At 41.7% G+C, this 1,153,433-nt stretch overlaps 5 protein-coding genes, 1 long non-coding RNA gene and 3 other non-coding genes across 23 annotated transcripts; 4 read left to right on the top strand and 5 right to left on the bottom strand.

The window, feature by feature from the left end:
- Positions 1–28,691: 28,691 nt before the first annotated feature.
- Positions 28,692–58,492, bottom strand: LOC126366009 (uncharacterized). The gene is made up of 2 exons (XR_007566293.1): positions 57,850–58,492; positions 28,692–29,060 (listed from the first exon to the last, which is right to left on the bottom strand). It is a non-coding gene; the product is annotated as an uncharacterized LOC126366009 (long non-coding RNA).
- A 50,315-nt stretch (positions 58,493–108,807) lies between these two features.
- LOC126267756 (uncharacterized) lies at positions 108,808–216,184 on the top strand. Its single transcript, XM_049973060.1, has 8 exons — positions 108,808–108,895; positions 120,069–120,857; positions 162,315–162,451; positions 164,036–164,257; positions 173,352–173,531; positions 180,475–180,603; positions 194,664–194,832; positions 215,399–216,184. The coding sequence occupies exons 1-8, from the start codon at positions 108,808–108,810 to the stop codon at positions 215,431–215,433; spliced, it is 1,749 nt and encodes a 582-aa protein (XP_049829017.1). The 3' UTR covers positions 215,434–216,184.
- Trnas-cga (transfer RNA serine (anticodon CGA)) lies at positions 154,542–154,616 on the bottom strand. The gene has a single exon. It is a non-coding gene; the product is annotated as a tRNA-Ser (tRNA).
- Positions 216,185–257,110: 40,926 nt separating the features above from the next.
- LOC126366003 (ubiquitin carboxyl-terminal hydrolase 47) lies at positions 257,111–407,289 on the top strand. Of its 14 annotated transcripts, none has more exons than XM_050008847.1 (23): positions 257,111–257,230; positions 267,721–267,772; positions 268,545–268,748; positions 269,664–269,940; positions 270,729–270,907; positions 283,255–283,429; positions 284,084–284,205; positions 303,368–303,561; positions 306,975–307,170; positions 326,833–327,045; positions 327,126–327,293; positions 351,477–351,656; positions 352,214–352,418; positions 356,022–356,266; positions 356,363–356,501; positions 369,036–369,381; positions 379,796–379,925; positions 391,522–391,633; positions 391,724–391,968; positions 392,156–392,271; positions 405,152–405,410; positions 406,333–406,508; positions 406,671–407,289. In XM_050008847.1, the coding sequence occupies exons 3-23, from the start codon at positions 268,548–268,550 to the stop codon at positions 406,852–406,854; spliced, it is 4,062 nt and encodes a 1,353-aa protein (XP_049864804.1). In that variant the 5' UTR covers positions 257,111–257,230; positions 267,721–267,772; positions 268,545–268,547; the 3' UTR covers positions 406,855–407,289. The 14 variants fall into 14 exon arrangements, with proteins under 14 accessions (XP_049864804.1, XP_049864803.1, XP_049864797.1 ...); XM_050008846.1 differs by having other exon boundaries at positions 257,136–257,273; XM_050008840.1 differs by having other exon boundaries at positions 257,136–257,273; positions 391,703–391,968.
- Positions 407,290–458,731: 51,442 nt separating this feature from the next.
- LOC126267755 (uncharacterized) lies at positions 458,732–471,633 on the top strand. The gene is made up of 3 exons (XM_049973059.1): positions 458,732–458,884; positions 458,999–459,154; positions 471,445–471,633. The coding sequence occupies exons 1-3, from the start codon at positions 458,732–458,734 to the stop codon at positions 471,631–471,633; spliced, it is 498 nt and encodes a 165-aa protein (XP_049829016.1).
- A 14,832-nt stretch (positions 471,634–486,465) lies between these two features.
- Positions 486,466–705,776, bottom strand: LOC126267078 (uncharacterized). Its single transcript, XM_049971940.1, has 6 exons — positions 705,631–705,776; positions 526,224–526,473; positions 506,118–506,220; positions 505,902–505,927; positions 495,397–495,795; positions 486,466–489,098 (listed from the first exon to the last, which is right to left on the bottom strand). Exons 1-5 carry the CDS (start codon positions 705,643–705,645, stop codon positions 495,428–495,430), a joined length of 762 nt encoding a protein of 253 aa, XP_049827897.1. The 5' UTR covers positions 705,646–705,776; the 3' UTR covers positions 486,466–489,098; positions 495,397–495,427.
- Positions 504,958–994,587, top strand: LOC126267077 (L-lactate dehydrogenase-like). 2 transcript variants are annotated; one of them, XM_049971939.1, is made up of 9 exons: positions 505,118–505,248; positions 700,719–700,776; positions 767,472–767,606; positions 818,668–818,785; positions 924,356–924,529; positions 929,847–930,020; positions 953,576–953,693; positions 979,413–979,536; positions 994,358–994,587. In XM_049971939.1, exons 3-9 carry the CDS (start codon positions 767,481–767,483, stop codon positions 994,526–994,528), a joined length of 1,005 nt encoding a protein of 334 aa, XP_049827896.1. In that variant the 5' UTR covers positions 505,118–505,248; positions 700,719–700,776; positions 767,472–767,480; the 3' UTR covers positions 994,529–994,587. The 2 variants fall into 2 exon arrangements, with proteins under 2 accessions (XP_049827895.1, XP_049827896.1); XM_049971938.1 differs by lacking the exon at positions 700,719–700,776 and having other exon boundaries at positions 504,958–505,248.
- On the bottom strand, positions 585,488–585,562 carry Trnas-uga (transfer RNA serine (anticodon UGA)). The gene has a single exon. It is a non-coding gene; the product is annotated as a tRNA-Ser (tRNA).
- On the bottom strand, positions 770,541–770,615 carry Trnat-ugu (transfer RNA threonine (anticodon UGU)). Its single transcript has one exon. It is a non-coding gene; the product is annotated as a tRNA-Thr (tRNA).
- Positions 994,588–1,153,433: the final 158,846 nt, after the last annotated feature.

Genomic DNA, 1,153,433 nt, shown 5'->3' with positions numbered 1-1,153,433 from the left:
CCCCTGTCTGTGAGGATTTCGAAGTGCATCAGGTCTATGTCTTTTAGCCGTTCTCCTTGTTTGCTGTCCGTCTTTGTCCCTTCACTGCATGTGTTCCTGTTTCTATGCTGGACGCTGATGACCATCTGTTTAGCGCCCGAAAACCTCAAACCATACACACACAAACACACACACACACAGAATACATCATAAGGGAATGGTACAATATTAACCCGTTGAACATCCAAATTGGAAGACCCAAAGGCAAAAGAAGTTTAAGTTGTCTAGAATTTGCTGATGACCTTTCTCACTTGTCCAACAGTATTCAGGAAACCAAACAACAAGTTATCTCACTTCAGGAAATTGCACAGAAAATTGGTGTTGGAATATCACTTGAAAAACAGTTATCATGTTAACTGACCCACCACTCATAATCAAAATTGCTATTCGAAACCAAGAAATCAAAACCGTAGATAAATTTAAATATTTCTCCTAAGAAATCATAACATATAACCTCAATGAAAAGCCAACATGGCATAACAGAATAAACAAATTGACTAGAGCAGAATATATCACCAAGAATATCTAAAACAAAAAGAGCCTGTCAATAGGAGAAAAAATTAAAACACTACAAAACAGTCACGCAACCAGAAATAACATACACAATTGAAACCATCTTCAATCAACTAACACTGCACAAATAGACAAAATACTCAAAATAGGGAGAAGAATCATCAAAACGTGCATAAACAAATAGTACCAGGAATATGGACACTGGAGAGTTGCTACAAATGAAACAGTCTACAAGGAAATAGAACCGATAATGAGTACAACCAGGAAGAAACGCATTTCATTTTTCGGGCATCTAATCAGAACACCAGAGAACAGGGTCATCAGGAGAATAATAGAAAAATTGTGGAATAGTATGTAAAACATTTAGAGGATTACAGAAATCAGAGATGATATGGATGAGCTACAGATTACATTGGAAGACCTAAAAAACAATACTGACAAAACCAGGAAACTCACAGACAAACAAACCAGACTGCAAACGATAATCAACAAACAGCCAATAGGAAGGGTGAAGAAAGAAGGATAAGATCCGAGAGAATGAAGAAATACTGGGCTGACAGAAAACTGGAAAATTCTTTGTATAATGTTGGCTAGGGTGGTCCAATGAAGGCCATACAATGTAAACAAATAAATATATAACATCGGTACAAATCGGGATATTAAAAATGTTGTAATTAACATTCTGAAAGAAACAAAGCCAGAAGATCGACACAATTTTGTAGTATATCTAGTATCTCCCATTTTATTTATCCCCATCTCCCAGTGTGGCAGTCCTGTGACAGATAAATTGTTATATATCTTTCCATTCATGTTTTTGGTCCAACTTTGTGTTATATCTTTCTATATTCATTGAGTCAGCTGATAATAAACCTATCTTTGAAAAGTGTTGTAATGTCAACATTGGGAGAATCCCGTATGGAATAAGATAATGTAACTAGTATGAGAGAGAAGATGGGCGTGTATCATCCTCATTATGTGTACAGTGTTGTAAATACTACAAAATATTCGTGATAACAATTTTTTGTAAATAGTGATTTGAAATGGTGCTGTGATGTTGGAATGGTCATATATAACGAAGTTTCGCTCAACATGGAAAACAACAACAAGGAATCTTTCAAGTTATTGGACGTGACATCCTCCGGGAGTGCTTCAGAGTCCGTAGTACCAGAAGTAGTATTAAATCCAAGGAAGAAGAAACTGAGAAGGTGCGATAGTCTCACAACAGTTGAGTAACTTGAAAGTTAGGATGTTATCCGTTGTCTGGATATTTTTACAATTGAAGCAGTATCTTTATACTGTTATTTTCTTGTGGTTATTAAAGTTCATGCCCAGAACATTAATTTATGCTGCACGCATGAAAATTACATTGACCCAATCAAGTACAGATAAATGAAGAAATAATGCTGTAGCTATGTTTTCTGCTTCCAAGTAGCATCTCAGTAGAGTCCTTATACCTCCAGTATTTCAATTTTCCAAATAGTATTAAAAAGAACATCAACTGTTTGGCGATACTGTAGTGTTTACTGCACTTAAGCGCCGATACTATGATTATTACGGTAATAGATTGTGCAGTTTTGTTTCCCTTATAACTGTGCAATGTGAGAGCCTGTTTTACTCTCTACCTTTCGTAGTTTTAACTTTCTGTGTTTGTTTTGTGTTTCCATAGAGCTGTTCAGGTTTTATAATATACGTCGTGGTTGTCTAGATCCATTTTGAGAAGTAAACAATTTACTGATCAGCTCTTTATCATATATGTGGTCCGTATGTGATTTGTTTACTCCGTATTTAGGCGAGCAAGTTTTGGTCGTATTTAAATTTACCATCTCTTGTCATGAATGATAATACTGTTGACTGAAGAATTACTATAGAACGGACATTAATTACACAAGTCTGTCAGAGTGTAGAGCAGCTGTTTCGCAACTAAAGCACTATGCAGCAGATATGATATCCTTGCAGCTTTTTTTTTTTTTCTTTCCTCTTGTTATTTCTGCTGCTTTGCTATCTTCAGTTCCTTTCTTATATTCTGAAAGTCCTAATTACGAATTAAAATTTGGGCTAAAGATTCTATTTTCTTTATTTATCGCATGCTGACTCTTTTTTGTGCATATTTTAAATAACCAATGTTAGAGGGCATGGGAGAAAATAGGGCGACTTCTTGCAGAAATGCAGTTAGGTAACAAAGAGAGAAACTTCTGGTAGTATGCGTTTAATTCATGAAAATTTACTTTCAGTTTGGAAATGCTCTTATACTGATTTACCATGTTCTGTATATTTAAATGAAACACAGCCTATTAAACACTTATTTCTCAACCTTTTTGGTCCCCTTTCAGAAAACAGGCAAGTAACAACATAATTCATGCAGTTTATAAGAAAACTATTGATGTCTTACCTTACACCCGTACTTCTCCCCTCCTCTGTGCTATTTGTATGGAAATACGGAAGCGTCCGATCCCGTCCGTCTGTTTTGACCCATGACGTCACAAATATGGCGGAAACGACCATAAACTACGATTCCAATATGGCCCATATATAGTCGTTACGTACACATTGTGTGTGTTTGTTTTTCGATGTATTTTCGGCCTCATACTTTCCACAAAGCGCCTAATGACACTAACTGGGCAAGCGCTGGAAATGGGGTGTTTTTGGGTGGGCGCAAACTAAATATAAACAAGTTTAGACACCCACCCCCATACAAAACCACACAAAATGACGTAACAACGACATCACAAAACTCCCCAAATACCACTAAACACAATATCATCTGGAATTGGACACTTCCCTTGACCTATATAGCCAAAAACATCTCCCGATACCAATAGCAACATACACAGCCACACATTGGGATCGAACACTTCCCTTGACCTGCGCACTGTTAATTTTATCCATTCCTGAACAAAAACAACCAATTAGTTTTACTAAAATTACCACACGATGTACAGCGAACAACACTAAATTAACCTTCACACAAAATTGTTAAAACTCACTGAGAAGAATTCCACTATAAACACAGCCGACACTAGCAATTCTGGATAATGAGCAAAAGCAAACTGAGCCCATTACACCACACAAACAAAAACCCTGAACATACCACCGGAGAGCACAACAAACCACAACACGATGAAATCCACAAACACGTCACACTCACAAACCAAACTCCATGACGTCACACACGCATGGGATCGGTCGCTTCTGTCGACCCATTTGCATAATATATTCTTTATGACTGACGGCCAGTTGTCGTGTTTCCCGCACATTACATCTGCTAATACTATGATTGTGATTCTGGCTCAACAAATATGTAGAGGCCATGCAAATTTTCTGTCTGAAGTGTGGAGGATTTTAAAAACAGCACTGGATGTAATGCTGCTGTACTGTTTTTAAACTTCTCACTTAGATGAATTTTAATAGTAGCTCTGACAGCATTATAGAAGCATGCGATTCCACCCATCTATTTTGACCGATGGTGTATCAATATGGTGGAAACGGCTGTACAAATTTGACGACAGTGACATCACTACACGCAGTCACCAACAAATATGAACAAAAATAAAAATGACACAATAATGTCTCACTCCAAAAGTAAAATGAAACTAACAGGACAACCGCAGAAAATTGAGGTTTTACGATGAGGACAAGCTAAATCTATAACAATAAAAAACACTGCACCATCCCAAAACAAATAATATCAAAACCAATTTAAATTACAACGTTCCGCTACACCATATCAGACATTTCCCTTGAGCTATATAGCTCAATCGCAGCTATTGATTCCAACACCCATAACCCCAAAAAGTGGGATTGAACATTCACTTGACCCATATAGTTCAACTGCAGATATTGATACCAAGAAACCAACACCTACAACTCTGAAAAGTGGAGCCAAAATCCGAACGATTCAAAAAGCCAAATACCCAATATCCACTATGTCAATTAAAACACAACTCACCTACCATAAATATACAACCCACAAATTACCACTATTACTATAGAATAAAAACAAAATTACTTACCAACAAAAACCTCCAGCAATGCCACCTATGTTTTCCATCTACTCACTGGTTGACATCGCTATATAGACATGTCCCTGGTCCGAGCCTCCAGAACTCTTGTCAACCTCATGTTGTTGCCACAAATGTGACACCTACCATATTCAGAAAAAGGACTAAACATCTTCAGAAACTTTATGTCTGACATCATATAATCACCCATCTCAGGGCATAATGATACACTTGTGAACTTCACTGGCGTATTCATACATAACAAAAAAGCAATAAAAAATTAGACTACTTTCCACACAAGAAACACCAAACTAATCTGACCTAACAAAAACGCCAAACACAGAAAAAAAATGTTAATAACTCACTGAGGACACTTCCGCAACCCACTTTACCGCACAAACTACAAACCATATTCGACCAATGACAACCAAAACTCAAATGAACCCAATACCACATGTTAAACTCGGCACCTCCACCACCAGAGGGCACTATCCAATACAACATGACATTTAGACACACAACCAGCCCAGAAATTCAACACCGTAGTGACATCACACACCCCAACACCGTTACATCATGGGTCAAAGCAGACAGGTGAAATCGGATGCTTCCATCTCAGAATGCTCATGAACTTCACTGTTGCACACATAACTAACAAAAAAGCAATAAAAAAATTAGGCTTCTTTCTGTACAATGAACACTAAAATGCAGAATGCTGTTCAGATCCTCACTGAGTTTCTTTATACATTGTATAATAGGCACCAACTGGATAAGACCATGCTGTTGTTGAAACACTGGTCTCACGTTTTGAAGTACAGCATTTGTTATGTCCTGCATATCGATAATAACAAGATTCCCCCTCCCCCCACCAACACACACACACTAAACTATATTTTTGAGCTGGTTTGGAAAATGAGAGGTACTGAAATACTGGACTTACCAGTACCTTGTGTCTGATTTGACCCACACACATCAAAACTGTTGCCGTAAATCACTTACTGAAGTCCATAATGTGTGAAATAACCCTACATGCTGTAACAATTATTGTAATTACTTTCATAAATGTGACATTGTTGGCTTTGCCAACTAATAACCAAACTGTTATCCACCAGCCAAAAGTAGGTTTTGGACCATGCTACAGATCAGTTTCTGTTTTCGGTCCAGTGTGGCTCTAGGTGTTCCCTCCACTGTCCACTCGCACTAGAAAAAAGTAAGATTGGGTTTAATGCCCTGTCGACATTGACGTCATTAGAGACAGCACAAGCTCGGATTGCGTCTAGGATGGGGAAGGAAATCGGCCATGCCCTTTCAAAGGAACCATCCCGGCATTTGCCTGGAGTGATTTAACAAATTTACAGAAAACCTTAATCTGGATGGCTGGACACAGGTTTGAACTGATCCTCCCAAATGTGAGTCATGTGTGCTCCCACTAGAAGCATCCTGTGACATTCCATTTTCAGTCCGGTGCACCTGGCATTCTGTCTGGGTTCGTTCTTTGCAACTTATGTCCTCTGCCTCAGGATAAAGGAGTTATGATAGCTCTCTTAACACAGTTTTATTGCTAATCTACATGAACTATGTTTTTATCCAGCTGGTGTACACCTTGTATGTGCTAACTGCATAATTTACAGTACCTGTTGGACATTGGCCAAACAGCTGGGGCATCACTGTACCTGTGACCCTGGCCCAAATAATTACAGGCTTAACCAAACAATCACTGTTTTTTGCCTTGTCTCACAAATTTTGTTATTGTTACTGCAAATCCTAGGGTTTTGGGTCATAAGCCCATTTTCAAGTACATTACTGATTCCAAAATGATAATACAAAGATAAATACAATAAGAAGGCAAAGATAGTCATCTCAACTTCTTAATGTATCGATCCTTGGCTTTATATAAAATTACTTCAGTGACCATGGAATTACAACAATTACATTAACATGGTCGTTGAAGTAATTTTACATTAAACCGAGGACCGATATATTAAGAAGTTGAGATCTTTGCTTTATTATCATGTTTATCTTTGAATTATCATTTTGGATTCAGTGATGTATTTGAAAAGGGACTTGTAACCCGAAACCTAGGTTGTACAGTTACAATAATAAAATTTGTGAAGCAAGGCAAAGTAACAGTGATTGTTTAGTTAATTTACAATGTTTCACCAAGGACCCACAGTTGATTCAATTAAAAACTTACAGGTTTATGGAGACTTACCAGTGCAAGTTACGAAAGACGAACTTCTGATTTTCTACTAGTTAAACAGCTTTACAACTGACAGTTTACAAAGTGCAGATGGCCAATTACCAAACTGTTGAGGCATTTTGTTGTGGGCATTCACATGTTCTGAGGCTAGAAATGGCCAGCATTTCTGAGATTGTAGCAGCTACACACACAAGTAGTTAGGTACCCAGCCTTCAGTCCTTTTTCTGTATATGATTCCCTTCTTTCTGAAGAACTAGTTCTTTATTGACACATTCAACAAAGCTCGTTATGGTGCAGGGCTTGAGAATGTTCTGGATAGAGAGAGAGTTTCATAGCACTTTTTTCTTCTAACCATAATGCTTTAGTGCTTTTCTGTGCTTCATCATCATCTTCATTTCCCATCTATCCAACATCTGGTCAGGTTATCATATGTTATTCTTTGTTTGAAGCTTTTTATCTATAAATATGCCATGAATTTTGGAGATCTAAGAAAGTTTGTGCAGTTTTTGAGGGAAATAAGATGGGATGTCAGATGAGAGGTGGGGGAACAAACACATCCAACAAGCTCTTGTCTGAGTTTAACAAAGCTCAAAGGCAGTAGACACAGCTAAAACATTTCTGCTAGTTAGGGAGATAATGTTTGTGCACAATACATGGCAAGAAAACTACACGATCACTTCGAAAAGGACTAATTTGACATGAGAAAACCAGGCTTTGATGAAGCCCTGAACATTTTTTATCTGTGATGATGACCTACATAAATTCAGCCCTAGAACGAGGGGAAATGATTTAAGCTATGTGCCAAGCTTGTGTTCTTTGGGAAAAGGGAAAAGAGAGAGAACTATTTCCACTATGTAGGTAACACACATTTTTAACTGAATCTATACAAGCAGCAATTGATGATTGATTTGTGCACACTACTTCCTTGTCATCAATTAGTTCTTGCACAATGTTTCACATTTGCAGCACAGTGTCATTACTGGTAGAAAAAAAGGGTGATTTTTAATATAACATAAAAAGGGAGGTTAGTGGCTAAGTGTGATTAAAAGGAAATTTTCTATTTATCCACAGGTGATCATGTGAGTTAAAGAAGATATTGTGTGAAGCAAATTGCTGCCCATAACTGTAACTATAAATGTTGACGTCTCTTGACAAACCAGATTTCTTCCAGCAAAAATCTGACTGAAAAGTCAGCATCAAATGCTACTGAAATACCACTTCATTAACATCACATAAGAAGCTGTCCAGAAATTTGTTTTGTAGGTGACATTACATTCCAATTTTATCCTGATTTCTTTCCCTCAGATTCTTTCTTTTCCAGCCAGTTTTCCATTGATCACAAGAGAGAACTCATTCTGTGATGAAAGTGTTTTTCAATGTTAACTTGATATATTCTCCACCTTGTAACTAGCAAGTTTCTTCGGACATTAACTCTGGAAATTGGGAGAAAGTCGTACTTAATGTAGGAAGCTATTTGATTTTATCACAATGAAAAAAGACTGCTTTGAACTTTTACAGACATATTGTGTGTAGCTAAGTATGAGTACAATCCTATTTTACCAACAATTGTAGGCTTAATGGTTAGTAGCGTGTTATATATACTGCTGAAATATAAAGTAGCACAGTACTGCAAAATATAGATGAATTCATGTCATGTAATAAAATAAGAATGAAAAGATTTTGTGATGAATATCGCAGAATGGTTTCTCAGACTACATGTATGAGAGCAGGATGCAGTTTGTGGGAGGTTTATTTTCGGGTTTTGCTTTTTCATGTTACTTTCAGTTGTAGATCTTAGTACAGAAGCAACTTCATTGTATGAAGAAAGTAAGATGTAGAATCATTCCTGCTTCTCTGAGGGCATCCTCATTGGGGTAAAGAGTGACCAACAAAAGATTTCTTTTTTTTCTGTTAATTGTGCTGTCCATTTCTGTTTTCTCTTCATCACCTCTGTTCTTCTGTTGAGAGTACCAGAAACCGCTGCATATTGTCAGGTGTTAGTGAGTGACATATATATCTTTCACCAGTTTCCATTTCCATACAGTATCTTATTGTGTAGCAAGAGCTTTGATTTAAAACTGCTGCTGTTGAATTTGATATAACTGTACCAATCTAATTTGTAATTTGAATTAATTTTGATTTGTCAAGAATCCAGCACACATTATCATCCATAAAATAGATATTAACATACAAGTTGAGAAATGCTGTACTGTGGGTGAACTTATCAACATCCACGTCTTTTTATGTGACACTTACAGCACAGGACAATGGTGATGCTCCTGGATTCTTATATACAACATTGTCGCTCATGTTGTGATTTCATCATAAAATATGAAATTGCTAAATGTTCAAAATATGAGCAGTTCTGTTACTTACATGCTTTGTGGAACAATGTTGGCAGCAATCACCATTGTATGTGACAGGAATGCAAAGGAACGTGTCAACAACTGGTTGTGTATACCAAATGAAAGGACATGGGAGAAAAAAAAAGTTACATGAGTTGAGGTAGTTGTGTCAGATTCTGGGATCACTAAAACTAGATAACATGTAATTTATTTTGAAAACAGTATTCGTAGCCTTAAAAATTTGCAAGAAGTTTATTGTATCAATTATCTTTAACTGGAATGGAGGTTATCTTATCATATGTGTTTGCTTTGCTACCTTGCAACCAAATTATCACCTTTTAAGCTAACCAAGCCTTCTGACTACACTACAGATCATTTTTCCCCTCAGCTTTCATTCCAAAGAAGAGTGGGAAAGAACAGGAAATTTGAAACAGTTGCATTGTCAATTTAAAGCAATCTTCATTATGAATTGTCTGAGAAGAATATAAAATGGTTTCATTTTTAGTGCCAAACCTAGTCACTTATATTTTTGTTAGTTTGAATACCTGGATGGCTGGCACATTATAGTTTTCATTTACTAGGTAAACAACCTTTTATACACTCCCCTTCATCAGGAATCTTGTAATAGCGCAACTTAAAAGTGTTATATTTTTAATTTTTCTAATTACAAAAAAGGTTTGTCACCTATGACTACTACCTTTCTGGATATGTTAAACTCACATATTGCCAGCCTACATATCACAGGTGAAATGTCTCTTTAGGGGCTCAGCATTCGTTTGCTGAGTACGGGCTTGTCAACCCGGGTTCCTGAGCTGTGGCTGGTAAGCACCACCAGTCTCCTGTCACTGTAAGTTCTGGGCGTGCTTCAATGACCAAGGAACTGTAAAAAAAAATCCCACAATCTCAAGATGTGTTGCTTGCTTATGAGATGTGTGGCTGTTGAGGTGGGACAGTCGTTAGCCGGTAGCGGGCAGCCTCTGGGGAATTTGCCGCACCTTAGTTGTATAAGGCTTACCTAGGCACATGGAGCTCTGTCTAGGTGAACTTCTAGTTACCTAGCTGCTCATGGGACAAAGGCGGTGGGCTGCAGGAAGGTACCAACACCCATTCAAACAAGAGCACTCATTTAGCCAGTCCTCCAGACTTGTGATTTACTTAGCTTGTGTCAATATTGAGTAAAAGAACATATGCTGGTGGCCAGATGTGTTTCTTATAATTAAATGGAAGGAGGGGAGTTTTGAGAAAGTTTCACTAATTTACATACAAAAAGGTTTAGAAGGAATTGCTGGATCATTAAAATCTGTTAAGCACTTGCGAAATGGACCCTGTTGGTAGAAACATCCAGTTCCCAACAAGTCAAGAACATCCAGAAAACTCTGTGCCTTGGCCAGTATGTAGTAGAAAGTGAACTGCACTACACCTTCAACTATAGCAAATGTGTTGCCACTGGCAGGAATCTGGTTGACATCCCCCAAGTTGAGTGGTCCCAGGAAGGCATTGATGATGTACAGAACATAATGAAACAGACGGATGGTGATCTCATGAAATCTGACTCATTTATACTGACTTTCGGCAGCACAGAACTTCCTGAGCGGCTGGTTTCCTCCACCTCAACATGCAGCCTTATTTCCCTAATCCGATGCACTCTTTTACCTGTCAATGCTTTGGGCCCACCTCAGGTTGTAAGGGGGCAGCCACTTCTGGTAAATGTGGTAAGGCCACCCATGAAGGTGTTGGTTGTGCATCTCCTCCAAAGTGTGTAAATGCTGTGGCGATGATCCTGTCTGGAGTAGGGACTGGAGTGTCTTCACTACATGAAGAGAAGCCACCGACATGGATGATCAACAGAGCTAACTGGGCTTTGGTCAGCCAGCTAGCTGTGTTTGAACATTGCAACAGCATCTAGGAATAGGTGGACTACATCACACTGACTTATACATCCCAAAGTCCTCAGGTGATCTTCACAGGCGAACTGTACGCTGGTAGACAGATGTGCTGTTCAACCATTTGGAGCAGACTTGTGGCTCTTCAGCAATTTAAAAACTACCCTCCAGCAGACAACATTATAGCCTTTAGAGTCGTGAGAGCAAATGCTCAATTTCTGATTAAGGAGCGCAAGAAAACGTCATGGCAAATGCAAACCATTCTGCTTGTTCTATGAAAGTATGGGAAGCCATCATGAGGATTTCCGGTAAACGCATTCATCCACCAACAGCCGCAGTGCTGACACGAAGCGGTCTCCAAATGGTGCCTGGAGACATTGCTCAGATGCTGTTGAAGAACTTTGCACAAACTACTGCAAATTCCAGCCAGCCAGGATCCGGCATTTTGTCAGCTCCATGTGACTGCAGATAGGAGAAAGTTGGACTTTGGTTCCAAGAATTCAGAAACTTGCAACTACCCTTTCTCTATGTGGGAACTGGAATCGGTCCTGTCCTAGACTCGTGACACTACACCAGGTCACAACCAGATCCGGTACTGCGTGCTTAAACATTTGCCAGCCGCATCGAAAGATTGAATGTTTTAATCTTGTGTGGCAGACAGGTAACTTCCCAAACTTGTGGAGATAGGCAATTTTGGTACCTCTCCTCAAACCAGGAAAGGAGCACACATGTCCCAGTAACTTTCAGAGTACTGCCATAACGAGCTGTGTGGGAAAGACCATGGAGCGAATGCTTAATCATCATCTGGTCTGCAACTCCTTAGCCACTCTCAGTGTGGATTCCGAAGATTTCGGTCCAGTTTTGACAACCTGACCCTGCTAGAGGCGGCTATTCAGCAGGCTTTCCTACGTAGACATCACTGCATTTGAATACTCTACGATATCAGTAAGGCATACAATACTACTTGGTGACACTGTATTCTTGCTCAACTGCATCAGCAGAGCTTTTGTGGCCACCTTCCCATCTTCAAGTGGTCTTTCCTGTCTCGGCGCTATCTTAGCACCCGAGTTGGTGATTCGCTGTCAGATTGTTTTGAGCAGGAGAATGATGTCCATGTGGGCAGTGTTTTAAGTGTTACCCTCTTTGGCATAGCCATCAACCGTATCAAGTCTGTGGTAAGACGGCCGGTGCAGTGCTCCTAATTCGTGGACGATTTTGCTGTTTTCTGTTCCTCCTCCACTGTTGCATCAGCAAGCTATTAGTTGCAACTTATAGTATGGAGGTTGGAGGAGTGGGCATCAAAGACAGGTTTTCAGTTTTCTGCAGATAAGTGTGTGTGTGTGTGTGTGTTCATTCTCTGAGGGCACTGAAAATCTGATCCTGGAGAGCAGACAGGATGCATCTCTTCCAGTTTTCTAGGGCTCTCTTGTGTTCACGACTAGGCTAGGAGTGTGCGGTGCATGGATCGGTGAGGCATTGCTATTTGAAGATCATTGATGCTGTCCACCATGAGGAGCTCTGGCTGGTCACAGGTGCTTATAGGACCAGTCCCATACCCAGCCTCTGTGCTGAGGCTGGAGAACCACCACTTACCATCTGGCAGCAGCTCCTCCTGGTGCATCAGGTGTGTAAATTTCTCGGAGCTCCGACTTCACCCGTGCACACCACACTGTTGCTCATCCACCTCTGGAACTTTTTTTTTTTTCCAAATGTCTGTGAGCACAAGGCTGTTTTGGATCTGTGCGCAACTTGTGCTAGAGTTCAGCGGTGTTGAGCCAGTATGGCCCCAAATTCAGGGCCACCTGCCACCCTAGCTACTGGAGAGGCTCAGAGTGATTTTAGATTTGGTGTGGTAAAAGAGAGATTGCACTCCTGCTTCCATTTTTAATGCGACATTTTCTGACATCTTATCTGAGCACCCCAACTATGTAGTTGAAACGGGGGTTCTGTTGGTTATCCTGTTGTTTTCCTGCATTGTGTCCTCGAGGTTTGACTACCTCAAGTGTTTACAGTCTTTGATGCAGAATTGTCTGATCTTGTGGGCACTGGAGCAGACAAGATGTTCTTACAGTGCTAAATTTCTTGTCTGTTCCCATTCTCTGAGTGCCCTTCACTCATTGAAATGTTTGTCCCCAGCAGATAATGTAGTCCAGACCATCCAGGATATCCTCCTCCAACTACGACGACTGTGGAAGAAGGTGGCTTTCTGCTGGGTACCAGGGCACATCAGCATTGCTGGGAACAAAAGGACAGATCTAATAGCCAAGGAAGCATGTCTCGATCTACAGGTATTTCATTGTGCCACCCTCCTGCATGCTATCACCTTGCTGTTGAGCCCAAGAGTCCAGAGTCATTGGGAGGATGAGTGGCTGGAAGTGGCCAGCAGTAAGCTCCGTTTAGTAAAGCCCAAAATGCGGGTGTGGTGTACTTCCTTCCAGCCACGTAGATAGGACAAGTTTCTACTCACTCATATTCACACAGACCACAGCTCTAGGACACGTGGTTTCTTGCTCCATAGAGAGGACCCTCCAATCTGTAGTGTTTGTGGCATACAGATCACTGTGCACCATGTTTTATTGGACTGCAATTTATTTTCTGAGCAGTGGGCCACTGCTGATTTGCTGACGGATCTGCCATCTCTTTTAGGTAATAATCAAATGAATGTGGTTAGAGTTTTAAAGTTTTGTGAATTGTCTGATGTTTTTAACCAAGATTTAGGGAAGAGGGTTTTAATTCATTCACAGAATGACTGGCTTGTAAGGGGCCAGCCAGTGACAACATCCTGTGGTGTCTGTTTAGGTCCTTTCTCATTTCACTAATGTTTTAGTCTCTTGTATAACATCTTTAGTCTTTTCCCACTGTCTGTGTGTATGGCACCATTTTGCTAATTTTGTCCACATTTGTTTCTTTTGATGTGTGATAGGACATTGATAACCTCAATGTTGAGCACCTGTAAGCATGCTCTCTCTCTCTCTCTCTCTCTCTCTCTCTCTCTCTCTCACACACACACACACACACACACACACACACACACACACACACAGAGTGCATACTGCCTGTCACTGTTCCTGTTCTAAACTTTAGTCATAAACAATGTTAGGCTCATCTTTGTTAAAAGAATATTGGAATTTATATCCTCTTTGGATTGTAGAAGTGATACTTAAATGCTCGTAATAATCTCTCTTCATACTGACATTACTAGGCTATATCAGACAGACATGACTTTTGTTAGAGTTTAGTTTTGTAGAAGTTGTCTTCCAAGGCTTTAACAGCTTTTGTTGTGCAAATTGGATCTTCTTTGTTTTTTCCCAGATCAAAATCAATATTCTTCTTCCAAACATTTGCATGAGGGTCTTCCTGGTTATTCTTAACTAGGCCGTGTTTACAAACTGTCCTTAAAAAAAGTCTCTTAGGACCATGGCAAATTTATGACGCAACTTGACTAAAAGAATTGACCAGTTGATAGGACAGATTCTGAGGCCTCAAGGAATCATCAATTTGGTGTGGAGGGAAGTGTGTAAGCAGCACCAAATGGTGTAGACTATAGTAGTTATTCAGAGATGGAGGAGCTTGCACAGGTAGACTAGTGCCGCATCAAACCAGTCTTTGGGCTGAATACTCAACAGCAGATATAAAAACATTAATTCTGCTTTCCAGAGAACAGCATAAATCTCAAAAATAGAATGGTGCTGTAGAATAAAAAATAAATAACTAAAACTAATTTCAAAACAAATATCGAAGACTGTGAAAAATAGTTCAAAACCATTTCTTACCGTATCAATGAATACATAAATACAATGTAGTTTGCATTATTTTCTCCATTATGTTTTAAGGACACTGTGAGTGATGGTTGTTATGGGGAAGAAATTTGAAGCAGCCAGTCACTGTTGTCACAGTTACTTTTTTTTTCAAATTTCTGTTAGTTTCACACCCACCTACAGAAAGTATGCCTTTAGGTTAACACTATACACTGACCAGTGGAAACATTAGCTGGCCGCTGTGGTCAAGCAGTTATAGGTGCTTCAGTCCAGGACAGCACTGCTGCTACAGTCGCAGGTTCAAATCCTTCCTTGGGCATGGATATGTGTGTGATGTCCTTAGGTTAGTTAGGTTTAAGTAGTTCTAAGTTCTAGGGGACTGATGACCTCAGATGTTGAGTCCCATAGTGCTTAGAGCCTTGTTTTTTTAAAGTTATGACCACTGCCCACTGTGAGACTGAATGCCACCAGTTGATGTTGTGATCATGCGTTGTGCTAAGGAAACTGTGTAACCGTAGTGAAGATGAATGGGGAATCATTCTGTTCATGTTATGGGTCCCAAATGGGTAGAAATGCACTGATGTAAGCAACTTGGACAAAGGGCAGATTGTCATCATCTATCTCCTGGGAACAAATACCTCAGAAATGGTGAAGCATTTTGCATGCTAAAAACATCCATGAAAAGGGGTTCAAGGACGGTGGAACTGTAAGTAGGCAATAAGGTGTTGGACATCCAGACCTTAACACAGAACATTGAGGTTGGAGGCTTTCCCTCTCTGTAAAGCAGGATAGGTGGTGATCTGTGGCAGATCTGATGAGAGAGTACAGTGCTGCTGCATGCATAAGTGGTTTCGGAGCAATCCACTCCATGCACATTGTTGAACAGGAGCCCCCATGGCAGACGACCCATGTGTGTTCCCATATTGACCCAATGTCATTCTCAACTGCAGTTGGCACAGGACCATCAAAAGTGGAGTGTGGATCAATGGAAACGTGTTACCTGGTTGGATGAATCATGTTTCGTGTACACCAGATCAATAGTCGTCACTAGATACTTATACTTTGTCATCCAGGCAAATGGCTGCTCAAAACATGTACCATACCAAAGATGCAGTCTGGTAAATATGTTTTTATGCTGTCAGGAACATTTACATGGACTTCCATTAGACCTTTGGTTGTAATCAAAGGCACTGTGATAGCTGAGGATTAGGTGAAATTTAGGGTTAAGGAACATCTGCAGGCCCCCATGCTTGTTGTCTTCCCCATGCAGTGACATCTTCCAGCAGGATAACTCTTGAACTTCACAATTGAGCAGCATGTAATGAACTCGCATCTTTGTCTTGATCACTAAATTCAACAGATGTGACCACAGTGGAACATATCTGGGACACTATCAGACACCAGCTCCCCACACACATACCACCAGCCCATTACTTTTAGGTATTGTGTCATCTGTACACAGACATCTGGTGCTACATATCTCCGGAAAACTACCAAGGACTTGTCAGAGATGATAAACACACGAAAACACTGTGATATTGCATTCCTAAAGTTGGAACAACACACTGTTAAGTAGGCAGTCATGGTGTCTTGACTCATCAGTGCATAACCGAAGTATAAGTCCTTGTATTCACTCTCATTATTCACATTTTTTTCTTCTAATCACAAGTACAGAAATCTTAGCAGCTGTTGTGCTGTAACATCATGTGTATGAAATCAGCCACAGCAATAAGTAGATTGCTGACTTTGTTAACTAGTATATTTGGTGCTCCTATTTTCTACAGTCTCATCTACATACATACTCCACAAGCTCCTGTATTACAAATAGTGAGAGAAAAGTGACTGTGTATATGTTTCCGTACAAGCCCCAATTTCTCTTACAAAAAAGAGAGAGAGAGAGAGAGAGAGAGAGAGAGAGAGAGAGAGAGAGCTTCCGCCCTCCAGGAATTGCCATTTCAGCTCCCAAAGCATTTCCAACATACTTGCGTATTGATCAGATTTACTGGTAGCAAATCTAGCAGACTGCCTTTGAATTGCTGTTATGTCTTCCTTTAATCAGACATGGTGGGGATTCCAGACATTTGAGCAGTTCTCAAGACTGGGTTGCACTCTTCTATATGTGTTCTGCTTTCCTCAAATTCTTCCAATAAACTAAGTCAACAATTTGTCTTCCCTACTATAGTTCTTACATGCCTGTCCCATTTCATATCACTTTGCAACATTATGCCTAAATATTTAATTGACATGTCTGTTTCAAGCAGCACACCAATTCTGTATTTGACCGTTACAGGATTGTTTCTCCTACTCACCTGCATTAAATTAAATTTTTCTATATTTAGAGTTAGCTATGATTCATCATACCAACTAGAAATTTTGTCTAAGTCATATTGTTTCATCTAACAATCACTCAATGATGACACCTTTCCATACGCCACAGCACCATTGACAAACAGCCACAGGTTGCTGCTAACCCTGTCCATCAGATTATTTATTTACATAGATTCTTATGAAAACTCACTGTCAGTATATTTGATGCTTCCATTCTCCACAGTCTCGTCTACATATATATTCCACAAGCTCCTGTATTACAAATAGTGAGAGAAAGCTTGTATCTTCCTCAACATTCCAGTGCGACATTGTTTCAAATGCTTTTTGGAAATCTACGAAGACGGAACCTGCTTGTTGCCTTTCATCCTTGGTTTGCAGATATCATGTGAGAAAAGGGCAAATTGTTTCCCAAAAGCGATGCTTTCCAAAGTCATGCTGATTAGTAGACAGAAGCTTTCCATCTCAAGGAAATCTATTATACTCAGACTGAGAATATGTTCAAAAATCTACAGCAAACTGATGTTAAGAATATAGGTCTGTAATTTCTGACATACAAGTTTCAAGTGTGGTTTTCTGCAGTCACTTGGGACTTGGCACTGGTCAAGAGTTTCCCAATAAATCCAAACCAAGTAATGGACCAATGCTGTACTCTATGTAAACCTGAATTGGGATTCCAACCAGACCAGGCAGTTTACTTGTCTTCAACCTGTTTTAGTTGTTTCTCTACACACCAGAGATGTCTATTACTATGTCCTCCATGTGGCAGTCTGTGCGATGATGAAACAACAGTACATTCAAACGAGCCTCCTGTGTGATGATTTCTTAAATGGGAAATTTAAAACTTCAGCTTTCCATTTGCTGTCTTCTATTGCCACACCAGACTGATCAGAAAGTGACTCAATAAAAGCCATTCAACAGCTTAGCAATTTTACGAAGGACCAGAATTTTGTTAGGTTCTTGGCAAAATCTTTTGCTAAGTTATGACAGTGGTTAGCGGTTGTATGTTTCATGTATTGATCTCTTTACAGACCCAGAAATGTTTACTACCTTTTGCCTGTCATCACGCTTTGCTTTCTCAGAAATTTTCCATCCTCGGCACAGACGTCTCCAGAGCACAAATTACAATTTGTGTAAATTTTACCCATAATTCCTTTACCTCGGTCATATTGGCACTAAATGATGTTCATTTTCTTAAGTAGGATGTTAACAACTGCACATTTGCTCTATCTAGCAAAAATACTCTCCTAGTCTTTTTGATCGATTCATTTATTTTAGTAATCATCATCACTATGATATCATTATCACTAGTCCTGGTCTCTATGCTGACACCATTGATAAGGTCAGGCCTATTTGTAACTATGAGTTCTAAAACATTTCCATTGTGTGTCAGTCTCAAACTAGTTGTTCAAGACACTTTTTGGAACAGATTTTCAAGAAAATGAGGGTGGTTTGAAAAGTTCTTGGAATGGAACAGAAATAATCACTGAAACTTTTTGTATTTTTGAGTGTAGTCTCCTTGTAAATTAATGCATTTGGTCCAATGATGTTCCAGTGCCTTGATCCCATCTCAGAAATGAGTTTCTTCCAGGCTTGCAAAATATTTGTCAACTCCAGCTATCAATTCTTCATCCTTCCAAGAAAAATGATCAGTTTTGGGAAGAGATGGAGGTCTGACAGAGCCATATCGAGTGAATAATGTGGTTGTGGCAACAATTCATACCTTAGTTCATGTAATTTTTCCATGGCGATGGCACGCGATTTTGATCCAGTGTCAAGAGTCGCTGCACCTGTCTTGCAGATAATTTTTTCATTTCTAATTCTACAGTTAAAATGTGATATACCCTTTCAGATGACATCTGGAAAGCATGGGCAATTTCATGCACTTTCAATTGGTGATCCTTCATGACCATTTTGTGCACTTTTGCAATGACTTCTAGAATAATGACACATCTTGGCTGACCACTGCGCAGATCATCATCTAAGCTCACATGACCAAATTTAAATTATTTTTTTTCACTTGGCAACAGTTGAATATGAAGAAACAGAGTCCCCCAGTGTATTTTGGATATCAGCATGAATATCCTTCCTTTACGAAGTACTTAATCACTGCTCGAACCTCGATTATTTTTTTTTTTTTTTTTTTTTTTTTTTTTTTTTTTTTTTTCCATCTTCACAAATCACTATGCAGGAACAACAACAGGGTCATGTCACCGCCACAACTCTCTTCCAAGAGCACTGATGTGCCACATGTTTACAGGCAACAGTCCAATGAATATCACATGAACAACTTGTTGCACTAGTGTTGACCTCTCATGGTGATTCCAAGAACTTTTCAAACTACCGTTGTACTTCACAAGACTGCCTGACCATACCCTCTGCAATAAATCATAGATGTCCCAGTCTACACTCAGTAGGTTGAAGTTGGATCAAACTAATATTTCACAATCTGTGTATTTGCACACCGCCAAGCATAGACTTTCTTTGAATTATTCTAAAACTGCCATGGTGGAATCAGGTGGCCGGTAAAAACATCCAGCAATTAATTTGATTTCACCTAAACCTCTTAAACACACATTGACAATTTTACAGTTTCACTTAAATTTGACATCAGTACACAGAATATTTTTATGACTGCCACGAACACTCCCTCTCCTGTGGCACCTAATGTCTTTTCAATACATTTTCTAGGATGCACTAAATATTTTAGAGCTTCCTACTTCAGATTTCAGCCAGCTCTTGTTCCCAAGAATAATTTGGGCACGAGAAATTTCCTGTATGGCAGTAAGTTTGGGAAAATCGCTACAAACACTTCAGTAATTTACAGATAAAATATTGACTGTTGAATTGTCTTTACACTGACATGGTCTAATCTTGTTACCTGTGTGACAACTGACAAGTGTACATGAGAATACGGTACCTTAAAATGTGGCATTCCCTAAAAGAACCCATGTGCACTCTACATGCACTCTGCTACTCGAGTAGCTGCATCCTTTGTGCAGTGCACCACTGATCTATTAGTAGGAGTCCTGCAACTCTCCACCTGATAGCATAGGTCCATAAATTTGCAGCCAAGACCACCACGAAGTTGATGAAGCCTTTGGCCAAGACCCTCCACTAAGCTTCTAACCAAGAGACCCAAATCAAATCTGGGAACAGTTATGCAAATTGTGAGCTCTGATTGCACACTGCACGTGAGACCATCAGTATTTATCACTTATGCCAGTTGTCCGTATGAACTGACAATGCCCTTACAACCCAAGCAACAGATATCACTGGTGCTGACTCTAAGCCGCAACTTGCAGATGATTGTACCCTGCACGTCCAGTAACTGTAGGCAAGACCTCCTCGACATCTTGGATGAAGATACCCAACAGACATACAAATGCATGTTGGATTTCTTTCCGGCCCTGTACACTGTTTCCTTAATGGACTCTATAGGGAGCTCCCAATAATGAACAAAGCCCTCTCCACGTGTACCTTCTTGGCCTCTGCTGAAGGAGTGGCCACCTGTCCATTCACAGGGTGAATGGGTTAGGCTAGACGGCAAGCCTTTCAATGACCCTTCAAGTTGGGTGACGTGAATGCGTTACCATCTGTCAGTCACCTTGCATTGAGGGTGGATCCACTGCACTGATTTGACTGGAAGGTGCCCCAACAGTGGAGCAGGTGAAGCAAGCAACATCTGAGCTGTACCATGTGATGGCCAGATTCTCCATCACACCGTGAGGCAGCCACATGAAGACAGCTGACCGTAGCCAAAAGTGCCATTAGCTGTTTGCAAACTCCTTCTGCATCTGCACAGAACATGGACACGCCCTACCGATTCCAGCAAAGCTAGCTTAAGAAATAAACTTTAACAGCACACAGAGAAAATTCAGATATGCAAGTTGCTCCTCTCCTGATGTATCACTGACAGTGGCTGATGCCTTACAGAGCCCTCCTGGCCATTCAAAACAAATAACAACTTTGCTCCAGACTATGCGAGTCTGCACAGTTACTAAAGTGTGAGATTACACCTCGTAAACACAAAATCACACACAGAATTTAAGAACTAAAGTATGAAAAAAAGCTAAATATGTAACTTGCTGCAGTGCTGGTGCGAAACTGCTGACACTTGGAAGTCAACTGACCGACTAGACTGAAACCAACAGTTGCTTGCTCTTCAAAACAAACAAACAAATAACAACTGTGCTCCCTACAGGCTGCCAGAAACTACACTTTACGGTTACGAAAACATGATATTACGCCTCTTAAATATAAAAAAAACACATGGAATTTAAGAATTAAAGTAAAACAGGAATAGCTAACTACCTAACTTGCTGCTCTGCTGCTGCATAGTAGGTACAGCTGGAAGCCAGCTTTTAAGCCTTGCAAACACAACAACAACAACAACAAAAGTCACAATTTTGATATTTTATTATTTACATTGTGTCTGAATTAAGAATTTGTTAGATCTAATCTTTGAAGATGAAGAGCAAGACCAAAGAATACTAACAAAATGTCAGAATTATGGGATTACAAGGAACAATATTTCATACATATTGACTAACCCTCAGCTATGATGTAAATGTATGGCAGTGACATTCTGTCCAAATATATTTTCCCAGCTATTCTACTAGAAACAGATTGGACATGGAACCAGAGGGGATCACATTTTGCTACGAGTACATGATTAGTGCTTTTCTTTTATAGATTCTATACCAGGTGTATTTTTGAGCTTAAGATAAATATGGTGCTTTCAAGAGTGAGATGACCATGTCTTATTCCCAAGAAATTCTGATACAAAATGTTATTTGTAAGTAAGTTTTGTGTGTGTGTGTGTGTGTGTGTGTGTGTGTAGTTCAAGGAGTTTCCTTGTTTCTCACTCTCCCAATCTGATTCTCTATAAGTAATTTGCTGTGTAAGCTAGGATGTAGTCCCAGCAGTAAAATTGTAATTTCAAAGGTCACAAGAACTGTTTTAATATTTTGCATTGTTATCTCCTCATGAGTTCTGTGTTCACAAATAATGGGAACTATTTTGCAAATACACAATCACATGCCATAGCCCTGCGAAAGTCTCATAGAGAAATACAAAAATATAATTACACTACTTCAACTTAAGTCTACTTAATGATATGAGACAAAAGAATTGCAGGTCACTTATCACTCCTCAGATTGCAGGAAAATCAATAGTTGGACAGTGCACATTTTAGATTTTTCAAGAGAAAAGCAATATACGGCAGTGTATGTGTGGCTTGAAGGAAGGAGTAAGGAAGCGTTCTCAGAATACTGTCTTGTCACATGTAGGTTAGTTTGTTTTTCCTTCTTCTCTAAATGACACATGTTTTATAATACAAATCCTGATGAATGCCACATGTTGTAGTGCCACAACATTTTACAACATGACCCAGTGTGCAATGTAGAAGAATTTTATAGGGTCTGACTTTGGCTGTGAATGTGTAAGGACATACATATTGCATTTTTGTTAGTAAAAAGATGAACAGAAAATTATCAGATGTTCCATTTTGAAACCAGAGTAGAGGTGCCAGATATAATTAGGGTCTTGCTAACTGATCCAGCTAACAGGGCATTGATGGCCCATGTTATTTTCCCTCTGTAGACCTACCTTCTTGTTGTATGTCATCTCAGTTTGTACTCCATCACTAATGATCTTATTATCTTATGATCTAACCTTTCTTCATTCATGTTTGAACGGGCTTGTATGTGACTGTCACTTGTGTGATCACAACAGTGATGATTCCAAAATATATTTATTATGCTGGTCAGGGGGTCAAAATCATTCACAATATCATAAGGATTCATCCTAGTTTGTTCAAATTTTCTGAATTTCTACCTTTCTGAATTTCTACCTGAATTCTGCCGCCTCCTAAATTTTTGGTCATAAGTGGCTGTCTATTTCACCTATGTGGCAAGACCAGTCCTGTATTAGGTGTACAAACACTGTTTACATTGCATTCTGTTGAGATTTCTGTAGCCACCTTGGTAAGAAGAAAAAAAGATGTTGGTATTGGGAGCAAATATATGGGATCTTATTTTCTGTACGTAGTGGAAATACACCCCTCCCCCTCTGTAGCTAAAGTCACTAACACACAGCCATACAGGGGCACTCGACTTAACAGTAAGCGGTTTAAATCATGGTGCTGGATAATTTTTTCTACCAGTATTTGGCTGGCATGTAGAGGAGAGGTGGTTGCATTAAGTTTCTGATCTGCAGTCTTTACACCAGTGTCCTGAATTGCAGTGTCTCATGAAGGCATGTGATACTGTTGATGGTGATCAACCCTTCAGATGGGATCATTTAGCTCAGCTGACCCCTTCGCACTATTTACAAGAAGTTGGTTATGTACCGGTATCAGGCTTTGCTCTTTCCCTTCCTTTCATCCGTAACAACACAAAACTAACAGTACGCTTGTGTACACTGCTCTACTCAGGCACTCCACTTCAGGAAAAATATTGCTTTGTTACATGTCAGCACTTCATAACAAAGTAGTTCATTCATTGAAGAAAGCCTTCGGTCGGCGTCATTCATATACAGTTCAATTCTTTCCCAATTTTCACTTTTAACGTGTTAGTTGCATTCCTATCCGTCATTTTCGTTTTTACTTTCTTTCGTTTTTGACTAGAATTTATAGTCAGCAAATCGAAGTCTACTTTACATTTGGTCAGGATGCCAATGACATCTGCAAACCATAGCACTGGTATCGTTGTCTAGGTAAAGTAACACATCGTAACCAATGAGAACGCGTTTCAAAAAAAAAAAAAAAAAAAAAAAAAAACGGATGTATTGCCTTTTTGTAAGCTCAGGATTGAACTCGTGTTGATCATTCAGTCGTACGTTGCTTAATATAATCAGAGTTGTCTTTATTATTATTTTCTTCTTTTTCGAATTTTAAATCCCTTTATATTCTGACAGTATCGCTGAAGCGTGCAAACTGGCGTCAGTATTCTAGTTGGTAACTGCTGACAAGACGTCTCTGACAATGGAGCGCGCTCGGACAAGCGAACGTCCGAAGTATGTGGCGTAACTTCAATATTTATTATGACTCCAAATCGTGAGCTGGGAATGTTTTGGCAACCAATTGCATATTGCTGTCTTCATCATCAGCAAAACAGCATTGCGGGTTGTGGCTCATTCGCATTCATGGTTCACGTAAGAGACTGGCAGCTGTTTTCTAAGGCCGCCGTCGACAGCGGGATTGGCGCTCCATACAGGCAATTCAGCGATATGTAAGTAGCACCAGCAGGTCCTAACGTCAAATTACTGTACTACGACCGAAATGGTCCCAAATTATCAATCATTTAGAAATATCCAATACACAGGTTGTTCTAAAAATCACCTTGTTCGTCATTTCGAAAATACAGACCACATCCTATCCTGAAACAGCGTAGTGTTTTAACCAAGAATTTCCAGGAGTTTAACACGAGAAGTGATATTTTATTTCAGCCGTCTGTGCAGTAACCAAGTACTATTGAATTGTACGAAGTTTAAGTAATCAAAATAATAACACCGCCTCACACCACCAACATGGAAAAATATTCGTATGATCCGGACCTCATAATTATATACCTTTACCTGTTACCTACATCATATACACCGTTCGTTCGGGACTGATGACCTTAGCTGTTTAGTCCCCCTTAAACATCCCAACAACCGTTCGATCAGCGTGGCAGCACTTAGTTCACAAAACGTAATGAAAGAAAAAAAGATGAAAGGAACAAGTAGTTAGGAGCTCAATTCTTATTTTGTACGAAGCTAACGTAACATTTGTTCTGTAGCTATGGGACTAGACAAAATTAATGAAATGTAAAGTTTTGTATTGTTGTGCGAAATAGAATATCGCGACAACATTTAAACAGTCGGCATTTTGTTTCTTTAAACTTCGTGTTGTCAGGTAGTATTTCTGTTGCGGGTAGCGAAGTGACATTAGCTTTAGCACCGAGTATTGAAAGTGATGTCCAACAGAAGTGAGTCTCTACTACAAGAATATGTGCAGTTCTTATTCGATCGCGTTTTGCATCAAGTTCAACACTTTGAGTGCTAGGATGTATAAAACAGAATGCACACTTAGTTAGACGGAGAGACGACGTTTCATACCTCTCGATTCCTATTCGAGAAGGAACGTTATACAAAGCCCATTCCAGCATTCCGATTACGGCTGTCGGTCTTTTCCACAAATTACTTCCGGCAAATGTCAGGATTTTTCGTTCAGTGAGGCACGGTCTTATCTTTCCAAGTCTTTCTCCAAATTGGGAAATTCAAGAACTAAATTTCACTTACCGTTGTTACCTTCCATTCAAATACTCTGGTATTGCTTGAAACGCAAAGTCTGATTAGCCGCAGTGTCGAATATTTCAAACGAAAATCCGCAGGCCGAAAGGGTGGCGGAGAGAGAGAGAGAGAGAGAGAGAGAGAGAGAGCGCGCCTTATGGGGTTGTAGCCCCTAACAGCTGCAAGGGACCATCAGACAAATTATAAAATGGTGTGAACGCAAGAAAGGCAAGTTTAATTTATGGAAGTATCATACTATGGTGAGGGGGAACCATTTCCTCCGTTTCCAAAACATTCACCCTCCCATATTATGGAATGTAAAGTCAAGTCCGACATCCTACATATTTTTTTAATGTGCGAGTTGTTAGCTCTTCATGTTTTGACATATTCATGTCACAAAATATCTAATAAAACAGTTTCTTTGGTCGAAATAATTGTTTCATAACATACTTACAAATTTTCAACAGGAAAAGAAGAGTATCCTGCTTTTGGTAGTCAAGTCAGAGGTTACAATGAGACCAACCTCAGTGCTTGGAAATTTTTGGGACTGATGCCTTAGGAACAGTCTAAATACATTTAGATACCTTAGATACCAAATAGATTCGTTCTTGATACAATGGCAGGTGCCCATGACAAAAATATAGTACAATATACGCATTTCATTGGAGTGTTGGAGAAAGTACAACTTTACCATAAAGTCCCGTGAGACTACTGCGTCTGTGGAATAAGTGTACACACATTGAAACCCATGAGAAATTCATATATTATAAAGAACATGTGTATGGTAATGGGACAAGGGAAATCTGCCTCCACCTTCCGATGGACAGCAAATGTGAATGTTCTTCGAGTGATACCAGTAAACAGTTGTCTCCGGTTTAGTTGCTACTAAAGAGAGAACACTATCCAGTTTTGTGCTTCCGAAGAAAACATTACTCTCTCTCTCTCTCTCTCTCTCTCTCTCTCTCTCTCTCTCTCTCTCTCTCTCTCTCTCTCTCTCTCTCTCTTTCCCTCCCCCCCTCCTCCAACCCCCTCAACCAACAACCAACACCTCTGCCTTCCCCCCTCCTTTCTCTCCTCCCTATCCTCTCTTCACCCTCCTCTTACATCCTGCCCTCTGGCTTCCTTTCTTCCCCCTTCTCCCTCTGCATTCTTCCCTTCCTCTTACTCTCCCTCCTCCATTCCTTGCTCTCCCTCCCTGTCTCCCCTCCCTTCCTCTGCCTCCTCACGTCCTTTCCCTCCCCCATCCTTGCCTTCCCTTTTCCTCCTTCCCTCCCTCCCTCTCTCCCTTTCTTTCTTTCTTTCTTTCTTTCTTTCTTTCTTCCTGTCTGTCTGTCTCCTCTCACCTTTCCTCTACTCCCTCCTTTCCTTCCCCTCCCTCCATCCCTTTTCTCCTCTCCCTCTTTTCCCTTCCTCTTTCCTCTCTTCTCCCTCCCTTCCTCCAAATCCCACCCACCCTTCCTCTTCCTCTCTCCCTTCCTTCCCCTCCTCCCTTCCCACATTCATCCCCTCACTCTCACCCTCCTCTCACCCACTTTCACCCCCTCCCCCTCATACCATTTCACCCTAACCTCTGTATTTTTCCTCCATTCCCCTACCACCTTCCCCTCCCCATGTGCTGTTTGGATCCCCAGTGCCGTTGCTTCTGAGCTTGTTAATTGCAGTAGGGCAAAAGATGTGTAGGTTCAACATTAATTTTTAAGATTACACTAGAAAACACCGAGAAAATGGCTTAAAGAATAACAGGTCAGACTCTGTAAAGCAAAATTCACAATCTGGTTAAGCCCAGGCATCGTGTGTGCATAACAGCAGCACAATAAGAAAGGTGACTAGATTGGTTGTCTAAATATTGTGCATAAAGTTGAATCAACAATTCGATTGAACACCGGAATTGGCATACTCAAAATTGTTGGGCCAATTTATCTCTCTGTAATTCTCTGACCTAAACTTATTCTCCGCCTCTAATATCATTGGCGGAGAGTTAAAACTTGCTCTTCCTTTCAGTTTTAAATATTAATTTTCCATGCAGCTTATCTTTCTCATTTTCCTTTAAACAGATTATAATCACTTGTAGTTGTTAGAGGTGTTTAATAAGAGTTTTGTAATAAATATGTCTGGCAATCTGTAAGTTCATTTTGTGTCCAAGACATGCAGTAAAATACTTGATTAAGAAATCGAGCCTCCACTCTCAGGGAAAGGAAGAAATGTAGCATAGCCAGGGGTGTCTTCCTTTTAAGAAAGTGATTTAAAAGTCAGTATTACTCTAAAAAGTCAGTATTATTCAGGTTTTTAACAGGGGCAGAACTGGAACTTTCTTATGGCTAGTTACAAGTCACCATTCATGTTCCAAAATGTTAAAAATATTCCATACCCCCAGGTCTAGACTCCCTATCCTATGGGTGCCCTTCGTAGATGCGTTACTTGATGTAACCCCACAAAAAGAAGTCTAATGACATGACATCAGGAGTTCGCAAGGGTCGTGGGATTGGATTTTCTGACCCACCAACCTCCAAGGAAGTAATGATAATTAAATTGAAACCCTTAGCTGCCGACAGGTGTTGTTGATATACATAAATGGGCACAGCTGAAAATGTGTGTCCCGACCAGGACTCGAACCCGGGATCTCCTGCTTACATGGTAGACGCTCTATCCATCTGAGCCACAGAGGGCACAGAGGATAGTGCGAGTGCAGGGACTTATCCCTTGCATGCTTCCCGTGAGACCCACATTCCCAACTGTCCACAACCTACATTCGTAGTGTTCCTAATAGGTGGCTCAGATGGATAGAGTGTCTGCCATGTAAGCGGGAGATTCCGGGTTCGAGTCCTGGTCAGGGTACATATTTTCAGCTGTCCCCATTGATGTATATCAACAACACCTGTCGGCAGCTAAGGGTTTTGATTTAATTATCATTTCATTCTAGAGAAGCTTCATGGTCATCAATGGTATTTGTTCTTTCGGGAACAGATACCATCTTCATACTACAAGGAAGTGTGTCATCTAGCACATTCTGCATGTTCGAACTCCAACACGGGTATGCCATCATGCTGGAAGATGAAACTCTCAGTCTGCAGTAGCAGGAATTGTTCAAGCATGTACAGATAGACAATTCTGATTGCGGTTTTCTCTGCAAAGAAAAATGAGCCTGTCACCCTACTGAGCACTAAAACAAAACAAACATTACAGTTTGAACTGCCACAGACGTGTTCACATATGTTGTGTGAGTTTTAGGAGCCCCAAATTTTAACGTTGTGGTGAATCACATGCCCAGAAATTTGGAATGTTGCTTCAACTGAAACCCGGCCATTTTTCAGGCTGTCATTGTCAGCATCTATGGTCAACGGCATAGAATACATAAATGAATGCCACAGAAAATGATTATTTGGCTGTAATGCTTGGACAATTTTCACTTTGCATGTAAAAGGCACAATCACTTATGTAACACTATGTACAGTTGATCTCAATCCCTGCAATTCATGTTATCTTCGACGAATTGACTGCTGGGGGCTATGTTAAAATGCTGTCTGCACTTGGTCAACATTTGATTTAGGCCCAAGCAGACATCACTTTGGAGGAGGTTTGTGGCACTGCCTTTCATTTTTAAGTTTTTGAATCATCTCATTATGCTTGTTTATTATGGTGGTGCCATCCCATACCGTCGTTGATACCAGATAAATCATTGTGCCTTCTCCTAGTCTGTTGCCATTTTGGTGCACACCAACTCAAATCTGCAACAAAGGACAAAGGAAGAAGCTTTGAGAGCTAAATCTCTTACAAGAACATGAAGTTTTTTATGTCTTATAGTTTCCAAGTTATGATATTTTGAAATAATAGCAGGACTTTACAGAGACACTACATTTTTTGCTGTCCATATAGTCGTACTAATGATCTCATGCCACCAACAGTAAATACTAATTGCAACTATTTTTCTGATTTGGAAAACTGCCAAGTAAATTTCAGGGTTCTAAGGCCTGTTTCTGTGAATGAAGAAATATCTTCAGACAGTGAAATTTGTACAAAAGTATAATTTCTTGGACCTTGAAAAGACAACACACTATAAACTGGTATCATGAAACAAAAGTGGCGTTATTATAGTGAAAGGTCAGTGGTTAATATTTATTGTTATCAGAAGAACTCCTAAGAATACCAGTTTCGTTTGTTGTAACTTACAGTTGTGGAAGTAGACCATTGACTAATCTAGCAGGGAAAATGAAAGTTAAGAACTGAATGTACTTGGTGCATGAATTACAATTAGTTAGTTTCATATTTCGGGGATCCTTTTCATGATAAATTGCAGTGATGTGGAATGAGTGATTTTGCTTTCACATCTCAAGTTAATTTGTAGAATGGCTGCATACTAAATCTTTATAACTTAAAAATAATATCTTCACTGATTTGAATTAGTAACTTCTATCCACCAGCTTTTATAGGTTACAATAATAGATATTCTTGGATGGAAAGGAAGGAATTGTTAGTTTGTTTTCAAACTCTACTTTACTGTCCGACATTTTATAACAACGGGTAAGTGATCAAAAATTGTAGTCGCAGCATTGTGCACACCTTTTCTGTGCTAAAGACAATCTTACTGTGGGCAAGTGAATGTCTTTTTTTCTGGTATTATATTTGTGTACATCATTGTTCCTTTGAACTCCACAGAATCATTTACAATAAACTTCAAGATGGGTGTTTTGACTGCTGCTTTACAGTACCCTTATTCCAACTCCTGTCATTGTTCCTTTGAACTCCACAGAATCATTTACAATAAACTTCAAGATGGGTGTTTTGACTGCTGCTTTACAGTACCCTTATTCCAACTCCTTAAACAAATGGATGAGCACCACATATTATTCATAAGGCACATTTTTTAACAATAAACACTTTCTTTTGTAAAGATTAGTTACCCAGAAAAATATTCCACATATTAATGATTGGAAATTGAAAAACATGTCTACTTAATGATTTGCAATGATTCTAAGTGCAAATGTGATTGAACCAAGTTGTTTTAAGAGTTCTAAAATGTTCTTTTTCCAGTTTAAATTCTTATAAATATGGACACCTGAAATTTCTTCCCTATTTATTATTTGGTCCCAATGTGTCACTCTTACCATTGGGGTAGTGCCTCTGGATGTGCAGAACTGAATATGTCGTGTCTTTTTAAAATTGAGAGACAGAGACCAGTTGCAGGAAACCAGTCAATGACACTTTTAAGAACATTGCTTACCATTTCTTCTGTTGTTGTATGTACACTTGGATTGATTACAATACTAGTGTCATCTTCAAAAAGAATTAGTTCTGCTTGTCATATATCAGACATAATATCATTTCTGATATGAGGAACAATGGCAGATCGAAGATTAAGCCTTGAGGAATCCCATACAGGATTTCTCCTCGGACAGAAGGATCTCCCTAAGTACAACTTTTTGTATTCTTTTGGTTAGATATGACATATGTTGGTTGACTATACCATCAAGTCCATAAATCCACCATTTATCTGGGAGAATATTGTGATATGAATTTATCATGGAATGGATTAAATTTTATGTTAGCACCTGGTTTATTATAAATTTCATTCCAGGTCATTTCTTGTAAACTATTCTTAAAACATTTGTTCTGGAGTCATTAATTATTCTAACTGTTTTCCACTGAGGAGCATCGGTACTTCCTCATTTATACTAGCTAAATGTATATCACAAGCAGAGAGAGTATTTGTTATTGGCTACACTGTTATTTTTTACTTTCAGTTTCAGAAAATAATACATTGTCAATTAGAGTTCTTCTGTCATTATCCACCCATGTTGGGTGGATATCCCCAGTGGGAATCCATGTACAGTTACAGTTAAAGGTTAACTATTTTTCAGCACACACTTATATCCACATCACTATAAAACCTACTTACCTCAATGTTTTTGTATGTGTGATCTGTCTTAATATACATAACAATCCTTTTTCCCCATATTAATTGTACATGAGTTACTACCAGGTAATTATTTGGATTGTGTAACCTGTAAACTGAGCGTATGTTTGCATCAGCATTCGCTGTTTGGCAGTTGAACTGTACAATGGTACCCACAATGCCATCGTTGAACTGAATCTTTTTAAGTTCAAAGTGGAGCACCCAAAAATAGAACTGGACACAAGAGTGGAATCATGGCATACTTCCAGACGAAACCTAGTTGAACATACACCATGAAAGTCCCCATGCATGGGAGCTGTGAGGAGAATGAATGTTGCCAGAAATGCATTCATTGTCATCATAAAGTGCTAGCATTCGACATCATGATACGGGATATGCAGCGCAATCACCTCTGGTTCACATATCCAGTAATTTAAACAGCAGTCATAACATTTCTGATGTTTTAAGGCTGGTGACTGGGCCATGTCATTGAGGTTGACATTATCTTTCTGGGAGATACCACAAGACCGCATGTTGCCAGTGTTATCCTCATTTGCATGGACAGATAGGGGGTTTGACTGTTCCCATGGCCAGCCATTGTGTTTGGGTAAAGAGTTCAAGCAGTATGAAATGACAGATGCCCAGTTGGGTTAGATCCGTTGTTACTGCCAGAGGTGGCAGCTCTTCGTACTAAATTATGCAAAGTGTATACCCCAAAATCACCTAAAATATAACTGTGAATTTTTCATACCATACTGAATATGCACAATAAGTAAAATGCCTTTATTACTGGATTTCCTGGTTCTGCAGTTTTAGTAGCCAGAGGTTTATTTGTCATGAATGTTAAAACACATCTTTTCTTCCTAAAATATCAGTGTTCTTTCATTTTTTGAATACTGTACTGTACTACTGCAGTGCCCCGACAAACTACAAGCAATCGTGCACTTATTATGTGAACGGTATAGTGACTTTTGACTGGCAGATAGAACCAAATAATCTCACTGTATTGTACCATTTTTCAAATGTCTCCTTTCAGAGAAATTCTTTGAAATATGTTATATTAGTATAGTTTTCTGTGTTTATTAAACTCACACATTGCTCTTGTTTATATTAGTCTGTAAATATTTTATTATTAATATTCATTATTCTTATGAAATAGTGACTCTTCAGTCACTTCAAAATTTGTCCAAAAACTTTTAGCTGAGCCTGTTTCCCCAGCTTTCTTTCATAAATATGTTGTGTGTGTTACATTGTGCTGTCTTCTTGACTGAGTCACAACATTGAAACAACTTACTCTTTAAGAGTTCATGTGGTGAAAATTGTTCACTTTCTCCCATTTTGTTTCCTGAAAACTTAACCATGATTGCTATGTATCACAAAAGATATCTCTTGTTTTCTTCTTTTCCAATCCATTAGTTACCCTTAATATGTGCTTCTTAATTGCTTCCAAGTGTCTGAATTGACATTTAATAGCAATTATAGCTGTAAAGACTGCAAAATTGGAGATGGCTGGTAAGTGATCAGTGCATCAAAACCACAGAAATCATAATTATGGTAGCTTCAATAGCTTACAGCGAAGCAGCTTTAAGAAGACTCAAGTAGGCTATGACCCAATGGGCCAGAGAAGAACTTTGAGAGAAATGTTCCTAATCACTATTGCAACCAGTTACACATGCACTGACATTAAGAAATATAATATTATGCTATGGGAAAACAATGTCCTGTCAAAAATACTACGCATAACATCAGCATGGCGTCGTATCACATCGTGCAACACAGAAGAGTTGCTGTGTCTACCACTTTCAATACTTATGTTCACTATAACTTCTGTATCTTTCATTATCTTGCTTATATCAGTTTGCCACTGTAGACCATGCTCCATGTATTCTATGACTAAATATTAGTTTTGGTGCTCTGGAGAAAGTGGAAAATTTGGGTCTCTTGTTATGATCCCAAGAAAGGTAGCATAATGTGTAAAACACTAGATTCATATTTGCAAATAATGCATTTCCAAGACCCTGTAGTCTTCCCGGTTTAAGTTTCTGTAGTTTCTGGAAGCCATTATCTTGACCATCTGAACAAGTGCTTTCCATGTGAACAAGTGCTTTCCATCTCTAATGACCTTACTGTAAATCAGATGTTCGGTGCTAAATTTCTTTTCTTCTTGCAGGCAACATTACTTGAGTGAGGAGGAGCTTTTCCCTTCACTGAATTTATCTCTGCTAAAGGTCAGTGTTACGAAGTGGAGCTCAACTTTCCACTCCATTCTTCTTCACACAACACTCGTCATGTAGGGTGGAGAATACCATCTCCACTTCCAGAGTCATTTATCAGAAGAGTGAAAGAAAATTTGCAGGGATAAAAGATAACTTCCACCCAACTATAAACACAGCTGTTTACATCTACATCGATACTCCTCAAACTACCATATGGTGCTTGGTGGAGGGTACCCTGTACAATACATGTCATTTTATTTCCTGTTCCACTCACGAATAGAGCGAGGGAAAAATAACGGCCTATATGGCTCCATATGAGCCCTAGTTTCTCATATCTTCGTGGTCCTTAATCGCAGTCAGTGTTGGCGACAGTAGAAACATTCGGCAGTCAGGTTCAAATGCCTGTTCTTGAAGCTTTCTCAACAGCATTTCTCAAAAAGAACATCATCTTCTCTCCAGAGATTCCTATTTGAGTTCCCGAAGCATCTCTATAACATGTGTAGTTTACACCTACAGGTATCAAATCTAGCAGTCCACCTCTGAATTTCTTTGACTGTTTTCCTTCAGTCCAACCTCATACGAATCCCAGAACACTCTAGCAGTATTCCAGAATAGGTCACATCAGCATCGTATATGCAGTCTCCTTAACAAGTAAAGCACTCTTTCCTAAAATTCTCCCAATAAACCAAAGTCAACCATTTGCCTTCAATACCACAATTCACACATGCTCGTTCCATTTCATATCGCTTTGCAATGTAATGCCCTGAAACTTAAATGACATGACTGTGTCAAGCAGGACACTGCAAAACTGTACCTTAACATTACAAGATTGATCTACCTGCTCATGTGCATTAACTTAAATTTTTCCACATTTAGGGCTAGCTGCCATTCATCACACCAACTGGAAATTTTGTCTAAGTTGTCTTATATCTTTCTACAATCACTCAACTTCAATACCCAGTCCTGGAGATATTAGAAGGTATCAGATAGACTATATAATGGTAAGACAGAGATTTAGGAATCAGGTTTTGAATTGTAAGACGTTTCCAGGGGCAGATGTGGACTCTGACCACAATCTGTTGGTTATGAACTGTAGATTAAAACTGAAGAAACTGCAAAAACATGGGAATTTAAGGGGATGGGACCTGGATAAACTGACTAAACCAGAGGTTGTACAGAGTTTCAAGGAGAGCATAAGGGAACAATTGACAGGAATGGGGGAAAGAAATACGGTAGGAGAAGAATGGGTAGCTCTGAGGGATGAAGTTGTGAAGGCAGCAGAGGATGAAGTAGGTAAAAAGACAAGGGCTAGTAGAAATCCTTGGGTAACAGAAGAAATACTGAATTTAATTGATGAAAGGAGAAAATATAAAAATGCAGTAAATGAAGCAGGCAAAAAGGAATACAAACGTCTCAAAAATGAGATCGACAGGAAGTGCAAAATGGCTAAGCAGGGATGGCTAGAGGACAAATGTAAGGATGTAGAGGCTTATCTCACTAGGGGTAAGATTCATATTGCCTACAGGAAAATTAAAGAGACCTTTGCAGAAAGGAGAACCACTTGCATGAATATCAAGAGCTCAGATGGAAACCCAGTTCTAAGCAAAGAAGGGAAAGCAGAAAGGTGGAAGGAGTATATAGAGGGTCTATACAAGGGCGACGTACTTGAGGACAATATTCTGGAAATGGAACAGAATGTAGATGAAGACGAAATGGGAGATACAATACTGCATGAAGAGTTTGACAGAGCACTGAAAGACCTGAATCGAAACAAGGCCCCAGGAGTAGACAACATTCCATTAGAACTACTGACGGCCTTGGGCAAGACAGTCCTGACAAAACTCTACCATCTGGTGAGCAAGATGTATGAGACAGGCGAAATACCCTCAGACTTCAAGAAGAATATACTAATTCCAGTCCCAAAGAAAGCAGGTGTTGACAGATGTGAAAATTACCGAACTATCAGTTTAGTAAGTCACAGCTGCAAAATACTAACCCGAATTCTTTACAGATGAAAGGAAAACCTGGCAGAAGCTGACCTCGGGGAAGATCAGTTTGGATTCCGTAGAAATGTTGGAACACGTGAAGTAATACTGACCTTACGACTTATCTTGGAAGAAAGATTAAGGAAAGGCAAACCTACGTTTCTAGCAGTTGTAGACTTAGAGAAAGCTTTTGATAATGTTGACTGGAATATTCTCTTTCAAATTCTGAAGGTGACAGGCGTAAAATACAGGGAGCGAAAGGCTATTTACAATTTGTACAGAAACCAGATGGCAGTTGAGGGACATGAAAGGGAAGGCAGTGGTTGGGAAGGGAGTGAGACAGGGTTGTAGCGTCTCCCCAATGTTATTCAATTCTGTATATAGAGCAAGAAGTAAAGGAATGAAAAGAAAAATTCGGAGTAGGTATTAAAATCTGTGGAGAAGAAATAAAAACAAAGGAGGATGTAAGATGAACATCAACAAAAGCAAAATGAGGATAATGGAATGTAGTCAAATTAAATCGGGTGATGCTGAGGGAATTAGATTAGGAAATGAGAGACTTAAAGTAGTAAAGGAGTTTTGCTATTTGGGGAGCAAAATAACTGATGTTGGTTGAAGTAGAGAGGATATAAAATGCAGACTGGCAATGGCAAGGAAAGCGTTTCTGAAGAAGAGAAATTTGTTAACATTGAGTATAGATTTAAGTGTCAGAAAGTCGTTTCTGAAGGTATTTGTGTGGAGTGTAGCCATGTATGGAAATGAAACATGGACGATAAATAGTTTGGACAAGAAGAGAATAGAAGCTTTTGAAATGTGGCGCTACAGAAGTATGCTGAAGATTAGATGGGTAGATCACATAATTAATGAGGAGGTATTGAATAGAATTTGGGAAGAAGAGGAGTTTGTGGCACAACTTGACAAGAAGAAGGTACCGGTTGGTAGGACATGTTCTGAGGCATCAAGGTATCACTAATTTAGCATTGGAGGGTAAAAATCTCAGAGGGAGACCAAGAGATGAAGGATGTAGGTTGCAGTAGGTACTGGGAGATGAAGAAGCTTGCACAGGATAGAGAAGAAGCTTGCACAGGATAGAGTAGCATGGATAGCTGCATCAAACCAGTCTCAGGACTGAAGACCACAACAACAACAACAACACCATGCACCATGGCATCATCAGCAAACAACTGCAGATTGCTGCCCATCCTGTCCATCAAATCATTTATGCAAATAGAGGACAACAGCAGTCCTGTCATACTTACCTGGGCACTTCTGACGATACCCTCATCTCTGAGGAACACTTGCTCTGGGCTCTGTTACTTCAGAAGTCTTTGAGCAACTCATATATCTATGAACTTATTCCTTATGCTCATACCTTTGTTAACACTGTGCATTGGGACACTGTGTGAAATGCTTTCCGCAAATCTAGAAATATGGAATCTGCCTCTTGCCCTTCATCCTTAGGTCTCAGCATTTTATGTCAGAAAAAGCAAGCTGAGTTTTGAATGAGTGATGCCTACTAAAATCAGACTGATTTGTAGAAATAAGCTTCTCAGTCTCAAGAAAGTTTATTATATTCGAACTGAGAATATGTTCAAGGAGTCTGCAGCAAACCGAAGTTAGGGATATTGGTCTGTAATTTTGTGGGTCCATTCTTTTACCCTTCTTATAAACTAGAATCAACTTCCCTTTTTTTCCAGTCATTTGGGACTCTGCTGAATGCAAGCTAGGCTAGGGGCCAATGCCATAGAGTACTGTTTGTAAAATTGAACTGGGATTCCACACAGACTTGGTTGATTTATTCGCTTTGAAATCTTTCAGTTCTTTCTCTATTCGAGGTATGCTAATTACTATGTCATCCATATGGGAGTCTGTCCGGTGGTCAAATGACAGATTGATTGTATGATTCTCCTTTATGAGCGATTTCTTAAATATGAAATTTAAAACTTCAGCTTTCGTTTTGATATCTTCAACTGCCTTACCAGACTGGTCAATAAGGGACTAAGTGGAAGCCTTAGACCAGCTTAGCAATTTTACCTAAGTCCAAAATTTTGTCGGGTTCTCTGCCAGATCTTTTGATAAGGTGTGACAGTAATAGTTGTTGTATGCTTCACACAAATCTGTACTACTCTTTGCTTGACGTCATTTCTGTGTTTCCTTTTGAACCAAGAATGCAGCAACCTCTGCTTCCTCAGCATCCTCCAAATGTTGTCATCAAACGATGATGGGTCTTTTCCGTCCTTTATCTGTTTACTAGGCACATCTAACTCTCCAGACCATGATTTACAATCTGCTTAAACTTTGCCCATAATTCCAATGCATCCATCTTACTGGAAGTAAGTGATGCCAATTTACTGTCCAAGTGAGGTGCTAATAACTAATTATCTACCCTATCTATCTGCAACACTCTGCTACCCTTCTTACTGATTTATTACCTTTCATAATCACAGTTGCTGTAATGACATCATAGTCGCTAGTCCCTGTTTCTACACTGACATTGTCTTGTTCAAAGTTCTCTCTCTATGCAGCAAAACAGTGACACACTGAAAAGTAAAGTTTTTTAACTAATTTCTCATAAACTAATTACTGATAAAGTCAGTACATTCAGGAAATCATATTACTGTATTTGTGTTGTAGAACTGCACAGAATGCAGAGATGAAAGTAAATGGGTCCCCAATATTTTGAAAACAGTAGATTGAATACATCAACGAAAACAATCACCTATTTGAAAATACAGTGTAACTGCATAAATAAAATAAAAATGTCTGTTCAGCAAGTGATGGCATGAGAACACAGACATATAAGGATTAATTAAATTTGCAGGCTTTCAGAGCCATTGGTTTCTTCTTATGGGAGAAGGGTTGAAGGGGAAAGACAAGGTATGAAGAAAAAGGGACTGATGAGGTTTCGGAATGAGGAGAGTTTGAAGAGTCACCCAGAACTGTGGGTCAGGGCAGATTCACCAGAAGGAATGAGAAGGATGTACAAATGATGATAGAACAATAGTTGACATTTAAATGCCAATTTAAAAACTGTTATATCTAAATTGATCATCCCAAAAAAAATAAACAAGTGTAAAAAATGTACTTGGTTTGAAGTTCTGAAATTTTATGACATTTGCACATTTATCATAATGTGTGTGATTGAATTTGTGAATAAAGGAGATCCAGTCTGGATTGGATCTTTGAAACAACTACTCTTAGATTGCCTTCCAGCTGCCATCGTGACATATGTTTTGTCTTGATGAATGTTGTTGCAGAAAATGTTGACTCAACAAGTAAGTTTATGCTGCACATAATAACGTGTCCACTGCCCTTCTTGTTAAACTGGGATATTCATTTCAAACTTACACCCAAAAATTTTCAAAAGAATGCAATTTAAATTCATTTCAAAGCCTTCTGTCACTTGAGAGTTTTATTAGCTCCACTTGCTTTATTACTGACAAGTGGTCTGTTACAGTCTTATCGAACAGATTATGGATCCAGTAATACTCCAAAGAAGGTTTTGGAAATGTATCGTCGAATTGTTGATGAAAGTTTTTGCGATGTACTATGCCAGTTCTTCTAATTTTATCTACATCCAATTCATTTTCCTTCATGGAATCATTCATATGAGAAGACAACTCACAGTTACATTTCTTCATGTGGGTTTTCCTAAGTCCAGGTTTTCTCTTAAATGCAAGTACTTTCTTACTTAAAAAGATGATATTGCTATTTCAGCCTTTAAGTAATACATTAAGACCATTCAGTTTGTTAAACATCTCATCCAAGTAGCACAGTATTGGAAGCCAGTTCTCATCCAGAAACAGAGCCGCAAATGTAGAACTTCAACTCAATAGAAAAAGACGAAGTTTATCCTTCACCTCCACAATACGATGAATCACTTTGCTACAACATAATCAAAGTGCCTCTGTGTGCAATAGAATCGAATCCATCTCCTTGCAAAGAACAGAAAAGAAGCTAATCTGTATCTGTGTATCATGCAGTGTGTGAATTTTACAGAAGGAGAAACAGCACTCACTCTTGCCATGAATCCCTTTTAGTCTTAGTAAATGATGCCACCTCATTGGTACATATACCAACACGACTTGTTATTAACACATTATTATCAACAAAAAAGAAATTCAGGAAGAAGAAAATGTCTTCTGTGTAGTTCTTCCTTTCAGAGATTTACAAAATAGACAGCCCTCATGCATTTTATTTTCATAACATTAGCATAAAAAACTTGGAGCTGGAAAAATTTCCAACATCAGTTCAGTCATCAGCTTGCATTTTAGGCTCTCGTGGAAGTGTAGTGAAAATTGATTTTTAATTGTCTTAGAGTGATATCAACTTCAGACTCTCACCAAACCTTTCTCCCCACATGATTTGCACATTTTGATGTGTGGTCATTTGGATTTTACTCTTGAGTAGGATGCTTCTTGGATGTTCTTAGGATCTGATATCTGTTTTTTGAGGAATCTGTCTCTTCCTATTAGAAAATTTGATGGGTTTACTTACATGGTCTGGATGTTTTGTTAGCAGGTGTCTCTCTATACACTTCAAGCTATCACTAACATCTCCAGATGAAGAACACTTTGCTGTACTTCCTAATTTTTCAAAAGAATGCTAATAAAGCCTGATGTCGAACAATCAGCCTGACATATACACACTTTGGTTTTCTGTTTAGAGCTGACATTGCTGTTTGGAACAGAGGAAGATGGGAAAGAAGAATGTATTTTGATTAAATCTGAGACTTCTTCCTTATTAGAACTGCATACTTTCAAAGGAGAAGAGACATCAGGTGAATGAATTCCATGGGATCTCTTGTATCACTGTGAATCGCCACTTATCCATGGCAATGACAAAACTTTTATCAATTTCTTTTAAATTCAGTTAACTACTTCCAGTGAATATGTACTAGAACTTCTAGCTAACTCACAGCCCTTAAACTGCCTCTGAAAGCCTGGCAGGAATTGAGTGCATAGTCACAATGTCTGTGATTAACATTCTATTCTTGTAGTCAGTCTTGTAAGGAACTAGCTGTCGTATTGTCAAGTAACTTAGTGTCATTAGTGGTTGTTAAATGTTAGATAAGGGGCTAACCTTGCGGATGATCGGTGATAGGGGACTTTTCGTATCACCCCTGCTGATAGGATCTGCTGGTCAGTTCTTGTGAAATAAGACAGCAAATTAACAATGGAGGAGCTTACTTAGTTCATAGAAACGAAAATCTAATGCTAGCAATATATGTTCACCATAAATCCTTTTCTTACTTAATATGAAACAAATATTTTAATAAAAGCTGGTGCTCCCCTCTATCATTTTGTGTGCCTCACTTGGAGGAAGTGCACCCCCCCCCCCTCCCCCTTTGGGGATGGCTGAAATAGACCATCATGTACCAATGATCACCAGTCTTTTGCATAATATGGTTCTACTTCTCATATTTGTTTCATGCCATTCGTTCCAGACGAACACGCGGTGTGAGACCAGGCCAGGCTCGTCAGAGCCAGAGCTGCCGATGCAAAGGCCAGATGGTGGGCATGGTATTTGCCACAGTTCTGCTTCTGTGTTGGTTGCTGGTTCTCACATGGCTTGCTATTGTCTTAAATGCAGAGCTTTCGAAGTTGGATGGGACAGTGATGCAAGGTGAGTAATTATAATAGAAAAGCAAATAGATTGATTAGTGAATATGCACATATGTTGACCTGGTTTGCAACAGTCATATTATTCTGACAGAAATTGTGCCTGTTATACTGTATTTCTTTTGTGGAGTACGAGGGCTGTTCAAAAAGTAAGGTGACTTTTCAAATTGCGCAGGCAACGTACATTTGATTATCGATATTTTTTTGGTATGTTGGTACATATGTCCCAAACATATGTTCACAGTTTCAAATGTACAGCATTGTTTGTTTCTTTTTGACTGATAGAAAGGTTAGATGTGTTTTAGTGTGCTCGGCAGTTTTCGATTATTATACAAAAACTGGAGCGAAGAATTTGCATCAAATTTTGTGTGAAAAATGGAATCAAGTGCTCTAAAACACTTGGAATGTTAACAGTGGCATACGGTGAGTCTGCTCTAGGTAAAAAAAATAGTTTACAAGTTGAACAAGCTCTTATAAGATGGCCGAGAAGATGCCATTGACAAACCTCGCTCTGGACACCCCAGCGCATTAACAACAGATGATAACGTTGAAGCTGTGAAGAAAATTGTTTTGGAAAATTGTCATATTACTGTAAGAGAAGTTGCTAAGGGATGTTCGCCTATCGATCAGCTCGTATCATGCAATTTTTTCGGATGTTTTGGGCATGGGAGACGTGTTAACGAAGTTTTTTCCAAAACTTCTCAATTTTGATCAGAAGGTTCGTCGCATGAGCATCACTTTGGAGCTCTTGAATGATGTCAGTGATGATCCTCATTTGCTCAAAAGGATCATAACTGGCGACGAAACATGGATTTGCAGTTACAACGTCGAAACCAAAGCCCAATCATCCCAATGGAAGCATCCCGGAGAGCTAAGACTGAAAAAAGCACCCCAAGTTTGTTCAAATGTCAAAGTTTTGTTCACTGTTATTTTCAGTTACTGTGGTGTAGTGCATCACGTATTTTTGCCTCAAGGTCGTGTGGCCAATAAGGAGTATTACATTGATGTTATGCACCATTTGCGAGAAGCAGTACACAAAAACCATTCGGAGTTGTGAAGAAACAATTCATGGTTTTTGCATCACAACAATGCACCTGCTCATTCACCATTACTTTCTGGGAGATTCTTTGGCCAAAAACAACATGACAATCATTCCTCAGCCAACATATTCACTGGATTTGGCCCCCTCCGACTTTTTCCTGCTCCCAAAACTGAAGAGACCTATGAAAGGATGAAGATTTCAGGGATTGAGGAAATAAAAACTGCATCGCCGAATTACTCGAGGCTGTACCAAAAAACTATTATGAGAAGTGCTTCGAGGATTGGAAGAAGCTTTGAAACAAGTGTATTGCATCTGAAGGGGATTACTTTGAAGGGGACAATATGTATATTGATGAATAAATAAATATTTTCTCATAAAAAATATAAAATCACCTTACTTTTGAACACAACTCGTTTATCTATATTTCAGAATTTAGATTTGAATTCAGTGTGGTGGAGTAGGATAAAAATAGTGGCTTCATAAGACATTACCTTCATATGTTGAATACTTAAGAAGAAAAGTAAAATCCTTGGAGGAAAGTTTAAATATTTAGGAAAAATATTCAGTTGTTATTAGTAGATAATTTCTGTTTTCTACTAGTTTTGCTGATTTAAGCAATTTCATGCCAAGTGCAACAGTTTTCAGGAAACTAGTGTTATTAACACAGAATACTGACCTTTGGTTTTCCTTTTTTTAAAAAAAAGTGTACTTGAAACATTTCTGTCGTGACCTGCAACTGATAGTCTGCTTTACATATTTGAGGGTTGGGCTAATAACCAGGAAGTCATATCCAATGAGAGAGTTACTTCACTGCTTCATCATCTACAGAGCTGTTCACATTTTGATATGTCAATGGTGTGACCTGGGAGTCAGCAAAACGTTGGTATTACAATTTTATAGGGCTCTGCCATCTTCTAGCTAGCTATTGTCTGTATGAAATGAATGTAATCTTTCTTCTCATGTCTGAAGGGTTAAATGGAAGCACACAACACCCTACAGAACGTTACAAGATAAATCTCACATTCATCTAATTAGTGGCAGCATTTCATAGTACAAAGGACCACACAATTGTGTAAATATACATTTAATTGTGTATCACACCTTTGCGCATCTGAGGATGTAGATGCTCATATACACTCCCCCGTAAGCAGCAGTGCTGTCTAGAAAATGTCATTATTATTAAAACATTAAGTTCAAAACAGAAATGCATAGTTTAAATTTATTTTTTAAAATAAAAGCTAGTTGTCTGAGTAGTCTGCCGCCATAAGAGATAGTTGCACAGCATTATGTCAAAATATAAAAATGGTGGGAAAAGGATAGCAAATTAAATCATGGTGGATGAACTGTCATGTTGTTTTTAGTTTCAAATTATATAATTTTATGCTGGTAAGCGATTTCATCACGTCATTTCTGTAACACTTCAGTACTTGAGGGTTTTATGCTCATTTATGATTATTAAATAATCAAAAATGTCATGACTTTAAGTTCCATGCTATTTAATAAATATCTTGAGACTAACTCCCTGTGATTAACTGTAACTCATCTGTAACTTAGGAAGGTTGTGGAGAAAACTTAGCTATGTTTTACACTCATGTGAAAAAAATTGCTTCTGCGTGGAAATAGTGTCATATACTACTTTGGGAATGTAATTACAATGAGATATATAATAAAGACGTATTACATTTGTTTGTATTTAGGAAAATGCCCTCCACGCATTTTGGAAAGAATTCGGAGAATACAAATGTATATTGGTGTATCATATCTTACGTTACAATTTTAGTTAAGTGGATGCAGGTGTGAGAATTCAGAATCACGTATAATACTGCAGTCATTAATATTTCATATTACAAATAATAATTACATGAACCTCTAATAATATTCAGTGACAGACTATATTTTAGATTTCTTATAGTGGGATAAATTATCTTATTCCATGAGAAACTGTAGTAACCAAGTAAAACACAGAACTGATCCAAGTAACACAAATACAGCTTTACTCATGAATCTCTGAACAATAATGGAAATGAACCTCTCATGACTTCACTCATAACAAGACAAAAGAATCATACAGAACGTCCAACTTAAGCAATACACAGAACATAGTGAAGAGTGAGTCAGTACTGTTCCAAGCATATATAGGCACAAGTCGCCAGTAGAAAGTCTGGTGGAGACCGTGCCATGTGCGCACTTCCTACAGGCAGCCTCCAATGTCCGACCTGTGCTGATACAGATGGTGATGTAAGCACACACGCATGGCGACACTATACTTGGCGCACTTAAACACAAGCGCTAGTAGCAGGATACAGCACACCTCCCCTTGGTGCGAAGAACCCACCCAGGTGACAAAGGAGACGATGGTGGCCCGATGAGACACACATCTGTCAGATCCGGGGCAGCAGCAGCAGCTGGTGCTGACAGCAGGGGCAAGACGATGTGCCGGGTGGGCATGGGAGCATAGGGCCGCAATGTTCAGAGCGCGGGCATACCCAAGTGTGGTGGGCCTTTGCAGTGCTTGATGACAGCACCGGGGAGGAGGGTGCTGTTGCCATCTCTGCAATGTCATCAGCAGGCAGGTCCGAGTGTGGAGGAGATTGGTCTGGACCCACCGGTGACTATGGCCGACTCAATGATGGCGAAGGAGCCTGTGGAGACAGCCCAACTGCAGACTGTGACAACGGACACAAGGCTGGAGACAGACCAGTGCCCGGTTCCGGAAAGCTGGAACCTTAGAGTGCTGCACGTGGAAGAGGCAACTAATGGGACAGGACACCTCCACAGCAGGTGACGATGAGCTCGAGGCGGGAGAGCGGCGGGGTGGGGTGCAGCAACAGTAGCTCCTGGCAGTGAGCGGGGCACAACTGACCAAAGTGGCATGCAATCTGCCCATCAGCCTTACAGATTATGTAAAGATGGTGTCTCTGAGAGTCTACAACAGTGGCCCCTATCCACTTGAGTTGATGACCAAACCCTTGCTCCTAAACTGGCGATCCCAGCACGAAGCTGCTCGATGAACCTGACTGTGGCTGTTGTGGTGCAGGCCACAGAAGGTGGAAGAGTATGCATGGCTACTGTCTGTGGATAAACTCAATTGGGCTCTGCTCCCCAATAAGCATGAAGCGATTGGTGCTCAGAAAATGGAGAAGGGTATTGTCCAGTGAAGAATCCACACCAAACTTTTTCATTTGGGGCTTGAACATACGCACTAGTTGTTCTGCCTTGCCATTTAATTGAGAGTGGAATGGAGGAGCCGTAACATGACAAATGCTGTGATGGGAACAAGACAGTTGAAAGGTGTGAGATATGAACTGGGGCCCGTATTAGAAACTAAGGTAAAAGGCAACCCCTCAGTAGAAAAAAAAACCCTCAAAAGTGTACGAATCATGACCTTAACCAATGTCAACACCTGAGAGTGTAAGGAAACTGTGAAAAACTGCATCCACAAACAAGAGCCAATAGGAATTCAAGGAGAGACCTGCAAAGAAACCTGGGAGCTTCTTGTTGTCAGGCACACTGCTCACTAGTCACAACAAAATGGACAATCTCACCATCAATCCATGCCAAAAAATATGTCTCCTAGCTAACAGTTTAGTGTGTGAAACTTCCCAAAGACCCAGGTGGTGATGATGTAGAACCTCACACTGTAATACAGCAGGAATGACTACTCTGGGAAAGGGGTCTTCAGTGGACAACAACAGAACATTGTCAAAAACAGAGAGGCAAAACCCTAAGGAAAAATAGCTGTGCAGTTGGTCTGAAGCCCGACCTGGCAGTTTATCTGGCCAACCCTGTCGAACCAACTAAACTACCTGGCACATAACAGCAGCAACAGTAGCTGCTATGCACAAGCTTGTAATTGGGAAACCCTCGACCAAGGCCTTATTTCAATATCGAGAGAAGCAAAGCAAAGTTGGGATCAGAACCCACAGAAGGTGATACGAAGCATCCACATTGGCATGTTAAGATGTAAGATGAAAATGGATTTCATAATTGTAGGAAGACAAGAGCAGTTCCCAGCACTGTAGGCAATGTGCGGCTTTGTTGGGCTAGGAAGTGTGAGGGTTAAACAAGGAAACCAATCATTTATGGTCAGTAATAAGGTGAAACCTTGAAGCCATACAAAAAACATGAAATTTCTGGAGAGCATGGCAAGATCCTCTTTTTCCACCTGATAGTAATGCTGCTGGCTCAGAGTCAAAGATTAGTGCCGAAAGCAAAAGGTCATTCAGAGCAGTTGGCATATCAGTGTGCTAGGAGTGCACCAAGGCTGCACTGTAAGGCATCAGTCACCAAAACTATGTGATTTAGAGAATGTAGCCATACAAGGAGGTGAGAGCAGTTTGAATTTTAACATCTGAAAAGCACACTTGCAATCCGAACTCCATCAGAAAGGTACATTTTTGCATAACAATGCATGCAACAGCTAGGCCAGAGTGGTCGCCCCTGGCAGTAATTTATTTTATTTTCCCTAGGAAGGCCTGAATCTCTTTCATGGATGAGGGACTAGGCAAAGACATAACAGCAGAGTTGTGGTCTGGTTGAGGGCGAAACCTATCCTGCACATCCTCGAACCCCAAATAAACAATAGAAGATTAAAAAAAAAAAAGAAACAGGTTTCATGAGGTTGCACTGTAAACCTATGGCCTGTAAGACAGAAAAGTGCACAAATTTTTCAAGTTATCAGCTGTGGAAGACCCCTTGAAAACAATATTATCTAGATAGTTAACACAACCCGGGACAGGCATAGTCAATTGCTCTAAAAATCGGTGGAAAATAGCTGGGGCAGTAACCACACCAAAACGAATGCACAAACATGTACACTCCTGGAAATGGAAAAAAGAACACATTGACACCGGTGTGTCAGACCCACCATACTTGCTCCGGACACTGCGAGAGGGCTGTACAAGCAATGATCACACGCACGGCACAGCGGACACACCAGGAACCGCGGTGTTGGCCGTCGAATGGCGCTATCTGCGCAGCATTTGTGCACCGCCGCCGTCAGTGTCAGCCAGTTTGCCGTGGCATACGGAGCTCCATCGCAGTCTTCAACACTGGTAGCATGCCACGACAGCGTGGACGTGAACCGTATGTGCAGTTGACGGACTTTGAGCGAGGGCATAAAGTGGGCATGCGGGAGGCCGGGTGGACATACCGCCGAATTGCTCAACACGTGGGGTGTGAGGTCTCCACAGTACATCGATGTTGTCGCCATTGGTCGGTGGAAGGTGCACGTACCCGTCGACCTGGGACAGGACCGCAGCGACGCACGGATGCACGCCAAGACCGTAGGATCCTACGCAGTGCCGTAGGGGACCGCACCGCCACTTCCCAGCAAATTAGGGACACTGTTGCCACTGGGGTAGCAGCGAGGACCATTCGCAACCGTCTCCATGAAGCTGGGCTACGGTCCCGCACACCGTTAGGCCGTCTTCCGCTCACGCCCCAACAACATGCAGCCTGCCTCCAGTGGTGTCGCGACTGGCGTGAATGGAGGGACGAATGGAGACGTGTCGTCTTCAGCGATGAGAGTCGCTTCTGCCTTGGTGTCAATGATGGTTGTATGCGTGTTTGGCGCCGTGCAGGTGAGCGCCACAATCAGGACTGCATACGACCGAGGCACACAGGGCCAACACCCGGCATCATGGTGTGGGGAGCGATCTCCTACACTGGCGGTACACCTCTAGTGATCGTCGAGGGGACACTGAATAGTGCACGGTACATCCAAACCGTCATCGAACCCATTGATCTACCATTCCTAGACCGTCAAGGGAACTTGCTGTTCCAACAGGACAATGCACGTCCACATGTATCCCATGCCACCCAACGTGCTCTAGAAGGTGTAAGTCAACTACCCTGGCCAGCAAGATCTCCGGATCTGTCCCCCATTGAGCATGTTTGGGACTGGATGAAGCGTCGTCTCACGCGGTCTGCACGTCCAGCACGAACGCTGGTCCAACTGAGGCGCCAGGTGGACATGGCATGGCAAGCCATTCCACAGGACTACATCCAGCATCTCTACGATCGTCTCCATGTGAGAATAGCAGCCTGCATTGCTGCGAAAGGTGGATATACACTGTACTAGTGCCGACATTGTGCATGCTCTGTTGCCTGTGTCTATGTGCCTGTGGTTCTGTCAGTGTGATCATGTGATGTATCTGACCCCAGGAATGTGTCAATAAAGTTTCCCCTTCCTGGGACAATGAATTCACGGTGTTCTTATTTCAATTTCCAGGAGTGTATATAGACCGAAAGGAGTATTCAAAACCAGAACTCGCTGAGATTCTTCGTCCATAGGAATCTGCAGATAGGCTTCAGACAAATGAATTTTAGAAAAGTACTGGTCAACCAATATTTTTACCAACAGTTCATCTTGGCATGGGAGAGTGTACATATCCGATATTGGCTGCATGTTGACAACAGTACTGAAGTTGCCACAGAGACAAAGCTTCCCAACAGTTTCCAAACTACGACCAGCAGAGATGACCATTTATTAGCCATAATGGGTTGCACCACTCCTAGTGATTGAAGTCTGTTCAGTTCTGCTTTCACTTGATCGTTCAGGGCGACAGGAATGGGACACGCATGAGAAAATTGAGGCTGAGCCGTGGAAACCAAAGAAATGTGAACAGAAAAATTCATAGCACACCCAATACATTCCAAAAACAAGTCCAAAGATTTCTCACACAGTGTTTCCACTTGAGATTATGATACCTGACCAGACACAATGTGAACTGAGTTGGTGATAAAAAAATCCAAATGCCACAAATGTGTCCTTCCTGAACAAGTTATCAATATCAGCAGCAGCAACCACCAACAAAGTAATGGAGTGAACCACTGATTTGTAAGAGACATATGGCATAAATTGTCCCAACGGCAATGTCCTATTTGTTATACTGATCAGCTTCCAAGTGGCCAGTGTCAGTGGTGGTGAACCTAGACTCACATAGGTTTCAGAATTCAGTCATGTCACTGTAGCATCTGTGTCACCCTATAGCCAGAGCACTTGACAAAAATCACTTAAGTCAATAAACAACTTGGGAGAAGTCACAGGCATTCGAATCATACACTTTACAACTATGCCCATATCCTGAACAACCTTCAGCAAATGACATACGGAGGCGATGTGGCCTTTCTTCTGGCAAGCATTGTAAATAGCTCAGCACTCAGGGCACGCCAAATTTCCCTGCTGTGCAAAACGGAAAGACAGAAACACAGAATGTTGACACTGCCACTGCCTCGGTCTGCTCGGTGTTGGGTTCCACATGTTTACTGCTGCTTCTTTGTGGAATTATGCAAGCTATCTGTCATTGCAGGGGGCACATTTTGTGACACCACTACCACATCACCCTATGCTTGAGTTTGGTCACCCGCTGCCCAAGAAACTTCAAAAGATTGTGCTATTTGCAAAACTTCTGCCAGTGAGGTGTTTTCACAGAGTAATGCCCTCTGGCTCACTGCCTTGTCTGGAGCTAATCAGATAATTGCGTCACCCACCATAGAGTCTTTCATGAGAGTAATCGTGGGCATCAGTAACGAAATGACACTTACATCTAAGGCCTTGAAGTTTGGCTGCCCAGGCCCTGTGTGACTGGTTTGGTTTCTAGTGGCATTCGTGGAATTCAACTTGCATCACTAATACGTGCATTCTTTTCTCATGGAAGTTGGACAGTATACTGCTCATGTGATCAAAAATGAGAGCTGGCAGTTCTTGTAAAGGGGAAAGTTGACACAGTACTTGATACATCTTAGAAGGAATATGACTTTCCACAAATTCGAGTCTGCCACACCAAAAGCCAAAAACTGCTGCCTGAGTCTTTCTTCACAAGCTTCCAACCGTCAGCCTATTACTATGTCCTCCATGCAGGAGTCTGTACAACAGTCAAATGATGTATGTTTGTATAATCCTCCAGCATGAATGATCTCTTAAATGCAAATTCTAAAACTTTTGGTTTCCTTTTTGCTGTCTTCTATTGACACACTAGACTGGTTGACAAGCGACTGGATAGAAACCTTCGACCTGCATAGCGATTTTACATAGGACCAGAATTTTCTTGGTAAGATCTTTCGCTAAGTTGTGACAGTGGTAGTATTTGTATGCTTCATGAAATATTTTTCTTTATCTCTCTCTTTTTTCCAGCCACATGAATTGTTACTGACTTTTGCTTGTGATCATTGGCTCATTCTTGTTTGAAATGAGAGTATAGCAGTCACAGCTCCCTCAACAATTTCCAAATGTTGTTATTAAACAACTTACTCAGCACATACTTCTCCACGGGATGACCTAAAATGCATTTGAAATTTGACCATAATTTCTCTAGCTCCATCATACTTGAACTAAATGATGTTCACTCATTCTCCAAGTGGAATGCTAACAACTACTTACCTGCACTTTCTAGCAAAAATACTCTCGTAGCTTTCTTGATGGATTTATTAAGTTTAGTACCTGTCATCACTATGATATTGTAATCATTAATCCACGTCTATTCAGACAACATCAGTAAGGTCAGGTTTGTGCCAAAAAGTGAATCACAAGACTCACTGTCCATACCACCTGCAATAAATTGATAGATGTCCCAGTCTGTAGCTGGTAGGTTGAAGTCGCCTCCAACTATGGGTATGATTGGGTATTTCCCCACTACTGAGGATAGAATGATTCCATAGCTGTCACTGCAGAATTGGGCAGCTGGGAAAACATCTGATAAGTAACTTGAGTTCATTTAGAATTTTTACGTATGTCCAGATAACTTCACAGACAGACTCAATTTTGATCTCGATAGACAAAATAATTTTGTTGACTGCGATGAGTGCTCTCTCTCTCTGTCTCTTATGGCATCTACTCTGTGTTTTTTATATATGTTTCATACCTCACTAAGTATTTCAGAGCTTTTTACTTCAGATTTCAGCCAGCTCCTGCTTCTAAGAATAATTTCGGTGTGACGACTTTCCTGGAGGCTGATAAATACACCAGTAATTTACTGTTAAACTTTTGACAGTTGAGGCATCTTTACTTTCTGCATGTTTGATTTTGTTCCCTTCTTACTGGCTAGCAATCATTCTTCAGATGACCTCAAACTACCACCTGTAGTCTAGATGATCTAAGAAGAACTCTGTCAGCTTGCGGCACTGTTCCAGCTTTCACCTGCAAAGCACTAACAGTCTCAGGCGAAAACATTAGCTGTCTACAGAGCTCTGAGATTGACGCATTGCCATGGAGACATTTATAAAATTATGTTATGTTATTGGATGGGGTAGCCCCATGAAGCTGCCACTGCAACTATCAGGAATCAATGGACCGACTAAACTGCAGCAAAAAGAGAGAGAGAGAGAGAGAGAGAGAGAGAGAGAGAGAGAAATAGGCACTTCACAAGTATTCTGCTATGTGACTGCTTCCTTTCTGTAGCACACCCCTGACTATCAAGGGGAATTCTACAATTCTCCATTCCATAATGCAGGTCCAGAAGTCTCTCACAGAATCAACAGAGCCTTTGACTGAGACCCTCCACTTGACTACAAATCAAAGGACCCCCATCGGTTGTGGGAACATAGCTAAAAATTATGAGTCTACTTGCACCCCACTCGTGAAACCTGAAGTGTCCACCACTACTGCTAGCAGCCTGTATGAACTGTGGATTAGCAACCCATATGAACTGAGGATGGCCTCAGAATGCAAGCAATGGACATCATTGGTGCTGACATGAGCCACAGCTTGCAGAATGACTGCACTTGCATGCTCAACAGCTGTAGGCAAGGGTGCCTCCACATCTTGGATGAGGCACCTTGGCAGACATACTAAGTGCACATTGGATTTCTTTCTGGCTCTGGCCACTGTTTCTATAATGGAGCTCTTGATAACTAGCAAACCCATTCCCATGTGTGCCTGCTTGTATGCTGATGAAGGAGCAGCCACCTGTCCACTCACAGGTTGAAGGGGTGAGGTGGTGAGACTGCCAGCCTCAACATTGGCTCTCCATCTCAAGTGAGATGAAAACTCTGTCACTCACCACTCAACCTGTGGTGAAAGTGGATCACTACATTCGTTACTCTGCAAGGTGTCTCGCAGCAGAGCCTGTAGGTGAAACAGGCGAGACCTGTGGTGCTCCATGTGATGTGCCAGTTTCTCCACCACCATTACACCTTGAGGCCACAGCTTGAGGATGGCTGACCCCTGCCAAAAGCATCTTCAGCTGTTCACAAACTGCAGCCCTCTGCTCCTATGCTTGCACACAGCATGCACACATTCTGCTCGCCCTAGTACTGCTAATTTAAGAATTAACTATAAAACCATGTACAGAAAGCTAAATAGATAACTTGCTACCTTATTGAGATGGCAACAACAGGAGCTGAAAGCTTACTGAGCATAGTACAGCGAACTGTTCAAAAGAAATGACAACTGCACTACAGACTATGCAAATCTGCACTTTACAGTTAGTCAAACACATGTTTACACCTCTTAAACACAAATAGTGCACAGAATTTAAGGATTAAACTGTAAGAAAACACATAAAAACTAAATATACAACTTGCTGCTCTGGAGGCACATCACATGCGACGCCTGGTAAGTAACTACAAATCAACAATCTGGTGTGTGTCTGTTGCTGCATCTTGTTTTTGTGTAACCTCAGAGGAAGTGTCATTAGTGAGCAGGGGCTATGACAACAACCTGTACAAATGACCCAAGAACTTTTCTGCTCCTTACATTTCGTCCAGGACTGCACTGGACTTCCTCAGAGGCCCTGCTCTGCTGAGTCGGCAAGACAGATTAAGAACAGCAAAGGACTTCTAACACTTCCTTGGTGAAACAGAGGTAAACCTACAGTTTCACTAGTCACTTCCGTGTATCACCTGGTGATGCAGCCACCAGCCAAACAGTTTTGTACAGGTTGTAGAATGAAGGCTTTCATGACCGGGTGACATGGCTGTTGATATACTTTCCGGGATGTGAGGTCGTGGCCCAAGAACTTTTCTGCTCCTTATGTTTCGTCCAGGACTGCGCTGGACTTCCTCAGAGGCGCTGCTCCGCTGAGTCGGCAAGTCTGTTATTTTCAATTACACGATTAATGGCTGCTGATTCAATTAAACACCTAGCGATTACAGTTATGAACATCTTTAATTTGAAATTTCATATAAAAAATGTAGTCAGGAAGGTGAATTAAAGAGTGTGGTTTACTGGCAGAACACTTCAAAGGTGCAACTAATCTACTAGTAAGTCAGCCAACACTACACTTGTCCATCTTCTATTGAAATATTGCTGCACAATGAGAGATTGTCACGGATTTGGGAGATCTTCTTACAAAATTACAATCACCAACTTTCTCCTCTGAATTTCAAAACATTGTGATAAAATCAGGGTGTGCACAGAAAGATTTTGATGTTCATTTGTCCCACCTGCTATTCGAGAATGGCATGGCCGAGAAATAGTAAAAAAGCTATATGGATTCTCTACGAAACACATTAGTGTGAATTGCAGAGTAATCTTGTAGATTTATGGTTAAATTCCATAATGCTGGAGTTCCAAAAGGACAAATTTATGTTTAATTGCAGTTTGTTTACCCCAATGCCCTCCTGAACCACACACATGGTTTACCCAGTGTAAGATTTGTCACATTCACACAATATCTCATTAACCCCTGCCTTGCAACAGCTCTGTCACCTTTCACTGACCTCAGATACAGCAAGATTTTTGCTTTTTTTCTGGAGGACAAAAAATTCTGTAAACTTTTGTTTTCTTAGTATTTTGCCGCTTTTCAAAGAAGTAGGCAGTTAAGCTGTTGTCTTTAAGGTGTCATTCTCTTCCTTGTTTTGTGATTTACATGTTGTAGCTTTTCCTGTTTTATCTTGCTGAAATATGGGTTATGGAGTTGCCTTTTCTAGGCATTTAAAGTTAAATTTGATGAAAATTTTCCTGTAAAACCTAAGAGACATACAATTGTCAAATCAAAATGCATACAGAAAACTGTAAAAGTAAACAGGTTGTATACCCCACAACTAGCTAAAATAAAATGCTTTTTCCAAATACCAAATGATTAGATCAAAAGAGCTAAGGATAGCCTGTATACAGTTATATACGTGCCAAGGCATCATTGGAAGGAAAGCAGAAAAAGCAAAGAAGGAAAGCAGTGCTAAATTTATTGAAGCAGCTCACAATCCTTCCAAGGCAGCATGGGAACCTACTTAGTGAACATCTCTTGCTCTAGTTCTTGCAGTCCAGATGACTTTAATCAATATTTTGTAAGTGATGAAATATCTAAATTTGCAATAGATCCTGAGGTGCTGTGAAATTTACAAATAAATGCAGTTTAGTAATGTGGAACATTGTGTATTCAAAATTTACAGTAAAAATAATTTGTATAAACTACAAACCCTCAGGGAGCCCCTGTATTTACAACATGCCCTGCATTATATCAAAAACTATAATCTTTGAAATTGGTCAGCCACTGGCAGAAGTAGTAAATAAAGCCTCCATGTGGGGGAATTTCCAGACTTCCTATAAGTAACACACACAATATCAGTTTACAATGGAGTATCAAGATACGCATCTAAAACTATATCAGTGTTAGCTAGTGTGATGGAGCCCACATTGGAAGATCAAATAATAACTCATTTTGAAGTAAATAACCATTCCAGAATGAGATTTTCACTCTGCAGCGGAGTGTGCGCTGATATGAAACTTCCTGGCAGATTAAAACTGTGTGCCCGACCGAGACTCGAACTCGGGACCTTTGCCTTTCGCAGGCAAGTGCTCTACCAACTGAGCTACCGAAGCACGACTCACGCCCGGTACTCACAGCTTTACTTCTGCCAGTATCCGTCTCCTACCTTCCAAACTTTACAGAAGCTCTTCTGCGAGACATGCAGAACTAGCACTCCTGAAAGAAAGGATACTGTGGAGACATGGCTTAGCCACAGCCTGGGGGATGTTTCCAGAATGAGATTTTCACTCTGCAGCGGAGTGTGCGCTGATATGAAACTTCCTGGCAGATTAAAACTGTGTGCCTGACCGAGACTCGAACTCGGGACCTTTGCCTTTCGCGGGCAAGTGCTCTACCAACTGAGCTACCGAAGCACGACTCACGCCCGGTACTCACAGCTTTACTTCTGCCAGTATCCGTCTCCTACCTTCCAAACTTTACAGAAGCTCTTCTGCGAGACATGCAGAACTAGCACTCCATTGTTATTATGTACAGCACATTTTCCAGAAAGACAGCTCAATGACAACAGCAGTACTTGCCTTAGTTACAAATATTTCAGGGTTTTGAAAACAAAGTGTCTATAGCACTGATACTTTGGGATCTTAGTAAGGCATTCAATTGTATCCCACAGAAGACTATTCTCAGAAAGCTAAAATCATTTGGTATTGGTGGTGCTCTTCTGCAAACTCTCAAATCATACATGAATAACAGATGACATATTGTATCATTGCAAGGTGCAGATTTAGATGAAACACAGTTACAACATGGTATGCCACAGGGAAATGTAACAGGGTATCTGTTGTTCCTGAATTTCAGTAATGACATACGTACCACTAAGCACTCATTGCAGTTTGCAGAAGACACAAGCTTGTTCTCAAAAGGGAAGGGTGTCATTAAGGCTGTTCAATAAGAAGGCCGGGGAATAGTTTATCATGAATAAAATGAAAATTAATGAGTGTAAAACACAGAGGATGACATGTACACTTAGTATTACAGGAGCACAAGGGACAACAGCCATTAAACTTCTGGGCATTTTCATTGATATTAAGCTAACCTAGCAACTGTACCCTAAACACATGTCCCAGACTGTCAAACCTGTATCTCTTATGAAGACTAAAATATTAAAAGAGACCCTGTTAACAGTTTAGAAGGCAGTGTTCCACAGCCATATCAGCTATGGGTTGCTGCTGTGGGCCACTTTGCAGGCTCCACCAATGTGCTTTCATTGCAAAATAAACCAGTGAGGATTGTTACCTCAAAGACAAAATGGGGTATTGTTGATCAATTTTTTACTGATTAGGAGTTCTACCTGTTTTTGGCCAATATGTATTCAACCGTCTCATTCACACAAAGATACATCATGAGACCTGCAGAAAGAAAAATGAAGTTCATCAACAAAGCACTTGCAAGAAAGACATAGACAGGCCAGGATGTCAGTTAAAGACCAATACAACTTCCCAATTGTGGCCCTAAAACTAATTAATGCATTAAGGTTATTCACTCATTACCAATGAAGTAACTTACATCCAACATTTTGTGTAAATTGAAAGAGCCATTACAACAACATCAGCAACTCTGCTATTTAATTACAACTATGTTCTGGTATTGATTATATTGTTATTGTGTAGTAGTTCTTAGCCTCAATGTATTTTATAGTATCCATTTTATCATCATATTGCAATATTGTATTCCTTTTGTTATGGTAATATTATTGCAATCTTCATGCAATCTGTCCAGCCGTGGCTTGTGCAAAACATAGAATTGGTAATATTTCTCTAGTGTTTTGTAAGTTTTTTCCTCACTGTAGCCATTTGATGAACTTCTTTAAAAGACATCAAGAAACGGGGCATTGTTGCACAGCTAAACAAGTGGTTGTGTCAGAAGTTAGTATGCAGAACGTCACTTCTAGATCAGATCTAGTGGATGAAAGCAGGTTCAGTGAGAAGTTTGCTAACATTCTTGAACATATGCAACTTTCATTTGCAATTAACACTGTGTTGTTGAAAAGTGAGAGTATTTAAATATCATATATTTTAATGTTCATAAAATGAGAATTATTGTAGAAATGAATCATGAAAGCAAGCTTCAAAAGTACAGGAAAGCTGCTTCTTATTTTGAGTAATATATGTTTGTTACACAAGAAGACATAACACCAGTCTGAATCTATCAATGATTGTGGCACTCTGCAAAATATACAAGTAGGAAAAGCAATAAGTAGATTGTTTTAAACGTGCAGTTGGAAGAAAATACTAATTAAGATTAAGAAATACCTCTTGTTACTATTACTGCTACCAAAAGAAAAATCATAGTAAATATTAGAGAGTTGTCTAACAATAAAAAGAAAATTTGAATTTGTTTTTAAATTCATGTTGAAGCAGATATTCAGATTGCACAGATTTTTTATCAGTGCATTCGGATATTATGTTTTAGAGAAAAACTACCAATAGATTTTGAGAAATTATTTTTACTAGCTGTTCACTTGGGATAGTGGAAAGAAAGAAAAATAAGAAAGAAGAAGAATGAGCAAGGGCGGATTCGAAAGGTGGCACCGCCCCTCCCCCAAAAATGTTCTGTATCCGCTCCTGAGAATGACCGTGCTCTCCTTGCTGTTCTTGGTTTGCCTGTGGCGAGGACATGTGCTGTGCCGAAAGACAGTGATGTCACTGTAAACATCGCATAAAAGCTTCCATTCTTTATAAGAAGCTGTCGTTTTAGTTCTAATGACAATAATTTTTTCCTGGTTGATTAGCAGACGATTTTCTCCGTTGTTCTTGAGGCTTCCCACATGAGAAATTATATATATATATATATATATATATATATATATATATATATATATGTCTTCCGTAAGCAGTCAAAAATGCAGTAGGTCGTTTCTTCTCAACTGTCACTGAAAATCACGGGACGTACCTTAGTAGTTGGTGCGGTAGCTCATCGTACAGCGCAACATGTCAGAACGCAGCGATTAGGGGAGAGAGAGAGAGAGAGAGAGAGAGAGAGAGAGAGAGAGTGCGTGTGTGTGTAGTCAAGTAAATACTAACCTAGATAGAATATTAAGATTAACAACTTACCACATATCCATTAGTTCTTTGATAATCTGTTTCACGTATCTTCTAGTGGCTCTTGTTCTCCATACGAGTAAACCATTTTCAGACACAATGAAGCCACCTGGAGACGTAAGGACAGAAGACGTAAAATCGTTTATTTACTTCACATGACGATGGTGTAGCATTTAGTAAGTCGTGCACTTGAAAGATGACTGTGGAAGTTTTGTGAGCAGTGAACCAAATCGTAATCAGTGAGTAGCAAGGAGAGAACAGGGATAATTATATCAGTGCAGCTATACTGGAAAATTGCCAAATCGCAGTTTTGGTAAGACTTCACGAACTGTGTTTCAAAGATTATTTACATATGATGCCAAATGGCCTCCGGTTCATTGTGTGACGTAGGCGATATTTTATCAGAACATGTCCTTGCCGTTGCAATCTTATTTTTGCAGTTTCAGTTTGCGTAATTAGCCACTCTTCATGGCATAAAATCACACGTTATGATAAAGCTGCTCTAGTAATAAAATACTCCTGACTTATTTGCCCTTCATTGACCGATTGGCGTGTCGTGAATATTCAGACACAACGATGCTAAACTAGACATAAGCGTTTTCTTGTGATACATATGAAGTGCTGCAGCTAACCGATCCACCTTCTTGGCTGTATAGAGTATGGCCTTTCTTGTTTCTCATACAGCACCAGAAAAGACACCATAAGAAGAGAACTATTCACAAACGTGAAATAAGGCCTACAGAGGCATTCCAGCACTTGGAAACAAAATACCCTCTTGATCGTTATTTCAGAAAGCAGTTGACTTGAAAATCTGTCGCAATTCTATCAAGAACGTGCAGGATATGAATATATATATATATGATAGAAAACTTAAGTGAAATTATATGCACCATCTGCTGAATGAATGAGAATGGCAATATTTATTTTATACGTGTAATTATTGTGTTTGGCAAGATTAAGACTAATAGGCAGGCATCGAAAAGAACTACAAGGGAAACAGGTGAACAGTCTCAGACAGGTTAATGTTGATTTGCGAGCGTCAGAAAACTAGTTGACGCTCACAGGTTGCTTGCAGAAACAGAAGTACCTCTGACAACGATGTAAGATCAGGTCACTGCGGTGAGGAACTACCGGGAGTGTGTCCTGAAAGAGCAAGGAATAGATGATAACTGCAGGCAGTGTAGGTACCTTAGCACCCAAGGGATATTTGAAAAGGCATGATGAGGCCATCAAAATAATCTACTAGAAGTTGGAACAGCATTACCAATTAATGAAAGACTCTGCTCCTTATACCACAGGTGCTATCCCTTCACCGTTTTAAAAGACGAGAATTTAATGAAACTACAGCATAATAACCGATAAAACGATCCATTGCAACAGAAAGTGATAAGAGAGAATTGTGCAAGTCACCTTCCTCATTGACATCGCCATGCACAACACTCATAATTTGCAGACCACTTGCGATGGTAATATGGCCAATTACAGGGACCTAGCAGACAAGGTGAAAACCATTTGATAACAGAAGTCGGTGTACATCGTCGCTGTGGTAACATCGGACACCAGTATTGTCCCAAAACGGAAGAGGCTACAGAACCTAAAACTGCGTCCTTGGTTCCGCTGGAAACTGCTGGAGACATTTCTAGTGGACATGTTCGATATACACTATGTGATCAAATGTATCCGGATACCCCCAAAAACATGCGTTTTTCATATTAGGTGCATTGTGCTGCCTCCTACTGCCAGGTACTCCATACCAGTGACCAGTGACAGAGAGCAGACTGGGGCCCTCCGCGGAACTCACAAACTTCGAAGGTGGTCAGGCGATTGGATGTCATACTTCTGTACGTGAGATTTCCACACTCCTAAACATCCCTAAAGCCACTGGTTCCGATGTGATAGTGAATTCCACTCTCCTAAACGTCCCTAGGTCCACTGTTTTCGATGTGATCGTGAAATGGAAACGTGAAGGGGCACGCACAACACGAAAGCGTACAGACCGACCTCTTCTGTTGGCTGACAGAAACCGCCGGCAGTTGAAGAGGGTCGTAATGTGTAATAGGCAGACCATCACACAGGAATTCTTAACTGCATCAGGATCCACTCCAAGTACTATGACAGTTAGGCGTGAGGTGATATAACTTGGATTTCAGGGTCGAGTGGCTGCTCATAAGCCACACATCACGCCGATAAATGCCAAATGACGCCTCGCTTGGTGTAAGGAGCATAAACGTTGAACGATTGAACAGTGAAAAAACGTTTTGTGGAGTGACGAATCACGGTACACAATGCGGCGATCTGATGGCAGGATGTGGGTATGGCGAATACCCGTGAACGTCATGTGCCAGCGTTTGTAGTGCCAACAGTAAAATTAGGAGGCAGTGGCGTCATGGTGCAGTCGTTTTTTCAGTGAGGGGGCTTGTAATCCTTGTTTTGTGTGGCACTATCACAGCACAGGCCTAGACTGATGTTTTAAGCACCTTCTTGCTTCCCACTGTTGAAGAGCTATTCTGGGATGTCGATTGCATCTTTCAACATGATGTACGGCCTGTGGCGGAGTGGTTACACAGAGTCCTGACCTGAATCCTGTAGAACATCTTTGGGATGTTTTGGAACGCCGTCTTCGTGCCACGCCTCACCGACCGACATCGATACCTCTCCTCAGTGCAGCACTCAGTGAAGAATGGGCTGCCTTTCCCCAAGAAACCTTCCAACACCTGATTGAACGTGTGGCTGCAAGAGTGGAAGCTGTCATCAAGGCTAAGACCGGGCCAACACCATATTGAATTCCGGCATTACCGAAGGAGGGCGCCACGAACTTGTAACTCATTTTCAGCCAGGTGTCCGGATACTTTTGATCACATAGTGTAGTTCTTCAGAGTCTTCAAGAACGCGAATTAAGATGTAGCTTGGAATGTAAATCTCTATCAGTAACATGTAAAATGAGTGAGCCAAAAATAATAATAGTAATAAATGTAAATACCACTGTACTGTCAGTCTTATTAACATTGTGCTAAGTACACGTCCCTGCAGAATTGAAGTAACGAGATTTTTAAAGAAATACACAGCAGGGACAGATCCTCTTACAGGCATCACGGTTTTGAGTCTACGGAGGTTACTGGGTAGTTTCTTCCACAGACGTATGGCTGAAAAGGGAGGAGAAGACGTAGAAAGGCAAATGATGGTAGAGGTGAAGAGAAGATGGTGATGCGCGTATTCTACTCCTCTGAAACGGAAACAAGAGAGCTAGAGAGTCTAAACATGTGGGTCACCATCAACAGTGTTTCATCCATCGCTCTCCATAAGAGGGAATTGGAATTTAAACCTCCACAACAGCACACGAACTCCAATCAGAAACCGTTCGCTGTCATGTGTCTCTCGTACTCAAATAAGATACTGGCAAGGAAAAATTCTTGCAGCATCGGAAAGAGCATCAGCTACGTTGAGCAGATAGCTTCAGCAGCTCAGGCGATCTTGGCCGCAGAGGTTGGTTGAACGTAAAATGCGCCTTTTATTTGTGTTGTAAACATGTAGGTACAAGTGTACTCGCAGAATCTCTACATCTTCCGACGGGTGAATCTCTCCTAAGCCCTCGTATATCACCGGCTTCTGGTCGTATCAGTACGTGACGTCATATCTTTGTACCTCAAACAGTGCTCGAGCTATTCAGGGAAAACAATGGGTCTGGGACTGAGAAATGGTGGGGTATGATCTGGTGTGTCCACCACAGAAGTGAAGTAACAGAATAGTCACCAAGATGCTGTTGCCAGCCAGTAGGTCATTTTTCCTTCATGTATATGTCCAAGACATGCTGAAACTTTTCATCGATCGTCATCTGCAAAAAGTTCCCATTTTCTTGGAGAAAAGTGGAGCAAGGTAATAAAGGGAAAGCTACCTCTCAGAATTTCCAGGTTTTCTGAATTATATTAATTCGTAAATAATTTTCTAGCAAAACTGAGGAAACAGTAGGACACGAAGTCTACAAAAAGCTCACTCACATGGGTAGATACCTTCACAGAAGGGAGCGATTAAAACATTGGTGGACCATGCTAGAAGAATCTGTTGATCACAGTACTTTGAGGAAGAGCTGAATTAATTTCAGAATAAACAGTTATTCGGAGAAAAAGATAAATGAGGCAGCACATACTAAAATACAAAGTAGCATGTAGTGACAAAGAGCTAATTAAATATAAAATTTTCCACCCCTTCGTAAAAACACACAGCTTGCATCAGCAGAATGCGAAGAAAATGTGGTATTGACAGATAAACTTACAGCAGCAGTTCAAGCACTGGATCCAGGGGACCAGCAAATTAGTTTCTCTGATACTACGGTTCTATCAAGATCCAATCATTACTGTGCTATGATGCCCAGAGAGGCCATAGAAATTCAAAAGCACAAAACCGACTGTACGAGGGGCGTTTGAAAAGTCCGTGCGAAGTCCCAGAGATGGCACCAATGGCGCGTATCGAGGCCATGTTTAGTTAGTAGCATCTTTGGAAAGAACGCACACCAAGTTCCTGCCACATTGTTCTATTTCTTTGTGTTTGGCATTCGTGTGAATCAAGGAAGTCGAATGATGGTCAAAAAATGTACGAAAAAGAATTTCATGTGGTGATTAAACATTACTCTTGCAGGCATGCTTTCAAAAAATTAAAAATCATGACACTACCATCCTTATACATATATGAAAGCATATGTTTCTTATAAGAACATGAGGAATTTTCTACATTAAACAGAGAATTTCACAACTACGAAACGAGGAACAGGAATAATTTCCACAGAGAATTTCATAAAACAGCTATGTATCACAAAAGTGTACTATACCAACCCAAAATCTTTTACAGTGCTCTCCCCAAAGAACTAAAAATAATACCAAAACTGCACATGTTTAAAAGAGAATTTAAAAAAAACATGTTATTGAGCAATAAATAGTTTTCACAGTATTGAAGAGTTTATGAATCATTGACAATAAAAGCGCAGTTAATATTTCCTTGACATAATAAATATGTGTAATTGCTCACATTTAAATACTTGCTGTTTCTATGAAAGTGTGAAAAAGTGTTAATGTAAGAATGGAAATAATCTTTGATGTGAGAATCACTTTTTTTTGTATGTTGTTATCCTACTTGTATATTTTTATGTCAATGTTCTTATAGTTCTATTAAAGTTGTAATGTCTAAGTGACAAGTAAATTCAATTATAAATTTTGATGTACATGTATTTTAAATTGTAATGTTTACTGACAAGTCCTGTGTCATTTTGATGATGTACTACAAGGACGCTAATAAACTGAATTGAATTACTTTATGAAAGGCAAAAAGCCTCAGGAGACTAAAGAGAAGTTTGATAAAAATTTCAGTGACTCTGCACCTTCGATTAGAACAGTTTATAAGTGGTTTCAAAATTTTCTGAGTGGCCATATGGGCACAAATGATGTCGAACGTTCTGGACGCCCTGTGAAGGTTACGACTCCAGAAATCATTGATAACATCCATGATATCGTGATGGATGACAGAACAGTTAATGTGCATGAGATTGATAGTGCTGTGGCAACTCGAATGAATGTGTACGAAATATTTTGCATAAACATTTGGATATGAGAAAGCTATCGCCAAGATTGGTTCTGCGATTGCTCACGCTTGACCAAAAACGGAATATTGTGAAGTGTTGCAAGGATGGTTTGCAGCTGTTCAGGAAGAATCCACAGGACTTTAAGCGTCATTTCGTCACTGTGAATGAAACATGGATACATTACTATACTCCTGAAACCAAACAACAGTCTAAACAATGGGTTACCAAAGAAGAATATGCACCAAAAAGGGCGAAGACCATTCCTTCGGCCGGAAAGGTTATGGTGGCTGTCTTCTGGGATTCGCAAGGGATAATCCTCATCGAATATCTGGAAAAGGGTAAAACTATTACAGGTGCATATTATTCGTCGTTCTTGGACAGTTTGAAAACCGAGCTGCAAGAAAAACGCCGGCGATCGGGCCGCAAAAAAGTCATTTTCATCACGACAGTGTACCAGCACATACCTCAGCAGTTGTGGTAGCAAAATTAATGGAATTACGATTCCAACTCGTTTCAAATCCCCCGTTTTCCAGACTTGGCTCCCTCGGACTACTATTTGTTTCCCAATTTGAAGAAATGGCTGGTGGGTCAAAGATTTTATTCAAATAAGGAGGTGATTGCAGCAACTAATAACTATTTTGCAGACTTGGACAGTTCATATTATTCGGAATGGATCAACAAATTAGAACAGCGTTGGACGAAGTGTACAAGTCTAAAAGGAGACTTATGTCGACAAATAAAAAAGGTTTATCCCAAACACGTAACTAGTTTTTATTTTTGCATGGACTTTTCAAACGCCCTCGTAACACAGTAAAATATGCACTGAAATTGTGCAAGTTGTGGACCTTAGTGCTAAATAAAGCAAACAGCGCCAACTATTCCACATCACAAGCTCCGTTACATGCAGTGGTGCGACTCTGCAATCTTGGGCAGAGGTGTGATCCGTCACCACCCGACTCCTTGCGTTTGAACAGTTAAGGCTTCTCAGCTTGTTTAAGTTTTTAATAGCCTCTGATGATGTCTGCAGCATTAGAAATGGTTCTGAGCACTATGGGACTCAAGGTCATCAGTCGCCTACACTTAGAACTACTGAAACCTAACTAACCTAAGGACATCACACACATCCATGCCCGAGGCAGGATTCGAACCTGCGACCGTAGCGGTAGCACGGTTCCAGACTGTAGCGCCTAGAACCACTAGAGCCACCCCGGCCGGCTGCAGTATAGAAGACCAAACTTTATGCTCTGAAACAAGCCTTGAACCAAGGCCTAGTGCCCATAAAACAATATTCAAACCGAAAATCTCATTCTGGAATATTCAAACTTTACGCTGAAATATAGTTAACATTATACAAAACGTCCCAGACACATGGAGTCAAAATTATGCAGATAGTACAAGATTCTGAAGTTAGTACCTAGAGGTAAGAAACCATGGGTCGCAAATATTATAGATAAACGATTTACAGATAAGAGGAAATTGCAGAAGTAGCTGTTATCTACGACTAGTGACGGAATTAACATTTGACTAACGTCGTGAACAACATGGCGATTATCATCTTATCGTCGGCAATATTTTGAAATATAAAAAACAAAGTTATGATGACGAGAATTTACCAAATTGACAAAAATAGAATTATAAATATTACGATCAGTTGTATAAGAGCAGTCAAATGAAAACGAAACAGATGGAAAAAGTGAGTAAACTTTTAAATTTTTTATTGTTTTAAAAATAATCGCCATTGCTTAATACATATGTCCCACAATGAGACAAGACGGTCAATGCCTCCATGGAAAAATGTTTGCGGTTGCCTACAGAACCACGACTGTTCACATTGTGCAGCTCTTCGTCCGAAGGAAATCGAAGGTCACGAATTAATTTCAAGGTACCAAAAATATGGAAATCGCATGGCGAGAGATCGGGACTGTAACGGAGAATGCGCAAGGACTTAGCACTGACGCCTTTGCAGCATGTGGGCGGGCCTTATCCTGCAGCAGAATGATTCCACTTGTCAACATTCCTGCGCTTTTCGACTTGTTAGCCCCCTTTAATTTTTTTTGCAAAGTTTCCACCTACCGCTGTGTGTTAATAATTGTTTTGTGTTTTAGAAAATCAGTAGGCAGTCTTCCCTTGCAGCCAAAGGTGAAAACGAATTTCCCGGAGCTGGCGTGCCTGTTGTTTCGACTGCGCTGATAAGCCCCTTCACATCCTCCATCCCGTCCCGATCTCTTCCGATGCGATTACCGTAGTTTTGAAGCCCCGAAGAGAGACATTCGTGGCCGTCGATTTGCTCAGGACGAAGGGATGCACGCCTGTGTACAATCGTTGCTCCGTTGGCAATCGCATGAAGGCATTGACCGTCTTGGCTCTCAGTGGGATAAATCTACCAACAACATGGCGATTACTTTTGAAATAATGAAGTGTACTTTCTTTTTCCATCCGTCTCATTTTCATTTGACAGCCCCTTATATAAAAATAAGAGAAACGAATCGAGTATCGTAAAAATAAGTTCTACATCTCTAATGGACGTCTTGACACGTAGTGCGAACTAAAAATTATTTATCGTAAATAAATCGTAGCTACTCCTGGGAAAATACAATTCAGCTACATAGCTCAGTGGAGTTTGCGATACGCACTTGGAATATATTTATGTATTAGTAATAAATCTAAAGATTATCACACAAAAATAACTTTAAATGTTTATCGAAAAGAAAACGGATCAAGTACCGGAAAAAGCGCTATAGCTGTAGTGGGAATCACGCTACGAAGCACGAACCAAAACGAAATTAATCCTAAAGAAATCGAAGCTTGTATCGAAAAACGCTCTTTGATTTTATTTCTCAAGTGCAGACTGCTATGCGTTGTTAGTAACATACGTATGTATCGTGAGTAAATCAGTTCCGAGAAAACACTTTTCAGCTGTAGTGGAAACCACGATAAACAGTATAAGAATATTAAGACACAATCTGTTTTTCCTCATATACAGCCGAGATTAAAAATTTAACTTCTCTCGAAACCAACGAAAACAAGACAAGAAGCAGCGCTAGAAATAAGTACAATTCGAAAAGTGACGTCACAGCAGCCGTTACCATTAAGCCACTGTTCAAAGCTGACGGTGAGTGTAGCAAATTTCTTTTGACCCCAATTTGAAACGAGGTCGATAACTAGTTTGGACAAGAAGAGAATAGAAGCTTTCGAAATATGGTGCTACAGAAGAATGTTGAAGATTAGATGGGTAGATCATATAACTAATGAGGAGGTGTTGAATAGGATTGGGGAGAAGAGAAGTTTGTGGCACAACTGGACTAGACGAAGGGCTGTTGGTAGGACATGTTCTGAGGCATCAAGGGATCACCAGTTTAGTATTGGAGGGCAGCGTAGAGGGATACCAAGAGATGAATACACTAAACAGATTCAGAATGATGTAGGTTGCAGTAGGTACTGGGAGATGAAGAAGCTTGCACAGGATAGAGTAGCATGGAGAGCTGCATTAAACCAGTCTAAGGACTGAAGACCACAACAACAACAATAATTATTACACCTTATAACAGCTTTAGCTCATATTAACTGTTCAAATTGACGAACGACACCCTTGGTACTTGCATTACTGCGTAACTTACTGTGAGAACTTAAGTATGGGTTCAAAATCATTTGGCACCATGATTTGCTCACGTTTTTTGTGATAGCGCCGTCGTTCCTGCCCCACCAGTAGGCCCTACTCTCCACGCAGTATGATTCTTCCTAGCGTGCATTTCGCGGCCAAGCTTGACCGGGGCTCATTGATGAAACTCCTCGAAGTCTGTTATGCCATCATTCATTCTTCGAGGTCCTTGACCAGCTCACTATGGCTTGAACATCCCAATTTCTCTTAAGGATCTACGTATGCCGATAATTTGTTCCAGTTGGGAGGATCCCTGTTGCGAAACTTTCCTCTGTGCATTAGCTCCGACTTCCGGATCAATACGCCGTGCTGCACCGCATATTAAAAGTAATTCTACAGATTCCAGTAACGAGTAGTGCTGCACTTCGACAACCAGTCAAACCAGTGTTGAACTCTACTGATGATTGTGTATTGGTTCTTGACGTAGCTGCAGGCGAACATACGCAATGTACAGATGCGTTCCTAGAAGCGTTGCTCATTGATGTCCTCGCACAGCTTGACACATTCATTCGTACCATTGATCCCTTACCTCAAAAACTTGTTAACGATTCCAGGAGTCAGTATACGTCTGTGAAACCCTGCGTGTAAAGTCTACTATCATTAGACAGCAAAATTTCGAAACGTGGTTCACCTGAATAAGGGAGAAAGAATAACCTGCTGAGACTGGGCTCTAGACAATATTTTGCCTCACTTTTTTCCCCCTTTATCACATAGAACTGCTAGTATGGCTTTAAAGACTAAGGGATATGAACTCATTAGAGGCGCTATCATGAGTAAGCACCATAAACATTCTTGCCAGATGCTTTACGGATTTTCCTATTTCTAAGCATACGAACTTCAATTATTAAATAATTGACTATTCAAGTTATATTGCATGTCAATTGAAACCAAAAGTATGAGAGGCATTTGTTTTCCTTCCTTTTGAGGTGAAAACTTTTTTATAAATTTTAATAAAAACAAATCAAAAATTTTAAAATATTTTTTTAATCATCCACAACTGGTTTCGATCTCCAGAAACACCATCTCTTTGTGGTAACAGATCTAAATAGCAAGAAAAGAACAGTAGTGTATTATCAGTTGATGTACGGCTAAGATTTTTACTATAGGACACATATTTTTCGATAAGACTGATATTTTCTTTAAATACATATAATTGCTTGTTATGAAAAAACCAAAGTAATTAATTTGTTGTGTTTGTCCATTTCCCTCTGACAGCATGTTTTAGTGAGTAAACGGTTAAATTTGTTGTATTTCCACTTTCTCAAGAAGTAAATAACTTTTCTCTTGCGATGTCTTTTTTCCATTTTACTTTTCTCAGAACTGTGCACCTAATTTTGTTTTCTGAAAATGGTAAATATCCGTCTTCCTTCCTTATTTCGTGTGAATTCACGGTGTAGACTTCACCTATATGCAGCAATGAGTTTATGTAGCGCATTGTTAATCTTGAACAAGTACTCGCTTAAGCCATTCTTGATGCTCAACTGCAGACAAAGGTCTCATTGTGTTATTGAGTCTTGTTGAAGGCGGAAGTGCGTGCAGTACAGTTCAGAAAAAAATGTCTAAGCGTCGCTAAGTGTTCAAGTTAAATTTCAACAGTTAGTGCCTGAATATGATGAGAGAGTATTTTCAACTGATTGTAAAATACAGTACTGTTAACTGTGCGACTTAAGAGTAACTGCGAAGTCATTTAACACTCAGCAACATGTGGTTGCTGAAGAACATAAACGGATTGCAAATGCTTCTAGGGGAATCCTGACAATCTTATTCACTATGCTGCGAAGAAGCTTGTGCAGCTTTCCTTTGTGATGACATTCCCTTAAATTAAACAATCCAAAATTTTTCGAATTCTTAGAAAAATACCGAAGCCAATTTTCCCCGACTTTTCGACATTAAGAAAGGACTACATCAGCCGAAAGTACGAAAAAACGCAGCAACAAACAAGACAAAAAAGTCACAAATAAAAATATAAGTAGCAATTTATGAAACCACATATTCGATGGGAAGATATATTGCAAATTCCATTGTGGGAAATTTGGAAGAAGAAAGCGCAGGCGAAAAGTTTGCTACAAATTGTGAACGTTTATAAAAAGTAAATTTTTCCATTATTTGCCTGTGAGTGCCACATGCCCCGAAGGCATTAGGACGGGTGGGAAGGGGGCACTTGTCCCTTCTGGTATCTGAGATCTAAACTTCTCATTCATTTCAGATTTCGCACGCATTTCTGGCAATGAATGTTGACATCCCTTTACATTTAGATGTGACGCTGCCTAGCGAGATCGAAAATACGTACTACGACCATAGCAACCAACATATTTCGTGTTGTTCTTATCTTCTCCACAATATTCACGGAAGATTATACTGATTAACGAGGCAGCGTTCTCGGCGCCGTTCTGCGGACAAAACGGAGCGAACTTTTACAGTACACTGTTGAAATAGTGTCGTCAGTTTTTCTCGTACAGAAAGGCATCGCTCCAATACCTTGGCTCGCAGATGCCCAGTACAACATAAATACGTGGCAACAGCTGAGTTTATTAATACGTGCCCCGTCCGTCAGGCCCACCCGTCCTTGCTGTATAACAGTCACACCAGTAGTTCTCCATTTGTCTAAGGACAAAGAAGACCCGAGAGTGCTTACAGATTCTACATTTAGTTTTACGCGGCAGGCTATTTCATTGCCCTCTGACATGTTATTACATTGTAGGTGGGAATATCTATTTTAATCTGTGGACTCAGATGCATCAGGTGAAAAAAAAATTAAAAGTACTAAAATGTTAAGGTTGAGATGATGACCTCACCTGGAATTGCGAGTTGTTTTAAGTATATGGGTTGCAACACCACACCGACCTCACGCTGTCGTAAAGCTACGAACTCTTCAGTTCAGTTGGCATGGCTGCAAAGTAATGTGACGAATTGGAGAGACGTAGACTGGCTTGGCTTAGTCCAGTTTTTTGGCAGTTTTAGAATGGCTCTGCACGTTTCCCAAGTTCAGTTTTAGTAGTACTAGTCAACATAAAAAATAGCATAATAAATTCATTAAAATGAGACTTTTGCCAGCAAATGAAATGTTATAGGTGTCATAAAATTTGAACAAGGTGACACTTTTTTTGGCCATTTATGTTGATATCCAACAGGATTAAACGAAAGGTTTTGAACGCTAGGCGTATTTTTTGATTTAACTGAGGCGTTTGATGTTGAGAATGGCTATGATGTGGGTTCTGAATGGGGCACAGTCAAATGGGGGTGGGGGGCTGCCCCAGGCTCAGTGTTGGGGCCACTCCTGTTCCTTATTTATATAAATGTTGTGTCCTCTAGTATTACAGGTGATTCTAAAACATTTCTGTTTACTGATGACACTAGCTTGTTGGTAAAGGATGTTGTGTGCAACATTGCCACTGTTTCAAATAGTGCAGTTCATGACATAAGTTCATGGTTTTTAGAAAATAGACTAACGCTAAATCACAGTAAGACTCACTTTTTACAGTTTCTGTCGTACAATGCAACAAAACCTGAAGTTTTAATTTCACAGAGTGGGCATATGATTAGTGAAACTGTACAGTTCAAATTTCTAGGTGTTCAGATAGATAGTAAATTGTCGTGGAAAGCCCATGTTCAGGATCTTATTCAAAGACTAAATGCTGATTCTCAAAGGATATTTTTGGCTCAGAAACGGGCGGTTCGGGCAATAAGTGGTGTTAAGTTCGCGAACATTTTGTCGACCTCTTTTCATTAGTCTGATTATTGTGACATTATATATATTTAACTGTCATTTCTTGTTAACAATATCAGCTTATTCCCAAGACTTATTAGCTTTCACTCTGCAGAAATCCAGTTTGTGCAGATAGAAGTGCAGTATACTGCTACATCCATTTTCAGTTAGCTACCACAAGAATTCGAAAATCCTAGCAGTAATCCACGCGCTTCGAAATCGAAGCTGAAGTGTTTCCTCATGGACATAGGTCACTCGTATTCTGTCGAGGAGCTCCTTGAAAAATTAAACTGAGTCCTGTATTGTATTGTTGACTGGGTTTACATAAACTTATGACTTGTCTTTTGAGTTCGTAAACATTTTATTTTATCTATTGTTACTTTTATATTGTAGTTTCGTGTACTGAAACGTTCCATTACTTTTGAGATTTGCTCCTCAGTTTGGTCCTACGGAACTAGCCGTGTAAAATAAAATAAATAAAAGATATTCTCTACCGTTTTGACCTATTTCTGTTTCAGGTATATCAATGTCAGTTGCAACCAGACATTGTGGAAACATGAATGCATATGTTGGGAATGCTTTATAGCTTTATTTATCCACTTTTTTTTCATATGAAGATGTGATGTGAGATCGTTGAAAGTCATCCATGTTCATAATAGTAGCTTTACATATAGTGCTGAAATATGCTTATGCTTATCGTTTAGGTATCGAAGTTATCTACTTATTTTAAGTGGGTTACCATCAGTCATTTAAGATATCGATATTAAAAGTTTTGTGTACTGGTTTAATTTACCTTTTGTGGAACAATACAATTTCAGACTCATCAAATCAGTCATAGCAAATCTAGCAATTTTAGATCCTTGTCTCCTCTTGGAAAAAATCTGCGGACTACAGTCTTTTACGGAGAAAACTGCCGATTCACTAAAAGCATTATACAGTAAAATGGTACATGTAATTTGTTTAGCTCAAGCCGTTCACAGAGTTGCAGAAGACACTTGTGTTAAGTTCTGTGATGTTGACAAATTTATTGGGTGTATGGAAAAGATATTTTTGAAAGCCCCTTTACGTGTTGCAGCATTTTTGAAAGCCCCTTTACGTGTTGCAGCATTTAAGTTGTTAGTTCGAGACATTTCCGTAGCAACGTCTACAATTTTGACAGGATTGGTATCCTCCATTGATGGCTGCAACTATTACTACCAGAAGTATCACTGATTCGTTCGATAGGAGTGAAACCACTCCAATTAGACCAGCCCATGAATTAATGTCTAATGCTGAAATTTCAGGTAAACGTTCGTACATAAAATTAAATTCGGGATTTATTCCTGCTGCCATAACTGCTTTGGAGCAGTCAGAAGTGGCACTAGTGAAGCAGATACAACATGTAAATAAATTGTAAATAAATTAGGAGCTGTTTGTGGTAAGTGGGAAAAGAAGTCCCAAAGAAAATAGAGGGTGTCATGCACTGTGTTCCACTGCAGTTATTTTGCTGGGTGGAAAATTCTCTCTTGCGCATTTAGATTTAAAAGATATTGTCCTTTTTAAATATCTTCGTCTTGTGTCAGTCGAAGCAGAAAAATCTTTTTCGAGCTACAAGGCTTTGTTGGCTGACAATAGGAGGTCTTATTTGAAAATTTTTCACGCGGTATTCATTGTATATCGCAACTCGGACCTTATAGATCGGATTAAAAAGAGCATCTAAAAGAAGTCATGGGTTACCTGTCATGTAATTTTAATAAAAAGCTTGCTATAACATCAGATTCCATATTTTAGGTTTGGTCTTAGGTGCATTTTATTGTTGGATAAATACATTACAAAATGACTTACTAATTCGCAAAAGAAATTTGGTCACATTTTTTTAATATTATTGTGCATATTTTTCTAAATTTTTGGTCCCAGCAACGTGCATATTGTGGCAATAATTAGGTCGTAAAAATCCTAGCCATAGTTAGAAGCATAAATAAAATTTAAGTGTATGAGCAGATCAAAACAGAGTGAGGACATGTTATTAAGTAATAAGACTTTTTAACGGCCAGTAGCGAAACTTGATGGAAATTACAAATTAAGATATAGCCAATTGTTGTATTATTACACAAATAAAAAACGAGAACAGAGGAAGGAAACGCCATCATATACAATTATAACATTGTAACTGACGTAGTGAATTGTAACTGTAATGATAAGGAATATTTTTTTCCTATTTTTCTTTATTTTGTCGACCTACATTTTCTAACGTTGCTGTTTCAAAGATATTACTTAAACATCCAAAGACGTGAATAACAGTAATAGTGTAAACTGGACTTGTAGCACTACGCATTGGTCATGTAAAATAATAAAAGGATCTGAGCGAGAGGTTGATAATGTGTTTTCTTATGTAATGATAACTTCATTTTGAAAAAGTAATTTAAAACAGAAATAAAACTAATTGCGTATTGTACTAGGGTAGCAGATGGTAACAACAATGTTTCTCTGCCAGCAGTCAACGCATAAGTACCATGAAGTGAATCGCCCTCCAGCGAGATGTGCAGAGAATAAGCAAAAGCGAACGGTGTCGCAGCTAAGACGCGACGTCTGACACGGATAGTGCGCTGAGCAAGATGAGCGCGCCCCACGAACGGCTGAAGCAATTCCTGTTCTGCCGAAGAAGGCCAGCCGGCCAGGTCATTATGATACACAGCAGCCAGATGCGTTTCTGGTAGCATAGTCTTTTGCAGCCACTGCATCGTGTAGGAGTGGTATGCAAGACTTTTAATGCAATTCACCAGCGTAAAGTTTCCTGTAACATCAACTCATGCCATTGCAGTTTCTCGAGAAAGTTTTTGATGGCGTTGGCTGCCATACATTCTGTGAAATACGGAAGATAGCAGTGGTAAAATACAGGAAGCGAATGGTTATCTTCGGGTTGTACTGAAACCAGAGGGCACTGGAGCCGAAGGGTAAGAAAAGGAAGCAGTACAGGGTTGTAGGACATCCCTCATGTTGTTCAAACTCTGTATAGCGCAAACTGTAAAGAAAACCATGTAGAATGTTGGAAAGGAAAAGCTTGGAGGTTTGTTGATGAAATTGCAGTTCTGTCAGAGACGGCAAAGGGCTTGCATGGGCAATTGAACGGTGTGGATAATGCCTTAAAAAGAGATTATAAGATGAGGAGTAACAAAAGTAAACATTGAAATAAGGATTACTGTAGGAATTAAGTTAGGAAACGAGACACTAAGTCTAGAAGACAAGTTTTGCTATTTGGGGAGTAAAATAAATGACGATGTCAGAAGTAGAGAAGATATAAGAAGCACACTGGCCAAAAGCAAGAAAATTCTGTCCAAAAATGAGAAATAGTTTAGCACGTAATATAATTTTAAGTTAAAAGAATTCCTTTCTGAAAGTATTGGTATGGAGTGTAACCTTGTACGGAAGCGTAAAGCAGACGGCAAGCAGGTGAAACAAGAAGAGGACTGAAGCTTTTGAAATGCGGCTACAGAGGAACGCTGAAGGTCACATGGATAAATAGTGTAAATAATGAAGAGCTTCTGAATCTTTTGTATCCCGCCTGGAAGGCGACGCGTCGGTCTGCTCCTGAAAACTGAAGGGCAGGCCCAATGAAACTAGGATGAGCAGTTGAGGTAGAACTCTCGGTACTGCTTTTAAAGGAGAAGTGGTTTTACTGTATCACAACACAGTATTAACTTGAATACACAACTTTGTATTGAGGAGTACGTAGGTACGAAGCCAGATGTATCAAAGCTAACACAGGCAGAATCTGTAGTAGCTCGCCCACTATGAAAATGAAACAATGTTAGATGGTCATCTGCTCGTGAACAAATGGTCTGAATATGGAGCGGCACTCGTAGAGCTGAAGATTAGATGGGTAGATCACATAACTAATGAGGAAGTATTGAATAGGATTGGGGAGAAGAGAAGTTTGTGGCACAACTTGACCAGAAGAAGGGATCGGTTGGTAGGACATGTTCTGAGGCATCAAGGGATCACCAATTTAGTATTGGAGGGCAGCGCGGAGGGTAAAAATCGTAGATGGAGACCAAGAGATGAATACACTAAGCAGATTCAGAAGGATGTAGGTTGCAGTAGGTACTGGGAGATGAAGCAGCTTGCACAGGATAGGGTAGCGTGGAGAGCTGCATCAAACCAGTCTCAGGACTGAAGACAACAACTCGTAGAGCTGCACAGCGTCGGCTAGAGGACGCTGTGGTCGGCGTTGTTCGTCCGCGTTCGTAGTGACAACCTACGAGAGCGCACCTACTACGTTGTGGCATCGTAGCTGTCGATACCACAGAATCTAATCTGGGACAAAATAAATTTGTAGCATAACTTGGCTAAAAGAATGGATCTGTTGACGACACATCCCGAGGCATTAAGTAATAGTTTAATAATAAAGGGTGAGAGGTTTAAAAACTTTAAAGAGAGATGAAGGATTTACTCTAGTAAGCAAGTTCTAATGGAAGTAGGTTGCAGCAGCTATTCTGAGAGGAAGAGGTTTGCGCACGCTGACGTGGAAAGTTGTTTCACACCAGTAGTCGGAAAAAAGACCACAACAGTAGCATCATGATTCGTAGAAGCTGAAATACCAAGAGTTACATATTGTGGCGAAGCTTTCTTGTTGTTGGCCACAAAGTAGAAACCAAAAGAGAGAACGTTGCCAATGAAATTATCAAGCTCCACAAGGATATAAAGCGGAGTAACACGTGATTGAATCCTTGTGTAGGTGTCTCGTGATCGAAACGAGACACTTGACAAAAAAAATTGCATCATCAAGTTTGGAGAGAGCACGACATGAAAACGGTTTTCTCGTTTTGGGGAGGAGCACTTTAACTTTAATGATTCTGAACGTTCAGGAAGACCTTCGGGGTTTGATGGAGATCGTTTAAACGCATTAGTACACAATGATCCATGTCATTGTACTCCAGAACTGACAAACGTGATGAACTGTGATCATTCCACCATCGTGCGATATTTGCATGCAATGGGGATGGTTCAAAAATTGGGTTTACGGGTACCTAATGCTCTAAGCCAAAATCACAAAAATTAGCAGGTAGCTGTGGCAAGCTGAAAGAGAGAGAGAGAGAGAGAGAGAGAGAGAGGAGGTATATGTACGTGTGTATGATAAATTCCTTTCTTCAAATATATTTCTCTTCGTCATACCTCCTCTGTGTTACCACTGATGACATGTCACGCATCTTATTTGTACTAAGATTGCAGTGCATGCGAGGTGCCTATTTGCTTCCATCGTCCTGAGTGGAATGCATACGTTGTAATAAATGTTCACCAACATACAGTCCTGTATAGTTGTTGTCCCCTGCGCAGGAAACAGCACATAGGCTGTGAATCCGTTATCTTGAGACTGTAAGAAACTGTTAGCGAAGAACTGTTGTTTTAGAAATGATTAAATTTCCAATCACTTTGTTTATACGGGATGCCACTTACTTTTTATTGGTAGAACACAGGAGACTGCATACTTATATTCATTTATTAGAGTCACAAATGATTTCTATTCTTCAAGAAATTAATTAACTGCATATTTCCGTAATTAGTATCGCACTACATGCTGCAGGCAAATGCCGGGATGGTTCCTTTCAAAGGGCACGGCCGTCTTCCTTCCCCGTCCTTTCCTAATCCGATGAGACCGATGACCTTGATGTCTGGTCTCCTTCCCCAAAACAACCAACCAACCAACTACATGCCCAAGTAACTATACATTGCTAAGAAAGTCTTACCTAACACCTACCGCAGCAGACAACATGTCTGTCCTCCGACACTGCCAAACCAGCTCTATTCACAAACTAGACATTATAATTTAAGTTTTAACTGATATCGCGGCGAACAGAATGTCCCTCCTTCGACACTACCAAACTAGCTCTCACATTTACAAAATACACATTGCACATTAAGTCTCAACTGACATCGCGGTGGACAACATGTCCATCCTCTGAGATTGCCAAATAGACTTGGCCACTGCGTCTATGTTTCGATGCAGTGTATCGATACAACTGTTTTAGTGTTTCGAAACGGCTATGTTTCACTGTTTCGAAACAGTGATGTTTCATTCCGCTCTGTATCGGATAGCAGGGCTACCTTCGATCTCTAACCAGACACAGAAGCTGTTTCGTTGTTTTAAAATAACGCTGTTTCAGTACACTTGTGCTTGGAACGGACTAATTGTATCGAAGCAGTGACGTTTCATTCAGCTCTGCCTCGGATGAGATTCGGGCACGGCACAGATACTGAACACGTTTAACATATCGCCTCATAAAACACTTCCAAGTGTCGAAGTCTTTTTGACACACAACAGCACGAAGCTTAAGATTTCGAAAATAAAGCTTCGTTTCTTATTGATTGCCCCTATCCGAAATGGCGTAATATCTGCTTTATAAACACTATCAAACAATAAAATAACGCACGCTATTCTCATTCAAAATAATAAAAGTGTGAAAATCATTCAGTTAAATTACACATCTCTTATAACATACGCTTCTCTTTTTATGTACAGTAATCATATTAAAGAACGCAAGTAAACCTACAGCATATTGAAGTACAAAAAGGGGGTGTGGTGTGGCAGTTTTTAGACATACACATAAATTGGATGTAGGTATAATTGCAAGCAACGTGATAGATGGATCATTGATGGTGTAATGGTGAACGGAGAGGGCTGGGATCGGGGTGAATTTATAGTAATGGTTCGAAACACCTTGGGGACAATTTTTTTTCTTATTTGTGTGTCTCTAGTCATTGTGCCTATTCTCCAAAATGATTCCTTCTGTGTGCATGGAAATTATCAGGACGGATATATTAACATATCTGTTGTTTCTATAGTTTGCTCCTCCAGTTCTTTTCGTTCAAAATGGTTCAAATGGCTCTGAGCACTATGGGAATTAACATATGAGGTCATCAGTCCCCTAGAACGTAGAACTACTTAAGCCTAACTAACCTAAGGATATCACACACATCCATGCCCAAGGCAGGATTCGAACCTGCGACCGTAGCAGTCGCGCGGTTCCGGACTGAAGCGCCTAGAACCGCTCGGCCACAGCGGCCGGCGTTCTTTTCGTGTTGGTTCTTCTGTCTTCAGCCATGGCGTTACGAAGCCCGGTGTGGGATTATTTTATGAAGATGAATCCTGAGAAAATTATATGTAGATTGTGCTCGGCAGTGTTGTTTAAAAGTAGTTCAATGTCTTGCTTAAACAGACATTTGCAACGTAAGCATCCTATAGTTAATTTAAGTGAACCAGTTTTTATGAGTCTGAGCAGTGACGAAGCCAGTTCAGTTTCCAACGGCTACTGTTCAGGAGTTTACCATTTCAGTGCCTCTGCGTCAAGATGAACAATGTGCAAGAAATACTCAGCACTTCCATGGATTCAATTCTGGGTAGGTGCGGTAGGCAGACAAAGATTACTGGATTTGCATCAAGACCAGTGCCTTCATCCAACGAGCAAAATAGACGAACAGATTTTAAACCTTGTTGTCAAAGAAGGTCTTCCATTTAATGTAGTTGAAATAGTTTAGAAAAATGACTTATTTATTAAATGAAAACTATGTACCACCCAGTGCAGAAAAACACTCTCCAACAGTTTACCCTCTCAAGTGGTCGACAACACACTAGTGCTAGTAAGATCTGCAGTGCAAGCTGCATCCTACATCTGCATTACGATTGATGGATGGACATCTGTGAAAAATGAGTATTGCAGTAAATGCTCACTTCATAGATGAAAACTGCAATCTGAAGTCATATTCGTAATCTAGTTTTAAATTTCATGACAAACATATAGCTGAAAACATTTCCAGAGAATTACAAAATGTGACTTCAACGTGGGGTATTACCAATAAAATTGTAGCTTGCACTACACATAATGCACATATGTGATTAAGGCAGTGATGATGTGCAAATGGTAGCATGTACCTTGTTTTGCACATAAACCGAATTTAATTGTGCAAGCAAGCCTTGAACCAATTACAGACGCAAGGGCAAAAGTGAAATTAATAGTGGAATTTTTCAAAAGAAGTCCTCGAGGACTTAAGAAATTAGGCAGTATTCAGAAACAAATGGGCTTCCCTATTTTAACACCGAAACAAGATTGCCCTGCGAGATGGAATTCCATGTATGAAATGTATGATAGGCTTTTGAAAATCAAAGAGCCTTTGCAGAGCACCCTCGCCATTCTCAGTGCGGATTCATAAACAAAACTGTCCAATGACGACGGGTCAGTTACTGAAAAATCTTGTGAAATACTTTCTGCTTTTGAGCAAATCGCAGCAGAAATCAGCAGCGAAAGAAATGTAACTTTGTCAAAAGTTGTCTCATTAAGCAAAGGTTTACAAAGTCATTGTCTATGTCTCAAAACCTCAGATTCCAGCAATGAAGCCATTAATATAGTAATTGCTATATTTGAGGATGGGATCTGTACCTGCCACGTTCAGAAGTTTGCAGATTAAAGCAATTATTTGTGAAGCAACATTATTGGATGCTCGCTTCAGGAAGCATGGATTTCCAAAAACTGGACATCGATTAAAAGAAACAAAAGATCCAATAATTAACAAGTGCTGTGCAATACGACAGAAACCCTCTTGGTGTTTCTACAGACAATCCATCACCATCCAAACCAGTTGTGGTGAGCACATTCAACTTTAGCAGTGGCAACATTTGGCATGATTTTGACCAAGCTGTAGGAGGCTTGCTCCAAAGTGTAGACAATCCAGTTGCTGAAAATATAGTCGAGCTTGATAAATATATGAAGATGTCGCTGACACACAGATCACAAGAGCTATTGCTGTGGTGGAAAGAAAATCATGTGTTGTTTCCTACGTTGTTTGAATTAATGAAACGACGTCTTTGTATTATGGCCACCTCGGTTCGATGTGATCGCATATTTTCAAAGCAGGGGCAAACAATAACAGACAGACAATCTCGTCTTTCAATTGAAAAAGTATCAAAAATGATGCTTCTAAACTACAGCTTAGAATAGGCACAGCAGTTCTACTCAGAAATGAAACAGTAAAATTTCCGTTGATTTTGTTCTTCTCTGGACAATGTGCTCTGAATTTGTATTTGACTGTATTTTGTTTAGTCCACTAAATCTTACAAGTAACTACTTTACAATAACATTTTTCTCAGATTTGTTGTACACAGTAGACACCTACCTATTCGGTCACGATTCAGAGAGTTTAATTTTTTTGAGTGTGTTATTGATTTGTTTGAAAATAATTATCTGATTTATGTATGGATATGTTTGTGTCTTTATTTTTGTAAATGTGCTATGTTTGGTTATTACACTATAGGCATCTTAATGCACGCATATCACAAATAATTCTCAGACAGATCAACAATGGTACTGTGATACTTTTGTTTTTGGCGTTCAGATACAGTGACAAAAATTGCATTGCAAATGGTTCGAATGGCTCTGAGCACTATGGGACTTAACATCTGAGCTCACCAGTCCCCTATAACTTAGAACTACTTAAACCTAACTAACCTAAGGACATCAAACACGTCCATGCCCGAGGCAGGATTCGAACCTGCGACCGTAGCAGTCGCGCGGTTCCGGACCGAAGAAGCGCCTAGAACCACTCGGCCAGAAAGGCCGGCTAATTGCATTTCAATAGCAACTTAACTTCATGTCTGATTTCCTGGTGAAGTTTACAATAAAATGATAATATATCTGCTTGCTGTGAGTACTTGAGGGAACTCCACATACCTGTACATCAAACGAACTTCTTTAGCAAGAACTGTAAGTGGTATAGGGGCAGATAACGTCTGTCATTCATTTAGTGTGGCGCTTCGAAGTACATTTGGTAATACACAGAAGCGCCAAAGAAAGTGGTATAGGCACGCGCATTCAAATAGAAAGATGTATACAGGCCTATACGCCTATATAGTATAAGACAAGTGTCAGGCACAGTTCTTATATCGGTTACTGCTGCTACACTGTCAGGTTATCAAGATTTGAGTGAGTTTGAACGTGGTGTTATAGTCGGCGGACGAGCGACGGGACACAGCATCTCCGAGGTAGCGATGAAATTGCAATTTTCCCGTACGACCATTTCACGAGTCTACCGTGAATGGCACGAATTCGGTAAAACTTCAAATCTCCGACACCGCGCGGCCAGAAAAAGATTCTGCAAGAACTGGACCAACGACGACTGAAGAGAATCGGACGGCCGTTGTAACCGAGCAGTTCTAGGCGCTTCAGTCCGGAACCACGCTGCTGCTACGGTCGCAGGTTCGATTCCTGCCTCGGGTATGCTGTGTGTGATGTCCTTAGGTTAGTTAGGTTTAAGTAGTTCTAAGTTCAGGGGACTGATGACCTCAGATGTTAAGCCCCATAGAGCTTAGTGCCATTAGAACCATTTTCTGAAGATAATTGTTCAACGTGACAGAAGTGCAATCCTTTCGCGAATTGGTGCAGTTTCAATGCTGGGCCATCAACCAGTGTCAGCGTGCGAGCCATTCAACGAAACTTCATCGATATGGGGTTTCGGAGCCGCATGATACAATGCTTTACGCCTCGCATGGGCCCGTCAACACCGACAATGGACTTGATCACTGAAAACATATTGCCTGGTCGGACGAGTCTCGTTTCAAATTATATATCGTGGCTGGAGGTGTATGGGTATGGAGACAGCCTCGTGAATCCACGGACGCTGCATGTCAGCAGAGGACTATTCAAGCTGGTAGAGGGTCTGTAATGGTGTGGGGTGTGTGCAGTTGGAGTGATATGGGACAACTGTGACAGATGACACGGACCTAACCATCCTGTCTGATCAGCTGCATCCATTCGCGTCCGTTGTGCATTCCTATGGACTTGGACAACTCCAGCAGGACAATGCGACACCCCACACGCCCAGAATTGCTATAGAGTGGTTCCAGGAACGCTGTTCTAAGTGTATAAACACCTCCGTTAGCCACCAAAATCCCCAGACATGAACATTATTGAGCACATCTTGGAAGTCTTGCAACATGCTGCTCAGAAGAGATCTCAGCCCCTTCTTACTCTTACGGATTCTAGGACAGCACAGCAGGACTCATGGTTCAGTTACCTCCACCACTACTTCAGATGTTAGACGAGTCCATGCCACGTCGTGTTGCGGCACTGCTGCGTGCTCACGGGGGTCCTACATGATATTCGGCAGGTGTATCAGTTTTTTTTGGCTCTTCAGTGTATATCGGTCACCTACTGGGGGCGTCGTTTGGACTCAAGGCAAGCGAGTGTTTTCCTGTGACTCGCTGTGCTGCCAACTCATACGCCAGCAATTCAGGGTCGTGACCCAGTTGCGTTTCGAAGTGTGCTACGAAAGGCGTTCAGCCTCGCAGTAGCGGCTGATTCCAAGTTTCGGGAGACCGCTTCCCAGTATGAATCACGAAACACATTACCTCTTCCAACGTACGTCTTGCGCAGTGGTTAAGAGGGCAAATTTAGAGAAATTCAGCGGACGGAGAGTCCAATTGCGTACAGTTTGCAAATGGAATAGAAATCGAGGAAAAAAAGCTTCTGGTACACTACGCACTCTCAGAGTAGATATATACGGAAATAAGGTTCTTTTCGTTCAAAATGGTTCAAATGGCTCTGAGCACTATGGGACTTAACTGCTGAGGTCATCAGCCCCCTAGAGCTTAGAACTACTTAAACCTAACTAAGGACATCACACACATCCATGCCCAAGGCAGGATTCGAACCTGCGACCGTAGTGGTCACGGGGTTCCAGATCGTAGCGCCCAGAACCGCTCGGCTACCCCGGCTGGCAGCAATTTACCAGTGCGACGACGTTATCCTTCCTTAAGTACACTACTAGCCAGTAATTTTAAAACGACAATGTCCAAGCAGATGTTACTCGAAATTTATATTTCCTCGTCGTAGCGTAGCAAGCATCGCTTCTTCTTTGACCTGCCTTTGCCGCCAGACATAATGTCGTTGGCTGGACATAAGGCAAGTACGGTTTGAGAGTTCGTCTCTGGTGGTCTTTCGGATAATATTGTTTGAATTGTTCAAATGGCTCTGAGCATTATGGGACTTAACATCTGAGGTCATCAGTCCCCTAGAACTTAGAACTACTTAAACCTAACTAACCTAAGGACATCACACACATCCATGCCCGTGACTGGATTCGAACCTGCGACCATAGCGGTCGCGCGGTTCCAGACAGAAGCGCCTAGAACCGGTCGGCCACAATGGCCGGCGTTTGAATTTTAAATTAGTGTCCCCAGTGATGGTCCGACATCAAATTAGTCTCAGTTCAAGATTATTTATCGACAGAAATAACGTCCTATCTTGTGCACAAGCGAGTAGTATGTGTTCAGTTCAGTCTCTCTTCAAAATCCCATCACAACAACCGTCGTGCACAAAACCTTGCGGAAATACAGCTTAGCCTTCAGGCTATACTGTCAAGATCAACAAATGTTCTTGAATCGAACATTACAGAATACCATTCTAAGAACACACTATCAATTACTCAAGTAAAATCAGACTTTAATCCAACGGTGTACACAGCGAGAGGGAAATAGCATGTGTATGATCTTTACAAACGGAACTGTCATTCTGCCCTGATTCAGACGTAGTCGAAAGTATCAGTTTAGCGTCAGTCTGAAGAAAGCCTGGGCATGAAAACGATATTAACTCGTAGCAGGTGATCTCAGCGCCATTTATGGCAGAATCTTAAAACTGTGTCGCAGTTCACCGCTATTTTCCTTATAACTGAAAATGACCTATGCTGTGCGTTCTAAAAGCCTTCAGTACCATTGCACCTTCAATTCGTGATTTTTTTCCTCTCCTGTTACCAACCAATATCAACCAGTACGAAAAATGTGGTATAACGAATGTATTTGCATGCCTCTGAACATTACCTGTCTGATGGAAAAAAAACTTTTATAAATTTCATATTACCTCATGTCTCAGTGAATATTGTCATCGTTAGTAGGTAGCTTTAGTATCTTGTGCGAGTAATAATCAGTTTTCAATAGTTTTGCTTTTTATTGTGTAAAAAATAGTACTTTGTTTCCTCCACCTTTCCCACCTTCTACGAAACTAATACGAATTCTCGCATCCCCTTCCGAAGCTGAGACGCGGGACACGCTCTCAGTTTGTAATGATAACGGGAAAGATATTTCCATTCACATCAATGCATCGTACAAAACTCTTTAAGGCTTCATATACATGTCGACACACATCTTTCGAAACCCCAGAAGAATTGCATCTATCGTCTGTTGGTCTGTTGGGATAGGAACTTATTAAGACGTTGCCCTTAGTAGTCGCTACAGTGTAGCCAACTATCCAAAACGAAATAAGCTAAATATGCGTTTAAAAAGAGCCAGAAAACTATTTTTGCAATAATTATACTGTGTAACAGACTATCATGAATTTATATTTATTTTCTTAATTTGGAATCTGCTGAGCATTGGATTAATGTAAAGAGTTAACTGTGAATGTGTAACATTATTTGAATTAGACATCCTTGATAGTAAGGAAACAATAGTCCTCCATTTTTCTTCCATTTTTAAAAGTTCTAGACGGATGATTAGCATCAGTATTGTTGTTAATTTAAACATTCCGATGAAACCTATATTTAGTATTGCTTTACCTAAATCATCTGTGCATTGTTGTGAGGCCGACACCTTAGCAAACTACCGCCCTGAATAGAAGTGCGCTGTTCCTCTCCTCAGTTCGGCCTCTGTCACATTATTTATTTCAACTGTGAACTAGATGCCTTATGGATCATTCTGCATTAATCAAAGTCTGCTTTGCTTAGAACAGCTTCGTTCATTTTGTAAAGTTCCGATAGTTTGCTGATGTCAGCTATGCTACAATACCATTTCCAGCAACGCTCTCAGCCGTTATATTTCGTACTTACGTTTTTGTTCTTGTGTACGTGTTTTCTGACGAGCACGGAATGCACACCAACACTGCTTTACTTTGTTTTATTGTGCTTTTTTATTCAATCTAGTAATACATTTTCGTGGTAATTTGAAATCTTAGTTAAATGCAAATAATTTTCCTTTAATTAACATGGATTTTAATGCTTTGCTATAGACAGTGACGAGAAAGCCATGAAACAGCTAAAATGATTGTAAAAAAAAAGACAGACTTCCGGACCCCAGCTAAATATTTGCCAGCTAAAATGTGTTAAAAGGAACCCATAATTAACTCTAAAACAGCTGATTTGGCAACACTGATAGAGTACGAAACTACTAGGAACTGTGACCGAAGCACCTTGACAAACATCGGAGACTAAACCAACGCTGCCCTAATTCATCATTGTCACGAGTTTGGAGGAATTTATGGATAGGGCATGAAATGAAGCTGAGAGAAAGGAATTTCGAAGAGCTGGTTGGAGCGATGAGCTAAATAATAAAGAAGCGTTCCTTAAGATGCGATTACTAATCGGTGGCGCGCTTTTTGTTTCAAGAGAAGCAGTTTCTGTGCTTTACTTAATTTCAGGACAATGAGCAGAAGGGTTTCCCAGAGTTTGGATTCTCCTCAGTACAAATTAACGCGCCAGGAACTGACGTCTAAGATGAAGTGACATTTCTGCTGCGTAAACGAGTAGTGTGTCAGTGTAAAAGGCGATACACATTTTAACGCAGCGTTATTGTGTTTCGTCCACTTTACCCAGTGCTAACTTGATGCCACTGTGATAAAACACCGCATCTTAATATAATTGAAGTGGAAGAGCGATCGATACAGGGTGAGCTGTGTGGCGGGCGTGCGTTCCACCAAGTAGCCGATGGGCCATCGCAGGGATAACGTCTATGCTTGCTCGTATCACGGAAGCAGATGACTGAGGCGACTATACCTTCGTGAGTCGTAGATTAGGGCAAATAGGGATATTGATTTCGCAAGATCTTCCAGCTTCATTTGCAGAGCACGTTCGTCAGTAAACTGCTTGCAATATTATTAGCTCACGCTGTATACGCTGACCGTCAAGTAATATAGCAACAAGACCTTCATCATACCAGGTATACTGGAGAGACATGTGCGTGTAGTAGTAGTACTAGTAGTAGGAGGAGTAATGGGCGTTTCAAAATGATTAATTTGATTCTACAAGACGATATTGTCTGCAAGACCCACCGGGACAGAGGAGAGGCGTGCGCATTAAAGCGCTGCTTCCGTGAGGGAAGACCCGGATCGAATCTTTCCGGTAGTTTAACGACGAGGGTCGGTGTGCCGGCCAGCCTGGATGTGGATTTTAGGCGGTTTCTCACATCCCACTAGGTCACTCGTAGGCAAACCGAAGAGCGTGAGTCGCATGAGGCTCTTTGGTTCCCTGACTATGGCTCTTCCAGACAATACAATACTACATGCGGTCGGACACATACATTTCCAGAAAGATAAACAAGGCGTATCGCCAAAACGTATCTCTGCAGCGTGCTCTATAATGTGTTACTACCAAGCGCCTCATCCACATCATCCACCCTACAGTACAGACAGGGCTGCCTCGAGCTTCATCTGTTTGGATCACTTAAGGGTTCTCCACGTGGGACGCACACTAAAGATGATAACAGTGTAATTTATACAGTGAAACCATGGCTACGAACACAGAGCAAGAGCTTTTACGAATAGGGAAAACATGTTCTTACACAACGCCGGTGTAAGACCACAGAACTTTGTAGAGGCTATGTGGAAAAATAGCACATGTTAAAGAAATGATTGATGTTGTTGTTGTTGTCTTCAGTCCTGAGACTGGTTTGATGCAGCTCTCCATGCTACTCTATCCTGTGCAAGCTGCTTCATCTCCCAGTACCTACTGCAACCTACATCCTTCTGAATCTGCTTAGTGTACTCATCTCTCGGTCTCCCTCTACGATTTTTACCCTCCACGCTGCCCTCCAATGCTAAATTTGTGATCCCTTGATGCCTCAAAACATGCCCTACCAACCGATCCCTTCTTCTAGTCAAGTTGTGCCACAAACTTCTCTTCTCCCCAATCCTATTCAATACCTCCTCATTAGTTACGTGATCTATCCACCTTATCTTCAGTATTCTTCTGTAGCACCACATTTCAAAAGCTTCTATTTTCTTCTTGTCCAAACTAGTTATCGTCCATGTTTCACTTCCATACATGGCTACACTCCAAACAAATACTTTCAGAAACGACTTCCTGATACATAAATCTATATTCGCTGTTAACAAATTTCTCTTCTTCAGAAACGCTTTCCTTGCCATTGCCAGTCTACATTTTATATCCTCTCTACTTCGACCATCATCAGTTATTTTACTTCCTAAATAGCAAAACTCCTTTACTACTTTAAGTGACTCATTTCCTAATCTAATTCCCTCAGCATCACCCGGTTTAATTTGACTACATTCCATTATCCTCGTTTTGCTTTTGTTAATGTTCATCTTATATCCTCCTTTCAAGACACTGTCCATTCCGTTCAACTGCTCTTCCAAGTCCTTTGCCGTCTCTGACAGAATTACAATGTCATCGGCGAACCTCAAAGTTTTTACTTCGTCTCCATCAATTTTAATACCTACTCCAAATTTTTCTTTTGTTTCCTTTACTGCTTGCTCAATATACAGATTGAATAACATCGGGGAGAGGCTACAACCCTGTCTCACTCCTTTCCCAACCACTGCTTCCCTTTCATGCCCCTCGACTCTTATGACTGCCATCTGGTTTCTGTACAAATTATAAATAGCCTTTCGCTCCCTGTATTTTACCCCTGCCACCTTTAGAATTTGAAAAAGAGTATTCCAATCAACATTGTCAAAAGCTTTCTCTAAGTCTACAAATGCTAGAAACGTAGGTTTGCCTTTTCTTAATCTTTCTTCTAAGATAAGTCGTAAGGTCAGTATTGCCTCACGTGTTCCAACATTTCGACGGAATCCAAACTGATCCTCCCCGAGGTCTGCATCTACCAGTTTTTCCATTCGTCTGTAAAGAATTCGCGTTAGTATTTTGCAGCCGTGGCTTATTAAACTGATAGTTCGGTAATTTTCACATCTGTCAGCACCTGCTTTCTTTGGGATTGGAATTATTATATTCTTCTTGAAGTCTGAGGGTATTTCACCTGTCTCATACATCTTGCTCACCAGCTGGTAGAGTTTTCTCAGGACTGGTTGTCCCAAGGCCGTCAGTAGTTCTAATGGAATGTTGTCTACTCCGGGGGCCTTGTTTCGACTCAGGTCTTTCAGTGCTCTGTCAAACTCTTCACGCAGTATCATATCTCCCATTTCGTCTTCATCTACATCCTCTTCCATTTCCATAATATTGTCCTCAAGTACATCACCCTTGTATAAACCTTCTATATACTCCTTCCACCTTTCTGCCTTCCCTTCTTTGCTTAGAACTGGGCTGCCATCTGAGCTCTTGATATTCATACACTTGGTTCTCTTCTCTCCAAAGGTCTCTTTAATCTTCCTGTAGGCAGTATCTATCTTACCCCTAGTGAGATAAGCTTCTACATCCTTACATTTGTCCTCTAGCCATCCCTGTTTAGCCATTTTGCACTTCCTGTCGATCTCATTTTTGAGACGTTTGTATTCCTTTTTGCCTGCTTCATTTACTGCATTTTTATATTTTCTCCTTTCATCAATTAAATTCAATATTTCTTCTGTTACCCAAGGATTTCTAGCAGCCCTCGTCTTTGTACCTACTTTATCCTCTGCTGCCTTCACTACTACATCCCTCAGAGCTACCCATTCTTCTTCTACTGTATTTCTTTCCCCTATTCCTGTCAATTGTTCCCTTATGCTCTCCCTGAAACTCTGTACAACCTCTGGTTCTTTCAGTTTATCCAGGTCCCATCTCCTTAATTTCCCACATTTTTGCAGTTTCTTCAGTTTTAATCTACAGGTCATAACCAATAGATTGTGGTCAGAGTCCACATCTGCCCCTGGAAATGTCTTACAATTTAAAACCTGGTTCCTAAATCTCTGTCTTACCATTATATAATCTATCTGATACCTTTTAGTATCTCCAGGGTTCTTCCACGTATACAACCTTCTTTCATGATTCTTAAACCAAGTGTTAGCTATGATTAAGTTGTGCTCTGTGCAAAATTCTACTAGGCGGCTTCCTCTTTCATTTCTTAGCCCCAATCCATATTCGCCTACTATGTTGCCTTCTCTTCCTTTTCCTACTGCCTAATTCCAGTCACCCATTACTATTAAATTTTCGTCTCCCTTCACTATCTGAATAATTTCTTTTATTTCATCGTACATTTCTTCAATTTCTTCATCATCTGCAGAGCTAGTTGGCATATAAACTTGTACTACTGTAGTAGGTGTGGGCTTCGTATCTATCTTGGCCACAATAATGCGTTCACTATGCTGTTTGTAGTAGCTTACCCGCATTCCTATTTTCCTATTCATTATTAAACCTACTCCTGCATTACCCCTACTTGATTGTGTGTAAAGCTTAAGAATAAATATATTCGTAGGGAATATATCAACACACAAAAAGCGTGTACATTTGGGATATGCAAATAGTTCTGTGTCGACCTCTAGAATACCAGAAAGGCCAATGCTCTGTCATACAACTTATGGAAGGGTCCACGTGGAGGATAGGTTAGCTTGGTAGTCTTTTCTCACGTATCTGTATGCAGAAATACTGGATACATTCTCATGTACGATGAAGTCTTTATTAGCTGATGGTATCTGCCATATTAATAGCGCGTTGTTGTCTTGTGGTAGTGCTACACGACTTAACAGAACATTTGGACCAGAACAAAGAGTGTCGACTGCAAATTAAGTAGATACCTATACGAATACGAAACTGCAACATCAGTATGATTTGATAAGTACTAAGATAATGCAACACTATCGGCTGGAGCCTGATACGACTTCAAGATAAGTTCGAAGTATCACAAGCAAAACAGAATGATAGCAAAGTGTAATGGAATTCGCCTGAAAGAAAATTCAGAACTAATTTATTAATAAACGTGCTGCTTGTAGTGGTTTGCTGTCGACTACAGAAATTTCAGGCAGTTGTATTAAGTAACCAGTATAGTAAATTTGTTTCTTGCCCCAGAAGTGTGAATGGTTCTGGAATAAAAGGTAAAAGATGGGATAAGAGAAGCAAAAATATATACATGGACGCTGACACACCCTATCCTTAAAAAAAAAAAAAAAAAAATTGCGAATTTTGTGATCACTAGCAGTAATAGCTGGGCGATTCTGTCGTCGACTTGAACCTGCTGTTAAGAGGAAGAGAACAGTGGAGTGTGATAGGTGGTTATACATTCATCTGGTGCTGGACTTGGAAATGCTTGCCCGTTTGCAGCAACGTGTTTTGTGTACCATCTCGGTTGTGGGACGCCAGACTTAACGGCGTGTCTTCCGATAAGAAGCCCGCAGCACCGTTCCGAGCTGCTGATTTCTGCCCTGCCTACGGGTGGTCTTCACACCTGCACACTTATAGTAAACTCCGTGTATGTGCCGGTGGAACACTAGGAGAGTGCTCTCTGTTAAATCTAACAAGCTGTACAAAATCTGTTAAACGCCATAACTACTGGTAAGCGTGATTCTTGTTTTAATTCCTAGACATGCAACGTGTGGTTTATTAGCATTGGTAAGTTACCGTGTATGAGTCAGTGCACAGGTTCAGGGCTGTAGGGTTCGATCACCGATTTAATAACTGCCATCCGAAACTTTAGCTCTGACACTCCTTTGTTTATTCGGATCTACAGAGATTGGCCAAAAGTATGGGTTCACGGTGAGAAAAGCCTGCTTGAACAAATGCAGGTGCTAGCCCTTCCCGCAGCTTCTGCTGTTTTATTGAACCCGGCATCTGTGCTTTGTCCTCGATTCGTTGCACTTGTCAGTCATGGTCAGAACTGTCTTCTGTGTGGTTGTGAATGCATTATGTCTGAGCTAAGTACCAGTACTTCGGACTTGGACAAATTGTTTCTCGGCTAGTGGATACTTCCGTAACGAAGGAAGCTGAAGTGCTTCGTGTTTCAAGACGCGCACTATTGAAGATTTATCATCCGCTAAGTGAAAACGTTAATGATCCCCGCCAGCATCAAAACAACAGAAAGGGAGCTCCATAAAAAGGAAATTGCAGGATGAGCTGGAATCCCAAACTCACTCGTCAGTGATGCTAATGTCCGCAACAGTAAAACGTGGAGCCGAAGCCACAAAACCTGGATCGTGGAGCAATGGAAGAAAGTCATTTGGTCCGATGAGTCTTGCTGCATACTGTTCCTAATTTCTGGCCAAGTGTAAGTCCTAAGAGTAAAACATGGTAGGGGGTCTGTCGGTGTATATAGAGAGTAACATGCCGGTTGATGATTTGGGCAACCATATCGTGGTGTTCCATGGGCCCCATTGTAACTCTGTAAGGTCACATTTCTGCCAAGGACTCTGTGACATTTTGGCTGATCAGGTCCATCCCGTGGCACAATGCTTTTTCCCCAATGGTGACGTCTTCCAAGACGGTAGAGTCCCTGATCACACAGCTCTCATCGTCCTGGACTGGTTTTGAGAGCACCAAGATGAATAGTCGCTTCTCTCCTGGTCGCCACAGGAACCAAATCTCAATCAATCTTTTGTATTCTACTTTGGAGGGAAGGGTGCGTAATCGCTGTCCATGTACATCATCGTCAGCTGCACTTAAGACTGTTTTGCAGGATCAGTGGTATAAGAATCCCTTGAAAACCATTCGGAATCTGTATTCATCTATTCCGAGACGAGTGGAAACTGGTTTCGATGCAAACTCTTTTTCCTGCACCTTATTAGGCATGGCAATGTATTGTGTTTGTGGTGTTTCGACATTTTTTGTCTATCCCCTGTACATCCATCTAGATGTTACGCAATCCACTTTACGTTGCACAAAGGGGAGTGCTTCGTACCAGTACTAGCTACTATCTGTCCTATTCCATTCACGTTCCGAGTAGAGGCAGCAGACGGTGAAATTGTGAGTGAACACCAAGAAATAGTAAGAAGATGGGAAGAATATATAGAATGGCTATACGCTGCGGACAGCCGACCAAGTGAAGAAGACCTTGAGGTAGAAGAAGAAGGTAAAGTTGCAGATGATGACAAAGTAAATGCAGTACTAACTAGTGAGATAGAAGAATGTATGAAGGAGATGAAAAATGGAAAGGCAATGGGAATTGATAAGATTCCAGTGGAACTGTTAAAGTCATTGGAGAAAGAAAGGAAAAGGGAGTTGATTGAATTGTGTAATCAAATATACATGACAGGAAAATGGAAAAGGACATTATAGAAAGTATCTTAATACCTATAGAAAAGAAAAGGAACAGCAAAAAGTATGAGGAACATAGAACAGTGAGCCTGATATCGCATGCAGCCAAAGTCTTGCTGAGGACGCTCAATAGAAGGCTGTAGCGAAAACTGAATTGCGCCATGAATATGTTAAAGGTAGTAATTGAACATTTAAGTAAATTTTCTAAAATGAGCAAGATATTTGACTGCGCTTGATAGTTTGCTCATGGGGAGCGAAGAATTGATGCTGTCATCGCAGTTCTACAAAATGAGGGAAATGAAAGATTATTTTACAGTAAACAGCGAGTGATAATTTCTGCGCGACATCCACAGCGTGAAGTGGGACTCTGTCCATCAGCTCGTCACGTGAAAGAATCGCAACTCTGTACTGAATGGCGTCGAGAATATTCTCCGATGCCTGATAAAGTTTTGACTCATGCATGCTGAGAACACATACTTTTCGGCTATATTCAGAGTATGAAGTATTGGGTTGTTGTAGACGATTTTATCGCAGTGTATGTCCGGATTCTGTGGTTAAGGACAAAATTAATGTCTTTCTTTACCATTTTCGGCTTGTATTCCCACTTATATGGCTTTTTCCCGAGACATTCCAATATTTTAAATTGAGAGGAAGTTGTTGCCTTGATAGATGATTCATTTTTCGCACCTACTCGCATTGCTTTCAGTATTTACATTTACGTTCACATTATTAAACCATGCGAGCTTGAAGGTATATATCGGTAAAATAACTCCTGATGTTTTTTCTGTAACGTTCTCGCCATATATTGCCCCCCCCCCCCCCCCCCCGGCTGTCTCCTACAAGCTGATAAGAATTAAACATTATATAGCACGCGCAATTGTTCTAGGTGAAACGTTTCACAAAATAGACTAGAAATGCGCTAAAAGTGAGGCCAAAGTGTACAGCGAAGGTTGGACCTACAAGGCTGTTTTTATAAAGGAATATGGCGCTAAACTGCTGTAGCTTCACAATTAGTGCATTTCTCGGCTGTATTTGCCAAAAATTGATCTTTACTATATTTCTGTGCTTTTCTTTTGCCGTGCTGTTGCAAGCCGTTGAAATAACTACATAGTTAAAAATTTAAAACGCTCTCTTTGTCTAATTTATTCCAGCATTTAGAATTACGAGTCTCGAACGGTAGATACACGAAATGCAAGTAAAATATTCTGGGGTTTTGGGTCTTGTGATTTTCTTCTATCTACCTACTCCTCGAGGGAGGATCATCACGTGCTTTCGCAACGTATAAATATGTGAATATGGATAAATGTATGGATAGACAGCGGACTAGGAGGATAAATATATAGATAGACAGCGGACAACGGAGACTGGAGACCCGTAAAAACTTCTTAAAAGGAAGTCATTTTCCTTCCTAGGCTGTTCTTTTACTGTAAAATAAACATTGTTTCATTATTTAGTAAGCAGCTACTTTCGCCCCTTTTTGCGTTATCAAGTTCCAACACATTTTAAAAAAATGAGTGTACAGCATAGTATGATCCATGCGACGCTGAAGGGGAAAAAACAACGTCTGATGATGTTTTTAATCAAAAAAGACATGCAGACCAATACAAGCAATTTATGAAATATTCGCGTCGGCCACGGTATGTGGGACAACCTGTAACGGCCCACACTTCCTCATTATTATAGACACAGTGACTGTCAATATATTGCGTAGCTAATATGTCGGCGCTCCACAATGTGTATGTGTATTCCGACTGAGTTGCTTGCCTAACAGAAAACAAACAGAAGTCCAAAAAAACTTTCTGTGAACATTTCTATGATCCAGGGACTATCAGCGTAGTTTCGTAAACCATATTTCATTACAAATTAAACAAGTGAATTATATAATTTATCGTGTGCAAGTGCTTTATTCTATTTATTTCTCTACTGTAAACTGTAGCAAACGGAATCACACTATTATTTTGAGTGTTAGCTTTCATGATCTTATGTCTATGCTGTGACAACTACTGCAAGAAAAATAAACATGTGTGCTCACTAGGTAGCTGACCTGATATTTTTCAGTCCCCAGAACTGCTACAGGTAAAATAAACATTTCTGCTTTCTGTCATGACGCTATGACTTAAGTTTCCTATGCTGTTGTGAACAGCGATGTACGTGACATTTCTTCGAACTGCCACATGGTGCTTTATATACACCTTCCAGCCCAGTCCACTTTCTAACCCCGTGTCATTTACGTTTTGCAGTTCTTTGCGGAAATTCGTTCCGAGCGAACTGATTAATTATTGTCGGTCTCGGCAGGAACTGACGTGTATTGTGCAATACCACCCTCACATGGTACAACATATTGTCCAGTCTACTGAATTCGTATCAATATTTTTTAAGCTCTGCAGTCTTCTTTTATATATTGCAAAAAGCGTCAACACCGATCTCAGACAGTTAATAATGTCGTGCCACGCTCAATGCTCTGCAGTAAATATTGAACCTGTGACGGTCCCTTAAAGGCGACTTTGGTGCCGGTGTAGTTATACCAGCTTGTGTACGGAACTAGACCGTGAATTTACTACGTGGATATGCACTGAACTATACTTTACGACTTCGTGGCCGCGTCTTTCAGTTAGTGAGTAACTAATTGACGGCCTGGCGTCGCGCGCTTACTTATCTATCCCAGTCATTATGTTAGGTAGGAAAACCATGCAGAAAACTTTGGATTCGACGTGAGTGTCAGCAAATTTCGGCAGTGTTTACATGTCCTCCACTTCCCCTTCCTCTACCGTGTCCCACGCGGCTCCACTCGTCGGAGGCTCGAGTCCTCCCTTTCGCCTGGGTGTGTGTGTCATTCTTAGCGTAAGTTAGTTTAAGTTAGATTAAGTTAGGGACCGATGACCTCAGCAGTTTGGTCCCATAAGACCTTACCACAAATTTCCAATGTTTCTACCTGCCAAAAGAAATGAAATGTCACCGCGGCTGACACCAATTAGACAACGATCTAGAGACTAAAGTATTACACTGTAATATCAGTCAGATAACCTCGCAAAGGAACTAAAATATCGCAACTACAGATTTAAGTTTTATAATACCAGCAGCAGCAGCAAAATTTTTATTCAATAGTAAAGGCAAATAGCAATCTTTGCTACGTAGTGGTGTGTGTAAAAGCAAAGGCAAGCATTGAGGTCTGGCAGAGCTGTGTTCACGCTATCTGGATGCGAGAGAAGCTGGAGATTAAGGAAGAGAGATTCAACTTCTGCCGAGCAGCTTTGAGCGGAAAGCCACTCGTATGCTGAAGAAAGTGTAGTTTTATATTCTGTTAAGAAAAGCAGGCGATCAGTAATTGTATGTCATGTTAAGTATAAAACAGTCAAGCGTTTGCAACAAAATTTTACTTTTGCTAGGTTTCGACACCGACTGAGAATGTCTTCATCAGAGAATCCACAATTACCTAAAAACATTATAAATAAACATTAACATAGAGAAATACTGAGGAATAAACAGTTTTTATTCCGATCAGATTTGTAAGGAGACCGTACTTGCATGCAGCAACTGGCGAACAAATTTAAGAGCAATAACGCTCTTGTCCCATAAAAGAATACGGCCTTAAGAAGTTAATATTAAAACCAGATAAAATTAGAGTAATTGAAACTGACATAAAGCCGGTAACAGTAAAATCATAGCTACATGTTTTACCACGATACACGCCGCTAAGGAGTGCCGTAGATAAGTCACTTCAGTATCAATATCCAGTATTATGCAACATGAAAAACTGTGACAGTTCACCAGGAAATATTAGGTACATGTTTGTACGAAACAAGTACAATGTAATAAATTAAAAGGAGAGTGGAAAACAACATTTCAGAGTGTACTCTGAAGAAAAGGAGGAGTCAACCTTAGACATTTCTAACAGCTTTTACCGTTATTTTTTTATTAGTAACTGCAACTATTCATTAGGAATGAAACCGTCATTCAAAGAAAGCTGTTTGAAATTTTCAGAGTCTTCAAGAATATTAAGTCTGACAGCTTTCCTCTCTGTGTACAATATACTGACGTCCTGAACCTCTTTAGGCTTACGGCCTGTAATTAACAAATGATCGGCAAAGGATGAATTATATATGTTTGTACCATTTTTTTCCTATGAGATGTTCTTTGCATATAACAGAAATTGCTCGTCCTGTACAACAGGCTGGACAAGTGTCACAGATAATTTTATAGGAGGAAAAGATGCAGTCATATATAACTCGTTCTTTGTCGATTAATTATCAATTGTAGGCCGTAAGCCTAAAGAAGTTCATGACGTCTGTACATTGCACACAGAGTGTAAAGGCACCAGACTTAATATTCTTGAGGGAGTTTGAAAATTTCAAACCGCTTTCTTTGAATTAAGGTTTCATTCTTAATGAATAGTGGCTGTTACGTAATAAAAAACATTTGATGATGTAAAGCCATTACTTAGAAACGCCTAAAGCTGACTCCTCTTTTTCCTTAGAGTAGACTGAAATGTCGTTTCCCTCTCTCTTTTTCATTTTTTACATTGTACTTGTTTCGTACAAAATGTACCTAATATTTGTTGTAGCGTTGTCTTACATAATTTTTCATTTTGCGTAATACTGTATCTTAATATGATACTTAAAATATTTTTTTGTAAATGAAACAGGTGGTATCTTCGACTGTTACCAGATGGCGTGACTTGTTTCGTGTTCACGTTGTGGCAACTTCGACATGTGAGCCTCTTAGCCTGATGTCACCCCTAGGGACTGTTTTCTCTTGCAGATCTTAGAGGCGTGTTCTTGGCCATGTAGCTATCATTTTACTGGCACTTTACGGCTTTAATTATATGAGGTGTTAACAGTAACTGGAGGAAGTATGTTTATGTGACGGGAGCATTATTACTCTTAAATTTGTTCGTCAGTTGCTACATGCGTGTAGTCTTTTTATAAATCTGTTATTCCTTAGTTCTACTCTGTGTTAATGTTTGTTTGTAATCCTTTTTGTAATTGTGGAATTGCCGGTGACCAAACCCAAGTTGGCGCCGAAACCTGGTGAAAGTAAAATTTTGTTGCAACCAGCTGACTGTGTTATACTTGTCATATTCTTGTACGATTGCTGTCCCACCGCCATGTTTAAAACTGAAACCTATGTCACAGAATGCCAACTTAGTTTATAAACGATCAAACTGAATTTCCTAGTTTTAATCTGTCAGGATGTTTCATAGCAGCGCACACTCCGCTGCAGAGTGAAAATTTCATTCTGAAAATATAATGCTATCCATATAATAAAACTTTTATTCATTTGTAGTTAAATATATCTGTTACTGTGTGACATAAAAATGTAACACTATCCTTTGTAAACACTCTACATGTCACCATTTTTTATCTTCTTTGTACGCAATATCTTTGTACGGCGCACCTCGTTTTATTTGTTTTTCCGACAGTCAGTTGTTACCAGCCGACTGCCTAAGATGTCGAAAGACGGTTGTTGAACGAATGAAAATAATTTTTGAAGAAGTGTTTTCTATTTAATATTGTGATTTTCGCGTTTTCTTCTTGTCGCCGCGTTCCTAACTCTTCCCCATGCTTAGATGTACTAGACAGGTCTTACCCCCAAGAGATTTTCCATACAGTAAATGATGTGTATCAAGAAATTTAATTAATCCATGCATTCCACAGCAAGCTTTAGATGTCGTCCTCCCCTGCCATACCCAACCCCACACATCCAACATTATGAATCAGTCATCATTAGAACCCTGTCTTACGTTTTAATCATTTACATGTACCTCTCGCACTGAAACTGTTCCACGTTCCGAAGGGTGTCAACACTGCCTCACCCCTACAATATTTTTTTCCACGTAGTAAGTCATATACTGTGTGTCCCATTAGTATTGACCACCCTAAGTAACTTTTTGTCTAGAAGCAAAATAAAAAGCAAATTATGTTTACGTAACTGGATGGCATTAATCAGCATGACTACCTTTTTTTAACATTTTTCGTCACGAAGATATAAACAACAGTACAAAAAAATAGTTCAAATGGCTCTGAGCACTATGGGACTCAACATCTGAGGTCATCAGTCCCCTAGAACTTAGAACTACTTAAACATAACTAACCTAAGGACATCACACACATCCATGCCCGAGGCAGGATTCGAACCTGCGACCGTAGTGTTCGCGCGGTTCCAGACTGAAGCGCCTAGAACCGCTCGGCCACACAGGCCGGTTAACAACAGTACATGCTTTCTTAAATGTCACCTTGTTTTTTTATTTTTTATTTGGTATCCACTTCCTTTCCTCAAGACCTGTCCAAAAACTTACCTCAATACACCATTCAGGTGAGCATAACGTTAGTAAAAAAAAAAGTAGCAGAATGACTTTCCTATACTGGCACATGTTGCATGACCCAGGGCAGTGTAACTCGTCCACTTGTTAAGAGTTGACAGTACACAAATGGAAACGCAAGGAAAATGCAGATCCGTCATTCATTCAACCGTCTTCAGTTGAAGGATTGTGAGAGTACATCGACGAAAAGAAGGTGGAGATGGTAGTCATCTATGGAGAATTTTAAGTCATCAGCACAGTAATTGCTGTAATGTTTTATTATTTACAAGACGAGTAAATGTAGCGCAGTAGTGTAGTACCTTTAAACTATTTTATTTTTAACAGTAAAGGCAGTCCTTGGCAAAAAACTGCATCGCCGTTATTCATTACTTTGCTGGTTGAAGGTCGGCGTAAGAGCATTCGATTAGCTACATTGCTCTGGGTATCTTCACTGTGTCAAATTTGTGTTAGGGTTTTAATAACGTCATGTTTACCTGAACGGGGCACTATGGTAAGTTTTGGAACAGATGTTTAATAGAGGAAGTGGATTATCGAATAAAAAAATATAGGGTACCGTTTAATGAACACGTACTGTTTTTTATATCTTGATTTTCTAGATTTTTTTTCCCTCTGGACAAAAAAGTATCGAGTTTGCTTGAAATTGCTTCGGGCGTTCCCTTTTTGCGCGACACGTATGATCTTACTGCGCATCGGACATCGCGCACAAAAGCGAGAATATATACGGGATTTCACAGTGCGTAGTTCATGCAGATTGACTGATTTCCGATTGTTCGCACGTGTAACGTGTCCCGGCTGTTCAGTATTATGTACGTCGCTTCTGACGGTTGCGTACGTTTAGTAGTTTTAAATGGCAGTAGGCATTGATTTCACCATGCCTCAAATAGGAATAAAACTGTCGTCAAGATTGAACAAATATGTGACGGATTTCCCGGATATATTCAGTGGTTATTAGACAGTCTCATTCGGTAAGATGTGTGGTAAATCAGTGGACTTCAGTCAGTGTTCACAAGTGATACAACAATGTTGAGTGAGACAGTCGAGGGTAAAAGCTTCAGGCAGACAAGCGTTCGTGAGATCACCCGTAGCAGCATGTTGCAAAAGCATTCGCTGACATATTAGATAGTAATCCACAAGGGCTGTATTCTAGTGACATTTCACTAAGTTACAGAACCTCAGCGGAATTCATTTCTGTCCCATCACACAGGACTGTGCACGTCCATTTGTATGACTGCGAAAATTATATCTGCCATAATGTTTCAAAGAAATTTTGAGAAAGAATTCGCGAAAGACGCAGTAATGCTGACATTTGAGTGGGAGTATTGACGTGTTATTCAACTGGCCGGAAAACTGGAATGTCCTTATTGTTGAAGTGACAGAGGCTGGGGGAATTCATTAGTCCTTCTAAGTTAAGATGTGAAAATTGTCCACCATTCCTCCATTGCACCCCTTGTGAATGAATCAGTAGAATTTCTGTTGTCCAGTGTTATTCACTACGATGATGTCGTTTTGCTCTTAGCTATTGGGCTCACATAAATGGAAAAAAGGCAAGGTGCGAGTAAGACTGCAGCACTGAGGATTCCGTTCAAACTTAGTTATGTATACAGACAGTTTATCAGTTCCAGGAATCGAAAATATTGACGAAATTTACCAGTTATCGACATCGATACTGGCAAGATATAGGTCCCAGGGAATCTAAGACTTTCGAGAATGTTTCAATTTTAAGTCCGACGTCGGATAGCAAATAACAAAAGAAATATTTTTTTCGTGTGATATAATTACAAATAAACAGTTTCGAATTTTCCCCCTCACTTGTACTGCGTAACCTTGTTCTTGCCAAATTTCATACTTGTAGGTCAAAGGGAAGTACCGTGTAGATTTTGATGACGATAGAGTTTTCGAGTATTAAAATATGTGACATAAATGGCCCTATCTTTTCATTACATTGACTTATAAGGTTAAAATATTTATTCAGCCATAATCGTTTCTGAGAAAAAGGGTTTTTAGAAGTCGGACAGACACACACACACACACACACACACACACACACACACACACACACACACACACACAACGCGCGCGGACGAACGGGTGGACAACAAGAAGGTACTATAAGGATCCTGCTTTTACCGACTGCGGAACGAAGCCATGAAAAACAGCTGAGGGATTACGAATAAGTAATCCTGAAACGATTCATGTCGCCTGCGTATTTGATATGTTACATCGTATGTGCGACAAAATAGGGACATTTTCCCCAGTATTGATTCTCTGATCGTCGGCAAGAAAAATATTTTTGTTAAAGAACTCTCCAGAATTTAACTTATTTTCAGAACATAGATCAGGACGTGAACCTGCCCCCATGTCCCATCGTGACGAGGTTAGTGTATTAAGCAGCTAAACATAGTGGACGCTTCTACAATCGCTGTTGGTTTATATCCTCGTTCAGCCATCCAGTTTGGGGTTTTCTGTGTTTTCCTACATCACCTAAGGCAAAAGCTAGGATGGGCGCTTCCAGGAGGACATGACCGATTTCCATCCCCACCCTTTTTCCCCCTTGCGCGCTTAAACTCTCGTGCCCTATTTGTCGACGGGACTTTAAACCCTAATCTTTCTTCCTTTCTTTTCGACGGGATATTAAACCCTCATCTTCCATTTTCAATCACTAGTTAGTAGGATCTGCTTTTTTATACAAGTTAGAACCAAGATTAGCTTTAGATAAAGTAAAATTTTACGTGTCTAGTGGGTGTAATTAAAACTTTGCCTCTGACTGGTGCGGTACGCGAGGCTGATAGCACTTTCACAGCGCTCGGAAAGGAAGACGAAACTAATGTCAACACAACTTTCTATGCGTACTGGTGACACTCTGGCAAAGGTTGCTGTTAACAAACAACTGGCTTCATGTAAATATATAATATTTGCGACCCGACCCGGTTTCGTATTCGTAGCAGTAGGTATCTGAACGAAGTTGCAGCGCCTGTGTTGTTCCGAAAGAACTTCTGACACACACCAGCACTGCAATGGCGTATTTCTTCGCGGACACTGGGCAAGTGACTTTCAGTTAGTAAGTCTCCCTCGTACGGGAATATGCATAAAGAATGTACCAGTACAGGTTGGAGACAGATGCTTGATGACATATGGAAGTTTGGGCCTGGCCATGAATCGTGCTCAGCTAGCCTTATGGTGAGGCCACCGCTCGCGATAAGCGGGAAATTCGGGTTCGGGTCCCGGTCAGGCACAAATTTTCATCGTGGCCATTCTATTCCACAGCTGATGGTTGTCCATATTCGCAACTGCGGATACATTTCGTGTACTAAGTACCTGATGTCGGTCAAGTTGTTTACAATATATAGTTATATACAGAAACCTTCCTTGTGAATTAGTCTGTCTATTAGTGAAAACCGTATCCAAATGCTTGCAATAATCCCTGAGATTAGCCTTCACAAACTGGCAGAAAAACACGGCGGGTGACTTTATAATGTGTGGAGATTCTCGTCAAGCCTCGCTGCTCTTTGGATTTGCGAAGGCTGTTATTTTACTGTTTTTCCCGCTAGTTACCTAAGAATACATATACTACACACTCTTCATTACTTAGCGGTAATAAATAGTATTCACTCAGCTTGGAAGTGCATCAGTCAATCTGTTAGTGAAAAACGTGTAAAAATTTCTACAGTATTTCCTGAGATTATTAGCCCGAACATACAGAAAGAAACTGCCACTGGGGCCTTTATATTATGTATAGATACAGACAGCTATAGATGTAATATGGAGGACATTGTTTTGCTCTTCAGAGTCTTGTTCCGGAACAATTGTCACTCTTCTACTACTGACAACCTATCTTACGGCGGTAAGGTCGACTTTTTGGCTTTGTATTCCTATATTTGTTTTGTAAGGGAGCGTTTTCAATTTTTTGGCGCGTAAATAGTTAAATATCGTTTTCTCCAAATAAAATTACGCGCTCTAATTGTTTCTGAATATTCCAGCGTGTACTTCGCGTGCACGTGTAGGCTGCAGCAGCCGCTGCCTGTGGTATGCGCCGAGCGTCAGCAAACGTGTGTCCCATTTGGGTCCCCGTTCACTAGAAGCTTGGTCGACTCTCGGTACACAGTGTCAGCGCTGACTGGCGGGAGGCAGTTGCGACGCCTGTCACGCGTGTTGTCGCAGGAGAACGTGCGTCACGGCAGTTACGACACGGGGCGTGGCGTAACCAGCCAAGGCGGCCGCCAAACTACACTGCGTCTCACCACACCTTTCCCCTCTGCGCCGCCGCCAGCTCTTTTCGTTATTCATATTTCAGTGAGCGTCTCGTTTCCAAACAATTACTCTCATAAACCGTATCCTTCTCATAATCGTTCAGTGTTTCAAAAGAAAAGATTACGCTGCGCTTCAGCTCCGATACGAATAAAATCTGGAGACTGAATCGCGTTGTCAATAGGCGTGATGTGGTACATCAAGAAAGTTGTAAGTAACCCAACAGAATACATTTTTGGATGAGGGTCGGCCGGCAGAGGTGACGTTACTAAAGTAAATGGTGACATAGTGAGATGTGAGTGAACAGTGTGGCATTACAATATCTAATGAGCTATTTGTAAGAAAAGTATTGTATACCAGGAGTAAATCTAATGATTGTCTCTAACTAGAATTCTGTAAATATATGTGTACATGAATTAGCTTATTTTAAATTGATCTAAACTTGTAAATACTTTGGCATGTTCTATATCCTTAAAAAAGAGATCTACAGATGAATAAAGCTGCTACTACTATTGTGTCATCGAGACACGACAACTCAGGTGAAGACAACTGAGAAAGGAATACGAATAGGTATAGACACAGTTGAGGGAGCAGCCCAGACTTCGCACGGAGCAGTCCAGACTTGAAACAAAATCTGATCCTGACTTGCTAAAGTTCATGACTTCTGAGACTCTTCGCTCTTTAGACACATAAAACTATCTGTGCCGCTTTATCGAACATACTTTTTGATAACACAATGAATTTCGCCAACTTGACACCATTCAAGTAAGTCACAAATGTCGCGTAAGAAAGTTTGAAGTTTTGTTAAAAATACAAGACGTAATGTAATCCGGCATTTTCTATGACATCAGGACGCAAAATTTCATTAGCTTTTCAGGGCAAGAAACAACAAGTCTTTATTTGCAGTAGTTTTTTTAGATAGAGGCGTTTTAAAAGTGGGCTGCATTTTGAAAGTTCGGCCGGTATCGGTGTCTTCTGTAGTCCACTCAAATGTCCACATACCCGAAACTATTAGACGTAGACACTTGCGGTTTTCAATATTGCAATCTACAACATTTTGTTGTCAATTTGGCTATAGTATTAATGAATTTCGCGTAATTTGCACCATTCAGGTAATTCACAAATATTGCGTAAGTTTAAGTTTTGTTAAAAATACAAGACGTAATGTAATCCGGCATTTTCTATGACATCTGGACGCAAAATTTCGTTAGCTTTTCAGGGCAAAAGAAAATACAAGAAAACGGAATTCTTCCAAAAATTATAGACTGAAAGAAGACAGGAAAATCGATGCACCACGAAGGAATTATCCAAATGGGACGGGATTCGGTGTATGTGACGTAAATCTACAGGCAAACAGAGCATTACAATTTCAGAAATACTGGATGATTTATTCAAGAGAAAGAGCTTCACAAATTGAGCAAGTCAATAATGCGTTCGTCTACCTCTGGCTCTTACGCAAGCACTTATTCGACTGTCTTCCTGAAGGATATCGTGCCAAAGTATGTCCATTTGGCGCGTTAGATCGCCAAAATCTCGAGATGGTTGCAGAGCCATGCCCATAACACTCCAAACTTTCTCAATTGGGGAGAGATCCGACGACTTTGATGGCCAAGGTAGGGTTTGGAAAGTACAAAAACAAGACTCTCGCCGTGTGCGAGCAGGCATTATGTTGCTGAAATAGAAGCCCAGGATGGCATGTCATGTAGGCAACAAAACGAGGCATTGAATATAATCAACGTACTGCTGTGCTACAAGGGTGCCGCGGATAACAACTGAAGGAAAAGAAATGGCAGAGCACGACAGTCAGTTCAGTATCCCACCGCAGTCCAGGGCGTCTCCAGACACTTCTTCGGGCTGGAATCTCATTGACTGGAGTAGTTGTCTTGTCTTACAACACAGCCGTACGTCGACGATATTCTACGCTCCGTTTTCACGCTCTTCGTGGCAAGCCATCCTGGGCTTGCATTTCAACATTAAGATGCCCGCTCGCGCACACGGCGAGAATTTCCGTTGCGGTCTTCGCGCATGGCAAATCCTACATTCGCGAGCAAGGTCGCGGAAATTCTCCTCAATTGAGAACGTTTGGAGAATAATGGGCAGAGCCCCTCCCCTACCTCGGGATTTTGACGGTATGGCGCGCCATTTGGACAGAATTTGGTAAGATACCCCTCACGAGGATATGCAACAACTCAGCCGATCAACGCTGAGCCGAATAACTGCTTGCATAAGGTCCAGAGGTGGACGTGCTCAGTGTGTAAAGTTATTTCTCTTGAATAAATCATCTTACTTTTATGAAACTGTAATCATATGTTTGTGAGTACATGTGCTTCACATCAATCGATTTCCGTCCGATTCGGATAATTTCTTCGTAGTGCGTCGATTTTGTGTCTTAGAATGTATTTTCGTTTTTTAATATATTAAAACCGCCGAAGTTCCAATCTGCAGTGATTCGTCTTGTACTAATCGCTGTTTGAAGTAGTAGTCCACAAGAAGCTTCTTGATGAAAAGAGAGTGAGTGCTAAATATAGAACTTTAATGACAAATGTCTGTACGTAAAACAACTGGAGGATGGATCGGCGTACACTGAAACGATAATCGACTCTTTCCTTCACCATGTCAAAATTAACAGAAGTTACTTTGGATACTAGGTTGTCTCAAGTCGCTTATTGTATAATATCTGTTCCCTGGCCACGATACCTTCTTCCTCACGTAATGCGCAAAATCCGTCGTAGAAATGAGAGGTGGTTACATTGTAATCACCAGTTACCGCGTACTTGTTGAACTTCCTTGTTGATCATCTTCACATCTACTCTTCTATCATGCAATCTGAGGGTGGTTTTGGTTTGACGCCTATCTGACGGGAATTGGTACACGGTTGGTCGCATGACCCGTGTTGCTAAATTTCTGTTGAGTCTAATTATTTGACTATCATCCGACTCTTTAGCTGAGTAGTCAGCGTGGCTGACCGCCCTGCGAGAGACACGGGTTTTATTTCCGGTACTGCCAGGTGAGGATTGGAAAGGGGCGCACTCAGCCCTCGGAATGCTAGCTGAGGGGCTCCTACACCGAGCAGTAGCTGGACTAGCGTTGCTAATCTGTTAATGACCGGAAGAGTGGCATGCTGAGCCCCACGCCCCTCCATATCCCACCACGATGATGCCATTGGCTTAGGATGACAAGGCGGTCGGTCGGGGCCGACTAGTCTGTCTGTCTGTCCAGAACAGCGGCTCCTCCCTTTCATTTCTTGATTTGATTATCAGCTCCTTGAAAACCGATCGTCGCTTATCAAACCGTACCTGGAATTGTGTATGCTTCTGTTGTTGCGCCATGTCCACGTATAGTAGCTGGCTGTATCCAAACTCGGGTAGATCACATGGAGTAAATTATGTGTCCTTTATTTTACCAGATTCTCTTATTTCCAATTTTAGTTGACAAGTATCTGTTATTTAGATCAGCTCTCAATTTTGCGGTTTTTTTTTTCCTTTTCTTTTTAGCCTCGGGGATAATTACTGTATGGTCGAGACGCAGTGACCTTTCGTATAACTAAGTATTGTACATTGTACTTACAATAATACCACTTACCCTCCAATGTCCTCTGTTATTTTTGGTGTTTCTGTCAAAATTATGCGTGGCATCTAGCTACAAAACTCCAATACCCCTACCCGTGGTATGTATAAACGAAATACACTCCTGGAAATTGAAATAAGAACACCGTGAATTCATTGTCCCAGGAAGGGGAAACTTTATTGACACATTCCTGGGGTAAGATACATCACATGATCACACTGACAGAACCACAGGCACATAGACGCAGACAACAGAGCATGCACAATGTCGGCACTAGTACAGTGTATATCCACCTTTCGCAGCAATGCAGGCTGCTATTCTCCCATGGAGACGATCGTAGAGATGCTGGATGTAGTCCTGTGGAACGGCTTGCCATGCCATTTCCACCTGGCGCCTCAGTTGGACCAGCGTTCGTGCTGGACGTGCAGACCGCGTGAGACGACGCTTCATCCAGTCCCAAACATGCTCAATGGGGGACAGATCCGGAGATCTTGCTGGCCAGGGTAGTTGACTTACACCTTCTAGAGCACGTTGGGTGGCACGGGATACATGCGGACGTGCATTGTCCTGTTGGAACAGCAAGTTCCCTTGCCGGTCTAGGAATGGTAGAACGATGGGTTCGATGACGGTTTGGATGTACCGTGCACTATTCAGTGTCCCCTCGACGATCACCAGAGGTGTGCGGCCAGTGTAGGAGATCGCTCCCCACACCATGATGCCGGGTGTTGGCCCTGTGTGCCTCGGTCGTATGCAGTCCTGATTGTGGCGCTCACCTGCACGGCGCCAAACACGCATACGACCATCATTGGCACCAAGGCAGAAGCGACTCTCATCGCTGAAGACGACACGTCTCCATTCGTCCCTCCATTCACGCCTGTCGCGACACCACTGGAGGCGGGCTGCACGATGTTGGGGCGTGAGCGGAAGACGGCCTAACGGTGTGCGGGACCGTAGCCCAGCTTCATGGAGACGGTTGCGAATGGTCCTCGCCGATACCCCAGGAGCAACAATGTCCCTAATTTGCTGGGAAGTGGCGGTGCGGTCCCCTACGGCACTGCGTAGGATCCTACGGTCTTGGCGTGCATCCGTGCGTCGCTGCGGTCCGGTCCCAGGTCGACGGGCACGTGTACCTTCCGCCGACCACTGGCGACAACATCGATGTACTGTGGAGACCTCACGCCCCACGTGTTGAGCAATTCGGCGGTACGTCCACCCGGCCTCCCGCATGCCCACTATACGCCCTCGCTCAAAGTCCGTCAACTGCACATACGGTTCACGTCCACGCTGTCGCGACATGCTACCAGTGTTAAAGACTGCGATGGAGCTCCGTGTGCCACGGCAAACTGGCTGACACTGACGGCGGCGGTGCACAAATGCTGCGCAGCTAGCGCCATTCGACGGCCAACACCGCGGTTCCTGGTGTGTCCTCTGTGCCGTGCGTGTGATCATTGCTTGTACAGCCCTCTCGCAGTTTCCGGAGCAAGTATGGTGGGTGTGACACAGCGGTGTCAATGTGTTCTTTTTTCCATTTCCAGGAGTGTAGTTGATAGTCGACTTAGGACGATCTTAATTTACATGTCCATGAGTGTTAACAAAGTTCTTACATTGTTTTAACCCTGAAACTTCCAGCCTCCTGGAAAACAATTAAGTTTGACAAACAATAGCACCACAGAGAGCTATGTCCTCTGGCAGGCCGGCCGCGGTGGTCTAGCGGTTCAGGCGCTCAGTCCGGAACCGCGCGACTGCTACGGTCGCAGGTTCGAATCCTGCCTCGGGCATGGATGTGTGTGATGTCCTTAGGTTAGTTAGGTTTAAGTAGTTCTAAGTTCTAGGGGACTGATGACCACAGATGTTAAGTCCCATGGTGCTCAGAGCCATTTGAACCATTTTTCCTCTGGCTGGGGAACGTGATAGACGCTCGTCTGTTGTCGAAATATTTATCATAATACGCTGATCTGGCAGTAATACGTTTAACTCCTCTAGTATTCTTAACCACACATTGATCTTTTATTTAACAAAACCTATCAGTGCCTGTTGAAGTATTACTACTGAACAAATCCCTGTCTTCTCCATCGTATGTAACTGTAAGAAATTCCCCACACTTCTCAGATTTCAGGTACGTGTCCTGCCTACATTTACGCTGATGTTGATGCTACTTCTAGTGCTCATTACTGCTGCAGTTTTGAACTTTTCACTACCAGGCCCTTCGGTATTTAAAGTAATAATTTCCAAATTGCGTTGGCGCTCTGCCATTTAGACATCATCAGTGCTTGCACTATTATTCTGTTTTTCTTGTCAAGGCAGATGACTGAAGAAACGGATGTATTCTAGGCGTCATGTAACTACTGCAGTGTGACATTTTTCCAGGTGCTTTAATTGTGCTGTGTCCTGCGTTACGTGCCAAACATAACTCTTTCAGAAATTTCTTGCGTTACGTGTTAGAAATTGCTTCCAGTTCCTGTGCACCGCAACATAAATCTAGTCATAATTTATTGATTACAAAGTTTATTGATTACAAAATTTATTGATTACAAAATAAAACTGCGACTATAGCTTAGCAGTAAAACTGCGACAGTTGCATAGCCCATTTAAAAGTTTTTTTCTTCATTATATTTGCAAGTCATATTCTTTTATGTATTGGGCGGAAATGGCTTGTCGTCTTCCTTCTTTCAAATTCTTTTGTGATGTCAACCTCACTACACTGCTAACAGACGTCATTTTCATCTCAACAAATATTTTCCCATGTCCAAGTCGTACTCATTATGGCATCTCCATTCAACGAGGCGGTCTTCGTCATCCAGGATAGTGATGCCGACGTCCATCCTCTCATTGATATTTACTTTAGTGTTGGTTTGTCTTTTAGGGCAGTCCAGATGTATCGCAGCTACATACACAAACTGCATGAGATATAGCGGAGAGTTTTGGAATATAACGCAGTGTATTGGCGCCTATCAGACGATTAGGAACTGCGTGTCACTACATCTCCTCCTCTACCTCGTCTACCGCCACCAGGACTCAATTTCACGCCTGGAGCACGCATCACGGTAGTAGGGTGCATTAGGCATCTCGGATACGGTTGCGCCTTCTTTGTCTGTTAGATAAAGTAACTGTCACTTTGGGCAACGTTTTGTACAAGTGAACAATGGCAAGTTGCCTTTGATCTAATTCCACGATAAACAGTAGATTCGCCGTCAGTTCGCAGGTCACAGAGGAGTAACTCCGTACTACCTCGAACCAGATCGTACGTAGTAAAACCCTTGCGTGTTTAAGCCAAGCTTCACACTGGTTGGTTCAAATGGGACTCAACTGCTGAGGTCATCAGTCACCTATAACTTAGAACTGCTTAAACCTAACTAACCTAAGGACATCACACACATCCATGCCCGAGGCAGGATTCGAACCTGCGACCGTAGCGCTCGTGCGGTTCCAGACTGTAGTGCCTAGAACCGCTCGGCCACTCCGGCCGGCTTTCACACTGGTGATCGTTGTACTTTGATCATATGAAAAGTTATAATTTAATCTTCAAATTGAGATAACGGATACTATTGTAATTATTTCCGTGGCTTTAATATTATTTTCTATAAGTGTAATGTATCAGTCACATGTGCAGAAGAATTTCACTTAAACACACCGCAGATTCAGTTCCATTCACCAGTGCCGAGGTAGTGTGTTTGATGTGTTGAAGCTCGAGCAGAAGGAATTGACTGTTAAATGTAGACTGCTCAGTGGACATACTATTCCTTGCCCACAAATGGTACGAATTTCTAATAACCGTTTGAAACCAACAAAGCCTTTTGAGATTCATACTAATAACTGCTGTTTAGAAACTGTGTCACTGATCTCAGTATCTTAGGTCAAGGGTGGTACAGCTGTATAGTTGGGCTTCCAGAGGAGAAACAGATTTATTTTGGAGTCGACAAAGTTCAGCAAAGAAACTATTCCCAACAGAGTGTTTTCGTTGGCCTGTTAAAATTTTAATGTTTTCTACACTGATGAAACAACGTAGCACGATTCTACATCTACATCCATACTCCGCAAGCCATAGCATTTCTGTTTTCGCGATCGCCTTTTTCAGAAATCGCCTTCCCACTAAGCTGTAGTGTTCAGTGCAAAGCTGTTCATGATATTGAAGAAACTGAAGCTGGTAAATGTGATCTCGGATTGCCGTCGGGCGGCAATTTGTCCTCTGTTTCTAACTCCTCATTATTTTCTCAGCACTTTCGCGTACAAATCTATCAGACAGTACATCCAGGTTTCCGTTCACCTATTATAAAAGTAAAGTGAAAAGAGGCAACATTTATACGGTGTGAGACTACCCATTCGAGTCACTGAGGCTGGATAAAATATCAACTTCACCCTTCTCAAGATAGGTTATTCCAGCACTTGAATCCGAAAGTTTGCTATGCCTTAAAGTAGAAGTTACAAAATTTCTTATTTGATTGAGTGTCTTCTTTTGTTGTGATAAGATGTCATGTATAATATTTCAAGCATTTCAATCTCCTTGCGTCTCCTTGCACGCATGGTTTTAGATCGTGACGAATTTACTGCATGAAACGTGCGCACACGGGCCTGTGTGTGTGTGTGTGTGTGTGTGTGTGTTGGCGTGTCGGCGGGTTAGGGGGGGGGGGTGTGTTTGTCGAGAAGATTACGGTTTAACGTCTCTTCGGCTGCGAGGTCATTAAGGATGGAGCACGAGCTCGGTCTGGGAAGAAAATAGGTTGTATCCTGTTCAAAAGAACCGTTAAGTCATTTGTCTTAAGAGCTGTAGGGAAACCACGGAAAAACTAAAAACTCTGTATGAATGGTCGGCGATTTCAACAACCGTCCTCGCAAATTCGACCCCAGTGCCTTACAACTGCACCACCTTGCTCAATTGTGTGTTGAGGAATCTGTTGTTCAGCGTATTGCCAACATGTTCTAAGTGTCCCACTTAAATGATGAGAGACGTCTTTTCTGGGGTGTGTCTGAATATATTTTCAGTGAGTGTGTGTGTGTGTGTGTGTGTGTGTGTGTGTGTGCGTGCGTGTGTGTAGGCGCGCGCGCGTGTATGGGCGTGCGTAGTTGAGTGGGCGTGCATTTGTGTCAGAGGGCATCAACCGTTGCATGGAACGCCCAGTGTCAAGCCAGATCGTCAGTTTGAGCCTCATTACAAAGAGAATGCTGTTTAATGTATAATTTTATGCGTCCAGTCGATACAGCGGCCTGAAATTAGACTGGTGCGATATTCAGTTCAAGGATATTTACCGATGGTGACAACAAAACACGAAGTGTAATGAGTATTTCCGACAGAGAATGAGTGTGGTTCCCACGCACACTGCGTTGTCTTCACATTATCATGCTGCAGTCTTTCTTTACCATTATTTGAAATACTGATTAATCTTTGTTCGTTATTGCCAACAAACAGCATGCAAAAGAATTTATTATTCAGGATAGTTATGTCGATATAATGAAATTCCATTTTCTCGCAGCTTTTTGTATGTAACGTGATCTAAAAGTACGTTTACGTCAACATGAAACAACCAAGACAAATTTGATTTAGAATAGCTCCACCTGCTGCTACACCACAAAATATCCTCAAAGGCACCGAAGAAGCAGCAAGTGAAATCGCAGTGAGGGAGACATACTGTTTGTCACATAATTCGCTTGCCGTTCTGCATGGTGGGAGGTACTCAGCTCCAATATCATTCACTCCGTATCCTATTCCATTCGCTGCAGAGTGAGAGACATATTACTGTCGGTTTTCCTTTATACTTGGTGTAATTTTGGCATGTTATTTTCATCATTTCTACGTGAGATACTAGATAACAAAAGTAGAAATGTCGTAAATTCTACTCATGTACAGGTCCTCTAAATTTTCCCAACGGCGTTTCGCGAGAATGATGCCACACTTCTTTCAGAGATTTCCATGTTAAGTTTCCTAAGCATGGATTTCTGAAATCTTTAGGTTTCTTCTGTTAGTAGACTAAAAGTTTGATTATGATTCTAAACACCTCTTAGTGGTGCGCCACTAAAGAAATACACTGATCTGCCAGAACGTATGACCATCCACCCACTGTTGATATAAACCCGTCCAGGCGATTCCAGCGTTACGTGGCGAGGAATGACTGCTAGCCAGACACACACACGGTGCATGTAGTGTCAGTCAACGTGCTGTCCGTGAGTAGAATGGGGAAGGCGCGCGATCTGAGGCTGACTGAGAACAAGTTGCAATGAGCCAGAGGTTGGGCACGAGCATTTGGGAAACTGCACGACTTTTCGGGTGTTAGAGGACTGCTGTGGTGAGGGTCTTCAACACATGGCGAAACCAAGGTGAAACCACCTCCAGACGTCGTGGGGTTGGGCGGCCACCTCATTACAGATGTCGGACGTCCTAGGCTGGGCAGACTGGTAAAACATAACAGGCGGCGAACTGTGGCGGAACTAACATCGGACTCTAATGCTAGACAGAGTACATGTGTGTCTGAACACACAGTGCACCTAATACTGCTAACGATGGACCTCCGCAGCCGATGACCCATGCATGTGCCAATGTTAACACTACGATATCGGCAACTGTGACTGAAATGGGCACGTGATCATCGGCACTGCACGTTGGCGCTGTGGCTGAGGGTCCCGATACCTTCTTCATCGTGCTGATGGCAGGGCGCGAATCCGTCGTTTCAGGGGAACATCTCCTACGGGCGGAGACAAGCTGGCGGCGACTGCATTACACTCTGGTGAACATTCACGTAGGTATCCATGGGTGCAGTAGAGCTGGTGCAAGGCACCATGATAGCCAAGGAGTATCGCAAACTGGTTGTAGACCACGTGCACCTCGTTCATGTTTCCCGACGGCAGTGGCATTCTTCAGCAAGATAACGCGCCATATCACAAGGCTAGGAGTATGGTGGAGGAGTGGTTCGAGGAGCACAGTGGTGAGTTCCAGTTGATGTGCTGGCAGCAGCCCAGCCCGCCAGATCTGAGCCCGATCGAACACATAATGAATGTGATTGAACGTGGCATCAGAGCTTATCACCCTCTTCGCCGGATTTTATGGGTATTAGATAACTGGTGTGTGCAAATGTGGTGCCAACCACATCTCTACCAAGGCCTCTCTGCTTCCATGCCAACGACGGACATACCGGCTATTAGGTAGGTAGTCAAAATGTTCTGGCTGATCAGTGTACCATCATTGTATGAAACAAGCGAAACGTAGACATTTATGTACTATGCTTTTTCCTATCACGTGCTGATAAGATATGAAGAGAATTTCGTTAGCAGAACTCCAAGGAGTGCTGTGGTGAGGATTTAAGATGATGATTTGTAGCGGTGAAGAAGAATATGAACTTCCGGAGGTCTTCTCTATGTAGAATACCATCTTCTGCGAATAGCGTCATAAAGCTTCAGACGTTGCGTAAAGATGTAACGCTCTTTTCATTTCGTAAAGTAAACAGTCAAAAGGCTTGACACGACGACCGAGCCTGGCAGGAAGGATCCAGTTGGCGATCCTTACACCGTATAGCTGATCCAGAGCATTTTACCTTTCAATTTCAGCGCATTTTTCGAGTATTTTTGCGCAGTTTGAACGCTAACATTAACAAGCTTTGTCTTTCTGAATCTTTGTTTCTAACTAGTTATGTTCGCCATGTACATAAGCAAAACTATTGTATTGGACCTTCGGAAACCAATTACAAACGCGCCAAGAAATTTTACGAGTAAACTACTAAAAAATAAAACTTGTGTGTAACTGCTAATACAAAATACAAAAAACAAGCGTTGTGTCACTGTATTTGTATTTTCAAGAGCTTTCAAATCCCGTTAACAAAAACAGTTTTCTGTGTACTTGGTTCATTGTCTCGGATGATAAAAGAGTTAAGAACGTTAAGCATCCAACTACCCCTCCGCGCTCCATCGCTTGTCAAAAATCTCGTTTCTGACTCTTGTATTGTGTACGAAATAAAAGGAGTGTTACTTTTATGCGATTCGCCATGTATGTATTGCAGAGAGCATGGTCCTGTAATGGTCTCTTGGGGTACCCTGAAGCCACTTCGATGGCTGAAGATATCTCCCCCTTAAGAATGACATGTTTTTTTTGCACGGAATTCTTGTATCCCATCGCAAAACTGGTCTGATTCTCTGTACGCTCATGTCTTATTCATCAGGTGACAGTGCGCAGCCGTATCAAACGCGTTCAAAAAGTCAAGCAATACAGCTTCAACGTGGTCTTCTTTCTCTACTGCCTTCTGGTTTCCGTACCAGAATAAGCTATTCATGTGATACCTTTCGTCTAAGAAGCGAAGTACCTACTTCCGCGTATAGTATTTTACAAGCGCATGGTGGAGGTTACATTGTGTCAATATTATCATTTTCTTTCCTGTTCCATCCGCATATTGAACTAAGGAAAAATAACGGCTCACATACTTCTTTTCGCGTCCTAACAGCTCCTATCTTATTCATAATACCCCTACACGACATATACGTTGGTGTAGCATAATGGACACGCAGTCTTCTTCGAAAACAGGTCCTCCAGATTTACTCAACATAATTCCGTGAAACTACGTCATTTTCCTCCCTAGATTCCCATTCAAGTTCGTCGAGAATTTCTGTTCCACTTTCTTATCGCCTAGTGGGTCTGTTACGACCCCAGAACTGAGTCTGTGAATTCGATCGATATCTGTTCTCACCCCTATTTGATAAGGGCTCCCATCATTGGAAAAGTGCTCTAGAATCCTTGGGCATATTGTCTGTTAGAATATAATAAATTTTATTGAGACCGAGAAGCTTTTGTCCACGAATCGGTATGGTTTTAGAAAGCACCACTCGTGCGAAATTAAGCTTCTCATTTTCTCACATGACATACTGCGAACTATGGACGAAGGGCAGCAGGCAGATTCCTTATTTCTAGATTTCCGGAAAGCATTTGACATTGTGCGCCATTACAGGCTCTTAACGAAGGTGCGAGCATATGGAATAGGCACACAGATATGTGATTGTCTCTAAGACTTCTTAATTTATAAGAAACTAGAATGTTGTCGTTGACGGGGATTTTTCGTCAGAGACAAGGGTATCGTCAGGCGTGCCCGAGGAACATTTGCTCTCAATACAAAATAAATGATTTGGAAGACAGTGTGGGCAGCAATCTGCGGTTGCTCGCAAACGATGCCCCTGGTGTACGGTAAGGTGTCTAAGTTGAGTGACTGTAGGAAGATACAAGACGACTTAGACAAAATTTCTAGTTGGTGTGACGAATGACATGTACCTTCCACCATGCGCTGTGCGGTGGATTGCGGATTGTCTGTGTGTACATGTAAATGCAGAATAAGACGCACCAGCGTCTTGTAAGCAATTTCTTATATAGATATATTGCATTTTCCTAGAACCTTTCCAAGAGACGTAAGTCTTCCATTCGTCATTTCTATATTAACTTAACGTGATCTTCCCGTTTTATATAACTTCTGAATAGTCTTATACGATGCGAGATGCCCGACATGTTCACCTCTTAGGTTGTTTTCGTATAATGTAGGTTGTTTATCTTTTTTATACGCATTACCGTACATTTGTCGACTTTGAATGAGAGCGGCCATTCACTAAGCCACAGAAACGAAAGTAACTTTGGATGTGTTATAAGGAAGAGCAACAGAGCCTGTAATGATTTCAACAATCGTAAAAGATTTATCAGGCAGGATCAGCAGCACTATCAGATTGTTTGCTGATGATGCTGTTGCTACTGGAAAGTATCGTCGTTGGACGATCGCAAGGAACTGCAGAAAGAATTGGACAAAACTCCCACTTGAGTTTTTCTACATATATGTCATTATGCTTTGAGCTGTAGGATCCTGCAACAGTCGGACGTCAACGATTCCGGTGCATGCGATCTATGACTAGGCGTACCACACGACCAGGACTAGCTTAGGCAGTCCTGGATTTTTAGTGCTGTCTGGGGTAATGCCCGGAATTTGAGAAGTTTACGACTGCCGACGATTTTTTTTTTACAAAGTTTAGAGCTGTATGTTCGACATCCCGTTTTTAAGCATTCTCGTGCATCGGTGCTTCTCTGTTATAAACTCAATAACCGGCACTGTTGTAAAGAACCAATCTTGATAAAGCTAGCAAGTTTCAGTGGGTAAATTTACCAGCCTAAATTGCGTGATCTGATAGAGAAGAGTGTGTACAAGCTGTTAATGAAATTTTTAAGGTTTCTATAAATATTGATTGTGTGCGTGTATTGTGTATTAAACTGTGGACCTAGAAACGACAGAGAGGCTTCGTCCCGCCGTAGCCCTCAATGGTTCTCAAACCCACAGTCCACAGCAGTCCACCCATCCCACCGCCGCGGCCACACCGAACCCCCGGTTATTGTGTGGTTCGGCCCCCAGTGGAAATACACACACACACACACATATATATATATATATATATATATTATATTTATTATATTTATTTTTTTTTATTTATTATATTTATTATATTTATTATTTATATATATATATATATATATATATATATATATATATATATATATTTTTGGTCCCCAGTGGAAATATATATATATATATACACACACACACATCGGACGGATTCGTGCCGGGGACCGGCATCCCTTCCCGCTCGGGAAGCAGCGCGTTAGACCGCCGGGCAGGCATAAACATTAATGGTCAATTTGGTAAATGTTTATCGTCGAAACGGGAAATGGAAACCAATTGGTTTTTTTGTTTGTTTTTCAGCTTTTGAAACAGTACCAGATACTTTTGAAGCAAAGAGGAAAGCAAATTTAATATGTCCCAAAAGACTGATTTCTGATATTGCAATATTTCTAAAATGGTTGAGTTTGCGATATCTGCCTGGGACCTTTGCTCCTCGTGAGAGAGGGTTCTTTTTCCATTACGGGGAACATTTGGTCTGCAGAAAGCGGCAGACTTTCAATAGATACTGTTAAACATATTCTAAATGGTAAAATTAATTCATAACTTTCTTCTTGTGCATTATATAATGTAATTAATACAAAAGATCACTTCTGAAAAGTCATTTCAAGAGCAAAATACAGCTGGATAAATCAAGTTTAATGTTTCCGTAAACACTTAAGACTCAAATAGTTTGGAAAATATATCCTGGGTACCCAACGAAATACAGTAATATGCCCTACTTTAGACCGAAAAAAAAATATGGATAACCTTTCTGTTACTCTTTTGTATAGAGGAGTGACCTGATCTCTTTTCCAGTCACACGAGACTATTCGCTGCGCGAGTTTCAACGTGGTTTTCCTTCAGTCCCTTCATAACAAGATACAGTTATTTAATACTTTCATACCTCCTGCAGCAGAGAAACTATCTGTGGACGTGTCACATTTACGGTGACAAGTCATGCGTTTACTTGTTAAACGGAATAAAATGTTTCACAGACGTAATGTACCTTCATACCTTCCTCTTTGCCACGTACTGTGACTTTTTTTTTTTTAAATTTGAAAGCGTTGCAAAGAATAAATCGAACGGAATCTAATTAATACAGTATCCGAAAACATGATGCGCAGTTCGCGTCCGCGCCGTAGATTTTTGTGAAAACGTCGAGATAAAACCCCAACAAGTGTTTCAGTAGTGACACAGAGTATTATAACGATTACAGAATAGATAAATTATAGGTTAGGATTGTCTCTGGCCACTATATGCCCTGTGGGACAGGCAGGCTACGTAATTGCTTTGCGCCGTTTTCACATTTCGTTTTCCACCTGCTGCATTCGATCGGCAGTTTACTTTTTAGGTTTCTTGGGTTGTTTTCCACGCGAACCGTCCTTCCGAGTTGCTTTTTCTACTATTCATAGCATGTTTACAAGTCATCTGAGAAGATATCTTTCATTATTTTGTAATTTTCAATTTAATACCGATTCTCATATTGAGCCGTAGTACAGCTTTGGAAGCTCTTCCCCAAATCGATGTCCTCGCTAAACGTGTTTCCATCGTACACTAGCTTATAACTTTACACAAAGCTAATTCGTAACTATCATGGACCTACATTGGCACGATGACTCCAGAGGCAAAACAAATACTTAGCAAACAACACGTTCAGTCATGGCCTATCGTTTCGGACTGAACCACAGTTTACGCATTATTAGTCTCGTAGTTATTAGTGATTCAAATGTGACGGCATTTTGTCACACAAAACTGTTCGATCGACTACCGAATAGACGTTCTCAGGTTAAGAAATTGTACGACCTATAAGCCTCGCGAGATTCACTGTAGTGAAAAGCTTTGGCAGATTAAAACTGGAGTTGAACCCGAAACCTTTGCATATCTCAGAACGCCGTCTGAGCTACTCACACAGGACTCACGACCAGCCCTCGTGGGCTGTTAACGGTAGTGGGAGTTTGACGAGAAGCGTAGTCCAGCAAGGAGATATCCCGCCGTCCATAGGTGGGGACAGTGACTTGTGCCTCTCATGACAACAAACGGGCGGCGATGTAGGGCACGCGCCCACGCCCACGCGCATCCGGCGTGCGTCGCTCGATGTGCCGTGGCCGCCGCCGCCCCGCGCCGGTCGATCGTCAGCTGTCCCGTGCTACTGTGCCGCTGCCGCTGCTGCAGTCGCGTCCCGGCCGGCCGACGCAGCGCACGCCAACACAGCCCGGCAGTCCGTCCCGCCAGCACTCTGCTACGCAGCTGCGCGTCCGCCCGCCAGCGGGGCGTGGCCGGGGGGTGTGTCCGCCCCGACTCCCCAGGGGCTTCCCTGCCGTCCAACACGAGTTGCTCCACCCGCGGCTCACAAAGAGCCGACTCCTCTGCCCGTCTCATCACGTTGCCGCATTTGTCCTCCCCAGTGACAGCTTCGAAACTCTCGTTGCATCAACAAAGTGCGACTGTGCAAGTGTTCTGCTCTGATGCACTGCGCTCTGACGTTCGTGTTGGACTGATCCGAGATGGTTTCATAAGCATTATCTTCAGAGCATTCCTTTACTACTGTTGAGTAGAGTGACGTTCCGATCCTTTTTGCCGTCTATTGTCTTCGTAACAACTCCGCCAACAATTAGTAAACGCCAAGCTTGAAGTGATTTCCCCACTCAGGAGTGATAAAAGATAGTCCTCCGACGGGTTCGTATACTGTCCCGAAAGGTTTGAAATGCTCGTCCGTGTCTTAGAGTTACTGTAACGTCCGTGACCGCCAGAGTCACTGCTGCTTACTGTATGGTGTTCTTAGCGGACAGGTTCATCTCTCTACGTATGTAAACTGCTTTGTTACGCGCATTCCTGTCCGCACCCTGTTAGTGATACACAGTTCAGCCCACTCAAAGCCAGAGAACAAGGCTACTGGAGAATAGAGTGCTGTGGTTGTGGATGTTTATAATACTTTTTGAGAACTAATTCGTGTGTGCTGGTGTCTAAATACGTGCTTCTCAGCAGCTTCTAGCAAAGAAATCGTGTGTACTGGTGTCTAGATACGTTCTTCTCACCAGCTTCTAGCAAAGAAATCTGACTGTGCTATATAAAGCGCTCTTTTTCGAGTAACTGAGGAAATTACGTCGTATTGCTGATCGAGAGAGTGAGTGGAATGATGCCCGTCGCCGTGCTACATAAAGCGCCATACAACTGTGCCAGAGTGTAAAGCGCAGGCTTTTCAGCTTCTTTATGTGGTAGTGATCTTCAGGGCGCTTCAGCTTATCACGCAAATCTACGATTTGTCTAATTCAGTGTTTGTTGAGATTTTAGCATTTCATCGATAGTCTTTGGAACTGGATAGCCAGTGGACAAGTCTTTGTTACTAACTTGTACTGACGCCTCAGAGAAGTGAAATCAGCGGAGTGCAGACAGATACGGAAATTTGTACTGTCGGTGACAGTACTGCGAGAAGTTTCGTAGACTGTCAGTCATTTATGACTGTGTGGAGAGAGGGGACGTTGCTACTTGTTACTTAGAAACGAATTTGAGGACGCGACAGGGCTTAGGGGCAAATCTACGGTGTATTGACTTTTTTTTAAACATGCCATAAATAAACTTCGGAATTGGACAGAGTCACTGCGCCGATTTGTACAGAGCCCTTCGTTTGTGACTGTGAGAAGTGACACTGAAATTAGTGCGGCTTAGAGAGGACCGTAAGCCAGCGAGGCTAGGGCGAGTGGGCTGTATCGGCCGCGGGGAGCGCCAGAAAGCAGAGCTGCCGCCCAGCTGGCAGGGCAGTAGGCGGGGCAGCGACGCGAGCGGCGACGGCGGCGGCAGCAGCAGCACCAGCGCGATCTACGCGTATGTAGAGTTGCCGTGGTGCGCCGACTGCGACAGCGCGGCGACGGCCGGCGCCGCCCGGCGACACCTGCTGCTGCTGCCGACGTCGACGCCGACGCCGACGCTGGGCTCGGAGAGCGGGGGCGGCGGCGGGGGCGGCTCGGTGGCGCTGCAGCTGCCGCTGCGGGGCCGCGCCGCGGGCGGAGCCAGCGCCGCCGCCGCCGCCACGGCCGCCAAGCGCATGCGAAAGCGGCGGGAGCTGGACGCGCTCGCCGGCTGCGCCAAGTCGGCCGCGCTGCTGCACTCCGCCTCAAGCGGCGACGAGCGCGAGTGGGGGCCCGCGCCGGGGGCAGCGGTCGGCCGGCGGCGCGCCGTGCGTTCCCGCGCCAAGGCGGCCGGCGGGGGCGGCAGCGGCGGGGGCGGCGGCGCCTCGGGCACCGGCTCCGGCCCGGCGCACCTGTTGCTGCTGCGGCGCGGCCGCGGCCGGGCCAAGGGGGCGTGTGCCGCGCTCTGCCGCGCGTGCGCCGCGTTCGTCGTCTTCGCGTGCGTCGTCGCCACGCTCGCCGTCATGTGGCTCTTCGTCGACCTGCGCGACCAGGTCGCTGCGCTGCGCACCCAGATCGACCAAGGTAGCCACACGCGCACTCCCCGCACGCAAGCGGGACTCTGCGTATCAAAAACTTTCTGCATACTCGTATTGTTTTGGCCTTTTCACCGTGCCAGTCTCCCATTTCTTAGCCGCCCTTTGACAAACCTGCGCTAATTTAAGTACCGTATACCACGATAAGTGTCGATAATTGAGCATTGAACTTTTTCATTTGGCTTGGATTTATTCAACCATACTGCCAACTTTGATACAAATATACAAGGCGATCACACACTGGAGCGATAAAAGTCATGGGGTACCTCCTGACATCGTGCCCTGGCATGGACGCAAGTCATTGGAAGCCCATACAGGAACATTGAACCCTGCTGCCGCTATAGCCGTCCATAATTGCGAAAGTGTTGCCGGTGCAGGATGTGGTGCACTAACTCACCTCTCCATTACGTTCGATAAAAGTTCGATGGGAGTCATGTTGGGCGATTTCGGTGGCCAAATGGTTCTGTTGAATTGTCCAGAATGTTGTAAAATGGCGCATTTCCACCCATAACATTTCCATCGTTGTTACAGTCAATGATAAGTTCACTTTGACCGTAGGACCCAGTCCATGGAATTAACGACTTAGGTCCATGGCGTCGTGGCTCCTGCGCCACACTCGAACACTACCATCAGCTCTTACCAGCTGAAATCCAACTCACCTAACCAGGCCACCTTTTCCCAGTCGTCTAGGGTCCAAATGATATGGTCACGAGCCCAAGAGAGGCGCTGTGGGCGATGCCGTGCTGTTACAAAAAGCACTCTTGTCAGTAGTCTGCTGCCATAGCGTATTAACGCCAGATTTTGCCGCACTCTCCTAACGAATACATTCGTCGTTCGTCCCACATTGATTTCTGCCGTTATTTCACGCAGCTTGCTTTTCTGTTAGCACTGACAACTGTCTGCAAATATCGCTGCTCTCGGTCGTTAAGTTAAACGACTCCATTTTGAAAATTAATATCCTCAGCACGCTCCTGACACTGGAGATCTGGGAGTATTCCGTTCCCGAACGATTTCCGGAACGAAATGTCATGCATCTCGCCCCAACACATATTCCCATCGTGCGGCCATAATCAAGTTGGTAACCTTTCACATTATACAAGCGCCATTTGTATATGTACATATCGCTATCCCATGACTTTTGTCACCTCAGTACATATATTTCGAGAGTCAACATTCCTCTTTCTCAACTCATACTAATCGTACAGGAACGCTTGGGATAACGTTTTAATCTGCTTCCGACACTGCATATCGATTTTGCTTTAAAACTCACTATTTCTGGAAAATATTAAAATAAAAGAGACTTTAATCTGTCATAGACAAAATGGCACTTCATACCTATATTTTTTATGAAGGTAACTTATTAATCACGAATAAGGTACTCCCTTTTCATATTATCTAATTACAGGTACCATTTTATTTGTTTTATAGTACTTGTTAACTGAATGATTTGTATACAGCATTGTCATAGATAATAACCGTGACCATTGAGGTAGTCAGTTATCTCTGCCCGCCACACAGCTTGAATTTTCTAAACGCATACATTTTCGAAATGACCAACATATTTGTCATTGTCACCCTGAACTGTGATTTGCCTATTGCTACTACGGCCTAACGTGCTTACATAAAGTACGGAATGCACTTAAAATCTCGAAATACCGTTAGAGGTTACCGTGGCATTAGTGATATACGAGGTAAGAAGCGAACACTGTTTCTAACCTATGCATTTTGCACCTATTTACTTCTTTGTATTATACATTCGTATTTCTCATTAAATTTCTCTTCGACAGCCGCTAAATGTAAATATTACGGTCGGAAGTAGGGAATTACAAGCATTAATGCTTGGAAATGTTTCCAGAATGAGATTTTCACTCTGCAGTGAAGTGTGCGCTGATATGAAACTTCCTGGCAAATTAAAACTGTGTGCCCGACCGAGACTCGAACTCGGGACCTTTGCCTTTCGCGGGCAAGTGCTCTACCATCTGAGCTACCGAAGCACGACTCACGCCCGGTTCTCACAGCTTTACTTCTGCCAGTATCTCGTCTCCTACCTTCCAAACTTTGCAGAATACAAGGTTGTATCAGAAATTCATGATTATTTTTCCACGTCGTTCAGTTCATTTTCAAAGATGTTTTCTCTTCGTTTTCACAGCTACCCTGATCCCAACGACTACGTTTATTCCAAATACTGTCATTATTTCAAACTATTAAACCATGAAAGTTTCACACGGGTCTCCAAGTTTTGCTAAATGGACACATACTGAGCTAATGATCTCTGAGAGAATAAGGAACAGAAATTTGTTATATGGACATTGACCAGAAAACAAAATTACAATGAAATGAATACCCCTAGCTGCATACAGGCGTTGATATACGTCGACGGGGACAGTTGAAAATGTTGATGTATATCAACGCCTGTATGCAGGTAGGGGTATTCATTTCATAGTAATTTCGTTCTAACGAGCTGCATGGTCACCGATGGTATCCGTTCTTTCGGATATGTCTGAAAGAACAGATACCATCTTCATATATATGACTAGAAAACATTCCAAAGGGAAGTGCAGCCAAGAAGAACATACCAGGAGAGTGGGAGTGTTCTGCCTGTACTTCTGCTTTACCTCCACATTCAGGAGGGCATTAGTGTTGTCCACAACAACTGCAACTGTCCTCATCGATTACATCACGTGCAGGCTTTATACCAAAGTAGTTGGCTCAACAGTGACCCTACAGGACACCGTAAAAGCCATCTTCACTGTGGATCTAGAGGACTAGTACATACAGAACGTACCTACTTCCCTGATGCGTTCTCGTATGTGCATTCAGTCATTGAAACCTACACTGTCAAATCAGAGATCTTTTATCTCCAGCTTCAAGTGGGTGTACCTTCCTTGGAATGCATTTCCGCCCGTATGTCCACATCACTTTTTTTTGCTCCTTATCCTGCCGGGGATCCTTTCTGCCCTTTGTCTCAATTTAGTAAAATCACTCGTAAAAACACATATACACAGAAATCACAATTTAAAGATTTTGAACAAATATTTAAGTTTTTTTACAGCACTCGTGTAGGTTCAATACTTATAACTAAAGAACCTTTACATATTACCACCCGTAGAGAAAACAAAATACAAAAAAGAACTCAGCAGGGCTTGGTGAGCATACAATTGGTGGTGAGAGTGTTTATTTGACCACATGTAGATTCCAAATTTCATAAACACGTGTTACTATCTCGTATAAAATAAAAAAATGTTCAAATGTGTGTGAAATCCTATGGGACTTAACTGCTAAGGTTATCAGTCCCTAAGCTTAGGCACTACTTAACCGAAATTATCCTAAGGACAAACACACACACCCATGCCCGAGGGAGGACTCGAACCTCCGCCGGGACCAGCCGATAAAATCAAAAAGGGCTTTGTATATCTGAATATCAACATGACAATAAAATAGGAGCTTTTTTTCGAAGAGATATCTTTAATTCCATGAGGTTTTGCAGTAAGCAGATTTACTGTGTTTCAAAGAAACTGCAGGATAACAGCAAGTGGTTTGCATTTTATTCGTCCTTCTTCTGACCGTCGTAAAAAACGTTATCCTTTATGCCTGTCCGATGGTAAGAAGGAAGCAGTTAAACCATGATTGGCACGATTATTTTCCTACTACACTTAAATTTGTGAAACCACGGCGGATCGGTGGCTTCTGTTAATGGTTGGATCGCTGAGTAGTATTGACCCTTATCGCATAATACTGAAAGACGCCAATCCTCTATCCATTCATTCTAAGACAGTTTCCCCATACATTACTTGGATTCGGAGGATGTGGACTGACGTTCATCAAAGGGGCGGAAACACCGGCCTCATTTCGTCAACTAAGTCGACCTTGTCGTTGTAAACCAGTCCTATGGCCACAGAAGGGATATTCATGTACCTCTTCGTTTATTCCGCAGTGGTTCTATTAGGGTCCCTGACAGGATGGCTTTGTTGTCTGGCTGTCCGTCCATCCATAGTACTATTAAGAACCGTTTTTCTGTGCAACGGGTAGACCTATCAAGCTCACCTTATTGAGGTCTATGGTCCCTTAGAATTGCAAAAATTATAAGCTTCTAAGTCAGTGCAATCAAAAGATTCGATCATTTATGTCTCATATTTCGATATTTGCAAACTAATCAAAACATATGAGAGTACCTCTCATTGGCCCAGAATCATGAAATTCAGCAAAAAATAACATTTCACAGTACAAGTAAAGTAAGAAATTTGTAACTTGTTAAACTGTAATTATATCACATGACAAGTATCTATATGAAATTTGAACATACATTGCATTCATCATCCGTCAAAAGCATAATATCCAAACATTACTCTATGCAAACACAAATTGTAAGTTGTAGTCATGTTTTAGTAAGTAAAAAAAAGTGTCAATAAATCTTGTCTCCCTACATACACTATGTGATCAGAAGTATCCGGACACCTGGCTGAAAATGACTTTCAAGCTCGTGGCGCCCTTCATCGATAATGATGCAATTCAGTATGGTGCTGGCCCACCCTTAGCCTTGATAACAGCTTCCACTCTCGCAGGCATACGTTCAATCAGGTGCTGGAAGCTTTCTTGGGGAAAGGTAGCCCATTCTTCACTGAGTACTGCACTGAGGAGAGGTCTTAAAACGTCAATGTAGGCCTCTGCTATGTCGCCGTACCCACACCCTGCCATCAGATCGCCGCATTGTGTACCGTGATTCGTCACTCCACACAACGTTTTTCCACTGTTCAATCGTCCAATGTTTACGCTCCTTACACCAAGCGAGGCGTCATTTGGCTTTTACCAGCGTGATGTGTGGCTTATGAGCAGCCTCTCGACCCTGAAATCAAAGGTTTTCTCACCTCCCGCCTAACTGTCATAGTAGTTGCAGTGAATCCCGATGCAGTTTGGTGAATCCCGATGCAGTTTGGAATTCTTGTGAGATGGTCTGGATAGCTGTCTGCCTACTACACATTACGACCCTCTTCAACTGTCGGCGGTCTCTGTCAGTTAACAGACGAGGTCGCTCTGTACTCTTTTGTTCTGTACGTGTCCCTTCACGTTTCCACTTCACTATCACATCGGAAACAGTGGACCTAGGGATGTTTAGGAGTGTGGAAATCTCGCGTACAGACGTGTGACACAAGTGACACCCAATCAGCTGACCACGTTCAAAGTCCGTGGGTTCCACGGATCGCCCCATTCTGCTCTCCCACGATGTCTAATGACTACTGAGGCCGCTGATATGGAGTACCTGGCGGTAGCTGGCAGCACAATACACCTAATATGAAAAACGTATGTTTTTAGGAGTGTCCGGATACATTTGGTCACATAGTGTATACAAACTGCGTTCCCCTTCTCGCTTCTTTTCGTATGTCCGTGGTAGTCTGAAGAACTACGGTCATATATATATAATTCTATGACTGACTCCCAGTATATATAATTTCGTTCGGAACCCTCAGTCCGCGAGCTCTACTCGCACTGACCCAATTTTTTGGATATTTATTTTACTCTCCCACTTTTCGGTTTGCTATAGGTTGCAATACTCTCACACAAATTTGAGAGCCTTTCGAATCACTGTCTGTACCGCAATAAAAATTTAGCGAAATGAGACAGACGAAATTGCTCGGAACACTTCTGCTTGAGGATATTTGGCTATGGAACGACGTTGCCGTGATTGGTGGGAGCGTTCACTGTTGCGCTAGGATGGGGGAGTGAGCGGCTTCTTGTTTGTGTTTGCGTTGAGTGGTGTCTTGTTTGTGTTTACGTTTGTGTACGACACCAGCGTCTTCGACCAAAGGCAGATAGCTACGTTAAAAAATGGTTCAAATGGCTCTGAGCACTATGGGACTCATCATCTGAGGTCATCAGTCCCCTAGAACTTATAACTACTTAAACCTAACTAACCTAAGGACATCACACACATCCATGCCCGAGGCAGGATTCGGACCTGCGATCGTAGCGGTCTCGCGGTTCCAGATTGAAGCGCCTAGAACAGCTGGGCCACACCGGCTGGCTCCACCTCAACATTGAGTTGGCTCCACCTCAAAATTGAGTTGAAAAATTTATCATCGTGAATTAGTTGTATTCTAGACTGTGTAAATGTATTTTCTGTGATTTGTTAATATCCTCAACCTCCTCCAGGAATTTCTCTTGCATTCCTCCCACAAACTGTGCTAAATGAAACTTAACGCACAACAGTCAGTTATAGGACAACGAAATAACGCAGAGGAAAAACATGTTTTCAATCGCTTAATTCCTATATCTAGATGACCTGACATCACGGCTAACAGATCCACTTTTTTTTACGAATTTATAGTTTATTCTACTAACCCTCGCTAACATTATGATCTTGTAGCCATCTTTCACAGTGACAATACTGTGACGTCTGCTGCAATATTCATTAATCCGCATGTTTTACGTAGAAGAACAGAGGCGTTCGTTTCAGTACAGTCGCACTGAAACTCGCCAGGAAAGTGTTTAAGGTATTTCATAACGACGTAATCGAAACCATAGATGGACGAATGTATTGATAATCTCATTGGACTAAATATTAATACCCCCTTTAAAAGGTCACACTGCTCGCTTTGGAGCACTGTAGATGGCGCTGAACTGTGACCAGCAGGTCATGAGACCCTTCGTTAACAAGATAGTGGATGCCACTTACATGGAATCAGTGAAGTAAGATGGGTCGACGTGGAGATGTGACACAGTGGCAGAAATGAGTTACCGTGTTTGGATGTGCTCATGACAACACGATGAAAGAAGTTGCCCGATTTATTGGCTTATCAACGCGGAATGTCCGACGTCCCACCCGCTACCAGGTAACTCGGCGTAAGAACAGTGGTCATAAACGGATCCTAGCCGACAGGGACCGGAGGCAAGTGTCACTTCTTGTCAATGACAGCTGATTTCAATTCCGACAGGAATTGTCACTTTCAGTGGATGCTGGTCAGTCTCAACATTGCGAAGAGAACAGCATGTGAAGCCCACTTGGAATAGGGTACCTCGCAGACGGTCATTGTTTACCGCGGCGCAAATAGCTGCACGTTTTCAGTGTATTCTACAACGCAAAAAATTGGACAATAGGTTACTGGAGGCGTGGAGTGGGGTCTTAAAACTCACTATGTTGCTTATTGTCAAATGATGTTACGAGTGCACCCGAGGCTGCAGTTCCAGCCGGAGATGGTTGTGCGATATGTTGGGGATGATTTTCGTGTAAATATTTGGGCCCATTCATCCGGTTTACCGTGAACATCACTCAATATTTTTATTTCAGTATTATAGGCGACTAACTTTTGCCCTGTCTACCACGTCTTCGTGATGAGTGTGCTGTGGACGCCCATTCTCCAAGACGACAACAACCATGTTCACAGAGCTACATACTTACGTTCCTCGTTTTCACCCTGGTAGTAGTCATCATTCCCGCAAGATGTGCCATGAAGTGCACGCTTGGATACTCAGAATGTTGATAGAAACTTCCTGGTTCGTCTCCGCTGTAACCCAAATGAGTGGGTCCAAAACACGGTACGTAAAACACCCTCAAAACACCACAGAATCGTCTGCGGCCTGAAAGGCAATCTCTACACCCACTGCAGGTCAAATGCCTCATCTGACCTAGCTGCTCTCGACGCCTTTCTTCATTTGATAAGAGGCAAACTTGAGACTCGTCGGACTACACTATACGCCTCCAGTCAGCTACTGCCTAGTTCCTGTATTGTTTGGTGAACTGAATAACGTGTAGCTATATGTGCCGTTATAAACAATGACCTTTTATGAATTGCCCGATTCCAGGTGGACCTTGCATGATCTTCTTTACGGAATGTTCGCTCGGGAACAATCTGAGACGGACTAGCACCGACTGACAGTAACAGTTCCTGTCGGGTTGGAAACCGATTGACACTGATAAGAAACCGACGATCTCTGTCGGTTAGGTTATTTTTATAACACTGTTTTTATGCCGCGTTACATGGCTCCGAGTGGTACACTATTTCTTGTAGACTCGTTGGTCAATCCTCGTCAATAGATCAACAAACTGGGCAACTTCATTCATGGTGTGGCTTTGGGCACCTCCAAACACAATAGCACCTTTCTTCCATCGTCATGTTTCCGAACTGACCCAACTATCTGGACTGATGCCTTATTGGTCAAATGTTTGAGCGGAAAAAAAATCAAGACTCTCTAGACATTACATAATGGATTTTTGACCGAATTCTCGTAACCAAACGAAGAATGGGAAGTGAACAAACGGGGCATAAAGATTCACCAGTGTGATGCCTAGTTTTGCAAAGAAAGATTTATTTGCTTGAAAGAAAAACGAAATTAGTGATTTGATCGTAAATTGAAACATTTTACGAACATGAGTTCGTGATAATAGTAATAATAATAATAATAATAATAATTATTATTATTATTATTATTATACGCTGAGGTGACGAAAGTCATGGGATACCTCCTAACATATAAGCTGCTAGCTACGTAAATTGAAGTATCAAAAACTTCGTGTCCTCGAGGCCTAGCTATTTCCCGCATGAAAAGTTACATCAGTGTAAAAACTGTGGAATTCTTACTGTCATGTTGAAAAATAAAATATCAAATTAGACAACACATCAAAAGGTAAATGCTTTGTCTGTCAACACAATAATAATACACTTTGGTGACAAAATCGTGGGATACTTCCTAATATCGTATTGAATATCCTGTGCTCGGTGTAGTGCAGCAACTCGACGTAGGATGAACTCACCAAGTCGTCGGAAGACCCTGCAGAAATATGGTGCCATGCTGCCTTTATAACCGTCGATAATTGTGAAAGTGTTGCTAGTGTAGCATGTTGTGGACGAACTGACCCTCTATTACGTCTCATAAATATTCGATGGGATTCATGTCGGGCGATCTGGTTGGCGAAATCACCACTTGAATTGTCCAGTGTTCTGACATGGCGCATTGTCAACCATAAACATTCCATCGTTGGGTCTCTAAGTAGCCCAACATAACCATTACCAGTCAATTATCGGTTCAGTTGGACAATAGGACCCAGTCCATGGCATATAAACGCAGACCACACCACTATGGAGCCACCACCAGCTTGCACAGTGCCTTGTTGACGATTTGAGTCCATAGCTCCGTGGTGTCTGCGCCAAACTCAAACTCTACCATCAGCTCTCACCAACTGAAATCTGGACTCATCTGACCATTCCGCGGTTTTCCAGTCGTCTAGGATCCAACCGACATGGTCACGAATCCAGGAGCGTGCTGCAGTTGGTGTCGGGTTGTTAGCAAAGGCACTCGCATCGGTCGTCTGCATCCATAGCCCAGTGACGCCAAATTTTACCGCATTATCCTAACGGTTGCGTTCGGCATAGGTCCCACATTGATTCCTGCGGTTTGCGGTGTTGCTTGTTTGTTAGGAGTGATAACTTCGCGCAAACGTCGGACACTGTGGATCTCGTAATGTAGAATTCCAAAACGATTTCAGAAATGGAATGTCCGACACGTTCAGAGTCTGTTTATTCCCGTCGTGCGGCCATAATCACGTCGGAAACGTTTCACACGGATCACTTGAGTAGAAAATACAACTCCGCCAATGCACTGCCCTTTTGTACCTTGTTTACGCGATACTTTTGCCATATATATATATATATATATATATATATATATATATATATATATATATATATATATATATATCGCTATGCCATGGCTTTTGTCACCTCGGTGTATAGAGTATCAGTGCCAGTCAGTGATTGTATAACCATAAGACATGAATATGGTATCACTGATCAGGTTTATTAACAAATATTTGAGAAAATTTATGGTAGACGAATACTTTTGAACAGTAAAGTGCATAGGAAATCTTGTCAAAAATTAAGTTTGTATTTAGATAGATTTTTCACATTGTGACGATGGCGAAAAGTGTTCTGTATCTTATGACATACACAGTTTGTTGTAGAATTCGTTTGCCTTTCGTGGTACCTTCGGGAGACGTTAACAACATTACGTGATTCCCGCCAACAGTTACATTCTAGCGACGCAGGCGACCGCAATCTGTTTACGACTGCACGTCACGAAGTGTTGGCGTCATCCCACTTTATTACTTCCTTTGTTTATTGTACAGACAAACGAGAAGCTTGAGTATGTCGCTTGCTGGCCATTCCTTGCAGCCATTCCTAGCTGTCTTTATTACATCTACATGATTACTCTGCAATTCACACTTAAGTGTTTGGAGAAGATACATAGAACCTCTTTCAGGCTCCTCCTCTACCGTTACACTCTCGAACACCACATGGAAAAATGAAGAGCTAAGTCTAATTTCTTTTATTATATCATAATGATTATGTCTTCCTGCGTAAGCGGGAGGCAACAAAATATTTGCCATTTGGAGGAACAGGTCGGTTATTGAAATTTCGTGAAAAGCTCCCGAGGTAACGGTAAACGCCTTTGTTTTAATGATATCCATCTCAACACGCTAATCATAACAGTGACACTAGCTGCCCAACTTCGGTTTAATACTAATGTAGGAGCCAATTTTTGAACTTCCCTCCGCAATCATATCTGGTAAGGATATACTGTGCAGCAATACTCCAGAAGAGAACAGACAGGTGTTATCTAGGCAGTCTCTTTAGTACATCTCCGGCACCCTCTCAAAGTTTGCTGCCAATAAAACTCTATATATGGTTCGCATTCCCCAATCGTTTAATGCAACTGTGCCAGTCTAAGTAGTATAGAAGGCTGCTCATTAGGTATTTAAATCAATCGGCAACATTTAATTTTGTATGATTTGTCGTATAACTAAAATTTAACCATATTTTTTTAGTAGTCGACTCATGTGGAGGACCTCACACATTTTGTTGTTCAGCGTCAATTCCCACTTTTCATCCAAGTGCAGATATCTTGTCTAAATCAAGATTTGAAATTATGTTTGGAATTGCCTTCCAAGTCGCTAAGTGCTCTCATTATCAAACACTGTCCGCTCCCGGTAGCTGAGTGGTCAGATACAGAACATTTTTCGCGATCGTCACAATGTGAAATAGCCGGCACGGTAGCTCAGCGTGTTCGGTCAGAGAGCCGGTTGGCCTCTCTAATAAAAAAACTGAGTGGAAGGATCAACCACCGAACTTGAAAAGGATGTCTTGCGACGTCCGCAACGACCCAACACAACGATCAATAATGAACAAAATGAAAAAAAAGTGGTCAGCACAACAGAATGTCAATCCTAAGGGCCCGGGTTCGATTCCCGGCTGGGCCGGACATTTTCTCCGCTCAGGGACTGGGTGTTGTGTTGTCCTTATCATCATCATTTCATCCCCATCGACGCCCAAGTCGCCGAAGTGGCGTCAAATCGAAAGACTTGCACCAGGCGAACCGTCTACCCAACGGGAGGCCCTTGTCACACGACCTTTTTTTTTTATCAAACACTGGATTAGTGAAGCGTGGGTAATTTGCGCTCCATTGTAAGCAAAAGCTAGTTTTTCACGCATTTCAATGTTTATGACGTCTTTTCTCCTAAAATGTCGTACAGTGACATCATTTTGGATAAATTAAAACGTCATGTCTGGTGCTGAAGTTTAATGGCATGGACAGCGAAAGCGTAGTAATCGATAAACTTTTTTCCTTTCATCATTGTGTATAGCTTGCCAACAACAGTAAGTTTCGTAAAGGTTTTAAATTATGTGTAAAGTTTGTTGCAAGTCACTAAGTGCACCCTTTCTCAAATACTGGACGCATATGGTCTGGGTATTTGCGCACGGTGAGTTACGCTCACTCAAGACTATGCAGTTTCTACAGTAATAAAATTTTGTTCCCTCAGGAAGCCGTTAGATATGCAACCTGTAACAGGTGCCGAGTGCAATAAACCGTATTAATCGTTTAGTAATATGTATTTTAGCCCGCCTGGCTGGCCGCGCTGTCTAACGCGCTGGTTCCCGAGCGGGAAGGCGTGCCCGATCCCCGCCACAAATCCGCCCGGCGAATTAGTGTCGAGGTCCGTGTGCCAGCCAGCCTCTGGGTGGTTTTTAAGGCGGTTTTCCATCTGCCTCGGTGGGCTGGCTCCCCTTATTCCGCGTCGGTTACACTATGTCGGCGATTGCCGCGCCAGCACTTTCTCCACGTAGGCATACACAATAATTTCTCTATCACGCAAACAATGGGGTTACACTCGGCTGGTGTGAGACGTCCCCCTGGGGCGTCCACTGAGGGTGAACAGCACAATAACCCTGGCTTCGGTGTGGGGCGGCGGTGGGGTGAATAGACTGCTGTAGCCTATTGTGTCTGAACCACTGAGGGGGACGAAGCCTCTCTGAACCTGTTCTATTAAGTTCAAGCATTCGGTGTTGAAGTTTGTGTGCACTAGACGCAACCGCACAATGTTGTTGTTGTTGTTGTTGCTGTCTTCAGTCCTGAGACTTATTTGATGCAGCTCTCCATGCTACTCTATCCTGTGCAAGCTTCTTCATCTCCCAGTATCTACTGCAGCCTACATCCTTCTGAATCTGCGTAGTTTATTCATCTCTTGGTCTCCCTCTACGATTTTTCCCCTCCACGCTGCCCTCCAATGCTAAATTTGTGATCCCTTTATGCCTCAGAACATGTCCTACCAACCGATCCCTTCTTCTAGTCACGTTGTGCCACAGACTCCTCTTCTCTCCAATTCTATTCAATACCTCCTCATGAGTTATGTGATCTACCCATCTAATCTTTAGCATTCTTCTGTAGCACCACATTTCGAAAGCTTCTATTCTATTTTGTGGCGCTATCTTCCTTCGCAGACGTTCTCTGAATAGTTATGCATATCCCCTATGTATTATTTTTCCTTCAGCTTGAATCATTGCTACTGAAGGACCATTACTACCTGACGCATTTCTTTTCTTCGTAAGTCGAATGGCTGCGTACACCTCATACTGCAATTCTCACAGAATGATATTTTTCCACTAATACCCATCTCTCTTTTTGATTCGTCTGTTAAGTTATACGTACACTACGTGATCAAAAGCATACAGACACCCCCAAAACATACGTTTTTCATATTAGGTGCATTTTGCTGCCACCTACTGCCAGGTACTCCATATCAGCGACCTCAGTAGTCAGTAGATATCGTGAGAGAACAGAATGGGGCGCTCCGCGAAACTCGCGTTCTTCGAACGTGGTCAGGTGATTGGGTGTCACTTACGTCATGCGTCTGTACGTGAGATTTCCACATTCCTAAACATCCCTAGGTCCACTGTTTCCGATGTGATAGTGAAGTGGAAACGTGAAGGGACACATACAGCACAAAAGTGTACAGGCGGACCTCGTCTGTTGACTGAAAGAGACCGCCAACAGTTGAAAAAGGTCGTAATGGCAGACATCTATCCAGACCGTCACACAGGAATTCCAAACTGCCTCAGAATCCGCTGCAATTACTATGACAGTTAGGCGGGAAGTGAGAAAACTTGGATTTTATAGTCGGGTGGCTGCTCATAAGCCACAAATCACGCCGCTAAATGCTAAACGACGCCTTGCTTGGTGTAAGGAGCGTAAACATTGGACGATTGAACAGATGAAAAACGTTGCTGTCGAATCACGGTACACAATGTGGAGATCCGATGGCAGGGTGTGGGTATGGCGAATGCCCGGTGAACGTCATCTGCCAGCGTGTGTAGTGCCAACAGTAAAATTCGGTCTAGGCGCGCAGTCCGGAACCGTGCGACTGCTACGGTCGCAGGTTCGAATCCTGCCTCGGGCATGGATGTGTGTGATGCCCTTAGGTTAGTTAGGTTTAAGTAGTTCTAAGTTCTAGGGGACTAATGACCACAGCAGTTGAGTCCCATAGTGCTCAGAGCCATTTTTGTAAAATTCGGAGGCGGTGGTGTTATGGTGTGGTCGTGTTTTTCATGGAGGGGGCTTGCACCTCATGTTGCTTTGCGTGGCACTATCACAGCGCAGGACAACATTGATGTTTAAAGCACCTTCTTGCTTCTCACTGTTGAAGAGTAATTCGGGGATGCCGATTGCACATGTGGTTACACGACAGTAACATCGCTGTAATGGACTAGCCTGCACTGAGTCCTGACCTGAATCCTCGTATGTCTGCGGGAGTGGAAGCTGTCATCAAGGCTAAGGGTGGCCCAACACCATATTAAATTCCAGCATTACTGATGGAAGGCGCCACGAACTTTTAACGCATTTTCAGTCAGGTGCCTGGGTACTTTTGATCACATAGTGTCTGTTTAAAGAAATCTTAGAATACTTGAGAGATTGTCTCTCTGTCATGCATCTCTGTGCCATCTACAGTCGTAACTGAGGAAATGTGATACGTACCCAGCAGAAGTTTCCGTTTTGTTTTCATCATATTATTGTTTTTTTTCTCAGGTTATTCTTTTATCTGATTTTCCTCTTACTTACTGACATCCCATCTTGAGACATTTCAGAATAATATTAGCATGGCGTTTGGCTCATTATTTACTTCAGTTGGACGGCGATTGTTGTAGTCGCAGGCTACAATTGCAGTACAGTTGTGTCTTTTCTCATTTGTTCGTGACTCGTGTACTTGTTGACATTGCTTTCGTTCTCAGTTGTAATCAGTGCGTATATTAGCTATTATTCGTCTTTTAACAGTAATCTCTACCATATGATATTTTCAAAGTCCATGAAGAGGAAACCACCTTTGGTTTTACATTCTGTGGCTGTGCAAATGACATCTCTGAATGTACACGCTGCAGTTATAAGATTTCACGCGGATATTTCGCGATGCTGAGGCATTCCAAAGCTTTTCCCCAAAACAGCTCCCATCCTCAGTTTGACTGCTCACTTTGTCATTTTCAAATCAACATTAACGAGTCTGATAGGCTTCATTTACTCTATCCTCTTGACTTTTCTGTATTGGGTATTAGATCTATCATTACCTCTTTGAGTTTCTTGAGTATTCGATCAGTATGTCATATGTCATTTGCTAAATTCAACAGTGATGCCCCAAGAATGCGTCAAAACTGTTGCTAAAATTCAGTGAAAAGCGCATCAGACCCCGAAGATTTTTCTCTCTGCGCCTTCAAAGCTTCTAGTTTGATTTCGTCATCCGCAAAACGTTCTTCATGAATGATTCTGCCTTCCGGTGTGACGTTATACTCAACATTCCAAAGTATTTTGTTACATAGGTGCGATTTTTTAATTGGCTGCTAGTAAAAATCACGGAAGTAGAAGTGCGCGTGGGATGTTATTTCGTGCTGTATATGTAACTGGTGTCCGAGTCCGTCACAAACTTTGTCGATCATTACGGCTTTTGCTAGAAGGACGTAGTTTTATCTTCCTTCGTTTCTTTCGGTTTTCATCTGAGAATAAAGCCTTATATATAGATGGTGTCGCCTGATATTCATTATCTTGCCTTCGTATCATTTAATTTTGCAGCGTTAAGAATGTTTACACTTTGATACAGTTCTCGGAGACACTGATAGTAAAATTACTTACTGTTTTTGCCTGAAATATTTTCGTCTTAAGTGAGTGATAAAGTGATGAGTAGCGTAAATAATTGATAACACAATGATTGTCGTGAAGAACCTAAGTGGTGTACAGAATGGTGAAGGAACTATTAAACGAAAGAATGAAGATGCCGTTCAAGCCTAAACATTTGGCTGATATTATTCTAAGCGTGCAAATACAGATCTGAACCGCTCGATCTGTAGTAAAAGTAACATTAACAGTCAAGGTTTATTTTAACACCATTCAGTGAAGGTGTTGATGGTGATGAAATGTATGGCAACTGTGGTGATGGAGTTTGGAGGGGAAGCGACATTGTTGTTGCTGTTGTTTCTGATGAGGCCTCGAAGATGGCAACTTGGAGTTTCCAACTTTTGGAAATGAAGGAATAAAATGTATTTACTGGTTTTTTTCTCTACCTATTAATAATCACCATCGGTCAGATTTCTTTCGTCGTTATTCTAAGCCGAAAGTGGCTATTGCGTTTCTCTCCTACACACCCAGTTCCCATCCAAAACGTGATACGATGTAGGTCGACGTTGGTCCTTTCTTCTCTCCAATATAGTTACCTCTCACAGCAGAATCGTAATTGTAAACACGAGGATATCTTTTAAAGGAGGAGCACGTGCTATACTTGCTTTAAATTATAATTTTTATATGGCAACAGAAAATACTAGAAACGTAGAAATTCGAAAGAAATAAGAGATGGCGTGGCGGGGCACCAAATCCTCTTGCCTAGAGCACCGCCTTTTATCTATGTCCGTCGGGCCAATAATTTTCATTTTCTAAGATCCTCAGCATGGGAACTAATGGGATCACCCTGACGTCTTTATTCTCGGATAAATTCTTATAATTTACATTTCCGAATTCCCGCCTGACGAATTTTTTTCTGTCTTTGAATCTCATTTTACTTTGCATCATAGAAGGCTACAGTCGCTTACGTTTTTGAAATGGGCTTTTGACGTAACATGCTACACAGTCTACTTATGGTTTGATAAAATGTATTTAAATTTAGTTCTATTACGTTTTGGTCGTTGCTATGTTCATTCTCTCTTTCTCTCTCTCCCACACACGCACACATACAAACACGCACCCACTCACTCTCACGTACACGAAGAAAGAAGAAACGTGCTTTAGTTTTCTTAGTTTTCGTTTTACTCTCCAGTTAAAATCCTTAAGTGGGATTTGCTGTCATTTAGAAGTCTCTGTAACTCTTCGTAGAGTCTTTCTAGGTCCGCTCAGTATATTAGCATGTAGGTGAAAAGACCAACATGATTTCCCTGAAGTGTCTTTTGTGTACTGTTAAAACAAATATTGGTATTCTGCCTGAGAGTCTTTAAACATCTTCATTTTGTGGCTGTTCTCTTATTTAATGGGTTTGAAATGCTTGCATTTAACTAATAACTGCTCCAACCTCCCGTTCCAAAGCATAAATAATATACTTCTGGCTCGAATTAACGGTCCATCAAAACGGGTCCTGATACACAAAATTCCCGATATGCCCAATGCATAATCATTTAAAAGTCTTCTCGGGGTTTTAAGTAAGCCTCTGACTGCCTATATGTACGCAATTCCTACAATAAACAAGTTCCGTTTCAAAGAGTGGAGAGCTTAGTCTTAAAATAATTATCACTCCCTGTAACGCATCTGTCGGTTTTAAGTAAAACGTTGCTCGTAGTAAATTCGAACTAAGTTCATCTCGCATCTGTAAGTTCATCCTTCCACATGTGAACAGTGAACTGCTGAACACCCACTCTTGACTACATTCTGAAAACTATTCCACTCAATGTGCCTCGTAATCTTTAACTGTGCCGTCATTATCTGAGGGCAGTTAATAACAAATTCAAATATTCTGTCCTGGCACATCCAGTAGCATTACGTTAGTCAGGCACGAATATAAACCTGTGCTGACGAATTATACTATGATTAATGTCTTCTTTTTTAATCAGTGCCAGCCACTGTGCGCTCTGTGGTGGCCGCTTTATTGTCAAATCGCCGTCGGCGCTCAAGCTTCTACTCCTTTCCCATGCGAGTTGAAATACTGAAAGGCTGCCCGTTATTTACATGGAACGGTTTTTCTGACCTATTAATGCACCTTTAGCTTCATTTATCAGGAAACTTCTGTTGGCATGGACCTAACCTGTTACTTTTTAGGGGGAAGTAATAGAACGCATATGCAGCAGATTAGTCGACCTGAAGGCTGTCCTTTTTCCTACTTGAGCTTGTTCTTCATCTCTAATGACATCGGCGTAGATAGGACTTTAAACCCTTACCTTCCTTCCGTCCCCCTCCCCCCTTCCGCCCCACTGTCCATCATTTGCGGATGGAATGCAGCAGAAATGAATTCCCGTAGGTACATGTGCGCGCCATAATCTCTTTTCTCGTTGTTACTGGCGTTACGCAAGACTTACGATAGAGACAGTAGATCCGTTTTGTTGTCTGTTTTTAATAGTTGTTCACTAAAACTTGCAAACAGCGCTTCGTGTAAAGAAGTAATCATCCAAGGTGAGAAAGACGTATTAACTTCTCAGAGAGTCTTTATAACACTCCCGTATTGACTGTACTGCGCAGTTACTAAACGAGCGTAAACCTCAGATTTTCTTCGATCTTCTCCTCTAACACGCTTCGGTCTTCTCCGCTAATACAAAGATGTGATAAATCGAAGCAAAAGAACACTACAAAAGACTGGGTCGCACAAGAACCTTCGCAGGTGTATAATCGGTTTAAATAAAACTCCCTTAAACTTTGCATGTGACTTGATTATTTTCTGTTGTGGTGAAAGTAAAGGCAGCTCAAGATATCTTTAGCGCCCCCTCCTTGAGAGGTTTTTATGTATCCGCTAATGCATCCAGTGCATTATCAAAATGTGTGAAGGTACTAAGCAAGAACATAAATATCATTGCTGCTCGTTTCACTCGCAGCGGTTTAATCTTTCGTATTTTAATCAGACTGAAGCCACAAAAGCAACGAACTAATTCAGACCATCGAATATTGCAGAGCGTACTTCTGTTACATAATAAGAAATTTCTGAAATCTTTAACAAACGCGAAGAGATATAAAAGAGTATTTGAATGTAGCAGTACCAGAACCTACTTCCTTCGACTATGTAACTCCAGTCTCTAAGCATTACACCACAGTGAACACAGGCAACTTTCAGCAACAGTGGCTTTCCTCTTAGGATCACCTGAAGGCTTTTACTGACGATGTGTCTTTAACTGGCGTTTAATTATGACATATCTTCAATGCACTGTTGCCTTTAAACGGCGGGATCTATAGACCACTGAATGCTATCGAATTTTTTGCTCGTATCGATTTTTCTGGAACACACATCCTTTTGACGTCACTCCCCAGTAAGAACCGTGTAAGAGTAGCTTACCCTCTCATTTCAGTCCATTGCTCAGTTCGTAGCCCATATCTTTATCAACGTTTGACATACGAGTACATTCTAATTTTTACTATTTCTCTATGACCTGAAGCAGTGCCACGCTAAGAACCGGAATTGTCAGTTTTGATTTGTTTAACGAATTAAACTGAACGTCAGGTCCAGAGGCCTGGTCTCTCTCCGTCGGCATTTGAATTTAAAATCCCGATACAGCCCCATTTGATACCAAGAAACACACACGTCACTAAACCGTAATTAAAATGTTTTTCGTATTGCTGAACATATGAGAAAAATACGTGCACAATAAAGATTTTTACCCTGTAGGGGAGCAAACGCATTCCCACATCGTAACAGATCATTAATAAGCAGTTTCATCTGTGTGTACGGGCGTTCATTAAATGCACACATCAAAAAAAGTTTTGCGTCACCTCAGTCCCGAGAGTTCCGAAACCTGTACGGAAAATTGGAACATAGATCTACATAAACATAATTTCCGCTCTTTTTAATGCTCACGAAAACCACACATAGCATGTTGGTACCACAGTACAGCGAGATCTTCAGAGGTGGTGGTCCAGATTGGTGTACACACCTGTACCTCTAATACCCACTAGCACGTCCTATTGCATTGATGCCTGTATTCGTCGGGGCATACTATCCACAAGTTCATCAAGGCACTGTTGCTCCAAATTGTCCCACTCCTCAACGGCGATTTGGCGCAGATACCTGCGAGTGGTTGGTGGGTCACGTCGTCCGTAAACAGTCCTTTTCAGTCTATCCCAGACATCTTCGATAGGGTTCGTGTCTGAAGAACATGCTGGCCACTTTAGTCGAGCGATGTCGTTATCCTGAAGGAGGTAATACACAAGATGTGCACGATTGTCCATGAAGACGAATGCCTCGCCAATATGCTGCCGATATGTTTGCACTGTCGGTCGGAGAATGGCATTCACGTATCGTACAGCCGTTACGGCGCCTTCCGTGACCACCAGCGGCGTACGTCGGCCCCCCATAATGCCACCTCAAAACATCAGATAACCTCCACCTTGCTGCACACGCTGTACAATGTGTCGGAGGCGTTCAGCCTGAACGGGTTTCCTCCAAATAAGTCTCCGACGATTGTCTGATTGAAAGCATATGCGACACTCATCGGTGAAGAGAATATGATGCCAATCTTGAGCGCTCCATTCGGCATGTTGTTGGGCCCGTCTGTACCGCGCTGCATGGTGTCGCGGTTGCAAAGATGGAACTCGCCACGGACGTCAGGAGTGAAGTTGCGCATCATACAGCCTATTGCGCACAGTTTGAGTCGTAACACGACGACCTGTGGCTGCACGAAAAGCATTATTCAACATAGTGGCGTTGCTGTCAGCGTTCCTCCGAGTCATAATCCGTACGTAGCGGTCATCCACTGCAGTAGTAGCCCTTGGGAGGCCTGAGCGAGGCATGTCATCTACAGTTTCTGTCTCTCTGTATCTTCTCCATGTCCGAACAACATCGGTTTGGTTCACTCCGAGACGCCTGGACACTTCCCTTGTTCAGAGCCCTTCCTGGCACAGAGTAACAATGCGGACGTGATCGAACAGCGGTATTCACCGTCTAGGCATGGTTGAACTACGGATATTACGAGCCGTGTACGTCCTTTCTGGTGGAATGACTGGAACTGATCGGCTGTCGGACCCCTCCGTTTCATAGGCGCTGCTCATGCATGGTTGCTTACATCTTTGGGCAGGTTGAGTGACATCTCTGAACAGTTAAAGGGACTGTGATACAATGTCCACAGTCAACGTCTATCTTCGCGAGTTCTCAATTGGTTACTTCAAACCCACCAGTATTCTGGAGGACTGGCATTCAAATCCTGCAGCGCCATTCAGGTGTATGATTTCCATGGTTTCCTTTCATTTTCAGCGTATGTCAGGATGCTTCCTCCAGGAAGCTACAGCCGACTGCCGTCTCTATCCTCGCTCAAATTTGCCAGTTCTCCATTTCTAACGAATTTGTAATCAACTCCTCTTCTTTGTCTTTATGTACCGTCCATTCAAAAAGTCCCGAGATGATTTTATTACTGGCGTATAAACGATATTAGCGCAGTAACGACGGATGTGGATTCGACCACTAATTTGTGACCAGGCGATGTTAAGTAGTGGACTTGCGACCGTGGTGTGTCAACGTTGTAGTGTCACAAATCGCAGTTTAGCAAAATTTATAAATCAGGGCCATGGAAGGCCTTTCAAATTCTGTACAAAATTTGCAGCTGAGTAGCTCCCATGTTAACCATAAAATACCATCGATCCATCGAATAAAAAGCGCGCCTAGTGATTGGAAGAAAGCACAGATCGCACTTGTCTACAAGAAGGGTAGCAGAAGTGATCCACAAAACTAATGTCCTATCTGATGGACGTCCACCTGTTGTAGAATCCTATAACATGTAACGAGGCATCTCGAACAGAAAGAGCTCCATCCCAACCAGCATGGGTTCCAGAAAAACCGATCATGTAAAACCGTCCTGAAAGCCATAAATTGAAGCAGACAGGCGGGCAGCTTCCTTGTATATTCCTTTAACGAAGCACATCCAACACGACTATTTGTAAAAAGTCTTATAAACACACTGTGTAGATCAAGTTGAAACTTCATTTATGTCATTGCACAGTATGCACCAGTTTAGTTTTAGGTAGTTAGTTAGTTGGTTTCATGTTCCATGGATCAAATATTTATTTGTTTTAATCGGCCAAGTATCGGGCTAAATGCCCATTTTCCACGGTCGTGTAGTCTACAGAGTAGGCCAGACTCAAACAGTTTTTGATTATTATATGTTATTTTTATTGTTAAATGCTAGTAAGGGTTACAAAAATGAGATAGCGCACAAATGATGGTAATTGTTATGACACAGACATCGATTTTCAATGTGGTTTTCGACCAGGCCATCCCCTACGTAAACAGAGGCTTGCAAATCCACAAAAATATTTTCCACACGCCTTCCCTGGACATTTCCACTGGAGCGTTGTCGAACTCCTGAACAATCTCCTCATGCACATGTTGCTCACTGGTAATGGGCTAGCGTAGACCTTAAGGTAACCCCAGAGTGGGAAAAAAACCGGTGGGAGGAAGTATGGAGATCGGGATGGCCACTCCACAGATCCTCGTCGATCAATCCACTGCTCAGGAAACACATCATGCAAGAACACCCGAACAATGTTGGTGAAGTGTGGTGGAATACCATCTTGCTACTACCACAGTTCATTAATGTTCGGTCATTCTGAAATTCGTGGATGACAGTATCCCTCAGTAACTCATGTTAGTTTTCCCCTGAGATGCGACCTTCTAGAAAGAATGAGCCAATCAATCGCTCGTACGCCACGCCGCTCCTCACCACCACCTCCGTGGACTGGAAATCATAGTCTCTCGCTGTCAAAACGCAGATGTGTCTGGTTCATCGATTCTGATGTGTAGACTTTGGTATCATCAGTTCTTTCAGTGGTGCTACCTATCGGCAACTCAAGGTGCTGCCGTCTAACGACAACTCAAGATAGTTTTCCGTTTTCTCTGTGAATGGTTATATTGAGTCTCACCCACTGTGTATTATCGTCATAGAATTTCTGTTGTTGTTATGAAGATTTTACTTTAGCCTCTTAACTGCCTTTCAGTATGTCCATATTGTACAGGGTGTCTCACTTGAAATAGGCTCCACAAACATGTGTATAAATTCCGCTGAAATGGCACAGTGTTATGTGTGACGTTTGACGTGGCAACCCTTCACTCTGCAACATCGTTTGACGCAATATTGTGTTTCCGCGCGTCTCTGCAGTTGGAGCACATTGTTCAGTATTTAGTGGCAATGTTCGCTATTATGTTGAAGAGCGCGTGTTTCTTGAAAAACAGTAATGGTACACTCGTTCCATTAAGAGATATCAGCGAATGTTTGTGAACGATTTGGTGACCAGCATATACCATCTAAATGGTGCGTACAAAAGTTAGTGAACAAGGTGGAGAGCAGTGGAGCGGTGTTGGATCTTCACGGCGGGGAACGGCCATCATTATTCAAAGAAAAAATGACCGACGTGAAACAACGATTGTTGGCCTCTCCTACGAAGTCTGACTCATGTTTATCTCAGAAATGTGAAATGTCTCGGAGCACATGTCACAGAGCTGCATAGAAAGCCAGCATTGAATCCATACAGGTTTACAGTTGTTCAGGAACTGAATGTCAATGACAAAGACAAAGGCAATACATTTTGCCTTTGGTTTCAAAAAGTTATTGCCCAGAGGCCAGGAATATTGCTGTACACATGGTTCAGTGATGAAGCATGCTTCCAGTTCTCTGGATACCTAAACGCACAGAATACACATTTGTCGTGTAATGAAACCCGACATGCACTGGTCGAGCAACCCCTGCACTCACAAAAGATTGGCATGTTCTGTGCAATATCACAGCATCGCATCATTGGACCAATATTTTTCGAGTCCACTGTGACAAGTGCAGTTTACATCTGAATGTTTTTGGAATTTGTGAACCAGTTCGAAGATGAAGAACTTACCTGTGGCTGGTACCAACAGGATGGTGCCACGTCTCTAGTGACCATGGCTGAGGTCGAATCATGCCTCCCTTGCAGAATGATTTCGAAAGGACACTGTGGCCCCTAGGGTCACCTGACCTGACATCATCTGCCTTTTTCCTCTGCAGTGACCTGAAAGGCAAGGTATACAGGAACAAACCACACAACTTGGAAGAGTTACTAGAGAAATCATCTGCGAAATCAAGGCAGTTATATCAAAGATTCTGTCCGCAGCTCGTAGTCGTGCAGTAGCGTTCTCGCTTCCCACGCCCGGGGTCCCGGGTTCGATTCCCGGCGGGGTCAGGGATTTTCTCTGCCTCGTGATTACTGGGTGTTGTGTGATGTCCTTAGGTTAGTTAGGTTTAAGTAGTTCTAAGTTCTAGGGGACTGATGACCATAGATGTTAAGTCCCATAGTGCTTAGAGCCATTTGAACCATTTTTTTTTCAAATATTCTGGCAGCAACACTCGAGAATATGGTTCATTGTGTTCAGCCATGTTTACAAGTTAAGGGCAGTCACTTTCAGCTCCTTTTGTGATTCATCTTCTTTTCCCCACGAACAACGTATGACATGTTCATTTCATTTCCTGATTTTCATGCAAAGCCTTTAAGTGTAATTTAAGCAAATAGTTGGTAGTGGGGCCTCTTCCGAGTAGGACACTCTGTATTATATATACACTCATATAGAATTCAATGAGGATGTCTCAAAAACCAAGCAAAAAATTAAAGAAAAATCTTCAAAAACGTCTACAGAAATTGTATGAAGGCAAAACAAAAATTATATGACCATTAGAGATGGCAAGTAGCCTGATATCGGTCTATCTTATACATAAAATTCAGTGTCTGCACGTATATCCAGGATCTCGTCCCAAATGTGTGGATTGATTTAAACCAAATCTGGCACAGAAACTACAGGCCTCGCAAGTATCAGCACTGTAGGGTTTATTACCTCCTACCTCCAATAAGAGCAGAAGTACTAGTGAAAATGTGTTTGATCCAACCCCTGGTGTATAGGCTGCCCTGCATTACAGACACGTTGCGTGAGAACAGTATTGGTCTGCCAAATCAAAACAGCTTTGCATCACAACCTACATGCCACAGGCAAGAAACTGTTTTCTGGGCCCCAACATACAGAGTCACATGCATGATATATGTGTTGTGTTTCAACAGTATCAGCCTGCTTTAGCAACCTGCCTTCCATGGTAGCCCGCACATCAGGGGAAAATAAATGATTTTCAAGCTCCTGGTATGTAGCCTGCACTGCATAACAGGTGTGTTGTTGTAGTAATATTGCCTGCTTTATGGAACTATATAGCAGGGGCTGCACATGTCGATGGGCATGGCTGGTGCTGGTTGAGATGGAGAGAGGATGGGTGGACAGTGTAAGGTGGATGAAGAAATGGACAGAGTCATGGGCTGAGGGGGAGATGCTTGAGGCAGGTGGAAGTTGTAGAGGGTAGTGGGCAGGTGGAAAAGGAAGAAAGAGAGGGAGGGAGAGGGAGGAATATATGGTCAGAGAGAGAGGGGGTGGAGAAAATGGACAAAGAGAGAGGGAGGAGGAGATGAAGGGGTAGAAATAGGGGACAAGGAGATAGACAGGTGGGGAATGAGGCAGACACAGAGTGGGAGGTATGTTCATTATACGTGTCGAATGGATACATGGGACAAGCCACAGGGAAGAGGCTAGTACATATGTATGTCATTTATAAATTTCATAAAGGCTGCAGAGCACCAAGAATACAAAACGTTTTCATGGATGATTTATATGATTAATTGTAATTGTGTCGAATGGATCATAAAACCAAAATTAATTCTATCTTGGGTTATTTGCAATATAATCTTTGACGTACAAACGTGAATATACTTTTTCTTCGATGTTCTGTAGCGAATTGGTAGTAGAAAGGGACACAATATTTTTTGTGATACTATCTATTATTTCTCTTGCCACTTACATGTTATTTGTCTTGAACATGGATTAGATACTCTCTCCCAAAAAGAGATAGCTCTTTTGTCGCAATATAAAAGGGAGGCGCTAAATCGAACCTTGTGGAAATCCATTCTGACTTTTGCCAACCTCTCACCCATGTTAGTCAGCAGACTTCCCACTACCTCTGTTGATTGCAGTATCCCTGCCGTAAGCCGGGATTTGTGGCTTACTCGGATCTGCAAGGACAATAGGCCCGTGGAGGACGCGGCAGACGCTCCGCCTGCCGCAGTTGCGTATCGATCCTCGCGCCGGCGCATCTCGCGGACCACGCAGTCGCCGCCGACCTTTTGTCTTTGACCCGGATGACGTCGTGTGCGCCGGAGCGCACATTACGCTCGCTACCCTAATCGGACACAGTGCCTCCCCAGTCCATTATTAGCGCCCACCGCGTGAGCAGCAGGATGAGAAGCTGTGCAGACAATTCACACGAAATATGACAATGCTGATCACGGAATCTGAGTTGTTTGCACGAAAATTGTGGGGATTTCAAGATGGAGGTTGAATCTGCGACGTAGACAACCCCTCATAAATAAGCTCACTTACTGTAGACTTTCTCTGGTGAAATGCGGCATGTTGGATTCCATTTTCGTACTGGAAATTTTTAGGGTTTTTTTTTAGTTTATTTGGGAAGATAGTCTAGATAAAACAGAAACTCTGAAACTGAGATATGGTGATTTGGACAGCATGTGATATGCCCATGTCCTTTATAAGAGTATCTGTGCGTGACTTGATTTATCATACATAAGATGTATTCGCAGTTGCGAATATGTTGAACCTTCAGCTGTACAAGTGAGGACACTGAAAATATGTACCGGACAGGGGCTCGAGCCCGGATTTCCGCTTGTCGCGAACGGTCACCTTAACCATACGGCTACCCGAGCACACTTCACAACCAGATCCAGACTTCCATTTGTCGTCACCTGTGTGTCTACAACCTGCATTTGTACAGCCATTATGTGTATTCCCGTACAGGATAGAGGTCTTAATCAAAAGTCGCTTGGCCGGTACTTAGACGATGAGACGACGACATATTGAAGAATGGGTGTGGCCATGAAGCTTGCTCGGGCCGCTGGAGTGGTTAAAACGACCGCTTACGACAGACAGGAAGTCCGGTTCGAGTCCCGGTGGAGCACAAATTATCAATTTCCTCACACCATTGTACAGCTGAAGGTTGTCCGTATTTGCAACTGCAAATACATGTATATGGTGCGAAATTTAATACATTGAACTGCCACTTTTGACAGCAACAGCAGTTCTAACCCAGCTGAGCATTGACTCGAACTGGGCTTCGGTGACAGGTACACGAACGTCATTCCATACTGCGTCAATTATATACCAGAGTTGAATTGTAGTGGCTGATGAGTGATGGCATGCAAGTACCTTGCCAACCAATGACCAACTGTTTTCAGTGGATGAGAGATCTAAAGAGCGTGCTGAGTAGTGGGTAGGGCAGAAGTCGACCACCCGCTTAACTAGTGAGAAATGTAACGTCTGCTCTCCAAATTACCAGCGATGTCCACCAGAAGTGACCGGAGCTCCCACACACTGTTACGCTCATTGTGATGCTGCACTCAGAACCGGTACTCTTCAGAAAAGACAACATGATGGCATTCTTGAGCCGAGTGTTGTCATTGAGCGCGTTACCGTTTGCTAGCGAATCAAGGGAAGCCTCAACAATGGTCCATTGTGCTCCGGGCTTTGCCGCACTCACCGTTTCAAAATGGTTCAAATGGCTCTGAGCACTATGCGACTTAACTTCTGAGGTCATCAGTCGCCAAAGATCTAATTAAACCTAACTAACCTAAGGACATCACACACATCCATGTCCGAGGCAGGATTCGAACCTGCGACCGTAGCGGTCGCTCGGTTCCAGACTGTAGCGCCTAGAACCGCACGGCCACTCCGGCCGGCACTCACCGTTTAGATAGTTTCTCACTGGAAACTAATCCATTTCCTAACTCAGCGCATGTGACGTAGCTGTACGGACGTGCAAAGTCAAGCAAACGGTATGTCTGTCCTCTTAGGCACTAATTGCGTCGGGCAACCTAGACAACTTTGAGTGTAGCCCTCCTGAACCCATCAGTTCCATATTCGCAAGGCAGTCGTTGAACCATGACCAATGCAAGCACCAGTATCACCGAATGATAAACGGCGGTTTCGACAGGCTATTATTCAGCCACTGTCAAATTCCCACATGTGCCAGTAGACCTTTCTCTTTCTTACACGAGGCATAACGCGATTTTCTCACAAACAAACAACATTCAAATTCGATTTCTGAATCAGAAACTCGCTTCATATTTTTTTCTATGCACAGAGTGTAGTTGGCGTTATTTCCTCCTCCTACTGGGTGGTTATAATTAAAGTTCAGCTACCCACAGATGCCCAGTATGGACTGTAATTATCGTATGGCAGCGAAACTTGGTAGATTTTCTTGTGTTATGCGGAACCCATTTACGCCGGGAAAAATTATTTCCAATTTTGGCCACCAGGTGCAGATCTGGCGCTGTGAATGAAAGAAAGACTTGTTTAAGTATTTCTGTATGTTGTGAATTACGAATGGGGCGTGGGCAGCAAAGGTCAGACAAGTGAGAAAGGCATAATGTTATCATTAACCACCATATCCACATTTCGTTGACTATGAGCTCCGGGGACGTCGACGAGATGCTGTACAGCGCCAGGTTTACACGTGGTGGCCAAGATTAGAACTAATTTTTTTCCGTCGTAAATCGGTCCCGCATTAACGCATTAACATATCTACCAAGTTTCCGTGCCATACAATAATTACAGCCCGCATTGGACCTCTGTGAGTAGCTGCATTTAATTACAACCAGCCGGTGTGTGCGGTTGCGTTGAAATGCTAATATTTGCATAAACATGCGCACTGTGTTTCGGAGACTGATCTCCAAGTATCACGAGTTACCAGTCTCACGGGCGCCTGTCGCCTGGACTCAATTTATTTTGTTTTCTTGTGTTCCCTGTGCAAGTGAGCAAATAGTATATTGCACAATGGCCTACGAATATACGTAATAGGCCTATCGCACCAGCTTTCTGACTGGATTGAGAAATCAGCTGCTTTCTGACTGGATTGAGAAATCAGTTGGAAATACGACTTTGGTTAGACAGTATGCTGAACACTTACTGATGATAATGTGCAGGGTAAGAGATGCAACAACACCGTCCCTCCAAGAAGTTCTAAGACTGATTTTATTCCTCTGGTACAATCGACGTCAGCGCAGTAACTACAGTGTCAACAAATGTAAACAACAGATGTGCATTCGGCCAATCAGTTGAGCATCTCTCCGTCAACAAAATATATTGTCTTTAAAAAAGTAACTATGAAATTTTTAGGTAAATGTAATCGTACCATGTAAAACTGCAAAACAGAGTTGACTGTCACAATAAATAAATAAAAAATAATTTTATTATGTACAGAATGTAGCTGCCGTTATTTCATTGAAATGCAAAACGGACAATTCTTTTCTGGAAATCATCACGGACTGGCAAGAATCAATACATACGTACACAAAACGACAGAGTGCAGAAATTCACATGAACCTATGCGCGACTTGAATAACATCCCAAAAAGGATTTTCCTGCTTTGTACTCAAGTGGGGAGAGAGTATGTAAAACACCAGGAGCATTAAAATGACCATCTAAATAGTTCTTAGTTTCTTATTAATCCAGTGTCGAACCTTTTTGAACTGATTGCGTATATGTGTCAGAAGGTGCAAATTAAAAAATTATGTATTTACACCATTTAACCTTCCATTAACTTTATTTAGTGTTAATCCCTGAGTTGAAGATGCCCACTTGACCAAAACCGTTTGTGTATGAATTAATATGCGTTACAACAGCTGTTGGTCAGTACATGCTTCTGTTCTTTAAGTAGTGAGGCAGACAACTTTTAAGATGCGGACGGATCATACATCATCGTAAATAATATTTAGAATTTGTTGGGAACTTGTGAAGAAGATGGGGAGAGTCTGTACAATCCACAGAAATTCCTACACTGATGCAGACAGGAAACGGAGTGAAACAATGACAAATGATCCACGACGGAGGATCGTACAGACACTCCCTCGTTTTACAACCGCAGAAATTCACATGGGGAACATACAGGGTGTTTCACGTAAAACCGATACGCTTCACGCCCTTGGTTCAAGTAACAATGAACTAACTAGAAGACAATAGGCAATAATAACGTTGAAAAACATGTAGTTACCTATTTATATGAGATACTGGAATTGATGGCCGTGGGCATCGCTGAATTCGTGTGATGATGTTACCAACAACATGCTGTAATTCCGCAGAGGTGATGTTGCTGATTTCTCTAGTAATGTTCCGTTTGAGATCGTCTATTGCGCGAGAATTGTCAGCATACACTTTGCTTTTTAGTGTGCCACATAAATAAAAGTCACACTATGTTAAGGCCGGGGACATTTGGGGCAGAGGCCTCTACTGACTAATTTGTCATCAGGGAACGTTGGTGATGTGGTTCATACTTTGAATGTGTGAGCAGTTGCTCCAATCTTGTTGTAGTACTAAATAGAGCTTCCTTGCATCTGTTAATAGTGCTTAGAAAGAGTCAAAGATCTTTAGATGTCTGGCACTGTTTAAGGTGTAATTGAAAAATGTGGTGCCAAAAATGGGCATTCTGGAGAACACACGCCATGGAGAATTTATTCAAGGGCTACTTCAAAAAGTATTGGTCCACTCAATTACAAAAATTAATATTTAGTGGGACTTCCCTTTGCAGCTATCACTGCTTGTAATCGTCTGGGCATCGACTTGACCAAGTTTGCCGTCAGAGAGACTGGAATTTTGTCCCATTCATCTTGAAGGGCTTCTTTTAGGCCTCTCTCGTTAGAAATGTGTCTTCTCCTGATGCTGTCTTCCAGTTCTTTCCAAAAGTTTTCAATAGGATTGATGTCTGGGCTCTGGGGATGGGTGTTAAGTTGTTTTGGGATATTGTACAGGAGCCATAGCCTTGTATTTAGACCCGTATGCTTTGGGTCATCTTATTGAAAAATGTATTTTCCTTGCAGACCTAATTTTTCGTCGCTAGGATTCAAATTATCCTCTAAAATGTTGATATACACATGGTGATCTATTGTACCTTCTATGAAATGTAATTTTCCAACTCCTGCAGCACTCATACAGCCTCACACCCACTGTGTTTAACCGTTGGCACAAGATTGCAGTCTTCTGACGCCACACCATTCGCCTGCCATCTGACCCGAATACGATATATTTACCCTCATCAGAAAACATTACTCTATTCCAGAAGTCTTCCTTTTTGAATCTATGTGCCATCGCAAAGTGAAGACGTTTCTTTCGATTCTGTTCACTGACCCAAAATTTCTTGCGCGATACCCGGCCTTGATACCATACGTTTTGAAGGTATTTCTGATTGTGTTGGCACATACCATCTTTCCCCTAGACTTTAACTCCCCAGCCAACTTAGGAGCACTAATTTTAGGTTTCTTCTTCATTTCTCTCATGATAAATCTCACGTCTGCATCAATCGAAGTGTGACTTTGTTACACAAAATCGATCTATCATCGACTAAACTGTCGATCTAGGTCTACCGACTATTTTAGCAATCTCGTTATAAGATTTTCACTCATTATGTTAGTGCAGAATAAGTTTCCTTTCGATCAGCGTCGTCTCACAACCCTTACCACGGCCCGTGGCGCTAATTGCACTGTATCGGCGCCGTTCAGAACCACAACAGGCGATAGAGTGCGGCCGCGCACCGTTGATTCTATTGTATGCCGTGGGTCAGCGTTATAGTTTGATCACTGGGCGCAGAATTTCAGCATGTTCAGATGGTGGACGAATACTTTATGAACTAGCTCGATATGTTACATTTTCTATTTTGTTAACCTTGCTGTCGATTTGGATGTATTTCTTTCCTCGTTTTGTCAACAAAAATGACTTATCGAGGTACTTCTTACATGACTGGCTCTTTAGATTTTTTATACATTTATTTTCATGTTACGCAGACTTTTTTTTCTAGAAGATATGGAGCTAAACGAATACTTTTTGGACTTACTGCAGCTGCACTCTGTTTTCCGATAAAATGCAATGTAGCCAACTTTCGAGACAGTGTTTCCACTTCAGAAGCAATTCGATCGAGAGATGAATAACCCCGGTACGTGAGGCGTACCTGTTTTTCCTAGAAATGCACATCCCTGGCGTTTAAAAGCAGCCAAATGGTTCAAATGACTCTGAGCACTGTGGGTCTTAACATCTGAGGTCATCAGGCCCCTAGAACTTCGAACTACTTAAAGCTAACTAACATAAGGACATCACACACATCCATGCCCGCGGCAGGATTCGATCTTGCGTTCGTAGCGGTCGCATGGTTCCAGACTGTAGTGCCTAGAACCGTTCCTACCACAGCGGCCGGCTAAAAGCAGCCAAGGAGTTGAAAACAAGTTGCCAAATCCTGGTGGAATCGCAATTCAGCTTTACAGAACGCATTCTTCGGCATTGGCCCCAATCATAACATTGCGCTTATCACTAATCTCTTTCCCAATGCGAAGTCCCAAGCGACTGGAGTAAAGCGCAGGTGACTCCCGAATATAAGAAGGGTAAAAGAACGGGCCCATCCTTAACGCCGGTTTGCTGCAGAATTCTTTAATGCATTATAAGTTCAAATTTAGTAAATTTGCTCGATAGAGTAAAGCTAACACGCATTTAGAAAGCATCGCTCATGTAAAGTCCAGCTCCCCTTTCCCTCGCACGATATCCTGTGAACTCTGAATGAAGAGCAACAAGCTGATTTCATATGCCTAGATTTCCAGAAAACATTTGACACGGCGTCACACTGAAGACTTTTAACAGTTGTCCGAGATTACGGAAAAGGCTCTCAGGTATGTGAGTAAATAAAAGAAATTTTAAGTAATAGAAACTTGTATGTTGTCCTGGATGGCAAGTAGACAATACTGATGTCAGAGCTACTCCAGGGACTATTCTTGTTCGCTATATAATTAAATGATGTGATTGGTAGGAACAGGAGCAATCTGCGACTGTTTGCTGACAATAATTTAGTGTGCAGGACAGTGTCATCCTTAAGTCACTTTAGAAGGATACAGGATCACTCGGCTAGAATAATGTCGACTGCTCGATTTGTCAGCCAATCACAGCGATCAAAGGACACCGGATCTTGTTAGCCAATACAGCGACCACAGTAATCGCGATCTAGCCATCCAATCACAACATTGTTGCGAGTAAACAAAGAGATTTCTACTCTTGATCGTGATAAATATTTTGCTTGTTTTTACAAATATATCGCGATTTCCGAGGGTATGGTTAAGGCTTGGATGCACGAGCGCAGCTCAAATTACTGTGCATGAAGGAATGACATTTATATTCTTCGTTGTCACAGATATGGTTTTCCTGGTTTCCAGGAATGTGGTTAGGTTGTTTTCGGCTGTTTTTTCCGAATATTTCACGAATTCCGAGGGTATGATAGGCTGAGACACAGCACAACTTGAACTGCCACAAAAAGTCTGGCTGTGGCGACAGAGTGATCTGTAGCTTCGCCCAAGGTCTCCGTTGGGTCGAGAACTAACAGCTTGGTCGTGAGTTGACGAAATCAGCCAAGGCGAAATAAAGAAAAACGTGTCGTGGCGATAAACTGATTTGTAGCTTATCCTTTAGTCTAGATTATGTTGGATATAACAGCTTGTTTGTGAGTTGGTGAGGCCAACAAATGCGAAAGAAAAAAAATGTTGTTATGGTGACAGACTGAACTGTAGCTTAGCCCGAGGTCTACCTTGGAATGGAAGCTAGTAGCTTGTTTATGATTCGGCGAAGCCAACAAATGTGAAAGAATAAAAATCTGGTTGTGGTGACAAACTGATCTGTAGCTCACAAACGAATGTGAAAGTAAAATCCAGGTGGTAGTGGCAGTTTGATCTGCATGTTAGCGCGCAGTGTGAAATTTATAATTTTGCTTGTAAGCAACATTCAGCTATTTTGCCCCCCAAGTACCTAGGGTATGATTAGGCTGGGACCCAAGAGCACAGCGTAAATCGCAATAGCTGAATATTTGTAACAACTACTATAATAGCAATATTGGTTGTGAGAAATATTTCCCCCTTTTCCCAAATACGTCGCGATTTCCAAGGGTGTGTTTATGCAAGAACTAAGATCGCGGTTTAAGTTGCTGAGCCTGAATCGAGCGGCAGTGGCATTTGCTTTGTTGCGTATTACAAATATTTGGTTCTAAAATGAGATTTTCACTCTGCAGCGGAGTGTGCGCTGATATGAAACTTCCTGGCAGATTAAAACTGTGTGCCCGACCGAGACTCGAACTCGGGACCTTTGCCTTTCGCGGGCAAGTGCTCTACCAACTGAGCTACCGAAGCATGACTCACGCTCGGTACTCACAGCTTTACTTCTGCCAGTATCCGTCTCCTACCTTCCAAACTTTACAGAAGCTCTCCTGCGAACCTTGCAGAACTAGCACTCCTGAGAGAAAGGATACTGCGGAGACATGGCTTAGCCACAGCCTGGGGGCAAAGGTCCCGAGTTCGAGTCTCGGTCGGGCACACAGTTTTAATCTGCCAGGAAGTTTCAAATCAGCGCACACTCTGCTGCAGAGTGAAAATCTCATTCTGGAAACATCCACCAGGCTGTGGCTAAGCCATGTCTTCGCAGTATCCTTTCTTTCAGGAGTGCTAGTTCTGCAAGGTTCGCAGGAGAGCTTCTGTAAAGTTTGGAAGGTAGGAGACGGATACTGGCAGAAGTAAAGCTGTGAGTACCGGGCGTGAGTCTTGCTTCGGTAGCTCAGTTGGTAGAGCACTTACCCACGAAAGGCAAAGGTCCCGAGTTCGAGTCTCGGTCGGGCACACAGTTTTAATCTGCCAGGAAGTTTCATTTGGTTCTAACTTGTGTTATTCTGTCAGTCTCAGTTTCAGATTTGATCCCGTAGGTAAACAGTAGTGGCCAGTGACTGTATCATTACCAGTAGTAAAGGATACAGCTGTCAGTCGCAAATGATTACGATACCCTTAACTGCTTGATCCTCACTTTTGTGTGTAATAAAAAATGGTTCATATGGCCCTGAGCACTAAGGGAGTTAACATCTCAGGTCATGAGCCCCCTAGAACTTAGAACTACTTAAACCTAACTAACCTAAGGACATCACACACATCCATGCCCAAGACAGGATTCGAACCTGCGACCGTAGTGGTCGCGTGGTTCCAGACTGAAGCGCCTAGAACCTCTCGGCTACCAACGGCCGGACGTGTGTAATATTATGATGATAATTATTACTTCAGGTCCTTCTAGTCACAACTGAATAAATCTTGTGACATGCTTTTTGGCTTAGAGACGGACAGCACAAAAAGTGTGTTTTTGTTTCATTTGTCATTGTGTGGATCTAAAGTAATAACTATTCATGTAATATTTCCTAATATGTTACGATTTGCTGAGAATATCATGTGGCCTGTGCTCTTATTGATTTACGGAAAGAAACCGAGCAGCCGCAGTCATCAATTCCGTGGTTTCAAAAAGCTAATATGCCGTATTGTCGGATCTGATATTTATACTTGTGTATTACGCAAATAAGTAGTTTCAGTTATACAGCGCATTAAAGATCTCTCCAAAGAATGGTCGTTTTTAGTATGCTTCATTGTGCTACACGGGCAGAAAGTCAGATAACGGTATATAAAATTGTTTCCGAACTTGGATGAGTAGGAAAAACGATCCTATAATGTTCGAATAAAGAACTGGTGATATGCTGCTTGACTCAGGGTTATCATTGAAGAGAGAGAGAGAGAGAGAGAGAGAGAGAGAGAGAGAGAGAGAGAGAGAGAGAGAGAGTGAAGGAACAAGAACAAGGACATAAGGTTGGTTGTAGGAAATACGGCTTTGATTTATTGGTAGAATTCTAGGAAAGTATACCTTATCTATAAAATAAAGACAATGTATGTAACACTTGTGTACCCATTCATGTATACTGCTGAAGAGTTTGGGGTCCCCACCAGGTGAGATTAAAGAAATACATCAAAACAATTCTATGGTGTGCTGCTAGATTTACTACCAGTAGGTTTGAACAACACGGAAGCATTACAGAAATACTATGTCATCTCAAATATATGGAAACAGGTCTTACGTTATGAAAGCACTCACGAGAAAGTTTAGAGAACAGACATTTGTGAAAGGCTGCAGAACAATCCAACTGCCTTTGACATGCATCTCACATAAGTACAGTAAGGACTAGATAAAAGAAAAACAGGGCTTCTATGAAGGCATAAAGACAGTCATTTTCCCCTCATTCAGTTTGCGATTGTAATGGGAAATGGGTGACAAGCAGCAGTAAATGTAAATGTCGTGTGATGAGGGCCTCCCGTCAGGTAGGGTGCAAATCTTTCGATTTGATGCCACTTTGGCGACTTGCGCGTCGATGGGGATGAAATGGTGATGATTAGGATAACACAACACTCAGTCCCAAAGCGGAGAAAACCTCCGTCCCAGCCAGGAATCGAAACCGGGCCCTTAGGATTGACACTCTGTCGTGCTGATCACTCAGCTACCGGCGGCGGACACAAGCAGTAGTGCCATGTACCTACCTTTGTGCACCATGTGACGGAGTGCAGAGCATGTATATACACTGAGGATGACAAAAGTCATGGGATAGCGACATGCACAAATACAGATGGTTGTAGTATTATGTACGAAAAGTATAAAAGGCCAGTAAATTGGCGGAACTCATTTGCACTCAGGCGATTGACGTGGAAAGGTTTCAGATGTCATCATGGTCGCATGACAGAAATCGACAGATTTTGTCTTCTAAATGGTAGGTGGAGATAGATGCATGGGACATTTCATTTTGGAAATTGCTAGGGAGATCCATAACATCAAGAGTGTTGCGGAAATACCAAATTTCAGACATTACGTGGACTTCACGTCCCAAAACAACAGTGCCCTATGTCACCTTGCCGCAGTTGCCCTTTATCAGTTCGGAGAACATTCTGGACAATTCATGTGAATGATTGGACCACCCAGATTGCCTGACATGAATTCCATCGAACACTTATGGGGCATAATCGAGAGCGCAGTTCTTCCACAACCATTTGCAACGGCGACACTTTCACAGTTATGGATGGCTATAGAGGGAGCATGGCTCAATATTTCTGCAGTGGACTTCCAATCTCTTGCTGAGTCCACACCATGCCAAGCTTCTGCATAATGCCAGGCAGAAGGAGGTCCAACATGGTATTAGGGGACAATCCTTGACTTTTGTCACTTCAGTGTAGATGTAGAAGGAAGGATGTTGGCATCTTCCCTAAGAAAACGTTATGGTGCAGAGATTTAACATATTTTAGACAGGGTTCATGTGTAAATTTGTTGTGTTGTGAGATGCTGTATTTGGAAAGGAAACTGAAATTTCAGTTGAGGTCTTGGATCTCTGCCTTGATTTTGTAGTTAATCAACCATATATCACTTTCTAAGAATAAAAAAAGTTATATTCTTGCTAATTATAACAGAGACACAGGCTGTTGGATAGTAAATTGTTAACATAATTGTTATTGTGCATTCTTTCAATCCAACATGGAACAACAGATTTCTTTGTCCATGATTATTAAATGAGAACTTTACTTTATATGAAGGTGAAAACTCATCATTTCTAGTTTATGGATAACTGATAAATTCTATTGGTCTAACATGTTAATATAGGGTGACAACTATTGAATGATATGAAATAAAATCTCATAACTTCTAACAGTTTGTGTTAGGACCTTAACACTGCATCGTTGGCTGTGGGACATGATGGGAGTTAGTATGCTCATGCATGGTTTGGTTTAGCGACAAAGCCCACCTTCATTTGGATGGGTTTGTCAATAAGCAAAACGGACACATTTGGGAGGGGGGGGACTGATAATCCACATTTCGTGATTGAAAAGCCTCTTCATACTCAAGGAGTGACTGTGTGGTGTGCAATGTCCAGTAATAGAATAAGTGGTGTGATATTCCTTGGTGGCACGGTGACTATCAAACGGTATGTGATGGTTTTGGAAGATGATTTCATCCCCATTTCCAGAGTGACCCTGATTTTGACAAGATGTGGTTCATGCAAGAAGGAGCCCGACTCCATCAAAGCAGGAGAGTGTTCGATGTTAATGGCGGAGCACTTTGGGGATAACATTCTCGCTCTGGGATACCCAGATGCCACTCACATGGACCTCAGCCTTGACGGGCTGCCATATTCTCCAGATCTGAACACATACAACTGCTTTTTGGGGGGCTATATTAAGGACAAGATATACAACAATAACCCCCAAACCTTTTCTGAGTTGGAAACAGCTATTCAGGAGGTCATCAAAGCATTGATGTCCCAACACTTCAGCAGGTAATGCAGAATTTTGCTGTTTGTCTGCGCCACATCATAGCCAGTAATGGCAGGCATATCGAACATGTCATAACCTAAACCCAAATATCTGTAGCGACATTTATTTATTTTATTTATTTATGCATTTATTTTACCTGGCAAGATTAGGGCCTTCAGGCCCTCTCTTACACCTAACCAGGCATACTCAGATTGAACGAGTTACAGTTTCTACATAACATTAAGGACATATAACGTATTATGCAGTATTGATGTTAAAGAAAAAAAATAGATATTATAACAGTAGTACAATGATAATTATAACAATAAAAAATAATTATAACAATCAAGAATAATAATGATGATGATAATAATAATAATAATAATAATAATGACTATGTATATGAAAGTAAACATACTTTTCTTTTGTGAAAGTCAGTCTCATTGTTAGTTGGGAATTTTCTCATCATGTTCTTGCAGCTTGTGAGTTATTCTCATCGAGCAGAGACATAAGACGATAGAATGGGGTGAAAGAGATATATAAGAGGTAGATAGCTTAGAGGAAGAGAAATAGAATGGTAAAATTCGAAGCTGTGATGGAGAGGAGAAAGAAAGAGATGGGAGGGGCACAACAATGGCGGCTATACCGTCCCTAATATGTAAGTTTTGAGTTCCCTCTTGAATGTTGAGTAGTTCTGAATAAGACGCAAATCACAGGGGAGTGCGATCCATAGTCGTATGGCTGAGATGGAGAATGACATGGAGAATGATTTTGTGTATGTTGATGATAGACGTATCCGATCTGGTATTGCGATTGTGGAATGATGATAGGTGTTTAATGTGAGAAGATAAGTATTGGGGGCAACAGTGGCTAAGAAATTGATGAAGTAAAGTAAGCACATCGTGTGGAGATCGCGTGCCGTATGTGGGCGTATCCAACCTAGCTGGGAGTATGAAGGACTGATATGATCATACAACCGAATATTGCACACGTATCTAACGCAAGCATTCATCACTAGCTCGAGGCATCTAGAATTTTCACTTATTTGTACCGTGTTGAACTACATCGCAGTAGTAAAGATTAGGCAAGACTAGTGTTTGGACTAATTTTTGTTTAACATGGGTTGGAAATATTTTTCTAAATTTTTGAACTGCATGTAGGGAGGAGAGCGATTTCCGGCAAGCTGTGACTGTTTGTTCTTCCCAGTTTAGGTGTTCATCCAAGATTATTCCAAGGTCTTTTACTGTTTTTTGGTATGGTAGTTAGGTACCATTGAGGAGTATTTTAGGGACCGTTTCGCGAAAGTACCGGCTGATTAACTTTGGATGAGATATAAGTGTGACCTGGGATTTCTTGGGGTTTAGTTTCAGACCTAGGTTCTGTGCCCATTGAGAAACAGAGCAAAGATCTGCTTTCATACTCGCTACTGCGCCAGCAATGTTTTTGGGGCTTGCACTTATGTACAGTTGGATGTCGTCGGCATAAAGATGGTAGTGGCAGGAGTGAATCACTGAAGAAATATCATTAATGTACAGTGAGAAGAGTAGTGGACCAAGGACGGAGCCTTGGGGAACTCCAGAGCGCACGATTTTCCATGATGACTTTTCCGACCCACAAATGACTTGTTGACTTCTGTTTTTGAGGTAGCTGTCGAACCAGAGTATTGCCCTGTTTGAGAAATTCAGCTGTTTCATTTTAATTAGTAATATATCAAAGTCAACTGTGTCAAAAGCCTTGCTAAAGCCAAGCAGTGTTAGGATAGTATCTTCACGTATGTCCATAGCATGTTTAATGTCATCAGTTACTTTGATTAATGCAGTTGCTGTACTATGGTGCTTTACATGTTAATTGAAGTGTGTGCAAGCTATAGTTTGTAACTAATTTACAATTTTTTCATATAGTTCAATAAATGTCACCCTGTACATGTTATTAATTTAAAAAAAAATTACATTGAATAATTGCATGAGAATCTCTTCTTGTATTGTAATTACTGTATTTGATCTGAGACATTCTTATTAATTGTAAATTGTTGTGGATATCTTTTGATATATCATTTAAAATGATGTTGAGTGGTGAACTGAGTGATACTGAATCCATGCTCTTGTTACTGACATTCAATGGTTTGTTATAAATGCCTTTCTTTCAGCGTAGGCTACATAGCAACAGAAGTATGCAAGTCTTGTACAGCTTATGTTATGAATATCAACTGAAATAATGACAAAACAAATGTTACATTATTTTACAAAGCTGAATTTTTGTTAAAAATAATATAGCTCAGCAACAGGCTGTATTGAACCAGCTTTGCACTGGTGTTGTCTCTGCAACATTGTAGTTTGAACTGGCTCAATTTATCTAATGTTGAACTTGTTAAATTGAAACACTGTTTATAGTATTTCCATGACTAGTTTCTTCATGAACAGCTTATACGAATTGTCTGAATTCTTTATTGATAAACAGCTATTGTTAAATGTTACAATCAATATTTGCTATCAGTGTTGTCAAGTTCAAGTTAAAGTATTTTATATTAACAAACCTATAGCTTCCATTATTTTGATACTCTGTCTGTTTCGTCAGTCTGTACACCATGCTTTGCATTCTACTACTCATCAAATATTTTTGTCCCAATGCTTTGTGGGCACACTTGACAGTAGTAAAAAAATACACACACTGTCTTATAAATTCTTTAGCATATACTCTATTATTGTGATTTGCATTCACTTGCAATGTGCAAAAGGAAATTTTCAGATTGTTAAGTTGCTGTGGTTGTTGTGGGAAACAAAAATATTTTCATTTGTATCATGCTCATTTGGTAATGATCTTTACCTACCACCCCTCCCCCCTTTCCCTTCTCAATCCCAATCCCCACTTCTCCCATGTCTTCAAAGTTATGAACCTGTAAGAAGGTACTTATAATTAACATTGTCTATTAATGTTGTACTAGAAAATTGTGGGTCTAAGACAACCAATGGCATTAGGAAATAACAGTCATACACTGTATGAAATCTGTATTCAGGTATGGGCAGTTTCATAAATGATGTGTTTGTCATTGTATCTAACTTCGTGAAGTTGAATTTGTCACTGTGCACACCACTTTGAGACCTGAGGCCTATAGTATTTGACACCGTATTAAAGTGTTATTGCAGAATATATCGTCTGCATTATAAGTGCATGTCTTCTCCCATGTCATTCTTTAAATCTCTACTCTATTAATACCTCTGGTTCAGTGAATGTATGGGGTTCCTTGTGCCAGTATTTGTATTGTGGTTCCTTGTGTCAGCATTTGCGTATTATGTGAGGTGTAAAAAATGGGAGACTGTCTATTCATTACAGCAGCTGTTGTGAATTTTATTTGTAACAATGATCATAGAAATTGTTACTTTCATTTTGAAAATTTTCAAATTTTTAGGTATGAACCTCCAGTAATCCAGTGATTTTGTACATTTTTTTTTGATTTGGTACTTCCATTATTATAGAGTTCCATCCATATAATGTGAACGTTATGTGAGTTGCGTCAACTACAGTTTCATCATATCACTGTCATGTCTAACTTTTCACAACGCTTCATAATCAGAAAATATTTTCATATTTCTGTTGCTTGATGGAACTTAGGTACTAAAGATCTCTTGGTATATTAATTTTTATTCTCAACAGGAATAACTGTCCATTTATTAATTTTTGTTTGGAAATGTTATGCAGTAAAAAAAAATATTACACAATAAATCTTGTTATCTAGTTGTTGCAGGTAACCAGAATGTTCCAACTGAACTTCAGGAGTGCCATTCACTCACAAGGCAGCTACAGAAGAATCAGACTGCACTGTACAACCAGATCATCATGCTTGCAAAGCAGCTAGCAAATTTTAGTTCAAAGGTAATTATGATTACAAACTGATTGTTGTTTCAAGAGGTATTTAAATGTGTGAAATTTCATGAAAATCAGGGTGAAACCATATATACTGAATATGTGAAAGTGTAGAAAATGGGGGGAAACAGAAATTAAATTTTCAAAAAGTTATAGTATGGTTAAAATGCTGATTAATAATTTCTAAATAACAAACAACAATAAAAAAGCAAGAACGCACACAATCTAACAAGAATCAAAGGAAGCTGTATTGTGTTCATGAAACAGAAAGTGAGGTTTTTAATTCAAACAGTGCAGCTTGGGGAAAATGGGGTGTGGACCTGGCTTTCTCATTTCAAATGGTGTGTCACAGAAATAAAAAGAGCACTTTGGTCTAATGTTTTGTTAATTTAATAGTGACTAAGTGCAAATAGCAACATTGGCAGTCATTTCTGCAACATGTCAAGATTTTCTCACGTACAAAAACTATTTGATACAATTCAAGAATTCTTTTACTGAGTAATCGCACTGTTCTATTAGAAAAGGCTTAAGGCTTTGTTTAAATGATTTTTATCTCACTGCATTTTTAAATCACTATGTAGACAATTGAATAATTGAACTGTTATATGTGAAACACTTTTCTGATGTAATACTGTGCTAGATAGAGACATGTCTCAATACAGTCAAAATTTTGTTAAATCATTTGAGACCAAAGTCATCACAATTCCTTCAGTAAAGCCACAACATACTCCTTCCCTCATCCTCACCACAGCTGCTGTATCTCTAAACATGTCCATGTCTGTGGGATATCGTACATTACTGAAACAAGGTAACCTGTTGCAGTGGCTTGCACTCCTTGATTACACATTTTGAGTTATTTAATGGCATTTCACCTTTGATTTTATCATGCAAATTATTTCAAATTCTTATTTTGTATCAAAATTAACTCTAGTTCCTGTAGATAGTGTTATCTACATAGCTTTCTTATCAGAACAATAATATTTCAATCTATCATTTCTGTGGTGGAAGAAGAATCGTTATCATGCTTCAAAATTCATGTTGTCATTGACTGCTCTGAGCTCTTGGCTGACACATCATAAAGTAGAATCAATAATGAGTGTTCTTGATTGCATTGTCATTTATTAAAAATATAACTGGTTCTGGCTTTTAGTAGTAGGCCATTCAGCTGACGATGACAAGACTTTGAACACCTGTGCTGACCTCAGTCACAGAACTAATTTTACTTTACTGATAAATAACTATTCCCAACAATGTTATCTAAAATTATGAGACATGTCATAGCTATTCAGTTATTACAAGATCTCTCATACATTCAACATAATTTTAAGTTATCAGAGTATTGTTATTACAAAAATAGCAGTGTACCAAGAAATGATTTTATAAAGTTAAGAAAATGAGTATATCAATTGTTTTTCAGCATTGCTGAACAGCTACTTACTCTGCTAGTTTTTGCTGGCAAAAAAATATGTTAGCAAAACTGAGTGTACCTTACACCTGACTAATCTGTTACATAACAGATTAATATTCATATTCATTTCATGGCACATCATTATTGTATGACATGTATTTAAAAAATGATGAACTTCTTTCCAGCTCAGTGATGTACAAGATGGTTTCCACAATGTCCAAGAGAAGCTTGATGGTGCTCCAGAACTAGTAAATGTGCCTCAGACCATCAAGGATCTACAAGGCAGTGTTGCTGGTTTTGGAAGCCAAATACGGGACCTTGCAGCTACAGTTGAAAACCTCAAATCTCAGAACACAAAATACCAAGAACTTTCCACAAATATTGTTCAGAACTTGACAACAGTCAGGGTATGTTAGCAATATTTTGTGTGTGTGTGTGTGTGTGTGTGTGTGTGTGTGTGTGTGTGTGTGTGTGTGTGTGTGGTTTCAGTCACATCATTCAAATAAAACTATTATACATTGAATATGACAGGTTTCGCATGATTTTATTATTATTATCATCATCATCATCGTCTCCAATATCTTATAGAATCTTTCAATTTGTTCTTAGACAAAGTGACTCTGACTTTAATAGTATGCATTCAGCTTCTCCATGACATCCTCATCTCTAAGAGTATCAAGTGTCTGTACGAACATTAACATTTTTTGAGTATGGACAGAAGTGGGTTTCATTTGCACTAATGATCAAGAAAGCCACCACTTAGGGGAATATTGATTGATTGATTGATTTTAACAGGAGAGCTAAAACAGCTTATGTTTGACCCGCCACTGCCAGCACCAAAACTAGGATTATTATGTGGTATCACTCCCTGTATATCTAGTAAAGCCAACCAGTGCCCTTAAAAAGTGCAAGGAGTCCCCCTACCAGTTTTTTGTTAGACACAATTTCTTCAGGTCTAGCTGTCCCGAATATTCTGTATCTTTTACTCTCCAGTGCTATGCATTTGAAGATTAGGTGTGATGCAGTTTCTTCACCCTCATCATAGATCCTACATTTAGGGTCCTCTTCTGTTATACCCATTGTGTGTAGGTGTTTTTGAAGTTCCCATGGCCAGTCATCAGTCCAGTCATGAGTTTGATCTCTTTCCTGTTCAGTCTCAGGATTGCAGAGCTTCTTTTAAAACATGGCTTCGGCATCATTGCCTTACCATGTTTTTGTTCATGAAGCTTGGTCCATATCCTACGTGCTGTTTTCTAAGCCAGTTCCATAGTTCTAATTTGATCATAGCCTTGGTGATTGTCAGGACCGGTTCCGGTCCAATAAATGCAGTTGTTGCCCCCATCCTAGCCAATCTATCAGCTTATTCATTGCCACAGATTCCTGAGTGGTCAGGGACCCACACTAGGTTCCCCCTATTGCTTACCCCTAGCTCCACCAGAGCCCTGTGGCAATCTGTAACAATCTTAGATCTTGTTGCAGGAGCTGCCAATGATTTCAGGGCTGCCTGGCTGTCTGAATAGATGTAGATGCTACGATCATTGTAGGACCTACGCATATTCTCCTCCACCCATGCCCTGATTGCAGTAATTTCAGCTTAGAATACAGAGGCCAGTTTCCCTAGAGAGATGATGCTCTCCAGTCTTGGCTGAACCCCATACAACCCTGCCCCAACACCTTGATCTGTTCTCGACCCATCGGTAAACCAAACGATGTCCCCCATACGGTACTGAACTGTTTTCTCCCACTGCTCCCTACTTCCAATTATTATGTTGTAAGGCTTGTTGAAGCAGTTGGGAGTTATTATATAGTCGCCAGGCATTTCCCCAGCCATACCTATATTTACCACACTCATTGTGTTAGTGTGTGATTCTAGATATCTGAATGAGACCCAGTTTTGGCCAGTTTTAAGTCTGTGTGCCCCAGCTGGTGCCTCCATTGTACCCCAAAGGTGAAGTGGAGGCATATCCAGCATGGCTTCCATTCCAGCGGTTGGTGTGCTGCTTCCGCACGTTATGGCTAAGCAGGCCAATCTCTGCACCTTAGCAAGTGCTTTAGCAGCAACCTGCGGTTCTACTTTCTTCCACCACACTACGGCCCCATAGGAAATCCTAGGTCTAACCACTATGGTGTATATCCAGTGCATACCCCTGGGGCTTAGGCCCCAGTTTCTGCCACAGGCCCCCCTAGTACTCACTAAACTACTTTTTGCCTTTGAGCAGATACTCTTAATATGAGGGGTCCAAGTTAGCTTTTCATCCAAGGTTACCCCCTAGATATTTCATTGTCCCCTTCACAGGTAGAGTTTCATCAAAGAGCTTTAGATTTCAACTTGCATGCTGAATATGTCTCTTCATAAATGACACCACAACAGTCTTCTTATGATTAATTCTCAGATCCTGTTTCATGCACCATTTTTGCACAATGTCCAACCCTTCTTATGCCATATTCCTGACTGTGTGAGTGAATTTGCCAAGTATTACTATGACAAGGTCATCTGTGCATCCTTGGCAGAAGCATTGTCTGGAATTTAGTTCCTCAATGAGTTCATTCACCACTAGATTCCACAACAGAGAAGACAAAACTCCTCCTTGAGGGCAGCCTCTAGTGGTCTTATTTACCATCTTTTCATTCATCATGGTAGCCTCTACTTTCCTTCCACTAAGCATGACCCTGGTTCACCTACATATACTGGTCCCCAGGTCATTCACCTCTGCTGCCCTTACCATGGAATTGAAGGTCGTGTTACTGAAGGCCCCCCTCATGTCCAGGAAGATGCAGAGAGCTATTTCTTGGAAGTGAAGTGCTTTTTCCACCTTCCCAACAAGTTTGTGGAGAGCTGTCTCACATGATTTACCTGGTTGGTATGCGTGTTGGTTCAGGTGTAGAGGGACCCTACTTAGCCTCCTCTCCCCAACATATACATTAACCAGTTTTTCCAATGTTTTGAGAATGAAGGAAGACAGACTGATTGGTCTCATATCCTTGGCCTTGGTATGATCAATTCTCCCTGGCTTTGGGATGAAGACAACCTTCACTGCCCTCCAAACATTGGAAATGATTCCTACTGCTAAGCTAATCCTGGATAGCCTGCATAGGACTCTTATAAGCTTTCCTCCTGCCTTTTGCAGGAGAGCTGGAATAATTCCATCTGGGCGAGGTAACTTGAACAGTTGGAATGTTCCCATCGCCCACTGGATTTTGTTGAAATTCACACACTCCTTGACCTATTCTAAGTCTTCTCTTCAAGTGCCTGAGAATTGTTGTCTCTCTGGGTTCACATACTGGTCTGTGTTATCCGGCAGAGTATATTGAGGAAAGTGAGTTTTGAGGAGCAATTCCAGTGTCTCATGTGCTGTCTTCGTATATTCCCCATCCTCTTTCCTCAACGTACCTCCTGGATTGGTTGGTACTCTAGTGAGAATCTTGTGAAGTCTGGCTTGTGCAGCTGTGCCCTCCACTTCCTCACAGAATGCCTTCCAGGATGCCTCCTTTGCTTGTCTTATTACAAGATTGTAATTGACAAGGACCTCACGATATTTAGCCCATTGTCCATCACATCTCACAATATTAAACAGTCTCCATACCTGTTTTCTCTGTGTTTCCAGTTTGTTATTCCACCAAGGAACACTCCTATTTGTGCACTTCCTGGCGATTGTGCAGTTGTCCTGATATGAGATCACTATGGCAGAGGTAACAGCCTCTGCTACTTCCTCAAATTCTACAGGCTTCCTTATCGAGGTTTTAATTTCCGATAAGCCTAAGTCAAGGTCCCTCCTATATGTATCCCAGTCTGTTTTCCTGGGATTCCTAAAAGTCATGGTCTGTCTGATTCCCATTTCAACCTTGAATTTAATGTACATGTGGTCCGATGAGGATGACTCCAACGCCAAATGCCATTGTTTGACATAGCTACCCATCATCATGGAACCAAATGTAATGTCAATTACTTCTTCCCTTCTACTATTCCTGAATGTAGTTTCATTGCCCCCATTCAGGACCTCTAAGTTGTTAGCTAAGAGAAATTTGAGAAGGTTGGTGTCCTTCCTGCTCTGCACTAGGTTGTGGGCATTTGCGTCGCATCCCACCAGCAGTTTATCACCTTGCCGATGGCAAGTCTCTACCAGTCTCCTCACCTCCAAGGGAGGGGGAGAGCTATCTTTGTAAGGAAGGTGTGCTGAGGCCAAAATAATTTCCCTCGTGATAACTTCCTCACATTGCTGCATTTTGATGGTCACTAAGACCCTAGAGCAGAAATCCATCATTGGCACGAAAGAAATGGCATTTCTAACATAGATGCATGTTCTGGAGTTTCTTAGATTCCTAACATAGATCAGCTTACCTCCAGTGCCTCCGAGGCCCAATACACCCCCTTTGTATAAATAGGGTTCTTATATCACGTCCACGTCCACTTCCTGTTTCCTCAGACAGCGGCTCAGGGCAGCAGAGCCCCCTTTATGTCCAGGCTCTGTCTTACTGTCATCTTTGAGAACCCTGGTGGTGACCTGCGAGAACCGTAAAAACAGTTTCAGGTCCTGATCCCGCATCGCCTTCAGGGACTTCTCACTAACCTTCACCACCAGGGTTCGTCCTTCCGGAGAAACCTTCTGGTTAATCGCTCTCCAGTCTTCTGTTGGGACTTTTGGGTTCTGGGCCCCTATTTTCCCGAACAGAGTCTTGAGAGAGACTTCCTTAAGGATCTTAGGTACCCATGATGATATCTTTGCGGTCTTAAGAAGCTCCGCTGCCATCTTGACCAGCAACTCCACATCTTCCCACGGGGATATCATGGGCACCTTGTCCTTGAGCTATTCTACTGTGTGCACGCCCTCACAGACAAAAATGAGTGCACCACATACAATAGACCCTCCTGAAGTTGGGACCTGGGCCAGCGTCCCCACGAATCTTTTCAAAGAGGGCCATCTGTACTAGATCCTCATGCTGTGAGGTGATGGCCACCAGTGGATAACCTTCCTGGATAACTGTCATCCCAAAAACTGAGACTGCGCTACTATAGGTCTGTTTCCCTGTTTCTTGCCTCGGTTTTTTCTGGACTCACTTAACCAGGGAGGAGGGAGTCGTTTATTCTTTGCTTATCTGCTTACTACCTGTCTTTGACATTGTGGGGGCCTGTGTGTCCCCTTCAACCTGAGACAGCTTTTTCCTGGGAGTCTTGGGTTCTAGTCCCTTTACTTCCCTCCACTTGTTTTTAGGAAGCGATTCTTTTTCATCCTTTTTCCTCTGTTCCCTGAGTAACTTCCTCCTTTAGGCCCCAGACAAGCCTTTGATCTTAATCTGGTCTAGCTTCTTGGTTACAGTTCCCACATCTGGCTCAGGTCTAGACCCTGATTCAGTAGTGGAAATGCCTTCCATTGGTTCTGTCCCCGATGTTTGGGTATCTGAGATCTCAATTTGCCCCTCAGTTTCTTTTTCTTTATTTTCTATAGTCGTGTCCATATTGGTCCCACGAGATTTGGGAATCTAGGAGGTCCACACCATGAATATCTCGTGCAGTGTAAGGCTAATTGCTCAGGGAGGTCGCCTGGTATTCCTGAGGCTCCGTTTGCGACACATCTTCCCATGGACCACGCACCCCTCAGCATGGGTTGCATCATACCTCGGGTTCTTTGTCAATACTGACACATTAACAAAACTTAGAAAGTGATGAAACAGTTGGGAATGCAAACTCTTGCATTGGATCTACCTCCATTTCATGTCAAACTTCCCTATGAAGTCATCCACAGCCATACTGGTTCTCACTCTATTGTGTGCATAAGTGTGTTTGTGTTACCTGTGTTTGTGGTCATCCTACATGTGCCACTTTTAGATCTTTACTTGACGTATGTTGCATTGTTATCCCTGTAATTTCTGCCTTAATATGTTCCTGGTAATCATGATTAGGACGGATATCATATTCTGAGAATTATGCATAGCACCTTTTTAATTGTTGTCATAACTGAAAAAGAAAATAATAGGCCAAAGTTGATAATTTCATATTATTTGGAAGAGTATGCACTACACTTTAAACTAATAACTTACTCTTGAATATCTGTCAATAGGTTCACTAACTGTAGTTTTTCTGGAGCCCATTAATGAAAAAAATTGTGTAGTTTGGTAGCAGTATTGGGGGAAGGGGCTGCTTTGAATCATACCAAGCCAATTCAGTGCCCTTGCATCTCCCCCTCTACCCCTGTCTCCTGTGAAACTGTTGAAAGGTCAATTGTTGCACTCCACTGTGAATGGGATAGGATACTATACTGAGTATCCCAGGAGTAAACGTCAGTATTCGGGGATATGACAGGTATAATGATTTGAAGCAAAATCTTTGTATACCGAATCAGTTCTGAGGCAAAGCACATTTAATGTACATTGTTATTTGTTTTCTGTATGATTCAATACATTTAAAGGTTTACACGTGTACTACACTTGGTATACATTACAACATACTTTTGTAAAGTATCAATTCCAAAATACATATATTTCACACACTTTAAGTATTATCGTACATCTCACATTACAGCTGTTGTACAGTTCACAATAAATGTTTGAATATCCCACCATCAGCTTCAGTGCATTTGGACACTCTTGGGAGAACATGTTGTGTTGCTTGTCTGAGTGCCTCTGCATGTTTCCTAATGAGGGCAACAGCATCCATGATGCAACTAAGCAGTTCATCTGACATATCCACATTTTGTTTCTACACCTCGGACTTCAACCAGCCCCATATACAAAAATCTATCTTGTTGGCCAATTAATTGTAGTCCCTCAACCAACCCTGTGATTAGGATAAGTGTGGTTGAGATATTCCCTGAATCATGTGGCAAATTGTGGAGGGGCTCTGTCAAGCTGCTAGTACATTGCAGTCCTCCATGAGGCCAAATAAATGTCCTCTAGGTGTTAAACAAATGAATTTTCCAAAACATGCAAGTAATTCTGTCCTGTCATTTACTCTTCTAAAATGATTGGACCTATCAACGCGTTACTTATCATGCTGCACCAAACATTGTTTAAAAAATAACTTGGAAATTGGTTTTCACTGTAGCATGTGGATTTTCTATGACCATTGATGATTATTACATCTTTTGTTGATTCCATTCCAGGTAAATGTACCTTCTTCTGTGAATAGTAATTGTGCAACATTGTCACCAATGTGAAGATTGTGGACACACTGTAGATGAAATGGAGACAAGTTTTCCACATGTATTATTCCCTATATGTGTGTTTTAGAGAATTAATATGTGCAGAAAGTCACCATGTACTGGTAGTAGAACTATGTTGCACCACTTCAACAATGTTTTGCTGTTCCTGCATGGGTTGCTGAACTACACATTCACAAGGAAACTGGAAACTTGGGGGAATACCTGTTTCACACAATCTGCTGAGAACTCGGGTAAACACTCTATGATCAGGAATTCGATGTGTTGGAAAGCACCAACAGCATTCTTCAACAACATCAGGGCCAGTACTGTTGCAAAAGCTGTAAATATACACCGTACCTGCATATTCTTCATTAGTGTAGATGTGTGGCAGTTTAGTTAGCATCTGTACAAACACAGTCAATCAGTGTTTCTCTCTAATACACTCTCAGTTGATTGCACTAACTTCACTTACAACCCATGATGGACAACTGTGCATTAATGGTAGAAAGACACCCAGAGCAAAGGAGTTGATAGCAATTTGATAGGTTGGGCTAGAATAAAATGTCAAAGATGATGAGTGGGTAAGACACATATGCGTGCACCACTACCCCAAAAGCAAGTGTACATTAAAAATGTTCTATCTCAGAAACAAGTTGGGATAGAGAATTAGCCAATGTCAAGCTTTTTTGCTTCAATAGATGATTCCTGTCATATCCCTGAATATTGACTATTCCTCATGAGACACCCTGTATATCCCATTCTTGCCACTGGGTTTTTACTATTTTTTGTTTATATTAATAATATTTGCAGCCATTTTCCTCAGTTGCTAATAATAACTTCAATTATTAGTTTATCACAAAGAAAACTTCCATCTTTTGCAATGTGTTTCACCTATTCCTGTTAGGTACCTGAGTGGTCTATAATTCATATAGAATTATTTAATTATACAGATTTTGATGTAATATGTATAGTGACTCTTTATCAGTTTGTTTGGATCTAGCCATTTCTGTTTACTTCTGTGCACATACCTATACTGTAGAAAACTGCACTTGTTCGTATTGCTCATGGTCACATGCTGTAGAGCTGACTGATAGATTATGGGAACTGAATGAGGGAGTCAGCTTTATAACATGTGACCAAGAGCACTGCAAACATGCACACTTTTTTACAGTACAGGTTTTGTGCAGAAAAGTATTGACTGGAAAAAAATCTGTACCATGTGCGTTTAGCATATATGGAGCAGCAAAATGCTGGAAAACAAGTTGTAAAAATCAATTAAATAAAAAAGACGAACATATAGTTGCAAATAGAAATAGCTAGCTGTAAACAAACTGCCAAAGACTCACTACAAATCTCAGTCAGAATATGTATACCGGTAATTAAATAATTCTGTATGTATTATAGACCACTCAAGATGTCAAACATGAATGGGCAAAATATCTGATACTCAAGAATATATTCCAGGTTGCAAGATAGGTGGAAATTTTCTTACCTTAATATAAAACAAGAAGTTACTTTCTATTTGCTGATTCGTCTGATTTATTTATATATGTGACAGTTTTATAGTGTTATCCATATCCTCCACATTGTTCGTTTACCTTCCACGGCATTATTTCTGTACTCTCTGACTATAAACCTCCTTCGAGTCCTGTATGACTACTTGTATGCCTTCTTGGCTCTTTAGACATATTATTGGTTCAGAGACAAAAAAATTTGCTTATCGAGTGCATTCGGCATCCACTGTCAGCATAAAAATCATGAGCCGTGCACCTTAAATAATGTAGTTCCTGCTTTACATGGATAAAATGGAGCAACTTGATATGACATCAGCTTATCAAGCAACTGAAGAAGGCTTCAGAGAAATGTTGAGTGTGTCCAAGATTACTAGACTGTGGCCAAACAATAATAAATAGATGTAGGAAAAAGAAAATAAAGGAACATGTTGTTCACTGATCACTTTGTGTGTTCATCTTATGCACTAAATGTTGAATATTATTCAATAATTTTAACATTATACAGAATAGACCATACCACAGTATTCCTTCCATTGATGAAGTTGGTTTGTCACATTCTACCTATAAATATGGCATAGTTAACCAGCTAGGGACAAATTAGGTACCAGTATATTTTACGTGAATAGTATTATCAAAATTCATGGGAATAAGTGAACTTCATCTTGCAACTTGTGCCCTAAATTGTGCATAAATATTTGTTATTTGATTATATTTAATGCATGAGACATGTTTCCTGCAGTAAATCTATCAATTCTGCATATACGTAGGTTATTTTTACATTTTTTTGAAGTTATATTTACTATGGACATTTATTACATTTTATCATTTGTGTGTGTGTGCTCTACTTCCAGGAATTGGTGAACACCCTGCTGAATACATCACACCAACCAGATATATCTGGTGCTGAGAGCAGTGGTCAGAGAAAATTAATGCTTGAAACTATGGATCAGATTTCAAAAAACCTTTCTCAGATAAATGATACTCTCAGCAAGAGGATAGGATGGGTGACAGAAGATCAGAATGCAGATCGAGTAAGTTGGTAATGAAAGAAGTTGATAATAGTAGTTGGTGCATAATCCAGTTGGATGAACGCCTTAATAATGCTTTGACAAGGCATGTTATTACAAGCCTGATAAAGGCCATTGATCATTGTTGGGTATGGAAATATTTATTGGACAAAAAACACGATCTTTTCAATCAGACGTGTTAAAAATAACAGACTTTCTATTAGAAACTTACACATAATGTGATCAGGTATTATGTGCTGCCTTTGTACTAACATAAATTTGTTATAAACATCGGATGTATTTCTAGAGTTGTTCAGTCCTGGCTTCACTTGTACATATATCCGAAAATGGCGATAAAATCACATTTGTGTGTCTTTGTGGTGACATGAATGAAAACAGAACCTCAAAGGGCATTCAGTTGCTGATGTTATTAACTTTTTGATGATTGCTAATGCTCTGACAAATTATTTTTTTATGATGTACTTGCGCTGAGTATTGTCATCATTTCTGATATAACTTTTAAACAATTTTATAAGTTTTGTATTTTCCCGCCATATGCTTGTGGCTGGATAGTATGGTGGTCTGTCTTCATGCATGACAGCTGCCACTTGACAGTGGTGCAATAGCAGATATTGACCCAATAGTGGAAAATAAGCAATAATTATTGTCAGTGGAGAAAATGTCGTTATTTCAGAAATTTTTTGTGACTGTGGTACTTGACTGAAAAAAGTAATACTGTAATAAAACAATGGAAAGTCCAGATAGGAATATCAACAGTATTATGAAAACGATAGATTGCTACTAACTGTGAAGATGACATGTTGAGCTGTAGACAGGTACCACAAAAAAATAGATATGCATTCAGCTTTCGGCAAAAGCCTTCTTCAAAAAATAAAGGAGAACTCACACACATTCACACAAGAAAGTGTTGTGACTCGCCGATCTTTCAAAGTGCCGCTGCGCAGTTACGTGCATCCCCTACATGCGTCACCGTCTGTCAGCCAAGCAGCAGCAGCGCCACCTAAGCGGCCAGCCAGCCAGCGGCCGCTAGACTCAGACTCAGTTATGATTTAACTGTTAAAGTGACACACGTCTTACTCTGTTTACTTGATCTGTGACTTTCATGTGTTGCGTCATCCTTGAAATATATTTGTTCAACTTGAAGTTATAACAATTGGCGGCGAGATAGTGAATTTTTCTTTTTCATCGTTGACCCACGTGTTTCCATGGCTACTTTAGAGCAACTATTGCAAGGTCTCATAGAACAGCAAATGCTTCTCACAAATGCAATTCGTGATTTCATCGCGGCATCAAATGCGGGGCATCTCTCGCCATTGTCTCTACCTTCTTTTCCTCCTTATGATGAGACGGCGGAAGACTAGTCTGATTACGAAAAATGTCTTCTACAGCACTTCTTGGCATTTCATGTCACGGATGACCAAACATGTAAGTCTCTGTTCCTTTCATGGATTTCACTTCAAATGTATTGGTTGTTGTTGCAATTGGCTCCTTTGAAAGATCCTGCGTCTTTGTCCTTTGCTGAAATGTGCTCACTTCTGTCCGTTTATTTTCAAAATCATACACATGTGGTAGCCTCCTGTGTTGCCTTTTATCGTTGTCAAAAACAACCAATCAATCCTATCACACTTGGGCTGCTGAACTTCACGGCTTCAGTAGAAATTGTCAATTTGTTACTGAAGTTCGCAAAGAATCCTACGCCGATTCCATGGTACGGCATGCTATTATCCGATCGGCATCGGACAAAGAAATTAGGCAACATGCCCCTCAGTTGGCAAATCCAACTCTAGATGAAGTCCTATCCATTGCTCAGTCTTTTGAAATTTCTCGCGCCGCTGGAGTGCAAATTGCCACTGGAGTGCAAATAGAGGCATGGGGTGACATCGGGTGACATCTGTGCGCTGTTGACGAAGCGTGTAACATGTCCCCGCCGGTCGATGTGACCGCAGTATGCTCCCACGCGCAGCCTCGGCCTAACAGTAAACAAACCTCTAAGAAACTGCAGCAAAACCCACGGCAACTTCCTTCATGTCCGTGGTGTTTTACGAAACATTCACAAGAGGATTGTCCATAATGTTGGGCCGTGTGTCACAAATGCAAAAAAAAACGGTCAGGTGTCATCCGTTTGCAAATCCGACTGCATACAAGATGTTCACGAACATGGCGCTGATTCTGATTCTGTGTTGTCTGTCAATTGTACTTCTTCCCTTTCAGGGAAGTTATTCCTCACTGTCCAAATACTTGGTTGAGATGTTCGCATGCAGGTGGATACTGGTTCTGCTGCCACTATCACCAATTCTCAGACGTATCTCCAATCCTGTCATCTGTCACTACTCAATTATGGACTTACAATAAACAGAAGATTTCAGATTTCTCTCTTGGGACAATTCGATGCGGAGATATCTTAGAAATCTGTCATTCGCATTGTTCCCATATTTGTGGTCAACCATAGTAACGTGGAGAACCTTTTTGGTTTCAATGCCTTTCGCGTTTTTGGGTTCTCCATAGATGACTATGTCAATATCGCCTCTGATACTATTCCTTATGCTCAATTGGATTCCTTGTTGACAACATTTTCGTCCCTTTTTCCTCCTGGGCTAGGCCGTGCAAAAGACTTTGAAGCTCATATCACTCTCAAACCCCACTGCTCGGCCTAAGTTTTTTCAGGCTCGGCCCATTCCTGTGGCCCTTTGTGATCAGGTCAGATGGAAACTGGATCGTCTCACTGCTTCAGGGGTCTTGCTTCCTGTCCCTTCCAGTGAGTGATCCTCTCCTGTCATTGTCGTTGTTAAGCCAAATGGTGCTATTCGTCTCTGTAGCGATTTCAATGCCACTGTAAATGCTCAATGCCTTATCAACACTTACCCTATGCCTCGACCTGAAGCATTGTTCACTAAGCTTGCTGGAGGCCAGTATTTTTCTAGACTTGACCTGACAGAAGCTTATCATCAACTTCCTCTCAATGCTGCTTCCCAGCAGTTTCTGGTCCTTAACATGCCTTTCGGCCTCTATCAATACCAACGATTGCCATTCGGGGTTGCCAGCGCCCCTGCTCTCTTTCAGCGATTCTTGGAACAATTATTGCTTACTGGGTATATATATTACATGGACGACATTGTTGTCACAGTCCACCACTGAAGAACATCTTCAGAATCTCTGCACACTTTTTCATGTCTTACAGACTGCCGGTCTTAAGTGTAATATTCAGAAATCAAATTTTTTTCAGACATCTATCACGTACTTGAGGTTTCAACAATCTCGGGATGGTATTCGTCCACTTCAGCAAACTGTCGCTGTGATCGATGCCCTTCCTCACCCTACATCTGTTAAGGAACTGCAGGCCTTCTTGGGGAAAATAGCATACTATCACAGGTTTTTACAGTCTGCTGCTTCGGTGGCTCAGCCGTTGCTTCGCCTGTTGCTTAAAAACGTGCCTTTTCACTGGTCCGCATCATGCGATGCGGCTTTCCAGAAATTGAAAACTATGTTGAAACAGGCCCCGTGCCTGGCTACGGGGTTGGTGCAGTCCTTACGCACCGTTTTTCTGACGGTTCTGAACAGCCCATTGCTTATGCCTCCAAAATGTTCACGGATGCCCAACAAAAGTATTCTCAAATTGAAAAAGAAGCTTTGTCCATTATTTTTGCTCTTCATAAGTTTGGTGTTTTTCTCAATGGATCCAAATTTCATCTTGTTACAGATCACAAACCACTTGTTTCCTTGTTTCATTCATCAACGTCACTTCCTGACAAGGCTCCACACCACCTCCAGCGTTGGGCTCTTTACTTGCCTCGTTTCAATTATGAGATTCATTTCTGGCCGACGGCTCAACATGCGAATGCTGATGCACTGTCTCACCTTCCCAAGGGTCCTGATGTGGCATTTGATAGGGACGAACTCTTGTGTTTCCACCTGGATGTTGCCGAGCAGCGGGTTGTGGACGGGTTCCCTATCACCAGGGACCAGCTGGTGGCTGCTACGGGTTCTGACCCTACCCTCTCCCAGGTTTTACACTGTATTCAGAAGGGTTGGCCAGATCGTCCATCCACTAAGACTTCTGATCTGTTGCGGAACTACTACACTCTGCGTTACCACCTCATGGCTAGGGATCGTGTTATCCTCCTTTCCACCGCAAATTCTTCACCGCGTGTTGTGGTACCTGCGTCTTTGTGTGCTTTGGTCTTGCGCTTCCTTCACCAAGAGCACTGGGGTGTGTCTCGCACAAAATCTCTGGCGTGCCGTCGCGTGTACTGGCCCGGCATTGACTCTGAAATCGCACACATGGTCGCTGCCTGCGGCCCTTGTGCGTCACAGGCCGCCGCCCCGAAGTCATCCTTGTCACCGTGGCCTTTGCCTGAGAAGCCCTGGAAGCGTATTTATGCTGACTTCGCAGGACCTTTTTTAGGTACTTATTGGCTTCTGGTTATTAACTTTCCTTTCATTGTCCGTTGCACATCGCCTACCACCGCAGCAACCACCAATGCTCTAGCTCACATGTTCTCTTTGGAAGGCCTTCCCTCTACTCTTGTTACTGATAATGGTCCACAATTTGCCTCTTCTGATTTTGCGGATTTTTGTGCCCGTCACAGCGTCATGCATGTCACGGCCCCTCCGTTCCATCCACAGTCAAATGTTGAGGCTGAACGACTGGTCTGCACATTTAAGGCTCAGATGAGGAAACTCCTGGCTTCTTCTGCTGCTGATGATGCGCTTCTCCAATTTCTGGCTTCTTACCATTTCAACCCCATGGGCGACTACAGCCCGGCTGAGCTCCTACATGGCCAACAGCCCCGCATGCTACTTCATCTTCTGCGCCCTTCCACCTCAGGGGCGCGCATGCCTTCGCTTGGCTGATTTACCGCCGGCGCCCTTGTATGGGTATGGGGATATGGCAGGGAGCCAAAATGGAGTCCTGGCCGCATCTTACAACACCGTGGCCGACGCCTGTATGAAATCCAGATGGACACGGGTGTTGCAGTGCGTCATTCGGACCAGCTTCGGCCTCTTGTGCCAGCAACGCCTGTTCCGGATGCCGCTACACCACCTTCAGCTCTACCTGATGCTCAGGATCCTGGAATCTCTCATTACTCACAATGCAGTCCTCTCACCATCATATCGGTGCCAGCACAAGAACTGACGCTAACAGGAGACGTGCTCATGCAGGAACCAAATGACCGCCATCTGTCGGAGCAACTCTACTCACCTCCTTCTCCTACGGATGCGGACACATCGCCCATGTCCCATGTCTCCTGTTATAACAACCAGACTTGCTGCAACAGGCAGATTAGTGCACAGGGCCCCAGCAGATTCGACACCCCCCCCCCCCCCCCCCTCTCCTCCCCAATCTCCTGTCATCTCAACCTGTTATCATCAGGGACACTTCCGTCCATACGGGAAGCCTCCTCCTCGAGACTTTACGGCCAGTCAGACAACACCTATGGACGTTAGCAATCTACAGACCACCTCCATCAAGATCTGTGAAAAAACTTCAAAGAGGGGGGGGGGGGGGAGTATTTTGACTTGCCCGTCTTTCAAAATGCCACCGCGCAGTTACACGCGTCCTCTACATGCTGCGCTGTCTGCCAGCCATGCAGCAGTAGCACCACCTAAGTGGTCAGCCAGCCAGCAGCCGCTAGGCTCGGACTGAATTATGATTTGACTGTTAAAGTGACACACGTCTTACTCTGTTTACTTGATCTGTGACTTTCATGTATTGCGTCGTCCTTGAAATATATTTATTCAACTTGAAGTTATAACAGAAAGCGCATCTCACATACACATGACCACTACCTTTGGCCATTCCAGCCAGAATGCATCAGTCACATTGAACAAAAGAGCAATCTGGAGTGGAGTGGGGTGGGGTGGGGATAGCAGGGTATGGATGGGGAGAGAGTAACCTAATGTTCCCACATACTCCACACAACAGTTTCTGCCCCCTCTGTCCTACACCTTCTCTCAATTCACATCCCCTCACCCTCATTGTTCACCGATCTCTGCTGATGCACCCACCAGTCTGCCCCTCTCCTTTCTACTCACTGTTCCCTTCCACCCTCACTCCCCCCACAGCCTCCTGATACTGTGTCTAGTAGACTTGCCCTGCTGCTACCCAGTCCCTGCCTGCTCCACCGGAGAGCACTATTAAATCACTGCTCCCCCTCCCTCCCCCCCCCCCACCCCACCCCATGCACACACCTGCCAACCCACCCATCCATACCATGCTGTCCCTCTCCTTCCCTGCCCCATTCTAGACTGCAGTGTTTGTTCAATGCGAATGTTACATTCTGGCTGGAGCGGCCGGAGATGGTAGTCATGTGTACATCGGGTGTGCTTGCTTGTGCAAACGTGTGGGTGTTTTCTTTTCTGAAGAAGACATTGACTGAAAGATAAATGTGTAAAGTCTTTTTGTTGTGCCTGTCTGCAATTCAGTGTTTATGTTTCTCTGCTAAAATAGTATTGAATACAGTTTTCCAAATACATAATGAAATACTCTAGTTTGTACTGATTAGTATAAACACATACAAAGGAGAAGACAATATTTACAGCTTTGTTTGTTTCTGATTTTTGCCTAAAGATACATCTACTTACAAATTTTCCTTTAGTTGTAACAAATCCTTGAACAGTTGGAGAAAAGTAGTTTCAACTCTAGGATAAACTTTATTGTCTGTACTTAACATGTAAGTTTTGACCATATATAAAATTTAAATCTCTGCTTAGTTATATTTGAGTGAAGTGCACCTCTCATAATTTCTGCAGTCCATCCAAACACATCAGAAACAAACAAAATTACAAAACATCAAGAATGTTCTCTCTTTGTGGTGCAGTTTAATTGAATAACTGTAACTGTTTCATTGCTTGCATATTTGCATCTGTTTATTACTTATGTATTTTTCATGTTAAGAAATGCCTTGTAAAAAATTGTGCCTGTGGAAGTTGGTATTTTGTTTTCCAGAGTAATCTGGCAGATCTTCAAGACAAGAATCTTAATGTCCAAGCAAGAGTTACAACCCTTGAAGGAGAATGCAAAAAAATGGTCTCCCAAGAAGTTTTCAACACTACAGCTGCCAATATTACAGAGATGGTATGAAGAGATGCTGTTAACATGTTCTGGATGAAAATTGTATGTGTTGTGTATTTAGTATTACAGTGTTCCTGGGATAATATGCAATTGTTTAATGAGGTGTGGTGGGTGTTCAACTGTTTAACACACTTGATTGTCTGTAGGTGTCATTTACACACACACACACACACACACACACACACACACACACACGGGGAGAGAGAGAGAGAGAGAGAGAGAGAGAGAGAGAGAGAGAGAGAGAGATGAAACTGTGTGCTGCGCAAGTATCAAATCATAGAACTGAAGATAATCTAAAATACTATTAGATCTTGGAAGCAACCAGTGTTCAGTACTGAAAGCGTATGTGGTTACTGCAAATGCCATTGAAACAGAACTTTTCCTATTTTCCTGTGAATGTATAAAGTTATGTAAGATTAGAAAGTTTTTCATTCTTTTGTGTTGATCATAACTGGAAGTGGTTTTGTGAATAAAATTACACAAATGTTTAAAAAATGACAAAAGCTGTAACAAACTGCATTGAATGCTAAATTGGTGTTAAGTGTGAATACAAAATACTTTAGCTAGCTTCACTTCAGTGGCAGGAAAAAAATACCATTCACATATGATATTTTGCTATGAGAATATTATAAATAAATTATTATAAATGACGGGAAAGAAGGAAAGACGCATTCAATGCAGTTTGCTACAGGTTTTTAGTCACTTTTTTAACATTTGAATAATTTTATTCACAGAACCACTTCCAGTTATGATCAGCATAAAAAATGAAAAAGACTCTTTCCTTCTCATTCCATGCGGTAAGTCTCCCCTGACCCAAAGTTGTGGGTGACTTTCTCTACTTTTTCTAGACCTCCAGTCCTTTTCATTCGCCCCTCTTCCTCTCCCTTTAACCCTTCTGCCTGAAGAAGGAGCCACTGGCTCTGGAAGTTTGCCATTTACAACCATATTTTATGTGTGTGTGATCTGCCAACACTTGGTGAGTAGGTTTTTTTATCCATCCAGTTAACTAGTTTTATCAATCATTGATTGTTTCATTGTTATATTAGTCTATGGTATTGTAGTATATTCCTAGAGTCATCTAAAGCCAGTTCTTAAAACTTTTTCAATAGACTTTCTCAGGATAGTTTACAACTATCTTTGAGAGTCTTCCTGCTCAGTTTCTTCAGTGCCCTTCTGTGTATTCGTTCAACACCCATATCAGTCCTATTCAATACAGGTCCCACACATTTGTGCCATATTCTAGAAATGGCCATCCAAGTGATTTGTTAGCAATCCCCTTTGTAGACTGATTGCAGTTCCCCAGTATTCTGCCAATAAAGTGAAGTCTGCCACCTGCTTTACACACAACTGAGCCCTTGCGAACATTCCATTTCATGTTTCTACAAAGTGTTACACCCAGGTATTTGTATGAGTTGGCTGATTCAAACAGTGACTCATTGATATTATTTATGGTCATAGGATACTATTTTTGTTTTGCCAAGTGCAGAGTTCTACATTTCTGAATGTTTATGGCAAGTTGCCAGTCTTGGCACCACTTTGATATCTTATCAAGATCTGATACATCATCTGAACCATCAGATTGTTGACTCCAAAAACTTCTCTCCATTCTGCCAAACAGTTAAAAGTGAGAGGAGGCCTGATCCAGACAAATGATGAATGGACCGTCCTAATGTATCTACACCACTGATTTGTTGCCAAAGAGGTGTGGAGCCACAAATCATCAGTGGTGTATTTGAATCTGAATCACTTCCAGATTCACGTTCACCTTCTTTCTCCTAATGGCTTCACTAATATTGTGGTGTCTCATTATACCTGTTTTTAATGGTATGTTGATGACCCAGAGAAATAAAGAACAAAGCCGAATTTCTTGTTGAATTTCATTTTTGAAATCTTCTTGGCTTATCAGCCAAGTCGTGTCGTCAAAATGTTGCAACAACATGATGTTACAACTTGGCTGATAATCAGAGAAGATTTCATAAATGATGTCTAAGATTTACAGAAGTGTGAACATAGTATTATAGTCAGTGCACTATTTATAAGTCACAACATCTCCAAGGTAGCGATGAAGTGGGGACTTTTCTGTACAACCATTTCACGAATGTACTGTGAACATCAAATCTCCGACATCGCTGCAACTGGAAAAAGATCTTGCAAGAACAGCACCAACAATGACTGAAGAAAATTGCTCAGCATGAGAGAAGTGCAACCCTCCCACAGATTTCTGCAGATTTCAATACTGGGCCATTAAGAAGTGTTTGCGTGGGAACCATTCAACAAAACATCATCGATATGGGCTTTTGGAGCTGAATACCTACTCGTGTACCCTTGATGACTGCACAGCACAAAGCTTTACACCTCGCCTGGGTCTCTCAAAACTGACATTGGACTGTTGATGACTGGAAACATGTTGCCTGGTCAGAAGAGACTTATTTCAAATTGTATCGAGCGAGTGGAAACAACTTCATGAATCCATGGACCCGACATGTCAGCAGGGGACTGTTCAAGCTGGTGTAGGCTCGGTAATTGTGTGGGGTGCATGCAGTTGGTTGACATGGGATCCCTGATACCTCTAGATACAGCTCTGACAGATGACATGTATGTAAGCATCCTGTCTGATCATATGCATCCATTTGAGTCCATTGTGCATTCCGATGGACTTGGGCAATTCCAGAAGGACAGTGCAACACCCCACACATCCAGAATTGCTACAGAGTGGCTCCAGGGACACTCTTCTGAGTTTAAACACTTCTGCGGGCCACCAAACTCCCAAGAACATTATTGAGCATACCGGGGATGCCTTGCAATGTGCTGTTCAGAAGAGATCTCCACCCCCTTGTACCCTTGCAGATTTATGGATAGCCCTGTAGGATTCATGGTGTCAATTTGCTCCAGCACTACTTCAGACACTAGTTGAATCCAAGACACATTGTGTTGCGGCACTCCTGCGTGCTCGCGGGAGCCCTACACGATATTAGGCAGATGTAACAGTTTCTTTGACTCTTCAGTGTAGATTATGAACAACAAAGTGCCTGCAACACTTGCTTAGGGAATAGCAGCTATTAATACTGTTTTACTTGATGACTTTCCATCAGCTATTACGGACGGTGATCTTTCTGACAGGAAATCACAAATCCAGTCACACAATTGAGAGGCTACTCCATCGGCACCCAATTTAATTAGAAATTGTTTGTGAGAAACAGTGTCAAAAACCTCATGGAAATCTAGAAATAAGGAATCAGTTTGACGTCCCATATCGATAGCACTCATTATTTGTGAGAATAAGGAGCAAATTGTGTTTCACAAGAATGGTATTTTCTGAATCTCTGTTGGCTGTTTGTCAATGAATCATTTTCTTCAAGGTAATTTGTAATGTCCGAGCACGGTATATGTTCCAAAATCCTACTGCAGATCAACATAAGTCATATGGGTCTGTAATTTAACAGCTTACTCCTATTTTCCTTTCTTGGGTATTGGTGTGACTTGAGCATCTTTCCACTCTTTGGGTACGGACCTTTCTACAAGCTAGCAGTTATATATGATTGCTAAGTGTGGAACTATTGTACCAGCATACTCTAAAAGGAACCTGGACCAAAAGCCTTCCTTTTCATAAGTGTTTTAAGCTGCTTTGGTACAATGAGGATGTCCACTTCTAAATTACTTGTGTTGGCAGTTGTTCTTGATGTGAATTCTGGAATATTTTCTTCCCCGTATTTTGTGAAGGAATTCCAGCAAACCATGTTTAGCAACTCTGCCTTGGTGATGCTATCATCAATAACATCACCATTGTTATTGTGTTGTGAGGTACTGATTGTGTCTTGCCACTGGTGTACTTTTCATACGACCAGGATCTCTGTGGGTTTTCTGCTAGATTTCAAGACAGAGTTCCATTGTGGAGACTATTAAAAGTGTCTTGCAGTGAAATCAGTGCTAAATTTGAAGCTTCTGTAAAACTTTGCCAATCTTTTTTTTTTTTTTTTTTTTTTTTTTTTTTTTTTTTTTTTTTTTTTTTTTTTTTTTTTTTTTGCAATAGTGTTCTGACCTATTATGTGTACCATGGGGGATCGGTACCATATCTGATTAATTTATTTGGTATATACTCTCAGCTGGCATCGATACTACTACTTTGAATTTAAACCACATCTGCTCTACACTTACATAGTCAGATTGGAAGGTGTGGATATTGTCTCATAGGAATGTGTCGAGCAATATATATATATATATATATATATATATATATATATATATATATATATTGCAATTTAATTCATCTCAATCCTGTTAAAAGTCACTAAACTCAAACAGGAAGAATGTAGAATTTAAAAAATGATCAGTTTATGTCTGGATTTTCTTCATATACTTTGTAACTTTAGAGATTCAAAAAGCAATTGTGTTTGAAATCACCCCACAAGATGTGGAGTAAACAACATAAAGGGTGACAGTAAGTGCCATTTCCATTGTTTAAATGACAACAGAGTACCATTCCGTGTTAATTGAAAACAAACTGAGTTTTCTGATGTTAATCAGCATGTAGATGTCAATGAAGCAAGTTAAAAGAAATTTGTAAAAGAGACTGAGAAATGAAAGAAACATGTGGACATTAAAAGATTTGAGAAAGGGAAACTACTGCAAAACTAAGTGCTGATTATAGTATTGGAGTGCAGACTGTTTTGAAATACAGGATTTTGTCAGAAAATATGATTCTAGTTCTGGACCATATGCAAAAAAATCATGAAAAGGTCTACATTTGATGAATTAAATGATGCTCTTTTGCAGTTGTTTAGCTAAAAGTGAGCAGAAGTTGTCATTGGTTCGGGCATGATGTGTGCCGAAACTCAAGAGTTATATGAAGACTTCAGTGCCTCATCAGTGACTAACCAGATTCAAATATCATCACAGGATTGAATGAACTTACTGTGCAAGGAGAGAGGCTTAGTTCAAATGTTGCAGCAGCTGATTCCTTGCGGGAAGAGTTCGAGAGATTTGTAGAATAAGAGAATTTGACACCAGACCAAATTTGTAATGCAGATGAAAGTGGTTTCTATGAGAAATGTCTACCAAACAGAACCCTTGCTTTTAAGAGCAAAGTTTGTGCTCCTGGATATTTTTTGCTGCAGTCTCTGATATAAGTCATCTAAAGAATGCACTACAATTTTGTGCACCATTAATGCTTCTGGGAACCACAAAGTGAAACTACTAGTGATTATGGGGGGGGGGGGGGGGGGGGGAGAGGGGGTGCAATAAATAAATAAGTAAAATGAGCTTTCAAGGATATCCAAACTAAGGCTCTCCCTGTCGATTATTACAACCAAAAAGGAGTACGGATTTATAGTGAAATTTTCAGAAACTGATTCCACATACATTTTGTGCCACAAGGTAAACAATTTATAGAAGAGAAAGGATTGCCACGGAAGGCTATTCTATTGCTCGATAACAGCCCTTCATATACCAATGAGAGGATTCTTATATCTGATGATGATCTCATTGTAACCAAGTTTTACTTCCTAATGTGACTGTTATGATGCAGCCAATGGATCAGGCCGTAGTCACATCGGTAGAATGGTGCTACTGGACTGGTCTGGTGAGAATGCAAGTTGATGAGGATGATTTGGTGACATTCTGGAAGAATCTGACAATTTTAGATCTCATTTATAGGATTTATGGTGCCTGTCAGAAAGTCAAGCCACATCCACTAGTTCGATCATGGAGGAAAATTCATCCAGATATAGAAGAAAGTGTTTTTCAAGGTTTCAGTGATGAAGAAATAACAGCTGAACAAATAATGAATTTGGCAAGAGGTTTGAATTAGTGGCTGAAAACAGAAACATGCAACCCATCTTCCAGTACACAAGTGATGCTGAAATTGTGACTGCCGCTTCACAACGAACTAAAGAAAGGACAGTGAAAATTGACAGGGCAATGAAGACCATGACCTTGTCAGTCATTGTACCACATTGCAAGGTATTGATATTCTTCTAAACTGTATGGAGCAGAGGGATTTCAGTGCAACGACATTGTTGCTGCAAGAAAAATTCAATATTCCATGCAAAAAAGTCAACTCCTCTCAGAAGTAGATCAAAATCGCAGACTATTTTAATAAATAAACAGGCTACAGTACCTGTGCACAGACTGCAGATAAACTTTCAAACAAAGAATAATTGTTTCAAAATATCTCAATTATTCGTGGTTTTTTTCCTTATTATTCATACATCTTCTCCCCCCACCTTACTGCAAAAAAAAAAAAAAAAATGGAAGTCTACTCTACCTGACTTCGAAGCTTATCATTCCTCCTCAGTAGTAGCACATCATTGTTGCGCTGCAAAAATTTCTTACCTTATTACATTGAGCCGCATCACTAACCTGACCCCAGGACCAGCATTCGCAGGGAGAGGGCCGGGGGGGGGGGGGGGGGCAGAAGGGGCAAAGGTACAGTGGCTCGAGGTTCCTGAAGCGTGTGCCTAACTAAATAGAAATAAAACATAAGTTTTAAGATCTGCACCTATGTTTTGGACAAAGACCTGTGCACTGGATGCCCTCACTGAACCTGCAGAATTGTTTAAAAAAAGACATACACATACATAGCTGGTGGTTAAACTAGTGCAAGACACTACAGTTTTCCATTTAACACATGCATCAGACATTGTAGCAAAGAATATTGTTATTACATATCTACAAGTGTTGTAATGTTTACAACTGTATTTTGATTTCCATCGATTGACAACAATTTTAAGGGAAATATAAGAAAATTTCATTAGTAAAAATAAGGACAATGATTTGATTATCAAATAAATTATTTCTAGCCATGTAGAACATGAATAGTACATTATACGTACAAGTACCTGCCGTCAATTTCTGGTTTCACATAATGCCTGAGCTGAAGCATATGTTTTGATAAGTTTAAAACTTTTTGACTAGTTTCATATAATGATAAATTCAATAGAAAAAGATTAACTGTTTTCATGTTGGGTAGCTTTTAATTTAATTCTGTCCCCCCCAAATAAGTGTTAAATAGATAAAAAGTTTGATTAAGTGACATCTGCAGTTTTTGTATTTGGCAGTTTTTTTCTTTTCATCATTTCAAACTGATTTTCGTCTTTTGTAGAATTAGGACAACAGTATCAACAAAAATTTTTACATTTTGGTCATTTTAAAATGGTTTATGCTTTCGCTTTTGTTTATTTGAGAAAGCTGCTGGCCAGCTGATGTGCTGTCAGCCTGCCTCTACTGTGAGAAACTGTAGAGTCCAAATGATCAAAAGCAAGTTTTGACAATCTGAGGTTACAGCACCAAATTTGTGCAAGAATGGACATGTGAAAGCTGTATTTTCTTTTGTATTGCAGCTTGCCATTGCTCATAAGCAGTGCTCAGAAGCTAGTCAAGCTGAATAGCCCCCTGTGCGCTCTTTTTTTTTTTGTGCCTGTGTAGGAATTTTCCCTTTTGTATTGTAGCATCACACACTTTTAGGAGTTGTGTTATAATGTAAACAATTGATCCAAATGGAAAAAGTGTTACAGTGCTTCATCAGGTTATCACAAAAGAAGGAATAAGGAAGAAAAAGCAGTGCTGTGAAAAAGGGATTTATATTGTTGCCCTTTGTGCCATTCATTAAACCAACAGTGTCAATGGAGTCAGAAGGATGTGAAGATGACATTGAGGCTTCCTTAATTGATAGTGAGGAGGATCAGGATTCTCAGAAATGAAGATACATCGGTAGCTAGACAGTTACACTTAAAATTGATTAAGGCTGTTGTGGTCTAGGTACTTAAGAACAACCCTCTCACCCAAAAATAAGTCCCATTTTTCAAAATTTTGCAGATGTTGGTAAGCAAGAAAAACATTTAATGGTATGCAAGAAAAACATTTAATCACAGAATTCAATAGAGGTCTGGGCAAGACTGATAACTCAGCAATAGCAGATCATGGACTGGGATCAGGTTTTAGCAAGATCTAATAATTATGGCACTAAGATGTTCAAAGGGGCCATATTAATTGAAAAGCTTAAAAACAACTTTAACAGAAAAGAAGAAGGTTGAAATTAGACAAGTTGTGGGCCATAGTGCTAAATCAAACAAACAGTGCTAATTCTTTCCCACTAGAAGCTCCACAGCAGTGTGATGATGTCATGAAGTGAGTATTGCATGGATACATATAAAAAGTTTGGCTTGCTGAACTTGCTCAAGATTGAAATTACTTTCTGTGGTGTTAAAGCCTCTGATGATGTCTCCAGCATTGAAAGACAAAACTTAGGCAGAGAATTGTGCTTTGGAACATGACCTAATGCCCGTGAAACAAATATTACAGGGTGTTTCAAAAATAACTGGTATATTTGAAACGGCAATAAAAACTAAACGAACAGCGATAGAAATACACCGTTTGTTGCAATATGCTTGGGACAACAGTAAATTTTCAGGCAGACAAACTTTCGAAATTACAGTAGTTACAATTGTCAACAACAGATGGCGCTGCGGTCTGGGAAACTCTATAGTACGATATTTTCCACATATCCACCGTGCGTAGCAATAATATGGCGTAGTCTCTGAATGAAATTACCCGAAACCTTTGACGTGTCTGGCGGAATGGCTTCACATGCAGATGAGACGTACTGCTTCAGCTGTTCAATTTTTTCTGGATTCTGGCGGTACACCTGGTCTTTCAAGTGTCCCCACAGAAAGAAGTCACAGGGGTTCATGTCTGGCGAATAGGGAGGCCAATCCACGCCACCTCCTGTATGTTTTGGATAGCCCAAAGCAATCACACGATCATCGAAATATTCATTCAGGAAATTAAAGACGTCGGCCGTGCGATGTGGCCGGGCACCATCTTGCATAAACCACGAGGTGTTCGCAGTGTCGTCTAAGGCAGTTTGTACCACCACAAATTCACGAAGAATGTCCAGATAGCGTGATGCAGTAATCGTTTCGGATCTGAAAAATGGGCCAATGATTCCTTTGGAAGAAATGGCGGCCAAGACCAGTACTTTTTGAGGATGCAGTGACGATGGGACTGCAACATGGGGCTTTTTGGTTCCCCATATGCGCCAGTTCTGTTTATTGATGAAGCCGTCCAGGTAAAAATAAGCTTCGTCAGTAAACCAAATGCTGCCCACATGCATATCGCCGTCATCAATCCTGTGCACTATATCATTAGCGAATATCTCTCATGCAGCAATGGTAGCGGCGCTGAGGGGTTGCCGCGTTTGAATTTTGTATGGATAGAGGTGTAAACTCTGGTGCATGAGACGATACGTGGACGTTGGCGTCATTTCGACCGCAGCTGCAACACAGCGAACGGAAACCCGAGGCCGCTGTTGGATCACCTGCTGCACTAGCTGCGCGTTGCCCTCTGTGGTTGCCATACGCGGTCGCCCTACCTTTCCAGCACGTTCATTCGTCACATTCCCAGTCCGTTGAAATTTTTCAAACAGATCCTTTATTGTATCGCTTTTCGGTCCTTTGGTTACATTAAACCTCCGTTGAAAACTTCGACTTGTTGCAACAACACTGTGTTCTAGGTGGTGGAATTCCAACACCAGAAAAATCCTCTGTTCTAAGGAATAAACCATGTTGTCCACAGCACACTTGCATGTTGTGAACAGCACACGCTTACAGCAGGAAGACAACGTACAGAATGGCGCACCCACAGACTGCGTTGTCTTCTATATCTTTCACATCACTTGCAGCGCCATCTGTTGTTGAAAATTGTTACTACTGTAATTTCGAAAGTTTGTCCGCCTGAAAATGTACTGTTGTCCCAAGCATATTGCAACAAACGGTGTATTTCTATCTCTGCTCGTTTAGTTTTTATTGCCGTTTCAAATATACCGGTCATTTTTGAAACACCCTGTATCAATAAAGAAAACTATTTAGAAACATTTGTTGCATCAGTGGTGCAGAAATGGAACCGCATCAATCAAGAGAGAGATGGCAGTAAGGGTGACATTTGCATTGAGGAGGAGTGCACACAAAAAAGTGAGAATGAGCATTAAAGTAAGTAACAGTGATAGTGATGAAATCATTCCAGAACTGAACATATCTTAATGACTGTATCAATAGGGAATGAAAAGCTTTTAGATTTCAGTTTCAATCTTTGTAGTGGAAAAAATGGCTTCAGCAGCTTACAGGTAGAAAAAACTGTTAGATGAGGACCTGAGCAAACACCAAAAAGACATCTGTGAGACTGAGGGAGTAATCAACCTTTGACTTTAAATGCGTGTGAGCACATCTTTAAAAAATTTCAAAAAGATGCTGGCCTTTTTGGGGCAAAGAAAAGCAAATATTGTACTGCTATGCTCGTTGATTGTTTTCACGACTCATGGATATCTCTTAAGTCTGCTTTGATTCTAGGCTATGGCTGGGATTTATCAACAGGTTGGAAAAGCTAAGAGAAAAAGTGAGCTGACATGAAAGTAGTGCTGATCACTAAACTACGTACTTGGAAAGGTGCAAATTAGAAAATATGCTAAATTGTAGTTCAGCAATAGAAAATTCTTTAGACCAAAACATTATAAGAGAAGAACAATACTGAACTGAAGTACTGCATCACATAATATAAGCAATTTATTTTCTCTTGGAAAGAGGTTTAGCTTCTAGAATTGATAGTACCTTAGTTGGAGAGCCTCAAAGTGTTCATTTTTCTTTTCGGATGTCTTAGAGCTTTTGGTGAAGTTTGATTCACTTATAGAAGAGCAATTAAGAAATGTTAATGCATCACAAAAAGGAGGAAAAGGCATGGTTCGTTATCTGCCACATGATGTTCAGAATGAATTTATTGAAATCACTGGAGACTTATTTTGGCAGATTATTTTAACATAGGCAAAATTTAATAAATATTTTTCTGTTATGGTAGGTGCGACTCCCAGTGAAGCCCAAACAGAGAAGAAGGTGTTAACACTGCAGTACATGGCTCTTGAAGAAAATCAGTACAGAAATAGAGAGCATTTTCTCGACTTTGTTGACTGTGACCAGAAGACTGGTCCGTCAATCACTAAAATTATTTATGATGAACTGAAGCATTAAAGCTTACAACTTTCAGACTTGGGGACAGGGTTATGACATTGGGAGATATGTGAGTGGCATCTATTAGGGAGCTCCAGCACGTGTATTAAAAGAAATTCATTGGCAGTTTTCACCTATCATTGCTTATTCATTAAATCTTTGTGGTGTCCATGCTGCCGAGAGTTGCATGGGCATAACCACATTTCTCAAAATGACAGAAATGTGATGGTCTGTGCAGATAGGTGCCATGTGCCCATTAGCTAAACATTTGTCAGGATTATGAAGAGTGGTTGCACTTGTTTTTAACTTTAATATGACTGTGGAGGCATATACTAAACTAAAGAATATTTGGAAGTATTTGCAAACATTTCAATATTTCTTGCTGTCTTCAATGTGCTACATAGTTGTTGTATGTGATATGAAGTGTTTATTGAGGCAAACATATGTAACATCATGCTTCAAGCATGGGAAGTTACAGTAAATGATGAAAGTGTCAGTATTAAGTGTCCCAAGGAAGACTTAAAGGAATTGAGAAATAGTTGCAAAAAACTGCAATGTAGTAGGTAATATTGGAATATCACCTGACTTGTGTGAGACAGACAGACAGATCATGATGATAGTGATGATAAGCAGCTGGGTGGTTCCCCATTGCCTTTCATTGATGAGGATGAAATGATAATGAGGACAACACAACACCCAGTTCCTGAGTGGAGAAAAATCTCCAACCCAGCCGGGAATCAAACCCGGGACCCTTGTCGTGACATTCTGCCGCGCTGACCTCTCAGCTATCGGAGTGGACATAAACAACATTATGAACACATTTGATATCTTACAGAACTACATCAGTCTAGGTGATTCTGCACTATCAAAGTGTGTAGAAAATGTGTCATCATTGTACAGTTTTGATGTTAATAAGCAGGATTTGAAAGAAGAAACTTTGCACTGAAAAAGGAATCATGCAGCTAATTTTGGGTCTGAGCCACTTTCCCCTCTGTGTCTCCACAATGCTCTTGATAAGCACAGTTTTAATAATGTATTTCCAAATATAATGGTAGATTTATGAATTTTCTGGTGTTTGCTCATTACTGTTGTTGAAGCAGTACGGTTATTCACCACTCTTGAAAGAGTTAAGAATTGTTTGTGAACTATAAAGGGCCAAGAGCAGGTTTCTTGTGTTAGCTATGATCACAACAGAGTTAGTGTTAGCCGGCTAGTTAGATAATACAGGCTTATAAAACAGTTTGCATCTAAAACAGCCAGAAAGAATTTATAATTTTGTAAAATATTGAATTTATGTTAACTGCAAGGAATAAAAAGATTTCCAAAAATGGCATTGTTTGATTTTTTGCATTAAAATTTTCAGCCTTCATCCAAAACGCCAAAGGTTAAATAAAAAATTTGGGAGAGGGGCATAAGAACGCTTACCCAAAAATCCTAGAACTTGCACTTACATATCCATCCCTGAAATGTCCTTTTGATTCCGCACAACTCACAAAGTCAGGGGGAATACTTTTCTCCTCTGGATCTCCCTAGCAGAGCATTCTTCCTTCACACTTCCCCACCCGTTTCTTCTTTTTTCAGTCTCCCTGTGGACTAGAAATAAATCAAAGATTACATTCCTTGCCCGCTCCAGTTTCAACCCTTACCTGCCAGTTTTCCAGAAACTTCTCATCACCAACCTTCCATGGCCATCCTCACAATGATAATTGTGTTTCACTTATTATTTTTGTTTCATTTGACATTTGAATTAGTACTTGACTGAATAGAGCTGGAATATGTGACATTTATGATTATTGGGGATCCAGGAACTGCATCACAAGCCAGAAGATACTGCAGTTGATATTGTAGCTAATGTGACTCCTAGACAGTGCAGCAAATTATAGTTTATATTCAGCTCTCCTATTCCTGATAATGAGCTGAGACTGTAGTAAATAAATATGAAAATCTACCTTTAATCACACTTATGTTCAGAATCATGTGCAAGATGGGGCACATGTGATGTCAATTCCCCTTCCTTGCTTCAACCCTGAACCCTTTCATTCATTACTGATTTTTCATACACTTGAGATAAACCTCTTGTTTAGCCAGTTGCAGCACTGTATTAGCTTAGCTCCTGTTGCATAACACATTTTGAAACTGACCAACTCATTTATGTCAAAAATTAAAAATGGCAATTTTAGTCATGCTGTCTTCACCCCCCCCCCCCCCCCCACCTCCTTTTCCCAAATAATTCCCAAATAAATTTCTGTGTACACCCATACCTATGTTTTATTCTTAAAGCCTCAAGCTTCAAAATTATCCTAAGACAGTAAAATTGCAATTGTATCTGGATGTGGATTTTCCTTTCAATATTTCTTATAGCAGTTGCTGTTGTTTGATACGTGTAGCTTCATACTTGGCATGAAAAGTCAACACTCTTTCTCTCAACTTGTATTTAATTTATTTTCATTTTCTTCTTATTCATTCTGTCATAATTTATCACTATGTTGCGTCTCTCTCTTAGTGCATTACTTAAGTTGTGCATGTCATTGTATGTAAATTGAATGTACAGTCTCTGTGGACACTCAGGAAAAGAGACTGAAATATTTCATGGAAAGTAGTAATTGCATAAGTGCAGTTTGTCACAATTTGGTGCTCTGTTTCTAGAGACGACAGGTAGAGTTCTTTCGTTATAGTTGGCTTATGATGAAGCTTTTAAAAATAAAAGTTTAAGAAAGATATTATCAAATTTTGACTGGTAGCAGTTTGTTTGAGACAGCATTATTAATCTTAACAAGTAAAAAGTATAAAGTATAAAAAATGAAGCTATAGAGAATTACTGAGAATTAATGTCTACACTGGTATTAAATCACAACACTGTGTGTATAACTTATTTTATCTAGAATGAACCACCAAATTTGCACTAATGCAATATATTTAAATCATGCTCATGTGCTCGATTTTTGTTTTATGGTAATTATATTTCTTTTCTTCCATCTGCCGATTTTATTTCTGTAAGTGAAAGCAGTCAGATGAATAATGCCATTGTTTTAAAGCACAAACGATTACTTATATATTCTTCAAATTCGTCAGGTAATCAACACAGAGAAGCAGATCCATGATTTGGATGTGCGACTTTCGCAGCTACAAATTCAAGGATCAGAACTGGCTACCAATAATAGCAAACTTGCAAAGACTCTGGAAACTCTGCGTCAGACTATTCTGCCACTCATAGATGTGCCTGCATCACCATCACCAACAGGTAGGTTCAAATAAGCATGTGAACTGGTCTATATTAACAAATTTAAGGGAAGATAAATATTTTAATCACAGAACTACGTAAAAAAAAAAGATATTTCAAGTTGCAAAAATATGTCATTGTCAGTGATTTCTTTATTCTCTTATGCTATGCATCATGGTGAAAAGAGATGTATTTCAAACAAAATGGAATACTGTCTTATGTTTCTTATACCTTAAAGGTTGTTATGTAATTGCCAAGATGCAGTTGTTACATATTTCATGTTGAAAATTTTATCTACAACATAACATCCAAAAGCTCCAGAAATAAATTAGTCAAAATGATTGCATCTTACTTGACCTTATTTTGCACCAACACTTTCAAAGTAAGCAGCTTGGAAGAGAATACACTATTTCTGCCACTTCTGAAATGCATCCTGGAAGCCTTTCTCCATAGTGGTGTTTAATAACCTTTGTGACTCTGCTGGAATCTTCTCCACCCTGTCAAATATTCTTCTCTTCAACTTGATTTCCATCTTGGAGAAAAGAAACAACTTACATGGATCTACAGCCTATAAGTATGTGAGATGGTAAACAAGTGTCATCTCGTTTTTAATCAAAAATTTCTGAATGATGTGGGCCATATGTGTTATTGAATTGTCATTGTCATTATGGAGGGCAGTCTTTTGTATGCCACTTCTATAGATGTTTTCTCATCATGTCCTCCCTCAAACATTGTAGAACATCAAGATAGAAGTGTTTGTTAACAGTTTTTGAACATACATAAAAATGAACTTGGACGTTATGTTACTTTTGACATGTCAAACTTCTTTGGACAAGGTGAATAAGGACTCTTCCATTTCGACAATTCTTGCCTTCTTCTCTCCAAGTGGCATGAGCAACATAAGTGGTTGCATGATGGCCACTGTGCCTGTCATAGATACGGAAGATATGTAAGGGAAGAAATGTGACTATTCTACTTGCGAATCAGGACAAAAGAAGGCACTACCTTCATATGACTGATCAGTTATTTCAAAGATGCCAATATTTTAATCGTATCAGGCCGTTTGGAGCTCTGCATTTCAGGAGCAGATGAGTGTTACATGAGCTGAAAAGCTGAGAGAAAGGATTTTGAAAGCACTGGTTTCAGAGCATAGCTTTCCTCACCTATTTTCTCTAAATGCATGTGCACTGGTGTGAAAAACTTATGGACAAAAGTAACCTTTACATGATGTGTCACTGCCAAGCAGCACAGCTTGATGAATCTTAGACCATACATAGAAAGAATTGCTATGGTATAGTACAGAAGGTACCTGAAAGAAATATGCAGTAAGATGAACAGAAATCACACTTTTGTTCGAAGACAGTAGACTGATGTCAATGTGATTTGTGTGGTCCCATAGACATTACAAAATGTGGGACATGGTTCTTAATGGGTGTTTGATGATAACAAACAGCAATACATGCTCTGCAACTTTCTCCCATGCTGGCTACAAGGTTGGTAAAGAGTTCTTGCGACGGGACGTTTCATTCCTCCACTAGCATCGTTGACAACTATTAGATAGTCATTCATGCATGTGGATGTACTGCTATATTTTTTCCATGTATCTCACATGTGCTCGATATCAGTCAGGGGAACAGCCAGTCCAGTCCATTCTCTGAATGCCCTCTCTTTCCAAGAACTCCTCACCCGCACTGTTTGATGCAGTCATCCATAAAAATGAAGTCAGAGATAAATGTGCACCCTTGAAAAGATACGCATGGAGGATGAGTACAGTGCCACTATAATGTTGACTGGTGAGTGTACTGGATTCATAATTTTGGAGTTCAGTATGCCCATGCATCACTATGCCTCCCATACCATAATGCCTGGACCATCAATACAGTCATGTTTGACAATGTTCGAAGATGCATTGTGTGTTCTCACATCTCACGATGTGAGGATAAATAATGCACCCAGGAATATTGTAAAACGAAGTTGTTTTGGGGGTCCAAGTGTTGATAATGTTTCGCGGGCATATTGAGCCCCATATCTTTGAACAAGGTACATTCATCAGTCGATATTACTATTGCATTCTACTTCTCTTCCATGTGCTTCTTTTTGGGTGCACTTTTAACACTGACTTCATTTTTGTGGTTGACAAAGCACGACAACATCAAACAGTGTAGAGGGAGGAGTTCTTGGAATGAGAGGGTATTCTGCACTGACCTGCTCGTTCCCCCAACTTAGATCCTATTAACTCCTTACAAACTGTGTGACTAGCATAGGAGAACATTGCAGACCATGCACTGCTTTTTGTTGTGATCACAAATCCTATTAAGAACCAGGTGCCATCTTTTCTAGTGTCCAGAGAACTATTATAAATTGTGGTGACTTCAGTGTAGTTTTTGTCTTTGGTTCAAAGTGTCAGTTCTGTTAATCTCATTGGGAAATTCTCTCTGTTATCTTCTATACTGTACTGTACTACAGTAGTTCTTTCTATGTACGATTGAGCAAAGTGGCACAGTGGTTAGCACACTGGAGTCGCATTTGGGAGGATGATGGTTCAAATCTCCACTCAACCATCCAGATTTAGATTTTCCTTGAGTTCCCTAATCACTTCAGACATACTCGTGGTCACTCCCTTTATGATTCTTTTGTAATACAAGCATATGGTCCATTTTCAATGACCACACTGTCAATAGGATGTTAAACTCCAATCTTCCTTCCTTTCCTATGCACAGTCCAAGTTTCATTGAGCTATGTTACTCGGCAATGACACATCATGTGAATGTTACTTTCATCCTTAAATTCTGCGCCCTTATATGTAATGCATCTGTATTTGCTTGTTTATTTCTGGGTGGAAGGTTTTTGCTGCTACTGTGAGGAAGTAATGATTGAATTTGTTGGACAGTGCTTTGAAAGTATCATCATTTTTGCCTGAGTTATATTATGAGGGCTGTCTTGTAAAATAATGTTCCACACAGCTCTACCCTTAATCTTAGAGTGTTTATTTTTTGAGCACAGTACATGAGTTCCACTTTCTGAATGCTGTGGTATAGCATTCAACAGTACTGGTGGTAACAGAGTTTCAAAACTCAATTATTGCTTGTTCTTTGGATTATTAGAGTTCTCATTTCCTAGCATAAGATTCCTTAATACCTGGAGCTGTTCACCCCTTTCCCTTGATTCTGTTCAATTTTGGCATTACTTGCTGTAGGGGAAAACAAGACTTAAAGTGCTGCAGGAATATGTTTAAGAAAGAATTGAGATTTCCATCAACTTTGTCTGCTTTAAAAATTTTCCTGCAGTATCTTCATGTAATTTACCTCTAAACACTGTTATTGAGTTGTTGTTCATTATTCTGTGGTACACCACTTCTCTTCTATGACCTGATCAGTATGTTTAGTTGTGGACACTTGATCATCATTATCAGATAAACCATTTTCAGTAGCTACTGCACTATGTGCTTCGGATCTCATAGAGAATATTATTGTGCAAAATAATCCAAAGTTGGACATATACCGATTTGCTTGACAGAAAATCAACATTCAAGTCTCCACAAACATTGATTCTCAAGTTAAGTTTGCATAACAATATTAAAACTATTTCTAGGTGCTTTATGAGGCTTACTACACTTTCTGCAGGTGGCCTGCAAACTGTCAGTACAACAAACTTGTGTGTTCCAGTATCCATTGAAGAGGCGCAGCATTCAAAAAGCTATTCAAGATGACATTTGTTAATCAGGAGGGCCTGCAAATTAACTCAATTTTCTTTACATATAAAGCTGCTGCCTCTTTCTTTGTATTATTTCTGCAGCAGTATGATATGGGGTGGGGTGAGAGATGCAGAGAGGTGGGAGGCAGGGAGGTGGTGGGGTGAAGCATCTAGAGCTGTCTGTGTGCTAGCTTGGGGTGCAGGTAGATGGGGCAGGTGGTAGACCACTGGGCACTTCATTTCATAGACTAGGACATGAGACGCAAATTGGGCTATTGGGCATGTGCGGGGTTGGGGGGGGGGGGGGGGGGGGCAACATACCTTATGTTTAGGCCAGGAAGGTTACAGGAGCAAAGGATGTGCTGCAAGGATAGTTATCATCTGTGCAGCTCTAAAAAGCTGGTGGTGGTGCAGAGGATCTAGATGGCACAGGTTGTGAAGCATCGGTGACATACCAATGTAAAATACTGTGCAGTGGTTGCAACAGAGCTGGCATATAATATGGCTGATTTCACAGGTGCCCCGGCTTCTGATGGGGTAGGATAAGCCTATGATGGGATTGGAGTAGGCAGTGCTGGGTGGATGGGTTGGGCAGGCCTTACATCTGGGCCCTCCACAGGGGTATGATCCCTGTGGCAGGAATTGGGGGTGGGAGTGGTATAGGGATGGACTAGAGTGTTGTGGAGGTTCTTACTCCTCGAAGATGAAGGTTCCACCACTGTTGTGATGAACTGGAGTGAGCATCTGGAAGAGGGCCTCCACCAATTGTCCAACACCTCCACCTACAAGCTCTGCCAAAGTGACCTCATCCCAGAAGTCCAACATAACCTTCAGACCCTGCTGGAATCCTTAGATCCTTGCCAAAACCTCTCCCCTGAATCCATCTCCCTACTCACCCCAACAGCAGCTCACACACTCACCTTCCATGTGCTCCCCAAAATCCACAAACCTGACAATCCTGGGTGCCCCATTGTGTTTTGTTACAGTACCCCCACTGAAAGAATCTCAGCCCACTGAAAGAATCTTGTTCATCAATGTCTCCAACCAACTGCCCAAAACCTAGCCTCCCACATTAAAGATATCAACCATTTCCTGCACTAGCTATCCACCATTCCCACACCCTTACCTACTGAATCCCTAATTGTCACTATTGATGCAGCCTCCCCATACACCAACATGCCTCATTCCCAAGGCCTTGCAGAAATATGTTGCCTTTCCCAATGCCCTGCAGATTCCAGATCCACCATTTCATTCCTCGTACACCTAACCAACTACATCCTAACCCATAACTACTTCACCTCTGAAGGGGAGGTATATAAACAAATTCATAGCACAGCAATGGGCACCCGCATGGCACCCTCCTATGCTAATCTCTTTATGGGCTACCTGGAGGAAACATTCCTAGCTTCCAAAAAGCCCAAACCCCTGGTCCAATTCAGAGTTATTGATGACATCTTTATAATCTGAACCCAAGACCAGGACACTGTATCCTCGTTCCTCCACAACATCGACACCTTCTCTCCCCTTCAATTCACCTGGTCCTTCCTCACCTTTCGTACCACATTACTAGACGTTGATCCTCTCCTCTTGGATGGCTCCATCCACACCTTGGTCAACATCAAACCCACCTGTCACTAATAGTACCTGCACTTTGACAGCTGCCATCCCTTGCACACCGAAAGCTCATTCCGATCCAGTCTGGCCACCCATGGCAACTGCATCTGCTGTGATGAGAACTCCCTTGCCCAGTATGTTGAAGGCTTCATAAAGGCCTTCTCAGATGGGCAGTACTGACCAGGCCTAATACACAAACAGATCTCCCTTGCTATATCCTCACACATACAGCTGATCCTCACAAACATCTCAAGAACCAACCACAAAGAAGGGCCCTGTTGTCACCCAGTACCACCCCAGACTGGAACGACTGAACCATGTTGTTTGTCAGGGCTTTGATTATCTATCATCATGCCCTGAAATGAGGGACATCCTACCCAAGATACTTCCAACCCCTCCCAAACTAGTGTTCTGCCACCCACTCAACTTTCACATCATCCTAGTCCATCCTTGAGCCACTCCCACACCCAATACCATGCCTCAGGAATCATACTCCTGTGGTAGACCCAGATGAAAGACCTGCCCAATCTGTCCACTCAGCACCACCTTCTCCAGTCCTGTCACAGGCTTATCCTACCCCATCATGGGCCGCACCATTTGTGAAAGCAGCCATGTTATTTACCAGCTGTGCTGCAACCACTGCACAGTGTTTTACATTGGTGTGACAACCAAGCAGCTGACAACCAAAATGAATGGTCACTGCAAAACTGTTACCAAAAACAAGGTGAACCACCCAGTGCCAGAACGTGCAGGAGAGCATGACATGCAAGATTTCAATGATTGCTTCACAACCCAAGCCATCTGCATCTTCCCCACCTTCAGCAGCTTTTCTGAGCTGTGTAGATGGAAGTTATCCTTATAGCACACCCTTCGCTCCCATAACCTTTCTGCCCTAAACCCTGGCCACCTGCCTGCACTCCTAGCTAGTTCGCAGACAGCTCCCCACTCTCCTACAAGCCACTAGACGCCTCACCCCAACCCCCTCCCTGCCTCCCATCTCTCTTCATCCATCAGCCCACCCCACCCGGGCCCACCCCACCCCACACCTCCACCTCACCCTACTGTGGGGCAGTGGGTGGAAAGTTAATTTTTATTGTATTGTTGCCATTCTCAACACAGGCTCTCTAACTACAATGTTGGCCACCAGAAAGTGATCAGCAAAAACGTGATGCCTATAATTAAAGTTCACTGCGCCCACTCTGATGGATCATTGATGTTCATTATGTTGAGGATTTAGGGTGATGTCTGGGATTCATAGAAAATGAAGTTTGCCATAACAATTTTCACTATATTCTGAAAACGATAAAGCATAAAGTTCTAGACAAATGTTTAACCAACAATGCTACTATCAGCTATTGTACTATCAGAGTTGTTCAGAGTCAATTGTGTGGATCCTATTATCCCTAGATGATGAAACTGTTCAATAACCATTATCAATGTAAATGTTCAAAGCGAATGCTTGCCAAAATTTGATGTTGATGCCTATCAAATGCCACGCTAGTAATGATAGAAGGTCTGTCCTGCGGCGACACGTGAAAATATGACATACACAAACTGAGAAGAAATCACTGAAGTCATTCCGCAATTAACTCTTTACCACAATGTGAAATCATTGTTACGTGCATACCAAGTTACATGATACGGCACCCAAGGCTGTTCATTGCAACTGCACAGACACGACTTGGCTTCCTGCACGGAGTGTGCGCTGATACAAATCTAGAAGAGAACTGGGGCCTGACTCTAGCTCACAGCACTCTTATTTATTTAGCCGCAGTGCGGACTGCCAAAGCTCTGAACGTGCCCTTTGGAGAGACTCTACAGCTATAGTTTTATAGCTACCTTTTGGAAACTTGTCACATCTTTGTTATTATAGTGTATCTCCATTCTATCTAAATCTAAACATCCTAGCTTTATCTAATCTCTTCCTTAATCCATCTTGCTTCTGTACTTTTAGGACACAAAAACAGAAAATCATGAATTTCAACCAAAATATTACTTTGTGAGATCCAGCATGCTGTTTCCATTAAATTACAATGAAAAAGGAAACTGAATATAAATTTTGAAGTTTCTAGCTCCTTCTTGTTGCGCTGATGATTTTTACATAAAACATCCAAATTTCGAAAAGTTAAAGTTACTAAACTGAAACTTTACGCATTATTACTTTAGCATCACTCCTGACATGCTATTAACTTTTCAGATCATTTACTCTACTTTTAAGGTATTGCGCAACATTCGTGATGTCATAGCTAGTTACAGCGGACTAGGCTGGCACACAATGGAAAGCGTATGAATTCTGTATGGAGTGAGTAGGCTGCTTCCCTACACCAGTACACTCACCACGGGCCAGCAAAGAGCTGACTATCGACTGAGCACCATGTTGGGAGTCAGGCATGTGCGTATGAGTAAGTGTGTGTGTGTGTGTGTGTGTGTGTGTGTGTTTGCGGGTTTTTCTTCCAAGCTTGAAAAAGGAAGTGCATTTCGAAAGCTAGCCAATTGTGTACCTTTTGTTTATGTACATGTCAATGCCTTTTGGTGAGTCATCTCCTTTATTCCTATTTGGTTCATATCTATCCAGTGTTTGGTCAACTAGTTTTGTAAACTGGAGTTACCTCTTTGTCTCATTAAAAGTGTAAATCTTCCTGCTTGCTTCAGTTGCCTGTGATACTCTTTTTATCATTGTTGTTACTACTGTCTCTTGGTCACCGTCACCAGCATGATGTAGACATTCCCAAATATGACAGTTCTGTTTGTTGCCATCAGATTTAATGTGTTTTCATCATGAAAGGGGTTTGGAACTATTTATTCTAGTTAGTTTTCAGAGAAAGCATTTAGTATTACAAGTGGACAGTGGGGAAAAAAGTAAGCGAGCTGTTTATTATTTAAAAATTAATCACTGTAACTGTTAATACAGTTAACTCACTGTGAGTTAAGGTGGTCAGTGCCTTCATAGAAAAATGTTTGTGGTTGTCTTGGACATGAATATCTTTCTTTGGGGTTGCAGAATTATGGAAATAACATGAGGAGAGATCAGGACTTTAGAAATGATGTGTAAGGGATTCCCAGCAAAACTTCTGTTGCATAGTCGAAACACCCTTGGCAACATTTGAACCATCAATTAACAGACCTCTGTCTTTTTACATTCGTTTCCCTCTGACTAGGAATGTTGCAGGCATCCTAACCTCATAGTGTGTCTCACTGGCCAGTTGCAGTTTTGGTTGGATAGTGGGATAGGTGAAATACGTAGAGTTCTTGTACACACTATGTCAACCCGCCACTAACATGACACTCACAGTCAAGTTGAAGAATTGTAATAGGTCCTGTATTTCCTGGAGAGGAGACAGTGTCTATGGGAAAGAGTAGTATTTCAGGTGCAATTGCCAATTTTCTGCTGGTTATGAGCATAATTAACTCATCTTATGTCCAAAAACAGCAGTTGCAGTGAGACTGCATTGTGGCTGGTTCAATGTTTTTGTTTTTCTGGACAGTAAACAAATTAATTTTAACTAAATTTACTGATTCTCTTTTAATTTCTTGTTTGTTACATTACAAGGATTATGCATCCCCTTTAAGACCTAAAGTTGTTAACACCCAGGATAATTATTTTTTGTTACAAGAGGAGAACCTGAAATAACATTTGCTGATTATATGTTTGTATACTGGAACTGTTATCCCAAATTTTTATTTTGTCGTAGTTACACTCATCACAAAATCAAAAGTAATGGAAATTTATTACATATGCAGACAGTATAGCTCACACTGCTTTTGAAAGAGGAAACTAAACAAACACAATGTGACAGTTGTAACATGCACAAAACACCAAATTTATCCACAGCACTCAATTTCGTAAACGGTGTGTTTACGTCATGATTGCAAACTTGAAAACATTTACTTAGAACAAAGAGGCCACTGAGTAAAAAAAAATATATATGGAAATTTTGTGCTGTAGTAGGGAGCAGTGACAGTGGCAGCTGGAAGGTTAAGTGTAGTAGGCACCCCCTCCACCATTTCTGCATGCTTCGGAACCCTCTGATCCACACATGTTGAGCTGACCCAGCAAACTGTGCCATCAGACAACAGTGTTTGTATGCTCTTTGCATTACATAGCACTCACTTGATAATGATATGATACCAAAACTTGGCAGATAACACACTGCAATAATGATTGTAGAATCAGCTGTAAATGATGTATTGCGTTTGCGAATCCTTATGTCAAGCAATGTTATAAAATACTGTAGTGAAACAGCAACCTGACCACATTAATATTTTTTGTGTCTTTTTGAACATACAGGGTGTCCGTAATTAAAGTTTCACTTTCTAAAGGCTGTAGAAAGAGAACCATTGTTTAGAATGATGTGAAAATTGAACAGCATATTATTGATGCTGTGGGAAACACTATGGAACAAAAAAATTCAACAAAAAAGCTTCCAATAGATGGCACTGTAAAAATCATAATGTAAATGGGGTTGGCTACAAATGACAGATAAATCACTATATGATGGCTGTGGTTGAAGCTGCATGTGACACCATCCACATTGTTCAGTTTCATGACTCCACAAGTTCAGCAGTCAACAGGTGTGGCTGTTAGTTAGGTAAGCCCTTCCATCATGGAGAGGCCATATTACATCAGATGGGAAAAATTAATTTTAATTGTCTGAGGACAAAAATGCCATAAAAAGCAAAATCAGATCAGTTCATAATTGTCATGATACTGGCACAAGATATGTTCAATATGCTGTCCAACATTTTTTGCCACAAGTTGAAATTGAGAAACAGCATATTCCGCAATAACTCAGAGTGTCTTGGGGGTCATGTTCAGAATACGTTGCACAATGTGTGCCTTCAGTTCAGCTGTGTTTGTAGTTGGAGCACTGAACACATCATCTTTCATATACTCCACAGCCAGAAGTCACACGGATTTTGGACTGCCAGGCTGTAGGTAAATGACGGCTAATAATTGTAGCATTTCTGAAATGCCTCCGCAGCAGTTGCTGTGTCATTTGTGGAGTGCCATCTTGTATAAAAATGATCCTATCCACACATCCATGCTGCTGAAGAGATGGAATGGTATCTACCAGTGACAGTACAGATAATGGAATTCACAAAACTCATTTACTCAAAAAAATATGGCCGTATGATAAACACCACTGTCAACCTGCACCACCCAATCACCTTCGCAGAATGAAGTGGTACGTAGCTGATGTGCATGCGGATTTTCTATTGCCCACATTCTGCTGTTCAGAGTCTTGACATATACTTGGAGTTGGAAATGGGCTTTGTCTGTCAACAGAATATTCCATGGCATTCATTGTCCACTTCCATGTGAACAAGGAATGCCAGAACAAACATCTGTCTTGCAAGCAGGTCATTAGGAAGCACCTCCTGAACATGGTTGATTTTGTATGGATAACCATGCAGGATTTTTCATAGGATTTTATGCACTGTGCTCACAGGCAAATCTAACATTCAAGCAATTCCCTGGGCATTGTATGTTTGCACCCCACTGCTCGGCCCCTCCTGCAATGCTGTGGCCACATCTTCAACAGATGTTGGCTCAACCACTTTCCTTCCTCTGCTACATTGCACTTGTAATGAACCTACCTTTCTGAATTTTGTAATCTTTTCTCTAGACAGACATCAGACGAATGGGTTTTTTCATACTATTGAGTGTCTGGAACATCTGTAGGGCTACTGCACACAGTCGCCATTCTTGTAAAAGACCTTTACCAGCAGTGCACAATCCTACATGAAAACAGTCACGTTGACCATCTTGGTGCAAACTGAGGAATACTCATATGCTGTGCATCTGTTATTATGCATATTTTGATGCTTACAGCACAATTTATTGGTCAAATTTTGTTGATTTTTTTTCTGTGATGTTTCTCCCTGCTGTTCAAATTTGACATCTTCCTTAGCAATGGTTCCCTTTCTGTGGTATTTTGGAAGTGGAATGTTAATTATGAACACACTGTATACTACAACCAAATTCATTATTAGTACTCATCTGTAAAATTATAAAGTTATTATGGTTCAGATTATATAAACATTTAAGCATTCCTTAACTTTGCATGTTTGTACAAAGCAGAAAACGCAGGTCTCTGCTCCCCATAAGGAACTCTGACAAATATAGCAGCAAAGGCACCATACATCTGGCAGCTGTTCTGTTTCATATTGATAATTGTTTGGGGAGAAAAAATGAAAGGGAAAATGAGAGACAGGGAGTGGTTAGAGGAAACGGTGTTCACCGATTCTGGGAGGGAAAGGAACAACAGATGCAATGTTTAATGTAGTTTATTGCTCTTTAGCTACCCTGTTCTGAAGACTCACTATCTGAGAAGTCATTTGAAGCAAAGACAATGCTTTCAATGAACTTTCCTCAGATGCCCTCCTTCAGAAAGTAATTTTCTTGCAGGTTTTCAGTGTGGCATATGCACTTGATACAGTCTTCCACTGTGACATAACCAGTTCCTTCCTAAATAAATTCTTCACATCTCTAATCTGAATGTATAGTTTATGGATGTGACTTTTCCTTCCACTAGGGCCCAGACATTTTATATGGTGTTGTATTGACAGTGGAGCTGTCATGTTCGTGTTGAATATGGTTGTGGCACCAGAATTAAACCAATGTCTTCACTTTTGTATTGTTGTTGTTGTGGTTCTCAGGCCAGAGACCGGTTTGGTGCAGCTCTCCATGCTACTCTATCCTCTGCAAGCTTCTTCATCTCCCAGTACCTACTGCAACCTACATCCTTCTGAATCTGCCTAGTGTATTCATCTCTTGGTCTCCCTCTATGATTTTTACCCTCCACGCTGCCCTCCAGTACTAAATTGGTGATCCCTTCATGCCTCAGGAGATGCCCTACCAACTGATCTCTTCTTCTACTCAAGTTTTGCCACAAATTTCTCTTCTCCCTGATTCTATTCAATACCTCATCATTAGTTATGTGATCTACCCATCTAATCTTCAGCATTCTTGTGTAGCACCACATTTCGAAAGCTTCTATTCTCTTCTTATCTAAACTATTTATCGTCCGTGTTTCACTTCCATACATGGCTACACTCCAAACAAATACTTTCAGAAACGACTTCCTGACATTTAAATCTGTACTTGATGTTAACAAATTTCTCTTCTTGAGATATACTTTCCTTGCCATTGCCAATCTACATTTTATATCCTCTCTATGTCAACCATCATCAGTCATTTTGCTCCCCAAATAGCAAAATTCATTTGCTACTGTGTCTCATTTCCTAATCTAATTCCATCAGCATCACCTGATTTAATTCGAATACATTCCATTATCCTCATTTTGCTTTTGTTGATTTTCATCTTATATCCTCCTTTCAAGACACTGCCCATTCTGTTCAACTGCTCTTCCATGTCCTTTGCTGTCTCTGACAGAATTACAATGTCATTGGCGAACCTCAAAGTTTTTATTTCTTCTCCATGGATTTTAATTCCTACTCCCAATTTTTATTTTGTTTCCTTTACTGCTTGCTCAATATACATCTTGAATAACATTGGGGATAGGCTACAACCCTGCCTCACTCCCTTCCCAACCACTGCTTCCCTTTCATGCCCCTCGAATGTTGTAACTGCCATCTGGTTTCTGTACAAATCGTAAATAGCCTTTTGCTCCCTTTATTTTACCCTTGCCACCTTCTGAATGTGAAAGAGAGTATTCCAGTCAACATTGTCAAAAGCTTTCTCAAATTCTACAAATGCTAGAAACATAGGTTTGCCTTTCCTTAATCTATCTTTTAAGATAAGTCGTAGTGTCAGTATTGCCTCACGTCTTCCAACATTTCTAAGGAATCCAAATTGATCTTCCCCGAGGTCTGCTTCTACCAGTTTTTCCGTTCGTCTGTAAAGAATTCGCATTAGTATTTTGCAGCCGTGACTTATTAAACTGATAGTTCGATATATTTCACATCTGTCAACACCTGCTTTCTTTGGAATTGGAATTATTATATTCTTCTTGAAGTGTGAGGGCATTTCACCTGCCTCATGCATCTTGCTCATCAGATGGTAGAGTTTTGTCAGGGCTGGCTCTCCAAACGCTATCAGTAGTTCTAATGGAATGTTGTCTCCTCCTGGGGCCTTGTTTCGACTTAGATCTTTCAGTGCTCTGTCAGAGTCTCCACGCAGAATCATATCTCCCATTTCATCTTCATCTACATGCTCTTCCATTTCCATAAATATTGTCCTCTAAGTACATCGCCCTTGTATAGACACTCTTTATACTCCTTCCACCTTTCTGTTTACCCCTTCTTTGCTTAGAACTGGGTTTCCATCTGAGCTCTTGATATTCATACAAGTGGTTCTCTTTTCTCCAAAGGTCTCTTTAATTTTTCTGTCATCAGTATCTATCTTACCCCTAGTGATATATGCCTCTACATCCTTACATTTGTCTTCCAGTCATCCCTGCTTAGCCATTTTGCACTTGCTGTTGATCTTATTTTTGAGATATTTGTATTCCTTTTTGCCTGCTTCATTTACTGCATTTTTTTTATTATTTCTCCTTTTATCAATTAAATTCAATATTTCTTCAGTTTCTAGGATTTCTTCTGGCCCTCATCTTTTTACCTACTTGATCCTCTGCTGCCTTCACTAGTCCATCTCTCAAAGCTACCCATTCTTCTTCATTTGTATTTCTTTCCCCCATTCATGTCTATTGTTCCCTAATGCTCTCCCTGAAAATCTCCACAACTTTTAGTTCTTTCTGTTTATCTTGGTCCCATCTTCTTAAATTCCCACTTTTTGGCCGTTTCTTCAGTTTTAATCTACAGTTCATAACCAATAGATTGTGATCAGAGTCCACATCTGCCCCAGGAAATGTCTTACAATTTAAAACCTGGTTCCTAAATCTCTTTCTTACCTTTATATAATCTATCTGAAACCTTCCAGTATCTCCAGGTCTCTTCCATGTATACAGCCTCTTTCATGATTTTTGAACCAAGTGTTAGCTATGATTAAGTTATGCTCTGCACAAAATTCTACCAGGTGGCTTCCTCTTTCATTTCTTACCCCCATTCCATATTCACCTACTATGTTTCCTTCTCTTCCTTTTCCTACTATCGAATTCCGGTCACCCATGACTATTAAATTTTCGTTTCCTTTCACTATCTGAATAATTTCTTTTATCTCATCATACATTTCATCAATTTCCTCATCATCTGCAAAGCTAGTTGGCACGTAAACTTCTACTACTGTAGTAGAAGTGGGCTTTGTGTCTGTCTTGGCCACAATAATGTGTTCACTATGCTATTTGTAGTAGCTTACCCGTACTCCTATTTTTTTTATTCATTGTTAAACCTATTCCTGCATTACCCCTATTTGATTTTGTATTTATAACCCTGTAGTCACCTGACCAGAAGTCTTGTTGCTTCTGCCACCATACTTCACTAATTCCCACTATATCTAACTTTAACTTATCCATACCCCTTTTTAAATTTTCTAACCTACCTTCCCGATTGAGGGATCTGACATTCCATGCTCCGATCCGTAGAACGCCAGTTTTCTTTCTCCTGATAACGACGTCCTCCTGAGTAGTCCCCGCCCAGAGAACCGAATGGGGGACTATTTTACCTCTGGAATATTTTACCCTAGAGGATGCCATCATCATGTAACCATACGGTAAAGCTGCATGCCCTCGGGAAAAATTACGGCTGTAGTTTCCCCTTGCTTTCAGCCATTCGCAGTACCAGCTCAGCAAGGCCGGTTTTGGTGAGTGTTACAAGGCCAGATCAGTCAGTCATCCAGACTGTTGCCCATGCAACTACTGAAAAGGCTGCTGCCCCTCTTCAGGAACCACACATTTGTCTGACCTCTCAACAGATACCCCTCTGTTGTGGTTGCACCTACGGTACGGCTATCTGTATCGCTGAGGCACTAAAGCCTTCCCACTCCCACCAACGGCAGGGTCCATGGTTCATGGGGGGGGGGGGGGGGGGGGGGGCACTTTTGTATAGCAGACAGAAATCAAAATACTTTTCTCTTTTATCGACTGTATTTGTAACTGAAGTAGGAATTTGATCCTTGTTTCTGTAATGATAACTGCCTTTATCAATGATGATCACACAACCCTCTTCTAATCCAAGTTTTGATATAATCAATGAAAGATAATGAGGGAATGACATGTACATAAAATGTTATAATCTGGAGTTGTGAAGAGAATTTATCTGCCAGTTGTCTCACTCATACACAAAGGAAACCCTGCATGTCACCTTGGATCTGGAAGTAAACTAGACAAATACACAGATTTTCAATTTCGTTTGTTTAGTGACATCTTCTGTACCATGATAAATGAAAGGTATAATTTCAATTTGTCCCACTAGAAACAGTGAAACTGGTGGAGTACAACACAGCATGTCTTCTGCTTGATGTGACTAACAGTGCATGGGAGCAAAACCACAGGCCAGTATGGTCATTACATCAGTATAATCTCCCAGTTCCTTCACAGGTCGTTCTTTGGTATTCACAAAGGCAGTCATCCCATTTTGAGACTGTCTGACATTGAACTTGTGTGCCTTTTTTCATGTGACAAAAGAAGCAGGTACCATATTATATCCCCCACCTTGGATGCTCTGAGCACTAATCTGCAAGCTCTAAGCAATTATCCCTTGTTCCATCTCCTCCCACCTTATCAGCAAATGCCTGAAGTTACTATTAGCTCTAACAAGACAGCTAACTTTTTTCTGTTTAATTCATGTTTCACCTACCTTTTAATCTTTGGTATTGATGTTGAGAATGCTGAAAGAGAATTTATTCATTATTTATAAGATAAGCCAGAGTTTCAAACACTGTGTGAATACCCTCAATCCATTATTCCAAAATTAATAAAATATGGCTTTCCAAGATCTTATTCAGAACATTAGTATCTCTTGATAACTGTTCGCATACTAGAATAGCCCACCAACCTTGAAGAGTTTGCCACGTGTTACTTTTTTTTTTTTTTTAGACAGATAATCATTGTTACACCTTAAATAACTGAGACCATCAACATTTCTCAGAATTTGACATCCACCGAATCATTTTGGTGCTAAATGTGTGCTAGCAAAAGTTCAATTTAGTGAGTTAATCAACATCAGTTGATCATGTTCTATTCTTTCACCAGAGTGCAACGCAACCTGTGTGTAATACTCAAAGACACCTAATATGTGTAAATTAGTTCAAATATAGTCCATTTATATTCTTAAGGAAGTCCGTGTTAGCCAATCCCAAACTGGCTAGTAATATAAGGGATGAAAAATTGGACATGGGAACAACAGGTATTATGGTACGCTCTATACCTGATTTATTTGCTGGGACCTATACAGGAGAAGAGGACCTGCCATTTCCTAGGCAACTCCTTGCAAGATGCTGTCCTCTCAAGAAATAAGTCAGTATCATTAAATTGTCCATTAATTTTCACTTATGAAACAACTATGTCAAACCACAACATTTCTCTGTCCATTAACACACTTGGTCAGTATTCCTCTTTCACTTAAGTTTGTATTCTGTCGTCAAAAAGAAAAGAAGAAATGCTTATGGGGAACAAATCTGACTTGGAATTAATAAATTCAATTTGGACTTTACTGTTTAGTTGTTGAACAGTTTGTGGAAAATATTGTAGGTATCAGTTTTTGTTAAAACATTAATGACAAAAACCTCAACCACATGAGACAAGCATGCATGATTTTGAGATTTCCACTGGCATTCCCAACACCTGTATACTGCACACACCAACAAAGAACTCTTACTCTGTCATCGTGGCCATAAATTATGAAATTTGTTGTGGTTACTACCTGATAGTGGTGTATCTGTCAGTACTGTGGGCACTGTTAATAGTTTTCTACCTCCTGTTTTATTCGAGTTCTAGACCACAACTGAAATGATGATAGTGAGGTAATATATTTTCGTTTCACTCGGTGAGAGGTGTTAAATTATCACACAACCATCTTTGATGTAGAACAAATATCTCAGTTTTAAATATAGTTTTGCAAATAGTTCTTATATATGTCACATAATGTTTTAGTACTTCCTTATTTTGTACTGCTAAATGCATTTTATATGCCAATAATTATCATACATTTTTTTAGAGCTCAGTTATCACAAACATCTCATTAAAACCTTAATTCTGTGTCAAAGTTAAAAAATATGTATTGTATTATTGTTCTGTTAACAGCTATGAAAGCATGAGAAGTAAATCTGACATCATCATAAAACAGTTAAAGGAGTCAAGACACAGTATTTTGAGTAATTTATCCTCCCTACTGTTACCTCGATCATATTTTTCTTTTTGTTACTTTAATTTTATTTGTCAAGAAAGTTCAATCTGGTACTGGAATGTTGAGTAATTCAAATCTATTAACTACTGCCGTATATATAAGGCCTGTCTAAAAAGTATCTGATCTTTGGCCAGAAAAAATATTTCGAATACCTGACAGGGTTGGCACCCTAATCCCCTTCAAAGTAGGCTCCTTGTGCTTGCACACACTTAGCCCGCCGACTCTTCCACTGCTGGAAACACCTTTGGAAGTCTTCTTTTGGAATGGTGTTCAGCTCCATCATTGTGTTCCGCATTCTCTCTTCTCTACTCTCAAAACGAGATCCTTTCAGTGACACCTTCAGTTTTGGGAACAACCAACGTTGCAGGGAGACATGTCTGGAGAGCAGGGAGGTTGGTGAATGGCTGTAATTCATGTTTGGCCAAGAAATTTTGGATCAAGTGGGATGAAAGTGCGGGAGCATTGTCGTGATGCAATTGTCAGTTTTTTGCCATCCACATGTCTGGTCTTTTGCACCGAACTGCAATACAGAGTCACCAGAGAACATCTTGATAGTACTCCTTTGTCACTGTTTGTCCTTCTGGTGCATATTTGTGATACACAACTCAACAACAGCTGCACTCCAAGCAGTTTGGGGCCTCCCAGAACGCTGGTAACTCTCCGCTGATGTGTGGCCATTTTTGAATTGGTTGAACCATTCCTTAATTTGTGTTACACCCATTGTATTCTCCAAACACCTGCTGAATCTTATGAATTGTTTCGCTTAGAGAATCATCAAGCATTTGACAAAATTTGATGCAGTATCTTGTTCAGCCATCTTGAGAGAGACGGTAATCCGATGAACACGTTGTGTAATACCTCACTCAGCAACCGGCAGGCAGCAACTGACACGGTGGAAGGCAGGTACAAAATTCACACATGCACATAAAGGACTCTTCCTGTACTGTGTACAGTGGTGCCTCCCTATCATCTATTTTGTTTAGGAAAATCAAAGGTTGGATACTTAATACTTAGTATTATTTTGGATCACAGTTTTAATTTTTGAGATGCAACACCATTCATAGTTCTTTTTTAACAGGTGTAAGTGTCTTACCCTTGATTCTCAGTGTCATGAGTGAGAGGTTCATCTAATTCTTTTCCATCTCTCACCATTTAGAATTATAAAACTGTTATTTACTGTATCATTTAAATTAGTAGCATAACAATCAATAGACATTTTAGATACATATTGTAGTACGTAATAGTACATTTGTCACTGTCAACAACTGTCGTTTCAGTTTGTTGCGTGAAAGCATGACTCATTTTTGTAAAGCTACAAATATTTTTAAAAAATTGCTCTTCTCTCTGTTTGGAAGTATTTTTTTTACCACTTGTTTCTCTCCTTGAGAGCTGTCTTCTCATTTCTTTCCTCTCATTGAAAGTTTTAGATCTGACTTATCTTTCTGAAGAATAAGATTTGTTTTATTGTGAACAGGATAATTATGAAGTCCATGAAACATTTCAGAATATTCATACATACAAATGGCCAAGAACAACATAACACATGATACAGTACATGAAAGACTAACATTCAGAACATTTATATATGTTGTTAAAAAAACTGTGCACTCACCTTTCATCACACACTGCACATCTAATGGGTAGATTCTGCTCATACCCAATGAAGCATATAAGGAGTGTTGATGCGAACAGCTGCTCCTCTTCAAAATTTTGTGGTAGAGGTGGAAAATAAATGATATACTCCTCCCTAACCAACCCCCACTCTCCCCCACACCCATAAAAAAAAATAAATAAATAAATAAATTGAGAGGCGTCAAGTAGAGCATCTGTAGTGTCCACTTAAGCAACACCAGGTCAACAACTGCATCATGACCTATCCAATGACCTGGCAATGTCTCATTCAGGTAACGCAACACCATACACAATTATGGAAACATGAAGGGGCACCACCTTGTTGAAAGATAAAATCCCAGCTATCAGTTTTCAGTTGTGACATTAGCTTCAGCTGCAGCATGTTGAGATTGGTGATACCAGTGAAACAGGATGGTCCACCATCTATCTTACATGACAGTTAACATTCTTGGAATCCTGGATGTGTTCGACTGTTGTATGTTGATTCTGTATCCCCCATATAAGTGTGTTGTGTTGGTTGACATTTCCTGAAAGATGAAAAGTGGCTTCATCTCTCTAGGTTAATATGCTTGTGAAGTTGCCATTTTCAAGATGGTTCTGCATATGAGTGCAGAACTGCAGAAAGTACAATTTTTTATTGTGGCTTATGGTTCACAAAAGCTGTAATTTGTACCATTTCACTCTTAATAATTTTTTAAATGTTTCATGGACTTTGTTATTACCTGTACCTGAATTTTTTCCTTATTATTATCAAAATCTTTTGAACCATGTCTTGTGATACAAAAGGCTAATTATTGCTTTATTTTGTGCTGCTCCTTTTCATCCCATTTCTTTGGTAATCTTTATTGTTGTTTGTCTCTGCCAGTGCAGAGTACTTCTTTCACAAGCTTTTATTCAAGGTACCTGCACTACTTGTTTTTTAATGTTTATTAATACCCAGGTGTGATGTTTATTGCTGATTATTTTGAAAAGTTTCATTACAGTGTCTTGACATGAAAGTTGGAGATAAAAAAATGGAAATGTGCATATAAAATGGCAAGTGCATGTATATGTTAAAATGGTGTTGTGAAACATTTCTTTATTATTTAAAGAAAAAATTAAGAAAGGAAAGAGAGAGACAAATTTATGAGAAGATAGAAAACATTATTAATTTAAGTGACAGTTGAATCAGAATTTCAATCAAGAGCAAGTTGAAATGCAAGAAATGAACTTTTAATCCATATTGATTGGTGCAAATAGTGTCAGAATATTTGCATTTGATTACAAATACTACCATTTCTTCTTAATATAGCTTACCATAATTTATTTGATAAAGTGTGTTACATACTTTTTTCATGAAATTATTTCCAAAAGATAATCTAAGATAATGTGTTTAACTTTTCAGCAAATGTTATCACCGAGCAATCTGTATCTCCTTAAATGCTGGAAGCCTGAAAAAGCACAATGTGTCCACTGTTAAAATTGTCAAGAATAATTTAAGAAGTACAAAGCAGTGTGACAAATTTTTGAAGCAAAATTCTGGTTTTATATGTATTGTACTTAATAAATCTATTTTGAATGTTTATGTGTGCATGTATATGTGTATGTATGTTGGCAAATCAAACATTGTAAGTATTTTATATGTCACTGAAATTACTGTATTTCAATTGTATTACCTAGAACACTCTGCCTGGAAAATGAGCCTATATTTTCTAAAGACTGTTGTTTCTTGGACTCTTGCCATTTTACAGGTATATGTCCTGATATCCTTCCTTTTGTGTGTTCATAGAAGTAAGAATAACTTCCTGTCATTTTCTTTTTTAAAAAAAATCTGTTCTTCATGTTTTTTCACAGTTTTAGAACACAGTTGCAGGTTGTATTATTGGTGTTTATATTTTCAGCACATTATTGTTATTAACCTTTTTAGTTGTACAGAATAAATTAGAATTTTATGATGTAATCTGAATTACAGTTGTTGAAAATATATGAACTGTGATTGTTACAAGAACTGTTGAAAATTAGTATAAGACTTTTAGAATGTTTCGGATTTTGACCCTAGTAAGTGCCAAATTGCAGCACTCCAGGTAAGGTCTGAGCTCATGAGCCACAATATGATGTTCTTGAGTCATATTTTCAACCACAGCTGCGATCTCCATAATATTTTAATAAAAATTTCTGTAGATATCCAGTGTTCAATGTTGAAACCATTATAAACTGCACATATCTTTCCTGATAGCACCAATAGTTATCTAGTAGTAAGAGGTGAAGGAATGCTGTTATGTTGCATCAGCTTACCTTATTTTCAGCCAACAACTACCACTACAGTAGTGACTTGTTTAGCAGGTTACCCCGCAGGCACCACAATGTGATTACACATTATTATACAATTTTATGAGGCCTTTATTTTTACCAGTACTCAATGTAAATATGTAATGCTGCTAGAATCTCAATGAAAGATTTGAAATTTTTACATCAAACCTAAATCTTTTCAGCACAAGACTATGTTTTATGAGAAAAACCTAGGTCCATATTTTTTAGTGCTTTTGATACCATATTCTTTATGGTTGTAATAATGAGCCTTCTCAGTTCAGGGAGCAGTTCTGGAAGAGGGGGATGGAAAATTTGTTCTTGATGTTACCCCACAGGAAGAAATTAAATGCTTGAGAGAGACAATGAACAACAGAGATGCACCCAGAACATGTTATCTTGCATCTAGTGTACAATCATTTTATTCACTCAATTAGTCTTTAAAGAATAGCATCGTGGAACCATCAAAAGCTCTTGGTGTCAAATACATAATTGCTTTTAGTTTCAGTATCTGTCACATGTAGATGCATCTGTTATCTTACGGATTTTTCTTAAGGTAAGAGGCACAAAATTCAACATACCTTTCCAATGTTCAGCATACTGTCTGGACAAAACTTTATCAAAAACAGTGGACTGTCATGTTTTGCACTTGGTGATAGATTAAAAATACATTGTTTGCCGAAGAAAATGGAGTACTCAAAAGGGGAAGAAGAAATGAAATGAGAAGTCATGGGTTGAGATCGTGTGTGTTGTTATTGCTGTGATCACAAAATCAGGAAAATTTAGAAAGAACTTGGCAGTATGAGCCCACTTATCAGTATAACATTGTACCTGTCTGACCTGGATGCATGCACTGATTTGGTTGGTAAAGGTGTCTGTCATAAAGCCATTGTATCCTCACCTGAGGCTAGCTGACACCACAGCTGTTGTAACTGGTCCTTGATATCCTTGATAACAGCACTGGGATGGAGTTGATATCCAAGCTGTTTGCACACATGCTCTAATAGGGACAGATCTGTAAATCTTGCTGGCAGCAGGGATACCTCAACATAATGCAGACAGCTCATAGACACATGTGTTCTGTTGAAAACTGCCACCATAATAGTGTCATTTGAAAGGTCATCTACCAGTGTGCCACCAGAGTTTCCTCAATCACTACCAGCTATGATCTTAAGTCATACTCGATGGCTCTCCAGACTGTGAGATCAGGAGTAACAATGCTGTGCTACTCCAAAGCATTGGAAGAATGGGACATCTCCCAGGTCGCCTCCATACTCACCAGCAATGCTCATCAATGGTATAGTAGGACCACAATTCATCACTGATCACAATGCGATGGCAGTCATCAGCAGTCCATGCTTCCAGTCCCAGCACCAGTCCAAATGCAGCCTTTTGTGATGTGGTGTTAACAGCAGCCTACACGTTGGGACGGTAATTCCCTAGTCTGGCTGCTGCTAGTTTCTGACAAATGGTGCAGGATCAGACAGAATTTTCCAGAGAATCCATTGCTTGTCCATGATGGCAGATCAGATATGAAGGGGTTGTGTGCAAGTTGGTCATTGGAGCTCAGTTCAAAGCAGGACTCATCACTGAAGAGAATTTTAGTCCAGCCATTGAGGTTCCAGACCAAAGACGAATCTGGAGGTGCCCTGGACAGTGATTGGGAACCAACCTGACTGTCACCCACCATATGCCCAGACAACAAGGAGTGATGGTATGGAGTGCTATTTTTTATTATGGCATGTCCCCTTTGATTGTTGTCCATAGTACCCTTGCAGCACAGCAGTACATTGACAATATTCTACACTTAGCTTACATTTCAGTAAGATAATGCCTGTCCGCACATGGTGACTGCATGTCTTTGTGCCTGCCAAACCCTACCTTGGCCAGTAAGGTCACCGGACCTCTCTCCAATTGAGAACATTATGTTTGTGTGTGTGTGTGTGTGTGTGTGTGTGTGTGTGTGTGTAATGTAGTGAATTGAAGATGAACACTTGGCTGAAACACTTTGTGGATAAATATACATCACAGCAGCTTTTAGTGGTTCCATTATGCTGTTCTTTAAATACAGTGAAGCTGTCCAGCAATGTTCACAGAAATTTATATACAGTGGGCTCATGTCTTGTTGGAAATTGAACACCCCCCCACCCCGCACCCCACCCCCCACCCCACCCCCATTACCTCCTCTTCCATCATGATTTGTATCTTTAACTAGTTTTCGAGTATATTCAACTTAACTGAGTTTTATGGTAGTTCTCACGGCAAAAAACTGATCAAATATTTCATTTAGAACTTTATCAAAACACATTTTCTTTATGGCCATAACTTTTATCATAGTGGCAGCTTGGCAATCCTTGAGTTTTCAAATTTGAACATTATTTCCATTAAAATGTGTAGGTAAATAAAATATGGCTTTTGAACTTCTAGTAAATTGTTCTGGCAGATCAGTGGCCATCAAATCTCAAAAAATGTCTGCCTCTTGACAGAATAATGGGCCTGCAGTTTATGTACCAGTTTCACTTTGCACAAGATTCACTTCAATCACTCCACAGGGTTTTCTTCACTGTTATTCCTAACTAAACCTATTGGGTGACTCTCTCCACAAATTTCTACAGATTTCATAGTAAAATTTTGCTATACTCTTTGCAATCAATGTGAATACTGAATTTACTTTCCATTTATTGTGTAGTTACATTATTGCCCATCGATATATGATTGTCTTGTTGTAAAGAAAAGGATAGATTGCTACTCATTATGTAGTGAAGATGTTGAGTCACAGACGAACACAGCAAAAGACTGCACTTGGTAGATAGATTTTGCTAATTTATGGTGAAATCCTGAGACAGTTGATTTGTTTGATTTCTGAATTCTTTATGTACAGTGTGATATTAATATAAAACATACAGTGCATTGATTATATTAATACATATCACATATATCAGCAGCCAGGTACAGTGGTCGTGTGCGTGTAGCCGGCCTTTGTGGCCTAGCAGTTCTAGGCGCTTCAGTCTGGAACCACACGATCGCTACGGTCGCATGTTCGAATCCTGCCTCGGGCATGGATGTCAGTGCTGTCCTTAGGTTAGTTAGGTTTAAGTAGTTCTACGTTCTAGGGGACTGATGACCTCAGATGTTAAGTCCCATAGTACTCAGAGCCATTTGAACCATTTTTTGTGGTTGTGTGTGTGTGTGTGTGTGTGTGTGTGTGTGTGTGTGTGTGTGTGTGGTATCTTCAAGGAAGGCCTTGTCTGACAGTCTTTTTGTTGTGCCTATCCTTGACTCAACAGCTCTGCTATATGGTGAGTAGCAACTACCCTTTTCATAATGTTTGGTACATTCCATCCCGGATTTTCCATTCTTAATTACATCAATGTATTTAATTCATTTGGTCAAATCATGGCAATTAATTAATAATACTCTGTTGGCATGGAAGTATTGAAACATTTGGCTTGATGAGCTTGTTTGAGACTGTAGCTGCTTTCTGAATTGTTAGAGCCACAGATGATGTCTCCAGCAATGGTAGAGGAAATGGTCGGCAGAGAAATATGCATTGGAACAAGGTCTAATAGGGGTAGGGTTGATTTGGTGGAAGAGACCAAATAGTGAGGTCATCGGTCTCATTGGATTAGGGAAGGAACCATCCTGGCATTTGCCTGAAGTGATTTAGGAAAATCACGGAAAATCTAAATCAGGATGGCCGGACGCGGGATTGAACCATCATCCTACTGAATGCGAGCATGTTCTAATGCCCATACAACAAAAGTCACCCATAATTATTTAATATTTTGCAGTAAATATAATAGCATTATTGTTGTGATGCTCCAACCTCTGTCTGCAGTGGAATTAGGATGACTGATGTATCAACAGCATAGCTTGTGTGACATGAATACAGCCGAGTGAAAATTTAGCTACATGTGAAAGACAATCTCTCAGACTGTTATATGTTTTATTACCTCACAATCAGAAGATTCTGAAAGAGAGCTTAATAACATTTAGGAACTATTGTGCAACATATGTGTACAAGAAATATGTTTAAACAGGCTCATAACCTTGTGACAAAAACAAAACAGCTAAATTAAGTAGGTGTGGGGATAACAGCATGAAAGGAACATAGAATGCACACAGGCAATGCATGAATTGTTAAAGAGAAGAGCTGGTACAATGGCAAAGTCTTTCACAGCCGATTTGTTGTATGCAGTATTGACAAACCTAGCATAATGAATAAGCACAATACCGTGTGCTTCAAACTGTTGCTTCAGATTGCTGTGACTCAATCATCAAAGAGCCCATAGAAATTAGAGTGTATGTCAACAACTTAAATTGTGATATTAACACTTGACACTGAGAGATTATGTATGATGGAGGCTACGGATGATGATCCTTCCTCGGTGCCAATGTAATCAGTTGTCTCAGTGAGCACCACTGCACAATTGACACCTGTGTCATTCGGTTTCTCCTTTGACAATCAATTTCTTGCTTCAAGAGGACAGTGGTAGATAGTTCGAAAATTTCAGAGTTTTACAGAGAATCTTTGAGACAAATGCAATGAGAACATTTCAGAACACAAAGAGCTGATTCCTGCCTGTTCACAGTATGGAACCAAAAAAGAGAAGATGAGATAAAATACAGAGTTTTCTTAACAGGGTGAAAGTAAAGAAAGAACAATTTGTGGATGACTTCAATTTCAATATTACGTGTTTTCTCTACTTGTTATGTTTCTTGAATTTTGATATGTCATACTTGTTGCAGAGACTTAAGATTCACAGACTCTGACATGTTGCGAATGGCAACGTTAAAACAAAAACCACTAAAAGCTAAGAACAAATAAATTAATAAGTGGCAAATGAAATATCTGCATAAATGTTGATGTAAAACTATGGAGACATTTACACAGATCCATTGTGTTCCCCTCATTCTTTTATTTCATGAACCATCTCTTCCTAAGTCATTCTAGTCATCTTCTTCAACTGCTTGTGTAATACGGTAGGAAGAGCTGACCTAATCATGTTCTATTGATTTGTTTAGCCAGTTGAAGCTGGTATGTGAAATAAGGATAAATTCTTCGTCACAAATTATTTCTTCATATTTATAAGTAAAAATATAAATGTTCAATTGTTCAAAATCTTAAATCTCCTAAAGTTTTTCACCAACTGCTTTTAAATTTTGACACAGTGTTACATTCAAATACACTCATGTTTTTATATACCTACTGGAGTGAGTCAGGAGGAAAGGTACATGCTTAGAGAGGTGGTGGTATTAGTAAATGTAAATGTCATGTGACTAGGGCCACCCGTCGGGTAGACCGTTCGCTTTGTGCAAGTCTTTTGATTTGAGCTCCAAGACGATTAATAGCAACTTGAATGTTATCAGTAGCCTTATACACAGTCGGGCGTGATCGCCTCACTCTTCTCCTATAACGGGGCATCTCTGCGAGCTGTTCAATGCTGTTGCTCGAGCAGCTGCATGACGACTGACGCCGTCTTATCAGAATCACGACTTTGGAGATGAAAGGATGATGATTAGGACAACACAACAACCAGTTCCTGAGTGGAGAAAATCTCCGACCCAGCCGGGAATCGAACCCAGGCCTTGGGATTGACATTCTGTTGCACTGACCACTCAGCTACTGGGGGCAGACATACTATTAGTGATTCAGAACAAAAAAACTACATATGGGCATATGCCCTATTACGAATGGTTTCTGAGACAGAATACATTTGTATCACTTTTGTACATTTTTCTTGAATAATTTGGAAACCTCACCCTCCAGCAAAAAACATGTCACAGTACAAAATTAAACTATATTAAATTTCCTACAAAAAAGGTCTTATTCATTTTTTTTCTCTCTGGGACTAATGGTCTGTCCAAAGAGAGCACGAGAATGTTGAAAAACTCGCTCAACACGCATGCGCTGAAGCTTATATAGTTTTTGCAGGCCAATTTGAGGTAGTTTCCCAACTTGATAGATGACAAGTGTCCCATATCAAACTGTTTGTCTCAACTTGCTACCTAAATATGCTACCTCAAATAGGCCTACAGAAGGTATGTAAGCTACAGCACATGCACGTTGAGTGAGTTTTTCAACATTCTCACACTCTCTTCGCACAAACCATTAGTTGTAGAGAAAAACTTGAATAGGACTTTTTCTGTAGGAAATTTAATATAGTTTAATTTTTCACTGCAACACATTTTTTTCTGGAGGGCACAGTTTTCGAGTTATTCAAGAAAATTGTACAAAAGTGATATTAAATGTGTTCTACCTCAGAAACCATTTTGAATAGGGAATACGTCCATATGAAGCTTTTTGTTCAGAATCACTAATACTATCATCCTTCAAAGCATGTAACTTTCCTCCTGAGTCATCTGTATATTACTATATAAAGACAAGATGTAATTGTTGTTTAATGTTGTTACCAAAAATTTTGAAACTTCTTGATCGATTAACTTCAAATTTTTACATGCTCGAACTGAGGTACTACATATTTTTTAAATATATACTGTACAGAAATATACATCTGTTACATAAAGGGGAAACAGCCTTTACAAAGATTGCAAAAGTTGCTGTCAATTTACTTTCAATTTTTACATGATACTTTAATAAACCTTTGGACAGATACAGGGTACATATGTTTTTATGGTTTATAAATATATATTTAAAATCCAAACGAGTTGATATTGTTACCAAAAATCTTTAAAAGTTCTTGACTGATTTTCTTCAAATTTTTACACAATACTCAGATAAACATTTGGATGTACATAAGCGATATATTTTAATGTGTGTGATATTTAAGTATATATGTATTGTATGACAGAGAAAATCTGTTATGAAAAAACTCAAAATGTTCTTGACCACTTACTCCAAATAATTACATCACACACTAATCAACATTTGACTGGCATAGGCTATATACTTTTTTAAACAATAATGTACAGGCTTTTTGTTAAAATGAACTGTGGGAAGGAAAATGCTGTGCTGTGAAAAGTAGTCAGTTTTAATATGATAGTGGGGCATTTAAACCATATTTCTCCAATATATATTCTTTGTCCTTAACTATAATTTTAAACATAATTGTATATACAACTCTGTGCAGTTTTCTTCATCAAAGTCAGCTTTAATAGGAAACAGGAAAGATGCATTTGTGGCTTATCAGCTTGTGATTAGTATACTACTATGGGCCTAAATAGTCTGAAACTTTTATTCCTATTGGTTTGCAGATTTAAAATACACAAAATACTGTTACTGGAGTCACTATCGCCACAGATTCAGTAAAAATTGATGGGGATAGAGGGGGAGGAAGAGGATGGGCAGAGAGAAGGCTGGAGAAGGAGATTAGAATGTATATCCAATTCCCAAACATATTTAGCAGTTGCGAGGCATTACTATCAGATTCACTTATAATATATAAATACATATTTGATATAGAAAGGGGAAACACTGTTACCAAAAATCTTGAAAAGTACTTGGCCAACCAATTTGCTTCATACTTTTACATAATACTGTAATGAACATTCAGATGGACATAGGTTCTACATTTTTTAAATAAATATAATGTATTAGTATGTATGAAATATACAAATTTGAAATGTTGTTACTAAACATCTCAAAAAGCTCTTGACTGATTTACATGAAGTCTACACGTTACTCTAACAAATATTTGGATGGACTTAGACTATACATTTTTTAAATATATATAATGTGTGATAGCAAAATGTTGTAAGCAAAAACTTCGAAAAGTTTTTGATCAATTTACTTTAATCTTTTACAGGAACTTTAATAAACATTTATGTGCACATAGGTCCTATATTTCTTTTTAAACAACAATGTACAAGTTTTCTGTTGCAACTGACTATGAGAAAGAAACTGTTGTGCTTTGCTCTGCTGTGAATGTGTGCAGTTTTGTTTTCTTTCTCTCAAACAGTTTTAACTATGACAGTAGACTTATCAGCTTATGATTAGAATACTACCATGGAATCTGAATTTGCAATAACAATATACAGAGCTTAAGATTAGAGAGAGGGAGAGTATAGGTAGACAGAGAAAGTGAGGATGAGGAGATGGACATATGAAGAAAGGAGGAGGAGACGGACAGAGAGAGGGGGAAGAGGAGATGAAGAGAAAGGGAGGATGAGGAGATGGACAAAGAGAGGGAGGAGAAGGTGATTAGGTCATATGTCCAATTCTCATTCATATTTAGGCTTGATAGTATAGTAGTACAAATTTTTATTTAAATTCTTAAATATGGACATAATACTATGCTAGGCAGTGGCCACCTGTGGCAAAACTGAATTTAAAACTTAGTAATAAATTTCAGCTGTTGTCTTTTCAGTGGTGTTTTTTACTTCGCCAATGTACAGTTTGAAGTCATAGTTTCATCATCAGGGCTTCATTTGTTATATAAGGACATTCGTTGAAGTTCAACATGCCAGAAACTCATACCGGTGAATCTTGTTGATTTCATTTGTTATTACATCATAATGGAGTAGCTTCCTCATGTTGTTTGTAACAGTTATTGTTAGTATGCTGAAAAATACAGACATTGACACAACAGCTTTCATTAGAATTCATCAGTGTAATGTGTTATTCAGAAGTAATAGAGGAATCAGGCACGAGGAGTCCCTTCTGTCTTTCCTTTCCAGTGCCCTTTGACCAGTCAGTGCTGGATCAGGACTGGTATGATATTTTTCCAATTTTCGCAGAGAACCAACCATACTTGTATATATATTATTATTATGATGGAGTTACCACTAAGAGGATTCTGTGTCATGAAAACTACTCTCAGCAAGAAAGTTTACAGATCCTCCTCCTGGGAGAAAAAGAAGAAATGTGTATTTATAGGTCAAATTCAGTTTTATTTTGCAGGTGATTTTGTTGTGCTTGCCTCTAGTGCGAGTAAACTTCTATATGCAATGGAAGAACTTAGTAAGTAAGTAAGTTTGATAGTGAACCTGAAAAGCAATTTAAGATGAAAATAGTGTGTAAGCAACATATCAAAAGAAAATTGTGTTTATTAACAATGAAATCAGTGCGTTGAACCAATTGCTGAGTTTTTGTATGTTCAGGAAAAGAAATAAATAAAGGATTAAAAAGGGCCTAAAGTTGTTTTCGTAAACTACACACAGTCTTGAAAACTAAGCTTTTGGAGTAACTGAAATGGAAAGTTTACAGTCAGTGTGTGTTAACAAATTTTAATCATGGAAGGGAGACACTGACTTTTAATTCTAAAGCCATTCAGACACTGAGGGTAGCTCAATGGGCAAGGAAAGATATGTGCTAGTAATTAATAGAAGAGATCAGAAATAATTTTGAAGGAAGTATGAGTAAGAAGAAACTTTACTCAATTTGAGTGTGTTAACTTTGAGAAATACCTGGACTTTATAAAGTGGAGTGACTGGTCACTTTGTAAATGCTACAAATGTGCAAATAATGGAGGTCTTTCAGCAGCTTTGTGTTTGGGTGAAAGAAGGGCAATGGTGATCCATTTACAAAGATAGGTTACCCACCTCTGACACAAGTGGTGAACTTCTAAGTACACACATTGTAACAAAAATCAAGGAGTGTGCTTTCAGATATAAAAGATGACTATACATTTTTGTGTAATTAAATGTGACATAATTACATCAATACTGATTGCAATATGAAAGTGACATTGTTCTACTGTTTGGCCGGCCGCTGTGGCCGTGCGGTTCTAGGCGCTTCAGTCTGGAACCGCGCGACCGCTACGGTTGCAAGTTCGAATCCTGCCTCGGGCATGAATGTGTGTGATGTCCTTAGGTTAGTTAGGTTTAAGTAGTTCTAAGTTCTAGGGGACTGGCGACCACAGATGTTAAGTCCCATAGTGCTCAGAGCCATTTGAACCATTTTGTTCTACTGTTTAACCAAGGCAGCAACATTGACCAAAAGGTTCGTCTAGCTGTCTTTTTCAGCTGCTGTACCATTATTTCTTTAATCACTGAAGTCAGTTACTAAAAACTATACATACAACCACAACATAACACGTCATTTCACACTTTCATAATCATGATCATGCACAGTACACTATTGACAAAATAAGGAACCATTGGTCAGGTTACTAGTTACATTTGTGAAGCACTTTCTAATAGCAGCCAGCATGATGTTTTGTGGTTTTATTATTGTGTATGTGAATTTGATCTTCATTTGTGCCTTATGGCTACATATTTAATGTACCTCCATAACATCATACAACCAGCATTAATTGCTGGTCCTTCTGAAAAAGACGTTTTTAAAGACATTGCTATATCTACATCTGCATCTACACACTGCAAACCATGGTGAGGCGCATGGCAGAAAGTATGTCCCATTGCACCATTTATTAAGGTTTCGTCCTGTTCCATTCATGTATGAAGCATGGGAAGAATGATTGTTTGATTTCCTCTGTGTGCCGTTATTATTCTAATCTTGTCCTCTAGATCCGTATGTGAGTAGTACGTAGGGGTCTGTAGTATGCAGAGTCATCATTTAAAGCCTGTTCTTGAAACTTTATTAGGAGACTTTCTCGGGACAGTTTACATCTGTCTTCAAGAGTCTGTTAGTTCAGTTTCTTCAGTATCTCTGTGACACTTTACCATGGATCAAAAGAACCCGTGACCACTCATGCTGCCCTTTTCTGTATATGCTCAATATCCCCTGTTAGTCCTATCTGGTATGGGTCTCACACACTTGACCAATATTCTTGGATGGGTCACAGGAGTGATTTTGTAGACTGATTGCACTTCCCTTGTATTCTGCCAATAAACCAAAGTCTACCATCTGCTTTATCCAGGACTGGACCTATGTGATCATTACATTGCATATCCATTCAAAGTATTACTCCCAGGTATTTGTATGAGCTGGCCAATTCCAGCAGTGACTCATTGATATTATAGTTATATGATACTAAGTTTTTCGTTTTGTGAAGTGCAAAATTTTACATTTCTGAACATTTAGAGCACGTTTCCAATCTCTGTTCCATGTTAAAATCTTATCAACAACTGACTGGATATTTATGCAGCTTCTCTCAGACAGTACTTCATTATAAAGAACTGCTCCATCTGCAAAAAACCTGATTTTACTATTAATATTGTCTGCAGTGCCATTAATATACAAAATGAATAGCAAGGGTCCCAAAACATCTCACTGGGGCACACCAAACGTTACCTCTACATCTGGCAATGACTCTCTATCCAAGACAACATTCTGTGTCCACCCTACCAAAAGGTTCTCAATCCAGTCACAAATTTCACTTGATACTCCAGGTGATCATACTTTTGACAATAAGCGTAGGTACGGTGCTGAGTCAAATGCTTTTCAGAAATTAAGAAACACTGTGCCTACCTGGTTGTCTTCACCCAAAGCTTTCAGTATGTCATGTGAGAAAAGTGCGAATTGGGTTTCGCATGATCGATGTTTTCTAAATCTGTGCTGATAGGCAGTGAAGAGATTATTCTGTTCAAGTTACCTAATTATGTCTGAGCCAGAATATGTTCTAAGATTCTACAAGAAATTGCTGTCAAGGATAATTCATGGTAGTTTTGTGGATCACTTCTACTGCCCTTCTTGTAGACCAGTGTGACCTGTGCCTTTTTTCCAAAAACTTGATATGGGTTCTTGTTCAAGGAATCTACAAAAGATTATAGTTAGAAGAGGGACTAACTCAGCTGCAAAGTCAGTTTAGAATCTGACAGGGATTCCATCAGGGCCTGGAGCTTGATTCAATTTCAACAATTTCAGCTGTTTCTCAACACCACTGATGCTAATACTTATTTCATTCATCTTTTCAGTGGTACAAGGATTAAACGGGGGCAATTCTCCTGGGTTTTCCTTTGTAAAGGAACATTTGGATATGGGGCTAACCATTTCAGATTTTGCTTTGCTACCTTCAGTTTTAGTTCCTGTCTCATTTGCTAGTGACTGGACGCTAACTTTTGTGCCACTAACAGCTTTTACATACAACCAGAATTTCTTTGGATTTTGTGAAATGTTATTTGACAATATTCTACTTCGGTAGTCACTGAAGGCATCACGCCTTGCACTCCTGAAAGCCAAGCACATTTCATTCAGCATCTCTACCTACAGCCTGTTATGCAGTAATCTCTGTTTCCTTAGAAGTTTCTTTACAGTGACTGTTAACCAAGGAGGTTCCCTTTCATAATGAGCTGTTCTACTTGGTAAATTATATTCAGCACATGGACAACTATTCTTTTAAACTTGAGCCATAGTTCTTCTACATGTTCCTGGCCTGTGCTGAAAGTTTCAAGTTCCTTATTGAGATATGACATTACTGACTTTTTATCTAGTGTATTTCTGCTTCTTTAAGTTGTACTTTGTTAATCATTGTCACCATAGCCATATCGTCTTCACTGATACCAGTTTCAATGTGGACATCCTCAAAGAGGTTAGGTCTGTTTGTTGCCAATAGATTCAATATATGAGGATCGTTCACTAGTAATGCCCCACATTTTTTTCTCAGAACATATTTATTGTTAAGAGTCAGAATTTGGTGACAATATACATTGAAATGTCTTGTCCATATATCAATATTATGACAAGGAAGGTTGCTATTCACCATATAGTGGAGATGCTGAGTGACAGATAGCCACTACAAAAAGACTCTCACAATTAAAGCTTTTGGCCAATAAGGCCTTCGTGAACAACAGATACACACACACACACACACACACACACACACACACACACACACACAAATGCAACTCGCACATGACTGCAGTCTCGGTCAACTGAAACCACCTGTGACTCAGCATCTCAGATATATGGTTAGTATCAACTTTCCTTCTCATAATATTGTTACATTCCATCCTGGATTTTCCATTGTTTGATTGTTGTCTTGTCCATGTCCTATTTTTCTACATATTCTCCATAATGTTCTATGACCATACACCAACATTGTGAAAGAACATATATTCCCTGCTGGTAAAAGCTCTTGTCCTGTAGGTGTAGCCATGTTTTCACTGCATGACTGACACTCTCATCCTCTTCAAAGTGTGTTCCCCATAGAGAATCTTTAAGCAGCCCAAAGAGTTGAAAGTCTGAGGGTGCCAGGTCTGGACTGTAGGATGGATGAGGCAGTGATGTCCAGTGGCTGTGACAGAACGTCCCGAGTGTGGCTGATCATGGAGCTCTGTTTCTGCATTTCCTGAAGACTGTAACTTTCTTTACTCATCTCCCAACTGTACTCGTATCAACTGCAGCATTGCCATACACTGCACCCAAATGTTTATGGATGTTCACCAGGTTTCTTTTTCTGCACACAAGAATTCAATAATAGCACATTGATTCTAACGTGGTTCATATGTAGATGCCATTTTGACACTGTACTACGGTTCAGCCATCTGCCAGAATGGTTCAAAACTTCACCGGAACACATAACAAACATCAAATGTGCAGCACCAACAAGGATGTTTGTCTATGTGTATTAATGGCTTCTTTTTAAAAAAAATGTTGGGTATTACTTACTGAACGACCCTCGTATTACCATCATGAGTGGGGTTCCTAAGTAACTGTTTACATATTTTTCAGAGAAGGCATTTAGTAAAGTTTCGCAGGATGTCTTATCATGTCTACCACTAACAAAACTGTAATTTTCCCAGTTTATTGTTAGATTATTAAAGTGTCTACCAGTGATTACAGTATGATTGAGGAACTTATGTACAAGTGAACTGAGATTTTCTCTGAAGTTTTTGGTTACATCAGGAGATGGACTGGTGGGCAGCAGAAGGATCCAATTATCATTTTATGCCCAAGCAGTCTCACATGCAATTTCAATTTCTATCTTGGTGAGTTTCAGTTTTTTGTCTACTATGACAAATACACTACCTCCATTTCCCATTTGGCTATCCTTTTCATATACACTTAAATTTTCCCCAAAAACCTCGCTGCTCTCAATTTCAGGTTTCAATCAATTTTCTGTACCTAGTATTACATGAGATTTACTGCTTTTCATGAGCATTTCATACTCTGGCACTTTGTTGTGAATGCTTCGGCAGTTTACCATTAGGATTTTAATGCTCTCACCTATGGGAGGCATTTCTTGCAATCTTACACTGATGTTTCTGGGTTTCCTACAGCTATCGTTATCTGGTTTGGATGGAGACTTGCCTAATCTAAAAACACCTGATCTATTTAGGGGGGCCTACAGTTCTCACCGCTATGGCACGAGTCCAGAATGTTGCAACCAACCTTCAAAGTCTCTGGTTCAGTCCTTCCACTCGATTCAGAACCAAAGGACCATGATCAGTTGTGGGGACAATGTTGCAAATTATGAGCTTCATTGAAACTCCACATGCAAGGCTGGTCTTCTCTGCCAATCACTGGAATGACCCCAAAATGACCTGGGAGCCCAGATGACAGATGTCATTTGTTCCAATGTGTGCCACAATCTGCAGCTGGTTGCACCTTGTTCCCCCAATGGCTGCTGGAATAGTCCCTTCAACATGTTGAATGATGCCTCCAGGCATATGCATTGAGGGCACCAGGTGGACTTTCCTGTCCCTTACTGCCATTTCCCTATGGGGTACCATCATTTACCGTGCATTTGAACTACCAACTATTAATACACTCCTCCTAACCTAACCTACCGTTTGTGTTTGCCTCCTCCTAACACTGGACAAAACAGGTTTCCTCAAAACATGTGAAATGAGTCCCATTCGCACAGTTTCAGTAAAAGACAGCATCTCAAACTTGTTGGTTACGGAGTAGGTACAACACCCTCAGTCCTCCCTGGCCCCCACCTACCCTGTACAGGGTACCTAAATCTACCATTGATGCACTACTTGCAGTCAGGTGGACAGGTAATGACAGACCCTGTACTTTATGTAGAGGAGACAGAGTCCACAGGAGACCATAGTACTTCAGGTATCTGTGGTAAAGGTATCACAGGTACTGTACATGACTCTCAAGAGCTCTTCCAACACCCTGATTCGCAGCAGCTGCCAATGGTTTGACATTAGTCAGTGTGATTCCCTGCTGCTTACAAACGTCAACCAATTCATCCCTTGTTTGAGAACAGCGTTCACAGTGGGCTAACTGTGAATGCTGTTGGCATTTTGAGTTGTGCAATGTATTACAAGGCAGTGAACAAATGTCTAAATCACCTAGCTCAATACTGATTGCTTTCAGTAGTTCACTGAAGTACATAAATGTAATTATATTCCCACACTACTCAGTGAGACTCTTATGAGGTGGGGGAGGGGGGATGTGGGGTACCCGAAAAGTATTTGAAGTAGCTGTGGCGTACCTGAAAGTTTTTGCAAAAAGATGTCAGTTACTTCCGATGCAGTGGAAATGCTTTTGGGTTAAAGAGGGCACCACATGTCAATGCAAAATCGACAAAATAGTGCCTGGATCTACACTGGAATACTGGTATCAATAGCGAACAAATCAGCCACAATGACTCAAGCAGGAAAAAGGGAAGACATGTTCCAGAAATAATTAACGAAGGTCATTGAATAAACATTCCCCACCACTACAACAAAGTAAGTAGAGGTTCAATTAACAAAGGTGTCGATAAGCAGTATGTAACATTATAGTTTAAACTCGTACAGAAAGGTGCAGCTGGCCATTGTGGCTAAGCGGTTCTTGGCGCTCCAGTACGGAACCGCGCTGCTGCTACGGTCGCTGGTTCGAATCCTGCCTTGGGCATGGATGTGTGTGCTGTCCTTAGGTTAGTTAGATGTAAGTAGTTCTAAGGGAATGATGACCTCAGGTGTTAAGTCCCATAGTACTCTGAGCCATTTGAGCTCATAACCATTTGAACCAGAAAGGTGCAACCTGCGTATATGAAACGTATCGAGAACTAAAATGGAATAATTATTGCAAGAAAACCAGTATTTGGACGTGTGAGTTTGTGCTAGATGTAGTATTCAAAAAAAAAAAAAAAAAAAAAAAAAAAAAAAAAAAAAAAAAAAAAAAAACCTCCATAACCCATTGCAGCTTGTCCTGAAATTAGGCATCATGAAAGCGCACTCACAGCATCCACGTACTCCGCAGCAAGAAAAAGTCCACTGTTGTAGCAGGATCATGAAAGTGAGACTACGTTCCGAAATATTACTTTATAACAAGTTATTATGAGGTTCATTGTTCATGACACGCACGACATTCGCATTTCCGTATGAAAACTTTAGTTAATGTGAATAGGTACAAATACCCCCATTTATATCACATAGAAATACATAATACATTCATGATTTGACACACGCTGCTTTGTTTAGGAGGCGCATTTCTCATAGCCAACCCTGCAATAGTAGTTAAGCAGTGCACTCAATCAACCGTTGCAATTATTGCTTAGATAATGTCTTTCATGCTAAAAACAGCCCTCAGTTTACTAAGGCATTTCAGATAATTTTATCCAGTAATCTAGTATGCACCATTTATTGTCCAGACTCAGTATCGCAATTCGTCACCCCTGGCTCACAGAGACGGAATCAGGGTTGCCAAGATAGCGGAATTTCCGCTAAATTTGACCGATTTTACAGAGTCAGCGAATGAAAATTTGTATTTAGCAGTCAACGGATTTGTTGATTGATGTCTGCAACAATATTTTTGCGTTTAATTCAGTCTTTCCACTATACAATTTGAAATTATATTTAACGTGGAAAACCCTAAACTGGCAACAGTATGACTCTTAATAATCAGATTTCGATGTAGTGTTTCCCTTGCCTCAACACAACAGAATAATCCTTTCCAGTCATAGTTCTTTGCTTTTAGCATTGCAGTTACAAGAGTTATCGTGGACCAAAGTCGGCACAGTGCATAGTGTGGAACTGTTAATGTTCAAGGTGCAGTTAATAGCGTTGTAACCAGTGATATTTTTTTTTACTTTTTTATTAGTTGTCTCATCAAAATGTCGAAGCAAAAGAACAAAAAATACACCCAAAACTTTAGAAAAGAGTGGCTTAGCAACAAACAATTGAAACACAGCCTCTTTGAGATCCCTGCCTATCCTCATAGTATGCGGTGTCGATTTTGCCAGTGCAGTTTATGAATTTGCGCCTGTCGGATTTATTGAATCATTCTAAAGACAAAAAGTACATAAAAGCTGCGTCACCCTCTTCTTCATGGGGGCAATTGAAACTAGATGCACATGTAGTTTAGGTAGTCCAATGAAGTTCCTGTTGCAGAAGCTGCATTGTGTTTATTTGTGGCTAACCCCTCCGCATTAAGACCTGTGGATCACCTCTGAGGAGACGGATATTTCAGTGTACTTTTGGGTGAATCTACAGACATTAGTGCCATTATATTGTTGTTGCGTGTGTGGTACTTTACTGAGGCACAAGGTCGCATTGTTTCCACATTCTTGAGAATGGTTACAGAAGGCAACACAGTGGAAGTAACCAATGGTTTGAAATCTTTGCTTAATGAGTTCGGCTTGAACATTCATTTACTGAGCGGTTTGGGTACTGACAATGCAGTTGCTATTGTAGGCATCGATAATGGTGTGTATCAGAATTTGAAAAGAGAAGTTCAGTGTGTCTGCCATTCCGTGCAGCTGACGGTATCTTCGGCAGCAGCTGAAACTTTGCCCCAGAATTTGGAATTTTTGTTCTCAGAAACAAATTTTTGTTTTCCAAGTCTTCATATCTCCAAATTTCTTATACAAAGTTAGTCAGTGCAATAAATGCGGAGCTAATCCGCTGAAAATAGTCCAGAAGTGCAATACATGTCTCAGTGGCTTGAACTAAAAACCCATTTTCAGATGGCAGTGCTTCATGAGAAGTGCTATACTGCCCAAGTCCTCCATAATATGTAGTGATAATATAAACAAAATTTATCTTACTTTTCTGAAACCTTATTTGGAAGAATGTCAGCTGGTAAATAAGGAATTTCAGTCAAATTCTGCAGATTAATCACGGCTGCTAAACGATGTTTTACTAATCAGTGGGCTCATAACGAGAATTTTTACACCAGGGTATAGAGTAGGGTGACCAAATTATTTTCGGTGTAAACCGGGACACATTCACCCGGATGCCAATGGACACCTCATTCCACATGCACCCAGGTTTCTTAATTTTAAATATTAATGTTTTGTTGATACATTTTGTTAACACGATTATTATAACTAATAAGAGGATACAAACGATTGAAATAATCTAGATTATTTGTATAATTAATGACATTTAATAAATGTATACAGTAATAAAGAAATGTATTACGATTTTACAAAATTTTACAGCCATTCAACTTATAATCAATTAATATTAACATGAGCTTTAATATTACTGAGCCATGTAGATGGAATTGACTGTCCTTGGAGAAAAGGATATTTTTCACTGCCTCCAGCCTTCTTGATCATGTCTTTGTTCTTTGAGACACAGTGATAAAACTCAGTGCAATCTATTTTGTAGTTGTACAGGGTCTGCAGGATTGCTTCAAGAGAGTCCACCTCCATTCTGTTTCTTTCATCATTCCACTGGATATACATGAACGAAAATATTCTTTCCACATTGGCATTATGGGCTGAGATTGCAAATAAATACCTTGAAATTGTTAGCAACTCAGAGTAATGGTGAAGACAGTCACAGCTTTTAAAAAAAACTCACCCACGTCTCATGACATTCAAATCGTGTTTTTTTTTTCATCATTCCACTTGTGAAGACATCCTTCAACAAAATTTGTCAGTATGCCGAACTGATCAAAGAGAATGGAATCATCGATTTCAATCTCTTTACTCTTCAAATAAGAAACTGTCCCTTCAACACTTTGCCATTTTGACACTCTCTTCAGTAACATCCAATCCAACACCAGCGAGAGGGTAAATATGAGGCGCTCCACTTGCTGAGATATTCTACACAAGTGTCATAAAACTTGTTAACTTCTTCTCCAAACTCCTTTCCTCTGCTTCTGATACTTCTGCTCTTTTAAGGACAGATTTAATATTAAAATAAATGAACTGCTGTGCTCTCCTCTTAGTAACAGTTTCCAGAGTATTTTTCAAAACATCATTTACCTCTATTACACTTTTCGTGCTTCCCTCAATTTCCTTTATCCCATGCTGCAAAGTGCTAAGCTGACTGTGAATGAACCATAAGTAGGCTTCACTTAAAGGATTACTGAAAAACTGAACCAATAATTTGGGGGCTTTGTCTTCATTTAGAAAAAATCTTTTAACGGTTCAAACAAGTGGATTACTCTTTCAGCTGCTGGAAACAGTGATAACCAGCGAGTTTTCGAGTGACACATTACATTCATATATTCAGTTCCCACATAATCACAGAACTCCTTAAGCATCTCTGTTCTAACAGTATATATGTAAAAGTGTGAGTATACCTTCATGGCGATAGTTTCAACATCACAGCTTAAACTGTCAGCAGATGTCTGCACGCTATTGTGTAAAACATGTGCAGGGCACCCTATGCCTTCAATGTGTTCATGCAATGTTGCCTTTAATTTGGTAAATACGTTGCATTTGGCTTGTCTTTTTAAACCACCAAAGTTTGTGTTGGTGTTGTCTCCACAAAATGCCACACATTTATTTTTTTCAAGATCAAACATTTCGATAGTATTCATACAAAATCTTGAAATTTCGTCAGATGTTTCATTAGGTAGGGAACTCACTTTCAAAAGTTTGGTCCGAATTCCCTGATTAATATCGAAAAACTGAACAACAAACGGAAACATTTTAGGCGCCTTATGAATGCTGGCATCAGTGGATATCCCGTAGAAAGAAGACTTTTTGATGTATTCAAGGCTTTCCTTTACACTCTGGGTAGCAATAACTCCTTTCACTAAGGCTGACACTTTAGTTCTCACTGAACTAACCTTTTTTGCAATGGAAGAATCATCAAACATAATGCTGTTAAGCTTATTAGTACAATCACTAGATCTATAAGTTCGGTGATGTTTTGCGGCTAGTGTAAGCTCGGCTGCTCGAACTTTCGTCTTTTCACTTGACTGATGTTTCACAAAATAATTATGTAGAGTTTTACTGCAGCTCGGTGTACTGTATCTGTTAATGTGTTTCTTTGACCTGATGTGATCAACTATGTCGGAACGTCTACCATGACTTATACTGATAAAACAGTTACAGATGGAACACTCTGCTTCATAATCAAAACGACCTTTCTTAATGAAATTCCATTCCTTGGAATAACAGTCACTGAACTTGCAGGCACGTTTCGGCATTGCGTTTCACAGTACTGCAGCAATTATACCACTAATATGAGAAAAAAACTATTGCAGTTTGTCTGACAAAACATCAACTACTACACTGTTCTGACAATGAGTGTATGAGTAAGTGGCGCTACAATCGGACGGTTTCATAGCTCTGTTACAATAATACAACTTACTACTTGTTGGCCAAAGTACCGCGCAAAGTAAATTATTGCCTGAGTGTATCAATACTGATACTGTGATTACTAGTATGGAGGTTTTAGACAAATAAGCTAAAATATATTAATTTCTTGTGTTTTATTTCTTTTAATATAGCGAAATCCCAAAAAATTGAGAAAGTTTCTCGAAATGTATTTAAAAACTGAATTCCGGGACTTTTGAGGGTCCCGAAACAAGTTTTCGGGGCACCGAAACACAGGGATGAAAACCAGGACAGTCCCAGTTTTCCAGGACGTTTGGTCACCCTAGTATGGAGGCGATCTTTCAACAGCAAATGTTAGCAAATATAAGTCACCAACAATATACTTAGGTCATGAAGTCGAAGTCTTACTGTAGGATATGAATACTTTCAACAAAATTTCATCTGAGGTTGAGAATGTCATAAGGAGAAGATGTGAACATTTTCTTGTTTCCCTTGCTTCTGAACTGCAACGTCACGTGCCTTAAAATGTAAAAGTGCTGCAAAAAGTATCCTTAATTGCTCCAACAGAATGCTTGAGAGTGATAAAAGAACCAATAGTATCGCTCGCTAAGGAAATTGGCTTGTCACACAGTACAGTAACAAAAATTGATTTTCAGTGGTCCAAGCTCCCAACTGTCCAATTGAAACAAATCAACAATGCTACAGTGTTCTGGAATTAAATTTAGTCATACAGAGATGCAAACAGCTTAAATCCTTTCTGCGAATTGTCAGTTCTGGCTATTATGCTTTTGGTTTTATCATCGTCCAACGCAGAGGTGGTTAGGGCCTTTAGCCAACTAAATTTGATGAAAACGTCTCTCCAGGACAGACTAACTACTATTGTTGTGAACGCCATAATTACAATAAGAGCTGGTGTTAATTGTGTTGGTAAGTGCTGTCACGATTACGAGCTGCCGGAGAATGTTGTCCAAGAAATCGGCACCATGAGAGCATATGCACCAGGGATACCTTCACTCGGTCCGAGTACTTCAGCAAACAACCTACTGCAAGATGAGGGGGAAAATGAAATACTGTGGCTTGAACTACATTAATGTGGTGAGTGGAATCTAAACTTAGTAAACTTCATTTAGTAGTAGTAATAATAGTATGCCATGACGAAGACAAAAAATGTGTTTGTAAGTTAGCAGTGCATTGAAATTTCGTTTTTATGGGCGTAAATAACAATAATAAGCATTTAGCGGAATTTTAACTTCAGTTTAGCGGAATAAATTTTTTCTGTGTTGGCAACGCGGTATTATTGTTGTGGACTGTTTGTTGAAAAGTCTTTCTCGCCCTGCAACACAAAAGAACCGAAGCGGAAACTGAATTTTCAGTCATATGGCTCACTGTTTTATATAAATGAGGCAAAGCTGTATTCTTTCGTGAGAATAGTCTGTTCGGAAAACGTTTTTCTATTTGCACACGAAAATTAAGAAAATACGACCTGGGACATCCGGGATAAACCAGGGAATTTTTTAGAATTTCGGGAATTTTTCATTTTTTTAGTTTTCAGTTATTGTTATTTTGACTGGTAAGAACCGATACTCTAACGAAGGATATTACTGTTTCCCGCTGCTACAGAATAAAACTTCAACAATAAAACATAAACGAGAGAAAAAAAAACGAAAATAACTTAAATTCCAAAGGAAGCATAGTGCTCATGCAAGCGTCTGCCAACAGCAAAATGTGTCAATGGCTTTACTAAGACTATGCAATGCTTCATAACAACAAATTGCCTCCGATGAGCGTGAAGTCACAACCGCTTACTTACATTAGATTCGTTGAGTCGCAGTTGAGTCGCATTTTGAGCAGGAGGTTCTCCCGCTTCTGGCTACAGGAATGTGGCTGTTGGCTGTGCAAGCAGTCGCAGCAAGCAGCTAGATGCTACCGGGAAAAGGAATCGCCAAATTCATATTCTTGAGGAAGAAAAACTTTTTTCACAAAGCGCCTAGCATCCAGCGCACGTTTATCTGTCGATCATTCATATGATTTCGAAACGCATCCCTGTTGGTTTTTTTAAACATATTTGAACATATTTTACGTTGGTTTCTGAATGAATCATAAGTTGATTTTTGAATGCGTCCATGGTGAACGCAATGTCTCTATCAGGAGATTCCTCGTTGCATCTAGAAATAAACTTTCCGCAGATAAAAGGGGACGAGACTATACGAGCTGATCCGAGTAAAGCCGAACAGATGAATGCCAATCGCTGTCTCATTATGTATTTGATTGGGTTTGCGAATGATCAGCATTGTTATAATTACTAGCGAAATCCATAGATTCAGACTACCAGAATGGAAATAGGAATAACAAGTGAGAAATATTACGTATTATCTTCTCGGTGTATTCAAGAAAATGAAATTTTGACAAAAAAGTTTTGGCCAGATCGCTACACTAATAAGGACCAGTTGTACAGTCCCCGGCAAGCAGCCACTTAAGATCTATTCTGGAAGTAACGCAGAAAACATGTTATACGAATGTGTTACAACATCTAACCAGAGAATAATCGCAGATAACTAAACCGGTGATTCTGGCAGGGTTCGTGAAGTTAATCGGCGAACAAGTTTTGGCAATGACAAGAACAGCTACAGAGTTGGCGATGACAAGATTGTTTGTTATGATGAGGAAGAAGAAAAAGCAGGGACATCACACACGTTATGGAAGAATAATACGATTCCAAATTTATATAAAAATTTCGTAATACTACTTTTCGATCTCATACTTGAGAAACTGGTGCGTATGAATGAAATATGAAACTGTTTCCTAACATAAAGCTTTTTGCTTGTAGTAGGCCTAATAGGCATTTGATATTGGTACTTCGGGAATTATATTCTGTCGTGTTATAAAAATGACCATTTGTGCCAAAACAGTCTCGTTTATTTGGTGTGTGTTACAAAATTGCTGCAATATTAGAAAGGCCTATTTTGTTTTATCTAGCAGACAGTGACAAAATAGACGTAATCACATCGAGAAACCACACCAGTCTTGGGCATTATTTGTATTAACAGCTTTTTCAGTATTAGATAACGACATTTCGATTTTTCATGTAGCAAAACGTTTGACGAACTTTGATGAGGTAATAGATTCTTTCGCTGAAAGGAAAGCACGGCAAGTAAAGTTGTAGCAAGATTAGAGAGAAAAAATGCTGGGAGCTGAGGATTGAAGTAACGTGTACTTTCTTACTTGTCTCTTCCCTTTATTGATCTTATGTATTCTGTATTTAATTTTATGCCAAACAAAACAGCAAGTTATTAGCTACTAGGCAATAAAGAGTGCAAATTTTCTGAAGAGTTCTTGTTCTCCCGATTGCAAATAATCCCATCCGCTGAGATCTTTTTTTAATTTTTTAAGAGGGGCAGACTGTCAAACCGGCCGACTGGGAGCAGATGAGTACCACAGGATATTTAAATTTCCGTTGTTCTGAATATAGTTTGATGAAATCCATTACAAAATATACACGTTTCAATTCCACAGAGCGAAATACAGTGATTGCGATAGACGAATACTGTATGAAGATGCGTGTCACTGCAATTTGGCACACTTAAGGCCAAATAACATGTCTTACATTTCCTCGAACACATGTTTTATGTTTCAGACATTTCAGAAAGATGCTACAAGATGCAAATATTTTTGAAAATTCGCTTTTTCTTTAGTATTGCCCTTGTTCGCAAATATTGTATATCCGGGGCCGATGCCCAGAGCAGTCTGAGTTACAGTGGGTAGTCTCCACGTGACCCGTGTTTACATTAAGTGATTTTGCTGTTTCCCCTTCGTTTAATCTCATGTCAAATGAAACCAAAATGGATATCTGTGGCTGGGAGCTATCAAGTGAATTAAAATACATTCACATAATTACAGAAGGCTAAAATCTGTTATTAGTTTCAGATTTGATTTTATTTCCACTTTTCTGACAATCAAGCATTAATCGCCTTGCAGAAGAATGAAGCTATTTTTGTCTTTTTGCTAAATAAATTTGACTTTTATTAACCTTTTCTGCAGAGGCAGACAATGTATTTGAAACAAAATGTTTAATTTCAGAGTACTCGATATTTTCAACTGTTCGCTGCATTTCAAGTGCACGTTTTCATCTTCTAGCAGGTATGGCATTTTGCCATAATAAAGAATCAAACATGATATAATACAGTGCTGGTGCTCCAAGAACATTTACTTCCGAAAACCACGCTGAAAAGCTTAATATCAGGTCGAGATCTACTGCATTGGGAATGTGGACATACGAATGTGCACTTTAAGTATACACTTTAAATATGCACATTTTAGTATGGTCCGCGAAATTTCGTTGCTCTTGGAGTATCCTATGATGTCTTGTTTCTTTTATGACATAATGTAAGATCTTTCAATGTTTTACACATACGTAGGCCTACATACGGGACTCCTACGTCACCGTAGCTGCGCAAGCGGGGTGTAGCCTGTTACCTTGCGCTCTTTGGCAACTGCTGAGACGAACCTATTTCTAACAGGTCGCGAATGTTTGAAAAGCGTTACTTTCAAAGTAAATATCCTTTTACGGAAGTTGAACTATGTGCGAGAATGTACCATGAATTTCTTAAATCACAGAGCGTTTTACTCTCATTTTAAAATCAACTCTTTAACGACGAGCCCTTTAGAATAATTTCTAACCCTGTAGATCAGACATTTGTGTCATTATTAAAAATTTTACAAGTGCAATTATATGATATATCTTACAGTGTAACTTGCGCAAAAAAGATCAACATTATATGCGAAAGCTTAGCTTCTCTTGAAGCTTATTAACCTTAGAGACCAATACTAACTTGTGAAAAATTTGCTTTTCTTGTAGCAACATTGTGTATTTTAATTTAAAACATTAACTTGTGTGTTAACACTACTTATCAATGATGATGCTGTTACCTAATTACATTACGTGTCCTGCGCTCTGAATATTCGCTGTCATTGGCTGGCGAAATCACGTAACATGAGCTATGACTGGCTTACAAAAGCGCTTCGCAGTCTCGATTGCAATGATTCGGAAAGTAACATGCGGTGTTTGCTGGAATTCCAAAGTATACTTTCGTAATAAGAAAATACACAGCACATCAATTATTTCCAAAACGTGTATTTTCCCTGAGTTTAGATTTCTAAAGTGGCGGGAAATTCTACGCCCGTGTCTAAAACCATAACCATTCAAAGGATTGATAAGTTTTGCAGTTCCGACGGAAAATATATTGTCACTTAAGACGGAAAAAGTGTTTTCACCCGGGAGAAAGTGTATTTTTAACCGAGAAATCTGGGCAAAATCCGAGATTTTTTTTAATTGTCCGCTTATACACCCTGTATTTTTGGATTTGCATCGGGTTTTTCTTTTCGCTGTGCGACGTTTGTCATGTGATTTCGTAAAAAAGTTTTATATATTATAGCAAAATATCCCTACTTAGCAGTGAAGTTATTAGTCATAATTTTTACGATGTTTATAAATAAAGTACCATAACTCATAAACGTAATTTGAAGAATTTGCAGTGAAAAATGACCTCACTGCCTATTTCACCTTTTGCGCACTTAAAAAAGGATGGTAAAGTTAACTGTGATACATTCTTACACTCAAACAGGCCTCTGCATTCGGAAGACTGCTGCTGTTAACATGAGAACGAGAATCAATACCACCACAGAATTTCCATACACGTACACATCCTAGAAAGCCCGTCACATATATCTTCTATCATTATACTTACAATTAACATTTACGATCGTGGTCTCAACTGAACCGTATTCGGCAATGAGCAAAGTATCGGAAATACACTCTGTTGACCGCTGTGGCTCTGGAAATACCTGTACCCTCCTTATGACTAGACATACTCTTCCCTTTGCTATCACAGTACTCCAAGTCAAATCCACACCCTCCCTACAATAGGACATAGACATTTCTTTTACACAAACACATATACTTTATAAACCTGATGCTCAAATGCGAACATATGACACACCCAGCACTAATACTAAGTACACTCCTGGAAATGGAAAAAAGAACACATTGACACCGGTGTGTCAGACCCACCATACTTGCTCCGGACACTGAGAGAGGGCTGTACAAGCAATGATCACACGCACGGCACAGCGGACACACCAGGAACCGCGGTGTTGGCCGTCGAATGGCGCTAGCTGCGCAGCATTTGTGCACCGCCGCCGTCAGTGTCAGCCAGTTTACCGTGGCATACGGAGCTCCATCGCTGTCTTTAACACTGGTAGCATGCCGCGACAGCGTGGACGTGAACCGTATGTGCAGTTGACGGACTTTGAGCGAGGGCGTATAGTGGGCATGCGGGAGGCTGGGTGGACGTACAGCCGAATTGCTCAACACGTGGGGCGTGAGGTCTCCACAGTACATCGATGTTGTCGCCAGTGGTCGGCGGAAGGTGCACGTGCCCGTCGACCTGGGACCGGACCGCAGCGACGCACGGATGCACGCCAAGACCGTAGGATCCTACGCAGTGCCGTAGGGGACCGCACCGCCACTTCCCAGCAAATTAGGGACACCGTTGCTCCTGGGGTATCGGCGAGGACCATTCGCAAGCGTCTCCATGAAGCTGGGCTATGGTCCCGCATACCGTTAGGCCGTCTTCCGCTCACGCCCCAACATCGTGCAGCCCGCCTCCAGTGGTGTCCCGACAGGCGTGAATGGAGGGACGAATGGAGACGTGTCGTCTTCAGCGATGAGAGTCGCTTCTGCCTTGGTGCCAATGATGGTCGTATGCGTGTTTGGCGCCGTGCAGGTGAGCGCCACAATCAGGACTGCATACGACCGAGGCACACAGGGCCAACACCCGGCATCATGGTGTGGGGAGCGATCTCCTACACTGGCCGTACACCTCTGGTGATCGTCGAGGGGACACTGAATAGTGCACGGTACATCCAAACCGTCATCGAACCCATCGTTCTACCATTCCTAGACCGGCAAGGGAACTTGCTGTTGCAACAGGACAATGCACGTCCGCATGTATCCCGTGCCACCCAACGTGCTCTAGAAGGTGTAAGTCAACTACCCTGGCCAGCAAGATCTCCGGATCTGTCCCCCATTGAGCATGTTTGGGACTGGATGAAGCGTCGTCTCACGCGGTCTGCACGTCCAGCACGAACGCTGGTCCAACTGAGGCGCCAGGTGGAAATGGCATGGCAAGCCGTTCCACAGGACTACATCCAGCATCTCTACGATCGTCTCCATGGGAGAATAGCAGCCTGCATTGCTGCGAAAGGTGTATATACACTGTACTAGTGCCGACATTGTGCATGCTCTGTTGCCTGTGTCTATGTGCCTGTGGTTCTGTCAGTGTGATCATGTGATGTTTCTGACCCCAGGAATGCGTCAATAAAGTTTCCCCTTCCTGGGACAATGAATTCACGGTGTTCTTATTTCAATTTCCAGGAGTGTATAATATTATCTCGTCAATAACTGCGTGCATACGATACGAAATAATACTGATCGAAAATCAACGATATGTTTGCATGTCTCTTCCATTATTCCTGCGAGTCATACCACTGTGTCATAGACGTAATCGACCAGATGTTAAAGAAAAAAATTCCGATCCCAACAACTGCTGCATGTTACTCTCATAAGCGCTCTTGGTTCTACAGGTGCACTCAAGTATCCATGTTAAAACCTATACCCGCTTTAAGAATCGAGGTACGACATTACCTCTGAATGAGGTGGTGTTTTCCGGAAAAATACCGTGACGGTTATCGTAGAAACGTGTGTATTAACAGCTAACGATGCAACCTCGGGATAAACTCAATGAATTTTGATAGTGATTTGGCTAAGGAACGTGGTATGCAAGCGCTATTTGCGAATCCATCACACCGAACCCAACTAGATAATGATTTAGTATTTGCAACGTATTCTGTCTCCAGACCATATCAGAGGTTACTGCGATATATCCACTGAGTAATAGGCGATGACACACAGTAGTAGTAGATGATATCCCGATTGAGATCGTAAGAAGAAAAATGTACACTAGCTTCGCATTTCTCTAGTGTTATCCTATCTGCTAGAAATAATGTCCATTCAAGCACATACGGTCTTAGGCTCACACCCACAAATGAATCATATTTCAAGCACTCTCATATCTCTATAAGAGTCACCTTCCTCAAACCTGTCTGCTACAGTAAAATTACAGCCTGGTTTTAATCACACCCTACACATACTGCAGTCAGACCCATTTCTACAGCTTTCCACAAGTGCTAGTTCCAATTTACGTCAGACAAAGACATATCCAACACCTTCTGCACCCCACATGGAAACAGAACGACGTGAGTTAGTGTAACAGGACCGTGCTTTGACCATTCGGCGGAAATGCGCGCAATGTGGTACGTCCCAAAACTAGAAACAAGTACTACCGATCCGCGTCCATTCAAATCTATCACGCCAACATGCCATCATCTTTATTCTCCTCCGTCAAGCAGTGGAAAATTACGAACCATAAAAGCTCATAGGAGTTAGAAGTCACGAAGGCACCGTTGCGGTCACGATGACGCATAGCTGCAGTCGGTCTACAGTGCAGAGAAACAGAATTCACAATGCTTCCCCAGAATAACCCGGCTTGCGGCCATCCAAGCATTCCTAATGGTGTACATCGAATTCACAAAATTGGTTCAAATGGCTCTGAGCACTATGGGACTTAACTTCTGAGGTCATAAATCCCCTAGAACTTAGAACTACTTAAACCTAACTAACCTAAGGACATCACGTGTGTGATGTCCGAGGCAGGATTCGAACCTGCGACCGTAGCAGTCGCGCGGTTCCAGACTGTAGCGCCTAGAAGAGCTCGGCCACTCCAACCGGTTCGAATTCACACATCAAACCAATACTGCCTATGTGGATACAATCTATTAAATATACAGACACCGCAGAGGCCACTTTAAAGTTTAATCACCCATACTCTAAGCAAATTCTCGTATGACACGTTCCCTCCGATCCTGTTTACTTGTCTCAAATACTGTTTTGTAACACGCTTTTGTACAACCTTAAACATTTCGTTTTTCTGCCACGACTTCGATGCCTGTCTCAGATTCTAAACTGACATTAAGGCTTTCTGATCTACGACCTCTTACAGAAAACTAGACATTGCACAGTGCAAATTATATTCTTATGGCGGATAGCATAACACCGAATCATTTTTAAATAAAAGACAGTTACAACATAAGGAAACTAGAAGAGTTTGGCAACGTTGTGGAGAGTTTCCAAACTACCGTCCGAAAGTGATTGATGGCCAGTACATTTAAACTTGTATGTCACAGTGACAGAATTGATGATGGATTTGGGGTTCCATTTCGAGTGATTCCGCATTTTGTACTCATGTACACGATCACTGTTTCGCTGCTAGCAACCCCCAGAAGTTGTCACCCATCCACAAAACTTGTTCCCCAACTCAAACAAACATTGTCACTCAATCATTATGTGGTATCCAATGCATGGATGGGATGGAAAAGACACCGCTGATGTACTGTAATATTGAGCAACACACTTGATAGTGCGAAGAATTTTACAGTAACTCCAACACCGGCCAAACATGTGACAACATGTTTCTCCAGTGTCAGTATCATAGCTAAACCATCCCTTCTCTACTTTGCGAGTATCATGGCAAACATGGATAGATGACTGCTCAGTACGCCCATTCACAGTTAATTCTCGAACATATAAATCATCAAAGTATACCAGACAGCGCTCTACATATTTCTAAGACCTCGAGTATAGTACTCAATTTATGATCCAACTCTCTGCGTATGGGAGTCACAAAGCATTCCCGCCGTCTTAGGGTAAAATACCATCCTCACACAGTAATTAAACAACCCGCCCTGCAGAACCGTTACCGAATTAATCTGCAACCGAGCAGAAAAAAACCGCTACACTCCACGTGTCGTGAATGAGTAGAGCTTTCCGAGTCCCTAACCTGTCCAAGTGCATGAGATTTCTCGAGATGTGTCTATGTCGAGGAGCTTAGCACGTATAGTAAGAGATTCACATGTTTTTTTTTTTTTTAGATTAGGTTCCTCCCCATGGGAAACAAACTGTTGGCCCGAAAAATTACCAGTTCATGACACTGATGTGGGTGTGCCAACTGTAATAATTGTTAGTTCGCCTAAACAGGTCGTTCCAAAGGATTTAAATACGCTTAATCTCATGTTAGTAAATTGTCGAAGAGTCTGTAGCAAGATCCCTAATTTAATCTCCGAAATAAACAGTAGCAATGCCAATATTGTATTAGGTACCGAAAGCTGGTTGAAACCAGACATAAAAAGCAGTGAAATTTTGAACTCTGATTGGACAGTGTTTAGGAAGGATAGCACTGATGCTATGGGAGGTGGTGTGTTCATTGCAGTTAAAATCTGTTTAAATGCAGTTGAGATCGATACTGTGTCGGACTGTGAAATAGTCTGGAGAAAGCTGTCAATCAGACAAGGATTGACCATTGTATCAGGATGTTTTTATAGACCACCAGCATCCGCAACAAACGTCGCAGAACGTTTCAGAGAAAGTCTTGAGTACATAGGAAGTAAATGTCCAAATTATCCATTACTTATAGGTGGAAATTACATAGATATTAATGATTTGTTGTTTCTTATTGTGACAGGTCCTGATATACAACTAAAGCCTGGATGATGAGGCTACTTACACTATGGAGGAACAGATCATAATGAACAAGTGGGCTCATGAACGACTCGATAAAGGAAAATCAGTGAGAGATATTCAGCATGAAATAGCTGTAACATTCCAGAAACCTTCCTCAGCAAAACTAACAATTTTATGGCGAGAGAAAAAGCTGTTTGCAATCTGTTGCTTAAAAGATGAGCACATCTCAGGATGACCACCTACACGACTGGGAACATACTTGGAGACTGCAGCGCCTGTAGAATATTCACCAAAAAGTCCATTTGTTAGCAATCACAGGAACTAGTAGTTCCATACTCGACATTACATAACCATATGAAGAATGATTTGAAGTTAAAGGCATTTAAGCATTTTTTTTTTTCTAAAACAACTGAATGATAATGATGTGCAAAAACGTCATCAGGCATATGGGCGAATGGTCAATGTATTTACAACTCTTCATTGAAATAGAACAGTGCTTTTCTGGGGGAAAGTGTGCAATATATTGCAGTGCAAAAGTGAGAAACATTTATTTTTGGAGTGAAGAAAACCCACACTTTTATGAAGAACTTGAATATAACCCATCACATGTCATGATTTGGGCTGTAATGTCTGCAACCCACTTGGTAGGTCCATATTTCTGTGACGCTGCTGTGACTCACATTGCATATCTCACCATGTTATGAGATTGGTTTATTCCACATCTGCAAGATTGAGGATTGTTTGGTCGTGTATGGTTCCAGCAAGATGGAGCATCAGCCCATTAAGCCATTACATTGCCATTACACAATATGTCAATGAGGTATTTGCCGATAATGGATTGGACCTGGTTCTATCCATATGCCTGCACCTTTGGAGTGGTCATCCTGAAATCCCGATCTGTCATCTTGCGACAATGCTTTATGGATATCCATTAAACATGAGGTTGCTGCCACACATTACGAGACAGTTGAAAAAATTTACAGATGCCGCTACATGTGCATTTACTACCATCATGCCAGTGTTGTTGAGGAGAATTTCGCATCATACATGCAGCAGAATCATACTGTTTTAAACAGTGGTGTACACACACACAAACACACAGAGACTGAAATAAATAATAAATAATAGTCACACTATGTCAAAGTTTTCCTATGCTATGGTTCCATATTAACACAATGTAGCCATCTATGAATAATACACTCCTGGAAATGGAAAAAAGAACACATTGACACCGGTGTGTCAGACCCACCATACTTGCTCCAGACACTGCGAGAGGGCTGTACAAGCAATGATCACACCCACGGCACAGCGGACACACCAGGAACCGCGGTGTTGGCCGTCGAATGGCGCTAGCTGCGCAGCATTTGTGCACCGCCGCCGTCAGTGTCAGCCAGTTTGCCGTGGCATACGGAGCTCCATCGCAGTCTTTAACACTGGTAGCATGCCGCGACAGCGTAGACGTGAACCGTATGTGCAGTTGACGGACTTTGGGCGAGGGCATATAGTGGGCATGCGGGAGGCCGGGTGGACGTACAGCCGAATTGCTCAACACGTGGGGCGTGAGGTCTCCACAGTACATCGATGTTGTCGCCAGTGGTCGGCGGAAGGTGCACGTGCCCGTCGACCTGGGACCGGACCGCAGCGACACACGGACGCACGCCAAGACCGTAGGATCCTACGCAGTGCCGTAGGGGACCGCACCGCCACTTCCCAGCAAATTAGGGACACTGTTGCTCCTGGGGTATCGGCGAGGACCATTCGCAACCGTCTCCATGAAGCTGGGCTACGGTCCCGCACACCGTTAGGCCGTCTTCCGCTCACGCCCCAACATCGTGCAGCCCGCCTCCAGTGGTGTCCCGACAGGCGTGAATGGAGGGACGAATGGAGACGTGTCGTCTTCAGCGATGAGAGTCGCTTCTGCCTTGGTGCCAATGATGGTCGTATGCGTGTTTGGCGCCGTGCAGGTGAGCGCCACAATCAGGACTGCATACGACCGAGGCACACAGGGCCAACACCCGGCATCATGGTGTGGGGAGCGATCTCCTACACTGGCCGTACACCTCTGGTGATCGTCGAGGGGACACTGAATAGTTCACGGTACATCCAAACCGCCATCGAACCCATCGTTCTACCATTCCTAGACCGGCAAGGGAACTTGCTGTTCCAACAGGACAATGCACGTCCGCATGTATCCCGTGCCACCCAACGTGCTCTAGAAGGTGTAAGTCAACTACCGTGGCCAGCAAGATCTCCGGATCTGTCCCCCATTGAGCATCTTTGGGACTGGATGAAGCGTCGTCTCACGCGGTCTGCACATCCAGCACGAACGTTGGTCCAACTGAGGCGCCAGGTGGAAATGGCATGGCAAGCCGTTCCACAGGACTACATCCAGCATCTCTACGATCGTCTCCATGGGAGAATAGCAGCCTGCATTGCTGCGAAAGGTGGATATACACTGTACTAGTGCCGACATTGTGCATTCTCTGTTGCCTGTGTCTATGTGCCTGTGGTTCTGTCAGTGTGATCATCTGATGTATCTGACCCCAGGAATGTGTCAATAAAGTTTCCCCTTCTTGGGACAATGAATTCACGGTGTTCTTATTTCAATTTCCAGGAGTGTATGTGGACATGTGACAGAGGCAATGGGACTTTGTGATCACACTGTACAATTTATATACGAAACAAGTATATATCAGTATGTAATGCAAAACAAGTAACTATCTCTAGTTATAAAGTGTTCGTACATATATTAAAAAACAGTGCCTCTAATGTCTGGTGCGAGATGTCTGACACTGTACTGTTTGCAAACGCACACACAGGATGTATCCAATACAACACTGTGTAACATAAAATGTTCGCTACATGAGCCATTTGGTGAAAGCAGTGTGATATCTGAAAAGTGGGTTGGGAAGTGAACGTGTTGCCTGGCTAACAGGTTCGCTGGTGCTGGAGTTGGTGCTAGTAATGGTAGTGTTGGTGATAGGGCAGCTGTTAGACAAGGCTAGAGCCTTGGAACTTCATATGGGAGCGCTTCTTGTAATGTTTATGCTAGTTTGACTCTCTTGATGGAAACTGTGGTCAGTTTCCTATTAATTGAAATGTCAAGTGTTTTTCCTCCCATTATGAGTACACAATTTGGGCCACTGTATGGAGACTGTAGAGATGGTTTGGTGACATCCATTTCTAGTATTACATGAGAAAAGGTACTGAGGTCTTGATGCACTGGGGTAGAGGCTATTCCATCTCTGGAAGGCTGGTGGGGACGGTACTGGATTATGTGGTCTCTTAGTCGATGAACAAAGTAGGACTGATCTGGATCCAGCTGTGACAGAGTGTTCAAGTCCACAAATTCACCAGCTAGCTGCAATGTACTCCTGGTCAACCAGTGAAGCATCTAAGTCTCTTTATAAGTGTTCCTTAGGCTCAGTAGCATCATAGGATTGCTGTTAGTCAACTTGGTGTCTAGGCACATCACTGCTGCTTTAAGTGAGTAGTGCCATTTCTCAATGATCCCATTGCTGTTTGGGTGGTAGCTCGTCATTATGTGGTGAGCTGTGCTGCAAAATTTAGCCAGTTGGGTGAACAGGTCAGACTCAAATGGCTCTGAACACCATGGGACTTAACATCTGAGGTTATCAGTCCCCTAGAACTTAGAACTACTTAAACGTAAGTAACCTAAGGACGTCACACACATTCATACCCGAGGCAGGATTCGAACCTGCGACCGTAGCAGACGCGCGGTTCCAGACTGAAGCACCTAGAACCACTCGGCCACAATGGTCAGCCATGTCAGACTCATAGTGCTGCCCACATTTCATTGTGATGTGCAGTGGACAGCCAAATCATGATACCGAGTGCGACACAAAAGCGAAGTCTAATGTTTCCACCAAAATACTGTAGCTTCTGGCCAATGAGTGAAATGTTATATCGTTGTGAGAAGATGGCATTGGCAATTGGGTTGACGACAGCCATGTGGACTTCGGCGTAGCAGGTGATGATGTCTGAAAGTTCTCTACAGGTGCATGCACATCAGTGACATCTAATGCCACTCCTCACCCATTCACGGCAGTCTTTTTATATCCCTGACCAAACATTACTGTTTGTCACCAGAGGGGTCATTGATCGTACCAGGCTGACACAATCCATGTAAAGTCGCGAATGCATCTCTCCTGAAACTGGCTGATAGGGAAGGACGAGATTGTGAGATGGGAATGGCCCAATACAGTTTTACATCATTTCAAGGAACCTCAGTTAGCTGGATGTTGAATGCTGGTGATGCTGCTTTTAGTATTACAGGTCCATTTGTTGTGCTTTAGCTAAGATTAGTGTAACTGAATGTGCTGGAGATGGTGCCTACCTGAGAGAAACAATTGGCTACCACATTGTTAATACCAAAGATATGCCAAACATTGGAACTAAAACGTGAGATGAACATGAGCTGGTTGTGCTGTCTTGGCGGTCAGTTCGTGATGTTCTGACAATAGGCGTATGTAAATGGTTTGTGATCAGTACAGATAAAAAAGTATCTGGTTTCCAGCTAATGTCTGATGTATATAATGGCCTCGTACATGGCTAGAAGTCCCCAAGATATCCATTTCTATTGTGAGGGTGTAGTTTTCATGAGAAGGACGCTAGTGGTTGCCATGCATCATCGCACCATTTCTATGACACCATGCTAATCACCGACTGATAAGTATCAACTATCAGTGCTCATGGTGCATTAGGCTCAGGGTGCGTGAACAATGTAGCATCCACGATACTCTTGGCTGCCTCAAATGTCAAGGTTATACCATCAGTTTCCTTTATGTTTCAGGCCAGAGAACACTGAAATTAATGGCTCTTGTAGCTCAACATAGCGTGGCAGGTGGTGGCAGTAGAAATTAAATATTCCCAGAAATCGGTGTAATTAATTGGTGTTGCTTGGCCATACGATCTACTAACAGCTTCCACCATCTCAGGTATGATACTCTATATCCCAGGAAATCCACTTGTGTCTGACCAAAGATACATATAGCAGTGTTGAGGACCACTCCATGTCATTCCAACTGTTTGAACACTTCTTCTAAAGCTTGACGATGCTGCTCAGACAAGGCTGACAAAATCAGAATATCGTGAACATAGGCAACCAGAAAGATAGACTTAGTTAGTAAACCTTTGGTAAGTTTTTGCGACATTCTGGAGACCACACATCATAGCATTCACTCAGACAGTAGTAATTATAGCTATCTTCAAGATATCCAGTTCCATTATGAGTATTAGCGTGTATGATTTAGTAGAGTCTAGAACACTGAAAATATTGGCATTACTTAACACATAATTCTAATTATGCAACAGTGGCACAGGGTATGTGTCTGATATTATTCTGACGTTAAGAGCTCTATAATCGCTCTACAGGCGCCACACACTACACTTCTTCAGAACGAGATGCAACAGTGAGGAATGGGGACTGCTTGGTGGGCATATGACTCCTTCACATATCATACCATCAAACTGTGCCTTTGTGATCGCCAGCAGGTCTGGAGCCAAATGTCACAGTCTACAAGATGTGGGAGGCTTATTGGCTGTCTTTAGATAATGAACAGTGTTATGCATTACCTCCTTAGATGGGCAGATGGAGATGTCAGGGCCAGAAATCGGCGCAACAGTTAGACATACTCTCTACCTGTGACTTGAATCAGTTTGGTAGTGTGCACAGCTGCATCCTGTCGCAATCCAGACGCTGTCAGGCGAGTGCTGCTATCAACCAGGCACATGTTCTTCACGTCCAACTGCAGGTTATAATAGGGCAAAAAATTCTGTTGCAATAGTGCGTTCGCTGATGTACACGATGGTGAAATCCCATGTGAAAGCTCGACACAAACCCAGATCTAATACTAGCCATATGTCGTTATGGCTGAGTCGTTCACAGAGGTCAGATAGAATGTTGCAGATGTTTATCTTCTGTTGAACATGGTCTCTGGATATAGCCGGCCGGTGTGGCTGTGCCGTTCTAGGCGCTTCAGTCTGGAACCACGTGATCGCTACGGTTGCAGGTTCAAATCCTGCCTCGGGCATGGATGTGTGTGATGTCCTTCGGTTAGTTAGGTTTAAGTAGTTCTAAGTTCTAGGGGACTGATGACCACAGCTGGTAAGTCCCATAGTGCTCAGAGCCATTTGAACCATTTGGTCTCTGGATAAATACACAAACTGGATCCAGTGTATATTAAATATTTCCACCTGGACTGCCAATTACCAACAAACACTCGCTGACACACTGACTGGAAATCAGAGGTGGCGGCTACTTCAGACTGCAGCTGACATAGGGGTAAACGCAGATGGGTTGAGCGTCTGGGAGCTTGCTACCAGAATTCTCAATGATATCAGTAGATACCTTGCTACACAGGCCTGGTTACAAAAGCGGTCGTTGATGATCTGCTGTATGAGTATTGGTGGTATCGTTTCTGGCCTCTGTCATTGCTTGAGTTACAGTGAGATAATAGAGTGCCAAGACGTCGTAATCCGCATGTGAAATGTTTGGCGTCACGCCAATGCATTGCATTTTGGTGGTGCTGACAGGGGCCAGCACCATCGTGTATTGGATTTTATCTGCCAGTTCTACTACCATGTCCAAGGATGTGTCAGCCAGGGATTGTTTGATTGCTTTGATAAGCAGTGGTAAACAACTGCTCTGTATGAAGCACAGTGAGTTGTCCAGTATGGTTCCTGCTTCCACTTTGCTTTCTGGGTGCTGAAAGTACTGCGAAGGCTCTATGTCTCCAATATCTTCATGAGTGAGATTCTTTCTCCCTGCGATCCTAATGCTTTCCACTTCTGTATTAAGCCAGTCATTGGAGATAGCTTCTGACAGTAAGATAATTACATCCTGTACCTCCACAGAGTACTAGTGATCCACTGTCTTACTACCAGCTCAAACTGGGCAGCGTCCACTGACATTCCGAAATAGAAAAAGCTAGCCTCTACATGCCAGATTGTGTCGCCAGAAAGATGGTAACTGCACAGCCACTCACAATGTGGCAGGACCAGTCACAGCCACTGTGTCTGTCGTTTTGCAAATCTCCTTCGTGATGTTACACAGGCGATTACGTCGGGGCAACCAGTTTGTTGGTACAGACCAGGTAGGCTGTCATTCGATGGTTTACTCCTGCATGGAAACTCAATATGGTGAACTGTGCTGCACCAAAAGTCCCTCATGCAAAAGTGACAAACTTTTTAGAATGGAATCACAGGAGAAACGACGAAGAAAAATAATGGCTTCTAAGAATACAAGCTCACTACTCACAGTTAATCTGCAAGAAACAATACATTCGAATTATACCATGACTATGCACTAATAAATAGGAATGAAAGATACAAAAACATATAAATCAAAATCAAAAAATAAACAAAACCAAAACACATATATAAAACGCAGTCCCTCTGGTGTCTGGCGCGGAATGTTTAACGCCACAGTGTTTGTACACACATGCACATGGCGTGTGCGACACAACACTACTCACGATGAAGGACCATTTCACTCGCAGGCCAGAATCTGCACCGGTACACAATATTCAGCGGAAACCTTAGCCTTCACTTTCGATTCGCACTGGGTATTGTTTTCACCACATAAATAATGGAATGTATTATATTAAACACTCAGTTTATAGGTTTCTGAAATCATGGCTTTATTGTAACAGGCTGGTTGCTTAGGTTTGTAGTATTTTTGTTTTGCACATTGATGTTTCAGTTACTGTGGGTTTATTTATCGATTGCTACTTTGTATCTGTAGTTTACTGTTGCGCTTTGATGTAACACATTGTCTTTTGTCATTTCGAGATAATGGATGGAGCTGTGGACGCTAGAAAATGGAATGCCAAGTGGAGAAACGGAAACTTTCCGACATATTCTTCTGTTTGAGTTGAGTGGAAAGGTGATCGGACCCAGAAACATTTGATTCATGTATGGAGATAATACAATTGGATAGATCACAGCAAAAGCGATTTTATCATTTTAAGGAGGATTGTTTTGACATTGGTGACCCTTCATGTTCAGAAATACCTTTGGGGTTTGATGAAGATCGTTTTAACACATTAATCCACAATGATCCACATCACTACACGCAATAACTGGCAAATGTGATGACTGTGATCATTCCACTATCGTACAACATTTGCATGCAATGCAGAAGGTTCAAAAGTGGGGTGTTTGGGTACTGCATGCTCTCAGCCAAAATCATAGAAACCAGTTGGTGGCCATTTGTACATCTCTGCTTGCTCGTCATCGATTGACTCGTGAACAACGCCGACCTTTCCTATTCTGTATAGTTACTGGTGGCGATAAATGGTGCGTTATGCTAACTTCCGCAAAAGAAAGGAATGGCAGAGCCGAAACAAAGCAGCAACTCCCCGTACAAAGACCTGGGTGCATCCACAATTTTATGCATCTAGTGTAACAGCGACGGTATGGTGTACTACGAATTACTTCCTTGGGATGCAACCATCGCTGATGACATTTGGTGTCAATAACTGTCTTGCAGAGCCAATACGAGAACAATGACCAGCAAGGATGCATGACGTGATGTTACTCCACGACAACGACCGCCAGCATTCTGCTAGAATGTCAAAACACATTAGACAGGCGTTGGGTTGGGAATTCATTCCGTAGCCACCTTATCCACCTGGCCTTGTGCCCTCAGATTGTCACCTCTTCCGCTATCTACCGAACAACCTTTCAGCAACTTCCTTTCCGGATGAAAATGCGCTGGAAGAATTCTTCGCCTCAAAGCAACGTGATATCTACAGTCGCGGAATCTAAAAGTTACCCCTATATTGGCCGACTGTTGTAAATAGTGAAAGAGAATATATTATTGATGACTAAAGTCTGTTATGTTTCTTAAACTTATTGAAAAACGCTACGAACGTATGCTCCTGCCTAATATTTAGTTGTATTTAAACGAGTGTGTTACAAACTTGCTGGAAACAAATAACACTGTCTAACGTAAAACTGTGTTATGGCACTATAGTTATAACAGATTTTCGATAGCACAAGATGTATGCAGAATGTTCAGTCGCGAAGTCTGTACTGTTCAGTTAGTTCCCCTTGCGACGCTGCGCCATGTCGGCCTGCGACTCCGCGATGTCGTGTCCATCCTATAGACTTTATCTTGCAGTTTACAAAATGTGCGGCACCTGTAATGCTGTGTATATTTCTACACGTTGTATGTGCTTGCATTTCACGTCAAGAATTTGTCTAGCGAAGAAACGACAACTCTGGAACTCTAGAAGAAAAAAAGAAAAAAAGTATGGATGCCACATTTTTCGTTATTTCAGTAAGTGATTGGATTCGATTGATTTGGGGGAAGAGACCAAACTTCGAGGTCATCCGTCTCATTGGATTGGGGAAGGATGGAGAAGGAAGTCGGCCGTGCCCTGTCAAAGGAACCATTCCGGCATTTGCCTCAAGTGATTTAGGGAAATCACGGAAAACTTAAATCAGGGTGACCGGACGCGGGATTGAACCATCGTCCTCCCGAATGTGCGATCAGTGTGCCAACCACTGCGCCACCTCGCTCGGTTTCAGTGAATGAAATAGGTCTGCAGTGTCAGTGATTGCAAATGAATTTGATGCCATTTTATGTGTAATAGCAGATTAGTAAATTTTAAACAGTGAGATTATGTATTTCTGAACAGACTTACTTAATAACACTTTGTATTTATTTATTTTCTGAAGTATTATTAAGCATTTTGGACGTGTAGGGCGACCGAATATTAAAGTATGACACTGCGACAGTTTGTACAATTCGTCTTACTCTTCCGTCTCCATTATATATACTTAATTTTACTTTAAAGTTTTTGTTTATATGGCTGAAAAATGTTGGCTACTAGGATTTACGTATTAAATGTGCTTATCTCGCAAAGCTATTTTTGACGTTGAACTTGAGTGTTGAACGCTGCGCTGGGACGTATCTGTAGCAAAGATATTCCGTCCAGCGGAAAATGGCGTTGTGATGCGGAATGAAAACTTAGGGAGAACACATGTGATGGCTTTACAGTCAAGGGTGTGTGAATATTTAATTGCGTTATTGTCAATACAAAAATTATGTGAGTGTTTTGGCATTTGATTTGCTTTTATGTCACTATGTAAATGTGTGATGGAGGAATCACTGTTGTGTTTGAGGACTGATCGTCGACTGGAAAGTACGCTAATAAGCTCCTTGTAGCCAATTATCTCACACATCGTTGTTTATAGTGCATATTTTAAATGATTAGTGCCGAAAACTAAAGTAGAAGTAACATTTGTTTAGTGCGTGCACTATGCCACGCCCTCCGGCATTTTCGCTTCTGTTGGACATCAGTCGTTCCATTCCCTGTGTTAACTTTTTAAGAGCTAAAGCATTATTTGAGTGCAATTTCTTTAGACCATACGTATTCTGATTTGGACTGTGAACAGCAATCAGACGTACTGCATAGCACTTTGTGTTGTCATGAATTAGCTGTAAAATGATTAGGAGGAAAGCAGGCTATGTAGTCAACAGTATTGTAATATCAACAATAGGGCAGAACAAATACATTCACTTGAACAGCTGTTGATTACAGGTCTGATTATTTTTACTTCGCTTCTCGTAGCAGATTTAGAATGTTCTTAACTAATCCATTATCAGTTGCTGATGAGTATGCGGGTTTCATGGCCTTTGTCGAAGAAACTTTTACGTTCCGTTAGCCATTGTAATGTCAAAATTTAATGATTTGGGGGGGGGGGGGGAATTATGAATGACACCGGAGGAAATCCAATTTTTGTTTGAATATTTTTTGTAGTACTGTACGTAGTGAGACGTTTCATGTGTCAATCTTGGGAACGTAAATTTGTTGAAGTTCATAATCAGAAACGGGCTAGAGATCTGTTATTCGTATTTACAGTACTGTCTCTCGTTATGTTCCTAGCTCCTTTACCTTAAGCGCCACCCCTGACTCTCGGCCCCCCCCCCCCCTCTCCCAGGGACATCACTAGAGTTTGACAGCTAAAGTTACGTATTGAACTCCCTTGAAATGTTGGTTGTGGTGATAGACTGATGTTTAGCACAGTATGAGGACTAAGGTAGGTGGGAGGGTGACAGTTAGGTTGTGAGTTGGTGAAGCCATTGAATGTGAAAGCAGGTAATCTGATTGTGTTAACAGTTTGACCACTACTAAAGTGTACTGTTGCCATCTGAATCATATTGAAAAATGCAAGAGGTGTCAAATGTGTAACTTCTACCGAGTCTGATTAACCATTTTATTTCTGGTTGTTAGTGTAACTTGGCTTTTTATGAAAGGTGGAATGACATGTTGACAGCATTACATTGGGTAGAATAGGTATTTCAGGAAAGTTAATTTCATGTTGTCCTTGCTGGTATTCTATTACTTAAGAGAACCCCCAGTCTCAACAGTTCTGTAAGAGTCCTTTTGTTGTTGTTGTCACTTACTGTGAATCAATCTCCAGCAGCTACTTTAAATTTTCATTCGAGTGTTTGCAATGTAGGCACAAGTACTGTCTTGTGAATTATATGTGTGGAGTACTCCACACCTTCTGCCCTCTTCACCCATTCGCAGTCCATTCCACATTTTAGTTTTATTGCACTATTTTGGGAGTGTTAACAGTGACAGTTATCTTAAATGTTTGTTGTTGTAGGCAATGTACATACCACTGTGTTGGGAACATATTTATTTTAGATGATTCTGGTGTCCAAACAATTAAGAAAAACTTGGGGAAGTAATTGGTGTGTTTCGTAAGTACACAAAACTGTGTTTAATGCTATGAGATCTACTTAATTTTAGTTACTTATTTGTCCAAGGTAAAGCACCTTTGAGCTCAATGCAAGGAAAACATATGTCATATGTGCAGACATGTGAAAGTGTAGTTGCTAGAAAACAGGACAAGTAGTTGGCCATTGTATTGTTGAAGGAACTGGCCTGTCATTTGCTGGAAATGATTTAGTATAAACTATATTAGGATGACCATACAGAACAACAGCCTCTGTTGTCTTTGTGACTTTTTATTGTTTGGAAAAACATGGGTACATTTTAGAAAAATTGTTTCCTTTGCACACTGGGCACACATTCATGAGGATAATTTTTTTTAAAGCTGCGTCCAGCCATTCTGATTTGGGTTTTCCGTGATTTCCCTACATACTTTCCCTTTGAAAGGGCAGTTCGCATTTCCTTCACCATCCTTCCCTAACAACCCAAGCTTGTGCTCTCTCTAGTGATCTTGTCGACGGGACGTTGAAATGGTGATCTCCTCTCTTCCAGAATTGTTTGCAAAGCTTTCCTTGCTTCAGTTAAATGACTTGGTTACAGAGAAAAGTGAAGCATGGGCAACAAAATAAGAATTTTGAATGCCATTGATAACTCAGAACATACAATTTATCAACATGAGAACAACAAATATGAATGCAGTATGGATTGCTTGGGAATGAATCTGACAGTGAAGCTAAATGACAGTAGATCAAATACATTTAATCGATACAGAGAACTGTTCATCGTAACAGTTGATGCTGCATATTGGGTTGAAAATGGTTTCGGAGAAATAAAAAGTAACAGGAAAGAATAGGACACATGACGGTATATAAAATAAAAAAGTTGTCAGAAGAGGACAAAGACATTGAAGAGGAGGAAATGATTGATTCACTGATGTGGTTGGTTTGATAAGTGTGATTCATGGGCCGAAATCAGACCAGCTGTTAAAGTTATGGAAATCTCTGGAAATGTAGGATCCAAATAGAATTTGTTCTAGTGTCAAAAATTAATGAAACAAAGCAGGAGACTGCACCAGCTCAAGGATGAAAACATAAAGTAGGCCTAATTTGCAGAACAAAAACCAATAACCAGGACCTGTATGGGATAGGTGGTTTTTTGGCCTGGGTGCTGTTGTTATTAAAACCTTCAAACATTTTAAAAACTTGAAAATATCAGGCAGCACTTGGAAAATAGGCATTTTGGGTATAGTGACCAGGATGAGACTTTGGTATATTCTCTGTAGTGTGGAATCGTATTTTATGTAAATGCTGTCCGTTCCATTTTTAGAAATTGGTTGTATGTTTTCCTACATTGTTTATTTTGTGCAAGTGATCAAAGGTCATGTTGATAAACTTGAATAGGTCTAGTGGAGATAGCTAGGGTAATGACATTCAAGATTTTGTTGTGTACTAAATTAATATATTTTTTCTGTTTGACATTGTGGTAATAGATTAAACTGTAAAGTATCCTGAGGTGTAGTGTGGGTTGGAAGGCGACAGTTCTGTTGTGAGTTGGCAAAGCCAGCCGGCCGCCGTGGTCTAGCGGTTTTAGGTGCGCAGTCCGGAACAGCGCAACTGCTACGGTCGCAGGTTCGAATCCTGCCTCGGGCATGGATGTGTGTGATGTCCTTAGGTTAGTTAGGTTTAAGTAGTTCTAAGTTCTAGGGGACTGATGACCACAGCAGTAAGTCCCATAGTACTCAGAGCCATTTGAACCATTTTTGGCAAAGCCAGTACGTGTTGCAACAAAAAGCAGTTTTAATTCAAAAAAATTTCTCAGGTCAGACTGATTTATAGTGTAGCTGAAGACCTAATTTAGATTGGAAGGTAAAGGGTTTGATGTGGGTTGACGAAGCCAACAAATGTGTCATGACAATCTTTTTTTTATGTCTGTTGTGAATTTCACAGATAATTTACATCCCAGATCAAAATCCCTATTTCAGTGTGTCTGGAGATGTTGAGTGGTTTTCAAACTTGATGGATACATGGCTCCCTTGACCTGTATGTAAACACCTGCGGCTCCTTTTGCATGTGGTGTAAATAAACATAAGTTTTTTTTAAAAAAATGAATAAGAGTAGCAATTGCTTTATCAGTTGAAAACATTTTAGTGAACTTTTAATGTCGATACATCTTATTCTTTCTACTGAATCTATGGGCTTGCTTCTTCATAATCAGTTATTTGCATCTCAGTACAAGATTGGAAACTGAAACTCACATCTAATTATCCACATTCACTCATGATCTTTATTTCGTGTTGATGACGGGTAACATTGAAAAATGCACCTCCGATATGTAGGACATTACAAAAGCGATCAAAACTTGTAGGGCCTTGTTAGCTGTTTGCAGATACTTCTGTTTAATCAAGCTCCAAAACTCACAGTGATGGAGGATACAGACTTTGAATTTAGTGTGAAGAAATAACAGTAAATTGCTCTTGTTCTTCAATGGTAAGCATTGAAGGTATGCCTGTACTGACTGGATCTTTGATCCAGTTGTGTTGCTCAACTTTTTCTTGAAAGTACTTCAGAAAGTAATCACTGTGTTCAGTTAAATGATCCACAAACACAGACTTGAATTTTGCATTCAAATGAAAGTTATGGTCTTCTAAAACTGTTTGAAAAATGGGGACGATATAATGTACATTTTTATCACCCACCTTTTTCTTCCATGATATATTAGCTTCTTTCTGCAGGCCGAAATTTTGTCTTGTAGTAGCACATTGTTCTCCTTAACTTGAAGGGGGATGCATTCAAAGAATTGAGTTTTCAAAGTACGGCGACTTCAGTAAAAAGTCACTTTCTACGAACTTCTTGAAATTCAGTGTTTCTCTTGAACAAGGTAAGTGTGAAGTTCATTCCTGAGATAATAAACCCTTTTCACGACATTCTCACATGAAAGCCAGTGAGAATCTCTCCAATAAATTAGGGAAATGTGCTCAGCCCCCAAATCAACACAAATTTGTTAAAAACATCTCTACTAAAGTGGCCAACTTTTAGTGAAGTTCCTCATTTTGTCAAGTGATTGAAGAACTTCATGTAGCACAGGTTGCATGCATTTTGTTGCCAGTGCTTCTTGGTGAATTAACTAGTGTGTTCAGCTAGCATGAGGAGCCTGTTTATACATCACAGCTCTGTGTCTGGTGTGAAAGCCATCCATAGTATAGCCACTATATGTAACACACTTTTCTCAGTTTTCCCAATACTGTGCATGTCTTCAGAACTGCGTTGCACATTTGAAATATCATGTTTTGTACTCTCATTTAAAAAACTTTCCATGATGGCAATGAAATACAAATAACAGAAGACAAACAGCATTTGACATGACAAAAGAAAATGAGTTACATAGTATGATTTGTCATGCACCACACTGGAAAATTAATAACCCTTACTTGTCGACACACTAGATACCACTAAAAGTTGCACACGTTTTTTCACTGAAAAATCTAACAAACCTAATTATTATTATTTTTATGGAAACACTTCAGCAGTCCTGCTGCGAAGGTTGTGGTGCTTAGTTGGAACTTCCTGCTTTTGAAGACTTTAATGATGAGAACCCACAAGGCCCGTACCCTCTATTCTCGTGAAGGTCCTCTGTTTGTCAGATTTTATTTTGCTAAAGTTTTCATCATGGTAGTTCAGTTACCCATTGAATGTTAATTAGGGCTTGTATTTTGCGATGTCATTAACATCATTAGTCTGTCGGCATGGTATCGCATTGCTAACTAGTGTGTGTTTTAATGAGGGCTGTCAATGGAGCTGTGTAGGCCTAATCCACAATGTATATTTACTGACTTACAACCAGACTCTCATCTTCCAACAATCTGACCTTGACATCAGCGTGTGATTCAGGATAGGTCATTTACCACAACCTTACTAACCAACAAAAACTCTGTTTTGTAAACAATACACAGACAGAAACACTGGGTACTGTTTGTGTAACATAAGGTGTCAGCCTTCAAAGAATGTACTGATGGCTTGCACTGTGTACGAGATACATATCTGTTGCGGCCCCACCCCCTTTTTTTAAAAAAAATCATGATTATGGTACCAGACTGACCTGCGCAAGGTCATCAGGGATATAGTTTAGATTTAAAGACACTAGCTGGTTGTGAAATGGTCAAGTTAACAGGTATAATCGCAAGTAAAACTGGTGGTTTGTATCACATTCTTCACTATTTCCTGGGAACCTATTCGTATTGGGAAGTGTGGGAATTATTTGTGGAGCCTGGAGCCTAACATCACTTTAAACTTGACATTAGTGATTAACTAAAGTTACATCCGTAAGTCAAAATATTGAGGTAAATATTTTAATGACTTTTTATGTGTGTGCGTGTGCGCGTGCGCGCACGCGCGCGGTCTTACCTTGCTTTGTCTGAGTAGATTATACCATAAAACAGTATTAAGTGATGGCATCCAAATTATGCTAATAATTTGATCTGCATAATGACATAATTAGAATGTTTGTTATTTATTTATTTATTTATTTATTTATCATTACTCATCTTAGTATCACCATCATAATACAATGCTAATAAACACACATAATACTGGCATGGTTCATGAGAATAACCCAGGTGATTGGCTGTGCCCTTGATTAAAGAACCAGTCCGACATTTGCTTAAGGGATTTACGAAAAGCTTGAAAATCCCAAATCAGGGTAGCCAGACAGAGCAACTCCATCCTCCCAAATACGAGGTCATTGTCATAACCCACTGCCTCATTTAGTTGGTCCCTATTTTGCAACATTCCTCGACTGACACACGGTTTGTTTCAGGTAACTCATAATATAACTTACACTGTTATTCATCACCACACATACTAAGGACACCCATTGGTGATTCCCAGCTTGTGAAGTTGCTGCTACGCCTCATGCACTAATTCCATTATGTTAAGAAAGATGAAGGAATTGAAATGTGACAGGGTGGTGGTGTTATCCCCTTTCATTACTACTTGTTACCCTTGAGTCCTTCAATCAGTCGTTGTAGTATGAATTACTTAATTAAGACTGTTTTAGCTGCCTTTCTCAACTGAGTGGGAAGCATTTAGCTTTTTGACTAACTTATCCACCTACTGCTGTAACTTCAGTATTTTATCTATCTGGATGGTGGTGGTGATTGATTGGTTTGTGGAGTGCTCAATGATGCGGTTATCGGCACCCATACAAATTCCCATGGTTTTGCACAGTTCACTCTCCATTTTTGTGAATGATGATGAAGTGATGATGACAACAAAAATAACCAGTCCCTGGGCAGAGAAAATCACTGACCCAGCGGAGAATTGAACCCTGGACCCTGTGATCCATAGGCAGCAACGCTACCCTGTAGATAACGAGCTGCGGACTTATCCATCTGGATGCATAAGAATTTCATACATAGAACTTTGTTTTTAGTGTACGCACTTTGGCACTTGTTCTAATAAAAGGTATGCTCAAAAACTAATGGTATTTATTTTTTGTTTTTCATAAAGAATCTTTGTTTACTTATTGTCAACATCAACTTTGTCCCCTTCAAAGTAATCCCCCTCGGCTATGACACTTGCGCTGGTACTTTTCCAATTTTGAAGGTGCCTCTGGAACTTGCTTTTTGTTTTGGAGGTCAGCTCCTTCAGCGACTCTGTTTTTATATCAGTAATGGTGACAAAATGATGTCCTTCCATGATTCTCTTCAGCTTCAGAAATAGAAAGAAGTTGCAGGGTGCCATGTCTGGCAAATGCTGTGGCTGTGGCTTAAGCTGAGGCAACATAATGGAACATTCGATGACGTGTGAGTGGGGCATTATTGTGATTCAGTTTTCATGAATGATTTTGCCATAGTCTGGTTGTTTTCTTTGAATTGCTTCACACAGATATCGCATAACTTCCAGGTGGTATTTCTTATTGACTGTACAACCATAATACAGGAACTCATGATGCACTATCCTGTTTTAATCGAAGCAAACAGTAGGAAGGACCTTCACACATGATTGAACTTGTCGAATTTTTTCCGGTCTTGGATCTTCAATCATGATTGGGCATTGGTTCTGACATTTACCAGTGTTTTGTCACATGTTATAACCTCCTTTAGAAGCTGTGGATTGTTGTCGACTTCCTTGAGCAATTTCTGAGCAATGTGTACATGATGTAATTTGTGGTTGAAATTCAAGAAGTTTGAAGCGAACTTTGCTGGTACAAGTTCCATGGCCAAAACATCAAAAAAAAATTGTTTGATTTGAGCCAAAAGATATTTCTAAATTGTCAGCAACCTCTCTGATGGTGATTAGGTTATTTTCCAGAACCATTTTCTTTTTTTCATATCATCATCAGTAATAAATAGATTTGCTAGGGCGTGCAGGGCAGTTGTAGTCTCCAACGTCTTCTCGATCTTCTTTGAAACCCTTATACCACTCATAAACTATTGTCTTACTCGTAGCAGATTTGTCTAAAGCCACAGTCAGCACATCAAGTGTGGTGCTGCACTTTATTCCATTTTGAAGCAAAATTTAATGCAAAGTTTTGAGCCATCTTGTTTGCAAATAAAAATTTGTCAAGCACTCAAAAATGCATAAGATCTTTTTGAATGTCAACAATTAACTAAAGATTCAAAATAGCTGAAAATGTAAACGTGCATTATGAACATCTGTATGTTCGCTGTGAACCAGATGTAAATCTATTCCACCATTCTTCTTGCAATACAGACAATTAGTATTGAGAAGTATGATAGGCAGTGTTATTCCATGTCATCACTGTTCTTTAGCTCTTGTATCAAAACTGCAATAAAAAGAGCAGAAGAAATGTTTAGAATAGTACTAAATGGGAATACTAAACGAGAAGCAGTTACCAGTTCTAAGATTCGGAGATCACTTAGTCCTTATTGCTGACAGCAAGGAGACTTTGAAAGGACTGTTGAATGAAATGGATAGCATACTTAGCATAAATGTCTATTGGGGGTAAAAAAAAAAAAAAAAATAAGGCAAAGGTTGTGAAAAGTAGTAGACAGGAGAAAAGTTATTTGATAACAATGAAAATCTATTAAGAAACAGTAGTACAAGTGAGAGAATTGCAGCATTGCAGGTAGCAATGTTACACAGTATGATTGAAGGAAGGAGCATGTCAGAAATAATGTTCTTTGACTGTGGCAGTTTTTCCTCAACTGCAGTGCCATACTAAAATAAGGCATTGACACAAAACATGGCTAGAAGCACTTGAAAGTGTGTTTCTGGTTCACAGAGTGGAACTGTCAACCAAAGGAAAGCTGGGTCAGATGAATCTACTGTTACTGGATATCAGCTTCATCTCGTTATTTAATGAGGATGTGACACCATGTACCCAAACAGGAAGAGAAAAGAGCACTGAAAATATTTTATTCATTTCTACACTTATGTTTTGGTGACTGATTTGTAGAGTAGCCCAAGGTCTAGTTTAGTTTGGAAAGTGACTGTGTTGTCGAGAGTTGAAGTGGTATTGAACACTTGATTTAATGCGGAAAGCCAGGGAAGAAGAAACTGAATGAATCTTAAATCTTATTATACAGAAAGATAATAAAATTAAGTGTATAAAAGATGGCTGATAACAATCAAATACATAAGCGATAAAATTCTCACTGTTGTCTGTAGTAAAGTGATACATTTTGTGAAGCTGTTAATGCTGACACTTTGATAAATTATTGCTGGTTTATAGTATCAACAAACGTTATTGATTTGTGTTGATCACCTAAGCCTTCTTGTTGTAAGCAGCATATGGTTACCATTAAAGTAAACTGGCTCAACTGTGTAAGCCTATGATAAAGGTTACTGCAGTTCACTTTTAAAAGTTTGATTTTTTCACCGGACATGTTTTTCATTAGCACATTAAGAAATAACTGCGACTTTAAAGACAAACAACAATCAAGCCATTGGGGGAGGGAGGGGGGGAAATCTTTGCATGTTCACTGTGGTGTTGTTTCTTTATAATCAGTGGTTTTCTGTTATAACACCATATTTTTATTCACTCCACATTATCATATTAGTTACTCTTTTGCAGTTATTAGAAATATAATATGAAATGAAATGTTTCCCTTTGTTGTAACAAATATATGCATGGAAAACTTATTTTCCACGAAAATTAATACTAATTCAGGCATGAATGCACAGACATTGTATTGGGTTAACAGCTGGAGTGTGTTATAATTGTTGGTGTTGTTTAAGATAATATTTTGCAGCTGTTTCTGAAGTTGCCCATTTTTTTTAATGTTTGCTATGTAAAAGAACTGTCTTTGTTTTGTATAAAACAGAGATTTACAAATGTGTTAAATTATGGATTGAGTAATATTATGTTGTGTATCAATGTAATTTTGAATTTTGGGAACACTCCTTGTATTTTCTCTATGTAGTGTGACAGATTATTCATGTCATTAGCCCTTAATGTATTTTCTTTCCATTCACATTATTGATCCTCAATGTGTCTTCTTTCCATTAAAATAACTGAGAAAGTGTAAAAGTAGATTCTATAGTGTGGTTTTGACAGTTTTGAAATTGTGGTAAGTACTTCAGTATGAGTAGGTATCCTCTATATAGAAACAAATATTCAGTTCATAACATGATGCATTCAAAAGAATAATGCTTCATTTTACTTGCCGGTACATATGAAGTGTTACTTGTTCAGTAAAGTATTTTCAGAGTTATTTTTTTTTAAATTACTGTAATAAAAATAGCTTGAATGAATGTAAATTATGACAGTATTCACTTACTCTTTCCATATGTTCTCAGTGTTACGTGAATTTGTGTTGCATTACTCAGCTTTGTTTTTTCTTCTCTTTCAGTAACGTTTAATAGTTGTCATTGGTGTGAGTGTGGTGCATAATCTCTTAGCAGGTATGTTTATTGCTATTGTAGTAGTACATTTTGTGCACATTAGAATGCAAGAATGTTACATATTCAGCCCTTAAGGATAACTTTTTAAAATATTTTTGTCATCTTGTGGCTGTTTTTCTGTCACCCATTCAAACTGCAGCCTTGTGTAAAAATTCAAATTCTCTTTGAGTGTGTGAACTGCTCTTCACTAAATTTGGCTTGTCTAAAAATAGCGTAGTTCCTCCCAAACCTTCCTCAAACTGCCACCTTCTGGGGGGATTCTTAACTAGTTGGCAGGCAGCCAATAGGAAGCAGCTCAGTTGCTTCAGTTAGTGTTTGTATGTAGACCACTATATTACTAGCATTTCCTTCAGGAAGTGAAGCCAATACATATCTTCTGTGAGGCAAAAACCTGTAAAGGTGATGTTCTGCAGTACTTTTTGTTCTGCTTTGTGTACAGTGTTGTAAAAGTCATACATGTGAAATAGAAAGCTAAATAGGCTTGTGTCTTGTTACTAGTAAAAGAACAGTTGTTAATAGTTAAAATACGCACTTCTGCCCATATTAACTACATTTTTAATTTTAATAATGTGCCCTCATACTGTTGGAAGTACTGCAAATTTTTCATGCTTTTGGCAAGTGATGTGATATTTTCTGCATTGCCACATTTTTTCTTATGGTGAAAGATAAATTTAGAGCTGATGAGTAACTGTGAAGCTTGTATTTTTCTGTCTGGCTTATTTCAGTTCATTTACGCTTACAGTGCGGTTTAAACTTTGTGATGTGTCTTCAGGGCATGGTCTGTATGTTAGAAGAGAGAAATGCAATATGCACTGTACGAGATGTGACAACTTTAGCTTCTCAGGGTTCGCAGCACAAGATCACTCTTTTACTTCCGGCCTCAACTACAGTACAAGAACTTTTCCAAAAATTAGCAGATGCATACCAATATGATCCGAATACATTTGAACTTGTCCTTCAACGCTCATCTGAACCTGTAAGTTTATAGCGTGTAGCATTTTTATAAGTACTTTTTTTTTAAAAAAAAAATACAGTTTTAGATAGGATATGTTGGCATTTAATTTTGTAAGGGAAGTACACGCAGAATATAAATAATGCAGAAGTGAAGGTGATCACTCAACAGTACGCTATTAGGTGAGTGGTCTCATTTACTCCTAAGTTATTTATATTTTAATTTATAAGTTTACTCATTCTTAATACTTAAATGGTTTGAATTTTTGGTTTATATGCGTGCTAAAAATGGGTCCTAACTTTGTGTCACACTTACAGTTGACTTTTTGTCATCACAACATGACTAGAATAGTTTCTAATTCTTCCAGTAAATATAAAGCGATTGTTTTATCAGTAATGTGAAAAGTGTGTCATGTGAACTGAAATATTTGTACCATGTCACCTCCTCTCATTTAAGCTGTATCTGTTAGTCTTGATTTACTTTTACTTTTTAGGTTTGGGGAGCATTCTCTCTCTCTCTCTCTCTCTCTCTCTCTCTCTCTCTCTCTCTCTCTCTCTCTCTCTCTCTCTCTCAAATCCCTATGATGAAGAAACTAATTGAGACAGTATTCTTCCTTTCCTATGTATTATTGCTTTCTTAAATGTATCTGAGATAAAATACCTGACAGTGATAGTTGTATAATGAATGTTAAATGTAATCACTCGATCATCTTGTGCTTGTTTGAAATCTGTTTCTCATTTTCGGATGTAATAAAACAAATCTTAAATAGGATAAAATTCTATGATGTAAATAAAAAAAAAGTAGTATAACTTTCTCTCTATCTCTGTGTGATATGGAGAGATTGTCTTAGTTAAAGTAGGGATAACATGAGATGATGATTTTTCAATTTAGTAATGCCATCTCCTCTTACTGTTATGTGCAAATGCCAAAATGTTATAGGTAGTGCTTAACAATCATAAAGAAGAAACTATTGAAGAAGTGGGAGTGAATTTTGAACCAGGTTACAACAATAGTTTGATTGTGACTGAAATGCGTGGTCAGCAGACACGCAAAATGGCTGTAGCATCTGGAGATGGTGGTGAAGATGAGATGATGTTGGGAGCATCAGCCAGCCCAACAGCTGTCAGTGACTTCTCACAGACTCCTCCTGCTCCACTACCTCCGCCTGTAGTTAGTGGGGATTATTATGGCAGTGTTATGATTAAACATGATACAGGTGTGTGTTAGTTTGTATCCATTTACTTGCTGATTGCCTCCAAAAGAAAGGGCTGTATGTTGTTATTATGAGGTGCACATGTAAACAATGTTTTGCAACTAGTATAGTATGTAACTAGCTACATTGTTAGTGCTTGAAACTTTTCAGTAAACAGAGATTTCAAAGTAACATTAATTGAATGATTATGTGGAATTCCTTAATGGCCTTCAAGAGCTACTGGTAAGAATAATATAATGATGTGGCATATGCTATCATTTCAGTCAAATCTTTTTGCAAAAAAAGGAGGGAATGCACTAAACATGATGGCCAAGATAACTGATATGGCATAATTTCATATGCCTAGTCACTTAAAAATTCTGTGATAATACAGAACCTACATTCTGCCATAAGTCTTGGTCTTTATCTTCAGAAATTTTCTCTGACTTGTATTTTTATTTTATTTATGTAGCCAAGAAGAGCGTGAAAACATTGTTTTGTTGTGTTGTTAAGAAAAAGATATATTGTTTTCATAACATAATTGCTTTAATATATCAGGAAGTGAAAAGTTAAAGAATATTGAACATGAATGAAAATACTTATTTTTTTCTTAAGTCACTTGTCAAGACTCTGAATGGTTTATCAAAACTTTTCAGGTTAACTGCTCTGAATGGCTCAGACTGTATACTGAGCAACATGCACATAATTATTTGTTGGGACTTATGTACCAAGTCATTTGTAATAAATTTTAGCACTAAATTTAAATGTAATTTGTAAAATGCCCAGTTAAGATAATTTTTCTTAATTTTCAGTTGAATATGTAGGACTGGTAAACCAAGCAATGACATGTTATTTAAACAGTTTACTGCAAGCACTTTATATGACACCGGAGTTCAGGAATGCCTTGTACAAATGGGAATACGATGATTCAGAGAAGGATGAAGCGAAATCAATTCCATACCAATTGCAGAAGCTTTTCCTCAACCTACAGGTGATGGAAACGATTGAGTCATTGCTTTCAGACATTGAATGATTACTGCTGTTTTTAGTAATTCATTTGCAAGTGTGCCAGTACTAGCTAATGGAGTACTGGAGAAAAGCAGTGAGACTAGTCATGCTGTGCAAGATCTGGTGACAATTATTTCCTTGGTGTACCTGATAGATTTATATTTTGTATTTATGATTGCTGGCAATAAGTTAAAACTTCCTGCCTTCATTGTATGACAGTTCAGGCCATTTTCTGTGTTGTTGCACCAGTAGTCCACGATTCTTATGGAAATGAAATGGAACCTGACAGCTTTGTGTAGTTCAATTTTTAGTGTTCCGTGTGCAACCGTGTTTTGTAACAGTGTTGTACTTTGCAGCACCATGAATAAATGAGAAATGAAGCAAATATCATCTAAAACTGTAGATGACAACTTGCAAGTTTAATTGAAATTATTTTATTTTTTATGAAATGTTTAACCTAGAGTTAATTATCTAGTTTTGGAATTGGTGTGTTGTGGGGACAGTGTTCTCAGTATTTCATGCAGTGAAACCCCCCACTTTTATACATTTCAAGGGACTTCAAAAAACAGTGTAAAATGTGGGAAATAATGTTTTAAGTTGTAAAAGTTACTTACAGGAAACCACCTTGCATTTTTGCACTTTATGTATGACGTATGTCTGATAACTGTCTGGGAAGTAGTAAAGTTTGACTCAATTTCATACATCATAATCACTGTTTCCAGAAAGTCTGCAGCAGTCATTCATTATTTAAATAATTAAACACTGCACCAGTTACATATTTGTTCACGCTTAGCCTGGGGCAGTTGGAGAATTTTTTCTTGTTGTCTGGTGCAGATGTTTACATAAGTATTTTGTGTGATGTTTGCATGTGTGTCATTCTGCATCCCTTGCACTGCAGTCGCCTGTTTGAGGTTATGAAGTACTGTGCCTCCTGAGTTATGTAGAAAACCACACACCCTCTAATTGTCGCTCACATTGTATGTTTGTGTAACATCACAAATAACACACATGTAAATACTGCACTTGGCAGACATGTTTTGCTCAGCATGAAAAAATACATATTTTGCTCTGTGCTTCAACCAACAACATTTGAGCCATACAAAGTGAGTGAAGGTGTCAACTAGCACTAATAGTGGCTAAACAACAAAACACCCTAAATATGGCTCGACATAGGTGTCACGATGATCTTAACAATCACGAAACTGCGCGTGCATAGTAGACACTGTGGAAGTTGTTGTGATTGGTCATTTTATTTTTATTCGAATGAACCTAGTTACCCTCATCAGCCATCACACCGAATAGAGCTTGGATGCGGCAGGACATATAGCACCAACTATTCCAACTTTTACATGTTTAAGGCACAGATCCACTGAGTAGAGCACCCTGGTGTTAAGAAACTCAACCATGTAATGTCTGTAGACAATACTTGACAATCCCATGCGGGTCCAGGGGTTAGAATAGGCCTGAGGTATTGCTGCCTGTTGTAAGAGGGGACTAAGAGGAGTCTCTCACATTTCGGCATTTGTGGAGGCCCCCTGTAGGGTTTGACCTCCACTTTTCAAAATTTTTGTGAGGAACGAGCCAATTGGGGAAGGGTGCCTTACATGGTGCATCATGTCCATCATGCGCTCAGACCTATCACGTCCTTTGTCGACATGGCTCTGCACTTCTGCAAATTATCCAACTGTTGGGCAAGGTCACCCTCCTGGGTGCGTATTTTTCCATCAACTGTACAGTATTATTTTCTACGCTGACGATGGTAATGGACTTCTTTGCTTGGTTGCATCTGATATCCAGCCAAGTAGCCAGTCTGTTGTAGTTGGGTCGCCATGTACCCTGTTGGTTGTAGCCCCCTGACCACACAGGATTCGCTCTGCTGATGCTTGCGCTGTTAACTCCCCATGTATGCCAAGGGGTAGATGCCCATCCCCCTGGAGCATCGGGAATCCAGGCAATGGCCATCCTGCCAGGTGGCTTTTGCTGTGGCTGGGTGGCGCCATGAGGAGGGCCCCTGCTTAGAGTGGGTGGAATCACAGTGGGTGAAGCGTAGTACATCATTCTCGTGGTGGTGGTCAAACACAGCAGTCGCTAAGCGTTCACGGGCTCAATTCAGTGCACAGAAGTATGATCCCAAATCGTTCCCCTCCTTGGCCACACAATGGGAGGAACATAAGGCTAAGGATGGCAGCAGGTCTTATTCGCCCCGGTGCCCTGTATGTTGAGAGCTAATGGGTAATCTTTCATGAAGATGACGACACACTTTTTTGTTGAGCATTTAGAGGACAAGTTTGTGGAGGTTGAGGGCTTGTCCAATATGAGATCTGGCTCAGTCTTCATAAAAAACAGCATCCTATGCCCAGTCACGGGCATTACTCACTTGAGACAAGCTGGGGGGATGTTTCTGTAACTATCACGCCCCATAAGAGCTCAAATATGGTCCAGGATATCATATTTAACAGGGACCTTCTTTTGCAGTCCGATGATGAGCTGCATGCCGATTTAGAACGGCGAGTTGTACATTTTGTTCGGCGTGTCCACCAGGGTCCGAGGTATAATGAGGTTGCCATTGGTGCCTTCATCTTGGCCCTCGAGGGTGATAAATTATCTGAGAAGGTCAAGATGATGGTCTACCGCTGTGATGTAAAACTCTATACCCATCCCCCAATGTGGTGCTATAAATGTTGGAAGTTCGATCATATGTCTTCCAGCTGCACTTCCAGCATCACACGTCAAGTTTGCAGATGCCCATCGCATCCCAATATTCCATGTGCCCTGCCTCCCATCTGTATTAACTGTGGAGAGCACCATTCGCCTTGCTCGCCAGACTGCAGGATTCTCCAGAAAGAAAGGAAAATCATGGAGTAAAAGACCCTGGACTGACTGACCTACACTAAGGCTAAGAGGAAATTTGAACGTCTACATCCTGTACGCATGACATCATCTTACGCCGCCACTACAGCAGTTCTAGCCCCATCAGCTCCGCCAACCCCAGTCACCTCTCAGACCCAGAAGACTACACCTATCCCCTTGATGTTGGGGGAGGGGCACTTCACTCCCTGTTGCTCCTGCACCACCTGCTTCAGGAGCAACATCCCCCCTCCTCCCCCCTCCCCAACCATCGAGGACATCCGTCCCCACTTCTAAGGCGGACAAGGGTACAACTTCTTCGGCTGCTCTCGCTAGGAAGGGGTCGTTGGGTCACTCCCTTCCCAGGTTTCTGCTAGTGGGAAAGATGACACCCACCGGTGGTTGAAGAGCCCAAAAGCAGCTGGTAGCAGGGCTTCACTCTCATACTCAGTCCCAGAGGCTGAAGCAGTGAAGTCCTCCCAGCCAGGGAAACCCAAGGAACAGAAAGAGAAATCCAAAAAGGAGGTCTCAAAGACCAAGGGAATTGTGGTGGCACCCGCACCACTGATACCCCCAAGCTCTACATCTGTGGATGACATGGAGATTCTGGCATCTGCTGAGGACTAGATCTCACTGGATCCTCACACACAATGGATATAGACTGCTCAGGCAAAAAGTTGGTGGCAGCAGGTGACCCTGAGGTGTAAACTGCCTCATTGAATATTCCATGCCTTCCCAGTCTCATGATGACATCATCCTCCAGTGGAATTTTGGCGGTTTTTTCCGCCGCCTGGCTGATCTACGGCAACTGTTAAGCTATACACCTGTTTTCTGCATTGCTCTCCAGGAAACCTGGTTCCCAGCAATGCCGACCCCTCCACTCCACGGCTACAGCAAACGTAGCGACTGAAATTGAGTGTCAGGTGTAGTTTGTGTTTATGTCCTAAACTCAAGTCTGTAGTGAACCTGTGCCCATTCAAATCCCCTCTTGAAACTGTGGCTGTTTGATAAGGATGACACAGGAAATAACTGTCTGCAGTGTATATCTTCCTCCAGATAGTGTATCATCCCTGAATGTATTAACTGCACTGATTGATCAACTCCCTAAACCTTTGGGCTACTTTCAGGAGATTTTAACACCCATAACCCCTGTTTGGGGTGGAACGCGCCTACTGGCTGAGGCAGAGATGTCAAAACTTTACTGTCTCAGTTCGACATCTGCCTCTTAACTACTGGGACTGCCAAACATTTCAGTTTGGCTCGAGGTAGTTACTCAGCTATTGATTTATCAATTTGTAGCCCAGGACTTCTCCCACCTATCCACTGGAGAGTACATGATGACCTGTGTGATAGTGACCACTTCCTCATCTTTCTGTCACTGCCCTGGCATCAGGCCCATTGACACCTGCCCAGATGGGCTTTAAACAAGGCCGACTGGGAAACTTTCACCTCTGATGCCCCGCCCCCAAGGACTCAGTTAACCCTGCGGCTCTCTGCTGCCACTTCCTCTTGATTCTTTACAAGGACTGAGGCAACGAAGCGGCTGATGCTCATGTTGGCTTCGTGTATGTCCATGGAGGACATATTGAACAGCATTCCTTGCTTAATGGCAACAGTGTTTTCACTGCCTAGCTGGTGGCTATATCTTGTGTTCTTGAGCGCATCCGTTCGTGCGCTGGGTATGTGTTTCCTCTGTGTACTGACTTTGTGTCTGGACCCCAGGTCACGTCAGAATCCCAGGCAACGAACTTGCTGACAGGCTGGCCAAACAGGCTACACGGAAACCCCTTATGGAGATTGGCTTCTCTGTAACTGACCTGCGCTCAGTACTACGCTGCAAGTTTTTGTGGCTTTGGGAGACGAAATGGCATAACCTCAGCACGCACAACGAACTGTGTGCCATTAAGGAGACTACTAATGTGTGGCAGTCCTCCATGCGGGCCTCTCACAGGGACTCCGTGGTTCTGTGCTGGCTCCGTATTGGCCATGCTTGGGTGACACACTGCTACCCCCTGCGCCGTGTTGACCCACCTCAGTGTCGGTGCAGCGCCCAGCTGACAGTGGCCCTTATTTTGGTGAGCTGTCCTTCTTTGGCTGCCCTGTGATGGACTCTTCTGTTACCGGACTTGTTGCCATTAATTTTAGCAGACAACGTCTCATCGGCTAATTTAGTTTTACGTTTTATACGCTATGGTGGGTTTTATCATTCTATATAAGTTTTAGTGCATGTCCTTTGTCCCTTTGTGTTTTCCACTCTAATGCTTTTAGGATGGATGTTTTAATGTGTCAGAGTGGCTGGCTTTTCCTTTTTATTATCGTGGTCGGCAGCCATGGTCATCTGCTGTCTTGTTTTTACCCCTTCTCCCTGTTTGTTGCTTCTCTCGATGGTTTTCTTTTTCTGTTTTTGTCCACAGTTGTGTTGATTAGTCTTCTGTTGTTGTTCTGGTCCTTCCTTTCTCTTGTTGTTCTGGTCCTTCCTTTCTCTTGTTATTGTGCTGTACGTCTCCTTTTATTTCTTCTTTCCGTTGTGTAATTATTTTACTGGGAACAAGGGACTGATGACCTTGCAGTTTGGTCCCCCCCCCCCCCCCCCCCCCCTACCTCCTCCTCTTTTAAACAAACTAACCAACCAATACTTGACAGCCAATGTCATGCCAGTGTCATTTCACATAAAGTTTTTTCTCCATGAAGATTTCTCCATAAAGCTCAAATCGTGGAAAAGTTACAAATATGTTGACGCAAAATCGGTTATGAGATAACATTGTGGACATAGGAGATTTGACAGGAGCGATAAAAAAGTCATAAACTGAGGGAAAACAGTAATTTCGGGTTGTAAAAGCAGGTTTATAATGTAGTGATAAATTCGACTGAACTAGCAGTTACATGGAACCAAGTGCAGAGGAGGATAGAGACAGAGATAACCATCAGAGCTGCCTGAATAGTATTTGCCCGAGATTACCTTTTACAGACTCCCCTTCACATGCACGTGCCCCCCCCCCCCCTCTCTCTCTCTCTCTCTCTCTCTCTCTCTCTCTCTCTCTCTCTCTCTCTCTGGTCTCCATATCAAGGAATTTTCAGTGGTAATTTACTACCATGTCTAACAGTTTGTAAATGACAATTTAGAATGATGGTGACCATATCAGTTAATATTATTTTCTGCTAGCTTTCTACTGCTGAAACTGTTTCTGTTGTAAATACAGTTGTGTCCTGAAGTGACACAAATCACAGGAAATGAAAGTTAAAAGTTATTAGAGGTTATAAATATTTCACATTGAAATGTTATATCAACAAGAATTCGGCATATTTTATTAGTTACAACAATAATTTCCATCCTTTACATGAGGCAATGATTTTTCACTTTGGCCGTATGAGCAAAAAACCAACAGCATAGTTCTGTATTAACCTTTTTGGTGCTACAGATGTGCTCTTTGCATTCCTTGTTGGGCACAGCTTTGTTGTTGTGTACTTCTCACCAAATGCTGCTTCATGCGCTGAGAGACAGTGTCGAAACTGCTATGAAATACATATCATATGATTTTAAGAAAACAGTTTGATGAAAAAATTTGATTTTTTTTTCATAATAACTGCTCTGCATGAAGTGAAATAAAACATTGCATGAAATTTTGAGATTTACAGAGTTAAAAACACATTGTGTAAGCTCTACATATGGTATGTTTTAGCTCATACATTTACTGTGTAGGAAATGTAGATGAGCCAAAATTTTATTTACAATTGAGAGCAGAACAATATCTCATTTCGCTCTTGAGTTACTGGTTTTTATATCCAGTGAATGGTTGTGTGAGACCTGGCCATTTCCATTCCAAGGCATTGGGAATCGTGGTCATAACAATCATTATATTTCATAAACATTTCAAGATGTTGAAATGAGGTTTTTTGTTAGTGGTAGTCTACAAAGAGGCATGTGTTTTGTATGATAAATACTCAGAACTTTTTTTTATAAATTGAGAAGCAACCTGTCCTCAGCAGTAGGAGGTCGGCAGAATGAGATGAGTAAACATATCAGTAGCACATCAGAAAAACCCAGGGCCTGAGTTTCATAGCGTGATGAGTTAACTCATCCATAGCAGTTAGAGGCTTAACATTAATCCAGGCAGTGATCATCCCGATTCTTTCGTAGTGTTAACATTATTTAATTATTTATTGACTGTGTTTCGTATCACACATAAAATAGTCATTGTTTGTCAAGGAAGCCCAATAACGTCATTATGTATATTCCCTCTACTTCTATCCAAATCTCTTCTAAATTAACTAAAAAATTGTTGCAGTTATGTTTACAAACACAAGAGGAAATAGTTGGTAGGAGAAAAGCAGGGATGATGACAGTACTTCTGCTGTATATGCTTAACTTGAATATGTGTCTCTGATATGCACAGACTGTGTATATGTACAGTAACACAGCAAACAAACTCCTCTCGTGAAATATATTCACATTTTTCAAAAAACAGATTGTCACTCTTTATTTAACATTCTCTGTAGAAGCTTCCTTTTCACATCTTGTGAAAAATATAACTAAATTGTGCCATTACAATTCATGTAAGATTAATAAAACTGAGATAATATTTAGCTGCATGGAAATAAATATTGTCAACTTGAGATCAGTAAATGCCTTTATTCATATCGTTATTCAACCACCTCAGCTTCGTAACAGAACAGAATTCGTGTATATCAGTAGAAGAATAAAATATACCACTTAATTATTAGAAAATAATGGATCTTTACACACAATACTGAACAGAGCTTTCCAGACAGTAGTCCACCTTTTTCTGAGGAGTGATGGGCTTTGGCACATTTGCAGCTGGGGACCAGGTACTGTGGACAGCTCGGTCTTCAGAGGAATTACATGTTCTCCTGTTGATCTTCAGTTCACGAGAAAGAAACAGAACATAATATTAGTAGTTATAAAAGACACATACATCTACTTTTAAAACATAATAAATATTATTAAAATGTGTAGTTCATAAATTTAGTGGAAAGTATTTAAAACAAGATTGTGACACTAACATTACACAGTGTGATGGTAAATATTTATCAGCTTTATCCATTGTTAGAGAAATACAGTTAATGCACTGCCAGATGTTTTCATGCATGTTATGTAACATTGATAAATATGTATGTTCATAAAAAATGACTAAGTGAAATACAGTTGACAAAATTTTTGCTTGGACTATCAGCTGAGTTAATTGATACTACTTCATTGTCTACACATGTATCATTCTACTAAACTTGTAAACAGAAAATACAATACTGTTAGTAAACAGTCCTTTCACTCTTTTGGTCTTAGGCATTGCTCACATTTTGTAGTCCTTACATTCTCTTAGTCGCCAGTGTTTCTGTCTCTTGAGTCTTTCACATTGATGTGCCTGAGTAAAACTCTTTCAGTCTTCAAGACACATCAAACTTTTTAGTTTCCAATATATATTTTACAGCCATTATCTTCCAGTCTGCAGACAATCGTGTGCCATTGTTGAGTGCAAGGGCTTTACACTGCTTTAGCAGCTCTCTTCCACGTTCCAGAATCACGCATGTATAGATCTGACTCTTAATACATGGATTGCATTCGTTTGCATTCATACTTTTGGATCACCTCTGAACGGTCGTAGAATGTGCTATTGCCCATAAGTTCAGAAAAGGATGACTTTATAGGAATCTTGGCGGTAAGCAGTTTTACTTGTGAAGATATTAGTGTTAATAACTGTGGAAAGTGAGAGATTTGATTAGCTTTCACATTGTATGAAAATACTAAAGCAGTTTTTCAGCAACACACACACACACACACACACACACACACACACACACACACACACACACACACACACACACCATCTATCACAAATAAACATGCAATTTACAGAATTAGTGGAAACATTCCCTACCCTTTTAAAGTTCTTCTGTCTCTCTGATCTCTTACCAGATAACTTATTTAGTATGGTGGTCTACCTGAAGATCTCTTTAGTAGTAAGTGTGCTACATTGTACCTAATGTGTATTAGTAAAGAAATGTGAATGCCACATAGTACACCATATGTTTTAACAAAGCAATGAAAAGTTCTTGCATCTCCGATTTCCTGCACTTGCATAACTGACTTGGGTTTTCTCATTTGGTACAATAAAAACCACTAAAAAATTTGCGGTCAATTTAGTTATTGTAGTACGTTAGGTATCACATTGGTCAGCAATAGCTTTGTCTGAAATTATCCTATTGTTGTCATTATTTAAAAGAAGAATTTTGTGTGTGAACATCATATATAACATATTCATCCTCCTCTCCACAAAATAAATTTGAATGTGAAACAAATTAAATATACAGAAAATTGTTACTAAGCTGAAGAGTGTGGGTGCATTTGGTAAGGCGAGTGGTGGTGAGAACAGGCAAAGTTGCCCTGTGGCTACACTGCTGACTGAAAACATGAAGCAGACACGCCTCACTTCGTTGATTCTTCCTGTCACTGGCTCATGGATGACTGCTTCTGTCCAGCAAGGAAATGCCCGCATAGGCACCTTGCTATGCTGATAACAGGCCGGAGGACAGCCGGCAGCCCTATAGGCCACAGCCATGACATTAGTGGTGCTGCATACATGCAACATGTTGTACTGTGATGGAGTAGTTCCTCTGGGGAATGGCCTCTCCTTACGTCTGGACCCCATGTGCATTCACTGCAGTGGCATATCGAAACTGCTGTGTGCAGGACTCGACCTGTTGCCTCCTGATAGGAGTCGAATGGCGGCTGGCTCATATGGCAGGTCAGGAGCACTGTGACATAAAGCTCCACAAGGAACTTAGTTCTGGTGGCAACTAGCCCAATCTGGTTTTGATCCCATGGCAGCAGCTGCTGCTGCCCAGTCATCTTAATGTCCAGCATGGCCCTGGCGTCTCAGTGGTGCTGGACCTCCAAGTACCTGTCCCACAAAATTCATACCTATATATACAGCACAGGTGTGGTTTTGTTACACCAAAATTTGGTACTCAGTCATGTAGCCCATGACAAGTCTTGCCCTGTGGTGACATTGACCTGCTGTGCGATGTAGTTTTCCACTGAGTGCAGCTAGCCCATCTCACAATCCTTCTATAATGAAACTTCGATTTTATGTTATCTGATTTTATGTTTTTTTTGTTATTATGCACCATAAATTCTTTGGCCCTGTGAAAATTCCGTAAGATAAATGCTAAAAATCCCTGTTTTTACTTTTCTTCCTAGTAAGATTTACTCCATTCTAAGTTCTTGCTTGATGTATTGCTTTACTTCATCTCATTTTCTTTCTATTGACATTTGATATGACTAAATGAGTTATCAGTGGCAGGAAAGACAGACGGTTTGTACTGTGGGTGATGGCAGAGTTAAAGGAATATTTCCGGCTATTGTGGAGAGGAGGGACATGAGAGAGGAAATGCTGATATAGTCCACTATCCTCATTGCCAATACAATTTGCAACATTTATTTTCATTGTGCAGTGGTGATGAGTCAAGTAAGTTTCATACTACTTTTTGTAGGAACTGATGTAATCATAACCTGGTGGCACTGTGAAAAGGGACCAGGAACAAGACTATCGATTTGTCGATTGCTATAGTTTGTAGTTGACGTTCATGGATGTGTTAATGACAGAACAATCTCAGTTGTAGCAATAACTCTTAGGGGAATATGTTTGTGATTGTGGGACATGCAAAATATTTGTGACAAGGTAGAATATGAATGTTATTGCTCATCGTTTCACTTGCACCAATTTAAGCTCTCCTCTTAGATTCCTGCCTAACTATGCACTCGAAAATCGCCACATATTTGGAAATAAACAGTGATGTATTTGTGACAAAGGGCAGTACAAATTTTATTGCTGTTCATTTAACCCTCAGGAACGTAGGCCGTACTCTTAGGTTTCTGTCTAACAATGCACGCCGGATTTACCATACATTCGGAAATAAACAGGCAAGTATTTACTTCATTCTTCATTTTCTAACCAGACAAAAATGTTTAACAACATCGAATATTGCAGAACATTTTGTGTTACGATTATTATGAGCATGATAGCACCGCTAAGAAAATATGGGCATGCAGCGAGTTGTGAACCTATAACCTGTAAGTCAGCTAATCCAGACGTTATCCATTACGTTGCAGGTTTTTCACCTGAATTTAGTATTGTGCATTAGTTATAAAATCTCTAGAAGTTGTACATTGTTGATGCTTTATTGATTGACATTTAATGATAAGTGTGATGTATTTGTAATATACTTTCAATGCGCCATTGCTTTGAAATGGCATACTGCCCACATATGTCACACCCTATGAAGGAAATGAATAATCGAAATACACAGTTCACAAGCAGTCTCAAAAGTAAATAGTCGAAAGCCTACTAGTGATGTCACAATTGCAAAAGGTAGTGTGAAACTGTGTCATCTCTGCCACTGGAAACTTGTTTCTGTTGCAAACGTTATTTCCTACTGTGTATCGCATCTGTTTTGGACGTTGTTTCTAGTCTCTGATTGTCGACACTGGCAGTAAACATTTGCATCATTGGCAACACTTTTTGTTGCACTGTTTTCATATTGCCTGCTACACCATCTCTAGAAACGAGACAAGAAACTATGATTTTTAATCATATGTGCTAATTACATATGTTTTTGCTCATATTTTGGTGGTTTTAAAGTTTTCAACGATTTTGCACTTTCCTCAATTTAACATTTTTAAGCATAGACCCCATGAAAATGTAAAATAGGGGTTTCACTGTACATAAAAGTTATTCTGACCAACATGTCACCACACTGTGGCTACCAGCTGTGGCTGCTATTACAATATTTCAGGTGGCTTTCTTAACACACCTTATTAGTTACACTAGAAACTGGGCGGTGACACTGTGTCCCTTTTTTTCCCCAGAGCAATGTGACAGTTCAGTTAGACAGTGGACTCCCATTCAAGATGGACTGAATTCAAATTCCCAACCAAATCCATAGTTTCTCAAAATTCCACTCCATTGTGATTAATCATACGAATGATCTGTGGCACAAGAAACTGACTAACCAGCCTAAGACAAATGCTGGGATGATTCCTTTGAAATGACCCTGCAGCCTTGTGTCCTCAGTTCGATTTTGTACTCTGTGTCTGATAATGTTGATTTAACATTAAACTATAGTCACCTATCCTTCCACTTCCTCTTGTAATGTTCTTCATTTACAACAAATTGCAAGTAAATGTGGGATATGAAAAATATCATGACATTTTTCAAATTCTTCAAAGCTGTGGAGCAATGTTTGCAGAAACTGTGGTATAATTGGTTGCATTCCCATCATGTACATTTCTTAGTGGTAACATAAGATTTTATTGTTCCCTCACTGCATTATTTTTCCCTTGCATCAACCATTTTATTACATTTATTCAGGGTAAATTATGTGCTGTGCTTAGCTATATCAGGCTTTACAACAATTATAATTACATAAAGATTGCTTTAAGTAAACATGTAATTAAATTATTTCCAGACATCAAAGAAATCTGCTGTAGAAACAACAGAACTTACTCGGAGTTTTGGCTGGGATTCGAGTGATTCGTGGCAACAGCATGATATACAGGAGCTTTGCAGAGTGATGTTTGATGCCTTGGAACAAAAATTCAAAAATACTGACCAAGCAGATCTCATATCCAGGTTATATGAAGGTAAGAGATTTGTAATTTATGCATATGGAATCGAAATACAAGATTCCCTGCATAATTAGCTCTGAGATCTTTAATATCTTGTGATTATTCATTCCCAATATTAGTAATTAGAGCAGCTGCCTGATAAAAGTAGCAGCTCATGTGTAAATTCCATATATTTGTATCTGTCATCATTAATGAGTGAATAGTTTCCTTTAAGGCCTAGGAAGTTCACCTTCAGATTTCAACATTTATGTTTGTGTGGTAGGCATTCCCAAATCCATGACAGGCTGAATGAGTAGTGTGATAGTAAATGTAGGCTTGGAATACATTCCACGAAAATCTTTACTTGAAATGTGAGCATATGTATGCACATTTGCAGAATTTTGTTATTGTATCAAAGATTAAATTATTTTTGTTTAGTTGGAAACCTTACCTTTTGACACTCAGTTAACAGTAGCGTTTTCAATTATACTTCGGATTCAGTTACTTCTGTTATTTCTGTCATTGGGTCTGAGATACACTAACACACTGATATTGCATAATGGACCAAGATTGTCAAAGATGAATAGTTCTTTTTGAATTTTAATTGCCACTTTGTTCCAAAATAGTGGTTTGGGAAATATATTTCACCTGTGAATTGTTTCAAAAGTTGTATCTTTCCCTTATTTACAGGTAAAATGATAGACTATGTAAAGTGCCTGGAGTGTGGAACAGAAAAGTCTCGAGAAGATACATTTCTTGATATCCCATTACCAGTTAGGCCATTTGGAACAGCTGTGGCATATTCTAGTGTGGTAAGAAATAATTTTTTCACCTCCCCATTTCATTTTGTAGGGGACAGATTTGTTGTGCAAACTTTTTTTTTTATCGTTAAAATAATTCAAAATACATTTGAGTGTGTGTGCACTTCATACTCCACAGGTAGACATTTTTTACGCCTTCTCTTAACCCAGTTTTCAATTTTTTTCTGCAAGACTGGTTTAGTATTTTATCCTTTTTGTTTGCTTTTGACAGAATTCACACTTCTAATATCTAAAAGAGATACTTTTGGCTTTGCTGACGATTATAAGCTCCAGCAGATTGTTTTTGTCTTTGCTGTTATGTGTAATGTTTCATTTGTAAGACCTTTTGTGCAGTCTCATTTTTTTCTGTTGAAATTCTGAGTGTGAGGATTAGCACAAACATTTTATAGGATGCAAAGCATTTAAAGAGGAAATGTTATTCTTGTTGTGGAGTTCAGCTTGGTCTACACAGTGTATATCACTGTTGTGTTCTTACTCTGAATAGTGGTCTGCAATTCGCGTAAATTAATTTTTTTCAGTTCCATATTTTCAGTTATCCTGAAATAACTCCCTATAATTAGTTGTATTGAAGAACGCAAAATACAGTAAATTCACAAAGTACACTGTTGATGTGAAAAATGCCTCAAATGTAAACAGAAGCCAGTTACATATATACCCAATTACGAGAAGTTTTCCCCCCCCCCCAAATATGGGGTCATCTTATATTCGCAGATCAAACTAGATTAATGTAGGGTTGGTCTTACATTTACAGATGAAGCTTTGGGCATTGAGGCTTTCGTACAAATCTATTTCTAAGAGTTTCGAAGGGTAGAGCTTATCAAACAAAACTTTTTGAAGAGGCTGGAGATTTCCTGATAAGCACAAGTGCCCTATATAGTATTGATATTGCTTGTTCGATCATGTGACATTTGAGGTGCGACTCTTGTACAACAGATGGATATGTGAAAAACTATGAAGTAAGCATTACAACAATCTAATGCTCTGCTTAAAAAATACAGTTTTGTGAAACACAGGAGGAAATAGCATTAAATGCTATCAACTCGCGAACTTCTGTTGTATTTAAATAGGTTTGCAAAAGAACTTCATACATGTGTGGATGCCATATACATACATTTATACTGATTTTTAAGTAAAGGTAACATTCAAGGACAAAAATCTTGTCCTTCAAAAACCGACACATGATTCTGAATCCAAGTCAGTATTTGGTTGTGAGAAATTAATGATTTACGAAGTGCATTGCAAATGAAAATTTGGTTTATGTATCGAATATCGGGGGAGGGGGCAACATTACCAGCCTTTAATCAATTTTAGAAGAAGGACGGTGTCATTCTTATGAAATGAGGAAGAAAATTAATCCAGAATTAAATATGTTACAAATGAAACAAATCACATTAAACTGACTGCAGTTGTTATCACAAGAATAAATTATAGTGGAAAGACCCACTGTGGAGATATTACCAGTAGGTGGCGCTAGGTCACGGGGTGAACGAAAGTTTGAGAATTGGCTGTATCATGATAGCAGTTTTCTGTTTATGTATATGTTGGTGTTGGTACGTATGACTTGTGCAGTAGAAGATATTGCTGTCTGTGTTTCTCTGTTGCTCAAGCACAGCACTACTGAAGGCTTGAGTGGGGACCAGTGCCACGAGCTTAGTGGGAACTAGGAGTGTCGGGAGGGGAGCAGTGAGTGGGCAACAAATTTTGTCTTGCTGCAACCATGGGAATCCATGCTGTGTACCTTTGCTTTTTATGAACATCTACCATATTTAAACTGCAGTTTACTTGACTACATTTGCACTTGGAATCTAACTGACTTTGAATTGGACAAATACTCAGCAGTAGTATACATTTGTGCAGGAGGTACTAAAAGTCTAGGCTGGGGCCAATAGCGTACTTACGGGTTTCCTGCAGCAGTGTTGTCAGTGCTCACTGAGGTGTGACACAAACAGTAGGAGGTGTGTCAGCTGCTGGTTATACACAGCCAGTGAGAGAGCAGTGGGCAGATGATTGTTTTCATAACAAAAGACATTGTATCATTCTCATGTCAGTATAGAAGCAAAATCCACAAAGCGCACAAAAAAAACACACAATATATTCTGAAGAAACAGCCAAATACTTGTGACAATGAAGATATGAGTTTGACAGCTGTCTTGTTGGGATGATGATTATGATTAAAAATAGTAATATCACAGACGACAGGCTAAACAAAAGAGACAGTGAAGATAAAAATTAATATAAACAATTTTTTTGTTTACTTTATTTCTCCTTATATTATCAAAATGTAGCAACCAATAAATGGTATAAGTTTAGAGTAGGTGTAATGGTAACCTCATAGGCAGATACCTCATCGATAAAAGTTTCTAACTTTGGTTAGTCGGAATGTGTTAAAACTAAATTTTCCCCAGGGAACCTCTTTAAAAAGAAGTGTCTTATACTTGGATAAATACAGTATTTTGTCATAATAAATTTGTATTATAGAAAACATGGTATATATTAGACCATTGTCATTTACTAACATGGACATTGTATTTAGAAAATTTAGCTTTCCGATGTTTAAAATGGTCATTCTTATTGCCCCCATAGTACTTTTATTACAAGGCAGAGTGAAGTACAGAAAAGTTGATAGTGAAACAGTTTTCTTCTCAATTTTTTCCACTAGCCTAACACTACTGACAAAACTTTACATAGTCTGATGTGTAAAGTGTTGAGTCAGTTTTTGTCACACTGTGGATTTAGTTGGTGAGGCAGCAATCTGAGGCATGATGATGATGATGATGATGATGATGATGATGATGATGATGATGATGATGTGGAGTGTGTGAAGGTGTCAATATTGAGTGACTGTAGGAGCATACAAGATGACGTAAACAAAATTTGTAGTTGCTGTGATGAATGGCAACTAGATCTAAATGTAGAAAAATGTAAGTTAGTGCATATGAGTAGGAAAAACATACCTCTAATTTTTGAATTAGCATTATTAGTGTGCTGCTTGACACAGTCCAGTTGTTTAAATATCTGAGCATACTGTTGCAGAGTGATACAGAATGTAGTGATTGTATGAGGATTGTGGTAGGGATGGCAAATGATCGACTTCGGGTTATTGGGAGAGTTGTGGAAAAGTGTGGTTCGTCTGTAAAGAGACTGCATATAGGACAGTAGTGTCACCTAGTCTGGGGTACTGCTTAAGTTTGATCTGCACCACGTCAGATTAAAGGAAGAAATTGAAGTTCAGATGCGGGCTGATAGATTTGTTACTGGTAGATATGGACAACATGCAAGTATTACGGACATTTTGGGAACTCAAATGGGAACCCCTGGAGATAAGGTGACATTCTTTTTGAGGAACACTGAAAATTCAGAGAACTAGCAGTTGAGCCTAACTGTAGAACCATTCTGCTGCTGCCATCATAAATTCCCGTGAGGACCATGAAGACAAGATACAAGAAATTAGGGCACATATGGGTATTACAGACAATTGTTCTTCCGTTGCTCTATTTGTGTGTGGAACAGGAAAGGATATGACTAGTTGTGATACAGGCTACTCTCTGCTGTGCAACATATGGTGGCTTGCAGAGTATGCATGTAGCTGTAGGCTTCAAGTGACAAAAGTTTAATTTTCGACTTTTTAGATGCATAACTGTCCATCTACTATTTTAAAGTTAGTTAAATTTGACCTTGTTCTTACCATACTATGTAATGCATCACCATTTTAGCAGCAGCGTCAGGCATGTGACATCCACTAGCAGATTAAGGCATTCTTTATGCTTTCCTCAGAGTTACGATCTTCAGCAATAAATCCATACTGCTCTTTTGTGTTTTCTATAACCACCTCCCATTAGGTTACCATGTTGATCTTTTGGAATCCAAGAGTAAACTTGTCTGTGCCATGTAGAGTCCGTTAAGAATACTGTGGCTGATAAATGCACAGATGGCGGGCCACATGTGGGGGGAGTGGTAGTGGTGGGTCTGCGGGCAGGACTGTTAGGGAAATGCTGAGTGCTGGAGGGAAAGTGCCATTCTAAACTGAAGCCTACACTACTATTTTTTGTAAATAGTAACTGGGTCCCCTCTGTGCCCACACTTGCATGGTAACCATCTGATCTGTCACCTTTGCTTTAGATAGTATCTAAAAAGAATTCTGGCAAAAATGCAGTTTATTTACAACTGGCTTGTTAACCATTTCTAACTTTCAGAGAACATACACCCTACGCATTACTCTTGTTGCCATGTTAAAATTTGCTTCTTTTGCCAAAACACAGTGGAGTTTACACACAGGCTCACCTCACAACATGTGCAGATGCAATTGCAAGAGAATTCGGAAACAGTGGTTTATTAAGTGAGGAACTGAGGAAAAGTAAGGTCAGTATCTTGTGAAAAAGTACATCCTTGGTACAAAATAAATATCTTCACTTATGTTGTTCCAAAACCCATAACATTTCTTGTTTCACCAACTGTTGATGGCCCTTAAAAATTTCATTCTTTCATAAAAAAAAGTCTGCAACTAATGGAATGAAATGTTAGATAATGAAGTTTTGCGTAATAACCGTGTGGCAAAATACTCTTCTCTTTGTGTGCTATTGTCCGCCAAAATCTCATTTCAGTATCTCGAACTGTTTATAAAAGGAATGTTGTGGATATTTCTTTCTAGTTTTATTGCTGGCACAGCGCGATCGCAAATGAGTGTGCTACGTCAGATCAATTTTCTTGAGATTGGTGACAAACGGAGACCTCCCCACAAGTCTAATGAAAAATTCAATATGTTAACTAAATTTCTTATGCAGCAACATGTTATGTAATATGTATCAAACAAAAAATCATAGTAACCCATATTTTTCATTGCAAACTTTTTAGACTTTTGGGTAGTTTGTTACTTCCACATAAATATCACAATAATTATAATTGTTGACAATATGGTGGGTGCATCATAATGGACCTGACATGTAAAGCTACAAGTAAGGCAAAATGATATTTTTTCTTTTTAACTGAATAGTTTCTGTAAAATTGTTTGAGAAAAATTGCAGGGCTTGCGCTTTGATTCTGTCATTGTCGACCGTTCAGAAGGTGGCAGTCTGGCCTCCCTTTCTGGACAGACGAATGAACTTACCCAGCCCTTTGGATGAAAGTTGGTCACTGCACATTGGCCACTGTACCCTGCGTGGACTCTATCTTTCATTAACCTCAGTTACCATCTCCTCCTTCTCATACTAAAGTCTTCTTCACCAGTTCATTCCTCATGATGCATTGTTTTGTTTCTCTTTCTCTACATGCAGCTCTTCATTGTTTGCAAAGAAACCGCAAGTTCCTGAATAATGATTTTTGTGGAAGTAGTGCATACCAGGTGCAGTGGCAAAAGGGGGGGGGGGGGGTAAGGGGTCTGTAGCCTCCCCCTCCCCCCCCCCCCCCCCCCATGTATTATCATATTACACTGGATAAAATGACTAAATAAATCAGCAAATATATTACTCCAACAGATTCAACCATTTTTTGATAATTATGTAGCAATATAGGTTGCAATATATTCCAAACACACATTAACAAATGAATAAGAGCAGCAAATAACTTACTACCTAAACCAATAAATATCATTTAACTTAAAATAGGCATCTTATTATTTATTAATACAATTTTTTTTTACCCTGAACTCCAAAACAGTTACCAAAAGCTACTTTAAGCAACACCAAATTTTACCAATTTGTCGGTAGAGGACCCCCAACTCTGCTTTTGTTAAGCCATATTTCACATCCCCAACCCCCTCCCCCCCATTATCCCACCCCTTGACTGACTTCTAGAATTGTCCATAGTGTATACCACAACCTTAAGTGAAAATTGGTGATATATGATGATTGCAAACTTTCTGTTTCAGACATGTTACCAACATAGTTTAGTAAATTAGACGGGGAATCTTTCTTCTTAAATTTCTTTATTCTGCTGTCTACACTAAGTCCCTTGACTGACTTCTAGAATTGTCCATAGTGTATACCACAACCTTAAGTGAAAATTGGTGATATGATGATTGCAAACTTTCTGTTTCAGACATGTTACCAACATAGTTTAGTAAATTAGAGGGGGAATCTTTCTTCTTAAATTTCTTTATTCTGCTGTCTACACTAAGTACAAAAACTTGTCAATTGATTCTATGACTTCATTGTTAACTTCTGCTTTTTTTCTTTTCAAGGTGTTGGTTACACATTATTTTTGCCTTTTTGTGATTCATTTTCAGGTCTTCTTCCATCCTTACTTTATGAAGCTCTTCTTTTTTATACTAATAGAAAGTTAGTGTAATAAGAATATTAATATGCATATCATAATTACATATTTTAAAGGAATTGATACCACTTTGTCCAATCTCAGAGAGGACAACTGTGGAGAATCACTCAGTGTAGGTAGTCCTTGTGAACATCCGCCTTTGTTTTTCAACTGTGTGGAACGTCACCCCTCCACATTTGCCGGTTTGCTCAGTTTTCAAGAAAGAACAATAGATCCAGGAACACAAATCTATTGACCGCCTATCGGAGGCAATATGAACTCCTAAATCCTGTGGATATAATGATCAGTCACGCTCACATCACAGCAGCTCCCGCTTGGTAGCGTTGGCTCAGCACCAGCTCAAAGGTGCCATCTCACGGGCCCCTGCATGGGTTCTTCTCATGGTTTCCACTTCTCTCATAGAAAGATGAGAGTAACAATTACTAACAAAGAGATAGAGGGGCTGGCCAGTACTTACCTCAGCTCAGTACAGCCGATAGAAACACAAAAAAACAACCGAAAATTTAAGCTCCTAGCTTTCGGAATAAATGTTCCTTCATCAGGGAGGAGAGAGGGGAAAGAAAGGGAAGAAGGGAAAGTGGATTTAGTTACTCACAACCCAGGTTATGAAGCAACAGGGAAAGGAAAACAGGGAAGGTAGCAAGGATGGAGGCATGCTACCTTCCCTGTTTTCCTTTCCCTGTTGCTTCATAACCTAGGTTGTGAGTAACTAAATCCACTTTCCCTTCTTCCCTTTCTTTCCCCTCTCTCCTCCCTGATGAAGGAACATTTATTCCGAAAGCTAGGAGCTTAAATTTTCGGTTGTTTTTTGTGTTTCTATCGGCTGTCCTGAGCTGAGGTAAGTACTGGCCAGCCCCTCTATCTCTTTGTTAGTAATTGTTTCACATCTTTATATGAGATTTTCCATTAATTAGAAAGATGAGAGTAATGCATTTATGCCATTGCGCCATGAGCCATCGTGACCTGGAAATCTACTTGGGTGCCCAGGACCCCATTTCTTAGGCCTCCTTTTGGATAAAAATCTGACTTGGCAGCCCACACATCTTGGGGTACATATAGTGTTACTCTTGTCCATGTGTACCAGGTATTAGGTTCGACTCGACTGGACAATGGTTGCTCGGTTTATGGCTCAGTGGCTCCTTCAGCTTTGAAACTGTTAGACCCAGTCGACCATCGTAGTGTGCGTCTAGCCTGCTTTTTGGAGTAGTCCTGTAGACAGCCTACTTGCTGAAGTGGGAAGATTCCCTCTTCAGATTCAACATTATCAGCTCATGGTCTCCTAAGCAATCGCCATTCGACATTATCTGATCATCCCATGTATCCCATTCTCTTTCCATATAAGGGATGTCATTGTCCTGATAGCTGCCAGTGTGTGGGATTACCAGTTGGAATGTACCTCACTCCCTTTGCCAATGTTTCCATCTCTCCTCCCAAGACTGTGTTCCTTGTGTTCTTCGTGCACTCCCCATTAAACGGTGCCCAGGCCACAGATTAGGACCTCTCCCTTCTGAGGTCCTAAAGTCTGTCGCCCCCATGACCTTTTGGCATCTGTTACGTCCACTCTTAAAGATTTTCAGAGTGCTGCCATCCTTTACGTCGACAGCTCTGAAACTGTGGCTCAGACATGATATGCTTTTACACCTCCTGCCAGTATGAAATACTGTTTGCTGCCCGGAACATGTAACGTGTTTACTTCAGAGGCCGTAGCCATTAGCAGAGTCCTCCTTTTTTCTTTTAAACGGGCCTCCCTTAACTACATTTCAAGATGTAGTTACTTAACAAACAGTATCCAGCCTATTGACTGATGCTGCTCTTGCTACCCTTTGGTCTCCGCTATTCTGGTTGTGGGGCCTTACAGACAGTAGTTTGTAGCTTGGTGGAATGCACTCTCCTTTTGGCACTCCAAGCTGAGTATTGACTGACTGCTTCTAATATTTCTGGATGATTCACAAATGATGGACCTGGTTCTCAGTTTTCTCCGTGGAAGTAGTTTTTATTCTCAGTTATAAGGTTTTAATCTACCTATGAAGCAAGGGCAAGGTAGTTGGGGATTGGAAGTCTCTGCTGTAAGGTACATCTGGGTATCCCCTGATCAAACTCCTTTGAACAGATTGCTGTTTCATCCCTCTGTTACTGTTTTAATCACTTTTTGATTCAGTTTTCCCTCTTTCTGCTGCACCCAATTTTTGTTCTAGGTGTCGCACTCTGTTGAACAGTAAGTGTTCTTGACTTCCACGGATCCGGGGGTGGAACAGCTGTGGGTGGGACATTTCCTGTCGCATACAGAACCTCAGGGACTCCCACCTGCTGACTACCCTATGTCCTTCATCTTGTTTATTGACAGTACAAAAGATGCCCATACATTTTAGCCTTTCGCTTTTACTGTTATGAATCTCAGCAGCGACATCAGGAAATGTTCTTGGTGGACATCTTTTACTTCTGAATGCATCATTCTTGGTTTGAGGCACTGATGAAATTGTAGCCGTCTGCTAATGCAAAAGTGTCCCATCTTGATGCTCTTTATCTACTTCTGCCCACTGCTCTCATTTCTGTCTTGCAGCCAGACAGCCATATACTATGTCACTAGCTAACAGGACCTAGACAATAGCTCCACACACAGCTAGACTTCAGTCAGCCTAATCTTGCTGTCATATATCTTTGAAGTGACAACACCGGTGTTTGGTCCCATAGTGCAATACATAGTACAAAGTCTTGTTCTTAGATGCCTATTGCGGAAGTATTGAGACTTACGTGCACTGCGCCATATCTTCACCTGCAGCGCAGCATGATGTGTAAAGCACTGCACTGCACTGCACTGCACTGCACTGCACTGCACTGCAGAACATTCTTTCCCACCAGCAAGTGCATATGCCCACATGGGTAGTAGCTGAGATTCGAGCTCCCATTCATCATGGGCAGTAAGCCTGTGTGAATGCTGTGTTTCATTCTACTGGATGTTGCCCTGGCAATTTCCTCATGAGACATCAATCAGTACTGCTCAGTGGGTTGAAAAATTTGTGCTAGTGCTTGCAAACAGTGAGCTATGAATTAGTGACTTCATTCTGTGCCTCCATACTTTTGTTGGATTGTGTCAAATGTTCACTCTCAGGGAAGATAACTACTGAAGATGTCAGTCTTTCCATGCCTTATGGTGCCACTATTTTATTTAGTGCTCATAATATTAGGAAGCGACATGAAGGCGATCCCTCATGGTTGCAAGAACGACTAAGAACTACTAATTAAGGAGATTACTTCAATGCTCATTGCATTACTTTAGTTAATTCGATAAACCTGTTGTTTGTCTTAAACCTCATGTGAACGTTATTCATTGTGCCAATGCCCAAGATGCCTGTTTCCTCATGCTCAGCTTCAGCTAATTTTGTATGATTATTTGAGTTAGGCAAGGGCATTTTTCCGCTCCAGGAGTAGACTGTGTTGCTAATTTAGCTCACAGCAAATGCAACTTTATGGACACATCCCCTCCTCTCTCTTTCCTTCCTCAAAATAGGAAGCATTTTCTCCACCAAAGAAGAAAACAAGAAGCTATTCATCTATCATCAAAATGTTCTGTATAATATGAAGGGATCAATGTAACTGTAATTGGTCAAAACTTGCAACTTTATGAATGTCATGTGCGCTCTGTGAAGACTTTTGCAGGGCAGTTCACATTATTAGGAAGAAAAAGAAGCACCAAATTTGTAATGTCATCAGCCCAACAATAATGAGGATATGCTGTTGATGCAAGATACTTCAAGACCTTAATTACAGTTATCATGTTGTTGATACAGCAAATATGCTTCTTCTTTCTGTGGCTTTGGTAATGCTTTTCCTTTCAATTCCAAGTCTTTATAAAAGTGGAAGAATGCCTTTTTTTCATCCAACAGGTGGCACAGCTAATTTCTCAGTTGGCTCTATGACCTCAGTTACGTTTAAAAAGAATGGGGAAAAGGTGAGTTTAAAATGTCTGGATTGATTCCAAAATCTAGTGAGTGCAGCCATATGATAGGGAAAGGAGCTCTTTTCCTGGATTTTGTAGTGGTGGACAATAAAAATTTGGCATTTCACCGCATACAGTGTAATAAGTGTCAAGCAGTGAATGGCATCAGATACACTAGACATAATAGGAAAAAAAAATTAATATCTCTAGTTCGTGCTATGGCAGCTTATGTCTACACATACACTAAAACTAACCACATAAGACACTGCACTTGTCACATGGGACCTGTTCCTTAATGTGATTTGTGACTGCTGTGCTCTTCAGTAGCAATTCTTGTCTGTATCGCCTCACATATCACACAGTTCGCTTACGTAAAATGAAATCCCTACATTAACTCCATTACAATGCGCACTTCCCCTCTTGTCTGTGTGCTAGTCATGTGTCTGTAGTATACATAGATAGAAACTCCAGTATCCAAGAATGTTTCAAAAGACAAAAAGAAATGTTCCATGTCCAGTCAGTAAAGAAATCAGCTTATAAAAGTTCATTACAGATAGTGCAAAACAAATTTACAGTAGCCTCTTTCATACAACAAGGTAGTAAGGAAGTCTCAGAATATTTAATAAAATGCGAAGGTGAATAAAAATTATTTTTGGAAGTAGCGAGACACCAAACCAGCTTCATAGTTACTTCATACACCTGCAGCTTTATCCACTGCACTACATTGAACTTGGGTATCAAAGGACAGTATCTTTCATACTGCAGTATCCTCAAGGCTTTGCTGCTGATAAGTCATTAATTGATATTTAGTTCAACAAGTAGCTCAAGAATGACAAGTTATTTTGAAAATAATTTTTTAATATTCTGTTTCCTTGAAATGTACTTTAACAAAACCAGAGTTACTATACGAAAACAGCCAAGTACGAAAATTACAAAACCACTAGTATGACTTTGCTCATTGTCTTACAACAAATTTACCGGTCACGACACATTTTCAAGAGATTTGCCACATGCTGGTGCTTCGAAAAGGTATATTCATAGATGCAAGTTACAGCCCATCATCTGAAAACGAAATCCAATTGTGGCCTCTCCCAAATTCTGCTTGTTATGTAGAGAGCATTTGTGCTTCTTCTTGGTTAAATGTCTTGTTGTATGTTGTCAAAATGATGGAGAACTTGGTTCATACTATGGGGCAGTGCTTCCTCAGTGTGAAATAAGAAGAATTAACATCACAAAATTCATACAGCTCCATGTCCACATCGACTTCTATGTCCTGTGTGAGGATGGCTTGAGGATGTGGCAGCAATTTTTTTAATGAAAGGATTTTTTTCTCCTAAAGAGCACAGTGTCAAGACTTTTATTTAGTGTAAGACCTTACAAAAACTGACTGCTGGAAAAGAAGGTGCTGTGGAAAGCTGTTAAGGAATTTCTTTACGGTACTATGATGATCTGCATACAGAATGTTGCACTTACAAACTGTTTCAATCCTTCATGTGTGAACCATTGTTAACTGTGTCATAAAGTTAAAGTGTATCTAGAAGCACTTGGAGTTGCTTCCATGATTAAAAAGTATTTTGGTGAAAATGCTTTTGTGGACAATGAGAGGTTGTTATTATGGGTAATGAAAACTACACGGATCAGCCAGAACATTATGACTGCCGACCTGTTGGTATAAACCCATCCAGGAAGTAGCAGCATCATCTGGCGAGGAATGACTGCTAGTAGGACACTCACATGGTGCGTGTAGTATTAGTGAGCATGCTATCCATCTGTAGAATGGAGAAGGCTTGTGATCTATCTGAATCCGACTTGAGGGCAGATTGTGATGGCCCAGAGGCTTGGCACAAGCATTTTGGATACTATACAACTTGTCTGATGTTTGAGGAGTGCTATTGTGAGTTTTAGATATGTGGCAAAGCCAAAGTGAAACCATATCCAGATGCCAGGGGTTGGATTGTCACCCATCATGAAAGATGTTGGACGTTGTAGGCTGGGCATACAGGTAAAACAGGACATGTGGCGAAACTAAGATCAGTATTTAATGCTGGGCAGAGAGCAATGCTCCTAACGACAGGCCTCCGCAGCTGTCGTCCCATGCATGTGCCATTGTTAACACCACAATGTTGGCAACTATGACTGAAATGGGCATGTGACCATCGGCACTGGACGTTAGCTCAGTGGCGGATACCTTTTTCATTGTGGCGATGAGTGGTTGTGAATCCTTGGTCTTCCAGGGAACAGCTCCTTGACATCTGTACTGTGGGCTGGGGACAAGCTAGTGGTAATTCCATTATGCTCTGGGGAACATTCACGTATGTATCAATGAGTCCAGTGGAGCTTGTGCAAGGTACCATGACTGCCAGGACTATCATACACCATTTGCAGACAAATCTGTTTTCCAATGGCAGTGATGTTTTTAAACAATATAAAGCGCCATGTCACAAGGCCAAGGGTGTGATGGTGTGGTTCAAGGAACACAGTGGTGACTTCAAATTGATGTGCTGCTCCCCCCCCCCCCCCCTCCCACCCCACTCACCATATCTGAACCCAAACAAACACATCTGGAATGTGATTGACTGTGGCGTCAGAACTCGTCGCCCCCTCCTCAGAATTTATGCGAATTAGGTGACTTTTGTGTGCAGGTGTGGTGCCACTTTCCCCAGCGACCTACCATGGCGTCATTGCTTCCATGCCACAATGTGTCACCACTGTAATCTGTACTGAAGGGATACATACTGACTATTGGGTAGGTGGTCATAATGTTTCATAATGTTCTGGCTGTTCAGTGTGTTCTGATAACACACAAAGTTGATATAAAGTTACAGTGCTTTGGAAGTATTCTGTTTATTTTATTTAAAATTTGCATTGAGCTCAGACTTAACTATCCAGATTCTCTATAAATCTTATTGAGGGTCTCAGACCACACAAATTTCTTTTTGCCCGTACTCAGTTATACATCCATTCATTTGCTCCCATTGTATTTTTGAGTGGCATTATGTCAGATCTATTGAAATTGTGTCAAGTTAATTGTCTTCTGAACAAATTATCTATAGTTTGAAATGTTACTTCAACTCTTGACCTCGTCTTCGCAGCCTTATGGATTATTAAAACTGTCCCACTCATGTACAGGAAGCAATGACGGATACTTAACATTTGTAGGGAGGCAGGAGCAGCAGTTTGAAACATGGTGCCTGCCTCTCGCATCACTTGACGTCACTCGGTCCTGCCGGCGCCCCGGAGCTGCCAAACTCACCTTCTGCACATGTGTCGTTTTGGCTCTTTGATTGGTGCTAGTGGTTGTATTCATGGCTATGTAAGCAGAAAATATTGCCAGCTCTGGCAGTCAGTAACTTTACTGCTGACAACATTGGTGGGGAAGCAATTGAAAACTGGAGAATTGACGCGACTTGAAAAGAGAGACGTGCATGTCGATGGGATGTTAAAGCAAATCTTCCGCCCTTTCCATTGTTTTATATTGTATCTTGTCTGATTCCATTATAATGCTGTTGTTGGCCTAGTGATAACATAAGCTTTTGTGGGCGAATGAGTAGACCATGGTGCAGGAAAAGTTCATCATAACATGGGGGTTTGCAGCTCACACCAGGCCTGTAACACCTCATAGCACATTGATTGCTCATTTGCTTTTCTGTATTACTGTGTTCAGTTTCTTTGGTTAGTGCCAAGTTTTTATTACTTTGGTTACAAGGATCTTATTTGGTCCCTCAACATTGTTTGATAGGATTAAATGTTGTGAAGATACGGGGTGAATCACCTAAAACTTGCACCGCAAATGTTGTGGCAATGAAAAGATTGAAATTAACAAACTAAAAGTACAGTAAATTAGAATGTCAGTGGTGTTTGTTGCTGGAGTCTAGTGAGTCATTTACGAGCCATCGTATTTTGAAAAGTTCTCACATCTGCACTTGAGCAATACCTGTGGCAGAGCAATACCTGTGGCAGTCCACACTAAAGAGCAATAGAAGTGTGTAGACTTATGTCAGTTTTGACCAGTAAAGATACAACTAACCATCACAAATAGTATTAAAAATGACTGAGAGCAGTGGCAATACACACTTCCAGTCTGGTATGGGACAACTACTGCATACATGATAACATTTCAGTAGAGATGTCTGGGCAGACTGCAATAGTACTTTGTTGCATATCATTGGCTGTAGTTGGTATGTCCTTGCAGCAGCATCTTTCAGCTTTTCCCACAGAAAAAGTCAAATTTGGGGAGTGAGCCAGCCAAGGTACAGGGCCTCTGTGCCAAATTCAACAGTTTGGAAACAATTCATGAATACATACTGTAGTACTTTGTGCACTGGGGGCTGGGAAGCCATCACATTGATATCACCAGTTCCTCCTAGTCTGCAGGGGAAGGTATTCTGGTGTCTGTTGAAGATGGTCTGTTAGGAGACTGCGATACTTGTGCATGTTCAGTGCTCCGCTAATGAAAATGGTTCTGTGGCTGGTTCACCAATCCAACACCACACATTTACACTTGATGGATGCTGATATTTCACCTGACAAAACCAATGGGGATTGTCAACAGACCAGTAGTGCATGTTTCGGTGGTTTACTTAGGCATCATTGGTAAATGTGACTTCATCACTACACAAGATACTCGATACATGTGGAGCACCCTGTCTTAATGCCCATGTACAGAAGTTAACATGATTCTCATAGTTGTTTTCATGCAGCAATTGATGGAGAGAGATGTGACATGCATGGCACCTATGTCGATGGAGAACGCGTAGGGCACTTGCCTGACACATTCCCCTTTCTCGTGCAATTGTGTGGGAACTAATGTGCGGATCAACTGCCACAACAGCAAGAATGATAATTTCCTCCTATTCTGTCATCACTTGTTTCCTTCTGTTAAGTTGTCTAGGTGTTACACTACCACTTTCGCTTAATTGGTTGAAGAGGTTGATAAATAACTACTGAGATGGTTGACGTGTATTGGTATGTCTTGCTGCATACACTGTAAAAGAATGAACTGCATTCTTCCTACACTCTCCATACACCACAAGTATGGCAGATTTTCCTGCATTTGTAAATCCCACCACTGTTTGGACTGTCACACACTGACTGACTAGCAAGTTGCAGTGCACTAAAGGAACACATAAGGGCACTGTAAGCAAACATAACAACACCGTACCTAGCAACTATGCTGATTGAATGGCACAAACAAGCATCATGGAAACTTCGCACAATACGATATCTCGTAAATGACTCACACTAGACACTTGCAACCAATGCCACTGACATTCTAATTTACCCTACTTTTAGTTCATTAATGGTTGTAGGCATTGTTCCACATACAGGATTGTTGATTTCCTATGTGTCACTCTCTGTTGTGCTGCTACTTTCTCCATGGCAATTTCGATGATTGTGGCAGTCTCATTGAGTGTTGCAGATCATTGTGTGCCAATATCTCTTTTTGACTACACAACAGCTGGGAAACCTACGATGTACCGTTCTTAAAATCAGTTAATATTTAGGATAGGTTGTATGTTATTCTAAGATTTCTGTAGCATAGGCAAATGGTCAGCCCCTATAGCTTTTAAGCCAGGCTGATAGCTATGATTATGTTTATTTTTGAATGCAATTGGCTTAATTGACTGATATATGTTCTACAATTCAGTAGCAAAAAGTTCCTTCATCCATTAATCACATAATTCTATCTCCCAGTTTGTTGGTCTGAGAGGAGCCCCAGGTCATGCGATGGGCATCGAAATCACTTGCAACGAATTTTGATGTTCACACTCTTTGAATTATTTTTCATAGCATTTCTTGGATATCTTGTTCCTATTAGCTTTGTAGATGAATTCAGTAGAGAAGTCAGCATTAGGTCTACATTGCATGTTTGTGACTGATCCAATTTTACCCTCTAGGTGTCCAAGTTGGTCTCCTCCTTTGCTTCTGCTGTGCATTTGCGATGGCTGCAGGATGCTCAGACAAAAAATTCTAAACTAGGGTGCTGTGCTCTCTATATTGCTCTGTATAAAAGCCAGAAGCATGCTATGGTGACTTCTTTAGTGGTTTTTCAAGAAAGTCCATTGCTTGGCAGCTGTAGATGTGGTGATGTTAATCCAGTTGGACACAAGTTTATCTGGTCCCATGAAATGTTGTTTCAATAGTGCAGTAATTGCACATTTATGTGCTGTAACTTTGGTGAAACTCATGTCTCTCCTGACTGAAATGTAATGACAGCTTCTGAACAAATGCAATGTACATTAACATTAAATTTTTTATAAACTGTGGCTCTGCTGATATAAACATGGTTTGCATTTTGCTGTGTGTACAGTAGCAGCATTAGGTTGAAGGAAAAATATTGATGAACCTGTACAGGCATTTTTTCACCACTTGTTTTTAGGTTAAAATGCCTATTGTGGTTTCTCAGCCATGGAAAACTTGAGCACTATTGAAAGTGTGCTGGTTTGTGTAGCTCAAAGGGAAAATAGCAGAATAACAGCTTTAAGTTGGGTGTCAAATATAGTGAACTACATCCAAAGTCCAGAACATGATATGCTACAAAGTCAAACCAGAAAGCTCAGTTTTAGATGAAGAATATGTTTTAACTTGGATAAAATAAGAGCCTAAATATAGGGGTTAGACAGAAATATGGGAACACCATGAGAAATTAATTCCTGAACATAAATGCAGATGCTAGCCAATCATACAGGTTCTGCTGTTGTTTTTGATAATAGAAGGCACCTGTTAAAATGTCTTCAGTATGTTGCAAGTGTCTGCCATGGTCAGAACAGTGTTCAGTGTAGTCATGAGTGCATTGTCGGAACTAAGTAATTTTGAATGTGGGCAAATTGTTGGTGCTTGTATGATAAGTGCTTCCATAACCAAGGTAGCTTGAAGTAATCAGTGTTTCAAGAGGCACAGTATCAAAAATTTATGCCATTTTCAGGGAAAGTGCTTAGTTTCAATGTGGACAAAAGTGTGTGTTGAGTGCTAGTGACAGATATAGTCAGCGAAGAGTATTATGATGAAAAATGAGATGATGACGGCTGAAAAGTCATTTCAGAACCAAATGTCACATTCGTGGACTCTGTCAGCACCAGAACATAGCGAAGGGAGCTCCAGAAGCATGGAATTCTGTCGTAAGCTGGAATTCCAAAACCACTCATCAGTGGTTGCAAATGCCCATAACATGAAAACTTGGTGCCAAAGCCATGAATCCTAGAAAATGAGCAACGTAGGAACGTCATTAGGTCTAATTTACATCCCAAGAGCGATCAATGATGATGATGTGGGCAGCCATATGTTGGTATTCCATGGGCATCATGGCCACTCTGCAAGGTTGCGCTACTGCCAAGGATTGTGATAATTTTGGCTAATTAGGTGCATTATACAGCAAAATGTTTGTTCCTCAGTGGTGAGGATTTGTCAAAGAGCTCATGTCCACATAGCTGGTGTTGTCAAGGGCTGGTTTTGTGAGCATGAGAACTAATTGTCACATCTCTCCTGCCACCACAGCCACCAGATCTCAGTATTATAGAGCCTTTGTGGTTTACTTTGGAGAGAAGGGTGTGTGATTGCTACCCACCTCCTTCATAGTTACCTGAACTTGATACTGTTTTGCAGGAACAAGTGTGTAAGATTCCCTCAAAAACCATACTTAGGTGCATTTATCCATTTTGAGATGATTGGAAGCTGTTTTGAATCCCAATGGTTTTCCTACACCTTAAAAGGCATGGTAATGTGTTCATGCTGTTTCCATATTTTTGTCCACTTCCTATACCTTTGTAAGTGGGACTGCAATCACAGATGACCCTCACCCTATAACATAAAGTGAAGAAAGTAACATTGAACAATTAGCCAAATTAATAACAAAAAACTTCGAGTGAACAAAAGTGGGTGGGAGGACACACAGGTGCGCAAGATGTTCAGCAACTTGTTTAAGAACATTTAAAACAGTTCCTGTCAACAGATTTGCTCCCACCAATAAATCATGGCTATCACTGTCTGAGAGTGGAATATGAGATCTTTAACTTACAACAGAACAATACTTCAAGAAATAGTAAAAATTAATTTCAGATACTTATTTCATATTTCCAGGCTATCTACTTATTAGAGTGGGTACGGAAGAATGTGTTGCTAGGGATTTAGGGAGAAAGTTGAACTGGGCTCACCAGTTAATGAATTGCTGTTTGCTGTTGAAGGTATTTGCTCACAAGATAAGTACTTTGTGGTAGTGTATTTATGGCTGTGTCCATTTAAACTAGTATTTTTTTCTCAGAAAATTGTGACTGAGATGTCCTTGTAGCCTACTTTTAAATTTATTGAGCTGGCAGCACTGTGGCAGGTGGCCTGGATATTTTTATTTACAATGAAATTACCACATATTGTACTGGGATGATTGTGTATAAGCATCCATTAGACACAGAGATCAAGTTGCCATCAATGTATAGAGGACACAGGGCAATTGCAGTGCCACTTCTTTGCGTGTAATAGATTTTGTGCAGCAGTTTAGTGGCACCAGCAGTTTGTGTGTTTTCCCTAGTTGTTGATGTACTGAATTGTGTGTGGGTAATGTAGATTGGAAACTGTGGCAGTACATGGCTGCATGAAGCCTATGTATTGGGGAAAAAAAGACTTTATTCAAGACAGATCTGAAGGTAATGATTTACTCATATGTGATAGGAATTCATGACCTATACTACTTCCTCAACTTGTCAACTTGACCCTAAAATTACAAGTAAGTGCTACCTCTCTGTCTCTTCCCCCTCCCCCCTCCCACCTCCTTTCCCTCCCCTCTCCCCAACCTTTCTTCCACCTCTTGGCCTCTCTGCCTCTCCCTCTTCCCTCCACTTCTTGGCCCTCTCCTTTGTGGGTTTGTAACAGAGTGGTAGGAAATTTTATGTTGTATTTTTTCAATGAACCAATGCTACTTCTTTTAAATTTTACACCTTATAACAACTTTCATTCTAGGAAGAAGCACTGCGAGCTTTCGTCCAACATGAAACCCTGGATGGCAACAACCAGTACTTCTGTGAAAAATGTGACAAAAAATGTGATGCTCATAAAGGATTAAAGTTTTCCAAATTTCCATACTTACTTACACTGCATTTAAAACGCTTTGATTTTGACTACACTGCCTTGCACAGAATAAAACTGAATGACAAGTAAGTAAGATGGCATGCACAGAACTTTGTAATTGTGTTAGTATCCCTATTCATTCATATCTGTGAATACAAGAATTTTGTATTTTGTTTTTTTAATTTGTCTATTTCATTTTTTTTTCGGTGAAGGTGAAGGTGTGATGACATGTTAATGCTGTATGGCTTGTTTATAAATTGTGCAGTCAAAGCGATGTATTAGGAGACGTAACTTACCCTGTCATGTTCTATTTGTTGTCTACATGTTGGATAAAATCTCAAGTTTACAGTCATATTTGCGAGTGAAACTACTACAAATGAATATATTTGCTTCCATAGTGAATCTTGTGGAGAGCATTATACATTTGCTGTCCACATTGCAAGATTGTGAACAGTGGGTGGAGGGCGATGATGACCACTGTGCCAACCACCCGGGATGTGATTTTCAGGCGATTTCCGATATCTAACTTGGTGAATTCTGGTCTGCTACCCACCATAGCGCCATGATTTGCAAACACTTCCAAAATGCTCTCACACTTTCACTTTAGATAATATATGTAGACAATTTGTCCCAGGAGGGGAAAAGAGTTGGTAACAGGAAGGGCATCTGACCATTCTCTGGCACCAACATTGTGAAATCCAGATCATCATGCAGACCCTGTGTAGATAAGGGATAAGACACAGAAAAAGAAAAAGTAGTTGATCAAGGTCATTACATCGTGATTTGAAGAAAAATAGATGAATTTGAGGGACTGCATGGCTCAAAGCCCCAGGACAAGCCTCATCAAACATCAGAGATTAACTTGAGGTATTCCCTGTGCTTCAGGAAGAAAGGAATAATTCCCCTTTCAACATATCTAATGTTTAACTGAAAGTCTTTATTGAAAATTGAGTCCCGCAGTAATTGAAAAGGGGCTCCTAATGATATTTGTTATATGGCAGCATGTCTGTAATGAACTACAGTGTATATCTGAGTTTTTGCTGCATGGTGCATTTGCAAGTGAATTGTAACATACTTGTGAAATTGTACTGTTTCTTCAGCTCACTTTTACCCTTTCCACTTTATTACATGAGTTTAGAATTTTCTTCAAATAAAGCCTATAAAATGTTTTTAATGAATTCAAGCTCATCTCTTCAGTTTCACTTGTGTGAAAAGCAGCTCATCCCTGAACACCTATATTTGCTTGAAAAATCTTGTTTGAAAGCATTTAGTCTTACACTAAAAATGTAAGATAAATGTGTAGTAAAAGATGCATTAGCGGAATTCAGAAATACTTGTGTGTTAGAGCAGATATGATTCCATAAACAAGCAGACACTTTGTCTTTGGCCTGACTGTCTCTTCTGTTTTTCTTTTTTTTTTCTCCTGTGTCCTGCCCAGTAGGTTACATCAGTTATGCAAAGTAATTCTGTCCTGCTGTTTAAGACTATTTTCTAATATTTATATTTCGTAGATGATGCCAATTATCCAGTGTGTAATGGTCTCTTTTATGGAACTGCTAATACCAGAGAAACTCGTGTGTGCCACATTGTACCATATTTTCCACATTTACAATGCTATGTATGATGTTTCACAATGAGGTGTCAGTGTTTATCACATGTAGCATTTCTGTGGCATGATCGTGATTAATATTTAATAAGCTCTTTATCAGTTCCACTACTGTGGACTCATTTTACAGATTTAAGCTCAGAGTTGTAATAAAACACCATTTTCTCACTCTTTTTATTAATATTCTGCCACCTGACTTTATACTACAGGCCGGGCAAAAAAAAGTGGCCTGGAAAGTGGGCCCATCATAGAAAATGCCGGAGCCAGTGATTTGAGATATAGTAAATTGCTGTCAAGTATGTGCATGCACATTTCTCATATGCTCTGTCCTGTGTACTTCGTTGTATCATTATGTTTCAATGAGAAAAACAGATATATTTAGTGACCAGTTGAATGCAACACAAAAGGGTGCTAAGGGATAAAACAGTGCATGTTCACAAAGCACAATTCGTGAAAAATGTGCGGAACTGGCTTTGCAAGAGTTTAGGGATGGAAGTGTTTTGGAAACACCTCCATCAAAGTCTATAATGTAAAACTTATTGGCAAAATGAAGTGAAATGGGCTCTGTAGTGAATGAAAACTGCAAATATTCAAAAAGAGGTTGAACCCTCTTGCTTGAGTAAAGGAAAGCCTGAAAACCTGGAAAAAAGTCTGATGAAATCTCAATGGCGTTTATCTGTGCAAGTGGGCATTAAAACATTGTGTCAAAAAGTTATCAAAACAAGGATCTAAATTTGTCTCCTTACCATTTTATTGTTGTGCACGAGTTAGTGTCAAGGCAAACATTCGTGTGTTGAGGTATGGCCAAGTTTTCAAAGTGAAAAGGACTCGGAACAGTTGGACCCTCAGTTTTTAATTTTTTCAGATAAATCCTGGTTCAGTTTACCAGGGTATGTCAACTCACAGAATGTGAACCCTTAGGAATCAGAAAATCTCCACCAGTACTTTGAAGAGCCATTGCTAAATCTCAAGATTGGTATTTGGTGTGCAGTGTCTAGAGTCTGCATTGTAACAAGATTCTCTCATCAACCTGTTAAAGCTAACTGGCATGTCCAGAAACTGTGTAATCCATATGTAGATTGGCCCACAGAAGAAATTATGTAGCAGTCTTAGATATAATGTCAAGGAAAAGTGTAATACCAAGTTATACTTTAAAAACTAAACAATTTAGTAACACAGAGCAATATCATGCACTGCCTTGACAACTTTTTCACAAGTGCGTGAAGTGTTTGGTGAGGACAGGACAGAGAGTGCAGTCTCATGGCAATCTCGATTGTCTGATCTCTCTCCCTGTGATTTTTACCTTTGGGGCCAAACTGAAGGGGCGGTTGTACTCAATCCTCACATGCTCGAAGAGCCACAGCAGAACTTGAATGTGCTGTTGCTGCTATCCCTCAGGCAGAGCTGCCATGCGTGTCTCACAGTATGACAAATCAAGCATGGTGCTGCTTCGAAGTCAATGGTGGCCGGTTCCAGCATGTGTTGTCTGATGTTCATTAACAAGAGCCAGTTCTGTGTCAGTCTCATAAGTAATTTGTAGTAAATTGTTTTTGTAGGGGTTGTCTTCTTTTTGCTGCATATCACGATTGTTCCCAAAGATACTGTTGTGTTGGTGCACTATTGTGCTTTGTTGTTCTGACTTTATAGGTGCTGTTGCAGCAATACTCTGAAATGTGTGTGGATTTCACAGTGGTTCCTAATGAAAATGATGTTGAGGTTAAAGGGTGGAGCTGTACTCTTAATTTATCTGTGTGGCTGTATGAACATTGGAAGAATATTTTCTTGAACTACGGTTTCCTTATTTATCTGTAATCTAGTTAACTGCTAGATGTATGTGTCGCTTATTGTATGTGGAAAATATAGTGAACCTTTTTTTTTTAATTTTTTTTTTAGAGTTACTTTCCCTGAAGTATTAAACCTCAACAGCTTTATAATATCGGATGAAATTAAAGAAGAAAATGAAGGAATAACAGAAGACTTGGTAGTAAAATGTGATGATAGCAGTACAACAGACAGTGGCTCTGCTCTGGATGATGAAAGTTGCCAAGGGACAGAAGCAGGTCTAAGTTCCCATGACAATGAATTCCAGGTAAGATCTTAGTAAAATTTGGTTATCTATCTAATTTAGACTCTTATTGATGAAAATATTTTTCTTGGTTTCATGATAACATTAGATTGAACTGAAATTGAAAGAAACTTTACTCAGAATTTTATGTGGAGAGATAAACAAGTTCAAAGAATTAGTTGAAGTCACACTTGAAGTAGATGGCTTGGATTTGAAGCTAAAGCTGTTTCTAATATTATGTTAATTATTTGATCTTGGAAGAATTTCACAGAAGAAAATCTTACAGTAAATCACGAAAGCTATTAATTTACACACAAATAAAGAATGGCCACCAGTTTGTTCTTGCCACAATTATTAGCATATCCACACCATTAGATTCTCTGGTTTGTAAATCTGGTAAATGTGTGTTGAGGAGACGTGATTTTCATTGTTTCTTTCAAGTAATGTAATTTAAATTTATGAGGAGTGTAGTGATACATTTAACTGATTTGTTTATATGTTCTGGACAAAGTTTTCATGTCTGGTTCAAATGTGCATAATTGTGAAATGTACTCACCAAGCAGTAGCAGAACACACACAAAAGACTGTTGTGATTGGCATGCTTTTGGAGCCAGTGGCTCCCTCAGGCAGAAAGAAGAAGGGCGAAGGAAAAGGACTGGAGAGATCAAGGAAAAGGGGTAGATTTTGGGAAAGGCAACCAGAATCGCAGGTCAGGGGAGACCCAGTAAGTCTCCCCTGATATGCGGTTCTTTGTGACTTTCCTAGAATCTACCCCATTTCCTAGACCTCTGCAGCCCTTTTCTTTCACTCTTCTTTCTTCCCATTCAACCCTTCTGCCTGAAGAAGGCGCCACTAGCTCCGAAAACTTGCCAGTAACAACAGTATTTTGTTTGTGCATTCTGCCACTGCTTGGTGAGTAGAGTTTTTATTTATCCAATTAAATAATTTTATCAATAATTGATTGTTTTCTTTGTCACAATTGTGAAATGTGATTTATTCATCTTGTAGCATACAATATCCAGATAATTTGATTCATTGTGTAGTAGACATGTCATTATTTTCGTTTAGAAGCATTATTTAAAGAGAAATATAAAAGTTTATTTTACATGCATATCTGCACTACTGCTACACAATTACATATTCAGTTTCCAATTTAATAAGATAAAATAATATATATAATATAATAATATAATAATAATATAAAAGTATAATAAAATAATATAAAAATAATAAAAATATAAAAATAATATAAAATAATATAAAATATATAATAACTTTTGTTCAAACTTTGAAAGTATTCTCAATGAATTCAATAGAATAACACTTTTTCACCAGAAGAGTAGAGTAATCTTGTCAGTGAACCAAGTTCCATTTTAAATGTATTACAGCTCTTTATGTTATTGTAAATTTCAAAACCCATATACTCTGGTGTTTGGACATAGTGTCAGGAGTTTAAAATTCTTTCTGTAGTTGTGGTCGAAATGGAATGAGTTTACTGTGTGCTGATTTTTAGGGTTCTGTGCCTCAGTCTGTAAAAACGAAACCAGTGTAGGATTACTTTTTTGTCTGTCTGCCTGCCTGCCTGCCTGCCTCTTAAGAACTCTTAGTAATGGGTAGACATACCAAGTTTAGATTTGTGTCGCATATTTAGGTGTATGGTCCCTTGGTGGTGTAAAATTTTTAAGCTTCTAAGTCAGTGCCGTGAAAAGTTGCAGCCATTTATGTCACATATTTTGATACTTGCAAAATCCCTTATCAAAACCTATTGGGCATTTCCCATTGATCTAGAATTGTGAAATTCAGCAGGAAGCAATGTTTAATGGTACAAATGAAGTAAAAAAAAATCTTTAACTTTTTGAATTGTAATCATATCACAAAATATATATTGTTTTGTCATTTGAACATACATTGCATTCGTCGTCTATCAGAAGCGTAATAGGCTAACATTACTGTGTGCAAACATAAAATGTAAGCTGTAGTCATGTTTTATTAAATAAATAAAAATGTTCCATTAAATTTTCTCTTTCTGAATATATAAATAGAACTCCCCTGCTCACTTCTTTTTGTACGTCTGGGGTTTTCTGAAGAACTGCTATAGAGATTTTGATACACTCTTGGAATTCTCATGACCAGCGCGCGCACACGCACGCACACGCACACACACGCACACACACACACACACACACACACACACACACACACACACACACACAATATTTAAGTCTGTATGGAACTCTCAGTGCACAATTCCTACTCGCACTTTGCCAATTCTTATAAAAGAACTGGTTAGCACCCACTACTTCACTCATGTAGACTGTATTGTCTGCCCAGATACTTTGTTTTTTCTTTAATCAAATGTTTATATTCAAAAATTGCAAAACCTGAACTTTTACACTAAATAAGGTCATAGAAGCATGATCTTTGCTGAATACACGTCTGACCAAAAAGCAATCATAGTAGCTGGAGTTCAAGGTTTTTGTTAATCACGCATTTTGCATTGTTGTGGTAGTATTTGCATGGAAACTGCATCTCCACAAATATTTCTTTATATCAAACCGAGAAGTGAAATACTGATTTCATAGATTCACCTTTAAATTTTTTTTAATGTAATGAAATATTTTTTTAGAATTTTCATCCTCTAGTGCTTGAATTTGCAAAAAATGCTAGAACACACAATTTTTTAAATTTCTGACAAGAAAAATCAAATACCAATTTTTGTAGGTCTAGCTCCAAAATTGCCTTAATAGCAACATATTTTCAAAAAGCCTTTCGTCCCCTATATTGCTCCCTTAGCAGTGTAATGTCAAACAATCATGTCTTAAACAATGTTTACAGTACAAGATCCACACCATCTTCAAATTTCAAGTTTCCATCCTTACTGGTTTTAGCTGGGCAAGAGTGAGTGAGTTGAGTGAGTGAGTGAGTTGAGTGAGTGAGTGAGTGAGTGAGTCAGTTGGGAAATTGTCTTCATGGATATATAGAAGTAACACCACCTCATATCCGAAAACAAAGGAAGTAGGTTACAGTACGCTTGTTTGCCCACTGCTTGAATACTGCTCAGCAGTGCGAGATCCATACCAGATAGGGTTGATAAAAGAGATAGAGAAGATCCAATGGAGAGCAGCGCGCTTCGTTACAGGATCATTTAGTAATTGTGAAAGTGTTATGGAGATGATAGATAAACTCCAGTGGAAGACTCTGCAGGAGAGATGCTCAGTAGCTCGGTACAGGCTTTTGTTGAAGTTTCGAGAACATACCTTCACCGAAGAGTCAAGCAGTATATTTCTCCCTCCTACGTATATCTCTTGAAGAGACCATGAGGATAAAATCAGAGAGATTAGAGCCCACACAGAAGCATATAAACAATCCTTCTTTCCACGAACAATACAAGACTGGAATAGAAGGGAGAACCGATAGTAGTACTCAAAGTACCCTCCGCCACACACCGTCAGGTGGCTTGTGGAGTATGGATATAGATGTAGATATATGTAAAGGAGGGAATAGCTAGTATTTTTGAATTTTTTAACAATGGTAAACAGGATACCCGTTGTTTTGACAACATGCACATTCCTAATGATTTTCTTTTGCAATACCAGTAGTCTTGTGACATTTATTGGATTTCCCCAGAAGAGTTTGGCATAATGAATAACTGATTCAACGTAGCAGTGATAGACTATCTTTCTCATGTTCAGGTTTGTGGTACCTGCCAAAATATAAGTTGCAAGTGCTAAGCTGTTTAGTTTATTTTCTAAGCTGCCAGTGTGTACATGTTTAGTTTCTGTGATAACTTGATCCTTGCAGTTTACCATATGTCGCTCCGTTCTAATGATACACCTTCAAATTGCATTTTTTTTTTGTTTTAGCTACATCTAGTTTCAGTCCAGTTTGATGAGACCAAGCTTAAAGTTTTTGTAGAGTAGTTTTGACACTTCTTGAATTATTTCAGGTACCTCATTTTCAATTAGAAATGATGTTCATTCAGTTTTATTTGCAGTAGCAAGCAGAGGTCGTTTTATGCAGAAACGAACAAATAATGGCCCCAATATCAAATATAGTGGGACTCATTGGGAAATTGTTGTGCAGTATGAGAAGTAAGTTCTTGAATTAGAAGTTACACTTACTCTGTGTCCAGCCTGTCACTTAAGAGCTGAGCCATTGTAAAGCAATGTCTCTGATTCCATATGCCAGTAATTTGTGGAAAATTAAGGAGTTGCTAAGTGAATCAAATACTTTTGTCAGATCATCAGATATTCCTGTGAGAATAAACTTGTTGTCACTTCCAATGCTTTTTTCCCCCATTGGAATCCAAACTGAGTTTTAAAAATTAGGTCATTTACACTAAGAATTTTTTGAATTTGTTTTGCTGAAGTCTCTTCAAACACTCTAGAAAAGACAGGAAGAAGGGAGATTGGGTGGTAGTTTTTCATATCTTCTGTTGATCACTTTTTGAGTACTGCTTTTGTTTCAATATGTTTGGAAAACATCCCTACTCAAAAAATCGGGTCACAATAACTGATAGTGGTTATGGAATGTTATTACACACACTCTTGATTATGGAAGATGGTGTGTCATCCCACCCAGATGGGATGTTTGTTTTTTAAAAACAAATTCATTTTCCACATGCCTTTGGGTGATTTTTTTTTTTTAACTTTCAAAAGATGTGTTTTGATTATTTTCCAAGCTTATGAAATTTGTCATGTCTTGATAAGCTACCAAATCTACATCCGATCTCACTACATTTAAAGAGAATTCATTGAAAGAACTTGACGCCTTAAAAGGGTTTATTATAATGTAATTTTGAAATTTAATTTTGAAGATCTCTTGACTTTTGACCTCACTCCTAATTCTGATTCAACAACTGAACACATTATTTTAGTTTTATTTCTCTGTTAGAGGATAAATGTATTATTTGCCATTCTTTTTTAGCTGCCACTACAAATTTCCTGAATACAGCATCATAGAGTTTGACATACATAAGAATTTCTGTTTCACTGTAATTTGTTGTGTAGTTCACTCTTTCTGCCACTAGAAATTTGTATTTTTGGTGTAATTGATTTAAGCTTACTGCTTATTTTCTTTTGGCAAGATTTAGGAGGGAAAGATTTATTAAATATGTCTTAACACAATTTAAGGATTTGTCTAGTTTATGGTGTTTGAACTGCAGTGGTCTGCAGGCTAAGTTAAAATACTTAGTGTATCGCAGAATAAGCCCATATTTCTTTTGGTGCAATTCATGTTTATTATGCTTGTGGAGACTTTAATTTATCTGCGTTTTGGAGCTCGAGACAGAGTTTAATGATCTGAATACCTCATTCTAAGTGGTAGTGGTACTTATTTGAATTTTCAAATTGCTAGTTTGTAATAATGTTACCAGTACAAGTCACTGGTCTTCTGTTTCCTCTAATATCTAAAGGAAAGTTTTAATTTAAAGCCAGATTTCTGATTAGGTTGTGAAATTTTGTTGATTCAATGGTTTCAGCTAACATATGTATGTTGACAAACATCTCAAAAATGAGATCGACAGGAAGTGCAAAATGGCTAAGCAGGGATGGCTAGAGGACAAATGTAAGGATGTAGAGGCTTAACTCATTAGGGGTAAGATAGATACTGCCTACAGGAAAATTAAAGAGACCTTTGGAGAGAAGAGAAGCACTTGTATGAATATCAAGAGCTCAGATGGAAACCCAGTTCTAAGCAAAGAAGGGGTAAACAGAAAGGTGGAAGGAGTATAAAGAGTGTCTATACAAGGGCGATGTACTTAGAGGACAATATTATGGAAATGGAAGAGCATGTAGATGAAGACGAAATGGGAGATACGACACTGCGTGAAGAGTTTAACAGAGCACTGAAAGACCTGAGTCGAAAAAAGGCCCCCGGAGTAGACAACATTCCATTAGAACTACTGACGGCCTTGGGAGGGCCAGTCATGACAAAACACTACCAGCTTGTGAGCAAGATGTATGAGACAGGCGAAATACCCTCAGACTTCAAGAAGAATATAATAATTCCAATCCCAAAGAAAGCAGGTGCTGACAGATGTGAAAATTACCGAACTATCAGTTTAATAAGTCACAGCTGCAAAATACTAACGCGAATTCTTTACAGACGAATGGAAAAACTGGTAGATGCGGACCTCGGGGAGGATCAGTTTGGATTCCGTAGAAATACTGGGACACGTGAGGCAATACTGACCTTACGACTTATCTTAGAAGAAAGATTAAGAAAAGGCAAACCTACGTTTCTAGCATTTGTAGACTTAGAGAAAGCTTTTGACAATGTTGACTGGAATACTCTCTTTCAAATTCTAGAGGTGGCAGGGTAAAATACAGGGAGCGAAAGACTATTTACAATTTGTACAGAAACCAGATGGCAGTTATAAGAGTTGAGGGACATGAAAGGGAAGCAGTTGTTGGGAAGGGAGTAAGACAGGGTTATAGCCTCTCCCCGATGTTATTCAATCTGTATATAGAGCAAGCAGTAAAGGAAACAAAAGGAAAATTTGGAGTAGGCATTAAAATTCATGGAGAAGAAGTAAAAACTTTGAGGTTCGCCGATGACATTGTAATTCTGTCAGAGACGGCAAAGGACTTGGAAGAGCAGTTGAACGGAATGGACAGTGTCTTGAAAGGAGGATATAAGATGAACATCAACAAAAGCAAAACGAGGATAATGGAATGTAGTCAAATTAAATCGGGTGATGCTGAGGGAATTAGATTAGGAAATGAGACACTTAAATTAGTAAAGGAGTTTTGCTATTTAGGAAGTAAAATAACTGATGATGGTCGAAGTAGAGAGGATATAAAATGTAGACTGGCAATGGCAAGAAAAGCGTTTCTGAAGAAGAGAAATTTGTTAACATCGAGTGTAGATTTAAGTGTCAGGAAGTCGGTTCTGAAAGTATTTGTATGGAGTGTAGTCATGTATGGAAGCGAAACATGGACGATAAATAGTTTGGACAAGAAGAGAATAGAAGCTTTCGAAATGTGGTGCTACAGAAGAATACTGAAGATAAGGTGAATAGATCACGGAACTAATGAGGAGGTATTGAATAGGATTGGGGAGAAGAGAAGTTTGTGGCACAACTTGACCAGAAGAAGAGATCGGTTGGTAGGACATGTTTTGAGGCATCAAGGGATCACAAATTTAGCATTGGAGGGCAGCATGGATGCTAAAAATCATAGATGGAGACCAAGAGATGAATACACTAAGCAGATTCAGAAGGATCTAGGTTGCAGTAGGTACTGGGAGATGAAGAAGCTTGCACAGGATAGAGTAGCATGGAGAGCTGCATCAAACCAGTCTCAGGACTGAAGATGACAACAACAACAACATGTATGTTGAAGTCTGCTGCAGTCACATCTTTTTTCTTACTGATCTTTTTCTAAAAGACCGTGGAATTTAGCTAAGTTATAGCACATCCAGGAATTCTGTAAATTGCTAGAACCACTGTATTCAGACACTCTAACTGTTTAGAGCAACTATCAAACACGTTCTCTTCATGTGAACAACTAACATTTTCTCTTTTTGTATAACCTACTGATGAGTCAGTAAGAATGCAGAAAACTCCAGGAGATTTGTTTCTCTTACAAAAACTGTTAGCTAGCTTAAAACAATTAATTCTTTTTAAAATGTGTTTAATTTTGTGTTAACCAGTGTTCATTTGGGTAGATTATTTTGATATTTACACATACTGAAAGCAGAGTTTTAAGTTGTAGTTGTTTTTTCATGTGCTTCCTCTCTTTCATAACCATACTTTTTATTTTCAGTTTGTACCTCTGCTTTGTCGTCCCCGCCAGAATATATAACTTTCCCTTGCTTTTTAGGATTTTACACAACTATGAACATTTTACTTAAGTTCTTAAAGCTATTAATGTATAGTCCATCTTTGTCATCAACCTTGATATAGTATACCCAGTTTTTGATGGCTAATCAGATTCTTTGTTTAGCTGATGGGACTGAATTTTAGAGCCAACATTGATCTTGTAATATGGTACAGTAACACTGTATTATTATTATACGTAGAATCTTGTTTTAAAAGGTATTATTATTATTATTATTATTATTATTATTATTATTATTATTATTATTATTATACATAGAATCACATTTTAAAAGGAAATTCTTTTTGTCAACTCCAGTATTGCACCTGAACATTGTCGTTTTGATTGTAGGTAGCCCATTTATGTTAATCATTTAATGTTCCATTGAAGGAGCTCTCTGTAATATTATTCATTGTGTTACGTGTGAGTGAATTTTTGCCACTTTGCTCAGTAATTGGCTGTTTTCCACATACTCAGGATTTTCTTTCACTAACTAGTTTGACATTTACTTCTTTTAGTGTCAAATTTGTTGTCAGTTTGTGTCACTTTGAAGTAGTTTAATAATTTAATAATAATAATTAACTGACCCTAGGGAAGATTAGATTCAGGAGAAATGTAGGAATGCACAAGGCAATACTGAACCTTTGACGTCTTGTTGAAGACAAGTAATAGACGGCAAACCTACTTTTACAGCATTTGTAGACATAGAGAAAGCTTTTGGCAATGTCAGCTGAAATACTCTTTCAAATTCTAAAAGCGGCAGGGGTAAAATACAGGCAGCAAAAAGATATTATAATAATTTCTTCTTTTGAGTTCACTGTACTTACGATACAACCATTTCAATAAGCAAACAGTAGGGAGCATCATCTTTTATCAGTTGTTGTAAATTTACTTTTGCACACTTTTCATACAACCAGTAATTTCACTGGACACAAAATATACCTTTCACGACATATTTTGAACATTCTCTACACAATGAACTATTTAATTTAACCTATTTTGAGGCCTGAGATGCAGCTTTGCAATCCTTTGTTGGGACCATCATCATAAATGAAACCATTACATCATTGTAAATTATACAGTTTTTTGTTATTTAGTGACTTCCAGATGTATGATACTTTGAAGCTTGCTGTGTTGCTTAATCTTTTTTCATCATTGGGTACTTCTGTCACTGTGTTCTCCAGTTCAGATGCATTTACTTTGTTGAAAACATTTTGAGTGTCAGGAAGATAGTCTTGCACTTATTGTACTTTTACATTGCTTATTTAATTAAAACCTGTTCGGTCCCTACTACCTTCTCATTGTAAGTGTAATTCTATGATCTATATTAGTGGTGGTGGTGGTTGTTGTTGTTGTTGTTGTTCTTGTTCTTGTCGTCGTCATTGTCTTCTGTCCAAAGACAGGTTTGATGCAGCTCTCCATGCTACTCTATCTTGTGCAAGCCTCGTCGTCTCCAAGTGACTACTGCAATGTACATCCTTCTGACTCTGCTTATTGTATTCGTCTCTTGGTATCCCTCTAAGATTTCCCCCCCCCCCCCCCCCCCCCCTCTCCCCCACTTCACTCCAGTACTAAACCGGTTATCTCCTGATGCCTCAGAATGTGTCCTACTGACTGATCCCTTCTTCTAGTCAGATTGTGCCACAAATTTCTCTTCTTCCCAATTCCATTCAGTACCACCTCATTAGTTTCATGATCTACCCATCTGATCTTAACAAATTTCTCTTCTTCAGAAACACTTTTCTTGCCATTGCCAGTCTACATTTTATATCCTCTTTACTTTGACCATCAACAGTCATTTTGCTCCCCAAATACCGTAACTCATTAACTGCTCTAAGCGTCTCATGTCCTAATCTAATTCCTTCAGCATCACCTGATTTAACTTGACTACATTCCATTATTCTCATTTTGCTTTTGTTGATGTGCATCTTTTATTCTCCTTTCAAGACACTGTCCATTCCGTTCAACTGCTCTTCCAAGTCCTTTGTGATATCTGACACAATTACAGTGTCATCGGCGAATCTCAAAGTTTTCATTTCTTCTCCCTGAACTTTAATTCCTTCTCAAAATTTTTCTTTTGTTTCTTTTACTGCTTGCTCAATATACAGATTGAATAACATCGGTGATAGGCTACAACCCTGTCTCACTCCTTCACCAACCACTGCTCCTCTTTCATGTCCCTCAACTCTTGTAAATGCCATCTGGTTTCTGTACATTTATAAATATCTTTTTGCTGCCTGTATTTTACCCCTGCCACTTTTAGAATTTGAAAGAGTATTTCAGCTGACATTGCCAAAAGCTTTCTCTATGTCTACAAATGCTGTAAAAGTAGGTTTGCCGTCTTTTACTTGTCTTTAACAAGACGTCAAAGGTTCAGTATTGCCTTGTGCGTTCCTACATTTCTCCTGAATCTAAAATAATCTTCCCTAAGGTCAGTTTCTACCAGTTTTTCATTGTTATGTAAAGGATTCGTTTTAGTATTTTGCAACTGTGATTTATTAAACTAATGGTTTGGTAATTTTCAGACCTCTCAACACCTGTTTTCTTTGAAATTGGAATTATTATATTTTTCTTGAAGTCTGAGGGTGTTTCACCTATCTCACACATCTTGCTCATCAGATGGAAGAGTTTTGTCATGGCTGGGTTTCCCAAGGCTATCTGTAGTAGTGACAGAATGTTTTCTACTCCCGGGTGCTTGTATTGCCCTCAAGTACATCTCCCATGTATAGACCCTCCACATACTCCTTCCACCTTTCTGCTTTCCCTTCTTTGTTTAGGACTGGTTTCCATCTAAGCTCTTGATATTCTTACAACTGTTTCTCTTTTTTCCAAAGGTCTCTTTAATTTTCCTGTAGGTGGCGTTTGCCTTACCCCCTAGTGATACATTCTTTTACATCTTAACATCTGTCATCTAGCCATTCCTGCTTTGCCATTTTGCACTTCATGTCAGTCTCATTTTTTAAACGTTTATATTTCCTTTCTCCTTTCATCAATTAAATTCAGTATCTCATGTGTTAGCCATAGATTTCTACTAGCCCTCATCTTTTTATCTACTTGATCCTCTGCTGCCTTCACAATTTCATCTCTCAAAGCTATCCATTGATCTTCTACTGTATTCCATTTCCCTGTTCTTGTCAATTGTTCCCTATTGCTCCCTCTGAAACTCTCTACAGCTTCTGGTTCTTTCAGTTGATGCATGTCCCATCTCCGTAAATTCCTACCTTTTTGCAGCTTCTTCAGTTTTAGTCTACAGTTCATAACTAATAAATTATGGTCAGAGTCCACATCTGCCCATAGAAATGTCATACAATTTAAAACATGGTTCCGAAATCTCTCTTAGCGTTACACAATCAATCCGATATCTTCCAGTTTCTCCGGATCTCTTCCATGTATACTGCTTTCTTTTATGCTTTTTAAGCCAAGTGTTAGCTATGATAGAATTTTACACAGAATATACTTTAATCATAATTTAATCAGGTAGCTTTCTCTTTCATTCCTTTGCCCCTGTCTGTATTCACCTACTTCGTTTCCATCTTCTTTTTCCTATTATTGATTTCCAGTTCCCTGTGACTATTAACTTTTCTTCTCCTGTAACTACCTGAATAATTTCTTTAGTCTCATCATACATTTATTCAATCTCCTCATCTATGAAGCTAGTTGGCATGTAAACTTGTACTACTGTGGTGGGTCTGGGCTTTGTGTCTATCTTGGCTACAGTAATGCATTCACTATGCTGTCTAGAGTAGCTTATCCATGTTCGTATTTTTTTTAATTCATTATTAAACCTACTCCTGCATTCCCCTAGTTGATTTTGTGTTTATAACCCTGTATTTTCCTGACCGGGATGCTAGCAGCCTTGACACAGTGGCAGTACCGGTTCCTGTCAGATCACCGAAGTTAAGCGTTGTCGGGCTGGGCTAGCAGATCGGTAACCATCCAATTTGCCGAGTGCTGTTGGCTAGTGGGGTGCACTCAGCCCTTGTGAGGCAAACTGAGGAACTACTTGATTTAGAAGTAGTGGGTCCAGTCTCAAGACACTGACATACAACCGGGAGAGTGGTGTGCTTGACCACATGCCCCTCCATACCCACATTTGGTGAAGCCTGAGGATTGAGGATGACATGGTAGCTGGTCAGTACCGCTGGATCTGCCAGGGCCTGTGAACGGAGTTAACATTTTTACAGTTTACATTCTCCTGACCGGAACGCTGTTCTTCCTGCCACCAAACTTCATCAATTCCAACTAAATCTACGTTTAACCTATCCATTTCCCTTTTTCACTTTTCTAACCTATATGCCTGAGTAAGGGATCTTACGTTCCGTGCTTCGATCCATAGAATGCCAGGTTTGTTTCTCCTGATAACAATGTCCTGAGGAGTCTCCATCTGGAGATCGAATTGGGGACTATTTTACCTCCGGAATGTTTTACCCAAGAGGGTGTCATCGTCATTTAACCATACAGTAGAGCTGTGTTCCCTCAGGAAAAATTATGGCTGTAGTTTCCCTTTGTTTCCAGCCGTTTGTAGTACCAGCACAGCAAGTCTGTTTTGGTTGATGTTACATGTCTAGATCAGTCGATCATCCAGACTGTTGCCCCTGCGACTAATGAAAAGGTTGCTGTCCCTCGTCAGGAACCATAGGTCTGTCTGGCCTCTCGACAGATACCCTTACGGTACAGCTATCTGTATCACTGAGGCACACAAGCCTCCCCACCAACTGCAAGGTCCATAATTCATGGGGGGAATTAATACTTATCAGAATTGAAATATTCAGAATTCAAGCAGTTCTGTTTGAGTGTGTCCTGTCATACTTTTGAAGAGCCTCTGATAGAATGTCGTGTATAGATGATATTAACACATTCATCACTGGCCTCTTCACACACAGTCCTAGGCTGCATACTCAATAATTTATAGAAGTAAGAGTTTATTTTAGAATACACTATTCAAATAGATAGTGTAATTATGACAAGAAACTTGTTAAAATCATGAGAATGAAAGTCTTGCATGCTTGCTCTTTTGAGTGGTACAATTATGTTTCTGTCCACATTCACAAAAAAGAGTACAGGAATGTTTAAAGATAGGGACATTTAACTGATAACATGGTAATTGTGGGGGGCAGTGTAGGATACAAAGACCACTGGACAATGTGACACAAAAGCAGTTGCGACAAATCTTGAGTGGAGTGTGTGTGTGTGTGTGTGTGTGTGTGTGTGTGTGTGTGTGTGTGTGTGTGTGCTGGCGCACGCACGCTGACTTTTGGGGCACTGAAAGCTGCACATATGCAAAATAATGTTCAAAAATCAGTAACTTTTGTTTAACTTTACTAAAGACCTTTAATGCTGCAAAACTTTTTTTCCCTGCCAAATTGTCTTTGTTTTTTGCCAGAATGTTAGCAGCAAACTGATTCATTTAACTTTTGATGCATTGATTCATGTAGCCATCAAACAAATGAGTAAAATAGTCAAACTCTGCAGTAGGGTCTGCAAACTGTGAGGCTACAGAAACTTCTTCTTGCAACACTAGCAATTGTAGCTAATCGTCTCATGGCAGCCCTTTGCTGCATGTCAGATTTAGAAATCCAGCTTTCAGACAGCCGGTAGATGATCACCAGTATGGAAGACGGGTGCCGTTGGGAATGACACAGTTAGTGCATACATATGGCATGTGGGCACTGTGCTAAAAGTGTTACACAAAGAGAGAGACTATTGGTTGTCATAATGTACAAGGCCTGTCTAAAAAGTATCTGACCTTGGGCCAGAAAAAATATTTCGAATACCTGATGGGGTTAGGACCCTAATCCCCTTCAAAGTAAGCCCCTTGTGCTTGCACACACTTAGCTCACTGATCCTTCCGCTGCTGGAAACACCTCTGGAAATCTGCTTTTGGAAAGGTGTTCAGCTCAGTCTTCGTATTCCGCATTATCTCTTCTCTACTCTCAAAACTGGATCTTTTAAGTGGCGTCTTCAATTTTGGAAACAACCAGAAGTCACAAAGAGCCATGTCTGGAGAGTAGGGAGGTTGGCGAACAGCCGTAATTCCATTTTTGGCCAAGAAATTTTGGATTAAGTGGAATGACTGTGAGGGGCCGTTGTTGTGATGCGGTTGCCACTTTTTTGCTGTCCACATGTCTGGTGTTGTGCACCAAACTGTGTCACACAGTCACCGGAGAACATCTTGATAGTACACTTCTTTGTCACTGTTTGCCCTTCTGGTTGCACAATTCCACGGACATCAAAGAAGACAGGGAGCATCATCTTGATTTTGCTTCACACCTGCCGCACTTCATTAGGCCTTGGAGCCTTGGGTTTCTTCCATTGCGACGACTGTCTTTTTGTTTCTGGATTGTACCCGTACACCCATGACTCATCTCCAGTTATCATGGTGTTCTGAAACCCAGGATCAGTGTTGGTGGTGTCCAGAAGGCCCTGTGCAATGTCAAAACAGAGATGTTTTTGTTCTGGCGACACACTGTCACAAATTTTGCAGCCACTCTGTGCATGTTCAAATCATCACGCAAAATTGTGTGTGCAGAATCTTTACTCAGTCCAACCTCGTGGGTAATCTCCGGCACGGTCAAATGATGATCTGCCATCACCAAATTTTGCATACTCTCAACAGCAGCTGCCCATCCACTCATTACTCACGCCCACTAAGGTGACGATTCTCGTAAGAGTTTAGGCAACCTGTGCACGTTTGCACAGGCGAAGATCAATGGCCGGGTAGCCTTTCACCTATATACAGTATATACTGTATGAAGGTAGTAACTGTTCCCAAAAGAACATATATCTATTAGGAACATTACATATGTAGATTGTGACAGTTGGGAACGTGGGTCTCATGGGAAGCGTGCAAGGGATAAGCCCCTGCAGTCGCGCTATTCGTCTGTGTCCTCGGTGGCTCAGATGGATAGTGTGTTTGCCATGTAAGCAGGAGATCCCAGGTTCGAGTCCTGGTCGTGGCACGCATTTTCAGCTGTCCCCATCGAGGTATATCAACAACACCTGTCAGCAGCTGAGGGTTTCAATTAATTATTGTTTATTCTAGAGAAGCTGTGCGGTCATCAATGGTATCTGTTCTTTCGGGAAGAGTTACTATCTTTATATATAGTTGAAAGGCTACGCGGCCATTGACCTTCGTCTGTGCGAATGTGCGCAGGTTGCCCGAACTCTTATAGGAATCATCACCTTAGTGAGTGCGAGTAATGAGTGGCTGGGCAAATATCTATTAGGAACATTATGTATATGGATTGTGGACAGTGTGTGGATAGTGTCCCTGCAGTTGCACTATTCATCTGTGTCCTCAGTGGCTCAGATGGATAGAGCTTCTGCCATGTAAGCAGGAGATCCCGTGTTCGAGTCCGGGTCGTGGCACACGTTTTCAGTATATCAACACCACCTGTCGGCAGCCGAGGGTTTCAATTAATTATCATAAAATGAATTAGTGTCCTGCACTGCAGTTTATGAAAAATGCACTTATGGTGCTGGTCAGTCAGATTAACTGTTAAATTCTCTGGTAGAATTAAAATCTTCATAGAATAGATGGTCGGAAGAGTTTTGAATGTATGTTTTTCACACTGTTTCTTTTGCTAATGTGAAAGTCAGTTTCTGTGTGCTGTGGGAAAATTTTTGTTGATAACCATGTTATCATCATTCATAATATTTTATGATACTGTTGAAGTCCAACTGTGCCCTTACCAACTTACTTGAAGGCTCTTTAGTCTCATTAAAATCCATCCATTAATCCACTTTTCTTCCAGTAATGGCTATGTTTTACAGACAGTACCTACCACAACACAATATATTTTTCTTTTCTCAGTTCACTCATTTGTTTTTTAACTATATAGTATGGATGGTCTACATTTCACAACACAGATCAGTAAACTACACATCCTTCAAAATTAAAGAGAAGTCTGAGTGAGTGAAGCAGACCTTCACTTTTTAATTACCAGCCATCTACAAAAAGTTACACGATTAATACAGGGTGTATACGACCCAGGACAACCGGGAAATCTGGGAAAAACCCAGGAATTTTTTCATCCGGGAGAAAACCGAGAAAAACCCCGGAATTTTTCGGAATTCTGGGAATTTTTCATTGTTTTAGCTTTCAGTTAATTTTTTTAAATTTTGGCTGTAGAATTGATTTTCTAGTAAAGAATGTTATTGTATCCTGCTACTGGAGAATGATACTGCATCAATAAAATATAAACGAGAGGGAAAAAAATAAAACTTTAGTGACAAAGGAAATGTGCAATTTACAACAACAAAAAACCATGCACGCACAAGCGTTTGCAAATAGCAGAAATATGTCAAAGGCCGTGGGGCGCATACTGTAATTCTTTGTAACAATAAACTGCTTGCTATAAGCATGACGTCACAACTGTTCACATTAGGTTCGTCTGACCAATTGCCAGCGGTCTGTTGCGCATTTGACTCGCGTGTAAGCAGTACCTTCTCCCGCTACTTGAAGTTTGGCTCTTAGCTGTGTCTGTAACAGTAGCAAGCAGCTAGATGCAAACGAGAAAAATTTTTCTCAAGCGCCCTAGCTGCCAGATTCACGCTTGCACAGAGTTGTTTGAGTTGTAGTGGGGAGGGGTTAACCTCCACATGACGCGTGTTTACGTTAAGCGAGTTCGCTGCTTCTCTTCGTGTACAGCTCCTAAGTAAAAAAAAAAAAAAAAACTGATTTCTGTGGCCGGGGAGCCATCAAGTGAATTAAAATACATTCACATAATTATGGAGGGCAAAAATATATTATTAATTTCAGTTTTCTGATTTTATTTTATTTCCAAGTTAGCAAGCATTAATCGCCTTGCAGAACAGTGAAGTTATTTTTGCAAGTTTGCTAAAGAAATTTGGCTTTTTTAATCTTTCTGCTGAGGCAATCATTTTATTTGAAACGAAGTGTTTCATTCTACAGTATTGCCTAGTTCCAAATTTTTGCTGAATTTCAAGTGCACGTTATCATCTTCTGCCATATATGGCATTAATGCCATTATAAAGAACCAAAAATGAGATCGTAGAGTACTGGTACTCCAAGAAAATTTACATCCCAAAAACCACACTGAAAAGCTTAATATCAGATGGGACATACTTCATTGTGAATCTGGAAAAAGCCAATTCACGCTTCAAGCCGAATTATGCATTTTAGTATGGTTTACGAAATTCCGATGGTCTTTGGAGTACCCTCTGATGCCCTGTTTCTTTTATGGTGTAATGTAATCTCTTTTAGTGCTTTATACACACGAACATACGGGCTTCCTACACCACTGCAGTTGCACACGCACAATAATGCCTGTTTTCTGGCGCTCTATGGAAGCTGGTAAATCGAACCTATTTCTAACAGTCTTCGGATAGTATTGCGAACGGTGGTTAGAAAAGTGTTACTTTCAAAGTAAATTTCTTTTTACCCAAGATGAATTACGTTACGTGTGAGAAAGTGGGATGGATATCTAAATCACAGAGCGTTCGAAACTGAACAGTTAGAGGACCAGCCACTTACAAGAATTTCGAGCCGAGACATTTATGTCATAATATTACATCTACTGGCACATTTGTGTGATGTATCTTAAAGTATAACACACGTAAAAAAGATCAATATTACATGTGTAAGCTATGCTTCTGTTGTAGCGTTTAATCTTAGCGACTATTATTATATGTGAAAGCTTAGCTTTTATTGAAGATAACGGTACTGTGTACATTAATGTAAACCGTTAACTTTTCCTCTTGCGTGTTCGCACTATTTAACCAGTGATCTTGCTATTGGCTGACTATAACACGTGTCCTATGCTCTGAATAGCTGCTGTCATCGGCTGCCAATCTCATGGCTGAGATATGAGTCGCTTACAAAAGGACATCGCAACCTCGGTTTCAACGCTCCACAAACTAACGTGCTGTGTTTGGTGCAATTCGAATTTACACTTTTGTAATACGAAAATATGCAACATATATGTTGCTGCAAATCAAAGGACTTTCCAACACTTCTCCCCTTTTATTCTTTTTTTATTTTTTTGGGAAGTTCTACACGATTGTATAAAACGTTAACTATTCAAAGAATTGATAAGTTTTACAGTTCCGAGGGAAAGTCTACGGAAAATCTACTGTCACTTAGCACAGAAAAAGTGTATTCTCGCCCGGGAAAAAGCGTATTTTTTAAACGAGATATCCGGGAATAATACGGGAATTTTTTTTCCTTGTCCCCGTATACACCCTGTAATAATACCGAACAAAAGACATTTCAATTGACGTAGAAGTTTGGAAGCTCAACGCTGGAACCTGCCTGACTGCAGCTTTGTATATGTCACCTATTTATAGACGTGCATATTACAGATATTACAAAACAGTAAAAATACACAACTGTTACATTTTGGATATTAATATAAAATATAGAAAAACTGAATGGTACAATAGGCAATGAAGCAAAGTTACTTAACTAAAGGCTTTATAATTAGAAAATGACAAATCACAGGTACTATTTGGCGGTAAGTTCTAATGTACACGGGATTCCCAAAGTTTGCCAAGAATTTTCTAATTGGTTAAATTAGTAAACTAATGGATTATTTCCATAAAGGTATCCATTTTTGGAAAGAGAAGAATTAGGGCTCCAGAGTTATAAATTGGATTTAAGAAATAATTACATGTCATGATTGGAACATTCTGGAAAACAAAAATGTTGAATACAAATAACTTCTGAAATATTAAGATTTAGGAAGGAAAAAGTAAAATGCTCCCTTTTAAAGGGGAGAATGGGGACTTCTCAAATAAGCTCTGTCAATATAAAAACGAACAGTTTTTAGTGGAGTGGAATTTCAGTGATCTCGTAGTTTACAGCTGTATAAATTATAAATATTTCTGTATATAAAATGTTCCTTATGAACTGTTTGTATCATTTTCATCAGGTGACTGTAAATTATACTGTGAATTAACAAAATTTAGTGAAATTCTGCATGAATAAGAATTTGGTAATTTCATATACACCCTGTTTCTTTGTTCAGTGGCAAATAAAAACAGCTGACATCATCAATCCTCCTCTGTGTATTACTCTTATTCAGGTTTATCCCCCCCCCCTCCCACCTCCTGATTAGTAATGAAAAGAGATCATAAAAAAAAATCAGAGTTGTATAAGAATGAGTAGGATAATCCCACCTTACACAGTTACACAATGTGTTTCAGAGCTGCAGCTCCATTCTCAAGGGGTGCAGTGACATTTCCTAGGCATTACATCTTCTTCAGTTTACAACCTAGCAGTAAATGAGTGATGTAAGTCTTAGCGTTATGCATTGAAACATCTTGGATGAGATAAATGAAACAAAGTATAATTCTTTTGGAAACATGCTGTTCATATTCTGCATTGATAACAAAAATTCATATTTCTGCTTACTCGCAAATGTGACATGCTATAACTGATTAATTATAATGTCAGTGAAATATTTTTTGTGGACACTTCATTGCTCAGCAGTACACATTATAATCTCATTCTGCTTAACATCAGATGTCTGTTTTGTTAATTTACACTGTATCGATTTCTACAGTTTTAAAATTGTGCAGATATGTTCTGCTTTCTGCTCCATGAGCACTCCCTTTCTTTTCTTCTGAAAATTTGGGCTTTTACAGCAAACTGTTGCACCTCTCAGCAAAGAGGTTTTTTTGCAATCGCTTAATATGCTTGCAGTAAGTGGTATTGTGCAAAAATTTTTGAACTGGAGTGTGGCTGTGTTTTGTCACTTTTCCAAGCTAGTTCCTGATTGTACTAAGGTTTAAGTGTTTTTGTGTGGTAATGTTACCCAGACTGTTCATTCTGGTAGCACATAATAAAAGTAAACTGACGTTTATAGTAAATCAGTAGTAACATAATTTTTCTTTTCTTTTTCAGGAAGATGATGAAGGAATAGATATGGGCAGCTGTGCAAATCACCATGAAAACGAGAAAAATCGGAGACACACTCATGAGAAAGGACCTTATGTGTATGAATTGTTTTCTATTATGATACACTCAGGAAGTGCATCGGGAGGCCATTACTATGCTTACATCAAAGACTTTAAGAAAAATGAATGGTTCTGTTTCAATGATCAGATTGTGACTAGGGTATGTGAAGACTGTCTAATTTAGTGTTTTAGAAATCGGGTGCTCTTCTTATTCTTATGGTGGTTTTATTCTGTTTCCAGATAACTCAGGATGACATCACTAAAACGTATGGTGGTGGACCATCAAGGGGATACTATTCAGGTGCATACAGCTCAAGCACAAATGCATATATGCTCATGTACCGTCAGATTGACAAACAAAGGAATTCTGAGGCAATGACAGTTGAACAATTTCCACCCCACATACAGGTATTAGTGTGATGAAACTTCGTAGTAAATCAAAATTGAAGGTTATTTCATAGTACATAGATATATTTGTGATTTTATTCTGTTCAGTTATATATAACATTATGGGCATCCACAAAAACTTCCATGGGAGGTGGTGGTATCCTATAAAAACTAAATTTCATTGGAGGGACGACATCATGAAATTGTTGGACTTGTTTTTTGTATTGATATAAGAATGACGAGTTCAAGTGATAGACGTTTCAGTTTATCATGCAGAAAATACCATATATTCTGTTAAAAAGTAGCTAGAAAGCTAAAACAGTGCACTCAGTTTTAGAGTGCAGATTTTGTTCCTTTAGGAGTTTTTGTACCTCTGATATTTTTGGAACCCTCTGCTGTACTGTGCAACAAAGAAAGACGGGAAAAAATCTTGTTCTTTTATGTCATGCCACTCTACATTATTTCATTCTATGACATACTGTACATTATTCCCTTCTATGACATACTGTTGTACATTATGGCCATCTTTGCCATACTGTTGTGCAACATTCTTCGGCATAATGCTGTACAAGTCAATAGCCTTCTTTGGTGTATTGTTGTACAGTACTCCCTTCTTTGACATAGTGTTGTACATTATTGCATTCTTTGGCATACCATTGTTAAGTTGGCTGTGAAGTGTATCCCCACAAAATCATACTATGAATGTCTGTCCTTGTGCGTCACCCACCCCCTCCCACCTCCCTCACCAGCCACCTTCCCACAGAACAGACTTTCTTTACAGCAGCACTAGGAGCGGGATGATTGCAAACCAATTGTGCGGATCTTTTACCCCACAAGAGGTCTCTAATACTCATTTGACAGCAGGTGGAGAGCACCTGGGACCATCATGGAGGGACTACAGTGAGGAAAAAATGCCCGTCCCTATACGAGATTGAATGTGGGACCTCCAGGGCTGGAGTCTAGTGCTGTGGCTGCTAGATGACGACGATCCTGAGCTGGAGTAATAAATAACATTATTGTACATGTGAGAGGCCAGCAAGAAAAGTGGGGGGTTTAGTTCATTCAGAATAGCAAAATGAAGTACAGACCATTTGCAAATATAAAAGATAAGCAGCTGATTTTTAAACTTCAGACTTGTGAGCATAGAATCAGTGTTAACAGTGATATACTGATGTGATCCACCAAATATATAAACTGATTTTTGTTGCCAGAATAGGTAGGCAGTTTTGGAAAGTATCACTAAGAATTTGGATTTGTAATTCTTTTCTAGAACAACTGAAGAGAATTCCACTTGAAATTAAACTTTACATATACATTTCCAGTGCAGTTGAGGTACTTCTGTGTATGCTCATGAAGAACTTTGAAATCTATGAGATCAGTTTAGTAATGCAGTTACTGTAATATTATTTGTCTATCTTGACAGTCAAAAATTTGCTGACAGTTGGTATTTTAATCCAGATGTCCTGTTTATTGCAAACGTATGGCTTAACCAACTCAGAAAGGAGGGAACTTCAGTGATATTGAGGGTGTACTGTTTTAGTTATGTGCTCTTGTGACCTAATTGCTGTGAGAGGCAGCTTGCAATAAACAAATCTGGGTGTTATTTCAAGCTTGGTGTAAGTGTTCAGTTTTCACAGTAGATGAAAGGCAATGTAATAGTCAAATTACAGAAATTTAAAGGTGTTTAAGCAGAATGCTAGAGGAAGGGGGCAGGGACTTAAATTTGGTCTAAAATATATAACTCTAAATTTGCCATATTTGACTTGGCACATCTTCTAAGGGTAACACTTAACACTTACACACCTGTACCAACAATAAAACCTACATCCAGGTGGGATTCCTCCAGGTTACATTCTCCTTCTTTAGGGGGAGGGGGGAATATATAGTAGAGAATATGTTTTCTTTTGGAACAATGCAGTTAAAGTTAGTAACTTAACTCTTGTTTCATTAATAATTTATTATGACGAAGGGGATAGTTTATTCTCAGTTGGGCTATTCATAGGCAATAAAAAAGCTAGACAGGAATACCTTTTAATAATTGTTGTGCCTCACATGTGGTACAAAATGCATTAGATTCACCCAGAAGTCCTATGATGTGTGTGAATTTGGTGAATTTAGCTTTCTGTTTAAGGTGTCAGTTAATTTGTCTGTCCTCCAGTATTGTACACTCTTTGTAGGCATCAGATGCCACCTTTGGGTATGACAGAAAAGGGCGTGTTGCAGAGTGAAGATATTGGCTTCACCATCTGGAGCCGGGGATGTGAAGAGGAAAAGGAACCTCAAAATGCCAAACTAGAAACGAATGTTGAAATAAAACTAAATTCCACTTCAGAGACATCAGTTTAATTTTAGGTGTATTATGTTTGCTTGCAATTCATTAGCTCCTTCGGTTCCCTGTTCTTAGAAATAATGTTGGTGCCATCAGCAACACCAAGATAACTGAACTAGGAGGTCTGATAAGGCATCAACAAAAACAGAAAGCACTTAGATGACCTAACCAGTGTGTTAAAATATATTTATCATTACAAAGAAAGAAATTGCAGCTTAGAAATAGAACAGTTCTTTTACATCCAGAAGCATAGTGAAGGCAGGGACAGCAGTTGGTATGGGTATTGTGGGTAATTGTACCTATAAAAGAATTTGAGTGGGTAATATATTAAACAGAGAGGCAATATATGAACACAGAGTATCTTAATGTCACAGATGTGCCAACTGCAGCTACATTGATGTATTTGTCTCTTAGAGTTCTTCCTTACTTTAGGGTGCTACTAACCTTACATACCTGGTGTAGCTGCTGCCACAAATTTGGAAACACTGCAGCGTCAAATGGGGTTGCAGCGTACTGAAGCGATGAGATTGTTGCTATTCATCATGAGAGATACAGCAGCTGTTCTAATCTGGACAGCAGCTCCACCACTGTTGTCCCAGTGTACGAACACATGCATTTATGAAAATAAATTGTAGAGGTGTGTGTGTGTGTGTGTGTGTGTGTGTGTGTGTGTGTGTGTGTGTGTAAGAAAAAAAATCTTTGAAACTAGTAATGTCATTCAACCAATTTTGTCATTTCATCTACATGACTAATGAGCTATTCATAATTGAGTGTGTGGCAGAGGGTTCATTGAACCACCTTCAACAATTTCTCTATCGTTACACTCTCGAACAGTGTCTGGGGAAAAGTGATCACTTAAATCTTACTGTGAGAGTTCTGATTTCTCTTATGCTATTATGATGTACATTCTCCCCTATGTAAGTGGTCACCAACAAAATATTTTCACACTCTGAGGAAAAAGATGGTATTTGAAATTTCATGAGAAGGTCTTGTGAAAAACACCCTTTTTCAAATATCTGCCACCCCAGTTCATCCATCATACCCGTGGCACTCTCCCCACTATTCCGCGATAATACGAAACATGCTGCCCTCCTTTGAACTTCTTCGGTGTTCTCTGTCAATCCTGTCTGATGTGGACCCCAGCCCACACAGCAGTACTCCAGAAGGTGAACAAGTGTAGTGTAAGCAGCCCCTTTAGTAAACCTGTTACATTTTCTACATGTTCTACCAATACATCACAGTCTTGGGTTTGTTTTTTCCACGACATTATCTACATGATCATTCCAATTTAAGTTATTCGTAATTGTTGAGTTTACAGCCTTTAGATTTTGTGATTAATCACGTAACTGCAATTTAGCGGATTCGTTTATGGATAACTTCGCACTTTTCATGAGTTAGGGTCATTTGCCACTTTTTGCACCATACAGGTATCTTGTCTAAATCATTTTGCAATTAGTTTTGATTATATGAGACCATTACTTGATTGTAAATGACAGCATCATCTGCAAACAGTCTTAAGAGGAGTGCTCAGATTATCTTCGAAATCATTTATGTAGATCAGGAACAACAGAGGGCCGTAATACTTGGTTGGGAATTCCAGATATTAATTTCAGTTTACTCTGTGACTTTCCATCAGTTGTTATGAACTGTGACCTGTCTGGCAGGAAACCATGAATCCAGTCACACAGCTGAGACAATATTCCATAGGCACGTAGTTTAGAAGTCGTGTATGAGGAATGGTGTAAAAAGCTTTTAAGTTGGAACAAATGGTGGGTAATTGAAATGTGTCATTGAAAATATTCAGCATATTAAAAGGCATTGGTGAGGGAGGGTCTTCCTATATGAGTGTCCAACAATGATGAAAATTTCAACATTATGATGTTCTTAAAAGGCTTGAGCAGAAAAGTGGCAGAATTAAAATCTTGCTTACAGACAGATAGTTACAAATGGCTTCACTCTGATAATTCAGGTACAGAAAATTCTCAAGATGATGGCAGCTGTAGGCTTGTCAGGAATTATGAATGAAATAAAAACTTCTTAATGTTTTTCAAGTTTATTGGATGAAACCTCTGACGTGTTCCAAACTGAACAAGTCTCAGTTCGCTTGTGATTTGGCCATGGATTACTTTTTCATTGGATTTTATTCTATGACTAGAACTTCATCAGAAACATTATTTGATCTTGTCAAAGACATTTTAATTCTGCACAAGTTAGCACTCTGAAAATTTAGTGACCAGTGTTATGACAGGATGTTTAATGTTTTGGGAGAAATCTCTTAATGGAAGTTTTGGATAAACTAGGAAGAGAATAGAGCATTGTTTGTGCAGTGTAACACTCACAATCTTTACCTCGGCATTCAGGTTACAATCAAAAAATCTTTGCCAGCAAGGAAATTTCTTGGAATAATTTAAGATTAGAACATATAATAACTTTGTATGGGTCTCAGTGAATTACTGTGCCCTTTCCTAAGAGCTGCAGATTGAAGTCCAGAAAGAAGCTGAATAATATTTACATTCTCTCTCAGCCTTTTGTACAACACAGTAGCTTACACAATCTAAGACAGGTGTGGGCAACATTTGCTGACCTGGGGGCCTGATTCACGTACTTCAATAAGGCCACAAGCCACCTCATCACATGACACAGGATGCGACAGCATCGCTTAGTATGTAAAGTCAGATCTATAGCATGTGTGACGTTCATGTTTATGGGCTAAAACACCAATATGAATGGTGCTCCTTTCTCGACATGCCACGGCAACAAATTATGCATCAGAACAAGCATTTTTGAGGCTGCATTCATTTTACATTCACCATTTATTCACATGTCAACATTGTTTTACAATAACTGTCTTAAAAAGTGCTGTTGCATAACTTCAATCTTAGACTGGAAACATATTTCTCTTTTTTCAGTTTGTATCATTGGTCTGCTACATGAACTGCAAACCTGGGGCAACCCGAGCATTGGCGGAAATATCTGAAAATGCTTCCTAGGTAGAGTACAATGCTCTCTCTCCCACAGATTTCTTTCTCAGAATGCATTGACACGAATTGTGCTCCACTGGTTGCCCACCTGCCCTCTGACAAAAGAGTTATGCAAGTGGATCACAAATTGATATTTTTGCAAGTATTGGCAGAAAATGCAAAATTGTAAATGTTGGCAGCTAATGGATGAATGTGTAACTATAGTGCAGTTTCACCATGTAGCTGGCAAGCATAGTAAACAGGGGACTTGATGATAACAAAGCTTAAAGGCTTTATGAATTTCATTGTGTATTCTCAGTTGGACAGTAATAAGCCTAGCAGACAGGTGCATGAGCAGTGTACACAGATGTCAACATTTGAGAAATGATATGTAATTGGGCTCAAAGAAAATGGTTGGGATGATTGATAAATCAATCAACATTTGAATACGAGTGCTACCATTATTAGACAGTGTTGACAGGAATGAGTGAACCATGGCCAAATGCAGCATCATGAAGGAAGCAGTCGACCTAGAGATTACAGAAGGTAAGCATGGAGCAGTTGTCAGGGGGGCACTCAGTCCTGGATTCAGCCTTATCGTTGATGCTGTGTGCAATTGGCGCTTCAGTGACTAAAAAAAAGTCATTAGTAGGTAGCTTACAGAAAGGGGATTGAGCTCATGGCACGCCTTCTGCTGGCTGCCATTGACCTCTGTATGCCGACAAGACTGTGCAGCGCTGTCTGGAATATTAAGCCTATAATCTCATTGATTGGAGTGGAGTTCTCTTGAGTGGTGAGTCCTGCTTTGGACTGAGCTCAGATGACCGTTGAAGGTGTGTCTGGAGATGCTGTGGACATCTTTGGATACGAGGCTGACAGTCGCCCACCATCTGGCCCTACAGGTCTAGGGTGCTTTTTTTCATAGCAGGACCTCTTTGGTTGTCATGTTGCATCCTTCAGTACAGTAGTACATTGGCTATATTCTATGTTCAGTTGTCTTGCCCTTCGTGGCAAATTGTCCTGGGCTTACATTTCAGCAAGATAATGTGCTCAGAGCAAACATTCCTTCTGCTTGTCTTCTTGCTTGCCAAACCCTACTTTGCCCAGCAAGGTTGCCAGATCTGCCTCAATTGAGAATGTTTGGAACAATATGGGCAGGACCCTCCAACCAGCTTGGGATTTTGCCGCCTAGCACATCAGTTGGACAGAATTTGGCACAATATCCCTCGAGAAGGCAAGCAACTACTCTATCAATCAATGCCGAATTGAATAACTGCTTGTACAAGGGGCAGAAATGGACTAACACGTTATTGACTTGCCAAATTTGTGAAGCTTTTTGTTTCGAATAAATCATCAAATTTTTTCGAAATAGTAATGCCTGTATGTATAACACATTTACTGATTTCCATCCTATTCATATAATTCCTACATGGTACATGGCTTTTATTTAAATGTATATATGGAGCAATCGAAAAGTTTCTGTTTGATGGTATTGCTGCAGCATATAAGCAGCATAGCACGACCCTGCTGTGAGTATATAAGCACCAACTTGTAGACAAGGCATTAGTTTGACATTCATTTCTTTCTGATGTGTATGTCGTAACTGTGGAAATGTGAACTATGAAAATGTTATTACTAGATGTGTCCAAACAGGATCAACTTGCTGTATTTCTTTTCTTGGCCGTCACTGGTAGACATCTGTTGGAGAATGAAGAATGTGTACGGGGCAGCTTGTCTGTCAAAACCGCCGTTGTGGAAAACTGTGACTAGGGGAATGATGTTTCATGGTAATCCATATCCTCATATTGCAAATGTCGTAATACAGAAGTTAGGCTAATTTAAGTGCGAGACTTTTGAGCACCCACTCTATAGTCCTGATCATTCCCCATGCAATTATGCCTTCAGTTCCTTAAAAAAGGCATAGAAATGTTAATCGAATCAGGATATGCAGCAGACAGTTATGAGCTTCATCGCGCAGCAGGACATGGTGTTTTACCAAACAGGTATCTTGAAACGTGTCAGTAGGATGATTGCCTCACTGCTCACAGCGACTTTGCATGATTGGTATACCGATTCTGGGCTGTATAACCCTCAAACGGAGATGTTTTTGAGTGTGCTTTATACAGGTTATCCATAATTAAAGGGTCAGTTTCAAATTGCCATTGAAAGAGAACCATTGCTCAGAATGATGTTAAATTTGGATGGCCTATTATTGATGCAGGGTGAAACATCGTGGAAGAAACAAAAATGTAATGGGAAATTTTCTCAGTAGATAGTGTTGTAAGCATCTTAATGTAAATGAGGTTGGCTAAAAATTACAGATATAGCAATATGACGACTGTGATATGAGTTGCAGATTACACCATCCGTACTGTTCAGTGTATACAAATGCAAAAAGTTTGACAGTCAACGGTCGGGGCACTGTTAGGTGAGCCCATCCATCACACCAAGGTCATACCACATCAGATGATAAAAATTGGTTTTTAATTGTCCTGAGGCTAAAAACCACGTAAAAGCAAAGTGACATCAGTTAACAGTTGTCAAAAGATCGGTGTGAAAGATGTTCAATATGCTCTCCACTATTTTCCATGCAAGTTGAAATTGAGAAACGGCATGTTCCACAACAAACCGGAGTGCCTTTGAACACATCTTCCAGATAATCTCACAGAAAGAAGTCCAATGGATTAAGATAAGGTAATGTGGATGGCCAGACTGTAGGGAAAATGGGGGCTGTTAATTCTAGCATTTCCAAAATGCCTCTTAGTAGTCACTTCACTGGCTGTGTGGTGTACAGAAGAGCACCATATTGCAAAAAAATTATCCTATCTACACACCCATGCTGCTGAAGGGTTGAAATGATCTTGGTTGCAAAAGACTCTCCTAGTGTTTACTAGTGATGGTACAGGTAACAGGGCCCACAGGATCTCTTCGAATAAATATGGCCCTACAATAAACAATGCCGTCAACCCGCACCACACAGTCACTTTTGCAGAATGAAATGGTATCAGTTAGTGTGCGTGCTGATTTTCCATTGCATATATTCTGCTGTTGTGTGTATTGGAGTTCTTGGAGATGGAAATGGGTTTTGTCTGTCCACAGAATGTTGCATGGCCATTCATGTTCCCCTTCCATGTGAGTAGGAAATTCCAGAGTGAATGCTTGTCTTGCTGGCAGGACAGCAGGAAGTAACTCCTGAATGTGGGTGATTTTGTACGGATAGCAGTGTAGAATGTTGCAAAGGATTTTATGCACTGTGCTCATAGGCATGTTGAACTTTCAAGCTATTCCTGACGCACTGCATGTTGCACACCTTTGCTCAGTCCCTCCTGAAATGTTGTGGCCACATCTTTAACAGATGTCAGATAAACTGCTTTCCTCTCTCTGCCACATTGCACTTCAAATGAAAATGTCTTTCAGATTTTGTAATCATTTTCTCCCGCCACTTAGCAGATGTTGATCCAATGCTTTTCTTCATACCCTCGAGTTTCTGGAACTTCTGCAGGGCTACTGGTGCATGGCCGCCATTCTTGTAAAAGAGCTTTATCAGCATTACATGATCATTCATGAAACAGTTATGTTGGATGTCTCACATGTCAATTGAGGAACAGCTGCATGCCAAGTGTCTCTTGGCATGCATATTCTGATGCTTACAGTGTCATGTATTGGGCAATTCCCCCCTCCCCCCCTCCCCTCCCCCGCCACTTCACCCTGTGTCAGTAACATGCTGTTCAAATTTGATGTCATTTTGAGCAGTGGTTCTCTTTCTACAGCATTTGAAACTGGAACTTTATTTACAGACATCCTGTATTACAATCAGAATTTTATTGAATTGTGATTAATATTTATATTTATATATAATTTTATTTTGCAGATGGGTAGTATGAATAAAATTTCTGAGGGCTATAAGGGAAAATTATAAACAGCTCATGTAGTTTTTATAACAATATTCTATTGTTTAGGGAATTCATGGTATGGTATTGGCGAAAGCATCAGGTCCTAGTACTATTTTAATTTAAGAGTGCAACTGATGTATTTCATTGAGTAGAAATTTTAAACACAGAATTGCAGAAGTCTGATCTACAGGTCATCGAAGTGTATAAGCAAATGGAAGTACTTACTGTTTAAGTGTGCTTGTAATTTAACTGTCGCATAAGTGTTCCAGCAGTTGCTCATCTGCACCTCAAAGTACCTAAACGTTTGTGACTGTGCAAAACTCCAAAAGTCTTGATCAATGTTATAACAAAAACTTCAGATTTAAAATGCCACAGGAATTTGTAAAAAATAGAAAAATTACTCTGGGACACCTGACAGACATTGATCAAATTGTTAACTCTTATAAAAACGATTTTGAGACATGTTTTTGCAGCTTTTTAAGAGAAAAAATGAGCAAGCGAAAGACTTTAGGGAACTTGTGGAGTTTGTGTGCGTTTTTAACTTGCTTCTTATGATTCCTGATTGATTTGTGACTTCTTCAGGAGATCAGACTTGTTGGTCAGCCAGGCCATGCGCCATTGATCTAAACATGTGGTAGTCAGAGGGAGCAATGTCTGGAGAATACAGCGGGTGGGCTAGGACTTCCCATTTTAACGTTTCCAAGTATGTTTTGACCTCTTTTGCAATGTGGGGTTGAACGTTGTCGTGCTGCAAATCACTTTATCGTGCCTCTCGCTGTATTGTGGCCATTTGTCTTTTAATGCTCTACTCAAACACATTAATTGCATTTGATAATGAGCTCCTGTGATTGTTTCACTTGGTTTTAACATCTCATAGTACACGATGCTGAGCTGGTCCCACCAAATGCAGAGCATGATCTTGGAGCTATGATTATTCAATTTGGCCATCGATATGGAAGCATGGCCGGGATATCCCCATGATTTTTTTGTGTTTAGGGTTATTATAATGAATCCATTTTTCGTTCCCAGCACAATGTGATGCAGAAATCCCTTCAGTTTTTGCCTCTGAAGCAACTGTTCACAAACACACAAATGCCGTTCAATGTCTCTTGGTTTCAGCTCACATGGGACCAAAGTTCCTTCTTTCTGAATCATGTCCATAGCCTAGAGACATTTTGAAATGGCTTGCTGTGTCACTCCCACCAATCACGCCATTTCTTCTTGAGTTTGATATGAGTCTTCACTCAGCAATATCTCCAATTCTGTATCTTCGAAAACACTCTCGCCCACCAGTATGCCAGTCTATGATGTTGAAATCACCATTCTTGAAGCGTTAAAACCACTCAAGACGTGTCATTGCACTACTAGCGTCCTTACCATATGTACTTGAGAGCATTTGGTGAGACTCAGCCTCTGTTTTCATCATATTTAAACAAAACATTAACACTTTCCGCAAATGACAAGAATTAGGCTTGTAAACTGACATTTTCAATCAAGAACAACTTTATGATGCAGATACAAATGGACTATGTTTGAAGGAGGTTATGTTGACCGAGGTCCAAGTTAACTGCCTGATGTCTGTGATCTGTTTCTTTCGACTGCTACTTACTGTTGTCGCCACCTATCAGTAAACTGCGGAAGCAAAATTGTACGCCTTGTAGTTAAATGTACTTACAAAGGAACTATGGGAGATAAATTTACAATGGAACTCAATCACTACTTTAATTTAAATGATATGGTCATCTTCATGGATGAGATACCAAAAGTTCAGCTTGAACTGGCGTAATGAAATCGTGTAACATAATGAAACCAATCAGCAGTAGACTTGGGGAATCAGCTGTATTGACCTTCATCTTAGCTTATTTACACTTTCTGGTCAGATCATGATTGGATTTTTGTTGCAATGGAAAGTCGTATGTCATAAACTCCATCCAGTGTTTCAAATTATACAATTTTGGACCGACATCTGTGGATGCAAAGACCAACAGATAGATGATAATGTAGATGGTCCTTATAGTGTTAATTGACACGAAGTGTATCTCTTCAAACTAGATAAGTGTGAATTGTTAAAGCATGTTATGGTCAAATGCCTTGTCTTATTTAGATAAGATAATGGAAGCTGATTGTAGTTATTTCAGGGAAGATGGATTGATAAATATGAGATATGATTGGAAAGTTCTAAGAATGGATCTGCTACTGCTTACTGGTTTGTCAAGCAGGTACATGGAGGGTGGGGGCGAGTCATTACCTTGTCTGTGAATGCCCTCTGACAGGAAACTGCGTTTCCTTTATTCAGTTTGTTGTGGCAGGTGGTTGAGTGCGGGTCTGTTCGGGCTTGTTGCTGGATTCTGTCTGCGTGAAAATGGAACGTAAAAATGGAGCAATGAGTTTGTGTGGAATTTTGTTTTAAAACCGGGAAATCAGCTTCTGAGATTTACGATCTATTACAAACAGCTTTTGGAGATAATATTTTTAATAGCCATGAATCATTTTAAGATGAACCACGGTCTGGCCGTCCTTCCACCTCAAAAATAGGTGAAAATGTTGTGAAAGTTCGCAACTTAGTGCGGTCTGATTGTAGACTTACAATTAGGAGATGGCTGATGAACTTAATTTAAGTTTCTATGCAGTTTTCAGTCAATTTTAACTGAAGACCTGAAGATGTGTTGAGTGTCTGGAAAATTCTTACCAAAAGTTGAAGAAATCTTCTTGGGCTTCCATCCGGGTAGCTTCGTCTTCGCCAGAAGATGATGAGAATGCCACTCATTGAAATGTTGCGGATTTTCGACAGCATACACTGGGAAAGCCTAAATTCACATCATTCCAAAAGTGTTGTCAAGTGACCAGAGACCATACCAACTTCGTGTGCATTTTAGACGGAGGGCAGGAGAGAAGGTGCGGAGGAGGGAGGGGATAAGTAGCGGAAAGGGTTTTGATTACCTCTCGTCGTGCCCTGAAATGAGGAATGTCCTGACCACTATCCTTCCCACCCCTCCAACCGTGGTATTCCGCCGCCCACCGAACCTACACAATATACTCGTCCATGATTACACAACCCCTGCTCCCAATCCTTCACCTCATGGCTCATACCCTTTAATAGACCTAGATGCAAGACTTGTCCCATACATCCTCCTATCACCACCTACTCCAGTCTGGTCACTAACATCACCTATCCCATCAAAGGCAGGGCTACCTGTGAAATCAGTCATGTGATTTACAAGCTAAGCTGCAACCACTGTGCTGCATTCTATGTAGGCATGACCACAAACAAGCTGCTTGTCTGCATGAATGGCCACCGACAAACTGTGGTCAAAAAACAAGTGGACCACCCTGTTGGTGAACATATTGCCAAACATGATATCCCTGATCCTAATGACTACTTCAGAGCCTGTGCCATATGGATCCTTCCCACAAACACCAGCCTTTCTGAATTGCGCAGTTGGGAATTTTCCCTGCGATACATCCTACGTTCCCGTAACCCTCCTGGCCTCAACCTTTGTTAGTCACTGTCCTCACCCATCCAGCTCCCTCCCTGTTCCCATTCCAGCACTACACAGCTATCATTTCACCGCCACACCCAGTCTTATAATTTCTCTCCTTCCCGCTACTTATTCCCTCCCTCCTCTGCACCTTCTCTCCTGCCCTCCGTCTAAAATGCAACACTTCATTGTCTGCCACTCCAACCATGCTATCCCTCCCCACCCCAGCCCCCTCCTTACCCCCACCCCCCACCTTACCACCACCCAGTCGCAACTCCCAACTACTTGCAGTGTAGTTTCAGCTCTCTGAGACTGCAGATATGTGTGCAAGTTGTGTTTGCGGGTGTGGGTGCGTGGGCGCTCTTGTCTACTGCTGACAAAGGCCTTATTGGCCGAAAGCTATAATTGTGTGAATATTTTTGTTGTGCCTATTGCGACTCAGCATCTCTGCTATATGGTGAGTAGCAGCTTTCCTTCCTAGGTATTGAACAATTAAAATCACTGATTTTGAAATGTGCTGATAATTTCCCGCCAGTGGCATGTCGCTAAATTTTAAATAGTAATTCCTATCATGTGTGTAGGATTCAATAAGCTGTGAGGGGCCCCGGTGCTGTGCCAAATGGTGAGCATCTCAATAAGTCTAGATGGGATATTGATTTGGAAAATCAGGAATTCATAGCTAGAGCTGTTGGCACTGCCAAACCTTTGTAACTGTAACTTCTGAGATGGCATCATTGTCCAGTGTTTGATGCAACAATGAAGGATGTGTATTATAGGTAAATGCTTTGATTGTGCAGGTTGTATAACACACTGTGAGAAACACCTGCCTAAACAGATTAGGTATTGAAGGGGGTGAAACAGTCAGTGACAGGCAGCATGGGTGGCCTTTCACAACACAGTTAGTTAGGATTGCTGTGGTGTGTAGGGGTTCTGCCTGAATTGACATGTATTTTCCTAACTGCTCATGGAAACTAAAAATCAGCTTCCCAATTTTACCAATAGTTTGTACTTTCACAAGGCAGTCTTAGCTCACAACCTGCCAAGAAATTAGAGATGAAAGTTCTCCAGATCAGTCTCAAAATAAAATCAAACACAAGAAAACACCATTAACAAAATTAATTTGTTGTTGTTGTTGTTAAGACGAAACAATGTGCCTTTGAGAACATTAACCCCTGTTTATATTCAGAGAATAACTAGACAGCTGTGCAAAAAAACTGTGAGATGGCAGATTTCTGCCAGACTGCTGCAGCGCAGTAGGCAGCAAAATTACTAACAGCAAAGTAACTTTGTGATTGTCCTATCTTTTGTGAGCTTCCCAATATACTCAGCTGCTGTAAGAGCTTTGTCAGCTGCCATCATATTAGTGACATAGATTTCAAAGTTTTGTAGAAGGTATAGCCAGGTGGGACTGTCACAGACATACAAAATATTGTGAAGGAAATAAATGATAAAATGGAAAAGATAACAGCATTCATATTAACATCTGTCATTACTGTATTACTTAACACTTACAGATTGGCTTAATGTTTGACCCATTATACCACCCCCAACGAGGCATGTCAAATGCAAGAGGTTTGTATGTAGAGATTAATACGCCAGTGATCGATAATGACCGACAAATACGAAACAGAATCACTACATGCACATCCATCAAAGTGCATTAACTACAACAGTGATTGTCCCATGTGGAGCAAAGAATGCCATATCCATGTGGAAGAATAGAGAGTTCAGCAACTTAATGATGTAAACAGTGCAATCTCTAATTGTGCAGGCTGTTCAGCATACTGAGATTATGACCTGCTTACCATAGCCCTGAAGAAATTTGTTCTTAAAACCAACATTGCTGCACGAATGTAGAGTCAAGGCTGCAATAGATATCAATGCTAATGCAAGGAAATAAGTTTTACATTCTCCACAATGGCTTCCAAACTTCATATTTTCCTGACAGATTCAGCGAATAGTAGAAAAGATGTACCCCACTGTACCCAAAAGATATAATGATAGTAGTGGCTAAAAGTATTGACAACACTGTCTTACTATGACGGCTGTGCGTCATGAGGCATGCGCGCTGTTGTAGCGAATAGGTGGTCAGTTAAAGTACTGCAGCGAGCAGTGCTGGGTGTGTGTGAGGCAGCTCCAGCATGTACTGTCTGAAAGTATGGGAGGCCAGCTGAAGTGCACTAGCAGTTTGTTTAGGAAACATGAACTATGTCGAACTATTTCCATGGACCAAGGTTGAAGTGGCACACGGTTGGAGCGTACAACAGTTTTCAGGGACTGCGTGAGGCGTGTTGTGGTGATGCAGCATTGCCATATCTTACAGTACCGATATTGGTGAAAGTGTTTTGGGATGGCAGGGACATTGTTCAGTATCAGCCCCATTTGGGATGACCCTCCATGCATAACATGACAATTGAGCCCGTTACCTCCCTGCTGGATGTGAATCGCCAGTGGACTGTGCACGAGTTAACTGCAGAAGTAGGTGTGTACCACATTTTGCATGGTATTGTTGGGTTCCACAAAATTACAGCATGTTGGATACCGTTTGCAATGGCTGAGTTGCAACAGTGGCATTGTTATGCACTTGCAGAGGAATTACTCAATTGCTATTGCAGGGAGGGTGAGGATTGTCACCATTGGCGATATTGGTGGTCGGTCGCACAAATCATGATCAAAGTGGCCATCCAAAGAAGGGAAACATCCTGGTCCTCCTCGCCCACAGAATGCGCACCACGAGGACATCTGGTACCAAAGTGATGGTTTTGTGGCGTATAATATCCATCGGTTAATTCTGCATCACGTTGATTGCATGGCAGACTGTCACTGCAGCCTACTACTACAATTTATTGCAATATCACCTACATTCATCCCTGAGAAGAATATGGCACCTTCTGGCACAGCATCTCATCACCTTCATGACACTGCACGATGCCACACAGCGAACACGTTGAGGGAGCTCCTGTATATGTCTGGGTGGGAGGTACTATAATATCCACTGTAATCACCTGATGCGAGTTCATGTGATTATGACTTGTTCACCAAACTGAAGGAACCTTTGAGTGACATGCACTACTGCACAAGAGAAGACATCATCTGCGTCATTGGGCAGTCCTTGCATGACATCAATAGAAATAAATGCGTTGACGGTGTACATCACCATTTCATCCTACCTAATCGACAGCATCAAGTATACTTCATGCATGGATTAGTGACCATGACGTCGTCCTAGTGGTTACTAAAGTTGATAAATCAATCAAGGTAGGAGAGTATTTATGCTAGAAAGAGTCGATAGACAATTGTTAGTAACCCACTGAGAAAATGAACTGACATCATTGAGTTCCAGTATGATGGATGTACAGGAATTAAGGGTAAAGTTTAAATGGATTGCCACTAATATTCTGGAGAAGTATATGCCAAATAAGTGGATTAAGGATGGAAAAATGCTGAGACAAAAGTTAATAGAAATTCATGCATCTGTAGAAAGATTGATGTGCAAAGCTTGCAAACAACTGCTTTAATACTACCTTAGCAATAGCTCTACTGAGAACATTCTGATCCTGCATAAAATTGCTAAGTGGGTCTAAGGCTTCTATACAGTCACTCATTGACCAGTCTGGGATGACAGTAAAAGATAGCAAAAGTTAAGACAAAGTTTTAAATTTCGCATTTAAGAAATCATTCGTGCAGGAAAAATGTTCAGCCACACCATTGTTTGACCATCGCACAGACTCCCTTAGGGCATAATAATAAGGATCCCTGGAGTAGAGAAACAGCTGAAAGAATTGAAAGCAGGTAAGTTGTCAGTTTCTGATGGAATCCCAGTTTGGTTTTATCGCGAGTACTCTACTGCATTGGCGCCATATTCAGCTTGATTTTACTGTGAATCGCTCACGTAGCTCAAAGTCTGAAATGTCTGGAAAAAAGTGCAGGTGACTTATATATGAGAAGGATAAAAGAACAGACCTGCAGAATCCTTGAACGTATTCTCATTTGAAATATAATAATTTACTTTTGAGAAGGAAGGGCTTCTATCTGCACATCAGCACAGTTTTTGAAGTAATCGCTTGTGCAAAACACAACTTATCCTTTTCTCACATAAGATCCTGCGAACCATGGATGAAGGGCAACAGGCAGATTCCGTATTCCTAGACAAGCATACAGAATCGGTTTCCAGGTATGAAAGTGGCTCGAAGTAACAGAACCCAGTATGTTGCCCTTGACAGCGAGTGTTCCATCATAGACTAGGGTTTGATGATGATTGGTTTGTGGGGTGCTGAACTGCGGGGTCATCAGCACCTGTATAAAGTCTCAATTTTTTTTTTCCAAACTCCAATTTTTTACCCAGTCCAGTCTAGTCACTATCACAACTGGTGGTGGTGATGAAATGATGAGGACAACGCAAACACCCAGTCACCAGGCAGAGAAAATCCCCAACCTGGCCGGGAATCTAACCCAGGAACCTGTGATGCAGGGGCAGCAATGCTAGCCATTAGACCACGAGCTCCGGACATATAGACTAGGCTGTTGTTAGGAGTGCCCCAGGGAAGTGTGATAGTATTACTGTTACTTTCTGCATACATAAATGATCATGTGGACAAGATAAGCAGCAGTCTGCGGGCTTTTTGCTGATGATGCTTTGGTGTGAGGGAAGGTGTGGTCATTGAGTGACTGTAGGAGGCTACAAGAGGACTTGGACAAAATTTCTAGTTGGTATGATGAATGACAGCTCAGTCTAAATGTAAAAAAAATGTAAGTTAATCCAGATGAGTAGGAAAAACAAACCCACAGTGTTCGAGTACAGCATTAGTAGCATGCTGCTTGACACAGTCACATCGGATAAATATCTACGCATAATGTTGCAAAGCAATATGAAATGGAATGAACATGTAAGGATTGCAGTAGGTAAGACGAATGGTAGGCTTTGGTTTAGGGAGACAATTTTAGGAAAGTGTGCTTCTACTGTAAAGGAGACCTCATATAGGCTGCTAGTGCGCCCCATTTTTGAGTACTGTTTGAATGTTTGAGATCCGCACTAGGTCAGATTAAAGGAAGACATTGAAGCAATTCAGAGGCAAGCTGTTAGATTTGTTACAGGTAGGTCCGACAACAGGTATTAGGAGATGCTTCAGTTCTACTGCTGCCAATGTACATTCCGCATAAGGACCACGAAGATAAGAGTAAAGAGATTAGGGCTCATGTGGAGACATGTAGACAAGTGCTCTTCCATCACTTCATTTGCTTGTAGACCAAGAAAGGAAATTACCATTAGTGATACAAGATACCCTCTGGCATGTGCGCTGTGCGACTTAACAAAATAAGGCTACTACTAATCATTCTGAAATATAAATCTCGTTAAACTGATATGGACAATGAAAATTACATATATATAAGAAAATTGTACAGATCCAAAATTTAAAAAAATGGAAAGTGTATTGCAGATGAAGAGTGTGTATTAAAATGGTAAAAATAAATATAATGCAGTCTGGAATGTCATTAATAGGGAAATTAATAATATCAGTAAAGAAATCGGCATCCCTGTTGATTGTGATAATGTCTGTGAATATTTTGTAAATAGTGCCAGCACCAAGACTACCCAGTAATTCAGCTTTAGATGGAGAAGCTCTGCTTACTCATGCAAAGCAGACGAGAAGTGAGAAATTTTCTTGGACCTTAATCACTTGAAATGACATTTACAAATCAATAAACAAGCTAGCAGTACCAAAACAGATAACTATTTTGGACTCATTAACTTCATCACAAAACGTGTAACAGAGAAAATAAAGAGAGACCATTTCTCTTACTGTCAAAGAGAGTAGTAGATGTAGGAGTTTCCCCAGAAGCTGGCAGGTACATTGCCTATGTAGAGAAAAAGGTGAAAACACCTCAGGTAACTATCAAACCATTTCAGTAGCACCAGCCACATCCCAAGATTATTGAAAATTGTGTACATAAACAAATATAGAACTACTTTGAAAACAACAAAGTTGTAAGTGAATGACATTTTGGATTCTGATATCATTTATCAACTGTAAAAGTGATTGAAGCTTTGGTAAATAACGTTTATAAAGGGAATAGAAAAAAACTATCTATGTCTGTGATACTTATTTCACACCTTACTAATTTAAGCGAAGTGTTTAACTCAGTGTCACATGCCATAATAATAAAGATGTTAGAATACTGTTGCACTGAACATAAATGTTTCACTTTATAGAAATGTTGTTCAAGCAATAGTTTACAGCTTGTATATGCAGGTAGGTAGAGTTCAGTAGTTCTCCCAGTGTTGTTGTTGTTGTTGTTGTTGTTGTGGTCTTCAGTCCTGAGACTGTTTTGATGCAGCTCTCCATGCTACTCTATCCTCTGCAAGCTTCTTCATCTCCCAGTACCCACTGCAACCTACATCCTTCTGATTCTGCCTAGTGTATTCATCTCTTGGTCTCCCTCTATGATTTTTACCCTCCACGCTGCCCTCCAATACTAAATTGGTGATCCCTTCATGTCTCAGAAGATGCTCTACCAACTGATCTCTTCTTCTAGTCAAGTTTTGCCACAAATTTCTCTTCTCCCTGATTCTATTCAATACCTCATCATTAGTTACGTGATCTACCCATCTAATCTTCCGCATTCTTCTGTAACACCACATTTTGAAAGCTTCTATTCTCTTCTTGTCCAAACTATTTATCGTCCATGTTTCACTTCCATACATGGCTACACTCCATACAAATACTTTCAGAAACGACTTCCTGATACATAAATCTGTATTCGATGTTAACAAATTTCTCTTCTTCAGAAACGCTTTCCTTGCCATTGCCAGTCTACATTTTATATCCTCTCTACTTCGACCATCATCAGTTATTTTGCTCCCCAAATAGCAAAACTCCTTTACTACTTTGTCTCATTTCCTAATCTAATTCCCTCAGCATCACCCGACTTAATTCGACTACATTCCATTATCCTCGTTTTGCTTTTGTTGATGTTCATCTTATATCCTCCTTTCAAGACACTATCCATTCCGTTCAACTGCTCTTCCAAGTCCTTTGCTGTCTCTGACAGAATTACAATGTCATCGATGAACCTCAAAGTTTTGATTTCTTCTCCATGGATTTTAATACCTACTCCGAACTTTTGTTTCCTACAGTGCTTGCTTAATATACAGATTGAATAACATCGAGGAGAGGCTACAACCCTGTCTCACTCCCTTTCCAACCACTGCTTCCCTTTCATGCCCCTCGACTCTTATAACTGCCATCTGGTTTCTGTACAAATTGTAAATAGCCTTTCGCTCCCTGTCTTTTACCCCTGCCACCTTCAGAATTTGAAAGAGAGTATTCCAGTCAACTTTGTCAAAAGCTTTCTCTAAGTCTACAAATGCTAGAAACGTAGGTTTGCCCTTCCTTAATCTAGCTTCTAAGATAAGTCTTAGGGTCAGTATTGCCTCACGTGTTCCAACATTTCTACGGAATCCAAACTGATCTTTCCCGAGGTCGGATTCTACTACTTTTTCCATTTGTCTGTAAAGAATTTGTGTTAGTATTTTGCAGCTGTGGCTTATTAAACTGATTGTTCGGTAATTTTCACATCTGTCAACACCTGTTTACTTTGGGATTGGAATTATTATATTCTTCTTGAAGTCTGAGGGTACTTCGCCTGTCTAATACATCTTGCTCACCAGATGGTAGAGTTTTGTCAGGACTGGCTCTCCCAAGGCCGTCAGTAGTTCCAATGGAATGTTGTCTACTCCGGGGGCCTTGTTTCGACTCAGGTCTTTCAGTGCTGTGTCAAACTCTTCACGCAGTATCATATTTCCCATTTCATCTTCATCTACATCCTCTTCCATTTCCATAATATTGTCCTCAAGTACATCGCCCTTGTATAGACCCTCTATATACTCCTTCCACCTTTCTGCTTTCCCTTCTTTGCTTAGAACTGGGTTTCTATCTGAGCTCTTGATGTTCGTACAAGTGGTTCTCTTATCTCCAAAGGTCTCTTTAATTTTCCTGTAGGCAGTATCTATCTTATCCCTAGTGAAATAAGCCTCTACATCTTTAAATTTGTTCTCTAGCCATCCCTGCTTAGCCATTTTGCACTTCCTATCGATCTCATTTTTGAGACTTCTGTATTCCTTTTTGCCTGCTTCATTTACTGCATTTTTATATTTTCTCCTTTCATCAATTAAATTCAGTATTTTTTCTGTTACCCAAGGATTTCTACTCGCCCTCGTCTTTTTACCTACTTGATTCTCTGCTGCCTTCACTACTTCATCCCTCAAAGCTACCCATTCTTCTTCTACTGTATTTCTTTCCCCAATTCCTGTCAATTCTCCCTTATGCTCTCCCTGAAACTCTGTACAACCTCTGGTTCTTTCAGTTTATCCAGGTCCCATCTTCTTAAATTCCCATGTTTTTGCAGTTTCTTCAGTTTTAAACAACAAGTCATAACCAATAGATTGTGGTCAGAGTCCACATCTGCCCCTGGAAATGTCTTACAATTTAAAACCTGGTTCCTAAATCTCTGTCTTACCATTATATAATCTATCTGAAACCTGTCAGTATCTCCAGGCTTCTTCCATGTATACAGCCTTCTTTTATGATTCTTGAACCAAGTGTTAGCTATGATTAAGTTGTGCTCTGTGCAAAATTCTACCAGGCGGCTTCCTCTTTCATTTCTTTACCCCAGTCCATGTTCACCTGATATGTTTCCTTCTCTCCCTTTTCCTAAACCCGAATTCCAGCCACCCGTGACTATTAAATTTTCATCTCCCTTCACTATCTGAATAATTTCTTTTCTTTCATCATACATTTCTTCGTCATCTGCAGAGCTAGTTGGCATATAAACTTGTACTACTGTAGTAGATGTGGGCATCGTATCTATCTTGGCCACAATAATGCCTTCACTATGCTGTTTGTAGTAGCTTACCCGCATTCCTATTTCCCTATTCATTATTAAACCTACTCCTGCATTACCCCTATTTGATTTTATGTTTATAACCCTGACCAAAAGTCTTATTCCTCCTGCCACCGAACTTCACTAATTCCCACTATATCCATCTTTAACCTATCCATTTCCCTTTATAAATTTTCTAACCTACCTGCCCGATTAAGGGATCTGACATTCCACGCTCCGATTCGTAGAATGCCATTGTTCTTTCTCCTGATAATGACATCCTCTTGAGTAGTCCCCACCCGGAGATCCGAATGGGGGACTATTTTACCTCCGGAATATTTTACCCAAGAGGACGCCATCATCATTTAATCATACAGTAGAGCTGCATGCCCTCGGGAAAAATTACGGCCGTAGTTTCCCCTTGCTTTCAGCCGTTCGCAGTACCAGCACAGCAAGGCTGTTTTGGTTATTGTTACAAGGCCAGATCAGTCAGTCATCCAGACTGTTGCCCCTGCAACTACTGAAAAGGCTGCTGCCCTTCTTCAGGAACCACACGTTTGTCTGGCCTCTCAACAGATACCCCTCCGTTGTGGTTGAACCTACGGTACGGCTATCTGTATCGCTGAGGCACGCAAGCCTCCCCACCAATGGCAAGGTCCATGGTTCATGGGGGGGGAGTTCTCCCAGTAAAATGAGAAATATTTCAAGGCTCTTTTCTCAGACCTTTCCTGTTAACTGCCTACATTAATAGCTTGTCGAATAATATACTGTGTAAGAATATCGTATATGTTGACAATAGAAAATTTACAAAGTGTACTAGTTAACAATCGAGAAATGATTGTAAGCGACTAGTCACTAGTGTCAGGCCAATTAGCAGTCCATAAACCAGACAGTGCTCAGAACTTAGAAATTTTCCTTTCATGTAAATGCTAGTTAAACTTATAATAGGCACCAGCAAACAATGTTCAAAGACTATGATTAAATAAATGGCTGTAATTATTTATGGTAGCTTGCCACTTCAGTTTTATGTATTTTTGCAGCTACAGGAATTTGGGCGCAGTTGATTTATTAACTGAACTGAAAGCAGTGGATGCATCCACTCTGTAGACAACATAGAGCTATAGACAGTAGTTTGATTGCATTCCATTTCAGTCATATTGCAGGGAGTGTGTAATTTCTCATCAACCTGAGTGGTAGTGCAGCAAGACACCAACACTCCTATAAAGAGGCTATGTCTTTCACAGCAAGCATGACCCAAGTGTGTTAGACAAAAAGGTGATGTGGCTGCCCACTCCAGTCCATTAACCTCTTCATGAGTTGCTCAAGATCACCATGTGGTTGGTATTACCATCTGCCACATGGCCCACTTGGCAGAGTGGCTTTGAGACTTGAGTTAAGAGTTTTGTGGGCTGTGCCACCTGCTTGGAAGTTTTAATGTGTACCATCTCTAGCATTCCACAAGTATCAGTTCCAGTGATTTAGGAAAAGTTATCATTTAAAACAAAAGTGCAGTCAACATCTGTCTGCTTGGCAACTTGATGACATGGTCTTTCTCTATGGTATACTTTCCGCTTGTTATGCTTGCCCTCATGGATAATGCTCACTGGGAAATAGGTACTAATGTCCATTTAAGTGATAACTCCAAATTTACTTGTGTTCCATACAAAGAGTAACTACCAAAATAGCTGCTGAGCAGAGTGAATTGAATGGTGTGTATCTCGTTGTTGAATTTTCAGCACAGACAGCTTCCAGAACTGTGTAGATCACAGCAAAAATGTGATCCACCATGTTGCTGATACATTCATCACAAAAGACTGCAAGGCAGGATTAAGAGGCAGCATGTCCTCTGGTGGAATGACAGATGCCACTCCATAATGAGGGACAGATGGACAACACTGCAAAGAGTCAAGTCCAGACCACTTGGAGATAAACTAGCCACCTTTTGGAGACCGAGGGCAAAGGCTCAACAAGACTTAACATGTTCAGGCTGGCACTGTGAATCATGTTTCTCACTGTGGGATGATGTGCATATTCATTCTTTCCTTCATCTGACAGCTCAGCTTTTCCTGTTTATCACCTTGTGGTGGTGGTGGTTGTATTCAAATGCCCTAGGGTACCATTTTAATATATTGACCTTGGGATAAGTCCATTCTTTTAAAAATGTATAAAATTATTTTACAATAAATTAATCACAAAATATGTTGTATCTCATTGGTTCAGAAAGCTCTCTCATTGAAGGGTCACACAAAGTTGCATTTGCAGCTGTTTGTTGTGCCTGGCTGAGAGGTAATCCATCATCCGTTATTATATTACCGGGATACACTATAACTGTAGAGTAGAGTGTGAGCCTTTGGTGGTACCTCCCACCATATGGGAGGGCCTAGTGAGCTACTATTTGTACACACTGGTGTGAATGTGATAAAGAGTGCAGTAAGGTGTCATGGGAAGAGTGTTTCTGTTTTCATAAACACTATTCATTGTGGCAAAAAGAGTATGAGAATAAGTCGGTAGGATGTCAGGAAGGAAAGGGGCAATTACAATGGCTCCTACATAATAATCTTATTTAGTGATGATGCCTTCCAAACTACTTTCTGTGGAAATTTATTTGATTCTTGTCCTGAGTATATTTATATATATTGTTTTATTATTTTTCTCTCCCATAGAAACTGCTGGAGAAGATACAGGAACGAGAAGAATTTGACCGAAAAAGGCGAGAAAGAGAATTGGAGGACTACAAATTAAAATTTTATGCATATCATCCAATAAACCATAAGTTGCTTGATGATAAAGTGTACTGCACAAGTAAAACTACTGTGAGACAAGCTACGGAACTTGCCCATAAGGTATCACATTGGGAATTTTAATGTTTGTGTTAACTGTAATGTATTGCACTCTCTCTCTCTCTCTCTCTCTCTCTCACTCTCTCTCTCTCTCTCTCTCTCTCTCTCTCTCTCTCTCTCTCTCCCTCCCTCTCTAAATATAAGTGAATAATTTCACACTTATCTTGTTTTGCCTGTATATTGTAGCTATAGACATTTTAATTTTGTCTGGAGTAATAGTTTCTTGGATTATTACTAAGGTTGTAGATGTTTCCAAAAGCATAGTTTTGTTCATGTAGTGATTTTCCTCTTCCAGATTTGTTTACATAGTGATTCTCTACCTTCACAGTATGTATCTGCTTGATAGGCAACTTATCTCTGACTCCTTCTTTCCCTCTTGTATGAAAAATAATCCTGTTCGATAGCTGAATGTTGGTCAACACCCCCTAGCATATGTGCCTATCTGCTCCCTACTAACTGTTCTCCAGTGCATGTAAGAGTGATTTTTCCTCCTCAGATTCTGTAAAATAAATTCTCGTAAAATTATTGACTCTGTGATTATATGGAGGTATTCTTTACAGGCTCTGTCCCTTCAAGGGCTTGTACCACTTGAAAGGTGCCGCCTGGTGAATTACGACAGAACACAAGAAACCATAGAGTGTAGCTTTGAAGGTCAGGAAGATAAAGCATTATGTGAAGTGCTGGATCTACGGGGTGGTCGCCGGTATGATCTCCTGTTACAGCACAGGAAAGAGGATGAAGAATTTGAAATTTATCAACCTGGAGGTGAGGGTGATTGTCAGCATCCACCCCCCCCTACCCCCCCACCCCCCCTCTCCGCTTCCACCACCCCATCTTATTCATGATATGAATTTAGTGAACACTTCGCAGATGAGTTGTAATTTAATATGGTGTGATACAGTTGAATATGAAAGATTGATATGCATTCTAGCTGACATACAGATTGGAGATATATTGTATTTAGAGTCAGTTTTCATTCTAAAGAGTATCCTGCCTGCTCTGGTTCCATCTGACACACTGGAAAAAAGTGATAGTTTGCCCTCAGTCTAGTCTGTTTTTCTTCTGAAATTTTTATTTAGCTAAATCATTCAGGTAACATAAAGCATATGTTTCTCAGGTATTTGTATTGGTCGATTAAGCATGTATTATATTGTTTCAGTAAATGACTGACTGGCTCATAGTAAGTTCAATTTTGTGAAGTATTGTTTAAGTTGCCAGTAACATGGATTCACTGTCAGATGTTTACTTACGGAATATTAGATCATCAGACCATACGTAGGAAACATTTGAGAGTTAATTCTGTTGGTATATTCAGAGTATATGCTAAATTTCTCTATTTTGCATTTTTGAAGAAACAGAATTGCTGATGATCCACAGTTGTAGTAAATATTATGAAACTTGTTCACCTTAACCACTTCTGCTATCCGTGCATGTTTCCCACACCGCAGTCCAAACCTCCGTATGCTGCACTGTCTACATCTCTTAATGCTCCCACATTACGTAATTCATGTAACAGGGAGAGACCAATGTCAAATGTTTTTTATTCCAATCTTTGATCACAATATCAGTTCTTTTGACGATGACCAGTTTCAGTCCATAATGACCATCCTCAGATCTTTTTTACACCATGTACGAAACTGATTATTGCAACTCATAATTGTAATAGTTGCAGTAATAACTGTGTGGACAATGTGGCCTATTCTACACCTTATTTTAGATCTATGTGACGATGCTGTGCTGACTATATTTATATGTTTTGACGATGCATTATGGCCTTATCACTTTAGGACATGGTGTAAAAAAGATCCGAAGATGGTCATTACGGACTGAAACCGGTCATCGTCAGAAGAATTGATATTGTGATCAAAGACTGATATAAAAACATTTGGCAATATTGGATAAATGTTCATATACGCGACTATGTCGCAGGTGGTGAGACACGAACGTTGTTGTTGTCGTTTCTAGTCTGTCTAGGCTAAAGTAAGCATTACTTTCATAGACGAACTAAAAACAATAATAATACCATTGGTCTCTTCCTGCTGCAGAGATCACATAATGTGGGACGTTTGGATCGGTCCAGGGAACACACACAGAAAGCCGAAGTGGTGAAAGTCACCACTTGCAGTAAGTGGGAAATATGGGTTCAAGTCCCGGAGAGGCAAAAATTTTCATGTGTCACTAATAGATCGTTTATCTGTACCTAGTACAGCTGACGTCAAATGAATTTTCAATCTGGAATAAATTTTGTAATATGATTGGTTGATTCTCACAGGTACACCTGTGTGTCTAATCAGAATTTGAATTTCGATCCCTGCCTTTTGTAGGCAGTGTACTTGGAGTCGCATCATCCAAGCATCCATAGCAGCCTGACCAAAGCTTCAACCTATTGTGGGTTCATTCACAAATGACTTGCCATACCCTCATGCATGGAGATGTAAGTCTAATAATGCTTCTCTCCTGTGTTTTGAAGCAGAACTGAGAAGCTTGAAAAATTTGAAACGTTGAGTCTGTGATGATTGCTTAGGTGGTGGTGTTTGTAGTTTGCAGCCCACAAAAGCAAGGATCCAGATTTGATTTCCAATCAGGCACACAGTTTTGACTTTTTGCACGTTATCTGTTACGGAATATGTGTCTTTTTGTGGAACAGACTCCATATTCTGTAGCTTGCAGAGCTCTGGTTCACATCTCGCTTCTGACACATTGATATCTCACAAGTGAATGGTAAGACTTGTATTGAAATCTGCCCTCATTTTTTTTGCCACCTGTAGTTAACATCAGCTAAAATTTTCATGCTAAATTTCAACTGCCGACAAATAGAAATTATTATAATGCAGTTATGAAATGTTCATTTCCCACATAGTTTCTATGCTTGAAACTGTCTGGTGTACAACCCTGAATTATATTGCTGTGTGATGCAGCATTCTTTTGTTGCCACTTATATTTGATTGTGGGGTGAGTACTGAATTGCTGACTAAAATCTATTGTAATATAATTAAATACCTGTAGAGAAGTAAAAGTTATATTTTATCCATTAAGTTTCTTCGAAGTTGGGATGAAGCATACACAAATAAATACAAGGTTTCCAGCATGTCGGCATTAATTTTCTCATTTGTGTAATTATTGTAAATAATGAAATATTGATGCAGATTTCCAAATTTATATTTTTGGTGCACCACAGACATACAAAATGTGACAGTCCTGCAAGTCACAAACTTGTGTAGTCAATTTTAGACAAAAGTGACTCAGAATTAGGAATGACTCCAACAGTCATTTTTGTGTGTGTTTTTCCCCTTCGAGTGAATCGTCCTTTTAGTTTGCACACATGCTTCAAAATTGCGCAATCTTTATTGTAAATGAAAAGTCATATTATTTTCTGACCTGATTTTTGGTACTTTTTTAATGCAATTTTATGCTGCAAATTCTTTTGCAATAGCTTTTAGATATTGGTAATGATTACCAATATCTAAAGACTAATCATGCAAGATGATACCACTGAAACTAAGTTAGTTTTGTCTGGCTTCAGGAAAGAAAGATCAAAAACACATGCTTTTAACATCACCATTCCATAAGATTGACTTATACGTCATTCTGAAACTTATTTTTTGTGCCTTTGAAGTCAACATTCAGATCAACCAAACGAAATTTCTTTTGAATGGAACCCACACGTAGATGATCCTTGTCACTTCTATTCTAGCATACAGCACTGCTGTTTCTTTGTCTGATGAGATAATTTTAGTTCAAGATGTTTCTTTTTTAATAACTGATAATAAAATGTGGCACAATCACTTGAAATTTCTTCTTGAGAACATATGTTAATGAGAAACAGTTTTTGTTTCAAATTTTGGAGGAGCTGCCCTTTCTTTTTGATGTCTCCCAACTTTTCCCTCCTCCCTCACTAAGGAAGAAACTAACTATTCTGGAAGCTAGAACAAGTGTTTGCATGTGTCTGTTGATAGTACTTTCAGTATTGTCTCCTGAAAATAAGTAGAGACTAGCCAAAGGTTCTAGTAATATTCTTTTACTACAAATCACTTTGAGTATAATCATTTTCCCCTATTGGATTATAAAGTTTGTGCTCACTGTTCATAATTTGTTTGTTTTGTGGGAAGGATTAAGTAAATCACAAAGTGAGAAGTAATTAATTAGTAGTTCACAAGCTAGTGAAGACAAAATAATAATCTAGTGAATACAGATTGCCATTTATGAGGTAAAAAGATTTAAAATACAGCTATTTCCTGAGAACATGAAACTGTAAGTGAAGGACCACTGGTTTCTGTACTTGAAAAAATTGAAAAAGGTTGCAACCTAGTAAATAGTTTAGATTTTACATTGATAACAAATCTAATACAAAATGTGAATTATTTACAGGTGTAACATTCAAAGTATTTCTCATAAATATGAACGCCCACAGTACTGAAGATGTTGAAGGCCCCTTCACAGTGCGAGGGAATATTTACCACACTGTAGGAGAATTCAAAGCCACAGCTGCTAAGGTCTTAAATCTAAATGTCCAAAAGATGTACATCTTGCAAGAGAAGAGTAATAGCCACCCACAGTACTTGTGCAGTGATGATGCTACGTTACAGTCCGAAGGCCTTCATAATACTAATAAGGTAAAACATCACAGATATTTTTTTTATTTTTTTATTAAAGCAAGTGTAAATCCATATCTGGAGACTCTATATATGAAGTGTCATTTCTTTGTACAGATTTTTGTTGCTGTATCATCTGGGGATGATGCAGAAAAACCTCACTTTTCTTCAAGATTGTTTGAGATAATTAAGGAAATTTTGGACACATTTGAATATGTGATAACACTGAATGTTGTGGTACCAGAAATAGATAAAGGTAAGTGGATGTAAAATGTATGTAGGCAGTTCAGTGAGGGAAACAGTGTCAACTAAACACAAGATTGTGGTTATATACATCACCATATGCATTTTATTTTATTTATGTAAAAAATAGTGGTATGTTTTTCTTTTCTGATTTCCACTTAAATCTTGGAAGTGTTCTCCGCTTGTATGTTTCCAAGGTATTCCTCTGCAAGTCACTGATTTTTTAAGTTTAATTTTATATTGATTTGCAGCACAGCAAGATTTCTTGGTGTAAAATTCAACAAAATATAGCACCAGTAGCTTTTGTGTTTACCTGTAAACACAAGTAATAGTTGTGTTTTGGTTACTACATTTATTTTAACCTATCTGAAAAAAGTGGCAGCATATGATTAATTACTTATCTTAGCAGGAAAGTAGTGACTTGCTGTTATGGTGTTACAGGACAAAGCACAACAGAGTGAATGTGTTAAGGGGGTTTTAATAAGGGAGGATATTAGTAGAACTTCTGGTAGGATTTTTTGCAGTAGTTGATTTTGATCTTAAAACATGTTCAGTACTGGGGAATAATAATCTTTCTCAAAATGTGTGTCCATTTCTTTGTTGTTGTTAAAATTGTGTAGGCAAATGCTTTTGTTAAAATGTCCTTGCAGATTTTTTGTTTTGATTTTCCTCATGTTGTTCTGCAGCAGAGAGGAAAAATTTGGGTAAAGCTTTTGTAAACCGAAGGAATTGTTTGAACCCTGACAGTGCTTTACTACACTTGGTCCTGTTAGATGTGGTATGCCATTGCCTTTGTTAGGCCACATGTCTAAAATTGCTTGGTTTTCCAGTTTGTATTCTCGGTCGGTCAGCACAGGGGAACATTCTTCTATGGACTTTGTTCCCCTCTTTTTACTCATTTGACACAGAATGTATGTTCCATTGAAGCATTGGGGCTGAGAATAACGTCTGATGGTTAAGCGATTTTATTTTTACATCAGATGATGTAACTTTTAAGTTTTCCAAAAACAGTCATGTATGCAATAAAAGGTTTCTTCGTTTTACAGAATTAAAAACCATAGTTGATTCTCCTGTCACTGCAACAGCTAAGTTTCATCTACTTAGGCTCCCGTTAGACCAGTTGTTGATATAGTGTTTATGACATGGAAAGAATGGTCTTTCCCTTTTTTTTTCATGGTTAATTTGCTTTTGTACTCATGTAGTTATTTTGCTTAACACACTACTGCCAGCAGGGTAGCCAATGATGGTACTGTAGATGTTACTGAACTACCATAACTGCTAGTTTCAGGTGAGAGTCTTGTTGTAATTGAGGTAGAAGATTGAGTCGCTACAACTTATTAGCCTTTTTGTTTAATTTTTGGTTAATGGTGCTAAAGAAGTTTTGTTTCAAAGCTTTCTTCATTCTCGTTAAACTAGTTAATGTGTATAAACGAGATGATTACTAATACTGGTGTATACTCATTCACAAGAGCAGGCCCATTATTGCAGTTGGGTCTTGTTTGTCTGTAGCTGGCCTCTGGCAACCTGATTTTTGGTGTCAGTTTTTATCTTTTATGTTATATGTCTATACAAGTCATTTTCTGACTGTGGCAGTGGTTTTGAGCATTTTTGTGTATATTGATTCCTTTACTTTGCTTTTATCTTTTATATATAGCCCGAGCATTTTCCTTTCCTTGTAAGTAGATCGTCTGTGGAGGCTAGTTTACTATCTGTCTTTGTCCTTATTGTAAACTAACTGGTACAGTAAGGTTCCTGAGAATATAATTTAATTATTTCACTGTAGCTCTATAGATTGTTGATGGTATCAACCCTACACTCATACTAATCGAAATAGCAGTCTATCAAATGAAATGACTTTAACACGTAACCATTTATACCATCAAATGGAGTGAAGTTGACTGCTGGGATGAAATTAACTGAAAATTTCAAAACTCATTTTGTGCCAATAACTACACATCGGGGATTAAAATCCTTTTATTTTAGTTGCTGTATTATACTTACCATCTGAAAGTTGTTAAGTTGTGGCACTGGCTAAATGCACAGTATTTCAAACCTCTACCGGAAACTAATCATTTCTCAAAAGTCTGGTTTCCTCTTTTTAAATCTAAAATATTTATTCGTGTGTCTGGCATAAAACAACTCTTGTGTCCAGGTGTTATGCACGTCATGCAGTGACTCTTCGTGACGATAACCAGAGCAATAACAACAGTTAATCTATTGTACTTACCTAATTGTACATCTGTAAATAAAACTAAGCAAATTCTTGGTGGAATTGGAGTGAAATTGTCTGTCTCTTCCTTGAGTGGCTCTCTTAAGAACAAACATTCGTGGATGCACATAAGAATGATGGCAGCACTAATGTGACACAGTCGATGCAGCAATAGCTGTAAGCAACAGTCTAGTGGTGTAGTGAGGAAGACATTGTTGCAAGAGTTCGCATGTTAACTTATGAATTCGTCTCACAGGATGCAGTTGTATTTGTTGCATCATACAGTTCACAGATGAAATGAAGCAGCTAAAACTCAGATCACCAATAGTCAGATCTGATACAGCATCATTGTTCACAGAGGTATCGCTGGAAGTGCCCGTGGACCTAACCATTGCTATCTTCAGAAACAATGTGAGCAGTCTCTCTGTCTCAATTTTGGGCCCAAGAAAAAACTACAGACAGAAATATTCAAAGACTTGTTAGCTGTGGTGTAGGCAGTCATCATATCATCCTTTTGATAACATGCATATTCTGACCAAAGATGACAATTATATATCTAGAGAGGCAAGCATATTCCTTGAGTCCATTCCACTCTTTAACGGGAAGGAAGAAAGCCTAAAAATAGTGTCTGTGGCTGCCAACATTTTAAACTGAATGAGCCAAAAACATAAATAGCAAAGATTTACAATTTGCCTGTGCTGCAGCAAATTCTCTATGGTTACAGATTCAGGCTGCTAAAAGAAGTTAATGGTTGCAACGTCCAGCAAACTTTCATGACACTGGGCCACAACAACTGTGAAACATATAGTAATAAAAAATACTCAGTAAAAAAATTATAGGTTTTCCTGGAGATAATGGTGAATACTTAATCTTTGAATGGGATGATTTAAGTCCCCACCTCATTCTTTGTTAATTCAAGTAGTTTAATTTCTCATTCTTCACCTGAAAAGGCAGATTGTGGAAGTTGATGTACTCAAGGAAAATATACTGTCAGATCAAAGGCATTATAAATAAACAGGCAATGCATACAGCAGTGGTTGTAGTCAATGTAAGAACTTGTTAGATGATTAGATCATGCTTCTTCTTGAAATGTTTTTGCCTGTGAGAATTAAAAAATAGGAGTTGGTGTGGAGTAACCAATAATGATTGTGTAGGTAGCTCATTACTCATGCGTAAGAATGTGAAGAGGAGATTGCATGCCTTATTAATGAAATTAGAGATTTGTTTTATAAATATAGATGTGATCAAGATAAATAAGAGAAAAGCAGCAAGACATATTAAGTATGCTCCCTTCCGTACAGCCTTGCTGTTGATGGTAAAGACATTTGTTCAGTCATTGGTTAACTCCTGGAACACATAACCAGCTTCACCACTGCTTTCAGTTGTTCTCTAGCCTATTTCACAATTAACATGTTAGGTCAACTGTTAATTTCATACTGTTCATAAAAGTGTGGCTTTGTGCAAAGGGAAAAGTGAAAGTAACTTGTATGTCAGCTGACATGCAACTTTTTTTAAAAAAACTATTTATGTTGGCACAAAGTATACTGAACTAAGAAATATGAGAAAACCCAATGTTTTCTGATTACACAGTGTCACATAACACACTTTACATTAGAATTGAAAGTCCAAGATGGAATAACAGTAATATGAAAGGGATATCCTTTTTATATTATTGTTATGCTGTACAATAAAATAGTCATGGCCTTGTTCTAGATTGTTCTTGCCAGCACCAAACAGAATTTTACTGACAATTTTGTATACAGCATATACTTTGTGCCCTCCAGCTACATTCTCTGCTTTTCTGATCCTTGTCAATGTCATGTCCACCACGAGAAAAAGGTTGCTGACTCACAACAGTGTAATGGTGCTCGAACTGTGGTCTGGAAGATATATTCAACAGGAATATTTTATCATTGTTTTCACCTACTGTTCATACAATTATCTTAATTTTTTATGTGGTTGTTAAAGTCTTCAGTTGGTGTATGTTCTGTTTTACCGTGCTCCAAACTGAATTCCTCTTCGCTTTCAGCGACTACTGACATTTTGTCAGCAAACCAAATTGCGCTGGATTTTTGTTCGTGACAGTCAACTCCGAAATCAAGATGGTCACTTGCTTCCGTCACTGCCTTTTCCATCTATGAATTAAATATCAATGGTGACAGTGAGCAATGCTGCCTTAACAACATTTATTATTTAACCTCACCATTCCATCAGTGCAGATTATCCCAGTCTGCGTAGCTTAAAGAGAATGGATTAACCTTCTGTGTGTGTATTTGCTACCACATTGCCTAAGAATGGAAGAAAAAGTATTCTCTTCCACAAATCTATGAATCCAGTGTAATGTTTTTTAGTTTTTTGCAGATCTGCTTTCTGTTACTAACTGCAGTGCTAAAATTGCTTCTCAAGAGCTTTTGCACTTCCTACAGTCAGACTGGCACTCCCTTAATCTACTTTCAACTATCCTTCCATTCACTGATAATGTATTCCTTTGAGTGTTTTTGATGCATGTGATGCATGAATTATTGAGAGATAATTTTCATATATGTCTGCTGTTGCCTTATTTATAAGTGGAGTAATTATATATTTTTTCATATTCAGGTGGAGCTTTCCCAGTTCAAAAATTTCAGTTGTGGGCTTGTGTAGTTTGCCTTGCCCTTTGGCTTGGAACTCACAAGGGTTTTGCTGGTGTTCCATCAATACCTGGGGGTTTGTTCCTTCAGAGATTGTGTAATACTTTTTGAAATTAAGAAAAGAATATACAGTGGAACCTTAATTAATGAGCACTACCATAACATGCAATTCGCATAATGAGGAAAAAAATGACTTGGTTAACAAGCAGTGTTCTGCATAATGAGTGATGACAATTTCGTGTGATGTAATCAGCTGTTCGTGTGCGTTGGGGGAAACGTTCAGTAGTATGAACACCTTTCATTGCCAGCAGCGGTATATGAACAGTGTCTTTAGGACGTACTGCAGTCTGGGTTTAACTTTCTTTCAACTACCATCTTAGTGCAGCTTGGATTACACATTTTTCTAAACTTGTGTTCACACAGTGTTTTTTTGTGTGCAGATTTTAATAACCTTTGTAGAAATGTACCCACAGGTAAAGCCATGAGAAGATGACCATAAGAGAAGTAAAATGATTTTAGAAATAAAACGTAAAATCATTGAAAAATGCGAATGTGATTTGAGCATTGCTGATTTGGCACACACATATATTCAGTCTACATCAACTAATTGCACCATCCCCAAGAACAAGGACAAGATTAAGGAGAGAGATGCTACAAATGGAGTGACAAGAATAAACAAGGGTTTTGTATTCTGGATAATGTCAAAAGGTTGCTCCTTATATGGATAAATGAAAAGCTATTAAACAAGAACATCATTTGTGAGAAGGTGAGAATGATTTTCTCTGAACTCGTTAAGAAAATGCCAGCATCATCAGTGGCCAAAGAAGTGTTTAAAAGAAGTCATGGGTGGTTCAAGAAGTTTAAGAGAAGAACCAGCATACACAGCATTGCGCAGTGCCGATGGTACTGTTATCGACGACTGTGCCGCTAAAGCGGAGTTATTGAATGCAGTTTTCCGAAATTCCTTCACCAGGGAAGTCGAATGAAATATTCCAGAATTTGAAACACGAACATCTGCTAGCATGAGTTTCTTAGAAGTAGATACCTTAGGGGTTGCGAAGCAACTCAGATCGCTTGATACGGGCAAGTCTTCAGGTCCAGATTGTATACCGATTAGGTTCCTTTCAGATTACGCTGATACTATAGCTCCCTACTTAGCACTCGTATACAACCGCTCGCTCACCGATAGATCTGTACCTACAGATTGGAAAATTGCGCAGGTCGCACCAGTGTTCAAGAAGGGTAGTAGGAGTAATCCATTTAACTACAGACCTATATCATTGACGTCGGTTTGCAGTAGGGTTTTGGAGCATATACTGTATTCAAACATTATGAATCACCTCGAAGGGAACGATCTATTGACACGTAATCAGCATGGCTTCAGAAAACATCGCTCTTGTGCAACGCAGCTAGCTCTTTATTCGCACGAAGTAATGGCCGCTATCGACAGGGGATCTCAAGTTGATTCCGTATTTCTAGATTTCCGGAAAGCTTTTGACACCGTTCCTCATAAGCGACTTCTAATCAAGCTGCTGAGCTATGGGGTATCGTCTCAGTTGTGCGACTGGATTCGTGGTTTCCTGTCAGGAAGGTCGCAGTTCATAGTAATAGACGGCAAATCATCGAGTAAAACTGAAGTGATATCAGGTGTTCCCCAGGGAAGCGTCCTGGGACCTCTACTGTTCCTGATCTATATAAATGACCTGGGTGACAATCTGAGCAGTTCTCTTAGACTGTTCGCAGATGATGCTGTAATTTACCGTCTAGTAAGGTCATCCGAAGACCAGTATCAGTTGCAAAGCGATTTAGAAAAGATTGCTGTATGGTGTGTCAGGTGGCAGTTGACGTTAAATAACGAAAAGTGTGAGATGATCCACATGAGTTCGAAAAGAAATCCATTGGAATTCGATTACTCGATAAATAGTACAATTCTCAAGGCTGTCAATTCAACTAAGTACCTGGGTGTTAAAATTACGAACAACTTCAGTTGGAAGGACCACATAGATAATATTGTCGGGAAGGCGAGCCAAAGGTTGCGTTTCATTGGCAGGACACTTAGAAGATGCAACAAGTCCATTAAAGAGACAGCTTACACTACACTCGTTCGTCCTCTGTTAGAATATTGCTGCGCGGTGTGGGATCCTTACCAGGTGGGATTGACGGAGGACATCGAAAGGGTGCAAAAAAGGGCAGCTCGTTTTGTATTATCACGTTATAGGGGAGAGAGTGTGGCAGATATGATACACGAGTTGGGATGGAAGTCATTACAGCGTAGACGTTTTCGTCGCGGCGAGACCTTTTTACGAAATTTCAGTCAGCAACTTTCTCTTCCGAATGCGAAAATATTTTGTTGAGCCCAACCTACATAGGTAGGAATGATCATCAAAATAAAATAGAGAAATCAGAGCTCGAACAGAAAGGTTTAGGTGTTCGTTTTTCCCGCTCGCTGTTCGGGAGTGGAATAGTAGAGAGATAGTATGATTGTGGTTCGATGAACCCTCTGCCAAGCACTTAAATGTGAATTGCAGAGTAGTCATGTAGATGTGAGGCACGGAGGAGGAGTGAGCTCTGACACAAGGGTGGCAGAGTAGTTCATCAGCAACTTCAAGATGCTCATAAATTCCGAGGGTTGTCTGCCGCAACAGGCTTTTAATTGTGACGAGATGGGTCTATTCTGGAAAAAGATGCTGAAGCATACCTTTATAACAGCAAAGGAGAATGCATTGCCATTTTGCAAGCCAATGAAAGTCCGTCTCACACTGCTATTCTGTGCCAAAGCAAGCAGCGAGTTGAAAATAAAACCACTGCTTGTTTACCTTTCAGAAACTCCATGTTTCTTCAAGAAGTGTAAAGTCCAGAAGAGCATGTTAAGTGCGATGTGGAGGTCCAACACCAAGGCTTGGGTGACATAAGATATTTCGTGATTGGCTCAGTGAAGTGTTCGGTCCTTAGGTGAAAAAATATTTGCTTGAGTTGAATCTGCCACTCCATGTCTTGCTTGTTACGGACAATGCTCCTGCCCCTCCTCCAGGCCTACAAGACCACCTCCTTGAAGAATTCCAGTTAATCAAGATCCAATTTCTGTCTCCCAGCACCACTCCGTTACTCCAGCCTGTGGACCAACAGATTATTTCTAACTTCAAGAAGCTCTAGACTAAAGCATTGCTTTGAGTTGACTGAAGCTGCTAATCTCATCCTCAGGGAGCTGTGGAAATATTACTTAAACATTGTTGCCTGCATCAAGATGATCAAAAGGGCATGCGAAGGGGTTACCAAGAGAACTCTGACCTGCTTGGAAGGTGGTTTGGCTGGAGTGTGTTGTCAAATGTGACTCTGAAGCATTTGAGTCAGTAGCTGTGGAGTCTGTCGTCAACAAGATTGTGTCATTAGCGAAGAATATCGGACTAGAATTGGATAACAATGAATCAATGAGGTTATGGAAGATCACACCCAAGAAATGACCCCGAAGAGCTTATGGAGTTGCAGTGTGCTTCGCAGCAGGAAGTTATGGAGAGGACTTCAGAATAGTAGTAGGAGGAGGCGGCTGTAACAGCAAAGCAGTAATCTTCTGAAACAGTAAGAGAAATGCTGAAAGCATGGGAATCGGTTGCATTGTACATTGAAAATCATCATCCCAATAAAACAGTGGCTACATATGCTATAAATTTGACGATGACGCTGTGTTGCACTTTCGCAAGTTTTGAAGTGTTGCTAGAAACAAATGATTATAGATAGCTTCCTAGTACAAAGAATTAGTTATGTATTGTGGATAATGTACATAATACTGTATGTATAATTTTCTTTGAAAAAATGGCATGAATAAGATAAAACTTTCACTTCTTTTACTTCATAGAATGCATTTACATTAATTTATATGGAATAAGTGAAACAATTTAACGAGTGTTTCGCACTAAGAGTAAAATTCTGGAATGGATTGTGCTCACTATAAGGTTCCGCTGTATAAGGGGAAGAATATGTAAATAGTACTTCTATTCAGGCTGTGTAAAGTCATAAAGTAGTGTAGTGTGTGGTGATCATTGTGGTGGGTAGTAGCATCTTCAGGTGAATAGTTAGGTCAACAGAGCATAAATGAAAAAGTATACCATAAAAGAGAACAGCAACATGTAAAGATGAAAATAAGTGGAAGACTAACGCTACACAACCATTACTCCTCTTAAAAAAGAAATCACCAAAGCTTACAGAATGGTAGAACATGCAGACACATTGATATGAATGTTCTTGTTTGTAAACTTGCACAGTCGTAGTCATTTTGGTAAACAGCTGCTGCTATGTGAATAAAATTTTTATTAGCTATTATGTGACACATGTTATTCAGATTAGTATGTTTTGAAAGGTATAATTAGTCATTCTAGATGTAAGGTGGTCATATACCAACAGTGTATGTGAAATACCTCTGGGGAAAGGAGCAGACATACTATAAACTTGAGGGTTCTTCTGTGTGGTCTAAAATAGTAAATAATTTATCTGTGGAATGCAGTGGTTGAGGTACTAGATGCGTGTTTGGCAAGTGTGGGGTTCAGATCTGTCATCCCATCCTAAGTTAGATGTTTGATGATTACCTTTTATCATGGAAGACAGATGATGGATAGTCTCTGTGATCCATTGACGGCCGATTTCCATCCTTCAGCTACAGTATCATCTCCAATGACATTAGGGAAGATGACAGTTTGAAAGCTGCATTCAACCATCCTAATTTAAATTTTAATCAGGTTGTAATAATGAAAGTTGCTACTCACCACTTTCAGCCAACAAGGCCTTTGGCAAAAATGAAAACACACACACACACACACACACACACACACACACACACACACACACACACACACACACGATTGCAGTCACTGGCAGCTGAAGCAACACTGTGTGCTACCAGAAACTGCAGTCGCGCGTGTTTGCGTATGCCTTTTGACAAAGGCCTTGTTGGTCGAAAGCTTATCTTGCGACAGTCTTTTTATTATGTGTATCTGCGATTCAGCATCTTGATTATATTGTGAGTAGGGACTTTCCTTTTCATAATATTCGTACATTCCATCCTGGATTTTCCATTGTCTGATTTAGCTTTTCCAGGATTTCCCTGAATTGCTCTGGGCGAATGCTGGGATAGTCTCCTCATAAGGACACAGCCCATTTCATTTCCTATCCTTGAATCGCCAGAGCCTGTGCTCTATTTTTAGTGACATCACTTTTGATGAGATGTTAAACACTAGTCTGTCTTCCTTCCTTCCTTCCTTCCAACGGCATCAGCACATTAACATCTACCCTTCTTTACTTAAAATTCAAGTAATCGACTTGACAGTTACTGCTGTAAAGGATTAAATGTTCAGGAATCCAGTCTCATTGAAAATAAAAATAGCTTAGAGGAAATTAAATTTGGCTTTTGAAGCTGCTTGTGTTGGCATGAATCGTCTGTAAATAATAAGGGTTCAGCATTGTTCGTGAACACTCAGGTTGATGTGTGCTTGCCACATCCACTAATTACCAGTAATATTTAAAAACCATTCATATTGATAATCTGACTGGCTGTTGGACATAATGGTTAATAATTTGGTACTTAATTTGCCCTTTCAAACTGTGCATGAAAGCTGTTTTATGTCTCTGCAGGCATTTTCATCACTTAAATATCAACATGCATTGCTAGTGGTTGTATGTCATCATGGTTATACATTTTGTATATTTACTGCAGTCATTTATTACATTCCATTATTAATAACCACCTAGAAAATACTTGTACGCTACCCAATTAAAAATCTGATTTGGTAAAAGCCTGGATTCTTGAAATATTATCACAACATATCCCAAGCATCCCCTTCAGCCAGTATTTGAACTCAGCGATATTGTTTAGACGACTTGACTTAGTTCTTGCATCATTACAGGGTTATTACAAATGATTGATGCGATTTCACAGCTCTACAATATCTTTATTATTTGAGATATGTTCACAATGCTTTGCACACACATACAAAAGCTCAAAAAGTTTTTTTAGGCATTCACAAATGTTCTATATGTACCCATTTAGTGATTCAGCAGACATCGAGCCGATAATCAAGTTCCTCTCACACTCCGCGCAGCATGTCCCTATCAATGAGTTCGAAAGCATCGTTGATGCGAGCTCGCTGTTCTGGCACGTTTCTTGGTAGAGGAGGTTTAAACACTGAATCTTTCACATAACCCCACAGAAAGAAATCGCATGGGGTTAAGTCGGGAGAGCATGGAGGCCATGACATGAATTGCTGATCACAATCTCCACCACGACCGATCCATCGGTTTTCCAATCTCCTGTTTAAGGAATGCCGAACATCATGATGGAAGTGCGGTGGAGCATCATCCTGTTGAAAGATGAAGTCAGCGCTGTTGGTCTCCAGTTGTGGCATGAGCCAATTTTCCAGCATGTCCAGGTACAAGTGTCCTGTAATGTTTTTTTCGCAGAAGAAAAAGGGGCCGTAAACTTTAAACCGTGAGATTGCACAAAACACGTTAATTTTTAGATAATTGCGAATTTGCTGCACGAATGCGTGAGGATTCTCTATTGCCCAGATTTGCACATTGTGTCTGTTCACTTCACCATTAAGAAAAAACATTGCTTCATCACTGAAAACAAGTTTCGCACTGAACACACCCTCTTCCATGAGCTGTTGCAACCGCGCCGAAAATTCAAAGCATTTGACTTTGTCATCGGGTGTCAGGGCTTGTAGCAGTTGTAAACGGTAAGGCTTCTGCTTTAGCCTTTTCCGTAAGATTTTCCAAACCGTCGGCTGTGGTACGTTTAGCTCCCTGCTTGCTTTATTCGTCGACTTCCGCGGGCTACACGTGAAACTTGCCTGCACGCGTTCAACCATTTCTTCGCTCACTGCAGGCCGACCCATTGATTTCCCCTTACAGAGGCATCCAGAAGCTTTAAACTGTGCATACCATCGCCGAATGGAGTTAGCAGTTGGTGGATCTTTGTTGAACTTCATCCAGAAGTGTCGTTGCACTGTTATGAGTGACTAATGTGAGTGCATTTCAAGCACGACATACGCTTTCTCGGCTCCTGTCGCCATTTTGTCTCGCTGCGCTCTCGAGTGCTCTGGTGGCAGAAACCTGAAGTGCGGCTTCAGCCGAACAAAACTTTGAGTTTTTCTACGTATCTGTAGTGTGTCGTGACCATATGTCAATGAAAGGAGTTACAGTGAATTTATTAAATCGCTTCAATCATTTGTAATAGCCCTGTGCAAGTATACAGAATTAGGTGGAGTGATATTGGTCTGAATATTTCTATTTGCTTAATCTCAACTCCCATTCTTCTGAATAGTGAGAGAGAATATGTTAATAGTGCATTGCATTTATTTGTTCTGCTGTGATCAAGAGAGAACAATTATTTTGCAGATTCTCTCTCCCTTTCTTCCCAGAATCTCTTAGTTCTTATTTGACATTCTTCTTCCTCTCTCCCGTTCAGGCAGTCTTGGCAAATACAAATTGGTTATCCTGGAATCCTTTTAGTTATTGACCTTAGTTTAGAAGATGTCTTTGTTCAAATTCTCTTCAGACTGGTCCCAATTTTGTCTGTGTCTTTCTCAACACATCATGTGGCCTCTTTTTTATCTTTGAAGTTACTATTAGTGATATTTTATTTCTAAACTTTCCTGCACATCTTCTACATAATCTGTACAATACGTAGTTAAGTCATATTTTTACAACATTTTTTCAGAGGTTTTAAGGAAATTGGCAATACCACCATTGAATTTAGACATGAATCACAATGACAGCAACAGTACACATGAAGAAAATAAAGGAAGTGATGACAGTGTATCAGGATTAACAGTGGTGCCAAGTTTACCACCTGGAGGAATACAGTCTGCAGCACTGCTACCAGGAACGGCAGAAGCAGCTATCCGACCACCGTTGGTGCAGGCACAGCCTCCTATTGTACCGTTGCCAGCTGCACGGGACAATTCCCCACAGCCACCATTGGACCCAGAGGATGAAGGAATTGGTTCCACAGGACACAGTGATCAGAGTGCCAGTGAGGATAGCAGTCTTACCGACAGTGACAGGTTTGATTCATAATTGAATCTATAATATCTGTTTTCAATATAAGTGTCATTTTAAATTATTACTAGATGATTTAGAGAATACAGAAGTAGTAGTTACATACTTCATATCACCATTAGTTGTAACTGTAATGTGGTACATCATATTTTGTTTTAAATTTTCTGTATTGTGTTGGGCTGTTTGTACTAAAGTTAAATTATCATTAAGGGACAGTCTCATCACAGCTGTGGTTAACTTGTGGTATGTCTTTCTTCACTGCTCTGGTTTAAGTTCTGTAACTCTTCTGCCAAATCCTATGCACATAACTGATTTTCGTACCTCTCATTAATGCAGTGGTGATCACACTGGAGATTGCCAAATTAAATGTTTTCCACAGGAGAGATTTTAATCACCTTTATTTGGCTAGTGTCACCAGTCAGTCAGTCAGTTGATAATGAATGAGTAATATGGTAAGGATTTGCACCATATCATTCTGTTGGATGAGGGTGTTAAGTTCAGTGACCACCTCATTGCTGTTCAAAAGAGTCTTCTACTTACTGACACAGGGTTTATCTTCTGCCATCTTTTCATTCTGTGCTTGTCTACACAAAACAAATGCAGCACTACACTTTTCACACAATCATCACATATCTTATTTACGCAATTATTGATAGGTTTTTTCTCAAAATTCATTTGAGAAATTCAGCGTCATCTTACATTTACAAATTAAATGATAATTGCTTCTGAGTTAATGATGATTTTAACATTATGTAATGGATTTATATAGAGGTTGTCTTATATTTACAGATGAAGCTTTGGCAGTTGTAGACACATGCAGATTCATTTTGAAAAAATTGGGAGTGGGTGTAGGGCAAATAATGACAGCTTAGCTGAGAAGTAGGATGAGTATGGGAAGGGGAGTAGTGGGTAGGCAGAAAATTTCATTGTGTTGCCAACACTGGGAATCTATAATGTGTATCTTGCACCTTAGCTCTTTATGAACATCTACGATGTTTAAACAGAAGTTAGCATGAATCCTTTTGTAGCCAGAACTGAATAGACATAAAAATTAGACAAATACTCAGCAATAGTACATATTTCTGCAGGTGATGCCAAAGGTCTAGATAGGAGCAAAGGTGTATCATGCAGCTATGTTGTCAATGCTCAATGTGAGGTATGATAGGAATGTAATATGGATGTGTCAACTGCTGGTTCCATGCAGCCAGTAAGAGAGCAGGTACATGATATATTCGGAAGCAAGAGATGGAGTATTGGTCCATTTTTACATCTGACTGGATACTTTCAACTGATTCGTTGTCAACATATGAGCATTAGAAACACACTGCTATGACTTTCTGTGACCCTGATTTAGACTCCAACCCAGGAGGCAAAGTAATACTAACAAAAATCTGTTCACAAAGAACACTTTAAATGCTGCACAACAAATGAAATATGAGATTCAACAATGGCACTAAAGCTCCCACTGCTCTGGAGCACTCAGGCTTTTCAAGGTTAGCTACATTGTTAATCTGAAACTGTGTGATTTCTGCTGGTTATCTATAGGGAGCCAAGAGGACAAGGTATTGTTACTTGACTGGCTTAGGTTGTCAGTACTATGAGAACTAAAAATTGTTGCACTTGGTAGTTCCAATCATGATTCTGTTGAGAAACCTGGATCTAAGAGTGCACAGTCTGTAACAACTGGTTCACGCAGACAATACAATGCTGATTTTAAAATGGTGATTCATGGAGCAGGGCCTGCAAACAGCTGTGCAGCACGAAGATAATTTTTTGTTGAAAGTGAGTGTTCATCGATATCATCAGCTGAAGAATAATGAAAGAATGTGACTTTAACATGTCAACTTCAGGGGACCAAAGCAGGGAACATTTCACAACATGGAGCAGCAGGTAATTCAGTACATGCAAGAGAAACACAGTGAAGGCCTCTTGTTTACTTCAGTTACCTGAGTAAGGCACTGGAGATATAGAAGAATTTTCCAAGCCCAAACCTTGTGAAATTCGAAGTAAGTACTGGCAGATGCTCGAGAATGAAGAGGACGAGGCCTATGTTATGTCCTAAAACCTCTCTCTCTCTCTCTCTCTCTCTCTCTCTCTCTCTCTCATGTGTGTGTGTGTGTGTGTGTGTGTGTGTGTGTGTGTGTGTGTGTGTGTGTGTGTGATGAAAAACTAATCTAAGGAAACGGAACAACTGTTCCCTTGTTTGCTAAGCCATTTGGGCACTGTCAATGTGAAAGTGCCCCAATAAAAAGTTTGTCAGTGAAAAAGCCAGTGTAACAGTAATGATGGGTGCATTAGCAGATGGATAGGTGTTCTCCCTTGTGCAATTCCTCACAGGAAAAAGATACCGAAAGAAAAACTGCTTGCAGGACTTAACTTTGGGTACCAAGAAAAGGGATGGCTGATGAATTACATGATGCTAGACTGACTGAAGATTGTGTGGAACAGAGTATGAGTCTCTTTGCTTCATGAAAGAAAAATGTTGATGTGGGAGTCTTTCTGGGTGAGGTGTCCCCTGAAAGTTATAGATCTGATAGCAAAGAGCAATACAGACCTAATGATGGTGGGTTGGTGCACAAGGTCATAGGTGTTTTCCATAAGTTTAATAAATGCAACAGTCTACAATCTTTGGGGTAATTTTAATTCCGTGACTGCAGAAATCACGAGCTTTGAGACGACGAACTTGTCGAGCCGTGTTGAAGGTACATTTTCATCCAGAAAGGAAATTCCTGGAAGGTTGTTAGATAGTGTGTTGTAAAGATGAAAATCTGGGGTGCAAGGTCAGGCGAATAAGGTTGGTGTGAAATGACCTCACAACCCAACTACTCTATAGTGTTTTTTGTCAGTTCGGCAGAATGCAGATAGGTGTTATCATGGACTAGCATCACTTCCAGCAGTTTTCTTGCTCATCGTTTGGATTGCTTTGTCTATAAGAATAAATATCAGCAGTGATGGTTACACCTTGGGGAAGCATTTTGTAGTATAGCACACCATTGCTGCTCCTCCAGATGCGTAACATTATATTTTATGGATGCATGCAGGTCTTTGTTCAGGGGTTTGCTGCTTTGTTTGGGCTCAGCTGTTCCTTTCTTTTGCAAAAGTTAGTATAAGGAATCATATCTTGTCACCAGTAATGATACAGGGTAGGAATGGTGGTGGTGTTCACAAGCCAACTGGTGATGAACAAGCAGAGATGCACATATGGCCAGCCACTGATTTTTGTGATTTTGCCTTAGAGCATGCGGTAACCATACACCCAGTTATTTGAACCGTTCACATTGCAAGCAAATGTTACATGATGGGGGAATGATCAGTCTTACCACATTTGGCAGTTCTTGAGTACACTGATTTGGATCATTATGGAGTAATGTGTCAAATGATCTTCATTAAGCCCCGAAGATCTTCCTGAACTCGGAATGTCACTGATGTCAAAATGATCCTGGTGCATATGTTGTCTGCCTACATGGCTGTCACTCCTCAATGAAACTCGAGCAGAATAATATGTGAGAAGTGTTTAGGGTCCTCCACTTCGCACTCCATTTTTTAGTGTCTACAGCTCCATTCACTATCTCCAAGTGACAATACATAAAATCAAATAGCAACAGTGAACTATAAGTAAAAAATGACAATTGAGAAATAAACCCGTAGCAAACAGATACCAACATGCATAACAGAAATGCTAAGAACTTTATGTGCCAGTATAACATATACTGGTAGTGACATCGCAGCCTCAAGTAATGTATATTGTTGTGATAGATGGAAGAGCCCTGGAGATACTGGAAGGTGTCAGAAAGATTATATAATGGCAAGACAGAGATTTAGGAACCAGGTTTTAAATTGTAAGACATACCCAGGGGCAGATGTGGGCTCCATTGATTATGAAATGTAGATTAAAACTGAAGAAACTGCAAAAAGGTGGGAAATTAAAGAGATGGGACCTGGATAAACTGAAAGATCCAGAGGTTGTAGATTCTTTTAGGGAGAGCATTAGGGAACAATTGACAAGGATGAAGGAAAGAGATACAGTAGATGGAGGATAGGTAGCTTTGAGAGATGAAACATTGAAGGCAGCAGAGTATCAAGTAGGTAAAAAGGCGAGGGCTAGTAGAAATCCTTGGGTAACAGGAGAAATATTGAATTTAATTGATGAAAGGAGAAAATACAAAAATGCAGTAAATGAAGCAGGCAAAAAGGAATACAAACGTCTCAAAAATGAGATCGACAGGAAGTGCAAAATGGCTAAGCAGGGATGGCTAGAGGACAAATGTAAGGATGTAGAGGCATATATCACTTGGGTAAGATAGATACTGCCTACAGGAAAATTAAAGAAACCTTTGGAGAAATGAGAACCATTTGTATGAATATCAAGAGCTCAGATGGAAACCCAGTTCTAAGCAAAGGAGAGAAAGCAGAAAGGTGGAAAAAGTATGTAAGATGTATGAGACAGGTGAAATACCCTCAGACTTCATGAAGAATTCCAATCCCAAAGAAAGCAGGTGTTGACAGATGTGAAAATCACCAAACTATCAGTTTAATAAGCCACGGCTACAAAATAGTAACATGAATTCTTTACAGATGAATGGAAAAACTGGTAGAAGCCAACCTTGGGAAAGATCAGTTTGGATTCCGTAGAAATGGTTGAACACATGAGGCAATACTGACCCTATGACTTATTTTAGAAAATAGATTAAGGAAAGGCAAACCTACATTCCTAGCATTAGTAGACTGTGAGAAAGCTTTTGACAATGTTGACTGAAATACTCTCTTTGAAATTCTGAAGGTGGCAGGGATGAAATACAGGGAGCTAAAGGCTGTTTACAGTTTGTGCAGAAACCAGATGTCAGTTATGAGTCGAGGGGCATGAAAGTGAAGCAGTGGTTGGGAAGGAAGTGAGACAGGGTTGTAGCCTGTCTCCGAGTTATGCAAACTGTATATTGAGCAAGCAGGAAAGGAAACAAAAGAAAAATTGGGAGTAGGAATTAAAATCCATGGAGAAGAAATAAAAACTTTGAGGTTTGCCGATGGCATTGTAATTCTGTCAGAGACAGCATAGGACCTGGAAGAGCAGTTGAATGGTATGGACAGTGCCTTGAAAGGAGGATATAAGATGAACATCAACAAAAGCAAAATGAGGATAATTGAATGTAGTTGAATTAAATTGGGCGATGCCAAGTGGATTAGATTAGGAAATGAGACACTTAAAGTAGTAGATGAGTTTTGCTATTTGGGGAGCAAAATAACTGATGATGGTCAAAGTAGAAAGGATATAAAATGTAGACTGGCAATGGCAAGGAAAGTGTTTCTGAAGAAAAGAAATTTGTAAATGGGTAGATCACATAACTAATGAGGAAGTATTGAATAGGATTGGGGAGAAGAGAAGTTTGTGGCACAACTTGACCAGAAGAAGGGATCGGTTGGTAGGACATGTTCTGAGGCATCAAGGGATCACCAATTTAGTATTGGAGGGCACCATGGAGGGTAAAAATCGTAGAGGGGGACCAAGAGATGAATATAGTAAGCAGATTCAGAAGGACGTAGGTTGCAGTAGGTACTGGGAGATGAAGAAGCTTGCACAGGATAGAGTAGCATGGAGAGCTGCATCAAACCAGTCTCAGGACTGAAAACCACAACAATAATATGGAGTATAGATTTAAATGTCAGGAAGTTGTTTCTGAAAGTATTTGTGTGGTGTGTAGCCATGTATATAAGGGAAACATGGATGATAAATAGTTTACTCAAGAAGAGAATAGAAGCGTTCAAAATGTGGTACTACAGAAGAATGCTGAAGATTAGATGGGTAGAACACATAACTAATTAGGAGGTATTGAATAGAATTGGGAAGAAGAGAAATTTGTGGCACAACTTGACTAGAAGAAGGGATCAGTTGTTAGGACATGTTTTGAGACATCAAGGGATCACCAATTTAATAGTGGAAGGCAGCGTGTAGGGTAAAAATCATAGAGAGAGGCCAAGAGATGAATACACTAAGCAGATGTAGAAGGATGTAGGTTGCAGTAGGTACTTGCACAAGATAGAGTAGCTTGGAGAGCTGCATAAAACCAGTCTCTAGGCTGAAACCACAACAACAGATGTTTTAAGGCCTATCTGCGACAGCTTTACAGTAAGCGGCTTCTTTAAGGAGTTTGCAGGAAGAAGTTACAGAAACCCTCGATATCCATGCTCGGCGAGTGGTTCCTTATTGGGTGGGCCAAAATCTCAAGTGAATCCATTACAAATGTATTTACTGCTGCATATGCAGTGCTGTTGTAGGCCTTATATTACCAACATACAGACAAGAAATAAATGACATAACATTAGAATAAGTGCAGTGTTAACTTTTTTGCCCTACTCTTTTGATAAAAAAGTTTGTAATTTTTTGAGAAAGAAAAGGGGGAGGGAGGTGTCTGTTTTGATTTGAGTAAATTTGGTGCTTCCAAATACTACACATGCTTGTTTGACACTTTCTTGACATCTTTGAAGAATACACTGAAAAGTATTCTACCAAATCTGGATCTTCATAATAGCCACTTCAATTTCGCTTCTATGTTCCCGCAGTTAACATTTTCCCGCTGTTTACTATATTTTTTATTCATCTTGTCAGATTTTCTATGCTCGCAATGTTAATTTGAGCCTGATTCTGCGCCAACACATTTATAATTTTCCCGCAATTTACGCATTACGAAAAAATGTTTGTGGAGAAAAATATGACACTGGCATGATGTTGGCCGCATCTTCTGCTGCTGCCAAGCTATACTTGGTGTGGTGGCTGATGGGAGTAACAAGGTTTGTTCAAACGAAGATATCCTGACCAATCACTACCTTCTCCAAACTGCCTCTACTGCGCAAACACAGTTTCGTGATTGTGACAGCTTTATCGAACCATATTTAGCGTGTTTCGGTGTATGGCCACTTGGAGCACTAGTTGACACCGTCATTCACTTTGCATTGTTCAAATTTTTTAGTTTAAACATAGCACCGTATTTTATTCGTGCTGAGCAAAACGTTTTTCGAGAATTTATTCTTGGTGTCAAGTACAGTATTTTCGTATGTATTTTTTGTGATGTTACGCAAACTGTGTGTGTTTGTGTTTGTTTGGAGGGAGGGGGGAGAGGGGGCGTTGTGTGTGTTTCTACATTACTGATAAAGTGCAGTACATGATAATCTCATAAATAAGACTACACTGCAAGAGACACTGAATAATACACATTCAAAACGTTCCTTCTTCTCAGACAGTAATCAGCTCCAGTTACATTAGCAGTTTTTATTGGATAATAAACCTTCATTAGATAATAAACAAGTCCCTGACAAGTCTCTTGATGTGTATTATGTACATATATCGTGCATATAGTGCAAGGGGGTATCCTACACTTTTACAGTTCAAAACGTTATTTCCCACATTTCACATTTTCCCCACATTTGACACCTTTTTTGTAGTACCTTGAAAAGCATAAAAGTGGGGTGTGACTAGGAGAAGTAAAAGAAACTAAAAGAAAAGTTTTACATTATTTTTGGACTGTTTGCTTATTAACTCTCTTGTCTTTGGTATCACTATTTTTAATTGTCGCTGTCACAGTGCGAAATTTGAATCTTCATTGTCACAATTATTTGGCTATTTCTTGTGAGTATGTTGCTATTTCTGGGGTTGTCATTACCCTTTGACCTGGGAACACAGCTTTCATATTTCCCCCCAAATACATATCAGATTTCACTTCTATATTGCTGTGAGAAAGTCACAATACCTGTTGCTTCCAAACGTATCACCTGCCCACTGCTCTCTCACTGGGTATGTGGAACCAGCCAGCACACCCCCATTTCATTCCCATCATCACAGCGAGTGTCAACTGTATTGCAAGAAGGAACACACATGAACGCCACTGGCCCCTGTGTTGACTTTTACCATCTACTGCAGAAATGAAGACTATTGTTGAGTATTTGTCTTGTTTTAAAGTCAGTTCAATTCCGACTACAAATAGATTCAGGCAAACTGCAGTTTAAACATGGTAGATATTCATAAAAAACCAAAGTACATGGTTTAAAGTCCCATGGTTGGCAACATTAAACTTGTTCTCCTTCACTGCTCTTCTCCCTGCCATCCCAGCTCTCAGCCAAACAGATGTCACTGTTCCCCTGCTGGCCCTTCTGCAGTGTAGCTAGAGCAACTGTGAAAAACAAGATGGCAATATCTGCTAGTGTGCCGCTCATCTGTAACACCACCAACTAATACATAAATAACAAATCGCTGTTATGATTCTGTCCCATTCTTGAACTTTCACTCATCCTGCAATATAGTGATGTCTGTTGGTACCATCTTCATGACAGGTCTTGCCGCTGTGATTTATTTTCGTAATACCAGTTTCGGTAAGTTTAATGTGCTTAATTTCCTTTGTTAGACATTCCATTCTGAATTAATTTTGTTTCTTGTTTCAACTGAATATCACAATCATGTTCCAAAGCTGTCACATTTTTACCCTGTATTTTAATACGTGAACATTCCACTTGGTAAATCATTACAGTCTCTCATAACCAGATAAAATACCAGTCTGGGTTCTGAATCAACTAATGGTTTTTGAAGGACACCATTTCAATTTTTGAATGTTATCTTTACTTAAAAACCGCCATTAAAGTTTGTATGTGGCATCCGTAGATGTGAGAGAACTTTCGCTGCAAACCTGTTTGAATATAACTTAAGTTAGTAAGATGATATGATATAATATAATGCTATTTCCTCCTTATTATGATAAAATTGTCAAATTTTAATGAGAGTACCAAACTGTTGTAGAGGATAGTTCAGTTTCTCATGTATCTCTTTGCACTAGAACTGTGCGAGTCAGTGCCACGTGATTGATTGGGCAGCTTTGATACTTTATCAAGCTCTTCACCTTATTAGGAAATCTTGAGCCTGTTGGAACATGAGTGGCATTTGCTGACCCCCATCCTCCCAAATTCTTCAAAATAAATCTGCATGTGATCCCATTAGCCAAAGTTTCATCTCTAAATGTAAGATGATCACTATAGATATGAGACTACCCCTATATACGCTACTAAAAATGTTGACCTCAGCAGCAATAGTTTAATCTGTGAATACAAAACAATCCTTTATTTTTCAAATGATTAATTTGGAGAAAAATTTCACCTCACAATTGGATAAATACAGTAGCTACATATCTGCTGTAACATACAACTTCATTTTTTTACCAGTGAATGCTGGAATGAAATTAATTTATGCAAGGGAGCCTTACAGAGTAAAACCTGTGGAAGACGAGAGTTTTGAATACATCCAGCAAATAATCAGTACAGTGGGTTGAAACTGGTCATTTGAGATGAAGAATTTGGTATAGGAGTGGAAGTCATGGCATGCCACATCGGACCAATCTGACGACTGAGACGTTTATATTTGAGTCCTATGATAACACTTTGGTGACTTGCATGCCCCTAATCAGCCTCAGTAATCCTACCAGGAAAGTGGGCCTACAGTTTAAAGTGGGATTCAAATCATAAATCACTGATGGTGTATCTTAATATCAGTGAGAGATGAAGGCTAGGTTAAAGGCAGACTGAAATGTCCAACCAGAATTCGATCCCAGGACATTTCAGTTGTCAGGCATGCAGTTTACCACTAAACTATGTAGCCTGACTCCATATGTGTTAGTGAAAAGTTCTGGGGTTTGACATCTGAAAGTTCTGCCGCACTTACATGTAGTCTGTAAAACTAAAATTTCTTCTCTGTACTCAACTGTGACAGATGTGCTGGTATCTTTTTTCTCATAGTGTTTTGAGAAGTATCACCTTTCTCAAATGGTGGACTGGTAGTTAATCTAGGTGTTGAAATCTCTTTCTGTTAGCTTGTGGTTGAAGTACTGAGCATTGGCGTATCTATAATGAGAATCTGATAAATTGCTCAAAGACATATATTTGCTTTAATTTTATAGAGAATTTATTGTGTGAATACACCCCACACCATGTTTAGAATATAAATCTCTAATTGTTTTATGATATTACAACAGGTTGTGTTCTTTATCTTCAAATCTGTGCCAGTGTCTGTGGGTAGAATCTTCACTGTGTAGAGTAGAGTGAGATGGGGGTATTTAGTCTGCTATTCATAGTGAATAAAAATATATCGCGAATATAACTGTTACAATAAGCATTGAGTATTGTGTAAAAGATCTAGTTGGTGGACAGCATAGAGTTAGATATTTTCATATTACAGACATTACATACACCCAGACAGCTTCCAGACTTTTATGGTTGAAGAACCGTTAACTGTAACGTATGTTACTATGTTATAATCTGTAATCAATGCAGTTCAGACCTTCAGTGTGGTAGATAAGTGATGCATCATTTGGCATTGTTGTATGTATGTCATTTCCTTTATTCTATTGCTTGTTTGTTAGTAAAAGGAAGTATTCTTTACTTTCACAGAACATTAGTTGGTGATGTTCCTGATGAATGCCTGGCACATAATATTTCTACACCGAGTAATGGGTCTGACCAGCAGAATGTATCATCTCCAGAAGAGGGAAACACGAGTAATTACAACTCTTATACGAAGGTTTGAAGCTATTATATTCTTTCTAACAAATAAATTTCCTGTTCAGTAATTTGAATGCATGAGAAAATGAAGGAAAATTGGCACAGCCAATCCTCGGAAATAAAATATCTTCCAATAATTTTACTATAAACTATATTTCACATTCAGAATAACGCACTCGATGTATTTTATTCAACGTTTTTTATATATTTTGTGTACTCTAATTTTTATGTTGTTTTTTCTTCTACTTTACACTACTTTCCTTTGTCTGGCACACACATTACTCCCAGTGTACATTATTTTTGTATTCTTGTGTAGCTCATAGCCTATTAAAAGCCTTTGTAGTTAATGGTGTTACAGATGTTTTGCATGTCAGATATCTTAAACTGTAACTGTTGTGTGTACGAGGCTGTTCAGAGCACCTGTGTAACATAGTAACATGTTTGTTGTGGAGGAGGAAAGTGATAAAAGGAATAGATAAATATTGGAAGCGGTATATAAAGTATTCCTGTTGGATAGTACCTAAGTGTCTGCTGAGCTTAATGTACATGTTTGCTGCATTATTTATGACATAGGTACAACATAATACATAATCCCGACATGTCTTAGAAGGTACATCAAGAAATGCAGACAGACAATTATGATATTTACACATTCTGAGAAAGTTTTTGATACTGTTGACAGGAATATTATCTTTGAAGGTTTAACAAAAAGGGGGAGAGAGATTACCAACAAGTTATAGAGGAACTGCAGTTGTTTGAGTTGAATTGTCATTGAAAGAAAGCAGTTCTATTCAGTCAGTATATGGGCACGCAATAAAAACACTCAAGGAGAAATTTAGAAAGGGATTTTAAATACAGTGGGAAGAGATAAAAAGTTTGAGGTCTGCCAGTGACATCGTGGTTCTGATAGGTGGCAAAAGATTTGGAAGAACAACAAAACTGAATGGATAGTGTCTCGAAAACAGGTCATAAGGTAAAAAGCAACAAAATTAAAACAAGGTTAATGGAACAAAGTGTAATTAAATCAGGCGATGCTGAGAAGATTAGATTAGAAAATGACACTACAAGTGATAGACGAGTTTTGCAATGTAGGCAGCAAAATTGCTGGCCTTTAAGAAGCAGAGAGGGTATGAAACACAGGCTGGCAATAACAAGAAGAGCATTTCTGAAACAGGGAATGTTAACATAGAATATGAAATTGATACAAAATTTTTCCTCTAGGTATTTGTTCAGAACAGGTGTCTACACACTTGTTAGTACCTCAGTCCACAAAAACCTCAGAGTTACTAAGAAAGGGCCACAGAAGGAAATAATAATTCAGGATTCTATTGTGATTATGTAATTAACAAACCTCCTTTTAAGGAACTCCTGCTTTTAATGAAGATTTCATTCAGTCCCCTCAAAACTCCTATAAAAACAATGTTGTTGTTCCCTGCTTTTAACAAATCAAGCTTTAAGAATAAGTCCACTTTTAAGAAATATACATGAAACATTCTATAAATTAAAATCCAGTTTCTTTGCAATCCCTAACATGTCTGAGTAAGTTTGATTTCTTTCAGTTTTACACTTGTTGTGCTTCATGTCGTGCGACAGTAGTATATAATAATCGCTTGTTTCAGTCAGGGTGTATTTAGATCAAATTCCAGTGTAGCGATACCAGAAGGTGTTGAACAAATCAGAAAGTGATTTCCATCCTGCCTACCATGTGATTCTTGTCAAGTGATATGACATAAGTCACATAAAATGTGAGATGTAGTTGAATTTATAAATTTTATACTTTTGTGGAGGTCTGATGTGCAAGTGTAGGAGGCTAATGATTGGGCTAAAGCTCAGTCGTAACATAAAACTTTAGGACGTGGCGAAAAGAAATGATTGGGCTCTATCTTCATTGTGTGGCATTCTCGAAAACAGGGAAGCATTGTTAAATGCCGAAGATAGCAACTCCTCTGGTTGCAAAAGGATGAACATTTGCATGTCAACATTCAGTGATTCTTTTAAAATGGTTTCAAGAAATGAGAAGTGGCGGCATTCCTATAAGCGGAAGAATTGTAAAAGAGAATGCTCGGGAAATTGCCAGAAGATTGGCATTGAAAATTTCAGTGAATCAAATGGATGGTTAGATCGTTTTAAGAAATGACGCACTCCCTCATTTCAGAGTGTAAATGGAGAGATTGAGGCTCTGGACGTAGAAAATGAAAATCACTGGAAGAACTCTACATTGCCGGGGTTAATGCAGCGTTATGAACCCAGAGGCATTTTTGACACTGATGAAAAAATAGTAAAAACTCTATATTTCCTGTAAAAACATCCTGTTGAGGGAGAAAAATGATACAGAGGTAAGAAAAATAAGGAAAGAATGACTGTGCTATTGTGTGTAAGTAGTGATGTGAGTGAGAAGTTGCTGCCACTGATAATAGGGAAATTTAAAACTACCAGTGTTTCAAACACATTAAGACACTTCCTTGTACTTGCAAGTACAACAGCAATGCCTGTCTGACACTGGAAATCTTTACAAGGTATTCTGTAATCTGTGGACTGTCAGAGTGTTGTTGAAACACAGAAATTCAATTGGGATTGAATACAACAGTCACCATGCGCACTTTCCTCCACGGGAGTAATGTCTCAAACAGTCTACGCTTTGATCGTTCCCTGGAAGACCAGTAGTGCAGCAGCTAGGAAAATATTACTTACGATGGACCGATGCCCTGCACAAGTCACCTACAGCCTTGGGACTTGGGCATAATACACTCTGCTGAAGCAAAATACAGGGTAGCAAACGTCCAGAAATCAATTACATTCCACGAGGCGAAGGAAGTGATGAGGCTTAACATTTTACAGGACTTACACGTTACTTGCTGCATGGAATTGTGTAATGCAACAGCTTTTGTTAAATTGTTTTGCAAAAGCTGGTTGTGGTACATCAGTTGCTGATGAAAATGGCATGGCCCCTCAAGAAGAATGGAGTGGAATCATAGATGTTTTCCAGGACTTTGTTACTTGTGATGATTTCTACATCCGAGAGGAATGTGAAAGTCTAGTGAAGGGGCACTGTGAGGTAGGAAGTGGTGGTGGCAATGTTCATGAAGGAGGAGGAGGATGAGGAGGCCACGATACCAAGTTTCGCAGCTGCTGTATGAGGGCTAGAGACTATCAGGAACTATCTTCCATCGTTTAATTTAGATTGCTCAGTTGTAACAAACATCAACCAGCAGGTGACAACTTCTGTCATTACAGTATGCGGGAAGGAGAAAACAAACAACTCTTCTTGATTTTAAAAAAAAATAAAGAATGTGTGTTGCAAAAAGTGTGATAGCTGTATTCTGTATTTAAATATTTAACAGTTTATTAGTAAGTTTGTAATTAAGTAGCTCTTACATGATTCTGGGTAACTCTGTGTACCTAGGCGAAACCCCCATCTAAGGAAAACCCGTATTTAAGGAAAAAATATTTGGGTCCCCAATGATTCATTAAAAAGGGGGTTCACTCTACTTCTCTTCATTTTTACCTTAAATAACTGCTTCATTTAACAAGTACACAGAACAATCAGGGTGTATACGACCTGGGACATCCGGGAAAAACCCACGAATTTTTTCGTCCGGGAGAAAATCGGGAAAAACCCGCGAATTTTTTAGAATTCCGGGAACTTTTCCTTGTTTTAGTTAAAAGTTAAATTTTTGTGATTTAGACTGGTAATAACCAATACTCCAATGAAGGATATTACTGTATCCCGTTTCTGCATAATAATGATGCAGCAAAAAACCATGAATGAGAGGGGGGAGAAACGAAAAGAAAACTTATTTCGCAAAGTAAGTGCGCCATATACAACAAAACAATACAGTGCTCATACAAGCGTCTGTCAACCAAAGTGTGTCAAAACCTGTAGGAAGACTATGTAGTGCTTCCTAACAGCAAATTGCATTCGATGAGCGTGACATGACAGCTGTTTACAGTTGATTCATTTGAACTGTTGCGGGTGGGCTCTTGCGCATGCGCAGTAGAGTTGCCTTAGTAGTAACTTCTCCCGCTTCCGGCTACAGATGTGTGGCTGGGCGCCATTACCTAAATTGCTCCGGTTCGGAAATATTGTAGATCCATAGCTGACGCACAGAGCAGTCTGAGTTGTAGTGGGGAGGTGGGTAGTCTCCACGTGACCTGTGTTTACGTTTAGTGATTTTGCTGTTTCCTCTTCGTTTATTGTTCTCACATTAAACGAAAACAAAACGGATTTTTGTGGCCGGGCGCTACCAAATGAACTAAAATACGCTCGCATAATTACGGAAGGCTAAAATATGTCATTAGTTTCAGGTTTTATTTCCACCTTTCTGACAGTCAAGCAATTTCATTGCCTTGCTGAACAATGAAGTTATTTTTGTTGGTTTGCTAGAGAGATTTGGTTGTTGTTAATATTTTGCGCTGAGGCAGTCCATTTATTTGAAACAAAGTGTTTAATTTCACACTATTGGCTAGTTTCAACTGTTCGCTTCATTTCAAGTGCATGTTTTCCATCTTCTAGCTCGTATGGCATTATGCCATGTCACACATGGCTCTGCCTTTGGAGTAGGTGGTGGTGGAAGGGTGCATGGGACAGGTTTTACACCGAGGGTGGTTACAAGGGTAGGAGCCAGAGGGTAGGGAAGGTGGTTTGGGGATTTCATAGGGATGAACAAAGAGGTTACGAAGGCAGAACCACGTGTGACAGCACCCACGTGATTTACCAACTGACCTGCCAACACTGTGAAGATTTCTATGCGGGAATGACCAACAACAAACTGTCCGAACAGACACAGGCAGACAGTGTTTGTTGGTAATGAGGATCACCCTGTGACTATACATGCCTTGTTGCACTGCCAGCACATCTTGGCACAGTGTTACATCGTCCTGGTTATCTGGATACTTCCCACTGACACCACCAACCTTTCAGAACTCCGGAGATGGGAACTTCCCTTCAATATTCTCTATTCCCGGTACTCACCAGGCCTCAACCTACGCTAATTTCAAATTGCCGCCGCTCATACCTCACCTGTCATTCAATAACATCTTTGCCTCTGTACTTCCGCCTCGACTGACATCTCTACGCAAACTCTTTGCCTTTACATATGTCTGCTTGTGTTTGTGTGTGTGTGTGTGTGTGTGTGTGTGTGTGTGTGATGTGATGTGATGTGAACTGTGAACTGTGAACTGTGAACTGTGAACTGTGAACTGTGAACTGTGAACTGTGAACTGTGAACTGTGAACTGTGAACTGTGAACTGTGAACTGTGAACTGTGAACTGTGAACTGTGAACTGTGAACTGAACTGTACTATATTTATAGATTTATTTATTCCTATTCAAGAATTCATCTATTTTTCTGTGGTACAGAAGGAATTATCAAGGAGATATGATTTCAGTTTATTTTTGAAGCTATTACTGCTGTCTGTCAGACACCTTATTTCATCTGGTAATTTGTCGAAAATTTTTATAGCAGCATATTTTACCCCTTTCTGTGCAAAAGATAGGATGAGCAAAGTATAGTGTAAGTATTTCTTTTTTCTGGATAGGATGAGCAAAGTATAGTGTAAGTATTTCTTTTTCTGGTATTATAATCGTGAGTGTCCCTTGTTTTTAAACTGCTCAATGTTGTTGAGAACAAATTTCATTAGTGAGTAGATGCATTGTGAGATTGTTTTAAGAATTCCCAATCATTTCAAAAGTTGCCTACAAGATGTGCAGCTATGATCCCCAAACATTATTCTAACCAGTTTCTTTTGAGCAGTAAATACTTTTTGTCTAAATGTTGATTTTACCCCAAAATATTATTCCATATGACATCAAAGAGTGAAAGTATGCAAAGTATGTTAGCTTACTAATTTCTATATCCTCAAAATTGGCAGTTATTCTGATCACGAAAGTTGCTGAACCTAGTCTCTTTAGGAGATCCAAAATGTGAGTTTTCCAATTAAGATTATCTACATGTACACCCAAAAACTTAGTATGCTCTACCCTGTCTACTGACATCTGTTGATGTGTTATACTTACTGAAGGAACTGTACTTTTTTCCAGCAGAAAATTGGATGTACTGTGTTTTTTCCAAGTTTAGAGCAAGCCCATTTGCAGAAAACCAATTAATGACTTTTCCAAAGATCTTATTTGTATCATTTTCAATTGGACTTTCTTTTACCGGATTCATAATGATGCTTGTATCATCAGAAAACAGTGTCAGTTCAGCTTCCTGTTTCAGATAGGAAGGGAGGTCGTTTACATATATCAAGAACAGAAGGTGACCCATGATTGAACCCTTTGGAACACCTAATGTAATTTTACCCCAGTTAGATGAAGTGACAAACTTATTTAAATCACTTGACCCATATAAGGAAACTTTTTGCTTGCTGTTCTGTAGATATGACTTAAACCACTCATATGTTATTCCATTTATACCACGGAATTGCAATTTCTGTAACATAATATCATGGTTCACACAATCAAATGCTTTGGACAAGTCACAAAAAATTCCTGTTGGTGACATTTTACTATTTAAAGACTCTAGTATGTGGACAGTGAAATTGTAGAGGTAGGATTTGGCAAGCAGTAGAACTCTTGCTGTGTGGGGTTGGGTATTATCTTGCTGAAATGTAAGCTCAGCATAGCCTAACATGAAAGGCAACAAAACAGGATGTAGAATATTGTAAACGTGCTGCTGTGATGTAATGTTGCCATTGATAACAACCAAAGGAATTCTGCTGTGGAATGAAATAGCACTGCAGACCATCATTCGTGGTTACAAGCTGTGTGTTGGGCAGCAATAAGGTTGGTATCACACTACTGTCGAGAATGTTTCCAGACTTGTCTTCACTGGTCATTGTGGCTCCGTTGAAGTGGGACTGAGAACAGAAGAAAATTTAACTCGAGTCAATGAGATTCCAGGCCAAAGATGTGTCTGAAGATGCTCTGGACAGCAGTGGGATACCAACCTGACTGTCACTCGCCATATGACCCGACAGCCGGGACTGATGGTCTGGAAAGCTACGTCTTTTCATTGCAGGACTGGTTGTCATCTGCGGCAACATTACAGCACAGCAATACATTGATGATATCCTACGCCTTGTTTTGTTGTCTCTCATCACAAGCCATCCCGAGCTCACATTGGAGCAAGATAATGCCTACCCACACATGGTGATCGATTCTACTGACTGTTGTTCTTGCCAAACCCAACCTTGGGCAGCAACATCACCAGATATCTCCCTAATTGAGAATGTTTCGAGCATTATGGGCAGGTTCCTCCTACCAGCATAGGATTTTGATGATCTAACACACTGGTTGGACAGAATTTGGCATGATATCCCTCAGAAAGATATCCAACAACTCTGTCAATCAGTGCCAAGCCAAATAAGTGCTTGCATAAGGGCCAGAGATGGGCCAACATGTTACTGGTTTGTTCAATCTGAGAATCTCTCTCACTTGAATAAATAATCAAATTTTTTTTGAAATTGTAATCATTTCATTGGGTGTGTATGTCACATCTACAGATTTCAGAAGAAAATTCACTATGTAATACATGTATACATTCTTTATGTTTAAATCTGGGTAGCATGTCATCCTATTGCCTTAAGCTTGATTGTTTCTTACAACTAATTTTACTCCCTTTGCTTTCATTGTTAAATTGTAACTAAATTGCATGTACAAGATAAGATTTAGTTATTAAATGTCGGACTACAAATCCAAGGGTTTGGTGTTCAAGCTGTGAGAGTCCTGGGATCTTTGCATTGTCATTTTATTGCTTCTTTCCCTTCTGGAAGTGCTTTGTTAAATTAAACAACACGAAGATGTGGTTTTGGGTCCACCTTAAACTGTGGGTCTCCCATCTATCAGGCTGGGTGACTGGATTTGGAAGGCCATGGGGAGGCAAGGGCCTTTCCTGGTAAACCACTGCTTTCTTCAACCCATTCGTCAGGTTGGTTAGAGTTGTACCATTATCAGCATTTCATTCTTCCATGTGCAAATCCAAAATAATGGAAAAGTTATTAGAAATTTGTGTATTGTGAACGGAAACCTTTCAGCATTTGTGATTCCATTATTCAAAAGTGTCTCCCACATGTCATATACCAGCTGTTATGAAAACACTGTTTGATCTTTCAGATTGGCATAACTACCACCAAGACATCAATAACGATGGATAGGCATAGGCACAGGGTATATACTGGCAATACACAATATCTTGTTACATGTCATGCTCCATAGCATGACAGTGGTGACCATGGTGCATGTTTTACCATACATACCATACCATCTGAATTCTTCCCCCAGACATGAGTTACTCAGAACTCTGCAGGTGTGAACTGGCACTACATGTCCATGGTTTTCACCACCCACTAGATCTTAATATACATTAATTTCTTCAATCTCAGCACTTCCTCACAGTAACTATTCCATTCTTCACTCCGTTTTGGTTTTTTATATCTTTCATTTTCTGAACTGTATTTTTCACCATCCCCTGTTCCCCATCTCTCACATGTGATGCATTTAGTGTTTTGCTGTCATTAACTCCCACCCTGCACATTCGTCTCCCCCCCTGCGCAATCGTCTCCCCCCTGCGCATTCGTCTCCCCCCCTGCGCATTCGTCTCCCCCCCTGCGCATTCGTCTCCCCCCCTGCGCATTCGTCTCCCCCCCTGCGCGTTCGTCTTTCCCCCCTGCGCGTTCGTCTTTCCCCCCTGCGCGTTCGTCTTTCCCCCCTGCGCGTTCGTCTTTCCCCCCTGCGCGTTCGTCTTTCCCCCCTGCGCGTTCGTCTTTCCCCCCTGCGCGTTCGTCTTTCCCCCCTGCGCGTTCGTCTTCCCCCCCTGCGCGTTCGTCTTCCCCCCCCTGCGCGTTCGTCTTCCCCCCCCTGCGCGTTCGTCTTCCCCCCCCTGCGCGTTCGTCTTCCCCCCCCTGCGCGTTCGTCTTCCCCCCCTGCGCGTTCGTCTTCCCCCCCCTGCGCGTTCGTCTTCCCCCCCCTGCGCGTTCGTCTTCCCCCCCCTGCGCGTTCGTCTTCCCCCCCCTGCGCGTTCGTCTTCCCCCCCCTGCGCGTTCGTCTTCCCCCCCCTGCGCGTTCGTCTTCCCCCCCCCTGCGCGTTCGTCTTCCCCCCCCTGCGCGTTCGTCTTCCCCCCCCTGCGCGTTCGTCTTCCCCCCCCCTGCGCGTTCGTCTTCCCCCCCCCTGCGCGTTCGTCTTCCCCCCCCTGCGCGTTCGTCTTCCCCCCCCTGCGCGTTCGTCTTCCCCCCCCTGCGCGTTCGTCTTCCCCCCCCTGCGCGTTCGTCTTCCCCCCCCTGCGCGTTCGTCTTCCCCCCCCCTGCGCGTTCGTCTTCCCCCCCCCCTGCGCGTTCGTCTTCCCCCCCCCTGCGCGTTCGTCTTCCCCCCCCCTGCGCGTTCGTCTTCCCCCCCCCTGCGCGTTCGTCTTCCCCCCCCCTGCGCGTTCGTCTTCCCCCCCCTGCGCGTTCGTCTTCCCCCCCCTGCGCGTTCGTCTTCCCCCCCCTGCGCGTTCGTCTTCCCCCCCCTGCGCGTTCGTCTTCCCCCCCCTGCGCGTTCGTCTTCCCCCCCCTGCGCGTTCGTCTTCCCCCCCCCTGCGCGTTCGTCTTCCCCCCCCCTGCGCGTTCGTCTTCCCCCCCCCTGCGCGTTCGTCTTCCCCCCCCCTGCGCGTTCGTCTTCCCCCCCCTGCGCGTTCGTCTTCCCCCCCCTGCGCGTTCGTCTTCCCCCCCCTGCGCGTTCGTCTTCCCCCCCCTGCGCGTTCGTCTTCCCCCCCCTGCGCGTTCGTCTTCCCCCCCCTGCGCGTTCGTCTTCCCCCCCCTGCGCGTTCGTCTTCCCCCCCCTGCGCGTTCGTCTTCCCCCCCCTGCGCGTTCGTCTTCCCCCCCCTGCGCGTTCGTCTTCCCCCCCCTGCGCGTTCGTCTTCCCCCCCCTGCGCGTTCGTCTTCCCCCCCCTGCGCGTTCGTCTTCCCCCCCCTGCGCGTTCGTCTTCCCCCCCCCCTGCGCGTTCGTCTTCCCCCCCCCCTGCGCGTTCGTCTTCCCCCCCCCCTGCGCGTTCGTCTTCCCCCCCCCCTGCGCGTTCGTCTTCCCCCCCCTGCGCGTTCGTCTTCCCCCCCTGCGCGTTCGTCTTCCCCCCCTGCGCGTTCGTCTTCCCCCCCTGCGCGTTCGTCTTCCCCCCCTGCGCGTTCGTCTTCCCCCCCTGCGCGTTCGTCTTCCCCCCCTGCGCGTTCGTCTTCCCCCCCTGCGCGTTCGTCTTCCCCCCCTGCGCGTTCGTCTTCCCCCCCTGCGCGTTCGTCTTCCCCCCCTGCGCGTTCGTCTTCCCCCCCTGCGCGTTCGTCTTCCCCCCCTGCGCGTTCGTCTTCCCCCCCTGCGCGTTCGTCTTCCCCCCCTGCGCGTTCGTCTTCCCCCCCTGCGCGTTCGTCTTCCCCCCCTGCGCGTTCGTCTTCCCCCCCTGCGCGTTCGTCTTCCCCCCCTGGGCGTTCGTCTTCCCCCCCTGGGCGTTCGTCTTCCCCCCCTGGGCGTTCGTCTTCCCCCCCTGGGCGTTCGTCTTCCCCCCCTGGGCGTTCGTCTTCCCCCCCTGGGCGTTCGTCTTCCCCCCCTGGGCGTTCGTCTTCCCCCCCTGGGCGTTCGTCTTCCCCCCCTGGGCGTTCGTCTTCCCCCCCTGGGCGTTCGTCTTCCCCCCCTGGGCGTTCGTCTTCCCCCCCTGGGCGTTCGTCTTCCCCCCCTGGGCGTTCGTCTTCCCCCCCTGGGCGTTCGTCTTCCCCCCCTGGGCGTTCGTCTTCCCCCCCTGGGCGTTCGTCTTCCCCCCCTGGGCGTTCGTCTTCCCCCCCTGCGCGTTCGTCTTCCCCCCCTGCGCGTTCGTCTTCCCCCCCTGCGCGTTCGTCTTCCCCCCCTGCGCGTTCGTCTTCCCCCCCTGCGCGTTCGTCTTCCCCCCCTGCGCGTTCGTCTTCCCCCCCTGCGCGTTCGTCTTCCCCCCCTGCGCGTTCGTCTTCCCCCCCTGCGCGTTCGTCTTCCCCCCCTGCGCGTTCGTCTTCCCCCCCTGCGCGTTCGTCTTCCCCCCCTGCGCGTTCGTCTTCCCCCCCTGCGCGTTCGTCTTCCCCCCCTGCGCGTTCGTCTTCCCCCCCTGCGCGTTCGTCTTCCCCCCCCCTGCGCGTTCGTCTTCCCCCCCCCCTGCGCGTTCGTCTTCCCCCCCCCCTGCGCGTTCGTCTTCCCCCCCCCCTGCGCGTTCGTCTTCCCCCCCCCTGCGCGTTGCGCGTTCGTCTCCCCCCCCCCCTGCGCGTTCGTCTTCCCCCCCCCCTGCGCGTTCGTCTTCCCCCCCCCCTGCGCGTTCGTCTTCCCCCCCCCCCTGCGCGTTCGTCTTCCCCCCCCCCCCTGCGCGTTCGTCTTCCCCCCACCCTGCGCGTTCGTCTTCCCCCCCCCCCTGCGCGTTCGTCTTCCCCCCCCCCTGCGCGTTCGTCTTCCCCCCCCCCCTGCGCGTTCGTCTCCCCCCCCCCCGCGCGTTCGTCTCCCCCCCCCCCCCCTGCGCGTTCGTCTCCCCCCCCCCTGCGCGTTCGTCCCCAACCCCCCCCACCCCATCTGTCCTCGCGTGTCCCTCTCTCTCCATATCCCTGAAATAATGTCTGAGGTACTTCATTTTCTTGCAGGAACACTCAGGCAACTGGGATGCTGATGACAGTGATACACCTGGCTTTATGGGTAGATCGTCTAACTACTACTTCAAAAACATACAAAGTGCTGATTCAGACAGCAAAAGAAGTAAGTTTTATCATTTAATCATTTGCTGTTTTAAATTTTTTTGAGTTTGTACGTGTATAAGTTACACAGGTGGAAAATTATTATGTACAGCACTGAAGTTCCTGGTGGACAAAAGAATGTTCCTGAGTACACTGAAAAAAAATTTAGAGCCTTATGTTGGTGTACCTCAAGAATATTTCAAGATAAACAGAGTACGTACCAGCCAACAAGAGCAGGAGTGTTCTCGTCTTTCAGAAAATCTTAAGTCTTTCCGTGATGATGAAAAACTTATCATTAAACTTGAAGGAGAATTCAGGGGAAAGGTCCATTTATTGTGTCCAAATAATACTGTAGAGGTAAGTCATATTTCAAATCTTTTGTTTTCTGCTCACTATTAGTTTGGAAACTTGCCTTTGTGTGTGTGTGTGTGTGTGTGTGTGTGTGTGTGTGTGTGTGTGTGTGTGTGTGTGTGTGAAGTACCTCAGTCTTCAGCTACATCATATTTTGCCTGACACATAAAATCATTATTTAATTTCTTTTCAGACTAGCAAATTTCTCTGTGAGTGGATTATTGGTAAAGGAATGACAGTAGGCGAGGCAAAAAAGGAAATATTAGAAGAGGTAAAGAAGAAGCACGACTTGGATATTCCTTTTGATAGGTGAGAAGATTTTTGGTTGACTATATACCTGGGAACTGCATACTACTTATAACACATAGTGTGTTCCCTAGTGAGTAAATTATCATAAGCAGATGAAGGCCTTGCTGATGGAATGCTGTGTCTTTAACCATTCTTTTCTTCCTTGGCTCCAATTGTAATTTATGCATTAAATTTTAGAGAATTGTGTGTATGTACTTCTTAAAATACTAAGATCCCAAATGGTCATATGTGATCCAGTATGAGATTTTCTACCATCATGAAAATCTTACTTTTGCAAGGTTAAGAGGTACCATATCAACAACTTCCTTAATGTAAAACTCTAGATACAAATTTGAAAATATTTGTCCTTAGTTCACACACATTATCAGATTCTAATTAGAGGGGTGGGGGGGAGGAAGAAGAAGAAGAAGAAGAAGAAGAAAATTGAGAAAAAAGTGTTTCAAATTTAATTTCTGTTTTCTTTTTCACCACTGACTTTGTTTATACCTACTGTTCTACTGTACTTGTTAGACTAATCATTCATTCATGGTCTCAGGTCATCAGAAAAAGTATACAATGAGCAAGACAAATCATAAAAAATGACTCGCTTAGCGAACGATGTTCCACATAATGAGTGAAGGTGATTGAGAGCAACATCACCAGCCGTTCACAGGCAATCAGGGAAATGTTCAGCAATATGAACACCTTCCATTATTGGCAACAGCATGTGAACAATGTCTTTAGTACGTACTGCAGTCTGGTTTAGTACTTTTTCTGCTACTGTGTTAGTACAGCCTGTGACCACACACTTTTCCAACTTGTGTTGACACAGTGTTTCTTTGTGTGCAAATGTAGAAATGTTCCTGAAGATAAAGCTGCAAGATGATGACCATAAGAGGCCTAATCAATGAAACAAAAAACATTGAAAAATGCGAATGTGCTGTGACTGTTGCTGGTTCAGCTTGCATGCTTAATTGCTCTACATCAACTATTTGTACTATCAACAAGAACAAAGACAAGATCAAGGAGATACATGCTTCAAAGAGAGGGACAAGAATACCAAACAATGATTTCGTATTCTGGATTATGTTGAAATGTTGCTCCTTATATGGATAAATGAAAAGCAATTGCAGTGAGACATTACTAACGAGAACATCTGTTGTGAGAAGGTGAGAATGATTTTAACTGACCTCGTTAAGATAATGCCAGGATCATTAGTGACCTAAGAAGTGTTTAAGGGAAGCCGTGAGTGGTTCAAGAAGTCTAAGAGAAGAACCAGCATACACAGCGTTGGGAGACATGGTGAAGCAGCCGACTCTGTCACAAAGGCAGCAGAGAACATCACCAGCAACTTCAAGTTGCTTGTAGATTCTGAGGGTTATCTGTCACAACAGGTTTTTAATTGTGACAAGACGGGTATAGTTTGGAAAAAAATACTGAAACGTACCTTTATAATAGCAGGAGGGAATGCATTGCCTGATTGCAAGCCAATGAAAGACTGTCTCACGTTGCTATTTAGTGCCAATGCAAGCCTTGATTTGAAAATTAAACCACTACTTCCTTACCATTTGGAAACTCCATGAGCCTTCAAGAAGTGTGACGTCCAGAAGAGTATGTTTAATGTGATTTGGAGGTCCAACAACAAGACTTGGGTGACACATGATCTTTTCTGTGATTGGGTCAATAAAATGTTTGGTCCTTTAGTGACAAAATATTTGCTCGAGATGAATCTGCTACTCCATGTCTTGCTTGTTATGGACAACACTCCTGCTCATTCTCCAGGCCTACAAGACCACCTCCTTGAAGAATTTAAATTCCTCAAGATCCAGTTTCTGCCTCCCAACACCACTCAATTACTACTCCATCCTCTGAACCAACTTTAAGAAGCTCTACACTAAAGCACTTGAGCATTGTTCTGAGTTGACTTAAACTACCAATCTCACCCTGAGAGAGCTTAGGAAATATCACTTCAACATCAATCTCACCCTGAGAGAGCTTAGGAAATATCACTTCAACATCGTTGCCTGCGTCAAGATGATCGAAAAGGCATGGGAAGGGGTTACCAAGAGAACTCACACTTCTGCTTGGAAGAAGCTTTGGCTGGAGTGTGTTGTTGGATGTGACTCTGAGGCATTTGAGTCTGTACCTTTGGAACCTGTAGTCAACAAGATTGTGTCTTTGACTGGGAGCATGGGACTAGAAGTGGATAACAGCGGTACCAATGAGATTATGGAAGTTCATGTTCAAGAAATGACCACCGATGTGCTTATTGAGTTGCAGTGTGTGCAGGAAGTTGTTCAGAGGAGTTCTTCAGAAGAGCAGGAGGCAGTAACAGCAAAAGCAGCTATCTTGTGGTACAATAAGAGAAATGCTGAAAGCATGGGAATAGGTTGCACTGCACATTGAAAATCTTCAGCCCAACAAAACAGAAACTATGCGTGCTACAAATTTATTTGTCGATAATGCTGTGTCATATTTTAGCCAAGTGTTTAAGTGTTAACAGAAACAAATTACCAGTGGTGGCTATTCTGTAAGGTCACATGAACAACTTAACATTTGACACCTTATGGATATATTGGTTATTTTTATTTGAATGCTGTTAAATGTAATGTAGACGCAGTAATCTGAAATACGCGGCACTAAATCTATTGCGCTGTGCAACATTGCTCGTCTAGACTTCATAAAGCTTGGCATAAGGGTGCTGAGCACACCTTCTCTTGTGCACATTTTAAGGAGCTTCTGTGCATGCGCAACTGGCGTGACATTATTTCCTTATGAGCCAAATACATACAGACTTGATAAACAATGTGCACAGTTTGTAGGGTGCACTGCTAGCCCTTACCACTCAACTAATAGTTTATGTTAATGCCAGCAGGTGGTAGCACACTGGAGCAGTCTTTTACCCATGTTTGCTTGGCAGAAATCCTGCTAGGCAGTAGCACACTCCACAGATATGCCAATTCACTCACTATATAGAAAATTAAATCAGCCTTCAGAATATAATTATACTGATAGAAAACCTATTTTATAGGATTCTGAATGAGATATACTGCATTAAGTTTAGGATTCTATCATACAGTAATCCATTTGAGTCACTGAGAACCATGAAGCACCAAATCGTCGTTTGTGAGACTGTAGCTTTTATTCACGCTTCTGACAGCTGTTGACCTAATTGTGGGTCAGCTTATCTGTACTACAGGTCCACATTGTACGTGTATCTGAACGTTCACAAAAGGCTCTCTCACTGGTTTCTCTGATATGTACTTAAGTATGGGGTAAAGGTGTCGAAGGCGGTGTGCTTTTGATCCTTATGGCTCTCAGCACCTCATTTGTATTTTAATCAAGTGACCTTGTTGGTAGATAGTACTACTTGAATGCAATAATTTCCGCAAATGACAGTTTGTGTTTGGAGTTTGTTGTTTACTGTGCAGGAATCACCTTCCCTGTGTAGTGTCAACATGAACTCTGTTGTACCTGTTTTAAGCATTGACAGAAAAGAAAATGACCAGGAAAAGTTAGCCGCAAAGAAAGTAGGCCCTCCCAGACCAGTTCTGTTATCCAAAAAAGTGACAAAATGAAATAATCGTGACTACAAGTTAACATCTAACAAAGAAGTGTATAACATGTGTAAGTTGATGTGTGGGTACAATGCAAGAATGTCTGATTTTCACCCTTTAATTAATTCATTAGCTAATACATGAATTAGGTATCTTGTAATTTGTCCGAAAAAATGAAAAAGTTTGAAAACTCCCACTTGCACAAAAATGCAAAATGGAGAGTAGCAAAAGCTTAAACACTATATCATTCTTGCCATAAACTGTACTTAATTATGTACAAAGCAACAAAATTACACGCAAACAATTCTTCCTCTTTTCAGGCAAGTTATGCGTATTATTATTATTATTATTATTATTATTATTATTATTATTATTATTATTATTATTATTATTAATTGACAGCAACTGAAGTTGTATAAGTATGGTAAGCATAACTGTTATACAGCAGATGCTATTAATTTCACACTCTGATATTTATGTGTATTTAAAAATTTGCAAACACCCAGAATGTATACATACTGCAAATGACTGTAGATAGCTTCCTAGTAAAAAAGAATTAATAATGTATTGTGAATAATACAGTAAATAGTAGTGTATTTGTAATTTTCTTTGAGCAAATGGCATGAATAGGATAAAACTTTTAGTACTTTTCTGCATGGAACATATTGCCATGTTTTATATTAATTTATACAGGATAAATTGTTTTGCACTAAGAATAAGATTCTGGAATGAATTATACTTACAGTGTGAGGTTCCACTGTAATATGGCCTTTAGATTTCAACAACACTTGGAAGTCCAGTCACTCAGACAAATTTCAGGCTTAGAAAACTAGTCATTTGTTCCATTATTTGAAATGTTACAGACACATTTTAGTGTACTGTATCTTAAAGGCTAATACACACTAAAAAAAGAGAGAAGCTCCAAGGCTTTCCTCATGTTTTAGTGTTGTGATAGAGTACAGATTTTACAATAATTAAATGAAAAGTACAGTTATCCTTAAAAAAAAAGAATGTGAGGTGAGCTATGGAGCAATTTAACGAGTTATTGCTGTTTGTATAGAAAATTCTGAAGCATTGAAGCATTCTGGCATGCAGAGAGAGGTGCTGCAATCAGGGCAATATTAGCTTATAACTCTCGTGCTTGCTTTGCCAGCAGATTTGTTTTGTCTTTCATGGATAAATCTTGTAAATCCATGTTCGATGCTGTCAAGTCATGAAATTCACCTGTAAAAAATACAATGTGAAGACAAAGCATAGCTAAATTGTAGTTACAGAAGCAATATTTTTAGCAATAATATTACTGATCAAAAATGGTAGCAGATTGCTGTATGAATCTTCTTCAAACCGTTCCCTCTCAAATGTTCTTCCCTCTGATTAAAAATCACTGAATTATTCTTCTAGAAATTCCAAAATTTCCTGCTCATCCAATAAAGGTGACATTTCCAGCAGAATTACAGTGAACAGAAAAACTTGGGGTACACACATGAAAACATGAGCACACAATCACTTACTCATTCTTGACAGCATCTCTTATGTTCACTATTGCTTCTTTCAAAGTAATTTTAGAAATTTACAGCAGAAGTCAGCGCCTGTTACAGAACAAGTAGCGATATGTCTGTTCATTGTTCTCGTACGAGACCATCCAGGCATTTGCTAAAACCTAACTTGTTGGATTGCAATGCGGTATAACATGATTCATCACTCCAAATCACTAATTTCTCAAGCATTGCTCAGCATTGACTACAGAAATGTGTTGTTCATGATGTGCTGGTTGACCATTATAGCCTGCTCTTTTCAACTCCCTATGCATAGTCATTGTGCAAGCTGGACTACTGGTAGCACTTCGTTATTCATTAGTGACTCCTTCCACTAATTAAAACACAGAGATTCCAAGACTTACCAAACGGGAAAGCGCTGGTAGACAGGCACAATAAAATAACACACAAACACACACACAGCGCTTTCCCGCTTGGTAAGTCTTGGAATCTTTGTTTTTAATATATTTTTCCCATGTGGAAGTTTTTTTTTGTCCTCAATGAATTTGTTACTATGGCACCCAGTGACTAGGTGATGTTCAAAGTCACGGAGTTCTCCTGATCGACCTATTCTGCTGTTACTGCTCCCTTTACTGACAGTGCAGTACTCACGACCTCCTTTTATACTGGTCATTCTACTTCCCATCACACCTGGTGGTCAATTCTGCATTGCATTCAGGTGTTTAGATACTTTAGATCAGATAGTGTACTTCGTCTCTTAAAGCAAATCTTCGGTTAGCATCAGAATTTCCAGATAAGTGACAGATTCAGTATTTGGACTAGATGGGGGTTTGATCTAGAGATCTGCCTTCCATGGTCAACACTCTACCACTTATGTAGAGGGACCTAAGGACATTATAATTTTGTATTTTTTTAACAATCTTTTTCTTGTGTTTATCAGAAGACTGTGCATAAAAAAAATGAAAATCAATTCCATGCTCTCCTTCACTGCGCAAAGTCCAAATTCTAGCAGTTCACTCTCTTGATATACAAATTATATTTCATAATTTAATTGTAAATTAAATAGAAAGAAACTTCCACATGGGAAAAATATATTAAAAACAAAGATTCGAAGACTTACCAAGCGGGAAAGCGCCGGTAGACAGGCACAATAAAATAACACACAAACACACACACACACAATTTCTGGCTTTTGCAACCAACGGTTGCTTCTTCAGGAAAGAGGGAAGAAGAGGGAAAGACGAAAGGATGTGGGTCTTAAGGGAGAGGGTAAGGAGTCATCACTGATATGTCAACCATAAAAGCTTACACCAGGCGACCAAGCAACCCCGAACAGGGTTTCCTGGCCATTAATGCCATACAGTCATTTCATTTTACTTCATCAATTACCATTTCAGTTTTAGGAATGTACCTACCTTTATTTCAATGATATTCTACCCTTACACTAACACTTACATGGCAGTTTCCCTGCCTATGCATATACCTGAGGTTCTTCTCCTAACAAACCAAATCACATATTTTAGTGGTTTCATGTTTTAGTGACATCCATCTGTGGCTGGCTACCACTAAATTAGTGGCCCCAGCATCTGTATGTAGCAGTCCATCACAATATTCTTGAGTTTTGTGTTGATTAAAAGTAAAATTGAATGTCACTCTTCCCTTTTTGTGTCAATCAAAGCATCTCTCCTCTTCAGCCTGGGAGGAAATAAAATACTGACAATGTAATGAGTCAGTTTGCCTTAGGATGCAACATTGTTTTACATGTTACTCCAAACTAACATCTAAGAGACAGTTGTAACCATTACGACCCTTTCACATTACCATACTGGTTGTAGTAACTTTAAATGTTAGTACCTCTTAGCACATTTCTTTTATCACATATGTGTGAAGATAATGTTTTAATTTTCACTTAGAAGTAGGGGAGTTTCGCAGGACAGTTTGGAATCTGTGGACAGTGGTTAAATTAAAAAGCATCTTCCAAAAAATTACATATGACACAGCACCATTTGTACAAAATAGTTATGCATTTGATCAATTCTGTGATTTTCTAAAAAGCCATTTTTGTCTGGTCATAAGTTAGTTCAGTAAATCACCTTTGTGAATGTTCTACCATTCTGGGCAATAACCGCACCTTTAAAAAAAAGAAGATATTGTTCATTCTAAGTTGTAAAATGATGTTTTATTTGTTGTGCTTTTGGCCAGTTTCGACTATGCCTCTACAAGCAGTATCTATAAAAGCATATCAATTACAGAAGAGTGAATTACAAAACTTGTATAACAGTCTAAAGAACTTAAAAGCTAATAAAAGACAAAAGTTGTAAATTTGGAATTTATGCTAATAAAAGACAACAGTTGTAAATTTGGCATTTACTTACATTTGAAACAGCTTCATGCACCACATTGCACAGGATATGATGTGCATATTGATTTGTCAATCCATGTGTGGACCACATATAAATATTAGTGTGCTCTGTATTGGATATGATTGGGAGGAGAGGAATAGACAATAAAATACGTGGAAGTTCCACTTATGGTACAACTTGAGGGCAAAGTACACACATAATTCATTACAGAACCACATTACATGTTCTTCAGACTTCAAATAATGTCTGTTACATCAGCATACTTACTGAAGTCATAATTAGCTGTTTTATCTTAGGTCAGAGGTATTCTCAAAGATAATATGTATTGGTACTGAATATCCACACGTTACTGACTCTTTTCCATCATACTTGCTATGTAAGTAAATCATCTGAATAAAATACAGTTGCAACATAGTTTGATGACTCATACTCATAAAATCAAGTTGGGAAGAGGAAGAATAAAAGTGGGTAAGTACTCTAAACATCTGTTACAGTGAAATACATAGTTCACAAGTGTTATCTGCTTTTCAGTACAACATAGTACATGCTTGAAATTCTGTAAAAAGTTTCTATTTTTAAGTCTGTTTGTTCATTTTTTAAAACAGTATAAATTTCAGTTTCTTAAAAAAAAATTAATTGGCCTGCATTTATTGTGCCCGCTATCACGCAAATGTCCACTAAATTTTATTTTTATTAGTCATCAAGTGTTCTCTTTAAACATATGGTGAAGCTCCTACCTGTGTGGCCTATGTAGAATTTGTCACAGTCACCACATTTAATGTTGTAAATGCCAGATTGTTTAAGCAGTTATACTTTCTACACATCATGATGAAATATTTTATTAAGTTCACCAGTATTTCAAAATCTTTAAATCCTAGTGCGAACATATCTGATGTAGGACCATAATATGGCTGTACAACATATTTAGTTTTTTTGTTTGGTTGCTGCTTAGCTAATGTGATGTGATCATTGGATATCTCATTCTTGTTGTGAACTTTCTGATTGTATATTGCTGCAACTATTTTATTTCCATATCAGTTCTTGACAACTCCTGCATCCAGTATATTCGGTATCTTGTTAATTTCATTGCTATCTAGTGGAACATTAATTACCCTGCTAACCATGTGCTGGAAAAAAAAGCTCTCTCATGTGAAAGAGAATGACTTGAATAACTGTGGATGATTGTGTTGGTCGTGTTGGTTTTCAGTAAACAACAAACTTGTGGGGGCTCTTATTGTTATTAATTTTCAAATCTAAGGAGGTAATTGTATGTTTCTTTTCTAGTTTCACTATGAAGCTAGAAACCATTATAGAGCTAGTGTCTGCCTCTGTAGCTGGGTGGTTAGCACCACTGACTTTCATGCATGGGGCCCAGGTTTGATTCCTGTCCAGGTCAGAGATTTTATTTGCCTAGAGACTGGGTGATATGTTGTCCTCATCATCATTGACATGCAAGTTGCCAAAGTGGTATCAAATAAAGAGTTGCACTAGGCAGCTGAACAAACCCACATGGGTTCTTCCAGCCGATAATGCCATACGATCATTTTATTTTTCATTGAGGTAATGTATTGCCAGTGTATATTTTGTAGAATATTACTTTGTCAGTAGTGTCTGTATTTATCAAAGAATTTATTTGAACTAATATTCCCAAATATCTCTGCTAGTGTACCTGCAATACAGATATATAGGACAGACTAGTAGGAGCTTCAGCATTAGACCAAGAGAACATCTGAATACTAGTGAAAATAATAAATTATCATTTTGTGGGCATTTGTGTAATAGCAAGGACATTGTTGTTGTGGTCTTCAGTCTGAAGACAGGTTTGACACAGCTTTCCATTATACTCTATCCTGTGCATACCTGTTCATCTAAGAGTAACTACTGCAACATACATCCTTCTGAGTCTGCTCACTGTATTCATCTCATGGTCTCCCTCTACTATTTTTACCCCCACCCCCATGTTTCCCTCCAGTAATGAATTGGTGATCCCTTGATATTACAATGTGTCATACCTACTGATCCCTTCTTGTAGTCAAGATGTGCCCCAAGTTTCTTTTCTCACAAATTCTGTTCAATACCTCCTGATTAGCTACGTGATTTACTCATTTAATCTTCACCAATTTTCTCTATCATCACATTTCAAAAGCTTCTCCTCTCTCGTTCTCGAAATCATTTTATTGTCCAAGGTTAAAGCCCGTACATGGCTACACTCCACACAAGTACTTTCAGAAAAAGACTACCTCACTCTTAAATCTGTACTCAGTGTTAACAAATTTCTCTTCTTCAGAACAGCTTTTCTTGCCATTGCCAGTCTAAATTTTATGTCCCCTTTACTTCCGCCATCATCATTTATTTTGCTGCCCAAATAGCAAAAATCTTCTACTACTTCTAATTGTTTTATTTCCTAACCTAATTCTCTTAGCATCATGTTATTTAATTTGATTACATTCAATTTTACTCATTTTGGTTTTGTTGATGTTCATCTTATATCCTCCAGTTCAACTGCACTTGTAAGTATCTATGGTTTCTGACAGAATGACAGTGTCATCGGCAAACCTCAAAGTTTTTATTTCTCCTCCCTGGATTTTAATTCCAACTCCAGTATTTACTTCAATTTCCTTTACTGCTTGCTCAATAAACAGATTGAATACCATCGGGGATAAACTGCAACCCTGTTTCACTCCCTTCACAACCACTGCTTCCCTTTCACGTCCTTCGACTCCTACAACTTCCGTCTGGTTTCTGTACATATGTAAATAGCCTTTTGCTCTCTGTATTTTACCCATACCACTTTTAGGATTTGAAAGAGTATTTCAGTCAACATTATCAAAAGCCACCTCTAAGTATGCAAATGCTAGAAACATAGGTTTGCCTTTCCTTAATCTACCTTCTAAGATGATTCTTAGGGTCAGTATTGCCTCGCATGTTCCTACATTTCTCCTGAATCCAACCAAGCTGATCTTCCTCAAGGTCGGCTTCTACGAGTTTTTACATTCTTCTATAAAGAATTCATGCTAGTATTTTGCAGCCATGTATTATGAAACTGATAGTTCAGTAATTTTCATACCTGTCAACACCTGCTTTCTTTGGAATTGGAATTATTAGTTCTTGAAGTGTGAGGGTATTTTACCTGCCTCATACATCTTGCTCACGAGATGGAAGAGCTCCGTTGTGGCTGGCTCTCCGAAGGCTATCAGTAGTTGTTGTCCACTCCTGGGGCCTTGTTTCAATTTGAGTCTTTCAGTGCTATGTCAGATTCTTCATGCAGCATCATATCTCGTATCTCGTCTTCATCTACGTGCTTGTCCATTTCCAAAATATTGTCATCAAGTACATCTTCCTTGCATAGGTCCTCTATATATACTCCTTCCACCTTTCTGCTTTCCCTTCTTTGCTTAGAACTGGGTTTCCATCTGAGCTCTTGATATTCATACAAGTGGTTTTCTTTTCTCCATAGGTGTCTTTAATTTTCCTGCATGTATCTCTCCCCTAGTGGTATGTACCTTTACATCTTTACATTTTTGCTCTAGCCATTCATGCTTAGCCATTTTGCACTTCCTGTCGATCTCATTTTTGAGATGATTGTATTCGTTTTTCCCTGCTTAATTTATTGCAGTTTTATATTTTCTCCTTTCATCAATTAAATTCAGTATCTCTTCTGTTACCCAAGGATTTCACTAGCCCTTGTCTTTTTACCTACTTGATAGTCTACTGTCTTCACTATTTCACCTCTCAAAGCTATCCATTCTTCTCTACTGTATTCCTTTCCCCTGTCCTTGCCAGTCGTTCCCCAATGCTCTCTCTGAAACTCCCTACAACTTCTGGTACTTTCACTTTACCCAGATCCCATCTGTTAAATTCCTACCTTCTTGCAGTTTTAATCTACAGTTCTTAACCAGTAAATTGTGATCAGAGTCCACATTTGCCCACAATTTAAAATCTGGTTCCGAAAATTCTGTCTTACCATTATACATTAAACCTGAAACCTTCCAATGACTCCAGGTCTCTTCCATGTCTACAACCTTCTTTCATGATTCTTAAAACAAGTGTTAGCAAATTGTGCTCTGTGCAAAATTCTACCAGCCCATATTCACTCACTATTTTTCCTTCTCTTCCTTTTCCTACCATCGAGGAAATCCCATTTGTGCTCACCCTCGATGTATATGTTATCTTTGATTATATCTTCCACATAAGTTAAACCAGCTAATTAAGACTTCAGTCTGTATGTTGAGGTAAACAATATATTATTTGTAGTTCACACATTATGTAGTGTGGATGTGTAGCAAATAGATGTTAATTTCACACTCAAGTTATACTGTATGTAGATAATTCACACATTTTAATGTTCCTTTTTTTCTGATTGTTTTCAATACTGAGTATGCAAATATTGATGTGTGGTTCCACATGTGGACTGACAAATTGATTTGTACATCACATCTGATGCAACATGATGCATGATATTATTGCACATGTAAATAAATGACATATTTATGACTGTGTGTCGTAGATTGAGGCTGTGGACCCACATACAAACAAGGTTTGCCAACTGAATTTTTGCCAGGTCTAGTTTGTTTGTATGTGTAAAACTAGTATTGGAAATTTTGCGTTCCAAGGCTTTAATGGCCAATGTCATTAATGTACCAGATGACAGGTTGATTTCAAAGTAGTCCTGGGTATTTTGAAATGTTTTGTTTTTGCTCTGTGGTAATTGATCATTTAGCAGCTGTATGTGGTTCGTCACTCTTTTATGACTTTTAGTATGCTCTGAGCATGAGCTTAAATTTTTCTTCTTTTCAGTGGAGTTTACTCTACAACGAATATTTGTGACAAGTTGAAATTGTGGTGGGTCACTACTCAATTCTGAATCCCTGCCTTTTGGGAGGCAGTTCTCCACCAGTTGTGCTATTTTTATCCATCTCACGGAAGGTTCTCTTGCTTTGCTGATGTACTAGAGCCTTCATTTAAAGGGTACAGTGGTATGTTAACCTTAACCACAGCCTTGATGTTTCATTGAGCTGATATTTTTGTACGTTTTAGGAGAGTTTGTGCTGTGGTGAACGTTGATGAGAGTGCAAAAAGTATATCCTTTCTCCCAGAGCCACTGGTCTAGTTTTCCCAGTGCTGCTAATCCAGTAGCATAGCATGAGAATCCTTGTGGATCTTGCAAGTATGGAGGGAAGCAAGCCACAAGTTAAAGTTTTAAGTTTCTCTATGAGACGTGCACAGTCAATTGCTCAAAGATTCTGTTATTGTTGGAAATAAGATCAGAGAGGCATTTGCTAACAATCGTTTACAATCTTTCACCATGAGAGGTAACTACTGACCATCAGAGAGGCACCGGATTTCTGAAGAGCATTAATGCAGGTCTAGGTAAAGTGCGTGGTATAAAGACCCATTGGCTACTCGTGGTCAATTAACAGAGTAATCTCACTACGTAGAGTTAGTACTGTACTGTTTATTAATTTTTTCTGAAATCCATTAACAGGTGTAGATTGAGGAAAAAAACTTGGAAAACCCCTAAGAAAGTTTATCTGAATCATCAGCAGTTTGAAGATGATGACCTAAAACTCTTTGCTAATTGGGAAATGTTCCTACAAGAGTTGCCTGGACCAGAAGTTGTTACCTCAGTCAACCAGCTGATCCTATTTGTGCGTCGTTGGTGCCCTTCTACTTATGAATTAATGCCATTTGAGGAAATTGTCCTCGACAACAACAATATCACTGATACAGAAATCAAGAAAAAGGTATGTACATTGTCAGCTGTTTGCATGTTGTAGTGTTCGATTATTAATGTCAATCTGCTTGATTGAATTAAAATTTTAATGTAAGATGTACACTATAACTGTTTATGTGGATTGTCTGAGAAAAAATAAAATGTAGGTCATCGTGCTGAAGAATTTGAAATAAAATCGTAAAAAGTAGAAAAAATGTTAAAGTAAAATCATAGTTATACTTGGCACTCGGATACGTTTAAACATGTTTGTCTTGTGTGTGAATGGTGTGTTAGTTCTCATTATCTTACAAATTGCACCAGATAACACTTAATGCCAAGTCATCTTTTTAAGCTGTTGTTCACCCACATTTCTTTTCAGCTGCCCCATTGTGATGTTAAGGTCATTTGTGTATGACCTTTCATTTATTTACAAATGTCCTCTCTCTATCAAACTAGTTCTCTGTTAAGAACAACTAAATTACAATACCATAACCTACCAAATATCCTTGAAAAAGTGATCAGCAGATGAATAAAACTGCTACAACCATTACTACTACTACTACTACTACCACCACCACCACCACCACCACCACCACGACTACTACTACTACTACTACTACTAATAAAATAAAAAATAAATAATAATAATAATAATAATAATAATAACAACAACAACAACAAGTGTTTATATAGATCTGCTACATTCTGGGTAAATATGAATATTCAAAATTGACTGAAAACTACCCGAAATCAAATATTATTAATTTTTATCTATATCAGAACTTGTTTGATAGCTGTTATAAGTTTTAAGATTTCAACAGATGCAGTAAGACCATTAATACATTTTGTCTTTACTTGAAAATCACCTCATTGTTATAGTCTTATTTGCAATTTAAGTTATTTTACTTATTTTAGTTGTTGTCATCATGAATTCACTGTGTTGCTTTTTTTAGTTGGCAGAGCTAAGTGGTATTCCACAAGAGAATATAGAATATGCAAAAGTGCAGACACATTTCCCTGCGGAAATTTCTGTCCTAGCCATCCAGAAAGATCTCGAATGGAATGCTCAGTCACCACAGGATTCGTGGCACCTTAATATGCTTGAGGATGGTGAAATACTATTTTACAGGTATTTAATTTTGCCTTAATTACGTTTTACCAGGTTTTTTATGTGCACTATGATTTCATGAAAATCGTGTAGCAGATCTCACTTACTGACCTGTACTAAGCTAGATACATAAAATGATAAATGTATGTTGATAACCGCAGTGTCTTGTGTTTTATTTGGCAGGGATAAAACCGAGCCTGTAAAGGAGCTGAGTAATGAAGAACGGAAAGAAATAGCTAATAGGGAAGGATCCCGCGTGAATAAACTGGGTTCAGTATCCTCTTATTCCCCTCGAAAAGAAAGAGCTTTAAAAATTTATGTTGACTCGTCGCCTAAGAAACGGGATGATGTGGATGAACTTGACTGAGGTGTGAACGTTTTAAGTGACTGGTGAAGTTTACTGAATATTGTGTAATGTTGTCTGTTCATGAAGCAGTGATATTTAAATGAAATTCTGACTGGCAGTTAGGTTGGCTAATGACAAAACACGTTGATGTGTGCTGCATTTGAGACTTGTGTGATATTGTTCTGACCGTCGCCACTGTGCAAGGATCGTGTACCTCTGTTCCAGACTGATCGGCCAATTGCATTTGGTTTGTGTTTGTAGGTATTTTCTATGTAGTTTTTATAGTTAATTTGTGTACATATATACATATATATTTATATACATAAGTGATTTTCCTTATTTGTTTAATATTTGCCCAATGTACCTTAAAACATATCATGTTGCATTTGTTAATAATTCCCTGACCAAATTTTGTGGAGCTAATATCTGATTCGTTAATACAGCTTCTCAGAAACAGTCTGTCTTTCATTTTGATATTTATTTTATTTAATCTCGGATAGTCATATGCCTGCACACAATTCTGGTAACACTAAGAGATTGTTTATCATTACACTCGTGTATTATTTATTAGGATTCATTTAGTTAGTAAGAAACTTCCTTTTGGTAGTATGGACCGAGGCAAGTAGTTTATTCAGTAAACTACCAGGAATGTGTGAAAAAAAACAAGATATGTAAATACATGCTCAAGTAAGCAAAATATTCTGTATAAATGTTTCAAAAATTAAGCATGTTACTCACAGCAAAAGAGAGTAAGTGAGGTGAAACATGTGAATTAATTCAGTAGTTTGATTTTCATGTTTGTGGCAAGGTAAGGAAGAACAAATAAATTGTTAATGTTAGTATGGCATTGCGCCTATGCCGACCCATGGATCCATTCAACTTTTGAAATAACAGATGCAAACAGCTTCGGACACTCACTTAGGAAATATTTATTTATATGTATGTTAATGCTAAGCATACATCATTATTACATGAGAAAGCCAGTTGCCATGCTCTGGCTAGGATGGCAGCATTTTTGTTTTGTTACCAGAGAGAGAGTGAGTGAGTGAGTGTTGCTGTTACTCATATTTCGTTATGGGCAGAGTACCGACATATGCTACTCTCAATTGTGTCCTTAGTTCCAACCAGACAACAGTTACACTTGTATTCTCGTGTTTCAGGTATGGGTGTTAATGGTAATTCTGAATTCCAGTCCTTGCAGTCAGGAATTATAATGTTCTTTGTTTCCTTTTTAATGTGATCTGGTGGTTTTGCACACAACACACCACTCACACCCCTCCTCTCCTACTTGAGAGTGAGGTGCTTGCCATATTCTGATTACAGGTTTTGTTTAATGCAAGATTCCAGATCAGTGTAAGTTTGGATGCTGTGGTCCAAGGTATTAGCTGCCATGGCATGAGTCATGTGGTGTAGGAAGTGTACTTTACAGTTCCTATCTACCAACATCTTGTCTTCAAAGTTTCTCAGAAACTTTCCGGGATTTTTTCTTTGCAGCTTATTCTCCTGTTCTACTTGTTCAACCCAGCAGTGTCCATAAACGTCAGTTCATCTTAAGTCTGCAGAACCCTATTATTTGGGTAAAATTTGTAAAACCTTGTTGAATAAATAATTCTTCTATATACATTAGACATCTTGTAGAAATATGTCTATAAAATGTCACACCAAAAAAAAAAAAAAAAAATCTTTCACTCTGGTTCAAGATTAATAATATACACATGGCTCTGTCATCAATAGAGTGAATTGTTGACAAGATTCATAGGTCTGCTGTGGGAGAAATGTCTAATATAAGAACTGCCTGATTCCCTTCTATAGATAAAGATAGTCTGATAAGCAAACTTTACAAACAACAATGGAAATTCCTGGATGGAATAATAACATGAAATAAAGAAAAGACAACCAATCAGCTATAGCTGACGAATGTGTGGCACATAGGAACACCCAACAGAAAACTACTTACACTAGTTTTCAAGCTGTTGCTATTTTTCAGATGGTGTAAGTACACACATTCATACATATAGGCACTCAGATGCACATGCCTGTGGACATGATGGAACTGACCGACTAAGAACAGTCAGTCTTGCCATAGTCACAGGTGTGTATATTTGGGTGTCTGTGTGGTTGTGTGCTTGAATGTGTGTACTTCCACTACAAAAAAACATAGAGCTCAAAAGCCAGTTTAAACAGTTTCTGTGCACCACACATCAGTGGGCTTTAGACAAGTGTTTGTCTGTCCTTTATTTTATGTAAACTTTACGATGAATGATACCATGGAAATAATAAATCCCTTTCCCCAATTTCAAACAATGGAAGCTCTAGGTAGGAATATCAAACACCAGTATGAACGACCACCGCCTAACTTTGGCCAAAACCATAGTAGACGACCATGTGGCACAACATGCAGCTGAACATAACACACTCGATTTCAGTGGCTTTTTCACTACCCAAGTCATCAGGATCCTTCCCTCGACCACTAGCTTTTCTGAACTGTGCGGGTGGGAGTTATCCTTAAAACACATTCTCCACTCCCATAATTATTCCGGCCTCAAGCTACAGTAACATACTGTCCCCACACCCTCCATACAACAGTTTCCACTCCCTCTGTCCCATCATCTCCTCCCCATTCTCATTACCCACCCTGTTTATTTGCTGCCCTTTGCTGACACTTCCACCCATCTTTGCCCACTCCTTGTTTTTAGCTCACTTTCCTGCCCCACAATCTCCTGACACTGCACCTGTTGGCATTCTAGTCCCTGTGCACTCCACCAGACAGTGTTTCTCTCTTTCCGCACCCATACACTACTATCCCTTCTCCTGCCCTGCCTCCTCCAGATAGCTGCTTGCATCCCATGTAATAGTTGTATTCCGGCTCACATTGCTGGAGTTGACAGTCATGTGTGCATGTGATGTGTTTGCTTGTGTGTATGAATAGTGTGTATCATCTTTTACTTATATATTGGGATTAAGTGAAACAAAATGGAAGGGAAAATGTGAGAAGAATTTGAGAGGTGGAGGAAAACTACTGGAGTGGGAATAACAGGTCTGGAAGAAATGATGTGGCAGTGATGGTGAATAAGAACGTACAAAGCTGTATTGAAAGTGTGAGATATATAACAGACAGGATCATAATCTTAAACCTGAGATTCCAAAAAGAAACACTAAAAGTAATCCAGATTTATGCACCTCAAGTGGGATGTAGCGAAGAAGAGAAGATGAACTTTGAAAATGTGTTGGAAAACCATATAGAAAGTGCTAATATAGTGATAGGACATTTTAATGCACAGGCAGGCAAAGGCAGAAAGGGATTTGAGCAAGTATTGGGATGTTTTGGATATGTAGGCAGAAATGAAGAAGGGGAAAGACTCCTGGATTTGTGCCAGAGTAATGGAATGAAAATAGCAAACAACTGGTTTATGAAGAGAGAAAGTCATGTTATCACCAGATACAGTTGGGATGGAAGAACCAAGAGTGTAATTGATTATATTCTAGTAGATAGGGAATGGGGAGAGAAAGTAACAAATGTGAAGGTAATTCCAAGTGTGAGTGCAGATGGAGATCATAGATTACTGGAGGGACAATGGAAAATGAATCAGTGTGTGAAAAATAGAAAACAGAAGAAAGTGATGAGGATACGGGATTTGAAACTGAAGGAGAGTGAATGTGCTGAGAAGTACAGAGAATTAATCACACACAAATTTCCAAAAGAATTTTTCTGTGATGTAGAAAAAGAATGGCATTTATTCTAAGACACTTTAGTCGAAGCAGCACAAAAAGTATGTGGTAGAACATTGGAAAGGAAAAAGTAAGGCAGACAAGTTGGTGGGATGATACCACAATCCAAGCAGTTAGAAGAAAAAATGGAGCATGGAGAAAGTGGTGGAAAACTAAAAATGAAGAAGACCATAAAACATATATAGAGGAAAAGAAGTGCAAAGAAATAGTGAAAATGGCCAAGAAAAAGGCATGGGGAGAGTTTACAAAAAAGCTTGACGATGTGAAGAGCAATAAGAAAATGTTGTATAAAATGATAAAAAATAAAAGGAAGACTTCTGAAGTGCCAGTAAAGATGGAAACTGAGGACGGTACCGTGATTGAAGATCCAGGGAATATAAAAGATCTCTGGAAAGAACATTTTAAGAAGCTGTTAAATGCTGAGGAGCAGGTACATGAGGAAACAGCGAATAATGGAGAAATTGAGAGAAGTTGGGAAGCAGAATTAGGACAAATTACACGGGAAGAAATGGAAAAAGCTGTGAAGAAAATGAATGGGGGGGGGGAAGCCCCAGGACCTAATGAAGTGTCAGTGGACATAAGAGCAGCAAGTCCACTGGGAATGCAGTGGCTGAATAGAGCACTATAAAGTGAGCAACTGTGTGGAGAAATAGTACGATACCTGACGATTGGAGAAAAGGAGACACTGTTTCCATCTCCAAGAAAGGCAATAGAAGACTTTGTAAAAACTACAGAGGAATAACCCTTAAGAGTCATACAGCCAAGATTTTTGAAAGAATTTTACTAAATCGAATAAGTGAAAAGATAGAAAAGGAGCTAAGTGAAGAACAGCATGGGTTTAGGAATGGAAGAAGCATGATCGACCTGACATTTTGTATCTGTCAACTGATGGAATAAATTTGAGAGTATAACAAAAGGATGATAATGGTTTTTATAGACACAGAAAAGGTATATGACTCAGTTAACAGGGAAAGACTCTGGGAAGAAATGAAGAAGATAGATACATTAATATAATAAAGACAATGTACAGAGGACACAATAGTAGAATTAGAACACCATTGGGGAACTCTGAATATTTTGAAATAAGACAAGGGCTTAAGCAAGGAAGTATTCTATCATCTGCACTTTTTAATACTGTGGTGGAGGGAGTGAATAGGGCAGTTAAAGGTATAGTAAAAGAATAAGACGATTTTTGCAGATGATATGGTAATGTGGGGTGATAAAGAGAGAGATGTACAGTTACATTTGATGCTTGGAAGGAAATAATGAAAAAGTTTTGGATTAAAAATAAATAAAGATAAGAGTGAAGTAATGGTATTTGGGGGGGGGGGGGGGGGACAAAAAAAACCGGAAAAGGTTAGGTAAAATCTCACAACAAGAAGCGATAGAGCAATTAGATGAAAAGAAGCAGAAATTACAAGCATTGGCCAAACGACTTAGAAGATACAAAAAAAGTGAAAATAGAAGGAAACAAAACCAAACATTCAACACAAACCAAAAGAAATTTTACCAGACAATAGATAACACACATTAAAACAGACAATCCACCAAACATAACAGACATAGAACACTTCTGGAGCAACATATGATCAAACCCGGTACAACATAACAGGTATGCACGGTGGATAGAAGCAGAAACAGACACATACAAGATGGTACCACAAATGCCTGAAGTGATAATTTTGCCACATGAAGTCAGCAAAGCAATTTATTCTACTCACAATTGGAAAGCCCCTGGAAAATATAAAATAGCTAATTTCTGGCTAAAGAAGTTCACCTCAACACATTCACATCTAACTAAATTATTTAACAGTTACATGGCAGACCCATACACATTCCCTGATACACTTACACATGGAATAACTTATATGAAACCTAAAATCAAGCAGACACAGTGAACCCAGCTAAATACCACCCCATAACATGCCTACCAACAATATACAAAATATTAACTTCAGTTATTACACAAAAATTAATGACACGTTGACACGTACAACACAGAACAAAATTATAAATGAAGAACAAAAAAGCTGTTGCAAAGGAGCATGAGGATGTAAAGAGCAACTGATAATAGATGCAGAGGTGACATATCAAGCTAAAACTAAACAAAGGTCGCTACACTACGCATACCTTGATTACTGAAAAGCTTTTGATAGTGTAACCCACTCATGGTTACTACAAATATTGGAAATATACAAAGTAGATCCTAAATTGATACAGTTCCTAAACATAGTAATGAAAATTGGAAAACTACATTTAATATCCAAACAAATTCAAATAATATCACATGACAGCCAATACAGATTAAGTGTGGAATATACCAAGGAGACTCATTGAGTCCTTTCTGGTTCTGCCTTGCTCTGAACCCACTATCCAACATGCTAAATAATTCAAATTATGGATACAATATTACTGGAACATACCCACACAAAATCACATATTAGCTATACATGGATGATCTAAAACTACTGGCAGCAACAACTCAACCAGTTACTAAAGATAACAGAAGTATTCAGCAATGATATAAATATGGCTTTTGGAACAGACAAATGTAAGAAAAATAGCACAGTCAAGGGAAAACACACTAAACAAGAAGATAACATATTGGATAACCACAGCGACTGCATAGAAGCGATGGAAAAAACAGATGCCAATAAATATCTAGGATACAGACAAAAAATAGGAATAGATAATACAAATATTAAAGAAGAACTAAAAGAAAAATATAGACAAAGACTAACAAAAATACTGAAAACAGAATTGACAGCAAGAAACAAAACAAAAGCTACAAATACTTATGCTATACCAATATTGACCTACTCATTTGGAGTAGTGAAATGTAGGAACACAGACCTAGAAGCACTCAATACACTTACATGATCACAATGCCACAAATATAGGATACATCACATACATTCAGCAACAGAAAGATTCACATTAAGCAGAAAGGAAGGAGGAAGGGTATTTATCGACATAAAAAACCTGCATTATGGACAGGTAGACAATTTAAGAAAATTCTTTCTAGAACGAGCAGAAACTAGGAAAATACACAAAGCAATCACTCATATAAGTACATCGGCTACACCACTGCAATTTCATAACCACTTCTACAACCCTTTAGATCACATAACATCAACAGATACGAAGAAAGTAAATTGGAAAAAGAAAACACTACATGGCAAGCACCCGTATCATCTAACACAGCCACACATCGATCAAGACGCATCCAACACATGGCTAAGAAAAGGCAATATATACAGTGAGACGGAAGGATTCATGATTGCAATACAGGATCAAACAATAAACACCAGATATTACAGCAAGCACATTATTAAAGATCCCAATACCACAACAGATAAATGCAGACTTTGCAAACAACAAATAGAAACAGTAGATCACATCACAAGCGGATGTACAATACTAGCAAATACAGAATACCCCAGAAGACATGACAATGTAGCAAAAATAATACATCAACAGCTTGCCTTGCAACATAAACTTATAAAACAACACGTTCCCACATACAAGTATGCACCACAAAATATACTGGAGAATGATGAATACAAATTATACTGGAACAGAACCATTATAACGGATAAAACAACACCACATAACAAACCTGACATCATACTCACCAATAAAAAGAAGAAATTAACACAACTAATCGAAATATCCATACCCAATACAACAAATATACAAAAGAAAATATCCATACCCAATACAACAAATATACAAAAGAAAACGGGAGAAAAAATTGAAAAATACATCCAACTGGCTGAGGAAGTCAAGGATATGTGGCATCAGGATAAAGTTGACATTATACCAATTATACTATCAACTACAGGAGTCATACCACACAATATCCACCAGTACATCAATGCAATACAGCTACATCCAAACTTCTATATACAATTACAGAAATCCGTAATTATTGATACATGTTCAATTACCCGAAAGTTCCTAAATGCAATATAACATATACCGTACAATTAAAAGGAAGTCACGCTTGATCAAGGTCCGCGTCACTTTCCACTTTTGACCAGACATAACTTCTGAGATAAGAAAGAAATAATAATAATAATAATAATAGGTTATCTACCACTTGAATGTATACTGGACTGCAGTTGTAAGAGTCAAAGGACATGAAATGGAAGCTGCAATTAAAAATTTGTAATGGATCATTTCCACACTGTGACAGCTGGCAAATGCTGGTTGCTTTAGTGGGCAAAAACATGTTTCCTGGCTTTCAGAGGACGGGAACTGTTCTCACACATGGAAAAAAGTCTTTGCTTAATCCAGCTTATGGGTGTGCTCTAGCCTGGCTGAAAGGTTTTCGGAGGTGAGTGTTTCCCATGGAATGCCTGGCATTTCCTATTACTGCTTAGGAATGAACTACTCGGTGTCCACAGACAGCAACACTTTACTAAAGGCTGCAAGTATTAACAGGAAATGTGGCCAATTGCAGTGCCTATTTTCTGTTTGGAGAGTGATTGGCTGAAACGTCAGCAAGCAAAAAGAATATCTTGGAGCTGTGAGCAGCTGGAAACATCTAGGAGTTGGTCGGTGGCTCTGGTACATGCAGGAGGCAAGTTTGAGCAGTGGGAGGAGGAGGCATATTTCAGAAGTTTGTAGTTTGGGAACAGTAAGGTTGTTCTGTATGTGTTGTATGCATGGGAAATGGGCTAGTGTGTTGCCTGGTACTGGAAAAGGCTGCATAACAGTGTCTGTAACAACTAGGCACCGGGGGGGGGGGGGGGGGGGGGGGTGTCTGAGGTGTGAAGCTAATATGGCAAGGGACATTAGAAGAGAATAAACTGCCTTTTTTCTCTGATGGAAGTTTGAACTGTGGAGTTTGTGTATGCCCTTATTTTCTTTAACTTTTAGACAGCGATCCTGTGTAGTTTACAGGGAAGATGGTAGAAACTGGTTAGTGATGCTGCAGAGACTGATTGTGGTGTTTGTTGACAAATCTAGTGGCTGGAATTTAGTCTCTTGAGAGTAGTGAGGTTGCATCAAGAGTCTCTTGAGAGTACGAGATTGCTGCAAGGCATAGAGTAATGATAAAGTGGAAATGACTAAATTAACCTTGTCTTTGGGGTAAAAGGAAGGCTGGAAACCCTTATTTAGCTTGATGACGTGTGTGTGGCAGGACATAGAAATTATCCAGACATTTCCAAGGGAGTCTGCAGAGCAGTATGACACTTGATTAGTCTCATGCACTGTAGTACGCTAAGAGTTTGTAGGCTCTGGCCACGATGACAAGGGATTTCACCAGGTGCTGTATAAGCACTTGGGACAACGTACGATGAGGAACACCCACCCAACAAAACCCCCCTCTGTTGCAAAATGTTCTCTCCAGGGGAAAGATAAAAAGAAGTGTAGACAGTGTCTCCCATTTTACAGTGTAATGAAACTGAGTTCAAGACACGTGCAAAGTAAGACACAAGTAACTCAGGGCAGACCTTTGCACTCTGGTTTCCAAGAAACACTTATTAAATTATCTGATACAACTGGACAGATAAAAATATGTACTCACCAAGCAGCGGCAGGAAAAAAAAAACCACGTATAATGGTTAACAAAATGTACAAACTTTTGGAGCCAGTGCTAGTGGAAGGGGTGAAGAGGAAGGAAGACTGATGAAGCAAAAGGACTGGCAAGATTTAGAAAATTGGGAGAGTTTAGAAGAGTCACCCAGAACCTAGAGTCAGGGTGACTTATTGAGTATCGACCAGATTTGCGATTGATTTCAAGACTTCCTTTCAGACAGAACTGAACATAGTACTCTGAATGCAACAAAATTGACAAATGTAGAGGTAATTTCTGGAGTGCCCCAAGAGAGTGAGAGGACCTTTACTGTTTACAATGTATATAAATAACCTAGTAGAAAGCATGGGATGCTCATTCAGACTGTTTGCAAACGATGCAGTTTTCTACAACAAAGCAGCAATGCCAGAAGACAGTACCGATTTGTGGAATAACTTGCAGAGGATTGATGAATGGAGCAGGCTCTGGCAATTGGCTGTGAAATACATTGTGAATACTTAGGAAAAGAAGTGCACTGCTGTACAACTATGCTGTTGATGACAAACAGGCTGGAAACACTGTTTACCATAAGATACTTAGGAGTGGATATCCAGGTCAACCTTAAGTGGAATTACCACATAAATAGCAGGGAAAGCAGATGCCAGACACATTTAGAGAAATGTTCTTAAGGAAATGTAAAAACTGACCCATGAAAAAAGTGGCTTATATGGCACTTGTTCAACTCGTTCTTGAATACTGTTGAACAGTATTGGATCCTGACCAGGTAGGACAGAGAGAGAGAGTCACGTGTTTCATCACAGAATCGTTTATATGACAGAAGAACGTTACAGATGTGCTTGACAAAATCCAGTGGCGAACATTAGAAGAGAAGTGTTGTGCACCACTGAGATGTTTACTATTGAGATTTTGAGAGTTTTTCCAGGAAAGGTTGGACAACATATTACTTTCTCCCATATATGTCTCGCAAAAAGACCACAATAAGAAAATTTTAGAAATTACAGCTAATGCAGAGACTTACCAATCATTCTGTCCAGACGCCATTTGGGTGTGGAAAAGGCTATGGGGTCTGTTAGTGGTACCAGAAGTATCCACCATCACACACCATTTGGAGGCTTGCAGAGAGAGTAATACGCAAGACAGAAATTACTAACAAAACATTGTGCAAGAGTTAATAAGAGTGGGAAGCTAAGTGCATTGTATGTGGTGGTGGTGGTGGTGGTGGTGGTGGTGGTGGTGGTGGTGGTGGTAGTGGGCCCTTAGTTGGAGGGAGGGGGAGGGAGAATAGACAGGTTGGAAAATAAAAGATATAGAAAAGTAAAAGGGAATGGAAAAAGGAATAATTCCTGAGAAGAAATGCGGAGACTGAGAAAATGACAGAAAGTAATTAATGTGATGTACGGTCAGGTGAGCAGTGAGAACCAAGGACATGTTGTAACATCAGTTTCCACTTGCAAAGTTTTGAGAAACTAGTGTCTGGAGGCAAGAATTTAAATGGCAAGTGTGGCAAAACAGATGCAGAGGTCACATTTGTATGTTTTCTGTTATCTCTGGAAATTGCACCAGTCAAATGCCAGCATGCTTTCTTGGAAAAGGCTTCAGCCAATTTCCTTCCTCCAACCTTTGCAACAGGTTATCATGTGTTGCCTATTTAGGCAGAAGATAGAGGAGTACCGTATTTACTTGAAACTAAGCCGCACCTGAAAAATGAGACTCGAAATCAAGGAAAAAAAAATTTCCCGAATCTAAGCCGCACCTGAAATTTGAGACTCGAAATTCAAGGGGGAGAAAAGTTTTAGGCCGCACCTCCAAATCGAAACAAAGTTGGTCCATTGTAATATGAGACACAATTTAGGTCGAATGAGTGACGATACAGCTACAGTAGTTTGGTTCGAGTCGTAAGCTTAGCTTTACCAGGTAGCCATTGCTATGCGTCAGGCGCTCTGTCCGTATTTATACGGATACCCTTCCTTTTTCATGTGCTTCGTCTGGTTTGAATCGATTGCTTATTTTTCGTTGATCTGATACGTGCTGTTCTCTTTGTTATAGGTGTTTACGTCACTCTTAGCTGAAAATGCGTTATTGTACTGTCTCCTGCATTGTTTGTTGCATTCTGATAATGTGTGTATACGACCTGTCGCTGCTCGCGCCATGGCTTGTTTTTGTGCGTGTTACCGCCGCTTCTGTTAAGAAAAGAGGAATTGTCTCATTAGCGAAACAGTGGCAAGAGACTGCTATTTGTTGTTACTTAGACTGCTGCTTTCTTTGATAATGATCAACAAGAACCAAATAATAGACTGCATATGACAGTAGATATTCTGAACGAGAGTTGATCTAAAATTTTTCGCCGTTTGAAAATCTTTGCAGACGCCTCTTTTGTACATTACATTCTGCACAGAAATTAGTCATCTTAGATTTAAAAATCTAGTCAATTGCCATATTTCATTTCTGACTGTGTCAGTATTAGGCATAAGAATAATATGAATATATGCATGACATGATATGCATATTCTTCTGCGTTTGCTGTTGTCTCACACTAGTTTCATAGTTTATTAGGCAGACAAGATTTAAATGAGATAGCAGCAAACACGAAAGAATACATGGCAAAACGTTTATATTCGTATTATTCTTATGGTGAAGAGAATACTGCATGTGATTCACAATTCATAAAAGTTCCTATTAGCAACCATCTCTTCTCACAGGTAGGAAAAAATTCAGAATGTAGAGTTGGCCATATTGACAAACATCCCAAACAGTCTTGCCAGTCGGATTTTCATAGTACATTTGAATTCTGCTACATTCGGAGATGAACAATACGGAATTTGTATTTACTTCATTGTATAATGTATGAAAATGCAGTGGTCGAAACTCGGGGCGGAGAAAAAAAGCTCGTCTTCCACCTTATTTTTTAAATTTTGTTTACTGACGCAGAGGTTTTGGCGCCAGTATTTATCTTTGCAAAGCATGCCTGTGTAGCGCTACATATATTTGATGGTAGAAGTTAGTTGTGGCGGCAACTACCAACATTTTTCAGAACTTTCGCTTACTTTGCACTCGATTCTAAGCCGCAGGCGTTTTTTTGGATTACAAAAAGCAGAAAAAAAGTGCGGCTTAGATACAAGTAAATACATGGTGCGTACCATTCGTCATATCTTCCTGTCAACACCATCTATATGTGGCATGAAATTCCTTTTGTCTGCATGTTGAGTGAGGAGGGGCAGTGGTTTGTACACTGGACTCACATTCAGGAGGTTGACAGTTCAAATCCTTGTTCTGCCATCCTGTTATAGGCTTTCTGTGAGGTCTGTAAATTGCATCAGTCAAATGTCCAGGATGCTTTCTTTGAAGAGGTCACAGCCAATTTCCTTCCCCGTCCTTTCATAATCTGAAATTGTGCTTCATCGCTAATGACTGTGCTGTCAACGGGATGTTAAACTCAAAATCCTCCTTCCTTTTATCTGCCACCCAGCTAACCAGTTGACCAAAAAAAAAAAAAAAAACCTTGCTATCCTTATCTACCTGCCCCCTGTCATCTCTGGGGATTTTAATGCGTATCATGAGGAAAGGGGTTCTGCTACTACCCGCCCCTGTGATCAAGTTAAATTATTCCATTCTAATTATAACTATGTAATTGTTTATAATACACTGTTATACAAGTGACTCTCATTTTACCACTGGTAGACGAGGTGATGCCTGAGTACATCACACACACTGAAATATTTTTCTGTCGTGTCATTTCCACTGCAGGCAAATGCAGCTCTATCCTTATAACATGTCTGTAGTTGATTTCGTGTCTGTGTGTTGCCTAGCCATATGCTTACACCGTGTTCCCTCTTTTTTTTACGTGTATATGAAATTCTTTGCTGTTAACCAAAACTGTGCTTAATATTGGTTTTTGACCAAACCCGCTCACACATTAAAGAAATTTAAAAATATCTGCTTATGATGTATAACATGATTTCTAATGCATAAGTAATTCAGTGGGCTTTCAAATGTGACTACTACTATGTCTTGGAATGTAACTTTGGCTTCAACTTTTCTCTCATAAGATAGCAGTAACAAAATTTTGAATGAGCCCAACTGTTTAAATAAAACTAAACCATCTTCTGAAAGATGCAGAGTATATGCCTTTTCCAAAAAAAAAATAGTGCAAAGTTTGTTTTTTCAAAGGAATTTGTATGACACATTCCTTTTTCCACTTGGAAGCATAACATATTCAGTCAGCTTCACATATGTGACTTTCTGGAACGTTATCCAATTTTTCCTAGGGACAGTCCAACATTATTTTAGAGCTGGTATTGTACTGTCGGATAACCTTATATTAGAAGAATGCGCTCCTTATGCTGATGTTAAGGCATTTCTTTGTTAGTTATTAATGCTATTGCATCCATGATAATGGTCCCTATCCAGTGTTTCTTATTTGTGGATGATTTTTGTAATTTGCTGCTCTTCTTTTAGCCTCATGACAATCTCAAGGCAGTGGCAACTAATTGTAAAGAAACTTCAGAATTGGAGGAATGGAGAGGGGGGGGGGCTTATGAAATGCAAATGGAGTAGATAATGATTATTTTCTTTACGTAAAAGGTTCAGTTTTGGACAACAGTTAGTTAATTTCAATTACCCTTTACAAAAGAGTACCTTTCAATCAATACAGTAATATGCCAATTGTATTAACTCTACTGTTCTGTTCACTTTTATTATACAAATGTACTGTTCGGGTCATAAAATGCTAAAAGAAAATTCTACTTACACCTACTTTTGATACAGTTGTAAGCCATCGACATTGTTGTTATATTACAGTATGTTGTTAATGATCATAGTGATAATAGTAATGATGGCAGTCGTAGGTTCGAATCCTGCCTCGGGCATGGATGTGTGTGATGTCCTTAGGTTAGTTAGGTTTAAGTAGTTCTAAGTCTAGGGGACTGATAACCTCAGAAGTTAAGTCCCATAGTACTCAGAGCCAAATAGTAGTAGTGGTGGTGGTGGTTTATTATTTTGATATTCATGCAGGGTACATCAGGAACAACAGACATTTCCACCGAAAAGTCATTGCCAACAACCATATATCCCTCTGCCCTTATCACTTTCTTTCCTTCGTACTCACTGCAGTTTACACACAAGTAGGTGACATGTGTTTTGTATACATGTTTATTATACTTTCCACACAACATATTTGTTTTATGGTCATTGCTTGATGGACAGAACTTACAGCATGCACGTTTGAGTTTCTTGTTGTTTTTGATTTAGCCACACCTGCCACTCTTTCAGGGCCTTGGATGCTCCTGATCATTCTCAAAGAATCTAGTCAGTTTTCTTGCATTCCAGTTAGTCAAGTCCACAAAACATGCGTTATTAGCAGCAACAGTATTGTAGAAAGCTGTCATGGGCCATCTGTTGGTTTTTCATTTGCAAGTTTGATCGAGTGTGTCTAGAGCTTCTTTGGTTGAATTATAATCTAAAATCATTTTTGGCTTCTTTCAACTCTGTTAGCTATTTCCCCACCATGATGGAGAGTACCCATTAGTGCAACATCCTTCTCTCTCTTAGGAATGTAGTTGACAACCATAGTGCCATTCGTGAAGTAAAATGAAGACTTATGAACCTCCTTGTTGGTCATATTTTGTGGAATCTCTGGCTTATTTTTGAGTATAGTTCCTAACATTGTCAGTTTCCTTTTCAGCAGCAGCAGCTGCTGCAAATTGTATGACTTTCACATACTAAATTCTGACTTTGCAAATTAGGGATAAGATCAGAACTACTCTCATTCCCTAATTTATTTATTTATTTTCCTTGTGCCACTCCACTCTCCTTTCATGTATAAATTTGGGCTTTCAGAACATATGGAGATTTGCTGTCTCACAGATTCCATATCTTGATCACATATTTTCAGGTTTGATTGGAATGTACTTCTTGAATGGACAGCAGCCTCTAAATACTACCCACTGATCATCAACGGGTCACATTTTTCCCTGGCTTTTACAATTTAGAAAGGACTTCTAACCACTTCTCCTAGGTACTGCGAATTGCGGCGAGTTTATCAGTATGCCATCTTTCCTCTTTTGGGGATTTCTTATCAAATCACTAGATGCACAATAGCTTACAAAATGTTTGTAGGGACTTTGTTGCTAGAAATATTTTCTGCCCAGTTTCCTTATCCTATAGACTTTTTGTAGATTCCCCATGTGAGTTATATACACCCACAAGGAATAGAAGTCCTAAGTATGTGTTAAAAATACTCATCAATGTTTTTCCATTGTTTACCATAAGCTTGTTGCGCCTCAATATTTGAAATCTCTATTATTTCATTCTGAAGTGCTGCAGAAAAATAATACTTCAAATGAATTTTTTACATCACTTATTCTGTTGCTTGCATACGTGGTAACTCCCGGGATACTGCTGATGATGTTTGAAGCAGGTAGCTGGCCATGTTGTGCTGGTGGTAGCAACAGCCATTCTCTGTTCTCTTTTTTAGAAACAGAAGTCTGTACACTACTTTGAAGAGGCTCTGGACTGTCATCAATGTCATCAGAACACTTGCTTTCAGATGCATTACTTACATGATCTTTGAACTCAGAAAGTGATCCTTTATATGTTGAGCTATTTGCTAATTCTCTCAACTCGACGTAAGTCAATGATGTAATCGAAATGTCGTCACAATTCAGACTGATCACAAATGGTAAAGAATACAAAATGGGCAGAAACAATGGATAGTTTGAACAGGTGACAAGTCCATTATTGTAAACTCAGTGCCTTTGTTGACTTCTTGAATATTGAGAGTAAGCATATGAACAATGAACGTCATTACTACTATAGTATATGAGACAGCCAGAAGGTATCTGACTTTAGAGCACTCTTATTAATCCCTTGGGTCACATTGACCTGAACATCATGTATGTAACTCTTAAGGTTTATGACCAGATGACTTAAAATATTCTAAAACTTTTTTAACCACATATTGCCCTCGTATTTTCAGACAGTCACCAAATTTCATAAACTGATTTGATAGTTAAATAATAAGAAACGAAATTTATAACCATTTCCCATCACATAGACCCAAAAGGAACAGCAGGATTAGTGAAAACTGTATCCTCTTGTTAGTGTTCAAAGTGTTTCTTCTCGGTACATTTGTGGTATGTATCCAGTCCTATTATTTGGATGGACTTTGTTAGTGGCCCTCAAATGCGAACTCAGAGTACTGATCACAGACATACAATTGCAACTGCAACATCAAATTTTGAAACTTGTAAGAGGTCCATGATTAGGGAATTTGCTAGTGCACTCGAGCAGATGTAATTTCGATGGATTGCTCACGCGCTGCCTGTGATATGTAAGCTGTAAGAGAATCTGAGACCAAAGAGCAATGTTGACTGCATTAGGAACTGTGTGGCAGTAGCAGTAAGTAGTTGCTAGCAAGCAGTCTGGTGTATAGTGTTGGCTGGGCGTGTAGTGGTGGAGCGATGGCGGAGCCTGACCGTTGTAGTATAAGGTAAAAGCAGCCTCGCGCATATGTAGTATTGTTATATCAAGTCCCATGTAAATGTTTTTTTTAAAAAAAATCTCTTAATAATAATCTTTCTCATGAAAAGTAACTTTTGACAATCATTCATTTCAATTTAAAGAATTTACTAATTTCTCCAATCCTTGGTCATCCCGATTATTGAAACGAAAAATCTGTTGTTTCTTTTTATACATGACAAATCTATCTGCCAGCATTGCACTGGGCTGTGCCAGAAAAGTTTAGTTTCATATAGGAGCAGATATATATGCGTTATCCGGCGACAAGACTGAGGTAAGAGTTTTCAATTTATTCAGTATGATTTTTCAGGGCCATGACACAGCACTGCTGACGTCCAAAATTTACCAGGTTAAATTGACAGTCAATTATTGAAAGGTTATAAGTGAGTCACAATTTTATTGAAAGGTTAATCATATTGTATTATTGGTGGGTTACGGAATTTATCTGTTGGTAGGTTACGCTAAATGTCAATGCTATACATATTTTCACTGTTGGGTAGTTACGCTAAATGAGAATATTATTTATATTGTTTTTACTGTTGGGAGGTTATGGAATATATTTTGTGGGGAGGTTACAAACTGTGATACAGAACGGCAGGCTACCATGATTGCCAACAAGATGAGAGCAATCGAGGGGCCCACCAAGTCATGGCATACTTCTTTTTGTCTCTCAGAAAGATGCTGTCATACTCCACCATCAGCCATACTAACTCATTAAGATGGTTCCCCTCAATACAGCGGTGCTAGTAATCTCACAATAGTCCACATTCTCACAGTGCACCCTGGTAGCTGACGTGTGATGAGCAGTTAACCTGTCTACCTAACTACCTCAGATACTTGCAGACAGTGGCTTAACATCTACTAGAGTCCTGAGTTTCCTGAAGGTAGAGCAGATTTTATAACAAAATTTAATGCACCTCAATGTTCGGTGTTGGGGATTGTCGTTGGGGGGAGTCCTCCTTGCTCCGGCATGTGTCCTGAGCAGCCGTGGTCTACTTTCTCCCTCCACATTGTCCGCATTTTTAAAATTTCACATATGTATTTTATTTATCTTACTGTTTGAGCTAATTAACTCTCTGGACCGTACAGTATGCATTTTCTCATGCCATCTTATTTGTACTGACAATGATGACCCTTCTTTGTGTTTTCATCAGTGACCAGCTACAGTTTTTAGTTGCCTTGTTTTACCTCGTTGCTAACTGTGTGGCTAAAGGTATTATTATGCATCTTTCCAACCATGACAACACAGTCGCAGATCATGGAGCCGACAACTCTCTGTTTCTCATTTTATTCCTGTTTACGTGAATGTCACATGAAATGAAAGATTGATAACCAATTAATTTAGTGCCTCTAAATGCACATTCACCACCACCACCATAATCACCACACTTGAAGGCCTTGTTGAAAGCTGAAGCTGGCTGGAGTGGCCGAGCAGTTCTAGGCGCTACAGTCTGGAACCACACAATCGCTACAGTTGCAGGTTTGAATCATGCTTCGGGCATGGATGTATGTGATGTCCCTAGTTTAGTTGGTTTAGTTAGTTCTAAGTTTCAAGGGGCTCATGACCCCAGCAGTTAAGTCGCATAGTGCTCAGAGCTTTTTTTTAAAAGCTGAATTAGAAAGTTGTTTCATCTCCTCAAATGACGGTCCAATTTACTTGATTGCGAACTTTCCAGACCACGATAAAATACGTACAATTTGAGTGTTGTTGAAGTTGAAACACCTCATTAGGAGGTCCTATTGGAATTTTGCGAAGAATCTGCCACCAGTAGCAGTTCATCTCCCATTGCATGCTAAAAGAAGTAGAGGAGACAAGACTGAATCAACTGTGACCCATGAAGCTCAAGACATGTTTGACCATTATTTGAAGACAGTTTGAATTGATTGTAATTGTGACTCTTATATTTAGCGGTAAGCTACAGTGAAACAGTTCCAAAATGTGACAAAGTATGCCAAAATTTGTGTATCAGCACCATGCAGTGATGTGTATAGTGTGAGAATTGTCTATGTGGCTGGCTTTATTTATGAAAACAAGCGAAACTAATGATTACTTCTTAGTGCAGAGACATTGGTGTTCAATCAACGCAATTTACTTCTTGCTCAGTAGGAGCAACATTTTTTTTAGAATGAATAATAAATAGTGTGTTGATTTGGAGGCATTGTGATTTTATTTGTGTTTAGAATATCTTACATATGAATTCAGTAAAGGCATTTGTTGAAATTTTCATAATTTATTGAAAATGTGGTATATGACCAGGTACTGGATGTATGCTGGATATCATTTCATCTTTAATTTTGATCTTCTCTCTGCCATGTCTATTTCAGTGTCATTATAGTCAATGTGTGTCACGACAACGCCTTTCCCATCCTTCACAACTTTAATCGGTACATACCAATCTTAGACGTATTGTACATTACATTTTAACTTTCTACATACATTCTCATTTAAACACACACAGGGATTGGTAGATAGGACACATTCTGAGACATGAAGGGATCACCAATGTAGTCTTAGGGGAAGTGTGAGGGGGGAAAATTGTAGAGGGAGACTAAGTGATAAACATAGTAAGCAGATTCAGAAAGATGTAGCTCGCAGTGGTTATTCAGAGATGGAGTGATCCTAAATGGCCTTATGATCGCTAATTCCCTTCTCTCTGTCAGTTCAGTCAAAAAGTTTGGACCTGTTTTGAACCAGTAGGTATAAGATAAAGAGCCAGTTCTCTGGTTAACTGCTCAAGGTAATTGCCCAATAAGATACTTAGAAACTCCCCAATACCATAACATGAGCAGGAAATCTAACATGAAATTGTCAAAGTTTCCTAAAACAATTTTCCACTGTACCATCTGAGGCAAGTAGTCTACTGTACTAACCTCTGTAGATGTGCACACAGCCACTGTCTCCAGGTGCTGAGCCCAAAGTGTGACTGCACCTGACATGAGCAGGAATCTCACCTGGTGTGGGTGATGAGGGTAAGGTGTGGTACAGGGTGGGGAGGAGGAGAGATGGTGCAGTAGCAGTGGGAGAAGATGATGTGCGGCCTATGGGAGTGTGCAAGGATATGGTGGAAAAAGGAAAACTGCTAAATACAGTATTAGGTATGGAATGGGTGGTATTGGTGGTGACTGGGATTGTGGAGGTATTGATGCTGGCTGGTAGGTTTGATGTGTATTGAAGGAACCGATTTACCAATTGTTGAGGTGTGGATCAACGTTAAAGATGGTGGTGGCTTCTTGGTTTGGGGAAGACCAGGCGAAGTGAATGGGGGAGAAGGTGTTGAGGAATGTGGAGAGGGTGTGCTCACCTTTTCCTACAGATCACAAATATGTCATCAGTGAATCTGATTGTTGTTGTGTTCTTGTGGTCTTCAGTCCTGAGACTGGTTTGATGCAGCTCTCCATGCTACTCTACCCTGTGCAAGCTGCTTCATCTCCCAGTACCTACTGCAACCTACATCCTTCTGAATCTGCTTAGTGTATTGATCTTTTGGTCTCCCTCTATGATTTTTACCCTCCCCGCTGCCCTCCAATACTAAATTTGTGATCCCTTGATGCCTCAGAACATGTCCTACCAACCGATCCCTTCTTCTGGTCAAGTTGTGCCACAAACTCCTCTTCTCCCCAATCCTATTCAATACTTCCTCATTAGTTATGTGGTCTACCCATCTAATCATCAGCATTCTTCTGTAGCACCACATTTCGAAAGCTTCTATTCTCTTCTTGTCTAAACTATTTATCGTCCATGTTTCACTTTCATACATGGCTACACTCCACACAAATACTTTCAGAAACAACTTCCTGACACTTAAATCTATACTCGATGTAAACAAATTTCTCTTCTTCAGAAACACTTCCCTTGCCATTGCCAGTCTACATTTTATATCCTCTCTACTTTGACCATCATCAGTTATTTTGCTCCCCAAATACCCAAACTCCTTTACTACTTTGTCTCATTTCCATATATAATCCACTTAGCATCGCCCAATTTAATATAACCACATTCAATTATCCTCGTTTTGCTTTTGTTGATGTTCATCTTATATCCTCCTTTCAATACACTTTCCATTCGATTCCACTGCTCTTCCAAGTCTTTTGCTGTCTCTGACAGAATTACGATGTCATCGGCAAACCTCAAAGTTTTTATTTCTTCTCTGTGGATTTTAATACCGACTGGTGTTTTTTTTTTTTTTTTTTTTTTTTTTTTTTTTTTTTTTTTTTTTTTTTTTTTTTCCTTTACTGCTTGCTCAATATACATCTTGAATAACATCAGGGAGAGGCTACAACCCTGTCTTACTCCCTTCCCAACCACTGCTTCCCTTTCATGTCCCTCGACTCTTATAACTGCCATCTGGTTTGTGTACAAATTGTAAATAGCCTTTCGCTCCCTGTATTTTACCCCTGCCACCTTTAGAATTTGAAAGAGAGTATTCCAGTCAACATTGTCAAAAGCTTTCTCTAAGTCTACAAATGCTAGAAACGTAGATTTGCCTTTCCTTAATCTTTCTTCTAAGATAAGTCGTAAGGTCAGTATTGCCTCACGTGTCCCAGTATTTCTACGGAATCCAAACTGATTTTCCCCAAGGTTGGCTTCTACTACTTTTTCCATTTGTCTGTAAAGAATTTGTGTTAGTATTTTGCAGCTGTGGCTTATTAAACTGATTGTTCGGTAATTTTCACATCTGTCAACACCTGCTTTCTTTGGGATTGGAATAATTATATTCTTCTTGAAGTCTGAGGGTATTTCGCCTGTTTCACACATCTTGCTCACCAGAGGGTAGAGTTTTGTCAGGACTGGCTCTCCCAAGGCCGTCAGTAATTCCAATGGAATGTTGTATACTCCGGGGGCCTTGTTTTGACTCAGGTCTTTCAGTGCTCTGTCAAACTCTTCGCGCAGTATTGTATCTCCCATTTCATCTTCATCTTCATCTTCATCCTCTTCCATTTCCATAATATTGTCCTCAAGTACATCGCCCCTGTATAGACCCTCTATATACCCCTTCCACCTTTCTGTTTCCCCTTCTTTGCTTGGAACTTGGTTGCCATCTGAGCTCTCGATGTTCATGCAAGTGGTTCTCTTATCTCCAAAGGTCTCTTTAATTTTCCTGTAGGCAGTATCTATCTTACCCCTAGTGAGATAAGCCTCTACATCCTTACATTTGTCCTCTAGCCATCCCTGCTTAGCCATTTTGCACTTTCTGTCCATCTCATTTTTGAGATGTTTGTATTCCTTTTTGCCTGCTTCAGTTACTGCATTTTTTATTTTCTTCCTTCATAAATTAAATTCAGTATCTCTTCTGTTACCCAAGGATTGCTACTAGCTCTCGTCTTTTTACCTACTTGATACTCTGCTGCCTTCACTACTTCATCCCTCAAAGCTACCCATTCTTCTTCTACTGTATTTCTTTCCCCCATTCTTCTTCTACTGTATTTCTTTCCCCCATTCTTGTCAATTGTTCCCTTATGCTCTCCCTGAAACTCTGTACAACCTCTGGTTCTTTCAGTTTATCCAGATCCCATCCCCTTCAATTCCCATGTTTTTGCAGTTTCTTCAGTTTTAATCTACAGGTTATAACCAATAGATTGTGGTCAGAGTCCACATCTGCCCCTGGAAATGTCTTACAATTTAAAACCTGGTTCCTAAATCTCTGTCTTACCATTATATAATCTATCTGATACCTTTTAGTATCTCCAGGGTTCTACCATGTATAACAACGTTCTTTCATGATTCTTGAACCAAGTGTTAGCTATGATTAAGTTATGCTCTGTGCAAAATTGTACCAGGCGGCTTCCTCTTTCATTTCTTAGCCCCAATCCATATTCACCTACTACGTTTCCTTCTCTCCCTTTTCCTACTACTGAATTCCAGTCACCCATGACTATTAAATGTTCATCACCCTTCACTATCTGAATAATTTCTTTTATTTCATCATACATTTCTTCCATTTCTTCGTCATCTGCAGAGCTTGTTGGCAAATAAACTTGTACTACTGTAGTAGGTGTGGGCTTCGTATCTGATTTAGGTTATGGATTCTCGGTGGTAAGGAAAAACTCTTCCAGGTGGCCCATAAATAGGTTGACATAGAATGGTGGCAAGTGGGTGCCCATTGCTGTGCCATGGATTTGTTTGTGGGTGACAATATGGTTTTTCATGGTGGCCAGGAGGGAGGTTATAGGTTTGAAATCAGTCGGTCATTGGGAAAGATAAAATTGGACAGTGGCAAGGCGATGAACATTGGGGATGTTACTGTAGGGAGAGATAGCATTGACAGTGATAAGAAAGACACTGGATGGTAAAGAAACAGGAACTGTGGAGTGTCAGTGGAGGAAATATAATAATAAGCTGAAGGTGTTGGCTCACGACAGCAGAAATTTTCCCAGTGGAACGACAGTAACCAGCCACAATAGATTGTTGGGGTTATGAACTTACGAACTTTAGGAAGCATGTAGGAGAGCTGTGTGTGTGTGTGTGTGTGTGTGTGTGTGTGTGAGAGAGAGAGAGAGAGAGAGAGAGAGAGAGAGAGAGAGAGAGAGAGAGAGAGAGCTCATTGGGGAGGTGCTGAATGCTATTGGATTTGAGGATTGCGGCAGGGTTTGCAGATGGACTTAACTGACAGCTGATGGAGTCCAGCAGGTGATCGCTGCAGTTAATAATCTCTGTGTGGAGCCATTATCAGCAGATGGGATTAGAACGTCAACATCAGTTTTTAGGTGGAGGATTACAGTTCTTTCTGCTGATGTAAGGTTGGTTTCCATGTTGAAAAGTTGGGGGAGTTACAGTGAGCAAGATTTGGGATTAGAAAATTCTGAAAAGTTCACAGTGGGTGAATCGGGAGCAGTGGGGGAGGATCACAGTTGAGTGGAGTGAACAGAGTCGGGCAGTGTTTACGCCCTGAAATAAGGAATAACTGTCCCACCACTCTCACAGTGGCATTCTGCCACCGACCAAACTTATACAATAACCTTACCCATTCCTACTCCTCCCCTGCTCCAAACTCATTGCCTCAGGTTTCTGTCCCTGCAGTAGACCTAGATGCAAGACACCTGTCGTATATATGCTCTCACTACCACCCACTCTAGTTCTGTTACAACCCCGTCCACCTGATCAAAGTCAGTACTGTCTATGAAATGGGCTATGCAATCTATCAGTTAAAATGCAACCACTGTGCCATGTTCTATGTGGGCATGAAAATTAACAAGGTGTCTTCCCAGTAAACTGGCCAAGAGACAGCTGGACCACTCAGTTGCTGTATATGCCACCCAACATGATGTGCTTCATTTCAGTTACAGCTTTACAGCCTGGGCCATCTGGATTCTCTCTACTAACTCGAGCTTTTTTGACTTTCACAAGCAGGAACTCTCCCTACAACATATCCTTTATTCCCGTAATCCTCCACGCCCAGTCTAAGGCTCTGTCTTCAGTAGTCCATGTCCGACATGTACTTATTCCCTTTCTTGCTTACAGTCCAGCACTACACATGCCTTTTTTCTCACCACTGCACCTACTAGTCTTTTCTCCATCTCTAATTCTCTCTTCTCCCCTCTGTCTATCGTCCTCCCTCTTCCGTGCACCCCCATCCCAAGCACAGCCTCACAGTATGGCACCTAGCAGCGCTATACTGTCCCCAACACATCCCAGCACACTTCAACAGGCAGCACAGTGCCTTCCTCGGACACTACCCTGCTATCCATCCCTGTCGCATCTCCCATGTCTCCCCTTTACCTCACCAAGCACCCAGCAGACTGTGGCTCACATTAAATGCAGGTGCAGCTGCAATCACATTCAGGCCCAGTGTCCACAGACAGCGGCCATGTGTTTGTAAGTTGTGCTTGTGTGTGTGTGTGTGTGTGTGTGTGTGTGTTTTCTTAGTTGGAAGGATGACTTCATCCAAAAGCTCATAATTATTTTTAGCAGTCTTCTTTGTTGTGCCAGTCTGCAACTCAGCCCCTTCTCTATATGGTGAGTAGCAGTCTATTGTTGTTGTTATTCCATCCTGAAATTTCGATTGTTTGGTTTTAGTATAGTATTTTCAAAATTTATGCATTTATTTAAATATGATATTTTTTTCTACAATCTGGTGTAGTGTATCAATTTTAGATTGGTTTTAAAAGTCTAATAATAATTTTTGTATAAATAAATGAACAATTACTTTAATAATTTAAATTTATTGAAACTATCTTGCTGCCTGTTTATACCCATCACTGATATTTCTCATACAATAAATGCTGAAGTGAACAGGAAGCAGATAAGGTACAAGTTTTTTAAAATTGTTTGATGGCTTAATCACTTGGTTTGTAAGTATGAATCGCCATATTAGTAGTAGTTTTTCATGGAAAATTTTGTCATCATTTAACAATTTTCTTTGAATTTTTAAAATTAATATAGGTTCATAATATGAATCATTCTTGCAGGTACTATATAACACATTGAATTTATCTCGAAGATCACTTTGTTTGCAGCAAGGTGATTTCCCTTGTTCTCATGGAAATGCCGTGTGGCTAGGGCCTCCTGTCGAATAGAACATTTGCCTTGTGCAAGTCTTTCGAGTTGACACCACGTCGGCGACTTCCATGTCGATGGGGATGAAATGATGATGATGATGATGATGATGATGATGATGGTAACACAACACCCAGTCCCTGAGTGGAGAAAATCTCCAACCCAGCTGGGAAACGAACCCAGGCCATTAGGTATGAGATTTCATCGCGCTGACCATTCAGCTACCAGGGGCGGACCCTTGTTCTCATGTGACTGAGAGTGGGGGATAATGGTAGCTGTGTCCGTGGTATTTTTGATAAAGCCACATGTGCTCCCCCGATTGTTCCAAATCAAAAGCGTCTTGGGGCTCAAATGGAGTGCTCCTATCGTCAGGGAGGGTGACAATGGTCACAACAAGTATAATGTTATTACATGATATCCACTACTGACCAATAGGAAGTGATTAATACATTTTTTCTTAGTGAGAAGTCTGAAATATGTATTGTGTTGTAGATTGGTAAGAGAAATGAGAACTGGAACCAATCGGATGCAAGAGAGACACAAGAGTCAGAAAATCCGTGGCTGGCTGTTACCCACAAAAGCCAGGAAACTGGCCACAAGGAAGAGCTGTGAAGCTATCTGCAAAAGACAAAGATGTTCTTGGATAGGGGCTAAATATGCTTACTCATTTGGTTACTTAATTTGGTTGGCATTTGCTTTCTTACACTCTCTATGGATTGTAGAACTAGTAATAGGTGTGAATTACTGATATAGAATGGGAAACTGTTGCAATTTTGGATGCTAGTCTGGTCTGAAATAAATTTGTGACACCTAAATGGTGAGCCGCTAGTTTACATTGATTTGATCAGACAGTGCCAGTGATAAAATTCACACTGTTGGGGACTTTTAATTTTGATGACAACATAGTCCCAATCAAAGAAAAAACAAATCTTTATTCTGAAGTGGTAAAGTAAGTGTCTGAATTAAACGGTTATCTGGATGAGGAAAGTCTTGCCACAGAAATTGATATGTTGAAAGTATATAACCTCCTGAAGATACCCAATCATTGAACAGTTTGAAGGAGTACCTTCAGTTCATTGGTGCCTAAATTTAAGCATATATTGCATGATATTTTTATGGAAAAACTAGTGGGAGAAAGTAGATTGACAGTAGCTGATGCCTGAAGAGGGAGAGGTTTGACAAGATTAATTTAACGGACAGAAAAATAAGGAGATATCAAAAGGATATACGGTGAAAATCAGTTTCCTGTAGGAACAGTCAAGAAGATAAACGTCTGCATGGAGTGGTTATGAAACAAAAGGTATATCTGGTATGGCCTTTGGAATTTCCACAGCTTAAAGTGGAAATAACAGCAATTACTGTGCTTATAACTCCCCTTGTGTGTACATGCTGAAAGAAGTAGATTAGATACAGAATATAAACATATATTCTCATATAAAGGAATAAATCTTTCTTAGTAAAAGCAGTTGATAAAAAGTGATCAACAGAAAGTTTGTACAAAGGATGTTTCATCGCAGACTGTTGAGCGACGAACATCTTTGCTTTTCAGCTGTGAGTAGGTAACAAGTGATTGAACTGTTCAAAAATTTTGTCAACCTCTTGTACATAAATACTACGTAAATAAACTGAATTAAACAGCAAGGAGGACATCTGATAGACCCTGTTGAAAGGTAAATGGTTAAAAAAAATTATCGCAAAGGACAAGACGAGAATTAGTGTGCTTCTACACGAATTGTTCCAAAGTAGGAAATATCACAGTATGATCACATAATGTGACATTAAGTCACTGGAGAATTCCTTGAGACTAAAGCTTACAGGTATACCATTAAGATCATTGAGCAGTAGTCTGATTAAAATCTTTCACCCAAGTAAGAGAAGTATAAACCAGTAAGGCTTTAACTTTTATTAAAGTATGTGGCCAGGGTATATTAGTGACTGATCTCTCTAACACAAGAACAAACTACAAAAGTACTTCAGGTTGTTACAAAACTGATGACCCTGCCTGATGCTGGAAATAATATTAAGGAAACTATTTATTATCAATATACACTGAGATGACAAAAATCATGAGATAATGATATGTACATAACGCAGATGGTGGTGGTATCATATGATCATGGCCACATGACAGGAATTATCACACTTTGAACGCAGAATGGTAGTTGCAGCTAGACTCGTGGAACATTCCATTTCAGAAATTGTTAGGGAATTCAATGTTCTGAGATGCACAGCATCAAGAGCATGCCGAGAATATAAAATTTCAGGCATTACCTGTTGCCACAGAGAATGCAGTGGCTAACGGTCTTAACTTAATGACCAACAGCAACAGCATTTGCTCAAGAGTTGTCATTGCTAACAGACAAGATAGAGTGCATGAAATAAACGCGAACATCAATGTGATACCTCGACGAATGTAAGTTAGGAGAATGTTGCAAAATTTAGCGTAAATAGGCTGTGGCAGCAGAAAACCAACGTGAGTGCCTTTGGTAACCGACATCGCCTGCAACTATTTACCTGGGCTTGTGACTATATCTGTTGGACTATAGATGACAGGAAAACTGTGGCCTGGTCAGATAAGTCCCAATTTCAGTTGGTAGAGCTGATGGTAGAGTTTGAGTATGGTGCACACCCCACAAAGCCATGAACCCAAGTTGTCAACATGGCACTGTGCAAGCTAGTGGTGGTTCCATAATGATGTGGGCTGGGTTTACATGCAGTGGACTGGATCCTTTGATCCAACAGAACCAATCATTGGCTGGAAATGGTTATGTTTGGCTACTTGGAGACCATTTGCAGCCATTTGTGGATTTCATGTTCCCAAACAACAATTTGCCATGTCACCGGGCCACAATTGTTCATGATTGGTTTGAAGAACATTCTGGACAATTCAAGTGAATGATTGGGCCACCCAGATTGCCTGACATGAATCACACTGAAAATTTGTGGGACACAATCAAGAGATCAGTTTGTGCACAAAATCTTGCACCTGAAACACCTCCAAAAACTTGTGGAGTCCATGCACCTAGAGTTGCTCCACTATGCCATGCAGGAGGTGGTCCAACACAATATTAGGAGGAATCACATGACTTTTGATGTCTGTGTACAGGAAGAAGAAAATGATGACTTGACCTTAAGGGGGAGACAACAAATACAGGATCAAAGTCAGCCTGTAAGAGTAATGGTGTGACACTTGACCTGATCAGGAGTGGGAGACAAACGCACTGCTGTCACCCTTTATAAGTCAATAGTGCAGCGAGCCAACGAAGTAGCATAGCAGCTGTCCTGCCAGTCAGGACTAGATTAAGTTTACAAATAAATAATTATATTATTTGTTGTTTGTAGTGGAACTTTAGATTTTGGTGGATGTAACTAAGTGAAGGTTACATTAGTGGTATCATAAGGTAGTAGGTGTGGTTGTTTCTTGTTTTTCCTAGTAGTTGGTGAGGGTATCTAAGGTAAGAACAAAGCTGAGTTACACCAGAACAATAAATTTTTGCAGTAGAACAGGGAAAAAGGCAAATACATGAAACAGTAAAAGGCATAGGAATTGTGTTCAATGCCAAGTTTGAGAACTCAAGAGTGGGTATTTGAGAAAGTGAAAGGAGCTAGTGTACCCTTAGAAGAAGCAAGTTCTTTTGGAAAGGGTGAAGCCCATAGGAATGAACGAAATTCAAGTAGCAGATACTTATTAGTTGAGGCTCTGGGTAGTGTAGAAGGAAGAAGTATGAGGAAGCTCTGAATGGGGTTGATGTGGCACCATATTGCTGCCATAATAAAGGAAATCTTGCAGCCTGTAGGGAAAATAGACTTGATTGGCTAGAGGGAATAGGATATGGCATGATGAATTCTCATGTTTTAAACCGAATGGCAAAGTACACCCTGTGATCTATTCAAAATCATACCAAATAGTGGTATACAGTCAGTTCTGAACTTTAAATAAAATAATTTAGGTGGAGAGGACAGAAATTTTTGTGAGGCTTTATAATGCTAGGTATATGAATACTCTAGCTTTGGTGTCAGAATATTAGCAAATGTGATTGGCTTTGCCTGCCATATGGAATACTCAAAGGAGTATTAGATTTATAGTTAGCCATTTAGATGGAGATGCTCCTCACTGGGCAGTGCTTACTCTTAAAAAGTTAGTACTGAATCAATACTGAAGATCTCTCTAAAATGTTGGAGGCCAAATACTGGTAAAAAATGTGCAGAGGAAACTAAGATTAGAGTTCCCAGAATGAGATTTTCACTCTGCAGTGGAGAATGCGCTGATATGAAACTTCCTAGCAGATTAAAACTGTGTGCCGGACCAAGACTCAAGCTTGGGACCTTTGCCTTTCGCGGGCAAGCTGTGAGGGTGGGGCGTGAGTCGTGCTTGGGTAGCTTAGTTGGTAGAGCACTTGCCCGCGAAAGGCGAAGGTCCCGAGTACGAGTCTCGGTCTGGCACACAGTTTTAATCTGCCAGGAAGTTTCAAGATTAGAGTTGTTTGGTCCACAACACTATAATGACAGTTGGGGTGGCTATCATAGTTTTATGGAATACCATCTTAACCAGGCTGTTATATAATAGGTTAGTGAATTTAACCTAATCAGTGTGCTAACAACTGGACTGCCAGACAATCGGGGAGCATCTGATAGTAGAAAAATGGACTCAGACTCAAACATTATTGAATTAGGTGGATAAAATAGATTATTTAAATAAACAGAAAGAAGGGCCTGACCCAAAAGTTACCCATTGGTTGGATTGGTGGAATAAGAGAAACAGAAATAACATAAATTGATGGAAGATATCAAAAAGGAAGATTTTCCCCAGTGAATGTTTCACATAATTACGATAATCGGAACTGCAAAGGTAGACAACAATATAAGGCTTGAGTAACACATTGGAAAGAGGGTAATGTAAGTAATACTAACATGGTCAATTTAACCATTCAAGAAATTTATCAGGAGGGATATCAAGATTCAGTCCCAGTACTTCTCAAGATTGATGCCCATATAAGTGTGAATTTTTAGAGTACCTACATGATGTCTTACTGGAGAAGGGAATTCCTGAACAGAAAATATCAATTTTAAGGTGAAGAGCTTTATAGAGGGAGAACCTATGAATTTTGTACTTGACACTGGAAGCCAAGTTAGTTTTCTGGAAAGAAGTTTGTGGGAGAGAAATAGGAATATGTGGAGATGTCCATCCTTCTCAATGATAAGTGTACAGGTTTAGGGTGTAACAGGAATGAAAGTACAAGGAAGTATGTTGTTGTTACTTGAGATCTCAGGTGTGACTATCCAACTGTCATTATTCGTGACTGACATCATCAGTTTATTAGCACTTCTCAGGATGGATTGCATGATGAATCATGGAATGATAGATGTATCATGTTAGGTTGAGAATTAACTCTGTCCCATAGTGTATGGGGTAAGGGAAGTTTTTAGACAGAAATTCAGAAAACTGTTACTTTGGGGAATCATAGAGCATTCAGCCAGTTCTTACAACCATCCCATGGTACTCATTAAAAAGCCAAATAGTGGTATATGGTCAGTTCTGGAGGTGTGAACTTTAAATAAAATCATTTAGGTGGAGAGGGCAGAAATTTTTGTGAGGCTTTATAATGCTAAGTATATGAATACTCTAGCTTTGGTGTCAGGATATTAACACATGCGATTGGCTATAGAATGCAGAAAGTATACCACTTCCTTACTTGAAGGGAAATTTTATCATTTTGAAGTGTTACCTTTCGGACTGAATGTATCTGTAGCTGAATTTATTTGTCTCTTAGACCAAGCCCTAGGAAAGGAATTATGGTTGAAGTATTTTTATGTGTGGAAGATGTAGTGGTGCTACCAAGAATTGGAACGACCACATATCAGCTCTGCTGTTCTTTACAGAAAGGTTAATACAAAATGGATTTGCTGTAAAATTTTCTGAAGGTCATTTCGGTTATAGAGAAATAAAATTGTTGGGTCATGTTATTACTCAGAAGGGCGTTTTGTCAAACCCAGAGAAAACAATGTGTATTAAAATTGTCCAACATCAAAACATAAGTCAGTTGAAGTTTTAATTGGGAATGAAAGGATTTTACAGGCACTACATACAGAGTATTGTTCAGTCCAAATACAAACTATTTACTCAAATTGAAAGCTTCATGGTTATAGAATGATGAAAGGCAAAATAGATTTCATCAGTTAAAGGAAGTAGTTAATAATCCTAAATTATTGGGGCACATGAATTTCACTTGTTAAATATTGAGTAGGATGTGTAGTGTTTCAATGATGGTATGTGGTTGAAAACAAAAATTGTAGTAATATTGCTTTTGGGAGTAGAATGTTAACTAAGTGTGAGAAAAATTATCCTATACTGGGAAAGGAAACTCTGCTGTAGTCTAGCAGTAAGGAAATTTAAATATTTGCTTTATGGACATAAAATTACTGTCTACACTGACCATTGTGCTTAAGAGAACTTAATGCCTAGTAAATAACTTCATGGAACACTTACTTGTACAGGAATGTGATACAGAGATTGTCTATTAAGGGTGGGGAGAGCGAAGATCCTGATACATGATTCAGTTTACCATTAGGCATGAAATCACACACTGTTTGCATAGGGCAAGAGGAGGAATTTAATATTTTTATAGTAAATACGTTAGAATGTGAGAAAGAGTTCAAATCTTTGATGGAAAATATAACTGTAGCCAAGGAGCAGAAAAGAAATGACTAGTTAAACAAATTAATGCAGCAGTTAAAGTATGATGATGATGACGACTTGGTGGAAAAGAATGACTGTGCTGAGTGTTGCCAGATGCCTCACAGTCATACACAGAAAGCTGGATCTCATGGGTGCCAAGTGAGGTTTGCCCCTCAACATGAAGGAGTTGAAGGAACATGAAAATACGTGTGTCACTCAGCAAGCAGTTATGGTGCACTGTGGTGGTGGTCTTCATTACAACATGGCCTAGACACAACATGGCCTAGACACAACATTTGGATGGCTTCAGACATGGAAGAATCATTTGGGAACTGGAAGGATGACAAAGTGTGACAAATGAAGCCTATGAGTTTGGTATTACTCTCAGAATTGTTTCACATGTGTGGGGACCATGGTGAACTACAGGTGCTGCTGCCCAAAGAAGTGGTGGTGACTGAATACAGTTAACTACAACAGCAGATCACCACTGCATTGTGCAACAGACAAGAAGGGACCAATGTCAAACAATGGGCACACTCAAAACCACATTCAACAAGACTGCAAGGCACTGGGTCTCATGCTTCATAGTGACACAGCAACTGCAAGTGAGTAGTCTCTTTGCCCAACGACAGTATGTTCTGTTGACACCCACACATCGACGCCAATATTTGTTATGCTGCCAAGAGCATATCCCTATGCTCTTGACAGCATAACAAACATTGCCGCCGATGTGTGGGCATCAACGGAACATATGGGTCATTGGGCAAAGAGACCACTCACTTGCAGCTTTTGTGTCATTGTGAAGCAATGGAGCAATGAGGAGTGAGGTTGCATACTCTTCTCAGATGACAACAGATTGTCTCAATAGTGATCTGGACTCACCCTCACATGGTGAGAAGTGGGAACATGTAATGCACCCAGAAACATTGCCGAACGTGAGTGTTTTGGTGGTTCAGGTTTTGCTTTGGTGGTTCAGGTTTTGCTTTGGTGGTTCGGGTTTTGCTTTGGTGCTTCGGGTTTTGCTTTGGTGGTTCAGGTTTTACTTTGGTGGTTCAGGTTTTGCTTTGGTGGTTCAGGTTTTGCTTTGGTGGTTCAGGTTTTGCTTTGGTGGTTCAGGTTTTGCTTTGGTGGTTCAGGTTTTGCTTTGGTGGTTCAGGTTTTGCTTTGGTGGTTCAGGTTTTGCTTTGGTGGTTCAGGTTTTGCTTTGGTGGTTCAGGTTTTGCTTTGGTGGTTCAGGTTTTGCTTTGGTGGTTCAGGTTTTGTTTTGGTGGTTCAGGTTTTGTTTTGGTGGTTCAGGTTTTGTTTTGGTGGTTCAGGTTTTGTTTTGGTGGTTCAGGTTTTGTTTTGGTGGTTCAGGTTTTGTTTTGGTGGTTCAGGTTTTGTTTTGGTGGTTCAGGTTTTGTTTTGGTGGTTCAGGTTTTGTTTTGGTGGTTCAGGTTTTGTTTTGGTGGTTCAGGTTTTGTTTTGGTGGTTCAGGTTTTGTTTTGGTGGTTGAGGTTTTGTTTTGGAGGTTGAGGTGTTGCAGTGTGGGGTGGCATAATGTTGAGTGAGCGTGCTGATCTACAAATCTTTGAACAGTGTCCACTCACCAATCCACATTATTGTGACATTGTACTGCTTCCCCATGTGCACCTTTCCATACATGGCTTCAGGCCTGACTTGGTTTTTAACCATGTCGAAAGCATAGGTGGAGAAGCCCTTGGAACAAGAAGCTATTTGGTGAATGGACTGGCCTACCCATTCCCCCAACTTATATTCCATCAAGCACAGGCATGTTGCAGCAGTTCCACTTACACCAGTGACCATTCAGCAGTTGTGAACTGCACTGGCGGAGAAATGAAATGTCCTGTTGCAAAAACCAAGAACTCCTTACAAACCTTGTGGCAAGAACAGGAGCATGTTTTAGGTCATGCATTGCTGTCCCTGGTGATCATACTCTCTATTAAGGACAATATTTTAAATTTTGTAATGTTAAGGGGACCATCATGAATCATGATGATTTCAGTGTAATTATCATATTTTAACAAAAGAGGCCTCCTGTTAGTCTCACCATGTATTATTTTGTTCCTTATGTGCTACGCTGCAGCAGTTCTTTCTTTGTATCATTGGGCTATGTTATTTGCAGTGACACATCATGTGAAAGTTACTTTACTCTTCAAATTTTGCACACCACTGTATTTCAAATGGACAATTAATACCGCTAAAATTATGGGATGTAATCAAAATGGACATATATCACTCCTTGCTTCGAGGAACAGGTGGGTAACGTGTCTAAGGTCATTTTACCCATATAGTCAAAGTTTGTGAAATTTTATGAGATGTTTGAGGAAAGTATATTTTTACAAGTTTCAAACAGGAGTGACTTAAGTAATGGATAGGAACTGTGATTGCTGTGTACAGATACGAGCTGAGCTGTTGACCCTTCATTCACAGCTCCAGGCTGTGTTGGCTTCTGTCGAACAGCTTGAGGCTGCTGCCAAGAGGCATCACTGTGAGAGGTCGGACGCGGGTATGCGAGGGACATCTAGCACATCCCATGTATCCCCCAATCAGTCCACTGCTGTGGCCACCCCAGGTACTGCCTGCACTGAGGTTGATCCCTAACCCACGGTCAAGTGGGAGATCGTTCCAAAGTCTGGCAGGCAGTGAAAGACTTGCCGAGGGGCCAATTGTAGGGTCTCCCTGGTTCATTTGACGAACAGGTTTTGAGCGTTATCTGTGGCTGACAAAGTCTCTGAGTCAGATGCAGTCATCCATCCTGTTCCAGAGGAAGCTTCCTGGCCCGCAAGGTCTTGGCTTTTACAGAGGGTGGGTTTGCTGATAGTTGGGAGCTCCAACAACGTAATGGGCCTCCTTAGGAACATGGCTGTCAAGGAGGGGAAGGAAGCCAGTGTGCACTCCATGTGCATACCGGGGTGAGTCATTCCGGATGTAGTAAGCGTGCCTCTGGATGCCATGAAGAGTACAGGGTGCAACCAACTGCAGGTGGTGGCCCATGTCAGCACTAATGACATGTCATTTTGGATCAGAGGAGATTCTCTCTGGTTTCAGGCGGTTAGCGGAAATGGTAAAGACTGCCAATCTCGCTTGCGAGACGAAGGTGGAGCTCATCATCTGCAACACTGTCGACAGAACAGACTGTGGTTCTTTGGTGCAGAGCCGAGTGGAGGGTCTGAATGAGAGGCTCGGGCAGTTCTGTGACCATGTAGGCTGCAGATTCCGTGGCATGCGCCAACGGGTAGTGGGTTTCTAGGTTCCACATAATAGGTCAGGTGTCCACTAATCACAGGAAGTGGCTACCCATATGGGTAGTGGGGGCTGTGTGGAAGGGACTGGGCAGTTTTTTTGGGCTAGAGGGTCTCAGGAAACCACAGAAAGGACATCAGTCTAAAAGGGGGGCAGGAAAAACACATTAAAATAGAAACGATCAGTACCATAATTGAAAATCGTTGTAGCTGTACTGAAGAAGAACCAGAGCTCCAAGTCCTAATAGAAAGTGTTGAAGCTCAAATAGCTATAGGTACCGAAAGCTGGCTAAAGCCAGTAATTAGTTCCACCGAATTTTTTTCAAATGACCTAACAGTGTTCAGAAAGGATAGATTAAATACAGTTGGTGGTGGAGTATTTATTGTTGCCAGAAGTAGTTTATCTTGTAGTGAAATTGAAGTAGATAGTTCCTGTGAAATAGTATGGGTAGAGGTTATACTTGACAATTGGACTAAACTATTAATTAGATCTTTTTACCGACTCCCCAGTTCAGAAGATGCAGTTGCTGAACAGTTGCTGAAAACTTGAGTCTCATTTCAAAGAGGTACCCCAGTAAAAAAATTACAGTCGGTGATGACTTTAATATACCCTCGATATGCTGGAAAAATTATAAGTTTGAAGCCAGCGGCAGGCATAAAATGTCATCCTAAACTGTACTGAATGCTTTCTCAGAAAATTATTTTGAACTATTGGTTCATGAGCCCACTCGAAGTGTAAATAGTTGCAAAAGCATACTTGACGTCTTAACAACAAATTATCCTGGACAAGTAGGGAGTATCACAACGAATATAGGGATTAGTGATGCCACGGCAGTTGGTGCTAGGCTGAATACCTTAACACCTACAACCATCAAAAAGAAACGTAAAATACACCTATTTAAAAAAGCTGATAAAAATGTTCGTAACGCCTTTTTAAGAGACAGTCTCCACTCCTTCCGACCTGATCACGTAAGCATAGAGAAGATGTGGAATGATTTCAGAGAAATAGTATTGATGGCAACTGAGAGATATATACCACATATTAATAAGTGATGGTACTGATACCACATGTTACACAAAATGGGTCAGATTGCTGTTACAGAAGCAATGAAAAAAAGCATACCAAATTTCAAAGATCCCAAAATCCCAAAGATTGCCAACGTTTTGCAGAAGTTCGAAATATATCATGTACTTCAATGCGAGATGCTTTTAATAATTTCCACAACGAAACTCTGTCTAGGAATCTGGCAGAAAACCGAGAGAGATTCTGGTCATACATAAAGCACACCAGTGGCAAGACGCAATCAATACCTTCACTGCGCAATAACAAAGGTGAAGTCACTGATGACAGTACCAAAGCAGACTTATTAAACATGGTTTTCCAAAACTCCTTCACCAAAGACGATGAAGTAAATATCCCTGAATTCCAATCAAGAACAACTGCCAAAGATGAGAAACATAGAAGTGGATATCCTCGGTGTAGCAAAGCAGCTTAAATCCTTAATAAAAGCAAGGTCTCTGGTCCAGATTGTATACCAGTCAGTTCAGAGTATGCTGATACAATAGCTCCATATTTAGCAATTATATACAACCACTTAGTGTCAGAAAGTATATAACCGCTCACTCCCAGAAAGTTTCGTACCTAAAGACTGGAAAACTGCTCAGGTCACACCAATACCCAAAAAGGGAAACAGGAGTAATCTGCTGAATTACAGGCCCATATCACTAACGTCGATTTGCAGTAGGGTTTTGGAACATATACTGCATTTGAACATTATGAAATACCTCGAAGAAAACAATTGATTCCATATTTTTAGATTTCCAGAAGGCTTTTGACACCGTTCCTCACAAGCATCTTCTAACCAAACTGCTTGTCTATGGAATATCACCTCTGTTGTGCGACTGGATTCATGATTTTCTGTCAGAAAGGTCACAGTTCATAGTAATAGACCAAAAGTCATCAAGTAAAACAGAAGTAATATCCGACTTTCCCCAAGGAAGTGTTATAGGCCATCTATCGTTCCTGATCTATATTAGCGACATAGGAGACAATCTGAATAGCCCTCTTAGATTGTTTGCAGATAATGCAAGCATTTACCGTATTGTAAAGTCATTAGATGACCAAACAGAATTGCAAAATGATTTAGATAAGGTATCTGTATGGTGCGAAAACTGGCACTTGACCCTGAATAAAGAAAAGTGTGAAGTTATTCACATGAGTAGTAAAAGATATCTGCTAAATTTCCATTACACGATAAGTAACAGAAATCTTAAGGCTGTAAATTGAACAAAATGCTTAGGGATTACAATTACAAATAACCTGAATTGGAACGACCACATAGATAATATTGTGGGTAGAGCAAACCAAAGACTGGAATTCATTGACAGAACACTTAGAAGGTGCAACAGGTTTTTTAAAGAGACTGCTTACACCACACTTGTCCGCCCTATTCTGAATTATTGCTCTGCTATGTGGGATCTGCATCAGGTGGGACTGACGGATGACATCAAAAGAGTTCAAAGAAGGGCAGCTCATTTTGTACTATCACAAAATAGGGGAGTAGTGCCACAGACATGATCTGTGAATTGGAGTGGCAATCATTAAAACAAAGGTGTTTTTCGTTGCAATGGAATCTCCTCATGAAATATCAATCAATAGTTTTCTCCTCCGATTGCGAAAACATTCTGTTGGCACCTACCTACATAGGGAGAAATGATCATCACAATAAAGTATGAGAAATCAGAGCTCACACAGAAAAACTTAAGTACTCGTTTTTCCCAAGCACTGTTCGAGAGTGGAACGATAGGGAGACAGCTTGAAGGTGGTTCACTGAACTCTCTGCCAGGCACTTTATTGTGAATAGCAGAGTAATCACATAGATGAAGATATAGTTCCCTTCAGCAGCAATACACCTGCTGAGACATTGTTCCCTGCCTTGATAGGAGTGCTGAAAGGCTTTGACTGGTAGAGCCTCTAACATGCTGGTCACGTTCTTTTGAATGTTCTCTGGAGTCCAAAAATTATGTCCTTTTAAGACTTTTTCATTTTGGGAAAAGAAAAAAGTCACAAGGATTTAAGTTACTAGGGGAGCTGTGGAGCAACAGGAATGCCTTTTTAGGTAAAAAATCACGTGATAGATGTGAATGTTTGATAGAGGACATTGTCACGGTGTAGCATCCACTTGTCTGCAGTGTCCCGTCTCATTTGGTTCACCCCTTTTCCTGAGTCTTTCAAGGGTATCTCTGTAAAATATTTGGTTGACACTTTGTCCTGGAGGAACAGATTCCTTATGCATGATACCCCTACTGTAAAAATAAAGAGATCAGCATGTTTTGATCTTTGATTTGCTCATTCTAGTTTATTCTAGTTTTCTTCGGTCGATGAGATCTCAGTGTGCCACTCCTCACTTTGTCTCAGGATTGCACTAAAAAATCCAGGGTTCATCACTTATGATCACACGACTGAACAATTCATGGTCATTGGAAATCCTCTCTAGAAAATCAATCACATGTTTCTTAGATTGTCTTGCTCCTCAACTGTGAGGTTTTTGCACACAAGCCTTTCGCATGTGCAAAATTTTGTCAAAATTGTATGTACGGTGAAAGTGTTTAGTCACCCTTCATCCTTCAGGGTGTATACGAACCGGGACAACCGGGAGATCCGGAAAACACCCAAGAATTTTTTCATCCGGGAGAAAACCGGGAAAAATGAAGTGTGAAACTATTTCCTAACATAAAGCTTTTTGCTTGTAGTAGGTCTAATAGGCATTTGATATTGGTACATTGTGAATTATAGTCTGTCGTAACAAAGAAGACCGCTTGTGCCAAAACAGTCTCATTTATTTGATGTGTGTTACAATTGTTGCAGTATTAGAAAGGCCTATTTTGTTTTATCTAGCAGACAGTGACGAAATAGACGTAATCAGATTGGGAAACCACACCAGACTTGGGTCCTATTTGTATTAACAGCTTTTTCAGTATGACAAAATGACATTTCGACTTTTCATGTAGCAAAACGTTTGGCGATCATTGAGGTAATGGATTCTTTCGCAGTAAGGAAAGCACGCCATGTAAAGCTGTAGCAAGATTAGAGAGAAAAAATTCTGGGAGCTAAGGATTGAAGAAATGTGTACTGTCTTGCTTGTCTCGTGTCTTTACTGGGTTTATGTACCCTATATTTAATTTTATGTCACACAAAGCAGCAAGTTGTTAACTGATAGGGAATAAAGATTGCAAATTTTCTGAAGAGTTCCTTATTTTTAAAAAAGAGGGACATTATGTCAAACCGGCCGACTGTAAGCATGAGAGACACCACAGGACATTTTAATTTCCACTGTCCTGAATATGGTTTAATGGCATCCATTACAACATGTACACCTTTCAATTCCACACAGAGAAGTACAGTGACATATGATAGAAGGATGCTGTGTGAGGAGGTGAGGGACTGCACTTTGGCAAACCAAATAACACGTGTTAACATTTCCTTGAACGCATGTTTTATGCATCAAACTCTTCAGAAAGATGTGCACTACAAAATGAATATATTTTTGAAAATTTGGTTTTTTAAATTTTAGACGTCCTATCTCAAACGCTCGAGTGGCGGGGCATTGCCCTGGTTCAGAAATATCGTAGATCCGGGGCTGATGCTGAGAGTAGTCTGAGTTACAGTGGGGGAAGTGGGTAGTCTCCATGTGGCCCGTGTTCACATTTAGTGATTTTGCTGTTTCCTCTTCCTTTTCTGCTCTCATGTCAAATGAAAACAAAACAGATTTCTGTAGCCGGAAGCTATCGAGTGAATTAAAATACATTCACATAATTACGGAAGGCTAAAATGTGTTACTAGTTGCAGACTTTATTTTATTTCCAACTTTCTGACAGTCAAGCATTGATTGCCTTGCAGAACAATGAAGCCGGTTTTGTCGGTTTGCTAAAGAAATTTTCTTTTATTAATCTTTCCCGCTGAGGCAGACAATGTATTTGAAACGAAGTGTTTAATTCCACACACTGTTCGCTGCATTTCAAGTGCACTTTTTCAACTGCTAGCACATATGGCATTATGCCATAATAAAGAACCAAATATGAAATAACACAGTGCAGGTACTCCAAGAAAATTTACATCCCAAAAACCACATTGAAAACTTAATATCAGGTCGTGGCCTACTTCGCTGGGAATCTGGGCATACAAATGTGCACTTTAAATGTGCCCATTTTAGTATGGGTCATGAAATTCCGATGTTCTTGGAGTATCCTCTGACGTCTTGTTTCTTTTATGACATGTAAGATCTTTTAATGTTTTACATGTATGAACATACGGGCTCCCTACGACATCGTAGCTGCGCAAGCACGGTGACACCTGTCATATGGCGCTCTCTGGCAACTGCAGAAATGAACCTATTTCTTACAGGTTGCAGGAAAATATTCCGAATGGTCGTTTGAAAAACATTACCATCAAAGTACCATTCTGGCAGTTACACCGGAACTGTGTGCAAGAATGTACGATGAATTTCCTAAATCACAGAGCGTTCCGCTCTCATTTAAAAATCAACTATTCTATGACAAGCCATTTAGATGAATTTCAAGCCCAGAAGATCAGAAATTTATGTTGTTATTTAAAATTTTACTGGTACATTTGTGTGATGTATCTTAAATGTAATACTCATAAAAGATAAACAATGTATGTGAAAGCTTAGCTTCTCTTACAGCGTATTAATCTTATAGACCAATATTACATGTGAAAGCTTTACGTTTCATGTAGCAACACTATGTTAATTAATTTTAAACTGTCAACTTTTTCTGTTTGTGTGTTCGTGCTACTTACCAGTGATGTTGCTATTGGCTGACTACATCATATGTCCTAGGCTTTGAATAGCCGCTGTAATCGGCTGGCGAGATCATGTGACATGAGCTGTGACTGGCTTACAAAACAAAAGCACATCGCAATCTCTCTTCTCCCCCCCCCCCCCCCTCCCCCACCCCAAATCACCCAATGAACCATGGATCTTGCTGTTGGTGGGGAGGCTTGCGTGCCTCAACGATACAGCTAGCTGTACCGTAGGTGCAAGCACAACGGAGGGGTATCTGTTGAGAGGCCAGACAAACTTGTGGTTCGTGAAAAGGGGCAGCAGCCTTTTCAGTAGTTGCAGGGGCAACAGTCTGGATGATTGACTGATCTAGCCGTGTAATGCTAACCAAAACGGCCTTGCTGTTGTGGTACTGCGAACGGCTGAAAGCAAGGGGAAACTACAGCCGTAATTTTTCCCGAGGGCATGCAGGTTTACTGTATGATTAAATGATGATGGCGTCCTCTTGGGTAAAATATTCCAGAGGAAAAGTAGTCCCCCATTCGGATCTCCGGGTGGGGACTGCTCAAGAGGACGTCGTTATCAAGAGAAAGAAAACTGGCGTTCTACGGATCGGGGCATGGAATGTCAGGTCCCTTAATCGGGCAGCTAGGTTAGAACATTTAAAAGGGAAATGGATAGGTTAAAGTTAGATATAGTGGGAATTAGTGAAGTTCGGTGATAGGAGGAACAAGACTTTTGGTCAGGTGAATACAGGGTTATAAATACAAAATCAAATAGGGGTAATGCAGGAGTAGGTTTAATAAAGAATAAAAAATAGGAGTGTGGGTAAGCTACTACAAACAGCATAGTGAACACATTATTGTGGCCCCAAGATAGACACGAAGACCACATGTACTACAGTAGTACAACTTTATATGCCAACTAGCTCTGCAGATGATGAAGAAATTGATTAAATGTATGATGAAATAAAAGAAATTATTCATGTAGTGAAGGGAGACGAAAATTTGATAGTCATGGGTGATCGGAATTCGACAGTAGGAAAAGGAAGAGAAGAAAACATAGTAGGTGAAATGCAAGAGGAAGCCACCTGGTAGAATTTTGCACAGAGCATAACTTAACCATAGCTAACACTTGGTTTAAGAATCGTGAAAGAACGTTGTATACATGGAAGAACCCTGGAGATACTAAAAGGTTTCAGATAGATTATATAATGGTAAGACAGAGATTTAGGAACCAGGTTTTAAGTTGTAAGACATTTCCAGGGGCAGATGTGGACTCTGACCACAATCTATTGTTTATGAACTGTAGATTAAAACTGAAGAAACAGCAAAAAGGTGGGAATTTAAGGAGATAGGATCTGGATAAACTGAAAGAACCGGAGGTTGTACAGAGTTTCAGGGAGAGCATAAGGGAACAATTGACAGGAATGGGGAAAATAAATACAGTATGAGATGGACAGAAAGTGCAAAATGGCTAAGCAGGGATGGCTAGAGGACAAATGTAAGGATGTAGAGGCTTATCTCACTAGGGGTAAGATAGATACTGCCTACAGGAAAATTAAAGAGACCTTTGGAGATAAGAGAACCACTTGCATGAACATCGAGAGCTCAGATGGAAACCAAGTTCCAAGCAAAGAAGGGGAAACAGAAAGGTGGAAGGGGTATATAGAGGGTCTATACAGGGGCGATGTACTTGAGGACAATATTATGGAAATGGAAGAGGATGTAGATGAAGATGAAATGGGAGATACAATACTGCGCGAAGAGTTTGACAGAGCACTGAAAGACCTGAGTCAAAACAAGGCCCCCGGAGTATACAACATTCCATTGGAATTACTGACGGCCTTGGGAGAGCCAGTCCTGACAAAACTCTACCATCTGGTGAGCAAGATGTATGAAACAGGCGAAATACCCTCAGACTTCAAGAAGAATATAATTATTCCAATCCCAAAGAAAGCAGGTGTTGACAGATGTGAAAATTACCGAACAATCAGTTTAATAAGCCACAGCTGCAAAATACTAACACAAATTCTTTACAGACAAATGGAAAAAGTAGTAGAAGCCAACCTTGGGGAAAATCAGTTTGGATTCTGTAGAAATACTGGAACACGTGAGGCAATACTGACCTTATGACTTATCTTAGAAGAAAGATTAAGGAAAGCCAAACATACGTATCCAGCATCTGTAGACTTAAAGAAAGCTTTTGAAACTGTTGACTGGAATACTCTCTTTCAAATTCTAAAGGTGGCAGGGGTGAAATACAGGGAGCGAAAGACTATTTACAATTTGTACAGAAACCAGATGGCAGTTATACGAGTCGAGGGGCATGAAAGGGAAGCAGTGGTTGGGAAGGGAGTGAGACAGGGGTGGAGCCTCTCCCCAATGCTATTCAATCTGTATATTGAGCAAGAAGTAAAGGAAACAAAAGAAAAGTTTGGAGTAGGTATTAAAATCCATGGAGAAGAAATAAATACTTTGAGGTTCGCCGATGACATTGTAATTCTGTCAGAGACAGCAAAGGTCTTAGAAGAGCAGTTGAATGGAATGGACAGTGTCTTGAAAGGAGGATATAAGACGAACATCAACAAAAGCAAAACGAGGATAATGGAATGTAGTCGAATTAAATCGGGTGACGCTGAGGGAATTAGATTAGGAAATGAGACAAAGTAGTAAATGAGTTTTGCTATTTGGGGAGCAAATAACTGATGATGGTCAAAGTAGAGAGGATATAAAATGTAGACTGGCAATGGCGAGGAAAGCGTTTCTGAAGAAGTGAAATTTGTTAACATCGGGTATTGATTTAAGTGTCAGGAAGTCATTTCAGAAAGTATTTGTATGGAGTGTAGCCATGTATGGAAGTGAAAAACGGATGATAAATAGTTTAGACAAAAAAAGAATAGAAGCTTTTGAAATGTGGTGCTACAGAAGAATGCTGAAGATTAGATGGGTAGATCATATAACTAATGAGGAGGTATTGAATAGAATTGGGAAGAAGAGGAGTTTGTGGCACAACTTGACCAGAAGAAGGGATCGGTTAGTAGGACATGTTCTGAGGCATCAAGGGATCATCAGTTTGGTACTGGAGGGCAGCGTGGAGGGTAAAAATTGTAGAGGGAGACCAAGAGAAGAATACACTTAGGAGATTCAGAAGGATGTAGGCTGCAGTAGGTTCTGGGAGATGAAGCTTGCACAGGATAGAGTAGCATGGAGAGCTGCATCAAACCAGTCTCAGAACTGAAGACCACAACAACAACAATCTCAATTTCAGTGCTTCGGAAAGTAACATGCAGTGTTTGGCGGAATTGAATTCATACTTTCGTAATACGAAAATATGTAGCGTACATATTGCTGCACATCAAAGATCTTTCCAAAACTTGTTTTTTTCCTGTGTTTAGTTTTAGATAGCGCCCGGAAATTCTACGCCCGTGTATAAAACCATAATCATTCAAAGGACTGATAATTTATACAGTTCCGAGAGAAAGTATACTGTCAGTTAACAGGGAAAAAGTATGTTTTCACCCGAGAGAAAGTGTTTTTTTACCGGGAAATCCGGAATTTTTTTTCCTTGTCCACTTATGCACCCTGTACTGTTAAATGTTGACCTGATCTCACATGAACACGCAAGCATCAGATATTTTTAATTGGTTTTTGAAGTTGAATATCTCCCCGAGTGATGTTCATCTCCACTGTGTTTTTGGCCTTCCAAAAATTATTCTTGCCAGTGAAAAACTTGTGTCCTTGATAAAGAACATTTCCCATAGGCCTGTTTCCAGAGGTCACACTTGTAGATTCCCTAAGTTTAACACAGAACTTGATGGCATAATATTACTTCGAATTCCTCTGTTCCATTTTCGTAACATAACTTCATTGATGGCACTCTCAAAAACCATATAATGGCTGCATGGAATTAAGACTCAGACTGAGCATCTGGAAGGAATGAACGCGCTAGTCTTCACAAGTAGAACAAGACAGCATTGCCAGATTGTTCACAGTGTTATTTTCCTTACACAACTAGTACATTGGGGGCAGCTTCTAGTAAAGCTAAAATTTGTGTTTCGGGGAAAGGTTATTTTCCCAAAGTGGGAAAGCCAAAGAGGATTTTTGTATGATAAAATGTCATTTCATGACTGATGCATCTGGAAATTTTTTTTACAGATTGTAAAATTAAACATCTGTTGGCTGCAAAATATCACTCGTAGGCTGATAAAGATGAAAAGGATTATGAGAAAAATTGGACTTTGCTCTGGACCTGTTTCTATAAGAAACCTTCTAAATGACCACAATTTTTAGCAGTATTTCAACAAATATTGAATGATCTGAAATATCCACTAGGGAGGGTGGCAAGGGAAAAGTAGCAGATGGTAGGTTACTGAATTTGATTCAGTATCCTCCACAAAGCTCTGTGTGGAAGTATGAATTGCCAGGTACAGTGAAGCAAAATTTAGAGAGAACAGCTTATAATTGAGCTCAGAGACAAATCAGGATGTGAACATGCTTACGACCCGAGTAGGTGACAAGATGGTTCAATGAGGATATTACAAGAGACTGAGAATGACAAACATACTAAAAAGTTATTTTATTTTATGTGAAGGGCTCTCTGAAATGAAGTCTACCTCTCACCCGACTACTGTTCCAAAGGAAGTCAATTCTAATTAAAAATAGAAAAATATCATTTGAGAGAGAGAGAGGGAGGGGGGGGGGGGGGAGGTAGATGTCGGCTTTTACATTAGTGGAAATCAGTAGTGAGAAAAATGGATAAAAAATCCTTAAGAATAATGAGGAAAGTTATGAGTTAGGGATGGAAGTATTGGATCTACATCTACATCTACATCCATACTCCGCAAGCCACCTGACGGTGTGTGGCGGAGGGTACCCTGAGTACCTCTATCAGTTCTCCCTTCTATTCCAGTCTCGTATTGTACGTGGAAAGAAGGATTGTTGGTCTGCTTCTGTGTGGGCTCTAATCTCTCTGATTTTATCCTCATGGTCTCTTCGCGAGATATACGTGGGAGGGAGCAATATACTGCTTGACTCTTCGGTGAAGGTATGTTCTCGAAACTTTAACAAAAGCCCGTACCGAGCTACTGAGCGTCTCTCCTGCAGAGTCTTCCACTGGAGTTTATCTATCATCTCCGTAATGCTTTCGCAATTACTAAATGATCCTGTAACGAAGCGCGCTGCTCTCCGTTGGATCTTCTCTATCTCTTCTATCAACCCTACCTGGTGCGGAACAATTCATTCTAGAACCTATTAGGAAGGGTGGTGATGATGGTGATGGTGATGGTGATGGTGATGGTGATGGTGATGGTGATGGTGATGGTGATGGTGATGGTGATCTAGAAGACATAAAGGAGATAAAGAACCCTATTAGTAATGAAATGGTATGGGGAATTGGTGAAGGCTTTTTTTGTCTGTCATTGGCTAATGAATGAGAAGGAAGGTGCAAGTAAGGCTTCCAGCAAGAATCAGGTTGGTCAGTATGTACAAGGGAGAATGAAATATTGTAGGATAGTAAGAAAAGGAATGAAGAAGAAAAACTTTGAAGTAGGTTGAAGGTCTCGGGCATTTGTGAAGTGGGGTTCAGTAGACGTAACTTGTATGAGACAAAGATACATTTGTCATTACCAACGGCATCATTTTGTTGAAGAAGTAAGCCAATGTGTTGAATTAAATTTGCAACAGTTGTCCCCTCAGGGGACTCATGACTTTCATGAATATGAACACAGAGACCCAAGATGTTGCAGCACCTCCTTCCTCTCTAATGCTGCAATTTCTCATCTCTTGGCTACCATTCCTTCTCTTTCTCATGGTGGCAGCCTTTGGACCTGACTCTTCCCTAGGTTCTGCCTTCCTTTTTTGCAATATTCTTTCATTTGGCTGAAGTTATTTGTGGTTCCCTTCTGGGTTTGACATCATTTTTCTAATTTTTCTTTACTGTGGACAAACTGGCAGAAGAATACCTTCAGTAGCGCCATTGTATGCAGTGTTAAGGTTCACTTGCACACAATACCCGAGTAGGCTTTTATTTGCGCTTCAAATCGAATGCTGTAGCCATTCTGACATGGTGGGGTCATTATGTACTGTTTCAGTTGAGCCTCCTGACAGCACAACACACTCGAGCTGCTAGCTCCACACACATGACAGGGAGTAGATGACTGTCTCTTGAAACGATAGTATTCATGGCAACAACCATAGTGCTAGATGGCTTTGGCTGCAGCTGGGTGATGACTGTGGGGAAACTATTGACATTAGCAGGTGTAAGCAAGGAGACATTTTGCACATGAAATGTATTAAATTATACCAGAACAATGACCATTCTCAATTACAATGCAGACTGTTACAATCCTACTGATTTTCCTATCACCTGTACCACATGGTAGGAGGGGCAAGTCAGACATCCAGCACTGAAACAGTTTATTCAGTACTTAGTATCTACACAAACTGGTGGGGATACTTTTAGTGCAACAAAGCCATTATGTTTTGTGGAGCATATTGAAGATAAATTTGAAGAATCTGAGTTGTTATGAAAAATGCCCAAGGGATCATCAATCTTACAGCTCTTCAGGTCTGCGAATGTCTCGGTGAGGTACCAGTGGCCGTTGTTCCACACAAAACTTTACACATGGTCCAAGCAATCATCTCCACTGAGACATTACACTCCAAACACATGAGGAGCTACCAGTTAATCTTGAGCGTTGGGGTATACATTTTACCCCACACATCCAAAGAGGTCCTCCTGGAAAAAGTTGAAGTCATAGTTTACAGGTACGATGTGAAACCTTACACCCCAGCATCCGTGAGGTGCTTTCAATGCTTGCACTGTGGTCATAGATCATCCTGCTGCATGCCAGACCTAAAATGTGTTAACTGTGGGTGATTGCTCCATGCAGGCAGTCCTTATGAACAACCTCCTTTGTGTGCCAATTACATGGAACACAATCCTCCATGTTCACTGGTTTGCCCAGTCTTCAAGGAAAGAAAGTAAATACAGAAATATAAATCTACTGCCCATATTTCATGTACTGAGGAATGTAAAAAAATAAATATAAATAAAAAAATGCCTACATCCTGGTGATGTCCAATTATGCAAAAGTCAAAGCCATCACTACCACTACCTCAATTTTTCCCAGACCAGTTCTCCCTCTGCCCTCCTCTCTTGTGGTTCCCATCGCACCATCTTCAAGAACCACTGCCCACATCCAACTAGAGGAGCAAGTTCCTCCTCTGCTGCCTACTGATTGCAGGGATCCCTCTCGGAACTCCTCTCCCCAAAACCCCACCAATCAAAGGCCCAGTGTCTGCCTGCTCTTCATCTGTCCCCATGCTTGCTATGGAAAGGCCCTTGCAAGAATCCCAGTCACCAGAGGCTGCAGAGGAGGAGGAGGAGGACAAAGGCTACTCTGGTGAAGCCAAAGGTGCAGATCCCCCCCCCCCATGCTGTAGGATTCTTAACCAATGTTCATTGATGTGGTTCCACTCCCACTGGTGACAGGCAATGATCCTGGGGCATGACCTGTCATCCTGGCCCCTCCAACTCTAACCTGGACACCCATAATGTGATTGTTCAGATGGAGATATAGTGGATATTACTGTCGCATATCATAACTAAAAACCCTTATTTCCTCCTCTCCTGCAATTTGCATTGATCTGTAAGAAACACACTTCACTGATGACAATTCCACAATACTCCGTGGTTGTCGTGCATTCTTATGGACCTGTGCTGGCTGTGAGGGGGATCTGGAGGGATCCCTACATAGTTTCACAAAGATGTGGTCAGCGACTGGATTCCCCTTCATCCTATGCTGCAAGCAATAGCAGTGCAAATGCATACAATCTCAGTGATCTTCATTTGCACCATTTAGATACCTTGAGGCAGGCCACTTATCTTGAGCTGACCACTTTAATTCACTAACTTCCTCTCCCTCTCCCCCTTCTTTCTCGTACATGATGTAATGTAAAGGACTACTGAAGAGTGCGATACCACCCTTATAGTCGCATCTGCCCTTGCAGGGTCAGTGCTCCAATTTCATTTCTATGATTTTTTTATTTAATATTATTGTATGTAGTATTTAATTTTGCCCAAATCTTTTTTATTATATTATTCTATAATGTGATCTTTATTTGTTTATTTCTGGAGAATATGTTGGAACCAGTGTGAGCCAAAGACATTCGTGTGTGAAAGGTAGAGAGTCGGACATTGTTAAGGTGACTGTTGGAGTGAGGTAGTTGGACTGTTGTGGGGAGAGCGTGGTTTTGTGAGGTGGTCTGTTGATGGGAGTACGGAAGGAAGTCTGTCGTCTTATATAGAGAGTATCTATAAATAGTATGTGATATGAAGATGGAAATTATTGTGAAAAAGTTAAATTAATAAAAATGAAGAATCAATAGTAAAACAAAAAGCGAGTACCAGTTTCCATTAGCGCACAAAGACCCAGACCTAATATTAACAATGTTCGATGGATGGAACGCACCATGGCCAGAATCAAGACAATGAGACCAAATTCAGCATCTAAAGGTAAGGTATTTTAATTAGTTTTAATATTCTGTGATGTATCATTCTTTTGTCTAAATATTAAGCTTAACATCGTCTGTTGTAGATACAGACCACCCAAGCTGGCGGGGTGTCGTCAATTGATCATCATAATCTCAGGGTTTGAAATAGCATTTAAATGAATTGAAAGATTGTCGCTTGATATTTGATTTTCACCCCGGACGAAAGAGGGTACATTACTAATGGGGGTCTCGTCCGGGATCCATTGCATTATTGGACTGATACTCGTTTTATGTTAACAGGTATGGACTAATAATGTATTAGAAAGAAGACGAGAAGGATCTGAATGAAAGGAAATATAATCTACTGACAAATGGAAGTAACAACCCAACAAGAATAAGAAAAGTAAATAATAACGGACGTGGGACCACGCGGAAAAACGAGATAAGTACACCTATTAAGTTATTTGTATTGTTGACATTTTGGGCGTTTTGTCGGAGCAAGAGTTTCTTAATTCGATTAAAAATGACCGTGACAGACGAGTTGGAACAAAATCAACAGGGGGATAAAAAGTCTATCGAAAGTGTTCAAGCAAGTGCTAGTACAGAAATGGCAGGTAAAAAATCGGAAGGAAAGGTTGAAGAATTAGATATGTCCGCCATGTTGGAATTACTGTTAACTCAGAATGCTGAACAATTCGATACTTTGAACAAATGGTTTAGTTGTTTGAATAAGCAATCTTCCGAACAATTTAGTTTTTTGAATAATGTAATTACAGAAAACGCGAAAAGTATGGAAAAGAAAGTGTCTGATTTAGAAGAGAAGCTTTTAAAAGAAAATAGCCAATTGGCTAAGGAATTCTTTAATGAATGTTCAACTATCAGATCGGAAATGAAAGAGACGAAAACCAGTTTGGAGGAGCGAACAGACGAAATTGAAGATAGGGTAGACAATGTGGGAGATAAACTCAGTAAAGTCGAATTAACAATCAAACGGGAAGTGGAAGAAACCGCGAAGTATTTTGAATCATTTTCGAGTGAGAGAAAAATTAAAGATAGGGAAATGATTACCAGAATTGACTTACATACGAAAAATGTCGATGACAAATTGTCATTGTTCGAAAACAAGGTAACAGAAAAAGTGAAAATTATTGAACATAATGTAGATTCTTGTAACAATATAATTAAAGATAATGAGCATGAGGTAGTTCGACTACAGAAACAATTAAATGAAATTCGGGATAATTTAGCTATGAAATCGGTAGCGACTTCATTTAACGGATTTTGGCCAGGTACAAACGTGCGTAATTTTCCGGGAGACGGAAAATTACACCCAGTTGATTTCATTATGAACTGTCGTGACAATTTTTCGTTCGAAATGAGTGACACTGTAAAGATCAAATTTGTTAAAAAATTCTTAGATGGAGAAGCATTGTCGTGGGCTAATCTAACCGCCAGTTCTGATTTAACATATCGTCAATTCGAAAAAAAGTTTTTTGAACAAATTTTTCTCAGCGTCTGTTCCGGCCAAAATCAAAAGCGATTTTCTTAATTGGGCTAATTATAAAGAATGTGATGGTACAATGAGGGAATGTTGCGAGAAACAGCTAAGAAAGTTGGCGCATTTAGACAGACCTTTTGGTGAACTAACGCAAATAGACGCTCTAACAAGGTGGTTACCAAATAGAGTTCAGTGGGACTTGGTATATGGGCCAGATGATTCAGTTGAACAATTTTTGAATTACATGGAGAAATTGGATCGTGCATTAGAAAGAAGCAACAGATTTAATGGGCATCATTATGAACAAAATCATGGAGAGTGGAACCAAAATTCTAATAATGGGAATAATGGTAGGCGAAATAATCATAATGGGAATAATCAGCAGGATCGTCAAGGTAATTTTCAGGGAGGTTTCAATAGATGAGAGAATAGCAACTGGCGTCAACATGAGAATAAGGGAGGTAATTATTATGGTGGGAACAGAAATAGACAATGGGAAAATCCAGATAGAAGACAAGATGGGAATGGGCAAGGCCGGTTAAACTAAGAGCCATCACAATGAGGGCCTGTCAGTTTGGGATGAACAGATATAATGCTAGAAATCAGGCTAAGTGGAATCAGAATAGGTGTGGGCAAAATGATTACAGAAAAAGACATAGTAATAATATGACAAGAGCACCGGAAACTGATAAGAGACCATTTGATAAACAGTTTTGGCAGCAAGTCAGTGAGAAGGCTATGAGCACAGATAATTCTAGACACATTAGTAATGAAGATTCAGAGGTTATTGGGGAGATAATGAATAATTTGTTTAGGCAGGAAGAAAGTGATGTGAGGGGGGATGTAGGTGGGTGTTCCTATGTTACTAATAGTTATGGAACTTTCGGAATAAATGCATTAATGTATTCTGATGAAATTGCAGTAAATCGAGATCTGAGTGATGTAAAAACTTCTGTGGGTGAGAATGTCAATCAAGTACTGAATAATAAGGTTGTAGAATTAGAAGAAGTAGAGTGTGATGTTGATGTGAGAAGTCGTGCTGAAGTAGCTAAGGTTAGGGAAGTTGAGTCAAATGGTGAGATGTTAAATGATGTTGAGGAAGAGGCAGTTGATGATAATGATGATATGGAATATAGAAGTGAGATAAGAGTATTTGTTGTGATTAAGAATGATGCAGATGTAGTTATGAAGGAGGAGGGTAATAGTGTTAGAGAAAATAATCATTCCGTACAAGAGGATCAGGCTGCAGTCACGTGGGTTAATACATCACCAGTAATCAAGGGGATAGACAGGGATGACATTAATATTGCGAATGAAGAGAAGGTAATTATTAACTTAGGAAACCAGGGACAAGAGTTCATTTGTAGATTGTGGGACAGCTGTAATCAGGCTAATAAACATAATATGTTTTGGATACAATTGTTATCCATCTGTGAGAAGGTATATCCTATTCGGTGGGGAAAAGCAAAAACAGGTATAAAATGTAAAGAATTGCCTATGATTACTGTTAATAATAATGTGTCTAATTATGTTTGTGTTGAGAATCCTAGTTGGCTTCTGCACAATGTACAGACTGAAAATAGTTTAGGCTATGTCAAACAAAATGAAGATCTGAATTTTAAAAGCGTAGAAGATGTCTTGTTGCATGAAGATGTTGGTGAGCAGGAGAGTGAAATTGTAGGAAGCCCATACATGCAAATTTGTATTAGTGATTGGACAGGTTATTGTTTGATTGATACTGGAAGCCTGATATAAGGAATCAGTGAAAAATTGAGGGATAGGATAAATAAAAACCATGAATTTGCAGAATTACCAGTAGTTGGGGTTAAAATTAGGGGAGCGACAGGAAGATTCAGTAAAACAGTAAAATGTCAAATTCTTTTGTCTTTCAAAGTTGGAGATGTGGTCTTTGATCAGGGTTGTCTTGTCATTCCGGACCTGAGTGAGGACATAATTCTAGGTATGGATTGGGTAGTGAAAGTGGATATGGGATTTAATTGGAAAAACAAAACTGTCAAATTTAGGGAACCAACAGATATAAATAAGTTGTATACAGAGAGCTTCATTGAGAAGTATAGTAATAGTCATAATCAGATCAGGGGGGTGGATTATTTAGATGATGGGAGATGCACTGATCCTTTTGAAAAACAGACTTCTATTGATGACAAAGTTTATCAAAGCATAGTAGAAAATAAAATTGCTGAAGCAGAGAGTTTAACTAGGGAACAACAATCTGATCTCATGGAACTTTTATGGGAATATTCTGATGTATTTAGTGAGAGGCCAGGTAGAGTGAAAGGGTATGAATGTAAACTTGTACTCAAACCGCATGATCCATTTTTCATTAAACCTTATGGGATTCCATTAAGCAGGAGGAAAGCTGTAGAGAGGGAGTTGGAAAAGATGCAGACTTGGGGGGTTATTCAGAGGTGTAATAGCGAATATAATAATCCTACCATAGCCATTGCCAAGAAGGATAATAGTGTAAGACTTGTCCTAGATTCTAGGTTCCTCAATAAATTATTATGTAGGGAAACTGATCATCCTGAAAACATTGATGAATTACTACACAAGTTTGAACATGTTACGTTTATGTCTAGCCTCGATCTGACCTCTGGATTTCATCAAATACCATTAGCAAGGGAATCTCAGAAATACACAGCATTCTTATATAATGGAAAATGTTATACCTTTAGTGTAGTACCATTTGGGCTGAATGTATCTGTTGCAGAGTTTATCAGAGCTTTAGATTATGTGTTGGGAAAGGAATTGTTACATAAATTAACTATATATATGTAGATGATATTTTTGTATCCAGTAAAAGTTGGGAAGAACACATAGGGTTACTTAAGGAAATTTGTGAGGAGTTTAGAAAAGAAGGAATGCCACTGAAGTTATTGAAATGTAAATTTGCAGTGAAACAATTAAAATTTTTGGGGCACATTATATCTGACAATGGAATTATGCCAGATGATGAGAAAATTGAAGCAATTGCAAAGTTTCCACCACCTAGGAATAAGAAACAGCTAAATCATTTCTCGGACTGTGTGGATTCTATAGGAAGTATTGTGCTACTCAGGCTTTTAATGCACCTTGTTTAGGTAATTTGCTTAAAAAGAATACTATATGGGATTGGAATAAAGATTGTCAGATTGCTTTTGAAGAGATTAAACACCAGTTGGTAAATAGTGAAATCTTATGTAGGCCAGATTTTGGGTTGCCTTTCTGTATTATGACTGACAGTAGTAACTATGGTTTAAGGGCACACCTTTTCCAAGTTAGAAGTCAGAATGGGGTGGAAGAACATAGATCTATTGCTTTTGCCAGCAGGACATTGCAGAAACATGAGAGGCAGTACACCATTACAGAAAAGGAACTATTAGCCGTTCATTGGGCTTTCTCCAAATTTAAGAATTGTTTATTGGGTCACGAGGTGATAGTCTTTTCAGATCATAAAGCACTATCCTACTTACAAGAATGTAAATTATACCATAGTAGAATCACGAGGGGCACTTTTTCTTCAGCAGTTTAACTGCACCATCAAATATATTAAAGGTGATGAAAATTGCATAGCAGATGCTCTTTCAAGGCATCCTTTGAGAGAATCTATTGGTGGCAATGGTGATGAAGGAGGGAATGAATTTAAAATTATGCATTTAAAAGGGATAAATGAGGAGAAAGATGTCGTGAAAATCTGCAGTGACATTAGGCGGTTTCAGAATCATGATGAAGAGTGGAAACTGGTGAAAAGTTATATTGGAAAGAAGGGAAAAGTAAAAGTAGGGCAGTATTACAAAGTTCATAGGGGAATATTATTTTGGAGGATGAAGGAAGATAGTGAGGTATGGAAGTTATGTTGGCCATATGAATTTGTCAAATTACTTGTAAAATATACCCATGAAAGTTATGGTCATTGTGGGGCAGCAAAATGTATACAAAAGATTCAAGAAAACATTTACTTTTACAATATGGCGAGGACTGTGAGGAAAATCTTGTCCACTTGTGAGTTGTGTCAGAGAGTCAAGGTAACCAATCAAACGAGTAGAGGTCATATGCAAAATATACTTCCGAAACATCAGCTTGATGTTGTAGCAATTGACTTGTACGGGCGACTGCCAACCACTAGAGGAGGGTTTATGTATGTTTTTGTAGTGGTGGACTTATTTTCCAAATTTATTAAGTTGTACCCATTGAGGAATGCTACTAGCAAAAACATTATTTTATGTTTTACCCGTGACTATTTTAAATGTGTAGGTGTACCCAAGGCAATTCTTAGTGACAACGGATCACAGTTTACATCCAAAAGTTGGGAAACATTTATATGTAGAGAGGAGATCAACCACGTACTTATTTCAGCTTATCACCCATCCAGCAACCCAGCCGAAAGATACATGCATGAAATTGGGAGATTATTTAGGACTTACTATCATACTGACTACAACACTTGGATACACTACATTAGCAAACTTGAAGATGTGATGAATAGCTTACAGCACAGTTCAACAGGATTCCCTCCACATGAGATACTTTATGATAAAAAGCCACCAAATCTTATTAGTGAATTGATTGAGTTTCCAGCATGTAACAGCTTGTCAAAAGAAGAAAGAGAGGAGATTGTAAGGAACAACATGAAAAAGCAAGGGGAAATTAAGAAAAGTAGACATGATAAGAGGGGGAAAATGTGCGAATTTAATGTGGGAGATTTAGTCCTAGTGAAAACAGTAAAAAAGTCAAAATCATTGTGTGGGGAACTTAAGAAATTCTTTGATATTTATGTAGGACCATTTGTGATATCTGAGAACCCACATCCAAATGCCTATAGGTTGATCTATCCTGAATCTAGAAAACTTTTTGGTCTACGTAACACCACGGAGTTGAAGCATTATAAAAGTCCAAGCTAAGTTTACAGTGTCACAATTTTGAAAACTTGGGACTCTGTCTTGATCTGTATCTTTGCTGTTTAATCTTGCATTTTGCTTTGTATATATTTATGGTTATTACAATGAATATCTTATGCTCTTGCCTTGCACGATGAGTGCGAAACTTAAATGTTTCTTTATACTCATGTGATTTGAAAATATAGATTTTTAATCTTAGTAACATTGTGTTAGTGTAAGTTGATGAGGCCATACTTCATCTGTTTGAATATGGCTATGTTGTGCTCAAAAGAGCTTATTCATTTAGACATTATGCTTAATATCTTTGTTATTGATATTTATTATACACAGTGTAAACTGTTTGTAACATTTTGTTACTGAAGATCCTTTATGAACCGGACTTTTTGAGTAACTGACCAACACACTCTTATGCTAAGTATTTGTGTTGGGGAGAAAAGTTTTCATGTTTCTATTCTTGTTTATGCTTATGGAGTTTTAACTTTTGTATTATCATTTTTATTGCACAACTTTGTCTTGTCCAATAACTATGGACTTTTAACGCAGTATTGGGCCATGTTGCTTCAAGACAGATCACTAGTCTTATCTTGTTTGAAAACATGTGCACTGTGCACATAAGTAGATACCTGGACAGGCATTTACTCTTGAACCAGTGAAACAATTATCATTTCTGTGAGAAACTTACCTGAACTATAGTTTTAGAACACTTCTATATGCTATACATTGTTTTTCTTGTTGAGGCATAACTCACAAAATATGAGTACTTAAGTATAATAATTTGTACCATTGGATGTTGTGAGACTTATCTACTATTACCTCAAGTATATATGGATTTAATAGGATACCATACCCTTTAGAAATGTACATTTTGATTTACTGATACCTAACATAAAAACACAATGATAGGACTGGAGAGAAATAACAGTAGATGAGATTTTTCAGTGGTAAACTTTTATTCGTGAATCATTTTTATGTAATATTTAAATTTCTTTATGCCTTGCGTTAATACTTAGTCAAAATTCTGGAGGTGTGACGTTTGTTCTATACCACTGAGACATCTCATTCGAAACTTAACTTGCCACTGACAATGTTGTGTCTGTAATACACAAACACTTAGGTAATTCTGTCAAGATTTGATTCTGAGATCTATGAAATAACTGTGAAAGCAGTCTATATATGATAAAACTGTACACTCTAAATGACTTTAGAAATCTGGAAATAATCACTTACTGAAGATATACATTGAAACTGCAGATATCAAAATGCTGACTATTTCACTTACTTATGCACAAAGCTATGAAACTTTGGTTTTGTTGTGTGGTCAGCTCAGTAGGGGTTAATGAAATGGGGGGTAGACGTCATGTCTTATGACATAGGCAACTACACTAACCACAAATTTACACTTGTGAAGTGACTTATATGCTACGATATGGGTATGTGACTGCGAGAAGTTATGACCAGAGTAACCTGTCTTTACTACAAACTATGTGAGTTGAAGTATGAAGATGAAAAACTGCAATTAATCTTGAGTGAACCAGCGTTCATACTCTAATAGTGATGGTGATCCTGTTTTGCCACAGTTGTGTATACTATGTGGTTCTCATGGAGACACCGTGCGCCTTGGTACTGGTTGGACTTCTGCATACTGTTTAATCTTGCGTCCTGTGCATATGGCCAAGATTGATTGAAGACGGAGTATTGGTGGCAGAAGGTGGATGATTCTGCAATATAATTAACTAATCTACATGTTTTATGTGACAAAGGAACTGGGTATGGAGAGAGGACTACACACTGTACGTAGATGTACACTTTACATGATTACACATTGTCTATGCCATGAGTAGAGGGAATTTTCATATATATGTATTTATATTTTCTTTGAATTTTAGGATTAGAAGTGTGTGTTTGCTATTTTATTATCTTATATTGAAAAACTGACCTGACCAAGCAATTGCTAGCTTCTGTTCTGATCAGTTGAGAAAACAACAACACTTTTACGTGGATGGAGCTCTGTATCTTTGCAGGTTTATGTTTTACTGACTAACTCTGAAAGAAATTGATCTTGTATAGACACAGAATATGAGATAAGGTTAGGTTGGATGAGTGTCAGCATGGAGTGGATTAGGATTAGAGGATAAAGTACATGCAGGAACTGACAAACACAAAACTTTGTGTAGTATTTACATGTATTCACCTTATTACTATTTAATTTATATTTGTGAGAAAAGTATTTTGCCACTATATTTGACGGGGTTTACAGATTCCCATTGCAATGCCACCTCTGAATTTGTACATTTGAATTATTTTATACATATGTACAATTGAAGCATGATACCACTGATGATGGCTGGGTTAACATGATCCCATTGCACTGCCATTTCTAAACTCTCACCTTTTAGCTATTTTACATTACATTATGGAAAACTTATTGATATGAGGACACTGAGACGTTTATTTAACTGAGATTGTTCAAATGATACTCTTTACATAAAAAAAATATTAGCCACATATTTCTCAGTAGATGTCTGAACTAAATTGAAAATAACCTTTTTAGCTGATGTTAAAACCAAGTCGATATAAGACCACATTTATCTCTTTTATGTCTTACTTTTAGTGTCTAATATATTTGTACAATCATTATATAAATATGTAAGTGAACTCTGGTAATCAAACTTAGTATGGTAGGGAAGAGGCATTCTGGGTGAGATACCAATGTATTTATATGTGTCTAATTAAGTGTTGTATGATTATAGGAAAATTACCATGATATAATTTGATAGATGAGGCGATTAATGGGACAAATTCAAGAGGAGAAGACCAGCAGAAAGAGACGAGAAGACAACTATTGAAGATAAAAAAAAAAAAAAAAAAAAAAAAAAAAACCAGTGGTTTGTTGCTTTGCGTATCTGTCGAGATCTCTCGCAAAATACTTTTGCATGAAATCTCGAGGGGTGTGTGTAATGTAACAGACTACTGAAGAGTGCAATACCACCCTTATAGTCGCATCTACCCTTGCAGGGTCAGTGCTCCAATTTCATTTCTATGATTTTTTTAATTTAATATTATTGTATGTAGTATTTATCTTTGCCCAAATCTTTTTTATTATATTATTCTATAATGTGAACTGTATTTGTTTATTTCTGGAGAATATGTTGGAACCAGTGTGAGCCAAAGACATTCGTGTGTGAAAGGTAGAGAGTCGGACATTGTTAAGGTGACTGTTGGAGTGAGGTAGTTGGACTGTTGTGGGGAGAGCGTGGTTTTGTGAGGTGGACTGTTGATGGGAGTACGGAAGGAAGTCTGTCGTCTTATATAGAGAGTATCTATAAATAGTATGTGATATGAAGATGGAAATTATTGTGAAAAAGTTAAATTAATAAAAATGAAGAATCAATAGTAAAACAAAAAGCGAGTACCAGTTTCCATTAGCGCACAAAGACCCAGACCTAATATTAACAATGTTCGATGGATGGAACGCACCATGGCCAGAATCAAGACAATGAGACCAAATTCAGCATCTAAAGGTAAGGTATTTTAATTAGTTTTAATATTCTGTGATGTATCATTCTTTTGTCTAAATATTAAGCTTAACATCGTCTGTTGTAGATACAGACCACCCAAGCTGGCGGGGTGTCGTCAATTGATCATCATAATCTCAGGGTTTGAAATAGCATTTAAATGAATTGAAAGATTGTCGCTTGATATTTGATTTTCACCCCGGACGAAAGAGGGTACATTACAATGGGAATTTTCAATGTGCACCACCTGCTATGGGGAGTACCACTTATCGGGCAGGGGCCTTCCCCTTTACCAGTTTCTTACTGACCATGATCTGCCTCTCCTTAGTGACAATGGCCCTACTCACTTTAGTGCCACCAATGGCACCTTATCAGCTAGTGGTCTAATGATCTCTTCCCTCAGACTTGTGGCTTAATTATTTTGCCATGATGAAATGGTCTTTGCAACAGTGGGCATTTTCTGGTGGTATTGTCACTTTCTCGCCATCACTGGATGAATCAAGTACTATAGTGGGTGCTCTGAGAGCCAACTGGCGGTTGTATGCCTCTGCTGTTACCTTCACCCCCACTCTGTCAGATTGTTTCAATGAGCTTGTGTAAGACATCTCTTCAGCTTCTGTTTCCGTTTGTGTAGGTCTCCTCCACAGGCAACCAGTGCCATGGTGGACCAAAGACTTTGCCAGAGCTGCTCAGGATAGCTGAAGAGATGCTCTGCAACATTTCAAAAGACATAGTTCACAGATCAACCTTATCACTTTTAAGTGACTTCGTGCTAAAATTTTCTATCTAGCTCAAAACAGAAAGAAGGAATGCTGCTTGGGCTCTCTCTCCTGTCTCTGGGAACATGTGCCTTATCATCCTATGTGTGGAACAAGTTCCATAATCTTCTGGGCCACCAATGATCATCAACTGTTTCAGGTTGTGTCCTTCATGGTAGTCATCATACTGTAATGTCAGTTGTTGCTGAACATATTACAACCCAGTTTGCAACAGTGTTGTTATCTTCTTCTTATCCAGCGACCTTTCTACTGCAGAAATAATAAGTTGAAGACGTCTTCCTGTGCTCCAACCTCCTTCACCATCAAACCACAAGCCAAATCATATAATGAATAATTCACTGGCTAAGAACTGCTTTAGGCTCCTGCTTCATCTCTCGATATGGCCCCAGGCCCTCCTTCAACTCATAACCATATTATCCAGTGCCTGAATGTTACTCAGAGGCTACATCTACACAGGGTCTTCAGCTGTCTTTAGCTCAAAGGTGTCTTCCATTCACAATAGCAAGAAGTACTGTCATCCCACTCTTTAATCCATGCAAGAACCCAACATCTCTCGGCAGCTACCGACTGATTAGCCTCACAAACTGCTTGAAAGTATAATTGCCTGCATATTATGCTTGGTTATTGGGTCTCAATGCCTTTTGGTCCGCTATCAGTGTAGTTTCTGGGAGGGGTGAACCACAACTGACCATCTTGTCCAGTTGGAGACAGCAGTCCGAAAGGCGCTTACTAAACACTAACATATCCTTGCAGTTTTTTGACCTGCAAAGGCATACGTCACCACTTGGTGTGATTACATTTTACTTTCCCTCCACGACTGGGCCTTTGAGGCTCCCTACCAGTTTTTGTTCATCAGTTGTTCCAGACTTTTGTTGGTACTTAACTTTCCATGGCTTCAAGACAATGGCACCCCACAGGGCTCTGTTGTGATCGTCATTCCCCTCCTCATCACTGTCAATGGGCTAATGTCTCCGTTGGGCAACTGGTCACTCCTGCACTGTACGCTGACTACTTTTGCATTTGGTACAGCTCCTACTCATTTGCCTTAGCTGAACACCAGCTCCATTCGATGGGCCGCTGAGTAGACTCTTTTCCATGATTTCTAGTTCTCCACTGCAAAAATGTGGATCATATATTTCTGTTGTTGTACATGGCCCATCCTGACTCAGAACTCTACTTGGACACACAGCACTTGGAAATTGTTGTACAGCCCCTATTTTTGGTCCTTCTGTTTCATGAAAAGCTGGTGTGGCTGCACCATACTCATCAACTAAAGACTAGTTGCTCATGGAAACATAACATACTCTTCTTCCTTGCTCAGATGTCTTGGCATGCTGATCATGCTTCTCTTCTCTATATTACTGACTGGACTATGCCTGCCGGGTTTATGGTTTGGTGGTGCCTTTGGCTTTGAAATTTTTAAATCCAGTCCATCATCATGGAGCTTGTCTGATCACTTACACTTTGGTGAAGCACAGATGTTAGCTCTTTAGTTTCAATAGTACCAACTCTTGGTTCACTGTACAATCACCATATGACAGTTTCCTGATTGTCCAACATATCCCAATCTTTTTGCTTATCCCATTTGATGACAATGGGTGTCAACCTTCTGATACCTGCCCTTGGGTGCGATTATCAGTTGGAATGTGCTCACAGCTATATGCCAAAATCTTCATCTCACCTCCCTGGAATGTGCTCTTAACATTTTCTCATCACTCCTGTCCCACCTGACCCCCTTGGTTGGTGCCCAAGCCATGAATTAGGACCGATCTATTTCAAAGGCCCCATGACCTTTTGGTGTCCGTTCTGTTCAGTTCTTAGATTCTGTGTGCTAGCAGCTTTTCAATGGCAGCTCTAAAACTGTGAATAAAATGGGATATGCATTTGCATCCTCTGCCAATTAGGAACACCACCTGTTGCCAGAAACATGTAATGTGTTAACAGTGGAACGGATAGCCATTAACAGAGCCCTCTGCTTCACTAAACAGGCCTCCTTTGAGCATATTTTAATATGTATTGACTCAGTGAGCAGTCCTCAGGTCATTGGCTGAAGTTACTCTTGCCACCCGGTGGTCTCTACTATTCATGACCTTCTCACTGAACTTATTCTGACTACCCAGTTGTCTTTCGCCGGCCCCAAGTCACGTGGGTATCCCAGGGAATGAACTGGCTAGCTGGCTGGTTGGCTAGCTAGAGGAATGATTACACCCCACCCTCACCCCCCTTGCCCAATTCACTTTGTCGGCCCCAGAAGGGGATTTGCAGGTGCATGCAAGACCTCTACTCACTCGGAGATGAAATTACGTCTGGTTGGCTGCTCCCCATGTAATAAACTCCGTGCTATCAAGGAGAATTCTGCTGCATGGTGCTCTTCCTTCTGCTCCTCCTGAAAGGAATTCACTGTCCCACTCTGCCTCTGCATTGGTCACACTAGGCTAACCTATAGTTTTATTTTACACAATGAGCCACCCCTACAGTTTAGTTGTGAAACGTTGTAGACTATAGCTCATATCCTGGTGGAATGGCCTGTTCTTCTGGCCCTCTACGCGAAGCATGGCCTTCCAAATTCTTCGCCTCAAATACTGCTGGACAATTCATGGATGGTTGACTAATTATCAGTTTCCTCCATGAAAGTGGTTTTTATATTCAGATACAAGGTTTTAAGCTACCTTCAGGGTAGGGGTTGGATGGTTGACATTGGGGCATCTCCTGCTGAATGCTGAATCTGGGGACCCCTCGACCCTACCTCCTCACCAGCTCACTCTTTCATCCCTCTCTTTCTCTGTTTTAATTGATTTTAGATGCAGTTTGTCTCCTTCTGCCACAACCTAGTTTCTGTTTTGCTGGTAGCACACAGTTGAATAGTGGGTGTTCTTTAACACCTTGACTATATTAGAGCAGGGAGTGGAGGTTGTGGGTGCGGCGATTCCTATTGCATACAAAACTGCTGGGATGCTCACTGTTGTGCTATCAATTTCTAGGCTCTTCCTTTTATTATCAATGTTCCTACTGATGCCGATTACCTTTTTTGCATTTTTACATTCACATTTCTGAATCTGATGACTTGATGACATTCTTTGCTCTGTAACTGTCGTTGGTCTTAATGGGGCTGGCAGGGGTCAGATGTGAGGGTGGGGCTTTCCTCACCACTGGATGTGCCCGTGGAGACCCCTTCTCTCCTTGGCCTGCATACCAGCTTGATCCATACACTTGCCCATAAATTCCTTCTCGTCTCAGTATTGCCTTGAGTACCTCAGGCTTACCATTCCTAATTACTTTCATCAGAACAACATGTACTTTGTGAATGGTGGGCACCATGTGGTTCCCAAGTCGTGCAGTGACCGTAAGCCATAAAATTACAAAATATGCAGCAACCAGTCACAATATCATGTTTTTTTTTTAAATTCACTTTTGCAAATTGATTTAAACTGATTAACAGCCATCATCAGTGCTTTCAACCACTATGTGCCCTGAGTAGTAATACTGTCTTAAGCAGAGTTCAAACATAAAGCCCCTGAAATTGATTTGCAAAAGTGAATAAATAAAACATGATATTGCAACTGGTTGCTGCATATTTTGTAATTTTATGCACTTTGTGGACATAATTAATTCTGGATGAACTACCTCTGGATCAAGGGGCTAATGACTTTGCTATTTAGTCCCTTAACCCCATCCAACTGAAATTATGCTGGAACATAGATTTAGAGGGACATCAATAGAACTTCATTAGACTACATAAATAGAAAATATTACAATAATTCATGGATGGAGGTAGAATTTCTAATTTTGAAATGAAGAGAATAGAATACAACCTTTTACAGGAAGCATTTGGGTTTGGATACAGAAGTCTACCACTGAGATTTATGATAAAATATTTGAAAAAAAAATTACACAGTTTATTGAACTAGGAATGGTGGGAAAAAGAAGTAAGCAATGATACTTGGGTTTTGTTAAATAGTTATTAAAGGAAGTATATGTATTACCAGAAGGAATTGTTGTAATGATAAAATGAAAAGTGAAAAGTGTTGATAATTATAGGAATATATGGTGGTTGGTAATGGAATCGTGCAAGGTAGCATCTGTGGTATGGGACAAAAGGGAGCAGGGTGGTAATAGTCAAATTGTAATGTGATCACATGAGATCAATTACTGACCGACATAAAATGATTAATTTTAATTTTCTTAGAGATAAGTTTTTGTGTTGTAGATATGTAAGAGGAAATGAAAGGGTAAAATAGGTGCTTGAATTAAATGGTTATCTGGATGAGGAATGTCTTCCCATAGAAGTTCATATCTTGAAAATATATAACTTCTTGAAGATACATAATCATTGAATGATTGAACAACCAGAAGCAGTGTCTTTAATCAATTGGCATCTGAACTGAAATTGATTTTCTGTTATATTTCTATGGAAAAACTAGTGGCTGCAAGAGGAGAGTTTCGACAAGATAAATTTAATGGCCAAGGGAAAAAGTAATGTTGGCATGCAGGGAAAAATATATGAGAGTCATTCAGAAATTAAAGAACATTTTATTTTGATGTGTGAGTGCATCCCCCACCACCACCACCACCATCACCACCACCACAACCACCACCACCACTGCTGCTGACAGATCACTGACCTTGGTACACATCTTCATTTTGATGGCAGCAATGATCTCCCCATACATTTGCTTACTGCTTAGCTGTGCAACTGTAAAATGTTCAACAAAATGGTGTGAGGTGTACAATGTAATCAGTTTTTTAAACATGCAAAAACTCTGACCTGTCAAAATTTAGAGACCGATAACTGAGTCTTATGATAATGTATGTGAAGAAGGAAGCATCAGTCCAGAAGTGGTGTATCATGTTTAATGGCGAACAGGAGAATGTCCACAATGAAGACTGCTCAGGCCGACCATCATTGGTGACTGACTCAAAGCAAGGACTGAAGCAAAAATCCAAGAAGATTGGCATTTCACTATTAATGGACTGCAGCGGCCTACTGTCAGACACTCAAGGACTTGCTACGCCATTAAAAATAAGTGCCATGGAATGCTACCCCATGGATTCATCCTCATGTATGATAATGCACGTCCGCATGCAGCAAGAGTAATACAGGATTTTCTTCAATGAGAAATTTTTCAATCTCTGCCATACAGTGCCAACTTAGCCCCAAGTGATTACCACTTATTCCCCAAATTGAATGATTTTTTTGAGTGGACAATGATAAGGAAGTGATGTGGACTTAAATAAACCATTGATCACTGGTTCAATAACTTGGCAGCAATTAAGTCTGTAGAAAAGCCTAGAAAAGCTGGTAAAATGGTAGGACAAGTGCCCAAATTTGAACAGTGACTATGTAGGAAAGTAGCCTGGGTATCAAATTGTATGTAAAATACAGTACATTATCTCTTCTGACTAGCCTAGACTGAGTGGACAATTCAAACAGTATACTGTGAAAATCAGTGTCTGACAAGTACAGTTGAGAAGATAAACATCTGCATTGAGCTGTGCCAGCCGGTGTAGCCGAGTGGTTCTAGGCCCTTCAGTCCTGGAACCGTATGACTGATACGGTCGCAGGTTCTAATCCTGCCTCAATCATGGATGTGTGTGATGTCCTTACGTTAGTTAGGTGTAAGTAGTTCTAAGTTCTAGGAGACTGATGACCTCAGATGTTAAGTCCCATAGTGCTCAGAGCCATTTGAACCATTTGCATTGAGCTGTTATGAAACAAAAGGTGTATCATACAATCTTTGGAGTTTTCACAGTTCAAAGTTGCAGTAAATAAATATTGTGCTGGTAATTTCTGTTACATGTACATGCTGAAAGGAGTAGGCCAGATATATAATATTAATATGAGTTTACGTACAAAGGAACACTTCTTACTTTGTGAGAGCTATTGGGAATAAACTGGTTGGTCGAGAGTGTGAACAGAGAATGTTATATTGCAGACTATTAAACGGTGAATATCTTTACCTTTCAGCTGTGAGTAGGTAATGAATGAATGAATGAATTTTGTCAACCTCTTCTACATAAGTACTACGTAACTAGATTGAATAAAATAGCAAAGAGGACATATAATAGATACTGTTGCAAGGTAAATGTTTAAAAAAATTCATCACAAAGGATAAGGCTGGAGAATTTATGTGCTTGTACACATAATTGTTATAAAGAAAGAAATATAACAGCTCAATCACACAGTGTGACATTAGGTCATTGAATAATTTCTTGAAACTTAAGCTCATAAGTGAACCATCAAGATCATTGAGCAATAGCCATACTAAAATCTTTCTACCAAATAACACAATTCAGACCAGCAAGGTATTAACACTTAATAGACTTTATAGCAAGAGGAAATTTGTACCTCGTCTCTCTAACACAAGAATTAAGGGTACAAAAATTATAAGAGGCATGTTACAAACTCAGCTTTCATTTGCTGGTTGCAGGACTGGAAAACCTGGATTTCCTGAGATGAGACAAGTAAGTGCTGCCACTCTTCTGAGCAGGTTCAACAGCCACCGTATTGATGCAGTACTGGAATGGTGTGTGTCATAGGGAACGTGGATCTTAGCTTAACTTCACAGACTGCAAGGATAGTAGAAACTGCTATTAAAAAAAATCTTCAGTCTCAATGTGCTGTACATTGAAGAGATGCATGGCTATTGGGACACAACAGTTATTGGTTGGTAATCTCTGAGAAATCTGTCACACCTCAGATGTATAAACATTACCCAAGGAAACAGAGCTCACTGCAGGTGGACCCTTATTTCCCTAACTACTTGTGGTACCGTGATAGTACGATTGACCTATTCCAAACTGCATCTCAGCAGAATGGGTGTACTACTGGCATGTGTCAACACCCAGCCCAACAAGAGAGCTTGTGTAGGCATTTCTCCTGATACGATACTTCAGTTTGTAGTAACATAATGCAGGTTGCTAGAGCACATGTTTTTTAATAAACATCCAAAATGGTTTAAAGGACATTGCTGGCATCTTAAAATCTACAAAGTAATTGAAGAATAAGACACTGTTACTTGAAACATTTAGTTCCCAACAAGCAATGAACCTCCAGGCAGTTAGCTGTCAGGAGGAATATGCCATTGATACAGAGCTACCTTGAAACATAGTACAGGTGTTGTCATGGAGGGAAACTGAAGATATTCCCAAAGAAGAACTGAAAGATGAGTGGGTTCAAGAAGGTGTGACTAACGTGCAAGATATGATGAAAAGGATGGATAGTGAACTAATGAAATTAGATTCCTTTATACATGCTTTCAGTAGCACAATGCTTCCCAAGCATATAAAAGCAGGTTTCATTTGCTTAAGTGAGACCTTATATGCCAAACCCAATGTTCTGCTTTAAATGCCAAGCACTTTGGAACATCAGTTTAGCGATCAAGGGAGAAGACACATGTGGAAAATGTTATAATGACACCCACGAAGAAGTTGTTTGTTCCTCTCCTCTGAAGTGTGTTAATTGGTCTGCAGATCACTTTGTCTGGAATAGAGACTACAGGGTATACTTTGAAGAATGAATGATATGGACATTAAAAACAATGAAGTGTATTCTGTATGGCAAGACAAAAAATGGTGTACAGAGGAATGTAGTTTTATTACTTCATCTCTCAAAAAGCCAATGCCTGTACACAATTGGTTAATAGTTGTAGCACCAATACCTGAGTTTGTAAGTGTGTGTGTGTTCGCAATGGTGCACCCCCAGAACATCAGACAGTACCACAGTTGCTGACAGTGTAGAGCTTCCAACACCTCAACGGGCAGACTCCAGTAAAAAGATAGCATTATCATTGCCACTGCCAAAAACATTCTTCTGAAGTCTCCTCTGAGAAACAAACCTAAAGGGAGGCACAAACGTCAGAAGAATACAGGTCATAAGCCATCAGACCATGTAAAACTCAGTCTGACAGTTCTAATGTTTCCACTCCAGAGATAATGGAATATGAAGTCTGCATGAAGTAAACATTTAGCCTCACAATTAAACTTCAACCGTCACTTGATCCCCATCCTGTCAGACAGACAGGACAAAAGAAAAATGTCACTGATAAAATGGCTCCCTTACTACAATGAAATATCAGCGGGTTTGGATGCATGTGGAGGAACTGAAATCTCCTAACACAGGAGTGTCCTCTGTGCTTGTGTTTACAAGAAACACATTTTAAGATTCTGATGGCACTTCTCAATGAGGCAATATCTTCTGCTGTAAGGATAACTTGACTGGGGAAAGGGCCAAGGATGGGATAGCCATATTTGTAAATAACACAAATCGCTCCTGTACTATATCCAGGGTTACTGTCTTGCAAGCAGTGGCAGTTGAAATTTGTGTGTGTCAAGGAATCACTATATGCTCCCTATATTTACTACCAGTTCTCCTTATCATTTATACTTCTGGGAGACTTCAGTGTTAGTAACATTTTAGGTGCTCAGCCTCTGCTTGCCCCAGAATTGAGGTGTAGAGAGCCTCATGATATCACAGAAACTCTCCCCCCTCAAGAGGGGCAATCCCAAACACTTCAATGCTGCTACTAGGTCATCCTCAGTCATAGACCATTCTATCTGTGTTGATCCATTGTGAGTCAGAGACAGTGGCCAGTCATATATTTCCAAGGAAAACTGTCAAACAGCTGTATGTTTTGAGAAGTTATTTGATTTATACAATTAGTTTTGACATCTTAATAATGCCTTATTCAGGCCCAAGTGAATGACACATGTACTGGCTCTTTGAAGCTTAATTAGTGACATATTGAAGCTTTACTAGGAGGGCACACCTAACGTTACTCTTACAGGTACACAGGACAGAACTGCTGTAATTTGAGGTCTAATCCCTGTCATAAAAGGTGTTGATTACAGGCTACAAATTGGTAACACCAGGTAACAGAATGTTGGCAAGGAACATACATTACCAACAATTCACAAAAACAAACAATAAACAGAACACACAGAAAACATATAAAAGCATAAAAAACACAATGCGCCTGGCAGTTGGGCATGGAACTGCTCAGACAGCATGATTCACTTGCTAAGAACACTGCACTGTACACAACACACCATTTAACTTTGCATTAGCATGTGACAGCTGATGTGTAGGCCACTACAGACTGATTAGTGTGGCTCAGAAAACTTAGCAGGCTTGCTGCCCTGTGGCGGTTTAAGTACTGCCTAACAGTAGAAAACCTTAGTCTTCTGAGCAACAAGAGCCAAAGCTCTATGCATATTCAAGGAGAGCATGAGTAGGTCATGGCAAGTGTTCCTGGAGTTTTCAGTACTCTCCGTTTATTCTCTGGAAGTCTGGGAAGCCAACAGGAGGATTTCTGGTAAATACAGTTGGTCATCTATAACAGTGATGCTGAAGCAGGAATGTCTCCAGACAATACCCAAGGATATCACACAGTCAATGGCAGAACATTTTGCAACGATTGCTGCTTTTGCCAGCTGGGATCCAACATTCCACCACTTCCATACAACCATGGAGAAGAGTAAGATGGACTGCAGATTACACGATTCAGAGTTATACAACTGCATTTTCTCCCCATGGAAGTTGACTTTGGTGCTGTCTGAGGCTTGTGATATTGCACCTGGTTACAACCAGATCCAATACAGCATGCCATGAAAACTTGCAATCATCATCAAAGGATATCCTCATAGAATGTTCTAATTCAGTATAGCAGACAGGACAATCTCCCCAGTCATGGAGAGAGGCAATGTTGTCACCTCTCCTTAAGCCACGTAAGGACTGAACGTGTCCCAGTGGTTACCAGAGTGTCATCTTAACGAGCTATCTAAGAAACACATTGGAGCAATTGCTCATCTGTCACCCAGTGTGGATACTGGAGACCAGGTAACTGCTTACCCTTTCTTAATGTGGATTCTAGAGGTATTGATCCACTGTTAACAATTTGAGGCTGCTAGTGGTGGCTCTATAGTAGTCTTTACTATGTAAGCAGCATTTAATAGGGATATTTTTTGACTTCAGTGAGACATGTGACATTACTTGGAGGTACAGCATTGTCGGACAGCTCCACCAATGTGGCATTTGTGGCTACCTACCTGTATTCATTCAATCTTGCTTATTGTAGCACTTTTCAGATACCAAATTGGTGACATGCTGTTGTATAGTTTTGCATAGGAGAATGGTGGTTCCCAGAGAAATGCTTCGTTACCCTCTTTAGAATAGCTATAAACAGTTTAATATTAAAATGATAAGGAGTCATGTGCAATGATCCTTAATTTTGGACAATTTTTGAGTTTTTCTGTTCTTCCTCCAACAAAACAACATTCCCCCATCACTTACATTTTACAATGAAGTGGTTGGAGAAGTGGGCTGTGAAGACAAGTTTTAAATTTTCTGCAGATAAATGCGTGTGTTAATTACAATTCCTGTTGCATTTTTAATTGACACGACTTTATGAGGGACAACATTCAACATTTTAAATACTCTACAAGGTTTTTGGGCCTCATTTTTGTTTTCCCACTATCATTGTTACCACCCCAAAAGGATATGAATGCAAGGAGCCAGAAAGCCTTAGCCACAGGTCTTGGATTGCATACAGGACATGTCACTTCTTTATAGGTCTTTTGAGAGACTGAAGACCGACTATGGGTGTACAATGTACAGATCAGCAAGGCCCTTTCTACTTGAAGTTCATTGATTATACACATCATGAGGGGATCACACTGGCCATAGGTGATGCAGGACTCTCCCCATACCCAGCCTCCAGGCTAAGACTGGGGTACCACCACTCACCACCCATGCGGTGGAACTCTTCACGATGTGCCGAACATATAAGATCCCAGCATACCATAATGTTGCTTGTCAAGCTATGGTTTACCTTTGTCTCAAATCTTCAATGAGCAACAAAGCTCTTTTGGACCTGTGTGAAGCATGACCTGGAGTCACTTAGTGTGGGGCAGTACATACCCAAATTCAGCATTGAAACCAACTGTTGCCTCTGGTGTAATTTTAGATTTAGTGCAATAAGGAGAGGCTCTCACTCCTGTGTCTGTTTTTAATTCTGTGTTTTACACTGTTTCACATCAGCATCATAGTTATGAAAATGTATTCAGAGCTAGGTCTAAAGGGGAAGAGTCCCTGGCTGCTCTGGAGTTGTGCCTGGTCATGTCCTGAAGATCCGGTTACCTCAAGACTTCACTTTGTCTGATGATGAATTATATACATTATTAAGAACACTAGAGCTGATGAGACATACTGCAACTGCTAAATTCCTCATCTGTTCTGATTCTGACCACCCTTAACTTCCTGAAAGACTTATTTCTATCAGATAAAGTGGTATATCCGGGATGCCCTTCGCCACCTACAAGGCTAGAGAAAGTGGTGCATTTTTTCTGGGTATCAGGGCACATGCATGTTAAGGGAAATGAGTGGTAGATGTAGCAACCAAAATAGTTTGTCACTGTAATCATATACTTCAGTGTGCCATCTGACTAAATGCTATCACCACAATGTTAAGATATAGAGTCCGGCATAGATGGGAACAAGAGAGGCTGGACACGACAAACAATAAGCTGCATCTAATTAAATCAACAGCTTGGTCGTTGTGTACCTCCTTCTAGCCATTCAGATGGGTTGAGGTCCTTGTCTTTCATCTGCTATTAAGCATGGCTGCTTACAATGCGTGGTGCTTGTGGCTTTCAGGCTAGTGTGTGCCACATTTTAGATGAGTGTGTTTTATATTCAGATAAGAGGGCAACAACTAATTTACCTACAGTTTGCCTCTCTGTTTTAACTGATAATGACATGAATGTGGTACAATTTTCAGGGTTCCGAGAATTGTCAACTTGTTCCTTCAAATTTTAGGGAGATGTTTTTGATGTTTTATCTGGGTGGTTGGCTCAGCTAAGTTTCTTGTTATGCAATGAGCCAACTACATATCTCTCTGTATTCATTTTAGCTGTCATTTAGTATTGTCTGGTTTAGAACATATGAGCATATTTATGCTATCTTAAAGGATATGAGATAGTGTGACTGTGTGTGAGACCTGGTGAGAGTAAGCATAATTATGTAAGACCTATAGTCTTCCTCATTTGATAGCATCTCTCTCTCTCTCTCTCTCTCTCTCTCTCTCGGAATAACAGTGACAAGTGATAACAAAATGCACTTCCCAAAATGATGAATTGCTTTCATTCAGTTGACCCCACCATTACCTAGGCAACTCTTCTTCACCCAGCTAGTTTTGCAAGTTTCCAGTGACCAGCAAACTCAACTCTGTGCTTTCAGGAAGATTGGCCCCATTTACAATAGACAAGGCATCCCATGCAGATTCAAATGAAATTTGAGCAATGTGCAAGACCTGAATCCTGTTTATAAGGCATAAGGGGTCAGATGTGTGGCCCATACCCATGTTTGCCACTCACCATGAGATTTGTGCTCTTGCCACTGTTTTCTATGGACATTTGGGAGAATGGTGACTGGCCAGATCGAGTTTACTGGAAAGCATTCCAACATCAGGTATCCCACCCCAAAATGCAGCAGCACAGGGCACCAGCCTGAAACACGTCTAACATGGCCATGCAGCTTCCAATTGTTTCAGGTCAGTGGTCAATTCTCCTTGAATCCATACACAACAGGCACTTCCTTGTTCTAGAATTATAACATTAACCCAAGCAGACACCGGATACAATGTAAGTACTGTTGCTTAGGGCTATCACAACACTGCAAAGTCAGCACATGCCACACTGACATTTGAAAGATATGCAGACACTTGGAAAAATGTTAACACACACTACTCAATGCAGATACTATTCACTTCTTGACAGAACTGCTGCTGCTGCCAGTTACACTTGGCTCAGAGTTTTAGGGTTTAATTATTATTACTCAGATTTGTTTGGAAGATAGACTGGTGGACTATGAGGGGAGTGCTTAAGTGCAAGTCATTATCAGATTTGTCAGTTGATAGAGTATGGAAGTTCACACAGTACATGTAGCCAGTGGTGTGGAGTTGGTGGGCAGCACCTCGGTCTGCAATGGTGTATCAGAAGATGCCCACAGTTTCACTGTCTGCATGGTGCCTCTGTTTGGCATGGTATTGTGGGATGAAAGAGCTCTCTGCCCATGTATCTTGGGGCAGCTGGGTGCCCATCTATCCAATACATTACAATGACATGTTTTTAATCTTCCCACAATGAAAATGAAGAACATAATTCAAAGTTTTTAGACTGTTTGGGGTTCATGGGCCAAATATTTGATGAAAAACTTACCATGCTTGAACTATCTGAAAACATGGTCTCTCAAAGCACTCAATAAAACTGGGCCAGAAGGTATTGAAAGCAAGCATAATACATTGACTCCAATTTTATACAGGCTGTGTACAATTCTTGTGTGATAATAGTCAAAGTGTATGGGCCTGCTCAACCAATCTACATGAAGATCCTTCATGCATTTCGCCATGAGGGCAAAAGTCTGGCCACAGGAGCATGTAAGTTCAGCCCCACCACAGCCTCTGTGAAATGTTTTTATTTTAAGGTGGAACAAGTCACCCCCTTGGCTTCTTAAGAGGCCCAGAGTTACTTCAGACATCATGGCTTTTAGAAAATATGACACTCACAGTGCTATTTCTAAATCAAATTTTAGTAATATTTTACACAATTTTGTTCCAATTTGCATTGATTGTTCTTGGTAGAGGGCCTTTCTTGGCTGCTCATTCATTTTCCTTGATCATCTCATTAGGGTATGCATGCCAAAGAAGTTTACAGTCTAACAATTTTAATCAGATTTCAGTATGGTCTCTAAAGCTTCAAATTTCTTGTTCCCAAACCATTCTAGCAGCAGAATCAGCTAGTCATGACATTAATCACTGTCCAAACTTATGAATTCGGCACAATATCCCTCAGGAGGGCATCCAACAACTATCAATCAATGCCAGGTTGTATAACTGCTTGCATAAGAGCCAGAGGTACACCAACGTGTTATTGGATTGCTCAATTTGTGAACCTCTTTCTCTTGAATAAATCATCAAATTTCTCTGAAATTGTAATCATTTGTTTGTCTACACATGTAAATCACATCTACTGATTTCCATCCCATATGAATCATTCTTACCTGGTGCATCATAATTTCTTTTCGTTTTTGTTTTCCCCCTAAGAGTACCGTATTTACTCGAATCTAAGCCGCACCTGAAAAATTAGACTCGAAATAAAGGGAAAAAAAATCCGGAATCTAAGCCGCACCTGAAATTGGAGACTCGAAATTCAAGGGGAGAGAAAAGTTATAGGCCGCACCTCCAAATCGAAACAAAGTTAGTCCATTGTAATATGAAACACAATTTAGGTTGAATGAATGACGATACAGCTACAGTAGTTTGGTTCGAGTCGTAAGCTTAGCAGTTAAGCTTTACCAGGTAGCCATTGCTATGCGTCAGGCGCTCCGTCCGTATTTATACGGGTACCCTTCCTTTTTCACGTGCTTCATCTGGTTTGAATCGATTGCTTATGTTGCTTCGATCTGATAAGTGCCGTTTTCTTTGTTATAGGTGCTTACGTCACTCTAAGCTGAAAATGCATTACTGTACTGTGTCATGCATTGGTTGTCGCATTCTGATAGTGCGTGTTTACAGCCTGTCGCCGCTCGCGGCATGGCTTGCTTTTGTGCGCGCTACCGCCGCTTACAATTAAAAAAGGAATCGTCTCACTAGCGAAACAATGGCAAGAGACTGCTATTTGTTGTTACTTACACTGCTGCCTTCTCTGATTATGATCAACAAGAACCAAATAATATATTGCGTATGATAGAAGATGCTCTGAACGAAAGTTAGGCGAAAATTTTTCTCCGTTTGAAAATCTTTGCGGCCGCTTCTTTAGTACATCTTAGATTTAGTCATCTTAGATTTAAAAATCTAGTCAGTTGCCGTGCTTCATTTCTGACTGTATCACTATTAGGCATAAAAATAATACGAATATAAACATGACACGATACGTATATTCTTCCGCGTTTGCTGTTGTCTCACTCTAGTTTCGTAGTTTATTAGGCAGACAGGATTTAAATGAGATAGCAGCAAACACGAAAGAGTACATGACAAAATGTTTATATTCGTATTATTCTTTTGGTGAAGAGAATACTGCATGTGATTCACATTTCATCAGGTTCCTATTAGCAACCATCTCTTCTCACAGGTAGGAAAAAATTCAGAATGTAGAGTTGGCTATATTGACAAACATCCCAAACAGTCTTGCCAGTCGGATTTTCGTAGTACATTCGAATTCTGCTACATTCGAAGATGAACAATACGGAATTTGTATTTACTTCGTTGGATAATGTATGAAACTGAAGTGGTCGAAACTCGGGGGCGGAGAAAAAAAAGCTCGTCTTCCACGTTTTTTTTTTTTTTCTTAAATTTATTTACTGACGCAGAGGTTTTGGCGCCAGTATTTATCTTTGTGCCGACAAACATTTTCTGTGTAGCGCTACATATATTCGACGGCAGAAGTTAGTTGTGGCGGCACCTACCAACATTTTTCAGAACTTCCACTTGCTTTGCACTCGATTCCAAGCCGCTGGCGGTTTTTTGGATTACAGAAACCAGAAAAAAAGTGCGGCTTAGATTCGAGTAAATACGGTATATATTAACTTCATGAGTGGTAGCAAACATTCCTCTGTATTTTCAAATCATTTTAATTTGGCTTTGACCATTCAAACTTCCCTTGTTACAACTAAAATATAACATTTAAATGAATTAGGCTAAAATTTCTGAGGGAGAGAAGAATACAGAGTATTCGTATATTGACAAAGATATTATTTAGATTGTATTGATTCACCTGAAACTACAATGACCACTGCAGAAAAATCCAATATCTGACAATTAGTGTGACAAAATGCTTCATACAATATGTGGCCGCAACTAGCACGTTATTAAGAGGAAGGACACATGACAGTTGAGGGATATCATCTGTGTGTTGTCACACCAGGACCAAGATAGAAGACACCCACAAATGTACAAGGGTGGTTTGATAACTCCAATAAAAAGCAAGAAATTTTTTTGTTCCATAAACAAGTCGCCTTACTTATACACCTGGGGGTCAATCGTTGCTCACGTCCATAGGAATAACCTAAATTACCCTACACGTGACCTCTAGGTGGTGCTAAACGAGCAACAGTGTCATAGGTGATATACAGTACGCCAGGAAACATAACTAATAACCGTCCTTTTCAGGAGCATCCAACTAGAGACGAGAAACACCTAGTTCGTACCATGCAGCTTAATGCTGAAGGCATAAGCTCTGCCAAATGTATCTGCAGAAACAACTGCATGAACTTAACATTGATGTTGTCAACATTCAAGAAACACATACCAAAGATGAGCAAGATCTTCAGTGTAAAGGACGAATACCTGGTTATACACTGGTCGAAGCTATCCACCATCCACAATATGGAATACCCACTTATGTGAAGTCAAGCCTAAAAGGAGTGCATGTAATTGGTTATACATAAGTTAACCACATCTACACAACAGCAATCCACCAATGTGTGAATGTAATCAAGAAGAGCAGACAACTGAACATCTAGCCGAACGCTGTCCACTTCATTCATACCCTGGAATTCCCGATGACTTGTTCACTCTCACACACAGCTTAATTAATAGGTTGGAAAACACGGACTTTAAGGTTTAAACTTGTCTTAGATGTATATTGTATAAAATCACTTGTCTTATATCAACTATATATTGTATAAGATCACCATACCATTAAACTTGTCTCCTTTGCGCGACATACACTTGGTGCACCAGTCCTCCAGCTTTTTCATAGCACCGGAAAGATAGTTCTGTCACACTCTGCAAAATACTCATTGATTGCAACTATCACTTCCTCATTTATTGAAAACTTCTTCCCAGCAAGCCCAAGTTTTAAGTTAGGTAACAGGAAGAAGTCACTTGGGGCTACGTCTGGCGAATAGGGTGGATGATGAGCCAATTCAAAGTTCAGTTCATGCACTTTCGCCATGTGTGGGATGGTGCATAATCTGGTGAAAAAGCTCGTTTTGCTTGGCAACCTTAATCTTTTCTTCAGCCAATGCAAGTTTAAAACAATCCAACAATGAAGTGTAATAGTGTCCACTTATGGTTCTGTCTTTTTCCAAGTAACCTATAAGAATTATTCATTGGGAATCCCAAAAAACAGTGGCCATCATTGCCTTGACTTCGATGTGTAATAATGGATCTAAGTTTCATCATCAGTCACAATTTGGTGCAAAAGCCTTGCAGAGAGCGATTAAACATTGCCAGACATTGTGTTGACATGTTGTGCTAGATGTACTTTTTGTCGACTGTGTGCAAGTGCAGCACCCACCTTGTGCACAGCTTATTCATAAACAATTCTTTCTTTCTCTTCAATATTATGCACCTGCTCAGCTGAGATCCCTACAGTCTCAGCAATGTCACAAACTTTGTATTCAGCAGTATTGCATTACCATATCATGGATTTTGTCAATGATTTCCTTTGTGGTGACTTCAACTGGATGGCCAGAGAGCACTTTGTCTCCAACGCTTATCTGACAGTGTTTAAATTCGTCAAACCAAAAGCAATTGATCTTCAGTGGTGGTGCAGAGTCTGCTTGAACTTCATCCAATCCCATTTTGATTTGTGCGGCCGTCCAACCCTTCAGATGAAAATGTTTAATAACAGCACATAACTTGGTTTTATCTGTTTTCAGTAACAGCCCACTGACCAAGTCAGACAGCTATACACTGTGCACTGTTGAAATTCTTCATATGATCTTTGGAATAATAAAGCTTACCAACCATGAAGGCGCAACAAAATTTTTCCTTTCTTTCATGGAAATTTACCAGATTTGCCAAACCACCCTCGTATTTATGCGTACCATCTGGTTGTTGGATAAAGACATGCATGAAGCGAACACTATAGTGATTAAGCTTCAATTGTTAATAACATACTGTGTACTGTTAACTCAAGACCAGCACTTGCAAGTGTTGTCTGTACAGTTATTGGCTAATCCTGTCTGATAAGTCCCCCCTGACCCACATTTTATATGTGTGATCTGCTGCCGCTTGGTGAGTAGATTTTTTATCTGTTCAGTTACATTACATTATCAAACATTGTTGTCATTGTTATAGTATGAACAAAGTTGGAGTTTGATGGAGGATGCGAAGAATAAGTTTAAACTGATTAACACTCAACACTAAATTCTTAACAATTAATTCATTAGATGAGAAGTTGTTGATCACTGGCCATCCATGATTGACAATGTTATCTTTCCAGTTTCCCGTACACAATGAATATTGAGGCTGCACCCATACCTGCTATATAGCTCAGTGACAGCTGTTGTGCACCCAATGGCATTCCAATAGATCAATGTGTCAACAACAATGTTACCTTTCCTTCGACTGTCCACATTGTCATGGCTTTTGACAGAGAGAATTCTTGATACCCAGTTGTGTTTTTTGGCATAATATTTTTCCAAAAATGCATCAGTTCTACCTGCACTTTGCTCAGGAAACTCTTAGTGAAATAAACACATTCTGTAGCACAAACTTTACATAACACCTACCTTAATTCTCAAGTGTGCTTGAAGCCATCTGTCCCAAACTGAAATGCAGCACCATGTTAATCAAAACTTTGTCCATTTAGGAATATTACAAGACTTTCTAACCCTTACCTTGCCTTACGTATTTTGTTTGGTTGCACGGCTGAGAAACTGGCTGAAAGGACAGATATTTCCTGCAGGTAAAGACTGGTGAATGTGTGTAACAGTCAGAATACTCTTGGGGAGGGCGAGGGGCATAGTAAAATTAGTAGTTACTAATGATGGACACAAGAACAGAGTGTAGTGTAAAGTAGTTTGAAAAAGCCAGTAAATTTGAATGTAATACAAAAGTTTGCTACCACTCTGTACAATACAGCTGCTCTATCTGGTGTAATATGCATCCCTCTTTGACTTTCATTTTTCTTAGTGAATATATTGTTGAATCCATTCTGGAGCATTACACTGCAGTGTGTGGTGTGGTGTATTGTACTTTTTGCCCATAATAACTGTGGTACAGTTGCAAATGGCAAAGGCTAGCAATTACCCCTCATGGATACACGCACCGATTTACATAATGGATCATATTACTGAGGAATTTTTGGCAACTGGAAATTGATGCTCAGATAAATAACTGCTGAAAAAGTACTGACACTTAGGATTTTACATGAACCCTACTTTCTCATACAGCTTACAGTCTGATCTGCAACAAAGACATGGGGAAACAGAGTGGCATAGAGGACTTTTAAAAGAAAAATATTACTTGTCAATCATAGTGTCAGAATTACAAAAAATAAAACACCTTAAAGGAGATTTTGTGAGAGATTGTTTGGATTATTTCCTTGTATTTCTTCCTCCTTTAGTGGATAAGTACAAAAATTTGTGTAACCACACTTTGTTCGCAACATAATTTTGGTAATGTAATAGAATGAAATATTATTCTTATGTCTGCATGTAATAGTTTTAAAAATATTTACATTTATTTAAAAAACAGTTTACATAAGTCACAAAGAGAAGTAATTACATATATTTACAGTCCAATTCAGAACGTATTCCTCAGTCTTGCTAGGACAGAAAAAAAAATGTCAGATCTTTTCTACAGATAAAAGTTGAAGATTAATGTCTTGTGCAGCATATGCATCTTCAAAAACCGTCAAATTATTGTTGATTTTTTTTTGTTGGTTATGCTGGTCTATTTGTGACCAGATGTAAAAACAAACATATTATGAATAGTATTTTTCTGCAGTGTGTATTGGATTACACTTGCATAACATAAGCAGTCTGTGCCTCTTACTTCTATTACGAATATCAGAAGCCACTTTCAGCCTTTAGTTACATAACTGACAGGAAATATTGTGTTTTAGCATACACTTATAATTTTTTCCCTGTTTGTGACTCACTGAATAATTATTTTAAGTTTGTAGTATTATGTGATTAAATTCATCCATAGATTCTTCATGTAAGTTAAACAAATTGGTTTGGTATCTTATTCTGTCAGCATTTATTTAAGTTCTCTTGTATTTAAATCTATGTCTGTTTGTGCCCTATGTTGTGTGATGGAATTGAAAGCACAAATTTTTGTAGGTGGAAAATATTCTTCGTAGATAATATATCTATTAAAAAAATAATAAAAAAAACCAAACGTTTGATTGTCTACTGTGATGGGAAAGGGAGCTGAAGAAATTTTGAATGATTCAAAATCGACAGTTTCTGTATAAAATTAAAATGTGACTGAAATATACAATTTCCTATTTGAAATATTGTGAATAACCTGTGCAAGAAGTAAGTGTGATATATTGTCAATTGCTAACAATGTGGTATACAAGTGTGTACTCACTAAGAGTATTCAAAATTTAGAACTGTTAATCTGTCAATAAACTGTCACGAATAAATATGAACAAGAAATCACAACCCTTACTACTTCCCTCAGATGTAGAAGTAAAAAAAAAAAAAAAAAAAAAAAAAAAAAAAAAAAAAAAAAAAAAAAAAAAAAAAAAAATATTACATGACAAGCTCTCATATTACAGGTGCATAAAATGTTTTATAAAGATATTTACATCAGTGTCTATATTGACTCATGTATTTGAGCATTAATTAGACAAATTCTTGGAAAATACATTGCTTTATTACTGGAGTTGCTGCCTATGGCAGCTAGTGATTAACACATTAGATAAGAATTGATTGTATTTGTATGGTGAAATGCTGTTTTTATAGGAGATATCAGATTACTGTACAGTAGTACAAAGTTTGCACCACTTCTGTGTAAAACTGTAGGAGTATGCCAGATAAATATGTTTAATCAGTTATCCACACAATAGAAAGTCTAAGTTGGAATAACAACAACATGCTAAGGGTAGATTGCTACTCACCATATAGAGGTAGTGTTGAGTCCCACACAGGTACAATGGAAAGAACAGTAGAACTATTTAAGCCTTCATACAAAGTCATCCCTCAGAAATAGAGCTCGCACAACAACAAAGTTGTGTGAATGTGTGAGGTTTCTGCCTCTGAGGAAGGACTTTGTTCGAAAGATTAAATATTTCTAGTATTCTTTTAATTGCTCCTGTCTGTGACTCGTGCATCCTGTATGTGGTTGGTACCAATTTAATCAGTTATTCATATTTATCGTGTGGCACTATTGAGGATATTGCTATTTAGAGCACACTATTTCTTTCCTAAACAAGTCAGAAAAACAAATCTGTATACTTATGGTAGATGCAATTTTACAGACACATTGAAACTTCCTGCCAGATTAAAACTGTATGCCAGACTAGGACTCAAACCTGAGTTCAGGTCCAGATCTAGCAAACAACTTTTATCTGCTGTGATTCATACTGATGCACACTCTGCTGCAGAGAGAAAAATCCATTCTTCACAAATACTGTTACTGAGATTCATCTTTAAAAAGTATCACTTGCAAAATGCTTATGGGAAATACATAGTGTTGCAGAGGATGACCAGAAACTAGGTGGTCCCACATCCAGAGGCAAACTGTATAAGCACAGGAAATCCCAGATCTCTAATATGGGTAATGGTTGGAGGAAACAATAGAGAGAACTTTGCTCAAAGAGGTGATTTTATAGATTTTTATAACAACTCCATAGCACACGTTTATATGTCATACTTCAAAGCAATGGACCTGGATACATGCCCCTCCATATCACAGTCCAGTGATTCCTTGAGTACAGTAGGATAGTGCCAGCAGTTCACACTGGTCACCTACGTCAACGTTATTGTAGTCACTTTAATTTTTATGGAAGAACATGTGAGTGAGAATGGTGGTTCTGTAGAGGTGGAAAGTGAAACACACAAAAAGCAGAGGATGCCACCCAACTAAGTTGCCAGATATCCTGATGATCCGAGATGTGAAAGACTGATGATGATGTCGTAGAGGTTTCAATCAAAATGTTTCAAATGTGGTTCTTGAGCCACTGTCAGTTACACAACACTGTGAAATAGCATTATTCATCCGGGAAAAAAAACTGCAGCATGACAAGAGTTGTCTGTACTGATGTAAGCTCCAGGGCAACACCGCTAGTCCTCGTTGATACTAGAAAAGTGTCATCCGATGTCTTGAAGCTCTCCTCATCTCTGGAAAACAATGTACATAGGATAGAGGTAATACAGGCCTCAAATAAAATGAAACATTTTTTGATGAAACGCTACTTACAGGAGTATAAAAACAAGCTATAATATCTTATATCTGGAGTTAGTTCTAGAACATCCGGCAGAGAAAGGAGCAAGTCACATGTGTACACGTGTATTCAGTAAGTTACCTGAGTATATTACATGTCTTGTAGATGAAGTGGTGGAATTTACACTTGAATTCAAGATCTTTCTGGTCGTTAACTGCTATTTGACATAGAGTTAATTGACAGAAACTCTTAAAGTTAATGTTTTAGGTTATTCTATAATTAATTCTACTAGAGTAATATTATAATGTTGTGTTCAATAAAACAACACCTTTGACTTTCCTCCCTATCCCAGAGACTCATTTCCATTGGATCCATGGAATATTGTGTAATGTAATAGGACCAGTCCCAAGTAAAGTGCCAATAAACAGTCAGTAAATATAGTATATGAGTTCAACTTCTCGAAAAATATTTTCTTCTTCATGAAAGAGAAGCATTGAAGGAAAAGGGAAGATTTTGTTGTGCCAGTGGGATCACATGCAGAACATTGAATTAATAGATGATAAAAAGAAACCCAATTAAAGTTCTGTAAAACATAGTCAGTAATCTGCTCTCACTATATGGCAGAGAGACATTGACAGTAATGCAGAATACAAGTTGCAAAGATCAGGTTTTTAAGAAGAGCCTGAATTTAACCCATTAGACAGAATAAAGGACACAGTGGTATGGCAAGAACTGGGAGTTGCCTTATTAATAAACAGATTCAAAAGTTGAGAAGTAAATGGAGAGACCATGTCAAACGAATGAAAGAAAATGGAATACTAAAAATAATAATGAGATGACACTGAATACAAAACAAATCATTAGATAAATTAAGAAAGAGGTGAGATTGTAGAGAGACCATTAAAGGAGGTAATCATATACAACTGAAGAATATGAGAAGAAGACGTGATGTTGACTCAAATACACTCTTTCAGATTATGAAGTTCACAAGTATAAAATAAAGGGAGTGAAAGGTTATCTACAACATTTATATAAACCAAACTGCACTTATAAAACTCAAAGGACATGAAAGGAAAGCAATAGTCGAGAAAGGAGTGAAAATGAATTGTAGCCTACCCCTTACGTTTATTGAATATGTATGTTGCACAGGTAGTAAAGGAAATAAAGGTGAAATTTGGAAAATGGATTTAAGGTTCAGGGAGAAGAAGTAAAAACTTTGAGATTTACTGATGACAGCGTAATTATGTCAAAGATGGCAAAAGACTTGGAAGATCAGTTGAACAGTATGGATAGTGTTTTGAAAAGAAGTTACTAGATGAACATGGATAGCATTACAATAAGAATCATAAATGTGATATTTAATCAGATGATGCTGAGACAATAAAAACAGTAGATTTGTTTAGTTATTTAAGCAGCAAGATAACTGACAATGGCTGAAGAAAACAGGCTGTAAAAGGCAGACAGTCAATAGCAAGAAAAAATTGTATGAAAATTTGTTAATACCTATTGTAAATTTACCTTCATGTGTAAGTGGAACATGGACAAAATCAATACAGACAAGAAGAGAGTAGAAGATTTTGAAGTCTGGTTTGGAGAAGTAGTACAATCCAATTTAAAGTGGTTGATATTTGACATCCAGTATGATAAATTATTACCGTAAGCTCCAAACCACTGTGAGCATAGTGTAGTTTGCTTCCAATGTGTTGCCACCAATACTGTGCAAATCATTATTGAAAAAAAAAAAAACATTTTCGAAATGCAAAATTTTCACCTACTCCAAGAAAAAAGCCTCAGTGCAGTTCCAATTAAAATTAAAAACAAATTTTTGAAATGAACCATAGAGATATAGATCATACATGAGCTTCACATTTATTTTCACACAATTTTTGTAGCAGGCACAGATTATATAGTCATTTTGTATCACCATGGAGAGCAGAATGTTGTGGTGGCTGCCTGCAGATAGTACTCATCACAACATTGCAGCTTTCCACCTTAAATGCAAGTTGTCAGATAAGTTAAATCAGACTGTACAGAGTGAACCCCAGCTAACCAACAAAATCTTAGAGGTTATTCAAGGATATTTTCAGAGTATTTCTGCATAATAGGGAGGTGGTCTCTGGTGGCTTGTTGAGGAGAACGAATGTAACTATGATTTATCTCATTTCTTACTCAACAGCTCAGCGACAAAGTGCCAGACACAGAATTCAAAAGTCTTGTATTTGATGCCCGGACAGCCCCAGGATTTTTACTATAACTCTCACCTCCTTAACTACTGCCAATGTTTATTGATTTGAAAAATGCTGATTCAAATTGTGGTTCATAGTCAATGTTAAACTGTAAGTCATCCTAAAATTGGCTGTGTAAACCAGTTGAAAGGATGTAGGAGGGCGAGGTCTTACTATGTCCAACAGGAGCATGCCTAGTAAAGGCACTCTGCTGGCCAAATCGACCTTTGGACAGATGGCGACTTTAATTTTTTCCCAAGTTAACCATTTGTATGCAAAAATATCTCCACAACAGTAAAAAAGCCTGTGATTTGGAATCACCAAAACATACAACACAAGAAATGGAGTAATGAACTGATCCTTGGACATATGCAAAAGTATTTCATGTGGTTTCTGTAACAGTGGGAGAGGCTAGGCACAGTGTCATTGTGCCACTTTTCCACTGTGTTCAGTGAATCCATACACGGGGTGCATATTGGACAACTCTTCAGCAGTAAACCTATCCACAGTACTTGTACTGTACAAGTAAAACTGCCAGAAAAACAAATTCAAGACAGAATCAAGCAGTAGTAAATGCAAGTGAAGAGTGGACACTACTGTTATCAAGAACAGGTATTATGAGTAAATCAAATGAGTAAATCAAATGAGTTTGTTTCCAAAAGACACACACTGTATACTGTCAACAGAAATGCACTCTATGAAAACTATGGTTCAGTTGTTTTGGTAGACTACATAAATGATATAGTAAATGGTAGGATCACCAGTATTATTGAGAGCATTGGTATGGAATGAAACATAAATGAATGTTTAAGAGAGAAACTGGGAGCTGACAACATCTTTTTGTTTCCTTTTTTCACATAACTGGAGAAGCACATAATTCAGTGTTAGTCCATTGTGTATTTTATTTCCTTACAGAATAAAAATTGCATTTTATAAATAATTGTTTAATTTCTGCACTTTTATCCAATTACTTTTGGTGCAAGTAAATTCTCCATGTACAAACATAATACAAAGCGCATTTCAAAAAGGACTTTACAACTTTGAAAATTTATATAAATTAATTTATAATATAGAGGTGATCGTTGTTTCAATTTGTAGGGAAATACATCAAGTTTTGTCATGTGTATTTTGCTAGTGCCGAATCACTGGACCTGAATGTGCTAGCTGTGTATTTTGGTTTGAAGAATCGAAGTCAGTGGAAACAGTTCAGCATGATTTCTGTACCAAGTACACTAAAGATCCTCCTAGCAGGCCTACAATTTATGAGTGACAAATGTTTTTTGGAAACAAAGTGCTCAGTGCGACATGAGAAATCATCAGGTCATCCAAGCACATCTGATGACATTGTTGAGCGAGAGAGGCAATGTTCTGTCAACAGCTCTATGAAATCAACCCAGCGTGCATCTCGTGAGCTGCAAATCCTACATACGACTGTTTGACGTGTGTTGTGAAACCATTTTCATTTGAAACCATACAGATTGACAATCATACAAGCAATAAAAGACACTGATAAAATTGCTCACAAGAACTTCTGTGTGGATATGTTAAATTGATTACATGAGGATGAGCACTTCTTGGACAAAATCATCTTTTCTGATGAGTCGAATCCTAGCTCTAGGATTTGGGGCAGTGAAAATCCACATCAAACATTGCAACATGTTCGTGATGGCTCTCAATTGAACGTTTTTTGTGCATTGAGCAAGAACATAGTGTACTGCCCTTTTTTTCAGGAGAGATCCATCAACGGGATAGTGTACCTGGATATGTTACAACAATGTTTGATACCACAGATTACTGAGGATGACCGAGAACGAAATGTTTACTTCATACAAGATGGTGCACCACCTCACTATCTGGCTGATGTCTAGGATTTTCTAAGTGACTGCTTTCCAGGTCAATGGATTGGCCGTGATGGGCCAATTGCATCGCCTCCACATTTCCCAGCCCTGACACCACTCTATTTTTCAATTTTTTTTTAAAATGGGGATTCGTCAAGGATATCTTGTTTGTACCTCCTGTGCTGGTTTCTCTATCTGAACTTAGAGCAAGAATTTATGCGCCACTGAGCAAGTTACACCTGCAATGCTACAACGATTTTGGGAAGAAATTGACTTCTGATGGGATGTGTGCAGGATAACCAGCGGAAGTCACATATAACATCTTTACTTTAAAGTAGAAAAACTTGAAGTGTTTCCCTACAAAATAACAATAAACCAACTCTATATCTTCCTCCAATAAATTTAAATGAATTTTTAAAGCTTTAAAGTTCTTTTGAAAAAATCCTATATTGTATGTCCTGCCTGTCTGACTGGTCATAGCCCAGCCCAAACTGCTAAGGGCAGAAACTTATAAAATGTCGCTATTAAGGCAATTTTGAAGTTGGATCTACGAAAATTGGTATTTTGTTTCTATGTCAGATAGAAGGAAATACACTTTTCAGTATTTTTAGAAATTTAACCCTATTGGGTGAAAGCTTTTATTTAGTACACCATTGTTAAGGAACTACTAAAGTATTTTTAAAGCTACATCTATGAAAATTGGTACCTGACTTCTTGGTTGCAAATTAAAAAAATATGTGTTTTAGTGTTTCTGGAAACTGAAACCCTGTTGTTGTTGTGGTCTTCAGTCCAGAGACTGGTTTGGTGCAGCTCTCCACGCTACTCTATCCTGTGCAAGCTGCTTCATCTCCCAGTACCTACTGCAACCTACATCCTTCTGAATCTGTTTAGTGTATTCATCTTGGTCTCCCTCTACGATTTTTACCATCCGCGCTGCCCTCCAATGCTAAATTGGAGGTCCCTTGATGCCTGAGAATATGTCCTACCAAGCGATCCCTTCTTCTAGTCAAGTTATGCCACAAATTTGTGTTCTCCCCAATTCTATTCAATACATCCTCATTAGTTATGTGATCTACCCATCTAACCTTCAGCGTTCTTCTGCAGCACCACATTTCGAAAGCTTCTATTCTCTTTTTGTCTAAACTATTTATCGTCCACGTTTCACTTCCATACATGGCTACACTCCATACAAATACTTTCAGAAACGACTTCCTGATACTTAAATCTATACTCGATGTTAAAAAATTTCTATTCTTCAGAAACGCTTTCCTTGCCATTTCTAGTCTACATTTTATATCCTCTCTACTTCGACCATCGTCAGTTATTTTGCTCCCCAAATAGGAATACTCCTTCACTACTTTAAGTGTCTCATTTCCTAATCTCATTTCCTTATCTAATTCCCAAGGCATCACTCGACTTAATTCGACTACATTCCATTGTCCTCCTTTCAAGACACTGTCCATTCCGTTCAGCTGTTTTTCCAGGTCCTTTGCTGTCTCTGACAGAATTACAATGTTATCAGCAAACCTCAAAGTTTTAATTTCTTCTACATGGATTTTAATTCCTACTCCGAATTTTTCTTTTGTTTCCTTTACTGCTTGCTCTATATACAGATTGAATAACATCGGGGATAGGTTACAACCCTGTCTCATTCCCTTCCCAACCACTGCTTTCCTTTCATGCGCCTCGACTCTTATAACTGGCATCTGGTTTCTGTACAAATTGTAAATAGCCTTTCGCTCTCTGTATTTTACCCCTGCCACCTTCAAAATTTGAAAGAGAATGTTCCAGTCAACATTGTCAAAGGGGATGAATACACAGAAAATAACCTGAACAACATGGAAATTTTATCTGTTGAGTTAGGGGTTCGTCCTGTAGTTGGATAGATCGAGAAATTAGTGAAGATGTGGCAAACTGAACTGGGAAGACTAAGTTGATGGGTCACACTCTGAGACATCAGGGAATAGTTGACTTCGCAAAGGAGATAGGTACGGAGGGAAAAAATTTGTAAGGAAGACCACGATTTGACCACAGAACACAGGTTCAGGTGGATGTAAGTTGCAGTAATTATGAGGATATTTGTACAAGATAGACTGACACAGAGAGCTGCATCAAACCAGTCGTCGAACTGCAGGCGACTACATTAAGCGGACATAGTAGGTAAGGTCCCAATGTTAAACAAGTTAAGTACCTAACATCGCAAGAGAATCGGCAGCTGTGGGCTAGACGTAGTCTGAAGGCACGGTGAGGGTCTCGGTGATGGCCGAGAGAGCCGGCCTGCTGGGCTGGCCTTCCCAGGCGACAGCCTCGTAAGGGCGGTCGCGGTCGGCCGCCGACAGGTCCGAGTAGTAGGCGCTGCTGGGCTCGGTGTCGGAGCCGGTGTATGCGCCGTTGTGGAAGGCGGTCGAGTCGCGGTCAAGCTCCGCGTACACGGCGTCCTCGTGCAGCGTGTAGTGGTTCTCGCGGCAGGCGCTCTCGCAGGGCGCCACTTTCCCCGGCGACGGCCGCGTCGCTAGCTCTGCGCCCGCCGCTGCTGGCGCTGCCGGCGCAGGCGCGCGCGCTCTTTGGCTCGACCTGGAGGAGCACACGCCTGTAACGGCAACGGGTGCGCGCGTCAGACACATTTCTCTGCTAAATGAGGCAAGCGCAGCACATTTATCCGCTCGGCAATGGCTAGGGTGACCAGATGCAAAAAGGAGGACAAACAGCTTCAAAAAGGAGGATACATCAAACGGGTCAACTGCGGATGAGGATACCACCCGTCAGCTTTGGACAAGTCACGTGACTGCCGGGAATTTCCCGTAAAACTTGTAGTTAATTGTTACTGATGGTCTGGTGGTGGTTAAATGAGCAATATAAAAAAAATATAAATATTTGTTGTGGTGACAGTGTGGCGTCAATTATTTTGTTATGTCAACAATATGGAATTGTTTACAAAGCGAAAAACGTATGACCATTTACCTCATTTCATTCGACGCACCGCTACCAACATCTACAATTCAAGCAGCAGCTGACGACATGTAAACTGCATTTTAACCTTCCGAATACAAATAAATTGAATGACTATAAAACAATGAAATAAAACAATGACAGAAATCAATGCCAGAATACAAACAGGAAACCGATCTTACCACAGCCTAACACAACTGCTTCGTTCCAAATATCTCTCCAGACAGTTCAAGATTCGACTGTACAAAACCCTGACCCGGCCTGTTGTTCTACATGGCTGTGAGACATGGAGTATCCGGAAACAGGACTTCCATAAGCTCCTTGTTTTTGAGAGAAAAGTGCTTCGGAAGATCTTCGGTCCGATTCTGGATGCAGATACAGGGGAATGGAGGATCAGATACAACCAAGAGCTCGAGGAACTATACCAACAGCCCAACATAGCAGGAACTGTCAAAGCCAAACGAATGCAGTCGGCCGGCCATGTGGCCCAGATGAAGGATCACAGATAGCCTCGGAAGCTCCTGGATTTCACACCAACAGGGAAGAGACCACCAGGGAGACCCAAGACGCGCTGGAGGGACGGACTCTATGAAGATTTAAACCAAGTGTCAGAGGATGTGAATGGATGGCGGATAGCAGCAATGGACAGAATATAGTAGAGGAGGAAACTTGTAGATGCGTGCGGTCCACTGGGCCTGATCACGTAGTAGTAGTAGTAGTAGTAGTAGTAGATATTTGCATTCGCTAATAGGTAGATCAACGATAACATCGACGATCCTGGTGCCACCTACTAACACCGCCTTCGCGCGTGTTTATCACGAAGGCTGTGCCAATACTTAAAGTATTTAAGAAAAGAGCAATAGAACGGGACGAATTGTAAATTTAACTGTATTACGCTCAACTTTCCGAAAAAGCCGGACACTGTAAAAATCCGCCCGGACCCCGGACAAAGAGCTAAAAAGGAGGACATGTCCGGATTAATCCGGACGTCTGGTCACCCTAACAATGGCGCAGCTTAACATCTACTTATGTAAGCGTAGGCTTCCGCTCCCATTGTCACAGCCAATAAAATTTTTCTGGTTCCGTGACTCCATTGACAATGTGAGAGCCTTCCGACGTTTCGGTCGTTATTGTAACGCCCTTCCTCAGGACGTTTTCTTTGCCGTCCGTTTCCCATTCGCTTCTTTCCACAAGTGGCGAGCGATAAAGCAAATACCAATGAAAAACTCCTGTTTCCTCCATGAAAATAAATAATGAAAACACCAACAAAAGACGTGTAACAGGTCTCATCCTCAGTAGCCCAACAGAGGTCGATGACAGCCTCCCCTGCCGATATGTATAAGAACCAAACTTTTCTCATTCAGCAGTTAGAAAGGAGGAACATTGGCAATGCGGTCACAGACCCAGGAGAATTTTATTGACTACTTGCGTGTTTACACATGTACAGTATCTGATCAAAATTTCCAGACCCTTCTATGTAATGCGGAACTGACCACAAGATGTTACGAGAGACGGACCCTCCAGTATAAAAGGAGACAGGCAGTCGATGTCAGTGGGGAAGTAGTAACAGCAGAATAGGTAGGTCAAGAGAGCTCAATGACTTAGAACGTGGACTGGTCATTGGACATTACTTGAGCAGCATATCCATCAGGGACATTTCAACCCTTCTAAGGACGACCAAGTACACTGCTGGTGATGTGATACTGAAGTAGAAGTGCGAAGCAACAACCACAGCTAAATCAAGACCAGGTACACCTTAAGTTCTGACATACAGTGATCTTCGAGCGTTGCAGAGGGTCGCTCTAAAAAAGTCGCATACAATCAGCGGAAAGAATCACTCGCCAGTTCCTAAGGGCTACCAGCAGTCCGGCGAGGACAATGACTGTGCGTATGGAGTTAAAAAGATCGGCGTACAATGGTCGAGCAACACGTCAGAAGCCAAACTTTCTGTAGTCGACGCTGAGCGATAACTGATGTGGTGTAAAGAGCGATGCTACCGGACAGGGGACGACTGATAACGTGTGGCAATCCCGAGTGCTTGGGTTTTGCAGTTGCCTGGATAAAGTTACTTGCCATCACGTGTAGTGCCAACAGTGAAGTATAGAGGAGGAGGTTTTACGGTACGGGGGTGTTTCCCGTGGTTACGTGGTTTCCTTATTGCGCGTAAGGAAACTCCCAATGCTGAAGGATATGAACATACACTACTGGCCATTAAAATTGCTACACCACGAAAATGGCGTGCTACAGACGCGAAATTTAACCAACAGGAAGAAGATGCTGTGATACGCAAATGATTAGCTTTTCAGAGCATTCACATAAGGTTGGCGCCGGTGGCGACACCTACAACGTGCTGACATGAGGAAAGTTTCCAACCGATTTCTCATACACAAACAGCAGTTGACCGGCGTTGCCTGGTGAAACGTTGTTGTTATGCCTCGTGTAAGGAGGATAAATACGTACCATCATGTTTCCGACTCTAGCAAAGGTCGGATTGTAGCCTATCGTGATTGCGGTTTATTGTATCGCGACATTGCTGATCGCGTTGGTCGAGATCCAATGACTGTTAGCAGAATATGGAATCGGTGGGTTAAGGAAGGTAATACGGAACGCCGTGCTGGATCCCAACGGCATCGTATCGCTAGCAGTCGAGATGACAGGCATCTTATCCGAACATGGCTGTAACGGATCGTGCAGCCACGTCTCGATCCCTGAGTCAACAGATGAGGACGTTTGCAAGACAACAACCATCTGTACGAACAGTTCGACGACGTTTGCAGCAGCATGGACTATCAGCTCGGAGAACGTGGCTGCGGTTGCCCTTGACGCAGCATCACAGACAGGAGCGCTTGCGATGGTGTACTCAACGACGAACCTGGGTGCACGAATGCCAAAACGTCATTTTTTCGGATGAATCAAGGTTCTGTTTACAGCATCATGATGGTCACATCCGTGTTTGGCGACATCGCGGTGAATGCACTTTGGAAGCGTGTATTCGTCATCGCCATACTGGCATATTACCCGGCGTGATGGTATGGGGTTCCATTGGTTACGCTTTTAACAGTGGACGTTACATTTCAGATGTGTTACGACCTGTGGCTCTACCCTTCATTCCATCCCTGCGATGCCCCATATTTCAGCAGGATAATGCACGACCGCATGTTGCAGGTCCTGTACGCGCCTTTCTGGATACAGAAAATGTTCGACTGCTGCCCTGGCCAGCACATTCTCCAGATCTCTCACCAACTGAAAACGTCTGGCCAATGGTGGCTGAGCAACTGGCTCGTCACAATACGCCAGTCACTACTCTTGATGAAATGCGGTATTGTGTTGAAGCTGCATGGGCAGCTGTACCTGTACACGCCATCCAAGCTCTGTTTGACTCAATGCCCAGGCGTATCAAGGCCGTTATGACGGCCAGATGTGGTTTTTCCTGGATACTGATTTCTTAGGATCTATGCACCCAAATTGCGTGAAAATGTAATCACATATTAGTTCTAGTATAATATATTTGTCACAATGAATATCCGTTTATCATCTGTATTTCTTCTTGGTGTAGCAATTTTAATGTCCAGTAGTGTATTTAACAGCATTATGTACTGCGCACAGTAGAGGAGCAGTTCGGAGACGGTCATTTTTAGTATCATCGTGGAAATGCAACCTCTCATAAAACAGTATCTGTGAGGCAATGGCTTGTGGACAATAACATTCCTGAAAAGGACTGGACTGCCCAGAGTGCCCGTCCTGAACCCAATGGAACATCTTCGGGATGAAGGAGAACGTCTACATCGCTTTAGACCCCAACTTCCAAATAACCATCTTTTCTGTTTTCGGCTCGACATTCAAGACACCTTACTGAAAGTATCCACAGCATTATTCAAGCAGTCAAAAAGTCGAAGACTGGACACATTCCAGATTAATATCCACTAACGGGCGGTTGTCCACATACTTTTGATCATATAGTGTGTGTGTGTGTGTGTGTGTGTGAGAGAGAGAGAGAGAGAGAGAGAGAGAGAGAGAGAGAGAGAGTCTGTGTGTGTGACGAAATAATTCGTTGCTGTTTCAAAAGGAGATGGCGGAGTCACTGAGGTCAAAATAAGCCTAGAAATTACAAACCGTATTTAACAAAAGAAAATATTCAGTTGCTTGCGTGATGGCCCACCCAAGTGGATAGGCTTGTGCCCTGAGTAGCCAAATTAGCCTGTATTTCTGGGAAAACCTGTACAACTTCGGTTTACTTGTTCAGGAAAAATTGTGCTGCTTCAATCCTGTGGCGATTCTTTCCGAGTCAATCAAAACGAATGCAGACCTTCACAGAACAGTGCCGAGATGGTCTCTGTTGCTTCCTCGTATGGCTGTTATCGATGTGAAGGAAAGGGCTGATGGAGCACACTGGGACGCAGAGACAGTCGCAAATTCCCAGGGCATGCGCTGCTCCTACCGTACCAGAGTAGCACAAACTTGGCTGTACTATATCTGGGCAATATCTGTCCCAATTCTTACAGTGACACTTCCCCTCTCACTGTCCCACAACTTAATGATAACAGTATTTCAACTTTCTTCCGTGCACAAACAAGATCTGTGGTGACTTGGTGAAAGTATATTTTGTTTTAAAATGCAGAGCAAATTTATTGGACCTTTAAGAACACCACACCACTTTATGTATAGTGTAGGTCTGCTTATCTGTGTTTCACGTGTGATCCCTAATGCAACAGATGGAAAGAGAAAAAGTCATATCCTGTGTGAAAAAAAGAATAAATTAGTGAACTTTCAAGAGCGAAAAAAATTTTGTTCGCAGGAGCTGGGATAGGGTGTGTGTTTCCCCAGTTTGAGATGATATTGCGTAAATCTTTGTTAAATCTTAGGGTATGAAATGAGTTATATTTATCTGTCTATCTAAGATTGGTTTTGGAAGGTTTCCCACATTCATAGTTCGATGTTGGCCCTGGGATACACTTTGCGCACATTTTGTTCAACTTTATAACGCCACTCAACAGCAAGGAATAGAAGAAAGGGAGCTGATGCAATAAATCCGTTAACATGGTCAGACCTAAATTTCTGTAAGTAAACAGAGTATTACAAGTGGCATCAAAGCTGTGTAAGCTGTTTCTTAGAATTTGTTTCTTGATTCTGAATTGAGGAGTATTAATCAATGACGTTTTGTGCTGGTTGTTTTTGTTGATGTCCATTTTCTGTGTGTGACTTTCAATTTTCAGTGTCATCCAGACATTATTGGTATAGAGATATGTTCTTTGAACATTGTCTAGCTTTGTTTCCTAATTCATTAGGTACGACTGATTTAATCTCATATGGATGTAACTTCAGTTCATTAACTCAGAAAATATGGCGTCCATAATCATCAACAACCTACGAAGGTGTACTTCGTTTATACTAAGGAAGTACACTTACCTTGTTGTAAGTATGAGAGTAATTTACCAGAAATATATTGACAGGATGATTATCGATCGTTTAGTATAGTGTTCCTCGTTAAAAAATGTAGCTCTTGGCGCGTGATACGTCTTCAACTTCACCAATCAGTGATATAAAAAAAAAACGTCTGTTTAAGAACTTGCTCGCTATTGGATAAACCTCAGCAGACGCCCGTTTATTAATCTCAATTTTATTATTCAGTTTTACATAAAATTCTCCATTTTCATAAACAGAGTTCGATGTGTTCTTCTGATTCTAAATCTCCTTTCTTGGTGATCCAAAATACTGTGCGTAGCCCATAATTTTTCAAGATGGTGGCCCTTCGTATAATTTTTATATTACTACGAACACTAGACCCAGGAGTACAACGATAGAACTTGAAGATAATTTGTAATCAGTGGATAACAGGCTTAGAGCCACTAATTTAAGTAAAAGGCAACATGCCGAACAGTTCACCTAAAGCTACCACCGCTAAAATTTCTGAAACGAGAATATACAACGGATCACAAAATCAACTCATCCAATGATTACAGCATAGGTAAGTACGTATTTTCTACGTATATTTTTACAATATGATTGTGTCCATTTTTCTTAGATTCACAGAGCAGTTCGTTGTAACATTTTCGTCCAAACAATCACATTCATTCCAGTGCATCCAGCATTACTGTTTTTCTGTAAGTGTTTCACCAGGTGTACGAATGCGCAGACTGGTGTAATACTGCAATTTCATCTTGTTAACACCATCATCTTGTTTTCCCGGTAGCTTGGAGAATAACAGACTCTCCATCTTCCAAGTCCTCTTAGTTATGAGTAATGTCACAATGTTGAGAACACAACTAATCCATCTAGACGGCAGAACGTTCCCGACTATGAGCCTGCAGAAATCTGACATTCTCCTTCGTTCTTTAACCGAATGTTCTCTAACGTTGGTGGAAGACCTGTTACCGAAAGCTGACATATTTGTTCATATTTCGTAATCCACCCATGAGGCACGGTTCTGTAAGATGATAATCCACTCTTCTGCGCCACAAATTTACAATACATGGGCTCTGAAGTTCCGCATCGCAAACACAATGGGGGATTTTTATCAGGAGGTACATATCCACTGCCAGTAATGATGGAGTTGCTCATAGAGGTTTACGATTACGTCTCATGAACCGTTTGGACTACAATTCTGAAATTAATTCCCACCGCTTCTCCTACAGATTTCTTAGAGTCAGAATTCAGTAATGAATCCGCGGAATAGATTAGTTGTGTTCAGTGTTATTACCAGTACTACAAATTTAATTTTCTAATCGTAATGACAGAGAAATGGGGACTAAAACAAACAGTTATTCCGCTCAAAATGAAGACGGTCCTGACAGCAAACGGAGGTCGAAAGCGAAAGTTTGTAAAGAATTTGGCTTTGTTATCTCTACGGTGTCGTCGATAATTTAAAACAGAGGCTAGATTAGGAAATGCTTGGGTGTAGTTCCAATCAGAGAGAAAATGTATGAGAGCACTGAACATAAAGTCGCAGCGACTGCTTCACTTGTCCGGTTTCAAAAAATGTTCAAATGTGTGTGAAATCTTATGGGACTTAACTGCTAAGGTCATCAGTCCCTTAGCTTACACACTACTTAACCTAAATTATCCTAAGGACAAACACACACACACCCATGCCCGAGGGAGGACGCGAACCTCTGCCGGGACTAGTCGCATGTCCGGTTTACCAAGCTAAGTTTCAGAATGTTCCCATATCAGAACATTTATTGATGGAAAGAGCTGCGAGAGGTTTAAAAGTAACTGGGTATTGAATTTTGTTCAAACACAGGCTGACTAGAACTTTTCAAGGAAAGGAACGACGTAGAGTAAAAAAAAGAAAATGTTTTCTGTGGCGCTACCCAAGTTTTACCGACAATGGCAGCTTATTGGTTAATTCTACCTAACCTTCAAGATTTAAACACTAGAATTCGAAACTGGCTTACTTCATCACTACTGTCCAAATAAAACATCGCTTACCAAGGAGGGGGGGACGAGGGAAATATTTAAGGAAATAATTACGATATTGCTAGGATGCCGTTCGGATTAATAGGTAACCGCGGTGTTTTAAAAATTTACGAGCACTATCAGTTGAATAATACAGCGACCAAAATGCGTTGATAGTAGTCGAAATATTCAACGACTTCTCACTTTGGATGAACACTGAGAGATTCTTTTCCCAAAGAAAATACTAGTATGTTGTGTGCACTGATTAGCCAGAACATTATGACCACTACCCACCGCCACGTTGGATGCCACCTGGTGGTGTTGCGGGCATGTGGCGTAATAACAAAACTATGTAAGCGAAGCAGGCGGCGACTGGGGATCACCCGAGCAAAGATATGGTCTCCAAATAGGAAAATCCATTGAGGTAAGCGACTTTGACAAACGATAGATTATTATGACACAGACCCTTGAACGAGTATCTCGCAAACGGCGAAGCTTATTGAATGCTCACATGCTACTGTCGCAAGCGTCTACGGAAAGATGCAGGACAGTGAAACTACAAGGCACTAAATGGTTGGACGTCCACGACTCTCCACAGAACGTGGGGTTCGGAGGCTTGTCTGCTCTGTGAAGTGTCCTACAGTTGTTTGAGGAGCATTATAGTGAACAAGTTGATGTCTCCATGACCAAATTCGCTTGATGTAAATCCAATAGAATGCATCCGTGTCGCTGTCGGGCGCCATTACCGCGTACGTAAATCAGCGGCCCGTTATTTATGCGATTTGCATGGCCTGTGCATAGACATCTAATACCACTTGCCTCCACAAACCTACCAACAAACTGTCGGTGCCCTCATAAACAGAATCAGTGATGTATCTCTGTCCCAAGACGGGCAAATAAGCTGATAAGTAGCTGGTAATAATGTTTTGGTTCATTGGTGAAAGACTTTGAGCGTAGCGGTAAGTACGCATCTAATCACGAGTAAATTTTAGTGTGAAATATATTCACTGTTCAGTAATAAATATTGACACGATCGGAAGGATAATATTGTGTTCTGCATATATTGTTTAATCTGAAATTCTTAAAAAAAAGAGAACAGCAAGAAAAGCAAAAAGATCCTTAGATCTAGAAAGATCGATCTCCTCGAGGCTGAAATTCTGCAAAGTCCGTAGAGTTTAGGATATGTAGGCTAAATGAAGTATTCTGCAATACGCCATTAAAGTTAGTGAAATGGATGAAAAGTCATGTCTTTGATTTTTCTCACTATTACTAAATATTAAAAGAATATCAGCGCCTTTAATTGCAGTTCAGCAGCTCATGTACGAAAACAAGTGCTCTTTATACACCGTAATATTTGAGTTCCGTCTTAAACTTCTTTGGCTATCGTATCACAAATATATTAACTTACATTCTTTACACGGATAAAATGACCGTTAAACATTTTTTTTACTTTCGATCGCAGTCTTACAAGACACTTGCGAAAACACTAGAGGCTTCTGAAAGTTAACATTTGCACTTACAATACTTTTGTCCTGTTCGTGAAATCAACGATGCTTCGCTTAAACAGCGGAGTTTTGTAAACTCTGTGGAATATAATACTTGGAAACAGAAATCAGTGTCTGGGGAAGTCGTTAGCAATACAAGAACACTGTGAAATCGGGGAAAATCTAAAGTTTCTTCCTTCTTTACATCATCAAAGGTATGTGATAGAAAATTAATGAGCTGCCTTAGACATGGGTCTTAAATTCACGCCGTGTGTATCGGTACATGTCACGGTATTTCAACTGCAGAACTTAATTCATGCGCTTAAATTTTGTTACGTGGCCTGAAATACAACATCGGAAATATCTCCTGGCTTCTAGAAGCATTTAAATGTTACGAGAGAACCGTCATACAAACCGATACAGGCGAGATTTTCTACCCATATTAACATTAAAGCTGAAGTAGATGTGTACTAAATTTCTACAGCGAAATTGTCAGCTGACTCTTAGACTTTTTGTTTTTATGTATTCATAAAACCAATCAGAGATTATAGCCGAAAGGCACATATTGCATATGCTCTTACTGCACTGATTTATTTTGCTAACCGGTTTTCGGTTGACAAATCCATCGCAGGCTATCGTCTATAGAAGGTTCAAGTCTGATGACGGCCATGTCAGCCGAAAAGCGGTTAGAAAAAATTCGTACTGTAGAAGATTCACTATAGTGTGTTTTTCCTATATAATTATGGAGCTGTTGTACCAATAAGCGACAGAAGAATCAGTTAACCTGATTCAGTGATACAGTTACAGCTTACGCGTGCGTATAGCCTTACATCTAAATTTCGCCGCTCAGGTCTGGAGTGCAACTTACCTCCAAACCTCAGGTTCTTCAGTCTGCTGCAAAGAAAGAAATAAAAAACCTTTAATCTATAATCATTGGTATTTATAATATTACTACGGAAATAATTCCTTATATTTGTAACTACAGTCATCAGAAACGTGCCTGTTTAAGACTTATTATATGAGGTAAATTTACTGTAGATGGTCGTTTTCAAGACTACGGAAGTATTTGCTAACGTTAACTTACTTGCGACAGTGCAGAACGGTGACCATAACGACGGCACCAACAGCTGCTGATACTATCGATACGATAGCGAGAGTGAGTAACCATCCTAGCTTCGTCTCGTTATCTGTAACACAAAACGGTTTACTGATTTACTTGTGTACGATTGTCTGGTAACGAACAAGTACTTCTTTCTAGTGTCTGCACAAAGATGTACGTGTTTATGATCAAGCCAGGTTAGTAGTGTGCTGAATGATGTTTGTCAAATAATGATAATTTTTGTCGGAATTAGGTCATTCCAACAGCAGTCTCAATCCTCATTTATGAAAAATACTGTGGTAATGAATGCTGACAGTGTGAACAAAAGCCCGTTTACAGATACGCCACAGACGTTTCCCTTTTGGACAGTAATGAATTCTCTGCTAAAATATTGTGCGGCATGTTCAGCTATCAAGATATGTACTCGACAGAGGAGTGTTAATTGTCGCAAGGAAAGACGAGCTTGCATCTGCCATTACCACAGTATTTATTATAAATGAGGACTGAGACTGCTGTTGAAATCACCTAATTCCGACAAAGATTATCATAATTTGACAAACATCATTCAGCATACTATTAACCTGGCTTGATCATAAACACGTACATCTTTGTGCAGCTGGTGCACCTCCATTGAATTACCCAATACGCCAGTCCACACGACCAGCGGCAGCTCGTAGATATACTTTCTGAATGTTCACAAATTGTGAAATTCAGATAAATTTGAGAGTGGAAAATTAATAGCACCTGCTGTATAACAGTTACGCTCATTAACATATTTATACAACTTCAGCCGCTGACAATAATAATAATAATAATAATAATAATAATAATAATTTGCATAACTTGTCTGGAAAAGGAATTGTTTTGTGGAATTTTGTTGTTTCGTGCATAATTAAGTACAGTCTATGAGGGGAACGAAATAATGTTTAACCTTTCGCAACTCTCCGTTTCGCATTTTTGTGTAAGTGGGAGTTTTCGTGCTTCTTTTATTTTTTCGGACAAACGTACAAGATCCCTAATTAATTAGCTAACGAATTAACTTCTGGGCTGAAAATCAGGCACCCACATAACGGCTTTCGCTTATTATACACCTCTTTCTTAAATGTTCGCTTGTAGTCACGCTTATTTGATTTCGTCACGTTCTCAGGCAACGAATCTGATCTGGAATGCCTTAGTTTTTTTGCGGCTAACTTTTCCTGGTAATTTTATTTTCTGTTAGCGCTTAATACAGATTCAACATAGTTAATGTTGGAAGCTGATTCCTGCACAGTAGACAACCAACTCCAAATAGAAACTGCCGTTTGCGAAAATGATTAAATTCAAGTAGTACTACCTACCAACAAGGCCACTTGACTAGAATACAAATGAGGCGTTTAGAGTCAAAGGGCCAAAAACACACTTTCTTCGACCCCCCCCCCCCCCCACCTATTTAAGTGAATATCAGAATAACCAGTGAGACAGCTTTTCGTGAATGTTCAAATATAGGTACAATGTGCGCCTACAGTAAAGGTAAACCACAAGATCAACAGATGTCAGAATCACGAATAAGTGCTACAGTCTCACAATCCACGATGATATATTTTATGGTTCTCAGAGCCTTAAATGGATTACTCTGTGGTAAAATCCACAACTTTATGTTCCACATCTCATTCAGAATCCTATAAAATAGGTTTTACTTTCAGTATAACTGTTACAGATACTGATGTCCGATCTAATTTTATTATATAGTGTGTGAATTCGCATTTCTGTGGAGTGTTCTGCCACCTAGCGGGATTTATGGCGAACATAGATAAAAGTCTAACAATGAAAAATCTAGGATGGAATGTAACAATATGATGAAAAGAAAAGTTGCCACACAACATATAGAGGAGATGGTGAGTCGCAGATAGTCATAACAAAAACAGTCACAATTAAGCTTTCGTTCAACAAGGCCTTTGTCAAAAATAGACGACACACACACGCTCACGCCAACGCAACTCACACACACAACGGCAGTCTCTGGTTCAATTTGAAATACCTACATCTTGTAATTTTAAAATTCATCATCATTTTTATGAATAATGCACGTATTCAGACTATCAACTACTACGTTACTGATTCCGCTGTACATCCAATGTGAATTTATATCTCAACTGTATCAGATACAATCCTTCAGAGAACTTCAAAGCCGATATTTTTCTGTAAATTTATGAAAGACATTAAGAACAACCTATTTCTCGGCACTTTCTAACCGTGTTCCACACGCTTGTTTCCCTACGGAGCAGGAAGCAGCCTCAGTCATTTTCATATTGCATATTAACAGCGCGACAATCACAGCATAACGGCACAGAGACTATGACTGAACACGATTTTTTTAAATAAAAACTACATGTCTAAACCGTTGAAGGCTGTTAATACATTAGAATATCTAAAAATTTCATTTCACGTAACTTAGTAATAAGATATCTAATACATAAGTAGGATCTACTTAAAAAGCGTGACAAAATCATTGTACGTATGCTACCGCTTCTGACTAATCATCGCGTTTGTGTTTGTTTACTTTGTTATTCTTATGATGGACAGAATATAGCAGTTGTTGACTGTGAAATAGTAGACAAACGGAGATAGTTACTGTACAGGAGGTTTCTTCCCACTGCGTGTTAGTCCATACTACTGTGTGTCCGTATTGCACGTTTGTGTTTATAAAGTTAGCATAAAGTGGGAAATTCAGATTTTCACGTTATTCTATGATTTCTAGCGTTAAATGACAGAATTTCCAAATTTTCTCTCGTTTTTTAATGTCTATCATTATCGACTCGAGTCTCAGAGACACGTGTTAGTAATGTTTATTTTTTCCAATTCTAGCTTCCTTTCTTTATTTATTACTTCCTGTTTTCTTGTGCCTCAAGTCCCGACATGTCTTCAGGACGCATACCTAAAACTTTTATAGTTTTTGCTGTCTACAACACAGAAGTTTAAATTAATGACACTATTGTTAACTCTGAGGTGAGGATATCTAATAATTTATTGCAGATGCAAAATATATGACAAAAGTAAACTGTCCCCGCTATATTATGTGACTGTCTATTCTACAATTAATATTTAAAATTTTACTCGAGCTGCTGCCCAGGTGTGATTTTTCTCGTTCTTGGAACCAAAACTATGTTAAACATTAACCGCCAGTACATGGTCTCTTACCGCAGAATTCAAGTATAAGTCGTCTCTATATCGAGTAATACTGAGAAAAAATTGCTGAACAGCATCTATTACGTTCTTTTCTAGTTTATTTTTCTATGCATCCTGTCGCAAGCCAGGTCAGTATTTTTGGATAGGAACATACAGACGGAATGAGAAGTTCCGCGACAGACTCAAGTGGAACCATTTATTTGCTACTCATGCACTCCGTGTCCGTTTTTGGATCAACGAGGGGGCTTGCGCCGAATAATTGAGAGATGTGGACAAACGGTGGTGTGTCAATGTGAGTGGGGGAGTGGGTGCACGCGAAGGTTATTTCACCTCGGGATTTGTTTATTTTATGGCACACTGCTACGTGACATGTATTCGTTTAGTGTATATGACTGTGATACGTGTGCGCGTACTTATAGTGTACAGCATTTAAGTTGCTAATGAGAGAATGGAAAAGTTGAAAGCCGGCGACAGCACGTAGCTATCTCCTCTGTCAGTTTTGACCGTACCTGACGGATGCATCACCATTTACAGTTTAGAATTCTCTCAATTCATTAGACCTTGGGGAGAAGTTTAGAATTTAAGTTAGAATATAGTTATAACATCTGGTAACAGGGTTTGCAAACCGTAACCTTCAATCCTCCTGCCAACCAAATCTCGTGCGTATGATTTTCTTCCAGTAGCGATTTTAACTGGCTGCTTCGGGATTAAACGCCACCGGAACAATATGTACGTTAGCGATCTCCAGAAATGGTTGCTGAACCGAGTGACTCTGCCTTTTGTTTGTGCCTACTTCTGTTAAGGTAGTCAGCATCAAAATCATTCCTCAGTCATTCACTTAAGTTACGAAAGCGATTACAGATAATACCGGAAAAAAATTAGTCACCACCAGGATCATACTAATACCGGATAACACCACCTTCAGCCTTAACGACCTCATTTCGCGGGGATGACAGCCCATAAGTTTCTTCAGCTATGCCATATCCAGCTGAAACCACTCATTGATGGTGAGATGCTGTAGAACTATTAGATCCTTTAGAACTACCATACTGTGAGGGTGTTAACTGAGATGTTTCACTTGCTGTTCCAAATAGTCCCAGACATTTTCTAGGACACTAAGATTGGGTGATTTATCAGAGCAATCGAAAAACGGAAAATTGAGGTTTAACGTCCCTTCGACAACTAGTCATTAGAGACGGGGTATAATCTCGGGTTGTTTTTGAGGATGGGGAAGGAACTCAGAAGCGCCATTTCAAAGGAACCATCCCGGCATTTGCTTGGAGCGATTTATGGGAATCACGGTAAACCTAACTCAGGATGATCGGACGCTGATTTGTATCGTCTTCCTCGCGAATGCGAGTCCATTGTGCTAAACGCTGCCCCATTTCTCTCGGTGGGACACAGCGCCTGGTTGTTCGTCAGTCCAGGAATGTACAAGGGATACGCACAATAATGTGAACAGGGCTAGTGATGGGGTGATTGTGTGTGACGGTCAACAACGCCGGTAAGGCACGCGTCGTGCTGGACTCGGGTGTGCAGTACGGACCAGGCATAAGTTCAGTTTGTATACGAGTAGTGCACACTTCGTATTTGCATTCAGAGGCCGAGGTCGACGTGCAATGAAAGACCTGACAGAGTTCCAAAGGCGACAGATGGTGGGGGCCCGATTAACTGGAGCATCAGTAACCAACACAAAGAACTTATAGAATGTTTCGAGAGCAACTGTTTCAACAGCCATGAGAGCCTACACAAAACATGACGAGTTGCTAGACCGAAACCATTAGTGACGACAACCAACGCTAAGAAGGCTTAAAACATGGCGTCAGGAGCATAAATCGTGGACGACTGATCAGTGGAAACACGTCATATGGTCCGACGAGTCAACGCGTTCGTTATTTGCAACATCGGGACGGCTTTACATCTGGAGAACGCCAGAAGAATCCTAGAATCCTCACTGCTTGACTCCAACGGTTAAGCATGGAGGTGGAAGTGTGATGGTGTGGGTAGCCATGTCAGGTATTCTGCTGGTTCCATCATTACTCTCAATGGCCGTGTCACACCCAATGATTATGTGAACATTTTAGCTGATCATTTGCACTCCCTGAATAAAGTGTTGTTGCCCAACAATGATGCCTTATTTCAGGACGATGATGCACCCATTCCAACAGCCAGGACAATACAATCGTGGTATGAGGAGCATGCAACTGAACTGCAACGTCTTCCCTGGGCAGTACAGTTCCCGGGCTTGAGCGTTATCGAACCCTTGTGGGCAGTATTGGAGCGCAGACTCTGGAGCAGATTTCCGCTTCCCTCATCGTTATAGGAATTAGAAGAGGTTCTGATCGAGGAGTGGCATTACATTTCACTGGAGACTATGCAATCATTATATTCCAGTATTTCAAGAAGAATCGCAGCTGTATTATGGGCAAATGGGGATCCAATCTCTTATTAATAAACCATTCCCATGTAAGTACGGGTGTTCACATTATTTTTCGAATCCCCTGTATGCTTGCGGCTTTGTGAACACGGCTTTTGTCACCTTTGAAGACAGTGGTGTCTACAGTATACTCATCATGAAGATTTGGAAGAAAGGGCAACACTTGCTTACCGAGAACGTTGAAATAGACATCCTGGTCCACGTCAGTGGTAGCATGAATGAGCGGACCCAAGTTGTGATACGAAAAATACCATCAAAACATCGCAGAAGTATCTTCAGCCTAAACTACAATTTCCATATACCGAGGGTCAAACGCCTCATTGCGTTGTCGTGGCACTTGACGCCTTGCATCATTAGGAAAGGGGCGAAATTACGACTCGTCTGGCCACACGCCTCCCTGTCAGTTGTCTGTGTTGTTTGGCCCTTTGAATACGTGCATCTTTATGTGCCGCTGTGAGCAGTGACCTTTTTCGACGTATCTGGCCCCTGATGTTTGCTTCAAGCAGTTTCCTTCACAATGTTCGCTTGGTAGCGGGTTATGATGGATCTGTATTCATTGACAGCAGCGATGCCTACCGGGTTTGAAATCGATTGTCATTGGCAGTATGTGATACTCCTCTCCAGTCCCAATCAGTTGGAATATTTTTACGTGCTCTGTTATTACGCCAAGAATTACACTATTCCTTGTAGGCAAGTTAGACAGCTTGCGATGATACGCCAACAAATTGGGCAACTCCATTCACAGAGTGGTCATGGGCAGTCATTCTGTCACGTCTCCAAGCAAATCCATCTTACTGCGCAGATTCCACAAAACTGACTGGCATATACACACCACTTCACTACCACTGCTTGCGTCAGCGGTGGAGGCAATAAGATCGCGTGCAACCAGTTCTATACCATCTACAGTGCTCCAAAGCGAGCAAGTGTTCTCTTTTAAGATGGTGACAAACATCTTGTCCTGCAGAGTAAATGTTACTGGGACAATATCTGACGTCATTGGAAAGTCCCTAACGGATTCCGACCACAACATTCAGCATGCACTGTGATTTGTCTCAAGAATTCAATTTAGACAATCAGGGAAGGTCAGAGCACCATATCGCAGCTGCAGGCAACCCTTGCCCTCAGGCCCAACACTAGAACGTTCAGAGGGGTCAAAATGTCCTTTCATTACATTGAAGAACAGCGCATTTCGCAAAACTGATGATTTTTTGCAGTTTTCACCTTTAACGCCCAGTCATACTGACCCCTGTACGTTTTATTTTAATTTTGTTTATTGGCATGCCTTACTTTTGTTTAATGCACTGACGAACTTCAGCTATTTTACTTTATGATGCTGTAACTAATTGTTGTCCGTATTATTGTGGTACGAATGGATAACAATGGATTCAATACAATTGACCTTTGCTTGTCATTCCCTCGCAAAATAAGTTTATTTCTTGCACTCCCTTATTGAATCCATTTTGTTTTGCCAAGCAATAACTAACTTTATTCACATTATTGAGGTACAAACTAGAGGCAATGGCACTATACGATATACTTTTATTTCACTTCCCCTTGCAAGGTGATAGTGGGTTGAAGGTAGAAATGTATCAGAAACGGTATTTACGTGAAGGTGACACACTTTCCGGCTTACAAAGAGTTCTTGGAAGACGAATAGAAACAGATTCTGTGGAATTATGAGATTCATGATGTTTGACGAGAAGTACAAATTCTCTGCATGTTTACAGACTCACAAATTTGCATTGGTTTCTGTTGTTTGGAACAAATTCATAGGGAACTGTGTTACAAATCCGGATCTGGAATAACAATAGAGCAGCAACTCTTCCCGAAAAAAAACTAGGTGCCCGTTCACACATTCCACGGCGTCGAAGCCTGACAAGTACGGACAAAAATACTGCTTAGCTTACGTTGATAAGTAGTGTATTCAGTGGTTCCCCTACTGTTGGTAAGGATAGTGCACTATTCCAAGATGAAAGGGTTTCTCATTACGCAATGATTCTTCCTATAGAACCATTTCTACCTAAAGGCGGAAACGTCATCACAGATAATTGCTTCACTTCCTTCAAACTCGCCAAGAAATTGGAAGTCAACCTCCATGGTAGAAACAGTAAATGGAGCAAGACGAGAAATACCACGTGCTCTAAGGTCTTTGAAGGCCCCTCTATGTTCGACAAAAATTTTAAAATGAGGTGATATTTCCTTGACGGCCATTTAAAGAAAGAAAGTAAAAAATGTTCAAGTGATGAGTTTCCTTCATCCTAGTGTTACATTCCCCCCCATGAACCATGGACCTTGTCGTTGGTGGGGAGGCTTGCGTGCCTCAGCGATACAGATGGCCGTACCGTAGGTGCAACCACAACGGAGGGGTATCTGTTGAGAGGCCAGACAAACGTGTGGTTCCTGAAGAGGGGCAGCAGCCTTTTCAGTTGTTGCAGGGGCAACAGTCTGGATGATTGACTGATCTGGCCTTGTAACATTAACCAAAACGGCCTTGCTGTGCTGGTACTGCGAACGGCTGAAAGCAAGGGGAAACTACAGCCGTAATTTTTCCCGAGGACATGCAGCTTTACTGTATGATTAAATGATGATGGCATCCTCTTGGGTAAAATATTCCGGAGGTAAAATAGTCCCCCATTCGGATCTCCGGGCGGGGACTACTCAGGAGGATGTCGTTATCAGGAGAAAGAAAACTGGCGTTCTACGGATCGGAGCGTGGAATGTCAGATCCCTTAATCGGGCAGGTAGGTTAGAAAATTTAAAAAGGGAAATGGATAGGTTAAAGTTAGATATAGTGGGAATTAGTGAAGTTCGGTGGCAGGAGGAACAAGACTTCTGGGCAGGTGACTACAGGGTTATAAACACAAAATCAAATAGGGGTAATGCAGGAGTAGGTTTAATAATGAATAGGAAAATAGGAATGCGGGTAAGCTACTACAAACAGCATAGTGAACGCATTATTGTGGCCAAGATAGATACGAAGCCCACACCTACTACAATAGTACAAGTTTATATGCCAACTAGCTCTGCAGATGATGAAGAAATTGAAGAAATGTACGATGAAATAAAAGAAATTATTCAGATAGTGAAGGGAGACGAAAATTTAATAGTAATGGGTGACTGGAATTCGAGTGTAGGAAAAGGGAGAGAAGGAAACATAGTAGGTGAATATGGATTGGGGCTAAGAAATGAAAGAGGAAGCCGCCTAGTAGAATTTTGCACAGAGCACAACTTAATCATAGCTAACACTTGGTTTAAGAATCATGAAAGAAGGTTGTATACGTGGAAGAACCCTGGAGATACTAAAAGGTATCAGATAGATTATACACTCCTGGAAATGGAAAAAAGAACACATTGACACCGGTGTGTCAGACCCACCATACTTGCTCCGGACACTGCGAGAGGGCTGTACAAGCAATGATCACACTCACGGCACAACGGACACACCAGGAACCGCGGTATTGGCCGTCGAATGGCGCTAGCTGCGCAGCATTTGTGCCCCGCCGCCGTCATTGTCAGCCAGTTTGCCGTGGCATACGGAGCTCCATCGCAGTCTTTAACACTGGTAGGATGCCGCGACAGCGTGGACGTGAACCGTATGTGCAGTTGACGGACTTTGAGCGAGGGCGTATAGTGGGCATGCGGGAGGCCGGGTGGACGTACCGCCGAATTGCTCAAGACGTGGGGCGTGAGGTCTCCACAGTACATCGATGTTGTCGCCAGTGGTCGGCGGAAGGTGCACGTGCCCGTCGACCTGGGACCGGACCGCAGCGACGCACGGATGCACGCCAAGACCGTAGGATCCTACGCAGTGCCGTAGGGGACCGCACCGCCACTTCCCAGCAAATTAGGGACACTGTTGCTCCTGGGGTATCGGCAAGGACCATTCGCAACCGTCTCCATGAAGCTGGGCTAAGGTCCCGCACACCGTTAGGCCGTCTTCCGCTCACGCCCCAACATCGTGCAGCCAGCCTCCAGTGGTATCGCGACAGGCGTGAATGGAGGGACGAATGGAGACGTGTCGTCTTCAGCGATGAGAGTCGCTTGTGCCTTGGTGCCAATGATGGTCGTATGCGTGTTTGGCGCCGTGCAGGTGAGCGCCACAATCAGGACTGCATACGACCGAGGCACACAGGGCCAACACCCGGCATCATGGTGTGGGGAGCGATCTCCTACACTGGCCGTACACCTCTGGTGATCGTCGAGGGTACACTGAATAGTGCACGGTACATCCAAACCGTCATCGAACCCATCGTTCTACCATTCCTAGACCGGCAAGGGAACTTGCTGTTCCAACAGGACAATGCGCGTCCGCATGTATCCTGTGCCACCTAACGTGCTCTAGAAGGTGTAAGTCAACTACCCTGGCCAGCAAGATCTCCGGATCTGTCCCCCATTGAGCATGTTTGGGACTGGATGAAGCGTCGTCTCACGCGGTCTGCACGTCCAGCACGAACGCTGGTCCAACTGAGGCGCCAGGTGGTAATGGCATGGCAAGCCGTTCCACAGGACTACATCCAGCATCTCTACGATCCTCTCCATGGGAGAATAGCAGCCTGCATTGCTGCGAAAGGTGCATATACACTGTACTAGTGCCGACATTGTGCATGCTTTGTTGTCTGTGTCTATGTGCCTGTGGTTATGTCAGTGTGATCATGTGATGTATCTGACCCCAGGAATGTGTCAATAAAGTTTCCCCTTCCTGGGACAATGAATTCACGGTGTTCTTATTTCAATTTCCAGGAGTGTATATTGGTAAGACAGAGATTTAGGAACCAGGTTTTAAGTTGTAAGACATTTCCAGGAGCAGATGTGGACTCTGACCACAATCTATTGGTTATGACCTGTAGATTAAAACTGAAGAAACTGCAAAAATGTGGGAAATTAAGGAGATGGGACCTGGATAAACTGAAAGAACCAGAGGTTGTACAGAGTTTCAGGGAGAGCATAAGGGAACAATTGACAGGAATAGGGGAAAGAAATACAGTAGAAGAAGAATGGGTAGCTCTGAGGGATGTAGTAGTGAAGGCAGCAGAGGATAAAGTAGGTACAAAGACGAGGGCTGCTAGAAATCCTTGGGTAACAGAAGAAATATTGAGTTTAATTGATAAAATGAGAAAATATAAAAATGCAGTAAATGAAGCAGGCAAAAAGGAATACAAACGTCTCAAAAATGAGATCGACAGGAAGTGCAAAATGGCTAAACAGGGATGGCTAGAGGACAAATGTAAGGATGTAGAAGCTTATCTCACTAGGGGTAAGATAGATACTGCCTACAGGAAAATTAAAGAGACCTTTGGAGAGAAGAGAACCAAGTGTATGAATATCAAGAGCTCAGATGGCAGCCCAGTTCTAAGCAAAGAAGGGAAGGCAGAAAGGTGGAAGGAGTATATAGAAGGTTTATACAAGGGCGATGTACTTGAGGACAATATTATGGAAATGGAAGAGGATGTAGGTGAAGACGAAATGGGAGATACGATACTGCGTGAAGAGTTTGACAGAGCACTGAAAGACCTGAGTCGAAACAAGGCCCCCGGAGTAGACAACATTCCATTAGAACTACTGACGGCCTTGGGACAACCAGTCCTGAGAAAACTCTACCAGCTGGTGAGCAAGATGTATGAGACAGGCGAAATACCCTCAGACTTCAAGAAGAATATAATAATTCCAATCCCAAAGAAAGCAGGTGCTGACAGATGTGAAAATTACCGAACTATCAGTTTAATAAGCCACGGCTGCAAAATACTAACGCGAATTCTTTACAGACGAATGGAAAAACTGGTTGATGCAGACCTCGGGGAGGATCAGTTTGGATTCCGTAGAAATGTTGGAACACGTGAGGCAATACTGACCTTACGACTTATCTTAGAAGAAAGATTAAGAAAAGGCAAACCTACGTTTCTAGCATTTGTAGACTTAGAGAAAGCTTTTGACAATGTTGACTGGAATACTCTTTTTCAAATTCTAAAGGTGGCAGGGGTAAAATACAGGGAGCGAAAGGCTATTTATAATTTGTACAGAAACCAGATGGCAGTCATAAGAGTCGAGGGGCATGAAAGGGAAGCAGTGGTTGGGAAAGGAGTGAGACAGGGTTGTAGCCTCTCCCCGATGTTATTCAATCTGTATATTGAGCAAGCAGTAAAGGAAACAAAAGAAAAATTTGGAGTAGGTATTAAAATTCAGGGAGACGAAGTAAAAACTTTGAGGTTCGCCGATGACATTGTAATTCTGTCAGAGATGGCAAAGGACTTGGAAGAGCAGTTGAACGGAATGGACAGTGTCTTGAAAGAAGGATATAAGATGAACATCAACAAAAGCAAAACGAGGATAATGGAATGTAGTCAAATTAAATCGGGTGATGCTGAGGGAATTAAATTAGGAAATGAGACACTTAAAGTAGTAAAGGAGTTTTGCTATTTAGGAAATAAAATAACTGATGATGGTCGAAGTAGAGAGGATATAAAATGTAGACTGGCAATGGCAAGGAAAGCGTTTCTGAAGAAGAGAAATTTGTTAACATCGAATATAGATTTATGTATCAGGAAGTCGTTTCTGAAAGTATTTGTTTGGAGTGTAGCCATGTATGGAAGTGAAACATGGACGATAACTAGTTTGGACAAGAAGAGAATAGAAGCTTTCGAAATGTGGTGCTACAGAAGAATACTGAAGATAAGGTGGATAGATCACGTAACTAATGAGGAGGTATTGAATAGGATTGGGGAGAAGAGAAGTTTGTGGCACAACTTGACTAGAAGAAGGGATCGGTTGGTAGGACATGTTTTGAGGCATCAAGGGATCACAAATTTAGCATTGGAGGGCAGCGTGGCGGGTAAAAATCGTAGAGGGAGACCGAGAGATGAGTACACTAAGCAGATTCAGAAGGATGTAGGTTGCAGTAGGTACTGGGAGATGAAGCAGCTTGCACAGGATAGAGTAGCATGGAGAGCTGCATCAAACCAGTCTCAGGACTGAAGACAACAACAACAACAACAACAGTGTTACATTAAATACGAATGAGGAATAAACTACAGAAACTGTAAGTTATTTCAAGACAAACTTTGGGGTCGACATAGTAGAGAAAATGGCAAGGAAGTATTCTGTTAAGGCCTTCGAAAGATGGCCCACGCACTCCCACAATGTTCTTGACTAGCAGGAATAATTGCACATGTAGTAATCAGTTCTGTTACTGGAAATATCAAAGGAACACAATTCATTCCGCGACTTTCAGAGGAACTACTCTACAAATATGGAAGAATTGTTAATTTCATAGGACCACAGATGATTAAGAAGGGAATGGAAATGAATATGAAGAGAAAATTGCACAAAAACACCGTAAATGTCAAGTTTTTAAATTCTGCGAGTGTAATAAAATTACTTCCAAGTGCACTGTTTGTAAGAAGATAGTTGTGGAAAATGCACAGAGACAACTGAATACGAAAGTGTCAATTGTGTAGAAGTATTAAATAGCAAAAATTACAGTAAATGTGAATACTTAAGTTTTTCTATGTATTTAAAATCAAGTATACCCTCTCACTTGCTTAACCTTGTTCTGGTTTTACAGGCTTCAATGAAATTAGTTTATTTTTCAATAACTGACGTTATTTGTGTTGTATTGCATTTTATTCACAATTCTGTACCTTAAATGACATAAATCGCTCAAAAACTTTAAAATATAATAATTGCCTACAATTTTGAAATAATAGTTCAGAACATGATTGTTATGCAGTTAGAGTCAAAATGACCCCTGTGGGTTTTAGAGGGGACAGGGAAAGGCTGGAGTCCTAGTGTTAAACATGTCACGGAAATTCCGCTTGACTTAAGCTCATGCTTCACTAACATCAGCTCCTAAAGTGTCGTGATTCAGACCCAAATCATTGTCAAATCACAGTTCCAATCTGAACACTCTCCTCTACAGATTCGGAAATAGTATGAGCATCTTGATGTTTTCGAGGCGTAGTAACTGATCCATTAAATTTCGGGACTGCAGCCACATGAACGTTGTTCCTTTTTCTTCTAATATTCCGACCGTATCTCTTCCGTGGAGATTCGGCCATAACCGACAGACTGAAGCTACAGTATCTGTTCCGTCGTTTGAAACCACAGAAAACACAATTGGATATCGATGTTTTATGACTAGCTGCACTGTAGCGACGTCGTTGAGAATTTATTATAGAAAACGGCTGATTCCATGACTCGTGCAGGTTGAAATCGCTATCTTTGTTAATCAAATTCTTAGTCAAATGAATTTCACCTGCTTCTTTCACCTCTCATTCCCAAAAATATGATACCGGTCACTCTTTGCGGTATGAAATGGTCGAAATTCTAGCGTCGGCTTTGTCATTTGGGACTCGGTGGTGAAAGAAGCAATCGAATTTCATTTTGCGAAGAATTTAACTAATGATGATAGCAGTTTAAACCTAGACAAATCATGTACATCGGTGATTTCCTTAAGAAACTCGCAAAGAAGTCATTACAGTGCAGCTAAGAAGGACACGTCGATATCTCAGCAGGGATTGACCCGGTAGCCGCAGATTCAATTTATCGAGCAGTAGCAGTTGTTTTATTCATCCGTAGATCTCCTTTAGAATGGTATTGGGCACGTCTTTATATTACAATTTAAGAACAACAAGATGATAAGCATGGGACAGGTAGTTGGACGTAGCCTTGTAGTGGGAAACATAGCGGCAAATGCCTGAAGTAATTTAGGGAAACCAGGGAAAAGCTAAATCAGGATGGCTGGGTGAAGAGTGGAGCCTCCATCTTCCCAAATACAAGGTCAGTTTGTTTAAAAAAGCGCTACTTCATTCGGTTTAGCCCTTGTGTATAATACTGTATTACATAGAAGTTTTTAATAATGTTAAAGGCTAATGCTGTTCATTAATTTCCCACTCCCAGTCGATACACACACAACAAACACTATACACACATGGTTTCATAACACTACACACACTATCAGCTGACATCAGGACCATTTGTGTACCGCAACTTTTCATTTTCCACCCAAAACTGAGTGAGCATCGCTTTATAAGAAGTGAGATGTTGAGCTCAGACAGTAGGCATTAGCATTATACACTGCGTTGCTGTGGTAGTAAAAGAAGGAAAAAATATAGTGTGAAAGTGTTATGTGGAATGGCAGATGTCTATTATAATAATTATTATTATTTATTCGTGTGACATTTTTCACGAAACTCCTACTCTGTGTTATCTAAATAATCCTTCAATGTATGGAATGTATTTCTTAATCGGTACTTCTTAACCGCCGGCCGCTGGTGGCCGAGCGGTTCTGGCGCTGCAGTCTGGAACCGCGCGACCGCTACGTTCGCAGGTTCGAATCCTGCCTCGGGCATGGATGTATGTGATGTCCTTAGGTTAGTTAGGTTTAAGTAGTTCTAAGTTCTAGGGGACCTCAGCAGTTGAGTCCCATAGTGCTCAGAGCCATTTGAACCATTTGAACTTCTTAACCGCCTTTTTAAACAAGTTTGTTTTAGCAAATACTTTTATCTCTTTTGGCATACTGTTGTATAGTTTTCTTCCTTGTTAGGAAATACTGTTTTGAAATTTATGTTTATTCTTTCATGATAAACGTAAGTTCATTCGAGATATTAGTCGATGCCCATGGATAGAGCTATTTGTGTAATAATTATCAATGTTATTTTTGAAGTGTACAACTGACTGGTAGCTAAATGTACCCACATCCTTCAGTTAAAAGCTCCAGTTTCTTCATTTGTGTGGCCATATTGTCCGCAGTTACTTTACATGTCCTCAAGGTTTATTCGTTCCATCGTTACAACTATAAGAACATGCGTGTTATTTTAACCAGACGCGATTCGCTTTATTGAGGTAAAGCATCATGAGTGGTCTGAAATTAAAGATGTTTACAGTTTGATTTGTTTTAAAGATCGAAGACATAGTTTTTACTTACGATGATCCTTGCTTGGTTTCTCGCCTGCATCAAGAAATGCCGCCTGCACAGCACACTTTTTCGTGCACGAATGTTTACTGTTTATTTTTATACCTGTAAGTGTTTATTGTGTTTTGTAGTGTTGCCAACGTAACATCGCCATTAGTTTGTCTGTGACCTACACTTTTTTAGTTGATTGTATGTGCGTTATGCTGTTTAATTATGTTGCTGTGTCTTTATTTGCTGTGGAAGAGTACTGAAGAAATAGTGATGGAGTGGTTATTAATTTTTTTAATGGGGGATGGAGAAGCAAAGATGAACAGACATAAGAGCATAGTAGTATGAATAAAGTGAGTTGAAGTGAAATGCAATTGGGATGGGGGGGAGGGGGGGATAGGGTGGGAGAGGGTAAAGTATGAAAAAGGCTCTTTTCATGTTTTTTTCAATTATTTTATATAGTGTCTCATTTCCAATATTTATTTGATCATTGAGTAGCTGTTTACTTTCTGTTAATGCTTCGTGTATGTGGAAATTTTCTTGGAAAGGGAGGAGATGTCTATCTTTACTGATTCTTGTGATGTTCATATCTTTTTCAATATTGATTGCTCTGTGGCATTCCTGTTTTAGATGATCTGCAAATGTTGAATGATTTGTACCATGTTTCAACGCTCTGATGTGTTCTTTATATTATGTGTCAATATCCTGCTGTCATTCCAATGTACATTTTTTCAACTGAGCTGATAGATACCAGATTGTTGATATCTGTCTGGTTTTGATTACAATTTTGGGATGGTCTTTTGTACTGGATTCTTTGTTTTGTAAGCAATGTCTATGCCTCTTTTTTATGTTACTTACTTTATGTGTGAATTTATTGTGGCTGGTCACGGTATGACATTTTTTTGGTAGTGCCGGTTGTATGTGTTGGTATGGTCTGATTAGTTTTTTCATTATTTACGTCTTCATTTTTCTGTTTAATTTTTCTACCGTTGTCTCTTTGTGTCCATTTTTAATACTATTTGCTTTATAATGGCCAGCTCCTTTTGGTAATCAGAAGTGTTTAAGAGGATCCTCTTGAGTCTGTTTAACATGTATCTGATCGCTGCTGTTTCTGATTCTGCAGGAGGTTTGAGATTGCATTTAAAATAGCATCACTTCTTGTGGGTTTTCTGTATGTCACATGTATGTTTGTTATTTTCTTTTCTTATGGTTATATCTAGGAAGTGGAGTGAGTTTCCGTGTTCTTCTGCTAATGTGAACGTTATGTTTTTGGGTACAGTATTTCATATCTTTGTGTAGTTCCTGTATTCTATTTTAATGTTCATCTACCACGCATATTACGTCATCCATGTGCCTGTAGCATTAGATGACGTTGCAGCTTTTCTTTGTTATTGTGTCTTCTGATTACAAAAAATAGCTGGCCATTATAAAACAAATAGCATTAAACATTGACACAAAGAAACAACGGTAGGAAAACTAACAGGTGAGAAAATAAACACAGATAATGAAAAAGCTAATCAAACCAATACATACAATCGACATTACCACAAAAAATGGGATACTATGACCTACAACAAGACATTCACACATAAAATAGGTAACATACTAAACAAAAAAATAGCAAGGCTTAAACATTGCTTTGAAACTTAGTTCAAAAGATCATCCCAAGCAGAAACCAAAACCAGACAGACACCAAAAATATGGTATCTGTCAGCTCAGTTGCAGAGATTGTGAAAAAAGTATACATAGGAATGACTGGCAGGACATTTGATCTATAATACTTGTATAAAAAACACAGTACAAATCATTAGACATTTGCAGGTCATCTAAAGCAGAAGTACCTCAGAGCAAGCAATACTGAAAAAGATATGAACATCATAACAATCAGTAAAGACAGAGGTCTCCTACCTTTCCAAGAAAATTTCTACATAACAAAGCATTAACAGAAAATAAACAGCTTCCCAATGACCAAATGAATATTGGAAATCAGACACTATATGAATTTATTGAAAAAATCGCATGAAAAAGAAAAGAGCGTTTTCCATACTTCACCCCCTCTCTTATCCCCCCGCCCCCCCCCCCCTCACTTTCATTTCTTTCTTGCTCCTCGTATTTACCTCGAATTTCATGACATTGTTTTTTTTACGTTCTTTATTGCTTACTGACCAACTGTAAACTTCATTAGGGTTTCATCTGATTTCTCTGCAAGGAGTTCTCTTGTTTTCGTAGTGACTATAATACTGCTATCATCAGAAAAAGAGGATTTTTTGCCCATGACTATCGCTAATGGGAACATCAGGAACAGGTTGGTCATAACATGCTGCCCCGAGGAACTATTATATTAATATATTTTTGTACTAATGAGTATTATATTAAAAGTTTAGACTTATTTGAGGTATGCGTTATCTCTGTTCTTTGTACCTTATCTGCTGTGTATGACTGGAACCGGTCATTAGCAATGCCTCTTATTACTAATGCTTCTAGCGTACTCTGTGACAATGATGAAATTCTCTGACGGTTGTCTTTTCTGCAGTTTAAAAATACATAAAAACTACACTAGCTTCAGTCTGTCGGCTCATTCTGAAGATTGTCGAAAGGCATACGGCTGAAATTCGAGGGGCATTCACACTGTCAACCTTCTAAACTACGAGGGCGTTCAAGAAGTAAGCCAACACATATTTTAGCGGCCAGTTCGGCTGAAAAAATATGCACCTTGTTGTGGGACATTTTGGAATACTCCCGCTTTAGCGCCTATAGTTTGATAAACTTACGATAAGTGGCAGCGCTATACGTAGCCTTCAAAATGGCATCTGTAACGGAGGTGTGTTCCAGGCAGATAGCTGAGAGTCTTTTGGCGGAAAACCAGGGTATCGCAGATATTCATATGAACTTTGAGAATGTCTACGGAGACCTGGCAGTTAACAAAGTCGTTGGGTGAGGATCTGTTATCATCGCAATAAGATCGCTCGAACCCGTCCGATCTCCTGCGTATCGGCCAGTCACACACAGCTGCGACTCCTGCTGTATTTGGAACACGCAGGTACTTTTGAGTCGAGATTATCCACGGATCACAGTCAAACACCAGCTACACTACGCTCGTCCACCAGTTGAGGCACTCAAAAATGTGTACCCGCTGGGTTTCTCGTTGCCCAACGTAAGACCATAAAGAGCAACGAAGGACCACCCGTGAGGAATTGTTCGCGTTACAAGGCTAGTCGTGACAATTTTTTGTCGAACATAATCACGGGCGATGAAACATGGATTCATCACTTCGAGCCGAAAACAAAACAGCAATGCCTCGAGTGGTGCCACACCATCTCTCCTCTGAAGAAAACGGTGAAAACTGCACACTCAACTGGTAAAGTCATGGTGACGGTCTTCCGGGACTCTGAAGGGCTACTCTGTTTGATACCCTGAGGTGGTGCAACGGTCAACTGGGAAGTGCTGCCCTTAAGAAATTGAAGAAACGACTTCTCGTGTTCGTCGCCACATAATTGCTAATGAACTCCTCCTCCCTCGTGGCAACACAAGACCTCATACAAGCCTGCGCACCCGAGAGGAGCTCACAATACTTCTCTGGACTGTTCTTCCTCATCCACTATACAGCTCGGATCTCACATCTTCCGACTTGCAAAATTCAAATGGCTCTGAGCACTATGGGACTTAACATCTGAGGTCATCAGTCCCCTAGAACTTGGAACTACTTAAACCTAACTAACCTAAGGACATCACACACATCCATGCCCGAGGCAGGATTCGAATCTGCGGCCGTAGCGGTCACGAGGATCAGGATTGAAGCACCTAGAACCGCTCGGCCACAACAGCCGGCTCCGACTTCCATCTGTCTGGACCAATGAACGATGCACTTCGCGCGAAGCAGTACGTGGATGATGGGGAGGTTATTGATACAGCAAGACATTGGCTTCGACGTCGATCGGTGGAGTTGTACCATAAAGGCGTAGAGGCCCTCCCAGTAAGCTGGCGCGAGGCTGTCGAATTGAACGGAGATTATGTCGAAAAATAGGCTTTTGTAGCCAAAGTGGAGAGGAATAATATGGTAATTGGAATACTGAATAAAACCAACCTCCTTTCAAAAAAAAAAAAAAAAATCCTTGCATTACTTATCGAACGCCCGTCATATTAGAAGAAGAAGAAATGAAGTGTACGCGGCTGCGCTCCCGATGTTAACTGGAAATTGTGTGCGTGAGGAACGTGATAAGCCGCGATGGTCAGGCGATTCTAGGCGCTGTAGTCCGGAACCGCGCGACTGCTACGGTCGCAGGTTCGAATCCTGCCTCGGGCATGGGTGTGTGTGATGTCCTTAAGTTAGTTAAGTTTAATTAGTTCTAAGTTCTAGGGGACTGATGACCTCAGATGTTAAGTCCCATAGTGCTCAGAGCCTTTTGAACCATTTGGAACGCGATAAATAGGAAACTGGTGTCTAAACTTGGCTCTAGGAGTACCCAGCATCATCAGTGAGCTGAGCGTAGCAATTGGCGCTCGGTTGCAAAAGATTGGGCTTATTTTTTAATAAGACCCGAAGACCACCGTACGATGGCCGACTCTCGCGGCTAGAAGCGAGGTGCAGGCTGACCTGGTGGTTCGTCGGCGGGGAAGACCGGAGTGCGCGCGCGCCACGCCCAGGCGCACAGGTCGCACGTGGTGAGCCCGTCGGGCGCCGCGGAGTCGTCGAGGAAGTGCGGCCGCGGCGGCGGCGGCACGAAGGCGCCCGACCACAGGCCCGCCGCGTCGCCGTCGCCGTCGCCGTCCAGCGCCAGCGACAGCGCGTCCTCCTCCGGCGCGCCCGCCCACCAGTCGCTCTGGTTGCACGGCTCCACGCCCGCCTGCACACACCGGTCATCCACTCACAGCGCGACCCAGCCACCCGCCAACACGTACGGAACATCTGCACTGAAGTTCCAAGAAAACTGCTATAGGCATGCGTATTCAAATGCAGAGATTTGTAAACAGGCAGAATACGGCGCTGCGGTCGGCAACGCCTATGTACACAACTGGCCATTAAAATTGCTACACCAAGAAGAAATGCAGATGATAAACGGGTATTCATTGGACAAATATATTATATTACAACTGACATGTGCTTACTTTTTCACTCAATTTGGGTGCATAGATCCTGAGAAATCAGTACACAGAACAAAAACCTCTGGCCGTAATAACGGCCTTGATACGCCTGGGCATTGAGTCAAACAGAGCTTGGCTGAGGTGCACAGGTACAGCTGCCCATGCAGCTTCAACACAATACCGCAGTTTATCAAGAGTAGTGACTGGCGTATTGGGACGAGCCAGTTACTCGACCACCATTGACCAGCCGTTTCCAATTGACGAGAGATCTGGAGAATGTGCTGGCCAGGGCAGCAGTCGAACATTATCTGTACCCAGAAAGGCCCGTACAGGACCTGCAACATGCGGTCGTGCATTATCCTGCTGAAATGTAGGGTTTCGCAGGGATCGATGGAGGTTAGAGCCGCGGGCCGTAACACATCTGAATTGTAACGTCCATTGTTCAAAGTGCCGTCAATGCGAACAAGAGGTGACGAGACGTATAACCAATGGCACCCAATACCATCACGCCGGGTGATATGCCAGTATGACGATGACTATTACACGCTTCCATTGTGCGTTCACTGCGATGTCGCCAGACACGGATGCGACCATCATGATACTGTAAACAGAACCTGGATTCATCCGAAAAAATGACGTTTTGCCATTCGTACACCAATGTTCGTCGCTGAGTGCACCAACGCAGGCGCTCCTGTCTGTGATGCAGCGTCAAGGGTAAACGCAGCCATGGTCTCCGAGATGATAGTCCATGCTACTGCAAACGTCGTCGAACTGTTCGTACAGATGGTTGTTGTCTTGCAAACGTCCTCATCTGTTGACTCAGGGATCGAGACGTGGCTGCACGATCCGTTACAGCCATGTTCGGATAAGATGCCTGTCATCTCGACTGCTAGCGATACGATGCCGTTGGGATCCAGCACGGCGTTCCGTATTACCCTCCTGAACCCACCGATTCCATATTCTGCTAACAGTCATTGGACATCGACCAACGCGATCAGCAATGTCGCGATACAACACGCGATCTAGTGTATAGGCTACAATCCGACCTCGGAAACATGATGGTACGCATTTATCCTCCTTACACGAGGAGTTTTGTATGAGAAATCGGTTGGAAACTTTCCTCATGCCAGCACGTTGTAGGTTTGTAGGTGTCGCCACCGGCACCAACCTTGTGTGAATGCTCTGAAAAGCTAATCATTTGAATATCACAGCATCGTCTTCCTGTCGGTTAAATTTCGCGTCTCTAGCACGTCATCTTCGTGGTGTAGCAATTTTAACGGCCAGTAGTGTAAGACAACAAGTGTCTGGCGCAGTTGTTAGATAGATTACTGCTGCTACAGTGGCAGATTATCAAGATTTAAGTGAGTTTGTCATGGTGTTATAGTAGGCGCACGAGCGATGGGCATCCCTACGACCATTTCACGAGTAACCCGTGAACACCAGGAATCCGGCAAAATCAAATCCCCGACACCGCTGCGGCAGGGAGGAGATCCTACAAGAACGGGACCGACGACGACTGAAGAGAATCGTCCAACGTGACAGAAGTGCAGCCCTTCTGCAGTGTGTTGCAGATTTCAATGCTTGGCTATCAACAAGTGTCGTCCTCTGAACTATTTAACGAAACATCATTGATACGCGCTTTCAGAGTCGAAGGCCCACTTGTGTACCCTTGAAGAACCATTCAACGAAACATCATCTATATGGTTTTTCGTAGACGAAGGCCCACTCTTGTACCCTTGACTGTTGGAAACATATTGCCTGATCGGACGAGTCTCGTTTCAGATTGTATCGAGCGGATGGACGCGTGCGAGTTTGGAGACAACCTCTTGAATCCAGCAGGGGATTGTTCAAGCTGGTGGAGGCCATGTAATGGTGTGGGACGAGTGCAATTGGAGTGATATGGGACCCCTAATACGTCTAGATACGACTCTGACAGGTGACACGTACTTAAGCATCCTGTCTGATCACCTGCATCCAATAATGCCCATCGTGCATTCCAACGAACTTGGGCAATTCCGGCAGGACACCCCACACGCCCGAAATTGCTACAGAGTGGCTCCAGGAACACTCTTCTGAGTTTAAACACTTCCGCTGGCCACCGAACTCCCCAGACATGATCATTATTGAGCATTTCTGGGATGCCTTGCAACGTGCTGTTCAGAAGAGGTCTCCATCGCCTCGTACCCTTACGGATTTATGGACAGCCCTGCAGGAATCATGATGTAAATTCCCTCCAGCACTACTTCAGATCTTAGTTGAGTCCATGTCACGTCGTGTTGTGGCACTTTTGCGTGCTCGCTGGGGCCCTACATTATATTAGGCAGGTGTACCAGCTTCTTTGGCTCTTCAGTGTACAGTTATAATTATAGTCTGCAAGCCACATTACTGGTGAAATTTAGACAATAGGGCGCAAAATTGATGTACAGTTATTGGCAACGCTCCACAAATGTACTGGCGATACTCGTTGTCCCACGGGCACAATATTTCTGCTAACAACCCTGTTACCAAACACTGGGTTTACAAATACTCCTGGAAATGCTGAGGAGTAACAGGGGTGAAATCGAAAGCGACAGTATCATGTTACTGTCAGGTTTAAAGACTACGGCTGACTGAGAACGTACATACATTCCGGTGAACTGCCCAGTGTCAGTTTGCATGAAGCTTTACAGTATTTCGGATGCAATATTCAAACTGTTGTTACTGTTAATAAATCCGATGACATACCGTCGCTTTTTCTTTACGAGATGTACTTGAAGTCAGAAATAAATGATCAAGATACCGTTTAGTATTTTGCACTATAAGTATTTAAGAAATTGACAACATTTTCCAGAACTGTTTGAACCATATTTTAGAAGTCCAGCTAATTTACAAATACCTTCTTTCACCATTCGTAGTGTGGATTAATTCCGTATGCACAACAGAACATTCCTGTATGTCACCACCTATTCTTCATGCTAGTCAATACCACTCCCAGGACCTTTTCAGTTGCTAGTTATTGCTCCCATAGGATCGCTTTCAGGCTGTTTTCCTCGTGTTATATAGGTCATTTTCACATGTCTTGTTAGCAGCGTCTTTCTACGACTTTGCTTTTATTATCAGCGCACGTCTTTAATCTGCACATATAATTTGCCGTTATCTGAATTTGTTTTCTCTGCAAAGTCGTTTATCAGAAAACGCGTGAATTTTCTTCTTTTTCAAATTTTACGGGAATACCAGCTAATACCATACTCTCACTCTTTTAAAGAATGAAACTCCCATACAGAAAACGTAATATCTATCGAACCATGTGTCGTACAATGACGTCATTTTGCAAATGCACTTAGTGATTTAAGCGGATATTGTCTGAAAAAAGTGTTGTGAACAGAGTTAGTAGTAAAGATGAAATAAATTAAAACGTGATGCCTGATGCTGGAGTTGTACTACAAGAACAACGAAAATGTAGTAAGCCATAAAATTTTTTCCTTCATTTGAGAGATGCCAACAATAAAAGTTTCATAGATATTTGAAAAATGTGTAAAGTTTGTTGGAAATGTCTAAGTGCTCTCATTCCCAAATACTGGACGAATATAGTATATGGGTAATTTGCGCGACGTGAGTCAGGCTCTGTCTTAAGGCAAATAACAAAGTTTCTTTAGTTGTGTTCAATCTTTAGCATAAGATTACGGCTCTTAATGAGTAAATCTGACAGCATTTTAAATTTTTTAGTTCTGTCAATTACTATCCGAATTACTGAAGCTCAAATGTTGTTGCCTTGGAAACCGTTAGATGGCAGAGTGCAACAGCGATCGTGCCCCGAGTTAGCCGTATAGTAATAGGTTGATGCATAAGTTCGTAGCGTTTTTGTTTTGCATGTTGCTATTCCGATTGCTATGGGTTTATTTATCGCCTCTCATTTTTCGCTTTTCGTTCACTGTGGCTATCTGAAGTATACATATTGTCATTTGGAGATAGTAAGTGCAGCTGCGGACGCTAGAAAATGGAGTACCACAAGTCGAGAAATCGGAACATTTACAACATATTCTTCTGTTCGAGTTCATTAGAGATGTGACAGAAGCGGAGACAGCCGGAAACATTTGCACCGTGTATGGGGAGAATGGCATTAGACAGAGCACGCCAAGAAAATGATTTTCTCGTTTTAAGGTGGATCGTTCTGACATTAGTGACACTCTCCACATTCAAATCGGGTGTGTGGTTACCGCATGCTCTATGCCAAAATCACAAAAATCAGTGGCCATACGTGCATCTCTGCTTGCTCGTTATCACTTGCCTCGTGAACAACTCTGACGACCATTCCTGTCCTCTAGTGACGAGAAATGGCGTCTTTATGCTAATATAAGGAAAAGAAAGGATTGGTTCAGCCCAAACAAGGCAGCAACACCCCGTACAAAGACCTGCGCGCATCTACAAAAGATAATGTTACGCACCTGCTGGAACAGCGACAGTATAGTGTACTATGAATGGCTCCCCGTAGATCTACATCTACATCTACATCTACATGACTACTCTGCAATTCACATTTAAGTGCTTGGCAGAGGGTTCATCGAACCACAATCATACTATCTCTCTACTATTCCACTCCCGAACAGCGAGCGGGAAAAACGAACACCTAAACCTTTCTGTTCGAGCTCTGATTTCTCTTATTTTATTTTGATGATCATTCCTACCTATGTAGGTTGGGCTCAACAAAATATTTTCGCATTCGGAAGAGAAAGTTGGTGACTGAAATTTCGTAAAAAGGTCTCGCCGCGACGAAAAACGTCTATGCTGTAATGACTTCCATCCCAACTCGTGTATCATATCTGCCACACTCTCTCCCCTATAACGTGATAATACAAAACGAGCTGCCCTTTTTTGCACCCTTTCGATGTCCTCCGTCAATCCCACCTGGTAAGGATCCCACACCGCGCAGCAATATTCTAACAGAGGACGAACGAGTGTTGTGTAAGCTGTCTCTTTAGTGGACTTGTTGCATCTGCTAAGTGTCCTGCCAATGAAACGCAACCTTTGGCTCGCCTTCCCGACAATATTATCTATGTGGTCCTTCCAACTGAAGTTGTTCGTAATTTTAACACCCACGTACTTAGTTGAATTGACAGCCTTGAGAATTGTACTATTTATCGAGTAATCGAATTCCAACGGATTTCTTTTGGAACTCATGTGGATCATCTCACACTTTTCGTTATTTAGCGTCAACTGCCACCTGACACACCATACAGCAATCTTTTCTAAATCGCTTTGCAGCTGATACTGGTCTTCGGATGACCTTACTAGACGGTAAATTACAGCATCATCTGCGAATAGTCTAAGAGAACTGCTCAGATTGTCACCCAGGTCATTTATATAGATCATAAACAGTAGAGGTCCTAGGACGCTTCCCTGGGGAAGACCTGATATCACTTCAGTTTTACTCGATGATTTGCCGTCTATTACTACGAACTGCGACCTTCCTGACAGGAAATCACGAATCCAGTCGCACAACTGAGACGATACCCCATAGCTCCGCAGTCAAAAGCTTTCCGGAAATCTAGAAATACGGAATCAACTTGAGATCCCCTGTCGATAGCGGCCATTACTTCGTGCGAATAAAGAGCTAGCTGCGTTGCACAAGAGCGATGTTTTCTGAAGCCATGCTGATTACGTGTCAATAGATCGTTCCCTTCGAGGTGATTCATAATGTTTGAATTCAGTATATGCTCCAAAACCCTACTGCAAACCGACGTCAATGATATAGGTCTGTAGTTAAATGGATTACTCCTTCTACCCTTCTTGAACACTGGTGCGACCTGCGCAATTTTCCAATCTGTAGGTACAGATCTATCGGTGAGCGAGCGGTTGTATATGAGTGCTAAGTAGGGAGCTATAGTATCAGCGTAATCTGAAAGGAACCTAATCGGTATACAATCTGGACCTGAAGACTTGCCCGTATCAAGCGATTTGAGTTGCTTCGCAACCCCTAAGGTATCTACTTCTAAGAAACTCATGCTAGCAGATGTTCGTGTTTCAAATTCTGGAATATTCCATTCGTCTTCCCTGGTGAAGGAATTACGGAAAACTGCGTTCAATAACTCCGCTTTAGCGGCACAGTCGTCGATAACAGTACCATCGGCACTGCGCAGCGAAGGTATTGACTGCGTCTTGCCGCTTGTGTACTTTACATACGACCAGAATTTCTTCGGATTTTCTACCAAATTTCGAGACAATGTTTCGTTGTGGAACCTATAAAGGCATCTCGCATCGAAGTACGTGCCAAATTCGCGCGTCTGTAAATTTTAGCCCATCTTCGGGATTTCGCGTTCTTCTGAACTTCGCATGCTTTTTTCGTTGCCTCTGCAACAGCGTTCGGACCTTTTTTGTGTACCACGGGGGATCCGTTCCATCTCTTACCAATTTATGAGGTATGAATCTCTCAATTGCTGTTGATACTATATCTTTGAATTTGAGCCACATCTCGTCTACATTCGCATAGTCAGTTCGAAAGGAATGGAAATTGTCTTTTAGGAAGGCTTCTAGTGGCACTTTATCCGCTTTTTTAAATAAAATTATTTTGCGTTTGTTTCTGATGGGTTTGGAAGAAATGGTATTGAGCCTAGCTACAATGACTTTGTGATCACTAATCCCCTGTATCAGTCATGATGCCTCTCTATCAGCTCTGGATTGTTTGTGGCCAAGAGGTCAAGTGTGTTTTCGCAACCATTTACAATTCGCATGGGTTCGTGGACTAACTGCTCGAAATAATTTTCGGAGAAAGCATTTAGGACAATCTCGGAAGACGTTTTCTGCCTACCACCGGTTTTGAACAAGTATTTTTGCCAACATACCGAGGGTAGGTTGAAGTCCCCACCAACCTATAGCCGTATGAGTGGGGTATTTATTTTGTTACGAGACTCAAACTTTCTCTGAACTGTTCCGCAACTGTATCATCGGAGTCTGGGGGTCGGTAGAAGGAGCCAATTATTAACTTAATTCGGCTGTTAAGTATAACCTCCACCCACACCCAATTCGCACGGAGTATCTACTTCGACTTCACTACAAGATAAACCACTACTAACAGACACAAACACTCCACCACCAATTCTGCCTAATCTATCTTTCCTGAACACCGTCTGAGACTTCGTAAAAATTTCTGCAGAACTTATTTCAGGCTTTAGCCAGCTTTCTGTACCTATAACGATATCAGCTTCTGTGCTTTCTATTAGCGCTTGAAGCTCAGGGACTTTTCCAGCGCAACTACAACAATTTACAACTATAATTCCGACTGTTCCTTGATCCAAGCACGTCCTGTAATTGCCAAGCCCCCTTTGACATTGCCAGCCCATCCCGCACTTTCCCGAGGCCTTCTAACCTAAAAAACCGCCCAGTCCCACGCCACACAAGCCTCCGCTACCCGTGTAGCCCGCCATCTGAGTGTAGTGAACTCCTGACCTATTCAGCGGAACCCGAAACCCCACCACCCTATGGCGCAAGTCAAGGGATCTGCAGCCATTACGGTCGCAAAACCGTCTGAGCCTCTGATTCAGACCCTCCACCCGGCTCTGCACCAAAGGTCCGCAGTCGGTTCTGTCAACGATGCTGCAGATGGTGAGCTCTGCCTTCATCTCGTAAGCAAGACCGGCAGCCTTCACCAAATCAGATAGCCGCTGGAATCCAGAGAGAGTTTCCTCAGATCCAAAGCGACACACGTCATTAGTGCCGACATGTGCCACCACCTGCAGCTGGCTGGCACCCTGTGCTCTTCATGGCATCCGGAAGGACCCTTTCCACATCAGGAATGACTCCTCTCGGGAATGCACACGGAGTGCACACTGGATTTCTTCCCCTCCTTAGCCGCCGTATCCCTAAGGGGCCCCATTACGCGCCTAACCATTGGAGCTCCCAACTACCAGTAAGCCCACCCTCTGCGATTGCCCGGACCTTGAAGGCTGAGAATGATCCTCTGAAACAGGGCAGGCATCTGCATCTGGCTCAGCCAGATACAGTGCCTGAAACCTGTTTGTCAGACGCACCGGGGAGGCTTTCTGATCAGCCTCCGGGGACGCCTTTCGCTGCCTGCCACGCCTTGGAACGACCTCCCAATCAACCACAGGTGAGGGCTCAGCCCCACTGCGGGCAGCAACCGGGGCAACCACAGCGGCAGACCGATCTGGGGACAGACGGGACGAGGTTGACATCCCCGTGATACCCGAGTCCGGCTCCCCACAGTGGTGCCCATTGGCAACAGCCTCAAGCTGCGCGACCGAAGTCAGCGCCGATTGCAGCTGTGAGCGAAGGGATGCCAAGTCAGCCCTCATCCGAACACAGCAATCGCAGTCCCTGTCCATTCTAATCGATGTTTAACAACAGTTACCGAAACACGAGTCCGTGCCTAGGATAACGCAAGTGGAACACGCAAAGAATGTATCAACTAACCTGTACGAAATGCCTAACGACTGCGCTACAATCTGCTGAATTTACGATTACAGTAACTAAAACTCGAAATTGCACCTCCTATACGAAACTCAGACGCAATTTAAATAAGAATCTACGAAGTAAACACTAAAGCGCGATGCTACAACTGTCAAATACTATAATACGCTCCACACGCGATCTAGTGAATGCAAGTACCCAAAAACACGCAAAGAAATAAAATAAACTATCTAACAAATAAGTAAGCTAGGGTTATACGACTTGCTGCTGCAGCTGCTTATCCAACGGCGGTAGGGAGCACACTGACTGAGAATCTACGAAGTAAACACTAAAGCGCGATGCTACAACTGTCAAATACTATAATACGCTCGAAATATATGAATTAAACAATGCAAGTACCCAAAAACACGCAAAGAAATAAAATAAACTATCTAACAAATAAGTAAGCTAGGGTTATACGACTTGCTGCTGCAGCTGCTTATCCAACGGCGGTAGGGAGCACACTGACTGACCAACCGACACTGGCCGTTCACAACAAAAGCAGAAGACAGACGACTACGCGAATTTGCACTATTCAGGTACTAAGGCGCGATGCTACAACCCTCAAATACTATAATACGCCCGAAATATATGAATTAAACAATGCAAGTACCCAAAAACACGCAAAGAAATTAATTAAACTATGTAACAAATAAGTAAGCTAGGGTTATACGACTTGCTGCTGCAGCTGCTTATCCAACGGCGGCAGGGAGCACAATGACTGTGACCAACCGACACTGGCTGTTCAAAACAAAAACAGAAGACAGACGACTACGCGAATTTGCACTATTCAGGTACTAAGGCGCGATGCTACAACCCTCAAATACTATAATACGCCCGAAATATATGAATTAAACAATGCAAGTACCCAAAAACACGCAAAGAAATTAATTAAACTATCTAACAAATAAGTAAGCTAGGGTTATACGACTTGCTGCTGCAGCTGCTTATCCAACAGCGGCAGGGAGCACAATGACTGTGACCAACCGACACTGGCTGTTCAAAACGCCACTGGCTGTTCAAAACGCCTTTCGCTGCCTGCCACGCCTTGGAACGACCTCCCAATCAACCACAGGTGAGGGCTCAGCCCCACTGCGGGCAGCAACCGGGGCAACCACAGCGGCAGACCGATCTGGGGACCGTTACGGGTGGCATTTATTAACAACAACTGAGACGTCTTGCAAAAGCAATCCACGAACAACGACCAGGAAGATTGCGTGAAGTGATGCTACTGCACTATAACACCCGCCCGCATTCTGCTAGACTAACTAAAAATACTATACAGGAATTGGGTTGGGACGTCATTCCGCACCCACCTTATTCAGTTGACTTTGCGCCCTCAGATTTCAGCTTTTCCGCGCTCTATCGGACAACCTTCAAGGAATTTCCTTCCCAAATGAAAATGCGCTCCAAACATGGCTCGACAAGTTCTTCTCCTCAAAATAACGTAATTTCTTGTGGCGGAATCGGAAAGTTACTCCAGCGTCGGTACACTTGTAAATAGTGAAGGAGAATATATTGTTGACGACTAAAGTCTCTATTATATGTATCTGTTGTGTTTAGTAAACTAATGGAAAAACGCTACGAACTTATGCACCAACATAATAATTATATATGAGTATATGAAGATGGTATCTGTTCTCTGGGACATGTCTTCATATAGATAAGACTGCACTCACATTGCCCGAACTCTTAGGGAACCGGTAGATTGACTGCCGCGAGTAATGAGTATAGTGGGCAGGTGCGCTACAAACATGATGTGTGGACAGTAAGTTGGGAATGCGGGTCTCACGGGGAGCGTGCCAGACATAAGTCCCTGCAAGCGCCCTATTCGCTTTGTCCTCGGTGGCTCAGACAGACAGAGCATCTACCATGTAAGCGGGAGATCCCGGCTTCGAGTCCCTGTCGAGGCACACATTTTAAGCTGTCCCTGTTGATATTTATCAACGCCTGTAAGCAGCTAAAAGTCTTGATTCCGTTGTAATTTCATAATAATTACATTTTTACACAGGATCTGAGGAAAAAGTTGCGAAAAGTTGATTGAAGGAAGGTTGCGCTTTATGATTTATACCGAGAGAGGTGGTACAGTGGTTGTTTACCGTGGTTTCCCTATTTCAGACCAGACGAAATTTCAGGATGATTCCACTGAAAAAAAGATGCCTGATAGCATTCCTCGTTCATAACTGGAGCTCCATCTCTAATGAACTCTTTGATGGGACGTCAAAATATAATCTTCCGTCCTTTAATGACTCTTTGTGTGACATTGAGGTCACAAAAAGGCAGAAGAAGGGTGCGGTTCGAGATCCTTTATCTATGCAGACAACACAGCACTAGTTGCACACATTAAAATTTCCGAGGGAATGGAAGTCAATATGTCAACAGCGTTTGAAATTGTGGCCATTTATTATAGCGCATAAACACCTTCAGTCAAAGCCTGACAAAACACAACACTGCGTACACATGAGAAACACAGAGGCCAATAAGAAGTTGAATGTAACCTGCGAAGGCCAGCTGCTGTCTTACTTTGACATCTCCATTTAGGTGGGAGCCAAGTTTGACCGTAACATAACCTGACCTTCGGTAATTGCTGCCTGGATATGGAGGTTAAACTGTGCGGGCGGAATTACATCACCCGAAAGCTTACCAGTAGCAACAGGTTTGCGCGCCCTGCAATCCTTCGTACGTCAGGTCTTCCCCGTACAGATCAGTATAAGCACACTGGTCAAAATAAATAAGTCAGACGCAGGAGCCACCATACTAATACCATGTTGCACCGCCTCTAGTCTTGATAATTCCCACAAGTATCATCTAGCATCCTAACTCGTAGATAATGAGATGCTTTAAAACTACCAAGATGCGGCGATATTCATTGCCACGTTTTATATGCTGATTCAAGAGCTCATAGACATTTTCTGTGCAACTGAGATCAGGTGATTTAATGGGTCAGTCGATGTACGATAAGGTATCTGATGCTCGTCAAACCAGCCCCGTGAACAAGACTTTTATAATTTTGCAATGTGGGAGAGTCCACAGCATACTCGTCATGAAGATATGGAAGAAAGGACAACGACTGGTTAGCTACGAGATATGACCAATAAGTAACGCTACACATTGTTTTTCTCGGCGAATTTCGCTTAAAATAAATGTAGAATTTGGTCAGGGACATTGTAGAATATTTCCGCTTCACTCTCCATAGTTTCAAGAAGTTCCGATACGAGGCGGCACTATACGACTACATAGCCTTCAAAATGAGCCTCTAACGGAGATGTGTTCCAAGGGGAGAACTGTCATCGAGTTTCTTTTGGCGGAAAACCAGAGCATCACAGATATTCACAGGCACTTACAGAGTGCCTACGGAGACCTGGCAGTGAACAAAAGCACGGTGAATCGTTGGGCGGGGCGTCCGTCATAATCCCAACAAGGTCGCGTAAACCTGTCCGATCTTCCACGTGCCGGCCGCCAGCACAGCTGCGACTGCTACAGTGTTGAATGTGCGGACTCTCGCATTGAGGTAATCGACGGATCACATTCAAACACCTCGCAGCACAACTGGGCGTCTCCGTTCGTAGTGCCGACACACTCATCCACCAGTTAGGGTACTGAAAGGTGTGTGCCCGCAGGGCTCCTCACCACCTAACAGAAGATCGTAAAGAGCAACGAAGAACTATCTGTGCGGAAACGCTTGCGTTTTACGAGGCTGATTGCGACAATTTTTTGTTGAACATCGTCACAGGCGATGAAACATGGATTCACCAATTTGAACAGGAAACAAAACGTCAATCCATGGAGTGGTTCCACAGCGCCTTTCTTCTGAAAGAAGAGTTTAAAGCTGTACTTCAGCCGGTAAAGTAATGCCGATGGTCTTCTGGGAGTCTGAAGGGGTTATTCTGTTTGATGTCCTCCATGTGCAGCGATCAACTCTGAATTATATGGTGTGCTACACTCAGGAAACTGAAGAAAGGACTTCAGCGTGTTCGTCGCTACGAAAATGCAAACGAACTTCTCCCTCTACGTGACAACGCAAGACCTCATACAAGTCTGTGCACCAGAGAGGAGCTCACAAAACGCCACTGGACTGTTCTTCATCCAGCACATAGTCCAGATCTCACTCCTTCCGACTTCCATTTGTTTGGCCCAATGAAGAATGCACTCCGTGGGAAACAGCACGTGGATTGTGAGGTTATTGACGCAGTAGGACGTTGGCCCCGACGTCGACCAGTAGAGTTGTACCATGCGGGCATGGAGGCCCTCCAGGTAGGTGGCGTAATGTCGTCGCATTGAGCGGGAACTATGCAGAAAAACAAGAGTTTGTGGCCGTAAGAGTGGGGGTAATATGGTGTATGGAGCCCAGAATAAAAACGAACCTGCTTTCAGAAAAAAAGTGTTGTATTACTTATTGACCGCCCCTTGTAGAATGTCCTGATTAATGTTCACGGTAACCTGAATGACTGTCTCCAAGCCAGGGTACAAGTCATGGTACGAAAAACCGCATCCAAAACACCAGAGAACCATCTCCAGCCTAAATTACACCATTTATGCACTGTGGGTTAAACGTCTTCTCAAATGGTTCTGAGCACTATGGGACTCTACTTCTTAGGTCATCAGTCCTGATTAATGTTCACGGTAACCTGAATGACTGTCTCCAAGCCAGGGTACAAGTCATGGTACGAAAAACCGCATCCAAAACACCAGAGAACCATCTCCAGCCTAAATTACACCATTTATGCACTGAGGGTTAAACGTCTTCTCAAATGGTTCTGAGCACTATGGGACTCTACTTCTTAGGTCATCAGTCCCCCTAGAACTTAGAACTACTTAAACCTAACTAACCTAAGGACATCACACACATCCATGCCCGAGGCAGGATTCGAGCCTGCGACCGCAGCGGTCGCGCGATTCCAGACTGTAGCGCCTAGAACCGCTCGATCACTCCAGCCGGCTAAAAACGCCTTCTCACTGGGCTATCGGTGCACCACGACTTTTCGGACCACACAACACGCCTACATTCAGCTACTATCCAGTTTGTATGATATGTGGTCCAGTGAAAAGTGCAGATTTACTGGGGCCGTACGGTAAGTAATGCAATACATTTTTTATTCAGGATTCCGATACTTTGTATTATTCCCCAAGCTTTTGCCTACAAAACTCCGTATCTCGACACAATCTCCGTTCAATGAGTCTGAGCACTATGGGACTTAACATCTATGGTCATCAGTCCCCTAGAACTTAGAACTACTTAAACCTAACTAACTTAAGGACAGCACACAACACCCAGTCATCACGAGGCAGAGAAAATCCCTGACCCCGCCAGGAATTGAACCCCGGAACCCGGGCGTGGGGAGCGAGAACACTACCGCACGACCACGAGCTGCGGACTCTCCGTTCAACTCAACCACCTCACACCACCTTACTGGGAGGGCCTGTACGTCCGCATGACACCTCTCTACTTGCCACGAAGGAGCCAGAGTCTTGCTGCATCAATAACCTCCCCATTATTCACGTATTGCTGCGCAGAGGGTACATCCTTCACAAAGCCGAACACATGGAAGGTGCGAGATCTGGGCTGTAGGGTGGATGGGGAAGAGTTTTGTGAGGCCCTCTCGGATGGGCAGTCTTGTATGGGGCCTTTCATTGTCATGGAGAAGGGGAAGCTGGTTTGCATTTTTTTGGCGACGAATACGGTGAAGTCGTTTCTTGAGTTTCCTGAGGGTAGAACAATAAACTTCAGAGTTGATCGTTGCATATGAGAGAGGACATCAAACAGAATAACCCTTTCAGAGTCCCAGAAGACCGTCACCACGACTTTACCAGCTAAGAGTGCGGTTTTGAACTTTTTCTTCGGAGGACAGGTGGTGTGGCGCCGCACCATGGATACAGTTTTGTTTCCAGTTCGAAATAATGAACCCCGTGTGTCGTCGCCTGTTAAGATGTTCGACAAAAAATTTTCACGATCAGCCTTGTAACGTGCAAGAATAGTCCTTCTTTGTTCTTTATGTTCTTCTGTTAGGCGGCGTGGAACCCTTGGCATACCCCAACTGGTGGGTGAGTGTGTCGGCACTATCAAATGAGACTTCCAGTTGTGCTGCGAGGCGTGTGTTTGGGATCCGTCCATCATCTCGAATCAGAGTGCCCAACTTGTTCCAACACTGCAGGAGTCACATATGTGTGCGGCAGACCAGCACGCGGGGGTCGAACAGGTTTGCGCGACATTGTTGCGATGATGACAGACGCCTTGCCCAATGATTCACCGTGCTTTTTTCACTGCCAAGTTTCCATAGACATTCAGCAAACGCCTTTGAATGTCTGCTGCGCTCTGGTTTTCCTCCAAGAGAAGCTCGGTGACAACTCTGTGCTTGGAACTCTTCTACGTCACTGACGCCATTTTGAAGGCTATGTGTAGCGTCGCCACCAACTGGAATGTCATAAAAATTTAGTAGCTGAAGCACGAATATTCCACGATGTTCCACAACAAATTCCACATTCTTCCAACCGGAATAGGCTCAGAAAAATAAATGTTTCATTACGCATCGAACAGCCCTTGTATGGGCTGCTGTGTGCAATGGCTTTTTACAAGGTATTCGACTCCAAATGTCCATAACACGCAGTACCTTTGCAACGTTCGGTTGGAAGCAGGTTGACGGGGACTTTAATTCACTGACAGGAGCAATTCCTGTCGGGTTTGAAATCTGACAAAAGATTTTGCCGTATCTGATGCCCGCCGGTTACGATCTTTTTCAGACACTTTTCTAACTTAGAATGTGTTGTAGACACAGTGGACAGTCTGCGTTGATCCGGTAATAAATCGAGCAATTTAATTCACTATTTGGTCTTGAGGACTTCCAAATATGGTATCTTAGTGCTGCCATTCTGTTAGGTCGCCATATCGATTCATCTTACTGCGCTGATGCCATGCAACCCATTGGCACGTTTACAATACTTCACTGTCATGACTAAAGTCAGTGGAAGAAGGTTACATGTCCGCCTGGTACCAGGCCTACATCTATAGCGTTCCAAAGCGACCGGTGAGCTCTTTAAAAAAAAAAAAAATCAAATGTATGTGAAATCTTATGGGACTTAACTGCTAAGGTCATCACTCCCTAAGCTTACACACCACTTAACCTAAATCATCCTAAGGACAAACACACACACCCATGCCCGAGGGAAGACTCGAACTTCCGCCGGGACCAGAGCTCTTTCCAGGGGGTGAGTAATGTCTAATGATCTTATTTCCTATATCAGGAAGATAACTTACTCTGAACGAAATCGAGCAAAGTAGGATATCTGCAACCATTCCTGAAATCATGATTTTTCCTTGTTATAGATATTTACGCCCAGGCGCTGGACAGCCACTGTATGGCCATGAAGTACAGTCGCTTAGGGTTAAACCAAGAAATGCCTTTCCGTGAATGCCTTTCCGGTGAATAGCGTTTTGATGAAGTGTTTCTTGATCTACGCCTGTATTCATCAACGTACACAGCCGGAACAAATGCATTATCCTCAAGGACTTTGTTCATTGGCACCAGGGTATAGTTTGTGCATGTTCCGGGGTTGTAGTGTTATTGGTTCATGGCCATCAGTCATTGGATGACACTCAAGAGACCTGTCTGTGCAGCCTCTGTTTTGACTCTGCAGGCACTATCTGTACTGACTTTAGAGGGGGACAGTGTACGCAACATTCATTGTAGAGTACAGTCACCCCTGCAACGTTTTGAACAACTTCAGCTATTTGAATGGAGTCGCATCGTGGACCTGTGAGAAGCTGAACGGACGCATCGATGGAATGCTGCACATGTTGGGCACAATGTACGGTGATGTGACGCTGCTTTCAAGAGCAGTCTGTGGAACATTCTCATTTCTGTAGACCAGGTTCTGGACGTCCGCTTTATACAGATGCTCGTCAAGATCGACGCATTGTGCTAGCAGCGGTGGCCGGTCGGTCATCATTCAGGGATGAAATCCGGGCATATATTGCACCTTTTGTGTTGTCAGGGACCACTGGGCACCGGCTGCTTGCGGCAGGATTAAGATCACGTGTGCCTGTATCTAGTTTACCACTGATCCCATGACACAGCCCAGCATGGTTGCTCTCGTGTCTTGACAGAGTTGACTGGAGAGTGAAATGGCTCTCTGTTGCCTTCAGTGATGAGAGTAGGTCCTGTCTGTCTGTGAGTGGTCGACTCACACGTGTATGGAGTAGACCTGGTGAGCTACCTGTTCCAGAGTGCATTCATCTGAGAGACGGAGGTCCCATTTCAGGCTTTATAGTGTGAGGGCCATCAGTTTGTGTTTCTGCTGGGTAAAGTAACCGTACCCATTACATTGCACAGGCTATTATCCTCGTGCTACTGCCATTCCTTTGACGGATAGGTGATATAGTTTTCCAACAGGATAACGCTCGTCCACATACAGCTACTGTGACGCAACGTGCTCTTCGTGGTGTACAACGACTGCCCTGGCGAGTAAGACCACCAGATGTCTCGGCAACTGAAAACGTATGGGACATGATGAAGTGAGAACTTAAGCCAATGATGAAGTGAGAACGTATCCATTCTCCAAGGCCTGCAAGAACCATTGCCGACTTGCAACAAAAGACACAACATGCTTGGGACAACCTATCGCAGGATGCCATTCGGCATGTTTCTGATAGTTTGCATACAACAATACAGGCCAGCTTTGACATCATGGTGGGAGGGGGTTAGGGGTACATTGTGTGTTGGCGCGACTTGTTTGGCACCCTTTACTGTGTCATGCTTTTTCATTAAGTCCGAATTTATTATCATATACTCCTGCAACGACGAAATACCTGTCACCCCACTTGTCAGAAAATTGACTGTCCTTAAGAATGCTCCATTTTTTTCCGAGAGTGTACATACTCCGCAAGCCACCATACAGTTCTTTGCATGGTGTAACTTATATACTGTTCGCCATTCCCTTCTTGACGTATTTGCATGTTGGTTTCTGTCTCGGGTTCTTCGGCTCGCATTCGTTCAACGATTTTTCTGGCGTTTCGCTGACACAAGTGTTTGGTGTTGTTAAATGTTCACCCTCGATTGTTTGTGATTTCCTACGCCTCTAAGAATAACTGTAAAAGCGTGTGACAAAGGGCACCTTTCATTGCATTACTTATTACGATTCCTCTGCGGTCCATTCACGTAAGGGCCGGCTGTTGTGGCCGAGCGGTTCTAGGCGCTTCAGTCTGGAACCGCGCGACCGCTACAGTCGCAGGTTCGAATCCTGCCTCGAGCATGGATGTATGTGATGTCCTTAGGTTAGTTAGGTTTAAGTAGTTCTAAGTTCTAGGGGACTGATGACCTCAGATGTTAAGTCCCATAGTGCTCAGAGCCATTTGAACCATTTGAACCATTCACGTATGGAGCTTGAAAAGATCCCAAAGGGATCGATATCTAAGCGAGTGAATATATCAGGTGGACAGTCCGTTAGTTAACTGGTTTAAGGGGATACAGTGCGAATTCATCATTACGTTAAAGAAGCGCTTGCTGTTGACGACGACATTGATTATACACTTAGGAGACATTAAACCGATAAAGATTTAACTGATGCTCTCCAACGCGAAATGATAACGAGGGCCCATAAGTGGAGATCTAACAATGGATATTTGCCCCAAGGAATCCTTTTTCTCAGATTGTGTGCGAGACTACATATGCTCTGTTTTATTACTGTCTTACAGCAATTGTAGGCCTAAAATGTTATTACGAAACTGATGAGTAGCAATGAGACAGGGAATTGGTACTATGATCTCTGTTGTCCTCCACGCGCTAGGGCAAAAGTTTGTCACGGAATTTTCTTTCGTAGAAGTTGATGAAACTCGCCGTTAATTTTTCCAATTGTGTTCCGCCCTTTCATTTCTAGGGTTTGCTTTACTTATTGTAGTCTCCATGACACTGCTTCATTTTCTAAGCTGTTGAGAATGCAAAATAAATGCGAAGACGTCTCTGGTCAGAAGGTCGTGGGAGCTGCAGAAACCGCGCCCTCCCTTTCTCGTAAGGATCTTACAGAGTCGAGGTCAACGAGATGCAAAGCCGGGAATCCATATGATCGCAAACGCAGGTTCTCACGGGTTGGTCGCCGTGGGCGTCAAGCTGCTTAACACTTAACGCATTCATACTGGATTCCTACTGAGATTTGCCTTCGATGAGCTGGATGAAGGAATTACTCCAGTCATCAAGCAGCAACACGTGCTCGCTAACAACACAAGCCTTCTTAAACTTCTGAGAGTCACTCCTTCATGAATTTCACTTGGTTTTAGAAAACTCGAACCTGGAGACAAAGTTGCATACAAAACAATTATTTACACTCCAGAAATAATTATGTTAGTATTTAGCTCCGTACAGAAGACAATTCTATGACGAGTGAAGGACAGTTCCATTGTGAATGGGAACTAGTTGAAGCAATATTCATGGGGAGAGCTGATCATAAAAATGTAAGACATACATTGCTAGTCGTATATCAACAAGTTTATTCATAAATGCCGTGATGAAAGTACCATACTTGATAGTAACTGTGCATGCGAGCACTTTATCTGCGCAATGGCTATGACATCCTTAGGCTATTTTTCGATACTCTCATCGAAGAAATTTGTTACGGGATAATGTTTCTGGAAACAAGAACTCAAATTAAGTAAAAGCGAAGTATCTCTCTGACAGCCAAACAAACCGTTCTCATCAGTTAGTCGCTTTTGATGGTGGCCTGCTTCTTCATTCGTTCTCAACATTTTCAACTACGAACCACTGATTAACTACCATGTCCCCATTAACAGATTTATTTGTGAACGCACATTCGAAAATTGAACAGTCGATTGATTCTCACAAGTGGACCCCGTGTCTATTTTGTTCATCTTTATCAGCCCCTTACATACTGCGTACCAAACGGTGTATTTTCATGCAAAACAATAACACTTGAGTTACGCATATTCAAAATGTCAGCTGCGCCATGTTATCGTGAGAATTTCAGGATGTCTTAGTGAAAAAAAAAGACTGCCGTTCCAGTTTGATGGAACTACATCACTGTCAGCAAACGGATTTTTCGTGACGATACAACTGCTATGAGACCTCCATTGCGTTGTCGAATCGTATGTTTGTGATATTACCCGACCGAATTTGTGGATCCGAGCCAACAATTTGTTGGTACTGACCTCGAGACAAAGTGGTAGTTCAGATACAGTGTTAAGTTTCTCTTGTTCATCCTTTCTTCTGTGTCATATTAATAGGTAGTGCAGCGCAGTGGAACATACATTGCTCTGTAAGAAGGTACCAACACTGCAAGTGACGTGCGTTGTGTATTGCCATTCTGGCCTAAGGTTTAGCTGAAATAATGGTACACTCGTGCTTTCTGCATTTTCGTAGACTTGGAAGTTTTCATTGCAACATCCCATGTTTGCGTTGTCGCAGATCGGCAATGATATTCTAGTATTATCGCACTCTCACACGTTCTCTACGTGTAGCCCTAATTTTTAAATAGCAATGTGACGGCTGCGAAATGCGTGGTTTGCTATATTTGGAAAGATGGACGATCAAAATATGACGACGTGCCAATGAAGATCCTGGGAGTCGCCAAGGCGCACGCCATTAAACTCTGAGTGAGACTTCTCCTATTGGACACATCCTGTATGCTTTAAAGTGAGGAGAAATCAGGAGCGCCCATATTGGGATCCGTTGGACTACATCGACTGACAATCGCAAATTGAGACTACCTTTAGCAGCGACCACTCCGTCATGGAATCCTAGTTACAAAACCCAAATACTTCCTTTGCTACGTTTATCATAAACAGAGCAAATCTGTCGAACACTAGCTTCAACCGAATTTCAACATATTTCTTTATATTGTATCTTATTATACTGTCAATTGTTTGGCTTCTATTTTTCCTTTTATGGGCGTTTTTTGAGAACCGTTTTTCCTTGAACTGTGTCCGGGTGATTTCGCTTTCCTCTTTCTAGTGTACGAGTGATTCATGGGAGTTGTTATTCTTTTACTGTTTCGAACACTTCATCGTGACGTATTCGGTCTACCCACATCATTTTCTCGATTCGTCTCTTCAGCCAGGTTTCAGATTTTACCGAATATCATTCCTCTTTCTTTTCTGATGTCCAAATTCCTGATCCATATGTAACTAACTCCCAAGTAAATCAAAGCATTTTATAAATCATAGATCAATTACTATTGTTCTTTTTTAATAATCTTTGTATTTTTTTTCAAAATACTTACTTTTCACATGCTATCCTCCTCATTCCTCTAGTGCAGTTTTCACCTGCAAAGAGCGTACTTTTTTATCAAGCGAAGGAATTCACTTGTGCAAGTTTCTTTCCCTGTAGTGTTATAATTACTGGGCTGTGTCTCCTAGCTGTTTTATCTAGTTTTGTCCTTGGTTGTTGACGGGCATTCCAAAGTTAACCCCTACGTTTCTTATCGGCTCCAATATTCTCTTGAGATCACTACCAACTCTAAAAGCAAAGTCTTACAGCATTCTTCATTGGGAGACGCTAAGGTATACAGTCAACTGCCCTATGGGAAACGGTTATTCATCTCATTATCGCCATTAATTTATGAAATGTAAGCGTTGTGTTTAGTGTAGACGACTGTAATGATTGCTTGTCAAATGTAATGCTGTGTTTGTGTTATTAATGAAGAAGAGATAGAAAAGAGATCGAGCAAAAGCTAGTGTCAATATATTGCCTACGTCTCTCGAATGTCATCAGAAGAGTTTAATATCTTTAACCGACAGGCAGTCACAATTAACACTGTCACACACTACTTCCTTATTCTATGCACTGTGTTTGAGATACGAAGCCAGGACAACAACGAATAATCAATCTATTGTCAATAAACACTGCGCGTCCAACGTTTTTACCACTAGTCGAACCAAAATTGACTGTAAAACTTCTTATCAACACCAGGATTCGAACTACCATAGGCGTTCATTAGTAATGTAGACTAAAAGGCATATTCTGTAATAGCTTAAGCCAAAACAAATGTTTCAAGCGTACTGCTTTGTTAAACGGTTTGCATACGGCAATTTTTCGAACCATCTCGAACCAAGTGCCTAATTCTACGTACGTAAATAGAATGATATGCATAATTTCTTTGGAATTGTAACGACGATGGCTGCTTCACACTGTATTGATTATTTGATGATGAATTATTGCGTTCCACATTACAAACTGGTTTTGTTGCGCATACTTGCCAAATACGGTTACACAAGACTTAATTTAAAATTAGAAGAACGAGTACTGTCAAAATGCATAACTGATATTCAGATTTCGGTAGACTAACGTTACTGACGATTTCATTATCCTACCATGCTGGCCTGTGCGGATAGCCGAAATGCTGTTCACAACGCCAATTCCCTGATCGCATGTGTCGAAATCTGTGGGCATGAAAATTTAGTAAATCATTTTAAATCATTTGGTATTCCGATGTTCTGACAGTAGCAATCCACGTATTTTTTTTTTCAAAATACTTCCTTTCCTTGTGCTATCTTTCTTCTTAATCCCGTAGTAGTTTCCAACTGCAATGACCATACCTCTTAAGCAAGTCACTTATTTTGAATGCCTCTCCTGCACTCCTGATGGTACTTTTCTGTGCAACGTCGTTTGACGACTTGCTACGAAGTCTAAAACGGTTATGAAACCATTTGCTTGACCTGACCCTGAAAGCTGTGATTTAAAAACGTCCGTTTACAATTCGTTCACTGTGTTCCCCCAAAAGCAGTACGCCCATTCTATGAGAATATTTTTCGTCTGTAAAAATCCGATCATTTCACTTTGAAGCATTATTGTGAATTAACGGCTTGGCGCTTGTGAATACCCTCCACGTCAAATTCAACCCGATTTCTCTCGGTGCGTGGCAGTGGGACAAAGCATTTTTGATGATTATGTACACAGAAAAGCTATTTTGTTTCTCATTTTGCACATTCTGCGGATGGGCCTCGTAATTTACATTCCATAAAATAAAAATATGACCGAATTTTAACACGACATGGGGTGTGCTATTCTTTGTGTGTTCCGCAACTTGTAAGTTCTGTTGTAATTACCGAAACATTTTTTGTGAAATCGTAAACAAAAATAGTAATATAATATTGGGACTGTTCTGTAATTTTTAACTGCAAAGTAATTATTACTACAGCCACAGATAATCGAATTCTCGCCGACATTACCTTCCACTCTTAATCATGAAGCATGCTACACCCAAAGACAAAACAATTCCGGTCAGAAAGAACAATTTAAACAACAGGAGCATTTAATTAATTTCTAAGCATTATAGGCTATAAAAGCACTCTTTAGTTAGTTATTATTAATAAAATAAGTTATAATCTATAAGTAAATCTCAAGCTATAGTGGCGGTGGTATTATGACTTGTCTACGAAGTTTTTTTCAGTAATTTTCATCCTCTGCTCCTCTGTAATTGAAACATCACATCTTTGCAGAATTTTTTTTAACATTGAGTAGTGAAATATATTAATGAGAAGATATTGCTAGCTTTTAACCGGGAAATGCATAAGGCAGCCGTCAGTTTAGACTTAGAAACTATAGTCACATACACAAGTGCGGCGATACCGACGCGTTGTCACAGAAATGTAAACGAAGTCGCGTTACGTGACTGGTCCTAGTATCGCGCGATGAGCTACAAAGCGCTATCGACTTTTCGCTATCCACAAACGATAGAGAGTGTACAAAAGTGTTAGCTAAATTAACATATGAATGTAATATACTTACCTAACAGGACTATAGCATAAGCAGAAGCAAAACTGTTTTAATACATTTGTGTTAAGAAATATTATAATACGTAGATTGCTATAAGGTCAACAAGGTCATACCAAAATAAATAAATGGAAGCATGAAGCACACACGCACAGATCGTCTACAAATTTAATGCGTCTGCTCTGTCCGAACATACTGTAATACGGATTTAAAGCGAATAATTTACTTTCTGTTTATTGCAATTAATAGTTATAAAGAGTATTAATTTCGCGATTACCATATGGAGCTTCGGCCAGCAAATCTTCGTGGCTTTCGTGATCGCTTCCTGTAGTGTTGGCGTTCTTTACAAGTTCTTCGACCAACGCTTGCTTTAATTTTTCTGGCATTTAGCTTGCACTAATGACCTGAGCTATCCGTGATTTGAGTTCAGTTTCTGTCTGACACCTTGTTGTGACGAAACTTTAGAAAAATAGTCAAGTAATTGTTAGACGAATATAGCCAAAATAATTCCAACATGTAGCGCAGTAAATGATGCGAGCGTTGTTTGCAACCGAAATTTATCTGATTCCTTTTAGTACTCGTGCGGACGACTTCACTCTTTTCATTGTTTAGAGTCAATTGCCACTTTTTGCACCATACAGATGTCTTGCCTAAATCATTCTGCAGCTCGATTTGATCATCTGACGACTTTTACAAGACAACAAATGACAGTATCATCTGCAAATAAATCCTTTATGAAGATCAGGAAGGGCAGAGGCCCTATAACACATCCCTGGGGAGCGCCAAATATTACTTCTGTTTTACCCTAGACTTTCCGTCAGTTATTTGATTTTTTATGTTTACAACTTACTATAAATTTTTGTTTTTTGTGAGATCGTGAGTACCTCCAATCCATCGACTGTTGTTTTGATTCTGGAGATTACAGGCTCAAGTTTCATCATCGGTTACAATTCTGTTTAAGAATTAATCTCCCTCGTCACTATACTGGGTAAGAAATCTCAAATCACTGCCAACTCGCTTCGTTTTATGGACATCCGTAAGCATTTTTGGAATCCAATGGGACACATTTTGCGAAAATTTAAGCGACGTGTGATAATTTCATGCAAAACAGTTTTTGAAATTTGTGGAAACCAGTCACAAAGTACTATTATTGTGAACCGCCTGTTTTCATGAATATTCTCATTCATTTTCTCAACAAAACCGCCATTGTCAACAGCTTAGCAGCTCTGTGCTTCTTTATGAACATAGCCTTGTCAAGTACTAATTTTATTTTATTAGTTTTGTTTATTAACAGAAACTGTTATGCAGGCATCCTTTTCCTATTTTATGTTCAAGTTTTTTCCTGTCTACTCCATTTTTATTTATTTACTGTTCAATTTTTTACTATTTCATGGCATTACCATCACACTGTCAAAGACACCACTTCTGTGTGTTTCTGCTTCAATCCAGATGTGTAGTTTCTCTTCCAATGTTGTTTACTAACATTGTAACTTCTTTGGTGACAATGCTCAAGTAAATGTAGGAAGGCGGCCTTGTAAGCCGAAAGCCCGTTAGCAGAACAAAAGTAATACTACAGAACAAAAGCAGACTAGTGCTTTTCATTTATTGTAATGTTGTTCTACGAGAACCGACAGTAGATTCAGTTAACAACATTAGTTGAATTGTCTAATCCACTTTCTCACCAGTCATTACATTTTCACCATAAATCTCTACACGTTGACGACCAGTTTCATCTGGCTTAACATTCTTTGTGCTCAAAAACCGTATTACAGAGTGCACTTCGAAGTTGGCGAGCTCACTGATTGTATTAAAAACTTTGAAAGATCACTAACAAATGTTTACACAACACACTACAGCTGTATTGGGGACAGGGGAAAGACAATGAACAGACGAATGCGAATATGCGGAGCTTCGGCACTAGTGCTGCGGTGGCCGTAGGACGAAACGGTATTTACTTTCCGAAGACATCTCGTGCATATGTATCCTGGAAACTATTGTGAAGGACATGACCGAGGGTATTTAAAGTTGTGCCAAATGTTACAGTTTTTATCCATTCCTGTCACCTACAGGGAGCAGAAGAATAAATTCTTTGATGCCTCTGTGCACGTTATAATAACTATATAATCTTGTCTTCGCCGTGTCTATGAGAGCGGTACGTGAATGCCGGGATGGGTTCTTACAAAGATCACGGCTTATTTCTTGCAACGACATTGTTTACTACGAGCTTCTGATCCTCCACGCTAAATCTCTCGTTAATAACCAACATTCCTCTGTTGCTCTATGTCTCCTCTAGAAGTGCACTCGAGAAATGGATACTTGTAGCGACACGCTTAAATGATAAAACAAAGTAAGAGATGTAGCATAAATTAGTAGCACTATTGTCTGCAGAGCAAATTACAGCAACAATCTTGGTCTCGTGACACAATACATTTGCATTTAAGTTAAGGAGTATTATTCCGTTACTTCACGACTAGAAAGAGTAAGAGTTAATGCCAATGGAAAACGGCACTGAACGTAGTTCTACGAACTGTTTTTAATTATTTTGTTGATGAGTTGCACAAAGGTATTGTGTGTCAGCTATTTCTCCGACACTGAGATCAATAATTTATTAGGTCTTTCTGTACAGGATTGGACTTTTAAGTGTAACAATCAAAGTTTCAGAAAAAAAATCTGTGAGGTCTCGTTTTAAGGTTTAAGGTGAAAAAAGAAGTTTCAGAACTGGACGTTTACGTCACGACGAATAATTTGAGTCCACATGACAAGTGATTTATTCAGGTAAGACATGGTTGGTTGGTTGATTTGGGGGAGGGGACCAAACAGCGAATCATCGGTCCCATCGGATTAGGGAACGATGGGGAAGGAAGTCCGCCGTGGCCTTTCAAAGGAATCATCCCGGTGTTTGCCTGAAGTTATTTAAGAATCACAGAATACCTAAATCAGGATGGCCGGACGCGGGTTTGAACCATCGTCCTCACGAATGCAAGTCCAGTGTGCTAACCACTGCGCCACCTAGCTCGGTGGATAAGACATGACACAATTCATAAAATATTCCGGGCTAGTATGCACCGTGGTGGAAGGGATTTCACTTTAAAACCCTACGTTTCGTCTCATCTGCGGAGGACATTTTCAAGGGGGATCGTAACTTTGTTGAATGTTCGATTCACACCCTGGTTCGCTACTGACTACAGTAAAATTCCGCTTCCGCGACCTCCCACGCAATGGCATGACGTCACATATTTTGAATACGCTATCGCAATTGGCCGTTGTCGACTGAAGCGTCAGCTGTTACTACCAGCCGATGGTAGAAGACTGGTACACATCTTCTTCAACACCGGAATCCAAATTTCATTCAATTTCAGGTCCTCCTCCTTTCTACTGAAATTCCTGGAGTGTTCACAATCTCTATGGCCTCTCTATATAGCCTTTTGTGGTATCCGCTTGTCGTTGCCAGTACTTGAATCCTATCAAAATAAATGTGGAGGTCTCCTGGCCAGTTGCGTTCGTGTATTCAAAACATGTGACGTCATGCCACTGCGCGGGAGCGGGTTTTTGCTGTGGTCAGTAGCGAGACAGGGCGTGAATCGGATATTCAACAAAGCTACGATCCCCCTTGAAAATGTCCTCCGCAGATGGGGACGAAACGTCGGGTTTTAAAGTGAAAATCCCTTGGACCACGTTACAATAGCCCGGAATATTTCATTAATTGTGACAATTACGGCCGAGATGATGCACAACGAATGAGTGCCACTAAACAGTGTACAATATTTATGAATGGTGTTTGTACTCTTGCAACAAATTGACAGTAGCTAGAGACGGAATTTATTTGAGTAATAGGCTGCTGACAACGCTGCGCGGGATACTTCTTCACATTCATTTTCATTTTTCTCTGCCCTACCCAAAGTTCACCTTGTAGGATAATACTAGCACAAAAGTAAACACACAGAATCGCTAACAAGAAAACACAAGCGACACCACCCAGACAGCGATCTGGTCCAGTGCTAACGAAATTGGACTTGCATCCGGGAGGAGGGTTCAGATCCCTCTAAGCTTATCTAACTTACCTAATTAACGTTTTGGCCTGCCAGTGTGGCCGAGCGGTTCTAGGCGCTTCAGTCTGGAACCGCGCGACCGCGACGGTCGCAGGTTCGAATCCTGCCTCTGGCAAGGATGTGTGTGATGTCCTTAGGTTAGATAGGTTTAAGTAGTTCTAAGTTCGAGGGTACTGTCTGTCTGTGAGTGGTCGACTCACACGTGTATGGAGTAGACCTGGTGAGCTACCTGTTCCAGAGTGCATTCATCTAAGAGACGGAGGTCCCATTTCAGGTTTTATAGTGTGAGGGCCATCAGTTTGTGTTTCTGCTGGGTAAAGTAACCGTACCCATTACATTGCACAGGCTATTATCCTCGTGCTACTGCCATTCCTTTGACGGATAGGTGATATAGTTTTCCAACAGGATAACGCTCGTCCACATACAGCTACTGTGACGCAACGTGCTCTTCGTGGTGTACAACGACTGCCCTGGCGAGCAAGACCACCAGATGTCTCAGCAACTGAAAACGTATGGGACATGATGAAGTGAGAACTTAAGCCAATGATGAAGTGAGAACGTATCCATTGTCCAAGGCCTGCAAGAACCATTGCCGACTTGCAACAAAAGACACAACATGCTTGGGACAACCTATCGCAGGATGCCATTCGGCATGTTTTTGATAGTTTGCATACAAAATACAGGCCAGCTTTGACATCATGGGGGGAGGGGGTTAGGGGTACATTGTGTGTTGACGCGACTTGTTTGGCACCCTTTACTGTGTCATGCTTTTTCATTAAGTCCGAATTTATTATCATATACTCCTGCAACGACGAAATACCTGTCACCCCACTTGTCAGAAAGTGACTGTCCTTAAGAATGCTCCATTTTTTTTCCGAGAGTGTACATACTCCGCAAGCCACCATACAGTTCTTTGCATGGTGTAACTTATATACTGTTCGTCATTCCCTTCTTGGCGTATTTGCATGTTGGTTTCTGTCTCGGGTTCTTCGGCTCGCATTCGTTCAACGATTTTTCTTGCGTTTCGCTGGCACAAGTGTTTGGTGTTGTTAAATGTTCACCCTCGATTGTTTGTGATTTCCTACACCTCTAAGAATAACTGTAAAAGCGTGTGACAAAGGGCACCTTTCATTGCATTACTTATTACGATTCCTCTGCGGTCCATTCACGTAAGGGCCGGCCGTTGTGGCCGAGCGGTTCTAGGCGCTTCAGTCTGGAACCGCGCGACCACTACAGCCGCAGGTTCGAATCCTGCCTCTGGCAAGGATGTGTGTGATGTCCTTAAGTTAGATAGGTTTAAGTAGTTCTAAGTCCGAGGGTACTGATGACCTCAGATGTTAAGTCCCATAGTGCTCAGAGCCATTTGAACCATTTAATTAACGTTTTCTATGATTAAGGTGAATTCGGTGATATTTCCACTGAAAAGAATACGTTCGACTACTCCCCCTCCCCCGGATTCATTTCCATACCAGGTATACTCTGTGCTCTGACTGTGTAGACCTCGACGTCGTCGTTTTCTTTTCAAGACTCTTGCAAGACCCTGCGGTATGAGGCGCCTTGACATGGTTCGCGCGGTCCCCCCACAAATTTCCAAACTACCTCTTGCAAGTGATTATAGATTGCTGTTGAGTGTGCGAAACGGAAATGGGAGGTAAACAACTGGTGAGAGTAGCTGTTCAGTCCCTCTCCGGGCTGTCACTAATTTGTGACCAGGAAGGCCATATGTTGGTGGGAGTCTCAGGAATAATAAACTAGGTTCCATACAGACTTCAGTGCGAGCATGGATTACCGCCTTCTGCTCTTGACGGTGTGAAGAAGTAGACCTTATTCGGCTTAGAGTGGGACATTGCCCACTGACACGTGGTTTTCTCCTACGTCAGGAGGAGCCCCCAGTATGTGAGAGATGTGGGACACAGTTGCCAGTACGACACACTTAAACTGAGTGTGTTTTATATGACGACGTGAGGGCTGAACTGCGTCTCCCACACGATCATCCCTCTATTTTAACTGATAACGATTCGAGTGTTTTTCGTGTCTTAATATTTTGTGTGGTGTCCGGAATTCCACCCAAAATACTGGATGTGTCACTGAGAAACTGGGTCACATATTTTTCTAAGTCGTCATCCAGCCGCTGTTATCTGTTCCTTTTTTAACAGCGTCTTTACGGGTATTTTATCCATGATTTTATTTATTCTGCTGTCTCGTTGGGATTTTATTAACGGATTTTCTGAAGGTCACCTCCTTGGAGTTGCTTTACGATTCTTGTGGTGGGATGAAACGTAGCCGAACGCTGTGGCCGAGCGCTTCTAGGCGCTTCAGTCCGGAACCGCGCTGCTGCTACAGTCGCAGGTTCGAATCCTGCCTCGGGCGTGGATGTGTGTGATGGCCTTAGGTTGGTTAGGTTTAAGTAGTTGTAAGTCTAGAGGACTGATGACCTCAGATGTTAAGTCCCATAGTGCTTAGAGCCATTTGAACCATTTGTTGGAACATCTTTTTCAGTTTATTAATCTTTTTCTATAGATATTCACAATCTTCTTCGGCGTGTCATTAATGCAAGGGCGTTGATGACCATGCGTTTAGCGCCCTCATCATAATCATCATCATCAAAGTAGTAACATTGACAAGTAGAAAAAATATCCATTTGAACGTAAGCGACAGGAGGGAAAACACGTGATTTATTGCATGTAATAAAATCAACATTAAAAACTAATTAAAAACTACGCTCCACAAAATAATTTCAAAATAAAGTTTTCGAAAACTGTTGTGATTTTACAAAAACAAAACGTAACGCAGCCGACACTAAAATATTATTGTCGTTTTGTCGAAAACTGAAATTTGACAATAAGATGCAGACCCTACACTAACATGAAATATAACACCGGAATATAACAGCCTGCTTATCCATGCATTAATGCAATAGTTAATTTAAGCTTTCAGCTAGCTATCACATATCAGTATAACGTCCATTACCATAATATTTCTTATGTACAGTCATTTCTCATCATTTTCTTTTTTCCGTTTTTTATACCCTAATATTTACATCGTATTTATTTCTGTAACATTTACTAATAAACAAGGTCTTTATTAGCTTATTTTAATTGTAATCACTGTTCAAGCACTATAAAATGTAATGACACGTCTATACGCTGTAAATTTTCTGCTGCCATATCAGTGTAATCGTACATATCATAACATCTCTTGAATGAGAAATTCTTTGGTACTGTTTTATCCGTGATACCGCTCTATCTAATATACAGTTTTTTATGTGTCAAAAACTGATTGATGTGTGTGTGTGTTGCTAGATGTTGAGTGTTTTTTTTATTGATAAATAAGTGTTTTATGCGTATATTATTTCGCGAACACAAGCAGTCGAAGGAATCTCGACGTAAGTAACCTAAAAGTAAAACAGTTGTACTTTAGAGGTTTTTTACACTGTTTTCATTCGTTTTTAAGCACCGTTACAGTTAAATGGTCCGTCTGTCATATCGGTTTTTGCTTTTTGCTGTAGGGCACCACAACCCCAAGTAAGGGGGGGGGGGGGGTTGAGAGAAAGTCGACGACTAATGTATACATCAAGAATCAAGAAGTGAAATCATGATATGAATAGCCGTCTGAAGGCGAGCATGTCCGTTCGAAACCGGTAACAGCGCTATTTGTGTAAATAAAGAGCATTACTAACGTCAGCTGTTTACTATTTTCTTCTTTGCAAAAATTTTACTATAGCATCGACAAAACAAATACAGGTGTTCAGATTAAATCAGATAAGCGAATTGTACGACCCTCGGAGTAGGAGGCTTCGCCTTCATTACTCAATTAACACACCGCTCTCGGGTTTATCGGCAGACAGATTTCACAAATGTTGGTGTAGTCGATGAGAACATCATTTTTCCACAACTAACAAATTACCGACATTCTGCAGGCGCCGAGCTAGCGAACGAGAGAACGTGTCGATAAGATCAACTCCACGCTGGTATCGTAATAAGCAGGCCGTTGGATGTTGTGATTAACTCGTACGTATTGTGAGAAAAGTGAGCACAAAATTTAATTAAGGTTCTTTAGAGCAGTATATGTAGTGGAGGAATGCAAAACGAAGTAAAGGATTTTCTTGGAGATAAATCGAACTCATTGTACTCAAGCCAGAACATACACGTTTTCGCCTGCGTCTCTTTACTCAGTCCAGCAAACAGGCGACTGGCGTCTGAAGATGACGGGGAGGGGGGGGAGGAGGGGGGTAGAGGGGGGGGGTGGCAAGAGGCGTCTCTTATCCTCTCCTGATATCTGAGGGTGTAGACGTTGTATCAGTTGCAGAATCCTCATGCATTTTGTGCACCGATTGCCTATGATTCTAATATACCGCAGGTTTAACATTGCCGAATGCGACGATAAATATTGTGGCTTTAGCAATTACATTATAACATGGATTTGTCTGATTCTCGAATGGTTCACGGGAGGTTACGCTCTTTCCTTTGCGAAGCATTAGATTCGGTTCTGTCCTAATGTCAAGGTGGACGCAGATCTTTTTGGAGCAGTGCAGAACTACAGTGACGTTGGCAAATTTCAAAGTTTTTACTTATTCTACCTGAACGTAAATTCACATTCCAAATTTCTCCTTAGTTACATTTACATCTTGGTCAGTGAACATATTGGCTAAAATCGGGTGTATAGTACAACACTATTGGAAATTGACCCAAAATAATGAAAGTATGAGGTCATCCGCATGAGTGATAAAAGGTATCCGTTAAACTTTGGTTACACGATAAATCAGTCAAATCTAAAGGCCGTAAATTCAACTAAATACCGAGGAATTACAATCACTTACAGCTTAAATGGGATAGAACACACAGAAAATGTTGCGGGGAAGGCAGACCAAAGGCTGAGTTTCACTGAAAGAACACTTAGAAAAAGTAATGGATCTGCTAAAGAGACTGCCTACACTAAGGTTGTCCGTCCTCTTTCGGAGTATTGCTGCGCGGTCTGGGATCCTTACCAGATAGAATTAACAACATACATCGAGAAAATTCAAAGAAGAGCAGCAGGTTCTGTATAATCGCGAAATAGGGGAGAGAGTGTCACTGACATGGTATATAAAAACGAAGGCTTTTTTCGATGGTGGCGGAATCTTCTCACGAAATTTCGATCACCAACTTTCTACTCTTAGGATATTTATTTGACACAGACCTACACAGAAAGATAATGATCATCATGATAAAATAACGGAAATCAGAGCTCGCACGGAATGATATAGGTTTCCGTTTTTTCCTCGCGATTTTCGAGATTGGAGCAGTAGAAAATTATTGTGAAGGTGGTTCGATGAATCCACTGCCAGACACTTGTGTGATTTGCAAAGTATCCATGTAGCATGTAGATGTAGATGAACCCTGTCTTCTCATTAATTTTTTAAAAAAAGGTTCAAATGCGTGTGACATCTTACGGGACTTAACTGCTACGGTCATCAGTCCCTAAGCTTACACACTACTTAGCCTAAATTATCCTAAGGACAAACACACACTCCCATGCCCGAGGGAGGACTCGAACCTCCGCTGGGGCCAGCCACACAGTCCGTGACTGCAGCGCCTCAGACCGCTCAGCTAATCCCGCGCGGCTCTCACTAGTTTCAACTGTTGCTTCCTTTTCATGCCCTCTTTGGATAATCTGAATTTAATAATAACAACTGTCGAATTTCGCGAGGGAAGTCATTTTCCTGCTAGGCGTTTTTTTTTTTTTTAACTCGATCACCTTTTATGGTACAATCATAACCGGCTTTGGCCTTCAAAGGCCATCTTCAGACGATACAAAGAGAATAGGGAAGCTTAAATGAAGCCCTGAAACAAGTGCAATATTTTCACCCCATGAACCACGGACCTTCCCGTCGGTGGAGTGGCTTGCGTGTCTCAGCGATATAGATAGCCGTACCGTAGGTGCAACCACAACGGAAGGGTATCTGTCGAGAGGCCAGACAAACATGTGGTTGCTGAAGAGGGGTAGCAGGCTTTTCAGTAGTTGCAGGGGCAACAGTCTAGGCGATTGATCTGGCCTTGTAACACTAACCAAAACGGCCTTGCTGTGCTGGTACTGCGAACGGCTGAAAGCAAGGGGAAACTACAGGCGTTATTTATCCCGAGGTCATGCAGCTCTACTGTATGATTACAGGATGATGGTATCCTCTTGGGTAAAATATTCCGGAGGTGTATGGTAGTTCCCCATTCGGATCTCCGGGCGGGGACTACTCAGGAGGATGTCGTCATCAGGAGAAGTAGAACTGGCGTTCCGCAAATCGGAGCGTAGAATGTTAGCTCCATTAAACGGACCGGCAGCTTAGAAAATTTAAGAAGGGAAATGAATAGGCTGAAGTTAGATATAGTGGAAATTAGAGAAGTTCAGTTGTAGCAGTAACAGGACTTCTGGTCAGATGAATACAGGGTTATAAATACAGAATCCAACTGGGGTAATGCAGGAGTGGGTTTAATAATGAATAAGAAAATAGGAATGTGGGTAAGCTACCATGAACCGCATAGTGAATTCATTTTCATAGTCAAGACAGTTACAAAGCCCATCCCTACCACAGTAGTACAAGTTTATATGTCAACTAGCTCCGCAGATGATGAAGAGATTGAAGAATTCTATGATGAGATAAGAGGAATTCTTCAGAAAGTTAAAGGAGATGAAAGTTTGGTTTTGATGGAGGACTGGAATTTCACAGTAGGAAAAGGACGAGAAGCAAAAATAGTAGGTGAATATGCAATTTGGGAAAGGAATGAAATAGGAAGCCGGCTGGTAGAATTCGGCACAGAGCATAATCTAATCATCACTGGGACATGATTTAAGATTCATAAATGAAGGTTGCATGCGTGGAAGAGACCTGGAGACACACGAAAATTTCAGATTAAATATATAATCGTAAGACAGAGATTTAGGAGCCAGATTTTACATTGTAAAACATTTTGAGGGGCAGATAAGGACTTGACCGCAATTTTTTGGATATGAACTGTAGCTTAAAACTGAATAAACTGCAAATGGGTAGAAAATTAAGGAGATGGGGCATGGATAAGCTGTAGAGAGTTCCAGGGGAAGCAGTAAGCAACGATTGACTACAACAGGGGAAAGGAATGTAGTGTAAGACAAATGGGTAGCTTTAAGAGATGAAATAGTGAAGGCACTAGAAGATCAAATAGGTAAAAAGACAAGGCCCAGTAGAAATCCTTGGATAACACAAGAGGTACTGAATTTAATTGATGAAAGGAAAAAATATAAAAATGCAGCAAATGAAGTAGGCGACAGGGAATACAAACTTTTAAAAGTGAGATTCACAGGAAGTGCAAAGTGGCTGAGCAGGAATGGCTGGAGGTCAAATGTAAGGATTTAGAAGTATATTTTACCAGGGGAAAGATAGCTACAGCCTACAGGAAAAATTAAAGAAGCCTTTTGGGAAAATAGAAGCAGCTTTTTAAATATCAAGAGCTCAGATGGAAACCAGTCATAAGTAAAGAAGAGAAAGCTGAAAGGTGGAAAGAGTGTATAGAGGGCCTATAGAAGGGCGATGTACTTGAGGATAATATTATGGAAATCGAAGAGGATATAGATGAAGACGAAATCGGAGATATGATACTGCGCGAAGAGTTTTACAGAGCACTGAAAGACTTAGATCGAAACAAAGCTCCGGGAGTAGATAACATTCCGTTAGAACTATTGATAGCCCCCCCCCCCCCCCCCTCCCTTGGGAGAGCCAGCCATGACAAACTGTTCCATGTTGTGTGGTATGCAAGAAATGGTTCAAATGGCTCTGATCGCTATGGGACTTAACATCTTAGGTCATCAGTCCCCTAGAACTTAGAACTACTTAAACCTAACTAACCTAAGGACATAACAAACATCCATGCCCGAGGCAGGATTCGAACCTGCGACCGTAGCAGTCCCACGGTTCCGGACTGCAGCGCCTAGAACCTCACGGCCACCGCGGCCGGCGGTGTGCAAGATGTATGAGACATGAAAAATACACTCAGACTTCAAAAAGAATGTAATAATTCCAATTCCAAAGAAAGCAGTTGCTGACAGGTGGGAAAATTACCGAACTATCAGTTTAATAAGTTATGGTTGCAAAATTATGACACGAATTCTTTACAGAAGAATGGTAAAACTGATAGAAGCCGGCCTCGGGGAAGATCAGTTTGGATCCCGAAGAAATGTAGCAAGACGCGGTGCAATGAAGAAATGCAGCAAGACGCGGTGCAACACTGACTCTACGACTTCTCTTAGAAGATGGGTTAAGGAAAGGCAAATCTACATTTACGGCATTTTCAGCCTTAGAGAAAGCTTTTGACAATGTTGACTGTAATAACCTCTTTAAAATTCTGAAGGTAATTGGAGTAAAATAAAGAGTGCAAAAAGTTATTTACATCTTGTACTGAAACCAGAAATCAGTTGTAACAGTCGAGGAATATGAAAGGGAAGCAGCTGTTGAGGAGAGAGAGAGAGACAGGATTGTAGACTTCCCCGATGTTATTCAGTCTGTACATTGAACAAGCAGTAAAAGAAACCAAAGAAAAATCTGGAGTAAGAGTTAAAGTTCAGGGAAAAGTACTGGAAATTTTGAGGTTTGCCGATGACGTAATTCTGTCAGAGAGAGGAAAGGACATTGTCGGGCATAGAGGATGTAAGATGAACGTCAACAAAAGCAAAACAAGGTTAATGGAATGCAATCTAATTTAATCAGGTGATGACGAGGGAATTAGATTAGGAAACGAGACACTTCAAGTAGTAGATGAGTTTTTCTGTTTAGGCAGCAAAATAATATGATGGCCGAGGTAGAGAAGATATAAACTGGCAATGGCAAGAAAAGCATTTCTGAAGAAGAGAAATTTATTAAATGGAATGAAGATTTAAGTGTTTTCTGAAAGTACGAGTATTTGTCTGGAGTGTAGCCATGAATGGAAGTGAAATATGGACGATAAGTATTTTAGGCAAAAAGAGAATAGAAGCTTTCGAAATGTGTTGCTACAGAAAATACTGACGATTAGATGGGTAGATCATGAAACTAATGAAAAGGTACTGAAAGAAATGGGGAGACAAGAAATTTGCGACTCAACTCGATCAAAAGAAGGGATCGGTTGATAGGATACATTATGAAGCGTCAATGGATCACCACTTTACTACTGGAGGGAAGTGTGTTGGCTAAAAACCGTAGAGGGAGACCAAGAGTTGAATACAGTAAGCAGATTAAGAAGGGTGTAGGTTGCAATGGTTATTCGGAGACTGAGGCTTGCACAGGATAGAATAGCATGGAGAACTGCATCAAACCAGCCTTCGGACTGAAGACAACAACAAATCTATTTGTATGGTTAGTAAAGTGCTATTACGTTGCACATGGTTCATACCTAAAGGCAGCATCTGATGAAATAATTTTCAAGCGTTGTTAGCTAGACACAAAATCAGAAACCAATGAATTATATACATACAACCAAGTGTACGTTTCCTTCCCTACTCTTTGCACTAGATGGGCGCGCCCTAAATAAGACAATATTCAATCGTAAAAACTATAAAACATGACAATTACTACAACAATACTTGAGTTAGTTATTCACCAAACCCGAAAGTAAGTATAGGGCGAGGCGCTGCACTTCTAGCTACTACACATTAACGCCACTGCACGGTGGCTTAGGAGAGACGACACTATACGACTGATGAGTGTCTTATACAGGACGCACTCATTAGAGCAAAGGGTAGGGAAGGAAAAGTACATTTGGTTGTGTGCATGTAAGTCATTGATTTCCAATTTTATGTTTAGTTGACAACGCATGAACACTTGCTTATCAAATGCAGCCCGTACGTATGAACCATATGCATTTTAGTAGCACTTTACTAAGCGCACAAATAGATATAGTGAAAATAATTGCATTTGTTTTAGGTCTTAATTTAAGTTTTCTGTTCTCTATTGTAGCATCTGAAGATGGCCGCTGAAAGCCGAAACTGGTTATGGTCGAATAAAAAAAAAGTGATGGAGTCAAAAATACAAAAAATCACCGTCTCTATAAATGGAATGACGTTTTCCCAAAATACTGTTTTTATTTATGAAGTAATAGGAGTAAACACATTATTTTGTGCTTCTGCTGTTCGCTAATTTCAGCACGTCGGGGATTTTCAAGTTACCTCTGTCACCGTGAAAAGCTGTAATCATGTGGTATCTTAGCTCCCACACACATGTGTATGGAGGAAGCTCCGTCAAATGACGTTCTTAACAGAGGTTTCTTATAACCATAATGGTAACGGGCACAATTATCACATGTGAATTTCGTATGCAAAATGAGAATAGTGCAATCCTAATGCGAGTTCTGTCGCCGTGCACCACCCTAAAATACTTTAAACACTTCAACATGGTGTGGTTAACGCCTTAAAATCAAATGACCAAATGGTCAATGTGTACCTAACGTATATTCAAATGTGTATGAAACCTTATGGGACTTAACTGCTAAGGTCATCAGTCCCTAAGCCTACACATTACTTAATCTAAATTACCCTAAGGACAAACACACACCCATGCCCAAGCGAGGACTCGGACCTCCGCCGGGTAACGTATATTATGATGTGTGGTGGCAAGGTGACAAACCCACAGAAGCGTTGTTTGTCACTAAACAATACTCCACCTGAAGATGATGGTGTGAATCACCTAAACACGTATGGAAAAATAAATGTCTGAAGCAGAAAATTGTTGTATTTGTGTATGAGTAAAATGTCAACATAACGCACACGCACATTCAGTATCCTTTAATCAATATTCTCGTTTTTATATTCCTCAGCTATACATACGCCTCAAAATCAAAATGAATAAAGTCAAGCAAGCAAGCAATTAGTGTACTATGAAGTTAATCATTTGCGATTTACAATTTTATCATTCCAATCATGTTGGCGAATAGCGCAGCTCCTGCAAATGTACTTCACTTTAACAGTGTCAGTTTTAGAAATCAAAGAAAATAACGCGCAACAGCAATGTTACTAATTAGATAGAGGCACGCTACTTCTTGAGTGGCACACTGGTTCGCATCATTCATTTAAATTGCATTTATAATCGCAATATATAAGTTTCCGAAACAAAGAGATGTTTGGCAGCAGCCACAAAATAGAAACCGCTCACTTTAAAACAATGAACAAAGCATATTACCAACGTCAAAACTTCTGCTTTTGTAGTACTTGAAGACCTGCACAAATGTTCATTTCTCTATCCACAGCTTTTGAAACAATTCTCATGCCACATACAAAGAACATTTTGTTGCTAATTCAGATATGTAGTCTTTAAGGAGAATTATGGCCCAAATTTTCACGCGGGGTCGACTGCTGAGGCATATATATATTTCAAGTGTGCTTTTTTTCTCCTTAAAACATGAAGTCAAGTTGATGATGTCTCCTTGTAAGAGAAATAGCGACCATTCGCAATTTTTTCTCTTTACAAGTTTGCTTCCCCATAACTAACTTCAAGCTTCAGCATTCTTATCTTCAGCTTATGGCACTTACATTTTCAGTGCATTCACCACAACACATCTGCCGTCTCAAAGTTTTGGAAGTAACGAGACATTGAAATTCTTAGTGTTAAATCACATACTGTGAGGTTAGTGCACAAGTTCATAGCGTTTCTGTTTTGCATGTTGCTATTCCGGTTGCAATGGATTTGTGTATCGATTGTCATTTTTATTTGTAGTTCAGTGTTGCTATTTTAGTTTTCATATTGTCGATTTGGCATCTGGAAGTAGTGAGGTGAGCTGTTGATGCAAGAAAATAGAGCGCCAAGTGGAGACATTTCTTCTGTTTGAGTTCAAAAGAAGGTGACAGCAGCGGAGGTAGATTGAAACTTTCGCGCCGTGTATCGGGAGAATGGCATTAGATAGAGCACGGCAAGAAAGTGGTTTTCACGTTTTAAGTAGGATCATTTTCACGTAAGTGACTGTCCACGTTCAAGAAAACCTACAAACTTGATGCAGATCGTTCAAATGCATTAGTCGCAAAGATCCATGTTAGTGTACTCGACAGCTGGCAAATTTGGTGAACTGTGATCATTCTGCCATCGTGCGACGTTTGTATGCAATGGAGAAGGTTTAAAAATCGGGTGCTCGGCGTGCTCCAAGCCAAAATCACAGAAATCAGCTTGTAGCCATATGTGCGTTTCTGCTTGTTCGTCATCGCTTGGCTCATGAACAACACGGGCCATTTCTATCCTACATCGTTACTGGTGGCGAGAAATGGTGTCTTAATGCTAACATAAGGAATGGAGATGAATAGCTGAGCCCAAACAAAGCAGCGGCTCCTCGTACAAAGCCCTGCGCGCATCATAAAAGGTAATGATATGCATCTGGTGGAACAGTGACGGTGTGATGCGCTACGAATTGATTCATCGAGCTGCAACCATCACTGCTGACATTTACTCTTGCAGACACTATCCAAGAACAGCGACCAGGAAGACAGCGTGAAGGAATGCTACTCCACTATAACACCCGCCCGGATTCTGCTAGGCTGACAAAAAGCACTTAGATTTTCACCTTTTCCTCTCTCCAACAACCTTCAAAGAACTTCGTCTCCGGATTAAAATGCGCTTCGAACATGGCTCAGTGAGTTCATCGTATCATAACCACGTGATTTCTACAGCCGCGGAATCGAAAAGTTATCCCAGCGTTGGCAGACTGTCGTAAATAGTGAAGGAGGATGTATTAATGATGAGTAAAATCTCTATTACTTGTATCTGTTGTGTTTATTAAACTTATGGAAAACCTTACAAACTTACGCACCAATTCTATATATTGCGGGTAAGCCACGTGCCTTGCGGATACGGTTTACCAATCTGCTGTGTAGCCGAGCGGTCTAGGCGTCTTGTCACGGTCCGCGCGGCTGCCCTCATCGGAGGTTCGAGTCCTCCCTCGGGCATGGGTGTGTTTGTCGTCCTTAGCGTAAGTTAGTTTAAGTTCGGTTAAATAGTGTGTAAGCTAAGGACCGATGACCTTAGCAGTTTGGTCCCATAAGACCTTACCACAAATTGATTACCTGGTGTGTGTGAGATTTTGACTTGCCAAAACGCGAGCCTATTTTTTCATCACACTGTTGTTGTTGAAACACAATTTTAAAGCGTAAGATATGTCATTAAGTTTTATTGATGATGGAACAGATGTGCTAAAACTTTCACAGCTAAGTCAGTTTAGGGAGTTCAAGTTTGACGTAAACAGATGGAATTGCAACCATTACTAATTTGGAGAACTGTGTCATTTACTGGGGCGTAGCATTCATTTCACGCTAGGTGAGGAGAGCTCTACGTCAACGTGACGTAGACACGCGTCATCGACTGTTGTGTGCGTCTTGAGTCTGCACTGTTCATTGTTCTTACTTGATTTACAAGATGAAGGCAAAATTAAATGGAACTAGGTGGTTTAATATTTCCAGCAATATTCGGAATTACTTCCACCTTCAGTTTCTCATTTTAACGTTTCTGCCCACATGAATTATGTACAATTCATTGGCCTTTATAAAAATACGAAACACTTTAATTTCTCCCTATTTCACGTTTTTATCCACATGATTTATGCACGATTAATCGGACTAAAAATGCCTAGACACTTGCGTTATAGTTATGATTCCTTCATTCAGATATTCGTTATGTTCATGAAACACACAGAAACATCCCGCATTCTTTGGATTGCAGCTTAATAATTAATTATTTCACGTTTCTATCCATACGATTTATGCACGATTCATTGGATTTTTTTAAAAAATTGACTAAAAGCTTTTTTTTTACTTTCGTTATGGTTACTCCGTTCAGACATTCATTATGTTCCTGAAACACATTCCATCCCATATCGTTGGGATTTCAGCTTAATAATTAATTCAACTGGGATGAGCGTAACAGATAACTTCTGTCACTTCATTTGTACACATGTGTTTACATTTAGCTTTGACGTTATCGGTACAACCGCAAAGATCTATATACACACTCATGTAGTCGATTTAGGTTATTTACGTCACGACGACGTAGTGTTACGTCACCACGACGTAGGTTCCTCCTCACCTAGCATGAGATGAATGCTACCCTTTACTGAGTGTCAACGACTGTACCGTGTGAAAATGCTTTCGTGAATACCGTGAATCACAAGCCATTGCTGGAGATTTTGTAGCCACAGCAAAGCTACCCAAGCTCCCCAGTGGCCAACATCGCCTACCAATACCTGCATTCGGTCTCTTTCGGCTCTGTTCGGCTCGATCGGGCCACGTCGGATTCCCGAGATCGCCAGCCAAAGATTAGAAAGCCCCGCAGGAGGAATTGATGAGGCTGCTGCTACGAAAAACAAATACAGCAGCCGGCCTGACCTTCTTTGATCAGTTCCGTGGGGGTCGCACTGGCTAGGCGAAGAAAGCTTCCCAGTTCTCCCGCGGTGTCCGATCCTGTGATCGGTAAGCCCCGCGGCGCGCGGGTATTAATTTAAATGGTGCGACGTGCAGCGCGGCGGAGAGTTCAGTGCTCGCCTAATGAAACACGCCGCGTGGCCCGGGCGGCCGGCCGGCTGCAGATGAAGACGTCTTCTCGCTTGGCAGCTCAAGGCCGTCCGCCTCGGGCCCGCCCCCCCCCCCCCCTCTCACCCCCACCCCAGCGATTCCCCCTCCTTACGCCGTGCTGGGCGCCTGTTATTACACCTCGGTCGGCCGCCAGAGACCGCCGCCGAGCTGAACTGAACCTGCCGGCTTTTCCCACGCGCTGGCTATGTGCATAAACTTTATTAATGAATGCTGCTCTGTGGCCGAGACACGCTGGTGGTTTACATGTAACGACAGCTTTTTCCGGAATTTTCTAGGATCGATTCTGCTGCAGCGATGAACATGCGCGCAACTGGGAGAAAGAGCAGGTTTTCAGATATAACATCTCTTCAAGAGCACACTACCGAAGCTCTGTCTGTTGTTCATTAGCTCTAGCTCTGTATCACATGTATGCCGTTCCATTGGGTTCGGTTCGTTTTCGGTTGCATCCTAAAACGAATGAAAATCACTCATGCACTGTCCTGTTACAGTTCATATTAGGTTTTGTGTTTTCTTCCGTACAAAGGCTAAGTAGTGATCATGGAGAGAAGTCAAGTTGTTGCACTGTTGGTTCTCTGTTATTGTGGTCTTCAGTCCTGAGACTGGTTTGATGCAGCTCTCCATGCTACTCTATCCTGTGCAAGCTTCTTCATCTCCCAGTACCTACTGCAACTTACATCCGTCTGAATCTGCTTAGTGTATTCATCTCTTGGTCTCCCTCTACGATTTTTACCCTCCACGCTGCCCTCCAGTACTAAATCGGTGGTCCCTTGACGCCTCAGAACATGTCCTACCAACCGGTCCCTTCTTCTAGTCAAATTGTGCCACAAACTCCTCTTCTCCCCAATTCTATTCAATACCTCCTCATTAGTTATGTGATCTACCCATCTAATCTTCAGCATTCTTCTGGAGCGCCTCATTTCGAAAGCTTCTTTTCTCTTCTTGTCTAAAGTATTTATCGTCCATGTTTCACTTCCATACATGGTTACACTCCATACAACTACTTTCAGAAACGACTTCCTGACACTTAAATCTATACTCGATGTTAAGAAATTTGTCTTCTTCAGAAACGCTTTCCTTGCCATTGCCAGTCTACATTTTATATCCTCTCTGCTTCGACCATCGTCAGTAATTTTGCTCCCCAAATAGCAAAACTCCTTTACTACTTTAAGTGTCTCATTTCCTAATCTAATTCCCTCAGCATAACCAGATTTAATTCGACTACATTCCATTATCCTCGTTTTGCTTTTGTTGATGTTCATCTTATATACTCCTTTCAAGACGCTGTCCATTCCGTTCAACTGATCTTTCAAGTGCTTTGCTGTCTCTGCTCTTCCAAGTGCTTTTCTGTCTCTGACGGAATTACAATGGCATCGGCGAACCTCAAAGTTTTTATTTCTTCTCCATACCTACTCCGAAATTTTCTTTTGATTGAATTTGAATAATATCGGGGAGAGGCTACATCCCTGTCTCACTCCCTTCCCAGCCACTGCTTCCCTTTCGTGCCCCTCGACTCTTATAAGGGGCGTCTGGTTTCTGCACAAATAGTAAATTTGTAAATAGCCTTTCGGTCCCTGTATTTTACCCCTGCCACCTTCAGAATTAGAAAGAGAGTATTCCAGTCAACATTGTCAAATGCTTTCTCTAATTCTACAAATGCTAGAAACGTAGATTTGCTTTTCCTTAATCTCTCTTCTAAGTTAAGTCGTAGGGTCAGTATTGCCTCACGTGTTCCAATATTGCTGCAGAATCCAAACTGATCTTCCCCGAGGTCGGCTTCTACCAGTTTTTCCATTCGTCTGTAAAGAATTCGCGTTAGTATTTAGCAGCTGTGACTTATTAAACTGATAGTTAGGCAATTTTCACATCTGTCAACACCTGATTTGTTTGGGATTGGAATTATTATATTCTTCTTGAAGTCTGAGGGTGGTAGAGGTTTGTCAGGACTGGCTCTCACAATGCTGTCAGTAGTTCGTTGGTTCTCTATAGAAGAATAAAAATGGTGCACTGTATTATAATTTTATATGCAGTTTAAATAAATTTCGTTCGTTATTTTCTTAATTTTCAAATAATTCCCTTCTAAATTTCTTCAATATCGCAGTGAGCTTACCAATTGCTCTAGTGTACCACGTCTCTTATTCGATAAAAATGAATTTTTCAATACTTAACCAGTTCAGTTTTCTTAGTGACTTCAAATACATCAAAGTCGCTGAAAATTTCAACTCAAACGTCTTTCCATAGTTCCTACGCCCTAAATTTATCCCTGCATAAAAAGTTTATTTGCGTGGCCATCCTCTGCAGCAATCACAGAAACATTTGTTTTCTAAGTAAAACCGCCTTCTCTTGCTGCAACTATATTTTATTTCTCCCAGACGCGTTTCGCCTTTTTTCCCTATGGCTTCTTCAGCGGCATCTAGAACGAGAGAGTTTTGTTTTGGTGTGGTGTTATATTCCGAATTTTTTCTTTCACACTGTTCACCGTGTTTATCTTTATCTTTGTGATGCACTATTACTCTTTTGCCACTAGTTACAGATATTTCTTCGAAAACTGCACTTTTAAAGACGTAAATATTGTTTGTTCTTTATCTGTTTAATTTGTTTACCAATATGTTGCCAACCTGACAAACTATACGTTGAAAACTAACATACAGGTATGTTATGATGTTTGTGTGTGTGTGTGTGTGTGTGTGTGTCTGTCTGTGTGCGTAGGTTGGGGGGGGGGGGGGGGAAATTGGTGGTTTGAGTTGTAGAGTGCTGAATATGAATGTAATAGCTGTTAGAGTTTGGTTGAAAGCTTTGGTGATCAGCTGATATGAGTTTTGGTTTAAATGTTCTGTAGAGCGGTTCGTGGACCTTTTCTATCAATTGTCCTTGTGCCCCACCAAAGAACATTTAAACCAAATCTCAAATCAGCGGATCACTAAAGCTTTCAACCACTCTCTAACGGCTATGACATTCATATTCATCATTCTACTGTTCAAACCACCAACTTCCACCCCTCCCCCTCACTATACTTCAACTCACTATCTCTCTCTCTCCCTCCCCCCCCCCTCTCTCTCTCTCTCTTTCTCTCACTCTCTCTCTCTCACACACACACACACACACACACACACACACACACACACACACACACACATTTACTCACACACATACCCACTCAGAGAGATATAAACATCATGACTAGACAATAGTGAGCTGTGTTGCGGCTCACGTTGGTTGGATGGCATCGCGTAAAAGGGATAGTGGGGTCTCATTTTCTTCTGTTGTTTACTGGCGCCACTACGTTTGCTAGTGTTGTCTGTCCGCGAGTGGCAGCAGCAGCGGTTATCAATAGTACTATCTTTGGAAGGGCCTCAATTGTTTTCTGGATCGGAGTGTGCCGGGGGGGGGGGGGGGGGGGGAGTTGAGTTGGGACGGAGCAGCAGTGAGGACCGGCAGCGCGAGGACTTGCCAGGACCGCTGGCGACACACGTGCACTGCCAGATCGAGGGGCTGTACTTGTGAGGGCCACAGCCTCGTTGTTCACTGGACCCAGGACGTTTGAGTTGAGTGAGCATTAAATCAGTAGTGAAACGTCCACCATTTTGAGATCATGCCATTTGTTCGCATGTTGCTGCGATGAAGAGCAACGAACGGAGTGTTTGGAGTTGGAGAAATTTATTAGCCATCCTGCACTTCTTATTATTAATCATTGAATTCCTTGTGTTTATTGATGAAGCGGTATTTTTCTGCCTAGTGCCACAGTTACCTGCCCTGGAGGTTAGCGTATTTTCGCTGCAGTGTACCTTTCCTCGCCTTGCCACTGCTGTCCAGTAAGGGGTGTAGTTTGACAGCCTCCTTGATTATGGTTCGGATATTTCGTTCTTTTGGACTACCTCGCTCGTAGTGGTTCCTTCTGCTACTGGATGTTCTAAACACCGTATTCTGAAGACCCAGTGGTGTCTGCTGTTTCTGACTTGCCTGGGTTATTCCATCATTGTGTTGGTTACCAGACGTTAGGTATATTTTGCAAGAGCGTTGGTCTGTGTTTAAACTGTCTCTAGTTTGAGTTACCATCCGGTTAAGTGAATACAGCTCTTGGCTGCCTGTCTCATCAGTTACGAAGTTGAGTGACTTTCCCAGGCTGATCCTTGGAGCACTGTATGAGGCCCACTTCACTCTTGGTTTGATCAGATTGTGATGATTTTTTTTAAAATTTAATTTTGAGTTATTACTATTGGGGCCTTCAGCCGACAAGTAATTTTTAATTTCTTGTCAATAAGGCCTTCAGCCATGAATGCAACTTGCTTAAGAATTTTTTATTAGACATTGTGTCTTAATAGTCAAATTTGATAATTGTTCCTTACTGTCAACCTCATTTGCAATTGGTTCCAAATAAAGTGTACATGACTAAAAAGAAAAAGACCTGAGCAACCAACGGTAACTGAGTAAGGCCCCATCCACAACGAATCCTGCCGTTCCCTAAGTTCCACGTCTCAATTAGTTTTCAACATATACTTCGTTAGGTTGGCAACATGTAGATAGACAGACTAAGAGCACATTTTACGAACATATAGCTATAACTAGTGGCAAAAAGGTAATAGTGCACCACAAAAACAAGGATAAACAGGGTAAGCAGTTGAAAGAATTAGTTCGCAATATAAAAATGTGCGCTCTCGTGACCAGATGAGAGGAAACGTAGATGCCAACAAATTGTAAGCAATTAGTGATTTACATAAGAAACGCGACGTGAACTGTTTGATAATCTAAAAATAACACATGTCGAAACGAAACTGTATCGTTCTAGATCCCACTGAAGATGCCTTAGAGTAAAAAAAGGCACCACGCCTCTGGGGAAAATAAATTACAGTTGCAGCAAGAAAAAGTGGTTTCCTTTACAAAACAAATATTATCCTCATAGTTTTCAAAATTTTTGTCCCACATCACTGGTTTAGATTGCATTTCAGAAATCAGCTGATCCACAACAACGTCTGGTAAACCGCTCATTTTATTAGAATCACTGAGACAACTATCTTCGTAATTTTTAAGAGAGATCAACTCGCTAACAGAAACTGAACCGCGCGCAAACGAACATCGTGCTTGTTTTCTGTTCCCCTGACACGAGTTCGCACCTTATAGAAACCTGATGAAACCTCTTCGTGTCGAGGGAATATTCGGTGCTCTACTGTTTCTTTTAGGCACCGAACACAAACCGAGGCGTCTTATCACACTTTCTGGGGGCTACCGAAAAATAAACTAAAACGAACCGAACCGCATACGTGTGAAACTGGCCTTAGACTGATTTTGAAGATAAAGTAATCTGTTTTTCTCTCGGTGTTTTTGCTTTCATGCCTTATCATGCTCACCATTTACTGTAGATTACGAGGGCAACGCGAAAAGTCTCTTTACACGAGCGTCTTTCTTGTCACAGTTGACTCCTCGTGGCAAGTACGGTGACTCCAAAAGGTATTCGTTCGACCACAGCGCATAGAATATAACAAGAACACTCATAAAAAACTTGGCCAGGTACGAGTAGGGCTCGCGCACTGAGGGTTGTGTGCAAACTTCGTTATATATACAGACAGTTCAGCCATTCAGGTAATACAGAACCTCGACTATTTGCATCTTACCGATCATGTATTGATACTGACAGTGTATAGGTCACATGGATTCCAAGACTGGCTCTGAGCACTATGGGACATAACATCTGTGGTCATCAGTCCCCTAGAACTTAGAACTACTTACACCTAACTAACCTAAGGACATCACACACATCCATGCCCGAGGCAGGATTCGAACCTGCGATCGTAGCGATCATGCGGTTCCAGACTGTAGCGCCTAGAACCGCTCGGCCAGATTCCAAGATTATCGAGAATGTTTAATTTAAGTTGGAAATCGGATAATGAGTGACAAAAGAAATATTTTTCGTGTGGCATAATGGTAAATGAACAATATTCTGATTTTTTCCGTTACTTGTATTGTTTAACTTTTCTTCTTGCCATATTTCATGTTGCTACGTCAAGGGAAAGTACCCTATGGGTCTAAATGAGTGAGTTTGCGAGTATCAAAATACATGACGCAAATGACTGTATCTTTTGGCTGCATTAACTTAAAAGCTTAACATTTTTACACTACCAATGGACTATATACCTTAGTATGCAACACAAATTCAATTTTATATGTCTATCCATTCTTGGGAAAAGAGGTCTTAATAGACGGAGGGACAGACAGGCAGTTCGTGTGATATTATTACAAACTAACAATTTCGGTATTTTTCCTTTACCTGTACCGTGAAATCTTTCTTTGTGCCAAATTTCGTTATTCTAGACCAGCGGGAAGTACCGTATAGATTTTGATGAGCGAGTTTGCCAATATCGAATTATGTGAGATAAATGGACTTATCTTTTGACTGAATTAACTTAGAAGTTAAAGTTTGTTATACGGCCAAGGGAACAAAGACTTCAGTGACATAAATTTGAACCTAATACGTCTACGTCTTCCTCAGAAAAATGGGTCTTAACAGACAGGCAGACAAACAAACAGACGGATAAAAGATGACAATTTTTTTGTTCCTTGTGACATAATTACAAGTTCACAATTTTCGGATTTTTTTCCTTTACTTTTACAGGGAAGCCTTGCTTCTTGCCAAATTTCATAATTCTAGACCAACAGGAAGTACCCTATAGGTTTTGATGAATGAGTTTTCGGGTATTTATTTATTTATTTGGGTATGGCAATACAGCGACAATATTTTATATGAGTACAACATTATGTAAACGAAATGTATAAAACAAAACAATGTGTAATTAGTACTTGTGTAAAAAACAAGCAATAGCACAAAAGGTTAAAGTACAAACACTCAAGACAAAATAACTACACGTTAAAAAGCTTGGCAAGCCTGACTAGAAACTCATTCATATATTGAAGCTCAATATCTAGATTGCACAGCCAATCCAAAGCAGAGGGTTTCACATATATAACCTCAGAGACAGGTCCTGCGTATCTTCTTAAGGGGCATTCCTCAATAATATGGCGGCCGTTCTGTTCTGGTGCTCCACAGTCACAGGCTGGTGAGTCGCATAGACCCCACTTGTACTTATATGCATTGCATTTTGCATGGCTCGTTCTGATACTGTTTAATTTAGTCCAGGTACATCTCATCAGGTCAAAGCCCGGTAATTCCAGAGTAGGATCTTGGATACCTTGTTTATTAATTACAGAATCATTCCAAAAGTGCTCCTTGATGTCAGGTTGATTTTCTGTGATATAATTGGTCATACCTTTGGATTGTGTTGACGTGGAAGTTTCAATTTTTTACACCGGCAAGGGACTGCGTTCGTTAGGGTGTGACATAAATTTCAACCTGATATGTGTACCATTTCCGAGATTTGGTTGGAAGTTCCTACGGGACCAAACTGCTGAGGCCATCGGTCCCTAGGCCTACACACTGCTTAATCTGACTTAAACTATGTTACGCTAGGGACAACACACACACCCATTCTCGAGGAAGGACTCGAACCGTGGCAAGGGGCCCGAGACCGCGCGGCTACACGGCGCTGCCATTTCCGAGAAAAATGGCTTTTAACAGTCGTACAGACAGACAACAAAGTGATACCACACCTCACAAAGAAACTAGGACAGTTCGCTGAGAGATGTTGGAAAAGCCCGCAGATCCTCCTATACATTTTTTCCGGAGCAGCCGACGCTAGTTCGATATCGTGAACTGCGGGAACGAACGTTCATGGGCGTTTTCAACAGTGAGAATATGGAAATGATCACCATGGAAGACGAAATCTGCCCTGGGGAATATTTCCCGCGACAATGTTAAACAGTAATCTAAGACAGCTTCACAGATTTCAACAGTTATCTTTGCTTTCAGTATGACCAAAGGACACTTTGAAGACTAAGATGTGTTCACCATAATCATAGCAAAATTTCTTTACTATCCATATCTGGATGAAGACAATCAATATTGTACAGTTTGCTAGTTATTCATACGGTCACCACCATGTGCGATAAATAATAGTATAAAAATCACATCACTCGTATCAAGTCGATTGTATGATTTCTCTGGTGTTCTTGATTTACAAACTGCAGGGGTTATAATATTTATACGTGAATATCTAAGTTGAGGTACCGATTTTTAATATTAATTATACAAGGAGGCTAGTGAAACATATATAATTCGGAAGGTGCTTTGTCGTAAATGCACACACACACACACACACACACACACACAAATCATATGTGCACATAGCCTTTAGAGATAAACAAATGAAAATTGGTTTCCTTTGTATCTCACACTGCTATCAACTTCTACCACGCTTACCAATAGAATGCTATGGTAGAAATGCCACTAATCACTACTCATGAAAATTGGTTAGATATGGTTGTTTTCATGGAAATCGTAGAAGTATCAGTTATACGGAAGTCACAATGTTTCGTGAAATCGCATTATAGGGACGTTCGTGTTTAAGTGTTGCAGTAACACACGAATACCGGGCAGCGACAGTGCCACAATTGCTAGATTTTTGAAGTTGTCAGCCGTGTAAAACAAAACACCGTAATAACGAAACCATTGGGGCAACACATACTGTATATAACGTTATTTGTTGCCGTCGTTTTCTCGCTAACTTCTGTCTACGAGTGAACTGAACTAACTCTCTGTTCATTTGCCGCCGTTGCCACAAAATTTGAAGTAAGTTCGTAATTTTCAGTTTTTTCATTATGAATAGCTGTGACTTCGCTTATTACACGAAAACTATATTTGGTTTAGGCTACACCTTGAAGGAGGACACTTAATGGGTGGGACTGAAAGACAAAGAGCTAGAGAGACACAACTTTACCGGTAGACAATGTAACAGGAGTAATGTGCACGTTGATAATTATATTGTTGTTCTGAAGCATAGATTTAAATGTGCACTAAATGAAATTATAATTTGCGGTTTTGTTGAATTTACAGTGCAAACTTTGTAATGCAAAACGTTTGGCATTGGAGGTTACTTTGCGTGATATAGCGGCATTCATACCATGTTGTCATAAAGTGAAAGTTAATTTGCCGCCGTTAACACAGTTTTTCAACACTCTTACTTCAGATGATCGAACAATTAATGAGAAGTCAAAAAATATTTCAATAATATATGTAGCTACCATGCAGCAGTTGACATGGGCAGCTCTGACGCTAAAATTTCTGACAGTATTCCGTGGAATTTATCGCTTCTAAGATACATGACTTTTTTTTTATCACAGATCATGTCCAGCGACATTTACGTATTGTCGTTCACCATGTTATGCGCTGTTACATTTTTATGGCATCGACGCAGTCGGTCGAATTTCGACCACAAGCGATACTGGTCAGTTTAAAAGGATGCCAGCAGGGCCGCATTTTCAAGTTTTCCTTGTTGAACAGCCATGCTGGGGCAACGCTGAAGCTTTTTATTCGTATTCATCAAGTGTACAGTAGGTTCAGTAATAACAGTTCTGCCCCTGTCGCATTACTTTCATTGACAATATCTTGCCTAGACGCATAATGAGGTCAGCAAATACTTTCATCACAAAGTTCGTCGTATTAGTAGTTAACGAACATTCTCTATCAGTGAGCTTAATTTAATTAATATTTTCGGCTCTCTGTTTGCCGTGCTGACGCTTAATACAATAACGCTAAATATCACTAGAAGATATGCGACCAGAGTCTCTGATGCATCAACTGACAACAATTTTCCGTCGTCGTGAGCTGTAAATTCCGACACGATGGCAGATCGACATAATACTTCAATTTTAACGAACCCACTGACGTTTCAGGACACTTCCGTAATTGTGGAAGAAAATAAAGAGAAACGACAAATCCAGCACTGCACAGAACGTCAGAAGACAAGCCCTGGTAACACCAGGATGTTCATCTTTCCGAAGCTTGCTGTGAGAAAAATTAAATTTATTGTTTCCACCAAACCTTACAGACTGGGGCAAGTTGGAGTTGGCTGAACACGAAGAATTTGGTTTGGAGGGAACTGTTAGAGGAAAGGAAAAAAAAATCCCATTGGTTTATTAAACAATGCTATCAGACTCGTCGTGTTTGATAGCATACTTCGTCAAAGACACCGAAATACAGATGGTCACGTTAAACATAAGACAATATATAATGTAAAAACTTAAGAATTTATTGAGGTATTTGGAGACAGTGTCTTTCAATATGTATTGGAATTCAAAACGTTTTTATCACACATAACGCACCTCGATATGCCCACTATTAGAGGCTCGACATGCATCTAATCTGTATTCCACTTCTGTTAGGTGTTTTGCTGCACTGCAGGCGTTACGTTTGCGGCACGACAGCGGTGGCGCAGATCCGGTAGATTACGGGCTAGATTTGATTATTAACAAACGCCCACAAGGAAAAAAATCGGGTGGCGTAATGTCTGGGCTTTAGGGTGCCAAGCAATCGAGTACTACCTCTCCCAATACAGCTATCTGGGAGCAAATTATTCAGGAAATTCCTCACAATATTCACAAAATGGTGTGGCGCGCCATCTTGTTGAAAGATCGCCTCACGGGGAGGTCGTGGCACAGCTTATAGCTTCAACATGTCTACGTACGCTCTTGCATTAACTAGACGCTCCGCGAAGTACTGCCTCCGCGAATACCTTACGTCGCAGCTTCATTTTGTGACGATGCTGCAGTTTGCACGCCCGTAGGCGTAATCTTTTACGGACGACATCATGCTCTGTGGAACGAAGTAGCCGCGCGGGATTAGCCTAGCGGTCTCAGGCGCTGCAGTCATGGACTGTACGACTGGTCACGGCGGAGGTTCGAGTCCTCCCTTGGGCATGGGTGTGTGTGTTTGTCCTTAGGATGATTTAAGTTAAGTTGTGCGTAAGCTTAGGGACTGATGACCTCAGCAGTTAAGTCCCATAAGATTTCACACTCATTTGAACATTTTTTTTTGAACAAAGTAACTGTAATTGCCAGCTTGCTCGTCGGATTGACGTACGAGAGCTCCGCTGGAAGGACGTGCGGATTACTGATTAATTCAACAGTAGCCTCTGGAACTGCGTGTTTGGTGTGGTGTCCTGACATCGAAAGAAGTTTCCCAGTTTCCCGAAGCTGCCTGTCCCGTTTCTTGACTGTTACAAAAGTGACAACATCGTTAGTTGGTCGCAGTTAATATTCACGCCGAAAACGACATTGTACAAGTGTAAAAGACTTCAGCTCCGCGAGAGAAAATACACAGAACACCTTCTGCTTCTGGGTCCACGTGGCTGATGATGCGCGTTTCATGAGCAAAGCTGTAACAGTATGCGGACTCGTATCAACTGCCGCAAGCGAACACACGTTTTGAGTTACCATACTAATAGAAGCAAACCTCGAATAAATATCTCAATTACGTCTCAACATATTACATTTTCAGTATATACCTAGACAGCATTACGATAAACTTTATGTCTGCAACACTGTATAGCTGGTAACTTTTTGGTACGATTGTTGATCATGTCACGAGTAGATGCAAAAATTTTATCAGCGGAATCAGGAATCTATTCTTCGTTGAAACGAAAATGGTAGGAACATGTGGGCAGAGAATTCCTCTGTGGCCTCTTTTTTAAATGAACTGGGCCAAAACATCAAACAAAATCCCAGAATTCTTGAAAGTAGATTATTAGGAGGTCAATTAAAAGATATCGAGCGGAATAATTTTGTGTAATTAGACGTAACGACAGATAGTGCTATTCTTCCCACCCAGTTAATTTGTTAACACTGCTGTATTTGCGTGTGTTGTTGATATTCATTACAGCTCGTCGCCTAGTACCTCTAACGAGTTATGCCAAATCTACATTTGAGCAGCCGTAAGTTTTACGCAGTATTGCATCACGTGTATTTTATTGCACTTATTATTGCTGTCCTGTCCGCCCCCGGTAGCTGAGTGGTCAGCGAGACAGAATGTCAATCCTAAGGGCCCGGGTTCGATTCCTGGCTGGGTCGGAGATTTTCTCCGCTCAGGGAGTGAGTGTTGTGTTGTCCTAATCATCATCATTTCATTCCCATCGACGCGCAAGTCGCCGAAGTGGCGTCAAATCAAAAGACTTGCACCCGGCGAACGGTCTACCTGATGGGAGGTCCTAGTCACACGACATTTTTTATTGCTGTCTTGTATCTACTTACGAACATTTATGGTAAATTCGCTCCTAAGTAACTTGATTTCCGGAACTGCCGCATAGAAACTGTACTGGAATTTGCTACCGCCAAATACTATACACTATCTATTATCATTTTAAATTTACTACACAACAAACTGTTATTACAACAGTTCGGACTTGTCCGAAAGAACAGACACCATTGATGACCTGCAGCCGCCTAGAACGAAGTTAGAATTAATTTAATACCTTCAACTGCTGACGGGCGTTGATATGTATCAACGGGGACAGGTGACAATGTGTGCTCTCGACCGAGACTCGAACCCAGGATCTCCTGCTTGCACGGCAGACGCTCTATCCGTCTCAGATGGATAGAGTGTCTGCCATGTAAGCAGCAGATCCCGGGTTAGAGTCCCGGTCTGGGGGCCACACAATTTCTTCTGTACCCGTTGAGATATATCAACGCCCGTCAGCAGCTGAAGGTATTAAATTAATTCTAATTTCAACTTCTAACTGGTTTCGCCAATTTCACTCAGTTTTCAGACCTATCGAAGTGATTGTAAGCTTTCATAAATATTGGTTCTGCTAGGCTAGTAAGTATAGTCCATTTATATTTAACTCTAACATTCCAGCTGTTAAGGGCAACAGTCAGATTCCATATTTCTGGATTTTCGAAAGCATTTGACACGGTGCCCCATAGCGGGCTGTTAACGAAGGCGCGAGCTTATAGAACAAGTTCATAAATATGCGAGTGGCTCGAAGACTTCTTAAATAATGGAACCCAGTAAGTTGTCCTCGATGGCGAGAGACCATCAGAGACAAGGATATCGTCAGGAGTGCCCCAGGGAGCTGCGATAGGACCGCTGTTGTTCTCTACACACCCAGGCTGACAGGGTGGATAGCAATCTGCGGTTGTTTGCTGAAGTTGCCGTGGTGTGCAGTAGTTTAGAAGTTGAATGTCTGTAGGAAGATTACAATGCGACTTAGACAAAATTTCCAGCTCGTGTGATGAATGGCAGCTAGAACTAAATATGTAAAAATAAAGTTAATGGCTCTGAGCACTATGGGACTTAACATCTGAGGTCATCAGTCCCCTAGAACTTAGAACTACTTAAACCTAACTAACGTAAGGACATCACACACAGCCATGCCCGAGGAAGGATACGAACATGCGAACGGAGCAGTCGCGCGGTTCCGGACTGCAGCGCCAGAACCGCTGGGCCACCGCGGCCTACAAATATAAGTTAATGCGGTTGAGTACGAAGATTAAACCTGCAACGTTCGGATTCAGTATTACTGGTGTTCCGCATGACACAGTCAAATCATGTCTGGGCGTAACGTTGCAAAGCGATATGAGGTGGGCCGAGCATGTGCGAACTTGGTAGGGAAGGCGAATGCTCGACTTCGATTTATTGGGAGAGTTTTAGGAAAGACTGGTTCACCTGTAAACGAAATCGCATATAAGACGCTCGAGCGTTTGGGATGCGTACCAGGTCGGATTGAAGGAAGACATCGAAGGAATTCAGAGGCGGGCTGCTAGATTTGTTACCTGTAGGTTCGAAAAACACGTAAGAGATGCTTCGAGAACTCAAATGGGAATCCCTGATAGGAAGGTGACATTCTTTTCGAGAAACACTATTGAGAAAATTTAGAGAACCGGCAATTTAAGCTGACTGCCGAACGACTCTACTGCCGCCAATATTCATTGCGCCTAAGGTCCACGAAGATAAGATACAAGAAATTAGGGCTCATACGGAGACATAAAGACAGTTTTTCCTTCGCCCTATTTACGAGTGGAACAGGAGGGGAAATGACAAGTATTAGTACAGGGTACCCTCCGCCACGCACCGTTCGGTGGCTTGAGGAGTGTCAAAGTAGATGTAGATAGTACTCAGCAATTCTTGCCTTCACACAGGTCTACTGAGTAGGTGTAGGACACTAGCATGTTAGGTAATCTGGCATTCCGAGAGGAAAACCGTGTACAGAAACCACTCGTAATCTTTTTCCCTAAGCAACAGAGAAATATAGTAGTCACCCATAAGCGTAGTTGCTAATGAAGTACATCTTTCTGTTTATTGACTGGAAAAAATAGAACTTTTAATCATTTCGTTTATAAACAATGACTTGTTTGAAGCTGTTTCAACTTTTATTTTCAGGTGTTTTTGTTGGAGAGGCGAGACCATTAAATTGCAATTTATTTAATTAAAGCAATGCATATAATGCGATTTCCTTTCAAAATACAGCGCCGAACTATGCCAGAAAATAATGCTGAATGCAAAAGTGATTTTTTGAGTCGGCGGCAAGAAATGTTGCCTAGATATTAAGCCCCTGAAACGACCAAAGAACTCATTCTGGAAAGGTATTGTGGAAGATTCGCAGCTGACTCTAGAAGTGAATACAAATGAAGCCTAATGATTTGGATGTTATTTTGCTGACACACTTAATCGGTTTAGAATTAGCACTTGCTTCTAGCGCAGATCGCACCTTAAGATCTCTTGGCAGTGATCGTGATGAGATGCAAGATATCGTTTCATCAGCCAGCAGAATGTTGGGTTTGTATGAGAGCGGGAACAGGTCGATCTCGATACAGAAAAAATAAAACTCCTGCGTAATAACGCTTCATCTGCCTAGGGAACTTCGTGGAATATTCAGTGGTAAATTCATTATAAATTCTGGTTAAGATTCGTTCTTAAGATACGAGAATGTTTGAAAGGAAAAAAACTTTTACTAATACGATAAATCTTTGAGGGAGGTGAGCGTGAAATCCTTTGCTAACAGTAGTCCACAGATAGAGATTTATTTGATTATTTGTACCTTTCATATTCATTGTTCATTTTCCTCTTAAATTATTTTGTATCTTTTAAAAGGGCGTTGCGCATGTAGTACCGACCACAGCCTTTTTCTTATTGCACACTAGCTGCAGTACCCGGAGTTGCCGGCATGTTCAGTATCTGCCACACGCAATGATTGGCCCTGTGCCTGGTTGATATTCATAGCGAATACAAGCCGCACGGGAAACTACAATCACTTTAAATCTAAGGGCGCATTTAATTCACCGCGTATCAACGGAATGCGAGGAATGAATACGTCTTAAAGCGCATTAGTTTCTTTGCGGCCAGCCTTGTTCCGTTGCATGTGTAATAACGGCAACTAATCACTAAGTACGGGTTTCCTGTCAAATTATCGAGCCTTCGCTCGATCCACAATCTAGTGACGTTGATGGCACGATCTCCAAGACGGGTATTACCGCTTTAATTTACGCTTGCGGTAGGGATTACAGTCAGTTTACGACGATATATTTCATTGTTTAGGCATTTAATTTTTCAATAATTTTCTTCATTATTTCATGTGAATGTGGAAATTCGAAATAAATCGACCAAGAACTTTGAATTAAATCCGCTAAGTACTTTTCTAGATGTTTGGTAACAACGTTTCTCCTTTGTACAGGGGGAAGAAAAATTCGCACACTCTGACTTCGCAACGCTATTCCTCACATACTGGCAATATAAAAATGTCTATCATAAAATTTCGTCCTGCGCATATTCTGGGTAGTAAATGGACGTTAAAGATTGGCAACACTGTAATCACGTGTACGGAACTCATCTGTCTGAATATAACGATAGCGCTAAAAGGGTTATTATAGTGGATAGTGTTTTCCGTTAGCATGCCCGAGGCTGAGGGTTCGATTTTGGGTAGAGGCTTATTTGTTTTATTTGCGAAGTAGTCTGCGTGGTAAGGTATCTTAATCGTCATACAGCGATTACAGTGGGTCTTCTACAAAACATTTGCAGTTACGTACCACGAACACGGAAATCGAAATACAATTGTTTTAATGGTCAGCTTCTAAAGGAACCTTTTTCATGTCAAGTACGTGAATCGTTTCACGCCACTGCATCTAATATATTCCAAACTAGTTTTGTTTGTACCCCCCCCCCCCCAACTGTCCTATGGATTAACACCACCTATTATTCTTGCCACGTTCAGGTCAGTTACATTTTTGGTAGGACCTTACGTCACCAGTAGGGCTAGCAACATGCTTTGCAAATAATTTTGATGCGGCCATTGGGGAAGGGTACACAGAAAACAGGTTTGGAATCTAGTAGCTGCAGTGGTGCGAAATAATTCACGTCCACGATGTTCTAAAGGCCTCTTTAAAAGATGCCAAGTGAAAACGATTGTTTTCCGTTTCTGCGTCCATAGTACGTGATTGTAAATGTTTTGTAGAAGACCCACTGTGATCGCCAGTTACTGTACCACGCAGCCTACTTTTAGCGAGTGAAGACGGATATGCCTCGTCCCAGAATCGAACCCTCAACCTCCTGCATGCTAGCCCAAAAATCTATCTAGTACACAAAACTCCACAACGCTATTCTCGATACTGACAGTGGTAGTTACCGTGCATGTGATTATAGTGTTGCCAGATTTCCAATCTTTAACGTCCATTTACTGCCCGAAATATGCGCAGGACGAAATTTTGTGAGAGACATTTTTGCATTGAAAGTATGTGAGGAATCGCGCTGCGGAGTCCGAGTGGGCGAATCTTTCTTCACCCGGTATTACGAAATCTTATGCAGACAGTGACCTTGCTCTTGTCTTGAAGGTAAAATGTGTAGAATTTCGTCAAGATCGGACTAAAACTGTACATTTCTATGAATAACAAACATACAAACAAACAAACCGCCACTCTTCTTTAACATATCGGTAGATGGAAGATACTGTACATGTTAACGTGGAAGTATTGGTAAAAAAAAAGGAAAAAAAAGAAACTTGTGCACCAAAGCGTATACACAGACAGAGATATGTAAACAGGCAGAATACGGCGCTGCGGTCGGCAACACTTATATAAGAACAGTACCTGGCGCAGAATGAGATCTTCACTCTGCAGCGGAGTGTGCGCTGATATGAAACTTCATGGCAGATTAAAACTGTGTGCCCGACCGAGACTCGAACTCGGGACCTTTGCCTTTCACGGGCAAGTGCTCTACCAACTGAGCTACCGAAGCACGACTCACGACCGGTACTCACAGCTTTACTTCTGCCAGTATCCGTCTCCTACCTTCCAAACTTTACAGAAGCTCTTCTGCGAAACATGCAGAACTAGCACTCCTGAAAGAAAGGATACTGTGGAGACATGGCTTAGCCACAGCCTGGGGGATGTTTCCAGGGAAGGGTACCTGACGCAGTTGTTAGATCGGTTACTGCTGCCACAATAGGGGCTTATCAAGATTTAAGTAAAACTGAACGTGGTGTTACAGCTGGCACACGAATGGTGGGAAACAGCATCTCCGAGGTAGCGATGGAGTGATTATCACGTACGACCATTTCACGAGTGTACCGGGAATAGCACGAATCCCGTAAGACAGCCAATCTCAGACATCGCTGCAAGAAAGGGAACGACGACTGAAGAGAATCGTTCAACGTGACAGAAGTGCAACCCTTGCGCAAATTGCTGCAGATTTTAGTGCTGGGTTACCGACAAGAGTCAGCGTGCTAACCATTCAGCGAAACACCATCAATATGGGGTTTCAGAGCCGAAGACCCACTCGTGTACCATTGATGACTGTACGGCACAAAGCTTTACGTCTCGTCTGGGCCCGTCAACACCAACATTGGACTATTGATGACTGGAAACATATTGTCTGGTCGCATCAGTCTCGTTTCAAATTGTGTCGAGCGGATGGACGTGTACAGATATGGAGACATCATGAATCCATGTCAGCAGGAGACTGTTCAAGCTGGTGGAGGTACTGTAATAGTGTGGGGCGTGTGAAGTTGGAGTGATATGGGACCCCTGATACGCTATGTCATCAAAAGTATCCAGACACCCCTAAAAACATACGTTTTTCACATAAGGTGCATTGTGCTGCCAGATACTTCATATTAGCGACCTCAGTAGTCATTAGACATCGCGAGAGAGCAGAATTGGGCGCTCCACGGAACTCACAGACTTCGAACATAGTCAGGTGATTGGGTGTCACTAGTGTCAAACGTCTATGCGCGAGATTTCCACACTCATAAACATCCCTAGGGCCACTATTTCCTATGTGATAGTGAAGTGGAAACGTGGGTGGACACGTACAGAACAAAATCGTACAGGCCGTTCTCGTCTGTTAACTGAGAGGCCGCCGACAGTTGAAGAGGGTCGTAATGTGTAATAGGCAGACATCTGTCCAGCCCATTCCTTAGGAATTCCAAACTGCATCAGGATCCACTTCAAGTACTATGACAGTTGGGCGGGATGTGTGAAAACTTGAATTTCATTGTCGAGCGGCTGCTCATAAACCACACATCACGCCAGTAAATCCCAAACGACGCCTCGCTTGGTGTAAGTAGCGTAAACATTGGACGGTTGAACAGTAGAAATACGTTGTGTGGAGTGACGAATCGAGGTACACAATGTGGCGATACGATGGCAGGGTGTGGGTATGACGGATGCCCAGTGAACGTCATCTGCCAGCGTGTGTAGTGACAACAGTAAAATTCGGAGGTGGTGGTGTTATGGTGCGGTCGTGTTTTCCATGGAGGGTGCTTGCATCAAATGGTAAATAGTTCAAATGGCTCTGAGAACTATGGGACTTAACATCTGAGGTCATCAGTCCCCTAGAACTTAGAACTACTTAACCTAACTAACCTGCCCGAGGCAGGATTCGAACCTGCGACCGTAGCGGTCGCGCGGTTCCAGACTGAAGCGCCTAGAACCGCTCGGCCACTCCGGCCGGCTGCTTGCATCTCTTGTTGTTTTGTGTGGCACTATAACAGCACTGGCCTACATTGATGTTTTAAGCACCTTCTTGCTTCCCACTGTTGAAGAGCAATTCGGGGATGGCGATTGCATCTTTCAACACGATCGAGCACCTGGTCAAAATGCACGGCCTGTGACGGAGTGGTTATACGACAATAACTTACCTGTAATGGACTGGCCTGCCCAGAGTCCTGACCCGAATCGTATAGCACACGTTTTGGATGTTTTGGAACGCCGGCTTCGTGCCAGGCCTCACCGACCGACATCGATAACTATCCTCAGTGAAGCACTCTGTGAAGAATGGGCTGCCATTCTCCAAGACTGGACGTATGCTTGCGAGAGTGGAAGCTGTCATCAAGGCTAAGGATGGGCCAATACCTTATTGAATTCCAGCATTACCGATGGAGGGTGCTACGAACTTGTAAGTCATTTTTAGGCAGGCGTCCGGATACTTTCGATCACATAGTGTACGTCTAGATACGACTCTGACAGGTAACACGTACGTGAGCATCCTGTGTGATCACCTGCATCCATTCATGACCATTGTAGATTCCGACGGACTTAACAAATTCCAGCAGGACAATGCGACACCCCACAGGTCCAGAATTACTACAGATGACTCGAGGAACATTCTTCTGAGTTTTAGCATACGATGTTCCCGTTTCTTTGGCTCTTCAGTATGTGAAACTAAAAATAAAACAAAACTAAAATACAGTGAGTCTAATTCTAGTTGACCCCGCGCATTGTAACATGGCTGGATCCACCTTGAGCTGCTGTCCGCAAAGTGCTGCGGTTTTTCAATGAGGGTTTAACGTCATCAGTGTCCTACTCGATATTTATAATGGAGATAAGAATTAGTCTCCTGTTCACCGCCGTAGTGTAATGGTGTCCCCCTCGCTTGCTATAGTGCTGCGGTGCGGGTTTGGAGTAACCGTTCGCCTGGATGAATCCTTATCTGGACAAAAGCATCGACGTTGTCCGAAAAGGAACGGACGCATCCGACCATGCAACAAGTTTCCACAGGTCCATCATCCATCCTCGACGATCACATACCTACTCGGTCGTTAATGTCGATGTCATTGTGTGAACATAGGAAACTTAAGAGGTCGTCCTCTGTAGAACCCATGATCAACAACTTGCTCTGAAATACTAGTGCCTGCATCAGCAATGTAGTCCGTACCTAGAGCTGCCATAGATCGTGGCTAACCTGTTTAAATAGTGGGTTCGTCTCCGTCCTCCACGTTCTGTGGCGAAATATGGACATCCAAAATCTTGTCGCCTATTCGTGGTTTCACTGTCTTTCGGCCACTTTCCATAGATCCCCAAGACAGTGGCACTTGAGCATTCGATCAGATCCACCGTTTCCGCGATGCTCGTTCCAAGGCGACGGGCAACAACAATCTGCCTATTGTCAAAGTCGCTTATGCCAGTGCATTTTACGATTTTCGGCCCCTGTCATTACGAGCTTGATTTTGCCGTTCGCCTCTGCTTCGCTTTTAAGCCGCGTCAAATGCCCTTAACGCCACCAGGCAATATTCAGTCTCGTTGTGGGCGGTAAACATACGGTTTGCGGCCATTAGTATGTGTCTGGAAGAACAACGGCAGATTTTGACCCTACTCGCGGTGCAGTATGACCTGACCGTAGGTGTTTCTTACACTTCTGTAGTGCAGCTCCAGAGAACTGATTCTAAAAATTAGTCCGTATAATCGATTTTTCATTTTCTAAGAATTTTTCTACTTCTCCGAAATAGAAGAGTGACGCTATCATCGCCAGCCACGCTCTTCGACTGATCGATATATTTCAACCAATGAAAGGTCTCTGTTGGATTCCTTTCATGTTAATTTCTTAAATCTGTTGCCATTTACGGCATAAATTCCTCTTCTAAATTCACTGTGGTGTTTCTGACTATCTGGGAGGACACTGAGCAGTGTTACTTTTACACATAAACAAGAACGATCTGTCACACTACTACACTTTAAAACACAGTTTATATGTAATTCATGTCACACAGTCTCATACGGAACCTACATCTGCTTTCTTTTATATACAGTATATGATAAGATCCTGTCATTCCCCTTCCCTTCTGTGTGAAAGAATGAATGAGCAAATGTATTTCTAGTTGCATGCTTGATGCTAGCAGACAAGCCTGTCTGCTAGAGAACAGTAGGACCAACGTCGGAACAGGTAGCTACGCTTTCTAAAACCAAAGAGGTTTCTATCCTTAGTATTGTCCTGTCCGTCCCTTGTCATGTTGGTATAGGAAGCTACCTCTCTCGTCACTTCCGTTTTGTATCGGGAAGCACGCTCGGTAGGAGCGCAGGTCAATCGGTCCGTGGCGAGCGTCTGAAGTGGTAAGATCTCCGCCTAAGCGCGTGTCTGCTAAGTCCGTAGGACAATGGATTTCTTAAGTTCAGCCTAACTGAAAATTTAATCACCTTTATTTTAGGTTTAGCTCTAAAGTATATAATGTTATCTTAAATTGCAATGCAGTGTGATTCGAGTGTACAGTTCAGAATATCTTCCGGTAGTTGCTTTGTCACTACTTTGTGAGTAAAGTGGAACCACGTGTTGATCAGTAATTCTAACTAAGATCATCAATCTTAAATGCGAATGTGCGTGAGATTAAAACGTCTCGTCTTGACAATATTTTTCTATATAGCAACTTTTCTTTATGTTTAACCCACGTGGGGTGTACTTTGTGAGACTAGTACCACGTGCTTACATAATTGTTTCACCCATCAGGTTAATAGTAAGACGATAGTAACCAGTTCGAGATTTTTGTTTTTAATTATCAAGATTATTGTGGCGTACACTCTTTGTGTAAACCAAGTTGACCACGTGAAGCATGTAGTGTAATCATCAAAGTAGCCCTCGGCTATTCTTTTCGGGAAGATTTCACAGAGAGTTAGTATGAATTCAGTATACCAGTGTGTGGTAATTACATGACGGACAGGATTGCGCTACGAATGTAACTTCTTCAGGTGAAAATTGAATCGGTTGGTTGTGGTTAACTTCCTCTTGCATATGTGTCAATGTTCTTCTTGTGGTATTTTATGAATGCAGTGTTGTATGTAGTCTCCCAATCTTGGCTCCATATTTGATGTGTTCCATAAGATTACAAACTCACATTTTCACAATCCTAAATAAGGCACCAGATTAGTTATGACTCAAGTTTAATATGCTGAAATTTCAATGATCAATGTTAAAATAAATTTCCAAATATAAACTGATTTATTTCTTTTTATTTAAATTCTCTTTTTTATATAAGTATCACCGGTTTTCCTATGGCTGTTAAAAGATTATAATTAATGTTAGTCTGGTTGGAAATTTGGTAAGCTAGTCTGGATACCTGGTGAAACAGTTGCTCGGTAATGCAACGTTAACTTCCTCAGATAGCTCACACCTTTTAACCCGCTTTTATTGTCTATCAGCACCGCTTTCACATCAAATTAATGCAACAACATTACACCAAGTGTAGTCGTATATTGGTTAAGATACTGGTCTCTGTAGTCAGGCTTCAGTTCCCAATCGGACACGTTCATTTACGTTTTCTTTGGCTTTTTATATCTAAATGATTACTCTGGAATTCACAGTTAAGTTCATAGCAAGAGATTTCATCGAACCACATTTAAGCTCCTTCTCTACCATTCCACTCAAAGAACAGCACGCGGGAAAACCGAACATTTTAATCTTTCCGTCTTTCCATGCGAGCTCTGATTTTTCTGATTTTGATGATCATTTCTCCCTATGCAGGTGCATACAGATCTGTATCTCCAGGCGTCAAGCTGCCACCACCCAGCACAAACAGCCGGTGTTCTCAGAACCTTAATACATCGAGCGTATGTAATATCGGATGATGAAAACCTCCACGCAGAATTAGAACACTTGCAGAAGGTTTTTAAAGAGAATGGCTACACTTCACGCCAAATAAGAAAGGCCATGCGCAACTGTCATAACAAGAAGCAGCGCACTGAGGACGCTGATGACGACTTTAAATCAACTGCGTTTCTTCCATACGCCGGGAATGTGTCGTCGAAAATAGGCCGATTACTGAAGAAGAATAAAATCAAGGTTATCTTCCGTCCACCAGCAAAGAACCAGGCCCTGGTTGGATCCGTTAAAGACGATTTACAACTGAAGAAAGCAGGCGTCTACAAAATTCCCTGTGAATGTGGCTCTGCATATATTGGCCAGACGACAAGAACTGTCCATGAACGATGTACAGAACATGAAAGATACACCCGTCTGCTGCAACCGTCAAAATCGGCAGTAGCATAGCACTGTATTTCATTGGGACATTCAATGGAATGCAATGGAACAAAAATTTTAGCTCCGGTTTCCGGATTTTGGGATTCCGTAATAAGGAATCAGTGGAAATGCGTCTTGCCGATAATCTTATAAATCGTGACAACGGCTTTCAACTGGATAAAAATTGGAATCCTGTTATTAAAATTATACAATCACAGCGGAATAGACATCGTCATTCGGTACTCAATGACTAGATGATCTTTTACTTTCACCACCGAGGGCAGCACGTACAACTCGGCTATACCGCGCATGTCAACACGTGACGCATGCGCTGTAGGATGCCAGTACATTTCGCATGCGCGAGATTCGGCATAAATATCGCGAGTGCACCTGGGCTCTTCAGTAGTTGTGTACTCACCTGATGATGGACGGACGTCTCTGGGCCGAAATATCGTGGCAGAATGTCGACGGTTGTATATGATTTCTAAGAATGGAGCTACTGTGTCAACATAATCTGAAAGGGACGTGACTGGTAAAGGCTATACAATCCTGAATAATGCAGGCTATTTCCGACTTGATTCATTTATAAATACCACGACTGATTCCTTAGAGAATTCTTTTCCGATCGAAGCTGCAGCTTCGTATATAATGACTTTGACATGGGCTTGATTTTAAATCTACACGTCCGCCCTTCCTTTTTCATGTAGCCGATAACAGTTTGATGTCGAAACCTCAGTTACAGTGTCGACATAAACTGGAAACAGAGCATTAAAACCAGACCTTTGTGGTAAATGATAAAGAAACGATGATGATGATGATTGGTATGTGGAGCGCTCAACTGCGTGGTCATCAGTGGCCGTACTAAGTCCTAATTCTTTCACAGTCAAGTTTTTACATAGTCCATGAGCCACTATCACGAATGATGATGATGATGATGGTGATGAAAATACAAACACCCAGTCCTCGGACAGAGAAAATCCCCAACCCGCTCGGGAATCGAACCCGGGACCTTGTGATCCAGAGGCCGCAACCCTAGCCACTAGGCCACGAGCTGCGAACTGAAAGAGACACGATAACTTAAGTTATGAGCATGCCATCAAACAGGTGATTTCGCGCTAACTCTCAGGCGTCCCGAAAAGCACAGAAATAACGGTATTCATTTTTGAAATTTCGGGAGCAATATTAACAATGTGCGATGATGGAATGAAGCGTCAGCCAACACGGTTTCATGTAATCTCTTTTTTTTATTCCTGCTGTGATCGATTTTACACACCTCCACCTGTCTGCAGACCGCTAGATTGAAATACTATACAGGACATGACACTGTATGAGCATTAGTAGCTTATCGCTTCGTTCTGTGCCGTCTGGAATGGCGCGAAATGTATGCCACGTGCTTTGCGAATACAAGCGCTAGGCAAAAAAGTGAAGCAAAAACACTCATGCAATTATAGGCGGACTGAATGTCGTAATCTGGAATGTAAATAACACGGCAATTCCCATGAAGTGCTCTTGCCTGCCATTCAATAGCCCAAATAACCTCTGCAATTATTTCAGTCTGCCCCTTAAAGGAAGTCATTTCCTCGCGTATGCTGTTCGTTTATTTTGAAGTATTTTATTATTTAGCAATTAACTAATTATACCCTTAGGTTATTAGCGAGCTATATGAACAACAAAAATTGTTATCAGTGTGGGGCACCTGTAGAACATGTGGTGGCTTTCCTAACAAGAGTTTCGCACGACTGAATTGGGTACGAGTACAGCTATCACAGATTTTAAATCCACATGTAAAATGCAAAAAGGGTAACGCTTATGCGGGTTTTGTCATTGTTTCAGCATCCATGAAACGTTAGAATACTGAAGTGGAAGCACACTGTGTGACGATGTAGCTTGTAATGCCCAAGGATACTAAATTAGGCAGCTGCTAAATAATGAAATAAAGTGGTTATTTCAGTGTAAAAGAACAGCATACGCAGGAAAATGCCACGCCCTAAGAAATTTACATCGTCTGTGGATTGATACATAAAAATGCCTTGCGTTCCACTACGCCAGAATGGAACTATTGCATTAAGCTAATTGCAGGAAATCATTAAATTTAACATAAGGGAAACTGAGGAGTACGTGGTCTCATTTTACGAAAGGCAGTTATAAGACATTAATTATCCTGATAAAAAGGTAAAGTTTCGTTTCCAGATAATCTCTGAATCAGCCTATCGATAAAGTAGAGTAATATACGATAATTCGTTTTCGGCAGCACCGAGAATGTCGCACCTGTATCAGGCTAATGGAGACGGAAAAAGAGTCATCTGGATTAGACTGACACAGCTACAACATTTTTTATAGTGTCATAAACGAGTTACCGCACGATACTCTGCTTTAGTAATAGGCTGATTCTTTTTATTTTGACTCCTCTAACTGCGAGTTAGGTACTGTAGCTCCAGGATTTCGTTGGGTAGCAAGATTTCAGACACGAATCTGGAAAAAAATGTGTTACGTAACTTTACCTTTTTGTTGCGATAATTAAAAACATTGTGACTAACTGTCGTAAAAAGATACATGCATTGCTCTGAGGTTGAATTTCTGCTCCATTTTCTTTTGGATGCTCTGGCGGTGTTTTGCGGTACTGTGGTGCCGAGATGTTAGAGTGTATAATGATTGCAGACATGAGGCTGCACACCACAAATTCATTATGTGGCTTTACGTATTAGAGGTGACAATTAAAACAATCTTCTTATAATAGGTCATCGTATAACTAGCTAGGTAAGTCATTTCAGAGGTTGGAGAAAGCGGACGCATATCACCTTCAATAGCACTCTCGTGCTCCGACCAGCCTACATGTTGAGGACAGCTTTGCCTTTTATCCTTAACTTCGTCATTCTAAAGGAAGTATTCCAGTCAACACTATCAAAAGCTTTATCTGTATACACGATTGCTATAAATGTGGATTGTAGATCATGCAACTACAGAAAAGCGTAAGGGCTAGGGGCAGTGCTCGCTAGAGGCAGTGAAGCGTTGCAGCAAGCCAGTCGTAGGTAGGGCGAGTTTCCTGCCGGGAAGAACGGAACACAGTCGTGAGTGCGTGACAGCTCAAGTGGGCGGCTGGGCGGTCGTTTGCATGCGCCCGCGGGCAGCAGCGCGTTCCTACATTCACTGATGGCTCACGCCGGGGCTTTGTGCGGTGTAACAGAGTACCAGATAAGAGGAACGGCACTGCTGGATTGTTCACTGATCTGTCTATCTACAGAAAGCATCGTTGTGGCACACCTTAAGAAAACACAAAATGATTCCGACAAAAATTCCGCATGTCTTAATGAATGATATCTCTCTTTAAATGTGGTTAATGCAAGATAATGCCTCCAACGAAGAGAAAAGGTTATGAAACAACTGTCAGATATGGTAGGCAGCACTACTATTTTGTTCGCAGACGGTGTCGCTGTCCACCATAAAATATGCTTGTTACACGAACATAGGAAGTACATAAATATTTAGAATAAAAGTCCACTTGGTACCTTTCTTTAAATGTGGGTAAATGCAGGGAAAGGCCGATAACAAGAGTGAGAACCCGATGGTATCCAAGCGAACGCCTGTAGGACGTAACGTCGTTTGAATACAGGGTGTTACAAAAAGGTACGGCCAAACTTTCAGGAAACATTCCTCACACACAAAGAAAGAAAATATATTACGTGGACATGTGTCCGGAAACTCTTACTTTCCATATTAGAGCTCATTTTATTACTTCTCTTCAAATCACATTAATCCTGGAATGGAAACACACAGCAACAGAACGTACCAGCGTGACTTCAAACACTTTGTTACAGGAAATGTTCAAAATGTCCTCCGTTAGCGAGGATACATGCATCCACCCTCCGTCGCATGGAATCCCTGCTGCGCTGATGCAGCCCTGGAGAATGGCGTATTGTATCATAGCCGTCCACAATACGAGCACGAAGAGTCTCTACATTTGGTACCGGGGTTGTGTAGACAAGAGCTTTCAAATGCTCCCATAAATGAAAGTCAAGAAGGTTGAGGTCAGGAGAGCGTGGAGGCCATGGAATTGGTCCGCCTCTACAAAACCATCGGTCACCGAATCTGTTGTTGAGAAGCGTACGAACACTTCGACTGAAATGTGCAGGAGCTCCATCGTGCATGAACAGGTAGAGTATCCCGTATGAAATCATGGTAACGTGCTCCATTGAGCGTAGGTGGAAGAACATACTGACGAAAGTAAAATGAGCTGTAACATGGACATTAAGCGCTTCCGGACGCATGTCCACATAACATCTTTTCTTTATTTGTGTGTGAGGAATGTTTCCTGAAAGTTTGGCCGTACCCTTTTGTAACACCCTGTATTCACTGAAGACCCAAAGAAACCGGTACACCTGCCTAATACTGTGTAGGGCCGCCGCGAGCAAGCAGAAGTGCAGCAACGCGACGTGGCATGGACTCTATTAATGTCTGAAGTAGTGCTGGAGGGAACTGACACCACGAATTCTGCAGGGCTTTCCATAAATCCGTAAGAGTTCGGGGTGGTGGAGATCTCTTCTGAACGCCACTTTGCAAGGCATCCCAGATACAGGCTCAATAATGTTCATGTCTGTGGAGTGTGGTGGCTAGCGGAAGTGTTTAAATTCAGAAGAATGTTCCTGGAGCACTCTGTAGCTAATCTGGACGTTTGGGTGTCGCATTGTCCTGCTGCTATTTCCTAAGTCTGTCGGAACGCACAATGGACATGAATGGATGCAGGTGATCCGACAGGATACTTACTTACATGACACTTGTCAGAGTTGTATCTAGACATATCAGGAATCTCATATCACTCCAACTACTGTACACGCCCCACACCATTACAGAGCCTCCACCAGCTTGAACAGTCCCCTACTGACATGCAGGGTAGTGGCCGAGCGACTCTAGTCGCTTCAGTCAGGAACCGCGCTGCTGCTACGGTCGCAGGTTCGTATCCTGCCTCGGACATGGATGTGTGTGATATTCGTAGGTTGGTTTGCTTTCAGTAGTTCTAAGTCTACTGGACTGATAACCTCAGATTTAAGTCCCATAGTGCTTAGAGCCATTTGAACAATTTTGTGACATATAGGGTCCACGGGTTCTTGATGTTGCCTCCATACCCGTACACGCCCATCCGCTCGATACAATTTGAAACGAGACTCGTCAGACCAGGCGACATGTTTCCAGTTATCAACAGTCCAATGTCGGTGCTGACGGGCCCAGACGAGGCGTAAAGGTTTGTGTCGTGCTGTCATCAAGGGTACACGGGTTGGTATTCGACTCCGAAAGCCCCTACTGGTGATGTTTCGTTGAATAGTTCGCACGCTGACACTTGTTGATGGCCCAGTACTGAAATCTGCAGCAATTTGCGGAAGGGTTGCACTTCTGTCACGTTGAACGATTCTCTTCAGTCGTCGTTCCCTTTCTTGCAGCGATGTCGCAGATTGGATGTATTACCGGACTCCTGATATCTCGGTACACACGTGAAATGGTCGTAAGTGAAAATCCCCTGTTCATCGCTACCTCGGAGATGATGTGTTCCATAGCTCGTGCGCTGACTGTAACACCACGTTCAAACTCATTTATATCTTGATATCCTGCCATTATAGCATCAGTAACCGATCTAACAAGTGCTCCGGACACTTGCCTTATATAGGCGTTGCCGACCGCAGCACCGTTTTCTACCTGGTATTTGAATACGCAAGCCTACACCAGTGTCTTTGGTGCTTCAGTGTAGCGGTGTCCATAACGTAAGGATGAAAATAACTTTGGTTACATCATGTTCGACATTTTTCTGGGTGAATCGTGTTCCCAAATCACGATACATGAGGGTACGTTCAGCATTGTCAAACACGATTCTTTTGGTGGTTCACGCGTTGTTGTGTGGCGAAGCATAATGTTGCGTAGAGATACTGATCTCCTAATATTTGATCACGGTTCTCTCGCCGGTCAACTTTATAATGAGACTATAATCCTTCACCGAGGGAGATGCTGCAGTTGTTAGCTCGATGGACTCGAATTCAGGAGGACGGCGGTTAAAATCCCCTTCCGGCCATACAGATTTAGGTTTTCAGTGATTTCCTTAAATCGCTTCAGGCAAATGCCGGTGTGGTTCATTCGCAATTGACACAGCCAATTTCCTTCCCCATCCCATGTAATGACTTCAATGTCGACGGGACGTTAAAGTCTAATCTTCCGTTGTTTAAAAAATGTTCAAATGTGTGTGAAATCTTATGGGACTTAACCGCTAAGGTCATCAGTCCCTAAACTTACACACTACTTAACCTAAATTATCCTAAGGGCAAACACACAAACCCATGCCCGAGCGAGGACTCGAACCTCCGCCGGGACCAGCCGCACAGTCCATGACTGCAGCGCCTGATACCGCTCGGCTAATCCCGCATGGCTTCCGTTGTTCTTTCTTCTGTACTCCTTCCCCACGTGCTTGTTTCCAGCTGTGCATTCTGCTCTGACTTCGGTTATATGGTTGACAAAGCGCGACCGCACCGAACTGCGCAAGTGGAATATGTCTTGGAGTGAGGGATATTCGGCGAATGGACTGGACTGCCCTTTCCCCAGACTTAAATCCCATAGAGCATATGTAGACTGCGTTGGGAAGAAGTACTGCAGCTCGTCCACATGCACCAACGACCACACAAAAGTTGTCAACCGCGCTGATGTAGGAATGTAACATCCAACGACACGAACGCCTTACTAACCTTGTGGCCGCATGGAAACACATGGCAGAGCAGGCATTGCCGTCCGTGGTCACACACCTTTTAAGAACCATGTGCCGCCGTTTGTAATGTCCACGGGACCTTCATGAATCGCGGTAACTTCACAGAAAAAGTTTCATCGAGCTATGTTACATGGCGGCAGGGACGGAGCCCCTCCACCGTTTCTAGGCCCCCGGTTAACACACAAGTTATGGGAAAGTTACTTTCGTGCTTAAGTTTTGCACACCAAGTGTTTAGCGGTAGTAAATTTTAGCAAGATACGATATGAAATACGACGAACATGTGTGATCAACATTAGGAAAAGCTAAATGGTTCAAATGGCTCTGAGTACTATGGGGCTTATCATCTGAGGTCATCAGTCCCCTAGAACTTAGATCTACTTAAACCTAACTAACTACTTAAACCTAACTAACCTAAGGACATCACACACATCCATGCCCGAGGCAGTATTCGAACCTGCGACCGTAGCGGTCGCGCGGTTCCAGACTGAAGCGCCTAGAACCGCTTGGCCACACCGGTTGATTAGGAAAAACGAATGGAAAACATAATTTACTGGAAAGATACTGGCAATGTCCAGAGTCCAGTGCATCTGTAAAGAAAATGCATACGAGAAGCTAGTGCGACCATTTCTAGGCCATTTTCCAGTGCTTTGGAACGCCAACAAACAGCCAACTATTTTGGATAAAAGTTGGTAGAATTCATTATAGCCCATACGAAAGTGTACCTGGGAACTTGTGTGTTAACCGGGGGCCTAGAAACGGTGGAGGGGCTCCGTCCCTGCCGCAGCCGCAGTGGTCCACAACCCCACGACTACCACATTCCACTTAACCCCTCCGCCGCAGCACACCTAACCACTCTTGCAGGGTTATTGTGCCTTTCGGCCCCCGGTGGCCCCCCCCCCCCCCCCCCCCACCCCTCCCCCCAAGAGAACGTCTCACACCAGAGGAGTGTAACCCCTACGTTTGCGTGGTAAAGTAATGGTGGTGTACGCGTACGTGGAGAACTTGGTTGCGCAGCAATAGCCGACATAGTGTGGAATAAGGGGAACCAACCCGCATTCGCCGAGGCAGATGGAAAACCGCCTAAAAACCATCCACAGACAGGCTGGCTCACCGGACCTCGACACAAGTCTGCCGGGCGGATTCGTGCCGCGTATCAGACGCTCCTTCCCAGTCCGGAAAGCGGTGCGTGAGACCGCACGGCAACTGGTAACTTAAAAGGGAAACCTTGAAATAAAGATGACATCGTTGTCACGAAACGCTGTTGGGGAACATTTAGAAGAACCTGCATTCGAGAAAGACTCTGCGAGAATTCTACTGCCATAACTATATCTCTCACGTAGAAGTCACGAGTATAAAATAAGAGAAACTAAGTCGCGTACAGAGACGTATCGATATTTTTCCATCGCTCAATATGCGAATAAAATAGTAGAGAAAAAGGCTAGTATTGGAATGAATTTTTTCAAAAGAAATATTAATCAGGCATTCAGAATATTGTGAACCAAATGCTCGCACCACAACATTTCGATTTATCTGGTAAAACGTCTTGAGTGTTGGTGCAGACCTTTCATTAAATTCCCTCAACTCAGTTTGTATCTTATCCCCCGTTCTTTCAATAATAAAATTTTATCATCCCACTATATTACTGTTTTTTTTAATTTTCTACGAAATGTGTGACACCGTTATCACAGAAGATAGCTATCAAAGAACATTTGCGAGCCGTATTTGTTGGAGAGTTTTGAAAAAGAAAGGCTTCAAGAATTATGGATGTTGCAGCCACACAAAATCACGAAATTTCACGCTGTCCGGAATTTCGAAAAAAAATAGCTGCATTACTAACTCAGATCTGGTATCTGCTGCAGGGCGGTCAAAATAAAAGTGTTTCGAAAAATATCTACAATGATCTCGAGCCCTTTTCGTCCAGTTTCGGTTTTTATTCGCTAAAGAGCCCGTTTCGCGGCATCGTGTCACTTTGCAGACTTTGCGCGACACTTGCCTAAACACTTACAGTCTTAAACTCTTGCACAAACAGTATTGTGCTTCGCATTAACATTCAACAATGAACCCGCGCTATATAATTACGAGCAACATTTTCTGTTACATTCAGTTGGTCACTAAACACGGCTGCTCCTCTCACTCAGTCACACGTAAAGACTACAGCCTGGATTTGATGTAATTACACATTCCGTTCCTTTATATGTAGTTATAACAAAAGCTAAAAGCCGACGAATTACACTGAAAGAATCCTTATCTCAAAGTTTTAAATTATATATTTTTACATTTTTGAGGCATAATACATATTTCATATTATGTTGTATAATTTTACATATTCTAATATTATCGCAAAATTGTTATACATTTTCGAAGTCCCATACATTTTCGTTACATAGCAAAAATGGAAAAAATAAAATTAAGTTTTATAGTTTTACTTCTACTGTCGTCAGTCCCATTACACTGAAAGCTAAATTTGCACAAGGTCGGTGCGGTCAACAATGACTCGTTTTGAACGCCTTTTTCTTCACACTGTGTGACAGTTAGCCGAATTTAAGTTAACCATGGCACCGGTTGCGTCTTCGTTGTCATCGAAGCTGAAAACATGGATTTCTGTGGACAGTGCTTTAACCACTGATGGTAAACTAGTCATCTGCCAAAATTTTGATAAAGTTATAGGATGTACGAAGAAATGTCAATTGAACATTTACGAAGCAATCGACTTCTTCAAATAAACAGTTTCTACTTACACAGTTGCAAGGACAGCATTCATCATCTATAGTGTATTTTACAAAAAAAAAGGTTTGCATTGTTTCCAGGGAACATATTGTGGAACAAACTTCGGGTACCTGAATTAAAACATTTCTTACAGAAATACTGTAACTGAAACATTCCCAACGAACCTATTCTCAGGAAGAATTGCCCGATTCTTTCTATGTTGACATTTTAGAAAAAACAAGGCTGACATTAGCAAGTCACCTGTATGGATTATTGCTGATGAGACGATGGAGGCTGTAGGTCGTTTCATCATTATCCTAATTGTGGGCGAGTTGAACTCTGAGGCAGCATCTAAAGCCTATTTAATTTATTGTAAACGTTTGTAGGCAACAACTAGTTCAACAATTTTTATATTCATTAATGGTGGGCTAAGTTTCTATGGCCAGATGTAAAAGGAGAGAGGTCCTACTGATGTGGGCAGATGCAAATCCATACTATTGAAAGCAGGGAAATTGGTTAACGTATTTTATCCAGTCTTAGTGTATGTTAAGTGTAGAGCCCATGCATTGCAGCGAATGGCAGAGACAGTTTATCAGTTCACAGAAGCAAATACACTGATATCAGCAACGAAGGAGGTTTTCATGAAATGTTTTTATATTACAAGCAGCAGCTACCTGATGTACCTCTGCCTATGGAGCCAGCGATAGTGGGCAACATGGACTGAAGCTGTGATTTTATACGTTTGATCCTGCAGTGTCTGTCAGTGAATCCTTGTCAGAATTCAACAGTTTAAAGCTCCAAATTCAGTTTCAAACATCTCAAGTCACATTAGCCTGCTTCCCGACAGTCTCAAGAAACTGGAGACTTCAGGTATGCTTCTCCAAGAGGCTGCAGACATAACGGAAGATGCAGTTCGTAAAGTCATTGTCATACCGCATAAAGTGGGTGGTGTAGTTTCCAGTAAACTGTAATCTGTGGTGAATAAGAACGCTGGATATTCAAATATTGTTTTCTCTCTCTCTCTCTCTCTGTCTTTCTCATTTAATAGTGAAATTGTAGAACCTCTTCAGAAGATTATTCCTAGCACAATCCCTCTGTATAAATATGCACCGTTGACTTCTTGCGAACCTGAGCTATCTTTCTCTATTTGTAACAACATATTATCAGACTCCCTCCCCCACTACCTCCATGAACCACGGATGTTGGTGAGGTGACTTGCGTGCCTCAGCGATACACATAAACGTTCCATAGGTGCAACCACGACGGAGGGGTAGGCCAGACAAACGTGTGGTTCCTGAAGAGGGGCAGCAGCCTTTTCAGAAATTGCAGGGGCAACAGTCTGCATGATTGACTGATGTGGCTTTGTAACATCGATCAAAACGGGAAGGAATGGAGGAGGAAATCGGCTGGTAGAATTTTGCACAGAGCGCCATTTAATCATCGCTAATACTTGGTTTAAGAATTATGAAAGAAGGTTGTACACGTGGATTAATTATATAATGGTAAGACAGATTTCGGGCCCATATTTTAAAGACATTTCCGGGGGCAGAAATGGACTCTGACCACAGTTTATCGGTTACGAACTATAGATTAAAACTGAAGAAACTAAGAGAAAATTAGGAAATTAAGAAGATGGGACCTGCATAAGTTGAAAGAACCAGATGTTGTACGGAGGTTCAGAGAGAGCAATAGGGAAAGACTAACAACAATAGGGGAAAGAAATACAACAGACGAAGAAACGGTAGCTCTGATAGATGAAATAGTGAAGACAGCGGAGGATCAAGTAGGTAAAAAGAAACGGGCTAATTGAAGTCCTTGGGTAACACAGGAGATACTGAATTTAATTGATGAAAGTAGGAAATATAAAGATGCATCAAATGGAACAGGCAAAGGGAGTACAAACTTTTAAAAAATGAGATTGGCGGGAAGTGCTAAAGGGCTGAGTAGGAATACCTAGAGTACAAATGTAAGGATTTAAAAGTATATTTCGCTAGGGTAAAGATAGATACCGCCTACAGGAAAATTAAAGATACGTTTAAGTTTAAAAGGGAAGCAGCTGCATGAATATCAAGAGCTCAGGTGGAAAGCCAGTCATAACTTTGAGGTTCGCCGATGACATCGTAATTCTGTCAGAGACAGCAAAGGACTTGGAAGAGCAGTTGAACGGAATGGATAGTGTCTTGAAAGGAGGATATAAGATGAACATCAACAAAAGCAAAACGAGGATAATGAAATGTAGTCGAATTACGTCAGGTGATGCTGAGAGAATTAGATTAGGAAATGAGACACTTAAAGTAGTAAAGGAGTTTTGCTATTTGGGGAGCAAAATAACTGATGATGGTCGAAGTAGAGAGGATATAAAATGTAGACTGGCAATGGCAAGGAAAGAGTTTCTGAAGAAGAGAAATTTGTTAACATCGAGTATAGATTTAAGTGTCAGGAAGTCATTTCTGAAAGTATTTGTATGGAGTGTAGCCATGCATGGAAGTGAAACATGGACGATAAATAGTTTAGACAAGAAGAGAATAGAAGCTTTCGAAATGTGCTACAGAAGAATGCTGAAGATTAGTTGGGTAGATCACATAACTAATGAGGAAGTATTGAATAGGATTGGGGAGAAGAGAAGTTTGTGGCACAACTTGACCAGAAGAAGGGATCGGTTGGTAGGACATGTTCTGAGGCATCAAGGGGTCACAAATTTAGTATTGGAGGGCAGCGTAGAGGGTAAAAATCGTAGAGGAAGACCAAGAGATGAATACACTAAGCAGATTCAGAAGGATGTGGGTTGCAGTGGGTTCTGGGAGATGAAGAGGCTGGCACGGGATAGAGTAGCATGGAGAGCTGCATCAAACCAGTCTCAGGACTGAAGACCACAAAAACAACAACAAGCAAAGACGGAAACGTGGAAGAAATATATAGTGTGTCTACGCAAGGGAGATCAACATGAAGGCAATATTGTGGAAAGTGAAGTGGGCGTAGATGAAGATCAGATGGGAGATATGATACTACGATAAGAATTTGAGGGAGTAATGACAGACCTAAGTCGAAACAAGGCCCCAGGTGTAGTCGATATTTCCTCAGAACTACTGATATGCGTAGGAGAGCCAACCTTGAAAAAACTATTCCACCCGTCGTGTAAGATGTATGAGACAAGCGAAATACTCTCAGACTTCAATAAAACCGTAATAATTCCAATTCCAAAGAATGCTGGCGCTGATAGGTGTGAATATTACCGAACTGTTATGTACAGAAGAATGCAAAAAATAGTAGAAGCTGACTTCGGCGAAGATCGGTTTGGATTTCGGAGAAATGTAGGAACACGTGAGTCAATACCGGCCCTACGACTTCTCTTCAAAGATACATTAAGGAAATCTACGTTCATAGCGTCTGTAGACATAGAGAAAGCTTTTGACAATGATGGCTGGAATACACCCTTTGAAATTCTGAAGGTGGGACGGATAAACTACAGGGAGCGAAAGGTTGTTTCCAATTGTACAGAAACCAGACGGCAGTTATAAGACTCGAGGAGCATAAAAGAGAAGCAGTGGTTGAGGAGTGAGTGAGAGAGAGAGGTTTGTAGCATCAGCCTGTACATTGTACAACCAGTAAAGGAAAGCAGAGAAAAATTTGGAGAACGAATTAAAGTTCAGGGAGAAGCAATAAAAACTCTCATGTTTGCCATTCCGTCGGAGACAGCGAAGGACTTGGAAGAGCAGTTGAACGAATTACACAGTGTCTTGAAAGGAGAATATTATTTGAACATCAGCAAAAGAAAAACAAGGATAACGGAATGTAGCCGAATTAAATTAGACGATGCTGAGGGAATTAGATAAGGAAATAAGGTAATAAAAGTAATAGTTGTATGACAGTTAGGTTCTTTTCAATGTATTCTGATAGAACAGCTCCATATTTAGCAATCATACACGACCACTCACTCGTTGGAAGATCCGTGGGAGTAATCCGCTAAATTACAGTGCCATATAGCTTACGTTGGGTCGCGGTATCATTTTGGAATATATACTGTGGTATAACATTATGAATTACCTCGAAGAAAACGATTTATTGTCAAACAGCCATCACGGAGTCATAAAATATCGTTCTTGTGTAAAGAAACTAGTACTTTATTCTCGCGAAGTAATGTGTGCTATCGACAGGGGATGTCAAATTAATTCAGTATTCTTAGAGTTCCAGAAGGCTGTTGACACCGTAACTCGCAAGCAACATCTAATTAAATTTTTTATCTATGGAGTATAGTCATTTGAAAAAATTCATTTTGACAAGTATCTATATCGTGCTAAAGGTGTCAAGTGGCTCTAAATAATGAAAAGTGTTAAATCATCTACATGAGTACTAAAAGGAACCCTCTAAATCGAGGCTACACGACAAATCACACAAATCTAAAGCCTTCAAAATTAATTAAATACTTAAAGACTTCAATTACGAATAACTTAAATACCAACGACCGCATGGAAAATGTTATGAGAAAAGCAAACCGAAGTCTGCGATTTATTGTCACGACACTTAGAAAATGCAATGGATCTTCTAAAGATTGCTTACATTACACTTGTGCACCTTCTGCTGGAGTATATGTGTGCGGTGTAAAATCTCCATCACACAGGATTGATGGAGGACATCGAAAAATTCCAAGATTAGCAACTCGTTTTGTATAGTCGCGGAACAAGGGAGAGAGCCGTGGATATGAGAAGCGAATTGGGGCGGTAATAATTAAAATAAATGCGTTTTTCGTTGCGGTAGGATTTTCTCCCGAAATTTCAGTCACCAATTTTCTCCACTGAGTGTGAAAATATTTTGTCGGCGCCCATCTACGTAGGGAGAACTGATAATCATAGTAACATAAGAGTTATCGGAGCTTGCACAGAGAGATTTAAGTGTTCTTTTTTCCCGCGTGCTGTTTGGGAGTGGAACGGCACAGAAATAGCTTGAAGATGGTTCGATGAACCCTCCACCAGGAACTTAATTGTGAACTACAGAGTAATTATATAGGTGTAGATGTAGATTCTCCGTAACGAACAAAGTTACAAGAAAGGCAGTCGGGCTGGTTAATGAGCCCTGATAGCTAAACAACATCTTCTTGATACATGTTTTATTTTCCTTCTGGACAGAAAGTAATTTAGGGTGGTCATGAGAAATGGGACGCACTATGTATTTATTGTAACTCAGAGCAGTTTAGCAAGATACCTTTAGACGATTTTTATTTACTGTTTATATGTCGGATTTATTAAAAGCATTGTAACATGAATGTCAGTGGAGAATGAGTACTTGAGCTAGCTATCAGTACACACAATCACGTTTCAAAAGAGATGCACAGTACAAAATCATTCTATGCAGAATTCTTTACGGGAAAAAAATAACACACCTTCAAAGAAATTTTGCCGTGAAATTTTGCTACCAAGTGGGAACGTCTCTAAAGGATGAATGACGTTCTGCTAGAAATTTACATAATATGACATTAGAACTCGCTGAATATTCCCTGTTAGTTTAATCTCGCGTTTCTCGGCGCCTGAACTAATATAAAGCTATCGGGTTTCCAGCGGAGGGAGATAGTTGAAGGTGTTCGCAAGGTGAACTCACTCGGCTGGATACCCGAGAGCATCATAATATTATCCCATAATTGTTAAACAAGAGGGAATTGCAGAAAAAAGCATCTTTCACTTGTAGCGGAACAAAGGCTGTTACGAATATAGCTGAAGAATACTCACCGGACTAAGACAAAAAGCCCGGCATTTTGGCTTGCACTCGCTACGTTCTAATGGTTTAACCATTAAACTGTCAGTCCATTGACACATCTCTTCTACTCTCTCAGACTTCACAGGATCATTCTTACTTATCCTGAGAGACTAGCAGGAGAATATTATACGTTTAGTAGTGATACATGCGGTTAGATGGACACTGACAAAGAGTGTGTGTAGAGGATAATTTTGATTCGAAGACCGCAGTTAAACATCGAAGGATAGACAACAATTTTCTCAAAACCAAGGCAATATACGCTTATCTTCCACTGAAAAAAACTTCGTGTGTTAGTAAATATATCTTACTTTAGTTTTTCTCATCCTAACAAAACTGCCATTTCTCCCACTCCTCCATACTTATAAGGGTTTCCTTAATTACATTCATCCGTGACTCGCAGTCAGTAATAACTGCACGTCTATTGTTAAAAGCGACAAGCAGAGTTATGTTATGGCGGCATCCACTGTTTATGCTGATGTTACTGACTGCGGGCATAGAGAATTAAAACGATTACGGCTGCGTTTATTAATAATAATGGCGTCCAGAAGGCAGGCACTCGCGAAGAGATCGGTCAGCGGAACTCATAAATCCATGCGCCTTCATGTTGAGGAGGCCGTTATTGTACCACACTGGACCTTCCATCGGCTTCACCTGCCAATTTAACATTCCCAGAATTAACAACTGAGAGTGCAACTTCAAGCAGTGCGTTCAGAAATCATCACTTCAATACGTGGTCCGTCTTTGGCGGAAACTAAACTCCTGTTGAACGAACTTCAAAGTCATACACGTCTACATAATTACTCCGCAATTCACGCTTTAAGAGTATAGCGGAGAGCTCACAGGGCCACTTCGATACTATTCCTCTACTACTGCACTCTAGAATAGCAAGCGCGAACAGTGAATTCCAATATTTTTCCAGACAAGTCTCTTATTTTATCACTACTGTCATTTACCCTTAAATAGGTGGGACTCACAAAATACTTTGGCATTCGAAGGAGAAACTTGCTGACCGTAATTTTTTTAAAAGATCTCGTCGCGACAAAAATACCTTTTTTTAGTGACTGGCACTCCAGCTCGCTTCCCTTATCCGCTATACCCTCTCCCTTATTTCGGGATAATACAGAAAGAGCTGTCATTCTATGGAAATTTTCAGAGTTCTCCGGCAAACCTCTCTGGTAAGCATCCCTTACCGCGCAGCAGTCCTCCAGAAGAGTATGGATAAGCGTATTGTAGGCTGTCTCTTTATTAGATCTGGTGCATCTTCTAAGTGTTCTGCCAATAAAACACAGTCTTGGGTTCGCGTTCCTCACGACAGTTTCTGTGTGAAAGTTCCAATTTAAGTGATTTGGGATTGCAATACCTAAGTATTTAGTTGGATCTACAACATTTAAATTTTTGTGATTTCTCAAGTCACCGAAATTTATCGAAATTTTTTTCGTAATCATTTGGAGGACCTTCCACTTTTTACAGTTTAGGGTCAACCGCCTGTGTTTATATCATGCAGATATCTTGTTTTAATCATTTTGCAATTCGTTTACATCTTCTGATGATTCGATTAGACGGTCACGATGCATCATGTGAAAACAATCTAAGACATACCCAGCTCATAAATAGTTCATATAGATCTAAAGCAGCAGAGGGATTGTAGCGCTTCCTTGAGAAATCACTTATATATTATATCTTTTGTTTCACTATATGACCTGCCATCAGTCATTGCCCTTTCCGACAAGAAAACACGGACACTGTAGCACAGCCGAGACAACACTTCATAGGCAAGGAACTTGATTAGAAACGGCTTATGAGAAAGGTATAAAAAACTGGAAATCTAGAATTACAGAAACAGTTTGAGATCCCTTGTACTAACCTATTCATCTGAGTTCTGCAAGTGCTCTCGACGTCCTTAATTATTTGTATAATGCATTCCATTCTGTCTCTCCATCTACAGGTTCTGTAACCTCTACTGCTTCCTGAAGTACTACGATAGTTATTCCTTGATGTCTTACCACATTTGTATCATTCTGTCTCCCTTCTTGTCGATGTTTTCCAAACGTTCCTCTCCTCATCGATTCTACAGAGAACTTCCTTATTTCTTAACTTATCCGTCATTAGTTCCACTGATAACTTGAATCATCCTTTTATTGAAATAATGTGGAATGAGCCTGTTTACAGGACATGTATACATGATTAATGTTAACAGTAATGAAAACATTATTTTACAGCCCTACTTATTCAACAACACTTTTAAAAAAATTTGTCCAGTTTTCAAAGATAAATTCGTCTACCTACAGAATGAGTTGTCCAAGAGAATTGATTCTAAGTTAGATTTAAAACTTACTTTGCTACATGACTGATATTTTATGTTATTTCGCAAATAATTAAACATTTTTGTTGCTACATACTGAAGTTCTTTCTGAGCCACTGACAGGTTTAATAATGACTAATAAAGGTTAGCGAGTAAGAGTATTGTTACAGTGAAGTTAAAATGCCTAACTCCTTGAAGAGGTGCCTACATGATGTCTGCAGGTGAACGCTACATATCATTCTTACTGCTCGCTTTTGTACAACCAGTACCTTTTTTCTAAGTGACGAGTTACCCGAAAATTTTTCCATTCGACATTATCGAGTGGAAATACGAAAAATAAGTCAGGAGGTTGAATAGTTTGTTTCCAAGACTAGCAGTTATATGAAGAGCAAAAGGAGCTGAACTTAATAGTTTGAGAAGCTCAGAAATATGCGTCTTCCAGTTCACGCTTTCATTAATATGTACACCCAAAAACTTGGTGCATTCTAACCTGTTTGCTGACTGCTGTTCATAGGTTACAACATTTGTTGGGACGCCTCTGTTGTTTGTACAGAACTGGATATAGAGGACTTTTTTTAAATGTATGACGAGTTCAGTTTAAGAGAACCAATTAATAATTCTTTTGAAAATTATCAATATTTCTAGTGGTTTTTATTAAATACTAGTATTGTCTGCAAAAATTGTGAATTCTGTTTGTTGAATATTAAGTGGAAGGTCATTCACATATATAGGAAATAGGAATGGACCCAGAATTGAACCCTGTGGTGCTCCCTTTGTGACTTCTCTCCAATCATAAAAATTGTTATCCTTCCAACATTGTTTTGATATTCGGTACAACTTTATGTTTTCTGTTTATTAAGTGCAGCTCCAAAATGGTTCAAATGGCTCTGAGCATTATGGGACTTAACTTCTGAGGGCGTCAGTCCTCTACAACTTAGAACTAGTTAAACCTAACTAACCTAAGGACATCACACACATCCATGCCCGAGGCGGGATTGGAACCTGTGACTGTAGCGGTCGCGCGGTTCCAGACTGTAACGCCTAGAACCGCTCGGCCACTCAGGCTGACCAAGTGCAGTTCAGACTACGTGTGATATCTTATTATTTATCTCTTGTAATATTTGAAGAGTTATTGTATAAATAGCATTTCAAGTAAGCAACCATTTTGGAATACGAACTGTGATACATGAAGTAAATGGTTTCTGCTTAAAAGTGAAATTTCTTTTGAGTGCATTACTTGTTTGAATATTTTGGGAAAAAATGTCAGTAATAAAACAGAACAACAATTATCTACACCTTTCTTGTTACCTCTCTTATGAAGAGGTTTAACTGTTATATATTTTAATACACCTGAAAAAAATCCTTGTGCTAGTGACACATTATATATGTCTCTAAGAACCTTACTTAGTAAGTTAGAACAACTTTTCAGAATTCTGTTTGAAATTCGACCAGCATTATATTAGCTTCAGTTCTTTAGAATTTTTATAATTCTATTAATTTCAGTGAAATATATTGGTGCTATTTCTAGGTCCTGATATTTGTAATATATTCTATTGCTTCTTCTTCTGGACCATTTAATCCTACATTTGGTGCTACATTTAGAAAATAATTGTTAAAAGTTCTTGCAGCTTGTGAATTATCAGTCATAACATTGTCATTTAGTTTGACTTTTAAGGTATCTTGTATAATGACTGGATGTTTTGTCTCCCATTTTACAGTATCCCATATAGTTTTAATCTTATCAGCTGTATTATTAATTTCTGTCAGGATATACATACTTCTTGGCATTACAATAACGTTTCTGAAAATGTAACAGTTTTTTTGTAGTTTGCAAGTAATATCAGATCTTGACTTATTCTGCCCTTTATATAAATTTCCCTTTTCCTTTTACATGAGATTTTAATTCCTTTCGTTATCCATAGTTAACATTTTTAATGGATTTCTAGGTGATTTTTTTTAGGAAAACAACTTTCAAATATTACTATGGATGGTACTGAATTTGACGTTAGCGTTTCTTCCTGTTTCTAGCATTTCATCCCATACCACCTCTTTTAATCTAATTCTCATTAATTACCCTCTCTACTTTGCATGAACCTACCTCACAGCTGTAAAGCGCTATATTATTTACTTGTATTAACTTTGCGTCACGATCAAATAGTCCATTAACAATTGGATACAGATCTATTTAGGTGCTGAGAACCATAAGGGCCAAAAGCACACCATCATAGATTTTGAGATGTATGCATTCTTCTGACGTCTGTTTATCTTACGGTGAGCCAGGTTTATGTGTGGTGAATGTCTACGTTGTATATATGAACATTAACGAAAATCTGCCTTACCGGTCTCTATGGTGTGGGTCTAGCGATAGTGTGCTTTAGGGCCTTGTGGTATTCAGCGCCTTATCGTTTTATCCTGAGCACCGCCTGTAAAAACGTTATCAGTCACTTGCTGCTCACGAGTTGGAAAGTTGACTACTGAAATTAGATTAAAACAGCCAAATAATGAATCTAGTTAATTTTTCCTGTCCGTATCTTTATAGAAATCTACACTGAAATCTCCGCAAACCTCTATTTCTTCTTGTCTTACAGTAGCTCAGTAATGTTGCTAGAATTCTCATAGTAGTCGAAAGTTTCCTAGAGGAGATCTGTAGAGTTTTACACTTGTTACCAGCGACGTTTTCTGCAGTGACAACGCACAAGCTTTCACAAGTCATGCTTCGAGGTTCTGATCTACATAACAACTATTTGTTTAATTTTTATTGACTGTGTCCAACTTTTACGTGTGTTATAACTCCTCCTTTTTCGGCGTTAACTCGGCACGAAAATAATGCTAGTCCGTAATTCCTACTATTTAACTTATAACTGTTGTTACGTGGTATTCAGCGAGGCACACTTCAGAGTTCGGGAAATTGAAGTGTGATTTCTGAGATGATCTCCTTTTTCCTATTACTTGTCTTATTTTACCAGCTCCTATTGTCTCTTCCCCCTTCAAACCACCTAACTCAAAACAGTCCATTTCTAATTCTGCCTGGAGGAGACAAATAATTTTTCAGTACTCCTCTATTCCTTGTCTCGATTACACAGTCTACAACTCCATGGAAGAGCCTCATTTGAAGAGCCTCATCTGAAACTTCACTGGCTTTCTCATTACAATCACTCCAGTGAATCATCATACCATAGTCCTGACATATTTCTCACATACTAACTAACCGACGGCAACATACAAATTTGTTACCTATGACACTACTCGTATAGTAAACCAAACAGGCTACTACATACTATAAGCCCTACATATTGCAAAAATGTACGTATGTATGAAAGTGTGTGTATGTGTTCCACATATTCTTCTAAATCATTAGACTGATTTCAATCAACCTAGTGCACATATCCGTTACTGTCAGGCAACAATAGCAGTGGGGGTAAGAACCACCTAATTTTCGTACTTCAGAAGACATGACATCATAAACAATGAGACGTGTGAAAAACAGCCGCATTGTGGATTACGTCTAAATTTATTACTTCTTTGCTGCTAACTCCTTTCGCAATGTATTTCGCATACAGTATTCACATACAGTATTCACATACAGTATTCACATACGCCGCTGAATTGGACCTACACAAGTGTATGATTGTACGACACATAGTTCAAGAGATATTGCATGATAATCTGTGAGATACGTGCAAAAATGCCGCATCTTGCATGATGTTTTAATACAGCGATTCTTTACGACTAAGAAATTTCTACAGTCGAGTCAGCTTAAGGAAATTCCTGACAGCTAGCACCGCTTTTGACAGTTTTCAACTGTGAAGCGGAAACGGCTGTAGGCCAAAACACAGCCTTCTATAGAACTATGAAAAGGCGTTGCCATATCTACATTTACAAAATCGCGTTTTAGACACGCGAAGTAGCTTCCACAAACAAAATGAATACCCGGGCAATGCCGGGTCACGAAGGTAGTAAAGAAATAATTAGCGAAACATTATACTGCAGCCAGCTGCCCAGCTAATTTCTAGGCGTCAGGCGGACGTAAAAGTACGAGAACGTAAACAACACACAGTTGTTCGCTGAACATAAGTTTTGGGCGGCATGGATATGAAATGAGTGAAAACTAAAAGGAACAATGTTCTCTAACAACGGTCTTAAACAGACACTATAAGAAAAGTACTGTAATGTATCCCTACAAAACGTAACGACTTGACGACGGGTGGACGTTAACACTAAAATGTTAACACCTCACAAATATTCACTGAACGTATGCTTTTAACCAAAGAGGACATGCAAAGATTGAAAACTAAAAGAAGAACGATATTTTTAACACCAGTATTAAACAGACGCTATCCGGAAATTACGTAAAGCACTGTAATGTACCCAAGACAGCACGTAGCGTTCCACAACTACTGGTGTTTATGCAAGAGCATTTTGAGAGTGGGATCGTCTGAAAGGACTGACGGATATTTCGCTTCAGTTCCCTTCTATTTCGGATTTCCAGCAGCCCATGATTCACCCCATACAATGCTGTGATCCAAACGTACATCCTCAGAAATTTATTTCTCAAGTTAAGCCCTGTTTTTGATACGAATAGATTTCTTTTTGCGGGACTGCCATATTTGTCTGCCCTAGTCTGTTTTTTATATCTTCCTTCCTTCATCCGTCATCGGTAATTTTGCTTTCGAGATAGCAAAATTCCTTCACTTCCTCTGTTCGTGATCCCCAATTTTGATAAGGTTACTGTTAACTCGTTTCTGATACTCATTATTTTCCTCTTTCTTCAGTTTACTCTCAGTTCATAGTGTGTGCTCGTTAGAATGTTCATTACATTCTATAGGTCCGGCAATTCACTTTAAAAAAAAATGGTTCAAATGGCTCTGACCACATGGGACTTAACTTCTGAAGTCATCAGTCCCCTAGAACTTAGAACTACTTAAGCCTAACTAAGGACATCACACACCTCCATGCCCGAGGCAGGATTCGAACCTGCGGCTGTAACGGTCGCGAGGTTCCGGACTGTAGCGCCTAGAACCGCTCGGCCTCTCCGGCCGGCTTCTAATTTTCATTGAGCATAGCAGTGTTATTAGCTATTCTTATCAATTATATCCTCTCACCCCGAATTTAGTCCCAGCCGTGAGCCTCTCTATTACATACGGTAGATGGCAGCATTAGCAGTGGATGACATACTGTATAAAGCGTGTGGGGGGAGTTCGGAAAACGGTGTAGTCGTTGTCGTAATGCAGAAACGGAGCGATTTATCTGATGTCCAAAAGGGCATGGTCATTGGCTTTCGGGCCAAAAGCTGAGTTTGTAAACTGTTCGTCTCCAGCCGTGCTTAAAGTACTCGTACACCGTGCATGGCAAAACGGCGCTGCCAAAACCGGCACAGAAGCAACTGTGGTACACAACGGATCATAGATGACAGTGGTGAATGATTTATGCGGAGATGTGTTCGGGCGAATAGACGTGCAACTGCTGAGCAATCGATCGCCCAGATAAACCAAGGGTCCACAACCATTTTTTCCTCAACGGCTGTTCAGCGAACGTTGCTGCGTATGAGCCTCAGCAGCAGCGCCTGGTGCATGCACCCATGCTGGTTGCTGTTATCGGCAACAAAGCGTGGAATTTGCTCGCCAGTACCACAACTATGCGCTCATTGAATAGCAACAAGTGAACTTTTCGGATGAATTACGTTTTCTGTTCCACTGGTTAGATGGCCGTCAGAGTGTACAAACGTCCTGGGGTTATGTCGGGTTGTTTGGGGGAGGAGACCAGACAGCGAGGTCATCGGCCTCACAAACGTCCTGCAACAGTTATGGTCTGGGGAATGTTTTCATGACTTTCCCTGGGTGATATTTTCATCCTGGAACGCACAATGGATCAATAGAAGTACGCATCTATCCCTGGGAATCGTGTCTGTCCCTACATGCAGTTTGTGTTTCCTCAACACGATGGCATCTATCAGCAAGATAGTGCAACGTGTCACACAGCTCGCAGTGTACGTGCATGGTTTGAAGAACATCAGGATGAGTTTACCGTACTCCCCTGGCCACCAAACTACGCGGATTTATGGGGACATTGTACCTGAAATTCGTTGAAATTTGACATTTTCTGTTTTCCACTCCATAATGTACTTTGGACTTTCCTGAAAGTTTTGGTATATAATACATTAAAATCAGACTATTGTGAGAGCTTCAAATAACATTTTGAATGTTGACACGGTCAAATTTCGCTGCTAAGCGTATACTGCCACAGTCGAGCAGTCATATCTTGGGAACTACACAGTCTAGAAGGCATTGAACTGCTTTGTTTTGTGCTTACTGCGACGTCTCAGAAGTTGGCATTACGAATAAACAAATCAGTCCTTTGTTTCTGATACCAGTTTTCGTGGAAAGCAGTGTGATTATCGGCTATTTTTGTAGTAAGCTAACTTTTACTGATTTTTATATGCAAATAAAGTGACTAAGCGTAAAAGTAACTTCAAGAAACGCAAATCTGCGGGTACCAGATATGTGAAACCTGCATTTTCTACTGAAGTATTTCTGTCATGGAATATCAACCGATGAAAAGCCATGCCATGCTTTGTGTCCACCTCCATCAAACACTTGGTGTAAATATAGGCAAGCTGAATTTTCTGGCACCCTGCATGAATTTACACATAAACATTTTCTTCCTTTGGGAGTACTGGAGGCAATCAAACCTATTTACAGAGATTTGGAAAATCCTGACCTACTAAAAAATAGTTTACATGAGAAGACCCAGAATGTGAATGAATCCTTCAATAATGTTGTGTGATGCCATGTGCCTAAAAATGTATTTGTTGGCCGGCCGAGGTAGCCGAGCGGTTCTAGGCGCTTCAGTCTGGAACCACGGGACCGCTACAGTCGCTAGTTCGAATCCTGCCTCGGGCATGGATGTGTGTGATGTCCTTAGGTTAGTTAAGTTTAAGTAGTTCTAAGTTCTAGGGGACTGTTGACCTCAGAAGTTCACTCCCATAGTGCTCAGAGCCATTTGAACCATTTGTATTTGTTGGCCTTATGGCTCTAAATTTAGTAGTGTCTGATACTGTAATAACTTTTGATGGTGGGCACTATGGAAGACTTAAGGTTCTGGAGAAGTTGGGGGTAAGATTAGGACAGAACATAGCTAAAGGACTGCGGGAACTGGATCAGTTTTGTGTACGTGAAGCACAGTTAGCTCCTCAGAAAATGGCAAAAGAAACAAGAAAGAAAAGGAGGAGGCAAGCACTGGGCTGTTGTGACACTCAAGAAGACACAGACTGTGGGCCAGGGCAGTTCTAGTGCATAAAAGGCTCAGAAATGTAAATCTGTATAAGAAGTTGTAATAAAAAAGTTTTTAACCGCAATATCTCTGAATTATATTTTTTGCAATAAATGACCAGTTTTCTAAAAAGGTACTGATGGTAGTGACGTGAAATTTTCACAGCATGCCAAGTGTGAGATTCAACACATATGGATCTAGAATAATTAAAATATCCTGAGTTGAGTTGTTTTGTTTTTATGTTCATTTATTTACAAAATTCTGTCAAGAAATTGTGTGTCTGAAAAGAAAAAAAATAACATGCCCCGCAATACAATTTTAGTAATAATTCTAGTTCAGAGTATCTAGGAAGTGCATTCAATAATTATGGAAAATTGTAAGTTGGTATCTTAAAAAGTTTCCAAGGTAATGGGTCACAAAATTCGATAATTTAACATTGGCGGCATAGGACATACAATATCCCCAGAAACCCAATCGAGTGTCTGTGGGGCCACCTCGCTCGAGCTGTTCGCGCAATAGATCCTCAACATAGAAACCTAGTGCAGATGGCCACGGCATTGGAGTTGGCATGGCTCCACATCCCTGTCAGTACCGTCCAGTGCCTCATTGACTTTCCTCCTGCACGTTGAAAAAGGTGGTTATTCAGCCTTTTGACAGGTTGTCACATTAATGTGACTGGACAGTTTATTTTCGTCATTGTTTCTTTGATGGATGGATTGAACAGTAGCCTGCATCCCTGTCTTACACTCTCTATAATCCATTAACGTCATTCTTGGTCTTCCGTTCTTATTTTTCGTCTTGGTTATTGCATATATTGTATATTTCCCCTCGTTTCCTGTAGCTTACTCCTGCTTTTTACAGAAATTCGAACTCCTCGCACCAATTTACACTGTCCAACAGTTTTCTTTGTCGATAAATCCTAAGAACGTGCTTTGAATTTTCTCAAGTCTTTCTTCCATTATTAAGTACAACATCAGAGCAGCATCTCTTGTGCCTTTATCTTACTTTATGTCAAACTAATCGTCGTCTAACACATCCTCAATTTTCTTTTCCATTTTTCCGTATGTTATTCTTGTCCGCAAGTTGGATGCATGAGCTATTAAGCTTATTGTGTAATAGTTCTCGAACTCACCTGCCATTGCTATTTCCGGGACTGTGTTGATGATACACTATGTGATCAAAAGTGTCCTGACATCTGGCTGAAAATGACAAGTTCGTGGCGCCCTTTATCGGTAATGCTGGAAATGGATATGGTGTTGGCCCACCCTTAGCCTTGATGACAACGTCCTCTCTCGCAGGCATACGTTCATCAGGTGCCGGTAAGTATCTCGGGGAATAGCAGCCCATTTTTCACAGAGTGCTGTACCGGAGAGAGGTATCGATGTCGGTCGGTGAGGTCTGGCACGAAGTCGGCGTTCCAAAACGCCCCAAAGGTGTTCTGTATGATTCAGGTTAGGACTCTGTGCAGGCCAGACCGTCGCAGGGATGTACAGGCCGTGCATTATGAACAGGTGCTCGATCGTGTTGAAAGAGGCAAACAACACAATGTTCAAATGTGTGTGAAATCTTATGGGACTTAACTGCTAAGGTCATCAGTCCCTAAGCTTAAACACTACTTAACCTAAATTATCCTAAGGACAAACACACACACACACATGCACGAGGGAGGACTCGAATCTCCGCCGGGGCCAGCCGCACAGTCCATGACTGCTGCGCCTAAGACCGCTCGCCTAATACGTCGCAGCAAAGATACAAACACAATCCACGAATTGTTCTTCAACAGTGGAAAGCAAGAGGGTGCTTAAAACATCAATGTAGGCCTGTGCTGTGATAATGCCATGCAAAGCAACAAGGGGCGCAAGTCCCCTCCATGAGAAACACGACTACACCGTAACACCACCGCCTCCGAATTTTACTGTTGGCAAAAACACACGCTGGCAGCAGATGACGTTCACCAGGCATTCGCCTTACCCACACCGTGCCATCGGATCGTCACATTGTGTACCGTGATTCGTCACTTCACACAACGTTTTTCCACTGTTCAGTCGTCCAATGTTTGCGGTCCTTACACCAAGTGAGGCGTCATTTGGCATTTACCGGCGTGATGTGTAGGTTATGAGCAGCCGCTCGACCATGAAATCCAAGTTTATCCACATCCCGTCTAACTGTCATAGTACTTGCAGTGGATCGTGATGCAGTTTGGAATTCCTGTGCCTTGATCTGGATAGATGTCTGCCTATTACATATTACGACCCTCTTCAACTGTCATCGGTCTCTGTCAGCCAGCAGACGAGGAGGACCTGTAGGATTTTGTGCTGTACGTCTCCATTCACGTTTCCACTTCACTATCACATCAGAAACAGTGGACTTAGGGATGTTTAGTAGTGTAAAAATTGTAGAGGGACACCCAGAGAGGAACACAGTAAGCAGATTGAGAAGACTGTTGGAAGCAGCAGTAATTCGGAGACGAAGAGGCTTGCATAGGATAGAGTAGCATGGAGAGCTGCGTCAAATCCGTCTTTGGACTGTAGACCACAACAAAAACATCCATAATATCGTTGTTCAGTACATCTACTTTATCATATGCCTATGAACCAGTCCCTCCGCTGCACTGCCACTCTCCGCCTCTTAATAAAGGTTGAAATTTTTAAAATGGTTTTAACATTTTTATAATTTTTAGATTATTTAAAAATGATATCACTTTATTCTGATAAATGTAACTATAAAATTTTCCGAAGTAACTATTCTTTTCTCGAATACTGGCATTTATCAACAAACGAAAAGAGAATTTCACTCTCTCTATAAATTTTCGACCTCTATCTACAACGGAAAATAACTTTTTCTACCTACAACGGAAAATAACATCATCGATTGCATGTGCTTTTAGATGTAATCTCGTCTATGTTCTATTATTACTTGATAGTTAATTTAGCAGCTTTTATACATTGTGCAATGACCCTTTGTCTTTTCTTTTTTATCCATTGACGGTCTGATTGTTACTGTCTGGTCAAAACCGGTTATGACACGGTAAAATGCTTTTACAGTTGCCAAATAAAAAATAAAAGAATCAAAGGTTACTCGGGATCAGTGACAGGGACAAAATAAGAACAAGCCCCTCTACCGGTGCAACATATTTTCTGTAGAAACCGACCCACTGTATTTTCAAGTGCGTTTTCGCGAAGTCTCTGAAGTATCTTCATGGCAGTAACGTGTAATTAAATAAGTTGGCACACCAATTGTGTTTCTCACTCGTTATTTTGGCACAACCAACTTTCGTGTTAATTAGCGCAAACTATGATAAAAGTATTCATTGCAGCTTATCCGTATTTGTGTCATAAAATACTGTCGCATTCACAGATAGTAGCCTGAATTAAACAGAACCACGATTCATGGCATCTGTTTGTCCATGGGCTTGTAAGGTAACTTTGTTGTGGAACATAGACTGAAATGATAAGTCATGGGTTAGCGCTATGTACATATAAAGATGGCGGTAATATCGCGTACACAAGGCATAAAAGGGCGGATGATTTATGTGAAAAGGTTTTCCACGTGATTATGACCACAGGAGCGGAATTAACAGACTTGGAACGAGGAATGATAATTGGAGCTAGACGCATGGGGCATTTCATTTCGGAAATCGTTAAGGGTTTCGATATTCGGATATCCACAGTGTCAAGAGTGTGCGTAGAATACCAAATTTCAAGCACAACCTCTCATTACGAACAACGCAATAGCCCACGGCCTTTATTTAACGACCGAGAGCAGCGGTGTTTGCGTAGAGTTGTCAGTGCTAACAGAAAAGCAGCACAGCGTGAAATAACTGCAGAAATCAATGTGGGACGTACGACAAACGTATCCGTTATGACAGTACGGCGAAATTTGGCGGCAATTGGCTATGGCAGCAGACAACAGACGCGATTAATTTGCTAAGAGCACGAAATCGCCTGCAGCGCCTCTTCTGAATTCGTGGCCATATTTGGTTAGACCGTGGCCTGGAGAGATGAGTCCAGATTTCAGTTGGTAAGAGCTGATAGTAGGGTTGGAGTGAGGCGCAGACCCCACGGAGCCATGGGCTCAAGTTGTCACCACTCTGGAAAATAGTGGTGGCTCTATAATACAAAGTGTGCTCTGCGTTTCCATGGAATGGACTTGGTCCTCTGGTCCACCTGTACAGATAATTGACTGGAAATGGTTATATTTCGCTGTTTGGAAACCATTTTCAGTCATTCATGGACTTCATTTTCTCAAATGACGATGACATTTTTGTGAATGGCCATGCGCCATGTTAGTGATCCACGATTATTCGCGATTGGTTTGAAGAACATGCTGGCAATTCGAGCGAATGATTTGGCCACCGAGATCGTCCGACATGAATCCCATCGAACATTTTTGAGTCATAATCGAGAGGTCAGTTCGTGCACAAAATCCTGCTTTGGTGACACTCGCAGTATGGACGATTATAGAGGCACCGAGGCTTAATATTTCTGCAAGAGACTTCCAACGACTTGTTGAGCCAATGCCACGTTAAGTTGCTGCACTAAGCCGGGCAAAAGGAGGTTCGACACCATATTAGGAGGTATCCCATTACTTTTGTCGCTTCAGTGTATGTTGTTTTATACATTTGTAAACATGGTGCACATAAGAGTAAGATAATATCTAAAATTTTGTACCTTCTATGATAAATCTAACATATCCAAGAAGTGGGTACGAAATATCTTTTCAGGTATGCTCTACTCTCGACGATTTTTTCAAGATATAGAAATCATTTTATTCTATTAATAGATTCCTACCAGTGCTGCTTGATTTTCGCCTCAATTGTCATGCCCCGTGGACTCGCAGAAACATGTATCAAATACTTAGCGTAACACCTCTTTCGTCGTCCACAGGGGCTACAGACAAAATTGTAATTGTAACGTGATGGCATTAACCAGGCCAGTATTTATGCGGCTCAAGTAACTCAAGAATTTACAAAGTAATGTCGCATTAGTCTACTTTATTACCGCGTTGACAGGTCTTTTAAGTGTTGGGGCCATTAAACGTAATATGCGACGTCAGGTAGCGCATATGAAGTGGAGACCGACCACCCGGGCTCCGGTGTGACGGATCAGTGCAGCTACCCGTGTGTTAGCCGTGAAGATAATGACGGCCCGGGCAGACGACTGAGCCAAATCTCGCCGACCTGTCAATCTGGCACTCTTAAACTACTTCTCAAATTGTTTCAGCTGTTATTCAGTACCTGTTTTAAATTAGGATTTACGTGGACGCTGTGTTATTCTCACTTTTTTAACGTAAGCATTTACGCGCTTGAGATAGACTACAAATTCTTTCCTTCGGATAGTAAATTCTAGATGTTTGTGTTGGATCTTTTCGCAGAATGAAGGAGTGTACATCCTTTGAAACTATTTATTATTCACTGTCATGGTGGTTTTAATAGAATCGGCAAAATTCGTCAAAACAGAGCAAAGCACATGAGACTTATCAAGGGCAAAAATGGTAAACCAAGTCGAATACGTTTATTATAGATCGATAACATTTTGCTCATTTATGCATTTTTTGTTATATAACTGGGCTAAAGCGTATTAGGAACCGGAATATTTTCTAACCTAAGTAATTGTTCCCCAGGTTGTTATGCAAAATAGAGAATCGAGGCACAATACTTTTTTTTTCAATGGCCAATGGCCTTTCTTGACAAGAACGTCGTCTTTCTTCCATAAGATCAAGTAACCTCTTTATACATCTGTGTAACATTTTCAGATGGTTTAAAAAATCGGATTCAGTTTACAATAGGATAGCATACAACCATTGTATCACATACGTTTGAGGTAAAACGTATTCATACTAAACTAGGTTGCACTCCCTTTCCGTTTACAATGTTATCCCTTGAAATGAAGTGCATTACGGTGTAATCGACTGTTACTGACTTAACCCATTCTCTGCACTTTGAAGGTGATATGTTTTACGGAACGAAGTCGCCACCATAGGAATTATCAGGAACCCAGGTCTTCTGCAATTTCAACTACTTCATGATCGCACCTACGTTTATTTATACTTCTAACAAAACTAAACGACGTAACGTTTAATTTTAAATTAATAGTGATTTTTCTTCACAGTACTACTTTGTGAAGTATTCACAGTGATCACAATACAATTTTGTTTCCTGTAGCACCTGCTACGTGGCTTGCTATACTGTCGCTTTAGAAGGTCATTTATTTTTTTATGGCAGTAAGGAAAGAGTCCACGGAATACTGAGCTCTTAAAACTAACGCTTGTTATAAATCTAGAGAATAACAGAAACTGGAGACGATGAATACCAGTAATTTAAACTTAACTCAAATTTCCTAGTCGTTTTAGTTTCTCTTGTGAACTCCATCGCACAGCTTTCCGTTCGGTTACCCGTAAAGACTTACACCCTCGTTTTATTAGGCCATACCTATGGGATGCATAGTATTTCTTGAAACGCAGATTCTGTGACGCATGTCGTATCTGTGTTTCTGGATGTAATGGTTGAAATGGCTCTGAGCACTATGGGACTTAACATCTTAGGTCATCAGTCCCCTAGAACTTAGAACTACTTAAACCTAACTAACCTAAGGACATCACACACATCCATGCCCGAGGCAGGATTCGAACCTGCGACCGTAGCAGTCCCGCGGTTCCGGACTGCAGCGCCTAGAACCGCAAAACCACCGCGGCCGGCTTCTGGATGTAATAATTTCTCAGAAAAATTTATGAGTTCAGCGCATTCGCTGTCGATGTTGTAACTGGCCCCTTTCAGCAATATATGTTAAAACTGTGTTTGGAAAGAGGTAGTTTGAAAAGTTCATTAAATAATGTGAGTGAACATAGGAACAATGCCTGCAAACAAACATATGTTCTCGTTCATTAACTAGCTCACTGGTCGAGAGCCATCACACGTATTTACGAACTACTACGAGCAGTTTGTCTTGATCAAAATGTAGTGAAAATTTCCCCTAACTGCTCTTTGTATTATTACTCAACGATACCATACGAATTACAAGTAAAGGCATTTTAGTTCGATGTATAGCTAGATAAGGCAGTTGATTTGAAAGAAACGAAAGAAGCTGAGTTACTAAGTGAAAGAGTCTCCAAATGTTTCTTACATCAAAATTCTCGTGCAAAGCAAGACTGTCTCAAAGTTTGTCGATACACTTCACTTTCGCTGTGTGAGAGGAATTCGTAATATTCACTTTGAATAATTATAGTGTAGTTTGTACTTTAATTCCCTAAGCTGCAAGAATTTTGTCCATCATCACCTGCGTCTTTCCAAACGTGGGAACTGTCTTCCCTTCCATTCTTCGCGGCACGTCTGTGGCAAATGCAAATCACAGGAGTCAGCTTAGCTACCATGCGAAGACCCAGTGTTCGTGGCATCTGCAGCCCATGCTGCTTGAGGAAGAGGCGATGTCCAGCTTGGAGAGCCGTTGTTAGCAAGGAGATTTGCATTGCGCCAGTGACATATTGTCCGTGGAAACAATACCGGCAGCAATGGAACACGTTAAATATATGCGCATACCATTCATATTAATATCTGAGGTTCGTTCGACAAGTTCACTTTAGTAGTTTCCTCGTGTTTCAAGACAGACGGCTTATAGTAATTGATTATCGATTCTGTGCTCGAGGAATGTATAAACTAAAAACAATAAACTGCAAACAGGAGGTCGAGGACGATGAATGGGAAGCTATGAAACTGGCTTTCTGCTGTGGCATAGCTAATTAAGTACTTAGTACTCTTTTGCGACGTTTGTCCTGCATACAAATGAATGTAGCTGTTTACTTTGTTCAGTAATGTGACTGTAGAACTAAATCTACTATTCACGTGGTACTGAGCAAGATATGAAGGAAACTAAGGAGAAATCTGGAGAGGGCATTAAAATTCAGGGAAAAGAAATTAATACTTTACGATTAATATTGCTGTTATGTGGTAGATGGCCAAAAAACTTGGAAGAACAGTTGAATGAATTGAATAATTCTTTAACAGTTGTTATAAGATGAACATCAACGAAGTGGAATAAAGTAGTTTTCAATCAGGGGATGCTCAGAGTATCAGACTAGGAAATCCATACATATTATATAAACGGATGTATGAATGGGTATGTGTGTATATGTTTCAGATCTCCCCCTAAACCACTGGACGGATTTCAATCAAATTTGGTTCTCATATCTATTATTGTCAGGCAACAATCACTGTGAGGGTGCCGGCCGGAGTGGCCGTGCGGTTCTAGGGGCTACAGTCTGGAGCCGAGCGACCGCTACGGATGTGTGTGATGTCCCTAGGTTAGTTAGGTTTAATTAGTTCTATCTTCTAGGCGACTAATGACCTCAGAAGTTAAGTCGCATAGTGCTCAGAGCCATTTGAACCATTTGAACTGTGAGGTTAAGAACTACTTATCTATCATAACTCGAGAAAAATGACATTATAAACAATGATATGCATGAAAAACTGCTTCATCATGTGTAGATGTGTTACTTCTGTGCTGCTAACTGCATCCGCAATAAATTTCACAAGCTGTATCCACATGTGGCGCTAGATGCACGTACAAAATTATATCACTGTACCACATATAATTCAGGAGATATGACGTCATAAAGACTGAGACACGAGAACTGCTGCCGCATTGTGCACGATGTTCAAATTGATTACTTCTCTCCTGCTAACTGTATTTGTAACACACTTTGCAGACAGTACCCACATACACCACTGAATATACCTCCAAAATTATATCCCTGCATGACACACAGATCCGGAGATATGACGTCATAAACACTGACTTTCGTGAAGAACTGCATGAAGTTTTAATACATTTATTCCTTACAACTAAGACACTCCTACAGTCGAGTCAACAGGAAATCCCTGACACATGACAGTGATTTCGACAGCTTTCGACCGCATAGCGGAAACGGCTGTAGGCGAAAACGACGTAAAATTGGCAAAATGAATACCCGGGCAACGCCTGATTTGTCAGGTAGCGAAACACAAAATGTAGTAAATGACTTCTGGGCAACACGATAACTGATGAAGGCCGCAGGAGAGAGGGTATAAAATCTGCTCCGACAAGAGCAAGAAAAGTGTTCCTGAAGAAAAGAAATTTATTGACATCGAATATAGATTCAAGTGATACGTACTCTTTTCTGACAGTATTGATCTGGAATGAAGTTTTGTACGGAATTGAAACACGGTCGATAAACAGTTCAGACAAGAAGAGAATAGAAGCTTACGAAATGTGGAGCTACGGAAGAATGCGGATGATTAGACCGGTAGATTGAGTAACCAATAAGGACGTATTTAATGTAATTAGGAAAAAAAGAAATTTAAGGCACAACTTGACTGCAGGAAGGAATCGGTTGAAAGGGCATATTCTGAGGCATCAAGGAACCTACAGTTTGTTTAAAGTGGGAAGTGTGGCGAATAAATTATAATGGGAGACCAAGAACTGAATATAGTAAGCAGGTTCAAATAGATGTGTGTTGCAGTAGTTATACAGAGATGAAAAGACTTGCAGAGAATAGAGCAACGTAGACAGTGGATCAAACCACTCTCGCGATTGAAGAGCATAACAACAACAACAACAGAAAGAAAACATGATACAGTTGACACCCCCAGATTGTCTTCCGTTTGACTGCTGCTTGCGCTGCGGACTACAGCCATAAGGGTCCATGTTGCACCTGCATACTTTCTAACGTCATCTATCCGCTTACCATAAGGTAGCCGCGTGCGCCTTAGCTTACTTCAGCAGTGAACTTCCTTTGTCCATCCAGCACTCATTCGCAGGGATACTTGTCCCATCCACACCCATTTAATTTTCATTAGTTTTCCACTTCACTGTGTTTCGTAATCCATTTGATTGTTTTTCTGTTCTCCTAGTAAATTTTAACATGCATCTTTCCTTTGCTCGCAAAGCAGACCTCAGGCTGTGAAATGTCTTCCTTTATAACTTAAATATGGTAGTAAGCACTGACTGTAAATTTTCAGCTTTAGAGACACGAGCAAATTATTTTCGAAACTGTATTTAGTTTTCCAAATGAACTCCACGCCATCTGATTCTTCTGTTTATTTGTTTCGCTGTCCATTCGCTCGTCGTCCTCCACTGACCTGAATATTAAAAAAATCATCAACTGCCTCTGTGACTTCATTGTTAATTTGTCCTATGTTCCTTTAAACTCGTTGATTGCATACTATTTTAATTTTGTTTTAATTGATTTTCGGAAGTACTTTCAAAGACAATCAATAAAGATTTTCAGTTCCGTGTTTCAATTTATCTGCACTGAAAGCAACAAAGGCGATTCACATGTTGCAGTGACACGTATTACTTCTTCATTTTTCCTGTTTAAGAATATATAAACATACTCTTAGCCTGTGAAAATAGTTTCGCTGATACGAAAGATCCTTGTCAGACTCCTATTTGGGTTTTGAATTTCCCAGTATCCTGAACAAGAGTAATGGAAGCTATAGTATTCCGTATGTATTCTTCAGTTTATACAACACTGGCTGAATCAATTTCTTGTTTCTCAAGGATGTAAGTGCAGTTGTTGAAATTAAGGCAAAAACTTTTTCAAATCAAGCAATTCTAGGCAAAGTGATAATACTTATTGTTCCGTCATATAATTGCGCTTACGTCTTGCAAGTAGTTGATTGTTCAATTGCTCGATTAAAATAAATTGTTGTATTAGTGATGATTTTAATGAATATCTTACGCATTAGTGAGAGGAGGCTACTAGTCCATGTTTATTTAACGTCTCTCCAGTTTTCTCTATTATGAAACAGAACAATGAAAACATTGTTCCAGTTTTTGGAAACTATCTTCCTCCGCATATGTTGTATGAAGAATCTTTCAGTTTTCTTTTGTCTTACTTTTCCTATAATTTTTACAGAAATTCCACTACTGTATCTCCAGCCGCCATTCTTTTCTTCATACTGCGAATGGCTTTATAAATCTCATTTGGTGTTATTTCCAGATTGTATTTTTTTCAGTGACCTCTTGAATTATACAGACATTTAAAGAAATCTTTTAATGATTTTACAGTTTTCTCTCTTATGCTAAATACTGTGCTGTCTGCCATCCTAACTCATTAAATTTAATGTGAACAATTTTTTCATACTCCAATTCTTTCCAGTTTTTTATCGTACCACATTTTAAGTATAGCTTCTTATACACTCTCTAAGACATTTTTGAATTGTTTTGTCTAATTCAACTTGTTCTACCAATTTTTCCTTAGACTTTTTCCCTCTCTTTCACAGTTACTTTGCTGAGTTGGATCTTTCCTTCTTTCGACTTGTTGATACGTGCTGTTTGTGTACGTATCTTACGATTTCCCTTTCATTTTTCATTATTCTGAACTTGTTGTTTAATATAATATGGTATCCCCCCTATCCTTAAATAAATTCTAGTAACCTACTTTTTGATTTCTTATCTGATCGATTTCTCACTTTCTAACTGTGTTTTTTTTTTTGCTACGTAGCTAGCGTCTAAACAGTTTACGATCACTTGCTATTCCAAGATAGATTAGGGAAGCCACATCCAACAAAATGTACTTAGGTTTTGATAATATAGTGTGTTTCATTTGGTTTTTGTCAAGTTCATTTTTATTTGTATTTTGTTGTGTAAAATGTATTTTGTTGCAATTAGTGTCTATATGATAATTGTCCTACCTCTAATCTATTGTAGATAAAAGATACTTATCTTCTATCTGGTGAGAAAAATGTATGAGACAGACGAAATACCCTCAGAGTTCAAGAAGAATATATTAATTCCAGTCCCAAAGAAAGCAGGTGTTGACAGATGTGAAAATTACCGAACTATGAGTTTAATAAGTCAAGGCTGCAAAATACTAACGCGAATTCCTTACAGACGATTGGAAAAACTGGTAGAAGCCGACCTCGGGGAAGATCAGTTTGGATTCCGTAGAAATGTTGGAACACGTGAGGCAATACTGACCCTACGACTTATCTTAGAAGCTAGATTAAAGGAAGGCAAACCTACGTCTGTAGCATTTGTAGACTTAGAGAAAGCTTTTGACACTGTTGACTGGAATACTCTCTTTCAAATTCTGAAGGTAGCAGGGGTAAAATACAGGGAGCGAAAGGCTATTTACAATTTGTACAGAAACCAGGTGGTAGTTATAAGAGTCGAGGGGCATGAAAGGGAAGCAGTGGTTGGGAAGGGAGTGAGACAGGGCTGTAGTCTATCCCAGATGTTATTCAATCTGTATATTGAGCAACCAATAAAGGAAACAAAAGAAAAGTTCGCAGTAGGTGTTAAAATCAATCGAGAAGAAATAAAAACTTTCAGGTTCGTCAACGACATTATAATTGTGTCAGAGACAGCAAAGGACTTAGAAGAGCAGTTGAACGGAATGGACAGTGTCTTGACAGGAGGATATAAGATGAACATCAACAAAAGCAAAACGAGGATAATGGAATGTAGTCGAGTTAACTCGGGTGATGCTGAGGGAATTAGATTAGGAAATGAGACACTTAAAGTAGTAAATGAGTTTCGCTATTTGGGGAGCAAGCTGACTGATGATGATCGAAGTAGAGAGGATATAAAATGTAGACTGGCAATGGGAAGGAAAGCGTTTCTGAAGAAGAGGAATTTGTTAACATCGAGTACAGATTTAAGAGTCAGTAATTCGTTTCTGAAAGTATTTGTATGGAGTGTAGCCATGTATGGTTGTGAAACATGGACGATAAATAGTTTGGACAAGAAGAGAATAGAAACTTTTGAAATGTTGTGCTACAGAAGAATGCTGAAGATAATAGATGGGTAGATCACATAACTAATGAGGAGGTATTGAATAGAATTGGGGAAAAGAGAAGTTTGTGGCACAACTTGACTAGAAGAAGGGATCGGTTGGTATGACATGTTCTGAGGCATCAAGAGATCACCAATTTAATATTGGAGGGCAGCGTGGAGGGTAAAAATCGTAGAGGGAGACCAAGAGATGAATACGCTTAGCAGATTCAGAAGGATGTAGGCTGCGGTACGTACTGGGAGATGAAGCAGCTTGCACAAGATAGAGTAGCATGGAGAGCTTCATCAAACCAGTCTCAGGACGAAAGGCAACAACAACAATAACTACAACAACATCCTTAATAGAAGCGGATTTGCATGAAACTGTTGAAAATGCGAATAGGAACTCCAAATGTTTAAAACACAACCGGTATGAGTCACGAAGGTGCAGCTCCATTTACAAGTCTGTTGTTACATTCCCCTTACCATTTCTCTCGGCATTAATGGTACAACAGTATACGGTGTACATTCCCAAGATTAACGGATAACCACAATCTCCTGGTTACATATGGTGTGGTGCAACGTTTCCTTAAAAGTGCATGTGACTAGTGTTAGTCGATATATAATGATAGCAGAAGTACCCTCCACCACACACCGGAAGGTGGGTTGCAGACTATAGTTGTAGAGGGCACAAAGATAACGGAAGATGCAGAAGGTTGTCATTGGACCGCCCAAAAATAGGGACATTGCATGCATTGGTGATTCTTGAGAAGGTCGCTGCATTGATAACTCTCCGTACATACTGGTACTCGCTGATGACAGGGTAGGAGAAGCTCTAATTTCAGGATCACACGAGGCAATGTATCCCGTTTACCAACGGGGAACCTTTGAGGCTGGTGGGGGACGTATTTTCGTGTGGAAGATTAGTGCGTCCTACTACTAATCAGATACATCCGTTTGTACGTCAGGTGACTTGTGTTTCACCGATATGTACATGTAAATAGTGCACTACTACAACGCTCCCGTATTGTGTCAGAGTGAAAGTACTAGTCTGACCCCCCAAGTCAAATGACGTAATGCTGTTGAGCACGTGTGTGACCCTGGTCGGCTGACATGTGTACACCTTAGATCCAGTTTCGACCACTTTTCGTACGTTGTGGGCGGCGGCTGAGCGGTCGTGGGTCAGGATTGGCTTCCGAGCATTTTCGATAGCTCGGACGGAGGGCGAAAGGAAATGCTATGCAGTGCTGGGAAGCTATCTTGAATTTAATTGATGGCTCGGTCCGTCTTTTTATTGAGTGGTCAGCCATCCACATAAAACAGGCAGTTACGCATTTTTATTCAGGTGTTTCTTGCTCCATTAAGGAGCATCTCAAGTCAGGATCAGCTCAGTTATATTCCATTACGAAGACACGAATGTGAGTGGGGACTCTAACATTATCATGAACTTTTTTACAAGACCCTCTACTTTATTAGAAAGATAAGCAACCTTTGAAGTATTTTGGCTTATGTTTCAAGGAAATTTTATGCATCGCAATAAAATGGCTTTTAGATACACTAAACTCACCTCTAATTAACCGCCCACAGTGGAAACAGTGAGGTGATGCTTTAAATGTCTTAGTTTAGTGTCCCGCACCGTCGTTTTTCAGAACGACTGGTGGGTTTTAATGCATGATAAGGTAACTGTAAATATATTTTATCACTGACAAACCATAGATATGTGCGACATATGGAGAAATTCTGAAGAAAAATGCTAATATGTGGGTCGTGGGAACGGTCTCAGTAATTTTGCTTGTGAGAACATACATTGTTCAAAGTACGGAATGCGTATGTTTTTGTTTATTTATTCATGCCGGAATCATCTCACAATGATACAGGATTAGTCATCATAGTACAAGGAAAAATAGAGAGCTCAGGTATACATAGACACAGTATATATACGTACGTTGGTACTAGGATAATGGCCTTACTAACGGACCCATTCCGTCACTTGACTGAAATTATTTAAGGAAACCACGGTGAACGTAAATAAGGATGGACAGACAGAGCAAAGTCCATCCTCCCGAATATCAGATCAGATCTTAACAACTACAGTACCTTGTTCAGATGGTGCTCTGTTTCATTCGTTTGTTGATATCCACTAAGGGTGCTCATGACCACGCAGTTGAGCATCCTAAATCGAACATCGTTATCGACACAAAATCGGATTCCATTACTAACGTGTGTAAAAACACCTTGAATAATTATAAATGCTATTCCAGAATAGGACCTAGCGAGGAGGGCCGGTGTTTAGCAAACACGACTCGTTCAGGGCGGTAGTTCGAATCACCGTTTGGGCACCCAGATCTAGTTTTTCAGTGGTTTGCATAAACGTGACGCAGATGCCGAGAGTGCTCTAATGTTCAAATGGCTCTAAGCACTATGGAACTTGAAACTTCCTGGCAGATTAAAACTGTGTGCCCGACCGAGACTCGAACTCGGGACCTTTGCCTTTTCATATCAGCGCACACTCCGCTGCAGAGTGAAAAGCTCATTCTGGGCACTATGGAACTTAACATCTGACGTCATCAGTCCCTTGGACTTAAATCTAACCAACCTAAGGACGTCACACACATCCATGCCCGAGGCAGGATTCGAACCTGCGACCGCAGCAACAGCGCGGTTCCGGACTGCCGAGAGGGTTCCTATCAAAACGTCACAGCAGACCTTCTTTCCCGTCCATTTCCCCAATCCGGACCTGCGTTCCATCTCTAAGGATTTGTCGTGTTTGTGTGTGTGTGTGTGTCTGTGTGTGTGTGTGTGTGTGTGTGTGTGTGTGTGTGTGTGTGTGTGTCTGTGCGTTAACCGTGAGAGGAGTTAATACTTTGTTAGTTAACGCACTGAATGTGATTGTCAATTTTCAACCTACACGAGTACCGAAATATTGCAATGAAGAGAAAGATAGCCCCGCTAGACTTTAAATCAACTTTTGTTTGGTGCACAGAGAAGCAAATTCGGCATAACATTTTCTTACCACTTGTTTCGACCGTCTGTTCATTATGCAAAAAAGCGACGTGTCTGAAATTTGTGACTAAATATCCCTTTGTGTACTAACGTATAATTGAGTATAGGAGTAATGCTGCTTGTTTTATGGTCATAGAAGAGGGCTGTTTAGCGTTTGAAGGGCATGAGATACTCGGCGCACTGACCGACAACGATTTGCTTTGGTCCACCGAGGCGGCGGTGCGTCGGCAATATTTCTTCCGAGGCTTGCACGCACAGCTGTTTCCCTCGTGAATACCCGACCCGAGTACACCTGCAAACAATGCCAGATACCGGGATAATTAAATTCGTTCCACGTATTTGTCTAATTGCGCACCATCCAAAAGGCCGCAATTTGCGCGATTGATATACTGGGAGGAAGCACAAATTTAATTGAAACATATGTAAATTGTCCGCTAAGAGACACCGCTTCCTGGCGCACTCGTGTTTGAACCGAGCTTTCCCATGCGCGGCAACAGAACAATGATGGCGGCCACGAACAAGCGCCCGAGGAGGAAGAGTTACTCCCGCTGTAAAGGGCACGCTTGCTTCCGGGCTCTGCCACGACCTGTTACAGCCTGTCAAAAATTCCCGCCATGTAGTCTGGCCTCTACAATAGCTCCTTCCCAAATTATGAGCGCGGAGTGCTGCTAGTAATGTCTTGGATCGCTGTTTAAGTTTTATTACTTACTTTTATATTAATTTAAAATTTTAATATTATCGTTGTGTAAAAAGCTACATCTACATCTAGATCTACATCTATACTCCGCAATCCACCTGACGGTGTGTGGCGAAGGGTACCTTGAGTACCTCCATCGGTTCTCCCTTCTATTCCAGTCTCGTATTGTTCGTGGAAAGAAGTATTGTCGGTATGCCTCTGTGTGGGCTCTAATCTCTCTGATTTTATCCTCATGGTCTCTTCGCGAGATATACGTAGAAGGGAGCAATATACTGATTGATTCCTCGGTGAAGGTATGTTCTCGAAACTTCAACAAAAGCCCGTACCGAGCTACTGAGCGTCTCTCCTGCAGAGTCTTCCACTGGCGTTTGTCTATCATCTCCGTAACGCTTTCTCGATTACTAAATGATCATGTAACGAAGCGCGCTGCTCTCCGTTGGATCTTCTCTATCTCTTCTATCAACCCTATCTGGTACGGGTCCCACACTGCTAAGCAGTATTCAAGCAGTGGGCGAACAAGCGTACTGTAACCTACTTCTTTTGTTTTCGGATTGCATTTCCTTAGGATTCTTCCAATGAATCTCAGTCTGGCATCTGCTTTACCGACGATCAACTTTATATGATCATTCCAATTTAAATCACTCCTAATGCGTACTCCCAGATAATTTATGGAATTAACTGCTTACAGTTGCTGACCTGCTATATTGTAGCTAAATGATATGGGATCTTTCCTTCTATGAATTCGCATCACATTACACTTGTCTACATTGAGATTTAATTGACATTCCCTGCACCATGCGTCAATTCGCTGCAGATCCTCCTGCATTTCAGTACAATTTTCCATTGTTAAAACCTCTCGATGTACCACAGCATCATTCGCTAAAACCTCAGTGAACTTCCGATGTCATCCACAAGGTCATTTATGTATATTGTGAATAGCAACTGTCCTACGACACTCCCCTGAGGCACACCCAAAATCACTCTTACTTCAGAAGACTTCTCTCCATTGAGAATGACATGCTGCGTTCTGTTATCTAGGAACTCTTCAATCCAATCACACAATTGGTCTGATAGTCCATATGCTCTCACTTTGTTCATGCTAGATGACAAACCCAGCACTGCTCGGGTATTCATTTTGTCAATTTTCTACTAGACCGTCCCAGGGGACACCGCCTTATCCTAGGCACATCCAGTGCTGGACGGGGGGGGGGGGGGGGGGGGGGTTGTGTGCGTTGACGAGGTTGAGAGCTGTACCGGCGGCAGCGCAGCTACTATCAGGGTCACCCACACCATGGGGTAGGGGGAATCTATAGGCCAGGCCGTCAACACCTCTAGGGGAGCTAACCCCGAAATGAAGGCCCGGTCCTCGAGGTTGGGGGTTGATCGCAGGGTTGACACCCCTGCCTTGTAAAAAATCTGTTATTACGAATAATTCAGCATGGAATGCCATACTGCCCCTACGTAGACAAACTATGCTAAGAAACAGGAATATGGATTTTGGAACATGGAGCATGCGTTCGCTGATGGTGTGGAAAAACATATATAATGTCTCTGAGTTCGAGGATGGTGGAGAACGCGCTGGAGAGGGCAGAATGGAGGAAACTTGTTGATGAGCCTAAAACCCACATAGGGTCGTAATGCCGTGAGCAGAGGAAGCAGATTTTCTACTAGAAACGAAAAAAAGAAATGAACTGTGTTTGTAGTGTAATATCGAAAAAATTCAATTTTCATGTATTAGTGAAAACACCTTTGAAATTATGAAACAGTTGTACAAATAATTATGTGCAAATGTGTAAGTACAGCTGCTTTGATTGCCTACAACGTGATTTTATAAACGTCTCTGTGGCAACGCCTTTTCGTAGTTCTATAGACGGCACTTGTTTTCGCCTACAGCCGTTGGAGTTCCACAGTTGAAAGCTGTCAAAAGCGCTACGCGGAGTCAGGGATTTCCTTACGCTGACTCGACTGTAGGAGTGTCGTAGTGATAAAACACAAACGTATCAGAACTTCATGCATCATACTGCATTTTTTATGCATCTCTGTGTTTATGACGTCATGTCTCCTGAAGTATGATAGTAAGGGATGTGTGTACCAAGTTTGGTTGAAATCGTTCCTGTGATTTGAGAACAGATGTGGAACAGACATGCATGCACACATACATACATACATTTTTATAATATGTATGGATTCAGAGTCCAGAAGAGGCAGGTGCTGACAGTTGTGAGTAGTTTAAGACTATTAGTTTAATAAATCAAGAATGAAATATACTGACACTAATTATTTGTAGAAAAACGGAAAACCTGACAGAAGCCCACCGCAGAGAAGATGAATTAGAATTCCGGAGAATAGAAGGAACGCATAGGTAACACTGACTCTACGACTTAGCTTAGATGATAGGTTAAAGAACGGCAAACGTACTTTTGTACTTTTTGAAGATTCAGAGAATGATTTTGACAGTGTCGATTGGAATACACTGAACTTATGAAGATAGCAGGGAGCGAAAGGTCATTTAAAACCTGTAAAGAAACATGAGTGCAGTTAAAAAGAGTCGTGGACCATGAAACGAAAGCAGTATTTGAGAAGGGAGTGAGGCAGGAATGTAGCTTAACCTCGGTGTTATTCCTTTTGTACGTTGATCAAGCACGCTACTATATGAACAGCACAGCATAAATACTCGTTCTCAACAATGTAAGATTGCTACTGTATCACTACATAACACTGCCATGTTATCTAAATAATTTTCTGTATCAAGAACCCGAGTCTGGAACAATATTCCTCAAAATACCAGAGAAATTTAAATCCTTTCAAACTTAAAAAGACAGCTAATGGTCCGCTTGTATCACAACAGCCATCTCTGTTATATACGTCTGAAACTCACTCTCGTCAACCGTCCCTCCCTTTTGTCTACAGAGTTTTCTATTCATTTTTTTTAACAACCATTATCATTTTAATTTTGATCTACACCTTTTTCAGTATCGCTTCCACTTCTGGTAATATTAAACATGGCTTCAGATGTGCTAAACTAATAAAATTATTCTTAATGCTTTCTGTTATTATAATTTTATTATTGTCATTTATTATTGTTATTATTATTAACGTGATCGTTACGTAATATTCTTCGGTATGTGCTGTTTCCGTTTAGGTGTAAGAGAGGGCCTTAAGGCCCTAATATGATCAGGCTAAATAAGCAATAAATAAATATAAATAAATAAATAAATAAATAAAGCAAACCAAGGAGAAATCTGAAAAGGGAATTAATGTTCGGGAGTAAGAGGTAAAAACAAACTTTGGGGTTTGCCGATTGCGTCGTAATTGTGTCAGAGTCGGCTGGTGACACAGGAGCAGTTGAAGAGAATGTAAAGCGTTAAGAGATTATTAATGGAACATCAACAAAAGTTAAACAGGGAAAATGGAATGTAGTCAAGTTCAAGCAGGTGATGCTGACAGAATTAGATTACAAAATGAGACAGTAAACGCAGTAGGCGAGTTTTGCCACTTGGGGTGGAAAACAACAGAGGATATGAAGTACAGACTGGGAATAGCACGAAAAGCATTGCTGAGAAAAAGAAATTTGTTAACATACAATGTAATGTCTAAGTCGCAGGATGTCTTTTCTGAAGGTGTTTGTTTGGAGTGTGGCCTTCTACGCAGGTGAGGCTGAATGATAAACAGTTCAGGTAAGAAGAGAATAGGGGATTTAAAATGAAGTGCTACAGATGAATGCTGAAAATTAGATGGATAGATCTGATAACTAACGAGGAGATGCTGAATGCAATCCGAGAGAAAAGAAAGTTATAGCACAATTTAACCAAAAACGATACCATTTGGGCCGGCAGGAGTGGCCGTGGGTTTTAGGCGCTACAGTCTGGAATAGCGAGGCCGCTACGGTCGCAGGTTCGAATCCTGCCTCGGGCATGGATGTGTGTGATGTCCTTAGGTTAGTTAGGTTTAAGTAGTTCTAAGTTCTAGGGGACTGATGACCTCAGAAGTGGAGCCATTTGAACCATTTGATACCATTTGTGTGCCCCGAGGTTGTAATATACTGCATAAGAAAAAAAAAGTGAGAGAGAGAGAGAGAGAGAGAGAGAGAGAGAGAATGACCTAGAAGACATCGGATGTCAATGTAACTATGTAACGTGCACACCATCAGCGGATGTGCAAACGGTCGGAGTCGAATTCTCTGTGACAGGTAAAATGTTTATCTGCATGTAGTCGTCCAGATTTGCGGGACATTTGGATGTTACAGTTGCGCGATGTTGGACTACACGAGAACATGGCGGCAGGCATATACGTCGTCAAGGTTCTGGTCGACAACGTCCACAAGGAGGACTGCCATATTGTGCTCGAAGCACACAGTTGCCCATACGCATCTGTGCCTGCCATCCGAGAACAAGTAATGGACTCCGTGCAACATTCTGTGCCATCCCATACCACTTGTCGGAGACTAGCTGCGGCCTTACTAGGGACATGCCAGGCTACCGTTAGCAACACAACATAGACAACTGAGTTTGGAGTCGTGCCGTACCGGGAGTTATAGACAGCTGATGAATGTCGTCTCACTGTATTCAGCGATGCTTTGTGGCTCTAAACTACATCGGATGACCATCGTGGGTGGGTATGAGGCCGACCTGGGGAGAGATACCATTCTTCCAACTCGGGTACGAATTCAGATCGCGGCTGGTGTGACTGTGGAAAGTCTGATGGCACGTCACGGACATCGGGGTGTCCCTCAGCCAACAAGCCTACACACGTACAGTCTGTTGGTCGGTCGGTCGATAAACTGCAGCGCTTGTATTGTACCGTTGAAAACCGGTATCTTTCGGAACAACAATTGATTTTGGTCAATTTTCACGTTATTTATCCCTTACTGTAGCACTATCACGAAGAAATTCTGCAAACCAATTGTAAACAGTCTTTCTGAAGGTGACTGACTTCCAAAAGTAGAACACATTGCTTTCATGTACCGCCACTAGGCCTTTTCGAACATCGTTAAAAACGATCCAACAAAAACCATAATATAAAATTTCCAATTTTCACGTTCACTTAAAAAAACTACTCTCCAAACATCTGGATTGTCTTAACGATGACAAACGATGAATTTTAAAAGATTGGTGATGTCCATGCATGCTTTCCCGATGAACTGCTCTGGGTTAATTCGTCCAGAGAAACGAGGTGAGTGATAAGATTGTTTCGGAGCGATGTTTCGACAGGTTTCTTATATTTTATCTCTGACTTCTCCGGAAGATATCAAGTAAGAAACTGGTCGAAACGGCGCTCCGAAAAGAACATGTTACTCGGCTGATTTCCGGAGAGGAATTCGCTATCGTAGTAATGTCTTATCACAATATGTGTCTCGAGGTAGTCTATGGAAACTTAAAAGGAGAGCACCGCATGAATTTATAAAATGAGCTTTCAGTCTACAGGGAATTCTGCAAGTTACGATAAGGCGACATAGATAAATAATAGAATTACAAGGATTGGAATTTTAATAGTGGCAACTATTTATTTACAGCTTGTATAAAATAGATTCGTGTTTCAAAGTTTTACTGACCTTCAAACTAGTCACTAGCATTGTGTATAACCCCCGTTACTAGCGATGTGGAGGTCGTAGGATACTCTTAGTAGTGCCAGTTGTGTTTACAGTTCGAGTGGCGCGCTCTATTGCCCGAGGAATTTGTAGCAGTTCTGAGGCGAATGCCGTCAAGTGTTTCCTTCAGTTTAGGAATCGAGTTGAACTCAAGAGGGCTTAACTCATGGGTGTGCAGTAGCTGGTATGGCACTTAGCAGCCCCTTCGGTCAAACAATTCAGTAACAGCTTGCACTGTACGTTCTTGAGCATTGTCCTGAAAAATGACGGTCAGGTCCTGCAGAAAATGTCGTCACTAATGTATCTATACTGTTCGTTTTTGGAACACAACCTACGACCAGCAAAACAACTGGCACTGCTAGGAGTATAATAAGACTTCCACATCGCTGGCAACGGGTTATACACAATGCTGGTGACTAGTTTTAAGGTCAGTAAAACTTTGAAACACGTGTATATTTTATATGAGCTGTAAATAACTAGTTGCCGCTATTAAAGTTCCAACCCTCGTATAAAGAAGTATTAAGGTTAGGTTCTTTACTTACTAAGATACGGAATGGCAGTCGAAGTGCAGAACGTTTTAAAATGATATTTTAATAGGGGATACCACAATTTTTATTGGTTTGGTGTGCCTGAGGACAACCTGAAATAACTTATGCCCTTCTTGCTTTTCTCCTTTCTTTGTTTCCAGTAGTTTTTCATTCTTTTCCTATGGTGTTGTTTCTTCTTTCCATATTGTGCCTGTATTTTTCGTTGTTTTCTCCTGGAAGCCCTTAAAACTTGCCGCTTTTGTTCGGGACTTTTCTCTTTTCATATTTCTTCTTCCGTATTTCAATTTCTCTGAGATATGCTTTAACTTTTTTAATCCACGTCAGAAAGGTTTTGGGTTTCAGTTAAAAAAGGTAAAAATTGCTTTGTTTTTCTTTTCTCATCTAGCGTTTTTAGATGTCCCAGGATACAAATATTCGCTTCTTTGATCCACGTCACCATGGCTTTGGGTTTTTGTCAAAACTAAAATTTCTTTAATTATTCTTTGCTCATCTAACATTTTTAAAAAAAGGTGGCACCGGATACAATACTTTGCTTTCTTATTGTGTCTTCTACTCTTTATAACCTTTCATAAACTTCTTTCCCCAACGACCTTTTTGGTTCCTAGATTTTCCTGACTATTTTACTTTCCTTCTTTTCTATTTCGCCTGACTATTTGGCTGTATTTAACGACATGCAACCTGAAGCATAAAGGTATTCTTGTCTAATGATAGTTTTGAGGTGCTGGAGTGTTGCGTTTAGAGATAAAGATTTCTTTTTATACAATCTGTTTGTTAACTGAAAAGCCACTTCCCGTTTTCTTGCCCTTGCTAAGTTAGCTTCTTTGTGAAAAGATTTCAGTTGTATCATTTCACCAACTACATGTTTAAATTATGTACCCCTTTTTATTCTTCCACAGTTTCCGTGCATTGCAGTGCTCCCATCGCGTCTGTCATATACTGTTTTTATATTTTTTTCAATTTTTTTTCAGATGATATACGTAGGTCTGATTCTGGAGCAGTTTCTTTTAGGACATTAATCTGAATCAAGGGATCACCGATTTAGTATTGGAAGGAAGTGTATTGGGTAGGGGGAGGGTGTGGAGGGATATAAATTGTAGCTAGGGAGGACAAGGGATATAGGCTGTGGTAATTACTCGGAGATGAACAGGCTTGCACAGGACACGCTTGAAATCACTCTGACAGAGGTAGAATTGTCTTTAGTGATGAGTACCGTTCCGAACTGTGCCCGAATGACCAGCAACGTGTCTGGAGGCGTCCCGGACTGCGGTGCGATACCGTAAGGCCCGACAACCGCGAGTGGTGGTCTGGGATGCCATTTTATTTCATAGCAGGACCCCTGTGGTTGTCATCCACGGCACCATTACAGCAAAGCGGTACGTCGACGGTATTCTACGCCCCGTTTTGTTGTCCTTCAGGCAAGCCATCCTGGGCTTACATTTCAGCAAGATAATGCCCACCCGCCCGCGCTTTCTGTCGTGATGCTTGCCAAACCCTACCTTGGGCAGCAAGGCCGCGGGATCTCTGTTTATTGGAGAACGCATGGAGCATCGTAGGCAGCGCCCTCTAACAATCTCGGGATTTTGACGATCTAACTCGCCTGTTGGACAGAATTCGGCACGATATCCCTCAGGACGACATCCAACAACTCTATCAATCAGTGGCAAACCGAATAATTGCTTGCATAATGGCCAGAGGTAGACCAAGGCGTTATTGGTCCGCTCAGTCTGTAAAGCTTTCTCTTGAATAAAACATTCAATTTTTCTGAAATTGTAATCGTGTGTTTCAGTAACTCCTTCACTTCTGCGCCTGCCATCCGAGAACAACTAATGGACTCTCTATATCATGTTGATAGCTATCCAAAAAGATAATTATATCATACTTAATTAAATACCCTTTTCGCAATTTATGTTGTAGCCACTGTTTCTTGATAATGGCGTAAGAGGCGTGATCGTGTGAAAATATATATAACAGTCCATGCAGAAACTGTTGTAATTACGAAAAGTTCGTTTTCGTTATCCAAGTCCAATAACTACTACAATTCTGTATGTACCGATGGTACAACGTTTTAACCAAAAGAGTGTCGGGATGTAATGCTTCATTATTCTTGCTAACTGACCACTAAAAATTTCTTTGTGAAATTAGAGATGTTCGATTTATTGGTATTTTATTCAAACGATATTTCTGGTAGTCTAGTGGAGCTTCTTTAATATCAGTCCCTCACTGTACAAGAGAGCCAACGGTGTTGCAACTTACGGCACACCTTTCAGAGGCGTTACCCAATATGCTGAGTACACAGACATTACTCTCAGGAACGTTCTGAGGAGAGTAATAATGTGCGTATGAAAAATCATTTATGGAAGATGAATTAGAGGGTTTGAGTTCAGCGTCCCGTCGACGTCTAGGTCATGGCGGACCGAGAACAATCTTGGACTGGACCAAAATGAAGAAGGAAATCAGTTATTGTCAGTTAAAAGGACCATTCCGTCACACGCATGCAGTGAATTTGGAAACCCTCTAAGCAAAGGCGACGGGAAGAATGGCTGACAATAGAAGCTGCTGCAAGCAAAGCCTGACATTCGTGTACCTGATCAGAAGAAGGTGGTTGTACATGCTTACATGCACTAAAGGAGTTACAGTAAAGTTTATAGACGTCAATTATGAAAGGATATGATGCTGTTTCTTGGCTCTAGCGCAGGAGCTCTGCAGAATGTAGGGTAATAAAGTGGGAAGTCGGAGCTCGGGTTGTTCATTTTTGAGCGCTAGTCTTTATGGCTACTGGTTGCTCCGACAGCGTTGCTTGCGATCCTGCGTGCCTGGTAACACAAGGTGCAAACCTGAATCTTGAGACCTTTACTGAGATGTCAGCGCTCTGCTGTTTTCCTTTTTTCTTTCTTGCTTTCTTTTGCATACTGGCGTAACCTAGTGAACTGCCGAAAACCACGTAGTTTAGTCTAATGGTACTGTAATGAAAAGAAATTGCTCAGCCACAATGTATCAGATTTCGCAAATCTAGATGTTAAGTCAGTTAATTGTGATGTCAAATCCTCCTGTGCGGAGGTGGGTGGTATTTATTTTCTTTTTTAGTTTATTTGCTTGCGAAACATGCCCATACAGCCATCTCATCACTGGAGAAATGATACTGCAGTCTCTTTTCACCATTCGGAGTATACATTAGTTTAAGTCGTACCCTGGTATGAAGCTACACAGGCTTAAACGACAGATTCCGACATAAAACAGTTTTTACATCCAAATATACTGAAACGAGTAAACCAGACGAAAATGTAACGCAGGATACACGGAGGTAGTGTTCTGTAAAAATCCTACTGGTAAAACAATAAAAAATTATAAATCGCCCTTGGTTGTTGTTGTTGGGGTCTTCAGTCTAGAGACTGGTTTGATACATTTCTTCATGCTACTCTATCCTGTGCGAGGTTCTTCATCTCCCAGTACCTACTGCAACCTACATCCTTCTGAATCTGACAAGTGCATTCATCTCTTGGTCCTTCTACGTTTCTTACCCTCCATGCTGCCCTCCAATACTAAACTGGTGATAGCTTGATGCCTCAGAATATGCTCTACAAACCGATCCCTTCATCTTGTCAAGTTGTGCCACAAATTTCTCTTCTCTCCAGTTCTATTCAATAGCTCCTCATTAGTTATGTGATGTACTCATCTAATCTTCAGCATTCTTCTATAGCACCACATTTCGAAAGCCTCTATTCTCTTCTTATATAAACTACTTATGTGCATGTTTCACTTCCATACATGCTACACACCATACAAATACTTTCAGAAACGACTTCCTGACTCTTAAATCTATACATGATGTTAACAAATTTCTCTTCTTCAGAAACGCTTTCCTTGCCATTGCCAGTCTACATTTTGTATCCTCTCTACTTCGACCATCATCAGTTATTTTGCACCCCAAATAGCAAAACTCCTTTACTACTTTAAGTGTCTCATTTCCTAATCTAATTCCCGCAGCATCACCCGATTTAATTCGACTACATTCCATTATCCTCGTTTCACTTTTGTTGATGTTCATATTGTATCCTCCTTTCAAGACACTATCCATTCCGTTCAACTGCTCTTCTAAGTCCTTTGCTGTCTCTTACAGAATTACAATGTCATAGGCAAACCTCAAAGTTTTTATTTCTTCTCCATGGCTTTTAATACCTACTCCGAATTTTTGTTTTGTTTCCTTTACTGCTTGCTCAATATACAGATTGAATAACATCGGGGATAGGCTACACCCCTGTCTCATTCCCTTCCCAACCACTGCTTCCCTTTCATGCTCCTGGACTCTTATAACTGCCATCTGGTTTGTGTACAAATTGTAAATAGCCTTTCGCTCCCTGTATTTTACGCCTGTCACCTTCAGAATTTGAAAGAGAGTATTCCAGTCAACATTGTCAAAAGCTTTCTCTAAGTCTACAAATGCTAGAAACGTAATTTGCCTTTCATTAATGTAGCTTCTACGATACGTCGTAGGGTCAATATTGCCTCACGTGTTCCTATATTTGTACGGAATCCAAACTGATCTTCCCCGAGGTCGGCTTCTACCAGTTTTTCCATTCGTCTTTAAGGAATTCGCGTTAGTATTTTACATCCGTGACTTACTAAACTGATTGTTCTGTAATTTTCACATCTGTCAGCACCTGCTTTCTTTGGGATTGGAATTATTATATTCTTCTTGAAGTCGGAGGGTATTTGCCTGTCTCTTGCCCACCAGATGATAGTTTTTTGTCAGGACTGGTGGCTCTCCCAAGGTCATGAGTAGTTCTAATGGAACGTTGTCTACTCCCGGGGCCTTTTTTCGACTCAGGTCTTTCAGTGTTCTGTCAAACTCTTCACGTAGTATCGTATCTCCCATTTCATCTTCATCTCCCTCCTCCTCCATTTCGACAATGTTGTCCTCAAGTACATCACCCTTGTATTGACCCTCTATATACTCCTTCCACCTTCCTGCTTTCCCTTCTTTGATTAGAACTGGTTTTCCATCTGAGCTGTTCATATTTATACAAGTGATTCTCTTTTCTCCAAAGGTCTCATTAATTTCCCTACAGACAGTATCCATCTTACCCCTATTGAGATAAGCCTCTACATCTTTAGATTTGTCCTCTATCCATCCCTGCTTAGCCATTTTGCACTTCCTGTCGATCTCATTTTTGAGGGTTCTGGTCTCAGCAAGCCCGTAATTATGCATGACAGTTCATGTGATAGAAATGTATTTAAGGCTAAAATGCTCGTAAGCGGTCCGTGAGGCGTACTCACTTTGATAACATACCGATTGCTGGGAAGTTAGGGACTGAGTTGGAAACCCGTCTTGCATACTGTTTTAACTTATCAAAGGGGCCGCTGTTGAGATTATTTGACTAAAGAGTAAGTATATTAAAGTTCCGCCGGGAAGTTTATGTCGCTTCCAAATTCATTCTAAAATCGTAAAACTGATCGGCATAATCATTTTTTGCACATAAACAGTCCATTCAGGCCCATGGCAGAAGACAGAAATATATAAACACAAACATAAAACGTAACCAAATGATATATGCATCTAGTCCACGAATCAGGACCAAAAAGAAATGCAATATCACAAAAACTGATTACATACGTTTCCCCATTAACTTTTCTCTCGGGCAACCTCTGTGCTGGCTGTTGGACTAGCCTCTTCCAGGGTTACTGAAGACCTCTTGGACGTCTACTAGTTGCCTGATATAGTAATACTTCTGTTAGGTACAGTGCCCACTGTAGTCTTCTTCTTGTAATTAGCCGCGTAGTAGCCGAGCGGTCTCGGGCGCCTTGTTACGGTTCGCGCGGCTCCCCCGTCGGAGGTTCGAGTCCTCCCTCGGGCATGGATGTGTGTGTTGTCCTTAGTGTCTTAGTGTAAGTTACTTTAAGAAATGGGTAAGCGTAGGAACCGATGACCTCAGCAGTTTGATCCCATAAGACCTTACCACAGATTTCCGATTTCTTGTAATCGCTCTCCCAATACCACTTTAACTGCCGATACAGATCATCTTCATTGTGTCTTCTTTCCCTTTTTCCTTTGTGTTGAATACCGGACCATAAATTTTCCTTAAAATCTTCCTCTCAAATTCACGGATGCGCTCTTCCATTGCCTGTGTTCTTGCCCATGCCTCACAACCACACAATATAACCGCTCGCACTAGTGACGTGTATACATGTATCTAGCTTTCTTGGGATACAGTGCGTAACAACTGCAGGGGATTTAAACTGTAGTACACCCGGTTCTCATATACACTCCTGGAAATGGAAAAAAGAACACATTGACACCGGTGTGTCAGACCCACCATACTTGCTCCGGACACTGCGAGAGGGCTGTACAAGCAATGATCACACGCACGGCACAGCGGACACACCAGGAACCGCGGTGTTGGCCGTCGAATGGCGCTAGTTGCGCAGCATTTGTGCACCGCCGCCGTCAGTGTCAGCCAGTTTGCCGTGGCATACGGAGCTCCATCGCAGTCTTTAACACTGGTAGCATGCCGCGACAGCGTGGACGTGAACCGTATGTGCAGTTGACGGACTTGGAGCGAGGGCGTATAGTGGGCATGCGGGAGGCCGGGTGGACGTACCGCCGAATTGCTCAAGACGTGGGGCGTGAGGTCTCCACAGTACATCGATGTTGTTGCCAGTGGTCGGCGGAAGGTGCACGTGGCCGTCGACCTGGAACCGGACCGCAGCGACGCACGGATGCACGCCAAGACCGTAGGATCTTACGCAGTGCCGTAGGGGACCGCACCGCCACTTCCCAGCAAATTAGGGACACTGTTGCTCCTGGGGTATCGGCGAGGACCATTCGCAACCGTCTCCATGAAGCTGGGCTACGGTCCCGCACACAGTTAGGCCGTCTTCCGCTCACGCCCCAACATCGTGCAGCCCGCCTCCAGTGGTGTCGCGACAGGCGTGAATGGAGGGACGAATGGAGACGTGTCGTCTTCAGCGATGAGAGTCGCTTCTGCCTTGGTGCCAATGATGGTCGTATGCGTGTTTGGCGCAGTGCAGGTCAGCGCCACAATCAGGACTGCATACGACCGACGCACACAGGGCCAACACCCGGCATCATGGTGTGGGGAGCGATCTCCTACACTGGCCGTACACCTCTGGTGATCGTCGAGGGGACACTGAATAGTGCACGGTACATCCAAACCGTCATCGAACCCATCGTTCTACCATTCCTAGACCGGCAAGGGAACTTGCTGTTCCATTAGGACAATGCGCGTCCGCATGTATCCCGTGCCACCCAACGTGCTCTAGAAGGTGTAAGTCAACTACCCTGGCCAGCAAGATCTCCGGATCTGTCCCCCATTGAGCATGTTTGGGACTGGATGAAGCGTCGTCTCACGCGGTCTGCACGTCCAGCACGAACGCTGGTCCAACTGAGGCGCCAGGTGGAAATGGCATGGCAAGCCGTTCCACAGGACTACATCCAGCATCTCTACGATCGTCTCCATGGGAGAATAGCAGCCTGCATTGCTGCGAAAGGTGGATATACACTGTACTAGTGCCGACATTGTGCATGCTCTGTTGCCTGTGTCTATGTGCCTGTGGTTCTGTCAGTGTGATCATGTGATGTATCTGACCCCAGGAATGTGTCAAAGTTTCCCCTTCTTGGGACAATGAATTCACGGTGTTTTTATTTCAATTTCCAGGAGTGTATTATTCTTTGTTGAATTTCCTTCGCCATCTCTGCACCAAATCACAGCAAACAAAATTTTCCTCTGTACATTATTCTAAATGTTTGTGGCAGACTGTTTCTTTGTATTGTATCCTATGTGAGGTGGAGAAAACGCCAAAATACGAACGCACTTTTCAAATTATACGAATGGGTGATAAGAATAATAAGCAGAATCAGTTTTCGAGCTCACTGTAAAAATTTATTCAAAACGCTGGGGATTTTCACTAACTTCACTACACATTTGCCAATCTGCTGTACCCATAAAAAATTGCATTGATAATTATTGCACAAATAGCACTGTTCGTAACTATGGGACAAGAACTAGAGTGAACTAACATTTGGGAATACAGAATAAATTAAAAAATCAAAAAACCATTTCCTCCCAAAGGTATAAAACTATACAATAAACTGCCCAATGAGATGAAAATTATTGAAACAAACTTATTTTAAAAAGGCAGTTAAAAAGAGCCTGTTAGGCAATACATTCTACACACAGAAGGATTAGTTAGGTAAAGGGCTTTGGTAAAAAATGTAACCCAAATAAATAATGATGCTGATAGTAAAAAAAAATTATCATTTCATGTAACACTTTCACACTATAGTGTTTCCTTTTTTGGTAAAACGTACTCCCAAAACTATGCCATATATAATAGTAACTCCTTATCCTCTTTCTGAGCTTAAGATCTCACTTGTTGTACAGTTTCTCATGCCAGCAAAAGGGAAGTCGCGGTACATAAAACGGAAATCATACATTTTCGCTCTGGCCCTGACATCACCTGTGTGGAGTTACTTTATGTAACTATGTGTGTATAGTGCTTGTAGTTACTGGGAGCGGAAATGAATGAACAGTGTAGCGCGAATCCTTCACATTACTAAACCTTTTCTGAGAAACAGTATTATACACTGGGGTGAAACTGAAGGAGGTAGCACTCTTTTAAAGAGACCCGTGCTGTATTCGGAAAGGTGGAGTCTCCAGTCTTCGTCCACCCAACCTGATTCAGGTTTTCCGTGGTTTCCCTAAATTACCTCAGGTAAGTACTGGTATTGTTGCTACTGTAAGACTGCGGCCGACTGCTTGTCCCATACTTGTCAAACTAGACCTTTAGGTATATAAATAATTGTACATAAATTATGTTATTTTTGCTGTTCTTAAATTGAAGGCAAGCGCGGGCAAACGGACTAAAACTCAAATGTAAAAGCTTATAAGTATTGTCATCTGTTGCTGGGTACGGGAACTACATAATTGACATTGATCTCACCCCTAAGTGATATTTAGGAGTGATACCAGTGTCAATTTTGATGGTTCCCGTAACCAGCAACAGATGACAACACTCATCTCTAAGCTGTTACATTTGAGTTTTAGCCCATTTTATCGCTCATGTCTTCAATTGTAATACCTTTACATGTATATGCAGAGACATACTGTAACATTTCTGGTGGCAAAATTAATATTTTGCCATAAACTTACACTTCAAATCGAGCAAATTTTAAGAGCTTCCTTAATAAAAACTGCCAGCTATCACGTCATCTTCGAGGAAAAACCGAATGAGATGGCGCAGTGGTACCACAATGGACTCGCATTCTAGAGGAATGACTTTCATGTTCCCCTCTTACGATCCAGATTTAGGTTTAAGGGACACCGAACTTACTTCCTTCATCCTTTCCCTATCCAAGCTTGAGCTTCATCTCTGATGTCCTCCTCATGGATGGGATGCTGAACCCGAAACTCTCTTCCTTCCTTTTTATAAATCTAAGTATTGTGATGTAACTTGCTAATAGCTTTTGACACCAATCAGTCCATTGATGGACTGACAGGTCTAATGCTTCATTCGTGATTGATTTAAATACATCACAGTCTTGGCTTCTATCCCTTTCAAAATGTTTAACATTTGTGAGAAGTAACTTCAGTGATTGCCAGATTAAGACGTCCGGCTTTATATTAATTCCTTCTCTTTTCTGGTAGCAGTTTTGGATGTGATATTTTCTATAGTTTAGATGGCTCCATGATGAGCCAGGATAGACAGAGGTTCAGGGCAGTGACTTGGTGTCCAGTCGAACCCTCATCCCCTGCCCCCCGGGAGTTTCTTCTCGCCTTTCAGAGGAGGAAGCTACGGAATGAAAGGAAGTTTGCGCTTATGGTAAGTACAACGCTACAGCTCAAGCACTGCTTAGCCCAGACACCTAGAAGTCGCATTTTGGCAGTTTTTCACATAATGCACCCTCCAATCAAAAAAGTCGTATAACGTGCATGACAAGCACTTCGATAGTGCAAAATCTTAGTTTTTACAAGCTGTGCCATCCGGTCGAAACATCTGTTTTTTGCCAGTTTACGAGAAAATCGGAAGAGGAGACTAGGGTACTGGCTGAAGTGAGGAACTAGACAGAAGAGTGGGTGTGTAAGGCAGAGTATCGCCAATTCAATTTCACACTGTGATGCGCGTGTTATCCATATATGAATAGAATTCTGTGTGCATGAAACCCAAAACATGTACTCTCTTCTGACAGTGCGCCACTCTTGTTGCGCGATGGTATTTTCGTGGTACAACTTCCTTTCTGATCCCCTACGTACTCTTCTGAGTACGGGTGTTTCCTCTGAAACTAAAAATTTCATCATCCTATGCTAGTTTATACCTTCTTTTATTTAGAAGTAACGGTACGTAACTACACGTTGCTGTGGCTCAATCTGATTAAATGGAAAAGAAAGAAAAAGAGAAAGCACGCCCTAGTCTACTTCTCCCTCTCTGTTTGTTCATCTTCTCCTTCTTTCCTCTCTCTGTTCATAACCAGCTTCTCCCTTTCTCTGTCTACCATTTGCTCCCCCCCTCTCTCCCCATCTCCTTCTATCCCCTCTGTCCATCTACACCTTCCCGCTGTTAATGTCAATTTTCTCTCACCGCTCTGCACATATCCTCTTCTCCCCTCTCCCTGACTTTGAAACATGTGTTTTGTCACTTCAACTTCAGATCCTGTAGCCTGAGTATCTGAGGAAGTATCTTCTAAAATTTGAAGTATGTGTGTGTGTGTGTGTGTGTGTGTGTGTGTGCGCGCGCGCTGCGGTTTTTGTTCATCTGGCACCAAGGCTGGCTGACAAAGTCATCTCATATATATGAGGGTCATTCAATAATTAAAGGGAAAAATTGGTCTGGGAGAAAAACTGTTGGTGGGGCAAGTATGGTACTTTTAGAGTTTTAAGTTGGCATCACTGGGATAAGCCCTGATCAGCTGATGTTTCAACATTGCTTTGTTTATAATTTCAAAAATACATTTAAAGATGACGAGTCCGCTTGAAACGTCCACATTAGTTGTACAACGTTCTGTTATTCGTTTTTTAGTTGCTGAAGGCGAGAAACCAGTGAATGTATACTGTAGAATGTCTAAAGTGTATGGTGAAGGCTGCATGAATCGTGCAAATTTTGACAAGTTGGTAGAGCAGTTCAAAAATGGTCGCGACTCAGTGACTGACTAACACCGTTCTGGCCGATCAGTTGCAGTTTCAACTCCCTCACTTGAAAGTCGAATTGATGACATTATTCGTGCCGACCGCCATCTGACTGTGGAAATGTTAGTTGATAAGGTTCAAGTTAGTGCTAGTACAGTTAAAAACATGATCTGTAACAAGCTGAAGTATCGCAAAACATGTGCAAGATGGGTCGCAAAGGAGTTTACGAGGCTACACAAGGAAACAAGTTTGAGAGTCTGCACAGAGCTAAAGGAACGTTATGAAAGAGAAGGTGAGCACTTCCTCAACAAAATTTTTACTTGTGATAAAACTAGGGTTCACTATTGTGAGCCACAATCAAAAAGAAAGAACATGGAGTGGAAGCACACCAACTCACCTCTAAAGAAAAAAATCAAAACCCCAAGCATCAGCACGAAAAGTCATGTTCACGGTGTTTTGGGATGTTGAAGGTCCAGTTTTTTGTGATTATCTCCTAGAGCAGCGTACAATGAACAGCCGTACTACTCGGATTTGCTTTTAAACAAGGCGAAGCTAGTCATGAGAGAGAGAGACATCTTGGCTCTCAGAGGAGAGATGTGATTCTCCAGCAAGCAACGCATGGCCTCATATTTCTCAACTAACCGGTGAAACCATCGACAAAATGGGCTGGGAAGTACTGTCTCATCCCCCTTACAGTCCTGATTTAGCACCTAGTGATTTTCATTTGTTTGGTGCACTGAAGGAGGCATTACGTGGGAAGAGGTAACAGGACATCGAGGACGTGAAGTTTGTGGAAAATTGGTTCAAACATCAAGATAAAGAGTTATTTACAGCCAGAATAAAAAATCTTGCAGCTCGTTGGACCAAGTGCATAAACGTTCAAGGGGCTTACGTTGAAAAGTAGAAAAAGTATTGTTTTTTTTAAAAAATAAACGCTTTTTTCTCCAGACCAATTTGTCTATTTAATCATTGAATGACCCTCATATATGTGTGTATGGGCGTGATTTATTCATCTGGCATCCAGATTGACAAAGTTACATATATATTTGTCCAGACATTTATTAGAGTAACGTGTAAAAATGTGAAGTAAATCGGTACATATAAAGGGTGTTACAAAAAGGTACGGCCAAACTTTGAGGAAACATTCCTCACAAAATATGTTATGTGGATATGTGTCCGGAAACGCTTACTTTCCATGTTAGAGCTCATTTTATTACTTCTCTTCAAATCACATTAATCATGGAATGGAAACACACAGCAACAGAACGTACCAGCATGACTTCAAACACTTTGTTACAGGAAATGTTCAAAATGTCCTCCGTTAGCGAGGATACATGCATCCACCCTCCGTCGCATGGAATCCCTGATGCGCTGATGCAGCCCTGGAGAATGGCGTATAGTATCACAGCAGTCCACAATACGAGCACGAAGAGTCTCTACATTTGGTACCGGGGTTGCGTAGACAAGAGCTTTCAAATGCCCCCTTAAATGAAAGTCAAGAGGGTTGAGGTCAGGAGAGCGTGGAGGCCATGGTTGGTCCGCCTCTACCAATCCATCGGTCACCGAATTTGTTGTTGAGAAGCGTACGAACACTTCGACTGAAATGTTTAGGAGCTCCATCGTGCATGAACCACATGTTGTGACGTACTTGTGAAGGCACATGTTCTAGCAGCACAGGTGGACTACCCCGTATGAAATCATGGCGGTGAACTGAGGAAGTACAGTACATACTGACGAAACTACAATGAGCTCTAACATGGAAATTAAGCGTTTCCGGACACATGTCCACATCTTTTCTTTATTTGTGTGTGAGGAATGTTTCCTGAAAGTTTGGCCGTGCCTTTTTGTAACACTCTGTATATTAAAATATACAGCCTTTTATCGATCTGACTTTTCTTTCGGGTATCATTCAATATTTTTAATAAATCTGTAAAGCGCGTTTCGAGATTTTTGTAAAGATGTTCCCCATTTATATATTACGTATTTATTTATATATTACACATATTTTAAAACACGTGTGTAAAATATATATTCAAAAACATGCACAAGATTCAAATCAATCGACCTTCTTCTTTCCGACTTTTGCGAGCACAAACATACGCAGGCTGAATTTTTATATATAGAGATATATAGTCCTATGAAAATGGATGAATCTTGATGGAACGCCATATGTCTGATACTTTAAAAATTATTCAAAAAGAAACTTATGTGCCGACGTTTAGGCATGACAGCAGTGCATGGGTACAGTGTGCGTGTTTGGAGGCAACAACGCTTTACGTTCCGATGTCGTGGCGAGTGAATTCATTACAGTTGTTGGACGACAGACCAAATGAATCCCGAAATATTTGCAGCGCTCGTGCGCAAATACTTGCCGTAGCTCTGGCTACTGGGCCACTGGGCTGAGTATTTCGCGGAGATGTTTCGCGTACCGCAAAGGAGCGCCGAACTGACGTCTGAATGGCGTGTAGCACCAGCAGCTACGCGGAAACTTCTCAGGAAGCTCCAGCATCCCGGCCGGGACAATGGACCTCCCAGACGCGTAGCTGCGTGTCCGCCGGACTGCACTGCATTCCTGTACAGCTGGATAATGCTTCACCGGCCGTCATCCTGGATACAGCTTGAAGAATATGCAGTCACCGAAGGGACACTCGTGCTATTTCTGAAGGCTGATGTTAAAAATAAATTTTGTTGTCGTGCTACGGTATTTATTCATCTGGTCTTCAGGTTGACAAAGTCATCATCAGACGCTAATTCGCTATGACCATTAATGTCAGTAACATGCCGAAGAGCAACTTTGGCAAATACCGGGTCATCAAAAAGTTAGTATAAATTTGAAAACTGAATAAATCATGGAATAATGTAGATAGAGAGGTAGAAAATGACACACATGCTTGGAATGACGTGGGGTTTTATTAAAACAAAAATAAAGAATACAAAAGTTCGAAACATATCCGACAGATGGCGCTTCATCTGATCAGAATAGCAATAATTAGCATAACAAAGTAAGAAAAAGCAAAGATAATGTTCTTTACAGGAAATGCTCAATATGTCCACCATAATTCCTCATCAGTAGCTGTAGTCGAGGAATAATGTTGTGAACAGCACTGTAAAGCATGTCTGGAGTTATGGTGAGGCATTGGCGTCGGATGTTGTCTTTCAACATCCCTAGAGATGTCGGTCGATGACGATACACTTGCGACTTCAGGTAACCCCAAAGTCAATAATCGCACGGACTGAGGTCTGGGGATCTGGGAGGCCAAGCATGACGAAAGTGGCGGCTGAGCACACGATCATCACCAAACGACGCGCGCAAGAGATCTTTCTCGCGTCTAGCAATATGGGGTGGAGCGCCATCCAGCATGAACATCGTACGTTCCAGCACCAGGCTGGGGATGATGTGATTCTGTAACATATCGGTGTATCGGTGTACCTCTCACCCGTCATGATAACAGATTTTGCTGTCCAGCGCCATCTGTCGGACATTTTGTGAACTTTTTTTCTTCTAATAAAACCCCATGTCATTCCAAGCATGTGTCTCATTTTTCACCTCTCTATCTACATTATTCCGTGTTTATTAAGTTTTCAAATTTATACTGACTTTTTGATCACCCGGTACATTGAATTCAAAATTAGCATGTATTTGCACAGTGATCCCTATCCACACCGTAGCTGCTAGAACATACTGGCCACAGGTGTAGTAATTGGTTTTTTTTCCTTACTGTAACGTACTGGCCATGAAGTGTCACTAGAATTGTTCTTCTTCTTTTTCTTCTTGTTGTTATTATTGTAGGCTTCTAAGAAACTCGAAGATCCCGTGCCCGATCATACATGTTGTCTCCAAATGCTTCTATCTTATCGTGTCCCTGACCAGTTATTTACTCCCATTCTATTTCGAACTGTTTTAATTTCATTTAGCCGTGTTCTGGTGCATCTCCAACGTCGACTAGAATGCACAAGAAATTGCTATCCTATTCTTCGCCGACTTAAGAAGAACAAAATGAACTGCTTCAAAAACTTGTATAAAAAGATGATGTCACATCTGTTGTATTATAAAAGTCTTAGTTTTTGGGCAACAGACGCGACATGGAATACTCAGCAACATTTGGTCAACCCTATTGCACTCATATCTGATGTGACTCCTGGTGGCTCGTCGTCCGAAGCTGTTATGTTTCATTTATAAAAACTGTTGTATGAATTTTGGAAATGAACTCAAAATATTGTTAGTAGCAGTTTGGCACAAATATGTTCGAATATTATGACCTACCCCGTAGAAAAAGATTTATCGACAAACAGCACGATTCAGAAAAAATCGTTTTTGTGCGACATAACTAGCTCTAAATGGTCTGTTACTATTTCCAACAATAAAACCACAAAAGAGATTGTGAGAGTTGGTACTTACTTGAAGGAAGGAATTATTCAAGTTGTGTGGGCGTCTTCTAATGGAGGATTGCAGTATGCTGTTAATCTCACAGTTCCCTACTCAAACCATGGTCACAGACAGTGAAATGGCGCGGCAACTTGAAACGCACTCCTGAGTTGAAGTACACGGGCCAGTACGATTCTTGTGGGTAAAACATCTAAATTACACACAGTTTTAACGTGAAATTCTGGCAGTATATGGACCAAATGCAAGGCCACGTCCAACCTTAGTGAAACGGTGCCGTAATCTGACGAAGGGTGGGTGGTGCTGATCGGTTTGGAAAGCCATCAACATCGACCACAGATGGCAACGTTCAGGCAGTGGAGGAGCTGATTCGCAGCACTCAACGGATTTTCGGACGGTGAGGACGTTCACTCCGTTCGAATGGTTACGTAATCAAGAAGCGGATTTCTAGCTTTGAGGATCCAAGTGATTGGTAGAATGTTCCGATGGTTGTTTACAGATACGTGGTGACTATGTGGAAAAATATTGTCATGTATCTGTGTCAGTTTGAACTGTAATGGTGGTATTCAAGAAAAGTTACTCGACCCACCATAATAATGTGTTACTTTTTTAAGTCACTCGTACATTCGCAAATTTATAAGAATTCGATTTAGTTCTAGCATGTTAAAATATAATCTGGTGTGCCTCACGCTGTGTGCTTCTGCCATCTCTCTTTACGTTTGTCTGTGCCTAGTATGTACTCCTACTATGCCACGATTACAATGTCAAATATGACTTACGTGTGCATTTACGACATACCGTTCGCATGTAACATCTTTCATGAAGTTTTTCACCAGCATGTTAGACTGCATTTTTGTAGTACTCTGCGAATGAGTTTAAATTTGTCTTTGTTCTGAATATGTTTCTCAACATTTTCTTCACCTAAGCAAGCCAAGATCTATGCGCTATAGTTAAAGTACATCAGTTAGTTGTTGCAACCACACTTTTCCAACATCACAAACGAAGAAGATACACATGAAAGACCCCTGGAGACCAGAGGAGACAGCAGATTGATTACATTCTAGTGAAAGCACGTTTTAGGTTGGGTTGATTTGGGGAAGGAGACCAAACTGCGAGGTCATCGGTCTCATCGGATTAGGGAAGGATGGGGAAGAAAGTCGGCCGTGCCCTTTCAAAGGAACCATCCCGGCATTTGCCTGAAGAAATTGAGGGAAATCACGGAAAACTTAAATCAGCATGGCCGGACGCGGGATTGAACCGAATGCGAGTCCAGTGTACGCTTTAGGAACCAGGTAAAAGATTGCAAGTGCTATCCATCTGCAGATATAGGCAGTGACCATAACCTGGTCCTTCACTCAGATTCAAATGTCCGAAGAAGAAGTCAATAAACTTGAATGGGAACTAGAAAAAGTGAAAACCCAGGGACTGGCAAAGCGCTATGCTCACGAAATAGACAATGTAGCTAAAAAATTCAACATGGTGGAGTAAATGAAGACTGGGATCAAATTAAATCTGGTATATACAAAGCTGCAGAAATGACTGTTGCCGGCCGCGGTGGTCTCGCGGTTCTAGGCGCTCAGTCCGGAGCCGCGTGACTGCTACGGTCGCAGGTTCGAATCCTGCCTCGGGCTTGGATGTGTGTGATGTTCTTAGGTTAGTTAGGTTTAAGTAGTTCTAAGTTCTATGGGACTTATGACCTCAGCTGTTGAGTCCCATAGTGCTCAGAGCCATTTTTGAAATGATTCTTGGAAAAACTAAACCCAAAAGCAAGTGGAAATGGATTACAGCAGGCGTTATTGAGCGTATAGAAAACAGGAGATTATACAGAAACGCAACTGATGAACAAGGAAAAACTGAATAAAGAAGACCAAGGAAATTAGTCAACAGAGAAGAAATGTGAAGGGAAGTGGAAGAAAATGTGCAAATCTGAAGAACTGATTTAGTCTGTAGAACAGCAAATACATTTTTTAACAAACGTAAAACAACACTCTGAGGTACAATGGAAAATAAAGATGGGAAAATGTTGTTTGGTGGAGACATGATGAAGTGATGGAAAGAATACATCGAGGAGCTGTAATTCGGAACATCTCTTTTCGTGGAAATAATAGGAAGAGAAGAGCAAGTAGACGAAGATGACAATGGTGATGACATTCTGCAAGAGGAATTTGACAGAGCTCTAAAAGAACTAAGGAATTACAAAGGAACGGGTATTAATGACATCCCTGCAGAACTAATAAAGAATGCTGGTGACAGCGTTGGACTGTGCGGCTGGTCCCGGCGGAGGTTCGAGTCCTCCCTCGGGCATGAATGTGTGTGTTTGTCCTTAGGATAATTTAGGTTAAGTAGTGTGTAAGCTTAGGGACTGATGGCCTTAGCAGTTAAGTCCCATAAGATTTCACATTTTTCGTGACAGCATGAAAATTATGCTGCTTAAACTTATTAGGTCCATCTATAACACAGGAGAGATACTGACAGACTTCCAGAAATGCTTCATTGCTCCTGTACCATAAAAGGCAGCAGCTACAAAATGTGAAAAGTGCCGAACTTTAAGCCTAATATCACATGCATCAAAAATTCTCATAAAAATAATTCTGAAGAGATTTCAAGAGATGATGAAGGATATGCTAAGTGAAGATCAGTTTGGTTTCAGAAGGGGATTGCGAACAAGAGAAGCAATTCTGTCACTGAGACTCCTTATCGAAAAGCAAATTAAAAAAAAAAACTTATATTGCCTTTGCAGACCTGGAAAAGGCATTTGATAGCGTTATCTGGCAAGAGATGTTCAGAGTGCTGAAGAGAAGTGGAATGAAGTACAAAGACATCCATGTGATAGTTTCTATAAGAATGAGGTGGCAGTGATTAGGAACTGTCACCAGGAACAAGAAGCAAATATTAGAAAAGGTTTATACAAGGATGTGATCTTTTTCCTCTCATATCAACGCTTACATCCAGGAAGCTATAGACCATGTTCGAGAAACTACTGAGGTGTGGATCAAAATTAATGGGGAGAAGATAGACATGCTACGTATGCAGATGATATTGCTATAGTCACGGAGACTAAAGATGATCTAGAGGAAGTCATCAGAACAGGGGAAAGGATTCTATGCAATCAGCATTGAATGCGAATAAACAAGAAAAAAACTAAAGCGATGGTATGCAGTACAGAAGAATACGAACCTCTGAGAATCAAAATTGGAAGAGAGGAGCTGGAAGTGATAGAGGAATTAACGTACCTGAGAAGCAAACCAAGAAGGGAAAGTAGAAGCCGGAAAGAAATTGTGAGCAGAATACAACAGACCAAAATTGCGTTTAATCTGAGGAGGAACTTACCAGCAAGAACGTCAGTCTGAAAATAAGGAAATTATCATGAAAGCATTCGTTCGAAGAGTGGCCCTATACGGATATGAGACTTGTTGCATCTGCTATATGTTCTGTCAATAAAACGCACTCTTTGGTTTGCCCTTCCCACAACATTAACTATGTAATGGTTCCAGTTTAAGTTGTTGGTAATTTTAATTCGGAGGTATTTAGTTGAATTTGTAGCCTCTAGATTTGTCATTTAACGCATTTATTCTACTACCCATGTGAATGACCTCACACTTCTACTTATTTAGAGTCCATTGCCATTTTCCGCACCACTTATCGTGTCTAAGTAATTTTTCAGTCGCTTTTGATCTTCTGATGACTTAATCAGGCGGTCAGTGGTAGCATCATCTGCATTCAATCTAAGAGGGCTGCACAGGTTGTCTCCCACATCGTTTATATAGATTAGGAACAACGGAGGACCTATAACACTTCCAGGAGAAACGTCAGACGTCACTTCTGTTTTACACGATACTGTCCTTCGATCACTACGAACCGTGATCTTTCTGACTGGAGATCACGAATCCATTAGCACAACTGACACGATATTCCATAGGCACGCGGTTTGATTAGAGGTCTCTTGTGAGGAACGTTGTCAGAATCCTGGAAATCTAAGAAATGTGGAATCATTTGGGTTCCCCTATCGATAACACTACTTCGTCCGGATAAAGAGCTGGTTGTGTTTCTGAATCCGTGCTGGCTGAGTGTCAATAGATCGTGGTCTTAGAGGTAATGCGTAATTTTTTTTCATGATGTTCTAACAAAGTGTATGTTCCAAAGTCCTATTGCGAAACGAGGTCAGTGATATCCGTCTGTAATTCACCGTACTGCTCCTATTTTTTTTTTCCTGAGTATTGGTGTGGCCTGTGCAACTTTTCAGTCTTTGCTTACTGATCGTTCGTCGAGCGAGCGGTCGTATATGATTATTAAGTATGGAGCTATTGTATTAGCATACTCTCAAAGGTTCCTAATCAGTATACTATCTGGACTGAATGACTTGCCTTTATTAAGTGAATTGAGCTGTTTAGATACATCGGGTATATCTACTTCTATGTTACTCACATTGGCTGCTGCTCTTGATTCCAATTCTGGAATATTTACTGTGTTTCCTTTGGTGAAAGAATTTCGGAAAAATGTGTTTAGTAATTTCACATTAGTGGCACTGTCACCGATAATATTATCATTGGCATTGTGCAGTGAAGGTATCTTGCCACTTGTGTACTTTACGTACGACTAGAATCTCTTTGGATCTTCTGCCAGATTTCGAGACAGAGTTTTGCTGTGGAAGCTATTAAAAGCGCTGTGGAAGCTATTAAAAGCGTCTCGAATTGAAGTCTACGCTAAATTTTGAGCTTCAATAAGATATCGTCAATTTTTTAAATTTTGCATGGATTTTTTCGTTGCTTCTGCAAGAGCTATGACCTGTTTTGTATACCATGGGGGAACAGACCAATTAAAAAAAACAATTATTCGCGATAAATCTCTCAATAGGCCCCGATACTATTTGTTTTACGTATCTTAGAGAATAGATTAAGGAAAGGGAAGCCTATGATTCTAGCATTTGTAGACTTAGATAGTTGGGAAGGGAGTGAGACAGGGTTGTAGCCTTTCCCCGATGTTATTAAATCTGTATATTGAGCAAGCAGTAAAGGAAACAAAAGAAAAATTAGGAGTAGGAATTAAAATCCATGGAGAAACAATAAAAACTTTGACGTTAGCCGATGACATTGTAATTCTGTCAGAGACAGCAAAGGACCTGGAAGAGCAGCTGAACGGAATGGAAAGTGTCTTGAAAGGAAGATATAAGATGAATATCAACAAAAGCAAAACGAGGATACCGGAATGTGGTCGAATTAAATCGGGTGGTGCTGCGGGAATTAGATTAGGAAATGAGACGCTTAAAGTAGTAAATGAATTTTGCTATTTGGGGAGCAAAATAACTGATGATGGTCGAAGTAGAGAGGATATAAAATGTAGACTGGCAATGGCAAGGAAAGTGTTTGTGAAGAAGAGAAATTTGTTAAGATCGAGTATAGATTTAAGAGTCAGGAAGTCGTTTCTGAAAGTGTTTGTATGTAGTGTTGCCATGTGTGGAAGTGAAACGTGGACGATAAATAGTGTAGACAAGAAGAGAGTAGAAGCTTTCGAAATGTGGTGCTACAGAATAATGATGAAAATTAGATGGGTAGAGCACATAAGTAATGAGGAGGTATTGAATAGAATTGGGCAGAAGAGAAATCTGTAGCACAACTTGACTAGAAGAACGGATCGGTTGGTAGGACATATTCTGAGGCATCAAGGGATTGCCAATTTAGTATTGGAGGGCAGTGGCAGGCAAAAATCGTAAAGGGAGACCAAGAGATGAATACACTATACAGATTCAGAAGGATGTAGGTTGCAGTAGGTACTGGGAGATGAAACTTACACAGGATAGAGTAGCAAGGAGAGGTGCATCAAACCAGTTTCAGGACTGAAGACCACAACAACAACAACTATTTGTTTTAATTTAAACCACATCTAGCCTTTACTTACACAGATAGCGTGGAAGGAGTGGAGACTGTCTCTTAGGAACGTATCAAGCGAATGAAAGTATCAAGCGAATTTTAATGTTTTTTTTAAGTATATTTTGTGTTTACTTTGGACGTTACGGTGTTCAGTATCGCTACAACGGCTTCTGGTCACTGACCGCTATACCCGTCATGATGCTTCTTGTTTGCTCAAGATTATTTGTTACTAAGAGGATTCACCTGCCCTTCGATGGTGATCGCAAAAATTGTGAACGGATGAGTGGCATCACAAGTTGGAAATGGGTATGACGCGGGTTTAAAAAATTGATCGCATTACACGACAAGTGCCTGGATAACGCAGATAGCTAGTTATATGGAAATTAGAGGTACGTCATTCCGTCTACAAAACGAATCACTCACGTTTCACATCACATCATAACCTTCTTCCTAGATGACCATTAAAAGACTTTACTTGTAAGGAAGACGTCTTAATTGGCTGTCGTTCGACTTTTTTTTGTGTTTTCCTATAATGCGTTTCCACTTATTTTCAAACTGCGATTTCGACCTACAATCGGGATATGAGAGCGGTACCACGCTGACAGTAAACGATAAAGAAATGTGTTGATAGCACCTCCGGGCGCAACAAGAGCTCACCAGTATTGTTCCGAATTTATGAGAGATCGCTACTCAGTGAATCCAGAATGCTGCAAGATCCGTTTCAGGTTTGGAACAAAGAGTCGGACGCGGCTAATCGTGCGGGCAATACCGGTTTGTAACCGGATTCGGCAGCACAAGATAGATTCGTGCGATTGCGAGCTTTGCGAGCTCGCCATTTAGATAAACAGTGTTTAACCAGTCGCATTAAACATGCTCGTCTCTTAATTAAAATGGCGAGCAGGTCGAGTCAGCGGTAGCAATTTGCTGGCGGCCGGCAGATACGGGAGGCGCGTTGTCGCAGCAGCTATTGTAGCGGGGCCGGCGCTCACGCCTCGGGCCGCTATGGGCGGAACCGATCGTGGCCGCTCCTCGGAAATATTTATATCGCCTTATTTATGCACCAGCCTCTACATTACATGACGAAGGAGGTGCCGTTCTTCAGAGCTAGAAACCTCTCAGGCCCGGTCGTGCGGCGGGCCTGAATAATTTTCCAGCTACTCCCACGTACGCTGCTGGCGGGCGAGCCCCCACCTGACTCGTACACGCAACGAACGCAGTCTTCTCCTTACAAACTGCAATGCTTACTTTTTCATTATTAATACGAGGAGGAGTCAGAGTCCTAATTATCACCTCGAAAAAATAAAGTCACGTAATTAATTTTTTGTTCGTTTGTTCTTCCATTAAATCTCAATAACTCATATTAGTACAGCAATGAAAACTGTTCTAATATAGCGAAACTTCTCTGGTGACGAATTTTGTTTCATCTGCCGAAAACAAAGGTTCAAATGGCTCTGAGCGCTATGGGAGTTAACTTCTGAGGTCATCAGTCCCCTAGAACTTAGAACTACTTAAACCTAACTAACTTAAGGACATCACACACATCCATGCTCGAGGCAGGATTCGAACCTGCGACCGTAGCGGTCGCGCGGTTCCAGACTGTAGCGCCTAGAACCGCACGGCCACTCCGGCATCTTCCGAAAGATGTATAGCATCCAGTGCATGATACCTTAAGTTCTGGAAATATTTTCGAATGAATATTTGTTTAATAATTTTATTTGTTATTATTTTGACTGTTTTGGGTCACGAAAATAGGGAGAACACTCGCCATTAGAAGTCGCAATCTGTTCTTTACTTCACCGTAATTTACTTCATTTTGGTTCTACGATTTAAGACGTATTTGGAAAGATACATGTGAAAATTCCTAGTGTCGAAATTTATTTTCCTTACGAGTGATAATTCAGAAAATTATCGGCTATGTGCAAGCGCCGACGAAGGCGACATTGGCGAGCGTAAGACCTGACTCTGAGGGGAGGATGCAGCCACCCCAGCCCCCTCCGCCCCCCTCCACACACACACACACACACACACACACACACACACACACACACACACAACCCAGCGTATTAACACGCCGCTTCCTGGATTCAGGCAGATACGACAGCCCCAGATCGAATCCGCCCAGCGGATTATCGACGAATGCGGGTGTGCTGGCGATCCTGGATGTGGTTTTTAGGCGGTTTCCCGCTTACTACTAGATGAATACTGAGCTGGTGCCCAAGTCTCGCCTCAGTTATAAATTCCGTCCTAAGTGTGGGAGGAGATAAAGGGAAGTCAGAAGAAGGGCATCAGGCCACCCCTTAAATTGACTGTGCCAAAGAAAAAGACGTAGATATTTATAAGTAAGAATGTTATACCAAGTTTTTAACTCTTGTTAATTTATCATAATGCTGTCATTCATAAATATATTCATTCTTTTTTTCAGTCTGATGATAATCATAACGATCGAAACTGATCATTGATCCGACTGGCTCGATACCATGTTCGTTGACTGCAGGAAGCCATTTGACACCTTCCAGCACTGTCGTTTGGTGAAAAAAATCGAGGTTATCGAGTATCGGATTAGATTTGCGATTGGACCTAAGACTTCCTTGAAGAAAGAACGCAACAAGTCGCTCTTAACGGAACAAAATCGACTGATGTAAAGGCTAATTCCGGAGTATCCAAAGGAAGTGTGATAAGACCTTTACTATTTACGCTGTATTTAAATGATCTAGTAAAAAGCGTTGGAAGCTCTTTTTTAAGATTTTTTGCGGATGTGGTCGTCTGTAAGGAAGGGGCATCGCCAAACGACAGTGTCGATTTGTAGAATGACCTGAAGAGGATAGATGAATCAGGCTCTGGCAGTTGATCCTGAGCGTAAATAAATGTAATATTTTGCGCATAGATAGGAAAATACAGCCACTGCTGTACAGCTACACTACTAATCAGAAATTCCTGGGAACGTATCTACCGTAAAATATGAAGTAGTAACTATCCAGAGCTATCTTAAGTGGAATGACGACATAAAACAAATAGCAGGAAAAGCAGATGCCAGAGTCAGATTCCTGGGAAGAATCTTAAGGAAATGTTACTCATTCACGAACGAAGTGGCATTTAATGCGTTTTTTCGATCGATTCTTTATTACTGTTTATCAATACATTGAATCCTTACCAGTTAAGACTGGGAGAATAGGTACAAAAGACGCAACGAAGAGTTACGCGTTTCGTCGTGGGGTCGTTTAGTCGGTGCGATAGCGTTACAGAAATGCTCAACAAAAAACGTGGTTGACTTTACAAGAGAGGCTTTGTGCATCACAGTGAGGTTTACTATTAAAATTTCGAGAGGAAACCTTTCGGGAAGAGTCTGACAACGTATAACTTCCTCCCACATGTGTCTCGCGTACTGACCACCACGAGAAAACCCGAGAAATTAGAGCCAGTACAAAGGCTTTCCGTCAATCATTCTCGCCATTTGCGGGTGGAACAGGTTAGATATCGAAATAGACGACAGAGGGATAGAGAGACAATTAAAATCGCTCAAAAGAGGAAAGGCCGCTGCACCTGATGGGATACCAATTCGATTTTACACAGAGTACGGAAGTAACTTGCCCCCCCCCCCCCCCCCCCCTTTGTGCAACGGTGTACCGTAGGTCTCTAGAAGAGCGCTGCGTTCCAACGGGTTGGAAAAGGGCACAGGTCATCCCAGTTTTCAAGAAGGGACGTCGAACAGATGTACAGAACTATAGACCTATATCTCTAACGTCTATCAGTTGTAGAATTTTGGAACACTTATTATGTTCGAGTATAATGACTTTTCTGGAGACTAGAAATCAACGCTGTAGGAATCAGCACGGGTTTCGAAAAAGACGATCGTGTGAAACCCAGCTCGCGCTATTCGTCCACGAGACTCAGAGGGCCATAGACATGGGTTCCCAGGTAGATGCCGTGTTTCTTGACTTCCGCAAGGCGTTCGATACAGTTTCCCACAGCGGTTTAATGAACAAAGTAAGATCACGTGGACTATCAGAGCAATTGTGTGATTGGATTGAAGAGTTCCTAGTTAACATAACGCACCATGTCATTCTCAATGGAGAAAGGTCTTCCGAAGTAAGAGTGATTTCAGGTGTGCCGCAGGGGAGTGTCGTAGGACCGTTGCTATTCACAATATACAAAAATGACCTTGTGGATAACTTCGGAAGTTCATTGAGGCTTTTTGCGGATGATGCTGTGGTATATCGAGAGGTTGTAAAAATGGAAAATTGTTCTGAAATGCAGGAGGATCTGCAGCGAATTGACGCATGGTGCAGGGAATGGCAATTGAATCTCAATGTAGACGAGTGTAATGTGCTGCGAATAGATAGAAAGGAAGATCCTTTATCATTTAGCTACAATATAGCAGGTCAGCAAATAGTAGCAGTTAATTCCATAAATTATCTGGGAGTAGACATTAGGAGTGATTTAAAATGGAATGATCATATAAAGTTGATCGTCGGTAAAGCCGCAGGGGAGTGTCGTAGGACCGTTGCTATTCACAATATACACAAATGACCTTGTGGATAACTTCGGAAGTTCATTGAGGCTTTTTGCGGATGATGCTGTGGTATATCGAGAGGTTGTAAAAATGGAAAATTGTACTGAAATGCAGGAGGATCTGCAGCGAATTGACGCATGGTGCAGGGAATGGCAATTGAATCTCAATGTAGACGATTCATTGGAAGAATCCTAAGGAAATGCAGTCCTAAAACAAAGGAAGTAGGTTACAGTACGCTTGTTCGCCCACTGCTTGAATACTGCTCAGCAGTGTGGGATCCGTACCAGATAGGGTTGATAGAAGAGATAGAGAAGATCCAACGAAGAGCAGCGCGCTTCGTTACATGATCATTTAGTAATCGCGAAAGCGTTACGGAGATAACAGACAAAATGCAGTGGAAGACTCTGCAGGAGAGACGCTCAGTAGCTCAGTACGGGCTTTTGTTGAAGTTTCGAGAACATACCTTCACCGAGGAGTCAAGCAGTATATTGCTCCCTCCTACGTATATAACGCGAAGAGACCATGAGGATAAAATCAGATGGATTAGAGCCCACACAGAGGCATACCGACAGTCCTCCTTTCCACGAACTATACGAGACTGGAATAGAAGGGAGAACCGATAGAAGTACTCAAGGTAGCCTCCGCGACACACCGTCAGGTGGATTGCGGAGTATGGATGTAGACGTAAATGTAGGGGGGATCCATTAGCGGTACCAGGGGTACTATTCGCCACACGCCATTAGATCGCTTGCAGAGTATGATATGGATGTCGCTAGAACAAAACAAATCTGCAGTCATAGACTGTTTTGGTTTTCACATATTCTCAGTCTATGCTAAGTTTTCTGAAGTGTATGGCAGCAGTACATCATCAAATTACGCAGTAACTAGGTTGCGCATGCGATACCAGTGTGGGAAAACAAACCAGGATAACAAAGAACCATCTCTCTGCGAAGCAACAGGAATTACAAGAAAAATGGAGTCCCTAGCGGTCGGAGACTGGCATATCACAATTGAGCCAATAGCGGAAAAAGAGAAAATCAGTCGTGATTCAGTTTTCAACATCTTGCAAGAATTTCAAAGAACAAAGATGATCGAATCTTGAGTTCCGCGACTGTTCATAGCATTTCAATAAGGCCACCTAACCGAGGCCGCAGCGGATGTTTTTTGCACCTGGGGCAGGTAAATCCACATGACAATTTTAGCAGCGTAATCACGATTAACGAGTGCTGCGTGTCTCACTAAGACTCTGAGACGAAGGATTGAAGCCAGCAGTGAAAAAGTGTTAATTCATCAACGCTGAAACAGGCGAAGATCTAACCATCATCATTCAAGGTGACGCTGAGCGATTTTCAGAACTGCCATGGTGCGGTACTAACAGACTATGTTCGTAACGGACAAACCATCACAGGAGCATACTCCCGAAATCTTACGAGTTTACGGGAAGCTGACAAGATGAATATTCTTGGGAAGATGTCCAAGGGGTTTGTTTTGCTCTACGACAACGACCCACCTTATTATGTACAGAAGACAGTCACGTATACAGCTTCCATTGGCAAACACAGTTAGCCAGCCACTTTGTACTCTCCTGACATGGAACCCAGCGACTTCCTCCTCGTTCCTCGAATGAAGAAAGCATTTCGTAAGACGTATTTCCAGAATGAGGACGAGATGATCTTCCTGAACTGCCCAAATTCCAAGCCAGTATAGGGAGGTCAAAGCAAAACTGACCCGAGAATATGTGATGAATATTAATACAAGCAATGAGACTAAGTGATGTGCACAGAGTGAAGATACTGTAAGATGAGTTGCCTATCTTAAGGAGTGTGAAAAATAAAGGCATCAGGAAGTTTCTGTTCGAAGGCTGTAAAGTACAGAATCGGTATGCCAATCTGGCAAAATCGCCGTGAGCATTGAGGCAATTATCCCACCGACGCAGCGGGTTCAATTTACCCGATTGGTAAAATACCTAGTCATGCTGCTTCAGAAGTCCGTTTCTGCTTCCATTCACCTTCACTACTTTGGCCCCTCAAATCAGCCTTCACATTGTCCTCCCATCTACGCCTCGGTCTCTCCACAGGACGTTTTCCCTCTAGGGGCCCTACCAGTACTCTGCGCGCTGCCCTGCCCTCATCCATTCGAGTTCGAGCTACATGACCCGCCCATCGCAGCCTACGTGATTTAATAATACTTAATTTTATCCATTGTTTTTCAGTGTTTCGTCCGCGACTGTTTTACTTTCGTAAAATGAAGGCAAACCGCCTTCAGTCACAAGTTGCGTTTATTTACTGCACTATGCATTTCGAGCCCTGCAGGCTCATCTTCAGGTGCTTTTTAGTGATTTACATCAGATTTTTTAGTTGTTGGCTATTGATATTATATTTTTGTGTTACAACATGGTGTATTGTAGATATAAGTTTAACAGCGTTAATAATATGAAATTAACTTACAGTTTAACATTGTATGATGTCTGCTTCTGTTGTGCAGTTGGTATACACAACACACATCTTTAATTTTGCACTACATACTGGGGTATATACATTGTCACACACTTTTTCGCACATTGTAGTAGTAGAACGTAAACATGTCAAAGATTCTCGTTCATACAGATGTTCTACTTCTAAATATAATAATGATTATGTCAGGGCTTGAATAGAGTTCGTGAAGCTCTTCGTTATGCAGTTTTCACCACTAATGTCATTCCTTTTTGCTCCGAAAGTTTTCCTCAAAATTTTGTTTTCAAATACTCGACACGGCTTTTCATTTTGCACAGAGAGAGACCAAATAACACAATACATTACCATGCCTAACATGGTGAAGGAATCCTGTTGTGGTTCAAAATAGCTTCAGGTGTCTCAGAAAGGGTAAATACAGGTCCTTTATGATTTTCAGGAGAAATGTATACCGTTCTTTCTACAAAATAATCTCAGGTTCAGGAAACGATTGTGGAGATGGGTAGAGGTCACGCACCAATCTCTCCGAAGTATACCTCAATAGTGATTCAAAACAGCTTCAAGTCGTCTCGGAAATGGTAAATACATTCCCTGTATGGTTTTCAGGAGAATCGTACGCAATTCCTCCTACAAAATAGTGGCAAGTTCAGCTAACGATGATGGAGGTGGGTGGCGATCACGCACCCTTCTCTCGAAAGTAAACTTCCAAGGCTCAATAATATTGAGATCTTGTGACTGGGTTGGCCAAGGGAGACGCGACAATTCATGCTCGTACTCACAAAAACAGTTGTGGACGATGTGTGCTGAGTGAACAGGGCCTGTCGTATTGGAAAATACTTGGATCATTGGGGAATAAACATTGTACTATGAGATGGATCTGATGAGCCAAAATGATCGCCTAATCCTTGATAGTAATGCGATCTTGCAGAGTAATCACGGAGCCCATGGAATACCATGATACGGTTGCCTAATTCATCATCGAAATCCTGCCACGTTTGACACTTGAGATGTAAATTCGACCTGAAATGGGAAACAGTGTGAAACGAGACTCATTCGACAAAATGATTTTCTTCCATTCCTCCATAGTTTATACACTGTCTGGCATTAAAATTGCTACACCAAAATGAAATGCAGATGAGACACGGGTATTCATTGGACAAATATATTATACTAGAACTGACATGTGATTACATTTTCACGCAGTTTGGGTGCATGGATCCTGAGAAATCACTACCCAGAACAACCGCCTCTGGCCGTTATAACGGACTTGATACGCCTGGGCATTGAGTCAAACAGAGCTTGGATGGCATGTACAGGTACAGTTGCCCATGCAGCTTCAACACGATACCACAGTTCATCTAGAGTAGTGACTGGCGTATTGTGACGAGCCAGTTGCTCGGCCACCATTGACCAGACGTATTCAATTGCTGAGAGATCTGGAGAATGTGCTCACCAGGGCAGCAGTCGAACATTTGCTGTATCCAGAAAGGCCCGTACAGGACCTGCAACATGCGGTCTTACATTATCCTGCTGAAATGTAGGGTTTCGCAGGGATCTAATGAAGGGTAGAGAGACGGGTCGTAACACATCTGAAACGTAACGTCCACTGTTCAAAGTACCGTCAATGCGAACGAGATGTGACCGAGACGTGTAACCAATGGCACCGCATACCATCACGCCGGTGATACGCCAGAATGGCGATGACGAATACACTTCCAATGTGCGTTCACCGCAATGTCGCCAAACACGGATCCGACCATCATGATGCTGTAAACAGAACCTGGATTCATCCGAAAAAAATGACTTTTTGCCATTCGTGCACACAGGTTCCTCGTTGAGTACACCATAGCAGGCGCTCCTGTCTGTGATGCAGCGTCAAGGGTAACCGCAGCCATGGTCTCCGAGCTGATAGTCCATGCTGCTGCAAACATCGTCGAACTGTTCGTGCAGATGGTTGTTGTCTTACAGACGTCTCCATCTGTTGACTCAAGGATCGAGACGTGGCTGCACGAACCGTTACAGCCATACGGATAAGATACCTATCATCTCGACTGCTAGTGATACGAGGCCGTTGGGATCCAGCACGGCGTTCCGTATTACCCTCCTGAACCCATCGATTCCATATTCTGCTAACAGTCATTGGATATCGACCAACGCGAGCAGCAATGTCGCGATACGATAAAACTCAATCGCCATAGCTACAATCCGATCTTTATCAAAGTCGGAAACGTGATCGCATTTCTCCTCATTACACGAGGCATCACAACAACGTTTCACCAGGCAACGCCGGTCAATTGCTGTTTGTGTATGAGAAATTGGTTGGAAACTTTCCTCATGTCAGCACATTGTAGGTGTCGCCACCGGCGGCAATCTTGTGTGAATGCTCTGAAAAGTTAATCATTTGCATATCACAGTATCTTCTTCCTGTCGGTTAAATTTCGCTTCTGTAGCACATCATATTCGTGGTGTAGCAATTTTAATGGCCAGTAGTGTAGCTCCGACCCCATGTTTTCCTGGTACGGGCATTTGCATCACTGATGAGGGTTGGAATTCCTGCATGCCCTGCAATTTCCTGCCTATGGAGCCTTCTTCGTGTTGTTTCGCTACCGACATGGTTCGCGAGTGCGACATACAGTTCTGCAGTGACTTTTTGAGCTGTTGTCCCCTTACTGTTCGTCACAGTCCTCTTTAACGTCCGTGTGTCGCGATCACTCAACACACACACACACACACTTTCGTCCATGTTGTGACTTAGCGGATGATGTTTGTTCGCTTTCCTTGCATGCGATGTAAGTCTTCGATACAGTGCTTCTTGAAACATGAAACGCTTTGGCAACCTTGGTTATCAAAGCATCCATCTACGAGCACCAACGGTTGGCTCACGTTCGAATTCACGTAGCTCCGACATGATGCGCTAACAGCTAAACATAACACTGTTCTGACCACGACTCACACCTGCAACGTATTGAGGACATTGCACAAGCCTCGCTCATGGTCACATACAACAGCGAAACCTACAGGCTTGGTTAGCAGCTACATTTATCTTCCAGTATGCATGTCTCCGTGTTTCCATATTTTTCTCCAACCCTTGCACAGCTGAGTTTAAACTGTTTGTGCACGAAAACTATGGAAGTTTTGTGAGTTTAAGAATATTTGTAGCATTCTCCTTAGATTAGAGAGGGTCGCAGAATAACATTGACGCTTTTAAACGGTAAAAATTTTAATGTTAGATGCAGTCAGGTGGGACAAGGTTAAAAAATTCTCAGCGTGTCATACCAAAAAAGCTTTAATATTAATGAAATTAGTTCTGTTATGTTGACACTATTGAGTGTTAACTTACTCATCAGAGTAGATTCGTCTATACTGATTTTTTAAAGCAAAGTAGATGTGTGTGTCTCGTTCAAACGTGTACAAAGGAGTACTGTGCTGTGCTACTGTGGAATTATATAATTTCGTCAGTTTGTTTTCTAAGGAAGGAAGATTACATTTTACTGACCTGCTGAGGACTAGGTCATTAGAGATACAGCAAGCATTGCGTTTGGGGAAGGAGGGGGAAGGAAATCGGCCATGTACTCTTCAAAGAAACCGTCCCAGCATTTGATCTGGGTGACTGAAGGAAACTACAGAACGATTAAATCTGAATGACAGGACGCAAAATCCTCTCGCGGATGATAAGAAGTGCAGTCTGTAATTATGCCAGGGATTATTGACTGTACACGAAGCAACGTGAACCATTAAAATCAAACGGCACCAAAGAAGGCCCTGTTAGTTGATCTTGATCAATTTCAGCCAACGCTTTTATAGGAGATCGTAGCTGACGAACAAGTGTGGCGTATGGATTGCCATCATAGTTATTGCTGCAGTTGAAAACACTCTTACAGTGGAAAAAAGCGTCGACTCAGAACTGTAGGAAGTTTGAAAATGCGGATGATAATCCAATGACGGACTGAAATCTTGGTTCAAAATTATTCTCTATTATCGGTTGCAAATGTTGTTAATGCTGCTGATTCACTAATTCCCCGATACTCCCGTCATTGTACTCCTCAAAGTGATCAACACACTGGGAAGTTGACGGGTGTTTCACTATCCAACATCATTTCCTGGGATTCTACTACGCAGACCATTATTTACTGAGAAAATTATACAGCCCTCCGTGGTCTGAACGACCCTGGTTCTTGTAAAAACTTTTTCCACGGCGTTAATGTATTGCAGTTAGCATGACGCCCTTTGCCCAACTTTCCTCTGCACAGTCGTTCAGCTTTTTGAACACTATACTGTCTGATCAACCTTTTAAGGACACAACTGCATAATGACAAATTGACCACTAGATGTCACGAGAGGCTGACCTGGCAGTATAAAAGGAGGCGGGGAGTATCGCTTTGTCAGTAGTAGATGTAATAGGAGAATGGGTCTTTCACTAGAGCTGAGTGACCTCGGACGTGGGTTAGTCATTGGACGTCATCTGAGTAATACATCCACCAGAGACGTTTCCACCCTTCTAGAGCTATGAAGTGGAAAGTCACATTTCGTGTACTAACGGACAGTGGTCGACGAGCATAGCGGTAGGTGGTTGTAAAAAAAAAATCAACGGAAGGAATCACTCGTCAGTTCCAAAGTGCTATTAGCTATCAAGTTTGTACGCAGGAAGTTAAAAAATAATGGGATTCAGTAATCGAGTAGATCCCCATTAACCACATATTTCTGCAGTCAACGGTAAGCAACGCTTTAGGTGGTCTAATTAGCGACGCAACTGTACATGGAATGTCTGAGAACTAGTGATTTAGAAAGATGAATCACGATATACCCCGTGGCAACGCAACGGAAGAATTTTGGCTTGGCGAACGCCACCTGCCATCACGTGTAGTGGTTCAAATGGCTTTGAGCACTATGGGACTTAACATCTGTGGTCATCAGTCCCCTGGAACTTAGAACTACTTAAACCTAACTAACCTAAGGACATCACACACATACATGCCCGAGGCAGGATTCGAACCTGCGTCCGTAGCAGTCTCGCGGTTCCGGACTGAGCGCCTAGAACCCACGTGTAGTGTCACCAGTGAAGTACGGAGGAGGTGTTAAACGGTAGAGGGGTGTTTTCCGTGGTTGATTGTGGTCCCCATGTTGGGATTAATAAAACGCTGAGTGCGGAAGGCCATTAACACATTTCACAGCGTTGTGTAGTGCGCACAGGAGAGGGACAGTACGTAGATGATGATTTTTTATCAGTGTAACAATGCACCCGTCATAAAGCAGCATCTCCGTGAGGCAATATTTCGTGCACAATAACGTTACTGAAATGGACTGGCCTGCCCGGAGACTCGACCTGTACCCAATCCAACACCGTTGAGGTGAGTTAGAACGCCGACTTCTACATCTACATCCATACTCCGCAAGCCACCTGACGGTGTGTGGCGGAGGGTACCCTGAGTATCTCTATCAGTTCTCCCTTCTATTCCAGTCTCGTATTGTACGTAGAAAGAAGGATTTTCGGTATGCTTCTGTGTGGGCTCTAATCTCTCTGATTTTATCCTCATGGTCTCTTCGCGATATGTACGTAGGAGGGAGCAATATACTGCTTGACTCTTCGGTGAAGGTATGTTCTCGAAACTTTAACAAAAGCTCGTACCGAGCTACTGAGCGTCTCTCCTGCAGACTCTTCCACTGGAGTTTATCTATCATCTCCGTTACGCTTTCGCGATTACTAAATGATCCTGTAACGAAGCGCGCTGCTTTCCGTTGGATCTTCTCTATCTCTTCTATCAACCCTATCTGGTGCGAATCCCACACTGCTGAGCAGTATTCAAGCAGTGGGCGAACAAGCGTACTGTAACCTACTTCCTTTGTTGTCGGATTGCATTTCCTTAGGATTCTTCCAATGAATCTCAGTCTGGCATCTGCTTTACCGACGATCAACTTTATATGATCATTCCATTTTAAATCACTCCTAATGCGTACTCCCAGATAATTTATGGAATTAACTGCTTCCAGTTGCTGACCTGCTATTTTGTAGCTAAATGATAAGGGACCTATCTTTCTATGTATTCGCATCACATTACACTTGTCTACATTGAGATTCAATTGCCATTCCGTGCACAATGCGTCAATTCGCTGCAGATCCTCCTGCATTTCAGTACAATTTTCCATTGTTGCAACCTCTCGATACACCACAGCATCATCTGCAAAAAGCCTCAGTGAACTTCCGATGTCATCCACCAGGTCATTTATGTATATTGTGAATAGCAACGGTCCTATGACACTCCCCTGCGGCACACCTGAAATCACTCTTACTTCGGAAAACTTCTCTCCATTGAGAATGACATGCTGCGTTCTGTTGTCTAGGAACTTTTCAATTCAATCACACAATTGGTCTGATAGTCCATATGCTCTTACTTTGTTCATTAAACGACTGTGGGGAACTGTGTCAAACGCCTTGCGGAAATCAAGAAACACGGCATCTACCTGTGAACCCGTGTCTAAGGCTCTCTGAGTCTAGTGGACGAATAGCGCGAGCTGGATTTCACACGACCGTCTTTTTCGAAACCCATGCTGATTCCTACAGAGTAGATTTCTAGTCTCCAGAACATAATACGTGTTCCAAAATTCTATAACTGATCGACGTTAGAGATATAGGTCTATAGTTCTGCACATCTGTTCGACGTCCCTTCTTGAAAACTGGGATGACCTGTGCCCTTTTCCAATCCTTTGGAACGCTTCGCTCTTCTAGAGACCTACGGTACACCGCTGCAAGAAGGGGGGCAAGTTCCTTCGCGTAGTTTGTGAAAAAACGAACTGGTATCCCATCAGGACCAGCGGCCTTTCCTCTTTTGAGCGATTTTAATTGTTTCTCTATCCCTCTGTCGTCTATTTCGATATCTACCATTTTGTCAACTGTGCGACAATCTAGAGAAGGAAGCACAGTTCAGTCTTTCTCTGTGAAACAGACTCCATCGACAGACGTTACTACCTTCTCTGGTTTCGGCGTTTCCTCAGACATTTAAACGCCTATCTGAAAGAGGATCCAAAAGAGTTCAAACCGTCATACAAACCGTCATAAAGGCGAATGGTGGATGCACCCAGAACTAATGTTCATCAATAGGTGTCCACATACTTTTGCTCAGATAGAGTACGTCCTGCCACATCAAACATTATAGACACACGAGGGTTGGAACTTTAATAGTGGAAACTATTTACTTACAGCTCGTACAAAATAGATACGTGTTTCAAAGTTTTACTGACCTTCATAGTAGACACCAGCATTGTGTATAACCCGTTGCCAGCTATGTGGAAGTCGTAGGATACTCTTAGCAGAGCCAGTTGCGTTGACAGTTCGAGCGACGCGGTCTATTAGCCCACGCATTTGTAACAGTTCTGAAGCGAATGCCGTGAAGTGTTTCATTCAGTTTAGAAATCGAGTTGAACTTACGAAGGCCTAAGTCAGGGGAGTGAAGTATGTGGTATAGCACTTAGCAGCCCCATCAGTCAAACAATTCAGTAACAGCTTGCACTGTACGTGCTTGAGCATTGTCCTGCAAAGTGATGGTCAGGTCCTGCACAAAGTGACATAACTTCTGTCTCTATGCTGTTCATTTTTGGAACACAACCTACGACCAGGTTAGAGGCAACAGTGATGACACTTTCTGCAGGACCTGGCCATCATTTTGCAGGACAATGCTCAAGCACGTACAGTGCAAGCTGTTACTGATTTGTTTGAGTGATGGGACTGCTAAGTGCCATACCACCTACTGCACTCCCCTGAGTTAAGCCCTTGTGAGTTCATCTCGATTTCTAAACTGAAGGAAACACTCCACGGCATCCGCTTCAGAAATGCTGCAAATTCGTCGATTAATAGACCGCGCCGCTCGAACTGTCAACACAACTGACACCGCTAAGAGTATACTACGACTTCCATATCGCTGGTAACGGGTTATACACGATGATGGTGTCTACTTTGAAGGTCAGTAAAACTTTGAAGCACGTATCTATTTTGTACGAGCTGTAAATAAGTAGTTGCCACTATTAACGTTCCAAACCTCGTATCTGCAAAGTCCTCTGATGAGTAATGTTCCATCTTCGACAGTTAGTTAAGACCTGTAAACTGTGGTAAACTCTGTCGTGAAAACATTACGATGATCACGTAGCGCCTCCAACATCAGTGCGGTAGGCATGTATCTGTTACGAGTCACGTGCTGTTTTCAGACATGTGCGTCACATGTAATAGTCTTTTAAGACGTCGTTCTGGGTTTGGTTCTTTATCTCAAAATACTCAGTTTAAGGTCATGTACCATCTGAATAATTTTTACTGTAAAGCTTGTGTGTTATTTAGAACAATGCGAGAAAATAATTTGCGTTAATGGTTTCTGGTAGCATCTGGCGGTAACTGCAAAGACTGCTAACAATCGAACGCTGACATTTACTTTGTAGTACATTCTAATATAAACATATATATATATATATATATATATATATATATATATATATATATATATATATATATATATATAAGTGATCCGATACCTGCTCTTGAGGCGCGGAAAGTCTTGGCATACCTCCTAATATTGTGTCGGACCTCTTTTTGCGTGGCGTAGTGCACCATCTCGACGTGGCATTGTCTTAACATATCGGCGATCGCCCCCTGCAGATATATTAAACCATGCTTTCTCTACAGCCGTCCATAATTGCGAAAGAATTTCCAGTGCAGGATTTTGTGCACTAGCTGATTATGTCCCATAAATGTTCGATGGGATTCAAGTCTGTCGATCTGGGTGGCCAAACCCTTCGCTAGAATTGTTCAGAATTTTCTTCAAACCAATCGCGAACAATTGTGGTCCAGTGACGTGGTGCATTGTCACCCATGAAACTTCCATCGTTGTTTGGGAACATGAATTTCTCGAGGAGCTGAAAATGATCTCCAAGTAGCCGAACAAAACTCTTTCCAGTTAAATATCGATTCAATAGGAGGAGGAGGGGATTACTGTTTAACGTCCGGTCGACAACGAGGTCATTAGAGACGTAGCACAAGCTCGGATTAGGGCAGGATTGGGAAGGAAATCGGCCGTGCCCTTTCTAAGGAACTATCCCGGCATTTGCCTGAAGCGATTTAGGGATGGCCGGACGCGGGATTGAACCGTCGTCCTCCCGAATGCGAGTCCAGTATCTAACCACTGAGCCACCTCGCTCGGTATGATTCAATTGGATCATAGGACACAGTACATTCCATGAAAACACAGTCCACACAATTATGGAGTCACCAGCAGCTTGCAAAGCACCTTGTTGATAACCTGGGTCCATGTCCACACTCGAACCCTACTCTCAGCTCTTACCAACTGAAATCCGGGCTCATCTGACCACGCCACGGTATTCCAGTTGTCTAGAGTCCAATCGATATGGTCACGAGGCCGTGGCCAGTAGAGCCGCTGCAGTTAGCAAAGACACTTGCGTCGCTTGTCTGCTGCCATAGCCCATTATCTACAAATTTCGCCTCTCTGTCCTAACTGATACGTACGTCGTACGTCCTACATTGATTTCTGCGGTTATTTCATGTAGTGTTTCTTGTCTGTTAGCACTGACAACTCTACGAAAACGCCGCTGCTCTCGGTTGTTAAATGAAGGCCGTCGGCATTTGTGTTGTTGCTGGTGAGAGGTAACTCCTGAAATTTGGTATTTTCGTCACTATCTTGACTCTGCGGATCTCGGAATATTGAATTTCCTACCGATTTCCGAAGTGGAATGTCCCATGCGTCTAGCTCCAAATACCATTCCGCGTTCAGAGTCTGTTAATCCTCGTCGTGCGGCCACAATCACGTCGGACAACTTTTCACATGATTCAACTACGTCCAAAAGACAGCTCCGCCAATGTACTGACTTTTTATACCTTGTCTACGCTATACTACCGCTATCTATACCAGGTGTACCGGTATGAATGAGCGTGCTTTGTGAAAACGAAACACTAATTTTGAATTGAAAAGTAGAAACATTTTATCCAAAGTACTGACTATTGCTTTATACACATTTTGACCACCTTTCTGGCAATTTGTGGACACCACGCCAATAGAAATGTTCGTCTTTTGAATCTAACCAATCAAACACCCAATTTTCGACTTCGTCGTAGGAATCTATGTGTTCCTCAGCCAATGCGTGTCCCATTAATGAAAACAAATGGTAGTCGGAAGCGACCAAGTCTGGTGAATACGGCGGGTGGGGTAGCAGCTCCCAGACAAGTGTTTTGATTGTATTCTGAACCAGTTTTGCTTTGTGTGCAGGTGCATTGTCATGTAAAAAAATTACTTTGCCAGGTCTTATGGCCCATTCTGGTCCTTTTCGATCAATGCATAGTTCAAATTGATCATTTGTTGTCTGTAGCGATTAGTATTCACAGTTTCACCGGGTTTTAGAAGCTCATGATACACCACACCTTTCTGATCCCACCAAACACAGAGCATTGTCTTCTTGCCGAATCGATCTGGTTTTGCAGTCGATGTTGATGGTTGTTCCGCATTAACCCATGATTTTACCCGTTTAGGATTCTTAAAATAAATCCATTTTTCATCGTAGTAGCAGTTCGATGCAAAATTGATTTTCTTTCATGTCTTTGAAGCAAAATTTGACAAATGGCTTTTCGGTTTTCCATCTGTCTTTCATTCACTTCACGTGGCACCCATTTTTCACAGTTGTCGATCTTTCCCATAGCTTTCAAACGGTCAGAAATTGTTTGTTGTGCAACATTTAGCATTGCTGCCAATTGTTTATGCCTCAAAGTATCATCTTCATCCAATGTTGCTTGCAATTCGGCGACTTCGAACTTTTTTGGTGGTCTTACATGTTCTTCATTTCTTACGTCAAAATCATTATTTCTGAACCGTTGAAACCATATTTTGCATGTTGCTTCTGATAGAGCATGATCACCATATGACTCGACAAGCATTCGATGCGACTCTGCAACACTTTATTTTAAATGAAAACAAAAAATTAATGCTTTCCGCAAATCATCGCTTTCTGGTACAAAATCCGACATTGATAACACGATGAAAACATATGAAGCTGTTTGTTCCATGACTTTATGTATACTAAATATCTTTGACAGATGTCATACCAACCAAACAAAAAAAGTTTAGGCTCGTTCACAACAAATGTTCCCTGTTGACACATTTGTATCTTAACGCTCATTTCATATCGGCATATCTGGTACATGTGCTATCCTATGACTTTTCCTGCCTGAGTGTGTTAGCTTTCAGTTTTGTTCTCTTTGGCCTAGACGTTAAGTACTCCGTTCTAAATTTCACGAGAACGGAATTAATGGCCTACTTTTCTCGTCCTTATCACTGATCGAAACATAAAATTAGTTAGGGTGTGAGAAATGGAATATTCTCGTAGTTTTCTTGATGCACATTCTCCGCTAGTTTCTGCTGAGGTGTTTTTATGCGGTGGGGTATACCTCTGCCAGACGATACTACTCGTCGCACTCTGCTCGGGAATAATCTAAGTGTGGATCTTCTATTCAAGCTCGTTTCTGTTATGTAGTTGGAGATTTGCCAGTGAATCGAATTGCTAAAATGTTTGGTCTTCAGTATAACAAAAACAATTAATTGTGGCAACACCTTGCGAAATTCCTTACCCAGCAAGTGTGTAATGGAGAACTGAACGAAGTATGACCCGTTTTCCTGCTTTACAATGGCTAAAAACCTGCAAAAATCCTGAACACAAGCCATTCATTTCGTTACGGAATAATTAATAATGATCTGATTTTTTGATTACCACTAAATCGCTTCTCGAGCCGCCTGTAACGTTAACCTTGATAACTACATTTTGCAACTGGCATCGGACAAAATATCTTTACGCCACGCGGATTAAACTCTTAATTGTCATCGAATTCATCAAGTGCTGTTACGCGGCAGTGAGTTGGTACTGCTAAATTACATTGCAGCCCCATATATTCCTCAGCTACGACGTCAACTTAAACTTTAACGTTTGTAAAAATTGAAACACTAAAAAGGGTACATATAACGGAAATTAATTTTACGAGGAAACCCTTGAGAAATTTTCGTACTTCTATAGTTAGAAATAATTACAACATTTGGAATAAACGTAATCGTTAGATAAGGGTACCTGTGGGAATGAAGAGAAACCATCTTTAAAGATGAACCAAATGACGTGAAATAATAATCTTGAATTTATGATACATCCTTGTATATACATTACAATGCGTTCAAAAACGAATTGTGCAGTCGGATTGTTTGTCCCGGCTTGTACGACGGGCAGAGATCAGGGACTGTCAGAAGGGCCACATAACCTGTAACTTTAACTCGACAAATATCTTCAACTACAGTGAGCGTGTTAGGCCGTACCAACGATGGGTAAATCACAGTTAAATGTGACAAAGACAAATATGTTTGTCGCTTCGTAAAGTATATTCGTTTAGAAAAGTCAAGTTGTACGACGTGCACAGATAACGGTCTAGAGCTGTGGTCACAGTTATTATCAGTGACAATGCTATATACAAATTATTCCGTTAATAAATACTTTAAAACAAATAAAATTGTATTTGCAATAAGATATTATGAAACGGTAGTCATTCGTGATTAAGTTAGCTGCGAAAAATATAGGTATGAAACTGGGTAACCAAGATGCCCTTTTGTCTGTGATATTTAAAAGTATATTTTATGTTAAAATTTTCCACGAGTAGCAATATTTAGCGGAAAGTCGGTATACGAAGTCCGATGCCGGTTTAAAAATCTTTGTAACGATACCTCATTCGTAACTGTACGAGTAGTATGCATTGAGGAAAAGGTATGTTGACTTGGGAAACAATGGTACCACAATCCAAAAGTATGTCGATACTATGATAATAAGCATTATAGATCTGGAAGTTGAAGGCGTACCACTTTTTTTACCAGGGGTTGTGTGCTTTGTCTTCCGACGTTGCAGCACAGCTTTTTTTTTTTTTTTCATGGTGTGTCGGTAGGCACTGATGATTCACAACGTGGCTGTCAATCCAGTCTGGGGCCGGACTGTAGGTGCGAGTCGCGTTAAAGATTTGAAAATTGAGGTAAGACGTCAGTTAAATAGGAGAGAAAAATTATACAGCGAGTAATTTACACAGCATGAATCTCAGGGTGATTATTTCGAAAACCCGAAGAATAATCGCTGGTAATAAAAAGTAGCGTTGTGAATTTAAAAGTGAGCACATAGTAGCAATAATTCATAGCGACTTACAATTGATAATAACTTCCAAAAATGTTGTGATACTTGACTTGAACTATTATCATTAAGTAATTTCCCAGTCATTAATAGTAAACACTCGTAATAACGACTTTAGCTGTTGTCCTATCGGTTAGGGCGCTTCATCACTATTAGAAACAAATATAACCAACGGATGTAACCTCTACTGCTAGTTAAAGAGTCCGATTAAATTTTTAAATGAACGCACCACTATTTGACTGTATTGTTGTTTTTTTAATTACGACCCATTTTCCGGCTTCCTATGCCAATTTCAAGTGATTGAGTTTATGTCATTAACATATATTGCAGGACATCAAGCTCATAATTGGCCATAAATGAAGAAAAATATTGGCTTCCCACGAAATGCCATCATCTTCTAACAAGGTCAGTAAATAATATTGGAAGCACGTCATATTTAGTAACAACAGTTTTACTTTGGTATATAAAAGATGGACACATGTCCTTGAGTCGTAATGATAGTGAAGAAGAAAGAGTATGGGCAATAGAACAACTAAATACGAAATATGACGTGCTCCCAATATTATTTACTGATCTTTTTACAGGAAGATGATTTTACACTTGGAATTTCGTGGGAAGCCAATATTTGTTTTAATTTACGGTCAATTTTGAGCTTGATGCCCTGCCTGACATAAGCTCAGTCACTTGAAATTGGCATAAACGGCCGATACGTGGATCGTAATTAAATAAACAGCAATACTGGCGATAAGCCCATTTAAAAATTATTGTATGATTGTTGCTCAGAAACATCAAAAACTGTTTTGTCCGATTAAAGAAAAATCAATTAAATTGTGATAGCAATTCACTAGTTAAGAGCTTACAAAGTGCTCTTAAATTTTGTGAGTTCAGCACAGTGAAAAACCGCCATGTGCTGCAATCAGAGCATCTAAACGACATGGCACAGAATCTAAGAGAGCCTGAATGTGTTGTTCCTGGGAAATTTTCTTCTGCACTGTTTATGTAAGAGCCCACAAAGCATCAACAGTATTGCTAAAGGATCGAAATGAACAGTTTGCTGGCAGAGAAAGGAAGGGACATTACCCGTCGTCCTTCAAAGAAGGATAATACATTCCTCGCCACATGCTCTGGGGCTTTGTGTTGCTGAAACGTGGCATGTCGAACTGCCTGAAGGAGGAACAGTAGCTCAGGCTGTAAAACTTCTCTGATGAAGCGGCTGTAATATCGATTACCTTGCGTAGGCGGGAGTCGAGAACGCACAGTTTACTTATACCTTCAAAACTACCAAACTTGGCCTTTGTCCACTATTCAGTGGCGTAACTAGGGTATCGCATGCAGAGGGCATGCTCTTGGTGCCATTTCCATGTGTCCTCATTTTTGTGACAAGCGAAAAAATGAAGGACAAAAGAAAAGGAAAAGACAGAGAGCGAAGTAGGAACGAGAAAAGTGGTGCCAGAAAATCAAGAAGAAGGAAAACGATTCTAGAACATTAAGATAGGAAATGATATCACAGAAATATTCGGATTGGACTATGTTGAGCCTCAGTTCCATAAGAGCTTGGCACAGAGACGCTTGTATCTTGTTTTACTTACTATATGGAGTCACTCACTCTCGATACGCAAGTGAGTCAACGCAACAAAAATGTATAGAGAATCATACACTGATGTACAAAACTTATGGAGGAAAGTAACATTCGTATGATAATGTATCACTACCAGTTAACATAGCTTGAGGAAACTTGGACCATAGACAGCGCGGTCCATTGATAATGACCGGGCCAAATATCTCACGAAATAAGCATCAAACGAAAAAACTAAAAAGAACGATACTCGTCTAGCTTGAAGGGGGAAACCAGATGGCGCAATGGTTGGTCTGCCAGATGGCGCTGCCATAGGACAAACGGATATCAACTGCGTTTTTTAAAAATAGGAACCCCTATTTTTATTACATATTCATGTAGTACGTAAAGAAATGTGTATCTTTTTAGATGGAACACTTTTTTCACTTTGTGATAGATGGGGCTTTAATAGTCACAAACGTATAAGTACGTGGTATCACGTAACATTCTGCCAGTGCGGACGGTATTTGCTCCGTGATACATTACCCGTGTTAAAATGGACCGTATACCAATTGTGGAAAAGCTCGATATCGTGTTGATTTATGGCTATTGTGATGAAAATGCCCAACGGGCGTGTGCTTTGTATGCTGCTCGGTATCCGGGACGACATCATCCAAGTGTACGGACCGTTCGCCGAATAGTTACATTATTTAAGGAAACAGGAAGTGTTCAGCCACATGTGAAACATCAACCACGACGTGCAACAAATGATGATGCCCAAGTAGGTGTTTTAGCTGCTGTCGCGGCTAATGCGCACATCCGTAACAGACAAATTGCGCGAGAATCGGGAATCTCAAAAATGTCCGTGTTGAGACTGCTACATCAACATTGATTGCACCCGTACCATATTTCTATGCACCAAGGATTGCATGGCGACCACTTTGAACGTTGTATACAGTTCCGCCACTGGGCACAAGAAACATTACGGGACGATGATAGATTTTTTGCACGCGTTCTAATTAGCGAAGAAGCGTCATTCACCAACAGCGGTAACGTAAACCGGCATTATATGCACTATTGGGCAACGGAAAATCCACGATGGCTGCGACAAGTGGAACATTAGCGACATTGACGGGATAATGTATGGTGCGGCATTGTGGGAGGAAGGATAATTGTCCCCCCATTTTATCGATGGCAATCTAAATGGTGCAACGTATGCTGATTTCCTACGTAATGTTCTATGGATGTTACTACAAGTTGTTTCACTGCATGACAGAATGGCGATGTACTTCCAACATGTACTTCCAACATAGTTCGCGTGCGGTTGAAGCGGTACCGAATAGTATATTTCATGACTTGTGGATTGGCCCTCGAAGCACCATACCATGGCCCGCACGTTCACCGCATCTGACGTCCCCGAATTTCTTTCTGTGGGTAAAGTTGAAGGATATTTGCTATCGTGATCCACCGACAACGCCTAACAACATGCGTCAGGGCATTGTCAGTGCATGTGCGAACATTACGGAAGGCGAACTACTCGCTGTTGCGAGGAATGTCGTTACACGTATTGCCAAATGCATTGAGGTTGACGGACATCATTTTGAGCATGTATTACATTAATGGGGTATTTACAGGCAATCACGCCGTAACAGCAAGCGTTCTCAGAAATGATAAGTTCATAAAGGTACATGTATCACATTGGAGCAACCGAAATAAAATGTCCAAACGTACCTACGTTCTGTATTTTAATTTAAAAAACCTACCTGTTACCAACTGTTCGTCTAAAATTGTGAGCCATAGATTTGTGACTATTACAGCGCCATATATCCCAAAGCGAAAAAGTGGTCCGACTAAAACATTCATATTTCCTTACGTACTACACGAATATGTAATAAAAATGGTGATTCCTATTTTAAAAAACGCAGTTGATATCCGTTTAACTATGGCAGCGCCATATAGCGCGCCAACCATAGCGCCATCTGGATTCTCCCTGCAAGTTTCGTTCTTTGTAGCTTTTTCGTTTGGCGCTTATTTCGTGAGATATTTACCCGTTCACGAGCAATGGACCACCTTGTATAGAAATAACTGCTATAGTATAGTGCAAGAGGTAACTAAAAGAAATATTCAACGAGACTGACAGAAATGATACTTTTATTCAAAGACAATCATCGAGATTCGCGATGATCCCACGGACATTAGAAAAGGCGTGACATGGTTCTTAATGGAGTATGTCACCACCACGGACAGCAGTGCATGCCCTACAACGTGCTCCCATGATGGTCGCAAGGTTGGTAAGGAGTTGGTGTGGTAGGGCATCCCATTCCTCCACCAGGCGGCTGACATTACTGGATGGTCATTGATGCATTTGGAGGTGCTGCAATACGTCACACCAGACATCCCACGCATCCTCGATGGGATTTAAGTCAGGGGAAAGGGAGCTCTCCAGGAGCTCATCTAATTGCGCTCTTCTATGCTGTCGCGCATTGTCAAGCGCATTATGATGGAGTACAGTGTCACTATAACGTTCGCTGCTGTGTGTACCGTGTTCCAAGACTTACAAGGGGACTCTCCATACTGTAAATCATGGATTTTGATGCTCTTCAGATATGTTGTAGAGGCACTTACCCAGAGTACCTGGCTATGCGGGTTTTTAGCGACGGTGCTTGGTTTTCGAGAAATTCGATTTTGAAGTTCATTGCGCGCTTTCTGTACCTGTAACATTACATATATTCCGAGCAAGTAAGCGTAGCGCAGCGGTAAAGGTTCACGGCTACCGCGTTGGAGGTACTGTGTTCGAATACTGCTCCTATATTTGGTCCTAACGTTCAAAAACGAGTAGACGAATTAACTGGAAAATACATAAATGTAGTCGTGTCCTGCACGAAATCTGGGATGTTCATGAAACTGGTGTACGAAGAATTTTTGTGTTCTGTAATTCTTCCGTACGTCGGACAGAATTTTTTTTTTTGTATGTTATCGATTCGTGGGGAGGACAAACCGATTCAACTTCATATGATCATCTTTTTACTGATGAAAGGGAAGTTAGCACCTGCACCCTAAAAGTGGTCCCACCAAACTGCACTCCTTATTGCCAGCCCTCCGACGTTTATTTTTACCGACCGGTGAAAATCTTCACGAAAATTATTCAGAATGCTCCCGACTTGATGAAAGACAATAGAGAGATCGCTTCTAGGGAAGATTCGGTAAAATTACATTCACTAATCGTACATCAATTCAGCGCACTTACTTTTGAAAGCATGGTTGGACACGCATGTTTCGCATCGGCATTAGCGGAAGAAAGAGAAATCTTTTTGAATGAGAAATAATTGTGTTTCCCGGTATCGCTCATGATGAAACCGTACGCCTGCAAGACGGTTGCTTTCATAAAATGCGCGTGGTACTGCGAAAATTTGTGCTTCGCTTGTTTCTATGATAAGTTCAAAAAATGGTTCAAATGGCTCTGAGCACTATGGGACTCAACTGCTGTGATCATTAGTCTCCTAGAAATCAGAACTACTTAAACCTAACTAACCTAAGGACATCACACACATCCATGCCCGAGGCAGGATTCGAACCTGCGACCGTAGCAGTCGCACGGTTCCGGACTGTACGCCTAGAACCGCGAGACCACCGCGGCCGGTCTATGATAAGTATCACCCACAATATTGTTCTGGCACATGAAGCAATGTGGCCGATGAAAAATAAGATTTTGTAATATCGTATGACAGAAAAAATTATAATTGAATATGTCTTTATAAATTCGCACACCTTACACTGTTTGTTGATATTCTTTGAAATAAAATTGAAAATTGCGGTTTTTTTAAGTACCCTAGCAGATTTGAACACGGTACCCCCACCGTGGTAGCCGTGAACCTTTACCGCGGAGCTACGCTTACTTGCTCGGTATATGTGTCTTGTTACGGGTATACAAAGCGCGCAATGGATTTCAAAAACGATTTTCCCACAAACCAAGACCCGTCGCTAAAAAAACCGGATAGCCTGGTAATCAGGGTAAGTGCCTCTGCAACGTATTTGAAGCGCATCAGAATCAGTCATTTACAGTATGGAGGGTCCCCTTGTTAGAGGTCAGTATGCCTCCACAAAAAACAACACCTGGACGACCACAACGATCCTGTTCGACAATAGACATACCCTCATATGGCAAGTGGTGGGATCACGTAATGTACCCAGAAAAATTGATGAACATGTTCGTTTAGGTGGTCCAGGTGTCGTGGTGTGGAGAAGCATAATGTTGCTTAGGTAGGGTGACCAGATGCAATTGTTTAAAAAGGAGGACAAACAGCTTCAAAAAGGAGGACAAAGAAAGAAAAAAGAGGACACATCAAACGGGTCAACTGCAGCCCGTCACCTTTGGAAAAGTCACGTGACTGCCGGGAATTACCGGTAACTAGTAGTTAATTGTTACTTATGGTCAGGTGGTGGTTAACTGAGCAATATAAAAAATTAAAAACATTGATTGTGGCGACAGTGTGGCGTCAATTGTTTTGTTGTGCAACAACACGGAATTGTTTACAAAGCGAAAAACGTAAGACCATTTACCTCCCTTCATTCGACGCATCGCTACCAACATCTACAATTGAAGCGGCAGCTGATGACATGTGAACTGCACTTTAACCTTCCGAATACAAATAAACTGAATGACCAGGAAACAATGAAATAAAATCATGACAGTTAATCTGTCGAGTTATTTCTTACCTTTATTGGCTACTGAGACGTACGAACCAGCTCCACATATCTTACATTCCGCTTCAAATTCATTCCTCCCTTTCTTAAACCCGGATATTTCGCAGGAAAGGACATCAGAAAATGTACACTTTCGTTTAGCCATAGCCAAATATTTTACGTAACTCACTCGGTGGAAAATTACACTCACAAATCACACGTGCACTACAGGAAGCCAAGCCAATACAAAGCGAAGATACGAGACGAAAATTTTAAATAATCGGTATTTGCATTCGCTTATAGGTAGATCCACGATAACATCGATGATCCTGGTGCCACCTACTAACACCACCTTCGTGCGTGTTTATCACGAAGGCTGTGCCAATAGTTAACTTATTTAAGAAAAGAGTAATAGAACGGGACGAATTGTGAATTTAACTGTATTACGCTAAACTTTGCGAAAAAGCCGGACACCTTAAAAATCCGCCCGGACCCGGGACAAAGAGCCAAAAAGGAGGACATGTCCGGATTAATCCGGACTTCTGGTCACCCTATGCATAGGCATACTGACCTCCAAATCTTGAACATGGTACACTCACTGGTAAATATTATTGTGACATGGCACTCCTTCCCCTAGTACGCCTTGTCAGTGGTGCTTTCGTCCCTGGCTTCATTTCCATCGATGACAATGTCGCGACCGCATCGAACGGCGCAGGTGGAAGAGCTCTTGGGGCGACAGGATGTTGGGCGAGTGGATCGACCTGTCGGTTTCCCCGACTTAACTCCCATCGAGCACGCGTGGGATGTGCTGACGAGACGTACTGCACCAACGGCCGGCCAGCAGCTGTAAACGGTGCTGGTGCGGTAATGGAATTCCTTACCACGAGGATTCCTTGCCAACCTTGGCCAGCATGAGGGCACGTGGCAGAGCAGCCATTACCGTCCGTGATTATCACGCACTATTAAGAATCATGATCCGCCTTTTGTATTGTCGAGTGGTGGAGCATCATGAATCACGATGACTTGAGCGTAATAACTGTCTGAATAAAAACCATTTCTGTTCGTCTCATTGTTTATTCCTTTTAGTTACCTTCTGTAACATACTACAACAGTCCTCTTTACCTATGGCCCAGGTTTCATCGAACTATGTTACTTGCAGTGACACATTATGCAAAAATAATGTTCCTATGTTCCGCACACCAGCGTAAGTGTATAAGAAGGAATATTACATATTTTAGGAGACGGTAGAGTACACTAGTACGAATAAAACATTCCATATGACTTGTTCCCAATTTTTATTCGTTACACATATAAGTTTCCATTTCGCGTGTTGGTACTCATGATGTTATAGGTTTAGTTATCGATTGTCGTTTTTGTTTTGAAGTTGACTGTGTGAAGTCTGTTTATAGAATTACATGTGAATTGATGGCCTATTCTATTGTATGGTTTAAGTGTGGTGCACGTATTTACAAATATCGAGCAAGTCGATATGGTAATTATGTATGGCTTTTGTAACGGAAACGCTGTTTACACATGTAGAGAATACGATAGACGATTTCCTAACTACAGAGTACCAGCTTTAAGAGATAATCGAATATTCACTGACTGAAATAATACCGGATTATCAGTGGAATAGTACACCTCGGTTCACGGAACAATCGTAATTTAGGCAATGGAGACGAAATAAATAAATAAAAATGTATGTAAAGCACTATTAGTGGGACACGATGTGACAAGAAAGTGAAATAGAACGGTAACTTAATTTCAGACTACACCAAAATCTACCAAATATTGTGTAACTTACCGCTCAGTAACTCAACTTCGTAATTATTTGCCCGAAAAAAATTAATTGGTTCGTGCAGCAGAAGGAAATAAAACGACTGGGACTGCTTCAATAAATCTCTCATTTAAATTATTTCACGTTAGCTTTAATAAATCAGGAGCACGCGACTGAAAAATAGCAATGTTAGTCAATGAGTAATTAATAACAGCGTAACCCGAATAGGCACAGGCTCTTAATTGTACTTCATAACAACAAGGCAGAGTCTTTACTGTCATGAGATTTCATCCTTAGTTCCTAATCAACCGGTCGTGAACTTAAATCTATACTCGTTTCCTGGGCCTGTCACACTGTGTGAATTTACATTTTTTTTTACACTTAATCTCGTAGCTTCACGAAAAGTAGTGGTGGATGAAAACTAATACTTTAGAAGATCCACAGAGTGAACTGTCACACGCAGTGTGATATAACTAATATCTTGAACTGTCTGTTTTAGCAATCATAGTACGACATGAGTTTCACAGGCTGACCAGCCGCTGCAGTGTGGCAGTTGGTTTGTTGTGTTACCTACATGACGCATAATAAACAAGACGTTCTTGCATAACGTCAGAATAGTTATCCTACTGTAAACTACTTATGGCATAGAACTCAGTACACCATTTTCAATAGGGAGATATAATGAGAAACGAAAATAACACTCAGTGTGCCTCAGGTAAATGTGTTAGTACTGTACCAATCAACACGGATGTTACGGTCTTGATAGATACCGCCGACAACTCCCCGAAACTCTTCGCGGGTACAGATACGACTGGAAAATGTTTGGAAATGTTTGGGAAATGCAGAAATACCTGCCATCGATGGTTCGTGCAGGGACTGGCAGTTCACCCGCAATAAAGCAAATCTAACAAAATATCCAAAAAAATCACAACGACTTATTAGGGTCGTGTTGAGGTAAGGCGTACTGGGGATGATCCTACTGGACGTAGTGTGTCTTTGCTCCCCTCCGACCTTTGAACTGCCTTATGCAGCCAGTTTAGCTACAAAGGCAAAAGCAATCTTAGACCCTATTGACAGAAAGAATTGTGGAATGGATTACGTTCAAAACCGTTAATAAAATAATCGCCAATCGATCACTGAGATCAGCCATAACAACCTTTAATTACACAATCGGGTACCACTTACTTAAGTCAGTCTCAACAATCAAATAGATAGGAGATCGATCTAAGGCGCTCTAAAACGTAATGATCACATAAATTCAGTTATAAGAAAATTAGAGTGCACTTTGAGGCTGATTAGAAGAGTCCTAAGTAAGCTTGATTCATCGACGAAGAAGATCGTCCGCAAAGCTCTCATCCGACCAACTGTTCAGTCCTGATCAACAGTTTATGACTGTTACCAAATTGGTTTAACGGAAGACAGAGAGTAGATTCAAAGTGATGCAAGGATTGGCAACTCGCTTTAAGTGTTCAGAAATGTAAATTAACAGATAGGACTATCAGGGGATATTGATCGTATACAAAGAAGGGCAGCAAGAACGGTCAGTGCTTTATTTGACAAAGGAGAGCGTCAGGAAGATGCTGGATCACCAAAACTGGCAGACGCTTGAAGATAGACTCCAAGTATATCGCTAAGCCTACTTAAAAGTTTCATGAACCAGCATTAAGTGATCAATCTGGAAATATACTACACCCCTACGTATCGCTCCCGTAGGAATCGCGGAGACAAGGTTAGACAGATAACAGGTGCGCACAGAGATGTTTAAGCGACCATTCTTCCCTCGCTCTATATGCGAACGGAATAGGAAGAAGCCTTAACAAGTGGTACTACTGTAAGCATTCTCTGTCATGCAACTCACATTGGTTTGCAGAGTATAAATGTGGACGTATCCGACGTTAAATATTCACAAGAATGGTCAGTATCACGTGAAGGCTTGGTCTTTTTTTTAAAATTTGACTTCTGAGGTGTTATCCCAGCAAACTTAAACTCAGCCAGGCATACCTGAATACACTCAAAGATCATGCACGATAATCTTGTAGATTTCTAAGAGACAACTTAATCCATCTGCAAAACTTTTACTTGCTTTCATAAACCTTTCACTCGTGTGTCATTGTACATACCTGTACGTGTCATATTCGATGTCTCAAGGAAAAAAGACAAAAAATTCTCCACATTCCTGCCTGCACACAACCCCCAAGAGAAGTATTAAGAAAATTTTCTGTTTCCGTCCCGATGCCCTCGCCATAGGTAGAGACGGAATGAAAGGCTGGGATTTGAAAGTGTGGTGCAAGAAATGAGCTGGAGGCAGAGTTGAATCGAGAAGAAACCATCCTTACTTTCGAATAAAGCTGTTTAGTAAAACCGCGTAAAACTTTGAACAGGATGATGATTCGATCTTCAGTTCTCTCGAATAGGAGTCCAGTTATTAGTAACTGCCCTACATCGCTCGATGAGCACACGAGTTTACCCAAGTACAAGCTTTCAACGCTAATGTTTCTTGTGCATATCTCATCATCTGTGCATAAATACTGCAACTTACATTCATTTCAATTTGCATGTTTTATTCGAACCTTGGTTTTCCTCTATAATTCCCCTCTCCCCACTCCCCTCCATAATTCCTCCTATAACTAAATTAATTTATCCTTCAGAAAAAGTCTTATTAGTATCCCCTGTATTAATCAAAGGTTTCCGTGAACTTTTTTCCCTACTCAATCACCAGCATTCTTCTGTAGCACGAAATTTCAAAACTTTCTACTCTCTTATTGTCTGTACTGACTGATTATCCTATGGCACGGCTGGCAGGGAACCCCCGAGGGGAATATTGGCAGCCTAATTCGAAAGATATTTCTTGCCTTTCCGTCACGACGTATGAGAGTCGTGGTTTAAGTTTTTCTGTTGAGTGTGGGTAATAAGATGTTATGTTTGGTTGTCTATACTGTTATCGTGCACATTTCTCTTCCATATAAATCTATACTCCAGATAAATACTTCCAAAAAAGATTATTATTTGCTTTCAGTGTTAGCAAAATTTTCTCTCCAACGCCAAACAGCATTTTATATAGTTTTACTTCAGCCATCGTTACTTATTTTACTGCCCAGACAGTAAAACTTATCTATTTCTTCTGTGTCTTATTTCCTCGTCTAATTCTCTTTGCATCACACGCTTTAATTCGACTACAGTCCATTATTATTTTTAATTTTTACTGATTTTCAAGATCCTATCCATTCCATTAACTGCTTTGGCGTTTCTAACAGAATTACGATATCGTCGACAGCCAAATTTTATCTCTTTTTGGAAATTTCTCCTGTCGGTGCCGACAGAAAGTCACTATTATTCCCATGGGCGTACCCAGTGTGAAAGAGAAGGGACCAGCTACCCTACTTCCACTCCCCTCCCCCCTTTCCTGAAAACAAAATTATCTTCATAAATCGAACCTCAACCCTGCCTCACCACATAAACATACATATCACTTCGTATCAGTTTGAAGGAAGGCGCTACCGCCATTCACCTTGAAACTAATATGAGCTACCACCCCATCGCGCCTCCTATCTTAGATTCTGGCTACGCTCTTCATCACTATGCCAGATGAGACCGAGGCCTCAGTCCTAGATGGGATTCTTTGATATGCGCTGCTCAAGCCACTCACACTGTTAAAGTCATTGCGGATCCTGGAGTTAGACAACTGCCCGTAACATCTCATCCTTTTTTTGCTTCTAGATCTACACATGTTCTCCGCCAGCACCATACGGTGCATGGCGAAGGGTACTTTATACAACTGCTAGACTTCTCCTTTCCTGTCTCTTTCGTAAATGGAGCGAGGAAAAAACGGCTGACTATATGCTTTCGTACCCCACATGCTTTTCTTAATTTCTCTTGTCTTGTCTTTGCGGTCCTTACGCGAGATGTATGTTGGCGACAGTACTGTCGTCCTGCAGTCTGTCGCAAATGGTGCTTCCCTAATCTTTCTCAATGATATTTCGCGAAAAAAAGTCTTCTTCCCTCCTGGTATTCCCATCTGAGTTCACAGCGTATTTTCAGAATACTTATATCTTGATCGAACGTACCGGTAACAAATCTAGCAGCACGCCTCTGAATTGCTTCGATCTCTTTCTTAAATACGACCTGGCGACGATCCCAGATACTCTAACAGTATTCAAGAATGGGTCGCACTAGTGTTCTATACGCGGTCTCCTTTACAGATGACTGTACAGTACTATAATTCTCCCAATAAACCTAAGTCGACCGTTCGCCTTTTTCTACAACAGGACCGGCCGCGGTGGCCGAGCGGTTCTAGGCGCTTCAGTCCGGAACCGCGCGACTGCTACTGTCGCAGGTTCGAATCCTGCCTCGGGCATGGATGTGTTTGACGTCCTTAGGTTAGTTAGGTTTAAGTAGTTTTAAGTTCTAGGGGACTGATGCCCTCAGATGTTAAGTTCCATAGTGTCCAGAGCTATTTGAACAATTTCTACACAGGACTTACGTGCTCGTTCCATTTCATATCGCTTTGCAGCGTTACACCTTGACATTTAACCAACTTGACTGTGTCAAGCAGAACACCACAATATCCGAACATTACAGGGTTGTTTATCTCACTCAGCGCATTAACTTACATTTTTCTACATTCTGAGCAAACTGTCATTCGTGGCTCTAAAAACAAATCCTGTTTATGTCATCGTGTATCATCTTACAGTCACTCAAATATGATACATTTCCTGTACACTAGAGCGTGATCAGCAAGCAGTTGCAGCCCGCTGCTCTGCTGGTCTTTTGAACGTTTACGAATATAGAGAACAACAGCGGGTCTATCACATTTCCCTGATGCGCTCCTGACGATCTTTGCCTCCGACGAGTACTCGATCTCCAGGACAACTCACTGGTTTTTCTTTGTGGCAATGTGCCAAATGTTTTCCGCTTTTGTGTATACATCGAATGAAACTGCAATCCAAGGCGTGCTGTTACTGAGACATTCGCATGTGCTGATGAGCCAAACGACATTAATGTAAACGGAGATATGAAAGTAAACAAGCGTATAAAAATGCGAGAGTAATAGACAAGAACGAATACCGCCACCAGACATTCGGTATTCCAATCGAGAACTGCTGGTGAGCTCGGTGTCGCACCAGTGGCGACTGGTCGAGGAGATGCTACCCGATGAAACAGGGAGCAGGCTCTAATAAATTTGGAGCGAGTGGATGTAAACAGCCCGACCGGAGGCTGTGCGGTGGAGTACGGCTCCAGACTGGTTTGTCCCGACGATCAAGGTCGCGCCCCTCCTCGCGGCCCGATCGTCTCAATGGAGAGACGAATGTTTCCAGGCGCCGCGCAGCCTCCAACGCCGTGGCCGACAGTGCATTAGTCGTAAGAACAGCGCCCGTGCTTTACTAGTAACACCACGTTCTTGCGCTAACAGGTGTGTTGCAGTGTGTCGAATTTTCCTAAACTAGCATAAGTTAAGAGCATATTTCTCCAAGTATATACGAATACTTTAGCATACGTCAAAAGCCAACGTACATGCTCCCGAAATTCTTTCTATTGTTTAAGCAGAATTTTACGTTACATTTAAGAAACATCTTTTTTTTAGCTTTCTTATAGACTTTCATTTTCATTACTATTGCAAGAGCCAAATAATATTTGAATCAGATGTAACTGTCAGGATATAAACTTGCAATAAAATATATCGTAAAAATTACTCTTCAAATCCCACTGTAAGTGTTTCGTTACATGTTTGTATGCAAATAAATCGACGCTGGAGATACTACAGACGGCACTGGTACAAAAAAAAGACCGGTAAATCAATGGCGAGCTCTCAATAGAAGTCAAGATGGGAAAAAGATGGAAGTACAGGTTTCGACCTTTTGGCATGGATTTCCTAATTCTCTAACAGAGTGGCCATCTGCAAAATTGGACAGGATTGGGGAAGGAATTAACCGTAGCCTTTTCTAAGGAACTGTCTTAGCAGTGACCCTGAAGGAATGTCGGGATAATAAGGCAAATCTAAATAAAATAGGTCATTCCGAGAATTGCAGCTATTTCTACATACGAAAAACAAGAAAGATCTTTTTCTTCTTGAGATGCGTATACATATAAATAATTTATGAATCCTAGCACAAGAGGTAAATTGCCCATTCAGTGGTACATTCTTAGCCAAGTCCTCCGACTGCGTGGTCCGGGGGAGCGTTAAAGCCAGTGATCTGTACGGTACACTGATGGAGAACTGTTTCTGATCGCTGAACTTCAACTGTCTGTATCTCCCATCGTATTGCTATGACGCAAAAAGTTTCCATCGGCCTGTATATGATTACAGATTATTTATTTACCTTTTGTTGAATAATATGACATTTACTGTAAAAGTGTTTTGAAGCAGGGGACTATCTGAATAGCACAATACCGTAACACTTCATTTTAAGCCACCCACATAGCAAGCAGTTGCTCAGTAACGATCTCAGAAGCGAACGGAAGGTTCTTAGTCTTATAACGAATAAAATATTATTATTTGTAGAATTCTGTGAGGCAGTGAAACTTGTTGCATGAAAAAAAAAAGAAACATGTAAATAGTCAGCAGCCCGTAAATTCCTAGATCCAGTTTCCAGAAAATCGTGACTTGGGAATTGGAGGCTTCAAAAATCGGTTGAACAATGACATAAAATGCGGGTTCATAAAAAACGAAATTTGATCTTAAGTACCCTTACGGTGTCAATGGTTCTTGGTTGCATGCTATGTTGACGGTTCGTTGACGTTGATCGTAGGCAGTCAGGCGATAGTACGCGGTAGCAAATGAGAATCACCGAATCTAATTATTTCTGTAGGCTGGAGATACGAATTGATATGTTTGTTTTCGATATGGAGAGCGTCAGAATAACTTTTACTGATCTCGTTATTATGAATGTTAAGGTCGGTTACTAATTTTCGTAGTTATTTGCTGATTGAAAAGGAAACCTAGATGTGCTGACATACTGACCTTTAGCAAAGCACGAGGCCTAGGTTAGGTAGGAGGGTGACATTTTGCTTGTGAGAAGGCGAATTCAACGCATCTCAGCACGAAAATACCGTTGGCATAATAGACTGACATTTACTGTAGCCTGAGATCTACGTTTGTTATTGCAATAACCTACCTGCCTGTCTTATTTTCAGTTTCGTCGAAAATTGCGACCATGTGTTTAAATTCTAGTCTCATAGAATAGAACACCAGCTAATGCTATTTACGAACAACTGGAAATTACAAGCGTGCCTTCTGATTGCCTAACGACGACCGACTCACGATTCATCCTATTCGTTTACCATCGTTCATCGCGCTAATTGTTATCAGTATCGGCACGCAATGCAACAGCTATCGACACAGTGTGTGAACTTGACATCTTCAACCATGAAGTAGTCATTTCCTTATATTATGAAGGAATTTGGTGTTCTGGTATAATTGTACTCAAAACTTTCCGCCTGCTTAGCTGAGTGGTAATGTACTTGCCTACCATGCAGCGGGCCCGGTTCGATTCCCGCCGGGTTGGAGATTTTCTCCGCTCGTGACCTGTACGTTGTGTTGTTCTCCTCATCGTGAAATAAGACTTGCAACACGCCGGCTGAACATCTCCGGCAGGTGGGGCCTCCCGGCCAACAATGCCACACGATCATTTATTTATTTATTGATTTATTTTGTACTCAGAAGTACCGCTCTGTTAATCAGAATCACTGCCCTCAGGTTGGTATTAAATTTCTGACACGCTTCAGCACAAGTCAGCATGACATTGAAACATTAACAACCTTCTTTTAACATATATAATCTACAGTAGTCAGTGCTCTGTGACTGTTGTTTTGGGGGCATTCTGACTGAACACACGCGCAATACCTGTAGAAATAAAATTATTGGTTGCAATAGTCTAAGCGCTCATGAGGGGCAAGAAGACCTGTTTTTGGCGGACTCAAGGTGCGAAGACAGTCTGATGTTACGGCGCTGTTACGGTCAGGATGGATCACGAATCCATGGCTTGCGGGCCTCTAGTGTCCAGTGGGCTACGATGCTGTAGGTTCGAATCCTGCTTCCGCCATGGACATTTGAGTTCGTCTTTTTGTCTGTAGTGATGTGTAACGTAGCTTGTACGTACCACGAATGAGTATCGTTGCCAGAACTAATACGCAGAAAACGTGGACAGATGGTTAAAAGAAACCAGGACTAAGATCTAAAACCTCTTGGCACGCTACAGCCCTTCTTTCTTACCACCATCGGAGCGTTCAGAAACTCATTTCGGAACTTTCATGTACTCTCCTATTTTTGAAGTGAATACGCATTATATTTAGAATTGTTAGCAGTGCCCAAAAGTCAAAACATTCCGCGTCCCACGTAAGGCTTTCGCGAGATGTGAAGGACGTCCCTAAAAATCGTGAGAGCTCTCGAAAATCGGGACCTGTGGCAACTCTAGCATGTCGCCAGATTTATAAATAAATGTGCACTACAAATGCAAAATGAGTTGCTCCACATAACTGCGATTACTCGTACAAATGATCCATGGAACACAAAACTAACTAAAATTGAGTTGCCAAATAAAGTATGTCAGTGCGTATCTCTCTCCTCGAGACTACCGGATGGCCTCTTGTATACCGTCGTTGCTGTTTACTTGCGGTAAGAGGTAACAAATAAAAAGAAACATTAAGAGAAATTTCATTGGGAGAAATTTTACGGTTTGTAAAGAGAGAATTGCTCTGCACAGGGTCTTGTTGTGATGGTAAACACACAAACCCACACAAATAACGCCCCGTCTCTGCTTGCACCTGCTTCTTAGCAGCTGTCTTGCATCCGCTGTCCCACAGGCACGTCATTCTGTAGAAGAACGTTAGAAAGACCCGCATATAGGAAAACGGTACAGATCAAATTACACAGTCTTTCCCTCTTTAACAATTGCTCAGTATATGCTATGCACAGCCCTTCTATGCAGCGAAACTATACACAGCAGACCACCACATGTTGCAGAGGAGAACTCCAAATGTCCTTCGCAGATGTCTAGAAATTATTGTATTACTGTGACAATAAAGCAGTCGGGTCGCTGGGCGAGAGAGATAGCCATATAGATGCGAAATTTCGGTGAATTTTCAATCCCAGCATCTTCTGGCGATGAAAGCGTAATTTGTTTGTCGTTCTTATGTCATTAAGGTCAGAAATAAAACGAGTCGCCAAGGAAGCAGTCACTTTGTCATTTGTTGTACGAGGCATAATATGTTCTTAACGTGTGGCAAACGTAGCGAAGACTCCTGTGGTACGTTTATTTCAAACTGGGGCTTACCTGACTTGATAGCAAAGAACATTGTTTTGATGTGTTTTTTGGAAGCTTTCCCAGCGGATAGAGGTTTCCACCACCTTCCGACTAGCATCCGAGACACCTTTATTTCTTCTCCGGTATTTTGGCTGATAACTTTACAACCATCTTCAAGAATGAGTCGGTGAAAGAATTTTTTAGAGTCGCTTAACACAGTACCGTGGATTAATGTACATTTACTCCACAGTGTTGTGTCAAGTGGTTTTAATTCTGTCAGCGTCTCACTGAGCTGGCGGAAGAAGAAATAATAATGTTCTGGATGCATTCCCGAAAGATGAGGGATTATTTTATGATGTTCTTGATACGTATAATCACATTTTTAATCTATCACTCTAGTACATCGACGTGCGTGGCAATTTGAAAGTTGCAGAGAACCATTTTATTGAACATCGAATGATGAAAATACTGTTGCACATTTTAATAAGTTTTCACTGGTGACATATTACCACATCTCCGATGATTCTGCTGTTGTCAAGGATCAAGCACTTCAGTCAGAAAGAACTCAATAAGGTATTTTGTACAGTCACAATTTTGGGAGAGGTATCTATCATAAAATTATTTTAAAAAGAAATTACAAAAATTTTAACAGTTACTAACCGTAACCTGAGGGGGACGGGGTATATTTTATTTCCATCTTTTACAGCTACTATCAGCAAGGCAGTAGCTTCAAGGTAAATATCTTGACCTTATAATGAAATCAAAAGCGAAACTAATAACAGTTGTTACGTGAATAGTCTGCACCGAATAAAGCTACTAAATTTTGTCGATTCCGACTGTATGATTCAGGTTGTTTGATACAAATTTAAGTTTTTCCATAATAGTTAGGGATCGATCATTCTTTAGAGTTTAGTTTTTAAAGTAGACGTATTGCAGAAAAAAATATAGTAATCGGCTTCTCCTAGTTCTTCTCGAACCCTAAATCCAAACATGTCTGTGCCGTGTCTTGCTGCGTGTCTGATATTTCGAAGTGTATTTAACAATGACAGCAATGCGGAAATAAGCCTAAAGTGTATGTAACAACTTTAGTAGTATTTGTTTTTATTGTGGAATACTAATTCATTTTCTCTGCATAGTCCTTTTCAACTGCAAAAGCTTGACTGTTTAAGAAAATGGGCGGAAATGAATGTAAACTAACTTCAGCTATATTTACTGTATAGAGTATTTCGTGTTTACTGTTTTTCCGATCTCATCCACCATACAGAAATACAATGTTTGTGTGCTCGCTGCTCGGCTGCACGTATGGTTGTAGCTGATGTTCTGTTTTGCACCTTTTCCTCCTCCCCCCCTCCCCCCTCTCGTATTCCCCACACATTTAGTGCGAGCATGGCAATCTGTTTTATTAATTTAATACTTAACATATTCTTGCGCTATTGATAAACGACGAGCACTATGTTTTTGTGACTCCATTTTCCTGTGGTGATTAAGTGAGTGAGAAAAATGACATCGGCAAAAATCGTAAATACAACGAAATATTTTCGCACAACACATACAGGCTGTGTTATACAGGTGGTGATACAGGTGATTATTTAAAAAAAATTCGGCCAATTCCTTAAACAGTCATATTGTTGCAGATGAAAGGCTATCCCACCAAAACGAAGGGGTGTTCTACAACGAAGCAAAATAATTATTTAGGTTGAATGAACAGAGATCGCAAGGAATGGAAAAATTATGCTTTTAGGCTGAAAACTGGATTCAGTTTTGTTAGGATTTTTTCTATCACTTCGTTTGGTAGCATGGGAAACGGAGCGTTGACAAGGAATGGGGATGTGTTTTTTTACATTAAATGAAACAGACGACTGCAACAGGAACATGAAGTCGTAAGTTTTGTAAAGTGTCATAAAAACTAAAAGCTGTATATAGATTCAAACTGTGGCATAGCACCGACATAAACTGTGAGCGAATGTATAAATTTGCATATGTGTAATCCTTTGTAGCTGAATGTGAGACTTTTATGGCCTAACTCTGTGTATCCGAGGAACACAAAGGACTTGAGAATCAGGCATTATATGGAAGCTAAAAGACATTAGCATTAAAGAGGTGGAACTTCACCATGACTATAAAGTTTGTGCTACTACGCAGCCAATAAATATGGATTAAGAGTATCAATAAAATTTTAATGTTCTTTGTTTTCGCGTAATTTGAAGACGGAATACATCGACCCAGAGGCAAAGGAAAAGATCACAGTACTTTGATTCCAACCAAGGCGGAGCATTAACTATGTAGTCCACAGAACTTAAAAAGTGTCAGAGAGGAAGGGAATAAAGTCCGTTTTGCACCAGGATCTTCCTGGTCAAAGCCGACTGCTGAAAGAACGTGCGCCTTTCGAAGCTTCATGTAAATCAGCAACTAACCCTGTGTCTATGACATTAATGATCTTTAGATTGTACTGAGTGCGGAGTTCTAAATTTCCGAGCATGCTGCACACTGCACATGCGCAGAAATAGAGGACTGAGACGGCGTCTGCTAACGTTGGAAGTTACAACCTATTCTGGCCGAGCTCACTCCTGTTATAGATGTGGATTTTGTACTTCTGCGTTTTTTAAATTTTTATTGTGTTGTTTGGTTTGTTTTCGTGTGACACATGGGAAAGGTTGCACGAGGTTCTGTTACTTTTTCTCTTAGCGTTCTCTACAAGAGAGACGAAATACCTGAAAGCAAAAAGATACCTACGTTTTACAAGGAGAAAGCCAACACTATCCACAAATAATAACGTCAATAGATAAACATGTTTTAATGAAAATTATTTCAGCAATTAAAAAGTCAGAATTATTTGACAAGAAAAATAATTTTCGATAAGATTTGGCACTTAGCAAGAAAACAAGATACAAGGGATAAAGTAAAAAGTCGTTATTTACTGCGTTCTAGCCATTGTTTGATTTGTTTACATGTACATGTATTTATTTGAGCAAATAAATCTGTATGTTTTGAAATGTGTGGATGACACTTTGCCTGTTCTTTCAGTTGTCAAAATTGAAGAGAATTTACCACACGGCTTTTGACAAGATCTTCCATTAAAGTGGTTAGTTGAGACAAGAACGTCGATTGCATGAAAGGACTTAAGAAGAAATCAAATGCATTTTGGCATTGTCAAATGGTTGTGGAGACTATTGCTAACTTTATGACAGTGAACAATACTTTGCTAATGCGCAAGTACAACTAAACAGAATTATTTTAAGAATACCCTTGTTACTGGGATTCTGATTCATTAAACCTGTATTCTTCATAGGATTATGACCTATGATAGTTTTACATCTTTATTGTATGTGACTGCAATTGTGCGTCTTCTCAGTAAATGAGCACTTCTGAACGATTTAAGCGAAAAACCATGTCTGTTGTGGCAGAGAATTCTGTTCGGCAAGCAGTGTACTTTGGTATTTGTCTGTCTTCGGATATACGTTTTCGCGGTTCGATGACTGTGGTATGTTAGCGACACGCAAGTCACCGAAGTGGCGTACAATAGAAAGATTTGCACCAGGTCACTGAGGCACACGAATTTGTATTACTTATACATTCCTTGGAATCCTTATATGTAGATGCAGAGCTGTTTAGCTAATTTGCACATGTGATGGCTTGGGAAAAGAATGATGCTATTACTAACACTTTTTCCGTAGTCAGTTCGATAGCACCAAAAATTATCTGTGCATGACAGGTACCTTCTGAACCACGTTTATGTTACTGTAGAGCAGTAGTAAGAGTTAAATTCGAAAATTGTATAGATTTTTGTGGCCTCTCTACTTACTCTGTGATAAATTATTAATTTTACCAATCAGAAGCCATCTAAAATTATAAATTGCGTTACAGCGATACTTCTGTGCCGTACTTTACTTTCGAATGTTAGGATTGACAATGAACGAGGTCTTTTTGTTATTTCGCTTTCGGTTGTGCAATTTAAATCTTATGGACGGTTGTGAAAACATATCCACTTCTTTTTTCTCACAGATGATCATGCTTGGTTTTGAACTTTCAAACTATCTCTTGCAGCATGCAGACATATTTCCTCCTCCCAAGGCCGTACTATATTTCTATTTTGAGATTTCACCGATTCTTACTTCTGAATAGTAAACATTCTTTAATGTCAGAATAAACTCGCTTTCCTTGTACCACTAACTGATGAAACAAGTGATCTCTAGAAGAAAAGTTTTGTAGGATTCTTATCGAGAATTCCGCCTTACGTCAGTATAATGAACTGAACCACTTGAATGCTTTTATCTCAAATTACTGTACAATCAGCCGGCTCTCCATCCTTGGTAGCGAGAAGCAATGAAAAAAATGACAAATTAATTTTTCGTGAAAATATCTTATCGCTATATATGCGAAATTGTTATTACCACAGAAACGCATTTGTGAGGACTCATATGTTGAATAGACGAAAATTTCTCAGTGTTGTAGCTCAAGTACTTTTGTTGGAAGCTCTTGTGCGACTTGATTGAAAATGTTTGACTTGGCATCTCACATCATCTATCAATTCTTGCCAGGTTATCGAGCGACAGCATCTAATACCCCTGAAACCGTTTCATCTTCGAAAACAAAAGCCATAATCTTTCTCTGATTCTTGAAATACCTTTCCAACGGATCACTCACAAGCATTTATTTAGAATTTCAAGCTTCTAGTTAGACAGTTTCGGAAGAAAGCAGTAAATCTTTTCATAAAACGGGATAACTATCTACTGTATTAAAATAACAGCTTATTATGGGTTTCTGAACACAGATATCAGTGTGATAGCAGTGTTCCACAAATACGTTTGAACTCAGTTTTATAAAATATCTCATTTACTTTCAAGTATTAGGCATACACTTTACTAAATCATTTCATACTATTTTTACGCATAGCATTTTATTGACTTAGTCTCTCAAGAATGTATCTTCGTACTTTTTAAAATTTAGTCATGTCTCATCTTCAGTGGTCGGAAACGTCGACCTGGCTACGTGGAAAATAATTCAGCTAATCTTTAAGAAAATTGTGCTGCAAGCATATTTAGGGTTTAGAAAACAGAGATAGCAGCGGGTTTATATTACGGATATTTTGCGATTGTTCAGTGTTTGCTGGTAGATAATGCGACTTCTGAATCTGAAAGACAATTTCAAAGCCACAGTTATTACCGATCAGCCATTTATTTTCGTACTCCTATTTACGGATTGCAACTCCTGACTTCTTTTCTGCTTTAACATGTTTTTTAGTTGTTTACATCATTTCGCTGATTTTTCATGGGAAATAGGGTGCTAATATGACTCTGCCGAGTACCCTGAATTGAGACACGCATATACCCATAGATAGACAATGAATTAACTAGACAGTTTCAGATAATTAGTTGACCAACCTATTCGGCCACGATGAGCTGTCAAGAATCGATTGTGTAACTTCGCGTCTTACTCATTCAGAGAATTTTTAGTACCAAGCGTAATACGTAAAGGATGATGAAAATGAAGCGATAGCTATAGTAGTGGCAATTAATGGTAGAAATCTTCTCTGTGATAAAAATTCTTCGTATGTGAATGTGGAAATCTGTTTGGCGCTGGACGAACTGCTGTGAGAGAACTGAGCCACTGGAGCACAAATAGTTTTATTCTGTGAACCTGTCTTTATCTAGTTCAAATATCTAAATCTGAACTCTTGCATCTTTTCCGATTCTGGGGCTTCTCTTTTGATTCTCTTGGTTCGACAGTTAGAGTAATAACTGCCGAGTACATTTTTTTGAAACTACAACTTGGACGTTAGCGTCATTAGTGAAGGAATAAATTTTGTAAAGAGTCCGTGTCCTGGCTGTCACATTTCCATTGCACGTTTCAGAAAAGTGTTACCGTAGTCAAACGCTGAACGTAGCAAAAAGAATTTTGGAAACGTAAATACACAACATCAAAAGAGAAGTACAGAAAAAAAGTTTAATTTTCGTCACTTTGTTTTTATATTACATTATTACTGACGTAAAGTCGTGTATTCGGAAAAAGGGAGGGGGAGGTGAGAAGAAAACATGTTAACTCTTCTTCTTGACATCTCATAAATTACTGTACTCTCTATGGCCTCTCATCGATATGAAGCCGTGATTTCTGCAAATAATGAGAACCATTGGTCCAAGTTTTCTTTCTGGCTCTGCACATCAATTATCCTTTCGTTTAAGCACTTCATTTAACCAGTAAAAGAAACGTTAATGGCTTTTAGACATATTGAGCTGTCTGATATCAGTTATCTCTCTGCGCTAGACTTTATGCATGGAAACCTCAGGGAAGAAAACGTGGAAAACCTGTCTTAGACTATATATGGTGTCGGTTTCTGTTTTCACAGTGTGCAAACGCAGTCGTGCATTCTTTGACAGGCTCGAACAGCTGTGTTATGCACACAACAGTTAACGTGTTGACAGCGAGTTTTATTTACGAGCATTTATACCTGTATCTATGAGGGTGGTCACCTAATGGCTTTCAAAATCAGTACTTTCAATAAAGTTTATGTTATATATTATGTGTATTTCTGTAAATTAAATAAAGAACGCTGTTTGGTTTTCCATATAGACCTTGTTTTAGCTGCAGTGGTTCGTATTTTGTTAAAATATTTGATGATGAAAGATGACATCGTTCTTGATATGTGGATGCATAGGAAGAACAGAAAGTGCTGCTTCAATTTTCTCTCTGGTTTCTCTTGTGGTCAGGCAATGTCATTTGCAAATATTGGTCACTAACGGTTTCACGAAAAGTTTCGAAAAAATTTATCGCTGTAGTCTTGGCTTACTTTCTTTTGTTGAATAGATATTATTTAGTGACGTTCAATTTTGCTGAATACACTGTGGAATTCCATATAAACAGCCATATATATCTTTGCCAAACTCCTTTAGTCTGAGATCAGAAATACTTCTCTGGAGTCTTGAAAGTTCAAGACACGGAAATTTGCTTGTGTTAAGCATATGTATGTGCCCATATCTTTCGTGTGTGTGTCACCGAACAGCTTCCTCCATATAGCGATAGTCACGAACTCGACAGAGGAAGGAAAATGTTGCACGGGCATTCTCTTATTGCTGTATTGTTTAAGTGAATCACCACGTTAAATCATTCGATTGATGCACGTACAAGAGGAAACAAATAGAGTGTTCATGGCTGTTCTTCTAGAAAAAAGACAAAATGCTATTTTATTGCCGAATAAATCTGAATATTAGCGAAGAAAACGCACTAGACTACTGAACGCTTCGTAGCGCTTTATGATACCTGCATAGCTCCTCAGTGTGTTCTCCAGAAATTTAGAAATGAGAAGTGAGACTTATTCTGAATTAATATTTTAACAGGTGGTCTTTGGGAGATATGAATGTTTGTGGAGCGCGCCTCCCGCTTGTTGCTTCTGCAATGTCTGCTATATTTTTTAAACTGTTTCTGACATTTCCACTTTATAAGATTAACATAATAAAATTACATCATGAATAGCCTCTCCCTGTTATGGAGACTCCGGTCAGCATTCTAAGGGTTATGCAGATTGTGATACTGTCAATGTTTCCGGCCGACTTACATTAGCCAATTGCTACACTCATCATTCCTTCACCGGGAATAGCCTTCGGCGGGCGGTAAATACCTCGATGCCGTGCACCCAGACAATCCTATTTTAACCATAAATAGCTTTATGAATGAATCCCTGTACACCTAGCAGTGGTACAAAGAGAACTTATTGGTTCTTATCGGAGATCAAAACATCACAGAAGAGAGAGCTATCACATTCGAAGCGAGAGACTTCAACGCATCGTTGGAAAGGAAACCCACATTGAACACGTTTAACAAAGCACACCGAGGCGTCTTGTAGTTAATGCCGAATGACCTCGACGAATGCTACCTTGATCAGTGTTATCAGCAGTAGTCCACCTGAGACAGGAGTGCACTGATAGGCGCACTAGAGTTTTACCTCGTCTATGTGCATCGCCCGTCAGCTCCACACTGGCACGCACGCTCGTTTGCAAACTGTCATCGCCGTACACACTCGCACTCACTGGCTAGCGCGCACCGTCACAGCTAAGCAACAGACTCGATCTGGCACGGAAGGCGAGCTAGATCGCGAGCGCGTCGCCGCTCCGTGACGTCATCAACAGGTTGTTGCTCAGAGGTGGCCGGGGGTCTGTGGGGGGTATCGTCGCGGAGGGGTGGTGTGGTGGGGGCCGCGCGCGTCAGGTCGCCGAGGTGCCAGGAGGGGGGGAGGCGATCCGCCGAAAAAAACTAGCTCTGCCCGCGGCCAGCCATGTTTTCCCATGGCCCATTGAAGCCAGCCGAAAGGATAGATAAAAACCCTCCGAAATGTTCCAGATATTGGTGGAGATGATTAACTCTAAGAGGCTTAAATTGGGGGCGATCTTGTTTTGTTAACAACTATTCCTTGACGCAAGTAAGTACCTGATAAACTTGTCAAACGAAGTCCTTTCCGACCACAAACGGCGGGTACGGCTAATTGCAAGGCCCTCCGATGGCCCCAGCAAATGTCAGTTTTGATAATAGAGACCAACCGCGCGGAAGGCAACGCTGAGTGCTTGGACCTGCAACTCCCTACTGGTGATTCGAGATACGACACTGCTGTTCACCAACCCCGTTCGATTCACTACAAGACCTTCGTTAGTATTTCCACCTGAATTCACCAACTTCAGAATTCCCCAAGTAGTGACACAATAACGTTCTGTGCAGTTCAGGTGAGGCGTGTTGGAAAAAAGACGAATAATTTTCCGTTGATGGCCTGACTTTTAGAGATGGAGCACTTGTTCAGATGGCGTTCAAAAGAAAAATCATGATACTCGCGCGAAGGTGAGGACGTCTCGATTCCGCCCGACGAAAGAACGCTCTGAAGCTTCTCGATGCAACTCATACTTAAAGAAAGGGATATAATATAGAAATTATTTAAAAATTTGAATAACTGGTAGTTAGATATAACCACGAATATTCTTCACCCCTCGACATATAACTCCCGCAGAAATAACGACTACAAACCTTAAACAAATAGCTTGCAAAAAGAAGTATAAACAGTCATTCTATCTACTTTAGATATGAGAAGTATGAAATAGAAATATTACCTATGTTGTTAGAAAGAGTACTGTTTCCAAAAAAGTCCTATAAGACACGCCTGTAATTTTGCTCACTAAGCTGAAGAGTTTTTCACATACCGTGTCTTGCCGCACACAGTCTTGTTAGCTACTATTTGTGAAGTGCACAATAACTATTTCTGTCGAGTGCAACATTAAATGAGATCTTTACGAGGTATATTGGACACCGCTTCGTAAAATTCGCAGAAAACAAGATAATTTGTGATAAATTTATAGGAGATTTGTTAAGATTATTTTCAAAGTTTTAATCCAAGCAAAGTCATCCATTGATTGGGTTCTCTGACAATACCATAAATATGTGAAAAAAAAACAACAAGTTGCAGCATAATACGGATTCCTGATTTTCACATTGCACTGCTGGTCCTATTACCTCCATTTCACTCCCCCTCCCCCCCCCCCCCCCAACACCATTTTCCTAATACAAAGAATAACCACGTGCGTGTGTTGATTTTTAGATCAGTGAATAGCAAAGTTATTCTGCATTCGGCAACACCATGCCATGTAAAATACTCTTATTTTGCAGAATACTTTCGTAATGATGACTGATTTACTCTACTTTAGACGCAAACGGATAAACCAATAGCACCAGAATCTTTAATGAAGTTTCTCAGTTGGTAACTAGACTTGGTGGCGAATGTTCCTCACATCAAAGGAACACTACACCTATTAACCTTACTTTCAACACAGATAAACGAAAGCGATATCTTCTCTGAGAGAGTACCAAAAAATGATGTATCATCTTAACCTGCTCCTCATTGTTTTGCCTCTGGAGTAAACTAGGGAATATGCAGGATGACAGGCGCGGTAGTGAACGGGCGATTTTGAAACTTCCATCAAAGTTACAAATTTATTCACAGCTATATAAAAGAAATACAACAGGAATTTACAGTGCTTACAATTTAAAACGATCGTCACCTGAAAGTGACATCACGTAGAAGGCCGTCACTTTTACATGACACACATTTCAAGTCATACGAAAGTGAGACCCCACCTCCGGCAGAACTGGCACTGGGATTCGATTAACTTCCTCCCGAATTTGATCCTTCGGTTCCTGGATGGAGTGTGGTGGGCCATACTGGGAAGATCTGAGATTACAAATGACCTCAAAGAAAGAAATCACACGCTGAAGGGTCAGGGGATCTTGGAGACCACGAAATGCCCTTGTTTTTGGAGGTGAGGAGACTAGGAAAGGTGTTCTGTAGCTCGTTACAGGAATGCCGCGAGGTATGGCATGTGGTACCATCTTTTTGGACGAATGTGTTTGCAGTTACAGGAAGACAAGCAAGCTGTCGCACTAGGAAATGGTTCAACTTGTGAACATAATGTTTTACATTCACAGTAACAGCATTGCAGCGATCGTCTTTTTTGTGCACACGCGTTTTGCACTTCTACCTTTCTTTCGCATCGTCTCACCCATTTGCTCAACGCTATGTACCCATACTTTGATAGAATGTGCCTACGGGACTGGGGAATGACGTGCGAAATACTGTTTGCGTGGTCACGTAGCTTCCGCTGTTTTTGTAAAATGCCAGTGACAAAAGTTTGTTGTAGAGATGGTACAACTCCCGTTTTCTGATTCCTAACGTAATGTGATATTCCCAGAATTGCCAAATCGCCCGTTTCACTTCCACGCTTGTTATTAGGTTTTGTACGGGTCTGATTTTGTCTACTGCCAACACACAGATAATGTTGGGCACATGCATCTGCGATTGTGTGAACCTTTTCAAGTTGTGGACCTAGCAGCTTATTTTAAAAACTAGTATATATATTGCCGTCAGTGAGAAGAATTACTTGAAGTTATTGTGTATAACACTTCGGATGCTAAAGGTCCATCTCCAGGTGTTTTGTGTTTCACAGTCCTAAAAAGATAAATATGAAGTGAAAGGACTGCCATTTTGAGCGTGTTGTTGACGCTTGGAATGCTATAGACGCTTTCTGATTAACCGTGTATTTAAACTTCTAGAACAATTCAAATTAATAAGATGATACATCATTTTTTGGTACTCTCTCGGAGAAGATATCGCTTTTGTTTATCAGTGTTGAAAGTAAGGTCTGTCTGAACAATATTATGAAACAATGGAATCAAAGTCATTTTATTTCTCTACTCGATAAACATAGTTAATGCAATGTGTAGTCTCTTCTTTTCATGTGTTAAGATGTAATATTTTCGTAAAGTAATCAACATACCTGTAATTGTTAGCGTCAATTTTCTCTACGCCCCTGTCCGCCTTTTATGCAAAAACTAAATTTACAGTTTTAGTTAAGTGAATGTATCTTTTTTGTATTTCTAACCGGAAGGAAAACTAAAGAAAACAAATTGGAAATTTGTGGTAAGCTCCTATGGGACCAAACTGCTGAGGTCATCGGTCTTTAGGCTTAACACTACTTCATCTAAAACTAACTTACGCTAAGAACAACACACACACCCATGCGTGAGGGAGGACTCGAACTTCCGACGACGAAAATTAAACGGAAAATGGGAATAAATATGTGTAGAAAATAACAAAAGAGCTTCTGACAGAGCCTTTTTTCCAGCAAAATCACTTTAGGTCAAGAACAAGAGAGGCTAGCTTCCGCCTCTCCACGAAATAAAGTAAATGTGGGTACGCACACGGGTATCTGAACCTTGCTCCCAAACTCCACTATACCCCTCCCCCCTTTTTTCCCCATTATCATCAATCATCGAATAATAATTGGCTTGTTCATACCCGCTGTGGGTCAACAATAACATATCAACCATATGTCGCTAGCACCTTCTTTTATTCTGATCTGCGAGTAGAGCTTTCATACTTTCTCAGCAGTGCCCATTATACAAACTTTTCAGTTCGTCAGGTCACTTGGACTGAACAAAATCGTGATCATACTTAATCGTTAAATCTACTATCAGCTCTGAAAATCCCAGACTCACGGAGGGACAACAAATTTCATCTTATGAACGTAACTCAGAAGGTGGCTGAAGTGCGTTGATATGGAATATCGGTGAACTGGATTCAGTCACGGCCTCCAACAAAGCAGTTCCTCAGATTGCTTCTGGACCCTGACATCAACAATACTCGATATTCATCTGTTCGCCATCTTTATTATAGACGCTACTGCTGTCGCTATTGAGTTTTGCTGAAAGCAGATGCCAAAACTGGAAACCATCGTCCTGTATAAACCTCCGTAACGTACACGACCCATGCACCGTCCACCACAAGTACTGCCTCCAAAACTTGAACCGCCCACGACAAGTACCGCCTCCAAAACGTGAGCTTGTACCGCCGTCCGTAGCACAATGTTCTCTGGTGCGACCGGCCCGAGTGTTTGAGGACAGTCTTTGAGTGCGATACATCGTTGGTGCCGGTGTTCTGCTACTGGCAACACGACAAATCAAGTCTTCGGTACGGCATCTGTGGTATGTACCTTGGATGGTACGGGGACCTATATGGAACCACCGTTTCCAGCCTTGGCATCTGTTTGCATAGTAGCAGCAGCGTCTATCCTAAACATGGCTAACAGATAGGTCGCCGAAATATCGAGTAATGTTGATTTTAGTATGTGGTAGCAACGGCGAAGGAACTATCAAGAATTCTTACGCCCGGAAAGCCTACGCAGACACATCAGTTATATGAACTTCGTCGCAAAGAACGCAAAGTACAAAGACTACTTACTTATCTCTGATAGCAGTACATCCTACATCAAATGAATGAATTCGATGAATTTAAAGCAAAGGAAAGAAGAGCAAGAAGCCACACAATGGCAGAGAAGTCACCAGTTCTATAATGTGCAATCTGCTCCCCTCTACCCTCCCTCCCACGTACACGCGCGCACACGCACACACCTCCCTCCAACTTATTTGTGTGAGTGAACACCTGAAGATTATTTACATTACATATTCTTTTCGTGCGTTGGTATGGGGCTAGTCTAGTCAAGAAGTTATTTTGTGCAAGAGATTAAACAACCTGAAACACCATTTTTCCACTACTGCCACCATTTCTCTCTCAACAAGAAGTGTGTTAACGTACAAAATAATAATGAACTTCTAAGAAAATGTAATATGCACGTACATCGTGAAGCTACTAAGACAGATCACCCTAAATACATCCAGAAAGGGTAAATGAAGAAAAAACGTAAATTAGTTACAAAATACGAAGTGCACACACCTTATTCGGCGTGTAAACGTCCCTACAGATATTCAGATTTAGATTACGAAACGTTCGATATGCCAGCCGTCATTGGCGATGATGTGACGCAGACAAATAGCGAAATTTTGTATGACCCACTGAAGTGTCGAAACATGGATGCTATCGATGACCACCTGAAGGCTGTTTCCCACTCATCAGTGGTTTTGGGGTTATTGCGGTATACCTTGTCTTTAATATCGCCCTACAAAAAGGAGTCGCATGTTTTCAGATCCGGAGAGTTAGGCGGCCATTCGAGGCCCATGCGAGTGACCTCTGGGTATGCCAGAGCCAGAAGTGTTCCTCCAGGACATCAAACAATCTCCTGCTTGGGTGTAGTCCAACCCAGTCTTGCATGAACCACATCTTGTCGAAATCAGGATCACTTTTGATAATGGAGATGAAATCATCTTCCAAAACCTTCACGTGCCATTCGGTAGTCACCGTGCCATCAAGGAATATCGCACCGATTAGTCCGCAGCTGAACATTGCACGTCAAACAGTCACCCGTTGAGAGTGAAGAGACTCCTCGATCCCGAAATGCGGATTCTCAGTCTGCCAAATGCGCCAACTTTGCTTATGACGAACCCGTCTATATGAAAGTGGACTTCGTCGCTAATCCAAATACGCATGCGCACATTAATTCTCATCGTTCCACGTGGCCAGCCGTGCAGTTTGCACGTATAACGCAAACTGTTCAGAGGTTATAACAATTTTATTTCATATAGTTCAATAATTGTCCCCTGTAAATCATGTTTGGGTCTTCTCTGTAAGTTAGGTGGCGAATAAGCGGATAAACTGCAGTCAAGTTATTTTTAACATTTATAGCTACTGAATCATAACATTGATTTTTAATGGAACTGCAGGTACAAATTGCCTTCTTTGTTTCACGGCCTCCTTTGTCCTCAGTCGCAGTACTAAAGTCACATAGATGAACACCGTCTTTTGAACGAAAAACGTATTTGGTCTTGAAAAATTTTATTACATCGCAAAAGACAGTATTAACTTATAGAACTAGGAACTGCAGGTATATATTTCTTTTTTGTCGAACTGAAAACGGCTCTGTAAGAGGACTTCAACGACATAACGTGTGTCGAAATTGATCAAGTAGCAGCAGGGTAACAGCACCGAGTACCACTATCCCATCGTCTGGAGAAGAAACTTCCAAAAAGTCTGCCCTATTGTACCAAATGCAAACGGAGACGATATTCAGGTACGGTTCTTATATTTACGTTTGGGCCTTTAACCCATTAGTTTGCTCTCTCCTGTTGGAGCAAACAGATAAACTGCCCATGAGACTATTCGGATTTTCGAAATGTATACGACAGTTAAAAAAAGTGGATATTTTTTTAGTATGTTGCCAATATCGCCAGACTTTTATAGCAGCTGTGCGGTTTGTGCTGAGAGATCCGCTTGTAGTCTTCACGTTCTGTCTTTGTAAAAACTATAAAAGAATTCAAGAAACTGGATATGTGGAGAATAAATTGCACCGACGAAAAAGAACAGAAACTAAGGAAATGCAGCTAACGTTTTAGAACGGTAGCACATAATCAACGTGTCAGTACGAGGCACTTTGAAAGTGCGACTCGGATCAGCGAAAAGAGTGATCCGTCTTCTGAATATACTTACATAAATTAGTTTTAATAACAGGGTGTTCTACCAATGTAATAGTGCGGTGAATACTTGTCACGTACTCCAAATAGCAATGAAATGAAATATAAAATATAGCCTGTGCACCGCCTCGACCTATTCTCCATCGAGGTGCCATTCGTCTCAATCAGAAAGCCATGTCACTGTTGTCACAAACTGTTCAGTTTTACTACTCAGTGTAGTAATTATAGTATAATTAAGAAAACGACGATTTATTGATATTCTCTTCATTTGTGACATAAGACATACTCTTTTATTCTTTTCTTAAAAAGTGGGATGAAATTCTGAAAACATGCTGAATTGTTTTTATTAATACAGGAGTATGATAACACGAACGTAGTGTGCATGTCTCTGTGAACGCTTCCATTGCTAATGTTTCCTAAGTGCATAAATTACAAGACTCTGCCTTTCATATTTACCAAAATGCCAACGATATTTGTAGCATGTGAAGATATATGAATGCAGGCAATCATGTGATGACTACTTCCTGGCAGATTAAAACTGTGTGCCGGGGCGAGACTCAAACTCGGGACCTTTGCCTTTCGCGGGCAAGTGCTCTACCAACTGAGCTACCCAAGCATGGCTCACGCCCCGTCCTCACATCTTTAATTCCGCCAGTACCTCGTCTCCTACCTTCCAAACTTCACAGAAGCTCTCCTGCGAACCTTGCAGAACTAGCACTCCTGGAAGAAAGGATATTGCGGAGACATGGCTTAGCCACAGCCTAGGGGATGTTTCTTCCAAGAGTTCCTTCCTGCAAGGTTCGCAGGAGAGCTTCTGTGAAGTTTGCAAGGCAGGAGACGAGGTACTGGCGGAATTAAAGCTATGAGGACGGGGCGTGAGTCGTGCTTGGGGTAGCTCAGTTGGTAGAGCACTTGCCCGTGAAAGACAAAGGTCCCGAGTTCGAGTCTCGGCCCGGCACACAGTTTTAATCTGCCAGGAAGTTTCATATCAGCGCACACTCCCCTGTAGAGTGAAAATTTCATTCATGTGATGACTATTTAGACGTTCCTAGAAACATCTACATCTACATCTACATCCGTACTCCGCAAGCCACCTGACGGTGTGTGGCGGAGGGTACCCTGAGTACCTCTATCGGTTCTCCCTTCTATTCCAGTCTCGTATTGTACGTGGAAAGAAGGATTGTCGGTATGCTTCTGTGTGGGCTCTAATCTCTCTGATTTTATCCTCATGGTCTCTTCGCGAGATATACGTAGGAGGGAGCAATATACTGCTTGACTCTTCGGTGAAGGTATGTTCTCGAAACTTCAACAAAAGCCCGTACCGAGCTACTGAGCGTCTCTCCTGCAGAGTCTTCCACTGGAGTTTATCTATCATCTCCGTAACGCTTTCGCAATTACTAAATGATCCTGTAACGAAGCGCGCTGCTCTCCGTTGGATCTTCTATATCTCTTCTATCAACCCTACCTGGTGCGGATCCCACACTGCTGAGCAGTATTCAAGCATTGGGCGAACAAGCGTACTGTAACCTACTTCCTTTGTTGTCGGATTGCATTTCCTTAGGATTCTTCCAATGAATCTCAGTCTGGCATCTGCTTTACCGACGATCAACTTTATATGATCATTCCATTTTAAATCACTCCTAATGCGTACTCCCAGATAATTTATGGAATTAACTGCTTCCAGTTGCTGACCTGCTATTTTGTAGCTAAATGATAAGGGACCTATCTTTCTATGTATTCGCATCACATTACACTTGTCTACATTGAGATTCAATTGCCATTCCGTGCACCATGCGTCAATTCGCTGCAGATCCTCCTGCATTTCAGTACAATTTTCCATTGTTGCAACCTCTCGATACACCACAGCATCATCTGCAAAAAGCCTCAGTGAACTTCCGATGTCATCCACCAGGTCATTTATGTATATTGTGAATAGCAACGGTCCTATGACACTCCCCTGCGGCACACCTGAAATCACTCTTACTTCGGAAGACTTCTCTCCATTGAGAATGACGTGCTGCGTTCTGTTATCTAGGAACTCCTCAATCCAATCACACAATTGATCTGATAGTCCGTATGCTCTTACTTTGTTCATTAAACGACTATGGGGAACTGTGTCAAACGCCTTGCGGAAGTCAAGAAACACGGCATCTACCTGTGAACCCGTGTCTAAGGCCCTCTGAGTCTCGTGGACGAATAGCGCGAGCTGGGTTTCACACGATCGTCTTTTTCGAAACCCATGCTGATTCCTACAGAGTAGATTTCTAGTCTCCAGAAAAGACATTATACTCGAACATAATACGTGTTCCAAAATTCTACAACTGATCGACGTTAGAGATATAGGTCTATAGTTCTGCACATCTGTTCGACGTCCCTTCTTGAGAACGGGGATGACCTGTGCCCTTTTCCAATCCTTTGGAACGCTTCGCTCTTCTAGAGACCTACGGTACACCGCTGCAAGAAGGGGGGCAAGTTCCTTCGCGTACTCTGTGTAAAATCGAACTGGTATCCCATCAGGACCAGCGGCCTTTCCTCTTTTGAGCGATTTTAATTGTTTCTCTATCCCTCTGTCGTCTACTTCGATATCTACCATTTTGTCAACTGTGCGACAATCTAGAGAAGGAAGCACAGTGCAGTCTTCCTCTGTGAAACAGCTTTGGAAGAAGACATTTAGTAATTCGGCCTTTAGTCTGTCATCCTCTGTTTCAGTACCATTTTGGTCACAGAGTGTCGGGACATTTTGTTTTGATCCACCTACCGCTTTGACATAGGACCAAAATTTCTTAGAATTTTCTGCCAAGTCAGTACATAGAACTTTACTTTCGAATTCATTGAAAGCCTCTCGCATAGCCCTCCTCACACTACATTTCGCTTCGCGTAATTTTTGTTTGTCTGCAAGGCTTTGGCTATGTTTATGTTTGCTGTGAAGTTCCCTTTGCTTCCGCAGCAGTTTTCTAACTCGGTTGTTGTACCACGGTGGCTCTTTTCCATCTCTTACGATCTTGCTTGGCACATACTCATCTAACGCATATTGTACCATGGTTTTGAACTTTGTCCACTGATCCTCAACACTATCTGTACTTGAGACAAAACTTTTGTGTTGAGCCGTCAGGTACTCTGTAATCTGCTTTTTGTCACTTTTGCTAAACAGAAAAATCTTCCTACCTTTTTTAATATTTCTATTTACGGCTGAAATCATCGACGCAGTAACCGCTTTATGATCGCTGATTCCCTGTTCTGCATTAACTGATTCAAATAGTTCGGGTCTGTTTGTCACCAGAAGGTCTAATATGTTATCGCCACGAGTCGGTTTTCTGTTTAACTGCTCAAGGTAGTTTTCAGATAAAGCACTTAAAAATATTTCACTGGATTCTTTGTCCCTGCCACCCGTTATGAACGTTTGAGTCTCCCAGTCTATATCCGGCAAATTAAAATCTCCACCCAGAACTATAACATGGTGGGGAAATCTACTCGAAATATTTTCCAAATTATTCTTCAGGTGCTGAGCCACAACAGCTGCTGAGCCCGGGGGCCTATAGAGACATCCAATTACCATGTCTGAGCCCGCTTTAACCGTGACCTTCACCCAAATCATTTCACAATTCGAATCTCCGTCAATTTCCTTCGATACTATTGCACTTCTTATCGCTCTAAACACGCCTCCCCCTTCACTGTCCAGCCTATCTCTGCGGTATACATTCCAATCAGAGTTTAGGATTTCATTACTGTTTACGTCTGGTTTCAGCCAACTTTCTGTTCCTAGTACTATATGGGCGTTGTGACCGTTTATTAATGAGAGCAGTTCTGGGACCTTTCTATAGACGCTTCTGCAGTTTACTATTAGCACATTAATATTGTTATTCCTTGTTGCATTTTGCCTACTCCTGCCTTGCCGCGTCTCAGGAGGCGTCTTGTCGGGCCTAGGGAGGGAATTCTCTAACCTAAAACCATTGGAAAATGACTCTGAGCACTATGCGACTTAACTGCTGAGGTCATCAGTCGCATAGAACTTAGAACTAATGAAACCTAACTAACCTAAGGACATCAGACACATCCATACCCGAGGCAGGATTCGAACCTGCGGCCGTAGAGGTTGCTCGGTTCCAGACTGTAGCGCCTAGAACCGCAAGGCCACTCCGGCCGGCGAAATCAGTGGAAAGTGGCGCCTTGAAACGGAAGACGTCTGCACGCAACGTCAAAGCGAGATTGGCTCCCAGCAGTAGCTGGCTCGTGGAATGCTAGGTAGTGCATGCAAGCGAGCAGACATACAGTTCAGACTGTGAAGTGGTGAAGTGAGAGTGAGTCAGAAGTGGACTGTGATAAATAATGAGAGTGAATGCTTAGGTGACCCAGGAGTCTATTGTGTCGGCCACCCTTATCCGTTTTGTAAGTAAAGTCGTTCATTTTACCTGGTGTTCATAATCCCCATCTGGATTCCTCCTATCTGTCATCGCGGGGGAATCATAATGCCTGGCGCTCAAAACAGTGGTGTTATAGCAAACTGACCAAATCTAGGAAGTTACCAGTTGCTTGTCTCCGTGGTGACGAATGTAATTTGTAAGTCATGGGACAGCGAAATGCGCATATACAGAGGGCGATAGTATCTCGTACACAAGATATGACGAGGGCAGTGCATTGGCGGAGCTCTTATTTGTACCCAGGTGATTCACGTGAAAAGGTTTCCGACGTGGTTATGGCCGCACGACGGGAATTAACAGACTGAACGCAGAATGGTAGTTGGGGCTAGATAAATAGGACATTCCACTTCGGAAATCGATAGGAAAGTCAATATTCCGAGATTTACAGAGTCAAGAGTGTGCCGAGAATACCAGATTCCAGGCGTTACTTCTCACCAGGAACAACGCAGTGGCCGACGGCCTTCACTTAACGACCGAGAGCAGCAGCGTTTGAGTAGAATTGTCAGTGCTAACAGACAAGCGACGCTGCGTGAAATGACCGCTGAAATGTGGGACGCATGACGAACGTATCCGTCAGGACAGCGCGGCGAAATTTGACTATAATGGGCTTTATGGCAGCAGACGACCGATACGAACACCATTTTTAACAGCACGACACCGCCGACAGCGGCGCTCCTAGGCTGGTGACCATATCGTGTGAACCGTAGACGACTGGAAAACCATGGCCTGGTCGACTGAGTCCCGACTGGTGAGAGCTGAAGATACGACTCGGAAGTGGCGCAGACCCCACAAAGCTATGGACCCAAGTTATCAACAAGGCACTGTACAAATCTTTGATGACTCCATAATGGTGTGGGCTATGTTATCATGGAATGGACTGTGCCCTCTGGTCCAACGGAACCGATAATTGACTGTAAATGCTTATGTCCTGCTACTTGGAGACTATTCATGGACTTCATGTTTTCATGAGAATGCACCACATTACCAGGCCAAAACGTATCACCATTGATTTGAAGAACATTCTGGACAGTTCGAGCGAAAATTGTCGGTACTAGATCTCCCGACATGCCTCCCACTGGACATTAATGGAACATAATCGAGAGGTCAGTCCGTGCACAAAATCATGACCGACAACACTTCGCAATTATGAACGGCTACGGAGGCAGCATGGCACATTTCTATAGTGGACTTCCAACGACGTGTTCAGTCCACGTCACGTCGAGTTGCTGCAATACCACGGGCACTATATTAGGAGGTATCCCATGACTTGTTACCTCAGTGCACTGTTTCCATAATCGTGTACTGTTACCGTTAGTGGTATGTAATGTGGTGTTTACTTTTATACAGGCAGATGTGGAAAGAAGGGAAGAATCAGACAGAAAGCCGATGTATCATACAGCTCTTTCTCTCAAGGTGTTCTCGGAATTTGTAGTGTAGTAACCAAAATTGAAGGCAAAAGATTACAATTTATAGAGAACAATATGAGAGCACTGCTAAACGGAACCATCACGGTGATGGTAGAAAAGCTTTCCACTGGAAGTTGACCAGCTGGTCGCCCGTGTACGGGACCCTTCGACAATATTCAAATTGATGTGAAAAATTTAGGGTAGGGCAGCATTCTGCAACGAAGAGCTTATGAGGATTTTAAAGCTTAATAAACATAATAATATTAATAACGTGTTTGAACGTGTTCAGTGTTCATCGACCTCAGTGGAGACACGACTGTGCCGAAATTTAGCAGCCAACTTCTTAAATCGTCCCTATGAAGGAGAAAAATACTTTATTATAGTTGTGCTCAACTCGTCGATAGCGATCGACCGGTCGATCGCCACGGCTTTATGTGTCGACCTTTCAGAACCTTTCTCCGAAATCTGTTTAAATAAACTGTTTTATAAAATGACGGTTTATTGACAACGTTACCTTGTGTGCAAAGGACGAATTTATCCCAGTTTCTTTCAAGTATCATCGCATCGTGCATCAACAAGTGCTTTGTGGATATATTTTGGAAATGACACTTGTCATGAGTATTATCACGAAAGTTGAGAATTCAGCTCTCTCACAGTCACTAAAGAGAAGGGAATTTAAGCGCTATCAGAAGAACTGTATATCCGATATGTAAATTTGCTATTTTACACTTCAGTTCTATGGCTGAATAAAGGTATGGTTCCAAGCAGATTTAGATAACTTCTGCCAGCAATTTTGTGTCCTAAAGAGAGGAAGATTACTCACAACTTTGTGATTTGAGCCGGTTGAATGCTCTGGCATTGAGCCGGTTGTACGTTCTGGCATTTGTAACTGATATTACAGTTAAAGTAAATGAGTTAAACAGAGAATTTTAAGGAAAAAAACCAAAGTGTCATAATTATTATGTTTCAGTCAAAAACTTGACCTTTGGATAGCACAGTTCAGTCATTAAATGTGAATATACTACTAGATCAAAAAACATCATTGTATCAAGAAGCATCAAAGAAGAATACAGTCAACCTGACTGCACTGAAGACAAAGTTTGAAAACCGATTTTCAGATTTCAAGGCAATGGAACGTATTCTAGCTTTCATAGCGCACAACCTTTGAAATGAAAGCTATTTGAAGTAAAATGAGTACTCTTTTTCTCTTTTAGTGAGACTGAACTTTAAGAGGAAATAATTTGATTTCAGACTGATATTTCCTTAGTCAGAGTACAACGAGTTCACCTTTTGGAAATTAGTGAGTGTAAAAAATCTCCCCTAACACAGTGAAAATGGCATCGTATGTTTCACCGGTTTTTCAATCGTTTCATCTGTTTGAGGCAGCGATTTTAATGATGAACATTGTGAATCGTAAGTCTAGAAATAAAATGAGTGATCTTCATGTTTCAGACTATATAAGGTTGGCTCTGATAAGTTATTCACCAGATTATTATAAACTTGCGAATGATATGCGAAGCCAAGTATCTCACAAAACTTTTTTTTCACGTTTCTAGTGATGAATATTTCAGTTTTTCACATATTTAATACCTTGAAAAACGACTAGTTCAACAACTTTTAGTGGAGAGAAAATTACCTTTTGCGTATTTTTCGTAATTAAAATGGTTAATGTTGGCGCTGTGCGTAAACCGTTATGAATTTTTACGTCAGTAGATCTATGGACTAAACTGCTTTTAGTGGATCCAAGCCTAAAAAAGGTTGAGCACGATAACGTTATCATGTAATGTAAATTTTAGTATCGAGCGCTCATCATAATTAAGAGCAAAATATGACAGTAAAAATACGATAATGGAAGAAGAAACATTCCAATAAACATTGGTCCAAACGAGACGTTTGCGAGGTAATTGCCTGCGTATCGCTCACATAGGGATCGTGAGAATAAGATTAGAATAGTTACTGTTCGCGCAGGAGCATTCCAACAATCGTTCTTCCCGCACTCCATACGTTAATGGAAAGGGGAGAAATCCTGATAACTGGTACATTTCGAGTAGCCTCTACCACGCACCTCACGGTGGTTTGCACAGTATAGATGTAGATGTGTGTTTACGATCCGCCAATGACTGTACTGGTTAGCACAAATGAGTTTGAAATGTGAACATTTCGATTAAACCCTATGGTGATACTCGGGCTCCTCATCAAGTGTCTGTTATTGCGGAAGACCCTTAAAATGTTCAAAATTGAAAAATATCAAATCAAGTGCACTTTCTTTTAAGCAATGACAACGCTAGAGTAGCGCAGCTACTAAATGGTTGAGAAGGATGATCGTACAATAATAAATTATTTTACTCACCTGTTTCTTGTGTCCGTCAACATCCACGAATGAAAACAACAGTGCTAGAATACAGGACATGATGTTAGCAGGCAGACACATAACGGTGTCAGACTGTGTACTGACCGTGCTCTGGTGCATCACATGCTCTCTGGTGGGTTGAGTTACTGAAAAACCTGACTCCGGATCACAAGAGTGAATCAGTCTCGATCACTTGTTGCAGTACGCGTGAGAGGAAAATGAATTTCTGTTCATAAGGCGAAGAGTCATGGGTGCATGATTTTACCCCGGTTCGACAGCTGCCTTAGTGAGGGGAAAGCATCCCAGTAAACAGTGAGGAAAAGATTCAGTGTCACTCCCCACAGGAAAGCTCATGGCCACAGTATTCCGGCACGAAAGGTATGATTCTTCTTGATTTCCTCCAGCAAGGGACCATCAATGCGCCACGCTACTTCGATTCAGGTCCGCTATTCGACGAAAAAGACCCGAGAACTTGAGTGAAGGTCTTATGTTCTTGGACGACAGTACGAAAACATACACAGGATAAGATTCGTCGCTTCGGTTGGGAGAGAGGGGGGGGGGGGGGGAATTGGATTACCAGGATTACAGCCCCGATCTTGCCCCACCAGACTTACCTATTCCTTGTGTTGAACGCTGCACTATCGGGACACTTTTAAACAAATGCTGAGGTGAAGCAGGCCATGCGATAACTTCTCGCATCACAGGGTACCGAGTTTTATCAGTTTTCTTTAAACTGATTGCACGCTACGACAAATGTCTCAGTATCGATAGCGACTATTTTGAAAAATAGTGCAAGTTGTACAGTTCATGATGCCATGGTGTATTTGTTTTTGGCAATAACGTTTCCATGTGAAAAACAATGGCGAAACTTACTTTCGGGACATCCTTCCTATTCGGGTACTCCGAGTATTTGCATGTATAGAGCACTTCGATTGTTTGAGTGTATCGTGGATTCCGATTCGTGGTGAAAATAGGGCTATTCGCCAGTTCCAATAACAGCTGGTACTACTCTAATTTGCATTTAGATGCAACACTGCTCTCTTCTCTGCAGTAAGTTGCGCATTCATTTAAACATCCCCAGATCACCTCTTAAATATTTAAAATACTGCATAATATGCTGCTCTAAGTCTCCAACCTTATCAAAGGGAATGCTGTGCAAATCTCGGATGACCCCAGAATTTGAATCAGGATAACTCACCTCAGGTGATCGCGGAGGCAAAGGTACAGGCTCTGGTCGACCTATTCATCTTGTACCTCATTGGCGGCTAATACGTCGTCTTACATTAGTAGAAAATTCTGCCTGTGTCCCATCATTAAAATACCACACCAACCACGGACCATGGATGAATTAAAGCTGAGTTAGATGGACACTTGCGGGAAAGGTTTACGTTCTAAATACACTCCTGGAAATGGAAAAAAGAACACATTGACACTGGTGTGTCAGACCCACCATACTTGCTCCGGACACTGCGAGAGGACTGTACAAGCAATGATCACACGCACGGCACAGCGGACACACCAGGAACCGCGGTGTTGACCGTCGAATGGCGCTAGCTGCGCAGCATTTGTGCACCGCCGCCGTCAGTGTCAGACAGTTTGCCGTGGCATACGGAGCTCCATCGCAGTCTTTAACACTGGTAGCATGCCGCGACAGCGTGGACGTGAACCGTATGTGCAGTTGACGGACTTTGAGCGAGGGCGTATAGTGGGCATGCGGGAGGCCGGGTGGACGTACCGCCGAATTGCTCAACACGTGGGGCGTGAGGTCTCCACAGTACATCGATGTGGGCGCCAGTGGTCGGCGGAAGGTGCACGTGCCCGTCGACCTGGGACCGGACCGCAGCGACGCACGGATGCACGCCAAGACCGTAGGATCCTACGCAGTGCCGTAGGGGACCGCACCGCCACTTCCCAGCAAATTAGGGACACTGTTGCTCCTGGGGTATCGGCGAGGACCATTCGCAACCGTCTCCCTGAAGATGGGCTACGGTCCCGCACACCGTTAGGCCGTCTTCCGCTTACGCCCCAACATCGTGCAGCCCGCCTCCAGTGGCGCCGCGACAGGCGTGAATGGAGGGACGAATGGAGACGTGTCGTCTTCAGCGATGAGAGTCGCTTCTGCCTTGGTGCCAATGATGGTCGTATGCGTGTTTGGCGCCGTGCAGGTGAGCGGCACAATCAGGACTGCATACGACCGAGGCACACAGGGTCAACACCCGGCATCATGGTGTGGGGAGCGATCTCCTACACTGGCCGTACACCTCTGGTGATCATCGAGGGGACACTGAATAGTGCACGGTACATCCAAACCGTCATCGAACCCATCGTTCTACCATTCCTAGACCGGCAAGGCAACTTGCTGTTCCAACAGGACAATGGACGTCCGCATGTATCCCGTGCCACCCAACGTGCTCTAGAAGGTGTAAGTCAACTACCCTGGCCAGCAAGATCTCCGGATTTGTCCCCCATTGAGCATGTTTGGGAGTGGATGAAGCGTCGTCTCACGCGGTCTGCACGTCCAGCACGAACGCTGGTCCAACTGAGGCGCCTGGTGGAACTGGCATGGCAAGCCGTTCCACAGGACTACATCCAGCATCTCTACGATCGTCTCCATGGGAGAATAGCAGCCTGCATTGCTGCGAAAGGTGGATATACACTGTACTAGTGCCGACATTGTGCATGCTCTGTTGCCTGTGTCTATGTGCCTATCATGTTATGTACCTGACCCCAGGAATGTGTCAATAAAGTTTCCCCTTCCTGGGACAATGAATTCACGGTGTTCTTATTTCAATTTCCAGGAGTGTAGATTTGTACAGCCTAGTACAATATTTCGTGCTGTCATCGGTGGCTGCTCAAAACAACACATTCGCAACTGTATTGCAAAAGGATCGTTTGCAGACCTAAATTTACTGGGACGTTTTTGCTTCTCTTGTTGTACAGTACATATTCCAGGCCACTGAAGATGCCTTGCAGAGAATAAACGCGAATCGCGTATGCCACGAAAATTGTATTTCATTCAGTTGTCAGCAAGTGAAAATTAACAATATACCATAAAAACAGTTGAGTATTGATCTATGAAATGTCAGAACAAGCCACACAGAGAATCACATTTTCCATAGATCTTATAATTTAGCCTTTAGGCTAAACTCATGCCGCCTATCCGTCTCTCTTGGAGTTTAAAACAATGATTCACAGGGGCTACAAACATATGGCAAAATTAAAAAATTATTGACATCTCAATTTTTAAACGCTCTTCGGAAAAAAATTTGTTCTGAGGGACGACTCTTCCAGCGTCCTGTACAGGGTGAACTCAAGGTTCTCCGACTACATTTCAGGGATTTTTCAGAGATACTTTGGGAGTTCTTGGTGTATGGAACCTGTGGTCTCCGGTTTCCGTTACATTCTATTTTGATTTCTTACCCTGTTTATCTATGTATTTCACTGAAAATGTGGTATCGTGCGCTGTCGATACCAGTCAGTCGACGTACAGAAGTTGGCAGTAACCCTTGTGATGCACCACCAATCTGTGGCCGGCTCCGAGGCACACACTCCTCTACTCGCGCGGGTGTACTGGAAGCGTTGACGGTAGCCTCTGTTATTACTGTGTATGACAAAGCTGCCTATCTCAAGGACACGCAATGGATTGTATTCTTGATTTGCAGCTACTCAGGTTAAGTAGAAGGACGGTACTTAAACAATACTTGTGCATCTCATTATTTATGCTCTCTGTCTCAGCACCCACGAACTGCTTCGCATCCACCACTGGGGCAACCAAACAGAAACCATCTGCACAATAATGCAAATGTCGACGGTATGTTTTGTGTGTCTCGTTTGGAAACAAACTTGTTCCATTCACTCCCAATACTACAGTAATCCTCTTCGACCTCGAGCGTGTATTCAGCGCTGCTCGGTTCTGTCTCGGAGTTGGTTTTCCTGTAATGTTCTTCGTGCGTTGCCAGTCATACACAGCACGGACGAAGAATTGGGCGATACGCACCTCGTCTACGAATGCAACAGAAGAGTGGCACAACGACACTATGCTGAGCTGTTCCCACAGTGACGGTAATTACACTACTAAGCATTAAAATTGCTGCACCAAGAAGAAATGCAGATGATAAACGGGTATTCATTGGGCAAATATATTATACTAGAACTGACATGAGATTACATTTTCACGCAGTTTGGGTCCATAGATCCTGAGAAATCAGTACGCAGAACAACCACTTCTCGCCGTAATAACGGCCTTGATACGCCTGGGCATTGAGTCAAACAGAGCTTGGATGGCGTGTACAGGTACAGCTGCCCATGCAGCTTCAACGCGATACCACAATTCATCACGAGTAGTGACTGGCTTATTGTGACGAGCCAGTTGCTCGGCCACCATTGACCAGACGGGAGATCTGGAGAATGTGCTGGCCAGGGCAGTAGTCGAACATTTTCTGTATCCAGAAAGGCCTGTACAGAACTTGCAACATGCGGTCGTGCATTATCCTGCTGAAATGTAGGGTTTCGCAGGGATCGAATGAAGGATAGAGCCAAAGGTCGTAACACATCTGAAATGTAACGTCCACTGTTCAAAGTGCCGTCAATGCGAACAAGAGGTGACCGAGACGGGTAACCAATGGCACCCCATTCCATCACGCCGGATGATACGCCAGTATGGCGATGACGAATACACGCTTCCAATGTGCGTTCACCGCGATGTCGGCAAATACGGATGCGACCATCATGATGCTGTAAATAGAACCTGAATTCATCGGAAAAAATGACGTTTTGCCATTCGTGCACCCAAGTTCGTCATTGAGTACACCATCGCAGGCGCTCCTGTCTGTGGTGCAACGTCAAGGGTAACCGAAGCCGTGGTCTCCGAGCTGATAGTCCAAGCTGCTGCAAACGTCGTCGAACTGTTGGTGTAGATGGTTGTTGTCTTGCGAACGTCCCCATCAGTTGACTCAGGGATCGAGACGTGGCTGCACGATCCGTTACAGTCATGCGGATAAGATGCCTCTCATCCCGACTGCTTGTGATACGAGGCCGTTGGGATCCAGCACCGCGTTACGTTTTACTTTCTGAACCAAACTATTCCATATTCTGCTAACAGTCATTGAGCACCAATGTCGCGATACGATAAACCGCAATCGCGATAGGCTACAATCCGACCTTAATCAAAATCGGAAACGTGATGGTGCTCATTTCTCCTCCTTACACGAGGCATCACAACAACGTTTCACCATGCAACGCCGGTCAATGCTGCTTGTGTATGAGAAATCGGTTGGAAACTTTCCTTATGTCAGCACGTTGTAGGTGTCGCCACCGGCGCCAACCTTGTGTGAATGTTCTGAATAGCTAATCATTTGCATGTCACAGCGTCTTCTTCACTGTCGGTTAAATTTCGCGTTTGTAGCACGTCATCTTCATGGTGTAGCAATTTTAATGGCCTGTAGTGTATATCACAGAACTTTTACTTCTGAGGGTTGTTGTCTTCCTCTGTCCCATATTCCATGAGGGCGTGCTGAAAAGTAATGCCTCCGAATTTTTTTCTCTGTTCTCGATATTCTTTGGGATATTACTTGTCATACATATTACTCGGTTGACCTTCCCGCCTCGTTGACACAAATTGCAACTTTTTGCCGCCAGATGGCACCGATCTGTAGTTTGTAACATGGCGGTGTGAGACGTAACAATGTTAGTGAGTGAGAAACAGCGAGCCGTAATCGAGTTTCGGATTCAAAGAGTTCGTGCGCATATGGAGTATCCTCTCCTTCAGCATGCTATTTCCAGGCCATACACGAGCGTTGCTATATCTACTTTTGTAATCCCACGTCGCCAGTTTTGTAAACTCTAGTCGCCACTTGTGCAAAGGCCTTGTCGCTACTGCTGTGGAGGCCGAGTTGCCACTGTTTTTACGGTAGGCCGAGTTTGTGAGTTCGTAAAATGGCTTCTGGTGCAGTACACTGCTATGACATTTTCTCTCTGCCACTATAACACAGCTCTGCCACACAAATGAGTTCAAAAGGTTTACTTATCTTTGTGACTAGTGGAATAAGGAAGTCTGCAACACTGATTGCAATATAATACTGCTTGTAATATAAGTCTCTTCACCTTCAACGGGTGACTGTGTGGGGTGCATTGTCCAGTCACGATACGTGAGTGTTTGGGAAGATCATTTCATTCCCGTTATCCCTAGTGACCCTGATTTCGAGAAGATGTGGGTCATGCAAGATGGAGTTCGATCCCGTCGAATCAGGAGAGTGATGTCCTGGATGAGCACGTTCCGGCTTTGGGGTACCCAGAGGCCACTGGCATAGGCCTCGATTGGCCGCCATATTCTCCGGATCTGAACTCATGCGACGCCTTTTTGTGGGGCTACATGAAAGACAAGGTGCACAGCAATAACCCAAAGCCAATGCTGAGCTGAAAACAGCCATTCAGGAGGTCATCGACAGCATCGATGTTAAGACACTTCAGCGGGTCATGCAGAATTTCGCTATTCGTCTGCGCCGTATCATTGTCTATAGTGGCAGGCACATCGAACGTGTCATAACCTAAATCCGATTATGGGTTAATCGTAGGTAGACTTCACAGTACATAACAAATGCAACTTACAACAACTGTCCTCTCACTTCTAAGAGTTCACTAAATGACGTTCCCTGCCTTCGACGAGTCTCTTTGGCACTGGTGCCAGCTCGCTTACGCCAGTGGTGCTTTTTTTCTGGCTGTGTCTTGTTCGGGCGGCACAGCATCTACAACAATCCCACTTCTTGGATTCGCTGCCGTCATCAGCCTGCTTACAGTCCCGACTTGGCCCCATCGCATTTTCATCTGTTTCCAAAGCGTAAAGAACACCTTAGGACTTCCCTTTGTGAATGATGAAGCAGTGTAAGCAGAGATGAAGTTGTGGCTCCGCCAACGAAGTCATTCTACAGAGGCAGTATCAACAAACTGGTTTCTCATTCGGAGAAACGTGTTCTCCACCAGGGTGACTGTGTTGAGAAATAAAAATGTCGATGTGAAAAATAAAGATATAGAATATTAATAACTTTTTTAAAAATCGGAGACATTATTTTTCAGCGCGCCCTCGCATGTTTTGGTGATTACATATTATGGAGTTTTTCACTACTTTGAAGGAATTTTAGAAGAAACAAAGGAATTGATGGTAACGGACTGAATAAATCGTAATTACATTATTACTCTACAGCAAAACACTCGAGACCAGGTGTCTCTCATACCATAATACTGAGGAAATATCACTGAACAAGTTCGAAATCTTGTCTATGGGGTTCGGATTCACCCCAGTTGATAAAGAAAGTACACGACAATTCATCTGCCTGATAACCCTTCCAGAGTTCATCGACCCAGCTTTTAAATTCTCTACAACTGAGATTTCTCAACGCAGGCCTGTTTGTGGTACTTGAAGATGCCGTCTCGTCACTGGAAATCGCGCAAGCTGTAAGCCTCTGGTGATTAGTACACGGACGGTAGATAGCTTTTGCGCCGTAAAAAGCAACATACTGCTCGTTGGGTACACGAAATAAACAAAACGCTCCTTTCAACCAGGAATGAAACACGAGCGGCCGTCTTCGGTAGTTTTACGAGTAAAGCGGGAGATAAACGCGAGAGACTCCTGTGAATAAGGCAGCGGGGAGCGCGATGCGGTACCGCGTCTCGGCCGAGAGGTAATTTGTGTCCCATTGGTCACGTGCATCCCGCGGTGCACATGATAAATAAAAGCCGCGCGCTAATGTCCATCGACGTGCTGTAAATCGTACCTTCCGCGCCACAACGGCTGGCTCGTATTTCACCACGACGTAATCATGTCCCCCCGTTACACATGTACGTTTCTTTATTGTATTTTATGGCGAGACTGCGAAGAAATTGCCCAAAACCGCTTCCCTAATTTACGCCCAGCGATGCTCCCCGCGGAGAGGCAGCCAGCGCGGCGGCGACTCACAAAACTGGAAACCGGCGAGCACGTCAAAGGTCCACAGTTTTTCTCTCAGATACTGCGGTTTCTGCTGGGGATAATCTCAGATTCAGATTCAGAGAAGAGTACGGCTTTTGGTTTTGTTTCCTCCTGTCTCCTTCCGCGATTTGGCGCGGGATCCTAATGAGGAAAAAGAAGCAATTATAGAGCGCGTTTCCACGGAAAATATTAAAGTGGTACCCTGTGGATGCAAAATGGTTCAAATGGCTCTGAGCACTATGGGACTTAACTTCGGAGGTCATCAGTCCCCTAGAACTTAGAACTACTTAAACCTAACTAACCTAAGGGCATCACACACATCCATGCCCGAGGCAGGATTCGAACCTGCGACCGCAGCAGTCGCGCGGCTCCAGATTGTAGCGCCTAGAACACCACGGCAATTCCGGCCGGCAGGATGCAAAATATTTTAATTATGACTAAATAAAAAATAAGCTAACCTAAGGACATCACACACATCCATGCCAGAGGCAGGATTCGAACCTGCGACCGCAGCAGTCGCGCGGCTCCAGACTGTAGCGCCTAGAAAACCACGGTAATTCCGGCCGGCAGAATGCAAAATATTTTAATTATGGCCAAATAAAAAATAAGCTAACCTAAGGACATCACACACATCCATGCCAGAGGCAGGATTCGAACCTGCGACCGCAGCAGTCGCGCGGCTCCAGACTGTAGCGCCTAGAAAACCACGGTAATTCCGGCCGGCAGAATGCAAAATATTTTAATTATGGCCAAATAAAAAATAAGCTAACCTAAGGACATCACACACATCCATGCCAGAGGTAGGATTCGAACCTGCGACCGCAGCAGTCGCGCGGCTCCAGACAGTAGCGCCTAGAACACCACGGCAATTCCGGCCGGCAGGATGCAAAATATTTTAATTATGACCAAATAAAAAATAAGCTGGTATACTGTGAGCAACTGACAGCTCTGTTTCATGTGGCACGATTTGCTGCCAGAGTTGCTAACTACACTCCTGGAAATTGAAATAAGAACACCGTGAATTCATTGTCCCAGGAAGGGGAAACTTTATTGACACATTCCTGGGGTCAGATACATCACATGATCACACTGACAGAACCACAGGAACATAGACACAGGCAACAGAGCATGCACAATGTCGGCACTAGTTCAGTGTATATCCACCTTTCGCAGCAATGCAGGCTGCTATTCTCCGATGGAGACGATCGTAGAGATGCTGGATGTAGTCCTGTGGAACGGCTTGTCATGCCATTTCCACCTGGCGCCTCAGTTGGACCAGCGTTCGTGCTGGACGTGCAGACCGCGTGAGACGACGCTTCATACAGTCCCAAACATGCTCAATGGGGACAAATCCGGAGATCTTGCTGGCCAGGGTAGTTGACTTACACCTTCTAGAGCACGTTGGGTGGCCGGGATACATGCGGACGTGCATTGTCCTGTTGGAACAACAAGTTCCCTTGCCGGTCTAGGAATGGTAGAGCGATGGCTTCGATGACGGTTTGGATGTACCGTGCACTATTCACTGTCCCCTCGACGATCACCAGAGGTGTACGGCCAGTGTAGGAGATCGCTCCCTACACCATGATGCCGGTTGTTGGCCCTGTGTGCCTCGGTCGTATGCAGTCCTGATTGTGGCGCTCACCTGCACTGCGCCAAACACGCATACGACCATCATTGGCACCAAGGCAGAAGCGACTCTCATCGCTGAAGACGACACGTCTCCATTCGTCCCTCCATTCTCGCCTGTCGCGACACCACTGGAGGCGGGCTGCACGATGTTGGGGCGTGAGCGGAAGACGGCCTAACGGTGTGCGGGACCGTAGCCCAGCTTCATGGAGACGGTTGCGAATGGTCCTCGCCGATACCCCTGGAGCAACAGTGTCCCTAATTTGCTGGGAAGTGGCGGTGCGGTCCCCTACGCCACTGTGTAGGATCCTATGGTCTTGGCGTGCATCCGTGCGTCGCTGCGGTCCGGTCCCAGGTCGACGGGCACGTGCACCTTCCGCCGACCACTGGCGACAACATCGATGTACTGTGGAGACCTCACGCCCCACGTGTTGAGCAATTCGGCGGTACGTCCACCCGGCCTCCTGCATGCCCACTATACGCCCTCGCTCAAAGTCCGTCAACTGCACATACGGTTCACGTCCACGCTGTCGCGGCATGCTACCAGTGTTAAAGACTGCGATGGAGCTCCGTATGCCACGGCAAACTGGCTGACACTGACGGCGGCGGTGCACAAATGCTGCGCAGCTAGCGCCATTCGACGGCCAACACCGCGGTTCCTGGTGTGTCCGCTGTGCCGTGCGTGTGGTCATTGCTTGTACAGCCCTCTCGCAGTGTCCGGAGCAAGTATGGTGGGTCTGACACACCGGTGTCAATGTGTTCTTTTTTACATTTCCAGGAGTGTAGTTTTTGAGGTTGAGAGAGACGCGGTGGCGCCAGTTTTCTCTACGAGTCCACGCTAAAGAAGTACAGAGTATTTGTAACAGATTAGTCAGATTTCACACGCATGTATCTTCTTCATGAATGAAGAAAGAATAAATTTTAACTTACGCATAGGACTACAAAATTTTATTTTCAATAGAACCAGACGATTTTATAAGGATACGTCTGTTAAATGAATGCACATATAACCCTGTGGTACACTCTACAAATAGGGTGATGATTATTGACCTCTGTGAAATAAAATCGTCTTAACTCCTGAACGGTGTGTGTTAGGACGTTCTAACTGCACGTTGGCCGCGGGGCATGTTGAGAATTAGTATGGTTTGGTTTGGAGACGAAGTCCACTTTCATTTGGATGGATTCGTCAATAAGCAAAATTGGCGCATTTGGGGGACTGAGAATCCGTATTCCGCGATCGAGAAGTCTCTTTTTCCTCAACGGGTGACTTTGTCGTGTGTAATTTCCAGTCACGGAATAATCAGTGCGATATTCCTTGATGGCACGGTGACTACAGAACGGTATGCGAAGGTTTTGGAATATGATTTCATATCCGTTATCTAGAGTGACCTTGATAGCGAAAAGATGTGGTTCGTGCACGACGGAGCTCGACCCATCGAAGTAGGACGGTGTATGATGTCCACAGTGTCCTGGAGGAGCACTCTGGGACGGAATCCTGTCTCTGGGGTACCCAGACGCCACTAGCCTGGGCCTCGAGTGGCCGCCAGATTCTCCGAATCTGAACACATACGACTCCTTTTTAAGGGACTATATTAAAGACAAGGTGTACAGCAATAACCCCAAAACCGTTGCTGAGCTGAAAACAGCCATTCAGAAGGTGATCGACAGGCATATCGAACATGTTGTTTTTGTTGTTGTTGTTGTTGTGGTGGTGGTGGTGCTATTCAGTCCTTAGACTGGTTTGATGCAGCTCTCAATGTTACTCTATCCTGTGCAAGCTTCTTCATCTCCCAGTACTTACTGCAACCTACATCCTTCTGAATCTGCTTAGTGCATTAATCTCTTGGCCTCCCTCTACGATTTTTACCCTCCACGCTGGCCTCCAATACTAAATTTGTGGTCCCCTGATGCCTCAGAACATGTCCTACCAACCGGCCCCTACTTCTTGTGAAGTTGTGCCACAAACTCCTCTTCTTCCCAATTCTGCTCAATACCTCCTCATTAGTTATGTGATCTACCCATCTAATCTTCAGCATTTTTCTGTAGCACCACATTCCGAAAGCTTCTATTCTCTTCTCGACCAAACTATTTATCGTCCATGTTTCACTTCCATACATGGCTACACTTCATACAAATACTTTCAGAAACGACTTCCTGACACTTAAATCTATGCTCGATGTTAACAAATTTCTCTTCTTCAGAAACGCTTTCCTTGCCATTGCCAGTCTACATTTTATATCTTCTCTACTTCAACCATCATAAGTTATTTTGCTCCCCAAATAGCAAAACTCCTTTACTACTTTAAGTGTCTCATTTCCTAATCTAATTCCCTCAGAATCACTCGACTTAATTCGACTACATTCCATTATCCTCGTTTTGCTTTTGTTGATGTTCATCTTATACCCTCCTTTCAAGACACTGTCCATTGCCTTCAACTGCTCTTCCAAGTCATTTGCTGTCTCTGACAGACTTAACATGTCATCGGCAAACCTCAAAGTTTTTATTTCCTCTCCATGGATTTTAATACCTACTCCGAATTTTTGTTTTGTTTCGTTTACTGCTTGATCAATATACAGATTGAATAACATCGGGGAGAGGCTACAACCCTGTCTCACTCCCGCCCAACCACTGCTTCCCTTTCATGCCCCTCGACTCTTATGACTGCCATCTGGTTGCTGTACAAATTGTAAAATGCTTTTCGCACCCTGTATTTTACTCCTGCTACCTTCACAATTTGAAAGAGAGAATTCCAGTCAACGTTGTCAAAAGCTTTCTCTAAGTCTACAAATGCCAGAAACGTAGGTTTGCCTTTCATTAATCTTTCTTCTAAGATAAGTCGTAGGGTCAGTATTGCCTCACGTGTTTCAACATTTCTATGGAATCCAAAGTGATCTTCCCTGAGGTCAGCTTCTACCCATTTAACCATTCGTCTGTAAAGTATTCGCGTTAGTATTTAGCATCTGTGACTTATTAAACTGATAGTTCGGTTATTTTCACATCTGTCAACACCTGCTTTCTTTGGGATTGGAATTATTATATTCTTCTTGAACTCTGAGGGTATTTCGCCTGTCTCATACATTTTTCTCACCAGATAGAAGATAAGTATCTTTTATCTACAATAGATTAGAGGTAGGACAATTATCATATAGATACTAATTGCAAAAAAATACATTTTACACAAGAAAATACAAATAAAAATGAACTTGACAAAAACCAAATGAAACTCACTATATTATCAAAACCTAAGTACATTTTGTTGGATGTGGCTTCCCTAATCTATCTTGGAATAGCAAGTGATCGTAAACTGTTTAGACGCTAGCTACGTAGCAAATATAAAAACACAGTTAGAAAGTGAGAAATCGATCAGATAAGAAATCAAAAAGTAGGTTACTAGAATTTATTTAAGGGTAGGGGGGATACCATATTATATTAAACAACAAGTTCAGAATAATATTCTTCTTGAAGTCGGAGGGTATTTCGCCTGTCTCATACATCTTGCTCACTAGATGGTAGAGTTTTCTCAGGACTGGCTCTCCCAAAGCCGTCAGTAGTTCTAATGGAATGTTGTCTGCTCCCGGGGCCTTGTTTCGACTCAGGTCTTTCAGTGCTCTGTCAACCTCTTCACGCAGTATCGTATCTCCCATTTCATCTTCATCTACATCCTCTTCCATTTCCATAATATTGTCCTCAAGTACATCGCCCTTGTATAGACCCTCCATATACTCCTTCACCTTTCTGCTTTCCCTTCTTTGCTTAGAACTGGGTTTCCATCTGAGATCTTGATATTCATACAAGTGGTTCTCTATTCTCCAAAGGTTTCTTTAATTTTCCTGTAGGTAGTATCTATCTTGCCCGTAGTGAGATAAGAATTCAATATTTCTTCTGTTACCCAAGGATTTCTACTAGCCATCGTCTTTTTACCTACTTGATCCTCTGCTGCCTTCACTACTTCATCCCTCATCACTACCCATTCTTCTTGTATTGTATTTGTTTCCCCCATTCCTGTCAATTGTTCCCTGATGGTCTCCCTGAATCTCTGTACAATCTCTGGTTTAGTCAGTTTATCCAGGTCCCATCTCCTTAAATTCCCACCTTTTTGCAGTATTTTTAGTTTTAATCTACAGTTCATAACCAATAGATTATGGTCAGAGTCCACATCTGCCGCTGGGAATGTCTTACAATTTGAAACCTGGTTCCTGAATCTCTCTTATCATTATATAATCTATCTGATAACTTCTAGTATCTCCAGGATTCTTCCATGTATACAACCTTCTTTTATGATTCTTCAACCATGTCGTAACCTAAATCTGAATATCTGTAGTTACGTTTACATGATGAATAAAGTGTGTGCATGCGGTAGTTTTTTATGCAGTCCAATAATTGTCGTCCTCTACGTTTAGGGTCTAAATTTTCATTTATCTTTTATAAATGTTCAATGTGTTCTCCACTGGACGCACGACGAACATCAAAGAATAGTCACAGTCGCCCTGTACTTCTACTGACATGGCTGGAGGGACTGCATTCACGGCTGCTGCCACAGTTATATTAAGGGGAGGCATTTGTAGACTTTCACAATTCCCACAATTACGAACCATACACATCCGATGAAAAGCATCCGGGCACCTACTAGTAGGTATTAATATATTTTAGCGTCCATAATTCGCCTTTTCGACTCGCCTGGGGACAGTTTCAGCGTGATGGACAAATATCTGGGGAGAATTAGCAGCACATTCTTCCTCAAGGGCCGAAACCAGAGAAGGTAGTGATACCGGGCGCTAGACGTGGCGCGAAGCAGACATTGTAACTCATCCCAGAGATGTTCCATTGGATTCAAGTCGGTACTATGGACAGGCCAGTCCATTTCAAGAATAGTGATGCATTGTCATGCTGTTCAATCATTGTCTCTGAACTGTCCCTCTACTGTGCGCACTGCACAGTGCTGTAAAATGTGTTCATATGCTTTCGCGTTTAACATTTCAATAAGGCAACAATGATCCACACCCCATCCACCGTAACGCCATCTCCTCCGTTCCTCACCGTCAGCACCACATATTGTGGCAGGTAACGTTCTACAAGCATTCGCCAGACCCAAATCCTTTCATCAGACTGCCAAAAGTTATAGTGTGATTCATCACTCCAAATCACTTGTTTCCGGTCCTCCTTAGCTGAGTAGACAGCGTGTTTGACATCCATGTAATGGGCCCGGGTTCTATTCATGATCGATCCGAAGATTTTCTCCTCTCAGGGACAAGCTGTAGTGTTGTCCTCGTCACCGATGAAAGTCGCCCAATGTGGCGTCAGCTGAAAAGACTTGCAACTCAACGACAGAACTTTCCCAGGTGGGGACTTGCTGACATCGGTGCCATACGATCATTTCATTTTTAATTTCGCCTTTTCACTTGTTTCCAGTTATCCACTACTCGGCAGCGTCGTTCTTTGCTCCACCTCAACCCTCGCTTAACGCTGACTACAGAAAAGTGAGGCTTATAAGGAGCTACTCAACCATTGTACACATCTTTTTTTAACTCCCTAGGCATAGTTATTGCGCTAGCTGTACTACTGGTAGAACTTCGGAACTCACTAGTGATTCCTTCCGCTGACTTCATATGACTTTTTAAACCCTGCCTCCGCAGTGCTCGACGGTCCTTGTTCATCATTACATGAGATCTGACTGGTCTTGTTTTAGCTTGTTTCTGCTTTACAGTCACATCTCCAACAATCGAGTTGGGTAGGATTAGAAGAATTGACATGTCCCTGATATATTTGTTACACAGATGATGTTTACCACTTGTCTGCGACCGAAGAGAATGAGCTCTCCTTGCCGTCACATTCTGCTGTTACTACTTATAAAATACATTACTGGCCATTAAAATTGCTACACCAAGAAGAAATGCAGAAGATAAGCGGATATTCATTAGACAAATATATTAGAACTGACATGTGATTACATTTTCACGCAGTTTGGGTGCATAGATCCTGAGAAATCAGTACCCAGAACAACCACCTCTGGCCGTAATATCTGCCTTGATACGCCTGGGCATTGAGTCAAACAGATCTTGGATGGCGTGTACAGGCACAGCTGCACATGCAGCTTCTACACGATACCACAGTTCATCAAGAGTACTGTCTGGCCTATTGTGACGAGTCAGTTGCTCGGCGTCCAGTGACCAGACGTTTTCAGTTGGTGACATATCTTGAGAATGTGCTGGCCAGGGTAGCAGTCGAACATTTTCTGTATCCACAAAGGCCCACACAGGACCTGCAACATGCGGTCGTGCATTATCCTGCTGAAATGTAGGGTTTCGCAGGGATCGAATGAAGGTTAGAGCCATGGGTCGTAATAACACATCTGGAATGTAACGTCCACTGATCAAACTGCCGTCAATGCGAACAAGAGGTGACTGAGACGTGTAACCAATGGCACCCCATACCATCACGCCAGGTGATACGCCAGTATGGCGATGATGAATACACGCTTCCAATGTGCGTTCATCGCGATGTCGCCCAAACGCGGTTGCGACCATCATGATGCTGTAAACAGAACCTGGATTCATCCGAAAAAATGACGTTTTGCCATTCGTGCACCAAGGTTCGTCGTTGAGTACACCATCGTAGGCGCTTCTGTCTGCGATGCAGCATCAAGGGTAACCGCAGCCATGGTCTCCGAGTTGATAGTCCATGCTGCTGCAAACGTCGTCGAACTGTTGGTGTGGATGGTTGTTGTCTTGCAAACGTCCCCATCTGTTGACTCAGGGATCGAGACGTGACTGCACGATCCGTTACAGCCATGCGGATAAGATGGCTGTCATCTCGACTGCTAGTTATACGAGGCCGTTGGGATCCAGCACGACGCTCCGTATTACCCTGATGAACCCACCGATTCCATATTCTGCTAAGTCATTGGATCTCGACCAACGTGAGCAGCAATGTCGCGATACGATAAATCGCAATCGCGATAGGCTACAATCTTATCTTTATCAAAGTCGGAAACGTGATGGTACGCATTTGTCCTCCTTACACGAGGCATCACCAACAACGTTTCACCTGACAACGCCGGTCAACTGCTGTTTGTGTACGAGAAAATCGGTTGGAAACTCTCCTCATGTCAGCACGTTGTAGGTGTCGCCACCGGCGCCAACCTTGCGTGAATGCTCTGAAAAGCTAATCATCCGCATATCACAGCATATTCTTCCTGTCGGTTAAATTTCGCGTCTGTAGCACGTCATCTTCGTGGTGTAGCTATTTTAATGGCCAGTAGTGTAACAACGAAGTACTCGCCGCCTGCTTACATACTGGCGGTTTCACCACTCGTGACATCTACTGGTCAATTCCGCATTGCATAGGAGTCTCGATACTTTTGATAAGCTAGCCTATTTATGCTAACATGTCTGGAGTTATTGCATTCCTAGCTCTTGTTACGTGGCGTCGCAGTTCACTCAAAGCTATTGTTAAGGGGCGGAAGTTTTTCACAAGACTTCACAAATAAGTATCACGTACCTTGAGATCAGGCGAACTTGGAGTCCAGTGGTGGAATACGACACCCATACGTCTCTCACGGCCGAAATAACGTTACAATACCATACTCTGGACGAAAGTCACTCCACTCAGTCTTCAACGAATTGTTGAAAAGGAGAACGCAAAAGGTCCATTGTTTCTGTGTTACCTTCATCACGAATCGACGCTCTACCAGCCACAACATGAACCTACAACTTACAATCGCTGTTCCCATAAAATTTTTTGTTTCGGAGCGTATGTTCAAGTCAACCCAAAATTCTATTTGTTTTATCTTCATTCATTCAGAAAACAGTTTTGTGAAATCGGATAAATCTTTTTGAAATGCCTGTGGTTATACAGTTTAAAATGCCATTATCTGTAATGAAATCGACAAATACGCGTTCCTCGTACGTCTCACATTGATCTACACGCAGTATTGTTTGTCTGTTAACACTTACAACTCTACACAAACGCCACTGTTCTCGATTGTTAAGTGAAGGCCATAGGTCACTGTGTTGTCAGCGATGAGAGGTAAAGCCTGAAATGTGGTATTTTCGGCACACTTCTGACACTGTGGATCTCAGAATGTTGAATTCCCTAACAATTTTCGAAATGGACTGACCCATTCGTATAGGCCAACTACCATTCTACATTCAATGTCTACCAATTCCCATCGTGCGGCCATAATCACACCGGAAACCTTTTCAAATGAATCACCCGAGTACAAATGACAGCTCCGCCTATGCACTGCCGTTCTATGCCTCGTGCACGCAAAATTTCCGCCATCTGTATATGTGCATGCCGCTGCTATCCCGTGAGTTTTGTCACCTCAGTGCATGTACGTTCGATGTTTCTTACTGTAGCCTAGCCTTGGTTTCCCTCCTTTCCCACAATTCTCTCTATAATCAATTTGAAGATTCCTTCATGCCTCAGGATGCGTCCTACCAACTGATAACTTATGGTAAATCCGAGAGAGGCGTAACTAGAGTAAGGTGGGGAAATAATCAGAAGTAGCTTTTCCAAGGCATACCTCACAGAATTTGCCTGACGTTATTTATTTATTTATTTATTTATTTATTTACAGATAGCAGCGAAAATCTAATTTAGGATGGCTAGAACCGCATTCGATTACCGTTACTCTCGTAAATGAGTATAGTTTTAATAAGGCCGCCAATTTTCAGCCGGAAAAGTGATGTTCAACTGCTGATCAAGAGTCCTAGCTCTATGTCTTGGGTTAAATTTCAAACGTCTGAGGACAGCCTTTTTGGTGCTATGCCAGAGGAGTAAGCTATGTGGCGCTATGAGCTTACACCCTATCGCTTCTCTCTCGTCATCACAAACGACACAAAACTCAGTATATCACATAATACTCGTCGTAGTTACCTGAACGAAAGAGTTACAATTAAGACGCTTGACCACAAGCCGTCCAAGATGCGTTAGATAGAGAAGCAAGGGCCACAACGATACCTCTGTCAGTACCTCCGTATTCTTCTACAGTGGCGACATACACCTAGAAAACATACTTCCTAACGATGTGCCATATTGAAAGGTAACATTCTGAAGAATTATTATTTTGAGGGTGTTTCCTTGCGAGCAGAGTGCTGTTCCCAAGGCAGTTATATTTTCATTGTACGAGTTTTATCTGTGGCAGCAATTTGTATATGCGAAAATTGGAAGCCGGGTCCCATGTTAGATTAAAGATCCATGTCAACCAGACGGTCCCCGTAACTGACAGAGAAAACTGCTTCTCAGACCGATGGTTACCAAGGGCATACTGTCTCTAATAGGACTCTGTCCAGTAACAGAAGTGTGTTTCATCTCTTGGACTGCATAGAAAATGTACTTTTTCCATTTGACAGTGCTGATGATGAAGTACCTTGTTAAAGTGTTTTTGCGGTCACAATCAACCATTTTTTCAGAACGTTGAACTTAAAGCGAATTTTTCATTGGTTTACTTAAAATATTGCCTCACCTTTCGCTCATGGTGAATAACGTGTGCAGTAGCTGTAAGGATTTCGTAGAATTCAGGACATATTCTGTGTAAAATTAAAAGTTTTATGTAGCATCAGAGGAATATGAGAGAAATGTAATGACGACGAAACACTGTGGGTCAGTGCTACAATATATTTTATAATTTTGTTATTCATCGGACTGCAGCATGAATTGTCCCTAAAAGTCAATTAACGGTTGGTAATACTTTCTTGGTGTCCTCTTTTCAAGATACAATAAAGAACGTTGGTCGCTAATTCCAACCACGATAACGTTCTGAAAAATGGTTAATTGTGACTGTAAAAACGCCTTAATAAGGTATTTCGACATCAACGCTGTCAAAGGGAAAAAAGTACTTTTTCTATGAAGTCCTTGAGCTGAAATACTCTTCTGTTACTGGGCAAATGCAATCAGTTTACGCAGAAGATTACTTACTAACACTCTTGAGGTCCATCCTAGGATATTGCTTAAGTTTGTGGGCTCCATATATAATAATATTGAATGAATACAAACACGGGCAGCACGAATGGTCCTAGACTTGTTTGTCTCACGAGAGAGTGTCACGGAAATGCTGGAAAGCCAGAAATGGCAGACGCCAGAAGATGTATTTTAACAATCACATGAAAACCTACCTACGAAGATCAAAGAATCAAAATTAAGAATTGTATCTAGGAATATACTAGAGCCAACCCCATATCGGTACCGAAGACAAGGCGTTTTTCTTTGCCGGCAGATCCTCCTCGTGAAACTTCAATCACCGACTTTCTCCTTCGAATGCGAAGCTATTTTGTTGGCGCCCGTCTACACAGGGAGGAAGATAATTGTAATAAAATAAGAGAAACAGAACAAGCACGGCAAGACTTAAGTGTTCGTTTTTCCTGCCCACCGTTTGAGAGTGGAATGATAGAGAAATAGCTTGAAGGTAGTTCGATGAACCGTCTGCCAGGCAATTAACTGTGAACTGTAGAGTAGTCACGTAAACGTAGACGTCAATTAAGCAATTACTGCGTGCACAGAGGCGTTTACACAGTCGTTCTTCTCGCACTTCGAACGTGAATGGAATGGCAAAAACTGCACTGTAAGTACCCTCTGTCATGAATTTAATAGTGGTTTGCAGATAATGAGTGCAGAACTAGAAATGCTGCTTAGAATTTGTCAGTTTTTCCATTGCCAAAGCACATTGTGGGCAAAACTACTCATGTTCCGTCTCTCGTTGGATCGATACTCTGCAAGGAGTCGAACTAACAAGTTCTATGCGATTTGTTTAACAGATCTATTGTACTTTCCCGTAATCCTCTGAACGGATATAGTCCATTCGCGTTCCTGCTTCTCGTTTTATGTATTTGTTTAATTTCAAATCGCTTCATAATATTTACTCAAAGATGTGACGGGTTTCAGAAGTTCACTGCTAATCGGATACTACCAGCTTTTTCCTACATTACAGGGTGATTCCGTTATCGTGTTCGAAACTATCACGGATGATGGAGAAGGGTAAATGTATCAATTTGAAGGAAGAGTCCTGGTCCGGAAACGATGGAGTCGAAAGTTATAAGTGAGAATCTTTTTGATACATCTGAAAGTGGAATACATGCGCCGGTACTATTGTTGCTAAGATTGTAGGGTAGACAACTTACTGAGGTGGTAGTATGGACCAAAACAAACAAAAAAATAGCTGGTAATCGTGGGCTCTAAAATGCATACCTCAGTATGAGCGCTTGTTCATCTTCGCTATTGTGGAACACATCTTTTCTAGTGAACAAGTGCTCATTGCTCTTGTTGTTGTTGTTGTGGTCTTCAGTCCTGAGACTGGTTTGATGCAGCTCTCCATGCTACTCTATCCTGTGCAAGCTTCTTCATCTCCCAGTACCCACTGCAACCCACATACTTCTGAATCTGCTTAGTGTAGTCATCTCTTGGTCTTCCTCTACGGTTTTTACCCTCTACGCTGCCCTCCAATACTAAATTGGTGATCCCTTGATGCCTCAGAACATGTCCTACCAACCGGCCCCTTCTTCTGGTCAAGTTGTGCCACAAACTCCTCTTCTCCTCAATTCCATTCAATACCTCCTCATTAGTTATGTGATCTACCCATATAATCTTCAGCATTCTTCTGTAGCACCACATTTCGAAAGCTTCTATTCTCTTCTTGTCCAAACTATTTATCGTCCATGTTTCACATCCATACATGGCTACACTCCATACAAATACTTTCAGAAACGACTTCCTGACACTTAAATCTATACTCGATGTTAACAAATTTCTTTTCTTCAGAAACGCTTTCCTTGCCATTGTCAGTCTACATTTTACAGTCTACATTTTATACACTTCGACCATCATCAGTTATTTTGCTCCCCAAATAGCAAAACTCCTTAACTACTTTAAGTGTCTCATTTCCTGATCTAATTCCCTCAGCATCACCCGACTTAATTCGACTACACTCCATTATCCTCGTTTTGCTTTTGTTGATGTTCATCTTATATCCTCCTTTCAAGACACTATCCATTCCGTTCAACTGCTCTTCCAAGTCCTTAGTTGTCTCTGACAGATTTACAATGTCATCGGCGAACCTCAAAGTTTTTATTTCTTCTGCATGGATTTTAATACCTACTCCGAATTTTTCTTTTGTTTTCTTCACTGCTTGCTCAATATACAGATTGAATAACATCGGGGATAGACTACAGCCCTGTCTCACTCCCTTCCCAACCAATGCTTCCCTTTCATGTCCCTCGACTCTTATAACTGCCATCTGGTTTCTGTACAAATTGTAAATAGCCTTTCGCTCCCTGTATTTTACCCCTGCCACCTTCAGAATTTGAAAGAGAGTATTCCAGTCAACATTGTCAAAAGCTTTCTCTAAGTCTACAAATGCTAGAAACGTAGGTTATCGCTTCCTTAATCTAGCTTCTAAGATAAGTCGTAGCGTCAGTATTGCCTCACGTGTTCCAACACATATACGGAATCCAAACTGATGTTCCCCGAGGTTGGCTTCTACTAGATTTTCCATTCGTCTGTAAAGAATTCGCGTTAGTATTTTGCAGTTGTGACTTATTAAACTGATAGTTCGGTAATTTTCACATCTGTCAACACCTGCTTTCTTTGGGATTGGAATTATTATATTCTTCTTGAAGTCTGAGGGTACGTCGCCTGTCTCATACATCTTGTTCACCAGCTGGTAGAGTTTTGTCAGGACTGGCTCTCCCAAGGCCGTCAGTAGTTCCAATGGAATGTTGCCTACTCCGGGGGCCTTGTTTTGACTCAGGTCTTTCAGTGCTCTGTCAAACTCTACACGCAGTATCGTATCTCCCATTTCATCTTCATTGCTCTTAACGCAAGCATTGTAGAGTCCATGTTTACAAGACTTTTTTTTCTTGTTTTGAACAATACTACCACCTCTGAAAGCTGCCTACCCTACAGTTTTAACAACAACATTATCGGTACATGTATTCTACTGTCAGACGTATCAGAACGTTTCTCGCTTACAACTTTCGATTCATTCGTTTCTGGACTCGGGTCCCTTAACTCCCACTGATACATTTACCCTTCTCCATCATTCCTGAAAGATTTTAACATCATCACAGGGTCACGCTGTATATCAAATAGAAGCTCTTGCAGTAAATGGCGAACGCTCTTCTATTCTAGAAGATAATTACACGATGTACAGTATAGTTTCAAAGTACGTTTGTGTTCAATCTGTCTTGAATCATGCGACAGAGCGAAATAACCCAGTGCTTAAGAGGTTACACTCCGATGGGAGAAGACCGAATTTCAAACTCTCACCCTGCCGTATTAATCTATGTTTCCCGTGGGTCCCCTGCCAGGTTGGATGCGGTAACAAGACCGCAACCGAATCTTTTCATCATCTCTACTTAATCTGAATTACTATTGCTTCTTCTTGATTTCGAGATATTACTTATTTCTCAAAAAATGAAGTACTAACTCAAGAACAAACGTCAATGAGTTTTCTGTGGGTAGGAGAAATCATCATGGAAACATACGCTCTCTGATTCCCCCCAGGTGTCAGTCCCTGTTTCATTATTTTTCTTTTAGTATATCTCTGAACTATTATAAGTTCTTCGCTCTTGTGATTACCACTTATATATTGACGACGTCCATTTGTATCTCACTGCCAGCTAGTAGAACATTGCTGCTGCCGTATCAGATATGAATGATGATCCTTATTCAGTATCGCCTGGTCGCTATACCCTTAGTTGATGAGCCATCATTTCCATGAAACAATTCCTCCGATACTATTTAATGGTATCCATATAGTTTCAAAAACAGTAAAATCTGTTTAATCTGGAACGATCATCTAAATTGGGAAGAACAAACTGTTGCAGCGTCCAGGAAATCTCTCTCCTACGTAAATGCTATCCAGAAATGTAGATAATTGTTTCAGTGTCAAATTGAACAAAGACTAGTCGAGTATTTAATACTGCCAAGTCTTTGCCACTGGGAGAAACAGCGAAAATTCCAGGTCACCTGAGATAGCTATGAATGCTTGCATAAGATTTGTGTGCAGAATTCTGTTATATGATATCAGTTCCTTCCAATACTCAATTAAGTCGAATACGACCGGATAGACGATGTGGTTTCTACACGATCTGTTTACTTAATCGGTTTCATAGTCACAGGTGTCCTCAGTACCTAACCTCACATATCAGAAATCTGTCCATAACTGCAGTACCAGATCAGATAGGCTCAACATCTTGGCTGTATCTTTGCATAGCACTAAATCTCTTTCTCCATTTCAGCTATACGACTGTGGAGAAAATAGCCCTGTAACTTGTGCCTTGTCCAAAACCACTCTGCATTCAAGAGGAGAATAAAGCTTTATCTGTTAACTTAGACTTACAGTACCCTCTCGGCATATCCCAGATGTTTCTGTCCAACAGGAAATCAGCATTTCTGTCACACTGTAAACAATCTGTGTTTTTTTACGTCCCTTTCTGTTTTGTTTCTTCTCTTTTATCTCATCTGCTACTTTTATCAAACTATTTCTCGCTCTTTCTCTGAGCAGTCAACTTCTGGTCCAATTTGATTCCTTCTGTACTGTTGCCACACGTTTCTAGTAGATAACTTTAGCCGCATTCGACACGAACGTAATGAGGAGACTGGTTAATATGATGTTAATAGGACTGACAGTTCCTAAATTGTGCTGGAGCTAACTAGAACCTGGTAAGTTTTGTCATATTTAGCTGTGAATTTTGCTTTCTTCGAAGTCCAGATTTCCTCCATTCTTTGTGAGTGGACATGATTACTTTCCTCCGTTCAAGAGACATCGTGTCCTCCGTACGAGCGGCAATGCGACTTTTTTGGCTGCTCGCCTTGGTGTTCCCCATCGTCGCTATCTTCTTACGCAAGAGATCCCTGTTACAGGCATCTTTCCGATTGATTTGTATGAGTTGGAGGTCTTCGTTAGTATTTCCAAACCAGGGCAATGTGGTTTTGGGGTCTCAGTAAAAAAAAAAGTGGAAGTTCTTGTAGGACAACTTGTTGCTGTCCATTCGTTTGATGTGACCATAAAATCGCACACGTATTTTGCGAATTTAGTGCGTATTTTTTTCTATTTTCCCATAAAATTCCTTGTTTAGTGGATGAGATCCTTCCTCTTTTTCTCCAGTTCTTCGAGGAGATCTGTATCTGTATTTAGGAACAGAGCTTCGGTTGCATACATAACTAATAGCCTCAGAACTATTTCATAGTGATATATGTTGAAGCCATTTTTTGCTGTCGATCGTGTGTAACGCTTGGCAGGCTATTTCAGATTTACGCATTTTTTTCCTTAAGTGCTTCTTTCTCGAACCCGTTTTTCGTGTCGATCTCATCCACGTAAATTAAAAATTTTTCTAAGTTGCTGATGTCTCCATATTTTGTGCGGAGACTTTTTGGGGAGGGGGTTGGGAGTTGGGGGCGGTTGGTATATTTACTTCCCTTTTGTCAAATAATATCTGAAGGTCAGTTTACACGGCGGTTTCGAATAACAGTTCGATTTTAATCCTTGCAGTTTCCATGTAGTTTGATAGAAACGCAAGGTCATCAATGAAGGCCAGGCAGTCTGCTATGATTCCCTCGGTTTTAGCTCTAATTCTTATCGGTCTATAGTCGATATCCGTCAGTCTCGATCGCCAGGTACATACGATTTTTTCAAGAACACGGTTGAAAAGCATTTAAGAGGGCCCATCGCCATATCTGACTCCTGTTCTGATCTTAGATGAATCTGAGAGGCATCCTAGGATCTTTACATTATCATTATTATATATCGCTCACATGCCATACAAATTGTAATGTTCACACATCTGGTTAGGTGTGGGGAGCTGCCTTAAGGTTCTAATGCTGCTAGGTGAAATAAAAACATAAATAAATTAAGGAACATCGTTTTCAATGTTTTTTTTCTAATGATCTTTATAAAAGACTAAGAGGACAGTTTAAAAATACAGCTATTACCTCTCGGCCACATTACATTAAGGCTGAACGAAACTGCCTCGAGGATGAAAAGACCGTTCTTAATAATAAAACTATAAAATGACTAGTAATAAATACAGTCGAAGATCTAGTGACTGTTACACAAGCAAGTTATGTAAAAAATGTTTATGGTCTTAACTATCATCATCCCAAAAAGGCGTTTTACCAACATTTATTTGTCCAGGATAACGCCGGACTTCCAGTTTAGTTCTAGTATCACCAAAAAATAAAAAGGGTTACGTGTCGGTTCGTCGCTGTGCATGATGGTCACGAAATAAGATTGGTTAATATATGACTGTGATGTAATCTCGGCGCATGCCAACCGTTCAATACAGCGTCCATGAAAGGGATGTAGATGAAGAGAACTCATTAATGGTCGCTATTACATTCATTATATAGTCCTTTTTGTTCACTGTGCCCGTCTCTTTAGATGGGGATAAACGAAATAATTAAGACAGGTAATTTTAAAAATATCGCGGACGATCGTTTTCGTAATGTAAATGAATTGTAAGACTTTGATTGGTTTTGATTTAGCGTGACGTCAAGTGATTAATCACATCGGCCCAGTACACACTGGCATTCAGTACCGTCGTAGTGTTTTATTGCTCTGTGGAAGGGACCTGGTTCTGCGTGCCAACGGATGTAAACTGATTTGCATCAAGTTAGTGGAAACGTGTAGACTTTTTAGGCCTATAGACTGAAAACGTATTTCAGACCGAGTCGAAACTTATCAAGATAGTCTGTATACTACACGAAAATCTTCTTTGGAATCAGTTCCAAAAGCAACTGCACTTATGAAGACCCAGTTTCATTTGCTTCCCGTAAAGGTACTGATTTCATGCATTCTAGGGCATAAGTCACACGGAAAAATTACTGTTCTCGCACTGACTTGCTTACGTTTTCTCTTTGTAACGTATTTTGTTTTCCAAGTGCTGAACAAGTGAGTAAGCTCATTATTTCGCGTAATCGAGATTAATATTGGCAGAATGAAATTTCTTTGTTTTACGTATAAAATTTAGAGTTACAGATCCCAGCCAACCATTGGACGTAAACGTCTTGTTACATTTGGGTTCGCCAAATCGAGAAAGCAATAGGCACCGGGGTGAAATGAACACTCGTGACCAGTTACTTGCTTCCATAGCTAACGAAAAATGCATCGAAATATTTAGTTGCACAAACGCAGATAACGTGAGTGTGATAGTAAATATGTGTGAGGGAGTTGAAAGTGATGAAAATTTGAAATATTTAGAACCGAATGAAACAGAAAAAGTTTGCCCCTCGAGTATTATTCAGTACGTTTTCAATATTATCGGAGCGATCGATATTAATTTAATTACTCTGAAATAAAGAAATGAAAAACGAAAGTTAAAATAAACGACTTTGAGGGGCATCCATTGACGAAAAACGACAGCAGTAATCACTTATGAAGGATGACGTCTAGTCATTGAGAATCTCAACATAAGAGGAAAAATGAAAATAAGAAATCAGTTCCCAAAGTAAAACTTCGTCTTCAGCTGAGTGAGAAGCGAAGTATATAGTGCTTCACTTGGCAACGTCCTTGCGGTTGTGACTGGAACACTCGTTCCTGTTATATTAACCGCTGGGAAACGAAATTACTTCAAACCTGTTGTGTCGTCCGAGCAAGACACAGCCAAGGCAAAAGTACAACAGGCGCTAAGATGCAAGCTGGTACCAATGCAATAGAGACTCGCCACTCGCGCGAGTTCCACCAGCACCACACGCGGCGCTGAGGATGAAGATATCGACTTCGCCTCGGCCGATTTCCGCCCCAGTACAGTCCGCCAATGACCGGATGACAACAGATAGAAGCCTACTCGAAAGACAGAAGAGCAGCTCTCGCCAACTTGGTTATAGATCATCGCTCAAGGGACAACTTAGACAGGGAACTTCGTTTAGTGCACTCTTAGAAGGGAACAGTCGGTTGTAACTTGCATTTGCTACCTACTGTGAAGTTTTCCTACGATTATTTGCACTCAGCCATTAAGGGCCTTTTTTGTGTTACATTACACGCACTGTTACAGACTTCATTATTCAACAAGCCACGAAGATAAGGAAACCTTTCAATTAATTTGTGTGACTTTGTTACCAAATCGTTGGAGTATTTTAGAATCTTCATTCTCCTATCCTGTTGCCTGATCCTGGGACATAGCTGCGTAATAGTGGCAGGGAGAAATTGTCTTAGCGGTGTACTGCACCAGAAGCCGTTTCACGAACTCACAAACTCGGCCTACCGTAAAAACAATGACAACTGGTACTCTATAGAAGTAGCGACGAGCCTTTACAAAACTGGCGACAAGGGCTTACAATAGAACCATTCTGAAAATTCCAAAAATTATAAGAAGAAACCATATCTCTTAACACTGACGTTACAAGGTTAATAACGGGGATAGGCATCTATTATGTTTAAAAATCCGATGGAAATGGATTGAAACGTCTGCGAAGATAAAAACACCCTAGACACTGAAAAAGAAAAACACTCTTAAAGAGCACCATCTGAAGTGAAGGACACTTTCTAAGAGCTCCCGGAGAGGCAGAATGTTAGAAATTACGATATTCAAATGAGGATAAAAGGATGGCTTATGCAGTTTAACCTGGAGAAAGTGAATACTGGTACTTTATCTTAAGGTACTACAAACTGGTTCAAAATCTGCGTTTTTATGGGTTTTTTCAATAGCTATAAAGAAGGAACAATGGGACCAAGCGTATAATTTCTCTAGAGGTGCACTAAAAGATGAAGGTTAAATTCGAAAAGTAAATTATATCAATAATGACACACTCGACTACGATTCGTTTCCTCTGCCTTTTTTTCTTCTATCGGGTGCTTGCTCTCTTTGTTGTCCTGATCACTCCATTTTATCTTCATCAACGTGCAAGTCGTCGAAGTGGTGTCAGATAGCCAGTAATGCCATACGATCATTTCATTTCATTCTACCTCTTTCAAGAACAATAATTTTGTCACTGAGATTATCCTAATTCAGTGTCTTCACATTAGCATACGATATCGGAGTGCCATATGTAGACAATATCATAACTCTATTGAACAAAAATACAGGTAAAAACACCTCTAAGCTAAATTTTAAAGAAAATTGTTGACTATTTTACTTTTAGAGAAAACAGCACAGCCTGTTGTTGTTGTGGTCTTCAGTCCTGAGACTTGTTTGATGCAGATCTCCATCCTACTCGATCCTGTGCAAGCTTCTTCATCTCCCAGTATCTACTGCAGCCTACATCCTTCTGAATCTGCGTAGTGTATACATCTCTTGGTCTCCCTCTACGATTTTTACCCTCCACGCTACCCTCCAATACTAAATTGGTGATTCCTTGATGCCTCAGAACATGTTCCACAAACCGGTGCCTTCTTCTGGTCAAGTTGTGCTACAAGCTCCTCTTCTCCTCAATTCTATTCAATACCTCCTCATTAGTTATGTGATCTACCCATATAATCTTCAGCATTCTTCTGTAGCACCACATTTCGAAAGCTTCTATTCTCTTCTTGTCCAAACTATTTATCGTCCATGTTTCACTTCCATACATGGCTACACTCCATACAAATACTTTCAGAAACGACTTCCTGACACTTAAATCTAAACTAGATGTTAACAAATTTCTTTTCTTCAGAAACGCTTTCCTTGCAATTATACATTTGCAAGTCTACATTTTATATCTTCTCTACTTCGACCATCATCAGTTATTTTTTCCCCAAATAGCAAAACTCCTTTACTACTTTAAGTGTCTCATTTCCTAATCTAATTCCCTGAGCATCACCCGACTTAATTCGACTACACTCCATTATCCTCGTTTTGCTTTAGTTGATGTCCATCTTATATCCTCCTTTCAAGACACTATCCTTTCCGTTCAACTGCTCTTCCAAGTCCTTAGTTGTCTCTGACAGAATTACAATGTCATCGGCGAACCTCAAAGTTTTTATTTCTTCTCCATGGGTTTTAATACCTACTCCGAATTTTTGTTTTGTTTCGTTTACTGCTTGCTCAATATACAGATTGAACAACATCGGGGAGAGGCTACAACCCTGTCTCACTCCCTTCTCAACCACTGCTTCCCTTTCATGTCCCTAGACTCTCATAACTGCCACCTAATTTCTGTACAAATTGTAAATAGTCTTTCGCTCCCTGTATTTTACCCTTGCATCACCCGACTTAATTCGACTATATTCCATTACCCTTGTTTTGCTTTTGTTGAAGTTCATCCTATACCCTCCTTTCAAGACACTGTCCATTACGTTCAACTGCTCTTCCAAGTCCTTTGCTGTCACTGAAAGAGAGTATTCCAGTCAACATTGTCAAAAGCTTTCTCTAAGCCTACAAGTGCTAGAAACGTAGGTTTGCCTTTCCTTATTCTTTCTTCTAAGATAAGTCGTAGGGTCAGTATTGCCTCACGTGTTCCAACATTTCTACGGAATGCAAACTGATCTTCCCCGAGGTCGGCTTCTACCAGTTTTACCATTCGTCTGTATAGAATTCGCGTTCGTATTTTGCAGCTGTGACTTCTTATACTGAGTGTTCGGTAATTTTCACATCTGTCAACACCTGCTTTCTTTGGGATTGGAATTATTATATTCTTCTTGAAGTCTGAGGAAATTTCGTCTGTCTCATACATCTTGCTCACCAGATGATAGAGTTTTGTCAGGACTGGCTCTCGCAAGGCTGTCAGTAGTTCTAATGGAATGTTGTCTACTCCCGGGGCCTTGTTTCGAATTAGGTTGAAAGCACAGCCTAGAATCCCTTTTTAATTTATTTGCAATAGCCATTTTAAGCAGAATGAGGCCAGTTGTAAAATACTTCAGAGGACAGTAGCTGTCATCGGCGTCAGCTGGTCTGATCCCATCCGATTTCCATCTGTTTCCATATTTTAAAGAACGCCTTCGTGGACTTCACTTTGATTGTGAAGAAGCGGTGCAAGCAGAGGTGAGGTTGCGGTCCCGTCAACAGAGTCAAACATTCTACAGAGACGGTATCAGTAAACTGGTCTCTCGTTCGCAGAAATATGTTCGTCACCGGGATCTCTGTCTTGAGAAACAAATATGTAAACACGAAGAATTAAGATGGTAAATGTTAATGACGTTCGTTTTGCTTAAAAAGCAGTAAGAATTTTCACATAAAACATTCGGAAGCATTACTTTCAGCACGGGGCCCTCGTAATTTATTAGCGACTCCAGACTCGCTTTGACGGATCATTAACTTGTCACATATCTTGCACTGGTTACAGTTCTGTTGCATTTGGTTGCATTCAGATAGACTTTGTCAGAACCTTTTCAACTTAATTTATTGAGGCGACTTTAGTGATGGTATGGGCTGATAGTGCTCTCGTGTGTGCATACTGTGATGTTGGTGAGGCTATTCTTCTGCCTACGCCACCAAGATTTGTTGTGAGCACATCAAAACTAAAATTGCACTTTTTCAGTTAACATAATAGACATAACCTCAACCTCTCTGGATGAGAATTAGAAAGTGCGAGAATCAAACAGTGGCATAAAATTTTTCTGACTTACCAAAGACTCTGACCCGTGTTTGTTTGTTATCTCAAGACGATAAAACTATGATATGAAAACAAATTTAAACCACACCAGCCACTCTATTACAGATACAGAACACATCGTGAACGTCAACCATTCATAGCTTTCAGGAAATGCGTTTATGAGCAGAGGCCCTATGGGAAATGTTGCTTATAATATCCCTACGTCTGATACATCTGTCCTTTCTGCTTTTGAAGACTATGTCCATTTCTTCAGGATAGATCATATCATCCCTGATATCACATTTACTGCCAGAATAAATTTTCTTTTCGTGGTAGCTATGCACTTGACTCAGAGTTAAGATCTCAACAGTTGGTTTCTTCGGCGCCGGTCAAATTACAGGAACACTAAATCTTCTATTTAATAAAGACGCTTCACATTGTGCCGCGTCTTCATTAAATAACCGGCGTGAGCTAAAACCCAACGCCCAGCGCTTGATGTCTATTTCACTGTCTTATCTCCGTAGCATCGCTTGAACGTAATTGTACATTGCTGCCCAGTACGAACAACGAGAAAAAGAACTATTGGATGCTAATTCACCGTATCTGACGGCCACGAAGCGCATTCTTTAGCTAACGAGTGAGTTATAACAGTTATGCACACATAAAATATTCACCGCTAGTTCGAGAGCCGGGAAACAGAATTACCCGTGTTCTTAGACTGATAAGTTCTTAATAAACACAGGTTTCGCTTTACCTTTGATAATATACTCGTATTGTTACCGATGCAACGGGACTATCAATCTGACAACCGTGCCGATTTCCTTCAGCTGATGAAAACCGAAATTGTCTCATTCGATTTAGATCTTTATTTGGTTTACGAGGCTGTACTACATGTACTCAGAGCTCCTATTCCGTTACTGCTGCTATTACGCCCATTAAAAATTACGACCAACTGATTGTGTAGTAAGTTTGATCCATAGTATTCGATTCTGAGTGCGGATTTATTGCTACAGTAGCCCCATTTTAACGGAAATGATAATAAAATAGATGGTCTATTATTATAATTTCGTAAACAGGATGCTTAAAGTTGAGCCAACTAGTTCGAGTAACTCAGTGAAGTTCGAAGTGGAATGTTACAACTCTTGTTCCATATAATGCCTTGACGATTTTTCTAGCCTCCTTGCTACATGTAAACGACCTGTGGTTTTACCAACTTACCTGAAATCATAAACAGAATTAGTGCTGTTGCGAATGCCAATAGTTCATATACCTGATAAATATTTGCAGATATACAAATTTTTAATTCCGACGCCACAAGCGGAGCGCCTCGTTGTTTTCGCACAAGACATCTATTTATGTTAGAAAAAGACATGCTACTTGTGAGTTTCTTCCGCCACTAGTTAGTTTCCTAGATCGTATTTATAACAAACGTTCTCATTTGGAACCTTTCTTTTCAGACGTGGAGCTACACATTTCATGTTGAACCTTTTAGTCAACATGGGCAAACAGATCTACATCTATATCCGTATCCCACAAGTCATCTTGTGGTGCGTGGTGGAGAGTACTTGGGGTTTTCGTATACCGATGGTATTTCATTCCTGCCCGTTCACTTCGTGTGCTGGAGTTTGATAAGCATCTAGGTGACATTTTCGCACGTACCAAATGGGCTATGACGGATTGGCTGGGCTATGAGGGATTGGCTGCTTCTTCTTTGGATAGTCTCTACATCCTCTTATGGTTAGGACTAACATATAACTCTTAAGAATTGTTGAAACTACGGTTTTGCAAGCTACATACTTCTGCAGAATGAGATTTTCACTCTGCAGCGGAGTGTGCGCTGATATGAAACTTCCTGGCAGATTAAAACTGTGTGCCCAACCGAGACTCGAACTCGGGACCTTTGCCTTTCGCGGGCAAGTGCTCAGTTGGTAGAGCACTTGCCCGCGAAAGGCAAAGGTCCCGAGTTCGAGTATCGGTCGGGCACACAGTTTTAATCTGCCAGGAAGTTTTACATACTTCTGGTTCAACTACCTTTCCTTACAATTTTTACAATGAATCATAGTCTGGCATCTGTCCCGGATGCATGTTCATGTAACTAACTGGAGTCGGAAGTAACATCAAGCGCCATTACCCTCTCTTTTTACGTGTAAATACCAACGTTATAGGAATTAAAGAAGCTGCTATTTTGTAGCAGTGTTCAAAATCTTTATCGTAAGAAACTGCTTTCGAAATATTTTATGACGTCTTACTTGTTTTCCTTACTTCCTGTTTTGCGATTTTATGAAAAATAACCTTTAAAGTCGATGACAATAGGGACAATACAATATTACGTGTATGAACAATAGCTCAACATCTAAAAAAACTTTGCTGAAAGAATTTTTAATTAATGTACTGATTTTGCCACTGTTACAACGAACAATTTCAGCAAATATCTCCAGATATCTTTGAAGACATTAAATCTGATGTTGTCGGCAGACCAAAACCAGAAGATTAAAAAGTTGACTTCTGAGGCGTTCACATTCACACATCATTTCTTTTATAACATCAAATAAGCTTTAGATGTTTCTAATTTGCCTATAGGGTTAAGAAATAATTTTACCTCTCTATCTGAAACTTATATCAGAGGTTCTGAGCCTCCTACAACATACTACATTTATTAACACTTGGAGCTTGGAAAACGGTCTTTCCCTTTTACATGGTGGAACGTATAGTTTTTCTGAGTGAGTTAATGTACATTTTTGCTTAGGTCTTTGCCTCAAAGGACTTCGCCGCGTCGAGTGTTATACACACATCTGTTCCGGACCCTGTACAGAAAATTGGAATAGAGATCAACATAAACATCATTTCCGCCCTTTTTATTGCTCATGAAAACCACACATCGCATGCTACACCACCATACAGCGAGACCTTCAGAGGTGGGTTGTCCAGACTGCTGAACACACTGGTACCTCTAATACCCAGTAGCACGTCCTCTTGCATTGATGCATGCCTGTATTCGTCGTGGCATACTATGCACAAGTTCATCATGACACTGTTGGTCCAAATTGTCCCACTCCTCAACGGCGAAAAAATGGCTCTGAGCACTATGGGACTTAACATCTATGATCATCAGTCCCCTAGAACTTAGAAATACTTAAACCTAACTAACCTAAGGACATCACACAACACCCAGTCACCACGAGGCAGAGAAAATCTCTGACCCGCCGGGAATCGAACCCGGGAACCCGGCCTCGGGAAGCGAGAACGCTACCATACGACCACGAGCTGCGGACCTCAACGGCGATTCGGCGTAGATCCCTCAGAGTGGTTGGTGGGTCACGTCATCCATAAACAGCCATTTTCAGTCCATCCCACGCATGTTCGATAGGGTTCCTGTCTGGAGAACATGCTGGTCACTCTAGTCGAGCGATGTCGTTACCCTGAAGGTGGTCATTCACAAGATGTTGCGCGAGGGGGACGCGAATTGTCGTCCATGAAGACGAATGCCTCGCCGGTATGCTGCCGTTATGGTTGCACTATCAGTCGGGGGATGGCATTAACGTATCGTTCAGCCGTTACGGCGCCATCCATGACTACCAGTGGCGTACGTCGGTCCCATATAATGCCACCCCAAAACATCAGGGAACCTCCACCTTGCTGCACTCGCTGCTCAGTGTGTCTAAGGTGTTCAGCCTGACCGCGGTGCCTCCAAACACGTCTTCGACGATTGTCTAGTTGAAGCCATATGCGACACTCATCGGTGAAGAGAACGGCCGGCCGCGGTGGTCTCGCGGTTCTAGGCGCGCAGTCCGGAACCGCGCTACTGCTACGGTCGCAGGTTCGAATGGATGTGTGTGATGTCCTTAGATTTAAGTAGTTCTAAGTTCTAGGGGACTGATGACCACAGATGTTAAGTCCCATAGTGCTCAGAGCCATCTGAACCATTTTTTTTTAAGAGAACGTGATGCCAATCCTGAGAGGTCCATTCGGCATGTTGTGGGGCCCATCTGTACCGCGATGCATGGTGTCGTGGTTGCAAAGACATACCTCGCCATGGACGTCGGAAGTGAAGTTGCGCATCATGCAGCCTATTGCGCACGGTATGAGTCGTAACACAACGTCCTGTGGCTGCACGAAATGCATTAAACATGGTGGCGTTGCTGTCAGGGTTCCTCCGAGCCATTATCTGTAAGAAGCGGTCATCCACTGTAGTAGTAGCCCTTGGGCGGCCTGAGCGAGGCATGTCGTCGACAATTCCTCTCTCTCTGTATTTCCTCCATGTTCGAACGACATCGCTTTGGTTCATTCCAAGACGCCTGGACACTTCCTTCGTTGAGAGCCATTCCTGCCACAAAGCAACAATGCGGACGCGATCGAACCGCGGTATTGACCGTGTAGGCATGGCTGAACTACAGATAACACGAGCCGTGTACCTCCTTCCTGGTGGAATGACTGGAACTGTGATTGGCTGTCGGAGCCCCTCCGTCTAATAGGCACTGCTCATGCATGGTTGTTTACATCTTTTGGCGGGTTTTGTGACATCTCTGAACAGTCAAAGGGACTGTGTCTGTGATACAATATCCACCGTCGAAGTATATCTTCAGGAGTTCTGGGAACCGGGGTGATGTAAAACTTTTTTGGTGTGTGTTCTATGTGAATAAGCTACCTATGCATTCATGTGTCTAGTCATGTATCATTTATTATTAAATTAGCCATACAAGTTCTCTGTGTCCCATACATACGTTTACCTTTAGAGTTACCTTCCCAGTTCTGTTCAGAAATATACTGGTGGCAAGCAAACGGTAATGAACAGATACGTTTGAAGTAACTGACCGTTAGCTTTTTAATTCACGCACTCTTTCATGCAGAAAGAAAAGTATACGAGATCTGACAAAGAAGAAAACGAGAATACAAATATTATTAGGGTACTGTCTTCCGTGACATGCTAGTCGCAGCTGTTTAATCCGCATCCTACATAATTTATTAGATGGTGCCACTTAAGTATTCATAATATGAAATGGACAACGGCCAGGGTCGTTAGTGTTAAAGGGACAGGATGGTTTTTTTCGTTCACCATTCTTCCGCAATCTGAATAGGTATTCCGAATCTAATAACCTTTCAACCTTACTTCTAACTTCATATATTGGAAGATCCTAGAGCTAGAATGATTGTGTTTTTATCACTGAGTAACTGCTTCCTGTTATTTTAACTCAGATGGTGGAATATTATTAATTATGTGCAGCCATGGAGTCCATGTAGGTTTTAGTGTGCCTGTTATATCACACATAGTTTTGATTGGGTGGACAAGTAATGGGCTCAGATTTATACTGCGTTGTTATAATGGTACAGGTATTCGACTACTGTAGGAGAGACTGGAGGAATGCCGAAACCTTAAGAGGTTTTTCGTTTTGTTTTGGAATCTGTCACTTCCGTGGAAAAAAAGCATGGCACTCTGTGGTACCCAGGAATGTTACACACATAGCTGTACCGAAAAAATCGAAAGAAGTTGAATATCTTCAGATCTGTAATAACATTTCCTCAAGTCTGCAAACTGTCGGTATTGCCATGGCTACCTGGGTGATATCGACACAATTGCAGTGTAATACCAACAGTATGAAATACATACAGAATAAAATTCCTGTTCTAAGAAAGTAACACATTTTATTATATTAACCTGCTTCAAGATATGTACACACCATGTTTTTTGAAAATGATATGCAAGTTGGAAACAAATCTGCTTCAGCTTTACTGAAGTCTAAAACTCTATTGATACTTTTTGCTGATGGTTTTCTTAAGCTTGTTTTAGGATCTCTGTGTTTAAAACCAGAAACACAATATTTTCCAGCTGTTTTGGTAATTTTATTGAAATTGTGCTTAAGGCCTAGTTTTTCTGTGAGGTACGCAATTCACCGCAACTCAGTGAAACGCCATAGAATAATGGGCAAATGCAGTCGTATGATTGACTGGTTCTTGTTGCTGTTCAGGAGTAGAAACAAATTTTCTCCCAAAATAAGGTTTCTTGTCTGAATTACACAAGGCAGAGAGCGGATTTTAGTAGCCCTGATAACACTCGAAAAATTACGGAACCCTAGCTAAAAGATGCACCTGCAAACATGCTATCTACCTACATTATGGTTATTAGTGTTTAAAAAAGTATTGAAACGTTAATCTTAGTTTAAGCATAAACCTAAAATAATATCAAAAAGCAATAAAAGTTAATTTTTAGCGCCACAATGAGACTGTCGTTTACAAGAACTTGTCGCCTCTGCAACCAACTTCGGGAATCGTCCGTTACGCTGCAGCTCTTTCTCACACTGACTAAAGGGCTACTCAACTGAGAAAATGATGGTATCGGTATTTCCTGGTACGTAAGCAATCCACAGGTCTCCCTTGCAAACAAGAAGAGTCAGGGCATAGAACAAATATTTCCGTTCCTTCTGTAGTTTTGCTTAGACCTAATGTATCGCCGACGTACTAATTCTAGTAACTGTGACAGATTTTTTGTTGGTAGACAGAAAGGTGATAGACGGAAACTGTGTCCCTATTAACTTACTGTGGCACAAAATTGAACTTTATCGCTTCTTGGTACCTTCTTCATTTAAGAGGCTCTTATTGAAAATAATTTTCCTCTCCTTCCTTTGTTGAAGATCACTTCCGTCTTTCCGCAACATAGGTTACAAGTATATTTTTTTTATATCTCTCCGCTTTCATTGACCTCGTTCCTTTATGTAAATGACTTGTTCTATCTTCCTCTATCTTTATGATAATCTGACAACTTCATCGTCATTTACGTAAAATGAGCAAGCCAACGTCATACAATTTTTGGATAAAAGGGAGGGAAGTGTTTTTTTTAAGTTTACAGGAAAACCAATACGATGGACAGTATATTTAATAAGTATGCATCAGTCTTTTCTACAGTTTGGCTTAAAGTTTACAGTAACGCACAAAAGAAGCTCTAACAAATGCACGATCAGGGTTTTGGTGTTTCAAACGTCCATACCTGAATCATGCGCATGATTTTACCTTCTATTTTGTTCACACATTTCATCAACTGATATAACAAACGTTCATTTAACGGGTACAGTACTGTCTTCCAGATGCAATAAAACACCTCATTTCTCAACACACTGGTATCTGCGCAAGAGCGGGTATCACTTTACAATTATTAAGCCACGCATAGTTGATCGAGAAAGGCTTTGAAAACAACAAAATCATGAGACTGACAGTCAAAGAGTTCTTCACAGCCTAGGGTATGATTACTCTCAGACTCCTGGTGCTGAAGATCTACACTATAACAAAATACTAAACATTCATTATGGCTACTAGAGGCCTCCTCGAAAACTGCATGTTCTTCGATATATTCCGGGATGGAAGGAGGTGATGACGGGGACAGTAAAATGTTTTATGTCAGGGTAGCGTACCGCCCCACCAATTTTTAATATTTATTCGTCTGAGGATGTCTAAGTGAGAATCACTAAAGCCGTAGGTCGATGGCAATGTTTCCAAGGGATTCCGACAATGACGGTGATGGTGATTCTGTTCCTGTGAATAATTAGTTACCTCATAATGTTAATCTGGTTATGCCAGTGCGCGAGTCAGACTCAGGTCCCGTTCCGAATGTGTTAAGCCTAATCACACACAAACACATGGTTTCGCCTTTCATCTCCACAACAGTCATTGTTCAGAGAGCTCCAGGTTGCCTGAAGAGGAGAACGAATATTTGGGTGCTACTTCGGACAGCAGCACACAGAAAATCAATATGACAGCAATAAAATGAAAGATAGGGACATAAATAACACCATCTGGACGACTGTAGGCTCCAACTGTAGTGCAAAACCACAAACAGCAAAACAAAACCATTGACAATTTGCTATTCCGCATCTCCTGTTTGATACAACACTATGCTAGGCAAGTTCATAATGCATTTAGCGAATCGTGCAGAATATCTCTATCTGCGTTAAACCTACTCTACCGCCTGAATTGCTCCATCGACAACAGGACGGGATCCACAAAGAGAGCCTGAAGTCCTCCGCATCTGTACAACGCACGCTATTTGGCATTCGACGGGCTGTCCAGAGGCTCAAATCAAGAAATAACTTCCTCAGAACAACCTAGACTACATAAAAAAACTCAGCGTAAAGTGGAGATATGGTCACTTTCAAAAGCCCACCGTGGATAGGACCATCAAAAGAACTAACTAGCCCGCGTCATGTTGAAAATTGGGGGGTCTGGGAATTCCTCAACAGACTACGAACGGAAATATGAAGATCGAAAACTAATATTCTAAAATAGGGATAGACAGTACAGACTGACTTCATCGTTTGTGTTGAGTTCCAGACAACCTAGCATAAGCATTGTTGCTCTAGTTTCCCCGCCCAGAGCAGCCTCAAAGGCCTGGTATCAGCAGTCCCTAATGCAACTGACGTTGCCTTCAACTTAGCTAAACCGGACTAATACATCTGTCTTGTCATACATAATTTCTGTTACAAGTGCCATAAGTGTGGAACAAACGTATTTCACCAAAGCTTGTACTTCTTCCTCATTTTCTTAAAAAGTTGTTATATTATGCTTGTGCCATGAATAAAGAAAATGGCAAAATTTACTTGCTAACGAAGAAAGAATTTCGTATCATACCAGCCAAGCTCACTTGCGTTAGGATCACTTCGACTTTCGTGATTTCCTCATTATCAAGATATTACAGAAAAAATGTCTGAAGAGTTTCACATTTATATCTTAACTCGTTTTGTTGAAAAAAAGGTGGGCATAGTCATTTACTTGAATTTGAAATTATTTGCAGGCTACCGAAAATACCGCTTGTAAAGTGAAGAAAAATCACGTTAAAATTTGAATACAGTAAAACTCATCCGTCTGTCTTCACTATCGATCATATTCACGTTACAGGCAAGATTATCGATTGCTTCTGTGGGAAATTCGCAGTAGATTAGCGATGATTTTTTCAGTGACAAGCAGGAAAAACATTTTGGAGCTTTTTAGGAAAATACTATTTCATTCCTTCGTAACTTCAAAATAAGATATTTAATTCAGTGTTTCGTTGCACGAAACTGGTTCATTTCTTCTATTCTGAAGAGAAAATGTAACATCGTGCAGTAACTCAAGATGTATTATAGTTCTTTGTAAACTGAAATGTTCTCATCCAAAGCGTCCATCGATAGTAATTGTAACATCTGTTCTGTTCGTTGCTATGACAACCAGATGTAACATAGTTTTCCTGACACAAAGAAGGTTTGGTAGAGAAGTATGTTTCTGTTACGCTGATACATGACTCGCAATAATATCATTCAAGAGGCTATTTGATCTGCAGGGAAGTTTGTTTTACACTGCAGATTGAAGGTTTGAAAATAACCTGATCCTTTGTTTTTAACAGTTGCGAAGTGGCTGGCTAAATTCAATCGTGGTAATAATTATGTTGAAGACGATACATCTAAATTTGTTGACTGCAGAGCAAAAATTGTTGTGAAAACATATAGTTGCAATGGTTCAAAGCAATACGCAGATTTTATGGGACGATTTGCTGTCGTAGATGAGATGTGGCACAATCACTAAAAGACATGAACGAAAAATAGTCAAATAAGTGAGCGGAAATCGATGTCCCAGCATCACAAAAAAGCGGAACCTATTTCTTATAGCAGAAGGGTTGTGAATTACCCGACATAGGAGAAATACGCAAGTATTCTGGACTATCTGTATGAAAAGATTCGAGACATAGGACCCTGAGATAAAAAAAAACTTTAAAATATATACAAACGTATCTTTTTGGTAGGATAACTGAGATATTGTGTGTACGTGTTGTTCGATCATCCAACGTTTTCACCAGATTTCAGAGAGTTTAACTTTCATGCAACGAAATTTGTGACTGGAAAATTTTTTAGTTCAGTGATTATGTTATGGAAACCAAAAAACCACAGAACAGCATAAAATTTTCTTTAGGTGTATTTCACAGCTTTTAGTGACAAACATCTTTATGAGCAATACAAAACTTGTAGAATCATTATTGTGCTCTAACTGGTTTCGACAATATGTCATCATCTTTCAGACTGGACATAATGTATAATAAGAGCACACAGTTTTATGGAGGAAAAGAAATGTTCAGTATTATAATCATATTGGGTCAATAAGTACTTACTTTCTCTCAAATATGGGGAGTATAGGAAACCTGTTTTCTCGGATCGCTAGACAATATTCAGACGAATCGTGTTGATGAGTTTTATTACAAAACGAACAATGACAATACTTAAATCTGACAAAAAAACAGAAACGTCGCAGGCGAAGAGCGACTTACGAAATAAACAAGCTTCTTCAGTATATACAATTACTAAGTCGCTACTATACAAGTCACTGGTCTTCAAACTGCTGTAGAACTGGGCCGCGGCCGCGCGGGATTAGCCGAGCGGTCTAGGCGCTGCAGTCATGGACTGTGCGGCCGGTCTCGGCGGAGGTTCGAGTCTTCCCTCGGGCATGGGTGTGTGTGTTTGTCCTTAGGATAATTTAGGTTAAGTAGTGTGTAAGCTTACGGATTGATGACCTTAGCAGTTAAGTCCCACAAGATTTCACACACATCTGAACATCTGAACTGGGCCGCAACTAATCGGGAGCGGCGCTTATTTCTTGTCACAGCCAACTCTGCTCTGTCGGTCACAACTGGCGTGCCGGCGCTTGAATTTAGGCAGTAACGTTTTGCCAATTTTTAAATGGTGCATATCATATGTCCATAACTGTGTCTAGGTCTGATGACATGTTGTCAGATCTATTAGCAGAACCGTAAAGATTTTAGTAGCTTTCTGGTGGTACACATTAAATTAACACAAATTTGTATTATCATCATCATTTAAGACTGATTATGCCTTTCAGCGTTCAGTCTGGAGCATAGCCCCCTTATAAAATTCCTCCATGATCCCCTATTCAGTGAAAACCTTGGTGCCTCTTCTGATGTTAAACCTGTTACTTCAAAATCCTTCTTAACCGAATCCAAGTACCTTCTCCTTGGTCTGCCCCGACTCCTCCTACCCTCTACTGCTGAACCCATGAGTCTCTTGGGTAACCTTGCTTCTCCCATGCGTGTAACATGACACCACCATCTAAGCCTGTTCGCCCTGACTGCTACATCTATAGAGTTCATTCCCAGTTTTTCTTTGATTTCCTCATTGTGGACACCCTCCTGCCATTGTTCCCATCTACTAGCACCTGCAATCATCCTAGCTACTTTCATATCCGTAACCTCAACCTTGTTGATAAAGTAGCCTGAATCCACCCAGCTCCGCTCCCATACAACAAAGTTGGTCGAAAGATTGAACGGTGCACAGATAACTTAGTCTTGGTACTGACTTCCTTCTTGCAGAAGAGAGTAGATCGTAGCTGAGCGCTCACTGCATTAGCTTTGCTACACCTCGCTTCCAGTTCTTACACTATGTTGCCATCCTGGGAGAATATGCATCCTAAGTGCCTGAAACGTGTTCTAACTTCGTTCCTCCTATTTGGCACTAAATCCGTTTATATCTCTTTCCCACTGACATTACTTTTGTTTTGGAGATGCTAATCTTCATACCATAGTCCTTACATTTCTGATCTAGCTCTTAAATATTACTTTGCAAACTTTCAATCGAATCTGCCATCACAACTAAGTCATCCGCATATGCGAGACTGCTTATTTTGTGTTCACATATCTTGATCTCACCCAGCCAGTCCATTGTTTTCAACATATGATCCATAAATAATATGAACAGCAGTGGAGGCAGGCTGCAGCCTTGTCTTGCCCCTGAAACTACTCTGAACTATGAACTCAATTGACCGTCAACTCTAACTGCTGCCTGACTATCCATGTAAAGACCTTTAATTGCTTGCAAAAGTTTGTGTCCTATTCCATAATCTTGTAGAACAGACAATAACTTCCTCATAGTAACCCGGTCATATGCCTTTTCTAGATATATAAAGCATAGATACAATTCCCTGTTCCACTCATAACACTTCTCCATTATTTGCAGTAAGCTAAAGATCTGGTCCGGAGCTGTGGATGCTAGGAAATGGAGTGATATTTCAAGAAATCGGAGCATTTTGAGTACAATAGAGGGGTGGCGGCAGCGGAGGCAGGCACAAACATTTGCGCCTTGTATGGAGATACTGTCTTTGGACAGAGCACGGCAAGAAAACGGTCTTCCCATTTTAAGGAGGGTTGTTTTGGTGTTAGTGTCCACGTTCAGGAAGATCTTCAAGGTTTGATGAATATCGTTTATTCGCGTTAATCCACAATGATCTACATCAGTGTACTCGAGCACTGGCAAATGTAATCATTCCATCATCGTTACGACATTTGCATGCAGCGGGGAAGGTTCAAAAATCGGGTTAACGGGTGCCATTAGCTCTAAGACAATATCAGAAAAATGTACGTGCGAATCTGCTTGCTCATCATCAATTGGCTCGTGAATAACACCGACCATTCCTATCCTGTATCGTTAATGGTGACGATAAAGGGTGTCTTTATGCTAACATAAGGAAAAGAAAGGAATATTTCAGCCGAAACAAAGCAGTAATTTCCTGTGAAAAGACCTGCGCCCATCCACAAAAGATAATGTTATGCATGTGGTGAAACTACGATGGCATGGCCTACTACTGTACTAACCGCTTCCCCGAGATGTAACCATCACCGCTAGCATTTATTGTCAACAACTGTGACGTCTTGCAGACTCTATCCAGCAACAGCGACAAGGAAGCCTGCATGAAGTGATGATAACTTCCGGCCGCATTCTGCTAGATGCTAGATTGTTAAAGAACACTATACAGCAGCTGAATTGGGAACTCATTCCACACCAATCTGATTCACCTGATCTTGCGCCCTCAGATTTCCACCTTTTCCGTTCTCTTGATGCAATAATTTACCAACAGCCGTATGTATTGTAGAAGTTTATTTTATGAACTTCTTATGTGTCTGAAGACGGCACCAATATAATGCCGAAACTGGTAGCACATAAGAAGTTCATAAAATAAATTTCTACAATAGGTACGGTTGTTGCTAAATTATTGCATCAAGAAATACATGCCAGCCGTTGTCCCACAGTCCATAATGGATAAAAAAGATTTTCCGCTCTCTGTCGAACAGCCTTCGAGGAACTTCTATTCCGGATGAAAATGCGCTCCGAACATGGGTTGACGAGTTCTTGGCCTCAAACCCATGTGGTTCCTACAGTTGGCGAATAGAAAAGTTTCCGCAGCGTTGGCCGACTGTTGTAAAGAGTGAAGGGGATTGTACACTACTGGCCATTAAAATTGCTACACCACGAAGATGACGTGCTACAGACGCTGAATTAACCGACAGGAAGAAGATGCTTTGATATGCAAATGATTAGATTTTCAGAGCATTCACACAAGGTTGGCGCCGGTGGCGACACCTACAACGTGCTGACATGAGGAAAGTTACCAACCGATTTCTCATACACAAACAGCGGTTGACCGGCGTTGCCTGGTGAAACGTTGTTGTGGTGCCTCGTGTAAGGAGGAGAAATGCGTAGCACCACGTTTGCGACTTTGATAAAGGTCGGATTGTAGCCTATCGCGATTGCGGTTTATCGTTTCGCGACATTGCTGCTCGCGTTGATCGAGATCCAATGACTGTTAGCAGAATATGGAATCGGCCTCGTATAACTAGCAGTCGAGATGACAGGCATATTATCCGCACGGCTGTAACGGATCGTGCAGCCATGTCTCGACCCCCTGAGTCAACAGATGGGGACGTTTGCAAGACAACAACCATCTGCACGAAGAGTTCGACGACGTTTGCAGCAGCATGTATTATCAGCTCGGAGACCATGGCTGCGGTTACCCTAGGCGCTGCATCACAGACAGGATCGCCTACGAGGGTGTACTCAATGACGAACCTGGGTTCACGAATGGCAAAACGTCACTTTTTAGGATGAATTCAAGTTGTGTTAACAGCATCATGATGGTCACATCCGTGTTTGGCGACATCGCAGTGAACGCACATTGGAAGCATGTATTAGTCATAGCCACACTGGCTTATGACCCGGCGTGTTGGTATGGGGTGCCATTGGTTACACGTCTCGGGCACCTCTGATTCGCATTGACGGCACTTTGAACAATGGACGCTACATTTCAGATGTGTTGCGACCCGTGGCTCTACCCTTCACTCGATCCCTGCGAAACCCTAAATTTCAACAGGATAATGCATGACCGCATGTTGCAGGTCCTGTACGGGCCTTTTTGGATACAGAAAATGTTCGACTGCTGCCCTGGCCAGCACATTCTCCAGATCTCTCACCAACTGAAAACGTCTGGTCAATGGTGGCCAAGCAACTGGCTCGTCACAATACGCCAGTCACTACTCTTGATGAATTGTGGTATCGTGTTGAAGCTGCATGGGCAGCTGTACCTGTACACGCCATCCAAGCTGTGTTTGACTTAATGCCCAGACGTATCAAGGCCGTTATTACGACCAGAGGTGGTCGTTCTGGGTACTGATTTCTCAGGATCTAATCACCCAAATTGCGTGAAAATGTAATCATATGTCAGTTCTAGTATAATATATTTGTCCAATGAATACCCGCTTATCATCTACATTTCTTTTTGGTGCAGCAATTTGTGTATCTGTCGTATCTATAATACTTGCCGAAGAACTCTACGAACTTACAAACCAATCCAGTATATCGAGAGATAGGGCATATTTGAAAAATATCATATACAGAACTTCCTCTTTGACCTCGAAGTAAGCACGTGTTAGAAAAAAAAGGGTCCTTTTATTAAGGTGTTGTTTCTTAGAAACCTTCTTTTGTCTATGCCCTACGAATGATGAGATGCGGAAAATGGAGGATACGGCAGAAATCTGTAATGTCCTTTTTCATTTCGGGAATCGTCTGAAATAATTAACAACAGATGGAAAAAGAAAATCTTAATGGCTAGTCGTATATGTGGGCTGGTTTCTTCTGTAATAACAGTCCTCTGTTTTGTGAGGCCCCGCCTCTATGAGTTCGAAAGCTGATACGTCCACGATAATCATTATTACCAGATAGCTGTTCCACACTACATTATCTGCCGTTCCTCCGGAGTCATTCGGGGAAGAGACAGTAAAACGTTATCGGAACGGGCTGGAGGTAGACGGTCGATTTGCATTTCACGGTGCAGGAACTGGTCTGCAGGCCTCCGCGTTTATATATCCAAGGCTTGACGATCTCGTCCCCCCATTCTCCCGACAGGGTTCGACGACTTCTCGCATACAAATTTCTGCGCGCATACCGTCGTCGTTAATTGCCTGAAATACGTGGCTGCTACGTTGTCTCCTAATGATCTGTGAGCCTTTTTTTAGGGATTGAGCTTGCGCGGAAGCATTGCTTCGGCGGAGCTCCTTTTAGCCGCTGCCGAATGTTGGCGATGCATAAAATACATTCCATTGGGAGCCGTTACGCTTTGCTCCTTTCGAAATTGCAACCCGAATTGTAAGTAATGTCGTACGCGCGCCGTTAAATTAGTGCGTGCGCTCTGTAATTATTAACGCTATTGATGTAAACATGTCGCCCGCTGTTTACGAGGCGGGCGGGCGCGCTCCTCGGTCTGGTCTAAAGTCCCAATTAAGATGTAGGGAAACGTAAATCAGTCATAATCGGAGCGATACATTAGAGTCATTAGGTATTCAACAAGCGAGCGCAACCGTATCGCAGTTGCGATAAAGATGTCTGTTTGCAGGCCGGCAAGATGAGCATGATGAGGAAAGCACTGATGACGACGGTGAGCCCGCCGCCGCCCACCGCCGGCTCCAAGGTTACCGTCGTCGGCTCCGGAGCCGTCGGCATGGCCTGCGCCTTCTCCATCATGATGGAGGTCAGTCGCGGCGCAACTCTACGATTGTAGCAGTTTCTATTACTTTGTGAATTTTCAGCAATTGTGAAATCTGAACCACGAGAAAGGACGACATTACCTGACATTGGGCACCGAAATCTGTCAGTGGGGAAAGTTGGAAATTTGTGCCGAACCGGGACTCGTACACAGAGCTTTCCATTTCTGTCGAACGGTTGCCTCGGCCGCCTCGGCCATCCGGACACGGTCCCTGACCAAATCAAATTTCCAACTTATCCTCACTCTGTTGACGTAGTGCCCCACCACATTACCCTCACTACTAGATTCGAGCCCCGGTCCGGTATAGATTGTCACCATCCCAACTAATGTATTTCAGTGCTCAATGGTAGCTAATGTCTTCCTTTCCTCTGTTTCGTGTTCATATATGGCTGCCTGATCAAAAATGGTGTGTGTTCTTTCTGACATGTCCCAAACAACAGACACCGCATATATAATTATGAAATATTTTGAACATACAATTGCGACTGTTAGAAGCAAATGTGTGTAAGTGACAATACTGGACAGTGGGAGATATGTGTATCATATTGTAGCGAAGGAACCAATGTATTTAGTGCCAATGGGATATAGTTCTATGTGGTGAACTGAACTGCTTCCTAGTTGGTATTTTAAGAACTACTGTACTTAACAACTAGTGTTTTTCCTTTGGCTGCAAAGAGATGCAATTGCACGTACAGGTCCCGGGTTCCCACTGTTTTGTAAACTGATGTAATCAGGTGATTTGTTACATTAGAATTTGGCAGATTAGAAACTGTCCTTCCATTCAAAACATTAAAGTAGAAGAATGAAAGAAGGTGAACATGTTAACAACTGAGATAATGGACAACAGGCAATGAAAATGCTAATAGTGATGTTTTTCTGAGGTATGTACAACAATTTCCTCAGTCTATAAATGAGCCCTCATCGCCTTTAGTGACAATGCAAGGTCAAAAGAAGAAGAAAAACACTATTAATTTTACGATGTACACCATAAAGGGTGCCTTATTGAATGCCATTGACCACAATTTCCTTCTTTCAGGTGACTCCTATATGGAATGATGACTTGTTAAAAGACTACCCTCAGTTATGACATGAATTTTGATTCCATTGACTGAAGATCATGAAACCTAGGACGTCGAAGTTCAGCGATAGTACGTTGAATGTATCTGTTAAACAGAGAAATATCGGAATCTACAGCAGTTACTTCTATTTGTGACTCCAATTTACAATCTATTCCATAAAGATCTTGAGCGTACATCTCTTTCCAAAAGATATAGGAGATCACTAGCAAATGGAGTGTCAAGCACATGATCTGATAGCGATGCAGTGCCTTCTCATGATATTGTGTGGGACTCGGAATAGGCATTTCCCCTTGATAAAGACAAAAGGGAATGTTTGTATGTGTATATGCCAAGAGCGTGCTTGGAAACTTTTGTTTCTGGATGTAACATTGTTATTCATTTGCCTTAGTAACTGCATTATGTGCATAATCGATAAAAGTTATGTGAATGGATTAATATAATATGTTAAAATGGGACCGAATATGGTATTACATTATTGTGGCTGATTCCAGATCTGATATTAATGTAAGTCAAAGGGGTGTAAGTAATATCCTTCGAGGCAGAAGGGTGTAAAAGCTAACTATATTACTGGTAAAAGCATTACTGAGCACAACATGATGAATTTAATTCACTGATACTGAATGTCTAAGTTCATTAATAACAATTACTTACGATAGTTACTGTAAGCAATGTAACAAATGAACAAAGAATTTTAAATTTGATACAAACTTTGAAGCCCATTTTCTCAAAACCGTGAGTTTGTCACAATCTTTGTTTTTAAGCGCCTCAATTAATTGAAAAAATCCAAATCAATGATAGAAAGGACAAAGAAAAATGAGAGCATCTGAACAACGAAATTTTAAGAAATAAAGATGATAAATTTTGTTATGTAGGCCTCAGAATGAATTTTCAATCTGCAGCGGTCATTTGGAACTTCCTGACAGATTAAAATTATATACTGGACCGCGACTTGAACCTGGAATGTCTTTCGTGGGCAGATACTCTACCAGTGGAGCTAATTTTTTTTCAAGTAAATGTGGTACAAAGAACTTTAAACTACAACATTGTACTAGTGTTGATTCAAAGATTAACCGTTATCAACACATCCTTCAAATTGAAGTGTTCGACTGAATAATGTACAGACACTCTATTTTGTAAGCATTAGACTGATCACTTTATCTGTCGAATGCAAGCCATGTCGGTACGTAGTAATTCCCTATACATCGACAAAAAGCACTCTCTCCTATTAAACTGTCTTCTCTTATCGTGTTTATGTTACTGTTTTCGAATTTAAGCAGACATATAATACGCAATATCTCAAAATAAGGGCTCGCGGTGTTAGCACTTTTTGCGCCGACCCCTTCAGTTGCACTGCCTGATAAGATAGGTGTAGCACCCATAAGGAGAGGAGGGAGCGAGTGAAACATCATAGGATGAGAACCGAGTCAAATTGAGAAAGAACTTGGCAGTATGAGCCAGATTCTGGCTAAGATGCGTGTACTGATTCGGTTGGGAAGGGTCTCATGTAAGTGTCGTTTCCTCTCCTGAGGCAAGCTATCCCAAAACTTGCGCTAACAGGTCTTCTATATCCTGGATTATCAATTATCGTACGAACACTGAAATGGCAGATATTGAGATAAGCGAGCGCGGAACAGGAAAACAGCTACAATCGCTTAATAGTGGAAGGGTATCAATACCATATGAGATACCTTATGAAGATGGCATCTGTTCTTTAGGGCATGTCCGAAAGAACAGATGCCATTGGTGACCGTGCAGCTCTCTAGAATGAAGTTACAATTAATCAATACCATTAGCTGCTGACGCGCGTTGATATACATCATCGGAGACAGTTGAAAATGTGTGCCCCGACCGGGACTCGAACCCGAGATCTTCTGCTTACATGGCAGAAGCTCTGTCCATCTGAGCCACCGAGTGCACGGAGGATAGTGCAGCTGCAGGGACTTATCACCAGTACGCTCCCCGTGAGACCCACATTCTCAGCTTATAGTCCACACACTACATTCGTAGTGCCTCTGCCATTATATATCCATTATTCCCGGCAGACAATCCACCGAGTCGAGTAAGAGTTCAGGCAATTCGTGTGCATCCGCACTGAAGAAGGTCATCAGCCGGTTAGCCTTTAACGATATGAAGATGGCATCTGTTCTTTCGGACATGTTTTCCAGTTTATTGATCTCCTTCCATAGATTATGAAAATCTTATTCGGTATAACATTAATGCAAGGGCGCTGATGACCTAACTGTTTAGCGCCCTTCACCATAAATCATCGTCGTCATCATCATCATCATCATCATCATCATCATCATCATCACCGGTCGGGGCACATATTTTCAACTGTCCCCGTTTATGTATATCAAAGTCTGTTAGCAGCTAATGGTATTAGTTTAATTGTTTTTTCATATGAGATACATGGTCTACACAGATTATGCGAAAGAACTTGTACTCGTACTAGTTTGTCGCAGGTCACTGGAGCAACTAAGGGTGTCTACTGACTGCAAAAAAGCGCAGGTCATTCCCACTTTCAAGAAGGGTCGTAGGATAGAATTATGACGTTTTCGGTCAAGGAAAATCTCCACTACAAAAATCAGCATGGGTTCCGCAAACGGAGATCCTGCGAAACTCAGTTCTCTCCGTTCCTCCATGAGATCAACAGCGCCGTAGACAACAGCGCTCAGGTTGATGCCGTGTTCCTTGAATTCAGGAAGGCATTTGACACCGTCCCGCACCACCATTTAGTGAAAAAAATACGAGCTCATCAAGTGTCGGAGCAGATTTCCGAATGGATTCAAGACTTCCTTGTAGAGGGAACTCAAACTCACTCTCAACGGAGCTAAATAGACAGATTTAGAGGTAACCTCAGGAGTACTTCAAGAAGTGTGATAGGGCCGTTATTGTTTACATCGTATGTAAATGATCTAGTAGAAAATATCGAAAGCTCCATAACGCTATTTGCATATAATGCGGTTGTCTTCAGGAAGGTAGCTACGCTAGAAGACAGTATCGATTTGCAAAATGACCTGCAGTGAATAAATGAATGGTGGACGATCTGGCAGTTGACACTGAACGTAAATAAATGTAACATATTGCGCATTCATAGATAATAATATCCACTACTGTGCAACTACACCAGTGATGACAAATTGCTGGAAACAGTATGTACCGTGAAATATCTAGGAGTAACCATCCGGAGCGACCTAAACGGAATGAGCAGGTAAACAAATAGTAAGAAAAGCAGATATCATTATGAGATTCATAGGACGAAAGTTGAGGAAATGTATTTCTTTCTCGAAAGAAGTGGCCACAAAACAATTGTTCGACCGATTTCTGAATACTACTCATCGCTCTGGGACCCTTGTCAGGTAGGACTAACAGCAGAAATAGAACAGATCCAACGAAGAGCAGTGCGTTTCGTTACAGGGTCGTTTAGTCGATGCGAAAGCGTTGCAGAGATGTTCAACAAACTCCAGTGGCAGACACTATAAGAGTGTCGTTGTGCATTGTGGAGGGATTTACTATTAAAATTCCGAGAGAGTACGATTTGAGAAGAGTCGGACAAGAAATGACTTCCCTCCACATACGATTCGCAAGATGGCTACATCTAGAAAATTTGTGAAATTAGAGCTATACAGAGGTTTACTGGCAGTCATTCTTGCCAGGGGCCATCATCGATACACATAGTCAGATGGATTGCGGAGTGTTGGGAATGCAGGAGGACGGTGTAGGTTATCTTCAGTCATAAGTATTCCCAACACCAACAATTAGTAATAAAATGATATTTATTAACTATGAAGAAATACTCAACTTTATACAAGTCCCCCAAAATATTAAAGTCCTGTCACTGTGCCTCTGAGTGATGCCTACGTAGAGTCCTGAGCCGGACTACGATGCCTAAGTCTCGGAGAGGACGGACGAACAAGCAGCTTGTAGACTCGGCGGTAACTGGAAACTGTACACGACTCGGTGCACTGAAGAGAACTGTTCGCCGTAGCTCAGTGCTTCGGCATGGTTCAGTCGCTATCCACATACATCCATGATGTCCATGGGTTGGTAGCTGCGGCCCCTGGCGGACCTCGGCGTAGTTCGTACTGCCACCGCAGCTGCTGAGCTGCGAGTGCGGTTTATCGATTGCGGTGCGGTTTTCTCTGGAGTCGTGAGTTCCGTCACCACGCGGAGCATTGATGTAGATGTAGGTAATTTGGCACTGGGGCTGAGCTGACGTCCGAGTTGGTTCCACACATGCCCAATCGGAGAATGATCTGGGAATCTTGGTAGCCACCTTATCGTCACGCGGATACTTTATAGAGACAGGTGCCATTTGTTGTCGAGCGTTGTCCTCTTGAAAACAAGCACCACGATATTGTTGCATGACAGGTTACACTGGGGGATGCGGTATATGTGTGATGTTTCATTGCGCCATCACTATTCCCTCAGTCACTATGAAGCGTGATCTGATGACTTCTTATACAATGACTCCAGGAATAACGTCGCTGTGACTCTCCTAACCATCGGAAGAACTGTACCTCTCCCCTGGTCGCCGACATACTCGCCGGGGATGGTCATCCGAGCTAGAACAGAACTGTGATTCATCACTCACGCTATTCATCAAATGTCCATGCCTCCCTTTCACAGCATCCATCGAAACACAGCCGTTTGTGTTTTGACGCTAATGGCAGAATACGCATGAGACGGTATTACCCCTTCCTGTTGCTGCCAGTTTTCTACCAATGGTGCACTACGACACAGAACATGCGGGAAGTTCTCGAATGGCAGACGCGGATGTGAAAGGGTTACTATTCGCTTGGTGCATAATATACTCTAGCAAGCCTGCTAAGAACACTAAACGTGAACAGTACTAATGCACACTCTGTAGGCCGTTATACCTACCATACAGATTAGCAACTCTTTAATGATTTACATACCCGCCAATAGTGTGTACGTGTACGAAGTCTGCCGGCCGCCGTGGTCTCGCGGTTCTAGGCGCGCAGTCCGGAACCGTGCGACTGCTACGGTCGCAGGTTCGAATCCTGCCTCGGGCATGGGTGTGTGTGATGTCCTTAGGTTAGTTAGGTTTAAGTAGTTCTAAGTTCTAGGGTACTGATGACCACAGCAGTTGAGTCCCATAGTGCTCAGAGCCATTTGTACGAAGTCACATTGATATCGGACCAATTCTACTGGGTGCTTCACTTTCTTTTGTCAGTCATAGTATTCATACTGAGGAAGGAATTTAAAAAAAAAGGAAGTGACGATACCAGTGAAAGTTTTGTATTCAGATTTAGATTTTTGGATGTAAGTGACAGAAAAGATTGCTACAGAATATATGTTACTCTAAAATACGCCCAATGTTACAACAGGCATCACGAACGACTCACCTCCACAGCCTTACTTCCTGCGGTATATCGCTCGTACCTTACAACCGTCACAGAAATTCTCCTACATACCTTGCAAGACTAGCACTCCTGGAAGGAAGAATACTGAGGGGAAATGGCTTTGCCACGGGCTAAGGAATTGTTTCCAGAATGGATTTACACTTGGCAGCGGAATGTGTGCTAATATGCAACTTTATGCTGATCTTACAAGGTACGCAGTAGAACTTCTGCAAAGTTAGGATGGTAGGAGAGAAGTTCTAGCGGTAGTAAAGCTGTAGTACATGTATAGCCAGCAAGGAGACCACATGGCGACGGAGTTTTGTATTTTTTACATATTTATTATAATTGAAGATCAGAACTGAAATATTGATTTCGTAACCCATTTCGATGCAGCTCTCGGAAATTCTCGAGAAAAATAATCGAGTTTCTTTAATAACCTAGAGTAAAATCGATTTTTCGACAGGTCCTGGGTTCCATTCCCAGCCGACGCAAATTTCTAAACAAAGGTGCCTATTCTATGAGCATTTCCGCGCAGTGTAAAATGTATAAAGATAAAAATGTCAGTACGTTCGAGACTGGATTGCTGGTTCGAGTCTCATTTCGGTTATTATTTCTTTCGTTCAATCACAATACCTAAGTCTACTTATTTCTAATTAGATATCGCACACAAAAATCTAGTTTTTGTGGCAAATATCACCTTTTTATTGCCGATCTTTTATACAAGTTGGATAAAAGTCCTTTAAGTCAGAAGCCATTAGAAATTATTTATTTCGTCTTTATGTATTTTCAGTTTCACAGAGATGGTAATGGAACAGACATTTTTGTTTAAAAACTTACCACGGCCAGGACACGAGAGCATTTGTCAGCAAAAGCTAATAATCCTGGGCTCGAGTCTCGGTCCAGCACCCAGTTTTAATTTCCAGGATGGTCAAATCAACGCACACTCTGCTGCAGGGTGGAATTACACCATGAAGATCAGAAAAAAGGAACTGTACTCACTACTAGTGAACGAGTCGTTTAGTATACGAAAGAGGAAAGGAATTTTCAAGATGTTTACTGTAGTCTGGTCCTGTACGTCTGTGAAATTTGGGCAACGTTGTTGGCTGACGGAAAGTGATTACAAGCGATGGATATTTGGCTTTGGAGAAGGCTATCAAGGAGTGCCTGGACATCAGGAAAATACAATGAAGATAATCTGAAAGAGATAAATGAGCAGAGAAACATCTTAACAACTATCCAAAAAAGGAAAACATAACTTTTTGCACATTTATTTTGACAAGTCTCAACAGGTGTGTTATAAAGACAATATTTAGGAAGAAGACCAAGATGAGGCCAAGAAATAAATGGTCAAAGACCTATTACAAGTAATAAAGTGCTAAAATTGTCAAGAAATATAAAGGACAAAACAAAATGGGAGAGGACAGCTGCAGAGATACATTATAGCGTTTAGATGATGAAGATAGCTACCGATGTAGTATGCATTACAAAACCGGAGATTTAAAAAAAAGAATGTCTAAAGTTTCATTTATTACACAATAACATCTGCTGCTCCCAGTCACGATTCCGTTATTCATTCCCCGCACGAGGTGCTTCGGAAAGTCATTCTGATTATCAAAAGATGTTTTTTGTGTATTTTGAGATTTCTACGCGTGATATTTGCGATGTGTGACTGTGACTTATTCTGGTGACGTTACTTCGATGTTAACAGTCGTATCTTTATAATTTATAGTGTATTTTTCTGTACTGATAAAGGCGAATTTGGTAGTAACTCTCACTTACTGATTTGTTGTTGTGTCATGCAGAAATTCACAGATACACCATCCCTCCAAAAAGTTTCGAGATTGATATTATTCCTGATGTATAAGTGACGTCATCTCAGTGACTACGGTGGCAACTTGAACTAAGAACTGTGAAAAACGGATTTGCCCGTGCATTCGACCAGTCAGTTGTGAGCAGGCAGTGTTAAGTTGTGGGCGTGAACCGTAGAGTGTCAACGTTGTTGTGTCACTTATTGTAGTGGAGCAACGTCTTTTAGTGAAGCGTTCAAGATATTCTCCAGAATGTTCTGAAGAAGAAAAAGTGTGTGCAAAGTTTCTCCCGCTCACTTTGATTCGCGAACAAAAACAACGACGCGTGGACGCCTACCACGACTTGGCTGAAATGTAAAAAAAGGAAAATTCCTTTATGGAAAGAAATTCCTCACGGATGACGAGACCTCATGTTATCAATACGAACCTATCACAAAATTGCAAAGTGCAGAAATTCACGTGAAGATTCAACACTTTGACGACATAACCAACATTCAGACCAATGTGATGCCCGAGTTGAACAACATCCCAAAGAAGGATTTTTCAAACAGTTTCAGGTGGTTATAAGAACGTTCTGTGCTCTGTACTGAAATAGGAGGACACTGTGTAGAACACCGGAAGCATTAAAACCACCATCTTAACTTTCCTTTAGTTTTAATTAATGAAGGCTCAGAGTTTTTGAACTGGCAGGGTATTACACATCACTTACGGAGTTCACAACTACATCATACGTAAGAATGGAAAACACACATAAGCAGTCATAAAATCACGTTACGTATCGTCAACCAAAATCTCACATAGAAGTGTTACGTATTTTCTGTCGTCAAGTGTTGTCAATTAAGGTTATTTCCAAATTTGACATTATCTGTAGAAAAAGATCCATTAGTAATTACAAAATCGTGCATGTTTACATTACAGTAAAGCCACCAGAATTATGCAGCAGCTCAAACATCGCAAACATCGAGCTTGAATGACATAGTGCGGGAAACTTGATAATGAAAATTACTTTCGAAACGCGTCGTGAGGAAAATTAATAAAGAAATATCGTGACTAGTTGCAATATGTTTTTGTATGTCAAGTTCGTTGTTTTACTGACACAGGATTACAAAAATGATTGCATAATGAATAAAACTAAATAAAATAATATCTATACTCTCACTCTAAACTGAAACACCTCACCCACAGCATGAAACGCAAATAGCAGTAGTTGAAGAAACAAGATTTGCTGATGAATATGCCTATGAGTCTCTGTGTTACAATCCCGTCGTGTAGTGTAGCCCCCTTCTTGCTTCAGAGAGTATTGTCGGCAAAAGGTTCTTAGATTATGTCATTAACTTTTCCTACCCGAACAGCTGAATGTAAACCCTCACTTTCGAAGTACGAAGAAAATCTACACCACCGTAATTGTGCATGCTGCACTGAAGTCAGGCGAACAACACAGTGTCAGGTGGAACAGATGAATTTTGGAAGGAACTGTAAGATGTTGTCTGTAAGATTCCAGAGAAGCTTACCGTCTACTGTTTGGGGATCTTAATGTACAAATATGTAAAGAGAGAAAATTTCAAAATGCGGTAGGATAGCATCCTTCTCGCCGTAGAGCAAATGGAAATGGAGAAATACTCATAAAACTTTGTAAGGTTTCAGTCTAATTCTCGAATCAACTGTCTTCAGATACCTGTTTAGGAAAAAGAAAACTTGGACGTCCTCATACCCTAACCTTGGTGAGTTCCAAACAGGCCATGTGACTGTCGGAAAGAAAGCACAACGGGGAATTCAGAACATACTGAGAAGTGCCATTCTCGACTCTAGCTACAGACAGAGGTTAAACTTCTTCACTGTAACACTAGGAAATCCCATCGGAGAATAGTCAACAGCACCGACACAGAAAAGCTCAGGTCTAGCAAATAGTTCACCCACTAGTTGGTGTCCCAAATGAGATAACCTGGAAGCAACTCCGTCAAGACAATAAACAAAATAGTTCCTCTAATAAAACCGAAGTAACATAGATGGGGGAAATGCGAATGTGATGTGGTTTTTAGGCAGGTAGCGTGGCAGAAACGAAACTCGCAGAACATCCAAAATAACTGTACGAAATCACTGGCGCGACAAAATATGCTGCTAAAAATAAGTGAGAAAATACCTAAATTGTAGAATAAACAATATACTTACATGCGAAGGTAGGTTGGTAATGCAAAAAATGAGAAAATTTTAGCATGAGTTGTTGGATCATCGACCCTATACAACGTATTGCAATCGTGTTACTCTACCTAAGAAATTTGTGTCCGATGAAAACCATTGACGAGTTTGCGGGGACCGTAGATAATAATTCTGGAGATCTTTCAGAGTCATACATTAGGGATGAAAAGTACTTCCATCAAAGGACACCTCGCCGTAAAGTAAGTAGGTGAGAGCGTTGTACCCTGGAACACTGGTCAGACTTCAGCTAGCCATCTGTAATTTAATGTATTTTATTGTTCTATTTTTAAATAATGGCTCTCAATTTTTATGTGATGTAGACTTTTCTGAAATGACTAACATTACTCCGGAAAATTAATGTTTTTTCAGATGTAAAAACATGGTGGCCATGAAGCCAGGAACATATTATTGGGATTTAAAACAGTTGCAATTGAAAAAATCTTGTGATTACTGTATTTAGCCGTCTACCTGTTACATAATCTGCTACACACCAATAATCAGTAAGAGAGATCAAATTAAGCAGAAGTATTATGAAAAACCAGTTACTAGCTAGGTACATTTTGAAACTGAAGCCGTTGTAAATTAACACAAATTTTCATTTTCAAGATAAGTAAAATGTTTAAGACATTAACAAAACTCAACTTGCAAATACTTCACGTTCGATGGTAACAGGCTGTCTTCTGTTTCAAAGTATAAGATGATGCACAGCTGACAAAGTATGGGTGTGGCATTCACACGATATTTAACTAGTTTGAAAATATATAGAGTTTTAATTGTCATAATATTCTGTAACTCAAACAATAACAGTATATCCTTTAGGATATACTGTTAGTATTTGAGTTACAGAATAGCTGTTACAGAATAGCTGTAGTGTATTCTACAGCACTCAAATGTGTAGAATTCGAAATATTTACAAATGATTCAGAAAACACAACTTCATATCCAGCAACCTGCAGAATATGGCAGATATCGCTTATGGCCGTGTCTATGCATGTTCGTTCATGTGGTTCTAAAATCAATCATTAGACTGAAATATCTACCAAAAAACGTCCTGTGTTCCTACGTACACTATCCAGTAGGTAAGGTAGGGGGCTCAAATTTCGTCAACTTAGTACGTTAGCACCTGTATAAGTTGTGAAATGTTACGGAAACTACAAATTGTTATACATATATTCCTGAATTTGTGCTTCACTTGAAGCCAAGGTACAATAAAACTGTTGTAATATACTAACGTCAGTATTTGACATAAACATTAACACTGCAGAAACAGAAATACAAGAAAAGTGTCCGTAATTTAGTCCCCCACAGAAATTCTCTGAAATACTATTAATTTAAATCTGATTTTTCTTTCTATGAGTGCCAGGCAATTTCCCTACTCTCTCATGAATGAACAATCTCTACAAGTTTTTTCAGCCTTCCAAAGATGTGCACTAAATGGATTTGTATGTCTGAGTAGATAAACAGCATGTTTCGTGGTCACAAACAAAGCTTTTTGTGCAACGAACCCATGTCTCTCCCCTTGCTTTTTCCCAAATCAATGCCGGCCTGGGTTCTAGGCGCTGCATTCTGGTTCAAAATGGTTCAAATGGCTCTGAGCACTATGGAACTTAACATCTCAGATCATCAGTCCCCTAGAACGTAGAACTACTTAAACTTAACTAACCTAAGGACATCACACACATCCAAGGCCGAGGTAGGATTCGAACCTGCGACTGTAGCAGTCGCGCGATTCCGGACTGAGCGCCTAGAACCGCTCGGTCACCGCGGCCGGCTCATAAATAGCAAACAAAATCAGTGTTAAATAACAGTTCCAAATTCTGTCCCCAGGACGAAAATAAAAGTGCACAGGGTCGAAATTACGAACGCTCCCAGATTTATTTTACAGGATGAACATTAATGAAACCGACGGACGGATTCCTGACTAGATATGGAGGAAAAAAGTTTCTATGATTATGTGTCCGTAAATGCATCGTTCCATGGTAGATGGCGCTGACGAATCACACTTCCTCTGACCACGTGCCGTGTGTTCATTGTGTTTTCCAGGCTGTGGGACTGACGCACCGTACTGTAAGCAGCAGAACGGTCCGGTATTCATGTCGGAACAAGCCGAGGTGGTGTACGGCCAAGCAGATGGAAACGGTCGAAGGCAGCACGGCTATACGAAAACAAGTACCTTCACACACAACATTTCAAGCCCTTTGTGTGATCATGGGTCCTTTCAGACAGACGAACGTGGAGAGAGGTGGCGGACTGTGCTTGAATCAGTTTTGAAGGACCGCGTTCTACAGGATAATTAGACTAGCCCTAGTACAATCTTCAGGCAAGTGGTCCGCCAACATTGTGTAAGCCGAAGTACGATTATGTATGTCCTGCATGACAACCGATACTATCCCTATTACCTGCAATCCTACGGAAACCACTCTGAACATATGTTGTGACGTGGATGCGTTACATCTCTGTACTACGTTCCAAGACGATTTGTTGTCGTTGCACGCACATCGTCCATTTCCAGACACATGTTCGTAGGACCTGTTTTTCATCCATTTCCAGTCAGGAATACGTCTCTGCAGTTTGTCACTTTTATTAATGTTCTCTCTGTACTATCATCTAGGTACAACACTCCACCCCAACCTTTGTCAGTTGAAAACTACAGTCTTTCACTATAAGTTGGAATAATTTTCTTCATGCAACTATACAGGGTGGTCCATTGATAGTGACCGGGCCAAATATCTCACGAAATAAGCATCAAACGAAAAAACTACAAAGAACGAAACTCGTCTGGCTTGAAGGGGGAAACCAGATGGCGCTATGGTTGGCCCACTAGATGGCGCTGCCACAGGTCAAATGGATATCAATTGCGTTTTTTTAAGTAGGAACCCCCATTCTTTATTACATATTCGTGTAGTACGTATAGAAATATGAATGTTTGAGCTGGAACACTTTTTTCGCTTTGTGACAGATGGCGCTGTAATATTTACAAACGTATAAGTACGTGGTATCACGTAACATTCCGCCAGTGCGGGCGGTATTTGCTTCGTGATACATTACCCGTGTTAAAATGGACCGTTTACCAATTACGGGAAAGGTCGATATCGTGTTGATGTATGGCTACTGTGGGCAAACTGCCCAACGGGCGTGTTCTATATTTGCTGCTCGGTATCTTGGACGACATCATCCAAGTGTCCGGACTGTTCGACGGATAGTTACATTAATTAAGGAAACAGGAAGTGTTCAGCCACATGTGAAACGTCAACCACGACGTGCAACAAATGATGATGGCAAAGTAGGTGTTTTAGCTGCTGTCGCGGCTAACCCGCACATCAATAGCAGGCAAATTGCGCGAGAATCGGGAATCTCAAAAACATTGGTGTTGAGAATGCTACGTCAACATCGAATGCACCCGTACCATATTCATATGCACCAGGAATTGCATGGCGACGAATTTGAACGTCGTGTACAGTTCTGCCACTAGGCACAAGAGAAATCACGGGACGAACACAGATTTTTTGCACGCATTCTATTTAGCGACGAAGCGTCATTCAGCAGAAACGGTAACGTAAACCGGCATAATATGCACTACTGGGCAACGGAAAATCCACGATAGCTGCGGCAAGTGGAACATCAGCGATCATGGAGGTTAATGTACGGTGCGGCATTATGGGAGGAAGGATAATTGGCCCCATTTTATCGATGGCAATCTAAATGGTGCAGTGTATGCTGATTTCCTACATAATGTTCTACCGATGTTACTACAAGATGTCTCACTGCATGACAGAATGGCGATGTACTTCCAACAAGATGGATGTCCGGCACATAGCTCGCGTGCTGTTGAAGCGGCATTGAATAGCATATTTCATGGATTGGCCCGCACGTTCACCGGATCTAACGTCCCCGGATTTCTTTCTGTGGGGAAAGTTGAAGGATATTTGCTATCGTGATCCATCGACAACGCCTGACAACATACGTCAGCGCATTGTCAATGCATCTGCGAACATTACGGAAGGTGAACTACTCGCAGTTGAGACGAATGTCGTTACACGTATAGCCAAATGCATTGAGGTTGACGAACATCATTTTAAGCATTTCTTGCATTAATGTGGTATTAACAGGTAACCACGCTGTAACAGCATGGTTTTCAGAAATCATAAGTTCACAGAGGTACATGTATAATACTGGATCAACCGAAATAAAATGTTCGAAGTTACCTAAGTTCTGTATTTTAATTTTAAAAAAAACCTACGTGTTACTAACTGTTCGTCTAAAATTGTGAGCCATATGTTTGTGACTTTTACAGCACCATCTATCACAAAGCGAAAAAAAATGGTCTAACTAAAACATTCATATTTCTTTACGTACTAAGCGAATATGTAATAAAAATGGGGGTTCCTATTTAAAGAAACGCAGTTGAATTCCGTTTGACCTATGGCACAGCCATCCAGCGGGCCAACCATAGCGCCATTTAGTTTCCCCCTTCAAGCTAGACAAGTTTCGTTCTTTGTAGTTTTTTCGTTTGACGGTTATTTCGTGACATATTTGGCCCGGCCACGATCAATGGACCACCCTGTATATGCAGTACAAACGTTCGATAGCTGTATTTCAGTACTGTTCCATTGAATGTCCTTAACAAAGCTGACATATTCGATTAGATCTACAGAGTTTAACCACATCAGTTAAGAACCATTCGCTAGTCGGACTAGTCAGCGACAGAATTACATTTACGATTATTTGCCGTCCCTAGAGTGGCAGACTCCCCTGGCTGAAAATAAATTAATAGTTTCCCGAAACAGCAAAGCGGCTGTACAAAAAAATCTGACGCGGTGGAAAGCCAACGGGTGAGACGACGCCGTGTCAGGCGATCTGCCATTCGTCTTCCCGGCACACCTGCGTTGCTCATTACGCGAATAAGTGAGGTGCGTGCCGTATATTTGGTGAAATCGCATTATGCCAGCCGGCGAGGCTACTTGGCGGAGAGCGGGAGGGTCGTTAAGCGGGCTGTGACAGGCGGCGCGGCCGGCGTGCCGTGTGATAGCCCTAACAAAGCGGCCAGATAGCGCCTCGCCTCCTACCCGGGCTCATTAGGCCAGCCGCTTCCCGCTCCCGACACCCCGCCTAATCAACACAACAGACGCCAAAAAAGACATACAAATGCCTCCGTAGTAACATTTTTCGGCGCTGTTCGCCGCAGCGAGCAGAGCCGTCCACGGCACCTGTTCGCAAACGCCCGTAATTTCCTGCAGCGACGTCAATTACACGAATCGCACCTGACAAAGAGATTACGAGACGACGCTAAAATAAAACGGCAGCCGTATCAATTTCGAATCACTGGACAGCTGCTAATCGATCCTGTTGCCGGGGAGTCGGCGATTATTCGATCGTCATCATTAGCGCTCATCCCTCGACAGTGCTTGGAATTACTGTTTCATTAACGGACTGAGGTCTCTTACACTGCTGGGCACTAAAACCGAAACACCAGAAAGAAATGAAATAACGGAATTATAGCTATTGTGGGCATTCTTATCGAACGGGACTGACGGAGGCCATCAAAAAAGTTCAAAGAAGAACAGTTCGTTTTGTATTACTGTTACCGTGAATGACCAGAATTGGAGAATGTCGACTCTCACCGGTGAATGTCAACAGATACCAAATACATCGGTGAAAGATCGAATATTTCATTACATTGCTGTACATTCTGACCCTCTCCGGTGTGTGTCGACAATTGCAGATATGCTCTGGTGGAGGTCCAAAACAGAAGAGTCAAAAAACAAGCGACTGGCTCTCTCCCGCCAAATCCTTTGTTCTGCTCGGAGTCAATCAGCTTTGTCAGTCTTACGCAAACTTTGATAACGCGAGCAACGTTTTCTCAATTTTTTTCCGATACCCTAATTTATACTAAATGGATACTGCACTAAATATTGATCTTTTTTTTATGAAAAGTTAAATTCATCAATTGCGGGTAAACGAGAAGACAATTGTTTTTATTTTTCTCAAGAAAAGTATTTAAAAATACTTGCTGAAGTGGTTTCTGCTAAAATTAAATGCAACACACTTTTGGATCACAAACGATTAAAACGTTTTGATGTTTTAAAAATTAACGATGAAGAGAAGTTAATTGTACCATTAAAACCTGGGGAAACGAACATACAGTATTATGTTACCAATCAAGAATTGTACAGTATACTATATGAACCTCACATTAGAATAAGCCACGGAGGAAGAACACGTGTGCTTTAAGAGTTGCAAGTTAAATACAAAAATATTACATATGAAGTTGTAGTGTTGTATTTAAATTTATGCAAACAGTGTCAAATTAAACACAGTGCACCTAAGAAAGATATTGTTGAGAAGCCAATGGTTAGTTCTGAAGTAAATTCAAGATGTCAAGTAAATCTGATAGATCTGCAATCAAACAGAGATGGCGAATATAAGTTCATAATGGTGTATCAAGTACATTTAAGGTTGTCCAGTTACGACCTTTGAAAACTAAAAGAGCTGAAGAAGTAGCGCATCACGTTCTTTCAACATTTTTAACATTTGGTGCACCAGCAATATTGCAATCAGGTAATGGTATAGAATTTAGTAATCAAGTCATATCCGAAATATGCCCTATATTGAAAGATGTTAAAATAGTTCATGGAAAGCCTCTTCACAGTCAAACACAACGCTCAGTTGAAAGGGCATGGATGAACGATAACGATACACAAATAAATGGCCAGATGGTTTATCCTTTGTTCAATTTGCCAAGAACACTACATAACACGAAGGAATACGCCAAAGTCCTTATGAAACCGTGTTTGGCGTTAAGCAGAAAGAGGCATAGCATCTTCTTTTTTTCCTCGCGAACGAATCGCAAATATTGAAACTGAAGAAATTGGCAATACTTCTGAAACCGAAGAACAGCTTGAAGAAACGGTCAATGCTTATACAAAAATTTGAGCGGTGGTAATACCGAAAACCATATTCCAAAGAAAAATATTGAAGAGGACCTACAACCTACAACGTCTTCACATAAAATTCTGTCTGAAAAACACGGGTTGCTTTCTACAAAAAGAGCGGCCTCTAAAGAAAATCTTCTACTGCAGGCAACAAAGATGTTACGAACCTCACAAAAACAATTTCCTCCTTCTCAAATTGGTGATAATGTACGAATACAACTCCCTGACGTCGAACGTGGTCGTGCAGATAGCCGAAATGTGTTAGCGGTTGTTGGAATAGAAGACACCGACTTCTATAGACTGGCAAAATAAAAATGGTATCCTCAAGCTGCTTTACACACGTAATCAGTTCGTAATTTGTAGAGAAAAGTTACTTTCCATAGATGAGATTTCTTCTCAAGAAATGTCTCTGAGAGAAGCAGCTGCAGCTAATTCGAGAAGCGGGGGAGAAGGCTATACACGCTGTCATGCAAAAGGAAGTGTTCCACAAATAAATGCTGTTGTAAAAGCAAGGGGCTCTTGTGCAATTCAAAGTGTCATAATTGTTTAAGTTGTTGCAATAAATAAGATCTTAATCACATAAGTAAGTAATTTTTTATAACTATTATTTATTTTTTCACGTAGAATGTACTGTGCATTTTAAATTCTTGGCCATTCCTTTCAGAAAGAGAGGCGAAAAAGTTACGTCACCCTTGGGACGTTTTATAGCGACTGAATTACGGAGAAGAAAAATATAAATCTCCAACATGTTCAACATTCACTGTTAGTGCATGGCGAATGTCAACATTTACCGGTGTAAATCAGAAATAATGTTATTTAGCAAATATTCCGGACATACACTAAGCGACTATGTGAATGTTGATATTCACCGGTGAAAGTCGACATTCTCCAGATTTCGGTGTTTCACTGTATCATTACCACATAATAGTGAAAGCAGTGCCACGGATGTGATTACTGGCTAGTGTGACATCCATTAAAACAAAGGGGTTTTGCGTTGAAGTGGGATCATTTCACATAATTTCAATCATCATCGTTCTCCTCCGAGTGTGAAAATATTTTGTTGAAGGCTGTTCACCTCTAGATGCACTTTTGGTGATGGATCTAAATGTGAACTGCAGTCTGAAGATGAAAATGTAGGTCCGAAACCGGTACGCGTTATTTGTGCGAATAAATAGCATTATTAATAGCGGCTGACTGCTGTTTTCTTCCTTGCAAGGATGAACCTGTATTTGCTACACAACCACCGTCTCAAAATGTCAGTTTTCGACAAAACAGTGCGTGGTTGATTCCCTGCTGCATAGGGAGAAGGGACGACCGTAATAAAATGCTAGAAATCAGAGCGGGCACGGGGATAAACTGCCGGAAAAAATAAGTACATATGGAAAATCGGCGTCGATTTTGATCCGATGACAGCATATGCCACTTGGGAGATAGTTGATGTTCTGATAATGGTTTCATCGTCGTCCGGCAACAGGTAGCGTAGTGGCATAGCTACCAGAGCGCCATCTGTGTCTACCCTTTAACAGAGAATGGCCACAGCGAGAAGGCTTAGTGTGTTGCAGACGTATGGAGCAACCAAGAACCATGCAATGGAGACGCACTCGTGCTTTCCTACAGCCAATTGAACGAGTTTGAAAGGGGTCATATCGTGGCCTTCCGAGTGGCGGGATGGTACTTTTGGAGAATTGCGACAGAAGTTGGGCGTGCTTCGTCAGATGTGCAACGATGCTGGTATCAGTGGTCACGTGAACAGTCTCACACCCGTAGACGACGCTCTGCGTTCCCTTTGGCGGTTCTGGAGGGGCCGCTAACCAGCGCTTGGTACGGGCAGAATGGTGTTAGACCCGTTCTTTTGTCGTTCTTGCAACAGAAACGTGATGTGTTGCTCCAACAGGAGAATGCTCGCCCACACACTGCCGGTGATAATTGAATGTTCTCTGAAAGACATGCAGCAACTTTCCAGGCCATTATGACATCCGGACATGTCTCCTCCAGAGCACGTGTGTGTTATGATGGACTGAGAAGTGACTGGTATGACTTGTTAGTGAACAACTCTTACAGATCTACGCGAACAGGTCGAGCAGGCGTGGCATAACGTATCTCAGGACAGTATTCACCATGTGTACACTCGACTGGAAGTCAGAGTCAGCGCCCGCATTTCCGCCTGTCGACGCTAAACCACGTTCTAATGTGGGTGTTTCAACATAGGTCGATACTGGTTCCTTAGAACCGCTTGTCATTGATCTGTAAATGTAACATAACATGCACTTCATATGCACTGCTGCAACAATAAATCTTGAGTGAATCGGAGATCTCTAAAATGGTGTACTAATTTTTTTCTGGCAGTGTAATTAGGTGTTTATTTTACCCCAGATCTTACTCGAGAGCGGAACGGAGATATAGTCGGAAAGTGGTTGCGTGAAACATCTGCCAAGCACTTAGATGTGAATTACAAGGTAGTGTTACAGATGTAGATGTACATCTACATCTATATCTACATGTACATGTACATCTACTTCTACATCTACGTACATACTCCGCAGGACACCGTGTGTGCAAGGCGGAAGTTACCTTGTACCACTACTACTCGCAAATGAAGCGAGGGGAAAACGACCGCCTATATGCCTCCATAACAGTTCTAATTTTTCTTGTAAATGGTCCTTAGGCGAACTGTAAGTTGGCGGCAGTAAAATCGTTCTGCAGTCAATCTCAAACACTCGTTTACTAAAGATTCTCAACATTGCTTCGCGTAAAGAAGGTCTGTCCTCCAGGAATCCCCACTTGAGTTCACAGAGCTTTTCCGTAATGCTCACGTACTACCGGTAACAAATCTAACAGCACACCTTTGAATTGATTCTATGTCTTGCTTTAATCCGACCTGGTGGGGATCCTACACGCTCGAGCAGTACTCAAGAATGGGTCGCAAAAGTGTTTTATACGATGTATCCTTTATAGATGAGTTACATTTCCCTGCAATTCTCCCTGTAAACCGAAGCCGACCTTCAATTTTTCTGCTACCGTTCTTATGCGCTCATTCCATTTCATATGCTCTACAACGTTTCACTTCGGTATTTAATCGACGTGACTGTGTCAAGTAACACACTACCAGTGCTGTACAGAGGGTCGAGACGCCTCTGCGGGAAGTGTGGATAGCTGCATGGAACCAGTGAAGCGTCAACGACGCCACCCAAACATTACTAGAGTTCAGTCATTTATTCACAATGTTTACAAGTCGTCGTTCTTCTGCAGCAGGCTCTGCTGTCACTAATTCAGCTGCGTATCCGTTTCTAGCTGACATCCGTCGAATCAGCTCCTCGTCTGCACGCCCAGGAGGTGGTGGCAGAGACCCTGGAATTTTACGATGACCTTTGAGGACCCACCTGCGATGTACCCGATGCCGGTGGTCGTATGGTCGGCTGATCTTCGTACCCCTGGCAGGTTTCAGCTCCCGAATTCGCCTGACTGTTGAACGGGAACGTGGTCCTCGAGAGGCCCAGTTGCTGGCTTCCATGTTGAAGTTTGGTACTGACAGCCCCCTGTGATATGGTGTTGTCAGAAACCAATCATTTTTTCCATCAGTAGAGTGTAGGCGGCAAGGCATACGAGCCGGCTGCTGTGGCCGAGCGGTTCTAGGCGCTTCAGTCCAGAACCGCGCTGCTGCTACTGTCATATGTTCGAATCCTGCCTCGGGCATGGATGTGTGTGATGCCCTTAGGTTAGTTGGGTTTAAGTAGTTCTATGTCTGGGATACTGATGACCTCAGATGTGCTTAGAGCCGCTTGAACCATTCTGAAGCCATATGAAGTTCATCTGTTAAAGACCACCATCTTGAGTACACCTTCGGCTAGTTCATAGACTGTGGTGGAGCATCTAGGACATACGTTCACTATAGCATCATCATGGAGTCGAGTGCTATTACTGTGAATACCATCGATCCCAGTGATCAACTCATGACACAAGTTGAAGAGCTTGAGTATTTAGAGGGAGCTAGCGTGAGACTAAGACTCAAAGCAAGGTTCGTAATGACCGAATGTGTCCTCATTCTGTTGCATTCACTTAACAGGCTGTTAACTGCTGTATCGGTCCCTCGCTGTGTGCGCTTGTCAAATATCAGATTCATTCAAATGAAACCGGGTCAGTGTGTCTACCTTTGCCTTACAGGTAAGGTGGCACCACGTAACTGCGAGTATTGTGGCGCCATCTATTGGTAGAGAGACTGACGCGTGCGCACCGTTTCATGTTGCATAGCGCCAGAGTGGTTTCACGCCGATGGGAAGGTGGTCACACAAGTTATCGTCCACTACCGAACATGCAGACGACTAAGCAGGAACAACGAGGAGTGATTCGATTTTAGGCGGCGGAGGGAGTTGGAGGCCGTGAAATGTATCGACGGATGAAGGCTGTGTACGGTTGAGTACAGTCTGAGTCGTTCAAGTGTTGTGGGGTGACGCAAACTATTCCTTGAGGGGCGCTAGTCAGTCGAAGACGATGCAGATCCTGGGCAGGCTCATTGTGTCATCACATCGAAAATGGTTGCGGAAGTGAATGCTTTAGTCTTGGACAACCGCAGAATCACCGTGGACGAGATTCATCGGTTACTAGGTATTAGCGTGGGCACAGCTGAAGTGTGTGACTGGGCCCAGGCCTGGATCCGTCAGCAGCCTACTAGCGTCTTCAAGGATGGACTCGACCGGACAATGTCGCAGTGGGATAAATGTACCATTAGTTTTGGCGACCATTTTTGAGTATGTGTACTGTATAACTACATTTTTGAGTTAATAAAATCGTTAGCGTTACTTTACGCTAGTGACCTGGTTTCATTTGAATGCCCTTTATAGAAACAGTTTTTTGCAAAATGCCCCACAAAGTAACGAATACGTTTGTCTTGCTTCCTTTGCTGCTGACTGCTTATTCCCTACTCGGCTGACAGTGCCGTCGACGTGACACACTTGTGGCATAATGGCTCGCTTCCTGTTTTTGCCTCTGTTTCTGGCATGAACTGAATTTGCCTGAGGCAGTGTGAATAAGTTTTAATATTTTTTTCCCTAATCTCTATTCCGTACTACTCTGTGCTGTAATAGCTATATTCCAACACTGTGGAATTGTTTTTCCTACTCATCAGCGTTAACTTAGATTTTTCTACATTTAAACTAAGGTGCCACTCGTCACACGAACTAAAAATTTTGTTTCAAGTCGTTCCTGCCCGTCAGATCATTGATTTAATATAGAATAAGAGCAGTCCTATCAGACATCTCTGGGTAATTCCTGACGATACCCTTGTCTCTGCTAAACACTGAATTCTGTTGCTGAAGATGCCTTCGAGCCAATCACATATATTTGGGAACCTAAACCTTATGCTCGGACCTTCGTCAACAGCTTGGAGAGGAGTACTGCGTCAAACCTAGGAATATGGAATTTGTCTGTTGCCTTTCATCAGGATGACATGCGAGAAAAAGGCAAGCTCAGTTTCACAGGAGCAATGCTTTCTAAAGCCTTGCGTATTTGTGGACAGTAGCTTTTCTATCTCAAGCAAATTTATTATATTCGAGCTCAGAATGTGCTCAAGAATGTACTGTACAGTTGGAAAAATAACCAACCACACCATCTACAGTTCACAAGTGGCCCATCGGGACCATTCGACCGCCGTGTCATCCTCAGAGGAGGATGCGGATAAGAGGGGCGTGGTGTCAGCACATCGCTCTGCCGGTCATAATGATGGTATTCTTGACCGAAGCCGCTACTATTCGGTCGAGCAGCTCCTCAGTTGGCATCACGAGGCTGAGTGCACCCCGAAAAATGCAACAGCGCATGGCGGCCTGGATGGTCACCCATCCAAGTGCTGACCACGCCCGACAGCGCTTAACTTCGGTAATCTCACGGGAACCGGTGTATACAGTTGGAAAAATGGGCATTAAAATTTGTAGGTGATTTGGGGTGCACAGAATGCAAAATGTAGTACACAGAGCTGCCACCACAGGCAGCAATAATATTCCGAACATCACTGGCACCCATTCAAACTGATAGTCACGGGTGGATCGTTGTGTGCTGCTTCGGTCAGAGTTCATCAGTCATAGTGGCTAGCGAGTAGCGACGTGCCAGTGTCTTTACAATTCATATGCAAATGTTTTCAGAGGGTGAGATATCAGGAAAATTTACTGACGAGGACAACAGTCAAGCACTATATGTAAAGCGTGATAGACAGGTGACGAACGGTTTTCGAATAAAGAACACTCCGTAATTTTTAAAAGTAATGAATGTTTATTGCATTTAAATCAAAGCTCATTACTTGTCTTTCTACATAAGACGCACTTATTTGCAAAAATTAATTTTGTCGAAGAGACGTCCATACTTTCCAGTGCACAATCCAAGTCTCTTCTCCAGATCTTCGATCACACGGACCAGTGTCTCTGGAAGGATGGCAGCAATTCCTTGAATGGTTGAATTCTTGAATTGGCCCAAATTTCGTGATTTGTTGTTATAGACACTGCCGTTGACGCACCCCTCCAGAAAATAGTCACGTAATGTAAAAAAAAAAAAGAATGGTTCAAATGGCTCTGAGCACTGTGGGACTTAACATCTATGGTCATCAGTCCCCTAGAACTTAGAACTACTGAAACCTAACTAACCTAAGGACATCACACACATCCATGCCCGAGGCAGGATTCAAACCTGCGATCGTAGCAGTCGCGCGGCTCCGGACTGAGCGCCTAGAACCGCTAGACCACCGCGGCCGGCACGTACTGTAAGTCTGGAGATATGGGAGCCCGAGAAATTCTTCCAAAAAGTGAGGTAATCTGTCTAGGAAACACTCATCAGAGAATTGCCGTTGCAGCTTGCGCATTGTGTGATGTAGTCTCATCCTGCAGCAGCTAGATATCTTCTCAGTTCTGCTTTTTAGAACGTTTAGAGCACATCAATGTATCGAGCCGAATTAACAGTGACTTTGGCCACATTTTCTTTGAAAAAAATATGGTCCAAAAATATCGAAAGAGACAAGAGCACACCAAACTATGACTTGTTAATAATATAGAGATCGCTGGCGATGAGGCGTGGATGCTCAGGAGCCCAGTAACGCTGTTTTGTTTATAAACGGTCCCATTTAAATGATAATAAACTTCATAACTCATCAATATATATTATCACCATCAAAATGACTTGCATTCTACGAGCAAATTCTTCACACACAGCAAAATCCGTTGGCTTTAGTTTTTGCACAATAAGAAGCTTGTATGGATGTATTTTTAATGTGTGCGAAGGTCATCTAACCGCGTCACCATTAATTGATAGCTCACTAGCATGACGTCTCGCTGACCGTCCTGGGCTTCTGACAACCACTTCCCTTACCCTTGCAACATTTGCTGAGTGCTGACGTCGTTACACTGTGTCTCTGACCTTCAGGTATCTTGTCCATTATGTTTCCAGTGGATCTGTGGTGTATCACCCATCTGAGGTTTGTGTTACGACTCGGAACATCACGGTATCGACAGAGATTGAATTGTACACGAAACATTCGCTGTGTAGCTGTAACAGACTCACCACTTCTAACGAAATTGTCGTAGAAGAACAAATGATGTAGCAAGTCCCACTTCTCCCTTGTAACTAAAATGGCGTCTTGTGTGGAGAAGAACTACACCCTCCACGATCTTCTCCCTCTACCTCGCTCTCAATACTATGCAGTTCGAAACTATCTGTCTTTCTTGTCACACCGTGTTCGGTCAGATCAGGATAACACGGGCCACATGCGGTCTTGCGTTAATTTTTGAAAGATAACATCACGGAGACCTCGAAGGTAGGGCACAGCTACTGGCCTTAACACGTCACTGATGTGAAGGATCCTGTCCAAGTTACCACCTGTATGAAACAGGTGATGGTTTTATGTAGCCAACAGTATCCTGTGCCATCATGCCAGGTGCTGGAGCAGTATGACAAAGGCGAATGAGAATTAGCAATGTTCTTTCAATTTGGAGTCTCTACTCGCAGATTCGTCCATCATGATGCTGTACACAAACTGGGACTCGGTGCTACTCCCGTGTCCAGTGAGGTACTTGGCTCACTACTGCCAGTCTAACTCTCTCTGCTGCCACGTCACCATGCTGACAGCCCGTGATACTCCAGACATCGTCAACCTGTGTGGATACGTGTCTTGCTTCAGGCAAGTCAGTTTGTTGAATCAGGACATATGAGGTGGTTGTACGATCCTGACCGGCTGAGCAATCTATATGACTGTACTTTGCCCTCTGAGTCTTCAATAAAATTTTTCGCGATTTACGAGCCAGGTCATTTCGAATAAAACACTAGAGCTTTCGATAGCTGTCTCCGCCATCGTCATCAAGAGCTGAAACTACTGACTGGTGGGGCTTGCACGGTTTTCTGCTTATACAGATGTAATGGCAGCGTCTGGATCCTTCCAGAGAGGGCCAGGGTGGCGCTTGCGCGAGAGGCACGTCGGGCATCTTGCGTGCATTCACCACTCCGGCCCTCTCTGGAAGGTTCCGGAAACTACCATTACATCCGTATAAGCCGAGCATCGTGCCTGACCCGGCACTCAGTGATTTCAGGTCCTGATGATGACGATGGCAGAGACAGCTATGAAAGTTGAGTGTTTGATTCGAAATGACACGACTTGTAAACTGAGAAGATTTTATTGAGATACAGAGTGTATCAAAAACAATCATCCGATTTTGAAGCTAATAAACATATACAATGAATTTCGGTTTTTGATGAAAGGAAAACTCAAAAGCTTATTTCATAGCTTTTCAGAGGTGTTCAATGTGCTCGCCTTGATATGCACGGTATATGTGAATGCGGTATTCAAATTATTCCCATACTGCAGCGAGCATGTCTTGAGTTACAGCTTCCACAGCTGTTGTTATGCAATGTCTCAGTTCATTCATTGTTGTTGGTAACGGAGGCGCATAAGTGGAGTCTTTTATAAGCCCTCACAAAAATAATCACACACAGTCAGGTCCGGTGACCTTGGGGGCCAGTAATGTAAGGCTAAATCATTTGATCCAGGGCGACCTATCCATCGTTCAGTAATCCTTTGATTTAAAAATTCCCACACTTCCATATGCCAATGCGCCGGTACCCCATCCTGTTGGTAAATGTAGTCGTTCGAATCAGTCTCCAACTGTGGGAAAAGAAAGTTGTCAAGGATATATATGTCGTATGTGCTTCCTGTAACAGTGTTGTCGACAAGGGAAAATGGACGTTACAGCTTTTCCCGTGAAACTACACATAACGAACTTTTGGAGAGTCTCTTTTATGTTGTACAACTTAATGTGGTTGTTCCGTACCCCTATTCTCACATTATGATGCGTCACCTTTCTGTTTAAATGGAATGTTGCCTCTCCACTAAACACTAAGCATGGAAGAAAACAGTCATTCTCCTTCTTGCCAAGAACGAAATTACAGAACTCCACATGTTGTTTATCACCTTCACGAAGAGCTTGCAGTAACTGAATTTCGTGTGGTCATGTGTAAATGTCGTAGAACTTTTCTGTTGTCCCGACACAATTTTCACTAGAACTGAAGTGGGCACATACTGCTGCTACCTAGCGGGATCCTTGTAAAATTCGAGATTTCGCTCTTTCCAACAGTACGTTGTTCACGCACATATCTCAAATAACGTAATAGTTATGATTTTTTTTAATCGGATGATTCTTTTTGATACACCCCGTATATCTGTCCTCTCGGGATCTAGATGCGTGGGGTCATTGACATCCTGCATAAGGTTGAGTACGGTCCTTCTGTAGCAAACTATTCCATATTTTCATGATGGTCGAGGGATCCCAATCAACGGGAGTATCAATAAGGCAAAGCGATAAACTGTAGTCTCGAGAGGTCATGAACCTACCTCTGTCGAATCCCAACAGGTACTGAAAGAAGTTTCTTCTTTCTTCATGAGACAGAATACTGTCTTGTCACAAATAACCAACATTCAGTTGCAAATACTGAATGAGCAACCCCTGCTTAAGCTTTCCTTACATATAGGATGTGAATGGTATTACTTCTACCAACTTTGTGTGGTCGTGTTGAAATTCGAATCATTTGCATACCCAACCACGTAGTACACTTCAATTCAATATGAAGTTTGTTGCATATCATTTTCACGATGTTACAATTTTAATTGCCAACAGTATATATAACCTGCTTTTCGGATACCAATACATAGGACAAAGATGGGAACACGCTTTATTTCTGCTGTTGCTCACGAGAGAAAAATCGTAATCCCGGTTAGGGCGTTATCGTGGCGTTGAAAATACTTATACAACCAAGGTGGCAGCAGGACAGTGAGATGGCCCCAACCCAAATTCGCGTGTGAGGATGTTAGCAGCAGCAGCTATCAGGGCTCTGAGAATAATTTGGGCGGGAAATGGCTTTCTTGACGCCGGCCTCGACAGAAGATCGACCACGTCACAAGAAAATTCTACCCTGAATGAGGCTATCTGTGAATCGAGAACATAAACTTCCCAATACGTGACACAGAATACAGTGTTTATTTTCTGTTTAACAACTAGCTTCATGTTGGTTTCCTAATTTATTTTACACACGGGGTGTCTCCGAAAGCTCGCCATGATGACCGTCACTTCGTCCACATGACCGTAACAGACAGTACAGCGTCGTTTATATTTATGACTCGACGCTGGAGCGCGGCAATAGGCGTGCCTGCGTCGGCGGTCCGTCCCATAGTAAGCTAGGAGGTCAGATTGAATGCAGTGCTATTGCCTCGGCTTTTCCGTCGTCCAGAAACCACGAATGCCTTAACAGTTCGATGAATATGTGAACGCTGTCGCTGAGGGATGGGGGGTGCGTGTGGAAATTGTTTTCCCAGAGTAGGACCACTTCAAACTGTCCTATTGTGACTGTCGCATATACGCCTCCTGGAAACTGAAATAAGAACACCGTGAATTCATTGTCCCAGGAAGGGGAAACTTTATTGACACATTCCTGGGGTCAGATACATCACATGATCACACTGACAGAACCACAGGCACATAGACACAGGCAACAGAGCATGCACAATGTCGGCACTAGTACAGTGTATATCCACCTTTCGCAGCAATGCAGGCTGCTATTCTCCCATGGAGACGATCATAGAGATGCTGGATGTAGTCCTGTGGAACGGCTTGCCATGCCATTTCCACCTGGCGCCTCAGTTGGACCAGCGTTCGTGCTGGACGTGCAGACCGCGTGAGATGACGCTTCATCCAGTCCCAAGCATGCTCAATGGAGGACAGATCCGGAGATCTTGCTGGCCAGGATAGTTGACTTACACCTTCTAGAGCACGTTGGGTGGCACGGGATACATGCGGACGTCCATTGTCCTCTTGGAACAGCAAGTTCCCTTGCCGGTCTAGGAATGGTAGAACGATGGGTTCGATGACGGTTTGGATGTACCGTGCACTATTCAGTGTCCCCTCGACGATCACCAGATGTGTACGGACAGTGGAGGAGATCGCTCCCCACACCATGATGCCGGGTGTTGGCCCTGTGTGCCTCGGTCGTATGCAGTCCTGATTGTGGCGCTCACCTGCACGGCGCCAAACATGCATACGACCATCATTGGCACCAAGGCAGAAGAGACTCTCATCGCTGAAGACGACACGTCTCCATTCGTCCCTCCATTCACGCCTGTCGCGACACCACTGGAGGAGGGCTGCACGATGTTGGGGCGTGAGCGGAAGACGGCCTAACGGTGTGCGGGACCGTAGCCCAGCTTCATGGAGACGGTTGCGAATGGTCCTCGCCGATACCCCAGGAGCAACAGTGTCCCTAATTTGCTGGGAAGTGGCGGTGCGGTCCCCTACGGCACTGCGTAGGATCCTACGGTCTTGGCGTGCATCCGTGCGTCGCTGCGGTCCGGTCCCAGGTCGACGGGCACGTGCACCTTCCGCCGACCACTGGCGACAACATCGATGTACTGTGGAGACCTCACGCCCCACGTGTTGAGCAATTCGGCGGTACGTCCACCCGGCCTCCCGCATGCCCACTATACGCCCTCGCTCAAAGTCCGTCAACTGCACATTCGGTTCACGTCCACGCTGTCGCGGCATGCTACCAGTGTTAAAGACTGCGATGGAGCTCCGTATGCCACGGCAAACTGGCTGACACTGACGGCGGTGGTGCACAAATGCTGCGCAGCTAGCGCCATTCGACGGCCAACACCGCGGTTCCTGGTGTGTCCGCTGTGCCGTGCGTGTGATCATTGCTTGTACAGCCCTCTCGCAGTGTCCGGAGCAAGTATGGTGGGTCTGACACACCGGCGTCAATGTGTTCTTTTTTCCATTTCCAGGAGTGTATATTCAATTGACTCCATTCTTGCAGTCTGGATTGTTGGCGGTGCAATGGACAAATGACAAGTCTGGTGGTTTTGGTGCCATTGGATATATAGAGTATTTGAAACATACTGACCAGATTTCACAAGACGATATTGTCTACTACATCTACATCTTCATGACTACTCTGTAATTTACACTTAAGTGAATGGCAGAGGAGTCATCGGATCACTTTGAGTAGAATGAAGACAGAAAACAGTTGCAAATTTTAACCTGTGCATCGGACTACAAATTTTATATTTTCAATACAACCAACCAAATTAATAAGGGTATCACTTTTACTTGCATCCGCAGGCTACTTTGGGGTACCTTTTACAGCTACGTTTAGAACAGACCTTCGTAGAAAACGTGCTCCACGAGTAGACAGTAAACACAGGTCTGCGAGCGGCGAATACTGTACCCCTTCCATCATCATAGGAAATAGTGTGGGCATCCGGGGATCCGTGTGGAGACTTGTGTAAACGGGCGAAGTCGATCCTGAAGAAATGCTGGGAGAAATATGGAACATCCTCTTGCATTGCTGATCAATTACTTAGAGCTGCAGGTCAGTGCTTGCTGGGTACTGAATATTTCTTCATCTTCCCATTCAGTTGCAATACGAGTCTTGATTTCTTCGAACGGTTCGAGGCGCTACGGTCTGGAACGGCGCGACCGCTACGGTCGCAGGTTCGAATCCTGCCTCGGTCATGGATGTGTGTGATGTCCTTAGGTTAGTTAGGTTTAAGTAGTTCTAAGTTCTAGGGGACTGATGACCTCAGAAGTTAAGTCCCATAGTGCTCAGAGCCGTTTGAACCATTTTCTTGATTTATTTCCCTACATGGTTGGTGTACCGTCTGAAGGTAAATAAACTAATACATTCCATGACAAAACTACATTTGGCACACTTTCTTCAACCATACACATCCAGTTATTTATCTATGATGTCTACGCTTTCATAGAGTGCTAAAGAATATGCGGCAATTAGTTTACAAAAATTTTGCAAGCTGGCCCTAGCTGTCATCTGCTAGGACGTGTTAGTGACAACAGAAAAAAGAAACATCAGTTATTGACAAAAGAAAATAACTGATACCCAAGTACTAACCGGCAACATACTCAAAACAAACTGCCTGTATCAAGAAGCAGACCCTACCAGATGTGTGTGGATTTATTGAAGTAGTGAACTACGTGATGATTCTGTCTCTTCAAAGTTTTCCAACACATTCTCGAATTATTAAACATGCCTATCTTACTCGCAGTACAGCTGCCAGTACGTTGCGCTCCATCCTATGAACTCTGATAATGGATTGTGTTAAAAAAACAACACTCTGGGAGAAGCTGGTACACCAGTTGAAACGTACCCTTAGAGAAATTTATGAATTACTGTGCTGATAAACCTCTTACGTTACTTGATTTTCAAACAGCTGAGCAGAACTGAACGTACTCAGACATTTCGCTCTTTACTTATTCTGATCAACACTAGACTGACACACAATATTTTTAGCGCAACGCAATCTGACTTTCAATAAGCTCTACAAAAGAATGGACCTGACTGACAATAACCTATACCTGTCATGAATCACTTACCTCACAAAAACCTTCGTTACTCGAACTACTGCAATACAGCGAGCGCCACTACTGCCAGCTAAAAAAAAAAAAAAAAAGGTTCTAAGTACTGAAGGCACCAGCTACTGATAGGCACAGTTAGCAAATGAAAGATTTTGATAGAGAAGAAACAATGTATTTGCCTTAATAGTGTTCAAAAGTCATAATATATATATATATATATATATATATATATATATATATATATATATATATATATATATATATAAGTTCATGACATCCAGTCTTACAAATTTACTTTCTCTAATGGACACACGTCCAGATCATCCGCTGTCAAAAACTCCGCCATCTCTCTCCCCACATCCGCCACGCGCTGTTCACATCCAACTGCCCAACTCTACAATAACGAATATTCCAACAATGCCAACCAGCCACAAAGAAAAAGCTTCAAATGGCTCTGAGCTCTATGGGACTCAACATCTTAGGTCATCAGTCCCCTAGAACTTAGAACTACTTAAACCTACCTAACCTAAGGACATCACACACACCCATGCCGGAGGCAGGATTCGAACCTGCGACCGTAGCAACCCCGCGGTTCCGGACTGCAGCGCCAGAACCGCACGGCCACCGCGGCCCAACCAGCCACAGACCGCACACAGCACAGCCAGTGATTTTCATACAGAGCGCTACGTGACATTACCATCATAAAAACCTAAACAGCCTACTTACACAGTAAATGAATAAAAATAAAATTTGGTAAAATCTTAATATGATATTGAGGCCCAGTGCTCTCCAACTTTATAGCGCCACGTAGCGAAGAGACTCCATGTGCGAGTGGACTGTCTGGCTGCCGCCGGTACCCTGTATTGCAGTTGGAGAGGGAGCTCGTGATTCGGAGCTTCTGCAGGTGTGGCTCAGCGGGCACACAGCATTGGGTTAGCCGGATCCTGCATGACCGCTATCGCCATCTGACGGAAACTTGCAATTCCGTTGCCAGCTTTGATACCAGTGGGGTGGTACTGATATGTGATACCACAGCTAAAGTGTCTGAACCATTACTTCCTGCTACAAAGAAGATGCCTTTCGCCTCCAGCTCATACTGCTCAGTACTGTGTTTCCCTACTCAAAACTTAGCCTTGGAGAGTCTTCTATACATTATTTACTCAGTTATTAATTCCACCATCTTATTCTATGCCATTACCCTCCACAACTATTCATTTTTTCGAACCCTGTTTTACTACCTCTCCAGCAATATTTCATACAATTTTCTGACACGACACTGCTCTGTTTTGTAACATTCTGTGCCGCTTACTCTCGTATTTTACATTAATTTAACTTGGACTTGTTAGTAGCAAATGAAAAAAAAAACACATCAGTTGACAACGAGAGAAAATAATTGATTTCCAAACCCTAACCAACACTGTACCCAAAACAAATTGCCTAGCTATGGAAGTGGAAGTTGCGCTGAACCGCCGATCCTGTCGCAGCCACTCAGCAACGATGTCTGCATCTGGGGGAAGAAAGGCAATCTGCAAACCAACAGGCTTCACAGCAGCCTAACCGTGGACCCAATATCGACTGTCCGCCGCAGATCAATTATAAGTTCTTTTCCCAGTTACTTGAAAAATGCATAAAGTAAAACATTAAGCCGCAGCAGATTCAACCTAGAAGATAAGGATAGGCGCAGCAGAATTCACCAATCCCTGTTGTAGAAAAGGTTTATCGTAAAAAAATTTGACAGTTCAACAAAGTCACAGAGTTTCTATACATCCGTTGTGCGGTCTGACGCTCCTTGATATCTTTGCCAGAATAAATTGAAATTCTCCTGATTTTTTCTTAAATAATTAATTAATGTCACTAAAGAATGAATTCTGTTCTCATTCAACGAAATATTCCACTTTAAAACCGATCCTCCCGACCACAATCGCCGATAAAGTTTCAAAACAGAATCCTAACACACTTCGCAGTATCGATTATTTTCAAAATATCAATACGTGTTGGCCTCTCACCAATAAAACTTCAAACCAGTCAACCATTGAAGATCGTCCACACTCTCGACTGAACTCTGCCAGAACCTCTTCAAGAAGTCTGAATTTTAATAAAAGTTGGAAATCTCAATCGTAAGAAATACTTACGATGCGTGTCGTAACAACAGAGTCAACTGACTGTCCCAAATTCCAACTCGAAGTTTATTTAACAGTTGATAACCAATTGACATCCAATTACAAATTTTATCCTTCCACCTTCAACATTGAACTCCTTTTCCTTTTATAAAAAATATAAAACATATTTTAATAATGGTCAGCATGATGTTTCAACGGTTCTTCCAGCCGCCGGCCGCCGGCCGCCAATAGTGGTTAGCTCTCGTCGTCCGCCGCGTCTGGAGTCCCCACTGAACCATCTTGCTGCCAAGCTCGACATGAAAGAAAAGAAACAAAATCTTTTTAAATAATAAGTCTCCACTTCACATTATATATATATAATTTCTTACCTGGTGTCGCTCAAGCGGTAAAGAAACGCGATGTTTTCTGATTAGACTTTTGAAACACCACAAAGTCTGACAGGGGTGCGTAGAATTGAAATAACAAACCTACATGTTGGTTCTGGCTCTCCGTCACCACATTCTTGACCTGTTAAACGTACCTGATCTTGTCTCTGGTGCAACTCCTAGTACGTTGCACTCCTCTCCATTAACTTTGATAACGATTGGTGCTAAAACAACGCTCTGGGGGAAGTTAGTACTCAAGTAAATGAATAACAGGCAACCTGGTTAAATATTAAAATGTCGTTGAATCCCAGTGTCCTCCAGCTTTGTAGGATTTATTTATTTAATAGTATGGCCACGGCCCCCCGTTGGGCAGGCCTTTCGCCAAGTGCCGGTCTTTCAATTTGACGCCACTTCGGCGACCTGCAGTCGATGAGGATGATAGGATATTGATGAGGACAGAACAACACCCAGTCCCTGGGCAGGGAAAACTCCTCGACCCAGCCGGGAATCGAACCCGGGGCCAGAGCATTGACAATCCGTTACGCTGACCATTCAGCTACGGGGGATGGACAGCTTTGTAGGTGTACTTTCGTTACAGCAGTTGCACGAAGTTACAAATGCTCTGATTATAATTCATGGATCCCACCTGAAGGAACTTCTTACTCTCGACAACTTCAGTACTCAAGAAAAAGTTAATCGTGCCCGAACTGACATTCCTAAGCTACCACAATTCTATTATTGCTAGCTGCCACGCAGGAGTTTTAGACAACGCCAGGTTGTTTTAGGAATTGCTGACATCTAGTAACCCAATATCTTCCAGAAACAAAATTGTAGAATAATGTCACCAGGAACCAAGTGGTCATCAGCGGTGATAAAATCTGAATAATGAGTCAGTAAACACAGGAATAGTCAAAATATCCAACTTAGTGACTTGTGTTGGAGTGAGGGTGTCTTGGTTGATGATACTTGACACTTTATTACTGGACTTACACGTTTCATACTTCATTTTCATTCTTTATTGAAAATTCGTTTGGGATGAATTCAATCGATGTCAGGTAATAATGCTTACTTTTGTGGCAGGAAACCTCTATGATTGGGGATATTAGGACGACGATTAATATCTTACTTCTCTCTCTATACTGGTGGAAGTTGCATGTAATTCTTTCGGTTGGTGAATCCCAGACAGGTACTCAGCCTGTGAATAGCAAAGTCGAGATCGCGTAAGTTGCGCAGTGACGAGTAGCCTCTCACGCTAGGGGCTATGAGACGGGCCGAACCTGTGGCCGAGTGTTAAGGCGACTGGGTGATGTCATTGTTTGGGGCGTTGCATACGTCCTCTTACTGAAAGCATAGCTGTTCGCGGAGTACACCTCATGCTATGTGTCGCTGACTGCCTTCCTTACAAAAACAGGTCACACAGTGGGCATTACACGTAAGTTCGGCGACTCGCAGATTTAGCAAGCCGGCGCAATCGACCTTGACTGGTGACAAAAGAAGTTTCCTTTCGAGACGGAGAGTTTTTCTTAGGAGCAGATGGAGTGGGGTGGCAGTCACTTTGCGATACCGTGAGAAATGTGGAAGCCCACCTTCTCCGCTGGTGGCCGCGCGGGATAGCCGCGCGTTCTGAGGCGTTTTGTTACGGTTCGGGTGGCTATCCCCGTCGGAGGTTTGAATCCTCCCTCGGGCATGGGTGTGTGTGTTGTCCTTAGTTTATGTTAGATTATGTAGTACATAAGCCTAGGGACCGACGACCTCAGCAGTTTGTCCCCATAAGACCTTACCACAAATTTCCAATTTTCTCCGCTGGGGAAAGGAGATGTCAGACAAAGACTGTTAAGATCCGCGTTCTTCTAAAGGTTTATACTGCATAATTAGGAAACGGCTGATTTATTTGCTATCGTATCATTGGTCAGGATATTGTAAAAACCGTGTCATTGTGGCACCGAACGTCGTTCAAGCTTGGAAGTGAGACTTAGTACTGTAAAGCAGGCAGAATTCACTTTTTCCATACCAGGTAAACAGAAGGGAACTTCCGCTTCTGCAGTCAGTGAGCGAGGGATACCTCTCTGCCAAACAATCAAGATCATGGCAGACACAGTCCTCTGTTCAACGACTTACCGAATTTGGTGAGATTATGCGAGCTTAATAGACTCGAGATTATTTACAGGCATGATGATAGGAACGACGAACTAGTAACAGTTGTGAACCTCGCAAATTCTTGAAAAGCTTGAGGACTCATCCGTGATTCAACCTTTTACGTACTATAAGTGTTTTAGTTAACAATTCTCTCGGTGTTATCACGCCATATCGATGGAGGTACCTTGAGTCTGTGTTTTCGCAATTTAATCAATGACTGCCTTACTGGTTCCCGTTATCTACCTGTCTTTGCCAAGGCTTTTGTATCTTTCGTTTTGAAAGATTATCATTCTGTGTTGACGTTTCTGAACTTCAGTTACATCTTGGAATGAAATTCATATTCATATATCTAAAAGGCATGACTATTGTAATAAATTAATTTGATTTGGAATCATATTTCATTTTGTAGTCATCTTATATGCTTTTTATTAACTACGTATGGTGAATCTATAACCATATTTTATTAGGGCCACACTTTTCTAATCAGTTTAATTCATAGTACACAGTTTTAATTGAAGCTAAAACCGGCCATTAGCACAGACATAAACCTTGTGCATTGTCTGATATCACCTAAATCTGCAGCAATTGTCACAAATCAAAATATACTTTGTCAACACTGAACAAATCCACTTCCCACGCGGCTTTATTTGATTATACGTCATTGACAAATATGCACAAAAATAAAGCTTGGATTATCACATCACGGAGCTGATGTTGGCTGCATGTCTGATTACTCCAACTCTCAGGCGCGTTCTCCCTAACAATGGGACTTTATCGCCACTGCAGCCCATTCAGGGCTCCAGCGACATCACACCATCCGCTTTCAGTATTGTTAATGCTTTTAGTATTATACTCGTAACAACATACATTTATTGCCTCTTGGAGACATTCTCAGAGTTATATCTGACAATGTATCCCTCATCCCAACAGTAACAATGCGCAACTTTTTCCTCTGTCCTTCTGCACCACCTTGCACTCCTCCATCAGGTCATACCAAAGGGCTGTTTCCATCTGAAAACTACGCGATATTTTTGTTCGGGACACATCTATTATAACTCTACCACTCTTCGAACATTTATGATGGCGTGGGCTGAGTCTACATCATCGTTTACTTGAGTTTTTATGGCCATCACTGCCCAGTTACTAGATGGTGGCGGTCTGCATTCGCCTCCCCAGATAAATAGCCTGAATTAAAATTCAAATGTCTCTCGATTCTCTACTTAGATAATGGTGTCATTTCACCAATCTTATTCTAATAAAATTTTCTATACAACTAGATATGATGACAATGACTTATTTCTCTCCTTCAATATTTTAATCCATTAATTTATTGATGGGGTGTTACGGGGTGACGGTGCGATGTACGTGCCTAGTGGAAAGACATACCATTGGCGTGTCTCATGACGTAACCTGGGATGCATGATTATGATGTCTGATAACGGAATCAGTTGAAACTGTTCTCCTTGAAGTGGACGTGAATGTTCAGTTGCAAGTAACATTTTTTATTCAACCAAAGGACGCAGGTACTTCGCTAAAATTAGTGAAGCTCTACAGTTTATCCAAATGGCTTAATCACTTGATTTTTGTTCCTCTTCTTCTTCCTTTTCAGAGATCTTCTTTTCAAATTTTAAAGCTTTTTGTTCTTGCTTCACATTTTCTGTTTCCGTATTCTTTGACGTGGTAAGGTATGTAATACATTTGGAATCGAATTCCTGAAAGTATATTGTCTTATATTACACCAACCATTTTTGAATCTATCACAAGATTCGTTGTGCTGTGGTTTGGAAAGTTAAGACATTGTCGGTGTTACCCGTCAAAACTACCTGTCCAGCTGGGCACACCTGGGACTTCTCCCATGTTGTCACCGCCACGGTGTGCACGCACGTTTCCCTCTCTCCTTACCATTCCACCACTGTTCTGCTTTCGACCCAGAGCCTGAGAAAGTGTGAGTGCTCAAGCTCGAAATCAGCGAGTTGTTAAACCCTGGTTTGCAATTTAAGTTTTTATTTACCTTTCAAAAATACACTCCTGTAAATTGAAATAAGAACACCGTGAATTCATTGTCCCAGGAAGGGGAAACTTTATTGACACATTCCTGGGGTCAGATACATCACATGATCACACTGACAGAACCACAGGCACATAGACACAGGCAACAGAGCATGCACAATGTCGGCACTAGTACAGTGTATATCCACCTTTCGCAGCAATGCAGGCTGCTATTCTCCCATGGAGACGATCGTAGAGATGCTGGATGTAGTCCTGTGGAACGGCTTGCCAAGCCATTTCCACCTGGCGCCTCAGTTGGACCAGCGTTCGTGCTGGACGTGCAGACCGCGTGAGACGACGCTTCATCCAGTCCCAAACATGCTCAATGGGGGACAGATCCGGAGATCATGCTGGCCAGGGTAATTGACTTACACCTTCTAGAGCACGTTGGGTGGCACGGGATACATGCGGACGCGCATTGTCCTAATGGAACAGCAAGTTCCCTTGCCGGTCTAGGAATGGTAGAATGATGGGTTCGATGACGGTTTGGATGTACCGTGCACTATTCAGTGTCCCCTCGACGATCACCAGAGGTGTACGGCCAGTGTAGGAGATCGCTCCCCACACCATGATGCCGGGTGTTGGCCCTGTGTGCCTCGGTTGTATGCAGTCCTGATTGTGGCGCTCACCTGCACGGCGTCAAACACGCATACGACCATCATTGGCACCAAGGCAGAAGCGACTCTCATCGCTGAAGACGACACGTCTCCATTCGTCCCTCCATTCACGCCTGTCGCGGCACCACTGGAGGCGGGCTGCACGATGTTGGGGCGTGAGCGGAAGACGGCCTAACGGTGTGCGGGACCGTAGCCCAGCTTCATGGAGACGGTTGCGAATGGTCCTCCCCGATACCCCAGGAGCAACAGTGTCCCTAATTTGCTGGGAAGTGGCGGTGCGGTCCCCTACGGCACTGTGTAGGATCCTACGGTCTTGGCGTGCATCCGTGCGTCGCTGCGGTCCGGTCCCAGGTCGACGGGCACGTGCACCTTCCGCCGACCACTGGCGACAACATCGATTTGCTGTGGAGACCTCACGCCCCACGTGTTGAGCAATTCGGCGGTACGTCCACCCTGCCTCTCGCATGCCCACTATACGCCCTCGCTCAAAGTCCGTCAACTGCACATACGGTTCACGTCCACGCTGTCGCGGCATGCTACCAGTGTTAAAGACTGCGACGGAGCTCCGTATGCCACGGCAAACTGGTTGACACTGACGGCGGCGGTGCACAAATGCTGGGCAGCTAGCGCCATTCGACGGCCAACACCGCGGTTCCTGGTGTGTCCGCTGTGCCGTGCGTGTGATCATTGCTTGTACAGCCCTCTCGCAGTGTCCGGAGCAAGTATGGTGGGTCTGACACACCGGTGTCAATGTGTTCTTTTTTCCATTTACAGGAGTGTATTTGATATTCACTTCATCGGACGCACAACAAACACCCAGACGATAGTCAAACTGATCCTATAGTTTTCCTATAATATGTGGAGTTATTGCATTCAATGTTTTACTATGAAGCGCAGAGTTCACTCAGAGTTATTGGAAGGGAAGGAAATTGGAGCACGGAATCTTTCACTACCTCCACAGAGAAAAGAAAGTCACAGACTTTCAGAACGGCCTCTGTCTGTGCTAGAAGCGAGTGCCACTATTTTCCGTTATAAATGCGTGCCACCAAGTCCTCATAAGAAGTGAGTGCAACGAATTCTCTGCTAGATGGCACAAAGCCTGTGCCAAATTCGAGTGCCACAAAGTCTCTGTTAAAGTGAGTACCACCAAGCCTCCGCTAGAAGTGAGTAGAACCAGCTAGATGGGTAGTTTGGACAGTGAGTACAATCAGGTCTTCGCTAGAACTGAATGCCACCACGTTTCTCCTAGAAATCATTGCCATCAACGTTCCCCTACAAATGAGTGGCACCAAGTCCCCATAAGAAATGTGAAAGTTATCATAGATAAAATTGTTCCAAAATAATTATTCAACACACCTTCATCTGACTGTGTCTGCGAACTTGTGTTGTGCACTCCTCCATTTTGCCAGTAATGAAACATGTATCTGACTCAGCAATCAGGTTTAAGAGAATAATGCCATTTGTACAATGGCATTAATATGGTACTGAGAAATTAACTTTTGACCCTGATGTTTGCTTAATGAAATATATCTTGGCTTGAATAATGCTAGTTCTGAAATGACATAAAATTAGTTATTTGAAATAACTTTGCTCTGATATTAGTTATACCAAAATCGATTTCAAACTATGAACTGCACATATATATTGCATAGAGGCCTCATTTTCTTTAAGTTCTTTCATTGGTGGGTAACTTTACTTTACTGCTCATTTTCATATTCAATACAAGCAAAGGATGTGGTCTGTGATTCAGGCTGTTAGAGTTGAAAACATTGTTGATCTGAATATATATATATAGTTAAAAATTTAAGTCATATACAAAAACCACCATTTCCACCATTTTTGTAGCATGAATCACTCTTACAAAAATTTTTTACAAAACGCTTACTGCATCAAACCTTGGACATACAAATCCTTACTCTGAACATTATCTAACAAAACCCATTTTGAAATCATTATATAGCTTCTCTCATTAACATGCTAAAGTTTGCTCAAGCCGCAAAAAAAAAAAAGCATAGTGCGAATCCTATCTTAAAGCTGTCACCACACGTCTGCTCCCTCTAGGCACCCAGCTGCAACTCCTGAGATTTTTTCTGCGTGTGCCTGGCTGTCTTAACCATCAAAGATCCTCCTACTCAAAGATAATATACTCATTCCACCTTGCAATTGGCAACTATCTACAATATTTTCTGGGTCTACCCTGATAAGACCTTAGAACATACCTTTCATAACCACAAGGTCCGCTGGACCAGAATTTTGTGTGGGGATCTGTGTAGGTAGCACAGATTTTCCCACGAAATTCGTAAAAAAAATACAATGTAGGGTACCATAAAAAACATACATAGTATTCCAATTAAAAGAGTATTACACAGCAATAAAATTTACCAATAGAAAGATAGAATGTGAAGTAAAATGCATAATATCATTAGATTTTCAAATCGCAGTGAATCAAAGAACATCAGAATGTACAAAACAGAAACACACAAATGTAGGGCAAAGACATCAGACATTTAAGTTATTAAGAGAAGTGAATCAAATATCGTCCAAAATTTACAAAACAGAAGAAAACAGTGTGAGGTAAAATACATAAGGTATTTAGATTTCTAAGTTGAAGTGTCTGAAATAACCTCAAAAGTTATAATACAGAAATGTAGAATGTGAGATAAAATGCAGAATATACTTAGATTTCTAAATAGAAGCGTATCAAATAATATTAAAAGTTACAAGATAAAAGCATAGAAATGTAAGGTAAAATACCTCAAATAACATCAACTTTACCAAACTGAAATGTAGAATGTGAGGTAAAATACATAAAACAGCGGTAGAAGTTAATCATATAACAGCAAATGTGCATAAATGTCTTATAAAGAACTATTAATGCCAGTGAAATAATGCAATATGATACTTTAAAGTAATAGTAGGATTAAATAAAAAATATGTTTCACATCAGGTGACAGCAAATATTGACCTTCAGTTACAATCATTATCTTGAAGTAGCCATAGAGTACATGCCAAGTTTCATTGACAATAGTAAATTAAGAAGACATGTCACATTAGGTGACAGTTTACATTAAGTCTAATTGTAAACTGCAGTAAAATGTGGGGCCTCAGGTGAAGAAACAAACTGAGCCACAAATAATGTCCATCGTACAATACGTGTCACCTCAGGTGATAGGACACTCTGATGTTAATAGTGGTCAGTAGTACAATAAGATTGAAGAAGAGTGGGCATCAGGTGATGGGACACACTGAGCCACCTTATTGTAAACATAGAATACCTGTTACGTCAGGGGATAACTCACTCTGTTTCGGTTACCATAACGAAGATAGATTGTTTTCTTCGACTGCTGAGCGAACGTGATGAAACAATCTGAGCCATGGTAGTATCGATTGTAAAATATCTGTCAAGTCATGTGACAACACGCACTGACATTCAATTACAGTTATGATATTCTATCAGTCATAGAACACATGTTATGTCAGGTGGTAGCGCACACTGACGTACGCTTAATGTTGTGATACTCAATTAGTTATAGAACACATTTTACGTGAGAAGGTAGCTCACACTGACTTTCGTTATATTCACATAGACTCAGACCGGTTATTATGTCAGGTGACAGTTCAGTCTGAGTTTCACTTATATTTACATAGACTCAGGCTACTCATTACGTAAGATGGTAGTTCACTCTGACTCTTAAACACAATCATGAGATTCTTGCAGATGCAGAACGTATGTCCTGTCAGGCGACAGCTTAGTCTGACGCTCAGTTAAAAACATTTACAAAATACGTTTGATATAGTGGCAGAAACGTGATCTTAGTTACATTGATATTATCATTGTGCAAGAAATTAATATTAAAAGTAATATACAATAACTGTATGCAGTGGACATTTGATGCAAAATTTTTATATATCTTGAAGGTAACAATAACATCACATACTCTGTAGCAATAACAGTAATTAGTTTTATAGAATCTGTGTGCAAAAAATCCTACTAAAAGTAGTATACCATAATAATAACACTATGCAGCGGACATTTGTTACAAAATAAAGGTTTGCATGTTTTTAATGTGATTAGAACCTCACATACTCAGTAACAATGCTGTATTGAAATCGTCATAAAGACTCTATTTACAAGTGATTCATAGTCATATATATATAATGTTAATGATTACAATAACGTGCACCATCGCAGTAGTCCTTTTAGTGTTAACTTTACATTAAATATTGACAGGTAATGAATTAACAAATTTTATACAACCTTCTTAAATAAGAGTTTTGATAAAGTCTGAATAAGTATTTTAACTTAACAGTATAAATCTTATTTCTTTTCAGTACAATTATTAAAAAAATTGTTTACCTATCAGAGGACTGTTCCACAGATATCTTAGAAAAATAAGAAAAATGTTTAGAACAGAAAGATGAGTAGACTGTGAACTCAGAAAGGAAGAATGAGTTCTACAGAGCTCAAGGATATGGGGCACCAACGCCACTTGGTGTGTCAGAATAACCAACCCTCTGCCCCATTAGTTTTTTGGGTAGACCACAAGGAAAATCTGTTATCAAGTGTTGAAATAATGTCAATAATGGAAACAAGTTTACTTAAATAAACTGTAGACACAGACAATAAAGAAGATAGTAATTACTGGAGCTAAAAATAGTGGTAGTTATGGTACACCAAAAACATGATTGTCATGGACACAAAACATAATAATGGTATATTAATGTAGAATAAAAATACTATGACACTTAAGGAACAGGAAATAGGAATGGACAAAACGCTGAGCTGAGCCAAGGAGAGGTAGTGTCATGTCTCAGAAAATAATAGTGTGACAAATCGAAAGTGTGCATAAATAGAACAACATATGTATTGTAAGTGGCAATATAATTAGCCTCACAAAGCACAAAGGCAAAAACATTATCTAAAAGATGCATAATCAGTCTAGCATAAACAAAAATAATAATAATTCTGAGAAAGTATGGAAATAACTGTAATAAAATGTAAGATGTCAACTTTAGTTTAATAAAGAAAAAATAGTGGACCAATACAAAAAAAAATTTTAACTGAAAGCATAGAACATAACATTATCTTAATCCTGAAATAGGTAACACTACTTGAAAATAAATGTGTAGAGACACTTAAAGCAAACCAAAGCACAAGTGATAAACGGTGAGATAGTAACAGATGTTTATACCTTTGCTTGAAAAATATGTGAAAAGAGAAACAGGCAATATAGAAGGTAGCACAGAGACATCATAAAAGGTAAGAATTATGATACTTGTGGTGCTGTAGGTATAAGAGAAAAAATGATTAAAGAATGCTTGTGGTATGTCATAAATTAAGTCCTGAGTGGATCCACAACAAGGATACCGAAAATAATCCCAACTGAACTCTAGTAATCCCAAGTCATCATATTATTTCTTTAATGGCATCTGAAGGATAGTGGAAAGGTCAGTAATGTTGCGCTTATGCATTTCATTGAAATCCTGTAATTTATTGTCAGTTACTTCTTTAAATGTGTCGAGAATTTGGGTTAATTTCTGAATGTTACCGGTAAGGTATTCGTCATGTTTAGCATTGTCCCCATGGTATTGAGCAAATTGTTCATCACGCTTTGCGTCATGTTCGCTCAGTAGTCGAAGAAAACAATCTATCTTCAACTAGAGCTGGGGATGTCACCTCGGGATTTGCGTATTGCAACTCATATTGCTGGGGAGGGTTGCTAAAAACTGCTTGAGAATTCATAGATTAAACAATTTCTCTGTCTGTGGAAGAATATTGCAATAGAAATTGGCTGTCGGAATCAACCACATGGCTTTGTGAAGATTGAATTAACATGAACAAGTCATGGGAAACTGTTTCTAATTGAAACTTCCTGGCAGATTAAAACTGTGTGCCCGACCGAGACTCGAACTCGCGACCTTTGCCTTTCGCGGGCAAGTGCTCTGCCATCTGAGCCACGGAAGCACGACTCACGCCCGGTACTCACAGCTTTACTTCTGCCAGTATCCGTCTCCTGCCTTCCAAACTTTACAGAAGCTCTCCTGCGAAACTTGCAGAACTAGCACTCCTGAAAGAAAGGATATTGCGGAGACATGGCTTAGCCACAGCCTGGGGGATGTTTCCAGAATGAGATTTTCACTCTGCAGCGGAGTGTGCGCTGATATGAAACTTCCTGGCAGATTAAAACTGTGTGCCCGACCGAGACTCGAACTCGGGACCTATTAATCTGCCAGGAAGTTTCATATCAGCGCACACTCAGCAGCAGAGTGAAAATCTCATTCTGTTTCTAATTGGCTTACTACATTCTGAGAATCCGAAGGCAGAACAGGAACCGACGCGGAATTTGGTGACTTTGTGGCTTCATTACTTGCTGCAGCATTGTTGTCAAATTCCTGATCAGTTTGTGAAGTAGGAGGATAAGATGACAAAACTAGGTCATTGTATGGTTGTTGTTGCTTACGCGATTTTGAGGAACTGTGTAATTGTGCATTTATCATCCTGTCGATTTGTTTTGGACATCTTGAGGGAGACAATATGGCGGACAAAAAAATTCAGAATGGTCGTAATTCACAAGTTGATGTCTTGTACATAAAAGGTAAAAAATTAGAATGAGCACATAAAATATGTATAAGCAGAAGCAGAGCTGAAATAAACATTCACAAGCGTAGCAGCAAACGCAATATTATGCAACTAAATGCTGCACGCAGCTGAAACAATGGTGGTAAAAGGAATACTCGAAGACAAAGTCCACAGTTACGGAAAATATATCCAAGAACGTCACCACAGAGGATGTCGCCAAATGAAAGTATCATAGATAAAATTGTTCCAAAATGATTATGCGACAAATCTGCATCTGATTGCATCTGCGAACTTGTTTCGTGCACGCCTCCATTATGGCTGTAATGAAACAGGTATTTGACTCAGAAATCAAGTTTAAGAGAATAATGCCATTTGTGCAGTGGCATTAAGATGGTACTGAAAAATTAACTTTTGGTCCTGATGTTTACTTAACGAAATTATATCTTGAGTTTAATTGCTGTCTGATATATATATATATATATACAGTATAATGGTTTGAAACCGATTTTGGTATAGCTAAAGTTATCAGAGCAAAGTTATTTCAAATAACTAATTTTATGCCATTTCACAACTGGCATTATTAAACTCAAGATATAATTTCGTTAATATATATAGGGTGGTCTGTCATAATGTTCTAGGGAACATTGTACTGAGACATAAATGTTAAGACAAAAATGCGATACGTTGCGCCGTTTCCGAGTTATTTAGCATTGAAGTTAGCCAATCGGGGCGTCGCGCACTCACATTCAAGCGGCCTGCCAGGGGCGGTGTTACCTAACGAGTGCTTTGTTTGGTTAGCAGAAAATTGCATTCGCGCGCGCAACTACCTCAATGGATAACTTCAATGCTAAATAACTAGGAAACGGCGCAACGTGTAGCTTTTTTTAACATTTATGTCTCAGTCCAATCTGCTCTACAACATCAAGACAAGCGTTTCAGACATTTTCTGACCACCCTGTATATATAACAAGGGCGGCCCAATCAAACATGAAGTGTGTGTACCACAGTTCACATGGAATATTGATAAAGGTTTCTATCAGGCTATTAAATGAAACTAAGGTTCGCTATAACAATGTGATTTATTGCTAAATACATTTATGTAATTCTAGCCTCTGAATAAACAAAATAAATAGTTACGAAAGGATGCAAGAGTGCAAAAACACGTGCGGATCCTTGGCACAAGCGGATGGATTTGAGATAAAATGAGACAAAAACTTTATCCACGAAAGTCACCAGTGATCGCTGAATAAGTTTGGCAGCTTAAAGAAAAGACACAGAGAAGTATGTACAAGTAACAGTTCTCTGATCTAAGCGCATATTGAGTGCAGATAACTGACTGAAAACGAAACTTTGATGAGAAACAAACAACTTTGTGGTCCCTTGTCACTACGAACACAAAGTTGGCCAGTATTTACAATTCTGATGATACTCAAGTGCACAGATGGCTGCTTTTGTGACTGAGAATTCTAAGTTCAGCCCCAACACATATGATCAGCTCTAAAGCGAACACACCACCATCTGAAATTTTATAGTGTCCCCTGTCTGCAGTCCCAATTCAAAGTTTTATCTCTGTGGAGATCTAAGACGAAATTTCTATGTCCTATTTTCCAGAAAATGTTGCTGATTCTACCAGCGCGGGAACTCATAGCCAATATCAGCATACTTTCCAACTTACGACCAATGAAAAGTTTATAACAACTGCAACAACTTCCCTTCTGCTAACGAAACTGTTGTGGTTAATCAATACTACTGAGTCCTGTCTTACAGTGAGACAGATGTTGGAAATTCTCTCAGACTATATGTGTGTTTTCGCGTTTCGTGCAATAGAAATAGCTGCACGTCTGCACTAGAGAGTTTCTGCCATCGCTACAGAATTAATTGTCAGTAGCCAACCGTAGGCCTCCTTATACATTTTAAACGTCTACACCTTTAGCCTCCTCTGGTCCCAAAGGCCGTGTCTCACGCTGAGTGCATGGTGTTTTCCTCTTCCCTCTACAGATGTTATCTTTTCTAAGTGCATTCTTTACCCTCCTAGCACACTGAAAGTTTTCAACGTGCCGGGCACTCTCGGTGTACCATTCTTAAGGCGACCGCCTAGGGTTTGCCGAAAACCAGTGCTCGGTTGCCAACGCATACCTGACTGTCCTGGTTTACAACAGACACATTTTATGGTCTGCAGGCTCCCTTCCCGTCGGAGCTCTTACTCGTTCTCAATGCGGGGTAGGCATCCCAAGTTGCAGAAAAACACTACAAGGCCCATCACCGTACAGTATTAAATTTTCTTGAGTAAGTCAGCCTTGCCTCGATCTCAAGCCTCTATTTATCTCGTGTAAATTTTAGATGTAATTGTTTGTGTATGATCTTAATTATCTCTGATGATTTGCTGGAACGGTGTTTGGGACACACTTTGGATAGCCACCATCGGCAGCAACATTAGATGTACAATCTAAGAAAAAAAAGAAAAAAAAATGATGTGATGTATATATGCAGACAAAGAAATCATTCCTATTGAGAAAACTTGGATGACTTATTCAAGAGAAAGAGCTTCAAAAAATTAACAAGTCGATAACTTGTTGGTCCACATCTGGCCCTTTTGCAAGCAGTTATATGACTGAGCATTGATTGCTAGGGTTCTTGGATGTCCTCCTGAGAGATATCATGCCAAATTGTATCCAATTGGTATGTCACATCGTCAGAGTCTCGAGGTGGATGGAGGACCCTGTCCATAATGCTCCAAACGTTCTCAGCTGGGGACAGATCCGGCGACCTTGCTGAACAAGGTAGAGTTTGGCAAGCCCAAAGACAAGCAGTAGAAGCTATTGCCGTGTGAGCGGCTAGTATCTTGCTGAAATGTAAGTCCAGTTTGGCTTTGTTATGAAGGGCATCAAAACGAGACATAGAATATCGTCGACGCTGTGCTACAAGGGTGCTGCCGGGTACAACCAAAAGGGTATTGCTATGAAAAGAAATGTCACCCCAGAGCATCACTCCTGGTTGACGGGATGTATGGCATGCGACAGTCAGGTTGGTATCACACCGCTGTCTGGGGCGTCTCCAGAAGGTATTCACTGGTCATTAGGGCTCAGTTCAAAGCGGGTTTCAACACTGAAGACAATTCTGTTCTAGTGCCTGACACCATTGCAGACAGGCTCGCTGGTGGACAAATGTCAATGCTAGTTGGTGCATGGTGCGCTGTGACCTCAGCCTCCTTTCTGTGAACCGCCAATCAACCGTCCTTGTGGTCACTGATGCTTCAGTTGCACGTCGGAGCAATGGTAATGATGAATCCAGAGCTCTGAAGTGTCTTTCTGATGGTAGTTCAGTCCTCACGTTCTGTCGTCTGTCTTAGTCAACTGCTTCCTTCTTGATGTTGTGTTCGGCCATGGTTTACCCGTTCGTGCCAACATTGTTGAATAGTGGCATCGCTTCTTTACAAGTGTCGAGCGATTTACTGATTGAAACTTCCTGGCAGATTAAAACTGTGTGCCCGACCGAGACTCGAACTCGGGACCTTTGGCTTTCGCGGGCAAGTGCTCTACCATCTGAGCTACCGAAGCACGACTCACGCCCGGTACTCACAGCTTTACTTCTGCCAGTATCTCGTCTCCTACATTCCAAACTTTACAGAAGCTCTCCTGCAAAGGTCCTGAGTTCGAGTCTCGGTCCGGCACACAGTTTTAATCTGCCAGGAAGTTTCATATCAGCGCACACTCCGCTGCAGAGTGGAAATCTCATTCTGGATTTACGTCTTTGAGCTCAATTACGCGTCCTCTCTCAAAAGTGGACATCTGCTTATATTGTTCATGCGCCTGTCTGTTAAGCATAATTACTGGCAAAATGAAAAGACAGAACGGAATTTGTAAAGACTTTATGCCCTGATATTGACCACAACCCTGTTTGCTATTCTTACCAGCTGTGTGGTGAAACTGCGCTATAGCATGACACATTCATCCATCGGCCACCAAAGTTTACAATTTTGCATTTTCCACCGATGCCAGTATAAATATAAATCTGTGACGAATTTCCATTACTCCTTTGGGCTGAATCGTATTTCTTGTCTTAGAATGTATTTGCTACTTGCAGAAACACAAGCTGACCAATGTTCCCGATAGCCAGTTTCCGAGAATCTGTTGTGTCTGGTACCGTTTGCTCATGGTACCTGCCCTGCCCAGCCCAGAATCCAAGTACCTAGTATCTTTAATGTATTTTTAAGAAATCCACAGAAGAGGCATATTATTATCGGTAGCGCAGTGCATTTGCATTTGTGCAAATATACACTACTGGCCATTAAAATTGCTACAGCAAGAAGAAATGCAGATGATAAACGGATATTCACTGGACAAATATATTATACTTGAACTGACATGTGATTACATTTTCACGCAATTTGGGTGCATTGATCCTGAGAAATCATTACCCAGAACAACCACCTGTGGCCATAATAACGGCCTTGATAGGCCTGGGCATTGAGTCAAACAGAGCTAGGATGGCGTGTGCTGCTCATGCAGCTTCAACACGATACCACAGTTCATCAAGAGTAGTGACTGGCGTATTGTGACGAGCCAGTTGCTCGGCCACCATTGACCAGACGTATTCAATTGCTGAGAGATCTGGAGAATGTGCTCACCAGGGCAGCAGTCGAACATTTGCTGTATCCAGAAAGGTCCGTACAGGACCTGCAACATGCGGTCTTACATTATCCTGCTGAAATGTAGGGTTTCGCAGGGATCTAATGAAGGGTAGAGAGACGGGTCGTAACACATCTGAAACGTAACGTCCACTGTTCAAAGTACCGTCAATGCGAACGAGATGTGACCGAGACGTGTAACCAGTGGCACCGCATACCATCACGCCGGGTGATACGCCAGAATGGCGATGACGAATACACTTCCAATGTGCGTTCACCGCGATGTCGCCAAACACGGATGCGACCATTATGATGCTGTAAACAGAAACTGGATTCATCCGAAAAAATGACGTTTTGCCATTCGCGAACCCAGGTTCGTCGTTGAGTACTCAATCGCAGGCGTTCTTGTCTGTGATGCAGCGTCAAGGGTAACCGCAGCCATGGTCTCCGAGCCGATAGTCCATGCTGCTGCAAACGTCGTCGAACTGTTCGTGCAGATGGTTTTTGTCTTGTAAATGTCCCCATCTGTTGACTCAGGGATCGAGTTGTGGCTGCACGATCCGTTACAGCCATGCGGATAAGATGCCTGTCAACTCGACTGCTAGTGATAAGAGGCCGTTGGGATCCAGCACGGCGTTACGTATTACCCTCCTGAATCCACCGATTCCATATACTGCTAACAGTCGTTGGATCTCGATCAACGCTAGCAACAAAGTCACGATACGATAAACCGCAATAGGGATAATCTACAATTCGACCTTTATGAAACTCGGAAACGTGATGGTACGCATTTCTCCTCCTTGCACGAGGCATCGCAACAACGTTTCACCAGGCAAAGCCGGTCAACTACTGCTTGTGTATGAGAAATCGGTTGGAAACTTTCCTCATGTCAGCACGTTGTAGGTATCGCCACCCGCGCCAACCTTGTGCGAATGCTCTGAAAAGCTAATCATTTGCATATCACAGCATCTTCTTCCTGTCGGTTAAATTTCGCGTCCGTAGCACATCATCTTCGTGGTGTAGCAATTTTAATGGCCAATAGTGCAATTTTGTGCCTGCAAGTGAGGTAGTCATACGAGTTTTTATTTTTGACGATAATTTCATGGCATTTAAATGAGACTGCGTTCTGTGGCATAAATTTCATTGTCATTGGTGTAGGATGTTTCAGTGCCGCAATTTTGACTAGCAACTTTATTTGGAATCACGTGTGTCATCGCTTAAGAGAGAGGCAAGATTCGTGGATGGAGAGTGAGGCTTAAAGTGATATGGTTGTGTGTGTGTGTGGCAGGAGCTGTGCAGCGAGCTGGCACTGGTGGACGTGATGGCGGAGAAGCTACAGGGGGAGACCATGGACCTGCAGCACGGCGCGCCCTTCCTGCGACATGCCAAGGTCGTCTGTGGCACAGGTAGCTGCAACAAGATACGTTACAACACTGCAGCTTGCTCATTTCTTTTGGTTTCGATCTTGCCTACCAACAGATTAGAAGGACCTCACCTGATGATCTGCTGTTCTTTGAACCATGATGCCATCAGATTTTTCTTCACGTATTGCAGGGATTTCAGTTGCTGATTTTTAATTAATTGGTTAAGGATGAGAACAGGGGGAGACTACAGGCAAATAAAAGCAAAGGAAATATATTTCTCATAAACACATTGGTGTGAGAGGTGCTCTTGATATAGATAGATGGTAATTAACCAGTCCTCACTTTTCGACAACACAGGCGATCCACAGGCTTGCTGTGGGCCTTCGGACATCTATGCATGACTGAAGGAACAATGCATCATACTTCTTCACAACACAGGCAGTGCAATTTCATATTTATTGGCCAATGCCGGGCCTGCAACTTCCAAATAAAATATCTCCCTTGTATGTGAATAACATTAATGGGGTGCATGAGTACAGGTATGACACATGTATAATGACATATGGAAGTTTGGTCTGGCTGTGTGCTATACTCAGGTAGCCAAAGCGGTTAAGGCGACTGCTCACGTGAAGTGGGAATTCGGGGCGCAAGTCCCAATCTGGCACAAATTTTCTCTGTTGCCATTCCATTATTCAGCTGGAGGTTCTAACAACCCTACCACAACAAAGGTCAAAAATTAATTATGATTGTAGTGTTGCTCATTATGCTAAATATTACATTTTCGGGCAACAACAAAGTTATATTATGTGGCAGATGTCATTAGAGCATAGTTAGTAAAGTCATTTCATGAAATAATGGATAAACTAGGCACTCATCTCTTCGTGTTCCCCACGTTGGTCTCGTTGTGAACTCATGGCTCAATCGTCGAAAATATAGGTAGTGATGATTCCAAGCTCGGATGCAAAGAGGCCTAGGTGTTATTCTGCGATATTTAAAAGTATTATAGATGTGTTTCATAAACCATTCTTGAAGATTAAACTTTTGCAAGTTAGGACAATGGTGATGTAAAAAAGTAATCAGCACTCCGAATTTAAGTTACACTTATTTTTTATTACTTTTGTTGCAACATGACTTCACAATATAAAACATACTTGAAAATATCTTCCTCACTGTTAAAGTTCACATTTAATAAACGGACTACAATTTGCGTCTTATCAACATGACGACCAAGACTTGACTCTCTAATAACCGCTTACGCGCCGAAAAATCAGAGTTAATAGTACGTCAAAGATCATAGTGACAAAAGAAAGAATACACATGAGAATAATATCATTGCAATATAAACATATCGGTGCATCAAAGTACCTCTACATTAATGAAATAAAATCTGAATTTTGTCACAGAAATATGTTAACTATTTTACAGAAACACAGTAGAATATTGCTGGTATCTAGAGGTTGAGGTGAGGTGCCGTAATGGTTACGTAATTCAAGTATCATTACAAGGCGGATGATCCTCGGAAATGCGAATGCATTTCATGTCTTTCATAGCAGCTGTAGTCAGTGTCTCGCCTTTTCCTTAGGATATGCATGCATGTTTGAACAAACGTTGCATGATATTTTTTTACAGAACAGGTGCCAAAAGCTTGGAGTGCTGTTATCACGAACCCTGGGTCATCAGGTGTTCCATAGGTATGCATATTTGACTGATGCTGAGTATATGACCCAGTTCATACAAAATGATAGATTGGCCTCAAAAAGCTAATGGGTTACTTGAAAAATCAGCTGCTACGCACTTTGGATAACGTTATTTGATAACTTCCAGAACTCGTCGGGGCGTGGGCATTTCAGATGACTAATTTACTTAGGGGTTGCTGAATGGTAGAGGTTGATCTGGTAAAATAATATTTATTCAAACAGTGTGTGAAAATTACTCAGGGTACATAAACGTCGAGGTTATAAAACAATTTGAGAATGAATTTAGATAATTAAAATTGAACAAAGATAAGAAAATGAATGGTTGTTTGGGTCGCCACTGGTATGATGATGGACAGTTGCTGTTGAGATGGTGCCCAGACATGTAAGGGACATGAATTACGCTTTCAACTGTTATTGCTAAACTTTAAAGTTACACAAAAAATGATATAAATTCGAATAGAGTGGTCAAACAAATCAATGAATAAAGGAATAATCAGGAAGAAATATCCTTAGGCGGATGAGCTCCATTGAGTTGACTCGATAACGAAACAAACATGAGTGGTGAAAAAAATTCCTTTTAAGCAAGAAATAGACTGCAGAAAAACTTGTATATCAGTGCATCAACAAGACTAAGAAGTAGAAACAGGGAATGAATTCCTCTTCCCCCATATACCGCGATTTTAGAAGTCGGGACCGCGTGCTGCAAATGCGGCCTTACCATGACTGCCGCAGAAGAGTCTGCGGCCATGTTGCCCTGCGCCGAACTGTCGGCCACTTCTAACTGTTGCTGTAGTGAGCCAATGTTATGTGACTGCGAATCGGGGATCTAGTTATCGTCCTGATTACTCGTCCCAGATGCGCGTAAGTTCAACGTGAAACTTGAAAGACTTGACGGAAAAAAAAGAAAAAAAAAACATACGAGCGCGGGATCCGGAGTAGCATCACCAAGCAGAAGTTTGACTCAGAATATCCACACCAATGCCTCTCCGAATCGTGGTAGCATTCCTTCAGACTTCGGATAGGCACCGCGAACAATCTTTTCTAGTCAGTCCTTTGAAAGGTCCTAAGTGCTCTTCCAATAAGGGTTCTGGAAGCCCCTTCCTAGCTCCTATCATAAAGTTAAAATGTATCTGCCAATGACATATGTGTATAGGGAAACTTGTTGCATCATACAAACATGGTACATAATTGCTCAACTGTTTACATTTGCTGGAAATCTTCTCATAATATGTACCTTACTTCTTACAAGGGAAGGCATTCTTCAGTCAGAAGACTGGTGTGAGGCTGCTCTCCTCGCTATTTGATCCAGTGTACACCTCTCGATGTCTGTATAACTACTTACGTCCTGCCCCCCCCCCCCCCCCCCGTTCCCCAAATACATACACTTCCTTCCATCATCAAACTGACGATCCCTTGGTGCCTCATTATGTATCCTATTAACCATCACTTCTTTTAGTCAAGCCGTGCCACAAATTTCTTATCTCCCAAATTCGATCCAGTACTTCCTCAATTCTTACTCGATCTACGCGTCTAATTTTCAGCACTCTTCTGTGAATCCCATTTCAAAAGCTTCTGTTCTCTTCTACTCTGAACTGCTTGGCGTCCAAGTACAGCTCCTGTAGAATTCTACGCTCCAGACAAATATCTTCGTGAAAGACTTACTGTCACTTAAATTTATATTCCATTCTAACTTATATCTCTTTTTCAGGAACACTTCTCTGGCAGTTGGCCAGTAATTACTTTACATCCTCCATACTCCTGCCATCGTGAAACTCGTCTACTACTTTTTGCGACCCATTTTGTCCTAATCTGATTCTCTCAACATCGCCTGCTTTAGCACGACTGTATTCAATTATCATTGTTTAACTTTTGTTGTCTTAAATTTATGATCTCTTTTTAAACACCGTCCATTCCATCCAACTACTCTCCAAAGTAATTTTCTGTCTCAGACAGAATTATATCATCATTGGGAAACCTCAATGTTTTTATTCCTTTAATTACATTTCCTCTTTTCTTCTTGATTTCCTTTACTGCTTCCTCAAGATTTAATAGCGTAGGGGTAAGCTATAATGCTGTTTCACAAGTTCCCAACTGCTACTTTCATTTCACGTCCTTTCTCTTTTATAACTATAGTCTGATTTCTGTACAAATTGTACATTTCCTTTCATTTTCTGTCTTTTATCAAAGACAGAATGTTATGACGAGGTTTCAAGTCAGCACCGTTACATGTCAGCTTGTAGAGCTGAAGAGGGAGGGGTGGCGCTTGCCACTGTTTTAGCCCGGAGATGACACTCTGTCCGTTCTTCGTTCCTGAATCCCAATTAAATGAAAAAAATATCTTTCTGTATCGGCGATAGTAACTTTTTGCATAATGATTTTGATTTGCTTTAATGAGAGCTATACTGAGGCGACAAAAAGTCTTGAGATACCTCCTAACATTTTAATTTCTTATCGGACCTCTTTTTGTCCGGCGTATTGCAGCAAGTCGTAGGAAGTTCTGTGCAGAAATATTAAGCAAAGCAGACTCTACAGCCATCCTTAATTGTGAAGGTGTTCCCAGTGCAATATTGTGTGCACGAATTGACCTCTCGATTACGTCCCTTAAATTTTCAGCAGGATTTATGTCGGGCGATCTGGACTGACAAAACATTCTCTCCAACTGTCATTAATGTTCTTTAAACCAATCGTGACACTTGTGACCTAGTGACATTCATAAAAATTATCATTGTTTGGGTACATGAAACCGGCCGTTGTGGCCCAGCGTTTCTAGGCGTTTCAGTCTTGAACCGCGCTACCGATACGGTGGCAGGTTCGAATCCTGCCTTGGGCATGGATGTGTGTGATGTCCTTAGGTTAGTTAGGTTTAAGTAGTTCTAAGTTCTAGGGGACTGATGACCTCAGATGTTAAGTCCCATAGTGCACGGAGCCATTTGAACCATTTGGGTACATGAAGACTACGAAAGACTGCAAATGGCTTTCCAGTGGCCGAACGTAACCATGACCCAGCTCACACCATGAGGGAGCCACCACCAGCTTACATTGTGCCTCGTTGACAACTCAAGTCCACGGCTTCGTGGTGTCTGCACCATGCTCGATCCCTACCATCAGCTCTTATCAACTGAAATCGGGACTCGTTTGACCAGGCCACGGTCTTCCAGTCGCCTTGGGACCAATCGAAGGAGTGGTGCTGCAGGGGATATGTTGTTAGCAAAGGCACTCGCGTCGGCTATCGGGTGCCATAGCCCATGAAAACCAAATGTCTCCGCACTGTCGTAATGGATACGTTCAAATGGCTCTGAGCACTGAGGACTTAACTTCTGAGGTCATCAGTCCCCTAGAACTTGGAACTACTTAAACCTAACTAACCTAAGGACATCACACACATCCATGCCCGAGGCAGGATTCGAACCTGCGACCGGTTCCAGACTGTAGCGCCTAGAACCGCTCGGCAACTTCGGCCGGCTAACGGATACGTACGTCGTACAACTCACATTGGTTTCTGCAATTATTTCACGCAGTGTTACTTGTCTGTTAGGCCACCGTTCTACGCAAACAGCGCTGCTCTCGGCCGTTACGTGAAGGCTGTCGGCCACTGCGTTTTCCGTGGTGAGAGTAATGTATGAAATTTGGTTTTCTCGGCACATTCTTGACACTGTGGATCTCGGAATATTAAATTCCCTAACCATGACTGAACTGGAATGTCTCATGCGTCTGGCTCCAACTATCATTCTGCGTTCAAAGTCTGTTAATACCCTTCGTGTGGCCATAATCATATTTAATTCCTTTTTAGTAAAACGATCAAAATCGGTTACGGATGTTTGACAAGTTGTTCTAAATGTCGACAATAGATGGCACTTGTCGTTACTGTGAGAAAGAGGTCAACTAAAGGGTTTGTCTGTACGACGAAAGCTGCCTTCGCTCTCACATCAAAACCAATCCAAAATGTGCACCGTGTACAATGGCGCATACTAATAACAAAAGCAGCGATCACTCTCCAGAGTGTGTTAACGGAAATGCGTGCAAAGTGTCTGGTTAATCAAATCTTAAGACTCATCTTGTGTGCAAGATTCCGACAAGAAACAAACTCGTTGTATGCGACCTTCAAAATGTTATTGGAGGAGAAAGTTTTGGGTAATGTCGAGGGTAGTCCACCAGTCCACGCAAGGTGTAAAGGAGAACATGTCTGAAATGTGGAAAGCGTAAGAGAGGGCGGCTCTTGAGTTGTGCCTGCATAGCTTAGCCGGTGAAGCATTTGGCAGCGCGAACCAAATATTCCAGGTTAGAGTCCCAGTGCGACACAAAGTTTTAGTCTGCCAGGAATACTGACATCTGCGCACACTCAGCCACTGAGTGAAAATTCATTCTGGGAATAATCCCCTATGCTGTGGTTAAGCCATAGTCCTTTCTGGCACGAATACTATAGTAGAGCCGACGTAAGAAGATCCCTGACAGCTAGAAGCGCTGTTGCCAGCTTTCAGCTGTGTAGCGCTGACGGCTACAGTCGAAAACAATGGTTGTCGATATAGCTGCTGCCACACTGAAGCACTGCCATGGAGACGTTTACAAAATCGCGTTACGTAATTGGTTGAAGTAGTCGCGGAGCCCAGCCCACTGTAAATGTCAGCGATCTTCCTTAGGTATGTGGCGGAAGTAGAGCTCAGTAAGTAGACCATCTGTCTGCAGAAGGCAAACTTCCCGGATTCGACTCCTCGTACACCGAACAAATATTAACAGCAGGAATTTTCATACCTGTGCAACTACACAGCACGGTGAAAATTTATTATAGATTCCTGGAGTAGACGCAGTGAACTACAAATTTGCCTGAGTATTTGTCCAAAAAGGCAAGAACAGTTGGGATATGGTGTGATGGTCCTCGTCTTGTATGGGAGTCTACCTGCCACACTGAAGCACTGCCATGGAGACGTTTACAAAATCGCGTTACGTAATTGGTTGAAGTAGTCGCGGAGCCCAGCCCACTGTAAATGTCAGCGATCTTCCTTAGGTATGTGGCGGAAGTAGAGCTCAGTAAGTAGACCATCTGTCTGCAGAAGGCAAACTTCCCGGATTCGACTCCTCGTACACCGAACAAATATTAACAGCAGGAATTTTCATACCTGTGCAACTACACAGCACGGTGAAAATTTATTATAGATTCCTGGAGTAGACGCAGTGAACTACAAATTTGCCTGAGTATTTGTCCAAAAAGGCAAGAACAGTTGGGATATGGTGTGATGGTCCTCGTCTTGTATGGGAGTCTACCTGTTGGTGAGCCCTCCAATATTTGCAGTGTGCGGACAAATTGTTCCGAAACTGCTTTGTACCGTTCAATAACAACTGTTCCTCGCACTGCAAAAGGGCGTATGACACCTCCGGCAGATACTGCATCATGAATAATCAACTTGGAAAATGTATTGCTGACTTTTCGCACAATAGTGAGGCTTTGGAACCCTAAAATGGTAGTCTCTGCCCTCGACCACATAACCCACGTGAAAATGGACCTCATCTACGAACTCTTATCAGCCACCTTCAGATACACCACCATTATGATGCGCTTATCGTAGGCGAACACTTCTCATCATTGCAAAGCGCGTAGAGGTATATTTTGGTAAAATGGGTCTTCTTCTTCTTTTTACAAAGTGTGGCACGGTACAATTCCCTGAGATGGGTCTTGTTTGGAAACATGTGTCGGGTGTTCAGCAGAATGACATATATACTGGATTGGCGTTAACTTCAGATTGCCAAACGGGTTTCCTCAGGACACCTTATTCAAGATGAGAAGATTACAAGACGGCGCACTACCTGTCGAGGACGTTTGGAACTAATTGTGAAACTACTCTGATTCTTCTTACTATATTCTCAAGAAAAAGAGAACTTAGTCGGTGACTGTTTCCATATTTCGAAGGTAATGAAAATACTTTCTTGACTCACACAGTATATATGTTGATGTTTTTATACAGGGTACACAAAAACAGTCTGAAAAGCTTGTAAGGGTGTTGTAGGGTAGGTTGTTCTGAGAAATAATCGCACAGAAAAAAAATTGATACGTTGCGCCATTTCCGAGTTAATTAACATCGAAGTTAGCCAATCAGGCCCTTGCACTCGCAAGTTCAAGCGCCCGTCAGAAATGTTGTCACCAAACGTGTAATTCGTTTGGTTTCTTAAAACCGAACAAGAGAACGATATAAAAACTGGAATTGGGACGGTAAAATGTAAATGAGCGTTTGGCATCATTACGGGGCAGGTCGGCCGCCTTGGTGCGGATTTTATTACATTCGACGACACATTGGGCGGCTTACGCGTCGTATGAGGATTAAGTGATGATGAAGACAACACGACACCCAGTCCCTGAGTGGAGAAAATCCTCGACCTAGCCGGGAATCGAACCCGGGCCCGTAGGACGGCAATCCGTCACGCTGACCACTCAGCTATCGGGACAGACAGTTGGAACGGTAGGAAGGATCGAACCCGAGCCAAAGGCTGAGCAATCTCGTGCCCTGTCATCTACACTATGAGAACAACTGATACTAACTTTGTCTGGCAGGCCGTTTGAATTTACGCGTGCAACGGGCTCACTGGCAAACTTCAATGGTACGGCGCTACCGTATCATATTTTTTCTTAATAAATATTGAGATGAATACACTAAGCAGATTCAGAAGGATGTAGATTGCAGTAAGTACCGGGAGATGAAGAAGCTTGCACAGGATAGGGTAGCATGGAGAGCTAAATCAAACCAGTCTCAGGATTGAAGGCCACAACAACAACAAATATTTCTCAGTGCCAACTACACTGAAACACCCTCACAACCTTTTCAGACTGTTTCTGACCACCCTGTAGATTCACCAGTGAATATAAGTTTGTACTACTCTGATGGATGTTGCCTTCGTTTCTATATTGCATACGATAATATGTTCACTAAAATGTTGAAAGTAACTTACGTAAGATCTAGTCCTGAATTTCCCCTGTTTGATTTTCTACTTCTGGACAGAAGTTTTGTTCTTCCTGCCACCGCACTTCGCTAATTTTCGGTAAATCTAACTTTAACCTATGCATTTCCCTTTCAAATTCTCTAATCTAACTACCCGATTATAGGATTTAATATTTCACGCTCCAACCCGTAGAATGCTAGTTTTGTTTTCCTGATGACGACATTCTCCTGAGTAGTCCCTGCCCGGGGATCCGAATGGAGGATTATTTTAACTCCAGAATATTTTACACAAGATTCCATCATCATGTAACCATACAGTAGAACTGCATTCCCCCGGGAAAAAGAAATATGTTTGTAGTTTCCCCTAGCCTGCATCCGTCTGAAGTACCAGCAAAGCTAGGCAGTGTTGTCTAAAGTTACAAGGCCCCTGGAAACTATTGAAAAGGCTGCTTGCTTCTCTTCGGGAAGCCAGCCCACAGGTACCATTCTGTCGTGGTTAAACCTAGAATACAGTGGTTGTGTCGCTGAGCAAGCGAAGATTCCACCTCGGCAAGGCTCCTAGCAAGATGAAGTGCGATGTACGGAAAACTACTTACCTGTGGAGCAAACTGTATCCCTGGTACTGCAGCCGTAACAGCAACAGGCACGCCAAAGGCTAACCACTGTTTTCCGAAGGACACGAGCGAAAATCTATTTTTATTATAATCATTCTTGAGAGGTGATCACTTGCCACAGAAATCAGCTATCTATTAGACCACGTGAAATTACATACTACAATTAGATACGTTAGGCAACGGCGTTGCGGCACTGGATACACCGGTTCTCGTGAGATCACCGAAGTTAAGCGCTGTTGGGTGTGGCCGGAACTTGGATGGGTGACCATCCAGGCCGCCATGCGCTGTTGCCATTTTTCGGGGTGCCCTCAGCCTCGTGATGCCAATTGAGGAGCTACTCGGCCGAATAGTAGCGGCTCCGGTCAAAGAAAACCATCATAATGACTGGGAGAGCGGTGTGCTGACCACACGCCTCTCCTCTCAGCAGTCTCAACTGAGGATGACACGGCGGTCGGATGGTCCCGATGGGTCACTTGTGGCCTGATGACGGAGTGCTTTTTAGGTACTTTACAAATGCTTATACAATAATAATTTTGCGAGTAAAACTTTAGCAGACTGCTGAAGCGAGTTACAATGTACGGGCATATGTTACGAGTACATACTTATGCTAACTGTCTGCATTGCAGTATCATATATATTTGTTACTTCAGATCATAAAACTTGCCGTACTGTTCATTAAAAAAGATTATTTAAGAAAAAATTGCGAAGTATGGGACTGCATTTGAGAACAGGTGATGCTGACTTATACAGGGTGAGTTAGGAGGAAAGGTACACGCTTTGAGAGTTGACAATATTAGTGATTCTGAACAAAAAACTTTATATGGACATATGCCCTATGGACATACGCCCTATTCCGTATATTTTCCGAGATAGAACACATTTAACATTTTTTGTACGTTTTTCTTGATTAACTCGAAAACTGCACTCTACAGCGAAAACGTGTCGCTGTAGAATTAAATTACGTTATATTTCCTACAAAAAGGTCCTATTCATTTTTTCTCTAGAACTAAAGTTTGCGCGAAGAGAGCGCGAGAATATTGAAAATCTCGCGCAAAGCGCATGCCCTGTAGCTTAGGTAGCTTTTGCAAGCCAATTTGGGGTAGTGCCCCAACTTGATAGACCACAAGTGTCCTGTATCAAATTGTTTGTCCCAACTTTCTCTACACTACTGTGGTATGTTGTAAGCAATAACGGTGTTTGAGTAATACAGAAAAAGTAACAAATGTGTTCTATCCCGGAAACCATTGGGAATAGCGCTTATGTCCATATGAAAGTTTTTGGTAAGTATCACTAATACTGAAGGTCCTCTCAGAGCATGTACCTTTTCTCCTGACTCAACCAGTATAATAAGATAATGGTACCAGTGAGAGAACTGCGTTCGATGAAGGTAATCATGACGTTACAAACAGGAAGATACATGGTGGCATAATGAAATATAAGTGCGTACGGCATGATGTAGAGTTGAACATATAATTAAACATAAGCTCTGTTATTAGATCCTAACCTAAACACCACATCGGAAATTGCTGCAGATTTCAAAGTAAATTGTACGCCATAACAAGTAATGCGTCTCATTCAAGTAATAGTCGTTGCATTTTTTGCGAAATATTGGGTGGTTGTAATTTAAGTGCAGCTGCTCGCGGAGGTCCAGTGTGGGTTGCAATTATCGTATGGTAACGGACTTGGTAGATATGCTAATACGTTAATGTGAAACCGATTTACGCTGGGAACAAATTATTTCCAACGTTGGCCCCCAGGCAGTCTGGTGCTGTACAATATCTCGACGACGTTTCCGGTGCTCATATTGAACAAATTGTGTAAGTGTCGGTTAATAATAAAATCAACATTAAGCCTTTATCACCCGTTTTTTGATCTTTTCTGACCATGTACCTTTCCTAATCCGTTATTTACAGAGAAATTTCTACACGTCATTCTTGCATTCACAGCGCCAGATTTCCACCTGGTGGCCAAAATTGCAATTACTTTTTTTCCGGCGCAAATCGGTTCCGCATTAACGCGTTAGAATAGCTACCGAGTTTAGCTGTCATACGACAATTACAGCCCACACTGGATCTCTGAGTAGATGCACTTTAATTGTAACCACCTGGTAACATCCCAACAAATCCCATTTAGTTCATATATTTTGCACAAGAGGAGGTACATGTGCAACTATTCTAAACAAGAATGAGATTTTTACTCTGCAGCGGAGTGTGCGCTATATGAAACTTCCTGGCAGATTAAAACTGTGTCCGGACCGATACTCGAACTCGGGACCTTTGCAAAGTTTCATATCAGCGCACACTCCACTGCAGAGTGAAAATCTCATTCTGGAAACATCCCCCAGGCTGTGGCTAAGCCATGTCTCCGCAATATCCTTTCTTTCAGGAGTGCTAGTTCTGCAAGGTTCGCAGGAGGGCTTCTGTAAAGTTTGGAAGGTAGGAGACGAGGTACCGGCAGAACTAAAGCTGTGAGGACGGGGCGTGAGTCGTGCTTGTGTAGCTCAGTCGGTAGAACACTTGCCCGCGAAAGGCAAAGGTCCCGAGTTCGAGTCTCGGTCCGGCACACAGTTTTAATCTGCCAGGAACTTTCATATTCTAAATGAGCTCAGTAGATTATCTAGAACAGGCAGGCACTACCACTGTCGCTATTTATCGTTGCCAATCAGCTTACCTTCCATCCGGGTTAATACTAAAGTTTCCCCAATTTCGAGTAATCATGAATCCTGAGAGAGATTGGGACCAGGAGGATAGAGGAAAGGGGAAGAAAACGAGTGTGGCGTGTGGTCGGCCCTGAGTCAGCGCGTGGCGAGGTGTCAGTGTCAGTGGCGTGTGTGGGCGGTGCGGCGCGGCGCGGCATTAGGGCTGCTGACTGCGGACTTTCACACGACGGTCACTCTGCCTTTGTTCCGCGTCGCACCGCGTGTCCGCGGGATTTTCGCACGGCCCTCCGCCTTCTTTACGCGTCGGTATCCGCACTCGGTGGGTGGCAATATATATGATGTGTCAGCAAAGAGAACGGCTACGAGTCTCATTATTCACGAGCGACTGCAGCACTTGGCTAGCGCGGGCCATCGTCGTCGCCGGCGCTTTTTCTTGGAAGGCTCTCGCCTTTTCTTTCGGCCTGGCGCTTCTGTGGGAGAACGTTAGGGCGTCGGCCTCTGGACTGGAGGTTGCTAGATTTGATACGGCGGACTGAGAATGGTCCTATGCTTTAGCTTCACCCCGTGCCACGTTACGCCTTTCAGAAATCTTTACACCAGAAAAATTATATAAATCACAACACCCACAGTAATCCGTAAAGAGTTCAAGATGGCGAAACAGCATTATGACCAGAGGGGGGAGTTTTATGCTATACTTATATTTATGTATGTGGTGTGTTCTTTCGGACACAACGTATATTAAATATTTACTAAGATGGTATCTGTTCTTTCGGACATGTCCGCGAGTGATGAGTATAATGGGCGGGACACTACAAATGTAGTGCGGGACAATACGTTGAGAATGTGGGTTTCGCGGGAGGCGTTCCAGAGATAAATCCCTGCAGTCGCGCTGTCCTCTGTGACTTAGATGGATAGCGTCTGCCATGTAAGTAGGAGATCCCGGGTTCGATTCCCGGTCAGGGCACACGTTTTCATCCGTCCCCGTTGACGTATGTTAACGCCTGCAAGCAGCTAAAGGTGTTCATTTCATTGTAATTTCAGTGTATTAATTATGCACCTTGACGTTAAATAAATGTCACCGTCAACGCGGATGCACTCTTTGTTCGACCTGTTGCGGGAATCAGATGAGTTTGCGAGCAATGAGGATAATGGGCACGCGATATTAAGTATGTAGTGTGGGAGATTTGACAGTTATGGTTCGACGGGAAGCAGACTTGGGTAGCCGAAGTTGTTAAGTTGACCAGTAGCGATAGACGACAAATCTAGATTCGAGACCCGTTCTGAAACAAATTTTCGCTTTTCGCCGTTAGATTTATTTCAATGCCTAAGTGCAGATGATGTCGTTATGTCTCTTTCGTCATTATGCTATACGAATAATTCTCGAAATTTTCTCATTTACCGAGAAACACACGGAGCAATAACTTTGATTTTTATGGAACGATGTATGGCTCTGAGCACTATTGGACTTAACATCTGATGTCATCAGTCCCCTAGAACTTAGAACTACTTCAACCTAACTAACCTAAGACATCACACACATCCATGCCCGAGGCAGGATTATAACCTGCGACCGTAGCAGTCGCGCGGTTCCGGACTGAAGCGCCTAGAACCGCTAGGCCACACCGGCCGGCGGAACGATGTACTTCGAGCTGGAGAATAAATTCAATCAGTAAGTGTCAGCTGTGGAACTTCTGGCCTGGAAACGCGGAGCTCTCACGAGCTACCAAATTCAATTTAAAACAAAATTACGATTATTAACCATATTGAAAAATACTCGTTCTTAGCCTTTAATGAAGTACTGAAAATTTCGTTTAAATACCTTTGCACCATATATAACATTACTATGTGCATCTATATTTACTCTTATTTCGATTGGTACGTGTCTGCAGCCAGCATTATAGGATTGATTTTGTCCGTTATGAACAAGGTTGAAGTGACGTTTGTTGTGAAAACAAAAGACGATATTTCGGCAGGAACCTGCAACCAGCGAAGATTTATTTTCTTGGAATAAATATATTGTCGTAATACAACTTCATTCCTCTGTAGGATATCGTCACTTGGCGTTATTTACAACACAGTCCACAAAATCATTCGCAGGTGTTTGCCAAAGTTGTAGCGACATACGAAATTTTGCAATAATGTCGAATCAGAAAACACTGAAACGGAGACGAGCATATTCAGTTTAACACGGCAAAAACGCATGAAGTTCAACAAAATATCGTCTGACTTTAAAACGGCTACATATATGGCAGACGTATTCAAGCTTTTTTTTCTAATTTGTTTTTTTTTTTGTGGTAAAAAGGAGAAAAGAACGAATTTAATCGGTGGTCACTGGAGTTCAGCACTTATTCATACTGGTTATGAGTGTAGGCAAATGTCCACTGACTGATCAGGTCAGATAAGATTAAATTAGGCACACTGTTCGTTCTGCAGGTGCATAGTGTGGAGGGCCTCGAAAGCATGGAACATGCCAGAAAAACGAAAACACACAATACATTTTTAAAAATGCACTAATATGTTGATGTTTCTTCTGGAGCTCGTAAGTGTTGTTGAATAATGTCGACTAAGTAAACAAAGAAAAAAATCAACTTAAAAATATCTTACTGGAAACATGTAAATGTATTCATACCTAAGTACATTAGACAATTACGACACTGTTGCAGCCAAAATCATCAAAAGAGAATGGTTTCGATGATCAATTACAGTTCTGAAGAGTTGCAAAGTCAGATATTTACGTAGATGATTAAATACTCACAGAATGTTATGAGATATTGTTAAAAATGTATTCGTCCTGTGGTTCTGCTAATAAATTAGTCAATAGAACAACAGTTGACCAGTGATAAACACTTCTAGACTCTTCTTAAACTATACTTTATCAATTTTTATAGTTCCCATCAAATTAAAAAATAATGCGTATTCCTGGATAACAGACATCTTTCTAGATCAAATTTTTATTTTATTTTGATGTTTATCCCACATGTGTACAATCTATTCAAGAGAATATTGCCCCTCTCATCTTTAGGAAACTGCCAGGAGTGCTTCATTCATCGAATGTCGGAAGTAATCAACTGTCGTACCACCAGCGGAGGCGCTTTTATTGCGTCTCGATGGTACGATAGTTACAGTACTTACGGCTTTCGAATCATGAAGCACACCTAACACGACCTGAAGATGAGACTATATTGTCTGGGTCCCAATTAAAACACTGCAACTTTTGTAAATCTCTGGAAGGAATATTTACCAGACATTTCAGATTCAAGAACCACGGTGGACGCTAAATATTGGTAAGGTCTCACGAGTTCTGACTGATGCCGAATAAGTCAGTACGTTAAATACTTTAGTAATGCTTCTGCAACTACTTAGCGTTCTGCTAGCAAACTCTACCACCATGTACACGTACTATATATCGTGGACCCTGGACAATGTACTCACTTTGAGTGCAGCAGACGGGAGGAGGGAAAATCTGGGTCCCTGGCACATTCAAACTGTAGTTTTTCACCTAAGGGAAGCAGCCAGCCGGGCTGCTACGTCTCAAGACGACTACCTCACCAGTCAACAACCCCAGCTATCGAAAGGTATTCCATACTGGAAGCAAACCTTTCACAAACTGACAATCTTTATGAAGTAAGACCGGATGGATCTATACAAAGACGAACTAGGTAGGATAAGGAGAAACGATTTGGCATAAGAAACAAAATTCTGGTAAGCACATGGAATGTGAGACGATTAAGAAATAAAGCACTAATTGAGTAACACATTGGAAAAACAAAATATATACATCGGGGCCATAACAAAGAAAAAAGTGAAAGCAAGGTCTGCACGACTATACTATGACTTACAGTGGAGTCTCGTACATTAGCAGAGCACGTTGCGGAGTGGCTGTGATCATAAATAACAGATAGAAAAACAAAATAGTGATATACATCTACATTAATGAAAGAAAAATAGCTGTGGAATTTAAAATTGACTGGGGCCATCTATAGGGCGTAACACAAACTGCAGGACGCATTCCTCGCACGTAGACAAAGAAATTATGTTATATGAAAATGGGTTCGAAACGCTTTGTTTCCATGTTACAACTCATTTTCTCCAACTCATTAATAATGAGAAATACATGCAAGTCCTTCTCACAGGAAATGTTCAATATGCCCTCCGTGGGCATTCATACATGCATCAACCTGGGGTCATTGTGAATCTCGGATGCCCTTCCATAATACTGGCACGGCGACTGATCATCTTGTACTGGGGTTCCATACGCAAGACCATTTAAATACCCTCACAAACAAAAGTCCAGTGGGGTTAGGTCCGGAGAGCGTGGAGGCCAAATAATTGGTCTGTCTGTCACCGAATGTGCTATCTGGGAGTCCGCCTGCTTAGCTGAGAGGTAACTTGCTTGCCTGCTCTTCATGCAGCGCGCCTGGATTCGATTCCCAGCCGAGTTGGAGATTTTATTCGCTCGTGGACTGGGAATTGTGTTGTTCTCATAGTCATTTCATCAACACCGACACGCAAGTCGCATAATGTGACCTCACGTGAAATAAGACTTGCAACCCGGCAGCCAAACTTCCGCGGAAGAGGCCTCCCGGCCATCATTTTTTTCTGCTATCTAGGAACCGACGGACATTAACACGAAAACAAGGAGGTGGTCCATCGTGCATGAAATAAATGATTTTCGCACATCTAGAGGCACATTTGCTAACAAATGGTTCAAATGGCTCTGAGCACTATGGGATTTAACATCTGAGGTCATCAGTCCCCTAGAACTTAGAACTACTTAAACCTAACTAAGCTAAGGACGGCACACACATCCATGCCCGAGGCAAGATTCGAACCTGCGACCGTAGCGGTCCCGCGGTTCCGGACTCAAGCGCCTAGAACCGCTCGCCCACTGCGGCCGGCCATTTGCTAACAGATCAGATAGAATGTTCTCAACGAAGTTATTATAACTCCGTCCGTTGAGCCTGGGTGGAATAAAGTGAGGTCCTGCCAAACGGTGATTAACAATGTCGGCCCAAACATTGACAGACACTCTTTGTTAACGTTTTTCTTCTACAGTTGCGTGAGGATTGACGTCTGCCCATACATGCCGAATGCGAAAATTTACAATCTGATCACCTTGAACCGACGCCTCATCTGTGAACAGCATAGTTTTACTAAAATTAGAATTGACACTTTGTTGAATAAACCATTCGCAGGAGAGTACCCGTGAAGGAAAATCAGCTGCTGATAGTGCTTGCACACACTGTAAATGGTATGGATACATCTGATCCTCGTGTAACATTCGTCCGACAGTCATGTGTCAACAATGTTCCAGCTACATGTCTCGTACCGATTCTAGGGTCGTCAACTGCATGACGAATTGTTGCCTCCCATTGCAGTGTCCTCGTCCTTCTAGGCCTCCCCCGGTCGCGAGTATCAGGCTTAAGTGCCCCCATGCTCCCTAACATGACGATCAATGGTTTCAGACGTTTTCCTGTAGGGGTACCTTCGTCCTGAAAATCTCCGCCTGTACAAATAGTTCAAATGGCTCTGAGCACTATGGTACTTAACTTCTGAGGTCATCAGTTCCCTAGAACTTAGAACTACTTAAACCTAACTAACCTAAGGACATCACACACATCCATGCCCGAGGCAGGATTCGAACCTGCCACCGTAACAGTGGCGCGGTTCCAGACTGTAGCGCTTAGAACCGCTCGGCCACCCCGGTCGGCTCAGCCTCTACAAACGTTGAGCGCGAGCTCCATCCATACATCGAAAGGGAATCTGCCATCTCTGCATTTATGTACACTGCCACTGCACGAACCAAGCCTGTGATTACCTCTACGGAGTAACCCGTGTGCTTGCAACGGTCACGTTGATCGCTGAAGCAGTTGATGTTGCATGCAAACAAGCAATGACCTACGACGCATGGCAACAGGGACATTTACAACAGAACACCGGCGGTGCGCAACGAAACCAGACGTCACCAAGAGCGCATTTTCCCCATGGTTCTAACGTTCTGTTATTGTTTGTTTCCCATGATTAATGAGTTGGAGAAATGAGTTATAACATGGAAACAAAGTGTTTCCAGACCCATATTGATGGAACATAATTTCTTCGTCTACTTCTGAGGAATGTATCCTGTAATTTGTGCCGTTCATGTTTGTTACACCCTGTCTATCATATGTGTATATGCCCCAAAAGAGGGAAAATATGACGATACAGCTGCGTATGAAAAATTGAAAAAAAATCAAAGTCAATAAATAGAGCATTTTTTTTTAATTTTTGGAGAACTAAAAGCCCGTGTTAGAAGTTTGCCTATACAACGAGTGGTAGGAGCCTTTGGGAAAAGTCGAATGTCGATGGAAAAGAATTAGGCAGTTAGCGACATTCAACAAGTTAAAATTAGCTAACACTTTCATCCGGAACCGAAAGATATCCATAAATGCACATGGAGAGCGAGCGATGGGAGGGCAGTCATAATTTACGTAATCGCAGACAAAAGAATGTAAGGTCTTGTTCAAGGCGCAAAGGTTTATAAAGGATGTGACGTATATTCGGATCACGATCTACTAGTGCCTACAGTTACGCTACTAGCCAAATGGAAAAAAGTAAAAAATAAACAAAATATCAACAGCTCAAGAAGCGTATCAAACACATTCCCAAAGATGATACATGAGGGCAGTATATATAAAAATAGATTAAATCAACACCTAGATAAAGGGGTTACTAGCAATGATATTGATGGAGAGTTGCACAATATAAGAATATGTACAGAAAATGCAGCTAAAGACCGCAGTGGAACAAAGAAGGAAGAACAAAACGGGAGAAAATTAACAATGTTGAATGAAGAACTGGAACCAGTTATAAGAGAGAAACAAGAAGCACCTAAAGTGATTCTCCAGAAGAACACACTAGAGGATGTACACCTATGTAAACAAAAGCGAAATTGTGCAAAACGTGCACGATAGGCCCATCAAAAATCGTAGAACTTTTCCAATGTGGAACATATACATGTAATACGAACTATAGCAACAAGGTAATGACCCACATAAAACTAGTTGGAAATTGGTACAGCAAAACTGAACATCATTAAAACATGTCAATGGATTAGACATTGTCAAAAGTTAATTTGCAAATAGGATGTTTGGAATAATGTGCGCTCTGATGACAGAGATGAATTTGTTAATTTTGACAGTATAATAATGGATGGACAACAAAGGACGTTCAAAATACTAAAAATAGGAAAGCTGCATGGATAGATGGAATAAATGCAGATTTGATCAAATATGACATAATTTCATTTCATCTCAGATTTCTTTATATTTTCGATTTATGTTAACGAAAGTGTACAATCACAAGCTTGTGGAAAGTGGCAAAAGTTATCTCCCTGTTCAAAAACGGAAAAAGAGACGAATGTGGAGACTACAGAGACATTAGTCTGCTGAACGCGGCGTAAAATAGCTACTCGAAAGTGTTGAATAATAGACTAACAGTTCTAACTTAGGCACTCTAAGAAGATCAAAGTGGATTTAGAAAACGACGTTCGTGTAGGGAAAACTTTTTTACAATAAAGCGATTCATAGAACAAAAGAAAATTTAGTCTTGAAATCAACATCGCTTTTACAGATTCTTAAAAAGCTTTCGATTGAGTTGATCTAAATAAATAATGACCAGCAATGAATGACAGAGACTACCCAACACATCTCGTAACTGCAATCATAATCTTATAGTGAGAAACAAAAACAGTAGTAAATACAGTACAGGAAAGGATAAATAACATAAAAATTAATCAAGGGGTGAGAGATGTGCTCTCTTTCCCACATTCTTTTTTAACTGTTATATTGACGATGACCTTACAAATTAGAAATCTGATAATTACCTAGGAATTAAATGAGATAAAAACATACTTATCGAAATGTATTACTGTTCGCAGATGATAAAAGTAATAATGCAAGAAAGTGAATAGGTCTTCTAGTTAGCAATACACTGTATCTAAAGCTAATATATACATAACACAACATAAAAATTTCATTGCATAAGATGAAAGTACTTCCCTTTCATGGTAAATACCCAACAGGCTTGAAAATAGTAATTAATAACAAAGTAATTAAGCAAGTGTCACAATAAAAATATTTGTGATGCGATACGAGTTGTGATTCTGATAGAGAAATAGATGAAACATTGTACAAATTTCAGGAAAATGTGTGTAAAATCCCAAAACATACAAAAATTATTTTCTTTAAACTATGGGGAAACCATAACTGTTGATGGAAGCTAGATTTGGATAGAGAAAAAGAAAGATGAGATCAAAATACATGCAGAAGAGATGAACTTATTGAAAAGAAGTAAAGGTCTGCACGAGAAGAGGATTATTTAAGAATGAAGATGTTCGAAATTAGTTGTATGTGCATGCTGTTAGTGAGAAAACAACTGAGGAAAGAGAGAGATGGAAAGAACTTCTGAATAGAATGAATGGTGAAAGACTAATAAGGAAAATTCTGAATTACAGTCCGAAAAAATGAGGGACTTAGGCCGACCAACGAAACCGTGGACAGAAACTTAGTAAAGACGCAGCAGGCATGTGGCCAATTCCTGTGTTTGAGACGACGACGAAGAAACACGGTATGAATAACAAAATGTGTACCTCCACGAGGAACATTCTTGCTGCTATCATTTAAAGAAGTTACCGTCTCATCTGAAAATGCAATGTTAGAAATACAGAAGACGATACTTCACCTTTGTTGATGGAAGACAGCAGCCGAATAACTTACCAGAATACAGGGAAAGCTGACTGGTAAGGATGGAAGGAAGATTGCGTTTTGACGTACCGTCGACCTCGAGGACATAGAGATGGAGTAGAAGTTCAGACTGGCGAAGGAAATCGGTCATGTCCTTCCAAAGAAACTAACCCTGTATTCACCAACTTAAGCGATTTAGGCAAATCGTAGAAAAACTAAATTTGGAAAGGCGGATGGTGATTTGAACCACGATCGTCCCGAATACGAATGCCACTGAGGCATTTCGCTCAGTAGCTGACAGATATGGAAAGAGTTGAACAATAGACAGTCTTCGGCCACAAGTAGGAAGCTCCAAGGAGAATAGGTGACATCAAACGTCGTTATAGCCAACAGTAAACTTCAAGTCATAAGTTTAATTCTTGCTGTGCTCTACATCTTGCGTAGAGAATTACTTCCTGTATGCTACATGGAGCACATCAGACGTCGAGAAGTTCTGAGCACATGAGTTATGAAGAGCAAACTTGAAGGATCCTACATTTCGTAAGATGCATTCTCAGTAGTAAGTGTCCGTTGTCTGAGCATCCCCTTTCGACCTGCTTACGGCAGTATTGGTTGATTGGTTGGTTTGGGGGGAGGGGACTAATCAGTGAGGTCATTGGTCCCATAGTATTAGAGAAGCATTAGAAAGGAAGTCGACTGTGCCCTTTCAAAGGAACCATCTTGGCATTTGCCTGAAGCGATTTACAGGAATCACGGAAAATCTAAATCAGGACGGCCGGACGCAGGTTTGAACCGTCGCCTCCCGAATACAAGACCAATGTGTTAACCACTACGCCACCTCGCTCGATATCACGGCTGTAATACAAATGCCAGTCACATCAATTAGACCACCACCGATGTGCGACATCAACATGCGATAACCACCCACAGACGGCAGGTGGCAGCACAAGCAATGGGGTGTGTACAAAGCGTGTGAGGGGAAGCAGAAAACATTGCAATCGTTGCCGTAAAGCGGAAACGGAGCAATTTATCTGAGTTTCAAAAAGGCATGGTCACTGGCTTCCGGATCAAGGATCGAAGCATTTCCGAACCCGGAACGGCTAAGTCTGTAAACTGTTAGCGTGCTGCCTTGGAGCATCACAGACCATAGATGACTGTGTTGAACGAAGGTTATGGAGACTGGTACGAATGAACATATGTGCAACTGTTCAGCAGCTGACCGCCCAGCTGATCCATGGGGCTACCAACAGTGTCTCCTCAACGACCGTTCAGTGAACGCTGCTGCGTAAGGGGCCTCCGCAACAGGCGCTTGGTTCATGCACCCATGCTGACTGCTGTCGATCGGCGACGAAGGCTGGAATTCTCATGCCAGTACCGCAATTGGACGTTCACTGAGTAGGGACAAGTGGACTATTCAGATGAATTACGTTTTATGCTCCATCGGACAGATGGCAGTCGGTGTGTACGGAGTAGAATGTCTGAAAGGAAACACCAACGCCGGAGGAGAGAGCGTTATGGTCTGGAGAATGTTTTCGTGACATTGCCTGGGTGATTTCGTCATTCGGGAAGGCACAATGGATCAACGCAAGTATGCATCTACCGTTTCCACCCCTACATGCAGTCAGTTTTTATTTGGCACAAGGTCATCTACCAGCAAGACAATGCAACTTGTCACACGGCTCGCAGTGAATGTGGATGGTTCAAAGAGCACCGGGATGTGTTTAGCGTACTCCCGTGGCCACCAAACTCCCCAGATTTAAACCCAATCGAGAATTAGCGGAAACAATTCGATCGGTTTGTTTACGCCTTGCATCCTCAACTGAGAACCGTAGCACAGCTCGCGACGCCACGGGAGTCGGCATGGCTCCACAGCCTTTAATAATTAACTTCCAGGACCGCAATTACTCTCTTCCTGCACGTCATGCCGCAGTGGTCACATCCAGTCGAACATCCCTTTTCGACAGCAGAGGTATTGTACAACTTCACATTATGTTAAAACGCCCAAACGGAATTACGACCGATACTAAACCGAACAGGGGACGCCATACTTACCAGCTCCAATAGTGACGTGCTACTGACGTATAACACGCACACACAACTATCCGTGGAGTGATACAAAACTCACGACTCGACAGACAAACAAACCTTTTTTCTAGTTGTTAACTGTTCCAGTTGCTTCAGCCGATGAAACAGCCTGATGAGTAACCGTTATAAGTGGACGCCTGCAGAAAAAAAATCCGCACGTACAGCTATTATGCGAGGCGTATGAGCATGTTTTCAGACGACAACAGTTACATTGTTTGGCCATCTGCACCATACACTACAGCAGTATTCGCTGTTCAACGCCGCGCTTGCTTCAACCGTCGTTCAACACAATAGCGCCAACGTTAGTCGTTTGTTTGTGCTGAATGAGTTTCGAACATTCCAAGCCGTTAGCAAGACTGGACCCAGTCCTTCTAGCCACTGTGATTTCTCCTTTATCAAGCATAAGGTAATCCGTCCTATTCGGCAACTCTATCGAACGCTTGTTGCTACTGACTAACAAAGCTTCCAGTAATGGCTTTGTGAGTGTGAGACGCTATTTTGTCGTGAATGTCAATACTGCTCCCATAGTCTCAAGTGACTGACACAAAACACACACAGGCCTATCCATATTCTGGAAACTACATGTCGGTACTGTTCAACTGTGTGTAAGAGTGCTCATAAGTTTGGTGAGATGGAAATGTTTAATCAACTAGTATAACTTAACAAACATTCTCTGATCTTGTAATTCAATTAGTGTATTTGTCTATTCCATAATATCATACAGCATGATATTTTGGGAGCATTTATTAAGCTACACTAAGGTTCTTCAAGCCAAAAAGCGTGTAAAACGTATTATTCGTGTGTGAATTCAAGAGCATATTGCAGGAGTTTTGTCAAAAGAATTTGGTACATCAGCTTCCCCTTCTCGTTATTTCTTCAAGTCAGTGACGTGCCGAATATCCGTAAGGCTTCAATTAAAACGTTTGTTTGTAATTCTGTACTTCATCTTTAGTTACTAGTTTCGGACATGACCTCCATTACCAAATCATTATTTTCATCGTAAGCATTAACATATAACTCAACCAATACATTCGCAAGTAGCCACAATCGGTAATGATGAGTAACATGTACAAATTCATCTAGGTATTGCTAGTGCTATTTGACAAGGAGCACTGGTAATACAACGTAAATGAGTGTACAATCTATATGTAACCTTGTCAAATTACCTTATTCGACAAATAAAAAGGAAGAGACTTGTCTGTTTGAAATTTTGGGCTTAGCTGGTTCCTATCCAAATAACCAGAAAGATACCTATTAGCAGTTGTTAGATTTCTTGTGCTCCGTACACCAAGGATTGGGTCATGTAGGAAGCTCGTTGTACTTGGAATAAGCGTTTTGATGATTACTGTACAGGCTGAAGAGCATTGGTGTTAAAGCCCTTCCGTGAGGGGACCATTTTTCGGTACTGTTCAACTGTGTGTAAGAGTGCTCATAAGTTTGGTGAGATGGAAATGCTTAATCAACTAGTATAACTTAACAAACATTCTCTGATCAAAAATATCCGAACATCTATTAGTGGACATTAATATGGGGTGAGTCCGCCTTTGGCCATTATGACGGCGTGAACTCTGCTTGCGACACTTTCAGTGAGGTGTAGTGTCATGCAGAAACCGACATCGTCTCCGACCTGTTCGTGTACTGTACACAGTATATAGTACTGTATAAAGTTTTCATAGCCTTCCGCATTTAGTGTTGTCTTAAGCGCAATAATGTGCCTACACCCTAATCAGCAGAAAAAAACCCACACCGTAACACCACCTCCTCCATACTCAGTGTTGCCACTGCACAAGATGGCAGGTAACGTTCTCAATGCATTCGCCAAACTCAAACTGCTTTCATCGGATCACTGACTACAGAAATGTGCGGCGCACGCGGAACTGCTCGACTTTTTGTACCCAGTTATTTTTAACTCCCTACGCACAACTAATGTGCTAGCTGGACCGCTGGTAACGGTTTCCATCTCAAGAGCGATTCTTCAACTGGCTTCGTGCCATTTTTTACAACTCTCGTCCGCAATGCTCGGTGGTCTTTGCCCGTTAGTGCACGAGGTCTACCTGGTCTTAATTTAGCTGCGGTTGTACCTTCGCGTTTTCACCTCGCGATCACACCACGAGCAATGGACTTTGACGGCTATGGAAGGGTTGAATTGTCCGTGATGGATCTGTTCTCAAGGTGGGATGTAATGGCTAGTTGACGTTCAAAGTCACTGAGCTTTCCTGACCGTCCCTCTCTGGTGTTTTTTTCTTTTCTACTGACCCCTGCCTCCTTTTCTAGCGTCGGGTCCATTTATCGTAACATCTAATGATAAATTCTGCTTTACGCGTGGATTTCTGGATGGTTTTGATTAGGTAAAGTACAGAGAGACAATTAGAGACTGATGTGCATCTTCACGTTTTCGCAGCGTTTTTGTGAAACAATGAGAGACTGGTTCCTTCATGAAGGTGGCAGCCTATTGTGTACCTCAGGCTTGCTCAGGTGAGGTGTAGGGTGTTGACGGTACGTTGGCTTTTCCTCCAGTCCAAAGAGAAAAAAAGGGAACGTGCTGCAGCAATATTTTTGCCCGTCGTGTGTCTTTTTGATGGACGAGTCCAGCTGTATTGTTACACGTGCACAGAACAGTTCAAGTAATTATCGTTACATCGCGCCTAACGCCAAGAGTGGAAGCAGGCGACTGCGGCAACGCCTTCGCGCTCACGTCGTTGCCAGAAGGGGAACTGGTTACGCAGTAGAGTACGGATCAATTACATTTTACTTGTATAGAATGGCTCATGGGACGAGGCGCTCTCGTTTTGGTCCGCGGGATAAATTATACGGGGGAGCTGTAGCCGGCGCGCCGGAGATACGAATCGGGCTCTCAGGAGCTCATTTCTCCGGATCGTTGCCGTCCCCGGAGCTCAGTAAGTCAGCGCTCCGAAGCACTCGAATTAGTCGCCCGCGGCCAGTCGAGTGTTATTAAATTCGTAGGTGATAAAGTAGGGGAAACAAATGTAACGTGAAAGCAGTACAAGGGGTGGGACGGGGAGACGGGAGAAGACAAATTTAGGAATAGCACAGTAGGAGCTCGGCCAGGACATCTCCATCTGGCCGCGGCTGACGTTTAGGGCGGCAGTGCCGCTAATGTGGCTGAGATACGGCACGGTCTAAATATGTAACAAGCACCGCCGGCCCGGACAGCGGGCTCGGTCCTCGCCACCGGCACTAAACCACACAGCCGTAATAAGGTTGAAATTGTACGGCGCGGCGCGGGCGAGAATCTGGCCCCACAGATTGCATTTCTGTGGTCCCCCAGCGCACTCGCGCCGTCCGACAAAGGCGTGGCGGCGGCGGCCAACCGAGCGGAATGCTTTCCCCCCTCCGACCGACCCCGACGACGCCACTTTTTCCATTCCCGATTGTTAGCCTTCGGTGTAATTTTACGTATCCTGTTGGAAATCGAATTCGGAACGCCCCCCGTGGAAGCGGAAAGAGCGGCGGAACTGCTTCTTCGCTCCGAATCCTTCGATCCGAAAAGAAATCGAAGGCTCGGCTGCGTTTCGGAGGCGGCGACTGAGGTGAAATGGCGACTTCGGGAAATAGGAACACCGCAGGGCAGCTGGGTTAGTTGATGGGAGTGCTCCCATCTTTGGAGAAAGACTTGCTGCGCTCTTCACAAAGAGCTCTTGACGGTTATTCTTTCAGAACATTTTAATCGGACACAGCAAGCGGCACCACGAAGAATTCTTGGTTAAATAATGACAGACTTCCGGCCAGACAATAAACCGCTGAATAGTGTACGCTTCCACCCCCTTCCTGCTATGTTTCGACGATTATTAACGGTCGAAAATGTAATTGAAGGCAATTGGAAATTAGAATGTTGGCCGTGAACAACTCATATATGGGTAAATAAGGGAAAGTTAATCTTTTCGTAAACTATGTTGACCTTCATAAAGGCATTGCCGTCGGCCGGTGTGGCCGTGCGGTTCTAGGCGCTTCAGTCTGGAACCGCGTGACCGCTACGGTCGCAGGTTCAAATCCTGCCTCGGGCATGGATGTGTGTGATGTCCTTAGGTTAGTTAGGTTTAATTAGTTCTACGTTCTAGGCGACTGATGACCTCAGAAGATAAGTCGCGTAGTGCTCAGAGCCATTTGAACTATTTTTGAACCAAAGGCATTGCTTATTTACGGTCGCTTCCGTCAGCCACTGCCCGAGTGTCAACTTAGTTTGCGCGCAGAGAGTGTCTCTGTTATGATTATAATACAATTGTATTGTTGACATTACAGCGTAGTAGACAACAGAATGTGCATCGTCCATATTCAACGATTCTCATAATAGACAATAAAACGCTGAATAGTGTACGCTTCCACCCCCTTCCTGCCATGTTTCGACGATTATTAATGGTCGAAAATGTAATTGATGGCAATTGGAAATTAGATTGTTGGTCGTGAACAACTCATATATGGGTAAAAAAGGGAAAGTTAATCTTTTCGTAAACTATGTTGACCTTCATAAAGGCATTGCCGCCGGCCGGTGTGGCCGTGTGGTTCTAGGCGCTTCAGTCTGGACACTCGGGCAGTGGCTGACGGAAGCGACCGTAAATAAGCAATGCCTTTGGTTCAAAAATGGTTCAAATGGCTCTGAGCACTATGCGACTTAACTTCTGAGAGGTCATCAGTCGCCTAGAACTTAGAACTAATTAAACCTAACTAACCTAAGGACATCACACACATCCAACGATGCTCATGAATGAGACTTATAATCACAGTTTATTACACAACAGTTTCAAAATTAACAAGCTCCATTCCGCAGATGGTTCAGATGGCTCTGAGCACTACGGGACTTGACACCTGAGGTCATCAGTCCCCTAGAACTTAGAACTACTTAAACCTAACTGACCTAAGGATGTCACACACATCCATGCCATTCCGCACTGACGCTCATCAGTGCTATGATCGCCCCACGAAATGTCCGTTGTCAGGATGAGGGGCACGCTAAGAGGAAAGTGCGCTGTGCGCATGCGCAACACGTTTTCGAAGTCCCAAGTCGTTGCTGGACATAGCAACAGTCTAATTGTTAGTGTGGGCCAGTGTTGATACAGTGTGTTAACTGTAAGTTGGCCGACGCCAGAGGGGCTTGCGGGGAGCGTGGGAAGCAAGCCTCGCCTCCACATAGTCTCTCACGGAGTGAGGTGTCGCCCGGGGAAAAGAAGTCCTGCCTGCCTCACGCTCTGTGTACGTTAAGGGGGTTTTCCGGCCTCGGAGCGTTTTACCCTCATATTCAACATATTTTCTGTAAAAAATGTTCTTTCATACAAGTCTTTGTTGACAAACAAAAGTTGTTGTCGTTGTTGTGGTCTTCAGTCAGAAGACTCGTTTGATGCAGCTCTCCATGCTACTCTACCCTGTGCAACGCTCTTCATCTTCGAATAACTTCTGCAACCTACACCCTTCTGAATCTGCTTACTGTGTTCATCTTTTGCTCTCCTTCCAAGATTTATACCACCCACACTTCCCTCCAGTACTATATTGATGGTCCCTTGATGTCTCAGCATGTGTCCTATGAACCGAACCCTTCTTTTAGTCAAGTTCTACCACAGATTTTTCTCCCCAGTTCTGTTCGGTACCTCATCATTATTCACGAGCTCTACTCATTTAATTTTCAGCATTCTTCTATAGCACTACATTTCAAATACTTCTATTCTCTTCTTTTCTAAACTGTTATCACCCTGCTTCACTTCCATGCATGGTGCACTGTCCTAGTTTAGTATATGATTGTTGTTATGTTACTAATGTGCTCTAAAACAGGAGGCAGTCATTATATGCACCTCTGGCAAAGTTATCTTGCTTGTGTAGCGAGTGCATATTTGCTGATAGTGTGCTCTGTATATACAACACTATATTATGCCACTCCATAACACTTTTCTAGTCAAATAATGTGCTAACAACCATACACGCCAGTGCTCCCGAACTTCATAAGGTTGTCAGGTAACATATTAAGTTTCCAGTGCGAAGGGAGAGATAAAATGTAAGCAATGTTTACCTCTAATTTACTGATGTTCTATTAAATGTACTAAACCATCCAACGAAGTAAACCGGAAACTAACACGGTAATCTCTCTCTTTACGTTTCTATACTATAATCCTTAGACTTCAGGCCTCCCTGTAATCTCGATTAATTGAAACTGCTACACAAAACATAGCGTTCAGCACTAAATCAAATTTATTGGACAGTTAAATCGTAAGTTTGCTTTACTAACACATTCCAAAGCCATAAGAGACTATATTCTACATCACTGAGTAGGTGAAACAATTCTGTCAATTACCTGAAATGACCTATCTTTGAATTTCCATTCCTACAGCTTACACAAGCCGTTAATCTGTAAATAATAACGTACCGATTATTTATTTATTTTTACTCAAGATACATATAGTGAAAAGCTCTCTAGTTCCTCAACCACCAATCGTTTTAATGCGAAGAGATATAATTTACGACAAAGCCAGCGCTATATCGGTAGCTTCTGAGTTTATATCTATCTTGGTTTCTTGTTAATCTACATAAATTTCAATTATCTTTCGTTTATAAGAGAAAATCTATTATAAGGACTATTTTTATAGTCGCTTTACCTAAATTGGTCTGTTCGAGCAAAGAATTTCTATGATATTTTTCTCAAAAATCCAACATTAGATAACCGCTAGCATCTTTTCTTTAACAAAATAAGGCTTTTCTAGATTTTGTTATTTTCAGTGCACGGACTCCAAATTTATTTTTGATCACATGGGCTATATTGAGCTCTTTATTTCAACAGAACAACACCGAAATAAGTGATCGAGAGCCATCAAAAGTGAACCAACATGAAACGATGACAATAAAAAAATTAAATAAATAAAAAGCAAAAGAAGGAAAACAAAAAGCCTACGTGCCACCACTGCCTTCGGCCTGAATGGAAACAAGATTTAACCCCTTTAGGTGTTGACTCTTCGTGGGCCCACTGTCATGCTCTATTTTAATTGACACCTTGTCACTTAAAGTTCGCGGTAATAGTAAGCTTGTCACACGTTCACTCAAATGGTTCCAGTTTGATACAGTTTTCCTACTACTGGGAAAATCTCAACAATGAACAGGTAGCTTCCCAGTTTTAGAATTCCGCTGTCCATATATCACGAACACCCAAATTCCTTGGCGTGCACAAACAGGATCAGTAGTTAATACGCACAGAACCAATGCGTACGACGACTGATTGTGGAGCAACCTAAGCACCAATTACCTGTGTGTGGTCTATGTACACCACTGTACTTAACTATCAGTCAGTTCTTAAAGCCCGTGAAACCTATAGCCACTTACGGAGATGGTCCGTTGATCGTGACATAATAGCAACGCCCAGAAGTCGGTGAGCCGTATACGCACCACTTGTAGTTAGTATTAACCTTCGACGTACCAAGAAAATCTATATACGCCTAAACCTTATTCAGAAGCTATTCCTCTGAATAGACTCAAACAGAGCAGTTAAACTACGACCATCGGTACAACCGCTCATCAGTTAGTATTTTCTCCATTAACAAAAAATGATTCAAATGGCTCTGAGAACTATGGGACTTAACACCTGTGGTCATCGGTTCCCTAGATTTAGAACTACTTAGACCTAACTAAACTAAGGACATCACACAGATTCGAACCTGCGACCGTAGCAGCAGCGCGGTTCCAGACTAAAGCGCCTAGAACCGCTCGACCACAACGGCCGGCTCTCTCCATCAACACCACTGTCCTGTACGAGACCTGATATTCAAGTGAATTAATGAAGGTCCGTTACTCCTCTGACTATTAACCCCATGTTAAAAGCCATTCAGGAATCATTCAGCAAAATGTGTACAAGGCTACCATTACCTTTAAGAATTGGTTCATTGCAATCCGCTGTCATTGGCTCTTGCTTTTGTATCCAGCTTCTGTTGCCACCGACTGCTTCTGTTGGCAAAGAGCCTTAACTCACACCATCTTTGATTGCTCACTCTGCTAGTACTGGCAGCAAATCTCACAGCGCCCACACTATAACATTTCTTAAAAACAAACACGTATAAGAAAACCTTATACTAACATACATTTCAGTTCTACAGCTTTTCTCTGTGAAATGACCCAGTTGCTAATACAACAAGGTCAAGATGACTTAACTCCCTGCCGGCCGCAGTGGCCGTGCGGTACTAGGCGCTACAGTCTGGCGCCGAGCGACCGCTACGGTCGCAGGTTCGAATCCTGCCTTGGGCTTGGATGTGCGTGATGTCATTAGGTTAGTTAGGTTTAAGTAGTTCTAAGTTCTAGGGGACTGATGACCTCAGAAGTTAAGTCGCATAGTGCTGAGAGCCAACCACTTAACTCCCGTGACGACAATTAAAAATTTTCTACATTCCTAACCTAGAAACCTATATTAGATGTTAACAAAATCCTTTTCTTCAGAAACGCATTACTTGCCATTGCCAGTGTACATTTTATGTCCTCTCTATTTCTGCCATCAACATTTGTTTTGCTACTCAAATAGCAAAACTCATCTACACCTTAAGTGTCTCGCTTTCCAGTTAATTCCCTCAGAATCACTTTATTTAATTCTACTACATTCCATTATCCTTGTTTTGCTTTTGTTGATATACACCTTATATCCTCCCTTCACGACATTGTCCATTCCGTTCAACTGCTACCCCAAGTCCTTTGCTATCTCTGACAGAAAATACAATCTCGTCAGCAGACCTCAAAGTTTTTAATTCTTCTCCCTGAACTTCAATTCCTATTACAAATTTTTCTTTGATTTCCTCTACTACTAGTTTAAATATGCAGATTGAATAATATTGGGACAGGCCACAATCCAGTGTCCCTACTCAACCACTGCCTCCTTTTCGTGCCCCTCGACTCTTATCTGTGCAAGGTGTAAATAGCCTTTCGCTTCGTGTGTTTTACCCGTGCTACTTTCAAACCAAAGTGCATACCTAAAATATTTCGCATTTAATTTTTGTCCGGTAAATGGATGAGCCTATGCAGCACAAGAAGGTGGCCCAAATATCTCTGGGCTGATTGCTCAACTAAGTGGTTAGCGTGACCGAGGGCGAAGTCTTGTTCTGCAATTAAAATTAAACACGCATAAATTTTCGAAATTAAATTCTCTTTGGCCTGAACCTCGAACATAAAATTTCGTTAAGTGAATTTCCAAATGGCGACCACTTAAAAAAAGTCGTCAATGAAAATTGACCTATTTATCTGCCTTTAAATGTAAATAAATAACAAACATTATGATAAACGTACTATTCTTTGAGCGTCTATCTTATTAAATCCAAAGTGGCATCCAGTTTTACCTAGCACTTTTTTTTCATCATGCGAACCAGTTTATAAAATCTTGTCTCTAGAAATACGCATTAAAAGTTTTGAGTTCGATTTTTGGGTATGTAACTTAAAAATTTTTCATCCTACCTTTAATCTCCTATTCTGATGTGCGAGTCTCTCTAACCACAATTCTGGCCTCGACACTGCTCTGGGACGTGTGCCGTTACCAACGCTCCAAGCATTTCTCGTCCCTTTTCGTCGCGAATGAGCAAGCTGTAGTGTCGATAATGACTCACATTAACTTGTTATGTAGGACACCTTTAAATCCGTCGTTAAAAAGACACACGCCCGATTGTTAGCAATTTGAACGACTTTTACGCTCGTAAACGTGTGTTTTGGAGCATAAATCCAAATTAACGAATTCCGTGCTTCATTTGGCTTCTGCGTATAGGCTCCAAGGCAATTCCCCATCAGACTGTTGTCTGCACACATCAACTATAGCTTCAGTAACTTAACTCCTCAGTGGTGGCATACGATCAAAGGTATTCAGTGTCCAGCTCTTCTCAACTTGCTTTTATTTACAGGTACTTTCAGAACAATAATGGTGCTGTGGATAGTCATTCGTTCAACTACTGTGATAAAGTGTCGCCATAACCGCATTTTTCATTTCGCTTTTGTCGGAAACATATACTCAAGACATTTGGTGGGCAAGTGCAACACCTATATCGATATTTTCTTCGATCTACAATGTTACACTATCTTCACATAGAAAGAGATCTGAAGTCGCAAGGGGCCCAAGCACCGAGACTGGCTAGAGTGAGCGTCTGCACGCTTTCATTGAAACGTGGTTCTCAGCTATAAAGAATAATTTCCCGACAAAATAATTTTGATCACGTATTCTTAAGTTTATATAGTAAGTCAGAATATGCAGAAAAAACGATTTTTTGAGATCTCGAGACTGGAAAACCGCCTTAACCTCCTGGTCATGCTTTCGGGTAAGCAGAAATCACGCCTGGAGGTATAGATCGCGTAAATGTTGCTCGTAATCAAATCTGAAATCGTCTGATATATTGATGCGTTTAATATAGTTCTAACTTCAACAATTACGTGAACTTGTCACAGAGAAAGCAAACAGTACGAAATAGAGTGAAATACAACATTTGGGTTAAGGGGCTGCATTCCTGTACACCGTGAAGTTTGGTAAAAACGGCCCAGCGAGATCTGCTAATACATATTCAGTTATCCTTGCAGCTGGATTATTTGTCAGCCAGCTTCCACAAGCTTCATAGACAGCATTTTGAAATTGTTACATAAAGATACGGTCGATAGGCTGAAACTTGTGGGTCGTAGGGGACTGAAGTGCTTAATCGTATGTGTGATGAAACTTAGGGCATAATTGATAACCTTCAAGTATTTATGACCTTCATGGCTGTCTAATATTAACAGAACGTTCATATTGAGGTTGAAGCTCTTGTCTTTGTGTTAGATTACAAAAAACTCTGTTTTTGCTGTGGTCTCGCTACGGTCGCAGGTTCAAATCCTGCCTCGGGCATGGGTGTGTGTGATGTCCTTAGGTCAGTCAGGTTTAAGTAGTTCTAAGTTCTAGGGGCTGATGACCACAGCAGCTAAGCCCATAGTGCTCAGAGCCATTTGAACCGTTTTTGTTGTGGTCTGCCTCAGAAAACACAGTATTTTCTTTTACTCAGATATGTTCCACGGAAGGTATAGCATCATCAGTAGTTTTTCAATTTTTTTTTCTTTTTACCGCATGCTGTGCTTTTTGTAGTATTCTGTGATTTGTATAAGTCGCTTTTCTTTTACAGTTTACGAAACTACAAAAGCCAGCGACAGTGAATCTTTAAAAAGTGCAGTTTTTTCTTGAATAATGGGAAAACCATAAAAATGACAAATTATGAAAGAAAAATACCTGCAATGCAAATCATGGAAAACCACAGCATGCTGTAACAAGGAAAAAAAGTAAAAGAAAAACGATAACGCTGTAGCTCAAGCGAAATATGTGTGTGTAAAAGAAAAAAAAATGTTTGTTCAAGGCAAGCCCCTCACAGGAAGAAATTAATAGAACAAGCTGATCAGTTGTGGGATGCGCAATATGCTGCATCTTTTCCAAGAACAGCCGGAGTGCCGTCTACCCACTTGGTTGGGCGTATCCTATACCGTCTGTAGAAGAAGCAATGAGGAGACTTTTATTCATAAACAGCCGGAAAAATATAAATATTGTTGGACAAATTGACTGCTAGCATTCATACATAACATTAGGATCACACTTCTCCCCCTTTCGGGTAAAGCGAGCTTTCCAACTTGCCTATTTTGTGTCAATGAAATAACTTTGGCATAATTTTTTACTGTAGTGACTTTGGTTTCGCCGAATTTATAGATTTTATAAGCAAAATTTTTTGTTTTGTTTTTAGAGTTGTAAGGCTCTCCAATAATCTATTGATTTCTACCCTATCAAGCCCAATAGCTCTCACGACATTGGTCGATTCTGGAACGGTGAGAGAGAGATTGTGGAAATAGCTGTCTTTACCACATTTTTTCCCAATTGATCGGTATTTTCAGTGACTCAGTAAGCTGTAAAGCTAAAATTCAGAAACTCTGTTTTAGTGAGTGGCGTCAGACAAGTCTTTTACGTGATCCAGCGAAACATATTGAATTCCGCAGGGAAAGTCGGTTTGAAGAGACTATGATCTGGCACCACCCTTCTCCCCCTTCCCATCCCACCCATGGAATCTAGAGTACAGAGTTTTTAACCGTTAGAGAATTCAGTGGACAAACGATACGATTAAAGTCAGCATTCACCTCCCCCTTGCTCATTCGTGTCAAAAAATCCTGCGCTCGAAAATTAGACACTTGGGTCACCGAGAAAAGGAAACTATGTCCAACTGTTATCTATGTTTGATGACTTTCAAACACCATAAAAATCATGAAAACTGTAGAATTGGCAACGCAAACTACATTCCGTCGACGATTTCTGAAGAACTTGTGTTGCAAATTGGCAAACGACTTTTCCGAAGCAGTTGTTTCTCGATCAAGCATCCAAAATACATCTCCACATCGTTAAACTCAACTGCAGACAAATGTTACGTTGATCAGCTTACTCTATTAAAATACTTGTAACATTCATGCCTAACCAGGGCCAAATAGCTAAAAACATGGTTCAAGGCTTGAGTAAGTTTTCATTAAAGAAGCATTTCTCAGCCTCTGTGTAGCGACACGTTGATGTATCTCGAATACATGTCAAGCGTGTAGCGAGATTTTTACAGTCTTCTAATCTTCCGCAGGTAAAATATCTAAAATGCAAAAAGTTTATTGCCAAATTGTCTCTTGGAGTAGCACATTTGCAAAAAATGGCTCATCGTTATACCTGATTAAACGCATAATAATAAAAAAAATGTGTTATGTGTACTTTATGTGTTGCTTTGTTGCATCTAAGGAAAAAAAAACACATGTAGGGATGCCGCGAAAGTTTGAAAAGTACTTTGGAGTGAAAAAAAGGCTGAGAAACGTGGCATTAAATCTTAAAAATCTCATTCGTGCTATACTTAAATAGATTTATCAACGTATTGTGACTGTGACAAATCTGCACAATAAAAATAGTTTTTGCCAAGATGTTAAATTTGGCATTATAATGCAATTGTAAAATCAGATGTCCTCTAATGGTCGAAAACACTACATTTATCTGGATGCAAAATGGCATTAGAAGATTTGGAAAAGATAGAAGAATCTTGCGAAAAATATTAGGTCCAGGGAAGAACAAATACAGTAATTGGGTCTTGCGACAAAATAAGGAAACAGACTCATTCTTCCCGAAAATAATAGGCGAGATCAGAAAAAACGTGTTACAGGCTGCTGACATCCAGAGAGAATGAGTACAGATTAACAAAGAAGATCCACGCATTCTATCAAAACTTGAAAACAGACGAAAAATGTCTAGAGAGACAAGACAAAAAAGGACTTAGAAGAAATGCAGATAGAACAGACAAATTTAGACTAAAAGCAAAAAAATCCAAAGGTATTCAGGTAGATAAAAAAGCAGAAAAACAACTAGAGTCAAATGATCACATCAGGGAGGGAAACAGCTAATTCTGAAAAAGAAAAAAGTGTTTTGGAGAAGGATTAAGCGTAAGTGAAATAAATAGATATCTTGACGTTATCCTTACAATATTGACACTCCATTTATAATTGTACTTCCCAAACTGCAACTATTATGACAACTTTCATTTTAATTGATATATGTCACATGCAGCAGAAAGTAGCTCCAACAGCCTTTTACAGCGCGTAAGACGATCTGACCACAAATTTCCAGAATTTTCTACATAAAGCTTAGTTATTATGACATTTACGTAATTTATTTGAATACCTTTAACTGTAGAAGTGATGAAAGCTCTAATTTTACCATCTGAATGAACATCAAGGCATACTGAGGGAAGAGAAGTTGGGTTACGGTGGTGGCATCCGAAATTGCACTAATTTCAACACGAGCTGCACACCATATGGTTGGTCTGACATTTTGTGGGAAATTTTATCCTCTTTATTTCCGTAAATAATAAACTTAGCGAAAATTACTTCGTTTCCGTGTTGTAAGTGAAAAACCCAAAGAGACCCGATTTTTCGTGTTTTTCCATTTTTCGCTCATTTCCGGGCCGAAATGCTGGTGTGGCTTTCAAAATCAGGATTCAGCGCTCTCGAAAATATATAGAAGGCTTGTCAAAAAGACTTCTATAAAACTTTCCACTGAGAATGACCATTTGACTGGACTACCACCTGACCGGTATTGGCCACTGACCGCCGACTGCCGCTGCCGGACGATTTCTCCTTTGTCTTGTACATAGCTTTTTTCCATTAATTTGGATTAATAAAAATGATTTCTGTTCATTTTGTAAGCTAGTTTGATAGTCCAAACGATATTGGATTTAACAAGAAAGAGAGAAATACAAGTGCAAAAATATATTATACAACCAAAAAACGATACAAGGGATATACGAACTAATGCAAACGCAAAAAATGGTACTTTCTAGTGAAAGTGAATTCTTTCTCGAACATGGTCAGTCTTTATATATACGTACATCTGTATGGTACGAAAAGTGCCAGTTGAATCTGAGTAATGAAAAGTGCGAGGTCATGCACACGGATACTAAAAGGAATCCGTTAAATCTCGGTTATATGATAAATCATAAAAATCTTAGGTCTTCCCAAGAATTACAATAGCGAAAAATTTAAATTAGAACGACCGCGTAGACAATCTTGTGGGGAAGGAAAACCAAAGACAGCGTTATACTAGCAGAACACATAGCAGATGCAATAGCTCTACTAAAGAGATTCGTCCGTACTCTGCTAGAGTACTGCTGCGCGATGTGGGATCCTTGCCAGACAGCATTGACTCAGGAGGACATGTTCGAAGGAAGGCAGCTCGTTTTGTATTACAAAGCGGAGAGTGTCACGAATGTGGTAACACAAATTGGTGTGGCAATCATTAAAACTCGGGCGTTTTTCGTCGCTGCGAGGCCTGTTCACGAAATTTCAATCTTCAACATTCTCCTCAGAACGCGAAATGCTTTTTCGGTCCACGCCTAAGTAAAAAGAAGTGATCATCGTAAAAAAAAAGAGAAATCAGGTTTTGTACGGAAAAATTAAAGTGTTGTGTTTCTCCTCCTGTCCCGCTGTTCGAGAGTAGAACGGTAGAGAAACAGAGTGAAAGCGGTTCGATGAACACTATGCCAGGCACTTAAGTGTAAACTGGAGAGAGTCAAGTAGATGTAGATGTATGTATATACGGAGTACAATCAAGTTATAACACCGCCGATTTTTTTTCCTCACAAACTAATCACACGAGAGCTGTGAATCTTGTAACTTCTTGATTTAATCTCGACGCCACGATCCCATGGCTGCTACAAACGTCTGGTTTGACCACTAGAAATCCGCTGATGCGACCACAGAGATGTGTACACGCTTCATTTAAGCGTTGTAAAACGGCGTCCACGACTCATCCATTCTCTCAGCTGATGAAAAGGAAGCTCCATTCATGCCATCATCACACGTCTGCACTGCCTGGGAACTTCATCAAAATAATTCTTACTCTCGTCACTACCGCTGGAGTTCTCTATGCTGTACAGTACTACAAGAAGAGTGCACAGGAATTTGAACCAAACCGCATGAATCCCTCTCTTACCAGTCCTGAGAAAGAATTGGCGGTATTGTAATTCAGATACACCTCTTAACTATCCATCTATACTCACACACCAAAAAAAGTTTTGCATCTCCTCGGTTCCGAGAGTTCCGGAACCTGTACAGAAAATCAACATAAACTTCATTTTCGCCCTTTTTATTGCTCATGAAAACCACACATTGCATGTTGTACCACCATAAAGCGAGACCTTCAGAGGTGGTGATCCAGATTGCTGTATGCACCGGTACCTCTAATATTCAGTAGCACGTCGTCTTACATTGATGCATGCCTGTATTCGTCGTGTCATACTACCCACAAGTTCATCAAAGTACTGTTGGTCCAAACTGTCGCACTCCTCAACGGCCATTCGGCTTAGATCCCTCAGAGTGGTTGGTGGATCACGTCGTCCATAAACAGCCCTTTTCAATCTATGCCAGGCATGTTCGATAAGGTTCATGTCTGTAGGACATGCTGGCCACTCTAGTCGACCGATGTCCTTATCCTGAAGAACGCCATTCGTAAGAGGTGCACGACGGGGGCGCGAATTGCTGTCCATGAAGACAAATGCCTCGGCAATAGTCTGCCGATATGGTTGCACTATCGGTCGGATGACGGCATTTACGTATCGTACAGCCGTTACGGCGCCTTCCATGACCACCAGCGGCGTACGTCGGCCCCACATAATGCTGCCCCAAAACAGCAGGGACCGTCCACCTTGCTCCACTCGCTGGACAGTGTGTCTAAGGCGTTCAGCCTGACCAGGTTGTCTCCAAACACGTCTCCGACGATTGTTTGGTTGAAGGCATATGCGTCACTCATCGGTGAAGAGTACGTGATGCCAATCCTGAGCGGTCCATTCGGCATGTTGTTGGGCCCATCTGTACCGCGCTGCACGGTGTCGTGGTTGCAAAGATGGACCGCGCCATGGACTAGCTTAGCGCCCACTGCTTCGCTCGCCTACACTGTACGGTGCGCACAGTTTTTTTTTTCTTTAAGCGTTGTTTCTACGCCAAGTAGTCATGTGTAAATCCACACAATGCGCATACAGTGTATCTAATCTACACAAACTAAGCTGCCGACCGGTTTTGTAATTATGAGTACCAGTCTCAGCCCCGCTTCTGAACTCTCTCATCTCAAACGAATATTCCTCTACACGGAATCACATTTAAACATGGTATCTATTGTGTGATAGTAATGATTAGTTTACATAGCAATTACAACAAATGTAATTCTATAAACATGTATTAGGTTTACTGAAAAATAATTTAAAGATCAATTTCTTTCTCTGTGCAATTCTGACAAAGCCGATTAGTCGTAGTAACTGTTAAATAGCTTTCTTTGATTTCATTCACAAACTGCAACACCTAAATTTTTCACTCTAATTAAGGCCATAAAAGCATGGGCTTTTCCGAATGTACTTCTGACCAAAAAGCGATTCTGGTATCTGGAGCCGGAGGTTTTTATTAACCCTGCCTTTTGAGTTCTTCCGGTGATATTTCATAGAAACTTCTATCCACTAGTACATATTTCTTCTTTCCTAATCGAGAAGTCATACACCAATTTTCGTAGATTCAGCTTAAAAATGCTTTAATGTAACGAAATATTTACATAAAAATTTTCATTCCCTATTTCATCCCCTCAGGGATTGAATTTCAAAAAAACACCTAAACGCTCATTTTTTAAAAATTTGTAACAGAGAAGCCAATTACAAATGTTCATAGAAATATTTTCATAAAACCTTTCATCACCTGTTTCACCCTTTAGGGGTTGAATTTCCAAAACCACTGAAATACGCATTTTTTATTACTAATCAGTAAGTCAAATGCCTATTTTCATAGATGTAGCTTTTCAAAATTCATTAGTGTCCTTTGATAATTAGTTGGTTCCAAAAAAACTTTCATCCGCTATTTTACTGCCTTAGATACTAAATTTTAAATATTCTGAAAGTCTTAATTTTTATTTGCGACCGAGGAACCAAATTTTGTAGTTCTACCTTTGTAGCTACATATTTTCAAAATGTCTCTCATCCCTCATTTCATCCCCTCAGGGGTCTAATTTCGAAACGTCTCTTATTAAACGAAGCCTACACTATGAGATCAATACTCTCTCCAGATTTCAATAATCTACTCTTAGCGATTTTGGGTGGGTAATGATAAGTCAGTGAATCAGTCGGGACATTTCCTTTTATACAGTTTATTTCACAATTCATGTTACACACTTATAGGATTTGTAGAGGTGAGTGAATACATAATATTAAGAATTGGAACCCATGTCCGCAAACACTATCAACGAAGCTGAAGAGCGTCAAAGTTATAGTGACCTGCGCCTGTAAATGTATGTACACGCAGGGTATTTCCGTGATCATAGAACGCATTTTCTAGGATGACGGGACGGGGGAGGATAAATTTATCAGTTTGAGGTAAGGGTCCTTGTAGCGGAAACGAGCGAGTCGAAATTTATAAGCGAAATCCCTCATGAGATCTCTGACAGTGGACTGCATATACCGGTACTGTTTTTGCTATGATTGTAGGGTAGGCAACTTTCAGGGGTGATATTATGGCCCAAAACAAGAAACAAATCTCCAGTGAACATTGGCTCTAAAATGCATACCTTAAAAGCTAAGAGCACTTGTTTAACAGAGGTGATTTGTTTCACAGTAGCGAAGGTGAGTAAGTGCTCATGGATCCTGAGGTATGCATTTTAGAGTCCAAGTTTACTGGACTTTTTTCTTTGTTTCTGAAAGTTTCCTACCCTACAGACTTAACAACAACAATACTAATACTCGTATTCGACTGTTATATGTATCAGAACGATTTTCGCTTATAACTTCCGACTCGTTCATTTTCGGTATAGGGACCCTTACGTTAAACTGATATATTTATCCTTCTCCATCATCCTAGATAGTTTGTAGCATCACCACGGAATCACCCTATATATATACATACATTCACAGGCGCTAATTGATGCTCTGTAGCTTCGTTGGATGACGTTTACGGACATGGGTTCCTATGTAAAAGCTGATCTACTAAGTCCCCTCTACAACCTCGAGAAATATGTAAAATGAATTGTGAAACGCCCTGTATTTATGTTCCCAGCCGCAATTCAGTCTGTATGTGAAGGCTTATCACACGAAGTGCTGTAGTGATTATGATACGGTGTTCATTAGTATATAAACTAATTCACGAAGGAAATTGGTGTATATAATTTACAGATATATCCTGCAGATGGGGTGAATTAGCCGGCCGGAGTGGCCGTGCGGTTCTAGGCGCTACAGTCTGGAGCCGAGCGACCGCTCTGGTCGCAGGTTCGAATCCTGCCTCGTGCAAGGTTGTGTGTGATGTCGTTAGGTTAGTTAGGTTTAATTAGTTCTAAGTTTTAGGCGACTGATGACCTCTAGGTTTAATTAGTTCTAAGTTCTAGGCGACTGATGACCTCAGAAGTTAAGGCGCATAGTGCTCAGAGCCATTAGAACCATTTTGGGGTGAATTATGATGAATTGAAGTCCACCGTCGCGTTATTCTGTCTACAAATAAAGGCTAATATCACGAAATACTTTAGGAATTTTGATACGGTTTAGGAATTTTGATACGGTTTTCACTCAAGGGTAGATTGCTTCACGATGAAGGCTTGTGTACATAGTTTGTTATCAAGGAGGTACATAAGTAGTCCAGCCAAAGAAAACTGCTCGTACCTGTGCAAAGCCGGGCCTGGTCGATAGTTATAAAATAACCAAGGGTCTCGTAAAATGCCAAGGAGGTTCTTTACTCCAGCCTTGACATAAGACACCAATATCTGCCACACCCATTTCTAAAAGGAAATCTTTTGCACGTATTCCTATAGACGTTGTTGCTTTCCGTCGGATGATAAAGAGTCGTTCGAAAGGCGGGCGAGCAACTGAGTGGCATGCAGTGAGAGGTCTCCGGCCTTCAACGCATATCAGATATCTCTCACACTACTTTACGTAGCAAAAAAAGGAAGGAAGATTAGGGTTCAAAATACCGTCGACGTCGAGGTCAGTAGAGACGGAGTGCAAGCTGGGATTGTGGAAGGACTGGTAGTAGGGTAGGCTTGCAGTGTCCTTGTAAGATGGACCAACCCTGAATTTGCTTAACTGGTAGAGAAATTATGGTGAACTCCAGTGCTGATGGTCGGACAGGGACATGAACCGCCGTCCTTCTGAATGCGATTCCAGTGTTTAGCACTGCGATATTTCGCTCAGCAGTTACTTTGCGTACAGAACATTCAAGTTTAACTTCAGGAAGCACGTAACCTAATATTTTAAAATTCAAAATCTGTTCGTTTTCACTTCACTGTTAGTTGTACCACCTGACGTTAGATAGTATCTTGTGCAGATTATCCTGAATTAAAAGAGGCTGTAAGTATTTGTAGGGACTGGTATCTAAAATGGAAGTACTGACTATCAGATTTGTGGAAACGTTCTACAAAACTTTTATCATTTATTTTTACTACCTCTACTTCAAAACATGTGTATTTTTCTATTAAAACTTCACTTCAACCGACGTTCCAGGCCAGGTTACAACGATGCTTGTGGAACGGCCAGCCCTCTTATTTTTAGCTGTTGGAGAATTTGATTTACGTAGAACTTGGAAAAGTTCAAAACAGTCATATACATAATGACTTTGTTAATGTACTTTTTATTATTTACTTCATATTTTATGCATTAAAGCAGAGCAATATTTTGGACAATGTCCCATTGCTCTGTAAAGTCTTAATTAACATGCGTTTATCTGTGTGAAATAAAGGCTCAGAATATGTACCGCGAAGCAGCTGCAACTTATACGGTCGTGTGTTGTACATACGGACGAGTTTCTCTCGGGAACAATGGAAGGAAGGAAGAAAGTTCCCGTCCGCACTGTCGTCGCTGATAAGCTAGCAAAGTTGAAGAGAGATATGGAAGAATGTCGACCATGACTGACTCATAGAAATTATCACACAGTTTGTCCTACTTGATTTAAAAAAAACAAATATAACCTACTTGTGGCTAGTGAGCTGAGAATGCAGTCTACTAACAGTTTTTCTGCTCATCTCTCTGTGGGCACTATGACTACTTCACTGATGTGTACAATATCTTTGGAATTGTTATCTATCATATTTTTGGTCCTCCTTGTTAGCTGTAACATTCTCCTTATTTTAAATAGAGCTTTTTCTGAGATTTGTTGTTTATCGTAGAAAATAAGATCAACTACTTTGTCTGGGCTGTACTAAAGACGGGTGCGTGGCAATGCAGAAGAAGCGTTGCCGTTGGGATCAGAATTTCGCTTTGTTCTCATTCTTTTTCATCCTTCGTGGCCTTGTTTTGAGCAATTGTAGGAGGTTAATTGTGTTGTGGGATTATGCAAGTCTGACTATTTTTGTGTTTTTAATTATCGTTATTGCCATATGGTTACTTTTGATTTAAAAAAATTCAAGCTACGTCAGCTTCCAGTTGTCGAGCGTGGGACGTGGATTGTCATAGAAAAGCATCCAAAAGACGTTCAACAGATTTTCTTTGGATTAGGCAAATAAATTAAATGTTTTACCGCGAATTATGCTCTCATAGAGGCCGAAAAATCTTTCGCGTCGTCGAGAGGCACACGCTACGACGACATATTTTGACCACTGAGTTTCACTTGTAAATTGAGTCTGGTTTAATATTAAGACAAGCGGCAATTTTCTAGTGTTTAGTACTGAGCAAGACCTGCTAACGCTGGTCTACTGGGTCTATGGAGAGTGTTGCTTCACTCTGAAATTCATTTCAACAATAAATTGTTGTTACACTAGAGGTAAATTTCCAAAAGTCTTCATTCTTTTCAGGACGGGTGTTCAAGCCTCGTAGTCGTAACAATTCGCGATACGAAAATGTTGTTCGTTCATGTGTATCGTGCTAATGGGGGAAGTCATTCTTATAACACAGTATTCACACGGCCATGGCAAAGACAACAGCTATTTATAGAGCCCAGTTTGTCTTTCAAATTACAAAGTGTTACAAACTACTGGTCTAGAATGTAGCGTATTTCGTGTTTCTCAAACCTTGTTTAGTCGGACCTAAAATATAAGCAAAATCGAAGCATACTATAACTATCCAGACATTGATCAAATTCAACATGAATAGATCGTTAATATGGCCTAAGCATCCATCTTTAACGAAAAAGTTCATTTCAGTGCAGTAACTCAACAAATTGGGAGAAGGTGCAGCCACTCAAAAGTTAACAATTTACTTGATGTGGATAACGCTCTTGGCTTTTCGTCCTTTTGCAGTCGGCTTTACCACAATCTACAGTTACATCTACATCTACGTACGTACTCAGCTAGCCACCATACGGTACCTCTCGGAGGGTACGTTATATCAGAACTAGACATTTCCCTTTCTGTTCCATTCGCAAAAAGAGCGAAGGAAAAATGACTATCCATATGCCTCCGTACGAACCCTAACTTCTCTTATCTTCCTGGTTCTTACGTTAAATGTAGGTTGGCAGCAATAGGATCATTGTGTAGACTTCAAATGCCGGTTCTCTAAATTTTCTCAATAGCTTTTTCGAAAGAAAGTCACCTTCCCTCCAGCGATTCCGATTTGAGTTCTTGAAGCACTTTCATAATACTTGATGGTTGATCAAACCTATCGCTAAAAATCCAGTAGCCCGCCTTCGAAGTGATTTGATGTCTTCTGAGATACGTTCTCTTAGGGGTCCCAAACACACGAACAGTACTCAAGAAAGGCTCGCACTAGTGTGCTATAAGCTGTCTCTTTTATAGATGAGCTACGCTTACCTGAAATTCTCCCAGTAAATCGAAGTCTAGCATTTGCCTTCACCACTGCAATCCTTACATTCCCATTCCATTTCATATCGCTTTCCAACGTTATGCCCGGATATTTAATCGGCGTGATTGTGTCAAACAGCACATTACTAACATTACGAGATTGCTTTTGCCACGCAACTGCATTAATTTACATTTTTCTACAACTACAGCTATCTGTCATCCCTCAAGCCAGTGTTGTCTAAGACATCTTGTATCCCCCTACAGTCACTCAACGACGACACCTTACCGTACACCACACTATCATCAGCCAACAGCCACGAAATTGCTGCCCACCCACTCCATCAGATCATATATATTTATAGAGAATAGCAGCGGTCCTGTCACACACCTCTGATAAACAGAATGGTTCAAATGGCTCTGAGTACTATGGGACTTAGCATCTGAGGTCATCAGTCCCCTAGAACTACTTAAACCTAACCAACCTAAGGACATCACACACATCCAAGCCCGTGGCAGAATTCGAACCTGCGACCGTAGCAGCTCTCTGATAAACACTCGCCGTCAAGGACAACGTACTGGATAATATATGAAAGCTTAATCCCAGAGCTTAATACCAGAACTTAAACCTACATCGGCTCGTTACCACATGGGTCAAACTTTCGTTGACATCAGTCGCCCACGATGCTTGTGCTATACCGTCTTGTCATTAAAAATCGTATACACAAACCTATAACTTCTTTGGTGCCACTGTGTCTGCCTCTAGCATTGTGATAAATCAGACGCTCGATTTGGACCGAAAAAGAAAATGAAAGCTTAATGCTGAAGATGGAAGCTAGTGAAGCATTTCACAGGTCATAAGTAGACGATCAGTGCCTCCTAACGACACTGTTTGCAGATGAACAGTTCTCTGCATTCAGCGGCTTCAATTCTCAGAGTCTGCGACAATTTGGTTACGATCTCAAATTGCAGTCCAATCTGCAGCGGCGGGCCGGCGCACGAGAGGAGGTTATTATGCTCCGCATGAGACCGGTTCGTGTTCCCCCTGGACGTGTGTCTGACGCCGCGGTATTCGGACCACCGCACTCACGGACTCGCCGGCTGCCACCCACCGACTAACAGCCACAGCGCTGCGTTTTGCGTCTGGCTGACTGCAGGCGTGTCGAATATGCACTGAAGGAAAGAAATACTGCCGTTTACAGTTAACGTGCTTTCATAACGTCGTGTATTCGATCATAACCTGCAGATATCTACATTACTAAACCACTAACTCGGAGTCCGATTCGAATTGCAAGCTGCCTGTCTAACGGCTTCCAGGGGCAACAAAAATTTCATTGTCTACGCTTCATACCGTTATTGACCGAATTTAAAAATTTAAAATGATGTTATAACTTACTCACTAAAAGCTACGCTATAACCTTACTTTTAACTCTTAACGAAATAAGTCAAGTATTACAGTTAGAAACTGTGTATATGTCTTTAGGCAACGTAATTCACGACCGCAAATTACCCAGAATATATTTATCCAGTAATTAAGAATGACAGCACTTAATATCTTGCAACCGACTTTACTCACAATTTCTAACCTTTACAAGACGTTTTTTTCTCTGGCACCCTCTACAAAACGTTGAAACGAGAAATATGATTCAATCCACTGATTTGGCACACCTCTTACACCATACCATTCAAGCTTTCCTCAGGAGTATAGAATAATCAATCACATCAAAAGCTTTTGTTACTACCTGTTCACTTGCTACTATACCTAACGATTACTGCTAGTGTAGCTGCTCTTCTAAACAGCATCCCATAAGAGCAAACCAGTTGAATCTTTGCTTGTGGTTACTCATAATATAGGTACTTGGGATAAACACGGCTCTATTTAAAAAGCATAGCTCAATGTAGTTATAGTTTCGAGCCGCGCACATCTGCTTTCATGCCCTGCACCTAATTCACTGCAAATAACAGCCTGTAGCTGTAATCCTACAGTCCAGTAGTCTGTGAATTGGCTAGAAAGGTGGGTTAATAAAATAGACAGAAATACAAAATAAAATGTAAATAAGACATTTCAAAACAAGGATTCTATTTTAACGTCTGTAACTGATGTGAACGACAGAGAATAATGTTTATTCAAGAAAGGACGTCTCAAATAAACGGGAAGTGGGCCAACGATTTTCGGTTAAAATACGGACAGAAAATACTCTTGAGAAATACAGAAAAGTTACACTGAGAGCGTTACTAGAATGGTAGCAAAATCCCCAAAGATAAAAGAAAACTAAGTCAATTTCGGAATTCCACTACAAAACAGTTCAAAGTTCAACATGCCGATTTACAAATTAACACACGCCAGATGATGAGTAGACGCTCATGCTCTGTCAACCCTCAATTCCAAAATACAAGCAGAAGCTTCGTTGAAACACCTTCAGACCTCTCGGAATGTAAAGTCCCATCATAAGCTAAAGTTAGGTAGTGGCCGTTCACTGCCCAGAATCTAACACTTCCTTGAGCTCTTCACTCTATAAGTCCCAGTCTCCCGTAATGTTCTGTACTGTATGCTTCTCCACTGGCTGAAGTCTGTCGGCACCAAAATACTTCATTCATAGGCTCACTCAACTTGACGTAGGCATCATTTGCAAGGAGCTATGCTGTTTAGGGAGAAGATCCACCACAGCGAAAGTAACCCCACTACTGGAGGCATCTTAAAACTGTTGTTGTGATCTTCAGTCCTGAGAGTGGTTTGATGCAGCTCTCCATGCTATTCTATCCTGTGCAAGCTTCTTCATCTCCCAGTACGCACTGCAGCCTACATCCTTCTGAATCTGCTTAGTGTATTCATCTCTTGGTCTCCCTCTACGATTTTTACTCTCCACTTTGCCCTCCAATACTAAATTGGTGATCCCTTGATGCCTCAGTACATGTCCTACCAACCGATCCCTTCTTCTAGTCAAGTTGTGCCACAAACTCCACTTCTCCCCAATCCTATTCAGTACCTCCGCATTAGTTATGTGATCTACCCATCCACTCTTCAGCATTCTTCTGTAGCACCACATTTCGAAAGATTTTATTCTCTTCTTCTCCAAACTATTTATCGTCCATGTTTCACTTCCATACATGGCTACACTCCATACAAATACTTTCACAAACGACTTCCTGACACTTAAATCAATACTCGATGTTAACAAATTTCTCTTCTTCAGAAACGCTTTCCCTGCCATTGCCAGTCTACATTTTATATCCTCTGTACTTCGACCATCATCAGTTATTTTGCATTCTGTTGTGCACTCTACGCCCTAAAAACATTTCAAACTGGAAGAGGCAGCACAAGAGTGCCGCACGGCGACCAGAGAGAAAATGAAGCAGAGATTCGCGCTACAGACCGCAATCAATATGAACTTACATGGCTCAATATCTCCCACTAATACAAGAACCCTCCCCCCCCCCCTCCCTCCACACACACACACACACACACACACACACACACACACACACACACACATTTTCTTCTCAACAATATGCGAAACTCCTAAAGAAACAGAGATTACTGCAAAATGCCCGTAAAGCAAAGCGTAGGGCTATAGATAGAGAGATGCGTGAGTCTCAACGGAAAGCGGCTGTATAAATATTCAGTCTGACCTTGATAGGATTTCAGTGTGGTGGAGAGATTGCTTTAGTGTTCAGAAATGTAAATTTTTTTAGTTCACAAAACGAAAGAAACGTAGTGTCCTATGATAATAATATCAATAAGTCACTGTTCGAATCGGGCATCTCATACATGGGTGTAACATTTTGTAGGGTTATGAAATGAAATGATCAGATAGGTTCAGTCTTGAGTAAAGTAGATGGTAGACTTCGGTTTATTGGTAGAATACTGGGGAAGTACAGTCTACGAAAGAGATTGATTACAAATCACTCCTGCGATTGTTTCTAGAATACTTCTCAAGTGTGTGGGACCCGTACCAGGTATGACTAACAGAGGATATTGAACGCATACAGAAAGGGCAGCACGAATGGTCTTTAAATTTTGTTTATACAATTATTTACGCCGTCTTGACAGAAGCGTCTTTTGGTTCTCTTTCCAGTTGTGGTATCAGCTGACAGGTGCGTTTGGGCACTTCTGACTTAGCACACTTTTTCTAACAGCACTTGCGTTCGACGTTTCAATAAAATTACTGTCAAAATAGCAAACTTTTCATTAAATAAATACCCAAGTATGACAAAATGTGAGGTATTCATGCTGCATTTATTTGCATTGTGTTTTTGTGGAAAATATGATGTTCTGATAAACATCTTTATCGTGAAAAAGATATAAAAGAATTCGTAAATCAATAAATAAAGTAAATACGGACATGAAGGTTTCAGGGATGATAGCTACAGCGCAGTGGTATCATCTGAGATATCGTATGCTGAAAACACATGATGCGTTTACAAGTTTATTAATTCAGAGATTCAGTGTGAAAATGATTATTTGTTGTGAAACATTAACTTCTGCAATTTTAAAGATATTGAAATACCATTGTGTCACTGGATGCGCCTCATTTTTCTGAGATCACAGATGTATTCAGAGTTACATTAAATTTGGCTGTAAATTATTATAAATTTTCAAAGCTCTGTAAGAAGCCATCTCTCAGCTTGTCTGAGACTCCGCTTTTTTGGAGCATTCTCTTTTGTACAAAGACCATACAAACAACAGACGTTCATATTTCAGCTTTGGGATTTAACCATTTCCGGCAACGTTGCTCGTCTTTGTACCTGGCTGACCTGTACCGTCTGCTGCGGCTTGCCTGCACAAGCAAATTCTCCTTAACTCCTACCCATTCTAGGTGGCCAAGTCGCCCTTCTACTTACGCATAACGTCACACGCTCTTCATGTTGTAAAACTGCCACATCAGACTTGAAGTTTTATTATCTTTTTACTACTAACTCTGTTCGCAACACATTGTACAGACATTATCCACACGTACTATTGAATGTACCTGCAAATCGTATGTACCTGTACATCGTATAGTTCGAGAGACCTGAAGTCATAAACAGTGAGATGCGTGAAAAACTTGCTTAAAATGGAATACAAATTACCCAGCCGGTACTTATCCAGTGTCTGATAACGAGAGCACTTAGCGACTTTCATCGAACTATAAACCTAACTTTCTTCTATGGGGCTACTTCAGAAGGAAAGTTCCACATTATTATGGCAGGTCAAGCACCTTTCATCGAATGCTGCACTTCAACAGTTATACAGATATATATGACACTGTTTTTCGACGTCACCAACTCTCTGCAAATTGGTTGGAACAGTCTGTTAATAGTTAGATTAATCCCCCAACTAAAGAAGTAAGCTCCTTTGTCACGGAGCCATTCGAGAACCTCTTAGTGAACGTTGGGAAACCTCTTTTAGCTTGCAGAAAATACGGAACTGCAAGGTGCAAGATGTGGACTTCTCTATTGGCGTCACCTACTTCTCTGCGTTGTTCAAATTGTTTCACAATGCCTGGCCGTAGCATCGGATTTGGTCCATATATCGCCAGAATTTCAAGGTGCTTCGGTGTGCAGTTTAGACACTTTGCCCTTAAGAATCGAGCTGTAACACATACTTCAACTTTAGAGTACGTTTCCAGTTACCACGCCGTTTCAGTCACACACTGTGATGCACTTGTAATCCGTACCGCAGCAAAACTTTGTATACAGGAAACCTGCAATAAGTACTCTTTTCTGACAATTCTCTTAGCGTGGGACATCATGTTTAGTTTACTTTCTGAATTCTCTACGTATATTCGAAGTATATTAAGGAATCATGACACCATTGTGTATGCCTTGCGATGAATGCTTTTATGGAGAAGTCAGTATGTTCCACATTGTTACAGGGCCAGAGGGAAATGTGATCTCGTGAAAATCGTATTAATTTTCACTTAGTGGTGCTCTATCAATTGACAGCACCAGAAATTGCATGTATGGCTAAATACACATGGTTTTAGGTAAAAAATTAAGTCTGAACGACCATTCTTTTTAAATGCTATTACTAAAAATTAAATGTGCATGTCAGAAAGAGACATTTATAAAATGTGCTTGGTGCAAGTCTGTATTTCGTTTTTCATGTTTTTATGCTGTTAGCTTGCCAATGAAGGCGAAGAAACATAAGTGTATTGAATTAACTGCTACGAGCTTTTATATCGATTAATAAAAACGTACGTTTCGTTACGACTTGTTATACCTCGATCATACCACACCGCGAATTTATCACTACGATTATCATTCTTCTTCTTCTTCTTCTTCTTCTTCTTGCCCGCATCTCGTGGTCGTGCGGTAGTGTTCTCGTTTCCCACGCCTGGTTTCCCGGGTTCGATTTCCGGCGGGGTCAGGGATTTTCTCTGCCTCGTGATGGATGGGTGTTATGTGATGTCCTGCGGTTAGTTAGGTATAAGTAGTTCTAAGTTCTAGGGGTCTGATGACCATAGATGTTATGTCCCATAGTGCTCAGAGCCATTTGAACCATTTTCTTCTTCTTCTTCTCGGATAGGCCAACTAAGGATTACGTGCGAATTTCAGTCCTTTATTCTACATTTTTGTCTTTTCTTCTAGTACTCTTTCATCTGTTAACCATGTATGTTTTTCCTGTTCGGCCAAGTAGCTTTTATCGAATGCTGCACGACACTTAAAAGTGACACAGATACGTGACACTATCTGTCAATATCGCCACCAAGTATTTGTAAAAAAAACGGTCGGAACGTTGTGTTAATCGTTCAGTTAATTCTTCGACTGTAGAAACCTGTCCCTTATCCACGGAGACTTCCGAGAACCTCTGTGTCAAATGTCCTCAGCGTCTGAAAATTTCTTTCCTCCAGGAGTTCTTTAAGCCTGTCGGAAACATGAAAATCGTAAGGTGCAAGATCTCGACTTATTGAACAGCGTCGCCGGCCGGGGTGGCCAAGCGGTTATAGGCGCTATAGTCTGGAACCGCGCGACCGCTACGGTCGCAGGTTCGAATCCTGCCTCGGGCATGGATGTGTGTGATGTCCTTAGGTTAGTTAGGTTTAAGTAGTTCTAAGTTCTAGGGGACCGATGACCTCAGAAGTTAAGTCCCATAGTGCTCAGAGCCATTTGAGCCATTGAACAGCGTCATCCATGTCTGTGCGCCCTTGATCAACATTTCACCATGACTGGAGGCGACATTTGATTTAGTCTTCTGACCAATCAGACCATTTCCTTTCAGTATCCTACCTTGGAAATTTCCATATTCGATACTTTTCTCTAAAAAATACATCTTTGTCAATTCTTCTTTAACTTTTATATAATTTTTTCCTAAATAAGTTTTTACTTTGTGAATCCAGCTTGTTGCTGGTTTCTGTATACGGTAAGTATTTGAAAATCCTCTTGGTTAATCCAGTGTCTGGCATTCAAACGTTCAAAAAATACCGCTCTTTTTTTCCTCGTTACTTGTGAAATGTTTTCTTTGTTCCGATAAATTTCATGATTACTTCGAAATTTCCAACTTTCCATAGTATTTCGTGGACCTAATATTTTCCTCCGACTTCGCCTTTCCATTATTTTTAATTTATCCAAATTATCGGTTAATGTTAGACAATCGTTTGGATATACATATTCTGGATGCAATACTGTATTTACTTTGTGATAAGCGGGTAGAAGCAACTTTAAGTAAGAATGTGCTCTCTATTTTAGCTTACGGGACGAGTGTGGTCAAGCGTTCAAAATTTTGTGATCGGTCTGGATTCTAGTCTAAGGTTTTAGGCTTGATATTTTAGTATGCTGCAGAGAAGTTGCTTCAACCCTTTTATTCCAGCGACCAGCCAGCAGCAGGTATCTGCTATTTTCTGTTAATTACTTCCACTGTTTTTACCCTTTTACTATGTTTTATATCTGACGACGTATTTTCGTTGTTTTGCATATGCATGCATGTATGTATGTATGTTCGTATGTATGTAAGTGTGTGTGTGTGTGTGTGTGTGTGTGTGTGTGTGTGTGTGTGTGTCTGGTGTGTGTTTGCGTGCGCGTGCTCGAAACTTTTTATTTGCAGTTCCCGTTTAAATAATTTTGCGACCTTTATCCACACTCATATCATTACATTTTAGTGAGGGCGCTAAAGACTCTGCTGTCATCCGCCCTTACCACCACATCATCATCATCATGTATTGTAACGCCTTATTTTTGCGTTTTTAGACTGGAGTTTTTTATTGTAAAGGTCTTTATTTATATCGTATTCCTTTCCCATTTTATCTATCCTTCCTGTATAGCAGCTTTTTCCTAACATTTTCTTCTTTTATCTTCCCAATGTATTTATATTTTTTACCCTTATCTTTTTGACCAATATTTGTTTTCAGAACTTTTGGTGCATTTTTATTGTTTGATAACGTCTCTTCTTTCCCCAGAAATCCTTAAGCCGGTCGTACTGCTTATTTCTTCTAAAAACTTAATTTGTATTATAGCAGGTGACACATTTTCAAAAAGCGTAGCAGAGTCGTCTGCAAATGCGAGATAGTTTATTCCTATACATTTGTTTCCTCTCCCGAACCTTATTGGTGAAATGTTACATTCATTCAATTTTTCATTCCAGCCGGCTGGTGTGGCCGAGCGGTTCTAGGCGCTTCAGTCTGGAACCGCGCGACCACTGCGGTAGCAGGTTCCAATTCTGCCTCGGGCATGTATGCGTGTGATGTCCTTAGGTTAGTTAGGTTTAAGTAGTTCTAAGTTCTAGGGGGCTGATGACCTCAGAAGTTAAGTCCCATAGTGCTCAGTGCCATTTTTCATTCCAAATTCTCTCTGTTTTTTCGATCACGTAGCCGTATACCTGTGTTTATTTCGAACAGCTGAGATATTTTTCACATAAATTTCATTTTAGGTGTTGTGTCCGTAACTTCTTTCCGAATTAGATTTGCTAATTTATACTATTATTATTCTTGTCCCTTTTCGGGAAAAATTGACTCGTTGTCAACAGTGTCACAGGGCGATCAGAAGCATTTTGAAGAGCTTATAAGGGTGTTGAAGTCTAGGTTGTTCTCAGAAATATTTTTAATAAAAAATTTCGATACATTTCGACGTTTCCGAGTTAATTAGCATTGAAATTTGCCAGTCAGGCCGTTGCGCATGCAAATTCAAGAGGCCCACCAGAGAAGGTGCTACCAAACACGATTTTCGTTTGGTTTCTTAAAACCGGACAAACGCGCGATACAAAAATTACACATGGGACGGTAGTAAGAATCGAACCCGAACAAAAGGGTGAACAGTCTCGTGCATTATCATGTACGTTAGATCTGTTCCGCGACGTCATTTCATCCGGTCCGTCGATGGTACTTGAACATTGATGATAAAATGTATGGAACAATAGACGACGTAATACAATTTAAATAGTATGTTGAGGTACTAGGAGATACGGCCCGCTCTCCTAATTTTGCCAGTCATCCGGCCCGCTGGGAAAAGAATTTGAACTCTGATCTGCGCTATAAGAACTCCTGACAGAATTGTATGTGGAGGGCCGCTCCAGCTCGGGCGCGCGACGGCCTGATTGGCTGACTTCAATGCAAATTAATTCGGAAACGGTCCAACGTATCGAATTTTTTCTTAACAATTTTTTTCTCAGCACAACCTAGCCTGTAACACTCTTACTGTTTTTGACCACCCTTTATAACGAGACTCGAAGGCCTAGGGACAAACGTCTATGTAGCAGCCTTAGCCACTTGTACTACCGCCGCTGCTAGAAGCCTGGACCTCTATTATGACATCCAGCAGACTCGTAAGACTTTGTATCTTGATTCATTAATAGCTTTTGAGAAGTGCATCGTACTGGAGCAGCATTTGCTACTTGTATTATAGTCGTGTGAGAAATGAGCAAATTCGGTGACCCTTAGGAGTGTGCTTCCCTTATGAGTACCAGTTACGTCCGTGTAGCCTCGTTCAGTACCACCCCAGCCACGCAGCCTGCCATCTGTCCCTCTTTCATGGAACTATCCCGGTAGCGGCAAGGTTGGAAAGACTTTTTTTTTTTTTTTTTTTGCTTGGGTAGAATTTTGCGATACTTGCGTTTTTAGCTTCCTCAGCCAGACAAGTTTTTGTGCTTTCTTGCCTTTCTACCTTTTAAATTGTATGTGTTTGTTTGTATTTCTTTAAGTCAGTTGGAATTCTGTGTAAGTGTCGCTGTGTCACTGTATATATTACAATAAACATAGAACTTAAAACGTGGAGGTATAAACTTGGAAATGGCTGTGAAAACTCTGAAAAGAATAATATTAAAAGTACACACATACAACAGCCTACCTTGCAACACCCTTACGAGCTTTTCGGGTCGTTTCTCACCACACTGTATAACGAGACTTTAACCTTAATAAAAGGCAAGGAACAGTGCAGGCGTCGCTCCCGGCATTCACAAAGGGTGATTTGAGAAACCCATAGAAAATCTAGTTCAGTATATGTGGGCGGTTAGACAAATCTGTATCCTCCTTGCATGCCAGCTTTCGTGCCTCCCTATCTGTTTTAACGACTTGTAATTGTAACAACACAATCAAACAACCGTAAAGCAAAGCCGTAAAGTACTCGGTTGTGAACCGTACTGTCTATTTTCTATTCATTTCTGTGACTTACATTCCCATGATTCAGTTAACTGACTTAGAGTATTTCTGCTCGGAAGAGAATGATTTTTCGAACAAGTATAAGCGATTATTTCATTGTTACCATCAAGAAAACACTATCTTGAAGTTCTTTGATTAAATAAACATTTGCAGAACAAAGTGTCTCATTTTTGGTTGTCTACATACCTTTACAATAGCGAAGAAGCGTGTAGTATGCGATCGGTAAAACATATACGTACCACTGTTAACGTGAAATTAATGATGCTTGAAAATCAAACCCGAGACTGAACCGAGCAGTATTATATGAAATACTGTTGTCAACTCCAGGTACTGTAATGGGAAATAGTTTGTTTCCAAAATTAAGACACAGGACACATACTGTTTAACGGTCGCATTGATGTTCAGATATTTTCAGTGCAATATAGATAGAAAGGTAAAAGTGGGTAAGAAATCAAACAAAATGAAAAATCAAACAAAATGAAAATACCCTGTAACGACCGACTGGAGACCACGAGTCATGCGACGTTTCAAAATGCCGCGCATAAAAATGGCATATTTACGGGGTTCGTAACTCGAGTTCTGTTTGTGGTGAAAAGGTAGGGTTAAGTGTTTTGGATAGCCCTTTGGCTAGGGATCATTCGTATACCCAACACAAGGACGGTCTTAGTGCCGCGATCCTACAATACAGGGTCAAAGCATGAATATTACAAACCTCCTCCTGCTTAGGAAAACTGAGCAAATTGGTTGGTTCTTTTTGCATTTGACGTGGTCTTGATGGTCTTTAAGGGGGCTTGGGGAGGCTCCATTAGCTCATGGGCAGATCCACAGAAAACTTCAAAAAAGGGTTCTTTTACCAGTTTTTCGTACTAAAACTTAGCCATAGATTCCAAGACGGCTATGCACAGAAAATAACTGAAATGTTTACGATATACTCCAAAGACCCGATGTCGAACAACCTTCTATCTCTAGGCATTTATATAGAAGTGCCATCTTTCCGTTTTCAAAAAATCTTTATCCGTTATCGAGAAACACACCGAAAACATAGAGTTTTGTACCAAAACAGAGCCCCAGGTGCCAAGGCGGTTATGCACAGAAAAATGGGTATAATTTTTACAATATATTTCCGTGATACCGATCTCGGATAGTCTTGAGAATTTTGTTGAAATCCTTATCCATTTCGGAAATACGAAAGTTTAAAAAAAAACCTACTTCTACACGTAAAATACGCACATAAAATCCGATGGGAGGCGCGAAAACTTAGTTTATAAAGTGATGTAGCACGAAGGAATATGCTTTGAAGTTTCTCAGTTATGACCAGAAGTGTTCTGGAAGCCCCATATTGCAGTACTGAATCACATGCAAAATTTTTGTGCTCTTAAAACCCAGTCTGAGGTACAAAATTAGTTTTGTGTTATTTTAGATTCACATAAGTAAACTATACCCTAAAGTTCCTTCCAGGTCAGTGAAAAGAGGGAAACCAGTGGAAAAATGCTCCTATCGGAGCACAAAAAGGAGGATATGCTCCTGTCTAAAAGACTGCCTCAACTTACCTCCCTCAGCACCTTTAAAAATTTTCCCAAAAATATTGTCATGGCAACGTATTCGCGCTTTTTTATGCCGAGAGAGAAGGAGGTAGTGGCAGTGGGAAAGAGGAGGAGGAGTAATATATACTGGAAGATAACAGATAGGGGAACAGGAAACAGTAGCATTGGAACTTAGTGCCTGTGGGAGAAGAATAAAGAGACCGAGAAAGTGGAAGCATGTCTACGAAATGACAACGAGGATGAGAGAGATAGTGACAGTGAAAAGAGTTAGCAGCAGTGGGAAAGAATAAATGAGGTTGTAACAGTAAAAGGGAGCAAGAGGGAGACAGTGGCTGAGAGGAGATAGTAGTAGTAGAACAGGACGAAGGGAACTGTGGCTGTGAGACAGTAGACAGTGACGGTTAGATAATGACAATCAGATGGGCTCAGTGAATCAGTTGTAAGTAGGCTGTTTAGGTTTTCTTATTGGTAACGCCACATAGCACTCTGTATGAAAATCACTGGCTGTGCTGTGTGCAGTCTGTGGCTAGTTTGCATTGTTGTCTGCCATTGTAGTGTTGGGCAGCTGGATGTGAACAGCACGTAGCGTTGCGCAGTTGGACGTGAGCCGCCTGCAGTGGTGGATGTGGGGAGATTAATGGCGGAGTTTTGAAATTTGTAAGACTGTATGTCATGAACTGCTATATATATTATGGCTATTAAGGTAAATACATTGTTTGTTCTCTATTAAAATCTTTCATTTGCTAACTATCAGTATTTAGTGCCTTTCGTAGTTTGAATCTTTTATTTAGCTGGCAGTAGTGGCGCTCGCTGTATTGCAGTAGTTCGGGTAACGAAGATTTTTGTGAGGTAAGTGATTTGTGAAAGGTAAAAGTTAATGTTAGTCAGGGCCATTCTTTTGTAGGGATTATTAAAAGTCAGAATGCGTTGCGCTAAAAACATTGTGTGTCAGTTTAAGCACAGTCCTGTATAATTGTTCAAAGGGGACATTTCATAGAGTGAGAATGGGCAAGTGGGAATGGATGGGTATGAACCACTTACAGCGATGGACCAGTGGCTGTGAACGAGTCACAGTTAGCGGAGTTTGTAGGAGTGAGAGGTGGGCTGCATGTTAAGAAGTGTGTGAATATGTTCGTATGCCATAATTGTGGGGAAAATGTATAAAGGTGTTGAGAAGCGTAGACTCAGGTAGCCAGTACCTCATTTTGCACCCAGAGTCTTTTAAACTGGAGTTTATTTGCTTTTTTTCTTGCTGTCTGTTAGGAGCATTTTTCCGTTGGTATAAAAGTACTGAGAAAATAATCCAGAACCATTCTCCGAAATTTTGCCGGTGCAGATTGCGTTCACGCTGTGTAGTGTTATCCTAGTACCTGTGGGGCTTCAGAAAACGACTGTGTGAAGAGCGAAAGACAGATAGGAAATATATACATTTCAGTGGATACAGCATCTCTCCAGGTTTTTAACTCACATTATAAGTGCTCATTATTGTCAGCTTTTGTGATGTGTCAGATTGCAGTACGTATTTTTCATCCGGCAGCCTCTATGAATCAAGGCACAAAGGAATTAAGGACATTAGCTGCCAGTTGAAAATATGTAGCAGACTGAGATTCGAACCCAGGTGTCTTGCTTACTATGCAAATGCGCTGACCACTGCACCATCTGTGCCCAGAGGTCTTCGCTCCTGCATGAACGATACAGCCATTCCTCCCATCAGACTCAAATTCTCAACTTCTCCACACGCTACTGATGTAGTGCCCTTTGCTCATTATCTTCATTACTCTTGGCATTTTGCCGATTCCATGAGCTCTAGCGTGTTGTACATCCTCACTGAAGTGATGAGTTGGTCGTCCTCGCATTAATTATTTATGTGGTGTCTGTTCTTACAGACGCCCGAAAGAAGAGACACAACGTATATAATCAAGGCAAGGACGACCAATATTTCTGGTAAAATATAAGTGCTGAAGATATGGCGAAAATGCCTATAAGTAAAAAAGTATTATTGCATAAGCACTTCGAAAACTTATTCAAAAGCGTCATACGTGTCTCTCTAGCGGTGTGGTTAGAGCGCTGTGATACTGCCACTGCAGACTTAAGTTTGGCTCCCTTTTGGGAAAAATACTTTCTTCTTTTTTTCTTTTGCACACAGGAGTCTCACATTTTTAAGAATATCAATAGTAGACATACATCTTGCGCTGCACCTATTGCTTAAGTTAGGTTTATTTGTCCTTAAAATATATCATTTCGGCCGCGGAATAGCGTACACAGGGCGGATACCGCCAGTATGGGGCGTAACGAAATGACATCATTGATCTGATATAATAAAATTTTTCTTAAGACTTATGACTTCCAACTTGGTCTTCTACAATGATGGAAACTGAAGAAATGAATTAAATTAGCTTTCACTGCCGATTTAAGAACGGGAAAATAGGCTGAAGGCATGGGTATAAGTCAGTGGTAGGCAGGGCATTCGACTAACGTACTCCATGCCGGAAAGCAGTTTTTCTACTACAGTGGTGTAATGGATAGCCCATCCGCCTTGTAAGCAGGAGACGTGTATTTAATCCCCACTTGTGCCATAAATTTTAATTCATTTCTTCAGCTTCTATCATTGTCAAAAATGAAGTCGAGACTGACGCATCTCAACAAAAATTTGATTCCATCATATTAATAAACCACCTACGCCCTAGGTACAGGCAGGATTTCCTCATTGCGTACAAAGCTGGGGTGCTATTCCGATACTGGAGAGCCAGGCAATACTGACGTTTTAAAAAGGGGAAAATAGGCTGAAGGCGTGAACTGAAGGTTGAGTTAGGGAGGGCGCTGGATTAGGGTAGTCCGTGCAGAGGAAGTAGCCACACTGCTATGGTGGTGTAATAACTAGCACAGCTGCCTAGGAAGTTCAAGTCCTAGTCTGGAGGAATTTTAATTTATTTCTTCAGCTTCCATCATTATAGAAGAAATTATATTTAGCGCGAGACCGACCGAGATGGCCCCCTAGTTAAGACCTTTATTCACATTCGAAAGGCTTGTGACTCGTATCCTCATGTGGACATTCTGTTTTAGATTTTCCGTCGCATTCCTAAACCGATTAATGTTGATGTAGCGATGGTTGCTTTCAATTGGTCACTGCTGGATTTCTTCCCATTTTTCCCCATATGAGAACAAAAACCCTCAAAAAAAAGGAAGTTAGGGTTTAACATTCAGTCGATGACTAAGTCACCAAAAACTAGCTGCAAGTTCGGCTTGTAGAAGTTTGGGGAAGGTGACTGAATATGTTTTGTTCAAAGAACCATCTTGGCATTCGCTTCAATCTATTTTGTTGTTCTTCTGGTCTTCAGTCCGAAGACTAGTTTGATGCAGCTCTCTACACCAGTCTATCCTGTAAAAGCCTCTTCATGTCTGAATAACTACCGCAACCTACGTTCATTTGAATCTGCTTGCTATATTCATTCCTAGGTGTCACTCTCAACAAATTTTACCCCCCACACTTCCATCAATTACCAAATTGACTATTCCGAGATGCCTCTGGGTGTGCCCTGTCTATTGATACCTTCTTTTTCCCAAGATGTGCTATAAATTTCATTTTTTCCCGATTGTATTCTTTTTTTTCTTTATCAGTTATTCGATTAACGCATCTGATCTTCAGTATTCTTCTTTGGCATCACATTTAAAAATTATCCATTCTCTTCTAGTCTGAAGTGCTAATACTCCATCTCTCATTCATGTATAGTGCTACATGCCAGACAAACAGCTTCAGAATAGACTTCTTAGCCCTTTCATTTATATTAAGTGTTAACAAATTCCCTTTTCCAGAAAACTGTTCTTGCTATAGCCAGTATGCATTTTATATCCTCTCCAGTTAGGCCATCATCAGTTGTTTTGCTGCACAAAACGCAGATCTCATCTAATACACTTAGTGTCTCATTCTCTAGTCTGATTCCCTCAGTATCGCCTGATTTAATTAAGTTACATTCTGTTACTTTTGTTGACGATTAACTTACGTATTTTGAAAACACTCAATTTCTATTTTAAAAACACTGTCAGTTCCTTTCAACTACTCTTCCACAGTTTTACGTCTTCTCCATGAACTTTATTTCCCTTTCCAAGTATCTCTTTGGTTTCCTTTAGTACTTGCTAAATGTACAGATAGAATAACATCAAATATAGGCTGTAATCATGTCTCATTCTTTTCTCGACCACTGTCCTCCGATTCATAACTAAAGCCTGACAAGTCGTAAATAACTTTTGGCTCCCCGTATTTTATCCCTGATACTTTTATAATTCCAAAGAGTGTAATTAATGTAGTTCAGTCGATATTTTCAATAACTTTATCTAAACATACTAAGGCTATAAACATAAATTTTCCTTTCTTTAACCTAACGTCTAAGCTAAGTTGTAGGGTGAGTATCATCTCGCGTGTTCCTACATTTCTACGAAGCCCAAACTGACCTTCCTCGAGGTTGGTTTCTATCACTTTTTCCAGTCTACTGTAAATAATTTGTGTCAATATTCGGCAACCATTACTTATTAATCTGATGGTTCGGTAACATTAACACCTGTCGGCAACTACCTTCTTTGGATTAGGAATCATTACATGCATCTTGAAGTCTGGAGATATTTCGCCTGTCTCATATATCTTGAACACTAGTGGAGCAGTTATGTCATGGCCGGCTCTCCCTAGGACATCAGTACTTCTGACGGGATGTCGTCTACTCCAGGAGGATTGTTTCCACTTAAAGTCTTTCAGTGTTCTGTCAAGTTTTCGCAGTTTCATATCTCCCATCTCATCTTCATCTACTTCCTCTTCCTGTTATACACTCCTGGAAATGGAAAAAAGAACACATTGACACCGGTGTGTCAGACCCACCATACTTGCTCCGGACACTGCAAGAGGGCTGTACAAGCAATGATCACACGCACGGCACAGCGGACACACCAGGAACCGCGGTGTTGGCCGTCGAATGGCGCTAGTTGCGCAGCATTTGTGCACCGCCGTCGTCAGTGTCAGCCAGTTTGCCGTGGCATACGGACCTCCATCGCAGTCTTTAACACTGGTAGCATGCCGCGACAGCGTGGACGTGAACCGTATGTGCAGTTGACGGAGTTTGAGAGAGGGCGTATAGTGGGCATGCGGGAGGTCGGTTGGACGTACCGCCGAATTGCTCAACACGTGGGGCGTGAGGTCTCCACAGTACATCGATGTTGTCGCCAGTGGTCGGTGGAAGGTGCACGTGCCCGTCGACCTGGGACCGGACCGCAGCGACGCACGGATGCACGCCAAGACCGTAGGATCCTACGCAGTGCCGTAGGGGACCGCACCGCCACTTCCCAGCAAATTAAGGACACTGTTGCTCCTGGGGTATCGCAACCGTCTCCATGAAGCTGGGCTACGGTCCCGCACACCGTTAGGCCGTCTTCCGCTCACGCCCCAACATCGTGCTGCCCGCCTCCAGTGGTGTCGCGACAGGCGTGAATGGAGGGACGAATGGAGACGTGTCGTCTTCAGCGATGAGAGTCGCTTCTGCCTTGGTGCCAATGATGGTCGTATGCGTGTTTGGCGTCGTGCAGGTGAGCGCCACAATCAGGACTGCATACGACCGAGGCACACAGGGCCAACACCCGGCATCATGGTGTGGGGAGCGATCTCCTACACTGGCCGTACACCTCTGGTGATCGTCGAGGGGACACTGAATAGTGCACGGTACATCCAAACCGTCATCGAACCCATCGTTCTACCATTCCTAGACCGGCAAGGGAACTTGCTGTTCCAACAGGACAATGCACGTCCGCATGTATCCCGTGCCACCCAACGTGCCTTAGAAGGTGTAAGTCAACTACCCTGGCCAGCAAGATCTCCGGATCTGTCCCCCATTGAGCATGTTTGGGACTGGATGAAGCATCGTCTCACGCGGTCTGCACGTCCAGCACGAACGCTGGTCCAACTGAGGCGCCAGGTGGAAATGGCATGGCAAGCCGTTCCATAGGACTACATCCAGCATCTCTACGATCGTCTCCATGGGAGAATAGCAGCTTGCATTGCTGCGAAAGGTGGATATACACTGTACTAGTGCCGACATTGAGCATGCTCTGTTGCCTGTGTCTATGTGCCTGTGGTTCTGTCAGTGTGATCATGTGATGTATCTGACCCCAGGAATGTGTCAATAAAGTTTCCCCTTCCTGGGACAATGAATTCACGGTGTTCTTATTTCAATTTCCAGGAGTGTATAATATAGCCTAAGTTTTTATTTTCCTTGTATAGCACTTTTTTTTTTACAATCTTAAGTTCTTGATATTCACGGAGGTGCTTCTTTTTTCTCCAAAGGTTAATTTTTCTTATAAACGACACTATTGTTTCCATGGCCATGCATTCTTCTTCAGCCTTGCTGCGTAGACCTGTTGAATTTTCTGTCACTCTCGGTGTTTCTATAGGTCTGTATTCCCTTTTGCCCGTTTCGTTTTTATGTATTCTCCGTTCGGCAAGTAGTATCTCCTGTGTTATCGAAGGTTTCCTACAAGGCCTTGACTTTTATCTATTTGATATTTCGTAGCTTTAACTATTTCATCTCTCAAAGCTAACCATTTGTGTTATTCTATTCCTTTCGCACATTTAAGTCAACGTTGCCTAAGGCTCCCTCTGAAACTCTCAACAACCTCTGGCTGCTTCAGTTTGTCCAGCTCCCATCTCGTTAAATTAAGTACGTTCTTGCGCAAATATCATTCTGATAATACCTGTGTCTGACACGTCTCCTTGGGATGTGTAAGTCCGCCATGACTGTACCACAGGCATGTGGCCGAACTAAATTTGATCTACAGGGTCTCCCACTTAAACCTCCCTGGTTTCAACGATCCAGGGGAGAAAAACCACAGTAGATACGACAATGAAAAATGCACCACATTATAGAGCATCTAAAAGAGTTTATATTTCCGCTTTAGAAGTACCAAGTATCGTCACCAGAGGGTAGCATGGTCGCATGAAGCGAAAATGGGAAATCTACAGCAGCGCGTGCAAGCAGTTGTGTGGTTTGCTGAAACAAAATCGCCGATTACTGTGCAAAGAAATTATCTTCGTGTGTATGAATGTGATCCACCTGATTTGAAAACAATTAAGGAACGGCACAGGAAGTTTCTGGCAACAGGAAGTGTCGTGAAACATTCTGGCGGTACACGTTACGAAGTTTCAGAAGAGACAGTGGAGGACATCAGACAAACGTTTCTCAGAAGCCCACGTAAGTCAATTCGTCAAGCATCTAGGCAACTTTATGTACCTAGATCAACACTGCATCTTGTACTTCACGAGCGTCTTCGTATGTGTGCTTACATCTGATACCGATCGACAAACCACGCCGACAACAATTTCCTGCGGATATGCTGCAGCGTATTGATGTGGATGCCAGCTTCCTGGAAAGATGTTTATTCTCAGATGAGGCATCCTTTCATCTATCAGGAAGGATTAATAGGCGTAATGTTCGGATTTGCGGTTCGCAAAATCCGCACGTTGTCATTGAACAAGTTCGTGGTAGCCCTAAACTAAACGTCTGGTGCGGGCTAATACACGACAAGATTGTTTGACGGTTCTTCTTTGCGGAACAAACAGTGAATGGGTCAGTGTATCTGGACATGTTGGAGCAGTTTGTGTACCTTCAGATACAAGACTTGCAACCCCACACCATTTTTCAACGACGGCTGTTCGCAAGATCCTGGACTGTAAATTTCCCAATCGTTGGATCGAACGCGGTTGACCCATTGCCTGGCCACCATGTTCACCCGACGTTAAGTCTCTTGATTTCTTCATGTGGGGATTCGTGAAGGACCGCGTGTATGCGACCAAAGGGGACGATATTCCTCGTTGAGACATCGTATCACTAATGCGATTGCAACAATAACGGAGGAAATGTTTCAAAGAACTTGGCAAGAAACTGAATATAGGCTCGATATTCTTCATGCTACAAATGGTTCACATGTAGAGGTGTACTGATAAATTCTTTGAGATGCTCTACAATGTGGTGCAGTTTTTATTGTCGTATCTAATGTGGTTTTTTTCCTGGGTCTTTGAAATCAGGGAGCTTTGAGTGCGACAACCTGTACATCTTGAATAACAGAGAGAAAGGCAAATCAGTGGTTGTGTCGTTTCTAGGCTCTTTCAAGCCTTCCGGTTTTACTCCATTCCGCTGGCTAATAGGTTATTCCAGCAGTGTTTCATACTTCGAGGCTCAATCCCGGAAAAACGTTGATGTTTGCTTGGAATCGAATACAGCTCCTTTGCGTCAGTAGCCAGAGTTGGTAGTCACTTCACCACGATGATTAAAGTATAACCTTTGATCGCACTGCAATAATTCGTGTTTGGAGGAAATGCCTGTCCCATTTTCGCGAGGATTGTGTTGCTCAGCCTAGCAGCCATACGCCGAGGCATGCTCTCCACTGCTTTCCTGTGCCCTGCAATGAACTGCGAGTTGCAGTGGTGAGAACTGCATTTGCCGCCTCCCCACATTCCGACGTCCGTTCTCCTGGAAGACGCTCCTCTCCGCTCAGACGCCGGCTGCAATTTGGCGGTGCGGAGCAGCTGTTGCCTCGCTTTACACGTGCTCTCGTCTTGACCCCGCAATCTCGCGCCCGCCCTGTCCATGTTCGGTGCGTCAGCGCGCTGTTTTCTTTGTAGCCGCGTCTCACGTGCGATACTCAAATGTTCATGTCTGGTGTCTAGTCATGAGCAGGACTTGCACCTTCCCATCTGCATTCCACCTCAAGCCAAAGATTCTTCACTTCGTTCTCCTCGAGCGCGCCGATATTCACCGTGCCACTTCTAAGAGTTGCTGACTTAGTATTCATAAGACTGAGCTCAAAATGAGGCCATGTACCTGAAATACAGATGTAAGAATACGTATTCTGGAATGGAAAGAAACACACAGTTTCTGGAAGTAGTTTCTCGAACACACACGAAAATAAGTAAAGTGATCTCAGGAGTAATTTTCTTCAAAAGCAAGTACGCAGGTGGGCCGCATGGCGAATTTTGAACTGCATTAGTGTGTCGATATAAATAAGTTTTTATGTTATGTACATATATCAGAAACAACGACTACAAGATACATAATAAATATAAGTGTTCCCAACTGTAAATCGTAAATATACGCTTGGAAAGTGTGGCAGCTAATGGAACTGTTACTTTCACAAATCAGCTGCACCGTTCAAAGTGCAATGGACATAACTGCACTAATTATATAGATATAACTATATTAGGCCACTTGCAGGTGGCTGAAAACCACAAATGCGTCGTGGCATAAATTAAGCTACATAAAGACTGACTGGTCGCTGTATTTATTCCAGTAATAGTTTGATACACTCAAAAAGAATACAAACGTCTGAAAAATAAGATCGACAGGGAGTGTAAAAGATTCAAAAATGTTTCAAATGGCTCTGAGCACTATGGGACTTAACTTCTGAGGTCATCAGTCGCCTAGAACTTAGAACTACTTAAACCTAACTAACCTAAGGACATCACACACATCCTTGCCCGAGGCAGGATTCGAACCTGATAGACGCCATCTACTCAAAAGTTAAAGAGACCTTTGGAGAAAAGAGAACCACCTGTATGAATATCAAGAGCTCAGATGGTAAACCAGTTTTAAGGAAAGAAGGGAACCCCGAAAGGTGGAAGGAGTATATAGAGCGTCTATACAGGGGCGATGTACTTGCGGACAATATTATGGAATGGAAGAGGACGTAGATGAAGATGAGATGGGAGATATCATACTGCGTGAGGAATTTGACAGAGCACTGAAAGACCTAAGTAGAAACAAGGCCCCGGGAGTAGACGACATACCATTAGAAGAGCTGATAGCCTTGGGAGAGCCAACCATGGCCATACTCTTCCATCTGGTGGGCAAGATGTATCAGACAGGCGAAACACCCTCAGACGTCAAGCAGAATATAAAAGTTCCAATTCCAAAGAAAGCAGGTGGAATCAGGTGTGAAAATTACCAAACTATCAGTTTAATAAGTAACGGTTGCAAAACACTAACACGAATTCTTTACAGACGAATGGAAAAACTGTTAGAAGCCGACCTCTGGGAAGACTAGTTAGGGTTCCGTAGAAATGTAGGAACTTGCGAGGCATTACTGACCCTCCGAATTACCTTAGGAGCTAGGTTAAGGAAAGGCATACCTACGTTTAAAGGATTTGTAGACTTGGAGAAAGCTTTTGACAATGTTGACTGGAATACTCTCTTTCAAATTCTGAAGGTGGCAGAAGTAAAATACAGACAACGAAAGGCTATTTATATTTTTCACAGAAATCAGAAGGCAGTTATAAGAGTCGAGGGGCATGAAATGAAAGCTGTGGTTGAGACAGGGTTGTAGCCTATGCCTGATGCTATTCAATCCGTACATTGGGAAAGCAGTAAAGGAAACCAAAGAAAAATTTGGAGTGGGATATAAAATCCAGGGAGAAGAAATAAAAACTTTGAGGTTTGTCAATTACGTAATTCTGTCGGAGACAGCAAAGGACTTGGAAGAACAGTTCACAGAATGGACAGTGTCTTGAAAAGAGGCTATAAGATGAACAACAATAGAAGCAAAAAGAAGATAATGGAATGGAGTCATATTACTGAGGGATGCCGAGGAAATTTGAGTAGGAAACGGGACACTTAAAGTAGTAGGTGAGTTTTGCTATTTGGGGAAGAAGATGACTAAGGATGGTCGATGTAGAGATGATATAAAATGTAGACTGACGATGGCAAGGAAAGCGTTCCTAAAAAAGAGAAATTTGTTAACATCGAGTATAGATTTAGTGTTAGGAAGTCTTCTCTGAAAGTATTTGCCTGGAGTGTGGTCCTGTATGGATGTGAAACGTGGGCGATAAATAGTTTAGACAAGAAGAGAGTAGAAGCTTTTGGAATGCGATGTTACAGGAGAATGCTGAATATCTGATGGGTAGATCACGTAACTGATGAGTAGGTAGTGAACAGAATTGTGTAGAAGAGGAATTTGTGGCACAACATGACTGGAAGAAGGGATCAGTTGGTATGACACGTTCTGAGGCATCAAGGGATCACCAAATTAGTGCTGGATGGAAGCGCGGAGGGTGAAAATCGTAGAGGGAGACCAAGAGATGAATACACTATGCAGATTAAGAAGAATGTAGGTTGCAGTTGTTACTCAGAGACGAAGAGGCTTGCGAAGGCTAAAGAGACCTGTATCAAACCAATCTTTGGATTGAAGAGCACAACAACAACAACAACAACACTTATAGAATATCTTTACTGATAGAATATGCAAGAGATATTGATGTCACTATATGCGACCAATATGAAGGCTTTTTCTTACTTAATTGATCATCTCATTTCGATTGGGTGAATGGTGGGAGATTGAGGGTGGAGGGACATGGCAGCATTTCTTCAGTTAACTGGCATTAATAATTATTCACACATAAATTTTTACAATTAAAAAATTAAAATAATAATATTAAAATACAATCAAATAATTTCTTTTGATTATTAGTTATAAAATGCAGATAGCGATGGTATGGCTGGCAGTAACGTGATTATGATGATGGCGACTCTGACGACGACGACGACGACGATGCTGCTTCTGGCAAGTATCTCGACGTCAACTCTCAGTATATGCTGTGTCGACAGGTAGAAAGGATGGAGGAGCGAGAATGGATAAGACAGTACAAAGAGACGGATTGAGGTGCCTTGGAGCGAGGAGAGGAGGATTGTTGGCTGGAAAGTGGGATTTGCAAGTCGAAGTTGGACTGGGAAAGAGCGACGTTGCGTCAGGATCCATGGAGAGATAATGCAAGCCTTAAGCTAAGGAAATGATGTGCTTCTAGGGTAGGATAGATAGATGTTAGGACGGATTACTGAGTCAAGAAGTTTCTTTGGGATGAGATATGGGGGCTAGGGCTATAAAATGATAGGATGGAGAGATGTTAGGTCAGGTTATTGAGTGGGGAAGTTTTTTTGAGATAGGATATGGGGACTGGAGCTATAGCTGATAGAATGGACAGATGTCAGGATGGATTACTGAGTCAGGAAGTTTCTTAGTAGGATATGGGGACTAGGGCTGTAGCTGGTAGGTTGGGTTGATGTCAGGACGTATTATTAGGTCAGGAAGTTTCTTTGGGATAGAATATGGGGGTTGGGGCTGTATCTGGCTGCACTGGTAGATGCCAAGACGAATTATTGAGTCAAATGGTTTCTTTGGGAGAGGATATGCAGCGTGTGGATATAGAGGGAGTGTGGTGCGTGTTGCGATAGGCATTGGCAGCATCCTATGATTGGGGACCCAAAGGGAGTTTGATCGTCGAGTTCAGAGAAAACATAGGATTTCTGAAGAGGAGTTGAGGAGAGTGGGGAAGTTAATCGATTGGAAGAGGAGAGAGAAGATGGATACAAAATGCGAAGCAGAGGCCATAGTTTTCTCGGACTTGTAAGCAGTAGTAAAAGTTGTGGAGTATAGAGATCCACGTGATGTTGGAAATATGAGGATATGTGGGGTAACAATGTTGTTGGTCTAGATGATTGTGGAAGGACGTAATTCCTTTATACAGCCCGTTAATGATTTCTGTAATGTTTGTGTGCTGTGGATTTTTTATTAGAGCGTTAGTAGATAGGGGCGCCATGTTAGTTTGCGGTCGAGTGTTGGTTTGTGTTAGTAATGGGGATGGGATGGGTATTTAAGGCGAGGTGGAAGTCAAAGAGATGGAAGCGACGGCTAGTACGTCTTCTGGCTATGGTTACACAATGAGGTAAAGATATTAAGAGGGATCTGGAGGGAGCCGTTCAGGCCGGCCTCGTTCTTTTTGAACATATAACATGATACACCTGGATAGACGAGTTGTGACCACTCAGTAGGCGTCCAGTTGCGTCAGCCTTCGTCACCGATGGACAGCAATCAGTATGGGTGCATGAACCAGGCGCCTGCTACAGAGGCCCATAAGCAGCAACGTTGGCTGTATCGACGTTGAGGAGGCACTGTTGGTAGCCCCTTGGTTCATCTGGGCGGGCAGTTGCTCAACAGTTGCACGTCCATTCGCTCGTACAGATCTCCACAGCCTTCGATCACCCCTGTCACCTTGGCCCATGGTGCACTACAGTTCCACGGTGCCGATTTTGGATAGCACCAGTTTTGCCGTGCACGGGATATTTTAATTTTACAAAGCCGTTTCGGAAATGCTTCCACCATTTGCACGAAATTGAATGACCATGCCCTTTTGGACGTGAGATAAATGGCTCCGTTTCCGCCTCACGAAAACGACTGCAGATTTCCCTCTTCCTCCCGGCACGCTTTATATACCCACAATTGCTAGTGTTACCCAGCGAGGTGGCGCAGTGGTTAGCACACTGGTCTCGCATTCGGAAGGACGACGGTTCAATTCCGTGTCCGGCCATCCTGATTTAGGTTTTCCGTGATTTCCCTAAATCGCTTCAAACAAATGCCGGGACTGTTTCTTAGACAGGGCACAGCCGACTTCCTTCCACATCCTTCCCTAATCCGATGAGACCGATGACCTCGCTGTTTAGTCTCTTTCCCCAGATCAACCCAGTCGCTAGTGCTGCCACTTGCCGTCAGTGAGTGGTTATTGCACGTTGACGCCGTACAATGGCGGTGGTCACATTAACGTGATAGGATCATGTAAATAAAAACAGCCGTACTCTTACCAGGACACAGATTCGAGTTGCTCCTGACAGAGTGCGGTCTTGTTCTACTGTTTAAGGTGGTGACTGTTGTTATGTCTGTTGAGGAAACATGCAGCTACTGTCGCCACTGCGTCTTTCGGTCTCCGCACTTGCTCTTCTCCAACTAGTTCACAGTATATTACACGCTAACGTTCGCGTTTGTTGCCAAAACGTTAAGACTGTGTAGCCTCCAACGCAACTGAAAAAGCGACAAAGCAACACATGTAACAAAAATAGTGTTTGTATTTTTAATTTCACTTAAATGCCCGAGGCTATATCATTCACACCGCCAGCAGTAGATATGGCTGACAGGTTTTATACAGCCATCAAATTATGCAGACGTTACTAATTATATTTTAGGTTGTGTGCTGTGTATTGAAGCAAACTATAATACATTTCATGTCTACATTGCAGAGTAACATTTTTTAGATCCAACTACTACGCATATTGGTGCAGTTTGTAGTACACCATAACTTTGATATAATGATAGCTTCACCACAGTATGAAACTAAATAATCAATGCATTGGCAAGAGAACCCACAAAAACCAATCGTCGGTTGTATTTTTACCACTGGCTGTTGCTCCATGCCACTATGAACAAATATTAACACGGTAAAGTTTGCGGCCCTACTTAAATTACATGTAAGTAGCATTTCTTAATTATTTAACCCCCCAAATTATTCTTAAATTACAAAGTTTATACAGAGGTAAAGTGTCGCATAATTATGTTAACATATATAAGAATTTTAGCCAGCAGTTTATGTAGCGTTTCATAGTAGATAAGATTTATGTCTTCATTCAGTCAGTGTTCTAGCATTAATATTAAACTTACATATTTTATCATAATACAGCTAAGCAGCGAAACCTCATCAAAAAGACACTGTCTTGAAATCAATTTTCTGTGCGCTGGCTAGCATCCTTGTCCCCATTTAATGTGGATTCTGAGTGTGACTTACAGTTGCTAAGTTTAGCGTTCTCCAACCATGATCTCGAGGATGCGGTCGGCTGTATTATGGACTTTTATCTTTTATAGTTTATTTTCTTATTATAGCTAGGATTTCACAATATAGGTAGTGTGTTTCGCGATCCCGTAAGTGCTAGTGTAGTTCCGAATATTTGAATTTCAGAATAAAATGCTCGCATGTGTAGACAAATTTCATTTACTAGAACAAATATTATGAAGGCTCCGTTCATAGGGCTGTACATCCGTTTCTATTTTAGAGACCGTCATAAACAGGGAGCCGTAGATAAAAGTAGCCCGTGTAAGTATAAAGGAAATTTCCTTAATCGAACCTGTTTTCACATACGCTAACACAGTTTCAATTCTTTCTTCTATCGAGTAAGTATAAAGGAAATGAAGAGCTCAAATGGACTTATTATTTATTTACAATGAAAAATACAGTGAAAAATACGTATATAGAATATGTTGAAAGTGACCCCCTGCAACATCAACACACAGCTGTGCACGTCTAAGGATATTCAGATACACCCAGCGTAAAGTTCGAACATCGATGGCGGCATCTTCACTGCTGAAGTCTTTCAGTTCCTGTATTGTGTGTGAATTTGTTTTATAGACATTGCTCTTCAGGTGTCCCCACAGGAAAACAATCACATGTTGTTAGATCCGGCGAACATGGTGGCCATAAATGTTTACTGACAGTTCGTTCCTCTGTGAAGAGACACGTGGACTCGTTCCACGGATACCTTAGGCGTTTGGCATGTTGACCCATCCTATGGAAGACGCAGTAATATCTTTTATATTTCGTGTGTTGAGCACAAAATGTATCAAAAATTTCTAAATACACAACCGTGTTGAGGATGGTGCCAAAAATATCGATCGTGTGATGAGCGTTCCTTTTACACGGTACCAAACGGCAATTTTTTCATTATGGCGTTGGCGTGGTTCTCCGTTGCCCAGTTCCTCTTGTTCTGTGTATTCACATGACCGAAAAGATGAAACCAAGCTTCATCACTCGTAATAGGAAGGGTCTAACAGACCATCGTTGCTGTTATTCAAGAGGCAGTAACCTACAAATTTTAGACTGTCTTTCTCCCGTAACTGCTACACAACCGTCACACGATACGGCTTCAAGTTAAGACGTTTTAAAATACGCTGGCAACTCCTCCTACTAACATGTGGCTATTTGGCCATTGTACTTCTTTAGGCTCTGAACAATTCTTCGGCGAATGTCTGCAGTAACATATGCTGTACGAACTGAAGGAATTCCTTATCGTTTTACATTTTTCACCTATCAATAGGTGCGCCAGTTTCTGTACAGGCTCTGTACTGCTCTCTTTGTTGGTATTTCTCTATCTGGATACTTGCTCCCGAAAATATAGCGAATTTCCTTAATCGAACCTGTTTTCACATACGCTAACACAGTTTCAATTCTTTCTTCTATCGAGTAAGTCATTTTGGAGACCGCAAACAGAAATGTCTAAATTCACTAATGAAATATATTGAAATGGTGACAGAAGAAGGCTGACATTCGATAACTGCATTAAACTGCCCATTTTGGTAATTGTTTATTTCATAAGTCGAAATATTGCATTTTCATTCAAAAGGGAGGTGGGATATTTTCAATTGCGCTACTCCATAAGAGCGTACTTTAGCCACTTACATTTGATGAATTGCGTTGGTCCTTGGTTAGGTCCTTATATTTTCCTAAATCGTTTGAAATATTTGGAATAAGAGCTAGTCGATCACGGTGATATTTGAAAACCACAACATGGTGTCCTGCAAAATAATTGGGTTTACATAAATCTCACGATTTCTCATACCTTCTTACTAGCAGTGGTGATTTCCTGTGTACGTTGTCGATTAACAGCTAAAATTGGGACACACGCTTTGTGGTGATATGACTGGATGTGGCTGACTGTTTCAGAGAGAAGGCATCCAGTAATATCTGCCTTATCTTAAGTGGCATATATGAATCTTCTACTAACAATACGTAACTGGTAACTGATTCCATGGTTCCAGGCATCGCTCTATAAGAACGTCATCTACGTTTTGTATAAGACATAATCGAACATGGTGACGTCCACAACACTTCAATTACTGCATACAGACCGAATCAGTACAGAGTGAACTGTCAAAAGTATTGACTTAATTGCTCTCCACCAGTTTATAGTAACTGCTTTCAATTTGCCCGTATTTTTCTTTACCTTATTAATTACATATTCAATTTGACATCTCCGGGATAGTTCTAGTTCCTTAATTGAAATATATTTCTGATACCATAAGCTCTCCACATGTCTGCGAATAAATTCGTTGATTTCTCATTACGCGTATTTTTACAACCATGGCCAGAGATATGATACTAGGAAGCGTGCTTTGCCTTTCCAAAGTTAAGTGGTGTTTACTGAATAATAGGTAACTTTTAGCCACCATTTTTGAGGGTAATTTATGAGATATCAGAGGTCATGATTATATCTACATCTGCATCTACATTTACACTCCGCAAACCACCCAACGATGTGTGGCGGAGGGCACTTTACGTGCCACTGTCATTACCTCCCTTTCCTGTTCCAGTCGCGTATGGTTCGCGGAAAGGACGACTGCCGGAAAGCCTCCGTGAGCGCTCGAATCTCTCTAATTTTACATTCGTGATCTCCTCGGGAGGTATAAGTAGGGGGAAGCAATATATTCGATACCTCATCCAGAAACGCACCCTCTCGAAACCTGGACAGCAACCTACACCACGATGCAGAGCGCCTCTCTTGCAGAGTCTGCCACTTGAGTTTGCTAAACATCTCCGTACCGCTATCACGCTTACCAAATAACCCTGTGACGAAACGCGCCGCTCTTCTTTGGATCTTCTCTATTTCCTCTGTCAACCCGACCTGGTATGGATCCCACACTGATGAGCAATACTCAGGTATAGGTCGAACGAGTGTTTTACTCCCAGATATTTTACAGAAGTAACGGCTACCAGTGTTTGTTCCGCTATTATATAATCATACAATAACAGATCCTTCTTTCTATGTATTCGCAATACATTACATTTGTCTATATTAAGGGTCAGTTGCCACTCCCTGCACCAAGTGCCTATCCGCTGCAGATTTTCCTGCATTTCGCTGCAATTTTCTAATGCTGCAACTTCTCTGTATACTACAGCATCATCCGAGAAAAGCCGCATGAAACTTCCGACACCATCTACTAGGTCATTTATATATATATCGTGAAAAGCAATGGCCGCATAACACTCCCCTGGGCACGCCAGAGGTTACTGTTCCGGAATCCATGTTGATTCCTTCAGAGTATATTCTGGGTTTCCAGAAATGACATGATACTCGAGCAAAAAAGATGTTCTAAAATTCTACAACAGATTGATGTCAGAGACATAGGCCTATAGTTTTGCACATCTGCTCGACGACCCTTCTTGAAAACTGGAACTACCTGTGCTCTTTTCCAATCACTTGGAACCTTCCGTTCCTCTAGAGACGTGTGGTACACGGCTGTTAGAAGGGGGGCAAGTTACAGAGTCGAAAGTTCGGGTCTTTTTGTTATCAGTAGGTCCAGAATCTTATCTCCACGAGTCGGTTCTCTGTTTAATTGCTCGAGGTAATTTTCGGATAGTGCACTCAGTATATGATGCCAGTGATATCCGTTCACACAACACTTACTGGATGGGGTCTTTCTCACATTTTTGAAATGAAGGTACAGTGATGAGTGCTGTTTATACTTCTGATTCTGCAGCTTTCTTCGAAATATCCCATAAGGTATCGCCAGGTGCACTATGGTCATTTTGGTGACCAAAAATAATGGACATTATTGTAGCCCTGTGCTGTATCTGCCAACTTCAGAACTGTATGCAGCTCCTCAGTGGAGAACTGTTTAGTTTGACAGGCAACAAATGGTCCAGCTTCTGGATCAGCTTTGGAGTTAGAAGTGTCTTCTTTAGTGTTGTTAACATTGATTAATTATGACAGCTTTGAGTGTTTTCCTAAACTTTCTCGAAGAATTTCTTCTTGAAAAATCGTTTTGCAGCGGATTTCGTCCTTTTGCAAGCGAAGTAATTTCTCCTCGTTTAGTGTTTCTGAGTAGATTGCATTCCTTTTTTTTCCCTTTTCACTGCCGTTTTTGAGTATCCTTGGTTCCACATAGACATTGATGGCTAATAGTTGTTAGCAAATGGTTCAAATGGCTCTGAGCACTATGGGACTTCACATCTGAGGTCATCAGTCCCCTAGAACTTAGAACTACTTAAACCTAACTAACCTAAGGACACCACACACATCCATGCCCGAGGCAGGATTTGAACCTGCGTCCGTAGTGGTCGCGCGGATCCGGACTGAAGCGCCTAGAACCTCTCGACCACCGATGCCAGATAGTTGTTGTTATTTTATTTGGATCAGATGTTGATGTGTCTAAATGCAACTTATCTTTCTTTTGAAGGCTATGCGTGGAGAAATATACCTATTTGTTTTTAATTCCATTCATTTGCTGGCTTTGAAACTATTATTGGGCTATGGAAGAGGATTGTGATACACACTCGTCGGCTACCGGAGGGTAAAGGATGGTTTCACACTCATGGTGCATAGTTACTTTGGGAGAAAAAATGTCAGAGCGACTACTGAATTTCCCTCACCAGATCTTGGAAGTAATGTTGAGAAGCCATTATTTCTTACAATACAGTTTAGCTCATTAATTTCATCTAGCATCCCTTCCGACACCCCCAGTTACTTTAGAGTGCCACATGGCATCATAGGCACTGTAGAGAAGGAAGGATGGAAGATTTGTGTTTAATGTCTTGTCGACGACTGGGTCATTATAGGCGGAGCACAAGCTCGGATGCGGAACAATACCACAGAAAAATGAGAACTATCAACAAAAGTGAGCACTTAAATCATTGCAACCTATGTGTCTGGGTTTGTTAGTATTTCTGCTGTTGCCAGAAATCTTAGACAACTTACTTGGTGTACGGAGACTGGAGAATGCAGCAGCACGTTATTAAATAAGAGGGTATGCTGAAAAGTAATGTCTCCGAGTCTTTTATGTGAAAACTTGTAAAGCTTTTTGAATAAAGGAAAAATTATTAACATTCGACATATTTATTCTTCACGTCTACATATTTGCAGCCTTATATAGTTAGAGGGCTCTGAATTCTAGCGTGTAACATGGCGGTGTGTGACGTTACTATGTCGGTGCGCGAAAAACAGTATGCTGTAATCGAATTTGGAATTCGAAAATTTTGCTCACACCTGGAGCACCCTCTCTTTCAGCATGACAGTGCCGGACCGCACACGAAGGCTACGACATATGCAATCATCGGACTCCATCGGTTCGATGTCATCGATCATCCTCCGTACAATCCCGACTCTGCCCCATCCGATTTTCATCTGTTTCCAAAACTTATAGAACACCTGCAGGAATTCACTTTGATAGTTGTGAAACAGTGCAAGCAGCAAGCAGCGGTGAGGTTTGGCTCCCTCAACGAAGTCAAACATTATACAGTGACGATATCAAAAAACTGGTCTCTCATTGGGAGAAATGTATCGCCAGCAGGGTGACTATGTTGTGAAACAAATATGTAGACATGAAGAATAAAGATGTAGAATATTACTAACGTTTGTGTCATTTAAAAAGTTTTTCACGCAAAAAATTCGGAGGCGTTACTTTTCAGTGCACTTTCGTCGAAGTGCCACGGCTCGTATTCCAGTTCCGGTCATTTCGATACACCCGATTGAAAGCCTACGCTCCTTTAACCAACGTTAACCTGGGGGTTCATATTAGATTATGACCCAGGTTTTATGCACTCTGTGTGTCCCCGTTTTCAAGAAGGGACGTCGAACAGATGTGCAGAACTATAGACCTATATCTCTAACGTCGATCAGTTGTAGAATTTTGGAACACGTATTATGTTCGAGTATAATGACTTTTCTGGAGACTAGAAATCTACTCTGTAGGAATCAGCATGGGTTTCGAAAAAGACGGTCGTGTGAAACCCAGCTCGCGCTATTCGTCCACGAGACTCAGAGGGCCATAGACACGGGTTCACAGGTAGATGCCGTGTTTCTTGACTTCCGCAAGGCGTTCGATACAGTTCCCCACAGTCGTTTAATGAACAAAGTAAGAGCATATGGACTATCATACCAACTGTGTGATTGGATTGAGGAGTTTCTAGATAACAGAACGCAGCATGTCATTCTCAATGGAGAGAAGTCTTCCGAAGTAAGAGTGATTTCAGCTGTGCCGCAGGGGAGTGTCATAGGACCGTTGCTATTCACAATATACATAAATGAGATGGTGGATAACATCTGAAGTTCACTGAGGCTTTTTGAAGATGATGCTGTGGTGTATCGAGAGGTTGTACCAATGGAAAATTGTACTGAAATGCAGGAGGATCTGCAGCGGATCGACACATGGTGCAGGAAATGGCAATTGAATCTCAATGTAGACAAGTGTAATATGCTGCGAATACATAGAAAGAAAGATCTCTTATCGTTTAGCTACAAAATATCAGGACAGCAACTGGAAGCAGTTAATTCCATAAATTATCTGGGAGTACGCTTTAGTAGTGATTTAAAATGGAATGATCATATAAAGTTGATCGTCGGTAAAGCAGATGCCAGACTGAGATTAATTGGAAGAATCCTAAGGAAATGCAATCCGAAAATAAAGGAAGTGGGTTACAGTACGCTTGTTCGCCCACTGCTTGAATACTGCTCAGCAGTGTGGGATCCGTACCAGATAGGGTTGATAGAAGAGATAGAGAAGATCCAACGGAGAGCAGCGCTTTTCGTTACAGGATCATTTAGTAATCACGAAAGCGTTACGGAGATGATAGATAAACTCCAGTGGAAGACTCTGCATGAGAGACGCTCAGTAGCTCGGTACGGGCTTTTGTTAAAGTTTCGAGAACATACCTTGACCGAAGAGTCAAGAAGTATATTGCTCCCCCCTACGTATATCTCGCGAAGAGACCATGAGGATAAAATCAGAGAGATTAGAGCCCACACAGAATCATACCAACAATCCTTCTTTCCCCGTACAATACGAGACTGGAATAGAAGGGAGAACCGATAGAGGTACTCAGGGTACCCTCCGCCACACACCGTCAGGTGGCTTGCGGAGTATGGATGTAGATGTAGATGAATGTTACCCCTTTCTATCTAGAGTGACCCACATGTAAGTAAACGGAATCTGACTGTGACTGACTAAAGTTACACAGTGGCAAGGGCTTCTGTAAAGCATAACGGAATACGAAAAGAGGAAGGCTTAATCAGAGTTAACATAGACAAACCTGAAATTCGAATCCACACTGCATACCTTATATTTCTACTGACTGTATACCTAAATATATCGTGTCTTACAGATAAATTTGTATAACGCATAGGTTTTTGCCATATGTGTCGTTCGCTACCTAATAATCTGAAAAACACAGAGCTTGTGTGGTGGCAGAAATTATCTCGATGCCTCAGTCTCCGCCGGCAGGTGTCTCGAAGTCCCAGGGCGACAATGACTCACCCATATAGCTGAAAATTCTTTCATAATAATTATAATTTCTATCATCGAGTAAGACAGGCTGCTGCACTCCAACTTTAAATTCAATTCAAATGAATGAGATACGCTTCGGGGACTTAGTTCTTGAATGACCACACGTTCAAATGTAGGACACGGGGAAGGATAGATTAAATAAAGACCAGGGAAGAGGACAATCAATTTGTAAGATCCCAACTGTACTCAGCTGCAATACAGTGATCAGTCTTAATGTAAGAGATAACATATTTCATGGATAAAACAGTTGAAGAGACCATTTTCTTTTGTATCCTCTTCGGATACGATGGACAAGTGAAAATTACAAAATGTTATTATTAGTTCCTGAGAAATCGTCTTTCAAGGGATGGACCAGCTTTGAGACAAGTCCCTTGAAACTTCTGATAAGACAGGGATGAATTTCGATACCACGTGTTCTAAAGAAGTTGAGAATGATAAAAAACACCTAACAGTCCCCACACCAAGTACTATTTCAAAATGTGACACAGAAAGAAACATAATTCTTCATGATCTGGAAGGCGACGTCATATGCAATCACGTAAATGCTGCGCAAAGTGTTTCACACCGTAAGGCAGAACGAAGTGAATTGAATGCACCCGTTCCACTATCACAAAACAAGGCGTCATTACTACGTGGCAAGCCGATGCATCCACTCATCACTCCAGCGGGATCCGCATCAGTGTGCCCTTGTGTTGTGGCAACAAGGCTTCCATACCGAAATACTCCGCCCAGCTTCTGGTTGGCCGACGCCTGTCGAAGCTCGCTAGCCCCATCTAGATATGTTTTGCAGTTCCTATGCGTAGATGCACCACGCTAGAAAGACAGGTGACTGCAGATCTTTGAGGCTGATAAGTGACTGGCGTAACATGGACGAATACGCTGATAAAAGTCGTTCGAGCCGAAGCAGACGCCTTTCACGATGTCCTCTTAGCTGTATGGTTGTTTTTAGTTCGAACGACGTCTCGAACATAACAGAAACTGCTGTTTCCCAAGTCCAAAGGTTATGTTGTGGGACGCTTTTGACTATCTGTAGAGTGTTCCATACAATAATCTAAACTCTTCATTGCTACATGATGATGAAGACTATTTTAAACAAAAGTGCTACAGTTTGAATTTGAAGAAGGAAGGGAGATCGGGACTTAATGTAGACGGAATGGTTCAGTAGAGACGTAGCAAAAGGTCGGACGAATGAAATTTGGGGAAAGGTATCGGGCGTGTCATTTCCACAGGAAGTGTTCCCAAACTTGCCTTCAGTGATAAGTGGAAACAACGCACAAGCTTTATGGGGATGGCAGGGTGGAAATTATAACCCTCTTCCTCCAGAATACAAGGCGAATGTATTTCCTCACTCGCTCTGAATCTGAAGAGTTCCTAGTCGATTACTATTAGCGTTTTTACTGTAATAAGACGATTTTGTCCGCAACATAAGCACGCTTATTGAAGGACAGCGAAAAAGAGCAATCGTATTGAGCGGAGTATGAACTATAGGCGGCCTGTGTTGCCGTGCGGTTCTAGGCGCTTCAGTCTGGAGCCACGTGACCGCTACGGCTGCATGTTCGAATCCTGCCTCGGGCATGGATGTGTGTGATGTCCTTAGGTTAGTTAGGTTTAAGTAGTTCTAAGTTCTAGGGGACTGATGATCACAGATGGTAAGTCCCATAGTGCACAGAGCCATTTGAACCATATGAACTATATGATATGCACTGGTATCCAAAATTAAGCAACAAACTGCTACTTCCCTGTCCTGTGTCTAACTCATTATTTAATCGTACAAACTCTCAATAGACGTCGCCGTTGCGCCAGCAATGATGTCAGGGCACCTATCAAGCGGAGTAGTGTTATCAGGGGAGTCCCACATCCACAACTGCTGTGTACACAGTCACAGACGATACAATTTGGCACTGAGAAGACGCCTACTATACTCTGTGGCAGAGGGCCATAGGAAAAATGCATGCAGGAGAGTCGCAAACTGATGTGCCCCGATGGCATAATGCGGATCGTTCTGTTGTTTCTCGGATAAGGCGACAGTTTATGCAGACCGACACTCTATCTCGGAGACCGGGATAGGACCTACCACGTATGATATCAGAAAGAGTGGAACGTTATTTGGCTGTAAGGGCACGACGGTACCGCCTTAGTACTGCACTGCAACTGACATCTGACCTGGCAGGATCCCGTGGACGTGTTGTATCGAGGCAAACTGTGTACAGAAGGCTTCAAAAGAGAGGCCTTTATTGTTGGAGACCTGCTGCCTATTTACCTCTGGCGAGTCTTCACAGAAGGGAATGCCTAAAGTGGAGCTATCAACATGCCAATTGGACGATCGAACGGTGGACCAATGTTCCATCCACAGATGAGTCCCAATTTGGTTTCGAGAGTGTTTTTCGACAGATGGGCATCTGGAGGACGCATGGAACACGAGTTCGGGACCGAAACATTGTGAAAACAGACCGATATCGACGAGGATCCTTAATGGTGTGGGCAGGGTTTATGTTGACCACTCGAACATATCTTCTTCATGAAATTGTACGGCCGAATCAGCAAGATTTAACTGCTGTCAGGCGCCGTTAGTAGATCTTGGGAGCTCATGCGCGGTTTTTGCGAGGCGCTGTGGGTCCAGACTTCGTGTTGATGGACGATAATTCTCGATCTCATAAAGCACGGGTGGTTGATGTTGTTTTGGAAACGGAAGATACTGCACGCATGGCGTGGCCTGCTAGCTCTCCCGATTTGAATCGAATAGAGCATGTCTGGGATGCACTAGAGAGACGGATTGCATCACGTCAGCATCCACCAACTACTCTCCAAGACTTGAGAGCAGCTCTGCAAGAAGAATTGGCCTTACTGCCTCAACATGCGGTTGATGACATCATTCGCATTATATCCCGTCGTTGTCAGGCCTGTATTGGTGCCAGAGGTGGTCACATCCCATACCGAGCACATTAACCAGTTGTCAGAATGTGTGTGCAAATCCGTTAAGCTATGTTATGCATATTTCAGTTGATTACGTTCTGTATTCTTTACATTCTTTCTACCTTACTACCACTTGCTTATACTATTTTGTGGCAAAGTAAACGCAACCCTACAAAATTACCATTTGTTTTAGACACCAGTGTAGATTTGAGGTTTAGTGTGGGTATGTTAGTTTTGGTAGATTTAAGTGTTAATCTGTTGGCAAACTCGTTTATTACTTTCTAGTCAAGACGGACCTATGATCCTTGTTATAAAACCTCGGGTTGAAAAAGAATTATTTCCAATAGCGGTGGCATTATTTTCACGAAGTGTTCTAGAGATACCGGTTACGCTGGTGGGGCACGAGGATGTTGAGAAGGAGTTTTCCATAAAGCCTGTGTGTAGCAGCGTTTTTATTGCTACTAAATACGTGGTCTGTGCCCTTCCGGCTCAATTATACACGTATAGCGCAAGTCCTTGAACAGTAAAGCTCTTGTTATTGTTTAAATGCTGGACATAACTTGTCCGTAATGGATGCGGGGAGAGGCCGTGCAAGCATATTGTCTGCCTCACAGCGCTATGACCGTTGAGTGCTTCCGCCGCACTTGAGGCACTGACCTTGCTTTCTGCATCGGTTGGTGCGGTAGCTGCAATGCTAGCAAGTTTAGCATTGTATTGCAGGGCAACGTACTCATCAAATGATTGTCCATTACAGCCTCATGAGAGGAGACCAACTGCGACCCTTTCATTATCTGTAGAATGACTTCAGTATAATTCTTCTAGTGTTTTTTTTTAAGCCTTTCTTTGTGTATCAGATGCAGGCTATATACTTACTGTTCCTCCCTCTACTTCTTCACCAATCAGTCTCATACAGGCATTCACAATCATTCTATACTCTTGTAACAGAAAATAAGAGATATAAATGTTCAAATTTTACCTTTTGATAGTGTATGACCGGACTTACTGGCTGCTGCCAGTCACGTCATTCTCATGGAAGTGTGCTGGAATCCTTGCTTTCATTGGTGTATATTGATGGCCAGGTAGAAAATATGAATAGTAGAAAGGAGAGGCACACAGCAATCAGTCGTAATCCAAATAGTGTTTATGTAATCAAAGTTGAATATGAATAGTAACCCAAGATTTTTGCAGGTGATGCAGTTATCTATGGTGATGTACTGTTTGAAAAAAGCTGCACCAACGTCCATTCAGATCTTGATGAGATTACAAAGTTGTGTAAACTCACTTTAAATGTTGAGAACTGTAAAATTTTACACTTCACAAAACGAAAAACTTAGATTGTATGAGTACTCTATCAAAACTCTCAATAGGAATCCGTTTATCCATGCAAATACTTTAGTATGTCAATTTGTGGATATACGAAATCAATGACCACATAGAATCAGTAGAAGATACAGCACTGGACAAACTTCCTTTCATTGGTGGGATACTGAGAAAATGCAATCACCCTGTAAAGAGACTACTTTCGTAACAATCATGCGATCCATCTCATAAAGGGCAGTCAAATGGAAACATGACAGACGGAAAAATAGTACGTAAATTATTTATTATTTCAAAAGTAATCGCCATAACTGTTAAAACATATATCCCACTGTGAGACAAGACGGCCAGTGCCTTCATGGCAAGTTTGTTTCGACAACGCTGCAGCAGTTTCACCTTTGGAAGCTCTTACACATCCTCCATACAGCACCGATCTCTCCCTATGCGATTTCCATGTTTTTGGAGCCGTAAAGAAAGACGTGCGTGGCCGTCGATTTGCTTCGGGTGAGGATGTTCACATCTGGGTACAATCATGTTTTTCAATAGGCAACCACAAACATTTTTCTATGAAGGTATTAACCGTCTTGTCTCATAGTGGGATTACTGTTTTAATAGTTGTGGGGATTACTTTTGAAATAATAAATAGTTTACTTACTTTTTTCCATCTGTTTCGTTTTCATTTGACTGCCCGTTATAGAATACCAGCTGGAGTACCGGTCTTCGCTCAGGTAGTTGATATGAAATTGTGTGGTAGTTGGAATAAAAGGATTAACTTTAAAAGTACAAGAGGTAAAAAAAATGATTGAAAACATAATCTATTTACAATACTTGTTTATAAACAACATTTTTCATCTTGTTATCTGGGGTATATATGTACAAATTTTTCGAATTTCCTACGTGTAGTTGACCTAAGAGAAGCAAGAGTCTTTGAGGCTGATACTGCGATGTTTTAAAGTTAGTCTTTACGCTTTTTTAACTCTAAAATTCGACTGGAAATTGCAGTCTTTTAAAGTGGAATGGCAGTTGAGAAGAGATCGCTGGTATTCTGGGGATAAATAGTATGTGTGATTTGTACTTTCGAGTCATAAGTTCGGCTTCGATTATGTTAGTTGTCTGATGATCATCCTTATTCCGTTACATGGTTTTGATGAGTTGAGAGTTCTTAGTAGCATGACCGGAGTTAAGTCGAAGGCAGTGTAATGGCGTTCCTGGTACTTGGAAAGAGTTTAGAAATTCTGTAAGGAAGTTCACATTTTCTTCAACGTTCACCATCATGTCGGTCGATTTGTGTATTATGTCTTCACCTGGTATTTTCTTTTGTATATTAAAGTTGATGTCGTCAACAGTATTATGTTGAGTTGCCAAAATTGCCCTTTCAAAGGGTCATATGGCTCTAAGCACTATGGGACTTAACATCTGGGTCATCAGTCCCCTAGACTTAGAACTAATTAAACCTAACTTACCTAAGGTCTTCACACACAGCCATGCCCGAGGCAGGATTCGAACCTGTGACGGTAACAGCAGCGTGGTTCCTGACTGAAACGCCTAGGAACCGCTCGGCCACAGCGGTCGGCCCCTTTTAAATAGCCAGTCGGATTGGTGTAGTTGTGAACAATGTTTGGATAAATTTGATCGATGAGTTTGTTTCAGCAGTGGCTATGTTGTAGAAACCACTATTTAGTTTATTGGTACCAGTCATCTGGTCAGTAGGATATGTGCCTTCGCCTGTTTGTAAAATTGGTTGTGCAAAATGTGTTGTTGTTTTGTTTTTCGACAGTTCAACTTTCATATTTTCTGTTAGTCGCACTACTTGTATTTATGGCCACAGATGTGATTTTTTAAAGCATGCACTGATCTCCCTCCTCCCATCTCATCAGAGATTTCTCACAAGTCGTGTAATGTTCTGGCCATGGCTTTTATATCCTATTGTGCATTAGTCCCAGAAGATAATTTTTGCCTGCTTTAGAAGTTCACCCCGTCCAGACGCTGTTGAGATTTTACGTACCGGAAATGGTTCTTCGGCTATATTCAACGGTAGTTTTACATCGGAATGAGCATCCTTCCATAAGTGTGGTCGCAATTCCGGATGATGCCAATGTAAGTGCGATGTGTTGTCCAGCACGTATTTCCGCCAGCATCGGATTTATCAGAAACGTTTTCCCGGCGCTGTCTGGTAGGTTCAAGTAAATAATTTCGCTTGTGGTGTTGTCGATACGGTCATTGATAACGCTGTAAATTTCCTTTCGATTTTCTTTCTGGAGTGGTTTGTTGTGAGCAATGTATTAAAGTAGTTCGTTGATGTTGTAGCTTTTTCCCTTTGTAATTTCGAAGTTAAGCACACTGATAGCATCTTGTCGTGGTGCTTGCATCCCAAGTTGTACTAAGGTGTGGTTGTTTATTGCTAAGCATTTATCTTCTAGTCGAATGAGTGTTTCATTGAAGATGCCATCGTTTAATTCTCTGGTCAGTTCAGGATGAGCTGTCGGATTTGGTACAGCATGTCATCGCTCATACTCTCTTTGAAGGAGCCCCATAGGATTTTTGGGATTCGATGGGTTACATGTTGTTGGAATTGTGGCGAATAAGTCTCTCATTTATTCACATGAGCCTGTGAGTAAGGCTTCTTGTAGTGTTAATTCCTAGTGGTTGTCGATCTCCAATAGTCCCAAGCGTTGTCATGCTTCTCTTACGTGTGACTTAGGTAACCGTCGGTAATCTTGAGATCTGTGAAAGTTGTTGGTCCCCGTATTTCGTGCAGCAACATCAGGAGATAGAAATATTCGGCGTTGTTCGGATGTACGGTGTATACTAGGCCTAGCACGCCAGTTTTCGTGATTGCTGGATGATCTATTTGAGTTCTTCATTTTCGTCTTTGAAAGGTTTCTCTTACTATGCTTCACGTATAATAGGTGGGGATGTCGACATATAATAATGTTTTCGTGAATGGATCCGTTTGGCACCTTTGGTAAAAAGCCGTTAATGTCGTGCTGTGACGTGGTTAGCTTGCATTTTTTCTGGCAGTGTCTTTTGTGAAGTAAACTTTCTGTCCATCCTCCAAATGTATTGCTACATGTTGCACAGTTGCTTCGCGTTCGTATGTGGAAAAACCGAAAATCCGCCACGCTGCTTCGTTTCTGTTGATGTGTATGTTCAGCAAGCAGTAGTCCGCCCCCGGTAGCTGAGTGGTCAGCGCGACAGACTGTCAATCCAAAGGGCTCAGGTTCGATTCCCGGCTGGGTCGGAGATTTTCTCCGCTCAGGGACTGGGTGTTGTGTTGTCCTATTCATCATCATTTCATCCCCATCGACGCGCAAGTCGACGAAGTGGCGTCGAATCGAAAGACTTGCACCAGGCGAACGGTCTACCCGACGGGAGGCCCTCGTCACACGACATTTCATTTCAGCAAGCAGTAAAGGAAACAAAAGAAAAATTAAAGTCCAGGGAAAAGAAATAAAAACTTTGTGGTTTGCCGATACAGTGCAATTCTGTCAGAGTCCAGGTCGACCTCACACTTCTCATGACATGTTGGAAAGAATTCGGCAAACGTTTTGGTGGAGTCCATGGAAGTCTACTCGGCGCGCGACCAGAGAAATGTCAGTGCCTCATAAGACCGTCTGGGGAGTGTTAAGGCGTCGTTTGGTCTATAGACGATACCGACTACAATTAGTGCATGCTTTTCCGGTTGATGATAGAGGGAAATGGACTGACTTCAGCAATGCTCTGCTGGAGAATATTGAAGACAATATATTTTTTACCACGGTTAATCTTCAGTGATGAAGCAACATTTCATGTCTGGGGTAAAGTAAACCGACGTAATGCGCGCATATGACGACTCCAGAATTCTCATGACAAATCTGAACACGAAAGAGACTCACCTTAAGTGAATGTTTTTGTGTCATTTCTCGTCAAAAAGTGTACAGTGCTTTCTTTTTTTTAGGAAAACGCAGTGGCTGGTATGATCTAGCTTCAGATACTGCAGAATTGGCTTTTTCCATAACTTGAGGACTCTGAAGAACTTCATTTTCCAACAGGATGGAGCTCCACCTCACTGACACAGTAACGTATGCCAGTTGCTCAGTGACACACTGCCTGAACGCTGGATGGGGCGCACGGGACCTCGAATCCGAGATCGCCAGACATGATCCCGTGCCATTTTGTCTTGTAGGGATATGTGAACGAAAGTGTGTTCATCTCCCCTTTTCCTCGTGACGTAGAAGACGTCAAGAACAGAATAACAGCCGTCGTAACTTCTGTTAAAGCAGATACATTATGTAAAGTTTTTGACGACTTTAGCTCCTGGTGGACACATCTAGTATTTGTAACAGCATAGCTACTAACTTAAGATTTTATGAGTATTTTACAATCTGTCCCATTCTGTAGTATGTTTTTATCAACAAATATGGAGTTTTGAAATCATGTCATTCTTTTTCAAACACCCTGTTTTACGCCAATTCAGGATGGCTGAAAGCTCTAAACGCGTTTGGCATACATAAATCTAAATAAAAAAATGGCTGGTTGTTTAATTTCTTGAAGTGTTTTAAGCAGTTTTCCTTCCGATGCTTTATACTCGAATGAACGGGTAGAAATCCTACTCCGTGTTATAGTGACAGCACCCTGTGCCACGCTCTTCACAATGATTTGCAGAGAATGTCTATAAATGTAGGTCTCTTGAGTCTCAGCTCTACCTGAGGGCGGATTGCAGGATGGTCCGTTATTACGTAAACCCTCGTCCTCAGTGTTGTAAAGGCCTCGTCGCTACCGCTGTGGGGGCCGAGTTGCCACTGTTGTTACGCTAGACCGAGTTTCTGAGTTCGTGAAACGGCTTCCGGTGTGGTACACCACTAAGACAATTTCTCCCAGCCAATATTACAAAGCTATGCCCCAGGATCAGGTGCCGGCTGCGGTGGTCTCGCGGTTCTAGGCGCGCAGTCCGGAACCGCGCGACTGCTACGGTCGCAGGTTCGAATCCTGCCTCGGGCATGGATGTGTGTGATGTCCTTAGGTTAGTTAGGTTTAAGTAGTTCTAAGTTCTAGGGGACTGATGACCACAGATGTTAAGTCCCATAGTGCTCAGAGCCATTTGCCAGGATCAGGTAAAAGTATAGGAGGAGATCGAAGGTTCTACAACACTCCAACAAGTTAGTAACAAAGTAACTCAAATGAGTTAAAAAAGTTTAGTCATCTTTGTGACTTGTCGAATAATGAAGTCTACAACACTGTAAAAGGCCCTGAACGGCTGAGTGCAAATAATCGTAGGTAAAGTTCTCAGTACATAGAAAATGCTACTTACAACCGTCTGTTCCCATCTAAGAGTTCACTAAACGACGTTCCGTGTCTAAGTCAGCCCTGAACGATGATCTGTTACCAAGTAGGTGAGAGCTGCTCGTATATCTTTCGACTAAGCTTCAATCTGTTGTCGTCCGGTCATTGGCAGATAGTACTCGGCCGGCAATTAGCCGATGCGAAGTCGATTTCTTCATCCTCAGCGGCGCCCGTGGCGCTGGTGGAACTCGTGTAGGTATCGAGTATCTATGGCACTGGCACCAACTCGCAACTTTGCGCCTCTGGTGCTTTCGCCCTGGCTGTGTCTTGTTCGGGCGACACAGCAGCTAACCAGTTCGAGCCCGTGCTTTTTCTCTTTGACCTTGTTTGTACTCCCTGTTTATGAAAAATCTCAATTCATAATGTCCCACTGTTAGGCCGATCTATTTTCCCTCTGCTCTTTTAAGCTTAGAGCTGAAGTTCCATAGACACCCTGTTTATCAGAGATGAAACACTAACTCGGTTGTACAGGACGGGGGAAGGATTCGGCAATGATAATATTAAGGGAAACATTCCAGCAAATCGTCTGAAGTGGTTATGGAAAATACTTAGTCTGCTACGGTTAGAATTTTTCACATCTACATTTACACTCTGCAAACTATCGTGAGGTGCACAATAGCGGGTACGTCTCATTGTACCAGTTATTAGGGTCTCTTCCTGTTCCATTCATGCGTGGGGCGCTGGAAGAATGACAGATTGCCTCTGTAAGTCCATTAATTATTCCAATCTTATCCTGCCGATCCCTATGTGAGCGATACGTAAGGGGTTGCAGTATATCCCCAGGATAATCATTTAAAGCCGGTTCTTGAAACTTTGTCAACAGTCTTTCTCGGGATAGTTTACGTCTGTCTTTAAGAGTCTGCCAATTCCAGTCCTTCAGTATCTCCGTGACACTCTCTCACGGATTAAACAAAACTGTGACCATTCGTGCTGCCCTCCTCTGATACGTTCAATATCCCCTCTTAGTCCTATCTAGTAGGGGTCCCACACACGTGAGCGATATTCTAGGATGCGTCGCGTGATGCGTCGCGCAGACTGATTGTACTTCCCCAATATTCAACCAATAAACGGAAGTCTACTACCTGCTTTCCCAATGACTAAAGCTATGTGATCATTACATTTCATATCCTTACAGAGTGTTACACCCAGATATTTGTGTGAGTTGGCTTATTCCAACAGTGACTCATTGATATTATAGACATAGGATAATACGTTTATTAGTTTTTTGCAGAGTACAATTTTACGTTTGTGAACATTTAGAGCAAGTTGCCATTTCTGCACTATGTTGAAGTCTTATCAAGATCCAACTGAATGTTTATGGAGCTTCTCTCAGATACTACTTCATTATAGATAACTGCGTCATTTGCAAAAAAGCCTGATATTACTGTTAATATTGTCTGCAAGGTCATTAATATACAACATGAACAGCAAGGGTCCCAACACACTTCCCTGGGGCACACTCGAAATTACTTCTACATCTGACGATGACTCTCCATCCAAGACAACATGCTATGTCCTCCCTACCAAAAAATCGTCAATCCAGTCATTGATTTCACTTGATGTCCCATATGATCCCACTTTCGACAATAAGCGTAGGTTCGCTACTGAGTCAAATGCTTTTCGGAAATCAAGAAACATTGCATCTACCTGGTTATCTTCATGCAAGGCTTTCAGTACCTCATGTGAGAAAATTTTTATGCGATAAAGATGTTGAGTTGCACGGTGGTTCGTGGTGCACGCTCACTTGCAGGTCACCCTAAAAGTGGCTGAGTTAATGAGATCAGAAGTCAGAGGAAGGCAACAGAAAACCATCTATAAGAGGTCCATGCCTGGTAAGGCAATGAAGTATTCATAACTTCCTTCGAATTTATGACAGCGTTAACTTACACTGCAGAGATATGAAGTTCTCTTTCTTATAAGCAAATGTATCTAAAAGTTTCTAACGAAAACAATAGAAAGGACGTTTAGTGTCGCTTCGTTCTACTTTTTTAAGTTCTCGTACATCAGAATCCACTGTAATCATGTCTGAGTCACTTAATAAGACCGCGTAAATCCCGCGTATTCTGAAAAACTGTTCTGCGATCACTACTAATCGACTGTAACTATAGTATAAGAAGACAGGAAGTGGTACAGCCAGACATATTTTCTGAACATTTTCTTTAATTTGTCGAAACTCGCTTAGCTAAAGAAACAGAGAAATAATGCATATATAATGACAGGCAGTTACGGCTGAACTGATGCTACAGAAAAACAGGTGTCACAATACACGGAAGAGATGGAGAGGCCTCACACAAGCACCAGGGCGTACAAACTTTTCGGCAAACGACTGTGTGCAGTTCCTCGTCTAATGTTCCTTTTAAAACTGAGTAGTGTGAACTCATTCAGAACGACTGTTATAAGCGATGATGTGAGGTTCAGAAAGAAAGCCGAAGTAAAAAAATACGTCGCTCAATCTTTAGTTAACTTCACCGCAGGAATGAGATCACACCCAACGTACCAGGAGAACGTGTTGTGAATGACCCAGGCTATTATGACTTCACGCTGTATTCTCTGGGGGAAAACCAAGGAAAAAAAGCGCATATACGTTAGCGACCGTAGGAGTGTGAGGTGCTATCAGACGTAATACATTCAAGTGTGAGGTGATTCTAAGTCTTCTATATTCCTGTTACAGTCGGGTACGCTGTGTGCGGTTTTCTCGAAAAAGATCGAGCAGATATTGAAATTTGTGGCTATTTATTTGTGACGAGAGTAAGCACATAAACTGAGTGTGAAATACAAATATACTTGCATATAGACTTAACTATAATGACCAGTTGCATCGGTGCTCGAAACACCAGTAAAACTAAGTAATTCTACAAGCAACCATATAATTGGCTTCAAGATTGTGTAACTTCCGTCTCGGTTTATGACGCTTTATCAGTAGTAGCGGTACACTTGACAATCACCGTTTGCTAGTGGTAACTTGTTGTTGTTGCAGTCTTCAGTCCGGAGACTGGGTTGATGCAGCTCTCGAAGCTAGTGTGTCCTTTGCAAGCCTCTTCATCTCGGAGCGACTTCTGCGTCCTACACCCATTTGAACCTGCTTACGGTATCTTAGCTTTGGTGTCTCTCTACAGTTTTTTCTGCTGCCCTGTCCCCCTCCCACACCCTTCCGTAACCAAACTGACAATTACTTGATACCCCAGAAATGTGTCCGTTCAACCTGTAACACCCTATGGGTTTGCTACAATAGCAAATCCACCCTGCACCGCTACTCCTTTACCAGGATTTTGCGTCGACCGTTCTCGTGTGTTAATGGAATGTAATCGGACTGTATTTCGCTTCCTGAAGGGCTACGCATTGAAAGAGTACAAAGTTATTTGAACGGCAATCGAACATACGGTATGTTGTTACGAAGTAAAGTTGTGGTATTTAAAAAATAAAGACGGTCACCAGCCTAAATAGGCAATAGTAATTTCAAATAAATGTGTAGCAAAGTGTAAACTAACTGCTGAATTCACCTTCACTTGAACGAAGATTCTTTTCAGTAAATGAATACGAAAAACACTAGCACGTACTAGTAATGTACCCAACTACGACATAAGCTGCTTTCTGCTTAGGCATAGTGGCAACAAACTACTTCACACTAATGTACTCTGTTTGCTTTAGTGTGTAAAGAACGGCTCTGATTACTCCGTGCCACTTAACAGAGGAAAAGTACACCTAATTTCGGCATGCAGTAATTCTGAAACTTAACTGCTGACAACCAGTGATTTTGAAATATTTAGCAATCCGTTATTTTAAACACAAATGAACACTATTTCTTGTCATAGAATGTACTCAAACCTTTTCATTGCACAGTATATGAGTCGTATGTAGAGAACTGAATCTGTTACAGTTTAAACCATTTACCGGGATCGTTGATTATTAAAACACAAATATTTCAAGAATACATATGAGCTTTTCACAGACTTTCACTGTAGAATTACTGATTAAACAAAAGGGGACTATCAAAATGTTTCGTCTCCTTACTGGCCTTTTGACTAACACTTTCAACATTAAATAGCTACAACATATAAGCATAAATATAAATACGGAAAAGCACTATTACAGACCTGTTGCCGGCCGAAGTGGCCGAGAGGTTCTGGGCGCTACAGTCTGGAACCGAGCGACCGCTACGGTCGCAGGTTCGAATCCTGCCTCGGGCATGGATCTGTGTGAAGTCTTTAGGTTAGTTAGGTTTAAGTAGTTCAACAGACCTGTTACAAAATTAGAAATACTGTAGGCGTTTCAACAGTTATGTGGTGAAGTGTTAAACAATCGGGTTTCTACCGATTATTCGCGTCTTTCTTGCACGATATTTCAACTGCCTGACTCGCAGTCTTCTTCAGGTGCTGTCTGATACTGATTCCATGTTTTCTCTCTCTCTCTCTCTCTCTCTCTCTATGTGTGTGTGTGTGTGTGTGTGTGTGTGTGTGTGTGTGTGTGTGTGTGGCTGGATTTTTGGGGGTGTCAACGTAAATGGCTCAAGTTTATTGTTATTAGTCTTAAACAGAGTCTTGGGCACTGGGTCCGTATACCCTACTGAGGTGGTGGTTCCTGGTTTATTTATTTCAACTTTCTCTCTCTGTCTCTGTCTCTCTCTCTCTCTCTCTCTCTCTCTTTATTTTCAGCAATCAGTCGTCCTTGCTTAAATTTTATTATGCAGATCTAGATTTCAGCTAGAGACTAGCCATTCTCAATGCTAAGAATACAAGAAGTACATAGTCAAATGATCTCATAAAAAGTTACAAATAATGGCTTAACTGATGTGGTTTGTTATTATTTATTAAAACATCTAAATTACTTCAGTTAGGTAAAACTTTTTATTTTTTTTAAAAAATTTGTAAGACACAAGAAGACTCATGCTGTATACACCTATTAGTTGATATGGCTTAAATATTTTTATCTATATACGTGGAAATAGATGACGCTGTAAATATAATTTAATAGTGGTCGACTACAAATGACAAATGAATCATACAACAATTCGTAAGGTCTATGTTCGACGTTAAACAAGCTGTACTAGTCAGTGTGCACGGGTGTACAGGTGTGAAACTGTTGGTTACGTAAGCCCATCCACCACGACAAGGTCGTATCACATCTGATGTGAAAAATCGGTTTTTAACTGTCCTGAGGCCAAATACCGCATGTTATTGTTGTTGTGGTCTTCAGCCCTGAGACTGATTTGATGCAGCTCTCCATGCTACTCTATCCTGTGCAAGCTTCTTCATCTCCCAGTACCTACTGCAACCTGCATCCTTCTGAATCTGCTTAGTGTATTCTTCTCTTGGTCTCCCTCGACGATTTTTACCCTCCACGCTGCCCCCCAATAATAAATTTGAGATCCCTTGATGCCTCAGAACATGTCCTACCAACGGATCACTTCTTCTAGTCAAGTTGTGCCACAAACTTCTCTTCTCCCCAATCGTATTCAATACTTCCTCATTAGTTATGTGATCTACCCATCTAATCTTCAGCATTCTTCTGTAGCACCACATTTCGAAAGCTTCTATTCTCTTCTTGTCCATACTATTTATCGTTCATGTTTCGCTTCCATACATGGCTACACTCCATACAAATACTTTCAGAAACGACTTCCTGACACCTAAATCTATACTCGATGTTAACAAATTTCTCTTCTTCAGAAACGCTTTCCTTGCCATTGCCAGTCTACATTTTATATCCTCTCTACTTCGACCATCATCAGTTATTTTGCTCCCCAAATAGCAAAACTCCCTTACTACTTTAAGTGTTTCATTTCCTAATCTAATTCCCTCAGCATCACCCGACTTAATTCGACTACATTCCATTATCCTCGTTTTGCCTTTGTTGATGTTCGTCTTATATCCTCCTTTCAAGACACTATCCATTCCGTTCAACTGCTCTTCCAAGTCCTTTGCTGTCTCTGACAGAATTACGATGTCATCGGCGAACCTCAAAGTTTTTATTTCTTCTCCATAGATTTTAATACCTACTCCGAATTTTTCTTTTGTTTCCTTCACTCCTTGCTCAATATACAGATTGAATAACATCGGGGAGAGGCTACAACCCTGTCTCACTCCTATCCCAACCACTGCTTCCCTTTCATGCCCCTCGACTCTTATGACTGCCATCTGGTTTCTGTACAAATTGTAAATAACCTTTCGCTCCCTGTATTTTACCCCTGCCACCTTCAGAATTTGAAAGAGAGTATTCCAGTCAACATTGTCAAAAGCTTTCTCTAAGTCTACAAATGCTAGAAACGTAGGTTTGCCTTTTCTTAATCTTTCTTCTAAGATAAGTCGTAAGGTCAGTATTGCCTCACGTGTTCCAACATTTCGACGGAATCCAAACTGATCCTCCCCGAGGTCTGCATCTACCAGTTTTTCCATTCGTCTGTAAAGAATTCGCGTTAGTATTTTGCAGCTGTGACTTATTAAACTGATTGTTCGGTAATTTTCACATCTGTCAGCACTTGCTTTCTTTGGGATTGGAATTATTATATTCTTCTTGAAGTCTGAGGGTATTTCACCTGTCTCATACATCTTGCTCACCAGGTGGTTGAGTTTTGTCATGACTGGTTCTCCCAAGGCCGTCAGTAGTTCTAATGGAATGTTGTCTACTCCGGGGGCCTTGTTTCGACTCAGGTCTTTCAGTGCTCTGTCAAACTCTTCACGCAGTATCTTACCTCCCATTTCGTCTTCATCTACATCCTCTTCCATTTCCATAATATTGTCCTCAAGTACATCGCCCTTGTATAAACCTTCTATATACTCCTTCCACCTTTCTGCCTTCCCTTCTTTGCTTAGAACTGGATTGCCATCTGAGCTCTTGATATTCATACACGTGGTTCTCTTCTCTCCAAAGGTCTCTTTAATTTTCCTGTAGGCAGTATCTATCTTACCCCTAGTCAGATAAGCTTCTACATCCTAACATTTGTCCTCTAGCCATCCCTGCTTAGCCATTTTGCACTTTATGTCGATCTCATTTTTGAGATGTTTGTATTCCTTTTTGCCTGTTTCATTTACTGAATTTTTATATTTTCTCCTTTCATCAATTAAATTCAATTTTTCTTCTGTTACCCAAGGATTTCTAGCAACCCTCGTCTTTTTACCTACTTTATCCTCTGCTGCCTTCACTACTTCATCCCTCAGAGCTACCCATTCTTCTTCTACTGTATTTATTTCCCCCATTCCTGTCAATTGCTCCCTTATGCTGTCCCTGAAACTCTGTACAACCTCTGGTTCTTTTAGTGTATCCAGGTACCATCTTCTTAAATTTCCATCTTTTTGCAGTTTCTTCAGTTTTAATCTACAGGTCATAACCAATAGATTGTGGTCAGAGTCCACATCTGCCCCTGGAAATGTCTTACAATTTAAAACCTGGTTCCTAAATCTCTGTCTTACCATTATATAATCTATCTGAAACCTCAGTATATCCAGGCGTCTTCCATATATATAGCCTTCTTTTATGATTCTTGAACCAAGTGTTACCTATGATTAAGATGTGCTCTGTGGAAAATTCTACCAGGCGGCTTCCTGTTTCATTTCGTACCCCTAATCCGTATTCACCTACTACGTTTCCTTCTCTCCCTTTTCCTACTACCGAATTCCAGTCACCCATGACTATTAAATTTTCGTTACCCTTCACTATCTGAATAATTTCTTTTATTTCATCATACATTTCTTCAATTTCTTCGTCATCTGAAGAGCTAGTTGGCATATAAAATTGTACTAATGTAGTAGGTGTGGGCTTCGTATCTATCTTGGCCACAATAATGCGTTCACTATGCTGTTTGTAGTAGCTTACCCGCACTCCTATTTTTTTATTCATTATTAAACCTACTCCTGCATTACCCCTATTTGATTTTGTGTTTATAACCCTGTAGTCACCTGACCAGAAGTCTTGTTCCTCCTGCCACCGAACTTCACTAATTCCCATTATATCTAACTTTACCCTATCAATTTCCCTTTTTAAATTTTCTAAGCTGCCTTCCCGATTAAGGGATCTGACATTCCACGCTCCGATCCGTAGAACGCCAGTTTTCTTTCTCCTGATAACGACATCCTCCTGAGTAGTCCCCGCCCGGAGACTCGAATGGGGGACTATTTTACCTCCGGAATATTTTACCCAAGAGGACGCCATCATCATTTAAACATACAGTAAAGTTGCATGCCCTCTGGATGAATTACGGCCGTAGTTTCCCCTTGCTTTCAGCCGTTCGCAGTACCAGCACAGCAAGGACGTTTTGGTTATTGTGACAAGGCCAGATCAGTCAATCATCCAGACTGTTGCCCCTGCAACTACTGAAAAGGCTGCTGCCCCTCTTCAGGAACCACACGTTTGTCTGGCCTCTCAACAGATACCCCTCCGTTGTGGTTGCACCTACGGTACGCCTACCTGTACCGCTGAGGCATGCAAGCCTCCCCACCCACCGCAAGGTCCATGGTTCATTGGAGGGGGGGGGGGGGGGGGGGGAATACCGCATAAAGCTTCAATCACATCGGCTTTTAACTGTCCTGAGGCCAGAAACCGCACAAAAGCATTAGTGAAAATCAATTCGGATTAAAAATTTCCGTGTGACTGGCGTAAAACATGTTCAATATGCTGTCCACCGTTTTCTGCAACAAATTGAAATCGAGAAACAGCATGCTCCACAACTGAACGAAGCGTTTCCGAGGTAATGTTCAGAATGTGTTGCGCAATGCGTGTCTTCAATGCAGCTAAGTTAACGATTGGAACACTGAACACACTATCTTTCAGATAGCCCCACATTCAGAAGTCAAACGGATAAAGATCAGGTGATCGGGACGGCCAGGCAGTAGGGAAATGGCAGCTGATAATTCCAGCATTTCCTAAATGGCGCTTCAGCAGCTGCTTAACTTGATGTTCAATGTGGGTAGGTGCCCATCTTGCATAAAAATGATCACATCCACATATCCATGCTGTTGGAGAGATGGAATGACGTGGTTGAGCAAAAGACGCTCATAGCGCTTACCAGTCACGGTGCAGGTAACAGGACAGGAAGCACCTGTTTTTTCCAAAAAAATGTGGCCCTGTGGTAAATGATGCCGTAAACCCGCACCACACAGTGTCCTTTTCAGAATGAAGTGGTACTGGTTGATTTGCATGTGGATTTTCCGTTTCCCATATTCGACATTTCTGTGTATTGACATATCCTGTCAGACGGAAAATGGCATCGTCTGTTCACAAAATCTTCAACGGCCAGTCATTGCCCACTTCCATGCGAGTAAGAAATTCTAAAGCAAAGGTGTCTCTTGCTGACAGGTCAACAGGAAGCAACTCGTGTACATGGATATTTTTGAATGGATGGCAAAGAAGGAGGTTTCGTAGGATGATTAATTGTGCTCTCTACCTGGTCTCACATGCGTCACCATCACCCTCTGGGGTGTCTACATCGCTCTGAACTTCGTAAGTCGACGCGAAAAGTTCTGCTTTGGCGAGTAGGCCGGATGTCGGTCTTGCGGGTCCCTGGAGTGCTCGACTGAGTGGTCGTGGATTCCGTAGGGTGCGGAGAAGGCTCCACTCGTTCCGGAATTGGAACAGGAAGGTTCAAATTTTGTCTTCCCACACCTCAGTTCGATGTTCTAAGGCACGTCGATAAAGTCCCCATGAGAGACATTTCATCTTCCTCCGATCTTCAGGGTTGTAATAGCGTTGCCAGCGATACCTGGCCCTATTCTTGAGAGCTTTTATATCTTGGATGAGTGGAGAGAGGTACTTTCGATAAGGCAAAAGGTAGATGGTGGTGAGTGAGGCTTGTTTGTATGCTCTTGAATCTATCCAGTTAATTTCCCAATGGCTTCATCAACACAGACTGCAGATAGAATGTCTACAGTGGGTGTGTCTTGCAGCCACCTCTCATGCTGGTACCATTTCGTCGATGTTTGTGACGGTCGTTGTATCGAGTGCAAAGCCTCTGTGATTAAGCCCAAGACGGGTTGTTGGTTTGAGGCCAAGCCGTTAATCGTGTGCAATTGCAAATCCAGCCTCAGATTCATAAGCATGGCAACGTCCACAATATCCGATCTATTATTGGGGGTTCGGTGGAATGTGCGTTGGGTCCTCAGGCGCGAACGTGACAGCATCAAGACTTTCTTCCAAAGCACAGAGTCTCTCACCCCTCGACTGTTGCGTGCCGAGAGTGTAATGCAAAGTGCTTTGCACTGAAGTCATCACACATCAAGATTTTCTCACATTGATCAAATATCGCCAGGAAATTCTCTTGAATGACTTACCTTTTTGGACTGAGGCACGCAGAGATAAGCGTAATGTGGTCTTAGGTAGGAGAAATGGTGATGATCGTGGCTTCAAGAGTTTCCAGAGCTGGGCGAGCCGTTGGTGCATGCTTGATGGAATTCTTGATAAAAATGACGGTATCTCCCCGCGGCCATTGGCATGGTGTATCCTACACCAGGCCATTTTGTGCAACTTATAAGCGTTTGTGAGACGGAGGCGTCTTTTAATAAAAAATAGAATGTCCATACGATAACAAGGAATAAATTCTTCCAACTCAATCTTCTTATTTAAAATTCCAGTGGCATTAAATATACAGAGTGAAACGTCTCTTAGCATGGTGCGTCCACAGGCCATAGCTAGGTGCAAACATTGCCATGGCACCTTCGAAGAGGGCCATCAGTTTGGAGATAATGGTTAGTGCTTCGTTAAAATTCTTCAACGTAGTCGTAACTATAACAAAGATGTTCCGTTGTTGTAACTTACAGAGGAAGTCAGATATGCTTGAGAAAGTCTTCAGAAGTTCTGTGAAGTCGAAGGACGACTCTTCTTGTGGAGCTCCCGTTGACGGTCGTCGTTCTCATTGCCATGCCGACTGTCTCGTCGAGGAAGTCGATGAAGTCTGTCGGTTCGGAAGTCCTGGCAAGTCCTTTGAACTGGTAGAGTTGGTGGTGGTGTTCTTTTCGCCGCTTGGTATTCTCGTAAACGTGTGACTTGAGCTTGGGCCATGTAGGTGCGCAGAGCTTGTTGAAACGTGCTCCAACCTCGCCAAGTGGGTGGGTGTTCTTCGCCGCCATTTGCACAAGTTTGTTTTTGAGTTGGAGATTTCGTGGAGTTTTGTGCCTGGTGGGAGCCTCCACGTTTTACGCACCTGGCGGGAAATGAACAATAACTTGCAGTATTGAAATAGGGGTGACAGCGTTCACACTATGGAGGACGATCCTTAAGTCTGTAAGTTTCCACCTCCACATTTGTCGTAAATCGAGTCACTCGCAAAGCCAGCAGGGAGCGACACACAGTAGACTGGTTGGACTATTAATGTTTCCGTCTTGGTGTCCCTCGCCTTGTAATAGTGCACCACAGCTTGCGTAAAACCAGTGGCATGTAACTCAGTCGCAACTTTCTTCTCTGTAATTTCGGCTGGGTGATATTTAATGACAACCTTGAGCATCTTCTCACTTGGAGTCTGTTGAGTATAGAAAGGAATTTTTGCGTTCTGGAAGAACTGCAGTGTTGTTGGTCCGCTATCGTTTCGAGGTGGTACTTGATCGATTCCCCTTGATGGATGCCTAGATTGATCCAGCCACATGTCTCTTCCGTTTGGTGTAAAGGAAAGATATTTGTCCTTGGACTGTATGGTCATTGGAGGAATTTTCAACGGTGGAAGTTTAGGTTGCCGTCTTGCGCCAGAGATGGGGGGTTGTTGTGCGTCTTCCTTTTGTGGCTGTGGCGCCACATCCATTTATTCACCCTCCACTTGCAAGGGCGCGAATTGGTTGTACGTTGGTGATGGAATTTGTTGCTTAGTAGCATCAGCGATGTCTTACGAGTTCTTCGTCACGTCCGGTTCGTTTCTTTCGGACAAACTTGAAAACCTTCGTCGTTGCCCGAAGGATGTGGAAGTTCCGAATCAGATTTGTTGGCTGGTATTGGTGCGTGGACAGAACTAGAAGAGTCATCGTCATGGCGCCTCGGCGTGATTTCTCCGCGTTTTTGTTGTTGTTGTTGTTGTGGTCTTTAGTCCAGAGACTGGTTTGGTGCAGCTCTCCATGCTACTCTATCCTGCGATAGCTTCTTCATCTCCCAGTACCTACTGCAACCTACATCCTTGTGCATCTGCTTAGTGTATTGATCTCTTGGTCTCATTCTACGATTTTTACCCTCCACGCTGCCCTCCAATGCTAAATTTGTGATCCCTTGATGCCTCAGAACATGTCCTACCAACGGATCACTTCTTCTAGTCAAGTTGTGCCACAAACTTCTCTTCTCCCCAATCGTATTCAATACTTCCTCATTAGTTATGTGATCTACCCATCTAATCTTCAGCATTCTTCTGTAGCACCACATTTCGAAAGCTTCTATTCTCTTCTTGTCCAAACTATTTATCGTCCATGTTTCACTTCCATACATGCCTATACTCCATACAAATACTTTCAGAAACGACTTCCTGACACTTAAATCTATACTCGACGTTAATAAATTTCTCTTCTTCAGAAACGCTTTCCTTGCCATTGCCAGTCTATATTTTATATCCTCTCTACTTCAACCATCATCAGTTATTTTGCTCCACAAATAGCATAACACATTTACTACTTTAATTCCTAATCTAATTCCCACAGCATCACCCAACTTAATTCGACTACATTCCATTATCTCGTTTTGCTTTTGTTGATGTTCATCTTATATCCTCCTTTCAAGACAGCATTCATTCCCTTCAGCTGCTCTTCCAGGTCCTTTGCTGTCTCTAATAGAATTACAATGTCATCGGCGAACCTCAAAGTTTTTATTTCTTCTCCATGGATTTTAATTCCAGCTACGAATGTTTCTTTTGTTTCCCTTACTGCTTGCTCAATATACAGATTGAATAACAATGGGGATAGCTACAACCCTGTCTCACTCCCTTCCCAACCAGTGCTTTCCTTTCGTGCCCCTCGACTCTTATAACTGCCGTATGGTTTCTGTACAAATTGTAAATAGCCTTTTGCTCCCTGTATTTTACCCCTGCCAACTTCAGAATTAGAAAGAGAGTATTCCAGTCAACATTATCAAAAGCTTTCTCTTAGTCTACAAATGCTAGAAACGTAGGTTTGGCTTTCCTTAATCTATTTTCTAAGAAAAGTCGTAGGGTCAGTATTGCCTCACGTGTTCCAACATTTCTACGGAATCCAAACTGATGTTCCCCGAGGTCGGCTTCAACCAGTTTTTCCATTCGCCTGTAAAGAATTCGTGTTAGTATCTTGCAGCCACGGCTTATTAAACTGATAGTTCGATAATTTTCACATCTGTCCGCACCTGCATTCTTTGGGATTGGAATTATTACATTCTTCTTGAAATCTGAGGGTATTTTGCCTGTCTCAAACATCTTGCTCACTAGATAGTTTTTATAGCGGCCATATCACGTGCCAGTTGGTCTCGTCTGCTCTTCGCTGCTCTTGGTGGTACTCGGTCGGTGAAATGTTGATAGGTGGATTTGTGTAGTCAGTGTGACTTTCCTGCCCGTGGAGCTGTGGCGGTTTCCAGACCTCGATCGTTGACGTGGAGGATGCGGGCTGATTGCCGGGGCCGGGGCTCAAGCCCTCCGTTGTTGTCTGTTCGCGCCATTCCAGAAGTTTCCGTGTCTGCTGCCTTTGTCGACGTCGCCGAATTTCCTTCCTGCATGGCAATGGTCGTCGTACACAGGTTGGCCGATGGGGCAGCTGGCGGCCCGAGGATCGCCGGGACATAGGCAGCTACGTCGGCCGTGCGTCGCACCGATCCACTCGCTTATGCATCGCGTACTCGAATACTTCGATTCCAGTGGGGAACGAGTTCGCTGTTTATGCCTATATTGTGCTAGGCGTTCCGTCTGCGATCCGCGCTGCGCCAGACGCTTTGTCCGTGGTATGCGCCGACCAATAGCAGGGACTGTATTGTTTGCCTCTAGCCGCGGCTGTTCCGAACACTGTACGCGTACTTTGTGATTCATAGCCGTTGACAGTCTTGCTTTTATGAAGTTATGAATGCCGTTCAACCCATTTGAGACATTTTATCTTTTTGCCGTCATTTAAGCCCACCTGTGACCTGGGACGTTCTGCTACAGTGGCGTGCCGTGTCAGGCATTCCGTCCGAGGTCCGTGCTACAGTGTTATTTTCAGGCTGCTGGTGTTCATACTTCTGCTTGAGGCTCCGTAGAACATCCTCAGGTACCGGATCTGTTGTCTGAGGTACTATTTCACGTGCGTCCTTTGTTACACGTACTGGGCTGTTTTCTCTAACTTCATCTTCATACTAGTGTTCCCAGGGGTCTCGAAGTTGCCTCTGTTGCGTTTTCAGAAGCTCGAGTGATGGGTTTCACGTTGGGCTCAGCTGGAAACAGGTGTCACGGCTAATGAGATTCTGCGTGACCATAATATCAATAGATTCTTTGATGACGCTGTTCCAGTAACTCGAAGTTTGAGTTAAAATCTTGGCATCATTATAGTTCATAGAATGACTGAGTCCTAAACAATGCTCGGCAGTCGCTGACTTGGTTGCCTGTCTCAGTTTGATCTGCCTTTGGTGTTCTCTGCACCTGATGTCAACGGTCCAAGTCGTCTGGCCGATGTATGCTATGCCAAGTTCACGTGCTATGTGGTAAACGCCCGATTTCTGTAGAGCCAGGTAATTCTTCAAACTCCCTAGTTCTTGGTGGGTGGGTGGAGCATGCTCTTGATGTTACGTTCGAGGAGAATTCTGCTGATTTTGGTAGATATCGTTTCTGTCTGTGTCTCGTGTAAGAGAGTTCTGGTGAGTTCTGCAAACATCGCAGTGATTTCATCCACTGTCAATCACCACTCATGAGCCAAAATGTCTTCCACTCCCATGTTCGTCATGAACGTTTGTTCGTCCTTCACTAATACCTAAACCATATGAACGCACTCGTTCTGCTCATAACTCCTTCGCTGGAAACTGTTTTGATTTGCAAAAAAGTTTCAGTCGGTTATATTCCCTCGACGAGAAGGAAGCGGATCACATCAAGTGGCTCGTACTTGGCAGGATTTCTTAATCTTTCACGCTAGGACGCTTCAACGTGCGTTTACGTACTTCCGTGTTTCTGAGATGCTTGCTCTGGTCAGGGATTTACCCTCTACCACTCAGTGTTGCCAACCCTCAAAAAACAAAAACCCGCAGCCTGTTATGACCACAGTACACTTACGTTCTGAACTTACCTCGTACATAATATAAAGTGACATAGGTTTAGAAACGATATCTGCAAAATTGTTCCTGAACATAAAGTTACAGAAAGGGATAATACACTACTAGCCATTAAAATTGCTACACCACGAAGATGACGTGCTACAGACGCGAAATTAACCGACAGGAAGAAGATGCTGTGATATGCGGATGATTAGCTTTTCAGAGCATTCACGCAAGGTTGGCGCCGGTGGCGACACCTACAACGTGCTGACATGAGGAAAGTTTCCAACCGATTTCTCATATATATACAGCAGTTGACCGGCGTTGCCTGGTGAAACGTTGTTGTGATGCCTCGTGTAAGGAGGAGAAATTCGTACCATCACTTTTCTGACTTTGATAAACGTAGAATTGTAGGCTATCGCGATTGCAGTTTATCGTATCGCGACATTGCTGCTCGCGGTGGTCGAGATCTAATGACTGTTAGCAGAATATGGAATCGGTGGGTTCAGGAGGGTAATTCGGAACGCCGTGCTGGATCCCAACGGCCTCGTATCACTACCAGTCGAGATGACAGGCATCTTATCCGCATGGCTGTAACGGATCGTGCAGCCACGCCTCGATCCCTGAGTCAACAGATGGGGACGTTTGCAAGACAACAACCATCAGTTCGACGACGTTTGCAGCAGCGTGGACTATCAGCTCGGAGACCATGGCGGCGGTTACCCTCGACGCTGCATCACAGACAAGAGCGCCTGCGATGGTGTACTCAACAACGAACCTGGGTGCACGAATGGCAAAACGTCATGTTTTAGGATGAATCCAGATTCTGTTTACAGCATCATGATGGTCGCATCCGTGTTTGGCGACATCGCGGTGAACGCACATTGGAAGCGTGTATTCGTCATCGCCATACTGGCGTATCACCCGGCGTTATGGTATGGGGTGCCGTTGGTTACACGTCTCGGTCACCTCTTGTTCGCATTAACGGCACTTTGAACACTGGACGTTACGTTTCAGATGTGTTACGACTCGTGGCTCTACCCTTCATTCGATCCCTGCGAAACCCTAAATTTCAGCAACATAATGCACGACCGCATGTTGTAGGTCCTGTACGGGCCTTTCTGGAAACAGAAAATGTTCGACTGCTGCCCTGGCGAGCACATTCTCCAGATGTCTTACCAACTGAAAACGTCTCGTCAATGGCGGCCGAGCAACTGGCTCGTCACAGTATGCCAGTCACTACTCTTGATGAACTGTGGCATCGTGTTGAAGCTGCATGGGCAGCTGTACCTGTACACGCCATCCAAGCTCTGTTTGACTTATTGCCCACGCGTATCAAGGCAGTTATTACGGCTAGAGGTGGTTTTTCTGGGTACTGATTTCTCAGGATCTAATGCACCCAAATTGAGTGAAAATGTAATCACATGTCAGTTCTAGTATAATCTATTTGTCCAATGAATACCCGTCTACCATCTGCATATCTCCTTGGTGTAGCAATTTTAATGGCCAGTAGTGTATATCCATAGGGATACCAAGAAAATGAATACATAAGCTACAGCACCGATAATAGACTTAAGTGTTACAAACCGACCCCCTCTTTGTAACCTGAGCCGCTGCAAACAACGTCTTCGGAATGTCCGCTCTAATAGCATCGTTGGAGATAATGCTTAACTTGAGAAGTAATAAATTGCAGAAATGAAGGTGTGAGACGTGGTCGTTGCAGAGTACGACGTGACGGCCGGCTCCAAGGTGTGCGTCGTGACGGCTGGCGCGCGACAGCAGGAGGGGGAGTCCCGACTCGACCTGGTGCAGCGCAACGCCAACATCTTCAAGAGCATCATCCCCAACCTCGTCAAGCACAGCCCCGATTGTATCCTGCTCATCGTCTCCAATCCAGGTACGCCGCTGCACTTTAACAGCCCCACAGTACAAAAATAGTGATCATATACAGGGTCAGTCACCTAGCATTACCGCTGGATATATTTCGTAAACCACATCAAAAACTGACGAATCGATTCCACAGACCGAACGTGAGGAGAGGTGCTAGTGTAATTGGTTAATACAAACCATAAAAAAAATGCACGGAAGTATGTTTTTTAACATAAACCTAGTTTTTTTTAAATGGAACCCCCCTTAGTTTTGTTAGCACATCTGAACATATAAACAAATACGTAATCAGTGCCGTTTGTTGCATTGTAAAATGTTAATTACATGCGGAGATATTGTAACCTAAAGTTGACGCTTGAACCTTCCGACGTTCAGTTGCTTGTTGTAACAAACATGGGCCACGGTCGGCGAGCAGCATCTGCAGGGACATGTTTACGATGACGACCGTGTTTACGAGTGTGGCTGTAGTGCACTGTTGTGGTTTGGTCTAGCTGTTGCAGTGTCCGCATGTAGCGCTTGCTGCTATTGTTATTCTGCATTCGTCTCCGCACGCAGACCAACTGTAGTACACCGTGTTACCAGACGTCTGTGATAGTGTAGTGTTGTAGGAACTGTGACCATGGTGTATTCGAACTCTGAAAAGGCGGAGATGATACTCATCTATGGCGAGTGTCAACGAAATGCAGCTGAAGCCTGCAGGGTGTATGCAGAACGGTACCTGGACAGAGAGCATCCAACGTGCCGCACATTGCATAACATCTATCGCCAACTGTAAGCAACAGGTATGGTCATAGCACGCAAACGGGTCCTTAACAGACCCGTCACAGGAGAAGCGGGTGCAGTTGGTGTGTTAGCTGCTGTTGCCATGAACCCACACGCGGGACATTGCGAGAGCCGGTGGACTGAGTCAAAGTAGTGTCATGCGCATACTGCATCGTCACCGCTTTCACCCGTTTCATGTGTCGCTACATCAGCAATTACATGGTGATGACTTTAATCATCGAGTGCAATTCTGTCAATGGGCATTAACAGAGAATGCGTTACAGTTCTACCTGTTTACCGATGACAAAAACTGTTTTGCTTATGATCTCAATATTGCATTTAGCGATAACGTGTCCGTCTGAAGTTTCCACATTAGTTGAACAACGTTCAGTGATCCTTTTTATGCTTTCTGAAGGTGAAAAATCGGCTAAAAACTTTTCTCGAGTAGTTTTACTGTATGGTTAAAGTTACATCAAACGCGGAAATTTTTATGAGTGAGTAGAAAAGTTCAAAAACGCTCGAACCTCAGTGACTGACGAGCAGTGTCCTGCTCGGCCAGTGGATGTGTCAACTTCTTCGCTTGCAACCCGCATTAACGACATTATCCGTGGAGACCAACTTGTTACAGTTGAACATATGCAAAAACTGTTGCATAAGTGTTGGCACAGTTCACAACGCTAAGCTCAAGCTCAAGTACAGAAAAACAGATACAAGGTAGGTTTCAAAAGCGTTAAGGCAATAATTCTAGGAAACAAAGTGTGCTCAGAGTTGAAAGAACACTATGAAAGAAAAGATTTTAACGTATGAAGAGAATTGGTTCCATTTTTAATCAGAGCCCAAAAAATAAAGCATGGAATGGAAGCACACCAGCTCACCTGTCTGAAAGAAATTCAGAATGCAGGCATCAGTGGGAAAAGTCATGCTGATTCTATTTTGGGATGCCCATGATGTCGTTGTTTTATGATTATTTGAAAGATCATCATACAATATACAGTGCCCACTACTCAGGCATGCTTACTCTCAATGTGAAGCCACAAATGGGTGTAAAACTCGGCGGATCTCAAAGAAAAGACGTGATATTGCTACACGCCAATCCTCGCCTTCATAACACGTAGCTGACCCAAGAAACCACCGAAAAAATGGGTTGGGAGGTACTGGCTCATCCTCCCTATAATTCAGATTTGGCTCCCACAGATTTTCATTTGTTTGTTCCATTCAAGGAGGCATTATACACTACGTGATCAAAAGTATCCGGACACCTGGCTGGACATGATTTACAAGTTCGTGACGCCCTCCATCGGTAATGCTGGAATTCATTATGGTGTTGGCCCACCCTTAGCCTTGATGACAGCTTCCACTCTCCCAGGCATACATTCAATCAGGTGCTGGAAAGGTTTCTTGGGGAATGGCAGCCCATTCTTCACGGAGTGCTGCACAGAGGAGAGGTATCGATGTCGGTCGGTGAGGCCTTGCACGAAGTCGGCGCCCCAAAACATCCCAAAGGTGTTCTATAGGATTCAGGCCAGGACTCTGTTCAGGTCAGTCCATTACAGGGATGTTATTGTCGTGTAACCACTCCGCCACAGACCGTGTATTATGTTCAGGTGCACGATCGTATTGAAAGATACAATCGCCATCCTCGAATTGCTCTTCAACAGTGGGAAGCCAGAAGGTGCCTAAAACATCAATGTAGGCCTTTGTTGTGGTAGTGCCACGCAAAACTACAATCGGTGCAAGTCCCCTCCATGAAAAACACGACCACACAATAACACTAACACTTCCGAATTTTACTGTTGGGACTACACACGCTGGCAGAAGACGTTCACCGAGCATTCGCCATACCCACACCCTGCCATCGTATGGCTAAATTCTGTACCGTGATTCATCACTCCACACAACGTTTTTCCATCGTTCAATGGTCCAATGTTTACGCTCCTTAGACCAAGCGAGGCGTCGTTTGGCATTTTCCGGCGTGATGTGTGGCTTACGAGCAGCCGCTTGACCATGAAATCAAAGTTTTCTTACCTCCCGACTCACTGTTATAGTACTGGCAGTGCATCCTAATGCAGTTTGGACCTCCTGCGTGGTGGACTGGATAGATGTATGCATATTACCCATTACGACCCTCTTCAACTGTCAGTCAACAGACAAGGTCGGCCTGCATGCTTTTGTGCTGTACGTGTCTCTTCACGTTTCCACTTCACTATCCCATCGGAAACAGTGGACCTAGGGATGTTAAAGAGCGTGGAAATCTCGCGTACCGACGTATGACGCAAGTGACAACCAATCACCAGACCACTTTCGAAGTCCGTGAGTTCTGCGGAGCGCCCCTTTCCACTCTCTCACGATGTCTAATAACTACTGAGGTCGCTGAGATGGAGTACTTGGCAGTAGATGGCAGCACAATGTACCTAGTGTGAAAAACATGTCTTTGAGGTTGTCCGGATACTTTTCATCACGTAGTGAATGTAAAAAAATTCAGTAACGACGGAGATCAGGTCATTTGTGGGAAAGTGAATAAAAACGGGACAAAGTGTGCTTCGCATCAGGTATAATAAACGGACAATATTCGCCCTGACACCACTTGTCTAACCCAAAAAACCACTGAAAAAAATGGGCTGGGAGATACTACCTCATCCTCCCTACAGCTCAGGTCTGACTCCCTCGGATTTTCAGTTGCTTGGTCCACACATGGAGGCATTATGTGGAAAACAGTTCAGCAAAAACGAAGAGGTCAAATAATTTGTGGGGAAGTGGCTCAAAAAGCAAGACAAAGACTTCATTGCATCAGGTATGAAACAAAGTAGTTCATCTTTCGGACAAATGTACACTCCTGGAAATTGAAATAAGAACACCGTGAATTCATTGTCCCAGGAAGGGGAAACTTTATTGACACATTCCTGGGGTCAGATACATCACATGATCACACTGACAGAACCACAGGCACATAGACACAGGCAACAGAGCATGCACAATGTCGGCACTAGTACAGTGTATATCCACATTTCGCAGCAATGCAGGCTGCTATTCTCCCAATGGAGACGATCGTACAAATGCTGGATGTAGTCCTGTGGAACGGCTTGCCATGCCATTTCCATCTGGCGCCTCAGTTGCACCAGCGTTCGTGCTGGACGTGCAGACCGCGTGAGACGACGCTTCATCCAGTCCCAAACATGCTCAACGGGGGACAGATCCGGAGATCTTGCTGGCCAGGGTAGTTGACTTACACCTTCTATAGCACGTTGGGTGGCACGGGATACATGCGGACGTGCATTGTCCTGTTGGAACAGCAAGTTCCCTTGCCGGTCTAGGAATGGTAGAACGATGGGTTCGATGACGGTTTGGATGTACCGTGCACTATTCAGTGTCCCCTCGACGATCACCAGAGGTGTACGGCCAGTGTAGGAGATCGCTCCCCACACCATGATGCCGGGTGTTGGCCCTGTGTGCCTCGGTCGTATGCAGTCCTGATTGTGGCGCTCACCTGCACGGCGCCAAACACGCATACGACCATCATTGGCACCAAGGCAGAAGCGACTCTCATCGCTGAAAACGACATGTCTCCATTCGTCCCTCCATTCACGCCTGTCGCGACACCACTGGAGGCGGGCTGCTCGATGTTGGGGCGTGAGCGGAAGACGGCCTAACGGTGTGCGGGACCGTAGCCCAGCTTCATGGAGACGGTTGCGAATGGTCCTCGCCGATACCCCAGGAGCAACAGTGTCCCTAATTTGCTATGAAGTGGCGGTGCGGTCCCCTACGGCACTGCGTAGGATCCTACGGTCTTGGCGTGCATCCGTGCGTCGCTGCGGTCCGGTCCCAGGTCGATGGGCACGTGCACCTTCCGCCGACCACTGGCGACAACATCGATGTACTGTGGAGACCTCACGCCCCACGTGTTGAGCAATTCGGCGGTACGTCCACCCGGCCTCCTGCATGCCCACTATACGCCCTCGCTCAAAGTCCGTCAACTGCACATACGGTTCACGTCCACGCTGTCGCGGCATGCTTCCAGTGTTAAAGACTGCGATGGAGCTCCGTATGCCACGGCAAACTGGCTGACACTGACGGCGGCGGTGCACAAACGCTGCGCATCTAGCGCCATTCGACGGCCAACACCCTGGTTCCTGGTGTGTCCGCTGTGCCGTGCGTGTGATCATTGCTTGTACAGTCCTCTCGCAGTGTCCGGAGCAAGTATGGTGGGTCTGACACACCGGTGTCAATGTGTTCTTCTTTCCATTTCCAGGAGTGTATTAATACTGGTGGGGATTATGTTGAGAATTAGTAAAAGTCTCAGATTGTGAAATATAGACTGTTTTGTCCTATATCAATTTATCTCTTTAGTTATTGTATGCTCATCATGGTTCCGATAGTTTAGTATTCCTAGGCGTGAAAATTTTTTAATCGTAAGTACATCCAATTACAAATGTGCCTCTGCACTCCAGAGCTATTTATAATGTCTTGTCAGAAACATCTGGAACACGAGTAAGTATTATCATTACAGACAAAAGGTGTAACGTCATGTTATGTATGGAGAAACGCTGAGACGAGTGTGGTGTGGGCAGTTGACATCCTGACGTACGTGGCGTGGAAGCTGAGCGGGCTGCCGAAGAACCGTGTGTTCGGCTCGGGCACCAACCTGGACTCGGCCCGCTTCAGGGTCTTCATCGCAGAGCGGCTGGGCGTCTCTCCATGCAGCGTCCACGGCTGGATCATCGGCGAGCACGGCGACTCCAGTGGTTAGTTAGTTATTTACGTTTTCCTTAAATATTTTGAACCATTTTTATCGAAATGATGTGGAACTAGTAAGTTATGTGATTAGTGGTGTACTTGCACCGTATTGTAACAAGCAGAAAAGAACCAGATACAACAGTGCATAAGTTTCGCTTGTCTATGCTGATCTATGTCTGGAAGAAGCAATGTAGACAGACAGATCCACATCGACGAAAGACACTGCTATATTTCTTTACCCAAACTATAACAGGTCAGGGATACTTATGACTGCTTACTAGTTGGGTCACACAAACGTTAGTCGGTTTTTCGCCTCGCCAGTCAGCCTCCTCCATCTTCCTCGATGAATGTAATCTTCTCCAGCCAGTCTCATGTTACAGGTATCCTTTCTGATCGCTTCATTCCATCTCATGCGTGGTCTTCCCCTCGGCCTGTTGCCTCTGAGGTCTTCTTCATAAGTTGCCTGGTGATGTAGGCTTCTCGCCACATTACATGTCCGTACCACCTCAGTCTCATCCCTCGAATCTCAGTCACTATGTCCAGCGACTTGTACAACTCCTGCAATTCGCGGTTTTTCATTTTTCTCCAATCATCTCCATCCTTTATTTTCCGAAAAGTCTGACTAAGACAGCATTCTCAGATGAAGGTGGTTTTCTTTATATCTTTTGTGTCATAGTCTAGGTCTCTGCTTCGTATACAATTTAGTGTCCTGTGGATGTCGAAGCAGGGACCTTAGCAGCTTTCCCAGTGCAAACCTTTACCTGTTTCTTGCCTGGATTCTTTCCATTATTTCTTGGTCTGTCTCATTCCTCTCAGTGAGCACAGCCCCAAGATATTTGAACTCTTTCTATCCTTGCAAAGATATGACCATCTACGAGTACATCTAAAGCTCTGTGATCATTGTCTCTGTCCACAATGAGGTGTCTGATCTTCTCTATGTTCATCTTCAGCCTTGCTTTCAATGCCTCTTCCGGTAACACCCTTGCCTTCTGAACCAGACCTTGCTCATTCTGTGCTATTAAAACTACACCATCTGCGTAAGCCAGATTGTTGATTCTTTTGCCCACCTGCATTCCTGTCTTCAGGTTTGTTACCTTTGTCAGTGTTCATTCCAGGAACAGAAAAAACACAAGGATGGGGGAGGGAGGGGTGAAGCAGTTTCTCTGTCGCACTTCAGTCTCTGGTACCGCGCCCATCGGAATTTGAATCCCCGCCAGACCTCAAGGACGTCGAAGACCCCTAGAGGTCTCTGCACCATCGCGCCGTAAGCTGTGGCGGCGCGCGCCTCCTGGCCCGCATTTAGTGTGAGGGCGCCATAGTGGAACACGTGGTTCCAGCGGCCAATAGCGGCGTTCCCGATAGAGTACTTAAGCGCCTACCTCTCTCTCTCAGACAGCCAGTCTAACCTTGCGTACATCTCTGGACACATCGCCTCGCCTTAGACAGCTTATTTACTTTCTTGTTCTGTGTACGTATGGACGTGGTTGTTAGGTTTTCTTGTTACTCCATTGTTTCGATCTTGTTGTTGTTTGTTCTGTCCTTCGTTAGTCGTGTCCGTCCTCTCCTGCTGTGTTGTTCGCGGGCCGCTCCGCGGCTCGCGCCGCATTTTCCGTCACTTCCACCCCACGACCGTTCCGGTCGCCGTTACAGCACAGTCTTTACCTTGAATTTCTCTGACATCTTCCATTTCACTTTTACCATGCATGTTATAGCTTGTTATTTTTTTAGTTTTCTAGGAACCTGCGCTCTTTCCAGTTCTTGATGTATTGCACGCCTGTTCACAGTATCACACACTTTCTGGAAGTCCACAAAAAGATTGCAAACATCTCTGTGAAATTCACAGATCTTTGATAGCATTTGTCTTACTATACGTAGATGGTCGGCGTTTGATTTTCCTTTTCTAAGCCCAACTTGTCGGAATCCAACTGCCTCCTCAACGTACGATATTAGCCGCTTCAGCAACGACAAGCCAGGACCTTATAAGTTGTGCATAGTAAGGTAATACCTCTATAGTTGCTGCGTCTCATTGGGTTTACTTTCATTAGTGTTGAGACTGCTTCCATTCTGCTGAGATTCTTTCTTTCCTCCAAATTGAACTGATTAGGTGGTATACACTCTCTTGTAGGATATCTCTTCCTTCTGTCACCATTTCTGCAAGTATTTCACCAATTCCGGGAGCCTTTCCTCTCTCCAACGTTTTTTGGCTTCTCCTACATCTTCCATGCTCGGCAGTTCGTTCTCAGCTCTTAGTAGTATTACTTTGTCTTCTCCGTGCAAATTTTCTTCTTATGATGTTGCTGTCGCATCGCTGTTGATGGTGTCCACATCCAGGAAAGTTTCGAAATAATTTTTCTATTCCTCCTTAGCATTTGTTTTATCTATTATCAATTGTCCTGCTTGGCTTTTGATCGCATCAGTCCTCGTGTTGCATCATTTCTTGAAGAACCTGAATGTCGTGCAAAAGTCTCTTGTAATGCTTCTTGTTCGTTCCTTTTCTGCCAGTGTTATCTTGCTCTTTACATACTCTCGCTTTTCCGTTGGGAGGACTTTCCTTGCTTCTCTAGCTGCCTCCATGTACCCCACCTTAATCTTTCATCTTGTTCGTTTGTCAGTCATACCATTTGCCTCTTATCTCTCGTTTACCACATGTCTACACTTATCGTTAAAGCATTCTCTGCTCTATGTCCCTCTCTTCTATGGTTTCAGCACTTCATCTGCTCCGTGTTTCACTTCGATCTTGAGCTTGGACCGTAACTTGTTTACATCTTTTTCCTCTTCTTCAAGGACGACAAACTTGTTTCGAATTTAATTTGCATATCTGTCCTTAATGTGGCCCTCTTTTAGTAGATCTGTGCTAATTTTCCGGTCTACATCTCTTCTCCTGCAGTTTCTGCATTCTACCCTTTCGCGAATAGTTTGCAGCACAAGATAGTGGTCTGATTCTGTTTATGCACCTCTTTGAGAACTTACTTTTCAATAACACATCTGCTTCTAGTATTCATTAATGTCATCTATTTGGTTCTGTGTGTTCTGGTCGGGTGATTTCCAGGCTATCCTATAAATGTGTTTGCGTGGAAAGTGCGTACTCATAATCCTTAGGTTTTTTGAAGTTGCCAAATTACTCAGGAATACACGAATTTAACTTAATAACAACAAGTCGAATGTATTATAATGACTACCAGAAAAATATTTGTTACAAGACTAAAGGCAAACCGATACGACATTATTACAAATAGACATTGCGGTCCTTTGGGGAAATAACAGACAAAGTGACATGTTCGCTAGCTAGGCAGAAAAAGTAAAGCGTGCTGACTAGGAAACGACAGACCAATCAGATTTTTGTATTTTTTTTCATATTTGCGGTACTTCAAGTTCAGAACTGAAATATAAGTCATCCAAATCAATACGATACAATTCCTAAAAATTACTGAGAGAATTTCCATGGGGTCGCGAGACTTTGTGGTAAAAGTGCTCGCTTACGATGTTGAAGGTCCGCGTTTGATTCCCGGCTGTGGTAAAATTTCAAACAGAGCTACCTATTCCATGACCATTTCCTTGAGAGGTAAAACACGTAAGGTTTAAAAAAACTTTAATTTTTAATGTTTTTTTAAATTTAAACAATCTTTAATAACAATTAAGAAGAATTTATATTTGCAATGAAACTGGATTTTTGTGTGCGATATGTAATTAGAAATAAGAAAACGTGAATTTTTCATGAACCTTACTGTTAGATATGTTAATTAGATGGAAAAAATCGAAAGAAGCACTATTTAATTTTTTGTTTTCATTTTTCTGTATTTTGTGATTCACGGAAGTGCTAGCAGAAACGTAAACCCTGTTTAAAAATTTGCGTCAACTTAGAATCTAACCCATGCCCTAGAGCTGGCAATCAAGCATCCTACCATAGACGCGCACTGCCCGTCGAGGAAATCTGCCTTACTTTGGGGTATTAAAATGCTCGGAAAACTTAGAATCCGATTTTCTCGAGATTTGACAGTTGTATCGACCCGTTTTGATACATTGATATTTGTCTTCTGAACTTCACGTACAGTAAGTATAAAAAAATTACAAAAATCCGTTGTCAGTTAAAAAAAAAGCACCAATAGAGGAGCAATATTCCCCACACCCCTCCTCCTCCTCCTCCTCCTCCTACTGCCGCACCTACCGCCATTGCCTAAACCCGAACATTCTCACTGCATTGCCGTCCTGTGTAGTTCATAGTGCAGGAAACAGTAGAAGTTTCAAATGCAGTTTAGTGAAAACCTTCACCCAAGTAAACGTGTAAACTGTTGTACATAAGACGCAGGAGTAGTAAAAGTGTTCAGTCTACATTCTTAACCGTAAATTTATACGTGGAAGAGGAAATATTTTTAGGGAACAAATATGAACTCTGAAGTACGCACAGAGGTAGCAACGTAAGAAAATAAGTGCCTGCAACAGTTCACTATGGCTCCCTATTTCGGCACATCAAAAAAATTTTCCGTGAATGTACTAAAAATGGACACTTTAGCTATGTACATTTACAGAATTATTAGTGTTATCTGTGACGCAAGTAACATGAACAAAAAAAGAAGCTTTAAGATAAGTTAAAACTGTACCCCGCATCGGGAATTAGCACGTATCCTTGTATCTTGCGGGCAATGCAGCAGTCACTCCTCCATCTGCGTAGGCTCTGCAGACCTACTCACGCTTTGAACTTATAAGAAGTTCTTCTCGTTCCCTTCATCGCAGCATATATTCACAAAGTTTTCCCAATATTGCCTGCTTTGGCGAAGTAGGCATAATGTAGACAGCTTGCAGTCTTCGTTGAAGTTTTATAGAACTTTTGATTACAGTAATGTATACTTCATCTACAGACCTTGGCAAGTTATCGGTACAGACAACCAACGTGTCATCCTCTTTATGGAATCACTAAATGCAGAATAGACGCGGGTGGGGTCAACATAGCGCTCTCCCGGCCGTTGTCAGTTTTCGTGACCCGGAGCCGCTACTACTGGGTCGAGTAACTCCTCAGTTGGCATCAAGAGGCTGTATGCAGCCTGTTCCAGTCCTCCCATCAAGAAGAAATCCCTGGCAGTTTCGAGAATCGAACCCGAGTCCTCCACAAGCAAGTCAGTGCGCTGACTTCTCGGATACAGAAGCGAACCTCTGACTATAGCAAGCAACTTCAAAAGGATGTAGGCTACAATAATGCAGAGGTGAAGAAGCTTGCATAGAACAGACTGGCTTGGAAAGCTGCATCAAACCAGCATTTAGATGCTACAGCGACAGAAGATGAATAGAGCTGAGAAAATCAAGACGCGCAACTATGCAAGTACCAGGTGGATATAATTAAAGCGCATCTACCTACGTTTCTAGCATTTGTGAACTTAGAGAAAGCTTTTGACAATGTTGACTGGAATATTCTCTTTCAGAATCTGAAGGTGGCAGGGTTAAAATACAGGGAGCGAAAGGCTATTTACAATTTGTACAGAAACCAGATGGCAGTTATAAGAGTCGAGGGGCATGAAAGGGAAGCAGTGGTTGGGAAGGGAGTGAGACAGGGTTGTAGCCTCTCCCAGATGTTATTCAATATGTATTTTCAGCAAGCAGTAACGGAAACTAAAGAAAAATTTGGAGTAGGTATTAAAATCCATGGAGAAGAAATAAAAACTTTGAGGTTCGCCGATGACATTGTAATTCTGTCAGAGAAAGCAAAGGACTTGAAAGAGCGGTTGAACGGAATGGATAGTGTCTTGAAGGGAGGAAATAAGATGAACATCAACAAAAGCAAAACGAGGATAATGGAATGTAGTCGAATTAAGTCGGGTGATGCTGAGGGAATTAGATTAGGAGACACTTAAAGTAGTAAAGCAGTTTTTGCTATTTTGGGAGCAAAATAACTGATGATGGCAGAATTAGAGACGGTATAAAATGTAGACTGGCAATGGCAAGGAAAGCGTTTCTGAAGAAGAGAAATTTGTTAACATCGAATATAGATTTAAGTGTCAGGAAGTCGTTTCTGAAAGTAATTGTATGGAGTGTAGCCATGTACGGAAGTGAAACATGGACGATAAATTGTTTAGACAGGAAGAGAATAGAAGCTTTCGAAATGTGGTGCTACAGAAAGAATGCTGAAGATTAGATGGGTAGATCACATAACTAATGAGGAGGTATGGAATAGGATTGGGGAGAAGAGAAGTTTGTGGCACAACTTGACTAGAAGAAGGGATCCATTGGTAGGACATGTTCTGAGGCATCAAGGGATCACCAATTTAGTACTGGAGGCCAGCGTGGAGGGTAAAAATCGTAGAGGGAGATCAAGAGACGAATACACCAAGCGGCTTTAGAAGGATGTAGGTTGCAGTAGGTACTGGGAGATGAAGAAGCTTGCACAGGATAGAGTAGCATGGAGAGCTGCATCAAACCAGTCTCAGGACTGAAGACTACAGCAACAACACAAATAGAGGCCCACAGTGGGCCGTAATTATCGCATGGCAGGGAAACTTCACAGATATCCTAATGTATCAGTGCGGAACCTATTTACTCTGGAAAAAAAAGAAAAATAGTTCTAATTTTGACCATCAGCTGCTAATCTGGCGCTGTACAGCAGCTCATCGACGTTTCCGGTGCTCATTCTGAACCAACTGCGTAAGTGGCGGTAAATAATAAATCAACATTATGCCTTTCTCACCTGTTTGATCTTTTCTGCTCACGTCCCACTCCTAATACATTACATGTGGAAACATTCCTATACGTTTCTCTTGCATTCACAGCGCCAGATTTACACCTGGTGGCGAAAATTGGAACTAATTTTTTTCCAGCCTAAATCGGTTCCGCATTAACGCATTATATCTACCAAGTTTCGCTGCCATACGTTAATTACAACCTACACCGGAACTCTGTATCTTCATTCCTGAAATCGACGAAGTTACCAAACACTGTGGAGAGAAGAATACACCAATAATGAGAAGGTGGAGTCTTCGATGTATGATCCTGCTGTGAGTTACACGTAGGGAGGGATCTGGATACAGTAAGCGCCAGCTCGTCAGGCTGACTACTTGATTAATGCGCTTAGCGACGTTCTCAGGACCCCACCGGGGCTGCCCCCCGGGCTAACCTCGGATTCTCGTGTCAATGAGGCCATTACAATCTATCTTGCACCGGCGCGAAGACGCTTGCCGGCCTGTTTAATGACGGTTCCGACTGGTGATTCACGGCACCGACAATTTATTGAATTATGATTTATCGACGGGTCGTCTGAATACGCAGCTAATACAAACTGCGGTCATGAGGCTGCGAGTATACCGCTGTATGGGCAGGTAATGAATCACGGGTGTGCACGGGGCTGTGGCAGACAGACACTGAGTAATGGGACGATGGGCAGTTGAGGCGCTGCGCTCAGCTGACGAGCTGGCAGCTTGTCAACAAGCGGGTATCGCAGTCACCACGCCCCATCCGTATTTCTTCCCATTTGTTCCCTTCTCTTTTGCCGTATCACTCAGTACCTTATTTAGCTTATCTCTGGCGAAAAATTACAGTACGCCGGTAGGGCTTATTACTGTATTTTCCATTTCTTTTCTTTGAGTAAAAGCGCAAGATGAATCATTCATGGTCTAGTAGTGAAACAATTTAAAGCTGGGTCAAACTGCGCTTGTTTTTCGACTTAATCCCTTTTTTGTGCGTTCTCTGAAATGGATAGAAAAAAGAAAGCAACTTACCTCTGAAACTTCTTTATTTCAATGTAATCTCCTTTTACGCCGATGCACTTGGTTCAGCGATATTCCGATGCCTTGGTCCCATCTCAAAAATTAGATTCCTCCAGGCTTGCAAAATACCCATCACTTTGACTATCAGTTTTTGTTTGAAGAGAATCTCTGACCACCGAGGGAAATTTTGAGCCTGGGGTAGAGGTGGAAGTCTGGTGGAGCCAAATCAGGCGACTAAGGCATCTGTGGCAGCGATTCGTATCTTAGTGCATGTATTTTGCCATGGCAACGGCATTTGTGCGTGGGCGTACATTGTCTTGATGAAAGATGGGTCACGCTCATTTCACCGGACTTTCTGCAAACGTGACGTCATTGGACGTCACGCACACTATTGATAACCGCAGGAACTGCAATCGACTTTCGGTAATGTTTGATACGGCGTCTCACAAGATTTCATACACACACGTGTCGGAGATTTATAAAAACACTCAGCTCTTGATACTGTTTGTTACAATTATTGTTATAATTAAACCTCACTTAATGATTTATCAGCAGTTAATGCTTTCATATAAGAGCTCTCTCAGGAGCGAGTTGTTACCATCAATAATTTACAAATCAAACATGAAACGCGCTTGTATTGTAACTTGCAGAATGCCGTTTCAAGGAACGGCGCATTGAAAATTTATCACAGCGTGTCATCATTATCGTTAAATATCAGTTAATAATGCATCGACGACTGGAGCATTCAAGGCGCATGATGATAACCAAGATAGGAGACTGTTATCATATGACGAAGTTCTAGCGTAATGGATAATGTGGTGGTTTACGGTATTGAAGGCTGTAGGTTTCCATCACGCTTCATGTAAATATTTTTTTTTTTTATCGTTAGCGTTGCTAACACTTTCTCAGACTTTCATATGAATGTAATACAAATATATTCTACAATATTCGATGATATTTACATTTCCGTCTGATTACAGGACGAAGAATGAAATAAATATTTAGCGATTTCCGAGTGTGTGGTTAGTCAGGAACATAAGAGGACATCTACAATCGCTGCGAGTTAAACTAGGAACAATAACTGTAATTTTCTTTCTTGTCACAAATTTTTTGCTATCTTTTTTTACGAATATGTGGCAATTCGTGAGTGTGTGGTTAGGCAGTAACAAGAGGACAGTTTTAACTGCTGCAACTAAAAAGAAATTCGTATTCTTCCTTCTGCCAAATATTTGGCTCTTTACTTCCGAATATGTCGCAATTTCCGACGGTGTGGTTAGGCAGGAACGGAACACGACAGCTGAAATCGCTGTGAGTGAATTTAGGAGTAATAACATTAATATTCTTCCTTTCCACAAAGTCAATAGCAGTCCCGGCAGACATTGCGCGTGACGTCAAAATGACTTCACGTTTGTAGAAAGTGTAGTGAAATGAGTGTTATTCTGAAAGATGATTTTCTTCCTTGCCAGACTTAGCTTTTTATCGCGTTCTTTTGCTGTAGTTGGTACAGGAGATTAGCGTAGTATTGTCCCGTATTTGACCAGTGGGAAGATAGTCAATCAGCAGAGTCCCTTTCGCATCGCAGAAAACTGATGCCACGACCTTTCCGGCCGATCATATTGCCTTTGCTTACTGTGGTGGAGGTGAATCAACACGTTTCCACTGCTTTGACTGTTATTTTGTCTCTCGGGTACGGCACCGTGTTTCATCTGTGACCGCAAACTGATGCAAAATCTCGTTGGTTGTTGTGAAAACGGATCGAACTTTGTTCGGACATTGCCATTCCGAAGCAATTCTGATCCTGCTTTAAGATTTGCGGCACCCATCTAGCAGATAATTTTCTCAAATTCAGTTACATCACTAAAATGTGATACGTCCGTTCACATGACACCCCACAGCTCGCACTTTTTGACGGCACTCCCTCATGACCATTTTATGCATTTATGTATGTCTTGGCTGATCAGTACGCATATCATCATCTAAGCTTTCGCGACCAAATTTAACCTAGTCAGTCCACTTGGCAACATTTGTATAAGAAGGAGTGAAGTCCCCCACTGTGTTCTGAATTTCCTTTGTTTCATACCTCTCTTTACGAAGTACTTAATCAATGCTCGAAGCTCGATTTTTTTCCGTCTTCTCAAATGACTACACGGGAACAACAACAGGGAGACGTCTGCACCACAGATCTCTACCGAGAGTACTGCCGCATCGCGTGTTTAATCGTGAAGGGTAACCTATTATTACACGGGAACCTCGAAGCGGTGGTTGCGGCCAGTGGAATGCACGGTACAGGCGACTGGCTCGGAGCTGTTCTCGAAGTAACAGATTTGCGACAGTTGGTTGTGTCACCATGGTGCCAACTGCTGCTCAGAGCTATACGCCGAACACACTGGTGTCCCCTCTCGGTACTGCCACATGGTCGTCCGGAGCCCATGAATCTTGCGGCCGTGCATGCTCGTGAGCACCGCTGCCAGCAGTCATGTTTACCGGTTACATTCCTGCAAAGTCTATTTGCAGTATCGCAGAAGGAACATCCAGCTTCTCGTGGCACTACTACACGACCTCGTTCATACACAGGGACGTGTTGACAGTGCCGTCTTTGTCGTCTTAAAGACATTCTTCGACTAACATCAACTCGCCACGTCCAATCTCAAAGGTAACTAACGCTCACGACCGTTACAGAGTCTGTTTGAATTAAACGTCATATACATCCTCATTGTGACGTTAGTAGCACCACTCTTATGCGACTGGTGCGAAATTTGAATAGACATAATCTTTCAGAAGAAAAAACCCGTCCACCAGGTTTCGTTTATGTCGTCCAAATTCTTCTTGGTGTTGCTTTTCATTTTCGTCAGTGTATTTAATGCACGGCAGCAGAATGTCGAATATTAGCTTAGCGGTGGTATAGGAGCGTCTGTGATCCGTATACTATCATAGTTTCGATACTGCTAAACAAGAATGCCAGCGGTTGACAAAACGGGCAGCCGTTTCAGAAGAGCTGAGGTCTAACGCCAACTGCTGCGTCTGGTGCGTTCAACCAGTAGTGCCGTGTGGCCTAGAGGCCGACTGTAGTGACTGAGGAATACTTGTGTTGCCTGTAGAAGATCAACCAGCAAACTGAGAGCGACCGTTAGCTTTGGGTGCTATTTAAATCTGGGCACTCGATGAAAACAGTCGAATGTCCAGTGAAGAGCTACTTCTTACTCCCAACTTAACTGAGTACGTTTTCAAAACATTGAGAAGGCTGCTCGGACTTATTAAATTGCCAGACACTGACGACTTCTAACTGCTGAAGTCGTGTCTCTAGTATATACATGACAAATCACCAACCTATCAATGAAAAGGAGTAACTACTCACAATGATTTTGGAAAAGCAACCCTACAAATAAGTATCATCGACAGCCGTCGCATCACGCCTAAAATTATTACTAAAATTTAAGCGCTCATTAATAAATTCTGTTTTGTGTGTTGCTTATGATCTCAAATGTTTCCTATGCTTTAATTTCCCTAAATATTTATTAAATCGCGCCACTTTTAGAGAGTGTACTAATACAAAATTTGATTCAGAAAATCTACTAGATATCGATCATTTAGTTATCGTAGACTCATCGTAATACACTCCTGGAAATTGAAATAAGAACACCGTGAATTCATTGTCCCAGGAAGGGGAAACTTTATTGACACATTCCTGGGGTCAGATACATCACATGATCACACTGACAGAACCACAGGCACATAGACACAGGCAACAGAGCATGCACAATGTCGGCACTAGTACAGTGTATATCCACCTTTCGCAGCAATGCAGGCTGCTATTCTCCCATGGAGACGATCGTAGAGATGCTGGATGTAGTCCTGTGGAACGGCTTGCCATGCCATTTCCACCTGGCGCCTCAGTTGGACCAACGTTCGTGCTGGACGTGCAGACCGCGAGAGACGATGCTTCATCCAGTCCCAAACATGCTCAATGGGGGACAGATCCGGAGATCTTGCTGGCCAGGGTAGTTGACTTACACCTTCTAGAGCACGTTGGGTGGCACGGGATACATGCGGACGTGCATTGTCCTGTTGAAACAGCAAGTTCCCTTGCCGGTCTAGGAATGGTAGAACGATGGGTCCGATAACGGTTTGGATGTACCGTGCACTATTCAGTGTCCCCTCGACGATCACCAGAGGTGTACGGCCAGTGTAGGAGGTCGCTCCCCACACCTTGATGCCGGGTGTTGGCCCTGTGTGCCTCGGTCGTATGCAGTCCGGATTGTATCGCTCACCTGCACGGCGCCAAACACGCATACGACCATCATTGGCACCAAGGCAGAAGCGACTCTCATCGCTGAAGACGACACGTCTCCATTCGTCCCTCCATTCACGCCTGTCGCGACACCACTGGAGGCGGGCTGCACGATGTTGGGGCGTGAGCGGAAGACGGCCTAACGGTGTGCGGGACCGTAGCCCAGCTTCATGGAGAAGGGTTGCGAATGGTCCTCGCCGATACCCCAGGAGCAACAGTGTCCCTAATTTGCTGGGAAGTGGCGGTGCGGTCCCCTACGGCACTGCGTAGGATCCTACGGTCTTGGCGTGCATCCGTGCGTCGCTGCGGTCCGGTCCCAGGTCGACGGGCACGTGCACCTTCCGCCGACCACTGGCGACAACATCGATGTACTGTGGAGACCTCACGCCCCACGTGTTGAGCAATTCGGCGGTACGTCCACCCGGCCTCCCGCATGCCCACTATACGCCCTCGCTCAAAGTCCGTCAACTGCACATACGGTTCACGTCCACGCTGTCGCGGCATGCTACCAGTGTTAAAGACTGCGATGGAGCTCCGTATGCGACGGCAAACTGGCTGACACTGACGGCGGCGGTGCACAAATGCTGCGCAGCTAGCGCCATTCGACGGCCAACACCGCGGTTCCTGGTGTGTCCGCTGTGCCGTGCGTGTGATCATTGCTTGTACAGCCCTCTCGCAGTGTCCGGAGCAAGTATGGTTGGTCTGACACACCGTTGTCAATGTGTTCTTTTTTCCATTTCCAGGAGTGTACTTGAAATATTTTCCATCCACAAACTTTCTTTAGATGTGAGAAGTTAAATTCCAGCTCGCCAAAACTGGTGAATTTGCTGAATATTCCAACAATCAGTACTTCAGACTCCTCAGTTTTCCAGTTATCAAAGCCCCTCTGTGGGTAGGTGGATCGTTTCGTTTGCAGATTGAGGCTCTTTCTACGTGCTTGTTGATCCAATTAGTCAGAAGACTTGAGAGTACTTCTCAGTTATTGTTTGTATTTGCCACATGATCAAGAAGTTGAATCTCTTTTGCATCCCAGAATACGCGTCGTAACGCTAAATAAAGTTGGACTACGTCTCACCTACAGTAATAAATTGGTGGAAAAATTTGGTTGTTTTCTTTTCAAAACGTTCCAAAATTTGTATTTGATTTGAGTCATAGTTGAACAAATGCGAAATTCTCTTTACACAAGGCAGCCTCATAAAAAGTTCCTTTATGTAAAATAGCACTTGGTGCCCTTTTTCGATGTTTCCAATGTGATTGAATTTTTATGACATTTTTCGCACTGATCGACTCCGAGATGTGTTCGGGCATTTTCAAAGCAACTATCAATTTCTTAACTGCTGATAATGAAGAAACAAGTTTCTTATAGAGTTTCACAACTTTTTAAAATGTTGGTTGGAAATGAGACATCAAAAACATACATATTTATAATGCGTAGTATTCCAGGTTAACTATCGAAACGAAACACACGCAATATGGATATCGTAAAAATTTATTTAAACAAGCTGCTCCATCGAGTTTACAGTCGACTTACGTTGTTGCAAATTATGTACCAACGTTCCAAAAACAAAATTTCGTTGGTTTCAATGGACTTTTTGTGTTCGAGATCGAGAAGCCTTCTCATTGGCTTAATACATGCTACATCTCTGATGACTTCAATACTCTGTGCTCTGGAGCAGGATATGCAGTACTCTGAACTATATAGCTACCATACCACTGCGTAAGAGATACCACTGACATCATTTCGTCTATATATTTACGTGGTACGTTTTCGTGATGATTTCAATACGAATGTTACACTCAAAACGGAAGACATAAACTATGAGCAGTTTGAATCGGTCAATTTACAGCCAACTGAAGAATAAGACGATTCATCCCCGAGGTCAAGCAGGAATACTGGGCTTTCCGGGTGACGCTGCGTCAAGGGTGTGCTGTGAGTCTGATTTGCGCACGCATATAGACGATAGACCTATTCGTCTTCTTTACGCATGCGAACACTTCTCTTACATGTGCTTTCTACTTGGGCTCTACTCAGGATGTGAAGTGTTGTTAACGTCATGTCTCAATTCACAGCAGAATTCGGCAGTCAGTGACCGATACGATTTTACATCCGTATTGGTTTCGTTTTCTATGAAACCTACACCACCTTTATGTATTCTTTCTTTGGCGTACGGAATAAAGTCGCTTGAATTCAAACCGCTTTCTCCGTTTAAAAAATTTTCTGACGTCATTATTTCAACTGGCTCCTTAATTACACTGGCCTGGCATCTCGGACCACGACACGGTCCTGTTGAACCTCGTTAGTGGTTACGTTCCAAATACTGACTCGGCGGTGTGTAATTTGCTTGGCTGCTTGAGATGATTTTGTCGCTGGTGTTCCATGTACCTCATTCCCACTGTTCTGAAGCTATTTCACTCTTCAGAACAGCGGAGAACATGCCCAAGGTAGACGACGACACACTCTTGAAGGGACCAAACAAATCAGTTTGTTCATTAATTACCCATTTTTATCGTTTGGAGACGACTGTGATTGCTATACACGGTGAAGCCTAACTCCGCAGGCAAAATTTCAGAGACTGTTCAGGAATATTGTCTGAGTATTTTCGTGTAAGGGGCCCGTAGTTCTTGGTGGCTTGTCAGACTAATTACATTTCGTTTGATTTCTTAGTCTTGTTGATTTTTCAATGTGTGGTGCACTGAAGCACTTCACAGCAGTGCAAATGTCGAAGTTACGCACTATTTTCCTATTTTGGAAACAAACTTGTTCTGTTCACTCACGATAGTAGCTGTTGACAATAGTAATGCCCATTTACTCTTCGCCATCTACTTGGTATTCAGCATTGCTCGATTCTGTCTCGTGTTTGTTTTTCCGGGAGTGTTAGGTGTGCAATAACAGTGATACACAGCTGTATACTGTGTGATATAGGACAAAAAACATCTAATGAATTATGCATGGTTTCCATGATAGAGACCATTTATTCAATCATACTTTGTTACAAAGACTGTGGCCTAATACGCGCTGTACATGCAGCCACACTTACAATATGCGTGGTTTCGTCCTAGAGGGCGGCACTGTTCCTTATACGTCATGCCCCAGCGCCCTCTCCTGCCATAGTAATTGGTAATGTGTCCGATTCACTTCTCTTGCTGACTCACCTTGTAGCGGATGTGATACAGCGTTGTACACAGTGGCTCCGTATTCGAATCGAGAGCTTGGCAACGTGGTGTTTACTTATGGAAAGGCAAATGGAAACGGGCGGCTGGCAGCAAGGTTGTATTAGGAGACATATCTCCGCCACAACTACCACAGCATTCACTATTTGCAACATTGTTTCGCCGTTTGCCTGATACAGGATCGTTTCAGGAAGCAGGAAATCATGAAAGGCGTACCAGAAATGTTCGGACACTAGACTTGGAGGAAAATGTGATTAACACTGTGGAAGGCGACTGCCTTGTCGATACCAGGTCAGTTGGCCCGCCAGTGCAGGTACGCCAGTCAACCGCGTGGAACATTCTCCATGACAATTGTATTACCCTTGTCACTTACAGCATGTGCAGGGCTTATTGGAGACAGATTTTCCACATCGGGTGGAGTTTTGACACTGATTTCTTCACCAGACAACTGCGATTCCGGGATTTGTGTCATCCATCCTATTCCCAGATGAGGCAATCTTTACGCTGAGTGGTATCTTCAACTTTCATAACAGTCATCTGTGGGACAGTATGCAGAATCCCCATGGTATGGCGACAGCAAAACATCAGCATTGGTGTAGCCAGACTGTGTGGACCTGGATAATTGGTGACCGTATTTTGGGACCAGTCTTCCTTCCACGTCAACTAAAAGGCAGGAACTATCGCCATTTCTTGAAGGTGACTTTGCCTCTCCTGCTGGAAGAAGTGTCACTGATGATTCGAAGGGGTATGGGGCCGCTACATGATGTGCTCCGGTCCACTTCGCCGTTAACGTCCGGAGGCATCTCAATCGTGTCCTCCCTGGTCGATAGACCGGACGAGGCTGTCCAGTTGCGTGGCTTGCTAATTTAGTGCATCTCAACCTGTGGAGTTTTGGTTATGGAACCATCTCAAAAGTGTCGTGTATCCAGAACCCATTCCAGATGTGGCGACACTGAAGCAGCGTATTCATGCTGCCTTTGACACAGTTCGGATGCAGACTGGCCGATGTGAACGTGTGAGACAGAACATGTTGCGGCACGTTCACGCATGCTTTGAGTCACATGGAAACCATTTTCAACAATACTGTAACTATTGCTGCATGGTACAACGCGTAATAACCACAGGCTCTGTAACAATGTATGATTGCGTAAACGCTCTCTAGCATGGAAACCATTCATTTCTGGACGTAAGTTCATGAGACCTTTTTTGTTCCGAATCCTCTCATCAATTAATCCCTAGAGTTTGTAAACGGTGGAAAAAGTTACCCTGTAAGTAGAGTTGCTGATGAAGAGTAGATCGGTAAGCATGGATTCACTGAATGCAAAGGGGAAGTGGCACAATGACAGCATACTGAGCTGTTCCTTTGGCGATGGCAACCACATCACTGTACCTTTGCTTCTTTGCTGTTGTGGTGGTATTTTCACAGGAAGGAAGATAACAGGGGTGTTGTAAAATGGTTCAAATGGCTCTGATCACTATGGTACTTAACATCTGAGGTCATCAGTCTCCTAGAACTTAGATCTACTTAAACCTAACTAACCTAAGGACATCACACACATCCATGGCCGAGGCAGGATTCGAACCTGCGACCGTAGCAGTCGCGCGGTTCCGGACTGAGCGCCTAGAGCCGCTCGGTCACCAAGGCCGGCACACATGGTTCAGAACCGCAATATCAACAGCAAGTCAAACTCTGCTACGAGTCCCTGTGTAGGACCTCATTCTTAACGGTATGCTTAACATCCATTTTATTTCCTTTCCTCCGCTTGAAACCCAGTACAGAGCATACAGAAATGCAGCTATAGGTGATGCTTACTTTACTGTCGGAGTACATTCTAACAAGGAACCCCTTGAGTGCGAGATCTCACAACGCTAATGATGTTTACCGCATTCGACGCCCCTCATATCGTCTTCCGTACAACCACAATATTGGCTGCTAATGGCAACAGGGGGTGGGACTGAAGATATCCAAGGATGAGCAAAGCATGAGATTACGGAGCATAGTTGAGCTGCTTGCTCGACGAGTGATACCTGTGTTGTTACAAAGTGGAGCAGTGGCAATGATGAACAAAGCAAACATTGCATTATATACAACAGCAGTTGCCGAAGTTGACATCTAGTCAGAAAGGAACACAACGAATTTCGCAGAATAAGAAGTGGCATCAGAAAAACTAGCCTTTCCGCAAGGTGAGTCGTTGGGATGCGAGCTGTCATATAAGTTCGATCGTGCGGTCAGTGTGTATGAGGAGTACAATGATGACGATACGTCCTTAACAGGTGAAAATGATATTGGAACAGTTGTCGAACCATGTAGTTCCTTGTCGGACAGGGAACCACAAATTCCGTCTCCAGTGAAACGTAGCAAAGAGCAATCGTTGTCCGATGAGCAGATACTAAACATCATTATGTTTATGGAGATCATCCGCAGCATAGCAAAAAAAAAAAAAAAAAGAACAGATTTCCAATAAGTCCTCAGCAACATAACACTGTAGTGCATAAGAAGATCTACGGATATGTAAGGGGGACAAGGCACTTTTGTTACAAAAACTGGTGTTTGCGCGTTTCAAAAATACTCGATACAATTTACAGGATGTGCATGATAGTGACCTACTACGTTATGCACATCAAATTGCGCGCGACGTAGATTACAGTTTCTTTAAGGGAAGCAGTGAATGGTTTTATAACTTCAAACAGTGGTACAGAATTGTAAGACTAAGATAACGAAATTTCAAACAAAGCGTTGACTTGATGATGCACAACAGACTGCGGAAGCTGCCCGAGAATTTGTAGATGAGGCATGAAGCTTACCCACGTTCTGTTAGGATTTGTTTTCTGCTCTGACCAATTGGGATTTGAAGAGAAAATGTATATAAAAAGAATACTGGAAATTAGAGGTACCAGGAGATTTATATCAAGATCAACTAACATCAATGCCTTAACGCATTCGTGCCCAATTACGTCAACTGTTAATATGGATGGTAAATTGATTGGAAATATATTTTTTGTGCTATGAGAGATTGGAGGTGTTCCGCCCCCTTCGATCCTTTTCGTGTGCATGATCTTGCAAGGGTGGTGGGGTATATTTAGGCCACAGCACGCAAGAGGGGAAAAATGGGCGTAAGAAAACTGTAACTATGGTTCGAGTACTGCTTTTGGCCAATAGCTGGTCAAAATAATTTGTTATTGCGTGATTCCTGGTCTGTGTATAAAAATCATACTCCTTTAGAGCGAACTACCACTCCTGAAAAGTATGTGACATTGCAATTCATACCACGTGGAACCACTGGAAAAATTCAGTCTCTGGATGTTTGTTGTTTTCCGTTTTTATAAAACATATTACGCCTTATCTGCAGTTGCGCCTTAAAGGATAGCCAGTTTCACCTGAGACCTCCACGACAGGCTGTTTTCGCATTCGGTTGCATTACTGTCACATTCCATTAGTTCTCATCACCCCGTTACACCTATGTGATACTTCATGTATTCTTCAAGTGTGGATACCTGGCTGAACGCCCTGCATGGTTTGTAACTCTCAAGATCACCTTTGATCTTGATGGTGCGAACTTTTGTGACAACTGTGGCGCACCAATTTTCTTTCGGTGTTCATGGTGCAAGTTAATTGTTTGTTTCGATCATTACTTGAACGTCGACGATGTCCATTTTGTGAAGTGTAATACATACTTCCCACAGGAGATTGATCACTGCACTTCCAGGGCACTGGTTTTCTTTTGCTCATCTGATGTACATGGTGAGTCATTGGAGGTTAATATTTTTCCAGTCGTAATTGCTAACACAACATATCCAAATGAGCCTTACTAGAGATCGAACCTGAGACCTCGCGCTGAGAGGTTTCCTTGTAAGACAAAAAACACGAAGGAATTATCCAAATGCTACGGAAATCGGTAGTTTTGAAGTATATGTACAAACGCATGATAGTAATCTCAGAAAATTGGGGTGATTTGTTCAAGAGAACGAGCTTCACAAATTGAGCATGTCAATAACTCGTTGGTACACCTCTGGCCCTTATGCAAGCAGTTATTAGATTTGGAATTGATTGACAGAGCTGTTGGATGTCCGCCATGGGGATATCGTACCAAATTCTGTACAATTAGCATGTCAAATTTTCAAAACGTCTATCTGGTTGGAGGGCTCTACCTATAATGCTCCAAATGTTCTCAATTGGGGAGACATCTGGCGATCTTGCTGGTCAAGGTTGGGTTTGCCAACCACGTTTGGCAAGCAGGAATACAAACAGTAGAAAGTATCGTCGTGTGCGGACGGGCATTGTCTGATGAAATGTAAGCCCAAGATGGTTGCCACTGAGAGCAATAAAATGGGGCGTAGAACGTCGTCGACGTATCGCTGTGCTGTGTAGGTGCCGCGGATGGCATCCAAAGGAATTCTGTTAGGAAGAGAAATGGCGCCTTAGACTATCGCTCTTGTTTGTCGGCCCATATGGCGCGCGACAGTCAGGTTGGTACTCCACCGCTGTCTGTGGCGTCTCCAGACAAGTCTTCTATCTAGAACCTCATTTTCTGGACTAGAATTGTCGTAACTGATGAGCCTCACTTCTAACTGAACCCCAGTGACCAGTGAAGACGTGTCTGGAATCGCTGCAGACAGCAGTGGGAGACCAAGCTAACTGTCGCCCGCCATACAATCCGACAACCGGGAGTGATGGTGCGGGTTGCCATTTCTTTTCATAGCAGGACCGCTTCGGTTGTCACCTGCGACAGCCTTATAGCATAGCAATACGTCGACGATATTCTGCGCCCTAATTTGTTGCCCTTTATGGCAAGACATCCTGGATTTACATTTTAGCAAGTCGATGTTCGCTCGCACACAGCGAGAGTTTACATCGCTTGTCTTAGTGCTTGCCAAACACTACCATGGTCAACAAGGTCGCAGGTCTGTCCCTAAATGAGAGCGTTTGGAGCCGTGTGGACAGTGCTGTCTGAACAGCTCGGGGTTCTGACCATCTAACGCGCCAATTGTACAGAATTTGGCAGAATATTCCCCAGAAGGACATCTAACAATTGTATCACTCAATGCTAAGCCGAATAACTGCTTACACAAAGGCCAAAGATGGACAAGTGCATTATTGACATGCTCAGTTTGTGAAGCTCTTTCTCTTGAATAAATCATCAATTTTCCTGGAACTGCAATCCTTTTTTTTTTGTCCTGAAATGTGCATCGATTTCTGTAACATTTGGATAATTCCGTCGCGGTGCATCTTTTTTGTCTTAGAGTTCTCTACGTGCAAAGAGAATCATGCACTGAACTATAAACAATAAAATCTCATCTCACATTAATTAATTTTATTAAATTAAGAATACACCGGCAGTTGTTTGAAAGTTCAATAATTTGGAGTCTCTTTTTTATGTGTAGAATTATACAGCTGCAACGCTTGCTTTTGGCAATTGAGAATCATGGAAAAAACAACAAAGGGTCACATTGAACAATAAGAAACAGAACTTGCTAATTTAATTACACGTATTAGGCATGACACGCATGTTGTTTCTACAGTATCAAACGTAACTTTGAAAATGTCAAGACGCAGCTATAACCACAGGGAAGAAATTTGAGACGCTTCAGGCAAAAGGGAAATCAAACAATAACAACAAACAGTTTACTCTTCATGTCAGTACAATAAAAGATCTGACAGTGCAACTCAGACCAATGCTCGTAGGTCAGAACACTACAACTCTTTATTGGGAAAGCTTTCTAAAATAAAAATACACATTCACACTTTTTCGGCAGGAGAAACGTCTCAGCACACTCTTTTCTGTACTTTCTCTACACATAAATATAACACCGATCGGCAAAAAAGAAAAAAAGCCAGTCTCAACTTTTAAGCAAGCTATAGTCAAGATGGTGTAAGAAGAACATTGACAGCTTTCAACTGCGAAGCGCTAGTGGCTGCAGGTGGAAAAGTTGCCGTCTATGGAATTGGGACAACACTGAGGCGTTTCCAGAGACGAACCGCCTTCTTTCGTCTCGCGTTAAGTTATCGGTTTGAGGCAGGTGCACGAAACTGCCGCACTCAACCCACAACTATCACGAATCAACTTACGCCGACTCAACTACAGACGATAATAGCGCAGTTTCTTTCATAATATAATAATGACTCCAAATTTAAACAGTAACATTTTTGAGAACTTCCCCCTATGATTGTTATCATCTACCCATGGTGAAACCGAAATTCACCGACAGAATTTTGGAGTTTGTTCAGGGATATTTTATGACCTTTTTGGTAAAATAGATCTTTGGGTGGCTCGGTACTTTGTGTTTCCATTTCATTTGATTTCTTACGCCCGTCAATCTTTTTACATCTGTGTCGCGCGGAAAATACGTCTGCAATATGTGCACGACATCGACATTTGCTCCGGTATGAAGATACCAGTGCAAGTGTCGACGGTATGCGCTGTGTGCCTTGTCTGAAAACAAACGTGTTCCATTCACTCACGATAGTGACGCCAATTTCACTATTCACCCTGAAGCTTGCCTTCAGTACCTCTCAGTTCTGTCTCGGGTCTGTTTCATAAGAGAGATGTTGCGTTACTCCGCGTTTCCAGTTGTACGTTTTGGTGACTGAATGTTACAGGTTTTTTCGCTGCTGTGACGATGTTTTCACAGAATCATTGGTAACTGAATAAATCATAATTATATTATCACTCAGTAACGAGCTACTAAAAACCACGCGTTTCTTATATCAAAATAGTGAAAAAATATCCCTGAACGACATACGAAATTTTCTTGGTGGTGTTCGCGTCAGGTTAACGCTGCATACTTAAGGTTAATGAATTGTGTCAGTTACACCATGAATTATGGATAGTTAACTTTTGCTCTAGGTAGTTTACACTTTATTACTACTAATGTATTTCCATGTGCTCTAACAATATAATTGCTTTTTGTATGACTTCTACACTGCCTGACAAAAAAATGTGCAGCGCCTAGAAAGGGAGTAAGAAATGAAATGGAACTTCATTGGTTCAGAGCATATGTAATGCTATTCAAGTGATAACGAAATCGAGTTACGTTTACAAAGAACTTGACAGCATGAGCGCTGTTGTCAGTATGACATAGCACTCCTTCTGGCCTGGTAAGTTTTTGAAGGGTTTCATAAAGCCGTTGTATTCTCTCCTGAGGAAAGCTGGCCAACAACTGTTGTAACTGGTCCTTTATATCCTGAATACTGCTACTGGGACACTTGACGTTCGAGCAGGTCTCACACATGGTCCATTGGGGATAGATTTGGGGATCCTACTGACCACGAGAGTCCCTCAACATCACACAGACAGTTCATAGAGTCACGTGCCATGGTGGAAGAACACTGTCCTATTGGGAAGTGGTACCACGGTACTGTTGCAAGAGAGGTAACACGTAAGGTTGCATGTCACTGTATTCGCAAATCCGTCTGGTGCTGCTGTTAGTTCTGGTGAGGGATGACACAGAAGTTTGAAGTGAGTTCATTACTTGGTCTCAGGTGACAGGCGCACAAATGAACTGGTTACGTTGAGCTTGGCGCACAATATGGCGGTCCTTCTGCGTGGTGACCAGAGGTGTGGAATTTTGGTGACATGTGTGCCTGTGCTAACTTTCCAATGCAGTGCAGATCGGGCCACTGTCACATCACAATTCCCCACAAATCTGATATTGCACGATTCGACCAGTTGGCCAAATGAGGACCCACACTGAAGCCCCTTTCAAACTCTCAGGTGCTGATAACGCTGTTTCACACAAGTGGGCGACATCTCCATGTCCTTCATATGATCACACCGACGTCTGGTTTTCTTCAAGCAACTTATGTAATCTACCAGGCCTCGTACGAACACTAAACAAAAGCATCCTCAATGCACCCTGGCTGTCGCTCTCTTTGTCAGAAGAGTTGTAACTCTATATATTTACATTCCCGCTGGCGTACGTGTATGAAGTTACACTGACGTACTCTGCCTCTGGGATGCTTCCCATTTTTTCCGTCAAGCGTTGTATATTTAGATAAACAGTGGCATCGCATTCTATCATGAAGCCTACTGGGAAAAGAGACGAGGATAATGTTTTGGCATTTGAATTGTTTATCTAAGCCGGACGTGGTGGTCTCGCGATTCTAGGCGCTCAGTCCGGAACAGCGCGACTGCTACGGTCGCAGGTTCGAATCCTGCCTCGGCCATGGATGTGTGTGATGTTATTAGCTTAGTTAGGTTTAAGTAGTTCTAAGTTCTAGGGGACTGATGACCACAGATGTTAAGTCCCATAGTGCTCAGAGCCATTTGAACCATTTTGTTTATCTAAGGTCATCACTTGCGCAGAAACTTTTATCGAGTTTTGCCGTCTCTCATCCATACGGCAGTTGTGGAATTTAGAGCTTACGAATTCAGATTTGGAATCAGTGCGTGACGTGTGTGCGTGTTGCGTGTCGCAGTGCCCGTGTGGTCTGGGGTGAACGTGGCCGGCGTGCGGCTGCGGGACCTGAATCCCTGCATCGGCACCGACAAGGACCCCGAGAACTGGAAGGAGCTGCACACCCAAGTCGTTGACAGGTGCGTACCGAGCTCTCTACCACTGCTTATTTCTGCCTTGTGCTTCTCCCCAATTTATAGCACGCAGCATTGTCACTTTCCTCTTTCTATATACGCAGCCTGTGACAAGTATCATATCGTATTATCACTGGTATGGCGGAGAACTGTCATTTCGTACACTTTCATGCTTTTATTACAAATAATATTACATGTGGACACGAGTTATAAAATCTGGAGGACAAAGCGACGCGAGCTGCGTTCCAGTTGAAGGACAGAAAGTGGCTGTTCCCATAGATGTTTATGCGCAGCCTTCATCTTTTGCAACAGTTGTTAGGGTAGCAAAAGAAAGTGAAATGGATGACCGTAGACCCCCTGAGATCGATTGAAGGTAGCAAGGAAACGGCGATACACTGTGGCATTTCGGGAGCGGGAAAGGAATACTTCCATAATATACAGCTGCATCTACATCTATACTCCGCAATTCACCTTTTCGTGAGTGGCGGAGGGTACTTTATGTACCACTGTCACTTTCCCTTTTTCCTGTTCTAGTCGCATATAGTTCCTGGGTAAAACGATTGCTGGTAAGACTTCAAATGAGCTAGAATCTCTGTAATTTTATCTTCTTGGTCTTTCCGCAAAACATGGTAGGAGGAAGCAATATATTGTCTGAATTTCTTTATATTGTCTGAATTTCTTGGAACTTATACTCTTGTAACTGTAACAGTAGATCATACCTCGACTCAGAACGCCAATCTTGCAGACTCTACCACTGCAGTTGACTGAGAAATCTCCGGGACGCTTTCACGCTTGCTGTACGAACCCGTAACGAAACGCGCTGCTCTTCTTGGGGCCTTATCTATGTCTTCCATCAGTCCTATCTGGAGTCGATCCCAGACTGACGAGAAATATTTGAGCGATTGTTCGTAAGCTACTTCCTTTATTGATTCCTGTGGATTTTTCCAATGAATCTGTCCGGCATCTGTCTTGCCTCTGATTAATTTTGTTTAGTCGTTCCACTTCAAACCGCGCTGTATACAAATTCCTAGATATCTTATGGAAGTAACTGCTTCAAAGGACTATTCTGCAATCATGTAAACATACAATAACGGTTCTTTCTATCTATGTATTCGCAGTACGTTACATTTGTTTAAGTTAAGGGCCAGTTGCCACTTTCTGTATGAAGAAGTTAACAAATAAAACTAGTGAATGGAAGTTTTCCATAATGAACATCTTGGCATACTGAGTCTATCGGTACGATTTTTTAAGTTCTCCTAGCTTTTTCATTTTCTGAGTTTCTACGACAATCATTACAAACATTACTTACTGTTTAAGAAATACTGTTCAAAATATTGGTAAACTTGTGTTCAAGTAAACTTTAGTGATCGATATTCGAGCGTTGTGCTGAAACGATTCAAGAAACTGGTCTGAAGGCGATGGATTAAAATTGAGGCTATAGAATATTGACTGTTGTTTTTCGTGGTTTCCCTAATACTTGGATTATTCCTTTGAATACGGAACAGATGATTTTCTTTCGTCTCCTTGATCAATCTTTTGCTCCGTCTCTATGGTCTCATTGTTGCGGACAAGTATAAGCTTTCTACCAGATATGAATAGCTTTTTTATGCAGGAATTTGGACATCGGAATACAGCCCTCTATCTCATCAATATAAAATCACTCTTTATACATAGCCTGCTATATATTGAATTAATTACTTCAGTTCCCTTTGACAAAGATGAGGATTTAATTCGACCATAGCTTACTAACAGAAAACGCCCCATTGTTCGCCTAGAATAGCTTAAGTCAACCATGGAGAACCTAAATTTGGATCACTGTTTGGGATTTAGAACCCAAATACTCCTGTCTGCAGATCCAGAGTTTGAAACATTGCGCTACCTCGCTTATCCCAACAGGAGACCTTTTTTTATTTTTCTTGGGCCATCAGTCTTCCCCATTTCTACCAATCTCTTAATCTCTGAGTAGCACTTGTACCGTACTTCCTCAATAATTTGTTCGATGTAATCCGTTTTCTGTCCTCACCTGAAACTTTTACCCTCTATAGCTCCTTCTAATACCACGGAAATTATTCGCTGATGCACTATCATCTCGTCCCGCCTTCTTGTCAGTTTCTATGTGTTCCTTTCTTCGGCGACTCTGCGGAGAACCTTCTTATTCCTTATTTTATCAGTCCACGTAATTTTAAACATTCTTCTGTAGCACCACACCACAAATGCTTCGATTATGTTCTGTTCTGGTTTTCCTACAGTCCATGTTTCACTACCATACAACGCTGTGCTCGAAACGTACATTCTCAGAAACTTCTTCCTCAAACTAAGGCCTGTGTTTGATACTAATAGAATTTTTTTGGCTAGGAATGTACTCTTTCTTTGTGTTAGTCTGCTTTATACGTCGTCCTTGCTTCGCCCATCGTGTTTCATTTTGTTTCCAAGGCAGCGGAATTCCTTAAACGCGACTGCTTGGTAACCACTAATCTTGATGTTAATTTTATCGCTCTTCTCATTTCTGTCATTACTTTTATTTTTGTTCGGTTTACTCTCAAACCACATATGAGCTCGTTAAATCGTTAATTTAATTCAATAGGTCCTATAATTGTTGTTCATTGTCTCACAGTATAACAATGCAGTCAGTGAATATAATTATATATACAATACAGAGTGTGAAAAAATAAACTTAACGTTCCATCCTTTGTTTGCCTTCTGTACACGATCAGATCAAAATGGATCCCACATTGGAAAAATTAAAGCTCAGTGCTGCCGTTCTCGCCAGTGTGAAATAATATGATGGTGGTAGCATTATTTGGCGTGTCATGCCGTTACCGAGCAGCGATAGTGTGCGCGGTTTCCGTCATGTTCGGAAGCCAGCGGAGCGAGGTCGATTTATAATGCCATATCACAACTGTTTACGACCTATATTTTCAACTGTGTGCTCTAGCACAACTGTTCCCAATCCATATTTACTCCTCTGTACCCTGTTACAGAAATGATAAGTAATAAATGTAACATACTGCGCCTACATAGGAAAAGAAATCCACTACTGTACAGTTACACTATTGGTGACAAATTTCTGGAAACAGTCACCACTGTAAAATATCTAAGAGTATTTATTCGGTGCGACCTAAGGTGGGATGGGCACAAAAGACAAATAGTAGCAAAAGGAGATGCGAGACTTAGATTCATAGGAAGAACCATAAGGAAATGTAATTCATCCATTAAAGAAGTAGCTGACAGGCCCCTTGTTCGAATGCTTCTTGAGTGTTGTTCATTAGTCTGGGATCCTTACCAAGTAGGACTGATAGAAGACAGAGAGGATCCAAAGAAGAGCGGCGTGTTTCGTCACTGAATAGTTTAGTCGATGCTCAAAAAAGCTCCAGTGGCAGACAGTACAAGAGAGGCGTTAGACAATTGCTGAAATGGTTCCTTTGAAAAAGACATGGTCGTTTCACTTCCTCATTCTTTCTCGTACTAGCTTCGTCTCTAATGACTTCATCGTTAATGTGAGGCAAAACTTCCTCTATTCATCTACAGAATGGGCTGATTTTTTTGTATATATTTTCGTTTAAAAATACATATGTTATGAACGGATTCTGAATTGATTAAATACAATTTTCTTTGAAACAACCTGGCAAAGTTAAACTGTGTACCATATCGGGACTCAAATCCAGGACCTTTCCTCTTCGGGGGAAAGTTCTCTACCAACTGAGTTGCACGAGCACAATTCATGACACGTCCTCACAGCATTACTAACTACGTCATCTCCTACCTTCCAAAGTTAGAAGAGCGTATTTGCGTCGTGGTTACAATACTGCTTCCCTGATGCATGTTGGTTGGTGGAGATGAGTTACTGGTGGAAGTAAGACTGTGAGGAAGAGTTGTGAGTCGTGCCAAAGTAGCAGAAACGGGCGGAAATAGGGGAGAAAAGGGTAGCTCAGTTGATATGCCTGTTGCCCATGAAAGGAAAAGGTTCTGGGTTCGCGTCCAAGTCCAGCGTACAGTTTAAATCTACCAAAAAGTTTCATATCAGCGCACACTCCGCTGCAAAGTGTAAAATTCTTCAGATTTTTTTTCCTGGTATAATACTCATATATTATTTGCTTTCCTTTCACGAATATACACTGTTACCTGCAATGGGATTCTAACCTTTCTTTTCAAAGAACTGTTAGATGGTACAAACTAAAGCTTTCTCTCTCTTTCTCTCTCTCTATCAGTATCTCTCTCTTCTCACACTCACACAAACACATAGAGCCGCCGCTGACACTCACAAATTTACAGAGCCCATCAGGAGTAACATGCCCTCACACCATAAGCAGAAACATTTCTTCGAAAGCAGTTACAACTAACAATTAAGTATTAGCAGAAAGATAAACGACATTAACGAAGATCAAAATGAACGTTAGTTACATTTTAGTCTTATTTGTTTCATTTCAGAGAAAAATGGATTATAGAGAAATCATTAAGAATAGAAAATGCGGATGACAGATAGCTAATTGAACAACAGTATTTGCTTTTGAGCTATACTTTTAGTTTTTACTTGTTATTCGACACTAAAATGAAGGGAACCTAAAAAAGAGAAACAAAATTCTTTCAAAACATACTTATTCTAATTTTCCTTTTTACGTTGGATCTGGGAGGTGTGGTTTCAAACTCCATTAATCACTCTGAAATAAGTATCTTGTTACTTCCAGAAATCTCTTTACATAAATACAGAGTCGGTTCTGTCAGCAAGAATACGGTTGCTTTTCATCCACGTATTTTCGTATGTAAACCAGCAATCTTTCCTTAGTGACCTCTATATCTACGGGACCTCAGCTTTTTTTATTTCCAAGCACGGGCATCGCTTGATTTAGGAACATACAGCTCAGCTATCTGCTGAAAACTACCTGAAAATGATCACTCCTACAAGTCACAGAAAATGGTGACATTACACACTAGTTAAGGAAACCTTCCTAATTACAGGAAATCATTCTGGTGGCACAAGTTCACACGTGTACTTTTCCAATGCTTTGGTGGCATTTATCGCATTTAATGCCATTTCACAAGCATGCTACTAAAGATAGGTTCTTGCTGTTCAGACTTCCCTTGAGTTTATAGTGAAAAAATTTTTTTGCACTACTGAAAGGTATCAGATAGATTATATAATGGTAAGACAGAGATTTAGGAACCAGGTTTTAAGTTGTAAGACATTTCCAGGGGCAGATGTGGACTCTGACCACAATCTATTGGTTATGACCTGTAGATTAAAACTGAAGAAACTGCAAAAATGTGGGAAACTAAGGAGATGGGACCTGGATAAACTGAAAGAACCAGAGGTTGTACTGAGTTTCAGGGAGAGCATAAGGGAACAATTGACAGGAATAGGGGAAAGAAATACAGTAGAAGAAGAATGGGTAGCTCTGAGGGATGAAGTAGTGAAGGCAGCAGAGGATAAAGTAGGTACAAAGACGAGGGCTGCTAGAAATCCTTGGGTAACAGAAGAAATATTGAATTTAATTGATGAAAGGAGAAAATATAAAAATGCAGTAAATGAAGCAGGCAAAAAGGAATACAAACGTCTCAAAAATGAGATCGACAGGAAGTGCAAAATGGCTAAACAGGGATGGCTAGAGGACAAATGTAAGGATGTAGAAGCTTATCTCACTAGGGGTAAGATAGATACTGCCTACAGGAAAATTAAAGAGACCTTTGGAGAGAAGAGAACCATGTGTATGAATATCAAGAGCTCAGATGGCAGCCCAGTTCTAAGCAAAGAAGGGAAGGCAGAAAGGTGGAAGGAGTATATAGAAGGTTTATACAAGGGCGATGTACTTGAGGACAATATTATGGAAATGGAAGAAGATGTAGATGAAGACGAAATGGGAGATACGATACTGCGTGAAGAGTTTGACAGAGCACTGAAAGACCTGAGTCGAAACAAGGCCACCGGAGTAGACAACATTCCATTAGAACTACTGACGGCCTTGGGAGAACCAGTCCTGACAAAACTCTACCAGCTAGTGAGCAAGATGTATGAGACAGGCGAAATACCCTCACACTTCAAGAAGAATATAATAATTCCAATCCCAAAAAAAGCAGGTGCTGACAGATGTGAAAATTACCGAACTATCAGTTTAATAAGCCACGGCTGCAAAATACTAACGCGAATTCTTTACAGACGAATGGAAAAACTGGTAGATGCAGACCTCGGGGAGGATCAGTTTGGATTCCGTCGAAATGTTGGAACACGTGAGGCAATACTGACCTTACGACTTATCTTAGAAGAACGATTAAGAAAAGGCAAACCTACGTTTCTAGCATTTGTAGACTTAGAGAAAGCTTTTGACAATGTTGACTGGAATACTCTCTTTCAAATGCTAAAGGTGGCAGGGGTAAAATACAGGGAGCGAAAGGCTATTTACAATTTGTACAGAAACCAGATGGCAGTTATTAAAGTCGAGGGGCATGAAAGGGAAGCAGTGGTTGGGATAGGAGTGAGACAGGGTTGTAGCCTCTCCCCGATGTTATTCAATCTGTATATTGAGCAAGCAGTAAAGGAAACAAAAGAAAAATTTGGAGGAGGTATTAAAATTCATGGAGAAGAAGTAAAAACTTTGAGGTTCGCCGATGACATTGTAATTCTGTCAGAGACGGCAAAGGATTTGGAAGAGCAGTTGAACGGAATGGACAGTGTCTTGAAAAGAGGATATAAGATGAACATCAACAAAAGCAAAACTAGGATAATGGAATGTAGTCAAATTAAATCGGGTGATGCTGAGGGAAATAGATTAGGAAATGAGACACTTAAAGTAGTGAAGGAGTTTTGCTATTTATGAAGTAAAATAACTGATGATGGTCGAAGTAGGGAGGATATAAAATGTAGACTGGCAATGGCAAGGAAAGCGTTTCTGAAGAAGAGAAATTTGTTAACATCGAATATAGATTTATGTATCAGGAAGTCGTTTCTGAAAGTATTTGTTTGGAGTGTAGCCATGTATGGAAGTGAAACATGGACGATAAATAGTTTGGACAAGAAGAGAATAGAAGCTTTCGAAATGTGGTGCTACAGAAGAATGCTGAAGATTAAATGGGTAGATCACATAACTAATGAGGAGGTATTGAATAGGATTGGGGAGAAGAGAAGTTTCTGGCACAACTTGACTAGAAGAAGGGATCGGTTGGTAGGACATGTTTTGAGGCATCAAGGGATCACAAATTTAGCATTGGAGGGCAGCGTGGAGGGTAAAAATCGTAGAGGGAAACCGAGAGATGAGTACACTAAGCAGATTCAGAAGGATGTGGGTTGCAGTAGGTACTGGGAGATGAAGCAGCTTGCACAGGATAGAGTAGCATGGAGAGCTGCATCAAACCAGTCTCAGGACTGAAGACAACAACAACAACATGAGAGGTCTGTGGGAGCTTCTTATCGAAATAAGAAAGGACAAGAATGCTAACAGCTTTGAATAAGAATCAGAAGTTTCAACGCTGCTTTCTTCCTTACGAGTTTCGTGTCTCCGGTGGAAGTTTCGTGCAGGATACATCGGCTCTTCCCGTCTTTCCAGTTTTCGTGCTTTGCGCGCATTCAGTAAGCGGACCTCATGAAGGTCGTTGAAAATAAACACAGAAGACAAGGGCAGTGCAGCGGTAATGTATTCCGATTCTAAAGGGAGGAATGTTTCTTTGTTTTGGCAGTCGTGACCGCAGGCGGCGCATCACCGGACTCCCATCCGCGGAGCTCGCCACACCTCTGCGGGCGAGTGGGCGCAAACAATACGAATAGCGTTGTAAGCAGATTGCAGCATGACAGATATCGCAAATTGTAGACCGAAACGAGAAGATTGTACGGAACGTGTACTGGCACGAATCAGCTAATGGAGGAATTACTCACCCAACAAAATATTAGCCACTTCCTCTGAAGGGCACACTCGGTTTTTTTTTTTAAACGCTGTAGGTTGTGCGCGAATGGTCCCAGGCGGTCAATGTGACACGCTACTGCTGGGGCAGCACATGTGACAGATGGTTGTATAGAGTCACTGCAGAGCAGACGGGACAGAGTGGCAGAAAGAAGATTCGTGTTTGGATGTGTCCATGACCACGCCGCGAATGATGTTGCCAGATTTGTTGGTGTATCACCACGAACTAAGGAAGGGTGTACTGTGCTCGCTGCTATGTAACATGACGTACGAACAGTGGTCCTGAAGAGATTCTAACGTACAAAAACTAGAGACGAATATCACACCATGTTAGCAACAGTCGGTTACAAACTCGATAGGAATTGCTACTGTCAGTGAATGCAGGTCCATCTGAGCCAGTTTCCGAGCGAACACTGTGAAGGGACCGGCGTGCAGTAGACATTTTGAATCATGTACTTCGTAGAAGGCGACGTATTCAGCGAACCAAAAAACAAAAAAACAAAAAATGGAAACAGCTGACTACAGGCGCATGGTGTAGTCCAAGTAATTGCGATTAAGCCTCTGTTCAAAGGATAGAAGACGTCAAGTGCATCGATACCCAAATGAGACGTTTATTCTGTCGTGTGTCGACGATGTAGTTCAGCACGGAGTTGGTTCTCTGATGTTTTGGGGTTGATTGTGGCGAATGTGCTATGGACACTGCCGTCTTCCCGCGCCCGGGTTCCCGGGTTCGATTCCCGGCGGGGACAGGTATTTTCTCTGCCTCGTGTTGACTGGGTGTTGTGTGATGTCCTTAGGTTAGTTAGGTTTAAGTAGTTCTAAGTTCTAGGGGACTGATGACCATAGATGTTAAGTCCCATAGTGCTCAGAGCCATTTGAACCATTTTTGAACTGCCGTCTTCCTAGACTGCAACAGCAATGTTCATTGGACCGCAGGCATACGTTCGTTTGTTGTCGAAAGGGTAGGAACTGAATTATACACTACTGGCCATTAAAATTGCTACACCACGAAGATGACGTGGTACAGACGCCAAATTGTACCGACAGGAAGAAGATGCTGTGATATGCAAATAATTACCTTTTCAGGGCAATCACACGAGGCTGGCGCCGGTGGCGGCGCCTACAACGTGCTGACATGAGGAACGTTTCCAACCGATTTCTCATACATAAAACAGCAGTTGACCGGCGTTGCCTGGCGAAATGTTGTTGTGATGCCTCGTGTAGCAGAACATGTAATCGGTGGATTCAGGAGGATAATACGGAACGCTGTGCTGGATCCCAACGGCCTCGTATCACTATCAGTCGAGATGACAGGCATCTTATCCGCATGGCTGTTACGGATCGTGCAGCCATGTCTCGATCCCATCTCAACAGATGACGACGTTTGCAAGACGACAACAATCTGCACGAACAGTTCGACGACGTTTGCAGCAGCATGGACTATCAGCTCGGAGACCATGGCTGCAGTTACCCTTGATGCTGCATCACAGAGAGGAGCGCCTACGGTGGTGTACTCAACGACGAATCTGGGTGCACGAATGGCAAAACGTCATTTTTTCGGATGAATCCAGGTTCTGTTTACAACACCATGGTGGTAGCATCCGTGTTTGGCGACATCGCGGTGAACGCACATTGGAAGCGTGTATTCGTCATCGCCATACTGGCGTATCACCCGGCGTGATGGTATGAGGTGCCATTGGTTACACGTCTCGGTCACCTCTTGTTCGCACTAACGGCACTTTTAACTGGGGACGTTACATTTCAGATGTGTTACGACCCGTGGCTCTACCCTTCATTCGATCCCTGCGAAACCCTACATTTCAGCAGGACAATGCACGACCGCATGTTGCAGGTCCTGTACGGGCCTTTTGTGGATACAGAAAATGCTCGTCTGCTGCCCTGGCCAGCACATTCTCCAGATCTCTCACCAACTGAAAACGTCTGGTCAACGGTAGCCGAGCAACTGGTTCGTCACAATAGGCCAGTCATTACTCTTGATGAACTGTGGTATCGTGTTGAAGTTGCATGAGCAGCTGTACCTGTACACGCCATTCAAGCACTGTTTGGCTCAATGCGCAGGCGTATCAAGGCCGTTATTACGGCCAGAGGTTGTTGTTTTGGGTACTGATTTCTCAGGATCTATGCACCCAAACTGCGTGGAAATGTAATCACATGTCAATTCTAGTATAATGTATTTGTCCAATGAATACCCGTATATCGTCTGCATTTCTTCTTGGTGTAGCAATTTTAATGGCCAGTAGTGTACAACGACTGGCCCACTAAATCTCTGCCTGTCGCATAGAAAATGTGTGAGACAATTTGCAAGTTTTCAACAGTTGCTGATACGTAACATGAATATCCCCACCATCTGGTACCTCTACAGGATGTAATCATCAGTGTGTGCCTTCTTCTGGAGGTGAGACCTGAAGAAACTCGTGAGTCTCCTTCTCGGAGGATTAAGTAAATTATCAAGTATAGAGGCAATGTTGCACGCTGTTAGCTTTGATGTCTCCTGAGCGTGTGTTCGGTGTATTTATTAGAGACAGAGAAAACTTGCCGATCTCGGACAGAGACAGCTTCAGTTTAAATGATTTTTTTTAAATTCTGCCATACATTTTGCGGGATAACCTGTCAGATGTCAATTTACCTGCGGAAAAACTGTGTTTGCGCAGCTTTATCTGCTATTTGGGTTGTTTGTGTTTGATTCAAATGGATATACTGGAATACCATACCACCACAAAACTGCATTTGGAAGTGTTATCGCCCATGCAATACCTACAAAATTTGCAAATGTTTATAGAAAGTCAGCTGCACATTTATAAACTAGCAAGAAGTGGCCTACTGAGTTAAGATTTCAGATAACCTGCCACATTTCCTTAACATGAGAGTACGATATTTCGGTGTAGTCTCTTGGACATCATCAACTGTAAATAGATGAGAATAACTGAGCTCTTGTATAGGGCGCTGTCAATGAAAACGAAACAGACTCAAAGAAAAGAAAATAAATTGTCTGTTATTTCAGATATAATCGCTATGTTGTTGTTGTTGTTGTCTTCAGTCCTGAGACTGGTTTGATGCAGCTCTCCATGCTACTCTATCCTGTGCAAGCTGCTTCATCTCCCAGTACCTACTGCAACCTACATCCTTCTGAATCTGCTTAGTGTATTCATCTCTTGGTCTCCCTCTACGATTTTTACCCTCCACGCTGCCCTCCAATGCTAAATTTGTGATCCCTTGATGCCTCAAAACATGTCCTACCAACCGATCCCTTCTTCTAGTCAAGTTGTGCCACAAACTTCTCTTCTCCCCAATCCTATTCAATACCTCCTCATTAGTTACGTGATCTACCCATCTAATCTTCAGCATTCTTCTGTAGCACCACATTTCGAAAGCTTCTATTCTCTTCTTGTCCAAACTAGTTATCGTCCATGTTTCACTTCCATACATGGCTACACTCCAAACAAATACTTTCAGAAACGACTTCCTGATACATAAATCTATATTCGATGTTAACAAATTTCTCTTCTTCAGAAACGCTTTCCTTGCCATTGCCAGTCTACATTTTATATCCTCTCTACTTCGACCATCATCAGTTATTTTACTTCCTAAATAACAAAACTCCTTTACTACTTTAAGTGTCTTATTTCCTAATCTAATTCCCTCAGCATCACCCGATTTAATTTGACTACATTCCATTATCCTCGTTTTGCTTTTGTTGATGTTCATCTTATATCCTCTTTTCAAGACACTGTCCATTCCGTTCAACTGCTCTTCCAAGTCCTTTGCCGTCTCTGACACAATTACAATGTCATCGGCGAACCTCAAAGTTTTTATTTCTTGTCCATGAATTTTAATACCTACTCCAAATTTTTCTTTTGTTTCCTTTACTGCTTGCTCAATATACAGATTGAATAACATCGGGGAGAGGCTACAACCCTGTCTCACTCCTATCCCAACCACTGCTTCCCTTTCATGCCCCTCGACTTTTATGACTGCCATCTGGTTTCTGTACAAATTGTAAATAACCTTTCGCTCCCTGTATTTTACCCCTGCCACCTTCAGAATTTGAAAGAGAGTATTCCAGTCAACATTGTCAAAAGCTTTCTCTAAGTCTACAAATGCTAGAAACGTAGGTTTGCCTTTTCTTAATCTTTCTTCTAAGATAAGTCGTAAGGTCAGTATTGCCTCACGTGTTCCAACATTTCGACGGAATCCAAACTGATCCTCCCCGAGGTCCGCATCTACCAGTTTTTCCATTCGTCTGTAAAGAATTCGCGTTAGTATTTTTCAGCTGTGACTTATTAAACTGATTGTTCGGTAATTTTCACATCTGTCAGCACCTGCTTTTTTTGGGATTGGAATTATTATATTCTTCTTGAAGTCTGAGGGTATTTCACCTGTCTCATACATCTTGCTCACCAGGTGGTAGAGTTTTGTCATGACTGGTTCTCCCAAGGCCGTCAGTAGTTCTAATGGAATGTTGTCTACTCAGGGGGCCTTGTTTCGACTCAGGTCTTTCAGTGCTCTGTCAAACTCTTCACGCAGTATCTTACCTCCCATTTCGTCTTCATCTACATCCTCTTCCATTTCCATAATATTGTCCTCAAGTACATCGCCCTTGTATAAACCTTCTATATACTCCTTCCACCTTTCTGCCTTCCCTTCTTTGCTTAGAACTGGATTGCCATCTGAGCTCTTGATATTCATACACGTGGTTCTCTTCTCTCCAAAGGTCTCTTTAATTTTCCTGTAGGCAGTATCTATCTTACCCTTAGTGAGATAAGCCTCTACATCCTTACATTTGTCCTCTAGCCATCCCTGTTTAGCCATTTTGCACTTCCTGTCGATCTCATTTTTGAGATGTTTGTATTCCTTTTTGCCTGCTTCATTTACTGCATTTTTATATTTTCTCCTTTCATCAATTAAATTCAATATTTCTTCTGTTACCCAAGGATTTCTACTAGCCCTCGTCTTTTTACCTACTTTCTCCTCTGCTGCCTTCACTACTTCAGCCCTCAAAGCTACCCATTCTTCTTCTTCTTTTGTATTTCTTTCCCCCATTCCTGTCAATTGTTCCCTTATGCTCTCTCTGAAACTCTGTACAACCTCTGGTTCTTTCAGCTTATCCAGATCCCATGTCCTTAAATTCCCACCTTTTTGCAGTTTCTTCAGTTTTAACCTACAGGTCATAACCAATAGATTGTGGTCAGAGTCTACATCTGCCCCTGGAAATGTCCTACAATTTAAAACCTGGTTCCTAAATCTCTGTCTTACCATTATATAATCTATCTGATACCTTTTAGTATCTCCAGGATTCTTCCATGTATACAACCTTCTTTTATGATTCTTGAACCAAGTGTTAGCTATGATTAAGTTATGCTCTGTGCAAAATTCTACCAGACGGCTTCCTCTTTCATTTCTTAGCCCCAATCCATAATCACCTACTATGTTTCCTTCTCTCCCTTGTCCTACTGACGAATTCCAGTCACCCATGACTATTAAATTTTCGTCTCCCTTCACTACCTGAATAATTTCTTTTATCTCATCATACATTTCATCAATTTCTTCATCATCTGCAGAGCTAGTTGGCATATAAACTTGTACTACTGTCGTAGGCATGGGCTTTGTGTCTATCTTGGCCACAATAATGCGTTCACTATGCTGTTTGTAGTAGCTTACCCGCATTCCTATTTTCCTATTCATTATTAAACCTGCTCCTGCACTACCCCTATTTGATTTTGTATTTATAATCCTGTATTCACCTGACCAAAAGTCTTGTTCCTCCTGCCACCGAACTTCACTAATTCCCGCTATATCTAACTTTAACCTATCCATTTCCCTTTTTAAATTTTCTAACCTACCTGCCCGATTAAGGGATCTGACATTCCACGCTCCGATCCGTAGAATGCCAGTTTTCTTTCTCCTGATAACGACGTCCTCCTGAGTGGTCCCCGCCCGGAGATCCGAATGGGGGACTATTTTACCTCCGGAATATTTTACCCAAGAGGACGTCATCATCATTTAATCATACAGTAAAGCTGCATAACTGTCAATATACACTGAAGCGCCAAAGAAACTTTTATAGGCATGCGAATTCAAATACGGAGATACGCAAACAGGCAGAATACCGCGCTGCAGTCGGCAACACCAACACTTATATTAGACAACAAGTGTCTTGTGCACTTGTTAGATGCTACAATGGCATATTATCAAGATTTAACTCATAAGTGCTTCTGGAATGCCGGAACACTAGATGCCGCTCTTAATGATACTTGTCGTCATCACGGGATGCCTGAAGCCTACTTTTCTGGATAAACTGTACAGCCTCGCGGGAATTGCACCCCCCGACATCCGCCGAGAGGTATCAACAAAAAGTGAAGAAAAAATCAGAAACTTCTGAAGTTCACCCCCTATATGGCTATCAACCAGCAAACCCACGACCAAAATCCTGAAAGAGCTTCCTCAGATCTACCAAGTCTCTAGTTGGGGCACCACAGCAATGCCGAATCGAACTATGGCGTGCGAGGCTTACCAGTACTGTGGGATGGATTACACCAAACGTAAGACTACCACCCGGCTGCACAGAGAATTGGAGCACATGGAGATCTCTCAACAAACTATGCTCGGGTGTCACGAAATGTAAGAGCAATTTGACTAAATGGGGTTTCCTAGAGGAGCCGCCACTCTGCCAGTGTGGAGCAACGCAGACGACCTTCCACCTGCTCCAATGTACCCAATGTCCAGCAACATGCACAACAGACGACCTGCTACATGCAACGCCAAATGCAATAGAGGTCGCTAACTCGCGGGGGGCAAAAGTGTAAATAAGTCTTGTAAATGTATGTACATACGCAGGTAAATATTGTACATTATTTTATACATCGTAAATGCTTCTGACACAAATAAATAAATCAAGATTTACAAACAAACAAAGAAAAAAACATAAACAAAATGCACAAACTAGACATACAATGTTTAACAGCCGGCCGCGGTGGTCTCGCGGTTAAGGCGCTCAGTCCAGAACCGCGCCACTGCTACGATCGCAGGTTCGAATCCTGCCTCGGGTATGGATGTGTGTGATGTTCTTAGGTTAGTTAGGTTTAAGTAGTTCTAAGTCTAGGGGACTGATGACCTAAGATGTTAAGTCTCATAGTGCTCAGGCCATTTGAACCAATGTTTAACACTACTTCTTATTCTGCTGCCGGCCGGAGTGGCCGTGCGGTTCTAGGCACTACAGGCTGGAGCCGGCCGACCGCTACGGTCGCAAGCTCGTATCCTGCCTCGGGCATGGATGTGTGTGCTGTCCTTAGGTTAGTTAGGTTTAGTTAGTTCTAAGTTCTAGGCGACTGATGACCTCAGAAGTCCCATAGTGCTCAGAACCATTCGAACCTCATTCTGTTCTCTTTTTCTTCAACAACACTTCTAACCTGATTTTGCAGTTGAGCCACTGTCACAAAACTTGTGGTTCGGTAGTTGGGGACAGAGGGGAGAAGGCTACAAGCTCTTCCCTTCATCCTTCGTAGTTGGGCGTTGACTACCTCTTCAGTTGGCAACTCTTCCTTTGATCTCCCCTCTGCCCCATCTCTTATCCAGCAGTTGTTTTAGAATGGGCCTTGCAGGAGTGTCCTAAAGCCACGACTTGTCTTTTCATGTGACAATATTTCGATGCAGCACATTGCCATTTAACTATCTATTAACAACGTGAGATCAGCTTTCTTTCACATTACGTTTGCTAGGAAGACTTTCGGTAACTCCCTACCTTTCCGACACAGTTTAAGGAATGGATAGAACATAACCCATTATGCTCGATCGCTTTAAACTTTTGATTCCATTTCTGGGCTAACGTGTATCACACCTTATAGGTTGTGATTTTCACTATAACTAGTCCTTAAAGCAGCATAACGTACCATTGCCTATTTCACACTGGCGCTCATGGCTGTTTTGTCTATTTTGCAACACACATACATTTAATATTAGGCAACCTACATCACTAGTGCTGGAAGCAGCTTCATCAGTTTTGCCATGCACATGACACTTTACTAATACAATTATAGGTGCAGCGCTTGAAGAAACTTTGTCCTTCACTTTTCACCACGGTACCATATCAACCGTTCACAGTATTGCTCAAAAAGAATTATATTATTAGCTCAAATCCATATCTTACCTCCAAGTGCACACTTACTCCTGCATCTTATCTGAACTGATGCCCTTTAACACTAAATCTGTAACTGGTGTGCCGGCCGCTGGTGGCCGAGCGGTTCTGGCGCTACAGTCTAGAACCGCGCGACCGCTACGGTCGCAGGCTCGAATCCTGCCTTGGGCATGGATGTGTGTGTTGTCCTTAGGTTAGTTAGGTTTAAGTAGTTCTAAGTTCTAGTGGACTTATGACCTCAGCAGTAGAGTCCCATAGTGCTCAGAGCCATTTGAACCATTTTTTTTTTGTAACTGGTGTATATCTGAAATTGCTCATGCTGATGTGGTATGTCCAACTCATATTTTGTGGCACACTGTTTTACTATCCATTCTTTCTATTTAACTCCAATGATTGTTCATATGACACAAGAAATCACCTGAAACACCTTTTACTCATAAACCATATTTTGACATCAAATATGGGATTGATAAAAAAGATACTCAGTACTTGAAAAACTATAAACTACATAGATATATGAAGACAGTAGAAGAGGAACATGAAAAATTCTCTTGCCTAGCTCGAGTGCACACATTCACCCCACTGCGAAGCTTCCCAAAGCCAAGGACACCCCCTATAGCAATGTATTTAATGTATTTCTTTGTAGACAGGTGATCACTAAACTTGAGTCTATCTACTTCTCTCTCATCTCCTTGCCCATTAAGATGAGTCACTCTTAACTCTTTCTCTCCATAAAATCGTTCAGTGTAATGAGCTTCTGAGGTACACAAACACTGTTCTTTTCCATTTGCAAAGGGGATTATCAGTTGCAATTCTCCTACCTATAGCTTCAACTGTAAGGCATCAAAATCAAGTTTACAGGAATAATAATGAAGAAAATAAACACATTCAATCATATCAACGGTAAGAAGTGGAATTATTTAAGAATGGTTGCACCATCTCAAAATTTTTAAATTGAAAAGGAAGCAGCATTTCATGCTTGATAGCTTGGGATGGTTTATCCATCGCTCCAAAAGTTTTTACACCAGACACAGGTACTGCAAGCTTGATGCTTTGCTTGGAAACATCTCAAACTATTCTCGTGCCACTACAGAGATTTCTGAATGGCTGTCTATTAATATTTCAGAATCACTGCCGCCTATTCTTGTGACTGTAATAGGACTGACGGGACAGTGCTTAGCATTGTATAATCTCTGTGCAATAAATCTTCAGTAAAGGCTCTTGATCAAAATCTTTCTTACTGAAGGGATTTTCATTTTGTGATCCCCCCAGAAGTAAACAGTGAAACTACTTAAACACTCTGTCAAATAGCAACAAGTCACATAAGTGTTATGCCACACCCCACTCTCGATCAGTCTCTGAAAGAAGTGTGACATTATTATGCAGCCTGAAGGGCAGTTTACATTTGGGTTTCCTGTCAAATACAAATCTGTATGTGCTGTCTCATTAGTTATCAAGCACTTCTCCTAGTTTCAATTTTTCTGCCTTCTTAGGTTCCAGGCTATGTCACCCATACGCCTCCTCTACTGTATCTTTTTCTAAGTCCTTTTTCAGAGGCCAAAGATCACTCGTCTGCAAACTAAATGGTCATTCTCAAACTTCCTGTTCTACGGCATTTTATTCCTCTTCATTGAAGAGCATTTCATTCCCGAAAAACATCATCCTTTTTACCTCATTAAAATTCGCCATAGTGTCTAGAACTGCCAATAGTGAGGTTACTCAGTGCTGCACATAAATCACTCGCACCATGAATCTCAGTGGTGCACGTAACTCATTCGCACCATGAACTGCCCACTTCCACGTGTTAAGGTTAACTATGATGTCACCAAGGTCAGCGTTAATGGAAATTTCGAGAAGCTGGTCGCTCTGTACAGGGCTTGTGCGAAATGAGTACCTACTCAACTGCCTCTGCCCTGCAAAACTAAACATGGCACTGTGACATCACATTTCTTCTTTGTTTTCTTTGGAACCTTTTTATTCTTCTTTTAAATTTGACTGAAACCTTGGGAGCTTAGAAATCGTTGTCCTTAGTCGACCCCCTAGGGACACAGCTACTTAGTTGAACTCTTCTGATGGAATACACTTACGTTAATTATTCCTCATGTGTCTCTAATTATTTATGTTTTAGTTCTGTACCAGGTTGATTATGTAAATGCATGTTTTTTTCTCGCATTCTGTTTACCAGAATAGTCATCTTAACCCATACTGTCATAGTCCAACAAGAAAATAATGAATGTACTCCCTCACTACCAATTCTTACCGTCTGCGCAAAGCCACTACCAAATACTTTAATTGTCGTTTTAGACATGAGTCAACTAAATGTACCTACACCTGTACGATACGAGAGGTCGGCAGCATTCGACTTCTGGGTTATGTCTGACTTATTTTACTGTCACGCATTTTTTTTCTTTAAACTCAGCCATCGATTTGACAATTGTAGACTACAGGCTTGTCATGTATTCCACAAACGTCACAACTGTTTGCAGTATTCATTCATAAAGCAGCCATATGCATGGTTACAGTCCTTCACTCGTTGATACATTCACAACTGCATCACATTCCACAACTATTCTACACCATTAGGTCATCACAGACAAATTTTTTTTTACTGCTATATCACAAAACATTGGAGCTCGACACTAGTTTAAGTACTTTAATGTCGACAGTTGAGAGTCGTGATGTGAGGATTCCTACATCCCAAGTTCAGTGGCTGACGTAACTGTGTTGGCTCGTGGTTACTATCATCTCGTTCTCCACATTCACAGTAAGTTTGCTATTTAGATGCAGATTTAGTACAACCATAGAACGCTGTATCTATTGTTGCATTTTACTCTCGTGGCGCACTATTATTTACACTAACAGTCATTTAACGCATCTCTTCATTTAATTACTAATTAGTCTGTATGTAAGGGATGTCGTTCTCCTGACTCTCGATAGTATTCGTTCTTTTAGTTCCCTCATCTAGCATTTTATTCCCTTGGAGGGTGTAACGTTCTTTTCCCCATACAAAAGTAACTTCCTTGTTCCTCTTCTGTATGTACTGCACAGGAGTGATTATTTAATACACGGGAAGCTATTAGGCTACCGGTTACAGTAGTCCATCAGTATCCGAGTCGAAAGGTATAATAATCTTTCGGTAAATGTTTTGGAACTTCGTTCAACGGCTTAAAATATTTATTCATTCCGCAGTCAAATGGCGCAAACACAGTTACCGGTTTCACCAAATAGCTGACATCGGCATTGCTGATGGACTGGGTGGCAGCAACCCACGAGTGGGTAGGTGCTAGCAGTAGACGATGCACGTCGATAACTCAGGCAACCAGGGCTGCAGAGAATTCTTCTTAAAAAGGCCTTTGGTTGTTCGTGCTATTCACATAGCTGGACGAGATCAATGTATAAACATTAGTTGACATGTGAAATAAGTTACAAAAAGATGCACTGTGTTGCGGCAAATGGTATGAGTACTGCAATAGTACGCATTGAATATAAATATTTGTGTAGCATTCTTAACGTAACAGCAATTTTAAAACAACACCGAGAACAGTGCAGTCAGGTGGTAGCTGCCCTTTAACAGCCAGAGGGTGAGAGTTTTATGACTAGCCACGAACCTTTAGCTGAACGCTGATAAGAGAGACGGTGGAGAGCAACGAGGCGCGCAACTCCTCGAGTAATTTTAACAGTCATTTTAGCAGGTGTGGATGCTATTGTAAAAATACCAGAACAGAAAAGCTGAGAGTAGGGACCACCGCAGAGTGACAACGAAGATAATATTGACCTTGATAGAATAAAGATGAGATCAGGATCACAGAAGTTCTCAGTCCTAAGATGCATTACACACACATTCGAGATGGTATTGGAAACACTGAAAAGGAACTGGCTGTGCTCGAGGAGAGCGATTCACTACTTAGTGGCACTCATAACACTTGTAGAGTGAAAATGTCAATAACGGACTGTCTCCGGATGAGGAGACTGTATTGGCACTGTCGTTAATCGAGACACTCATTAATTCAAGTCTGAATTGAAAAAGGGCAATGCACATATAGGAAACTAAGGTTTATAATGCACACTGGTGTTCAAAATGAAAGCAACAAATGGAATTTGTGCAAGGTTGCCTTTATTTTGCCACAAAACGGTATAAGCAAGTTATAGTACAGTAGAAACAGTATAAAGAATACAGAACGTAAACAACTGGAACATGCATAACGGTACTTTCCAACTCAACAGATTTTCACACACATTCCGATAACTTGTTAATGTGCTCAGCGACCACCTCTGGCAACAATACAGGTCTTACAATGTCGGGACATGCTGTGAATGATGTCGTCTATCTCACGTTGAGGCAATAACGCCCATCCCTTCTGTAGAGCTGCTCGCAAGTCTTAGGAAGTGGTTGGTGGATGCTTACGTGATGAAACCCGCCCCCCCCCCCCCCCTAGTGCATCCCAGACATGCTCTATGGGATTCAAATCAGGAGAGCGAGCAGGCCACTCCGGGCGCGCAATATCTTCCGTTTCCAAGTAAACAACAACAACCGGTGCTCTATGAGGTCGAGCATCATTTGTATCGTCAATCAGTACAAAGTCACGGCCTACAGCGTCCCGCAACAACCGCATGTGAGGTCGCAAGATCTTTTTACGATACCTGACACCAGTTAAACCTCGAAGATTTACCCGTACAGTTTCACGAAGAGCTGTTAGGGTCATCTACGTAATCCTTGCTCACATCATTAGCGATCATCCTCGATATCAGTCTTTTTTCACAATTTTTGGGTCCCGTAATCGCGTTCCACGTTCCCTCCAAATGCGAATCCGTTCAGACTCGCTCTCCAGACCAAATCGGTACTCATCTGTGAAAGGAACATCGGCCCACCTTTCGACCGTCCACGTAGCATGTTGACGACTCCACTCTAGACGTTCCCTTCTGTGAAGATGCGTCAAAGGTACACATGCAGCAGGTCTCCTAGAAAAACAACCACTCTGATGAAACCTTTTGTAAACCATTTGCGTCGATACAACGCGAGTAGTGGATATTGCGAGGTCACATGCCAGTTGCCGCGCAGTGCTAAGTCGGTACCGTCTTGTCCTTACAGCCAAATAACGGTCCTCTCTCTGATGTCACACGTCGTCAGTCCTGTCCTGGTCTTCGGTATACAGTTTCGGTCTCTATAGACTGTCGCCACATCCGATAAACAACAGAACGATTCATATTAAGCCATCGGGCCACATCAGCTTGCGACTGATATGCTTCTATTCCTCCTACGGCCCTCCATCGCAGAAAGTCTGGTAGGCGTCTTCTCTGCGCTGTACTGTGCCTGTGTACACAAGGATTGTGGATTTGGGACTATGCGGCAAATACTATCCCGTTCGGTAGGTGCCCTGACTCCATCTTTGGCGTGGTTGTCCGTTGACTGTAATGCCATGTTCATGCAGAACACTATCATACGGACATCTATTGACAGTTTGTATGGTTATATCGTGGAATAAACAGAGGACGGGAAAACAGCGGTATGTTGATTTAATTTTGGACACCAGTGTATGAACACATCTTTCAACTGAAACTTGAAACCAGAAGTGAAACAGCACACTGAAAAACAGTACAATAGACGAGCATGTCAATCGAAATTTAAAGTTATTACCACGAAGAACAACTAGGAACTTAATGCTATCCACAGACTTATTTAAACACATACACAAGATACCAAGCTAAAACTCTTGAAAAAGTTAAAAAGCATGTGAAAAATCTATCACACCTTCACGGAATAGAGAGAGGTAAAGCGGGCTGCATATGAGGAAGTTATGTGTACAGAACTGTCTACTATTAGCACTAATATTATGCAAGGGCAACCTATTAGTTTTAGTATCCATGGATACGATATGAATAGTACGCCTGTTGTAGGGCTAAAAGCGCACAAGTAGTTTCATTGTATACAACTGGCGCATGACACCACTGTAGACTAGAAATTGGTCAGAACTGACCAAGAAAATGATCAGTTCTAGCAACTTTTTGTCCAGCATTCGCTAGTTACCTCAGGAGAAGCTATATTTATTGTACGTCGTAAGTTTAATTACGCTGACGGAAAATAATCACTGAATTAAGAAGGAGTTATGCGACAAAAAAGATAGTTGGTATGGGTATCTACAACTGGAAGACGTCGATTCAAACTTCGCGCCAGTCGCATAAGAGTGGCGCTGGTAGAGCCGCTATGAGGATGCAAATCAGGTTTGCAGTAATAAACGCTGTTACGGTCGTGAGGGTTAGTTACCTTTGAGATTCTACGTGGTGAGTTGATAAGAATGCCCTTAAGGCGACAAAGAAGCCATTACCAACCCCTCACTGAGTTTGCACGAGGGCATGTAACAGGGCTACGAGAAACTGAATGTCTCTTGTGCGATATTGCACAAAAACTTTGGCAGGTATATAGCCACTGTACATGGTGGCTGCCAAAGTTGTACATGAGAATGTACGCTTGCAAGAACACCCGGCTCTGGACGGCCACGTCGCCTTTCCAACAGGGAAGACTATCGTGTGCAGCGCACGGCTTTGGCCCATCGTGCTGCCTTTGCAGCAGCAATTTGAGCAGTAGATGGAACCAAAGCCACACAACCAAATGTTACAAACCGTTACTTCAGGGAAATTTCCGAACCAGATGACCTGTAGCTTGCATTCCACTGACCTCAAACCACCGCAGTTTGTGACTTCAGTGGTATCAAGCGAGAGCTCATTGGAGGTCAGGGTGGAGATCTGTTCCGTTTTCTGGTGGCAGCTGGTTCTGCCTCGGTGTCAGTGTGTTGCTTAGAAGGACGCCAGTTCAAATGGCTCTGAGCAGTATGCGACTTAACTTCTCAGGTCATCAGTCGCCAAGAACTTAAACTAATTAAACCTAACTAACCTAAGGACATCACACACATCCATGTCCGAGGCAGGATTCGAACCCGCGACCGTAGCGGTCGCTCGGTTCCGGACTGTAGCGCCCAGAACCGCATGGCCATTCCGGCCGGCTGACGCCAGTTGAGAGACTACAGCCTGTCTGCCTGCATGCTAGATACACTGGGCCTACGCTTGGGGTTATGGTCTCGCGTATGATTTCGTATAACTGTAGGAGCACACACGTGTTTATCCCACGCACCCTGACTGCAAATTTATACCTCGGTCTGGTAGTTCGATCTGTTGTGCTGCCATTCATGATCAGCTTCCTAGGGGGTGTTTTCCAACAGGATAACGCTTGCCCACATAATGCTGTTGTAACCCAACATGTTATTCAGAGTGACGACATGTTGTCTTGGCCTGCTCAGTCACCAGATCAGTCTCCAATCGAGCGCAATGAAGTATCATGAGACAAGTTGAGCGTCATCCACAAGCAGCATTGATGATGATGAGGTCCCATACTCCGAGAAGCGTAGGCGACGATGCGGGAGACCCGCACCGCCTACTAGGCAAGGTCTTAGCGGAGGTGGTTTGCCATTGCCTTCCTCCGACCGTAAGGGGAATGAATGATGACGATCAAGACGACACAACAACACCCAGTCACCTCGAGGCCAGGAAAATCCACTAGCTGCGGAGTAGAAACAGCATTAACTGTGAGTCCAACAGACATGGAACTCCATCCCACAAACTGACATCCAGCACATGTACGACACAACATATGCATTTGACATGCTTGCAATCAACATTCTGGTAGTTACACCTGTTATTAATGTACCAGCATTTCACATTTCCAATGCTGTATCTTGCGCTGAGGAAGCCATGTGTTGGCAGTCCTATACATTATGACCTGTGATCTTGCAAGTTTAATACTTGTCTAGGTATAGACAAATGTATTCCCGAAATTTCATTACTCTACATTAATGCAGTCTGCAACCAAAATTATTCATCCAGGGGTTGACGAATGTACTGCTGATATTCTAATCAGCACTGGAACAGATTTCGTTTATAGCAGGACATGTGACAACAGATGCAATTCGTTGGGGTAATTAGTTTATTTCTGAAGAGGTGAAAGGTATTATATGGACTGTGGTACAATGGAAAGTTTTTCTGAGTATTGGTGCGAAATTGTTTTCTATCTGCACAAGGTGAGAGTTACTTGCTACACCCTGGCCTAATTGTGACAGTTGTGTAAGGTTCTTGGAATGGATGGAATGTCCACATGTACAAAATGGCGGTAATAAGATCCCTCAACAAAGGCAAGATGGCACTAGGCCTATGCATATGATGTGCTGCCTAGGCCAGCACCAAAACTTCAAAGTCACACAAAGTAATGAGAGGCATTGTGAGCAGTCGGATAATGGCAATAAGTTCAGTTGAAGCAGAACCCTAAAACGTAAAGCAATTATCAACTTGGTTTTGTCTCGAAACCGATTTTAGGGTGTATGTGGTGCTTCTGGAAACGGCATGCCCTATCTTCCTATGATGGGTAAACGGGCTCTTCCAATCCTTCGTGGGAAGACCCACTGATTTGATGAGTTGTAAGGTATTTACTCGTTGGATCATCAAATCAAGTGTCCTGATCATTTTTTATTTATATAATTATATATTATTATATTTATATAATTTATTTTATATTCTCTGTAGTTTGATCACTTACACTTTTTGAAATTTTTACTATAGCAGTAGCCACGGTCGTGACTGTGTTACATTCAACGCTGTGGCAGTAAACTTTTGGATAACTGTTGTTTTAGTAACATGGAAAATAGCCTACAAAGAAACGCTCAGATAACGCTTCCTTAACTATACTCTGTGTTGAACATCTGCAATAAATAATACAATAGAATCAGCTTTCCCTCTTTGTGTTACTTTTACAAAATGTTGGAAGGATTTTATCTGCTGCGTCACACTTAACGTGTTATGTCATATATTGAGACAATAGGTTTCGGAAATTGCATTAAAATTTTGGAATTGCTTGGTGGCACAAGATGAAATGTATTGTTACTCCATGTAGTTATTATTTGCGCAAATAGCAGACTTACTACTCTTATTCGCATGTTTACAGAATAAACTACATCCAACATATAATTATTATTTAGTACTCTCAGAGACAGTCACTTTTAGTCAAATTAATTTTACTATTTTTTTCGTTTTAGGTTTGAGAACAGAATTTATTACGTTTGGTGGGTGTATCAAGTCACACAGCGCTATGTGCGCCAGATTGCTCAGATAGCGGTAAATTCAATAATTAGTAGCAAATAATGGAATTAATTTTTTTCCTAAGATGCACGCCCTAGTGCCTTTCCATGAGTCGGAAATAAACATCATGCCACACAAGAATTCTCGTAATGTGAAAAGGATTAATACTGAGGATGATAACTATCACGATTGCAAGTAATGTCATAATTTTAGTCTTACAACGAGGTTAATATTCGTCCAAGCTTTCAGTATAATAGAATAATTTGTATATCGAAACCCTGACCTATCGCACACCTAATTCAAGTACGTCTTAATATATCGAACAAGACGGAAGTGTACAGTTAATATCCTTTTTTTGATAAGAATTCCGGAAAAACTAAACTGTAATAGTAAGAAAAATACCCAACCAGCGCCCCATACCGTCACAATATCTACTCTTGACGTACAACAAAAATCATAATATTTTCATGACATATTATAAGAATATTGTATAAGAATACTGTCTTTTAAAATACCCCACGTCATAATTACAGTTTGCATAGCAAGCACCTTCATGTTGTGTTTCAGCGCGTACGAGATCATTAGGCTCAAGGGCTACACGTCCTGGGGCATCGGATGCAGTGTTGCGGACATCGTCGCCACTATCCTCAGCAACGCTATGAAAGTCTTGCCTCTTTCTACCTATGTTAAGGTAAGCTATACGCTGCTCTTCTCACTCCATGTGCTATATAAACTTTGAATTCTGTAATGTAAAGCAGATGCGAATGAAAATCCTTTTCATTGAACATTGTGCCAGCACGAAATAAAGGGCATGGTATACGTTACCTGTCGCCTTGTAGCATTGACACTAGTTTTTTAAAGTACCACAGAAAATTGCTCTGATGAAAATGCCCTATTTCAATCATAAATATTGGCCCACAAAGATAATACAGGGTGATTCAAAAAGAATACCACAACTTTAAAAATGTGTATTTAATGACAGAAACATAATATAACCTTATGTTATACATCATTACAAAGAGTATTTAAAAAGGTTTTTTTTTCACTCAAAAACAAGTTCAGAGATGCTCAATATGGCCCCCTCCAGAGACTCGAGCAATATCAACCCGATACTCCAACTCGTTCCACACTCTCTGTAGCATATCAGGCGTAACAGTTTGGATAGCTGCTGTTATTTCTCGTTTCAAATCATCAATGGTGGCTGGGAGAGGTGGCCGAAACACCATATCCTTAACATACCCCCATAAGAAAAAATCGCAGGGGGTAAGATCAGGGCTTCTTGGAGGCTGCCTGGCGGCCGATCCATCCCCTCGGGTAGTTGACGTTCAGGTAGTTATGGACAGATAAGTGACAATGTGGTGGCGCTCCATCCTGCTGAAATATGAATTGTTGTGCTTCTTGTTCGAGCTGAGGGAACAGCCAATTCTCTAACATCTCCAGATACTGTAGACAAGTTACAGTAGCACCTTCGAAGAAAAAGGGACCAAAAACTTTATTGGCTGAAATGGCACGGAAAACGTTCACCTTAGGCGAGTCACGTTCATACTGAGCTGTTTCCCGCGGATTCTCAGTGCCCCATATACAGACATTGTGACGGTTGACTTTCCCGTTAGTGTGGAAAGTTGCTTCATCACTAAACACAATCTTTGAAACGAAAGATTCATCTGTTTCCATTTGAGCAAGGATAAAATCACAGAAATCGATTCTTTTAATCTTATCAGCTGCAGACAGTGCTTGAACCAATTCCAGACGATAAGGTTTCATAACTAACCTTTTTCGTAGGACTCTCCATACAGTTGATTGTGGAATTTGCAGCTCTCTGCTAGCTGTGCGAGTCGATTTTCCTGGGCTGCGAACAAATGCTTGCTGGATGCGTGCTACATATTCATCACTCGTTCTCGGCCGTCCAGAACTTTCCCTTTGCACATACACCCATTCTCTGTAAACTGTTTATACCAACGTTTAATACACCACCTATCAGGAGGTTTCACACCATACTTCGTTCGAAATGCACGCTGAACAACTGTCGTCGATTCACATCTGCCGTACTCAATAACACAAAAAGCTTTCTGTTGAGCGGTCGCCATCTTAGCATCAACTGACGCTGACGCCTAGTCAACAGCGCCTCAAGCGAACAAATGTACAATTAAAGAAACTTTATAGCTCCCTTAATTCGCCGACAGATAGCGCTTACCTCTGCCTTTTGTCGTTGCAGAGTTTTAAATTCCAAAGTTGTGGTATTCTTTTTGAATCACCCTGTATTATGATGCAATCTGCTAACCTGAAGTTCTCGACGTAAACTTACCTTATGGAACCTGAAATAAATCTACAATATGAAATCCAGCTTTCGCGTTTGAAAAACCTATTGTTATGAAAATAATCCTTATCGAAATAACGATCATATTGATGGCGCAAGATGGTAACTAATTACCTCCATTGAGCAATCTAAATTCACCTAGCCTCATGTCTTTGAGAGACAAACTTTATAAACAATGTACAGCTGTACTTAATTAGAAGAGGGAACGATGTGTAAAAAAAGCAAGAGACTTTGTAATATTTGATGATTATTTAAATGCAAGAGATACACATATTTTTACAAGCAATAGCATAGTTTTATCACAAAAGCCAAATGATAACCATAGGCACGATGAGACAAAGACATCAGCAGTCAAATCGCTAGTCTCACTTCACCATTCATGCTGCTTCCATACAAAAAGAACCGCCTTTTCTAATATGGCTCGCCAGACTCGCAGTGATAGGAAAATGTTATCTTTTCTTGGAGTGCAGACACATGGAGAAAAGCGTTGTACAATTCTCAATGTAACTTCACTTATACAAACTCAAGTCTGCGTCCATACCGCAATGTCTTCCCTTCTAAGTACAGTATCAAGCAGTCACACTTATCACTACATCGTAACACACAAAAGCAAATGCACACCACCAAAGCCAGAACAGTAAAGAATAGAACGAAGAAATTATGGACCCATCGAACTTACAGTCCATGCTGTCAATGCGGCTGCTTTCAGTTCTCATCGGCTAAGTCCGTGCTCGCCTCAAAGATCCAGTTAAGACAAGCCAGTGCAGCAGAAGCAGGAACAACGACATAGAATATGATACTTGGAGGTTTACATATTACAACAGGCAACTTTCAGTAGTACGAAGTGAAAGTACTACTAAACTTGCCTCAAGAACTTGTGGTAGTGCTGTTACAATCCATTGCAAACAATGTGTTTGAAAATCAGAAAAAATAGAAATTACACGATGGAACGTATTGAAGGCAGGAAGCCATGACCTCAATCATCATCCAGCAAAGGTTCGGAACAACGATAATGTGAAGATATGACTTGTTTGATCTAAACCTATTAATGACGGCTTGTGAAAATGTTGATGGTCCTCTAAAACGAACGCGCCAGGTACACAGATGTCATGTGAGCTGTGATCCTACAGACAGCTATCACCAATACTTCTTGCACTTTTTTTTTAAATTTTTGCCAGTTATTATTATTATTCTCGGGTTTACAAAAACATACAGGTACATGTACATACATTTTACACAGTTATGATTAAACTACTTTTGACCAAAACTTTTGCCACTTCCCCTGCATTTCCTGTTATTTGTTGAAGATGGTGTTCTCTACAGGAGACGGGGTACAATCGACACCAAAGCATGTGCTGAACTGTCTGTTCTTCTCCACAATTATACCGAATATCATTTGGATCAGTGTATCCCCATCTTGCAAAGATAACTTTTGATCTGCCAACTCCGGATCTCAGTCTATTCAGGGACTTCCAAGGTGTCCATTCCACATCACGGCCTAGAGGTAAAACTTCAACAACTCTTTTCCAACCAGGCGGAAGGTAGGTCGTAGCCTTCCATAGTTGCAACCTAGCCTTTTCAGCACTGGTTATAAGTTCCTTTGATGTCCTAAAGAAACTCTTCCTTGACTTCAGTCGTTGAGGATGCGGTTTATACCAATACAGAGGATCGGTAATTTCCTGTTCCACTGCCTTTCTTTCCTTGTTCGCTCCCTTATAGAGGAAATAAGTTTGTTCCCTGCTTCCACAGTTGCTTCACTGAAAGAGTTTTCTTCATATAAGTAGTTGTATTATGCTAGTAGGGTGGCTTGGTCTGAAGTAAGCCCAGGGATAAAAGATGCCAGTAGCAGCTGCACTTGTTAAGGAGACATCTGTAAATTTGTTTTGTATGTTTAATGTAGACATAAGATAATTTACATACCCATTGATGTTATGATTCTATCCACTTTTCTTTTTCTTATCTAATACACATGGAACTAGGTTGTCTGAGTTAAAAGATGCTTTCTTCAATACAAGTAATATCTCTTATTGACAGGCAACGATCTCTGTGAGGGTGTGAACCACCTACCTATCATAGTTCGGGAGATTCGATGTCATAAACATTGAGATACGTGAGAAACTGCCACATTGTGGATGATGTTCAAATTTTGTACTTCTTTGCTGCTAACTCTATTCACACCATATTTTGCAGAAACTATACCCACATATGCTGAATGAATATATCATGGTATGACACATAGTTCAAGAGCTATGATATCATGAACACTGATAAGTGTGAACAAATGCAGCATCATGCATGAAATTTAATGCGTTTATTCTTTACTGCTAAGACAGTCTTACAACTGAGTCAACTTACGAGGACCAGTATATGGCCTATCCAGTGATTGCTAATTTTACACCATAACTTTGTCTCATGTATGAGAAGGCTGGTTTAATGTACAACAATGAAACCTCTATCAGACATTAAGTGCCTACTGTTTGTTATACTGAACCTAAAAAAACTTTTTCTCATTTCTTTTTCCCAAAAAATTGTAGAAAACCAAAGGTTCAAAGTTTTGAATATTTTTCTTCTCTTATAATTTTATTTGGAAGAAAATAATATAAAATTTCACATTATTTAAAGGTTTCATAGTTGAAGATAGTTGTTGTCTAGATGCACATTAAATTTCAATGAATTATATTGAACAGTTCTTCAGAAAGGGTCTTTTCTAGTACAAAATGTTGTATCTGGGAAATCATGTTTTAAAAAAATGAGCTGAATTTGAACATTTAAAGTCCATTAAAAACAGCTGAGTGCATATGTTTCGTCCTGTTCTGTTCCTATTGTATCCTCCAGCTTTGTTTTGCAACATCCAGATAAACGTTTTTCATTTTTTACCAGTACTGCCACAGATCTTCCAGCATCTTGTATTCTACAGTTGTCACAATCATGAAGACGTGAGACCATGTTCTCAACAAGAACAACCCCTAATTTTTGTAATACTCGAGACTCGTAATATTTCCACAATTGTATATGACAGCAGGATCATGAACTATTATTTTTTTATATCTGAATATCTGAAAACACGTTTTTCAGTAGATGATTCAAAATCAGGCTGTTAAATAAAACACTTGTTCAGATTTTGTGTTTGGCCATGCAAACACTTGTGCAGCAGCTCAGGCCAGCCATATCTCTAAATATAGGCTTCATGGCACCAAATACAACTGCTGGAAAACTATGCTTAGGCGAATAAAATTTCTGTGACATGGACTTCCATCTTTAGAAGATTTAGAACAAAGCTGTACAAAAAATTTCCAATTACATTTCAAAAGATTGTATTATTCTGATTAAAAAAATCCTGACAAGGTCGCCACTTTATGTAAGGTGCCGACCAATCCATTCATGAACTTATGTTTGAATAGTGTCCTAGTCCTCCCCCCCCCCCCACCCCACCACCCCTAGATCTGTATGTGATGGATAGCTCCCATGAACACAGTCACCTATGCAAGGTGCATGCATTTGATGACTGTTAACTGTGATTTAAGTAAGAGAACCAAATTAATGTAACTGATAAGGAAAAGTTGGGTGTCAGATCTTACTGGCAGAGAAAATCCATGTCTGACTGGCAAACACGTGATATTAACTAAAAAATAAAGGTGCTAAAACAAATTTTCAGGAAAATCTTTTGGAGAGTACGAACAAGATCTCAAACAATCAAGGTCAATAAAAAATTTCCATTTTTAGAACCACTATCATTTATTGGTACATGTAAATAAATCACTCATATGTGGCAATGTTTTTGGTAGATTTTTAACTGCAAAGTGGAAGCGGCTGTAAGTGGAAGCAATACTCGTCTATAGAACTATGAAGAAACGTTGCCTTAAACACTTTAGCAAAATCGTGTTGTGAAAACTTGAAGTATCTGTACTTACACATTTGTATATTATGCATATTTCCTTGTATGGTTATTTCATAATTGCAGATGTGTTCTCACGAATACATGGTAGTGAGATTATGTCAATATTAGACTACAAACACAGTTTTTCTTTGTATCCGTTCCTAATAGAAAATTGCAAAATTAATACCTGGTGAATGCTGGGTTTGTAAGCTAGTTACAAATATTTTTACATATTCTTCGCTTAGGCAAATACTCCAGATAACACTCTGCCCTAGACATTGCATCCATACGAACCGATTAATACAACATGTGAGTCATCTGGAATCGACACGAAGGCACTTTGACAGTTGCGGCGGAAGGGAACATTTTAGAACTACTCTCTTACAGGAGGAAGAGAACTCTGGATTACGTTTTTAACTTGACATTTCAACGAGCGAAGATACGTAGTGGTTTGGACTTTGGAGGTCTGTAGTGTAAATGCTCTCTCAGCCATCCAGATTTTGATTTTTCGTGGTTCCCAAAACTGATTAACGCAAATCCGAGATTGGTTGCTCTGAAAAGGACACGGCTGCTTTCCTATTGCCTGCTTCCCCAATCCGACGTACTTCTCTGACCATTACGACATCGTTGTCCATGGGCTACTAAACTATAATATTATTTCACTTCTTTAAGTGAATATTATTCATGCATTGCGCTTATATGCCAGTTCTCACTAGTGAGTCTGAGCTCGGGGAGTACCTTGGCTGACCTGTGGTTTACCGGTTTACCCCATTCATGTCCTCAAGATCTGTTTACCAAATGAACTGACTATCTATGACGCAGAGGTACGTCCGATATTGAGGGACAGGAGCAAATATGAGTTCAAGCTAAAAATCTTTTCTTCTACACTAGGAGAATATTTCATACTGAATATAATGGGGGCTCATAAACACACAATCGCAAAAGTGCTGTAAATGGTTTTTAGTGGACACATGTTTACTGGAACGTTTTTGCTGCTGTTATCGTATAGTTTCACCTGTGTGTTATTTTTCGACAGTAAATATTGTACATCACGTATATACTTTGATACAGTTACTTGACTTCAACACAGGTAGCTACATTGCCTGGTAAAAAATGTGAGGCACCCAGAGGAGGAGCAGGAAACAGAATGCAACACCAAGGATTGAGAGTTTATGTGGATTTTTCATGATTACCAAATCGAATCAAATTTACAAGGAACTTGGCAGAATGAGCCCACGTATCAAAATTAAGATGCATCCCCCCTGCCCAGGATGTATGCACAGCTTCTGTTGGGGAGGGTGTCATAAAGCCATAGTATCTGGTCCTGAATCAAGCTGACCCCAAATGCTGTAATTGGTCTTTGGTGGGACGTAGCTGATGTCCCAGCTGATACCACTCATGCTCTTATCAGGGACAGATCTGGCGGTCTTGCTCACCGCAGGAGTAACTTAGCATCACATGAGAGTTCACAGGGACACGTGCCAGGTGTGAACGAGCACTGTCCTGTAGAAAACTGAGACCACAGTACAACTGTAGGAGAGGTAACACATTAGGACGCAGGATATCCATGACGTACCATATTTCCATAAGAGTTCCGTCAACCCCTACCAGCCGTGACCTGGAACCGTACCTAATGGCTCCCTACACCATAAGCCAGGAATAACATCGCATTGCCTCTCCTAAACATGGTAAGAACTGTGCCTCTCCCCAGGTCGCCACCGTATTCAGCAACGGCTGTCACCTGGGATAATGCAGAAGTGCGATTCATCGCTGAACACAATTCGACGCCGTTCATCAGTAGTTTATGTTTTCCGGTCAAGGCGCTGCTGCATATCTGGCTGTTTATATTGTGGTGTTCTACATCTACACGAATACTCCGCAATCCAGCTGCCGGTGTGAGGCGGAGGGTATTACACTGGCATAGCTAACTGGTCCCCTCTTCCATGTTCCAGTCGTGAATGACTCGGGGAGGGGAGGGGGGGGGGGGGAGATCGAGTGTCGCTAAGCCTCTGTATTAGCCCTCATTGGTCGACCTTTTTCCGTTGTGGACATTTCGCGAAGTGTATGTGGGAGGAAGTAATATATACTTATATGGATATTGTGTCTGTTCTTTCAGACATGTCCGAAAGAACAGACACCATTGAAGACCTGCAGCTGTCTAGAACGAAATTAGAATTACATTAATACCTTGAGCTGTCAACGGGCAGTATATAGTACTGGCAACACCGACCATGACCTTCTTCTTCTGTGCGGATGCACACATATTCCCAGAACTCTTACGGGACTTGGTAAGAATGTCTTCCACGAGTATGAGTGTGTAGGGGTGGGACACTACCAATGTAGTGTGTGGGTCTCGCGGGAGGCGTGTGCGAGATAGTCCCTGCAGTCGCGTTGTCGTCTGTGCCCTCAGTGGATCAAATGGATAGAGCGTCTGCCATGTAAGCAGGAGATCCCAGGTTCGAGTCCCGGTCGGGGCACACATTTTCACCTGTCCACGTTGATAAATATCAACGCCCGTTGGCAGCTGAAGGTATTAATGTAATTCTAATTTCGGAGTAATATGTTGTCCGACTCTTCCCGGGAAGTACTCTCGGAATTTCAATCATAAATCTCTCTTGTAACGTCTGCAACTAGAGCTGATATGCGCATCTTTGTAACGCTCTCGCACCGACGAAATAATCCCGGACGAAACGCGCCGTTCTTCGTCTGATATTCACTATCTCTTCTACCAGTCCTACGTGGTAAAGGTCCCAGAATGACCGGTCGAACATGTATCTTGGAAGGCACTTCTTTCAAGCATCAGCTATGTTTAATTAAGAGTCTTCCTACGAATCTCAGTCTGGCATCTCCATTTCTGCTATTTGTTTTATGTGGTCGCTCAGGGGTGTTACTCCTAGATCTTGGATGGTTGATGACTCCAGCAGTTTGTCGTTAACAGTGTATTTGTAATGTAGTGGATTTCTTTTCCTAGGTAAGGGTAATATCTTATATTGATTGACGATCAGGGTGAACTGCTAAAGCCTACGCCGTTCATCAATTCTCTATAGGTCACTCTGCAAATGGACAATGTTCCCCGGTGCTGCTACTTTCTTGTAGACAACCGCTTCATCTGTGAACAGTATTAAAGAGCTTCCGACGCTTTCTATTAGATCATTTACATACATTGTAAACAGTAACGGTCCTACCACACTTCCTTGGGATACTCTCGAAATTACCTTTACATCTGTAGGTTTTGTTCCGTTAAATTGACGTTTTAAGTTGTATCTCCAAGGAAGACCAGACTCCAGTGGCAAATCTGGCCCGATACTCGATAAGGTCGTATTTTTTTTTCACTCAACGGCAATGTGGGACGGTGTCAAATGCCTTCCTGAAATCCAGGAACACGGCATCAAACTTAGCACCGAAAGTGAGCGTAAGGAATGCAATGAGACAAGCGTTCAGTGACTTTGAAAGTAAAATTACGTCAAACGATCTGAACGAAAACCCTAAGAGATTTTGGTCTTACATGAAATTAGTAAGCGATTCGAAACTGCTTCAGTCACTGAGTGAATATAATGGCATAGGAACGGAAGATGACAGAGAAAAGGTCGAGATACTGAATTACGTCTTCGAAATTCTTTCACTGAGGAAGATCGTAATACGGGCTCTCCTTTCAATCGTCGTACTGTGGGCCGGCAGGTATAAATTTTGTTATGCTTTGACTTTGGTATTGGTACTACAGTTCGCCATCTTATTCACACCAGCCTGGCACTTAACTTTTGTGGTCAGCCACAATGTGAAGGGAAACATACTGACCCTAGTTTGCAGTCTGCACGGCCACATTCTGGTCCAGCTCACTGAAAGAAATGTCTCTATTCTCCTTTTACTTAACGGGATCAGGACTATGATTTTAAATGAAAGTATAAAGCTCTGGTTAATACATATATTGAGTAAAAATTTCTCACGTAGAACACTTGGAAATTCACTATCTTCAGTTCAAAGTAAATCTTTCAATTCAGAGGCGACCTCTACGGTACGTTCCTACCAGATTGTCTTTTTCCCTGACTAATAATACTCAACTGAATGTTCAACATAAATGTTCAAAATTAATGCTTGCCCTAAAAGTGGAAATAATATTCACCGGGCCGGCCGCAGTGGACGAGAGGTTCTAGGCGCTTCAGTCTGGAACCGCGCGACCGCTACAGTCGCAGGTTCGAATCCTGCCTTGGGCATGGATGTGTGTGATGTCCTTAGGTTAGTTAGGTTTAAGTAGATCTAGGGGACCGATGACCTGAGATGTTCAGTCCCATAGTGTTCGGAGCCACACGGATTTAAAATTCTCACGGACAGCACACTCATTGTTACTTTGGCGAATTCTAAGCGATCGAGGACGGTGTACAGTCCTCTTGATTTCACTATCCGTTTTTGCCGCAAATACGCGATTTGTCACGGTACAGCTCTGACGTCATCCGAGGAAGGGCGCGATCCGACGTTTAACAGTCTTGGATGTTACAGTGGCTGAGTGCGAAGTGAACCTTTCTCCTAACTCTCGAGCTGTATTTATACAGGGTGGTCCATTGATCGTCACCGGACCAAATATCTCACGAAATAAGCATCAAACGAAAAAACTACAAAGAACGAATAAGTAATGGATTCCCCGCAACATTCTGAGCCATTCACCATTATTGGTCACAGAGTAGTAGCAGCAGACAGATTGAGGAATTACTGGCCAATGTGTTGACTGCCATCAAGTACGTGCATCTGTCCTGCGACCCTTCTCGAAAACAAGAATGAGCTGCGCTTTTTTCAAGTCGCTAAATACTCTTCATTGTGCCAGCGAACTATGATAAATTACTGGTAGAAGGGGAGAAAGTTGTTTCGTATAATCTTTGTAGAATCTTGCAGGTATGATATCTGTTCCGCGACCGGTTATTTCAATATCTGCCACTTCGACGTTCGTACTGAAGCAACGCAAGCACTGTATCGTGTGTGAGACAAAGAGGCGAGCCAGTGTGCCGGAACTTACCCCAGTTTCACTGCTAGTAGCGCCACGTCACCTTAACGTGTCTGCGCGTAGCGCGCAAGTAATGCACCACAATTAAGTATAAAATTAAAAGTCAACATTTACTTTTAAAACTTTGTTCAAACATATTTTAATATAATAATGTATCAGATATCAAGCCTTTATGTACATAGACTTGGTAGTTTCCGTAAAAATGCAGTTTTAAGAGAAAAATAAGAGGCACCAAATAATAAAGCTAGAAATCTAGAATTTGGTCGGAATGAGCCTATCAAGCTCATCTGTTTTATGCTTCAGTTCACCCTAAAAATCCTAACTGAGAGACCATATTAACTACTTCTTATAGTTCCTGAGTAATTTAATATACATTAATTTTGTAACTAAAATATTCCCATTTGTAGTACATTAAGTACCTGCAATTTTAATGATAGAAAATTTTGGATTAAGCACATAATAAAACCTACTAAATAATACAGCCATGCCAAATTTTAGAGTTGTAGTATTAATAACAGCTAATACAAATTCTAGTAAAGGTATGGTTCAGAGGTAACGATCTACCTTTAGTTCCAGTATAAAAATTCTGGAAGGTAAAGTTTTTATTCATGGGAGCTAAAACTTTTTCTGTGAGTTCAAACAACATACCTAAATACAAGTATAAATTAAGAAGATTCTGAATTAATTCATAACTATGTTATTAAAGATTATGTGTCCGAGGAAGCGGTCGTTCTGAGGCTCCCGTGTGTTATAGCAGTAGACAGCAGATGTTCCCTAAGATCGTCCGCTGCGGAACCTATACAGGGTGATCCATTGATCGTGACCGGGCCAAATATCTCTCGAAATAAGCATCAAACGAAAAAAAAACTACAAAGAACTAAACTCGTCTAGCTTGAAGGGGGAAACCGATGGCGCTATGGTTGGCCCGCTAGATGGCGCTGCCATAGGTCAAACGGATATCAACTGCGTTTTTTTTAATAGAAACCCCCATTTTTTGTTACAATTCGCGTAGTTGGTAAAGAAATATGATTGTTTTAGCTGGACCATTTTTTTAGATTGTGATAGATGACACTGTAATAGTCACAAACATATGGCTCACAATTTTAGACGAGCTGTTGGTAACAGGTAGGTTTTTTAAATTAAAATACAGAACGTAGGTACGTTTGAACATTTTATTTCGGTTGCTCCAATGTGATACACGTACCTTTGTGAACTTATCATTTTTGAGAACGCATGCTGTTACTGCGCGATTACCTGTAAATACTACATTAATGCAATAAATACTCAAAATGATGTCCGTCAACCTCAATGCTTTTGGCAATATGTGCACCGACATTCCTCTCAATAGCGAGTAGTTCGCCTTCCGAAATGTTCGCACTTATATTGACAATGCGCTGACGCATGTTGTCAGGCGTTGTCGGTGGATCACGATAGCACATAATCTTCAACTTTCCCCAGAGAAAGAAATCCGGATACGTCAGATCCGGTGAGCGTGCGGGCCATGGTATGGTGCTTCGACGACCAATACACCTGTCGTGAAATATGCTATTCAATATCGCTTCAACTGCACGCGAGCTATGTGCCTGACAACCATCATGTTGGAAGTACATCGCCATTTTGTCATGCAGTGAAACATCTTGTAGTAACATCGGTAGAACGTTACGTAGGAAATCAGCATACATTGCACCATTTAGATTGCCATCGATAAAATGGGGGCCAGTTATCCTTCCTCCCATAATGCCGCATCATACATTAACCCGCCAAGGTCGCTGATGTTCCACATGTCGCAGCCATCGTGGTTTTACTGTTGACCGATAGTGCATATTATGCCGCTTTTTCGTTACCACTGTTGGTGAATGACGCTTCGTCTCTATTGCTACTGATGTGCGGATTAGCCGCGACAGCAGCAAAAACACCTGCTTGGGCATTATCATTTGTTGCAGGTCGTGGTTGACGTTTCACATGTGCCTGAACACTTTCTGTTTCCTTAAATAACGTAACTATCTGGCGAACGGTCCGGACACTTGGATGATGTCGTCCATGATACCGAGCAGTATACATAACACACGCACGTTGGGTATTTTGATCAAAATAGCCCTACATCAACACAATATCGACCATTTCCGCAACTGGTAAACGGTCCATTTTAACACGGGTAATGTATCACGGAGCAAATACCGTCCGCACTGGTTGAATGTTACGTGATACCACCTAATTATACGTTTATGGCTATTACAGCGCCATCTGTCACAAAGTGAAAAAAGTGGTCCAACTAAAACATTCATATTTCTTTACGTACTACACGAATATGTAATAAAAAGTGGGGGTTCCTATTTTAAAAACGCAGTTGATATCCGTTTGACCTATGGCAGCGCCATCTAGCGAGCCAACCATAGCTCCATCTGGTTTCCCCCTTCAAGCTAGACGAGTTTAGTTCTTTGTAGTTTTTTTTTCGTTTGATGCTTATTTCGAGAGATATTTGGCCCGGTCACGATCAATGGATCACCCTGTATAGGTTCCGCAGCGGACGATCTTAGGGAACATCTGCTGTCTACTGCTATAACACACGGGAGCCTCAGAACGACCGCTTCCTCGGACACATAATCTTTAATAACATAGTTATGAATTAATTCAGAATCTTCTTAATTTATACTTGTATTTAGGTATGTTGTTTGAACTCACAGAAAAAGTTTTAGCTCCCATGAATAAAAACTTTACCTTCCAGAATTTTTATACTGGAACTAAAGGTAGATCGTTACCTCTGAACCATACCTTTACTAGAATTTGTATTAGCTGTTATTAATACTACAACTCTAAAATTTGGCATGGCTGTATTATTTAGTAGGTTTTATTATGTGCTTAATCCAAAATTTTCTATCATTAAAATTGCAGGTACTTAATGTACTACAAATGGGAATATTTTAGTTACAAAATTAATGTATATTAAATTACTCAGGAACTATAAGAAGTAGTTAATATGGTCTCTCAGTTAGGATTTTTAGGGTGAACTGAAGCATAAAACAGATGAGCTTGATAGGCTCATTCCGACCAAATTCTAGATTTCTAGCTTTATTATTTGGTGCCTCTTATTTTTCTCTTAAAACTGCATTTTTACGGAAACTACCAAGTCTATGTACATAAAGGCTTGATATCTGATACATTATTATATTAAAATATGTTTGAACAAAGTTTTAAAAGTAAATGTTGACTTTTAATTTTATACTTAATTGTGGTGCATTACTTGCGCGCTACGCGCAGACACGTTAAGGTGACGTGGCGCTACTAGCAGTGAAACTGGGGTAAGTTCCGGCACACTGGCTCGCCTCTTTGTCTCACACACGATACAGTGCTTGAGTTGCTTCAGTACGAACGTCGAAGTGGCAGATATTGAAATAACCGGTCGCGGAACAGATATCATACCTGCAAGATTCTACAAAGATTATACGAAACAACTTTCTCCCCTTCTACCAGTAATTTATCATAGTTCGCTGGCACAATGAAGAGTATTTAGCGACTTGAAAAAAGCGCAGCTCATTCTTGTTTTCGAGAAGGGTCGCAGGACAGATGCACGTACTTGATGGCAGTCAACACATTGGCCAGTAATTCCTCAATCTGTCTGCTGCTACTACTCTGTGACCAATAATGGTGAATGGCTCAGAATGTTGCGGGGAATCCATTACTTATTCTTGGATGGCAGGCGCAGATGTGAAGGGGTTACATTGCACTTGGTGTATTATTCCTTTATGCTGTTCAGGCGTAGTCGACTAGAACTTCCGCAACGAGTTGCCTGCCCTCACGCTCCCAAGCAGTCCAACATCGGGACATTATAACATTCAAAAGCCCCACGACTCTGGACACTACACGATTAGACCAGGTGGCCAAATGAAGATCCACAGTGAGACCTGTTTAAAACTCTTGTCAGTTGCTGACAACGTTGTCTTACTGGAGTACATGTCATTTTACGTGTTCTCCACTGCGGTCATTCGACGTCTGACACAATTCCTGCCACCTATATAACCTAACAGACCTGATAACAAAACTAAACTCGCACAACACTAATGCACCCTGGTGGCCCTTCTATCAGTTACAAAGAATTGCAGCTATAATCATTCACGTACCTGCAGTTGGCGTGCAATTTACGATGTTGTATTGACATCCGACTACGTCTTCTAAGTGGTTCACTTTTTTGTCTGGCAGTAAGTTTGTTGCACCATACATGTCGTACCTATTTACAAAACTGTACAAAAATTGTGATAAACATTGAAATACTTTGTAAAAGCATTAAGAAGTATATTTCAATGGATATGTAATGGCGATTGTTGCAGGGTTGCCAGCACGGGCGAGACCGCGAGGTGTTTCTGTCGCTGCCGTGCGTGGTGGGCGAGACAGGCATCACGCACATCGTCAAGCAGCCGCTTACCGAGACGGAGAAGAAGCAGCTGCACGATTCCGCCACCATCATGCACGAAGTGCAGGAGGGGCTCGACCTCTCCTGAGCGTCACTCGCTCTGTACAGTTGCCGTGAACTCTCATTAATAACACCTGCTGTGCAATAGCTTGTTCCTTTAATTCTTTCTTTCAGATAGCTTTCGGGCTGACCACACCATACAGTCGGAATTGTTAAAGCAAGCAGGCAAGCCAGTCATCGTCGAGGGCGCTGTCTGCGTTCCCCTACTGGTACTGTACACGATCCCACATTGCGACACAAGAAACAAGCGACTAAAATAAAGGAAAAATAAAAGTACGCAAATGTGGATCAAAGCGTACAGTGGCATTCCGCCAAAAAGTCGTGAATTAATGGTCAACGACCAACACTGCAAAATCAGATGAAAAGTGGTTGCTGTATTCTTCCTAGCGCGACAAACCTAATACAAGCCATTGCGAAGGAAGTGATTCTGAGCACCAGATTAAGGATAAGGGACTGTCCAATGATGCAAAGCTTTCTCGTCCATCTGAATGATACACCAGTATGTGAAGCTTTCAAAATACCACCTTCAGTACAACTTCTTTTAACTACGACGGACGTTCAGTAAGTAATACAACACTTTTTTTCTGGAAGCAAATTTGGTTTTATTTAGGATTCGAACCTCCATATTATTTCCCTTCTTTTGCTACAAAGCCATATTTTTCAATATGATCTCCGTTCAGTGCGACGGCGTTAACGTTCCGTTGCCGGAGGACCTGTTTCCCCACAAGGTACCACTGTTCTGGAGGACGTCAGAGCCAACGTCTTGCAGTATCAATATCCTCCCCATCATCCACGTAATGCTTCCTGCGGAGTGCATTCTTCATTGGGCCAAACAAATGGAAGTCGGAAGGTGTGAGATCTGGACTACGTGCTGGATGAGAAAGAACAGTCCAGTGAAGCTCTGTGAGCTCCTCTCGGATGCGCAGACTTCTGTGAGTCCTTGCGTTGTCTGGAGAAGAAGTTCGTTTGCATTTTTGTGGCAACGAAGACGGTGAAGTCGTTTTTCCATCAATGCAGGAGTCGCAGCTACGTGCGCCCGGCCGGCACGACGGAGATCGGGCATCTTTGCGCAACCTTTTTCCGATGATGGCCGGCACCTCGCACAACGACTCATCGTGCTTTTTTCCACTGCTGCGTCTCCGTAGACATTCTGTAGGCGCCTATCAATATCTGCGATGCTTCGGATTTCCGCCAAAAGAAACTCAATGACAGCTCTTTGCTTGGTACGCACCACTGTTACAGAGGCCATGTTAAAGGCTACGCTAGCGCCGCCACCTATCGGAACTTCATGGAACTGTAGGGACTGAAGCGGGAATATTTCACGATGTCCCACAATGGATTCCTGTGCACCACCCTAGCTGACAATGGAAATTTTCTCACGTGCATTTAAAAATTTTATTAACTGTCGCTAATCCTACATAAGGTGTTGAGAAGTGGATATCATCGAGCTCGGAGTTGATGTCTCGGTCCCCGTTTTATATTAAGCGGACAGCCATCCACAAATACGACCGAGCATTTTAGGTCAACTGGTTTTCCTTCCAATAACCAGCATTTCAAGTTAGAAACAGTGTAGTTTTCTTCTATTATGAGATTGCTGGTGCGTGTGTAGACAGTAAAGAGTCAGGAAATTTTTCCGATACCCCAATTTTTATCGAAAGATAAGTAACCTTTTAAGTATGCTTTAAAACAAATTGTGGGCTATACTAGTGTAGCTTGTAGTTACACTAAACTCACCAATAATTAACCACCTATCGTAGAAGCACTGAGCGGAATAATTCAAATGTCCTAGTTGGGTTTTTATATATGACATAGTAACTGATAAATAGATATCATCCCTGGTGAACTACACATTTCGACAAAGCTAGACGTATTAATGAAAACTTCTGAGAATAAACGCTATTATAACAACGATATATGTATGGTGATTTATAATAAGAGCACTGATGACCATGCGGTTGAGCGCCCTAAATCTAGCTAATATCGTAACCTAGCTTCTCACTAAAACCACAAAACGAACATAAGTGGAAAACAAATTTAATACGGTACTGACTATAAGTAATCGTTAAAAATTTAAAATCATAATTTTTTGGGTGTTTTGCGATATTGGTAGAATAAGATCACTTGCTATTAACTCAAATGTTTGAGGGCTATAAGAAAAGTAACTTCGATTTTCTTACGACTCGGAAAGCATGGAGGGAATGAAATAGTCGATAGACTGGATCTTGGAATACACCAGTCTTCTTGTACCTGCCTTAGTTGGAGTTTCGCTCTGCTTCTCGTTCGCAAAGTGGAATCGCTTCAGATGACCAATGTTATTGAAAAAACAAATGCAAAATTCTTTCTGTAATAGGGCTTTTAGTGACAAAGTATCGTATCTTGTCGTTCTCGCGAAAGCTGTGCGTTTCATGAACAGAATGTGATGAGTAAAGCTATTTTGTGTCAGGCGCATTTTCGTTTAGGAGTGGGAGGATAAATACTCATGATGAAGGTGGACGTGGCAGTACTTCTGTGGTTAGCACGTAACTGATGCAGAAAATTGCCAGAAAAACTCAGGACATTCGGCGTTTAACGATATATAAATTGTCGGGCAGATTTCTCGGACTGTTTTTCACGAGATCGTGGTTAAAACGTTAGTGATTCTAGCTTTATGCTCAATGGATGCCTAAATTCCTTTCCTAGAACCAGAAAGCACAACGAATCATTTCTGCTCTGGACTGTATTTTTTGTGTGTCTACTGAACGGATTCGTGACTACAATGAGACGCGGATTTCCTATGCTAACATTGAGACAAAACAGCTGTCAATCGTGACCGTTCAAAGTACCTCTACATCAGCCCAAAAAAGCCTGGACAAACACGATTAGCCGGAGACGTTAAGGCCAACGTTTTTTGGGAAGCTAAACGGATTTCGATTGCGAATTTCTTGGAACGTGAAACCGGCAATCAATAATTCTGAATTCTACTCTCAGACATCTAGAAAATTTAGATAAACCATAAAAAGAAAAGGAGTACCAGTTTCTTAACTGATGGCGGCGTGGTTTTGCACGAGAATGTTCGGCCGCACACAGACGATCAAATACAAGAATTGGTGCCTCATTTCGAATGAGGCGTTTTTGAACACCCACTCTATAGCTAGCTTACTTTGAAGTGATATTCAGAGCTTCATGCGAGCCAGAAAGTTCACTGGTTGCTACCGTCTTGATTCCAACGAAGTGTCTGTAAGACACTGTTAGATGCTAGCTTCAATTGCAATCGGTATACACTTAGGTGACTAATTGCCACGGGATAGCGATACGTACATATACATATGGCGCTAGTATCGCCGATACTTCGTATAAAAGGGCAGTGCATTGGCGCAGCTGTCATTTGTACTTCGGTGATTCGTGTGAAAAAGTCTCCGACGTGATTACGGCCGCACGACGGGAATTAATAGACTTTGAACTTGAAATGTTAGTTGAAACTAGACTTATGGGACATTCCATTTCGGAAATCGTTAGAGAATTCAGCACTCCGAGATCCACAGTGTCACGAGTGTGCCGAAAATACCGAATTTCAGGCATAACTTTTCTCCACGGACAATGCAGTGGCCGACGGCCTTCACTTAAAGACCGATAGCAGCGGCGTTTGCGTAGAGTTGTCACTGGTAACTGACATGCAGAAGTACGTGAAATAATCACATAAATCAATGTGCAACGTACGACGAACGCATGCGTTATTAAAGTGCAGAGAAATTTGGTGCTAATGGGTTATGACAACGTACGACCGATGCGAGTGCCTGTGCAAATAACACGGCATCGCCTGCAGTGCCTCTTCGGGGCTTGTGACCGTATTGGTTGGACCCTAGACGACTGTAAAACCTTTGCTGGTCAGATGAGTCCCGATTTCCGATGGTAAAAGCTGGTTCAAATGTGGCACAGACCCCAAGAAGCCGTTGACCCAACTTGTCAACAAGGCACTGTGCAAGCTGGTGAGGGTTCCGTAATCGTGTGAGCTGTGTTTACATCGAATGGACTGGGTCCTCTGGTCCAACTGAACCAATCATCTGGAAATAGTTATTTTCGGCTACCTGGAGACCATTTGCAGCCATTCATGGACTTCATGTTTCCAAACAACGATGGTATTTTGTACCCGGCACACAATTACTTGCGGTTGAAGAAAATACTGGACAGTTCCAGCAAATGATCTGGCCACCCAGATCGCCTCACAAGAACACCGTTGATCATTTATGGGACATGATCGAGAAGTCATTTCGTGGTTATATTCTTGCAGCGGCAACACTTTCACAGTTGTAGACAGTTAGAGATGCAGCATGGCTCAGTATTTCTGCAGGGGACTTCCTTCGACTTGTTGAGCCTATGCCATGTCGAGTTGCTGTACCAAGATGTACCCTACTACTTTCGTCACTTCGGTGTTACCTTTTTGGGGGAGTGTGTCATCTAGTTGAGAGCTATTATAAATAGATAAAACAAATTGCGATTGTGTGGAAAAGTAATATAATTATGTAGATTTAAGATTCCCGTAGTCAGTTTTCGTTAGCTGTTTCAGTGCTTTATCAAACAAACGTTGCATTCAGGATAACGCTAACTCAGACATGATTGTGGCTGTCCTGAAGTATACTCTATATGACGACCTGTCTCCATTGTTAGCGTATATGAGCTGTACGAACATTCCCCTGTAGTTATAAAATAACGGTTTTCTCTATATTTTAACCAGCACATCACGGTAGCTCTCTAGATGTGGTTTGCACTTTCCTGTGGACTGCCGGCCGGAGTGGCCGAGCGGTTCTAGGCGCTACAGTCTGGAACCGCACGACCGCTACGGTCGCAGGTTCAAATCCTGCCTCGGGCATAGATGTGTGTGATGTCCTTAGGTTAGTTAGGTTTAAGTAGTTCTACGTTCTAGGGCACTGATGACCTCAGAAGTTAAGTCCCATAGTGCTCAGAGCCATTTCAACCATTTGAACCCTGTGGACTGTGGTTGTGCATGTCACTCAATATTTTAATTAAATTATATTTGTAATTGACGTACCAATCTAAGAAGTATGTTAGAAAGGAAGATTAAGGTTTAATGTCCCGTCGACATCGAAGTCATTAGAGATGGATCACAAGCACGGAATGTTTCAAGGATAGAGAAGGAAATCAGCCATGCACTCTCAAAGGAATCATTTAGGCATTTGCCTGGAGAGATTTAGGGAAATCACAGAAAACCTACAACTGGATGGGCATTCCTGCATTTTAACCGTCGTCCTCCAGAATGTGCATCCAGTGTGCTAACCACTGTGTCACCTTGCCCGGTATTAAGTTCATGAGAGGAGCACACGTGTTGAGTGACTAGTTCAATGACGCATAAAATGACTCACGTGGTAAAACAGCCCGTGTTTGTTGTCGAGTGGTTCAAATGGCTCTGAGCACTATGATACTTAACATCTATGGTCATCAGTCCCCTAGAACTTAGAACTACTTAAACCTAACTAACCTAAGGACATCACACAACACCCAGCCTTAACGAGGCAGAGAAAATCCCTGACCCCGCCGGGAATCGAACCCGGGAACCCGGGCGTGGGAAGCGAGAACGCTACCGCACGACCACGAGATGCGGAGTTGTCGAGTGTTTGGCGAAGACCAGTTCGTGGAAAACATATAATGACCTGTTTGCACAAGAATTTTTAAAAGACTGGAAGTATTTTGGCAATATCTCCAACAAAGTGAGCAACGTCAAGTTATTGGCAAAATGGTGTGAAATAATCTCTGTAGCGAATATAAAACCGTAACTATCTGAAAAGAGCTCGAATACCAGCAAACTTAGCTCCTGTGAAGGAAAACCTTGAACCAAGTTGGACGAAATTTCATAGAATTTATCTGTGCGGGTGGGAATGAAGAGGTCATCGTGCCGAAACATTGTCAAAGAGGACTAGCATCTGTACTCTATTGTGCAAGAGTTAAAGGGTGCAGCCGAACTCTGCGAGTGAAGTGGAATCAGAACTTTTGGATCATTAGTTTTTCTTTTCTTTAGATAAGGCCTGGTTCAGTCATGGACACGCACTATTATGTGTCAGAACATCGCCTTCGGTACTTGAAGAGCCGTTGCATAGTCTCAAGATGTTTGTTTGACACACAGTATCTAGTGTTTGCATCTTTCACCAAACTGTTAACGCAAATCATTGCGTCCAGAAACTGTTTAAATGTGGAGCATCGTACAGATTATATGAACAGGTATACGAATATTTTCAGCAAGACGGAGCAACAGCACACACCACCTTGAGAACGATGTCACGAGTTTATGAGGTGTTCGATAAGGAGAGATCAGTATACAAAGGTAAAGTACTGTCCTGATTATCTCCATCGCCTGATCTTTTTCACTGTGATTCTTACCTGTGGTGAAAATTGAAGGGTTAGGTGAACTAAAATAATCCTCAGGTACTAGGAGAGCTACAGAGAACACTGTAAACGTTATCGCAGCTAATCCTCAGACAGAGGTGCTACGTGTGTCTCACTGTTTGTTAAATCGGACACGATGCTACATCGAAGTCTATGGGTGCCTTTTCCAGCATCTTCTGTGATGTTCAATAAGAAGGATCAATTCCGCGACAGTCTTCTGTAAATATTTTCCGTGCAAGTTTCATTTTTGCCTACCCTGTATACGGTGTCAGGATCAAGTATACCTCAAATGTGTGGGATCCGTACTAGAAAGGACTGACAGGAGATACTGAAAGTACACAAGAGAAAGCAGCATTAATGGAGCAGTGTTTGTTTGACTTACGGGGAAGTGTCACTAAAACACTGAAAAACCTGGGCTAGCAGATGTTTGAGAGTTGGATTTCGCAGTTTAGTTGATGTTTATCTACAAAGTTTTAAGTACCAGTATTATGTGAGGAATCTAGAAACGTACAACAGCCGCATTTTTGCCGCTCCTGTAGTTACGATGAAGACAACAACACATTAATTATAGTTCTCATGGAGCCACTTAAAGGCAGTCATTCCCCGCCTGACATGTATGTGAATCGAACGGGGGAAAACCTGAACCATGGCTTAATGTGGAATACCTTCTGCCATGCACTTCACAGTTGGTTTTAGAGTATAGTTGTAGATGTTGATGAAGTAGAAAGCGTTCAGATTTTAGGACTACAAGCAGACAGAATCCAAATTCGAAAACCTGCGTAGTAAACGTACTGAAACACTTTTGTTTAGCTACATTTACTCTACAATCAGTCGGGGTAACATTATACCAATTTTTACCGTTTTTTGAAAATAAATTGCACATAGCAACATATATTGTAACATTTTACGTCTATAGTTGCTGAGTGCTCTGAAACGTGTAAACGAATACCAACTATTCCCTATTAAAGTAAAATTCCAATTTTATTGCAGGACAACCTTATACCAGCCTAAAGAAACTAATTTTTCCCCTATATCTAATACTCTGGCTAAATATAGATCGTGCCAGAAGGAAATCAGGTATTAATGAGAAGTAAAAACAAACAACGTTAATTCAGTACTGTAGGCTGACCCTGAAATATCAAGATAGTTGTATGTATCTGGCATTGTTCAACTTAAATCACTGACGCCAGAAGCTCTCTTTACTGCCAATACAATTAAAGGATAATCATGAGCCTAAGAGCTTGTAGTAAGTTGGAAAGACAAGTAAAGGAGTAACTAGAAATCACAAAGATTATGAGAACGTTACTTTTAGTACAAAATAGTACAAGTAGCTGGAGGAGCAACCATTTGAAATTGATGTGGTAAGTGGCAGAAATATACCTTGGCTAGTAAGAAGTTGCCGTGACTGACTGTACGCGTGGTTGTAGGTACAAAAAATTGAAAAGTAAATGCTCTAATATGTTATACATCTGTCTGAAGACCAATGACTTCCGGAATCATAGTTTCTAACAACTCAAATTTACATGCACAATATTCGCAGAATACAGAGGGGTTTTATAAGAACTCTATTCTGCAGCGTACAGCAGGTACCTGTCGGTATTGTGACAACTGCTCCACAACGTACACCCTCATTAATATCATTTCTGATTTTCAATATTTCTATTTTCTAAAGGAAATAATACTTAGAACGATTATGGTGCTAAAATCTACAAATGTGTTCAAGGATTCAGCAATAGAATCGTTTCAGCAACTTGCCAGATCACAATTAACGTTTCATGATGAACATCGTAAACTGGTATTCAATTGTAAATAAAAGAACTACGTGTCATCCAACTTCCAATGGACTGAAGAGGATTTTCATTGTGTTTTCGTGATACTATTAATTCAAATCAGCACTTTTATATTTCCCAATTTTACTCTTTCTACTACGTAAATAAAATGTATATCCTTGAGCCCTTTCCACGCACAGTGTCTCCTCTTCATGAAATCCACGAACTATAATTCATGTAATCAAATGTACTGTAACGCCAGTGGATATTGCAATAAGTTTTATTACCAACAATGTAGATCCAGCTGTGAAATTCGCAGAAAAAACCATGCGGCAGAATTTATCGGGCAAAGCTTCTACATGTCTTAAGGTTTGTGCCTGTCGTTTCAAGTAGCTCTTGTAACGCTCAAAGCAATAAAGTAATATCTCAGATGTCGTACTGACGTACGTCTACAATAATACTACAAAATAATAACTGATAGGCTTAAAAGTTCCAGGAATAAAGTAGATAAGCGATTCAGCAATGCTTCAAGAGCTCAACGTGGACGGCCCTATGTTGTCACGACAGTGGAGGTATCCATATAATTCCGCTGATTGGAAGTTACCATGAAAATATTTGATTAAATAAGAAAAAGCCGGACCTCCTGGGACGGAATCGTAAATCACAGATTCGAATTTTGATACAATCATTTGAGTGACTTTCAAATGTACCGGTGCAGAGTTTGTTCGGTGTAGTGATTAGATACGTCAAAATTGCGTGCCGACGAAGAAGTGGGACTTAGTTGCAAAGTGAAACTATACAACATATAAAACGTTACATCACTTTATTACAACTTGAACATGATGGAATACTTAATTTTGTAACTGTCCATGAGCACAGGGATGTCATGAGTCTTTATTACTGTCACAGAACATTAATGTGGCACTTGACACAGAGCAAGACACTAGTCTCTCCTCAGGGAGTTTAATTGATGATAAACTTTTTCAGTCTGACATAATTATCGCACTGTTGGCTCGGTAGAGAATCGGTGCTGTCGTATTCGGCGACGACTGCTGACTGAGCTGAGTGTCACTGCGCTCAGTCGTAAGTAAGCGAGCTGATGCGGTGTTGTATGGAAGCTTCTGGGAATATCTACGCCATTGCCTCTCATTCGTAGTTGCTTCTGGCGGCGACTACGTTTACTTGTGGTTCCGTTTCCAGGTACCAACCTTTCCTTGGTACCTCACTTTTCGGATGACACCATAAAAATTACGAAAATCTGACCATAGTGTGTTTCCTAATGCCAATTAAAAAATGAACAGTTTATGATTTTTTTTTCATTATTTGTGTCTCAGGACGCAAAGAATGCTCAAATAAAGACAAATGGTATGATGAAAGTAGCCATTGTTTTTGATAAACATCAGTGTGTATGAAAGCTATAAAACCCATGTGAACTGACTGTAAATGGCGAACCTGTGGCTAACAAACTCTGTGCAGAGAAGATTGCGAATTAATTAATCAAGTTCGAAGTGCGTCACGTCTTGCGTTTATAATCTTGCAACCTGTCACAGTTAGAAAGTTCCTATCAATGTTTCAAACTTTAAATTTTTTTCTTAGTGAGTGTTAGCAAACTCTTTATAGAACAAAGCAGTATCAAATTTTCTCACTGATGATACGATGAATTTATTGTCTTTTATGATTTTTTCGAGCTTTCAGCCGCGTCAAGTGGTTAAATGTCCACGAGCTTTCGGCTGAGAACACTTTGACCTTTATCAAGTGGTGACTGTCGTGTGATTTCTGCTACCTCGTGTAACGTTTTTCATGTTCATCCTAGTGCCATGAATGGCAATGTTTCTAATGAGCACCCCTACCTGCTTCAACATTCGGATGATCGGGCTCCAATCTGTGCTTAGCTGCAGCTGGACGGCGGTATTGAAGGTATTGCCAGAAAGTTTTGTCTCGATGGCTTTTATTATGACGCTTCCCCAGAAACTATTGTAATTAAATGGATAAATAGTTTCTGGGATAGCATTGTGGCCGGCCGGGGTGACCGAGCGGTTCTAGGCGCTACGGTCTGGAAACGCGCGACCGCTACGGTCGCAGGTTCGATTCTTGCCGCGGGCATGGATATGTGTGATGTCCTTAGGTTAGTTAGGTTTAAGAAGTTCTAAGTTTTAGGTGACTGATGACCTCAGAAGTTAAGTCCCATAGTGCTCAGAGCCATTTGATAGCATTGTGAAAGAAGGGATCGAGGTAAATCTTTCTGCTATAAAGTCGAAAAATAAGCTATCAAGATAAATATTTCTAACAATACCATCAATAAAAGTGGCGACTTACAGCTAATCCCTGCTAGGGACCCGACCATCGGAAGGTTCAAGCGAACCTGGCAGGTGTGCAACGAAAACATTTCCGTACATGGCACTGTAGTGAGCACGGAGCCCGTGAGATATACGGGCCTCACAACGAAATGTCTTGTCCGACATACACTTCTGGAAATGGAAAAAAGAACACATTGACACCGGTGTGTCAGACCCACCATACTTGCTCCGGACACTGCGAGAGGGCTGTACAAGCAATGATCACACGCACGGCACAGCGGACACACCAGGAACCGCGGTGTTGGCCGTCGAATGGCGCCAGCTGCGCAGCATTTGTGCACCGCCGCCGTCAGTGTCAGCCAGTTTGCCGTGGCATACGGAGCTCCATCGCAGTCTTTAACACTGGTAGCATGCCGCGACAGCGTGGACGTGAACCGTATGTGCAGTTGACGGACTTTGAGCGAGGGCGTATAGTGGGCATGCGGGAGGCCGGGTGGACGTACCGCCGAATTGCTCAACACGTGGGGCGTGAGGTCTACACAGTACATCGATGTTGTCGCCAGTGGTCGGCGGCAGGTGCACGTGCCCGTCGACCTGGGACCGGACCGCAGCGACGCACGGATGCACGCCAAGACCGTAGGATCCTACGCAGTGCCGTAGGGGACCGCACCGCCACTTCCCAGCAAATTAGGGACACTGTTGCTTCTGGGGTATCGGCGAGGACCATTCGCAACCGTCTCCATGAAGCTGGGCTACGGTCCCGCACACCGTTAGGCCGTCTTCCGCTCACGCCCCAACATCGTGCAGCCCGCCTCCAGTGGTGTCGCGACAGGCGTGAATGGAGGGACGAATGGAGACGTGTCGTCTTCAGCGATGAGAGTCGCTTCTGCCTTGGTGCCAATGATGGTCGTATGAGTGTTTGGCGCCGTGCAGGTGAGCGCCACAATCAGGACTGCATACGACCGAGGCACACAGGGCCAACACCCGGCATCAAGGTGTGGGGAGCGATCTCCTACACTGGCCGTACACCTCTGGTGATCGTCGAGGGGACACTGAATATTGCACGGTACATCCAAACCGTCATCGAAGCCATCGTTCTACCATTCCTAGACCGGCAAGGGAACTTGCTGTTCCAACAGGACAATGCACGTCCGCATGTATCTCGTGCCATCCAACGTGCTCTAGAAGGTGTAAGTCAACTACCCTGGCCAGCAAGATCTCCGGTTCTGTCCCCCATTGAGCATGTTTGGGACTAGATGAAGCATCGTCTCACGCGGTCTGCACGTCCAGCACGAACGCTGGTCCAACTGAGGCGCCAGGTGGAAATGGCATGGCAAGCCGTTCCACAGGACTACATCCAGCATCTCTACGATCGTCTCCATGGGAGAATAGCAGCGTGCATTGCTGCGTAAGGTGGATATACACTGTACTAGTGCCGACATTGTGCATGCTCTGTTGCCTGTGTCTATGTGCCTGTGGTTCTGTCAGTGTGATCATGTGATGTATCTGACCCCAGGAATGTGTCAATAAAGTTTCCCCTTCCTGGGACAATGAATTCACGGTGTTCTTATTTCAATTTCCAGGAGTGTATATCGCGAACGCTCGGCTACTTCCGGCGCCAGACTGGAAATCGGTATGTCAGTGAAAAGTTTTCGACTTCAATACGGCCTCAGCCCTCCTTATACTACTATCTGAACAGCATTACAGCAATAGTCGTTCTTAACAAAGCCAAAACCTTTGTGTAATACTACACATCGCATTTTCTGTATCAGGAACGCGACTCTGGGACAATCTTCCTCAAAATATAAGATAAATTAAAGTCCTTTCAAACTTCAAAAGGTAACTAATGGCCCACTTCTATCACAATAGCTATATCTACTGCAGCTCACTGTCGTCACCCATGCCTCCACCACCGCTTTTTCCTCCCCTTTTCTAGAGAATTCTCTACTAATTTTTTTTCCCTAACAGCCATTGTTACTTCATTTCAACTCTCTCCTCTTTCACATCCCGTCCACTTATTTTAATATCAAACAAGGCTTCAAAAGTGCTAATGCCTCCATTAATTTATTATTATTGTTAGCGTTAGTATTTCTGTTATCGTTATCATTATTATTATTATTATTATTATTATTATTATTGCCAATTATTACTTTTCATTAATAATGCAAATTGTTGTTGTTGAGTTCGTTATGTAATAACTAATCAGTATCATTTTAATTCCTCAGTTATTGTAACATAATCATTATTAGCGTTACTATTATTATAATTATTAGTATTATTATTATCACCAATCACTATTTTTTATTAATAATGCAGATTATTATTATTGTGATTGTTAGCCGGCCGGAGTGGCCGACCGGTTCTAGACGCTTCAGTCCGGAACCGCACGCCTGCTACGGTCACAGGTTCGAATCCTGGCTCGGGCATAGATGGGTGTGATGTCCTTAGGTTAGTTAGGTTTAAGTAGTTCTAAGTTCTAGGGGACTGATGACAGCTGTTAAGTCCCATAGTCCTCAGAGCCATTTGAACCATTTTTTGTGATTGTTACGTAGTGTTTCTTTATTTGCTGTTCCTGGTCATATGTGAGAGAGGGTCTTAAGGCTCTAATCTGGTCAGGTTAAATAAGCAACAAATAAGTAAATAAAGTCCTTAACTTTATCGTTTGTTATTGGGAGCCTGGCTGTATCTAAAAGCGTTGGGAAATAGTAATTTGCTTTCCGGCGCAAACGATTGCTGCAACTCGTTAATACCTGTAGTATCACGTGCTGTGATGCCCGCCACTGGGCCCGTACATTTCGGTGACCCCGAGTGAGTACCAGTGACGTCACAGGAGGTAGCGAGGCTATTTAAGGATGGTGGCAGCAATCACACAAGTCATCACTTGACAATGGGCAAAGTGTTCTCGGCTGAAAGCTTGTGGGCATTTAACTACATGACGCGGCTGGAAGCCCGTGAAAATACTATCTGTATATATCACCTTGATACCCAGCATTTGTACATGACTTGGTGTCTTCTTTCTCTTACCTGAACAATGAAGCATCAACGTTTATTGACAAAATAGGAATGACTTTTTTAAACGGTATTCGGTGTCTCCTTACATAATGCTTCTTAGTGTCTTCAATAAACCACATCAAAAAAATTAGACATATGTGCTGTAAATGAGACAAAAGTCCGACTGCATGGTTTGCTATCAGACGCCGTATTTTACATTTTCTTGGAAATGGGTGTAATGGCAGCGAAACTTTACTGAGATGACTGACTTCGGCCTCATATTCGCTTTCTCGAGCGACTTTTCCGAAATATTTAACTTCATATAACAACTATCGAAGATCGATTTTCTGTTGGGTTTTATAGAGATTGGTGTGGTAGTCAGTAAAACTACTTAATAACAGTATAGAATATTGACTCACATTTACCCCACTTTTTTCTCTCACCATTCATCAAGCACCTCTCTCGGAATTATTTAAACTTGTTCGGTCGTTTTCTCCTTAGCTCTTTGTTGCAAATCCGTCTTCTTTTGTTCTCTGAAAGTGGTTGTTGTTATGGCCTTTAGTCCAGAGACTGGTTTGCAGCAGCTCTCCAAGCTACGATATCCTGTGCACGTTTCTTCATCTTTGAGTAACTACTGCAACCTATATCCTTCTGAATCTGCTTTGTGTATTCATCTCTTGATCTGCCTCTACGAATTTTACCCTCCTCACTTACCTCCAAAACTAAACTGCTGATCCCATGATGCCTCAGAACGTATCCTGCCAACCGATCCCTTCTAGTTTAGTTCTACTACAAATTCCTTTTCTCCCCAGTTGTATTCAGTACCTCCTCATTAGTTGTATGGTCTACCTATATAATTTTCAGCATTATTCTGTAGCACCACATTTCGAAAGCTTATACTCTCACCTTGTCAAAAAAAACAAACATGGCTACACTCCATAGAAATAGTTTTAGAAAAGACTTCCTGACACTTCAATCTGTACTCGATGTTAAAAAATTTCTCTTCCTCAAAAACGCTTTCGTTGGCATTACCAGTCTACATTTTATATCCTCTCTACTTCGACCATCAACAGTTATTTTGCTCCCGAAATAGCAAAACTCATCTACTACTTTAAGTCTCTCATTTCCTAATCTAATTCACTCAGCATCTGAAGCCTTCCAGTCTCTCAAGGTCTTTCCACGTATACAATCTTCTTAAGTCAAGTTTCAGCTATGATTAAATTAGGCTCTGTGCAAAATTCTACCAGGCGGCTTCCTCTTTCATTCGTTTCCCCCTGTCCATATTCATCTACTATGATTCCTTCTCTTACTTTTCCTACTATTGAATTACAGTCCCCCATGACTATTAAATTTTCGGCTCCCTTAACTATCTAAATAATTTCTCTTATCTCATCATACATTCCATCAAACTCTTCCTCATCTGCAGAGCTAGTTGGTATGTAAACTACCGTGGTAGGTGTGGCTTTCGTGTCTATCTTGGCTACAATAATGCGTTCACTACGTCGTTCGTAGTAACTTACCCGCCCTCATATTTTTTATTACTAAACCTACTCTTGCATTAGTCCTATTTGATTTTCTATTTAAACCCTGTATTCACCTGGCCGGAATCTTGTTCCTCCTGTCACGGAACATCACTAATTCCCACTATATCTAACATTAACCTATGGAATTCCTTTTTAAATCTTCTATCCTACTTTCCCTGAAAATTATTAACACAGTATTTACACTACTGGACATTAAAATTGCTACACCGAGAAGAAATGCAGATGAGAAACGGGTATTCATTGTACATTTGTACAATACTAGAACTGACATGTGCTTACATTTTCACGCAGTTTGGGTGCATAGATCCTGAGAAATCAGTACCCAGAACAATCACCTCCGGCCGTAATAACGATCTTGATACGCCTGGGTATTGAGTCAAACAGAGCTTGGATGGCGTGTACAGGTACAGTTGCCCATGCAGCTTCAACACGATACCACAGTTCATCAAGAGCAGTGACTGGCGTATTGTGACGAGCCAATTTCTCGGCCACCATTGCCCAGGCGTTTTCAATTGGTGAGAGATCTGGAGAATGTGCTGGACAGGGCAGTAGTCGAACATTTTCTGTATCCAGAAAGGCCCGTACAGGACCTGGAACATGCGGTCATGCATTGTTGTTGTTGTTGTGGTCTTCAGTCCTGAAACTGGTTTGATGCAGCTCTCCATGCTACTCTATCCTGTGCACCCTTCTTCATCTCCCAGTACCTACTGCAACTTACAGCCTTTTGAATCTGCTTAGTGTATTCATCTCCAGGTCTCCCTCTACGATTTTTACCCTCCACGCTGCCCTCCAATGCAAAATTGGTGATCCCTTGATGCCTCAGAACATGTCCTACCAACTGATCCCTTCTTCTGGTCAAGTTGTGCCACAGACTTCTCCTCTCCCCAATCCTATTCAATACTTTCTCATTAGTTATGTGATCCACCCATGTACTCTTCAGCATTCTTCTGTAGCACCATATTTCGAAAGCTTCTATTCTCTTCTTGTCCAAACTATTTATCGTCCATGTTTCACTTCCATACATGGCTACACTCCATACAAATACTTTCAGAAACGACTTCCTGACACTTAAATCTATGCTCGATGTTAACAAATTTCTCTTCTTCAGAAACGCTTTCCTTGACATTGCCAGTCTACATTTTATATCCTCTCTACTTCGACCATCATCCGTTATTTTGCTCCCCAAATAGCAAAACTCCTTTACTACTTTAAGTGTCTCATTTCCTAATCTAATTCCCTCAGAATCACTCGACTTAATTCGACTACATTCCATTATCCTCGTTTTGCTTTTGTTGATGTTCATCTTATACCCTCCTTTCAAGACACTGTCCATTGCCTTCAACTGCTCTTCCAAGTCATTTGCTGTCTCTGACAGAATTAACATGTCATCGGCAAACCTCAAAGTTTTTATTTCCTCTCCATGGATTTTAATACCTACTCCGAATTTTTGTTTTGTTTCGTTTACTGTTTGATCAATATACAGATTGAATAACATCGGGGAGAGGCTACAACCCTGTCTCACTCCCGCCCAACCACTGCTTCCCTTTCATGCCCCTCGACTCTTATGACTGCCATCTGGTTGCTGTACAAATTGTAAAATGCTTTTCGCACCCTGTATTTTACTCCTGCCACCTTCACAATTTGAAAGAGAGTATTCCAGTCAACGTTGTCAAAAGCTTTCTCTAAGTCTACAAATGCTATAAACGTAGGTTTGCCTTTCATTAATCTTTCTTCTAAGATAAGTCGTAGGGTCAGTATTGCCTCACGTGTTGCAACATTTCTACGGAATCCAAAGTGATCTTCCCCGAGGTCAGCTTCTACCCGTTTTTCCATTCGTCTGTAAAGAATTCGCGTTAGTATTTTGCAGCTGTGACTTATTATACTAATAGTTCGGTAATTTTCATATCTTTCAACACCTCTTTTCTTTGGGATTGGTATTATTATATTCTTCTTGAAATCTGAGGGAATTTCGCCTGTCTCATACATCTTGCTCACCAGATGGTAGAGTTTTGTCAGGACTGGCTCTCCCAAGGCTGTCAGTAGTTCCAATGGAATGTTGTCTACTCCTGGGGCCTTGTTTCGACTGAGGTCTTTCAGTGCTCTGTCAAACTCTTCACGCAGTATCGTATCTCCCATTTCATCTTCACCTACATCCTCTTGCATTTCCATAATATTTTTCTCAAGTACATCGACCTTGTATAGACCCTCTACATACTCCTTCCACCTTTCTGCTTTCCCTTCTTTGCTTAGAACTGGGTTTCCATCTGAGCTCTTGATGTTCATACAAGTGGTTCTCTTATCTCCAAAGGTCTCTTTAATTTTCTTGTAGGCAGTATCTATCTTACCCCTAGTGAGATAAGCCTCTACATCCTTACATTTGTCCTCTAGCCATCCCTGCTTAGCCATTTTGCACTTCCTGTAGATATCATTTTTGAGACGTTTGTATTCCTTTTTGCCTGCTTCATTTACTGCATTTTTATATTTTCTCCTGTCATCAATTAAATTCAATATTTCTTCTGTTACCCAAGGATTTCTACTAGCCCTCGTCTTTTTACCTACTTGCTCCTCTGCTGCCTTCACTACTTCAGCCCTCAAAGCTACCCATTCTTCTTCTTCTACTGTATTTCTTTCCCCCATTCCTGTCAATTGTTCCCTTATGCTCTCTCTGAAACTCTGTACAACCTCTGGTTCTTTCAGTTTATCCAGGTCCCATCTCCTTAAATTCCCACCTTTTTGCAGTTTCTTCAGTTTTAATCTACAGGTCATAATCAATAGATTGTGGTCAGAGTCCACATCTGCCCCTGGAAATGTCTTACAATTTAAAACCTGGTTCCTAAATCTCTGTCTCACCATTATATAACCTGTCAGTATCTCCAGGCTTCTTCCATGTATACAGCCTTCTTTTATGATTCTTGAACCAAGTGTTAGCTATGATTAAGTTGTGCGCTGTGCAAAATTCTACCAGGCGGCTTCCTCTTTCATTTCTTTTCCCCAATCGATATTCACCTACCACGTTTCCTTCTCTGCCTTTTCTTGCTACCGAATTCCAGTCACCCATGACTATTAAATTATCATCACCCTTCACTATCTGAATAATTTCTTTTATTTCATCATACATTTCTTTAATTTCTTCGTCATCTGCCGAGCTAGTTGGCATATAAACTTGTACTACTGTAGTAAGTGTGGGCTTCGTATATATCTTGGCCACAATAATGCGTTCGCTATGCTGTTTGTCGTAGCTTACCCGCATTCCTATTTTTCTATTCATTTTTAAACCTACTCCTGCATTACCCCTATTTGATTTTGTGTTTATAACCCTGTAGTCACCTGACCAGAAGTCTTGTTCCTCCTGCCGCCGAACTTCACTGATTCCCACGATATCTAACTTTAACCTATCCATTCCCATTTTTAAATTTTCTAACCTACCTGCCCGATTAAGTGATCTGACATTCCACGCTCCGATCGGTAGAACGCCAGTTTTCTTTCTCCTGATACCGACATCCTCTTGAGTAGTCCCCGCCCGGAGATCCGAAGGGGGGACTACTTTACCTCCGGAATATTTTACCCAAGAGGATGCCATCATCATTTAATCATACAGTAAAGCTGCATGCCCTCGGGAAAAATTACGGCTGTAGTTTCCCCTTGCTTTCAGGCGTTCGCAGTACCAGCACAGCAAGGCCGTTTTGGTTATTGTTACAAGCCCAGATCAGTCAATCATCCAGACTGTTGCCCTTGCAACTACTGAAAAGGCTGCTGCCCCTCTTCAGGAACCACACGTTTGTCTGGTCTCTCAACAGATACCCCTCCGTTGTGGTTGCACCTACGGTACGGCTATCTGTATCGTCGAGGCACACAAGCCTCCCCACCAACGGCAAGGTCCATGGTTCATGGGGGGGGGGGGGGGTCGTGCATTATCCTCCTGAAATGTAGGGTTTCGCAAGGATCGACTGAAGGGTAGAGCCACGGATAGCAACACATCTGAAATGTAACATCCACTGTTCAAAGTGCCGTCAATGCGAACAAGAGGTGACCGAGACGTGTAACCAGTGGCACCCCATACCATCACGCCGGGTGATACGCCAATATGGCGATGACGAATACACGCTTCCAATGTGCGTTCACAACTATGTCGGCAAACACGGATGCGACCATCATGATGCTATAAACTGGATTCATCCGAAAGAATGACGTTTTGCCATTCGTTCACCCAGGTTCGTCGTTGAGTACACCATCGCAGGGGCTCCTGTCTTGATGCAGCGTCAATGGTAACCGCAGCCATGGTCTCCGAGCTGATAGATCATGCTGCTGCAAACGTCGTCGAACTGTTCGTGTAGATGGTTGTTGTTTTACAAACGTCCCCATCTGTTGACTCAGGGATCGAGACGTGGCTGCACGATCCGTTCTAGTCATGCGAATAAGATGCCTGACATCTCGACTGCTAGTGATACGTGGCCCTTGTGATCCTGGACGGAGTTCCGTATTACCCTCCTGAACCCACCGATTCCATATTATGCTAACAGTCATTGGATCTCGACCAACACGTGCAGCAATGTCGCGATACGATAAACCGCAATCGGGATAGGCTACAATCCGACCTTTATCAAAGTCGTAAACGTGATGGTACGCATTTCTCCTCCTTACACGAGGCATCACAACAACGTTTCACCAGGCAACGCCGGCGAACTGCTGTTTGTGTGTGAGAAATCGGTTGGAAACTTTCCGCATGTCAGCACGTTATAGGTGTCGCCACCGACGCCAACCTTGTGTGAATGCTCTGAAAAGCTAATCATTAGCATATCGCAGCATCTTTTACCTTTCGCTCTGTAGCACATTATCTTCGTGGTGTAGCAATTTTAATGGCCAGTAGTTTATATCTCTAACCAACCATTTTCTCCCCCAATTCCACTGTCTATACTTCCACTGCGACTGTCTCGTGATTCTGTTATTGGGTCTTGATCCTTCTTTCCTTCCACTATCTTCCTTAGCCAGTTGGATTTTTGTGAATTCTTCATACTTATGTAGGAAACGTATTACTTCCTATCACACTGTCCTAGGCTCCTCTATTTGCTTCTGGGTTATATTGGTTACGGCAACATTCCATCCACAATAGTCTTTTTTTATAGTTTCCTCTCCTTTCCCAGTAATTTCTTCCTTGCATTATTTGTCAAACAGGCCAACAGGCATGGGCCACTTCGCACTGGCTTTCTCAACTTAACCGCGTACACGTTTCATTCTTTCTCTTTTTTTATATCAATGCTTCTGTTGTATATCGATAATTTCTTTTCTTCAAGACAGCCGCTCGCTTTTCATATCCACTACTGAGGCTTAACATTTCATGGCTCTTGCCCTTTTCTCTTGAAGCCATCATCTTTCCTCCAATAACAGACATGAGTTTCGATTAGACAGTTAAATATTTTGTCCAATTGGCATCCAGTAGTTCTGATGGAATTTTCAATTTGTATTGAGTTTTCTTTACAGATTTCTCCTTAGGCTGTTTGGGGTACGTCACAAGGATCGTTTGGAGTCCCTACAGTTCTTCTGAGCATATCTAAACTCGATGCTTTTAATTAAGGCTTGTACAACTAATTTAATCTTTTCCGATTTCAAGAATTCTCCAGGAATTCGCCTCCTAGGACTTACACCTACGAATACTATGGACTGGAGCCGCGCGGGATTATCTGAGCGGTCTAAGGCGCTGCAGTCATGGACTGTGCGGCTGGTCCCGGTGGAGGTTCGAGTCCTCCCTCGGGCATGGGTGTGTGGGTTTGTCCTCAGGATAATTTAGGTTAAGTAGTGTATAAGCTTAGGGACTGATGACCTTAGCAGTTAAGGATTTCACACACATTTGAACATTTTGAACTATGGACTGGACATTTGCATATAAATTGGGTTATCACCACTACCATATTTTGCACCAATAGTTTTTCACATTGGTATTGCTTCTTTTGTGTTTTCTCTAGATGGCGCATCTTTTCGCGAATTTCGAACATGATCACACCAATTTAGTCGGCTTTTAATTACTTACTACTGGACTTGAATCAGTAGCTCCAAGTCCATCTTTTTTTGCCCAAACAACATTCTCTAGCTTTACTGGCCAATTGTAATTCAAAATTATCTAAATCCTTTTATGGTTTCAGTTCTTTCACTCAATTTTTCGTGATTAGTTCTGACTTTCGCCTGAGCTCCATATTCTTCAAATTCTCATTTTCCTGTAACATTTTATAACTGACTGCTCTGGTCTAGGTACGACTGCATCCTTACTTGACTTTTGATGTTTTCCAATTTGTGACACTTTTTTATCCTTGTATTTTTTCATCTTTACCTCTGTTTTGACGCTTGAACTTTAAAAACAAAGTTTTTCTACATGCTAATTTTTCAGGAGTGTCCATCTTGATATTTGAAACATAATTCACTTTATTATACTTATAATAACATAATAATACTGTGAAAACGGAAGTTGCTACTCACCATATAACGGAGATGCTGAGTCACAGATAGGCACAACAAAAAGACTGTCACAAATATAACTTTTGGCCAGTAATGCCTTCGTCAAAATTAGACGACAAACACACATATGCAAACGCAACTCACACACACATGACTGCAGTCTCAGGCAACTGCGGCCACGGCCTTACTGGCCGAAAGCTATATTTGTGACTTTCTTTTTGTTGTGCCAATCTGCAACTCAGCATCTTCGCTATTTGGTGAGCAGCAACTTTCTTTTTTACATAATCATCATCATCATCATCATTTAAGACTGATTATGCCTTTCAGCGTTCAGTCTGGAGCATAGCCCCCATATAAAATTCCTCCGCGATCTCCTATTCAGTGCTAACATTGGTGCCTCTTCTGATGTTAAACCTATTACTTCAAAATCATTCTTAACCGAATCCAGGGTACCTTCTCCTTGGTATGCCCCGACTCCTCCTACCCTCTACTGCTGAACCCATGAGTCTCTTGGGTAACCTTGCTTCTCCCATGCGTGTAACATGACCCCACCATCTAAGCCTGTTCGCCCTGACTGCTACATCTATAGAGTTCATTCCCAGTTTTTCATTGATTTCCTTATTGTGGAGACCCTCCTGCCATTGTTCCCATCTACTAGTACCTGCAATCACCCTAGCTACTTTCATATCCGTAACCTCAACCTTTTTGATAAGGTAACCTGAATCCACCCATCTTTCGCTCCCATACAACAGAGTTGGTCGAAAGATTGAACGGTGCACAGATAAGTTAGTCTTGGTACTGACTTCCTTCTTGCAGAAGGGAGTAGATCGTAGCTGAGCGCTCACTGCATTAGCTCGGCTACACCTCGCTTCCAGTTCTTTCACTATGTTGCCATCGTGTGAGAATATGCATCCTAAGTACTTGAAACTGTCCACCTGTTCTAACTTTGTTCCTCCTATTTGGCACTCAATCTGTTTATATTTCTTTCCCACTGACATTACTTTCGTTTTGAAGATGCAAATCTTCATACCGTAGTCCTTACATTTTTGATCTAGCTCTAGTTTTGCCAACTTTCAATCGAATCTGCCATCACAACTAAGTCATCCGCATATGCAAGACTGCTTATTTTGTGTTCACATATCTTAATCTCACCCAGCCAGTCTATTGTTTTCAACATATGATCCATAAATAATATGAACAACAGTGGGGACAGGTTGCAGCCTTATCTTACCCCTGAAACTACTCCGAATCATGAACTCAATTTACCGTCAACTCTAACTGCTGCCTATCCATGTAAAGACCTTTAATTGCTTGCAAAAGTTTGCCTCCTATTCCATAATCTCGTAGAACAGACAATAACGTCCTCCTAGGAACCCGGTCATATGCCTTTTCTATATTTATAAAGCATAGATACAATTCCCTGTTCCACTCGTAACACTTCTCCGTTATTTGCCGTAAGCTAAAGATGTGGTCCTGACAACCTCTAAGAGGCCTAAGCCCACACTGATTTTCACCCGATTGGTCCTCAACTAATACTCGCACTTTCCTTTCAACAATTCCTTGGAAGATTTTACCCACAACGTTGGTTAAAGAGATACCTCTGTAGTTGTTACAATCTTTTCTGTTTCCATGTCGAAAGTTTGGTGTGATTACTGCTTTTGTCCAGTCTGATGGAACCTGTCCCGACTCCCAGGCATTTCCATTACCCTGTCTAGCCATTTAAGACCTGACATTCCACTGTATTTAATGAGTTCCGACCTAACTGGGGACTGATGACCATAGATGTTAAGTCCCATAGCGCTCAGAGCCATTTGAACCGACATAATTTCATCCAACCCAGCTGCTTTATTGCACTGCAATCTACTGACCATTTTCTCCACTTCCTTAAATGTGATCCTATTTCCATCATCATTCCTATCCCATTCTACCTTGAAATCTGAAACATTACTGATCGTATTTTCACCTACATTGAGCAACTCTTCAAAATATTCCCTCCATCTGCCCAAGGTATCCACAGGATTCACCAGCAGTTTTCCTGACCTGTCCAAAATACTTGTCATTTCCTTCTTACCTCCCTTTCGAAGACTGCTAATTACACTCCAGAATGGTTTTCCAGCAGCTTGACCCATAGTCTCCAACCTGTTTCCAAAGTCTTCCCAAGATTTCTTCTTGGATGCTGTAAGTATCTGTTTGGCTTTGTTTCTTTCTTCAACATAACTTTCTGTGTCTACCTGAGTTCTACTATGTAGCCATTTTTGATACGCCTTCTTTTTCCTTTTGCAGGCTGCCTTGACTGTGTCATTCCACCAAGCTGTATGCTTCATCCTACTTTTACACACTACTGTTCCAAGACATTCTTTAGCCACTTCTAGTACTGTGTGCCTGTACCTTGTCCATTCCTTTTCCAATGCCTGTAATTGACTACATTCAATTAACTGGTACCTTTCTGAGATCGCTGTTATGTACTTGTGCCTGATTTCCTTATCCTGAAGTTTCTCCACTCTTATCCTCCTACATATGGACCTGACATCCTGCAATTTCGGCCTCACAATCCCAATTTCACTGCAGATTAAATAATGATCAGTGTCATCAAAGAATCCCTTGAATACACGTGTGTCCCTCACAGCCTTCCTGGATTCCTGATCTGTTATTATATAGTCAATGATAGATCTGGTTCCCCTGTCTTCCGAAGTATATCGGTGAATGTTCTTATGTTTGAAAAAAGGAGTTTGTGATTCCTAAGCCCGTACTGGCACAGAATCCAAGAGTTGTTTCCCGTTCCTGTTGACCTCCATATCCTCTCCAAATTTACCCATAACCTTTTCATACCCTTCTGTTCGATTTCCAATCCTGGCGTTACAATCACACATGAGCAAAACACTGTCCTTGTCCTTTACTCCAACAACTACATCACTGAGTGCCTCATAAAAACTATCCATCTTATCTTGATCTGTCCCTTCACAATGCGAATACACTAACACAATCCTAATTTTATTGCTAGACACTGTCAAATCTATCCACATCAGTCGTTCGTTTACATACCTTATTGCAACTACGCTGGGTTCCATTTCTTTCCTGATGTGAAGACCTACACCCCATTGTGCTATTCCTGCTTTGACTTCTGACAGGTAGGCCTTGTATTCTCCCACTTCCTCTTCTTTCTCACCCCTTACCCAAAAGTCACTAACAGCTAAAACGTCCAGCCCCATCTTACTTGGAGCCTCTGCCAGCTCTACCTTCTTCCCAGAGTAGCCCCCATTGATATTATTTTTACAATATTGTTATAATAATATAATGTTTTTCATACCAGTAACCACTATTTACGGTGCTATATTCCCATGTCCGTAACATTAGTGAAATTTTTTATTTACATTCAAAAAATCCGCTCATCATCGGTCAAATCATACTTAGCCGAAGAGTTGACCCAAAAGGGCTAATGCAATCTCTTCAGTGTCATAAGAGATGGCAAGCAGTCTGACGCAGAAAAGACATATCATTCCCTTAAAATTTATCGGACAATGTTTGATTCTGCTGGTACAATAATGTTAAAACTGAAGAAGTATCGATATTTCGGTCAGATGGGTGGCCCTGCTGGTCACATTGGATACTGGGATAACAAATGCCAGCCACAGGAGATATTCATCCACCAACGCCACACCACAAAAGCTCTGATCTCGTCGCATGTCTGTTAGTGTACATTTACTACAGCCTGCAGACTTTGTTAAGGCTCGTAGCTGATGGTCTTCAACTACGACGATGTTGATCTATAAAAGAATTTTTCTGTTTTATTTTGGTATTGTCTTATGTTTCTGTCAATAATGTACCAGTGTATGTAACAAAATTACTCCTATATAAACGAAAAAACTTTGCAAAGTCAGAGCTGATTGCTTTTTTATTAAAATTTGATAATCTTCAAGACATAAAGTTCAGTCCTTCTCGTAAAACAACATGACCTGGTACTATGCCTTCAAAAACGATGAAATACAAGGCGTAAACAGCAGTCATTCTGCGCGACAAGTAAATCACAACCATAAGTGATTCCAAAATGAAGAAATTGGTCTATTCTGCACCTCTCCGTCCACTACTGAGCAATACATTGGTTGGTGGAGAGAACTGAACTTACCGAGATGATATTTTTGGTAATGTGTTATAAAAATATAATTGTATTTGGTGTTCGCGCTGAAACATCCTGCAGAATTCTTTCCACTACGCTGCAGAAAATACAGGCCAGTTCCACAGCTTCCTTTAGACTTCACAAGAATTAATATTAAAAGAGTAGTAAAAAAAAAAGGCTGCTCATATCGCCAGAACTACGAGTATTCTCAAGAGGTCCGAGGAAGCTTAAACTGAAGAAATGAAGAGGCGATTTGAGTTAATGAATCTATATGAACTACCGTAGCTTTGCTTATGATTTTGCACTCTGCGTCTCTACTTCACACAAACTTCAACGAATAGAACTTAATAGAGTAAGTTTGAAAGCAGAACCAAAATTCAACTGGGATGAGATTAAAGAGATGTAAAATCAGAGATATACTAAAAAATTAAAAATGTTGTCAAACAACGGGATGATAAATTTTTGGGTTTAGTGCTGTTGAAAGACAACTAAAAGTTGCAGAAAAAAAGACAAAGTTAAGAATGGTACGTAGTTATTTTGGTAAATTAAATAGGATTTTCAATTTATATTGTGTCTGAAACGCAAAGTTTGCAGTACTTGGGTATTACCAATTGTGACTTATGTCAGTGAGACAGCGGTTGCCAAGGTGTGAATCAATCAAAAACTGACGATCACTCAGAGAATAATGGAGATGCGCGTTTTCGGAATTACTGAAAGAAAGAAGAATGATCAGGAAACACACTGGAATGGAAGATATATTGTAACTGAAATGAAAGAGTCACGTAGGTGGCTGGGAAATGGATGGTTGACGGTCTAGGGAATTTAATTGCTGGATTACAGGCGATAAAAAATCGAGAAAACAACGTATTGGAAGGTGCTTAAGTCATATCAGAAAACATGTATGGATGGCATAAATGCATATCAGTGATGACTGTGATGTAAGAAAAAGTCTATGGGAGAAATTTATGCAACAGTAGGCCTTTCGTTTTGAATGTCCTATGACACTCCATGTTGGGAAATTCCTGCTATTTTATATAAGTATATAGCTACAGTCTTTACGATTTTTATGTTAAGTTTGGTGGCCATCTACACGCAATGAAAAAAAAAAACGCAATACTTTATGCGATTGTAGCACGGGAGTTGGAACACATCTGTGGAAAGATATTCCTGTGGAGCCTGGGCTTTTGCTGCTTTTTGCGCATACAGACACACTAAGAATTTTTTTCCTGTCTAGCACTGTAGCACAGCGTACAGAAGTCTACGACACATTTTACTAGGAATTAGTTTCAATATATATTGAAAGATTAAAAAAGCTGCGACCATTCGATTTTTTATGATAATTTACTTATTTTAGGATAATTTATTTATTGTACATTATTTTGTAGATACGCAGTTAAAGGAAGCTAAAATGTTAGGGCTGACAAATGAACAAAATGAATGATTAAGGTTGGGATGTATAGAGGCAGCTAGAGAAGCGAGAAGGTCATCCGAATAGAAAAGCGAGAGCACATAAAAATCAGAAAAGGATCGAACAGTATGCAATACAAGGGGTTTTACAGCACAGTTAAGTTCTTCAAGAAAGGATATAACGCAAGGCTGAAGTAATCAAGGGCGAATCGGGACAGTTGATAACAGATGAAACCAAAGCTATGGAGGAATGGAGAAACTATTTCGAAAATCTCCTGAAGGTGTTGACAACACCATCAACAGCATTGCGACACCAGCATCAGAAGAAGAATATCACGGAGAAGATGTAAGAACACCAACAGCGGAGAATCAGTTGCCGAGCATGTATGGCTTAGGAGAAGCCTTGGAAATGATGAAGAGAGGAGTGGCACCCAGAATAGATGGCGTACCTGTAGATATTCTGACAGAGGGAAGAAATATTCTACTAGAAAGAGTATACCATCTAATGAGTGTAATTTGGAAGAATCAGACTGTCATTTGCCCACTACTACAGAAGGAAAAACCCAATGAGGTGCACCAGCTTACTATGCACAACTTATAAGTTTCTGAGCGCGTTGTTGCTGAAGCGGCTAACACCATACGTTGAGGAGGTATGTAGATTTCAAACACCTGAGTTTAGAAAGAGAAAATCAACTGTAGACCGACTACAGATGATAAGGAAAATGCTATCAAAGGGCTGGGAATTTCTGAGAGATGTTTGCTGTCTTTTTGTGGACTTCCAAATGGTGTGCGATGGTGTGAACAGGCACGCAATGTGGTAACGACCGGAAAGGGTGCAGGTTACTAGAAAACTAATAAAAATAGTGCAAGCATGTATACAAGAGACAACATGCATTGGGAAAGTGAATGGAAACATGTAAGAGAAATTCAAGGCGAAGACTGGAGTTCGACAGGGGGGACTGCCTCTCCCTCCTTCTGTTGAATCTGGTTCTGGAAAGAAACTGATAAAGGGAACAAGCCTGGAGATAGGAATACAGTTGGGTATAAGAATCAACACTCTGTCTTATGTGCGTGATGTAGCTTTAATAGCACAGAATGAGCAAGATCCGGTTCAGATGACAAGAGTGTTAACCGAAGAGGCAATGAGAGCAGGCATGAAGATGAATATGGATAAGACTAAACACCTTGTTTTGGGAAGACAGAACGGCGGCATACCTTTAGATGGAGATGGTAAAGTCTTTGAAAGAGTAAAAGAGTTCAAATATCTTGGGGCAGTGAAAGGAACGAGACAGGCCAAGAAACAATGGGCCGAATCCAGGCAGGAGGTAAAGGTTTGCACTCAAAAAGCTGCTGAAGTCCCGACTTCTATCGCGATCCACAAAGATTAAGATCTACAGAACAGTAATACGAGTTGTCGTCCTCTACAGAGCAGAGATCTGGACTAGGTCACAAAAGAAAGAAAGAAAACGCCTGGATTTAGAGAATGCCGCAGTAAAACATATTGCAGGATGGGAACGACTGGAGAAAAAGAAAAAAAAAACTGCGAATTGCAGGTGTGCATTGTTGTGTATGATCTCCTTAGGTTACTTTGGTTCAAGTAATTTTAAGTCTAGGGGACTGATGGCCACCGATGTTAAGTCCAATAGTACTCAGAGACCTTTGAACAATTTTTAGGCTTCGTCCCCACCTTAGCCCTCAGTGGTTCACAACCCCACAACAGGCTACAGCAGTCCACTTGCCCCACCGCCAGCCCACACCGAAACTGGGCCCAGGTTGTTGTGCAGTTCGGCACCCGGTGCCCCGATCCCCCCCCCCCCCCTCCCCCCTTCACCGGGAACGTCACATTCCAGACGAGTGTAGCCCCAAATGTTTGCGTGGTAGATTAATGAAGGTATATATGTGTGTGGAGACAGTGTATGTGCAGCAATCGCCGACATAGTGTAACTGATGCGGAATAAGGGGAACCAGCCCGCATTGGCCGAGGCAGATGGAAAACCATCCACAGGCTGGCCGGCCTACCGAACCTCGACGCTAAACCGCCGGGCGGATTAGTGCCGAGGACCGGCACGCCTTCCCGCTCGGGAAGCAGCACGTTAGGCCGCGCGGCTACCAGGGCGGGCTAATACAATAGCTACTTTCTGAAACTACTCCTTCACGTCGACCAGTTTTACAGCGTTTATTCCGTACAACCGATTGGCACATACACACCACTTCACTGTCGAGTAAAATCCGCGGTCAGTGGTGACATGATCGTCTAGTACCTGTTGTACACTACCTACAGCACTCCACAGCCACCGGTGAGATCTTTTAAGGCGGTGACTAACATCTTGCCCAGTGAGATTGCTTAGGATGTCGCCGTCATCATCAGCTGGTCGATATCCTCGTGAATATTAGTCTGTCACTCATCTCGGGTAGCGCGCCTCAGACTGACGACTACGCTGGCGCAGACATCCGGAGCGACACGTGCTCGGGCGTCGCGTGTCTGCGGCTGACGTCCGCCCCCGCCGCCCCCTCAATGCTCCTACGGCAGGCCGCGGGGCGCGTGATTCATGCCGAGCGGCCGCAGATTGCCTCGCCGGCCAAAAGGACGCCCTCGACCTGCCGTCACGGATCTGCGGCCGCGCCGCGCCGCTCCGTCACGCCGCTGGGCCCGCAGCCATTTGTTTTATACGTCCCGGCCGTGGCTTCCGTGCACCACAAAGAGAATCGCTCAATTATGTTCTGCCAATGATCGCCGCAGTTTTCTTCCATGTCGGAAAACTCTTCTAGCTGCGTGATGTCTCCCTTACCCTTGTTAGCTTTTTCGACATACAAAATAAAGAGGTGTTTAACTGTACGTCATCTCATCAAACGTATCTGGCACCCGTATACGTAATGCAGAATTGACCGCTACCCTCTGTAAGTCCATTTTTATACAGATGGTTGCGGGACATCGGCTGTTCAATAAAGAATGTCGGATCAAAACACCTTTCAGCTGTCTAAATTTCCAAGCGTTATTTTATTTGAGAAACCAGTTTCGGTGCTATATTACGCCATCTTTAGGCTCTCTGACCGACGTGTACGTATCACTGTGTCATAAATCTACAGATACCAGTCTCTGAATGCAGACCCTTATTTTGACTGGACCACCCGCGATAAGTACCAGACCAATTTTCTCGAGAAAATCGACCAGTTGATGCTGACGACGTTATTCTAAGCAAGCTGACTGGGCAAGATGTTAGTCACCGCCTTAAAAGACCTGCATGTCGGTCTTGGAGCCTGAATGCGACGTAATGTAGCGCCTAACAGGTTGCTCAAATAAAATAACAGTTGGAATTTTAAACAGCAGAAACATGTTTTCATTCGACATTATACACTAATTAAAATTGATACACCAAGAAGAAATGCAGATGATAAACAGATATTCGTTGTACAAATATATTATACTAGAACTGACATGTGATTACATTTTCACGCAATTTGGGTGCATAGATCCTGAGAAATCAGTACCCAGAACAACCACCTCTGGCCGTAATAACGGCCTTGATAGGCGTGGGCATTGAGTGGAGTGGATGGAGTGTACAGGTACAGCTGCCCATGCAACTTCAACACTATACCACAGTTCATCAAGAGTAGTGACTTTCGTATTGTGGCGAGCGAGTTGCTCGGCCACCATTGGCCAGACGTTTTCAATTGGTGAGAGATCTGGAGAATGTGCTAGCCAGGGCAGTAGTCAAACATTTTCTGTATCCAGAAAGGCCCGTACAGGACCTGGAACATGCGGTCGTGCATTATCCTGCTGAAATGTATGGTTTCACAGGGATCGAATGAAGGGTAGAGGCCGGGTCGTAACACATCTGAAATGTAACGTCCACTGTTCAAAGTGGCATCAATGCAAACAAGAGGTGACCGAGACGTGTAACCAATGGCACGCCATACCATCACGCCGGGTGCTACGCCAGTATGGCGATGACGAATACACGCTTCCAATGTGCGTTCACCGCGATGTCGCCAAACACGGATGCGATCATCATGATGCTGTAAGCAGAACCTGGATTCATCAGAAAAAATGGCGTTTTGCCTATCGTACACCAAGGTTCGTCGCTGAGTACACCAACGAGAGTAGCAGAGTCGCGATACAATAAACCGCAATCGCGATAAGCTACAATCCGACCTTTATCAAAGTCGGAAACGTGATGGCATGCGTTTCTCCTCCTTACACGAGGCATCACAACAACGTTTCACCAAGCAAGGCCGGTCAACTTCTGTTTGTGTATGAGAAATCGGTTGGAAACTTTCCTCGTGTCAGCACGTTGTAGGTGTCGCCACCGACGCCAACCTTGTATGAATGCTCTGAAAAGCTGATCTTTTGCATATCACAGCATCTTCTTCCTGTCTGTTAAATTTCACGTCTGTAGCGCGTCATCTTCGTGGTGTAGCAATTTTAATGCCTAGTAGTGCATCTTGACCTCTAGATGTCACGGGAGGAGGACCTGCCAGTATGAAATGAGAACGGCGTACTGGACACTCTGCCTCGCTTTCCACAACCGTTTACCTTCCCCACAAGGAGGATGCTTTACTAACTCATCAGATTCCCTCCTTTCCTCACTTCTTATCTCCTCTACTTTCCAATCCTCATATGCTGGCCGCCTTTGCCAACACATTTCACTAACCCTCCACTTACACACCCTCCACATGCTTACCAACGGAACTTCAACCATCTCCCCCTTCTAGATCATGACATTTCTCCATTCTACCAGCTAGGTCCACCCCACCCAGTTCACCTTATCAGGGTTGCCTCTCCCCCCTCCCCCACCCCACTCCCCACATCTCCTTATCCCCCTTTTTCTCCATCTGCTTTTCTTTCTCCACTCCCCTCCCCCTTTTCCAGCAACTATTAGTGACGCCAGTTCCTTCCCCTCCCATGTCCCACCAGCCACTCCTACCCATCGCTGCAATGCACCAGTCCTCCACCCTTATACCACCACGTTCCCGCTCTCTTCATCAGCCAACCTTTTTTCCTACCAAAACTGACTTCCTATCCCATGGCAGATCCTTCGCATTTCTAGTGACAGGAAAGTGCGTCTTTCATATATCACTGTTTCGGCAAAATCTTTTAAATGTGAGCTTCTTACTTTTCATTATACCTTTTAGTATCACTGGTATTATCACTGGTGGAAAAAAATCATCCATTCTAAATCTTAAAACTTTTAAGAGGTTTTAAAGTCAGTGTATATATCCCCGATATCTCTTTCCGTTTCCTCATCTAATTTACTTTTTTGTTGTTCATGGGGTGAAGAGTGGGTTGCATGTACCACTGACAGCCCAATATAGAGAGCGGGGGCATTAAATAACACTAAAGAAAAAAGAGCTGAAGTCTACAACAGGGCCACCTGCAGTCACGGCAACGCGTACCTATTGTTCATAGGTTTCCAACGCATCAGTTGCATGTAGCCAGTGGGATGATTCTTTGACATAACCAATGAGAGGTGAGGAGAGGGACAATGTATTTGTAGCGACGAGCTGTTTTTCAGTATATTAGTGAATTTCGAGAGAAATATTTTGTGATTATGGCAAAGAATACTATAAAGGGAACAGTCTTAAGTGATTTAATTCTGCACGGCGACGTCGTCCGTTGGTGCACGTCACGTCGATTAATTGCAGAGAGACGGAAAGGTATGAAATGTGGTGGTGAAATGACTCCGCAGTCGACCTGCGCGAGCACACTGAGTAAAAGGATCAATGTTCTTTAATTGGATCATACGAGAAGGTAGGTTCATTCATAATAGCATCGCACGTTATATTAATCCTTTGGCTTATCAACTGACTCACAGCTGGCCACCGGTTTCAAGTCTGTTATTACATTGCCGGATGTGAGTAGGGCCGAGCAGCTATAGCTTCTTCTTAGTGTGTCTTCTACTCTGTTAATAGACGACATGGCCCGCATCTCGTGGTCGTGCGGTAACGTCCTCGCTTCCCGCGCCCGGGTTCCCGGGTTCGATTCCCGGCTGGGTCAGGGATTTTCTCTGCCTCGTGATGGCTGGGTGTTGTGTGTCCTTAGGTTAGTTGGGTTTAAGTAGTTCTAAGTACTAGGGGACTGATGACCACTGAGGCTAAGCCCCATAGTGCTCAGAGCCATTTGAACCATTTTTTTTTTAATAGACGACATGACATGTTACATACCATTGTAAAGCTGAGAACTGGATCTGTTCGGTGGTATATTACGCATTCACTTCTTTTCATATTTTGTGAATTGTGAGGAATCATTTTCAGCGTTTTCAGGTTCTGTTAGGTTTACCCCGACCCCCCCCCCCCATCCCCCCCCAAAAAAATCTTATCTTCAAATCGTATCATTTCAGTAAGTAGTAAGGATAGATTCATAAAAAATTCCTATAAAATTTTACAAATTTGGGGAAATTTGTAAAACAAAATATACTGATTTTCGTAAATTTAAATAGTAAACAGAGGGTCCACCTACCTTCTCCCATGATTTAATTAAAATAAACATTGATCTACATACCTTCTACAATGATTTAATTAAAAAAAACATTGATACATTTACCCTGTGTGCTCGCTAGATCGGTTACGTAGTAACACAGAACAGAGAAATACTTCACTGCTGCTTCGAAAACGTCATGGGTTGGAACTCTGTCTTTGGTTTGCAGATACTAGCACAGTTTGAATAGCTGCGACTCCAAGAAGGAGCAATAAAATTTATAATCCCCATTTGCAGCGATGCTGCACCCTTTCTTCCGAATGTAGTGCTTCGAAACACGTCGTCTGCCCGCTGATTTTCCATTGGCTGCGTAACACAAACAGCTGACACACATTCCATCATACCTCAAGCGCTGACAACTTTCTTACACGAACCAGGTAAGTACGCCCCTGGCCTGTTCTATACTTTTACCGGAGTATTGTACTGCGCCGCGTACGTGTAATATGGAACTATACCTGATATATGGACGTGAAAATGACCATATGTGTGTAACTAAGTGGCAAACCTATCATCACAGCATAAGTGTAATAATGATGCTTCATCGTTTTGTAAGTACAGATATATTTTCGTCAAATACTGCCGTACCACTTACAATTGTCCCACTTGTATTTGTGTAGTGACCAGCAAATATTTTTTTGTGTTTGTACAGTGATCTCCAACAGTACAAACATGTAAATGAATGTATAAACACCTGAAGATGGGCGCAAGCCCGAAACCGGTCGTGTGACGAATAAACAACCTTTTATAGTCACTGGTAGCGGATATTTTTCTACAACCCCAAAATCTTATAGGACCAAACTGCTGAGGTCATCAGTCCCTAAGCTTACACAGTATTTAGTCTTACTTAAACTAACTTACACTAAGGACAACACTCACACCCATGCCCGAGGGAGGACTCGAACCTCCGACGAGGCAGCCGCGCGGACCGTGACAAGGAGCCCTAGACCGCGCGGCTACCCCGCATGGCTGATTCCCAGGAGCCACACCGCCTGCCTGTGGGAGAGTGAGTTGTATCCTATGTACCTGATAGTGAATTGTCGCAGGACCCTCCCCGCGTTGCCTACACGGTAGTCACTCTCCCGCAAGCTGCAACAAACAGCGTATACAAACTGAGCGCGTGGTATCGCGAAAAAAGAAAACAACAGAAAGAGATTGGAAGGGAGGAGTCTACCTCTTTACATTAGATACGTCTGTTGACTCTGCCATTGACTGTGACACACAACTTTAAAGGTCACTTGTAAGTAATCAGCTGCATAGTTTTGGTAATACACTCCTGGAAATGGAAAAAAGAACACATTGACACCGGTGTGTCAGACCCACCATACTTGCTCCGGACACTGCGAGAGGGCTGTACAAGCAATGATCACACGCACGGCACAGCGGACACACCAGGAACCGCGGTGTTGGCCGTCGAATGGCGCCAGCTGCGCAGCATTTGTGCACCGCCGCCGTCAGTGTCAGCCAATTTGCCGTGGCATACGGAGCTCCATCGCAGTCTTTAACACTGGTAGCATGCCGCGACAGCGTGGACGTGAACCGTATGTGCAGTTGACGGACTTTGAGCGAGGGCGTATAGTGGGCATGCGGGAGGCCGGGTGGACGTACCGCCGAATTGCTCAACACGTGGGGCGTGAGGTCTACACAGTACATCGGTGTTGTCGCCAGTGGTCGGCGGCAGGTGCACGTGCCCGTCGACCTGGGACCGGACCGCAGCGACGCACGGATGCACGCCAAGACCGTAGGATCCTACGCAGTGCCGTAGGGGACCGCACCGCCACTTCCCAGCAAATTAGGGACACTGTTGCTTCTGGGGTATCGGCGAGGACCATTCGCAACCGTCTCCATGAAGCTGGGCTACGGTCCCGCACACCGTTAGGCCGTCTTCCGCTCACGCCCCAACATCGTGCAGCCCGCCTCCAGTGGTGTCGCGACAGGCGTGAATGGAGGGACGAATGGAGACGTGTCGTCTTCAGCGATGAGAGTCGCTTCTGCCTTGGTGCCAATGATGGTCGTATGCGTGTTTGGCGCCGTGCAGGTGAGCGCCACAATCAGGACTGCATACGACCGAGGCACACAGGGCCAACACCCGGCATCATGGTGTGGGGAGCGATCTCCTACACTGGCCGTACACCCCTGGTGATCGTCGAGGGGACACTGAATAGTGCACGGTGCATCCAAACCGCCATCGAACCCATCGTTCTACCATTCCTAGACCGGCAAGGGAACTTGCTGTTCCAACAGGACAATGCACGTCCGCATGTATCCCGTGCCACCCAACGTGCTCTAGGAGGTGTAAGTCAACTACCCTGGGCAGCAAGATCTCCGGATCTGTCCTCCATTGAGCATGTTTGGAACTGGATGAAGCGTCGTCTCACGCGATCTGCACGTCCAGCACGAACGCTGGTCCAACTGAGGCGCCAGGTGGAAATGGCATGGCAAGCCGTTCCACAGGACTACATCCAGCATCTCTACGATCGTCTCCATGGGAGAATAGCACCCTGCATTGCTGCGAAAGGTGGATATACACTGTACTAGTGCCGACATTGTGCATGCTCTGTTGCCTGTGTCTATGTGCCTGTGGTTCTGTCAGAGTGATCATGTGATGTATCTGACCCCAGGAATGTGTCAATAAAGTTTCCCCTTCCTGGGACAATGAATTCACGGTGTTCTTATTTCAATTTCCAGGAGTGTAAATAGAGGCAGGCCTATACTCTTCTTAACTGTAATGTGAACACAATTAGTTTCGAGCATAGAATTGTGGCGTTGCGATAATTTATTTACAGCTCATTTACGATTCAAGTGCAGATAAGACATTGTTGCAAGAAGTGTTATTGGACCATTTTTTAAATTCTCGATTTGTCTACTTTCTTAAATGTGACTCTTAAACTATCTACTGGTACTGCGTTATTTTCCAGAGAAGGAATACGGCTGACTGATTTCGAAGTTCTTGATCCCTTCAGGATCTGGCCGTTCCACAATCACCTGTGTTTTTACAATGAGGATGCAGTTCACTTATTTCGTAGAACTCTGCAGAGACTTCTGCTAGGCGGAGATTTTAATTATGTTTAGCGTCCTGTGGATCAGTCCTCTAATTTTAATTTCAGTAAGGGACTAGACGATTCGATGCGCCCTCTGCAATACGTGATGCTCGGATATGTCACTATCCCATTCTCGTCATTTTACAGCCACTTCCAGCAGCAGTCTCTATCGTTTTTATCTTTCTGATTCTTTATGTGGACAACTGTTAGCGATATACGTGATTACACTTGTTTCATTGATCACTGTGCCGTAGGTGTTACCTTAAATAATGTGCCACAAGTAGTAAATCTGTATCACCTCCCATGGGTTCTGAAAACATCTCTCTTAAAGGATTCTTCCATCGAGAGTATTGTTCGAGAAGCTTCGGGTCGGGTCGTAGCTTGCATTCACAGGACCGTTATCCTTCTCTTGTGGAATGGTGGTCAGCGCATGCAAAACATTTGCCTCGGAAAGCATTATGCGTTACAGCGCTGAGAGGAGGAGTGATCTCCATCAGACTCAGGACTTCTATTGCTCTGTCTTTAGAGAACTGTGACAGACGGCCTCCCTTACGGATTATGGATGTCCGCCATGTTAAGGCGAAGTTTCTTCAGTTAGAGAGACAACAAATCGAAGGACTCAAGGTGCTATCAAAATCCTAGGCATCCCCACAGGATGAACTGACCTTTTATATCCCCTTATCCGGTTACGAACGCGTTAAAAACGAGCATGTATCGCGTCCCCCATTCATACCGATGGTCACGTACTGACGCATCAACGTCACCTTTCCAGAGCGATCTACTATAATTTTACCGATTTTAATGACGTCTCTGATACTGATACGACTGTTCCTGATGGACAACGTTTTTCCTGGGTTGCGTGGTTGCTCCCACATTAAATGATGACTTTGTAAGTGACTTTACTCGTGATAATATGTATCGCCTTATAGGTGACTCACCATCGCAAAAATCGCCGGGACACGACGGTATTTCTAAGGAATTTTTGGCCTCTTAAATGTGATACCATTACGTCACAGTAAAACTGTGGGGTGAGGGGGGGGGGGGCAGGGGGGGGAGTTTGATTCCTGATCCTTACAAGATTGGTACAATCGTTCTAACCAGAAGTCTAGACACTTACAAATTCCGACCCATCACACTACGCAATTTCGATTACAAACTGTCGCTCGGGTTGTTAATAGCCCTTAGTCGGTTTTGCTGGAGAAAATTCTTGCTGTTCATCAAAGCTATGTGCCTAAGCGCACGATTCTGACTTGTGTACGTAGTCCAATACCGGGACGTCGTCTCGGTGGCTGCAGAGATTTCTGTCTCTAGAGCTTTGCTTTTTCTTGATTTTAATAAGGTATTTCAACGGGTCAGTCACGGTTTCTTGATGCAGGTGCTCACGACGACCGGTCTCAATCGTATTGCGTTCAGGTATTATACTGTTATATGCACCTTCAGATAATGTGTTCATATACCTCGTGTAGAGATAATGAGAGTCAGTTATGGAAAATTGGGCTTGTACAGATACACATTGATAGCTAGCTTACCTCCCCCAACACGTAAATGGCTGGGATCAGGAAGTTTACAACATTGGCACAAAGGGCCATCAACAGGCCACACACAATTTTCTGTCTTCTAATCTTTCTGAACTGTGTTAATACTCCAGCTTCAATAATGTAGATGTTAACAAGATGATAAACTATTTCTTTCCATTATTTATTTATTCAAAATGATACAGCATTTCCTAAAAAGTTTGGTATTTAGCCTTCATGGCAGCCATAAGCCTTAAGTTAGGAGAATAAAGCAACAGCGATTATTTTCTTGAACGTCCACATAAATTTTCAACAGTCACATCATTCTGTGTAGTAGTTTCCAGAAAGAAAGGAATTACATTATTGAAACCGTGTTGTTCTTTGTAATAGCTTTGAAGAAAGAGACTAAAGAGAAAATACAGTCAGCCATACAGTCAGAAAGAACTATTAGCTTTAGTCTAGAGTTGCACTTTTATTTTTTCAAATGAATGCTGGTACTGGTACCACGTACCAAGAACAGGTCACCCTAGGATCCAAAAAGCACAAAACACTATTAAAATGTTCGTTAAAGAACATTTAAAACATATTTTACTACGTAATAGCTAACAAATGGTATAATGTGCAACCTTAAAATGTAGACAGCTCCTTACCGCTGGTGCACAATCGTCAAGTTCGCTACTGTGTTAGGTATGTTTATAGTAAGTGACACACCTTCGTGGGTAAGCAAGCGAGCTTGACTACTTCAGACCAGAGACAGGGGCTACCTATACAGGTTGATTCAGGTGCTTCTACCGATGGCCTTAACGCCTTCAAATACCAAGAGCAGGATTTTCATATTCTCTCGCTCACTACACGCTAACTTAGAGTCCTACAGAAAAATTGAACACGATCTTTCTGTAGAAAATTTAATCTAGTTAAGCTTTGTACAGGAATACGTGTTTGCTAGGGGCCATAGTTTTCGAATTATTCGAGAAAAACGTCAAAAAGTCACCTTCAAATGCTTCTTTCTTGAAAGCTCGAAAACCGTGGTCACCGTCAAAAACGTATCCCAGTACAAAATTTAGCTACATTACATTTCGTACAAAAAGGTCCTGTTCATTTTTGCTGCAGGACTATTGGCTTGGCAGCAAGCGAGAGAATATGAACATCTCCTGTGTGGTTTTTGAAAGCATTGCTGGTTGAATAAAACACAATGGTAACGGTAGCTGAATGACTCTATATATTAATGTTGCACTTTGTACCATACATAATCTATCATAAACGAAAATATTTCGTGAATATTTGTTAAAGAATATTTTAACTATGTACTGTGACTTTTTTGATCATATGATGAACTAATTACAGAAAAGAAATGTAAATGTGGTATGGTATTGTTGGCTGGGATATCCTACCGGGTTGGTTCGGTTGACTAATGGAAAGAGTGTACTTCATCTGTGCACACTGGCTCCTTTCGTTATAGATATGTGAGAGCGGTGTAGTTTATGAATTTGTGGAACGTAGATGAGTGCAGTGGATACACGTATAGTGTAGTGATGTATTTGCATTGTGTAACGATGATGAGAGAAAGGAGAGAGTGAAAGCTGTAGATAGCACTAGGGGGTCACTGACCTTAATTTCACTATCTGACGGACGGAGCACCATCAACAGTGTCACATGCTCTCATTTCGTGAGACACTGCCGAGAGGTCTGGGTTGTAATCCAGGACATTGGTGTATAGTCTGGCGACCAAGAATTTTACGTCACCAACTCTCTTCCCCTTCCGGCCAAGTACCGGCAGTGAAAATTTCATGCACCACCATCTAGTCATGCATCACTCGACAGGCATGGGTTAATTATGGATGCAACTCCTAGGGTGGAACTTAGTGATGAAACAAATAATCATTTGACAAAATATAATTGCGACAGTAGATCAAACAACTTTTTGTAATTGTATTGGTTGGTGTTCCAAATGACACTACATTGGAAACTATTATCAATAAATATATACTTTAAATGTTGAAATTAAAAAAAAAGAAACGAAGCAAATATTTAACATCAAAAAAGTACTTGAAACTAAGGGAATAAGAGATCTGATCATATGTATAAATGAACAAAAAAAAAATGGCTCTGAGCACTATGGGACTCAACTGCTGTGGTCATCAGTCCCCTAGAACTTAGAACTACTTAAACCTAACTAACCTAAGGACATCACACACATCCATGCCCGAGGCAGGATTCGAACCTGCGACCGTAGCAGTCGTACGGTTCCGGACTGCGCGCCAAGAACTTTATGTACACCCTGTACTTCGGCAGATATCTGCAATTTCGTTTTGGCAGCATGTTGCTGAAGACAGCCGAAACAAATATTGCTCATCGCTTCTTGCATGTGACGCGCAGCGTCATAGGGAAGCGAAGGTTTGTTTCCCAATACCAACAAAATAATTTTTAAAGCGGAATTTCACGGGTCCATTCGACAGAGCGGTCCGAAATTGGTTTAATGCGATATTCCTTTTATTGATACATATTAACAGCGACAGTAAAACACGAGGAATAACAAGATGCCTGAGATGACTACTACCGCCTTGCAGTGGCGCTAGTCAGTTGCAGCTGCAGAACTATTTATTCTTCTTGTTGTACAGTCCGCGTTCATACGTATCGATAGTACAAATATTGCAATAGACTATTATGGGATCGCTCTATTGGATGGGCACATTAAATGGCGCTTTAAAAATCAATTTTTTTTTATAATGGGGGAAACAAACCGATGCTTTCCGTCGACACTGGGCTTCGCTTGAGAGACATAATGAGCAGTAGTTCTTTGGACTGGCTCTAGTTACACATCGGAAAAACCAAGTTAGAAATATTTGATAGAATAATGCAGATGTACTACATCTTCAGGCCACAAGTGGCCCATCGGGACCATCTCACCGCCGTGTCATCCTCAGCTGAGGTTGCGGACAGGAGGGGCGTGTGGTCAGCTCACCGCTCTCCCGGTCGTTATGATGGTTTTCTTTGACTGGAGCCGCTACTATTCGGTCGAGTAGATCCTCAATTGGCATCACGAGGCTGAGTACAACCCGAAAAATGGCAACAGCGCATGGTAGCTCTGATGGTCACCCATCCAGATGCGGGCCACTCCCGACAGCGCTTAACTTCGGTGATCTGACGGGAACCGGTGTATCCACTATGGCAAAGCCGTTGCCTGTTTGATAGAATACCAGAAAAAATACACCTGACGACCCTTAGAAGGTACACCCGCTATATGTAGATATAGAAAGACGTTCATGGCAAAAGCTGGTCTTTATCGACAGTCGATGGTGTTTCACCAATCATCTGATAAAACATCAGAAGGCCAAATCAAGTACTACCTTCAAATTTGGCTATGATTCATTGTCGGGATGGAAAAAATTGTGCTCTGATTTTGCTACTCTAAGAGTTTATGGGCTTCTTAAAGTGATCTCAAAGTGAAATGTTGACGGCATCTACATCTACATCTACATCTACATCTACATCTACATGACTACTTTGCAATTCACATTTAAATGCTTGGCAGAGGGTTCATCGAACCACCATCATACTATCTCTCTACTATTCCACTCCCACGAGCGGGAAAAACGAACACCTAAACCTTTCTGTTCGAGCTCTGATTTCTCTTATTTTATTTTGATGATCATTCCTACCTATGTAGGTTGGGCTCAACAAAATATTTTCGCATTCGGAAGAGAAAGTTGGTGACTGAAATTTCGTAAAAAGGTCTCGCCGCGACGAAAAACGTCTATGCTGTAATGACTTCCATCCCAACTCGTGTATCATATCTGCCACACCCTCTCCCCTATAACGTGATAATACAAAACGAGCTGCCCTTTTTTGCACCCTTTCGATGTCCTCCGTCAATCCCACCTGGTAAGGATCCCACTCCGCCCAGCAATATTCTAACAGAGGACGAACGAGTGTAGTGTAAGCTGTCTCTTTAGTGGACTTGTTGCATCTTCTAAGTGTCCTGCCAATGAAACGCAACCTTTGGCTCGCCTTCCCGACAATATTATCTATGTGGTCCTTCCAACTGAAGTTGTTCGTAATTTTAACACCCAGGTACTTAGCTGAATTTACAGCCTTGAGAATTGTACTATTTATCGAGTAATCGAATTCCAACCCAACGGATTTCTTTTGGAACTCATGTGGATCATCTCACACTTTTCGTTATTTAGCGTCAACTGCCACCAGACACACCATACAGCAATCTTTTCTAAATCGCTTTGCAACTGATACTGGTCTTCGGATGACCTTACTAGACGGTAGATTACAGCATCATCTGCGAACAATCTAAGACAACTGCTCGGATTGTCACACAGGTCATTTATATAGATCAGGAACAGCAGAGGTCCCAGGACGCTTCCCTGGGGAACACCTGATATCACTTCAGTTTTACTCGATGATTTGCCGTCTGTTACTTCGAACTGCGACCTTCCTGACAGGAAACCACGAATCCAGTCGCACAACTGAGACGATACCCCATAGCTCCGCAGCTTGATTAGAAGTCGCTTGTGAGGAACGGTGTCAAAAGCTTTCCGGAAATCTAGAAATATGGAATCAACTTGAGATCCCCTGTCGATAGCGGCCATTACTTCGTGCGAATAAAGAGCTAGCTGCGTTGCACAAGAGCGATGTTTTCTTAAGCCATGCTGATTACGTGTCAATAGATCGTTCCCTTCGAGGTGATTCATAATGTTTGAATACAGTATATGCTCCAAAACCCTACTGCAAACCGACGTCAGTGATATAGGTCTGTAGTTAAATGGATTACTCCTACTACCCTTCTTGAGCACTGGTGCGACCTGCGCAATTTTCCAATCTGTAGGTACAGGTCTATCGGTGAGCGAGCGGTTGTATATGAGTGCTAAGTAGGGAGCTATAGTATCAGCGTAATCTGAAAGGAACCTAATCGGTATACAATCTGGACCTGAAGACTTGCCCGTATCAAGCGATTTGAGTTGCTTCGCAACCCCTAAGGTATCTACTTGTGAGAAACTCATGCTAGCAGATGTTCGTGTTTCAAATTCTGGAATATTCCATTCGTCTTCCCTCGTGAAGGAATTTCGGAAAACTGTGTTCAATAACTCCGCTTTAGCGGCACAGTCGTCGGTAACAGTACCATCGGCATTGCGCAGCGAAGGTATTGACTGCGTTTTGCCGCTTGTGTACTTTACATACGACCAGAATTTCTTCGGATTTTCTACCAAATTTCGAGACAATGTTTCGTTGTGGAACCTATTAAAGGCATCTCGCATCGAAGTACGTGCCAAATTTCGCGCGTCTGTAAATTTTAGCCCATCTTCGGGATTTCGCGTTCTTCTGAACTTCGCATGCTTTTTCCGTTGCCTCTGCAACAGCGTTCGGACCTTTTCTGTGTACCACGGGGGATCCGTTCCATCTCTTACCAATTTATGAGGTATGAATATCTCAATTGCTGTTGCTACTATATCTTTGAATTTGAGCCACATCTTGTCTACATTCGCATAGTCAGTTCGGAAGGAATGGAAATTGCCTTTTAGGAAGGCTTCTAGTGACTTACAAACCAGAATGCTGCGGATTCGAGAAGACTGTCTTACCGAAATTACGCCGTAGACAGCATCTGTAAAGGCATCATATACGGTTCAAATGGTTCAAATGGCTCTGAGCACTATGGGACTCAACTGCTGTGGTCATTAGTCCCCTAGAACTTAGAACTACTTAAACCTAACTAACCTAAGGACATCACACACATCCATGCCCGAGGCAGGATTCGAACCTGCGACCGCAGCAGTCGCACGGTTCCGGACTGCGCGCCTCGAACCGCGAGACCACCGCGGCCGGCCATCATATACGGAATTTGGTTTTAGATCACTTTAAGAAGCCCATAGGTTGTTAGAGTTGCAAAATCAGAGCGCAATTTTTTCCATCCCGACAATGAATCATAGCCAAATTTGATCTAAAATCAAATTCCGTATATGATGCCTTTACAGATGCTATCTACGGCGTAATTTCTGTAAGACAGTCTTCTCGAATCCGCAGCATTCTGGTTTGTAAGTCGAAACACGTGTCATCGAATGGTGGAGACTCTGAAATCTCAGACAATCTGTTGCCTGTTGGCGTTGAATAACGGCATCTTGATCAGCTTCGCCTTCAACATTTCACTTTCAGCGGGCAGTAAATAACTTGATACTCCAGCTGGCGGCTGTTAAGGAACCATCTCTTTACGATCGTCCTTACTACATCACTTTTCTCCCGGTGTGTGTGTGTGTGTGTTAGTTTCCTCGATTCGTGTTTCGGTCACGGCGCCCTTTGGAGAGAGACCGACCGCAGAAGTATGGCCGGATAAAGAAACGAATTCCGATCGGAGCGGCAGACTGCGTCGTATCCGGGGAATGCTTTAAAATAGCGGCTACAAGGGAATAACTCGGCGATCGCGGGCCCTATTTCACCTCCCGCTGGCCCGCTACACAGACGGATTCCGGGTGTGGCCGCCGCCGCCGCCTTCCCCCTATTTCAAGCCATCGGCACCTCTTTGTTATCCCGCGAGCACAGCCGCCCTTCATCCCAGCTTGTAGCGCACCGAGTTACGAGCCTCTATCCGCGGACGGATTCCAACTTCGGAAACGGAACGAACAAACAAATGACGTCCGGTCCAATTTAGCGGACCTACACGAGAGATACGCAAACTGCCGTACGTCTGCGAAAAAATTACGGCCGACAAGAAACTTGTTATTGCTCGAGGACAGTTCCTATCCCAAACGAATTTAGCTTTCATTATGAGAAGGCTTGTGAACACAGGACTACACGACGCTCCGCAGATAAATCGGAAAGAAGACTCGGCCGTCCTTTTCATCTAAGTTTCTTTATTTGGAAATCTCGGAGGTTTGTGGATACCTATTATACCAGTCTAGTAACAACGTCCTAATCTCGCTGTGCAGTATCCTAAAAAAAATTTAAATGACCGCCTTATTAGTAAGGTATATACCGCGCTTGCTGTGTGCTGTTATTGTGATCATAATCGTTGCTGTCGTTTCCTACTTTTCTGCCAGCTATTAAGGTGTGCCAAAAACTTCTCGATTAACCACACACAGAAGATTTATATACTGACGGAAAAAATTGCAACACCAAAAAAAATTAATTTAGAGTAATCAAATTCTGGGAATAGATTTTTCTAGATAATATATTTAAGTTACGCTATGTGATCACAAGTATCTGCACACCTGGCTGAAAATGACTTACAAGTTCGTGGGGACCTCCGTCGGTAATGCTGGAATTCAATATGGTGTTGCGTGCCTTAGCCTTGATGACAGCTTCCACTCTCGCAGGCATACGTATAATAAGGTGCTGGCAGGTTTCTTGGGGAATGGCAGCCCATTGTTCACGGAGTGCTTCACTGAGGAGAGGTATCGATATCAGTCGGTGAGGCCTGGCTCGAAGTGGGTGTTCCAAAACATTCTAAAGTTGTTCTATAGGATTCAGGTCAGGACTCTGTGCAGGGGAGTCCATTAAATGGATATTATTGTCGTGTAACCACTCCGCCACAGGCCGTGCATTACGAACAGGTGCTCGATCGTGTTGAAAGATGCAATCGCCATCCCCAAATTGCTCTTGAACAGTGGGAAGCAAGAAGGTGCTTAAAACCTCGTTGTAGTCCCGTGCTATGATAGTGGCACGCAAAACAACAATGACTGCAACCCCCCTCCCCCCGCCCCCCATGACAAACACGAACACACCATAACACCACGGTATTTTACTGTTGGTACTACACACTCTGGCAGATGACTTTCACCGGGCATTCGCCATACTCACACTCTGCCATCGGATCTCCACATTGTGTACCGTGATTCGTCATCCACCGTTCAATCGTCCAATTTTTACGCTCCTTACACCAATCGAGGCGTCGTTTGGTGTTTACCGGCGTGATGCGTGACTTATGAGCAGGCGATCGACCATGAAATCCAAGTTTTCTCACCTCCAGCCTAACTGTCACAGTTTTTGCAGTGGATCCTGATATAGTTTGAAATTCCTGTGTGATGGTCTGGATAGATGTCTGCCTATAACACATTACGACCCTCTTCAACTGTCGGCGGTCTCCGTTAGTCAACAGACGAGGTCGGCCTGTACGCTTTAGTGCTGTACGTGTCTGTACACGTTTCCGCTTCACTATTACACCGGAAACAGTGGACCTAGTGATGTTTATTGGTGTGGAAATGTCGCGTACAGACGTATGACACAAGAGACACCCAATCACCTGACTACGTTCGAAGTCTTTGGGTTCCGCAGAGCGCCCTATTCTGCTCTCTCACGATGTCTAATGACTAATGAGGTCGGTGCATGGAGTACCTGCCAGTACGTGACAGCAAAATGCACTTAATATGAAAAACGTATGTTTTTGGGGTGTCCGGACATTTTGATCGCGTAGTGCATTGACACTGCAAAATCACAGATTAATGTAAGGGCGAGATAACCGTTACAAATGTAGATTGCTGGTACATTAATAACCGGTGTAACCGCCAGACTGTTGAATTCAAGCATATAAATGTGTCTGAATTGTGTTGCAATGGTAGCGGATGTCAGTTTGTGGGATGGAGTTTCATGCCTGTTGGTCTTGGCCAGTAAATACTGGGACGGCGAGATGGCGAGACCTGGTGATCGAGCAGGTCAAGGCAACAAATTGACACTCTGTAGAGCTTGCTGGGTTGCAACAGTGGTAAGTGGGCGAGCGTTATCCTGTTGGGAAACACCGTCTCTAAGGCTGTTCATGAGTGGCAGGACAACAGATCGAATCACCAGACTGACGTACAAATTTGCAGTCAAGGTGCGTGGGATAACCACAATAGTGCTCCTGCAGTCATACGAAGTCGTACACCACCATAACTCCAGATGTAGGTCCAGAATGTTTGGCAAGCAGGCTGGTTTGATGCAGGCTCTCAACTGGCCTCCATCCAGCCACCACAGGCACGGAGACAAAACCAGCTGTCATCACCACACACATACCTCCTCCATGCCGTGCAATGATCTCCCACTTGGCACCACTGAAGTCGCAGATGGACGTAGTTCGGGGCCAGCGGAATGCACGCTAAAAGGCACCTGGCTCGGTGCTGTTCTTGAAGAACCGATCTCTGACAGTTCGTTGTGCCATTGTGGTGCCACCTGTTCCTCAGATTGCTGCTGCAGATATAGTACGATGCGACAGAGCCGTAAGCCGAACACCATGTTTTGCCTCTCGTAGTGCCACGTAGTCGTTCAGAATCCGGTTTTCTTGCGACCGTACTTCCACGTGACCACAGCAATAATGTACAGTGGCTACATTCCTGCCAAGTCTTTTTGTAGTATTGCAGAAGCAACATCTAGCCTCTCGTAGACCTTTTACATGACTTCGTTCAAACTTAATGACGTGTTGATATTGACGTCTTTGTTGCCTTAAAGGCATTGGTAACTAACATAACTTCATCACGTTCGATCTCAAAGGCAACTAACGATCACGACCGTTACAGTGTGTATTTAAAGCAGGCCTGACGTGAATCCTCATAGTGTCCCTACTAGCGCTACTGTTATGCGACTGGCGCGAAATTTGAGTAGACATCATCTTTCAGATATAGAAACTCGCCTATGAACTATCGTTTATGTCGCAGAACTCCTTCTCCCTGTTGCGATTTTTTTTTCGGGAGTATATGATTGTAATTTTTTAAAATTGTGTTGGTACATGCCCTTTTATATGCTGTGGTTCTTGTTGTGGTCTTCAGTCCGAAGACTGCTTTGATGGATCTCTCAACGCTAATCTGTCCTTCCTCTCTGCATAACTACTGAAAACTACATCCATTTGAATCTGCGGATTGTGTACAAGCATCGGTCTCTATCTAAAACTTTTGTCCCCTCCGCTTTCCTCTATTATCAAACTGCGATTTCTTGCTGCTTGATGATGTCTCCTATCAATCGATCCCTTCTTGTAGGTAAGTTGTGCTATAGAGTTCCTTTTTCTCCAGTTCGATTCAATGTTTCCTCATCGGTTATTCGATGTAACCCTCTAAAGTTCAGTACTCTTCTACAACACCACATTTCAAATATTTCTATTGTCTTCTTGTCTGCGTTGTTTATTCTACTCGTTTCACTTCTGTGTGAGGCTAATATCTAAATCTTAAATTCACATTCACTGCTGAAACAAATTTCCCTTTTTCAGAAACACTTTTCGTGCTGTTATCAGTCCACATTACATATCCTTCCAAATTCGACTGTTGTCGGTTATATTGCTGCTCAAATAGTAAAACTGATGCAAAACTTTTAGTGTCTTATTAACTAACTTCCTATTTAATTTTATTACATTGTATCACTCTTGCTTTACTTTTGTTGATATTCACCCTACAACCTCTTTTCGACACTATGTATTCTATTCAACTTATTTTCCAAGTCTTTCGGCATCTGTGAATTTTAATTTCCTTTCCAAATTTCACTTTGCTTCCTCAATGTGCGGAAAGAAAGCCTATTGTCAACTTGGTAAGCGTGTTAATCTGCCATATATGTTCACTGGATAACGTGTCAATAAAAAATTCTTTGTTTTAAACGGTTATCGCTCATAAAGAACGTCGCAAAATTCCAAATTCATTGAAAATACAGAGGAAGTGCAGGAAATGCTATTGGACAATCAATGATTAAAATATATTTAACTAGTTTAACTAGCTAACAACAGAGAATAATCCAAAGACAGACAATCTACCTGTTGCAACGAGAAATAATTAGTATTAAGCTTTGCTCTAGATCGGATTGTATGTTTGAATCGTCATCAAAAGGAAATACAACTACGAATTTCTCTACATTGTTTCACCAGGTTTCAAAAGAATTCTATCGATTTTATGCGTCGTTTTGTTGTTGTGCAATAGATATGGATCCATTACTTTCGACAAAAGCTGGACAACAATCGAAGTAATGGATGGCAGCACTTGAGCGTGTTAACTAAAACCAGCTGAGGTGGTTTCACCTGCTAGGAAGGTGACTTCTGAGATGTTCATGGTATTCGCCTTACTGATTACATTGCAACGACCAAAACAATAACTACTGTGTGTCACACAAGCCTTTTGGACAGATCGTGGAGTGGAAGGAGGTAGTATAGGGTGTAAAGAGTGCAGATGCATATATTTGTGTATTTGGTTCCTTAATAAGAGGTCTGTTCAAAAAATTTCGGAACTTCGTCCACAAAACTTTTCTACGCTTCCTTCGAAATACACTCCTCCACAATTGATACACCGCTCTCATCGCCGTTTCCACTGCCGGAACCAGACTTGGTACGCCTGTTGCTGGATCACGTGAACCACCGTCTGCTAATTTTCTTTTTATCTCGTCTGTCGTTGGAAACCTTCGTCCTTTCAACGAGGTTTTCAACTTTGGTGGGGGGGGAATCCGCAGGGACCAGGTCTGGAAAATACGGAGGATGGGGCAGCACAGAGATTTCGTTCTTTGTGCAACAGTCACGCACTAAGAGGGATGGGTGGGCGGGTACGTTATCGTGATGCAAGAGCCATGAATTGTCTCGCCACATTCCAGGCCGTTTCCTTCTCACATTTTCTCACAGGCGTTGTAACGCGTCCCGATAGTACCATAGATAAACAGTTTGTGTCTGTAGCGCGAATTCATGATGAACTGATCCTTCAAAGTCAAAGAAAACTATCAGCGTGGCTTTGACATTTGACCTGACCTGACGAGTTTTTTTAGGTCACATAATAATACATCCACCACTTTCTTGGACAATGTGCCTTTGTCAAGATTAATGCATTGCAACTTGTGGATTTCGATGTACTCGTACTCTTCCACTGCATGTGCCAATTAGGAATATGCGATGTTGGCTAAACAACGACGTCGATTTCGACTTCACAATCGACGTCTACACATCAATGGCCCATAACAAGCGACTCCAGTACGTCGATGTTATTAACTTCGATTTTAAACGATGAGTATATAGACTGGAGCAAAAAAAGAGATACAAATGCTCCTGATATCATACTTATTAATAAAAATCACAGCATTACATGTCTCATAACTATTTGTCTGTGGACTGTAATTTTTACTACCCGTTTGTGAATCTAGCAATGATCCAGTAGTAAACTGGTTGTTAGCGTTCATTCCGCATTTACCTTAACGTGGAATTCTGCTTCATTTCTGTAGTGCGTTTCATAAAAAGGTTAGTGATAAGAAATAAAGACTTAAAACCGCTGCCGTCGCTCGTCGGCGAATACGACGCTCTTGCACCGCCGTATTCTTTCGCAGTCATTCTTCGTTTTAACACAGACCGAGTGAAACTGAAAGATAAAAGAAAACGTTTTGTATTCGGATCTCCTATCTTCCAACGTAACAAACGAAATGTGAAAAATTATTTGAAAACTGTCAGAACACGAACATCTGGAATAACTTAATTGTAGGTATGTTGCTTTTATTCATAAAAGTGTTTATACACTGCCTGACGAAAAAAATGGCTCACCGAGAAGGGTAGGAAAAAACGGAATGAAATTTCAAGGGCTTGGCTGTACGTAATTTTATTCAGTGATAACAATATGGAGTAAAATTTACGAAGAACTTCTCAGTAAGAGTCCATTTATCAGTATGACGTTTCATCTCTTCTGACCTAAACGCCTGCTCTGATTTGGTATGACATTGTATTCTTTCGTGAGGCCAGATGGGCCAGGACTATTGTAATTTGTTGTTGATATCCTGGACACTGCCACTAAGATGGAGCTGATATCCGAGCTGATCCGTCACGTGCTGGCCGCTGGAGCTCGTCAACATCACGCAGACAGTTCATAGAGGTACGCGTCACGTGTGTGGACGAGCACTGTGCTGTTGAAAAATGGCGCCACCATACAGTCGTATGAGAAATAACACACAAGGAGCAAGAGGTCCGTGACGTGCCGTTGCACGATCAGAATTCCCTCATTCACTACCAACCACGACCTGAGGTCATACCTGATGGGTTCCCAGGTCATAACGCCAGGAGTGACACGCTGTGGCTCCCCAAAACATTGGAAGAATTGGACGTCTCCGAGCGGTTCTAGGCGCTTCAGTCTGGAACCACGCGACCGCCACGGTCGCAGGTTCGAATCCTGCCTCGGGCATGGATGTGTGTGATGTCCTTAGATTAGTTAGGTTTAAGTAATTCTAAGTTCTAGGGGACTGATGACCTCAGATGTTAAGTCCGATAGTGCTCAGAGACTTTTGAACCATTTTGAAGCAATTGGACGCCTCCTGGACCTGGGAAATGGTTGACGCTGTATTCACTGACGATCACCTGGGCTAGTGCAGAATAGCGAGTCGATGATGAAAGTACTTCCCCGGCGCAGCACCACTACACACGCAGCCGTTTGTGTTTTGCTGTTAACGCCAGCCTAATAGGCATGGCACGGTAGTTCTGTAGTCGACCTGCTGGCAGTGCCCTATCATTGGTTCTTTATGACATGTAATGTTGCAGGGAGTCGCTTATTTGTTCTCGGAAGGCAGTCATGGTGTGAATTAGTTTCTAAGTGAATGGCGTGTGTGGAGATCCTCCCTTGCGGTGGTCAGGCATGGTCGACCTGAACTTTGACGACGAGTATGCCAGCCCTCGAGTCCCTATGCAGTCCAGCAACAGGCCTCTGTCACACTAAAATGTGTCACAACATGGGTATTGTACGATTCGACCAGCCGGCCAAATGGAAACTCACAATGAGGCCGCTTTCACACACTGTCAGGTGCTGATAACGCTGTCCCACACAGGTATAGCTTATCTGTCCCCATGGCCACGTGTGAGAAATCTCAAAAGTGCTGCACGGGGTGACGTTGCGGGACATGTTCACAAAACGATTCGTTTAAATGACTAAAAAATTATTCACAGTGGTAAAAGCAGTCTGTCTGAAACTTCATTTCTTGAACTCTCAGTAACTATATTTTGCAAATATCGATAAAAATCGAATATCCCTTACGTGCTGCTTTTGTGATGTATGAAAAATATACAGAATAAAATAAGGTACTTTCATGTTAACTGAATCTTCCGTCGGTTCTTGGTAGAATAACGTCATAACAAATGAAAAGTGCTAGTTTTCTTTTGTTCTAAAATATTAATTTGTTGTGTGAACTAGTTTTCGGCTAACAGGGCCATCATCAGACATTTACTGACTATTGACTATACTGGCTACTGAAAATACTCAGTAAATGTCTGATGATGGCCTTGTAAGTAGAAGACCAGTTAACATAATAAATTAATACCGTAGAACAAAAGCAAAGTAGCACTTTGCATTTATTATGAGGTACTTTCAAGGCATTGAGGATTTTATTCTGCCAAGATGAGGTAAGAGTATGGAGGCTTTCACAGAAGAAGCTAGAGCCGTTTGTCGGTAGGCGGGGTAACACCAGCACCCGATTTCATATTTGTGTTGGTACCGTACCGTAGCAGTGTGATGCTTGCTGGAATCCAGGGATGACAAGCACGAGAGGGAAACAATAGAAACTGGAGACTTGAACGGAGTCCCTTTGAGAAAGAGACAACTACCAAAGGGTAACGAGATGAGTGAAATGGGTAAAAGACGATAGAGGAGAGAAATACTGCACTTTTCACACGTTGAACTCGATGGCCACCTCAGTTACTTTCATTTAACCTCGAAAATCTTAATATTTAATGGCGTAAAGGTAACAAGGTAGTTTAACGCAGGAAATGAAGGCTCTTGATTGGCCAGTGTGTACAGTTTTGCTTGAGACAGAGGAATACAGTCTGGATGGCAGCAGCGACCACTTGCTGGCTGATGTAGGACGAGAAGAACGTGTCTCAGATTGAGGACGAAAGTTGCGAATTCTAGGCTGTGAAAGTTATTTTTTAAATCAAAAGTGATGGGTTTGCACACTGAAATACAGTTTCACTGACGTACTTAGCATGTTAACAAACTACGCAACTACGCAAGAGAACTGAGAGATCATTTTTTGAAACCAGCAATTGTGTCGTTTGGGATGCAGAAGTATGAAATTTGACTCGGAAGTTCCTCGCAAGGGCCTACAACCATCCTCTGTAATGCTGCAAAACGGTGGTCACCCGCGATGTCACCTTCGATCTCGGGTACGCTCCAAACGGGAAGGTGTCTACACGTGTGAGAAAGTTCAGAAGTTCATGATAGCTCAAAGGTGGGTTACTTGTGTTGCGCATGACATCAGATTTCACCAAAATTCTGCCTGAGGGTTAGGCAACACCTTCGACAGTCTTTAGGTAGGGTTTTCCTACCTTCAGGTGCTAGACTAGCGGCAGGCTGAAAAGGTGTCGAAGTTTCTGACAAATACACTTGTAACGTACACAACGAAGTTGCGTGGGTGGCACTGAAGCTGTTGCCGAACTGGAGGTGCCTTAAAGAGAGCCTCTGCCGTTTTATCCATGCACATGTTCCTGTTGTACTCTCCATGGTTTCGGCACAGGAGGGCGAACTCAGGGGAGGGGGGCTGAAAATTTATAAATAGCTTTTGCTGCTTCGGATCACGTTAAATTTTCCTCGAATAGTTTAGAACATCCTCAGTGGTTCCAACCTGTAAATGGTTCCAAAGGGTTCAGATCACTTTCAGTGGATCTGCAGCCCACAATGTCCTTGGAGAAGTGTTGAAGCGTCCGAGGGCGTCTACAGTGTCAAAGACAGCCAGGAACGTCTTCCTGTGACTCACTACATTGCAAACTGTCGTTTCGAACCGCGAAATGTGTGCGATTCAACGCCCCAGGAAAAGAGGTGCTTTCATTCACGACCTTTATGCCAACACCTGAGGTCTTTTCGTGTCAGTTCTGAGTGAAGGTGTGTCTGGAATGTTTCCCTCGACCACTCATAAGGAAACCGCCTCATTTCAACACTGGGTCCCGTCTGCTGGACTGCTGTTGAAATTGCTTGTCAATATTTTATAAAGTTGTACTCTTCAGTTGCTTACTTTAAAGCTTATTTGTGTTATTATTTGCTGTAAAAGTTACTTACTAGTGAATTTTCATTAATCTCAGTCTTTCTTCCTGTGTTATTGACTCTAGTGGTCTGTTATTCGCGAGTGTGCTCATGTCGTTTGTCCAAGCCTCCCGCCACAGTAGTGTGTTTACATTTTGCGGCCTGCAGTTGCAGCTGTAGCGGTTATAAAGCTAAGTACGGACAAAGTTATTTGTGCACTGTTACACAGTTATTAAATTTCGTAGTTTCCAGCTGTGTTTCATGCTGTTTGTGGGGAAATAACGATTTAATAAACTTTTGGAAACGTTCGCTCGCTGTGTTTTTTAGAGTTTTCTGTGCGTTGAAGTCGTTTAGTAAATTTCATGTTTTTTCTTTTCAGCTGACGTTTCTGATTGTTCCTAGGGAAATATTTCAGTAGAATTTTCATTCAGTGTTTTAACTACGTTGAGTGTTCCAGTGGCTGCTTGAATTTTTGGTTTTAGCTAATAGTTTTGTGAAGTTTTGTTGGTACTGTTATTAGCTGCGGTGTAGTAGTATTAACAGAAGTAGCTGCTTTCTTAGTAAACAGAGAATTTCGAGACCGCTATTGTTAGTTTTATAAATAGTTCTACTGGTGTAACTGAAATTAGGTAATGTACAGATACAGCTTTTTCAGTACCTGTAAAATTTTACCATTAGAGAGAAGTGTGGGCTCTTTTGTAGGTTTGTGAGTAGTGGGTTACGGTGTGGGATTTGTTCAAAGTATTTTCATTTTAATTGGGGTGTGCAGTGAGGAGGCCAGTGGGTATCGCAGCGAGGTTCTCTCCTGGGAATGCAGAATCTGTAGTAGAAATAAGTTGATAGAGGAGTAGAAGCATAAGATCCGTGCCCTTCACGTGCAGTTACAGCGCACAAAGCAGGAATTAGATAAGTTGAGGAGGTTGAAGGGTGGTGAGAAATGGGAATTGGCAGTTGCGAAGAAGGCAGCTATGAGGAGGAGGTATTCAGACAGTTATACCTTGCGTATATGCAATAGATTTGACCAACAGTCAGAGCTGAATGGAGACCAGCCTCTTGTAGCTGTAGACGGAGGGAACTTGCAGCAGTCTTCAGCACTTAGGAGGCCTCGGTCAATTGCAAAGTCTAACAGAAAGAAGGTTCTGCTGCTAGGTAATTCGCAAGATAGAGGTATGGACCAGTAATTGCAGGAAGTGCTGGGGAGTGAGTACCAGGTCATCAACATTGTGAAGCCTAGTGCAGGGTTGGCTCAGGTGATGGACAGTGTAGGGGAGTTATGTAGGAATTTTACGGAGGAGTAACAGTGATAGTGGGTGGAGCAGGGAACAGTCTTGATAGGGATGGGGAATGTGATGTAGGTGGTGAGCTGGTAAAGATAGCTACTCAAACTGGCGGCACTAATGTGCATTTCGTGCAACTGTTTCAGCGTCACGATCGGCCTCATCGTAATGCGGCTATTAGGCGCTTTAACGTGGGGTGGGGGAGGACGCTGATGGTAGAGAGCTAACACGTGCAGCACAGTACTTTAATATTCTGCTAGACACTCCATCATAACCATGAGCCATAAGAGTCCTTAGGATACTTCAGTGGCGTCATTCGGATCTATAACTAGGCATGGCCTGCACCTCAATAGGTACGGTAAGCAGAGGCTCGCAAAGCTTATAGGTGACACTGTAGTGGTTGGTGGTGGAATCACTTATGGAAAAATTCCTGTAGTAGTTTTTATTACAGCTTCACCTTTTTTAGATTGAAGTCAGCTAATAGGTGTACCTGTCCCTCTAACTAAGGGCTCACCTTCAGAGGACGTCATGTTTCCAAGTAGAGAAGGAATTAGGATATTTCATCAAAATGTAAGAGGTATTAGACATAAAGTTTGTGAACTGCTTATAGATACTGACTCTGAAATTATTGGTATATCGGAGCTCGGAGCACCACTTAAATAATTTGACAATTCGGAGGCTTCCTTTACCAGGATACAAATTGGCTGCCTGTTTTTCAAACAGTTCCTTGCAGCCTGGGGGACTGGCCATGTACGTAAAAAAACAGTATTCCATATGAAACCACAGACATCACGGTACTGCACTGAACAGATATTTGAATGTTGTGCAAGGGCAGTTGAATTTAGTGAAACTAAACTTCTAATTGGCGTTGTTTATAGTTCCCCTAACTCTGACTTCAGAGCATTTCTGCTCAAGCTAGAGAGAGTTCTTGGTTCACTTTGTAGGAAGTACCAGAAACTAGTTATGTGATAACTTCAATATAAATTTTGTATGTGATGGTGCAAGAAAAAGGATGTTGGTCGATCTCCTAAATTAATATTATCTGATGCAGAGAGTGTTTTTTTTCCAACAAGGGTGCAGGGGAACAGTAGCACAGCCCTAAATATTTTTATTCTTTCTTCATTACTAGATGGGCATTCTGTTAATAAAAGTGTGAATGGCCTCTCAGACCATGATGCACAAATTTTAACACTACAAGGTTTTTGTACTTAAACAAATGTCACATACACTTACAGACTATGTAGGGAAGTTAATTCAACAGCAACCGAGTTTTTTAAATCGTGTCAACGAACAAGAGTGGCAGGATGTTTATAGTGGCGATAACATAGATGATAAATATAGAGCTTTCCTTAACATATTTCTCATGCTCTTTGAGAGTTGCTTTCCATTAGAACGTTCTAAACGTTGTACTAGCAGTAATAGGCAACCCGAGTGGTTATCTAGTGGGATATCATGTATAACAAAGCGGATTATATCAAAACGTTAAAGTAGTCACAATCAAGCAACAGCAATCCCATTACAAACAGTATTGTAAGGTGCTTAAAATTTTATTAGGGAGGCAAAGAGTATGTGGTATGCAAATAGAATAACTAGTTCAAAAGATAAAATTAAAACCATATGGTCAGTCGTGAAAGAAATGTCTGGTCAGCAGCACAAGGTCGACTATATAAAGACAGTTCGTAATAAAAATATTTCTGTTACTGATAATCAGACATATGCATAGTATTTAACAATCATTTTCTGAGCATCGCTGGTGAAGTAAATAAAAATTTAGTTTCTACAGTGAATCATATAACTTTCTTGGCAAACGCCTTTTCGAGATTGATGTCTTAAATACTCCTCTGTGATACAGACAAGGGGTAGACTGAGTCAATAACTAAATCACTGAAGACTAAGGACTCTCATGGATATCATGGAGCGCCTACCAGAATATTAAAGTACTGTACTGCACATGTTACCCATGTATTTAGCCATATTTATAATTTTTCCTTTAGGAATTGTCAGTTTCCTGAACGATCAAAGTACTAAGTAGTAAAGCCGCTTTATAAAAAGAGAGAAAAGGATCATGTACATAATTTTAGATCTTTTTCTATATCGTCAGTGTCTGCTGAAGTTATAGAAAAGGCTGCGTATGTAAGGAGAACTGATCATGTCATATCACAAGATTTGCTATGAAACGTACAGTTCGGCTATAGAAGTAGTTTAACAACTGAAAATGCTATATTCTTTCTCTGTGAGGTACTAGATAGGTTAAACAAAAGATTTCAAACGCTAGGCATATTTATTGATTTGACTAAGGCGTTTGGTTGTGTCGATCACAAAATATTGCTCCAGAAGTTGGACCATTGCGGAACACGGGGAGTAGCTCACAATTATTTCCCCCTTCTTACTTTAGCAACAGACAGCAAAAGGTCATTATTCACAATGTTGAGAATGGTGGTGATGTGGGGTCTGAGTGGGGTACAGTCAAGTGGGGGTGCTCCAGCGTTCAGTGTTGCGGCTACTCCTGTTCCTTACGGGGAGGTCTAAAATATTTCTGTTTGCTGATGACATTAGCCTGATAGTAAAGAATGTCGTTTGCAACATTGGCTCTGTTTCAAATAGTGTAGTTCATGACGTAAGTTCGTGACTTGTAGAAAATAAACTAATGCTAAATCACAGTGAGACTCAGTTTTTACAGTTTCTAACACACAATTCAACAAAACCTGACGTTTTAATTTCACAGAACGGGCATATGTTTAATGAAACTGAACAGTTCAAATTTCTCGCTGTTCAGATAGTAAACTAGTAAACTATCGTGGAAAGTCCATGTTCAGGATCTTGTTCAAAGACTTAATGCTGCCATTTTTGCTATTCGACCAGTATCTGAAGTGAGTGATCGTCCGACTCGAAAATTAGTCTACTTTGCTTATTTTCATTCGCTTATGTCGTATGGTGTTATGTTTTTGGGATAACTCTTCCCATTCTAAAAGGACGTTATGGCTCAGAAACGGGTGGTTAGAGCAATAAGTGGTGTGAGTTCACAAACCTCTTGGCGAGCCCTGTTCACGAGTCAGGGTATTTTGACATTGGCCCCTCAATATACATATTCTTTACTGTAATTTCCTGTTAAGAATATTAGCTTATTCCCAGGAATAATCAGCTTTCACTCAGTTAACACTCGGAAGAAATCAAACCTGCATTTGGATCGGACTTCCTTAACTCTTGTGCAGAAAGGTGCGCAATATACTGCTGCATCAATTTTCAGTAAGCAACCGCTAAAATTCAAAAATCTTAGTAGTAATCCAAGCGCTGTCAAATCGAAACTGAAGAGTTTCCTCATGGATCATCCTTCTGTTCTGTCGGAAAGTTCCTTGAAAAATTAAGCTGCTTCGTACTGTATTGTTGATTGCGTTTACTTAAGCTTATGGAATGACTTTTTATGGTTCATAAACATTTTATTTTCATCTGTTATTACTTTTATATTGTAATTTCATGTACTGACATGTTCCATGACCTTGGAGATTTGCTCCTCAATTTGTTCCTACGTAACTTGACGCGTAAATAAAAATAAAAACCTGGGCGTCGCGATTCCCGCCTCCATCGCAGAGACGTCAAAAGAAGGGGTGAATTTGAGGTTGAGAAGCTTTGACGATTTTCTCATCGTGTCACACATCTCCGGTGGTGTTGGGCTGGATTGTTGTGAAACTTAGTGCCAGTATGACATCATTATCTCTCTTCACAGCTCGCATTAACTTCTGAGCTGTGACCTTTTTTCGCATATGTCGATACCTTGGTGTTTGAAACATCGGCGTGCCTGACGTGACGTCACGAGCCGCCACCATTTTGCACGATTATAGAGAGAGAGAGAGAGAGAGAGAGAGAGAGAGAGAGAGAGAGAGAGAGAGAGAGTAGGCACCTTTGAGCAAAATTTCAAACTTCCACATCCCAATGGGAAAAAATTACGTGTTTTCGAAAAAGTAACCATTTAATTGTGTTGCCCAGAGTAGTCCTGTCAGTCAAAGTGGTTAAATGAATCATTAAGTTTAAGATCAAGTGCTCCTCCATGCATGACAATTTATTTCATTGTGGGTCTTTGTATCTAACAGCTGTTTAATGAGCAGCAGTAAAAATAAATATATTTTTTCTAGTGATTGGCGAAGCATACTTCGTGCAAATATTAGCTATTTTCTGCTCTACTGAGCGAGAGTAAACTGTCTGTTATACGCAATGAAGGTGTCCAAATGTTTGTTATTTTACTGTCACTATCCCCAAGCGATGTATACGATGGCGCTAGCAGAATGGTCACACGACCGTCCACGAAGACAGGTTCTCTAAATTCACCATCAGGATTTCTAGAGGCAACGTCGCTTTTTTCCAAATACTCCCATGTAAGTTTCTTTAGCGTCTTTCTTACACTTTCGCATTAGCTATACAGACCTAACAGCATGTAAATTATTTCAATTTCTGTTACCATACCTACCTAGTAAATACTGCATGCGATTTGTGACCGGAATGAAGGGTTCCTAGCAAACAGAACACAGTAGAAATCTTTATATAAAAAAATGGCTTTGGGCGTGATCCGAGGGAATATTACAGCACCTTTACTATTCAGAATATATATAAACGTCCTAGCGGATAACGTTGGAAGTTCCATGATGCCGTTCGCTGGTGATTCTGTTATATTAAAAGCAGTTGTGCCGCTGTATGCTTGTAATCAGACGCAGGAAGACCTGGCAGAGACTCGCCGCTTGGTACAGCCATGTACAATGTAAACCATTGCGCATAAATGTGTGAAGGATCCATTGTTGTACAAATATGCGACTGCTGAGCACTCTCTGCAAGCAGTCACATTTATTATATGACTAACTTTTAAAGCGGAACGGCTGTGTAAACCTGATCGCAGGAAAGAGACTTCCGATAATGATGACGATGATGATGATGATGTTAGGTCTGTGGGGCGCTAAACTGCGTGGTCATAAGCACCCATATAGAGTCCCAATTTTTACACAATCCAAATTAGCCACGGTCAGGAATGATGATAATGATGAAATAATGAGGAAAACACAAGCACCTAGTCGCCGGGCAGAGAAAAGTCCCCAAGCCGTCTGGGAATCGAATCTGGGACCCTGTGATCCAACGGCAGCAACGCTAGCCACTAGACCACGAGCTGCGGACGAGACATCCGAGACTGACATTCTTTGTATGAGTGCTGAGGAAGCGTAACCCGCCCACGAAGGAGATAATTTACAAAACCCTCACTCGACCGATACATGAATATTTGTCATCAGTTTGGAACTAGTTGCAGATAGAATTGATAGACGAAACAGAGAAGATCCAGAGAATAGCATCCCGTTTCGTCACAGATTCATTAAGTAAGCGCGAAAACGTAACAGAATTGTTGAGTCAGCTACATGAAGAATTGTGCATGTCGGAGTGATTTACCGATGAAATTTGGAGAGCATCCTTTCCTAGAAGAGTCAACCAATACTTGCATTCTGCTACGGATATCTCTCAAAAATACCATAAAGGGATAAAACACCACACGGTGTCTTATCAACCAAATTTATTCCTGTTCACAATTCGCCACTGGAATAGGAAAAGACTGAAGTGAAAGTGATGCGCAAAGCAACCTCCGACACACATTCTGTGTAAAGTGGCTTAACGAGTGTAGATGTACATGCATAAGAAAACTTTAGAATTGTCTAGTTCTTTACATGAGATATGCACTTTGCCAAAATCCCCTCCAACAAGTCCAAGTCTATATCCACGTTTTATACATCTACATACATACTTGTTCTACTGGTAGTCATTCCCTTTCCTGTTCCATTCGTAGGTTGAGAGAGGCAAAAATGACTGTCTGTGCTTCCGTACGAGCTCTGATTTCTCTTACCCAGTTTTCGTAGTCCTCGATATATACTGGAGCCAGTAGGATAGTTCCGCAGTCTGTCGAAAATTCCGGTTTTCCAAACTTTCTCAGTAATGTTACATGAAAACATCGTCTTTTTCCTTCCAGGGATTTCCATTTGATTTCATGGAGCATTTACGTAACACTACCTGTGACAAATTCAGCATGTCTATGAAATGCTGAATGTCTTCCCTTAATTGGAACTGGTAAGGATACCAAACGCTCGAGCAGTATTCATAAATGGATTGCACAAGTGTTGTGTAGGTGGTCTCCTTTATGGATCAACTGTACGTTCCTATAATTCTCCAAATAAACCGAAGCATCCCTGTTGCGAAACTCAGCTTTCCCTTTCCTCGCGCGATATCCTGCGAGCCGTGGACGAAGGTTTGAAACTGCCCGTTTGTATGTAAAGAATGACAGTGCTGGAAAAACTCTTACGTTATTTGATTTTCAAACAGCTGAGCAAAACTGAACGTACTCTGACAGGCTTATTGTGATCATCACTAAACTGACACACAATACTTTTAGCGCAGTCTGATTTTCAACAATCCCTATAAAAGAATGGCGCTGACTATCTTTCATGTATCACTTATCTTCGTTACTCTAACTACTGCAATACAGCGAGCGCCAATACTGAGAGCTAAATAAAGGATTCTAACTACTGAAGGCACTAACTACTGATAGGCACAGTTAGCAAATGAAATATTTTGATAGAGATCAAACAATGTGTTTACCTTAATAGCGTTCTAAAGTCACTATATATATATATAATTTTGTGAAATCCAATTAAACAAATTTCCTTTTTCTGACGGACACACGTCCAGATCTTCCGCCCATAGTAACCTCTCAAACCTCTGGCATCTCTCTCCCCACATCCACCACTGCTAGCTGTTCACATCCAACTGCCCAACGCTACACTAGCGAGTATTCCAACAGTCAGTCCAGCCAGCCACAGACTGCACAAAGCGCAGTCAGCGATTTTCATACAGAGCGCTACGTGACGTTACCAACATAAAAACCTAAACAGCCTACTTAAAGGCTAACGGGCAGATCCAAAATTCAAAGGTTTCCGGAAAATGTTAGACAGGTGTTCCACTGCAGACTGCTGACGAACGCCTGAACATGAGGAATGCGTTCTCAGATATTTTCTGTATGCACGTAGTGCGTCCATGTCTACATGAAATAAAGGCGGGAAATTTTGAGATTTTCAAAACGAAATTAATCATACATGTTTGGCAAGGCTTCTTTAAAATGACAACCGATATTGAAGATAAAATTATAACTTTTATGAACCGTAAGTTCATTTTTACAGTTTGGAGTACGAAGCATCTTCACCAAAAGATAGGGCAAGACGGCAAAATAAATTTGAGACCATCGCCAACTTTACTACATACACTCCTGGAAATGGAAAAAAGAACACATTGACACCGGTGTGTCAGACCCACCATACTTGCTCCGGACACTGCGAGAGGGCTGTACAAGCAATGATCACACGCACGGCACAGCGCACACACCAGGAACCGCGGTGTTGGCCGTCGAATGGCGCTAGCTGCGCAGCATTTGTGCACCTCCGCCGTTAGTGTCAGCCAGTTTGCCGTGGCATACGGAGCTCCATCGCAGTCTTTAACACTGGTAGCATGCCGCGACAGCGTGGACGAGAACCGTATGTGCAGTTGACGGACATTGAGCGAGGGCGTATAGTGGGCATGCGGGAGGCCGGGTGGACGTACCGCCGAATTGCTCAACACGTGGGGCGTGAGGTCTCCACAGTACATCGATGTTGTCGCCAGTGGTCGGCGGAAGGTGCACGTGCCCGTCGACCTGGGACCGGACAGCAGTGACGCACGGATGCACGCCAAGACCGTAGGATCCTACGCAGTGCCGTAGGGGACCGCACCGCCACTTCCCAGCTAATTAGGGACACTGTTGCTCCTGGGGTATCGGCGAGGACCATTCGCAACCGTCTTCATGAAGCTGGGCTACGGTCCCGCACACCGTTAGACCGACTTCCGCTCACGCCCCAACATCGTGCAGCCCCCCTCCAGTGGTGTCGCGACAGGCGTGAATGGAGGGACGAATGGAGACGTGTCGTCTTCAGCGATGAGAGTCGCTTCTGCCTTGGTGCCAATGATGGTCGTAAGCGTGTTTGGCGCCGTGCAGGTGAGCGCCACAATCAGGACTGCATACGACCGAGGCACACAGGGCCAACACCCGGCATCATGGTGTGGGGAGCGATCTCCTACACTGGCCGTACACCTCTGGTGATCGTCGAGGGGACACTGAATAGTGCACGGTACATCCAAACCGTCATCGAACCCATCGTTCTACCATACCTAGACCGGCAAGGGAACTTGCTGTTCCAACAGGACAATGCACGTCCGCATGTATCCCGTGCCACCCAACGTGCTCTAGAAGGTGTAAGTCAACTACGCTGGCCAGCAAGATCTCCGGATCTGTCCCCCATTGAGCATGTTTAGGACTAGATGAAGCTTCGTCTCACGCGGTCTGCACGTCCAGCAAGAACGCTGGTCCAACTGGGGCGCCAGGTGGAAATGGCATGGCAAGCCGTTCCACAGCACTACATCCAGCATCTCTACGATCGTCTCCATGGGAGAATAGCAGCCTGCATTGCTGCCAAAGGTGGATATACACTGTACTAGTGCCGACATTGTGCACGCTCTGTTGTCTGTGTCTATGTGCCTGTGGTTCTGTCAGTGTGATCATGTGATGTATCTGACCCCAGGAATGTGTCAATAAAGTTTCCCCTTCCTGGGATAATGAATTCACGGTGTTCTTATTTCAATTTCCAGGAGTGTATTTTAATGTCAAGTAGTACAAAATAAAAGTTTATATTGCAATTACCAACCGTTGTGCCAAGATATTTACTCTTTAACGGAACAGTCGTTATATACATCTGCTTCACCCGTGTACATTTAATAAAGGCAAATGAAGGCACTTCTTACAGTGAATGCACCGAGTCCAGTCCTTTGTGGTCTGTTTTCTTCGTACTAGTTTCTTTTACACATAACACAGTCATTGTCTTCAGCAGTCTACTTTCATTTTCTCCCTCGTTTGGCGATTAGGGGAAGTTTTTCCGTGAAAGTACTTTTGTGTTGCGATGCTTTCAAACTTTGTAGGGTTTCCTGGTCGGTCAGCACCAACGCAGCTTTCTTGCTCCTTTTCTCTGGTGGTTTCTAAACTATTATCAGTGCTGTCTTTTCAAACGAGATATAGATCCATGATTTAGCTGCAACATTACGTTGGTTGCAATTTCTGCAATTATACATATTAGCAGTATTGGGTTCTGAGATGCTAGATCCACTGAGATGTTGCTTCCATTAAAATGCTTGTCTGTCAAAACAACATCAGAAATAGAAAATGCTTCCTATGGAATTTTCTTTAGATTTAGTTGATAAACGCTACAGGCCTAAAATCCACTAGTGGCTGTTGCTTGGGTTGCACTTTTTTTGCCATGCTTCCTTCAGCAAAGGTGAAAACTCGGCTCTTGAGACTTCCCTGCCCGTATGAGATATCGTCTAAAAACCACATTCCCTTGTAGTAGTAGTTCTGTAGTGATTTAAAGAAGCATCGATCTAACAGTCGGAAATGGGGTTGGATGAGAAGGCAAGCAAACCAAAATGATGTCACAGCTATCTCCGACTTCCAACGTCTCTATATCAGAACTATGATATGTCTGGCCGTCTAGGAGTAACAAAACTATACCATCTGATTTCCTTGGAAAGAAGGAAGGAAGATTGCGTTTAACGTCCCGTCGACATCGACGTCATTAGAGACGAAGCACAAGCTCGGATTGTGTCAAGGATGGTAAAGGAAATCGGCCGTGCCCTTTCAAAAGAACCGTCCCGGCATCTGCCTGGAGCGATTTAGGGAAATCAAGGAAAACGTAAAAATTGGATGGCCAGACGCGGGACAGAAAGTATTCCTTCAACGACAACATAAATATTTCTGAACTCGCATACGCTGAGGAGTGGTTCATGAAAACTCACCATTCATTTGGAAGAGAATTCTCCCAAAAGTTTCTTATTCTTCCCATTCAAAATGAAAGTTGGGGGCAGAAAACATCCTTCAGCACTACAAACTGTTATTATTGTAATAGTTTCCCCTTTCCTCCACATGCCATTTGATTTACCAGTGGGAGACTCTCTTCAGCAATGACTGTTTGCGGTTCACTGATGCGGCGTCGGCTGCTATCCGGTCTGAAGCACTTTCAAATACGCGCGCCGCCATTTACGCCGCCGCGTTTCCTACAGCCATGCTCATGCACTGTGCCCCATTTTGAATGTTTGTCTGTCGAATAACATTTACAGGCTTTCACAGTGGCCAGGGCTCGTGACCTACTGAATAGTTACTGTACTGAAGACTGACTGATCGTAAATATGCTGTATCTCTGTATGTTTCGACATTCAAAGCTACTGTTAGCAACTGACGTTGCAAATACAGCAACGAAGTCATGTATTATTTTTTGCTGTTTGATATTAGATGTAGAATAAATTAACATCTGAATTCTGTGTGCAGCATTTGTTCTTCGCTCCTATATTGATTAAAGGACCACGCAGAGTGCAAGGAACTTATAACAATTGAAAACCCGACTAATCCATGTTAAATATGTGACCTGGTATTCCGCAAGAGAACGTTCTCTAATAATCTACACTAACAAAAAATCTGTAAAACTGTCATATCTGTCTGTATGAACATGCTAATCTCCCAAACTACTATAAGCATTTTCTTAGCGTTTTCACAGGTAACTTGAGCATATCTTGCGGAACCGTATAGGCTCCATTTCATCAAAATCGGGTCACGGAAAATAAAGATATCGTAACTAAAAGTTTCATTCATAATAACGATTTAAATGCGAAAGTAAGTGTCTGTTAACGTTTTTATTTCTAGCCCATCTGAACCGACCTTATTGGTTGTTACGTGGTACCCAACATGATTCAGAGTAGTGAAAATAATGCTTACACAATTCTTATTGTTCGAACAGTCCACGGGTGTACTGCCGATCCATAGTGTCCAACGGGCACAATATTTCGGCCACCAGACATATTGCCATCGTCATGTGCTCTGACGAACTCTGCCCCTGAGGGCGGCGGCCGTCTTACTTCCCCTCCCCTCACGAGGCGTTCTCTCCGCTGTGCGAACGTTCTGATCTCAACGAATTTTCTCTTTAATGGAGAATACTATGAACAAACAGAAAGAGTCGCGATGGGGAGTCCACTCTCGCCTGTGATCGCGAATTTCTATATGGAGTACTTCGAGGAGGAAACTTTGGCGACATCCAAATGGAAACCTACTTGTTTTCTGCGTTATGTGGGTGACACGCTCGTGATCTGGCCCCATGGAAAGGATAAGCTCCTAGACTTCCTTACACACCTGAACTCCATACATCCGAACATCAAATTCACTACGGAGACCGAAACAGAAGGAAGATTATCATTCCTGGACGTCATGGTCAAAAGAAGAGCGGATGGCACCCTGGGTCATGGGGTATACAGGAAGAAAACGCACACCGACCTTTATTTACATGCGAATAGCTGCCACCGCCCTGCGCAGAGGAATGGGGTGCTGAAAACACTGGTGCACAGGGCTCGCACCATCTCTGACGTAGAGTGTCTGCCCCAAGAGCTGGCACACCTCAAAACTGTATTCCGGATAAACGGGTACTCGGAATGGCTGATCAGGCACGCTCTCCGCCCCACCTCTACAGTACAGCGTGTGGAGATGGTAGCAGTCACGGAGAAACAGATAGCCACTGCCTATATACCGTATACTTGCGCACTATCGGGGAAAATAGGACGAATATTGAGGAGACACCGAGTAGGAACTATCTTTTCCCACCAAATAAAACACGAGCATTATTGGAAGGTGTCAAAGACGATCTCGGTTTGCGGAAGGCCGGCATATACCAGATTTCGTGTCAATGTGGGAAGACTTATTTTGGACAGACAGTACGCACCATCGAAGATAGTTGCCGAGAGCATCAGAGGCACACTCGACTTAAGTACCCCAACAAGTCGGCGGTCGCAGAGTACTGTTTGTCCGAAAATCACGAACTGGACTACCAACATACCAGGGTCTTGGCACAGACATCTAAATACTGGGACAGCGTCGTTAGAGAGGCTATCGAAATTCTATGCATAGTTTCCAACCGAAAATAAACTGTATTTTTGAAAGTCTTACTTTGAGGACTCCTCTATTTTCGTCGTTATTGTTTTCCATTCGTCTTTTTACGGCCTCATATAGAATCATCTTCTTCCCTGAAGCTCTAAAACTGTCCATGCCACCAGTTTTAACGTGCTCCTTTACTAATTGGAGGCGTTCTTCACTCCAATGGCCTCTTTTGTGGTTAAGTAATTTATAATTATAGTCTGCAAATAAATAAATATGAAAGAAAGTTATTATCAGTTTCCTTTTTATTCTAAAGGCCAACGGCATTGCTGCAGTGGTGACACCGGTTCCCGTCAGATCACCAAAGTTAAGCGCTGTCGGGCTGGGATAGCACGTGGATGGGTGACCATCCGGTCTGCCGAGCGCTGTTGGCAAGCGGGGTGCTCTAAGCCCTTGTGAGGCAAGCTGACGAGCTACTTGATTGAGAAGTAGCGGCTGACATACGGCCGGGAGAGCTATGTGCTGACAACATGCCCCTCCATATCCACATCCAGTGACTCCTATGAGCTGAGGGTGCCACGGCGGCCGGTCAGTTCCGTTAGGCCTTTATGGCCTGTTCGGGAGGAGTTAAGTTCTGTTATTATCGTAAAGAAAATGTAGCGTCTTCCCCAGGTATCGGCTGAGATGCAAGTTGGAAGATGTGTTCCAATGTGCAGCAAACGTGAAGTAACCGGACGCGCACAGACACTTCAAGATATAGTGAATATGATAAACACGTAGCTAGAATTGGTAAAATTGTATAGGAATCAACATTATTATTTTTATGCTCCCAGAAATGAAACATATCTGGTACAACAGCGCCTACCACTTGTCGCTCGAGACTTGTACTCGAGGAAGCAGTGGACCGCTAAATGTTCGGCTTTCTTGATACAGTGAAGTTACACGAGCAAATAGGCAGCATTCCCACTTACCATCTCCCACCGATTCACTCTAAACGATCTGACGGACAAGATGACTAGCAGACTACGAATGTTACTGGTGACGCTGTCGTCTATGGAAAAGTGTCGTCGTTAAGTGACTGTTGGAGGATACGGGATGGCTTAGGCAGAATTTGTGTTTTGTGTAATGAATGGCAGCTTGCTGTGAATTTGGAAAGTCGTACGTTATTGCATATGAGTAGGATGAACAACCCTCTGATTTTCGATTACAGAGTTGGCGGCGTGCTACTCGACACACGTCGATTAAATATAGAGAGTGGTCCATTGATAGTGACCGGGCCAAATATCTCACGAAATAAGCATCAAACAAAAAAATTGCAAAGAACGAAACTTGTCCAGCTTGAAGGGGGAAACCAGATGGCGCTATAGTTGGCCCGCTAGATGGCGCTGCCATAGGTCAAACTGATATAAACTGCGTTTTTTTAAAAAATTGGAACCCCCATTTTTTATTACATATTCTTGTATTACGTAAAGAAATATGAATGTTTTAGTTGGACCACGGTTTTCGCTGGGATGGGGATGAACTTCCAACATGATGGATGTCCGGCACATAGCTCGAGTGCGGTTGAAGCGGTATTGAATAGCATATTTCATGACAGGTGGACTGGTCGTCGAAGCACCATACCATGGCCCGCACGTTCACCGGATCTGACGTCCCCGGATTTCTTTCTGTAGGGAATGTTGAAGTATATTTGCTATCGTGATCCACCGACAACGCCTGACAACATGCGTCAGCGCATTGTCAATGCATGTGCGAACATTACGGAAGGCGAATTACTCGCTGTTGAGAGGAATGTCGTTACACGTATTACCAAATGCATTGAGGTTGACAGACATCATTTTGAGCATTTATTGCATTAATGTGGTATTGACAGGTAATCACGCTGTAACAGCATGCTTTCTCAGAAATGAGTTCACAAAGGTACATGCATCACATTGGAACAACCGAAATAAAATGTTCAAACTTACCTATGTTCTGTATTTTAATTTAAAATACCTTCCTGATACCAACTGTTCGTCTAAAATTATGAGCCATGTGTTTGTGACTATTACAGCGCCATCTATCACAAAGCGAAAAAAGTGGTCCAAATGAAATATTCACATTTTTTTACGTGCTACACGAATATGTAATAAAAAATGGGGGTTCCTACTTAATAAAACGCAGTTGATATCCGTCTGATCTATGGCAGCGCCATCTAGCGGGCCAACCATAGCGCCACCTGGTTTCCCCCTTCAAGCTAGACAAGTTTCGTTCTTTGTAGTTTTTTTTGTTTGACGCTTATTTCGTGAGATATTTGGCCCAGTCACAATCAATGGACCACCCTGTCTGTATAGGCGAAACGTTGCCTGGCTCGCTTCTCATGTATATACATCCTGTAAACTGACTTGTTCCACAACATTTCGATTGAAATATGTAACTAACTGAGTAACTAACTAACCAAACAACCCAATGAGTAAAGGTAGTACTTAACAAGAAACGCTAGCATATAGACTCGGGAAACATCTCTTGTATGAATATAATGAGAGATAACGGAGATCTCATTCTCTCGAGAACAGTGTTGCCAATAACTTTTAGTTAGTCCTAATTGCGTCACCTTATCTGGAGGTGTGACGACTTGCTCGGTGCGCGCCGTGCGGTCCGCGTCCGTGCGCAGGCGCGGCCGTTGCCGGTGAAGCCCTTCGCGGCGCCTGCGTTCCCGGCCGCCTCGCCGTGTTGCGGCGTGCCACATCCTCCGGTAACCGCAGGGGGGCGCCTTTTTTTCACGCTCTGCACTCGCGCCGGCTGGGAACATCTCCATGAGCCGCCACCGGCCGCGCTCGCTCGTTTTCAGGCGAGCAATTTGCTCTCCGGCGCGCCGCTGCTCACCTCACCTCACGCCACACCACTGCAGCCGAACCTGCTCCGCGGTGCTTACCGCTTGCACTCGGACTGTATAACGACTGAGCATACTTGTGAAATACATTCCGTAGCATATTACTGAATACGTATTACGCTGTTGCCTGTTACACAATCGTTTTGTCCCTGTTCGTCGACACGACAGTGCGTTGCTTGTACATTATCATCGTTGTAAGAGAATTGAAGACATTGCCACAGTGGTAGCACAATCGTGTTTGTGCCACAGAAAGAGAAACTCTGATATCTAACTTACGTGACATTTGTGCTGACAGTCATACCTAAGCTAATGCCGTTTGTTAAGGTCTATGGCGCCTCTATGTAGTGTCAACTATACGATTACTTGCAGTGATTGGAAGTGGGCGCGTGATATACAATGAGATGACAAAAGTAGTGGGATACATGCTAATACATGGGCTGGATGAAATGTAGTTGCAGCATGAGTATACACTACTGGCCATTAAAATTGCTACACCAAGACGAAATGAATATGATAAAAGGGTATTCATTGGACAAATATATTATACTAGAACTGACATGTGATTACATTTTCACGAAATATGGGTGCATGGATCCTGAGAAATCAGTTCCCAGAACAACCACCTCTAGCCTTGATACGCCTTGGCATTGAGTCAAACAGAGCTTGGATGGCGTGTACAGTTACAGCTGCCCTTGCAGCTTCAACGCGATACCACAGTTGATCAACGTCGGTGACTGGCGTATTCTGACGAGCCACTTCCTCGGCTACCATTGCTCAGAGGTTTTCAGTTGGTGAGAGGTCTGGGGAATGTGCTGGCCAGTGCAGCAGTCGAACATTTTCTGTATCCACAATGGCCCGTACAGGACCTGCAAGATGCGGTCGTGCATTATCCTGCTGAAATGTAGGGTTTCGCAGGGATCGAATGAGGGGTAGAGCCACAGTCGTAACACATCTGAAATGTAACGTCCACTATTCAAAGTACCGTTAATGCCAACAAGACGTGACCGAAACGTGTAACCAATGGCACCCCATACCATCACGCCGGTTGATACGCCAGTATGGCGATGACGAAAACACGCTTCCCATGTGCGTTCACCGCGATGTCGCCAAACACGGATGCGACCATCATGATGCTGTAAACAGAACCTGGATTCATCCCATAAAATGACGTTTTGCCATTCGTGCACCCAGGTTCGTCGTTGAGTACACCATCGCAGGCGCTCCTGTCTGTGATAAAGGGTCAAGGTTAATCGCTGCCATGGTCTCCGAGCTGATACTGCATGCTGCTGCAAACGTCGTCGAACTGTTTGTGCAGATGGTTGTTGTCTTGCAAACGTCCCCATCCGTTGACTCAGGGATCAAGACGTCGCTGCACGATCCGTTACAGCCATGCGGATAAGATCCCTGTCATCTCGACTGCTAGTGATACGAGGCCGTTGGGATGCAGCACGGCGTTCCGTATTACCCTCCTGAACCCACCGATTCCAGATTCTGCTAACAGTGATTGGATATCGACCAACGCGACAAGCATTGTCGCGATACGATAAACCTCAATCGCGATAGGCTACAATCCGACCTTTATCAAAGTCGGAAACGTGATGGTACACGTTTCTCCTCCTTAGACGAGGCATCACAACAACGTTTTGGAACGTCCCCTTAGAACAATTATACAGGACTGTGCTTAAACTGACACACAATGTTTTTTAGCGCAACGCAATCTGACTTTCAGTAATCCCTACAAGAGAATGGCCCTGACTAACATTAACCTATAAGTTTCACAAATCACTTACCTCACAAAAAATCTTCTTTACTCGAACTACTGCAATACAGCGAGCGTCACTATTGCCAGCTAAATAAAAGATTCAAACTAACTACTGATAGGCATAGTTAGCAAATAAAAGACTTTAATAAAGAACAAACAATGTATGTACCTTAATAGTCATAATATACACTCCTGGAAATTGAAATAAGAACACCGTGAATTCATTGTCCCAGGAAGGGGAAACTTTATTGACACATTCCTGGGGTCAGATACATCACATGATCACACTGTCAGAACCACAGGCACATAGACACAGGCAACAGAGCATGCACAATGTCGGCACTAGTACAGTGTATATCCACCTTTCGCAGCAATGCAGGCTGCTATTCTCCCATGGAGACGATCGTAGAGATGCTGGATGTAGTCATGTGGAAAGGCTTGCCATGCCGTTTCCACCTGGCGCCTCAGTTGGACCAGCGTTCGTGCTGGACGTGCACACCGCGTGAGACGACGCTTCATCCAGTCCCTAACATGCTCAATGGGGGACAGATCCGGACATCTTGCTGGCCAGGGTAGTTGACTTACACCTTCTAGAGCACGTTGGGTGGCACGGGATACATGCGGACGTGCATTGTCCTGTTGGAACAGCAAGTTCCCTTGCCGGTCTAGGAATGGTAGAACGATGGGTTCGATGACGGTTTGGATGTACCGTGCACTATTCAGTGTCCCCTCGACGATCACCATAGGTGTATGGCCAGTGTAGGAGATCGCTCCCCACACCATGATGCCGGGTGTTGGCCCTGTGTGCCTCGGTCGTATGCAGTCCTGATTGTGGCGCTCACTTGCACGGCGCCAAACACGCATACGACCATCTTTGGCACCAAGGCAGAAGCGACTCTCATCGCTGAAGACGACACGCCTCCATTCGTCCCTCCATTCACGCCTGTCGCGACACCACTGGAGGCGGGCTTCACGATGGGCGTGAGCGGAAGACGGCCTAACGGTGTGCGGGACCGTAGCCCAGCTTCATGGAGACGGTTGCGAATGGTCCTCGCCGATACCCCAGGGGCAATAGTGTCCCTAATTTGCTGGGAAGTGGCGGTGCGGTCCCCTACGGCACTGCGTAGGATCCTACGGTCTTGGCGTGCATCCTTGCGTCGCTGCGGTCCGGTCCCAGGTCGACGGGCAAGTGCACCTTCCGCTGACCACTGGCGACAACATCGATGTACTGTGGAGACCTCACGCCCCACGTGTTGAGCAATTCGGCGGTACGTCCACCCGGCCTCCCGCATGCCCACTATACGCCCTCGCTCAAAGTCCGTCAACTGCACATACGGTTCACGTCCACGCTGTCGCGACATGCTACCAGTGTTAAAGACTGCGATGGAGCTCCGTATGCCACGGCAAACTGGCTGACACTGACGGTGGCAGTGCACAAATGCTGCGCAGCTAGCGCCATTCGACGGCCAACACCGCGGTTCCTGGTGTGTCCGCTGTGCCGTGCGTGTGATCATTGCTTGTACAGCCCTCTCGCAGTGTCCGGAGCAAGTATGGTGGGTCTGTCACACCGGTGTCAATGTGTTCTTTTTTCCATTTCCAGGAGTGTACATATCAGTTCATGACACCAATTCCTACAAATTTCAAAACTCCGCCATCTCTCTCCCCACGTCCACCACTGCTGGCGGCTCACCTCCAACTGCGCAACGCTACGCGCTGTTAACAGCCAACAGCCCAACACTACAATGGCAGACAACAATGCAAACCAGCCACAGACTGCACACGGCACAGCCAGTGATTTTCATACAGAGCGCTACGTGGCGGCGGCGTTACCATTAAAAAAACCTAAACAGCCCACTTACAGTTTCACCAGGCAACGCCGGTCAACTGCTGTTTGTGTATGAGAAATCGGTTGGAAACGTTCCTCATGTCAGCACGTTGTAGGTGTCGCCACTGGCGCCAACCTTGTGTGGACGTTCTGCAAAACTAATCATTTGCGTATCACAGCATCTTCTTCCTGTCGGTTAAATTTCGCGTCTGTAGCACGTAATCTTCGTGGTGCAGCAGTTTTAATGGCCAATAGTGTAATTCATACCAGACCGTTACTGACAGACGTTCGTTGTATTGCATAATCGCCCCCATCTGGATCACCTTGCAAGATGCTACTCCAGGCGGGTGTAAAATGAATGTGCGCACCGGAAAATAATAAACGCTAAATGATGATCTGTACCTGTCTGACTACCCTCTGAAGCAGATCTTAGGATCTCTTAATTCTAGAAATTTCAATCTAAACGTAAATGAAGGCAACTAATAGTACTAAATGATAAACGTTGTTTGTTATTAAATATGTATTGCAGAAAAAAACACCCTCTATTACAAATGTCTATATTTCCTAAGTAAAATTATTAATCAATTGCCCAACTCTGCCCTATTTTATGGCCACGCGCTCTAACATAAATAAGCCGAAACGACTGACATTATCTACGTGCCAAATACTAGAGGACACTACTTTCAAAGTAGTGGTGTGGAACCTCAGTGGAAATAAACCAAAGTGATCACTTGTGTTTAGCTTCAGAGCCCCAACAAGCCGAAGCAATCTGCTATATCACCGTACGTACTGCGTCTGATGCGTCGAAGTAATGGTTCTCGTACTCGTCTGCGACGATGGAAGAACTCCAGCCGCAAATAAACTCTTTAAAACACTAAGACGGCAGAAGGCGGTGCTCTGGCTAATATACTCTAATACTGTCGTCTCCTGTGTGTGATCTACAGACGAGAAACGCGAACTCTCACCCACAAGGATGGAGTTCAGATGACGTCTCATCGTAAGTATAATCAGAAGTAGTGCTCTCAAACACTGAACGCTACGTACTCAACGGCGACTTGCAACCTGGAGATGAAGTCCAGAATCTTATAGGTTCGCAATCGTACAGTGCCTAACTGTTCTAACTATAAACTCTCCTGAGAGCAAAGAGAGCAAGTCCGTCAGTACCAACAAAGCTGACACCGAGCGACCGTCACACACGGGTGCTCGCAATGGAAAACCTCGTCTCTCCATTGCTGGCTTCCCAGCAAGGTTCGGCTCCCCATGCTCGTAATTCCGAAAACGAATCATATTCCCCAACCTACGGATTATTCTCCCTCTCTACTTGTTTCCGAACGCCGACCAACCATATTTTAGTCTTTTGTCGGCCAGCGCGGAAAGTTTGCAAGGAAAAACCTATACTCATACAATGGCACGCTTCAGAGTAAAAATCTGCGGAAGTAACCCAGCCCGGGTGATTTCCAATGCGACGCTTCCTCGTTACTCTCAGCTGCGTCAAAGATTTTCGTAGTTTCGGAAGTATAATCCTTTCAGTCTGGCTACAACACCGACCGGTCGCGACTCTTTTGAGCTCCACGACGTCCGTGTACCTACTTCCTGTGTTTAAGCAGGACCAACACCTCTGTGGGCCTTCCACCCTGAGCTTGAGTTTTGCCTGCCGTTTCATCTCTATTGGCGTTCCTGGCGTTCCAACCTCTGCTAGTGTAGGCACTCATTCAATACGCCTTTTTGATAATAAAGACACTCCTTCACTTTTCATGCAAGAGCATTAACAATTATTTACAAGGTGTACGTGACAATGTCAGTCTCCTATATATATTCATATATACGATGTACAACCTATCACATGATACCTAATTGTTTGTAGATCACGACAAAGTATGTGGATGAGTGCTTGTAAGTTGCGAAATTATAGCCATCTTACAACCTTCTCACACAGAGATGGAAGACGACGTACACCGTCAGCGCACCTATTTCTGTGGAGGTCTTGGAACGATCGCCCTCTGGGACTAATGATGTCTTTACTTACAGTAGCGCTTGCCAGGAAGAGGTTCCTTCATTTCGCTGAACAGGTCGTAATCGCTCGGAACCACATCAGATAAAAACGGTGGATGTTTCAGCATCACACACCTCCATGTACGTAGGAGCTCACGCACGGATCTCGCCACGTGTCATTCTGCATTGTCGTGAAGGATAATGGGATGCAGTCCCAGTAAGAAACATTTTTATGCACTCCGACCACATGTCACTTCAGTCTTAATCCATGCACGTTGTTCGTGTTTCCTAAACATACTTTTAGGGCACTTGAACCAGCCTCCCGCGGTTTCAGACAGTACACAGCAACTGAGCCAAACGCAGCCGTCGCCGTTCGCTACACTACTTAAATTGACCTATTATCAGCTACAGACAGCGGGCATGCCAAGTGAGGCAAATGCTTCATGTTACGTCGGTGTTGCCACTACTTTTAATGCAACACATGTACCGCGTCGGACCTCTTTTTGCACGGAGTAGTGCCGGCATCCAAACGTGGCGTGCACTCGACAAGTCGTTCGAAGTCCCCTGGAGAAATACGGAGCGATGCTTCTATTATAGCCGTCCATAACTGCGACAGTGTTGCTGGTGTAGGGTTTTGTGCACAAACTGCGCTCTCGATTATGACCCGTAAATGTTCGGTGGGATTCATGACTGGAGATATACGTGGCCAAATCATTTTCTCAAACTGTCCAGAATGTTCAGCGCAATCGCGAAAAATTGTGGCCTGGCAACATGACGCATTGTTATTCATAAAATATCCATCGTTGTTTGGGAACATTAACTCCATGAATGGCTGTAAATGGTCCTCAAGTAACCGAACATAATCATTTCCAGTCAATGATCGGTTCAGTTGGACCAGACGACCGAGTCCATTCCGTGTAATCACAACCCACACTATTATGGAGCCACCACAAGCTTGCACGGTGCTTTGGTGAAAATTTGGGTTCGTAGCTTCGTGGGGTCTGTGCCAAAATCAAACCCTACCATCAGCTCTTTCCACCTGAAATGGGTCTTATCTGACCAGACCACGATTTTCCAGTCTTCTGGGGATCGCCCACTATGTTCACGAGCCCAGGAGAGGCGCTATAAGCGATGCCGTGCAACTAGCAAAGGCACTCGCGTCGGTCGACTGCTGTCATTGCCATTAATGCCAAATTTCGCGGCACTATCCTAACTCATACGTTCGTCGCACGTGACAATGGATTTCTGCGTCTTTTCGTGCATAGTTGCTTGTCTTTTAACACTGACAGCACTACACAAACTCGGCTGTTCTCGACCACTAAGTGAACGCCGTTGGCTACTGCGTTGTCCGTGGTGAAAGGTAGTGCCTGAAATGTAGTATTCTCAGCACGGTCTTGGCACTATGAATCTCGAAATATTAAATTCCCTAACGAATTCCGAAATGGAATGTACCTTGCATCTATCTCCAGCTACGATTCTGCGGCCAAAGCCCATTAATTCCCGTCGTGCAGCCATAATCAAGTCGGAAACCTTTCCACGTGAATTACCTGAGTATAAAAGACAGCTCAGTCAATGCACTGCACTTTCATACATTGTGTACGCGATACTACCGCCATCTGTACCTGTGCATATCGCTATGCCAAGACTTTTGTAGTTTCAGTGTAGTGAAGTATGATGAATGGAATTGAAAAAAAAAATATATAATAGAAATTTTGTTACATAACTTGACAAGAAGGGGTTGGTTGGTAGGACACTTCCTGGGGTAGCAAGGAAAAGTCAATTTCTTAATGGATGGAAGCATGGAAAGTGACCCGCCAGGATAGCCGAGAGCGCTAACGCGCTGCTTCCTGGACTCGGGTAGGCCCGGCGGCCCAGATCAAATCCGCCCAGCGGATTAATGACGGGGGCCGGCGTGCTAACCAGCCTAGATATGGTTTTTAAGTGGCTTTCCACATTCCGCTAGGTGAATACCGGGCTGGTCCCCACGTTACGCCTCAGTTACACGCGTCGCAGACATTTGAAACACGTCCGCACTATTTCACGATTTAAACTAGACGCAGACAGTTCGGGTACACTGATTCCGTCCTGAGTAGTACAGGGTGGCGGCAGGAAGTGCATCCGGGTTGGGTTGTGGATTGTTTTGTGGGAGGAGACCAGACAGCGAGGTCATCAGTCTCAGCTGATTAGGTTCGGATGGAGAAGGAAGTCGACCGTGCCCTTTCAAAGGAACCATCCCGGCATTTTCCTGGAGCGATTTAAGGAAATTACGGAAAACCTAAATTATGATGGCCGGACGCGGGATTGAACCGTTGTCCTCTCGAATGCGAAAGGGGGCAGCCGGCCTTCCCTAACACTAACATTGCCAAATCCGTTGTAACCACCCCGACCCTGCGATCGCTGCGGGACTATGGCGCACGCGAAAGAAAGAAAAAAGAAAAGGAAGCGCGGAAAGTGAAAAGTCTAGAGGGAGCCAAGGTTTGAATACAGTAATCAGTTTCAAATGGATGTAAGTTGTAGCAGTTATGCAAATATGAAGATGTTTGCTCAGAATAGACAAGCATGGAGAGATGGATCAAACCAGTCTTCTGTCTGAAGACCGCAACAACATTATCCAAGGAAGTGTCGATCATGAGAATATTGGAATGTAATATACTCTGCTAGGTATTTTAAGGGTAAGGAATTATGCCTTGTTGTAGCAGATCGAAACACAGATGCCGTAACTAAGACTTCTGCACACTTCACCCAGGTAGTAGAGCAGAGACTTTTCTCTAGACTGTCAGAACGTGTGCAGTAGGAACGACTGCCATCCTGTGCAACCTTTATAATAAAGAAGGGGTGTCAGAACAAAATATCTTTTACTTTTCTGACGCTAGATTCAAACTATACGCAGATTTACGGATTATTTGATACATCACAATGGTCAATCCAAACAATATACAGAATGTCGATAAAAATTGTGGTGTACCCGCCAGGCACCACACTTTCTAGGTGGTAGCCTTTAAATCGGCTGCGGTCCTGTAGTATACGTCAGACCCGCGTGTCGCCACTATCAGTGATTGCAGACCGAGCGACGCCACACAGCACGACTAGAGAGACTTCCTAACACTCTCCCCAGTTGTACAGCCGACTTTGCTAGCAATGGTTCACTGACTAAATACGCTCTCATTTGCCGAGACGATAGTTAGCATAGCCTTCAGCTACGTTATTTGCTACGACTTAGCAAGGCGCCATTATCAGTTACCATTGATATTGTAAATCATGTACCGTCAAGAGCGACGTTCGTCATTAATGGATTAAAGTTAAGTATTCCACCTGCTACGTCCGTTATTTCTAAATTCTCATTTCCTTGTCCTGTTCCAGACCTCACGCCAGCCTGCGTGAGCTAAATCGCGTGCCTTTCCGCCTCCTCTAGTAACACGGTGTTGGCTCTCCTGCCAACCACAACAAAAATAATCTACAGTCAAACGATATGAAACTAATTTTTCCCGGGAGGCAGATATCACTGTAGGACTGTTGTCTCGTGGGGGCGGACTAATTTTCCGAGGCCTGATGAAAGCATTCCTAATAATTTGAAATATGGCGAACAGCCACAAAGGTGGTTCGAGCCGTTATTTTGAATTACAATCCACGGCTTCTTCGTGGCGGAGGGACAGCAGTCTGTCCCTCCACCACCACCACCCTCCTCCCATTTCTACGATTGCCGTCAATTAATGGAACCCAACCTCGGATCTATGAGACCAGACGTTGCTGGCCAGAACAAAACTTAGCTATCAGTCTGGCTTGGTTGGCTAGGGGCTCCTCTTTCTGCTGTCGAATGCTGACATTGTTGCGACACTGTCAGTAACAAAACTGACGGGAGGGGCCCTCCCGTCCTCAGATGCTTGCAGTTGTGCTTTGAGTAAGTCCGTGGAGTTCCGTAGCATAGACGTTGCCTCCATTTGCTGTCTTTGTGGTTGGCAGTGGCAGCTATAGACCTTACAACTCCGGTTAGTAGTGTTTCGCAATAAAGGTAACGACATTATTTCGGTGGAAAGCATCACAAACACGAAGGTATGCTCTTTCTCTCTGTCTGTCTCTCTGATCAATGACGGACGAGTTAACAGATCGGTCCTTCACATTTGAAATTGTTCCCTTTGAGGCAGGACGTTTTTTGTATCAGGTTTGTGCTATTCCTACGTGTGTAGTATCCGATATTTCAATTTTAAGAGGCTACCACGCATTTCCATACGTGTGTTTATAGAAGTATTGACAAGATTTTACCAGGTCTGAGATTTCTGGTCTGTAGAATTCACCTGTTGCATCCTACAACCCTATAATTAATGATGAGAAACCTCTGCTAGAAGAGGTGAGGTCCGATGTTGGACACGGTCAAGTATAGTATTACTTTTTAATTGGTAGTATTTATTTTGCTTTTAAAATTATTTCCGACATTTACGGAGTCAGAGTTTCATTACTACATCCTGTCTTATAGTTTCATCTGTGTATACTTATCGATGTATCTCCTGACGTACAACTTCTGTTTAATTTCGTTAGTCATTTTTATGTCTAATTCTTTTGTCTATCGTCCGCTGGTTTTTGTTCTGTTCTGTTCCCGCTCTGATTAGGTACGGAAGCATTTCCGTGACACTCTGTATGAATCTATGTTAAAATGTACCTTAAGTGCTTGTAGTATGGTCAAAGTTAACTTCACTATAATTTTCATTTCTAAATTTCAAATCTCCATGTCACTTTGTTATTAATATCTCATGATTTACGTTTTTCAGACGATCACGGCTGGAAAAGAGGCGCCGACGACCCATTGTTAGTGGACGTATATGGCCGAGCACTTCTCGTGTTTAGTCATTAATTTCAAACCGCGTATATCGCTCCACGTCCCCGAGATCGTTGCGCCGATCATTTCATTTGCACCTTACAGCAGTTTTTACGCGAGTGGCGCAAAGAAGGATTCGGCCCGCCGTCCACTAGCAGTGACGTCGTTGTGCGACCTACAGCAGTCGGACACAGGCCCCGCTTCGTTCAAATTATTGATGTTGGTCCATGTTTTATTTTTTAAATTATACTAGCCGCTTCACGCCGAACTCGGCACGGAGCATTGCAATTTCATCGCGCTGCGTCGTCCGTATTGTGGGCGACAATAAGCTCGTGACCACCATCTAATGGCAATTTCCTCCTTTATTAAATTGGAATGGTAATTTACATTTTTGATTCCCCTTTAATGCTGGGAAACGTGTCACAAGACAGCAGAATATTAGACTGTATAGTCAAATGCACCTATTAACTGTGAATCGGAAGTCACCCAGCCATTTTAGTTTAGTTACTGCAATCCCTATCGTCACGTTGTTCCTTTAAAACAGAAACGACGCAAGCCGAACATCTACGACGTCACGCCTCTCGAGCCACAGCGGTAAGGAAATACGGTGAACTGTAGCATATATGCTGCAGATCTTTAGCCCGAAAAGTTTGGCCGTTTACTTGTTATTATTTGTCGTTTATTTTCCACAGAATCGTGTTTCCATGAGACGGTTCTCATTTTCTTTTTTCACTTCCTGAAAAGGGTAGTAACTTTACTCTTAACCCTATGTAACGAAGGAAAAGAATTCATGCCCAGACGAATGAAATCAGGACATTGTTTATGGAATGTGAGCTCACCGTATAAAAACAGTGCGTCGTGTCACATACGAACTTCCCTGCGTTCAATAACTCGGTCGCTGTCCTGTGGTTATCACAACCATTCCATCGTCCAGGAGGTGGTGTCACGAGAGCCCAAGACGATGGTAATCTCTTCTTGTCGGTGTGTGGCTGTTTGGCGGGGGCAGAGGCGCCTTGCTGCTGGCTCCCCTGTTGCCCAACCACCGCCGCTGCTGCAGGGACGCCTTCGTTTTTTGTGCTGCTCGGCGCATCCGTTGTTACGCGTCGGCAGCTCAACAGAAATCAAAGCAGACTGGCCCCTGCCGACCCAATTTTAGTTCTGAAAACGGTCACTAGATATGGGATCATTCGAAACGTGTAATAAAAAAAAAACCGTTTACAGGTCCACGAAGAAATGTTCTTTAGATGGCGCAGAGATTTCTCTGTCAGCAATAATATTTTGTGCTCTTCCAACTTGGTTTACAACAATTTTAGTCGAGCGCCAGCTTGATTTGCGAAAACAGTCTCGTTTAGAAGTCATTTAAGATAGTCGTTCTATACTGAAATATTCCCATCTCCTGTATCTCTCTTTTGTTACGCAACCTTCCATTCTACAAAACCTATGAAACCTTCCCTTAGGATTTCTATCTCTTGCTTAATAATAACAAATGAAATCTTCCCTTTGAAATTAATTCTCTTTCTCAGTCTTCCCATACACATTTAAATGCTGCTTATTAAAAGTGATTTTCTGATTATTTCGACGAAACATAGAATGTGGCGTCGTCGTGGCCCTCAGTCGTGCCGGCCGGAGTGGCCGAGCGGTTCTAAGCGCTGCAGTCTGGAACCGCGCGGCCGCTACGGTCGCAGGTTCGAATCCTGCCTCGGGCATGGATGTGTGTGATGTCCTTAGGTTGTTAAGTTTAGGTAGTTCTGAGTTGTAGGGGACTGATGACCTCAGAAGTAAGTCCCATAGTGCTCAGAGCCGTTTGAACCATTTGAACCCTCAGTCGTTATCTGGAATAACCCAAAACGGTTCCTTACCTTTTTTATTGTTACTGCTACATCGAACTGCGACATGAATATACTTACTCTGTTTTACTATACTCTATTAGCTGCTGGTGGGCTGTCATAATAAGTGGCTGTATTTATTACCAAAGCTGACGTTATTCATTAATTAACTTAACTGAAGTTAGGTAATTCATAGTTAAACTTTTTCTTGACAACAATAAAATTTTGCGAAGTTTTACGTTGATGGTTTTTGAGATGGATTATAATCAGTAATGCTATATTGCTGGCAAAGAATAGTTATATTCTGAATGAAATGATTTTACAAACGTTCAGATGGGACTTACTTTTTACAATAATCTTACAACTAGCAATGCGCAAACATACCCTCAGAAGTCTTGAGTTTCTTAAAAAGTTAATTCAATAACATTAATTCCTCTTATGATAATAATTAGCTAATGTCTCTGTACATCCGTTTATAATCTATTGTAAATCGTAGCTAGTGGCTGGCAGGCACACCGCTCCTCTCAACCTCTCGCTTCAGACCTGCTACCAACTCTCTTCACATCTCGCTTACTACTGACTTCCTACAAACGTTAAAGTGCGGTCTCTCCTGCCAACAATGCTTTCTGGTGCAGACAATCCCTGCTACCATTACAAAATGTATCAACGCGCGCTCTTTCCCGCTCATTTCTTAAAATGTATCCATACGCTTTCTCTCCCGCCCTTTTTAAAATTATATCAATGTGCGGTCTCTCTCGCAAACAATACTTTGGTGCAGACATTCCCTGCAACCACAATTATTTCCAACATGACAAATATTAATTATTCCTACTTAATCCTATTAATAAAATATAAACATCTTTCATAAACTGTGGTTTCACAATAGAAATATACATGTCTTACGTTTCATTGAAATTGGTGAAAGACAATACCATGGCGTCATAAAATTCTTTGATTTGAACTCTTTACTGCCAACTCATTCTTGCTGAAGGTATACAGGGACAGCGCTCCTTTGTTTTTAACAGTTCCAAAAAATAGCGTCAGGATAATGTTGAAGAGTATGCACGTGAAGAACATTTATAAGTTGTAACTACAGATGAAAAAAATTAAAAAGCAAAATATGACGTCAGAAGATCTGCGTTTGGAGATCAATAAAATATAGTTCTTATAACTTAATAGCTAATCGCGAATAAAGCTTATCTCTAATTTGGTAAAATCTATGAACAGACAGGTTATCCTGTGGCACCACACTGCTAAAAAATGACGAGAAGAAGCCGCAACAGAAACATTTGTATCAGACACTTGGAAATGACTTTTTAAATTCCAAAACCTATTTCAGTGACTTGTAAATAAAATATTCAAAACAAACTTGAGGCTGGTTGCCATCTCTGAATCATAATTCTTGTACTTCTGTTACGGCCAAGGTTTCTCAATTTCTCTGTTTTCGACAAGATAGCCTTTACATAATAGTTGACGCCATAAAAATATCAGAAGAAATGAGAATTGGAAATAGAGTATTACCTATGAAAGGCGGAATGACACGCAAGCTTCCGAAGCGGCGTCAAATCGAAAGTCTTGCACAAGTCTAGACCCCAAAACGCCCTTCCATGTTGTCTTTTCTTTTTTACGGCCTTTTTTGCCGCATTCGTACTTGTGTAAGTTATATGGGTTCATATAATCCTTTACAACTGCAATAAAAGTTTTATTAAGTCCAATTGCATTCTCGTTTATTTTAAAGTATCTTCATTGGTCACTGTAGAATCTACCACATATGTGTAAAATAACGTGAAAATGGCGTAAGAAACAAAACTATCGTGAGTAACAATAATAATTAAATACTATTTATAGTAGTAAAAGAAAGCATGAGAGCTGTTCATGATCCTAGTAAAGAAAAGGTAAGAAAGCCATGTTGTTACAGTGGTCACTGAAATGCTCTACAATAAAGAGAAATACGTTAGGTCTTAATAAGACTTTTATTACAGTTGCAATCAAAAGTGTTAACCTTTATAACTTGCAAAAGGAATTTGTTTCTTTTTTCGACCGCTGCTCGATACAGGCTCCAATTAAAAGAGTATGTTGACAGTAAATACCTTGTAATTCAGGGGCAGTTGTGCTTTGAATCATGTCGACATGTTAAAACGGCGCTTTTCTGTTCATCACTCTTAAGCATGGGAACGAATTTAATCTGCCTCTAGGATGAAGCTCCTCGCCAAACTATTTTCCATGAGTAAACAAAAAGCGTGATGAACTGTAATATTTTTTAAAAAAATTATTGTTTCACTTGCAACTTTGGTTGATAGCTAAGACGGTAATGGGAGGAGTACGGCTCTAGGAGGGAACGATGATATCTAGATCGTTAAGACTGAACATAAATTCAGGTGTAGAATGGTAGGAAATCAGTCAAGCTGTGGCATCATCAAAGGAATCATACCAACAATTGCCTGAGATGATTTCGGGAAACTATCGTATTTTATCGGTCGTCGATCTAGGGGCAGCAGGTCTCCAAAACAGAAGATTTCCTGCTGATTCTTAGAGATTAAATGGGGTAGAAGAGAAAGAACGTTAACGCATTGCCAAGTAACATGAGTTACAAGCAGCTGCTACCGCTATAGCTGAAATGATTTTATACTCAAGTTTCACATGAGCACGTTGCTCGGAACCTATTTCACTTCCGATAATAAACAAACATGTTTCAGATACTAATATCAAGGTGCTCCAGAAAATGAGCAATGACGACTGTCGCCAGACGGAAGATTACCAACAAATTGTAGTACATCGACGTGTCAGATATAAGATTCACGAATTGGCCTGTTCCCAGCCGACAATGAGCAGCGAAAAGCAAGTTACACTTAAAGCATCCTGCAAAATAAAATGTCTCCTTGTCTCGCTGACAACGACATGCGATTTCCCTAGCTATAGGTACAACTTAGCGAAAAGCAAAGGCGCTGAAACACTTCTACATCAGTGTTTACATCTTCATAAGTTACACGTGTTGTTGAGTGCGATCTGATCTTCAGCGATAAATAAGAATTTTTGGAGACAAGATCGCGTGTTGAAATATTATTTCCTCTATGCTGGGCAGGCCTAGCCGTAATCTTCGGCTTTTCTGGAAGTAATATTACTGCGCTTGAATTGTACTATCACAACGAGAGCACGCTCCATTTATAAAACGCAGGTGCCACATTGGCTTGTCAAACACACAAAACAAAACAATTAAAGAGTAAATAGCGCGAAAATGTGCTCTGGTGTGAAGGCGAGTTCCCATCATGGTGGCCTTAGCTGTAAAGGCTCCACGGACGAACTCGCCACCACACCGGGACACACTGTTGGCACTATGTACATTTTAATTGTTCTATTTTATGTATTTGACAAGCCAATGTGGCGCCTGTGTTTATAAATGGAGTGTGATCTCATTGTGGTTGTACGTTTCATGCACAGTAATATTATTTTCATAATAGCTGAAGAAGAGAGCTAAGAAACTAAATCTAAACTCCGTCCGAACAGGCCAGGAAGGCCCAACGGTACCGACCGGCCGCCGGGTCATCCTCAGCCCACAGGCGTCACTGGGTGCGGATATGGAGGGGCATGTGGTCAGCACACAGCTCTAGCGGCCGTATGGCAGTTTACAAGACCTGACCGCTACTTCTCAATCATGTAGCTCCTGTTTGCCTCAAAAGGGCTGGGTCCACCGTGCTTCCCAACAGCGCTCGGCAGACCGGATGGTCACCCATACGAGAAAACCTTTCGGAACTGATCACTGAGGAAATAAAAATATTTCAACACGCGATCTTGGCTGCAAAAAATCTTATCTACATCTACATCTATACTCTGCAAGTCATCTTACAGGGGGTGGCGGAGGGTACTTTTAGTACTACTGTAATTCCCCCGTTTTTCTGTTCCAGTTGCGATTGGTTCACGTAAGAACATGAGCTCTAATACCTCTGATTTTAGCTTTATGGTCTTTCCACGAGATATGCGCAGGAGGAAGCAATCTGTTGCCTGACTCATCTAGAAACGTACACTTTCGGAATTTTACCAGTGAACCACACCATGATGTAGAATGCCCCTCCTGCAGCTCCTGCCATTGGAGTTAGCTGAGCATCTCTGCCACACTTTCGTGCTTAGTAAATAGTCCAGCAACGAAACGCGCTGGTCTTCTTGGAATTTTCTCTATTTCGTGTGTTAACTGTATCTGATACGGTGCCCAGACTGATGAGCAGTGTTCAGTTCTTTGTCGAACTAAGATTTTGTGAGCTGCTTCCTCTGTTGCTGGACTACACATCTTGAGCATTTTTCCAATGAGTCTGTGTGACATTTGCCTTAACAGCGATTAGTTCTATGTGCTCGTTTCACTTCGGATCGCTCTGTGCGCATACTCCCAGATATTTTATGGAAGTAACTGCTTAGAGTCATTGTTCTGTGACCGTGTAATCATGCAGTTAACGGTCTTACTGTCTATGCTTTCGCAAAACGTTCCATTTGTTTGTGTTGAGGATCAACTGCACGACCTTCACCAACCGTTCAAATGGCTCAAATGGCTCTGAGCACTATGGGACTTAACATCTGAGGTCGTCAGTCCCCTAGAACGTAGAACTACTTAAACCTAACTAACCTAAGGACATCACACACACCCATGCCCGAGGCAGGATTCGAACCTGCGACCGTAGCGGTCGCGCGGTTCCAGACTGAAGCGCCTAGAACCGCGCTGCCACACAGGCCGGCTCACCAACCGTCTATGCTCTGTAGGTCTTCCTGCATTTCAGCATCATTATGAAAAAACTTCATGAAACTTTCGACGATATGCACTAGCCATCTGCAAAAATTATGAAAAGTACTCATCGTATAATACTCTCTTGATACAGGCCGCGAGTTACTTTTAAGTCTGAAGATTTCTATCCCTTGAGGATGGCAGACTTGTTGTGTTGGACAGAAACTCTTCAATCTAGTCACTCAGTGGGCCTGACATTCCGTAAGCTCGTATTTTGTTGATTTATTTCTCGTTTGAGAAAGCACAAGCCGGAATCAACGACGATTATACGGTAAACATAATGATTTAAAGGGGTTGGTGGGGAGTGGTCAATTAATAATATCAATACAGAATCGCATGTAATGTCTAGTCAGATACACAAAAATGAACAGACGATTGAGTCAGAAAATATGGCCAGTATATTGTCAGAATTTACTCTTTCAATCGATATGTAAACTCTACATCTAAATCTACAGGATGTGATCAAACGTATCCGGATACCTGACTGAAAATGACATACCAATTCGTGGCGCCTTCCCTAGGTAATGCTGGAATTCAATATGGTGTTGGCCCGCCTTTAGCCTTGATGACAGCTTCTAATGTCGCAGGCATACGTACAGTCAGATGCAGGAAGGTTTATTAGGGAATTGCAGCCCATTCTTCACGGAGTGCTGCACTGAGGAGAGGCATCGATGTCGGTCCGTGAGGCCTGGCACGAAGTCGGCGTTCCAAAACACCCCAAAGGATTCCGGTCAGGACTCTGTGCAGGTCAGTACATTACAGGGGTGTTATTGTCCTGAAACTACTTCGCCGCAGGCTGTGCATTACGACCAGGTGCTCAGTCGTGTTGAAAGATGCAATTGCCATCCCCGAATTGCTCTTCAACATTAGGAATCTAGAAGGTGCTTAAACCGTCACTGTATGCTTATGCTGTGATACTGCAACGAAAAACAACAGCAGGTACAAACTCCCTCCATGAAAACCACGACCACTCCATAAGAACACCACCACCTCCGAATTTTATTGTTGGCACTCCACACGCTGGCAGATCACATTCACCGGGAATTCGCCAAACCCACACCCTGCCTTCGGATAGCCACGTTGTGTACCGTGATTCGTCACTGTACACAACGTGTTTCCACTGTTCAGTCGTCCAATGTTTACACTCCTTACACCAAGCGAGGCTACGTTTACCATTTACTGGCGCGATGTGTGGCTTAAGAGCAGTTGCTCAGCCATGAAATCCAAGTTTTGTCACCTTCCGACTAACTGTCACAGTACTTGCAGTGGATCCTGATGCAGTTTGGAATTCCTGTGTGATGGTCTGGGTAGATGTCTGCCTATTACACATTACGACCCTCTTGAATTGTCGGTGGTCTCTGTCAGTCAGCAGGCGAGGTCTGCCTGTACTCTTTTGTGCTGTACGTGTCCCTTCACGTTCCCACTTCGCTATCACCTCGGAAACCGTGTACCTAGGGATGTGTAGGAGTGTGGAAATCTCACGTGCAGACGTATGACAAAAGTGACACCCAATCAGCTGACCTCGTTCGAAGTTAGTGAGTTCCACGGAGCGCTTCATTCTGCACTCTCAGGATTTTTAATGACTAGTGAGGTCACTTATATGGAGTCGGTGATAATAGGTGGCAACACAATGCCCCTAATATGAAAAACGTATGTCTTGGAGGGTGTCCGGATACTTTCCATCACATAGTGTATATCTACATTTGTGCTCCACAACCACCGTAATGGTGTTTGGCGGAATGTACTTCTGGTACCACTTGTCTTTTCCTTGTTTCATGAGGAAACGGTGTGTGGGAAGAATCATTGTCGACTACACGTCTTTATGAACCTACACTCCTGGAAATGGAAAAAAGAACACATTGACACCGGTGTGTCAGACCCACCATACTTGCTCCGGACACTGCGAGAGAGCTGTACAAGCAATGATCACACGCACGGCACAGCGGACACACCAGGCACCGCGGTGTTGGCCGTCGAATGGAGCTAGCTGCGCAGCATTTGTGCACCGCCGCCGTCAGTGTCAGCCAGTTTGCCGTGGCATACGGAGCTCCATCGCAGTCTTTAACACTGGTAGCATGCCGCGACAGCGTGGACGTGAACCGTATGTGCAGTTGACGGACTTTGAGCGAGGGCGTATAGTGGGCATGCGGGAGGCCGGGTGGACATACCGCCGAATTGCTCAACACGTGGGGCGGGAGGTCTCCACAGTATATCGATGTTGTCGCCAGTGGTCGGCGGAAGGTGCATGTGCCCGTCGACCTGGGACCGGACCGCAGCGACGCACGGATGCACGCCAAGACCGTAGGATCCTACGCAGTGTCGTAGGGGACCGCACCGCCACTTCCCAGCAAATTAGGGACACTGTTGCTCCTGGGATATAAGCGAGAACCATTCGCAACCGTCTCCATGAAGCTGGGCTACGGTCCCGCACAGCGTTAGGCCGTCTTCCGCTCACGCCCCAACATCGTGTAGCCCGCCTCCAGTGGTGTCGTGACAGGCGTGAATGGAGGGACGAATGGAGACGTGTCGTCTTCAGCGATGAGAGTCGATTCTGCCTTGGTGCCAATGATGGGCGTATGCGTGTTTGGCGCCGTGCAGGTGAGCGCCACAATCAGGACTGCATACGACCGAGGCACACAGGGCCAACACCCGGCATCATGGTGTGGGGAGCGATCTTCTACACTGGCCGTACACCTCTGGTGATCGTCGAGGGGACACTGAATAGTGCACGGTACATCCAAACCGTCATCGAACCCATCGTTCTACCATTCCTAGACCGGTAAGGGAACTTGCTGTTCCGACAGGACAATGCACGTCCGCATGTATCCCGTGCCACCCAACGTGCTCTAGAAGGTGTAAGTCTACTACCCTGGCCAGCAAGATCTCCGGATCTGTCCCCCATTGAGCATGTTTGGGACTGGATGAAGCGTTGTCTCACGCAGTCTGCACGTCCAGTACGAACGCTGGTCCAACTGAAGCGCCAGGTGGAAATGGCATGGCAAGCCGTTCCACAGGACTACATCCAGCATCTCTACGATCGTCTCCATGGGAGAATAGCAGCCTGCATTGCTGCGAAAGGTGGATATACACTGTACTAGTGCCGACATTGTGCATGCTCTGTTGCCTGTGTCTATGTGCCTGTGGTTCTGTCAGAGTGATCATGTGATGTATCTGACCCCAGGAATGTGTCAATAAAGTTTCCCCTTTCTGGGACAATGAATTAACGGTGTTCTTATTTCAATTTCCAGGAGTGTATATGTAGGAGGGAGCAATATACTGCTTGACTCTTCGGTGAAGGTGTGTTCTCGGAGCTTTAACAAAAGCCCGTACCGAGCTACTGAGCGTCTCTCCTGCAGAGTCTTCCACTGGAGTTTATCTATCATCTCCGTAACGCTTTCGCGATTACTAAATGATCCTGTAACGAAGCGCGCTGCTCTCCGTTGGATCTTCTCTATCTCTTCTATCAACCCTATCTGGTGCGGATCCCACACTGCTGAGCAGTATTCAAGCAGTGGGCGAACAAGCGTACTGTAACCTACTTCCTTTGTTGTCGGATTGCATTTCCTTAGGATTCTTCCAATGAATCTCAGTCTGGCATCTGCTTTACCGACGATCAACTTTATATGATCATTCCATTTTAAATCACTCCTAATGCGTACTCCCAGATAATTTATGGAATTAACTGCTTCCAGTTGCTGACCTGCTATTTTGTAGCTAAATGATAAGGGACCTATCTTTCTATGAATTCGCATCACATTACACTTGTCTACATTGAGATTCAATTGCCATTCCGTGCACCATGCGTCAATTCGCTGCAGATCCTCCTGCATTTCAATATAATTTTCCATTGTTGCAACCTCTCGATACACAACAGCATCATCTGCAATGAGCCTCAGTGAACTTCCGATGTCATCCACCAGGTCATTTATGTATATTGTAAATAGCAACGGTCCTATGACACTCCCCTGCGGCACACCTGAAATCACTCTTACTTCGGAAGACTTCTCTCCATTGAGAATAACATGCTGCGTTCTATTATCTAGGAACTCCTCAATCCAATCACACAATTGATCTGATAGTCCGTATGCTCTTACTTTGTTCATTAAACGACTGTGGGGAACTGTGTCAAACGCCTTGCGGAAGTCAAGAAACACGGCATCTACCTGTGAACCCGTGTCTAAGGCCCTCTGAGTCTCGTGGACGAATAGCGCGAGCTGGGTTTCACACGACCGTCTTTTTCGAAACCCATGCTGATTCCTACAGAGTAGATTTCTAGTCTCCAGAAAAGACATTATACTCGAACATAATACGTGTTCCAAAATTCTACAACTGATCGACGTTAGAGATATAGGTCTATAGTTCTGCACATCTGTTCGACGTCCCTTCTTGAAAACGGGGATGACCTGTGCCCTTTTCCAATCTTTTGGAACGCTTCGCTCTTCTAGAGACCTACGGTACACCGCTGCAAGAAGGGGGGCAAGTTCCTTCGCGTACTCTGTGTAATATCGAACTGGTATCCCATCAGGACCAGCGGCCTTTCCTCTTTTGAGCGATTTTAATTGTTTCTTTATCCCTGTGTCGTCTATTTCGATATCTACCATTTTGTCAACTGTGCGACAATCTAGAGAAGGATGCACAGTGCAGTCTTCCTCAGTGAAACAGCTTTGGAAGAAGACATTTAGTATTTCGGCCTGTAGTCTGTCATCCTCTGTTTCAGTACCAATTTGGTCACAGAGTGTCTGGACATTTTGTTTTGATCCACCTACCGCTTTGACATAGGACCAAAATTTCTTAGGATTTTCTGCCAAGTCAGTACATAGAACTTTACTTTCGAATTCATTGAAAGCCTCTCGCATAGCCCTCCTCACACTACATTTCGCTTCGCGTAATTTTTGTTTGTGTGCAAGGCTTTGGCTATGTTTATGTTTGCTGTGAAGTTCCCTTTGCTTCCGCAGCAGTTTTCTAACCCGGTTGTTGTACCACGGTGGCTCTTTTCCATCTCTTACGATCTTGCTTGGCACATACTCAACTAACGCATATTGTACGATGGTTTTGAACTTTGTCCACTGATCCTCAACACTATCTGTACTTGAGACAAAACTTTTGTGTTGAGCCATCAAGTACTCTGAAATCTGCTTTTTGTCACTTTTGCTAAACAGAAAAATCTTGCTACCTTTTTTAATATTTCTATTTACGGCTGAAATCATTGATGCAGTAACCGCTTTATGATCGCTGATTCCCTGTCCTGCGTTAACTGATTCAAATAGTTCGGGTCTGTTTGTCACCAGAAGGTCTAATATGTTATCGCCACGAGTCGGTTCTCTGTTTAACTGCTCAAGGTAGTTTTCAGATAAAGCACTTAAAAATATTTCACTGGATTCTTTGTCCCTGCCACCCGTTATGACCGTTTGAGTCTTCCAGTCTATATTCGGCAAATTAATATCTCCACCCAGAACTATAACATGGTGGGGAAATCTACTCGAAATATTTTCCAAATTATTCTTCAGGTGCTGAGCCACAACAGCTGCTGAGCCTGGGGGCCTATAGAGACATCCAATTACCATGTCTGAGCCTGCTTTAACTGTGACTTTCACCCAAATCATTTCACAATTCGAATCTCCGTCAATTTCCTTCGATACTATTGCACTTCTTATCGCTATAAACACGCCTCCCCCTTCACTGTCCAGCCTGTCTCTGCGGTATACATTCCAATCTGAGTTTAGGATTTCATTACTGTTTACATGTGGTTTCAGCCAACTTTCTGTCCCTAGTACTATATGGGCGTTGTGACCGTTTATTAATGAGAGCAGTTCTGGGACCTTTCTATAGATGCTCCTGCAGTTTACTATTAGCACATTAATATTGTTATTCCCTGTTGCATTTTGCCTACTCCTGCCTTGCCGCGTCTCAGGAGGCGTCTTGTCGGGCCTAGGGAGGGAATTCTCTAACCTAAAAAAACCCCACGTGCACTCCAGACGTACTCCGCTACCCTTGTAGCCGCTTCCGGCGTGTAGTGCACGCCTGACCTATTCAGGGGGACCCTACATTTCTCCACCCGATAGCGGAGGTCGAGAAATTTGCACCCCAGCTCTCCGCAGAATCGTCTGAGCCTCTGGTTTAAGCCTTCCACTCGGTTCCAAACAAGAGGACCGCGATCGGTTCTGGGAACGATACTACAAATAGTTAGCTCTGATTCCACCCCGCGAGTGAGGCTTTCCGCCTTCACCAACTCCGCCAACCGCCTGTACGAACTGAGAATGACCTCTGAACCCAGACGGCAGGAGTCATTGGTGCCGACATGAGCAACAATTTGCAGTTGGGTGCACCCAGTGCTCTCTATCGCCGCCGGTAGGGCCTCATCCACATCTCGGATGAAACCCCCCGGCAAGCAGACAGAGTGAACACTGGCCTTCTTCCCCGACCTTTCCGCTATTTCCCTAAGGGGCTCCATCACCCGCCTAACGTTGGAGCTCCCAATAACTAATAGACCCCTCCCCTCGTGTGCCTGCTCGGACCTTGCTGAAGGAGCAGCCACATGTCCACTCACAGGCAGAGCGGACGACGCCACACGGCCAGCCTCCACATTGACCCTCCGCCTCGTGCGCCGTGAGCGCCGCTGAACCCGCCACTCCCCTTGGGGAGAGGGTGGCCCAACCGCGCCCGATACCCGCGAAAATGTCTCGACAGTAGGGACAGTGGGTGAAGCATGTAACACCTGGGGTGTACCTTGCGACGCACCAGACTCCCCACTGCCGCTACACTCCGAGGCAGCAGCCTGAAGACGGCTGACCGCGGCCATCAACACGCTCAGCTGTTCGCGAAGAGTGGCCAGCTCCTCCTGCGTCCGTACACAGCAGTCACACATCCTATAATAATTAATCAGATGCAGAAATAATCCTTAGAATATGATATTTAATTACCAATATTCACTTTTACAAATAATCACCAGCCAATTGGGTACATTTCTGCCAACGATGAACAAGTTTTCTGAAGCCGTCACGGAAGAAATCGATACTCTGTTTCCGCAACCACAATCTCACAGTTCTCTCGATGTCTTTATCAGAAGCATAATGATGTCCCCGCAGATCGTCGTTCATTATCGGGAACAGATGGAAGTCAGACAGTGCTAAATCTGGACTGTATGGAGGATGCCGTACGATGGTGAGATTCAGTCTGTGAAGTTCTGCTGTGGTGGCACGTGAAGTGTATGGTTTGGCACTGTCATGCTGCAGGAAAACATTTCCCTTTCTCTTTCGGACCCTTGTTAGCCGTGATACAATGATCGTCCTGAATGAATCTGTCAACATTTTGCTTGTGAAACTCGGTGGTTGCTGTCACAGGACGTCCAACTCTTTGTTTGTCACGCAGGTCATATGTTCCCGCCTCAACATCTTTAAACTTATTCGCACAACGACACACAGTACTCACACCAACACAATCAACATAAACTACTTTTATTCTCTGATGATGAATCTTGTTTGGAGTGACACCTTCTGCTGTCAAGAATTCAAAGACTGCACGTTGCTTAAATCGCATTGACCGACCGTCTCCGCAGGGTTCCACACTTTAAACTGTCACAACACAACTGTTCAGTGCTAAGGTTTCCCGCCAACTGGAGCTGTAGAGAAGAGACTACGGAACAAGCCAGTACCTGCTGCACACCAATGCTGCCAACTGTTGAAGAGTTACGAAGGTTGAGGCATTACTTTTCAGTCAACCCTCGTACCACGGAATGCATCAGCAAAATTACATCATTGTGTGACACTTATTTCAGGAGATATGACGTCATAAACACTAAATACGTGACAAACTGCCTCACCGCGGATTAGGTAATTACTTCTTTGCTACTAAATCTATTAGTAACCCATCTCGCAGACAGCATCCACATAAGCCAGTGAATGTACCTGGAAAAATATATTATTGTACAACACATAGTTCATGGGATATTACGACAAAACACTGAAACACTGAGACACTTGACAAACTGCCATATCATGCATGTCGTTTTAATTTATTATTTCGTTACTACTAACTCTATTGTTGTTGTGGTCTCCAGTCCAGAGACTGGTTTGCCGCAGCTCTCCATGTTACCCTAGCCTGTGCAAGCACCTTCATCTCCAAGTACCTACTGCAACTTACATCTTTCTGAATCTGCTTGGTGTATTCATTTCTTGGTCTCCCTCTACGATTTTTACCCTCCACGCTGCCCTCCAGTATTAACTTGATCACTTGTTGCCTCAAAATATGTCCTACCAATCGATCCCTCCATGTGGTCAAGCTGTGCCACAAATTCCTGTTATCCCCAGTTCTATTCAGTACCTCCTCATTAGTTACATGATCTAGCCATCTGATCTTCAGCATTCTTCTGTAGCACCACATTTCGAAAGCCTCTATTCTCTACTACTCTAAACTGCTTATCGTCCACGTTTCACTTCCATACATGGCTACACTCCATACAAATACTTCCAGAAAAGATTTCCTTACATGTAAATCTATAGTAGATATTAACAAATTTCTCTTCTTCAAAAACTCTTTCCTTGCCATTGACAGTCTACATTTTAAATCCTCTCTACTTCAACCATCATTAGTTATTTTGCTCTCCAAATAGCAAAACTCCTTTACTACTTTAAGTGTCTCATTTCCTAATCTAATCCCTTAAGCATCACCCTCCTTAATTCGACTACATTCCATTATCGTCGTTTTGCTTTTGTTGAAGTTCATCTTACATCCTCCTTTCAAGACACAGTCCATTCCGTCCAACTGCTCTACCAGGTCCTTTGCTGCCTCTGAAAGAATTACAATGTCGTCGGCAAATCTCGAAGTTATTTCTTCTCTGTGGATTTTAATTCCTACTCGAAATTTTTCTTTTGTTTCCTTTACTGCTTGCTCAATATACAGACTGAATAACATAGGGAACAGGCTACAATCTTGCCTCACTCCCTACCCGACCACTGCTTTCCTTTCATGCCCCTCTCCTCTTATACCTACCATCTGGTTTCAGAACAAATTGTAAATAGCCTTTCGCTCCCTGTATTTTACCCTGCCACCTTCAGAATTTCAAAGAGAGTATTCCAGTCAACATCGTCAAAAGCTTTCTCTATGTCTACAAGTGCTAGAAACGTGGGTTTGCCTTTCCTTAATGTATCTTTTAAGATACGTCGAAGGGACAGTATTGCCTCACGTGTTCCAACATTTCTATGGAATCCAAACTGGTCACCCCCAAAGTTCGGCTTCTACCAGTTTTTCCATTCGTCTGTAAAGAATTCGTGTTAGTATTCTGAGGCCATGACTTATTAAACTGATAGTTTGGTAATTTTCACACCTGTGAACACCTGCTTTCTTTGGGATCGGAATTATTATATTCTTCTTGAAATCTGAGGGTATTTCGCCTGTCTTATATATCTTTCTCATCAGATGCTAGAGAATTGTCATGACTGACCCTCCCAAGGCTATCAGTAGCTCTAATATAATGCTGTCTACTCCCAGGACCTTGTTGCGACTCAGGTCTAACTCTATTCACAACAAATTTTGCAGATAGTAGGCACATACGCCACTAGATGTATCATTTTCTAGGGCATGGTTCAGGGGATGCGAAGTAGCAAAAGTTAAGCTGCGTGAAGATAAAGCTGGAAGGTGGAATTCCATAGAAATACAGTGAAATACGTGTACAAATACGCGTGAAATATGTTAAACATGTCTGAAATATATTTTACTTGTGCATATGTGAGCAAATCCAAAGGTAAAAAAAGTCAGCTTAAACCCATGGACCGATTTGAATCAAATTTGGTACACATCCTACTTTCAGTACAGAAAGAAATACTGCAGAGATAAGAACCACCAGCCTTCTATTGGAGTAAATGTGGTAACGTAGAGAGAGAAAGGAGGATGAGAATACAGACAGCCAGTGGGAGGGGAAGGAGGAGAAAGGAGGAGAAAGGTGGAGACAGAATTAGGAGAAGACGGAGAGAGACAGGAGAGGGGGTAACGGCGGAGAGAGGGGAGGGGAGGAGTTGGTCAGAGAAAGGAAAGAGGAGGAGATGGACAGAGACAGGGGAGAGAAGAGATTGGGAAAGAGAAGGAGGAGGAGGAGACAGAACAGAGAAGGGGAGGAGGAAATTAGCAGTGAAAGGGAAGAGGTGGAGATGGACAGAAAGAGGGGAGAGGAGGAGACAGACACAGAACGGAAAGGGGAGGAGATGAGCAGGGAGAGAGTGAGGAAAGGGTTGTCGAAGAGGTGGGGAGGAGGAGGTGGGCAGAGAGAGTGGAGAGGAGGAGATGCACACAGAAAGGCAAGGGGAAGAGATGAACAAGGAGAGGGGGAGGAGGGAATGGACAGGGAGGGGGTAGAGGAGTGCGGCAGAGAGAGGGAGAGGAGAAGGTTGACAAAGAAAGGTGGAGGAGGAGATGGGCGAGGGGGAGGAGCAGACGGACATAGGAGGGAGGAGGAGACGGGCTAGTAGAAGATTCGAATAAATAAATAGCCAGGCAACGTTGGGTTTCTTAGCTAGTTATTTATAAATCTTTCCGGTTTGTAGAAGCAGCCATTTTCAGCATACGAGCAACGCTAACACACGAACTTTCTTTACAGAATGCTGTATTCGAATGTTAAAACTTAGCTAGAAGGCCCACACTTGTGGACCGTCGTTCTATGAACGGAAAAGTCCGCGTATTTGTTGAGACAGACAACAATGAACAAATCTCCACATTTTTAGATCATGAGGACATGTTCACGAATTGTTTCAGCACTTCCAGCTACTGCTGTGGTAAGTTTCATGATAAAATTAACTAAGCTAACCTAACAAAATATTATTCACTCACTTAAAAAGCATACTAGACAATTTTGAGTGGTGTGGAACCGGTAGCAGATTGGCATGTGATAGTTCCCACAAAAAAAAGTCAAATGTGTGTGAAATCTTATGGGACTGAACTGCTAAGGTCATCAGTCCCTAAACGTACACAGTACTTAATCTAATTTAACCTAAGGACAAACACACACACCCATGCCCGAGGGAGGACTCGAACCTCCGCCGGGACCAGACGCACAGTCCATGGTGACAGTCCACCTCAGACGTAAGTCGTGGCTGTGACGTGATTTATACTTGTGTGCTAGTCGCTTGTATATGTCAACCAGTTTAGGAACGAACATTTCGTAATAAACTGATTGCAATGGGATTTTGGACTCGGGAAACTCGCCTCAGCCGCACATAAAGCTGTACGTCTTCGATGCGCCAAACAACTCACAAACTGGATAGTAACTGATTATAGGAGTGTGGTGTGGTCCAATGATTGGTGCATATACCTATTATCAAGTGATGGAAGATGTCGAGTGCACGAACGATGCAGCGCAACACATGACCCGCAGTGTGCGCAGGCTGTGCTCCTAGTTGATGTTGAAGTTGCTGCCTATTCGTTCCGGTTACCGTGAACATGAACATTCTCTATGAGTAAGAGTTGGCCTTGTTTCTGCATGTACATGATGAATATGCTGTGGGCACCCTCGTCTTCCTGGATGACGAAACCGTGTTCACAGGACTGCGTGTATAGGCTCCTACGAGGGGTGTTCAATAAATAATGCAACACTTTCGGCCAGTTTCAGTTGAAAAAGAGTGACATTTGCTGTGCGTCATCGAGGAATATTTCAGTTTTAGCCTTTATAGTTTCACAAAATTGTGGTAGGCTGTGGCACTATACGTAGCCTTCAAAATGCCGCCTGCAACAGAGGCGGGTTCCAAGGGGCCAGCTGTCACTGAATTTCTTTTCGCCGAAAACCAGAGTATCACAGATATTCAGTTGTGCTTGCAGCACGTCTAGGGAGACCTGGTAGTGAACACAAACACGTTGAGTCGTTGGGCGAGGCACTTGTCATAATCGCAACAAGGTCGGGCAAACCTGTCGCCCGCGTGCTGGTCGGCCGCACACACTCTCATAAAATTTGAATAAACGACTTCAGTGTGTTCGTCGCCACAAAAATGCAGACGAACTTCTCCTACCTGACAACGCAAGCCCGTGCACTCGAGATGACCCTTCTACACGATTCACCCTATCTCACACCTTCTGATTTTCATTTGTTTCGTCCAATGACGGACGCTCTTCGCAGAAAGCAGTACGTGGCTGGTTGGGAGGTTACCGATGCAGCAAGGCGTTGGTTACGACGTCAACCATGTGGGCATAAGGCCTCCCACTAAGGTGGCGTAAGGCTATCACGTCGAATGAAGATTATGCTGAAAACAGGGTTTTGTAGCCAAAAACTGTGGGGAATAATACGACACATTGAAATCCTGAAAAAAAAACACCCTGTTTTCATAAAAAAGTGTTGCTTTACTTATTGGACGCTCCTGGTACTTAAACAGTTGGACACCGTGTCACGTCTGCAACGGCACGCTAAATCACCCGATCTGCGTTCCGTAGGATGCGTCTGGGACTACCTGCGACAGTGCGTGATATGAAGTAGTCAACATTCCCTCAGTTTCCATGCTCTGCGGGATGTAGTCATCAAGGAGCGAATTCATCTGAGTATGGCATTTTGGACTCTCTTCCTCATCGAACTGACGCCACTGTGAAGGATAGGGGAGGTATTATACGGCGGTGTTTAGTGTCTTGTCCCCTGGAGGTGACTATTTTGTTGTCTGGTATATTTATGTTGATTGTAGAGAACCTTTAGACTGACGCAACCGTAAAATTAATAACTATATTTTACGGTAGATGCTGCCATTCGAAATTTAGCGATATATAACTTAAACTTTTATAGGAGCTAGATCTTTAGAGGTGTAAAAGCATATCATTACGCAATTACGACAATACAGAGTGTAACAGGTATAACTGTTGATGACAGTGGACGGTGTAGTGAACAACATTACGTCAGTATTTACGTCATTTGCATACTAACAATTACAGCTATTACGAGTGGTGCGTTTTTATGCTGGTTAGTACCTCCAAGCACATGTGGCAAGAGCAAGCCATTACGGCATATTTTCCTCTGGGAGGCAGGCCAGGTGCCAAAGCGTGGATGCAAAATGGTTATTTTATACCGCCAGGCGTCGTTCTCGTCGCGGCCCATCAGAAAACATCAGATCATAAAGTTTGTGAGGTGATTGTGGGAAGACTTTTCGACGTAGAGAAAAACAACAGAAACATTGATGCGTGTACGTATGAAGGTACCACATACAAAAATAACTGCAATTATAACCGTTACACTCCGTTCAGAAAAGGTATCTTTAATTATGGTTCTTGTATGGTGCCGTTGCCTTGTCGTGTGCCGAAGAACACTGAATGTTTTCTCGTGCTGTTCTCTATTCCTTCCGCCAGTGAAACTTGTATAATTTCGGTATCACTGTTTGTAGTCTTGTTGTATTTATTTGCAACTCGCTGGTTATAGCATAGGTCGTCACTGCGCACTAAAACTCGCCAATATAGTTACAGATTGCAAACAGATCCTTAAAAAACGGGATGAGAATGTTGACCGCACAGTTTATCATTCGATATTTAGCTTTGGACGCGTAGATCAACCCACTGTAGTGAGTGCTGACTAACAAAGGTGATGATCCTCTTCATGATACTGGGTGGTCTATAAAGATTCATCCGATTCCACAAGAGTGTTTCTTCTAAATCAATGAAAACAGTAACTTGAGACAAATTTTACTTACGCACAGCAACACAAAATTTTGAAAATAATTATTTTACGAGGGCTTATATCTCACAGCATATAAACGTACATTTACAAGCGGAGTTTTCATTTATCTTCATAAATGCATCACAAAAATCCAGACGACACCAAAGGAGCCCCATACGTTTGAAAGCACATCTCGAGTTCAGATTATTGACAGCTGTTGCTATGCGATGCTGCAGTCCACAGATTCGTGCATACCTTACGGCCAATCATCCCAGATGCTAATACAAGTATCTGACAGAGGTAATATTTCGTTCTATCGAAACATTAAATTTTCGGAGTTTCTAGCAAATGGATCTAGGTATGCCATTTCTGTAACCGCCCGAGAGAGGAGAGGACAGTGGTTAGCACACTAGACTCGCATTCTGGAGGATGACGGTTCAGATCCCCGAACGGTCTTACAGATTTAGGTTTTCCGTGAATTCCCTAAATCGCTCCAAGCGAATGCCGGAATGTTTGGTGTGAAAAGTGTACAGCCGATTTCTGCCTCTATCCTCTCGTAATCCGAGCTTACACTCCTTTCCTGACGTCCGCGTTGTCGATGGGATGCAAAACTCTACCTTCAATGCTTCGTTCTTCTTCTTGTAACGAAGAGAGTAGCCTAGCTGCACCAAGGAGACCCGTACCTGCAACAAAGCGAACCACCGGTAGATATCTGGCGTCAGGGTAAACTTCTAGTTTCTATACGTAAGCTAAAAATCACCCCAAGTTTTTGTCTTCATTCATGTAGAAGATATAGTTTTGCGGAATCGAGTGAATCATTTTGAAACACTTTGAACTTATTCGTGAATTAACTACCGTCATATTTACTCTTTTGACCTGCTCTTCAACATTTCCTAATTTCGATGTAAGAAACTGTGTGTTGCAAGATGGCTACTGTTTCTTAAACTTGGACTATTATAACAAGTAGAACCCCTAGACCCTGATTTACCGAAATTATGCTTTATAGTCAATAAGTTCAGCACCCAATAATCAATTTTGCATCGCAGTCTGACTTAGAGAATAAAAAAGGATAAATGACGGAAGCATAGACTCAATAAATCACACAGCTAGTAATTGGCAGGCGTAGCTCGTATAATTGAACTTTAAATACTGTGAAAATCACTTGAAAAATCCTATCACAACTACAAAAGGTAAAAATGATCAACTTATAGTTGAACATGGTGCAATGGGATCGTGGACCTTCATTGGATTTAGTATACTTCAACGTGAAAGTGATCAACTGCTGACAATGTTTTTCTAAATTATTTGAATAATGATGTGACAAAGACTGAATTTATATGAGACACGAATACATGCACACCAGAAAAATCTGTCACAGCCACTCTGCATTCAGCAACCAGCGCCAGGACGTACCTTCATACGTGAAATTTGTAGTTGCCGTGAATGGGATATTATCACCATTAATATGTGTAAACTGTGAACGAATCGAGTTTTTCCGTGCACTATTCTTGACCACTAAATAGATCAGAAGAGAATACTTGCAATAGGCGTGTAAATGATGGCATCAGATTAGGAATCCGCCTGTAAGTGCATTCGCTGAATGATTACGGAAAGCACAAATGAATAGCAGTAAATTCAGATGAATTATCTATAATGCCTTCAAATCAAACAATGGTTACAATACACGTGAAGTAAAAGCCAAAATTTTAGTAATCACGAATATTCAAGTTTTCTATATACGATGTCTGCCAAAGAACAGAAAATGTAAAAGTGCCGGAGAGAATGACCGAACTGGGTGCATGATACTTCGGATCGAGTGACTACAAGACGATTCAGTAACCAGCTTCCGACTTACGAAAAGCACAAATCACCTTCGTAACTCATCACAAGTGTAACATGCGAGATGACTACAAAGTAAATGAATGTCACACGAGTGAAGTGACTGAAAACACTGCTTATTAGAAACTACTGGAATTAACTGAAACGATCTCACCAAATCTCAGAACTGCTGCCGCCGTCTCTGAACCACCAAGCCGGCCGCTGTGGACGAGCTGTTCTAAGCGCTTTAGTCCGGAACCGCGCTGCTGTTACGGTCGCAGATTCGAATCCTACCTCGGTCATTGATATGTGTTATGTCCTTAGGTTAGTTAGGTTTAAGTAGTTCTAATTTCTAGGGGACTGATGACCTCAGATGGTTCAAATGGCTCTGAGCACTTTGGGACTTAAAATCTGAGGTCATCAGTCCCCTAGACGAAGACTACTTAAACCTAACTAACCTAAGAGCATGACACACATCCATGCCCGAGGCACGATTTGAACCTGCTACCGTAGCAGTCACGCGCTTCCGGACTGAAGAGCCTAGAACCGCTCGGTTGCAAAGACCGGCAGATGCTTAGTCCCGTAGAGCCATTTCAACAATTTGAATGTGAACCGCCAAACTCACCGCTCTACTATCCAGAACCAAGTGTTTTTAAATTTATTCGCAAGCACTGTCCAAACTAACCGTTAGCTCTGTGATTGGACGGAAGCGTGCTGATCTCATCAAAAGTGAACGTCACCCTGCACTGTCTCATAAAAGCACAACTCAAAGGAGTGTACACTGGTTATCGATACCGGATACGGAACGTCTTTGCGAAAGTTTGCAAAGACTAGATCGTGAGTTAAAAAGAACGAACCAATAGCAAAAGTGAAAGTAGCCTTTAACACGAAATTTTCATTGTAAGCGCTAGTGAGAACGCAAGATAGTTCTTCCTATGACTTCTTTCCTTGTGACGCGTGAGCGGTAGAGATCAGAAATGAACTTCGTATACTCGCGCTAAAGTCGCTAGTGAGTCCAATGACATAATCTCCGGACTCACCTGTAGAATTGACTCGTGGGTCTGCACCGCTGCCCATTCGTCACCCGAGTCTGTTGTCACCTACAAGTGGAGTCGACTCGCTCAGAACGGAGCGCGAGTACACGAGTTCGCAAATATAACCGCGGACTCGCGATATTCCCGCTACGTACGAAAGCTTTCTGAAGGACATTTTCACCATTGCACTCTAAATTACTATTCATTTATTTCACTCAATTGTGGTTTCGGTTCTATAGCCATTTTCAAGTGCAAGTTCAAATGTCACAAAATGTTCCTCCTTCCTGAACGACAGAAGCAATTTATTTGCCAATATAACGACTGATCGGTTTGCAGTGAATAATTTTCTGTTTATACATGTATTTAAAAAGCTATGACTGCTGTAAATTTATATTAATATTTATTTCTAGTAATAGAATGTCTAACAATTACGTTGACTAATACGTAGCCGAGCGGTCTAAGGCGCTGCAGTCATGGAGTGTGCGGCTGGTCCCGGCGGAGGTTCGAGTCCTCCCTCCAGCATGGGTGTGTCTGTTTGTCCTTAGGATAATTTAGGTTAAGTAGTGTGTAAGGTTAGGGACTGATGACCTTAGCAGTTAAGTCCCATAAGATTTCACACGCATTTGAACATTTTTGACTAATACGTACTTTCGAGTCGTTACCGAGTCTCTAATAACAATACCATAAAACTTGATATGAGGATGAAGAACACTGTAATGAAAAGGATCTCCTGCTTACTAGGCAGTTCCTTCAACCATTTTTTTTTCTTTAGGAGGGGACGAAATGAGCAACAAAGCTCTAGTGGGAGGCCGTCAGCGCCAAATGACCTGTTCGTAGAACCTGCCTGGGTAGCGACATGGGCTTCGTCCTCGGTGACGTTAGCAATCAGATCCATCGTCGCATCCACGTGAACGAACACAAAGGAGAGTCTGGAGACCGCCGTAAATGTTGGCAGGGCTGTGACGCTGTTCAGAGTACAGCGTAACACAATGTGCATGGAGGGCAGATCTGTATCACGTTGGGTATCAAAACACTGCCGAACAAGTATTCCTGAATTCCAGCCAAGAACAACTGCCAAGATGAGAAACATAGAAGTAGATATCCTCGGTGTAGCAAAGCAGCTTAAATCACTTAATAAAAGCAAGGCCTCCGGTCCAGATTGTATACCAGTCAGCTTCCTCTCAGCGTATGCTGATAAAATAGCTCCATATTTAGCAATTATATACAATCACTCGCTCACAGAAAGATACGTACCTAAAGACTGGAAATTGCTCAGGTCACACCAATACCCAAAGAGAGAAGTAGGAGTAATCCGCCGAATTACAGGCCTATATTACTAACGTCGATTTGCAGTAGGGTTTTAGAACATATACTGTATTCAAACATTATGAAGTACCTCAAGGAAAACGATTTATTGACATATAGTCAGCAAGGATTCAGAAAATATCGTTCTTGTGAAACACAACTAGCTCTTTATACTCATGAAGTATAAGTGCTATCGACAGGGTATGTCAAATTGATTCCATATTTTTAGATTTCCAGAAGGCTTTCGACAACGTTCCTCAAAAGAGTCTTCTAATCAAATTGCGCGCCTACGGAGTATCGCCTCAGTTGTGCGACTGGATTGGTGATTTCCTGTCAGAAAGGTCACTGTTCTTAGTAATAGACGGAAAGTGATCGAGTAAAACAGAAGTAATATCTGGCGTTCCCCAAGGAAGTGTTATACGCCCTCTATTGTTCCTCATCTATATTAACGACATAGGAGATAATCTGAGTAGCCGTCTTAGATTGTTTGCAGATGATGCTGTCATTTACCGTCTTGTAAAGTCATCAGATGATCAAAACGACTTGCAAAATGGTTTACTTAAGACATCAGTATGATGCGAAAAGTGGCAATTGACCCTGAATAAAAAAAAGTGTGAAGTTATTCACACCTGCGCGGGATTAGCCTTGCGGTCTGAGGCAGTGCAGTCATGGACTGGTCCCCGCGGAGGTTCGAGTCCTCCTTTGGGCATGGGTGTGTGTGTGTTTGTCCTTAGGATAATTTAGGTTAAGTACTGTGTCGGCTTAGGGACTAATGACCTTAGCAGTTAAGTCCCATAAGATTTCACAGACATTTGAATTATTCACATGGGTACTAAAAGAAATCAGCTAAATTTCGATAACGCGATAAGTCACACAAATCTGACGGCTGTAAATCCAACTAAATACTAAGGGATTACAATTACAAATAACCTAAACTGAAACGATCACATAGATAATATTGTGGGTAGAGCAAACCAAAGACTGCGATTCATTGGCAGAACACTTAGAAGGTGCAACAGGTCCACTAAAGAGACTGCTTGCACCACGCTTGTCCGCCCTGTTCTGGAGTATTGATGTGCGGTGTGGGATTCGCATCAGGTGGGACTGACGGATGACATCGAAAAAGTGCAAAGAAGAGCACCTCGTTTTGTATTATGGCGAAATAGGGGAGATAGTGTCACAGAAATGATAAGTGAATTGGAGTGGCAATCATTAAAACAAAGGCGGTTTTCGTTGCGACGCGATCTTCTCATGAAATTTCAATCACCAGTTTTCTCCTCAGATTGCGAAAACATTCTGCTGGCACCCACCTACATATGGAGAAATGATCATCACGATAAAATAAGAAAAATAAGGGCTCACACGGAAAAATTTAAGTGCTCGTTCTTCCCGCGTGCCGTTCAAAAGTGGACTGGTAGAGAGACGGCTCGAAGGTGGTTCACTGAGCCCTCTGCCAGGCACTTCACTGTGAATAGCAGAGTAATCACGTAGATCTAGATCAGTCGTAAGAACGTTAATCAAATTCCTCCGACGGTGGTGTCGTTCCGCTATGATATGATACATAGATGGACGCTCTTGCAGTAATTTATCGTGTGTGTGTGTGAGCGCGCGCGCGCGCGCGCTCGCCCGTGTGTGTGTGTGTGTGTGTGTGTGCGTGTGTGTGTGTGTGTGTGTGTGTGTGTGCGCGCGCTCGCGCGCGTGCGTGCCACCTTCAAGGTGGCGGCGAGAGAAGGGCGTGATCTGTGCCTTGGCATGGTTCGTCATCGCCTGGCACTCTGGAGAATACGGCATGATAGTAGATTCCCGGAGAATCGTGAAATACAATCCCTGAGTCCGTCGCCGCCAAGCTGCAACCTGTCCTCCATAACCAATGAAGGCTTTGCGGAGAGCAGACTTTGCATAGAGCACCCGCCCTGACAGGGCAGACTAATAGACATCACGGCGTCGACGACGCTGTCCACGTGCTCTCGATGAGCTGCCGGCAGTCGGCTGAAGTAAAGTGGATCATGTTCAGTTTCCATTGCCCACGGCCCGCCAGACTCTTTGGCGGCAGAGATTGATGGCGCAGATATAGGCGTCACGTTCAGAGAACGCAAAGGGCCAGACTTCAGTAGCATGCACCCCACTGACAATATCGCGATCGAGTCGGCTGGAAGAATGGCTAGTGAAATGCGTAAACGTCGAACGATCGCCATGAACATGCTCCGCACGAAGAGTGACATGGTACTTGGTCTTTGGGTGCCTGGATGCAATTGCAATCGCTTCCCGCGATCAATGCATCCTGCCGACCTACGAACAGACGCGTGACTGTCTCTGAGAAGAAGGTTTAACGTTCACGGCGGCGACCCTACGAACCAGATGCCGCAGAGACACAGACGATTCTGACGCCACTAAACGTGAGAGCCATACCTCTGGCATCAGGGAGGCAGGCAACTGCATCTGCGAAGATACCGTCGCGTAAGAAAATGGTTCAAATGCCTCTGAGCACTATACGACTTAATTTCTGAGATCATCAGTCGCCTAGAACTTAGAACTACTTAAACCTAAGGACATCACACACATCCATGCCCGAGGTAGGATTCGAACCTGTGACCGTAGAGGTCACGCGGCTCCAGATTGAAGCGCCTAGAACCGCATGGCCTCAACGGCCGGCGACGCGTAAGAGGATCCTCGCCCGACTACCAGTAGGACAAGCATGAGAGAGATGTGCTGGAAAAGCATCGGGAGCACAGAAAGTTGCAACGTGCACCTCCTCAAGGAGAGCTACCTCAGGTCCGCGGCATACAGCATGTCATGGAGTGAAACCAGATTGTGGCGTACCCAGATAGTGTTGACATTGACCGTGGCTATGCGATAAGTCTGGAAAGGTGTCATCGCCAGGAGGACAGGCGGCTCAAACACGGGAAAAGCACAGAGAACTCCCTGTTAGGCCCCCAGAAGAGAACATCATTTTGATGAGGAGGGAGCCGACCCCACCAATGGGGGTCCATCGTTATGTGCACCTACAGACCTCCAGTGTGTCCATCCTCACCATCGACGTCGTCCGCCCAGAAGGCAGACGTGTCACCAGGCCGGTTCAGTGGAACATTATCAGAAGTTGGCCCACAGGTAGCGCTGGACACAGAAAGGAGGCAACCTTATCAGACGCAGGCAGGGGAAGGTCGGTGTCCGGAGGTAGACGCTGACTGGAGGTGGACGGAGGAAAGGACGTCGCGTCGACAGGTGTTTGAGCGTCAAAGGATAGCGCATCATCACTAGCAGGGTCGTCATCCTGTGCAGACTACCGATGGACGCCGTTTCCTCGGCGAGCGTTACTTCTTGACATGCTGTTCAGTGTCGGATTGTGAGCGGCTATCGTCCGACACGTGACCAGATGGCAGAAAGGTGGAGGTAGGCACAGCTCCTTGATCAGCAACAATGGGATCGGGACATACAGCTTGTGCCTGCTGACTGTCGTCGTTCATTTGTATTGCCTCCGGTGGGGGTCTAGGAGACACAGGCGAAACGTCCATCGCGTCGTCGAGAGGAGGTGACACCAGTACCGACTGATTCAGAGGGGGCATAGCAGGTAGCACCACCGCACACGTGTAAGACAGAGGTATCACAGTGGGCGCCGCGGGAGTAGTGACGTCTCCCATCGGCGATTGAACCAGTCTACGTCGAAGACGTTCAGGACGGACATGGCCTACCTAGGCCACATCCTGAACAGGTGCGTGGCTGGCCATCGTACGTTACGACAGCTCTGCAGCCGGCAATAACCAAGTACCAAGGCACGTGTTTCCGTAGTCCAGTGTGTGTCTGACGGACACCATTGAGGACTCGCTACGTTTCGAAAGTCTTCCACGTTTGAGCCAAGTGACTGACGACGTCGCCGTAAGGTTTAAAGCGGCCATCACGGCGTCCGACGGTACTTGAAACGGGAGTTCGAAAACCCACAACGTTCGGGGGCCAAAACCGGCATGATCAACCACGACAGTCGATATATGTCCGTCAGACTATCGAAACTTGAGATCGTTAGCGTGATGCCGCATAGCGTCGGCCTACAGCTCTTCATTCGCCAGCTTTCTGTACACAGTAGAACTGACGATCGAAAAACGTATTCCGACAACGTCTTGTGGCGCGAGACGCGTTTCATACTGATCTGATGGAACAGTTAATTTAATTGTGGCTTGGCGGTAAAAAAACGTCGTGATGGTCAATGAAGTCGGACTCTGAGACAAGCTGCAAATCGCTCGTTCGCAAGGAGCACAACAGGCGAGACGCAAACAAAACGTGCTCTCCTCATCACATCCAAAGGCCGACGGGATCACTGTGCCAGCCAGGCACCGTGTTTATCGCTCTTGCACAGACTATCTACGTACACCTCCCGGCCGACCTACATTCCCATCGAGCGCCACCTATCCGCAGTCCCTTCAGATTTGCTCCATGCTCGCTACTCACAGATTCCCTCAGGATGTCGGACTTACTTGTTCACCCACACTGAAGAAGGCGGATTCTTTCCCCATCGAGGCGAATCATTTGTATGAATGCGTGGTGACACCTCACTGTTAGCCCATTAACGCAAGTTGTCATGACCAAGAATACAGAAATAGCGCACTTTTTAGTCACAGGAATATTACAGTGACGTTACGTTCTGCCCAGTTTTCATTTGAGGCACCGCATATACTTTCTTAGGTGGAGTTAGAATAAATTAGACTATAATCATTTTGCTAGCATTGTACCCAAATTGTATGAAGGGTGGACTATAGCGTGAAACTTATTCCTGCTATCACTCCTCCACTAATGGAACACATTTGTTATTGTATACTTCGCATCAATTAATTATCGCCTTAGAGCCTCCACAGCCTCACAAAACACAGCTTCGTTAAAAGCCAGCTGGTGCCGGCAATCGTCGACTTCGCCTTGTCAGTGCTACTTTACAGCAGCAAGGTCCCCACTGACAGTGGGTCGCGACCAGCCTTCCACCCTGCGTGCTTCAGTAGGCTCGATGCACACGGGCGAGTAACAGCCACGCGTGCTCACACCGAGATTGCGGCGTCAAAAGTCGTTTCAGTGCACGCATGGCGACACTGCAGCGATTCGAAACCAGCCAGTACGCATGTAGGTAGAATAAAGGAGGGGGAGTTTACTTATGTAGTTTATGAATGAGTTAACAAACGCAACAGGAAGTTTTGGACTCAGCCACTGATTAGTTCACAGCTGCTGAAAGGAGCGTGCTTGTCACTTTTTGTAGATTTAAGAGAAGGTGAAAGTAAACTCTTTATTTTCGAATTATTGTACTGCCGTTTGTTGAATTAACAGTAAAGCAACTGTAACTTCAACTGTACATTTTTCCATATACATCGATAGTGGCTTCATTTTAATTGAGCTGCATTGTCTATATAGAATAAGGTACACAACACTGTGTAAAATTGTAAGGACATTTTGTAAATTTGTGTGGAAACTCTTGCACAAAGAGTGCATACTGAAATTTAGGGAAGAACGATTGGTAAAAAATGACGGGGGATTTGAAAAGCGTGCCAAGTTGTCTGGACAATAAAGTTCCATCAACTCAAGGATGAAGCTCGGTTAAGGGATAGAAGAAACGTTTTCGCTAATTACTTTATAGATTCGAGCGGTCTAAGACGCTGCAGTCATGGACTGTGCGGCTGGTCCCGGCTGAGGTTCGAGTCCTCCCTCGGGCATGGGTGCATGTGTTTGTCCTTAGGATAATTTAGGTTAACTAGTGTGTCAGTTTAGGGACTGATGACCTTAGCAGTTAAGTCCCATAAGATTTCACACACATTTGGTCATTTGAACTTTGTAGATAACGCTAACGAAGTATTATGGAAAGACAAATGTATCTAAATCCGGCTACTATCAGTCATAGAGAACACTTAATGAATTTGATCGCGATCGTGAAAGACTATTCAATTTCGATCACTACTCAGATGTGTGCAACGTATTTTGTGACTGAAATACGGCAAAACATTGATTAAACTGAAATGGCTGAGGTAACGGCTTGTATTTTAAACTGTTATTGTCAACTAAATATTTGTTCATTCGGGTGAAATGGCTGTCAAGGCGTTGCAAAGCACTTGCTGCTTATCGCTACTTAAAATTTTGAGCGGCCACATTGGAGCACCACCTGTAGAACACAAACACAAAATAGTTTAACAGCGGCGTTTACCTATATCATTTCTCTCCTGATTCGGTTTCGCAGCAAAACTCCTCTTCAATGAACATTTCCAAGTCCAGACCGGCAACATCCATGGCAGGCTGGTGGCGGCTGTTACCGGGATTGCTAAGGGGCTTGCGCTCCCCCCCCCCCCCCCCCCCCCCCTGCCCCATCTCCCCCTTCGCCCCATTCACCTACAAGATTGGTGCTTCAATACGGGCGAGATCACTGCGATCCAGCAGTGCTCGGCGAACACAGTTCTGTCGCCGCGTCACGGCGGCGACTTCGCAACGTCACCGCCGTAGTGTGCACTGCTCCATTGTTTCACAAGCGCTGCTGAAACGCGCGAGAAAGTAACGCTACGAACAAGCGACAACACATCGAGAGACCGAGTCTAAGAGTATGAAGCGACAGCAGCGCCACAGCTTCCAGGTTCGCCGCACTCGCCAAACTATAGCGGAAGCGAAGGAGGCCCATTAGTACTGATGAACAGCGGTGTCTTGATTTGTGAGACCCGTACTCGCACCGCTTCTGATCTGCAGTGCAGTCAGAGGAGAGCTGCAGAGAAACAGTCGAAGCCACGCAGCGTGGCGCGGTGTGGCGCGCATCCAGCCATCCGGGCAGCCGGTAGCTGCGGGCAGGTCGGTATTTCACGGTCAGTGGCCGCCCGCGAGCCCAGCCCGGTACTGAACAACGGTGACTGCTCTTTCCGCGCCATTAGTGCCTCTTTGCCTCAGTTAATACTCCAACCGCAGATTGGCCCCTTGTTTTGCCTTCGGATCCAGGCACGTTTTGCCCGGAGAAAAAGTGCGTCCCTTCCGCTGTGGCTAGAATGCCGTATCGCCTCGCATGGATCAGACCCGGGAATGGCGGCCAGTAAACCATAAGGGATTGCCATTGTGCCTCAAATGAGGATAAAGTGATGCTCGTTTCAGGTGGTAATTGTAGCAGTTGCCTAGATTTCCCCACACTTCAACAATCTTCACGTTAGGGAAGCACAATTTTCACTTGCGACTATTTTCTCTCGTGAAAATTAAAAAAAAAAAAGAAAAAACAAGACCTTCGTGTCATTCAACGCAGCGAAAAAAACCGCTCGTAGTATGAATACTTCAATTTATTTTAAATTACACTCTAAGACAATAAAAGAAAGGACACACCACGGAGGAAGTATCCGAATGGGACGAAATTATTACAATTTCAGAAATTTAGGCGATTTATTCAAGAGAACCAGCTTCACAAATTGAGCAAGTCAGTAACGCGTTGGTCTACCTCAGATCTTTATGTAACTATTTATTCATCTTGGCTCTGATTGATAGAGTTGTTGCATGTCCTCCTAAGGGAGAACGTTGCATATTCTGCCTGACTGTCGCGTTAGATCGTCAAAACCCCGAGGTGATTCGAGGGTCCTGTCCACAATGCTCCAAGCGTTCTCAAATGGGGAGAGATCCGGCGATCTTGCTTGCAAACGTAGGGTTCGACACTCACGAAGATAAGTAGCAGAAATTCTCACCGTGTGCGAACGGGCATTATCTTGCTGAGATGTAAGCCCACGGAAGACAACTAAACGGGTCCTGCTGTGAAACGAAATGGCGTCCAAGACCATCACTCCTATTAGTTGTCAGGTCGTATGGCGGGTGACAGTTTCATAAATCGTCACTGTCGGGGCCGTCTCCAGACAAGTCGTCGACCTGAAATCTCATTGACTGGAGTAGAATTGTGTTATGGTCTGAAATGCCATTTCTTTTCATAATGGAGCCCCTTTGGCTATCATACGCGGTTTCCTTACAGCACGGGGTTACGTCGATGATATTTTACACCGTGTTTTGTTGCCCTTCATGGCAAACCATCCTGGACTTACATTTCAGCAAGATGATGCCTGCCCGCAAACGGCGAGAGTTTCTACTGCTTGTCTTCGTGCTTTGCAAGCCCTGCTTTGGCCCGCAAGGTCGCCGGATCTCTCCCCAACTGGAGCATCACGGGCAGGGCCCTTCAACACTCTCGGGAAATTGACGCTCTAACGCACCAATTTGGCACAGGAGGACATCCAATAACAATATAAATCAATCCCAAGCATAACAACTGCTTGCATAAAGGCCAGATGGGGCCATATCGTTTCTGACTTGTTCAATTTGTGAAGCTCTTTCTCCTGAATACATCATTAAATTCTTCTGAAAATGTAGTAATTTGGTTGCCTGTTCATGTTCATCACAGCCACCGATTTCCGCCCCATTCGCATAATTCCTTCGTGATGAGTGGTCTCTCTCTCTCTCTCTCTCTCTCTCTCTCTCTCTCTCTCTCTCTCTTTCTCTCTCTCTCCAAATCGCTCCAAGCACTATGGGACTTAACATCTGATCCTAACTAACCTAAGGGCATCACACACATCCATAACCGAGGCAGGATTCGAACCTGCGACCGTTGCAGTCACCCGGTTCTGGACTGATGCGCCTAGAACCACTCGGCCACAGCGGCCGTCTCTCTCTCTCTCTCTCTCTCTCTCTCTCTCTCTCTCTCTCTCTCTCTCTCTCTCTCTCTCTCCCACCCTCCCTCCCTTCCTCCCTCTCAGAGTGTATCAAGAAGGCTACAGGCAGTGGAACTCAGGGGAAATATTTGTTTTAAATTTTCATGAACGATTCCGATATAACTCGATCCCATCGACTGATGAACAAAGCACTCTAATACGAGATACATAGCTTTAAAACCTACTGCACTGTGCATTTAATTTACTATAGTGAACATTGTCTTGCTTTCGATAAAGAAATTTACTAATGGGTGTAGAGCTCTGGCATTTGTTTAAAGGAGTCGGACATGTTTACTGACAATCTTTAACGTGTATGATTGAAATACAGTGGCTATTCTGGAATTCCAAAACTTAATGCAATGACATAATTATTTAACTAGAGAAAATTGCTCCATCAAAAAGAGCCGCCATCTGGTTTGATTAACGGCGTAAAATATTTTTTTTGAAGAAAAAGAACGTAAGTAGATAAAAATGTAGGTTGACTGCAGCTGTAGCGCTGAACTGCATTTGGAAGTTATGAAAATCGAATATATTGCAGTGGTCACTTTAGTCCGTGTTGGAGTGGAGTGAACGAGCTCAAAGGATCTTGGTCCAGAATGCCTACTGTGTCATCTTAACGATAAATTTCTGAAGGACTTATACCTGAAACAGAAGAACCCAGTGCAGTGGAAATTTAGCACCGCAAGCAGCTGCACTCATGCCTGGGAAATTCTGTGGCAGCCAAGTGCTGAACCTCAACTCGTGTATCGAAGATGGCTATCAAAACAATTTGACTGCTTCTGCAACTTTCACGGTTTTCAGTGCATCTTACGGTGAAGTTAATTACAGTTAATTCATACACAGGATATGGAGAACGACGAACAACATATATTTTACGAAAAATTTGTCCAATAAATATTGCAAGATGCAACGTCCTTACCATAGAAAAATAAGCCGCTGGAGGTATCTTAAAGTTGAGCTGCCACATGTTGTGTGCCATGCTCTCTGCTGTGCAGCTTGTATACGAATGTCACACAAAGCTATCCAGAAGCTACGAGTAGATGATTAACGTAGCTGCAGTCATCGTTCTAGGAGAAAGGCTTTGAAGAAGTTTCAGAAAACCTCTCCAAAGCTGGATGGTAATTAACTGCGTAAAATGGGCAAAATCATCTTAAGCACAAAAATAGACATCATGAAAGTCTGTAGGTATCATATGCGTAGTAAGTAATTCTGAAATTAACATCGAACTTTTCAGTACTTCCAATTTTTAGAGTGTAAATGTTTTTATTTTGCTTGAATTGTGGGCAAAGCAATCTTAAACAAAGCGTTCTCCTTACAGTTTAGTACCGTAATTGATCTTTATCTTAGTGACAACATAGCTCTAACACCTTTGCATCTGAAATTGTTGACATATTGTCAGAAACTGGAATTTATTTTTATTTACTTCTCGCAGGGCTGGAAGACCAAGAGCGGAGAACTAAAATGGGTGTAAAGCGGGGATGTACTCTTTCGCCCCTACTGTTCAGTCTGTATATCGAAAAAACAATGACGGATATAAAAGAAAGGTGAAAGAATGTCAATGATAAGATTCGCTGATGACATTGCTATCCTCAGTGAAAGTCAAGAATTACAGGATCTGCTAAATAGAATGAACAATCTAGTGAGTACAGAGTAAATCGAAGAAAAGATGAAAATAATAAGTAGTAGAAATGAGACGAGCGAGAAACTTAAAATCAGAATTGGAGATCTCAAAGTAGATATAGTTAAAGAATTCTGCTATATTGGAAGCAAAATACCCCATGATGGACGGAGCAAGGAGGACTTAAAACAGGCAAAGAGGTCATTGCTGCACATGAGAAATCTACCAGTATTAAACGTAGGCCTTACTTTGAGAAAAAATTATGGGAATGCACGTTTGTTGCAGAGCATTGTGTGGTAGTGAAATATAGACTATGGAAAAACCGGAATAGAAGAGAATCGAAGCATTTAAGATGTGGTGCTGCAGTAGAATGTTGTAAATTAGGTGGACCCATAAGGTGGGGAATGAGGTGGTTCTCCGCAGTGTGGGCGACGAAAGGAATATATGAACAACACTGACAAGAAAAAAGGACATGATGGTAGGACACCTGTTACGATACCAGGAAATAACGTCCATGATATTACAAGAAACTGTAGAGGGCAGAAACTGAAGATAGAGACTGGAATACATTCAGAAAATAAATGAGAACGAAGGCTGCAAGTCTACTCTGAAACGAAGAGGTAAGCGCAGGACAGCAATCCGTGACGGATCCATCAAACCAGTCAGAATGCTGATAAAAAAAAATCGCCTTGCGGGAGTAGCCGAGCGGTCTCGAGCGCTGCAGTGATGGACTGTACGGCTGGTCCGGCGGAGGTTCGAGTCCTCCCTCGGGCGTGGGTGTGTGTGTGTTTGTCCTTAGGATAGTTTAGGTTAAGTAGTGTGTAAGCTTAGGGGCTGATGACCTTAGCAGTTAAGTCCCATAAGATTTCACACACATTTGAACATTTTTTTAAAAAAAATCAATAGTTTATGTTTGCGGTGTTGCTGAGTTTTCGCAGTAATTTCAATAACCTCAAATACTCTTCCTCTTTCTGCCCTCTCCGTACCCAATGCTCTTTCATACTCGTTGCTTACTGCAATGATTCTCTCTGTCAGTTCTGTACTTCGCAAAATATTTTCAATTAGCACATATTTATCTGAAATAATTGCTAATGCTCCTTCAGATGAAGAATTTCATATAGTCTCTCATTTCGTTATGCAGAACAAGGTGTAAGTACAGTATAACGTTAGATATTACGACGACAGATATCGTCTTTTAGATATTTCATTTCTTCCGTGTCATGATCGTACAAAACAAAATATCTGTGTAACAGATGACTAAACACGCCGTTCTGAAGTTTCTTATTTCGCACAGTTATTTTAACTAAAGTCGTGTTCGGAACGAGTTTCATTGAAACAACTGGCAGCCACTTGTTGCCACGCAGGCTATTCCCTACTCAAAATTCTCATGTTACCAAGAATGACTCGTGCCGTAGCAGTCTTCAGTTATACGACGAATTTGATTTCAATTGTTTTTCCGGCGAAAGTGAGCAATATACCCACAAGTTGAGATGACCTAGTAGATAGTGTCGGAAGTTCCATGAGGCTTTTCGCGGATGATGCTGTAGTATACAGAGAAGTTGCAGCATTAGAAAATTGCAGCGGAATGCAGTAAGATCTGCAGCGGATAGGCACTTGGTGCAGGGAGTGGCAACTGACCCTTAACATAGACAAATGCAATGTATTGCGAATGCAAGAAAGAAGGATCCTTTATTGTATGATTATATGATAGTGGAAGAAACACTGGTAGCAGTCACTTCTGTAAAACACCTGGGAGTGTGCGTACGGAACGATTTGAAGTGGAATGATCATAAAAAATTAATTGTTGGTAAGGTGGGTGCCAGGTTGAGTTTCATTGGGAGAGTCCTTAGAAAATGTAGTCCATCAACAAAGGAGGTGGCTTACAAAACACTCGTTCGACCTATACTTGAGTATTGCTCATCAGTGTGGAATCCGTACCAGGTCGGGTTGACGGAGGAGATAGAGAAGATCCAAAGAAGAGCGGCGCGTTTCGTCACAGGGTTATTTGGTAACCGTGATAGCGTTACGGAGATGTTTAGCAAACTCAAGTGGCAGAATCTGAAAGAGAGGCGCTCTGCATCGCGGTGTAGCTTGCTCGCCAGGTTTCGAGAGGGTGCGTTTCTGGATGAGGTATCGATTATATGTTACGTTATATGTGTACGTTAGATGTGTTGGATATCTGTCGGGCGTTACTTCTTCTCGACCGTGTTGTCTAGGTTTGCGGTTCAAATGGCTCTGAGCACTATGCGACCCAACTTCCGAGGTCATCAGTCGCCCAGAACATAGAACTAATTAAACCTAACTTAAATCTAACTAACCTAAGGACATCACACACATCCATGCCCGAGGCAGGATTCGAACCTGCGACCGTAGCGGTCGCTGGGCTCCAGACTGTAGCGCCTAGAACCGCACAGCCACTCCGGCCGGCCTTTAGGTTTGCGATTAGTGACTGTCACCTTCGAAAGCGGAAGCGTTGAACCGTCTAGGAACTGAGTGACGAAATATAAAGGGCCGTGTAAGCTAGAGAACTTTGGTAACTGAAGAACGTTCTTCAGTATGCTTCATCGTCAGGAAGTGTGGGAATTGTATAATACAATGACCATTGGAAATAAGACAGAAGAACGTGTGAGTACAGGGGAACCATACGTATATCATCATGTAGTGGCTACTCGTCTACGACATAACATCCAGAAATGTAGACCCAGTCTACAATCTATCAAAGGTGTGGCTCAGGGTCTTTTACAGAGACCAGGAAAAATTTCGAGGACCACTTCTCAAACAACTAATGAAACGTCAATGTCTGCTGTGTCTGTCGCTAGAGCTGTTTATGCTTCAGAAGCCTTGTTATAGATATTAGAGACCCGATAGTGGAGGAAAGTTATCCATTTAATTCATCCCGGCTATGAGACGCCTAACCACATGCTACGGATATTACGTTGCTTAAAACTGAACTTCAGTGTGTTCACGCTATTGACACAGATAAGATTAAACTTTCAAATGCAATTGCTGATGAATGGACAGATTTGTCCGGGCATCAAGTGATTAATTTCATTGCCATGACACTAAAACTAATTTCTTGGAGAATATTAGTTGTGGTGAGTGCAGAGAAACAGCACAATCAATGGGTAAAAAACACAATGGAGTAAAATTGAAAGATGTGCGTTTCTATTTATGGCTAAAACAAACAAAAAGAGATAAGTCATCGGCTCCCAGTTTTTCTCTTACAAATTCGGTAATGTTTCTTTCTCTACTAGTGCTACCAATACTACCGGTAATCCTACCATTTACTACACAGTTTGCACCAAAACTATCGAGCCGTAGTTGTGGTGGAGCGCACCTCTACTCTTGTGGCAGTGCGGTATTTGAATTTGAACACCATACACTGAGAGTATCGCGAAGAGCTCCTCCAATTACACAATCAAGTAACTATGGTGTTTTCCTCTACTCTGGTGTACTTCGCAGCCTTGAGCATAGTAGCTGGTACAACTACCTGTGAAGGGGTAACGGGGTGGTGGCAGGAGGGGCATTCAACCACCCCTTAAATTAACCATGGGACATTTGTTAAGGATAATGACAACCCTGCGCAGATGTGAGACAATAAGAAGTATTGAAGTAAATGAAGCAGGCAGAAAGGAATACAAACGTCTCAAAAATGAGATCGACAGAAAGTGCAAAATAGCTAAGCAGGGAGGACAAATGTAAGGATCTAGAGGCTTATCTCACTAGGGGTAAGATAGATACTGCAGGGAGGACAAATGTAAGGATCTAGAGGCTTATCTCACTAGGGGTAAGATAGATACTGCCTACAGGAAAATTAAAGAGACCTTTGGAGAAAAGAGGGGTGCCTCAGCCAATTGAGGAGCTACTCAACCGAGAAGTAGCGGCCCCGGTCACGGAAAACCATCATAATGACCGGGAGAGCGATGTGCTGACCACATACCCCTCCTATCCGCATCCTCAGTTGAGGATGACACGGCGGTCGGATAGTCCCGGTGAGCCACTTGTGGCCTGAAGACGGAGTGCTTGGAGAAAAGGTAACCACTTGTATGAATATCAAGAGCTCAGACAGAAACCCAGTTCTAAGCAAAGAGGGGAAAGCAGATAGGTTGAAGGAGTATATAGAGGTTCTTTACAATGGCGATGTACTTGAGGACAATATTATGGAATGGAAGAGGATGTAGATGATGGTGAAATAGGAGGTATGATACTGCGTGAAGAATTTGACAGAATACTGAAAGACGTGAGTCGAAACAAGGCCCCGGGAGTAGACAACACTCCACTGGAACTACTGACAGCCTTGGGAGAGCCAGTCCTGATAAAACTCTACCATCTCGTGAGCAAGATGCATGAGACAGGCGAAATACCCTCAGACTTCAAGAAAAATATAATAATTCCAATCCCAAAGAAAACAGATGTTAACAAATGTAAAAATAACCTATCCGTTTAATAAGTCACGGCTGCAAAATACTAACGCGATTTCTTTACAGACGAATGAAAATACTGGTACAAGCCGACCTCGGGCAAGATCAGTTTGGATTCCGTAGAAATGTTGGAACACGAGAGGCAATACTGACCCTACGACTTATCTTAGAAAAGAGATTAAAGAAAGGCAAACCTACGTTTCTAGCATTTGTACACTTAGAGAAAGCTTTTGACAATGTTGACTGGAATACTCTCTTTCAAATTCTAAAGGTGGCATGGATAAAATGCAGGAAGCGGAAGGCTATTTACAATTTGTACAGAAACCAGATGACAGTTGTAAGAGTCGAGGGGCATGAAAGGGAAGCAGTGGTTGGAAGGTAGTCAGACAGGGTTATAGCCTATCCCCGATGCTATTCAATCTGTATATTGAGCAAGCAGTAAAGGAAACAAAAGAAAAATCGGAGTAGATATTAAAACTCATTGAGAAGAAATAAAAATTTTGAGGTTCGCTGATGACATTGTAATTCTGTCAGAGACAGCAAAGGACTTGGAAGAGCAGTTGAACGGAATGGATAGTGTCTTGAAAGGAGGGTATAAGATGAACATCAACAAAAGCAAAAGGAGGATAATGGAATGTAGTCGAATTAAGTCGGGTGATGCTGAGGGAATTAGATTAGGAAATGAGACACTTAAAGTAGTAAAGTAGTTTTTCTATTTGGAGAGCAAAATAACTGATGGTGGTCGAAGTAGAGAGGATATAAAATGTAGACTGGCAATGGCAAGGAAAGCACTTCTGAAGAGGAGAAATGTGTTAATATCGAGTATAGACTTAAGTGTCAGGAAGTCTATTCTGAAAATATTTGTATGGAGTGTAGCCATGTGTGGAAGTGAAACATGGACGATAAATTGTTTAGACAAGAAGAGAATAGAAGCTTTCAAAATGTGGTGATACAGAAGAATGCTGAAGATTAGATGGGTAGATCACATAACTAATGAGGAGGTATTGAATAGAATTGGGGAAAAGAGGAGTTTGTGGCACTATGTGACAAGAATAAGGGACCGGTTGGTAGGACATGTTCTGAGGCATCAAGGGATCACAAATTTAGTGCTGGAGGGCAGCGTCGAGGGTAAAAATCGTAGAGGGAGACCAAGAGATGAATACACTAAGCAGATTCAGAAGGATGTAGGTTGCAGTAAATACTGGGAGATGAAGAAGCTTGCACAGGATAGAGTAGCATGGAGAGCTGCATCAAACCAATCTCAGGACTGAAGAGAACAACAACAACAACACCAAGGAGAGAAAGTATTGAATAGAATTGGGGAAAAGAGGAGTTTGTGGCACAACTTGACAAGAAGAAGGGACGGGTTGGTAGGACATGTTCTGAGTCATCAAGGGATCACCAATTTAGTGTTGGAAGGAGGGTAAAAATCGTTGAGGGAGACCAAGAGATGAATTCACTAAGCAGATTCAGAAGGATTTAGGTTGCAGTAGGTACTGTGAGATGAAGGATCGTGCACAGGATAGAGTAGCACGTAGAACTGCATCCAACCAGTCTCAGAACTGAAGACCACAACAACAACAAGAAGTATTGTCAGTACAGTTCCAAAAATTCTACATCAATTGGAAATCTCTCTGAGTCATTAATCAAGTAACGTTACGCAGCTGCAGTAACAGCGTAACGAGAAGATAAGTATGATAATTAATTGCTAAATGCATGTACTTCTTAAATCATGTTTTATTTTAGTTGCTAGATCCCAAGATTAGCTTTTCTTAACAAAATCTCAATTAACTGATTTTTTTTGCGCTCTGGTACCCACTGAAAACACCTGTTAAGATGCAAACTGAAAGCTATCAGTCATTAAAATTCTCTTAGCAGCAGCGTCACCTTCCTCGGTAAAATACTTCGATTTCCTTATTTGTGGCACCTTCCTATGTGAGAGGATGCTGGCAAGTGATGTGGAACGCCGCGTGTAGCAGTAAACGCTAGGCTGACAGGAATGCGTGTTCTCCAGCTGGGATTCCGGCTGGAACGCTGGAACGACCTGTTGCCCTCTCGTTACCGGACGGCGCCATTCTGTTTGTTTTATAATTTTGTGTCTACCTCCCCAATTGTTTCCCAGTTGGATTTTCTAATTGGGTGTTTTACGAAATATGTACATCGCTCTTTTTGAGTCGTGTAACGCACTGGCTCCGTTAATGATAAAAGTAGTACAGAAATAATTCGCAGATATTTTAAATTGAAATAGAATTTCAATTTGGCTGTGAAAATTTTTCTCATCCTCGTGCACAAAGTGACAATATATATGTAAACTCCATGATAATGGCTCCTTGCATAAGACAAAGTCTTTAACCAACTCTGAAGGAAAAAGCAACACAACTGTTTAAAATAAACAACACAGAATGTTACTTCTTCGCCGGTGTATCTTAGGAACAAAGAGATCTGTTTCGGAAAAGTTGAAGCTATGAATCAGGGTATGAGTGAAAAGTTCAGTACCAGGAACCTTTTCTGTCAGAGAAAATTGTATAGGAAGATCAAAATGGAACCAGTCTGAGAAATGACATTTCGTCATAATTTAAAAACTCAAAGAGGTATTTAGAAATCGAAACTGTTCGGATATATTGAGCAGGACCCTACATCAAACTCAGAACGAGTTCATGAGGTTTCTGGATGCGAGGGATCCGTCAAAAAAGGCAAATATATATCAGAAATTCATTATAAAGGCATTAATTTACTTGTAACAGCACTATATTGAATAATAAATCGAAGTGTTTCATTTTGAAATCCAGATTACATTTTTAATAATTCCGATTCTCCTTTTCAGCGGCGGTTCTTTACTGTTCGTCATTATTCTGCCAATGTTTTTGTCCTGAAATCAAGGAAAGGATTTGGTAATCAGTTTAAGGAGACGCATTCCCCCATTTCATGCTGATGCAGAGAATCTGTGCTATACGGCTCTTATTCATGGAGAGAGTCGCTATGTTCCGGAATTGCCGCCTACGAGTGTGCCTGATAAAACGTTCAGGCGTCACGCCAACCCAGTACAAGAGGAAATCGAGAAAAAAATTTAGATGCAACAAATTGCTAATAACTCGTGGAGAGGCGCGGTAGATCTCAGTCTAACATGTCAGATGATAACAGGTTCTTTGAAACACTGTACGAGCATTTCTGTGAACACTCACCACTCGTGTACCTTCTCGAATTGGTAAATAAGCTTTCCAACCCTATAATATTATAACGACCCCACGGATCTTTTTAAGTTAAGCCCATAAATAATTATAGAGGTCATCAATACACCACAAACGAGCGTACCATACAAATTACTATCAATAAAAATTATACTTGACATTCGTACTCTACCTTGTGATATTGACACCTCGTAACTCGTTACTCAGATAATAATGTTGCACTTGGCATTAAATTATTTCAGTTAATTAATCCCCATTCTTAATTACGGCACTTACGCATTTCAAAATGTATAAAGGGCTCTGAATTTAATTATTTTTATGAAGCAGTTGACGTCCCAGGCCAAAAATGTATGTTTTAGTATGGAAATCATGGACGTAAAAAATGAAGGGAGGTGGCACTACAGACTCTGGCAGTCAGTTGTTTTGCAACCAGAGTGGGGGCGAAAGGGGGGAGGGGGGCGGCCATTTGAAATAGCCCAAAACATTAGCAGACTACTGTTTACGATTGCTGATTGCTCATTATTTCTGTCGTGTGCCCGCAACAACTGTTTTCAATACTACAGATTACAGAGCTTACGTTAATAACATAGTGTCAGGAAACCAATTCCGAACGTTTTTCTGTTCTTGAATGCGTATTTGCTTTAGTAATACGACACATTTGGCCTCGTTAACGTAACTTGCTATTCGCTGCTATGTTACAGATAGCCACAAACAGAAGGAAATTATGTGAAAAGCGTGCTTTCGTAATCCATTTAATTCCAGTTTTACTGTATTTGTATCGACAGCAAATGAAACTGGATCTCCGAAATGAATGCTTGTATCGGTACTGTATCTTGTTCGTTACATTTTCAGCTTTCAACTAGTATGCAGAACATTTTTATTGTGTACGTTTGCAAAAAGCTTACTCAAAAATTCTTTGCTAGCCATAAACGTGTGCAATGAGGAAAGAATCAAGCCATTCTAGCGTATGTTGTGCACGTCAACAAAGTGAAGGATTATTGAAATGTCAAAGAAACAGAACTGCATAGAGGTACACCTCCATGAAGAACAGAGTTCTTGTTTTATTAGATTTTCAGTGCATTAATCTCACTGTAGTTTACCCATCTTCTCACTCTGAAATCTTACCTAAGATGGATCATTCAGTCTGGGCCAATAGTAGCAAACTTATAGGGTACAAAGAACGATATAATTTTTAAACATCTTCCAGCATTCTGTGATTAAGGGAATCTCAAACGCTTAAAATGGATATTTGCTGTAACATGTAAGTGAGTAACTTTTTAGTGATGATAGCCTAACCTGTTTAAGATGTAGCCCTACCTTTCCGACAGTAGCCTATTTGCTTTTTTTCCCGGAATATTTCTCGCCAGTAACTCTGTCAGTTTTTAAGGAATAACCAAACATAGCACAATTGAACGCACGTCTAACTTGATCATCTGCTTGATTTTAGTTTTGTAATTCGTTTTGAGGTTTTCAAAGTATTTTAAGCCTATATACACCAATAGCTAGTAACTTAGTATCATGTGCCATGTATTATTTGCACGATAAACCGTTTATTTTTGTTACATGGTTCCATGCTGATTATTTATTAGTTTCTAAGCTTGCTTTTTAATTAAAGATAGACAGATGTTAGTCAGTCATTCCTACCAATCATCATTTACACATTACAGTAATAGATAAACTTCTGCAGAATATGAGTGGTTACCAAAGAGAAAAGTTTTCATTTTAGTTTAAAATTTTACTTTGTTGTGTGTCAGGCATTTTATTTCAATGGGTAAGTGATCAAAACTTTTGGTGGCAGCATTGTGAATCCCAGTTTATGCTACAGACAACCTTAATGCGGCGTAAAGAATGTAAGTTTTTCTTCTGGTATTATAATCACGTACATCATTGTTCGTGTTGAAGTGCAGTGGATTATTTACAACGAACTGCAGGAAGGAATAACTATACTGTGAAACGGATAGACTGGTACTCACACGCCGAGCACAAGGCTGGCATGACAGAAAGAGTGAGCACATAGGTTTTCAGCCGAAGCCTTGTTCATAAAGGAAGCACGGCACACATACATGTTCACGCAACCACACGCAGAAAACGCACGCACACATGACTGCTGTCTCCGACTGTTCTAGCCAGAATCTTCTTTAAAGGGGGAGGAAATGTGAACAATGGATAATAATTATCAGCGAGAGGAATTCAGGGCGCTCAGATGCTGCCCCACCAATCAACGCGGGTAGTTAGCCGTGCGCTGTGTGTGGATGAGACCACCGATACAATGTGGTTCGGGTGTCGGAGCTCTTTAAAATAAATCAGATCTTTATATAGGGAAACGTTGTTGTGAGCGAGTGACCACAAATCTAATCCCCACACTGAATGGGACAAAAAATGAATATATACGTAGGTTGGAACTTAAATAGTATCAACTATTTATTGACAACCGATACGAAAGAGTTACGTGTTTGCACCTGTTACTGTACTTAAAATTAGTCGCCAGTATTGTGTAGAACCCGTTGCCAGCGATGTGGAAGGCGTGGTATACAGTTAGAGCCTGTTATGTTGATGGTGCGAATGGAGGGATCTATTGCCTGTCTAATCTCTGGAACAGTTCTGAAGGAAATGTCATGACGTGGTTCCTTCATCTTCGGAATCAAATCAAAGTCACAAGGACTTAACTCCGGGGAGTATGGTGGATGGTACAGTACTTCCCAGTCCCGTCGACCGAACAGAGCAGCTACAGCTTGCGCTGTATGTGGTCGCCCATTGTGCAAAATGATGGGTGGGTTGCGTAGAAACTGACCCCGCTCATTTCGCAAAGCTGGTTGCAGGTGATGTTCCAGAGACGACCAGCTTTAACTATTTACGTTCCAGCTTTAACTATTTAAGCTTCAACCCTCGTATATACTTGCCTACACGACTTTCAAACTCAACTTAAAATCAAATTTTCAGGCACTCAATCACTTCCGTTGTTGGCTTCTCGCGTGTCCCTACAAATCTAATTCAATGTCACTCGTCACGTCCTACAACAACAATCGTAGCAGTTGTATTTCAAATGTTTCAGCTACGGCAAGGGAATCCCTATAACTGCGTCACGAACGATTTCGACAGGATAAATACACTGGCAATCACAATTCACTTTCAGTCCATTTGTTCCTGCACTTGACCCTACGATCGAGAAAAACTCGAGAACGACCGCTCGATTATTGAATACTCCACAGTACATAACAAGTGCCGGCCAGTGTGGCCGAGCGGTTCTAGGCGCTTCTGTCTGGAACCGTGCAACCGCTACGGTCGCAGGTTTGAATCCTGCCTCAGGCATGGATGTGTGTGATGTCCTTACGTTAGTTAGGTTTAAGTAGTTCTAAGTTCTAGGGGACTGATGACCTCAGATGTTAAGTCCCATAGTGCTCAGAGCCATTTGAACCATTTGAACAGAAGTTGCTACCTCGTAGTAACCCTAGCCTCCACAAATCTACACAAACACTCAACCACCTTAGAGTGCGCTTATCACAAAATCTCCAAACTATACGCAATACCCAAATCCTTTGGCGTATGCAATAAACTATCACAGGCAACAAAACCGAGCCTCGTCAGACACAATTGCGGACACTAAAACTTTCATTTACGGCCGCACGTACGACACACAAATACCAATCTTCAAACTAACACAGCGTAGCAGCAACGCTACACTAAGCCTGTCACTCAAAGATCGCTTGAGCACAGGTCAAGTACAAAACAAAATTACGGGGCGACACTGCCATAGCATCGTTACTGCACTATCTAATTTTGCACTTAAAGAATCTAAATCAACTAGTACCAGCTCTCGAAGCATTCCAACAAAATTCACAGATTCCAACAAAATTCACAGAAAATCTCCAACGTCTTGATAGTTGATACCGAATTCGCGTAGCAAATTATCGATAGCGACACACATAAATGTGTCTCGATCAACATGCAGTAACACAACTTACCGACTCAAGCTCACGTAATCGTCGGCTTCTCCACAATGAAAATATGCTTCTTTCCACATAATCTTAGCTGAACCATAAATCTAGACAAGCATAGAGCTCTACGATTATTCTTTATCAATCAATGTATCATTTCTTGTGGCTGTCATTTTTCTGTCCATAATTATCAGCTCTCCCAGGATGATCTCTGGCACCATTGCTGCTGTCAATCGCCGACGCATAGATAGTTTGCTGACTATGGGTGGTAGGTTGGTTAGTTGGTTGATTCGGAGGAACGGGTCAAACAGCGATCTCATTGTTCCCATCGGATTAGGGAAGGATGGGTATGAAACTCAGTCTTACCCTTTCAAACGAACCATCCCGACATTTGCCTGAAGCGATTTAGCGAAATCATGGAAAACCTAAATCACGGTGGCCGTGCGCGGGTTTGAATCGTCGTCCTGCCGAACGAGAGTCCAGTGTGCGCCATCTCTCTTGTTGCCACTTCTAGGTAAACGATTGTACAGCTGGCTGCAACCTTGGTTTTTCTAAACATATGCAGACACACTGATTTTAGTCACAAAAAGTAAAGCACTTTTACACCCTTCATCTAATTTACATTTTACTACCGTGATAATAGATTGGAACAACCATATTATTTACCTTACGACACCAAACTTTTAAAAATTATTCTGATACTTTACAAATGAAACATAGGCACTTTCCCCATAGCTGTCTTTCCTCGCATATCTTCAGTTTATCACAGTTCAACCTCTGATATTCAATCTGGAGTAATTTCTGGTAGCTTTTTACTACTGAAGTTATGGCACGACCGGAGTAAAACAAGAGATCGGTTGACAGAAGACATTATAAGGCGTTAAGAGTTCATCAGTTTGGTAATGCAAGTAAATTTTGCGGACAAAAATTGTATAGGGAGACTACGTCTTGACTAGAGTAAACAGATTCAAATAGACGTAGGCTCTGTGGATTATGGGACTTAACATCTGAGGTCATCAGTTTCATAGCACTTAGAACTACTTAAACCTAACTAACCTAAGGACACCACACACATCCATGCCCGAGGCAGGATTCGAACCTGTGACCGTAGTGGTCGCGCGGTTCCAGACTGAAGCTCCTAGACCCGCTCGGGCACCACGGCCGGCCAAATGGACGTAGGTTGCAGGATTTATGCAGAGGTGAAGCATACACAGAACACACTAGCGTGGAGAGCTAAGAAAACAACAGTTTCCATACTGAACACTACTTAACGACAACAACAGCAAAAACAAAAGCTGGTGATATTGTGTTCATGCCATGAGATTTTGAAATTATATTGCAGCCATAAAGGTGGCAATTAAGACCGAGCGCAATTGCGTAGTTTTGAGGGGTGTCGTGGCCGGAAGAGTTCGGATCAGATCCTTTTCTCGACAACCTGATTTTTAATTTCTGTGTTGTCTTTAGATCGGTTCCTTTAATAATGCGACTTGAGTCGAGTCCCTGCCCTCCTCTCTGCCTGATTGTCCGATCGAGTTAGTCGCGCGTCTCTAACAGCCCCGCTGCCGACGAGTCGCTAGATAATTTACCTTCCTTTGTTACTTTACGCACAGGTTAAGAATATTCTGAAAGTCTAAAAGGCTTCTCTGCGAACTTCTGCTGGCGGAAATCTACAGCTGTGATACCTTATGGTACAAACTCCAAACTTTATGTTCTGACATTGTTTCCCCAATAGCTCCGTCCGCTATTAAAATATGTTATACAGTGAATTTTAGGAAAAGTGCAGTCAACGATTTTTTTGGGGCACTGTTGTTACAGACTTCCTTGTAGCTTCTTACATACACTCCTGGAAAAGGAAAAAAGAACACATTGACACAGGTGTGTCAGACCCACCATACTTGTTCCGGACACTGCGAGAGGGCTGTACAAGCAATGATCACACGCACGGCACAGCGGACACACCAGGAACTGCGGTGTTGGCCGTCGAATGGCGCTAGCTGCGCAGCATTTGTGCACCGCCGCCGTCAGTGTCAGCCAGTTTGCCGTGGCATACGGAGCTCCATCACAGTCTTTAACACTGGTAGCATGCCGCGACAGCGTGGACGTGAACCGTATGTGCAGTTGACGGACTTTGAGCGAGGGCGTATAGTGGGCATGCGGGAGGCCGGGTGGACGTACCGCCGAATTGCTCAACACGTGGGGCGTGAGGTCTCCACAGTACATCGATGTTGTCGCCAGTGGTCGGCGGAAGGTGCACGTGCCCGTCGACCTGGGACCGGACCGCAGCGACACACGGATGCACGCCAAGACCGTAGGACCTACGCAGTGCCGTAGGGGACCGCACCGCTACTTCCCAGCAAATTAGGGACACTGTTGCTCCTGGGGTATCGGCGAGGACCATTCGCAACCGTCTCCATGAAGCTGGGCTACGGTCCCGCACACCGTTAGGCCGTCTTCCGCTCACGCCCCAACATCGTGCAGCCCGCCTCCAGTGGTGTCGCGACAGGCGTGAATGGAGGGACGAATGGAGACGTGTCGTCTTCAGCGATGAGAGTCGCTTTGGCGCCGTGCAGGTGAGCGCCACAATCAGGACTGCATACGACCGAGGCACACAGGGCCAACACCCGGCATCATGGTGTGGGGAGCGATCTCCTACACTGGCCGTACACCTCTGGTGATCGTCGAGGGGACACTGAATAGTGCACGGTGCATCCAAACTGCCATCGAACCCATCGTTCTACCATTCCTAGACCGGCAAGGGAACTTGCTGTTCCAACAGGACAATGCACGTCCGCATGTATCCCGTGCCACCCAACGTGCTCTAGAAGGTGTAAGTCAACTACGCTGGCCAGCAAAATCTCCGGATCTGTCCCCCATTGAGCATGTTTGGGACTGGATGAAGCGTCGTCTCACGCGGTCTGCACGTCCAGCACGAACGCTGGTCCAACTGAGGCGCCAGGTGGAAATGGCATGGCAAGCCGTTCCACAGGACTACATCCAGCATCTCTACGATCGTCTCGATGGGAGAATAGCAGCCTGCATTGCTGCGAAAGGTGGATATACACTGTACTAGTGCCGACATTGTGCATGCTCTGTTGCCTGTGTCTATGTGCCTGTGGTTCTGTCAGTGTGATCATGTGATGTATCTGACCCCAGGAATGTGTCAATAAAGTTTCCCCTTCCTGGGACAATGAATTCACGGTGTTCTTATTTCAATTTCCAGGAGTGTATTTAACATATTCTCGTGTTTATTCATTCGTTTACTTTTATTGTGCAGTAAAAAACTATAATACCGCTCAATTGCTTTCTTCCCAGGTTTTTCAGACATAATATACTCATATCAGAGAATCTTAGCCCTTAATCACATGATAATGTTCCATACAAGTGTATTTGCTTTCGACTGCAAGACAAATTGGTTTTACCTCTCTCTTACTCCGACCTTATAGTGTGGCTTTATTCGTAAAATATCAAAATTCCTGAAATTAATCGAATCAATGTTTTCCAGTTTTAATAACTAACAACTTCGTATCGTCCGTTGGTCTCTTGCTCTTAAGATTGAAGCAGAGTCTCTTGACTTCTAGAAGGTATGCGCTGCACTTCTCCACTGTCGCTTATTAATCAAAATAGCAGTTTATTACAGAATATCGGATCGACTTTGTGCGTGAATTTATAACTTCCTAGCTGACAGAACTTAACACATCGGTCGCAACTCGGAAAAATAACTGTGGAAGCTCCTCAAGGCATTTGCGCATAATGGTGGTATACATAGAACTGCATTCCAAAAAAGCTGTTGCAAAATACAGTTAAGATGTGCATAGAATAGAAGCTTGGTTAGCTGGTTTATACTACTGGCGGCAAATCGGTCTAAACAGTAGCAGTAGTAATATATCTGGGAATATCGGCCGGGAGAGACTTTAAATGGAACAGCCACATAAAAGTAGTTTTAGGAAAGCAGCTGCCCGGACGAGATTCTTCGGGTGAGCAAATGTAATTCAACCACGAAAGAACTGGCTTACAAAACACTCAGCCGACCGCGTTTTGAGTGTCATTCATCACTCTGCGGCCCTTTTCGGATAGGGCTAACAGAAGAGAGAGAGAGAGAGAGAGAAGTTCCAGAGCGGAGCAACGCGGATTGTGGCGAGTTATGAAGTCATGCTGAAGTTATTAAAATGATTTTTTGAGAGACCGATTCCAGTCGCGGACTCAGTGCTGCCGGTGTGCAACCAGCCACACTTCCAACGACGCTGCTAGCACTTGACGGAAGCCGTAACTAACTGAACAAGTGGCGCTTAAAAATAACTACTATTAGTTGGCGTCCGACTCCTGTTATTCGGCTCGCCGAAACGACAATCGTAACGTTACTGTAATTGAAGCATAGTCTAGTATCTGTGACAGCATTACGGTGTTGCCCATCGAAGTTCAGTGTGAGACGCTACGAGACGAGCTGTACGCCATAGAGACGATTACTCTTACAATTCCGAGAGCGTACGTTCGAGGACCAGTCAGGTAACTTTTTATTTCCTCCTTAGAGGTAAAATCTGAGAAATTAAAATTCACAAGGAGGCTGCCGACAGTATTTCTTCCGACGCACCGTTTGCAAAAGGAACAGCACAGCACGAAACGATTATGCTACCATAAGTAACTTATACCACCTACAGTTGAGGTGGCTTCCGATATATAGATACAGATGCAGACAATATTGTAACCTAACGACCATTTACTATACGACAGTTCGCAAAAAGGCATAATTTGTTTATTATGCGAAACAGTTGTAAAGCATTGCACACGGAGAAAATAAGACCGGAATGCATGAATAGAAGTCATGGAAACTCGTCGGCCCCTGTAAGCGGTTAATAGCTGAGTGGCGCAGATAACGCGTCAGAACGACTACAGCGATGCCACGCCGCCAACTGTCCGTGCCAAGCGACTGTGCAGACAGCTGTCTGTCTGCTTGACAGGCGAGCTGTCAACGAGATGGCCTGTCAAGACACGAGATACGTGCACCATCTGCACAGCACGTAGGCTACTACGTAGCTGCGTGTCGGGAGATCCGTCGGATAAGCACGAGACCAACAAACGCAGTTGTGACTCTTGCCCACACTTCGGAACCGCTGAACTTGTTATTATGAAAGAATGATGGCGACTGCGGTACATACCTTACATCTGAGCTGTAAAGTGACATCTTTCACTGCCGGAAGTGTCACAGTTGATAAAATATTCCGGGCTACTATGCCGTGGTCGAATGGATTTCACATTAAAACCCAACGTTTCTTCCCCATCTACAAATATCAGATTCTCTGAGCGTTCCATTGATACTCTGGCTCGCTACTGACTGCAGCCAAATTCCGGTCACGCATACACCGGCGCAGCGCCGCAACGTCACATGTTTTGAATACCTGAGCGCAATTGGCCGTAGTCGGGTGCCGTTATCTGCTGTTATTATCACCACATGGTGGAAGATTCGTACACATCGTCTTCGGCCCCGGGGTCCAGATGTCATTCAATTTCACGGCCGCCTCCTACTATTGCACTGAAACGCCAAAGAAACTGTTGTAGACATGCGTATTCCAATAAAGAGATATGTAAACAGGCAGAATGCGGCGCTGCGGTTGGCAACGCCTATGTAACACAAGTGTTTGGCACATTTGTTAGATCGGTTACTAGATTTAAGCGAGTTTGAACGTGGTGTTATAAACGACGCAAGAGCGATGGGCCGGCCGGTGTGGCCGAGCGGTTCTAAGTGCTACAGTCTGGAACCGCGCGACCGCTACGGTCGCAGGTTCGAATCCTGCCTCGGGAATGGATGTATGTGATGTCCTTAGGTCAGGTTTAATTAGTTCTAAGTTCTAGGGGACTAATGACCTCACCAGTTAAGTCCCATAGTGCTCAGAGCCATTTGAACCATTTTTGAACGAGCGATGGGACATGTCATCTCCCAGGTAGCGGTGAAGTGGTGATTCTCGTGTACGACCATTTCGCAAGCGTACTGATTAGCTGAGTGATTACGTGCTTGCCTCCCATGCAGTGGGGCTGGGTTCGATTCCGGGCCAGGTAGGAGATTTTCTCCGTTCGTGGACTGGGTGTTGTGTTGTCCTCATCACCGTCACGCCATTCGCCCAATGCGGCGTCGACTGGAATAAGATCTGCACTCGGCGGCCGAACTTCCCCGGTTGAGGCATCCCGGCCAACAATGCCACACGCTCATTTCATTCCTCAAGCGTACCGTAAATATAAGGAATCCGGCAAAACACCGGATTTTTCCGACGTCGTTGTGGCCGGAAAAAAATCCTGCAAGAATGGACCTAACGACGATTGAAGGAAATCGTTCAAAGTGACAGAAGTGCAACCCTTCCGCAAATTGCTGCATGTTTCAATGCTGGTCCATCATTCAATGAGTGCGAAACATTCAACGTAACATCATCGATATGGGCTTTTGGAGCCCGATGACTGCACGACACAAAGGTTTACGCCTCGCCTGGGCCCGTCAACACCGATATTGACCTTTTGATGACTGGAAAGATGTTGCATGGTTGGACGCGTCTCGTTTCAGATTATATCGAGTGCATGGACGTGTACGGATATGGAGGCAACCTCATGAATCCGTGTACCCTGCACTTGAGAGGGGACTGTTCAAGCCGGTGGAGACTCTATAATGGTGTGAGGCGTGTGCAATTAAAGTAACATGGGACCCCTCATACGTTCAGATACGAATCTTACAGGTGGCACGTACGTAAGCATCCTGTCTGATCACCTGCATTCATTCACGTAGGGCATTTCGACGGATTTGGGCGATTCCAGCAGGACAATGCGATACTCCCACGACCAGAATTGCTACAGAGTGGCTCCAGCAACACTCTTCTGAGTTTAATCATTTCCGCTAGCCACCAGACCCCCTAGACATGAACATTATTGAGCATATCTGGGATGTTTCACAACGTGCTGTTCAGAAGAGGTTACCACCCCCTCGTACTCTTAGGGGTTTATGGACTGCCCTGCAGGATTGGTTCAGATGGTTCAAATGGCTCTGAGCACTATGGGACTTAACAGCTATGGTCATCAGTGCCCTAGAACTTAGAACTACTTAAACCTAAGGACAGCACCCAGTCATCACGAGGCAGAGAAAATCCCTGACCCCCTGCAGGATTCATGGTCTCAGTTCCCTCAAGCGTTATTTCAGACATCAGTCAAGTCCATGCCACGTCGTGTTGAGGCACTTTAGCGTCCTCGCGGGTGCCGCAGACGATATTAGGCAGGTTTACTACTTTCTTTGGCTCTTCAGTGCATATATTAACAATCTCTATGGTCCCCCTTTATAGCCTTTCATAGTATCCGTCTGTGGGTGCCTGTACTAGAGTCCTATCGAAACTAATCTCGTGGTGTCCTGGCTGCAAAGTATGTTCCGCAACAACCGATATGTCAATCTCCCACCTTCTACGTTTACCCTTGCACTCTTCTAGTCGTTTTTTCACCTTTCTTTTTGTGGTACCCACGTTCACGTCTCCACAACCATACGGAATCCTGTAAACTCCTGTTTTTTCTTCACAGGTCTGCTAGTACCCTTGACCGGTTTTAGGTGATGTGTCTTGTGAGTGGGTTTGTATATTAGCGAGATGTTCCGTTCTTTCGAGATTTTTCCTGTGCGGTCAGTAACGTACTTAATGAAAGGCTGGAAAATTTTCGATTTCACAGGAATTTGTTGTGCGTCGCTATGATTTTCACGCGGTGGCCTTAAAGTGCTTTTTACGTTAGCGGAAGAATAGCCATTCCTGGTGACGTGTTTTAATCCCTCATCAAGTATCTCTGGTTCGCAAATGTTCCTTGCTTTGTCCGCCCATGTTTTTATGTTGACTCGCTTTTGTTGTGGGTGGTGGTTTGAATCTCTGTATAGGTAATTGTATCTGTGCGTGGATTTTCCGTACACTGTATGGGCTAAGCTGCCATTTTATTTCTTGAAAACTAGCACATCAACAAAATTTAATCTTCCGCCTGCCTCCTCCTCCATATTAAAATGAATCAACGGATTAATCCCGTTGAGATGATTGTGAGAACACCTAGGTCCTCTCTGCTGCGCCTCCGCAGTTTTTACTTTCAAAAATGAGTGAAGACTTGTTCAAAACTGATTCGTACAGGAATCAACAATCTATTTGAAGTCGCTGGACAAATGAATCCTTGTGTCTGGTAAAGGACACAGAAAGTTCCGTATTTCAGGAAGTATCACGCTCCAGGTGCGCATAGAGCTACAGACCGATATCACAGATGTCAATGTTTCGTAGAGTTATCAACTATAAATTGAACCCTCGTGTGACAACGTTTCTGAAGAGTCTGAAGACCGAACCAATCGTTTATGCGTAGTGTTACTGACACTGGAGCTCCGATTGTGTGAAACAAACGTTACCTGTATCGTACACGAGATCCAGGAGACTGACGATAGCGGAGGCCTGACTGATTTGATATTCTTCACACAAACACACACACTAACTGCAAGTCGAATGTCACAAGTCGCAGTCCACAGACCGAACGCCAAAATAGGCAAAAAAAAAAAAACCAAGACTTCCTTTCATTATGATCTGCTTACTTCCAAGTACAGTTCAGAATGAAGTAAGGCTTCCTGCAGATGAAATATAGTGCCGAAAAAGATTTGTGTGTCTTTTTAGTCGTTTACAGTTGACTCAAGATTAAAGGGGAGGTTCACTATCTTTTGGTTCAAAAATCGATTTTTTAAAATTGCATTTTTGGATCCATGAAAGTGTTTAGAATCCACACCTGAAACGGTTTTTCTGAATACGGAAGGGAAATGTTTGTTATTCGCGGTTGAACAAAAAAATGCACCTACCTGAAATCGTCCTTTTTCACGCACCAGTTTTTTTCCGGAATTCCGACTTTGTAGCCGCGAAAAATTATTCCATGAGGTTGCCCATGACTAAAACTGATAAAGTGATCAAGGAGCTTACGACTTTCCACGGCTTGGCAACCAGACGGCATACCAATTCGGTGGAACAGATGAAGAAGGGAATTTGGGCAACGTATTTCCACAAGTGTTCGACGGATGACCACCCACAACACCAAAATTGTCCGGCTGATGAAACTAGTTGGTGCAAGTGGCGCATTGTAGATGGTACCGGACAACTGGACGAATATCAACACAATCAGCCTCTCTCCAAAGAAATTCAAAAAGTGATTCATCCGATCTACGAGGCACTTTCGGTGGACGAGTTATTGTACCGGTGCTTGGGAGGAAACACACAAAATTCAAATGAAAGTTTGAACGCTTCTATTTGGAAGTTAGCCCCCAAGCATTTGCATTCTGGGGCGAAGACCGTGGAGATTGCGACTTTCCGGGCAGTGAGCTGCTTCAGTGAAGGGTATTCAGCAATTGTGAAGACCATGACAAGGATCGACGTTGCCCTGGGGCTCTATTCGACGCAGTTCGCCAAGCATTCGGAAGACCACAGGATGCAAGCGGTCGAAAACCGCTTGTCACCGGCCGTACTAGCGGCTCTGTAGCAGCGCAGGATGGCCCAGATCGAGCAGAATGCCCTCTGTGAGGAAAGGGAAGGACTAGTTTATGGACCCGGAATAGCAGTTTGAACGTAAGTTGCATAATATTGCATTTATAAGTAGTCAAAACTTCAAACGCGTTTTTTTCAAAATCACTTTTTCTTATCGCGCCGTATGGTAACTTCAAATCTACTGAACCGATTGGCATGATTCTTTGTTTCTGACGAATCTAACTAAATTGTCTAGGAGTTCTACCACTTTTATTCCGATCCACCAACAATAAATATTTTTACTTGGCCGACGAAGTCGAAAAATCGATAAAAAAACCTATTTTTTTCAAATGGCCGCCATTTTGTTTCCTATGGTCCAAATAACTTAAGCGAGGTACAAATCGTAAAGAATCTTATATACTTCGCTAACGTCAACTCAATTTTGATTTCAGACGAGCCGGCTAACCTGTGACATACCGCGCGTGGAGGTCTACATCTAAATTCAGCCTTTGCTCTTCGACATTTCCGGTTGAAAAAAATCCACTTTGTAGAGGAAATATCAATCAACATTTTGACCAAATTTGACATTGATTTATATAACACATGCCGAGAAAAAAATTCTTAAAGAACATGCTTTTTTCGGGCCAAAGATAGTAAACCTCCCATTAATGTTGCAATAGTGCATATGGAGAATCAGGTATCGACCTATGCTGGAACACTCATATTATTAGTACGTGGTACAGCCTCAATGGACAGGTATGAAGGCACTGACTGGCGTTCGATCGATCGTACACATGGAGAATACTGTCTGGGGTACGTTATGGCACTCCCGCTCGATCTGTACACATACTTCTTGTTGGTTGACGAGTCGTACAAGTCTCTTCTCCTTCAATCACGTCCCACACGTGTTCGATTGGAGACAAGTCCGGAGATCGTGCTGACCAGGAGAGATGCTGTTTGTCTTACAGAGAACGTTGCAATGTGTGGGCGAGCATTATCCTGTTGGAACAACACGTCATTTTTCTGTTGCAAGAACGACAAAAGAATCTAACAACATTCTGCCCTTATAAAGCGCTGGTTAGCCTCTGCTCCAGAAACATCAAACGTGATTGAGCGGCATATCTCATCGTACCACAGACTATAAGACCTCGTGCTCACAAGGTCTACATCATACGCGCAGACGACCATCACTTACGTGCAGACAGAGTCTGCTTTCATTGCTGAAGACTGCGGCGCGCCATTCCATCCTCCAAGTGACCCTTTAATGGCACCAGTCGAGCCTTACACGTCGATGCTGTAGGGGCGAGTGGAAGACGGGCTAGAGGTGTGTGTCCCCGTAGTTCAACTGCTAATGATCGACTCGCAACAGTTCGTAGTGACACGTTTGGGCTCACAAATGCTCTTATCTCTGCTGCGCTAACTGTACAATCTGCCGCTGCTGCCCTTACAATACTGCGATCTTGGTTGGCATCTGCGCTGCGTGGAAGTCCAGAACATCGTCTATGGGTTTGAGAACGTTCACATGACCACTGACACCAGCTTCGTTGCGCAACTGACGCAGCACGTCCAACTTGTGTGGAAACTCTACAAAAGGATCATCCTGCCACTCGGAAGGTCGGTACTTGACCGCTTTCAAACTCGCTCAGTTGTCTGTTGGAAGCACGAGTGTTTCTTCGTGCCATGGTTGCCTACTTGCTTCACACGTCTGCAACACAGTGAGCATTCTGGCTTGATCATTCCCTGTTAAAGGGTAAAAACAGATGGCGCTCTGGTAGCTGTACCGCTACTCTATCTGTTGGGGGATGACGTTGAAACTATTATCAGTACATCTACCAGCACTAGGTGGCATATGCCGTCATCGGATCAAAATCGACGTCGTCTTTCCAGGTGTATTAATTTTTTCCCGGCAGTGAGCCAAAACACAATCCCCGTTGTACACCGTGGAGTTGAATGCTACGTGGTGGTGTTACGGTCAGGTGACGCGATGAGAAAATTATACAAATGGAGCAGAGACGAATTGGAAACCATACTAACGAGGACACGGAGCGCAAATGGGAAATCGAGTGACAACTGGCACATCGCTATGGCCTGACACCTGGGAATGAGCACCTCGGAAACGTTAAGGTGGTCGTATGTTTGACTGGAACTGGCGTGAGCATGTTTGGAAAGTGATTCAAGGACGCGAAACCACGACTAGGCGACAAGGTGTTGGGCGTACACACCTCATCACAAAACATGGAGGTCGCAGTCTTTCCCGCCCTGTAAAGCAGGAGGCAGTTACCTGCGGCACATTTGACGACAGAGTACTATCCTGGCGTAGACTCAAGTGCTTTTGGGGCACACTATCCAGCGCACCTTGTTGAACATGGGGTTCCGCGCAGACGACACCTACGTATTAGAATGTTTGCCTAACAGCATCCTAAATTACGACTGTGGCGTGCATAGGATCATCGATATTGGATCGTGTCACCTCGTCGGCTGAATCTAGTTTCCTGTTACAAAAGGTCGATGGGTAACGTCAAGTTACACCATCATCCAGGCGAACTGATTCTTGAAACATGCAATATTGCCACGGCCGCAAGACAAAGGGACAGTTTTATGCATTGAGGCACATTAAAGGAGAATTTCAGGGACCTGTGACAGTAACTGAAGAAACCATGAAATAGTGAACCATCTGATCATTACTGCGGACCATCTGCGTACATTCATGCCTGGTATTTTCCCCGACGGCGTTGATATCTTCAGGCGAGATAAATGGCCCCGTCACAAGGCCTGAATCTTGCTACAGTGGATTGAGGAGCATCTGGGCATCTGGGAGACGATCAGGCGGCATCTTCGTTCCCACAAACCACCGGCTCCTAATTTTCGTGAACTGTGAGATCTGTACGTAGATATCTAGTGCCACTTACCCCTGGATAACTTTCAAGAACTTTTCGAAGCAATGCCACGCAAAATCGCAGTTCTATCGCGTTATAAAGGTGGAACACGACGCTATTAAGTAAGGAGATCATCATGGTTTGGCTCACACTCGTATATTATATTGTAGGCCTTCGGTACTCTTTGAACTAACGTCTATTAAGCAGTTGTGCTTTTTCTTGAAGACTTCCTACAAAAATACAGTTAAAAAAGTAAATTATTTTTAGGTCTTCAGTGTGAGCGAGTACAGGCGACTAAATAGGTGTAAAATTTTGATCCTTGACCGTAAGTCCCTAGTACAGAAGAACTGGTCACAGTGCTATACGTGCTACGTACACTACTGGCCATCAAAATTGCTACACCAAGAAGAAATGCAGATGATAAACGGGTATTCATTGGACAAATAAATTATACTAGAACTGACATGTGATTACATTTTACGCAATTTGGGTGCAAAGATCCTGAGAAATCAGTACCCAGAACAACCACCTCTCGCCGTAATAACGGCCTTGATACGCCTGGGCATTGAGTGAAACAGAGCTTGGATGGCGTGTACAGGTACAGCTGCCCATGCAGCTTCAACACGATGCCACAGTTCAAGAGAAGTGACTAGCGTATTGTGACGAGACAGTTGCTCGGCCACCATTGACCAGACGTTTTCAGTTGGTGAGAGATCTGGAGAATGTGCTGGCCAGGGTAGCAGTCAAACATTTTCTGTTCCAGAAAGGCCCGCACAGGATCTGCAACATGCGGTCGTGCATTATCCTGCTGAAATGTAGGATTTCGCAGGGATCGAATGAAGGGTAGAGCCACGGGTCGTAACACATTTGAAATGTAACGTCCACTGTTCAAAGTGTCGTCAGTGCGAACCAGAGGTGACCGAGACGTGTAACCAATGGCACCCCATACCATCACGCCGGGTGATACGGCAGTATGGCGATGACGAATACGCGCTTCCAATGTGCGTTCACCGTGATGTCGTCAAACACGGATGGGACCATCATGATGCTGTAAACAGAACCTGGATTCATCCGAAAAAGTGACGTTTTGCCATTCGTGCACCCAGGTTTGCCGTTGAGTACACCATCGCAGGCGCTCCTGTCTGTGATGCAGCGTCAAGGGTAACCACAGCCGTGGTCTCCGAGTTGATAGTCCATGCTGCTGCAAACGTCGTCCAACTGTTCGTGCAGATGGTTGTTGTCTTGCAAACATCCCCATCTGTTGACTCAGGGATCGAGATGTGGCTGCACGATCCGTTACAGCCATGCGAATAAGATGGCTGTCATCTCGACTGCTAGTGATACGAGGCCGCTGGGATCCAGCACGGCGTTCCGTATTACTCTCCTGAAGCCACCGATTCATTATTCCGCTAACAGTGACTGGATCTCGACCAACGCGAGCAGCAATGTTGCGATACGATAAACCGCAATCGCGACAATCCGACCTTTATCAAAGTCGGAAACGTGATGGTACGCATTTCTCTTCCTTACACGAGGCATTACAGCAACGTTTCACATGGCAACGCCGGCCAGTTGCTGTTTGTGTATGAGAAATTGGTTGGAAACTTTCCTCGTGTCAGCACGTTGTAGGTGTGGCCACCGGCACCAACCTTGTGTGAATGCTCTGAAAAGCTAACCATTTGAATATCACAGCATCTTCTTTCCGTCGGTTAAATTTCGTGTCTGTAGCACGTCATCTTCGTGGTGTAGCAATTTTCATGGACAGTAGTGTAAATACTGTGGTACTGTTGTTGTAACATATTTGCACGTATAGCTGACAGAAGATTTCTTTTCACACACATTCATGAAGAGCTGAATTAGAGGTACACTCCGAGAAGCGAGCAGCACACATTTTCACCCTGATGGCGGTGCCGCCGCATCGGAGCTTGAACGCCACGAAACACCCGAAGCCTAACCGTTGGCCTCCGGAGAGGTCTCGGAGCTGGATCTAGGCGCAGCCACTTCCCTCCATGACGTCTGTATTGACCACAACAGGACTGAGGTCATGTTATCTGATGACTGCAGAAGGAGGCCCAAGTTCGTAGAGTATTTCCTAATCCATTCCGAGGTACCAAAGGTTCTATTTCGTCTCAAGTGAATATCCTTCAAGCCGACCTCTACAACGTTCGTGAATAGGTCCCGTTGGCAAGTGATAATAGTACCTCCAGCCAGAAGGGAACCCAGGATTTAGTTCTGGGGCGCGAGGGGGCGGCGAACGGCGGGAGGGAGTGTATGAAGCAAAAAATATACTCGTGTTCTGTCTTGGAGATGCGCAAAAATTTTCTTGAGTCAACCACGATATTTTTTAATCCTTTTGCTGTCTGTCATTTTATACTGGTGATTGCTGGACATTTTTATACTACCATGCAGCATTCTCTTTAAACTGCAATATATCACGATGTATCCAATTTAAAAATATGAAAAATAGAACTTAGCTACAATAGTATGTACTTTATGATGGTATACACAGATCTTAACACTTCTTTACTCTAAATTGCTTATGACATACCGAATAAACAGCTTCTCTTGAAAAAATATGTTAGATTTTTTTCCCTAACACAATACTTAATTTCAAGAAGGATCGCTTATCTCCATAAAATCTCCATATTGAATATATTGACATAAGAGTAATGTATTTATTATTACTTTTTACAAAGATAAACATAATAACTGGAGAGTACATTGCAGACTGTTCCAAATATGTTGTTATGGAAACTTTGACTCATTTAAAATATCAGCAATAGCATTATCGCAACTTCCTGAACTGCTGCTTCTTCCGTTAAAATATTCGATTACTAATAATTTCCAATAGCTCATGAATTTTATAGTGTAGGTCTTCTAACTTGATTTTGGTTGGACACATTTAAAAAAAATAAATTACGAAACAGATAAAATAAACTCACTATAAACACTAACTTACAGAAAAAATAACACAAAAGCCACGTTAAATAAAAAAAGATAAACATAATAACTGGAGAGTACATTGCAGACTGTTCCAAATATGTTGTTATGGAAACTTTGACTCATTTAAAATATCAGCAATAGCATTATCGCAACTTCCTGAACTGCTGCTTCTTCCGTTAAAATATTCGATTACTAATAATTTCCAATAGCTCATGAATTTTATAGTGTAGGTCTTCTAACTTGATTTTGGTTGGACACATTTAAAAAAAATAAATTACGAAACAGATAAAATAAACTCACTATAAACACTAACTTACAGAAAAAATAACACAAAAGCCACGTTAAATAAAAAAAAAAACCACAGAAAAATATGAAATAACTGCATGTAAGAAAATATTGCGGAGCAGATGTCAGCACTTTCAAAAATAGTAATAGAATTATCGATAGTCAATACTGACACCCAAAATTCGATAACTGCCAATGTACACACAGATTGAAATATTGAGTATCATCTAGTGGCACATTTTTAAAGGCAAATGAGATATAACAGCATACCAACAAATCGGAACTCTGACAATACAGGAATCAATTGGGGGTCATGATAGTCACCCTGCCCATCCAGATAGCTATGTGGTCAGCGTGACGGTTTCCCGATTTACGGGCCCGGGTTCGATTCCCGGCTGGGTCGGAGATTTTCTCCGCTCAGGGACTGGGTGTTTTGTTGTCTTCGTCATGATTTCATCCCCATCCGGCGCGCAGGTCTCCCAATGTGGCTTCGAATGCTTGCACCGAGGCGGCCACACCTGCCCCGCTAGGGGCCTCCCGGCCAATGACGCCAAACGCTCGTTTCCATTTCCATAGTCACCCTGACATTCAAAAGGTTGATCTATTAATACAAGAGCTGAAGGTAACTGGAAAAATCTAAAGCGAAAAGTACGTGTTTAAATCTGTAAAAAATGTTTGTTATTGAATTTAAAACAAATACAGTTAATTACAGCAAAATACAGAGGCGTTACAGAAAAATACAGAAACATAAACCCAACGCGATATAAAAACTACAATATCATATCAGCATAGCTCATCTGGGCAGCACTTCATCAACATTTAAGTCAAAATTAAGATACAGATTCACGACTGCCAAAGTAGTAAGTCTATCTTGTCCAGCTGTCTGTAAACTCACTTATTCTTCTTTTCATAACAAATACTCACTGTGTAATTTATCAGTGCTGATGAAAGAACCATTTTCAAGAACAGCAATCTAAACAACACATCGAAATCATTGGGGTTTCACGAGATAGTAGACAGAGAAAGAGAGGCAGAATATTTTTACGGACTAGAAACATTCTCCCAATTTCTGGAATCATGCAATCCAAAAATGGCAGAAAGTTAGAAATTCGATAATATGGCTCAATATCAATAACATCAATAATGTGACGAACGACTTGTCGTCTGTTTGTCCTCGTAATAGATTCTGGCAGTCATGTTCCTCACATACTATTAAATGATCATCTGCAGTTTCCTCTTACTACCAGCAATTTCTCTTCAAGCACCTGGGAATGTTTTACTGCAACAGACAAAACGAGGTCTTCTTTTTGTACGTATCTGCTTAACGATATGGTGTTACTAAATGAAAGTCATTCACAATATATGAAATTAAATTAAACCTTGTCGCGATTTACAGCTGCCGAAATCACGAAAATAATCGACTTTTACCGATATTCATCGAGCTGAACTGAGGGGTGAGTAATAAGTAGAAGGGGCATAACACAGCCGCCTATATTAGATGGTTCAAATGGCTCTAAGCACCATGGGACTTAACATCTATGGTCATCAGTCCCCTAGAACTTAGAACTACTTAAACCTAACTAACCTAAGGATATCAAACAACACCCAGCCATCACGAGGCAGAGAAAATCTCTGACCCCGCCGGGAATCGAACCCGGGAATCCGGGCGTGGGAAGCGCACGACCACGAGATGCGGGCCCTATATTAGAAGTTGCTCTTGATGGAGTATACTGCTTTCATCGCTCCTTATCCTCATGTAAGCAATACATACTCGGCAGATCAGCGACGGTAAGGGGGAAATACATTTCTGGACGGCGGAGTGTGTGTGTGTGTGGGGGGGGGGGGGGGGGGGAGGGGTGCAGCTCTATCAACTCGGATAATTCCTTCGCAGTGCGTCTGTTTTACTTTTGTCTTGTGAAACTACTTCGATTGATTTACCAAAACCAATAAATTAGTGCGGAACCTTTTGAATCATCCTGTATCTTGCGTGATCTTTGCTTTTAGATACTTGAATCCAGTTCCGCTAAACATTTTTACTTCTCGCTGTAATGATCACACCACTGATCTACTGAACCATAATATACTGCTTGCAAAATTCGTCACCTTTTCCGTCATCCGTCAGCTCTGCCGTTGCTTTCTCCCTCTCACGTTCAGTAAATTTAATCGATGTTAATAGCTGTCCACGAAAGCACCTTCCGCAATCACTTTCCATGGCTTCAGCGCGAGGTAGCAACCCGCTCACCTTTGACCTTTGCCCAGCCACATGACGAAGTTAGATGCCACTGAGGCTGATTCTGTGGCCCACTCTGGAGGGTAATAAATCAATGTGAGTCCCGTTCCTCTCGAACGCGAGTGAAGTGTCTTAACAGCTGCGATATTCCGCTTGGTTATTTGAAATCGAACAGCACAGTACGTACCTGGAACTTAGGAGCGAGTAATCGCAGGCTTGACTCTGGGATGCAGATGTGATCTATGACCACACACCAGAAGGCTTTTGCTTTTTACCTAGGCAAGTGGCTCGGAGCGCGCTGATATATCGGCTCGTGTGGGGACACCCCGCAGCGCGAACGGGTCGCAGGGGCAGCCAAAGCGGCGCGCTGCGGCGGGCACTCACCTCGCGAGGCAATCCATTACGGCACCCAGAGAACGCGAATCTGCTCTCCGCCCCGCTCGCTGTGCGTCCGGCCAAAATGACCTTTATTTGTCGAGGGCATTTGTCAAGGCATTTTTCACCGGGAACTGCGAGATGCTGGAGTCATTAAGGCGGCCGCTTACGGCGCGAGCGCGGACGAGCGGCACGGTTGCCGTCCCCCGGAATCTGCTCGCCCTGCCGTGCATTGTGTGGGGCCTCACGGACGTGACAGCTGCTATCGCGCCACCAATTCGTCTCGCGCCAGCATCGTGTTACATGAGACGCAGCAGCCTCATCTTGTCCACTCTTTCCACTCGGGTTAGCTTTCTTGCTGCGAGATCGTAAGACGCCGATAAAATGTGACAGTAACCGCAATGTTTCTTTTCAGTTTCTGCTTGCATCTGGTGTTTCGTCGACGTAGAATACGAATTCAGTAGTCCTGTAGAGGACACCGCTATAACTCTAACATCGCAATTTGGAAGCTCTAAGGTAGCAGTGTTTTGTTGCATGGCGTGATCTGATGGTAAACTAGTGATCTCGATGTGAAAAGGAAAAATATCACAGTAATCCTTCGGTCACTGAATTCTGTTGCTCTTGTAACACAAACACTGATGATGTTGCCGTACGCTGTAAGTGTAATGGCCACGCTGTTGTTAGTGAAAGGAGGAGGAATTACTACCTTGAAAAGATGTGAAACAATTTCTTCAACCTAACGCAACGGTTAACTAGCAGCACAGCATAACCTTTTGGAGACAGACACTATGTTTAGCCGTACCTAACATATATCAAACTCTGTTGCCTGAAACTACTAAAAATGACCTGGAAGGCACGGTGTGAAGGTTAAATTCATACCTTTGGATTTATTAACCGTTACTTTTACACGGAGGAAATTTGAATTGAATAACAAGCAATGTTATTAAATGGTACTGTTCCTTACGTAATAATGACTTGACAATAACTTAGCAGACAAAATGACCAGCATGACGGTGCGTCTATGGGAACAAGGGAAACGATTCTATAAGCTTGTGCGTGATCCAATAAGCTGCAGTAGAGATAAGCATTGCTAAGGCCAAAGAACAGACGAGAACGTTGCTGCTACTAATCATTCAGAGACATTCACGGGCCTGGTACATTTATAACTTCGTTAATCGATTTGAACTGGACAAGAGCAGAGTGAGAAAAAAGTGGATATGAGTTACTGTTATTAAACTAAGAGAACGCAGATAGTGGTCACTCTAAAACAGGGCGCTGTAAAGAATTTAGCTTACGACACATGTGGCACAGATGTCAGCAATTCGGAATGATTTTGGTGCAGGGTACTTTGACTACCAAGCAACACTGATCGCGACCTAAAATGCTGTAGGCCAGATAGAAGTTGCTTTGCGCCTCACGGTCAGTGCCTCGTGAAACAGTTGCACAGCGTGTCTCCACCGGCAAACAGTATCTGCAACACCTCCAGACTACAACTCGCCACATCTGCCTACCGTTCGCTCTTCAAAACCGCGAGCGGATGGTTCAAATGGCTCTGAGCACTATGGGACTCAACTGCTGTGGTCATCAGTCCCCTAGAACTTAGAACTACTGAAACCTAACTAACCTAAGGACATCACACACATCCATGCCCGAGGCAGGATTCGAACCTGCGACAGTAGCAGTCGCACGGTCCCGGACTGCGCGCCTAGAACCGCGAGACCACCGCGGCCGGCACCGCGAGCGGACTCACTTTTTGATGCACATACCGGCCAATCATGGGCCTAGCTTCCAGGTGCAACACAACGGTCCGATCTCTCAAGTCAGAAAACGCGCTCAACGGATCCTTTGTACGTCTGCTTTCACTGCCAGATTCTCTAGAAAATACTCGAAACTTCTACTGCGAATTTCCAGCAACCAAAAGAAACACTCGGCCACGAATTCGACGCGGAAGATCGTTCCACCTTCGTGCTCCAGGTCAGGCAGAAAGGGCTCTTCAACCATTTATCTCCTTGTTCTTCGATCCCCCCGCTCCGCACGCTCCTGCTATTGTTCTTTGCATTACAACGGTCCAGACCTCCGTTTCCAAGCTCGGAGAGAGGCGAAAATTCGCCTTTGCCCACAGCCAAACCAATGGAATGGATTTCATTCAAGACAGGGAATGTTCATTAAATAGAGGCTGTTAATGGTTCAAATGGCTCTGAGCACTATAGGACTTAACATCTGAGGTCATAAGTCCCCTAGAACTTAGAACTACTTAAACCTAACTAACCTAAGGACATCACACACATCCATGCCCGAGGCAGGATTCGAACCTGCGACCGTAGCAGTTGCGCGGTTCCGGACTGAAGCGCCTAGAACCGCTTGGCCACAGTGGCCGGCGAGGCTGTTAATGATAAAGGGAATGTTAGGATTAAGTAAAAGGCATACCCCAAAGATTGGTCCGAAAAGGCTATAGTGAAGATGGCATACAAAAATGATAAAAGGCCTCACCTCAGTGATGGGATAAACTTTAACGGGAGGTGTTCTCAGAGGAACATACGCATTTCAACAAAGAATCACGGTTTATTGTAAAACATTTAGTAGCTCTCAAAGATCTTTTCCCTTGGTCCTTGGTTGTGGATTTGACTACGGATACAACAAACCGGAGACAGAGTGAGAGGCCGCAATGCGTCATCTGAGATGTAGTATCCAAATATTACAACGGTATTGCGGAATTAATCGCTGCCAGGATGGTAGCGCGAGACCGGTACAAACAATTATAAGAGGGTGGTTCAAAATCTTTAAAGAGACAGCCAGTGTCAAAGACCTTCTTCACGTGGTCTCCGCAGTCCAACGATGTCACACCATTAGACTTCTTTGTAAGAGGTTATGACAAGAATCGCGGGCCTGTAACAACAGGGTCACTAATATTTTTACCTTCGTCCATGAGTCGATGAAGCCATCAGAACTGTTGATGCTGCAATTCTGATCCGTACATCCTCAGAACTCGAATATAGCCTAGATATTCTACGAGCAGGCTGAAACCCACACTGAGATTCTAGCGTAACAGAAAAGAACCTTGAGATGTGCTCTGCGTTTTGCAACAAACTAAGGTTAGCTTACTCGAATAGCTTCCAAGTTATGGTTTATAGAAACGATAGCGGAATCATCTGGGCACCCAGAGATTTACCCTGAACCGCTAAAGAAACTGCCATGGGCATGCGTATTCAAATGCAGAGATATGTAAACAGGCAGAATACGGTGCTGCCGTCGGCAACGCCTGTATAAGGCAACAAGTGTCTAACGCAGTTCTTACATCGGTTGCTGCTGCTCCAATGGTAAATTATCAAGATTTAAGTCAGTTTGAACGTGGTGTTATAGTCGGCACATGGGCGATGGGACACAGCATCTTGGAGGCAGCGATGAAGAGGGGATTTTCCCATACGGCCATTTCGCGAGCGTACCGTGAATATCAGGAATCCCGTAAAACATCAAATCTCCGACGTCGCCGCGGCCGGAAAAAAGTCGTGCAAGAACGGGTCCAATGACGACTAAAGAGAATCGTTCAGAGTGACAAAAGTGCAACTCTTCCACAAATTGCTGCAGATTTCAATGCTTGGCCATCAACAAGTGGCAGCGCGCGAACCATAATCGATAGGGGCTTTCGGAGGTGAAGGCCCACTCGTGTATCCTTGATGACTGCGCGACACAAAGCTTAAGGGGACCTGGACGTGGACGGGCTGCCTTTCTGTACCTCGCTCTCAGTGCACATTACTCTTGATCTGCAATGCGGAGGAAGCTGTGTTTTTTTACCAACAATGAATGACATTAACTCAAGCTGTAAAAGGGAATTTATTGAAATATCTGTTATAGTTTAAGAATTACATTATTTTGCCTAATAGATGTTTTTATAATACACGTTCTCATTCTGGTACCATTTTCTGGCCCATTATCAGTCTAATAGCATTCAAACTGTGACAGGCTGCTGTCAACATTCTCGTTTTGTAGTTCAGGAAATAAAAAAAATAGCTTATTGTACCGCATTACTTTTTTGTGTAAGTAATATCGCTAAAATTATATACAGAATGACAAACATAGATCATTTCTGCGATGTATTAGGCATAATAGAAAGATACTATCCTAGTCTTCATTTGAGAGAAATCTGGCGAACATGGATAGAACCACTGTGAAGTTATTTGTACCTAATGTTCTGAAAATGCAGTTTCGAGAAACCAGAACATTCCATCAGCATAATCTTGCTGGCCAGCTGCTTCTTTATCCTCTGTAGACTTCTTCAGGAGCCTTTTCCTTACTCTGGACTCTTCAGTGGTGGCTCCCACAGCCCTTTCAATTTCAACTAGTCGCTGACGATCTATGGCAGTCAGTGCAGCTATCGTATTATTTCCTGGCTGGATGCCTAATTTGTTCATTACTTTTGTCCTGATGATTACACCAGCATTGAAACAGATGACAGCACCCATCACACCCATTTTGAGTACTGTCCATCCAACAAACACTACTTTTCGCACTCGTTGCCACACGCAGCTGTTGAAACTCTCATTAGGGTTTTGTGTACGGCCATGTAGACATCTGCTAAGTAATTTTGTGTCTGCAGGGTCCCTGTATATTTGCTTTAATGTTACCATGACTGTGGCAGGCAAGAAATGTTTATGGTGATATTCCTTGCCTGTCGCATGAGCGTGGCTGGTTTGCAGACATTTCTCCAAAGAGAGTTTTAGACCAAATCAACAACTGAAAAGTAGATAAAAAAAATACATTTTTGGAAACGGGATAAAATTGTCTTTCAGTTGGCGACAAAAAAATATTTTCCAAAATTCCAGTCATTTCACGCCCAGGTCCTCTTAACGCTCCGCCTGGGCTCGTGAACACCAACATTGGACTGTTGCTGACTGGAAACATGTTCCCTGGTCGGACGTAATTCGTTTCAAATTGTATCGAGTGGATGGACGTGTTCGGGTATGGAGACAACCTCATGAATCTATGGACACTGCATGGCACGCACATAAGCATCCTGTCTGATCATCTACATCCTTTCATGTCCATTGTGCATTCCGACGGATTTGGGCAATTTCAGCAGGACAATACGACACCCCACACGTCCGGAATTGCTACACAGTGGCTCCTGCAACACTCTTCTGAGTTGAACCAGACTCCTCAGACATGAACATTATTGAGCATATCTGGGATGCCTCGCAACGTGCTGTTCAGAGGAGGTTTCCACCTCCTCGTACTCTTACGGATTTATGGACAGCCCTGCTGGATTCATGGTGTCAGTTCCGTCCAGCAAAACTTAAGACATTGTCGAGTACTGCATGCTCACGGGGGTCCTACATAATATTAGGCATGTGTACCAGTTTCTTTGGCTCTTCAGTGTAGATTAAATGGAGAGATATACCCTCTTGACACTGTGTTTCGTCACTGCAGATCCTTGGTACGTTACCCCAGTCATGAGTTGCGAGTCATGAGATTCTTTACTAAATTGTACTTCATCCAAACCTAACTGTAGAACGTACTGCACAGTGGTTGGAAAAAATATGGAAACACAGACAGAAATGCAAGCTTGCAATTAAACGCAACTGCAGGGTTGCGCTGTTGTGTTTGGCCCCGAACGGCACGTTTGCAGTGTCCTCATTGCGCCGCAAGTGTAAGTCGTGGTCGGAACAGAGTCTGGGTAGTTGTGACTGCGTTAGGTCGGACCTAAGTGAGTTCGAACCTTGGCAAATTGTTGGTGCTCGTACAGTAAGTGCTTCCGTAACCAAATTAGCCGAACTGTTTGATGTTTCAAGAGGCACCGATCAAAAATTTATACCGCGTTAAGGAAAGCGGAAAAACATCATCCATTAGGACACAACTCAGACGAAAGTATGTGTTGAGTAATCATGACAGACAGTCATTGAAGGGTATTGTGATGAAAAATAAGAGGACGACAGGTGCAAAAATCACTGCAGAACGGAATGTTACACACCCGAACCGCGTCAGCATCAAAACAACACGAAGCCCCATAAACGCGGAATGGCAGTGCTACCTTGAATACCAAAACCACTCATCATTTAAGAGAAGGTTAAACCTGTACTATGAGGCAACGGAATAAATTCGTTTGGTTGAATGAGTATCCCTCACAATGTTTCCATTTGTGGCCAATTTCACGCCTTAAGAGTGATTCGTGCTACTCCATGGGCCTCGTGGGTACTGTGCAGAGTCGCCAAAGACCATGCTTCCATTTTGCATGATGAGGTCCATCCCATGGTACAATGTTTATTCCCGAATTGTGATGCTGTATTCCAAGAAGACTGTTCACACAGGTCACATCGTCCAGGATTGGCTTTGTGAGCACGAGGTGAACTGTTGCATCTCCCCTGGCCACCACAGTCATCAGTTATCGATATTATTGAGCGTTTGAAGTCTATTTTGGAGAGCAGAGTACGTGGTCGCCATCCATCTCCGTCACCATTGCCTGAACTTGTAACTGTTTTCCAGGGAGAACGTTAAAAGATTCCATTGAAAACCATACGCGACATGCCTCAGAACCGATACCTTCTTCTAGTGAAGTTGTGCCCCAAAATCCTCTTCTCCCCAATTATATTCAGTACCTCTCTCTTCGGACATGCATGCATGTCGTATTGATCCACACATGTCTTACAGTACCATATACAATACATAAAACTTTGTATTGTATTGTAACTGGGGAGTCAGAAACGACAGAGAGGCTTCGTCCCCGCCGTAGACCTCAGTGGTTCACAACCCCACAACATCGTACAGCAGTCCATTCACCCAACCGCCGCCCCACACCGAAACCAGGGTTCGTCCGCCAGTGGACATCCCCCCCCCCCCCCCCACCCCCTCCTCGTGAACGTCTCACACCAGGCGAGTGTAACCCGAATATTTGCGTGGCAGAGTAATGATGGTGTACACGTCTGTGGAGAAAGTATTTTCGCTGCGATCGCCGACATAGACATAAAACTTACTTTCCTGACATCTTGCTTTTGGCTCAATTCCTTCTATGCACTACGGGACTTAACATCTGAAGTCATCATTCCTACTGACTTAGAACTACTTAAACCTAACTAACCCAAGGACATCACACACATCCATGCATAAGGCAGGATTCGAACCTGCGACCGTAGCAGAAGCGCGTTTCTGGACTGAAGCGTCTAGAACCGCTCGGCCACAGTGGCCGGCATAATTTTTTGGACTAGATTGCCTCATTTTATGGTCTTTTTTAACATTTAATTTTTCTTGCTGCTTGTAACATTGATGTGTACACCCTCACTCACAGTATGTAAGTATAGCAACAGAGGGTGATGACAGCCAGCCAGGCAATGTCCAACAAAGCTACACGTAAATGGGACACATAATAGAAACCTATTGATGCTTCCGCTATATGACTGACAAACAGTCCTCTCCATCCTCCAATGGTTACCTCAGCCACCACAAAGGGCAGTGGGCGCTGTCACGAGGGAACACTTGCTGCTGGCGGGGCTGGCAGTAGTTTTGTGAGTGGCTACACCATCTGCTCCTACCTGTATAAATGTATAACTCGTTCTCAAAGACGCTGATGGAAGACCATATCAATCCCAACCAGGCATCCGTAGGGTGAAGAGCGCCGGACGCGAAGAAAGGTTACCCAGTATGCACAGTGGCCTCCACGCATTAGGAGTAAGAACTTCAACGTGAAAATGTGATTTAAATTACACATTCTCTTCGTGTAGATGGTTTCGCCATCAGCAGGTCACTGTCCAAGATACTAAACAGGCTAGAACATCAGTTTCCCACGAGTACCAGCGCTATCCCTGCATCACAGAAATGCAGTAAGTTACTGCTTGTATACGTAATTTTTAGAAGAGTGTGACTTGCGCTCTGAATTGGGCGCATATTCCCACGGGGAGCTCCTGTGCCATTTCGAAGACTGTCAGGCCATTGCACCATATCTGCGCATTCCTTAATCTTTAACTGGTGGAAGCAAATTTAGGGCATGTAGATTATGTCACAATATAAGTTCAGAACAAAGAGTGCATTTTTCTAGTGTTGTTTACTTCCTAAGGCAACGGTCTTGACGCAGTGGATACACCGATTCCCGTGAGATCACCGCAGTTAGGCGCTGTTGCCATTTTTCGGGGTGAACTCCACCTCGTGATGCCAATTGAGGAGCTACACGATCGAATAGTAGCGGCTTCGGCCAAGAATACCATCATAACGACCGGGAGAGCGGTGTGCTGACCCCAGGCCCCTCCTATCCGCATCCTCCACTGAGGATAACACGGCGGTCGGATGATCCCGGTAGGCCACTCGTGGCCTGAAGACGGAGTGCTTTACTTCCTAAGCCTTCTATATAATTTATCTTTATGTTAAATACTGAATATTCTTTTTCCAAAACCTTTCCTCTCGTGTACTGTATGCTTTAGATATCACATCAGCTGCTGAGGAATACTGGCCGCTGGTTGGCTCTGCGTTGCGCATGTGACCGGTGTCGTGAAACAAAATTTAGATCTCAATAAAATCTTGATTTCGAAAAGAAATGAAAATGAATCTAATTAAATGCCAAAAGAAACTAATTACGTCATCAGTGAAACGTATTTAACAGTCACACGATACTGAAGTACTTTACGAAGTTGCGTAACAAATTAGTGCATTGTCTGACTTGAAACGTCCATGACATAAAATACTGTTAAACATGGAAGAAAGTAACTGTGTAATATTACCTTCACTGTTCATTGTAAATTAATCTGATTACTTAGTACAACACCTGAGAGATTCTGATGATGTACTGTTTCCTCACAAGAATGCAAACTGAGCTCGCCCTCGAAAGGAAAGTAACTTAGCTCTTGCTCAGATTGCTGTTTTGTGCCTCATATACTGACTTTTTCGAAAGCAATCTGAAATCAGCAAATCCAGCAGTTAATGATAAATAATCTACACACTACTAAATTTTTCTTTGTTTGTCAGAAACAGTCTGTGGCGAAAGGTGCAATGCACACACTGAAAAGTATTTTCAATTTTATTAAACGGAGCGAGCTGGCGCAGTGGTTAGCGCACTGGACTCGCATTCAGGAGGACGGCGGTTCAAACCGGCGTCCGGTCATCCTGATCTAGATTTACCGTAATTTCTCTAAATCAGTTCAGGATAATGGCAGGATGGTTCCTTTGGAAGGGCACGTCCGATTTCTTTTCCCGTCCTTCCCTAATCCAATGTGACCGATAATCTTGGTCCCCTCCCCCAAATCAACCAACCAACCAAACTTTACTAAAACTGTTGGAGGAGGGCTTTACTTTATAGAAGAGCGATTTTGAAAAATTAAACTTTAATTATTGACAAAAAGAACTGTACAATATATGAAGAATCTAATAATTACGAAATTCTCTCATTAAAAAAATTACAGACATTTCAATCAAATGCGTAATTTGTGACATAATGGAAACAAAGAGATCAAATGAACACCAATTATGAATGTTATTAGCTATCTAAGGGGCACAGATTTCCGCCAATTAATAGTTCTGAGAAACAAACATTTCATTCTTGCACGTGCATCGGCTATCTTGAAATGTTCCTCCATAAATCTTCTCCATCAGTACAATCAATAAAATATCTTTATAAACAAGTACTCATCTCCATAATAAAGTGCTCCAGACAACTTCTCCCAAGTTCACAAATATCAGATCTCCTTATCTAACACTAAGCTGCTCGCTACTACGCCTCTAACAAGAACGTCCCACCGCTGCACAACAGGCTGGCGGCCGAGTGCACCACAGAGGACATTAAACACAGAGTCATGGACCGCATCCACCACTCTTGCAGAGCGCTCGGGCAGCTTTCTACCAGTACAGTAAACGTTAATTACTTACAGTGGCATGAAACATATGAAAACCTTACATCTTCTTTCCGTCTGTTATCACTAACAACTTTATTTGTTGAGTGTTACCATGACTTGATATTATGATATCTTATCAGTTACTATGTCCTTTGTATAGCAATAAAAATTTCTTTTTGGTTATCAGATAACTCCCGTAATAGAGTTCTGGCTGTATATTAAGTATATCAAAGACCAAAAGGAAAAAAAAGAAACCTTGAAATCACAAATATTTTATTATTTATACTTACCTTACGCCAATTTACTAAGCACTAAAATTCTGCACACATTTATGGCAATCACATGCTAGCAGCAGGTACTCAAGACCCTCCTCCCACTCTGTGGCATTGGCTCCGCGACCTGCGTGGAGAGAAATAGCCCATACGCTACAGCCAGAATACCAAGGGTAAATTTGTAATTATGCCTCGAAAAGATCAATACCTGGTGATGGTGACGTGGCGGGGACGTTAGTTGTAGAAGTATTCATTTTTGCTGTGTGACGTTCAAGCTTAAAGCCAGCAAAAAAGCCTGAATTTTTGCTGTTCAGGAAACATTTCACATCGAAACTCACTTCGTCGTCATTCAAATTATTGCCAAGCGGCGGTTTGTTCATCCAGGAACGAGACAGACATCACTGGGTGCCATTTCAGGAGTATAATGTTTACGAGGCAAAACTTGATAGGGCAAAGAACCAAGAGGCACGACTTCATACTGTGTCATGTGCAGAATGAGCAGCTTCCCGCGACGTTTCGTCTTGCAGCCTCCCGTCACCTCCTCAGGAGATTCCGGCTGTATGCATCCGCTACGGTTTGCCCCTTGCGAGCAAAATTCGTCAGCAACATCTCACGACAGTCATAAAAAACAATCAGCATCACCTTGTTCGATGATGTCTCGTCTTCGCCATTTTCGACGGTGGTGAATCCACGTGAGTCCACAGCTTGCATTTCTCCTTTCTCTCGTGGTCATCGTGACGCACCCGGCACTCATCCATGGTAATTGAGTTGCTGAAGAACTCTTTTGGACTAACATGACGCAGGTGCAACATTTCCTCTGCTGTCTCAGTTCATTGGGCTTTTTGAATGGCAGTGAAACAGTCGCGAAGCCCAACGGGTGGCTTTCGGCTTTTGTCACGTTGTTGTTGAAAACTGATCCATGACAGACTTTCCACTTTTTTCGCTGTCGCCTCTGTTGTGATACGTCAGTCTTCTACCGCCAGGGAGTCCGTTTCTCCTGTAATTGACGCATGGTGCAGGGAATGGCAATTGAATCTCAATGTAGACAAGGGTAATGTGCTGCGAATACATAGAGAGAAATATCCTTTATCATTTAGCTACAATCTAGCAGGTCAGCAACTGGAAGCAGTTAATTCCATAAATTATCTGGGAGTAGGGATTAGGAGTGATTTAAAATGGAATGATCATACAAAGTTGATCGTCGATAAAGCAGATGCCAGACTGAGCATCATTGGAAGAATCCTAAGGAAATGCAATCCGAAAACAAAGGAAGTAGGTTACAGTACATTTGTTCGCCCACTGCTTGAATATTGCTCACCAGTGTGGGATCCGCACCAGAGAGGGTTGATAGAAGAGATAGAAAAGACCCAACGGAGAGCAGCGCGCTTCGTTACAGGATCATTTAGTAATGGTGAAAGCGTTACGGAGATGATGGATAAACTCCAGTGGAAGACTCTGCAGGAGACATGTTCAGTACTCGGTACGTGCTTTTGTTGAAGTTTCGAGAACATACCTTCACCGATGAGTCAAGAAGTATATTGCTCCCTCCTACGTATATCTCGCGAAGAGACCATGAGGATAAAATCAGAGAGATTAGAGCCCACCCAGAGGCATATCGACAATCTATCTTTCCGCGAACAATAACAGACTGGAATAGAAGGGAGAGGCGATAGAGGTACTCAAAGTACCCTCCGCCACACACAGCGCATACAGTCGACACTTGCACTGGTATCTGCATACCGGAGCAAATGTCAATGGTTGGTTCAAATGGCTCTGAGCACCATGGGACTTAACATCTGAGGTCATCAGTCCCCTAGAACTTAGAACTACTTAAACCTAACTGACCTAAGGACATCACACACATCCATGCCCGAGGCAGGATTCGAACCTGCGACCCTAGTGGTCGCGCGGTTCCAGACTCAAGCGCCTAGAACAGCTCGGCCACACCGGCCGACTAAACTAGCAAAGGCCGGGAGAGCAGTGTGCTGACCACATGCCCTTCCATATCTGCATCCCGTGACGCCTATAGGATGAGGATGACACGGCGACCTGTCGCTACCGTTGGGCGTTCCGAAGCCTTTTCGGACGGAGAATACTGAGGCACAAAGTTTCATTTGTGAGAACAGAAGCACAGAAATACAACAGTAATATTTGGCTATCAAAACAGTTGTCAACAAAAAATCATTTCTGATTTCTTTTACGTTTTTTAGAATAGAAAAACAAAAGTAAAGTATTGAAAAAACCTCCGTCAATACTGGCTTCTGTTTCTTACGCGACTCCATTCTTGGAACCAGATGTTGCAAGGTATACTGTAAAACTACTCGCGCTGTTGCGAATCTACTGAAACATCGTCAAAAGGGCTTTCTGTTTTGCAACTGACAAACAAGGGTGCTCTTTGAGATGATACATTAGCCATGGTCTTTTCTCTTTTGGATACACCAACATTTTCCACTTTTCTGTATCGGAGTAAGAATTTTTATATAGCTATTTCAAATGGGTGACTATGCGACACTTTGATCTTACACCCCAGAATTGCTAACAAATTTTCAGTAGCAGCTTTAAAGATGAAATATGTGATTTGTATTGCAATGTAATTACATGAAATGGTTTCATAGCTTTAACTGGCAAGTCCTGAATCGAAGATATCTGTTGTATGCGTTGGAATTATACGGAATGTGTTCTGTTCGTAGCTTTAGCTGACAGAACTCCTGAGGGGACCACTGCTTGGCACAGAGACCATGCACTTTCTAGTAATGAATGTTTGAAACATTTTCTCTGTAATTTGATACTTGGAGTAAGTATATGGATGTGCAAAAGATTACCAAGAACGCAATAGCACTGAAATAGACTTTTTTTTTAAAAAAAATGGCTATTAGAAAGTTTTCCATTTCCACCTTCTATATGTCGGTACGTTGTTGCGGTACTCTTCCACCGACTTAGCATGAATCCTCAGCGTGTTTCCCCTTCAGATGCAGAAAATGAGTTAACACACTTTTCTCTGCCTCGTGATGACTGGGTGTTGTGTGCTGTCCTTAGGTTAGTTACGTTTAAGTAGTTCTATGTTCTAGGGTACTGATGACCATAGATGTTAAGTCCCATAGTGCTCAGAGCCATTTGAACCATTTTTTGAAGTTAACACACCTTACCAGTGCTCTGCATCATTTTGTTGTAGCTCCTCTAGCGGCGTGGTGCCATACTGTGGCGTGGGAAGTTTAGTGTGTTCAAGAACTACAAGCATATACCGTCATTTTTTCTCTGTTCTGCATCTGTAAATGGCTGCTCTGCAAATAACACTTACGTACCTGGCAGAGGGTTCATTGAACCACCATCACTATAATTCTCTATTATTCCACTCTCGAAAAGCGAGCAGAAAAAAACAACACTTACAACTTTCCGTACGAGTATGGTTTTCCTTATTTTATTATTATGATGATTGTTTCTCCCTATGCATGTCGGTGTCAACAAAATATTTTCGCATTCGGGGGAGAAGGTGGGTGATTAAAATTTCGTGAGAAGTTACAGCCGCAACTAAAAATGTCTGTTTTAATCATTTCAACTCTGAATCCTGTACCATCTCCGTAACACTCCGTCTTCTATTTTTCGATAACACAAAACTTGCTGCCCTTCTTTGAACTTTCCCGATATACTGCGTTAATCTTATAAAAGTGAGGATCCCACACCGCGCAACGGTACTCGAAAAGAGGGCGGACAAGCGTAGTGTTTAGTAGATCTGTTGCATCTTTTGGCAAGGAAACTCCCCATCACAGTCCCTTCAGGACTAGTTGAGAGCCCGTCAAGAACTTAACCACAGACCGAACACGAACACACGAAGAAGGTTTGCTGAACTGTGAGAAAGAAGCAAAACAGAAAAAAATGAATGGTCCAAGCTCAAGATATATAACATCGAGCAAATTACAAGGACAACGGCGTCGTGGCTGTGTGGTCACGGTGTTGGACTGCAAAGCTGGAGACCCATGTTTAATCCTCCCTCGTGCCCCATATTTTCGCAAATATATGGCCTGTCCATCCGG

This window comes from Schistocerca gregaria, chromosome 4 (assembly GCF_023897955.1).
Source record: "Schistocerca gregaria isolate iqSchGreg1 chromosome 4, iqSchGreg1.2, whole genome shotgun sequence".
NCBI lineage: Eukaryota > Metazoa > Arthropoda > Insecta > Orthoptera > Acrididae > Schistocerca > Schistocerca gregaria.
This window is presented reverse-complemented; position numbering and strand designations above follow the sequence as displayed.

Excerpts from the sequence above, each read along its gene's own strand:
- LOC126267756 (XM_049973060.1), top strand. The coding sequence starts at position 108,808 with ATGGCATCTCCATTCAACGAGGCGGTCTTCGTCATCCAGGATAGTGAT. Across the intron at positions 108,896-120,068 it reads TGATATTTACTTTAGTGTTG|TGACACTGAAATTAGTGCGG; the intron begins GTTTGTCTTTTA and ends GACTGTGAGAAG. Across the intron at positions 120,858-162,314 it reads GCGCACCCAGATCGACCAAG|TTGTTGCAGGTAACCAGAAT; the intron begins GTAGCCACACGC and ends CTTGTTATCTAG.
- LOC126366003 (XM_050008841.1), top strand. The coding sequence starts at position 268,533 with ATGTGTCTTCAGGGCATGGTCTGTATGTTAGAAGAGAGAAATGCAATA. Across the intron at positions 268,749-269,663 it reads TTCAACGCTCATCTGAACCT|GTAGTGCTTAACAATCATAA; the intron begins GTAAGTTTATAG and ends AAAATGTTATAG. Across the intron at positions 356,502-369,035 it reads GGTACCAGAAATAGATAAAG|AGGTTTTAAGGAAATTGGCA; the intron begins GTAAGTGGATGT and ends ACATTTTTTCAG.
- LOC126267755 (XM_049973059.1), top strand. The coding sequence starts at position 458,732 with ATGTATTCTGATGAAATTGCAGTAAATCGAGATCTGAGTGATGTAAAA. Across the intron at positions 458,885-458,998 it reads GTCGTGCTGAAGTAGCTAAG|AATGATGCAGATGTAGTTAT; the intron begins GTTAGGGAAGTT and ends GTTGTGATTAAG. Across the intron at positions 459,155-471,444 it reads ATATTGCGAATGAAGAGAAG|TGGCTGCAAGAGGAGAGTTT; the intron begins GTAATTATTAAC and ends TGGAAAAACTAG.
- LOC126267078 (XM_049971940.1), bottom strand. Across the intron at positions 506,221-526,223 it reads CCCCGCCGACGAACCACCAG|ATAACGAGACGAAGCTAGGA; the intron begins GTCAGCCTGCAC and ends TTTGTGTTACAG. Across the intron at positions 495,796-505,901 it reads GAAGAACCTGAGGTTTGGAG|GCGTGTGCTCCTCCAGGTCG; the intron begins GTAAGTTGCACT and ends TTGCCGTTACAG.
- LOC126267077 (XM_049971938.1), top strand. The coding sequence starts at position 767,481 with ATGAGCATGATGAGGAAAGCACTGATGACGACGGTGAGCCCGCCGCCG. Across the intron at positions 953,694-979,412 it reads CACACCCAAGTCGTTGACAG|CGCGTACGAGATCATTAGGC; the intron begins GTGCGTACCGAG and ends GTTGTGTTTCAG. Across the intron at positions 979,537-994,357 it reads CTCTTTCTACCTATGTTAAG|GGTTGCCAGCACGGGCGAGA; the intron begins GTAAGCTATACG and ends CGATTGTTGCAG.